The sequence below is a fragment of the Balaenoptera borealis genome (assembly GCF_965194805.1).
Source record: "Balaenoptera borealis genome assembly, chromosome: 5".
Lineage (NCBI taxonomy): Eukaryota > Metazoa > Chordata > Mammalia > Artiodactyla > Balaenopteridae > Balaenoptera > Balaenoptera borealis.
Genome location: NC_138862.1, coordinates 92,404,309 through 93,557,741, shown reverse-complemented (window position 1 = coordinate 93,557,741; position 1,153,433 = coordinate 92,404,309). Strand labels below are relative to the sequence as shown.

Sequence of the window (1,153,433 nt, the reverse complement as noted above, 5' to 3'; positions counted from 1 at the left end):
GTTGTGGCTTGTCATAGTCCAGTGAATCAAAATTAACAGGTAGATTATTTGCCTCCACACATTCACTCTACAGTGGTAGGTGTGCAAGTTACCGATTTATTAGCTCTCTACTCCAAATTCACCTTTTCTGCCTGCTCCGTGAAAATGGATGTGGATCCTTTAAATATTTTTATTTTTCCAGCTGGCACTGGAACTTTGTCAGTAGAGGGTACTGGAGAGGCATTGCAGGAGGAAACCTGCTTCCGTTCCTGGTTCAGGGGCTCACTTGCTTTGTGGGTTCCTGAAGCATGTGTAGTCTTCTCCAGAATCGGGCTCCGGAAGCACTCCCAGATTCTTCAGGGGCTAGCTCCTGCAGTGCACGGTGGCAGCAGCACCCGGTAGCCCCCTGCTTCCTACGGCACATCACCCTGCTCAGGCGATTTGGTAGCAGACTGCCTACTACCTGTAGCACCCTTGGATTCTCCAGTGCCGGGATTTCCAATGCACAGCAGTTAACAGCAGCCCATGGCCAACAGCTAACTCCCATCACACACACCTCAGGTGGATATTGTAGTGCAGTGCCTCTGGTGAGACACCTCCGCATGAACAAATTTCCCTGTCACCCTAGAGGGTAGATTTCTGACACGTTCCAGGGGGCAGTTTTCTAGCAAGTTACACTGGCCGAGCTCCGCAGTGACTGGTCTGCTCTCCAGTGGGCCGCGTCATGTCCTCTCCACCAAGGTCAGGATCTTAGCCCTGTGGATGTAGGGTTTCTTCCTTGGATACTCTGTCACAGTCCCAAGGGTAGTGACTGGTCTTTATATCTGCTATTCTTATATTCTTCAGAATGCTCTTTATTCTTACTAGCCAATTTCCCATTATTTAAATCCTCTGTTATGGTTAATAATTCTTTATATTAAACTTTCCCTGTTCAAATAACTGTGTGGTTTCTCTCTCTTGATTGGATACGGTGGACTGATACAGTGGATCATATCCACAATAAAAGCTCCAATCCAGAGAAGAGAGACAATTGGGGTTACTGTTACAGAGGATTTATCAAATTAGCATGGGCAGGAACAGTGAGGGCTGTCTATCAATAAAAGGAGTTCCTTGGTTAGATCACCTAGTAAGTATTGCTGTCTTAGTGGAAACTGTCTTGTTCATTGGCCTTCATGCCTCCTGGTAATGGTTTCTGGTGCTTTTCTTCTTATCTATTATCCATCCTAGTCTAAGTTGGGCATTGGAGAGTGTGCAGCATGACTTTTAGGAGCAGTATGATTTTCTTTGTAAACCACTTCCTGTTAGTGCACATGTGAGGTCTGAGGGTTGCTCTAAGAATTGAAAAAAAGCTTCATTTTCAGACCAAGTTATGTCTATCCGCCAGTAACTAGAGTGGCAGTCTATGATGTTGAGGACTCACAATTAGCTTGAGTGGCTCCACTTTATGAGGTCTTGACTTCATGGTTCAGGATGTCAGCATCTGCCCCAAACAATGAATAGAGAAAGAAGTAAGGGGAGGCAAATGGTGCAACTGTATTGTTTCTTCAGGGATGCTCCCCAGAGATCTCACAAGCTGCTTGTCTTTACTTTCTCAGCTCATCACATTTCTTCTCATCACACTAGCCAAGCGTAGTCATAGTGCCACAACTTATTTACTTGCAAAGGAGACTGGGAAATGTAATCTGTATTCAGAGTGACCACGTGCCCAGCTAAAAATTGTATTAATATAGATGAAGGGATGAAATGGACATTGGGGGACAAGTGGGAGACTGCCACATATGGCTCCTGTGATTTGAAATACATATGGACCAATATAAGAAAAGTACATGGTTCTATACACACTGTAAATTATAAAATAATACTTTTTTTTTCTCATTGAACATTGGAAAACTTCTTCCTCTTTAAAAAAAAAAAAGAGGCTGGTTAAAATTTACTAAGCACTTTAAGGCAATAGTTGAGGAGATAATAATCGTATTTAAAAACAAACTCTTCCTTTTGTTTAGTTTTAGAAACTGATTTCAAATTCCTGTTTTATGTTTCAAGAATTCTAGGTACCATCTGTGTGGCAGTGGTTGAGACCATTCTTTGAGATTTCAACAACATTTAGGCCCCCAGAGCACCATGCATGTTGTAAACTTCAAGTGGAAAGAGAAAGAGAGAGAGAGAGAAGAAGGGAGAGAGAGAGAGATTTCCTTCAAGTTAGGAATAAATAAGAAACCAGAAAATTTAATTCACTTATTCATTCATCCAAGGTCGTCTTACTAAAAGAGTGACAATCTCTTGTTCTCTAGTTTAAAACCAGTTATGTCTGTGTTGTAGGTCATATAAGCAGCACAGGAAATCTAAGATGAGTCACTTCAACATTTGAATATGTACACTGCCTGATATAACTGAGTTTTACAGAAACTGGTAACACTTTGACAGTGTGTATTTTTAAAAGTATCTTTTTTACAAAAGTCTCAAAGCACTTTACGTTTGAAACATTGAAAACTCAAAAGAAAAAAGGTAGAAATCTGAAGCAGTGGGAAGCATAGATCAATTTGGGAGTAATTACTTCAATTATTTCTAATAAAATCATTTTGTATTAAGTGAAAATAGTCTTAAGTTTTAAACATTCACTGAGGATTAAGAGTGGCAGGCTCAAGCCTTTATCTTTCCATTAAAAAATGAGCCCTATTATTCTTTACAGAGTTAATAGACTTTTGTAGTTTTTCAATTTTTTTTAAGACAAAGGAAAGTATATAATTGCTTAGACTAATCAAGAGGGACAGCCAAATCCATTTCTCTTAAGTGTAGTCACATTGCAATAATCGAAAATTGAAAATATGAATGACAGATACCTTCCAATGGTCATAAATTTTACATGTGATTCCAACACAATATTTCTATCCTCATTGTAATACTGTCTACCTTCATTTATTTAGAAATGATTCTTAGACTTGTAGTGGTTAAGAACACAGATTCTGGAGCCAATTTCAAATCCCACCTCAAAAATTATTAAGCTACATGACCTTGGGTAATTCACTAAACTTTCTGTCTGTGCCTCAATTTCCAACTGTATATAATGGGAATGGTAATAGTAGTTATCCTATTGTGTTCAGAATCAAATACATTAATATTTTTAAAGTATACAGAACAGTATCTGTCACGTAATTACTGTTATTTGAGTTTAGCTATTGTTATTAGGTTCTTTCCAGCTCTAAAATTTTATGATTCTATTATCTTCCCTATAATCTTCTTTAAATGGAAATATAAGCTATTGATAGATGCTTTGTGTTTTAGTGCATTTATAAGCATTGACATCATGCTGCAAATAATGTGACAGTTTATGATTTGTGATATGTGGTACATACAGTAAGAAATTTGTCTTGATAGAGCACCTTCTGGAAAGGGTGCTGCTTAACTGGAGAGCCTATTTTGGGTTTGAAATAGTCAGATAGGATCCACAAGTCCAAGTATCTATAACAAATAAGTCATTTTTTCCCCAACTTTAATTATATATGCATGTGTGTATGTATGTGTGTGTATATATACATACATATACATATATGCTTTTCAATGATGTGTAGATAGAAATTTCTAATTCCTCCTCAATAAGGAAGTGGTGAAAATCTTTAGCCTGGAAGGAAGACAAGAGAAGTCTCTCTTTTTTGGAACAGTCCTAGTGTATCTATCTGCTGGAGATTTCTCCTCTTTGTGCGCAGTTCAGGTTTTCGTTATAATTTTGTATTGCTTCCTAAGGCATTCTTGTGCAGGGGTAAGCTGGATATCTGTATACTTGTATAGCAAGACATTTAATCCTAAATGCAGAAAGTTTTCAGCCACTCAGTCTGATATTGTTCAATGTTAAAAATTTAAGGCAGAGATTTTTTTTTTTTCTGTTATTCTGGATATTTCTATATTTATGAAGGGTACATTTTCCCTGATGTGCCCTTTGAAATATTGGATAAAATCTGTTTTCTCCTTGGCTAGAATACCTGACTACAGAATAGGGTAATTCTCAGCTTTGATTTTGAATCATGCAAATGTATCACCTATTCATAAATTTTAATCAATAATTTAAAAATACAAAAATAAATTAAAAGATATTTTTAAAATTAAAGACTTTGTCTTATTGTGTAAGGCAGTATTAATAAAATATAAATATTAAATGAAGCTCTAATAAAAGTCTCTCCACTCGGAGTTTTCTTTTTAACTATTTTGTTTTCATTCTCTTGTAGTTTGCACTACCATCAGTATATTCCCAAATTCAAAACTTTTAAATTCCATTGTGTCTGATAAACTTTTCTTCACTTTCATATAAATGCTGTTGATTTTAGAAATCAACTGGGTGCTTAAGGTACAGGGTGGAAGCTTAACTTGATCTTCCATTCAGTGGTAGTAAAACTTGAAGGATGCCAAATTCCCTCACAGTGAAAAATGCGTCCCTATGAGGCTGACACAATGTCTGAAAATCTCACCATTAACATTGCTCCTTGCGGGCTTTGTGGAGACAAGCATTTTAATTAAGTTAAGGCCTCATATTTCCTGGGTAAATTATTTGCTACCAAACACAATAGCATGCATCTTTCCATCTTATTAAAACTTATTAACACACAGCAGAACACTGAGGAAATGACATGAGATAGAAAACAAGTGTTTGTCTCGGAGGAATGAAGAGGTAGAGAAAGGTCAGATTCATGAGAGTTGCCAGGTCCCCAGTGGGCATTTCTAGACCAAAAGGGAGTATCGTGAGGTTTCAGGAATCTCTTGTGGTTTCTCCTAAACTCTTCACCATGTTATTTGGGTTAGAACTTTTTTTGTTTGTTTTCCATTTTTGTTTTTTGTTTTGTTGGTTTTACTAACTGGCTCTTTAAGGCAAGAGCTACCCACATTTTATGTGACCTTGTATTGTCTCTGTACTGGTTAGCTATGATCTCAAATTGTCATTCTATCTTGGTGCTGCTGCAAGAACTTGCTTTTGCCACACATGTCTGAAAGTTTCTGTGGACTATTTACTTAAAAATAATAAACAAAAACAAAGAATACAGTTAGGCAAGATGGTAATGACAGAGCAGTGCATGGAACTCTGAACATGAATGATAAATTAATTTTATTTTTTTTTAATGAATGTGAAAATGATATAGACTCCCACTTTTGGCTAGCTATAGCCATTAAGTGTCCTAAAAATCCCCCAATTTAAGGGACTTCCCTGGTGGCGTAGTGGTTGAGAATCTGCCTGCCAATGCAGGGGACACGGGTTCGAGCCCTGGTCTGGGAAGATCCCACATGCCGCGGAGCAACTAGGCCCGTGAGCCACAATTACTGAGTCTGCGTATCTGGAGCCTGTGCTCCGCAACAAGAGAGGCCGCGATAATGAGAGGCCCACGCACCGCGATGAACAGTGGCCCCCACTTGCCGCAACTAGAGAAAGCCCTCACACAGAAACGAAGACCCAACACAGCCATAAATAAATAAATAAATAAATAAATAATTAATAATAAAAAATTAAAAAAAAAAGAAGCTAGCTTTAGGATTGAGGTGTATTGCTTTGTAAGTTTAAGGAAGTATCCAGCTATTCCTATTTAAAAAAAGAATCCCCCAATTTAAAACAATTAAAATAAAGTAAAACCATCAAAAATCTAAGAAATCAAGAAATTAAAGAACAATCAAAACAAAACACATGAAACCCCAAAAATGGCTGAAATCCAGAGGAATAAATTGATCCTGGGGCTGCAAAACTCCTGGGGGAATTTTGTAACCTCTAAAATAAGAGATTCACATTTTATTAACTATGCAGAAATAGGTGACAAGTCCTTGGTTCCATGTAATGTGAGAATTGGGACTGAGGTCTTTATTAAAGTGAAATTTTTAATGAGTTTCATCCATAGTAAAAGAGTAAACTAGTAAAATCTAACTCATCAACAAAGTAAGAAGACAAGGAAACTTCTCTATCTTGCCTTAGGGTCTAAGTAAAAAAAAAAAAAAGTTTATCTTGAGAAATGGTAACTGAAGGCCAACTCTCATGCAGGTTTGGTTTTCAACATTATACTATTCACATAATATGTGTACATATTCTGGCACAGTAAACCCCATGCTGATAAATTAACAGTAACAATGCTACTGCATGGTGTTTTGGGTAATTGAGCTGAATAAAATACAAATTCTCTCTGGAGGAATCACATTGGGCTCATGAGGGTTTTATCTCATGAGTGTAAGAATGGTTCAATGTTGGAAAATCAATCAAGATAATTCACTATATTGAGAAAATTACATCATTATATCAATTGATGGAGAAAAGTCATTTAACAAAATCCAACATCTCTTCATGATGGACACTCTTGGAAAACTAGGAAGGAAAAAACACTTTATAAGTCTTATAAAAGGCATGTACAAAAAAGCTAAAGCTAACAAAATACTTAATGATGAAACACTGAATGATTTTCCCTTAAGATCCCTTAATGCTTTTTCCCTTAAGGAACAAAGCGAAGACATCCACCCTCACCACTTTTAGTCAACATGATACAAGAACTCCCAGCCAGTGAAATAAGGAAAGAAAAAGAAATAAATGGCATAGGAATTGGAAAAGAAGAAATAAAAGTCTCCCTATTCACAAATGATTATCTATATATAGAATTCCAAGGATTCTGAAAAACAAAACACAACTCCTAGTACTAATAAGTGAGTTTCCAATGTCACAAGATACAAGATTAACACATAAAAATCAATTATAATTGTTTCTTTTTGTTGAAAAGGAAATCAATTTTTTAAATATTGTTTACTATAGTTCCCTCCAAATGATCAACTTAGGTATGTAGGTAACAAAATATCTAGAAGGATCTGTATGCTAAAAATTACAAAATTTTGATTAATCAAAGACCTAAATAAATGGAGAAACATATAGTGTTCATAAATTGGAAGACTCAACATAGTAAAGATAACAATTTTATTGGATGTAATTAGGAGCTGATCAGATGCTGCAGAGGAAGATATCAATGAACTTGAAGACATAACAATAGAATTAATCTAAAATAAACAGAATAAAAAAAAAAGACTACAAAAGGAATGATCAGAACCTCAGTGATCTGTGGGGGAAACATCAAGTGATATGACATGCATTTAATTAGAATTCCAGAAGAAAGAAAGGTGTGGAGAAGGAAAAAAAAAAAAACTTAAGGAAATTAGGTCTGAATAAAAGATGAAAAGTATAAACCATGTTTCTAAGATACTCAAAGAATCCACACACAGAAATTCCATGCCAGAACAGATGATAACCAAATTGATAACTACTAACAATAAAGAAAATAATTTAGAGCAGCCAGATGAAAAAAGCTACATCAAATGCACAGGACCAAGGATAACAATGACGTCAGGCAACTTCTCTTCTGAAACTGTGCAAACCAGAAAACAAAGGAATAACATCATTAAAGAGCTGAGGTGGGGAGGGGTGGGGGGAATACCTAGAATTTTATATCCAGAGAAAATACTTCTCAAAAACAAAGGTAAATTAAATTTTTTTCAGGGAAACATAGTATCAGGTAATTTATTGCCAATACAGCTGCATGACAAGAAATGTCAAAGGAAATTCTTTGTGATACAAGAAGGAAGCTTAGATGTAAATAAATAGAATAAATTTTAAAAATAAATAAAAAATAATTTTTCTCAGTTTTAAATTTGTATAAAAACTAATTGACTAGAGCAAAAACGCAAGTAATTTATTGTGGTCTTCGTAACATATATAGAAGTAAAAATGAATGAAAACAGTAGCACAAAGGGCTGGAGAGGGAAATGATACTATGTTGTGATAATCCTCTTAATGTGGAATATTATAATATTATTTGCAGGTAAATTTTTGTTAAGCTTATAAACTCTCAAGGAAACCCTAAGAAAATATTAAAAAGGAGTCTTAGCTAAATAACCATTAGTAGAGATAGTGAGATACTGAAAGTTACTCAATCCAAAAGAAGGGAGGGGGAAAAAAACAGAGGAACAAAGAATACATCAAACAAGTAGAAAACAAATGGCAAGATGGTAGATTTAAACCTAAACATGTCAATTATAACATTAAATATAAGTGGTTTTAACACACCAATTAAAAGACAGAGATTAGCTGATTGGATGAAACACAACCCCAAAATCTGTAGTCTGTGAGAAATTCTATATATAAAGAAAAAAGTTAAAAGTAAAATGATGGAATGATATTTACTCTAAAAATATTAAGCATAAAAAAGATTAATTGGCTATATTTACATCACAAAGCAGACTTCAGAAGAAAGTATGCTACACGAATAAAGAGGGGATATAAATGTTCATATCAGAATTAATAGCTGAAAGCTGGCCCTATCACAAATATCTATAAACAGGTGAATGGATAAAAAAAAATTGGTATACCTAAACAATGTATAAAAAGATAAAAAGTAATGCACTACTGAGACACATGACTGCATGGATACATCTCAGAAATATTATGCTTATGAAGAAGTCAGACACAAAAAGTTACATTGTGTGATCTCATTTACATAAACTCTAGAAATGTCAAATACAATATCTGACAGAAAGCAAATTAGTGGTTTTCTGCATCCAGGGATGAGGGCTAGAGGGAATTGACTGGAAATGGGACAAGGGAGCTTTTTTAGATGAAGGAAATATTCCATATCTTGATTTTGGTGGAGGGGTACATGAGTGTTTAAACCACCCATACACATGTGCACTTAAAAGGGTTCATTATATTGACTGTAAACTGTATCTCCATATGTTTATTAGAAATGAATGAATTAATGACTATAAGAGTAAGTAAAAAATCTGAAAAAAAATTTTAAAAATCTGAGGCAATATATTTCCTAAAGGTGTATAGTTGAAAACAATTTCCAAAGATGATAATAAACGGAACAAGCTCATTACTTAATAATACATTCAAAAATTAAATAAAAATTCAAGTGTTTTGGGAGACATAGAGTTGATAATTTTATACAGAAGAACAAGAATGGGTGTACATGAAAGTCACAGTTGTGGTTAGATCGTATAGGTGGAATGAGCAGTGTAGGTAGGAAGTTTTGATTGCAAAGATGCATGCTCAGGCTTCAAGCATACGGGCAGGCCTCCATTTCTTGACCTGCATGGTGCTCATTTGATGATTTAATAATAATTTAAGCTATTGGTTTTATGTATTCTCTATGTGTATTATTTTTCACAGTATAAATAAGAAAAGTCAACTCTGACTGCCTTCACACCAGGCTCCAATCATGTGCTCTATCACACGTACAATTCATGATAACATCGGTTTCCTCAGAGTTATCTCATATTTTTAATAATTTATGAATGTGCCTTTCTCTCACACTTTTATAGGTTTTCCAGAGGTGATTTGGAGAGAGGGAGCCAGCATCCTGTACTAATTTGCCACCTTAGCAAGAAACAAAAGCTTTATCACTTTTCTTTGAAAAGGCACTTCAGCTTTTTCTGTTACTTGATCTCTGTCTTCCTGATTGAGTTTGATCAGATGTACTCTAACATATATATGATATATATATTTCTATATATGAGAATTATTATATATATTAATTCAATACATGATATATAAACATATGCAGTATACAAATATAAAAATATATGGCATTTTATATATATTTAAATATGTAATGTATATATTAGAGGACTTCTGATCAAACTATACAGTCATAGACTAATTGTAATGCTTTCCTCTGTTTTTATTTAATATTATTACAAACATTTTCTCTTATTATTAAATATTTAAACATCTATAATTTTTGGTGACCACGTAACATTTGAGATAATGGATGTACATGCTGATTTTTACCTTTTCCCCAATTATTGTTAGATAATTTGATTGTTTCTAAATTTACATTGTGCATAATAGTCCTACATTAATCTTTCACATGAAAATATGATTGTATTCTTAGAGTGAAATCTTAAATGTGGAATTATTGGATTAAAGTTAAATTTTAAGATCTACGGGGGTAAAAATAGAATATTTTAAGAATTGTTGATACTTTATTCTGGATTTCCTTCCAGATAACTTTTAGCAATGTAAACTCTTAGCAATAATATGTAAGAATATCTATTTCAGCATACATAGCAAATGTAATCAGTTTTAAAACTTTCTCAATTTGATGGTTTAAAAATTATATCTCCAATTTTCATATTTTACTGCCATTGAAATTGACATTTAAAATTTTTTGTGTATTTTATTTCTTTGGTAAGTTTTTTAAATTGAAATATATTTGACATAATGTGTAAATTTAAGGTGTATAACAGGTTGATTTGATATATTTATACATTGCAACATGATTACTGTTGTAGTGATAGCACCTTCATCACATCACATAATTATCATTTCTTTTTTGTGGTGGGAATCATTAAGATCTAGTCTCTTAACAAGTTTTATGATTATAATACAATATTGTTATCTATATTCACTGTGTTGTACATTAGATCTCCAGGACTTATTTGTCTATTAGTTGCAAGTTTGTACTCTTAAATAATTTCTCTCCTATTCCCCCATCTCCCAGCCCCTGGTAACCACCATTTTACTCTTTGTTTTTATGAGTTTGGTTATTTTAGATTCCACATATAAGTGATATCATACAGTATTTATCTTTCTTTGTCTGATTTACCTCACTCATCATAATACCCTCAAGTTCCACCCATGTTGTCGCAAATGGCAGGATTTCCTTCTTTCTCATGGCTGAATGCTATTCCATTGTATGTATATACCATATCATCTGTATCCACTCATCTGTTGGCAGGCACTTAGGTTGTTTCAATATCTTGGATATTGTGAATAATGCTGCAGTAAATATGGGAGTGCATATATCTCTTCGATATCTTGTTTTCATTTCCTTTGGGTGTATACTTAGAAGTAGAATTGCTGGATCATGTGTTAGTTCTACTTTTAATTTTTTGAGGAACCTCCATCTTGTTACCATAGTGACTGAACCAATTTAAATTCCTACCAGCAGTGTACTACGGTTCCCTTTTATCCACGTCTTCGCCAATACTTTCTATCTATTGTCTTCTTGATGATGGGCAGAGGATCTAAACAGACATTTTCCAAAGAAGACATCCCAGTGGCTAACAGGTACATGAAAAGATGCTCATTATCACTCATCATCAGGGACATGCAAATCAATATCACAGTGAGATATCACTTCACACGTATTAGAGTGGCCATCAATGTAAGCTGTTTATTCATCATCTTTTGTCCCCTTTTCAATCGGGAATTCTCCTTTTTTATTGGTTGATAAGAACCCCTTTTATTTATTTACGTTTATGTTTTAGAGTAACTATTATAAGTTTATACATGTCTTATTTATTGTAAATCTTTTCCTCAGTATCTACATTGCCTTTCAGTATTTGCTTTTAGAAGTTTTAGCTGCTAAGCTGTAGATTTTTAAACCTGTGAGGCACTGATGTTTTCTTTATTGTCCCTTTCTTTCATTTTACCTTTAGAAAAATTCTCTCATGCACCGTTTAGATATTCAATGAGAATTTATTCTACATTTTGGGGGGAGTTAAAATTGTACATATTTATGTAGTACATATATAATATTTAATAAACATACATATAAAACATATATAATACACATACACATAAAATACATATTATGTATATAAATTAATTAATTGCCATTCAAGGGAAGAGGAGAAAGAACAAGAGCTCTTACTCTCTCCCCTTGGCTTCCGTATCTCTTTTTCTCTCTCTCATATATACGTATATCCCCCTAAGTGAAAGAGATTTTTACATTAAACTTTAGGATAAGTTGAAACTTTTATAATGAGCATTTCTCAAAGAGCTAGAATTATATATATATATATATATATATATATATATATATATATACACACACACAAATATATATACAGTATATATATACACACATACATATACAGATATATACATGCACATACACACAAACACAGTAAGGATCTAACATTATTTTGGATTCAGCATCATTTATTTATTGGATAAAATAATTTTTTATTTATTTGAAATGCTTTATTATTTTATTTTTTTCTACAAAATACAATCTCTTTGAGTGTTTTCTGTTCTTTAGATATTTATATACCCACGTACTTAAAAAACACTTAAGACATCTTCCGTATTGAATAGATTTAGACATATGTAAACGAAGCATCATTGAAAAAATTTAGAAGAAAAAATGAGAAAAATTATTGTACCGGAAAACTTGGGCAAGGTTATAATTGCAGTAGGGGAGAAAAGCTAGATATGCCAATTATGGCAGGAGAGAAAAAGTGTAGGTTTATATATTTCTCATAGTAAACATAAAGATAATGTTGAGTGTTCACTATATATAAGATATTGTAAAGTATATTACATGTATTATCTCACTGAATTCTTAAAAATCCAGGATTTCTTTTTTACCAATGAGAAAACCAAGACTTAAAAATTTAATTTCCCTTGTCAGAAAAAGTTGGGACTAGGCCTCAAATCCAAATCTTTCTGACTCCAAAGCCATCATCTTAACTATTGTGCTATACTACTTTTGTCAGATTATAGAAAACATAAAAGTTTATCTAGTGAGACAAATACTCTCCTATCCCTATGTTCTAGATGAAATTTATTGTGTGGATGTTGAGTAACAATGATGGATAATGTCTTCCACACACGTTTTACAGAAAACAGAGTAACACTTTAAAAATGGGCATTTCTTGTATCAGCTTTTGATAACACCTTAGTTCATAGCATTGAATTATAACTTAGTGCAGGCATTTCTACGGACAACAAGGCTGAGACAGCTCAGATATGTTGCTATCTATGATCAGCTTTGATCAGGAATGTATTTATCATATGCCATCATAGGGAGAGCCATAGGGGATCAGAAGGCAGGGCTTAATTTTTTAAAAGTATAAGGTAAATGGCAGATTCTATTAGAGAGGAAAACAAGTCATGCAGAAAAGTCAATGTGAGTTAGCAGTTATCCGTCCTCAAAATAACCAAGATAGTTCCCTAAAGAAAGAGCAGAGTTGAGAACTGAAGCTGGTTTGATTACTTGTTCTCTGCATGTGAAACTTTGAGTTATGTGGAATTAAACTCAGTGCTGAGTCAAAAAATGCCAGGATTAAAGGGCTCTTCAGAAGCCTGATTCACCACTGTATTCCAGCACGCAGGAAGTGCTGGGCATGGAGCATATGTTAGATAAATATTTATGCAATAAATAAATGAATAATAGCATGAAAGAATGATTTTCCAAGGACATAATTTTTTTTTAAAGAGCTATGTGTGTATCTTCCTGATCACTTTTGGAATCATATTAAAACTTTAACAATATATGAAGATTTGATTATGTTTCAATTTTTGTTAATAACTTTCATTGATAGGAGTTTTTCCTTTAATTAATAATGTAACAGTCATATACAAGCACTGTACTAAATTGTTCCTTGTACATAATGTCAATAAATCTTCATCAAAACCATTGTAATTTACATATTGTTTCTTCCTTCTGCAGTTGAAGACAATAAAGGCTCAGAGAGGTTAAGCGTCTTGTCCAAGGTTGCACAGCTGTGAGTAGCCAGGATTTTGCCCTATCTTCCCAAACCCATGCCATTTATGATTCTGTAAACCAAATATGGATCCACATTTTCTCCATTTTATGTCTTTGAGAATTATAAAAGTTTCAAATTATCCTAAAGTTTAAAGTAAATCCCTTTCACTTAAGGAGATATATGTATATTTAAGTGAGAAAGAGATATCAAGCCAAGGGGAGAGAGCAAGAATTTCCTTTTGTCCTTTCTCCTCTTTCCCTGAGTGGCAACTGACTAACACACCTCAGAGACTACATGAATTGAGCCACTTATTTTTTTCGGGGGTAAATCACACAGCCTAGCAAGACGGCATTGCTGTTTGTATGCGTGATCTCTGATTTCAAATGAGCACCCACTCCTATTCAGCATTCTGTATTTCTCTATTATGCTCACTATTCTCAGAAATGTCTATTGTATATATTTTTTTACTTTTCTAATTCGTTCAGTTTCTGCTAAGGTACCAAGTCATTACTGCCAGATAATCTCATATTTTATAGAGAATATAAAAGTGATCAGATGGGTGATTTCTCTAATTCCACCACCAAATCTGCCAACAATCCTGGATCTGCTTCCATACTAGTTTTGTTGTGATTCGATGAAGGAAGAGCAGGACATTATGGCTTTATGATTTTAAAATTAATGAAAACATTTTTGCGGACCCCTAAAATCATTTGCAAGCCCCCAAAACTGTTCCTACTGTGCTAATGAGTAAGTGGGCTCTGAGGAAGAGCCTTTCTCACTATCGAATACTAATCCTTCTTAATGCACTGGATTGCATCTCCTGCCACCTGCTCAAAGAACTTTCTATTTTAGTTTCCTCTTCTAATTATATTAACCACTCTTAAAAATACTGGATATTTACCACCAGTATGAAAACAAGCTTTAGTGTCTTCTAGTTTTAAAACAAAGAACAAACAACAGAACATTCATTCATTATCTTCCCCCTGTTGCTAACTGCTGTCTCTGCTCCCATCTAGAGATAAGCTTCTCTCAGTTCTGCCTTTCTTTGAGATTAACCAAATATTTTTAATAATAATTATTTTCTTCTATTAACTTATAGTAATGCATTATTCTTTTAATTGTTATCCAAGGAACTTTCACTGCCTGTATCCTCTACTATAAATTGAATACAATTGGTGAGGGCAGACATCCTTGCTTTTTCACAATCTCAGGGAGAAAGCATTCAATTTTTCACCATTACAAGTGATGTTAGTGGTAGGATTTTTAGTATATGCCCTTTAACCAAAATCGAAGAAGCTATTTCTATTCCTAGTTTGCTGAGAGTTTTTAACACATTGCTTTTTCCACATTTATTGAGATGATCACATGATTTTCTTCTTTAAACTGTTGATATGGTGAATTGCACTGACTGATTTTCCCCCCATTTTTTATTGTGGTAAAATACACATAACATAAAATTTACTATCTTAACCATTTTTAAGTGTACACTTCAGTGGCATTAATTACATTCATATCGTTGTGAAACTGTCACCACCATCCATCTCCAGAACTATTTTAATCTTCTAAGACTAAAGCTCTATATCCATCCAACAATAACTCCATTCTCCCTTATTCCCAACCCATGGCAATCACTATTCTATTTTCTATTGCTACGATTTTGACTTCTCTAAGTACCCCATAAAAATGAAATCCTACAATACTTGTCTTTTTGTGACTGGCTTATTTCCCTTAGTCTAATATCCTTAAGGTTCATCCATGTTGTAGCATACTGAAGAATTTTTTTTAAGGCTAAATAAGATTCCATTGTATATATATGCCACGTTTTGCTTATCTATTCATCCATGAATACTTGGGTTGCTTCCACATTTTAGCTATTGTGAGTAATGCTGCTGTGAATATGGGTGTACAAATATCTCTTTGATACCCTGCTTTCAGATCTTTTGAGTATATACCCCAAAGTGGAATTGTGGGATCATATGGCAATTCTATTTTTGAAACAACTCCATATTATTTTTCACAATGGCTGTATCATTTTACATCCCCACCAGTAGTGCACAAGGGTTCCAATTTCTCTACATCCTCACCAATACTTGTCATTCTTGTTTTCATAGTAGCCATCCTAATGGGTGTAAGGTGGTATCTAATTGTAGCTTTGGTTTGCATGTCCCTAATGATTAGTGATGTTGAGCATCTTTTTATGTGCTTACTGGCCATTCATATATCTTCTTTGGAGAAATATCTATGCAAATCCTTTGCCGCTTAAAAGTTTTTCTTTGCTTTTCTTATTCAAAATTGTTTGGGTTATTCTATGTCATATGTATTTTTTAAACATTAGGATTAACTTGTTGATTTTCAGGAAAAAAAACTTAGTGAGATTTCATTGGAATTGCATAGATCACTTTGGAGAGACTCAACATATTAACATTATTGAGACTTTTAATTCATGGAAAGCACTGTATTTCACCATTTATTTAGGTCTTCTTTAATTTCTCTCAGGAATTATTGCACATATCTTATTAAATATAATACTAAATATTTCATAGGTTTGCATTATATTATATTAAAACTGACATGTTTTAAATTTCAAGTTCCAATTGTTGTGTTAGAATACAAAACAATTGATATTTGTATATTGACTTTTTATCCTGAAACTTGCTAAACTCATTTATAATTTTGAGTAGTTTTCAAAAAGATTCCTTAGGATTTACTACATGCATGGTCCTGTCACATGTAAATAAAGACAAATTCATCTCTTACTTCCCAAAATGCATGCCTTTCATTCATTGTTGAATAAAGTGGTGAGAGCTGAAATCCTTTTCTTGTTCCTGAGCTTGAGGGAAGCATTCAGTTTTCCAACCTGAAGTAGATGTTAGTTGTACGATTTTATAGATGTTCATTATCAGGTTGATGAAATTACTTTCTAATCTTAGTTTCTGAGAGTATATGGGACTGATTGTTTTGCTTATATGTCACAATTTCTTGCTTCTTGGTCTTTCTAGTTATTTTTGATTGGCTGCTGTATAGTGTGATTTTATGTTGTTGAGTGCTTGGATTTTGTTATCTTCCTTTAAAGATTGTTGCACTTTTTTTCCAGAAGACAGTTTAGTTATTATTGGATCAGTCTGATCTTTTTGAGACTTGTTTTAACACTTGACAGGGTAGGTATTGACCAGTCTTTAGGAATAATGCAGTTCTACCACTTAAGTATGGCTCTCTGGAGTCTCCACTGACTGCTCTGGTGATCATCAAGAACTGTCCAATCCAGTTGGTCGAGCTGAATGATTCCCTTTCCTGTGTGAGCCTTGGGAGGACTTCTGCAGTTTACAGCACGTTGGCCTCAGGGAGTTTTTTCCCTGGCCTCATGGAGTTCTGTTGTATGTATGTACAGTTTAATTTTAACATCAGATTCAAGGGGACTACTGTGGAGATTCCTGAAGGTGTTTTTATGAAAAATTCTTTTCATCTGGAACTTTGCTTTTACACCCTGAACTGAAATCTTTTTTCTTCAGTCAGTGAGATCACCGTGTCCTGCTTATGATTATCCTGAATCTACCGTAGTCCTGACTGTGCCTCCAGAAGGAGAGCCACAGGGCTTGTAGGGCTTTTTTCTATCATTTCCCTTTTTATCAGGGATCACAGTTTTATACTATGTAGTTCCCAATATCTGAAAACAGGTTTTTGATGTATTTTTTTCCAGTTTTCTAGTTGTCTCTAGGAAGTTAAGTACAGACTCTGCAACTTCATCATGGTTGAAAGCAGAAGTCTTGTTATATTTTTAAAAGTTGACTTTTATTTTCTTTTTACTGCAGTTTTAGTTTCACAGCAAAATTGGGTGGAACTGAGAGATTTCCTATATACTCCTGGCCCAACACATGCATAACCTCCTCCATGATCAACATCCCCCACCAGAGTGGTCCATTAGTTACAACTAATAAACCTACATTTACAAATCATTATCTCCCAAAGTTCATAATTTACAATAGGGTTCATTCTTGGCGTCACACATTTTATGAGCTTGGACAAATATATAATGACAAGTTTGGTATTAGTAATCCAGATTTAGGCCATTTTAATAGATGTGTAGTGATATCTCACTGTCGTTCTCATTTGCATTTCCTGGATGACATATGGTGTAGAGCATCTTTGCTTATTTGCCATCTATATATGTTCTTTCGTGAGGTGTCTGTTAAGGTCTTTCGCCCACTTTTTAAAATTGAGTTGTTTGTTTTCTTATTTTTGCATTTTAAGAGTTGTTTATATATTTTGGATAACAGTCCTGTATCAGATATGTCTTTTGTAAGTATGGGTATTCTCCGCTTTTCAAAAATTTGCTTTGCACCACTTCACTTTTATGAAAGGTCTACATTAGCAGCTGTTTCCACTAACCTAAAGAAGAAATGATAGCATTCAGCGTTTGTTTTGCAGCAAGCAATTGTAGAAGCAGCTCGCACCTGAGGAGTGGTAGTGACACTGCCAGGCTCCTTTCCCAGGAATTTCACTCAGCATCAAACTGCCATGGCTGTGAACTGTATCCTGAGCTTCTGTGCTTTATTTGATTTATTTTGTACATCCATTAGCAAGATGTGCCCTGAGATATTTGCTTCTTTGCTTTATGTCATTTCAGCTTATAAAAGGTTTCATAAGAATGCTTTACTTTTGGATAGTGGGGAGAAACCTGTATTATTTCCCAGTTTGTGACTAGCCTTTTGTGTGTGCGTGTGTGCGTGTGTGTGTGTGTGTGTGTGTGGCTAGCCTTTTCATTCTCTTGACATTGTCATTAGCAGAGCAGAAGTTTTTAACTGCAAAAAAATCCAGCTTATCAATTCTTCTTTTTTATGGCCATGCTGCAGGGCATGTGGGATCTTAGCTCCCTGACCAGGGATCGAACCCATGCCCCCTGCATTGGAAGTGTGGCGTCTTAACCACTAGACCACCAGGGAAGTCCCAAAAATCCAGCTTATCAACTCTTTATTTCATGGGTCATGACTTTGGTGTTGTATCTAAAAAGTCATCACCATACCCAAGGTCATCTAGATTTTCTCCTATGTCATCTTCTAGGAGTTTTACAGTTTTTAATTTTACATTTAGGCCTATGATCCATTTTCAGTTAAGTTTTGTGAAGGGTGTAAGGTCAGCATTTAGATTCTTTTTTTTTTTCACATGTGGACATCCAATTGTTCTATCAACATTTGTTGAAAAGACTGTCTTTGCTTCACTGTATTGCCTTTGCTCCTTTGTCAAAGATCAATTGACTATATTTATGTGGATCTATTTCTGTGGCCTTTTTTCTGTTTCATTGATCTCTTTGTCTATTATTTTGCCAATACTACACTGTCTTGATTACTGTAGCTTTATAGTAAGTTGTGAAGTTGGGTAGTATCAGTCCTCCAACTCTGTCTCTCTGCTTCAATATTGTGTTGACTATTCTGAGTCTTTTCCCTCTCCAAATAAACTTTAGAATCAGTTTATTGATATCTACAATGTAACTTGCTGAGAATTTTATTGAATGAGTCCTTGGATCAAGTTGGGGAGAACTGACATTTGACAACATTGAGTTCCCTGATTTATAAACATAAAATATCTCTCCACTGACTTAGTTCTTATTTGTTATGTTTCATCAGAGTTTTGTAGTTTTTCTCACATAGATCTTACACATATTTTGTTAGATTTATAACTAATTATTTCAATTTGGGGAGGTGCTAGTATAAATGGTATTGTGTTTTTAATTTCAAATTCCACTTATTCATTGCTGGCATATAGGAAAATGACTGACTTTTACATATGACCTTTGTATCCTGAAACCTTACTATAATCGTTTATTAGTTTCAGAAGGTGTTTTTGTTGTTGTTTATTCTTTTGAATTTTCTTCATAGACAATCATGTCTTCTGCGAACAGTTTTATTTCTCCCTTCTCAATCTGTATGTCTTTTATTTCCTTTACTTGTCTTATTGCATTAGCTAAAACTTCCAGTGTGATGTTTAAAAAGAGTGGTGAAAGGGGACATCCTTGCCTTGCCTTGTAATTTTTCTATGTTTTTAAGACTCACAGAAGTTTATAAAAATATGAATGGACAAGGGCTACAATGCTAGATTTCCTCTTTTTTCCCTTACCTCTTTTTATGCCATAATTTATATACCAGATACTTTAATCTGCTGTATTTTTTGTGACATTAAATTTGCCAATATATAGGGCATGCTATAAATATTACTATAATATTTAGAAATTGGAAATCTAGACAGTAAATAGGTATTCAGCAATCTATAGAGAAATGGCCTCTTGCTAAAAAGACTATTTTTACATCTGTTTTGGTATATTGATCCTATTTTGGGATTAGATCCTACTCCATCAGTACACAGATTTACTTTTCAAATCTTTAAAAGAAAAATTGTCAAGTATTCCTTAAAAATTCCATTTAAAATCTCCTCATTGTACAGCACTCTGTTTATGTATACCAAGTCACCACATGCCATTGCATAGTAAATTTTTCTAAAAAGAAAAAAAAAGGCATAAATATACTTTGAGTTCCTCTATTCACTCTGGATAAAAATCCCCCAAATGGGTTTCCCTGGTGACGCAGTGGTTGAGACTCTGCCTGCCAATGCAGGGGACACGGGTTCGAGCCCTGGTTTGGGAAGATCCCACATGCCGCGGAGCAACTGGGCCCGAGAGCCACAATTACTGAGCCTGCGCGTCTGGCGCCTGTGCTCCGCAACAAGAGAGGCCGCTATAGCGAGAGGTCCGCGCGGTGATGAAGAGTGGCCCCCACTTGCCACAACTAGAGAAAGCCCTCGCACAGAAACGAAGACCCAACACAGCCATAAATAAATAAATTAAAAAAAAAAATCCCCCAAATGATATTGCCCTAGGCCAGTGGTCCCCAACCTTTTTGGCACCAGGGACCAGTTTCGTGGAAGACAGTTTTTCCACAGGGTGCATTGGGGGGATGGTTCAGGTGGTAATGCGAGCGATGGGGAGCAATGGGGAGTGATGGGGAGGGCAGATGAAGCTTCGCTTGCTCACCAGCCGCTCACCTCCTGCTGTGCGGCCCGGTTCCTAACAGGGGGTTGGGGACCCCTGCCCTAGGCATCAATGTATAAAAATGAAACTATATTGTACTGACGGAGAAGGATCTGCATTTTGAGGGGTTTTTTTAATTGGTGAATAAACTTTTTATAAACCACATACACACTCTCATCCACTGCCACTAATTGTTATTTTAACATAGTATACAAAACAAACAACTAGATTATTTTATCTACTGAATTCACAGCACATCTAAAAATTTTATTTTCCATATCCATAGATGTCAAGATATTATAATTTGTTATTTACCACAAAAGTAAAAAAAAAAATGTGAAGCATGGTGATTATGGTTAACACTGTATTACATACTTGAAAGTCACTAAAAGAGTAGATCTTAAATGTGCTCACCACAAAAAAAATGGTAATTATAATGAGGTGATGGAGGTGTTAACTAATCCTATTATGGTAATCATTTTGCAGTATATGTATATCACATGAACACATTGTACATCTTAAACTTACACAATGCTATATGTCAGTTATATCTCAATAAACATGGGAAAAAGTCAGCAAAATTAATTAATGTCATTAATGTCATCTTTCACCCTTTCTTTGCTTTATACTTCTAGGTGTGTCACGACAAAGGCTGTAATAAGGACATTCATAATTTATGTGATAAGTCTTGGGTAACTTCCAATGACAAGTACTTTCAGTGGTCGAAAGTTATAAAAAGTGAGTTATGGGATTAAAAATCTCTAATTGAATTTATGGAGAAATATTATTAGGAACAGGTATATAAATACTTTATAATTTACCCATTAACTGAAAGTAAAGTGGCTTTTTAAAATCACTCAGACATCACGTTTCATCACAAACAGTCTAAAATCACTGTAGTCTGAGGTCAGAATTTTTCACATTAAGAAAATTTCAAGGAGCAGTTCCCTGTGGTAAATATATGAAATTTGATATATTTTATCTTTGTGTTTAATGCATTTTAATGAATATAAATTTGTCTATGTCACTTTATTCCTTTGTTAATGGTCATTTGGTTTCTAAACATATATTAATTCAATATATTAATTTTAAATTTTGAAAAAGAAGACATTCCTAATCTAACCTTCTCTACCTGTACCTGAAAAAAAAAAACTCTTAAATTTTGTGAATAAGGCATATTTACTAGAATTCTTGAAATGGAATTTGATACATTCATTTGGACTGATTTTTTTTCTAGCCATATCTTATTGTATATTTTATGTTTTTTTAATTCAATCGTTAATTTGATTATTTGCTTTATGGGATTATGTTATTCTTTTATACCACTCTAATTGCTTAAGTATTTGTAGCCACAAATGTTTCAATATAAGAATCTTGTTTCTATACCAATCTGATTAGTCATTCATTTTAACTTTTATGGTATCGTTATCATGGTATCCTCTCTGTAGGACATACTTCAGCTCCCTTGGTTTTCCCTTTTTGGTTTCTTTCATTAAAATTTCACCTCAGCAGGGATGCCTCTTGGTGCTAGTTTAAGTTAGTAATAATCTCCAATTTTACTGAATCTTCTAACCTAACAGACCAATGTTATTTTTTGCTAAGAAAACTTCTTTGTTGGCTTATCTGCAAGCCTTAGGCAACCACGAGGATTCAAACATATTGCTTGTTGCTAAGATCATACTCTTTTGACATCTGATATTGTATATAGTTATAAAATGTTGTTCATTAGTTAATTCTGGGAAGCAATTTGATAAGCTGCTTATGTCTTCTCTATTGACTAAAACTAAGCATTTCAACTTTCTTTTAAATCTAAAAAATACACCTCTTCTTTGAACAAAATTGTAAGTGAAACCCTAATATTTGAAAGAGGTAAAATTTAAAACTGTTCTGGCTGAAACAGAGATGGTTGCTCCCCTTTCAATCTCCTCACCTCTCTCTAAAGGATATCCAGAGAGAGAGAGAGAGAGAGAATGAGTATGTGTGTTGATTCCTCTTTGAGTAACTCTAATGTATACGTAGCTTGTCTGTGTATATATGGAATCATCAATAACTGGCATATTTATTAACATGGACATACATTGTTAATTGAAAAGAACAATATGGTCTGAGGCTATCCGTGCATACAAAAAGTCATATGCCAGTCTTTCTTTTAGCTCTGTAGCACTAGGCAAATTATTTGACCTCTCTCTTCCTTGTTTTTCTCATCTATAAAATAGGTATAATGGTAATAACAATCTCACAGAATTGTTGGGTGATTTAAATGAATTATTACATGTAAAGACATAGAATAGAGCCTGGCAGATCTACAAGAGATCCTACAAATATTAGTTGTTATTTTTCCCTCTGTCTTTATTGTACTTTAATTTATGATTTTTCTACATTAGTATGTATAATTTTTGTGATATAAAAATTATAAAATGAAAAATGCTGAGGGAGCATATAAAGCAAGGAAAAATACTCCCTAAAAATATTAAAGTGCCTGCATTTTTACCAAACCTTAAATGTTAAGGTTACAAAATTTTTGGTTACCATGATATCTTTACAAGAGACTGAAAATCGGGGTTGTGTCCAGGATTCTGTGCTTTAGATTAGCAATATGATTTTTGATCTGAGCTTTACTGGATGTTAGGGGTTCTGCTGAGGTGCCTCTGGGGTTGGAGCAGGAAATGAAGGGAGGATGAGTGAGTGGGGTCCAATACATTCCTCCTTTTTTCAACAGTGCAACTTCATTTTTATCAGTTTTATATAGTAGATGTCTAGAAAAGTAGTTGAAAACATGTGTAATGAATCAAGTAGAACATGTCCTACAAATATTTGAATCCCATCAAGCCTATAAAGATGACTCATTTGAACAAAGAGAAACATACGTACAATGAGCAGAAGAAGCTTTTCTTGAAATAAACATTACCTGTCAATTTTATGAGAATGATTAATGAGACCATTTTTTTAATAAGATTGGATACCATGATGACCCAAGATCCATTAATTATTATAGAAAACTTCTCAATTGTACAGTGATTCTCATCAATTTCCTGAGTCTATAAACAAAAATTATTACCAGATCACCTCTCATGTTATTAGAATTTTGAAATCTAAAAAACCCTGAAGTATGTCTGTGCCAGTTTTCACAAAGCAACTTAATTTTAAAAGAACCTATAGAATTTGTTGTCCCCAAAGGAGAGGCTTTTCCAGACACGACTCACTGAAACTCATTTGCCAGCTCAAGTTGGAGTCTCAGAGCCTCTTTGTAATGCTGAGATTATAAACCAGATGCCTCCAATCAAGTTCAATTCCAGGAAATGCTGGCCCAGCTTACACTCAAAAAAATGCTCAGAACTTTTTGGATTACACCCATCTATTCATGGTGAGTTAAAATTAGAAGGAAAGAGATCTTTCTTTAGAAATCATTCAGTGTTTCTCAAAAATCTTCCTGTGACATCACATGTTTATTTACCCAGGAAAGTATGAAGAATTAAAAGTGGATTTATAGAGGTGGTGATTTTGCAGGGTCTCTGATTTCAGCTGGAGGCCTTGATAAGTGGCAGGTGCTTTATCACGAAGACCAACTGGCATGTTGCAGACACAGTGTGTTTTCTCCCTTGTACCAAGGACCTTTCTGATGATACAGCCTGAGAGCTTGTCTCCTCAAATCAGAATGATGAAATTTTCTAAGTGGCAGATAAATAACCCTTTCTGTCTTTCAAATAATCAATGCAAAAGCAAACCACAGAGAGAAAGGCTCAGATGGAATTTTTAGAGCCAACAGCAATATGGATAAGTAATAGCATTAAAGGAAGCAACAGTAGCATGAACAGAGAGTTCAGGAGAATTAAACAAGAGCAGAACAGTCCAACAGCATAGAAACCAAAAAGGAAGAAAAGTGAAAAAGAAAGAAATCTAATAAGAAATAGTATTCACTAGAACTTCTTATCTACCTAAAGACTAAGTAACTCGCAGAAGTCTCCCTCTGCAAGTTTGCTGCAAACATAATACTGTAAGAGGAGATGTGTAGTTTAGTTGGCAAGATCTGTGACAATGTTAGGCTTAAGGCGAGAGTGTTGGACCACGAAGTGAAGGAATAGACTAAGACAAAGACCTAGCAGTCTCCAGACCAGAAAACTGTTTCCATCTCTCTAGGGTAGAAGGAATAATGGTTAAAATGGACTCAAAATTGTACAATTGTCTTATAATGAAGTTGAGTACATTTGATTTAAGTGCTTTATTTGATTATAATTTATCCATACTTCAGCAACCAAGGAACTCTTAAATCATTTATCTAAGCCTTGTTTAAGAATACTAAAGTAACTATTTGTTTTTAAGGATGCTGTCACATCAATGCTAATAACATTTCTATTTATGATAGAAATGCATAAATACAGTTGGGTCCAAGTGCTTTTGTATGCTCTAGAATATTGCCCATGTATATTTCCTAGAAGTACAATAACTCCTACCCCATTCTATAGAAGCAACTAGGATATTTTATGTAGATTTTCTTTATCAGTGCTGGGTTCATACAAGACACTCAATAAATGTTTGTTGATAGAATGAAAGATTGATTCTCAGCCACCTGCAACTTTTCCATAGTACATATTAAAAACTGTTACTTAAGGGATCAACAACAAATTACTAAATTTAAATAAAGGTAGTACTTGTGTTTTCCTTCTTGATTGGGGTTTTCTTGTCCAGAAATTTAAACTGGTTAACTTTTGCATGAATTAAACTAAAAAAATTCTTCCTGCATTTTTATAATTTCAACCTATTTCCAAAATTCACTTTGACTGAACTGACTAGCCAAAAGCCAGTTGATGCCTGGACTAAGTTAACATGATATGCTCGATTTAAAAAAATTAAAATGTAGAAAAAAATAGCACCATTGATTGTAACTGCAGGCATAGCCGATAGCCACAGTGTTTAAGATCTAAACTCAAATTTGCAAATGATTTAGGAAGAAAAATGGAAAGGCCATAAATTATGTTTTTAAAAGTACTGTAATTCATGGAATATTGCTTCACCTATCGGTTTAGATAATTAGGGAATAGTGATCCCCTCTTTGTGTTAGCTGTCCGGATAACTTATCCTGGTAAACATAGCTTCCTATGGTCTGGGGGCAGTGTAACAAGTTGGTATAATCTTTTCAAAATGTCAATAAAATTGTATTTCTTAAAGGTAAACCTAAGCAAGGCACTAGCAAACCAGGCAGTGCCTCCAGTACAGCCAACTCAGAGAGGGAATCTTGCACATCATTCAGCTACACCCACAACAGGTAATTACAATCAAGGTCCTGCCACTTGTTCACCATCAACACAGTGCTCTTACCTTTCCCCTCAAATATCATTTCATTCTAAATTATCTAAAGTTGTTGACTCCTCTACCCCTGGGCAAAAAACTTACCTCACAACATGCATTACCCCATAGGAGCAGGTGTCAGTCAGCAGCCATATTGTCAAACTTCCCCACAGTTCCCTGTTATGACCCTATTATAACTCATCCTCCTCAAATATCGTTATCTTATGGTTAAAAATGTCTACACTTTGAACAAAGCCAGGGCCTGGCACTGGTGGCTTTGTTAATGCTTTTCCCAGCTTTCAACACTGACAGCTATTTTAATTAGGATCACAAATTTAGGTACAATAAGCTTAATGCAAAATCTAAACCGTATGGACGTATTGCAGCTTCTCCTGCTTAGTGCAATTCTCTGCACGGCTCTAAACTGATCTTGAGGTTTCCATAACATACTGATGTTTTATCATTACCTAACATGTTGGTATTTTATGGTGGTGTTAATTCAAAGATAATTCAGATTACATTGTTGTGTTTAATTATGACCAGAGGCTCATGAACACACTCATAATTTTGTATTAAAGAATGAATTCCAGCATATAATATAAATGTTCCAGGTTGTGCAAGTAATAGTGTGTCTGTACTATTAAATAAATTGTCAGTTCCTATTTGCTGTCATTTTTATCAAACAGTCAGTTGTGAATCATTCCACTAATAGATCTTGTCTTTGAGTAAGGGATGAGTAAGGGAAAATAAAGAAGATGATTAATATATGGACTCTATCTTCAGGGAACTTACAATCTAGTGGGCAGATGTATCTAATAAACTAACGCAATACAAACACCTAACAGAGAGACCAAAATATGGGCATAAGAAGAAGAAATTATGTCTACTCCAAGGTTTCAAGTGTCAGTGACTCAGAGAGTTAAGTATTAACAAAAACAAATATGTTAGTAGAAGGAACTGATTTCATGGGAGAGGAGGAGAGAATGAATTTGGCATTGACCATGTTAAACATCCAATGTGAGTCATACAAAATGGACACATCAAAATGGAGATATTCAGTTGAAAAGCCAGTTATGTTTTTATGAATCAAAGAGTGACAATGTTTGAATTGTGTTTTGAAGCAATGGTTATCACATTTTTCGGTCTCAGGATCCCTTTGTATTCTTAAAAATTATTGAAATCTCCAAAGAGGACCTTTCTTTATATGAGTTATATCTATCAATTTTTATAATATTAGAAATTAAAACTGAGAAATTTTAGAAATTAGTATTAAATAATTTAAAATAATAACTTAAAAGTCATATATCACCATATTTAATGTATTTTATGGAAAAAAAAGAACTACTATTCCAAAAAATATCAGTGAGTAGAGTGATACTATTTTAATTTTTTGAAAATATCTTTAATGTATGGCTTAATAGAAGACAGTTGGAGTCTCATATCTGCTTCTGCATTCAATCTGTTCTGATATCACACATTTGTAGATTCTGGAAAACTCCACTCTAAATCCATGAGAGAAGGAGAGTGAAAAAGAAAGCAAATAATGCCAAATTATTATGAAAATAGTTTGATCTTGGTCAGAGATGTGCTTTGTATGACTTGAGCCCTTCAGATATGTTTACACTTATTTTATTGCTCAGAATATGGTATATTTTTGTAAAATTTCCATATACATTTGAAATGAATGTGTATCCTGCTGTATTTGTGTGAAATTCTCTATAAATACCAATTAGGTCAAGATGGTTGATAGTATTGCTCAAATCTTCTATATCCTTACTGATTTTCTGTATAATTATTCTATTAGTTACCGTGACAGCATTGTTGAAATATCTGACTATAATTGTGGATTTGTCTGTTTTTCCTTGCAGTTTTATCAGTTTTTGCCTTGTGTATTTTTAAGGTCTATTATTAAGTGTGTAAGCAACCAGATTTGTTAAGTCCTCTTGAAGAATTTAACCCTTTTTCATTATGAAATGACCTTACTTCCCCCTGCTGTTCTTTGCTTTGAAATATGCTTTGATATTAATATAACCACTCCAGGCCTTTTAAAAATTAGTATTAGCATGTATCTTATTTCCATTTAAAAATTTTTAACCTATTTTTCTCATATTTAACGTGTGTTTCTTGTTGTCAACATATCGTGGGGAGTTGCTTTATATTCAATCTGACAATCTCTCTTTTAGTTGGAGTATTTAGACCACTTGCCTTAAATGCCATTAGGTTTGATTGACACTGTTAGGTTTAAATTTATAATTTGCTATTTGTTTTCTATTTGTCACATCTATTCTTTGTGCCCTTTGTGTCCATTTTGTCTTTTTATAGATTAATTGTATATTCTTATGATTCTATTTTATCTCCTTTGTTGGATTATTAACTATAATTCTTTGTTTTTGTGTGTGTTAATGGTCGTTTTAAAGTTTACAGTATACAGCTTTAATCTATCACAGTGTACCTTCAAGTGGTATTATACCACTTAATATATAGTATTAAAAGCTTACAATAGTATACTTCCATTTTTTCCCTCCTGACCTTTACACAGTTATCATATATTTTAGTTTTACATATGTTGCAAAACATTCACTACATTATTATTTTTGTTTAAATAATTTAATTTTAAAGAGATTAACACAAAATAACAAATATTTTATATACTTATCCATGTAGTTACCACTTTCAGTGCTTCTCATTCCTTTGTGTAGATCCAGATTTCCACCCAGTGTCATTTTCCTTTTATCTGAAGACTGCCCTTAATACTTCTTGTAGCATGAGTCTGCTGGTGATGAAAACCTCAGTTTTTGTAGATCTGAAGAAGTTATTATTCTTTATTTTTGAAAGATATTTTTATTGGTTATAAAATTGTAGGTTAATAGTTTCTTTCTTTCTTCTCTTGTTTTCTTGCTTGCATTGATTCCAACCAGAAATCTGCTATCTTACCAATTGTTACTCTATACATAATGTGTTATTTTTCTCTGACTACTTTAAAGATTTTCTTTTTAACACTTTTTTTTGATTATGATATGCTTTGGTGTAGTTTTCTTCATATTACTTGTATTGACATTTGTTGAGATTCCTGTTATCTGTGAGTTTTTTTTTCTATTTAAATTTGGAAAAAGTTGGGTCATTAAAAAAAATATTTGTTTTGTACTTTTCCCTTTACTTTCCTTCAGGGACTCCAATTACACATTTAGTAAGTGGTTTGAAGTTGTCCTACAAATTAGTCATGATCCATTAATTTCTTAAATGCTCTTTTCTTTCTTTGTTTTATTTTGGATAGGTTCTATTACTTTGTCTTCAAGTTCACTTAATTTTTCTTCTGCAATGTCTAATCTACCATTGATCCTATAGTGTGTATTTTTAACTTTAGACATTGTGGTTTTCATTTTTAGAAGATCAATTTAAATCTCTTTTATCTTTTCTATATCTCTACTTAACATGTTCAATCTTTCCAATAGGTTTTCCAATTTATGGGATACAGTGATAATAACTGTTTAAATATCCTGATCTGCTTTTTGTTATAACTGTGCTGGATGTGGTTTGCTTTTGGTTATTTTTTCTTCTTATTATGGGTTATATTTTCCTTATATTTTTGCATGACTAATAATTTTTTATTGGATATCAGACACAGTGAAGTTTACCATGTTGGTTCCTGGATAATTTTATATTACTTTAAATATTCTTTTTTCTCCATTTATTGAGATCTAATTGACATAAAATATTGTATAAATTTATGGTGTACAATACACAAAAATAAACTCAAAATTGATTAAAGACCTAAATGTAAGGCCAGACACAATGAAACTCTTAGAGGAAAACATAGGCAGAACACTCTATGACATAAATCACAGCAAGATCCTTTTTGACCCACCTCCTAGAGAAATAGAAATAAAAACAAAAATAAAAAAATGGGACCTAATGAAACTTAAAACCTTTTGCACAGCAAAGGAAACCATAAACAAGACTAAAAGACAACCCTCAGAATGGTAGAAAATATTTGCAAATGAAGCAACTGACAAAAGATTAATCTCCAAAACATACAAGCAACTCATGCAGCTCAATATCAAAAAAACAAACAACCTAATCCAAAAATGGGCAGAAGACCTAAATAGACATTTCTTCAGAGAAGATATACAGATTGCCAACAGGCACATGAAAGAATGCTCAACATCATTAATCATTAGAGAAATGCAAATCAAAACTACAATGAGATATCATCTCACACCGGTCAGAATGGTCATCATCAAAAAATCTACAAACGATAAATGCTGGAGAGGGCGTGGAGAAAAGGGAACCCTCTTGCACTGTTGGTGGGAATGTAAATTGATACAGCCACTATGGAGAACAGTATGGAGGTTCCTTGAAAAACTAAAAATAGAACTACCATATGACCCAGCAGTCCCACTACTGGGCATATACCCTGAGAAAACCATAATTCAAAAAGAGTCATGTACCAAAATGTTCATTGCAGCTCTATTTACAATAGCCAGGACAATGGAAGCAACCTAAGTGTCCATCGACAGATGAATGGATAAAGAAGATGTGGCACATATATACAATGGAATATTACTCAGCCATAAAAAGGAACGAAATTGAGTTATTTGTAGTGAGGTGGATGGACCTAGAGACTGTCATACAGAGTGAAGTAAGTCAGAAAGAGAAAAACAAATACTGTATGCTAACACATATATATGGAATCTAAAAAAAGAAAAAAAAATGGTCAGAAGAACCTAGGGGCAAGATGGGAGTAAAGATGCAGACCTACTAGAGAATGGACTTTAGGATACGGGGAGGGGGAAGGATAAGCTGGGACAAAGTGAGAGAGTGGCATGGACATATACACACTACCAAAAGTAAAATAGATAGCTAGTGGGAAGCAGTTGCATAGCACAGGGAGATCAGCTTGGTGCTTTGTGACCACCTAGAGGGGTGGGTTAGGGAGGGTGGGAGGGAGGGAGATGCAAGAGGGAAGAGATATGGGGACATATGTGTATGTATAACTGATTCACTTTGTTATAAAGCAGAAACTAACACACCATTGTAAAGCAATTATACTCCAATAAATATGTTAAAAAAATTTATTGTGTACAATGTAATGATTTGAAATGTTTATCATATTATTGTTAGTTAACACAACCTTCACTTCACATTTTATTGTTTTTGTTATCATGAGACTATTAAAGCTTTACTCTCATAGCAACTTTCTAGTATACAATAGAGTATTCTTAGCTATAGCCACCATGCTGTATATTAGATCTCCAGAACTTATTCGTCATATAACCGAAAGTTTGTACGCTTTGGCCAACATCCCCCCACCTCCACTCTACTCTCTGTTTCTATGTATTTGACTTATTTGAATTTTTTTTTTAAGTTTCTACATACAAATGATACCATGCAGTCTTTCTCTCTCTGGCTTATTTCATGTAGCATAATGCCCTCCAGTTCCATTCATGTTATATATATATCACATTTTCTTTAACCATTCATGTTATATATATATCACATTTTCTTTAACCATTCATGTTATATATATATCACATTTTCTTTAACCATTCATGTTATATATATATCACATTTTCTTTAACCATTCATCTGTCAGTGGACACCTAAGTTGTTTCCATGTCTTGGCTATTGTGAATAATGCTGCAATAAATGCAGGAGTGCAGATATCTCTTCAGGATAGTGATTTCATTTCCTTCAGGTATATACCCAGAAGCAGAACTACCAGATCATGTGGTAGTTCTATTTTTAATTTTTTGAAAAAACCTCCGTACTGATTTCCACAGTTGCTGTACCAATTTATATTCCCATCAACAGTGCACCAGGATTTTCTTATCTCCATATTCTGGTCAGTATTTGTTATTTTTTGTCTTTTTAAAAGTAGCCATTCTAACAAGTGTGAAGTGATATCTCATTATGGTTTTGACTTGCATTTCCCTGATGGTCAAGAATGTTCAACAGCTTTTCATACACTTGTTGGTCATTTGTATGTCTTCTTTGGGAAAAAAATGTCTATTCAAGTTCTCTGCCCATTTTTAAGTTGGATTTTTTTTTCTTGCTATTGTGTTCTATGAGTTTCTTATATATTTTAGATGTTAACTCCTTATCAGCTATATGTCTGCAAATATTTTCTCTCTTTCCATAGACTGCCTTTTATTTTGTTGATTGTTTCTTTTGCTGTGCAAAAGTTTTTTCGTTTGATGTAGTCCCACTCATTGACTTTTAATTTTGTTGCTTGTGCTTTTGATGTTACTGTATCCAAAATATCATTGCCAAGACTGATGTAAAGGAGCTTTTCCCTTAAGTTTTCTTCGAAGAGTTTTATAGTTTTAGGTTTTACATTTATGTCTTTAATCCATTTCAAGTTAATTTTTATAAATGGCATAAGGGTAGGAGTTCAATTTCATTCTTCTGCATGTAGATATCCAGTTTTCCCAGCACTATTTATTAAAGAGACTATCTTTCCCCATTATGACTCTTGGCTCCCTTGTCAAATATTAATTGACCACATATGTGTGGGTTTATTTCTGGGCTCTTGATTTTGTTCTTTTTGTCTATGTGCTTGCTTTTTTGCTAGTACCATACTCTTTTGATTAAAATAGCTTTAAATAGAGTTCGAAATCAGGAAGTGTGATGCCTCCAGCTTTGTTCTTTCTCAAGATTGCTTTGGCTATTTGGGGTCTTTTGTAGTTCCATACAAATATTAGGATTTTTTCTATTTCTGTGAAAAAATGCCATTGGAATTTTGATAAGGATTGCATTGAATCTATAGATGGCTTTGAGTAGTGTAGATATTTTAACAATATTAATTATTTGGATCATGAACATGAGAAATCTTCTCATTTACTTGTGTCTTCTTCAATTTCTGAATACCTTGATTTTTTTCTGAGATGCAGTTACTTGGAAATAGTTTGGTCTTCTTGGAGCTTGCTTTTAAGATTTGTTAGGCAGGACTGAGACTGGGTTCAGGCTACAGCTAATTATTTTCTATTGTTGAGGCAAGACTGTTTTGAGTACTCCATACAATGTCCTGTGAATCATGAGTTCAATCTGGTTATTGGAACAAACACTGTCTCCAGCCCTGTATGACTGTTGGGCACTATTTACTTTTCAACCTTTTGAGTATTTCTTTCTTAGTCTCTGGTAATTTCCTCATTCATGCAGTGATTAATACTTAGCTAAATACTTGATGGGGGTCCTCTGACGATCTCTGGGGCTCTCTATTTGTGCAGCTGTTTCCTCTCTGGTAGTTTTTCCTGGTAACACTAGCTGTCTAAGGTCTCCCTAGACTCTCAACTCTATCTCCTCAACTCAGGGAGCCCAACAGGCTCTGATTTAGTTCCCTTTCCCAAGGCAACAGCCTGGATATTGCTTCAAAACAGTCAGTAGGAGCAATTATAGAGCCCATAATTTTTTTCACCTTCTCAAGGATTATTGTCCTTTATTATCGTATAATCCATTGTCTTGAAAATTATTGTTTCATATAGTGGTTCCACTTTTTTTGTCCTCTAACTTCTCTTTTAATTTAAAGGTGGCTACTCTGAGGTACAAAAATTTGGGTAGGAAATTAGCACCTTTAATCCCATTTTTGCTAACAGTACCATCGAATTTTCTGTAGCAAGACACCTATCTTGTCTTTCACTATTGCTGCCCCTTTCAATTGCTGTTCCCACTTCTGGTACCAATTATTATATTGGTTAGAGACCAGGAGCTGCAACAGACACTACTTTAGTTTGTGTAAAGCAAAATTGTTTTATTACCTGTTGTTTATCAATATAATTGAGAGAGCTAGAAGAGTAGACTCCAGTGAGCTTCTAGCAACAACTCTTAGTCCATAGAGTTACATTATTTCTACATGAATAGAAAAGCAACTTTTACTTCTGCAGAGAAATATCAAATCTGGAAGTGCTAACTACCAAATTTCCTTTGGCGTGATCTGCATCAGCAAAATGGTTTCCTCATGTCCTCTGTCTCTTTCCTCGCTCATTTATGAATCCAATTCATGAAGTAGTATATTTAATTGAGAGGTATTCTGACATAGTGATTAAGAACATGCAACTTAAAGCCAAACTATCTGGTTTGAAATTCCACCTTCACTACATTGTACCTATCTGTGCCTCAGTCTCATTATCTGTAAAATGGAGAAAAATATTAGTGCCTATCACATCACACTGTTGTGAGAACTAAATGTTAAATGCCTAGAACCATTTCTGGAACACACACAGAAAAATGTTAGATAAGGGTTAGGAATTGTTTTATTGTTGTTGTTAGTAGCAGCACCAAGGGAGTCTAGCTTTACAGCCTTTTCAGTATAAGCAGATCCACTAGTAAGATGTCAGGATATCTATCCAGTTCACAGTATTGGGCCTCACAGTTCTGGATATAAGAACAATTATATTCATTGATGTAAACCTAGCTTTGACGTAGATATAGATATTAATTTGAATACATTTGGCTTATGAAACTCAAACAGATAAATTTCTGAAATTAAAACACCATGGACCAGGGCCTAAACTATAGGGAATTAACCAAAACTACATCACCATTTGGGAACCTATTCTCTAGGTAGTATTTTCCATATCTTATTTTCTCTCTCCCTTTAACCATAATTATGTCTAGGTTTGGTAGTAGTAAGAAAATAGGATATGACTGAGAAGAATAGGGAGATGAGAAGGACTGTAATCCTGAGTACAAAAAGCAAACTTAGAAGGGGTGAGAAATGGGAAAAAAGGACAGTAAGTCTATATGGTTTTAAGAATACACATTTTGTAAATTAAGTAGTTCCAACTGATGACAGTTTAACAGTGGAAACTAACATAGTGTGATGACTGCCATTGTATTATACAAGATGCAATGGGAACAGAAAAGAAACGTCTTTAATCTTCCTGAGGGAGTCAGGACTAAGTAAACACAAAAGTGACAAGCAAGGAAGTCATTAATTTTGAGGAGATTAAGGATCTGTAGGGTCAAGGTATCAGAAGATACACCATTATTAATACTGAATTTATTGAAGAAAATATCAGATAAAAGTACTATTTTTTTAAGCAAGAAAAATAAATACAGCAATCAAAGAATATTTTCATGGGCAATACAAGAAATGTTACAGGCAGTGCAAAAATAATTGCTAATGTAAATAGTATGGTAGCTCAAAGAGTATATATGTGTAAATGTCATAAATGGTTTTGACTACTTTTGAGTCATTACAGTGATGTGACAGGTAAGGTGAAATCTAAATAGTTAAAAGAAAAACCAAGCTAAAGCAATGATACAGTTTTAGAGCAGAAAAATATTTTGTTTCAGATGGATTTTTTAATACCTGTCAATTGACCCGAGCATACTTTATGACAATAACATAAAGCTGTCCTCCTTACTAGCTGCTGAAGAACTTTTTTGCTTTTTTTGTACGCACAAGAGATTAGAATCAGCAGACCTGCTAAAAAATAATACCAAGACAAGGAATAAGCTTTAAAATTGCGCTTAAATCACAAAAGGTGTGTTTAATCAAACATAAAGGTGTTTTTCTCTTTCTGGGAAGAGTATCATAACTGATGCAAATGAGTAAATTAACATATCCATTCTAGCATAAATAACCATACAGTGACTTATCATAGTAAGGAACTGACAAAAAAAGAAAAAATATTTTTTACAACGATTATGAACACTAAAAAATATATTTGAGGATTTATAACATGAAAAAGGTAAGAGTAAGAAAAATGGTTCTTTCTCTCTTTCCTTCTACCGGAATTGAGATTCTTCTCCCAAGCAGCACAGAACCTAAAGGCTAGAGAAATGTTAACATTGGAGCTAAACTTCAGGGAAGTAGCTACTGGGAACTTCATTATGCCTCTGTATACTGTAAACTTTCTCATAATATCCATTTCATATTTCTAAATCTCCAAGTTCGATCCTATTCATGATCTACCTTTTACTTTGTTTCTTCTAATTCTTACTTATTGTAAATAATGACAAATTTTTTTTTGTCTTTCTAGTTTTTCTTTCTAATCTGGTGGGCAGTTTTATTCCTAATGATGGGTTATCTCATGCTCACTGTTCTTTCTTTCTCCATGTGTCTTCCTTCCCTCTAACACAAATGTTGACCTTGTCTGTAGTTCCCTGCTCTCAAGTCTCTTCCATCTACTTGATTTCTAGCACCATCTTGCTTTTCTCAAACTTACCTGAGTCATCAGCAAGTTGTCATTTTGGAGGTATGAAATTTACGTAAAGTAGATGCCCGATTGATGAGTTTTGATAATTGTATAAATTTGTGCAACTACAACCTCAGGAAAGATAGAGGTAATTACACCCCAGGAACTTCCCTCAGGCCCCTTCCTAGCCAGTTTACCACCTTCAACAGGTAATCAAGAAGTAGTCTTCTAATGCTGTGCATTAGTTATGCCTATTTCTAGCTTTCCTATAAATAAAGTCAAATAGTCTATACTCCTTTGTGTCTGAATTCTTTCGCTAAGTAAAGTATTTTTGAGATTTATCTCTATTGTTAAAATTATCAGTACTTTGTTCATATTTATTTCTGAGGAGTACTCTATATTGTGAATCTATCACAATTTGTTTATCCATTTAACTCTTGATGGATATTTGGGTTGTTTCTAGTTTTAGCTATTATCATTGAAGCTGCTATCAATATTCTTCACATAAACAGACTAAGTTATATAAGTCTTAGTATAAACATATATGTTTTTTTATCTTGGGTAAATATTTAACGGTAGAGTTGCTGGATCATAGGGTAGATTTATGTTTAACTTCATGAGAAACTTCCAAACAGTTCTCGAAAGTAGTTGTACCATTTTACACTCACACCATTAAAAAATGGGAGATCCAGTCGCTCCACAAATTTGCCAACATTTATATTATTTTTTTTTTTCCACTGTAACAGCTCCTTTACTTTGCAGTGAAAATTGATTTGTATATTCTTTGCCTTTGAGTCCTTGTGGGATTTTTTTTTTTTTTTTTAATTCAGACAGAAAGTCACAAAAATTATACTCATCCTCATCAGTTCACTCAGTCCCATGTGGTTAATTTTTTTTTTCATCTTGATCTTTTGTTAGCACTTTTATGACTTCATCAGTTTTTCATTAGAGTTCTGAAAATGCTTATTCATTCAGTTCAGCAGTACAGTCAGTTACCAGAAACCTGTACTTGTCAGAGTCTTTTCCATGAATTTCTTGAAGATGAAACCCTTTTATAGGAACATATTTGCAAAATCATCAGAGTACACCCAGAACTGTCTGTAAATGACAAAAGACTTAAAAATGACCACGGTTAAAGATTTGATGAAAGTTCATAAAAATGCAGTTGACAAGAAAATTAGTTATTTCTGAGGTATACATTTTAAAGTAATAACTAGGATTATTACTTATAACATTATACCAGAACATATAAGATTTTTAGAAAGTTCATGTAATGTCTGAAACATTTATATTAACATATTTCCATACAAATACAAATATAAGATTTTTAGAAATTTCATGTAATGTCTGAAACATTTATACTAACATATTTCCATACATATTTCCATACAAATACAAGATTTTTAGAAATTTCATGTAATATCTGAAACATTTATATTAACATTTTTCCATACAAATAACCCAATGAAAGTTTAGTATTAGTTGTTTTGTTTGTTTTTTTATACTGCAGGTTCTTATTAGGCATCAGTTTTATACACATCAGTGTATACATGTCAATCCCAATCGCCCAATTCAGCACACCACCATCCCCACCTCACCACAGTTTTCCCCCCTTGGTGTCCATATGTCCATTCTCTACATCTGTGTCTCAACTTCTGCCCTGCAAACTGGCTCATCTGTACCATTTTTCTAGGTTCCGCATACATGCATTAATATACGAAATTTGTTTTTCTCTTTCTGACTTACTTCACTCTGTATGACAGTCTCTAGATCCATCCACGTCTCAACAAATGACTCAATTTCGTTCTTTTTTATGGCTGAGTAATATTCCATTGTATATATGTACCACACCTTCTTTATCCATTCGTCTGTTGATGGGCATTTAGGTTGCTTCCATGACCTGGCTATTGTAAATAGTGCTGCAATGAACATTCGGGTGCATGTGTCTTTTTGAATTACAGTTTTCTCTGGGTATATGCCCAGTAGTGGGATTGCTGGGTCATATGGTAATTCTATTTTTAGTTTTTTAAGGAACCTCCATATTGTTCTCCATAGTGGCTGTATCAATTTACATTCCCACCAACAGTGCAAGAGGGTTCCCTTTTCTCCACACCCTCTCCAGCATTTGTTGTTTGTAGATTTTCTGATGATGCCCATTCTAACTGGTGTGAGGTGATACCTCATTGTAGTTTTGATTTTCATTTCTCTAATAATTAGTGATGTTGAGCATCTTTTCATATGCTTCGTGGCCGTCTGTATGTCTTCTTTGGAGAAATGTCTATTTAGGTCTTCTGCCCATTTTTGGATTGGGTTGTTGGTTTTTTTGATATTGAGCTGAAGGAGCTGTTTATATATTTTGGAGATTAATCCTTTGTCCGTTGATTCATTTGCAAATATTTTCTCCCATTCTGAGGGTTGTCTTTTCGTCTTGTTTATGGTTTCCTTTGCTGTGCAAAAGCTTTGAAGTTTCATTAGGTCCCACTTGTTTATTTTTGTTTTTATTTCCATTACTCTAGGAGGTGGATCAAAAAAGATCTTGCTGTGATTTATGTCAAAGAGTGTTCTTCCTATGTTTTCCTCTAAGAGTTTTATAGTGTCCAGTCTTATATTTAGGTCTCTAATCCATTTTGAGTTTATTTTTGTGTATGGTGTTAGGTAGTATTCTAATTTCATTCTTTTACATGTAGCTGTCCAGTTTTGCCAGCACCACTTATTGAAGAGACTGTCTTTTCTCCATTGTATATCTTTGCCTCCTTTGTCATAGATTAGTTGACCATAGGTGCGTGGGTTAATCTCTGGGCTTTCTATCTTGTTCCATTGATCTATGTTTCTGTTTTTGTGCCAGTACCATGTTGTCTTGATTACTGTAGCTTTGTAGTATAGTCTGAAGTCAGGGAGTCTGATTCCTCCAGCTCCATTTTTTTGCCTCAAGACTGCTTTGGCTATTCGGGGTCTTTTGTGTCTCCATACAAATTTTAAAATGATTTGTTCTAGCTCCGTAAAAAATGCCATTGGTAATTTGATAGGGATCGCATTGAATCTGTAGATTGCTTTGGGTAGTATACTCATTTTCACAATGTTGATTCTTCCAATCCAAGAACATGGTATATCTCTCCATCTGTTGGTATCATCTTTAATTTCTTTCATCAGTGTCTTATAGTTTTCTGCATACAGGTCTTTTGTCTCCCTAGGTAGGTTTATTCCTAGGTATTTTATTCTTTTTGTTGCAATGGTAAATGGGAGTGTTTCCATAATTTCTCTTTCAGATTTTTCATCATTAGTGTATAGGAATGCAAGAGATTTCTGTGCATTAATTTTGTATCCTGCAACTTTACCATATTCATTAATTAACTCTAGCAGTTTTCTGGTGGCAGTTTTAGGATTCTCTATGTATAGTATCATGTCATCCGCAAACAGTGACAGTTTTACTTCTTCTTTTCCAATTTGTATTCCTTTTATTTCTTTTTCTTCTCTGATTGCCGTGGCTAGGACTTCCAGAACTATGTTGAATAATAGTGGTGAGAGTGGACATCCTTCTTGTCTTGTTCCTGATCTTAGAGGAAATGCTTTCAGTTTTTCACCATTGAGAATGATGTTTGCTGTGGGTTTGTCATATATGGCCTTTATTATGTTGAGGTAGGTTCCCTCTATGCCCACTTTCTGGAGAGTTTTTATCAGAAATGGGTGTTGAATTTTGTCAAAAGCTTTTTCTGCATCTATTGAGATGATCATATGGTTTTTATTCTTCAATTTGTTAATATGGTGTATCACATTGATTGATTTGCGTATATTGAAGAATCCTTGCACCCCTGGGATAAATCCCACTTGATCGTGGTGTATGATCCTTTTAATGTGTTGTTGGATTCTGTTTGCTAGTATTTTGTTGAGGATTTTTGCATCTATATTCATCAGTGAAATTGGTCTGTAATTTTCTTTTTTTGTAGTGTCTTTGTCTGGTTTTGGTATCAGGGTGATGGTGGCCTCATAGAATGAGTTTGGGAGTGTTCCTTCCTCTGCAGTTTTTTGGAAGAGTTTGAGAAGGATGGGTGTTAGCTCTTCTCTAAATGTTTGATAGAATTCACCTGTGAAGCCATCTGGTCCTGGACTTTTGTTTGTTGGAAGATTTTTAACCACAGTTTCAATTTCATTACTTGTGATTGGTCTGTTCATATTTTCTGTTTCTTCCTGATTCAGTCTTGGAAGGTTATACCTTTCTAAGAATTTGTCCATTTCTTCCAGGTTGTCCATTTTATTGGCATAAAGTTGCTTGTAGTAGTCTCTTAGGATGGTTTGTATTTCTGCGGTGTCTGTTGTAACTTCTCCTTTTTCATTTCTGATTTTATTGATTTGAGTCCTCTCCCTCTTTTTCTTGATGAGTCTGGCTAATGGCTTATCAATTTTGTTTATCTTCTCAAAGAACCAACTTTTAGTTTTATTGATCTTTGCTATTGTTTTCTTTGTTTCTATTTCATTTATTTCTGTTCTGATCTTTATGATTTCTTTCCTTCTGCTAACTTTGGGTTTTGTTTGTTCTTCTTTCTCTAGTTTCTTTAGGTGTAAGGTTAGATTGTTTACTTGAGCTTTTTCTTGTTTCTTTAGGTAGGCTTGTATAGCTATAAACTTCCCTCTTAGAACTGCTTTTGCTGCATCCCATAGGTTTTGGGTCGTCGTGTTTTCATTGTCATTTGTCTCTAGGTATTTTTTTATTTCCTCTTTGATTTCTTCAGTGATCTCTTGGTTATTTAGTAACGTATTGTTTAGCCTCCATGTGTTTGTCCTTTTTACGTTTTTTCCCCTGTAATTCATTTCTAATCTCATAGCGTTGTGGTCAGAAAAGATGCTTGATATGATTTCAATTTTCTTAAATTTACTGAGGCTTGATTTGTGACCCAAGATGTGATCTATCCTGGAGAATGTTCCGTGTGCACTTGAGAAGAACGTGTAATCTGCTGTTTTTGGATGGAATGTCCTATATATATCAATTAAATCTATCTGGTCTATTGTGTCATTTAAAGCTTCTGTTTCCTTATTTATTTTCATTTTGGATGATCTGTCCATTGGTGTAAGTGAGGTGTTAAAGTCCCCCACTATTATTGTGTTACTGTCGATTTCCTCTTTTATAGCTGTTAGCAGTTGCCTTATGTATTGAGGTGCTCCTATGTTGGGTGCATATATATTTATAATTGTTATATCTTCTTCTTGGATTGATCCCTGGATCATTATGTAGTGTCCTTCCTTGTCTCGTGTAACATTCTTTATTTTAAAGTCTATTCTATCTGATATGAGTATAGCTACTCCAGCTTTCTTTTGATTTCCATTTGCATGGAATATGTTTTTCCCATCCCCTCACTTTCAGTCTGTATGTGTCCCTAGGTCTAAAGTGGGTCTATTGTAGACAGCATATAGATGGGTCTTGTTTTTGTATCCATTCAGCCAGTCTATGTCTTTTTGTTGGGGCATTTAATCCATTCACGTTTAAGGTAATTATCGATATGTATGTTCCTATGACCATTTTCTTAATTGTTTTGGGTTTGTTTTTGTAGGTCCTTTTCTTCTCTTGTGTTTCCCACTTAGAGAAGTTCCTTTAGCATTTGTTGTAGAGCTGGTTTGGTGGTGCTGAATTCTCTTAGCTTTTGCTTGTCTGTAAAGCTTTTGATTTCTCCATCAAATCTAAATGAGATCCTTGCCGGGTAGAGTAATGTTGGTTGTAGGTTCTTCCCTTTCATCACTTTAAGTATATCGTGCCACTCCCTTCTGGCTTGCAGAGTTTCTGCTGAGAAATCAGCTGTTAACCTTATGGGAGTTACCTTGTATGTTATTTGTCGTTTTTCCCTTGCTGCTTTAAATAATTTTTCTTTGTCTTTAATTTTTGCCACTTTGATTACTATGTGTCTCGGCGTGTTTCTCCTTGGGTTTATTCTGTATGGGACTCTCTGCGCTTCCTGGACTTGGGTGGCTATTTCCTTTCCTATGTTAGGGAAGTTTTCGACTATAATCTCTTCAAATATTTTCTCTGGTCCTTTCTCTCTCTCTTCTCCTTCTGGGACCCCTATAATGCGAATGTTGTTGCGTTTAATGTTGTCCCAGAGGTCTCTTAGGCTGTCTTCATTTCTTTTCATTCTTTTTTCTTTAGTCTGTTCCGCAGCAGTGAATTCCACCATTCTGTCTTCCAGGTCACTTATCCGTTCTTCTGCCTCAGTTATTCTGCTATTGATTCCTTCTAGTGTAGTTTTCATTTCAGTTATTGTATTGGTCATCTCTGTTTGTTTGTTCTTTAATTCTTCTAGGTCTTTGTTAATCATTTCTTGCATCTTCTCAATCTTTGCCTCCATTCTTATTCCGAGGTCCTGGATCATCTTCACTATCATTATTCTGAATTCTTTTTCTGGAAGGTTGCCTATCTCCACTTCATTTAGTTGTTTTTCTGGGGTTTTTTCTTGTTCCTTCATCTGGTACATAGCCCTCTGCCTTTTCATCTTCTCTATCTTTCTGTAACTCTGGTTTTTGGTCCACAGGCTGCAGGATTATAGTTTTTCTTGCTTCTGTTGTCTGCCCTCTGGTGGTTGAGGCTATCTAAGAGGCTTGATGGGAGGCTCTGGTGGTGGGTAGAGCTGACTGTTGCTGTGGCGGTCAGAGCTCAGTAAAACCTTAATCCACTTGACTGTTGATGGGTGGGGCTGGGTTCCCTCCCTGTTGCTGTGGCGGTCAGAGCTCAGTAAAACCTTAATCCACTTGACTGTTGATGGGTGGGGCTGGTTTCCCTCCCTGTTGGTTGTTTTGCCTGAGGCAACCCAACACTGGAGCCTACCCGTGCTCTTTGGTGGGGTTAATGGCAGACACTGGGAGGGCTCACGCCAAGGAGAACTTCCCAGAACCTCTGCTGCCAGTGTCCTTAACCCCACGGTGAAACAGAGCCACCACTCGCCTCTGCAGGAGACCCCCCCAACACCAGCAGGTAGGTCTGGTTCAGTCTCCCCCAGGGTCACTGCTCCTTCCCCTGGGTCCCGATGCACACATTACTTTGTGTGTGCCCTCCAAGAGTGGGGTCTCTGTTTCCCCCAGTCCTGTCAAAGTCCTGCAATCAATTCCCACTAGGCTTCAAAGTCTGATTCTCTAGGAATTCCTCCTCCCGTTGCAGGACCCCCAGGTTGGGAAGCCTGACGTGGGGCTCAGAACCTTCACTCCAGTGGGTGGACTTCTGTGGTATAAGTGTTCGCCAGTCTGTGAGTCACCCACCCAGCAGTTATGGGATTTGATTTTACTCTGATTGCGCCCCTCCTACCGTCTCACTGTGGCTTCTCCTCTGTCCTTGGACGTGGGGTATCCTCCTTGGTGAAGTCCAGGGTCTTCCTGCCAGTGATTGTCAGGAAGCCAGTTGTGATTTTGGTGCTCTCGCAAGAGGGAGTGAGAGCATGTCCTTCTACTCCGCCATCTTGGTTAATCTCCAACTTGATAGACTTTCTTGACACAGGGTTGCCACAAACGATTGTAGAGGCTGGGCTGGTCCAGAATCTCCAGGGTGGGCTGCTGGCAGGCTGGGAGACAGGGAAGAGTTGATGCAGTCTTGAGTCCAAAGGCATTCTGGAGGCAGAATTCCCTCCTTCCTTGGGGGAAGTCTATATTATATTTTTTTAATCTTAGCTATCCTACCGGGTGTAAAATGATGTTTCATTATGATTTTAACTTGTGTTTTCTTGAAGATTAATGATGTAAACACCTTTTCACGTGCCTATTGACCATTTTGTGTCTTTGTGAAATGAATGGTAAAGTCCTTCAACCAGGGCTTCCCTGGTGGCGCAGTGGTTGAGAGTCTGCCTGCCAATGCAGGGGACACGGGTTCGAGCCCTGGTCTGGGAGGATCCCACATGCCGCGGAGCAACTGGGCCCATGAGCCACAACTGCTGAGCCTGCGCGTCTGGAGCCTGTGTTCCGCAATGGGAGAGGCTGCGATGGTGAGAGGCCCGCGCGTCGCGATGAAGAGTGGCCCCTGCTTGCTGCAACTGGAGAAAGCCCTCGCATGGAAACGAAGACCCAACACAGCCATAAATAAATAAATAAATAAATAAATAAATAAATAAATAAATAAATAAAAAATAGTTTAAAAAGTCCTTCAACCATTTTTAATAGATTTTCTTTTTTATTATTGACTTGTTAGTTTTTATAATTTCTGTATATTTGTTCTTTTTCTGAAATGTGTTTTGCAAGTATATTTTCCTCATCTGTAGATTGACTATTTTTTTTAACAGTACCCTTTTTTTCCCCCAGCTTTATTGAGGTAATTGACAAATACATTTGTAAGATATTTCAGTATACAGCAGAATGATTTGATATGCATATATATTATGACAGGATTCTCAGTAGTCTATTTTGATGTTCAAAATTTTTACTTTTAATAAATTAAAATGTATCATTTTTTTTATAGCTTATCAAATTTATGTTTTGTTTAAAAATCTTTGCCTAGAGAGTGATGTCAGAAAGCTGGCAGAATATGAAATTCCCAGCTGATATCCCCCCAGAAAAATAATATTTTGGCAGTCATTCACAGACAAAAGTGTCTTATGGGAGCTTTAGGATCCAAGTAGGAGGTTGCAAAACTCTGGTGGAGCCCAAGAACAAAAAGAGCCATTTTGAGAAGGCAGGTCTGTGCCCATCTGGAAACAGTGCTGTTCCCTATGGACTCAGCTACAGCACTGTTTGACCTGGGTCCTGCCACCAGCACCATCTGCCAAAGGACAAGGTAGGAGCCACATCTGCTCATGCCTTGGGTACTGGGTCTGCTAACCTTGTTCCTGGCTGTGGACCCTGACGTGGCCCATGATCCAGCTCCAGTCCCACTCAGCATAGGCCAAATACCAAAGTCAGATAAGGACACTACAAGAAAAAAAGAAAAGAAAAGAAAAAAAACCAAAAAAAAAACTACAGGCTAATATCTCTGATGAATATAGATGCAAAAATCCTCAACAAAATATTAGAAAAACCAAATTCAACAGTACATTACAAGGATCATACCATGATCAAGTGGAATTTATCACTGAGAAGCAAGGATGTTTTAACATATGCAAATCAGTAAATGTGATGCACAAAACATTAACAGAATAAAGTACAAAAATCACATGATCATCTCAAAAGATGCAGAAAAAAAGAATTTAACAAAATTTAACATCCATTTGTGATAAGAACTCTAAACAAATTAGGTATACAAGGAAAGTTCTTCAACATAATAAAGGCCATATATGATAAATCCACTGCTAACTTCATACTCAATGGTGAAAGGCTAAAAATTTCCCCCCTAAGATTAGGAACAACACACAGTGTCACTCTCACTACTTCTATTCAACATAATTCTGGAAGTCCTGGCCAGAGGAATTAGGCAAGAAAAAGAAATAAAAGGCATCAAAATTGGAAAGGAAGAAGTTAAACTGTCATCATTTGGAGATGAAATGATTTTATGTGTAGAAAATGCTAAAGACCTCACCAAGAAACTTTTAAAACTAATAAATTCAGTAATGTTGGAGGATACAAAATCAATATACAAAAGTTAGTGGCATTTCTACATATTAACAACAAACTATCCAAAAAAGAAAGTAGGAAAATAGTTCCACGTATAATCACATCAAAAAGAATAAAACACTCAGAAGTAAATTTAAGCAAGGAGGTGAAAGATATCTACACTGAAACTTATAAGACACTGATGAGAGCAACCGATGAAGACACAAATATATGGAAAGGTATCCTGTGTCCATGGATTGGGAGAACTGATATTGTTAAAATATCCATAATACCCAAAGTGATCTACGGATTCATTGTAATCCCTATCAAAATTCTAAATTTCACAGAAGTAGAAAAGCAATCCTAAAATTTATGTAAACCCACACAAGACCTTGAATAGCTAAAGCAATCTTAAGCAAGAAGAACAGAGCTGGAGGCATCATACTTCCTGATTTCAAATTATATTACAAAGTTATAATAGTCAAAACAGTATGCTAATGGCATAAAAACAGGCACATAGACTAATGGAACAGACTAGAGAGTCCAGAAGTAAACACATGCATATACAGTCAACTAATCTTTGACAAGGGCACCAAGAGTACACAATAGGGAAAGGATAGTGTCTTCTGTAATGGTGTTTGGAAGACTAGATATCCACATGCTAAAAAATGAAATTGGATCCTTATCTTTCATCATATACAAAAGTAATTTGAAATAAATGAAAGATTTAGATATAAAAACTGAAACTTAAAACTCCTAGAAGAAAGCATAGGGAAAAATCTCCTTGACATTGGTCATGGCAATGACTTTTTTTGGATACAACACCAAATGCACAAGCAACAGAAACAAAGGGGAAAAGTGGGACTACATCAAGCTAAATGAAAGGGCAACCAATGGAATAGGGGAAAATATTTGCAAACCATATATCTGATAAAGGATTAATATCCAAAGTGTATAAGAAACTCATGTAACTCAATAGCAAAAACAAATAAACTCAATTTTAAAAATGGGCAAAGGACTTGATTATACATTTTTCCAAAGAAGACATACAAATAGCTAATAGGTATATGAAAAGGTGCTCAACATCCCTAATGATCAGGGAAATGCAAATCAAATCTCAATATGATGTTACCTCACACCTGTTAGGATATCCATTATCAAAAGGACAAGAGAAAAGAAATGTTGGTGAGGACATTGAGAAAAGGGAAACCTTGTACACTGTTGGTGGGAATGTAAATTGAAAACAGTATAGAAAATAGTGTTATGGCAAATACAATATGGAAAACAGTATAGAAGATCCTCAAAAAAATCTAAAGTTAGAACTACCTTATGATCCAGCAATCCTACTTCTGAGTATATATCTAAAGGAAACAAAAATCACTATTTCAAAGAGATAGCTGTACTCTCATGTTAATTGCAGCATTATTCACAATAGCCAAGGTATGGAAAAAACCTAAGTGTTCATGTACGGAAGAATAAATAAAGAAAATGTGGTTTACATATACAATGGGATATTTTTCAGCCATATAAAAGAAAGAAATCTTGCCATCTGTAATCACATGGATTGAACTTGGGAGGTATTATGTTAAGTAAAATAAGTATTATGTTAAGTAAAATAAGTTTCTTTTACAGTATTTATGTAAGAAATACAAATACTGTATTATCTCATATAATACTGTATTATTTCATATATATGTGGAATCTAAGAATCAAACTCATAGAAGCAAGGAGTAGAATGGTAGTTGCCAGGGGTTGGGGAGCAGCATGGGGGAATTGGAGAGATATTGGTCAAAGGGTACAAACTTTCAGTTATAAAATGAATAAGTTCTGGGGATCAAATGTACAGCATGGTGACTATAGTTAATAATACTGTATTGTATATTTGGAATACTCTAAAAGGCTAGATCCAAAGTATTCTCACGACACACAAAAAAGAAAGGGTAATTATGTGAGGTGATGGATGCTTAATTAGCTTGATTGTGGTAATTATTTCACAATGTATATGTATGTCAAATCATCACATTGTACACCTTAAACTTATACCGTTATTATTTCACAATTATACCTCAACAAGTATAGAGAAAAGAGAATATAAGAATGCTTGTGTTTATGAGCACAAACCATAAGCATTACTGCAAACAGCTGGTACTTCCATGTGACAAGTTGGAGGTTTTATGCATTTCCACAAAAATATTGAATCAAGTCACACATTTCTCTACAAAATATGAGTGAAGAAACATAAAATTATATTATGTGCATGTAGCAAGAACTTTGACAACAAAATGGGTAATACATAATATCTTTTCAAAGAATATTTAAGATTACTTCTTGCACAAGAAAACTTAAAATGTTCTGAAGTCTTACAGGTCTTAAATAGAAGAAACGGAGTGAGATTTTTTCTAAATTTAAAAGCAATCCTAAAAATTTGTGTTACTGTTAATGCAAATTTGTGAAGCTGAAAAAGAATATTTTCTAAAAGGTTAATAAGTGAAATTTTTTCATCAACTATATTAGAGGAAAGACTAAATTATTTTGAGGTTTCTCTGTAGAAAACATTGCAAAATTGTCATTTGAGAAGGCAATCAAAGTGTTTGCAGCTAGAAAACATTTGGGGAAAAGTATTATAGAGATATGCCAAACATAATTAATGATGGGTCTATTTAAGGTTATTCTCTTGGATTTTGTGATGCTTATAGTATTTGTTGGCATTTTAAAGTTTATAATTTATTTTGACTTTGATTTTGATTCAGAATAAATACACTCATTCATACTTGAAAAAAGAAATCTTTACCTACACCAAGTTCTTGAGGATATAGTCCTACAGTTTCTATTAAAATCTTTATGGTTCTAGCTTTTACATTAGGTCTGTGATTATACCCTAAATAATTTTTGCATGTAGAATGAAATAGGGGTGAAGTCATTTTGTTTTTCATAGAAATCTCCAACTGTTCAAACACCATTTGTTAAAACAAAGCAAAACTCTCTTTTTATAACTGAAGGAACTTTATACCTTGGCAAAATTCAATTTACTATATATGTGTGTGAATTTTGCACCTATTTTCTGGACTCTCTATTTAGTTAATCTTTAGTCTATCTTTACAACAATTTCATACTGTCATGATTACTCTAGCTCTATAAAATGTTTTAATATCAAGATTTGTAAATTTTCTGAAATTTTAATTCTTTACATGATCATTCGGGTTTCTGTATGAATTTCAGAGGTTTCTTGTCAATTTATACAAAAATTCCTGCTGGAAATTTGATTGGGATTGCATTGAATCTATAGATCAATTGGGAGATAATGGTTGTCTTAATAACACAGAGTCTTCCAATACTTGAAAATGACACCTCTCTTCATTTATTTAGGTTTTCTTGAATTACTTTCAAAAGTGTATTTTAGTTTTTGGAAATAGGTCTTGCACCGTTTTTATAGATTTATGCTTAGGCATATAAGATTATGATATTATAAATTGCATTTAAAATGTATTTCTCAAGAATTTATTTATAGTTTATAAAAATAAATTTACTTCTGCATATTGACTTTATATCTGGCAATATAGGTAAGTTTGCTTATTAACTTGACTTGTGTTTTATTTAGGAGGGAATTCAATCAGGTTTTCTAAATATAGACCCCTTTGTTTTCTGTGAATAACAATATTTTTACTGCTAATTTTAATAATTATGCCACTTATTTTTTTTTTTTTTTGTCTTATTGCAATGCCTAGGACTTATAATTCAATGTTCAATAGAAATAATATGAAAGAGCATCCTTTTTTGTTCCTAATTTAGGAGAAAAAAATTAAATATGATTAAATATGATGTTAGCTAGAAGATTTTAGAGATGTCCTTTATCAGATTGAGACAATTTCCTTTTATCTCTAGTTTACTGAGTGTTTTTTCTCATGAATGTACATTGTATTTTGTCAAATGCTTCTTGAGCATTTATTTAAACAATCATGTTATTTCTATTATGCTTTTAATGGGATGAATTACACTAATTAAATTTTAATGATTAAACCAACCTTTCATTCTGGGATACAACCTTCTTTGTTACACAGTATTATTTTTCTTCTATACATAATGGATCTTTTTCCTCTAGGAATCTTTAAGATTTTTCTCTTTACTACTGGTTTTCAAAAATTATGATGTGCCCTGGTATATTTTTCTTCATGTTTCTTGTGGCTGGGATTTAAGATTTTTGGATTTGTGGGTTATCTATTTTCATCAAATATGGAAAAATTCCAGCCCTTATTTCTTCAAATATTTTGTTTTGTCTTCTACTTTGGTGACTTCAATTATTCATGTAGTAGGCCACCTTAAGTTTTCCCACAGCTCACTGATGCTCTGTTCATTTTATTTTCAGTCTTTTTTTCCCTGTGTTTTATTTTTTATAGTTTCTATTGTTATTTCTTCAAGTTCATCAATCCTTTCACCCTTCACCATATCTGTACCTAACATGCTCAGTCTTTTCTACCTTGTCCAATATATAGATATATGGAATATGGTTACTATAATGATTCTATTTTAACATCCTTTTCTAAGAATTTTATCATCAGTATCCTTTCATGGTCTGTTTCTATTGTTTGACCACTCTTTACACATTGCGGACTGTATTTTCCTGCTTGGCAGACATTGTGGATTTTACCTTTTAGAGTGCCTGATACTGTTGTATTTCTATAAATATTCTTGAGTTTTGTTTTGTTTTTCCCTGGGAAACAGTTAAATTATTAGGATATGGTTTGATCCTTGCTTTTAAGTTTTGTTAGATGGGACCAGAAGAGCCTTTGTTTAGAGTTCATTTTGTCCCACTACTGAACAGATACCATTTTGAGTACTTTACTTAGTATCCCATGAATTCTGAGGCTTTTTACTGTCTGATGGGAACATAAACTACCCCTGATCTTTGTTAACACTAAAGGTTGTTCTACCTGTTTCTTTCTGTTGGTTTTCACCCCAAGCCTTAGACAATTTTCTCACAACACACATGCTGATCAATACTAAGCTAAAGACTCCACAGGAACCCTCTGTAGATACCTAGAACAAACTCTCTCTGTGCAGCTGTCTTCTCTAGCTGCCTTGGCCTTCCTTGTTTCCCACTTCCATCCCCTCAACACAGAAAGATCTCCACTTCCTGCACTGCAAGCTGGAAACTCTCTTGGCAGTAAACTGGGAAATTTCAGATTTCAGCTTGTTTTTTCTCTCTCAGGGATCACTGTCCTATACCACCTGATATCCAATAATTGATATTGCATTTTTAATGTATTTGTATAATTCATTAGTTTTTTTAAGAGGGAGTTAAATATGATTTCTTTTACTTCATCTTGGCCAAAAGTATAATTTCTCCCGCTTCTTTTTGATCTCCTGCTTGTGCTTTCCACTGGCTGAACTCAAGCCAAAGTCAGTGGGCAAACGAGCCAGTTAATATAGACAGTCAAGGTTGGTCTTATGCAATTAGAGCAGGGCGGAGAAGGTCAGAGAGAGGATCAGAAGGGCAAATAGAGGCTATCCAGCATAAGTTACTAATGTGATTTTCATTTTAGCCACTTAAGAAAAGTTATTCTCAGAAATAAACTGAACTAAATTTTTTGGCCTCATTTTCTTCTCTAAGCATCCAAAGACTGTAACATATGATAAACTCAATCATTCTACAACTTCATAGTTCTGAAAATACATAAGTGTCTCGATTTACACATTTTATTCCAATACGTAATTTTGAATATATAGTCATTTTGGCTATTTGTTCATGCATATAATTTAAAACAGAGGGGAAGTTTTATAAATTTAAAAGTTAAAAAGCCAGTCTCTTTTTATTTAGTGGTTTCTCAGGATATACACTCAAATTCAGTATATGTATTCAATATACCCAAATAACAATAATGGATATAACTTAATAAGGGATGCCTTTGTACAAAGTAAATAGTATACTATTTACAGGTAATTTTCTTTTTAATTCTCATAATACCATCATAAGGTAATTATTATTTTCATACCAATTTCTAGATGAGAAAACTGAAATTAAACTGATTAAGAATATTCGCAAGAATCATATAAGTAAGTAGTGGTGATTAGATTCAAGCTCTGGGCTTTCTGACTCGAAACCTATTCTCTTGTTGCCTCTTTCTGCTTTGGTAAGAGAACAAGAAACAAGTAACAAGTTCAAAGACTGTCTTCGTTGTTAGAATCCAGGGGAAGAATGAAGAGAAAATTATTCACATTTTCAATTCCAATATGAAGGTTAACCCAAGTGTCCCTTTAGGCAAGTTGCCCAGACTCTACTGTTTCTTCTCCATAACTGCTTCTTTCACTCATTTGGCATCTTTCTCATATTGAACGGTGAGTCTGCTTTCAACATTTTTCTGTTAGTGAAAGACAGAAGGAAAAAGAGAGTATTGAGCTTCAAGCCTTTTATTTATTACAGTTATTGAAATATTTTCAGAAATAAAGGCTGCAAAACTGTACTCCAAAAAGGGTTGCTTGGCATTTCAAAATAGTACCGTTTATGTAAAGATAAGAGCATGCTATTTACAAATCTTCCTTAAGACAAATGCATATGATGTTTCAAGGATTCTTTTCATCTTAAAACTGCATGCTTATATCTGTTTTCTATCTACTGCTGCATTCAAAGTAACAAAAATAAAAAGCATGAATCCAGCTCTGACTGCGCATGCATTGTTATGCACAAATGGATAGAAGCCAGCTCCTTCCACATTAGATTATACGGCCTTACCAACATCCTTACAGGTGCACAATATTTTCTATCTGCTGGAAAGAATCTGTAGTGTGTGTGTGTGTGTGTGTGTGTGTGTGTGTTTGTGTGTGTGTAAATCTGAAAAGAGAAATAACTGGGTAGATGATGAATTGTAGAAAAAAGAGAAAACAGCCTCTTTTGGGATCTTTGTTCACAGGGCAAGGAGAAGGAGAGAGGCCTTTCATTGTCTTTAAAGTAAAGTCCCTAAGAGTTATCATCATCTGCAACTGACACCAAAATAAATGTCTCAAACAAGTCATAGAACCTGATGCCAGCAAATTGGCACATAGATGTCATATATTAAAAACTTCTCTCTCATGGGAGATGTTCTAGAGGTGAGACCATCTTGGGGATATATTGATCATATTGTACCAAAACAGAGGTTTGGTGGAATACTCAGAAATCCCTTACAACTCTCTTATTTTATGATCTTTAGAGTTATATGGATTAATAAATAATTCCATCTAAATACATTACTATGCATTTGTGATGCTGATAGAAATTTCTGTCACTAAGGCAACAGTGTAAGTACATAGCATATTTCTGGCCTTTCCATTGCAATTCATAAAATAAACAATATTTTAGAATTGTGATATTTAAAAATTATTACATTCAACAATTCATCTTACAGATGAGAAAACAGACTCAGAGAAGTGAATTAGCTTATTAAAGGTCCCAGAGCTATCTAGTCATAGACAGTGTGCAAGAAAGGATTATGAAGTTTACTACTTCTTAGAACATCGCATTAGCTATTAATATTGTATACATTTCACTGCTCCATCAATATAACGAATAAACTAATATCTTCTTCCCAGAAGTCATATGAACGTTGCTTCATATTTGTAATTTTGAAATGATCATATGAAAGGTACTCTGTATATTTCTATTTTATGCTTATATATATCAAGAAAGAGATTAAATGGATAATTTTCAAAAGCAGAGCATGGGTTTACAGGAAACTTTAAGTTTATCTGGACATTTAATAGGTTGTTCTACTACTAATAAAGTATGAAGAATATACAATCATAATTCAGTAGCATTACTAGCTGGTTATCTCTAAACACTTGGCATCAATAGGTGGTTTCAAACCTTCTTAGCTGTAGACTTGGTTGCCAGAAACAAGGCTTCCTGATAATTCATGATGATCCTGCAACTGACGGTCAGCTGAGAGGCCCTCTGTTGCTTGGAGTTCTGTATATTACCCAAAAGACCTCAACTCAATTCCATGGCCAACATAAATCCAGGGATCTCCCAAGCTTTCTTCAGATTTGCAGAGAGCTCATAGTTTCATGATCTCCTCTATTACCCAACCTTCTGCTTCCACATGCTAATTTCTCACAAAATGCAACTCCCTTGCCAATTTCCACCTGCAACTAAAACAATTATCTACAACACCCACTTCTTACAAATCATTCATGAAATTGATATGATATAGTAGTTTCCTGAAGTGCTGAAGACTTGAGTAATGGGGAAGGCTGAAGTGGTCTCTGCCTATCAGGCAGTAAACACTTTTAAGATTGAAATTAGACATCTCTTTTCTGTAGTCCTGTGGTCTCAGGACTCCCTCCCTGAAGGCTCCTGGCTCTTTGGCTCCTGGCTCCCTCCCCGTGTGGCACTTTTGTTCTTCCCAGGTTCCTTTTTCCACTGTCTCCATTTCCTCCTCATTCTCCTTTTCCCTTATCTCTCTGAAGAGGAAAAATAATCCTTCCTTGTCCAAAGGATTCCAAAGACATTCCATCCTTTGATCTGAAGTCTTTGGAACACCCTTGAGATCTTCTACACCAGGCAGTTAAGTATTTTTTTTTCTCTAACCTACACAAAGGCAGTTTTCTCCCTAGCAATTCTGGAGTATGTTTTAAGATAATCATTTGCCTGTCACTTTTCCAGTTCCAAAGTAAGTATAGGGAGGCTACAAGGGGGCTAGTAATCTAGAATCAGCTGATGCAAGACCCCCAAACTACCAGAAGGCTCTCCTGGAGCAAATCATGAGCCTCCAGATCTAGGAGAGAAGAGATAAAGTAGGGTTTGCAAATGTTCATTTGCCTCTTTGAATGTTATTCAAAATATAATTTTATCAAGGCTACTGTGCTTAGTAATTTTAACTTACCTGGCCATAATAATGAAAAGTGTTACTCTTATAAGAAAAGTGTATATTTTTTATAGTTGCTAAGTTATTTTATATACGTCATTTCGCTTGCGCTTCACAAAAACCTTCTAGGACAAATAGTTGAGGAAATGTCATTAGTTAAGTTTTATAGATACCAAGAGAGTAAGTGATTTTTATACATAAATGGGATTTCAACTTTAGTCCTTTCACATTTACCTACTAAAATTTAGCTACTTTTCTGTATCTAGGGCCACTGCTTCCTAAATGCTGACCTCCCTCCTGTCTTGAATTTCTCCAATTCAATCTCCCTTTGCAACCAGAGAGATATTTTAAAAATCCAGATTTGCTCACTTCATATTCTTTTTTTAATTAATTATTTTTTTAATTGAAATATGGTTGATTTACAATGTTGTATTAGTTTCAGGTGTACAGCAAAGTGACTCAGTTATACATATGTATATATATTCTTTTTCAAATTCTTTTCCCATATAGGTTATTACAAAATATTGAGTATAGTTCCCTGTGCTATACAGTAGGTCTTTGTTGTTATGTATTTTATATATAGTAGTGTGTATATGATATTTATCTTTCTCTGTCTTACTTCCCTTATATGATAATATCTAGGTCCATCTATCTTTCTGCAAATGGCATTATTTCATTCTTTTTTATGGCTGAGTAATGTTCCATTGTGTGTATGTGCCACATCTTCTTTATCCACTCATCTGTCGATGGGCGTTTAGGTTGCTTCCATGTCTTGGCTATTGTAAATAGTGCTGCAATGAACATTGAGGTGCCTGTTTACTTCATATTCTTTATTGAATTGTTTTACTGCCTTCTCATTGCCTGTAAGGTTAAACTCTTTAATATGGCTTATCAGGCCTTGCGTGCTCTGTCTCTGATCCGCTCTTCATCTTCTTTTCTCCATGTCATAGGCCATGTAAAATTTTTGTGATTTCTCAATTATACCAAACTCTCCCTTAAGGGCCTTTTTACAGGTTCTTCTCTCTTCCTAGCAAGTGTTCACCTCTAATCTTCTATCTCCTTCTACTAATAATTTTGTCACATATTACCTCACCTTTGAAGCTGGGTTAGGTCTAGCAAACTATACTACATCATGGCACCAGACACACAGTAGTACAGCTGCTTTTTTATTCATCTGTTTCTGCTAGTACACTAAGTTTTATGAGGACTTTGGCCATATTGCTTAAAAACACTTGAATGAATTAAATCAGGTGTCAGTAAATGATACCTGTGGGCCATATCCAGTCCACAAACTAAGAAGTTTTTAAATCTTAAAGGTTGGGGTGGGGGGTTGGGGATGGAGAAGGAAGAGGAGGAACATATATATGGGCCTTGAAGCTAAAAAAATTTATGTATCTCTTTACAGAAAAAGTTTGTCAAACTCTGAATTAATAAATGAAACAATGAATTTTAATTTCAAAGCCTTGACCTTTCAACAAACCAGGGTCCTCCTCAAATATCTTCCAAATATCTTTAAAATCTTTTGATTATAGGGAGAAAGTCGCCGCGCCTGTTATATGCACATTCTAAACATCAGTTCACCTCGTTGATTAATAGCAATAATAAAAACCTCTGATGGGTATTGCCAGGTAACAGTGGCTGCTTGTGGCATTAATCAGCTTCATGAGACTGATTCAAAAGAGGTGGCTTATATCTGCCAAAAGTATGATGAGCTTGGCAGGCTACACAAGAAGTAGAAGAAAACTGTTTTCGAGAGCAAAATCAACCCGGTAATTCTGACTCTCTTATACTTTGTTTCCCAAAATACTTTATATGTCAATTGAGGGCCCATATGCGACAAAGAAGAAACAAAGCTTTCATTTTAGTTGGTGGCACAGCCTCAACTGCTTTTACAAGAAAAGTGTGGTCTAGGTAGTTTTCAAAGGAAGAAAACAATGTTGTTTTTTTTTTTTTTAATTTCTGCTGTTTTTTAATATGTTTTCAAAGTTGTTATTTCAATAGTTGGCATCGTTAAGGTCTATTATGCATTCAACCACACGCAGTTTTATGTATTTTGTCCTTAGCAACCATAGTTTCTTTCTTGTCTGCATCAAAATGAAGATATTTACCGAAAGGTTTTCACCTTCCAATATTTCTATTTACTTAGCAAGTTTGCTGCATGATTGCTGATTCTTGAACACATCAATTTACAGATAGGGTGACTAAATAAAATAGACTCTTATTGGTAATTGATAACTCTATTTTGAAAACATATTGGCCCTAGTGCTTTTTGTAAAATCATGAGAAGATAAATTAGTGTACATTGCCACTTCCTAACAAAGTGTTTTAATAGGCATTGGACAATAAATTATGAAAGTTTAAAATTTTTCTTTACAGTATTTATAAATTTACTAACTTGAGTAATGTCATTGGAAAACTATAGCTTGACAATTTTATAGTGCAATTACTGAAAATGCATCTTTTTGTTCACTGGGTTGCTTATAGAAAGTCTACAAACTTTAGGGCATGATTTATTCTCTGCCAAGCAAGAGTATAACCATTCAAACTGAAGGACAGAAACCTAGTCAGACCTAGGCTCTCAGGATGAGGGGTGGGGTGAGGAATTTGAAAACAACAATGAAATAGATTCTGTGCTGAAAACTCTATTTTTACTTACTACTTATTTTACGTTATTTATTTACTTATTTTAATTACTACTTTGCATAGTGAGGATAATTAAAATACTGACTGCCTATAGTCTTAACATATATAGTCAGCTAATAAGAGAAATAAAATCAGAATTCCTAAGTTTGTTTACTTGTTTAAATTCTCATTTAATTTCTGTATATTACTTACAATAAGTGGTGTGTTAGTCTAACCCCAAGCCATGGTCAGTTCTCCTTAGAGATCCTTTACTGGGAAAGTCTCAGAAAATGTGGAATCTATTACTGGTTTAGTGCAGAGAGCACAAATCATAGACTCCTCATTCAGGAATTAGGTGCAGATAGGGCTTGGAATATTTTAACTGACTTTTTTATAATTCTCATTCATTTACGAAATCATATTGCATTTTAAATTACCTAATACATGAAGGATATTTCAAGATAAATAAGACCTGTGTCTTCTCTCAAGGGGCAAAACTTTAACTGGGGAGAGAAACCTGTCAATATTATCATCGCAAACAGTGTTAAAATAAAGTATGGCAAATGGTCTGTGAAAATGCAGACGAGGCAGGGAATAAGTCTATCTAGTAGACTCCTTATTAGGTTCATATTGGCAAATCGCCAAATAACTGTGATAAAAGGATAGGAAAGAAACATGTTTGAACTTAACAACAACAAAAAAACAAACCATGATTTTCTAAAGAGAATAACATTGAAATGTTCTAAATATTCCTTTTTGTTGTATTGTTTTGCACCTAGCCAGGTAATTAAATTAAGGGCAAGGAAGATCTGGCAGATGTTGGTATCATAAAATTCAATTTATAACAAGTTCCTCTGATAAAATGTATTATGGACATGTTTATTTAGTAATTTATTATTAGAATATAGTGAATAGTTGTTAATGATTTAGCTCTCTTTATGTGAATGAAATAACTAATAATAATGCTAATATTATCTACTTTTAATTGAACTTTATGTCAAGCTTTCTGCTGAGTGTTTTATATCTTTTTTTCAATAAATCCTTTCAACAACATGATAAGCTGTATACTATTATTCTCAATATTTTATAGATGATGAAACTAAAGCATTGAGATGTTAAGTAACTTCAAGGGCAGACAAGCAAAGTATTGGTGGGTGGAAGAGCTGAGATGTTAACCCAAGGTCGACAGACTCAAAGATGTGCTTTTACCCACTGTATTTTACATAAGTAAAGGCAAAATAAAGCTCAACATGCTTACATCTGAAAAGTCAGTAACAAAAGACATAGGTTCAGGTTAATATACTCTAATTTGGGCAGAGTCACTCATATGTTTATTTTAAAATAAAGTTTAAGATCTTTTTTGTTGTTTTCCCTGAGATTTTTGACAGGCTGAATCCCAATTGTATAAGTCTGCTCTATTTACATACTTATTTTGAACTTGTGTGGAATTAGGAAGTCGAAATTTTAGGATAGAGTGAGAATGCATTGTTTAAGACAAATCAAGAATAGAGAAGGATGAATAATAATCAAATGGTAAATATAAAACATTTGTTTGTGGATTAGATTATATGCTATAAAATCAAAGAGGCTAGCTGATGAATAGTCATTTTATCCCTGCTTCTTAGAAAAATTTTTATATATCTTGTTGCCAAGAGTCACAGACTTGAGTGAATTTTGAAGTTTAACATTTCCTTTTTCTTTTCACACATGCCCCTTGAACTACTTTTATGGGACCATGTGTCCTTAGCACCTTGCTGAATTCCCTGTGAACTTTGATTTTAGGATTGCCCTGTGTGGTGCATCATATCAGTGTGATCACTTCAGTATTCCCATTTTTCCTGGACTGCCTAGGGCCTCTCAGGACTCAGAAACCTAGCTTTACATTTTTTCCAAACCAAAATTTAATTTTAGTATCTGTGTTAGTTTCCTATTGCTGGTAATAACAAATTACCACACACTTGGTGCCTTAAAAACCACAAATTTTTTATCTTGCACGTCTGGAGATCAGAAATCTGAAATGGGTCTTAACGTGGCCAAAATCAAGATGTCAGAAGAGCTGCATTCCTTCTATAGGTGCTAGGGGAGAAGCTGTTATTGCCTTTTCCAGCTTCTAGAGGCTGCCTGCATTCCTTGGCTTATGCTGCATCACTCTGACCTCTGCTTTCATTGTCACATTTGCTTCTCTGACTCCTGCTTGCTTCCTTCCTGTATAAGGACACTTTTAATTACGTTGGACCCACCTGGATAATCCAGGATAATCTCTCCATTTCAAGATCCTTAATTTAGTCACATCTGCATAGTCTCATCTTCCATTTAAGGTAACAGATTCTGAGGATGGAGATATGGACATCCTTGGAGGGACAATATGCTGTCTATCACAGTATCTTTTATTTGGGACCACGTGTCCCTAGAAACTATGTGGCAAAGTTTGTAAGAAAAGTGATGCTTGCAATCTGCAAAATATGAGCAACATCCTTTTCAGTTATAATTTGCTCCAAATAATCACTCTAGTTCTGTCTGACTTTTCCTTCCTTTCTTGTTTCAAATGTTTGGAATAAAGTAACTGAATATGAGCATACAAGTAACTTTACATAGCAAATTAGTTTGTTTTTTTCTGTCGTTAGTGGTTTTTTTGTTATTCACCAATGAATACTGCTTCACAGCCATCATAATCTAAAGGAGGATGTACCATGACATGGATCCAAATTACATGTCCTAGTTACATGTGTCTCAGGAATTACTCTGACATCACAGTCCGGTGAATGGCACTCAGCAAGCACAGGACTGAAGTTTGATCTTGCTTTCTCCATATCTTTTAAAATGTAGTGAAATCTTTAGGAAGAAATCCATCTGTTCTTGAGCATGACCTTTGAATGGTCATTTTGGCCCTTCCAAATGTCCATCTCAGAGGTTTGTAATGAAACTGGTGTTTACTGAAATTCTGGGAACTGTTCAGTTCCTGACCAGAGGTAACTTCAGTCCTTCACCAGATGGTGCATAAAAGAAGATTAAGGGTTTCCATACCCTTGACGAATTCTGCATTATGAAACAGAACTTGAGCTGGAAGATTTCGAGGGTAGGAGTTATCAGAGTAATAAAATCTATGGTGTAGAACAGTGTACAACTTAAGAAATGACCTGTCCCCTCTCTCTATGCTTCCTGCGTCTTTAAAAATACATCTCTGTGCAGAAACTATGAAACAAGGAGAGCTTGCTTTGGGTTCCTTGGTGTTCCAACATTTGTTTCACTTAAAGTTTTTACAGTGTCACTTCATTAATCCCTATTTTCATTTTGGTAGGGAATCATTGACATGCAAAAGCCATTTTATTATTATGGAAACAAGGGAAATAGTGAGAAACTTTTTATTCTTAAAAAAGATTACAAAAGCATATTTTATTTCCAACTGTTTGGTTTTTAATATGAAATAATGGACATCTATGAATAATGTTTTTCATTTCATTTATGAAGAGATTAACCTAGATTCTTTCTGTGAGCTGTTGTGCCAGTGAGCCCTTATCAACTGAGTCCTGTGGAACCCTGGTACTTACACCTTGGAGTTTGTCTAGACTTACCATAAAAGAACCACAACATTTTTAAATTACATCCAACCAACAACCACTTAGTGCCTGCTGTGAACTAGGCATTCCACTACAAACTAGCACTGCAAATACAAATAAGGTATAGACCCTACCCGCAAGATGTTTATATTCCAACACAGAATGCAAATTCTATTCAACTATAAGAACAGCACTCCTGCCCAATGGTGACACCAAGTTAAATAAGTTTGGTTCCTCTCCTGGGAAGCTCCGAAGCTAATGTGGAGGGTAGACAAGTGAATGAAAAATACAGCACAGAGTGAGTGTATGTGTGTTAAATGGAAAAGCTTTAGCGTGGACAGGCTCAGCAGGCAAGTGGCCTCATGGGATTGGATGGCATGGGCCAACTTACTATAGTCCAGAATGTGTTTATCACCCTTGTAGGTCCACAAACTAAACAATATTAATGCACTCAGGGAAGACGATTAGCCTCTCAAACATGGAAATAATAACTAAATTCTGGACACTAATGAATAAATCACTGAAGATGTTCTTTGCCATGGTCAGAATGTTCATAGTACCTTTCTAAGTTACTCCCCTGTCCTGTTATCAAGAGCAATTCCAATCCAGAAACAATATATGCTGGAGAGGGTGTGGAGAAAAGGGACCCCTACTACACTGTTGGTGGGAATGTAAATTGGTACAACCACCATGGAAAACAGTATGGAGTTCCTTAAAAAACTGAAAATACAGTTACCATAGGATCCAGCAATTCCACTCCTGGGCATATATTCAGAGAAAACCATAATCTGAAAAGATACATGCACCCCAATGTTCATCACAGCACTATTTACAATAGCCAAGACATGGAAGCAACCTAAATGTCCATCAACAGAGGAATGGATAAAGATGTGGTACATATATACAATAGACTATTACTCAGCCATAAAAAAGAATGAAATAATGCCACTTGCAGCAGCATGGATGGACCTAGAGATTACCATACTAAATGAAATAAGTCAGACAGAGAAAGACAAATATCATTCATATGTGGAATCTAATTTAAAATGATAAAATGAACTTATTTACAAAACAGAAATAGACTTACACATATTGAAAACAAACTTATGGTTACCAAAGGGGAAACGTGGGTGGGGTAAGGATAAATTAGGAGCTTGGGATGAATATACACACTCTACTATACATTAAATAGATAACCAACAAGGACATACTGTATAGCACAGGGAACTCTGCTCAATATTCTGTGATAACCTATAAGAGAAAAGAATCTAAAAAAGAATGAATATATGCATACGTATAACTGAATCACTTTCCCGTACACCTGAAACTAACACAACATTGTAAATCAACTATGCTCCAATAAAATTAAAATTTACAAAAAAAGAACAATTCCAAAGACTTATATAGAGCTTACTATGGGTTACATATTTACTCATTTAACTGTCAACACAAACTTTTGAGGCAGAAAACATTATTCTCATTTTACAGGTAGGGAAAATGAGACATAGAGAGGTTAAGTAATTTGCTTAGTTTATGGCTAGGAAATGGAAGAACCAGGATTTGAACCCAGTTTGGTTCTAAAGTTGATGCTTGTAACTTCTATGCTATATTGCTTAAAGAGTCTTTGCAAGAAACTGATTAAAAAGTGCTTTCTTAGAATAGGTTATTATTATTGATTAAACTGCAACTAACTATTTCAGGAAGACATGTCTCCCCAAATTATGTGTTATCTAAATAGTGTTAACTTTCAGAGGGAAACCTTATTTCCCTGGGTCTTATTTCTTGTACCCCTAAGTATGCATTGAATAAGAAGCAGAATAATAAAGCTGTGAACCAAGTGTTGTGGAAACAAAACAGAGGAATATAAGTATGGTTTTAAAGCCGTGTCAGTAGACACATGCAAGTTAATGAATACCTCATTTCTCTCATTCCAATATAGCTTGCGGTGAAATGCCTCCAAGTGATGGAAGCGATGGCATATATTGATAAGAACATATTTAATTTTTCTCATCTCATGGTGTCTGAAATATATCTCAGTGCCATCCAGCTCTAAAGATGGTTATGATTCTATAAAGAACCCTTCCATTTCCTTGTGTATATAAAGTTTTTGTCCTAATTGCAGAGTTAATGTTATTTCCCATTGTAGCTATTAGCGTCAATCTCTATGTACAATTTGCTTATTACAGTAAAGCTTGGCTCTCTGGAGACCAGGCATCCTAAAACCTCAGGCTTTGGTCCAAATCTGAAGACAACTGGAGAAAACATGCACACATGATATCACTTTGGCCCATTTCTTTTTTTATCACGGAGACCTATTTCCTATAGACATTTGAAATAAACAAATGAACAAGCCTGGATGAAATAAAGACCCAAGGTTAAGCCCCATGTTGTACTTGATTGGTTCTTCAAGGGGAAAAAAAGGAAGACTAAATTCTAGATAAGATGACATTTTGTGTGTGTGTGAAAAAGAGTAGCATGCAAAAGAAAACAAAGAAATAAGAAGAGAGAAAAGAAGTAAGAGAGAAACGGAAATTATGGGCATCTTGTCTCTTACTGATGATGGGGAAAATGAGGGTGAGGAGAGGAGGGGTCAGTAATTGATTCAGGGAATGTTAATTAAAAACAGTATAATAAGGCCAGAGGGGCAAGCTAACCCTAAAGAGTCTGTATTAGAAAGGTTGAGATGCTGCAGATGAGTGGAGGATTAGGAAAAATGCTTTAACTTCAAGTCAGAGGTCAAGATCAATATCAGTATGAATACAGGTATTGGAACTAGAAAACAAGGTGAAACAGAAGCAAACCAAGATATAAGATAAAGAAAAAAGGAATTCTGTGGGGTAGTTTATAACGCAGCAGTATTTGGGGTTTTCTTTTAGGTCAGCAGGAAGTTTTTGCAATGGTGGGTAAATGAGTTGTAAAGAGTCAGTGATGGGTTTACCTGCAGTCACAGTGGTGATTATACATTAATGAAGTGTGATGTTGGCAGATACTCAAACAGTGGTGAGCAGAGCTACAATCAAAAGGCAATATGATGGAATACTTCCTAAATCTCAAATTTTCATTATTTCCTAACAGTATAGCATATTACTGTGTGTTTGTGTGTGGGTCGCTGTGTGTATTAACAGCATCCGTGCATCAACACTGTAAACCTCCTGACATCACTGACACTTCAGTGTGAGTTGCCTTGAAAATGTTCTCTCTCCATTAAAGTGTTGAAATCACCTATCTATGGCAGGTACCATTAACCCAGCGAAGGATGAGATCACATGTTCAGTAACTACGGCTTAAGACCACTGCCTTGTTAGCTGTGAAGGGCCCACAAGACCTGTCTGACTTTCCACCAGTGACCCCAGGCCATGTCATTAACCGTATTAAATCCCATGGTCAATCATTATACTACTTCCTGGTATACTTGCTTAATTCCATTGGATTCTCTCCCCTTATAATCGCAAAACAACAACCCTGGTTAAATCTGAATCTTTGCCAACTCCATGCCTGTCTCTGTGCAGCTGAGTGTGGTTGAAGCAAACACATAGCCACAAAGGGTTAAATTCATGACTACAACCTCAAGTGAGTCCTTCATACCACGTCATAATAATATTAGACTCCCATAATTTAATTACTTTCTCACTCTTCCAAACTAAGAGTCATCTAAATCCTCGCTACTCAAGCATGAACCATGGGCCTGTGACACCTTCATCACCTGGGAGCTTGTTGGAAATGCAGAATCTCAGGCCTCATACCTGACTTCCTGAATCTGATTCTGCATTTTGATAAGATCTCCAGATGATTCATATCCACTTTAAAGTCTGAGAAGCACTGATCTTCTGACCTCTCTCTCACTCTGCTCTAACCACTCTGGCTTCTGCCTATTCCTAAAACATAACCAGGCACACTCCTGCCTTAGTGTCTTTTCACTGGCTATTCCATCTGCCTGGAATGCTCTTCTCCTCAGGTATCCACATGGCTAATTCCACATCTCCTTCAAGCTTTGTTCAAATATAACTGTCTCATTGAGTCCTAACCTGACCACCCTACATCATTTGAACTCCTTCTTGTCATGCGTGACCGCCACTTATATGCTCTACATTTATCATTTCCATTGCACTCATCACTTTCTAACCTGCTAAGCTATGCTCTCATTTGTTATGTAAAGCTACTTATCACTTTTTTTGTGTGTCTTACCCCTCTTGAACATAAGCACCATAAGAGCAGAGTGCTTTGCCTAGTTAGCTCACCAACACATCCTAATCATCTAGATTGGAATAAATATTTTTTGAATAAGTAAAGGGAAGACAATGTGAAAAGGAAATGCCTGGACCTAAGCCCCAACGTTTTAGGCCTTTGGTTGGGGCTATTGTTGAATTTGGTTAGGTTGAAGTATCCTTAATTGTACAAGGCACTAATAGAATGAAATCACTGTTCCCAACTTTGCTGTTTTTGTCTAGTCTAAGTATTGAATATGTTTCATCTACTTTTCTTCATACAGAAAGCTACACAAAGGTGTGTACTTCTACTCGGACTTTTAATGTTTCTTTCATTTCCTCCTTTTCCTGAGCCCCTAGGATTTCGTGATCAAAATATTCCTTTATATTCTGAACCTTTTCAGAATATTCTCTCAACTTTCTTTTCCTAACTGAAAATTGGCTATCCCCTGGGGAGAACACACACACACTCTGCAGAACTCTCACTTGGAAGATGTTTCTACTTTCATAACCTGCTAACCTCAGATGGTGTTGGTGTCTTCTTTGCTCCCATTAGATGCTTTCATTCTGTTGTTCCTTCTCCATACTGGCAAACTCCCTGCTTCTGTGCAATCTCACCTTCTCTCCCCTGCATTGTTGTTAACCTTCTGATTACTCTGCTTCATGATTTAGTGACTATGGTCACTGAAGGTTCACTGTGCAAGTCTAGACAAAGACTTCAATACTCCGGTCTCCATGACCTCCATATCCTCAGGGATATTCTCCATCTCTCCACCTCAGTCATACAACTTCCATGGTCACAATCTTGATTTGTTATTTTCCCACATTGCTCCATTTGTGACATCAGTAATTCAAACATCTCACTCTTGGATGACAACTTCTTCAATTCAAATTATCTGCTCATCTGCATCTACTACAAGCTTTCTAGCATCATCAGGATTTTCAGACAGTGGTTCTCTTCACATTCTTCCTGTTAGTCAACTTTTGTTGCCAATTCCATCTGCATCCAGAGTAGAGTGCATGACTCATAATCTTAATCACCCTTTTGTCAATATCCTGAAGCCATTTGCCACCTACCCAGCCAATATGCAAACCTGAATGAACCCAACTAATCAGCTTCTCCTTTTCTAATTGCTTGAATCCTCTTTGAAGAAAACCATGCAATTAAGACTTTTTCTTACTCTGAATTCATATTCATCATGAACTGATTCCTCAGTACTGCCTGGGAATTCTATTATGTCTTATAGTCAGATCACTTTTCATTCCCTGCAACAATTATTTCAGTTCTCTGAATACCTCTTCCCTCTGATCTACCTGCAACTTGATGTTGCTGCCTAATTCACCAAGAAAAAAAGAAGGAACAGGTCTGGCTTTTTCAGAAAGGTTTCTGTGACTCTCTGAGCAGCATTCTCTTTCCCTCTGCCCTGCCTCAGATGACGTTACCTACTGTTATTGTTTTTTCTTTTTTTTTAAATGTTTATTTTATATTGGAGTATAGTTGATTAACAATTTTGTGTTAGTTTCAGGTGTACAGCAAAGTGATTCAGTTATACATATACATGGATCTGTTTTTTTCAAGTTCTTTTCCCATTTAGGTTATTACAGAATATTGAGCAGAGCTTCCTATGTTATACAGTAGGTCCTTATTGGTTATCTATTTTAAATATAGCAGCTTGTATATGTCAATCCCAACCTCCCAGTCTATTCTTCCCCTGCCCCAACCTTTCCCCCACTGGTAACCATAAGTTTATTCTCTAAGTCTGTGAGTCTGTTTCTGTGGTTTTTTTTGTTTTTGTTTTTAAACTTTGGGTTTATTTATTTAATTAATTAATTTATTTATGGCTGTGTTGGGTCTTCGTTTCTGTGCGAGGGCTTTCTCCAGTTGCAGCAAGTGGGGGCCACTCTTCATCGCAGTGCGCGGGCCTCATTATCGCGGCCTCTCTTGTTGCGGAGCACAGGCTCCAGACGCGCAGGCTCAGTAATTGTGGCTCACGGGCCCAGTTGCTCCGCGGCATGCGGGATCCTCCCAGACCAGGGCTCGAACCCGTGTCCCCTGCATTGGCAGGCAGACTGTCAACCACTGCGCCACCAGGGAAGCCCTGTTTCTGTTTCGTAAATAAGTTCATTTGTATCATTTCTTTAGATTCTGCATACAGCAATATCATATGATATGTCTTTCTCTGTCTGACTTACTTCAAGATTTCAGATCACCTTTTCTCCTCTTCCTCTCTTTCCATACATATAATGTTTTAAAATTGTACAGTTTTTCTTATATCAATGTCCCATAAGTCCTATGAGCTCCTATGAGTTCTAGAATCTAGTACAGTATTTGACAAATATGGTGGGCACTCAGTGAATAAATGAATGAATGACCATTCTACCGTTTACCATAATTACAATAATAGTCATTCCTTTGTGCTCGTAACAGCACCACATGCTTTGTGTACATTACTTCCCAGCAAGTCTAACAGATAGGACAACAGATTATTGTCCCTGTGTTACAAAGGAGTCAGGTTTTGCAAAGTTAAGTCACGTGGACACATATTCAAGGTGGAGGTGTGGTGTAGGTGGTGCACAGAGCCATTTGCTTCTCAAGGCTTTGTCTTGAAGGTCTTCAGTCTGCCAGCCTCGGGCATGTGGAAATAAGAGATGCCACCTCCTTCCTTGAGAAGCTTATAGTCTGGTAGAACAGTCCAACTATATATATGATTACCATAACATGGGACCACAGGAAAGACACAGTTAAAGAAAGCTTGTTAAGGTAGCACACACGTGGGGCACCCTGCCCAATGCACTGGACTAGGAGTCATAATCAAGGAAGGAATCCTGTTGTGGGTGAAGACTCTATCTCTCTGGTAACACGCAAAGCCATGAGACATTATAGGAAGCTTCCCTCCCTCATAAAATGCTCTGTGCACATGCAACATTTAAGTTAGCTGTCTCAGAGAATTAATTCTAGATCAACAATTACGAAGAAAAGATAAAGAGCAGAAACATCAGAAGATGGTGCTAATTTTGAAACCAAAAAGGAGAAAAGCAAAACAAGTAAAAAAAAAAATCTGGACACACTTTTAATTTGGTAGCTATAAAAAACTGATGGCAGGGAGGCAATGGCCATGTGTGACAGGGAGGAAGGGCAGGCCAGCGCTTAGAGTCAGACAGACTGGTTCTAGTTCCAGTCTTACAACTTCCTCAGGGTGTGACTTCTTTAGGATTTCTAAGCTATCTGTTGAAAAATGACAACAATAACAAATGCTTCATAATACTACCAACCTCATAGGGTTGTTGGGAGGATGAAATGATACATTAACATGGATTTTGCTTAGCAAACATTTAATAAATGGGAGCTGTTATTATTAATCAATGAAATACGTACATGTGATAATGCAGATGTTCTTCCTGCTAGCCCTCTCTCAGAAGAATTCGGAAAGCTCTAGCTCTGAAGATTCTGAGTCAGTGTAGGTCTGGGATGGAGAATAGGCATTTGTATGTTTTAAAAGCTCTGCAGATGACGCTGATGCACAGCCAAGGTAGAGCAGCCTTCATGTGCACAGTGATTTTCAACGCTGTGCATAAGGAGTATCTGTTTAGCAGCTTGGAATGCAGATTTCCAGGCTCCACTCCACAACGTTTGTGATCTGTGGATCTGGAGTAAGACCCAGGAATGATATGATGAAGAGGGAACCAGACCATATTTTGAAATACACTCTATGTTACTGGCTTTCTGTGAACGAGTGTGAAGATCTGGCCCAAACTCACTGGAAGGGTAAAATATTTTCATGAACACATGTCGACTAAGCCACGTGATTTTTCAAAGTTTACTTTAGTGATTCAAACAGACCCAACTCAGAAAGTCAGATTTTGCTCTTCCAAATCATCTAGAAGAGTATGACTCTTAAGACATTTTTTCCCCACAGAACTTATTTCTGTCTACAGCCTACAGAAAGTGAGCACAAACAGCTAAGCAGTACCACCTGGGTAACTGATGCTGGAAGCAATGTCAGGTCCTGCAAACAAGTAATCTGGATTTCATGTTTTCAGGGCAGAGAGGGAGGGAGCCTTTGTGAGGTAGGACTCAACCCAGAAGCTCCAATCAGCTTTTGTTGAACAGAAATGGACCGAACTGCCGTCATCCTGCCAGAAAGTTTAATAAGCTGTTCTCTTACAGCTGCAGCACAGTTCAGAGGGGCCCAGAAAGAGTCAGCAGGCGCAGAGCAGAGAGCATGCAGAGCAGAAAGGCCATTCCCAGGCAATGAGTGGCTGCGGCTGGCACTTTTCAGAGCTTTTGGAGGAAGAGCAAATCTTAAATCCCAGAACTGTGCGGACAGTGGAGTAGCTACAGGTTATAGAAACACCACTGACAAAGCCTCCAAAGAGTCTGAGTGTAAGGCAGCTCTATGCAGGGAGTTTGAGAATTTTCTGCTACATATTAAAATTAATAACCTCTGTTCTGATCTAATACAGGACATGAAAAGTGTGGGATGCAGAAGAGGTCAGCAGATGGCAGCACTAGGTGATGAAGAGAATCCAAATGGCCTGAGACAGAAATATTTCCCTTGGCATCCCCTGGCATAGGGTTTCAAGAGGAGTGCATATTCACAGTGTCATTATTTGTAGTTTTTGATATACATTCATATACACTCACAGTTTTTTTAATGCTGGGTATGGCTCGTTTTTTAGTCCATGTGTTCCATTATCCTATACTAATCCTTTTGTTTCTTTGTATATTTCCATATAGATCGTTACTTTAAAAAAGCTTATTCTTTGCTAAGTGTGCTGCACTTTACACAAGCACAGTCCAACTGCTGAGCAGTTTTACGATGCTGACTAAAGCAGTCTTTTTGGATATACTTAAGGAAGAAAAAGGAAATTAACTCTCTTTTTATGTAATAATTGCTTCAAAATTCCATAAGCGTATTGTAATTGTTAGAAAATATCATTGTCCTAGACCTTGCAATTATGGCAAGCATTTTTAAGAATCTTGGAGGTTGTTCATGCAAAAGTTGAAGTTTCCTATGATGATGGCAAGAGTTGTGATGGAAAGAAAATCGTGAGTCATTTTATCAGATGTTCAACAAACAGAGGGAAATGATCAGAAGGTCAACAAGTGACAGCAGCAGAGAAAACTGGTACCAAATACTATATGTCAAGTGAGGAAATATTTTGCACTCAAGAGAGAAAGTAACATATCTAGAGGCAGCAATGGTGAGCTAAGAGATTGCCAAAGTTTCTTCTGCTCTCTGAGGTAACAGAACCAGGATGTATGAAATATGAACAGGTGGTACTCGACAAATTTTTCAGGGGAAGCTATTCCTTGGCTTGGCTTTGGTTAGTATAGGAGGTTTAAAAAAACACTGAGTGAAAAAGATGTAGATAAATATTTTTACCACAGAACTAGGATTCTAGCGAGCACTAGGGTGGATTGAGAAGAAATCAATTTGAATAAAAAAGACTCAGAAGAACCACAGAGTCGTGTGTGGATAGCGGGATTGACAAAGTAGTTCGCTAGAGGGTCTTGCATTTGCCCAGTGACCAAGGATAAAAGTGATAAGGAACATAGTTATACCGATAGTCTTTCAGGCTGCCATCTTGGAAAGACAGATTAGGCTACTAGAGTCAACATACATATAGTGTGTTCCTGAATTTTTCTGCTGTTTTGGCTTAATGTGGTTTGGTTTGGGTTTAGATGGTGTTGGTTTTGTTTGTTTGTTGTTTATGGTGAATTCTCCATGGGCAATAGAAGGAAAAATATTTGGCTCTTGAGGTTTTTAACCTCCAGATCTAATCCCATTTGCTCAGTACTCTGAACAAGCTATTGATGACACTTTACTTGGATAAAAATAGTCTTTAATTACAGTTCCTTATGGGTGGTTGTAGGGTATTAGTTCGATCCTGAATTCTTACCTCATTATTTCATTTAACCCCTAAACAATCCAGCAATTTATATTATAACCCATTTGAATGATGAAGCTAAAATAACAGTTTCAGCAGGAGAGAACCGCAAGCATTTTAAACCTCTTCTCAACAGGAGGAAGGCACTAGGGAGGTAATCACTTGTGCCTGGATTTCTGCTCAAAGTCAGATTTGGGGAAAGTCTGGAGAAAAATGTGGCTAGTGTCATGTCAGCAGTCGTTCAACATACTCTTCAGAGTGATCAAGGCCTTTGACGGCTCAAGAATACACTTTTCTCCAAAGAGTCTAACAAATCCTTGAACAATGAGGAATATTTTATATTCATCACAGAGCACATAAACTTGGATAAGTATGTTGGCTGATGAAGAGGTATAGGGTCACGGTGTCATTGACATAAAAATTATTGATGATTTTTAAAAAATAATGGTGGTAAAAGCCCAAGGGGTTATACAGCAACTGTGAAGATCATGATTATCTGAAGAATAAGAAAACATCACTTGGCAAAATCTGTAAGCTAAATTTAAGCTATACTGCCCAGGAAATCATTCAGCTTTATGCATTGTTGTATCTTCATTAAAAAAAAAAAGAGCAAAAGACCTAAAATATGATATTAGAGGGGAAAAAAAGCCAGTATGCTATCAGACTTATATCTGGCGTCATCTGCAATGTAGAGTGTTTTTTTTTTTTTTTCTTTTTGTCTCCCAGCTGCAATCAATGGGCCTTCTTCAGCTGTGCTCTGGGGGTGATAGTTTGCTGCCCTTCCTCCAGCGACTGAAGGCTTTTGTTCTATAGGATCCAGGGCCTGGGTGGGGCCTCCTGCTTTTCCTGCAGAAAGGACCTTTTCCCTCCTCCAGGCCTTCATTGATGAGAGTCTTCTCCAGTCACCAATCCTGCCAGTAATCTTTATCATTAGCACCCACTGGAAGCCCTTAGAGAAGAGACTGTAAGTGGGTGTGGATTCCCCTTGTGTCTGTGGCTCCCAGGAGTTCTATTATCTAAAAATTGCCTTTAGCAATTCGTGAACATTTTAGCTGAATTTTTCTTACCTGCTTGTGTGCACCTGGCATCCATCGCTTTCTCTCCTCACTCGAGACCACAGGTGAAGTGTGCTCATGTCCTTGTCTCTGCTCTTGGACTTCAGGCTACTTAGTTGCCCTGCAAACTTAGCTCTCTGGTACATTCAAGAGAAGTTATGATTTTGCAGTTTATCAGGCTTTTTTGTTGTTGTTGTTCTTAGTGTAGGAGCAATACTCCTTCCACATTTCTACATCCTAAACATAAGCACCAGGCTCTGTAACTTCTCTTAATATTTAATACTTACTACCTTGCTCTTTTCCTGTTATGTTTTGGGTAAGAACCTCAATACTATCACTGAATTTATCCAGTCTGGAGTTTTTTATTTTTTAGTTATGTTTAGTAATTATAACTTTCTTCCAGGACTACTATTTTTTTATATTTCTCTGTTCTTGAATTATATCTATATGTTTTTGATTCGTAGTTTTTATTTTTTATGAGTGTCATTTCTTACTCTATCTCTTTGACAATATTAAATATACTTATGTAAAGTTATTTTTAGATGGCTCTGTTATTTTCAATTCACTGGCAGTGAATTTGTCTCTTGGATTTTAATTTTTGTTAATTGATTTTCTCAGCAATAGTTTTTCACTTGTGCTTTGGAATACTAATTTGCAAACTTTTTTGAGTAGTTGATTTCTCTCTCTGTGTGCCCGTCACCTGTCTCTAGAAATTTTATTGGTCTCTCTATCCCTGGGTCCCAGGTCTGGAACAAGATCTTATTTTTGTAACATGGAGCTCTTGCTGCACATACAGCGACATTGCATATCTTGCCTCCAAGCCAGCGGGTGGCCTGGCCCATGTCCAAGTTGCACAGCTGCCTCTTACCCTGCCCATAGGAGCAGACCTGGGTAGGGGTCACCACTTTTGTTAGTCCTTATCCCTGATGTCACAGAACGTGGCTCTGGTCATATACAGATATACACACACACCTACATATGTGTATATATATTTGTTGTTTTAAGTATTGATTGTTTGGTCATTTCAAACCTTCAGTACCCCTTCAGATTACACACTTACACACACAATTTATAGATGTCCTTGGATCTTATGTCACCAAACAAATAGAAACTATCAAGCAGAATCTCCTCAACTTCCCAGCAATTCTACCAGTAAACCTATATCTGCACTTATCTCCTTGTTAGAAAGGCAGTATCTTTTCTCTTAGCTTGAGTATGTAGGCCCTTTCACATTCTCAGGAACCTTATTAATGTTCCTTCTCTCTGTTATCATTAATTTGACCATCTCTACTAACTTCTTTCCATCAGTATTTCAAAATTAATCTCTCCAATAATAAAAACTAAAAAAAAAAAAAAAAATCAAAAACACCTCCTCTGACCCAATTTCTCTCTTCAGCTACAAATCTCAATCTTTCTCTTTACAGTCAAACTCTTGAGTGAATTTTCCATAACTGCGGTTTTCATTGCCTCTCCTCTCCCTATTAAACACACCTCCGTCTGGCTTCCACTCTGAATGCTCTCCAGGAACTATTTTCCCTGAGGCCACCCATGTCCCTGCTGGACACCTTCAAGTTCTCATTCTGATCCTTCTCACTAGTGTTGGATACTTTTTACTCAGTCTCCACAAATTCCTTTTTTACCTAAACCCTAAAATTCTGTTGTTCCTTTGATTCTAGCACCTTTCTATTCCCTGTTGACAAACTGTCCCTAATAATCTCTCCCAGTCACTCATACAGCTTCGATGACCACACATGGACCGACAATTCCCATATACGTATCCACACTACTCTCACTCCAGATCCATAATCAATTGCCTAGTTGGTTTTTTTACTTGGGTCTCACAAGCACTTAAAATTCAACATGTACAGATAAAATGAATTATTTTTCTCCCTCAAGCTGCTATTTCTTCAGAATGCTCTATCTTTGTAAATGGTACAATCAGCTGCTCATTTCCTCAAGCAGGAAATCTGGAAATAATCTTGAATGCTCCCTCTCTCTCACTTTCTTTGCCATGCCCTACTAATTCTATCTCCTGAATAGCTTTCATAATTTTCTGCTTACTCCATTTCCACTGCTAGCAGCCTAGGGTATATCAACATCATACTGGTATGAACGGTGAGAACACCACTGAATGATTGGAATAGCCTCTTAAATGTTCTTCTTTCTAACATATTTATTTTTCACTCATTTATATATTCACAAATGTTTTTGAAGTATTTATATGTGCAAGATAACCCATGTGACAGGCACTCTGACAAATATTCGAAAAAAGAACAAAAAACTTTATAAACCATTTTTCAAATAGGGTAAGTGAGAAATGCATAAAAATTCAGTGAGTCAAATTGTTGATGCCTGCAACAAGGGTACTACAGATAAAGTGCCAGACAAGTTCAGAAGAAAAAGTTCTACTTCCACCTTGAGGGAAAAGGGAGGAGGTTTCATGGAAGAGGGAATACTTGAGCTGAACTCTACTGGTTTGGTCTTGAGAGTATTGGGTTGGAAAAGATAAAGGGAAGGGAGTCATGGAAGGGAAGGAAGAAAAAAAGGAGAAAACAGTGAAGTAAGTAAGACCCGGAGAGTGCAAGGATGCATATCATTGAATCTGGCAACAAGGCAAGGTGCTTGAAGATGCTTAGTAGAAGATGAGCTGAGAAGTAAACACTTAACATAATTAATGGAAGGGCATTGTTTCCACATTCCCTGCCCCTCGATACACTGCATTTTGTTACAAACATATAGAGATAGACAAGGCCATGTATGAAATTCTTAACAGATTGAAGGAGGAAGGAGATCCCTCCAGCCTCTGCAAAAATGATGAAATGACCTTTCAGTGCACATTACTCATCACATCTAACAACTTTAGAGTCACATTTTGCCCGGTTCCTCCCTCCACATGTGATTTTTACAAGAGAAATTTTCTATTGAGGGGGAATCCTTCTAATAAGATGGGAGGCTACATTACTTCCCAGTACCTGTAGGAACAAACATCTACCACTTTCCAGTGACCAAAATGTTTTAGTTATAGTTCTAAGTGACTGCCACATAAATAAACAGAAATCTTAGCGTATAAGAATATGGGTTTAAGGTAAAGCCTAAAAGTTTCCTCTTCATAATGACATAACAAATATCAAGTTCTTCTAATACATTTTCCATTGTGAGAGCCCTAGAATAAATATGAAACTGCTACTTTAGGCTTGCAATCTGGTTCATGAATTTAAAAATTATAATTATTATTTTAGATATCAAATATAGTACTTTTATTTCTCTAAAACGGAGAAAACGAGAAAGAAATGTGAGAGGGCAATTATCTCCAACTTGAATCCTAAGATACTTAAATCATCTCTTGTTTCCTTTGCATTAAATACTTATATTGATTTCCTAATACTGTAAGGGACACTTAACACCTCTATTTATATATAAATGACTGGAAGAACACTTTTATACTTTCGGCTGAAGTAGATTATTAAGAAATAGGCACTCTGTATTGTATGAGGAAGTATTTTGTTGCTTTAATGTAGTCCATAAATTATAATTGAGCATATTTAAAACAAAACACAGTGATCCATTATAAACAGAGAAATCCACTCTAATCTTTGCTATTTTAAATTTAAGCCAATTATTTAAAGAAAGGCATTTTCCTATAGCATTTTGTATTTCTTTTTTTTTTCCTAAATCTATTTAAGATTTTTTTCCTTAGAAGATTGGCTTTAATGCTCCATTTATTTTCTGAATCTCATTCTCCTCATCTTGTCTGGACCTAAATCTTACATCTAATTTTTTCTTAATGAATTTAGTATATCCCATTTTGTATTTTTCTTCTTCAAATAGACTCAGTTCTCTAACTTAAAAAAAAAAGAAAACATCTTTTCTTGACTCCACTACCTTTTAGACCTAAAAACCTAATCTTTCTTTCTTTATGGAAGATCTAAATTTTATATGCTTTATTTGTTTTTTCATTAATATCAGTTCATTCATTTGTTCATCTATTCATTCAAAACAAATATGCACTGAATTTCAATCACTTTTAAGAGCCAAATCAAATACTTCCTTCTTAACAAAGCCTTTTCTGAAGTCCATTTTCCCCTGCCCTAAGATGTCCTTGATCCTTTCGTCTCTGAATTCCCATTACTCTTTTTAATTCACTTGCACTGTTTTGTTTCATACTTTGGTTATTTGTATGTGTGTTTTCTCTAACCTTCTAATTAAAAGCTCTTTGAGGGTATAATCTTGTCTCCTGAATGTCTAATGAATTACTTAGACAATTCCCTTCAATGAACATTCATTAAGCACCTGAAATATGCCATGCATTAGTTTCTAAAATTTATATTTCATCAGACAGGTTTAGAGAAGGAACTCAAAGTAGCATAAACAAATTGAACAAAGACTCATAGATGGGAAAGCGTGAAATGTGGTTTCACAACATCTAATCCACTTCTGCTAGATAGAAGGAACTGGAAAGGAGCTAATGGGAGAAAAATTGGGAGCAGCATGTGGTAAACTATTATTATGGCTGTAGTTGAAGTCTGCCCAGAAAGCTTTTTCACCTCTCTTCTTCTGGTAACCATCCCAGGCCTTTCCTACATCAGCCTCCACTGTATGTGTAAGTCTTGGTGGGGCACCTTACCTGGTGTAGGGGTATACCATGTGTCAGTGGGCTTGGTACAGCAAATTAATATAATCTATTCTCGCAGAAAAAAGGGTGTGATTCAAGTAAATTATTTAAAGTCCTTCATGTGATTTCTTTTTTAAAGTTAACAAGGTAATTTTCCCTAGGGATGCTTAGCTGAAAGGGCTTATCTGGGAGTTGTTGACAGGCATTCAGCCCCAGATATGAAGAGTCTGCCTGCTAATAAAGCTGAGGCAAGCCAAGGAATGACAAAAAGGGAAAGAGAAAAACTTAATGACCTCAGTTAAGTCTCTGAATACAGTCATGTGAGAGCTCAATGCATCCTGAACTTCTCAGTTACATAACCCAATAAACTGTGGTTTTGCTTTTCAGGAGTTTGCTTATTTTACTTAATTGGACTTGAATTTCTGTCAGTTACATGATAAGAGGAGTGGATGCTGTTGAAAGGTAGTTTGTGCTTTTACTCTAAAGATGGAAGACCACTGAAGAGATTAAGAAAAGTATCAGGTATTCAAAGTTATATCAGGTTTTTATCTATTCATTCTCTAATTAGTTTTCTTAACTCCAGTGGTCTTCCCCTGTTTCTTCTACTCAAACCTCTTCCACAAAATTGTTGCTAGATTCAATGGTTCTTTCTCAGTTTGTAGTTTCCTTGATTACATTATAGTGTGTGATGATATTAATAATTTATTCTTTCAATATAGACTAGGGCTAAAAAGAATAGGATTTGTGCCAGATTTTAGTTTGAATCCAGTTTTATGGTGTTTCAGTTGTGTGATCTTGAACGATTCATTTTAACATGGGACTTTAGTTTCCTCATCTATAAAATGGGGTTAGTAAACCTACCTCATAGTTTAATTGTGAGGATTAAGAAAGATAATGGGGAGCAACTGACATAGAGTAAATGTTCAATGTGGAGTAGCTATATGGCGTAAAAAGTAAAAACTGTAAATTCTCACTCTCTCCCAATGGGTAAACACTGATGAAGTATTTTGAGTGAATGCTTTCATGTCTTAGTTTTACATTTATGTGCAGTATTTTTAACTTTTTCTTTTATTAATGAACCATATTCCTAATAACTAGTTTCTTCCTTTGAAATGTTTCATATGCATCCTTTCCATTCCATTCCAATTGCCACCATGTAAGGTTTGACCTGATCACCTGGACAGATTTCTTAGCCCATATTGCTTTGTCTTTTAGCATATCATGTATTTTGCTGTTAATCTTTCTAAAGCATGGATTTTTTTTTCCATAAATAAGAACTTGCATTTTTTTCCCTACTGCCAACTGCACTAGGTTCCTTCGCTTCAACTGCAAAACCTTCCATAAGATTTCACATTAGCTTTTCAACTACATACCATTTCTTTATTTTTATTTAGCTCTATTAGGGTATAATTTACATGCAATAAATTTCATTCATTTTAAGTATAGAGTTTGATGAATATTAGCAATTGTATACAGGCTTAGAACCATGACTACGATTAAGATACAGAACATTTCCACTGGTCTTAAAAGTTCCCTCGTGACCCTTTGCCATTGACTGACTACCCAACCCTGGTGGTAGGCAACCACTGATCTTCATTCTATTACTATAGTTTTGCATTTTCTAGAATTTCATGTCAATGGAATCATGAAGCAAATGCTGTTTTGTGTTGGATTTCTTACACTTAGCATAATGTTTTTGAGATTTGTGTTCTTTTTGTTGTTTCTGAGTAGTACCCCAAAGTATGGATGTAATACAATTTGTTAATCCATTTACCAGTTAATGAACATTTAATGACATGTTTCCAGATTAGGCCATTATGAAAAACTGTTACTATGAAAATTTGCATACAAATCTTTGTGTAGACCTATATGTTCATTTCTTGTGGTAAATACTTGTAAGTAGATTTGCTGGGTCCTAATACAGATCCTGCCATGTATATGTTTATTGTCATAAGAAGGCACTAAACTACTTTCCAAAGTAGATGCACCATTTTGCATACCACCAGCAGCATATGAAAGTTTCAGCTACTATTTAGTTTTTAAATATTTTTTGCCCCCTTATTGTTCTTCTCCTTCTGGGACTGCATTATATTATGTTTATTTTCTTTTTATTTTCTCTGTTCTTTACATTGGATAATAGATTCCTGACTCTACTAGACAAGAATCCTCTCTTTCCTCAGTCATCACCATCATTTCACTTTTATGCTTATCCAGTGAATTTTTAATTTCAAATATAGTACTTGTCAGTTCTAGAATGTCCTTTGGTTCTTTTTATTATTTATATTTCTCTGTTTAAATATTTTGTATTTTTTATGTATTGCAAGCTTATATTCTTTTATTTCATTGAGGATTGTTATACTGGCTGTTTAAAAATCCCAGTTGGCTCATTCCAACATATAGATAATCTAGAGGTTGGTGTCAACTGTTTTCTTTTTTCTTGGCAACCCATTATATTTTCCTGAATTTTTATACATCAGGTAATTTTGGATTCTATCTTGAACATTATGAATGTTAAGTTGTGGAGACTCTGAATTCTATTGTTTTTCCTCCAAAGAGTATTACTTCTTTTATTTTAGTAGGAAATTTTCTTGGTTAGATTCCGGCTGCAAACTGGGCAATGGTTCCAAAACTAATTCAGATCTATTTTCTTTAACTGAACTGTTATGGACCTACTGCACAAGTGTGTGGTTCAGGAGTCAACCAAAGACGTAGGCAGACAGAATTTGAGCATACCCTTTATGTCTGTATTGTTTTCCCTCAGATTCCCCTTCTTTACCAGTTTCCCCTGGACTCAGTCTTCTGATTCCCCAAACCAAGGAATCACTGGTTTTCCTGCCACACTGACTGCTCCTGGCTCCAGGCTAACAACTGCAAAAGTGAGAACTCATTCTGCAGAACTCTCCTTCTCTGTGTGTGGATTCCCTACAAGAATCTGCCTGCTTCTGTTTATTATAAAGTGCCTTTATGTAACTGCTTTTTTTGTGTTATGTCCATGAGTTTATAGTTATCTTCAGGAAGGTTAGTCTAATAAGATCCTACACAGCCATTACCTGAAGCCAGTTCTTCATATTTCTTAAAAATACTAGTGTCAATCTAGAAAATGAATTTATTCAGGCCATTAATTCTTTGTCTTTTCCTCCACGTATTTAAGTCAAATTGATACTATAAGACACACTAGAAACTCAATCCTCAATTGACATTTTTCTAGCTGCAGCTTGTGTTGCTTCTCTCTCAATCTTTCTCTCTCTCTTCCTTCCTCCCTCCCTCCCTCCCTTCCTTCCTTCTTTCCTTCCTTCTTCCCTTCCTTCTTCCCCTTCCCCCCCTTTCTCCCTTTTTCACTTCCTCTCTTCCTTCCTTCATTTTTTCTTTTTTTTTCTTTCTGTATCTCTCTCATTCTCTCTCTCTCCTCTATGTTTGTTGAAGTTTTGGACAATTCTTGACGTCAAACATACTAACTTCTTTTAATAAACAATGCAGAATATCTAAACTTTACACATTTGCCAGTGATCTCCAGCTGAAGTAGTTTTTTCCTGTACTCATATTAAATACAAACTTGATCAACTTGTATTTGGAAGCCATAATCTCATACCTGTTCATTTCTTTTCTGTTCAGGAGGATAGTGTGTGATGGTAGTAAGTTAATTGAACTTAAAATCAGAGGATATAGTTTCAAATTTAAACTTTTATGCCTTGGATCTAGTTTTTCCATCTATGAAATAGGTATACTAAAAATTCCTACTTCGTAAAGATATGATTGACAGTACCATTCATCTAGTTGCTGCTGCTCAAAAATCAAAAGTCTTTTAAACTTTTTCTCATGTTTCCAAGTTTTTCTTGAATTAACACACTGCTCTTAATTCCTTTTTTGTTGTTGTTGTTATTATTGTTGCAGTTGTTACTACGTAATGCAGACACCCCCACCTCTTTTCACTTCATTTCAATAATTTCATAACTGGCTGCCTTATCTTTGGTTTTACCATTTCTTCCAAATCCGTTCCCCATGCTGCTACAGACAGACTTTTCTAAAAAGTAAACATGATCACACTACTTTGCTGAAAGCCCTCTACTGTCCTTGCCTAAGGTTTAAATCCAAACTTCATTTTCAGACATGCAGGTCCTCTCATTATCTTACCCCGCTTACACAAAACCTCATTTTTTGCTACTCCTCTACATGCCTCCTATGCTCCAGCTAAACTGAACTGCTTGCCTTTAATAACACATTTTGCACTCTTGTGAGCTCATGCCTTTAAATATGTTGCTCCTGTGCTTGGAATGCCTTTCCCTGGAAAGTCTTTTTGTATTGTGCATGAAGGCATCATATTGTCTAGGTATTATCCTACCTCAGACTCAGAGATACTGTACAAGTGGGAAGGGACCACATCTCATATTTCTTCTTATCCTTCAATAATGAAATAATAGGTACAGACAGGCAGTCAAAAGATTGGTGAGAATTCAGTTACTGAATAATACAAAATAATCTTGACTTATTTAAGAACTAACTACACAGTGTATTATTAATGTGATTTTAGGGTTTTATAACTGCTTCTATAAATTTCAAGTTTTTTTTTTTTTTTTTTTGGCATTTTTTTTTTGGCCGCGGGCATGCAGGATCTTAGTTCTCCAACCAGGGACAGAACCTGTGCCCCCTTCTGTGGAAGCACGGAGTCTTAACCACTGGACCATGAGGGAAGTCCCATATAAATTTCAAGTTTTTAAGTAATAACAACAAAAGTATTTTAGAACATAAGTAAAAGAACATTACCTAGATATTCTGTTTCAATAGTAAAACTCTGGGAAATGAGCAAATGTGAAATCTAAGTCATATGTAATAAAGTACCATTGGCTCTTAAAGGAACAGAGTATCTTTGGAAGTAGGGTATCTCTGCTTTATGAATACATTTGGGGCTAATAATGCCCATTCTAAACATTATCTCAAAAAAGTGGGGACCTATGTAATTATGGCTTTAATGTATTTTAAGTAAGACATATATTTTAAAAATATAACTTTCAAGGATATCTGAGCAAATTTCTATGCCTTTATGTTCAATTGTTGGATGAAATCATTATGGTCTGTACTCATGCCCCCCAAATTGCTATTAGTGAATCAAATTGACTGCAATCATTCATTCATTTGTTTGTTCAACTATTACAGACCACAACAAGTCAGGCATACTTCTAGGTGCTTGTCATACAGCAGTAAACAAAACAGGCTAAATTCCTGATTTTGTGGCACTTATCTTCTGGTAAGGGGAAACAAATAAATATAATCAGGTTATAATAAGCATTCTGAAGCAAATATAAGAAGTTAAAAAGACAGAGAATAAGTGAGGAGGAAAATGCTATTTCAGATAGTTAAGTCAGTGAAGACATCTTTTGAAAGTGACATCTGAGCAAAGACCTCATATAAATGAGGGAGGGAGTCATAGAGCCATTAGGAAGAGGAGAGACCTGGGAAGAGGGAATAGTAAATGGAAAAGTCTCAGGGTGAGAGATTGTTTAGTATCCTGTAAACAAGCTAACAGAGACAAAAGATCCAGAAATAATGGTAACACAAGAGAGTGTGCAATTGCATTATGGAAGATGCGCATTAGTTACATTCAGAGTAAATAAGGGAAAATAATTTCTGATTGAGGGGATCTTTGAGGTAGTATTTTTGGAAGTGTTTAGAAGGTAGGGATGGTGATTTGAAATCACCACGAGAATAAATCATTAGAATTGTCCTTGGAGACCAGCAAATATTATCTTTCAGGAGAAATGCAGAGATTAGGAAGAGAAGTAATGGGAGAAGAAGCTGAATAAAGGTGTGTGGGATTGAGAGTATGCTAGATTTGGATTTTAGAATAAGGACTTTGTATTTCACATGATAGGAGATACAGGTTCATTAAGCATTTTCATGAATGGCTTGATTTGGTAAGGGATAGGTAAAAAGATGAATTTGGCCATGCTATACAGACTATATGGGATGGAGAGGGGGTTTGTGGGTACGCTAGACTTGGAGACCAGGTGGATTGTGGCCAAATGGATACTAAACTCTATCAGACTATGCTGGTAATTCTAAAAGTCAGTATCTGTGTTTTCTGTATTAATAACATCTATATCTTTTGTCCAGGTTATAATAGTCTGCCCAGGAAGCTGGTCAGGTGGTCTACCTTGCAATGCCACTCCTTGACAGATTATGAGGCTTTATGTTTTATTTCTTTCACAGCTGAAATGTGAACTCTCATAGCCCCCATAAACTCTTTCTCAGTATATTATTTATATTTAGCCCATTTTAAGTAAAATACATATGATTTATGAGAAAGTTTGTAGTAAAATTTTATCTAAGCATAACATTTTATTAATACTTTCTCTTCTGAAGCCCCTTGAAAAAGAAAAAAATGTGCTAACCTCCTGCTTTGAGTCTTTGGGCTTTTCCAAAGAATAAGTAATACTCTTGCTTTTTCTTTACTTCAGGAGAACATGCCATTAAATATTCTTTATATATATAATTACTGGGGAAAAAAATCTTTTGAACCAATATTTTCAGAAAATGCTAATACTTTACATTTGTGTTATCTTAAGATTTCCTTCCAAATCTATGATAAGCCCGTATGTTTGGGCAAATTTCACACGGTTTTTATTTGTAATTGACTTTACAGAGAGTTCCAGTATTCATTTTAAACAGTATGTAACATGGTAAAAGGCCATAAAGTCCAGCGCGGTTAATGTCACAACCTGGAAGACTACATGATCTGCAATGTAAATTGAATCCAATTTCTTACATTTTATTGCTGCCTTCATCATCTATTCATGTGTTTAATGTTTTCTTTTCTGTCTCATCCACATTTAATATGCTCCCTTACACTAAAATTAGCTAATAGAAGACAGATACACACCATAAGGAAAAGAGAAGGCAGGGAGGGCCTAGGGATTCACAAACCACTAATGATTTTCATATTATAGATACCATGTATGCAACCAAATTTCATGATCAGTTTTTAACACTAAGCCCAAATGTCACTACATATATTGATGTTTGAATCAGTAGAGGAAACACATCCCATAGATACTAAAAATAGAGTGAACCCTGAAAAATTACTTACTCATATGTCAGGTGCTTTACATGCATTACTTTAGATACTCCTCACAACATTCCTGCAAAGTAGGTACTATTATTATCTGCATTTTGCAGAGGTGGAATTTGAGGTTCGGAGAGATTAGGTAACATGCACCAGGCAATAACATATTAAGTGTAGATCCAGGATTCAAACAGGCAATCTGATTCCAGAGTCCCAGCTCTTAACTGCATACCAACAAAAGAAGCAAAAATAAATAAAAAGGAAAATTTCTTGCTTTTTAATTGCTTGTGGGATTCAATGGTATGGTATGGGTTTATCTCCCTCAGGGGGTTTGTTTGGGAAAGTGGAGAAAAATAGGCGGGAGAATTTGGTTCATTTGCCTGTATTTACAGATTGTGATAAATGCTGTTTGTGTGACAATTCTATTGTGTTAAAATTCTTGGGCTTCGTAAGACTAACTCATAAAAATGAGATAATAGTGCCCAGCTGATAAAGTGTAGCTGTGAAAAGAATAATGAAAAAACACAGTAGAACCTATTTAGAATTAATCTATACTATAAATGCCAAATATTAAAAATGAAAAATGTTCAGTCATTACCTTTAGGGTTCTGATATTAACCTCAGCAGATGCATTTAGAATATGGTACCCACAGCCTTGGGAAACAAGAGAGTATATAAAACTTTACATTCTGTAAGTTACAATGGACAACTTATCAAATAATCCCTATTTCTTTTTTAAAAGTTTGGTTCTGCAGTTGTCATAATGATACCCTCTATTAGGTTACCTTAATTGTGTAGTCCCATGAAAGATGAAAGGATTCAATCAGGTACTTTCAGTGACATTGGAATACTTACATCTCATCTTTTCTAGGAAATTTCCAGAGAACTCGCCAGATTCCAGAGACCTTTCACAGGATTTAGGATTTAGACAAACTGGGCAGGGTAGATCTGTCACCAAGAATCAGATACATGCTTTAGTTGAATGAAATTTCACTTTCCTGGGAGCAATATCAAAATCTACTACAATATTTGTCAACACATCATCTAAAGGTTACTTCTAAAAAAAAGGAAAAAAATGACAAGATACACTGAATTCTAAAACTATGTCGGGAGAATGTGGTACTGAATTCCTTTTAAGCAGATGGAATGATATGTCATATTTCAGATCGTTTTTAGAAATCAGATCACATATTCTGGAACCTTAGGTTTCTTATTTATTATTATTAGTAAATTAATGAGTAATACTTCAGAGCAATTGCATTCTAAGTGTTGGTTATTTTAAAGGTCCTTTCTTTGACCTGAATTTTACAGATTAAATCATACATGCAAATGAGAAATACGAAGCGAGCTCTTAAACAAGAAAAAACACTTTTCAAGACCAAGTATCATGGATTTCTCCCAGGGATTTCCTACTTGTGAATTTTATTATTATTATTATTACACGTTGCAATCAATTAATTCAGTGGTTCTGTTGGTAGGGCCCTGTCCCCCAACTCACTTGCATTTAAAATTCACACAGAGAAGCTGGTAGGAGGTGGGTAGGTGTAAACAATGTGGTACAGTGAGTCACACCCGTCACAAAAGCCAACACTGATTAGCTATGATGAATTTTTAAAAATCACCTATCCAGCGGCAGAAGATGTGGGCGCAGCCCGCGGGAAGAGGCCAAAGGCAGTGGCTTTGCATTTACACTACTCCCACACAGGAGACTACAACCGACACGTCAATTCGGAGCTTACTCGGCCTCTAGCTGGTGCAAACAGAAAATAGGGGCGAGTTTGGTGGCAAGGGATCTACCAAGGGGGTGGGGGGGGGAGGGAAAAAAACAAAAACAGAAACTGAAGAAACACAGTAGAAGGCTGTTGCCTCTAACTCCTCACTCTCAGTCACCAAGAAGAAAACGCCTGGGAGGGAAGCACAAGGACTCCGAGAACCGAGAAACCCGTTGCGTCCGAGGCCTCGCGGCTCGGCGGCCGTGCGGCTTCACTCACACGCTCCTCCGAGTGAACGTCACACGTGACGCCCGGGGCCTTTAACCCCTCCTGTCGCCGCGGACGCTGCGGGCGCTGCGGGAGGAGGGAGGGAGGAGGGCGGAACTTGTAAAGGGAGGGACCACCGCCAGCCTCAAGTCTGCCACCGCGGGACCCGCGCCCCCGAAGCCCACCCCCACTGAGATCGTGGCTCCGGCCCCGGGGAGGGGGCTTGCGGGGCGGGGGGGGGGCGGGGAAATGCTGTGCCACAAACCGGGCCAAGAGAGGGTGGCAGGGGTGGGAATCGTGGCTCTGAGGGGGCTGGACGGGGTCGGGAGGATGGGTCTAGCTTGATTCAGACTCCTGCACCCGGCAACGCCACGAGAGAAGGGGGAGAGGGAGAGGAGGTTGTGCTGTGTGTGTGCGCGCGTGTGTGTGTGCGCGTGTCTACAGGTAGCAGCGGCGGCGGCGGCGGCGGCGGCTGGGACCAGAGCAGGGGACGCATCTGCAGCCACCTCCCCTCCTGTGATTTTCGGAGGCGATTGCTCACTTAGCTGACGGATCTGTACCCTCGGGAGCTCTTCTCATCCTCTCCATTTCCACGCGTCTTAGGCGTCTTCCAGTTTCAAGTGTGTGTTTTGGGTATTTTATTTTAATTTTTTTTCCTCTAAATCTTTTCGGGAATTCTTCATATTGAAGCAGGTGGCTCCTGGGACGAAATCTTTGGATACATTTGGCTTGCCAAGTTTTTCTTTTCCCCGTCCCCTCCCTCTTTCAGAGGCATCTGTGGTGCTTTCTTTTTGGATTTATATGCAGAAAACGTATATATGTTTATATACCGACCGCATAATATATAAATACATATACGCGTGCCCAAGCGCTTGGTTTTCGTCTCTCTTCCTGACAAAGCGGAATGTTTTGGAGCCGATGGATAACGAGAACAGTATTAACATTCTTTTGAGCCTGTATTTTAAAGAGGGGAGGGAGAGTGAAGAATTAACATTCGGCCATCGTTTGGCTGCACACTAAGCATCACGAAATATTTATGGTTGCAGATCAGGTGCAAACGGGGCTTAGAGAGAAAGGTAAGGGAGCTTCCTGCGTCCGCCGAGCTCTGGTGTTTTTCTTTATCCCGGGGATTGCCGAGAACTTCCTACTCCCTGCCTCTCTCCCTCTTCTTCCCCACCTTCCACCCACCCTGCCCCGCTCTCTCCTCCGTAAGCTTAACCCTTTCTCAGTTACGTTGGGTTGGGGCGGGGGCGGGGGCGGGGGCGGGGGGAGAGGGTTGCTGGAGGTGTAGGCGTCTGTTAGAGTTTAAATGCTTCTTTCCCCTCTCTTCTCTCACTCTCTTTCTCTCCCTCCCTCCCTCCCCCTACCCCCCAGCCGAGTAACTGAGTTTCCCAATCCCCTTTTAACTGTTTTAGGAAACCCATTTTGTCGTTTTGAAAAAGAATGCTACCTCGATAGCTGTTTTCAACATTTCTTGGTGCCAACCCCGGACCTCTATCCTCTGACGAAAATAAAGGCAATAAAAATAATGAACTTTCATGAACTGGGTGCTTTCTTTAGCACTGGGGGTCATGGAACCTCCCAAATGGTTATTTTCATTTAAAGAAGAGCCAGTATCTCAGGAGGACTCCACAGGGGAGGAAATTCAGCTTCCGTTTCTGCCTACTGCCAGTTCATTTACTTGGAGGGTCATTTACCAGAGTTGAAGGGGATGGAGCTGAGTCTAGTATAGGAAAAACTACACGACACTTAATTGCTTTTTAAACCCACCCTTTACAACACCATCAGTCCCTGTTTAACTCTCTCTGTTCTTGGGAAGCGTTTTCAGACTCGACCTTTTGGGGAGAGGTGGGAACTTGCCCTTATTTTTCCTTTTCTCCTTTCAGCCTCCTTCCTCCTCCGCTCACCAGCTCTCGTCCCGGCACTTTGTAAATTTTCCGTTTTGCCCACCCCTCCTGGTGGGTGTTCTCGGCTCTTCTCCGCTCCTGCCCCCTCCGTCCTCTCTTCCTTGGCGCTTTCAGAGCAGATGCATCTTCTCTTTTCTTGGGCTCTCTCTTCCCCCACCGCCTCGCGCCGCCCCCCGCGCTCCCCACCTGCCCCGGCTCGCCTCGCCCCTCCTCCCCGCCTCCCGCGGCGCCCTGACCCTTCCAGCCCGAGTCCGGGTCTGCGGGCCGGGGGGCGTCGTGTCAGCGCGCCGACGACCCGGCGGCCGACGCTGAGCGCGCGGTGCGCGCGGTGCGCGCGGCGCCGGTGTGAGGAGAGACCGCGGGGGAGGCGAGCCGGAGACGGGCTAAGAGGCCGGGAGAGCCCGTCGGAGCCGGAGAGCCCCGGAGAGAAGGGAGGAAGCGAGAATGAGGCGCGCACGCCGCCCGAGCTTGGGCGGACGAGCGCAGTCGCCTCCGACGCCTTAGAGCGGCGCCCCAGTCGCTGCAGCGTCTCACCCTAGAGCGGTGTCCAGGGACCACAGAGCCCAGGAGCCGAGAAATCGGCAGAGAGGTACCAAAGCAATAGGGAAAAGATTACGAGAGAGCGGGGAGGGTTTCCTGGCGAAACACGAAGGCTGAGCTGCTGGAGGAACAATGCCGCCTCCACGAGAAAACCCTTGGTTGAGGCCGGGGCGGAGCGCGGAGGAGTTGCCTCCAGCCTCGGGCTCTCTCTCCCCAGGCCCTCCGGGACCGGTTCCGCCTCGGAGTTTGACGGGGATAAGAAAGTTGCTCTTCCGCACAACATTTCCTGCGAAGTGGTTTTCAGATGTGCCTGGTTCGAGTCAGGAGGTCACTCGGTAGATCCCCGCGATGAGCAGCTAATAGATTATGCATTATGGGGCAATCAAGTCCCCTGGGCAGAGAAGGTAGTCCAAACATTGCCGACCTTCTCCCTTGGCTCCCGACCGGCCAGCACAATGCTTTGGGAGTAGAGATGAAAAGCCACCTGCAGTGAATTTAAAATTATTTAGGTTGAGATTTTTCAATTAGGAATGATTTATTCCAGAAGAGGTTGTTAGGGAAAAAGATGAGGAAAATTCTGTGTTTAATATTTGTGATTATTCTGAATCACGAGCAGTTGGCGTCCACAAAGGTATTCTTTCTCTTTTCATTTCCAGGGCCATAGTGGTACATGTAGGACTTAGAAAACATGGAATCAGAGAACTAACCCTGTATCTATTACTCTGCCTTTTTATAGGTACTCAATATACTCATTTTTCTTCTTTTTATACTGAAACTACAGTAGACTACTTTCGCTTAAATAAATGATCATGCTCTACGTGAAAATTACAGTTATGTATTTCTCAAAAATTAATTGTGCTTAGTGATAAATAAGACCATAGGTATAAAAATATCACTAAGGAAAGGTGTGGGTGCATGTGTTTGAGCGTAAAACGTATAAAATGTCTCGGCATTTCAATCAGCCATTGTAACCTAGCAGAACACCAGCTTTTTGAAATGAGCTCAGAAGCAAGGGCCATGCACGTACTTAAAATATTAAGTGTTAAGTACAAAAACATTAAGTTTACCGTGCCCTTGGCAGAGAATGAATCTCAAGTCTACCTGCTCTGCGGAGTGATTCACATAGCAAGTGGAAGTTAATTATTACTCAGGCCTTCTGATTACATGGTTTGATTAAAAGAAGTAACTGTTTTCTGTAAGCCTGCTATTCTACAGTTACTCTTTCCAATCCTATTAACGTAAGCAAAAATTGAGGGAGTCAGTCTTTCAACCGACTGTACTAGACTTCCTGCAGTGTGGGCTTCAGAAAAGTCCTCTTAAGCAACTCTCCTTTCCATAGTCTCCCCCCTCCCACTCCAAAGTACTTTCTGTCAGTCTTTTATTCCTTTAGTGGCGGTTCATTGTGTGAAATTTTCCTTTTATATTTAAGTATAACATATTTTCAAATATAAATGTCTGAACTGTTTTCAAATTGAGGGTGGAATATATACTCACAGAAGGTAGGCTGAGAACTCCATTTGCTGCAGGCAGAGTGTTTGAAGGTTTGATCACTCTTTGCATGGTTGGCTGACTTCCCTGACTTTCTAAAGTCTCTTCCAACCCTGAAATTCTCATATTTTATTCTATTCTTATTATTTACACATGGTTATCCAGTGGCAGAGTCTATATCTTCCTTCAAATTTCTTTAAATTAGATACAATTTTTATAGGATAATTAAGTAGCTATAACTAGAGAATACAGATATAAATAAATCTAAGCTCCAATGTTATTGACAACTTTTTGAGGGGCAATATTGATGTAGTAGGCGTAGTTGAAAAATACCTCTCTGGAATTCCATGTGCTGAAACAAACCATTTCTAACATTTTTTTTAAAAACAAAGCATAGTAATTTTTTATTTCTAGAATTCTTTTTTAAAATTTTTACACAAAGGAATTATTTTATGAATTATCGAACAAATGTAATTTGTAGTTTCTGTAAGCAAAACACAATTGGAATTAACAGTAACATTGGAAACTGCAACAGTTCAACAATACACTTCTGCTACATTTTCAAGTATTTTGAAGTGAAGTTTGGTGTCTGTTTCTATCTTATTAGATTGTAAATAGAAAGATGTGATTCCTCAGTTATATTTAATTATTTGTAAATGGAATCACCCAAGTCCAGTTCACCAAACATTTATGTTTTTTTTTTCTAAAACACAGGTCTGGTCTTGCAGATCTTTTATCAACCATGGCCAATGGCTCTTTATAGCTTGGATGGTAATATCTAGACCTCTGAGGGCATTCAAGTCTTTTCACAATTTACTCCCCAACCTTCCTTTTTAGGTTAAAACACCTTCCACCTGGAACTCCTCCCCAATTTACTCTGCATTCCATTCACCTGACTCCTCCTTACCATTTTCCCCAATACTACTTGACATTTTAGGCTTCTATGCTTTTCTTATACTAGTCTTTCTTTATGGATTACTTCCCAGCTCCCTCTCCCCCAACACATATACCCCAACTGTAGGATGGGAAAACACTTTGTTTCCTTAAAGTGGTCTTTTCTCTGTCACCCTGCTGTCCTTACTCTGAGCTCCCACAACATGTTATTCATGCTAGGAGTCCCCCACCTTTCACACTTGATGATGATTGGCTCCCTCCCTGGAGAATAAGTTCCCAGAGGTCAGAAGCCATACCTAATTTATTGTTTCATTCAGAATGCTTAGCTCTACGTCTAAATATAAAGCAGACCATAAGTGAATGATAAATGTATTATTTAGAAATACGTTTGGCTATGAGGCAACAGAAAATCTGGCTAACCGTGGATTAAGCAAATAAGGATTTATTTATCTCACATTATTAAAACAAAATCAGGAGAAGACAGTTGCTTAAGCATTTAAACAAGGAATCAGGTTTCATCTATCATCTAGGTGCTTTCCTTCTTATGGTCGTAAGATTGCTGCTGTGCCTCTGGCATCATGTCTGCTTTCTAGGCCCAAAGAAGGAGGGGGCAAGGGAAGGTAACAAAGGGTTTTCTAGCTCAGGATTTCTCAACTTTGGCGCTAGTGTCATGTGGGACTCATAAGTCTTTGTCTTTTTTGTGGAGGGAGTATCTTGTATGTTGGAAGCTGTTCAGTAGCATTGCCGGCCTCTACTCACTAGATGCCGGTAGCACCCTCCACCCACTCACCCCCCTGGTTCTGAAAACCGAGACTATCTCTAGACATTGCCAAATGTCCCTTAGAGGTTAAATCCTCCTGGGTTGAGAACTTGAGAATGATTACTCTAGAGTCTGAAGGAAGGAAATTCCTTGTTTCCTACTTCCCCATTTTTGCATTGCAGTGGTGGTGAGGATCTGTTTGATTTTTGTTTAATAAATGGTAGAGGGCTCTTTATGAGATTAAAAAGAGAAAAAAGGGAGAGGAAAGGACCAAACAAGCCTTCTCCTTGAGCATTTTGTCATTTTTGTGATGTGGACATTCTCCCCGTAGACTTCTATACCTACCAGAACTGTGTCAAATCACTACTTCTAGGTAGCCTACAGGTTGGGAAACATGTTTTTCCTCTGGCATACCACTACCTTGAAGAAAATCAGAATCTGTGAAAAGAGAAGGGGAAACTGATTCGGGGTTGGAAACTAGAAGTGTTTGATACTGTGACAGAATAAATGAATATGTAAAATTCACCTAAATATTTCAGAAAGGAGAAAAAGTAAAGAAAAAGTAAATAGCCATAAAAGGGGATAGATATAATTTTTTCATATGCTAAATATTCATAAAATAACTGTGATAATCCTGTGATTTTATTTTTCCTCTGGATGATAGTTTACTTGGAAAATAACGGCAGAATGGAGGCATCTTACTCTTCCTAACTTTTTTTTTTTTTTGGTCAGAGCGCACCCTGTCTTCTTCAATCTATTGAATAAAGCAGTAAAATTTGCTATTCATGCTTACAAATTAGTCATCAATCATATGAGAAATGTTGTCAAGGAAAGAAAATGCAGATCTTTGTTTTAATACTCTTTTCTAATGCATGTATAAAGATAGCACATGCCAGTGATGGCATTTGGTAAAATAATGTTTTTTTGTACAGGTGTATTAGCATGGACTATAGTAACTTTAAATTCGGTTGCTCAATTATTTACCTCAGTGTAGTTTACCATTGTAAGGAAGAATTCTGCCTTACAAAGATATATCAATATCGCCCTGATGACCAATGATCTTATCTGATTGATACAATTTTTTCCCATGAGGTTGTTGAATGCCAATTTTTGCTCATGTCTGTGTAGAATATAGATATATAAAATATGGTGTCTGTTACGAAACCTTTGCATGCAAGCAACAGAATACCCAATTAAAAATCTAAACAGTAAAGAATCATCTCTCAGGACAAGGATTATGGAGGTATACTGGTCCACAGTTGGCTACCTCAGCAGTTCAAGGATGTCACAGCTCTGGGACAGCTTTGCTGTAATTCTCTTGGCTCCCCATTTTGGAAACAGGATAAACAATATGGCTACCACCAAGCCAAACACTACCTCTTCAAACAGTCCCACCCAAAGCAAAAAGAAGAGAGGAAGTCTTCTTCTCATGGAAATGTCTCTTTTAATCAAAAAAGGAAATTTTTTTTCCGGAAGCTATCAGCAAACTTCCCTTTATGCCTGATTGACTAAAGCTATGACACATCCCACTCCTAAACTAATCACTGGCAAAGAGATAATACATTGCATGACTGGTTTTGATCAATCATGGTCCTTCCCCAGGGGCTGGAGGAGAGGTCTGCTTTCCCTGTAGACATGGCAGTGTTACACTTAGACAAAATCAGAGCTCTTGTTAACTGACAGGAAGGAGGCAATAGTTGTAACCTAGGGTACCTAATAGGATGTGCCATAAACATCATGCCCTGACCTCCTTGAAGTTCTTATAATATGGAATGTCTACACTGGAATTAAGTGCATGCGCCCTTGCACACACACACACTCATACACACAAGAATTAAACAGTCTTTGGATCCATGGACATAAACTGTCCACATGTCAGGCTGCATGCTTCTGATATAGAATGATTGCTTTCATAATGTTCCAGAGATTTTTTTTCAATATTATCTGGAGAATTATTATGCTACATTCCATGTATAAATCCAAAACCCTACATTTTCAACTTATAACTGTATCATAATAACAGAAACCATATTTAAAGCAGAGCATGTTCTTCTTACTAAATAGGTCATCTATGTTTGTCATATTATCTTATATTAATAAATCACAAATAATGTGAGAAATGACTGAACGCTGTTACCAGTTATTCTCATGAAGAAGGACTTGATATCAGTTATGCCCAATTAAAATTACTTCCCTGCTTTTGATAATTGTTTACTTGGAGAGTCTAGGAGAGGGAACTAATTTTTAGCTCACAAGCCAGTATCTCATTAAACATTATGAGTCTTTTTTTTTTTTAAGCAAAGAAAGCCTTATTTTCATTTATTTTTGGTCTGACTTCATGGAAGCTCAGAGCCAGTTTTGTGTTCAGTTGAAAAAGAGGTCCTGAATTGTCTCCTTTTACCCTGTTTCATTATTTGAATCCATTTTAAAACTTAAACTTTGATTCAAGATTTGATTGTATTTGGTCTTTTTATCATAAGCTGCTTCAAATTATTTTTGGAAGGAGGAAGTATATGTACATGTGTATATACATGTACAAAAAATGAATGGTGTCATACATCACTCAATAAATGTTTTCTTCCTGAAAGAATATATGTTTAGAAATAAGACAATATTGTGTGCAATAAACTCTGAATTATGCTCCCATCAACATGTACAATAGGATTTCAGGGAAAGGAGATGTGAGTGATGCCTGGGCCATTTGAGAGAGATGCACACTGTAGTTTTGCAGACAGATGGAAGATTAAGGCAGGGTAGGTGAAGGATGTATAGCTGAAGTCATTATATGTATTTTGCTCTATGACCAGATAGCAATTGGTTTTCAACTTTTTTACCCTCTATCCTCAGTATTTCAATAACCACCTTTCTACCCTATAACTTCTCCCCATTATAAAGGGGCAATTAAACTTTAACACCAAAGCTACACGGTAAAAGAACCGTGAACTAGAAAAGAATGGATCTGATTTCTCTCTTTGTTCCAAAGCAAATTTTGTGGTCGTTGGCAATCTTCTCTGTTACCCCTGGCGTTTCAGAATGTATGTTCAGAGTCACATCTTTGCATCGTCAGTGCTCTATTTTCAGGCTCCAAGCCTGAAGCGGTTTGCAGCACAGCTACCACCTCTGACCTGGGCTCCTTGCCTCCAGGGAAACTGATTTTTGAATCAAACTTAAAATGATAATTAGTAACTCCATTTGTGTTTGGGGTCAGAAACAGATGCTTCTCCTTTTTGTTTGAAGAAGGCATATTTGAAAGTGAAAACAGAGTGAAATTGGGTTTTAAATAGTTCACATTTTAGTGGGCACATTTGTATCGAGTAAAGACCACGAGGGGAGGGCATGTTCTAGGCATCTGTCTGACCTTCTCTCCACTGGACTTAGCAGTGTCTTGTACTTCAGCCTATCCACTGTGAAATAATTATGGTTTACAGTATTGACCCTAAGGTACTGCAAGTTCCTGAGGCTTCTCTTAGGGAATAAAATGCTTAATTTTATTGAATACTTTACAAATATTTCATTTAAACTAAGGTACCACTGACTGCAGGACACATCGTTATTCTATGTATGCTTTAGAAAGAAGCAGCATCCCAATGAAATCGTTATACAATGCTTTCCTACCACTTAGAATTTTATACTTTAACAAAAAGCAATTTAGACTTAAATAGATGTAGATTTTTCTAATATATTAATCTTATGCATGTATAAAAAGTACATTAATGAACACATTGGTTTAAGAATTCAAAAATTTTTGTCCTATTTAGATTCTCACCCTTTTGAATCATTTTTTTTTTTGACTCAGGGTCATATCCGTATCCATGTTTTTCCCAACAGTAGTCTGTGTGTGTTGGTGATACACCCTTTCTTAAGAATAGTTCATGGTTGTCTTCAGGATTTCATTTCAAGCAGCTGATACCTTCTGAAGGTTTTGATGGTGGTGTTTTGTTGATCTTACTAGAATGTGACAATTGAAGATTTTCAGACAACAACCAGATCTCATATTTCTTCCTTCAGTTGTCCTAAAACATCAGGAGTGATGGTTGTCTGGTCGTGGCAAGAGAAATAGAACCAATTTTCACATACAAAGTCAATGGCAACTATGCCTCCACTACTGCTTGGCTATAAGGAATTATAAAATGCATCCTGATTTCAGAGATATTAAAGGTTAAAAAATAGTGTGTCAGAGTTAATGAAATATGGCAACTTTAATGATATGTGTCCTCATTTTTAAACAAGCTAATGGCATAATGATAATTAATTAACCAAACTATTTAATTAATCTCTAAGCTTTTGGATAAGAGAGAATAATACGTAATTCTTAGAGAGTGTGATTAGAATCTAATTCTAAACCTTTTTATTCTCTATTTGCCCTCCCAGTTTGCAATATACAAAATGTAGCTAGTCTTCCAGATGGATAATGGTAGGATGAAAAAAGCACAAGACTAGGAATCAAGAGACCTGAGTTTATAGAGCAGACTCTTCTAATAATTATATGTGTCGCTTCCTGTAATTCACTTTATCTCTCTGGGCCTTGGTTTCAGTGTTTAAAATATATAGTTGGACAAATTGAAAATAAATGTGTCTTTTGGGTCTCAGAACTGTTTTGGGGAAAGATTATCAGTAATAAAGAATGTTTATAATAATATATATATATATATATATATATATATATATATATATATATTTAAGCCAGTATTATATAGATATATAGTAATAGAGATGCGTTACTCTAAACTGGTAGGCTTAAGATATACAATATGTATTGTATATCTTTAAGATTATACAGCTTTTTTGGAGGTTTAAACATGCATATCTTATTTGTTATTTAAAACAACTGTAAGCAATGCAGAAGTTTCAAAAGAACAGAGTTAAAACTGAGGACCCTTCTTCTCAAACATACTGGTATGGAAAGATTATAGAATAAATCAAAGCCAAATAAAGGATGTAGAAGTGGGAGGAGGCAAGGAGATAATGCATTTTCCATCAAGAACAAAGAAAACTTCCACAAGGAATTAACTATCACTATATATAAATGTTCTGCTTAAAAAGAGAGTCATCAGTAAAAAGCAGGAGAAAATTAGCAGGTAAAAATGAAGTTTCTTTTTTAATTTTTGTTTTATCATTACTCAACCCCATACTACTGATTTTAAAAAATATGAATAAAAGGAAGAGGAGTCTTGGCTTGGATCAGTCAGATGCTACTATTTGTGGATATATCTTGACAGTTCTTACTGTGCAATTCCACAGACAACAGTGATTCTTCTCTGTATTGTATTTGAAAATTGCCACTGCTCTTAAGTGGTCAGAAAGCTGGGTGCTTACTTTCTGATGAATAACAAGCTCTCCAAAGGTGTCCCACTCTCTTTTCTCTCATTGTAGCTGTAGTCACCACAAAGAAAACATGATGTTGCCTCTTACCTACCCATTTTGCCATAAAAGTGAGTTGATTTATACAGCATGAAGAAACCTTTCCCTATTTTTTTAAACTACATATTCTGGAAGCTCTCTTTTAAAATAATTAAAGCATGGAATATGTAAGATAGAGATATAATATTGCTGCAAGAAAGTAGATTTTTATTGAATAATTAATTATTTTAATCCTCTATGTAGGTCCATTTATCCATAAGAAAAATATTCAAGATACTAGTATTTAACACGGAGAATATTATTTAATGGTAGAATCTTAGACCATAAAATAGGATGTTGAGATTGTATTTACATTGCAATCACTATTTTATGACTAAAAGGGAAAATCACAATTTTTGACCCCAGATGAACTGTAAAACATGTTTTAAAAAGAGAACAATTCATTTTTAAAGCTCTCAATAAATATTCAGTGGTATTTCCAGCTGAGAAACTAGATGGGCCATAATGCTTGTTTTAGGCAATTATAGGGCAACCTTCTTAGATTGCAGGTGGCAAAACTGAGGCTGAGATAAGAAATGACTTGCTCAGTACATACAATGATAGAACTTGGACTGGAACATCCCAATCTTCATGTAATATTTTCATGCATCAGTTTTACATACAGGACAGTAATACATATACCAGAATCATATATGATGTATATCTGTGATTATAGAATTATTAGTTTAGAAGTATAGGCAATAATTGTCAGAAGATAGAAAGAAGAGAGTTTTATTTTTAGGAAGGCTTAGTGAAGAAACTGTTACTTGAAGGAGATTGGGATATGAATGAATGAATGGAGAAGAAGAGGAAGTAAAGAACTGCTTGAACAAAAGCAGTAAAAATTAAGAATAGGACATGTTACAGAGATAACTGGTCATTCTAGACTTTTTCAAAAGGAAAAAAGCAAAACCAAAACCAAAAAACATACCAATCCACAGAAATGTTACTGTAGAAAAGAAAGAAATGTACTCATTGAGAAAATTCATCTCATTCCGTGTTCAGTAGTTTGGCTTAGGACCTATGCAGATCAGAAATATAAATTATATACTTATCCTGAGATAAACAGGTCCTTGGAAAAACTGGTTCATATTACTCATATAAGAAGAAACTCATTTCTACCAGAAAGCAAATTAAATTATTTAAAATGGAAAATATGACTTTCTGAGTATGTGTTTATGCATATAAGTGATTGATAACAAATCCATTTGAGATTTTGATTGTTTGTCATCAAAAGAGGAGATTCTTATCATAGCCTGCCTAGATACTGTTTTCTAACCTGGGTACCCTCTCCCCAGGAAGTACTAGAAACACTCTGCCTCTCCAAACATACCTTCTTTCCCAAGCTCCCTTTCAACATAATGCTTGACTCAGTCCTTCCAGATCTGCTGATTATTGGACACTTATCATTGAAATGTCCCATTTGCTTAAGGGAGAGAGGCTCTAGTTGGTGCTAATCTGCCTTTTAATACCCAGCAATCATCCTCATCATCACTTAAAAAATTGTAACATTTCTAAGGTCTAGGAGGTGCAGTTTCAAGTGAGATACATTCCTCAGTTTCTACTAAATTTCACAGAAAATCAACATGTCTCTCCTGACTTTCCTTGAATCCACTCTGTAAAAACAGCAGCTCATTTTGTGAATCAGTGAGTAGAATACCAGCACCCAGGGAACAAGGACGGAATCAGTCAGAAGAGCATGAGCATGTTTTCTACAGAACTCCATAAACATGGTCATAATTTCTCACGAATCGGTGCATTACGACTCTGCCAGTCAGAAATACGCTGGGAATAGTCTTGGTATTCAATTTAGAATGTCATTCCCTCACCAGTCTTCTCTAAAACTCTAAAGAAGCATGGGGCTTCACAGAACCACCTCTCCTCCTGGGTCCTGTCTGTACCTTGCAAACCCATAAAGAACAAGAGAGTGAAGTGATGCTGGTATAGGGCAGAAAGAGGGCATAATCACTGGAATGGAAACCTCTATCAGGAAGATAGAATATAAAGAGCATATTTAAGTTTGCAATATGCTTTAAATCTGCTATACTTAAGCTTGCAAAAACAGTTTTATATATGTGTGTGTGTGTGTGTGTGTATCTATTATCTATCTACCTGTCTGCTTATGTATCTATCTATCTGATTTAATTGAAAATTGTAGATGACTGCTTGATATCAGAAAGTATGAGAAGAAACAAGTACTTTTCTTGGAAAGGTTATTAATATTCCATATACTCTTTAGATGAGAAAGGGGAGAGACACTAGGAAATGTGTTCCTGGCCACTGGGAAGATTAACCCAGCATCCATCTATCAGTCTGTTTATGTTTTTCTTATCCTCATGAATCTTATTTCTCCCCTGCCTCCTACCCCTGTACCCATGACTCCTGATCCCTGCAGTATATTCTGTGGTTCCCTTTCTGTATTGAAAACCAAAACTCAAATTAAAAATGTTCCATTGTACCTTGGGACTATTGCAAAAGCCTCCTAACTATGAATGTCAGCAACTAACACTCTAGTACAAATATGTTTGTCTGAATTTTTCCCTCCCCCATGTGATACTTGGCTAAAATGGATGAAATAAAAAATAGACAGGTATTGATGAGGAAGGCCTGGAAGATCAGTTTAAACTAGGACCATTTCCAGTGAGATGAAGCCTCTGTTCATGCCAGGTGCTTACCAGAAGAATGCTTTAGGGTTCTAGAGAGAGTCCAAGAGGCAATCCTTGGAGAGGGTGGGGGATTGAGGAACTGGGGCATGGGAGAGGGGCAAAAAATTAACAAGACTGAGGAAAATGAACTTATTCTGCCCCACTCTTTAGTCCCAAAGGTGATCCTGTTGCCAAGGTAGTACAAAATGCGTTATTCTTTGTAGTCTTCAAACTTTCTTTAATTTAGTTTATGTATCTGTCCAAAAGGGTTGATGTTGTCAACTTCATAGGGCTGTTGTGGGATTAGATGAAATAATGTATTATAGCACCTTTGTCTGGCACATAAAAAACATCCAAAAGTGTTCTTATTACCATGATAACCCTCCACAAATATATACAAACACACTCTCTGCTTACTCAGTAATAGGCATTTGATACATATTTTTTTATGCAGCAGGTTAGACACGGTGCTAGGCATAGTAGAGAAGGCAAAGCTAAGTCAGACCCGGTCTCAGACATTCAGGGAATCTTTCTTTTTGCCTCTGGAGCCTTTGAAATTAGGCCATAGAGTGTTCTACGTCATTGTTTTGGCTAATGCAAGGAAGATAGTGCTGTTTTTATTTTACAAGCTCATGGAAGGAAGGGTAAAGCATTTAGAAATGGTGAAATTGGCAGCTTCAAAAAAATTCAAGGACTCTATCAGCATTAGAATGTGAAAACATTTGAGTCAGGCTTGCTAGGGAGTGAGTGTTTAATAGGCGCCTTTGTAAAATCTCCAAACTAAGCTGTATCATTTTCTATACATGCTTAAATCTCTTAATTACAAAGCAACTTTAATTATACATAAAGTATGCCTCTTCAATCATGTTTTAATCACACATGAAAAAAAATTAAATTTATCCCAAAGTTATTTTCTGCATTTCATTTCTGATTTTTAAACTCTGGCATATTCTGTACCAAAAAATTGCATTAAGCTAATGTTTATGCTTGCACATAATCCCACACTTTCAAGGCAACACTTAAAATATTCAGAAGAGCTTCACAAGAGGGAGTAGTTTAATTCTGTTGTTGACTCAGAGCCATTGTTCTTCACAGTTAGAGCTTCGCTGGCATAGGCTACATATGGTCACTTGTTTTCTCAGTGTACAGAGTGATAATGCATTAACATTCTGGCTGATGGTGGAAGCTATGCTGTGCTTTAGAGAAATGTATCAGGGAGGATGTACTGCCTCTTGGAGAGAAAGGAGGACAAGATCAACATGGGAGAGCCTGAAGATTGCAGATTGCCTTTGACTAATCACCATTGCATTACAATGTGGAGACTGACCTAGGAGGCTAGACTTCAACCATTGGCTGTCTGTGGGTAGGACTTGTATTGAAAAAGCAATCATTGGAGACAACTATGGATCGCAGCCATGAAAGGAGATTCTGCTAGCTTCTTTCCCACTGCCATTAAGAGATGCTGTTCTGGAGCCCTCAGTTGCCTCTTGCAACAGACTATTTATGACCCCATGTTTGCTCCAATCACTACTATGTAGGCCACAAGTCAAAGTGGAATCCAGGGCTAGAGAATTGATGGTCGCATGGAGGTCTGTTAGAAGTACTTAAGAAGTTTCTTGGGGCATTAGAATTTCAGGAACAAGGATGAGGGTATCTGGCCAGGGTTTAGTGAACATGACTTTTCTTTTACCTTTTGCAGTTCTCTTTGGTGTATATGAAGTGAAGGAAAAAGGCCAAGGAAGAAACTGTGTCTATTCCCATATCATAAAGGATGTCACCCTTCATCTAATTTTATTCCAAGTGGAATTGTATTCCAAGAGACAATTCTAGTGATGCAGGCCTTCAGGGCTTCTACTTACCTTTCCCAGCAGCTAATCTGGTTTACATCTATGGCTGTGAATATTAAAAACAAACAAACAAACAAAAAAACCCCAAAAAACCCCAAAACTAATGCTAGTAGCAGCACCAGAGGGAGCCACTTACACAGTTTTGTCTCAAGCATCAGCAAAGCTGACACTAAGCTTGAAATGCAGAAATATTAAGACTTTATTGTATCTTCTAAAAAAGAATAGCAGAAAAGTTGATGATATATAAAATCTGTTAGCAGCAATTCCAAATTATGGGACTAGTAGCAACCACTTCATTTCTCCCACTTGAAATATTTGCCAATGGTAATTGCCTGGCTGTAGTCCAGAAAGTAAATCATATTTCAAAATGTTAAATTGTATTTGGAGCAAGAGGTATCTCTCTGATCCTGCCATTGTCCCTTTGCAGAAAACTATCAGCAAGTTTGTATGTTTGAAACTTATGCCAGTTTGCTGTTTTTGTAATGTAAATGATGCTATGAAAAACAAAGATGAAGGATAAAATTCTAGATGCACATTCCAATGCTCAAACACATCCTCTCTCTCTCTCACTCCCTGTCTCTCTCTCACACACACCCATACACATGCAAACAGACACATACAAACACATGCACACACATATTTGCACTAGAGATTTTGTTGTAAAACAGTAGAACCAGGGTTGCTTTAAGGACATCAGGTAAGCTTGTCTTTGAGTCCCATAGTGGGGAAGAGAAAATCTGTACACTGAAAGGAAAATAGAAGGCACATAACGTTATTAGCATACTGACCTTTTTTATGAAGAGATAGTCAAATGCGTACAGTCCTGAAGATAGTCTCTTTTTTTTTTTTAAAGATTTATTGATTGATTGATTGATTGATTGCTATGTTGGGTCTTCGTTTCTGTGCGAGGGCTTTCTCTAGCTGTGGCAAGTGGGGGCCACTCTTCATCGCGGTGCGCGGGCCTCTCACTATCGCAGCCTCTCTTGTTGCGGAGCAGAGGCTCCAGACGCGCAGGCTCAGCAGTTGTGATTCACGGGCCCAGTTGCTCCACGGCATGTGGGATCCTCCCAGACCAGGGCTCGAACCCGTGTCCCCTGCATTGGCAGGCAGACTCTCAACCACTGCGCCACCAGGGAAGCCCCCAAGATAGTCTCTTTAATACCACGCTTGACAAGATATTTCAGGAAAATGTATTGATTCCAACTGTCTGTTCTTGGAGGGGAGGTTTCTAGGTCTTCTGTTGTTTTAACTTTGCCAATTCTAACCCAAATCATAAAAACATTGGAAAGGGAGAATTGCCTTAGTTCTTTGAACAAAAGGGCTTTATTCTTAATACTCCTGAGCACCCCCCAGCCTTGACAGCATCAGGTAAATCTCATTACGCACAATCACAAGAAAGAATGATTCTATAAAGTAAAATGATCTCCATGCTCATGTAATGGCACTTTCTTGACCTGATTACGGTAAAGTCTGCAGTGCATAATGCTGACAATGAATGCTTTATTAGGTTCCTTTCCAGGTAACAGTCATTCTCTTCAAGACAGTACTTGATTATTTGTGGTTTGTGCTACAGATGGAAAGGAGAAAATGAGAGAGAAGATTAGTTGCACTTGACTCTCTGGCAGTACTTATCCTTCTTTGTTTATAACAGTCTTTCATTGTCTTCCTGCACTGCCGCCCCAGCCAAACTGTTCCCCTGATAAATTGCTCATACTTAATCTGTTTATGAGGGAAGTGGTTGAGGGAGAGTAGTTGGGGGTATTTAATGTGATCTGATCTAATGTCCTTCTGCCTGTGGGACTTTAGTCATACAAATTTGCCTCTGAGTCAAAGAAGCATGTATCGCTTATTTTTTGGTTGTTTTTTCTCTCTCTCTATCTATCTACCTATCTATCTATCTATCTATCTATCTATCTATCTATCTATCTATCTATGTATCTACCCACCAATGCATCTCTGTCTATTTTATATTTCATTTTTAAAATAGTACTTCCAAATCTAGAGAGAGGAACCATTACTGAGGAAAGAATCCAAAGGAATTTTGCCAACTGCCAGGAGTCTAGCTGACATCCATTAGCACTTCCTCAGGGAGCCTTGGCTCCCAGATGTCTAGAGAAGTTCTGGGCCGAGGCCACGGGTCAAGTGGGGAGGCCTGGATCTAAAGATATCAGGTTATCTGCCCATTCCATGGGCAAGAAGGGAGGAAGAGACCTCTTCTTCCTTGGAAGAGGATGAGGGAGAAAGCATCAGTGGCGATAGTGTGGAAGGCAGCCATCAATGGCAGAGGGGTTGGTGTGAGCTACAGAGAGGGTGCCCCAAAGTGCCTCAGTGGCATCTCCATTCTTAGGTTTCATTGGGATGTGTGACATATCAGAACAGAAAGCCCAGAGAAGGGGGCATGTAGGACCTGAAATGGTCATCCTCACACCTTGTTGACCCTGAGCTATGTCTTGCAGCAACGTGGTAGCTGTACCACTGGCTTAAGAGAAAGAGAGAGGAATTCCTGAACATTGATTTGAATGTGAGAAAGGAGGTACTTATTATGTAGTACTTGTCTTATTCTATTCTGGCTGCTATAACAAAAATACCATAGACTGGGTAGCTTAAACAACAGAATTTTTTTCCTCATACTTCTGGAGGCTGGGGAGCCCAAGATCAAGGCACTTACAGATTCAGTGTTTGGTGAGGGCTTATTTCCTCGTTCACAGACAACTGTCTCCTGGGATCTCTCTTATAAGGGCACTAATCTCATTTGTGAAGACTCCACCCTCATGACCATATCACCTCTCAAAGTTTCCATCTCCAAATATCATCACATTGGTGATTAGGTTTCGATATATGAATTTGGGAGGGACACAAACATTCAGTCTGTAACAATACTATTATTGGTAGTATGCAAAAAGCTGGGCAAGGGCAGAGGGCAGGGCAAGTAGGAGGCCCAGTCTCTGCTCAGGAATGATTAGATGGTGATATTTGAGTTGGGCTGGCAAAAGAGCAATCTTCAGGCAGCTAGGATAGCAATGGACTTAAGGGATCAGTGTTTTTTTCTTTTAATCTTCCCAGAATTACTGCTATACTTTGTTTAGCAGAGGGCACATGGAGGCTTCAGTTTGCTACCTCAGAGGGAAATCAGGAGCTTTAGATAAGTAATTAGAATGACATTGTGTGTTGTACTACTCTTAGTTTCCCTCTGTGATTAGCAGTAAAACCCTTGAAAGGAAAAGGACCTGCATATTTATGTCTTTGGGGAGAGCAAGAAAGGAGGATTTGGGGGTCAACGTCTCACTTTGAAGTCAGATTTATTGGAGCTGAGCTGGACCACAAGGGGTGGAGTGAGTGGTGTTAAGGCTGAAGGTGTAGGACCTAAAAAGATAAACAGTAGGAAATAGGAAGTCTGACATGGGAAAGAATCTTGGGAATTAACAGTGGAGAAGCCCTAAGACATCCACATGTGAAAATCTCCATCAAAGAAATTCACCTGGAACTCCTAAACAAATAAATTGAAATAAGAACTCACAATAAGATGCAGAAGGAGACAAGGGGCACTGAAGGAGGAAACTGCAAAGTGAACAAAACTCTTCCTTGGTCTTCGGTTCAATGTTTATCAAAGCAAAGTCAGAACACCTGGAGTATCTTGAAAACCATATTTGTTTTTTGAGCTAATTGTGATTAAAGGGTGATTTCAAATACTTTGATTTAACATTGCTTCGAATAATTATAGTAACTCAATGGTATATAGTTAAATTCTGGACCTTCAAGTAATGTTTCAGCAAAAACCTCTTTTGTCAAATGCAAAATAGGCAAATTTACAGCTCCCTATTATATAGGGATTGCTATTTAAATCTAGGAGATTGCAGGGGATGGGAGGGGGCGATAATTTAAGGCAATTGACAGGCGATATATCTCTTTCTCTGATCCTTAATTTTTTTAGTCCTCAACAAGTAATTTAACAGTGTGAAGTCAAATCTTGGTTGTTCCTAGAAGAAGTCAGATGAAGAGGAGCTTGATGCAGTGGATAGTGCACTGCATTTAGAGTTGGATGATGTACATATAAGTCCTGTCCTAACTTTGCCATATATTAATGATTGGTGGAAGCTGCTTAACCCAGCTCAGTTTTTACCCATGAAATGGGGAAGACGACATATCCTTGCCTGTTTCACAAAGTAGTTGTGAGGATCAAGTGAGTCAAAGTCTGAAAGGGTATTTTATACACTACTAAGCTCTATATGAATGTAGGGTACTGTTGAATACAGCAGAGCTGAAGGTAGAATCCTCTAGTGGAGTCAGGAAGTGGAGTGATTCAGAGTATAGGCTTACAGTCAGAGGGTCTATCTGTGAATTCCAGCTTCACCATCTGTCATTTGTCCTCTCTATGCCTCAGTTCCCTTATTTATAAAGAAAGGTAAGGATAGCTCTACCTTTGGAGCATTTGGAGGTCTAGGGAGAATATAGATAAAGTGCTTGGCACAGAGCGTGACACATAAGGATAAGTAAATCAAATAAATATTAGCTATTACTAGGTGTGATTATTATGGTTGTCTCTGCTGAGTTTATTTAACTTGGAAATAATAAACCTTTGAACTTCACAGAAAGGGATCTCGAAACCCAAGCACTATATTTCTGTATAATACTCACATCAGTTTATCTGGGTATGTAGTTTGGAAGAGTGAAGGACTGAAATCTGTATATTTTACAGCTAACAGTGTACAAGAAGTACATTAATTTTTTTTTTTTTCACTTGGGGAATATGGTGACCCAGAATTTAGCATTGTATTATTGGGATCTATCTATCTGTCTGTCTGTCTGTCTGTCTATCTATCTATCTATCATCTATCTATATCTATCTAGTTTTATGGGCTGCTGCATCCTTCAGCAATCATCTGTTGTATCACATCATCATCAGGAGGGTGAATGAACATCATGCTGAAGGGGCAGACCTGTTTGGTCACAATGAAGGAATCCTGAGAACTCCCCTTCCCCATTCTATGGCCACAACCATGTTTACTGTGAGGCAGAAAAATACAGTATCCAGTGGTGCACAGACGTTTTGGAAACCACAGATGGTTTAGAAAAGGGAAGTGCAGAGGTATTTCTTTTTACTCCTTGTTTCTCTATTTTCTGCTATTACCTTCCTTTTATTTTTTTTCGCCTTTTCTTTTCTACCCTTAACATGGCACATCCACATTCTTCCCATCTTCTCTCCTTTTTTTTTTTTAACATCTTTATTGGAGTATAATTGCTTTACAATGGTGTGTTAGTTTCTGCTTTATAACAAAGTGAATCAGCTATACGTATACATATATCCCCATATCCCCTCCCTCTTGCGTCTCCCTCCCACCCTCCCTATCCCACCCCTCTAGGTGGTCACAAAGCACCGAGCTGATCTCCCTGTGCTATTTGGCTGCTTCCCACTAACTATCTATTTTACATTTGGTAGTATATGTAAGTCCATGCCACTCTCTCACTTTGTCCCAGCTTACCCTTCCCCCTCCCCGTGTCCTCAAGCCCATTCTCTAGTAGGTCTGCGTCTTTATTCCTGTCCTGCCCCTAGGTTCTTCATAACCGTTTTTTTTTAGATTCCATATATATGTGTTAGCATACAGTATGTGTTTTTTGCTTTCTGACTTACTTCACTCTGTATGACAGACTCTAGGTCCATCCACCTCACTACAAATAACTCAATTTCGTTTCTTTTTATGGCTGAGTAATATTCCATTGTATATATGTGCCACATCTTTATCCATTCATCTGTCAATGGACACTTAGGTTGCTTCCATTGTCCTGGCTATTGTAAATAGAGCTGCAATGAACATTTTGGTACGTGACTCTTTTTGAATTATGGTTTTCTCAGGGTATATGCCCAGTAGTGGGATTGCTGGGTTGTATGGTAGTTCTATTTTTAGCTTTTTAAGGAACCTCCATACTATTTTCCATAGTGGCTGTATCAATTTACATTCCCACCAACAGTGCAAGCGGGTTCCCTTTTCTGCACACCCTCTCCAGCATTTATTGTTTGCAGATTTTTTGATGATGGCCATTCTGACTGGTGTGAGGTGATACCTCATTGTAGTTTTGATTTGCATTTCTCTAATAATTAATGATGTTGAGCATTCTTTCATGTGTTTCTTGGCAATCTGTATATCTTCTTTGGAGAAATGTCTATTTAGGTCTTCTGCCCATTTTTGGATTGGGTTTTTTTTTTTTTTTTGATATTGAGCTGCATGAGCTGCTTATAAATTTTAGAGATTAATCCTTTGTTAGTTGCTTCATTTGCAAATATTTTCTCCCACTCTGAGGGTTGTCTTTTCGTCTTGTTTATGGTTTCCTTTGCTGTGCAAAAGCTTTTAAGTTTCATTAAGTCCCATTTGTTTATTTTTGTTTTAATTTCCATTTCTCTAGGAGGTGGGTCAAAAAGGATCTTGCTGTGATTTATGTCATAGAGTGTTCTGCCTCTAAGAGTTTTATAGTGTCTGGCTTTACATTTAGGTCTTGAATCCATTTTGAGTTTATTTTTGTGTATGGTGTTAGGGAGTGTTCTAATTTCATTCTTTTACATGTAGTGTCCAGTTTTCCCAGCACCACTTATTGAAGAGGCTGTCTTTTCTCCATTGTATATTCTTGCCTCCTTTATCAAAAATAAGGTGACCATATGTGCATGGGTTTATCTCTGGGCTTTCTATCCTGTTCCATTGATCTATATTTCTGTTTTTGTGCCAGTACCATACTGTCTTGATTACTGTAGCTTTGTAGTATAGTCTGAAGTCCAGGAGCCTGATTCCGCCAGCTCCATTTTTCTTTCTCAAGATTGCTATGGCTATTCAGGGGTCTCTCATGTTTCCATACAAATTGGGAAATTTTTTGTTCTAGTTCTGTGAAAATGCCATTGGTAGTTTGATAGGGACTGCATTGAATGTGTAGATAGCTTTGGGTAGTATAGTCATTTTCACAATGCTGATTCTTCCAATCCAAGAACATGGTATATCTCTCCATCTGTTGGTATCATCTTTAATTTCTTTCATCAGTGTCTTATAGTTTTCTGCATACAGGTCTTTTGTCTCCTTAGGTAGGTTGATTCCTAGGTATTTTATTCTTTTTGTTGCAGTGGTGAATGGGAGTGTTTCCTTAATTTCTCTTTCAGATTTTTCATCATTAGTGTATAGGAATGCAAGAGATTTCTGTGCATTAATTTTGTATCCTGCTACCTTACCAAATTCATTGATTAGCTCTAGTAGTTTTCTGGTAGCATCTTTAGGATTCTCTATGTAGAGTATCATGTCATCTGCAAACAGTGACAGCTTTACTTCTTCTTTTCCGATTTGGATTCCTTTTATTTCTTTTTCTTCTCTGATTGCTGTGGCTAAAACTTCCAAAACTATGTTGAATAATAGTGGTGAGAGTGGACAACCTTGTCTTGTTCCTGATCTTAGTGGAAATGATTTCAGTTTTTCACCATTGAGAACGATGTTGGCTGTGGGTTTGTCCTATATGACCTTTATTATGTTGAGATAAGTTCCCTCTATGCCTACTTTCTGGAGGGTTTTTATCATAAATGGGTGTTGAATTTTGCTGAAAGCTTTTTCTGCATCTATTGAGATGATCATGTGGTTTTTCTCCTTCAATTTGTTAATATGGTGTATCATATTGATTGATTTGCGTATATTGAAGAATCCTTGCATTCCTGGGATAAACCCCACTTGATCATGGTGTATGTTCCTTTAAATGTGCTGTTGGATTCTGTTTGCTAGTATTTTGTTGAGGATTTTTGCATCTATGTTCATCAGTGATATTGGCCTGTAGTTTTCTTTCTTTGTGACATGTTTGTCTGGTTTTGGTATCAGGGTGATGGTGGCCTCATAGAATGAGTTTGGGAGTGTTCCTCCCTCTGCTATATTTTGGAAGAGTTTGAGAAGGATAGGTGTTAGCTCTTCTCTAAATGTTTGATAGAATTCGCCTGTGAAGCCATGTGGTCCTGGGCTTTTGTTTGTTGGAAGATTTTTAATCACAGTCTCAATTTCAGTGCTTGTGATTGGTCTGTTTATATTTTCTCTTTCTTCCTGGTTCAGTCTCAGAAGGTTGTGCTTTTCTAAGAATTTGTCCATTTCTTCCCGGTTGTCCATTTTATTGGCATGTAGTTGCTTGTATTAATCTCTCATGATCCTTTGTATTTCTGCAGTGTCAGTTATAACTTCTCCTTTTTCATTTCTAATTCTATTGATTTGAGTCTTCTCCCTTTTTTTTCTTTCTGAGTCTGGCTAATGGTTTATCAATTTTGTTTATCTTCTCAAAGAACCAGCTTTTAGTTTTATTGATCTGTGCTATTGTTTCCTTCATTTCTCCTTTTTTCTTTATCATTAGCATAGATGATTTTCTTTCAAGAACCATTAGAATATTATTTATATATTTCGAATATTTTATAATCTTTTGCCAAATAGTCAGTTTTTTTCTTACAGTAGCTTATGACTTGGCAGGTCTGCAAACAAATTCTTAGAAGTATAATGAATGCAAAAATTATTTTTACCTTTATCTTTGTTGGTAATTCTTATCCTCTGCAGTTCTTATCCTCCTAATTCTTATCCTCTGCAGTTCTTTCCCAAAGCTAATGTCAATGGAGCAATAGCTATAGCTATAGCTGTAGTAAGTTACCATGTTACTGCTTGAGAGCATAATGACATAAACTACGTTCTTGAAAGGCTCTGGAATTTGGGGGTGCAGTGTGTTAGTGGTAATTTGACTTCTGCCCATCCCATTCTTATTTTGTTGTTCATCAGTTGGTAAATGGATGCCTGCCTCGTAAAGAGTTACTTTGACAGGGAATGGGCCCCTGAGCCTTACCTGAGAGACGGAGGTCCTGCTACCTGCTCTCAGCACACCCTCAAGCCAACTAATCATCTGTGTTATGGTATATGCTTCTAATTTCCCCAGCACCATGCCTGCCCTAACACTGGATATTTTATTGCTCCTGATTCCCTTCCTGCCCTGATCCATGCCCAAGGCTGTACTCTATGCTTTTGTAGCCCATTACCATCTATCTCCCTCACTCTATCTGAACTCCATGAAAGGGAATGTTTCCCTTTTGTGTCTTCCCAAAATTTGTTTGTGTCTTCCCAAAATTCATTATGTTGAAATCCCAATGCCCAATGTGATGGTATTAGGAAGTGGGATATCTGGCAGGTGATTGCCATGAAGGTGAAGACCTCATGAATGGGATTAGTGCCCTTATACAAGAAGCTCCAGAGAACTCCCTTGACCCTTTTGCCTTGTGAGGATACGAAGAAAAATTTGTGATCTAGAAGAGGTCACTGAACCAATCTGGCACTCTGTTCTCAGACTTCCAGCCTCCAGACTGTGAGAAATTTCTGTTAATAAACCACCCACTCTGTGTTTTTTTTTTATAGCAGCCTGAATTACTAAGACAGGAGGACAGTGGTGTTTAGCTCAGTATTCCTAATATCAAGCAGATTGAGAACTTAGTCTACTGGGTTCTCAGTATAAGTTTGGAAGACTGATGGACCACTCTGATGCCTCCCCCAGCGGTTTGTTGCCATGCTACTGGAAGACTTCCTCCCAACCTCTGCTGGTAGGTTTGCATAGATAGAGTAGTAAATGTTATCTGTTGATGATTGGTGATGCTGTGACAGAGAAGGGCACCTGAATAATTCAGTCTCTAAGGAAGAGTAGGAGTTTGCCAGTTATTGAGATCTTGAAGTAGGGTATTCAAACAAAGCCATGGTGTTTTTTGTACCTGTGGATAGTATGGTATGACAATCCTATTTTTTAAAAAATTCCAGTTATCTTTGCCATTTGGCTCCAAAAACTTTTGCTTTGACTTATAGCAAAATTCTAGAAGGTTTTGCTTTCTGAATTGCATGAGTGACCTTTAGAATCAGATAGAAATGGTTTCTAATCCACTCTCTGTTTCTGGCCATTTCATGATCTCAGTTAAGTTAACTGACCTCTTTGAGCATCAGTTTGTTGCTAAGTGCCTGATATGTGATGGAGGATGAGCTCAATAAAGGTTCATTTCCTTTCATTCTTAACTCAGCTTTTTTTGGACAGATATTCACTTGCTTTCTCAGAAAGTGTGTGATACCATTCACCAGTAGCTTAATAGGCTAAATATTTCAGGTGACTTCTACCCTTTATCTTTTATTCTCATTCCTTAAGCTTTTGTAGAGATTTTTTTCATGATTCAGATCTTGAAACATTAATTTCCATGTCATGGAAATTAATCTTTCTTGATGATCTTTTGTAAATAATTTTTCTGATTTGTCCTTGCATTTATCTTTCACTCTGTCCTTTCACCAGATTCTTTCATACTTGACCATTTTCCTTTTGCTGATTTTGTTCCTCTGGCCATATATTCTTTTTTACTGAGAGTAATGTAAGATAAAGAATTAAGACATTAAGATGGGAATCTCTGCAAAAAATGGCTGATGAAAATTAAGTGGAGGATAAACATTTTCATGTATGAGTCAGACTGGTTAAAACATGGCATGTTTTTATGAAGATTCCATTGCAACTGAACAATCAGATGTTTATGAAATTTATGGTAATCAATCCCGATTACCATAAACTAAAAGTAAAATTCTCCTTAGTGAGAGACAAACAAAGAAGAAGTGTGGCTAGGTAGAATTAATAGTGAAAATTGACTAATATCCAAAGTTAGGTTGATTCATTCACTTTGTCAAAGATATTTATAATGCTAGGCTCAGTTCTAGGATCTTGGGCTACAACAGTGAACTATACAAAAAGGAAATCCCTGAGCTCATGGAGCTCACATCCTACTTTTGGGGAGACAGACTATAAACAAAATGAATAAATAATTGTATAGTGTGTTCAAAGATGATAAGCACCATGGCGAGAAAATATGTGGGGAATTTTGAGGAGAGAAGGTATCATTTCAATTCAAAATCAGATGGTCAGAGTAAGTCTCACTAAGAAGGTGGAAAAGACTTGAAAGAAGAGCTCTTTAGGTGAAGGGAACAGTCAGTGCAAAATTCCGCCTGGTGTGATCATCAAGGAAGCAACTAAGGCAGGAGTTGCTAAGGGGGAGGAAGAGAGAAGTAGGAGATGAGGTCACAGAAGTAAGGGGAGTGGTGCAGATCATGTAGGACCTTATAGGCCCTTGTAAGGACTTTGGCTTTTACTCTGATTAAGATGAGTCCGTTGAAGGGGGTGACCAGCAGACTGATGTAATCTGACAATTTAAAAGGACAATTCTGTTTGTTGGGTCAGTAACAGAGTATAGGGAAACCAAGTTTTTAAGTGGGGAGACCAGTTACAACACTATTGCAATAATATAGGTAAACAGTGTCTTTTACCAGGATGTGATATAGAAGTGGTTTTTAAAAAATGGTTGGATTCTGGAAATACTTTGACAATAGAGCATACAGGATTTGTTTGTGGATTAAAAGTAGTTTCTAGGAGAAGAGTTGAGTACAGGATAACTCTAATAAGGTTTTGGGCATGAGAAAATGGAAGGATGACGTTGCCATCAGCTGTGATAGAAGGCTTAGGGTGGAGCAGGTTTTGAGAGGTGAATTCAGGAGTTCAATTTTGGACATATTGAACTTAGTAGTCTTTTAGGGATTCAAGTAGAGATGTCTTTTGGGCTGTTGTACACAAGGGTCCAGAGTCCAGCAAGAGATCTAGGCTTGCTATATCTCTGTCTCTATCTCTATGTATCTATATCATCTATAATATATCGATATATATTTGGGAGTTGTTGACATACAGATGGCATTTAAACCATGAGACTGGATTAGATCACCAAAGGAGTAAGCAAGATGAATGCCCCAAATATGCATTCCATCCCCCAGATTTATGAGCTGTATAACCTTAGGCAAGCCCCTTATCCCTCTGAGTCTCATTTTTCATCTGTAAAGTGGAAATAACAATATTTTCCTCTTAGCATAGGAGGATTAAATGAGATAGTGTATATAGAATACATGGCACCTCATGGATTGATTTTATTCTGTTCTTTCAATGATAACCCAACCTCAAAAATGGCATTGAAGGGTCAAATGAAAAACAGGGCATCAAGGAGGAGCATGAATTTTTTTTTCCTTAACTCACATTTCTTTTGCTTTCCCAATTTCTAAATGACTGCTTCAGTTCCGAAAATATTGTCTTTGATCACAAAGTAGACTCCTGTCAAGTATAATCCTGAGACTTTGCCCAGTAAAGCCATGTAAAGATTTACATGTCAAGTAGTGTCTTTATTCCTCACTTGGATATCATTCCAAAACATGGAGGAATCAAGATTGGAAATGAGGGATACAGAGATATATGCTTGCAAATGATAATTGTATTCTTTAGAACTCAATATGATCAAATTGTTGCTGGCATTGTTCAAGCACAAAGATTACATCCGTTTAAAATATATAGCTGAAGCGAGTCTAATATACTTGGTAGAGATATAAGAAAACCCAAGTGTTTATTTTTAAGTCTACAAATATGTTTTTGTAATTTTTGTGGAATAAATCCTTTTGTTACCATGGATTGAACTGTAGCATTTCACCTGTATGTTTTAATTCAAAGCTTATGTCCAGTAATATCAATATATGCTCTTATAATTGTAAAATTAAAACTTTTTGTGAGTACAGTCTGGTGACATTGGGAATCGGTTATTTGGAATTAGTACTTTGTGTTATTTGTTTGTTTATAGAAAATGATCTACCTTTTTGTATTAAGTATTGTATTTGGACATATTCTTCCATGTCATGAGGTATTCCCTGTGGCTGCACAAATTACTTTTGTATGTCATTTATGTCATTGAATTTTAGAGTCCTATTTAAAATTTTTAGTCCAAGAAAGTTTGTAGTGTAGAAAATAAACTAATTTTTCTGATATTTTTTAGAAAAATGGTATTTTTTCCATTTTAAGACTATAGAATTAGACAGTCATTTAAAAGTTTACTAATTAAAATTATTTAAAAATAGTTCTTGATATGATGCTTCAACTCAATTCTTCAAATAATCTATTTACATTTAAAAAGAATGTTTTCATATTTTACTTAATTATTTGAATCAAATATAAGCATTTCTAATTTCATGGAAACAATCATTCTCTTCATAAAATTAGTAATTCATATTTTATCATCATGTGGATTTAAATTATCTCTTAGAAAATATGATTCAAATACCATTGCTAAATCTTTTGGGTTGCTTAGTTTTATGTCATACATGACACAGAAACATACAAATTTATAACATTTCTTGCAACAATGACTTGCAGTTTTATAAATATGATGTTGGATCCCTATCAGTTATACAATTCTTCTGTATCTTAATAGCAAATATTTTAAATTGTATAGCAGATAATGTTATACAAAATATGAAGAGAATGCACAATATGAAAAATTAAATTAACTACATTCTTTAGATGTTTTGTTTCTTCATTAACAAAAAATTTTGTAAATTTTCTGCCTCCTTATTCTCAGATTGTTTTCCTCACAACTTTTTATAGCTTTTATTATTTTTATTAAGTAAGAAACACATACTCACTTTATAATCATTAGAAAAGAAACAGTGCAGATAGAAAGAAAAACCCTAGAATCCTATCATCCTGAGATAACTCCTTTTATCCATTCAATTTCTTTCTCTGCCTTTCTTTTACTCTTTAATTCTCTCCTTCTGAGAAATGTGTCACACACACTTTTTAATACAAAAATGACCTCTTAAGCTCTGTCATAAATTTATTTCTCATATTTATATGTGAAATTTTAGATGACATAATTATTAGCTCATGTTTTAATGACATAATTTAACACTTAGTTACTTGATTTTTTAAATTGTTTCTAGATTTGTGGTTTGTTTTTCCCGTTATCAACAACAAACATTGCATGCACATTATACAGTTGTTTGATTATTTCCGTAGGGTAAATTTTTGATGGGGAATTTTTTTGGTGAGGAATATGTACATTTCCAGTCTTTTTAATGTATATTCCCAATGTGCTCTCCCTAACGGTGGTGGCCATATATAATCCCTCTGCCAAAGCTTCAGTGTGCGCTCTTCAGTACTGTACATTACATTCCTTTTTAAAAATATTTATTTATTTATTTATTTTTGGCTGCGTTGGGTCTTCGTTGCTGCACACAGGCTTTCTCTAGTTGAGGCAAGCAGGGGCTACTCTTCATTGTGGTGGGCGGGCTTCTGTTGTTGCGGAGCACAGGCTCTAGGCACGGGGGCTCAGTAGTTGTGGCACACGGGCTTAGTTGCTCCGCAACATGTGGGATCTTCCCGGACCAGGGCTCGAACCCATGTCCCCTGCATTGGCAGGGGGATTCTTACGCACTATGCCACAAGGGAAGTCCCTACATTCTTTTTAATATATGCCATTTCAATAGGTGTGATCTTCTTTCTCATTGACTAAATTGGAAAAACTTTGACTACTAATGATTTAAACACTTTAAAATATATTTATTAGCCAAATGAATTTCATCTTTGAGATTTATCTACTTTTTCTAATCTATTGTCCCTTTATTCTATTTATGGGAATATAGGTCTCCTTTATGATTTCCTTCTTTGACTTCAAGCTTAGCTTCTGTGACACCAAATTATATACATATTAACCTATATTTTCTTTAGGTACCTTTATGTTTTGAGTTTTTTACAATTAAACTTTTACTTCACTGTTGCGAAGTAGAGATAAGGCTCTAAATAGCAGTATTGAAGAGCACATCTTTCTATCCTAATTTGAAATGTGTTCTTTATTATGTACAAAATACTTACATGTACATGCATCTTCTGGACTTTTTCTTCAGTTTTGTTGATCTGTTTATTTTTGAAAAATGCTACATTGTTATGATTTATTGTTTATTTCTGATATGTTTATAATGTCAAGTAATGCAAGTCCTGTGTATTACACATTTTAAAGTATTTTATTTCTGTCTTATCCAGGCTTTCTTGCAGATGGATTGTAGTATATCTGTTAAGTTAAAATAATATTCTTAGAATTTTATTAACTTAACCAAATGAATTTTAAATAATCTTTATGCTGTTAAATTTTCAGAATCAGGAACCCAGTCTACCTATCACTTTTTTCAAATTATTATACACTTTTTATTTTGAAACAAACTTACAGAAAAGGTGCAAGGAGAAAACAAATGCCTATCTTTCTTCTAAGCCATTTGAAAGTAAGTTGCCCATCTCCCCTTCAAATACGTTAGTGAGCATTTCCTAAGAATAAGGACATTCTGCTTCCTAATCACAATATAGCCATCAAAATGAGGAAATTAACATAGATATATTACTCCATCTAATTCTCAGACTCTGTTTTTGTCAAGTGTTCCAGTAATGTCCTTTATAACAAAAGGATCCAGTTTAGAATCATGTTTTGTATTTCGTTGCCATGTCTCTTTAGCTTTATTCAATCTGATACAGTTTTTCAGTCTTTTTTTGACTTCATAACCTTGACAAGTTTAAGGATATAGGGCAGTATTTTGGTAGTCAGTTAAGTTTGTTTGATGTTTCCTCATGATTAGCTTTATGAGCATGAATCTTTGGGAAGAATACCATAGACAGGATGTTATGCTTTTCTTCATTGAATCCTCTCTGGTGGCATTGGATTAAGGTGATGTCTGCCAGTCTTCCTCTCTGTAAAGTTACTCTTTTGCCCTTTGTAATGAATAATTACTTTGAAAGCGATGCCTTAAAGTTACATAAATATCTCATTCCCAGCTAACTTTTAATTAATTATTTAACTACTTTTTATCAGGATGTACTCATGATATTCAACTTTATTTAATGGGGTACAATAAGTTAATCTCTTTTCTTTCTTTTTTCTGCTCAAATTTTCCCATATTTGACCAGTGGAGTGCTTCGGGGTAGAACTTGTGACCTTTTGACATGCCTCTATCATGCTTGGAGAATTAATACCTTGCTTTCTGGTACAGTAAGATGTTCCAGGCTCATCTTGTACTTTCTCTTCTCCAGCCCCGAAACCAGGAATTTCTCCAGGTGCACTATTTCCTTTTTCCTTTTTTTTTTTTTTGTCACTTACGCTTCGTTTTGTTTTTCTAGGGAAAGAGTAGTTTGGGCCTAATAGGAAGTCAATATCTATTTTTAGTCAGTCTACTTTTCTTATCAAATCTAGCAAATATATGTAATATATAATGTATAAAATCTTTATCTCATATATATTAATGTTTTTATTTGCATGGCATATTTAGTGACATTTTTGATTAAACCAATATCTGTAAGCATTTTTTCATTTTGGTAATTAATTTGTTTTGTATGATTTTGGAAATAAAATAGACTAATTTTTAGAGCAGTTTTAGAGTCAATGCAAAATTGAATGGAAGGTACAGAGATTTCCCATACACCCCTTGCGTCCACACACATGTAGCCTCCCTCATTAATGCCACCCAACCAGAGTGGTACATTTGTTAAAATTAATGAACCTACACTGACAAATTGTTGTCCCCCAAAGTCCATAGTTTACATTAGGGTTAATTCTGGGTGCTATACATTCTATGGGTTTTGACAAATGTATAATGACATATGTTTACCATTGTAGTATCATATAGAAATAGTTTTACTGCCCTAAAAATCTGCTGTGCTCTGCCTATTCATTCCTCTCTCCCCGCTAACCTCTGACAGTCACTGATCTCTTAACTGCCTCCCTAGTTTTGACTTTTCTGGAATGTCATATAGTTGAAATCATACAGTATGTAGCATTTTCAGGTAGGCTTTTTCCATTTAGTAATATTCATTTAAGTTTCTTTTATGTCTTTTCATGTTTTGATAGCTCATTTCTTTTTAGTGTTGAATAACATTCTATTACCAAAGTGTGGCACAGTTTATTTATCTATTCTCCTACTGAGGGGCATCTTGGTTGCTTGCAAGTTTTGGCAAGTATGAATAAAGCTGCTATAAACATCTGTGTGCAGGCTTTTGTGTGAACATAAGTTTTCAACTTCTTTGGATCAATACCAAGGAGTGTGGTTGCTGGATAGAATGGTAAGAGTATGTTTAGTTTTGTAAGAAACTGCCAAACTATCTTCCAAAGTGACTGTACCATTTTGCATTCCCACCAGCAGTGAATGAGAGTTCCTGTTGCTCTGAATCCTCAACAGCATTTAGTGTTGTCTGTGTTCTGATTTTGGCCATTCTAATCGGTGTATAGTGATAATGTTTTATAGTGTATTAAAGCACTATAGTTTTATAGTGTTTTAATTTGTATTTCCCTGATGACATATGATGTGGGACATGTTTTCATGAGTTTATCTCCGATGTATGTATTTTCTTTGGTGGATGAGGTGTCTTTTAAAGTCTTTGGCCCATTTTAAAATCAAGTTTGTTTTCTTATTGTTGAATTTTAAGGGTTCTTTGTATATTTTGGATAATAGTCCTTTATCAGATATGTATTTTGTTAATATTTTCCCTCAGTCTGTAGCTTGTCTTCTCATTCTCTTTCACAAAGTCTTTCAAAGTGCAGATGTTTTTAATTTTATTGAAATCCAGCTTATCAATTATTTCTTGCATGGATCATACATTTGATGTTGTCTCTAAAAAGTCGTTGCTATACCCAAAGTCATCGAGATAGTCTCTTATGATATCTTCTAGCAGTGACTATTTCCTTTTAGAGGAAAATAATATATAAAAGTCAAAATCTGGGTGCTAGGTATTGCTATTGCAGTGTCACTCCCTCCAGGCTCTCTCAGTAGACAGAGCTGGGAATATATATACACAGACACTTACATCAATATTACTATATCTTTCTACCTATTTAAAACAATGAGTTATCATTAATACTTCAAATCTAATCAAATACCACAGAATTCATTCTGTTCTTGTTCCTTTCCATATCTGCAAATTGCTTATCTGTAAGTGAGGAACACATCTTCTGGTATTCTTAAGATATTTATTCATTTGATCAGTTGCCCTATATGAAAAATTTCCCATTGCTGCCACTTCTCCTTCCTCTGCATAGATGCTCTCTGCACCCAGCTTGTGCTCTGACAGTCCTCACTGGGCTGCTCCCCGCATGAACCCCCTCCTCATCTCATTTGGGCTCCAACAACCTGTGTCTGGGCTTGCCCCTCTATGTATACTCTCCTTGCCCTTCTAATGCTCTGATTCCCCACACTGGGTTGCCTTCTTCTGTGAAACCCTTCCTCAGCCTGCCAGGCTCTGACACCTTGCGCTGGGCCATCATGGATCCATGCCCTACCTTACCCTGCTTTACCCAGTTACTTTGACTTAATTGTTTAGGGATGAAAAATAAGGGAGAGAGAAGAGAGACAGATTTTTTTATGTCCTTCAGTGAAATTTATACTTTGGTGTTATTTTCTTTGTTAGATTTCTAGCCATTTTATATTTTTGTTTGTATTGTGAATACTTTTTTTCTATTTTCATGTTATTTTTGGTATATAAGAAAGTTTTATTTATATGTTGAGTGTTTAATTTATAGCCAACCAACTTCTGAAGCTCTTCTATATAGATTTAATCATTTTCAATTTAGGAATCATAATTTCATCTTCAAATAGTGATCTTTTTGCTTCTTACTCATATGTATTTAATAGAACTTTTCCTAGAACACATGAGTTTCTTATCATTTTATGCATAATGGAAGTTTCCTTAAATAGAAGTTCTTTGCATTTGGGAACCTCTTAGCTTAAGTTGTATAATTTGTATTTATAGGAAAAAAGTTATTTAAATAAACATTTCTGTAAAATTTATTGTTTAGTATTAAGATTTATTTCTGGTTTATATTCTGATTAATATATTGTATTAATGTATATAAAATTATTAAATTTAAAAGAATGAGGGCCTTTTAAATATACTTAAGAATCAGCTAACATACTGATTGATCATTAAGTTTAGATTTTTTTTCCTTCCAGCCTATAGAAGTAGAAAATCCATGATTACACAGAATTCTAGAATCTACTGAATCCAAAATCCTTAACCAGAAGGTTGGGGTCAGGTGGGATGGGAAATTTATTATTTTTATGATTGATTCATATTATAAAATTTTTGAACTACTTAAATTACTCAAAATATTCTTCCATCATTTCCTAAAATCTTCTAAAAGTATCAGAAGCATAGCAAAATAGATTCTAATTTTCATATTCTTACTTCTGAAATAATGCATGAGCTCTTTGTAGCAGTGGTTTTCAAACTTTACCAGGCATATGAATTACCTGTGTATGGGGGCTGGGAATTTACATTTTCATCAAACATTCCAGGTGACAGCAGGTTCGTGACCCTCACCTAAGAAACACTGATTTAGAGTGAGACAATGTTCGAATAAATATTTCAACGAATACACAATACACTTTTGTTCCAAGTGTAACAAGCAGTTTCCCAGTGAGGATATCAGAATTCATAGAATAGAAGGTATTATGTAGTTGGAGTCAACTGCACTCTATAAAATCAACTTCTAAAATAGACTGTTGATGTTCATCATCTGTCTGGGACCAAGACCTAAGTTCTTTGAATGTTCCTATCATTTTTTTAGGTTTTTAGGAAAGTGACACAATATAAAATAGTCTAAAAGGAGTTGCAAATCTACTCTAGTTATTTATCCAATTTTCAGTCTTTCAGAAGCTTTCTTCCAGGCAAGAGTAAGTGTAGAATTATCTGTGAGTAGCTACAAAATATTGGCTGTTGCTTGGAATTTCCTAAGTATAACATATGTTTTGGAGGAAATTATTTGGTCATTTAGTCTAATGTAAAACTGAAAAGTGGCCCGAAGTTCGCCCCACAATTTAAAATATGTTGGTGTTCAGTTCTGTGTAACTAACTTTCTCTGTTGGTCTCTTTGCTATCTGTCACTTCTAAGGGCCAGAACTGTGAAGCTTGAGGCCACTCAGGTTCCAAATTTGTGACAAATCCCCCAGGGCTCACTGGAGTGGCAGTAAGTTCTCACAGTTTGATTTCCTTTCAACCACTGAAGTGTTAGAAAAGTAGCAACAAAGGCTGCCACGGAAAACAGCAATTCTGTTTCCTGACTGACCGCCATGGTGATGACTTACCTCTTTTGTTCCATTGATTTTTTTTGTTGTTGAATAATTTTAATACTTTTCTCCATATAATATATGGTATGGTTTTCACAAACTGGCGTAATCCTTTAACTGTGCTGTGAATGTAGCCACTGTTTCTCACATTCTTCTTCCGTCTATCCCCATCATCTGCCATAGAAAAGTTGATTTTATTTTTAAAGATTTCTTTACCCTTTTAAGCTGTTATTTTCACTTTAAATATATGGTGTTTTTATGTTATAAAGTTAGATCCTCTTTTAATAGTATAGATATGAATAAAAACCTCATGTTCACTGAAACATTATTTTGTGATATTTTAGCATCAGTCCAGTAAAAGAAAGTCATTTTTAGGGAAAAATGTAGTATAGTCTATGCATTCAGTCAAGAAAGAAGGCTAACATTTTTAATGAAGGAGGGATATTATGAGGGGGAAATAATGACTTTTGAGTCAGGCAGAAACACCAGTACCAAACCAAACTGCGTGGCTTTTTGTAACTCTATTCAGAAACTGACTAATCTACAATGACAAGGGCAAAATCAAACAGCACATGATCTCTATTACTAGCAGTAATGTTTTTACTTTTGAGCATATGTCTAAAACTCCCTTTTAAAATCGGCTTAGCAAATACTAGGCACTTGATGAACAAAAAGGCAGAAATGATTATTATGTAGCCTTTGCTAAGAAATTAAGCATCACCTTTAAATGACCGACATTAAAAGCAAAATAGTTTTCATCACCATTCAAATATTAATAAAGAAAAATCTAGACTATATTTCCCAATATTCAAATTATTTCAGAGTTTTTAGAAACAAGCAAAAAGCTGCTACTTATCATACATTTTCTGTTTGGTCTGGTTTATGGCTCCCATTCTTTGGCAAATAACGCATGGCACACATAGGAGTGCTGGAACATATTTTAATAACTCTGAATTCCCTACCACTCATGACCCATCTGATAATTTGGGGACCCCAAGCTATAGGGAAGTCAAATGGGGAAGGCTCTGTGCTCAAGAGAGTTGATTTCTTGGCATGGTTTAACTATGCATCCTATTAATGCTATAAACATGTACTGGTTATTATCTGTTCATGACCCCACCTCACCCAGGTCCATGTTCTGCCCTTCTGTCTTGTTCTATGCCCTGGGAGGCTGGCCTTGACCTCTTTGAGCTGCATTTACCCAGGCTCCCTGGACAGCTGGCTTCCTGTTTAAATCTAGCAGATGCCAGTCAATGGCAGGAGAATGGAGGGTAGTAGAAGAGAGAGTTTTGGGTTATTTTTTCCCCTTTCTTTTCCTCTTTGGGCCATGGTTTCTGGCATCCTTCCATGACTACAACTTCAACAAGTTTCTTTCTTTCCACCCTCCAGCTCTAACTGTACTCCAGTAACACTGTTATTCCTCTTGCTCTGGGCCAGGAAATGACTTCCTTCAGTTGCTCTTCTTTGGGTGCTGCAGCATTCCTTTTTGGTTCCCTTTACCCTGTCCTCACCTCTACAAGATGTCCTCTTAAAATCTTCTGAGTTGGATTCTGATTCCTGCATGACTGGCACAGCGTGAACCAGCAATAAGATGCACTACATGACACATTTGATTGTCAAAATTCCATTTTTGGATATAGAAATAAGGTGGGAAACCTAAAGAAAAGTCTTAAGGCCTCATCTACCTAGAAAGTGCTTACATTTGATACAGCTTGACTATTGCTCCCTGCTGCTTCTCAGCTCCTGCTTTCTCGATTACTGCAACCAGCTACTCAGCTACTGGCATTACCTACCACTCCCACTGCCAGGACCCCATTGCCCACAGTGATGAGAAATCTTTTAAGGTGGGATGAAAGAAGGTGAGGCTATTTCAGGAGCATTAGTAAGAGATAGTTGAGGCTGCAATAAAACATGCATTGGAATTTATCTAGCACCCCTATGGGCAGCCACTGCACCGCTTGCTATTGAATCGTGATGGAAATGACTTTTCTTCTAATCCCAGTTGTGATCCTGATACTTGGCTGATAGTTGGTTTTCTCTACTCTGACCTGACTCTTTGTTTGGCTTATTGGACTTCTTCTCCTCTCATTTGTCTGTGCATTTTTGATGTTCTTTTAAGTCCTACTCCAGGACTATAATATGCCAAGTATCATGTAGACGCTACCATCTTTGTCTCCTCTATTGCTGTTCCTGCCACCATCACTCTTGCCTTAGCCTCTGCTAATGCCTTACTTTCACCACTGCCATCCCCTACCCTTCACACTCCCCTCTACAACCCCCAATACGTGCCATCCTGCTGTTCCTTGGTCTGCCATCATTGCCTTCCTTGACTCTGCCTTCCCTGCCATCGATCACCCTTCAACCACTGCCATGAGCATCTCCACCACCAGCTCTGTATTTTGCACCAGCTGCCAATTTAACAGTCTGTTTCCTTCTGCATTTCAGCCCTTAAACTGAGCTCCCAAATATCTAGTCCCCACAGATTATGGAGTTTGGTATTTTAAATTTTGTTTTTAACACTGTAGAAAATATAAAGAGAGGTTAGTTCTCCAGGATTCATTAGTTTGTGGTTTATAGCAGATGCACGTGAATATATTTTTCTCTTGAGGAAACAGGAATATGCCTTTGATCCCTTTGTTATTTTGAGATAAACTTCATTTTTATAGTGTTTCTTTCTTTCTTCCTTTGGACTCTGTTTCCAAACCCAAACCCTGTTCATTTGACAATGGAGAAAATCTTATATCCTGGATGCATAAATTTTTTTTTTAATTTTTAAATTTAATTTTATTTATTTTTTTATACAGCAGGTGCATAAATGTTTTGTGCAGCAAAGTTTCTATAATAGAAATCCAATTTCCTGGTTAAGACAGGAGTAGAGTTTAAATAAGGTGATGAAAAACTGAATAATATACATATTGTCTTTCCTATTAAAACAATGTAAAGAAAAAAAATGACAGAAATGAAAGAGATAACTGAATGAGGAGACCCGCCAACTTTCTTCAGAAAAATTTCTCTAGATTCTGAGCTATACCACTAGTGCTGGGATTACAGACATAGTATGCAGCCTTTCCTAAGCAGTGTATAATGTCACACTCTTATTTTTAAAAAATTAACATGATCCTGCAAAATGAACATGATCCTGGTATCTGTTAATAATTAGGAATCACTAAGAAAAGCTTTTACTTATTTTTATAGTTTTATTTTCAAAGTTTATGGTTACCATTTTTAAGAAAGTCATAGACAAACTGTAGAAGATTTAGGAAGCATTAAAAATGACTCAAGAGTTTTAAAATGGGAGCTCTGAAGAAAGCTTAACGGAATTAGAATTATTCAGTAGAGAAAAAGATGAAGGTACAATTGCCTTCAGGGGATTAATAGGGACTGAATGTTCCTTTTTCTTCCTTAAATGTAAGGAGAGGGAACAGTGATATATGTTAGTAAGAAAAGTAAAAAACACTTTCTATGTGGACATTTTTAGCATTCTCTTTTCTGAAGTTCTTCAAAAATAGACTTATCTGGAAAATTTTTCCAGCATCTCCCAAATTACATTCAGTAGAGACGTGGTTTTTCAGCAAGACTAATTTTTCTAAGATTTCCTTGGTCAAAGATGCTCGGGAAATGTTGCATACCCCATCCTCTCCTTGGATGTGAACAATACACATCAGCGTACTGCAGGCTCTGAGAAGTCCTGGAAAGACAGGAGCTTGCTGAGGTCTGTTTAATGCTTAGGCGACAATGTTTATTTGCAGAAGGGAAAATTTTTTATCCCCCTGTAGCACACATCATATTCTTTTTTTTTTTTTTAAAGCAGTTCTTTTTTTTTTTTTTTTTTTTAAAGATTGATTGATTGCTATGTTGGGTCTTCGTTTCTGTGCTAGGGCTTTCTCTAGTTGCGGCAAGCGGGGGCCACTCTTCATCGCGGTGCGTGGGCCTCTCACTGTCGTGGCCTCTCTTGTTGCGGAGCACAGACTCCAGACGCGCAGGCTCAGTAGTTGTGGCTCACGGGCCTAGTTGCTCCGCGGCATGTGGGATTTTCCCAGACCAGGGCTCGAACCCGTGTCCCCTGCATTAGCAGGCAGACTCCCAACCACTGCGCCACCAGGGAAGCCCCACACATCATATTCTTTAGTTTTCTCTTTAATACCTGTCTAGGAAGCACTGGTTTAAAGCCTGGAGATTGAATTTCGAAACCTGTTGAGGCTCACTGTTGACTTTTAAGATTACATTAAGAAATGGTTATGAACTTGTGGAATTTAATCCAAGAGATGGATGGGAGTTACATAAGAAGTATGTAGGAAACTACACAAAGGAATTACCTGGAGGTGGGTAAATGCCTTATACTTCTATTCCTATGAAATATGTGTACCAGGATGGAGAATACAAGGAAAAATGTTCTGGTTCCACATATTTGGAGAAGCTGAGGTTTATTTTATACTATTAAAAGTGCTCTCCATGCACCTGCAAAATAACCTATATGAAGTGTATGTTAAATCTATTAAGCCACCAGGCCCTGATGTAAACGTCTGGATGCTTTTTGCATTAATCTAATTTTAGAATTTTGAAATAAACCTATTTTTATTATAGAAAATTTTATTATAGAAAGTAGAGGTGCATATTCGCCTTTTTAACTTAAAAATCATGACACTTGCATTCAAATTATGTAAAAAGTATGTACAAACAGCAGTTAACTTAAATTTGGGGGAATGAAAGTGTCTTTGTAGGTTGGAAAAATGCCAACAATATTTGGGAGCTTAATTTTGTCATCCAGTATTCTTGCAATGATTTATGTTGAGTACATTGTCAATTTACTCTTTTTTTTCCTTTATTTTTATTATTTATTTATTTATTTATTTATTTTTGGCTGTGTTGGGTCTTTGTTTCTGTGCGAGGGCTTTCTCTAGTTGCGGCGAGCGGGGGCCACTCTTCATCGCGGTGCGCAGGCCTCTCATTATCGCGGCCTCTCTTGTTGCGGAGCACAGGCTCCAGACGCGCAGGCTCAGTGATTGTGGCTCACGGGCCTAGTCGCTCCGCGGAATGTGGGATCCTCCCAGACCAGGGCTCGAACCCGTGTCCCCTGCATGGCAGGCAGATTCTCAACCACCGCGCCTCCAGGGAAGCCCCTCAATTTACTCTTCATTTTAAAATTATTCAATATTGAAAATTGTAATGCTATAAAGAACTAGAAAGGATTTTCAATGTATGAAGAATATTGAGTTATTATAGTTGTATTTAAAATGTGTTGAATGGTTATTTTTCCCCTTTGAAATACTAATTATATTTTCCATCTAATTTGTTCTCATTATTTTCATTATAGGGTTAACTTGGTTTAGTCCCTCCATTTAATAAAGTAGATCACATTTTCCTTTTATCCATCAAAAAATAATGTGGAACATGCAAAATGTAAAGTATGCAGTGTTCTCCAAGGAAGGAGAGACTCCTACAGACTAATTTTTGTAACTTTACTTTGTTACCACGTGACTGTATATAGATGTCTGTGTTAAAGGGTTTAACTTTCACTTCAGTTTTCTTGTATATTTTCAGTAGTTCATGAGTCTTAACATTAGACTTGAAACAACTATAATATATATTTTCATGATTATGTTAAAACTTTAAAAAATTACATTCTTTTTGAAAGGTGCTTAATTTATTCTATTAAAGTTTTACAAGATATTATGATAAGCACTAGGGGAGACAATGAAACCTAGGGGTCTTAAATTTAAGAATATTAATAACCTGTCTCTTTTTAGTAGTAGTTATAAATCTTTTAAAATTTTTACTCTGCCTAATTAATTATAGTATGACTTGGTCGAAAAACTAGGATACACACATTACATACATATATATGTGTGTATATATATATATATATATATTTAATTAAGCCAGCAACCTTCAGAATTCACAAAATATAACTCTGTATAACCAGTTTAGAGGAATGACAGAGTCATTTGAAGCTAGTTGGTGTAATAAGGCATTTGCATCACTAATCTTTCCAGGGGATGCAACTAGCTGTATATTTTAAAGTGGAAACACAAGATTTAAAATTGAGTACCACATTTTAATTTTTTCTCTTTGATAACATGTATTCTTAAAAGAATAGATTGAGGTATTTTGTGACTAAATTATTTTTTTTTTGAAAATGTACTTTACTTCCAATACTGTTTTACACAGTTGTATCAATTATGATTTCTGTTGCCTTGAGATTTTTCTAAAAATTGTTTCCTAATTTTGAAAGCAGTTGGTGAGAAGGGAGAAAGGAGTAAACGAGACATATATGTGTAACTGCAGTATTGACAGATTTGGCCTCAAGTCTCTATAGATCATATGGTTGACTATGTGGAACCGCTGTGTACATGCTGGCCCATAGCAGATCTTTTAAATTTACTTTCAGACTTGAACTTTGGGTATTTAATTCTCAACTTGCAGAAACATATATTTTTCTGCCAATTTATGAATTTCCATTGCTTAAGGAGGAAAAAAGTGTAAACATTACTGTTAAGCTGGAAATTTTTTCTGGAGAACAATTGCATTGTATTTTCTCAGTAGAAAGACTATTGTGCCAGTTAAACTCATAACCATTAAGTACTGAAAATTGGAATACTGTAAAAAACTAGAAGGGATCAAATTCTTGCAACATAATTCACTTTTTTTTTTTTTTTAAACAGGGTAAGGCTTTTTTTTTTTTTTTTAGTTTTTATTTATTTATTTATTTGTTTATTTATTTATTTATTTATTTATTTATGGCTGTGTTGGGTCTTCGTTTCTGTGCAAGGGCTTTCTCTAGTTGCGGCAAGTGGGGGCCACTCTTCATCGCGGTGTGCGGACCTCTCACTATCGTGGCCTCTCTTGTTGCGGAGCACAGGCTCCAGACGCGCAGGCTCAGTAACTGTGGCTCACAGGCCTAGTCACTCCGCGGCATGTGGGATCTTCCCAGACCAGGGCTCGAACCCGTGTCCCCTGCATTGGTAGGCAGATTCTCAACCACTGCACCACCAGGGAAGCCCGTTAATTCACTTTTGATATAGATCATTTATACCTACTCATAGTTATTCACTGACAGCATGTCCTCTGTAAATAACAACTTACTTAACTGACCACCAGTTAATTGACTTAACTGACTACTTTCTATAATAAAACTTACTTACTTACTTAACTTTCTTGGCTAATAAGCTATAAATGATTATATTGACACTTTGGTATTTATTTCATAATTTATGTTCTACTTTAATTTTGGTGATATCTATGTGTAATTTTAACTTGAAAAAATCTTCAAAAAATGCAGTTTGAAAACTATAGCACATACTGGTCACCTTTTAACAAATCTTGGCGATATTACTGGAAAACAATGCAAAGATTATTGAAAATCAAATTAACAGTCCTCTGCATAAAACTCTGACTTAAAACACCTTTTCAGAAAGTTCAGTATCTGCTTTCTTAAGGCTATTGTGAAATCTGTTTCACATTTGATATCCTGTTGTATGCCTAGGTAAAACGATTGATAGATTTCTGTGACTGTCTGTAGAGCAGAAGGAGAGCAGGTAATGCTGCTCAACATCCATAAAATGGAAGATAAAACTTAGGCTTCTGCTTGAGTTAAATGAGCCACTGATGTAATTTCATGCTAGTCCAGGATACATTTATTCCACCTTTACTTCTGCCACTCTCTTCTTCCAATCTCGACAAGGTAACTTTTATATAGTTGATTTATGATCTAGGTGTTACAACTGTTACTTTAAATACAAATGTGTAGATTTTGGTCTTTAAAAACTTCCTGCTCCTGACTCTTAACATTTTGTAAAAATAAAATCGAAAGCCCAAAATATATCTTCCTTATTTTACTTTCTTCAGTTTGGCTCCCCTGAAGAAAATGGGTAATGATCAAAAAGATTAACATTTAAAAGTACCTTTATCATATTAGTTTATTTATTATACTCTCTACCTTTAGAAGCTAGACATTCATCACTCTAGGCTGCAGGATCATACTGACATAATTAATTCATATATACATGCATATATTATATTTTATAGCTTATTTAAATTATTTTCTAAAAGTTTGTTTTGGTGTTTTGTTCTGCTGCTTCAGAAATGAAAGCTGTAAGGAAATACATAAAAAACTTACTCATGTGGAGAACCATCATGGTTTTCTGTCAATCAATGCCTTTTCTTTTATTGGATATAATAGTAGAATGATCTGTTTCATATGTATGACATTGCCAGGTTAATTAAAGCTTAATTCCCAGGCTCCAAACAACTCTTCAAAGAAGGCATACAGGTTTCAAATTACAGAAGCAAAACCTGAGACTTGGAGAGATGAGGTATTTTGCCACTGATCACACAGCTAGTAAATGGCTGAGCTGACTCCAATTCTGAGCTTGTTGCCCTCCGCATACAGTGATCTCAGTTGTTACCCTCTGCAGTAATACACTGATGCTTTTAGATCCTGCTGAGGTATGTTGGACAGTTTTCTTCAGCACTAAATAGTTTCAGGTAGCTAAGCCTTTGGAACCATTGTGCTTTTTATAGATCATCAGCCTTCTTCCCCATTCTTGGTTGATTCCACTAGGGTCTGTTTTCTTTGTGTTTGCACCAGGGCACCTGAGCACTGCTGGAGGAAATCTGAAAACAGAGAAGTTTGGGAATACTTTAACTTCATATTGACCAACCTCAGCTGAGCTCTCAGCACAGCCTAAGCAATTCTAGTGCTTTTCTCTAGTCTCCTGCTCTGCGCAATGAGGATTTCAAAGCTTCTTCACCTTTAGCAGACATTTGATCTATCCATCCTCCTATTACTTTGAACAGATGACCCCCCTGTCTGCTTCATAGGGAAAATAAATGCTATCAGGTATAAATTCTGTCAACTTTCTTGCCAGCATTCACATTCAAACTTTCTTACTGCTGCATTAAAATGAAACTCATATTTTGTTGAAAACTTACGATATATAAACTTTATTCTGTGCATTGTGTGTGTAGATATTAATAAGCCAAACTAGTTTCCTGGCCTCATGGAGTTATCATTGTATAGTAGAGACAGAGAGTAAACTCCTGTATAAATATAAATAGTAATTTTTAAAAGTGAGAAGTTCTAGGAAAAGAATAAAGAGGGTTTGGGAGAAGGCAGCATTTAATAGGGTGGCAAGGAAAGATGCTTCTTGGGAAGCAATATAGCATTGGTGATTAAGAATATAGATTGAGATCCAAATTCTACCACTTATTGGCTGGGAAACCTTGAGCAAGTTAAATTTAAACTCTGTTCCTGAGTTTCCTCATTTGTAAAGTTGAAACCTTGACAAGACCTTTATAATAAGGTTAATGTGAAGATTAAATACATGCAGTGTGTTTAGAATAGTGCCTGGATTGTAGAAACTGTTCAGTGATCATAGCCATCGTATCTGTCAAAGGTCAATTAGCACACTCAAAAGGTTCAACTGAAGAGAGTTTAATGAAGGGGGTATTTACAGAGGTGTGGGACTTAGTTAAGGGAACTGGCAGGACGTGGCAAATCGCCTAGGTAATAGCAATAGTGGGAAGCCATTACTACCTTTAAGTCTAAAGGGACAGAAAGAAGGAATGATGTTATTTACCAGAGCCTGTGGGACAGAAAAGTAACTATGGTTGAGGATCCCCCAACAAGAGCTGAGGTGATGGGGAAACTCAGCCACTGTTTGAAGAATGGCTTGAAAGAGGAGAAACTGGGGATGGGAGTGTGGGCAACACCTTGACCTCTTTCTTCCCACCCTTCAGTCTCCTGGCAGTGTTCACTATCAGGACACCCAACCAGAATTCAGGGATAAGAGAATTTAGATGGGGCCATCATTGGAGGTCATCCCTCCAAGGCACAGAACAAGGAAGAGAAGAGTAGAGACATAATTTGGGGAAGACAGTAGGCAATCAGCTGTCATCATCATCATCATCATCATCATCACCATCATTATTTTACCATTTTCCAAATTTTCAAATTTTATTTTTTAAAGAAATAATTCAGGTTTCAATATTCAACTTTTTAAGTTAGAAAAGCTGCAAAAATATTGGGTTGGTCAAAAAGTTCGTTCGGTTTTAAGTACAAATAAAAGACATGTTTTTCATTTTTTCACCAAGAACTTTATTGAGCAACGTATTCATTAACCGAACGAACTTTTTGGCCAACCCAATAGTACACAAAGTTCCAGTATCCTTCACCCAGTTACATTTCTCCCATTTCAAAATTGTCATATTTTATCTTATTATTTTATTTTTTATGATTTGATATGCATATATATTGGGAAATCATTGTCATCATTATTAAGTATATTTGGAGCTGAGAAGTCAGGCCATTCAGAGATCAGGGTGAAAGTACCAGAAAGAGAGAAAAGTCAGTGTCAGTGCTCTGAAGCAGACTTGCTGCATTGGTTGTGCAGATCTTGTAGGGGCTGGTATTCACAGAGGCTGTGTTCCCAAAGCAGAGAGATGAGTGTGGTTTGAATAAAATAATAAGGGAAATTGAGGGAGAGGTGCAACTGAAGAGATAGGCAGGGCCAGGTCATGTAGGTTCTTACAGTCATGCTAAGGAATTTGATTTATTTTAAATGTAGTAGGAAGGCCCTTGAGGTTGTAAATGAGGAAGTGGCTTGATCTGGTCTATACTGATAAAAAACAACTTTGGGTGCTACCTGGAGATTGAATTTTGGACAGGCAAACAGAGAAGCAGGAAAGTTGTCACAGTACTCTTGTGCGTGACGATGGTGGCTCGGACTAGAGTGGAGGAAATGGAGAGAAAAGTGGACTGAATCTGGGTACGTGGGAAGTAAAGCCAATAAGACTTTCTGATTGGTTGAATATGAGAGGAGTTGAGGATGATGAAAAAAGAGGAATCAAGGATGATTCCAGACCTTTGGTTTAAACACCTAGGTAGATTAGATTGGCATTTACCAAGAGTGAAGGCCTGGAAATAGAAGAAATATCTGTATTTTGCATGTGTGTGGGATTTGGGGTAGGGCAGGATTGGAGGGAGTGATATGTGGTAATTGCAGAATCAGGACCAATGTCTATGAGGCAAAGAAGTAAGCATATTGAGGAGATAATGCAGCAATCGGGGGTGAATTAAGACCTGAAATATACATTTAAATGTCATCAGCATATTGATGGTAATTAAAGTTATGGAAAGTATAGTTAAAGAAGAGGATTAAGGATTGAGCCCTCCGGGTCTACCCCAACACTGAGAGACCCCACAAAGGTATAGACAACATAGGAGAGTGAGAATAAGCTGACAGTGAAGTAGGGGAAACCAGGAGTGTTTGTGACATGAATGTCAAAAAAAGAAAGAAGGAAAGAAAGAAAGTGTTTTAAGGAAGAGGAAGTGATATCCTGTGTCCTGTGGAGCTGTACATACCATTTCCTTTCAGTTTCAGTAAGCTTATGCTAAAGTTGATTCTTTTTTCCTCTGTATCATTTATCTTCTCCTCTGTATTGTATCCTTCTAATCATCACTTAAGTATATTCAAATCTTTTCTCTCTTAAAAACAAAAACTAACCAAACACACAAAAGAAAACCAAAAAAAAACCAAATCTCTCCCCAAACTCCAGTTCCCGCAACTTCCCCACCCCTCAGTATTTCAGTCATTTCCAAGAGCAATCTAAACTCTGTTTCCAGTTCTTTATCACCCAGACAGTTCTTAATCCCCTTAACTGAGATGTGATTCTTTTGGTAGCAAGTTACTAAATGCCCAGCTAAAAGTGACTTTAAAATGAGTGTTTATTTTTTCCATGTCAGATGATTTCTATGCATTTTTATGCATGTTTAAGTCAACAATTCAAGGGTGTTGATACTCTGTGATCTTGGCTTTCCCCTCATGGTTACAAGGCAGCTGCAGTGGTTCTAAGAATGTGTCCTCACGTAAGACATGTTTTTATCTCTCAGTGTTTCACATTTCATTAAGGAAGAAAAACCTTTCAAGAAGCCACCAGCAGTCGTCACTTAGGTTTCACTGGCCAATACTAGGATACATTCTCTAGCTACAAGGGAGGCATCTTTAGCCTCAGTGGTGGGAGACAGGCTCTGTCAACAAGAAAAAAGAGGGCCATGGCCACTAGGTAGGCAACAGAATGCTCTCTTCCACACCACTCCAATATTGCTCTCACCAGATCCCTCCACTAAGAGAGCTTTTACATCCATTAGTGATAGTAGCTCCATTGTGGTTTTTAGTTTTTATTTCACTTGATCTCCCTCCTTTTAGGAAAAACTTTTTCCTTTGAATTCAGCGACACCATGCTCTTCTGGATTTCTTCCTCATATGTCTACTTCTCAGTGGCTTCCCATTGTTCTTAGGATAACCCCAAATGCCTATCCTACCTTACTAGCCCAAGTAAGTTTCATCACTAGATTCCCTGCCATTTCAGCTCTGCCGAAGAGCACATTACCTCATGATCTCTGCTCTTCAGTTACATGGATCTGCTTTCAGACACTTGAACCATACTACCATACTCCCATGCCTTAGGGCTTTCCTACATGCTGTTCAGCCTTTTTGCCTGGAGTTCTTGCAATGCCTTTATCTAGTTCATGCCTGTCTATCTTCCAATTTCAGTTCAAAAGTCACTTCATCAGGGAAGTATTTCCTAATTCCCTCCACTTTACCTGCCCCATGCTGCCCTCCTTTTTCAGTCTTATAGTTTTCTCTACTTTTGCATTGTTGCATTCCTCAGTTTGTATATATATTAGATTACCAATGAATGCCTACTAAACTACTTGATCTTATAGCAGTGTCTGTTTTGTTCACCATTTTATTCTTAATGTTCAGCTCATTGCTTAACTCAGTTAAAATACAGTTGTTTAATGGGTGAATGAATGAATTTCAGTGTGTCTTTTCAATTAACTACACTCACATTTCTAATTTTCTATTTCTACTTTGCTGGGGAGTAACCAAATCCCCAAGTCCTTTCAGGTGTTTGTGTGGGTGTGCGTGCTCGTGCACATGCATGTTGGTATGTGAATATCATAGCAAATAGGCTTGGCAGGAATGACTGACAACTCTCGCATAACAATGCACAAACTCTGTGACATTTATTTGGTTACTCAGGAGCCTTACATGCTAATTTTCTGCTTCTTGAGTTTGTTAAGTTCAGCAGAGATTGACAAACAGGTGGCATCTAGACCAATGAGGTTATTTAATTTCTTGTTGAAAATAAGATTATGAGAAAGTATGGCAAACTTTTCTGTATTCACATTTTTTCCTAATAACTGAAATAATCTGAAGAAATTAATGTCTGATTGCACTTAAAGAAGAAAAGTAAAACTATTACCATAACTGTATTTATGATAATTTTATGCTATAATGATAAGACATAAACAGACCCATTTCAAGAGTCTTTATAACAGGTTTGAGTGAAAGGCTAGTCTTAAATAATTTGGAGTTAAACACTGTAATAGCACTTTTTTGTAAGAGTGTCACATACATATTTTTATTTTATTTAAAAAAGAAATTATAATCAAGGACCTTATTTATAAATCTGTTATCCTGGGTTATTGGGAATTTTTAAACTTTTATTTAAAATAAAAATGTTATATGAGATGCAATTATTTTTTAGCATGTGTGGATGAAAATTGGCTATGCAAAATTATATTTTGCTATGAGAATTCTTAGATACATACCCTAAATAGTGATTTAAAAAATCAATATTTATTAATTAACATTAATTACCACATATTTAGAGAGCTACTAATGTAGGCTAGGCACTGTGGTAATGAGTTGATTGCAAATTTCAGAGTTGCAATATGTATTTTTATAAATCATGTAGGAATTTTGATGTGCTGTAATTACCCTTTGGACTTAGTGTAATATAGGTATCTTAGTTACTTGTGAAGTACTTCTAAGCTAACTGAAAACAGGCCAAAAGAAAGAAAGAAACAATAATAAATTAAAAAAGCCAACCTGTTCATAACTAAGACAACCAGTATGGCCTCTGGAAAATTCTAAACCTTGAGTATTTTATTGTTCAAACACTGGCATCTCTTCCTCCTGTAATACTTCAACCAGCTAAGATTGAACTATTAAAATGTTGGATGTTGTTACCCAAATATTACCTAGAGCTCAAGAACTCAAGGCATGTTTTATTGATCTTTCTTGGGAACCAGTAAGGGTAGAAGTACCAATCAGTAGAGTTCAGCAATTGATTGGATCCTTGCATTTGTACTGTTTGCCAAAAGTTAGATGTGGTCTATATTGCAGAATTTCTATTTCCCTGGCCCAGACAAGAGTTGGATCTACAAAGGATAAAGAAAGTTTAACTTGGTTATAATCAGTTTTTTGGTGTCTACATGACAATAAAAGAGAGTTTTTCGAGATAAATCATCTTTGGGGATAGGAATTGGTCCCAGATGACTCTGATGTTCCCACAGTGTAAAGATCTGTCTAGGAATTCTCTTTCCAGACCTAAAGCACAGTTCTGTCCATTCTGTAACCATCTTACAGAGTTGGGTTTGAAAGGGACTTAGGCTGTTTCCCCAGGGACATGTAGACAGCATCAAACATGAGGATGAATCAGAGAGAAAGGAGTATGAAGAGACAGGAATTTACTCTAGAAATTATTGAGTGCCAGAGAGGTCCATTACAAGCAAGTCAGATACATCTCCCGATCAACTTCAAGCAATTAACACCTATATGAGCTTTGATGTAAGAGAATCAATCAAACAGATTGAACTGTCTAGGCATGGCTGAAATCCTTGATTCTGAATTAAAAGGGTGGTAAAGTACCAAATTCAGTTAGAGCTTTTAGTAGCACTTGGGGAATTTTACAATCTAGCTAACCATATGATTATCCAGTCCTCTTGGAAAAATATAGACTCCTGGGCACACTTGTTCCTCCCACCTCATTCATTTCTATTTTTATTTTTTGAGCCTTTGCATTAGTCAAGCATTGCACTGAGTTTTACATGGACCACATCATTTAGCTCTCAAATGGGGAAGATTCTATTATCACTACCATTATGTAGATACGGAAACTGAGGTTTAGAAAAGTTATCAACTTACTTAACTTCACCCAGTTAGAACATCTCCTGCCCCCAGGGCCCACCTTTCAGCATAGCCGCATGTCATACATGTAGTAGGCCTTCAATACATATTTGAGGAATAGAATAATAACTCACAAGTCAACATTAATACCATTCTTTTAATTTTCAGGTTGGTTTTATCATTGTTCTATAAACATTCGTGATTTAGGCCACAGATATTCAACCATGTGCTGTGCACTCACAAAGGAAACTAGAAAGATTCTCCCCATGTGATATTTTCTTTATACTTTGAAAGTGTACTGTAATAGTCTATGAAAAATCTGTCCTTCCCTTGCTGCTCCTTCCTTTTCCTCATGAATTGTTTTAAACCTTCTATGTAGGTTAAATTTCTTACCACTTAATTGTTTTATGAGTTTGCTCAGTGCCTAAATTCTTCACCTGTACAGTGGGCATAAGAATAATGCTTCATGGCATAGCTTTGAGAAGTAAATTAGATAAAGCTTGTGAAGTTGTGCTTTTCAGACTATCTGTGGTGAAGGACCATTTTTGAAAGGACTGTTTTCCTTAAGGAAAAATTAAATGAAAAATCAAAAGAAATTTTTATGGTTAGATTCAGCAGATGATGTTACTGTGCCAAATTGCTATAAAATTTTGCAAAGGTTACTCTCATTTCTGTGCTTGTCTCATGGCAGACTGATAGGGAATAGATCCCTGAATGTTGGTAGTCCTCTGGCCCTGTTTTCAGTAACACTGATATAAAGCCCCTAAAAGACTACCCTGCACATAGTAAATGCTCGGTAAGTATTTGCATTTCCACTGAAAACAAACAAGGTACCAATGACACTAGGAGTCATTTCTTGCCCTTTTAACCCTCCTTGTCCTCCAAACTACTTGTTTCTTTCTAGATTTTCTCCCTTAGATTTTTAACCACTTCCTATCTTCCTCTGCACCTTTATTGCTCTTGTTAATTTATTTTGGTCTTCCTTAAAATTTAACCCTTGGACTCGAGGCTCTCTCTTTTTCCATGCATTTCCTTGGGTCGTTCATTTCATTAGAAGGTCACTTCTAAATCTGTATCACCAAGTCTCTCCTCCCTGCCTCTACCATTTCCTCCCTGGGTTTTGTGTCTTTCCATAGCAAGTCTCTAATTCAGATAATTCTGCCTTCAGGGTGACTTTAACCTTCAGCTTTGTTATTGCACTCCCAGATTAAGGCAACAACCCCCTACTGTACTCACTACTATCATTTTCTTTCTGTTTCAAATTATCTCGTATGCAGTGGTTATTATTCACCATCTTAATACCTCCCTCTACTTCAAAAGATTGCCATTTATTAATTTTTCCTTTTCAAAATTCTATTAGGAGTTGATAACTTATTATTTCCAAGCAAATTCAAGAGGAGATGTTCATTTTCTCTTGAGGTTTATTTTAACTCCAACAATGTCTTCTACCTAGCTATTCTATTAAAAATTCACAATCCATCTCTTCGTAGCTTCTTTCATTTATCCATCCACTGTTCATCCCTCACAACTTCTGTGAAGATTGTTTATAACTCTGGTCATGGTGAATTGTTTTATGTAAGAGAGGCACAATCTTCACTTTGTTCTAATCCCTCTGGGACATTTTCTTTGTCCAAATCTAGCTCTGTGAAGAAATCTGTTGTTCTCAAACTATGGGCTGAAGATCCTGGGGGAGTGCTAAAATTTCTACAAGTGATCTGTGACTCTATATGTACCCTAAGCATCAGTATTATTAACTATTCTGTCTGAATAATTAAAACTCTACTTTCACTAGTAAGAATCATTTTGCTCAAAAACATCAGTAGAAGATTATTCATCCAAAACAATTTGAAAACAAAATACAAGTCAGTGCAAAATATAAATACAAGTATGCTTACTCCCAATTGCATTCAGAAGTTTTCACATCCCACATTTCCTCCACCCCTGAGCCCCCCAGTTTATCTCCTTTTTTTTCTTAGTTCTCTTCAGTACAGATCTATTACCCCTCCTGACCTGGTTCCCTCATGATATTTTACATTGCGTACGTTCTATTCCACATTTCAACTTTCACCATAGATGTTACCATTGCCCAGAATGTTTCTTTGTAGCTTTTCTGCCAATTAGTATTCATTTATTATTGTTGTTATTGTTACTATTACCGTTGTCATCTTCATCGTCGTTGAACTGACTTAATGACTCACTTCCTCCAAGAAACTATCTTGACTAACTTCAGGCAAGCTGTTTTCAAAGTGTGATCTGAGAATCCCTCAAAGTTCCTGATATCCTTTCAACTGCATATCTGTGTGTGGACAGATTTTCTTGTAATATATCAAGCAAAACAACATATCCCAACAGATTGAATGTAGAAGTAGATATGACAACCCAGCTGTCTTATAATAAGCCCAGCGTTAAAGACACTTACAAAAGTGTAAACCAGTGCCACTATTCACTTTTCACTGAATAGTTTTGATTTTGAAAATATTTTTATTTTTATAAATATATGTTGTTAATATTAATATGTAATAGATTCATTATTGTTTAAAAATAAAGCAGTAAATAAATATTTTAATTTTTTAAAAATTTAATTTCTATTATGGTAATCCGTAGGTGTATACAAAATGTAGAAAAAGTCTTTGGAGTACTCCATAATTTTTAAGAGTCTAAAAAAATCCAAAGACCAAAAATTTGAGAACTGGTCTTTTAGGCATTAAGATGTAAGGGGCATTTTGTTACTACTTATCTGCTCATACTCTCTAGCTTTATAAGTAATAATAAATATCATTTACTGAGAGTCTACTATAGAGAGCCATGTTATGTACTTTATCTCTAATCCACATAATAACCCTGTAAATTAGCTTTCTTATTCTAATTTTACAGATCGTAAACTGGGGTTTAGAGAAATCAAGGAATCCTCCAAGTTCTCCCAGAAATTAAGTGGTAGAGTCAGACTACTGCTTGACTCCAAATCCTTAGTGTTTCTTACTGTTTAACACTGTCTTTCATAAATGCGTATTATTCCTGAAACCATCTCCTGTGGCATGAGTTAAAATTCTATGCACAAGGAGTTAATGAACAAAATGATTATTGAATAGATATGGACATTCTTCAGAAGCCCTTAATGGTGAAGGTTAATCTTAAAATGACCTGTTTATCTTTAGAAGTATTTTTTTCCGAAATATTTTCAGTTCTGGATTGCCTTCTGTAGACAGTGGGATATTGGTTTTACAAATCAATACATTTCAAAGAATGAGCACAATTCATTCAGCTTTTCCTAAGGTAAGCTTTTGAAGCCCAATTCTGTTAATTCACCTGTAGATGCTTAACTTGATCTGGAAACATTTCATAATTCCATTTGTCAATAATATGCTTAGTCATTTCTCAACAGAGGAATTAAGATTTTCAAAGTTACCAGTGCACAATTAAGCTTTGTTCAGTTAACTGGCCTCCTACCATGCTTGCAGGGTGCTGTGTCCTGCAACTCAGAGAACTAAAACAGCATCACAGAGGATACTGGCTTTTGTAGACTGAGCCAACATTGAAGACATAATGCTTAGAAAAAAAATGAATAATTGATTTTATTTGTTTCTGAGAACTTCTTGGAGGAAGTAGTACTGCAGGACAACTGACTCATCTTGTAGGAACCTTATATAAACTTTGTGCTGGGAAAGATCCTAGTGGATGAGACCTACCAGGGCAGCAGGGAAAGAGAAACACCCCAGCTTAGCATACAGAAACACAGTAGTTACCTGAGGAAAGGAATTGGTAAAAAAGGTAATACATTTAGTTTTAGTCAAATTTGATGTAAAGGCTAGACTTTCAAATGGAAATGTCAGAGTAGGCAGTTAGAAATCTCTGACTGAGCTTAAGGAAAGAACTGGATGGAATTTACAGAAGTGAATGTTTTGGATTAGAGGTGAGAGATGAAGCCATATTTCTTTTGAATGGAAATCACAAAGAAATAAGCTTAAAGGGATGACTGCTAAACATTGTACAAATCCTATGTTAGACTGAAAGATGAAGAAAAGAACAAGATAAAAATGGTCAAAATAAAATATGGTAGAACATGCAATTATAATACACAAGTGCCTTCAAGTTCTAGTGAGAAAGAAGTTTCAGGAAAGAATATCAACAGTATAAAATGTTCCAGAGGATGTGGAATTAAGAGAGGAAAAGAATATTGTGCTTGTTAATCAGGAAGTCACTGGTGACCTGTAAATTGTTGGTGTGAAGGGTAGATGCTGGAAACGTGAGAACAGAAATAAGATGATAGCTTAAGGAACTAATGGAAAGACAACAATTATAAACAAAGAAATGAAAATAGGCAAGGTTTTAAAGAAGACTGATAGATGAAGTTAGGATGATGCATGGTTGACTGGAGAGAAAAGTTTATCTGCAGGTATCTGGTAAACACATGAAACATATATTCACTGAGCACCTATGGTATACAGGCACTCTTCTAGGTGCTTGGAATACCAGTGAGTATTTTAACTCCAAAGCTCTACACTGTGAAGCCTGACGTCTTTTTTGACTACTTAACAATCTCCTGGCCCTGAGTTAATTAAGCAAAAGTAGAAGAATCATATTGTTGTGTATATGCTGTGGTGTGCTAGTAAACTAGCTCACTGCAAAAAAAAAAAAAAAAAAAAAATATATATATATATATATATATAAAAAATAAAAAACCCTGATGTAGTACTTGAGGACTTCCTAGGTGTAAATATTACACGATGGCCAGTTTCTAGCTACAACATGATACCACTGACATGAGTTGGGGAAGATGTGCAGAATGGCCTCCCAGAAGTCAGTATAGCTGGCTCCAGCATGGTCCTGGCATGTCTTGTTTTGTATTCTAGGTATATTTATATATATATATATATATATATTTATATTTAAAACTTTTTATTTTATATTGGAATATAGCTGATTAACAATGTTGTGATAGTTTCAGGTGCACAGAAAAGTAACTCAGCCATAAGTATACTTGTATCCCTTCTCCCCCAAACTCCCCTCCCATCCAGGCTGCCACATAACACTGAGCAGAGTTCCCTGTTCTAGGTATATTAACATACCTCTCTGCCTTTAGTTCATTCATCTGTACAATGGAGAAAATATTTTGCAATTATTATGGAGAGGGAGTTTATTGTTGAATAGTTTTGGTGGAATTAAAAACAGGAGGAATGCAAGCTATCCAAAAATTTACCATAAGTCATAGATCTTTATATGTAAAAATAATTTTAAATTTAGATGTGAAAAACAACAGACAATTAAAAAGTAAACTCACAGATGGTAGACAACTTTTAGCAATACTGTAATAACACCTCACTTACCTAACATCATCAGGGAATGAGTTGCTTCACATAAGTGAATTTTCCTATTAGAACTTGCAGATTTAAGCACTAGCACTTTTTAATTTTAAACAAATTTATGTGGAAACTTCAAAATGGATTAGAAAATTCCTTGCCTCCTTTATTTTTATAACATATCTTGTGAATTCAAAAATAATATATGATCATTATATAACATTTTAAAATAGAGACAGAAGATAAAATAAAGATCTATTTCTAATCCCACCATCTAGAGACAATTAATATTAACATGTTGGTTTATTTCATTTTCATCTTCTTATTTGCATTCATATTTGTAACAAGTTGAAATATTTTGTATCTAGCATATGTCACATAAATTTATTTGTAAGCATTTTCCTGCATTATTAACCATTCTTGGAATATGTGAGTTTTAATGGGTGCATAATATTTCATCAAATGGATATATTAGAATTATTTAAAATATATACATAATGTTAGTTATTTAGGTGGTGTCAGTTTTTTTATAATTATCGTGTGCTGAATGGACAATTTTATTTATCTCTGTGTACATCTTTGACATTTCTGATAATAAGTTCCTGGAAGTGGAATTAGTGGATCAAAAGATAAAGTTACTGTTTCAGACTTTTAGTGACATTGGTCAAATTTTAGTACAGATTGGTCAAACCTTGACTTCAGAAAGATTATGATAATTCATACTTCCACGAGAAGTGTATGAGAGTACCCATCTCTTTGTGTTCTTGCCATCAGCAAGTGTTGCCATGTTTGCCGTTGTTTTCAAACTTTGTGCTGTACGTCATAATGATTCAGAGTCACAATCGTTCCTGTAAGTGGGATAAATGAGATCATGTAAGGGAGAAAACCTACTATACTCCCTGGCACCTAGTTGTTATTTAGTAAATAGCTTCATAGGTCCGAGTTGTGAGTTCACGCAATAAAGATTTGTCTCTCATTCACACTTCAGTATGGGTCAGTGAGGAGTGTGCTCCATGCAGGCATTCAGGCATCCAGACTTCTTCCATCTTTTGGCTCCACCATCACTTGGGGCCTCAGAATCCTTCTTTTTATTTCTTTTTTCCAGCTTTATTGGGATATAATTGACATATAATGTTGTGTAAGTTTAAGGTGTACAACATGATGATTTGATACACATATATGTTGCACAGTGATTACCATAATTACCATAATAAGGTTAGTTAACACCTCCTTCTCCTCACTTAATTGCATGTGTGTGGTGAGAAAATTTAAAATTTACTCTTAGCAACTTTCAAGAATACAATACAGTATTGTTAACTATGGTTACTGTGCTGTATAGTACACCTATAATAAGTGAGTTCAATCAGTTTCATATTATGGTTGAAGAAACTGGAAATAAAACTTGTTCTAAATGTTATCCACTGCAATTGAATTAAAAGTTAGTGTATAATAGGGAAATTCATTAAGTATTCTGGAATTGAGGAACTGATCTGAATTGGTGTATGACTAGGGTATGTGAAAGAGCTACTTGTGATTCCACAGCTACTAGATGTGTGGTCTTCATCTAAAAGATGTTTTATAATATCTGTTCTATCTCCATCATAAGGTTGTTAGGCTTGGGTGAGATCAAGTATTCAGAAGAAATAAAAATGTTATGAAAGCTTAAAGTAATACTACTATATTAAATAATATACTATTTATACTTTTTGTAAAGTTTTAAATTTTGATCATCTTTTTTTTCTCTATCTGTTGCTAGTTTGGATATATTTTACACAAAATTATAATAATTTATCCTTGACATTACGATAGATAATGCACCTTTAAAATAGTTACTGAAACATCTCTTCAAAGAGAGCAACTTTGTACATTTCTGACTAGGTATCTGACCACCAGTAGGCCGCTGAAAGATAGCAATACCCTCCCATGTTGTTAATTAGTTCTCCTACTCCCACTTATAGTGGTGGTTGCCTCCTCTTCTCTAATTGTTCCTGGCAAAGCAGTCCCATTACATAGTCTGCTGTTTGTTTAGTTGTGTAATTAGTATCTGTCATTTCAAAATGCTCCTTGGCTTGTAGCACTTGTACCTGTTAACCTTCAGAGATTTAAGAGAATATTCCTAGGGTAGCCGGATTGAAACTGGCATTTGGGGGATGTCTACAAAGCAGAATTAAGTCCTCAAACTGTTGGTGTATATATCTGTATCTATCTATCGATCGATCTATCTATAGGAAAACACAAAAAATTCAGTGGCATTTAGCACATTAACAGTGTTGTTCAACCACCACCTCTATCTTGTTCTAAAACATTTTTATTACTACAAACTAAAACCCCTAACCCATTAAGCAATTTCTCCCCATTACCCCCGCCCCCCGCAGCAACCACCACTCTGAATTCTGTGCTTTTAAAAACTTTTTATTTAGAAATAGTTTCAAATTTATGAAATGTTGCAAAATAAAAATAGTACAAAGGACACCTATATACACTTTATCCAGATTCACCTACTGTTAACATTTTACCCCTTTTGCCTCTCCCTTTATATATATAATTATTATAATTATATATATATATTAATTATAGATATATTTTCTTATATATAATTATACCTATGTATATAGATATAATTATATTCTGAACCACTTTGGGGTGACCCTTGGAGACCTGTGTGGTTTGGACAGATTCGACTTTAGAACTGGCTCGTCTTCTTCCACAAGCCACCAGGGCTGCATCTAAAGCACAGACAAGGCTGTGTCTCTCATATGCTCAAAACCCAATGAAAACTCCTTTTTTCTTACAGAGTAATCTGCAAACTGCTTTGTAGGGCATTCAGTGTGCTCCACACTCTGTCTTCAATCTCTGTCCCACTTCTTCTGCTGCCACTATTTCCTCAACTGTCATCAGCTCCGTCCATACTGAACTGCTTCTGATTACCCGTGTCTTGCATTATTTTTCTGGAGATTTCTTCTTCCAGGTGTATACATCTCTTTATCTCCTTGTCAGATTCATCTGTGGCTCAGCTTAAATGCAATGCATACTTTTGTTACGGCTTCCCTGACCATCTCCCCCCACCCCTAACACACATAGTGTTTGTAGCAGAGACACTAAAATCATAGATTTGTTTGGTTGAATCCTGACTCTGTCACTTTTTAGCCATGTGATTTTGCTACATTCCCTTGTCTTTTCTTCTGCTGCTCACCTGTAATGTGATAATAATAACAGTACCCACCTCCTGAAGCTGTTACAGGATTAAATGACATAACGATTCTAAGCGCCTAAAGCAGGATGGAAAATAGTAAGCAGTCAATAACATGTTAATTACAGTTTTTTTGCAGAGCACAACTCAGTGTATTTTAATTAGTTGTTTATATATCAGTCCCCCATGGAAGATTATGAACTTCTTAACGGTTAAAACCTGTGTTTATTCATCTTCATACCTGCAGCCCAGCCTTCAGTAGAGTTTACTCTTGGATAATAAATACTGCTAATTCTACAGGTAATGCAGAGCAGAGTAGATTACAAGAGGCATCTTGAAGTGACACACTGCATTGAGGAGTCTTTAGTTCATAACTGCTTTTGTAATCTGTAATGAGCAAATAAGAATTCTAATGTTTTTCTAGGAAAAAATCAAGTGAAAGAATATTTTGATCTTCAGAAAAAAATACAATAGAAACCCTTGTCATTTCAGCAATTTACTGAAGGAAGACATTACACTTTGGGATACTTCTGTTGGTGCATGTCATTCTCGAGGAAATAAAGGCAGTTTCTGGGCAATGACTTCCGTGCAGTGCAGGTGGCAGAAATATGAAGGAGATAGACTACAAAGAAACACATCCATTAGAATAAAAGTTCACAGTAAGCCAGTAGTATCTCCGAGTCAGTTACTAAGGTCAAAATTTCTCATAGATGTATTAATTAGGGGTGCCATAACAAGGTACCACAAACTAGGTGGCTTAAACAACAGAAATTTATTGTTTCATAGTCCTGGAAGTCTGAGATCAAGGTGTCAGCAGGGTTGATTCCTTCTGCGGGCTGTGAGGAAGAATTATGCCTCTCATCTAGCTTCTGGTGTTTTGCTGGCAATCTTTGGTGTTCCTTGGTTTATAGATATATCACCCCGATCTCTGCCTTTGTGTTCACATGGCATTCTCCCTGTGTGAGTGTCTGTGTTTAAAATTCCCTTGTTTATAAGGACACAAGTTATATTGGATTAGGAGCCCAACCTACTGTAGTATGACTTCATCTTAATTACATCTGAAAAGACCCTATTTCTTTTGCTATAGGTCACATTCTGAGATATTGGGGGTTAGAACTTCAACATATAAATTTTGGAGGGACATCATCAACCTATAGCAAAAGATTTGAGAGAATGTGTTTAAAATTTATTAAAGGCAGAATTTCAATGCATGTGATTTTGTTCTTCTATTGGGCTTGTAATGGCATTGTTTTAGATGCTGCTTTTTGGAACTTAGGTGTTGAGACCAAACCCATTTAATGTTTCTCAACTTGTGTCTATGATACTTGATATTCCTGTGCACTAGAGCAATTTCCTATCCAAATAGATAGGTTTATGATTGCTTAGAGATCATGAACCTGAACTTTGCTGAAGCAGGCAGGTTTGCAAATTTTAGCAGTATTGACATCCCAAGAAAAAAGGTAATGAATTCCAGCTTTCAGAAATTCAAATCTTATTATTAATGCAGAAGTGTTTGGGGTTAATATGAAACTCACCAGAAGTAAAATATTTAGAAGAACTGTGGAGATATCATAGAATTTAGGGAGTTGGGAAACATGCAGTCCTTCTCGTAAGATAATTTTATCCAAAATAAAGAATACTGTATTCTCAGTCACTAAGCACAGAGACAGGATGCTGGTTATATTACAGTGTAAGATAAATTTGAAAATGCTTAGCTTCTTAGTATCTCTTAAATTTGACCGTAAACTTTAAAACTATCTCCTTCTTTCTTCTTTCTTTTTTCCCTTTTCTCCAACAAAGGAAAACATCTCCCCTATCTTCTCTATTATTTTATCCTTTTCGTAATGTCTTTATGAATTATTTCATTGTTTTACCTCCTTAAATCTTGACCTATATAGAAAATGTATATGTGAGCCCTACAGGGAATTATGTTCCTTACCCAGAAAGAATATTTCAAGAATAAAATTTGTAGTTAGGAATTATATCAAATAGTTCAAACAGAGAATAGCTTCAGTTAGCAAATTGTATTTGAGTTAACCTTGAGGAACTGCCAATATGTAGCATGGTGCCTTGGATAGAAGGAATTTATTAATATTGCCAACCCCCTTAGAGTTATTAAAATTATCCTCTATTCAATATTTTTTACTAAAAATTAATATTTTGCTCTTTTATTATTACTAATAGAAATAGTCCTACCTGGAATGTGAACACATAAAAAATGTCACAGGGACACAAGTTCTCAGAGAATTTAATTACTGTGCCTGCAGTATCTTGTTCTTAGTATTTTTCGATTAGCAACTTTAAAAAATCTGTTATTTATACTGTGTTAGGTACTTTTATTCAACTCTGAGTTTTTGACCCAGATAAGATAGCAATTTATTTTTATCTGTCTTCTCAAGAATCTTTTGGGTTGATGGATCTCTCATCATGAATAATTAAACAGTGTTGGATTGTAAATTCCATCGAGAACGCAGTATCTCAGAGATTAGTATTTATTTCACAAAAGACAGCTATATTGAGGAAACAAATCTGTCAGTTCTATATAAAGCTTACTTTCAAGTGTGTAGCATGAGAAATTTTTTGTGGAATGAGAAGTCAAAACCCTTGATAGCCAAAGAGTCAATAAGCACACAGTAGAAATCCATGAATGGTCCATTATCCTTCCTAATATTAAGATCTATGAAATATTTAAATACTGTCTCTAAGTATGTGAATTTAAGCTATACAAAGTAAAAGAAATATTGAGAAGCTGTATTGATAATTACTGTAAATTGGGAATCTGTATTGTCCCAGCAAGAGTACCAGGCCTTCCTAGAAGAATGAAACAAAACTTCAAAGAAGACATTGTTTTCTCTGTTCATTTTGAATGTTGGCCATTGGGTTAAAAATAGGGATGAATTCCCCACTGCGGAAAATGAGCTTTGAAGTTCTATAAATGCTGATTTGCAGAAAAGATGTTTAGAATGAATTCAGTTTTCTCTGCTTTGACCTTCAAATATAGACCTTGAATTCCAGAAAGATAAAATTATGAACATGAAACCTTAGTGAAATAATTGCCACTTAAGGAAACTGAACCTTGAGTACTACTCTTCTCAGATAGTGATACAACATGGTCTCTTCCAGAAAACTCTCTCTCTCACCCCTCCCCTTTGATTTTCCCACTGCCAATGGTCTGTTTTTAAATAGGAATATTATATAATAAAATAATGGATTTCTTTATCCATTGGGCAGTAATTCCTAGTCTACTTTAATGTGTGCATTCCCTTTTCAGTCCCCAAAGAAGTATTCTTAAGTCAGCTTCTCAGCATCTTCTTAATGGTCAGGAGGACAAGCCTGCTGTGTGCTCTACAGCTGCCAGGATGCCAGCAGGCTGATAACACAGGGCTCTCTTTAACGAGGTGGGGGATCTCCTACCTCTGAAAATTACGAATGTTGGTCTCTACTGTAATTTGGCATAGGTTGCCTTTCCCTTATAAAATTTCTTCCAGTAGCAGCAGAAAGAGTGCCACTGTCAGCCTCAAACCCAGAAAAAAGTAAAGGAAGTAAAATATATGGTTAACCTAGGCCAGGTCTCTAGTGAAGTTTATAGTCCCGTGTATATGTTTTTCTTCTCCTCCTCTCTCACTTTTCCTCCTCCTCCTCCCCCTTCATCATCTCCCTTCAAGTTTTGTTTGTCATCTTTGGGAGTCTTAAAACCATCCTCAGCTAGTATGAGATAGGATCTTTAATACCTGATAAAAGAATTATCTTTCTTTTACTTGAAAACAGAATAAACCTGAATCAGTAGCTGATTGAACAAACTGTTTTGGGATTCTTGCATAGGAAATATGCTGTATATTCTGTGGAATGTTACATCTTCCTAAAAAATTAATTCCAAATAATTTCTTAAAACTATCTATGTATCTATAGATATAGATATGTTCATATAGGTACAGACATAGATGATACAGATTTAGATACATACTGCACATATATATATGCAGCATTTAACTGAAATGTTCAAAATTATTCGTAAGAACAGAACAGAAAAAAATGAGAACATTTTGCTAATATTTTAAAAGTTATTCTGATGTAGTTTGATATATATATATATACACACACATACATATACTGATAGCCACAATTTTCCGTGCTTACTTTAAACATAAATATACATACTTTTTATTATATGTCCTAATGAAATGGTAGAAGTTATACATAGCAAGTTAATATGGTCTCTGATATTTTGATATTATATGTAAACTTAAAAAGTTTTCACATCAACTGCAGAATGAAATTTGTTTTCTTTTTTTTTTTCTTTCTTAAGATCTTTATTGGAGTATAATTGCTTTACAATGGTGTGTTAGTTTCTGCTTTATAACAAAGTGAATCAGCTATACATATAACCCCATATCTCCTCCCTCTTGTGTCTCCCTCCCACCCTCCCTATCCCACCCCTCTATGTGGTCACAAAGCACCAAGCTGATCTCTCTGTGCTATGCGGCTGCTTCCCACTAGCTATCTATTTTACATTTGGTAGTATATATAAGTACATGCCACTCTCTCACATCGTCCCAGCTTACCCTTCCCCCTCCTCGTGTCCTCAAGTCCATTCTTGACGTCTACGTTTTTATTCCCGTCCTGCACTGAGGTTCTTCAGAACAATTTTTTTTTTTTTTTTTTTTTTTAGATTCCATATATAGGTGTTAGCATGCAGTTTTTATTTTTCTCTTTCTGACTTACTTCACTCTGTATGACAGTCTCTAGGTCCATCCACCTCACTACAAACAACTCAATTTCGTTTCATTATATGGCTGAGTAATATTCCATTGTATATATGTGCCACATCTTCTTTATCCATTCATCTGTCGATGGACATTTAGGTTGCTTCCATGTCCTGGCTATTGTAGATAGAGCTGCAATGAACATTGTGGTACATAACTCTCTTTGAATTCTGGTTTTCTCAGGGTATATGCCCAGTAGTGGGATTGCTGGGTCATATGGTAGTTCTATTTTTGGTTTCTTAAGGAACATCCATACTGTTCTCCATAGTGGCTGTATCAATGTGCATTCCCAAAAACAGTGCAAGAGGGTTCCCTTTTCTCCACACCCTCTCCAGCATTTATTGTTTGTAGACATTTTGATGATGGCCATTCTGACCGGTGTGAGATGATATCTCATTGTAGTTTTGATTTGCATTTCTCTAATGATTAATGATGTTGAACATCCTTTCATTTGTTTGTTGGCAATCTGTGTATCTTCTTTGAGAAATGTCTATTTAGGTCTTCTGCCCATTTTTGGACTGGGTTGTTTGTTTTTTTGATATTGAGCTGCATGAGCTGCTTGTAAATTTTGGAGATTAATCCTTTGTCAGTTGCTTCGTTTGCAAATATTTTCTCCCATTCTGAGGGTTGTCTTTTCATCTTGTTTATGGCTTCCTTTGCTGTGCAAAAGCTTTTAAGTTTCATTAAGTCCGATTTGTTAATTTTTGTTTTTATTTCCATTTCTCTAGGAGGTGAGTCAAAAAGGATCTTGCTGTGATTTATGTCATAGAGTGTTCTGCCTGTGTTTTCCTCTAAGAGTTTGATAGTGTCTGGCCTTACATTTAGGTCTTTAATCCATTTTGAGTTTATTTTTGTGTATGGTGTTAGGGAGTGTTCCAATTTCATATTTTACATGTAGCTGTCCAGTTTTCCCAGCACCATTTATTGAAGAGGCTGTCTTTTCTCCATTGTATATTCTTGCCTCCTTTATCAAAAATAAGGTGACCATACGTGCATGGGTTTATCTCTGGACTTTCAATCCTGTTCCATTGATCTATATTTCTGTTTTTGTGCCAGTACCATACTGTAGCTTTGTAGTATAGTCTGAAGTCCAGGAGCCTGATTCCTCCAGCTCCATTTTTCGTTCTCAAGATTGCTTTGGCTATTTGGGGTCTTTTGTGCTTCCATACAAATTGTGAACTTTTTTGTTCTAGTTCTGTGAAAAATGCCAGTGGTAGTTTGATAGGGATTGCATTGAATCTGTAGATTGCTTTGGGTAGTAGAGTCATTTTCACAATGTTGATTCTTCCAATCCAAGAACATGGTATATCTCTCCATCTATTTGTATCATCTTTAATTTCTTTCATCAGTGTCTTACAGTTTTTTGCATACAGGTCTTTTGTCTCCTTAGGTAGGTTTATTACTAGGTATTTTATTCTTTTTGTTGCAGTGGTAAATGGGAGTGTTTCCTTAATTTCTCTTTCAGATTTTTCATCATTAGAGTATAGGAATGCAAGAGATTTGTGTGCATTAATTCTGTATCCTGATACTTTACCAAATTCATTGATTAGCTCTAGTAGTTTTCTGGTAGCATCTTTAGGATTCTGTATGTATAGTATCATGTCATCTGCAAACAGTAACAGCTTTACTTCTTCTTTTCTGATTTGGATTCCTTTTATTTCTTTTTCTTCTCTGATTGCTGTGGCTAAAACTTCCAAAACTATGTTGAATAATAGTGGTGAGAGTGGACAACCTTTTCTTGTTCCTGATCTTAGAGGAAATGGTTTCAGTTTTTCACCATTGAGAATGATGTTGGCTGTGGGTTTGTCCTATATGGCCTTTATTACGTTGAGGAAAGTTCCCTCTATGCCTACTTTCTGGAGGGTTTTTATCATAAATGGGTGTTGAATTTTGTTGAAAGCTTTTTCTGCATCTTTTGAGATGATCATATGGTTTTTCTCCTTCAGTTTGTTAATATGGTGTATCATATTGATTGATTTGTGTATATTGAAGAATCCTTGCCTTCCTGGGAGAAACGCCATTTGATCATGGTGTATGATCCTTTTAATGTGCTGTTGGATTCTGTTTGCTAGTATTTTGTTGAGGATTTTTGCATCTATGTTCATCAGTGATATTGGCCTGTAGTTTTCTTCCTTTGCGACATGTTTGTCTGGTTTTGGTATCAGGGTGATGGTGGCCTCGTAGAATTAGTTTGGGAGTGTTCCTCCCTCTGCTATATTTTGGAAGAGTTTGAGAAGGATAGGTGTTAGCTCTTCTCTAAATGTTTGATAGAATTCGCCTGTGAAGCCATCTGGTCCTGGGCTTTTGTTTGTTGGAAGATTTTTTTTTTTTTTAAACATCTTTATTGGAGTATAATTGCTTTACAATGATGTGTTAGTTTCTGCTTTATAACAAAGTGAATCAGTTATACATATACATATGTTCCCATATCTCTTCCCTCTTGCATCTCCCTCCTTCCCACCCCTCTAGGTGGTCACAAAGCACCAAGCTGATCTCCCTGTGCTATGCGGCTGCTTCTCACTAGCTATCTATTTTACATTTGGTAGTGTATATATGTCCATGCCACTCTCTCACCCTGTCACATCTTACTCCTCCCCCTCCCCATATCCTCAAGTCCATTCTCTAGTAGGTCTGTGTCTTTATTCCCGTCTTGCCACTAGGTTCTTCATGACCTTTTTTTTCCCCTTAGATTCCATATATATGTGTTAGCATACTGTATTTGTTTTTCTCTTTCTGACTTACTTCACTCTGTATGACAGACTCTAATTCCATCCACCTCACTACAAATACCTCCATTTCATTTCTTTTTATGGCTGAGTAATATTCCATTGTATATATGTGCCACATCTTCTTTATCCATTCATACAATGATGGACACTTAGGTTGCTTCCATGTCCTGGCTATTGTAAATAGAGCTGCAATGAACATTTTGGTACACGACTCATTTTGAATTATGGTTTTCTCAGGGTATATGCCCAGTAGTGGGATTGCTGGGTCGTATGGTAGTTCTATTTTTAGTTTTTTAAGGAACCTCCATACTGTTCTCCATAGTGGCTGTATCAATTTATATTCCCACCAATAGTGCAAGAGTATTCCCTTTTCTCCACACCCTCTCCCGCATTTATTGTTTCTAGATTTTTTGATGATGGCCATTCTGACCGGTGTGAGATGATATCTCATTGTAGTTTTGATTTGCATTTCTCTAATGATTAATGATGTTGAGCATTCTTTCATGTGTCTGTTGGCCATCTGTATATCTTCTTTGGAGAAATGTCTATTTAGGTCTTCTGCCGATTTTTGGATTAGGTTGTTTGTTTTTTTGTTATTGAGCTGCATGAGCTGCTTGTAAATCTTGGAGATTAATCCTTTGTCAGTTGCTTCATTTGCAAATATTTTTTCCCATTCTGAGGGTTGTCTTTTGGTCTTGTTTATGGTTTCCTTTGCTGTGCAAAAGCTTTTAAGTTTCATTAGGTCCCATTTGTTTATTTGTGTTTTTATTTCCATTTCTCTAGGAGATGGGTCAAAAAGGATCTTGCTGTGATTTATGTCATAGAGTGTTCTGCCTATGTTTTCCTCTAAGAGTTTGATAGTGTCTGGCCTTACACTTAGGTCTTGAATCCATTTTGAGTTTATTTTTGTGTATGGTGTCAGGGAGTGTTCTAATTTCATACTTTTACATGTACCTGTCCAATTTTCCCAGCACCACTTATTAAACAGGCTGTCTTTTCTCAACTGTATATGCTTGCCTCCTTTGTCAAACATAAGGTGACGATATGTGTGTGGGTTTATCTCTGGGCTTTCTATCCTGTTCCACTTATCTATATTTGTTTTTGTGCCAGTACCAAACTGTCTTGATTACTGTAGCTTTGTAATATAGTCTGAAGTCAGGGAGCCTGATTCCTCCAGCTCCATTTTTCGTTCTCAAGATTGCTTTGGCTATTCGGGGTCTTTTGTGTTTCCATACAAATTGTGAACTTTTTTGTTCTAGTTCTGTGAAAAATGCCAGTGGTAGTTTGATAGGGATTGCATTGAGTCTGTAGATTGCTTTGGGTAGTAGAGTCATTTTCACAATGTTGATTCTTCCAATCCAAGAACATGGTATATCTCTCCATCTATTTGTATCATCTTTAATTTCTTTCATCAGTGTCTTACAGTTTTTTGCATACAGGTCTTTTGTCTCCTTAGGTAGGTTTACTACTAGGTATTTTATTCTTTTTGTTGCAGTGGTAAATGGGAGTGTTTCCTTAATTTCTCTTTCAGATTTTTCATCATTAGTGTATAGGAATGCAAGAGATTTGTGTGCATTAATTTTGTATCCTGCTACTTTACCAAATTCATTGATTAGCTCTAGTAGTTTTCTGGTAGCATCTTTAGGATTCTGTATGTATAGTATCATGTCATCTGCAAACAGTGACAGCTTTACTTCTTCTTTTCCGATTTGGATTCCTTTTATTTCTTTTTCTTCTCTGATTGCTGTGGCTAACACTTCCAAAACTATGTTGAATAATAGTGGTGAGAGTGGGCAACCTTGTCTTGTTCCTGATCTTAGTGGAAATGGTTTCAGTTTTTCACCATTAAGGACAATGTTGGCTGTGGGTTTGTCATATATGGTCTTTATTATGTTGAGGAAAGTTCCCTCTATGCCTACTTTCTGCAGGGCTTTTATCATAATGGGTGTTGAATTTTGTCGAAAGCTTTCTCTGCATCTATTGAGATGATCATATGGTTTTTCTCCTTCAATTTGTTAATATGATGTATCACGTTGATTGATTTGCGTATATTGAAGAATCCTTGCATTCCTGGAATAACCCCCACTTGATCATGGTGTATGATCCTTTCAGTGTGCTGTTGGATTCTGTTTGCTAGTATTTTGTTGAGGATTTTTGCATCTATGTTCATCAGTGATATTGGCCTGTAGTTTTCTTTGTGACATGTTTGTCTGGTTTTGGTATCATGGTGACGGTGGCCTCGTAGAATGAGTTTGGGAGTGTTCCTCCCTCTGCTATATTTTTGAAGAGTTTGAGAAGGATAGGTGTTAGCTCTTCTCTAAATGTTTGATAGAATTCACCTGTGAAGCCATCTGGTGCAGGGCTTTTGTTTGTTGGAAGATTTTTAATCACAGTTTCAATTTCAGTGCTCGTGATTGGTCTGTTCATATTTTCTATTTCTTCCTGGTTCAGCGTCGGCAGGTTGTGCATGTTGGAAGATTTTTAATCACATTTTCAATTTCAGTGCTTGTGACTGATCTGTTTATATTTTCTATTTCTTCCTGGTTCAGTCTTGGGAGGTTGTACTTTTCTAAGAATTTGTCCATTTCTTCCAGGTTGTCCATTTTATTGGCATATAGTTGCTTGTAGTAGTCTCTCATGATCCTTTGTATTTCTCCAGTGTGAGTTATAACTTCTCATTTTTTCATTTCTAATTCTATTGATTTGAGTCTTCTCCCTTTTTTTCTTGATGAGTCTGGCTCATGGTTTATCAATTTTTTTTATCTTCTCAAAGAACCAGCTTTTAGTTTTATTGATCTTTGCTATTGTTTCCTTCATTCCTTTTTCATTTTTTTCTGATCTGATCTTTATGATTTCTTTCCTTCTGCTAACTTTGGGGGGTTTTTGTTCTTCTTTCTCTAATTGCTTTAGGTGTAAGGTTAGGTTTTTTATTTGAGATGTTTCTTGTTTCTTGAGGTAGGATTGTATTGTTATAAACTTCCCCCTTAGAACTACTTTTGCTGCATCCCATAGGTTTTGGGTCGTTGTGTTTTCCTTGTCATTTTTTTCTAGGTATTTTTTGATTTCCTCTTTGATTTCTTCAGTGCTCTCTTGGTTATTCAGTAGTGTATTGTTTAGCCTCCATGTGTTTGTATTTTTTACAGATATTTTCATGTAATTGATATCTAGTCTCATAGCGTTGTGGTCAGAAAAGATACTTGATGCGATCTCAATTTTCTTCAATTTACCAAGGCTTGATTTGTGACCCAAGATATGATCTATCCTGGAGAATGTTCCATGAGCGCTTGAGAAGAAAGTGTATTTTTTTATTTTTGGATGGAATGTCATATAAATATAAATTATGTCCACCTTATTAAATGTGTCATTTAAAACTTGTGTTTTCTTATTTATTTTCATTTTGGATGATTTGTCCATTGGTGAAAGTGGGGTGTTAAAGTCCCCTACTATGATTGTGTTACTATTGATTTCCTCTTTTATGGCTGTTCGCATTTGCCTTATGTATTGAGGTGCTCCTATGTTGCGTGCATAAATATTTACAGTTGTTATATCTTCTTCTTGGATTGATCCCTTTGATCATTATGTAGTGTCTTTTTTGTGTCTTGTCTTTATTTTAAAGTCTATTTTGTCTGATATGAATATTGCTCCTCAAGCTTTCTTTTGATTTCCATTTGCATGGAATATCTTTTTCTGTCCCCTCACTTTCAGTCTGTATGTGTCCCTAGGTCTGAAGTAGGTCTCTTGTAGACAGCATATATACCTGTCTTGTTTTTGTATCCATTCATCCAGTCTGTGTCTTTTGGCTGAAGCATTTAATCCATTTACATTTAAGGTAATTATCAGTATGTATGTTCCTATTACCATTTTCTTAACTGTTTGGGGTTTGTTTTTGTAGGTGTTTTCCTTCTCTTGTGTTTCATGCCTAGAGAAGTTCCTTTAGCATTTGTTGTTAAGCTGGTTTGGTGGTGCTGAATTCTCTTAACTTTTGCTTGTCTGTAAAGGTTTTAGTTTCTCCACTGACTCTGAATGAGATCCTTGCTGCGTAGGGTAATCTTGGTTGTAGGTTTTTCCCTTTCATCACTTTAAATATGTCCTGCCACTCCCTTCTGGCTTGCAGAGTTTGTGCTGAAAGATCATCTGTCAACCTTGTGGGGATTCCCTTATATGTTATTTGTTGCTTTTCCCTTGCTGCTTTTAATATTTTTTCTTTGTATTTAATTTTTGATAGTTTGATTAATATGTGTCTTGGCCTGTATTACTTGGATTTATGCTGTATGGGACTCTTTGTGCTTCCTGGACTTGATTGACTATTTTCTTTCCCATGTTAGGGAAGTTTCCAACTGTAATCTCTTTAAATATTTTGCCAGTCTCTTTCTTTTTCTCTTCTTCTTCTGGGACCACTGTAATTTGAATGTTGGTGCATTTAATGTTGTCCCAGAGGTCTCTGAGACTGTCCTCAATTCTTGTTATTGTTTTTTCTTTATTCTGCTCTGTGGTAGTTATTTCTACTATTTTATCTTCCAGGTCACTTATACGTTCTTCTGCCTCAGTTATTCTGCTTTTGATTCCTTCTAGAGAATTTTTAGTTTTATTTATTATGTTGTTCATCACTGTTTGTTTGCTCCTTAGGTCTTCTCGGTCCTTGTTAAACGTTTCTTGTATTTTCTCCATTCTATTTCCAAGATTTTGGATCATCTTTGCTATCATTAGTCTGAATTCTTTTTCAGGTAGACTGCCTATTTCCTCTTCATTTGTTTGGTCTGGTAGGTTTTTACCTTGCTCCTTCATCTGCTATGTGTTTCTGTGTCTTCTCATTTTGCTTAACATACTGTGTTTGGCGTCTCCTTTTCGCAGGTTGCCGGTTCATAGTTCCCGTTGTTTTTGGTGTGTGCCCCCAGTGGCTAAGGTTGGTTCAGTGGGTTGTGTAGGCTTCCTGGTGGAGGGGACTGGTGCCTGTGTCCTGGTGGATGAGGCTGGATTTTGTCTTTCTGGTGGGCAGGACCGTGTCCAGTGGTGTGTTTTGGGGTGTCTGTGACCTTATTATGATTTTAGGCAGACTCTGCTAATGGGTGGGGTTATATTTCTGTTTTGCTGGCTTTTTGGCATAGGGTGTCCAGCACTGTACCTTGCTGGTTGTTGAATGGAGCTGGGTCTTAGCGTTAAGATGGAGATATCTGGGTGAGCTTTCGCCATTTGATATTACGTGGAGTGGGGAGGTCTCTGGTGGACCAATGTCCTGAACTCGGCTCTCCCATGTCAGAGGCACAGGCCTGACACCCACCCGGAGCACCAAGACCCTGTCAGCCACATGGCTCAGAAGAAAAGGGAGAAAGAAAGAAGGAATGAAAGAAAGAAAAGAAAAGAAAAAGAAATAAAGTTATTAAAATAAAATATATTAAAAATAAAAAAATAAAAAGTGATAAAAAGAAAAGAAGAAAGAAAGAAAGAAGATAGCAACCAAACCAAAAAACAAATCCACCAAGGATAACAAGCTCTAAAAACTATAAAAAAACAAAAAACAAGAAAATAAAAAAAAACACGGACAGGCTGAACTCTAGGAAAAATGTTAAAAGCAAAACTATACAGACAAAATCACCCAAAGAAGCATACACATACACACTCACAAAAAGAGAAAAAGGAAAAAAAAATCTATATCTATATATAAAAAAAAGAAAAGAGAGCAGCCAAATTAATAAACAAATCTACCAATGATAATAAACTCTAAGTACTAAACTAAGGTAAACATAAAACCAGAAACCAGCAGTTGCATACAGCAAACCCCAAGTCTACAGTTGCTCCCAAAGTCCACTGTCTCAATTTTGGGATGATTTGTTGTCTATTCAGGTATTCCACAGATGCAGGTACATCAAGTTGATTGTGGGGATTTAATCCGCTGCTCCTGTGACTGCTGGGAGAGATTTCCCTTTCTCTTCTTTGTTCGCATAGCTCCTGGGGTTCAGCTTTGGATTTGACACTGCCTCTGCGTGTAGGTCGCCTGAGGGCGTCTGTTCTTCGCTCACACATGACGGGGTTAAAGGAGCAGCTGATTCGGGGGCTCTGGCTCACTCAGGCCGGGGGGAGGGAGGGGTACGGATGTGGGGCGAACCTGCGGCAGCAGAGGCTGGCGTGACATTGCACCAGCCTGAGGTGTGCCGTGTGTTCTCCTGGGGAAGTTGTCCCTGGATCACGGGACCCTGGCAGTGGTGGGCTGCACAGGCTCCCAGGAGAGGAGGTGTGGATAGTGACCTGTGCTCGCACACAGGCTTCTTGTTGGCTGCAGCAGCAGCCTTAGCGTCTCATGCCCATCTCTGGGGTCTGCGCTGATAGCAGCGGCTTGCGCCCGTCTCTGCAGCTTGTTTAGGCGGTGTTCTGAATCCTCTCTCTTTGCACACCCGGAAACAATGTTCTCTTGCCTCTTAGGCAGCTCCATACTTTTTCCCGGACTCCCTCCTGGCTAGCTGTGGCGCACTAGCCCCCTTCAGGCTGTGTTCACGCAGCCAACCCCAGTCCTCTCCCTGGGGTCTAACCTCCTTAGTCCGAGCCTCAGCTCCCAGCCCCCACCCGCCCCGGCAGGTGAGCAGACAAGCCTCTCGGGCTGGTCAGTGTTGGTTGGCACCGATCCTGTGTGTGGGAACCTCTCCGCTTTGCCCTCCGCACCCCTGTGGCTGCGCTCTCCTCCGTGGCTCCGAAGCTTCACCCCCTGCCACCCGCAGTCTCCGCCCGCAAAGGGGCTTCCTAGTGTGTGGAAACCTTTCCTCCTTCACGGCTCCCTCCCACTAGTGCAGGTCCCGTCCCTATTCTTTTGTCTCCATATTTTCTTTTTTCTGTTGCTCTACCCAGTCATGTGGGGAGTTTCTTGCTTTTTGGGAGGTCTGAGGTCTTCTGCCAGCGTTCAGCAGGTGTTCTGTAGGAGTTGTTCCACATGTAGATGTATTTCTGATGTATTTGTGGGGAGGAAGGTGATCTCCATGTCTTACTCCTCCGCCATCTTGAAGGTCTCCCAGAATAAAATTTACTGAAATAAAGTTACACCCTAGTGAGTAAGTTTTCCAAAAATGAACAAATAATAATGATACTTTATTTTTTACTAATTAACTTAGACTTTCAAGTCACACCTCTATAATTACTAATATTTGTGAAAAATAGAATATAGTTGCAAAAGTAATGTTACTGCAGTAACTTGTTAGTGTAGTTAATGCTATTTCTGTATGTAAAAAGTTACATGTTTATAATGGTTTAAACTTTTTCTTAAACAAATCATTCTGTTGTTTTCTGATTAAGTAGTAAAAAGCCTTATGAAATAACTGTAATCTCGGTGTGTATGCATTTGTATATATACACATGCTTGCATGCATCCCTCCATACATATGTATTTATTACTTAGTGTTTGATTACTCAGCGCTCTTACCTGACCTTTAAATATGTAGAGTTGTTTATTATTTTTATTTCCAAATTTCCAACAAAATGTATGAATTGGAATCAGCTGATCAAAAGCAAAACATCTCATATGGTATGCTATTTTTTGCTTACAAGTCTGACTAAATATTAATACAAACTTTTGGGGAGCAAGCACTATATCTTGTCCACCATTGAATTCCCAAATCCTTACATGATGATTGATATGTAGTGGGAATCTAATAAATATTTGTAGCATGCATTAATGAATGATTGATTTGCTTAATGAAGAATTATTACTAATCATTCTTCAAGTGTATGTTTCATCTTTTCTGACTAAACACATTACTCTTAGCAAGATTTATAAAATTTGAAGGTGATGTAAATACTTTAATCTTTGCATCTGGAACAGTTTCTAAAAGAGTCCATCTGCTAAATGTTGTTGGAAATCAGTTAATTGGATTCATTTATTAACTAAAGAAGCATTGTGCTTTAAAAGAATTGGCATCCAGTACAGCTAATGGGGTGAAAGGAAGGAAGGGAGTCCTTTTCTACTTTGAGAAATTAGTGAAGTCGGCATGGTGTTATGATATTTTATGACTGTAGTTCTCTGCCTCCAGTGTCCCATAAATATTGATTACTTGAGAGTAGAGTGAGATAAGCTGGAGAATTACCTAAGGAGAAGGCCAAGAAGAGAACAAAAACCCCACTGGCAGGAAGACATAATTCAGCTCAGAAGCAAGCTGATGTCTCCCTTTGACCAGCAGAGCACAGCCTGAACAAGGACTTCATCCTCTAGAGACAGTAGTAATGTTATAAGTTGAAGATAGGTTTCCAGGCAGGTATTAGCAAAAAGTCAAAATTTTATAGTAAGCTATATAAACATGATTTTTCTTCTATTAACCTGTATGTGGAAGAAAGATTCAGATAATCTTAATATTGTAGCTTTTAGGAGTTAAACCATTAGGCAAGATAACCGCATACATAATTTAAATCTATTTATCAACTCTTTGAAAATTGCTCTAAAAATTGGTGTTTTTTTTGGTGTATGTGAGCCTGCTTCACAATGGAGTGGGGGTTCCAGGAAGAATAAACAGGATAGGCAGAGCCCTAGAGGCATAAGAGAATATGGAGCATTTAGGGAACTGTATAATAAGTAGATGTCATAGGTGGTTAAGGTGGAATGAAGAAATAAGAAGGACCTGAAGATGAAAGGTCCTTGTGTGCTAACATAAAGAATCTGTGCCTTATTCATCATTAAAGTGGAGTGAAACATTAAAGTTGTATTTTGAAGGACCATTCTGACATCTCTATGGAGTGTGAGTGGATGGGGTTGTACCAGAGATAGAGAGACCAGTAATAGAATATTTCAGTATGCTAGAAGAGGTAGAAAATTTGTTTATCTGCATGTAAATGGTAGCATCCAGAAGTATTGATTATGGATTACTTATGAGTTGGAGAAAGAGGGAGGAATCTAAGGTGTTAACTTGAACCAGGGTCGTTGTGGGAGCAATTGAATGGATGGTGGTGACATTGACCAAGATAAGGAAGGGAGGAGGAAGAACAGGGGAGAGACAAGTTCATATTTTGATATGTTGAGGTTGAGGTATCTGTAATATCTAAATGGAATGAGCATTGGCAGCCAGTTGTATATATTGCTCAGAATTCAGAAGGGAGATCTGAACTAGAAATGTGGACATGGCTGCCATTTTACATATAGGTGGTAGGTGAAGCCATGGAAAGTGAGATGAAGCCAAGAATTAAACTCTAAAAAATAATAAATTTTAAGGGATAGGCATGGAAAGGAAGCCCCTATAGGGACCTGAGATTGAATAATGAAAGAGGAAAAACAAAGAGAATGGAAGCATGGAAGCCAAAGGAAGAGTAAGTTTCAAGGAGTTAGTAATCAACAACATCATGTGTTGGAGATAGGCCAAGTAAAACAAGGACAGAAAAGTGAAACTTGGATTTGGAAAACAGTATATCAATTTTAACTGTTGCATATTGCATTTCAATGGAGTAAATAGGGTTAAAACCTGTTGAGGAAGTGGATGAAACAAGTATAGACTTTTCTTTCAAGAAGCTTAATTGTGAAAGAAAGTATAATGAGAAGGAGGTAAATAAAGCAGGATATGCCAAGGAAGCTGTCTGTGTTTGTTATATGAAAAAAGACTGTTTACATGCAATGGAAAAATTACTTAATAGAAAGCCATGATCTGAAGACATAGAAAATGAAGGCTGTGATGGAATGAGTTGGTGAAGCAAAGCTCCTGAAATGATGGAAGGAATCCTTGGGTAAGAGTGAGGATGAAGGAAGTAAGAAAATAAAGGAGGGAGGCAGAGAGGGAGGGGAAGAGGGAGGAAATGGAACTGATACATATTTTAAAATACCAACCCAAAATATCACAAACAAAAAAGGGAATTTATTGGTTTTCATTTTTTGTGTAACTCAGGGCTGGAACTGGCTTCCATAAAGCTAGATCCAAAGGATCAAAGTCATTGCAGCTGTGACAATCATGGTCCTTTATGGTTTAATTCTGTACACAGGCTTTCTTTGTGTCATTAGTTTGGTGGTGTCTGAGAGGTCCAGATTCCACTCCTCCCATTTTAGCAGCCTCTGGGGAAAAGATTCTTCTACTCTCAGTGTTGATATATCAATCCAGAGGAGTTCTCTGCTTGACTTTTCCTGGCCATGTGCCTGCCCCAGATTACAGACAAAGGTGGGGGTGGGGAACATGGTTGACAGCCTCGCCAAGACCACAGGAGATGGGAATGGGATGTGGGAGGAACCATCAAAATTGTGTGGGACAGGGAAGAAAAATCAGCAGTATTCAACAGAAAAGAAAATTTGATATGATTTGAGAAAGGGCTTAAGATTGAGGGAGTAAACACACAATCATCTTTATTTTTATCTTTTGTGTGTGTGTGTGTGTGTGTGTGTGTGCGTGCGTGTGAAATAGAAAGAGATGTTATAAAAGTCAGAAGTATTGGAGTCAAGTAGGAGACTTGCAGACAGTGATGGAGGTTTGCAACTGTCATTGAAGAGACCTAGAAAGGAATCTGACCTGAATATGTAAAGCGATGGACAAGTTGTAGGATGTTTCTTATATAAGACAGTTGAAAAGTTGCTAGATTTGGTTAGAGGGATTGGAGTATATTCTAGTGCTGTCACATATTGTTTGTGTGAGTTTAGGCAACTCTTCTGACCCTCTATTATTTTCTTTTTTTCATTTTTTACAAATGAAATGTGCAAAGCATGTGAATCTCAGGGCTGGCCACAAACTGGATATTGCATTATGGATTTGCAGACTCAAAATCAGATGAATGACATTAAAGTGATAGGAGACAATGCATGACTTGCTTCTTGGAAAAGAAATGAATAATGGGTTTCCACTTGAAATGAATATTTAACTTTCACTGAACAGAAAATGTAAAAAAGAAACCGAAGTTCACTTTTCTTTCTCTGGTCTTGACATATTTAAAAAATGAACCTGTTATATTGGTGATGCTCTGCACGCGTACACTCAGATTTGAATAAACCAATGGAGAATATAAGAAGAATAGGTCCAAGATGTTATTCATGGGGTCTGGACAGATACTAAGATTTATAGCAGTTACTTTCCATATCTCATTACATAATTACCCAATCAAGGACATCAACAGGATTTAGTCTGATTAAATTGGTAGTAAATGTAGTAAATTTTCTAATTTATCAATAGGAAATCTCTGGATAATTTGGCTAGGTGATAGTTCTTGCTTTTTAATTATTCAGCTTAATTAGTCAATCATTTATCTTGGTCTCTAAGCTCTTTGTCTAAGCTCATTCAAATGTTACTTGAATTTAGTAACTACAGAATCTTTGAAACTACCTAGACTACAGCAAAACTCCATACTGTTTAGTTCATTTGTTCATCACAAGAGTAGTAAAATAAGATCAATCGGGTATCAGTTAGTGTTTCATGAGCACAATGAGCTTGTGTGTGTGTGTGTGTGTGTTCACGCGCCCGTGTGCGCACGTGCGTGTGTGTGTGTGTACACAAACCCTTATACTGTATTTTTTGTGGCAGGCACTGTTATAAATACTTCACATATATTAACTCATTGAAATCTTCACAAACATGCCTGGAGGTAGATATTCGTGTTATTATTATTAGTCTAGTGGTAGTATTCTGATTTCTTAGATGAGGAAATTAAGACAGAAAACGCTGGTGTTCAAACCAAGGCAGTCTGGGTCCGGAGTCCATGTTCCCAATGATACAATGATTATGCTTTAAATATTTGCTATTTTAGGGAGGTTTTATGTACAGAATTTAATTTTTTTCCAGAGTTATTATTTTCCAGTAATGATTCATAACAACTACAGAAATATTTGTAGTAACTACCTACTATTTTAAAATAACATTTATTATTTTTCTGACTATAAAGTAATATGAATCATCATGGAAAAAATAATAAAAACTAAATGTTACACATAAACTATCATGCAGAGCTATTAACTGTTACCAATTTGGTCTATTCTGGCTTTCTTAGTAAGATATCAATTTTTTTGTTTTATAAAATTTGGATCAAATTTTAAATAAATTTCTATATTTTACCTTTTTCATTCAACATTTGATGGGGACCATATATTTTCCTAAATTTATACATATTCTTTAAATTAAGTATGTTTTTGGATATGACATTTTCATATGGGTGTATCGTGATATATTAAATGTCTTCTATTCTTGGATACTTTGTGGATCCAGTATTTTATTTACTTAAATAATAATGTGTTGATCATTGTTATACATTTTGAAAAATTTGTAAAGGTACTTACTTAGATGTTGAATTGCTTAGTTAAAATATATGGTTTTTAAGGCTCTTTGAAAGACACTCCCAACTTGCTCTCCAGGAATATTATTATGTCAGTTTACATTCTCACCAGCAGAGTGTGAAAGTACCCATCTCATCACACCTAATTAGCATGAATATTTTCACTTAAAAAAATCTTTGGCACTTTGATAAGTGACAAAATTATATTTCATTTGTACTTTAATTTTCATTTCTATGATATTAATAAGATGAAACACTTTTTTGTTAGTCATTTTTATGTCTTTTATGAATTGCTGATATCTTTTATTATTTATCTGTTTCTTATTAATTTACACATAGAGACTTTGTTTTCCAGACCCTCTCCACTCTCCCTAAATTGTCATTGGTCTTCCAATTTTGTTTGTAGTAGTATTTGATATTTCCCTTGTATGTAATCAAATAAAGTGGCCCTTTATGTGTTATTTTCAATTCTGATGGCACATATGGAAACATCTTCTTCACTCTTATATTATGCTAGTCTATGTATATTTTTAGTGTTTTTATATTTTCATTTTTTACAATTAAACTTTAATGTGCCTCAATTTCTCTTTTACATAAGGTGTGAGGAGGAGCTCACATTTCTTACTAAAGTACTTTTGAAATTACTAATTTATTATGCAATACAAATGTTTTAATATAATTGATTTTTTTTTTTCCCAGTGTGGATCTACCTTTGTCTTTTGGTTTTGGTAATCATTTATATACCTAACCACTATCCCCTCCATCTCCATACCTCCAATACACTATCAAAAATTTCCTGGATATAGGTTTTCCTTTCTAAGTGAATTATAGGAACATTTTTCTATTTCCTCAAAATATCACATAGGGATTTCAATTAAAAAATTTGTAAACCCCTTGGTACTTTGGATGAGCTCTATTGATTTTTAATGTTTCTCTTGGAGCTATTATAGGTAGAGTGATCAGGGAGGTCACTCTTTTCTTCTCCCCCCTCCCCCTTCCCCCATTTCTTTTCCCTTGGGAGTGTTGCCTACTCTGTCAGATGATCCGTATGGGGAAGGCTTAGATGATAGCCCCTGTTAGCCCCAGTGAACCAGGGAGTGAGGGGGAGTGGGTGAACTGTAGGGAGTGGAGTGATGCCCAAACAGTGCAAAATCATAAAAAGTCTATCTTGTGTCACAGAACAAATTCTCAGGTCAAGGCCTCCCTCTTTGACTCTCAGGGGAAGCAGCATTAGGGGAAAACATCGGATCAAGGGGCCCATGAATATATGAAACAAAATCACATTTTTATTTAAGGCTCTTTGAAAGACAGTTACTATTATCTAACTGAATTTTAGCATTTCTTTCTTTTTTTGGTTGGTATGATAACTTTTTATTTGACATCTACAAGATTGTGGTATATTGAAGCTTTTGACCAGGTTTATACAATCTTAGTTTTTCAATAGTGCAACCTGTGCAAGCAAAAAAAAAGGAATTAAAAAAAAAAAAAAAAGAAGCAAAAAGACCAATTGCCCCATCACTTGTTTTTATAAACATCTATTATAGGTGAAACAAAACTTACCCATATTATAGATGTGTGTCTATTCACATTTGTACATTACCATTTTTAACAGCTTGAGATAAACTCTACAATGTCTTACAACACATTAAACAATATTCAAGTTAGTGGGTAACAACAATAACAACAAGAAATAAACATACAGCAGTGTAGACGTTATCACAGTACATATCACAGATGTTTTCATGCCCCTTATAGTTAGAGATATCTCAAGTATTACTTCTGCTTATTATTATTTTAAAATTACAAGTACTAGTCTTGTAGCTATCATAGTTAATGCTTTATTTTTTAAGAAAAAGCACACACAGTGTTATGTCATAAATTTAAAAAAATATTTTGATGGTTGAATTTTAATTTCTTTTCTTTGTTATGCTATATTTATGGATATTTTGAAATGAAGTTTACAGGTTTCAACAGACTGTCAGAGGGGCTCCTGGCACACAAAAGCTAAGAACCTTAGATTGTAATTATATGTCTAGGGATTTGGAGCAAAAGTTGTGGAGAAAAGACTTCATAAGGCTCTTTAGTACTCCTTCTATTTTTTATCCCTCCACATACACGTGGCTCTGTACCACACTGATGTACTTCTTAGATACTGAAGAAGAGCTCTGAGTCACTGCAGCTCTTAGAACAGGCGTTATTTGGCTCAAGGCAATGGCAGGAAGGAAGCAAGAATATAATGCTAGTTGTTCTTTACTATTTTATCCTCCCACACTCATGGATGGCTGTCTCCTGCTCAAGATGCATACCTGAGCAAAACAGTCCTCTTCAGTTTTGGAGTTTCTGTTTTCTCAGTTTCTTTCTTTCTTTTTTTTTTTTTTTCAGCGTGTCAGCTTTATTTTTTTCTTTTCTTGTCTTTGGGCTATCAAATTACAGCTCTGAGTATTTGAAAGCAAACAGAAGGATGTTTCTCAGTTTCTTTTCACATAATCAACTTTTGCCTGATTTATTCTATTATAACTAATCTGTATATTTCATTAATTTTTGTTCAAATAGAATTTCCTTTTAATGATCTCAAATTTTTAAAAAAAATTTCTAATGTCTTAAGTTAGACTTCTACCTTGTTCTTTTTTAATCTTTCTTGTTTTCCAATATATGCCTTTAAGATTATGAATATTCCTCTAAGTACTGCTGTAGGTGTATCCCAGAAAACATGTAGTGTTCTCATTACCATTTCAGATCTATATATATACTAACTACTTTTGTGGTATCTTCTTTGACCCATGAATTATTTAAAAGTATATTTATAAAGTTTCAAACCATGATATGGAGGGGTTAAATATTTGTTATTTTATTGCAGTGCGGTTTGTATATCATTCCTTTTGTCTTTGTTAAGCTTTTTTGTGTGATCAATATTTGTAAATGTTCTATGTGAGTTTGAAATAATGTTAATTCACTAATTGTTCTGGCTAGAGTCTTGTACTTGTCCATTAGATATCATTATTTGTCTTTTCCAAATTCTCTGTATCCTAGCTTTTTTGTTTGCTTTGTCTGTCAGATATTAAGAAATCTAGGTTAAAACTGCCAAATTAAATGTTTGTTTTTATTCATTTCTTCTTGTAATTCACTCAATGGTTTTCCTGGGAAGATACAGGAGAAATATTATTATGTCTTCCTAGTGAACTGTTCTTTTTTATCACTGTGTAATTAATTACTCATTTTACCTCTAATATTTCTTTTTGTCACAAAATGTATTTTCTCTGAAATCAATATAATTACACCAGTTTTTGCTTAATTTCTTCTTTTTCATTACTTTTATACTTTCTCTGTTATGTTTTAGTTATTTTTGTAAACAGTATACACTGTCATTTTTAATGCATTCTAAGAGTTTCCGTTTCATCTAAACTTATGAGTTTATTTAATGTATATTCATTGTGGATACTGATCCATTTTAATTTCTTCTTTTCTATCTTATATGCTTCATAATTACTAGTTATTGTTTTTTTTTTTGTGGGGAGGTATTTTGCTTTTTCATTCTTTTTTCCTGCCTTATGTTTGTTGACATTTTTTGTTCTATTTTGTATGTTTTATATTCTATTTTTCAGTATTATACTTAAATTAAAAAAAAAACCACTTTTCTTGCCAAAACAGTGCCTAACATTAAACAATATCTGTACCTTCCTTTCTAACAATATAAAATCTTAGAATACTATATACCTTTAATCACTACTACCTCACCATTTTGTGTATCGTTTTACCTTTTTTTGGATTTCAACTTCTTTTGATACATGTGTACTTCTTATGAGTCAATACAGCAATATGTAAATGCAGAAAGGATTGAAAGTTACAAATGATAGCATTTTTTTACCTTAGAATTTCTTGTAGATTTGGATGTTTTCTAGCTAAGGTTAAAATCGGTGTGTGTATATGTGGTTCATAGTTCTATTAAAATTATTAAATTATAAAGATATTAGAATATAGTAATGAATCAGTCATAATTACATAATAAGAAATAAAGTTAGCAAGGGAAGATATTCTTAAACATATTGGATCAGAATCTATTTCACGTACAATACAGTTGGCCCTTCATATCCATGGATTCTGCATTCTTGGATTCAACCAACCTTGGATCAAAAATACAGGGAAAAATAATTCCAGAAAGTTCCAAAAAGCAAGACTTGAATTTGCTGTATGCTGGCAACTATTTATATAACATTTTAATTGCATTTCCAACTATTTACATAGCATTTGTATTGTATTAGGCATCATAAGTAATCTAGAGATGATTTCAAGTATATCAGAAGACGTGTGTGAGTTATGTGCAAATACTATGCCATTTTATATAAGGGACTTGAGCATCCTTGGATTTTGGTATTGGCGGGGGGTAGGAGAGATGGTCCTGGAACAAATTCTATGTGGATATCAAGGGATGATTGTAATTCACTGAATCAGAGGGCCAATAGAAAGGTAGAATAGGTAGAAGAATATCAAAGGATAAAGGAACCAGTAACCTTTGATTTATTTGCACTGAATTATTAAAAAGCATGATAGGTGAATAAATTGGTTTTAAGGCATTGAGCAACTAGGCAACAAGAATGGTGTCTCTTCGAATTTGTGGTTGGTAGTAAAATGCAGATTTTTAAAAAAAATATACTTATGCCTCTTATTTTTAAAATCCAGAGAGGCAAATAAATTACCTGAGAAGGTGATATCAACTCAAAGTAATAAAATATTCAAACAATGTGAATGTAAACTATAGAGTACTATGCATAATCTATATTTCTCAGGAATTTTTTCAATCATATTTCTCTCTGGCACTTACACAGTCTTTTGGTTTACATTATAAAAATAATGTAGTAAAAATACAAATAATAGTCTCCATATCTGGAAATTTAATTTTGCTATTGCAACCCTCTACCTTGGGCTTAAAATTTGGGACACTGATATTCTAACATGGCAATTATGAGTATCTTCCTAAGAGTCCTGGAAGAAAGAACTTTCTGGATCTTTGAGCCTATCATCCAGCTGCAGGTCATTGTCAGCAGTCCCTGAGACATATTATTATATATATATCAATAAGTATTTCTCAAGTAGTAAAAAATGAGAGCTCCACTTATTGAGTTTATATTATATGCCATACTCTGTACTTTTACATATAATAAATTTCATTTATTCCTCAGTATATGCCTGTGAGGTATTATCAACCTCATTTTACAAATGAAGAAATTGAAGTTCAGCAACATTAAATATCATGCCCCAGGTCACACAGCTGTTAAGTCACTTGTCTGAGAATTTAATCCAGGCATGTTTATGAAGTATGAATCACAGTCTCTGCCTTCTGGATATTTGCCATATTTTGCCTACGTAGTGAAGGAATTCATTTTTACATGCTCCCTGGTCCAAAGAACATAAAATGGCTTTGTTTCAGCATCTAATAACAGATGTCAATTTGTGTTTATCAGATGAAACTGCTAATAAAAACGGGGATCAGTTATTTAACAATTTCAGTGTGTACTCTTGTCTGTTGCAAATACATATGGAGTGGATGATGTACTTGAGTTAATTTGTGTATGTCATAATATTATAATAGCTAACATTTTTAAGTATTTACCTTGTGCTAGGTCAAATTAGAAGTGCTTTGCATGCATAAGCTCTTTTAATGCTTACAACAACCATACAAAAATGGTACTCTTAATACTCATATTTTACAAATGAGGAAATTGAGGCACAGTGACGTTAATTGTTTCGTCCACATCCACTCAAATCATAAGTAGAAACCTGAAATTGAAACTCAGGCAGTGGAGCGCAAGAATTTATATACTTGACCACTATTCTGTAAAACAAATACTACACATAGAAAAAGATCTAACACAGGCACAGTGAATGATTTATTTGCCATATATATATATATATGTAAATAGTATTTCCTTGGGGTTTATACTCTGTTTTTTAAACTTTTTTTGAAAGCTTCTAAGTTGAAAGAAAATTACAAAAAACTTCCATATAGTCACTGCCCCATATTCAACAATTACTGCATTTCACCATATCAGAATGATTGTTCTGTAGTCATTGTGGTATCTTATTGTGTTTTTAATTTAAATTTGTCACCTGACTGAAGATGTTGAGCAGTTTTTCATGTGCTAATCAACCATTTGTAAGTCTTCTTTAATGGAGTGTTTCTTTCAGGTATTTTGCTCATTTGTTTTATTGGTTGTCTTTTTATCATTGAATTGTAAGTGTTCTGTAATATATCCTCAATACTAGTCCTATGCCAGATTTATGTTTTACATATATTTTTCTGAGTTTGTTGCTTTCCTATTCATTTTCTTAATGATCTTTTTTCTTTATTGAGTAGAACTTTTTGATTTGATGAAGTCTAATATATATATATATATATATTTTTTTTTTTTTTTTTTTCTCTCTCTCTCTTTTGGTCTGTTTTCTGTGGCCTACCTAAGAAATTTTGGCTATCCTCAAATTATGCAGATATTCAGTATCTTTCTCCAACAGCTTTTTATTTTGCATTTTATGTTTAAATGTATAATCTGAATTATTTTTATGTGGTATGAGGTAGGGCTGAGAGTCTTCTTTTTTCCCGCTGTGGATATCCAGTTATTCCAGCATCATTTGCTGAAAAGACTTTTCCACTATCATTTAATTGCTTTTACATATTTGTCAAATAAGTGGGAATTTGTTTCTAAGCTCATTATTCTGTTTCATTGATCTATTAGGTTTTATCCCAGTATTATTTAGCCTTGATTACTGTAGCATTATACAAACACTTAAAGTCAGATAGTATGAATCCTCTAATGTTACTGTTCCTTAATAAATTGCTTTGAATGTTCCAGACATTTCCATGTAAGTTTTATAAGCAGCTTGACAATTGTTTTGGCTGTGCAAATTCCTTTGTATATACATATAAATTTTATAATCTGCTTGTCAATTTCTATAAAAAAGCTGTAGGGATTTTATTAATGATAGCATTGAATCTATGGATTAATTTGGGAGAATAGATATCTTTCAACTCATGAACATGAAATATTGCTCCATTAATTTACAACTTCTTAAATTTATGTCAGCAATGTTTTGTGGTTTTAACTGTCTTGCATAGATCTTCCACATCTTTTGTTAAATTTATCTCTTAGTATTTCATATAGGGAGTGATGCTGTCATAAATGGAATTGCTTTTAATTTTAATATTCAGTTAGGTATTGGTCTATATAAATATAATTTTTTTTTAAAAAACAATTTCAGCTTACTTTTTTTTTTTTTTTAAACTTTGGGTTTATTTTATTTATTTATTTATTTATTTATTTATGGCTGTGTTGGGTCTTCGTTTCTGTGGGAGGGCTTTCTCTAGTTGTGGCAAGTGGGGGCCACTCTTCATCACGGTGCGCAGGCCTCTCATTATTGCGGCCTCTCTTGTTGCGGAGCACAGGCTCCAATCACGCAGGCTCAGTAATTGTGGCTCACGGGCCTAGTTGCTCCGCGGCGTGTGGGATCTTCCCAGACCAGGGCTCGAACCCGTGTCCCCTGCATTGGCAGGCAGATTCTCAACCACTGTGCCACCAGGGAAGCCCTATAAATATAATTTTTAATATTGACCACGTATCCTGCTAGTTTTAAAAAATCACTTTCTAGTCTAGTAGCTTTTTGATAGATTCTTTATGGGTATCTATACATATGATCATGTTGTTCACAATAATGTTTTTACTTTTTCCCTTCCCATATGTCTGGTTGTATTATTTTTTCTTGCCTTGATTCACTGACTAAAACTTCCAGCAAAACTTCCAGTCTGCTGAATGGTAAAAACAGATACTCTTGATTTGTTTCCAATCTTAAGAAAAAGTGTTCAATCTTTCACAATTAAGTAGGTTATTAGCCACAGTTGTTGGTTTTTTAAGAGACTTTATCAAATATGAGTTTATTGTTTTTTTAACATAAGACTATCTGGAGGTATGCCTCTAATTGCACTTGTTTGGCTAGTTGACTGTGCCAGAGCTATCAGAAATATACATTCATTTTTATACTTATTTCTCAGAATCTAAGAGACGTCACAAAAGGATATCAGTACCCATTCACTTTTTATCTTGTTTTGAGCTGTAGACTTTTAAAAAAATAGATGACCTTTATCAGTTTTAGGAAATTCCCTTCTAATCTCCCTTACTAATTTGCTGAGACTTTTTTTTTAAACCATAAGGGGTATTGAATTTTCTGAAATTGTTTAAAAAAAATCTATTGAAAAAGTCCTATTGGCTTCTTTTTTAGTCACAATAGTTAGTATGACTGGTTACACACTGAATTTCAATCATTAAACCAACCTTGCATTCCCCAGAAAAGCCCCACTTACTCAAGATGTATCATTATTTTTGTATATTGCTGATTTCAATTAGCTAATATTTTGCTCAGGATTTTTTTGCATCCAGGTTTATAAGGGTCTGTAGATTTCATTTCTTAGAATGCCTTTTTTTTTTTTTTTAATTTTGCTATCCCATTAAAGTTAGCTTCATAAGTTGTAAAGTTTTTCCTTCTATCTTTTGAAAGTGCTTTCGTGGGATAGGTATTATTTCTTCTGTAATTGTTTAGAAGAATTCATAAGTGAAAACCATCTGGGACTGGACTTTTATTTATTAGAATATTTCTCAATTTATTCAATTTCAGTTTAACTATTGTTGCATGGCCTTTATAGATTGTGTCTTTCAAGGAGTCTGTCTGTTTTATCTAAGCTGTCAACTGTATTGGCATAAAGCTCTTCATATTATTCCCTTATTACCCTAATGTCTGTGACAACTGAGTGACATTTCTTCTGGCATTTCTTGTTGTTGTTAATTTGTGTTTCCTTTCCATATCTCCTGATCATACTGATTATGTGTTTACTGATTGTTTTGAACTTTTCAAAGAACCAGCTTCTTTTTTTCACTGATTTTCTCTATTGCTTTATCATCTCCTATTTCACAGATTTCTGCTCTTAACTTTATGATTTTATTTCTTTCTACTTACTTTCAGTTCAATTTGTTCTTTTTATTTTTTCTATTTTTCTTAAGATGGATGTTTAGATACTTGGTTTTGAATCTTTATTTTTTTCTAATAAAGACATTTGAAACTATAGATTTCCTTAAAACACTGCTTTATGGTTTTTTTCCCATACATTTTGTATGTTGTAACTTTCTTATCATTTAGTTAATTTTCTACTATCCCATGTGATTTTGTCTTTGACCTGTAGATTATCTCTATGATTTCAATACTTTTTAAATTATTGAGGTTTTGTTTTTAATGGCCAATCACATTGTCTACCTTGGTGAATGTACCATGTTCTTGGTGAATGTACCAAGAGTGTGCTTTCTGCAATTGTTGCATGCTCTATTCTATAAATATCAATTAAATCTAGAGGGTTAAAGTCTTGTTCAGATCATCTATGACCCTACTTAATTTTGGTCTAGTTTTTAAAGAATATACCTACATAGTCTTAAAAATGGGTATCAAAGTCTTCAATTGTTATTATGTAAATGTCTGTTCCCTTCTAATTCTTTTCATTTTGTTTCATGTATTTTGAAGATTTCTTATTAGGCCCAAATATCTTTATGAATGTTTTGTATTCCTGATGAATTAATTCATTTATCATCAGTAAGTGCATCCATGGCAATATTCTTTGCTTGAAGTCTATTTATCTGATATTAATATAGATAATCCCCATTATGCTTATTCTTTTGCATGATATATCTTTTTATATCCTTTTACTTTGAAGTATATCTTTATATTTAAAGTGTATCTTTTTTGGCTACCATAAGTTTAAGTCTCTTTTTTAATGCATTTTGAGAAAGTCTGCCTTTTTATTAGACTGTATATTAGTCCCTTATCATTTTATGTAATTATTATTATTAATACTTGAATCTGTGCATACTATTTTTATTATTTTTCTGTTTGTCTCTTCTCTTTATTTGATCCTCTTTTCCCTTTTTCTGGTCTTCTAGATTATTTAAAATATTTTTAGATTTTTAACTTAATTTCCTAATTAATTTTTTACTGTACCTCTTTGCTTTACTTGCAGTTGCTGTAGGGATTCCAGTATATACCTCCTTAACATATTGCAGTATGCTTATAGTTAATATTTTATCACTTCACAGAAAAAAATTTAGCAATCTTGAATCCATAAAGGTCCATCTACCCTTATCCCCACCATCCTTTATTTATAGTTGTCATATATATTACGCCTACATATATTATAAAGCCCACAATATAATAATGTAATTTTTAAATAGTCATATGAATTTTGAAGAGATTATAAGAAAAAATAGTCTTTTATAGTTACCTAGATACTTTCAGTTCCAATGCTTTCATTCTTCCCTGAAGATCCAAATTTTCTTTTGGTAAAAATTACCCTAACCTAAAGAATTTTATTTAATATTTATTTCACTATAGATTGGCTAACAATGAATTCTTCTTAATTCATCTTTATCCTTGAAGGATATTTTCAAGTGATATAGAATCCTGGGTTGACAGTCTTTTAAAAATAACTTTAAAGATGTTTTCCTGCCTCTATAATTTCTGATGAGAATTCGGTGGTCATTTGAATCATTTTGTCCTGCACATAATATATCCTTTTTCTCTATCTGCTTTCAAGACTTTTTGTTTATCTTTGTAGGTGTGTGTTTATAATTTTATTATTTATGTGACTAGGTGTACTTTGCTTTCTTTCTTTCTTTTTTTTTTTGTATATACCCTATGTGTATTTAGTTTATTAAGCTTCTTGAATAGGTAAATTTATGTCTTTTACCAAATTGTGCAATAGTTAGCCATTAATTCTAGTATAATTTGTGTCCCTTTTTCTTCCTTCTATCCTTCCAAGACTCCTATTACATGTATATTAGACCTTTAGATATTGTCCCTGAGGTCGTTAAGGCTCTGTTAACTCTTTAAAAATATTTTTTCTCTCTGTTCTTCAGATTGTATAAATTCTATTATTCTATCTTTAAATTTACCTGTTCTTTTCTCTGTTGTCTCCATTGTGATATACAATAAAGTATTTTATTTCAAATATTTTATTTTCAATTCCATATTTTGTTAGTTATTGTCAATAGTTTCTTTTTTTCTGAGAGTTCTTTAATTTTTATTTGAGGGTATTTTAACTTGTTGTGTACGGTTATGAGGGCTTCATTAAATTCTGCTAAGTTCAGCCTCAAGATCATCGATCATCTGAGCATTGTCCTTCATTATTTTCTTGAGAATAGTTTGTGTTTCTTGGTCTTTCATATGCTGAGCACCTTTGGATTTATCCTGGACATTGTGAATGTTATGTTGTAGAGTCTTTGAGCTTTATTTTCATCCTGTCAAGTGCTATTATTTTTGATTTTATCAACTAACTTGGTTGGATTCAAACTACAAACTGTTTTGGGTGCCAGCTTAAATTTCAGTTTGTTTTTTTTTGTTGTTGTTTTTTTTTTTTCTTCTTGGATGTCCTGGGTTTTTTTGTGTTATTGGTTTTTGGTTTTTCGTGTTATTGATTTTATATGTTAATTCTTTCTTATTTTTAATTCTTGGTTAACTCTTTATTTTTTCTGTAATAGTTATTAAATCTCTTTTTTTACCCTTTGGGGTTTTGCTAATAAACTATTTTAAACTTTATCTTTTGTTGTTTAACATATTTTTTCTTTATGCTTTAATAAATTATATTTATTAAATCAAGCCAATCACCATGGATTTAGCAGTAGACTTCCCTCTCACTCATCAAGGAGGATTGGTATACATTTCTTTTATTTGGCTTTCTCCTTAATAAATGCATCCTATGTATACCACCCACACCCTGCCATCCCCTTCTCATTCTTGCAAATATGAACTCTAAAACTGTAAACAGAGACCCCAAGCCTTCCCTTGTCTTCAGATATAATAATAATAATAATGACAGCAACAACAACAACAGTAAATGTTTAATATGTGACTATTATGTGAATTAAGGGAAGTGACCACTATGGATTTTATTGAAGGTTTTCCTTTTGAAATCGAGTAAACTATTTTCTCAGGTTACCAACTGGCAACTGAACAAGGAGGAGAATCATTATCTGGATATATTTATCACCAGTGAAATTCAGTTTTAGTTTCTTTTATAGTTATCTAGGCAGAAATGACCAAAGTACTGAGACCCTGCCATAGGTTCTACTTTCTTTATATTCTTTATATCTGGTATGTATAGAATCTAAAATTGTACCTTGCTTCTGAGACTGTGCTGATAGATCAGTGTGTTGACAGTTGTTTTTATGTCTACCTAGATGTTTTATGTCTATACCATCAGAATATAATTTATATACAAAGGTATTACATGATATTCTGGATAAGCAGAGTTCTATATTGAATCTAATTTCACTCTATTATTGTTAGAAGAGCTATCTCTGGCATAAAGCAATAATTGAGATTTTAGTTACTCTTACATACAACTCCTTTTTTCCTGTACTTGGTACAAAAAACCCAACACATTTTCTTAGTTATGGAGTATATATTTTGCCTGCTATTTAACTTAACTATGTAATTAAGTTTTCCTGGATCCTAAGGTCAAGCTCTTCCTTGTCTCTGGATAGCAATTAACAAATATTTTATCCATTCTTTTTGTACCATCTGTATTATTTATGACAGCTGTACATGTACCCCATCTTTCCTTCTAAATGTCTTTCCTTGTCACAGTTTGGTGTTGGTTCAGCCGTACTTGTTTTTTCTCTTTCTCTTTTACCCTTTTCTCTTTTCTCTTCACTATATTTTCCCTCCTAATTTCCAATTAATTCAAATAAGTTTTGTTTCATTACCTATTATCTTTCTGCCATTTTGTTATTTTTCCATATTGCAGATTCTGGCTGCAAAATTACTTACTTCCTGCTCCCTTTCAAAGTTCACAATTCTAGACTCTTTTTTTTTTTACTAGACAAATCTCTCTATGCTTTTGTTCTCATCTCCCCTCAACTTCCATGGATTTTGTGCTACGAGTTATACTTGGATTTTTATATCCTCATGCCTTTTCTTATGTTTCTTCCTAACAGGATTCTATTTCCTTTTCGTCACCCAACTTTGAAAATAAGAGACCATGTCTTCATCATTCTGTATTCATCAATCAGTCCTTTACTGAGTCCCTGTGTTGAGTCTGTATTGTTCTGAGAATCTAGGATGCAAAGATGTAGTTCCTGTCTTTGCTTGTGTAGAATGCATACTCTTTCATCCCTCATCTTTACCACTCTCATCAGTCCCTAACTTAACACTTTGTAATAAAGAGCATATTACTGAACTGAATAGCCATGAATTATTTAAATAGTCTATAATTAGATGCACCCTCACTTAAAAATTTTTGTCATACTGCATATTCTTTTTAAAGTTATAGTTAATTTTCACTTATGCAAACTTTGAGCTCTATACTAAACTTCCAACTTCTATTGAAATTGTAATATTTTATTAATTTTTTTTTCTTATTTAGCCCATAATCGTCACTACTTGCAGTCCATCAGTAGTTATCTTAACCTGGTGATTGAGACAGTTGTAAAACATCTTGGTAATTGCTCATCTATAGTGATACTCAGAAAGTTCTTAGTACAGTGTTTCATAAATTTTAATGTAAGTATGAATTACCCAAAGATCCTGTCAAAAGAAGATTCTGGTTCAGAAAGTCTTGGTGGGCCTGGGTTTCTTTATAATGGGCTATTGAGTAATACCTGTACTGCTGGTTCAAGAATCACAATTTGAATAGCAAACTTCTAGAGTATTCTGGGATATTGGGGACAGGTAAAGGTTAGATCAATAAATATTTTCCCATCTAATACAAATAAGAAATGTAGTTTTATGTAAACATACAAAATACTGAAATTTATATTCATCAAGAAGGCAGCGTATACCACAGGTGAGCAGGACTAAATTGAAGATATATAAACATGCAGTAAATTTTATTTATTTATTTTTATTTTGCTGAAAATTGGAACCAATTAGGTGATAGATATTAAATAAACAAATACTTTTAACCAAACATGGGAAAATCTGAGATACATTGAAATCATGAGCAGTGGAGAGACTAGCTGTGTAGATTTTTCAATCAGGGGCACATTAATATTTAGCCTTTCTGATGTTATCTCATCACAATTAACAGAGATCCTTTGGTTGTGAGTTTGGAATATGAACATAAATATGACTGATTAAGGAAAGAAGAAAAGATTTTTCTTGGGGAGAATACATAAAAAAAGATTGGTATAGCTATTAATATTACTCATATGTTTAAACAGAGCACATACTTAGAGTAAGATTTAAAGAAATATGACTTCTTGTTTTAACTAGATGTCTTTTAATCTTTATTAATTACTAAATCCCTTCTTAATCCAACTCTGAGATTTTGAAGCCCTGGGGCTTCTGTTACTCTACCAGCAGCTTTTTTCAGCTTTTCTTGTTCTGTTTTTTCATCTTTTTTAGTAAAGCATACCAACTACTTCCAAAATGATGGGATAAGACAGTTATGCAGTGGTGTAAGAGCACTGTTCTCCATGAATCACTGTGAATACATTTTCTCTAGACAAATAATTTTTGTTTTCTGACTTTGTCATTGTTTCTTTAGAAAGCCTTATTCATGTCCTCTCCTAAACTTCTACAGATATCCAGTAAACCAGCAGAATCAGCTCACAAGATAATTTAGATACTTCTTTTTATGAAAATCTTGAGATTAAAATTATTCACATATACATATACACCTATTTCATATCATACTTTTTACTGTACAGTTAAGTAAAACAAAACATTCCCACCTGCAGGGTGGTGAATTCCAGTTTTCCTAAACCCTATCCCAAAACTGAGCAGGATTATTCCTTTAAATAGCTTCATTTGCACAGAGAGGCCCTCTCTAACTCCCCAGTGTTGGTTTACTCCCCTTGCTACTAGCTCCCGTGACATCCTAGGCTTATATTTACCTAATCACAACACTTAGCACACTTAGTAGTGTCATTTGACCAATTGTCTCTATTCCTTGCTCTACTGTGAGTTTCATGAAGGTCTGAATCAGGTTCTTCTTGTTTACCCCAACACCAAACACAAAGCTTGATACATGGTGGACACTAAAGAAAATATCTGCTGCATTTCAGTGGTTATCTAATGACTATGTGTATGCACAAGCTGACATTCTCCAGGTTTATTTAACTCTTCCAATAAGATATTTCACAGTTGTGAACAGGAAATAAGATGACCTCTGAAGTCTTGACTCTCAGAAGTCTAGTACTAATTATTTTGTAAGAACCTATGAAATATTAAAAATAAGCAAAAACAAAACCCAAAGTCCAAAATTGGAGGGGACTTTCCTGGCATACTTTTCTCACTGAGAAGTTTTCCTTTAGCATACAACAATAATTGTTTACTATGTACCATTTCTGTTACCACTGTAATTAATGATTTTCAGTTATAGATTTTGTTCAGTTTTGAGAGGCGGGAAAAATGTGAATGGAAGACAATTGTAAATATATTAATTTCTTTTCTGTTTAGTGCATGTAAAAAAATTATCATTAGTGTAAAGAATAGATATAGTTTATAAAATTTTTATCAGAAGAAAGTTGGCTTCTTCCTGGCTCATTAATTAAATGCTGAACAATCACTTAAAGGCTGTTCATTGGAAGTGTTCCAAATGGTTAGCCTACCCAGGACACCCACATGCCTTAGTACAGTCATAGCCCTATAATAATAAGACAGTGTGTTTAAGTACCCACAGTTTGCAAGTCCATGGCTGATCCCAAAATTGTATCCTTTCACTCATTCTTGATTTAATAATGCCTGTCATGACCTACACTTTGAGGTTGCTAGACACTTAATGAGTTTATATTTTAACTAATACTGTAATAATTTTTCTACAAAATATTTTTACAAGTTTAAACATTTCAAGTAGTAAGTAGTTCATTTCGACGACAATCAAACTCTATTATCAAGAATGGATTTCTGTTTTTCAGTGTTCAGAAGTGATTATTAATTTTTTTGGCCATAAACATTAAACTCTTGTTCTTGGCAACTTTCCTGGAGACTTAGGAAGATAGGATCTTATGTCTCAAAATCTCTAAAGTATATAAATAAATCTCCAGGTCTAAAGGGGTAATTTCAATGAAATGTGATACCTTTATTTGTGTGTGAACTCTTAGATGACACAAATTAAGTTGATTTGAGGTTTGCGCCATGTCAAGTCATGTATTTAATAAATGCTTCCAGAGAATATGACTACTACTCTGATGTTGCCAAAATTCTCAGTTTTTCACAACAGGACTCTATGCTTTTCTAGCTAATGTTTTCTTCCTGTGCCCACATATGTTTCAAGTTCATTTGTGTGTGTGTGTGTGTGTGTGTGTGTGTGTGTGTGTGTGTGTGTTGCTAAATATTTTTTATTCTTCATACTGAAAAATATATGGGGGTTTTGCTTTTTCCTATGACATCAGTCACCTGCAGGAGAGGTATTAATAATTTGGTGCAGAATATAAATACTAAGTGTAGAACAACTGGGAAAGAGATATAGCAAATGACACACATCACTGAATTTTAATCGACATCCTCTCCCCTGGCAGTACTTATAAGTTCCTATATGACCTTCACAGAGGGGTTTCATGTTAAAACATTTAGAGGAAGCAGTGATCAGGTTAGCAGCAGAAGCTAAAAATGCACTTCTAAGTCTTGGAGACTACTTATATTTGAGTTGCTGTTTGTTGTAGTTTTATAAACTAAAGCTGAATTATATGTGAATTATATTATATTTATTAATTATATATAATTTTATAGACCTTTTACAACTTATTGAAGCCTTATTGTGTATGTGTATAGTATCTCCTTTTTTCCACAATAATGTGCAAGAAGATATGGATGTTTGTGTATATACGTTTTATATATATATAACGTAATTATATGTACATATTATATTTATAAAATTAACCCCATTTACAAATGAGAGAACTGACACTTAAAGACATCAAATGACTAACCTGAAGCCTCATAGCTATTAAGGCCTATACACAACAACTTGGATACTTAAAATCTTGTTTAAAGCCTACCTAAGTAAATATATAAGAATTAAGCAATATGGCAACAAATAGAACAAATCTATTGGCAAATATTTGCTGAGTGCCTACTGTGTGCAAAGCAGTGTAGGAACCTCATTTTCTCATTGCTTAGTGGCACTTTCTAAACTCCTTGCTGTTTTATAGTTGCATTTTCCATCATTATAAAGGCATGACCCTCTCCTGGGCTTCAAGCCAAATACTGAACAGCATGAGATAATGTGCAAAAACTTATTCTTGTCATCTGATAATTTATAAAAGCAAAATTGTCCATGAGAAAGATCTCTATAAATATGCTTTATATAAAATCATGTGTAAGATTTTACTTTTTGAGTTAAACCACTTGTTTTCACTTATATTTTAAGATTGTTGATCAATGTGGCCTACTTAGTCATTACAGAAGCAGACATTTCTAGTGCCTGCTGTTCTCCCTGGGAAGGCTTGTCACTTTGCAGGAACCATATTATCTTTTTGAGGCCACCTGGGGATAATTTATTAATTTGTTGGTTTACCAGTCTCTAATTATCCTGAAATACTTAATGCCATTTCCAAAGGTGCTACAGAGAACAGCACTGTAAGTCTGATACTTGGTAATTTTCACTTTGTGATATCTTTCCATGGGAAATTCTAAATGCATATCTAGAAGGGAGCCATGGCTAGGGTTCTTTCTCCTTCACTTAATATTCTCCACTGAAGACAATTTGTTTCCCTTGCTCAGTGAAGAGAAGAAATAACACACAAGAGTTATTGGCAGCAAAATAGGAAAATAGCAACATCAGAAATGTGACAATTAAGAGGCCTGTAATGGCGCATATGTGTCGTAAACTGCCAATTAACCTTGATTATAAGAAATGTAGTTAACTTCAGTTACCAATGTTCCTCTTCCAGAAGATCTTGACAACCGTCAATGGTCAGTGCAGTTTCTAACTTGGCTTTTGTTTCATTGGACCACTATGGGCAAACCTTTTTACTTCACTTCAGAATTCTCATCTGGAGATTACAGGGAACGTTGTTTCTAGTTATTGAGTATAATCCATGTATTTGCTTATTTGTACATAATACAGAACACATGTATAAAGCAATTGGTGAATTCATGAAGAAACATGTGGAATATATTCCAAGACTTTTAACCTGATAGTTCATAAGTGTACTTCAGCATTTCCAGAAATAGTCAATGTTTTGATTTCCTTTACATCAAATTTATTTCAAGCTTATTTTTTCCATCAGCTTCAATAACTCAAAATTTAGCCTAAAAAGAGAAAAAATATAGTTTGCAAAATGCATATCTTGTGGTTCTAATGTTCTGATAGTATGAGGACCCTTGAAATCTCTTGACCTCACATTTACTTTCCACACTAGTCTGCTACCATTCACAGCCCAAGGTTAAAAAAAGAACTGTTTACATCCAAGTTTCCATGTCCTCTTTTCTCATTCACTCTTCAAACCACTCCAGTCCGGCTTTACATCAACTCTGCACCAAAATAGATTTTATCAAATAACATCTTTCGGTCCTCTTTATTGTTGATCTCTCAGCAGCATTTGACCTCATTGGCTACTTTCTCTTTTCCTTATCTTTTCTTCCTGTCTCTCTCATTTCTTCTTTCAGAATTCCCTGCAGGCTTGTCTTATTAAATATGACTATTAAATGTCAGAGTTTTTCAAGACCAATAACTCCTGGATGTAAACAGGCACGGCCCCAATTCTAAGTAGCAGGCTCAGAGATTCAAGAGCCTGCTTGATATCTCCAGTTGGGTATCTCATAGATGTCTCAAGTTTAACACATCTATAACTAAATAAAGTATACCTTTCTTTTCCCCTCACACACACACCACACACACACACACACACACGTCTCACACATCACACACACACCACACACCACACCACACCACACACTCCTTCATAGCCAGCCTTCCTCTTGTATTCTGTGTCTCAGTAAATGGTATCCCCCTTCAACCATTGCGTCAGAAAACAGGAAATTATGCTGGACATCTATCTCTTTTTCATCTTTATCTAGTTATAAATTTTAATTTCCACATCCTCGTTGATTTTGCCTATTTCCAGTTCCCACTGTCATAACCCAGGTTCAGGTTACTTTCTTCTCTTGCCTGGGTTAGGATCTGCCATGGCCGATCCTCACTGAACTCCCTGCATTAATCTAGCCACTGCATTGCAGCCAAAGTGAACTTTTGAAAACATAGATCTATCATGTCACTGCCTTACTTAAAACTCTGTGTTGTTTTAATGTAACACAATTTAATTATATACTATAATTCTTAGGATAATGATCAAGTGTTTAATACATCCCAAGATGCCCTACAGAATATAATCCCTGCTACCTCTCCAACTTTATTCTGTGCCATTCTTCTCCTAAGTGCCTTTCAGTGTACCAGGTTCCTTTCTGTCTCAGGACTTTGGCATACTCCATTCCCTCCATTTTGAGAGCTTTCTGCACCCATTGAACCCTATCTCATCTCCCTTCACCCAGTAAATAACTACATATTCTTTAAAGCTCAGTGAAAATGTTGGTTCCTCAGAAGCCTTCCTGACCATTCAGAATCCTCTTGTTATAAAGTCTCCTTGGCTGTCCTTTTCTGTTGTTGAATCTAACGTAATTATTAAATAATGGCTTAATTAACTACTTGTTTGAAATTTTTCTCACCTGCTATAATATATGCTCCATGGGATCAAGAACTGTATTTATATTGCTTGTTGCTGCACAACACTCAAATAGTACCTTGCCATGAAAGCAGTTTCATTTATGTGTATTTAATGCATGATCAAACGAACAAGTAACAATTTAAATGATAGCTGATATTAGGAATTTCTAAAACACTGGCACATAGTAGGCACTTAATAAATGTTTATAAATAAATCAATGAATGTTTAAAAGATACCATTTTTTGCTTAAATAAAGAATGCTTCTGGTAAATATTGAAACCTGGCCAGATTATTAACTATACCTTTTATTATCAAAATGATGTTTGTTATTTTTTGCTTTGGCAAAGAGATTTTTCTATTCTCTTAAAAGCATACAATTCAGAGAAGAAAATGTGGAATGCTTGAATGCCATCATACTAAAGCTGATAGTTACCATGTTATATATAGGAAGTTTTTTCCTGTCAGAGTCTACATATTTCAGATATTTAAAAAATAGAGTGGAATAAAATTTTCTGCAGCTCTTAGGTTTAACTGATTTTGTCATTATATTATTCCAGATGTTTTAAATTAAACTCACAAGACTTCACTGACAAACTCAGTATCCTCTGCTGAATTGTAGTATTTTCTTTAATTATGAATTTAGGCAATACACACACTAGTACTAGCTCTAATTGTGACTCCATTACCTATAGAAATTAAAAACTTTTCATATATTAGAGTTGCTGTAGACATTTCAAATATCATTTTAAGTAATCTCTACTTTGAAATTATGGGTAGTTACATTTTGTTAATGTTCTAATAGAGACATAAAATGCTGTATTACGAACTTAATTGTTTAAAATATTGATCACTATATATTGGTTCCTTTGAAATTGTATGGGTTTTTAAAATGAATTTTAAAACATTACTCTAGAACGAGGACTTTAGGTTTTACCAGATTGCCAAGGATTCCATATCACAAAATGTAAAGAACTCCTGCATTATACTATTTTTTTAGTTGTGTCATTCATTGCGTTTAGTGCTCATTCAGAAAACAATTCTTTAGGGGGGAGACTCCAGTCTTCAAAAGAAGGGTCAAAATGAAAAAGAATGCCACAGGTCCTACATTCAAATTCAGTTGTTAAAATCTTGGTTTTCAAACTGTTTTGTAAATTTCTTGCTTTAACATGTAGTATGTTCTTTTCCATCCCTATCCTGTTTGAACCCAAATTCTACTCATTTCAGGCTGAAACTGAGGTTTTGAAGTAGAGCTGGGTCCCTAAACACTTGCCACTTCACACCTCTCTCCATGGAAATAGTTCTTTGGGACTAAACTTTTCTCTTTCTCTGTAGGGAATAAATACATGTTTGCTGATGATGAGAAAGAATTATCCTCAGGCTCACTCTATTCTGGGCCGCATAAACCTATGGTTCTGAATGGAAGGAGGTTGCAAGAAGCATTCTTATTATTTTGTCACACTCAGGGTGGAGGAGTTGGTCAGTGATTGCTAATGAAAATATAGTCTAACTCAGTATTTACACCATGCTATAACGGCTTTAAACAAACTAGCAATGAACTGTCTGTTTTAGTGAATTTTCTAGGTAATTGTTGAATTGTTTTTGTAAATGTAGAAACTTTGTATCATATTATTTTATTGATCAAATTATTTCTAAATGCATTACATATCTTCTTGCTTTCCTAAAGTGTGTTTGTGGATGTATATACACATATATACACATCCACACACACACATATTTCTTGCCTGCATTCTAAAAATGATTTAATTGTGACCATAATATTGCATTCTGTTAATTATGGTTCACTTTTCCTGACATTTTCAGATAACCTATAATGAGAGCAAATGTTGGTATCCCGAAGGACATTGGCTTTGAAGCAAGACATCTGGGCTTGATTTCTGGCTCTTCCGTTCAACAAGCAGTTTTGTGACCATGGGCAATTTATTTAGCCACAGCTCAGCTTACTCAACTGTAAAAAGAGGGTGTTAATACTGCCTCATTAATTGAATGAAATAGTAGATGTACATTGAGAGGTACATATCTGGTACCTAATAAATGGTAGTGACAGAATTAGTGTGTTGTAAAATTCTATCTTCAGGACAACTGAATACTTTGTGCTTTTTCCTGTAGGAAAGATCTGTTCTAGTGTTCTTTTGTCTACTTTTAGTGGCTAGCATATCACTGTTGAAAGAGTAATTGTACTTTCTACCTCCTTCCTTATTTTTGCCTTGTTTTCTTCTTCCTCTCTTTGTAATTTTGGTTCATAACTTTTAGTGTTATGATTACCAGTTCTTTCATTTCGTAGACGGGGTTAGCCATTGCACATGCTTTTTCCATTTGATCAATGAACTAATGAATTATACTTTGAAGCATGCGATTATTTTTTCTCAGATATCCTATTGTCTTTTGGGTAATTTTATATTGTTCAGAGGCTTTTCGTTTTCTTTTCTGTTTGGTCTCTTTTGAGATTATGGGAACTACCATGAATAAACAAATGTAATCCGAGGCTGCTTTCCTGTGTGATGTCCCCTAGGTTCTGCAAGTCATACATCTGGGGGATGTCACTACTCCTGCTGTCCCTCTGTTCCTGTGTATGCTAGAGATTTGGGATATTTGTCAGTCTCTTGAGTTGTGCAACCTACTGTTCTTTTCCTGCTCATTAAGAGAGAAGCCCACAACTCTTCAGTTTGCTCCCCCAGGAATATAGTTCTCCAATCATATGAAACTGTCCTCTCCAAGGCAAAGAGCAGCCATAGGGTGAGGTTGGAGGCATGTTGGGTCCTGGTGGGGTTGAGTCCAACCTAAACTCTATGCTTGGATTGACTGCACATTCTGACACCCATCTCCATTAGATGTCTTCTCACTCATTGTCTCACAATTTTCCTTGAGAGTCTCGCTGTCTTCCTGTCATTCCAAAGTCGTAATTCCGTCATCCCAAGTCCATCAGAAAGATGCTACTTTTGGAATAGGTTCAAATGTATTTCCTGCAGGGCCCATATTTAAGAATATTTTGGGACAGGAAGTTCATCAAACACTCACTAATAGAAGGTTTCCTTCTCTTTCTCCCCTCCATCCCAAACAAACACAAAATAAAATTCTAATATAACCTTCACCTCTGGCTGAGTTAAAATATGCTGTTACAAAAATAATTTTGACAAATCTTGATGTTTTCAACATTTAGGTGTTTTGAAGAAAGATTTTAAAACTCATTTTCATCCTGTGTGAAGCTTTCGCCATACATTTTTCCTATTATCCTGTCTTTATGGATTTACATTTTTAAGTCAAATTTTTGCCATCAAAAATGTACTTAAATTATAAATAGTACTTCTATATTCATGGATTTTTCTTTTCACTAGGAAGCAAAAAGTCAGGATGTCTTAGCTGTGTAATAGTTCTAAAAATTTTAGGTAAATTTGTGAACATTAGAAATTGTACTGCACATGAAAATATAAGGTTCATGTGGTACTTTTATTTATTTATTTATTTATTTATTTATTTATTTATTTATTTATTTATTTATTTATTTATTTATTTATTTATTTATGGCTGTGTTGGGTCTTCGTTTCTGTGCGAGGGCTTTCTCCAGTCGCAACGAGCGGGGGCCACTCTTCATCGCGGTGCGCGGGCCTCTCACTATCGCGGCCTCTCCTGTTGCGGAGCACAGGCTCCAGACGCGCAGGCTCAGCAGTTGTGGCTCACGGGCCCAGTTGCTCCGCGGCATGTGGGATCTTCCCAGGCCAGGGCTCGAACCCATGTCCCCTGCATTGGCAGGCAGATTCTCAACCACTGCGCCACCAGGGAAGCCCCATGTGGTACTTTTTTGAATTAAAAACATATTATGGTATAATTCTTTTTCTTTGAATTCATGAATTGATTGTATTGATGTGTTTTTCATCAACAAGTTAATCTTGGAAGAATGGATTTTCTTTAAAAGGACTGTGGTAAATCTAACTTCAATGTTCAAATGACCCATAATGTGAAGGAGATAAGCACATGGAAGATGCTTCAGTACACAGAACAGAGTTTAGTCATAGGAATAGATTTGCTAGGAATCACATTCGGCTGTAATAGGAATTTACATAAGGAGCAATGTAGCGAGGTAAATTCTTCACTTAAGGGATCAAAATGTAAGGCAGACTTACATAGCTTCTAGGTTTGCTGCATTATGATTATGCTGTTGTTTCATCATTCACTCCTAGGGTTTATTTTGTACCTCAATGTGAAAGAGAGCTTTTGTTTGTTTGTTTTTTGTGGGTTTTTTCACAGTTATTTGTTGTAAGCTGTTTATTTCTTCATTAATGTTTCACAATTTCATTCAACAAACATTTATTCCATTTGGCTTTTTCCACAGCCAAATCTGGAAAAAAATGTGTTAAGTTCTATGGAGAAACAAATGAATTACGGTATGAATTTGCACTATCTCCTAATCCACTAGGGTAAAGAGACATACAGCCAACTAATTCACACAGAGTGGAAGGAAATGAGAGCTGTGGCATGTATGCAGAGGGACAGCGTTAAATTGGGTGTGGAGAGGAATATGTCTATTTCATGAGCGAATTCTTGAAAAAGAGGTGGGATTTATGGTTGCTGGACCTAGCATTCAATTAATAGCTTATGAATAATATGGATTGTTATTAGAGATTTATTTATTTATTTTTATGTTCAAGCATGTTAGGTGAAAAAAGTAATAAAAAATTTTAAAATCTAAACATTGTGACACGTGAAAATGCATGTAAGCATCCATGTCACATTTCCTTTTCTTTGGGGAGCAATGATATTAAGTCAAGTCAGAGAACAGGGAAGTGGCTTTATCTGAAGGGTTCTTTTAGGAATCACTAACATTTGAGTTAAAAGTAGATAATTACTTCAAATGAATATAGTTTAAATATAGTTTTCACCCCAATGACTGTGTTTAAATCTTAGGCAATCTAGTCAACAGAAACATGAAGTTTCACATTGCTAGACACAGTTAAGCATTCCACAATTGCCCTTTCTTGCCGCTGTGTTTGCAGTTTCGAACAAAACTGATTAACTAAATCTGAAAGTTTTTTTGTTTGTTTTTGTTTATTTATTTTGAGAATAAGTCAAATGGATTTTAAATGGCTTAGGAAAAGATACTTATTTTTATTATAGAGCTTACTTTCCTGTAAGAAGTTCAGCAAGTTTTATGGCCTTATCAGGGGCATATTTAGAAATCAAACAGAGAAAAGGTTTTAACAAAACCATGTTTCACAGTATTTGTCTAAAGCTTCCACATAACCATTAGCTCAGCTACCAAAGCTGGTGCCATTTTGTGATGGTGGAACTTTAATATGTGCCCCTATACCCCTCTTCTAATTGTTAGGCCTGAGAAATGTATTAATTGTCTTCATACTAAAAAAATATGCACAAAATGGTAAATCATGTAGCTAAATCCAGAAGAGAAAGCAACAAAAAATATGACTAGAGCCATTCCTCAACATTCTCTCTTCCTTTCCTCAATACTGCACAGTTTTAGCATATTTATTTCTGTACAAATTTTATAAATCTACATGCTTTTTTAGAGTCAGAGCTGTCTTTGTGTTCCTTGCAACAGGTAGCATGGTCCTTGCCTATAAAAGACACTTGGTAACTATTAGACCGAACCACATAAATTGCTCTTTGTATAGAGTCAGAAATAATCAAACACTAGTGATATCAAATGGTTCAATCTAAATTTGTTGAGTGAATGAGGAAATCAATGCATGAATTATTCTTCCAACTCATAGTCTATGAATTTTTATCACATAACATAGAGCTTTCACTGGATAATGCACCTTACTGAGCTTTGTCACTCTAGAACATTGCTCTCCAAGCTCTTTTGATCACACACCCTCATTAATAAAACATGTTTGAGATGACACATCCAAATATGTATTCTTATTATAATCTATATACTTACATTTTATTACAATACTAAGGTATTCTTGCAATTCTATGCACCATCTATCAGTTCCCTGGTGTATGCATGCCCCATTTTGTAAACACCATTCGTAGTTGAGCTTTCTGGTTCTTGCAGAGAACTACAAGTATGTTATAACTGATCTTCAAAGTTAATAATTTCTGAATAATTTCATCTAAAAATATAACTTCTGTGTAAAAATTTAATGATGGATTCCAATCAAAGTGGGAGAAGGGATATTTCTCGTATACAGACACATTAATTAAACAACAAAGGGAGCCCTCATGTGTCCTAGCAGATTCCCCCTTTTAGGATTCTATTTTAATTCAATTAAATATGGCCACTTTTTATTCAAGGTCATGTTGTTTTCAATTTGTATCTATTCAATCTTTCATAAATTGCAATGTATTCTACCTAGGAGTTATGATTTATACCGTTTATACTGCCTCATAAAATGTCTTTAATACTTTAGCCTACATTTATTTCTCCTTAAAAATTCTAATGGCATGTATTGTCTAATTCAAACAACTGCAGTCATTACCATATGCTGTTTTTGTTGGGAAATCTAAGGAAGGGACAGAGGCTTGAAGTGGATGATCTGCTAAGTTTGGTTCTAAGATTTGGTGCTTCTGAGTTTATGAGAAGGCTTTTAGGACTTGAAGGTCACCTTTCTCTATCTATACAAGCAATAACCACATAAACAAAATTATTTTTCTATTTTAAAAAAAAAAGAAAATAAAAAAAGGATGTTGAAGGACAGTTAGAGAAACTGAGGCTCTAATTTGTCCTTTAAATGTGGCTCCTTTATTCAGTGTGAAGATCGATATCACTCACCTGTCATTTAATTTGATACTCTACTCTTGGCAAGGGTTATTCTCCATTAGGCTCAGTGGGTGATATCGTCACTGTCCATATGATTAAATGACACTTAGTAATATGGATTTTCCAAGTTGTGTAATATCTTCCTACTATGTCATCACTATCCCCACTTTATAGCCAAAACACAGACAAATTTGGCTCTACAGTGAAGGGTTCAGATAGATAAATACGAGAAGGGGAGGTTTTAATTTGGCACTAGCGTTGTTTAGCATTCATAAAAAATTGTTTTACTGCTCAGATGTTGGAAATTTATTAATTATCATATTGGCTCTTGGGCCTAGTTCTTGCAAGAGCTATAGTAGATGCCAGAAGCTAAGTAACCTTTTGTCATTCTGCTGAATAAAGGATTGTTTGTGCTCTCCAGTTGATGAATTATCTCTGTGCCTTGTCGTTATAAAAGGAAACTCATCTTGTTCACTGGCCTGGCAGGAGATGAGAAGGCCCTAGAGAGAGCACAGAGGATTTTTCCTTTCACAAATCATACGTAGGATGTATGCTGTGAGTCCTGTCTGGAAATGAAAGCGAAAAGAACCCAGGACAAAACATAAAACTTTCATTGTTAGTAATAGTTGATATATGATAGATCATTACAAATTTATAGGATTAAACATCTGCTTTTACCCATACTAGATTGTTTTAAACTAGAAATCAATTGTAGCATAGACAAATGTACTTTTGCATGTGCTTTGGAAGTCAAGGGAAATTTAAAATTAAAATTTAAAATTTAAAATTTAAAATTCTAATGAAGCTAAGATAATACCAATAATTTTCTGTTAATATACTCGTTTATGACAGAGATTTATGGAAACATTTGATATCAGAGCATATCATTGTGTATTGAAGAGAAAAAGTTAAGTTATTCCTTATAATCATTATGTTTCCACTAAATAGAATGGGTCAAAACCTGCAACTGGATTAATTGCTTTGCTGTTTTTTCTTTTTTAATTAGTGAATAAACTTTATTTTTTAGAGCAGTTTTAGGTTCACAGTAAAATTGAACACAAAGTGCAGAGTTCTCATGTAGCCCCTGTCCCCACATTGACAGTGGGTGATAGATTCACCCACTATCAATATCCCACACCACATGGTACATTTGCTATTATAGATGAACCTATACTAATACACCGTTATCACTCAAAGTCCATAGTTTACATTAGGGTTCACTCTTGGTGTTGTGCATACTTTGGGTTTGAACAAATGTATAGTGAACATGTATCCACCATTATGGTATCATACAGAATAAACTAAACTCTCTGTGCTCTGCCTATTCATCCCTTCATCCCCACCCCCAACCACTGGCAACCATTAATCTTTTTACTTTCTTCAGAGTTTTGTATTTTCCATATTATTGAAACCTTACAATATGTAGCATTTTCAGATTGGAATATTTTCACTTAGTAATATACACGTAAGTTTCCTATGGAGGACTCTCTTTTTAAGGCTTGATAGCTCATTGCTCCTTGTCTGGGTGTACCACAGTTTATTTTTCTATTCACCTACTGAAGGACATCTTGGTTGCTTCCAAGTTTTGGCAAGTATGAATAAAGCTGCTATAAACATCCATATACAGGTTTTTGTGTGGACATAAGGTTTTAGTTTTGGGGGGTAAATACCAAGGAGCACAATTGTGGATCACATGGTAAGAGTATGTTTTGTTTTATAAGAAACTGCCAGCTGTCTTGCAAAGTGGCTGTACTGTATTGCACTCCCACCAGCAATGAATGAGGGTTCCTGTGGCTCCGCATCCTCACCAGCATTTGGTGTTGTCAGTGTTTTCTAGTTAGCCTGTCTAGAAGCTTATCAAATTTTTATCTTTACAAATAATCAGCTTTTGGATTTGTTGATTTTCTCTACTGATTTTCTCTTTACAATTTCTTTGATTTTGGCTCTGATTTTTATTATTTCTTTTCTTCTGCTTACTTGGACTTAATTTGCTCTTTTTTTCTAGGTCTTAGGGGGAAGCTTAGATTATTGATTTTTAGATCTTTCTTCTTTTTAAATATATGTGTTCAATGCTATAAATTTCCCTCTAAGCACTGCTTTTGCTGCATCCCACAAATTCTGATAAATTGTATTTTCATTTCCATTTAGTTCAAAATATTTTAAAATTTCTCTTAAGATTTCCTTCTTTGACCCATGGGTTATCTATAAATGTATTGTTTAATCCCCGAGTATTTTGGATTTTTCATCTATCTTTCTGTTTTTGGTTTCTATTTTAGCTTCATTGTGGTCTGAGAGCAGACCTTGTATATCTATTTTTCCAATGTGTGAAGGTGTGTTTTTGGCACAGAATGTCATATCCCTTGGTGATCATGCCATGTGATCTTGAAAAAAAATGTGTAATCTGCTGTTGCTAGGTGAACTGGTCTATATATGCCAATTTATCTAATGAAGTGATGATACTGTTGAGTACAACTGTATCCTTACTGATTATCTACCTTCTGGCTCTGTCCGTTTCTAATAGAGGGGTGTTACAGTTTCCAACTATAATAGTGTCTTTATTTCTCCTTGTAGTTCTATCAGTTTTTGCCTCACTAATTTTGATGTTCTGTTGTTAGGCACATACTCATTAAGAATTGTATGTCATTATGAAGTATTGACACTTTTATCATTTTGCATGACCCCTCTTTATTCCTTATCGTTTTTCTTGCTCTTCCACTGTGAGCTTGTGAGCTTAAATGAAGTAATGAGGAGGGAATACAGGAGTTAGAATGAGAGCATTATGGAGGCTTTAGTTGGAGGAAGAAGGCACAAACTCTTTTCACCAATCTCACTTATTCCTCAACCAAATGCAATTATGAATTCTGCACACATAACTCATTTATGAAATTCCTTGTTCCTAGTCCAATTACTTAATATTTAGTCCTTATCTTATTTATTCCCTCAACTGTATTTGACACACACAGACTACTAGACTACTCTCTTCTTTTGAAATATTCTCTTCCTTTGCTTTCTGTGATACTGCAATCTCCTTATTCTCTAACTTTTCTTTCTACTCTTCTCTGTTTCAGATATTTCATTCTCTCTTACCCTGCAAACTGTGGTTCACGTTATGACATTACTTTAAAGCCTCTTCTCCCTTTGTGTACTTTCCTGGAACAGATGTGTCCACTTCTGTGGCTTAAGTTTCAACTGTTATAGTTATGACTCCCACGTCTATACATCCAGCTTAGGTCAATCTCCATAAGCTACAGACCAGCATATTCAAGTGCTTACTAGATAATCTTTCAGACACCCTGAGCTCAGTGTATAGAATATTGAATTCAAAGATTTTCTCCATAACTCTAGTCCTTTTCTGTGTTCCTTAACCTAGTGAATGATATCAGTCCACCATACCATGTTGCTCTAGCAGAGAAATTTGGGATAATTCTTAACTCCTCTTTCTCATCTCCAATATACAATCAGTCATCAAATCTTGTGTATTTGAACTCCTTAAAATCTCTTGAATCTATTCAATTTCCCCTATCTTTTCAAATTTGTGTTATTATCATATTTGAATGGAATTGCCACCATTAGCCCCTAATTGGTCTTCCTCTCTCCAGTCTTTCTACTTATCCATTCTTTATCAAACTCTTTATAAACGTTGTTGAAGTTTCAAACACTTTAAACTTCTTTCAAAAAGGGTAATGGGTTTGCTCTCCTGTCTAAGTGTGCACTCAGATTGTTTTCCTTGAATGAAAGTCATTCTCATGACCAATTCCCTTCTACTTATCTTTCTTGTGTAGCTTAAATGTTGCTTTCTCTGGAAATCACTTTATGGACATCCAAAGTGTGTGTCCCATATGGTCTATAAGTTCCCATATTAGGAAAGAGGTGGGAAAAGTATTGGAGAGAAGGAATATCTCTTACTTTAAATATTTAAAATAGTTTTTTGTTTATCTTCATGAACGAATTTATATCTGTTATACAAAATTCAAAAGTACAACAGGGTGTATAGTGAAAAGTTAATTTCCCATGTTTCCTGTCACCCAGCCATCCTTTTACTCACCCTGGGGACAATCACTGTGATTAGTTTTCTTCTTTTCCTTCTATGTACAGTCTATGTGTTCCTAAACATCTATATATGTTTATATGTATGTTTTTTAAAATATATTTTATAGAGTCAGCAGCATAATATACACTGTTCTATTCTGTACTTTGTTTCTGCTATTATCTATCATCTATCTGTCTGTCTATCTAAAGTATCTATCCATCTATCTATCTGTTTATTTATCATGTGCTCATCAGCATAATCTTATTCTTTTTAAACTTTCATAGAATTCCATAATATGGATGTGTCATATTTTATTTAATCTGCTCCACACTATGGACAATTAGACTGTGCTCTATCTTCTGCAGTGACAAAGAGCATCACAATGTATACCCTATACCAGCATCATTTTGCTTACATGAAATATAAATAGTTAACATTAGAAATGTCAGATAAAAAGGTAGAAATATTTTTAATCTTGAAGGACTTTACTAAGGTGCCTTCATTGGAAGCTGCATTAGTTACACTCCCACCAGCTGCATCTTCAGTTGCCTTTACAGGCACTGTCACCAATGCAATATGTTGCCAGGCAAGTTTATTTTTGCCAAACTAATGGGTTAAAATATATCTCATTTTAGTTTTAATTTAAATTTCTGCTAATATAACTGAGAATACAGTGTCCTTTTCTTTGTTTAAAAGCCATATGTTGTTGATTTTTTTTCTTTTTGGTAAACAGTCCATATGCTTAGCTCATTATTTTCTTAGTGAGCTATGAGTCTTGTGATGATTTATTTCAAAGTTCTATATCATTATAAATATATATGTAACCTATAATTATATTCAAATATTTATAATGGTAACTGTAATTATTATATATGTATGCATATATATATATGTATATAGCTGTAGTTACATATCACAAAGGTATATGTGTGTGTGTGTGTGTGTGTGCATGAGTATGTGATATGAATAGAAAATATTTCCCCCATTTATCTTTTATCTTCTGACTTTGTTCATGAAGTTGTTACCCCTTTGGAGAATCTTTTAACTCTGCATAGTCAGACTTATCAGTTTTTCTTTTACTGCTTCTGAGTTTTGTGTAATTTGGGAAGTCATTCCTCATTTTAAATTATGTTTTAAAAATTCTCTGCTGTTTTCTTTGAGTAATTAATTTAATTTTACATCTAAATCTTTAATTCAACAGAATTTTATTTCATTTTAAAATATGAGGTCATATCCAACTTTTTTTTTCAGATAGTTTCCCAGATTGTCACAATGCTATTCAATGTATGATACGTATTTTCTTCACTGATTTGAAATATTATTCTTTTTATATATGTCAATGATGATTTGCTCAGTTTTCATATGTGATTTATTTATAGGGTTTTGATTTGATTCAGTTTGATTCTTCTCTCTTTCTACTTCTCCACCAGATCGATTTTTTAATTATTAAAGCCTTATCTAATATACTTTGATATCTAATAAATATAGTCTTTCTCATTAATCTTTATTTTTTTACTACCTAGCCTTGATTGTTTATTGTTCTATGTGTTCTTTAGAATAGTTTGTCTAGTTTTTACAAAATCTGTTGACTATTATCATTAACACATATTAAAATAGATTAACTTACAGATACTAACAACTTAATAATAATATTGTATCTTCCACAAGAACATGGTTTTTATTTGTTTTAGTCCTTTTCTGTTCCTCAAAGGATTAAAAATTTTTTCTTATATAGAATTTGCACATTTCTTATTAATTTATTCCTAGATCTTTGATATTTGTTGCTATTTAAATGGAATATTTTCTTTCATTATTCAGCACGATTGGTTTTTGTATGCATGTATGAAAGCTATAGATTTCTGCATATTAATTTTTCACTTACTCATTGATATCTTTGAATTTCCAGATAAAATAATTTAATATAATTAATATATTAATTCAATTAATGTAATATAATTAATTTAATTAATATAATATTTATTGATTAATATAATTAAATCAATTGATATTGGTTTAATATATCAATATCAAATAATATATTTTTCAACTCTCTTCCAATTTGTATTTCTTTTCCCTATCTAAGTGTGTTGGATAGTACCTCCTTACTTATGACGAAAAATGTAAGAGAAACCATCTCTATCTTGTTTCTGACATCAATGGGGGTATTTCTATTGTAAACTTATTAAACTCATGTTGGGAGTTTATGATTTCAGGTAAATATATTTATGTTTTATCACATTAGTAAAATAATTCTTTATCCCTATCGTCTCATTAACAATTGTAATCATTATCAAGAATGGGTTTTGATTTACATAAAATCTAGTATAGTATAAAATGTAATATCTGTACATAATAATAATAATTGTATGATTTTTTTCACTTTAGATTTGTTATTATGGTGAATTACACTAATGCGTTTCTTAATATTTGGTTTCTTCACATTTCTGGGGAAAAAAACCTACTTGATATTTTAATATGCTGCTGAAATCTGTTTGTACTTATACTAATATGATGGGAATATATGGAAAATTATGTTGAGATGGGAACGAGCAAATGTATGCACTTATTATGAATAACCTTGGTCATTTCACTGAAGTAAGAGGAGTGATAATCTCTTTAATTACTAAACATTTTAAATGCCCATCCTAGAAGCAAGGATGTTTAACACTGGGGTTAAAAAATGAGTAGGACATTATTCGTATCTTCAAAGATCAGTCAGAAAAACATTCAGCAAATCGTAATGTGCTGTGGTCAGTGCTTTTATGATGATAGCGACCATGGAAATTCAGAGGCTGGGACAACCTGGATGTATGGTGAGTTGGGGAGGGCACCACAGGTGGTGACATATCATCTGGTTTGGAAGGGCAAGTTTAGGTTTTTCCCTAAACTTGGGAAGTGGAAAGAAAGAAATGCAGAGGGTAGCAGGTGGGACATCCTCAATTCATGATGATGTGCTGGAGACTGAAGTTTGATTTGAGGTGTACCTGGAGCAGCAACAGGGTGTAATTTGTTAGGAAACAAAGCAGAGATGGTTTCCGGTAGCCTGTACACAGAAGGAAGTGCCAACTTGAATTTAAAACATATGCTTTTATAGAGCTAAGTTTACAACTAGAATTATTATATAAAGGCTGAAAGGAAACTTAGGACTTATTTCATTTATATGGCTACCTTGGTTGACAGCATCTTTCTCTAGCCTGAGAGATGGTACTAAAATCACCCAGGTGTAACCAGGTGGTAGAAGTCAATGTGTGCAAGAGCCTAGTGAGGTTCTGGGCATAATGAGCATTTCTCCCAAAGAGGGGTAAGAATGATTGCACTATGTAAAGAGAGAGGCATTGAGAATAAACACATTCTGATGGTGTCAAAGAAAGAAATCACCGCTTATTGAAGGGGGCATCTTTTCTCCATTGTATATTCTTGCCTCCTTTGTCATAGATTAGGTGCCCATAGGTTGCATGGGTTTATCTCTGGGCTTTCTGTTCTGTACCATTGATCTATATTTCTGTTTTTGTGCCAGTACCATACTGTCTTGATTACTGTAGCTTTGTAGTATAGTCTGAAGTCAGGAAACCCGATTCCTCCAGCTCTGTTTTTCTTTCTCAAGATTGCTTTGGCTATTCAGGGTCTTTTGTGTTTCCATACAAATTGTAAAATGGGGAGGGGGAGGGAGGCCCAGGAGGGAGGGCATATAGGTATACATATAGCTGATTCACTTCATTGAACAGCAGAAACTAACACAACATTGTAAATCAATTATACTCCAATTAAAAAAAAAAAAGAAATCAGATGAGACTGTGTAGCTAATATTTAACAACTGCCAGCTGAATGCATGCCAGACACTGTATATGTGATATCCCCAAACCTCAAAGCAACCCTGAGAGATAGGTATTTCATAAGTCAAGGGTCAGATACACTATGGAGTGTGCTTAAGTCACAAAGCTGGTAAGTGACTGAGTCAGGATTAGAACCCATGTCTGCCTGGTTTTGGAGTATAGTGAGAGACACAACATCACAAACCTGAAGGGATGCCTTGAGATGTCACACAAGTCCTGTGTATGTTCATGCCAGTGTGCAGCTTATGTGAAGCTAGAGATCAATTATGGAGAAGTACGTAAGAGCTCCCTGGGGGACCAGCCTTCTATCTCTACAAACTGCCTACGTAAGATCCCAGTTCTCCTTGTGGCTACCATGTGCCTACAAGTATTGAACACCCAAATGTGGCAGTGACTCTAAAAAAGGGTGATAAAGCCTAGATTCAACATTGTGTTTATGGTCTGGTCTCTTGTTCTTCACTAATTTTTAAGGTCAAGAATTTTTGACCCCTTTTCTGACCCTCCTAATTGTATCTGCTCTCCTAGAAAGTTTGATAAATGAGGAAAGTAAGCATCATAGAGGTTAAACAACTTGCTAGTAGGTGGTGGGTGAATCCGGGATAATTGAAGCACAGGGCTGTTTGACTCCAAAGCCCAAGCTATCTCAGTCCATCCATTTCTGGAGCCTACCCGTCATTCTGAACTAGCTCTACTCATCCATGTTGGGTCATAAGAGCAGGGAAGGAATAAAGGACACTGATGGATTCATTGTGCTGTCATACTGGATAATAAAGAGAGATGGTGGGGGGAATGAATGGAACAGAAGCTAAACTCACTTAAGGAAGAAATGTTCTCTTCCGGACAGTAGTAGATATTATCCTCATACACAAAAGGTATTTGTGAGGGTAATTTCCAGAAGTGAGCTTAGTTGGATTACTTTCAGATATTTGAATGAAGAATTTCCATCATCTGTACTTAATTTAGCACTTTTGACTGAGAGCTACTGGTGTTGGTCTTTTACCAGCAGAGAAAACATTATTGAGTTAATTGTCACTTATGGTGTTAATCTGCTGGTTCTTTAATTTCTCATCTTTCTACTCATAAATCTGATTTGATGCTAAGTAAATGCCTACTCCTTTCCTTTATTTCTGAAGATAGAGTCTAAATAATTACTTCATAGACTATTTCTTTACACTTCATCACTTTTCTTTTGTCAGTTGCTTAGTGTATAATTATATTTAAAATATTTGGTTTTAGTCGATGCTCTTTTTTAAAAATGAGGCTTCTTGAAGTATTTTTGATTGTCTTGGGCTTTGCTTTAATTGACATAACCTTCCAGTTCTCCAGCTTTTTTGAAACTTTCCAAATGTTTTTTTTTTACTTCCCCAATTCCTGCTATTGTTTTGGTATTCTGTGACCTATATAGCTCTTCACTTTTAACATATACTGTTACCCTATTCAAAAAATTATATATTAATCTATTGTGACACTTATTTTTCTTGAAAATAACATATATTCCATAAATATTGTGTTCAAGCATATAAATCTAGAGAACTTTTGGATTTTGCCTTCATCATTTTTTTATTGCTATTATTTTCCCAAACACCTTGATGTCAGGATATATGTTGGAAAATAGGGGAGAAAATATAGACGTATAGTCCTTGAAGACCTTGAGTTTTCAAGAATTGTGAAACTTGGTATAAACAGAAGAAGCATATATAGGCAAAATAACATGGCAATAGGTATTGCAAAAACTTTTCTGGAATTTCCTACTATTCCTAATTCTGTAGGACATTTAAAATTACAAGTCTTTATGGTATTCAATTTTGTGAAAAAATTCAATTATTGTCTTTAAATTTTTCTTCATTCTTAGGCTATTTCTAGCTTATGTGAGAGACTTGATTTTGATTCCTTTTTATTTTTCCTAAAAATTTTATTAATTTTTACCTGTATGGAAAAATACATACACATTTCTATATAAATCATGTTATTAGACAGTCAGGTTCTCATTTTCTTTGTTCCAGCTAAACTTCCAACTACCTATAAATCCCATGCCTCCTTTCATTCAAAGTCAAGGTAACCAATTATTTAAACATGTAATTCTCAATAGATCAAAGATTTTACCTTTGATTGGCAGCCAGTCTAAAGCTCTACCTTACATTTTATTCCTGTAAGCCTCCAAATAGGATATTTGATCCTTGGTCTAAGTCCTTTGCTATTTTTTGCCCTGATGCCACTCATCTCCTTATAAAATCTTGCATTTCATTATTAGCTTCACGCAGATCTGCAAATGGCTGTTTTCTCTTACTAAGTTTCCTTGGGCTCTTCAGCTAAAATGGGGCTCTATTTTATAGAAATGCATTTCTACTCTTACTATTACTATATCCTTTTAGTCATTACTTCAATTTCCTCCTCACTAGATTTCTTTTGAATTTCCTTTAATTTGGTCCCTTAACTCATGAATTCACCAAAGCTATACTTCCAAATGTCACTAATAATCATTTCTTGTTAAAAACCCAAAGCTTTCACTCTGTTCTTGCATTTCTTTCACTCTTGATTACTTTAGACACATTTAAAACTCTCTTTATTGCTTATATTTTTTTCTCAGCTTTAAGACCCTATGAGTTGTAGATGTTTGATGTCATCTCTTTCAGATATGTCTTTCAAACTTTTTGAAAAGTCATTTATATTATTTGGTCTCTTGAGGACCAACTGTGGACATTTCAAGGTATAACTCTTCTATTTTCAGGAACTGGCAAAGTGAAGGATAATTGGAACTACATTTACATTCCTAATGCTTTTTTTCTTCAGTTTTCACACTGCCCAGAGGACATATCCACTGGGATAACCCATTGCCATCTTAAAGCAAACCAGAATTTACCAACTCTTTCCTATTTCTAAGCCATTTGTCTTACTGTGTACATGTATATGTGTTTCTTGAAGGAATCTCAGTGATTAATTAGATACTATATATTGTCTGTGTCATCACAATAAGCAAAATCTGCTCTAATACAGTAGTTGCTAGCCATGTTTGGCTGTTGAGCACTTGAAATGTGGCTAGTGATTAACTTCACTTGTTTCTTTTTTATTTTTAAACGCAAATGATATATTTTCTATCTATAGGGCTAAATATTAGTAAAAGTTTCACCTGTTTCTTTTTGCATTTTTAAATGTGGCTACTAGAAAACTTAAAATTACATATGTGGCTTACATTTTATTTTATTGGGCAGTTCTGGGATAGGTTATGCTACAGTTACAACTCCCAAATCTTAGTGACTCACAACTACAAAGGTTTAATTCTCACTCATGCTCCATGTCTGTTGCAACTTGACTGAAACTTATGCTCTCTATCCCCTCACTTTAGAATCCAAGTTGATGGAACAGCCACTATCTCAAAGTCTGTCAGTCAGTGGGATAGAGGGAAAGGGAACTCCAGGGGTCTTGAACAAATAATGAAATGCTTTAGCCTGGAAGTGACTCACTTTACACCTCTATTTTTGATTCATTAATCAGCAAAGGTTGCATGGTCCAACACAGCTGTAAGATCAGGAAGTACAGCACTACTATGTCCAGAAGGTAGAAAGCCAAAACCATATAACAAATAGCATTAATCTACTATACAGTCTTTTGGAAAGTTCTTTCGGATTGTTTTTCTCCATTGATTTTAGTGTCTTTAATGCAAAATGGCCTCAATTGTCTGTTTTCCTTTAGTTGCCTATTTGGAAATGCTATTTTGGCAATCATACCATTACATTTTTTATAGAATAATGGAAGTAGTTATGTAATCTTCAGAGGTATCTTGAATTATTTTCAGTTACTGATTAGAACTTAGTCATTATTGGACGTCTCATACAATTGTTATAGTTCAAATTAAATATGTATTAGAAAATTTAGAAAAGTAAATATTGGCAATTTTCACTCATCCTCTTTGTTTATAGATTATTTCCTCATGATTTTTTCCCAAATTAAAGGACTTTTATATTTTTCATAGTGCTACAGAGATGTGTTTCCAGTTTAGCAGAGACTCCATAGCAATTAACACACTGTCACGAGCTGTAATCACTAGAAGAACAGAAAATATTGAGTTATTTGTTACTCCACGATCATGGGGGCAACCATTCTTTCTATGAGACACTGCTGGAGTTGGTGTCACCTGGTCCTTCTGGAAAATAAAGCCTGTAATTTTATTTATTCAAATTCACCTTATGCTTTTTTCAGAGAGTTGATGTAAAATCCTATATGAGATGCTCACTCTCCATGAAAACGACCAAACTACATTTTTGACACAATCACCACAAAAGATCCCATAAGATGCAGTTATGCAGAGAGATGAAGGATGTTAATGAAAATATCACAGGCTTTGGAACACAGACTTTTTAGCCAGGAAGCATCTCCATGTTACCATTTGCTAACTGACCTTAATTAAAGTATTTAAGCTTATTAAGCCTCATCTGCTCTGGAAAATGGGGGTAGTTCTTACCGTGTAGGACTGTTATGTGTCTAACTGACTTCCGGCATGTATTAATTTCCCAGTAAATGCTAGTTGTTATGAGAAGAGCTATAATGTAGCCTCATTTCCTAATTGGTGGCAACAAAGAGCGTATTACTTTTCACAGATGGATTCCTTTTGCAGAAGAAGTGTTCTCATTATTAGTTTCTTCTCAATAGCTTTTTCATTTTATTTTGAAATTATACAGTCTGTTTCAATTTGTCCTTCACCCCTGAGTCTTGTACCTTTACTATGTGTTCTCAAACACCTTAGGTAGCCCTTCATTTAAATCACTAAAGGCTTTCCTTCAAGTTGGCCTCACAGGTGGGTCTCTGACTTTGATCATTTCTTTCTGCACGTTTCCCCACTATGCTTATGCCACTTTCACAGCATTTATTACATATGCCCTTCTACTATAGTCTTATGTATAAGAGTTATTGCTCTATAAATCTTAGGCTTTTAAGGGAGGGAACTTTCACAGTAAGAATCAATTAAAAGTAAATGGAAAACGCATTCTGTACTAAGCTTTCCAATGCCTTTATCTCAATTTAAAGCTCTAAAGGACACAAAAAGGCAGATGCTGTGTTATTCCTGTTTTATAGACAAGGGAAACTGAGGCTAAGACAGTAAGTACCCAAAGTAATACTGATAGGAAGGATTCAAAGCCAAGCTGGCCTCTATTTAAAACTCAGGTTCTAAACCACTGCCCACATTTCCTGCCCCACCTCTGCTCAACTCCTGTGAACCTCTCCACCCCCTGTAACACTCAGCATACTGTCTTGATTCATGCTTTCACTTGATTAATAAATAAATTTAACTTTTCTTAACCATCATTACTTTTATTAGTAGTCAACTCATGTTATTCATGAAAACCGAAGGGATCAAAAGCATCAATAACTTAAGAACTACAGAAGGTAATACCTCTCTCTTCCATTATTTTAGATAAAGAAGACCAATCACAGAACATGCTGAGAGGGCCTGTTTCAACTGGGCAGGAGCTAACTTCTAAGCTTAGGGCCACAGTTTTGAGCTTCCTTCATGGTTCATGGCTCATCTACACTCCTGATAACATTTCCTCTTCTATCTCTATTTATTACCTATGTATTACTTCTACTTTTTTAGCCTGACTATGTTTTGAGATAGTTCATAAAGGTACAATTTAATAGAATTACAATGAAAAGGTGGGAAAAAAAAACATGGAATAAAGGAAAATAAGAATAGAAAAGCTAGATGCCAGGAGTATGGTTTGTTCACAAGGATATATCATAAGACCTTAGACAGCTAGGGGAAAAAGACTGGAAATTTGTTGCTGATCTTCTTTACACCAAAGTAAAGTAGAAATGTAATCAAATGTGAGGTTTAGTGTTCCTAATATGGAAAAGACTGCTTGCTCAAGGGAAATTTAACATATGCAGGCATGTTTCGGTGTAGTGAAAAATATCCTTTATTAAATACAACATTACATTTTCCATGGCTACTTGACAAGTTTTGCTTTGTGTCACAGCAGTGCAACAGAACTCGCTTATTAAATGGTGTGTATTCTGTCTTTCCACCAAATGCCCATCTTATTCCCTACTACATTTAGATATCAGTCTGCAAGTGGCAGGACTGAGGAGGGAACTATGAGTCTTAAAATATACATATAAAATGAAGGGGAAAATGTAAGTAAGATTGTATTTAGGCTACCAAAAAAAATTTAAGTAAGATTGTGTTTAGGCTACCAAAATGAACATACTCCAAAACTGGAGTGAGATGGTCACACCAGATTAAACAATGACCACAGATGTTGACTGACTTACTTACGATGATGATGAACAAGACCTATTTTCAGTAATGATTTCACGCATTTTTAATACTTGCTCACATTTCAGTGTTGTTTCTTTAGCACCCGTTCCTAGCTTTTGGTTTTCTGCTGTCAAAATAAGTGGGAAAAAGAGAAGGTCAAATGGATATGGCATTTTTTTATTCCAAAATAGGGCATGAGATTTGAGTATAGCCAAGGACATGCACAGATGAGTTTTGACAAAACTGAGAATACTTTCACAGTCATCAGGTCACCTGTCATGATCTGAAACTGATTAACTGATTTACAGGGTCATGTGGCAAAAACAAAGCACTGTGACTAGGCAGCAGATGTGGGTTGGAAAATATAAACCAAGTTGCCTCTTGGAGTGATCTTTTTGAGCAGCATTGGGGTCTCCAGGAATTTGACTGGCTTGGTGAATCCCTTTCTCTTTGATCCTCCTCTGCCTCTCCCGGATGTGTCTGTAGAGATGGGAAGATGGCCATTGATCCAGTTGGTATCTTACCAATCACTGAGCTCTTCTGAGAGGTGACCAAGCATGACTCTCTGGTTCCCACTCTGTCTTAATCACAGTCAATTCTTGAGATGGTTAATCTTCCCTGATAATGAGGATTTAATAATTTTTTTTAAAACATCTTTATTGGAGTATAATTGCTTTAATAATGTTTTAATTGTGATTTTTACTTCCTCCCAGTTGCCATTTCCATTACTTTTTTCACTGAGAGTTAATCATTCATCAACATTTGAAGCAGAAAGTAAACAATCTTTTGAACTTTAATGTGTAAATAGTAAAACATTAAGGCAATATTCTCAAAGTGTGTCTAAGGGCTACCCGTATCAGAATCTCTTCATGTGGGGACTTCCCTGGTGGTCCAGTGGTAAAGAATCCACCTTCCAATGCAGGGGATGCAGGTTTGATCCGTGGTCGGGGAACTAAGATCCCACATGCTGTGGGGCAACTAAGCCCACGTGCCTCAACTACAGAGCCCACGTGTCGCAAGCTACAGAGCCCACGGGGCATGGAGCCCGCACGCCACAATGAGAGAGAGAAAACCCGCACGCCAAAACTAGAGAGGAGCCCCAGTGCCAAGATCCCACGTGCCGCAACTAAGACCCGTTGCAGCCAAAAAAAAAAAAAAAAAAAAAAAAATCCCCACTCCAGAGTCATTGAAGTTTGAAAAACAGTACTTTATGTAAACTAGCATAGCAAAAAAGTAATTCTTACTTACTCTTCATTGTTTTAATTATTTAAAGGTATAATAATGCCAGCTATCTTTCCATGAGTTACCATACTAACTCCTGTGGGGACTATGGTTCTCAACTGGTGTCCCCCAAGGAATTAAACCCTAATGACTTAAGGCATCTATTATATGTAATGAGCTTTTCTATTATGCCTCTAGAATGATACTAGTTATGTAGCAACTTCCAGACAGTGGAAAAAAATAATCATTCAATTTTCTATGTTCTGAGGTTCAGAGGGGGAACCTTATTGAGAAGGAGAATTAAAATCATTTTATTGAGTTTATAAACTTGGCATTCTCATCCATTAACAAAGACATGATATTTATATTACTTAGGACAAATTAGAAATTGGCAATGTCTTTTGATGTTTCAAAATGTCTTATTATCAAAGTAAATCATGCACATGTTGAAAAAAAATCAAGTAGCATTCTTCCTCTAACTTTTGCTGCAGTGAAAAGCAACTCCAAAATTGCATTGGCTCACAATAGCAAAGGCTTATTTCTAGCTCATACTGCATATCTATCCCAAGTTGTCTGGGGGCTAGCTCTGAAACATGTATTCTCATTCAGAGACTCGGGCTGATGATTAGCCACCAGAGTTTCTGTTTAATGTTACAAAGAAAAAGGGAGAGGGTGGTGAATTATGCACTGGTTCTATTTTTTTTTAAAACATCTTTATTGGAGTATAATTGCTTTACAATGGTGTGTTGGTTTCTCCTTTATAACAAAGTGAATCAGTTATACATATACATATGTTCCCATATCTCTTCCCTCTTGCATCTCCCTCCCTCCCACCCTCCCTATCCCACCCCTCTAGGTGGTCACAAAGCACAGAGCTGATCTCCCTGTGCTATGCGGTTGCTTCCCACTGGCTATCTATTTTACATTTGGTAGTGTATATATGTCCATGCCACTCTCTCACTTTGTCACAGCTTACCTTTCCCCGTCCCCATATCCTCAAGTCCATTCTCTAGTAGGTCTGTGTCTTTATTCCCGTCTTGCCACTAGGTTCTTCATGACCTTTTTTTTTTTTTTCCCTTAGATTCCATATATATGTGTTAGCATACTGTATTTGTTTTTCTCTTTCTGACTTACTTCACTCTGTATGACAGACTCTAACTCCAACCACCTCACTGCAAATAACTGAATTTCGTTTCTTTTTATGGCTGAGTAATATTCCATTGTATATATGTGCCACTTCCACATGTCACTTTCACTCAGCTCCATTGTCAGGAAGTTCAGTCCTGCCATATTCTCACAGGGCAGAGACTGGGAATATTTGGTGAACAGCACTAATGATTACAAGTTTACTGAAAAGCAAGTTTGTTTTTAAACTCCTCCCTCCTCCCAGGCTCCGTCCCCAAACGACAACCACTTCTGTTTCTGTGCTTACCTTTTCTGATGTGTATTTTTAAATGATATGTTTATATCTCTTTTTAAAAAAATCTACTTACACATAGTATATTGATTTCCTGCTGTGGAAGAAGAGTTTAGTTCATTCACCCCATCAACTTTCTCTCTGTTCCCTGCCCCTGACCTGTCCCCAACTATCTTGCCTTCTTTGGAAGTTAATTGAAGATGTACTATAGTAAGAAGAGGTTATACCAAGGAAGATGAATACATGTCAAGGAAAGAGTGGGCTTAACTTAGAAGCACAGTCACATGCTGTCCTACAATGATAGCTATACTGCTGACTTAGAGAACAGTAGAACAACTGGTTTTGGGTGGAAGACTCTGGAAAATAGGAGTCTGTAAAATACAAAGAATGATTAACAACTTGCACAAAATTACGAATATGGTAAAGACATTTGGTGGAGGATTAAAAAATGAGAATTCATTCTAAATGACACAAAAAAGTATTTTCCTTATAGAAATATAAGGGCTATTGGATTTAGATGAAATACAATCCTAGTATATGACTCAAGGTTGCAACTGACTATACTTGCAGCAGCAACATCACAGTAATAACAATGACTAGGTTTGAGAGTTTGGAACTAATCTAACTATATAAATATAAAAGTAAATTTAAGGCTGTCAAAGCTTAGGTAGAGCAAAAAAGAGGGTGAGGAATGGGTGGGAGCATTAATGTCCTTTCTCATTCTGTAAAATACGGAGTCAGTGCGTATTGTCTGTGATTCCTGACATTTGAAGTAGAGGTTTGAAATTTCAAAGGTATCAATGAGGGGACTGAGGATAGTGATTTAATTATATGTAGATTGGAAGATTAACTTCCTGAGGAAGGAAGCAAGAGTGGTAAACTTTCTGATAGTTTGCATACCTAAAAATGCCTTTATTCTACCTTCGTATTCAACTGATAGTTTCACTGTACGTAGAATCTTTTTTTTTCATTTATAGTCCATTACTTTGAAGGTTTTACTCTATTTGTTTTCATACTTCCAATATTACTAGAATCCAATCTGATTCATGTTCCTGCATTGCTGGCCTATTTTTTTTCTCCTTAAAAGAATTTGTGATCCCATCCTTGAACTTGATGTGGTTAATTTTTACAAAGATGTATCTATACGTGGATTTCTTTTTTCATTCTTTTTACTAGGTGCTTGATGAGCTCTTTCAATTGAAAAATCATATCCTCCAGCCCTGGGAAATTCTCTTCTACTATTTCTTTGATAACTTTTCCCCTGCAATTTTTTCCTATTCTCTCATTCTTGAATTCTGGTTAATCAGATAATGGACTTCCTTGTTTGACCTCCTGCATTACATATTTTCTCTTATTTATTTCATCTTTTTAATATATTTTTACTCTCTCTAGAATATATCCTTTAATGTGACTTTCATTTCTTCTACTGAACATTTATTTTGGAAATTTTATTTGCCTTTTCCAAGAGCTCTTGTTCTTTTATTGTTCCATTTTTGTTGAATCCATTTCTTATTTTATGCATTCAATGTCTTCCTATATCTTCTTCCCAGATACTAATGAAAGCATCTTGTAAAGTCTTATTCTGCTCTCTAAATTTTTTCTGTCTCTTTTGGAGTTGATTTTTCCATTTGCGTAGTTAGGCCATTTTTTTCCACATTGCTTTTTTTCCTTAATGATTGGTTACCTTTTATGGTTAGAAATGAAGTATATAAAAGTTTCCTAGAAGCTCTATAGATGTGGACAGAATTGATCATTAGTTTTCTCTTTATGGTGAATAGGAAAGAGGCCAGCCCTTATACTGGGGTTCTGTAAATGTCAGATACTGAGTTTTCTTATATTTTCATTAGAAAAGAACTCTCTGTTTATTGTTCATTTGTTTGTTTATTTTTGACCTGGGATAAGTGGACTACTGGGTATTTCACGGGATCAGGAATTTTATTTAGACTTCTGTTTAATCTCCCCTTTTTCAGTCTCATCCCTCAATTTTAGTGTTATTTATATAGAGTTGTCCTTTATATTTAAAGATGTTGTTGCTGCAGGTGTCAACTATTACTCTAAGAGTGATTAAAAATCCATGCTACATGTCTGTTATCCCTTCCATTCCAATAACTATAGAATACATATTTTTGTTCAAATAGCTGTAGCTGGCGTGATTTGTCTCCAGAGTTCTGAATATTTCCTTTAACTTTTCTACCTCATCATACTCACATGACCTGTCTTCAACTTTTCATTTGCAGTAGGTGGTCTAGGAGAATGTATTGAAGAAAACTCAGTATTTACTTGCATCATTTTATCTAGTTCTCTTGCTACCCTGGCTTTAGACAACTCAGGTGAGCATATTACCTAGCTTAATTTTGTCCAATTTCTTAATTCTGTTCGAAACATCCATTACTGGTTTTGTTTTGGGTTTCTTGGGGGTTTTTTTTTGCTTTTTGTTTTTTGTTTTTTGCACTAAAATGTCAGAAACTATGTCATTGAAACAGAACTTTTCATCCAGAAAAGAAAAATTATTGCTTATATAGCTTCCAGCTAATTTCACAACATATGTTCAGATTTTCTACTTTTGTCTATTAGCATAGCACTTAACAATGTTCTACAAAGATAGCAAAAACGGATATGCTACTAATGAAATCTGTCACTTGGATGTGGGGCTTCCCTGGCACAACTTAGTAAAGAACTCAGAGCTTCTTCAAGATAATGATTAATTTTAGCACTAGTCTGCCTTTTCAAAGCAGTACATAAACTCCTGATGTATATACATATGACCATATCCATTAGAATAAAACCAGTTCTTGAATAGCACTGAAGTTTTCTGATGATTTTGACAGTGTCCATTGAGTTGAAAGTTTATCAGAAGATAGCAAGCATATTCTAATATTATCTTGTGTTCTGAAACATGACTAAAAGAGATTAAATAAAGTCAGATATCATAAGTTAAATTCTTATAAGAGTAGCCAAAGAATCTTGGTTTTCTGAGACTAAGACATCAATAAGATTGATGATGATTCATTCATTTATATATGCAATTAAATGTTTATTGAACTCAAAATCTGTGCTAGTCACTACATTGAAAGCTAGAAATAAAATGGTAGAGAAAATAGATGCAGTTCTTTCCCTCATAAAGCTTAGAGATAAGTAAAGAGAGAATTGTAATACAATGTGATAGTGTAATAAAATATTGTTTGTCATGGGAACACAGATGAGTGACAGTAAACAAAGACTTGGGTGGAGGGATGGAGGTCAGGGAAGTTTTCTCAGTGAGAATAATGTCTTAGCTGAAATCTAAATGATGTATGGAAGTTAACCAGCTATATAAGAGGTCAAAGGAGTGTGTTTTAGAGAAAAAGGACATGGAAAATTCTGAAGCATGGGTATAATTGAGTACCAAAATAATGTTTTGAGTGACTGAAGTATTGTGTTGAATTGTGTGTGAGAGTGGAATAAGGTGGTAAGTCATAATAGTGTGCTAAGTCATAATAAAGACTTTATTATCTTAAAAGTAATAGAAAGCGCTTATTTGATTTTAAGTAGGAAAGTGCCACGATTACTTGTGTGTGTATGTGTGTTTATTACTCTGACTGCTGTTGGAGAATGGTCTGGAGAGAAGCAGCATGGGACAGTAGAAAGACAAAGGACTACTGGGTATTTCGCGGGATCAGGAATTTTATTTAGACTTCCGTTTAATCTCCTTTTTCAGTCTCATCCCTCAATTTTAGTGTTATTTATATAGAGTTGTCCTTTATATTTAAAGATGTTGTTGCTGCAGGTGTCATAAGTTGTTGTTCAACTGTGTAAGAGATAAGGATGTGGCAATGAAAACAGAGAAAAGTAGAAGTCATAGAATTTGTACATTCTAGTAATTTATTGGATATAATGAATGAGGAAAAAGGACTCACGAAGCACCATATTTCTAGCTTGGGCAACTAAGTGGTTATCAGTACCATTCCCTGAAAAAAAAAAGTACATGGAAAGAATTGGGTTTGGAGAAATCCTTGAGATAAGTTTGAGATATATTGAGTTTCAAGTACTTGTGAAACATCCAAAAAGAGGTATGTAGTAGATAGTTAGAAAAATAGGTTTAAAAAATATTTGACCTAGATATATAGATTTGGAAAATTTCCTTATATTGGTGGCAAACTAAGCCATAGAGTTCATGACACAATCCAGAAAGAGACTGCAGAATAAAAAAGGAAAGGGTCCATAATAGAAAACTGAGGAACCTCAACATTGAAGGGATGGGAGACCAAGAAGGCCCTAGAGTTAGGAGAAAAAAACCGGGAAGGGGTATTACAGCAGAATCAGGGAAAGAAAGTGCTGTGACATGGAGGGAGAAAGTAATCAAGAATGTGAATTGATACTGACAAGTCAATACATGCTAAAGAGTGTAAGTTATCTGTTAGATATAGCTGCAAGATAGTCATTGACGACTTTGCAAAAATTTTATTGTCGAAGATGAACTGAAGCCTAAGAGGTAGTGTAAAGGCAGAGATAGAAACAAATATACATCCCAGAAGACTTATAACTCTAAGAAAGTATGTGAGAATTAACTTTCTTTGAAGCCCTGTCTGGCAAGAATAGAGATTAAGCTAGGTAGATAGATTAATTTTAAGTAAAATTTGAGACTTTCTCACAAGAGTAATAAAAGAAAAATGCATATGAATTAGATTTCACTAGATCCTCTGTCTGGTACGTATTGGTATGATAAGCCTGGGCAGTGGGTTGTGCTGTCAAATCTCTGCATTATTGTTCACCTGACAATGAAATGATAACAAATGTTCAATATCATCTCTTTATGTATATTTGTACTTGTACACATAAGTTGAGCAGTACTCACAAATCTGCAAACAAAAAAGTATTCTGCATCTTGAATGAAGAAGAAAATAATTCAGTATCTTACTAAATTCCTTAACAAAAAGAGCAATGCTCTTTTGAAACACTGTTGTAAATTAATACATGCACATGCTTTTTTAAAAAGAAAATACTGGGCTTCCCTGGTGGCGCAGTGGTTAAGAATCTGCCTGCCAATGCAGGGGACATGAGTTCGAGCCCTAGTCCGGGAAGATCCCATGTGCTGCGGAGCAGCTAAGCCTGTGCGCCTCAACTACTGAGCCTGCACTCTAGAGCCCGCGAGCCACAACTATTGAGACTGCGTGCCACAACTACTGAAGCCTGCATGCCTAGAGCCCATGCTTCTCAACAAGAGAAGCCACCGCAGTGAGAAGCCCGCACACCTCAGCAAAGAGTAGCCCTTGCTCGCCGCAACTAGAGAAAGCCCATGCGCAGCAACGAAGATCCAACACAGCCAAAAATAAATAAATAAAATAAATAAATTTTTAAAAAATTAAAAAAAAAGCAAGTACTGCTAAACTCAAAAGGTATGAAATAAAAATATAACATCTTACATTAAGCCCCCAGCTTACTCCCTGGAGAAAACCATCTTTTCAGAACTTTTCCCTGAGTCTATAAGTAAGATATGCATTTTAGGCGAGGCTTATCCACTTTGGGGCACTTGTTAATTGAATTTAGAACTAGAGTGACTTGCATTATTTAAATTGTTCTTGGGTACAATTACTATTTTCTCTTGTGACTATCTCAGTGCATACAAGTCTGAATCTTTCCAAATCTTATTTTCATACCAGAGGCCACCATCAGCTGTCATTTGAGTTCTCTCTCATTCTGAACTACAGTCTTGTAAATTTTTTATTCACTCAACAGGATTATAGCCCATACTTTGAAAGAAGTACTTCATTCTAATTAGTTCCACAGGTGCCTTTCTTTTAAAAAGGAAATAGTTTCCACACTGTCTCCAGAAGAATGTTTTTGAGTCATTATTCCTTTGATAAATGAACTCATTGCTGAGCTGGGGTTTCCTTTAAGGGTCTCTGTGATGCACAGAAATGCTGTGTTATAACTTTTGATCCATGACTGCTCTAATTTTCTCAATTTATCCAATATTATATCCAGATATGCAGTCCCAGATCTCCAATGAACCACACTGATACTTCCTTGTTAATTTTATGTACTTATTTTTTCTCAGGTTGCTACTAAACATAAGTTCTTCTCTTCATACTAGTTATCATGTGTCAGCTTTTACAGAATTAGGTTGTTTATGGCATTGGTATGAGAATAAAGTATTTACAGACAATGGATTAGTGGTTTGAATTCTTCCCATGCTATCAGTAATCAAAAGTTGTTAGTACTCTCTTGGGGTCTATATAAAATGAAGGTGGTCTGATTATAATTCTAGGCCATTAAGAAGGAGCATGATTTCTATTTCAGAGGGCAGGAACAGAATTCTTGGTAAAGAGACCAGATGTCTTCTTTGAATAGCCTGTTAAAACAAAACCTGAACATGTTTGAATTTTTTCCCCAAAAGTTATATCCCTGGAGTAGTGATAAAATGTTTCATTCTCTCTTCCCAGCAATTTGCTCATACTATAGTAATTTATAAATTTATTAACATACCCATTTACTGCTTTCTCCAACAGTAAAAGCTCAAAAAGTTCTTTGAGGTTGTTTCTGTTTTCCTTGTTCCAAACCAAAGCCTGCCAAAACCAAACATCTTTGGTCCTTCACTTAACACCTGCAGCTACCTTGTTACTGGTGTTTCTCTGGATCTCATAGTTTATCATCCTGTCAAATGATGGCTGTAAATCTATCCTGCATCTCTAAAATTAATGGTTGGTCAATACATCAAAGAAGCTTTATGTACATTTGACCAAGTCAAACTAGGATACAAAAATATATATAAGATGATTTTTAAATGCTTATATTATATCAGCCAGACTTTAAAGTTTTGCATACCTTAATATAATAAAAAGGTGAAAGAGAAAGTATTGAGGAAATCAAACTGGAAACTGTGCTTGAAAACTAGAATGTTTATATGAGACCAGCACCTAAATTTTTCTTTCTAGATCATGTGATGCTTCTGAAGTGGTTACAGAAATAATGTGATCTGTCTGGAGAGCTAATAGTGGTCAGTGTGTTTCAAGACAATTTTCTGAAGGAAAATACAGCATATGATTTTAGTTTGATAATAAAGACTGGACTTTGATATTATTTATTGAAGAATTTTTCAATTATTTTTACTGTGGCCCACAAAACATGTATTATTTTATGTTAGGATCAAGTATACACAAACACACTGACACGTGTGTGTATGTGTAAATATATATATATATATATAAATATGTTTAGATTTGTATGTGCATGTATATGATATGGAGCAGAGGTTTTAGTAAACGATTCTTACTTTACAATGTGCAATGCCCTCTGATATATTCTATTCGCCTCTATTCTATTGTGTACCATTAAAAAATAACTAATCATATCCCATTAGATTTATTTCATGCCCGATTAATGGGTTACACACTACAGTTTGAAAAACACTGCTCTATTGTGATTCCTTGAGAATTGTGAATATATATTTCTATATTATGTTCTTCCTACCACAATTGCTTTCATTTAAGAAAAAGATTTGTCATAATTTATATTTATGTGTTAGGGATTTTTTTAAACCACTAACTCTGAATTTCTGTTAGATTAAAGGTACCACATGTTCTGAGCGAAGACCACAAGTATGGTCACTATCATTGTGGACCAAAATAGTCCATAACTATCCCTCTTTCACAAAACTAGATTGTAAATCCAGGTAAACTATGTGTTTAAAAGGAGTATCAAGATTTTTCTTTTCACTTGTGCTTATCTGTTCCCTGAATAAATGAAAGCCTGCTTCCTAGACTAATATTCCAGCATACTTACAAGGTCTAAATATTCTTTAGCAAAAGACAAAAGAAAATAATTCAAATTTTGGTTGAACAAAGTGATTATATCTTTCACCCTGTATATCTGTTTTAATATAGTTTCAGTGAACCATACATGTTTTTTTTCCTGTTTACTGATCCATACTCCTGTGTCAATAAAAAAGTTGCCTATCATTTTATACTAAAATTTACTTTCTCCCTGAATGAAAACAATGCTTGCTCTTTTTTTATTAGATTAAATTATTTACAAGAGGGATGCTAAATCATGCAATGCTTGTTATAAAAATTGTTTGAACCAGTTCTTTATGATGCTTACATTCCTGGAGAAGATGACTGTGCATATTTCTGAACCAAATTTAGCCTGCTGACAATGTTAACCCTTAAAATTTGGAGGACAAAGCAATCCTTTGTAAGTTATGTTCATATTTCCTTTGCCTGCAAGTCATCCAACATTGTTCACTCTATTACAGAAGTCAGTCACATAGTCTCTCCCAAAGCTAACCCTTCCCAGTGGGCTGTGATTGGTGACATAACCTTATCTTCTACCTCAGTGATTAATTCCACAGGTCACTGACAGATGATGGTTTTCAAAATGCAGAAAGTGATGAGGAGATTATGAGGATATGTGTCACTTGAGTTAGACTCTGAAAGCCTGAAAAGAGTCGTGAGTTCTATTGTTGGCTCAGTCAAGGTTTGACTTTTAATATCTCAATTGAACTTATCCTTTTTGCTTTTCCTGCAGAGTATTGCAGTTTGTTATAATTTTTTTTCGCAATCTTGAAGATTTTTTACAAGTGAAATGTGAATGAGAAGTACATTTAGGCAATTAAGATGGAGAAAATTTTGCTTTTAATAAATACATGCAGAAGTTTAGAGCTAATATCAGTGTAATTGGGTATTGGATCCAATATATGTCATGTTTTGATAAATAGTGCATTTAGGCACATGTGCCTGGTGTCAAGGAAGGATCTTCTGCTTTTATGTCCTCCGTCAGTCTTCACAAACGACTGAAGTTTAGGGAGAGCAGGAAGAGTAAAAGTAAAGAAAAGAGTCTAAATGAGTTAATCAATAAGAATAATGTTAGATATTTATCTTATTATTTCCCTTCAACACATTCATCACACAGAATTTTCAAATGACCTGGGAGTCATCATAGTCATCATATGGCTACTGGGTATTAAGTATATTTCCTAAAACTACTGAAAAAATGTTGAAAGTATTTGCTAAATTCTTAAAGTTCACAAGCCGCATTTGTAACCTGCGAAGTCTTTGTGAGACTATTATGCTACTATTTAGTGAAGTTAATTTTACTAACATAAACTTTTCTTGTAGACTAGCAACTAGAATAATAGAATGTAAACTAAGATGTTATCATGAAACATCTTAGACATTGAGAAGTTCTGACTCATTAAAATATGCACTACAATTTAGTCACTTATAACTATATCCTATAAGAATATTTTTAATTTAAATTCCCTGACATTCTTCCAGTTTTTTTCCCTACACATATGGTCTTTTTTCATCGCAAACATTTCTGTGATCTAATCAGATTTCTTCACTGCACTATCACTTTAACTGAAAAACTTCATTCTGGTTCTTTCTTCTAATCACCTCCACTTTTGTCTTACCCTCATGTGTAACTTTTGCAACAGAGGAGTCACAGATTGAGTTGGGCTGGAGTTGCGGACAGGTGGTGAGGTGATGACTACAGAAAGTAAAGGAATATCAGTGATGAGCGGTGTAATTGTCAGGTTCTTACCTGGGTTTTTACAGAAAAAAAAAATGAAGAAGTAAAAAATGGAATTGAAGTGAAGGATCATCACATCTTGGGAAAAGAACACAAAGCTAAGCCAGCTCAATGCTAACTTAAACTAAACATAGGAGATGTTAGTTCTGCTACTGTCTATATTATGGATTGGTTAAATTGGTTGGATACTCTTTGCCACTTAGTTAATATGCAAGATTTAAATGGCTTAACGTCTGGAGTAATTGTTTTGTGTTTTTGAAAGTATTGTGTTTGGCATAAATATTTTTTTAATGATCTCTGATCCTAGGAAGGTTATATTTATACCCTGAGGATCCACCCTTTAAAAGATCCTTTTGTCTTTTACATAAACTTTGGATCTAGTTTGATGTAATCTCTCAGTTTTAAAGATAATTATAATTACTTTCTTCAACAGAAAATCTTTTTTTTAAAATTTTATTTTATTATTATTTTTTTAGCTTTTTATTTTATATTAGAGCATAGCTGATTAACAATGTTATGATAGTTTCATGTGCACAGCAAAGGGACTCAGCCATAGATATACATGTATCCATTCTCCCCCAAACTCCTCTCCCATCCAGGCTGCCACATAACATTGAACAGAGTTCCCTGTGCTATACAGTAGGTCCTTGTTGGTTATCCATTTTAAATATAGCAGTGTGTACACGTTGATCCCAAACTCCCTAACTATCCCTTCCCCCCATGCTTCCCCACCCCAGTGTGGTTCATTCTCTAAGTCTGTGAGTCTAACAGAAAATCGTTTATGCATCAATATGAAATCCCTTCCAGAGGCAGGCAGAGTTGCACTGTGATCATGGAATCAAAGCCATCTGGCTCCAAACCCCAACTTAACTATTTACTACTCAGGTGACCCAAACCAAGCTCTTTCATATCTATAAACTTCTGTTTCTTCATTTATATAATGGTACCAATTGTACTTACTTATTTAGAATTCTGTAAGCATGACCAATGACAGTACTTTGCAAGAAAAAGTCACTTAAAAATGATAGTAGTAGCTGTTTTATTATTGTTTGTTATTAACAAAAGCTCTGTATATAGTTCCTAGGTACTATAGTAAGTTAGTAGTAATTACAATTTATATAGTTATAAATTACAGTGATTCCTATGAGCACATTAGTAGAAAACTAAGTAAAACAAATATATCCAAAATGATAGAGAATACTCTTTGTAAGCCAGCCATAAGATGATGACTGTTAAACAATGGATGATCCTTTCCTTAGAGAAGAGAAAATTATTTATTCCATATTGAAATAGATTCACTGTGTAAAATTCATGCTGTGATACATGAGAAATTTTCTGTAGAATGTGTGACTAATCCACTGTATAATAAGTTCATTTTCACCTTTGTGAAAACATGGAAAAGTCTTTTTGATGGCAAAAGTGAGAGCTGGCCGCCTGGGAAGAAAGGAAGTCAGCCTATAGAAATCAGATTCTTAACAGGTACAGGGTCAGAAAAGTTATGGTGGTTTTAAATACAGCATGACTTCTGAGCAATTATTGGCCTCTAAATAATCCAAGGTAATTTGAAAGAATATTTTTTTCCTAGCTCAAATCATCCATACTTCAGATAATAATTGTTGGCAGTGGAGAATTAATATGATAGTCTCTAATTTTTCCTACACATTTGAGATTTTTGTATTAAATAGCATCACTTATTTATATATATGTGCTATTGTTAATGTTTTGCCTTATTTATATGTTTATATAATACAATAGTGTAGAAAAGCACACCATATTTTTGAAACTTAATGATTTCTATGTAAGAAACTATTGAGATATTCAAAATATGATCTGTGGACTGGCAACAAGGAAGCTTATTAAAAATGCACACTCTCAGATTCTGCCTCAGAACTATTGAATCAGGTATTGTGTTTTAATAAAATTCCAGGTAATTCAGTGCACATTAAAGTTTGAGAGGCCTTGGGTTAGATCCCAAAGTTATTCCTGACTTCAGAGGTCTTTATATTTCCAAATTATAAATACTTGCAAATTAGTCTTGCAGATCCAAATTTCCAAAGTGATGGGGATTACCACAGTTAACTGGTTCATTAAGAAAGAAATCCTAATTAAACAAACAAAAAAAATCTAAGTGCACATAGATATGTATGAAAAGGAAATTACATTGTTTACCAAGGCTGATACCAAATCCAAAGCAATGACAAGAGTCTCTAAATATATGAAGGGCTGTTCACCAGAAGAGAAATTGAAATTGCTCCATGTATTGTATATGCAGAGAGAATTACTAGGATCAATGAATAGAATATAGAGGAAAAAAGGGTTTTGCTGACAGGTAATTGAACTGTGCATATGTGCATTACATTCCTTCACAAGTAATATGTTTATCTCCCTTCCCCAAGCATAGGTTACCCAGTTATCTGTCAGGAACACTGTTGAAAGAGCTTCTTGGGTAGGAGGTTTAAACTGAAACACCTCAGAAGAATGACCTCAGAGGTGACTTTCAACTCTAAAATTCTAGGATTTGTCTACTCAGGTACTAAAAATGCCTGTGAATAATTGGATATATGTGACAAGTGAAAAGAGAACTGTTTGAATGAACATAAGTAGTGGTTAGGTTTAACAGCTAATAAGAATAATCAGCTACACTGCCTGTGCAGATTTAAGAGGCAAATTACATGTTTAACAAAGCTGACTAACAGAGGTGCTTCCAACTATTTTGTGAAGACTTGGAAATTCTCTCACTGAGCCCTCTGCTGGCTGATATGCAGGGCAGCACTGATTTTGGGGTAGGAAAGGAAACAAAACTTCCCCTCTGGGTATAATGTTAGCTGGTGTTTGTACATAAAGAGAGGTACAGAGTAAGAGCAGGGATCAGTTGATTAAGATGGCTCGTGAGAGTTGCAACTTGTTTGACTTTTGGAAATTTATTTTTGATTATCTTTGTCATAGCCGTTGATTCAATTGGTGCCATGTGGTGACACCAGTAAATGACTTATCAATTTTTAAATATTAAAACCAAATCTATTTTCAAAAATTATGCTGAAATTTATAATTATATAAAGCTTTAAAAAGTATAATTAATAATTGGCAGTTTCCTAAATTAAGAGTGAAAGATAATTCAAAATTACTTTAGAAGAGAAACAAAACTGTATAAAGGTCTTCCCCTGCTTCAACATGTTTAAAACTAGGTTTGTTTAAGACTGAATCAACAGTGATGGTTAATTCACTATCATTTTCAGGATGCAGTGGCGATATTGAGGGAGAATCCAACACATGGCGGGAAAATACCCTAATGTGGAATGTTTCCATTATCCCCCAAAGGTCCTAGTGTGCTTTTTTTCCATTCAATCTCTAACACCTGCACACCTCAAGAAACTACTTTTCTGAATTGAATCACACTTTAATCAGCATAGCTTAGCATTGCCCATTCTTGAACTTCAGTATATATGATATACGTTTGGCTTTTTTTTTTAATAAACATATTCATTTTTAATTATTTATTTATTTATTTTTGGCTGTGTTGGGTCTTCATTTCTGTGCGAGGGCTTTCTCTAGTTGCGGCAAGCGGGGGCCACTCTTCATCGCGGTGCGCGGACCTCTCACCATCATGGCCTCTCTTGTTGCGGAGCACAGGCTCCAGACGCGCAGGCTCAGTAGTTGTGGCTCACGGGCCTAGTTGCTCCGCGGCATGTGGGATCTTCCCAGACCAGGGCTCGAACCCGTGTCCCCTGCATCGGCAGACAGATTCTCAACCACTGTGCCACCAGGGAAGCCCCACGTTTGGCTTTTTTGAGTCTGAAAGATTCATTCAGGTTTTTGACCTTATCAGTAGTTTGTTCCTTTTATTTATGAATAGTATTCCACAATTTATTAGTTCTCTTGATGGTGGACATTTAGCTTGTTTAAAGTTTTTGGCTCCTATAAATTAAGTTACTATGAATTTTTAAAAATTTTTGTTGTGTAAATAGGCAGTAGAATTTTTACTCCTATGGTAATTGTGTAAATATAAAAAAACTAACAAACTGTTTTTCATAATAGTCAAACCTTTCTACATTCCCATTAGCAATGTCTGAGAGTTCCAGTTGCTCCACATCCTTGTCAACACTTGGTATTTTTAGTATTTTAAATTTTAAGCCCTTCTCGGTGGGGAGAGGGGGGATTATGAAAATGTATTTCATTGTTCTTTTAACTTGTTTTACTCTAATGATGTTGAACACCTTTTTGCGCCCTAATGGACCATTTATATGTCTTCTTTAGTGAGTGGTTTGTTCAAACATTTGGCTATTTTTTATTGTGCTGTTTATCTATATATTGTTGATTGCTTAGTGTATTTTAGATATAAGTCCTTTATCAGATCAAGAAAAATTCCTGTTATTGTTGGTTTGCTGATAAATATTTTATAATTACAAATGGGTATAAAATTCTATAGTTATTTTTCATCAATTGAGATGTTTATATAATTTTTAACCTTTAATTGATGAATTACATTGAATTATTTTTGAATGTTAAGCCTGCCTTGAATTAATGGGAAGCTACAAATTGAAGCTTTTCTAGATATTGCTGTATTCATTTTACTAATATTTTGTTAAGGACTGTTACTCCTATGTTCAGAAGGAACATATGTAGTTTTGTGTTTGATCTCCTTGTCACGTTTTGGTGTCAGGATTATGTAGAGTTCATAAAATGAATTAGGAAGTATCCCATACTTTTCTATTAACGTAAAGAGTTTTTTAAAGATTGACATTATTTATTCCTTAAATATTTGATAAAATTCAACAGGGAAGCCTCTAGGCCTATAACTTTTTTTGTTGTTGTTATTTTTTTTTAAGAAAGATTTTTTTTCTTTTTAATATATTTATTTATTTATTTATTTTTGGCTGTGTTGGGTCTTCGTTTCTGTGCGAGGGCTTTCTCTAGTTGCGGCAAGTGGGGACCACTCTTCATCGCGGTGCGCGGGCCTCTCACTGTCGCGGCCTCTCTTGTTGCGGAGCACAGGCTCCAGATGCGCAGGCTCAGTAGTTGTGGCTCACGAGCCCAGTTGCTCCGCAGCATGTGGAATCCTCCCAGACTAGGGCTCGAACCCGTGTGCCCTGCATTGGCAGGCAGATTCTCAACCACTGCGCCACCAGGGAAGCCCATGAAAGATTTTTAATTATTAATTAAATTTTTAAAATAGATATGGGGCTATTCAGATTTTCTCTTTTCTCAACCACTTTTGATAAGTTGTGCATTTCAAGCAATCTATTTATTTTATTTAAGTTGTCAAATTTATTGGCATAGAGTTCATAATATTCCTGTGTTTTCCTTCTATTATCTGAAAGTTTTTTTTTTACTTGATCTTACCTCTTTCATTCATGATATCAGTATTTTATGTCCCCTTATTTTGCTTAAATAGTCTTCTAGGTGTTTTTCAGTGCTATTGATCTTTGCGTAAAAACAACTTTTGGTTTTGTTGGTGTTTTAAATTGTTTCTTTGTATATATATATACATATTTTGGGGTGTTATTTATTCTCTTTCTTCTAACATTAATTTATGGCTATTAATTTCTATCTAAACGCCATTTTAGCTGCACCTCACAAATTTTGATATTTTATAATTTTATTATCGTTTACTTAAAATGTTTTCTGAATTACCTTTTGATTTGTTCTTTGATCAATGTGTTTTCAGGAGGGTGTTTTTAATTTCCAAATGTATGAAGTGTTCTTTTTTAAGATTTTCTTTTTTTTGCTGTTGATTTCTAAGAATTAATTGCAGTCAGAGAAAATACTCTTCATGATTTTAATATTTAAAGGTTTTAAAACTTATTTTGTGCCTCAGCATATATTACATCTTGGTAAATGTTCCATGTACGTTTGTAGTTTTTGTTTGAATGAATAAATAAATAATAAATGTATAAATAAATAAATATCCATTAGTTCAAGATAGTTGATACCTTAATCCAAATTTTCCATAGACTTAACTGACTTTTTAATATGCTTGTTTATTAGTTATTGAGAAAGTAGTGATAAATTCCATAACCATAATTGTGAATGCATTTACTTCTTCCTCAACTAAGTTTTGAAGCTCATTTATTAGGTATATACATACTCAATTTTTGTGTCTTCCTAATGAATTGACTTTTTATCATTATGAAATATTATTTTAATCTCTCATAAAACTCTTTATCTTAAAGCCTATTTTTATGGTATTATGATAGCCACACCAGCGCTCTTATAATTAGGGTTTGCATGGTACAGGTGTTTCTATCTTTTTTATTTTTAACCTACTTGTGTCTTTATATTTGAAGTGTGACTCTTGTACACAGCATATAATTCATCTCACCTTTTGACCTAATTTTAGTCTGGTCTTTGAATTATTTAATCCACTTACATTTAATATAATTATTATAAGATTGTGTTGAAGTCTCCTATCTTCTTTTATTATTTTCTGTTTACCCTATCTAATCCTCTTACCTGCTTTTTTATATTCTTTGAATTAATTGAGTGTATTTCAACATTCCATTTTATATCTTCTGTCAAAATTTTAGCAAAACCTCTCTGTTTTGGTGATTGCTGTAGAATTTATAATATGGATTATTAACTCATCAAAGTCTACCTTAAATTAAGTATTTATTACTTACCACTTCACAGAGCCCCCTCCCTTATATTTTGTCCTATCGCTACATTTATTTCTATATTACTAACCCCTGACATTTTGTTATCATTTTGCTTTGTTTTTAAACAAATTGAGAAATAAACTGCAACGCAACACCCTCCTACTTCCAATATTGTAAGTTCAAAAAGGCAGAGGCATCACTGATGGTAGTTGGTACACCTAATTGTAGATGAATTTAATCTAATTAAATATGAGTGCCATTGCCAGATCAACTCAGCCTGCAAGGATGCTGAAAGAGCAATCCCTCATGTTAACTACCAGAGAGAGGAAAGAGCTTGCACTTTCAGATATTTGGGTTTATTTTGGATTGATCCTTAGCAAAGCCCCCAAATCTGAGGTGCTGGGAATACTATGCGATGTCTCAACTTTCAGCCCCTCCTCCACTGCTGCTTTCTTGGAAAGATTCAGGAGGGAAGAATTGATGGTCCAAACAATTTGTTCTAGCATTTGGGTATCTTTTAGATACACACACAACCTAAATGCCCTACACTGTTATCTAAGGCATGACTGATTTGCCCTTGTCCTTGAAAAGTCTCTGTCTGTGACAGACCTAGTCTCTCTCTGCCCAGATCAAGCACTTAACCCAGTGTGTAGAAGCTGCTACACTCATGGCTCACCTATTAAGTGCTTGTTCTTGTCTGGAATTTGATTCATCAAGGCTTCCTAGCATCTACCATGCTTCATTCACCACACAGAATGTTATGATTTTTTTTTTTAATTTTTTTTTTTTTGCTGTGGACCATTTTTAAAGTCTTTATTGAATTTGTTACAATATTGCTTCTATTTTATGTTTTGACTCTTTGGCCATGAGAAATGTGGGATCTTAGCTCCCCGACCGGGGATGGAACCTGCACTCCCTGCACTGGAAGGCAAAGTCCTAACCACTGGACCACCAGGGAAGTCCCAGAATGTTATGATTTTTTATTTGTCTAGTTTTTCCTTATTATTACAAAGGTGGTGAAGGTGTTTTGCACTCCTCTACATCCTATTTGGAAGTAGAAGACTCACCAGCAAGTAAATACTTTAAATCAATACTCTCTTTCTCTGCAGATATAACTAGAGATAGAGATATAGAGAGAGATAGAGACAGTATACAATAGATTTAAAGAAATGTTTTAGCTTAATAAATGTTTTATGCTCTATGAATGCTAGAAAGCTTTTTATATATATTTTATATGGCTAGTTAAATGAGAGTTATATATTAGTAGATTTTAAAATAGTATATGAAATAGTGTTCTCTCTCATGAAGAGAATACATCTGATCATTAATAAAAGACATTAAAGTATATTATCAATTGACTACAGTGATAAAATTACTTTATCTAGGTCAGCTTTACAGTAAATCTGAGCATTATGACTTTCCTTATAGTCCTAGAGATGTAGAATTGTAATGAAGAGAGAGAGAGAGAGAGAAAGAGCAGGAAGAAAGAGGGGAGGGAAGGAAAAGGGAGGACTAACTGGTTATTTACTGCTGTAAATTTAAAGCAGTCAACAGAATGATTTTTTTCCCTTGTTCAAATACTCACCAGTTTTAGGCCAGTGCTAGTTTTTCTGCAGGCCTTTACATTTTGGACTAGATTCTTAGATATATTCTAACACGTTAAAATTGCATAAGTTTATAAAACTTGCAGAAAATTTTAGTTAGTTGCATTTACCCCAAGATAAAAAGGCAAACATTAGAAATGGTGAAATGACTCAATATTAACTAAAACGCCAAAATAACTTATATGTATGCATATCTATATCTACCTATCTATCTATCTTTATATATATTTGTCTCTGGAAAATTCTTCTCTTCAAGACTGTAAGACTGTTCAGTCCTGGATATTCTTGGGCTTTCACAAGGTAATATAGCCATACCTTCTCATCATTTGTATCGGTGATAAGGATTAAATATGTTGAAGAACACAAGATCATATACTGCTATAACCTATTTAGCTGAAAAATAAAGATGTTAAAATATATAACAGTTTATCAATTATCATCTATACAATAAGGTTTTATTTTATTTTATTTTTTGTTTGTTTCCTTAGTCTTATATCAAAGAGAAGCCTAGATTGTTCCTGTCAAGAATCATCTACAGTACCCTCGAGAATGAATAAATACTTCCTTCTGGGCTTAGATTTCAGCCACTGCAAAAGAGTTTGTCATTACTTGACAGGAGCTTTAGGTGGCCTTCCTGACTCTCAGCTTAGGGACGGCTGCTCTCTAGGAAGGTTGTCATTGGGTCCTGCTCTAGCAGGCAAACCATCAGAGAATTTCTATCTGAGGAAGCATCGCCTTCACTTTCAGCCTCTTGTCTCTGCCCAGAACACATTGGTTGCTTATATGGTTGTGATGTTGACTTCTAAGATCTGTGTACTCCCTTCCACATTTCCCTACTCTTTGTTTTCAGATCTCATGTCTCCCTAGGCCCTAGCTCAAAACCCCATCCAAAAGCTTTATTATCTTCTGGCAGAAACAGGTGTGTAGGTCACTATGGTTGTAGACATACCTCTCACATCAAGATCCCCTGAGGGCCACAAACAGCACAGGGACTTCCACCTTCAACTTAAAAACACAATAGCAGGCATTACATGTGTTTGGCAATAATATAAAATTAATTAAAAAGAGACCAAGTACTATATCATAAGAAAAATATTAGTTGAAGACTTTTTGCTGCAAAAGAAGTAAGACATTGCTTAAAATAAACATATTTATTACTTTATTCATTAACTGATTCATTATTACTAGCTAATTACTAGCTAATTCATTGAGCCCATATGACATATTAAGCATTAAATTAGATGCTGTGAAAAGTATAGAGATTACTTGAGACATTATTTCTGCCTGTAAAGAATTTAACCATCCAGTAGGAGAGATGAAATATGTACATTAAAAAGTATAATGAAAGGTATAATCTGCTGAAGGCTATACAACATTCTACGAAAATGCTTTAATGGTCCAATTTCTTTTAAAGTGGTGTGGCAAAAGGATTGAAGAAGTTGGGTCATGGAAGATCAACACAGTTGGACTTTTTATTTATTTTATTTTAGTTTTTTAATTTTTATTGGAGTATAGTTGCTTTACGGTTGTGTTAGTTTCTACTGTACAGCAAAGTGAATCAGCTATACATATACATATATCCCCTCTTTTTTGGATTTCCTTCCTATTTAGGCCACCACAGAGCACTGAGTAGAGTTCCCTGTGCTATACAGTAGGTTCTTATTAGTTATCTATTTTATACATAGTATCAATAGTGTATATATGTCAATCCCAATCTCCCAATTCATCCCACCCCCCCTTTCCCCCTTGGTATCCATACATTTATTCTCTACGTCTGTGTCTCTATTTCTGCTTTGCAAATAAGATCATCTATACCATTTTTCTAGATTCCACTAATATACGGTATTTGTTTTTCTCTTTCTGACTTACTTCACTTTGTATGACAGTCTCTAGGTCCATCCACGTCTCTACAAATGACCCAGTTTCATTCCTTTTTATGGTTGAGTAATATTCCATTGTATGTATGTACCACATCTTCTTTATCCATTCCTCTGTTGATGGACATTTAGGTTACTTCCATGTCCTGGCTATTGTAAATAGTGCTACAGTGAACACTGGGGTGCATGTGTCTTTTTGAATTATTGTTTTCTCTGGGTACATCCCCAGTAGTGGGATTGCTGGGTCATATGGTAGTTCTATTTTTAGTTTTCTAAGGATGCTCCATACTGTTCTCCGTAGTGACTGTATCAATTTACATTCCCACCAACAGTGCGAGAGGGTTTCCTTTTCTCCACTCCCTCTCCAGCATTAATTGTTTGTAGATTTTTTGGTGATGGCCATTCTGACTGGTGTGAGGTGATACCTCATTGTAGTTTTGATTTGCATTTCTCTAATAATTAGTGGTGTTGAGCATCTTTTCATGTGTTTGTAGAAAGGCGGAAGGGTGAAGATATTTCAGACAGCAAAAAGAATGTGAGCCAAGAATAAAGGGGAGCCACTGAGAGGCATGCTCAAGGAATGAAAAGCAGTGCGATTTGAGCAAATGCTAGGGAATGTGGAGATGGTATAGCTGGAGATAATCCTAGAGAAGTAGACCAGGATCAGATGTGTATGTGTGTGTGTGAATGTGTGTCTTGGCGGTGGATAATGATGTAAGGGGGCTTAATTCAACCACTAAAGACTGCAGTAACTAAAATATATATAGCAATTTACATTTATATATGTCATCTTATTTAACCTGTCCAGAAATTGTCCTCACTCGTCACTCAGTCTCCTTTGTTGGTTACTCCACTACATCTAGACATTTTAACATTGGAGTGCTCTGAGGTTCAGTTCTTGGTTCTCATCCTGTGTGTTTACATTCACTACCTTTGTTATTTCATTCGGTCTCATGGCTGAAAGTAGCATCTATACGCTATAGTTTTTCAAAACTGCATCTCTATTCCAGGAAGTTCTTTTGAATTCCAAATTTTTATATAAAGACACAAATCAGTACTGCCTATTGGATGCTCCACCAAGATGTCTCATAAACTTTGCTTAACATATCCAAAGTTGCAATCCTTATCTCTTCACATCCTCCAAAAAAAAAGCCTATTCCACCTGCAGCCTCGCCACCTGAGATAATCTTGATTCCACCATTCCAGTCGCTCAGCTTGTAGTATATGTTGTAATAGTAGAGAAACGTGCTTGCAGTATGGGTCATCTGAAGACATGAGCTGACCACAGCACAAGCCTGCAGCTTTGCAGTCATCAAACATTGTGTAATGAGAACACAGTGTGCCTGCTCAGAGTGAACTGCTGTTCGATAAAAATTTGAAAACGACTTGGAATTATTGATAATGTACATGCATTTGCTAGTTGAAAAACATCAATGGGGCCTTTTAGAGATGCTCCAAACTCACCTGAAAAGGTATCACATGAGAAATTCAGAATAAACAAGTGTATCTGTAGGAAAAGCTAAGGGAAGTTAAATATAGGTAAATGGGCACCAAAAGCCAGGAATGATTTAAGTTTATTGACTATCAAGAGACATTTATTTACATCAAGTAGTAAAATTATATTACTAAAAAGATAAGAAAAACAACAACTTTATCTAATTAAGAGCCTCTAGCATTACCAGGACTCTAGATTCTCTCCAATCTGCTTGTATATGTTTGCTCTCAAACAGATTTATATTTTACTGAGATCTTCGAAAATCTGATAAGGTTATGCAACAAGGTCACAGACCTTAGAGTCATCCTTGAGTCATTTCTTTTTCTCACTCCCTCCTATATTCAGGAAATCTTCTTGGGTCTACCTTCAAAAGATACGGGAATCCCACACCTTTCTCACTACCTCCATTCCTGTCACCCCAGTGAGAGCCATCAGCATCTCCCATTTGGATTTCTGCAACTGACTTCTCACTGGTCTTCCTGTTTCCACACTTGCCCCTCTACATCCATCTTCAACACAGCACCAGACTGATTTTTTTACAAAGTAAAACTTATTCTTCCATTCTTATGTTCAGCATCCTGCTAGGGGTTCCCATTTCTCATAATAGTCAAAATCCCTATAATGGCAAGTAAGATCCTATGTGATCTGGCCCTTATTACCTGTCTGACCTCATCTTCAGTCTCCTTCCCCTTTCTCTCTGCTCTAGCCACACTGGCCTTGTTGCTGCTCCATGAACAAAGATACCAGGCACACCAGGTACTTACTTGCTCTTCCATCTGCGTAGAATGTTTTTCTCCCCAAAAGAAGTTTGCTTCTTTAAGCACCTTCCACCTGTTGTAGGCACAGGTTTCTGTTAAATACCTCTGCTTTTTCTCTATGCCCTTTATAAACCTGGGTGAAGGGAACAACATAGGAATATAGGATTAATAATGAAGAATGCAGATTTCTATTTATCCTACTTGTTCAAGTAGAAAGACATTAAGTAGAACTGTGCTCATCCTACTGAGAAATGGATGCTTAAGGATATCATCCTTTTTACTAATTGTGTGAAACATGACTAGTCCTCATCAACATTTTTAGTTCTTTTCTCCATCCAGGGCCATGGGATGATTATACTTCCATGCCTTCTTGGAGTTTTATTGTCACCGTATAACTTACTTTGGTCGTATGAGAAGATGTTAAAGATATGCTGTTTGTCCATCTAAGAGCCAGTGTGCTATTATCCGTGTTTTCTTCTCATTCATCAACTCTGAGCTCCTGAGATGGAAGCATCACAAGACGGTTCAACCCTCATTCCCTGAACTCTTCAGTGTCTATAAGGACCAGAATCTCTACTGAGTCATGTTGTACATGCCATGCACAAGAAATCAATCTTTATTGTTATAAATAACAGGGATTTTAAAGTTATTATAGCCTAACCTGATCTTTTCTGAATAACATACTATGTTTTAATTCACTTATCATATTTACCAAGGTTACAATTAAGAGTTCAGAAAGCTAACAGGAATTAATGAGGAAAATCTTTCATTCAGTTAATATGTGTTAACCACCCCTATTTTCTGGATACTGGGAATATAGTGATAAGTAAAATTTCCTGTCTTCTTAGAGCTTACAGTCTAGGAGAAGTTGGAATCAAGTGTTGGGTAGAGGGAACTATGAAGCAAACGTCCTGCCAAAAGGGAAACCCAGCCCAGGGTGATGAGGATGAGGGACCTAGGAGCACAGGGCAAAGTTGGAGGGGATGTGGAGGTAGATTACAACCGTTGTAAGTTGGGGAAGTCAGCAGAGGACCATTAGAACTCAGTCCTGGGAAATGGGGAAAGCGAGTACTGTGAGGATGTGGAAGAGAGCAGGCAGCCAGGTGAAGAATTCAAGAGAGTAGTCACCATATAACTTACTTTGGTCATATGAGAAGATGTTAAAGGTATGCTGTTTGTACATCTAAGAGCCAGTGTGCAATTATCCATGCTTTCTTCTCCTTTGTGAACTCTGAGCTCATGAAGAGATGGCAGCATCACAAGAAGTCCCCCGTGTAGACTGCATAGAGTAAGATAGGCTGCAGGCTGCCTTACAGATGGAGGATAAAGTGGATGCCAAGGTGAGAGCAAGTATTTTGCAGTGGTGCAGCATGGGAGTGGGAAAAGGGAGATTACCCGAAAGTGACTGGGGTTTGGTAGCTGAGCAGCAAAATTATATTTTGCAAACTCTACTAAATCCCAGGATCTGGGCTGCTGAATTCTTACTTGTTCTACTTCCCTGAAGCCAGGAAAAGAACCAGAGTGCATTTAGAAAGCTGGAGCCTTCTTCTAACAATTATGATGGGCCTAGGGAAGGCTAGGTACTAAAAGATGGTGGAAGAAACATGAGCAGTTCTTCAGAGAGATAGCTTTATTTTTCCCATTGCATAGGGAAAAAGAGAGAAGTTGTAAGATATCTGTCACCACAGAGAAAGGAGGAAAAGTTCCAGAAACATGATTTTGAGACATGGCTCTTCAGATTCCTAGTTATATGTAATATCACATAAAGATAAACTGATTCATACTACCACCAAGGTGCTTTGACAGAAAGAAATGCTCTGACAGACTTGACAGTTTCAAATTCAGAATTAATTGGAGTGAAGATGGAGCAGATGTTACAATGAGAATTTTATTAAGACTATAGATGTACGTATTGAAGAGCATTTCCTTTGAATGAAAGAAAACAATGCCAATTAAAGCTGTTTTAGGCATATTAGAATTCAGTGAATTAAACTGATTTTTCCATTAATTGTGAATAGAGATTTAATCCATCACTATGTTCATCCTCTTCAAACTCAAAGCAAACAGAATTATTCATAAAGAAGAGGGGCTGAGAGAAGTGGGATTAGGTAAAGAATGGGCTATAAGGAGTGAGGTATAATGGAAAGATGTAAGCCTATAATTAATGGCACTGAGAGCGGCTGATGTCAGGCAGTTATTACAAAATAGTACTTTATTATTTCAAATTAGTCTAAAGAGGGCTTGAAAGCATGCATCACCGAATCTTGTTAGTTAATGGGTTAACCGATCCACAAATTTCATGCGTCATGATTTCAATAGGAAATAGCTTTAGGATGGAGATTGAAGCTACAGATTCTAGCTTTTCCCCTAGGCTTTTAATTGTTAGGCACTGTTCTTGACCTTCCCTCACCTCAACTTCAATAGCATTCAGACAAATTAGTTAATTATATGGGTTAGTAGGTCACCAAAACATGTATAATTGAACAAACCATATGCAAATCAAGACTAAATTATTTGGGAATTAAATAATGCTTGCAAAATTAGATTCTTTAGTGACACTCATTAACAAAGTTCTATGAAATCCTTAAATTCCGAAAAAGAATCTGCATTCTAAAGTAGTATCACTCTCTGCCCTACTTTATATCTCAATACTAACTGATGCTCATCTTCCATACTTAGCCTTTCTCAAGTATTTTTCCCAACATCCTCTATATCCCCATCACACAAATGATTAAACATTTTCTTGTCTATGTGCTATCAATAGCTCTACTTTGGCAGTTATCCCTTTGACTCATACCTCTTTATTTTTTTAAAATAAATGTATTTATTTATTTATTTATTTATGGCTGCATTGGGTCTTCGTTGCTGTGTGCGGGCTTTCTCTAGTTGCAGCAAGCGGGGGCTAGTCTTCATTGCGGTGTGCGGGCTTCTCATTGCGGTGGCTTCTCTTTTTGCAGAGCACGGGCTTTAGGCGCGCGGGCTTCAGTAGTTGTGGCACATGGGCTCAGTACTTGTGGCTTGTGGGCTCTAGAGCGTAGGCTCAGTAGCTGTGGTGCACAGCTTTAGTTGCTCCACGGCATGTGGGATCTTCCCAGACCAGAGCTCGAACCTGTGTCCCCTGCATTGACAGGTGGATTCTTAACCACTGTGCCACCATTCCTAGACTGCAAATCCTTTAAGGATAAACTGTAACTTAGGCATCTCTTTATCTCTAGGGCTTGGTAGACTGCCTGGTACATAGTGTGTCTTCAAATTTTTTTGGTTAAAAAAGGAATGAACAAACGAAACGTAAAGAAGTAAAATTTTCCTGCATTTTGAAAACTAAAGAAAAAAAGAGATTTATCACCCATAAGTCAAATATATAATGAATTATTCTAATAGCAAATGGTGTCATAAGATGACACTAATGTAGAAGAAAGGTTTGCAATGAGTTTCATTCTATGACCTCATAGGACCTTAGGAAATTTGTTAAACCCCTTTATCTGTTAAAAAAGGATGGGGGCTTCCCTGGTGGCGCAGTGGTTGAGAATCTGCCTGCCAATGCAGGGGACACGGGTTCGAGCCCTGGTCTGGGAGGATCCCACATGCCGCGGAGCAACTAAGCCTGTGAGCCACAACTGCTGAGCCTGCGCGTCTGGAGCCTGTGCTCTGCAACGAGAGGCCGCGATAGTGAGAGGCCCGCGCACCGCGATGAAGAGTGGTCCCCGCTCGCCACAACTAGAGAGAGCCCTCGCACAGAAACGGAGACCCAACACAGCCAAAAATAAATAAATAAATAAATAAGTAAAATTAAGAAAAAAAAAAGGGATGAAAAGACTTTAAAAAAAAAAAAAGGATGATAATACCTATAATACTTACTCCTATTATCTACTTTAATCTTTGCTTTGAAGATAATTGAGAATTGCATAATCGTGTGTGTATGTGTGTGCGTAAATTCTGAAAACCATGGTATGTTAAAACATGTAAGTTTCCATTGCTCCATTAAAAGTGGTCACCTTCTATAAAATAAGATAAATTAGAAAAGGCATTCATCAATTTCAAGAACCCCTATTTAATATTACGGTTGAATGTATGAACCATACATATATTTTACTATTAGTTCTAAACTGAATCACTTTTTTTCTTTTGGGGTACTCTTAATCTCAATAAGTTTGAGATATTGATGGGAAGGATGGAAAATTCTGTTTTCTTTTTCCTTTTTAAAAATCTAGTGTACTAGTTTTATTAAAATAAATAGAAATAAGGGAGGTATACACTGATTCAAATAAATCAAATATTTTATTTTTTTGTTACCCTTCAAAATTCTTCAAATCCAAATGTTTACATTTTTATATAATTGAAATCAGAGCAGAAATTTAATTTTGAATACTGTTTCCTTCACTTGCATTGTATCTTGAATGTTCTTCCAAGTTGCTACAGAATTTCCTAATAATATTTATCAAACATATTACCATATTTTACTTAAATATTTCACTAATTCTGGATATTTTGATTGTTGCTAATTTTGCTATTATAAATTATATTGGAAGGAACATCTTTCTGTACATAGGTTTTCCTTCTTTGGGATTATTTCTTTGGATTAAATTTCTAGAGTAGGGATAATTAAACCACTTGGCTAAGTTTACCTCCAGTAAACACCTATGTAGGAAAGGGGAAATATTTTCCTTCTTAATAAAGAATTCTTCTGTTGAGCATCAAAATCCTGAAGATAAATTAAATGAATGACAAATAAGAATTTGAGATATGTCATGAATATTCAAAACCATTACTTAACAAACAAAACTAAAAAAAGAAATTGGGGAAATAAAGGTAGCTTCAGAAAAAAAAAAAAAAGATTCCAGGACTTATTTCTTCAGCACTATGTGTTTGTTTTGTCACTACTTTTGCCTGAGGTGAAAAATGCAAAATTACAATGGAAATATTATGGTTCTTAAAAAGCTCAGTAAAATTACTCTCCAAAAGTATTTAACACCAATAATGTACTAGTTTATCCTATCAGTTTTGTGAGAGTGTTTTGTACTATTGAAAATATGTTTTATTAGACTTAATTTTAATAAAATTATTATATTGTTTACCTCAAAAGCAAAAGAAGTAAAAGAAACCAAGGGAAAGCCCAGGATTGTGAGCCTTCATATAAATGTTTCTTCACAATCTATTATGTATTAGATTTTAAAACAGAGATTTTTACTTCGTCTTCAGTTTATGACTTAATCTGTAGCCATGTTCATTTGGTTACTGAGGGCTTCTATTAAATTTTTCATTTCAGTATTTAAATTCTATAAGAACTCATCATTCTTTTATAGGTATGTTTCAGAGAAGCCTATTTTTGTTGTCTTAAAACAGTAGTCCCTTGAGTCTCATTAAGAGTAACAGGTTACGGGCTTCTCTGGCGGCGCAGTGGTTGAGAATCTGCCTGCCAGTGCAGGGGACACGGGTTCGAGCCCTGGTCTGGGAGGATCCCACATGCCGCGGAGCAACTGGGCCCGTGAGCCACAATTGCTGAGCCTGCGCGTCTGGAGCCTGTGCTCCGCAACAAGAGAGGCCGCGACAGTGAGAGGCCCGCGCACCGCGATGAAGAGTGGCCCCCGCTTGCCGCAACTAGAGAAAGCCCTCGCACAGAAACGAAGACCCAACACAGCCAAAAATAATAAATAAATAATTTAAAAAAAAAAAAAAAAGAGTAAAAGAGTAACAGGTTAAATGAAAAAAAAAATTTCCTCTGTTTTCTTAAATATGTATTTCACCCCATGGTTTTCTTTCTTTCTCTTTTTTTTCCTATCTATTTGTTCTTTCTTATTAATGCTATGGGTTTTCCTTAAATGCTTGCTGGTTTTCTGTTCAAATTTATGAATAAAAGATTAGATTGTTTATTATAGGTATCTGGCAAGGTTTTCCTCTCATGGTAATGGAAAGTTTTAGAGCTGTGAATTAGGAGCCGCTGAGGATCATGGCTGCCCTGTTTTCTGGCAATGTGATACAGCATATGAAGCAAGTTCAAGTGAGGCCCACTTCCCTGGAATGTATACCATATTGTTCCACATTCGTGCTTTTTGTAAAAAATTACTTAGAAAACAGCATTCATTCATTCTTGCGTTTTTTCTTTCAACAAAATTTTTTGTTGTGACACTGAATAAGTTCAAAGTGCTTGTGAATAAAGGTGACTCTCTTCCCTCAAAGAGCAATTAGTAAAAGTGCAAGTGTGATAAGAGAAAAGGAAAAAGTAAAGGTTGACTAAAATTCCTCCCTAACCCAGGTTGGGAGTGAGACCAGAGGCTGGTGAGAGGTGGGGTTGGGTGGAGTGAGTGGTGTCATGAGCTCTAGAGTCAGTGCTGACTATAGTAAGATTTGATGGATCTGTACAGGTAAGAAAGGTGAATTGGTTGAGAAAGAGGGCTTTCAAAGAGAACTTTCCAGACAAAAGGAAAATCATGTGAAGAAGTCAAATGCTTTAGAAAGGCCATGGTGGATTTGAAAAATCACAAGTAGCTCAGCATGCTTAGAGAAAGTAGTGTGTGCAATGGCTGGACAGGAGGAATCAAGAGACATGACGTCACTAACTGGATGAGCTTATTGGACGAATCACTTGATTACTTTGTTTTCTTATCTGTAAAAGGAGCAAGTGGTTTTCCAGTGGTGCTCCAAATTGCCCTCCTAGGGGATGGAGGAGCATGGTGGGCAGACCTCTTGGTCCCCTGCCTCCTTCCCTTCTACTACATCAGTTCTGTTTTCATCTGAAATATTTGACTTATAATTTCATGTAATTTTTTTTGGAAAACTTACCACCACCAAAAATATTTTGAGAACTAAAAGACTAAGCTATCTTAAGTCTTTCTGCCAATTTAGGAAAAATAGCAATGTGTACTGTTAGAAAAAAACGTCAGGCTGGGAGTCCAAGGTCTGATTTCTACACTTGATAAACCCTTGCGTGACCATAAGGAATTCAGTTTTCCTCTTAGTCAATTTCTTCAGTCATAAAAAGGAACAAATATTATCTGCTCTCTTGTCTCAAAGGTTTTTTTTTTTTTACAAGTCAAATAAAATTAGATATGCTAAAGAACTTAATACTCAAAGTACAACCATGATTGATATTCTTAAGGAAAATATCACCTATACTGAAAGGTCTTTCTGTGTACAAGAATCTCTTATATCAAAGATGCTCTTGGCATGAAGGATTTGGTTATTTATTTATTTATTTATTTTTTAAATATTTATTTATTTATTTATTTTTGGCTGTGTTGGGTCTTCATTTCTGTGCGAAGACTTTCTCCAGTTGTGGCAAGCGGGGGCCACTCTTCATCGCGGTGCGCGGGCCTCTCACTGTCGCGGCCTCTCTTGTTGCAGAGCACAGGCTCCAGACGCGCAGGCTCAGTAGTTGTGGCTCACGGGCCTAGTTGCTCCGCGGCATGTGGGATCCTCCCAGACCAGGGCTCGAACCCGTGTCCCCCGCATTGGCAGGCAGACTCTCAACCACAGCACCACCAGGGAAGCCCGGATTTGGTTATTTAAGGGAAGTATCACACTTCTTATGTCACACATTTCTTGGCTCAAATTCCTTTACCTAGAATTGAGATAAAAATCTCTGTAGTGGACAACTTTCTCCGCAACTTTCAAGATATATCAGAATGAGTTTTATTTATTTTAAAGTTTTATTTTAATAAAATTTAATATTAATAAGCATTATATAGTTCATTGACCAGTGATGGTAACCCTGTATCCCAGGATGTTTCCTTTTTTTTTTTTTTTTTCTTTTGGCTGTGCTGCGCAGCTTGCGGGATCTCAGTTCTCCAACCAGGGATTGAACCCGGATCACAGCAGTGAAAGCACTGAGTCCTAACCACTGGACTGACAGGGAATTCCCTTCAGGATGTTTCCTTGAGTTATACATTCCCTCTCCAAGTATATAGAGATACTACGTATGAAACAAAATGTATCTGTTGTTCATAGTACATTCCTTACAAAGCTCTGGAGAGTAGGTTTAGATGTTTGGTTTTCTTGATTGTTGGCGGTGTTTTAGTAGAGCATTTACAAAAGCAACAAACCTTTCTCTTATTAATGCTGATCATTCCCAATAACAGAACTTAGACATGTGTTAGGTTAAGAGATCTTTCTCTTTCCAAGGTGAATAGGTGAAAAAATTGAGGAAAATAGATAATTCTGCGTTTCCACAAATAATGTGGCCATTTCAATATTGCACATGAGGAAAGAGAAACTCAGAGGGAATAAAGTGTCACTAGCAAGTGGAACACTTAGGAATTGAATCCAGATCCATCTGATAGCAAGCAAATCCTGTGCACATCACTCTGTGCTAGAAGGTCCAGTTTAATTCAGTTAAATATATTTAATATTATATACACTTATACATTATATACTGTATTATACATATGTTAAAAAAAGAGAGGTAGAAGGGGAGAAAGAGAGAATGAGAAAAGGAAGGAGGCAAGCTATATTGAGACTGTATTCTGTTTTCTGTTATTATTGCTATTATTATTGTTATTATTTTGTCTTTTACATTGCTTCCTGGTCTACTTCTTGATGTATTCTGGGAGCAAGAGGATAGAGAAAGATTTTTTAATTTCACCAATATTAGGAGTCAAAAAAGATGAAAGGACATTGGCATTATATCATAAAATTTCATTTCAAATGTATGTAGCCAAAATTAAGATTGATATTGAGTTGTATTTTGACTAGTTTGTTTTAGATTTGGATTAATTTTGAAGCTTTTATTAAAAGCACTCTATTTATAACCCAAAGTTCTTTGTAACTCAATTAAATGCTATCAATAAGAAAAACCTTTTGAGTATGGTGTTAGGTAGTGTTCTAATTTCATTCTTTTACATGTAGCTGTCCAGTTTTCCCAGCACCACTTATTGAAGAGGCTGTCTTTTTCTGCATTGTATGTTCTTGCCTCCTTTGTCATAAATTAGGTGCCCATATGTGCATGGGATTATCTTGGGCATTCCGTCTTGTACCATTGATCTATATTTCTGTTTTTGTGACAGTACCATACTGTCTTGATTACTGTAGCTTTGTGGTTCAGTTCGAAGTCAGGGGGACTGATTCCTCCAACTCCGTTTTTCTTTCTCAAGATTGCTTTGGCTATTTGGTGTCTTTTGTGTTTCCATACGAATTGTAAATTTTTTTGTTCTAATTCTGTGAAGAATGCCATTGGTTCACTTTATTGTACAAAAGAAACTAACACAGTATTGTGAAGCAATTATACTCCATTAAAGATCTGTTAAAAAAAAAAAAGAAATACCTTTTGATAAAGATATGGTTGATTAATTAAATAGAAATATTCAATTATATTGATGAGTAAACCAGAAATAAGGAGACCTTACTGCACTAGAAGATAGAGCAAGATACTAGATGTTAAAATTTGATTAAATAAAATTAAAATTCAATTTGAAATTTAATATTTAAATAATTTATATCAGGCTTCCTATAAATGAGTAGTTTGAAAAAGCATTATTGGAAAGCATATTTCCAAAAACACTTGATCATTTTAGATATTCTGTTTTTAAAAGTGTATGATCCAAGGCAGGCTCCTAGCAAAGTTTCTCATTTATACCCATCATTAGACTAATTTTATTAATGGACAGTCCTGATTACAAAACAAATTCCTTTGGAAACTTTAATCCTCAAAAAAAGGGAAAAGAAAACAGGTCATCAAAGAACATTCATTGGATGCCACAGAAGAATGATTGTTCAACTTTCAAAGGATCTACTTAACTACTCCATCATTCAGCTTCAGAAGAAAATTATGAGTGGTTTTTATAAAAGGCCTTGGAAGGAGTCAGGATAAACAAATTGAGCCACATTTTTGATCTGCCACCCCAGTAATTCTAATAGAAAGATTTTATTCTGATTTGTCATACACTTAGTGAACACATGTGAATGTGGGTTCTAGAATTTCAGTTAATGCCCAGAATAGTAAACTTCAGTTTCTGGAATTCTGTTTGAAAAACAGGACAGTTAACAATTTTCATGGCATTTTTCCATGGTGACTCAAAGATAATAGATATTAGTTCCCAGAATACATCTTCACATATTTTTAGTATCCTATTAGGTAATTGATTTAGACTTGGAATCTTAAAACTAATTTAAATCACCTTAGGCTTTCTTACCATTTCCTCACCATCATATTCTTTTCTAGTTCGAACATCATTCTTCTCTATGGAGAAATTGGAAGCTAGGGTTTAATGGTTTGCTTTTCTATTGGTCGTTTGTTCGTATTACCTAGTTGGCCCCAAACAATGTCATTCTTATCCTATCCTTGGTTATCTTTTTGCTCTGAAAATATCAGAGAAATTTCTTTTCTTATATCCTAAGCATTTTTCACAAACATCAGACAACTCAGTATTATTAAGTATTCATATTCTTCTTTCATGTTATGTTGTTCTTCCTTTCCCAGTTTTTCTTTTTAAACATACTTCTTAAGTGCAAAGTTATAAGAAAATTGACCATATAATCATCCTGATTTCTTTAGATTCCTTTATGATTCTTAATCTAGATTGTTATAGATAAGAGAATATTAGAATCAACTGTAGAATAATATATGAATTTTTCTTTTTAATTTGTTTCTTACAGTCTGATGCTGCACTGTTCAATGTGGTAGTCATTTATATGTGGCTTTTGAGCTCTTGAAATGGAATTGGATACCTAGATGTCCAATATAAAGATTAGATTTTGAATACTTTGTGTGAAAAAATTATAAAATATCTCAATAATTTTTGATAGTGTTGCATGTTGAAATGATACTTTTTAAAAATATATTGAGCTAAATAAAATAAATTATTGAATTTACTTTCACCTGATTCTACCTCTTTTTAAAAAACGTGTGTTAGAAAATGTAAAATTGCATATGTCACACACATTGTTTCTGTTGGGTAGCATTGATTATTCTCAGAATACTTCTAATATTTTTAATTGTTTTATCTTCCTATTGCTGCTGTAACAAATTACCATAAATTTGGTGACTTAAACAACAAAAATTTATTAATTTGTAGTTCAGGAAGTCAGAAGTCTAAAGTGGGTTGGCAAGGGCTGTCTTCTTTGGAGGCTCAAGGGAGGAATCCATTTCTTTGCCTTTTCTAGCTTCTAGAGGCTACCTGCATTCCTTGGCTTATGGCCCTTTCCTCCATTTTCTAAGCCAGCAGTGTAGCACCTTCAAATCTCTCTCTATTTATCTCCCTGTGATCTCTGCTTCTGTTATCACATTTCTTAGTCTGACTCTGACTCTTCTGCCTCCTTTTTATAAGGACCCTTCCGATTACATCAGGCCCATCTCAAGATCCTTAATCACATCTACAAATTCCCTTGTGTCATATAAGGTAACATGTTCACAGATTCCAGAGATTAGGATGTGGACATTTTTGGAGGGCCATTGTTCTGCTTACGATATTAAGTACATTTAATGTTATGCATCCTTGGTTTGTTTGCTAATTACAATTTTTAAAATTTAGTTTAAGAACAATGACACTTTAATACAAGCAACCAAACAGAAACAGAAACAAGTCTGAAGTGGCATGGTGCAATGGTTTCTCATCTATCAATGCCATGGACCACAGTGTGACCTTAGTTACATCAGTCATTTGCCTTCTTGGGCTTTTTCTATTTAGCAAAAGGAGATTTTGGGAGTCTATGCAAGGACTATAAAACTGTAATTCTTTGGGTCACAGTTCAAATGTACTCTACTTTGTTTAATGATTAGTTTGAATCCTGGTAAAACTAATTTCAGCTATTTTTCCTGTATCTTTTATCAGATTTGTGAATGAGGATATGAATTATGAATTGATTTAATATATTGCAGATAGCTAAGAATTATACTTGCTTCATTGTATAATAGGTAAACTCCATTTTTCTAAACTACCTTATATTCTGTTAACTTTGTGACTTATAACAAATCTTGCTTTGAACTTTTTTGATATTATCTTCTCTGCATAATGTACTTAAGCAACTACTTTTTAAAAATTACTATTTTGTCTCTTTCCTTCTCTCCCTCCCTTCTAGTAAACTTAGACATAAATGGTCAAGATTTCATTTTTAAAATAACAAAACATCATTTATTAGCTTGCTTATCTCTAGAGAGGTTTGGGAAGTTTTTAGAGAAAAAACCAAAATGCTTAAGCTGAAGGTCATGATTTTTAGAATGGATGGTTGGAAGGTTGAACAACTTCTTATACATTGAGTGTAATGTGGTTTTATCATTCTATTTGATTGCATCATTCTACTGTTTGTTTCCAGGTATCAGAAATGATTTTATTCACATACAATCAAAAAGCAAGCTCTAAATCCAAATACATGTGATTTTAGAAAAACTCATCCTTTTGAAACATTTGTTACATAATTCCTAGTTCAATGTAAGTAATCAAACATTAACTAAAGAGGCAGATTTATGTATTCAGAGATCCTGAGAGGGAGAGACAGACACAGACAGACAGAGAGAGGGAGAGAAAGAAAGAGATGGAGACACACACAGAAACACACAGACACAGGGAGAGAGAGAGAGAGAGAGAGGGAATTTCCATTCCCTTTTAAGATGTAATTTAAAGGTCTCCTTTATTTAATGCTTTAGGAAATTATGGAACTAAATATTTTGGGACAGGTAGATGATGCTCATTAAATCACTAATTGAACAATAATGAAAATCCAGGCTAGTGTTTACTTTTAATTGTGTAGTTGGCATAAAATCCTATTCAGAGAAGAAAGAGTAACCAACCTATGTGTGTGAAGTCAATGAGATGGCAATGCCATTGGGATAGAACTAAAAATTTTTTTTTACAGCTTGAACTACAGAACATTAATTTTCATGTGACTTTTCCATAGTTAGGTCAAAGTTTACAATAAATTTTATTAATACTGGAAATAAGACTCAAATAAGCTAATATACAGTAAACTTTAATGGATGATGTACAATAGGATGGTTTCCTGGTTTCCTGGTTGTATTTATTTGGTACTAAAGGAATACTTAAGGAATACTTTTAATACTTATTATAAAATACATTTTAGACTGCACTACAATGTATTAAAATTAATCATGGTATGATGGAGTCAGAAGCAGCTAAAATATCAAGAGAATCTGCTGTGACAGTTATGAGAGGGTCAGCATAAATACTATTCAATCTTACAAATACATAAAAATCTGCAATTTTAAATAAATCAGATATTCCACAAAATGATAATATATTAAGCTATTAACTAAAATCTTTGAAGTTGAAATATATATTTTTAAGTAAAGAATAATTGTACCAATTAAAGATAAGTATCAATTATAGATATTTTAAAAAAGAGCTCCTTCAAAAAGAAATGAAACAGATTCTTAATTATTAGCATAATTATTAGCATATTATTAGCATAATAGCACAAATATTTGGAAGTTTTTAAGAGATCAAAATAATTTAAGCTTGTTTTGAAATTTTGGATGTATTTCTGACTAAGTGCCTGAGCTTTGAAAATATGTTTCATTATCTCACACCACCCTTGATGAAGAAGCCCCATTTCTCTATGTAATAGTTTCATCCTAAAATATCTAGTCTTATCATTCCTTCTTTGGTTTCCATTACAGGTCTTCAAACCAAGAAATATAAAGATGCATCTGGTAAATTTAGCATTCAAGCAGGTGTGTTCTCCCAATACATACCTGAAATATTCAGTGTCAGTCAAGTGTTTTAAGTAGTCTTTTCTAATTAAGCAGGCTTATGTGAGCAGATTCTTCCCTGTAGAAAGAACCTCTTCATAAACAGCCACCTTTGCAGTAGTTAGACCTTGTAATGTTGCAACACTTTTTATTTTTATACCTTTCATAATCCCCAATTGCCATTCATTTAGATTCAAGACTTGAGCACTTAAAATGAGGTTACATCAGGGGAGTTCTGAAGATGGTAGAGGAGTATTTTTTCCCAAGACTTGCTTTTGAAATATGTTTTACAATATTTTATAAGGTATTTTTTTTTCAGACATAGACCAATCTTTCATAACATCCTAAAATGTTTACTACCAGGCAGAACTTGATTGATTTGACCTGGTGATAAAAGTGTGCTTTTATATCAATTATCAAAAAAAAAAAATTACAGTTCTCTTTTCATAATGACTCTTGTATTAAAAGCAACAATTAAATACTTTCTCATATAGTTTTTCATAGAATCATGCCATTTCTTTATATGATCCATTTGGTATTAATCATTTTTTTATTTGTTTACAGTAAAGAAATTGAAATAGGATGTGTAATCCTACCTACTGTGGGTTTTTTCAGCTGAAATTTTAGTGATGTAATAAAATTAAAATCCCATATTCCAATTGGCACTCAAGTTTGCCCTTCTTGGCCCTTCATTTCTCATTATTGTTAGTCATAGTAATTTTTTACTTCCCTCCTCTATTTCATTCTCTGAAGAGAGACTAGTGAGCCCATCCAGCATAGAGAATAAATTTGTTTTCTTCATGTACTGACTAGTTTCACTCTTTGATCTATTAAGTCATTCATTCACTAATCATTTGCACTATGAGGAATATAAAGATTAAGTTTCTATCATCTCTGTAAAGTAAATCTTCAGGGAAAGAAGTGAATTTTATTCATATTTTATTCTCATGCTCCTACTTCTCCTTCTTTTACTTTTTCACCTTCATTGACTCTTTCAACCTGTCAAACAAGTTTGCACTTAAACACACTAAAAATGAACCTTCATTTTTATATTAATACCTATATCTCTTCAGTATGCATGGTGAAGGTTTTTTTTTTTTTTTACTTATTTTTATTATTTATTTATTTTTGGCTATGTTAGGGTCTTCGTTTCTGTGCGAGGGCTTTCTCTAGTTGTGGCAAGCGGGGGCCACTCTTCATTGCAGTGCGCGGGCCTCTCACTATCGCGTCCTCTCTTGTTGCGGAGCACAGGCTCCAGACGCGCAGGCTCAGTAGTTGTGGCTCACGGGCCCAGTTGCTCCGTGGCATGTGGGATCTTCCCAGACCAGGGCTCGAACCCGTGTCCCCTGCATTAGCAGGCAGATTCTCAACCACTGCGCCACCAGGGAAGCCCCCATGGTGACGTATTAATTCAGAATAACTGCTAACCATTTACAATCAACAAATCAATCATCAATAGCAAATTCAGGGTTTGTGGTTGTTTGTTTAAAAGTCAAGTCTTCTGTGATATGCTTTGTACCGTGCCCAGTATGCAAGAGGTGTTCAATAAGCGGTTACTGAAAGAATATGTCAACCTCTTCAAATTTCAGAAATATTGTATCTACTTCTTGTAGACCCCTTGTCTGCTCTATTCTCAAAGGAAATTAAATTTTTCTCTTCCTCTTTCTTTATAACAAAGCTTCTTTGCTTATTGCCCAGGAACACTGTTCTGAATGGTTGACAATCTATTGTTTGACGATTTGTCCAGACATCTTTCCTGAGTTCACTGTGAGTTGAGAATATTAACTGCTAATATAGCTCATTTTACTTTTAAGATTGGGCTCTAAAAAATTCTTCCCGAATATTTGGTATCTTCTCCTATTTTGCATGAATTATGAAAAATACTACCTAATGACTTTGAAATGAGATATCCAGTTCTCATATTTCACATCAACAAAGCCTCCTTATTTGAATTCACATGTGTGTTTTAAATATTCTGCAAGAATCTTCTTTTGTGTTGTAGTTTGGCTTAGGGCTACTCTGGATTTGGGGGTTTCCAGTTAACTGGTCAGAACTGAACATGATCAATTAATTGCCTGTTTCACAATTTCAGAGGCCCTGTTGCTATATGTAAGATCAAAGGAAAATACCCCCCCCCCAAAAGCTAGTTAAGCATTACTTTTTCCCCCTATTTCAACCATATTTTTCTCATTTAGGTGGTGATTTTTGCTTGCTAGCTGGAAATTTTTATACCCCTTATAGAAATAAATAAGCATCTATGCATTTCCAGTTCTTAGAAATATAAAGTACTACAAATTTTTTAAAAATCTGTATAGATTTAAAAAATCTATATAGACTTCTATGCAGATAGTACATTATGAAATTCTGAACTCCCATACTATTTTTTTCACTTCTACATATACTTATTTTAAACAGAAATTTTTCTAAAACTACAAGCGTTCATAGAAATCATCTAATTTAAATATTTCATTTTAAGAAAATGGTTCAGACATACAAACAGTTTACAATGTGATATTATAAATATATAATATATTATATGGTCAAGACCATATAATATATGGTCAAGATTCAGTATGAGAAAGAAAGCACTGAACATTGGGTTGAGGCTCCCCACAATGTCTTTCCAATTTCATTAAATTTGGTTCATCCAGAGATAACCTATGCCCTGAATTTCATGCTTATCATTATCATGCATGTTTATATAATTTTGCTACATACACATATGCTCAAAAACAATAGATCTAATTAGATATAATAACGTTTTAAAACTTGATATATAAATATATCATCCCCCAAGTATCTTTCTGCAACTCTGCTTTTGTTGTTGCTGCTCCACGTTGCATTTTTGAGGTGCAGTCATGCTAACTCAAGTAGCTATAGTGCATTCACTTTTCTTTTTACTGCATCTAATATTGCAGTATGTGAATAGTCTATAAATTCCTTGTTCACTAATATATCCAAAGATGTTTTTATTTGTTCTCTTTCAAGTAATTCTGCAATGGGTATTTTCCATACATGCATAGAGACATAGAGAAGAATGCACGAGTGGAGAGACTGGATTTGGGGATGGAAGAATCTTTATCGCTAAACTTCTCTCGAAAGTTGTACTATTACCTGTTCTTCACGGTTTCTCCACATCCTCATAAATATTTCATATTGCTGGACTTATAAAATTTTGCCAATTTCATAGTTGTGAAATGATATTTCATCATTTTAACTTGCATTTCTCTACTAACTAGGGAAATTGAATACCTTTTTCAGATGTTTATTGGACATTGAGAATCCTCTTCTGTCAACTGTTCATCTTGTTGGCTCATTTTTTTCTATAATATTTTTGTCTTTATCGATTTATAAGAAATCTTTATGTTCTTGGACACCAATCCTTCTTTGGTTGTATAACCGAAGATATTGCATAGCAAATATATTCTCTCAGTCTATGCTTTGACTTTTTGTGTGTACATACATTTTTTTCATATGCCTAATCTATTGTCTGAATAATTCATCTTTCCTTACTGCCCTCTAATGCCACCTGGTATTTATCAAGTTTCCATAAATGTAGGGATATATTTCTAAGCCCTCTATTTTGTTCCCCTGGACTAACTTCTAGCTATGAACCAAAGCTACATTGCCTCGATTACTGTCATTATATATTAAGCCTTAATAGTCAATATAGAAATTCCCCATACCTTGTTCTTCAAAATTGTATTGACAAGTTTTGACCCTTTCCTCTTGTAAACACACTTTAGAATTAACTTTTCAAGTTCTATGAAAAACTACAGTGGGCTTTCAATAATAATTACTTTAATTTTATAGACTAATTTACAATTGAGTCTTCCATCCAGGAACAAGTATACTTGTTAATTTATTTGAGTTTACTCTTTAATTTTAATAGATAAATTAACCCTGGGTTGGAAGTGACTGCTCAAAGTCACATAGCCAATTAATAACAAAACCAGTGGTAGAAGGAAGATCTGTTGACTCCTTAGTAGCTCGTACACTAAAAACATTTAATTATTTAGTCAGTTAAGAAAGAAGACCTTGGAGTCCTTGCAGCTACGGCACCCACCATCAGGAAAGTGAATTCAACTTCCCAAGTTTACTAGGCCCTTGATAAATCAGAGTGTAGTCAGAGGGCTTGCTAGAAATGCAGAATTTCATCTCTTCCCTGGTCCTACTGAATCAGAATCCTCATTTTTAAAAGATCCCTGGGTTATTGGTAGGCACAGTAAAGTTTATGAAATATTGCTTACCAAACAGAATCCTGAAATTCATTGCATTGGTTCTTTTTCTCTAAAACCTGCCCAAAATGCATATATATATACATATGAATATTCCTTTAAAGGAAACAAAATGTTAAGGGTTTTTCTAAAAACAGCATACCTCTGGAATACTGAGGCTTCTTTTGATATCTGTAGTTATTCAGGAAACAAATACATTAGCTTTGAAATCACTAGCTGCCCCAAATTGGCCTTTTAGCTACTATAAGCCATTGGGGAAAATTCTGTAGAAAAAAGATGGAATACTGTGGAGACAGAAGCACAGAAGATTCAGTCTTTAAAGTAAAACAAAGAAGAAAGATCAGACGATTTTTTCAAGTAGTCACATACTATTCATGTTAATCTCTGTTCAGCCTTCTTCTTGTTTCACTACTATAGCAGCCAGTTATCTACAGTGGGGAGAGGGGAGGAAAAAAAAAAAAAAAAGGTGAGGAGAGGGTATTAAAAAAAAAAAAAAAAAAGTGAGATCCCTGCAATATCACCTCAAGCCACTAGGGGTATCTTTGTACCATTTTTCATCCTGCACTGATTTGGAGTAGAAACCTATATTAGGGGAAAACCAGGGTCCTCGGCATTTTTTTGCGAGCAGTGCACCCAGAATCCAAAAAAGACTTTAAAAAGAAAGAAGGAAAGAATCCACAGTTCTTTTGGTCATCTGAACAGGGCTACGAAATCGCTCTACTGGACATCAGCACCAGGGATTCATTTTTGAGGTCAATTTCCAATCGAGATAAATCTATTGGATTAGTAGGATTATCTGATTGCAGCTGAAAGAAGTAACGTTGTTTGATCATTTGTATTTCTTGCCTGATGGTCGGATTTACATGGAGGTGGCTTTGAGTCTCAAGGATTCTGGATCGTGGTTGCATCTGGAGAGAAAAAAGGATCAATCGACACGTTTTGGAAGTGTCCGTGGGTGAATAAAAAAAGAAAAAAAAAAAAGGAAGGGGGGGGTGCAAAACTGGGGTTGCGGCTGCTTAGAGAAGAAAAAAAAGAAAAAAATAAAGGAAGCATCTTGAATTCTGAAACAAGAATTAACCGGGTGCTCGAGATTCCAAAATAAGCGTCTAGGAACTGGTAAATACTTAGAGCAATTCAGCTTGAATTTGACGGCGAAGTGTTGTAGAAACTGTCTCCTTGAATTATTGGAAGGGGACTGGGGGAAGATGAGGGGGCTCCTTCTGTGGATTTATCTTACTGAGGGTAAGTGTGGGGTCTTTTATTGGGAGGGGGCTGCCTGGGTCTGTGTGCCGCCGCGCGGAAGGTGCTGCGGACACGGTGCCTGTGAAATGGAAAGAAAAGGGGGAGATGTAAACCACCTCGCGCATCTCCGGTGGATCGCTAGGGAGCTACCTAGATCGAGCTTAAAAACCTTATTTTGTGGCGTCGGTGGGGAAGCCAAGCAACCCTCCAAGCTCTCAACTTTGCATTGAAAATCTCTCAGTTGGGAGATCCCTCTTGGATCTAGTGCTTAATCCTAGTGATACTTTAAGGAGAGGCGGCAGCGATGCCTTGGAAAAACCTGCATGTGGAAGGGGGAAGCCCAAGTAGAAAATCGCTGCTGCCTTGGCCGCGGCTTCCAGGGGAATTTTGCAGGGGGAGTTGGCCGTTTCGTATTGTCTCTTTCTCCCTCGCTCTTTCTTCCTTCCCCTTCCCGCCTCTCCCTCCTCTCAGAGACACTAAAGAGTTACAGGGTCACTGCGAGACAGTAGAAGTGGGTGACTGGCCATACATGTTGTTTTGTAATTCACTTGCTCGACTTTGCATAATACAGTCCGAGGTAACTTTCTTCGAGTTGGACGAGTCCAGGAAGGCGTTGCAGCCTTTCTGCCGAGGGCCCAGGCTGGCAAGTGCGCCAGGCAGCCGGCTGCATTTCCGATGGATCCCTACCCTGGCTCCCTCGCCACTTACTGGCTTTTCTTTCCAACTGAGCGGTGCGCGCGTTCCCAGACATTTTCTTGCAGCTGAATTCAGGGGTCTTTTTTTTTTCTTTTTCTTTTAAAATGTTATTTCATTGCTCTCAGTAAAAGCTCGTCTTTATTTACAGTAGGAAAATCAATTTCAGCAGATATAATTAAAATTAATCACTCAAGTGAGTGAATATTAATTGACTTAGGAAGCTAAAAGTTGCTTTGGAATCAGAAAAGCATATTATTCTGAACCAATTTTGGAGTCCACATAGGTTCAGAACAATTACATATAAAGAAGTGGTTCGTTTAAAATATGTGGATAGATATGTTAAATAAGTTAATGCACTCCCCTCCCTTTATAAGCTTCTAATACCTCAGCATCATAGTTTTAGTTGGCTTTTCCTATTTAAGGCCAATTTGTTAAATTTTAAACCTCAGATATTCAGCTGTATTAGAATAAAATGGAGATATATAATAGTTAAACTATAAAATAATGTATTTTCTACATTTTAATCTTTTAAAGAAAAGCATCAAATATTTTTTCAGGGGTTTCTGTTTATAGATTATGAAATGTGACCTTTATGGTTTTAACATTGAAACCTCTTCATTAAGTGTGAACTCATTGAAATGCAACTCTTCAATATCATCTAAAGCACTCATCATCCCAATACTTATTTCAGGAATTCCAGATACATCAGACATTCAGGTATTAAAAGAGGAGCCTCACCAAACTTTCTTCCTGGATTTGCGTGTGTATATGTGTTTCGTAAATCTAAATACTGAAACAAGAACAATGCCATTCCTTTTTTAAGATTAAATAGTAAAATATGAAACTCTTGTCTCCCAAGGATTCTACAGTGGAAAAGTTACTTATTTCTGCAGACTTTGCGTAAGTTTTTCTAGAGATGATAAAAACAGCAAGAAATAGTTTCTACAAGCCTAACTGTTAGTTTTAAGAAGATATCTGAGAGGTTGGGTTTGCCTTTTTTTTTTTTTAACGCAGCTCTAAATCACGTGGTTTATGTGCAGCAAGAACTAGAAGAATGGATATTCTGCATTTTGGTACATTCTAGCCACTGATCCTGGCCACATAGTCTGCTAATATTAACATCTTTTTCAAAGTTTAAATTTAAAAAGACAGCTAGCAAGTAACATATTAAATGATAATAGTAAATCAATAATGAAGGTGAATGGGAGATGGGCTGGGATTCCTCTTTTTAGACTAGTAGAGAATATAATGTTGATACTATAAAAGTAGATGGAAAATATGAAATATGAAAAGGGAAGTCATTTTAAAATTTAATTTGCATATTTCACAACCACTGACCCAGTGGTCATGGCATGTGCAATAGTGCTAAAGCCAGGAGAGTCAGCTTAAAGTGCCTTTGTCATGGCTGAACAATATTTTCATCTGTCAAGAGTAATCAATACTTAGTAGTCCCTTGTTCCATTTTCTTTTGGCAGTAAAAATGAAAAGGGGGAAACTTTGGCCCACTCTATGGTTTCTACAAGCAGTTCCTACATAAAACTTTGGTAAACTTTGTAGGTGGTAGATCCACTTTGGAAGGTTAATAATGATAGAAATAAAAATAAACAAAATGATACACCACAAAAAAAATTTAAAGCTGTAGCCAGTAAATGAAGAGCAAGTTACCCAGTTACATAAAAGTTCTCTATTAATAGAGTGGATGACTCTAAGAACTATTGAAAAACCTGAAGAGTTCATTTAGAAAATTAATTACATTTGCTCTACTTTATCGAAATACATTTTTTTTTTTTTTGGTCATGATTATTAAAAAGAACATGGTAGCCTTGATCAGCTGTTTCAATTTTGCTATTGAATAACACAGAATGTGGTAGTTTGGGGTAAAGAAATAGAAACTCTCAATTAGCCCTGAAAGCTGCAAGCACAGTTCCTAATGTATGTGACAAGAAATAACATTGGATTCCCCAAAGCTTACCACCATGGAAAAACTGATGTTGATTCACTGGAGCTTTGCTGCACCTGTCCCTCGAAAGCCTTCCATGTGTTCTAGCTGGCCTAACGTTCAGGGGGTGCTGAATACATTTGCTGCAGATTCGTTCCATGATTTTGAGACATTTAAATACAGTTAAATGTTATTCTACATTAACTGATTTTTTTTTAAAGAAAATTGCTACACACTCTTAATTGAAAGCAAAATGAAAAGGGCAATCCTTTTTTAATGATTTGTTAAAATTTAACACATGGCTTCTCAAAATGCAAATCTTCCATCTCTTCTGCTTTATCGAGAAATGCAAAAAAATAAAACCCTTAAAACTTACAAAGTTTCAATTTTTAATATTTCAAATTTGCAAAGCACAGAAACATTAAAAAATTAACATATAGAACACTCACGATGAATTTAGGGTGTCCTTTTAAATGCCTTTTAAAAGGTAATTTAAAACATTTTGAGGTAGCTAACGTCTTAATCTTGTGGGATAGCTACATCTCAACTGTTCCTAAGAATAATTCCTTAATAGTAACAGGTTTGATTATTTATGCTTTGTTATTAATGGCATCACATTGACAATGTCAAATATTGCTATGTTGCTATAAAAGGATATGAATTATTTCTGCCTTCAATATACGCCCCCCCCCCCAAAAAAAAACCACCTATTTGGTAGCAAACATGTTTGAAAGAGAAAGACTGCCAACTCTAAGCTTAACTGAAGTCAGGGAAAACTAGTAAATCACTCTAAACATTTGAAATTATTAGACATTAAACTTTTGGGGGATTTTATATGAAGTCTTTTTATAACAGTCGATATAATCTCTTCTGTGTCTATTTCCGTTGCATGTAAGAGAAATTCTAGTCAATGGCAAAATGCTTTACTGCTGCCATTACTGCAGACTTTATAGATGAGAGATGTGTCAGCATGTTAGCTTTAGCAGTAATGCCTCTTTTGTGTGAAACCTTATGGGCCTTGCAGGCACTTTCTCATCCTGACACTCATAAAACATTCAATTCCCCATATTTATTATTTAATTTTCTTCCTATATATAGCAACAGAGCACTTCAGTATATGAATGTGTAGCCAAAAAATGGCAGGCAAGCATGAATGGGACTAATGAGCTTTAATAATACACATATTAGGGGTTGCTAAAGGAAGTTTAATTAAGAAAAACAAGTTGAGCATGAAATTCATTTTGGAACAAATGCAAGTTAAGTTACTGCTACAGATGTAAAATCAAAAATCACAGGGATACATCACAGGAAATAAAGTTCCAGCCTGAGACTAGACCTACTAAATGCAGTTGACATCTTAGGACCTGCCTTTAAGTTGATGAGCTTGGGTCTGACTTATGAAATCGAAGAATATACACTTTTTCACAGTTTTCACTCTTCTATAGCAATTTTGGTTTAGTATGTTAACTCTGTATCCAGGCATGTTCCGTATTAGTCCCCCTGAGACAGGCCACACAGTAGCCTTTCATTTTCCTATGGTCTACTTTTCTAATACCACATATGCCTGCAGTTAGGGCTACCTGCCAAAACCCATGCCATCCCTTTGGGTGTGCGATAAGTGGTGCTTCAGTAGGAGATCTGCTCATGTATCAATTTACCTGCACCTATAGTTTAATTTTTGGCATAATTTAGAAAATAAGTAGATTTATTTATCTGTTTGCTTGCTTATTTATTTATTTGGTAGTGGCATTGTATTTTGGGGCAGAAATTGAAGAGGAGAGAGAATATTGGGCAAGTATTTCCTTAGAATGTGGTTTTCTCACATTTTGTCTGTATTTAAATAATGTAGGTACATTCTGGGAAGAGTGAAGCAGTCAGGCAATAATATGAAGGTCTTATGTATGCTCCTCAACAACTGCCTTTTTGGAAACATCCAATTGATAGGCTAATTTATTATTCATACAGACCTTTGGCATCACTTGTGTGTAACAGTAGTTTTTTCTTCCTTGAAACACCCAATGAATATTGAGTCTTCAGAAGAAAAGAGGTTAGTTGTAACATTTCAAAGTGAATTGAAAATCTTGTCTTTTTTTTAGATAGTTATGGTGAATACTTTCATACTGTCGTATGGAATACTCCATATTGGAACTTTAACATGGTCACACATTAAATCAATAAATACTGATTTGATAAAAAACTAACTTAGAATTATCACTGGCATAAGTTTTTCCCATAGGACAACCATTCTGCTTATGATAGAACTGACCAGGAAAACAGTGATTGCTACATATCACATTGACCAACAGTTATCACAGTATTCACACCTGAAAATAATACTTGAGCCATCAGTTCGTTAACCGTAAAGCTAAAAGGAGTAAAGTTTCACTTCAGTAACCATTATGTTTCAAGTCAGTGCATCTGTCATTTTTAATTTAAATCTATATTACTTAGCTATCCAAAACTTTACACGCAAGTGACATTGTTATCTATCCTTTCTCTTATGGGTAAAAAAAAAAAAAGTCACTAGTTTCTTTACCTCTTTAACTGTGCCAAGTATTCTAATGCATATGTTGCTCTAAGATTGATGCCAAAATTTCTATTATTTAGAGCTGTGGTCATTAGTAATAAATCTGAGGAATTGTTTAATATATAAGAGTAAAATACTTTACATGCTGCAATAATACAGTAATAGTAGTCTGTATAACATCCATAATGGCAGGGATTTTTGTCTGGCTTTTCAAAGCTATGTGTGTTTCTCCCCAACACCTAGAACAGTGCCTGGTATTTCACTAGTGACCAATAAATATTGCTAAATGAATATAGAGACCTGGTTCTAGCCTTGGATGTTAACAACTAAATTGGTAACCTCTTGCTTAATACCTGATCTCTTCATTTTTGCTTTTAATTTTTTCTTAACATAAATCAATTGTTGTTTGAACTGATAGATATTTTAAAGCTATGTGCAAAATTCCAAAAGTAGAAAGGAATATATTTAAAAGATTGCATTTTAATCAAAGATAAATAATAATTAAAATTTTTAGTGAAATTTTTATACAGTTTATTTTATTTTGATAAATTATTTTATCAAGACTCATAAGTATAATAGGATTATTTGTGGTTATACTTTACCAAAATGTACATTAGAATTATTTTGTGCCATGTAGGAAATGTGATATCTCAAGGAACTTTGGAAGCACTAAAAATTATTTCTTTTTTCTTTTTTTCTGGGGGACAGAGGACCCCAGGCCCTGAATTTTTTTTTTTTTAATTAATTAATTAATTAATTAATTATTTTGGCTGTGTTGGGTCTTCGTTTCTGTGCGAGGGCTTTCTCTAGTTGCGGCAAGCAGAGGCACTCTTCATCGCGGTGTGCCGGCCTCTCACTATCGCGGCCTCTCTTGTTGCAGAGCACAGGCTCCAGATGCGCAGGCTCAGTAGTTGTGGCTCACGGGCCCAGTTGCTCCGCGGCATGTGGGATCTTCCCAGACCTGGGCTCGAACCCGTGTCCCCTGCATTAGCAGGCAGATTCTCAACCACTGCGCCACCAGGGAAGCCCTAAAAATTATTTCAAACAGTTAGAACACGGGCAATAAGATCTAAAATATAATCATGTTTGGCATTTTGGCCATTAATTCTTTTTTCAATTTTTAAAGCAATTTATAATTACAAATTTCCTATTCAGTTTTATTTAAATGACGAATTTAAATAAAATTTAAATTTTATTTATTTAAATGGTGAAATAATTTAAAATTACTCCATGTGTGTATTAAATTCTTGTGAATATATATTCATTGATGTTTTGTTACGCAAATGGCCCATGAATAGAGCATTGTTTTGAATTTTGTCATTATTAGTACTAATGGATCTGTAATACGAAGAGAAAATAAAAGATGTGGATATCTGAAGAAGATTGCAAGTGTAATAGCCTTTCCCCTTTGGGGCACTGGTTGAGCTCTAAGCCAGGTCAGGAGTGACAGAACCCTTATTGTTGTTTGGTACCTTCCATGAAAGGAGTTGGTGGTCTCAGTCCAGCTCCTAGCAGACAGTTACTGCTTAAACAATAGTAACTACAGTATTTGCCAATTCCAGCAGAAGCCTAGGACTGAATGGGCACAAAGGTTTAACTCCCCCCTCTCTGCTAATCATCCTCCAAGGGGTCAAGATTGACTCACCCTGGCACAGGGCCATACTGAGAAACTTAGCCCTTCCTCTGCCAAAGTTGTAGCTGTTCTCTGGCAGCACGGGATTTTTTAAAGAGGAATTTAATTAAGCAGGGCACCAGGGATGGCAATTCTCCACTCTTCCCAGGCACAGCAACTCACCAGAAAGAAAAATAGGCTTAAATACTGAATTGAGAAGGTAGCACAGCTCTTAGGTTGTACTGTCTTCTCTATAAAGATACTGGCAGGCATAATTAAGTTGCTTCTGGACACGATGACTTGCAACCCAAAAGGGGCTCTTGTCAGACAAAAGCCTCATTAATATCAAGGGAAGTAATCAGCTCTACCTGGCTGTCTCTCCTGAGCTCTTGAGTGATTATTCATTTTCTTCTGGGAGAATCACAGGGTCACCAAATGGTTTTAAAAATGTCTCCTGTGGTATTTTACGTATACATTAAAACTGTTGCCCATGCTTTTTTTTTAACAACCTGTTTTACAGTTCTTGCCCTTCTTGCCCCCTTAACCTTCTTGCTCATCTGGAAGTCAACACTCCTCAGTAGATTTTAAATTTAATAATTAATATTTAGAGATTCTGTCTGAGAATAGGTTCAGAGTAAACAGAAAGTAAAATTTGTTTTATACAGTTAGATGTTAAATGGATTGTTTTACTTGCATACCCAAAACAAAACAAACAAGAACCACCCAATGTTTAGCCATTTGTTGTAATGATGGTCTTAGTAGAAATATTCAGTTGCAGAATGCAGAAGGAGACGCTATCACTTAGATCTCTTTTTCTTTGTGTTGTCAGAAAGCTGTTATGGCATCTTAAAATCCCATTTTTTGCCAAATAGTAATGGAATTAGTCACCAGTCTATATGACCATCCATGCACACCTCTGCATGATGAGGAATTTTCATTGTACTTCAATTTGTCATCCTCTTCTCGGTTTTATCTCCTCTTGCTTCAACTGTAATTAAGATAATGCCTTCACAGAGGTCAAGTATCACAGATGAATAAATAAAATCTGAGGGTAGGGTTAATTAATGAAAAATAATATAATGAATGAATGGGTTATTCATTCAAGAAATATTCTCCAATGACCTACAATGTAATAAATTGTTCTGGGGATGGTAGTTACAAATCAGCAATTGAAAAGCCATAGCCTCTATTCTCAAAGATTAAGGTTAATCTGATTATGTTATTTTTGTGATTATAATTATTCTCATCATACTTGGAGTAAGATCTCACATCCCTAATTTTTTGGCCTAAAAGTTCTGGAAATGTCACTTCTTCTCCAGCCTGATGCCCCACCCTTCTCTCAAGTTACACTGATCTCTTTGTTAATAGGGAGCCCCAGGCTTCACAGCATTTGGGTCTCCCCTTGCCTCTGTCTGACACAGTTTGCCCCCTGACAACTTCTACTCATCTTTCAGAACCCAGTTTACAGGTCACTTCTTCAGGAAGATCATCCTTTCCACTCCAGACTCATTAACTCTCCCCTCAGAGCATTATCCTTCTTGGCAAAGCATTTATGACTAAATGGTTACCTGTGTGATTGATTTACATAAAGTTTGTCTTCCCCATTGAACTTTAGTCTCTTTGGGAATCATCACCATGCCTATCTCCTTCATGTTGGCCTTCCCCGTGCCTGACACTAAATGATGTAATAATAAGGAATCCAAGTTTACAAATTACTGCAGTAAAAAGTACTACAGATTCAGTTACAAGAAAGGCAACAAATGCTTTGAGAGTTGCGGGGAGGGAGTGTTTTTGTGACTGGGAGGATCTGAGAAGGAAGTACTGACATTTGAGCCAGACCTTAAGGGATCCTAGCTGGAGTCCCTCCAGGTAAAATCTGATGGGGAGAGTATTTTTCAGTAAGGAAGATCTTGGTAAACAAGTTGGGTCCAATTCACTGACCATGGCTCCCAGTGCTGTGTTTTGTTTGTTTGTTTTAGTTAATATTGTTTTTTCACAAAGATAGTTTGCTACCAGGTATAACCTCTGTGATATACTTGTGATTTTTTCCTGTTAAAATATTTTGTTGGTAAAATTTTTTTCTCCTATTTCTGTCAAATTTTAGTTTGCCATTTCTCTGTAACATTCTATTTTCTCTGTTATTTACTTACATCATTGGAGAAGTTCATTCAGAGTAGAAATAGCACAAGGAGAGAGAGAACAAGTAGAACCCTGCTTACATGTTCTGTGAAGGAAGGGAGAAGGCGATGTAACCTGGGAACGCTTTGAGGCCTGCCTACCCTTCCTCCTAGAAGGAGGCTCTGGACAGAATTGAGGAAGAGACAGAGTTTATCTTTAGAGTCTCTAAATTCTTCTGCCTTATCTCTTTCTATTTGTTGGAACTCCCTACGTTCATAAAAATGTTTTCTTTTTTTATTGAAAAGTGTTTCAGTGGCTTTGTGTTTCTGATCTTTAGTTTAATTATCTGTTACATAGAGATGATAATTATCTCTAACTCATGGTATTTAGACACAGCTAAATGAGATGATGTAGTTAGCTCACTGGCCCCAGTCCATACTTGTTGGTGCTAGCATTAATCAAGTTATTAATTAATTAATGATGATCATGCCAGTATATACTTGTCACCATGTTCTCCATAGCTACGTGTTGGTATGGCCACAACATGGGCTGTGATAGACCTTGAACTTCTACATGATTAAGGTCTTGAACTTTGATATTCCCACCTTTGTGATTTTTGGTTCTAATTCTTTCTTACCTTTTCTCCTTGTACCCTTCTGGTTCTCCCTGCCTTCCTACCCAGATTTAGTTAATCTATTCAACACTAGAATTACCATTTCTTATAACCTTTGCTCCTTGAAATTCTACCATTCTTGCCTTGCTTATCCCTAATCCTAACTGCTATCATTTACTCTGTGACCCAGGTTATGGAATGTTGCTGGAAAAACTTTCAATACCACACCATTTGGAGCCGCTCCAAATTATGCATGTTAATTAACCTCAGCAAGCTAATCAGCCACCTTCATATTTCCCTCCTGTTGGTGTCCTGTGTATTTCACTCTCCTGAAAACCTTCAAACTGAGCGTATGACTTTATTGAGTTTGTCTCATTCAGGAGCAAAGCAAAATGTCATGTATCATAAAGGTTCAGGACATATTCTTTAGAGTTAGGGAGTCTGCCTTTTTATTTATTTATTTATTTTAGCTTTGTGGCCTTAGGAAAGTTATCTAACCACATAAAGCCTCATTTTCCTCATCTCAGATAATAATACTTGGCTTATAATTTTGTTGTGAGGACTGAATGTAAAGTGCTTTGGACAGAGCTTGGCAAATATTTGGTGATCTATAATATTAGCTTTTTTTGATGTCATTTTCACATAAATGTGGATGTATTTAGCTGTACTTCAAACTGAACATGAAAATAAAACTGTTTCCAGTTTCTTTCCCACCAATTCATTCACTAAGGTAATGGTTTCCACACCTTTGTGGTCACATAATCCTCTGTTTTTGATAACCAAATCATAAAAAAGTATAAAATATATACTTATACTCCTACATAAATATCTCTACCATCAGATTGCAAAACATACACAAAAATAGACACTAAGTGATGAGAAAGATGTCAGTTTTTTGTTTTTTTTTTTAACATAAACTTGATGCCTTCTTCTCATGATTCATTAATAGCTCAAGATGTAGAGATTCTTAGGGCACAGTTCACAGCTACTAAAATGGATATAAATTTGTATTTCAAAGTTATCTTTTTGATGTTTTCAAATATTTTTGTCTGCTTGTTATTATATATGATTAGATAGCCATTATTTTCAGGTTTGCAATGTAGCTGAAGAAGAACTTATGCTAGAACTAGGAGAAGTTTCATTTCTGCTCTTTTTTTGTTCTTATTCTATTACTAGTATTTCCTTTAATCTATATCTTGTGGGAAAATCTTAACGTAGTAGCCAATTTTTTGAGGGTTACATGAACTAAAACATGATGAAAAAGGTATACATCTGCTTATCCAGTGAGATTAACTCTAATACATCACCAAACATTGAAAAGGAACGATAACAACAACAAAATACCACTGCTGGCAAACCCACCACAGTATAGAGCCATCACCTTCCAAAGAACATCTCAAGTGCTGTGTGCATCACACAACCACGTGAAGACACTGGCATGAAACCATATATTCATATTAGCAAAGCTTAATTTCTTTCTCTTTTTGCTTTATAAAAAAATTACAATACATAGAAGTTCAACGATTTACTTCCCTTCTCGCATCTGATACTCTTGTGGTGGGGTATAAACACACTGCTCTGGGTATCTCTGCTCCACAGTGCTGCCAGTTTAATTTTCTTGTGAATAGATTTGATAATACTCTTCCCCTGCTAAGAATATTTAATGGTTTTTCATCATCCAGTGAATAAAATCCAAATTCTTTAGCCTTTTAATTAAGGGCTTGCTTGATTTGGCTGTAACCTGCCTTTTCCAGTCTCATCCAATGCTCAACCTCATTTACTCTGTGTTCTGCCCAAACTAAACTGTGCCCTCCTCAAATGTGGCTGCTGCTTTCCTTTCTGTCATAGGTCAGGTTTCCCATGGAAAAAAAATATAAAGACTCTGAGATGGAGGTTTGCCTGCTAAAAGTTTATTTGGACATACCGTTGGGAAAAACACCTGGGGAGGCAGTCAGGGAATCACAGCCAACTCCTCCCTCGGCCCCTTTCCACAGGGGGCTCTGGGGCTGGGATGGCCCCTCAGAGTGGGTCTGCACTGAGGCAAGAAGACCAGACCTTTCTACACTGGCGTGGACTTTCTCCTTGGAGTGTGAGCTGCTCCCAGGGAGGTTGAGCACCACACTACCACTACATATCTTCTCCACTGTTTCTAGAATGTGCCCTCTACCTGGAATTCCTTCTGTAACCATCAGTGTTTGTCCAATTCTTTGAGGCCCAGCTCATATTCCCCTTGATTTATGAACTCCTTCCTTATCCACTAATTCAAGGTAGACCTGTCTCTCCTTTTAAAGCCTAAGAACATTTTTTTTTCTGATTGCATTCATTTGTTTATTCGTCTCATTTTTAATTACTATGTGAATTAATTACACAGTATTTACTTTAAGTGGTCAGTTACTGAACGGACTCACAGGACTCAAATAGTTTATACTCATTGGACAGCTTTATTACAGGCAAATAATATAATAGAGCAACAGCAGGAGAAGGGTATGCATTGAATAGGGTCTGTAAATCTCAGACTCAGTCTTCTTTGTTCTCCCGTTCCTGGGTCCCACGGGATACCCCTTGTCTCCAGGTCTTGAACCACCAACAGTGTGCATGTGAAACATCTTGGTACAGGAAGCCCACAATCTGCTGGTGGTCAGGTTCTCTTACAGTGAGCCGTTCCCATAAGCACATTTCAGTTACATGGCCAGGGTTGGCCATTGTAAACTGCCACACTCCACTGAATCCAGTTATTACTAAATGCAATTATTATTAAATTATTATTACTAAATCCAACTCTTAAATCCCATTATTATTACTAAGTGCTGTTGCCAGGCTATGTTCTGACTTCAAAACAACTTATAGATTCATAGGTATGAAACATTATTTATCTTTAGTTAATACAGTCAGTCTTCATTATTTCTGGATCTGGATTGCAAATTTGCATGTTCACTAAAATTTATTCATAGCCCCAAAGTCAATACTCATAGTGCTTTTGCAGTCATTCACAGACATGAGCAAAGCAACAAAAAATGTGAGTCACCCCATGAGCGTGCTTCCTGCTGAGGTTGAGCAAGGTGATGATCTGACTTCTGGTTTCAGCTCTCATGCAGAGATGAACAGAGGATGGAGATGGTAGAGAATGCAGTATAGTGAAAGAAGCTCCAACTCTGGGGCCCGGTGGAGGGAATTTGAATCCCAACTCTGGCATCTATCAGTGAGGTGGCCTCAGACAAGTCACTAAACACTTCTGAACTTTGTTTTCTCTTTTGTAAAATAAAGAAAATAGACTCTACTAGGATGAATTGTTTTTAGGGTTTAAGATGATAATTTATAACTATGTGAAATATGTATATATAATATATGTTTGTGTGTATATGCACATACACATGCACACATGCATGTATGTATACAGATGCATTTCCCTCGGAGCAATGGATTCATATTCCCTAATTCAGTGTTTGCAGTGACTTTATAGAACATAACTATGGTAAATAACAACCATCAGTTGTGTAGCATTGGCCAAGCTCCATGCAGCTCTGGTGATAAGCGTGTAATCAATTCAGATCTTTACAATATTGTAGCTACTTGGGAACAATGACTAGATTGTACTTATCTTTAAATTCTCATAGGATTTAGCACAATAGCTTATACCTTATAGATATCCAATAAATGTTTGAGTGAAGGAAAAATTGGACGCATGTGGCCACCCACTGTGATTATTTAATGTCCTAGAAATTTCTCTCTACTCTCTCCAGCATCATCTCTTTGATCTGGGTCACTCAGGAACAAACTAGTTGATGGACCAGGTGTTATGACAAATTAATGCAAGGAGATAATATATTCCCATTTATTATGTTTTTTTAAATGTTATTTATTTTTGTTTTATTTATCTCAGTGGGATTGCACATGCTTTCACCCAAAGGGAGGAATAATGGAGGAATTTGTGAGCTAGTATCTCCACCTACTGCAAAGTCAGAGAAAGCTAGTCCTGTGTGGATTGATAAGCTCATCTACTTGCCTGGACTGCTGAATAAGGCTTTTCTGACCTCATTATTTTAATGTATTTATTATAAACTATTTCAAACATACAGAAAAATACAGAGGATTCCATAACAAAGATGTGTGTGCTCGCGTGTGTCACCCAACACCATCAAATCTTAGATTTGTAAAACTTGCTGTAGTTAATTGTGGTCTTTTAAGGCCTCATCCCAGATTATCATTCATTGTTCCAATTAATCAATTAATAACATTAATTAATTGCTAGAACTCATTTCATACCCTTTTCTCCCTACCCATGGATAAAAAATATTCTGTTATTACATATTTATGCATCTGTGAATAATATGTAGTTTTGTTTTTCATATTTTAAGCTTTATTTAAATAGCATTTTACTATATCTAATCTTTTTTCAAAAATATTGAGATTTATTCATGCTGATATATTTAGGTCTAGGTTCTTTATTTGCACTGAAGTATAGAATTCTAATTTGTGAATATATCATAATTCATTTATCAATATCTGTTAATGGGCATTTATGCTATTATGAAGTTGGGCTTTTTGGGGTTACTCCTTATTATTTTAACATGATCTTGTGTAAACACATATGGATACCCAATCACTGCATTCAATGTTAAGTAAAAAAAGGTAAAAAAGGTAACAAAATCTAAAGTGCCAATAAGAACAGGGTAGACCATTTAAATTTCTCTGTTTCTATGAAATTGTCAGAGTATTTACCTCAATTCTGCCTTCTGAAGGAACATAAAACACTTTTACAATTCAATTTTAAATGCACTAGGATCAATTTTTAAAAAAGTGTTAATTGTGAAGTGAGAGACTGTATCATGTGTAATGATCAAGAGGATGGCCTTTAAAGTAGATGCCAGTGGGCTCCTGGATCTGCTATTGTTTAGCTGAGAGACCTGGGCCAAGGTACTTAACCTCTAAGTCTCAGTTCCTTGTAAGTAAAAAGGAGATAACTGCTGAAGCTAGTTTTTATTGTTGTTGTAAATGAGATGTAAATGCCTAAAAGCTAAGGGTTTGGCATATACTGTACTAAGGAAGCACCAATAAATAGGAAAAAAAAAAACCCTGCCAACAAATTTGAGAGTCTTTAAATTTAGGCATATATATACATGTATATATGTAAATTTTCAGTTATTTAAACAAGCCATATTTTTACATTAACCTTGGGCAACTGTTATTATTATAACAGTGACCTCTGAAAAATATTTGGGGCCGATACTGTAATTATACAGGTAAGCCCATGTATAATGGGATATTTTTGTAACCTTAAAAGCTAACCATTAGAATTTGAAAATTTGCCATGGAATGCAGAATTCTCATCCTCCACAATTTGTGTTAAAGTAGCACATTAAAGTGGGAAACAGCAGCCCTTTTATTTTTTAACACAGTTAAGGATTTGTGAGTACAAAAATGAGTGTTATTTTGTAGGTAACCAAACAAGTACTTTTTTTTTAATTTTTGAATTTTATTTTATTTATTTTTTATACAGCACGTTCTTATTAGTCATCTATTTTATATATGTCAATCCCAATCTCCCAATTCATCCCACCACCACCACCCCACCCCACTTTCCCCCCTTGGTGTCCATATGCCAAACAAGTACTTTTTATTCTGGATGAGATACCAAGTATGTAAAGAAGAATTTTTAGAAATCACTGTATTTGAAAATTAAGCTGAATAAAATATGGTGATGGAGATTTTTAAGTCCTCACCACAGGTTCTCTATTTTAGGTGTCAAAATGCTGCTTTTGAACACCAAAAGGTGAGTAGGAAAGACTTAGTCATGCTGTGGCCCACCACGATTCTGTGCAAGAATGAGCATTATGTACTCTTAACAGAAGTGGGTTTGTGCAGCTAAATCTTCAACACATGCTAGAGTTCTGGCACAGAAATGGGATGGGTCTAAACCTGTCTTTTGTATGTTAATGTGCTTTCACAACAAAGGTATGAGAATTAACACAGACAAGTATTCTTGAAGAAAGACATTTATCTTCTTATTGCCATCTGTGATGAATTGTTCAGAGCTAAAGGAACACCAGGCTTGAAACAAATCTCCTGCTGCCCTATATAGTTTTTGCAATCTCCTTTTCAATAATATAAAGTCAGGACAGCCTCACTGCCAGACCAGCACTTCTTCAGGAATCTTCCCATAATATGACAGGATAGAACCATCTATAATACAAATCAACACTGTTATTTTCAAACTAAGCACTTTAAAACATTGCTTGAACAAGAAAACTTTGTCCAGTTGTGTGCTATTTTGCAGTTAACGAAAGATTACACTGTGAATTGCATTGCACTGAATGTTACATTTTATTCTGATGCATCCTAAGTTGGACTGGGTAAAGAGTGTTAGATGTTTGATTACTGTTAGTATGCAACGCTATGATTAGGTATGCTTGTTCTTTTAAACTGCCGCACTCTTTTCTTTTTGTACTGTTCTTTTGATCTTTAACAGGTAGTGAGAACATTTGTAATTTAAAATATATTGACTTTGACTCAGAAGTTAATTTTCCTGTTGCAAATTTACTGATATCTAAAATATATAGCTACCTAGATGATAAAAAATAAAGTCTGCAAAAAATGATGCCAACTTCTGTCTCTTTTTCAAGTTGTGTCTAAAGGCATTTTGTCTTTTAAATTCTTGAATCTTAATTTAAGGTGAAGGAGCTATAGCCAATGATTTTATGTATACTTTTGAGAAATAGCAAGGAGATTGACCTTATAAGGTAGTTGCACTTAAATGATCATAGTTGAACTAATACTGGTTTTCTTGTTCTAACATAATCTTTGTTTTTTTCTATATAGCACAGGATTGGGGACCATCTTTTTATTTGTTTGTTTGTTTAATATATATAGTCATTCTTACAAAGTTTGTTTACATTTGACTAATTCCCTACCAATATTTTTAAAAAGGTTTTCTGCTACTGAATTCTAATTTTTAGTATGTTTGGTGATTAATACTGTGGTCCCTTAAAGTGATTGAAGACTTTCAATAAAGGGAAAATTTCACACATAACCTTCAGTATTTTAAGAAAACTGTACTGTGAAATACTCCTGAAACTGTATATTTTAACAAGGCCTGCTTTCTATTAAATGTGTATAAAGCCAGGAGGCAAGTTTCTCAATATTCTAATAATCGGTTATTTCATCTGTCATCTCACATCAAACCATAATTTTCCTATGGTAGTATTTAACTCACCTGACTCCAGCCACTATTAAAGTATTTCTGTAGCTTGTAAAACATCTAGTTATCACTCTGTCTACTTTAGCTTGTTTGTACTAATGATTTATTTTCATTTTCTCTAGGATATAGACCTGCAGCTAACTGGATTTGATTTATAAGAGGGAAATGTACAGTCAATGGCCACTCTCACTACCGTTGCTACTATGGAAAACAGAATGGTCAATAGGATATGGTCTGATAAATAGCGATGATTGAAGATGCTACTTCAATACATGTGAAATCAGTGGGAGATACTGGCTGCATGAAGAGCTTTCTGAGCTTTTCTTGACAAGCTCGCCTTTGAGAAATCTGAGGTGTATTCTACCGTTATACGGTTTTTCTCAAGTGGATACAAACACCTTTGCCTCACTGCAACCAGACAACTACACAACTGATGTGGAACCATGGCGCTGCCCAGATGCATGTGGCCAGCTTATGTTTGGAGAGCAGTAATGGCATGCTTGGTACACAGGGGATTGGGTGCCTCATTGACTCTTTGTGTGTTGGGCTGTTTGCTTCAGGCTGCCCACGTGCTCTCACAAAAATTGGATGATGGAGACCCACTGGTGACTACCAACTTCGGCAAGATAAGAGGGATTAAGAAAGAACTCAATAATGAAATTTTGGGTCCTGTTATTCAGTTTCTTGGCATTCCATATGCAGCCCCGCCAACAGGAGAACATCGTTTTCAGCCTCCAGAACCACCATCTCCTTGGTCAGATATCAGGAATGCTACTCAGTTTGCTCCTGTGTGTCCCCAGAATATCATTGATGGCAGATTGCCGGAAGTCATGCTTCCTGTGTGGTTTACTAATAACTTGGATGTGGTTTCATCATACGTACAAGACCAGAGTGAAGATTGCCTGTATTTAAATATATACGTCCCAACTGAGGATGGTGAGTTTACTACAGGAAAAACAGGGAGATATATTTATATTTTTCTATTCTAACAATATTAATTCATGTGTACTGGTAGCATGCATGGCTTTTCCTGTCGGCACGTAGACATATTTTACATGTGTGCATGCAGCTCTTTTTGTTTATGTGTGTTGGCGTTCTTATTTTTTTCCTGTGCCTACTCATTTTCTTTCCTCTGCAGCACGTATATTTAGGTAGAAATGGGTTCCTAATTTCCATTTCCTACCGAATGACTTCTGAGAAGATGCATCAACATTTCTCCATTGCATGTGCAGGCTCAGCGAATTGGGGATCTTTCGCACTCAGTAAACGCAGGAGCGTATTAAGTTAGATAGTGGTGTTGCATGTTCCGGCGGTCTGTGATGGAGCGCCATGTTATTTTCTAGTCTTCTATTCATTTTTCAGTAAAAAGAATATCCAAGGAATGTGCCAGAAAACCCGGCAAGAAAATATGTAGAAAAGGAGGTATGTATAAAAGTGAAAATAAAAAATGGGGGAAACAGCTTGCAGAGGAAGAACAAGATATTCTCCCTAAGGATGATTTGTTGATGCTGGGAAGTGAATGGTTAGGTGATATTTGGAATTTAATGAAGCCTGTCAAAGAATAGAAAGATGGTTGAGGAGAGCTCTAGCTGAGTAGATGACATTGACAAAGCTCATTGGTGGTTGCCTGTGTGCTGGCGCTGGTGGCATGGACAGGAGTTGAATCTCTGCTTTGAGTTTGTGTATAGAGAAAAAGATACTTAGGTTATTACATTGCCTGCAGGGAACCCAAAGATGCTGCCTTCCCAGCTGTTCAGCTTTGATCTCCGAACCCTTTTCTACAGATAATAGATTCCTGTTTCTCTTAAAATTGATCAGTTCAGTCACAAACCTAGTTTTTTGTTTGTTTATCCTTAGTTCCTTCTGAACACCCTATGAACTTTCTCATATAAGGGTAAATTTGCCATAACTGTTGGACAATTACCATTATTAAGTAATGGTATTTTTTCCCAGACAGTCTTTCCGTTTTCAGTCACTCTTCCAGAAAAAAATGAGATTTTGCAGCTTTTTATACTAAATATTTACAGTCTTAAAATTGCTTTAACATTTTTATATTTATGTTAAACAATTTAAAACATAGGGAAGAACATGATTCAGAAGCTACAATTAAATCAACCTTCAAAGCATCCTCTAGCCAGATTGAGCAAATGTAGACACTGACAGCTGCAAGCTTGCATCTGAATGTAGCTTGTCCACACTCCATTTTTATAGAACATCTAGTAAATCACTCATAGGAGAGTATGATTTTCTCTGGCAGTAAATTATCTGTGTTATTTTGACCTTATTATAACTTTGTAGAATTTTCAATCTTCATACAGAAGTCATATTAATATTCCAGTTCTGTACATTCTCTCTCTCTCTCTGTGCACTTCTGATCTCTTGGCTGGACCAAGTCAGATTTCATTACAGCATTCTTGTGGGGTGGGGAACGTCTAAACTGTTTTTTTTCATTGGGATTGCATTATGTGGAAGAAGCTTCATATCACCAAATCCTCAATTGCAGATCAGAAGTATTTGCATTAAATTGAATTTTGTTTTGTTTTTGTTCTTATTTCTTTGATCAGACTGATAGAATGGAATTTAACCTTTATTTTATTATAAATGTCATGATTTGGGTTAAAAGAATAGTGTACTTAAGAAGGTGGATATGGAGGCAACAAAGATGTTTTAGATAACTAAAAAAGTCTCTTGTTTTTTCCCAAATGAGAATAACTGCAGTAATTTATATGCTTTCAACTAATGTACAGTATTGCAGTGGTTATTATTATGCAGCTTATCAAGCATGTGTAATTAGCTAAGTGACTTTTGCCTCCTATCACAAAGATGTTGATTCACAAAGTCATAAATAAAGATGCTATTGAAGGATGCATAAATATAGCATAATACATAAAAATATGTACAATCAAAAAAATGATAAGGACATCAAAAGGTAAGCTAGTAAGTAAGAAAGTGACCTTCTTCTCATACAACTTCAGAAGGAAATGGATTCATTAAAAATTTCTTTTTCATGGTTCTTTCGATTGTTGGTTCCATCTGGTTTATGAGAGAGTTGGCAAAGAAGTATGTAGGCTGTGCTATTTACTTTGGCAAAATTTGAACTACTTTATAATTAGCCTGAGGACAAGATCTATAGATACCTACATCAGTCTGTGGTTTATAGTCCAAATCTACTGTGTTTTCATATTAAAAATTCTAAAACACTGGTTCACTTTGGTATTTATTATTAATAACTAAGTTATGCTGTTTATTAGCTCTTTGTATATTATCCTAACATCTAAATAACAAATAATTTAAATGCAATGTTCTATATAAATAGTCTTTTAAAAAAATAAACAAAATCAAAGTTTAGAGCTTGACTTTTAAACAGAGGAATAGAACTTTTTTCCCCAAACTTTCAGCTTTTTTTTCCTTCTCTTTCGTGAAGGGTCTATTCACGTCAGGAAATCATATTTTCCTGGTTCAAAAAATATTAGTCATTTCATATTTATGCATATGCTGATATATATACTGCATATGGGCTGTGAGTTCTTCAACAGAATTGTGGAAGTTTAGGAAGTATAGGAATAGTTGTGTTGCATTTTATCTAGGTGCTAATAAAATTCTGGCTTATTATTTATCTCTTCTTTTTTTAATTGTGTATGGTCATCTGCAGAGGCAGGTGGACCACCACCCTTGTGCCAATCTGTGTATGCTGTATTCATTCAAAATTATTTCTTAATTGCCTATTATATGCACTATCAGTAATGAATGAAACAAAGATCTCTCTTCCCATAGAACTTACGTTCAAGTAAGTTTACAAAGAACAAAGCATTTTCTGCACTTTAATCTGTATGAAAGGAAGAACATCTTCTCCCTCCTCCAAAAGATGCCTTGCTGTAATTTTTAAACAGCTTTTATACTATTTTTCCTGTACAGTTGAAGAAAAAAACATATTTTTACCAATAGGCTGCCTCTCATTTACAAAAGGTCCCAGTTGCACTTTTTAATCCATCTTTTTAAATTTCCCATGATAGTTTTAGCCATATGTTAACTACTCTGTAGATATTTCTTCAGGGCTTTATCCTTGAAAAATTGAAAGAAAGGATGAGTGCTTAAAATGAGATGACTGTCAGCACTTGGCCAAATAGGCAGGCAACATGGGATAGAAACTGGAATTTGGATGTAGAGACTGACATAATTTATCACCAAACTTTATGAAGAAAGTATATGACTGTCCTTATTTTACAAATTTGAAAGTAGGTTCTCAGAGTTAAGCATTCTGACCCAGTTTCTACTGCTAGTAAGTAGGTGGAGTCAGGTTTGGCCCTAGTTCTTGCTTATGTTAGATGCATTTCCATTATGTTAAATTACTTCCTGTAGATGATTTCTACAGCAGAGGCTTGTGTGTCTCCACCCTTTTACCCTCCTTTTCTTCCTGCTTGCTTTTGCACATTCAAATATATCGTGAATTCTTTTTATTCTATCAGTTGACTCTATTTTAGATGGGTTTAATGCTCACCTTATTGAATCGGGTCAAGCCAATGTTAGCAACTGATTTCCAGAAAACATGCTTAGTACCCATTTTAGTGAATACTTTTAAATAGTACACGTGTTTTCTCACTGTCCAGACAAAGATCCCAACGTATTTCTCCTGGCTGCTATCAGGAGTAGCTTTAATTTGCTTATGTTTCATTTTGCTTCTCTAGTTCTCTCTCTTATGAGAGTTGCCAACAAACAGTAAAGTGGTCAAATATTAGGCAGTAAACATGAGAAGAGGAACAGGGGACCCAGAGAATCCACAGCAAATTGATTGGCTTATGGATACCTTAGAGTTGTTTAGCTTTGTATTTCTCCAGTACTTTGACTATAATTTGCATAGCTCTTATGAGATGAATACAGAATTAATTTTCGTTTCTGCATAAGTTAACTCATTTTTTTCACTTACCCCAATTTTATTGTATAGAAAATTACAATCTCTGTAGATGGCTGTGGTACAGTTCTTGACTCCTTGAGAATTTTATTACTGATTTTCATAAGTATTTTACTTTTACACACTCTGCTTAGTAGTCTTTACCTGAGATAATATTGAATTCATTCAAGAGCCTTTTCCATAAATTTAGGGTTTATTTGGTGATTTGTTGAACATAGAGACTGATTTTTTCCTAATTAGATATGTATAAAAATGACTGCTATCACTCTCAGTGTGTTTAGGATTTTAAAAGGGGATTGTATTCCAGAATGCTCTTCCTTCATGCTTATACATTTCTATCTAATTTATTATTCACTTAACAAATGTTTATTGAGTCCTTACTCTGTACTGATTAGATTACTGCTCTAGGCCCCCGAGATACATCAGTGAAAAAAAAAACAATTAAAAAATCCTTGCCCTTCTGGAGCTTATATACTAGTGTGTGGAGACACATTGTAGACAATAAATACAATAAACAACTAAATTTAGACGGTATAAGAAGATGAGAAATAAACAGAGTATGGAGGCTTGGGTGTGCTGGTGTGGAGGGTGAAGGTAATTTTAAATAAGTTAGTCAGTATTGTCTTCTTTTGGGCAAAGCCCTGAAGGAAACAAAATGAGTATCTGAGGAAAGAACATGGCAAAGAGCAAGCACAAAGGCATTAAGATGAGATTCTGCCTTGTGTATTTAAGGAACAACTAGGGGTATGGTAAATCTGGAAAGAGTAGAGAGAGCGAGGCAATGAGATTCAGAATGATCTGACTTTATATTAAAGAGATGATTCTGGCTAACTTATTGAGAGTAGATTGTAGGAGAGTATGGAGGAACTGGGAGAGCAAATAAGAGGTTGTTGTAGCTTGGACAAGATGTCAGCCTGGTCCAGGCTCAGACCAGAGGAGTAACAATGGAAGTCATAGTCTAGATATATTACAAACATCACATTTCTTGCTCATTTGGTTATGGGTTGTAAAAGAAAATGAGCATTCAGAGAAGATTCCTAGATTTTGGTCTGAATGTCTAGAAAAATAGATTTGCCATCAATTAAGACAGAAAAGAGGAATGCAGAATAGTGTAGGAGGAGGCACAGTAGAAGGACGATGTTTAGCTTGGACATGTTAAATCTGAGCTGACTCTTAGACATCCAAGTGTAGACATCAAGGAACCAGTTTGACATTCAGGAGAGAGGTATAAATGGAGATATATATTTGGGAGTCATTGTGATATAGAAGGTAGAGTTTTAAAGTCATGAGGCTGAGTGAGAATAAAAGGAACTGAATGAAAATAGAGAAAAGAGATGACACCAAAGATTAATCCAGGGACATTCCAACATTAAGAGGTCTGGAAGAAGAGAAGGAAAGACTATGGAGACTGAGAAAGTATTACATGTGAGATGGGAGGTAAACCAATATATTTTTGTTGTCCTAGAAGCTAAGTAAAGAAAATGCATCAAAATAGACAAGAGTGATCAACTCTACCAAATGAACTCTTGTGGGGTGGTGTGGGTCTGACACACTGGAGTGGGTCGAAGAGAGAATGGCTGAAGATTTGGAATCACTAAGCATAAATAATTATTTTATTATTATTTTTTTATTTTTTTATATCCTTTATTTTAAGGAGTTTTGCTGTAAGAAGGAGCAGAAAAAATGGAAGTATAAGGACAGTAGAGGTTGTTTTGTTGCTATAGGTTAAGATGGAAGAAATAGAGAAATGTTTGTATGATTAGGTTTGACATAAATACACTACCATGTGTAAAACAGATAGCTAGTGGGAACCTGCTGTATAGCACAGGGAGCTCAGCTCGGTGCTCTGTGACAACCTAGATGGGTAGGATGGGGCGGTTGGGAGGGAGGTCCAAGAGGGAGGGGATATAGGTATACATATAGCTGATTCACTTCATTGTACAGCAGAAACTAACACAACATTGTAAAGCAATTTTATTATAATAAAAAAAAATTTAAAAAAGAGAGAAATGTTTGTATATAGTAGGAAGGGAACAATTTAAAATATAGAGGAAAGATGATAGACTTCTGGAATAATATCTTTAGAGAAAGTTGGGATCTAGTATACAATTGGAGGTTTCGGATTAAAAAGAGCATTAGTAGATAATTTAAATTAACATGTAGCTAGACAGAGTACATGAGTATGAGTACATGGGTAGAAGTAGTAATATGATTCTATTCTCATCTGATTGTTTCTATTTTAATTGTTCAGTGTGTAACATTAAGGGAAGTGGAGATAGAATTAACATTGGTGAGCTCTTAATATGTTCTAGACATTTAGCCTTATTAATTTATTTAATATCACAACAATCCTATGAGATTTTTATTCCCAAATGCAGAAATGGAGGACCAAAGAGGTTAAGTATCCTGCCCAAATATACATAATTTGTTAGTGGCCAACTGTATTTTCTTTAAGGAGATGATTTTAGAACAGAGGGAATAAAGCAAAACAATACAACAGCAACAATAACAATTCTGTTCATGTGGGATCCCAGATCAAATAGAAAATTTGGTGGCCAATTTGCTAGTAGAAAAATCACTACATACTGAAATAATTAAAACATCTGGTTTATTTGGGGTCTGAAGATAAATGGGAAACCAGATTAAACCAGAGATTTGGCTTCATATTTGAATTAGTATCTTTGGACAGATGTGGTTAAGTCTTCTAAAAGCTAAACAGTTTAAGTTGGAACTCTGAAATGAAGCAGATCTAAAAGGGCTGTAAAGTTTTAAAAGAACAACGTCAATTGTTCCATTGTTTACTGATAGGCAGAGAGAGTCTCCTGAAGCTGATGATTAAAAGACCGTTATAGGTGTCCAACTCATTTTTTCCAGAGAATAAATACTTTTTTTCTTGTAGAAATTGGGGTTGAAGTTGAAAACATATGACATGCCACCAGCAAAAAGAGCTATGTCACAGAATAAATCCTCTGTAGAAAATGCTTTCCTTTCTACTATCCAGTGTAATGATACGTGTTTTAAAGTGTTGTTTTCACACATAGAACATACTACTAGCTTCATAATTATGATGTAATCTTTGCTTTAATTAACTTCTACATTACTTTCTGTTACAGATTTTGTTGATAATCTTTTGTCCTCTCATATTTCTCCTCCTCTTCTTCTTCCTCCCATGGTGGTACATGCTAAAGCAGTTTAGGAAATGACCAACTTCAAAAATCACACCAGTACATATATTTGCTAGTAACAATCACATAATCTCATTCTGGATTTGATCATCTTAAACTCTGGACTAGATGTGGAAGCATAATTTCTAATCATAAATCTTCACATAGTCCTTTGTAAGTGGACAGAATACTTTATGTAATACACCCTATATTAGATTCCTAGGGCTACTGTAACAAATTGCCACAAACTGTGTGGTTTTAAACACCAGAGATTTATTCTCTCACAGTTCTGGAGCTGAGAAGCCCAAAATCAAGGAGTTGGCAGTTCTGGTTACTTCTGGAGGCTCTAAAGGAGAATCTTCCTGCCTCTTTTTTAGCTTCTGCTGGTTGCCAAAAGTCATTGGCATTCTTTGGCTTGTAGTTGTATTGCTCTAGTCTCTACTTCCGTTGTCATGTGGCTTTCTTCCCTGGGTGTCTCCCAGTGTCTCTGTGTCTTCACATGGCCTTCTTATAAGGATACCAGTCATAAGATTTATGACCCATCCCAATCCAGTATGACTTCATCTTAATTACATTTGCTAAGGCCCTATTTCCAAATAAGGTCATTTCTTTGCTGGGGTTGCTGTACAGAGTATCACAAACTGCGTAACTTACACAGCAGAAAATTTTGGTCTCACAGCTTTAAAGGTTGGAAGTCTGAGATCAAGACACTGGCATGGTTGGTTCTTTCTGAGGGCTGTGTAGAAGATTCTGTTGTAGGTCTCTCTGGCTTGTAGATGGCTATCTTCTCCCTGTATCTCTTCACAGGGCATTCTCCCTTTTTCTATTGAGGCATGATTGACATGTAACATTATATTAGTTTCAGGTGCACAACATTATGATTCGATATTTGTATATATTGTAAAACAATCACCACAATAAGTCTCGTTAACAGCCATCCCCATACATTTTTTTCTTATGATGAGAACTTTTAAGATTTACTCTTAGCAACTTTAAAATATGCAGTACAGTATTATTAGCTATAGTCACCATGCTGTACCTTACATCCCCATGACTTATTATTTTATAGCTGGAAGTTTGTACCTTTGACACCCCCTTCACCCATTTTAACCACTCCTCACCCCCAGCCTCTGTTCTATCTATGAGCTTGCTTTTTTTTTGTTTGTTTGTTTGATTTTTAAATTCCACATTTATAAGTGAGATCATACAGTATTTGTCTTTCACTGACTTATTTCCCTTAGCATAATGCCCTCAAAGCCCATCCATGTTGTCTCAAATGGCAAGGTTTCATTTTTTATGGCTTAATAGTATTCTATTATGTGTTCTTTATCCATTTATCTATCAGTGGACACTTAGGTTGTTTCCATATCTTGACTATTGTAAGTGATGCTTCAATGAACATGTGGGTACATCTTTTCAAATTAGTGTTTTTATTTTCTTCAGATAAATGTCCAGAAGTGGAATTGCTGAGTCATATGGTAGTTCTCTTTTTAATTTTTTGAGGAACCTCCACATTGTTTTCCATAGTGACTGTGCCAGTTTACATTCCCACCAGCAATGCACAACAGTTCCCTTTTCCCAACATCCTTGCCAACGTTTATTATTAGTTGTCTTTTTGATAATTGCCATTCTTATAGGTGGTATCTTATTGTAGTTTTGATTTGTATTTTCCTGATGATTAGTGATGTTGAGCATCTTCTTACATACTCATTGGCCATTTGCATGTCTTCTTTGGAAAAATGTCTATTCAGATCCTCTGCCTGTTTTTTAATTGGATTTTTGTGTTTTTTTGCTCTTGAATTGTTAGATTACCACTTTTTATAAGGACACCAGTCATATTGAGTTAGGGCCCACCCTAATGAGCTCCTCTTAACTAATTACATCTGTAAGACCCTATTTCTAAATAAGGTCACATTCTGAGATACTCAGGGTTAGGACTTCACTATTTGAATTTTGGGGTAACACAATTTAACCTGTAAAGTCACATTCTGAGGTTCTAGTTGGATATGAGTTCTTGAGGGATACCAAGCACTCTTCCATTTTTTTCATTCAAACTGAATCCCCGGAAAGATCTCAAAACGGTGTTATAATTATACCCATTCTATAGTTGAAGAATTATTGCTTGTTGGGGTTAAATAACTTACCCAAGGTCACATGGCTGCTAGTTAGGAATGCTGGGGCTCCTTTTCAAATCAAAACTCAAATTTCACTTGACATCCAGTCCTTCTAATAGACACAGATTCTCTCTCCTCTACTGAGAAGTTCCTTTAATTTGTTTTTAAGTATTTTTCTATCAAGATAGTGTACTATGCATTAATCTAGATACTTTTAAATATCTAAGTGTTTGACTTTGTGTAGACAAAATGATTCAGACTTTTAAAAAATTTTCCCTGAATTTTAAACATTTTATCCAGATGGTTGCTTACATGCAAACATGGTTTTAGTTAAGATTAAGATCTTACCAATTTAAAGCTGTAGTAGCATTGATTTTCAATACTGTTTCATTTGTCATATTTAGGAAATTGGACCAAGTTCTTTTTAAAATACTTTTTAATTGAAGAGCTATTTCTTTGTTCACTTTAGTCCTATCCGTCTGGTATCTATGTAATGATAGCATTAGAGCAATTTAATTATAGCCCATAATTTTCATTAAAATATGTGAAATGTTGCAAAAATTAGTTTTCAACAATGACAAAAAGAAATCTTAATAAAAGGCTGGGGTCTTTGCAACCATTATTATAATTTTCAAAAGCAGAAAAACTGATTAATCAATAATAGTCTTAATATTCTGTTCCTTGTTTCAGGACTGAAGGAAGAAGTTTTCACTCTCCCCTTCATCCCTTTCCTTTGAGGCAAAGACTTTTGCCGCTGTTACGTCAAAAAGGAAATGACATATTGTCTCCTAGTTAGGAGGATGATACAAAAATACCTTCCCTCTCTTCTTTTTGGCTCACATTCTGTTTTTCCAAAAAAGGTTCAGGGCTCCTCTTCTAGAACCTTCTTTTCCAAGTTCTCCAAATGGAAGGAGGAAGAGAGAGGATAGAGGGATAAGTGTGCACAGCACAGGGATGACACAAGGACAAATGTAACACTTCCAAGTAGATATGAAGCATTTGTCAATATTGCTGCTGCCAGGAAAAGAAGAGGGAGGCCTGGGTAGCATTATTAAGAACATTTATGCTCCTTCTGATTTGGATTCCTAGGCCTCTCAGGAACAGATATGTCCCCATGAAGCGGGTCTGTGGAAAGGGGAACGCCTCTGGCTAGTGATCACTCTCCATTCCTGCTAAGTTCCCGCTCACCATCTTCTTCAAGCTCACCATCGTTCCAGGTAGTGAGAGGTCAGGCCTCAGTTTGCAGCTCTAAGCTTTGGCCAGAAAGAATTGACATGTCCCTTTGGCACAGTAATTTACAAGCCAGGCAGTTCCTGAGGATTCTGAGCGCCAGCGCCTTTCCTGACCCACACCCAAGTCCCCACCATCACCCAGTGCCATGCTTTCACACATCCACACCACCAGCACAACTTGGCTTTCATTCCTTACACACGTAGGGAGACTACCTACCGTGTCAGGATTTCTTAAAAAAAAAAAAAAGAAAAAAGGAGGGGGCGGGATTCTGTTGCTTAAAAAAATTTGGAAGTCATTTATTTAGGGGATTAACTTTATTTCAATGAGAACTGAAATATCTATAAATTTGGATTCAGAAGAGGAATATTTTCTGTAATGACCATTTAAATATTTTGTATTTCAATTTACTCCGAAAGACCAAGGATGAGATTTTTTTCCTGTTTTTATTTTATGAAGATCTTTGGTCACCTGTGCAGTTTAGCAAAGGGCTTTTTGAGGGAAACACACATACACGCATGCACACACACACACACATACACACACACACGTAAAATGTAGAATATTTACTGGGGCCTCATATTGCCATTAGTGGACTCTTTGACTATCCAAACAGTGCTTTTCCCTATCTATATCTATCATCTATCCATGTATCTATCTATGTATCTATCTATCTATCTATCTGTATTTCTATATATTTATGTATTATTCTTTCAGTGTTGATGTTGCTTTGCTCTGTTTTGTGTTCTGCATCCAGAAAGCACTGCTTCAGATTTCCTACATGACTGTTTCTTCTTTCTGCCTGAGCCCACTTTGGACAAAGCACTCATGTCCAGAACTGCTGGAGGCTCAGTTGGGCAGGACATATTCTTTGCCCTCAGGGAGCTTAACCTGCAATGACAGCCAACAAGTAATAAGAAACAGGACATTTTTGTTAGAGACCATGTCAATATGACCAAGCAAATGTAAGCCTGATCTGTATTGAAATCTCAAAACAAAATGAGGGAATGGCTTGTTTCTGTGAGAAAAAAAATAAGGTAATGATGCTGATATTTGGCACTGTGTTCCCTATAATAAAACATTTAATTAAATCTTTAAATGGGTATGGAGAACAAAATATGCACATCAGAATAAAACACATCAGGCATAACCAAAACTATAATTATATCAGTCCTGTTGCCTGAGCCCACCTTTGTTGCTCTGCCAAGAAGCAATGGTTTAAAACTTTCTATCCATCTGTTTAAAAAAAAAAAAAAGCCTATGCTGTACCTCTGCAAATCTCTGTAAACCTTGGGAATGCTTTGGCTACTGATACAACAGCTGCCGAGTTACTGGGCTGCAGGCTGTCTCCTCTAGAGGTAAGTTGACAGCTGCTGCTCTGTGGTTCTTTCCACACTTTTGTTGAGCATCTACTCTGTGCAGGGCCCTGTGGTGGGCCCTGGAGATACAGAGATAAAAAGGGCATTAAAGAGCTGTCCTCAAAGCATTCCCTATCTTGTGTGGGTAGCAGTTACAGAAAGAGAAAACAACAAGGTAGTAAGAGCCCTGAGGAAGGGAAGCAAGGACCATTGTGGGAGCACATAGGAGAGGTGTCTGTGGTTTAGAGATGTCTTGTGGTAGAAAGTTGTCCCCTATGTGAGCACTCAGAAATAAACATTGTAGTCCCTTCATGCCTTCAAAGGCTAGCATGGTCTGTGGGACCCTTTTACCAAGTAACTCCAGATTAATATATTGCTGAGTGCTTATTTCAAATGTTTGTTTGCTTGTTTATTTGTGGATGTGGATGTGTAAGTATGTGTATCTGTGTGTCTCCACCTTCTTTGCCCAGATATCAATTGTCTTCTGTTACTGCTCTCACTTTGCCAGGCTTTAGAAACACTGCCTGCCCACTTCTTTTTTTTTTTTAAACATCTTTATTGAAGTATAATTGCCTTACAATGGTGTGTTAGCTTCTGCTTTATAACAAAGTGAATCAGTTATACATATACAATATGTTCCCATTTCTCTTCCCTCTTGCATCTCCCTCCCTCCCACCCTCCCCATCCCACCCCTCTAGGTGGTCACAAAGCACCGAGCTGATCTCCCTGTGCTATGCGGCTGCTTCCCACTAGCTATCTATTTTACATTTGGTAGTGTATATATGTCCATGACACTCTCTCACCCTGTCACATCTCACCCCACCCCCTCCCCATATCCTCAAGTCCATTCTCTAGTAGGTCTGTGTCTTTATTCCCGTCTTGCCACTAGGTTCTTCATGGCTTTTTTTTTTCCTTAGATTCCGTATATATGTGTTAGCATACTGTATTTGTTTTTCTCTTTCTGACTTACTTCACTCTGTATGACAGACTCTAACTCCATCCACCTCATTACAAATACCTCCATTTCATTTCTTTTTATGGCTGAGTAATATTCCATTGTATATATGTGCCACATCTTCTTTATCCATTCATCTGTCGATGGACATTTAGGTTGCTTCCATGTCCTGGCTATTGTAAATAGAGCTGCAATGAACATTTTGGTACATGACTCTTTTTGAACTATGGTTTTCTCAGGGTATATGCCCAGTAGTGGGATTGCTGGGTCGTATGGTAGTTCTATTTGTAGTTTTTTAAGGAACCTCCATACTGTTCTCCATAGTGGCTGTATCAATTTACATTCCCACCAACACTGCAAGAGAGTTCTCTTTCCTCCACACCCTCTCCAGCATTTATTGTTTCTAGATTTTTTGATGATGGCCATTCTGACCGGTGTGAGATGATATCTCATTGTAGTTTTGATTTGCATTTCTCTAATGATTAATGATGTTGAGCATTCTTTCATGTGTCTGTAGGCCATCTGTATATCTTCTTTGGAGAAATGTCTATTTAGGTCTTCTGCCCATTTTTGGATTGGGTTGTTCGTTTTTTTGTTATTGAGCTGCATGAGCTGCTTGTAAATCTTGGAGATTAATCCTTTGTCAGTTGCTTCATTTGCAAATATTTTCTCCCATTCTGATGGTTGTCTTTTGGTCTTGTTTATGGTTTCCTTTGCTGTGCAAAAGCTTTTAAGTTTCATTAGGTCCCATTTGTTTATTTGTGTTCTTATTTCCATTTCTCTGGGAGCTGGGTCAAAAAGAATCTTGCTGTGATGTATGTCATAGAGTGTTCTGCCTATGTTTTCCTCTAAGAGTTTGATAGTGTCTGGTCTTACACTTAGGTCTTTAATCCATTTTGAGTTTATTTTTGTGCATGGTGTCAGGGAGTGTTCTAATTTCATACTTTTACATGTATCTGTCCAATTTTCCCAGCACCACTTATTGAAGAGGCTGTCTTTTCTCCACTGTATATGCTTGCCTCCTTTATCAAAGATAAGGTGACCATATGTGCGTGGGTTTATCTCTGGGCTTTCTATCCTGTTCCATTGATCAATATTTCTGTTTTTGTGCCAGTACCAAACTGTCTTGATTACTGTAGCTTTGTAATATAGTCTGAAGTCAGGGAGCCTGATTCCTCCAGCTCCATTTTTCGTTCTCAAGATTGCTTTGGCTATTCGGGGTCTTTTGTGTTTCCATACAAATTGTGAAATTTTTTGTTCTAGTTCTGTGAAAAATGCCAGTGGTAGTTTGATAGGGATTGCATTGAATCTGTAGATTGCTTTGGGTAGTAGAGTCATTTTCACAATGTTGATTCTTCCAATCCAAGAACATGGTATATCTTTCCATCTATTTGTATCATCTTTAATTTCTTGCATCAGTGTCTTATAATTTTCTGCATACAGGTCTTTTGTCTCCTTAGGTAGGTTTATTCCTAGATATTTTATTCTTTTTGTTGCAATGGTAAACGGGAGTGTTTTCTTAATTTCACTTTCAGATTTTTCGTCATTAGTGTATAGAAATGCAAGAGATTTCTGTGCATCAATTTTGTATCCTGCTACTTTACCAAATTCATTGATTAGCTCTAGGAGTTTTCTGGTAGCCTCTTTAGGATTCTCTATGTATAGTATCATGTCATCTGCAAACAGTGACAGCTTTACTTCTTCTTTTCCGATTTGGATTCCTTTTATTTCTTTTTCTTCTCTGATTGCTGTGGCTAACACTTCCAAAACTATGTTGAATAATAGTGGTGAGAGTGGGCAACCTTGTCTTGTTCCTGATTCTAGTGGAAATGGTTTCAGTTTTTCACCATTGAGGACAATGTTGGCTGTGGGTTTGTCCTATATGGCCTTTATTATGTTGAGGAAAGTTCCCTCCATGCCTACTTTCTGCAGGGCTTTTATCATAAATGGGTGTTGAATTTTGTCGAAAGCTTTCTCTGCATCTATTGAGATGATCATATGGTTTTTCTCCTTCAATTTGTTAATATGGTGTATCACATTGATTGATTTGCGTATATTGAAGAATCCTTGCATTCCTGGGATAAACCCCACTTGATCATGCTGTATGATCCTTTTAATGTGCTGTTGGATTCTGTTTGCGAGTATTTTATTGAGGATTTTTGCATCTATGTTCATCAGTGATATTGGCCTGTAGTTTTCTTTCTTTGTGACATCTTGGTCTGGTTTTGGTATCAGGGTGATGGTGGCCTCGTAGAATGAGTTTGGGAGTGTTCCTCCCTCTGCAATATTTTGGAAGAGTTTGAGAAGGATAGGTGTTAGCTCTTCTCTAAATGTTTGATAGAATTCACCTGTGAAGCCATCTGGTCCTGGGCTTTTGTTTGTTGGAAGGTTTTTAATCACAGTTTCAATTTCAGTGCTTGTGATTGGTCTGTTCATATTTTCTATTTCTTCCTGGTTCAGTCTCGGCAGTTTGTGCATTTCTAAGAATCTGTCCATTTCTTCCAGGTTGTCCATTTTATTGGCGTAGAGTTGCTTGTAGTAATCTCTCATGATCTTTTGTATTTCTGCAGTGTCAGTGGTTACTTCTCCTTTTTCATTTCTAATTCTATTGATTTGAATCTTCTCCCTTTTTCTCTTGATGAGTCTGGCTAATGATTTATCAATTTTGTTTATCTTCTCAAAGAACCAGCTTTTAGTTTTATTGATCTTTGCTATTGTTTCCTTCATTTCTTTTTCATTTATTTCTGACCTGATCTTTATGATTTCTTTCCTTCTGCTAGCTTTGGGGTTTTTTTGTTCTTCTTTCTCTAATTGCTTTAGGTGCAAGGTTAGGTTGTTTGTTCGAGATGTTTCCTGTTTCTTGAGGTAGGCTTGTATTGCTATAAACTTCCCTCTTAGCACTGCTTTTGCTGCGTCCCATAGGTTTTGGGTCATCGTATCTCCATTGTCATTTGTTTCTAGGTATTTTTTGATTTCCCCTTTGATTTCTTCAGTGATCACTTCGTTATTAAGTAGTGTATTGTGTAGCCTCCATGTGTTTGTATTTTTTACACATCTTTTCCTGTAATTGATATCTCGTCTCATAGCGTTGTGGTCGGAAAAGATACTTGATACGATTTCAATTTTCTTAAATTTACCACGGCTTGAGTTGTGACCCAAGATATGATCTATCCTGTAGAATGTTCCATGCACACTTGACAAAAATGTGTATTCTGTTGTTTTTGGGTGGAATGTCCTATAAATATCAATTAAGTCCATCTTGTTTAATGTATCATTTAAAGCTTGTGTTTCCTTATGTATTTTCATTTTGGATGATCTGTCCATTGGTGAAAGTGGGGTGTTAAAGTCCCCTACTATGATTGTGTTGCTGTCAATTTCCCCTTTTATGGCTGTTAGTATTTGCCTTATGTATTGAGGTGCTCCTATGTTGGGTGCATAAATATTTACAATTGTTATACCTTCCTCTTGGATCGATCCCTTGATCATTATATAGTGTCCTTCTTTGTCTCTTATGATAGTCTTTATTTTAAAGTCTATTTTGTCTGATATGAGAATTGCTACTCCAGCTTTCTTTTGATTTCCATTTGCATGGAATATCTTTTTCCATCCCCTCACTTTCAGTCTGTATGTGTCTCTAGGTCTGAAGTGGGTCTCTTGTAGACAGCATATATATGGGTCTTGTTTTTGTATCCATTCAGCCAGTCTGTGTCTTTTGGTGGGAGCATTTAATCCATTTACATTCAAGGTAATTATCGATATGTATGTTCCTATTCCCATTTTCTTAAATGTTTTGGGTTTGTTATTGTAGGTGTTTTCCTTCTCTTGTGTTTCTTGCCTAGAGAAGTTCCTTTAGCATTTGTTGTAAAGCTGGTTTGGTGGTGCTGAACTCTCTCAGCTTTTGCTTGTCTGTAAAGGTTTTAATTTCTCCATCATATCTGAATGAGATCCTTGCTGGGTAGAATAATCTTGGTTGTAGGTTTTTCTCCTTCATCACTTTAAGTATATCCTGCCACTCCCTTCTGGCTTGCAGTGTTTCTGCTGAAAGATCAGATGTTAACCTTATGGGGATTCCCTTGTGTGTTATTTGTTGTTTTTCCCTTGCTGCCTTTAATATGTTTTCCTTATATTTAATTTTTGACAGTTTGATTAATATGTGTCTTGGCGTGTTTCTCCTTGGGTTTATCCTGTATGGGACTCTCTGTGCTTCCTGGACTTGATTAACTATTTCCTTTCCCATATTAGGGAAGTTTTCAACTATAATCTCTTCAAATATTTTCTCAGTCCCTTTCTTTTTCTCTTCTTCTTCTCCCACTTCTGAGGTAATGAATCTGATCTGTCATGGGTTGGGAAACTGAGCAATCACAATTTAAAAAAAACCAAAAAACAACAACAAAAAACTTGTTTGTGAAATAAAAAATAAATAGGCTTGAAATGACTGTCTCCACTATGAGTAATCCATAGCAACTTAAATATATGGTCTTTGTTCAAAGATTTTTTAAAAATTTTATGTTCTAAATAACTGAGGCTTTTGAAGATGTAGCCTCCAGATAAGTGAGGTGTTTACTAATTGTGAAGCTATAGGAGCCAACCTTGTCCTCATGAGGTGACCCCTCAGGGATGTGTGCAGGCATCACTTACTCCTGATACTCAGGATACTGCAGACATTATCCCTCCACCTCAGTGCACCCCTTCCCTCCTTCCTTCTCCACTTCCCTTACCTTAATCTAGAACCTCCATCATTTCTTACCTGAACCACTACAATAGCCTTATAACAGGTCTTTCTATTTCCATTACTGCTCCTGCAGTACATTCTTCACATAGTGGCCAATGTGATCTTTGAAGTCTGAAATCAGATGCTATCACCCCTTTCAAATCCCTTCAGGGGTTTCCTATTGCTTTTAGAATAAATGTAGTACTACCAACCATGGTCTACGAGATCCTGCATGATGATTCCTGCCCACCTCTGCAGTCTCCTTCCATATATTTCCCCCTTGCTCTCTAAATTCTAGCCTTGCTGATCCTCTTTTGATAACTGGAATAGCCAATTTCTATCCTACCTCAGGACCTTTGCACTTGCTGTTCCTTCTACCTCAAATGTACAATGTCTACCTCTTTTCCTAAGTCTTATAAATCAAGTCTTGGCAAAATGCCACCTTATCAAGGGAGCCTTTGCTGAACACTCTGTTAAGGTAACCTCACCTCACCATTTTCTTCCACTTATTCTTTTACATCCTCTTGGTTATTTCCTTCATTATATTTTTATCTCTATATGAAATTATCTTGTTCATTTATGTGCTTACATATATACTTTGTCTTCCCCAGAAGAACATTTCTCTTCTTCACTCCTCTATTCTCAGTAATCACAAGGGATTCAATAAATATTCATCCAAAACATAAACAACCTTAAGAAACAATGCACTTTGTTGGAGAAAGCCTTCATCTCCCACCATCTACATTTATTTGAGTAATACTGCACCTGCTATCATTCCTCACCAGGCAGAGCAAGGAATAATATATTCTGCTCCTCTCTGCTATGCAGTCACTATTTGTTTATGGCCCCCAAAATAAAGAAAATTTCGAAGCCAAAACCAGAGTCCTTAACTAAGAAATAACAGTGTTCAGTGGCTCAGTGTCTGACAGATATAACCTGGACTCTGTTGCAGGGGCCCGAGTGGCTGCCAACAGCCGAGCCGAGGCTCTTGGCTCTCTGCCTTTGCATGTTTCTGCCAGCCTTATTGCCTCTGAACTGAATTTATATTTTAATATAGGACGCCAGGAACGCATTTGTGTAATAGGAGCACGGAGAATGATTTTCCTTTTCCAGGCCAGAAGCTTCCTTTTCCCTTTCCATCTTCTAATTTAATTTTCTTTCCCTCTTACCCAACCCCAAGTTCCCTCCTGTGACAAATATATCTTCTTTTGTAATTATTTTACTTTCTTTTGTCCTTGTTCTACCATCTACCTCTGTGATAGGACTTCTCACCGCTGTTTGTACTAAGGCATTTCATTTCAGGTTACTCAAGAAGCAGGGCCCGATGATGCTAGATGAGCTAAGAGGAGGTCTAACTGAATTTGCTTAAGGGATTTTCTATATAGTATGAAATAACTCCTCCAGTGGCCTGTGCTGGGGAGCTCCTTCCTTATGATTTAGCCTTCAGTTCGTTCATATCACCATTAACATGTGCGTGCATCCAGAGGGTTATTTTGCCCTTTTCTTCTTTTATTAGGTATTATCAACTACTGGCTTTCCGATGAAAAACCAGAAATTTCTTTTTAAAATGAGGCAAACCAGAGAATGAGACCTTCCTATATGTACAGCACCATAGGCAGGGTTTTGGAACATGGTTTGTGCCCCAAAAATGACTGATAAATGAAGGAGTATTTTGAGCCTGACAAATAATGGGCAGCTTATATTACTGAGATAAATGGAGAGGCCAGTGGCTTTTCTAGTGGATGGTGGAGGCTGGATCTTGTACAATTCAGGGTGGAGAGGCATAGTAAGAGCATGGTAGACCTAGAATCTCTTAATCTAGTTGAGAGAGACAAATCTGGCAGTAACATAGACTAAATTTGTGTTTCAGAACACATTGCAGAGCTGATGAGTAGAGGATATTAGATTCCTGATAGGGCTGGCTTCATAGGAGCGTAGTCTGTGCAGTCAAACTGATCCCTGTATGCAGAATGTCTTCACACTTAGTTAAATGCTCTACTGTTGCCATCTTGAAATTCATAAGAATTTTTGAACAAGGGATTCTGCATTTTCATTTGGCATTGGGCCTCACAAATTATGCAGCCAGTCCTACTTCCTGGCTTTGCTGGCATTTTCCCCATTCTGCATACCCATAGATGCTCTTGTAATTCTGAGAGGTAGTAGAACAGAAACCCTCTGTGCATGTCAGAAAGTTTGATTAAAACTCTCAACTGAAATGCTATGAACATTTGTGTTTGTACCCTTACAGTTCCCTTCACATCTAAGGGGAACAATGAAAAAGGGACATGTTGTAATTTGGGGAAATAAAAGGTCTGTTTTTCTCTTATTCCTATTTTTATTCATTTGTTCATTCTTTCATGAAGCAGTTACTGTGTCTAATATGTCCTAGGGACTCTGTTAGAAGCTGAGAATAAAAACAACTAGATATACTAGATATGGTATTTGCCCATAAGGGGCAATCAAGCAAGGAATAATTTTTAAAAAATAATTATTATAATAGCTACCATTTGTGCAATGCCTATCATGGACTAGCCATTGTTTTAAGGGTTTTATATATTAACTTAATTCTCGTAGAAGCTCTTTGAAATTGTTACTATTTGTGTCCCCACTTTACTGATGAGAAATGTAAGGCACAGATAGGTTACATAAACTGTATGAGACTCCACAGCTAGAGAGTGGTGGAGCCAGGATTCAGAACCAAGCAGCTTAACTCCTTTGACAGTGCCCTTAGTCATTAAGTGTAACAGATGTTAGGGGTGCTAGGAGGGAAGTAAATAAAGGTTATGTGTGGTAGGGTGCTGTCCTGAGGAGGGAATGGCTAGTTCCATCTTGGATGGGAGCTGGAGAGAAAAGGGCTTATCGTAATCATCTTGCTTGAAATGGACTGTGAAACATGAGGAGGTGGCCCATCCACTGAGGAAGAGGATCTACTGGGATAAGGAGGGAGGGGGCTTGACTAGGTAGAGAGCAGCACGTGGTCAGAGAGTACACTGAAGCCTTGATAAGGCAGCTCCCAGATCTTTGTGTCTAAGGACCTTGGAGGTTTTAGCTAGGTGATGGCAAGTCATTAAACATTTTAAGCAAAGACTTGACATGATCGGATGAGCACTTGAGAATATTCTCTCTGACAACAGTGTAAATGGTACAAGCCACGAGTGAAAAACCACAGTAGAGATGAGTAGAGGGCTATTGTAATGGTGTGTTAGTGACTATGCAGGCCTTACCAAAGGCAATGGCTGGCGGGTAGAAAGGAGGAAATGAAAGATAAGAGATGTTTATTGGCAGCCTGATAGGATTGGGGGGTTGACTAGTGTTGGGACGGCCGAGGAAGGGATGGAGCACAGGATGTCTCTGGGATGTCTCAGTGCCCAGTGCCTTCCATTCTGACCCATTGGCCTTGCTTCCCCTAACCAGCCTTCTCTAACATGCTTTTTCACCAGGACTCGAGGGAAGGGCAGGATAGAGAGTGAGTTACAATAAAGAAATGAAGTTTGAGGGAATTTCCTGGCAATCCAGTTGTTAGGACTCCGTGCTCTTACTGACAAGGGCCCGGGATCAATCCCTGGTCAGGGAACTAAGATCCCACAAGCCACATGGCAGGGCCAAAAAATAAAAATTAAGAAATGAAGTTTGAGAAAAGGGAAAATGTCAGTAGCAGAGGAGAAAGAGAAAAGGGAAAATGTCAGTAGCAGAGGAGAAAGAGAAAAGGAAAAAAGCTTCCAGTAAACAAAACAAACAAAAGGACAGGATAGTATACTGAACAAGTTTTTAATCTGCCATATGCCAAATGTAAGGTAAACTTCGGAAAATAATGCCATATATATATATATATATATGTATATAAAACCGAGTCATCTTTTAACAGTAGAACTTAGAGGGAGAGATAAGTATGTCAGCACAAGAAAGACTTAGACTCTTAGAAAGACTCTTAGAAAGAATCCTAAGTCTATAACCTACCCTTGGTTGGGGCAAACTTGAAAGTGATAAGAAAGAAATGCATAGACAGCACATCACAAACTCAACTAGAAAGAGAGTAAAATTATTTAGTTACATGTAAATTGTTAAAAGGAACATACAGGTGCATAATTTATGTAGATTTGTATTAATGACTAGACAAATGAACATAAATTTTCAGAACACTAATTACTCAGAAAATACATGTTGATTGAATTCAGCATGTATTTTTGGAGCATTTACTGTGTGGTATGCCTCATGCTAGCTATTGGAATATAAAATCCAGTCTGTACAAATTAATAACACATACAGACGTACACATTATACATGCTGCACTCGGGTACTTAAAATCTAATATGAAGGTAAATTATAGATAATCAAGTATGTGTACTACAAGACTAGAGAGGTCATTAAAGAAAGACATGTTATAGATCCTTTTAAGAATGCAAGAACTCATCAAGTTGGGTGTGAATCAGAAAAGTTCCTTAAAAGAGGTAATATTTTGAGTCAGCCTTGAAGGATGGGTAGGCTCTCAGCAGGCAAAGATGTAGGACTTGTGTCCAGCCAAAGGAAAGGCATAGCAGTTAACAGAGACTGGGGACAATAGTGTTCAGTTGTTTACATCACAGAAAATATTGAATTATAGTAAAAGATCAATACTAGTTTTAGTGAAATATTAGAAGGCCTAGAAGGCTAAGTTGAGTGATTTTACTATCAACGATTATGCATGAATGATTTTTGGGGCAAGGGATTATGATGAGTGTGGTTTCAGAAGAAAGTGGGCAAGGAACAGGAAGGTTGGAGAATTGATTAGATTACAAGGAGACTAGATAGGAAATAATGGTCCTATAGTTCAGATGAAAAGTGGCTGGCAGTGGAAACAAAAAGATGATGAATTTGAGAGAGATTTCAAAGCAGAATTAGCAGTATTGGAAATTGATTGCAAAAATATGGGGGTGAACAGTGAGCAAGGAGACATTGTCAAAGTTGACAGCAGATTGGAGACTGGATGGTCCTGAGGAAATTGATGCTGTTAACAAATCATATTTCCAGATCTACTCCAGGAATAGATGAGCTTGCAAGTTTTCAGCAAAATTGATCATGGGAATGAATATGCCCTCCTTTCCTTTATTCTTATCAAAATGAAAGTACAAGAAAAGCTATTTATGCCTTTGTCGTGTGTTCAAATAAAATATTAACCTCATCAAGTCAAGGAAAGCCTCTGAAAAAAAACCCTACATTCATTTTTATCAAAGAGGGGAAAAAAAGATGATGCATCTTCTGCACTAAAATTCCTCTATGACTGTCATTTCAGAGCTGGGTATAGCTCTAGATTTCCAAAAGAGAAATGAATAGGGTACATAATACTTGGCTCAGAAAAAGGCCACCCCTATACTGCCATAGCCTGTGTGAGTATAATTCTCATTGACAAGCTAAGATTGAGAAATGTATACAAGGCCAATTACACAGACTCAGCCTGTTTTTCCAGCTATTTAACTGTTCACATCAAGGGCTGTGTTTATTTGCATGGAAGTGGAATGGACCCAAAGAACCTGAAATCAGCATAGCCGCATGTCTTGGTGTGAGAAGTACATGCAGGGGCTGGTGAGGCTTTTCCCTGAGACTCATACTCCTAGATCATTAAAACCACATAAACCTCAGAGAAAGACTGAGAATACAGAATGTGGGACATGAGGTAGAAAATTATCTAAAGCAGTGGCAGGAACATCTGGCAAGATCAGAGCATGATAAAATGCCCAAATTGCTTTTTGATGCTGACCTGCTAGAAGAAGAAGAAAAATAGTCCCAGGAAAAAGGGGAAAAAAAATCAAACTCATTTTGAGTTTTTAGGAAAATGAAAGTTTACATTTCTAAAGTGATCACGATGATCACTTTTAATAACAAGATTCAAATAGGAAAATTACTTATTTGGGGGGATTTCTGAAAAATAAAAAGAGAACAAAGTAACTAGCCAACCCAATTAGTAAACACAGCAAGTTGCCGTATTTCCTGCCCAATAACAGATGCAGGCCTTAGGGGAGCTGCACGCTGCCTTCCAGATCATTGAACAAATGACTTCTGCAGTGCACTAATTATGCTGAAAGAGTTAAAAAAGCATCTAAATATGTTCTACACCCAAGGAAATTTTGGGTCTCAGGGAAGCTCAGCTGTGGGAAGAACCAAACTATGACGATTCCTGAAACCCCACATGCCAGCATCCTGTCCCATCGCCATTCTATAGCAATGCATGATGTTTACTCCTCTCTGTCCATCTTGTTTGCCATGTCCGTGTTGGTGGCCTGCCTCTAATATGGGCTTCCACGTAAACCTCAGTGAAGGTTAAACTCAGTGAAGGTTAAATCATTCTTATGTGTTTTGTCCTGAAAATCCTTTGGCATGAAAGTCAATGATACTGATTGCATGTTGACAGCAGGGGAGCCTATGACTGGGTTTTAAAAGGGCTCAGTTGGATGGGAAAGGAAGTTAGGACAGGTACATATATAATGTAAATATAAGGGAGTGTGATAATCTTCATGAAAGAAGAAAAAAGTGGAGTCTTTGGAGGCTTAAAAGATAGGAGGGATGATATCTAATTGTGAATGTGTTTTAGATCAGGTTGGAGAGTGGGCATTCAGAAAATGACAGTATTTAAGGTGACCTGGACTTTTGACAAGCAGATATGGAAGGAGAGCAGGTGTGCCAAGAGGACAGAAGAGCATGAATGAGAGGAGGCAAGGAGGTAGGAAATAGCAAGGGTTGTTACTGTCTCCTGGCTGGAGTCGGACTGGGAAACAGGTAAGGAGTACCAGGAAAGAAAGACTGATTGGGACTTTGTGAAGGACTTTGAATGCCAGTGTGAGGATATTACATTTAATTTGGTAGGCAAAGGAGAGCCGCCAGATGTTTGTGCATAAGAGAGTGACATGACTAAAACTGTTTTACGAAGATTAATTTGGCAGTTGTCTTTGGTTAGATTGATGTTGCAAGAGGCTGGGACTTGGAAAAAATTGGTTAATAGGCTTTTACAATTGTGTCATCTGATCAGTAATTTAAAAAATCTTATAAATATTTAAAATTTCCTGTAGTCCCACTGACATCTGTTTAAAAGACTCCAAAAGAGTATAAAGAACATTATTAGCTTTTTTTTTCTTTCTTTCTGATTTTCAAAGAAAGAAAGTTGTGCTAGGAGAACTAGTACATGAAGTTGAAAGGTTGTTTTCTGGGAAAGGGGCTGGGCCCTCCAGCCTCCTGTCAGCACATTAGCTGTGGAAAGAGCTCGGGCTGGATTCATGGCTTCCTGTTCTCCTTCTGTCATTGCATCGCTGTGTGACTTTGAACAAGTCATGTCACCTCTTTGGGCCTCAGTTTTCACCTCATTTATGAAATGAGGTTTGGGCTCCATGACCTCTAGAGTCATTTTCATATTTCACTCTTTCAGTTTTTTTTTCTTTTTTTAATAGGAACAAAGGGAATTGCAATGGATAAAGGATTAATGTCTGTCTACATTTTCTTCTGCCTATTTCACTGACTCACCAAGAATTCTAGAGAGGAGGATGAGTTGAACACTTCACTTCGTGCGTGGATTTAATGTAGCATGAGCTTGTTTCATTTCTTGCAACAGTTTAAATGCCATCTTTAATGTTTTCTTGTCATGCTACTGTTGCTGTTTTTCCCTGTTTCCAAGAAACTAAACTGTTGCAGATGTCTGTTCCCATCTTACAATGAATTAAGGATACATTAAGGATATAGTTTCTTCTTTATATTTAAAGACTTAGAATACCAACTTAAATAAATTAGCTGTGGTGTAATATTGGTATATCTTAGTTTTATCTGCAAGGGATTAATTTAAATCAGCTAGCTATGAAGTAGATGTGAATGCAAGACAGCTACCGCATGCAATAAGAACAAACAGAGGCTATTTCAAGTAATTAATTAATTTAATTATAACAGAACATAGCTAGCATTAGGCAACCAATGGTAGTATTTCCAAGACTAATTTATAGCTCACAGGTTGCCTAATTTTTCTTAACTGGGGAGGTGATATGGTTTATAATTCTTATATTTTTTTCTTTCCTTCTTTATTTATATTTTTTTCTGGAGGCTTCCAGATAGTTTTATAAAAGGCTTGTGAGGATAACATTATTACTGTGTATTTCAGTGAGAATCTTCTTGAGTTATATGTAATTTCATCCATGTCAGTTTGGTCAGACAGATAAATAAGTCAAATATTCTTTACTCACTTGCCACTTTCCTGATTCTATTTAGAGAATCATCAACTGTTTCTGGATATACTCTATTATGTTTAAATAGTATTCAGCAAACAGAGTTTGAGTCACTGGGGGACTGGGGATACCACTGTTAGAAGTACCACTCCCCTTTTCTTTAATTTTGCAGAAAAATGAACAGGTGGACTACGGTGGTAAAGACTTAGGGTAAAAGAATGACATTAATACATTAGGAACAGTATCCTTGATATGAGTTTTAGAGATAAGCTAATGTGAACTGTTTTCTGAGATGTGGACAAGTATTTTGATGTTGTAGAAAATGGAAAATTTTTGCCTCTTTGCCACCCTAACCCTCCCTCAGACACACATACCACCATTGCTACCACCCTGGTACTTTTGCTCATATTGCAGTTGAATAAACAAATTTGGATTTATTTATTGGTTTTAGTATATTTGATTAAGTGGGGATATGTGTACATTTACTCATGCTTCTACATCTTCTCCCAGGTAGCATTTCCAAATGGGTCGTGGTCTTTCCTCTTTGAGAAGATACAAAAGACATGTTTGTTTCAAGCTACAAATCATGAACCATTTACTAAATAATCTGTTATGCATTATTTATCAGTTAGCTAACACAGCAATATTTTAGTTATTGATGCAAAATTAAGAGCAATTGTTAACTAGTAAAATAATAAGGTAATTAAGAAGTATTCATTCAACTTGCCTGACCTAGTCACCTAAATCTGCCTCAAAAATCTTGGAATGTTTAACGTAATAAAATAAGTATTTAAGGAGTCTACAGATACAAATCAATTGACTTTTAACAGAGTTACCAGTTTGAAAAGCTCAGTACAAAATTGAAAAAACTTAGTGTTAGGACTCTGGACTTTGATTAATATAAAGGATGATAGAAACATCTTTGAAATTTAGTGTGATTATTCTTTCTTGTAGCTAGATATATAGCTTTGGCAACTGAATTTATATTAGCGTTTATATCACAATACATTCAAATTATGATGTCTCTTCTCTGTTTATAGCCTGTAGATCAATGTTGTCTAATAGAACTTTCTGCAGTCGTAGAAATGTTCTCTATCTGCTCCGACTGGTATGCCAGCCACTAGCTACATGAGGCTATTAAGAACTCAAGATATAGCTAATGTGACTGAGAAACTATTTAATTTTACTTAATTTTTATTAATATAAATTAAAATTTAAACAGCCATCTATGATTAATTGCTACCATTTTGGACAGTGAAGCTAGAGGATGAATACTAGTATCACCAGAAGAAAGATACGGGTTATCTAGGATTTTCATATATGAGTAAAAACTTAGTGTCTTTATTTTCATAAGTTTGAATTTAGAAGATAATAGCTATTAACTGTTACAAAAAAGGAACTTATTCAAATGGAATATGTCAAGTATGATTATTTTTAATTTCAGGCATTTTTTAGAATAGGACACTATAAAATTTATTTTAACCAGCTCTTTGCAAAATTTTTTCCTTGAAATTTTATCATCAATGAAAAATTGAAACAAAAGATAATCAGAACAATCTGTTGCATCAAAGGTTATTATTTTATACAGGGTACTCTTGATAATATTTTTATCAGAGAGATAGATACTTAAGAGCTTCTTTTTGTTACTGAAACTAATGTTTACCAAATTTTCTCTCAAGGATATATACCATTGTGGGCCACATTCCCCTAGCTATTCTAGAATTGGTCTCTGAATAGTGACTTAATCATTTGGAATTATTTTTATTAGTTGTTTTTATGACTCTCAGCTTACAAACTTGTCATATGGTTTGTTTTTAGAGATTTTAAAGTGACCATTATAACTGTTGAATTTTCAAATCATTTTCTAAGACTGTGCTGATGAATCATAATCTATCCTTCATTTTCAAAACCTAGCTGTTGCCAAAAATGGCAAAATTATCCCAGTGGGAGACAAAAGTAGATTTTCCTCGGGATCTCTTGAAACTCACTGTCTGGGGAACAAAAACATTTTCATGAGATTGGTTCATGAGGACTTCCCTGGTGCGCAGTGGTTAAGAATCCACCTGCCAATGCAGGGGACACGGGTTCGAGCCCTGGTCCGGGAAGATCCCACATGCCGCGGAGCAGCTAAGCCTGTGTGCCGCAGCTACTGAGCCTGCGCTCTAGAGCCCGCGAGCCACAACTACTGAGCCCGTGTGACACAGCTACTGAAGCCCACACACCTAGAGCCCGTCCTCCGCAACAAGAGAAGCCACCGCAAGGAGAAGCCCGTGCACTGCAATGAAGAGTAGCCCCCACTCGCCGCAACTAGAGAAAGCCCGCGTGCAGCAACAAAGAACCAACTCAGCCAATAAATACATAAATAAATCATAATAAATAAATAAATTTATTAAAAAAAAGATTGGTTCATGAGTAAGCCAACGTCATCAAAAGTGATGTCTTCTTTCTTGCCTTTCTTTACTCTGATTGCTATGGTTTTAAGCTGAATGCATTATATGGAAACATTTGCAGTTTGTGATTTTCTAGCATATTAACTTGACAGCCAAAGTCTTGCATCATCTCACCTAGCATGGCTTTTGATGTTGTTGTTTGTTTGCAGCAAATGAGTTCATTGCAGCCCTTGGTACAAAACCTCTTGCTTTTAAGGCTATTATTCTTTTACTCATGATTTTCTTAATAGCAGCTTGAGTTTTTTCTAATTTTTAAGAAGACTACATGTCACTTATTTTGCATACTTTTTTTGTCACAAGGACTCATGCTTTAAGCTTTCAAGCAGCTGGCTGTACTTTTCATCCAGGTGAGACTTTTTATCTGCTGCCTGTTCAGCAAAAGAATCGTTCCTGAAAATCTGTATGCATTGTCTGAATTCTTCGGCTGTCTTCCCATGAGGCTTTTGTTGATGTTGTACCTGAATCCAGTATTTGTCCTTTGAACTTCTCTCTTTTGTATCTCCGTATCTTTCTCGTTTATGTGAATGCTTGCTTCGCTTCTTGTCAGATACTGCTCTCATCTTCTATCATTTGCATAGCTGGGAGTTTAAGCAGTGAAAAATAGTTCTTGTTGACTTGAGCCTGTCCTGCCTGAATAAGCAACCTTCCTGAAGCCCCAGGGTCATCTGAACTGGCTTGGATTCCTCACCTCTGAGATAATCTTGCTCTATAACATGCTGTTCTTAGTAAAGACTGTTTTCTGTTCTTGTTTATAGATGTGAGGATGTCATTTGGCATTAACCTTAGGGTGAGCTCACTCATCTGGAGGGAAAAAACCCCACAAAACCTCTTTCTTATTCTTTCATTATTACTGAGTTTTTCTGCCTGCAGTTCATATGAATTTCCACACATTTCATGAGTTTTAGGTTTTGCCTTTTAACAATAGTCATCGAGCATCCAAGCTGTGCAGAGCAACATATTGGCCTTGTGATTGGTTACATATGAAGGAATCCATGTAAATATGCACATAAAGAAAGGAGTTAGAGGATATGCCAAATGAGAGTTTTAAACATATATTCACTCAATATGTAAAACATTGTATAGTTACTGTCTAATAAAATGGAGGAGAATCTTAGAGATACTTTAAGCCACATCATTTTTTAGGAAAGTAATTTGTTTGGGACCTGACATAACTTTAAAATTTTGTCTTAAGAAGCTAAATGTAATATTTTAGTTACTTATGAAGTCAAGGCACTTTGTGGAGCATTATATAAGTAATTATTATTACTTTATAAGTAATTTTAGGATTCCTATAATCCTTTTCTTTTTCTTTATTGTTTATTTTAATTACAGTGGTAAGGGGCATATCTGACTTGTAGACTATCTTGTTGCCTTTTTTTTTTTTAAGTCCTCTAACCAGGAGGATCTAATTATTTCCTTGCACATGGACCAAATCCTCAGACTAGAGTTGATCCAATGCTAATTAGGTTGGCAAACACCATCTCTAAGTTCTTAAAAATTAGACTTTAAGAATAGCAAAATGATCAATAGACAATTACCTTTTTAAGTAACAAATACTTCTCAAATTAAAAAGAAATATTCTTTATTTAGAGACTTAGCTTTAGTTATCATTAAAAAAGAAAACAATAATTTAGGTTTAAAGGAAGAGCCATGTAACAATAGGTTGCAAAATATCCAATGAAAGGTTATTTGAAACTTGGGAATCCTTAGATAAAGGGGCTTTTAGCAAGTTGTATATCAAGTTTCTATTAGACAACTCCCTTTGAGTCATGTATGCGTAACTAATCCCTTTATCTCCAACCCCTTCACGTCTTGTTTAATATTGCTAGTTTAAACATCTGTACCTTCATTGCTTTAAAAAAAAAAGACTTGACTCTGTTAAGACATTGAAGAAATCAATCTCCATTTCAGACTTTATCAGACTTGTATAATTATAGTTGAAAAAGCCTTCAAAATTCAATAAATTCTTTTTCTAACCTTTATAGAAAAGTTTTTTTTTAATAGTGTATACCAAAAATTCAAGAGAACTTGAAAAATGCTGAAGGTTAAAAAAAGGCAGGAGTTGTTTGAGGAGGATTTTCTTTTTTCTAGACAAAGGAAACGAGAGAGAAATGCATGTCTTTAGAATAAACTATGTTTCTTGGTTACTTATGAGACATGCCTGGGAAAACGAACAAAGGCAGAGCCAGTCAAGTGTAATTGGGAAGCTAAGCTATTTTGGAAGGAATTACCAAATCTACACAGACAAGGAGAAAAGTATTTCCAGGGAAGCGCTTAAATGGCTGACATTCTCTCCAAAGGATGAGGAAAATTTTCAAGGCACAGAGCTAATGTTTTCCCCTGTTGGCATCATGAATAGAGAACAGTAATGTTTTTTAAAGTAATGAATATGAAGTTCTAGAACCCCTAACTGTACTATAATTATTCATAATCTTACCTGCTTTTCTTTAATTTTGGAGTAAGTCTGCTATGTTTAAGGAGATAGAACCAAAAAAAAAAGAGAGAGAGAGAGGAAAGAAAGGAAAATTTTATTAAAATATGTGTGGAAGGCAGTGTTCTGCATTTCCCCCCAAATCAAGTGGTTCAGTATATCCCTTTCAGGTAGTTCTTACTGACCTTAGATACTTAGACAACACCCCCCCCCCCAATTTTGTGCAGTAATCAATTTAACAGCATTCTTATTTAATATTATCATCCTTCAGAATTTCTTCTTTTCCATAGAGGGAAGCTCAATCCTTTGTGAGGTCTGTCTCTGCAAGGGCATCTGTCAGGTACCAGCATTCTTTAAATTTCCTTTCTTACATGTTTCCCTGATGTAGAACAATATCCTTCTGACATGCCTTGCTTAAATTTTATTTCAAGTGTCATAAACCTCCTTGACTTTGTTACCCCAATTAACACTGCATGCAAATATTAGAGTTGTTGAAGGTTGAGGAGGAAGACTCTTCGGAGAGATGAGACTTGAGGGGTGTAGTAAGGAAGAGGTGTGGTTTGGTTGAAGTTGGTCCAGATGGGGAACTTCAGATAAAATTCCAAGATAAGAGCCAGTAGGTAAGTTGCCTTCTCAGCACTTAAAATGTGGTATGACAATTTGGCCTTCTCAGTGATCTTTCCGATTGGTAACTTCATAGATAGTTTTAGATTTCAATGATTGGAGAGAGACAAGTCCATTGTGAAAGTGGTTACTTTATATCAAATGTGTGGTTCAAATCATTATTATTAGCAAGTATCTATTAACTGATCACTGAATAAGGAGTATTCTGTTAAGTAAGCAGGCAGGGGATTCTTACATGTGGAGAATACAGATTCTTTGTTTTGAAAAAGATTGTTTATGATGCCATTTGTTCGTCCTAAGTGTAGATTTTTAAAAAATCTTTAGGGTTAACTTTTCTTTCCTCTTTTTCTTATTTATTTTGGGACTTAACTTTCCTTTTACTCCTGAGCAGCCAAAAACAACAAAAGACTTTGTGCTTGGCTCATATGTTTCTGTGTTTCTGTGTGTGTATGTGTATGTGTGTGTTTGGCGGATAGTAAATATTTCTGTGGAATATGTATATATGAAAGAAAGTGCCGCTACTAGGAGCAAGGGTTTCACTTCTATCTTTGTACTTCAGAAATGTTGGTTTTTGTCTGGGAGTTATTTTTGAAGTATAATATCATTTGACAGCTCAGTAAGTATAGATATTTGTAGTTACCTATAACCATGGTTACAAGAGTAAATCCAGTCCAACTACAAGTAAAATCTACTCTGGAATAACAGTTATTTACTTGGGAAATTATTTTCCAGCATGCCTTCAGAATAAGTGAAAATGGGTTTCCATCTCACAAATTTATGGTCATTATTTTTCTGGCATTGTACATTAAAATTACGTTGTGGCACAAAAGCCTTGAAAATTGTTTTTTGGTAATTTATAATTTTAAGATGGAGTTTAAAAATGTTCCTTATTTCATAATGAACTTTAATATTTTTTTCCTTTCTTAAGCCTACAAAACTTGATCCAGAAGCAGATTATTTTACAGCTGGGGTATAAACTTTCGGAAAATGTTTTTTATAATAGAAATGCTGCCATAACTTTAAATCTAGCAGTGAAAGGAGGCAACCTTCAATCTTCATGATTTGCTGACAACATAGAAGTTTGTTTTCAGATGCATCTGCAATGTCTATCTTGAGCAGTCCAGATTGTAGGAAATAAAGTATCTTCCTCTTAGAGAAAAAAAAATTCATTTTGCTGAGGGCAGCGTCAGTGGAAATGGGTTTAGTATGCTGTACATTTCACTTAGTGCTTCTTGAATTTTGCTAGATATTTTGGTTATAACGTGGGGCTTCCCAAATGGTGGTTGTGCAAACATTTGTTCTGCATTTTTTCCCCAGAGTGTCTGGAAACCGTAGCTATGAAGTTTCTAGGAATAGAGTGAAAAATTTCATCTTACCTTCCTTTCAAAAATTTTGGTGCATCCTAGGCTTGTGGAAAATGCCTGAAGTTACTGTGAGATTATTTTATCTGAAAGGATGCTTCTGTTGATGGTCTATATGTTATAAACACTCAGAAAAAACGGCCATAAACTGCAGCAGAAAAAAACGACCTTGGTTTACTTTTCGCTTTGTCATTTTGTGCTTTATGTTCAGGTGAAGGCCAGAGAATTCAGTCAATCAATCATTAGATATTTGAATACCAGCTGGGTGCTTGAATATTTTTTAAAATTTTTATTGGGGTATAATTGCTTTACAATGTTGTCTTAGCTTCAGGTGTGCAGCACAGTGAATCTCTGCAAGTCTAGCAAAGCTCAAGGAGGCAGGGTTTCCTACAGGTCACTCTGCTGCCCCTGTCCATTCTTTCTCTCTTGAAATTAAGAGACAGGGAAACCAGCTCCCAGATACTTGTGTTCCTCTAATACTGTAGGCTCACTAGGTACACAGACAGGATTTTTGATAACTACAGAGGGTTCACCTTGAAGGATGGTTTTTGTAGTTGTCTTCCAAAGAAGGATTGGGATGAGATTACTTCAGTATCTAGTCTCAGAGAACTATGAGTCTAAGTGCTTCCGGAACGATTTTTTCGGTAGTGAAAAGTTTGTAGTTCTTAAAATAGTCTTAACTTTTGATACCGTGAAATATTTGTTATATAAAAGAGGTTCGTGGGACCTAAAATCTGATAAATGGCGGGGGAGGGGTACGGAGCAGATCATAGAAAGCCTTGTAGGCTACATTATGGACTTTAGCTTTTACTCTGTTTGAAATGAGGAGCCTTTGAAGGATCTTGAGTCAAGGATCATCATGAGCTGACTTTTTTTTAGCTCCTTTCAATCTTAATAATAGTATACCCAGAATTGACATCTTCAAAACATGACAGATTATTTTGCCATCTTTCATACTCTAGTTAAAACCCTTCTGTGGTGTTCATTTGCTCTTCATATAATATCTTTCATGGTTTGGCCTCTGCCAATTTTTTCTAGATTTATCTGGTTCCACACTCACCCTTGCTATCTGGACTGCCTTCACTTTGTCCTTCCTTTAACATTTCTAATGTACTTTCACTAGGACAGTTTCTCCTGTTGTATGCTCTTAGCCATATATATGTATATCATTAAGTGACAAGATGGGTGTTTACAACTGATCTGACAGGAAATGGGAGATTTTGTAAGTTCCTAAAAAGAGGTATTTTGTAGCCCAGGAACTCACACTTGGAAGAAACTTTGGAGGTATCTGGTTCAAACATTTTCCTAGCATTCCAAAATGGCGACTTGGGTTCTATGTGGACACCTCCAGCGACAGGAAAAGGAATTGCCACCTATGAAGAAAGCCCAGTCCTTTGAGCTATTAGAAACAGCTTCTCTGAGAAAAGAATTCCTGGTGAAGTGTATCAGGTAAAGAAAATTAGACTTCTAGGGCCACGACAGAAAGAAACTTCCAGATTCTCCTTCTAGTTCTCATTTAGCAGTACAGTATTTATAGAAAAACAGAATATATTGGTCTGGATTTATTTTTACTCTTAACCCTTACTGATCTCCCACAGCTTGTTAAACTTCTTACGCATAATCTGCTTCTATTAGCTTATACTAAAAATGACACTGCAGGGCATTGTTCTGTTGCCTATTTTAGTAGAATTCTGAGATGGTGTGATGAATGACAACTTGTCTAAATAGTTCCCTACTAGAATAAAGACAATCTACTCAAGGCTTTATATTCCAATAAAGGTAACCTTGACTAAATCCATATTTTTAAGTTAAAACATTATAGGCCCTTAAATTTTTCAAATTACTTGTGAAATACATATTCCTTGTTTTTTTAAAAAACAAACAATATAAGATTAGATAAAACAGTAAGTGAAAATCTCCATTGACCTCTTCCATCTCACTAGATAATTTACAGACAGAATATATGAAAAATATGGTTATAAAACAAAAATTAAAGTTAAACAAAATGCCCATTATATGCCCCATAAAAGAAATGAATAATTAAATAAAATCTCCTCCCTCATGCTCCCCAATCCCATCCCACAAATATGATTACTATGGACAAATTCATAATCCTCTATATTTACATATATTGCTGTGCCTCATGTAATATATTCTTAACATACATATTACAAATATCTATCATATGAATAAGTATATAATTAACTCTTTTACAAAATGAGATAACATAATAGATGTTATTCAGCAATTTGCTTTTTTTCAATTAGCAATAAATTATAGACATCTTCCCACATTCCCCCCCTTTTTTTTTACTAATTTTTAAAACATATGTAATAGGAGGATTTACCATGATTCATTTAACCATTCCTGTCTTGAAAATATATTTTAAGATGCATACTAAGTATTATTTTATTTAGTGCATTCACACTTTAGCTTATTTACTGTTGTTAATGAAAACTGTGCTTTAGGAAGATTGTTCTGTCATCAGTGTGCAGGAGGAATTGAAATTGGGAAAGAAGGTGCATGAGAAGAGCAATAAGATATTTTTTCTCCCTGTGATCATCCCGATCTGAGATGGAGAGAGACAGACTGGGATGGTGCGGAGGAAGGGCTGAAGCTGAGAGCTGGAGGAAGCACAGTCCGGGAAGGGGCCCTTGTGATGACAGTAGAACATCTGAGTGGACGTGAAGAAGATGAGAGGGCTTTGTTACACAGTGCAGGAATGTTGCCACTGTGACACATAGATAGATTGAAATTTTGGATCTGTTCTAAAATAAAACACACTTAAAAAAATAAAGTCATCAATAGAGTCCGTGAACATTAATTTTGCCTAAAATCCACTGATAGTTATATAATACCATAAATAATAACAGAAAACATCTACAGGCTATTGTATGTTTCCACTTGCCATTTGCTTCTTATACACATACCATCCACTTTCCACAATCCCCCTGTGAGGCAGGCATTGTCATCCCTATTTTATTTTATCTATGTGGCTCAGAGATATTAAGTAATTTAAGTTTATAAGGAGTTATTATCTTCGGAGCTATGCTGCTTCTGCAGATAAGGACAAGGGAGCTCCTGTTTCCTATATTAATTCTCATTAGTTCTCTAATAAACATGAAATAAGGCATGATGGCAATAGAAGTAGAGTCCTCTGTCTAGTTTTGAAATACAGGTACTATTGTTCCACTTTTCTGTTTTGAATTGAAAGCTTGGGTTTATTTTTTCTGTTTGTTAGAAGAGAAAAACAATCACAAAGATCTATGGTGTCTTGACTGTATTTCTAATAGGAGTATGCAAGATTTTTCTGAAGAAAATGATTTCAGAACACACTTTTCTGGAATGTATGCTCAGACCATTCAAGGAACTGACTACAATTTGAATTCTCTTCCTTTGTTTGGGTGCTTTCTATACTCAGAAATAATTTTTCTTTATTATCTTAATTTTTTCATTACTGTTATGGATTGGAAGACATTTTATATCAATGAAAAGCTTAAAATATCATTCATTCTTTCCTCAAAATTATTAGAGACTCTGTCTATGGGGAGTTCATTATATAAAACATTTTTGAAAGGACTGAGTTTTATGTTTAGTAACATGAGACCCACAATTCTATGGAATTATTTTACTACTGAGTCTGTTAATAAATAGGTATGGAAGAAGATAGTGATCGAGAACATTAGGCTCCTGATGTGCAATTCCAAGCAAAGGAGAACTATAGTTTATTTATTGGCCATGCAAAGACATCAAGGAGTCAGTGTTTTATTCTCAACTTCTAAATTATTTTAATTTGGTATTTGCCAAATTGCCTACCCTAGTTTCTGTATGCCTACTAAAAAGTAAGAAGGGACCTTAACAATGGTGTTTATCAATTGGTTGTTTAGTAGGATGTAATTAGTCAGTATATGGAAAAATTGCTCTGTATAAATTGTATCTGTGATTCCCCCTACCTCACCCCTCATTTCTTGAGTTCCAGGAGAACTCACCCCTGTTGATTTCCAGAACTTCACATTTGGTCATTCCCTTTTGGTACTTCCACCAGTGCCAAAAGAGAAAAGAAAAGAAAGAGGAAAAACATGCTTTCTGTCAACCACCTGTTTCCTGTATAATTAATTAATAGAGCAGTGAAGTGGTCCTATTACACTTAGAGGTAATATAGAGCCCCAGAGAAAAGTAAGACTCACAGTGCCAGAGTTGGAGGGGGAGGGTAAACCCCGAAAGGAAATTATAACCTAGTATAGATTACAAAACTGAGATTCAGAAGTTGAGTATCTTCCCTAAGGTCATAATTTGTCCATGACATTTCTGTCTCTTCTTCTGCCTTTCTTCCTTTTATATTATTTTATTAACCAGAAAACCCCTCATTCCTCATCTTTAGTGTGTCTTTTTTTAAACTATTCAGCCTGGGATATTTTTGGTATAACTAAAAATTTCTAAGCGAAAGAGAATTGAGTTCATGGTATGGAATTTCAGAACACGATTATTATAAACTTTTTGTTCATTTTTGGGACTAGCTGGAAAATTGTTCTATGGGTACTTACTGTTAACTTGACCAAATTTTAAGAATAGGAAGGATATTCATCTTCCAGATAACATAGTGATTCTCATATTTCTATTGGATTCATACACTGTTGAGGTCATTAATAAATATAATGGAAAAGATTATAATAACAAACAAAATTAGAAATCTAAAATAAAGAATTAGGATGAAAATGACTTCCCATGAAAAGAGGTCAAAAGAGGATATTTGGGTGTCTCATGACAGTGCTGTGCTTAAACCAGTGGAAAAAAATAAATTCTCCATTGTTAACTTTATGATTCAAAGTAGAATAGAAGTAAGATAAGCTCTGGGAAAATTTTTTGTCTTGTATTAGTCTAACAGTGAATAAGGTAGTATAGGTTACTCTGATACATTCATAAGAAAAGTGTTACCTTGGCTGAAGACACATACTGGGTCCTTTATTCTCAAGAAAAGGACTTGGCTCACCTATCTCTAAAATCTGAAGGCCAAGGAAAATCAAGAGGCCTATGAGATGTCTTAGCATGTTATACATGGAGTGAATAGGTAGCTGTATCTAGGAGACAGTTTATTATAAAATAGCTTTGGAAATATGCAGTTTAAAATATTGAGAATGATTTTAGTTTCCTCCTGCTTTTTCATTTGCTCTGCTATTATAATACATAAAGGAAACAGTGATCACAATGGTCCATAGTTGGTTTCTGAATAACATTCAAATTGAATGACCCACACTTGGTATGAGTCAGATAGAAAATAATTTTTTATCACTATTCCTTTATAGGTAAGTCTTTTACATGACTTTGTTTCAGTCACTAGAAAATGGTGAAAGTAACATTTAAAAAACGAGTCAAAAAACAGTACCGTATACCTATTTAAGGCTACTAATATAATCAGAATTTGATTTTTATGACCCTTATTGCTTTTACAGGCATTATTTTTTAGTTGAGATATTGGGATACTGTGATGTTATGAGGCATGTCTGCATAGCACAGATGTTTGGTCTCTGGAAGCTGAGCTTAGGGAAGCTTCTGTGATGCCTTAAAATATAGAACTGAGTTATGGGTGAGAAGTCCATGGGGAAATTACATCACTGGCTATACTATTATGCAAAGACATAAAGATGGTTTCTTCTTTGCCTAGGTCACTATAATATGCACATAGGATATTTGATGGGTGCTTGTGCTTCTCTGTATCTATGTTTTGGATTTGGCCCTCTGGACCCAGATAAAAATCACTAGAGACACTGTTTCATTCCTTACCTTTCAGCATTTGGAAGTGGAAAGTTGTGAAACTGACGGTAAACCACTCACTGCAGTTGAAGGTGTATGCTGTTAGGTATATTGGTAGATTTTAGTAGAGGTGTTTTCTTTCCCTACATCCTCCAGAGATCTAAAACTTGAGATAAGACTTTTTTTTTTTTCCAGCTAGGATAAAATTCTGGTTTTATGCCACTTCATGTTTATCAATACGGTTCCTTTTTTTGTTTTTCACCAATGAATAGATAGGGGAATGCATTTGCTAGAATATTTCTTTTATGTACAGTAAAAGTGCAAAACCCTGGATGTGCCTCTGTTTTGATGTTCCAGGCTGAAGAAGTGTCACTGTAGCTGTGAAATGAAGTGGGTGTAAAATGAGTTTGATGGTTCCATCAACTTCAGTAGGCACATGTTTATTTTATCCTCTAATAAGAAAAGGTAATGCAAAAATTGTTATAAAATTAAAAGTACAATAATTTGAGGAAGGAACCAAGATGGCAGAGTAGAAGGACATGCTCTCACTCCCTCTTGTGAGAACGCCAGAGTCACAGCTAGCTGCTGGATAATCATCGACAGGAGGACACTGGAGCTCACCAGAAAGGGTACCCGACATCCAAAGACAAAGGAGAAGCCACAATGAGATGGTAGGAGGGGCACGATCACAGTAAAATCAAATCCCATCACTGCTGGGGGGTGACTCACACACTGGAGAACACTTATACCACAGAAGTCCACCCACTGGAGTGAAGGTTCTGAGCCCCACATCAGGCTTCCCAATCTGGGGGTCTGGCAACAGGAGGAGGAATTCCTAGAGAATCAGACATTTAAGCCTAGTGGTATTTGATTGCAGGACTTCGACAGGACTGAGGGAAACAGAGACCCCACTCCGGGAGGGCACACACGAAGTAGTGTGCGCATCGGGACCCAGGGAAAGGAGCAGTGGCCCCAGGGGAGACTGAGCCAGACCTACCTGCTACTGTTGGAGGGTGTCCTGCGGAGGCAGGGGGTGGCTGTGGCTCACCGTGGAGACGAGGACACTGGCAGCAGAGGTTCCGGGGGGTGCTCCTTGGCGTGAGCCCTCCCAGAGTCTATCATTGGCCCCAGCAAAGAGCCCAGGTAGGCTGCACTGTTGGGTTGCCTCAGGCCAAACAACCAACAGAGAGGAAACCCAGCCCCACACATCAGCAGTCAAGTGGATTAAAGTTTTACTGAGCTGTGCCCACCAGAGCAACAGTCAGCTCTACCCACCACAAGTCCCTCCCATCAGGAAACTTACACAAGCCTCTTAGATAGCCTTATCCACCAGAGGGCAGACAGCAGAAACAAGAAGAACTACAATCCTGCAGCCTGTGGAACAAAAACCACACTCACAGAAAGATAGACAAGATGAAAAGGTAGAGGGCTATGTACCCAGAAAACAACTAAATGAAGTGGAGATAGGCAACCTTCCAGAAAAAGAATTCAGAATAATGATAGTGAAGATGATTCAGGACCTCAGAAAAAGAATGGAGGCAAAGATCGAGAAGATGCAAGAAATGTTTAACAAAGACCTAGGAGAATTAAAGAACAAAAAACAGAGATGAACAACACAATAACTGAAATAAAAACTACACTAGAAGGAATGAAAAGCAGAATAACTGAGGCAGAAGAACGGATAAGTGACCTGGAAGACAGAATGGTAGAATTCACTGCTGCAGAACAGAATAAAGAAAAAAGAATGAAAAGAAATGAAGACAGCCTAAGAGACCTCTGGGTCAGATTAAACACAGCAACATTCGCATTATAGGGGTCCCAGAAGGAGAAGAGAGAGAGAAAGAACCAGAGAAAATATTTGAAGAGATAATAGTCAAAAACTTCCCGAACATGGGAAAGGAAATAGCCACCCAAGTCCAGGAAGCGCAGCAAGTCCCATACAGGATAAACCCAAGGAGAAACACGCTGAGATGCATAGTAATCAAATTGGCAAAAATTAAGGACAAAGAAAAATTATTGAAAGCAGGAAGGGAAAAATTACAAATAACATACAAAGGAACTGCCATAAGGTTAACAGCTGATTTCTCAGCAGAAACTCTACAATCCAGAAGGGAGTGGCATGATATACTTAAAGTGATGAAAGGGAAGAACCTACAACCAAGATTACTCTACCCGACAAGGATCTCATTCAGATTCGATGGAGAAATCAAAAGCTTTACAGACAAGCAAAAGCTAAGAGAATTCAGCACCACAAGCCAGCTCTACAACAAATGCTAAAGGAACTTCTCTAAGTGGGAAACACAAGAGAAGAAAAGGACCTACAAAAACAAACCCAAAACAATTAAGAAAATGGTAATAGGAACATACATATTGATAATTACCTTAAACGTGAATGGATTAAATGCTCCAACCAAAAGACACAGGCTTGCTGAATGGATAGAAAAACAAGACCCATATATATGCTGTCTACAAGAGACCCACTTCAGACCTAGGGACACATACAGACTGAAAGTGAGGGGATGGAAAAAGATATTCCGTGCAAATGGAAATCAAAAGAAAGCTGGAGTAGCAATATTCATAGAAGATAAAATAGACTTTATAATAAAGAATGTTACAAGAGACAAGGAAGGACACTACATAATGATCAAGGAATCAATCCAAGAAAAAGATATAACAATTATAAATATATATGCACCCAACATAGGAGCACCTCAATACATAAGGCAACTGCTAACAGCTATAAAAGAGGAAATGGACAGTAACACAAAAATAGCGGGGGACTTTAACACCTCATTTACCCCAATGGACAGATCATCCAAACAGAAAATTAATAAGGAAACACAAGCTTTAAATGACACAATAAACCAGATAGATTTAATTGATATTTATAGGACATTCCATAAAAAAACAACAGATTACACTTTCTTCTCAAGTGCACATGGAACATTCTCCAGGTTAGATCACATCTTGGGTCACAAGTCAAGCCTCAGTAAATTTAAGAAAATTGAAATCATATCAAGCATCTTTTCTGACCACAACTCTATGAGATTAGAAATGAATCACAGGGAAAAAAACGTAAAAAGCACAAACACATGTAGGCTAAACAATACGTTACTAAATAACCAAGAGATCACTGAAGAAATCAAAGAGGAAATCAAAAAGTACCTAGAGAGAAATGACAATGAAAACACAACAATCCCAAACCTATGGGATGCAGCAAAAGCAGTTCTAAGACAGAAGTTTATAGCTATACAAGCCTACCTCAAGAAACAAGAAAAATCTCAAATAAACAATCTAATCTTACACCTAAAGGAACTAGAGAAAGAAGAAGAAACAAAACCCAAAGTTAGCAGAAGGAAAGAAGTCATAAAGATCAAAGCAGAAATAAATGAAATAGAAACAAAGAAAACAATAGCAAAGATCAATAAAACTAAAAGCTGGTTCTTTGAGAAGATAAACAAAATTGACAAACCATTAGCTAGATTCATCAAAAAAAAAGAGGGAGGGGACTCAAATCAATAAAATTAGAAATGAAAAAGGAGAACTTACAACAGACACCGCAGAAATACAAAGCATCCTAAGAGACTACTACAAGCAACTCTATGCCAATAAAATGGACAACCTGGAAGAAATGGACACATTCTTAGAAAGGTATAACCTTCCAAGACTGAACCAGGAAGAAACAGAAAATATGAACAGACAAATCACAAGCACTGAAATTGAAAGTGTTATTAAAAATCTTCCAACAAACAAAAGTCCAGGACCAGATGGCTTCACAGGTGAATTCTATCAAACATTTAGAGAAGAGCTAACACCCACCCTTCTCAAACTCTTCCAAAAAATTGCAGAGGAAGGAACATTCCCAAACTCATTCTATGAGGCTACCATCACCCTGATACCAAAACCAGACAAAGATACTACAAAAAAAGAAAATTACAGGCCAATATCACTCATGAATATAGATGCAAAAATCCTCAACAAAATACTAGCAAACAGAATCCAACAACACATTAAAAAGATCATACAACATGATCAAGTGGAATTTATCCCAGGGATGCAGGAATGCTTCAATATATGCAAATCAATCAATGTGATACACCATATTAACAAATTGAAGAATAAAAACCATATGATCATCTCAATAGATGCAGAGAAAGCTTTTGACAAAATTCAACACGGATTTATGATAAAAACTCTCCAGAAAGTGGGCCTAGAGGGAACCTACCTCAACATAATAAAGGCCATATACGACAAACCCACAGCAAACATCATTCTCAATGGTGAAAAACTGAAAGCATTTCCTCTAACATCAGGAAGAAGACAAGGATGTCCACTCTCACCACTATTATTCAACATAGTTTTGGAAGTCCTAGCCACGGCAATCAGAGAAGAAAAAGAAAAGGAATACAAATTGGAAAAGAAGAAGTAAAACTGTCACTGTTTGCAGATGACATGATACTATACATAGAGAATCCTAAAGATGCCACCAGAAAACTACTAGAGTTAATCAATGAATTTGGTAAAGTTGCAGGATACAAAATTAATGCACAGAAATCTCTTGCGTTCCTATATACTAATGATGAACAATCTGAAATAGAAATTAAGGAAACACTCCCATTTACCATTGCAACAAAAAGAATAAAATACCTAGGAATAAACCTACCTAGGGAGACAGAAGACCTGTATGCAGAAAACTATAAGACTCTGATGAAAGAAATTAAAGATGATACCAACAGATGGAGAGATATACCATGTTCTTAGATTGGCAGAATCAATATTGTGAAAATGACTTTACTACCCAAAGCAATCTACAGATTCAGTGCAATCCCTATCAAATTACCAATGGCATATTTACAGAACTAGAACAAAAAATCTTAAAATTTGTATGGAGACACAAAAGACCCTGAATAGCCAAAGCAGTCTTGAGGCAAAAAAAAAGAGCTGGAGGAATCAGACTCCTGGACTTCAAACTATACTACAAAACTACAGTAATCAAGACAATATGGTACTGGCACAAAAACAGAAACATAGATCAATGGAACAAGATAGAAAGCCCAGAGATAAACCCACGCACCTATGGTCAACTAATCTATGACAAAGGAGGCAAGGATATACAATGGAGAAAAGACAGTCTCTTCAATAGTGGTGCTGGGAAAACTGGACAGCTACATGTAAAAGAATGAAATTAGAACACTCCCTAACACCAAACACAAAAATAAACTCAAAATGCATTAGAGACCTAAATGTAAGACTGGACAGTATAAAACTCTTAGAGGAAAACATAGGAAGAACACCCCTTTGACCTAAATCACAGCAAGATCTTTTTTGGTGCACCTCCTACAATGATGGAAATAAAAACAAAAATGAACAAATGGGACCTAATGAAACTTAAAAGCTTTTGCACAGCAAAGGAAACCATAAACAAGACCAAAAGACAACCCTCAGAATGGGAGGAAATATTTGCAAACGAATCAATGGATAAAGGATTAATCTCCAAAATATATAAACAGCTCATGCAGCTCAGTATTAAAGAAACAAACAACCCAATCCAAAAACGGACAGAAGACCTAAATAGACATTTCTCCAAAGAAGACATACAGATGGCCAAGAAGCACATGAAAAGCTGCTCACCATCACTAATTATTAGAGAAATGCAAATCAAAACTACAATGTGGTATCACCTCACACCAGTTAGAATGGGCATCATCAGAAAATCTACAAACAACAAATTCTGGAGAGGGTGTGGAGAAAAGGGAACCCTCTTGCACTGTTGGTGGGAATGTAAATTGGTACAGCCACTATGGAGACCAGTAGGGAGGTTCCTTAAAAAACTAAAAATAGAATTACCATATGACCCAGCAATCCCATTACTGGGCATATACCCAGAGAAAACCATAATTCAAAGAGACACATGCACCCCAATGTTCATTGCAGCACTATTTACAATAGCCAGGTCATGGAAGCAACCTAAATGCCCAGCGACAGACGAATGGATAAAGAAGAAGTGGTACATATATACAATGGAGTATTACTGAGCCATAAAAAGGAACAAAACTGGGTCATTTGTTGAGACGTGGATGGATCTAGAGACTGTCATACAGAGTGAAGTAAGTCAGAAAGAGAAAAACAAATATCGTATATTAACACATATATGTGGAACCTAGATAATGGTACAGATGAACCGGTTTGCAGAGCAGAAATTGAGACACAGATGTAGAGAACAAATGTATGGACACCAAGGGGGGAAAGCGGCAGGTGGTGGGGGGGTGGTGGTGTGATGAATTGGGCGATTGGGATTGACATGTATACACTGATGTGTATAAACTGGATGACTAATAAGAAAATAAATAAATAAATACAAATAAATAAAAAGTAATATTATAAATAAAACTACTCATCTTTATTATCCATTTAGTTAGTATTCATGGAAATGTAGGCCTTTTTTTTTTTTTTTTTTTTATTAATATGTGACTGGAACAGAGTTTTCACCCTCAGGATAGCAAAAGCTGTGGGGCAGTGGGGATGGTGGTGTGTTTAATTGGGCGATTGGGATTGACATGTATACACTGATGTGAATAAAATTGATGACTAATAAGAACCTACTGTATAAAAAAGTAAATAAAATAAAATTCAAAAACTAAAAAAAAATACAGTAAGTTGCAGGTTTGTGAACATTGTTAAAAGAACTGTATATGGAGAAGTTTAAAATAAAGTTTTAGGTCATAGGCTTATAAATATTTTTCTTTTTTTTTTAACAGTTCCCTCCTATCACCCCCTAAGTATGTGAGGTTAGGTCTCTAATTCCTTTGGTGTTTTATTTCTCATTTGTAAAATGAAGGTGATACCTACTACACAAGGATTAATGAGCAATTAGATGAAAAAATGTGAAAGAGTTGTAACTCTATCACCCTTTGCATGTAATGGGTTATTTTGTCAGAGATGAAATCTCCATGAAGGAAGTGCTTTTTATGGGAATATCAATTTTTAAAATATGATCTATAATCTCATGGGTCTATGATAATTTCTCCTATAAGAACATTATAAGGAGCATCCAAAGTAGCTTTGGAGGAGGTATTCTTTTGCTGTATTAATTTTCATGCACTAATTAGAGGCATTAGTTGCTTTCCCAGCTGATAGAATATAAGCACACAGTACAGGAAGGTATTGCCACACATTAAAGGAAGTGTTGCATAAATTGAAGAAGTATAGTCATAACATTTAAAAGTCAAAGAAGTGGGAATTTAAGAAGAATTTCGAACTTAGCTCCAGGTTTGATACCACCCATACTTACACATTATAACATATTCATATTTGCTGTTACCAAAGGTTAATCATTCATGTAAAATATGAATTAAGGGATTCTATTTTTAATAAAAATAGAAAAAAAAAGAATTGAAACTTTAAAGTGAGTGATTGTCATGCCTTTGTATTACTTTTAGCCTGTTTCGTGTGCTAAACAGGAATGCTGAAGGCCTTGTGAGGCCTGCAGGGATAGGGAAAGTAGCAGTATTGTTGAACTTGAATCTTTGATACAAGGTACTTCACCCAGTTAGAATTTGATTCCACTACATTTGTTTTCTGACTATAAATGTGAATGGGACAGACCATTAAGAATAAAATATCTAATCAATAAACAGTTTTCCTGGCCAGCATGCTCTTTCTGACTCAGGGCTACATCCTAGGGAAAATGCTGCCAATCAGCAGTCTCTCTCATACCTACCCAATGGAGTGAGATAGTTATTTGGGGTCTTACGGTCCTGAAAGTTCAACCAGGCAGGTGACTAATTTGAGTCCAGAAGTAGAGTGAAGGGTGTAGAACTTGGTCTGACAGCAAGCAACATGGCAAAATGACAAAGAGATTAAGAGAACATAGCCAGCCTAAATGTTTATGCCCTAATAGTAGTTCTTCAAAATACATAATTCAAAACTTGATCAAACTTCAAAGAGAAATAGATAAATTAGAATAATCTTCTCTAAATAATTGATAGAATCAATAGACAGAAAATCAACAAGAACATAGAAAAGTTGAACAATTTTACAACCAATTTGAAATAATTGACATATATATAACATTCCACTCAACCTAGAGCAGAATACACATTCTTTTTCAAGTGCACACAGAACATTTACCAAGATAAACCATATTCTGGGCCACAAAATTCTCAATGAATTTAAAAAGATTAAAATCATGCAAAGTATGTTTTTTTTTACCTTAATGGAATTAAACTAGAAATCAGAAAAAGAAATTCTCTAGAAAATTCCCAAATATTTAGAACCTAAATAATATACTGTTAAATAACACATAGATCAAAACAAATCAAAATTAATAGTAGAAAGTATTTTAAACTGAATGAAAACAAAAGTACAATGTATCAAAATTTATGAGCTGCCCCTAAAGCAGAATATAGGGGGACAGTTATAACAATAAACTCCTATATTATAAAAGAAGAAAAGTCTCAAATCCATGGCATCAGCTTTCACTTTATGAATCTAGAAAAATAGGAGCAAATTTTACTCAAGTTTAATATAAAAGCACGTGAAGTACTTAGGGATAAATCTGCCAAAAGATATTCAAGACCTGAAAAATATTGTTGAGAGAAAGTAAAGAAGACTGAAGTAAATGGAGACATACCTTGATCATTGGTCAAAAGAGTCAAAAGAATGTGTATTGTTAAGATGTCAGTTCTCTCCCTAATGATCTATGGATTCAGTGTAATGCCAATCAATATATCAACAGGCTTTTTTCTTAAAACAAAGATTCACACCTGATTCTCAAGCTCATAGAGAAATGCAAAAAATCTGGACTATTTAAAACTACTTTGAAAAATAAGAAAAAAGTAGAATTAGTACTACCTGATTTCAAGAAAAATATTAATAAATTGAACTTCACCAAAATTTAAAACTCAGGCTCATCAAAGGATACTGTTAGGAGAATGAACAGAGATGCCACACATTGGGAGAAAGTAAGTGCAAATCATATCTCTATAAAGGACTTATATCCAGAATATATATAACAAAACCTCAAGAAGCAATAATGAGAGTCCAAAATACAAAATAAAAACTGATCAAAATATTTGAATAAATATTTCACCAAAGAAAATTTAGGGATAGGAAACAAGCACATGAGAAGATGCTCAACATAATTACTCACTGAAGAAATGCAAATTAAAACAACAGCGGCATACCACTACATACGTATTAGAATAGATAAGTTAAGACTGACCATGCCAAGTCAGTGGAGGATGTGGAGGAATGGACACTTTTGTACATTGCTGGTGGGAATGTAAGATGGTACAACCACTTTGGATAACAGTTTAACAGATCCTTAAGAATCTTAACAGACACGTACTATATGATCCTATCATCTGATTGCTAAGTAATTAACCCAGAGAAAAGACAGCATGCGTCCATGGAAAGATTTATATGTGATGTTCTTAAAACCCTTATTTGTATTAGCCAAAAATCTTAATCTACCTAAATATCCATCAACAGCTGAATAGATAAATTGGAGAATATTCATAAAATGGAATACCACTCAGTAATAAAAGAGAATAAACTACTGATACAAGCAACAACATGAGTGAATCTCAGAATAATTATTCTAAATGGAAGAAGGCAGACTGTCTTTTTGCCTACATAATTCTCTTTCATCATTCTTTACTCAAATCAGTTTCCTATAGATAGCACTTAGATGGTGTCCACTATTTTGCCATGGCAAATAATGACACAGTGAATAATCTTTTGCATGTACTGGGTTTTATTTTTGGAGGATTATCTTCTGAATGAATTCCTAGAAGTGGAGTTGCTTTTATTGTGGAAGAAATTGCCAACTCCCACTCCATGTGGTTGTACATTTACACTGCCACCAGCAATCTATAGTCTACTCATTTCCCCCACAGCCTCTCCTTTGTGTGTGTTGCCAAACTTTTGAAGTCTCACCAATTTGACAGATTAGGAATGGTCTCGTCTTTTAGGTTAAATTTGGTATTATTTTACTATTTAGGTTATAATGAGGTTGAGTACCCTTTAATATATGTTCAAAGACAATTGGTGTCTTTTTCTCTGTACTTTCATCTCTGTCAGTCTCTCTAGGTCTCTGTCTCTGTCTCTGTGTCTCTCTGTTCTTGATTTTTAGAACCTTTTTCTATATTAGGGTGGTTTTTCTGTGAGATAACCTGCAAATATTTTATTGCAGTTAGTAATTTGTCTTTTGTCTCTGCTTATGGTATCTTTTAGAACATGGTAGTTTTTTTTTTTAAATTGTAATTGAAGTTATCAAACTTTCATTGTTTCTGGATATTTGGTTATAATTAAGAAAGCTTTAGTTATAATTTAGAAACCACACTCAGTTTATAAAGTAATTCATCCACTTATATGTCCTTTTAGTATCAACATGGTTTACTTTTTTTTCACTTAAATTTATTTCATTTGGAATGTATTCTATTGAGTAATGTTAGATGCAGAGCCAGATTGATTGTTTTAAAAATGACTATCCACTTGTCTCAACATAATTTATACACTCCATCTTTTTCTTATTGATTTAGAATACTACTTTTATAATACACTAAATTTTCACATATCCTTGAGTATGCTTTCGGTCTTCTATTTTGTTCTATTAGAGCTGCATCATATAGTTTTAAGATTGTAAAGGCTGAAGAATATGTTTTCATATGTGGCAGGACTGGTACTCAATTATTCTTATCTAGGGATTTCCTAGCTTTTCTTGCATGTTTATTATCTTACGTAAACTTTAGAATTAACTCTTTTAGCTCAAAAAATGAAAAGTTAACATTTTTATAGACATCATGCTGAATTTATGAGTTGGTATGGTTGATTGAAGATGGCTACAAATTCTTGGTTACTCATACATGAAGACGTGGAGTTTAATACCCCTTCTTTTGAATCTGGGCTGGCCATAGTGACTTGCTTGTCTAGCAGAATGAAGCAGATGTGTCATTCTGAGGCATAAAGGCCAGGGCAGAGAAAGTGTCACAGAAACTTTCCAGGTGTCTTTCCAGGACCTCTTGGGACCCAGACACCATGCTGTGAGGAAGTCCAAGCAGCTCCATGGAGAGGCCATATGGACAGGAATCGAAGATCCTGGCCAACAACCCTGACTGAGTCAACAGCCACTACCACCTAGCCAGTCATGTGAGTCAATCTTCTTAGAAATAGGTCTACCAGCCCAACCGAGTTATCCCAGCTGATGCTATTTGGAGCATAGATGAATCTTCCCCACTGAGCCCTACTCAAATTGCAGATTTTTGAAGAAAGAAAATAATTACTAAAAGTTATTGCTTTTTAAGCCACTAATTTTGGTGTAGTTTATTACATAGCAATAGATTGCCAGAGCAGTTACCTTAGAGAGAATTAAAACTAGATAGATAACTAATACTTTAACTTCCCATCTTACACTAAGATGCCTTTTGTAAACTCTTTAACTTCCGTTTTTCTACCCTATTTTATTAAAAAAAATGTTGAGAGGATTGTAGTTTAGTGTATTTAAACACATCGACAATACTAGTAACATCTTATCAAATATTGATCCTGAATAGCATAGCATAGGATTTGTCTTAATAGAAAGAATAATTTCTAACAATTGAAAGCAATTTATTTATTACTTTTATCCTATCTACTTTAAGTAAGTATTCAAGGCAGTTGCAAGCTTTGTATAGGTCAAGTCCTTGTTATAACAAAATAGAAGGAGAAACCCCAAAAAAGAAGAAGGGATTAAATTATTGCATTATTTTCTTGGTTCTAAAATAAGAATCTACAGATAGATATCTAGTATCTGCAAGAAGATTCTTCAGGTATTTTGTTTGAAAAGGCAAATGTAGGTAGACATATATCTCAATTCACCCAGGAGGTGAGGAATTAGTGCATGGCACTATTTTTTCTCTAAGGCATTACCTTTTCAGCCATATGTACAGCATAGAGTCAGTAGAGTATACAGTGGTCACAGATGCTGAAACCAGGCTGCTTGAGTTCAGATCCCAGCACTTCCATAGTAGCTATGAAACTGGGGGAAATTTTGCCTACATTATAGTTGGCTATGAAGATTAAATAAGCTAATATTTATAAAGCACACAGGAAATTACCTGCATATACTAAGCATCATGCAAGTGCTTGTTAAATTAAACAAGAGGCAGGAAGGACCTCAGAAGGGGGGAAAATAGGTATTTTAAGGGAAAAAAAAGAAAAGAAAAATAGGACTACAACATTGTAATAGGATTTATTTAAGCAGCTGCTGTTCATTTACATCAACTCCTGTTCACTTACAGGTAGCACCCTTAATAATAATCAAGGATATACCTTGATAATGTTATTTATTGAAAATTTTAGTTGGCTTTGGGTTTTGGGTTATTTTATTTGTTTTTAGTGAGACTTGGCCAATGTGGCCCAGATATATTGCCTTCTGTTCTGGTGACAATTAAAATATTTCATGAAGTATTTCTTAAACAATGGTCTCCCACTACCTGCATTAGAATCACCTGAATAATTTGTTAGTTATTCAGGACCTCACCTCAGTCTTAATCAGAATCTTTGGGACTGTTATTTTAATTAAGCTCCTCAAGGAATTGTTATGAACACCAATGATGCCACATCACTTTCTTGGAGAAATAGACCTATGGGAAGAGATCAGAGGGCAATCTAAACTACAAGAAATTTGAGATTGGAATACTTTGTGTGCCACTATTCAAGGTTTCACGACTAGTGAGTTGATTAATTTTACCTCAGTTTCTTCCTCACGTAAAAATAGAGGAAACCATTTTGTCTTACATACAAGGAGACAATTTTGATGATGACATTAGACAATATATGTAAAAACTCTTTGAAAGCCATGAAATAAAATAAAATGAGAGTCAGTTTTCATTATTATCATGGAAAACATATGGTTTAATGGTCCAGCAGTGTTAAGGAAGTATGGCTTTGGGATCCCATGGTGTGTTTGCCTCTTGAATTCCAATCACTATGGTATCTCAGGTAAGAGCCTTAAATGCTGGGGATGAGGGAATCTATGGATCCTTCTGCTTGTTACATAGATTTTCAAACAATCCTGAAGTTTTTCGGCTTGATTCACCACCCTTTCAACTACTTATTTGCCAATTCTTGGAACATTTGGAGTTCTGCAGTGAAATTGGGTTGGTTTTTGACGTTCCTACTGCAGCTTAGAAATCAACTGTTTTAGCTAAGTACTTCATTTCTTGTTTTTCTGTGTTCTAGCTTCCAAAATGGTAGTATTGTCTGCTTTCTCTTCTTTTGTTATTTTGATATTTTGCCTCTTTCAAAGGATCTGAACTGTCATTTTAAGGGGTACTGGGGAGTAGTGAGGACTGCTAACACAAGGTTTTTGCTTTGAATTCATTTTTTTCAAAGTATAAATACTTCCTCCTTAAAATCATTAGTTAGAAACCTGATAACACACTCTTGTTTTAGAATGTTTTAAAATATGGTGCATATATTCTGCCTTCAGCTAAAAAAAAAATTAGAATTATCCCACCCACTCCAAAGTCCCAGATTCACTCACTTCATCCTCAGTAACACTAAATAACTAGCTAACTAAATAAACAAACACCAGGGCTTCCTGAGAGACAGAGCCATGAATAATGGATAATTTTGAGAAGTACTGGATGATGATCCTTGTTGGAAATGTTCTTCCCAAAAGTTTCTTATTACTTCATGTTATTTTTCTCATAAAAGCTGATAAATGTGACAGCAGATGTATGCCCGGATCTACTGTGGGAGTGATAAACCTAAGTTTGAAAGTGCATAGACACTTTCACCAAAATTCAGTAAAAGGGATTGAAAGAAATTAGGCTATAGCAACTCTACCAATAAAACGTAGATAATTAAGGAAAGAAAAACAGTATAACTTGTATATCTAAGTTGAAGTAACTTAACAGATGAGGTGACAGTGTATATATTAGTAGATGCTGTGGCTGTACATATTTATAACACAAGTCCAAGATACTACATCCTACAACCATTAGCATTCAGGAGGATCTTGGAATTCAGGATAGTGACCTACAAGAATGAAAATCTGAATTTTGTACATGCTAGGATAATGCTACTTCTTATTTCTGTACTGAAACATTTTGGCTACTCTAACCTTAATCTGGAAATAGCATACAACCTTCCTGTTCCATCAGATGACTTCTGATATGTCCGCTCTCAGGTGTGCATGCTCTTGCAGAGCTGGCAAAAATTAGTCAGAGTGAAAAGGTATCAAAGCCTTCTTGCAACTTTGTTTTGGTTCAAAGCTAAAGGTGCTGCTAACCCAAGACTCTCTTTGGGTTAATCTTGCTAGTGTCTCCCCAGGGCCCTGTTTCAAGGGTACAAAGGTGGGGTGTTGATTCCAGTACTAACCATGGTCTTTAAGTGGGGGCCCCAAATGGTTCACTGGGCATAATATCTGTGTATGGTTTATAATGTACATTGCAATCTATTCTTACAGGACTACGTCTATATGATTTATACACATGCATAGAACGGAGGTCCATCCTTAAAACATTTGTAAAACTATCCTATAAAGTAAAAAAGTTATTCAAAGAGAATAAATATCCCAGATAGCCTTATTTGGCACTTCTGTGAAGACAGGCACATAATTATCGCAGCCCTCTCTTCTCCAAGGGAGAAATGTAACACGAGGAATGTAAAGCCTGGTGTTGTCTCATTAGGCAGATGAGTCCCTTAACTTCTATTGCCTCTATTTTTATATTTTAACCAGAGAATCTTGGCTTACCATTTGTGTCACTTTGAGCAATAGCCAGTGCAAGTAATACTAAAATATCCAGTGAAAATAAAATATAGAAGAATTCTTGAGTTCAAAAGGGTGCCACATTAAGATATATGTATTCTCATATTACATTTAATTGTGATATATAAGCTGTTAAAAACAAAGTGGATTAAAGAAAAGGCATTTGTATTGTAATTTTTTTCAAATAAGCAAGTAGTGATTTCTAAGTCTATTCTATTTGCTGACTTCTCTTTTTGCTGTGTGTCAACTCTTTGTGACACAGCTGAAATGACAATCACTACATGATATAACCATCTACCTGGCATATACAAGGGTATGTCAGAAATATTAACCATGTGGGAGTCATTTAAAAAGCAAGTAAGTATGACCAGAATCATTTAGCACTTGGAATCTTCCAGAGCAGCAGTTTAAAAAATAACCTTGGGCCACAGGGTCTTCTTTGACAGCTAACATCCTGGGTTTATTATATAAGAGGGACCCTGTGATGCCTTGATCCCTGATTCACACATTTTAGAGCATTGCTAGCTTCAAATCTTGATATGTGTATTGTTGCTGCTTATTTGTGACTCTCTGGGCTTCTTCGTGTGCCTTTGAGTGTATTTTCTTCACTGCTTTCATCATGTGCATGCTTGTGTTTGTCTTTAGCTAGGAGTTATATGTGTGTGGTTCTATGTTTTGTCAAAATCCCCTATCATAATGGTCTCCCACCTCAATATCTTGTAGGCTAAGTGTGATTCCTGAAAGTCATGAGTTTTGTTCTGAATTTACTTAACTTCTTGTATTTAATTGATAGACAAATAGGTTTTCTTCTTCTGTACTCTGTTGGTTTATGTAGGTCTCCTATCCTAAGTATATAGCAAGAGAAGATGTGATACATGTAGTAAAATGAGTGGTTATTCTTGCCATCCTGTAGAAACCTCCATGACATAGAGAGAGCAGAGACAGGTAAATTATGTTCTTCTATGTCAGCCCCAAGCTAAATGGGGCTTTATCTTTTCCACACAGTGAAAGCATCTAGAGATAATGCAAAGTAGTTTCCATTGTATAATGAATCACTCATTAAAGTCAGTTGACATCCATGGAACACTTGTTTCAGGTATCACAGCCATTGGGGCAAAAGCTGGTTATCAAAGAAAGACAGAACACTACATTGGACTAATCATACTTTTATATTCTTTTTAAGTGAAAAACATACTTGGGGGTACATTAAAGACATTTTCTGTATATGTGCATTGAAATTTATGTCCCCCAACTTTCAAGTGTTGTGTTTGTTATAGGTTTCTGAACATATGTGTGTTATTTTAACCTCTAGAAAGTTGTCAAACCTCTTAAATTGCCTGAATGATTGAGGATCAAAACCATTCTAGTCAATTAATATGAGAATGCCATTTGAGTGAAGATCTTTGGAACATGATGCTTTATATATTAATTCAGCTTTACAACTTGGAAGTAAAAACAAAACAATTTTGTGCGACAAAAACTGCTTTAATATACTTTATCTTATCTAAGACACTATTAAAATGCTAAAATGTTACTACTAGTTTAAAATGAGGAATCAGAATCAAAGATACATGAGGTTCTGCATGATAAAGTCCTTTTGACTGTTAACAAAAATACTGGTTCATATTTTATCTGAGTCTCCCCAGTCTGTCCTCTCTTCATATTACACTTTGAGGTATCATTATGCCCTGGAAAGAAGTTTGGCTCAATTTCAGACTCAGCCATTTACTCTGTATGACCTCAAGTTAATGAACTTCTCTGGGCTTGAGTTTCTTCAGCTGTAAACCAGGAGAGTGTGAGAGCGCTTTTAAAACATTCTTTGAAGAGACTGGAGAGCAAGCAGGAATGAGTAGTGTCCAGTTGAAGGTCTATTATAATAGTCCACTTGAGAATGATTGTGCCTTTCGTAAATGTAGTAGCGGCAGAATTGAAGAGAAATGAACTAATTAAGGAAATGTTTAGATGAAGACGATCAAGAGAATTAAAGGTAGAGTAGTGAGTTGAAAAATTCTGTAGAGTTTCTCTAGGACTCCAAGAGAAAATATTTGGTTGATGACTATGATAATTATAATACTTAATGTTTATTAAAGGCTTACTGCTATGTGTCTTAATAAAGGTGAGTGATATTATCCACCTTTTTCAGATGGGGAAATTGAAATCAGAGAAGGCCTGCGCCTTCCTTAGCATTACATGGCTGGGAAGTGGAAGCATCTGGATTTGACTCTACATCTGTCTGACTTCAAAGTCTAAGCTCCCATAATTAGGTACAAACCAAACTATGTGGTAACAGTACATGGTTAATATTGATACTACATTACATAGTGGTAGTGATGGTATGTACAAAGCACTAGTAATTCCCCTTAGGATTCTGAGTTTCCTTCCACCATTTGAAAAAAGAATTTCTTCTTTGATTAGATATTTGGCATGTGTATTCCTAGAGCTATGTATCACCAGACATAAATCTTTGTTCTGATTAGAGAAAGGTATACTATTCCTTGTCTTCAGCTGTCTCTTAAATACAGCTGCCATTCATGACTATAAATTATCCAGAATCATTAGGTAAAGATTGTAATCCAGCATTTTGGGCCATTTAGTGAAGGTCATTAGAATAACCATTTTATTGATTAAAAAGGAATATTTACCAATATAGTTAATGTAAACAGTGATCTACTTATGCTATGTGCATAGTAATAGGGCAAATCAGAACAAGAAGTAGCGTGTGCAACAGCATTTGGGATCCCCGTTAATCAGACTACAGCAGCTTTTTACTAATTAAGTTGCTGTGGGATGATTGCTGAAGGCATTGGTCTGTCAGAACTCAAATGACAAGGCTCATGCCAGTGTTTGCACAGGTAAATTCTTTAATTATTTCACTCTTCTTTGTATAGCTTATAATTCTGTTACCCTTCCACTGAAAGATAAACAAGCTATCTTTCACTGGTTACTGAAGTCTCCTTTCAGCCCATGTGCACTCATGACAAAGGACATTATGGGATCTTAAGAAGAAAAATATTAAGGCTGTTCAATTCCATTGTCAAATAGGCCCTTGCAGGTCCTAAACTTAATACATAAAGAAGGGATGATAAACTTAGACTCAGATAATTTGCTTCTAGACAGTTCTGCTACTTAAAAAAAAAAAAAATTCAACCTTGACAAAGTCACTTTATCTCAGTTTCCTCACATATGAAATAAGGAGGTTGTACAATTAAGGTGTCTCTCATCTATAATATCCTAAAACCTGGTCATCTAACTATGTTTAATTTCATAAACTATATTAAAATTGTTAGAATAATCTGTGCAGTTTAAAGTTGATTCAGAAATCCATTTGTGGTATCTATTTCTTTCAAGATAGCTACCGTTTTTCCTATTTTATTCCTTATAAATATTAGACGTTTGGTTCTGTAAGGAAAATTGGATTTTTTTTATTCATTGGCATACAGTTTTATTAATTTCCTTTAACTTAATCAGTAATTCCCAACTGGAGGCATTTGGCAATGTCTGGAGACATTTTTGATTGTCACAGATTGGGGAATAATACTGGTACCTATTGGTAGAGACCAAGGATGCTGTTTTATATCCTATAATGCACAGTACAGACCCCTACCCCCAATAAAGAATAAAGTGTCAACAGTGCCAAGGTTGAGAAATCCTAAACTAAATATGCACTTTAGAGTAAATAGGAACTAGTCTGGGAGTCTTATTTTGTACCATATTATATAGCATATTACAGGGGAAATATATAAATCAATTCATTACCTATTTTAAATCCATCAGGCAACATTGAGTTGTAAATAATTTTTTTCAGTTTCTACAGAGGAATATTTGAAAGGCAGTGGGATAGATATTAAGAGAGATTCTGGAGTAGGCAGATATAACTTCATAGCCCACATTAAAAGAGAACATTAAGTGCTGATAACTAAAAGCTGTTTAAAACTGACACATGGCAATGATTATGTTAACAATGATTTCAATGAATAGTATACTTTTGTTAATTGATTTCCTAAAAATTTCTATGAATCAAAAATTTCTTTGTACGAGTTGTTTGACTTATTAAGGTTTTACAGCAGAAAAGGAATACTGAACTATGCTTCTGTTTCTTATTGAAATTAGAAAAGAAAATAGGACAAAAACAACTTTCAAAAAAGTTTTTTTCCCATTTTTTAAATAATGTATGGAAAAAATAATTTTATATGCTGTAAGAAAGAAAGTACTTGCATATATATAAAAACTGGTACCGAAATAATAAATAGCATTGGAAAGATACTGTAAAGAACTGTGCTGAACAAGAGAAGCTCCTAGAGATATTAAAACCACCCACAAATGAATCAGAAAAAAGCTACAGTTGAAAGATGACTAGAAATGTACTGGTAGTTGAGCTGGGAACCATTTTCAGCATGCTCCTTTTCTAAATATTCCATCTTTTCTGTACTAATATGACCTGTAAGGGTCAGTAACCATGACCAGAAAATGGTCAAGTGTAGAGCAGTGAATTCAGATACCTGAAAGCTGAGCTTCTTGAAAATGATCAGTTTAAAATCTATAAATCAGTGCTATTCTTTCCCATTATGAGCAGTCTTTTTCCCAAAGGAATCCTGGCTGATGAGTAGGAGTGCATTGTTGGAAAGAACTGCAGACGTACTTCTTAGGTGTTTTTCCCCTTTAGCAAACTGTTGGGAAGATGGAGGAGTCTTCAGCATGAGGTATACTGTCATTATATTTATTCTAGGGCTTTTTCAGCACTGTAATTTATTTTTGTGCCAAAACAATATGAATTGTTAAAAAATGTACTTCTTCACAATATGAAACAGTTGGACTGGATCCCTGTGGAATTATGCACATATCTTAGCTAAGAGGATGGTATTTTCTGAATAATAAAAACCACATCCTTTTGCAAAAACAAAACACTTAAAATCTTTATCAGTACATTTTTAAGGGCTACTCTTCTAGTTGGACCTAAAATGAACTTTTGAAAAATTTTAATGATGCCCTGAAAGCTCACCACATCTTTATTTTACAACACATTACATCTACTATCTCTTGCATTTTTACTGAGATGCTTCCTTCTGGAAATGAACACTTAAATAGAAGCAGTGTCTAAGTTTTAGAAATAGAGAATCACTTCATTGTATAGGGAAAAAATTCTAGAAAAAGTATGGCCAAATCATCCCCTTTATGAAAAAGTAATGGGTAGCTTAGGTAAGAGAAAAATTAAAAGTAAAAAGTGAGCACTAGACAGAACTAGCAATTCTCTCCTCTGTGATCCTAAGGCAAAGGGTAAGGAAGTTTCCAGTCATTGAGCACCTACAGTGGGTAAAGCACTCTTCTGATGCTTTCACATATGTTCTCTTGGAATCCTTTGAGCCACCATGCAGGGTGAGTGGCACTGTATTGTGTATATTTCATAGATGAGAATGCTAAGGTGCAGAGAGGTTAAGCTCATTCAACTAGTGAGCAGACAGAGTTTGAGTCCAAATGTGAGGTCTCTAAAGTTTAATACCCTTTCCTCTAATCACACTGCTTACATTCTTTGTTGTTCTCTTATATGTATTACTATTAAAAAACTTCCTCAACCACCTTAAATCTCCACTGCTAGATGAGTTAGTTCTTCAGAGTCAGAAGCCAGGGTTTACACATGTTAGCGCTCATCAAATATTCAGTATTACTGACTGGCATGTGGTTGGTCCTTACAAATATTTGTTAAATAGATGCCAAGATTGAAAACATTCACAAAGTGCATCATTCTCCATTTGTCAAGCAAAGGTTGTAGAATGGCATACCTGTCAAAGCATTCAGATATTCTGAAGGTCAATGTTAAATAAATGTGTGGTTATAGTTCTGCTGAAGTGACAGAGTTTACGTAATTGACACTGAAGACTTCAACATGTGTAAAGACTGCTTAACTTCTGTCTACTTGAATCACCTTACCAAAAAAAACCCAGTTCTTCAGGTATGTGTTCAAAAATAGTGTTTGTCTAAAACAACATGGGAAAAATAAGAAGATATGTATTTCAAAGGAAAACATTTACATTTACCTATGTGGTGTGTGTATTTCTTAATGTGCAAAGGGAACAAATCACCTGTAATTAGAAGATCTAAAATAGTGGTGACCAAATCCTTTTGGTAAATTGTTTCTATAATAGGAACTTTGTTATATTTGTTCACGTTTTTTTTGGATTCGTAATTGGATTACTTTCTAGCCCCGACTGATATTATAATGGAGCGCTGCCCAAGCATTTTGTTTATATGTCTGACCTCTTCTCATGAACTCCTGGTGGGCAGGGACTGGCTATTCATCTTTGTATCCCTGCTGGTGGTTAATGGGTGAATTCATAGTGTACAGTACTGTTGTATGTGATTGAGGATGCAAACTGTGATATAACTGGAAAAAGCATCATGCCTGGACTGGAAACTCTAGCTCCACATCTTCTCTTAAATGTCTCTTGACTTTGAGTTCCTGATAAGTAAAATCATAGCATTGCAGAAGTTATATGAAGCCTTTTCCCCCTCTGCCAATCATATTTATTGACATAGATACACACAAGCCTAAGGATACTCTTCCTTATTAATAGAATACACTGATGCAATTCTGGACCAAACCATACGCTCTGACCAAGATGTGTATCATTTTGAATGAACTATATTCAGTGAGAGTTAAAAGTTATACTCTGCAGGGAGTTGAAAGCATGCCTGATGTGTTCATGTTAAAACAATTTATTGTTTTTGAAGGAAAATTGTGTTCAGTTAGATCTGTCTTAATCAGAAGATGTCAGAATTTAAGGATGTTTTCTCCTATACAGAGATATGACTAACAGATCAATCATTCCCTAACAGCGAGTCTCCTGATGATGTTGTCTTTCTTTGAAAGTGATCCCCATTCTTTCTGAATGTATCATAGCTTCATTGCTATCCTGAGGGTGAAAACTCTGTTCCAGTCACATATTAAAAAAAAAAAAAAAAGGCCTACATTTCCATGAATACTAACTAAATGGATAATAAAGATGAGCAGATTTATTTATAATATTACTTTTTATTTATTTTTATTTATTTATTTATTTTTCTTATTAGTCATCCAATTTATACACATCAGTGTATACATGTCAGTCCCATCTCCCAATTCATCACACCACCACGCCCACCCCCTGCTACTTTCCCCCCCTGGTGTCCATACGTTTGTTCTCTACATCTGTGTCTCTATTTCTGCTCTGCAAACTGGTTCATCTGTACCATTTTCTAGGTTCCACATATATGTGTTAATATACGATATTTGTTTTTCTCTTTCTGACTTACTTCACTCTGTATGACAGTCTCTAGATGCATCCACATCTCTACAAATGGCCCAATTTCGTTCCTTTTTATGGCTCAGTAATATTCCATTGTATGTATGTATATATATATATATATACCACATCTTCTTTATCCATTTGTCTGTTGATGGACATTTAGGTTGATTCCATGTCCTGGCTATTGTAAATAGTGCTGCAGTGAACATTGGGGTGCATGTGTCTTTTTGAATTATGGTTTTCTCTGGGTATATGCCCAGTAATGGGATTGCTAGGTCATATGGTAATTCTATTTTTAGTTCTTTAAGGAACCTCCATACTTTTCTCCATAGTGGCTGTACCAATTTACATTCCCACCAACAGTGCAATAGGGTTCCCTTTTCTCCACACCCTCTCCAGCATTTGTTCTTTATAGATTTTCTGATGATGCCCATTCTAACTGGTGTGAGGTGATACCTCATTGTAGTTTTGATTTGCATTTCTCTAATAATTAGTGATGGTGAGCAGCTTTTCATGTGCTTCTTGGCCATCTGTATGTCTTCTTTGGAGAAATGTCTATTAGGTCTTCTGCCCATTTTTGGATTGCGTTGTTTGTTTTTTTTAATATTGAACTGCATGAGCTGTTTATATATTTTGGAGGTTAATCCTTTGTCTGATGATTCATTTGCAAATCTTTTCTCCCATTCTGATGGTTGTCTTTTCGTCCTGTTTATGGTTTCCTTTGCTGTGCAAAAGCTTTTAAGTTTCATTAGGTCCCATTTGTTTATTTTTGCTTTTATTTCCATTACTCTAGGAGGTGGATCAAAAAACATCTTGATGTGATTTATGTCAGAGTGTTCTTCCTACGTTATTCCTCTAAGAGTTTTATAGTGCCCGGTCTTACATTTAGGTCTCTAATCATTTTGAGTTTATTTTTCTGTATGGTGTTAGGGAGTGTTCTAATTTCATGCTTTCACATGTAGCTGTCCTGTTTGCCCAGCACCACTTATTGAAGAGACTGTGTTTTCTCCATGTATATCCTTGCCTCCTTTGTCTTAGATTAGTTGACCATAGGTGTGTGGGTTTATCTCTGGGCTTTCTGTCCTGTTCCATTGATCTATATTTCTGTTTTTGTGCCAGTACCATATTGTCTTGATTACTGTAGCTTTGTAGTATAGTCTGAAATCAGGGCGTCTGATTCATCCAGCTCCATTTTTTTTCCCTCAAGACTCCTTTGGCTATTCAGGGTCTTTTGTGTCTCCATACAAATTTTAAGACTTTTTGTTCTAGTTCTGTAAAAAATGCCATTGGTAATTTGATAGGGATTGCATTGAATCTGTAGATTGCTTTGGGTAGTACAGTCATTTTCACAATATTGATTCTTCCAATCCAAGAACATGGTATATCTCTCCATCTGTTGGTATCATCTTTAATTTCTTTCATCAGTGTCTTATAGTTTTCTGCATACAGGTCTTTTGTTCCCCCTAGGTAGGTTTATTCCTAGGAATTTTATTCTTTTTGTTGCAACGGTAAATGGGAGTGTTTCCTTAATTTCTATTTCAGATTGTTCATCATTAGTGTATAGGAATGCAAGAGATTTCTGTGCATTAATTTTGTATCCTGCAACTTTACCAAATTCATTGATAAGCTCTAGTAGTTTTCTGGTGGCATCTTTAGGATTCTCTATGTATAGTATCATGTCATCTGCAAACAGTGACAGTTTTACTTCTTCTTTTCTAATTTGTATTCTTTTATTTCTTTTTCTTCTCTGATTGCCGTGGCTAGGACTTCCAGAACTATGTTGAATAATAGTGGTGAGAGTGGACATCCTTGTCTCGTTCCTGATCTTAGAGGAAATGCTTTCAGTTTTTCACCATTGAGAATGATGTTTGCTGTGGGTTTGTCATATATGGCCTTTATTATGTTGAGGTAGGTTCCCTCTATGCCCACTTTCTGGAGAGTTTTTATCATAAATGGGTGTTGTATTTTTCAGAAGCTTTTTCTGCATCTATTGAGATGATCATATGGTTTTTATTCTTCAATTTGTTAATATGGTGTATCACATTGATTGATTTGCATATAATGAAGAATCCTTGCATCTCTGGGATAAATCCCACTTGATCATGGTACATGATCCTTTTAATGTGTTGTTGGATTCTGTTTGCTAGTATTTTGTTGAGGATTTTTGCATCTATATTCATGAGTGATATTGGCCTGTAATTTTCTTTTTTTGTAGTATCTTTGTCTGGTTTTGGTATCAGGGTGATGGTGGCCTCATAGAATGAGTTTGGGAGTGTTCCTTCCTCTGCAATTTTTTGGAAGAGTTTGAGAAGGGTGGGTGTTAGCTCTTCTCTAAATGTTTGATAGAATTCACCTGTGAAGCCATCTGGTCCTGGACTTTTGTTTGTTGGAAGATTTTTAATAACACTTTCAATTTCAGTGCTTGTGATTTGTGTGTTCATATTTTCTGTTTCTTCCTGGCTCAGTCTTGGAAGGTTATACCTTTCTAAGAATTTGTCCATTTCTTCCAGGTTGTCCATTTTATTGGCATAGAGTTGCTTGCAGTAGTCTCTTAGGATGCTTTGTATTTCTGCAGTGTCTGTTGTAAGTTCTCCTTTTTCATTTCTAATTTTATTGATTTGAGTCCCCTCCCTCTTTTTTTTTGATGAATCTAGCTAATGGTTTGTCAATTTTGTTTATCTTCTCAAAGAACCAGCTTTTAGTTTTATTGATCTTTGCTATTGTTTTCTTTGTTTCTATTTCATTTATTTCTGCTTTGATCTTTATGACTTCTTTCCTTCTGCTAACTTTGGGTTTTGTTTGTTCTTCTTTCTCTAGTTCCTTTAGGTGTAAGATTAGATTGTTTATTTGAGATTTTTCTTGTTTCTTGAGGTAGGCTTGTATAGCTATAAACTTCTGTCTTAGAACTGCTTTTGCTGCATCCCATAGGTTTGGGATTGTTGTGTTTTCATTGTCATTTCTCTCTAGGTATTTTTTGATTTCCTCTTTGATTTCTTCAGTGATCTCTTGGTTATTTAGTAACGTATTGTTTAGCCTACATGTGTTTGTTCTTTTTACGTTTTTTTCCCTGTGATTCATTTCTAATCTCATAGTGTTGTGGTCAGAAAAGATGCTTGATATGATTTCAGTTTTCTTAAATTTACTGAGGCTTGACTTGTGACCCAAGATGTGATCTAACCTGGAGAATGTTCCGTGTGCACTTGAGAAGAAAGTGTAATCTGCTGTTTTTTAATGGAATGTCCTATAAATATCAATTAAATCTATCTGGTCTATTGTGTCATTTAAAGCTTGTGTTTCCTTATTAATTTTCATTTTGGATGATGTGTCCATTGGGGTAAATGAGGTGTTAAAGTCCCCCGCTATTTTTGTGTTACTGTCCATTTCCTCTTTTATAGCTGTTAGCAGTTGCCTTATGTATTGAGGTGCTCCTATGTTGGGTGCATATATATTTATAATTGTTATATCTTTTTCTTGGATTGATCCCTCGATCATTATGTAGTGTCCTTCCTTGTCTCTTGTAACATTCTTTATTATAAAGTCTATTTTATCTGATATGAGTATTGCTACTCCAGCTTTCTTTTGATTTCCATTTGCATGGAATATCTTTTTCCATCCCTTCACTTTCAGTCTGTATGTGTCCCTAGGTCTGAAGTGGGTCCTTTGTAGCCGGCATGTATGTGGGTCTTGTTTTTGTATCCATTCAGCAAGCCTGTCTTTTGGTTGGAGCATTTAATCCATCCACGTTTAAGGTAATTATCGATATGTATGTTCCTAATACCATTTTCTTAATTGTTTTGGGTTTGTTTTTGTAGGTCCTTTTCTTCTCTTGTGTTTCCCACTTAGAGAAGTTCCTTTAGCATTTGTAGAGCTGGTTTGGTGGTGCTGAATTCTCTTAACTTTTGCTTGTCTGTAAAGCTTTTGATTTCTCCATCGAATCAGAATGAGATCCTTGCAAGGTAGAGTAATCTTGGTTGTAGGTTCTTCCCTTTCATCACTTTAAGTATATCATGCCACTCCCTTCTGGCTTGCAGAGTTTCTGCTGAGAAATCAGCTGTTAAGCTTATGGGAGTTCCCTTGTATGTTATTTGTAATTTTTCCCTTGCTGCTTTCAATAATTTTTCTTTGTCCTTAATTTTTGCCAATTTGATTACTATGCGTCTCAGCGTGTTTCTCCTTGGGTTTATCCTGTATGGGACTTGCTGCGCTTCCTGGACTTGGGTGGCTATTTCCTTTCCCATGTTTGGGAAGTTTTTGACTATAATCTCTTCAGATATTTTCTCTGGTCATTTCTCTCTCTCTTCTCCTTCTGGGACCCCTATAATGCGAATGTTGCTGTGTTTAATCTGACCCAGAGGTCTCTTAGGCTGTCTTCATTTCTTTTCATTCGTTTTTCTTTATTCTGTTCTGCAGCAGTGAATTCTACCATTCTGTCTTCCAGGTCACTTATCCGTTCTTCTGCCTCAGTTATTCTGCTATTGACTCCTTCTAGTGTATTTTTCATTTCAGTTATTGTATTGTTCATCTCTGTTTGTTTGTTCTTTAATTCTTCTAGATCTTTGTTAAACATTTCTTTCATCTTCTCAATCTTTGCCTCCATTCTTTTTACGAGTTTCTGGATCATCTTCACTATCATTATTCTGAATTCTTTTTGTGGAAGATTGCCTATCTCCATTTCATTTAGTTGTTTTTCTGGGGTTTTATCTTGTTCCTTCATCTGGTACATAGCCCTCTGCCTTTTCATCTTGTGTATCTTTCTGTGAATGTGGTTTTTGTTCCACAGGCTGCAGGATTGTAGTACTTCTTGCTTCTGCTGTCTGCCGTCTGGTGGATGAGGCTATCTAAGAGGCTTGTGGAAGTTTCCTGATGGGAGCGACTGGTGGCGTGTAGAGCTGACTGTTGCTCTGGTGGCCAGAGCTCAGTAAAACTTTAATCCACTTTTTTGCTGATGGGTGGAGCTGGATTCCCTCCCTGTTGGTTGTTTGGCCTGCTGCGACCCAACACTGGAGCCTACCCGGGCTCTTTGGTTGGACTAATGGCAGACTCTGGGAGGGCTCACAACAAGGCGTACTTCCCAGAACTTCTGCTGCCAGTGTCCTTGTCCCTTGGTGAACCACAGCTGCCCCCCGCCTCTGCAGGAGACCCTGCAAAACTAGCAGGGAGGTCTGGTTCAGTTTCCTGTGGGGTCACTGCTCCTTCCCCTGGGTCCCGATGCACACACTACTTTGTGTGTGCCCTCCAAGGGTGGAGTCTCTGTTTCCCCCAGTCCTGCCAAAGTCCTGCAGTCAAATCACGCTAGGCTTCATAGTCTGATTCTCTAGGAATTCCTCCTCCCATTGCCAGACACCCAGGTTGGGGAGCCTGATGTGTAGCTCAGAACCTTCACTCCAGTGTGTGGACTTCTGTTGTATAAGTGTTCTCCAGTTTGTGAGTCACCCACCCAGCAGTAATGGGATTTGATTTTATTGTGATAGTGCCCCTCCTACCATCTCATTGCAGCTTCTCCTTTGTCTTTGCATGTGGGGTATCTTTTTTGGTGAGTTCCAGTGTCTTCCTATCGATAATTGTTCAGCAGTTAGTTGTGATTCTGGTGTTCTTGAAAGAGGGAGTGAGACCACGTCCTTCTACTCCGCCATCTTGAACCAATCCTCACCCAGAGTTATCCTTGATTCTTCTTTCAAGAAAAGATTTTAAAAGAAACAGCAGTGGAAACCACCTCAGGAACCAGTGCTGGTGTAAGAAAACTTGAGCTGTAATCAGTGACTTGCTGGAGTCTGGACAACTCTGGGATTTAAAAACTCCAGGGGGATCCAAGCATAGGAGCCCCCACAATTTTGTCAGTTTTCCTACAGGAGCTCTCAGTAAATATCAGAGAAGAATCCCCTCAGGCTTCCAGCAAGGACAGGGGAAAGGAGCCATTTTGAAATACAGGAGAGCTCTCTGTTCTTAACAAGGTCTGCCCTCAGGAGCAACTAGTTAAGCAGAGATTAACCCAGTGAGGTATTATCAGAGCCTAACTGATCTGCTAGGATATTATCAGAGCCTAACTGATTGTATTGCTGCTGATCTTTTGCCATCAGTACACTTCTATTATATTACTTTTTAAAATGGTATCCATTACCAAAATATCTTGAAATCCAGGAACAACATAGTTTTTAATTGCCCTATTAGAAATATTAAAAATGCATATTAATAAACAGAACACCCATTATCTTGACTTACTTAAAAAGCAAATGTTAACATTTTATTGTATATTGCTCAAGATCATTTCTTTTGAACATATTCAGAAATGGGAACTTTTTGGACTTAAATACAAAAATTAAAAATATACAGATAAAATAATAATTAGATTGTGTTTTATATGTATTTTATTCTACATTTTTACATGACAACAGATTGCAAACATCTCTGTATGCCAGTAAATCTCAAGGTATATCACAATTTTCATGGCTGCATATAGGTTTGTGTATGAAACATAATTATTTGTTGGGCATTTAGGTTATTTCCATTTTAATTTTTTAAACAATACCATAATGGAATACATACACACACACAAGCATGCATGCACACATATAGCTTTGTGGACTTTTCTGATTATTTCCTTGGGATAAATTCCTACAGGTAAATTTGTGGGATTAATAGGTATGCACACTTTTTTTTTTTTTTTTTTTTACATTTTAAAAAATAACTAATTTTAGACTTACAGAAACTTGGCAAAAATAATACAGCAATTTCCCCAACACCCCTCAGCCAGCTTCTTTTAATATAACGTGTAGTGTAACTGTAGTACAATTATCAAAACCAGGAAATTACATTAGTATGATACTATTATGTAAACTGCAGGCCTTAATTGAATCTCACCAGTTTTCTCTGTAACGTCTTTTGTTTTCTATACCAGGATCCTATATAGGTTCTCACATTGCATTTAGTTGCTTTTTCTCTTTAGTCTCAGTGACAATTCCTCAGAGAGTTTTCTTTTCTTTCATGATCTTGACACTTTTGAAGAATACCAGTTAGTTGTTCTGTAGAATGTTCCTCAATTGAGGTTTGTCTGATGTTTTCCTATGATTTGAATGAGGTTAGGCATTTTTGGCAAGAATTGCATCCTTCACAATGCATAGCCCTGAGGGTTTTGTGATGTCCATGTGTTTTATCACTGGTGATATTACCCACCTTGAATACATGGATAAGGTGGTGTCTGCTGGGTTTCTCCATTGTAAAGCTGGTATATTTCCCCTGGTAATGAATAAGTATCTTTTTTTTTTTTTTTTTTTTGTAGATGAGGATGGAGGACATTTTTCTAACTGAAATAAGCCAGACATAGAAAGAAAAATACTATATTGTCACATTTACATGATGAATCAAATAGTCAAACTCAAAAACAGAGTGTAATGGTGGTTCCCAGGCACTGAGAGGAGGGGGAAACTGGGAGATATTAGTCAAGCACAAAGTTTCCGTTATACTACATGCGTAAGTCCCAGGGACCTACTGCACAACATAGTGCCTATACCTAACAATACAGTATTGTATACTTCAAAGTTTGCTAAGAGTTTGGATGCTATGTTAAGTGTTCTTATCATCTTCATCATCATCATCATCATTACCATCATCATCATCAATAAGAGGTTGGGAGGAAACTTTTGGAAGGGATGGACAGGTTTATGGCATAGATTTTGGCAGCAGTTTCAAGGATATATAGTTATCTCCAAACTCATCAAGCCTTATATATTAATTATGTAAGGCTTTTGCATGCTGTTAAGTAAATAAAGAAATAACAAACTAAGTGCCTATATGTTATCTAATCAGCATTTCATATTTAGCATGGCTAGAGTAGAACTCTTTTTTTTTTTTTTTTTTTTTTTTCACACATACACACTGTATTTTATTTTTACAAGAGATAAATCGACTGACACCAAGCATTGTACATGGATGACCACAACAAAAATGAATAAGTATCTTGGAGGAGATACTTTGAGACTATGCAGGTATCCTGTTTCTCCTTACCTTTTGCCCACTAATTTTTGAATCCATGAGTGAATCTTGCCTGCAACAGTCATTACTGTGGCATTTGCCTAATGGTGATTTTTCTATTTCCTTTCCCTCTTCAGTGATGCTACACTTTTAAAACAACTTGTTTTTAATTATATAATATTTCAAAAATGAAATATTCTGAAAACAATAAAACAGATGTCCATGCACTTCCTCAACCTGATTTAATAAATTGGTGACATTTGGCACATTAACTTGAGATCTCTTACCTTTGCATATGATTTTTTGTTTTGATATTTCTTTAGAAATAAAATATAACGGATATAGCTAAATTCCCTTCTCTTATCCTTTTACTCTCCTTCCCTCTCTAGGAAGTTGGCATTTATTAATCACATGCATTTTTAATTATATATGTGCCTATATATTTGACCATAAATACTATAAAATATTATGCATTTCAAATTTTTATCTAAACCCTATCATACATATAAAACCAAATTTACTTTCTCTACTTGCTTTTTACCTGTCAACATTTTTTATTTTGCCTTTTCGATTTATCAGTGTTAATACATATGGATCTAGTCCATCCATTTTAACTGGTGGATAATATTCCACATGTTCAAGGAAATATCTTTAAGATTCAATATTTATTCATCAGATTTATTGAGCAGCTACTATGGGTCCAGGGAATGTTTTATTCTCTGGCTTTAGAGTGGATTCCTTAAAGAGAAAGAGGATTTACATTTTAGTACAAATATTGCAACATTATTTGTAATAGCAAAAACTTGGAACCATGAAGACTTAATATTATGTTATATTCTCACCAAAAAGAAAAAAATTGTAAAATGTTAGGTGATGGTTGTGTTAAGTTGATGGGAGAGTCCTTTCACAATGCAGATGTATATCAAATCATCACACTATACACTTTAAATATGCTACAATTTTTTTGTCAGTTTACCTCAATAAACCTGAAAAATAATGTTATATCTCATTCATTTATTTATGTAATCTATAAATATATGTTTATTGTAGGTTGTAGGCACTAGGGATACAATGTGCTTTCCTTAAGAAGCTTACAGTCTAGAAGGAGGATATAGACCTGTGAATAGTAATATAAATGTTTTTCCAGATTATCATGAATTCAGAAAGTAGGCAGTGATCATCAAATTTTCCTTAAGGAGAACCTAACTAGACTTCATGGAAATGGTAGTTGACAGGTCTCAAATATGAGAAGGCAGTTGTCAGTTTGGTTGAGATTTCAAATCTGAAGAAAAAGAAAGGTGTTAGCGGAAATAATGAACAGGGAAACACCCAGCTAAATTAAAAGGCACATAATTTAAAATGGGTGTATGAGGTGGTAGGTAGGGTAGTGGGAAGGTTGGTGTGAAGTGAAGAAATAATCTTGAATTACAACACAAGTAGAAACCATATCTGAATGGGCCTTTCAGTTATTGTAGTTTTCACATGGTCCATAACTATCTTTGCTCTCAAGAAAGACAATCCTGGGTGAAACCCTGGCTTGACCCTTCTTTAGTGGTATTGCCATGGGCAATTCACTTCCTCACTGTCTTATTATTTTTTAAATCTTTAATATGGGAATACTCATGCTTAATTCAGAAGGATGCTAGTAGTATATACTAGTTGTGGCTAAACCCCATGCATAGCCTGTAGTAGTTTATCATAAATATTAAAGCTATCATTGCTGTATTTTTGTGCTATGTTTATTTTTTTCCTATAGACGTTGAGAAGTCATTACTGTCATTTTAAGCAGGAAAGTAAATGATTGCATTCTTTTATTAAAAAATTGGGATGGGATAATTTTATTTTCATTTTTAGTTTAGTTGAGAAAAATGATTACATTCTCTTTTTTCTATTATCTCATGTATTCATCTTTTTTCTTTTTTTTTTTTTGTGAGAACATTTCAGTTCTACTCTCTTAACAAATTTCAATTGTACAATTCAGTGTTATCAACTGTAGTCACCACATTATACATTAGATCTTCAGACCTTATTCATCTTATAGCTGAAACTTTGGACCCTTTTATCAACCTTTCCCTAACTCCCCCGCCTCCAACCCCAGGCAACCACTTTTCTACTCTCTAGGAGTTTGACTTTTTAAATTTTTTTTAAGATTTCACTTATAAGTGATACCATGCAGTATTTGTCTTTCTCTGGCTGGCTTGTTTCACTTAGTATAATGCCCTCAAAATCCATCCATGTTGTCAAAAATATCAAGATTTTCTTCTTTCTCGTGCCTGAATAATATCCTGTTGTATATATATATTACATCTTCTATATCCTTTCATCTGTTGATGGACACTTAGGTTGTTTCTGTATCTTGGCTACTGTGAGTAATGCTGCAATGAACATTGGAATGCAGATATCTCTTTCATATCTTGTTTTCATTTCTTTTGGATATATACCCTAAAGTGTGATTGCTGGATCATATGGTGGTTCTATTTTTATTTTATTTTTTTTGAGGAACATCCCTTCTGTTTTCCATAGTGGCTGCACCAATTTGCATTCTCAAAATGATTGCGTTTTTAATTTAAGAAAGAGCAGTGTGGTGGCAATTTGGGGAATGACTTGAAAGGACTTAAGAGACAGACTTCTTAGGAAAGTGTTACATTTATTGAGTGTGTAGAAGGTAATGTGGTACGATCTTTTAATATATTGTTTGTATTAGTTTCCTAAGGATGTTGTAACAAAGTACCATAAACTAGGTGGTTTAAAACAACAGAAATTTATTTTCTCACGGTTCTGGAGTTCAGAAATCTGAAACCAAAGTGTCAGCAATGCCGTGCTCCCTCTGAAGGTGCTAAGAAGGAATCTAGCTTCTGGTAGTTCTTTGGTTTGTGACAGCATCACTCCAGTCTTCTTATGTCATTCTCCCTGTGTGAATGTCTGTCCTTCACATGGCTTCCTTTTCATAAAGACACCAGCCATATTGGATTGGGGCCCATCCTACTCTGGTATGACCTCCTCTTAACTAAATACATCTGCAACTATCCTATTTCCAACTAAAGTCACATTCTAAGGTACTGGGGGTGAGGACTTGAACATGTGAATTTGGGAGGACACAATTCAACATATAACATTGTTCTTTCTGACTTCAGAAAGAACATTGTGGTAAAGATTACAGAGTGAGAATTCAAAGCTACTTCATAGTTATAATGTCAGTTTTATTATAGAACCAATTGCCTCTGTTCATTGGTGCTAATCAGAAACAAACCTCACCATTCAAATACTGGGCAAGTATGGGATGGTGCCTATAACTTCTCTTAATTATGCATGTATTCATGGATCAGGCAGTTTAAAATTATTAAGTGATATCAGGTTTTAACAAAGCAAAGTATAAAATTTTGTTTATAATATAATTAAAGCTATGTAAGGAATATTCATGTATGTGCATGTCTAAAATTTAACATACTAAAAAGAAGTGTTAGTTTTATTATGATGCTATGATTATGAATTTTTTCCAAAATTGTCTTTAAGTTGATTTTTCCTATAAATAAAGAGAAAGCAGATAAATCCAAAACATCAGCTGATTTGTTAAAACTGATTGCTTTGACTTCTAGATCTTGATTTCAATGCAGTTTGAAACCTATCATCATTATTCTGAGCATATAGAAGAAGCTTAGTAAATGCTTGGTGCCTTGATGTGATTATTAATACCACAGCTCAGATGTGACACGGAAAGTGAGTAGAGTGCTGAATTGTTTTACTGCATCTATTCCATTTTTGTTTTAACTATTGGCCCATTTCTTGATGTTGAGAGAGATAATGTTTAACTCAGTCTCATTTTAACTTAGAATAAGGAGGAAAAAGTGATGATCATCTCATTCATTTACAGAAGAATTATGGTAGTTTTTTCTTTCTGGAAAAAATAATTTTGGACGTCACCTAAAAAGGCACTGCTTTTGAGTGAGATGAAATGAGAAATAGAGGTGTGCCATTTGTTAATTATGAGCTATTGGTGGTATTTTTAGAAATTCTATAAGTAGCTCAATTTAAAAATGGACAAAGTGTGTGAAGTTATTTTGAGAACAAAATGTCATTACCGAAGGTGTACTTTTTCATATACTGAACTAATAAGTAGTTCAGAAAGTCATCTGCAAATTTATCAAAATGTCATCTTCAGGTACTGGGTTGGAAAATTAGTAACTGCTGGAGTGTGTGACCGCTGAAAGGTGTCACTGTAGGCAGGGGCCTATCAGTTTTTAGCTTCAGGCATAAAGCAAAAATGTTAATCATCAGTGTTGAGATTTAAAATGTCAGAAGTTCTTAACGTAAAACATAAAGGTTAAAAGTTAAGCATCTATGGTAGTGTATATCCCAATGTACAAAAAGAAAACAGAATGCTAAAAATGTACTCAAATAAGTATCTGAGTACTTAAAAAATATTCAAATAAATTACAATAGCTAAGAATGACATAGGTAGCAAACACCTTTATAGTATATAATGGCATGTTCTTTAGTTTTATCCCTATAAGATGATTTGCCTTGGCTTTTAACTACTATAGGTGGGCTGAGGGATGGTTAGTATACCCTTCACACATACACCATTCATTCTTAGATACATATGTGGCTATTAATATGTTTGGGAAAATATAATTTTGCTTCCTCAACGAAATTCTTAGCATGTGGAAGTAGCCTAAAACCTTTAATGAAGTGATATAGAATTAGACCATTTTACTTTAACATGTTTATCCACTTGGAAGAGAGAAGACCTGCATAGGAAATGACTCTATGCTCACTATACCTGCAACAGTATTTCTCCTGACACTTTATATTTGGCTCTTTGTTCAACTTCCCAACACTTTCACATACACTTTGCTCATTTGCTTCTCCCCAGGATGCAGATGGAGTCAATAGGAAATCCCCCTTGACAGGCGAGGTCAAAAAAGTGACCCTCTGGTACTTCTAGTATTTGACCCAAAGGCAAACACAGGCTAGACCTGGGATGAGAATTTGGGTCTTCTAGAGGTCAGAGCTCCACTACAAAGTATTGTGGATAAAATGATATTTTAGGTGCAGAAAAAAGATTTAGGGCTCATCAGAGTTCAAGCAAGAAAGGAATAGCTTATTTTTAGTCATGAAGCTATACTGGTCTTTAAGGTTTGAGCAGAGTAACACTTGGGATTTATCTGCTACCCTTCCTTCAAAGAGAATACAGAAATATTTCAAATGCTATTAATCTATACCTGTGAGATAGCAGATGGTGACTATTAGAGTAGATAAAGACTGGCCCAAATGCTTAAGGGACCTGCATAAGGTCACTGTTTACAGCACAGTCTATTCTGACACCTAATGATTTAGAAACCCTTGGATAGATAAAGATTAAATCCTGGCTGAATTCTCAATGGCTTTGGACAAGTTATTAAACCTCTGAGAGCCTCTGTGCTTCATCAGTACAATGGGATGCTGGTAATTCGTCTTGGATAGAGTTGACCTAAGGATTAAATGGGAGAGCGCATGTAAATTCCTTAATAGAGGCCTGACACATTCACGAAAACATACTTCTTCCCTCTCTCTCTTCTCTCCATCACCTAAGACACTTCTTTATGATTTCAGCCTACTTTACTTCAATCAAGCCTAGTTACTATTTACCTCGTTATCATATTTATAGTATTTTGTAGTTTTATCCTCAAGTTTAAGTACTTATTATAGTGTGCCTCTTTCAACTGAATTGTTTTATTCTCCTTGCTGAAAAATAGAGGTCAATGTCACTTTATAACAGCATAAATGATTATGCTCGTTATTTGGGGGACATTTTAGAAGGAAGCAGACCTTTAGGGACTCACTGGAGGTTTTGCTGGCTTAGGCCTTCTCAGTAAGCAATTGATCTCACAGAGTAAGGGAATTTAGAATGACAGAGTTTTATTTTTAAGAACTGTTATGGTATAACAAGGGAGCTAGTTTGTGGTAAATAAAGGTTGTTTTTTTAAAGGACTAAATGGATATTTTAGGAAATTTTATTGATAATTCAAAGATTTGTATTATCGGTATAAATTTGTTTCCTCGTGAATAATATGGAAGAGACAAAACAGCATTTTCTGATGCTATGAAATGTACCCCTGGGTAACTGAGCAAACTAAATTGCCAAAAAACATAGTGAGTCGAATTGTGAAGAGTGTCTCCAAATACAGTGATTTTACTTGAGCATAATTCATGTTACGTCATTTGTTTGGCAATAATTAGGTTCCAGTCCTAGTTAATCCCTGATAAAATCTTTAACGTATGATGATGTGGTCATGCCATCCACATAGAGGAAGAGAACGTCTTCCTATTTGCTACAGCAGAATCCTTCTGCATTTACTCTGAAAGCAGTATCAGAGCTTTAGGACATACGTTAAGAGAAGAAGCTTTAAAATACGGCCGCCTTTTGAAATACTGGTCTGGTCTGTCAAGGTAGCATACCTTCTGACCATGATTTTTGCAGTGATGTTAAAATGCCAATTTTTAAGAAAAAGAAGGGAGTATCAAGCATGATACCAAGTATCTTACCTACATTATTGTATTTAGTTCTTAGAATAACCCTGTAAGCTCAGTGGTGTTATCTCATTTTACACATGAGAAAAACGGGCTTGGAAAGGATTAGCATCTTGTTAATGTCACACAACTAGTTAGACATTACAGTGCAATCTCTGAATACAATATCCATTTTTGTTTTTTTTTTTTTATTGTTTTAATTACATGCAGTCACCCAATAATCATTAGTGTCTGGAGATCCATATTAAGGTCATGAAGGTTTGTTTCATTTTCTGGAGTAATAAGAAGTGAATGAAAAGTGTACAATATTAAAAATTTCTTTTGGCAGATTTCTGTAAAAGATAAAAGAAAATATAAGAACAATCAATAGTAAAATGGTCTTGTCTGAAGTTTACTTATTTCATGTAAGAATTATTGATTATTTTATCAAGCATATTTATTGAGCCCTTATTGCATACCAAACATTAAGCATTCACATTATTATCTCAGTTTTACGGATGAGGAAACCAAGGCTTAGAGAGTTTAAATAACTTACCTAGGTCACCAGGCCTTAACTGGAAAAGCTAAGATTTGAGCCAATGTTTGGATGACTTCAAAGTCTGTGCACTTAATAGCTTTGTTTTATCTTGGGCTGAAGAGGAAGCCCTGTAGGGAAAAAAATGTGGTAAAGTTTGAACACATTATTCAAAGCTATAGGAAAATTTGTTAAAGACATAAAAGACTATCCTTTCAAAAATGGTATCTGCATAAGAAACCATTACTGGGGAGTTTTTAGGACAATAGTAAATTAAGGGTTGAAGCCCAGTAATTATTAAGGTAGCTTTAAAAATTTCCATTGCAAAGACCATTCCTGAAGTTAGTTTTTTTCTGAAATTATGTAAATAAGACATGGTAAGATAATTTAGAGAGTCTTAGTTGGCATAAGACATAAGTTCATAAACTTGGAGGAAGTGATCCAAATTAGGCAAAGTTTTCTGTCCCCAGATATCTGTAATTGCAGTAATAGGAACCTGAGATCTATTTTTATTGTTACAAAAAATCTAACTCTTTCCATGTTTTTTACATGATGAGGTTATTCAGGTTCACTACATTTCTTTGTTTTTTACTCATATCCATCAACCAGCAAGGTAACATTATTTTCCCCAAGCTGACCAGAAGTTTTGATTGACAGCTATATCCTTTTAATTTATAAAATACATTGATTATTAATAAATGGTGATTGTTAGTCTTTAAAAATATGAAGCTTTAGATTTAGTATAAAGAATGACTGAAGCAATAAAAAAGAAATCTTTGTTAATTAAATATTTGGAAATGATTGCACTGAAATCTATGTGGATCTTTTTTAATGAAATCTTTTTATACAAATATGGATGAATGTCAATAGAATATCCTTTTTTTGTTCTTTTTGGTCTTCAAAGTAGTTGATTTTCAAAATGCCGGTATCCCAGGCTCATTTCATTGCACATACATTTCTCAATTGACCAGCCAGCTCACTATCCAGACCTGATCATATTAATATGTTTAGGAGCTTCAGGTAGCAGAAGTAAACCGAGCAATTTATTAGAACAACAACAACAAAAAAAAACCAGAAACTGAGAAATCCTTACATAGCAGAACTAATCTGAAAATCAAACTACCGGTAAATGAGAAAAAAGTGGTTGTAAGTAGGGGAAGTATCACATTACCCAATAGTTTTAACCAATTCTTTTATTCTTGGTGTCTGCTAATACTTTATTAACTATCATTTATTGATGCCAGGAACCAAGCTAGATGTTTTGTAAATATCTAATTTCATGTTCTAAAAGACATTCGAGGTTGGTTTATACATGAAAAATAAGGTTAAGTAACTTGTATAAGGTTATATAGCTTGGGATTAAACCCATGCTTGCTTGATGCAAAAGCCCATCTCTTCTATCGTGCCATTTTTAAATTCAGTGTAATAAAAGATGTAGCAATGGTACCATGGCATACTACTCAGCAATAAAAAAATACTGAATTGTTGATACACTAAACAACTTGGATGAACCTCAAGAGAATAATACTGAGTGAAAAAAAAAAAAAAGCCAATCCCAAAAGATTATGTACTATGTGATTCTGTTCATATAACATTCTTGAAATGACAAAATTGTAGAAATGGGGAACAGATTAATGGTTGCCAGGGGTTAGGAGGGAGTGTATGTGGAAAGGGGCAAGAAGGAAGTGGATGTTGTTACAAAAGAATAATACTAGGGATCTTTGTGGTGATAAAATTGTTCTGTTTCTTTTTTTTTTTTACACAATTATTACTTTATTTATTTAAAGTTTAATTTGATGGGCCTGCAGTTGGTTTACAATGTTGTGTAGTTTCAGGTGTACAGCAAAGTGATTCAGTTATACACATACATATATTTATTCTTTTTTAGATTCTTTTCTCTTATAGGTTATCACAGAATATTGAGTAGAGTTCCCTGTGCTATACAGTATGTCCTTGTTGGTTATCTATCTTTTATATTGTAGTGTGTGTATGTTCATCCCAAGCTCCTGATTTACCCTTCCCCCAACATTTCCCCTTTGGTAACCATAAGTGTGTTTTCAATATCTGTTAGACTGTTCCTTTTTGTAAATAAGTTCATTTGTATCATTTTTTAAAAATTGGATTCCACACATGAGTGATAACATATGATATTTGTCTTTCTCTGTCTGATTTAATTCACTTAGTATGGTAATCTCTAGGTCCATCCATGTTGCTGCAAATGGCATTATTTCATTCTTTTTTATGGCTGAGTAATATTCCATTGTATATATGTACAACATCTTCTTTACCCATTCATCTGTCGATGGACATTTATGTTGCTTACATGTCTTGGCTATTGTGAATAGTGCTGCAGTGAACATTGGGGTGCATGTATCTTTCTGTTTCTTGACTCTGGTGGTGGATACGTGAAACTGTACAAGTGATAAAAGTGCACAGAACTACACACGCACACTGACACTACCCACATATACACATGTACATATACACATACATACATATACACATACATACATATACACATACATACCCACAGAAGTACAAGTAAACTGTGGAAATCTGAGTAAGATGAGTGGATTGTGTCAATGTTGATATCCTGGTTGTGATATTGTATTAAAGTTTTGCAAGATGTTACCATTAAGGAAACTGGGCAAAGAGTACAGGGGATCTCTCTGCAATATTTCTTTCAACTGTTTGTGAATCTACAATTGTCTAAAATAAGAAGTTTAATTTTAAAAAGGTAGGGAAGGGAGCGCAGAAAGGGAAACATTCAGCAAACTTTGGGGCTTGCTAATCTTTCCTGCTTTCTGAACGGCCAGAGAGGTGGGGTAGTGATGCCTTTGACAGACTGTAAAATCTGAGCAGGCTAACGGGCAGACCAACAGGACTGGATGTTAACAGGGTCCAGATGGAAAACTGGAAAAAAAACAAGGCCTGGTAATAGGGCCAGAGCTCTGCTATATTTCAAATGAGTGCAAATGCCATGTAAAGAATTTTAGCCAGTCCACCCTCCTTGGGCCCTGACAGTGGCCAGTTAGCCCCCAATAACTGATAAAAGATAGAATACACAGGCTATCTTTTCTAGATAAAATGAAATTTTAGAGTTTTTTCATAATAAAGGTACTATGTTAAATGTATAATTGATTTTATGTGTATACCTTTGGTGTACTGTTCACGAACATTTATATGTCAGAAAATACATTTAATACAAATGATATTTTTGTTGTGAACATATAGTTGCTACATACTAGAGATCTTGAGTAAATATCCATCCTTAGACTTAAGAATGCCTAAATTTCCACTGCACATCTCAGTATACTCCAAACAAAGCAATTTTTCATACTTTCTTTTCATTATTTGTTTTCATGTTCTCCCCTGTCTAGACATTGAGTCCTAGGATTGTGGGCCAATTCTTCTTCATTTTTTTTTTATCTCTTCTTCTTTTACTGTGGGCATAATACCATGCAAATAGTGATCTTAATTAATGTGTGTTGAAATAATATAAAAATGAATGGTGAGGAGAAAAAGGGTGAAATAGCATGTATATCCAAACAGGTATGGAATGAAAAATGCCTATCATCTGGGCCAGAAGGGTGATCTGGAGACCAGTATTCACACCTGAGGATACAAATAGGAAGCCAGCCAATTATTAGAGAATTTTGTCTTTTACCAGACCTAAAAATAGTTCCATTTTACATCTGCTTGGAGCCAGATGCTGGAATATATTTCTGACATCCAGTCTAGTCCAGAACGTGTACGAAATTTAAGCTCTTCTTGCATGTAATTCTATGCATTTCATATCTCTTTTGTCTGCTTTTATTGCTTCATTTTCATTCCTCATAACATATTAATAAATTTATCATTTAAGGTCTTCAAGTTGCCTTTAAACTGTTTTGGAGAGAATTTGATTTTGACTTCCTTAGCAACAATTTTTTTTTAACTAGGACAGTTTCTTTACAGATAGACAGAAATACTGTTCAGAGACCACCATATAGACTTGATAACTGTATAACCAATATATGAAGCTTATGTATTCTGAACATGTATTCTTAAAAATATTTTAACATAGATAGAAATAGAGATGTAAATATCTAAATACTTACATCCATGGGACAAAAAGAAACTACTATAAATGAACCATCTCACTATCAACCAGACACTGTGTGCTAAACACTCATATAATCTTCCTAATAATCATCCCTTCATTGTGTATTAATGTGCACATTTGGTAGGTACAGAAACTAAACTTTGGAAACATTAAGTAATTGATTGAAAGAGATACAAAAATACTTGATGTGGGTTTAAATTTGATGGCTGACTCCAGAGCCCTGTTCATTCTGTGACATCAAGTGGCTATTTTCAGGGGAAAAAAAAAAAAAAAAAGGCCCAGTATAATATAATTTAATTTTCGGTTACCTATAATTTCTGGTGTAATGTTTAAAATTTATGTTCAGTTCTGTCAGTGGGATATGTGCAGTTTCCTCAGTTTGTCCCTTATCTTGCTATATATATGTGGAAGCAGTTATGCTATAAGCTGTTAAAACAGTTTCTGAATTGAAATGCAATACATCTAGTCAACCTGAGTGCCCACAGGCCTTTAATGTGACAAGAGTAGTTCATTCTCACAGTGTCTCTGATGTAGTCATACAACAAACATATACTAAATGTCTACTATTTATCAGTACTTGTTCTACATACTGGGGACACTAAGATGAATGTGACATGATTCCTGCTCTTAAGGAACTTATAGATTGGTGGAAGGGATATGTAAGAAATAAGAACTACATAGAGTAATTAGCATTAGAGGTAAAAGAAAAGCCCATATTGCTTGTACAAAGAAGGGAGAGCTTATCTTTGCCTACTTATTATGAAGCCATGTGGAAACTAGGGCAGGCTTCACAAAAGAGATGATGCTTGACTATGAATTGAAGGAGTAGTAGGAATTATCAGATAGACACATCTCGGGTCATTCCAAAGAGAAAGATTCATGCCCTGAGGTTTCAAGGGTGCTGTGATAGTTCATTGTTGCTATAGTGACTACAGAGTAAAAAGTTGAGGAGTGGCTGAAGAAGAGGCTTAGAGAGGTACGCTGGGGCCAGATTTTAAAGGAACTTGTACAGTAGCCAAAGAGTTTAGTCTTCATGTTGGTGGTAATGAAAACCATTCACGAGCTAGTTTTTTATCAGGAGGGTGACGTGATCAGATAAAAATTTCAAAATGATCACTTTGGCAACCGCATGGAAAAAAGATTAAAAGGAAAAAAGCCCTGGAAGCAGAATACTAGTTAGGGGGCCACGGATATAGTCTAGGTGAGAAATATAGGGGTCAATTCAATAGGAATTGAAAAGAGGGGCGGATTTTAGAGATATTTAGAAGAATGTGTTGCTTTGTAACATGTTGGTGTTGAAGAGTCTGTAAAAGATGGGTGGTTCCATGAACTGATATAGAGAATATAGTTAGTGGAGCAGGGTTTTGTTGAGAATTAAATAAATTTGGTGTAGGTATGTTGCTGAGTTTGAGAATACTCTGGAGACCACCAATTAGTACTGACCCAGCCTGTCAGTACAAAGAATTCCATTCTGCAATGTTATGCAGTCTAGATGTTAAAAATGTACAATTAGATTTTAGAAGCAACCTAAGGTTGATGAAAGACAAGTGGATGAGTTGATTGAGATTTTTCGTGAGAGAAAAATGTGATTCACTAGGGCTGGTAAAAATGAATAAGTACAGGGAGAAACTGATAGATCAGCAGAAAATACACAGATCAAGGACTTAGAGGTCCCAGGATTTCAGAAAGAATAAGGGAATGAAAGAGCTGAAAATAGTTTAAAGATTTTACAGGTAGAAGAATTCTGAGTCATATGGTACTCTATAGATTAAGGTTATATGAGTGGGTTGCTGAAATGATTTGGGGATAAATGTTATTATAAAAGAAGAGATCAAAAAACTGAGAAGCTAGGAAATTGGATACATGTACTGAAATCACTCAAAATCATTACATGAGTTAGACTGGAGAGGGAGATTGTAAGCCAAGTTATTTTTTTCTGTAAATATAGGGGAATGATTTGAAGATCAGTAGAAGAAATGATTAGAGTGAGGAGTGAAGTATAGTATAGTAAAATATTTTAGCCTGAAGGAGAAAGGACTTTTCCAAGAATGAATTAATAATATTCTTAAAGCCAGAAGCCAGGACAATGCCTGAGGTAACCCCTGTGTCTGATGAGAAACCAACTGCATGAGTACTATCACCAGATGCTGCCCATGGATGACTGAGTCATGGAAACCGGCTCCATGTTCTAAAGAATATGGCCTGTTCTATGATAAAAGTTCTTTGGAAAGTGCGTGCTGAAGGAACAATTAATTATGATTGGGGGAAGTCAGGGAATGTTCTACAAAAGATAAAATATTGGACTAATACTTGGGAGGTGTATAGGATTTTCGCTGGAGGAGAAAAGAGGAAGAAGTTGGAGGGAAATATTTCAGAATAGCAAATATTTTGAGGCTACAGTGAAAAGAAGATGAGGTTGGAAAGATTTTATCCTGTCTTTTAAAGTTTTTTTTTTTTTTTCTTTAACAGGGGTATGAGTTTTGTGCTAATTTATGTGAATATACCGCAGGTTTCTTAGGAATTTTACTTGTATATTGCTTACTGATAAAGTCATTTGTCGAAGAGTAACTTAGCATTTATTTGAAAAAGAAGATGCCATTTTAGGGGTAATCAGAGATACACTTTCAGTATGAATCACCACTGTCATAGTTTTAGAAATGCCTAAAAGTAAAAAAAAGCAAAGGTGGAAAGGTCAATAGTGTAATCTTTTGATTAATTTAAAATATAATAATTCGTTTTTAGAACAATGTTCTCTATGTTATGGAGGTGGTAAATTTTAAAAATTCTAAACAACTAAATTAATTTTAAATTCTAATTCCCTGAATGTCAAGCGGCAAGATGGATCAAGGTCATGCATGGTCCCTGTGCTTTCTCAATAACACCATTTTATGCCAATAATGATATTCTAGCATGAATTTGAAATGTGCTAAGGGCAAATAATTGAAGGAGAGGAGGTTGGTTGACAATCCATTTAGACCTCTGTCACTAGGGGATTTGTAAAGAAACTGAAGTAACTTTGGGGATTGAATTATATGTATATATAATTGTTTCAGATCTTGGTCCAGAACATTTTTGATCTGATTTTATATATATATATATATACACACACACACACATATACACACACATACACATATACATATACACATACACATATATATATTAAAAATATATATATACAATACATATATAATATATAGTACATATTAAATATACCTACTAGATATTATATATTTATATTATGTATATGATATACATAATATGTATATATATCATATACATAATATAAGGTTAAAGAATATTCTGAACCAAGAACTGAAACAAATGCACCCTTTCTGAGCCAAATTAAGCAATCTGATGCCTAGGAATTGGAATTTGAGACATGGGGAATTGGGTCAGACTTTCTTTCTGCTTCAGGCTACATTAAAAAGAAAGCTAGAACAATTCATCTTAAAGATTGCCCATTTGTCTCATGTTAAAGCAGTATTTTTCAAGAAAATAATGTTTACCAGTAGGGATTTCAGCTACATTTTTTATTTGAAATTTGTTAGGCTATCAAATACATGATGACAAGATGGACTGTTAACTTGGTATACCTTCAGACTACTCTCTCTTCAGAATACATGTAGCATTTTCTGTCCTGTGAGATGAGATAAGCAGAGGTTGTTTTATATGCTGAGCACTATTTTTTTAACTTGGTAAGGAAATAGAAATATGAAATGTTTTCTCCAAGTCAAGGTAACAAAGTGACTTTATGGTCAGTGTTTGGGTATGAAAGAGGAATAGAAGATTGATGTTTTGATGGATAATGATTGACTCTTAGCTGTTCTCACTCTTCTAAAGGCAAGGATGAATTTGCACTGATGCTTCCTTGCTGTCATTCTAAATAATATATTTCTGTGGCTCAAGCTGTTATCAGTAATTGTAAGAGGGTATTTTTGTGACAGTCAGCCCTTTGGAGCCCGTGTGATGAATCTGTCCTTGGCTTCTTCAGCCCTCCCTGGCTGCTGTACTTGAGGTGTGCCTCTGCACGCCCTACCTCTCAGGATGAGACCTGCACAGTCTTTTCCAACTGCTTTTATGACGAACTCCTTGAGTAAGAAGCATTTGAATGCCCTGATTAAGCACTTGTGCTCTGGACTCAAAACTGCTGGTAACTACCTATTCGATATATGATCAGGGCAAGTTAGTTAAGCTCTCTGCACCAGATTCCTGCACTGAGGATGGGAATGGTGACAGCAACCTACCTCACAGGAATATCAAGCTGAATGAGCAGGTGTGGAATGCCCTCAGTAAAGAGCCCATATGAGCTCAATGAATGCTCAGTACTGTACTTACTATGATGTTTGTTTGGGAATTCATTTAACTACCCCACTCAACCTCCTTATTTTTTAACAATATTTGTAAAGGATTCTGAGATTTGTAAAATGAACTTACTAAGAATTGACAGACGGTGTAAACCCTATTAAGTAGGAAAGCAGGCTATGAAGTTTGTTAGACCTGATTTGAACCTGACTGTGCCATTTACTAGTGTTGTCTGTGGGCAATTCATTTAAACTCTCTTTGCTCTGTTTTTCATTTTTGAAATGGTGATAATACTAGTAATATCCACCTTATAGGGTTTTGAAAGAATCAGATGGGAAGGTATATATATATACCACTTCACATAGTGGCTGACATGATGAATTCTAGAAATGATAACTATTGTTATTATTAATATTACTTTGAAATTTTTCATTAAGTGATTCCCTTTATGAAGTTATCTCTGCCCACCTACAATAACAATAGCTATTACTATATATGCCATGATTTTCCAAAAGATATTCCTTATCTTTTAATTTGCTGCCTGAGGTGTCAATGAATTATATATTAGAACGTCATGGATGTTGAAACCTGTGGGTCATACCTAAATTTAGGTATCTCTTTAGTTGAAGAAATCCACCAAAGCCACTGTAATTTAAGGCATTTTCTCCAGCATGAGAGAATATTTAGAGATTGTTATTAAATTGTCATCCTGTATAAGTTGCTGCTCTTGCAACTATTGACAGAGATGAAAGCTGTGCTTTTCATTATAGGGCATTCTGTATACAGCATGCGTTTTTGTGGTTAGTTTTACAAAAATAAATTTAAATGTTGCTTTCTTTCATTTAGTATTAATATGCAGCTGGCATGTATTTATAACTGATGTATAAGTAGCTATTTTTTGCTCCTTTTAAAATACAGAGATTTCATTTGATTCACTTTTCTTTCATTTTTATCCGCTTGTGTTCTCAGTGGAAGAAATGATCATTCCTGCATATGTCAGGTTCTCCTTCCCAGCCCCCTCCTCTCCTCCTCATGAATTTAATGCTGCTTCATGCACTGTGTGTTTGAAAACACCATGTTTAGTGAGTGCTGGCATTATCTTTCTGGAAAATAGGGTTGAAATTTCCCCAGATCCCACTAAGCTTTCCTCAGCCTGTCACAATTGAGGATGTGGAATTGACTCCAAATGGGGGGAATCTCCCAGTGACAGAACGATGACCAGTGCTGAGACATGTAAAAGGTAAAGAATTAGAGAAAAGACTAGATTTGATAACCTAGAGGTAGTAACACAAAATATAGTTTTCTTATCCTCTTTCTCGCACTCCCCATTTTTATGGCAACAAAAAAAATAATGACATAATTACAAGTTAATCACTTCCTGTGAGCAAATCATTTGTACTTAACCTCAGATCCATACAATTAAGACACAAGTAATTCCCTTCACTTGGTTGATAGGATCAAATAAGATAATGTATATGATGAAGGCACAGGATAAACTGTGAAGTTGAGAAGGGTATGTCAAGTATTATGCTTTTGTGAATTTTTTCAAATTTAATCATCCTTTCAACCCTAAGAGGTGCATATTATCACCATTTGGCAGATGAAAAAACAGACGCTAAGGATACATGTTAGTAATTGTCTATAGGGTTTGATTTTAACCAAGATGCAGCCGATTCCAAAGCTAGTGGTTTTTGTTTTTTAATCACAATATGCAAATGTAAGATATTATTATTATTACTTAATTATATATAACAAGATACCTTATTTTATTCAGTGAGTTCAAACCTGCTAGAACAGAAAATAATTCAGAGTGATTATTAACTTTTCAAAAGAATTCTATGCTTTTGATGACACAATAGTGTCTTTTAAATATAACTTTTTTTTTCTAGTGCAATTAAGATACAATTTGATATTTAAAGACTTCATTTATATTCAAATTTCCAGAAACGTGGTTTGCCTAAACTGACATGTCCCTTCAGTGCATTTTCACTTTGAGCTCAGAAAGTAGATGAAGCATATTTGACAAGGATAAATTTGGAGGTTAAACATCAGAATCTGCATAGTGTACTTGCCATGTGTTCAGCATAGTGTAAGTCTGAAGTGTACCTGAGTAGTAAGATATAAGCGATGTTTATTGGTCTAATATACTTACAGGACATTAGCTTTCCTCACATCTGGACTTTGAAGACCTAGGCCAAAGGAAAATATGCTTGTGATGTCCAAAGAATTCAATTTTTAAAATGTGCTAAAATGGTCCCATTAGATCTGTGAGCTCATGTGATATCCAATTTAGAGCATATTGGAAGTGATGGTCACTGAGTCAGGTTATTGTTTGCTTCTTTGTTAGTTTTAAAATTATATACGGAGAATTTATGTGGAATTTATAATTCCTGGAGAAGATATTTAAAATCTGAAAGTTGTATGTAGTTTAATTGACTATATAGTCATCTCAATTTAGTATTTTCCTGGCCATAGCAGCTAAGACCATAACTCAGCTATTCTAAAACTTAAGCAAATGAACAATGGAATGATACTCCAAAAGCTTTAAAGGTAAATAATCCTTGTCCTACATCTAACGGTTCAGAAGTTACTGTTTTGAATAAAGTTCTTTAAATTGAGGATAATATATTACTTCATACTGATAGAACTTAATTTATGTCACCATTTTAAGCCTCTATGCCCCAGTATGGTGCCAGATGAGTCTTACCATGATGTTAGCCTTCATTATTAGACTATCTAAGGGCCTTTCTCTTTAATAATGGAAACTCATTTAATAATGCACGGTTTGTGTTATATAAAAGATAATTACAGGATACCCAGTAGTTGCTCCAGTTGAAAATCAATTTAAATAAATTTCTCCCAGTATTACAATAGACACAAAATGAAACTTACTGGTAATTACTAATTATGAGACAAAATCATTAAGAACTCTGTGGACAAGAAGAGAACAGATTTGAATCATTTTTTCTGTATGGTTAAGACATACCCTCAGGTTTTATGAGCTATGTGGGTTGAGGTTACTAATATCTTAAGAAAATTAAGTGCTAAATGTTTTTGAATGCATCAATAATTTGAAGTGTTCTAAACACTATGGTAAAAATGTTCCCAAGATTCCTACCCACACAATATTGCTGTGTGGTTTTTGAGGCCTTAAGTTAATAGATATCACTGTCATTCCTTAGCTGCTGCATAGAACATGGGCTGCTAGGCGTGAATAAAGGAGGATATTAGGATCTAATTATCAGAGATAGGTTGAAAGTCAGTGATTCAAGAAGGTGAGCTCTGTGTTGATAGAGAAAGGAGATGAATGTGTCAGGTAAGAACCCAAATCCAGGAAATTCAGTAAATCAACCTAAATCAAGGTTGGGTGATTCTGAGTGACTCTGAAGCAGGGACTGGGATTTTTTATGTATACACTGTATCAAACAGGTAAGCCTGAAGAGAGGGTTTAAAGTGGGTGTGGACAGATCATTACTTTTTGTAAACCTCAGATGTCATCACACAATTAAAATCAAAATAATAAACTTCTCCCCTTTATTTATTTTTGTTTTATTTTCATTACTTGAGGAGGTGGGTCAAAAAAAAATCTTGCTGTGATTTATATCAAAGAGTGTTTTTTTCTATGTTTTCCTCTAAGAGTTTTATAGTGTCTGGTCTTACATTTAGGTCTTTAATCCATTTTGAGTTTATTTTTATGTATGGTGTTAGGTAGTGTTCTAATTTCATTCTTTTACATGTAGCTGTCCAGTTTTCCCAGAACCACTTATTGAAGAGACTGTCTTTTCTCCATTGTATAGTCTTGCCTCCTTTGTCATAGATTAGGTGACCACAGGTGCATGGGTTTACCTCTGCATTTTCTATCCTGTACTATTGATCTATATTTCTGTTTTTGTGCCTGTACCATACTGTCTTGATTACTGTAGCTTTGTAGTATAGTCTGAAGTCCAGGAGCCTGATTCCTCCAGCTCCATTTTTCTTTCTCAAGATTGCTTTGGCTATTCAGGGTCTTTTGTGTTTCCATACAAATTAAAAAATTTTTTGTTCTAGTTCTGTGAAAAATGCCATTGGTAATTTGATAAAAGCTTCTGCATAACAAAGGAAACCATAAACAAGACAAAAAGACAACCCTCAGAATGGAAGAAAATATTTGCAAATGAAGCAACTGGCAAAGGATTAATCTCCAAAATATATAAACAGCTCATGCAGCTCAATATCAAAACAACAAACAACCCAATTAAAAAATGGGTGGATGACCTAAATAGACAGTTCTCCAAAGAAGACACACATATGGCCAAGAGGCACATGAAAAGATGCTCAACATCACTAATTATTAGAGAAATGCAAATCAAAACTACAGTGAGGTATCACCTCACACAGGTCAGAATGGCCATCATCAAAAAATCTACAAACAATAAATGCTGGAGAGGGTGTGGAGAAAAACCAACCCTCTAGCACTGTTGGTGGGAATGCAAATTGATACAGCCACTATGGAGAACAGTATGGAGGTTCCTTAAAAAACTAAAAATAGAACTACCATATGACCCAGCCATCCCACTACTAGGCATATACCCTGAGAAAATGATAATTCAAAAGGACACGTGCACCCCAGTGTTCATTGCAGCACTATTTACAATAACCAGGACATGGAAGCCACATAAAGGTCCGTTAACAGAGGAATGGATAAAGAAGATGTGGTACATATATACAGTGGAATATTACTCCGCCATAAAAAGGAACAAAATTGGGTCATTTGTAGAGATGTGGATGGACCTAGAGTCTGTTATACAGAGTTGAAGTAAGTCAGAAAGAGAAAAATATCGTATATTAACACATATATATATGAAATCTAAAAAAATGGTACAGATGTACCTATTTGTAGGGCAGTAATAGAGATGCAGACGTAGAGAATGGACATGCGGGCACAGAGGGGGAAAGGGAGGGTGGGACGTATTGGGAGATTAGGATTGACATATATACAGTACCTTGTGTAAAATAGATAGCCAGTGGGAACCTGCTGTATAGCACAGGGAGCTCAGCTTAGTGCTCTGTGATGACCTAGACGGGTGGGATGTTGGGGGGGGAAGGAGGTCCAAGAGGGAGGGGATATGGGGATATGTGTATACATATAGCTGATTCACTTCGTTGTACAGCAGAAACTAACACAACATGGTAAAGCAATTATACTCCAATTAAAAATAATAATAATAATCATCTTCTCACTTGGTTGAGAGGATCAGAACCTGAAACTCATGAGGGGTGTGTGTGTGTGTGGAGCAGGAAGGAAGTGTATGGTATCAAGCTACAAAAGGGTAAAGGGAAGAAGGAGAAGAAGAGGCATAGCAGATTCCAGTAATCATTGAACATGCTTCACTTGTGCAGGTGGCTAACGACTAGCGTGTTACTTCCAAGTTTTAAAACATTTTATAAGGAAATGCATTGAGTTAAAACCCAGGGACAGAACTTGTCCTTTGGTTACAGTATACAATTAATTTTTCATAGCATAACCCTGGAGCAATATTGAGATGACCGTGAAGCTGGAGAAATTTTAACTTATTCTTGAGTTGCTGAATTCAGCGTTCTCTTAATGTTGCACTATGATGAGGAGACATGAAGTATTTGGCTAAAAATAATCAACACAAATGAACCCCAACAGTTTAATCAATGAAAGTTTTTTTTTTACTTCTCTTTTTTTTATTTTCAAAAAGAGGTTTAACTTTATTTATATTTTAACTGCACTTCTATTTAAATCAGACTTCCTGTATCCTTAAAGTTTTTGAATTCAAATTATGGTCTCTGGTGACTTCCTAAGGATGGTTAATTTTTGTTTTCATCACTGTGTAAATTTTTGCCAACCTCTAATCATAGGTGTGCTGATGCTTATCTGTGCTTCTCCCAGCCATATAGATAAGCAAAATAACTGCACTTCAATGTCTTGCATGTAAATAGACACTCAAGGACTTCATATTAAATTTCCATGATGTGTTTGGTGTAGTGACATGTGTCCAGGAAGAATAGTTATCATGGGTGAGAAAGTGTGTGACACTGGGACATTGTTAATCTATGTATGTTGGGTTCTCTTGTGGTTGCGAAGAAACTCCAAATGGAATCTCCAATCATGTTGTGTTCCTCGGATTTGGGACTTAACTGTATGTTTGTAGAACCATGATAGATTCCCCTGAAACAGTGGTTCGCAAAATGATCAGACTCAATAACTTGTTTGTATAAAATCTTTTGTAATGTACTTTTAATTATACTGAAATGAAGCTAATAGAGAATATTCTCTACCTACATTTGCCTTTTTCAAAACTAATTTTAAAATGATATGTACTTTGTTATGTAAATGCATGGGAATGGCTTCACTAGAAGATAGATGAAGTAGTCAGACGTCTATGCCTATGCATAGAATTGCTATAATGGCTGAAATGCAGACAGATACAGGTAAGCTGTGTTGGAGACACAGACACCATCAGCAGTTCTGCTGTCAGTCACCCTATTCTCCAAAATGGTAAGTGACTCTTGATAATGTTCTGAAAAAGAAAATACAAACTTCCCTGGATTTATAAAAATAGTTGTATTTGGAGAGAATTCATATTTCTATTTGACTGTGACAAAAATAAAATGTTTAAATATTGATAAGCAAAAAGGAATCAAATTATGGGCTCAGATAACTACACATAGTTTTTTTACTTTATATATATGTCCAGCAAGGTGTTTGAAAGGTGTGTGAGATGAGATGTAGGATAATTCTTCACTCTACAGGATTGTTCTTAGAAACAGAATATCTAGCAAGTAGTGTCCAACAATCAATGAGAGAGGCTCCCAAATTAAAAACAAACAAACATAGAACAGGCTAGAGAACACCAACCACTGTAGGTGGAAACTGTTGCTCTATACTAGTTTTTAAATCTGAATTAAATTTCAGGAAATATTAGTTTTCTAAGAAAGGTCTAAAATCAAATAGAATGGTAGGGAATGCAATAATAAGACATGTTAGTGTCTAAAGTGCCTGATCTTATGGTCATTCTGCAGTTCATATATGGAAATGTATGTATTTGTTTGGGTTGTGGACCTAGACCGAGTCTGAGTGAGAGTGTGCCTTGACTTTTCAAAGCCCTTTTCTTCAAATATTAAATGACACTCCATGACATAGTGTATGTGAACATGCCTTGTAAACTGTTAAGTCAAATATGAATACTAGCAATTCTATTATGGAAATTTCCTTAAATACTGACATAAGGGTTTGTTAATGGCTCCTAAAAGGCAGTGGAATCCTTTTAATTTGTGTGCTCTCCTGGGGTAGTAAGTTTAAGTAAGCTTAGACAAAGTTAATGACTCATTAGGATTTGAACTTTGGCCCCCCAAAACAATACTGTTTTCTTAGGACTTTGTATTCCTCGGAGTGCTGCATGGCTGGGAAGCAGAGAACAACTAAAAGGTCATTTGCATTTTCTTTTTAATCTTAGTAATCCACTGGAATCAAAGAATCATAGTTACTCAGAGAGCTCTTTAATTGTTTTCGTCCTCAAAATAAGGTTGTTTATCGAATACTAAACATATGCCAGGCACTATGTTATTAAAGATATTGTAGGCAAGTCTCATGGTCTAACTCTTCCTCTAACTGGATGTGTAGGAAAACTAATCTTGCCTTCCTCTACATCTGTTTTAAACAGTCCTTACAGTCAGTATTCAAAAGTAGTCTTCAAAATCTCATGGACAAGTTGCCAATTTCTGAAACAAACTTTTCTTACTGCCTTTTCTCTCCCTAAAACTGTGTCAAGTAGTATTTGGAAGGGTGTTATGTATGAGACTATGGCAAAAGTTGAGTTTCTCCACTTCAGCATCCTGTTGTCAAATTTAGTCCCTGCACATTCCACGTGGGTGCACCAATTATTTGTACTAATTACTGACATCTGAAACTAGTGCAATTTATGTCCTGCTCTGATAGACCTTAATCTGCTCTGAGTGGCTGCATTGGCCCCATTTGGCTTCAAGACAGTCAGACCCTGTTTTCTGCCCTAATTCACTTCCAGCCTCTTCTTTGGATTCTTCTACATTATCCTGGTGGACTACTCAGCAGGCTTGCTGGTTCTCAACTCAATATCTTGACCATGTGAGATAGAGCTTGCAACATAGCAAAACCAACCCAAGAACCTTTCTTTGTCTAACTACTTATGCTTCTAAGGGTATGAAATTTAGTTGTGTTCCAAGACCATGTGGGGTAGCACATGAGTTGGCTTCTTCCCCAAGTCATAGAGACTAGATAGAGTCATGGTGGAGCTTGCAACTAGTACAAGCCCCATTCTGCTCTTAAGGTTCCTCCCACTTACCTGATGCTCTTCCCTATCTTTTGGACAATCTAGGAAAGTCAGGACATGCATCTACTGAAATGGCTCTTCTACTTTCCTTTCTTTCTTTCCAGTATTCCCTGGGGCCAGAAAGGGGAGAGTGGGATTTGGCTCCACGGTCTTTTCCTGTTGACCCTGCCAAGGTCTGACCCTCATTACCCTAAAGGAGGAGCCAAATAAATTTTGACAATTATTTCTCAAGATAATGGGAACCTCGTTTGCAAGGCTTAGATGTAAAGAAAAATCAGATTTTGACTATCAAAAGCTAACTTTTATCTCCATTTTTTCTTCCTTTTTGTATTTCTTCTTTAACAAATCCTGATCTTCCCATTCTACCTCGCCCCATTCAATTAGGTGCTTTGGGTGAACTGCAATAAAAATCCTCTTCTCATGATAAAAAAGCACTTTGATAATTTTCAAAATATATCCCCAGTAAACTAAGCATTTAAGATACGGTAGTAGAGAGGTAGACATTATCCCTACACTCATGGAGTCCACATTCCATTTGTGGAGAACGGACACAAGATAAGTAAGTATTAATATAAATAAAATAAATTGAAATGAGTATACCAAAAAAGTAAACAGAATGTTAAAGCAGGGAATATTGGGGGGCTTGAAGATATTGGGTTGTTCTGATTTTTTGTTTATATTTAAAGAAACTGAGACTTAGAACTTTTCAAATATTAATCACTTAGTTACTGGGAGAGTCAGGAGTAGAGGCCGAACTCCGGAATCCTTTCTGAGTGAACCCATTTTACAGGTGACATTTAAAAATAATAATAATAATGATTCTGGCATGAGTGCCAGTCTGACTGGTTTGTTTAAAATATTATGCTATAAAATATCCTCTGCTCCAATTAAACTAGGCTGCTCACCACCTCCGTCATAGTTTACATATTTCATACCTTTGTGCTTTTTTGTTTTTCATTCCTGGAACGTTATATGCTCTCACTTCTAGGCATCATAATTCTCTTCCAGCTTAGACACATCCTTATTCATGAATCTAATTCTGAATACCACATCTAGAAATAAGCTCTCAGCTCCTGAAATTACCTCATATGGCATTTTTCACATACTGCCTGAATTACTGTTTGGTTTCTCACTGAGTTGAAATCATGTTGTGGTCCAAATACTATATACTGTAAATGTATATAGTGCTTTGCTCACAGTTATTGGTAATTATTTGTTGAATAAATACATGAAGTATGTAATAAAAACCCATGATTCTAGATTCCATAGAAATTCCTGGTACATAAATTGTTCAAGGGCCTCATTATCTAATCTAGTTAATGAAGGATATAGTTTCTGCTTCTGTTTACAGCAACACTGAATGCATGCAAGAATAAAAGCACAGTGAAGCATAAACATAGATACGTGACTAATTTTGTATATGAGGAGATCAGAGCCAGGTGTGGTTAGTGAAGGGAGCCAAAGACAAAGAACTTGAGTTTAAACCATTTTTGAAGTACAGGCTGAAAAAGTTGTGGTGCCTTAGAGAAAGTGGCTTAGGAGAAGCTTTAGAAATTGCAGAAGTTATAAAGGGTGAACACAAGTTCTGTGTAGAGTGTAAGTTGATATGCCTGAATGGAGTATTAGCTGGAGAATCTAGGGGATGGGGAGGTGGAAGCTTTGAAGCCTGTGATTAGGAGTTTTAATTATATTCAAGGGATAATTGGGAGCCATTGTTGGCTTCTGAGAAGGGGAACTTGAAATAACATTTAGGGAATACTCCTACTCCTGTCCTTTGCTCATGCTGTTTTCCCATCTGGAAGGTTTCTTTTCCTTTCTTCCCACCTCTCTTTAGCCCATTTTCCTTCAAAGATTTGTTCAGGCCCCTCCATCTCTGAAGCTTTTCTGATGATTCTAGTCAATCTCCTTCTCTCTCTCTCTTTCTCTTTCTCTCTCTCTCAATGTCTCTCTCCCACCTGCACCCCATTGCATTCACTACAAAATTAGCACCCTTCTTAATTCTTTCTTCTTAATTCATAATTGACTCCTTAATATTTTTTTGTTTTATTTTATGGTCATATTCAGTAGTCCAGAGTTTCTTGTGTACATCGATGGAAAATAAGGTCTCTGCAAGAAGGTATTGTATATTATATTCTAGAATAGATCTAGGTGCATGGATGATTAATACATATCTTTAAGTTACACTGGAAAAACCTATGACCCAGCTATCAGCTCAGAAATAAATAAAGTTTAAGGGTTAGAAGAGACCTAGAGTCCTCTTCAGAGCTTGTGTTGGGATCAAATATGGAATCAGTACGAATGGTTTGTATCACACTTTTGACCCTCGGTGGTGTTTTCTAGATTGATCATATGCTAGGTTCACCATACCTGGTTCTGAATGATATTGATCTGTCTCAAAAAGAAAACAAAATTAAGCAGCAACAACAAATATTTCCTCTAGGTGAAATGTTTTCACTGTTGAAGGTTTTTGAAAAGTTATTGGCTTCTAGGTGGTAACTAATAGACAAATTGAATTCCCATTTGCAGAAGGACTTTAGTCATGTGAAAGCCAAGATGGTCTAGCACAATGCATCTTTTTATAACTGAATACAAGATTAATTTCATTGCTCTTGGATACATATATCTTGCATACTGTGGATTTAATATATCAGAAATTAGTAGAAGATTTATTTTTCTGGTAGCAATAATTAGTAAGTAAAATTCAATGTACAAATAAATTCAATGTACTGATTATTATGTCAAATCTGGCATCTTTAGAAAAAACTGGCATCATTATGGTTTCCTTTGTATTTAGTTTCTAGAGATAAGAAATTCTTATTTGAAATCAACATTTTGTTAAAGCCCACTGGTGTTTAAAGAAAGAATTGTTCTGATATTAACCTGGTAGATGTCATTGCATCACTTACTTAGGTAGCCACTGTCTTTTTGAGTATAAAATAAGTAAGCTGTAAACCTTGTTTGGCAGATATCACTTCTCTGTGCATGGCAGAAGTGCATTTTTACTCAATTATTTTTTAAAAAGCAATGATATATTTACATATGTGGTATAAGAATTAACTGATAAATATCTCTGAGGCCCAAATACCATGTGACTGCTGTATAATATAGCAAGCAATCTTTGAAAATATAGAATACTATATAAATGCAAACTATGACTTTTTTCAACCACATTTCTCTGAAGTACAGAGGTAAGATTGGACTTATCAAATATCTGCAGTGGGTGTTGAAAATCCTTGGTAACGTACTAGTTTAACTTTTATATTATTTTAGAAATGTGTTTGATAGCTGAGATTTGGAAGTGCACAGAAAGCTTCAGAACCCTGTAGGCAAAGATGAGCTACTTGAATTTAATATGAACTAAAATGGTAATACCTTATACTCAAAAGCTAACTTTTTTGCAAGATACTCTGATGTCTTTAGCTGCATTACCTCTAATACTCAGAATACATCTGTGAAGATGGTCTCTGTGAACAGGGTTAAATGCAATGGAAAGAACGCTGATAGAAATAAGGAGGGGTCACTTCCCCATTAACAGTTACTGTATAGAGTGAAAAGTACGTGCCTGATTTCAGAAAGAGCGGATTACACAACTATCTTCTCCACCAGTGGGACAGGTCAGTCAAGTCAAATATCTTTGCTGTTTCACATGGTACAAATTTGTGGCCTTGGAGAGTTTTGTTACATGATTTCCTCAAGAATACACTAAGTGAGAGTAAGAATTAGAATTATGAGAAGCTGGCTTAGGAATCTTTGTAAGATAATTTTATGGAAAAATAATACAGCAAGTAATTTTGACATCTTAAAGTAGAGTGAGATGAAATACTGAGGATCTTGCAATATGGGGGGAATATTTTGGGTGACCAGTGAACCATCTGTAAGGTCAGTCTTATTAAGGACTGGGAATATGTTTTAACTATAAATTTCACGGAGCAACTGAAATAAAATTTACCTGTCAACTACAGGAAACAAGTGCCGTTATTGCAAATTCCTGCATAGGTGAGTGGTAGCATCAGAGGAAAAAGCAAAGGAGAATAATGGAGCATGTAGGAAAGAGAAGAATAAATAACCCACCATGTATTCAAATCCAACTTACATTTTTGCATTTGGGCCAGAAAAACAAACATCTGCAGGCCCAATTTCAGGTTGCAGTATTTTAGATTGAGCTCTCTGATATATGTCAAAGGGTTTTCCAGAAATGTTAAGACTGTAATTAGAAAATAACATTTAGGAGACATTCTAAACTATGAGTTCAAACTTTACCAATACTTCAAACACTACATAAAAAGTTACCTAAATATTGATATGGTATTTATAAGTTAAATGATCCATTTACTGAAGAGAATTTCTCTAAGCATCGCTTTAACAACCTGGTTATACTTGTGTTTTATTAGAACTTTAATTCATATTAGCCTTTATTCTCCTGAATTTAGTAGCATGAATTAAATAATTTTTTTTTCTCTAATACTGGCTGTAGGACAGAATCGCAGATAAATAATCTTTGGGGTTGAAAACATGGAAAATAATGAACAAAAGGAAAACAAGAAATTGTGGTTAGAAAGATGAAAAAAGAAGTGAATTTACAAAAAAAAAGGTTTTTCTTGGGCTTTATTTTGGGTCTCCAGATATCCAGAGCAAATATTTTCAGGGGAAATTGGAGATACTGCATTGGAGAAAAAGAAAAAGTGATTAGAAAACTCTTAATATGGAGATCTTAATTTAATCCATGCCGCAGAATGAAATTTATAAAGAAAGCATAAAAGAACACACTTCAAGGGCAACACACTGACAGCAATATGAAGACGTAGGAAAATAACAGTTCTTGAAAAGCTTGGGGAAAGTCCAGAGGAAACTGTATCCTTATATATATAAACAGAGAGTGCTGTGAAATTGAACAACCCTATTAGTAATTTTGTGGGACATATATTGGTTGCTACTGGTTAAAAGTGTTGTAAAACTCAGGGGTTTTTCTCTTTGTGCTCTAAATTAAATAAGATCAATTATCAATTATACCTATTTTTCTATATGTTTAAGTCAGTGATTCATTGTGGTTAGGGAAGGACAAAATAGGGCAAGATGAACCACCAAATAAAGCTAAACATAATGTAGAGGTGCTAAGCAACCTGAAAATGAGTTGGACTCTTGAGGGGCAAGTGGTGTGCTGAAAGCTTGTGAACAATAATGACAAGGTCCTATTTAGTGTCTCAGTGTGTTTGGTGCATTGGGACATATTGAGGGGTGCATGATCGAGGGCTTCAACTATATCAAGATACGAATTGATTCAACAACACATATTTTGTTATTACATTGTCTTGTGCTACAAAAAGAAGCAGCATTGCACAAGCTCTTGTTTGTCTGTCAGAGTGTATGGTTGGATAAATAAGACATGCTTTTGTGCATAGTTTCTGGTATCCAGAGTGAAAGCCTGCCATTGTTGCATAAGCATCATTGAAAATATTACTTGCCTGATGGATTTCTGCCTTGATTGTAAATTGAAAAGTAAGATTATTAAGCTAGGACCCTCAGCATATGTATGCAACGCTCCTGATTGGAAGGTTACTCTCATGTGCAATTTTGTGTTGCCTTTTATTGACTATGACAGAACACACTTGCAGCATTCGTACAACCAGTTGCTCCAAAGAGTAGTAACAAAAAATGAATTCCAAAGTGGGAAAATAGAAATATATTCTGCTGCCAGCCCTTCACTGAAGGGTAGACAGATAGATGAGCTGTTGGAAATTTGCAGGTTTATCAGATTCTACTCATAAATTTCTACCTATATCTTTATTTGTCCTCCTTTTTTGTAATGATATTGAGACCCTTTAGCTTTGTTATATGACACTTTTCCAGAGACTTTTAACTATGTATATGGAGCCTTATATGCAGTCACGGACTTCCAACTTTTTAAAATTAGTCAATTTTTAAAGTATTACACGTTTTATGGCCAAATAAAGTTGCCAATAAATAATGCATTTCAAACTACACTAATTTTTCAGAAGAAAAAGGGAAGAATATTTACCTTCAAAACCTAAAGTACTTTGAAAATGTAGTACTGTAATTTTAAATATTCTATCAAACTGAACAGTATTAATACAGTCAGTCCCCAAGTTTCAAAGGAGTTGTGTCCTAACATTCACTTGTTAGTCAATTTCTTGGAAGTAAAAAATATACACACATATCTTTATGTAGGAAATGGTGATTAGGTTCCCAGACTGACCCACAAAATCCTCCTCAAAAAGTGCCGCTCATGGGATACATTCATACCGGGGCTTTTATCACCACCCATTTATTGTTCTGAGTTATTGGTAAAGTTTTAGTGGCAAAACTTGTCCGCATATTTGAATCTTTTGATCCTATTATTTTCCAATGCTATTTACACTGGTATGCTACCTCTAAAAGTTTTTGTTTTTGTTTGTTTCTTTTAATTGGATATCGGTGAGTAGTCCATAGACTTTCTGGTTTGGAAATAGGAGGCATACCTGCAAGTCAGTTTTGTCTTCCTCACTCTTGCAGTAAAATCTTGAGCAATTTACTCTCTGACTCTCACTCAGTTTCTCTCTCTACCTGTGAAATGCAGAGAGTAATTCCTTTATCATAGGATGTCTGTGAACATTAGAGAGAAAGTTTGTGAAGGGCCTGTCACAGTGCCTAGCATATGTTGAGATACTCAATATGTGGTAGCCATTTATGTGTGACTCTTTATGGTGCCTCTGAAGAAATTAAGTTCCTACTAACTTGATCAAAAACTGGAAATCTATTAGATTATATATTTCAAGGAAAGAGTGAACAATAAAATAGTGGCATGCGACAGGAGCAACTGGCCCTCAGAAATAACTACAATCAAAGCTTTAAATGCTGACAACATTCTCTCCTGAGCTTTTGTTTCTGTTTGTCTTGGTATCTTGACTTCAGGGCCTCCCTTAACACTCTAACTTCTCTGATGGCTTAGTGGGAGAATGGCTATGTTATCTCCTAAGACCTTCTTTTTCATCTCTAGTTCTTTAAATCTAGGGAAGGGACTTTGAGTTGAACATCTTGGTTAAGTGGTCTACTCACTGCTGAACCAATCATCTGTGGCCCCAAATGGAGTCATTCTGAGCTAAAGTGAACATTCATATGGCAACTGTCTATGAGGAGGGTGTAGACTGAAGTTTCTAGAAAATGGAAGACATGCTGGGCAAACAACCCTGTTTGTTATGCTTCTTAGTTCTTTCCTCTCCTTCACCTTCCTTCTCTTTCTTTTCCTTTACCTAAAAATATGGCCCATTGACAATTGAAGGAACACCAGTTAGACTTGTTTCCTTGTTTCTTATGAGTTTGAGCCACATAGACATGTTGCCCCACATACACAAAAAAATTCTCAATTTCTGCAGTCTAATCATACTTCCATGATTATATTATGATCATTATTCACCTACAAGGAGTTCTACAGACATTATGGGGTAAACACCTAACAGAGTAATATGTTTCATAGGAGTGTTTTGCCAAATAAGAACATGTTTGTTGTAAAGAAAAAGATCGGAAGATATGACTCTTCCAAAAGTGGACAGTCTACTATAGCCATAGAGGAGGCCCGAGTATCCCTGGCTGTACTTACCAATGCTACTCTTCTCATATAACTTTAAAAATATGATCAGAAGAAGTAATATTACCATATTGGTTTTGATCATGGGGGAAGTTAAATTATCAGTTTTTGTGCTATCTTCTATTAACTAACGTATAAATACATATTTTAATTACAGTGAAATTTCATAGCTATCCATAGAGAACTCTGATGAGAGTCAACATGGCACTGAGTGCGAAGCACAGGTCTGGGAGCGGACCAGTGATTTTTTCTTTGTTTTTTTGTGGATTTTTTGGGGGTCTGGATTTCCAGGTCTTTGTGACCTCAAGCAAGTTATTTTACCTTTCTAAGCCTCAGTTTCTACATCTGGTAAAAAAGAAAATGCAGATGTAAATAGTGCTTACCTCATAAGATCTTTTGTGAGAAATATAAATAATGCATGCAAAGTATCTTGCACACAGTGCTTTCATATAGGTTAGTGATGATAGAGGTGATTATAAATGAATTAGTGACCATTTTTATCTCTTGTCTGATTTTATGGAATTTTTAAATAAGATTGAGAGCAATATGCAAATGTCTATACTGTTTGTTAGGGAGAGGGAAAAAGATTTTCAATCTAATTTTCATGCCTATTCTCTCGTATAGGCTGGACCCTCTCTGTAATTAGAGAGTAAATTACTCACCTTTTATTGTTACATTAATATTTTTCAGATTACTGTGGCCATTTTGTGTGTGTTGCAGTGCATTGAATGGTAACCAGTGGTCTAAAAGCATTAAGATAAGGCTTAAGAAGTGAGAAAAAAATTCTTTCTATATGCTTTATCTCTAGCTAATTTAAACACTGTCTGCTTTTCCATGGTTTAGTGTATCAGTCCATAAATTTTTTGGAGAATCATTGCTTTGTTGCAGGAGATTGTTGATTTGTGGAGCTTTGTATTTTTCTGCAACTATTAGACACTCAATAAATGCTACTTGATGATAATGGTGGTATTTTTTTTTCCCCTCAAGAAATGGAAATTCAGAAAAGAAAAGCATCACATTGCAATAATGAATTATCAAATTGAAGATTTTTTTTTCTATATACAAGTGAAAATAAAATCAGTGTTCAGGTGTTCTTTTAAATACTGATTCTTCCACTGATGAGAAGTAAAAAACCTTTCAAACCATTCCATTAAATAGATTCTGGTAACCTAATGGATTCATGCACTTTCTAATGGGAGAACAACAAAATACTCCCTTTTGATATATAGGACTTCACCCACTGATGGCAAAATGCCTTAAAATGATAGTTGCTTCTCAGATTCAATTGGCCACCATACTTATTCAGTTCTTAGTCTACACCTTGTTCTTTTTTTTTTAAATTAGACTAACAGGTTTTACACACAGAATCTTAGAGCTGGGAAAAGTCCTTTGTGTCATTCATGTAGCTTCGTAAGATTTTTTTTTTTAATTAATTAATTTTATTTATTTTTATTTATGGCTGTGTTGGGTCTTCGTTTCTGTGCGAGGGCTTTCTCTAGTTGTGGCAAGCGGGGGCCACTCTTCATCGCGGTGCACGGGCCTCTCACTATCGCGGTCTCTCTTGTTGCGGAGCACAGGCTCCAGACGCGCAGGCTCAGTAATTATGGCTCATGGGCCCAGCTGCTCTGTGGCATGTGGGATCTTCCCAGACCAGGGCTCGAACCCGTGTCCCCTGCATTAGCAGGCAGATTCTCAACCACTGCGCCACCAGGGAAGCCCCTACACCTTGTTCTTTACCATGCCCTGTGGAACATACTAAAGAAATATGTCCTCAAAAAGCAATATTTTGCTAGATAAATTTTTCTACATTATGAAAAAATATCTGAAATTCTTAACAACAAAAACTAGGACCATCTACCTCTTAATCATGGCAAAACCATTTCTTAGATTACTAATCTGTTTGGCCATGCTCATAAACCATGGTTAAATCCTTGCAATAGCCAATCTTAGGGACATCTATTTATTGTCCCTACTTCTCCCAATTTTCCACATTGTCTATTGTGTAAAAAAAGTAAGGCAAATGCCAGTTCTAAATAACAATTTTAGATGAACTAATTATACAGTAAGGCTGACAAATATATGCTTTGACTGGTATTGTAGAATTACCTCATTTGTTTTAATAATAGTATGAGTTACTATATCACTTGTTACAGTGTTTCTTATAATTAATTGAGGGGGGTTAATCTAAAATTAATCTAAATTTTCTTTTGTTTGAATTAATATCATTACATAATTTGTGAGGCACATATGACCTCACTCCTGTAACCTGTAAGATAACTTTTTATTTTAGCTGTTATATGCACCCTTCTAGCCTTTCTCCTTGCATTCATAGTTGTAATCAAAATTGATAATAATATGGATACTAAATTACATTTCCCTTTCAAAAACAGGACATGGCCTTAAAATTATGGGATGCCTCATTTAAAAAACACCTTACAAAGCCTTACCTCAAAGACAAATGTTTGTATGACTCTGATTTAAAACTTAATGACAATTTGTGCATTATATAGCTGTGCGTACATAGATATTTTCAGCAACTTGATTGTTGATTTTTGTAATGTATCCTATTTTTATTTGGTTTTTATTTCCTTGAATATGAATAAGCATTTTTTTTTTTTTTTACTTAAAGGAAGGAGAGATTTAAAATGTAAGTACCACCTTCACCTTAATTTTATTCTGTATTCTGTCTACTTTATCTATTTTTCCATTTCAGAGCCCAAATTTCATGATGATTTACCAAGCATGAATATAAGATAAAAGAATCCAAACTAAATGTCACCAATACAGTTAAAAACATACATGTATAAATTTTAGGAAAAATCTAAAATCAGCCTGATATTAAATATGTTAGTCTACTCTTGTGAAGCTCTTTTCTTCTTGGTTTTCTTTGACCTAAATTTCCAGCCTGATATTCTGATCCATATGTGTCATGAGGGCAGCCAGATGGCCTGATTTTTCCAGGCCAAAAGTAAAAACTGTTCTGCTTTCTCATGGATTATTTGAAGTAAGTTGCTCTTGCAGTGACTATAAATGTAAATTTCCTGTGTCAGTGAGCTAAGCAACAGAATGGGCAGTTTAAAGTCACAGGCCTGAGTCCTCGTCTCCAATACTGTCATCATAGCCTCTGTGACCTTGACTTGTTTTTCAGTCTTGAAAATGGGAATTATAATATGATCGAGAGCATTTTATGTCCTAAGGTTTGGAGGAAAGAATAATGTAGAAAGGTATAGGAGTAGCAGCAGGTAATTTTGGGGGGACTGGTTAATAGAGACATTGTAGATTGCCTCACAAATAATGAGCTCTCTTCTCCTACCAGTGGGGAGAAAATTACCTACTATTGGAAGGTTAGAGGATGATAAGAAAAGAAAAAGAAAAAAGAATTTTGCTGGTCACAGAGGTACCATTTAGTGCACTGGAGCGCAATTTATTAAGTGGACCTTTGTGGCTAGAAAGAGCTAATTCACCTACCAAACTGAGCAAATTTACATTATTCCCATCCGAAGGATGAGGCCCTGCATAGCTAGTTATTCATCTTTTGGGAAATAACTTGGTAAGATATGAGCAATGGAGTAAATCAGCAAAATGAAATGTATTCCCAAATGCCAAAAACCACAGGCTCCTGGGAAATATACTAAAATATTGTTGTTAATTGTATATCTACAAAAATTTTTGTAAATGCACTCATGTTAATCACTACTGCAGAAGCGCTCTATTTCCTTATGTTTTATAACGTTCCGTTTCTCAGAAAAATACAAGATAATTTAAAAAACAATCAAAAGAGCCACATTAGTTCATTTTAATTAAATCTTATGGAAAACTGCCTTGTTATAGATGTGAATCCTAGTTAGTGACTTTCTCAAGGTGAGAAAAGATTTACCCAGACCTCCATATTACTATAATGTACTTTGTACTCTACAAGTAGAAACAAATAAATTCTACCATCATTAAGACTGTATGAAGGAAGCTGAACAGCAGTGGTTTATGTTTTCATAGTGAGTTTCTGGTGTTGAATGCAGAATTTCTATCATATTTTCATTGAGTTTTCATAACATCTGTACATAACCTGTACATGCCTGTTTTTCCTCTCTGATGCATCATTTTTAGGCAGAAACTTGCATTTGTGTTTTTGGTGTTTAGCTATTACCTGAATCTAACCCAGTCTCCAAAGATTTCTGCCACATTTATCTTTTGCATGCAAAAGATTTTTCTATAGAAGCTATGACTGATATATGGCAGGGCAAGCCAATTATCAAGAAGCCAGAATAGAGTACTAATGTGTGTGTTTGGGAGTGGCTAATAGAAATCTTAAAACCTAGACTTCACAAAGGTGCCAGAACATCCCATTAAAGTTTATCTAAAGATTTTCTGAAGCATATAGTCAGAAAAATGCCACCCCCCTAAGGATGTCCATATTCTAATCTGAGTCTATGAATATGTTACCTTATATGGCAAAAGGAACTTTGCAGATGTAACTTATTTATTTTTTATTGAAGTATAGTTGATTTACAGTGTTGTGTTAATTACTGCTGTACAGCAAAGTGATTCAGTTATACATTTATACATTCCTTTTTGTATTCTTTTCCATTTTGGTTTATCATAAGATATTGAATATAGTTTTCTGTGCTATATACAGTAGGACCTTGTTGTTTATTCATTCTATATATAAAAGCTTACATGCAGATATAATTAAGTTAAATACCTTGAGGTGGGACAATTATGCTGGATTATCTGGGTGGATCCAATGTAATCACAACTGCCCTTATAAGAGGGAGGCAGGAGAGTTAGGGTTAGAGGAGATGTGAGGAAGTAAATTGAAAGCAGAGTGATGCAGCCTTGAGCCAGGAAAGAGGGTAGCTGCTAGAAGCTGGAGAGGGCAAGGAAGCAATTCCCCTAGAACCTCCAGAAATAATGCAGCCCTGCTGACACCTTAACTTAGCCTAGTAAATCTGATTTTGGACTTCTGACCTCTGGAACTGTCAGATAACAAATTTCTGGCATTTTAAAATCACTAACATTTGTGGAAATTTGTTAACAAGAAACTAATAGACAGTTGTTAATCTGACCTTTCAACTTTAGAATATAGATTGAGGTTTAAGTTAGAATAGAGTGATTCAGACACGACCCTGAGCCATACTCTTAGTTCTTTTCAAATAACAGAGCTAGAATATATCTTAGTGATATAAGCCTATTGCACTTGAGTACCTAAAGCCAGAGGAGATAAATGATCTGCTCAAGGTAACACAGCTAGTTACAATGCAGAGTAACTTTGGGGCTACATAAGACTCTTGGACTACTGATACGTAATTTCTCTTCATCTGCCTCTGTTTCATGATATGAAAACATTTGCTTACAAAAGGTCAGTGCTTAAGAAGTGTTTTCATATGTTGTGATAAGGAACAGGGGTAAAAGTGAGTGTGACGGTGAGGGGATAGGGCTGGGGAGGGGTCACTTCAGAACAAGAATTTATACATGTCCTACTGAATTCAAGACTAGGCAGACAGTCATGAACTGATTAGCCATGGCCCCTGCCCTCTTGGTTCCTGTTAGTTAGGAAGGCAGACATAAACAAATACAATTATAATTAATAAATAACTTGCAAAGAGCAAGATTCTGCAAAGAAGTCTTCAATCACAATATGCAAGGAATTTTCCCCATAATCTATATGGTCTTTGAATAAGATGATAACCAAAAAAGAATTTAGTTTCACCAAGAGACCACCATAATTTTGAGCTGTTGTTCTTGCTCTGTAGAGATTTAATAATCACCTGTTACTTTGGGGAAGGATGGATATATGTGTTTTTCAATATCTTTGGAAACATACTTGTGTATATTTTAGAAGCCCAGGTTTGCTGATGACACTTTACTGCGATACCATCAGTTTCTATGGAGACACTAACTATTGTGCAGTTAAGGGGGAAAAAAAAAAGGACTCCTCTGCTTCCCTGTGGCTTTAAAACTGTTTTTACTTGTTTTCCTATTCTGCATATTCAGAAATAAAATTAAAATGGTTTTCTTTTCAAATAATGTTATATGAATGCCAATAGGATTCTCTTTTATTTCCCAAAGACTGTAAACATTTACAAATTAAATACAGTCCAACAGAAAATGAGATCTTCTCTGACCATCCCATTCTAATGGCAAAGACAGTGTTTCCTCTGCTTTATAAATCTAGAATTTTTTGGCATTATATTACTTAAGTTCCTTTTTAATAACTTATACATTAAACATTACCAATAAGTTTACCTTTGGTCTTTTGTACAACTGTGGTGTGTAGATAACTTCCATTTACATTAACTGAAGTTACATTTGTATGCTAATAGGAAAGTGCCCTTTATACAAACAAATTAGAATAAAGCTATATGAAAGAACAAGTCTTTTCTACTTAGAAGAGGCATGCGATTCTATTTAATAAAGAAATTCACATTAGTGTTTGTTTCCTGGATTCTGGTGGATCCATTCTGTTTTCTTTTGCATCATTTAAAATAAGTTTTTAAAAATGTATTTGGTAAACAACAGATAGGATTTCCTGCTCTGATCTCCCTTTTTACACTGGCTTTACTTACTGGGTGGATCTTTTGATTCATTTTAATTCCTCCTTAAAATAGGATTCTCTGCCTACTGTTTTTTTTTTTTTTTCTTTAAGTTCTATGAAATGCTGAATTACATACATATCAGTAAATATTATAGTTGGTGAAGGCTTAAAACCTTTCCTAAAAATGGTTGTAAGATATTTAAAAAAAAATTACTCCTGAATTCATACATTCAAATACACTTTAATATCAAAGTTAAATGTTAAGTGTTAACAGTGAATCCATGGAGATAGTGTCATACTTTGCAGTCTAAGTACTGTTAAGTAGCACAAGGTCTTTCAACATAATTAGCACAGAATAGTGAACCCTGCCAGAAATATGGGATTCACCATTAAATTTAGAGGCTTCTTTATCTCTCTAAGTCTAATCATGTGTGCAGAAGACTAATTGTTAATAGCATGGTCTTTATTGCTCATAGCTTTCTTTTATTTTAAATGGAATGGTCTGCTTTGTGAGAAATTATTAGGTTTTATAGGCCTACCTGCATAGAACCTTTTGTTGAATGTCTTATGGTTTTGCCAATTCAGATCCTGAGAGCAATTAGAGGCTATGGCGGAACTGTTCCTTAAATCACACACATATTTTTTATTGCCTGCTTTTTATTTTTTCACCTGCAGTAGCAGATGCAGAAGCTTCAGTTACTTGCGATTACACAGAGTAATTGTTAGCCAATGCAAAAGCTTGGATTGGGAGGCATAAGCTAGGAAGAGGAACATGTTATGTAAGTCTGGCACATGGCAGACTGTGTCCTGATGCCTAACATTGTCCCCACAATGCTTATGTTCTCAATCATAGAAGAACAAGTCTTTCACCATTCTCTAAAACGACAGGGTGGTTTCATTGTTTAAAATGATGGTCAGAGTTGGTCAGACTGCAGTCTTTTAGGACGTAGGGATTTGTTCAACCAAAATAATTTATTTGCTTCCCGTAGTCAGTTGGGAATTATTTGTTGTTCAGTGAGGTAAATAATGGGGACACTTTTCAAGCATGCTCGTAACAGTGGTCACAATCAACATTTCATTTCTGAGAGTTCAATTTATATGATGAGTCAGAGACTCCCCTGGTGAGATCCGATAGAGGCATTGTCAAAAATGTTGCAAAGTTTGATAGTATTTTGAGAGAAATTCATGTTACGATAGAAAATTTTGCTGAAACATTTTGGCCACTTGGCCTACTGAGCTTCTCCATGACATAGAAGGACTCAGTGAGATTACTGTTAATAATTTAATGATGAGGGGCTTCCCTGGTGGCGCAGTGGTTGAGAGTCTGCCTGCCAATGCAGGGGACACGGGTTCCAGCCCTGGTCTGGGAAGATCCCACATGCCGCGGAACAACTGGGCCCGTGAGCCACAATTACTGAGCCTGCGCGTCTGGAGCCTGTGCTCCGCAGCAAGAGAGGCCGCGATAGTGAGAGGCCCGCGCACCGCGATGAAGAGTGGCCCCCGCTTGCCGCAACTAGAGAAAGCCCTCGCACAGAAACGAAGACCCAACACAGTCAAAAATAAAAATAAATAAGTAATTTAATGATGATGAAAATCACTGTTGTTTCTATATTAAAATGCCTGTATAAACTGCATATTACTTAGAGTTGTCAAATAGTGATGAAGAGTTGGTATTCATTTTCCAAAATGCTTTCATCAAATGACAGTAAACTCTATGTGTGTACTTGTTGCATGTGCCTTGAACTTAACAGTGCTTTTCCTTCTCTGTATCTTCAATTTGTTAGCCAGTTACCAGTTGCTCAGGCAACTCTACTTCTGCTACCATATAATCAATAACAGTCAGGGTACTCTCAATCTTGACAACTTTCTTTAGTGGAAAATTACTTTGCATAGGCCTTTTACCATCCCGACTGACAAGCTATCTTCACTCAAATCTACAGTGTCAGGCATTATCAACCCCCAAAAGGTACTGACAGCTTTAGATATATGCATGTACAAATCAATATTATTTTTCAACTAATATCCTTTGGAAACATTTTTTTCTTTTACTGAAATAATAAAAACTAGATAAATTTGTGACCTAAATCTAGTGGCAAACCTGAAGCTAACTTTGAAGAATGTCATGTGAAGTTGCAGGAGCCACAGTGAAATATACCGGTGGGGAGTAGAATGACCTGTCATTTTTGATATAAAGAAATAAGTCATTGTGAAAATGTTTTCATAGCAACCAGTGGTACTAAGATGTTTCTTCCTTCCTCCCTTCCTTCCCCTTCCTCCCCCTTCCTTCCTGCCCTTCCTTCCTTCCTCCCTCCCTCCTTCCTTTCTTTACTTTCTTCCTTCCTTCCTTCCTTCCTTCCTTCCTTTCCTTCCTTCCTTCCTTCCTTCCTTCCTTCCTTCCTTCTTCCTTCCTTCCTTCCTTCCTTCCTTTCCTTCCTTCCTTCCTTCCTTCTTCCTTCCTTCCTTTCTTCCTTCCTTCCTTCCTTCCTTCCTTCCTTTCTCTCTTTCTTTCTTTCTTTCTTTCTTTCTTTTCTTTCTTTCTTTTCTTTCTTTCTTTCTTTCTTTCTTTCTTTCTTTCTTTCTTTCTTTCTTTCTTTCTTTTCTTTATTTCTTTCTTTCTTCCTTCTCTCTTTCTTTCTTTGTCTTCCCCCCAAGGTAAAGGAAAAAAATAGAAAAACACCTTTATATTACCTGGTAGATTCCATTTTGGGTAATGGACTTCAGACAGGTAAAAATGCATATTGTTGCTTTGAAGCATACCTGAGATCTTTGAAATCCTGAGAGGGGTTTACAGGTGTATAAGTACTTGCCTAATTAAAATATTGATGAAAGACTGAGGGAGTATTTCTTTTTACGGAAAAGATATGAAAAAAATAGAAAATCCAAGAATAACTTTAGCAGGTAGGAAGTTTTATTTGAAATAATCTGACTTCTTTGGTTATAAAAACATGGAATAATTATTCTGTCATCAAGTGGAAAACCTAACCTATCTGTCCTTTTTCTTCTTTGGACAGTTTGGCCACAAAAAAACCTTGTTTGTATTTATGAAAATTAGTTGTTGTAGTGCTGTTTTGTGGTCTTCAGATCAAACATAATTAAGAAAAAAATTCTAAAAGAGGTTGAGATTTTTTGAGTAATTTACCCCTAAGAGGCAGTAAGGTTGGGGAGAATAATGTGTTATGAGTTATGATAACTTATAATATTTAAACTTAAAATAATTAAACATACTCCTTGCAAGTATTCAAACAGTGCTAGTGTTAAGTAGAACTTGAAAGTTCCTTGTAGTTCTATTTTCAGAGATAAATATTGTTTATGATTTGGTGTAGACTTTTCCATACTTGTCATACATATGTACATATATTTTATCTACTTAAATGCAGGCATACTGTATTTACTGTTCCATCAGTTCCTCTCTTCACTTAACAATATAATGATGATTTGTTAATACATGTAGATCTACCAGTTTTTAGAAAAAGATGTTCTATAATTTACTTTTAAAATTCCGTATGACTAAGATTCAGACTGTTCAAATTTTCTCCATTATAAATAATAATACTACCATACTATTCTACTATAATAAATGTGCGTATGCATATGTCTTTGAGTACTTGTTCAGGTACATCTTGGGTATCGGTTTCTGGAATTGGATTTGCTGGCTCCAAGGTGTTCAAGCCGTTAATCCTATTTTACACCCCCACCAGTGATGTATGAAATTTTGGGTTTCCACATCCCTCATTTACATTGTTCTTAACTATCTTTTTTTGTTCTGTGTTGCTATGATAGGTGAAAATATATTCAGTTGGTTTTTGAATCCGCTGCTCTCTGTTATTAGTAGACTATTTTTTTCAGCCATCAGATTTATCAGGCATTACCAAACCTGTAGACATGGATATCTCTCTATAGATATCTATGATTATAGATCATATAGATATAGATATAGAGATAGTTATAGGTATAGTTACAGATATAGTTGTAAACACAGATGTAGACATAGATATAGACTATAGACTTAGGCAAAGATACACACACACACACACACACACACACACATTTTTTTCCCCCATCGCTAGCTTTTGCTTATGCTGTTTCATCTATCTAGAAACCTGGATTTCTCCGTATATACTGTGATTCATCCTGGGAAGCTGAGCTCATGTTCTGCTATCCCTACTGAGTCATAACTCTTTTGATTGCTCTTGTCGGAAATCGTATCTCCCTCCTTAGGACGTCTGTGGTGCCTTGCACTCCTCTGGGACACTTAGACTTATCCTATCTCTTTAATTTGACATAGGCATTTCTCAGCTTCAGTATTAGTAGGTACACTCCCTGATTGCAGGAACTACATCTTACCCATCTTTCATCCTCCACAGATACCTTATGATTTGGCAATATTTATTGATTTGGGGAAGGTAATAAGACAGTGTTGTGTACTGATGAGTTCCCATCATTGTCTGCCACAAAAGGTGTGATTTTTGAGAAATATGGTGTTTTGGAAAAAAACATAGGATGTGGAGTCAGAGAATTTGCCACTTACATGCTGTGTGATTTGGGGATATTCCTCATCTTCTGTGCACTTCAGTTTAATTAATCTGTGAAATTAAGATAATAACAATATACTTCACAAAGTAGTAATGAAGAATAAATAATAGTTTGATAAGTGCTTTGTACATTTTTCTATAATCATAAATATTAGGGTTAAGATGTGAATTTTTATGTCAGTAGAAAGTAAATAAGAAGACTGAGTCCCCATCTCCCAATGTGTTCCCAATGATGTGAATCTTAAGTAGGTAAATAGATAACAAGATTCCAGTTGTAAATGTTATGACCATATGCATCCATCAGAAACTGTTTAGTAAAAACCGAAAGAAAAATCAACTCACAAATAGGGTTATACTCTCTTTCCTGTATGATAGAATAGTTAAATTAATGGCTAAATCTAATTAAGAAACTGAAAAATTACAGCATTGCCTGCTGCCAATACTAAACCCAATGGACTGTGAGATAGGGGTATGGTAACACTCGAAATTGCCTCACCATTGTTGAATATTAAGGCAATTTTGCTACCTGTCCTTAGAAATAAAACAGCCCTTGCAATTACATTTGTAATTTGTCATTGGTTCAAAAATTAACGACTTTCACTGTAATAAATGGATCATCACAGATGACAAAGCACAGTTTTAATTAACAGTGACACGTAAAACTCCTTACAGTCAGATTGAATTTATGTTAGCAATTATATAAGAAATTCTATTTTGATTATCACAGTTTTACTTTGAGGTTAAGAGTACTAATCATATATAGTCTTACCCCTAACAGTTTGTGGGGCATGAGCAAAGAATTGTAAAATAACAAACTGTTAAATATGTTCTTCTTGGTAAATGCACTTTCATAATGACCTAGAAGCCCAGGTTTGAATTTAGAATTCTCTAACCCTTGTATTTCTATGTCAGACCTTGACTGAAGAGCAGGTCTTTCATCTGTTGACTGAGGCATCACTTTTCTACCCCCAGCTCAACGCTACACCACAAGGGATCTCATGGTCCGATTCTAATGAATCCTATTTCTAAGTCCCTTGATGCTACTTCCCAGCCCCCAAAACTCTGTCTTGGCCAACCTTCTGGTCTAGTGATACACATATTCTACCTTTAGGAAGATGGACTAGGAAGGAGTCCTACAAGTTCCTGGATTAACCTTAGGAAGATTAGGGCAGGAAATGTCAGAGTTTTACATATCCTGGAGAATGGTCTAGAAAAGGTACCATAACCTGCAGGTGGACACATCCATTTGGCCCTGCATATTCTTTGTCACTTGAGGAGTGCAGAATCACAGGGAGTCATAGATAGGCCTTATAAAGTACGGGGTCCAGGGGCCCACCTCACCTGGGTCTAGGGGTAGTAATGATTGCACATGAAGGACTTGAATATATCTCAGAGCTGTCAGTAGATAATGCCACAAATGTCTCAAAGATAATAATAAGTCTCATATACTGATTTTAAATTATATACACTTTATGTAATAAAGAAGGCTTTATATTTAAACCAATGCATTATTTGGTATATTAATTTTGTTTTAAAAACAAGGTTTCTGTTTGAAACAAAGTTTCTGTGATTTCTGTTGAGTTGTGGTATGATTTCTTTTTTAACATATTTGTAGGGCATGTAGTTATTAAGAAATCTATATGTCAAAGGCATATATGTCAGAGTCACAAAGTGTACCAAATAGTTCACATAGACAATGCTACAGCTATAGGTATATGCACCAGTCTGGAGAGTCTAGGTATTTGTCTAACAGGACTAATGACTATCCTGTACACTGTATAGAAGTATATATCTAGAAAAGCATAAGAAACATTAGAAGCATATGCATCAAATTGTTAACAGTGGTTTCCTTGGGGGTGGAGTCTATATTTCTAATGTTTTGTGTTTTCAGTACTTTTGTAATATTTTTAAAACTAAAGCCACTGATAGACTTTAAAGGTATAAATACCTAATGCAGTACTTATATGTTGAAATTTAAATATTTGTCTACCTAACATTACTTTTGCTTTTATGCCATGCCAAACTGGTGATGGACGTATCTTTAATTAAATTTGACATTCAGTAGACACAACTAATTATGGATTTTCAAATATTTAATGAATGACTATATATTTAATCTGATACTGTAAGAAAATTTAAATGAACATATGAAAAGATACAGTAGAAAATATGAGCTTTACATAAAATAGAAAAGGAACAACAAGGTACCCTTGTTGACTTCTTTGGAATCCTATAGGTTCTGGAATCTCACTACTGTCATGTTTAACATTTCATTTAATAATACTCTATTTGCTGTATTCCCACTCACACTAACAACAACAAAAATCTCTGCATTGATTTCCCAGGATTCATGCTTTTCTTTCTTACTTGACTGTCTAGCACAGTCTAATTTTTAAGGATTTAAGTACCCAAACCTAGTTTTACATGCTGTGTTTCTGAATTATTTCCAGTTGTTACCTACTGAAAGCGACTAAAAACAAGTCATATTGCTTAAAGATGATTTAATTTTCTAAAGCTTGGTTTACGTAGAATACTAAGTCTATGTCTGCAATGACCGTTGAATGCCTCACAGTGCATGAGTGCAGTGTGTCTGATAGCGGGGCTTTTGTTAAATTAATGAAAGCTTAATAATTACATTTTTAATTGTATCCATAAATTTTTTGTTAACTGAGGATCTTTTCACAGTGAAGTCCCTTCATACCTGAGACAGTTTAGAGGTACTACATACTTTTAGAGGCATCTAATTCAGGCTTAGCAAACTCCAAAGCATGTATAACTGATTTACTTGGTGTACATCTGAAACTAACACTACGTTGTAAATCAACTATACTCTAATAAAAATTTAAATAATAAAAAATTAAAATAAATTAATTAATTAATTTAAAAAAAACAAACAAACCAGTCAAGTACTATGAGAGAGTAGATCAGGTAGTCTATAAGAAAAGAGGAACTCATGGTTCCTATGGTGACCTGGGAGTGCATACACCTCCTAAAGGCATCCGTTAGAACTCTTTTAAAGTGTTGTGCCAGTGAAACTAAACACTCTCATGGGCTCTGAGTTTGAGACTCTAGAACTCAGATTCTCACTTATTATACATATTTAATATTCTGTATTTACCAATGCCAATAAGAAGGTCCATAGATTGCCATATTCTAAATTGAGGAAACAGGAAAAACACAAAATCAAGAGATACAGACATTTGTGGATGGAATAATAGTATTGATTTTATGATGGATATTTGGTATTATTGAGCTCATTTGGGCCATCTGTTAAGATTTAAGTGATTCAGGGTACTATTTCACAGATATCCCAATTTAGGTGTTTTCTGGCTTAGAACCAACAGTGGGCTTATTAGCTTGTTTCTGGTGACGAGGGAGAAAAATCAGTGTGTAACTTGCTTTTCAAGTCAGAGAGGTAAAAGGCAATCTCTTAAGTCAAAACATGGAGCATAAAGAAAAGAAGTCCCCCAATGAAACAGAAACTGTTAAAGCTACCACTTACTGCATGTCTGTTTTCTTTGCTAACATATGAAGGCAGCAAAGCTCATAATTTTCATATTACTAGGTTCAGGTCAACCAAAGGGTTAAAAAAAAAATGGAGGCTGAAGGGACTTGTCCTTTTGCCAGGGGATGTGTCTCCATCATTCTTATCTTTTACCAGCTCTTAGGGGTACCCAGTAAGTATGGTGGCTGCTTATGCTTGTTATGGGAATTGGCCCACCAAGGTGTTGCCGAGCCCCCATGAAATGGGAGCCCAGCTACCTAAGGAGGTAAGGTTAGGGCCTAGAACCTGACTGGCAGTGAGGCTGTCTGGATGCCACCCGACAGATTGAGCAACAGCTCTTTACATTTCCCCAGAGCAGGGACAATACTTGTTCCAGGTTTGGAGTGGCAGAGACCATGGCTCACTAAGTGGGTCAGAGAGTGAGCAATAGAAAACTGTGAGGGCACAGAGCAATACAGATCATTTTACTTTTGAATCTGACATTTGTCAAGAGCCACGGTGTATTATTTGGTTCCTGCTTTTAAGCAGCTTTAAAAAGTGAACGGAATGTAGAGCAGGAAGTACTGTACATTCTTCTATGGCTGTGCCTAATAATAATTTATAAGGCATGTAGCATATGATAGTGATTTTTTGTTTTTAGTGGATTTCCATCTGAGGACACTGAAATTTAGAGAGGGTGAGTTGCTTGCCCAGGAACACATAGCTAGTAAGAAGGGGGATTCACACCCATGTTTGTTGAATTTCAAGCCTAAGCTAGCCACTCTTTATAGCTATGATTAAGCTAGCTACACTTAAGATTCTGAATCACTAAGCTTGTCTAGTCATTTTAGCATAGCGGCTAAGATTTGGACTCTATACAAGGCTGTCTGGGTTAAGAACCTGGCTCCACCGCCTACTACTTGTGTGACCTCAAGCAAGTTACTTTACTTTGTTGAAGCTCAAGTTTCTCACTATAAAATGAGGATAATAGAATTCAGTTCCTAGGGGTCTCATTAATATTAAATGAATTAATACATGGGAAGTGGTTAGTTAGACTAAATCCTGCCTAGCCCATAGTGACTTCTCCATAAATAGCAGCTATTATTGCTATCATTATCATTACTATTACTAATTATCAAATACCACCAACCCTACAAGTAAGGACTAAACAAAGCCTTATAAATAAATGAATGACTTTTTTTTTTGACTTGAGGTATTAAAATTCAAATTTTTAAAGTTATGATGAGCAATGTGCTATATGTTAAGTAACAGATTAATTTCAACACTTCAAAACAGACTGGCAAGGGTGGAGAGAAATGCAAAACAGCAAGAAAACATGAGAAGGAGAGAGACAAACAGACATGGAGAAAGAGACAGTAAAAGACCTATACAGCAGCAGCCAGGATAGAGTCAGTGATAAGCCCAAAGACAAAGAGGCAAATGTACATTCTAAGAGACTGTTCATCAAGCAATACAATTAGCTTGTGATTTCAAATGAACTATTACTTTAAACAAGATTGCATTTTCATAATTCTAGGCCGACATCAAAATATCCTCTCTTTGTATTGATTCAGATGGAGGCTTAAATGAGGCTTTGCAAAAAATAGCTGTCACAGTATCACTGAGAACTCTGTGATAATGTGGAATCAGAATAAAGAACAGACGCTAGGTCCCAAATAAGCATAACATAAGAAAATGGATACTTTATTAGTGTTCTCTTTACTCAATAAAATATTACCATCTTGGGGTTTACAAATTACAGAGACACATGGCTTCATAACTTAGTTCTCATTTGTTTAAAAATCAACTTTATTCTTTCTTTATCTGCGGGGAGCAAAGTGATAATGAGTTAGTACAGTGTAAGAGTAGAACAGTTAAGGGAAGGAAAAGGATGGCACAAATGTTAGCTTTATATTTTCAAATTTGATGCTTACGACACTGAAAATTGCCCTCCTTTTTGGGAGAAACTGTAAATTATTTCCATTTTCAAAATTATAATAATCCTATAATATACGGCCAGATTGCCTGTCTTTGAATCCCAACTTCACCACTTACTATATGACTGACTTTGGACAATTATTTGACCTTTCTGTACTCTTTGTCTTTAAGATGGGATTAATGATAGTAGAGGGTTCTTGTGGGAATTAAGTAGGATAAATATGCAAAGTGTTTAGAATGCTGCCTTACACCTATCTGTACTCATTAGATGTTAACTATCATTAGCAGTAGATATTATGTACATGATTATGTTCTTTAGCTTACTTTCCATTAACCAGGCTACATATGCACTCATTAGATATTATAAAAATATGTTTCAATGATATTTTATGGCTTTATTCCTAAAGAGTTAATGCTTTTTATGTTTTGCTCCCTCCAACCAAGTTAGAGACGGTCCAGGATACAAAGATAAAAGAGAAATATGAAGAGACAAATAAACTAAGGAAAAGAAGGATGAATATTTGAAAGCAAAGAATAATGGGAATATATTTGTAACTCTATGTTATTAGAAAATAATATCTTTTAAGGATATTAACTTGTTAAGATTCAAATTGCAATGTTACATTAGTTGTAATAATTGGTTATAACAATGTTTCGAAAACATTCCATTTTTTGTGTTATATCATCAGCTCAGCTGAGAATGTCTTGAAAGTGGAAATGCAAGTGTTGATAACTCTAAGGAGATAAACTTTCACTCATCCATTTATAGAATCTTTGTTAAGTACTTCAAAAAAAGTGGTATTTAAGAAAATGGGTTCAGGGGCAAATGACATAGTGTTCAAAATTCATTTCCATCACTCATAGCTACAACACTGGTTGACCTCTCCAATTCTTGATTTCCTCATCTGAAAAAAAGGGCCAATGATATGTCTATCACAGAGGTTGTTGTGAGATTTATTGGAGTAATGCACGTAAAGGGCTTAGAACTGTGCTTGGCGCCACATTTGCATTCCCTAAGTGTAACTTATTATATTAATCCTTGGGCTAGGAGGAACAATGATCAGAAAGGTGCTGTTCTTTTTTCTTTTAATTTTTATTAGAGAATAGTTGATTTACAATGTTGTGTTAGTTTCAGATGTACAGCATAGTGAATCAGTTATACATGTACATATATCCACTCCTTTTTAGTTTCTCTTCCCATACAAGCCATTACAGAGTATTGAGTAGAGTTCTCTGTGCTATACAGTCTGTCCTTAATATTTATCTATTTTATGTATAGTAGTGTGTATATGTCAATCCCAGTCTCCCAATTTTTGCCTCCCCCCACCCCTTGTTCTTGGTCTCAAGCAGATTGCAAGTCAATTGAAGGACACTGGAGAGTAAATAGGCTCTTGTAATAGGGTATGGTAATTATTCTGCAGCAGATAGAAGTATGTATAGGTTGCTGCTCATAACGAGTAATGAGAACCCAGTCATTTTAGGGAATGAAGGATGCCTTTCTGGAGAATGTGATCTGTGAACTGGATTCTAAGAAAATGAGATTTAACCTGAGAAGAGAGTGGGAAAGGTATCAAAATTTGAGGGCACTGCATATGCCCAGGATACTTTGGGAAAATTCAAGTTGTCTATTATTGCTGGAGAAAAATGTGGGAGTAGGCTGAAGAGAGCGGAACAGTTGGTAGAAAAAGAAAATTGAGCAGGGGTAAGATCAGAAGGGTTTTGTTATAGGTGTCAAGGAGGTTAGACTGCCAGGGATTCCTCAGAATAATCGTATGGTGAGAATGAAGCTGTAGAAGACTACTCTTTGCTTCCCTTTGGTACAACATAGAAGATGGAAGGAAGGAGGTTTCTGGCAAGGCAACCCCTTTGGAGGCACTTCCTAAAATCCAGTCAGGAGGTCAGAGTAGCCCCCAAAAGGGCCCAACAGTGGGGAGAGAGATAAGTGGATTGATTTTACTCAGATGGAATCAAGGGAACTTGATGTCTCCTCACTTCTTTAAATATGAATACAGACCTTCCCTCAAATGATTATTCCATACCCATTTTCACTTTATTTCCTAAGTATAAATCTGGACCTTGTAATTTGTTTTGCCCAATAAGAACTTATATATACTTCCAAACGTAAAATAGATAGCTAGTGGGAAGCAACCGCATAGCACAGGGAGATCAGCTCTGTGCTTTGTGACCACCTAGAGGGGTGGGATAGGAAGGGTGGGAGGGAGGGAGATGCAAGAGGGAAGAGATATGGGAACATATGTATATGTATAACTGATTCACTTTGTTATAAAGCAGAAACTAACAAAAAAAAAAGAACTTATAATATTCATGTTTGATGCCCTCAATATAAGCATTGTTCATGCCCAATTCCACAACTATCATATAGACCATTTCTGCTTGAAATTTATTAGGTCCGTGGTTCCAATACCAAGAGAAGAAGAGGCAAAATAAATATGCCACTTCTTTTTTCCTTATTCCGTAAGTGACAAACAATTTTCTTGGTGTGATTCATCTCACTTATTAAAGAGCTTTAACATTTGAGGGTCTGATTTTGTGCTATTACAGAATAAAGGTAGCAAAAAAGGGAGTATTTCTTTGTGAGAGGAGAAAGGTTTTACATCCTTTTTATTACAAACAAACTTGACTTCAATTTTCTCTTCATTTTCTATCCATTGGTCAGTATATAGAAGTCTTATTATGCTTTCTGATACTGCATTGATGAGAAAAATTAAATTACTTAGATAAGTAGCATCCATTGTGTTTATAGATAGAAAGTTTATTGGCCAAAAATATATAAACTATTCCACACAATGCATTGGTTGATAGTTAAATGAAAAAATAAAATCCTTGTTCTATTCACACTATCTTTTATGTCATAACACTAAGAAAACAGGGTTTCAGACTTATTTTTTTTTTCTTTATTTAGAGTTAATGAATTTTTTCAACTCTTGCTGAACAAAAAAAATTAAGTAAGACAGCAGAGAGTTATATTTTAAATTATTTGGAGGATTTTTAAAATGCCTAATAAACATGTTTGCAATAGCTAGAGATATTCATAAAACAATTCTACCATTAATATAAAAAGCTTTGAGTTATTTTACAAAACAAAATTGAGTCTACAAGTTTATTGGTTTCCTGTCAAAATTGACTATATACAAGAGCTGGTTGAGAAAATGAATTTGAAGTTTTAGAAAAGGGATTTAAAGGAATTAATCTTTACAGACCTTTTTAATTTCTGAATTTAACTAAAATATCTCATTTACTGGAAAGATGGGTCACAAATTTTTTAGATATATTCATTTTACCTAAACATGAGTGCTTGTCAGTAGGATAATTTTTTATTTATGTATAATATATACCATATATACATAATGTTTGCATTTCAGGTAAAGTATCATTTATATAATCTATAAGTAAGTGACTCATTTAAACTCCAGTCTCTTACAGCAGCCTAAGCACTACTAATATATAAGAAGCAAGAGGCAGCACGGTCTTTGCCTCCAGAGAACCTCAGATCTCACCCCTTTGGAGCTCATCAGAGCCCATTCAGGTTTATCCCGAGGGGTCACTTGATGCACTGCCTGATTCTCCTTCTTCCTGGGGGCTGAACGCACAGCTTCAGTAAGACACCCAACTCCTGCTGGCTTAAGAACAGTGTTATTTTAATGATGATTATAATGAGCTTTAGTGTTGCTGGGAGCCAAATGTATTCTTAAGTCCAAGAGAGAACACTGCAATCAGGGTGAAGTATAATGTAGCTTAGATTATTATTTGATAAGTTGGCCTTTTAATTTTTCCCTTCTTCTGTACTCATTTATTGCCTACTGTTCCAAGGTGAATAATTGCCATGTGTCTTTATGAAGATATCATAGCAACTGAAACACATTGAAGGCACTGAGGGGAGGGAACTGCCTCAGAACGTCTATCCTGACACATAAATCAGTGAAACTGTGCCTTTGATCCCAGGACCTGAATTCATTTCTAGTATTTGATTGCGCCTCCAGCAACCATTACAAGCTACTTTTTATTAAGTGACTCCACCTTAGCAGATGGCTTTTAACAACTGCTAAACCCATCCTTGCACTGCATTGTCATGAGATGTTCATTTAAGAAACATCTAATAAAAGAAACTTCAGCTAGACATTCGATATGATGATGCCGTGGCAATCCTGAGGGTTAGTGGACATTGCGAGTGAACTTTGGTTTTTTTTTTTTTTTTTAAACATCTTTATTGAAGTATAATTGCCTTACAATGGTGTGTTAGCTTCTGCTTTATAACAAAGTGAATCAGTTATACATATACAATATGTTCCCATTTCTCTTCCCTCTTGCATCTCCCTCCCTCCCACCCTCCCCATCCCACCCCTCTAGGTGGTCACAAAGCACCGAGCTGATCTCCCTGTGCTATGCAGCTGCTTCCCACTAGTTATCTATTTTACATTTGGTAGTGTATATATGTCCATGACACTCTCTTACCCTGTCACATCTCACCCCACCCCCTCCCCATATCCTCAAGTCCATTCTCTAGTAGGTCTGTGTCTTTATTCCGTCTTGCCACTAGGTTCTTCATGGCCTTTTTTTTTTTTTTCCCTTAGATTCCGTATATATGTGTTAGCATACTGTATTTGTTTTACTCTTTCTGACTTACTTCACTCTGTATGACAGACTCTAACTCCATCCACCTCATTACAAATACCTCCATTTCATTTCTTTTTATGGCTGAGTAATATTCCATTGTATATATGTGCCACATCTTCTTTATCCATTCATCTGTCGATGGTTTTAATAGAATTTGATGTGATCTGGTCTGAAATGGTTCTGTTTATTTTCTCTCCTGCCAGACTTTATGGTTGAGAAATTTGTGGAAAAGAATCAAGTTAAATAGTTTTCATGTTTAAGCTGTTAAGATCTCTTAAGGGAAGTACGTTCACTTGATATTGCTCATTTCCATTTTCACGAAAAAAGGTTTATCCCGCCAGATAAGATTGGGAGTGCATAAGAAGTAGGAAACTAGAGGTCTTGGTCCCAGCTTGCTATGTAACGGCTCCTAACCAGTGGCTCCCAAAGTGTTTAGGGTATGATCCTTAGTAAGCAGCACATTTTCCATGGCAACACAGTATACACAGTATGTTAAAAATTGAAAAAAAAAGCTTCACAGAATAATACCTTTTGTAACAGACAATGGACTCTATTTTCTATTCTATTTCATTAAAAAGAGATGCTGGTCACGAATCACTAAATTGATTTCACCATCCATGAATGGGTCTCAGTTTGTAAAACACTGCTCTAGACCACAAATTATACAACTCAGAATAGAGGGAGGCATACAGTATATTTCTAAAAGTTCCTCCCAACTGTAAAAATCTATGACTCTGACTAGAAAATGCATGTAGATATGATCCTCACGTGGTAGATTCAAATCAGTGAATATCCTGACTAGGCTGATAGATGCATCACCTGCCTGTGTGATCCCATTCAGTATGCGGCTCTCTGATGCAAATTGTTTCTAAAATAAGTGGTGAAATGTAAGATTTTTTAAAGAACATTTTTAAAATAATCACCAAAAAATGCTTATAAAAATACCTGAAATTTTACAGTTATTGTACAATATGTGAGTATTACAATTGGTGATCTGAATGTGAAAAACTTTTTTTGAACCACTAATATAAAATAATTTCCTAATTGCTGAGCCACAGTTGAAGGTAATTTATGTAATGAGATCCACTTTTCACACCACTGTCATTTTCTCTGTCCCCAGGATAGACCAGGCTGGCATAGAAATTTCATGGGGACAGAGCCATCGTGTCTTTAAGACCCATTGACCACTTTTTTCCCAAAGCAAGGCACTATTCCAGGCCCAGTTCCATGGCACTCACTGGGTATTTCTGGAGTCTATGAATGTAAATGAATGGATGAATGGATGGATAAGTAAGTTTGTTTTAATAAGGCTTGCACTAGACAACCCGGAAATAACAAAATTGTCTTTTTATATCTGGTTTTACTTTCTTTTAGTCCTTCCTGGACTTAATTCCCTTAGTAAATGCACCCATTCTGATCTCTTGTTTCACCTAAACTACTTCCTTCTGAGTACCTTCTTGCCTGACTTAGCTCCTGACCATCTTCTTTTTACATTTTCCTCACAAAACTGACCAGCCTATTATCTGGTTCCTCAGATCATTAGTTACACACTAATGCCCATTATTTGGTTCTTCAGGCCATTTAGTTACACACTAATTAATTCATGTAAAGGAATAAAGAAATCTCACTAATTGCTTATAGTATAACTGCTTTCAGAAGAATTTACATCTCTTTTCTGGGAGAAGGCATCCTATTGGATGGTGTTATTAGCACTGTCAGAAAGATATGGGAAAGTTAAAGGAGGATATTTTGTCACTGTCTCACAAATAACCTCATATGGTTGATTTTGAACTTTCCTCAGAAAATACTGACAGTACGCTGGGGACATAGACCTTTCTGTGGTCTAGGAGAGTTTTCTTTTATTTATTTATTTATTTATTTATTTATTTATTTATTTATTTATCTATCTATTTATTTAACATCTTTATTGGAGTATAATTGCTTTACAATGGTATATTAGTTTCTGCTGTATAACAAAGTGAATCAGCTATACATATACATATATCCCCATATCTCCTCCCTCTTGCATCTCCCTCCCACCCTCCTATAGGAGAGTTTTCTCAAACTGTGGTTGTGGATTTTGGGGTGCTTCTAAAAGGGTCAATCTCTGAGTTATAAATCAGACCTATTAAATCAGAATTTCTGAATATAGTAACCAGAAATCTTTATTTTAAAATAAACTGTCTCAAGTGGTACACATGCATTAAACTGAAGACCCACAGTTTAAATATTTTTTTTGCATGTTGCAAAGTATCTGTGATAACTTGTTTGAAGATAAGTTTCAATGTCCCCCTATTCAAATGATCCAAACATCACTTATTTTTCTTCTTGCATTATAAATGGGCTTTGGGACCATGTGACATGAAAACACAGTTTAGTAGGAATGTACAGTGTATTCTAGACTACTTATCAAGACTTATCAAAAGTCTGCCTCCTTAATAGGCAGAGCTAGTGTTCATTTATCACAGATTATTTGCTTAGGAGTGACCAAAAATGTTTGAGACGATAGAGGCAGATGATCTTTTAATCCTGTTTCAGCTCTAGGGGAAAAAAACACAAAACTTTCATTATACTACACATTATTTGGAAGTTAAATCCACTAAGGAAAAAACACAACAAAACTAAATGTTTTACTCGTATTTCTATGCAAATATATTCTGAATATTCCAGACCTTTAGATTTTCCATCTGAGTTTCTCTACTAGCAAGGGTAACAGAGTTAAATTTATTCTTTAAATGAATATTATTAAATACCTACCAGATAGAAGGCATAGTGCTAAGATCTGGAGATGGAGGAAGAAACAAAGACTTCACACTTGTTCTCATGGAGCTTTTGATAACTCTAAGGAGATAATTATTTGTGAAGTTAATTTTTAATGATACCAAAGTACAGTTTCAATGAGAAGTATGTGAGTGGGAGGCCAGGGCACCTGATTCAGCCTTAGGGGTCAAGGAAGTCTGCCTTGAGGAATAATATTTCATCACAGTCCTGAAGAATGAACAAGAGGTAGATGACCAGGCAAAGGGTCAGGTAAAGCATTTCAGGCAGAGATAGCATCAGTGAAGAGCCTATCCTTTCATTTGTAAAAGATGTTTTTTTTTCGAGTGTTCATATGCAGCACAGCACTTATTTTCTAAGTAAACGCCACAGTTTTAGTTGTACATAATCAATTCTTTACTTTCTACTTCCAAATTTGTCAGTTTGGTCACCAAACTCTAAGGCAAAATACAAATGTGTAATAATTTATAGTAATAATACTATGTTCAGGGTGCTTGCTGTGTGCTAACTACTGCTCTTAGTATATTTATGAATTATCTTATTTCATCTTTACAACAACCCAATGGGTTTTTCAAAGGCAAAACACACTATATAAATTTTATGTAATTATTTATAGAGATTATTAGAGAAGGCCTTGAGATAGTAGAGAATTTTAAAAGCAAGAAAATATGTTTATTACTGCTAGGACAATTATAAAATAATTTTGTATCATCTCTGCAGTATAGTAGTCACAAAACTATGGTTTACTCTTCTCTCTGCATACCCATTTAATCATTTTAATGGAATGGAAAAGTGGCTCCCATTTGGCCAGGATAAGGTACCAGGCAAGCATTGGTCCTGAGTAGGAAGCTGCTATGACTTGATGGACATCATGAATATATGCTGGGCAAAAAAAGGGCCCCCATGGACCTGAGTTAGATACTTAATTTTAAGAGTTTTAGAGTCCTTTGTATTTTTCAGGAGTCTGTTGTAAAATTGTAAATTTCTTAGAATGAAGAAATACCTTAAGCAATGGCACCTCTGAGAGATTAGTAAAATAACAGAATTGATTGAAAAATTGCTCCAAAGTTAGTATCTACAGACTGGGTTGGTATCCTTTGCTGTCTCAGTAATAAGCTCTGTGATAGCTTTGTAAAAGCCATTACCCTGTACAAACTTTGCTTTTTTTAATCCTCATAAGTGGCCTTAGACAGTACTCATATATTAAGCCACGGGAGAAAATACTAAGGAAAGTTTCATTGTGCAGGCACTGTAGCCACACCAAATCCAGGGTCTGACAACTATAATATCGATGTGACCTTCACAAACTTACTTAACCTCTCTGTACCTCCCTTTCTTTATCAGTACAATAAGAATGATAATACTCTCACTATCATTGATAAGCTTAATACCTATCATAAGATTTTTGTAAAGACCCATTCATTCATTCATTTATTTATTCATTCAACACATTTTTAAGAGCACCTACTATGTGCTAGGTACTATGGTACTTTTCAGTGGAGGAAAGAAAGACAATAAATAAAAGAAGAAAATAATAGAGTATGGAGAAAAGTTAATTTGAGAGGAGGAGGCATGTTTTAACTAGCATGTGTAGGGAAGATATTGCTAATATGGCATTTGAACAGAGAACTGAAAGAAATGAGTGAATAAGTCTAACAGGTGTGGAGGGAGTGGGAACATATTGGTAGAAGGAATAGCAGAGGCAGAGGCTGTGACATGAGTGTTCATGACATAGTCATAGAACTGCAAGGAGGCCATTGTGGTTAGGGGAGAATTTTGCAGAACTAAGTTCAGAAAGATATCAGGATGGTAAGAGCATATAAGGGCCTTGTAGAACATTATAAGTACTGGCTTTTACCATATATCATCACATTTAAGACAGTTTTACTTTCACCATTATTCCATATATGACTAAGAAAAAAAACAAACCTTCCATGTAAACAGTGGTACAGTGTTTTCCAATTAAATATTTTTATTTTGTTTTTATTTAAAGAGCTCATTTAGCTTTATTTAGGCAAAGATTCTTCTTCATGCCATTCATTCTGGCCTGCCACTGTGTCTTGCTGCAAACACAATAACTTCTAATTTCAATGTTGAATCATAGTAGAAACTTATTGAAGATGTTAACTCAAGATATGTAGTCCCAACAGTACCTATAATTCAGCTGAAGTGATGGCGCTGTGAGTACCTATGGCCAAGTTTGCTCATGCATAAGCAGTGACCACTATATCACAACTGCCACCTGGCTGACAGCAAATATCATACACCTTTTGATTTCATGTATAAAAAGTAAATGTGTATTATTATCAGTTAAATATAGGCCTAAATGAGATAGAAATTCAGTAGAGAAGGTATTGAGAAAGGGGGTAATGATTTACTTCAAGAATCATTCTTGCTCCCATAAGGGGAATAGACTGACTGAAATGAGCAAAGGTGGAGGCAGAGAGTGGGCAGGAGGTTTATTTTAATTACAATAATTCAGATAGATGGTAGTGGTTTGACTCCAGTGGTAGTTCAGAAATGGTATGACATGGTTAGGTTCTTATATATTTTGAAGGTAGAGCTGACAAGGTTGTTGATAATTGGGTGTGGGGAATGAGAGAAAGAGAGAAATCAGAATGACTCCCAGGTGATGGGGAAGACTGTGGGCAGTTGGTTTAAGGTCCACAGAGAGGGTTAGGAGTCTGATTTTAGGCATGATAGATTTTAAACTTATTACTCATTCAAGCAGAAATGTTGAGTAGGCAGTTAGAAAATGGATCTGGATTTCGGAGAAGTACAGTCTAGAGAATCAAAATTGACATAAAATGACTCCATCCTAGGATAGATGCTGTTTAATACCATGAAACAGGATGGCATCACCTAGGGCAGTGCTTCTCAATATTTTTGGCACTATCAACACTTAAAATAACATTTGACATCACAAAGGTACACAACCTACACACTGGAGAAAGATGTATTGTTCTATGTAACTTTATCTTACTATGTGTGATACATTTTGTTTTTCCTGTCTCCTTTTCTCCTTTTGTTCAAAAACCACAAGTTACTGCATGTTTCTCACCTTGAAAAACAATGGCCTAGAATGACAATGAGGATGGAGAACAGATGAGCTCCAAAGACTGAACCTTAGAGTTCTCCAACATTTAGAAGTCTAATTGATGTAGTATATGCAAAGATCTTCAACAGTGCCTAACTTGAAAAGTTAAGTTTTCAAAAAAATGTTCATTTTTATTATTAGAATGCACTCCCTCCCCCAAATATTCCTTGATTTATTGTTATCAGTCTTACAGTTAGAGGGCTCAGGCTGTAGTTTACAGAAAAAGAAATAGGTACTATGTTAGTTTTCTATGGTGTATAAGTAATAATCACAAATTTAGTAACTTGAAACAGCATACATATATTATGTCAGTTTTGATGACTTAGAAGTCTGAGTACAGTTTAGCTGAGTTTTCTCTTTCAGGATCCCACTAGGCTACATTCTAGGTGTTAGCTAGGGCTGTAGTCTCATCAGAAGCTCAAATGGGGAAATATCCAATTCAAAGCTTCTCAGGCTGTGGGCAGCATTCATCTCCTTAGAGTTGTAGGACTGAAGTATTTTGTTGCTGGCTGTCTCCTAGGGGTCACTCTCAGCTCCTAGATGCCACCTCCTTTTTCTATTCCTTGACCCTCTCCATAGACAGTTCAGAGCATATATCTTACTTCTTCAAGCACAGCAGGTGAATTTCTCAAACTCTAGTCTGCTAAGATGGACTCATATAATGTAACATAACCATGAGAATGACAACACAACCTTTGCCATACACTGTAATATAATCAAGGGAGTGAAATCACTTTTGTCATACTCTATTGGTCAGAAGCAAGTCATTTGTTATGCCCATAAGGGGAAAGGATTATAAGAGTACCTGGCTTATTGGAGGTCACCTTAAGGTGTGTCCTGCTGCCTTTCTCCTTTTTATTCAGGTATTCCTCACAACCTGGAATTTGTAGAAAAGAGTTAAATTTCTGTTCTTCATCTTGATTACAAAATAGGAGAGCACAATCTAGGGGTTAAAAAGACATGAGCTCTACTGTGAGTACTTTCACTGTTGTCAGGTAATATGACAATGTAATTAACTGTCAGAACCTCAGTTTTCCCATCTTTAAAATGGTGGTGGCAGTGTCTTTCCAGAATCTTTTCTCACAGGACTCTCATGAGTATGATATGAAATAATTTATGTAAAATTGAATTTTGAGCTATGAAGTAGTGACAATACAAAAACTATAAGGTGACAATATTCTATATGATGATGATTATACTCTAATTCTCTGAACTTTCATTGGCCATCTGGGAGGATACAGCAATATTATAAATGGCTTATGACTTTTCACTTTGCTCTAAACCTTGTCCATAGCAAGCTCTCAAATATTTATTGGACGAGTAAGGCGTGTTTTTCTCCATTTGGTTTATAGCTAGTTATGTTTATCTTGGGAGCCATAGATAGTTTTACCTTCTTTTATAAAGTATGTTTGATTTTTAAGAGAAACCACAAGTGTTGCACAGTTTGTACTAAAGGACTACTTTATTGCTTTTTTTATTACCTGAAAAATTCAACAAAAATTTAAAATTAACAGTCAGTAACAGGGAATAGGGATAATAAAGGTTATGTTCCTTGCTTCAGAAGCAACTTACTTTCCATTTCTTATTAAAAAAAAAAAGATGAGAAAACCTTCTGGTGGTTTATCAGGGAACTATAAAAAAAGGAGATAGAGAAAGAAATAAGAAACTTTTAAACTTGAAGCTTAAATTTGCTACTTAGCATCTTTCAATTGAGAACAAAATTGGGGATTTGCTTGATTTGGTTGGTTCCTCAACTCCCAGAAGAACCATATTCATATTTGGGAGGAGAAAACAACAATGAAACATTAGGGTGGGAACAGAGCAAATCTGGGTACCATAATTATTTCATGGGACCATGTCAGTTGGTCAAAGTGGCAAGCTTAAATGACCATTCCCAGAAAACTTATGTGATACACAGAGCTGAATCCCTGGGAGAGAAACATATTTTCTTTGTAGAACAGTATCTATTTTGTATTTGTTTAAAATTTTTTTTGTTTCATTAAACACATCTTCAGTGCTCATCATTTAAAATAATTGCATCTTGTCAATATTTTGCATTTATGCCTGTCACTGATCTATCTAGTGCTGGAGTTTTATGCTCTTTTAGCATCTCAATCGATCTCCTAGAAACAATATTAACACGTCCAGGGTCGCCTTTCACCATCTGCTGGGTATTTCCAAATAAATCTTCTTCTTTCAACTGAAATTCACTTCAGCAAAAGCAAGTTTCTAACCTTTCAACCTGGTTCTTGCCCAGCCACTTTTCCTTCTTTATCTGTACAAGGACAAGAACATCCACACCTGGCATGTGCTATGGGCCTTCAGTCCACAAAAAGGTATCTGAACTCTTTATCCTTCATTCAGGGAAGACATTCTGGTACATTTACCAATCTTTTCTACCCTGGAACATTGGTTTATGGGGCCTTTTGAGATGAAGGCAGAATTATTCTGATATAATGTATTCTTACATTTTTTGATATTGCTGAGAAAGAATTTTTGTAATTACTGCCTCTTGCAAGCAAGAAGTGAAGGAGGGCAACAGACACAATAAACTCAGGCTTACTGGAAGTGACGTTTCCCATCTAGTTGTAAAAGAAAGTATATCTGAGTAGGTGAGTCAGGTCAAAACATAAAAGTCTTTGTGCCTGGTCTAAGGACTTTAGATTCTACCCCAAAGAAATAGGGAGCCACTGAGAGTTTAGGGATTATGAGGAAATGTGAAAAAAAGTAAGAAAGTAATCTTTAGTGGTTTGTCCTATGATTCAATCATACACCTTGATGCTGGTGTTGCTTTGGAGGTGGTTATACTCATGCTGGTGTGAGGTGCTGAGGTTGGGTAGAATTAGAAGTGAGAAAGACAAATGGATGTGTAGTAGAGAAAAATGACTAGAGTTAGTGATAGATTTGAGTGACAAATGGTTAAGATGTGGCTAGACTGTAAGTCCTAAGAAAAACAAAAACACAAAAACTTTCATAGAAGCTCTCTTAAAGGCAAGTTTTGGAAAATGGAAAAATAATATTTTTACACTACAGATCTAGGTAAACATTGCACGTATGTATGAGAAAACAGTGTATAACAGAGTTGATTATCTCTTTTATACTGTGTTTTGTTTTTTTTTTTACCTTTCTCTTATCTTGCTTAAAGCCATGTGAGCCTTAGAATTAGTTAAGTATCTATAGTGGTTTGAATAGTGCCCCTCCAAAATTCATGTCCACCCAGAAGCTCAAAATATGACCTTATTTGGAAATAGGGTCTTTGTGGATGTAACTAGTTGAGTCATGCTGGATGAGGGTGGGCTTTATATCCAAAGACCTGTGTCCTTACAGGACAAGGAGAGAATGCACAGGGATACACATATAGGGGAGAATGCCATGTGAAGACAGAGGCAGACTTTGGCATATGAGGCAGCTACAAGTCAAGGAACACCACATATTGCTGAGAGCCACCAGAAGCTAGGAAGAGGTAAGGGAGGATGCTTCCCTAGACTTTAGAGGGAGAATGGCCCTGGTGACAGCTTGATTTCAGACTTCAAGCCTCTAGAATTGTAGCAGAATAAAGTTCTCTCATTTCAAGCCACCAAGTCTGTGGTAATTTGTTATAAACACTGTACTTAGTGCTTTGTTCAGACGAGTTCACAGAAATCTGTGTTGGATGGCTTATTATTACATGCATTTTAAATGAGGAAACCAAGGCTTTGAAGGACTTTGGCCCTAAGAACACAGTGGTAGTATCTGGTAGAGCCAGGATTCTTAAAATTACAGTTGGACTCAAGATCCACCAAGCAAATGACCTCTCCTCCATTCCTTCAGCTTCAGAGCAACTCCTAGGAAATGTATTTCAAGGTTTAAGGGTCTCTGAAAAACATTTTTCGTTGAGTAATTAGAATCAGGAATTGGTCAAGTGTTTCTTCCCCAGATAAGACATCTTATTCCTGTGCTTAGACTTCTTGGGCTTTCTGTGGGCCTCTGAGTCTTTGGGGATTACAATAACTTCATTTTGTTTCCACCCTTCCCAATTCTCCAGTCTTTGGTAACTAAAGATTTTTAGAATCTCTAAATTTTTTTACACAGGGACATAAGTTGTGTGGGTGGTTTAAAATACACACACTTCCATAAACTTGGAGTCTCAGTGAAGCAATATGCAAAATATTTAAGCTTTTTTAATGATTTCTTCTTAATTTATCATAATGCCTTTGATGGAATGCAAATCTGCACTATGGAGTTTCTGCTGTTTATAGAAGATGTACACTGGCAAGTGAACTTTTTTCCTTTTGAAGGAGAAATATCACCAATATTGAATAAAAAGCTTTAAAAATGTCTTTCATAGCCATGCTTGTATATGTTGAAGGTAAATTCAATTTTTAAATCTCCAGGTTTCCCACATTATAAATGTATACATTGTTGGATTCATAAATGGGTGATTCAATAATATGATCATATAAATTTTTATTTATTGCCAATTTCCATATTATTGTAAATGCTTCAGAAATCTCATTTTTCATTTACATGTCTCTTTGTTTCAAATATTTCATTTATGGGACATAATTTCCGAGTGGATCTAGGAGGCAAATTCTCCTCTGTTTGCCCCCTGCTCTGAATTGTGTTTACTGCTAGAAAAACACATTGGTTCATAATACAATCAACATTTACTTATTGAGTGCATACTATTGGCCAGACACTATTCTAGATATTGAAAATATAATAACTAACAGGAGAGTGTAAAATATGGTTATATGCTTATGTGTATGCATACATAAGAGATTAATTTGATCAATTCTCTGGGAAATACTAGGATATAAAAGAAATAGTAAACCAAAATTGGTTTAGGAAATATCGCATACAGAATATCAATGACTTCTGACTCAAACTGCCTCATGCTTTGATTTTCTAACACAGTGCAGTCCCAAAGAAATAGAATGTGAGCTACAAATTTCACCACATGTAATTTTAAATTTTCGAGCAACCATGCTTAAAAAATGTAAAGAAAAATAGATGGAATATATTTAATATATTAAATAAATATATTAAAATATGTGGTAACTATATATTTTATTTAACCTAATATTTCCAAACATTATCATTTTAACAAGCAATCAGTGTAAAAATTATTGAGATCATACATTTTTTGTACCCAGCATTGAAATTCAATGGATATTTCACACATACAATATATCTCAGTTTGGACTAACCATATTTCAGGTGCTCAAAGCCACACGTGGCTAGTGGTTACTATATGACACAGTGCCTATCTAATGCCTTGATTTTTTCCTTACCTGTTCCATTTAAAATAGGGACATCCTATCTTTTTTTTTCCTCTAGTTCAACATTCTACAATTGGAAAAGATGGGGGAGAAAAGCGAGGATTTATACTCAATTATTTTCTCCAGTATTCCAATAAAAACACAAAGTATAGGATTTATTAAAAGGACATTTAAAAAATATAAAGCTAAAAACGTTCATAGCTTGCTTATAAGAGTATCAAATTTGGATATCAGAAGCAGATAATAAAATCCCTGATATATGCTTTTTGAAAATAACTGAGCAAATGATATTTTCTAAGTTTAGAAATTTAAAGAAATTTGGAAAAGACTTCAAGAGAAGCCATGATATGAGCCTTGAGAGATCTTTGGCCAGCACCAAGGGATTTTTCTTTCTCTTCGAGCAGCTCTGCAGAGGAATTTTATAATATAACCTGTAACTGTTTTCTTTCCAATATCTACCACGTTGAGTCTCAGATGATGATTTTTTCTTTTTCTCTGGCAGAATTCAGTACTATTTTATGCATAATTTAGATTGTGTTATTACTCTGGCTTTAAGGAAAAATAGGTTTTTTGCAATTCTTAGGTTCATTTTAATCTTGATGAGTTTATAGTTTTGATGAGTTTTATACATTTGTTAATTTAATATGACAATGAAACCTAGCACTGAAATCTGGAGAATGAAAAGAGAAATGGAGTTACTTTATAATTCTGTTTCTAACACTTTGTAAAATCATTTAATTATAAGATAGACTACGTTTAATTTAAAATTTTTACTTCAGAGGTGCACAAATGGTATGAAAACTGTAGGGACTTTGAATCTTGGGTCCCACCAGCATTATGAGTTTCCTCTTTGTGAAATGGGAACAATACCACCTTCACTGCAGGTCTGTTGAGAGGATTAGATGAGATAAATATGTGATATACAGCTTTGTAAGAGTATCACAGCATTGTGTGACTATTAGTAAAGGTTAACTACTCCTTCTCCCTTACCATAATCACAGCTTATTTTTCTGTTAAAACAAACAAACAAACAAAAAAAACAAGTTCTATCTTCAATCTGAACAACAGCAGATGAAACATTTTTTTTCTTCTTAAGGAAACTGATAAAATTAAAAAAAAATAAACTTGGTTTTAAAAAATAATGCATCAAGAACAAAATCCTGCTCCTATAATTTATGTAGGCATATAAATATGTAAACAAAAAGTGCAAAGTAACATGCATTTAGGTTCTTCGATCATGACTGATTACTTGAAGCAGTCAAAAAATCAAAAATCAAAAATGAAAATACTGCTCTTTGCCAACAGGTTAATCAAAAGACAAAGTCACTGAAGAATTAATAAAAATCATAAAAGAATTATAGTTTAGAATAGCTGATGTATATTTTTTCAAGAGAAATACAGACTAAATTATTGTTTACATTTATTCTAATGCACACCTCCAATTTATCAGTGGTTAGGACAGTATTTTAAGCTAGTTAAGATAAAATATTGTCTGTCATTTAATTTGCTTGAAACCCGCTTTACTAGGACCCTAAATGCCCCAGTAGGATGTCTTAGCATAACTAGATGTTTTCCATCTTTTAATTACTATGACTAATTTTTACAACTCAGTTACAAACCCTTGAAAATAATGAATATGGTGACACAATCTTAATTATAATGGTGCAAATAGCACCACTCTAATACAGTGTGAGGCTTACATTGAAAAGGAATTTCCCCGGAATTGAAGCTCCTCTGATTGCTTTCCACATCACGTTTTAAACAAACACTGTGGTGCTTTAGCCATTACTTGGTTGCCTAGGATACACAGTTAATGTAGCCCTAAGATGCTGCTACCAGTTAGGCTTTGAAGCCATGCCTGGAAGTGCTGCATATAGCTGCTTTATAATAAATTAGAGAAATTTAACAGAGACACTTTGTGGGAGGTGCATTTTGATTAATGAAATAACCAACTATATTTTTTGAGTAGTTACATTGATAATAGTTATTTTTATTTTAGTTTAGTGTAATTTTCTGTGAGACAGGCTAAAAGTGACTGTTTTTAAAACAAATGCAAAATTGATTCAGTGACCTAATTCTTAGGCCATTCTCCAAGAATATAATTTTCTTTGTTACTGAAGTACTGAAAAAGGTAACTAGCTAATCAGATGGAGTCATCTCTATAAGCTTCTTCATTTGATAGTTTCTTTTATTGTTACATTTTTATTTAGTCTGTGTGACATACCACAGTTTATTTTTATTAAGGTATTGCAAGGTTCATATATTATCATAAAAGTTTTATTACAATAAAAATAAACCTTAGCAAGACAGTATTTGTAACCAAGTAACTAATGAGATGCTGAACCACAGAAATGTACATAAATTTCAACAATTGGTATATAGGTTACTATATCTTTCAGGTTAACAAATTACCTTTCAATTCCTGTAATAGTACATTTTTAATGTTTCACCAAAAGTTGGTTTGCGATTAAATGTAAGATGGAAATACAAAGCTAGTTTTAAATCTTAGCAGAATTTTGGGTTATCTGATTTTAAAAATCAGTAGTGGTCTTGCCTTATTCCTATGAAAAATTGAATTGTTTTCGTGGCCGACTTGAATGCAAATCAAATTGGAATTGCTGTTGAGTGGGAAAATCCAGCACTGAGCCAGCAGGTGGTGCTTGAGTTATAAGTGCATTTAGAATAGAGGTTTTTTGTTTGTTTGTTTGTTTGTTTTTTTTTTTTTAAATCTTGCACAGCCTTCAGGGATGGTTGCTCTTGTTTTTGTTTATTCTATAGGAGTCATTACATTTTAGAGGGGAAAATATTATTTAGGGATTCTGAAGTATCTCTGGAATTGATAAGCTTAACTCTTTTCCATTCTTTCTCTCCCCCCCCCCCTCCCTCCCTCCCTCTTTTATCTAATCATTGTTTCCTGCTCCACAGTGGCTTTCAGCAGCTGTACTGTCAGGGAGGAAGGGTGAAATCTTTTCTCCAAAGCAGAGCACCTGGGTGGTAGGAGTGGTAATATATTGTTTCTACAGTCAGGTGCACAGAGAGAGATTCCAGCATGTAGTCTGCAAGTGCATCACTTTCTTATCTGGGAGGGATTCAAGGAGGTTCCTACCTTCGTCTTGAAATCTTGGTATATGTTTATGGCTCCACTTTCCAAGTTCACTGTTCTGTGCCTGCTCTCTCTTTTTGCCTGTGGTTATTAGCATGCAGCATTCTTTATTGTGACTTCACTTTCTTAAATCCTCAAAACACATATGGTCTGAAAGGTAACAAAGTTATGTCTTTTCGCATTTGTTACAAGTAGGAAGGATGGTGTTTATGTACTAAATTCTCCAGAAAAGAGTTTACCATTTGGCCAAATTCAACAGGAAATCAAAAATCATTGCTTTTTGGTAGATTGTGCATTTTTTATTGAAATATAGTTAATTTACAATGTTGTGTTAGCTTCAAGTGTACAGCAAAGTGATTCAGTTTCATATATATATATATATATATATATATATATATATATATATATATATATACACATATATAAACTAACATATATGTTAGTTTCAAGTATACAGCAAAATGATTCAGTTCCATATATATATATATATATAGTATACTTTTAAGTTAGATGTACTAACACTAGTGAATGACCATAGTACCTAAATAACAAAGGACATTATACTGCTGCTTACCTAGTGTTATTTCTTTCCATGAGCATATCCAGTATATTTTACTCTTACATTTTGATTATTAAATCTAAAAAAAGTACCAAATAGTCCACTATTGCTACAGAAATAATCAGAGAGCAATTTATAACTGCATTAACTTTAGAGAATCCCTTTATTGGTTGTTTTTATTTAGTAATATTTTGTTTTGTAGTAAGGATAATTTTAAGTTAGACTTTAGAGTTTAAATTTAGAGTTTATTTGGACCATCAGGTTTCTGACGCTTTAGTTTGGGTGTTAACTAAGTTATATTCCTAAAGTAATAGGTGTGCTCTTTCTCCATTTATTATGAATTATATTAGATAATAATTAGACTATGTGGATAGTTGATTCATTTTAATATAAGCAATCTGAATAGATCACATTTTTCCTTTCATAAAAAGGCCCCTTTCTCCTTTTTTTTTTTTTTCTGTAGGAATTTTCCCTCCCAGAGTTAATTCTTCACCCAAATATTGTAATGGTTCCTTCCTAACTCTGATTTAAAGTGGTCAGACCAGTTGGTATCAGCAATGGCAGAGTAAAGCAAATAAAATAATGGGCCTTCCTTCTGTATGATTAACATGGCATCACACATCCTTTTCTTCAAAAATTTTTCTTTTCCCTCTTAGAATTAAACTTAATACACTATTTGTCAGTTATAAATCAGACTATGCAAATGGGGGTCTGCTAGGTCTCTGATGAAGGGAATGAAATTCATTTTGCCTGTGTAAGCTCCATTGGTTTGTATGTTATATTAATATTCCATTTTCCAGATTTTTATTATTAGGAGTGGACACAGATGCAAAATGTATACATGGTTCATTCAAACTCCAACTGCTATTGAAAAACATAATAACCGAAATACAAAGTCCTAATAATCTTGGGTCCAGGGAGTGAATATTTTGTTTTTATTCATGGGAGCTTATTTTCATATCCTTTCTCCCTTCAAATCTTGCACATCAGAACCAGTGAAACAAATTTCTTCTTTCCCAGTTCATCTTTGGCTACTTGAATTTACTGTAGAGCTAGAGAAAAGGAATGTAAAATACTAATGAAACAATGTCAGCTCACATCCCAGAGTGCTGCCAATCAAACTCAAAGGATTAGGAAAAAGACCCCTCTTACGAATTTATGAGAAGGACTAAAATTTCTTACCAGTTCACAAACTATATTTAACTTTTCATTCTTTGGCTGTATATAAAGCTTGTTGTCAGCTGGCTGATTCTTTACACACCAGGCCAACTCTTCTGTCTCAAATCTGCATAGAGATAAGTTGTGAGAGGAGCAGAGACCCTTTGGGGATGAAATTTGGTTTTGCTAGTTTTGTTATTCCCTTTTCACAGGACACTGTATAATAATTTTCTGCTCTGGGGCCTTGAAATAACATTAAAGATTGACAATTCAGTTAGGCTTGTCACCTTCAGGTCTAAAGTTGACTCATATTGTACAGGGGAATTATGATGTCCACATGACTTTTAAAAAATACGTTTTATATATAAATATTATTTTTCCAATTACAGGTGGCATTTCAAAATGCTTTCCTGTGTTGTGTGTCATTCAAACACATTATAAAAATATATATTTTATCTTTGTATACCCATACTCTCCCTTAGGGTGATTTTGGTCTTTGGAGGAGCTCTTAGAAACTTCTTTCTCAGGCAGACACCAAGCAGATGGGAGCACAGAAAAGTTGGAAGACTCCATGATTGGAAGATAGGCAAAGACTGAAGGAAGTAGATGCCCTAGGTTAGAGATAATTCCCAGGATTTAGGATTGTGGGAACAGGGTAAAAATGAACTCAGGTTGATTCATTTTTAGGCTTTATATTTACTACTTTGTACAATATATGAAAATGAGAACTCTTTCTACCTACCTTTGTTTTTGGCCTTCCTTCTTCCCCCAGCCTTCTCAACCATGGAAGTGAAATTGCTCATTGATTTCTGTGGTTGAAGAAGGAGGAAATTTATCATATGCCCCACTCTCCTTCCCTGCAAAGCCCTGCAAATGTGATCACCGAGCTTAGAAAAAGCATGTAGGTTCATTATGTACATTTTGTATGTAATGTCTTGGCAAACTTAATGTCCAAGGAACATAATTTATAGACAAGAATGCAGAACCAGTATCAAAGGAATGGAGAAGAAGTGCAAACAGAGAAAGGGATCAGAACATAGTTATGAGATGTGATTAAGCCTTCTCCCTTTTGTTTCTATTTCTGAACAAAAATGTTTCCTTTGTCACTTCTCATGGAGCCTTCTTCTATGTAGGAGGGAGGCTTGGGAGCTTGGGGAGGATTGCAGTGTGAGAGAGGAGTCATTAGAGTGACCAAAATGAGTTTTCACTTGAAAATCCATGTACCTATACAAGTTCCTTTTTCCTGTTCTGTGGGTGGTCTTTTCAGTTTCTTTATAGTATTCTTTGCAACACAAGTTTTTAATTTGGGTGAAATCCAGTCTATAAATTTCGTCTTTTGCCATTTGTACTTTTGGTGTCATATTTAAAAAGGCTTTGCCTAATGCAAGGTCACAAAGATTCACTCCTATATTTTTTTCTAAGAGTTTTATAGGCTTTGCTCTTTAGGTTTATGGTCCATTTGGGTTAATTTTGTGTGTGGTGTGAGGGAAGGTCCAACTTCATTCTTTTACATATGGATATCCAGTTGACCCAGTACCATGTGTTGAAAAAATTATTCTTTCCCCATTGAATTGACTTGGAATCCTTGTCAAAAATTAGTTACTGCAAATGTGAGGGTTTATTTCTAGACTCTTAATTCTATTCCATTGATCTATATTTCTATCCTTATGCTAGTACCACATAATCTTCCTTGGTAGTAAGTTTTTAAACTGGGAACTGTGAGTCTTCTAACTTTGTTATTTTTTAAGATTATTTTGGCTTTTTGGGGTCCCTCAAACTTCCATTTAAATTTTAGAAACAGCTTGCCAATTTCTGCAAAACAGTCAGCTGAAATTTTGATAGGAATTGTGTTGAATCTATACATCAATTTGGAAATTACTGCCATCTTAACAATAAGTATTTTGATACATGAACATGAGATGTCTTCCTTTTATTTATGTTTTTAAAAATTTCTTTCAATAATGTTTTATAGTTTTCAGAGTATGTTTTATACTTTTTGTTAAATTTATTCCTAACTCTTTTATAATTATTTTTATGCTTTTATAAAGAAATTGCTTTCTAAATTCATTTTCTGATTATTCATTGCTAGTATATAAAATTAGAATTTATTTTTTATATTGATCTTGCACAACGCAAAATTGCTGAACTCAAAAGTTTTAATAGTTTTTGAGTGGATTCCTTAGGATTTTATATAACAAGATACATCGTCTGCAAATAGATTTTTGACTTCTTCTTTTCTAAAATGGTGCCTTTTATTTCAATATCAAAAACATCCAGTCCAATGTTAAATAGAAGTATCAAGAAAAGACATGCTTGTCTTGTTTCTGATTTTATGGGGAAAGCATTCAGTATTTCACCATTAAAAAGGTAAAATTAGCTCTGGGTGTTTCGAGGATGTCCTATGTCAGACTGAAGTCGTTCCTTTCTATTCCTAGTTTATTGAGTGTTTTTCTCATGAAGAGCTGTAGATTATTTTCAAATGCTTTTTCTGTATATGTTTGAAGTAATAGTGTGATTTTTGTCCTTTATTCTGTTGTTATGGTGTATTACATTAATTAAACGTAAAACCAAACTCGGATTCTTGGGATAAATCCTACTTGGTCATGGCAGATGATCTTTTTATAGGTTCCTGGATATAATTTGCTAGTAGTTTGTTTAGGAGCATACTCACTTCTACAATGCAAAGCACTTGTAAAAGCAGGCGGAAAGACAGATACAAACAGACTATGCATCCACCCTTGCCCTATTTTCATTCAACATGTTTGTCATCAGCAGCAAAAATGAAGAGATACAAATTTAAAGTATTTGGTATCTTAAATATACGTGTGCATTAGTGACATAGCTAAAGAAATACATAAAATACCAAAGTCATGCCTATCCTAATCTCCAGTTTATAACCAGAAAAAACATTTTGAATCTGAATCTAGGTGTCCCAGAAAGAAAATGTCCCTGCCTCCATTTTGAGGTAAGGAGAAAAAAAGTTGTAGATGTAGATCTATATATCATCTACCTATCTTATCTATTTATCTATAATATCTATATCTATCTACCTAATCTTCTTCTCACAAAAATTAAAACATATTTGTTGAGGAATGCCACTTTCTATGGGTTTAGCCTTTACTTGGTAAGCAATGGAAAAACATTGCAATCTTTTGATTAAGGATGTGCTATAATAGACGTGTAAAATCTGGTTAGATGAAAAGCACATGTATCTGTAAAGATTTTAACCTGCACAAAAGACTACCTACTAAAGGTCCAGGCTCTGACAACCAACCTAGTAGATCTTCTGGAAAACAAAGGGAAACGTTGTTTATCTTGTCAATGGAAGGGGTTTGCGTATATTAATTCAGGATTTAATAGCAAGCTAAGCCATAGGGAGCTGCTATCATGATGATAAACGCCATTCGAGTCCTCCAGAAAAGGTACTTGTGATGTAAAAGACCTCAGAGAATGGTTTCTGGGGAATCCATAATTAAACGTCACATCATGGCAAGGGCAGAGGAAAAAAATGACTCGGAAAATGATAAAATATGAATGTCGGGTCAAAATATTTTTATACCATGTAAAAAAGGCTGGCTGTCTATCTAGTGGCTCTGGACTTCCAATCAAGCAGCTTCAGTGAATAAACTATCTGCAAACAAAACAAAGATAGTGAATACACTTCAGCATTCCTTGTCTTGATAATGCTGATAGAAATTCCTGGATTCTAAACGGGATTTCTGTCATTCTGGATTGATGGTTACAAGAAAATTGAACAGAATGATACAACAGTGATTTGTTTCCTAATAGATAGTTTAAAATATGTTAGGGATGAAATAGTTGTACTTGCTTTCCTCACTTTCCCTAATTTAGTTTGTTTATTTAAAAAAAGGAAAAAAAAAGAAAAAAAAGAAACCTACTGTAGCTTTTGGTTGTATAGTCTGATAAGAGAGTACTGTGATTCAAAACCAGTTCATTCCTCCATATGGATCCAACTCACTGTGATAAACACATAAAATATGAAGGTAGGTAAATTTATACACAGTACTACCCCTGGGGGCTGCCATAGAAGCCAAACAATTAAAATTGCTGGGCATCAACTGAACTAGGTAGTTGGAACGACTTCAGTGATTTTGGAAAAAACTGGTTTAATCCTACAGTAAGGGTAATTGAAAAATTCTGATCTTTAAAAAAGTGGATTCCCACTTTCATGACCTTCTTAGGTGAGTTTAACAGTTAAAGAATGGACCATCTTTTGCACAAGGTACAGAATGAATATGACTCTTTAGATAAAGTCAGATATAAAACCAATATAAAACCAGTGTCCTGGCCACAGTTTCTCCCTAATCCCTCACCCAACCCCCCTTTCCCAAGAAATGCTGACTGGAAAGAGAAGAAAATGAGTTAAGATAAAAAAGAAAGAAAAATCTCAGGGATAGAAGTTAAACAAAATACAGTGAAGTTTAGGAAATAGAGAATACAGAAAACAAAAGTAATGACGACAGGCAACAACGTCTTAAGTGAAAATATGCTTGCTTTTTCTCATACCACAGGTCATAGGCAAGGAAGCACCCACATATATTTAATTCTTGGATAATGACAGATTTTGGAATTGAAGGAGAAACTGAAAGAATAAATTGTTCTCAAAAACTAAAACAGCTGTACATAGCTGTAAGAGGTAAGGGCTAAGGACCAGCACTGACAAAGAAGGACCAAATGAAAGTAGATGAGATGTGAAATCAAGAAGGAGTCAGATTATCTTCTGTGACACTTTCAAGGCCTATAGAAAAAGTTTTGACCTTATACAACACACACTGTATTATTAACATCCAAAAACCAGCTAGTAGATTTAGGAAAACTCTTAGCATATAGATAAGGAATTAGTTATGAGAATGACTAAATACAAAGAAATTTGACTTAGTCAATATTTTATAAGCTAATAGAGTTTTTTAAACTAATTAAGACAGTTATTAGGAATAAGTATTATATCTTAAATATCATAAGAATCAATGCAGTAATAATCCATTAACTTGCTGCTTGATTTTCATTAAGTGGCACCAACTGTATTCTTGTGCCTAGCACAATATCTGGTATATAGCAGGCAATCAATAACTATTTCTTGAGTTAATATATAAATATGTTTTATCCAGTGCCTTCACAGAGCAGATGATATTATTGGCCTTCACCCAATATTCCTTACATGCCCATTATGTGCCAAATAAAAGGGACACAGGACACACATGTTCTGAGGGGTTGATAAACTTTGAAATGGCATAAATGGGCTCATTGACATTTATTCTATTTACTGTGGTCTTTTATAACAGCTCTCTAACTCATGAAAACATAGTTATGTTACAGCTAAGAAAATCTAAGATACAAAGACTGAGAAAAGTAAGAAAGCTTCTATCCCTGAGAAAGTTGAGTATGTATCCATACACCTACCGCATCCCTCTATTTCATGCTCCCTTCATGGAAGCTGGCATTCTTGCTCCCTCTAAGCCCTCTGGTGAGCAAGCAGAACTGGTCTCACTTCAGTTCTTACATCAACCAAGTCACAGAGATGTCTTAATTTATCCTGGGATGCTCTCCATCCTTTCTGTAATATGATTTGTTTCAACCATCTCTCTTCTTTCCCGAACCCCATTCCACTTCCTTTTCTCCAAGGATAACTATATTACCTCTCTTAGGGATGAACAGTATATCTATTTTCCCTTTAAAGGAGGCTGACACTTTTAGTGAAACTGAAGACTCAAGTATTCATCAACAGGGACATTGAAGAAGAAGAGGGAGGAGATAAAAGAGCTGAGAGTCTTTAAAATTATGACCAATTGTTACTGTACCAGGTAGTATATATAGAATTTTTCTATTTGTCTCAATTGATTAAATGTAGTTAATGCCGTTTCCAAAATACTTTGTTTTCCTTAATAAAAGAAAGTGAATGAAATATTTTCAAGCTCCTACTACATGCTATACATGACTACTACATGATACATACATTTTATATGCACTATCTTATTTAATCTTTACAATGATCTTTTTAAAAGGGAGCTACTGTATTCCCATTTTACAGATGAGGAAACAGTGTCAGAAAGATTGAGATTTCTTTAAGGACTCATAACTAGGTATATTGTAGAAATAGCTCTAGAATCTTATACTTTCTTTCATAAAACATTATTGCCCATATATGAAAATAAAGATTTAATTTTTATATGACATATTGATGCAACAAATTCTACCTGAGTTCAGGCATATATTTCTCCTTCACTTTTGATTTATGCTAGATTCCTTTGCAAGAGGGCAAGTTGTGATTTTGTTCTCATGAAAGTGGCTTCTGGTTTCCTTATTTTAGTTGAGGTTTTAGGAACCTGTTCCTATGGGTCATCCCTAATGTAGGAAAAGCAGAAAGCATATTTAATGCTATTTTGGATAAATTATTTTTCTAGATTTGGGGGTGGATTGTTTGTATTTTACCTGTAAAATTATTTGTACATATTTGAATTTAGTATATTTCCCCCAAAACTTGTAGAGATTGCCTGGCTAGACCTATGTCTTAATAGCAGCAACTTTGCTACAGAAGATCAATACGGGGCATAGCTTGATTCCCTCAATATGCTTTGTCTACCAAAACTTGTATTATTATTGAGACTTTTCTCTAGATGGACGTTTTCTGCTGTTGACCCTTAAAGACTCATAATAAACTCACACTTCAGCAATACATGGCAACAGTTGAGTTCTGCAGTCTAAATTTAATTTATCATTAATATTTGATAGCAGCTTTAATATTTAAAATCACACAAATATCTAACAAGGAGTGGTGACATGTATAGAATCTTGAGTAGCTTGTCCTGGAGTGTAGTCTAAATTACTTTCTCTGTGAAAATGATTTCGTAGTGACTAAGTACTCATCAGCTCGAGGGACAAATACACCATTTACTCTACCGTGTTATATTTCCTTCTTTGAACAGCTGCTACTTATTATTATTACTTCATGTCAGGGCTTTGTACTATCAAATATATCATAGCAAATATCCATTTCTTTGCTTCCTTCACATAGAATTTGAGAAGAAAATCAGTTTTTTTCTTTAGAATTTCCTCATCACTTTTTTCAGCTTTGAAACAGTATTGCCAACATTCTGTTTTCTGTGTCTTAGGGAAAAGTATTTCATCCTTGATGGGGCTACAGGGATGAAATAACAGAAGCAGCAAGCTGCTGGCCTCTCATTGGGCAGTTTGATGTGGAGGGGGTGGGAATTGTTCAAGAATGGACTCTGATTCACTAGGCAAGTTCTCTGTCTCTCCTTCAAGTTTAACTCCAGCCTATGCAGTTTCTTTGACTACCTGCAGAATCCGATGTTCAGAGATAGACACGCATATTTCATTTGTCATATGTTTAATGTTTAATATAGTAAAACCTGTCGGAGGAGGCAGTTGTCAACTGTGTAAGATTTCTGAACACTGGAACATCACCATTTTTTAAAAAAATTTAAAATAAGCCAGTTAGGAATTCAGACAAATTTCTGTAACATAAAGAGGCAGCATGATATAGTAAGGAGTAGTGGAAAATGCATGGATTTGGGGCTACACTGATCAAGGTTTATGTCTGTGCTCCACATATTTTAGTTATGGAACCTAAGACCATTGACTTCATTCTCTGAGATTCAATGAAATGCAAATAATAGGACTCACCTTGAAAGGTTGACATGAGAAATATATATCACATCAGGATAATAGATGCCACACAATATGTACACAAAAGTGTTTTTTAATTCCTTCCGTTTCTTCCTCTTCCTTTAAACAGACATTTATTGAGCCCTCAGACACTATGCTTTGGTCTAAGGAGACAGTGATAAGAAAAAGCAGATGTACTATCTGCTCACAGGGGGTATATAACTGAGTGGAGAGAACTACACAAAAAAACAATCGTACAAATAGAGGTACACTCATTGGAGCAGGTGCTACAGAAAGGAGGGACAGATGAGAGCATAGTTCAGAAGAATTTGAGTCTTCCATGAAGGTCTGGGAAGACTTTTGTAAGGCAGTGACAGTTGATCTAAGGTCTAAAAGAGAATTAGGAGTTAAATAGGCATAGTAGGGGGTGAAAAACCGTCATCATCATCATCACCACCACCACCATCATCATCATCATCATTATCCCTACCATCACCATTATAAAACACGAGCCTCTTTTAATGTTTTTCCAGAGAAGGAAACTCCATCTGAAATTTTGCAATTCATTAAACTGTGCTGTGTATCACATCCTTGTCTTTCCTTCTGCCTTTCTGTATGCACATCCCTGCCTTTGGTCACTTTTGGAGGCTGCTGATCAGCAGTGGTACTGAAGAGGCTGTTATTAATCTTTTGTTTTCTTTATTGCTTTGTTGGGGTGAGGCTGATAGATCTCTATTTACTGCTGTACATACCTTCCAACAATTAAAATCCTCTCTATTCTTCAGCAGAGTCCATCACTCACTCTTTGTCCACATCACCAACTCCAGATGTTCCTAGCATTGTTAACAGGCTACCTGTCTTTCCTAGCACTAAACTGAAACTGGGAAGTCCAGTTGGGTCAGTGGTGTGCATTCCTAATGGTCCATTCCTGACCCTGGTAGATGAGCCCTGTGTATGGGCAGACCATGGCAAACATGCACAATGGCACTTGTATTCTTCATCTACCGTGAAATGTCTGTAGAGTTAATGACTTGATAATTCAACTCTTACCATGTTTTCTGAGTTCAGAAATGGCTTGCTTGTGACTAATGTCCTTACTACAGTTTAAATGAAGAAAAAAGGGAAATGGGGGCAGATGATAGCTTTATAGTCACAGATATCATAATGTAGTTATGTATGCAATTATTTACTCAAGATATGTAAATTACTTATCTTCTTTATCACTGGAAGATAAGTAATCCCCATGAAACACAGATCATGTCTTTTTGTTCAATATATCACATAGGGAAAGTGGAAGTTATTGAATATAATGGAGGAAATGGTATCAATATTTACCTAGTATGTGTGGAACAATTTTTGACACCTGGTGACAGCTTCTGGGAAGAAAATGTAATGGTGGGTTGGTTCTCCCTCAGAGTTATCCACCAATATATGTGAGCAGAAGAGTTTTCATATCTTTATAAACATTGACTGTTTGCCTTCCCATATCTAAATGAGGGAGACAGAATAAGGAAAGAATGGATGTGAGGAATTAGCCTCACAGTGACTGGCTGTATCTACATATTATCACAACATCCAGATATAATTCTTTTAAAAAAATCATCTTTCTCCATATGATCACCCATTAACTACTGAAAACTGCTTGAGCACGGCCTTATGTTTTTACTTTTCATCTGGAGTATTCAGCTGTGTAGACATCTACCTGTCTATAAATGTGGCCATTATATCATACTCTAAAAAGTGTATTTAAAACAACTGTAACACAGCATTGGAATTTTGACATAAGGTCTGAGAAGTAATTCTGATGGTGGCTTCAAATTCTTCTCGATGCAGGTGTCAACAACTTTTTCTGTATGAATCTATCATGGCTAGATAAACTGCTATTATTTACTAATAACAATATTGTCCAACATTTGAATTTGAATACCTTTGAAAGTTTACCTAGTGTTTTTGTATATGTTTTCTCATTGAATCTTTACAATGATTCTCTGAAGGATGTAAAAATATTATCAGAATCTTATCTTGATCGAGGTGACAAAAATTAAACGTTAAAGAAAGGAATCAAATCCAGATTTTCAGATGCCAAGTCTTATTCTCTGAGCATAATCAATTTAAATCATGTCCATTAAATATACAGCCAGATAAAAAATAGTTTCAGAAACATAGTGTATAAACTCTTAACATATTGCGCATTCAGGTTCTTCTATTGCTAACATTGCCCCTTGTTAACAATAATATCTATCTCATTGAAAATACTATACTAGTAATAAAGTATTACTTGGAAATACTTAGTTTGGAAACACAGCTTGGAAATATTTAGTTTGTATACACAATTTAATTTGGTGTAATTATATATATATATATATATATGGCATTATATCTGTCAGCAGATATAATAATAATGCATTAGTATCTGTCAGTCTTTTGGAAATATCAATACTTTTAAAGTTACAGGTGAAAAGATACTCCAATGATTTTCTATCTAGCTGATAAATTTTGTTTTGCCTCCAAAATTTAATTTGAAATAATTTTAGTAGCATTTAATGCTCATTTTTTAATTTAGCAAGTTGAAATCACTACTCTTAAAATTAATTATACTTGGGTATATATGGATTACCTATTTCTAGGTTATTATATGTGGGTGTTTAGGAATGGAGAGTTAGCTGAGACTTTCTCCTTCCCCATAGATGACCAGAAATGTGTCAGTTTCACCATAACTATCTAAAAAGGCCTTTGTGGAACAAAGTGGAGAATAAATAAGTAAATAAATAGAGAGATAGATAAATAAATACAGATGCATGCAAAGTAGAAGTGGCGTTGGAAAACTGTCAGAATTTCAGCCTATTTATATACTTTCATATATTTTTTACAGGGGTTATAGCTCATAGTACATTTACATCAGCCTCTGAGAAAATGACATGGCCCCTGAGAAATGATGAACTTTGGGCTCAAACCTGTCTCTGACCCCCATCTCCTCAGTCATCATGTGTAACCTTAAGGAGATTTTACCTCTTCTATAAGATAGGAAGAATGATTGATCTCCTGGAGAAATGGAGGAGATGAGATGATTATGTGCATATGCACAGGAGCACACACATGGCGTGGTGGTGACCAGCATAGTGTGGACCCGTACCCAGTACTTAAAGCATAGGAAAGTACATTCTCTTGTCTTCTGTTTAAAGTCAAGGAACGAACTAGCATTCTTATAACAGTATCAAATAGAAGAATCTCTTCTCAATATGAGATGTGAACTATACAATTAAAAGATATAAAAAATATTTATAATTCAATCCTCATATACTGGCTAATTTATCCATCATTTCTCAAGTTACCTAGAAGTAGAGCCTGAGGTGGAAAATTCTTGTACAGGTGGTTATTGAGGGAGTGCTCATGCGAGAAATGACATGAGAGAAGCAGGATAGGGTAGGAGATAAAGCTTATAAGTAAGGTGGTCTTAGTGGGAACTGAGCTTTAGCCTGATGGCTCCAGGAGTCCTGGAGCATTAATTACCCCACAGAGCTGGTCCCATCTTGCTGTATGGGGGTGTGGCCTTTTGTCCAACATGTGCATGGTGGGGGAAGGCATGGCAGGGGTGCAATATGTAATCTCCTGGGCAAGGTGGCTCCTGTTTGCCCAAAGACAACTCTCCAAAGAAAGGGGGAACTGTGACTGTTAGCGGCCACTGAGGAGAGTTCACTTGCCTGATAAAGGGTATGTGGGCAAGGCCACCACAGTGGTCACAGCAGTATCTCATTATATTATACTGTATCTCACGTGCCGACCAAAGGATGAGACACATCGGGTGAAGTCTGGGAGAATTCCAAATGAGAAACTTCCGTCATTTTCACAGATGAGTTACCCTCCTGACATTGATATATGACAATACTCAAAGAGTATTGCCAACCAGGAAACTCACCTGAGCCTTTTGTGTCCAGCATTTTGTTGAGGCTTCATCACCTGGGCATTATTGATTTAATTATTGCCAGGAGAGTTAAACTCAATCAGCCCCCTTCTCCTCCTTGGAGATATGTAGAGATATGTGGCCCAAAACCATGTGGTTGTTTTTTTTTTTTTAAAGACTTGTCAACCCCCAATCCTAAATCACCTTGTTAACATAAACTATCATGTGTGTTCCATGGGGCCCTCCATGAGTCACCCGGTTAGGAAAAATGATCAGGTAAGAGGGGAGGGACACCATAGGTACAGAGACACTCTTATCACTCAGGAAATTCCAAAAGTTTAAAAAGGAGCCCGGGCAAAGCCCAGACCTCTCTGTAGGTGAGGCCAAATTCTTTACTACACATATGCAATAATTCTATTCTTTAAAACAGTTTGCATCTTCTTATGATAAATGCTTTGCTCATTGGTTTATTGGACCTGAATTCTCACATGGACTCCAAATTAAAGTCTATTACAAATTAGCCTAAGGCCTAGATCCTCTCTCTTAAATATTACTCTATGAGTGTGATCCAACCTACCTATACAATTCTCATAAAGAAAGGATCAGAAGAAATTTTAAAGTTCCTAAAAGGAGAGGATTTTGGTAGCAATACAGTTGGAAGAATGGGAGATTTGTGTCTAAGTAACCTCTGAAAGCTAATATTTGTAGATCAAGCCTGCAGTTTAAGACTACTTATGTATTTGGAGAAGTTTTGATTGCTGCTGAGAGGCTAATTGATGTAATAAAATGGCTACTCCTTGGTGCTGCCTCTGGGTATAGAGAATCCAGGCTGTTTGTGGCCCTGTGATTGCAAACATGTGAAGTCATGATATGCATATAGCATGATTAAGTTGTTGTGAAATTGAGTTCAAATGCATGCTTATGTTTTGTTTGCATATATGTGGCATCTTCTGTGTGCTTGATACCATCATATAGAGGTGAACAGAATACCTGGTATCACTCAGGTGTACTCAGAGGTTCTGGTACATGGATTAAACCCTTCTGGCTGCATCCTCTATTTTGACACCTAATTGGATCTGTGGTCATCTTTTCCCGGTCATACTCTTAGGCATGCTTTCTTTACTTTTTTTACCCTTTCTTTTATTCATCTACATTCTTTCTGTTTGATTTCTTTTTCTAGGAAACCAGAAATGCTATGACACAGAAAGAAAACCTTAGGTAGACTATATTTTATTTTATGCCTAATTTACTCTAGTTAATCAAAGACTGAAAAGTGAAGGTGAAAATATAAGGTGGAGAACCCTATGATTGAATTAAATATACAGCTTGTCTTCAAAAAATGTTTCACTTGTCCTTTTCCTTTTTTAACTTGAACATATTTTTGCTATAATTTAGAAAGCAAACTTGGAATAAAGTCACAGGAAAAAATAAGACGATGATTTATGGCCTGCGAGATTTACAAAGTCATTTTTTTGTATGATCACGTAGTTTAGTCAAAAGGCTATTGAACAGGCCCTGAATGGATCAATTTGTCTTTCCTAGCCCTCAGTTTCCTCATCTGTAAAATGAGATTGTCCTAGCTGAATGGTCTCTAAGGATCCCTTCTAATTGTAATATTATACATTTTACATTGGGTTACATGACTTGAGAATTTGGCATGTTAGTGACAAATTCAATTAATGTAGACAAATAATTTGATGTCAGTAAATCAAAGCATAACTAATGATTTCATTAACTAGAAAGACCTTTCGTCCAAAATAAACGCTCAACTTTCTACTTTGAAACAACACCAGTGATCCTTATTCCACATGTAAGACATCATTTCCTAACTAGTACTTCTACTCTGAAAATTAACTGTGATGGTAACGTGTTTATTCAAAACGTTTCTCTTCCAGCAGAAGGTGATTATAACCCATTAAACATTGCTGTCACTGGGCCGTGATGACCAATACATATTAACTAAAAACAGAATGAAGTGTTCCTCTATCACCTGGTTTTCTGAGAATAACTCCCTTGGTAACAGGGTAAAATTTTTATATTACAATAAAATCTTCATAAACTACATTAAGTTATCTGGACAGTGGGAATGTTCCACTGGTAAATTTTGTATACCTTTTGTTTATTCATGCTCAGTTGAAGATAACAGTGCCCAAAGTAGGTAAACTTAATGACGTTTGTCTCCAGTCTTCTGCCCTGTGCTTTTCCTCTGCTCTGGTCAGAAATTTGTCCAGCTGGAACTGGGGAGACCTAGACTGAGTTGATTCTGTCATCCCATCAGAGGCTTCTTCCAGAATGTGGATACTGCCCTGCCCTGATTTACGCTATACCAAAGCAATCTTTCTTACCCCCTGCCCTTCTTCTCTTTCCACCCCTTGTAACCCTGCTCATTATTTTGGACTTTCTGCTGAAGCCTATTTCATGTTTTCCAGTCTTTGTGACTTTATTTTGCTCCATATTTAATGAAATTTTATTAACACAACAACACTTTTCTCATGTCTTAGACCATAACCTTATGCTTCCTGTATTTGTTTTAAACTTGGGTAATGAAGTTTCTGGTAACAGTGTGTCACTGAATTGCATCACCTCTGCAAATTGGAGGTTACTGAACTAAGAGAGAAAACTCATTTCCTTGGCATAGTCAGGGTATTATATTTTGTACTTAACAAAACTTAACAAAACATTAGCTTACAGACTGAACGGGATTTGCCAATTTTCTAAGAACTAGAACGCGGTACGGTACAAGTAGTTGTGGATCTGTACCAAAATAATTTTATATCTGTTGAGAATTCAGAATGCACTTCTGTGCCTCAGAGGAATCATTATGCACACTAATTATTGTTGTACACTGCAGAAATAGCAGTTAGTAGAAGTTTCTTTTGATAGAAAGGCAGATAAATCAAGTTCCCTGTAGTTAATTCTTTAGATGATACATAATCCCTTTATGCAAATGCAGGTGTCCTGCAGTTTACATTGAGGTCTAAACTCCAACAGAGTTATGATGTGTGGAAGAAAATTCAAAGGCAAAAAAGTTCTTTGTAATGTACTTGACCCTGGGATCATTAGAACATTTCAGCACAACTCAACTGCCTGAAGAAAGAACAGTGCTGTAGAAGAAGAACTTTAACTCTGGTGGATGGGGCAAAAATCACATTAAGCATAATAGCTCCAGAGAACGTGTTTCAAAAAACAATCGGAAGGCCAAGTGTTCAACCATGTGACAAATATGTCCCTTGAAACTGAATTCTGGTTACAAACTATAGAAGTATAGCCTTGAATTTTAAAATATGATTTTAGTATAACCAAAGTAGGGGAATATCTATAATTGGACTATACTAGTTATAATTATGTTTTGTGCAAAGACAGACCATTTGCTTTTTTGGAAAACAACAACAACAACAAAACTGACATGATCCAATTTCAAATGGCTTAAATATTCTGCATTTCCATTCATTGCTTGCACGGAGGATCGTAGAAGCATATAATATGTTTGTCAATTATTTAATATGCGTAATAAAGACATCATGGTCATAATGAAACCACACAACTCAGATTGGGACCTGAACCCACTGTCTTTTAATTGAGATCACACACCTGGTCTCAGGACTTAGTGAAGCTCAGGTTCTTGATGTCTTATCGCAGAAAGAATTTAGTGAGAGACAAAGTGATAGGTAAGAAGTGGATTTATTTAGAAAGATACACATTCCACAGACAGAATGTGGGCCATCTCAGAAGGCGAGAGGCCCCAAAATATGGAGTGGGTAGTTTTTATGGGCTGGGTAATTTCATAAGCTAATGAGTGGGAGGATTATTCCAAGTATTTCAGGGAGGGGGTGGGGATTTCCAGGAATTGGGCCACTGCCCCCTTTTTGGCCTTTTATGGTCAGCCTCGGAACTGTCATGGTGCTGGTGGGTGTGTCATTTAGCATATGCTGATGTATTACAATGAGCATATAATGAGGCTCAAGGTCCACTGGAAGTCAAATCTTCTGCCATCTTGGACCTAGTTGGTTCTAACCAGTTTATGTCATATCCTCACCTCAAGGGCTATGTTATTCTTTTAAAGGTTGTGCCCTGCCCCCTTCCCTCCTGTTCCAATAACTTGTGGATTTAATCTAACACTTATTTATCAATTTTCTAGTTCTTAACGAAGTAGCTTTAATTCAGTCCATCTTTATTTACTGTATGTTTTTGTAAAAGGAAAAACATGTAAGCACAGCTATCACATCTTCCTAAATGCAGACGTGTTGCATTCATTTATCCAATTCATTCAAACAGGCCTTAACTAAGTTACCTCTGTGAGTGAGAGTCTGCTGTGCTAAGAATCAGACACTGATAAGACAGAGTCTTCCGCCAAGGTATCAAGAGTCTAAATAAACAAATCAATGATTTTGTTGTATACAGGAAGGAAAAGAATATCCTTAAAAGAGAACAACAGAAACAAAGTCATGGAAGTGTGAAAGTTTAAGAGAATTTTGGAATAAAACATAATAATTGTTAGTAAGCACTGTTCTAGGTACTATGCTAGGAACTTTATTATCTAATGTTATAATATAATAATCTACTTTATTCTCTAATATTATAATATTAGTGTTATCTATTATGAGTCCCATAACCATCCTTCAAGTTAAGTTTACTTTCCCAATTTTACAGATAAGAAGCTGAGGGTTAAATAATGAGCAAACTGTCACATCTAGTAAATCATGGAGCTGTGATTTAAATCTGGTTCTGACTCCATTTCCTGTGATTTTAAAACCCTGAGTCTTAGAGTGAGTGATTTGTCACAGCTGGAGAAAAGAATTCTAGGAAAAGTGGCTGAAACACAGTCTCTTTACCAGGCAGGTGAAGATCTTATGGGCCCTGTGCACTGCATTTGTATTTTTCTGGTCTTCAAAATTTCATTCATGAATGTGAGTTATTTCTAGGATTATGGTGATAACAAATATCCCTCCTGCCAGACTTCTGAGTGGCAAATAACATATGTTTTCTGGTTTCTGAAAAATGCAGATTTGCATTCTTAACCTGACTTTTTTTAACTTGGAAAACTTGCGCAGTGTTTACTGTGAAGACTGTTGACCTCTTGAGCTCTTTTCCTTTCTTCTCGCCCGCAGCCCTATGTCAACCACTCACTCCCACAGACACACCCTGTATCTTCCGTCAGAAGCAGAAATTCCTCCATGAGCTTGCTGTCAAGTATTCCTCTCTCCAATCACCAGCTACTGTTTTCCAAGCTTACCCTTGATGTGCCAAAAATCTTAAAATTCTTCAGTCCTACTTAGTAATGCAGCTGTTGATTCAACCAGCTCTTCCTTGTTTCTCATCCCATTGACATCTTCTTCCTCAGGTTTAAGCAGCTCACAGACCATCTTTGTTATCTCTTACCTACAACTATATTTAATTCCCTACCCCTCTCTTCCTAGACCCTGATTGTCTGCTTCTTCACTCATTCTGCTAAATATGACAGGAAAGGCCACAACCACGTTGAGTGGCCAGTCACTCTAAATATACTGCCAGCTTCAAGTGGTTCTCAGGCTGCCTAGTAATTATATTATAGTTTCTTTGTTTATTTTCCTTCCTTCTGTCGTTGACCTCTCCTTCCCTAAAATCTTCAATAGTTCCTCTCCAGTCTTCACTCTCAGCTGATTACCTTGACTCCTATTTCAGTGAAAAAAAAACAAAAGCAATGAGAAGCGAGTGTTCACTGTCTCCCCTTACCTTACCTTTCCTACTACCTACCCCCACCTCCACCAGTATACTCCAAGAAAGCTCAAACCCTTCACGTATACTAGACACCATCTCTTTTTGCCAACTCCTGGGAATTGTTACAAAAAGTTCCACCCAACCACCTTTTTAGCACCATCTGTTTTTCTTTCTCTACTGGATCATTTCCATCAGCATGTAAATATGATACAGGGCTCAATCTTTGAACTCTTTTTCAAAGCTATACTTACTAAGACTCCTGGTTTTAAATACTATCTATGAATTTATAATGGTCTAATTTAAATTTCTGTTCCAGGCCTTTCCTTCAATTTAGATTTGAATATTTCACTGCCTATTCTTCATCTCTACTTGGAATTCCAATAGTCATCTCCAACATAACATGTCCAAATGGTTTTTCCTTCCACACTGGCTTCATGGTCTTCCTTAGCTTAGTTAAAAGCAACTCCAAACTTCCAGTGGCTCAGGTCAAAAATCTTGAAGTCATCCTTGACTTTCATCTTCCTCTCACACCCCATATCTAATATACCAGCAAATTATGTTGGCTATACCTTCAAAATACATCTGGAATCTAATCTCTGCTTACTAATCCACTCTGGACCAAAACACCATCATCTCTCACCTGCATTATAGTTTCTCTCCTTCTATCCTTGCCCCTGTAGGCCTATTCGCCATAGCCACAGTGATTATGTTCAAAGAGAAGTTATATAATATTATTCCTTGCCTCAAAACACTTTAGTCCTTCCTCTTCCATGCAGAGCAAAGACCAAAGTCCACACAGTGGCCTACAAGGTCTTACAAAGTCTAGCTCCTGTTACTTCTTTGAGTATCTACTTTCTCTCTATTCTCGCACCATGTTCAGCTACACTAACCTCCTTGCTCTTCCTCAAAGCAGGATGCTCTAGCCTCAGGACATTTACTTGATGTTCTGTCTGCAAAGAATACTTTCCCTCCAATATCTACATGGTGTGGTCTCTCAATTTTTTTGTCTTCACTAAAATGTCATAATATCATAGGCTTTTTCTAGCTAAGCTATATGAAATTGCAATGCACCTTTCTCCTAGCATGCCCTATTTTTTCCCTCTGTCATACTTTTTTTTTTTTTCCAGAGGACTTTTCACCGTTTAAAATACTATATAATTTACTTATTTATATGGCTTATTATTAGTGTCCCTATTAATCATTTTATTTGTGTAAGAATTTTTTTTTTAATATTATTTTATTTTTAATTTTTTATTTTATTTGTTTATTTATTTATGGCTATGTTGGGTCTTCGTTTCTGTGCGAGGGCTTTCTCTAATTGCGGCAAGTGGGGGCCACTCTTCATCGCGGTGCGCGGGCCTCTCGCTGTCGCGGCCTCTCTCGTTGCGGAGCACAGGCTCCAGACGCGCAGGCTCAGTAATTGTGGCTCACGGGCCTATTTGCTCCGCGGCATGTGGGATCTTCCCAGACCAAGGCTCGAACCCGTGTCCCCTGCATTGGCAGGCAGATTCTCAACCACTGCGCCACAAGGGAAGCCCTAAGAATTTTTGAACATTTGTGAACTGATGTATTCCGTATGCTTAGTACAGTGCTTAGTATGTAGGGGGCTTGCCAGAAATATAGATGAATGAATAAATAAATCTATAGGAAAATGGATAATAGTTCTGTCACAACTCAAACCTATGTAGGAAAACAAAATTCAAATATGTTGTCCAACTCTTAGCCCAAGATGGTACCAAACTTGTTTAAACATTTAAGAGTTGATGAGAACATTTTCTTTACAAAAGAATTCTGTTTATAAATTGTATTTAGAAGATGATATAACTAAGAAAATTCAACATTTTTTCAGTACCCAATGAAGTCATTGATTCAGGTAAAATCGTTAATAGATCAAACCATCAGATGAAAGGTTAATGGGGAATCAGATGTCATCATCTTGACCCACTGTTTAATCTTATAAACACTAAAAGTAGGACAAACGAACATCATGTGACATATTCATCCTGATATTTTGGGAAATAAAATATACAGAATCATTTACAAAATAGTCATGCAAAAAAAAATAAGTTGTACCTGAATGTAATGAAGTCTTCAGAATTAACTGGAAAGTTTACAAGTATTATAGATGATTTGGGGTCACTTTAAATGACATCATGATAAAACATGTACATTTAGAATATAGGACATTCTAACAAAAATTCTGACTCAGTTTTTCAATGAAGCTAATGACAGAAAAAAAGTGAGAGAAGATAGTTATATTAACATAAATTTATGATATATAACAACCAATGGGAACGTGCAGTCATTGTTTATATCCTGATTCAGACAAAGCAACAGAAAAATGGTGTTTTGGAGACAATCAGTGAAATTTGAAAATGGCCTGGTTGTTAAATTATACCAAGGAATTATTGTTAATTTTATTAGGTGTGGAATGGTCAAGTGTTTATGTAAATAGAAACACATATATTTCAAAATTACATGCTGAAGTGTGTGTTGTTTTTTTTTTTAAGCATCTTTATTGGAGTATAATTGCTATACAATGGTGTGTTAGTTTCTGCTTTATAACAAGGTGGATCAGCTGTACATATACATATATCCCCATATCTCTTCCCTCTTGTGTATCCCTCCCACCCTCCCTATCCCACCCCCTAGGTGGTCACAAAGCACCAAGCTGATGTCCCTGTGCTATGCGGCTGCTTCCCACTAGCTATCTATTTTACATTTGGTAGTGTATATATGTCCATGCCGCTCTCTCACTTCGTCTCATCTTCCCCTTCCCCTTCCCCGTGTCCTCAAGTCTATTCTCTATATCTGCGTCTTTATTACTGTCCTGCCCCTAAGTTCTTCAGAACTTTTTTTTTTTTTTTAGATTCCATATATATGTGTTAACATATGGTATTTGTTTTTCTCTTTCTGAATCACTTCACTCTGTATGACAGACTCTAGGGCCATCCACCTCACTACAAATAACTCAATTTTGTTTCTTTTTCTGGCTGAGTAACATTCCATTGTATATATGTGCCACATCTTCTTTATCCATTCATCTGTTGATGGACACTTAGGTTGCTTCCATGTCCTGGCTATTGTAAATAGAGCTTCAGTGAACAATGTGGTACATGACTCTTTTTGAATTGTGGTTTTCTTGGGGTATTTGCCCAGTAGTGGGATTGCTGGGTCATATGGTAGTTCTATTTTTACTTTTTTAAGGAACCTCCACACTATTCTCCATAGTGGCTGTATCAATTTACATTCCCACCAACAGTGCAAGAGGGTTCCCTTTTCTCCACACCCTCTCCAGCATTTATTGTTTCTAGATTTTTTGATGATGGCCATTCTGACTGGTGTGAGGTGATACCTCTTTGTAGTTTTGATTTGCATTTCTCTAATGATTAGTGATGTTGAGCATCCTTTCGTGTGTTTGTTGGCAATCTGTATATCTTCTTTGGAGAAATGTCTATTTAGGTCTTCTGCCCATTTTTGGATTGGGTTGTTTGTTTTTCTGCTATTGAGCTGCATGTGCTGCTTGTAAATTTTGAAGATTATTCCTTTGTCTGTTGTTTCACTTGCAAATATTTTCTCCCATTCTGAGGGTTGTCTTTTGGTCTTGTTTATGTTTTCCTTTGCTGTGCAGAAGATTTTAAGTTTCATTATGTCCCATTTGTTTATTTTTGTTTTTATTTCCGTTTTTCTAGGAAGTGGGTCAGAAAGGATCTTGCTGTGATTTATGTCATAGAGTGTTCTGCCTATGTTTTCCTCTAAGAGTTTTATAGTGTCTAGCCTTAAATTTAGGTCTTTAATCCATTTTGAGTTTATTTTTGTGTATGGTGTTAGGGAATGTTCTAAATTCATTCTTTTACATGTAGCTGTCCAGTTTTCCCAGCACCACTTATTGAAGAGGCTGTCTTTTCTCCATTGTATATTCTTGCCTACTTTATCAAAGGTAAGGTTACCATATGTAGGTGTCTTATAATTTTATGCATACAGGTCTTTTGTCTCCTTAGGTAGGTTTATTCCTAGGTATTTTATTCTTTTTGTTGCAGTGGTAAATGGGAGTATTTCCTTAATTTCTCTTCCAGATTTTTCATCATTAGTGTATAGGAATGCAAGAGATTTCTGTGCATTAATTTTGTATCCTGCTACTTTACCAAATTCATTGATTAGCTCTAGTAGTTTCTCTATGTATAGTATCATGTCATCTGCAAACAGTGACAGCTTTACTTCTTCTTTTCCAATTTGGATTCCTTTTACTTCTTTTTCTTCTCTGATTGCTGTGGCTAAAACTTCCAAAACTATGTTGAATAATAATGGTGAGAGTGGACAACCATGTCTTGTTCCTTATCTTAGAGGAAATGGTTTCAGTTTTTCACCATTGAGAACGATGTTGGCTGTGGGTTTGTCATATATGGCTTTTATTATGTTGAGGTAAGTTCCCTCTATGCCTACTTTCTGGAGGATTTTTATCATAAATGGGTGTTGATTTTGTTGAAAACATTTTCTGCATCTATTGAGATGATCATATGGTTTTTCTCCTTCAAGTTGTTCATATGGTTTATCACGTTGATTGATTTGCATATATTGAAGAATCCTTGCATTCCTGGGATAAACCCCACTTGATCATGGTGTATGATCCTTTTAATGTGCTGATGGATTCTCTTTGCTCGTATTTTGTTGAGGATTTTTGCATCTATGTTCATCAGTGATATTGGCCTGTAGTTTTCTTTTTTTTTGACATCTTTGTCTGGTTTTGGTATCAGGGTGATTGTGGCCTCGAAGAATGAGTTTGGGAGTGTTCCTCCCTCTGCTATATTTTAGAAGAGTTTGAGAAGGATAGGTGTTAGCTCTTCTCTAAGTGTTTGATAGAATTCGCCTGTGAAGCCATCTGGTCCTGGGCTTTTGTTTGTTAGAAGATTTTTAATCACATTCTCAATTTCAGTGCTTGTGATGGTCTGTTAACATTTTCTATTTCTTCCTTGTTCAGTCTCAGAAGGTTGTGCTTTTCTAAGAATTTGTCCATTTCTTCCAGGTTGTCCATTTTATTGGCATAATTGCTTGTAATAATCACTCATGATCCTTTGTATTTCTGCAGTGTCAGGTGTTACTTCCCCTTTTTCATTTCTAATTCTATTGATTTGAGTCTTCTCCCTTTTTTTCTTGATGAGTCTAGCTAATGGTTTATCAATTTTGTTTTGTCTTCTCGAAGAACCAGCTTTTAGTTTTATTGACCTTTGCTATAATTTCCTTCATTTCTTTTTCATTTATTTCTGATCTGATCTTTATGATTTCTTTCCTTCTGCTAACTTTGGGGGATGTTTTTGTTCTTCTTTCTCTAATTGCTTTAGGTGTAAGGTTAGGTTGTTTATTTGAGATGTTTCTTGTTTCTTGAGGTAGGATTGTATTGCTATAAACCTCCCTCTTAGAACTGCTTTTGCTGCATCCCATAGGTTTTGGGTCATCGTGTTTTCCTTGTCATTTGTTTCTAGGTATTTTTTGATTTCCTCTTTGATTTCTTCAGTGATCTCTTGGTTATTTAGTAGTGTATTGTTTAGCCTCCATGTGTTTGTATTTTTTACAGATTTTTTTCCCCTGTAATTGATATCTAGTCTCACAGCGTGTGGTCAGAAAAGATACTTGATACAATTTCAATATTCTTAAATTTACGAAGACTTGATTTGTGACCCAAGATATGATCTATCCTGGAGAATGTTCCATAAGCATCTGAGAAGAAAGTGTATTCTGTTTTTTTTGGATGGAATGTCCCATAAATATCAATTAAGTCCTTCTTGTTTAATGTATCATTTAAAACTTGTGTTTCCTTATTTATTTTCATTTTGGGTGATCTGTCCATTGGTGAAAGTGGTGTGTTGAAGTCCCCTACTATGATTGTGTTACTGCAGATTTCCCCTTTTATGGCTGTTAGCATTTGCCTTATGTATTGAGGTGCTCCTATGTTGGGTGCATAAATATTTACAATTGTTATATCTTCTTCTTGGATTGATCCCTGGATCATTATGTAGTGTCCTTCTTTGTCTCTTGTAATAGTCTTTATTTTAAAGTCTATTTTGTCTGATACGAGAATTGCTACACAGCTTTTTTTTGATTTCCATTTGCATGGAATATCTTTTTCCATCCCCTCACTTTCAGTCTGTATGTGTCCCTAGGTCTGTAGTGGGTCTCTTGTAGACAGCATATATATGGATCTTGTTTTTGTATCCATTCAGCCAGTCTATGTCTTTTGGTTGGAGCATTTAATCCATTTACATTTAAGGTAATTATCGATATGTATGTTCCTATTACCATTTTCTTAATTGTTTTGGGTTTGTTATTGTAGGTCTTTGCCTTCTCTTATGTTTCCTGCCTAGAGTAGTTCCTTTAGCATTTGTGATAAAGCTGGTTTGGTGGTACTGAATTCTCTTTTGCCTGTCTGTAAAGGTTATAATTTCTCTGTCGAATCTGAATAAGATCCTTGCTGGGTAGAGTAATCTTGGTTGTAGGTTTTTCCCTTTCATCACTTTAAATATGTCCTGCCACTCCATTCTGGCTTTCAGAGTTTCTGCTGAAAGATCAGCTGTTAACCTTATGGGGATTTCCTTGCATATTATTTGATGTTTTTCCCTTGCTGCTCTTAATAATTTTTCTCTGTATTTAATTTTTGATAACTTGATTAATATGTGTCTTGGCGTGTTTCTCTTTGGATTTATCCTGTATGGGACTCTCTGTGCTTCCTGGACTTGATTGACTATTTCCTTTCCCATATTAGGGAAGTTTTCAACTATAATCTCTTCAAATATTTTCTCAGTCTCTTTCTTTTTCTCTTCTTCTTCTGGGACCCCTAAAATTCGAATGTTGGTGTGTCTATTGTTCTCCCAGAGGTCTCTGAGACGTCCTCAGTTCTTTTCATTCTTTTCTCTTTATTCTGCTCTGCAGTAGTTACTTCCACTATTTTATCTTCCAGGTCACTTATCCGTTCTTCTCCTTCAGTTTTTCTGCTATTGATTCCTTCTAGAGAATTTTTAATTTCATTTATTGTGTTGTTCATCATTGTTGCTTGCGCTTTAGTTCTTCTAGGTCCTTGTAAACGTTTCTTGTATTTTCTCCATTCTATTTCCAAGATTTTGGATCATCTTTACTATCATTACTCTGAATTCTTTCTCAGGTAAACTGCTTATTTCCTCTTCATTTGTTTGGTCTGGTGGGTTTTTACCTTGCTCCTTCAACTGCTGTGTGTTTCTCTGTCTTCTCATTTTGCTTAACTTACTATGTTTGGGGTCTCCTTTTCGCAGGCTGCTGGTTCGTAGTTCCTGTTGTTTTTGGTGTCTGCCCCCAGTGGCTAAGGTTGGTTCAGTGAGTTGTGTAGGCTTCCTGGTGCAGGGGACTCGTGCCTGTGTTCTGGTGGATGAGGCTGGATCTTGTCTTTCTGGTGGGCAGAACTACGTCTGGTGGTGTGTTTTGGGGTGTCTGTGACCTTATTTTGATTTTAGGCAGCCTCTCTGCTAATGGGTGGGATTGTGTTCCTGTCTTGCTAGTTGTTTGGCATAGGGTGTCCAGCACTGTAGCTTGCTGGTTGTTGAGTGGAGCTGGGTCTCAGCATTGAGATGGAGATATCTGGGAGAGCTTTCGCCATTTGATATTACATGGAGCTGAGAGGTCTCTGGTGGACCAATGTCCTGAACTCGGCTCTCCTATCTCACAGGCACAGGCCTGACACTCGGCCAGAGCACCAAGACCCTGTCAGCCACACGGTTTTTGGGAAGTCTGAGGTCTCTGCCAGCGTTCAGTAGGTGTTCTGTAGGAGTTTTTCCACATGTAGATGTATTTCTGATGTATTTGTGTGGCGGAAGTTTATCTCCATGTCTTATTCCTCCGCCATCTTGAAAGTCTCCCCATGCTGAAGTTTATAGGTTTGAAATGATATGATTTCTGAAAATTGCTTTAAGGTACTTTGTAACAAAAGAAGAAGTAGGACATATAATATAAAAATCTTTATCAAACTTGGATGATGGGTGCTGTGGACTGAATTATGTCTGTCTCAAATTCACCTATTGAAGCTCTAAACCCAATGTGACTTTGGAGATAGGACTTACAGGAGATAATTAAGATCAAATGAGGTCATGAGGGTGGGATTCTAATCTAATAGTACTGGTAGCCTTATAAGGAGAGGAAGAGTGAGGGCTCTGTTTTTCTCCCAATGCAGTCACATACCGAGGAACAGTCATGTGAGGCCACAGCAAGAAGGTAGCCTTCTGCAAGCCAGGAAGAGATTTCTCACTTAAAACTGAGTTAGCTGGCACCTTGATGTTAGATTTCCCAGCCTCCAGAGCTGTGATAAATCAATTTTTGTTTTTTAAGCCACCCCGTCTATGGAATTTTGTCTTGTCATCCCAGGCAGACTAAGACAATGGAGAGGGGGGAATTGATTATATTAGGCTCTCTAATTTTATGTATTTAGAAAACAAAAAATTCTTCTGCTGACAGTTTCTGACCCATGTCAGTAGAAATAAAATGTTATTTAAAATTAAAATTCTCATTTTGCTACTCTGTCCCCTAACCTCAATCCATTTGATCTTGTAGGTTTCCTGCTAATATGTCATTAGCAGCCTGCAGCCTACAGGAGACAATCCAAACTGCTTAGCCAGCCAGTCTTTCCATAATTATGCTCTAAGTAAATATTTCCAGAAATGTCTCCCTCTGCTCTCTGTAACACGTCTTTATACTTTAACAAAAGAAACTAACTTTACATTACCAAAAATGCCCTCTCTCCATTTATATTTGTAATGATTCTTCAAGTTCAGCTCAATTTTTACATTAACATAAAAAAGATAACTAAACAGTTACTATATCCAATTATATGCAACCAAATAAATGAAGACTGCAGAGGTTCTGACAGCAGCGCTTGATTTTTCCTTCCTAGGGAACTGGTAATAACCTTCAATCAGTGTGGCTATGAAATTACTTCTGATAGAACTGTACATCCTCTCCTATGACTCTCACTCTGGGAGCCTCATTGGTGCAGGCCTGTCTCATAGTTTCAATACCTTTATTGATGAGTCCATAGTTTTGCACTTATATACTTGCAGGATGTTCAGCCCATATTATTGTGTTGCTTTTCTTTTACCTTACACATTTTCTTTCCCATCACCTTCTTTTTTCATACCCCCCGCCCCCAAGGGTGTTGATTTTAACTTGCTACTTCCATATTCTTTTAATTCATGTAATTATATACACACACACATACAAAAGTTTCAAGTCTTTGGTTTACAAAATGGGAACATTTCATCTATACTTCTCTGCATCTTGCTCTTTCTTACTTAACAGCTCATTACAGAAATCCCACCTCATCAGATGATGAAGGTTTGACTCATTCTTCAAAATAACTTCATAATATTCTCAGCAGAGATAAACCACAGTTTACTCAACCATTTCCCTATTGATAAGCATTTACTTGTCCTCTTCTAGTTTTGCCACTAACACCTTGTGGGACTGGAATCACTAGTATGTGGGTTTTTAATTTGAACACATGTTTTCAAATTGCTTTCTGAAAAGTTTGTGAGAGTTAACATTTCTTTAAGCAATGTATGAGAGTCCCCTAGTACATGGGGGCATATTAGGCATTATTACGCTTTTGGTCATATGCCATCCACTGGGGAAAATAGTCGTATCTCAGGATTACTTCATTTGCATTTCTCTCACTCTCCATGGTGGTTCATCATACTTCCATCTATCTTTGGCCATTTTGATTTGCTCTGTAAATTATCTATTCTTATCTTTGGCCCGTTTTTCTGAGATATCATTCTTTTTTATCTGTTTTTAAATAACTTAGAATATTAAACATAATAACCCTTTTAAATTATCTACATTACAAGTATTTGTTTTCTCTAATCTACCATTTATTAACTGCTTAAAATTTACTTTGTTCATAGATGAATTTTGAATGTTTATGTAGTAAATATGTTTATCTTTTGTTTCATACCTTCTAGGCTTTTTGTCTTGTTTTTAACAAACTCTCAAACATCTAGGTTGTATTATATAATCTCTAAATTGTCTTCTAAGATTTTTATTGTTTTATAATTACATCTTTAATCAACAGGAATTGGGTGAGACAGGGATCCAATGTATTTTCTTCTAATGGACAGTCAGTTATAACATCCATTTACTAAATTAGACCATCCTTTTCAAATGAATTGAAAAACCTCCTTAGTGATCCATTATATTCCACAATATACTGTGATCTATTTCTGAGCCATGTGTGCCTCTCTGCCAGTGGCTTTAAAATTTTACATTCATATAAAATCTTCTCTCTTACTAGTTGGAAGTTCTGTCTTCTTGCTTTGGGGTCCCATAGTACTTTATTTTTACTTCTCTTAAGGCAATTACCACTTCCTACCTCAAATTATAGTTGCTTATACACGTCTCCTCTATTTCGCTATAAAATTCTTTAAGGGAAAAATGCCCATCTAATTTATCTTTGCACTTTCCACAGTTTCTTGAGCAATTTAGAAACTTTGGACATAGTTATTGAATGAACACACTAATGATTAAACACAAATTATGAAAACCATAAGAGTTTCATACAGTTTTAGAAACCCAAAATGATGGTGATTCTAATCAAGATGACGCAGGATTTGTTCTTGTTTTACCTCAGAAGTTCTTGCTACAGTGAATGGATTTGAAGCAAGAAATTTTATTTATGTAATCTCTTAATATTTTACTCATTGGTGCATAAACCCAGACTACCCCTTCTTGCATAGTTCATTCTACTATATGAACATTTAGTAAGTGGTTCAGTTTAAGTTAGTTTTATACTTAGTACCTTTTCCCACTTATTAAAGTCATGAATGACACAAATGAGTTCATACGTCTACAAGATCCAGAAAACTTTGATAATATTAAACCAAACCAGAGAAAAGCATTTATTATTAAAGGTGGATTATTCACATATTTTTCTTAATCACAGCTTTTGAAATGCTAATTTTGCTGTAATACAATAACAAACAACAATCACAGCAACTAAAATTTCTAATTCATTAATATGTTGGCATTACATAAATCTTGATATTCAAGTCAGCAAAAAAGAGGGATTAACAAATGTTCACCTGGAGCTACCTAAAATCTTGCAGCTTTAACTCTGGGCCTATAACAATTTGCAGAGGAACTGTTTGTGGTAGCCTCTGGGTAAAATAAGATAGGAAATTCTGCTTCATTTCCAACCATTCTGTGAAGTACACTGAGAAAAGCTGAAAGCTGACTCAATTTTGCCCTTTTTGACATAATGTTTTCTTTCTTTATATTCAGCATATATATATATATATATATAAGGCAGTGTGCAAAAATTTTAATACTCAAATGAGCATGTAATGATAATACTGAGATGCAGTCCTTGTGTTAAAAAGCACACTAATTTGCTTCTTCTGGTAGGGTGCTCAAAGCCCACTGGAGGACCTGTTATTATCTCTTCTATTGAAAAGAGAGAAGCTGTCTCCTTGGAGATTGGCAGGGATTCCAAACAAGGAGAAAAGGTTGATCAGATAAGCTGCACTTTGTGGCCCTGACAGATAGGCAGGGAGTGATAGGTAAGATGTTAGGGAGCCAGTGTGAACAATTAAGTGTGAATCAAAAATGCAGTTGCACTGGGGCAAAAGCTAAGGGGTCCTAATGAGGCAGACTGATGGGCAAGATTCATGGAACATTGCCACTTTTAAATATGGTTATTCAGCTCATTTTGGACAGCTCTTTCTGAGATTTTTTATTAAATAGATCATCATATTTCTGAGATCAGGAGCCCTCCATTAATGTTTTAATAGACTTCATCTTCCTTAATGACCTTCATTTCCTACAGAAATATTTCTTCTAGCCTGGTAACTCCAAAATTAGCAAAATGAGCAAACAACGCCTTGTCCATTGTTGTATGAATTGAGTCGATGCTCTTTTTGTTCTTGTTACTTGTTTTTTCTCTGATTTAAGCTTCTCATTTGAGATAACATAGACTTTTTACTGGGAACAAATCAATGTCAGAAGGCCAACCTAATAACAATGAGCCAAGAGCCATCAGTTTAATATCAAAGTTTTTGATTAAATCCTTGGAATGGACCAGTAGAAACATCTAGTTCTCAGAGTTCAAAGCAAAGAAATAATCCCAGAAAGCAGTTGAAGGGTTAGAGAAAGTCAGAGGGACAAGAATCTTATGGCCTGCTAGTAATTTTAGTGCTAGTCAGTAATATTGAGACATTATTCTGATTTAATCCTGATTATTTTCTTTATTTCTCCAGGACAGGAAATAGGCCAAGGGTGGTTTGGGTGGTCCTGAGTTTAGAGGAAATGCAGAGAAGTGACTCCCTTGGAAAAAAGGGAAATAACAAAAGAACAGTGTTAAAGTAGACACCAGAGAATGATGTTCTCTGACAAGCAAACATGCTGGGTCTAACTTGCCTTCCCTGGTAATGAAGCACTTTTTGTTTTGTCATAAAATGAAAAGCAGTTTACTGTAACAGTGGGTTGCTAAGTGTGAGATCCATCATAAAAGTGATGATGTAAACAGATATTTGAACCATTCAAAAATATAATACATAAAAAGAAGTGAACAACAAAGCATTTGAGTGATTAAAATCTAAATGAGATTAAATATACCATGGTTACATAAAATATGCAAATGATCTGATCTTTTTCTTCATTTACTATGTCTTAATGGTGGGGGAAATAATGTACTTCCAATTGATACTAAAAAGAAACTGTTTTATTATGTTTACTACACAATGAGCCTGCCTAAGGCATTCTCTAGTTATGTTATACATTATTAACTGTTATAAACCATTACTCTGAATAGCACCCAAGAGGCCTGGAAGTTAATGTATCTTTTTAAGTGCTTAGCTCACTACAACAGGGTAACTTAGACATTGAAAAGTGACTGCTTGTTCATTGACTCTGATCCTGCCAAGATTAGGATAAAGTTTGGAGTGGGGTCAGAGCATGTCATAAAACATACAAGGAAGAAGAGGGGGAAAATTCAATTCATTGAAACAGAAATTCTCAATGCTGATTTTATGATACTCTAGGGTATCCATTTCAATAACTGTCACAGAATTCTCCAAACGATCAAAGAATATGACTTTGATATGCCCTTCTAACCACCACCCCCTCACATAGGTCCTTGACAGGCACGAGGCATGTCTGTAGCCTTTCCCCTGCTACCACTGCTGATAAGGACATGATTAGAGAAATGGACAGGGTTTGGAGAACTTACTTCCCTCTTTCTCTTCCTCCAATCTGTTAAACGTATTTGGTCAGAAAATTTTTCTATACTTCCTGTACTGCTAAGGACAGAGATAATTAACTGTTGATTATTTCATTAATGTTATCCCAGCACAGGATGTAAGGGAAGCCCCCCTCCATTTTTTGTTCCAATCTCTACTAGAAAGTATAAATACATATTCCCTTGCCTGATTGAATTTATTTCTTTATTCAGCAAACATTTATTCACATATCTACTATGTGCCAGGTAGTATGCAAGGGGTAGGAAAAAAATAAGATATATATATCCATGTCCTTTTGAATAAAATTGGAAAACACTTAAGAGAAACTCATGGTTTTGGTTTGTTTTTATATTACAAGTATAATTTTGGTTTGATAGGACATTTGTGAGTTTTTTAGTTTACCTTTCTTTATATCTCATTCATTGTGAATTTTTCCTAGACCTGTAAAACATTTTTTTGATACCATGAAGTCTCTCATTTAATTTGCATACATGGTATAGCCAACAGAACTTAATATTAGTTAACAGGTAATAGAACTGTCCCATGCCTTCAACTTTTTTCTTTCTGAGCTTCTTCCTGGTGGACTCTCCTCTATTATATGCCAGAGATACAAGAAAAAGGAGAGATATGCGGAAGAAAAAAACTGAAGAGGGAACACAAAAAATGGAAGGAAATAAGATGGAAAGGATAAAGGGATAGTATGTAACAGGAAGACAAGGAAATTCAGAAGTGGGGCAACAGAATCAGTAATGTTAAAGACAGAAGCAAACTCATACTCATTTATTGTTTCACACATCAAACACAGCCCCTCACTGTTTCCTAAGAGGTAAATAATCATTTATTATCCAAACATTTACAAGCAGATCCTCACTGTGTCCAATAATCTAACAAATGTCTGAGAGATTGCATTTAAAAAATTACAATAACACTCTTCATCTATTGCTTTTAAACCTTCTTTTCATTGGGCATGTTCAGTTTTTGAAGTTGTCTGTGAAGTTTTTGTATTCTCACAGATGAGTTCCAAACAAACAGCACAAAACAAGCAAACTAACAACAACAACAAACCCTCTACAGTTCAGGATGGAGAAAAGTTTAACGGGAGCTCATGATAAAACACACCTTGGGATTGCAGTAGAGAGGGGTCTTAAAAATGTGTTAAAGTAGAATGTGGTCATCAGGAAAACCAATATGATCTTAAGTGACATAATAGAAGTATAATGTGCAAAAAGGGGGTGATAATTATACTGTATCTGGTTAGACCTGCCTTAGGTTTTACATTCATCACGGAGGGCTGCAGACAGACTATACTCCTATACTCTGTTTAGAGGGTATGACCAGGAGGATGAGTAAACTGCCTCCTGTGGGCTTGGACTGTTGATTAAGCAAGATGAGAGCAGAACTAGGGGTACAGCAGCATGGCTATCTTTACTTATCTGAAGGGCCACCATGTGGAACAGGTATGTTTGTTCCTATGGCCCCACAGGATTAGGAGTAAGAAGTATATTCCAGCTCACATTTTAAAGGGTATTCTCATCCTCACAGATGCCAGTAATAGATTGGGCTATGCCAAATTACTATGAGCCACAATTAGCATAATCTGGATACCTACCCGGTAAGAATATTGTTGAAAGATTCAGTCATCAGCTGGATAGCTAAATGAAAGGATTTCTATGTCTCCTTCTACTCTAAAACATAACTTTCTGAACATTAATAGAAAATAGAAATATAGAGTTCTCTAGTCTATCAAAAGATATATGTATTAATAAATATCTTAGTACAGTTTTCCTCAATAAATAATTTTTATTACCTTATGTCAATGAACCAGTCATTTATATTGGTTTTTATAACAATGCATGATACTGTATGATAATTTCTATCTTATTCATTAGAAAAAATATCCTTATGTACATCATTAGGGCTTCAAGACGGATAAGTGAAGACATGTGCCAGAAATTACACATGTAGGTGCGTATGTACACAAACATTTGTATGGAGGAGGTTGTCTAATTAGGGATAGAATTATTTCTGGCTCACAGAATTACTTCTGGTTTGTGAATATTAGAAAGAAAGAAAGAAAAAGAGACACGAAATCTGGGGCAGCAGAGAAAACTTTAATTTCGTGGAGAAAGGTATACAGGAAAATGAGTTTTCAGAATCTAAAACAGTATGAGGGTTCCATTGGTTTAATAATAATAGGTAATTGACCAGATAGGCAAAAGCTGTTTCTACATTGTAGACTAAGCAGATTGAGAAAAATCAGTGATAATGTCCCTGGAGAGATGGTAAAATGATATACAAAGAAACAAAGAGAAAATTTACCAGTATGAGCAGAAGGTGAAAAAGGATCTGGAATTTCTTGTTTCTTATTTTGAAATTGAAATCTTTCTCCTATAGCCTCCTCCTTTCTCTAGAACCCAAAAGAGTAAGTGAGCATCTAATTGGAATGGTATCCTGTTTTAGAGAATTTTACATGCCCTTTTCAAACCATACATTCCATTGGTCCAGTCTAAATCTATAACTCTGTCCAGTTTCCTTTAATTATTGGGTTTTGGAATGACCACTGATGCCATGGAGAGTCCTACTCTTATATTATGCGGTTAGGATTCCAAGAAAAGTTGCTTTACACACTTTTACTATCTGCTTCAATGAGAAAAGAAAAAATTGATTTCCATTTCTTTTCAGCACATTTTATTCCAACATATAATTATTTGGTCAAGATTCTTCCATCACCTTTGTGTTACATCCATTATGTCCTTTGGAGGTAGGTCATACTCAGGGTTTTGGTGACATAGTAAAACTTGGTGGAGGAGAAAATCTATTTTCTAAGTCACTATATTCATGTTATTATATAGATGCATATATATATATACACATGCACAAACATAATTTCTTTATTATGTTTTCTCTTTTCTTCCTCTTTTCCTCATACTTTTCTTATTCACCTTATTCTCCTTCCTCCTCTTCCTCCTACTTTTATTACTAGTAGCAATATTAGTAATAGTACTAGTAACAGTAGCAACAGTAATATCTTCTACTTATTGAACAATGACCATATGTTTGGTGTGTGCTTGTCATCCTACATACATTATGTGTAGCACTAAAAATGTTAGTATTTCCCCACTTTATAGGGGTAGAAACAGAGGGAAAAAAAATGTTAATTCACAAAGTTAGTAGAGCAGAATCCCTACATTGAATTATTCTTAAAGTCAGGTAATGCTGAAACTAAAATTTCACAATTTGTAAAGTTAAGAGGACTGGTCTCAATGGATGTTGAAAGAAGCAAAGGGAAACTTGTTTTACATACGCAAGTAATGATAAATATTTCCACTTGTATAATTTCGGGACAAGTTTATAAATGAAAGCAGGGTGTGGACGTGAGTTATTTCTGGCTGTCATCTTATCATAGACAGTGCCATTTAAAAACTCCTGTGTTAATTGAAAATGATTATTACCAAAGTTTTATCTAGATAAATAATAATTTTGAAATTTTGATTAAAAGTTTCTGCTGCCTATCTCCCTAAAATTATCTCGTTCATTGATGCTCCATTCTCTAGATCAGTAATGATAAATAGTAATTACAGTTTATCTTGAGAGGGTACTTTAAAACTTCAACTATAAGTGGCTGTAAATATTTAATATGTAATTATAATGTGGAAATAAATTAATAACCTAGAAAAACAAAAGAAGGGGCTGGCATGTGTTCCTTTCATATTGAACATTTGTCTTCTAATAGACACTGAATCACTAATATGAAATTGGTACTTAAAACAATAATGTAAGCCTAAAGGGATTTCTTACACTTGATGACCAAATTATATTTGGTACATAATTGGTATTCAGCATATGTTGGTGAATAAATGAGGAATGGACAACATCGACTGAAGTTGGCTTGTACTAAGCATAAAAAATATTTTCTAATATGTAAGGAATGATGGCCAAAATCTTGGAGGGTCCAAAGGTATTTACAAGGGAACAGGCATTTTCACCTAAAAGACAGTAAAAATAATAATACTAGAGAATTATTCAGACAGTCTCAGATACCGACTTTTCAAGACCTCTCCATCAGAAATTTATTATTTGTTTTAAATTATCCAGCTAATTCATTAAATCATTCAACATATGAATACATTGTTTAGTAAATAAAAAGAGTGGACTCAGAGTAAACAATGGTGACGCATTCAATCTGGAGGAGTAAGGCACACATTAATTGATATTCTAATTGTATATGTTTTAAAGTTTCGTATTTTTTTCAAATTAAATGATAGTTTCAAAATCTAGAAACTAGTCTGGACAAATCAAGTCATTTGTCAAAGTTCAGCGATTAAAAGAATCTTCATATTTGATACAATTGCATCCCTAATCATTTCACTTTCTGCTTTTGAATAATAATTTTTTGTAATTTAAATGGTAATTTTTAAGGTTCCTGTGAACGTTTAAAGATTAATTTTATTTAAATTTCTCTGTTTATCTCAGTATTACCTAAGCACAGTTATTCAGAAATAAGTTCCTGACATTGCCTTCTATTTTTTTTTTTTCCTATCTGAAGTTCTGTCTCAAATTCATATGTATTAATTAAATACTTAGAAAATTTATCCACATTAGAAAGTGGAAATTAGGTAACCAAAAACAATTTGACTTTGCAATACTTGAGTTTGGCTAAAAAAAAAAAAAAAAAAAAAAGAGAGATTAGAGTTATTGTTCAGAGAACAGTACTTCACTGATTTTTTAGAAAATATCCAATTTCTGCTATGTGAGAGCTGAGATGTTCTTTGTGAAGCTCTTCTTATCTGATAAAGAATGAGTTTACTCATCAGCTGTCAATTACTCAAGATGATTCAACAGGAAGTGAGAGAAAAATTGCTGAGACAATGCATGCACTAAGCAGTTTATTAATGAATGAATAGCCCCCTCCCCCAACCCTAGTAAACAATCCTGTGCAGATTTGCTTCTTAGCATCTTGAGAAGATTTTCATCTCAAATGTACCTCTTTCAAAGATGCTCAAACTCTTGGAATGGTCACCATTCATCAGCTTACACTTTACATATGACATATGCCAAGTATTTCCTCAAGGTCACCTTTTAATTATCTCTCCCTAGGACCGTGTATTTTTAAAAGAAAATTATTTCCATCAAACTACATTTATGTTTTAATTAATTTTCTTCCTTTTACCTATCAAATACATATAATAGCCAATCACAGGTACTAAATTATTTTTTCAGTCAAAAGCAAAACAACAAAACTTAAATTTTAATTGACCTAGGTAGATCTCCATTACTTCATTTGAGACTCTTCATGGCTCAAAAAGTCTGAATCAGGAAGCATAGTTTTGATTATTGTGAATAATAGTGATTTTTTTAGTATTAACAGCGATTTTTTTCCCTTTTGATCCATCTTCTTCACAACTGTCAGAATATCATATTTACCATGAAACTCCTCTGCCAAAATCTTTCAGTGATTAACTATTTCTTCCAGGAGAAAAAACAAGCTAATTAGCATGGTTTACAAGAGCAGCCATAACCTGCCCCATTCCTCATCTTCCAGCATTGCTTGAGTTACAGTACATGTTCAAGTGAGTAAACCATTTGCCTTCTCAATCTGTACTTCACTTCCCAACATCCTCCCCAAGCATATGTACTAGTATCTTGTGTTCTCTGCCAGTCTTGCTCCTTTTCAGCTCAGAAAAACCCAACTTTCCACTCAGAAAACTCTTTTGAACTTTTCAGCGTGTGCTCCCTTGGCAACTCATGTGTGTGTCTGGAGTAAAACATGCTATGCATGCAGCTGTCTGCCTTTCTAGGTGCTTAGCTCTTTGAGAGGTGGGTCTATGTCTCAAGAATCACGTACCCAGTGCATGGCACACACAATGGCAGGATTGGAGATAGGCTTTAAGCTGGTGAGAGAGACACTGAATGGAAAGATAGAAGAGTATAAAGCTGAGTTCATCTATTTAACTTCCTTTAGTCATATGCCAGTGAATAAATGAACAGGAGCATCTTGTTATGATTTGAAATACCCAAAAGAAGAGTTCAGAGTCACTTGGCTTCTGATACACTCTTCCCTTACATCACCCACCCCATTGGAAAAAGGTGGCATTTCTCCTACAGGACAAGAGAAAAATATCCAGTATTTTTGTTGTTTATATTTTCTTCATGCAAAATCTATACTTTTCAAAGCTCAAGGCAGTTAATGGAGGTCCCTAGTTTCTACTGTGTTCCAAAGATGCAGCAAAGATTGGAAGTTATGTTCTTTTCCTGGACTTCTGGAAAATGTCACACCCTAATAGAATTCTCAAGCTCTTAGGAATCTTAAGAGATCTAGAGCAATTCCTTATTTTACAGGTGAGGAAACATTTGCTTATTTATCCGTCATCCATTTCATAGCTGAAAATGCCAGGAAAGTGCCTCGTGCCGTGACAAAAATGAGTAAGCATGCTCTTATTCGGGGAGTTCACTGTCTAGTTAGAAATAATGCCATTTAATAAGATAATTACACAGATAAAACATTTACAGAATTTGGACCCAAAGAGGTGAGTTGATTTGCCCAAAGCTTCATGCACAGAAAATTGGTGGTTGATCTAAAGTGTAGGGTACAAATGAGTTAACTTCTGTCCTTTGCTCTTTCTAAAATTAATTGTTTTTAAAAGTTTTGTAAACTATAGAGTGATATATGAATATTTTAATTACTTCGTTGTTACCCTTTGATGTTTTGCTTTTCTACTGGTAGAATATTAAATCAGTATTTACTACAGTATATCTAAAATTCAAGGTCAGTGCTGTTCCTCATAGACTCCTAATTCCTTTGAGAGAAGATATGGTATAATGATAAAGAGAACAGCCTTTTGAGTGAGAGCCACGTGAATCACAGCTGTAGCCCACCACTTATAAGAAATACAACCTCAGACAAATTAATTGACCTTTCTCTCTTAGTTTCCTCATCTGTGAAATAAGAATGGAAGTATTCCTCCCACATATGGCTTTTAGGGGATTTAATAAGACACTGCATGTGATGCAACATACATAGTAAGCACTCAATAAAATGGAAAAAAGTTTGCTATTTTTGTCATTTTGCCACTTATATACAGTCTTTATAGTACGGTCTGTGAATCAGAAAACATGCTACCAATAACATAACACTTCAGAACTGAACTTGGAGTTCACTCAGTTTACAAAGTAAAAATCATTTGCTCACTCCTTTGTTCAAGCTGATTCCTCAACTTGCAGTGGGCTTGCTCCTGTCTTTCACCTCTCAAAATCCCTATGATTCTTTAAGTTTCACCTCAAATGCACTTCCACAAAGAAGCCTTCACTAAGACTGCACAGAAAAATTGAATCCCCCTTTTTTTCCCTTCCCATAGTAGTTTGCTGTTATCACTCATTTCAAACATCCTGATTTTAAAATTGTCTACAAGTCTATCTTCCCATAGTATGATGAGATCTGTAAGCATATGGGGAATGGTTAGCACAATTTTGTGCATAGTAGGTTCTTCTAAACTCAAAAGAAAATGAGGAACTTCATTATCCTTGTGACTCATCTTAATTTTGCAATCATATGCCATCATTTAGAAACAAATCTATAAACGTAAATGCAGATGTGATGATTAGGGTATTTGAGCACATTGAGGAATATCATAATTCTAGAAAACTGTAGAGGAAGTAATTTTCTTGACTGGAGAGCAGTGGTAAATTCATTCATTTTTTATTTTTTATTTTAGCTTTTATTGAACTATAATTGACATACAATATCCTGTTAGTTTCAGGTGATTTGATATTTTTATACATTAAAAATGATCAACATAAGTATAGTTACCATCGGTCACCACCGTACAATGTTATTACAATATTATTGACTATATTCTCTATGCTGTACATTACATTCTTGTGACATTTATTTTATCACAGGAAGTTTATAACTCTTAATCCCCTTACCCTATTTAATCTGTCCCCTGACCCCTCTCCCTTCTGGCAACCACCAGTTTGTTCTCTGTATCTATGAGTCCTTTCCTGTTTTGTTTTATTTGTTCATTTGTTTTGCTTTTTGGATTCAACATATAAGTGAAATCATACAGTATTTCTTTTTCTGTCTGCCTTATTTCACTTAGCATAATATCCTCTAGGTCCATCTGTGTTATCACAAATGGCAAAATTTCATTCCTTTTTGTGACTGAGTAATATTCCATTGTGTGTGTGTGTGTGTGTGTGTGTGTGTGTGTGTGTGTGTGTGTATCACATCTTCTTTATCCATTCATCTATCGATGGACACTTAGGTTGAATACATATCCTGGCTATTGTAAATAATGCTACCATGAGTATAGGGGTGCATATATCTTTTTGATTTAGTATTTTTTTTTCTTTAGATAAATACCCAGAAGTGGAATTGCTGGATCAAATGGTGGTTCTATTTTTAATTTTTTGAGAAGCATCCATACTGTTTTCCATAGTGGATGTACCAAGTTACATTCCCACCAATAGTGCACCAGAGGTCCCCTTTTTCCATGACCTCACCAACCCCTGTTATTTCTTGTCATTTTGGTAATAGCCATTCTAACAGGTGTGAGGTGGTGTCTAATTGTGGTTTTGATTTACATTTCCCTGATAATTAGTGATGCCGAGCACTTTTTCATATACCTGTTGGCCATCTGCATGTTTTCTTTGGAAAAATGTCTATTCAGGTCCTTTGCCCATTTTTTGATAGAGTGCATGCTTTTTTATATTGAGTCATATACGTTCTTTGTACATTTTGGATATCAACCTCTTATTGACATATGATTTGCAAATATCTTTTCCCATTAATGGTTGCCTTTTCACTTTATTGATGATTTCCTTGGCTGTATCATGTATTCCTATTTGTTTATTTTTTCTTTTGTTGCCCTGGCCCGAAGAGACATATCCAAAAATTATTGCTAAGTTCAATGTTAAAGAGCATGCTGCCTATGTTTTCTTTAGGAGTTTTATGGTTTCAGGTCTTACATTTAAGTACTTAATCCATTTTGAGCTTATTTTTTTATGGTACAAGAAAGTGGTCCAGCTTCATTCTTTTGCATGTAGCTGTCCAGTTTTCCCAACACAATTTATTGAAGAAACTGTCTTTTCCCCACTGTATATTCTTGTCTCCTTTGTTACAGATTAATTGACCATTTGTGCCTGGGTTTATTTCCAGGCTCTCTATTCTGTTCCTTTTATCTATGTGTCTGTTTTTGTACAAGTACCATACTGTTTTGATTGCTATGACTTTGTAGTATAGTTTGAAATCAGGACGCATGATACCTCCTGCTTTGTTCTACTTTCTCAAAATTGCTTTGGCTATTCAAGGTCTTTTGTGGTTCCATAAAAATTGTAGGATTATTTGTTCTATTTCTTTGAAAAGTACCATTGGAATTTTTTTTTTTTTTTTATTCATGGCTGTGTTGGGTCTTCGTTTCTGTGCGAGGACTTTCGCTAGTTGTGGCAAGCGGGGGCCACTCTTCATCGTAGTGCACGGGCCTCTCACTATCGCAGCCTCTCTTGTTGCAGAGCACAGGCTCCAGACGCGCAGGCTCAGTAATTGTGGCTCATGGGCCCAGTTGCTCTGCGGCACATGGGATCCTCCCAGACCAGGGCTTGAACCCGTGTCCCCTGCATTGGCAGGTAGACTCTCAACCACTGTGCCACCAGGGAAGCCCACCATTGGAATTTTGATAGGGATATCATTGAATCTGTAGATCGTTTGGGGTAGTATGGACATTTTAACAATGTTAATTTTTTCAATCCATGAACATGGAATATCTTTCCACTTATTTGTGTCATCTTCAGTTTCTTTCATCAGTGTCCCATAGTTTTCAGAGTACATGCCTTTCACCTCCTTGGTTAAATTTATTCCTAGGTATTTTATTCTTCTTGATGCAGTTGTAAATGGGATTGTTTTCTTCATTTCTCATTCTGATAGTTTACTAGTGTATAGAAGTGCAACATACTTCTGTATATTAATTTTGTATCCTGAAACTTTACTGAATTCACATAATACTTTTTTTGGTGTGGCCTTTAGGATTGTTATATATAATATTGTGTCATCTGCAAACAGTGACAGTTATACTTTTTCCTTTCCAATTTGGATATCTTTTATTACTTTCTTTTTTGTATGTGTAATTGCTGTGGCTACAACTACTGATATTATGTTGAATCAAAGTGGCAAGAGTGAGCATCCTTGTCTTGTTTCTAATCTTAGGGAAAAAACTTTCAGCTTTTCATCACTGAGTATAATGTTAGCTGTGGATTTGTCATATATGGTTTTTATTATGTTGAGATATGTTTTCTCTATACCCATTTTATTGACATTTTATCATAAATGGATGTTGAATTTTGTTAAATGCTTTTTCTGCATCTACTGAGATGATCATATGATTTTTATCCTTCATTTTGTTAATGTGGTGTATCATGTTAATTGACTGTAGATGTTATACCATCCTTGCATCCTGGAATGAATCACACTTGATCACGGTATATGATCCTTTTGATGTACTGTTGACTTTGGCTTGCTAATATTTTATTGAGATGTTTGCATCTATGTTCATCAGGGATATTGACCTATAATTTTTTTTCAATGTCTATCTGGCTTTGGTAGCAGGGTAATGGTGACATTGTAAAATGAGCTTGGAAGTGTTCCTTTCTTTTCAATTTTTTGGAATAATTTGAGAAAGATAGGCATTAATTCTTTTTAAAATATTTGGTACGTTCACACTTGAAGCCATCTGGACCTGAACTTTTGTTTGTTGGGAGTTATTTTTTGATTACTGAGTCAATTTCATTACTAGTAATTGGCCTATTCAGATTTTCTTTTTCTTCATAATTTAGTCTTGAATATTATATGTTTCTAGTAATTTATCCATTTCTTCTAGGTTATCTAATTTGTTGGATTATCTTTGTACATAGTTTTCTCTTATGATCCTTTGTATTTCTGTGGTATTGGTTATAATTTCTCCTCTTTAATTTCTAATTGTAATTATTTGAACTCTGTCTTTTTTTCTTGATGAGTCTGACTAAAGATGTGTCAATTTTGTTTATCTTTGCAATGAACCAGCTCTTAGTTTTATTAATTTTTTTTCCTTCTTTTTTTAGTTTTATTTCATTTATTTCCACTCTAATGTTTGTAATATTTTCTTCCTTCTACTAACTTGGGGCTTTGTGTATTCTTCTTTTCCTAGTTCCTTTAAATGTAAATTAGATTATTTAAGAATTTTCTTGTTTCTTCAGGTAAGCAGGCATTGCTATGAACTTCCTTCTTAGAATTGCTTTTGCTGCATCCCAAAGATTTTGGAACATTGTGTTTTCATTTTCATTTGTCTCAAGGCGTTTTCTGATTTCCTCTTTGATTTCTTCATTGACCTATTGGTTGCTTAATGGCATGCTGTTTTGTCTCCATGTGTTTGTGCTTTTTAAAGTTTTCTTGTTATAATTGATTTCTAGTTTAATACCACTGTGGTTAGAAAAGATGCTTGATATGATTTCAATCTTCTTAAATTTATTGAGACTTGTTTTGTGGTCTAAATGTGATCTATCCTAGAAAATATCCCACAAGCATTTGAATAGTATTTGTATCCTGCTGTTCTGGATGGAATAGTCTATATATGTTTATTAAGTGAATCTGATCTAATGTGTTGTTTAAGATCAATTTTTTTAAATTGATTTTCTGTCTGGATGATCTACCAATGATGTAAGTGGGTGTTAAAGACCCCTACTATTACTGTATTACTGTCAATTTTCCCCTTTATTTCTATTAATACTTACTTTAAATATTTAGGTGCTCTTATGTTAGATGCAAAAATGTTTACGTTTATCATTATGTAATACCCCTTTATTATTATATAATACCCTCTTCACCTTTTGTTACAGTCTTTGTTTAAAAGTCTATTTCATCTGATATAAAAGTCTGTTTCATCTGATATAAGTATTGTTACACCAGCTTTCTTTTTTTTTCCATTGGCATGGTATGCCATTTTCCATCCCTTCACTTTCAATCTGAATGCCTTTGGATTTGAAGTGAGTTTTGTAGGCAGCATAGAGAAAGGTCTCATTTTTTAAATCCATTCAGCCATCTTATGTCTTTTGTTTGGAGAGTTTAGTCCTTTTACATGTAATTATTGATAGGTAAGTACTTAATGCCATTTTTTAAAATGGTTTTTGGATGTTTTTGCAGTCCCTCTCTGTTTCTTCTCTCTCTCTCTTCCTTCTAGTTTGATTGTTTTCTTTAGTGTTATGTTTAGATTCCTTCCTCATTTCCTTTTGTGTATTTATTATAATTTTTTTTTTTTTTTTGTGGTTACCATGAGGTTCACATATAATATCCTATGTATATAACAGTCTCTTTTAGTTTGATAGTAATTTAATTTTGAACACTTTCCAAAGCTTTATATTTTTACTCCCCTTGGCACATTTTATATGTTTGATAACACATTTTATGTATTATGTATTATCTTTTATGTATTCCTCAACTAATTATTTTATGTCAATTAATTTTACTACTTTTGTCTTTTACCTTTTATACTTGCTTTAGAAGTGATTGATTCACTACCTTTATCATGTATTTACATTTTTCTCTGAAATTTTTCTTTTGTATGCCTTTTAAATCATTAGTGTCTTTTTAGTTTAAAGAAGTCCCTTTAACTTTGCTTGTAAGGCTGGTTTAATGGTGATGAACTGCTTTAGCTTTTGCATATCTGGGAAACTCTTAATCTCCTCTTCACTTCTGAATAATAACCTTGCCAGGTACAAAATTTTTGGCTGGCAGTTTTTTTCCTTTCAGAGCTTTGGGTATGTCATGTCACTCTCTTCTGGCATGTAAAGTTTCTGCTAAGAAATCTTCTGATAGCCTTATGGGGTTTCCCTTGTACATAATAAGTTGGTTTTCTTTTGCTGTTTTTAAGATTCTCTCTTTATCTTTAACTTTTAACATTTTAATTATAGTGTTTCTTGGTGTATTTCTCTGTAGGTTATCTTATCTGGAACTTCATGGCCTTCCTGGACTTGGGTTTCTGTTTCCTTCTCCAAAGGAGGGATATTTTCAGCCATTATTTTTTCAAATAATTTTTCTGACCATTTCTCTTTCTCGTCTTCTGGAACCCTATCATGTGAATGTTATTCCACTTGATATTGTCTCAGAAGTCCCTTAAGTTATCCCCACTTCTTTTCATTCATTTTCCATTTTGCAGCTCTGTCTGGGTGTTTTCCAGTGCTTTCTCTTCCAGGTCTCTGATTTGTGCTTTACTTCATCTATTCTGCTGTTGAACCCCTCTACTGTATTTTTCACTTAAGTTATAATTTCTGTTTGCTGCTTTCTTATATTTTTCTATCTCGTTGTTGAAATTCTCACTGTGTCCATCTATTTTTCTTTCAAGAAAGAAAATTTCAATGTTATATACATTCATTTGTTTTATTTTATAAATTCCACAAGTAAGTGATAATATAGACTATATTTCTTTCACTAAGCATAATAATCTGTAGGTCCATCTGCATTATTGTGTGTATATATATATAATATATATATATCCCACATCATTTTTTATTCATTCAACTGTTGATATGCACTTAGGTTGCTTCCATATCTTTGCTACTATAAATAATGCTGCTGTGAACATTGGGGTGCATGTATCTTTTTGAATTAGTATGTTTATTTTCTTTAGATATACACCTAGAAATGGAATGGCTGGATCATATGGTAGTTCTATTTTTAGTTTTTTGAAGAACCTGCATACTGTTTTCCATAGTGGCTGCACCAATTACAATCCCACTGACAGCGTACTAAGGTTCCCTTTTCTCCACATCCTCGCCAACATTTGTTATTTCTAGACTTTTTGATGATAGCCATTTTGACAGGTGTGAGGTTATATCTCAGTGTGATTCTCATTTGCATTTCTCATCTGATTAGTGATGTTGAGCATTTTTTCTTGTGCCTGATGGCTCTCTATATAACTTCTTCAGAAAAATGTCTATTCAGGTCTTTTGGCCATTTTCTGATTTTTTTTTATATTGAGTCGTATGAGGTATATATATATATACATATGGTATTAACCCATTTTGGTCATATCTTTGCAAATATTTTCTCCTATCCAGTAGATTGTCTTTTCATTTTGTCAGTGGTTTCCTTTGTTGTGCAAAAAAGCTTTTAAGTTTGATTAGGTCCCATTTATTTACTTTTGGTTTTATTTTTTTTTGCATTAGGATATAGATCCAAAAAAATATTTCTATGATTTATGTCAAAGAGTATTCTGCTCATGTTCTTTATTTTCTAGTTTTATGGTTTCAAGTCTTACATTTATGTCTTTAATCCATTTTGAGTTTATTTTTGTACATGGAGTGTGATTCTTTTCCATGGAACGGTCCAATTTTCCCAGCACCACTTATTGAAGAGACTGTCTTTTCTCCATTGTATATTCTTCCCTCCAGTATCATAGATTAATTGACCATAGACCTGTGGGTTTATTTCTGAGCTCACTGTTCTGTTTCATTAATCTGTGTTGCTGTTTTTGTGCCAGTATCATGCTGTTTTTATTACTTTAGCTTTATAATGTAGTCTGAATCAGGGAGCATGATCCTTCCAGCTTTGTTCTTTTTTCTCAAGATTGCTTGGGCAATTTGGGGTCGTTTGTGGTTCTCTATAAGTTTTAGGATTATTTGTTCTAGTTCTGAAAAACATCATGAGTATTTTGATAGGGATTGCATTAAAACTGTAGATTGCTTTGAATTGTATGGGCATTTTAACAATATTAGTTCTTCCAATCCTTGAACACAAGGTATCTTTCCATTTCTTTGTATCATCTTCAATTTCCTTCATCAATCTTTTATAGTTTTCAGAGGACAGTTCTTCACCCCCTTGGTTAAGTTTATTCCTAGGCATTTTTTTCTTTTTGGTTCAATTTTAAATTGGGTTGTTTTCTTGCTTTCTTTTTGTTATAGTTAATTATTTGTTTATAGAAAAGCAACAGATATATGTATATTGATCTTCTATCCTGCAACTTTACTGAATTCATTTGTTAGTTCTAGTAGTTTTTTGGTGGAGACTGTCTGCATTAATTTAATGCATTGATAAAATATTTAAACAACATTTTCAATACCTGAGGAATACAACTCTAATGTATCAAATCTGAAAAATTTTCAAAACTAGTAGATATTACATTAAAAGTGCAACTAAAAGTTTTGAATGAGTTTAAATATTGTAACAATAAGGAAAAGCACTCTTTTATTTCCTTTCTGTCTTTATTATTTTCTTCCTTCTGCTGACTTTGGGCTTTAATTTTCTTTTTCTAATTCCTTTAGATGGTGGGGTAGGTTGTTTATTTGAGATTTTTTTGTTTCTCGAGGAAGACCTGTGTTGCTGTAAACTTCTCTCTTAGAACTGCTTTTGCTGCATCCCATAGATTTTGGACAGTTGTGTTTCTATTTTTCTTTGTCTGAAGGTATTTTCTGATTTCCTCTTTGATTTCTTCATTGACCCATTTTTGTTAATTAGCATGTTGTTTAGTGTCGATATGTTTGTTCTTTTCTCATTTTTCTTTCTGTAATTAATTTCTAGTTTTATACCATTGCAGTTGAAAAAATAGCTTGATGTAATTTCCGTCCTCTTATAATTGTGGAGAATTATTTTGTGGCCTAATATGTGATCTATCTTGGAGAATGTCCCATGTGCACTTGAAAAGAATGTGTATTCTGCTGTTTTTCGATGGAATGTCCTGTAGATATCTGTTAAATCTAACTTATTTATTGCATCATTTAAGATCATTGTTACCTTATTGATTTTCTGTCAGCATGATCTGTCCATTGATGTCAAGGGGGTATTAAAATTCCCTACTATTATTGTATTATAGTCAATTTCTCACTTTATGTCTGTTAGTATTGCTTTAGATATTTAGGCACTCCTGTATTGGGTGCATATATGTTAAGGAGTATAATGCCCCCTTCTTGTATTAATCCCTTTATTATTATATAAAGCCCTTCTTTGACTTTTATTATAGACTTTGTTTTAAAGTCTATTTTGTACGATAGAGCATTGCTACCCGTGCATTCTTGCCATTTCCATTTTCATGAAATATATTTTTCCATCCCCTCACTTTCAGTCTTTAGCTCTTCAAGCATATAGATGGGTTCTTTTTTTAAATCCAGTTAGCCACCCTATGTATTTTGATTGGAGCATTTGGTCCACTGAAATTTAGAGTAGCTATTGATAAGTATGCACTAATTGCTATTTTATTATTTGTTTTCTAAGTAGTTGTTTTTGTAGCTTTTCTCTGTTTATTTCTTTTTGTTTTTCCCCTGTGTTTTGATGATTTTCTTTAGTAGTGTTCCTTTCTTTCTTGTTTCGGTGTATCTATTGTAGGTTTTTGATTTGTGGTTACCAAGGGGTTCCTATATGTTGACCTATAACTATATCTATGTGTTTTAAATTTGTAGACGTTTCAATTCAAACACATTCTGAAAGATCTGCCTTTTTTACTCCCCTCCCCTACATTTTGTGTTTTTGTTGTCTTACTTTACATCTTCATGTTTATCTCTCTACTGCTTATTGTAGTTATAGCTGCTTTTATAATTTTTTGTCTTTTAATCTTTGTACTAGCTCATTTAATTGGTTGATCCTCAGTTCTTACTACCTGTCTTTCCCTATGGAATTTTTCCTTTCCTATAGTTTCTTTCTTCTTGTTATAGCCTTTTCTTTTCCACTTAGAGAAGACCCTTTACAGTTTCTTTTAGTGTAGGTTTAGTATTGATGAACTCTTAATTTTTGCCTGATAAGGTCTTTATATATTTTTCAATTCTAAATGATCTTGCTGAGTAGTCCAAGTTTCAGGTTTTTCCCTTTCAGCACTTTGAATATATCATGCCACTCGTTATGACCTGCAAATTTTCTGCAGAAAAACCAGCTGATAGCCTTACGGGGGTTCCCTTGTATATTACTCTTTGTTTTTCTCTTGCTGGCTCTAGAATTCTCTCTTCAACTTTAACTTTTGCCATCTTAATTATAATATGTCTTGGTGTGAGTCTGTTTGGGTTCACCTTATTTTGAACGCTCTGTGCTTCCTATACCTGGATATCTGTTTTCTTCTGCAGGTTTGGGGAGTTTTCAGCCATAATTTCATCAAATTTATTTCTAACCCCCCTCTCTCTTTTCTCCTTCTATGACCCCATAATACAAATGTTGGTACACTTGATGTTATCCAGGGATCTCTTAAACAGTTCTGTTTTAAAATTTGTTTTTCTTTTTGCTCTTCTAATTGGGTGATTTCCATTATTTTGTCTTCTAGATCACTTATGCATTCTTCTGTTTCACTTAGTCTGCCATTCATTCTTTCTAGGGTTTTTCATTTCAGTTATTGTATTCTTCAGTCTGATAGGTTCTTTTGTAATTTTCTAGTTCCTTGTTAAAATTCCCATTTTGTTCATCTATTCTTTTTTCTAATTCAGTTAGCATTCTTATTACTGATGCTTTAAATTCTTTATGTGGTAAATTGTTTATTTCTGTTTTATTTATTTTTTGAGGGATTTTCTTTTTCAGTTGAGACCAGTTCCTCTGTCATTATATTTTGCTTAACTTTCTCTTTCTCTATGAATTTAGGTAAAACAGTTACCTATTGAGGTTTTGAAGAGGTGTTCTTATGTAAGAGTATTTCTATATCGTCTGCATGTGCCCATGCCTTTGGTGGGAGAGCTGGATTTGATGTGAACAGAAGTCACGTCTTTCTTCAGGGTGCAGCTGTCACCTTGGTAAGAAGTGGGGCTGGAGATGGAAGAGCTAGAGCTGGAGCTAGGTGTGAGGTGGGGCTCCGCCTCTGTTCAGTGACTGTCGTCTCCATATTGGGGGTGGGGTCAGATACCAAGTTGATGGAGCAGAAGCTATGAGTGTCAGGACCAAACTGGTTCTATTCCCTTTGAATGTGTGGTCTTCTCTCTCCCAGCACCAGCATCCTTGCCCCAAAGGGTAAAAGTATTGGAGCAAGAGGGGCCCATGCAGGCTCTTGGCTCATGACATGGTGTGAGCTGGAGTAGGCTGGCCGCAGACAGAGGCAGTGCTTCTGATGCGCTGCCTGTGCAGGTGCTGGCAATGGCAGCCTCCACTGTCTCAGAGTCTCCATTGTCCCTTACAGCTGATTGCTCCCCCCAGCCTCTGCTGCCCCCACCCTTTTGTGGAGCAGGCAGGCCTGCATTGGCTCTTAGTGTGTATCAGGGTGCAGACTGTCATAGTCCAGCCACTCTCAAGAGATCAGGACCACCTGTGATGTGCAACCTGTGTAAGTGCCAACAATGGCCACCCCCACTATGATCAGACACTGCCCAGGGTCCAAGTCGCCTTTGCGTCCCATGGTTGAGGGCTGAGCTCTCTCCCCATTTATGGCAGCCCTCATTCCAGTGTGGAATTGCGAGGTGAAGTATGCAGAGATGGAGCATTCGCTTGGCTCAAGCTGAGGCCCATGCCAGGGTGGCCATGGTAAACTGGGCAGCCACTGGAGCAGTTCTCAATCCACCCTCCCACCCTGCCTTGTGAGTATGTCAGCACTTGCACACTCCTCCAAAGTGGAGTACACGCTTCCCACAGCCCTCTTGTTCCAGTGGCTCTCCAACCAGCCAAGGGGGCTCATCTTCCATGTCAGACTCCAGGACTGGGGCACCCAATTTATGGCTCGAACTGCTCACTCCCCAGGCTAGATCTCTGCCCATGTAACCTCCCTTTTCCTCTGAGTCCCCTCCTAGGGGCACAGGTTCTGACTTGATTATTTTCCTTCCCTTCCTACCCAATTCCATGTGGATCTTTCTTACAGCCTTGGTTGTACAGGAGTCTTTCTGCTAGTTTTCAGTAAGATTGTTTCCCCATGTTGATGTATTTTTGATGTGTTTGTGAGGGGAAGTGAGTACCACGTCTTCCTACTCCACCATCTGGATCAATCTTTGCTACTTTAAGTGTAAGAGAAGGAAATCAATTAAATGATTAAGGGGGATTTCCTCATAATTGATCCCTCTCTGATGGCAAATCTAATTCCTATGGAAGCCATGTGAATGACTTGGCTGTTAATATGTTTATCTTTCTCTATACACAGAAATAATATGTGTGACCCTACAGTGATTCTCCAACAAGAGTGACTGTTTTTTTTGCCAAACTAGATGCAGATACCTCTCCAGTCTTTTCTTATGATTCATTGAAAAAGAACTCTTGTAGGTAGGTTTGATAGATTTTGATAGCAATGGAATAGACTTTCATAAGACAACATCAACTGAACACATATCAAACCTGTGACTCTGACTTCATTATTGCCATTATCTTTATATCCAAGCCAACAGTGTAGACTGTGTAGACCATAGAGAGGTGTTGATGAATTCAAATTTTTAAAAATAAAACTTAGTCAAAATAGAGTATCTATATAACTGGGTAAGCAATAATAATGATTAAAATTACAGGCTCTGTAACACTGCTTTAAATTCAGGTTCTCCACTCATTGATTTGGACAAGGTACTTAATCTTCCTAGAAATATCAGTTTACTCACTTATGAAACGGGGATAATAACAGTATCTACCTCACAGAGTTATTGAGTAGAATTAATAAGGTCATTCATGCAAGGTTGTTTTGCCAGTGCCCAGGATAAACTAGATAATAAAAGCTAGCTTTATTAGATTTTATTACAACCATAAGATAGTACTTTGAATATCCAAAGTAGTGTGTTATAGATTCTGTGAATGAATCTTCATAAATAAGTGGTAGAATCTATCCCTGAACACTCAAATGACTTATTTTAAAGAGCATTTACCACCCTTTTCCAAATTCCATGCTGGTCTGAAAGGGTTCATGCAACTTTCCTAAGTATCTATTTCATGCATGAAAAATCTAGCACATTTGTGACTAATAATGAGAATAAACATTTTATTAAACAACCAATGCTCCAGTGGTTATAGTGCATTCCTAAGGAGTATAATCCTATGAACATTAATCAAATTCATTTTTCAGTTAAGGTGTTAAAGTTGATCCTTGGTCCCTGAAAGGCCATTCCTGTTTATAGAAGCTGGGGTTGTAAAAGTGTATTTTAAAATAGTATACAGTTTCTTTAGTGTCCATTTTTTAATCACTTTTTTCATAGCCTGTGATCATACATTTATATTTACGATATGAGTGTCTTATTCATGTGGGTCCACTTAATTTTTTTCTAGCTTTATGAATCTCTTACTTATTTTGAAATTAGACTATAAATTGTCCAAAACAAGTACCTCAGTATCCCTATCATTGTTGAAAAATAAGAAAAATGGAAAAGAATAGAGCCTTGCAAAATATTCAGCAGACTTTATTAAGCAATGGTTTTAGGAAACAGAAGTGAATTTTTTTGTGTGCCAATGTTTCCATCTTATTACAGATGGCTCTTGCTGGCAGAGGATAAGGGCAGAGGGAAGCCAATAAACTTGCCATCTTTTTCCTAAGAAGATATGAATAATATAACATATACCTCTTAAAAATAAATTTTTGCCATCATTCTCTAATAATATCTGTTTCCTCTTGCTTATCTGCCTTAAGGTTGCTATAGAAAGACAATATTTAACCTCCATATTTCTTGTCAAAAAATATTATATCACTGTTGAGTGTATTTTGTGTTTTAGTCTTCTCTTTCTTAACAATGAAGTTAGTGTTCCAAACATGGATGGCAAAAATCAATTTTAACTGTCAAGTGATGTTTTTTCAATAAGCAACTTAAATCACTTCATGTTCTTTAAATAGAGGAACAAAAGTAGAATTTAGGATTATACATTACAAAAAATAGAATGTAGGATTAAGGATTATACAGACAAAAATAATAATCAATGTGATTGAAGATTTTGATGTGTTACAGTTTAACCAATACTATTTATAATGGTAAAAATTATTCTTATGGAGTAAAAATAAGTGCAAAATTATCCTATTTAATTTGAATATCTAATATAACCCTGGTATAACAAATAATTTAAGGTAAGTGGGCTAGTATCACATTTAATGTTTTATTCATAAAATATCAAATATTTTAATAATAAGAATATTCATTAAATAAGAAATAGTTATACTTGGTATATTTTACATCAATAATCTGTGGAGATAAATAGTAGGATTGTAGAAATAGTAAGATCTGATAAGCTAGAAAATTTGGATATTCTCATTAATGAGACATTAGTTCAAATATTCATTTTATTTTAACACTTCATATTTTTTCTGGAAAATATTGCTTGATTTTTCTTAGTTGAGTATACTTTATTGAACACAGACTGCATTTTTTATTTTTATTTTTCTTCTTGTATAAGGTGTCTGAAAAGCCTCAGAATAAACATTGTGAATGCTATCAATTAAACTTATAGCATGTGGTATCTGTAGCTATATAGGTAGAAGAAATTTGTTTGACTCTTTAGAAGGCATCCAGTTTAGGTGAAGTGCTACTTTGATTCAAGTCATTTCCCTTAATTTTTGTTACTCCCCCTTATTTACTTAACAAACCTTTACTGAGTTCTAAAATGTGTCAAGCTTTGGGCAGTGACTTCAGATGCAAAGATGAGTTTGACATGGCCTCTCTCCTTCAGATGCTCAAAATATATTGGAGAAACCAGAGAAACATCAAACCAACTGAAAGCAGTATGGCAGGGATGATTAATGTAGTTTGAACTAATTATTGTGGAGCATAAGATAAATCTGCATATTACAGAAATGATAAAATTAAGCTGATTGTATTTCAGTTAAGTAGATTTTGAGAAGAGTTGTCAGCTACAAATCTAACTGTATGGGTCCCAGGCTCTGGGTAACAGACCTTAAGGATGAGTAGCTGAATATGGAGTCAAATAACAAAAAATGTTTTACTAGTTTTCCCTCAACTACTATTTTTACAAGATTATATGAAATGTTCACAAATTGATGCTTCAGTTTGCAACTTCTTTTAACCATTTTTAAAAATTTTCTGTCAGTTATTTATTTATTTATTTTTGCCAAAAAGTGCTATCCATTAATCTGCAAGCTCTGTGAGTCAGGGAATTAAAATACATGAATAGACTTTCAAAATTGCACTGCAAAAATGTAAAAAGCTACACGTTTTCTAGACACCTGTCCATGGAATATATCATTTGTTCTTTGAAAAGTCCTTATTTAAACTTAAGGTTGACACTTTGTCCTTAATTCATGCTGCAATGCTTCTAACTTCCCTACATAATAATGTGAGTTAAGGAATGTATTAATCTATAGTTGCTAGTGCTGTCACTTGGTTCATATATTTAACAGTATAATAACAATGACCCTTACATGTTTCTCTCCGTATGATACAGAAATACATGCATACACATGTATGTATGTGCTTATTGGGATCATAAATGGATTCAAAGGTTATATTTATGTCCTAAATGTGAGTCTCAAATCATACTCTGTAGTTTATCAGCTGAAATAATTGCTGTGGTAAGTTCAAATAGCTGGAAGACTTAAAAGGTTCAGAGAATGTTTCATGAAACATATACACTTTTGAGTTGCCCACCTGCATCTTCAATGTCATGTACACTTGTAATCAAGATAATAATGTGTGTCTTGCTAATCCAACCAGAATGTCATTCCGAGTGGCCATTTTACTGATGAGGTAAAAATTCAACACATTTATCCCTGTGTAGTTTAAACTCCCCACTGGCATTATAATTAATTGGAGAAATTAAATATTTATTCAGAAGTCAATAGAGATTTTGGCACAAATAAAGTCAAAGCATCATAGAGCAAGAAGTAATCTAAGAAAAGCAGACATTTAAAAGTATGCCTTGAATATTTATTTGATTTGTCCCAGGTTTAACAGCAGTTAAAAATTATGACCATATGATTTTTTTTTGACCATATGATATTTTAAGTGATAAAAATAATAAATGTTCATGATAAAAAAAAATGGAAACACTGAGAAAAGTGCAGGTGAAAAAGTAAACGTTCAAACTATTTCCCTATAACACATACTATACTAACTCCCTAGAGAAAACAGTTTATAAGTTTCTGGATATCCTTCCAGGGAATATCTGTGTACATTTAAACATGTGTGTCTTTAATTGTTTTTCTATACAAATGGGATGATGCTTTTCATATTGTTCTGAAATTTGCCTTCTCTTCTTAATCATGTGTGTTACATAACTTTAATATCAGAACATATGGATCTATCTAATTCATTTTAACAAATGCCTAAGAGTGAATTGGTTCACTGCTAATGGGTAGATGAACTTTAATGGATATTTTAGTTTCCATTTTGCTTTTTTATCATTCCCATTTTTGGATTGACTTAATTATCGTGTTGTTATCATGGGCAGTTGGTTATTTCTGAAGCTGAAGATGGTTTCAGTTGGTCTCCATGAAAAGTACTGGATTAAACATGGGTAACAGAGTTGCCAATATTACTTAGTGATGGGATTTTGGACCAGTGGAGTTAACTTCCAATGTTTCTGTGATTACATTTATAAGATGGATATGTTTTATTTTTATTGTTCTTTTAGAGCTTTCCTTTGACTCTTTTTTTTTTTTAAAGAGTCTTTTAAACTTTATTTTACTTATTTAGTTTTGGCTGCCTCCCGTGGCATGTGGGATCCTAGTTCCCCAACCAGGGATGGAACCTGCACCCCCTAAAGTGGAAGCATGGAGTCTTAACCACTGGACCTCCAGGGAAGTCCCAGATGGATATATTTTAAAACAGGAACATCAACCCTTGACTTACAAGGTGGTTAGGAGAACACAGTGAAACAATATGTGTTTAGTGTTTTGAAAAAGATGAAGTCTCTTTTAAATGTAAAGTAGATTTAGTGTCCCATGCTCTTAATAGAGTCATAAACTGTTAGCTCAAATCTTGGCAATGTTACATGCCTCAGCAATGGAAAAAGAACTTCTGGTAATTTTATTTTATTAGACTTTACTTGATCTGAGACTTAAGGGAAGTTCGAGGTCTCACTGGGCAACACGCAAGACACAGTGAATGAATCTGCCTCTCCTTGTGCCTTTAGTTACTGTTATTACAACTGGTCCTGTGAGCCCAACAAAAGCAATCCTACTGTCGGAGAGTCTTCTGAAGTTTTTAGTTATCTTTGCCTACTGGAAATTGTGGATAGAGAGGAGTAAGACAAATCAGTTGTGGAATCGAATTGTGTGGCCCTGTGGCAATTGGGGAAGATAGGACTTTGAAAGTGCTAACTAGGCTAGGATAAAGTACATGCAACACCTAGCAAAGTTCCTGACAGTCTCATAGTCACTCAAATGTTAATTCCCTCATATTACATAGATAACCAAGTTAATCGTAATGTAGTACAGGGGTCGCCAATCCCCGGGCCACAGACCGAAACCGGACCGCACAGCAGGAGGCGAGCGGTGGGCGAGAGAGCGAAGCTTCATCTTCGGCTCCCCATCGCTCCCCATCGCTCCCCATTGCTCGCATTACCGCCTGAAGCATCCCCCGCCCTCTGTGGAAAAATTGTCTTCCACGAAACCGGTCCCTGGTGCAGAAAAGGTTGGGGGACCGCTGATGCAGTAAAGGCAATAGATAGTGGAATTATAATAAAGAAAAATCTCAGCAAGATATTTCATTTTACTATAAAACCATAAAAAATGTATTGTACAGAACTGTGAAAATTGTGTGTGTGTGTGTTTTGGTAAACTGGTAACTTACTATGGCAGTTCTGAGCACTGCATATTTTCAAAAAGTTCAGTACCTTCTAACAGCTCCGATTTTATGAACGTTTGTATTTTATGGACTTTTGCTCCTGGGAGTAAATAGTAAAATAGCTGCAGGCATTTTATCTACTCATTCCATGCCTCAGGCAGCCCCTGGGAGAACAGGAAAGGGAACAGGTGTGGTTTGGCCAGGTAGCTTTTATTGTGTTCTCAAAGCTTGCCTAGTCCCTTTTCTTTGCATTGTTCCTTAGCACCCATGAATTAAAATTGTTATAGGAATTTCTCAAACTGTAGACTTATATCTAGTTACCACACTTCATTCCCCCCTTCTTTGGTTTAAGTATTCACAACTAATTAGATTTCTTTTCAAAAATCTATAATCACTATGCAACTATTAAAAAAAAGATGAGGAAGTTTTACATTTACTGGTATAGAAAGATCTCCCGGATATATCATTAAGTAAAAAAAAGCAAGGAGCAAAACAGTGAATTTAGAATATCATCCTTTATGTAAAAAAGAGTAAAAATAAAAATACATATAGTTAATAATTGCTTGTGTCTGTATAAGTAATTTCCTTGAATCTGCATGAAGGATACAGAAAGGACACACACAAAACTGAAGAGTAGTTACTTATAGGATTGGGAATAAAAGGCAAGAACAGGGGAGTTAGGGGTGGATGAGATGGGCCCATGACTTTTCAATGTACTTTGATGTTTATTGATTTGATTTTTCAACTTTGTGAATGAATTATCTATTTAAAAGATACACTAAATGAAAAAATTTTTTGAAATTCATAGTGGATGTAGCAAAATGCATTGCAAACAGCACGGACTATAAACCTGAAGGGAATGGGTTTTTGTAGCACATATGTCACTGTAGCCTGTAACTTAGGACAAGTTACTGAGACTCTCAGTCTCCCTGGCCTCAGTGTCCTCACCTGCTTCAGATGAAGAGGCTGCAGTAGACTATCTCATGCCCTAGATGTCATTTGGGTTGTATTTTAATTGATCTAAGACTGCATAATCTAGAGCTACAGGATTAGTGCTATAGGCCACTGAAAGAATGGAAATATATCTTCTAATATATTTTCCATCCAAAAAGTTGTCATAATACTTCTTTGAAGAGGTCCCTTTTATAATGTTCTCCTAGCTGTATTTTTTAAAGGTAGGGACATTGCGTGAAATAATCTCTCTTTAAAACATTTCATTATATAGCAGTTTCCCTTAGAGGAATTTAACTTTTCAACAAAATTTTAGCCTAGAAATATGCCTTGATAATAGTGATAGAATTTGTGGAGCATCACCTATGTCCCCCGGTAGTGTACTAGGAAGTTTACGTCTGTAATCTTCACACCAACCCTACAAAAAGTTGCTTTTGCCCATATATTTCCTCTTGAGGAAATAGGGCTTAGAGATATTTAGATCACGGAATAGATATTCTAAGTGTAAAACTTGAGTGTCAACAGAATGTATTTGAAAAGGCAAGAAAGATGAACATTAACATCCCTCCATAGAATATGTTAGCTGTAGCCCTGTCTAGAGGCAATAAAGGGCTGGATAATTTCTTTAAGTCTTTTCACTGACAGACTGGGTCTGAGAGAGGGTATGTATCATGGGAACTTCTCTTGTCTGCCTTCTGTCCCACAGGCATGCTCAACAGAGAGACATATAGAGAAAAGTGGACACACTGAGACACCCACTCAGTGATGCCCACATAAATGGGAGCAAACAAGCAAGACCCACAAACTATACCCACAGGCACAGAAAGAAAGAGAGAGAAAGGGAGATACCTACAGGGAAAAATGCAGAAACAGAGATGCATGCCCTGAGAAACACAAACTCAGAGACATCCACTGCAGAGATACAGTGAGATGGATCTGGGAGGCTCACAGGGAGAAATACACAAAAATACAGATAGAATGGGACACAGAGTGTCAAAGACATTCAGAAGCAGCAAAAAAGAGACTCATAAATGGAGACACAGGGAAATATATACAACAGATAGAAAAAAGCACGCGTCTGGTCAGAGAGATACACATGGCAGAGTGAAGCATGCAAATAGCAGCAAGACATAATTGGGCAGAGTCTCGTACATCCAGAGCCATTTAGACACAAAACAAAGTGGTGACATGTAACTCCACAGGAATGAAACACGCACTTAACTAGACAGAAAAATCCACACACCTTCACATACAGAGAAATAACACACAGAGAGGTGGATGTAACATTCATGCACACAAAGATAGACACACACATAAACAGGGGGAGAGACATAGATACCCATAGCCTGTAGACAAAGAGAATAAGACTTTAGTTCTTAATATAATAATTGTTCCAAAGTTTGCCTGCTTCCCTGGCTCCTGCTTCAGGCAGAGGGCCAAGAATTCCTCGTTTCCCAGGCCACAGATGGTGCCACCACCCTTGGATCACTGTGCTCTGTTCTTATTACATTTTTATATTTCTGTTTATTTCATTATGTTCTAGGGAACAAATTTCTCTCACTCTTTGATGTTTATCCCCCTTGGATATTTCTTGACAATTTTCACATCTTCCTTACATTACACTCCTTAATTATCCTAAAGGAAAGTTCTGAACTGCTTCAGGTTAGGGTCATTGTTTTGTCTAAAAATGACATTTTCCTATTTAGGATTTCCTACATAGCATTTTTTCCTATATTATGTACGATAGTAAAGTGGATATTCTTACTAATAGGTGAACCCCAAAGAATCAAAAATATTATCAGTATTAAATAAATTTTATTTATTCACACCAATATGGTGTGAAATATTTTGAGGTAAAGATTATTTTTTGACTAGACATAAATATGAAAGCAAAGGAATAGCACTACTTAGTACTTTTAATGGCACATACATGTTTACATGGAGATATATATATGTGTGTGTGTGTATATATATATATATATATATATATATATATACACACACACACAATCTATCTGTATATACATCTATTTACTTATCTACCTATTTAAATATTCCCACGAAATACAGCCTTTTTTGGGAGTGGGCGACTCTGTTTCTTCTGGGCATTGTCTTCTCAAACAGAAGGCACCATTGGCCTTCAGCTTGCAGTCACACAGACATTTCCAGCTGATGTGTGTCATAGCCAAACATGTATACAACTTGGTCAGTTTCATATACTTATGTACAGCTTTTCATTTTACTCCACGTTGAGAGTTAAAACAGAAAAAGAGTCAAGATTCCCCAAATAGGAAAAGGGTCTAGAACCCAAGTTTTCCTCAAAGTATGGCCCAGGGACCTCATTCATCATTAAATTGTTGAATTCTAGACTGAACGCTGACCAATCTCAGGGGGAAGGGGAAGTAAGAATTGTCATTTTTAATAAGCTCCCTAGGTATTTTTTATGCACACGTGTTGGAGAAGTACTATCTGGAGAACTAAATTATATTGATTTTCTTACAGGGATTAATTCTGAAAGATATGTTCAGACACAGATGAAGGACAATGTGGGAAAATATTCCAGCTGTGAATCTTGTGCAATGAAATTGTCTTGAATATCCCCATCTATTTTCTTTCTTCCTTTTCTAAAATGATGAACCATTTTAGTCTTTTTATGTTCCTTTTCTCTTGTGAGTTTCTTCACTGCCCTTCTGCTTAATAAGGAATATGCAGAACAATTAAGTTGCCTACAGATTTCTACACCATTCCAACAAAATAGTGTTGAAACTCATTCATTCTCAATGAAAAGTTATTTTCAGGTGAATCACAAAGGGTAAATGAACTCTAATTCTATGCAATTAAAACATTAGATACTGTTTCTTAACATGTTCCAGAAAAGGTGAGTTTTAATACTAAATAAATACAGATGTAATCCTATTCATAGGAAAAATACATAGGAATGGTAACTTAGAAAACATACATTGGAGTGATTATTCTCTTATAAAAGGGATTTATTTATCCAAATAATTCACCACAGGGTGTTCAACAATGCAGCGTCTCCTAGTGTATTTAAAATTTACAAACATTGATTCATGGGCAGATTTTTGAAACACATCTCTTGCTTGAAGTCAACTGCATATTTTTTATTGCTTTAAATTTTAATACAGCTGTTTTGAGCTTTCTATATTAAACTAAAAATTCTGTGATATTTGTGACATGGCTGTTTAACTAAATGTGAAGTATTTCACAAAATCAAATGTGATTTCCATATATTTGAAAAATGTGCTTTCTGTTTTCATTGTAAAAATACTGGAGACTAAATATAAAAGTGTTTATATTTATATGAGTAAGATATCTTTTTTTCTTCAAAGGCAATCTTGACTGCCAGTAGCAAAATACAAGTTATTAAATATGTTGTCTCTGATAAATATTTTTATTCTGAACTATCTTACAGAAAGTAGCTTGATTCGAGGCATTTTAATGGCTTAAAGGGAAGAATGAAAATGAGAGGAAGGAGAAATCAATAAAGCATGGGGCCTCTTATCCTATATTGATTCTTATAATCCAGTAACCATTAAATACTTGAGAGATAAGCCTCTTTTAAAATGCCATGTTTATATTTTGAAGATCAAATACATTAATTTTGCTCATGGGTTTCCCAAAATACAGTTCATGCACAAGATAGAATGCAAGCTTTCAGTGGTCATGCTTCCTATTACAGATATTCTTTTTTTTTAAATTTAATTTAATTTATTTTTTTATGCAGCAGGTCCTTATTAGTCATCAATTTTATACACATCAGTGTATACATGTCAATCCCAATTGCCCAATTCATCGCACCACCACCACCACTCCCCCACCGCTTTCCCCCCTCGGTGTCCATACGTTTGTTCTCTACATCTATTACAGATATTCTTAAGCTGAGTGTCTTAAAGGCACATTGTGAGTGGGGTTACCCTCAAGCAATCGCTTCTTACAATGCGATTTCACCTTTTAAACAATGCTACACATTATAAAAATAAAGCTAGAACATCCAAGTTGGTAATAGAATTAACAAAAATATTTTAATATTCAAATAATTTAAAAGCATAATTTCATCCAGAAGATCATTCTTACCTTTCCGCAAAAATTTTTGGCATCTTAACTGGATAAAGTATGAGAATGCTAGCTTGTCCCAAACCTGTCAACTCACTTCTTGATGAGTATTATTACAATGGAAATAAAGAATTGCTATGACATTTTGCTTTTAAATTTTCTGTATTTTTTTTCCTAATGCTACAAACTCAGACCTGACATTTTGCCAAAATAAAAAAGTATTTTTTAATCCATATTTGCTGGTAATCATTTTCAAATCTATAATGACTAAATAGTAAATGGGTAATGGTTTTATTAAATACATTTGGAACCTTTACTTTTATAAAGACACCATAAAATACCTATTTTTTCTCGTGCAGTTGTTCTAGTATCAATCTAGTTTTTTAATGTTTCATTTACTATGTTTTATTAATAATTATTAATATTTAGTGTGTCCTTAAAATGTTCCACAGACTGGTCTAAGAGCTCCACATATATTACTACATTTAATGTATGAGCTTGGTGTTATTTCTATTCCCAATTAACAGATGGTTAAATCAAAGGCCAGAGTTATCAAGTAACTTGCCTAAAGTCTGATAACAGGTAGGATAGTGCAACCAGGATGCAACAACAGGAAATCTGATTCCAGAACTTGTGTTATTAATAGGCATGTAATAGGAAGCAAGGGGATTTTAATTTTTAAAAAATTGTTTTAAGTATATATGGACTTTCTTCTTTAAGATAATACAAATACCCTTCTTTTGAATATGTGATGCAGTCAGTTCTTTGTGTCATAGCCATAACCTTTGTAACTGGTAGTCCCCACTATTTCCACTTCACTTAATTCCAGTAATACAAAGCTCCCACATTACATGTGAAAAGTCTTTCACAATATGTTCGGAAACATCATCTTATTTGATTCTACAATAATCTCCTGAGATGGCTAGAAGGCAGTGTCTTTTCCTTTTTACAGTTAAAGAAAGGGAGGCTTAGAGATGTGTAGTAACTTGAACAATGTCACACAGATTATCACCTAGTTAAGTGGCAGAGTTCAACCTAGAACCCAGGCCTTTTGTTACTAATTTGCACTCTTTCACTACAGAACCTGGCAGCTGTCATTTTGAGATGAGCCATCTCATGCCGCTAAGGCCTCTGGGTACTTACTGTGAGTGCAATTGCCTTACAGCTTCACCATCTGGGCCCTAGTGTGCCTGTGGGATCCATACCGCTGGGACGAAGTAACAGACTCAGGTTCAAATGTGATGTTCACATTTAAATAGATCATGCTTCCTGCCTTCTTCCAGGCTGCCTTGCTTGCACGAAGCTAATTTCCTGCTTACTTAGCGTCTCTGTTAGGGACAAGACATCTATGAGACCCATTCCTTCTACAGAGCACAGTACTCACATATGTCTTTATTGTTTTAATCCTGTGTATACAACCTGGTTTCTCTTTCCTCATACCACATAAGAGTTACTCAGCACATCTTATCTTCCACTTTCCCACATTTGTAATTGATTCATTTACTGTTTTCTTCATCATTTTAATGCACCTAATGCCATATAATAAATTAGCAGCGGAGTTTACTCTGAGTGCGTTGGGAGTCTCAGATATATATATATGTGTGTCTCCCAATGAGACACTCTTGGATTTTGATTACTATTCTATTGATCTCCCTGAAAGCAATGACATTTTTGACATTTATGACATTTTTGTGATATTCCGCAGGGGCACAGAATAATCCTGATGGTATGAATTCCATAACAATACAGATCTGGCTCCACATCCTGGCTTCCTATTTATTAGAAAAAAAGATATTGGACAAATTTGTCATTTTTCTAAGCCCTAGACTCCCCTTCCAACTCACCTGTAAATGGAATAATAATAATCCTGGGATTTGGAATAGTTGTGAGGAGTCAGTGAGATAATCCCTGTGGAGTAGTTACTATAGTATGTTTTCTTAAACAAGTTTATTCATCTCTATTTCCCAAATTATTAAATGAAGATAATAGCACCTACTTCATTACAATAGCTAACATTTTGATTGACCATTTACATTGCATCAAGTAAGCAATTTGGTATATTGACTAATTTAGTTCTTATTGCAACTCCATAGGTAGTAACATTATTAATATCCTTATTTTACAAACCAAGAAATGGAGAAATAGAGAAATTAAGATCACAGAGCTTTTAAGTAGCAGAGGCAGGATTTGAAACCCGGTAGCATAATTCTAGAACCTCTACTTTTAATCAGTATGCTGTATTGCTTGGCTTAGCCTAACTATTAAAATTATATGAAATTCCGTTATGTGTTAGACACAAGATAAACACTCAGTTGATGACTCATCCAGAAATCTATTTCTGCCAGATGGGCATTGTCAAAATATGGAGCTATGTGTAGCTAATAGGGAAATTGTTCTTGGGTGAAGAAGTACTTTAACATAATCTTTCTGGATTCTGTTCTGTTCTGTTCCGTGGGCATTGTCCAAATTTACATTTGAAGAAACAGTAATACAGAGGGTAAGAACATTACAAAAGTCACATAACTAGTAGATGGCTGAGTAGGGATGACCTAATTCTAAGTCTCTTTTCTTTAGTACATGATATGATAGGAGGTATATGTGTGAGTGTGTGTGTGTGTATGTGTGTGTATGTGCATATTAAGAATTTGGTTTGAGGCAATGGATAGGAGAGAAGTGAAAGACAGACAAAAATTTAACCAAACTTCTCTATGTTAAACCCTTTCCTAGCCATTTATAATTATTACAACAATATTTTTAGGGGGGTTAGCATTGTGCTACTAAGAATCTATGAAGTTAAAAAAACATGTCCAAACATGAATGAGTCAGGATCCAAACATATATATATATATATATATACATATATATATATATATATATATATATATGTATATATATATAGGTTTGGATATATATATATATATATATCTCCAACCCCATTACAACATAGTCACAATATCAAGAAGTATTAATATATATTTTAGGGAATACATTTTAGAGTCATAGACCTCTGGGTTTGGAAATGTCTTTGAGATTAATCCAGAGGTAATATTAAAAATATAAATTGTCTAGTTAGAAAGAATATCAGCCTAGCAATGTGACTAGGTGCTAGGAGCCCCCTGCTATGCCAGGCATGAACCCTTTAGTTTCTTAAACCTGCTGCAGTGAGGACATCTGGGGAAGGGGCAAAAGCCAAAGCATCTTAGGTCCTAGAGTACAGGGTTCTGGACAAAAGTAATTTGCTAATCTGTACAAGCATTTCACTATTTCATTGGCCTATATGGCCATACCTTAGCCCTAGCTATTCTTGTTCTTCTTTTAAGTCAAGTTGACTTTAATTTGTCCACACTTAAATTATTCCATAAACAGTTCAGTTTAATAATATGCACTACTGGGAAACTGTTCCTCTTAACTTGCATTACTTATTTGGTTTAAACCCTATGATCTTTGTCCTTCCTAATCTGTTGGCTTGTTTTTGATATTCTTCTGGTTTTCCATTTAAAGGCATTTCTATGACTTCTAAATAAAATGCTGATTAGGGGAATACTAATGGCTTTATAGTTGCTATATAATTATGGTAGGTCTATTGGTTTGTGGTTTATTTAAAAGAGATCTATACTACATCAAATACTTCCACGCCCAGTTTTTCCATTTCTCTGCTTGTCTTTTATTGCCATGTGACTTATTGTAAAGGAGCTAACTAGATAAGAAACTTGAGATCTAGACCTAGCTCTACTTTTGACTAGCTTTGGGGCTAGGCAAAGTCATTTCACACTCTTATTTTCTTCAGGACCTGTGAAGTGAGAGGGTTTGATAGTCACTCAGCAGGGTCCCTTCCAGCTCTAGTGTCTGCCCTATGAATCTGGGCATGTATGATCACTGGATTCAAAAGTGTTTCTGTAGTGTCTAGTGTAAGCTTTACATTTACTGTATCAGGCGAGAAGGAGCACAGAATTGTGTCCCCAGCAGATTCCAACTTGCATGGTAAGAGAGAGACAACCTATGTGGAAAGGAGTGCATGGAGTAGAAAGAGGATAAAACTGCTTCACTGAGGACCACAGATGTTTAACAAGGACGGGCATGTGTGAGACTGGAAACTCAAGAAGTCATCTCAGAAACACACACTCCCCACTAGCCTGGCTTCCTCAGGACTTTAGCATTCGAGGGCTTGCCTTCACTGGCTTATTTCTCAGTGAGACCCACTTGGATAATAGGAACTTAATAACTGGAACTTAATAATTACTTGTTCAATTTATTTATCTCACTTATGGAGATAGAATGTAGTAAGGTCGAGGAATTAAGGTATTTTCACAATCAGGCCTTGCTGAGGAGTATAGAACTACCTCTAGTTCATATCCTGAAGACAGCAGTTGAGGCTGAAACACACAGTAGTACTCCTTTTTTTTGGTGTAAAAATTTTTACACATTACTCTAGAGAAGATACCCATGATTACCCATCTCTTTTCCTCCTCTCTGAGTTGATTATAATTAGAACTTTAATGAATTAACTCTATGGTATAAAACACACAAGGTAAAAAAAAAAAAACACACAAGGTATGAGTGTGAGAGCTCTTTTCTGTGCAACAGTGACAAGACTCACAATGGAAAAAGAAGTATTCTATTTTTATTGTTTGTTTGTTTTTTCCTCACATATGATTTTTGGTAAGAACATTTAAGTTCTGCTCTCTTAGCATATTTCAATTATACAGTACAGTGTTATCAACTATAGCTATAGTCACCATGTTATACCTTAGATCCTCAGACCTTATCCATCTTATAACTGAAAGTTTTTACCCTTTTACCAACCACTCTCTATTTTCCCCACTCCCCAGACCCTACCACTTATTTTTTTACTGTTTCTATGAGTTTGACTTTTTTTTTTTTTTAATTCCACATATCAATTGATACCATGCAGTATTTGTCTATTTGTCTTTCTTTGTCTGGTTTGCTTCACTTAGCATAATGCCCTCCAGGTTCATCCATGTTACTGCATATGAGAGGATTTCCTTCTTTTCTAAGGCTGAATAATATTTTATTGTGTATGTATAGGCTACATTTTCTTTATCCATTCATCTGTCCATGGACACTTAGGTTGTTTCCACACTTTAGCTATTGTGGATAATGCTGCTATAAATATGGAAGTACAGATATCTCTTTGAGGTAATAATTTCATTTCCTTTGGGTATATACTTAGAAGTGGGATTGCTAAATCATATGGTACTTCAATCTTTAACTTCTTGAGAAACCTCCATACTGTTTCTATATTGGCTGTACCAGTTTACATTGCCACCGACAGTGTACAGGTGTTCCCTTTTCTCCACATCCTCTCTAGCATTTGTTATCTCTTGTCTTTTTGATAAGAGACATCCTAAGAGATGTGAGGTGATATCTAATTGTGGTTTTGATTTACATTTACCTGATGATTAGTGATGCTGAGCACCTTTTCATGTACCTGTTTATCATTTGGAGGTCTTCTTTGGAAAAATATATATTCAGGTCCTGAATTTTTAAATTGTGTTTTTTCCTACAGAGTCGAACATGTTCCTTATGCATTTTAAGGTATTAACCCCCTATTGGATATGTAGTTTGCAAATGTTTTCTCCTGTTCCATAGGTTGCTTTTTGATTTTGTTGATGGTTTCCTTTTCTGTGCAGAGCTTTTCAGTTTGATGTGGTCCTACTTGTTTATTTTTGCTTTTGTCGTGTTGCTTTTGGTATCAAATTCAGAACATCATCGTTAAGACCAATGTTAAGGAGCTCACCCTCTAGGTTTTCTTCTAGGTGTTTTAATGTTTTATATTCAAGTCTTTAATGCATTATGAGTTGTTTTGTGTACGGTGTAAGACGGGGTTCTGTTTCAGTCTTTTGCATGTGGCTGTCCAGTTTTCCCAACATCATTTATTAAAGAAACTATCATTTCCCCATTGTATATTCTTGGCTCCTCTTTTGAAAATTAATTGACCATAAATGCATGGGTTTATTGACCATACTGTTTTGATTTCTATAGCTCTGTAATATAGTTTGTAATCAGGATGTGTGATGCCTCTAGCTTTGTTCTTCTTTCTCAAAATTGCTTGGGCTATTTGGAAACTTGTGGGTTCCTTACAAATTTTAGGATTATTTGTTCTATTTCTGTGAAGAATGTCACCAGAATTTTGATAAGGATTGCACTGAATCTGTAGATCCCTTTGGGTAGTATGGACATTTTAACAATATTAATTCTTTCAACTTATGAACATGGAATATTTTTCCATTTATTTGTGTCCTCTTCAGTTTCTTTCATCAGTGTCTTATAATTTTCAGTGTACAAATATTTTGCCTCCTTGGTTAAATCTATTCCTAAGAATTTTAATCTTTTTGATGGCATTACATGTGGGATTGTTTTCATAAATTCTCTTTCTGATATTTCATTGTTATACAAACACAGCTGATTTTTGTATATTGATTTTGTATCCTGCAACTTTACTGAATAGTTTATTAGTTTTTTTTTTTTTGGTGGAATCTTTAAAAATTTCTATATATAATATCAGATCATCTGCAAATAGAGACAATTTTGCTACTTCCTGTCTGATGGATACATTTCATTTCTTCTTCTTGCCTAATTGTTTTGGATAGGACTTCCAGTACTATGTTGAGAAAAAGTGGTGAAAGTGAGCCTCCTTTTCTGGTTTCTGATCTTAGAGGAAAAGCTTTCAGCATTTCACCATTGAATATGATTTCAGCTTTACATTTGTCTGTCGTATATGACCCTTATTAAGTTGAGATAGCTTCCCTCTATACAGAGTTTGTTGAAAGTGTTTTTTTTTTTTTTTTTATGAAAAGATGTTGAATTTTTCCAAATACTTTTCCTAATCTATTGCAATGATCCTTGATTTTTATCCTTCATTTTATTAATGTGGTGTTTTCACATTGATTTACAAGTGTTGAACCATCCTTGCATCCCTGGAATAAATCCCATTCAATCATGGCATATGATTCCATTAATGTATTTGAATGATAATGTATTTGTAATGAATTTGGTTTGCTAACATTTTCTTTAGGATTTTTGCTTCTGTGTTCATCAGTGATATTGCCTGTAATTTTCTTTTCTTGTAGTGTGTTTGTCTGGCTTTCATATCAGAGTAATGCTGGCCTTGTAATATGAATCTTTTTTTTTTAAATTAATTAATTAATTTTATTTTATGGCTGTGTTGGGTCTTCGTTTCTGTGAGAGGGCTTTCTCTAGTTGTGGCAAGTGGGGGCCACTCTTCATCGCAGTGTGCGGGCCTCTCACTATCGTAGCCTCTCTTGTTGCAGAGCATGTAATATGAATCTTGAAGCACTCCCTCATCTTCTATTTTTTGGAAGAGTTTACAAAGAATTGGTATTAGCTCTTCTTTAAATGTTTGTTAGAATTCAGATATGACATATTTTGTATATTTTCAGTGGAATGAAAAGATAAAATCTGGAAAGAGTAAAGAGGGTCTTATGGTTCAGTCTGGGGCATTTAGTCTAAGATAATACAGAATAAGGAGATAGTAAAGGTTTTTAAACAGAGTAGTGAAACAATGAAAGTGGTGTTTAATGAACACTAATCTGAACTGCATTTTAAAAAATATTTTACATGATTTGTTTCCATTTTGAATTTTAAAAAATCTTATTTTTGCTCATGAATTTCTAAAACATCAAAATGAGTGCTAAACTATATTTAGTTTTCATCTGTCTTTATAGCTATTTTAAAACTCACAGTACAAGATTGTTGTATATACTTTTGCATTCCCATTCCCTTGGAGTGCTTTCAGTTTTAGTCTTAGAAGGAGTTGAATGTGTGTACATTTTAGCTGATGATTATTAAATCCTTTTCTCTTTGGGTTCACCACTATTATAATCTACTACTTCAAAAACTTATAGCATACAAAATGGCTTGAGAGACAGTCTGGAGTCTGGATGATCGTGGGAGCAACTACAAGACTACTGTAATAATGCAGGCATATGGTAACTGTGGCCACAGACCAGGCTAAAAATAGACAGTTTTGGGAGAGGGTGACAAGAACAAAATTTCTCTTGGAAAATTTATGAAATCTGGCTAAGGCAAAAGGGAGGAAGAAGGAATGGTTCAAGATTATTTCCACATTTATAGCTTAGAAACAGAGGGAAGGGTTATACCTATGAAAGCAGAACCTGTGTTGGGAGGTACAACTGGTTTTGAGGTAGACATGCTGGGCATCCCTGTTATACTGAGATGGGAGTGAGATATCCAAGCAGAAATAGCTTGTGGACTGTATTTTTCTATGAATATAAGAATAGTTAGGATATGTTAATTCTCTGTAGGTTAATTCTTTGGCAAAATAGATCTAAATATGTGCTTAATAGAAAACTTTAAAATATTTATAAAATCTCAGATATGCTGGAGTCTTAGATTTTACATTTTGGTGACATTCATTTTATTTGCAAACAAAAATAGAATAAGACATTGTAGCCTCTTTTTCCTGATCTAATTTCTTCTAATAAAACTATTCTCATCTGATAAAAATATAATGCAAAACCTCTGTATATAATATCCTCTGCCATATTTCTTCAAATGACTTTGCCTCTTTCTAATTTTCTGTTTAAGATTCAGATAGGGCAGAGTTTATCAGTCTGTGCTTAAAACTTTTAAATGGCTTCCTATTGCTTTTAGGATTAAGACAAAAATCCCCAGGCTAGAGGAGCTGCATGCTCTGAATGATGCCTGTCTATCTCTTCATTCTCACCATGAACTACTCTCTCTTCTACTCCCCATATGGCAGCCACACTGACCTTCAGGCTCCCTCTCATTTTAAGCCTTTGCACACGTCATTGTTTTCTGTCTGGCATCTTCTTCACACCCTACCTACCCATCTGCAGCCTCTTTTTCTGCTTAGTACTCACTTATCCTTCACTCTTCAGGCTACATTGCACTCATTCAATGAAGACTGCCTGGGCTCAACCAGGTACCCTTGTATAACCTCTGGTAACATCAAGACTTAATATCCTTAACACAATTTGTATGTGTTTATGTGTGTGATTATTTGTTTAGTGTATCTTTCTCCAACAAAATTAATTTTCACGAGGGCAAGTGTCTTGCTTTTTTTGCCCACTGTATCCTAAGGACCTAGCATAATATGCATTTGTTGAATGACTGGATGACTGAATACTGACAGCCGTGACAGGGAGGTTGGACTATTGATGCTATCTCAATCTTCCAGCCTTGTTGAGATAGTGCTGAGCATCTGGTGGCACTTATGTCCTCACCATACTCCAGGTACATCTCTGGATAATATGTGGAAAGCCAGGGCAGTGGAGAGTGTATCTTCACAAAGTACTGAAGGGTTTATATAGCATAGAGCCATGCTGCTCCAGATGGGAAGGGAACATTATTCTGACATTCTTCAAGCTATAAAAATACTGCATCTACATTTTTTTAAAAATCAAACAAATATAAAAAATAATGAGCATGTGCAAATTTGGTGATGCTCAGATTAGAGATTAACCTATTTTACTTACTTTTTATCTAGCTAAAAAAATTTTCCCCAGATCCTATAATTTTTATTTTAGACAGGATTGCTTTTGACTTCAAAGTGTTGTAATCAAGGTAATTTTATGAAGAAAAAACTTGTTTTTCATATAAATATAAATAAAGTCTTCTTAGTATACTGGACCAAAAAGATTTTTCTTCCCCTCTTTCTGGATTTTAACATCAGATTCTGTTTTTCCCAAGAGTCATGTTTTCTACTGTGTTCTTCCTCTAAAGAACTGTCCGAGGGAATATGTTTTGTGTTCATACTGGCATTTTCTTCCAACACAAAGATAAATGTAAAGCATGCCTGCTGCTTTCATACCCTTGGACACCAGTTTCCATAGCATGTGTACATATGAACCACTAGCCTAAATAGTCAGCTCACCTAAAAGATACTCAAAAGTCACGAATGACATACAAGTGCCACCAAAATTCGCACAGGTACGGATTCTTTGAAAACTATCAATTGTTCCAAAGTTTGCTTCCAATATCTCATCATAGCTGTTTGCATTACATTTTAATTTTATCATAATGTAGATTTATGACATTATTCAAAGATGTTGTCTTTTTAATTGAAAAATTTTCAGGAAAGAAAGTTATTTTCCAGCCATGATTTTTTGATATATGTTCGTATAATTGATAGTTTAAGAAGGGTGATAACTTTAAGTAATACAGTAGTATCAAATTAATTATTATTCCAAATCAGTTTCTTTCACACGTTTCTCCACTCTTAAGAGGTATCTATTGCAGTTATATAAAATCAACTAAATTTCAATGGGTAAAACTTAATACCTTTGCAATGACACCAACTGTTGTGATATTTGATTTCTTAAAGTCATTGTATTTTAATGTTTATCAGTTTGGAAAAAAATCAGATACAGTAATATACTGCTATTTTTATTTAAAATGGATCGAATTCTGGTATTGCCCTCCATATGTTCTTCAGACATAGTTAGATTTTTACATCCATGACCTTAGTTTTATAAATAAATTTGTCCTAAGAACATCCCTGAAAAGATTTAGCCTGCTTCCAGTTGCTCCAGAACAACAACGGTAACATCCTTAAAATTTCCCATTCTGTGGAAACTGCCTTAGGAATCCTTTAGAGTCAATTTACCTCAAAGGCTGTTGGGTAAAGAGGGCGGGGAAAGAGTATAGCAGTGTCATTAACCAGGGCTCGCCATCTATCACGACGGGACACACTGGAGCCTGGAGCTCTCAATAATCCTAAAAATTTCAAAGACATATTCTCTTAAGAAGGACACATATTCTCATGGACAGCTTTCTAAGTCAGGAGCTAATGATACCCTCAACCTACTTGCCTTTTTTTGCAGATATGTGTGACAGAAAGTACGGAAAATTTCTGCTGAATTGAACCTGTAATGAAGGAATTTATAATCAGTTCTAATGTATTTGAGACCTAAAGTATATTAGACTTTCATCAAAGGGAATGATAAAAAGCAGCATTAGTGTGGGTGGATAGTAATTATTTTGAAGCTCATAATTATTCTCCAGTTAACTCTAGAGAAATGCTGATACTTTTATTCCTTTTTGAAAAAATAAAAGGCACTATGGTCAGATTCTGAAATGTAAGAATGCATCATACATCTTTTGTAAAGGCTGATAACTTTGAATTATACTTATGTTAATGGCAAAGGAACTATTTTAGATTTAAGTGAGTTAAAAGTTCATGGTTAGGAGTCCCTTTACCTTTCGTAGTCCTGTTGTTTCACCACTGAATCTATTTATTGCCCTAAGAGATATAAAATATAGTATTTACTCTCACTCCCTTTCAAAAAGACATGAGGTCCACTTTCTTATTAACTCTAATAAGAGTTATGTGTGAGTTCCTCAAGGAGGACAGACCCTATAGTGTTTCAAGATAAGATAAATCACTTCTACACTCAGGTTTTAGAGGACTCATTTGCTTTATATTTTGGTGATTTAAGATACCCATTTAAACTGCTGGTATTGAAGATGCACTATCTGTAGTTTAAAAGAAGCATAAGCTGTGGTTGGAATGTTGATAATGATTGTTATTTATTATGACGGATAAATGTTTTACCCTTTAGGGAAATCATGTTGATCAACTTGCAGGAATACATACATAGTCTCTAAATAGTGGTTGCCTAATTTTCATAAGAAAATTAATGACAATTACCTCTTACGATATTTTATTTCTACTTAAAATTTTTTAACATCAGTAATTATATCAACAGTAATAGATTAAAAGAAAAGAAAAATGAGCCAGAGTTGCTAATATCCTAGAAAGAAGGGAGATCAAGACAATGGTTTTCTTTCCAGCCTGGGAATAATGAATCTTGAGATCATATAGGGATGTTTCTGTAATCCACAACATATGTTTACTCTACTGAGGCCTCCTCAGGGAAACCAATGTTGAGTTAGTTTCTCAATTTGCAACCCAAAACCTCTCAGATATTTATTCTCAGTTCCTTTAGGCACACGAGATAAAGGAAATCTGCTTTCTTTCTTTTTATAATTTTTTTTTTTTTTTTTTTTGGTGGGAAAACAGTTATCAGTCCTCTTTTTCCCAGGTAACCTTCAAAAAATCAGATGTGTAAAAAATTCTTGATGTTAAGAAAATCCAGCTATGCTTGACTCACTAAAATACTGCTGGAACCCATAATGTGGGAACAATTTAATATCATCCAATAATAAGGTTTTAAATCAAACCTATAGTATTCAATAAATAAAATTCTTTAGCTGGGAGAGTGACTTAATCCTTCCCAAGGGTAATGATGCCCTCATCTATTCATGATGCTGAAGCAATATCTGTAATCTGTTTCTAACCCTTCCGATTTGCTACAGTAAAGGATGTTCTATATAGTGTATGTATGTAATCATTATCCCACATCACTTAGATACATGCAGCTTTCTGAATAGGGAAGGTGATAATAAATAATGTAGCAAAAGGCTGGTCCAACCATTCCCTTCACAGAAAAATTCTCGTATATACAGTATCATTTCCATGGTTTATCTACTAATGCAGACCCAGAGTCAAATAGCAACTGAGAACTATGTTCCCCATGCAAACAACTGGGAGATCATATGTTAATAAAGATTCTTTTACTGTCCCATCTCATGTAGACCAAGAGCTAACAATTCTGTATGTGTGCAAAGTATGTAAAACTATTGGCTCTTGTCTGTAGAACCTGAATGATTTCCCAAAGAAGGGAGTCATATAAATTGCCTTGGCTACCCTAGGAGGAGAAAGAAAGATAATCATCCAAGAGAGATAACTTATAAAGCCCCACACGTAATTTAATTGTGATAGGTTTACATTTGTCTCCAAAAATTATTGAACTAACAATTCAGCAAATAAAAACTTGAGCTCACATTAACGGTTTCCTAATATAGCCAAGAGTCAAAGAAATTAAGTAATTTAACTAAAATTGGAAAACAGGTGTGGTTTTGGCAGCAATAAATAACTACCATTTAATCTGTGTCGTTAACTAGTAAATAAAACCATAATTTTTATATAGTATCCTTGAAAACAAAAATGCAAGAAAATATTTTTGTTGAGGTTTGAACATTTACTCCTTTAGGTAATTACAGAAAAATTAAAAATTTTCTAAGTCTAATATTTTACATGATATTTAAAAATTGGAAATATTTCAAATATAGTTCTGATACAGCAATTTTTAAATTTAAATTAAATTTTTTTAAATTTTTCAGCAATGCAGCAACATTGTTGCATGAACATCAAATAATACTGAGGATACTTTCTGCATTTAAACAGGGTCATATTCAAGACATGTAGATTTCTGTGAACTTGCAACTGAGTGCTAATTATAAACTATCGCTTTCATCTAGGTTTTTTCCTAATGGAATGATTGCTTGCAGGACTGTGAAATATATCATTTAACTTACTGTGTACAGTTCCTCTGTCTGTATTTGGAATGGCCTTGAAACTATGACCTTCCAATCAAGTAGTCAATGGGTCCCTTCAGTTACATCATCAATTTCTCCATTTCCAATCTTTAGATCTTTGCCAGTTATTACTATTTTTCAAGGCTGTCTCTCTGAGCTGATGAAACTCACCTATATCTCATTTTTTCCTTCTGTTTTCTGGGATGGTGTTCTTTAATTCTTTGAAGACTGTGATATTAGGTGTAGTTTTGAATTACAAACATAATGCATAGTAATCGCTGAAAAGACTTAGAAATCTTTCTCAAAATGTTTAACAATCCTTCCCTATGAAGTGTGCTTAGAGTTAATGCCTGCTTCTTTACTATTTATATTATTGAAATCAATGTATGACTTTCAGCCTTCTTTTATTCTTCCTTTTTCTATAATTATTATTTTATGCATGACAAAATTCTCTTGCTTACCGTTATGTGGTTGTCTGTCTTTTAACTTGAGTGTTATGTGTTTGTAATGATTGCTTTTTGCATGAGGATTATGAAATGCCATACAAATTAAATGGTTGTGGAAACAAAAAGAAATGTAGCGCTTCACCTGCTTTTTTGTGCGCTGAATATGTCAATCATGTGACACTTAAAATTACTTTCATATGGCCTGTGACTTCCCCTTTGGTGTGCACCTTTATTCTTAGCAAATTAGTGTGGTTAAGAATAATAAAACATTTATTAAACATTCACGGTATTTTAATACAATTATTATCCTAAAATATGATCCCAGTATAAATAACTCTACTGGGCATGGAATTGTACTAGGGCATAATTCCATTATATTTCTAAATTGATTATGAAATATAAACCCTGACTCTGTAACTACCTTAATTGCTAAACACCAACTTCTACAGTGGTACCTTTGCTCTACCAAGTGATGAGATTATTTATTCATACATTTGTGCAAGGTGAAATTTCTTAAATCCACAGTTAATATTTAATCAAAACACATGGGGAAATATTTGTATAATGACAAGTAATTTTAAAAAGTCACAGTTTTGAAAAATGTATGATATGAAAATGTATAAAACCTAAGTGTTAATGCTTTTACAAAAAATACAGAAGAAAAAAGAAACCTAAAATTTTTCGTATCTCTGTTTTCCCTAATGCTATTATACTGTCCCAAATTAAAGAATGAGTTTGGCCTACTTTCTTTATTGTTGTCTCCAATTCAAATTAGAAAAGACACTGAATAAATTAAGTTCTTTCATCTAATAAAACTGTTTACTTTTTTTGTATGCAGTGGGTATTTAAACAAAAATCATTTTCTTTGCTTGTGACTTGAGTTTCAAACCATAACGTATTTTTTATGCTGGATATATTCACAAACCAAATCTTCTATGAGATATTTTAGGGAAAGGGTTTTTTTTCTTAACCAAACGAGGTAATCAACTTTGATGTAACCACTTTCCCACTCTTTTTTGGAAATATCCTTGAGAATTTTGGTATTTACATTTATTTTTTCCCCTCAGTCTTGTTTATTCTTGAATTGTCTTTTTTTTTTTTCCCTCCATTTCTCCGTTCTCAATCCTAGGTCCCCTTACAAAGAAACAGACAGATGATTTAGGTGATAATGACGGTGCTGAAGATGAAGGTATTTTTTTCCACCAAATCTATTTGCATGACAAGGGCCTCAATCACTTTTTCCACCCCTTTCTATTTTTTTACTTCTTGTCTTTTTTGAAGAGTTGTTTTTAATTCCCGTTTTTGATGTGTTTTGTCTTCTTGCTTGTTGTTACATATAAATACACATTTTTAATTTTTTAAAAAATGAGTGTTAAGTTTTGCTTTTGATGCCAACCATTACAACCTTTTAAAAAGGGGACATTTTTTTGTTTTCTTGAACTGACTTTTGATATGTTTCATCCCACGTTTTGACTGAAACTTGTCCATATTCTCTGAACTAACAATCTCTCCCCCGTAGTCTCTCTGTACCCATTTTGCATGTTTTCTAATCTATGTAAATATTTTACCCAATATCAAAATGTTTCATTTTTACATTTGATATTTGTTGAAAAAAACCCACACCCAGTAAAATGAAGGACAAGCTAAAGGCTGATATAAAGTGTTTCTTGAGCAATATAATTTAGATTAAAAAAATACTGTTTTCTGTTGATGTGCTTAAATATCACATAAATAAATGAAATCGTATAGATATGAAGGGTATTACACCTATGTAGATAACTGTAATAAACATTATGCAACCACTTAAATACTCTGAGAAGATTAGATGGATATCCCTTAATTTCAAAGGCACGTAATTTTGAGATTGGCAAATGAAAATATTCTGAATTTCAAATTGTTGCCAACTATAAGTAATAATGTTTTTCCTACTGTACTAATAACAAAATTCTTTTCTCTTTCCAACTTTCTTATGACATACAATTCTGACATACTCTGTAAATGTAAGTACTCACTAGATTGATTTGACATTTCTCATTCCATTGTGTACCTTTACCTGGTATTAAATGGAGTGTCTAGAGAGGGCCATTGATTCTTTCAGTTCATTTTGGCTCCAATTAGTTTTTTTTTTTAATACCATCCTAGTTATGATTCTTATAGAGATAATTAATGTAATCTCAGGCTTAAAAATAATTCCCAGAACCCTAGAAATTAAATCTCATAAAGATATTAATAATATGGTAAGAAAGATTTTCCAAAATAAAATAATCCACAAGCAGGTCAGCAGACATGCTAGTTCCATGAGGTACAACTATGAATGAATGCATCCTTAACTGTTTTCATTAAGATATACATATTTAATAAACTACTTCATAGTAGAAAATTAAATTATAGAAGCAAAGTATTAAAAGCTTAAAAATTATATTGAGTGTTAATATTTTTATAACATTTAAGAATTCTTTTGATTAAATGAAATTTATGACATTTGATTAAAAATTCATTTATCATGAACACCACCAGTGGATTAAAGATTAAATACAATGCAGTCATTAATATTTGAAATAAATCATTATAGCTGCACACGATTGACATTTTGAATGCTAAATAGCTAAAAATAGACTTATAATATCAAAATGCAATTTGTGATTTTTTTTAACGTTGTTGGAAATCTGAAGTATTAAAACATCAAAGACATTTATTCACTTTGAGGACATGGGTTATTGTTCCCAGTGCTCTCCCTATGAAGAGTGCTTCCACTTGGGGGCTTTGAGATTTGTTGAACCCACTGAAAATCCTTAACTCTTGGACATTTGTTATCTAAATAATACCTAAGACTTCCTAAATTCTTAGTGTGTACTCACAAGGTTAGTATACATCATTTTCTTGTTTTAAAAATATTTTGATTGCTGATTTAATATGCTTTTTTTTTTTTTGGTAAAACAGCATCAAGTGAGATATTTACATGTTTACAGATGATACCTCTGAGCGACCACAGTGAGCTAAGCCCTATAAATGTGACTATATCTCAGAGACCTATTTTGAAGCACATGTAACATTTTTAAATAGCCATTAAAAATATCCTAAACCCCTACTTAAATTGGCAGGTAGTATTTAGGTTACGTACTAAGCCAGTCGTCATAAGAGTTATCAAATCAATAAATATATTTAAATGCTCAAAAGTGTAGAGTCAAAGCAGTTCGATTCAAGTTCTGTCTATTCCTCTGTGTTATTTGGGTAATTGTTTAGAAGACAAGAAGGATAAATTCAAATACCCTCCAGATAAAAACCTTCGTAGAAAAGTCTGAACATCTTCTGTTGAATTTGTTTGAAAATTATTCTGTTGATGTGAGGGTGAATGAAAACCAAGGCCGATTTTCACATTTAATTTGTTTCAAATCAGCATTATTGATTTGAAATCAGCATTATTGATTATTCAAATCAGCATTGAATCAGCATTATTAGATAAAGCAACAAATTTAAACTACTTGATAAACTACTCCTTTTACTTCAGTCAGAAGTCTAGTTATCTGGTCATTTATATGGAATTGTCCATTATGTCCTGATAGCCCAACTCTTTTACTTGATTTCTAGGTTTCTGTCTCAAGACTGTATTCAGAGGCTACCTGAGACATTGACTGGGGCGTGTCCCTCATTCACTTAAACTCATCCAAATCTTCTCAGTGCAGCACTGTTATTTACTTCTAATTCTCATTTGCATTTTTGCCATTATTTTTTACCACTTTTAGGCCAAACACAACTGTGTCAAATTTTAATAATAAGCATAAGAGCTGCATATTTTATTGGCTTTTTCCATAGTTTCAAAAAGACTAATATGAAGTGATTAAAAATGGGTCAAAGCAAAATCCTAGATTTCTACCAATTTATTTTGGGAATTTAAGAGATATTTAATTTTTTAAACTGTGCTGGGAATACCTTAATTTTTCAATATTCAAATGCAATTTTCTATCCTACATAGAGCTTTTTAAAAGTTGCTCTCGTAGCTTTTTGTATGTTTTTTAACTAAAAATTGTACTTTTGATCATAAGTCCAGTTTAACAAACGCAGATTCATCCAACACTTCTATATTCTTTTGCTGGTCCTGAATAATAGCTGAGGTTCATCAAATGAGTAGGGGGCAAAATAAATCTTGAAATATCTTTAAATGTATCAGGGAAAGATTTAACTGAGGCAATACCCCACAATTTTAAAACTGTTAAATGCTCCAAAACTCAAAATTATGGGCAATTAAAAACTTCATGAGTCCTTTAAGGAAAGAGAAAGCAGTAAACATGTTTAAGGAGTTGTGTGACTAATAATTATTCACTAGGACTATTTTTTTTGAATTTTTAAATTTTATTTTATTTTTTTTTTATACAGCAGGTTCTTGTTAGTTATCCATTTTATACATAGTAGTGTATACATGTCAATCCCAATCTCCCAATTCATCCCACCACCACCACCCCCCCCACCGCCACTTTCCCCCCTTGATGTCCATACGTTTGTTCTCTACATCTGTGTCTCCATTTCTGCCCTGAAAACTGGTTCATCTGTACCATTTTTCTAGGTTCCACATATATGCGTCAATACACGATATTCGTTTTTCTCTCTCTGACCCACCCCACCCTGCGTGACAGTCTCCAGATCCACCACTTCTCTACAAATGACCCAATCTCATTCCTTTCCATGGCCGAGTAATATTCCATTGTATATATATACCACATTCCCCCCCATCCATTCATCTGTCGACGGGCATCTAGGTTGCCCCCGTGACCTGGCCACTGTAAATAGTGCTGCAATGAACATTGGGGCACATGAATTCACTAGGACTATTAAAGGGAATTATGACTTCAAACATTGGTTGTCAGGCAAAATAAATATGGTTCATAAATCCACATTAACTGCTCTAGAGCTGTTGGCACTTGCTACATTGGCTTAAATTTTTGGTTTATCAGAAAGATAAAATAGTTACTAAAATTAAAAATCGAGATGTCTACTCAGATTCCAGTTTATTATTTTTTAACTTGAAAATCTTAAATACTTTCTTACCATAAAAATTTTAGAAGAAAAATAATCATCAGTGTAGTATTTCTCTCTTATCTTCCCACTTTTTTCAGAGACCTAGATGCTTAGTAAAGCTTTAAAACATTGCAAATAACAGAAAATATAAACATGCTTTAGGAATATTTGTAGTTTTACTAAACCTGAACTAGTGTTTTAGTCTTTGGGTATTCTTTTGATTTTAGTAAGGTCAGTAGCAGCTAGTTTAGGCAAAGTCAGATATCTTAGGTAAAATCTACTTTATTTCTAAGGGAAAATATGAGACAAGGTTTAGAGGGACAACATGGCTCTAATAAATTCATTATAAGCTACTACATCTAATATATTTGAACTAAGACATAGTGGCCACTCCAAATTTTATTATTAAAATGATGGCATTAGCAGATAGCATTCAATGGTAGGCTATCTGATATATCAATTTCACTTATAGAGTCTTGTTCTTTTTAAAATCAAAGTAAATAGAGATATAATTTAAACTATTTATATTTATTGTTATATTATTATGTTATTATATTTATCATAGTTAAACAATTTACTATTATATTTACATCAAAAAAGACCTGTAGACTATGAAGAAAAGTAAAGTCTAAGATAGAACTTATGATAAAACACTATCAAAAGTAAAGTCTAAGGTTGACCACTCTGATAAAACATTATCAAATAATTCTAATTGCTCTGTAATATAAATATGGCATTTTTCAATCTTTATTAGTAATATTGAGTTGTTATGTACAAAAATTGTACCTATTTTGGCAATTAATACACCATATAGCATTAACTTCAGGGTTACTTCAAGCAAAAAGAAATACTGTTCAGAACACAGCATTAGAATTTTATAAAACTTTCTGGAAAAGTTTCTGCTGGACACACTAAGTTCTTAGGCAAAGTTGAAATCATTGAGAAGTTTGGGAAGACAAATTGGAGATTAGAATCAGCCCAAACAATCAGTAATCTTTTCAAGTCTAATTTTCAAAGAAAAATAGAGATATACCACTCAAAATTGCTCCTAGAATCTATTATCGTATTTTCAGTGTTTCCTGACAATGTCCACTTCATTCTGTTATTAGGTATAAAATATGGCAGGTCTTCCCAATGTGTGCCTGTATTGTTTTCCAGGTGAACAGAACGATTCTACCAAGATTTCATTACTGTTCACAGTTGGTGCTTTGTAATTCTATGTAATTTTAATTAAAGAAGAATTCTGAAACAGCCTCCCTCTGTGCTACCTCCAAGCATACAATTAGAAGAGCACAGAGTCTGCTGTGAACAGTCAGTTAATGGCTTCAGTTTAATAATTTATTATTGCTTTTTCAGTGCCAGCCATACTAGAAAAACACTGTAAAACTGTGTGCAGTGAACAGGCATTTAAGGAGGAGAGTTTGACAATTTCAGAAGAATTGTTTTCTCTCTGTAAGCCTAACATCTCCACAAGCCCCCAGATCTTACAAATGAGTGAATATCATTTTCCCTCCCAACGATTTAAGGAGAAAATAAATTTAATTTTTTTTTCACTAAATGTAGCTGAGTCTAGTGAATGTCAAAGTATCCTCATCTCACCAGTTAAAAAATAAGACACTCTTCTTGAGTACACCCTCGCAGGGAGAGGGGGAGATTATGATAAATTTATACACTGATATTAAATATTAAGTCAAATGTAAAGTAGTCTTTTTTAAAAGTCCTAAATTCTGCAATTAGCTATTTCCCCAACTTGAAAATCTGGACAGACAAGTTGAGCTACAATTCCTGATCTTAAAATGATTTTCATTGAAAGAAATCACTTTATTATTATAGTAGAAAAATCGAAGCATTTACACTAGTCATCTTTTTTACAAGAAATGTAAAGCAGCCTCTAAATTATCACCAGTTTTTTCAATGAGTTTATATATCATGTTAGTCCATTCTGAAAGTTGAAACCTCAATTGTTATGATGTAGGAGATTTGTCTGATAAAAAATGTCAAAAGCAAAGGAACAAAGCCATACTTTTAAATGACACTTTTAATATTGTCATAAAAGAAAGATAATACACTTGATGTAATTTTGTTTCAATTGTGGGCAGAAGAGATCATCGACCATTATATAATAGTAATGTTTTAGGTATGTTTATATTCATAATCATATAGATATATGTACACATATAATACTTCAATCTACATAATAGTTAAAACCATGTTCACCAATATACTGTTTAGCATTTTTACCTCTAGAAATTAGTATATTTTAATACCAATTAAAATTATCCTGTGTTTCCCTTATGTATTATTTCTAGACCCTTGTTGAAAACGTCATAATCGGGGTAAAGTATCTTAGAAAAGCACATACATTTGATTAAAATTTAGAGCTGTAGAAATCACTTTAACATCACCCTAAACTTTGGCATTTTACGCTTGGACTTAGCTGTATTCTGTCTCATGTCTGTATGACAAAATCTTAAAGCCAAAGTGGGGCTAAGAAGAGTAGAATAGTTACAAAAATAGGGTAAAAAATATGTTAGTCTGTTTTCTTCTTCCGAAGGGTAAGGGTAATTGGAAGGAGCAGATAACCTGGACTGAACTGAAAAATATCATTTAAATGAAAGTCCCCTAAATGCAACAAAGACAGAAATATAGATGTTTGGACTCTATTGCCTAAACATTCATCTGACAGTACTTGAATAGTTAAATGAAACTTCTTGCAACTTCTATAGCACAGTGTTGTAATTACGTTCTCAAATTGGAGCATAAATTATTCCATGTAATTATGATGCATTCAGTACATATCTTTACAGTAATTAAGAAATGGAAAAACAGTGTTTTATTCATAGTAGCATTGATACCATTGTACTTAGTTTATGGTTCATAAATTCCATATGAGGTCTATAACATTTGTAAAAAGAAGTTTTAAGAATCATTATCATTCTATTATTTCTTTTGATTCTACTGTCACATCAGGAATCAATAAAAAAAAAAGCACTCGAATTCACACCTTCTTCCAATTTGTCCAAGTTTTGTAATTCAGTTTATAATATTTAACAAAATTTTAGGTAGAAAACAATGGATATCTATTGCTCTTTTCTGCAATAGATCTTAATATAAGTTGCTTAAGAAACACTTTAACAAAGACAGGAATTGAAATAACTATGTTAAAATCATTCCCTCTTGTCCCTAAAATGGAAAATGTATTCTCTGCTTCATTATGCGTGTTGAGGATAAGGACAATTGCCAACCATTTGTTTTTCAGATATTCGGGACAGTGGGGGTCCCAAACCAGTGATGGTGTATATCCATGGTGGCTCATATATGGAAGGGACTGGAAATTTATATGATGGGAGTGTCTTGGCAAGTTATGGCAATGTGATCGTCATCACAGTCAACTATCGACTTGGGGTACTCGGTAAGAAATTTCTCTTTTTTTTCCCCCCATCAATCCATGAAATATGTGATAGTTTTGTTTTGAATTGTTTTGTTTTGCTTTGCTTTGTTTCACTCATTGTTCTATGCTTGCTGATTTTGAAGCAAAATTTTTGATATTTTCAATAAATTCTATAAATATTCATAAATTACTTGACAAAAGACAGCTAGGGTTGGTTTTAATATTTAATATAAAAGGTAATGAAATTATTCGCATTTTTATGGAGTGCTCTTCTTAACTTGGCTTTATAGAAATGTGAAAGGCAGCAATGGCAGGGCCTTTCTTAAGAAGAATTAGTCCCTGGGCAGATTTTTCTCTCTTCTACTTGTCTTTTTTACAGTGTTTTAAAATTGCCATGAATGTAGAAACAAGTTTTTATTCTCTTCAAGAATATATGTATGGACTAGCTTTGGGGAATGATTACCATTTCTGTGTAGGTTTGTTTGTTTGTTTCTTAAGTTTATCAAATATAATTAGAAATATTTTGTTTAAATGTATTTTGATTGAATTATTTGATTTGCAAAACATGCATTGATTTCATAAAGTGTCAAAGAGTTCAACTCAGTAATGTATATACATGTAAAACAAAATCAAACTAGTGATCTTTCATTTTGAAGAAAAGTATAGAACAATATTATTTAAAATAAATTTTTAAGTACTCTGAAATAGGCATAAACTTGCTATTCTACTTGTATAAGTTTATTTTTTATAGTATTATCACAACTTGGTGAGTAAAATAACTATATCATTTAATAAGACACCTTTATCTGTGGTATTTTAGTTAAAGGTATTTGCTAAGAGTACAATTCATTACAAAAGTTTTTTTTTTTTTTTTAATCTTAACTGATCGAAGTCTTGTCCCTGATTACACACTTAAAAGTTATCATTTGTGTTATTTGGGCACAAAAAGATACCTCACTCATTCTTTACTCTGAAATATTTTGAAAAAATAATTTGAATTATATTCTTCTTTATAATAATTGTTAATATAATTTATTTTAGCCATTGAGAATCAGTTTATTTTTCTCTTCAGTGTTAATTGTGATTATTCTAATCCCTTCTATGTAATCATAATCTGTGTTTCTGCCAATCTCAAAATATAAAAAGGAATGATTTTTGTCAATCAAGTTTGTGTGTCTTGGGGAAGGAGATATGTTAGCAAAGCAAAGTGAGATCTTGATCTTTTTCTAGTTTTCTATTTTGAATTTGGAGTATGGTGGATGATATAATAGATACACTCTGTCAATGTAGATATAAAATATTTCTGTACCATTGTTCAAGTATGCATTAGTTTCCCCATCATGTCTAATCATGCATTGCTTCAGTTATTCTTATAATTTCACTGCATAGGGATGAATGACTTCCCACCAATGAAAACTCTCTATATTAGACGATATATAAAGAGATGTTAATAATAATCTTCTTAAATTAATCTTAAATATCATAGTGTTGTCATTTGTTTCTTAGGCAAGATTTGAATGTGAGTATCTGCACTATCTTTAATGCATTTAACTTTAATCATGGCATTGTTTATAGCTTAGTTGTTTTTAGCAATTATTTTTCTCATATTTTTGTGAATTTCTTAAATTGAAAATCCTGATGCAGTGACTAGTCTTCCAATTGAAAATTTCAAATTAGATGCCAAATTGTGGTAACAGTATTTTTAAGGATTTGAACATCCACAAAGTCATATACACTGATTTTATTTAAAAAAAGTCTTTTGGCCACCCCTTATGTTGCCTCACTCTGTTACTTGTTGTACTCACATACAGTAAGATCCCATAAAATAAACTGTGTTATGTTGGTATAAGCTTTGCCCATTTTAAAAAATGTATTCAGAACTGATGAGGACCTGACTTTGATCCAATTTGAATCCTATATTCATGTTCATATCCTATCTTTAAATGCCATACTCTGAATAATTGGATTGCAGGACAAAAGATTAACCAGTTAAAAAATGAAGAACTTGGTCTGTATAATGGCAGGCAGTGTTGGTGTTGATGATGGATGATTTTTCCAATGGTAAATATTTGTTCTGGCTCTACTGCAGTTTAGGATTTAACCTTTAGTTGGCTCCTTTGTTCCTCTTAAAGACGTCGTAAACTAATAATCACCACTAAGAGTCAGCGTCCTTTATAGACCTCCTCTCAACATGATAAAGTACAAAACTTTGTTAGTGAAACATTCGTAGGTGAGTTTTGGGACATTAGTTCTAGAACATATGTATTCTGGTTACTTCCTAAAATATGTGTTGGGCCTTGTGCAAATGTATTTAAATGAATTAATTCATGAAGAATAAGTTATCATAACATTTGTTTCAGCACACTTTGCCTGTGTGGTACACCACAACCAACTCAACAGCTGATATGCCAGGAGAACTGCAACAATAAAGACTGTAGGGTTTTAGTTGTTGTTGTTAATACTTTGTCTAACAGTAACGAGGTAAGCCAAGGTTTCTTGGGTGTGGGATCCAAAAGTATTGCTGTTTAGTTGGCACTTGGAAGAGTTTTGGACATTAAGTAGAAAATAAGATTTGATCCCATGTCAGAGGAAATCCTAAGCTGTGTTTTAATTTGGATGTTTTGGTGTTAAGGAAATGAATTTTGGGGTCCAATGTACAAATTGGCTAATTATGAGATTTGCTCTCAGCTGATTGCCAGGAAATATCAGGATGTCTGAAACAGATAATATAATTCGTTTTGATTTGAATTTGCCGTCCCAGAGGAAAAATATTACAAGTTTATTTGTTTTAGCAATAACTAAAAAGGTGATAATGTTTCAGTAAAAAATTTCATACAGCTATCTAGCAGCCAAATTTCCAGTTTAAAGTATTTAATGTTAAAAATATATTTTGTTTATTACAAAGAAGAATTAGCATAGAAGAAAAAAATACCTCCTATGATAGCATTGTTTTGAAGAAGCTAGGAACAGGTTGCAGTTAGTTTCTCAACCAAGACCCTTTTGTGGTTTCCTTTGAAGTGGTAACACGGACTATCAATATCATTGCATTGAAAATGCTATTGGTGGTAAGAAAAACTGCAATAAGATTGAAAAAAAAAAGGCTAGGGGATAGTGGATTCTGCCTGCTAACCTCTCTTCCCCAGTTTCATCTTAGAGTTCTCCATAATCATATCTCATTCAGTCTCACACTTCTTTTAGTAAACATTTAGACTTTCTTTCACTTTTGGTTATATACATTCTTTGTCCTCAGCCAGTTTTAACTCTTTGTCCTTGGTTATCTAATACATGTTATATAAATGTCCTTTAAAATGTATTTAAAATAATTATTAATAGAGTTATTTTTTAATATTCTGGTATATAGTTAAAATAAAAATAAAAATTATCGTGTTGGAAACAGTGAGAAATACTTTGATTAGGTAGTCTTAAGAGAGGAAAATAGTATTAAATATTTTTATTGTAAATAGGATAAGCATAGAACTTATGGACAAGCATTGAAAGAGAATATGAAATAAATTCTTCATTATTAAGATGAGGTATTGTATAGTAAACGTATTTGAAAATAGAAACTATCCACATATATTTTCAAATATTAAAAATGAAAAAAAAATTAACTAATTTAGTGTTAAAAATGTGTTTCAGCCCCCTCTCTAAATTTAGAATAAAATTATGTTATTTTTTAGAGAAAAATTTTAAAAAATTATCTTTGTGGAGATCTACCTTAGGCAAACATAAGATTTTTATCTGATGGAAATTTAATAAGATACTTTTATTTTGATATGGATATTTTAGAGATAATTATGCATTCATAACTCAAGCACATGTGATTTATATTAGAAAAAGATTCTCAAAGATTTCAGAACTACTGATATCTCTGGATATTTGGCAAATTTTTAGTAAAGGGTCTAATTAAATGTTTTACTTAGTAATCTTATGTCTCTACTACCCATCCATGGAAAAAATAATAGAGTGCTAGTTTATTTACTAGTTACATTTGAAGAATTACATTTAGCTAACTTCATAATGCCATGTAAGGCTAAACCATTTAAAACAAGCTTTCATTAACATTACTGTGTATCAATTTTAATGAACAACTAAATTTATATTTATTCTATTAGAAATGGTTGTGAGACCTGTTAATTCTTATAACTATAATGTCTATGCAATAATAGTGCTTCAAGTATTATCAGACAAATGACAGAAATAAATATAACTTTGGTGTGGTCAGTCATCAAATGTATAACACTTGTTTGCAGAACTGTACATCTTCTATGCAGGATAAAAAGTAAGAACAATACAGTCCTTATCTTTAAAGAGTTTTCAATCTAATTGAGGGGGAAAACAAGCACTCAATAGAGAGTAATAATTGATATTGTACTTCATAATAATATATATTTATTAATTGATTTGTATGTACATGGTCACTTGATATATAAAAAAAATCAGAACAAAGAAAGAAAGGAAGCATAGACTATCAGATGGGTCAATATGAATGCAGTGATTGAGATTCTTATTTGAATCTGAGCAGTCTAGCAGAAAGGAGATTTGGTAAACTCTAGGTAGTTATGATTTAAAAAGAAAAGCATATTCATTTCTCAAGTGGCACAATGTTTTGTCATTATTTTTCTTTCTTTTGCATTGTTTTTATTTGTTTGGCTCTAAATCCTAAAGCAAAGAAACAACTCTAAATGTGACCTTATATTTGAGAGTAATATATAATCAATTATTAAATTTTATAAGATGATAATAACCCACTATTATCCAAATGTGTTCTTAGGAGGTGGGAGAGGGAATCAGTCTGTCCTTGAAGAGTCAAAAATGTCTTCATGAACTTGGTAGTATTTGAGCAAAACCATGAAGGATGGATTATCTCTGGGATTAACTAAAGAGGAGAGAGAAGGAAATTCTTTTTATTTTTATTTATTCATACTCTTTCTACTTCAAAAAAGTGAATGTAATTTGTGACAAACACACACATATAAATAGGTCGCTAAAATCATATTGAATATGAATACCCATACTATAAAGAAAGAGGCAGAAACTTAGACTACGAATATATACTGGAATTGAACATAAATGTATATCCCAATTTCCTAGAAGCAAGGTAAAAAGGATAATGGATTGAATTTCATAATTGTTATTATCAGATAAAGGAAACATATATATCTATATTTTATAAAAAATACACAAAGTTTTTTTTCACACTATAGTACAGAGAAATTTATCATGAGTTGTTTTTAGTTGGAACACCAAGAAAAATATAGGGATCGTGTGATATTCTTTATGTCATTAGAAGATGCAGAAATATTCTCAAGCAAATGATTATGTATTAACCCTCTGTAAAAGCCAAAGACATAATAATAAATGACCACAACTTCTATAGTGTCATTTCAGCAAAGAGGTAACCAAATACAATTCAAGTAAGAATTCACTTATAATAGGATAGAGCTAAAAACCAATTTAGAGCAATGACAGTTAGCTGAGTCCATAGATTTCTTCTCTCAAATACCAGTTGTGTCAACTGAGTTTTAATAAGGGCTGGATGGTAATCAATTTTAGATTGAGTGCTAAAATGATATTGTTTGTCCTTTGGAAAAATAGAAACTTTAGATAGGTAATGATACAGTGCAAAGTAGACTCTTCATTATTTTTATTCTACTTTTTCCCTCCAAAATGGTAGGTTGCAATAAAAGCAATTATTTAGTTATGCCAAAAACATAGAAAACCTGAAAGTAAGCATGTCGGTTAGTGTGAGTGTTAGTTAAAAGAAGTTAGTTTAAAAAACAAAAATAATGTGTTTTAGGTACAGTCATGTAGTATCATTCATTAATTGATTAATTCAGCCATTCGTTAATTCTATATAAATTGAACAATATTAAGTATCAGGCATACTTATTGAGCATATTGTGAAAAACAAGATGGATGTGATCTCTGCTGTCCGGTAGATTACTAGCTATTGGGGGAGATAGAAAATAAATTAACAATTACAAAAATGATGTCCTTTACATAGATAATGATTTAGTGCAAAGTTGACTTTCTTTATAATTACCTAGAGAAACGGTAAGTGCAGTGAGAAGGCAGCTAATATATTCTACACACTCGGAAAAGGTTTCCCAGAGGAAGTGACATTCAGGTTTCCCTTTCTTATACTTTACTGAAAAAGGCCTTGTTGAGACTCCCGGGGCTTCGAGATTGTCGATTCCATTGGTCACTTCTCTGTTCTCATCTTATTTCATCTCTCCATAGCACAGGACACAGTTAATCAGTCCCTTTCGGTCATGCTTGTTTCTTGGCATCACACCAGGGTTTCCTCCTGCCTCACGGTCTGCTCCTTCTCAGCCTCCTTTGCTAGCTCCTCCTCTCTTACCCTGATATCTAAATGTCGAAGTGCCACTAAGCAGAAATTTTGGCTCCCTTTCTTCTCTCTCTACCATATCTCCCTAGGGGAATTTATGCATGGATCTAAATGCCATCTGTAAATAAGTGACTTCCAAACTGTATCTTCAGGACTGACTATTACTTGGAGCATCAGACTTATGTACTTCTGCCTACCAACATCTCTAATGACTAATGAATATCTCAAGCTTAATGGCTAAAATATGTTGATTTTCTCAGGTCTGCATATTTCATTGTCTTCCACATCTAGGTTATAATAATACTTGCAACAACAGTAATAACAATCACAGGCACATTCATTGAGAACTTATATTCCAAAAGCTGTTTGGGCAGTTTGTATAGGTGACATTTGTTTTGGCTCCCCATTGGGGAGTCCAAGGATTACATTATTAAATTCCCACAGTAAGCTTATGAGATAGGGTTGTTATTTTCCCGATTTTATAAACACAGAAACAAATGAGTAGAGAGGTTAGGTAACTTATTCACAGTCATATGGTCAGTGTTAAGTGGTGGAGCCAGAATTCTAACCCAGACAGTGTTCTCTTGGGCACAGCACTGCACTGATGGCATTGGCACTGCCATCCATCTGGACGATCAAGCAAAACCTCTAAAAATTTTTCTGATTTGTCTTTCCTTTAGGCTGAACATCCAATTCATCAGCTTCTGTTACTGAATTATTCCAGCGTACACCCTGGGTCTGTCTCTTTTCCATTTCCCCCTCTGCCAAACTAAGCCAGTTCTCCTTGAACCTCTTATATTATTTATCTCTTTCACTTTTGCTCCCTACCTGTAATCCATTCTCCACACAGCAAAATCAAATTATCTTTTTAAACCATAAATTATACCAGCTCACTTTTCTGCTTATACCCTCCACTGGCTTCCTGACTGTTCACTGAGAATAAAATCCAAACTCCTTCCCTGCCCTGTCTCACAAAACCCTGCATGAATAGGTATCTGTATCTCTCAGTACCTGTACCTCTTGTACCTGTATCTCTTAGTTTGTCTCAAAATGCTCTTCCTCTCTATGCAGGCCATCTTTTGTTCTTCATATACACCAAACTCATTCCCATTTTAGGGATTTCATACTTGCTCTTCCCTCTGCCCCAGATCTTTCTGGGGCCAGTTCCTTATTCTTCTGATTTGGTTTAAATGTCTTCTTCTCAGAGAGACTGTCCATGTTCATCCAATCTAAAAAGAGCCACCATGTTACAAGTCATCTACCTTTTAAAATTCTCTCTATTACATTGATCATACCCAATTACTTCCTATATATATTTGGATTTTTTTTTTTGTTTTATTATTGTCTAGCTCTCTAAAGCCTAAAGTAGTCTCTGGCACATGGTATTCGCTCAGAAAGTATTTGTTAAATAAATTTAAAGTGGATCTGAAGAGTCACTAGGTGTTGATCTGATGTGGTCATGGAGTGAAGGAGGCCAGGTTTGAGGCAGAGAAAAAGTCTGGGTGAAAGCCAGAGGAAGAGAGAGGCTTGGCATGTTGAAAGAGATGAGCAAAGCCAGCTGGAATGCTTTGAGTAAGGGGTGAGCAGTGTCAAGTAAGGTTGAAAACAGGCAGCAGGCCACACAGCGTCTCATTAAAGATTTAGGAATTCTAAGAACAATGAGAAACAATGATAGGGCATTGAGCAGATAAGTGAAATGATTAGATTTGCATTTTAAAAAGTGTGTTGAGTAGGCCTAGACCTTGATCAAAGTTGACATTCTGCTATGGATACAAAAAAAACATGGCTTGTGCCTCATTAGGGTGAGATGCTTGGTAAAGTCAGTGAATGAGACAGATACTTCGCTCCTAGAGGATCGAGGGATAAGCTGGGCACTGCCTGACTCAGGTGAGTATGGGACTCTGACTTTTATACAAAGAGCAACACAGGGGTTTTGCTGCTTTTCCCTCCTTATTTTGATAATGGAAAGAATTGAACCATCATTGTGGAGAGCTCTACTGAATTCCTGCTTTGAGGAGTATGAATCAATATGATCAGTATTATTCCAAAGACTGGCCAATATAAAAAACTGTAATAAATTACTGTATTATGATGTCTTCTTATTTGAGTTTCTGTGTTATTAATATGACCTCATTTAAGCTCTGGGTTGTCCTAAAAAAGAGACTTTTTTTTTTCAATTCTAAGACAAAGTTGGACGTCTGTGGTTTAAGGTTTCATTAAGATCGGTGATTTTGAATAAGGCCTAGAACATAGAAGAAACATTTCCCTCATTTCTAGTCAAAGTGTTCTTCTGGGGCCAGAATTGAACAACAACTTTCAGGCACTCAAAAGGACTGCAACTCACCAATACATGAACAAAAATATATTTTGTTTCCTTTTCAGAGCAGACACCATCATCTTAACCCAGTCATTCACTTATTCACTCATTAATTCCACAAACATTTAATACATGCCCACCATTGGTTCCTGGTAGTTGGGGGTCTGTGTTCACAATGTTGAAAAAAGATCAGGCCCAATCCTTCCTTTCTGAACCTCACAGTGAGTAAAAAGAATTCCATTAAACAAATAAACAAAACTATTAGCACAAATTTTGATAAGTTGTATTTCCAAAAAGAATAGACTGTTAAGAAAAAGAATATTTGTGGTGAAATGTAGACTGAGAACTTTAGGAAAGACCTCTATGTACCTTTCATGCCAGCACAGTTGTAGTTTTTGTTTTTCTCCATGCATTTACACAGTTAAATATTAAAAGATAGATAAATATTTTGAAATAATTTAAAAAGATGTAAGATAATTAGAAGCAAAAAAAGTCATTTAAACAAGCAGCTGGGGTAAAAATGCAAAAATCCAAACAAACAAGCAGACCACCCACAATCAACCAGGCAAAGTTCTCTATCAGAATTAAGTGAGAAAAATTGGTTTGTGAAATACAAATACACAGGGAAAGAATCCCAGGGGAGGACCAGCTCTTAGCTATTGGATCTATAGATTGAGAGCACAACAGTAGTACTTTTCAGAGACAATTGAAGATGTCCTCCCTCACCTGCCTTATATCCCTGAGATGATCTATGCAAAGTAGTTAGTCCCATTACTGATTTTTTAATTATTATTATTAAATGGAGATATGGGTCTCTTCTTCATCCAGCGTCAGTTTTTTCTCTTTGTTCCAAACAATGAGGGCTTGGAATTTGCTCTTAAGTTTGGTTTGCTTTCAAATGATCCTTTCCTCCCTCTGATGAGTCCTCAATATCAGACCAAGGCAGAACTCCCCCAGCTTCCCATGACCTAGTGCCATATCCTTGATATCCCACTCACTTTCACTACTTTGCCTTAAACGCGTATTGCAATTTCATCTGCCAGGACATCTCATGAGGACTTTCTCTTTTTCTTTCTAAAGTCTTTCCTTGAACTACTTCATAAACATTCAAATTTTGCTCCTTTTCCTTTGTCTTCCTATTTTTAGTTGGCAGAGTTTAAAATTTTTTAAATTACTTATATTTGCTTCCTTCCTTCTATTTCTATTGCTACTAACTGTTCACCTTGGGTTAACAGACCTTCTAGCTGCCCTTCCAGCCTCTAGACTCAAATGTATGTGTCATTTCATTCCACACCACAAGCAGGCAAAATACCTTAAAAATACAAGAGAGTACCAGTTTTGTTGTTTTCATTGTTGTTGTTTTGTTTTGTTTTATTTTCCTCTGGTCTACATCTCTAAATGGTTTTCATCAACTCTGGGATCCATTCCAGAATTTTCCTGCCATTCCAGATCTGCTAAAGTATGTTGCTCTTCATCTTAGCAAGCTGTATCTTCTATTTGTTTCTGGAAAGTCCCTTCCACACAATCCAGAATGACTTCTTCACAGGCTACCTGGATCATTTCCAACCACTTACTTGCCACATTTTGCCCAGTCTCCAAGACTCAGCAATCACCCTACCTTCTGCAAAACTAACCCAGGCCAGATTGATCTATCTCTTCTTTCTGCTTCCATAACCTTCACTTTGGCATGCAGAATGCATCTATTAACTGCTTAATGTAATAGCTGCCTTGCAACCCAAACTAGAAATAAACACTGTATGTTATCTGGTTTTCCAGTTTCCTTAAGACGAGTAGAGTACTCTGCATATATAATTCAAAAGACATTAATAAGCATGCAAATTAATTCACTGTGTCCTCTTCTCAGGATATACATGTCTTAGGATACAGAGCAGGTGGAAATAGTGGTTGCTGGTGGGGGATGAGGATAGTAAAGCGTACTAACCATGTCCATACACAGGCCTCATGCCTAGTCCTACGTAAATGAGGTTAGATCTTGTTAATGGTAGCAATACTTTGCCCCCAGTAGCAGTGGCAAGAAAAGCCCCTGGATCCTCTGGAGGAACACCCTGTGTACTGGAACAATAACACATGAAAGCTGTAATTTATTTTAAACTGATTAGTGATTTCTGCATTTACCATGCATTTAATATTTACAGTATTCTGTTTCCTGCTTAGCACGGGGTAAGTGGAAAGATTGGTGCTCCTGAGCAATAGATAAACTTAAAAACAGTATTAAAACACCACTCTTTGAGTTAAAATATATACAATATGGCAGAAAGGATAACTATTGACTTTATATGTGTAATGGGCTATGAAATCTATAAATTTTTTGAGCTCAGCTTAGGGTTGCTCTTTTGTAAAGACAAAGGGAAACAAAAGGAAAAACTTTTTGTAATTTCTTTAACTTTGCCTTTTGATACTTTACCTATCTTGAATAGCATTACAGGTGCTCAACTATTGCCATGAACAGACAGCAGTTGGGGTGAGAGATCTTAAACTGACTGTTGATTACCTACAGCCCAACCCATTTTTTTCTGATAGTGCAGTTAGGACCATAGGTTTAAATATTATTCTTAGAAAATTTTTCCATATATGAGACAAGTTATATTTCTTAACTGATTTGTATATCAATAAAGTCACCATTTAGAAACCTTTCTAAAGAGCTGAGACACATCCCTGAGATGAGACAGATCCAAGAGAAATATTAATTTCTGTTCTGGTATGTGCTAGCTTCCTATATTTGAGCTTTGAAAAACAGCACCTTTTCTAGAAAAGTCAGTTCTCATAGAGAATATACAACATACTCAAATAGAAATAAGTTTTAAAAAGGATTTTTGTGTCAGTATCATCATAATTAGGAACAGTTTTTCCGACAGAAAATATGTAACTATTCTTAATGTTATTTAATTGTGCTAGAATTTTTTTTTCATTTTGTATGAAAATAAGCTTTAACAAATATTCATTATTCCTTTTTAACATAAATAAAAACATTGCTCCACTACATAGTGTTTTCCCTTGAAACATATAACGTTATTTGTTTAAACTCATATGAAATTTGTTTTTCAGGGTGTATGTTTGACTCTTCTGTTTTGGACCCAATATGTAATATTTACCAAAGCATATTTTTTTTAGTCTACAGTTTATATTTGGGTTAATTTTCTAGAAGAACATGTTTAGAGGGACCACAGCAAGCCTATGTAACTGTTCCCTAATTACAGGCAACTCTGCATTCAAATGAGTAGTATCTACATACTTCCTTAGGAACACTTCACCATAAGTTATATAATCTTGATATTTAGAAAGGTTATTAACTACATATTAAATAAACACCTATTTTTACGCTTCCATTTTCTAGAAAGTATTTGTGACAGCTTATCAGAGTATATACAATAAAATTATGGTTATATATAGATAATGAATTGGGTTTATAGAAAATAGAAGACATGGAAAAGGGGAAAAAACATAGTCTCAAAACATTTTCAGAGTTGATGATTTGGGCTCTGAGCTGGGACTCTACCAAGTTTCATTTATGTTTAACTGTGAAACATGACAATTCTTCAGAGAAATCAAAGATATTCCAGGCATTGAGTTTTTCAAAAAAAGCTCCTCATGTGTTATTTCATGTTCAAAGGACAATTATACAAATAGAATTCTATGATGAAAATGCTTAAAAATAAACAGCCAAAACCCTGTAATTTAAGCTTAATTATACACCATATTTTGATGTGCTCTATTTACCTACAATCATTTACCCCATAGGTTACCTATTCTCTACCTGTTGCTAGAGTCCAGTAAAAGGAATCTTTCAGATAAAGATCAGGTGAGGGCAGGGGATGTTGAAAATAAAGCATTGTAGAGGGATGGATTTTTAAGCTATGTACACATTCTGTAAGTAAATTTTCTAATTGGATATTTGTTTTGTATGAGAAAACTACTAATTATCTTATTTTGCTGACCCATTATTATTATAGGCAAACTGAATCAGAGAGTTTGGATTAAAAAAAAACAAAAACCTCTCTGTGGCTGGCCCAGTTCATCTGCTTTTCTTAAGAGGAAAGGATAATACACTTAGCTTTTTGTTTTTTTTTTTTAAATTGTATCATATGATCAAGAACCCAAATTTGTTGCTGTCTATTATTCTCTTAAAAAGATCAACTTGCTATATTATCTTTTTTTCTTTTTTCAATCCTCGTTGCTCCAGTCTTTACACAAAAGTAAAAAATCTGCTCTTTTTCTGAAGTAGAATTAAAATTGGGTAACTACAATTTAATGTCATGTCAGTTAACTGTACATGATTTCTATATGACTCAGTAGATGTTAGTGGAAATTCCTGGTTGTATTAAACTGAGTAAACCCTAATTAAAAATATCTTCACGTTATTTTAAAGTTGTATGTATACGTGTACTTTTTCAGGTTAAAAAAATGATCTGTTAGTCTAGTTTTGAATCTTGCAAAAGTTATGGAGCTATTCTCCTAAATGTTCCTTTTGTAAAACTCCCTATCTAGCACTTACTGCTTCTAGCCCAGCTGCCCAATAGAATTATAATGCAATTGATATATGTAATTTTAAATTTTACAGTAGCCACATTAAAGGAAAGTACAAAGAAACAGGTAAAATTAATTTAAAAAATTTTATTTCATTCAACTTAATATTTTATTCAACCAAAATATAATCATTTCTAGATTGAAGCAACATGAAATTCTTAATGGACATTATGTATTTTTTCTGTTTTGCAATAAGGTGTATATTTTAAACTTACAGAACATCTCAATTCATATGCTTGTTTCCAACAGATAAAGTAAAATGTAGTCCTACCAAAATAATACAGTTGAGTTTAACAGAAAACAGTATTTGACACTGCTTTGTTTTTAAAATTAAATAAAATTTTAAAATGTAGTTCTGTAACACAAAGCACATTTTAAGTGCTCAATAGTTGCATGTGGATAGTGGCTACCATGCTGGGCACCATCTATTCTAGACCAGGGTTCCCCAACCCGCGGGTCGCAGACCGGTAGTGGTCCTCAGCCTGTTAGGAACCAGGCGGCAGAGCAGGAGGTGAGCGGCGGGCGAGTGAGGGAAGCTTCATCGCTGCTCCCCATCGCTCGCCATCACTCCCCATCGCTCCCCATCACTCACATTACTGCCTGAACCATCCCCCCTCCCCACAAAACCGGTCCCTGGTGCCAAAAATGTTGGGGACCGCTGCTCTAGACTGTTGTTTCTTAACTTTTTTGATTATACTCACCTGTTAGGATACATTTTTGAAGTAAGAACCCTCAGTTCATGGATATATTTGTAAATTATATACATATATTATGGTACTAATATATTATCTATACTATAAAAATACATAGAAGACAGAAGTTTTAAAGATGAAATATTTTAAAACAGCGGTTATTTTATCTTACTCATTTTTTTTTAACATCTTTATTGGAGTATAATTGCTTTACAATGGTGTGTTAGTTTCTGCTTTATAACAAAGTGAATCAGCTATACATATACATATATCCCCATATCTCCTCCCTCTTGCATCTCCCTCCCTCCCACCCTCCCTATCCCACCCCTCTAGGTGGTCACAAAGCACCGAGCTGATCTCCCTGTGCTATGTGGCTGCTTCCCACTAGCTATCTATTTTACATTTGGTAGTGTATATATGTCCATGCCACTCTCTCACTTCATCCCAGCTTACCCTCACCTCACACCAGTCAGAATGGCCATCAAAAAATCTACAAACCATAAATGCTGGAGAGGGTGTGGAGAGAAGGGAACCCTCTTGCACTGTTGGTGGGAATGTAAATTGATACAGCCACTATGGAGAACAGTATGGAGGTTCCTTAAAAAACTAAAAATAGAACTATCTTACTCATTTTTGAGCACATTTAAAGCCATGTGCTTAAAAAGCATTGCTATATTTAAGATATTAGTTTCATGTTTTGTCATGCAGATATTCAGAAGACTGTTTCTAAGATCAGTCTAATGTTTAGTTTTAATGGCAGTTAGGGTTGAAAAAGATGATTCACAAAGACACCAAAGTACATTTAAGGAGCAGTTCATTACTAATCATAGTATATTTAAATCCATATAATGTCTTGATAATTCTGAACGCTGAATTCTTGTTAGATAGGATTAGACTGTCATGGTTTCTGCCTTGGAATGTAGTTGGCTACAAGCTCACTCTTAACAGAAAAATAAAAGTGTCATTTTGTGTCTTATTGGTACTTGTAACACCTTCAATCTGTGGGTTTATTGGAGGAATCCTTTGAAGCCACTTGCTGCCGCCCCCACCCCCCGCCCCGATCCCGTGAGTGCTAGTTTTGTTAAAATGAGATAACATAAACAATAAATCTGTGTAACTGGGCTCATGTAATGTGCAGTATGCCGTAGAACAACGAAATTAACAAGGGCATAAAAGGCTGCTAGGCAATGTCCTCCCTGCCCTCAGGAGTCGTCATGCACTGTATATGACATGTGTATGTGACATGTGTACATAAATGGTGTGTTTGATTTACATACCCAAGGAAGGCTTCAGTGTCATTTTGTATGTTAGAAAAGTTAGATTTCTTTTTTTCTTTATGGTAGATAAATATAAATGTATGTTTTGCTATTTTCTTCTTCCACTCCTTTGAATCACATCGTGACTCCCTTGGGCAAGCACTTACCATTATGAAGACTACTGATCTAAGTTTAAGTGTTCCTTATCATAAGGAGTATGATTCAGTGACATTATGTACAGATATTACAGTTTGAGGATTTTTCTCTTATTGATCATTGGTAGTAGTTTCAATATATCTAATATAAGTAACTAGAAATATCTTTCATTGTCTAACATTGATAACATGTCTAACCATGATATTCTTAAAGCAGACTAGAACTTTTATATGAGCTTTGTGAGTATATAAAAACTCCATCCAACAATCTCACAGCCTAAAGTGGGCCCAAAAATCCACTTAATCCTCCTCAAACTGTTCCCAAAAGAAGAGCACAGAAAACTGTGCCAGCCAATGAACAAATGCAAGAGTGGAGGAATTAAGATCTCTATTTTTAAAATATTCCTCATTTCATTCACTTCATAAGAATTCAAATTAGGCTTTATTACATTTCAGATTATGATACTCTGCTAAAAGAGATTGAGAAAGCTTTTTAGCAAAAAAAACTTTTTTAAAGGATGTTTTAAAATGTTGGAAGTATGATTTTCATTTATTTTTAAAAATAAAGTCTAACCACTTATTTGCAAATGCCATTATGATAATAAGCACTTACAGAGATCCTTTTTCATATTTCATGGTGGGAAAAAAACATAAGCATATGTCATTTTTCAAAACTTTCTACTTGATTGTGTTTTGTATATGCTTTGCTTGGCTTGCTATATTTGTAGTGGCTAATATCAGTAAAATGTATTCTGTTATTTAATATTTTCCTTTCTTTCCTATTTCCCCCAAATATAAGGCCTTTTATTAGTCAAACAATAATTTGTGTTTACACCCTGCTCTCCAAACTCAAGAACTTTCTGGCCAAATTAGTTGGATGCTCATCTCCATGTAACATGATCTTTACCTACATGGTGTTTGATATGCTCTTTTCCACTAATGAGAAGTAGATCTAAGAGGATTAGATCAAAGGAATGATAAAATTGAAATCACCATATGCTTCCTCTTGATTATTCAAATTATCAAATTATTTGATTGGTCCTATTATTTCAGATTCTAAAATACTTGAGGTTTCCCAGGTGAAATATTACTCAGCTTCTACTCTAAGATATTTTCTCTCAGATAGCTAAGAAGGAGCCTAATCCTAAATTGTGATTTTGGTTCATGTTGTAGAGCAAATTACAGTGCATTTTGAGTCAAGGCTCTGATGGAAATAGGCAAGGTTAAGCCACCTCACTGAAAATGGACACTCATCTCCTACTTTTCTTATATAGTTGCACCCATGATACATACTTATGCAAGAAGCTGACAAATTTATGCAATTTAATTCCAGAGTGTTTTTTTATAACAAAGAGTGCATTGACTATTGACTGTGTGTGTGTGTGTGTGTGTGTGTATGTGTGTGTGTATGTTTAAATAGGAGGATGTTTCTCTATTAGTCAGAATAGGCTAAGTTTTGCTGCAGCAATAAAAACAAAATATCCATAGCTTAATATGAAAAGCTATTTTTTTCTTGCTCACTCAAATTCTTTTGGAGATACAGGCAACTCTCTTGATCATCTGTCCTCTGTGTGACATTTCTATAACTCAAATTGTCTTGATCTTGATCTGTGTCTCTGCCATCGCAATACATGGCCTCCTTGTTTCCTGAGGTAGAGGAAGATCACAGGATTTCACATGGCCTTTCATTGTCTCAGTTCAAAGTAACTGATGGCGTTGGCCACAACAAGTGATATGCCTCCAACTAACTGCAAGAGGGCCTGTACACATAGGGAAGCAATAGAATGTGTTATTACTATTTCAGCCATGATGCTTTAGTCATTTAAGGCAACACTTAAACTTTGTGTGTCTGATTTCTCAGAGATTCATTCTAAAGTTCTGTCTGAATACTTTTCCTTAAAAAGCCAGTTTGCAGTGTTTTGAAAATAAGGACTTCTGGTGAAGATATTGATAATGATTCATTCATTTGAAAAACAATAATTAAATGGTTAATTTATCCTAAGCTAGATATTGGGGATACAAAGAGGAGTGAAACATAATCTTTCTGCTCTTAAGAAGCTTACTGATTTGTGAAAAAGATACTTAAACTTATACATTATGAGTTCTCTCACTTATTCAACAAGTATTTATTTATCACCAGTTTGGTGCCAGGTCCTATAATAGGGATCAGGACAAAGTTTCTGGTTCATAGTGATTATATTCTACATGAGGGTAAGGAGAGTATATAGGAAATCTAAAAAAAACAAAAAAAGTTATATCAGAGAGTAATAAGTACTGCAAGGAAAAGTAAAACATTATGATGCTCAGAGATGAAGCTAAAAAATCTACTTTAGATTAGGTGATCAGAAAAGACTGCCCAAGGTTGGGGTCCTTCCTGCTGAGACCTGAGGAGCCATCCATTCCAAGATGGAGGGACACAGCATTATGGGGAAAGATCAGGAAGGACCAAGTTTCTTAAATTGTGATTAGTTAGACTAGAGAAATCAGACCAGTGGCGCTAGAGCACAACATATCAGGAGTAGTGTGATAGAGGTTGAATTTGGAGAGGGAGGCAAAATGTAGATTACATAGGGTCTGTATAATGAGATGAGCATTCTAGTGAAGCAATGTAAATAAGCTTATGCTATTTAGGGGCACCAAATTGGACCTATTATCTTACAGCAGGGCAGGGATCAATGAGAAAAACTGCTTGGGGAGAAAGGGTGCCTGAGCTGGATTTTAAAGAATGAATATGAATCAGCGGGCCCAGAACAGTTGAGGGTCAGCACATGCAGGGAATGTTAAGCTGTACATTATTATTAGAGCTGAAAATGACAGGAAGGGAATTGTAAATATATATCTGACTGTGCCGAGAATTTGGAGGCATGGACAGCAAAGGGACAGCACCTTAAGCCATTTTATTTGTGTGGGCCCCACAAAAATATCAGACAAAATTGTACCATTTTTCACATTAACATTTTGCTTATCTAAAGAAATCAAAATTAAAGGACGTTTTATAGTTTTCATAGTCTTGAGTTCACTAAAATCATTCCTATGATTGAAGCTTCTTCATTATATGTATATATAATGGCATGATTTGTGTTGCTGTCATATTATGTAGACACTTATTTAAACACATTAATTTTGACATTGCAGATTTCTTTCTGTAGTGTGAATTCTGTCATGTTTTTCAGGACTTAAACTATTTTAAAGGCCCTTCAAAAGCTTATGAGATTTAAAAACCTAGGCTGAGGGTATATGTCCAGAAATAGGGATCTCCTTCTACGTGATAAAGACAGGTGATTCCAGGTAGTAACAGTCCTTCAACATTCATCCAACTAATATTCACAGACTACTCTACCATGCTAGATGCTATTTTAGGTACTGGGGGCACAACAGCAAACAAGAGAAAAAATTCTCTTCCTTGTGCCTCATATTCAAATGAGAAGAGAAAAGCAATAAACAAAATGAATAAGTAAAATACAGAGTATGTTATGATAGTGATAGGTGCTGAGGAGAAAACACACATCATAGAAGGTAGATGGGAAATTTGAAAAAGGAGTAGTGAATTTTAATAGGCTGGCCAGAGAAGGCTTTGAATAAAGACCTGACTGAGAGTCTGTACCAATAGATATCTGGAGAAGAGGGTTTTAGACAGAGGGAAAAGCAAAAAGCAAAGGGACTGAGCTGAGAGAGGGACTATGTGTATTCAAGGAACAGCAACTCAGCCTACAGATAAGTCAGATAGGCCCTGGGGACTCTGCAGATGATGCAGAGTTGCCCTCGGAGGGAATGTGGCTTTTTTTTTCTTCTTTCCCTGAGTAATATGGAAAGGCTTTGAATGGTTTTGAGCAGTAATGCCATGACCTGAATTACTTTTTAACTGTGATCTTTTGGCTTCTGTGTTGAGAATAGATTGGAGGGGAGCAAGAGTGTATGAAGGGCGATTAGGTGGGAGGCTACCATGATTATCCAGACAAAATATGATGGTAGCTCAGACCAAAGTGGTAAGTGTAGAGGTGATTAGAAGTGGCTGGATTCTGAGTGTTTTGAAGATAGAGCTGATAGGATTTGAAGGGTGGACTTAAAAAGTCAAGAATGGTTCTAAAGTTTTTGTCCTTAGCCACTGCAAGAGGGAGCTTCCATATCCTGAGAAGATGGCGGGAGGAACAACTTTGCAGTGGTGCGGCAGGAGCTCAGGTCTGGACATCGAATTGGCAATGCCTATTAGGTGTCAAAGTGGAGGTTTCTACTTGGTAATTGGATATGCAAGTCTGGAGTTTAGGGGAGAGGTCCAGCGAGAAAGAAAAACTGGGAAAATTAGTGGTTTTTCATAATCCAAATAATCATGACTTTCAGGGTTTGGATTCTTTTGTAGGGTCTACCTGATTTGTTTTCTCAAATCTGTTTCATTCAGATTTTTATGTTTTTCTTCTGCCCTCTTGTATTCTAACAGTTAACATGCAGCCCATCTTATTTAATACTTGGCCTTGAGCATAGCCGTATACCTAATGGTTTTAAAAATCATCTATGATGTTTTCTTCTTATCTACATCAAATAGGTAATTGATCCTAAGACGCCCTGCTGATTGGCCATAATATTATTTTCAAGATGAGTTTTAGCAGGTTATAGAATTACTGGAGTTGGGGTATGTATATATATATTATATATGTGAATGTGTATATATGTATAATATGTATGTATGTATGTATATGAATATATATATTCAATCAGTTTATCAATATGTTTCCATGTGTTTAAGCTATGTTTTTATTTTTACTTGGACTTATCTGAGCATGTTAAAGAGATACCTATTTAATACAGTAAGCTATGCATACAGCCCAACCTGTCTCATCAAGATTTATAATTCTCTAATTTCATAGGTCAGTTAATAGGATTCCCATTCAGCTCCCAGGCTGTCATAACTTATGACATTCAAGTGTATGTTTCGGTATGGTTTTAGCCAAGGGAAGTCATGTAGCCAGTGAAGCAGAGAGAGGAAGGAAGATTGCCATACTTGAATCTGTACCATCAAAATGACAAAATGGGTCTATAATAAACAATAAGTTAGTGCTTGATATGCCTACAGCATCAACTGTAACACACACAGGCAAGTTATTTATGAAATGAGCCTCTAGAAAATATATAGCTCTTATAATATGAATCTCATTTCTATGTTCCTTCCAACAAAAGTGTGGCATAATCCATCTATTTAGAACACATGGTTGCTTTATTATTTTTTAAAAAATATGATGACACCATAGAGCTAGGAAATATCAAAGAAATTCAATCATGTAACAAATGGAACCCAACTATTTTAAAAAATATGTTGTGATATTTAGCTTTTTAAAATTTAGGAAAAAATAAAATATAATTTTCTAGAACACAAAGCAGGCTGCGCTAGTGTTAGGCATGTATTGTTTACAAAAAGGGGAGAGGCTTCTCAATAAAAGATCTGTTTAGTTTATAACTGATAGTCAATAAAATTTTCTTTCTGGAGTGATCATTTAAATTTGCAACAGCAAAACTTAGGCCCTAATGTTTTCTTTGGGAACACATTTCATTGTCAATAATCTAAGTCAGTGGGTTATTCATTTTAATAGAGATGTAGTATATATTGAACAATATACATGTTATTATTATATGCAATTAATATAGATAATAATATAGTCAGTATTGCATGTACACACACACATTCTTTTATCTATGTCTTCTGTATCTCCAAGATGATTTAAAACAGAATTTGGCTACCACAGATACGTAAAAAATTTTTAATATTGAATTACAGTCATGAGTCACAATCCAAGAATACTAGATGTTTCCTTCCGGGAAGAAAAAAAGAAGTGGTCATCTGTCTTTCTCACCTTGAAAATGAGAAACTTAGAACTGGAGAATGAATATAGCTCCATAGACTAAAGGAAGTTAGAAAAATAATAGATTTACATATCACTTTGACATTTATGAATTGTTTTCACAGTTCTTTTCTCATTTGATCCTCATAAGATCTCTGTAAAGTTGGCAAGGCACGTATTAATAATTCCAGTTTGTATGTGGGACGTGTGAGGCTCAGTGATGTTAGTAAGGATGGCTCTACTGATAGATAGGTTTGCATGCCAGAGCTGGAACTTGCAACCAGGTATCCTCACTCAGGATAAAACGTAAATTCAAAATGGTTAAGATAAATCTGTAATATAAATCTACACCATCATGACTATAGGGGATATTAAAGACACTAGAATGTTTTGAAGTACAGTCCTAACTTTATAATGCCTAATATATCATCTCAACCATTATGACAATTCTATAATGACTTAAGAGTCCTATAATGTTACTGTAAGTAAGACATATATTGGAATTTTGAAGTGTTATTCATACTATGAAGTTAACTATTCTTCGAGGTTACCACCACATTACTACCACTGCTGTTTCTATTATTACTACAACTAATACTATAGTAGTAATAATCATAATACCAGTAAAAACAATATTAATGATAGTTTATTCATTTATAGACCTTACTGTATATACAAGTTGGAGGATTTTATAAATTTATTTTTAAAAGAAAAAAGTATAAAGTCCTGACAACATATTCTCACCGATGGAACAATATAAACTTGGGAAAATAATTGTGGTTTCATGGAATTTTCTTTAGCAACTTCTTCCAGGCAATTTAAATTTAACTGACTTTGTTAATTTCATATTTTAATGAGGTATTATGATTCATGAAAGAACTTTCTAGACTTTTGAGACTCTATTATTGAAAAAGAAAAGTTTTCAGACCCTTATTACTATGCCTGTATCATAATTTTTCTATTCAGACAGTGTGGTACAATCCATTAGTTGCATCAAAAGTTAGAACAATATAGCATTTTCTATAACTTCAAGTTAAAATGAGCATTTCTGGTTGGGATTTTTTTCTAAGGCTGTCAACAAAATGATAATGCTCACATGGGGAAGGGGATCCTGAATATACAATTACTTGCTAAATTGATCTCAAGGTCCCTATATTAATCTACTAGGTAACATGGCAGTCATTTTTGAAAATCACTGTAATATGTGTTATGAAAATCATCTAAAAGATACTTACATAATAGGTGTTAATATCTCCTTTGGAACTTTTGCATCCCTTTTACATGTTAACACAACGGACTAAATAATTTTAAAATTGTATGTTGAGGAAACAATTTTGTTCTTTTTCCCTAAACTATGCGTGAAAATGATAAGAAATAGGAAATTAAGCGTACTCCATTTTCATTCTTAATTCCCCTCCTTGCCTTCAAGACAAAAATGAGGTTTTTTTTAAGTTCTTAATGCATATAAAATTAAATAAAACCATACATATACTTTAGGGTAACATTTCTATTAACATTTAAATGTGTTTATCTATATTTAAATGTACTCGTCATAGAAACTATGGAATAAAGGAAAATCTGCTTTAGGACAGTAAACATAGACAAGTCTCCCTTCTTTATGAGACAACCTGAATTTAAAAGAACGTCTGTTGTAAACGTATCTGAAGACTCTGAAAAGCCTTTTGTTCCATAATGATATTCATTAATGTACAATATGTTGAGCAAAAGGAATAGCTGTCACCTGAGGTAGACGCTGGGTATCTGAGTCTTAGCGTGGAAGTGCAAACTGAGTGACACACTGAACATTCAAATTCAAATGCACTGTATGTTCTCATTTGTATCCGTATATTAAAGTGCTAATTAACACTTTCTACTGCAGAGTATTTAGCATATTTAGTAGTATACATTTAAGTTATTTTTCTTTTTAACTGTGGTAAATCAAAAATAAGTAAATAAATAAAACAATAACTAGCCAAAATGTATGTGTGTGGCTATTAGGTTCTGTGCAGAGGAGGTCGGTGGGAAGGGGTGGAGACTATGCAACTCTAGACAATGGGTAATCCTGACATTTTTATATAATTTCAAGTCATTAAATAATCAACTTGTATTTTTGAAGGAGCTTTATTGAGGTGTAATCTATATACTAAAAACTGGGCATATTTAATGTAGATAATTCAATGAGTTTGTGCATACGCATGTACCCACAAAACCATCACCACAACCAAGGTTATCAGTCAAGGTATCAAGCCATCACCTCCAAAAGTTTCCTTGTCTCTCTTTATTGTTGTTGTTTGTGGTAAGAACTCCTAATATAAGACTATCCTCTTAAAAAAATTTTAATTGCATAATATACTATTGTTGACTATAGACACTACACTGTACCACAGATATCTAAAACTAATTCATCTTGCATAAGTGAAACTTTATACCAATTGAAACAACTCCCCATCCTCCTCTTCCCCCAGTCCCTAGTGATACCATTCTGTTCTCTGTTTCTGAGTTTGTCTCTTTTAGGTATTTCATATAAGTGGAATCATAGAGTAGTTGTTCTTCTGTGATTGATTTATTTCACTTGACATAATGTCCTCCAGGTTCATCTGTATTGTCATAAATGATAGGATTTATTTTCTTTTTTAAGACTGAATAATATTCCATTAAATGTATATACCACATTTTCTTTATCCATTTACCTGTTGACGGACATTTAGGTGGCTTCCATAACTTGGCTGTTGTGAATAGTGCTTCACTGGAAACTTGTGTTTTTGAAATTTTACAAATGGAACACTTACAGTTGAAAAAAAATAACTAGTCTGACTTTGATTGGACAGAATAGAAAATAGTACTGTACAGGTAAGTGACAGGAAGCAATGGAAGAACTGAGTCTAGAACCAGATTTTTTATCCCCAAGTCAAGGCTTGTTCTTTTACATTGTGCCTGGTTAACCTGAGAATTTTGTTTAGTGCGAACGTTTGAAATTGCATACCACCTGGTCAACTTGCTCTTTTGACAAGGAAAAATTGAAAGACATATCTTGGTAACTGGCTATATAAGAATGTTTTATTTGTATCTGTTTTAACATCAAATTTGGCCAAATTTATAGCCTTGTAAAATAAGTATGACCCCCCTAATTTTGGATAATTTACATTTATCATATTTTGGATACTTTAAGTGTATCAGATTTTGTTCAACCAACTGCACATTTATGACATATTTTATTTTGAAAGTTAACTTTTAGCCTTTACATTATGGTTTGTTCAATTACTGATTAAGGTTATCACATTTATCAAGTGAAAATTTTCTTAGTAATTTTGTATACTTTGAGAAGTTAAGTTCTTCGTTAGTATGGTAAATAACTTTTGCCAACCCTAGTCTTAAAGTCATTCCACTAGAATGTATATTTTATATGAACTGGGGATTTGTCTGCCTGATTCAATGCTGGATTCTCAGCCCTAAATCCCTGCCTGTCACAAAGAGCCTTTCAAGAAATATTTGTTGAATGAATGAATGATTCATTGCTGCTTTTCTATGGAATTTGTTAAAAAAAAAAAAGTAGATAATGATGTGGTAGAGTTTCAGAATATTTCCAAGAACTTCTGAATTGCTTAGAGAGAGAATAAAAAATTGGGACTTATGATTGCTGAGGCAATGGATTCTATACTCACAGAGTGAAATTGTCTCTATGTTTGGAATCCTGAGAGTGCGAATAAAAATATGATGTGCAAGCAGTCGAGGTTGACTGATGCTTCACATGAAAAGTCTTACTGGCATTGAGCTATAGTTTTCTTCTGCATATATTCATCCAGTTCAAGATGTTAGAGTGTATGAATTATTTTTTATTCAGGAAATAGGTTTTCTTCGTTTAATTTTATATTATCAAGAATGAAAGTTTGAAGAGAAAATTAGACCCTCACACTACTGTTTCTTTAACTCCTTGAATTAGATGACTACTTTTTCTTTAGAGATTAGGATACAAGCCAGTAATTTATTTCACCTTTGGTTAATGTGAGTAAAAGAAAAAAATCCATCAACCTTTTCTTAAATCATTGAACTTAAATCATGTAACACAATAGCTATTGCCCTGTCATTTTGTTATTTTTTTTTTAGTTTCAAGTGAAACTTGAATTTAGAGTGTTTACCTGTTATATAAAATTGTCATATTTTTAAGCAGTGAGTTTTTACCCAATGTTGAGCTAGGTCAAGTCATCAGCATGATGAGACCCTGAAGACCCTCTGAGGGGCTCTAAAAACTAGTGTATGCTTTTTTTTATTGTGGTAAGATGATTTAACATGGGATCTACCTCTTAACAAATGTTTCAGGCTATGCGGATAATGCTTAAATCATCCAAACAATTGTGACAGTCAGAGAGGAAATGTGTTATTACGGATGTACCTAATAGCCCTGTTATTGTTGTTCCCTCTTAACTGATAAAGCAAATGAAGCACAGAAAATTATAACTTGAAATATTTACACTGCTAGTAAGTGGTTTCTGTGGACACTGGAACCCAGAGACAACCTGAGGCAGAGATTCCAGCCTAACTACTGTGCTGTTTTACAAATGAAAACCTGGTTAAGGGTATATTTTATACTTAATTTGACAGACAAATTAAGATTGGAAATGTAGTGATGGTTTTTGAGGTAAAAAGATATGCCTGGACTGTAATTAAGAAAATAATAGAGATAATAAGTATGTGCATAATGGTGGGAGACTATAAAGAGGATATCACATACCTACACAGCAAGGAGGGTTGCACTATAAACGTGAGCATGAAAAGAAAGAGGATTTGTTGTTGTTGTTTGTGAGAGACATTGTAGGACACCTCATGAATGGATGCAGGAGGGAGGAGTCAAAGGTGAAACTATGTTTTTGATATTCCCTACCCAGTTTTTAATACTGTCACAACCTGACTTCAACTTCCCTGTACAAATTCATTTCTTCCAGCATCTCTGTGAATATTATAGCTGTCACCCCACTCTAAGAATGACAACACACAGATGATTTTGCACTGTGAGCATAGAAGCTACTAGCTTTATAATAATTATTCCTACTTTTTTTCTCAATGTCTAAGCAAATCTAAAGTTTTTGGAAAAATCTAAACACTCTACCAAATTAACTATCTTTATATCTGTTCTACATCTATATATCCCAAATCAAATACCAGTCAAATGTGGTAAAATTGTTTGTTGTGTTATTGTAAATGGATCATTATTTCCAGTGTATACATTTTCCCAAATATAGATCATCTAGTATGACTTCATCCCACCCCTCTTAAATGAGAGTATATTTATCCGTTAAGGCAGCTTTAGAAAAATTTTGAATCTAGCACCTAAAGTAGATGAAATTGGAGAATTGTTTTGGCATTCACAAACTACATGGGATAAGAGAAAGTTGTTCGGGGGATGGAGGATGAGTTCAGACTTTTACATGTTTGCTGATTTAGGTTTGTAGTGAGACAGCGAGGTGGAGATGCCCAATGAGCAATAGCAAACACTGATCTGTAGCTCTGGAGGGACCTGTTGTTGGAGATGGACATTTGGATGGTATCCATAAAGGGCATAGCTGAAGTCTTGGGTGCAAATGAAATGACTAAAGGAGAAATATTGGATAGCAAAATGTGTTGAAGGTAGAAACTTTGGGTAATTTCTACACAGAAGAAATCACAACGAAGAAGATGGATCAGCATAAGTAAGAAAAAACACAGAAGTGAAAGGAGATCCAAAGGATGAAATATGATGAAAAGGAATAGTTAGTTCTCCAAGAAGGCAATGGAAAAATGCTAGTGAGTTTGGTGGTCATGCGTGACATTGGGGAACATTGTTTTTATAGAATGATAGGGCCAGAATTCAAATGGCAAATGGTTAAGGAACCTCTGTTTAGCTGGGGTTGAGGTGGGGGGGAGGTAGCCCTTTTAGATTGCTCTATCAAGAACTCTGGTAATGAAGGAAAGTAAGACAGAGGGGGTGTTATGAGGGGAAAGTAGAGTGGAGGGAAGTGCTGTATTTATTTTGTTTTCATATACTGATGGAGTGTGTGGGTTTGGTAGCATGTGAGTAGGTATGTTTGGAGGGGTGGTCCTAAGGAAAATTAAATATGAAAACATTTCTAAGGAAAAATTAAATATGAAAACAAAAACAGTGGAGAATAATACTTTGTTAAGGGGATGCAAATTTGATGCAACCAAAACACGTACACACACACCCAGAGACACACACGAACACACAGACACACACACACCCTGGAATTATAATGAGAAATTTATATTGTTAAAAAAATTACTCTTTTCAAATATTTCTTTAGGATTCAGTAATATTCATGATAGATAGATAGATAGATAAATAGGGAGATAGGAATTAATCCAGGAGCAACTTAATAGGGAAAAAAGAATGTTAAACGTGAACGGGATTTAAATAGTATCTAGTCCAACTCTTTCTTTATAGGTTAAAAATTGATGTGAGGTATTAGAAGGAAAAAATAAGGCTGAATCTAGTTCTCTTTACTCTCATTTTAAATTTTAATTTAAAATGTTTTGATATCATAGTATTCAACACTTTGTCCTATAACCATTTGTTTAGTCATCTATTTATCACTCACCACTAGGATGATAATTTTCTTGATAGGCAAGAGCTATGCTTTGCTAGTTTGTGTCCCAGGTACAAGTACAGCTCCTAGAACATAATAGATATTTGAAAATATTAATTTGAAAATATTAGTAGGAATGAATGAATGAGCCATCTTATCTAAAATGCATATTTATAAATCCTGCACTCAGGACTCCATCCAGCGTTACTGAATGAAGCCTCATTGAACAGAAAAACCTGCCCGCACTCTGTTAGATCCTCTGGTTTACTAGGGTACACTCTCAACAGATAACAGGAGACCCAGGGCTCAGTGCTTTCATATAAGGTAAACTGGCCCTGGTATTTCAGGGACATTTCTAAGCAATTTAGAATGGAAGTTAGAAACAGATCTGGAGATTACCTGGAGTGTCTGGGATGAGAGAAGATGGGAGGAGGATAGGATGGACCCAAGCTGGGGAAATCCTCATTCAGATCCCACCAAAATTGCAAGTTTCTTAATTCTCTGGATGCTACAACCGTGCCTCTGACCTGGAAAGATGGGGAATCTGATTTCACTGTGTGCCATCCCCTCCCATTTCCACAAATGAATTGAACCAGAGAGAATCCTGGTAGGGAGAGAATGATGATATTTTACTGAGGGGGAAATTAAGACATGGGAAGATTAATTCATTTGCTCAAGGGTAACATGAATTATGTGTGCTCACAGTATTACACCTAACTGATACTCCCCTTCCATGTCTTAGTATCACTGAACTCAAACAGATATCACTCACTTTAAGGATGGTAATTTTCTTGATGGGCATGAGCTATGCCATCTGTGAGTCTGAGTTACTAAATTAAATGGAAGCTTTTCTTTTAATAACCATGTGAATGGTGGACAGACATTGCCCTTATGTCTAAATGAATCAAGAACCACTCTAGTAAATATCTCCCTGAAGCATTAATAGTCTAAAAAAATTTTAGAACCTTCCTTTGTAGTTAACATTTTTTTCTTTCCTACTGCTCCATGAGTGCACAAGAAAGGAAAATGTTAAACTGCCTCTGATGCTTAATAATATTCCAAAGTAGTTGTCTTAAAAAGTATATTAAAGGTGACTCTCTTACATGTCTCCTTTATTTGATTAAATGTTTAAAGAACAACTGTTTGAAATGATGAACTTGCAAAAGACAGTTAAATATGTTCTTGTTTAAAAAAAAAAAAAACACTGCAATGAGAAGGTTGTTTAAAAGGTATCTTGGGATTGCATTCTGAGATGACAACTGATGAATAGCTTTGTTTTGCTCTTTTTTTGCCAGAAAGATTTTTATACATTACTTAGATCTCTCAATGCATTTTTCTCACATCTCAAAGATGGTAGGGTTTTTATATTACTTCCAAAATGCAAATCAAACACAAAGGGAAAACAGACATTTTGATCAAGTCCTCAATTCTTCAAATAAATGTTTCTAACAATGACTGTTACCAGCTATATTAGAAATGTTAGCTTTAAAGACAGTGGTTTATTCTGAAGAGAAGTTTTTAAAAAGCTATATTATTGTATTACTTTAGGTACTCCTAAAATGTATATTCATTATAAAATTATTTTATAAGTATGTAGAGAAAAAGATAAAACTTCTTTATATTAAGAAATTCATTCACTTTCACCTTTTCCTACCTGTATTTCTCTAAAATACAGCCTTGGCTGCATGGGAATATTTTTATAAATAATAATAAAGTGAACGATACTAATTGTTCCCCTTAAGAATAATTATTTTCATTCAACCAATAATATAATAGGAGAAAAGCTTACATTCAATGCTATGTACTTGTATAATTCAAGAAACACTTATTGAAGATTTGAAACAGGTTAGGTGAATATAGTGTCAAAGAGATGAATAAAAGTTATTCAGTAAACAAAAACTTTCTGTTCTCAAGAAGCTTACAGTCTAATGAAAGGAGTAAGTAACAAACAAGTATATTAAATGTCCCTGTACTGAACATTTACTCTATGCCAACGATCTTGTTAATGGCAGGGTATGATTTTTCAAGCCCTATTACCTGGACTCAGATATAAATTCTCCAATTACTAGCTGTGAAACCTTGAGCATGTTACTTAACCCCTTTTTCCTTTTCTGTAAAATGGTGGTAATTGTAATACCTAATGTTGTTATGATAATTTAATAAACGATAAGGGTAAAAATCCTGGAAGAGTGCTTGGCACACAGTAAGCATGAAATCAATATTAGCTATTAGTAACTTGAATCCTCATTCCACATTTATGAGGTAGGTGTTGTAATCTCTGACAGACAGAGAACCTTAGAGACATCAAGTCTTTCCCAAAGTTGTACCCTAGAGAGGACAGAGCCATGAGTTAGTCCCATGTCAGCTCACCAGACTCCCAATTCCACTGGTCTTCACACTGGTTTTTAAATTAATTTTAACGATTAGAAACCTTCAAGTCATGTATCTCACAAGGTAGTAATAGTATAAAGCTATATATTTTATTTCTATTGCAAATGTCATCTCTGTGAATGCTAAAATATCTTACTCTTTCATTGCTTTTAGCATTAAAATATATAAATGTATACATTTCTACATATATTTGTATGTATAAATATATGTATATATTTTATATAAATATATATATAAAATGCCATTTTCCCCAGAACTGCTAAGAAAAGGAAGATGTGAAATAAACAATAGCCCTTCTAGAATATTGGCCTGCATTTATTGAAGTATACACAGTCACCTTCCAATTTGGAATACTTTGTTGATTTTCTCAGCTAATTTTTCTTCTATTTTTAATAGATATTTCATTTAATTTTTATGTGAATTGTTTTACCTCCTATTGGGTTTTAATGAGATGTGAAGTATTTTATTTTCCAGCTGTTATAGAATTAAATAGTATCTATTGACATTAAAAATTAGCTATAATTACCTGCAATAGATGTATTTTTAAACCACTCATAAAGAACAGAAAAGCTGTTTTCTACACATAAAGAAAGTGTGTTGGGGAAGGGTGGGTGAGTGGCAAGTTGCACATGAGATGAGAAACCAATTGAAGAGTTCATAACCTCCTAAAAATGCAGGAGGGACATAGGATATTTCTAATCATTTTATGTACAGCTTATCATCAACTCTTCCTGGACTACAGATGATTTTTTGAAATACTATATAAGCTTTACAGTAAGTAACGTATAATTAAAAGATCATTTTTTTTCCCATGGGGGGAAGGGTTATATTTTTTCCTTCAACTTGATATTGTTTTGTTTGAATTATTCTATATGTGGTTCCAGATAAATATGCGCTTAATTTTAGTTCACATTGATTAGTCACTTTTCTAAGTCTCTACTGAACATTATAGACATTAAGGGAAAAACTGACAAATTCGATCTTTAGTTGACTCCATGTGTTGTCCCTCAGCCATCTAAAAAACCATAAGACAAATTAGGCAAAGCAAGAGACTACAGAGTGCAGTGGCTCCTTCATCTGAATATGTCTGCCAACTTACAAACATTAGAATGGTTCACGTTACTAGAAGCTTGTTTGAAAATTCATACTGTTTTGGACTTCCCTTGTGGTGCAGTGGTTAAGAATCCGCCTGCCAATGCAAGGGACACGGGTTCGAACCCTGGTCCAGGAGTGTCCCGCATGCCGCGGAGCAACTAAGCCTGTGCGCCACAACGGTTGAGCCTGAGCTCTAGAGCCCGCCAGCCACAACTACTGAGCCCGCGTGCCACAACTACTGAAACCCTCATGCCTAGAGCCCGTGCTCCACAACAGGAAAAGCCACCGCAATGAGAAGCCCACGCACCACAACAAAGAGTAACCCCCGCTCACCACAACTAGAGAAAGCCTGCGTGCAACAACGAAGACCCAACGCAGCCAAAAATAAAATAAATAAATAAACAAATTTTTAAAAAAAGAAAATTCATACTATTTTATTAATACAAAACCTGTGGTGTGCAAAATGTTAAGTACTTCTTAGGATTCGTAATTCAGCATGATTTCGGTATGAATTCCATGCTGTCTTAAAATACTGCTTTAAGCCAATGCTAATTACTTGTCCTTAGTCAAGCACTTTGGGGCAGTGTTGGGAACATGGGAAGCAAACAGTGTGATACAGTAAAAAGGGTACTGATCAGGAAATTATCCCTGCTTTGGCGTTAGCCTCTAATGTGGATTTTGGTAACTCATCTCAACTACCTGAGGCTCCCTCTTCATATATAATATTATGACAGATGATTAAACCAGATGATTTCTATGTTCCTCTACTGTGATGCAATTCTCAGATCCCATGACTATGGAAAATTTTCCATTCCATAAATAGATGTGTTCATAGTTCACTGATATAACCAAGTACATTTGAGCTCAAATGTAAGAGAGTCATATATACTAAAATGAAATATATTTACCTAAGCATAATGTTTTCTCTATATTAATGTATTTGTTTTAATTACACACACACACACACACACACACACACACACACACACATATATTTCTTCATATAAGTGTAATACTTCCTGCAGAAAACTCAAGTAATACAGAAAAAAATATAATGAAGGGTGTAAAAAGCCCTAAAGTCTTTCTGCTCATAGACAGCCAGTAAAAATAGTTTGGTGAACAACTTTCCAAACATTAATGCTTGCATTAATGCATTAATCCTTACATACTAAGGTAATGTAAAATTTTATATAAACTGCATTTTATACATAAATCTGTATATGTATATGTGTATATTTATATATATTTCCATTTAGCAATATAGCCAGACATCTCTCAATGATAATGGCCATACTTATTAATGATGACATGCAATAACATATAATAATTACCCAAGGTGATCCTGTTAGGTCCCCAGGGCGCAAGTTCTCATCTTAAGAATCACCGTGTTATAATTTCTGGGTTATGATTAGATTTTCCTCACCAAATAATTAGAAACATGTTTACTCTTACCTTCTTCTAGTACTTCCTTTGTGGGAATTTTAAAAAAAATATTTAGGGCTTCCTTGGTGGCGCAGTGGTTGAGAATCTGCCTGCCAATGCAGGGGACACGGGTTCGAGCCCTGGTCTGGGAAGATCCCACATGCCGCGGAGCAACTGGGCCCGTGAGCCACAATTACTGAGCCTGCGCGTCTGGAGCCTGTGCTCCGCAACAAGAGAGGCCGCGACAGTGAGAGGCCCGCGCACCGCGATGAAGAGTGGCCCTCACTTGCGGCAACTAGAGAAAGTCCTCGCACAGAAACGAAGACCCAACACAGCCAAAAATAAATAAATAAATAAATAAATAAATAAATAAAATTAAAAGAAAAAAAAATTTAATTCTTGACTCTGTCTGGAATTTAGTATAAAGAATGAGTTAAAGACACACATCCCTGTCTGATGGCCAATTTCTCTACACTTTTGGTTGAAACAAATCTTTTCTTTACTAACTTTAAATAATTTTGTGAAGTACACATTAAGAATTTTATATTTACTTGGGTCTATTTCTAGACTCTCTTTACTCTTCTATTTGTCTTTTAATCTTTTATGTTGCTTATATCATGGCGTTGTTACTTAGCTTTATAATATGGTTTAATATTTGATGGGTCAAGACCACTTCACACACATTCATTACTTTTTTGTTCATTATTTTCCTATGTTCACAAATTTATTTTTTCTTACAAATTTTAGAACATTTCATCAAATCTAGCTTCCTGAAATTCATTATAGGGTTGTAATTATTCTGTAGTGAATATATAAATTAATTTAATGAAGATAAACGCTTTTTACAATGTCAAGTCATTCATTTTCAAGAATAAGGCTCTCTTCTATTTTCAGGTCTCTGATGTTTATTTCAATAGACACGTATATCTAGGTCATATAAGTTTGTGATTATATGTATTCCTTGATTTTTCAGGGTTTTGTAAAGGTACATTTGAGACAAGTTTTTTTAAACTATATTTTACAAATGGTTACTGTTCTGAAGTGATTCCTAAACAGCCAGCTTAAAGAATGATTTTTATACTTTCTAATAACTTTTCTAATAACTTATATTTTCCAACAACCAAGATATTTGAAAATATTAATAATGTTATCCCCAGCTTTCCATACACGTTAAGTGAATGAGGACTAGATCCAGGTTTGGTTGCTAACAATATTATCCCCTTCATTAACAATGCCAGGCACCTGGAAGATGCTCAGTAAATAACTGTGAGTGTGTTAAAGATTTTTATCTCGTGGTTCTAGCTTAGGATTTAAATAAGAGAAGGAGCAACCTTCATTTTGCCTAATTTCAAGAATGCTTCAAGAATTCTACCATTAAACCAGACTTGGTCTTTTGGTCAGAGTCACAACATACTCATGTTAAAATGTTAAAGAACTACTCATCCATTTCTGATATGCTAAGAGTCTTATTAAAATAGACTTAAAATTTTTATCAAATGCAGTTTGATATCATTTGGTACTTTTTTCCTTTCACCTATTAATATGGTAAATTACAATGTTTCCAGTTTATATGGGGCCTAAAACTTATACAATTTAAAGGACTCTCTTTAAGAAAGGGATACAGAATTATGAGTGCCTAGTTGAGTCTGAAAGTGAATAATTGTTTAGAATGGAAAAAGAAAAGCTGCCATGGAAGAGTTCCCTAGGAATAAAAGGTACTGAATCTAAAGCTTTATCAAATTCATGTTGTGGTGAATTATAGAGAATTTCTAATATTTAACTAACCTTGTGTTTCTGAGGTGAACCTTATTTGGTCATGACATAATTCATTAAATATCTTGTGTACTTCTATTTGTTATTAATATATTTGTAGGGTTTTTTTTGCATTAAGATTCATGTAAAATTGTGAATCAGTGACATGTTTATTTTGTAAAAACAAATGAGAAACATCCTTTCCTTTCCTTTCTCTGTAGATTTTATATTCCAGTGGAGCTTAATGTTCTTGCTTAAATTATAAGTCTTTTATTTTCTTGAAATTATCAATAACAACTTGACGAGTTGTTTTCAATCTCATCAGGCTGATACTGATAGAGCATAAATGCAAAGATGTTTCCAGTTAGTCTCAAGTGAGTTTATTTGTGATCTTCCAATCTTCCTATATTATTGCTATTTTAATATAATTGCTGATCAGAAACTTAGGAGAAATACACTGAGTCTTCCACACCTTTATACCCATATCTTGTTCACCTTGCATACTGTTCTATCTTTAAGACACAGCCACAATCACATGTAACCTGCTTCATTAGTCAACTCCTTAGATGTTTTCCCAGATATTAACTGTAGGTTGTCAGCATGGTGGTGCTGCCACAGAAAGAATAACAACAAATGATACCTTTCCTTAATAAGGTTGGCAGGTAGTCAATTATTTGTGAGATGGAGAAATACTTCTCTCTCTCAATGTTCCTATTGCTGATGCTTTTGGGGCTTAAAGAATTAAGTTTAAGTATGACCTAATAAAATAGTTTCAGCACATTTGAAAAGTCAGGAAACAGTATGAACTGAATTTTATACAATGTTGGTTACATTTTTAAATAATATCCTTAATAACTTTTTCTTCCAAACTCAGTCCCTTTTACAGAGGAAGTACTTTTGTAAGTAAAGCGGTAGATCCAACATTAAATCCAATCTAAAATAAGTATAATAAATACACTACAGAGTGTCCCAAAAGTCTGACACCGAGAAAATTGCATATTTACACTGCAGTGTGCTCGGTGGCTGAATTTCACAAATGGATTGAATTATACACTGACACATCAACTATTTCTTGTATGTGTATTTTGACTGAGTCTTTGTACTGAATACATGTCCTTTTTTAAAAAAAATTTTTTCTTTTTTTTGATTTGGACCATTTTTAAAGTCTTTATTGAATCTGTTACAATATTGCTTCTGTTTTATGTTTTGGTTTTTTGGCCCCGAGGCATGTGGGATCTTAGCTCCCCGGCCAGGGATCGAACCCACACCCCCTCTTTTGATAAACTGATACAATCTTTAAAACTTGCATTACTTAACAAAGACAGATTGTGTTTAAGCTTCATGTTTTCTGCAGATTTTTCCTGTGCCTTTAGAAATTTCACGATTTTAAACATCAAAATAAATCAACCCAATAGTGTGTTAGGAACTCAGGGTCAGCAGTAATGGTGATAGTATCTTTTCTGAGTTTTAATTGAAATTATTGTGATAATCATTTTACAAGTTAGTTACCAAAATGAATATACTTTTGATGGTGATGTACCTTGTTTTATATAATTGATATATTACACCCCAAATATTTTTATTCATTATATGTAAAAATACTATATCTTTAATGTATTTATAAATGCTATTTGTAAACACTGATCAAACACTTAAGATATGTGAAAAAACAAAGTAGGTAACTTTTTACCATTCAAATGTCCAGGTTCTCATTTTATCACTTTTATGCTGTAAAATTTTATTAGTTTTTTTTTTTTAAAGCAAAATGCACCTTTAATATAGGGGAAAAAACCTCTTTTTTTTTTCAAATAATTCAAATATCCATTTTCCTTTGCAAAGTACACCAGTATAGCTTTTTAAAAAATGTTAGCTACTTGGGAACTCATTTTAATTAAAGTAATCAAATTATATTTGCTACCTAAATTAAATGTCCCATAACCACTCTTTTTTTTTTCTTTTATAAATTTATTTATTTATTTTTGACTGCGTTGGGTCTTCGCTGCTGCACACTGGCTTTCTCTAGTTGCAGCAAACAGGGGCTACTCTTTGTTGCGGTGCATGGGCTTCTCATTGCGGTGGCTTCTCTTGCTGTGGAGCACGGGTTCTAGATGCCCGGGCTTCAGTAGTTGCAGCACGCGGGCTCAGTAGTTGTGGCTTGCAGGCTCTAGAATGCAGGCTCAGTCGTTGTGGCGCACGGGCTTAGTTGCTCCACAGCATGTGGGATCTTCCCAGGCCAGGGATCGAACCCATGTCCCCTGCATTGGCAGGGGACTGTGCCAATGCACTGTGCCACCAGGGAAGTCCCCCCATAACCAATATACAAAAAGGGAAACACTGCAAGAATGCCAACTGAAGCCTTCACTTCTTTTTGGGTTTGCCCAGGAAGACCCTTTCCTTTGAAGCATATATGGAAATAATAATTATTATAAAGAAAGAAGGGTAGGTTATGTGAGTATGAAATTGTGCTAACTTTCTGTGTGTATATAATATTCACTCATATCATAACCAGGACTAACTTTTTATCTACAGGATAATGAATAACTCCTTTAGCTCTTTTCAAATCAATATTTACATTCATTCTTTTATTATAATAATGACAGCCCAAGAAGAAAGTTGCATGATAAATTCAAAATTATTGACTGATAAAAAAATATGGAAGTACAGGGGATGAATTGCCATTAAAATTGGTATTCATTGGGAAAAACACTGTGGAGGAATTGATAACTGAACTGGGGCTTGAAAGACATATAGCCCTGAAATAGAGGGAGACATGTAGAAAGGTATCACTACTGTTTTGCCAAGATGAGGTTTGGCAAGATTGTTACCTTCCTACTTATACCTAGTTGCTAGAAGAGTCAAACAAAAATAGCTCAGATCTTTGCCAGGCTGGTTTGCTTGTTTGAGAGTACTATAAGATCAAAAATCAGAAGAGACTAAATGTTTTGTTCAAAATCATGAAGCATTATTTTTTGGTAGAGCAAAGTGTATCAATTCTGTCTTATAAATATTAATGCACATCACATTTTTCACTATTGGAAGGAGTAAAAAGGAAATGTGACATAGTCTATCACTTTAGATGCTTTAACAAACAGTATTTGCCAAAATGTGGATGAATTTTTTTAGGATTGTTACATTAACAACTGATGATAGTGTTCATAAAAGTGGTGATATAAAAAAATTGTATTTTAAAATTAGTCCTGTTCATGTACCAAGTCACTGACTAAAGTTGACTCTTTGGAAGAATAATTATAATACAATTAATATGAAAACATTTTCTTTGCTCAGGTTGTTTCCTCTGGATGTTTGCATGTTGTCATTCAAGTGTGTATGTCTAAATAAAATAAAATTATCACTTAAAATATTCATGAAAATATTTAAAATTTTTAGAAGTAAGTGTACTCTAAACATTGTGTAATAAATGTCCATTTTGGTAAGTTAACTAGAAGCTAACTAATAACAAAATACTCTTGATTTTTTTAAGTTGAGATGTATTTGGCAGAGGAGTTTTCTGCACTAAGCCCTACATATTTGAAACATTAATTTTAGATGTGTCTATGGCAACATAATGCATTCTTGTAGTCTTCCAAGATGTGCCACACTTTGTAATCTTTCCTAAGAGTCACACACCAAGAGGCCTGTCATATATAAAGTAAAGGATGACCATGACTGTTCAAGGAGAGTTGCCAATACTAACACTTTCCAACAAACTTCTATTATTCAACATACATGGCTTGAATGTCAAGAAATACTGTAACTAATTTTAACATGAAATTCTAGATAATTCTGAGTATTGCCCATCATCCCCAGTAGAGACAAGGCAACATTACAATTCAACTCTATAAATAAATATGCCAAATCTTTTATAATTTATATTATTATGGTGGCCACACTGAAGGTTGGGGACCATACACTGCCACAGCACTATCATCCTTTAAAAAAAACATTTAATTTCACATTTCCTCATCATATTAGTTACTTTGTGATGAAATAGTAATGCTGTTCAGAATCTTCTGTCTCCCTGAATTTTCATTGCCAGGTCTTATTTTTCCCACCAACAGCAAAAAGAAGGAACGATCCTAGTTCTCTTCTGTTATTCAGCTGTGTCCAGTATCAGGATCTTGAGGCATTCCTCTCGGGGTATTTTGTCAAGTGTACAGCCTCTTATTTTGCTGTGGATAGAATAAAAAAGAGGCTTTCCTAATGTTGCAGAGACTTCACGTCTAAGGAGTGTAGTTGCAACATGTTTAGGCTGTTGCCATAGTAGTAATAGTAACATTGCCAAACATGAGTAGCATTTTTGTAGCTCTTTCACTACATATTATCTACTTGCTAATGCTATCTCATTTACTCCTTAAAACCACCTGCATTTTGGAGGTGTTAATCCTGTTTTCCAACTGAGCATAACTGAATTTTAAAGAGTGTTTAAAAACTTTGTCGAAGTCACATAGTTGAAATGGGAATATAAGGCAGATCTCTCTCTGAGGTGAAAACTGTCTGAATACAGATAAAAAACTTGATATTTAGTAATTGTATTTGCCAGAGGTTGAAAAAAAGAAAGTAACACGAATATTTCTGTCATAGAAAACTTCCCTTGTAGCCAGGAGCTGTTGTCCAGCAAAAGTGGCAGCGATATTATACACTGTAGGTGTGACAGTTCGGTCCAAATTAGATTCAAAACCAGCTCTGCAAAAGCAGAGAGGTTGATGATCCTTCCTGGAATCTATTTGCTTAAATGCATATGCATGGAGACTGTTCCACAGGGAATCGGAAGAAAATGAGAGTTGGTTTGTAAATGGAAGACCGGGGAGTAGTAGAAGACTAGAGCGTAGGGCAAATGGCAAGAGGTCCAAAATATCGCTGGAAAGCCAGAGGTTGACGGATGCAATTTCATGACAGGTTTTGTGAGACTCAGTATAGAATGAACTTTAGAGCTCATATTCACGGGGAAGTACAGATTGCACGGAGTCACCATTCTACCACACAGAACCCAATATTACTCTGGCTTTGGGGACACTGGGAACTTGGAAATATAGAAAACGTTCTTTTGGCATTTTCCCAGGGCATTAGTTAAAAAAACAAAACAAAACAAAACAAAACTGAAGAAACAAGATCTTTCATGTGGCTCATGTTTTTATTTAAGACTCACTCTTGAGCACAAGAAGTTCATGTAAGAATTACTGGCTAACATTCTAGAAACATGTAAGAATAACTGCCAAAGGCTTTGAAGTGGACGGGCCTTGAGTGGAAATGCCTTAAGTCAAGCAGACTGAAACTGAGAGCCACGGTAATTTGGGTTGATCCAAATTTTACTGTTGATCCAGCTTGAACCCACCGACTGCTGATGCCTGGCACACTCGTGATTAAAATCCTAAAAAACTACTTGATGTCTCCTGTATACTCTAAACGTCCCCAGTATCATGATTTGAAACACACAGTCTTTTCAACCTAAGACTCCCTCCCATATCAGTCTTGGAGATTTTATCATTTATTTTTCAAAACCCAAGTTAACTTCCAATTTTCTTAACTAACCCGAATGATTTTCTTCCTCTCTCACCTCCCAATCCTACAAAGTGGACACGAAATAAATACTTTGCAAATTGGCAATATTGAACAAGCTTTGAAAATTGACCTACAAGTACAAAAAAAAAAAAAAAAAATTGTGAAAAATCATGTTACCACCCTGGAAGGAGAAAAGAGGGATAAAATTCTTAGAGACTGCGGCCTCTGAAATAGATTCCATTTATTGGGCTATATTGGGTATCTTCAGGATATTACTTTTTTTTATTTTACTGACCAAGAATTCCAGGATCCCCTTATTTCCTCTCTCAAGCATATTTTTAAAAAATTAAATCAATAATGACCAAGTGCTAATAATAGAAACAATATTTTTTAAAAAACTGTTTAAATCTCAGTATTGCCCTAGGTACAAAAACATTTCTCTTTGTATTTTATATATATATATATACACACACACACACACACTCACACGTATATATATATATATATATATATACACATACACACATACATATATATCTTACTATTTCAATGACTTCATTTTGCAGTTACCTCTTTGTTATAATTTTCACTTGCATAGTGAGCCTGGAAAGAGATTTCCAACCTTTTCTTTTCCATTTTGAAATCTCAGAGGACAACATTGTGCTGGATTTAAAAGATGCATGAGTGAAGAAAAATGAGGTCCATCAGATTTCTCTGCTTTAGACTGAGTCATATATTTTCCCTATATCCATACACCAGACAAAATAGAAGGATAGAATGATTTGTCATTTCCTGTTCTGGGATGTTTAATTTCAGACACCTTTTTCAAGGTCTGGAAAAACAGTTACCTTCTGTTTTAAAGTTATAATCTAGTAATTACACCTACGTATGACCTGGGTAAAATGTTAAGATTTGATATATTTCAGAGAGCACTGCCATTTGGATAGGTTTCCAATTTCTGAACTCTCTTATTTATCCCAGTTGTTGATTAAAATGGGTCATGATTTCTATCATTAGTTATCTCATTGTAAACATACAACTTTAATATCGAAAGGAGTCAGCATGGATGGTTCCCATGATAATTCCTAACTCATACATTATTTGATTTCATTTCATTTGGAATGTCAGTTTTAAACCTGTAAGTACTGAGCCCAAATGAAATTTTTATATGAAACTCCTTATTCATCATTAGGAATAAATTGCATGTGTAGTTCATACAGGTAGCTTTGGATTTTTCATTACTACAACGTCCCTGCAAAATACTCATTCTAGGTCTGAAAATGATTCTCAGATCATTTATTCACGTCTTCACAACCACAGAAGCCACGCTAGTAATGTCAGTAGTTAATTGAAATCATGGATCATGTCTTAGTTTGAAAATGCCTCTCTAGCTTTTGTCTACAGTAAAAACTTCTACGGTTTTGGATTGGAGAAAATCATAATATAAATTCAAATTGTTCCTCTACTTAATAAAAATATGTATATTTAATATTCTATTTCTGTATGGCTTAATTTCACTTTGTTGTTGTTGTCTCACTTTGCACAGCAATGAAGCCTGAAATACTTCAGGGAAAGAAAAAATAAAAAGAAAGAAAGAAAACAAATGAAATCTTACCAATTCCAGGGATTTGGTATTTTATCTAGTTTGCGGTAAATAGTATTTTGAGCATCTTCCTATTAACTAATACTATGAAAACGATATCACACTCTCAAAGAGCTTACAATATTGTTATACTTAAAAAAAAAAACAACACAACACTGTCTTCCTGTTAGTACTCTTGCACTCTAAAAAAGTATGCCTTTGGGCCTCTTTTATTTTTTCTGCCTCTCAGGCATATGTAACTGTGACCTAGCAAAATTATTTTGGTTTGTTTTTTAGTCTATTGCTTTTTACCAATAACAGGCCACACCCAGTATATTCAGAGAGACCACTATGCAGGTAGGAGTCTTGGAAAATATTTTTAAGGGCTGTTATTTTAGTCCTTAGGAGACAATACTCTAATGTGATATGAATGAGGGAGATAACAGTTAAAGAGGCATTTGATAATATTCTTTGACTCCATTGATACAGTAAATAAAATCAGTTAATTAAAATAGTTTTCCACCCATTGAAAACCTGAATTTTCTTCTCTAGGCCTCAGTTTCTTATCTGTCTATTTAGGGACTTGAACTAGATAATGTATAAATGGGTTCTCTTATTTTACATATTTGAAATTCTTAGATGTTATACAGGGCATGTACACTAAACATTGTCCATTTCATCTGAATTTAAAATTTTTTGGCATCAAGTTGTTCACACTATTCTCATGATATTTCTAAATCTCAAGGGTATCAGTAGTTATATCACTCCTACTCCTTTTTAGTCTTAATTTTTTTAAAGTTTGTGCTCCTTTCTTACTTTCTTAATCAATGCTACCAGAGTTTTGTTTATTTTATACATCTTTCAAAGAGCCAATATTTGGTATTATTAACCCTCACGGTTTTGTTTCTTTATTTTCCTTATTAGTAGTTATTTATTTTGTTTATTTTTTCTTCTTTTTTATTGTTTAGGTTTTACTTTGTTCTATTTTATAATTTTTATTAAAACGCTCAGTTTATTAACTCTAGTTTACTTTTTACTTAACAGTAAATATTTTATTAATTATTTAACATTAACATTTACATGTACCTCAAATATTTTATAGGTAATATTTGACTGTTGTTCTGTTCTACGTATTTAGAAATTTCCACTATGATATCTTCTTTGACCCAATGCATTATTTATATGCATGTTTTTCTGTTTTTGAATTTCTGAGAATTGTTGGCTACTTTTAAATTTCTAATTATATTGATTTTTCTGACTGCAGTTTGTAGCCTATCAGTTATTTTATGTCTGTTCAAATGTTCCTTTGTGGCCCATTGTTGTTATAAAAATATTATCTATTTCATTCCAGAGATTCAAAAACTTTTTCTAAAATTAATAAATCAAGGTATAGATATATATGTATTATAGCAGGAGGACGGATGAGTGTCATCAACAGATTAGTTAAAATACATTTAAAAGAGTAAATAACCTACCTTTGTGAACAATGTGATCAGGTTGATTCCTTAAAGATTCCAAAAGGCAAGGACATTTATATCCAAGCCTCTATTCTCTTATAAAGAGAAATACTATCTAAAGACATGAAATGTAAATGATTTTAATTCTTCTTTTTTAATATCTTTATTGGAGTATAATTGCTTTACAATGTTGTGTTAGTTTCTGCTGTACAACAAAGTGAATCAGCTATACGTATACATATATCCCCATATCTCCTCCCTCTTGCATCTCCCTCCCACCCTCCCTATCCCACCCCTCTAGGTGGTCACAAAGCACAGAGCTGATCTCCCTGTGCTATGCCACAACTTCCCACTAGTTACCTATTTTACATTTGGTAGTGTATATATGTCAGTGCTACTGTCTCACTTAATTCTTCATAACATTGTTCTTAAAGAAGAATCTTCCACAATGTCTGTCTGCCTGCCCTGCTTCAGTAAGAGGGCACATTCAAGGACAGGCCTATGGGATAGAGGCTTGTAAGACTGTCAAAGAAATGCATGCCAGTTGCCTATACTAGTCAGCATAAACATAAATGCACAGCCAAAGAGTATTAGACATCTTCTTTGAGTTACAATATAGGTTTGTATATCCTTCTATAGTTCAATATAGTACATGATTTATACTCTTAATGCCATTTATCTGTTTTTAGGTTTCCTTAATTAGCCTACTGTAAAGTCAGGGAAGACTTCATTATATCTCAAAATTTAAAGCGCATGTTTTAAACCTTGAAAACATAAAAATAATAATTATAAAATAACACATATTAGATGGTGGAAAAAGTACGGTTTTGAAAGAACAGTGACTACTTCCTCTTATCTTTATACAGTGAAGTCTATAGATGATGCGTGATTTTGGCAAATCAAGAAAAAAAAGTAAAGGTCTATGAATCTTAAAGTCCTTATGGCAACCACTAGAAATTTTTTGAAAATAGTGATAAAATAAAAGAAATAACAAAATCCAGAGTTGGGAGATGGAGAGGAAGAGAGGGATAGTGTTTTGTCTCCTAAATTTCTTATTTTTTGTATTGGTGAGTTAATAGATATTGTTATGAGTTGGTAATTCCAGTAACTGGCATGTATGTGTTTATGTAATTGTAAATACACAACTATAATATTTATAATATTTAACAAATAACAATAAAAGTTAAAATGATTGCCAACAGAACAATTAAAAATAAAACTTTGGATAGTGCAGATGGACTGAAGTTTATGTGTGTGTGTGTGTGTGTGTGTGTGTTTCTGAATTTTTAATTTTATACCTCTCTATGTGGTTGAAAATACTTAATTATGAGTGTGACATAATAATTTATTTATCATCCTATATTCAGGCAAAGAACACTGTTCACTACATCTGTATTTACTGATATAGAAAGAGGACTACAATATATTTATCAGTAAATAAAAACATGATACATATAATTGTGTGTATTACATATTCTGATTAAGAATGATAAAGATACATATATGTTTCTATTAATCAATTCATGGAAAGTATCAGGAAAGAAACACACCAAACTAATAACAGTGACTATTTGGACAGTGCTTTATCTTGTATTCCGTTGTATTAAGTAAATATTTCACTACAATAATACATTGATTATATAGTACAATTTTAAGCATAAAAGAGATTCTAGATAAGTTAGTTGGCAGGATATCTAACTTAACCTAGTTTACTCTGTGCTTCCAGTGTTCAGGTTTTCAACTCTGTAGGTATAGGAATTCTCTGTGCCTTGCTCACTGCTCAGCAGCCAGACCAGGTCACAAAACCACAACAGCAACTCTTTAAATATTTCTGGAATGAATTCATAAATTTAAGCAAATTGTTTAATATAATATGTGACATATATCAATAGAAGGTATGCAATAGATGAAAGCTTTTGTTTTGTTAAATAACCTATATGAACCCGTAAGAAAGAACAGCTTTCAGTAATTAAAATCAAAAATCATTCAGATAACAATGTGAGTGATGGCTGGTGGAAAACTTTATTTTTTCTATTATTTTCCTCTCTGTAGTTTTTAGATGATCTATTTGTACACACATTTCATTTTTAAAATAAAAAAGCTATTAAAAAGTTAACTCCAGATTGTTTTGGCTCAAGATTACAAACAGAACATTCTCACTTGTGCCTTTTAATTTTTGTCAATGGCATATACCTGCCTTTCTTTGCAGTTTATGTTTAATCCAGATTTCTCCAAAATGGATAATACAATTCCTAAAGCTTCTTCATTATCATTCTTCATATCAGCAAATCTTTGCTTACTTTTAGGTTTTAGAATTCTGGTAAGCAGAGTGTTGCTTCTTTCTTGTAAGTTCTGTCTACAATAAAATCCTGTTGAGTACAAGAATATGTAATGGCATTTACTTCCTCAGTTAATTTCATTGTGAATGTGCTAGAACTTGTGTCAATGAAGTTATTCTGAATGTCTTTAGTAGACAATAAGCCTCAGTCATGATCAGAGTGAGGAAAAGGGAGAATTGCACATGGACTAATTTGATGGTTATGGCTTCCGATGAGTTTCCATTTCCCTTCAGGCTTTGGACTAAAGCTGAAAGCAAAAGTATTTAAAATGCAAGATGCCAGAGGTACTTTGCTGCTCTGATTTAGCTTTAAGTTAAGTCAGTTGTGTTACTGACAGGACTGGCATTCCGCAGTAGGTTGGTAACCATAACACAGTAACCTAGAAGATGAGGTCTGGAAGTCTTCAGGCAGAGGAGAACTCGGTCCGTTGTAATGGAGTCTTCATCTTATATTAATAACGGGAAACTGATCAGTCTCTTGCAACAGACATAGTTAATTTTTTCTTCAAACTCAAAGTACAACCTGACATAGCTGTTTCTGATATTCTGATGATGGTGGTGAGAGGAAAATTGGAAGCGTAATGATCTGTCTCAAACGGAAAAATTATGATCAGAAAGGGAAAATATAACCATTTTGCTTTGGTATAAAGTTGTCAGTCCAATAATAGGCTGTTGAATGGCTTGTTTAAATGCAAGAGCTTAGTATAGTATTCAAGAAATACGATATTATACTCTTTATTTAACTAGCATAATATGACAGGAAAAATAACCACTTGTCTCCATTTTAGAAATGAGATATAAGTAACATATTATAAATTTGTCCTAGTTCATGGATGTGACAGTTAATTGATGTACATATTGGCAATCTGCTTAGTAGATTATCATTTACTGTCACTTTTTAAATTAGAATGTGATCTTCCATTGTCTTTAATCTATTTACATCATGGATGACAAATTTCTTTCCCTTAAGCAAAATCTTTATTTATCATAAGGCAATTTTACCAAAACAGTTACATAAAGGAGGAAACCATTATAAGAATCGTTTAATTTTTGAGTTTTCAGACTACTTGACATCTTGAAAAAAATAATGAAAAATATTTTATTTTTAGTAAAAATATTTGTGATATTTGCCTTCTCCAAAGCGCTGAAATTTTTCTTTACCTTCAATATGTAATTATTTTGCCATTAATTTTGTAACCGTGCCATGAAAAATTTGAGTAGACTAAGGCATTGTTTATGTATACAACTGAAACTTAAGTGCAAAGTATAATCAAACACTTCTGGTCAGCTCTGAAGGCAGAAGCCACTTCTACGGTTTTAACTCTGGCACATGCATCCCTTTCACCTATAAAGGCCTAAGTAAACAGTTCTACTGGTAAAAAGGGGTTATTTGTAGAGGAACTCTGGGCACATGGGTTGGGGGGAAGGGAGATGGAAAAAATAGAGTAAAAGAGTCTGAACTACATTTTGAGGGGGAAAAACTATCGCATGTGCCAATCCATCAGCTTTTGTTGGGAGTATAACAGAAAGTGTATGTAGATGATGTTTAACTAATGAAACTTTGTTTAAATTATTTCAGATTGGACTGTCAATTTAACGGTATAGTTAGGTAGTACTAATTCCAGAGTAAGACTGTGAGTGCAGTATGATATTTGTCAAAAGTAAATGCTACTCCATATTAAGTGACATCCTTAGCTTTATTTTAGAGACTTGGTATGAAGTAAATATAACCCTAGTTGTATTTATTCTTCACTTTTACTCTTTGTATTTATTTCAGTTCATCCATTTTTTTTTAAATCTCAGTTTTGAAACTCACTTTCAGCCCTTTCATCCCCTAAGGTCTTAACATAATGATGTATTATACGATCACATATATGCTACTGTTTCAGTGCCTTTAGGAAAGATATCAATACTTCCTTGCCTCCAAAATGCTCCAACCTCAATGACTGTGCTTAGTTCTCATGCATACATAATTATAGCCAACATTTATTGAACATATAATGTTCCAAGAACCACTCTAAGTGCTTTACACACACTAAGTAGTTTATTCCTGACTGCATCCCTATGAGAGAGGTACTGTTGTATTTGCAAGCTTACAGATGAAAGCCTGAGACACAAAAATGAAGAAACTTGATCAAGGTAACCTTGCTGGGAACTAAAAATTTTGAAGTTTAAATTCAGGTGGCTTGATTCCAGACTTTGCCCTAAATCTTAAACATGGAGTTTTGATATTTGGAAATACAGATGCCTCTTGGAAGGATGCCCTTTAATGTGGCTGGTAGACATTATTTATGCTTCAAAATGAATGAATGGAGGAAAACTTTGATGAGTATAAATTTGACATTGGAAGAGGGATGGCTCTTTGGGAATGAAATATGACAAAGAACTGAGATGCTAGAATCTTAGAAACACAAGACCCTTGCTTGACAATTTTGATTAGAAAAATGTGTGAGAACTGTATTATGCTGTTAGCCAGGTGTTCTGGAGTCTGAGAAGTAAGGGGTGGTAGACTCCCTCTTCAGGTGACTAGTTTAACAGCACCAGGCCTGCACAGTTGAGAGAACCCCCTAAAAAAAAGACACCTATGAACACATCTGCTTCTTTCCCATGAGACTGACATCTGCTCTTTCATGAGGGTAATTTTGTGGTTTAGGAAGATCTGGTTGCAAGAATATTTTTGTGAAATGTTCTGCAAGCAAATAATAAGGCAGCTCATTACTTTGAGAATTTCTAATGGTGGGGGGCCGGCATTTGAAAACAGTAATGATAGTAATTAAATAGACAGTAATTCTTTTTCTACATTATATAGTTAATAGGAGCAAAGGTTTGTTTCTCTATATGAATGAATGAATGAAAGACTAGATAGTGAGAGAGGGTGAGAGGATAATGATGTTTTTTTGAGAAAGCAGTCATGTGTTTGGTATCACCTATTATAAGTAGAACTATTTTAGAAATTGACAATTGACTTATATAGAGTTGATTTTATATTCTCACCTAAGGTTTAGTCAATATCAAATTTGAAACCTCAGCAGCATCCAATTGATTTTCAGGTTTTAAACAAAAAAGAATCTCATGGAAGATGTTGTGCCTGTGTTAACACATAGCCACCGAAGAAACCACTTTTTCAATAAAGCCATGTTTTCTTATTTAAGAATATATGTATTAGGTTGGTAGTGGAGATGTATACAGTGATGATGTTAGTTACCTAGCACAATTTTGGGGATAGTCATTCTCCTGTACTTAGATATAATAGGGTTTAAATTATTCCAGAAAGATGTGCAACATTTCTAATGTCTTTCTAATGTCTTTATGGGGAAAGAGGAGTAAAAATGGAGAAAAGAGTTAAAACTTAGAAAATTACATCATTCAGAACTGCAAGTTTCCAACTGTATTTGAATGTTTATGGCTGTCTTAGGCACAATACTATCTTCCAACAATACAACCCATCTGTACTACTAGGAAGATCTGAGCAGCACTGAAACAGACTGAGAATTAAGGATCAATTTTGTGATCAATTAGCACTCTTAAAACTGATTTGTATAGAAACCATCAAGTAAAATTTAAAATGTAACCCTCTCTTTACTAAGTCTACAGAAATGATATCAGATCCCAGCACAACAATCAGTCAGCTGTGTCTCCTAAATTTAGTTTCAACCTAGCAAAAACGTGTTCGCTGTACTGACCAGAAAATAGAGGCAATTGTGGCCAATAGCTTGAGTTCATACATCTAGTAAACAGGCTGTCTTAGATGAAAAGAAATATGTATTTTTCTGTATTTGCTAATTTAGAAGCTTTTGCAAAAGGTTACTGAAACTACCAATGTGTGTCACTTATATTATGGTTTTGACTTTTATCTATCTTTGATAGATAAACTGATTTTTATGGATATTTATGAATAATTCTATGTCAAATATAAATATTACAAATCCACTTTCCATAAGTTAAACCAACTATACTAGTTTTTAAAGGAACATACAATCTACATATATTCTCTTACTTCATGGCTTGTTAGTAAGCTAACATATTGGTTAATATTAATTATCAGGCAACTGCTAATTAACATTGTGAACAAAGGTGGTTTATTATTATTAGATGATGGTGGTTGGGAGGATATGTCAATTACTCTTTCTATTGTAGTAATGTAGGCACATTTCACTCCTAGAAAATAATCACCTGAAGAGGCAGGGTAAGGGGGACATGTGATAGGCTGAGAAGTTTCAAATTCAGTTACTAAGAATACTTGGATGTATATATATTTTTTCAAAGTGAGGTGGACCAGGATTCACTTGTTTGAACTGAGAGTTAGATTTGCTTTAGCTTTTCCAATTATAGTCCTGGAGAGTGTTCTTATGTGGCTTTATTGCCATTTTTTTTTAAAGTAACTCGGTATCCAAAACCTTAATCCCTGCAAGGACAATAGTCCAGATTTTCTACATGTCTTCGAATTTTAATGTGAATTTTCAAACTGTAGCTTTCTAATATTTCCCGGTTACATTCATAAATGCCATCCAATTCATATCTATGGCTTTCTCTTCACATCAATGATTGGTAAATGGTTGGTAAAAGCGCAACAATTGGAGAGTCCTGAGCTTTTTTTCAGCAGTTACAGAATCCTATGGGTCCAATTACTGAGTGGGGGGAGAAGTACTTGATGTGGGTGAGTATGGAGAAGGTGAATGTGAAAATATAAGGAGATTGGATAACCAAGAAGTTAAGGGAAGATATTGAAGGCAGTAATATTTCAAATGTTTTATCTGCATATGTTCAGTAAACACCTTTGTCTATATTGATATCATTCAGCGGCTGAAAAATACCATGTTTTCGCTACCCAGAGATTCTGGTTTATATGGCATCATATAGAGTTTACTTGGGTTGTTGTTTTCAAATAATTAGGATACAGTAAATCACGAAGTAAAGTTACATTGACCACTATTCACTTATTAGTGAATAAAAAGGCACTCATACATCTGTGTCCCTCTTGGTTGTGGTTTCCACATCTTTGAGTGAGAGTAAAATGGTTCTAGTTATGGGAAAAAGAAGGATTCAACCAGAAATCAGGCAGGATCTGACTGCTTGAAGTTTTACATAAAGAAAGTCTAGAGCAGTGACTCTCAAGCTTCACCAGGCATATCAAACTTTCATAAAAATGTGAACTTCACAGGGTCCTATGGCCAAGGATACTGATTCATTAGTTCTGATGGAACAAGACCCTTGCATTTTACACACACTTCAGATACTCTAAGGCAGATTTCCACTGACCATATTCCATATCTTGAGGTACCCTAGTCGCCAGTTGGGCCTAAACCCATAATATTTGCATGAGGCATTTGGAAAATGGGAAGAAGCAAAGAAGGAGGGAGGCAGCAAAGGAGGGAGAGAGAAAGAGAGAAAGAGAGAATGAAGAAAACAGAAAGAGGAGAAAAGCCTTGGAAACACCCTCAGTTGGACTAAAAGGCAAAAGTTATCAGTAGATTCTGAAAGAGCACAAGATAGTCTCTTCTCGACTTAAATGTCATTTTTCATATTTTGGGGTATAGTTTTACTGAGTGATACTTCACACTTCTAAGGAACATAGCAATAGATCAGAAAAAAGTTAATTCCAACCACAAAGGATATCATTTGGCTACACCATTATTTTTTTTAAGTGCAGATAAATGATGAGTAACATTAAATCTGAACTTTGTAGTTTAAATGGCAGAGTCATGCACCACTATTGAAATTGCTATCAGATTCAGGAAGAAATAAAAGCAATTCCTTTCAATTACTAATTGCTCATATTTGATAAAAATGAGCTGTTTTCTCAACATAGAAATGAATATATGCCTTTAAAACCAGTTCTACATGTAAAAATCCTACTAAAGAGTGCCCATAAATTTGATGAAAATGATAAGTAATCTTGAACTTTGTGAGATGATCGTATCTAGGATTGTATATGTATGCTAACTAATGGCCTATGGGAAATGTTGTTTGGTTTTATTCCCTGCACACCAGAAATCTATAATCTTTTATTGTAAGGAAAAATGAAGTTTCTCTTAATATCCATACCCAGAATCTACCTTAAGAGGACACTTTTTATTTTTTGAATAGGAAATGAATGAAAAAGTCTGTCTTTAGGAAGCCGCATTTGCTGGTGGTCAGTAACCTAACCTGACCACATCAATGGAAACACAGGCTCCTTGGTGTGGGGAGAGGCCCTCAAATCAGCATGAGAGAAAGCATATCTTTCCACTTCTACTTCCCAATTTGTGTACTGGCCTCTGTAGAATTATACATATATATGTATTATATATATGTGTGTGTGTATGTGTGTGTATATATATATATATATATATATATGGCAAATGAGGCTCTAATTCATTGTCTCTTTGACTAGTGTTTTTGTTGCTGCTTGCATCAGATGCCCAACAGAGGACAAATTAGTTTCAGTCTGTATCGAGAATTCCAGCAGGCAGAGGCATCTGATTCAGATAAATTAAGCACACATTTGAAAGAAAATCTTTTCTTCTAGACACGGCTGACTTCATTGCTAGCTGTGATGTTCAGCAATAGATCCAGAGGCTGAGAGAGAGGAAGTGCTGACCAGTACAAATACATTTCAGTGTGTGAAGCATGCTGGATTATCAGAAAGTCTGTTCAGAACACATCCTCCTAGGTTTTAGCAGAGATCCTTACTTTTGCATCAAAAAACTCTAGTATTTACCACACACGTGACCATGTGTCTCTTCAGACTTGTTATTAAGTTGCCTAAATATATTTTTGTCATTATTTTTATCTTATTTGAAATTCAAGCTTTTAAATAAATTTATTTATGTATATCTGCTCCTGATTTCAAAACCAAAAACTATAAATTTCATGAAATTAGGGACCACATCATCACAAAAACCTAATAAAGTACAACTCACCTAGTTGTTGACTATTTGTTGAAATAATAAATACTTGCTTAGTTTAAAGCAGCTTGGGAAATTAAAAATAACTAGAAAAACATGAGACCTAGAGGTTGGTTTTAGGTAAAATTTAGTGCTTAATTTAGCTCAGTGTTTTCTTCTTTTTAAGTTTTTTATATATTTTATTGATGTATAATTGATATACATTTTATTAGTTTCAGGTATACATCATATGATTCAATATTTGTATATATTGCAAAACGTATGCAACAATAAGTCTAGCTAACATCCCTACGTAGTTACAGATTTTTTTTTTATTGTGATAGGGACTTGTAAGATGTACTGTCTTAGCAACTTTCAAATATGCAATAGAGTATTGTTAATTATAGTCACTATGCTGTACCTTACATCCCCATAACATTTATTTTATAATTGGGAATTTGTACCTTTTCACCCCCTTCACCCATTTGCCTCCCCCCCCCGCACCCCCGCCAATGAGCTTGGGGTTTTATGTTTGCTTGTTAGTTTTTTTGTTTTGTTTTGTTTTGTTTTATTTATTTGGCTGTGCCGAGTCTCAGTTGCAGCACGTGGGGTCTTTGTTGGGACATGCAGGATCTTTAGTTGCGGCATGCGGGCTCCTTTGTTTGCAGCATGCGGGATCTAGTTCCCTGACCAGGGATCGAACCAGGGCCCCCTGCGCTGGGAGCACGGAGTCTTAACTACTGAACCACCAGGGAAGTCCATGCTTGTTAGTTTTTAGATTCCAAATATAAGTGAGATCATAGTTGTTTGTCTTTCTCTGTCTTAGCTCAGAGGTTTCTGATAGTTCCAGCAAAAAGGGGAACTGTTTTAGTTTTGCTCTAATGGTCCAGTAAAAGGAGTACCCAGGATGAGAGATTTACCTGGTTCTGAATTTAAGAATATATCAAGCTGGAAGATAGTTGAAGCTTTATAGTTTTTCAAAAGGGACAGAAACAATCTTCATGTTTCTTATATTAGCCCTCAGTGAAACGGGAGGGTGTGAAATTAAATGTTTATTCAGTGAGGATTTTACATTGAGGAGTCACCAGAGGCAGAAAAATCTTCTTGACTGTTGTTTCCCTAGGAGTTGACAAAATGCCTGGCATATAAGAGGATCTCAGTAAATGTTGTTTGAATTGAAATATCTCAATCTCAGTTAAAAAGCAAGTTGGATATAGATCACTGGGTTTTGTTCTCCAAAAGATAGTATAGCCCTACTAGTAGCTAAACATGTGTACAATACCTGAAACCCAGACAACTTGGTACAATAGAGTCATGTCTGGACTACAATCTTGATAATGTATCAGGACAAGCTCCCAACTGGGTCAGACCTGCATGTTGCTGCTGTTGATACCTTTCATCTTGAAGAAGAATGGTCTAGATAGAGACCACAAGAGCATGCATTCAGGTATGCTTGCTGCTTGGTCTAGATAGAGGTCACAGGAGCATGGTCTAGAATGGTGTAGATATGGTCTAGAGTGGTCTTGATAGTGGCCACAAGAGCATGCATTCAGGTATGCTTGCTGCTTCAGGTAATGTGTGAAATACCTAATCGTTCTCTTGATTCGGCTGGGAACTTTTGGGACATTACTTAGGATATAAAATTTTAAAACTTGAAAAAAAGATTTTTTTTTAAACTTGCGTGACATTAAAATAAAATACGAAATATTTATTATCCGTAAAACATTTTATTTTCAAACAGTCATGGCAGTTTACTGGAAGTCATGAGAAATAAATTGCTGAACAGCACCTTTGCCTTATAATTTAAACAAATGAAGACTGGTTGGATGATCCACGAGGTGAGGCAGTGCTAGCTGCAGCCAGGGTAGCTGGGTAATGAGACAGGGGAGTGTGGTCATGTGGGCAAGGGCATTGGAAGTTGCCTCCCTCTCATGGACCGAGGGAGTCCCCTGGCCAACGCTACACAGTCAGGAGGACAATTTGATTTGACAGAATAACTGGCTAGCTCTTTAGTCTAAACTGAACGTGTGGGCAATAGAAGGGTCTTTAATGTGTCTCCAGGGTGGGCCTGTGCTAATGACTGAGCAGCTGTGATTTAGACTGCAGTGTAATCTGAACTAAGACGAAGCAAAAAAATCTAGAATTACAAACGACTTCTGTACTATCTCTGCCATGTTCTCGTTATCTCTGTGGGCAGGCAGGATCTCTGGGAAAATGCCTAAATGATCACTGGATTTGTCCAACGATGGCTTGACTAAATAAAATTTTGTTGGTTGTTTTTTAAGGGAATTTGTTTTTCTGCTACTTTTGCTGTAGAAAAGTCTTTCCACCTGGGTGTGTGTGTGTGTGTGTGTGTGTGTGTATGTTAGCTTTCTGAACCTCCTTAGTTCCTTGAGGCTAACCAGAGAGCCCACTGCATAGGATTCTTCAGTGTTTGGGGTGAGCCCAAGTGCCTTCAGGGCTAGCAGAATGACTGCTTTCCTTTTCCACTGAGGCCCTGCAGCTTACTTGAAGGATTTTCTGTTTGGTTTCTATTTGGCTTCTCTAAAAGTAAAGTTTTGAAGTGGGTTTTAAAGCTTATAATCTCACTAAGTATCTAGTTTATTTCCCTGTACAAAGGGCTTTCTCTTGGATAATGTCTGGAACTTCCCTTCATCCTTTGGCAGCTTTGTCTTTTGTTCTTTATTAGACAGGGAGACAAATAGGACATAGGAAAAGTAGGTGAAAGAGGAAGTGAGCCAGACCTTAGAGTCTGATGACATGATGTCACTCACATCGTATTAACTATGAAGTGACCCAAACCCTGAGGTCAACAGAGCCTGGCACATGAAGGAACTCAATTATTACTTGCTAACTGCAAAAATCCATGTATTATGGATTTAAAAATATTGTAAGCTAAGGAGATGCTTTAAAATTTTTTATCAATATAATGAAAATTAACTTATAACTCTATTCAAAGTTTTAACTATAAACTATTTAAAAGATGGATCCATTTGTAATTCTAGATGTCTGTGCTCCATATTTACATAGAACAAGAAATTCTTTAAAATTCTTGTTTCGTTTCATTGTGGAATTTTCTTTCTTAATAAAAGATACTTACAAATATTGTAAATGTTTTTGAAGTAGTCTTTTATGCAAGTTAGAATATCCTGGTCAACTGTGAAAGCTTAGTATTTTTACATTGCCATGACCTGGTTTCAGATATAATATTTTCTTCCCTCAGCTACACATCCTGTCTCTTGGATTGTAGACTTTGGACAGTGGCTATCTTATGATATTGGACAGTTAAGAGACTTCCTATCCTCACCCCTGGAGGTATACACGTGTGTAGACTGTCAGCTTTTCACTTTTAGAAGAGATCCTTAACGCTTTTTGGGCTACAGACCCCTTTGGCAATCTGATGAATCTTGTGGATCGCTTCTCAGAATAATGTTTTAAATGCATAAAATAAAATCTGTAAAATTATAAAGGAAACCAATTATATGGAAATATAAAATATCAAAATATTTTTAAATGTAAAGTTTAAGATTATATGGCCGTTCTTATTAACACATTGAATAACAATATCTAGCAAGTGGGTCTAATAACAAACATCATTTCAGAGTAGTGAGGAGCATAAATAATATTTTGGTGTATCTGTATCAATTATAATGTGATATGAAAATACCTATGCTTTGTAATGATGACATAGTTATGGTACTGTTAATACTACTGTGGTTTATTGCCTACATTCAAAATGGAACACAATGCAAACTTTCAGTTAGAGGTTAGTGATGATAGACATATAATATTTTTCCTCATCCAAGTTCACAGACTGAAGTTTTGAGCCCCTGTCATAGAGCAGTAATAACAGCATGATCTCCACTGTATAAAAAGATAAAGATTTGAGAGTGCCTAATAAGAGGTACATTTTGAGAAATAAATTTGCACAGATCTATTCCATCTCTTGATTATTCCCTTTTGTGACTAGTAGAGGGTTTTTTTTTTTTTTTTTAAACTAATAGGGTTTTTTTTTTTTTTAATGTGAATGGTACCCTTTTATTATTATTTTTATTTATTTATTTATTTATTTATTTATGGCTGTGCTGGGTCTTCGTTTCTGTGCGAGGGCTTTCTCTAGTTGCGGCGAGCGGGGGCCACTCTTCATCGCGGTGCGCGGGCCTCTCACTATCGCGGCCTCTCTTGCTGCGGAGCACAGGCTCCAGACGCGCAGGCTCAGTAGTTGTGGCTCACGGGCCTAGATGCTCCGCGGCATGTGGGATCTTCCCAGACCAGGGCTCGAACCCGTGTCCCCTGCATTGGCAGGCAGATTCTCAACCACTGCGCCACCAGGGAAGCCCTAGTAGAGGGTTTTTGAAAGGTGATGAAAGGAGGGAGCAATCTGATTACAGATGGAGAAAACCTAACCCGAGCCCTAAGACAGTGCCCTTTTTAATTAATGGATTTTGAAGTGTTTAGGGAGTACATGCTCTAAAGGCAATGCAACTAGTCATGGTTAGTCATTTTAGCAGGCTTTGGTTTTCAAAGGCAAAGGAGTATTGGGGTATAAACCCTGTCTTCTCAGGTTTTCCTGTAACAGAGCAAAGAGTTTTCACAAGCTTCCTCGCTCCCTGTCGAACTTTGCCAGCACCGCATGAGCACCGCAAGAAAAGCACAAAAGATGTTTGGCTACTGCTAGAATGTGTGCTTTGGTGGGGTGGTGTTCTAGTCTGTATGTGTGTGTGTCCCCCCAAAATTCACGTTGGAATCTTAACTCCCAAAGGTGGTGGTGTTAGTAGGTGGGGCCTTAGGGAAGTGATTAGGTGAGACAGAGCCCTCATGAATGGGATTAATGTTATTAGAAAAGAAACCCCACAGAGCTCCTCAGCCCCTTTTACCATGTGAGGATGCAAGGAGAAGCCTGAGACCTGGAAGAGGGCCTTCACCAGACCGTGCTAGTCTATTGATCTCTGACTTCCAGCCTCCAGAACTGTGGGAGATAAATTTCTGTCATTTTATAAGCTATGCAATCTGTGGTATTTTGTTACAGCAGCCCTAAAGAGCTAAGACACTCAGTACAGAAATTCATGAATCCACGGCAATTATTAGTTGTACATGTGGCAGTGACTTTCAGCTCCCTCTTCCTTTCATCCAAACCTTACTTTCCAGGCAAACTCTGTGTCTGGAACCTTAATTCATAAGATCTGTACTTGAGTCCTGACTCTGCACTGTATGCTGAATTTCCTTCACCCTTTGACTACTCATTTATAAAATCTGTTCTGTCTTCTAAAAAGATTTGTTTAAAGCATCAGATGTAGTAATACATGCAAAAACCATTTATTGTAAGTTGTGAAACACAATGCAAATATGGATAATAACATGATAGTAAAAATAAGCATACTGAACATTGTACTCATAAATGAAAATTAATGTAGCAAGACTTTTTATTTATTCAAAACAATTTTAAATAAAAAATGGCATCACTATTTGTTCTAATGAGAAAGCACTTTGATTTTAAATCTTTAGTCCAGAAGTATTCCTAATAATGTCCTACATTTTTACAGAGTTATGTTTTCAATTGGTTTTATGATATTAAACAGGATAGATGTTAGGAAACTTCTGTCTTTCTAAAATTCTAAAAAGAGTTCAGCATTTCAATTGAACATTTTATCTAATCGAATGACAGACTAATTTTCATATGATAAGCAAGCAGAACCTCAGATGTACTTTGTAAATGAAATATAACTACCCAGTAAGAAATTAAGAGATGCTTACAAAGAATTTAGTGCAGATCAGGCTGGGGTAGGTAAGAGGTTTTAAAGCTTACCACGTGCCTGAAAAGCCTCTCAAAAAATCCCTGAGAAAATTTTAAAACTGAAGATAGTGATTGATCAATGTGATAACATTCTAAGTATAGTAACAGTGCTAAAGAGCTGAAAAATCAAATTAATTCCCCTGGAAGGCAGGAGCATGCTAAGAAATGTCAAGTTGGTAGGAGTTCTTAGAGGAAACAAGATGTATAAGTTTTGAACAGTAGGTTATGACACCTGTGGAAGTGGGTAATTTTGATTGCACATTTGCAGTGGTTGTGCGTCAGAACAGGTTAAATCACTTTTACAAAATATTTTTTCTTCTTTGTAACTCAATTACCGAATATTTATATCTCAGTTTAAAACATTTGGGGATCTTCATTTTATTTAAAAAATTTAGGAAGAATTGATTAATTTTGATTAATTAAAATAATGGCCAGGTGTTTTTTTACACGCATAAAATTGAAACAACACTTTTCAGTTTAGAACAATTAATGAAGGGACAATATTAATTAAACAAATTAAACAATTAAACAATAATTGGAAAATTTTATAGCGATATTGTTAATTTACATTTCTGTGAAAGAAATATGGAATATTGCTAAAAATAGTGCGATTTTAAAAGTTATTATATGATTCCAGAACTGGGGCAAGAAAACATAAGATAAGCCTGGGGCATCTTGTGTTGCCAGAAAGTAAAAAGTGCTAAAAAAATGGGGCATATTCAAAAGGCACAGAAGCTAGCCTGACATAGCTCCCAATGGCCAAAGGTAGAACAACTTAACCAACAAAATAAATAGCATAAATAAATAGATTAAATAAATGAATAATTTTTAGATCATATCCCAAACCTTAAATAAATATCTGTGAATCCATACTGACACAAATACATAAGTAGATAAATACATGAATGGGGTTGAAGTGACAACTTTTTCTAGAGAAGGATTCCAGTGAATAAATATAGAAAGAATGAACAAAATAAGAAAAATCACCATTAAACCCCAAAGTAATAATTGCTTTAGTCAAGATCACTGATGAATGCTAAAATTGGTGAGTAAAAGTTTAAACAGAAACTGGATATTTGTATAGTCTCAAAGTATCCCCCTCCCCAAATGTGAAATTACAAAGGAAAAAATAATAACGTTACAATAGAGAAATCCTGACAGATACTGCATTACATTAACCAAGTGATCAAGGTTAACATCACCAGCAATACACAATGATATAATTGATATACCTCCATTCCACGCACTGAGAAGGGCACATCGCTTCTCTGGTATCTTTTCTAAGAATACATAAACTGAATCTAATCATGAGAAAACATTAGAGAGACCCAAATCATGAGCCAGTCTATGAAATAATTGACCATTACTCTTCAAAAGTGTCAAGGGCATAAAAGATAAGGAAAGACTGAGAAACTGTCAGAGAATGGAGGTGACTAAAGAGACATGACAATTAAATGCAATGTAGGGTTCTGGACTGGATCCTGGAACAGAAACAATATGTTAGTGAAACAGACTGGAAAAACTTGGATAAATTCTGTACTTTGGTTGATAGTACAGCAATTAGGTTAATTTCTTACTTTTGGTAAATGGTCTGTGGTTATATAAGATGTCAACATAAAGACAACCTGGGTGAAGGATACACGGGAACTGCTATTTTTGCAACTCTTATATCAAGTCTAAAATTATCTCAATATAAAAAGGTTTTTTTTAAAGCTATTATAATAAAACTGACATATACAAGTGTAAGGTAATGACTAACACTTATACAGCAATGTGTGCCAGGCACTCTTTTAAATGCTTTACATATACTAACTAGATAGTGTTTACAATATTATCGTATAACTGCTATTAGCACCACCGTTTTAAAGATAGGAAAACTGAGGCAAAGAGAGGATACTTTTTTCCCAAAGGCATCCTTCCTGATAATTGTGGAGCTGGGACTTCAACTCAGGCTTGTAACTCTAGAATTTGTACTCTTAAACCACTGTCTAACAGTCTCCAAGATAAGTGACTTACCTATAAGGAATACAGTTACCGTAGTGGTTTTACCTTTGTTTTAAACACCTTGGGAATTTATTTCACGGTTTGTGGCACTTTTTATAAAATAACCTGCATTCTAGCTAATGTTCGTCCTTTGAGAATGTCTTTGGTCTTTAAAAACTATATAGGGCCACGTGAGCTAGGTAGTTTTAAACAAAAAGTAAGGTGTGGTTATTTAGTAATGACCTCAGCGGTCTTTTGTCTTATTATGGGTTTTATTTTTAAATTTTAATGAAAAGATTTTAATCACATTTCTCTACTAAAATACATGGCATGTATATACTGTTCTGCAACCTGCTTTTTCACTAAACATTGTATCATGAATATATTAGAGATAAATACTCTTCTTCATCACTTTTAATACGAAAAACATTTAAATCAATGAATATATTAGACTTCATGTAATCAAGTATCTGGGTTTGGGTATTTGGTATTTTTTTAAGAAACAATGCTGCTATAAAGATCCTTGTATATACAATTGACCCTTGAACAATGAGAAGATTAGGGCCGCTGACCCTCCATGCAGTCAAAAATCTACGTATAACTTATAGTCAGCCCTCTGTATATGCAGTTCCTCTGAACCCGAGGTTCCACATCTGTGGATTCAACCAATCTTGGATGGTAGAAATTGAAACAAATCCGTTTATAAGTGGGCCTTTGCAGTTCAGACTCGTGTTGTTCGAGGGTCAACTATACATTCTGGTATCATTTTCCATCTAAACATTTATTCATTCATCTATACTTTTTCTCATTCATTCTTTCAAATATATTTATTTATTTTTACCTACTAGTGCCAGGCACTGTTCTAGGTGCTAGAAGTATAGCAGACAAAAAAAAGGAGTTATCCTCTACCCTTAAGGATCTCATATTCCTTTTTTAAAAATAAATTTATTTATTTTTATTTATTTATTTTTGGCTGTGTTGGGTCTTCGTTGCTGCGTGCAGGCTTTCTCTAGTTGTGGTGAGCGGGGTCTACTCTTTGTTGCGGTGTGTGGGCTTCTCATTGCAGTGGCTTCTCTTGTTGCCGAGCACGGGCTCTAGGCGTGAGGGCTTCAGTAGTTGTGGCGTGTGGGCTCAGTAGTTGTGGCTCACGGGCTCCAGAGCGCAGGCTCAGTAGTTGTGACACATGGGCTTAGTTGCTCCATGGCATGTGGGATCTTCCTGGACCAGGGCTCGAACCTGTGTCCCCTGCATTGGCAGGCAGATTCTTAACCACTGTGCCACCAGGGAAGTCCAAGGATCTCATATTCTTTAGGATAAATTCCTAGAAGTAGAATTACTGAGTCAACGGTTATATGGATATTTATATATTTTGACCTATTTGCAACATTATTGCCTAAAGAAGTTGTGGCAATTTAAAAACCCATCAGAAATGTTTTAGAAAGCCCTGGTAAACTGATTTTCCAATATTTTCTTCTCTATTCTTTAGATTGAATAATTTCTGTTGATCGATCTTCAAATTCACTGAATTTTCTATTGTCTTCCTCTAATGTTAACTCTATCTAGTAAAATTTTATTTCAGATATTATATTTTTCAGCTCTAAAGGTTCATTTTTTTTGACAGCTTCTATTTCTCACCTGGCATGCTTTATTATTGCATTAATGTTGAGTGTAGTGTCTTTACATCCTTGAGTATGGTTATAACAGCTGTTTAAAATCCTTGTCTATTCATTCAGACCCTGGGGTACTTTAGAATCAGTCTTCATTAGTTGCCTCTTTATTGAGTGTGTATCATGTTTTCCTATTCTTTTAATGTAATTTGGAATATATCAATGGATAACATGAATGATATATTGTAGAGATTCTAGGTTCTGTTATGTTCTTCCAAAGATATGTGTATCTTTGCAGTTGTTGTCCAGTGTCTTCAGATAGTTTTGTGTGATTTATAATTGTCAGAATTTATAGTTGTCATCTTTGGGATAGTTGTTCCAATAGAAGCCACTTGGCCATGACCAGAAACGTAATTCCATGTAAAATGATTCTTGAAAGCATTTCTCAAGTATATCTTAAAACCATTTCCTCTAAGATCAGGAACAGGGCAAGGTTGTCCACTCTCACCACTATTATTCAACATAGTTTTGGAAGTTTTAGCCACAGCAAGAAGAAAAAGAAATAAAAGAAATCCAAATAGGAAAAGAAGAAGTAAAGCTGTCACTGTTTGCAGATGACATGATACTATACATAGAGAATCCTAAAGATGCTACCAGAAAACTACTAGAGCTAATCAATGAATTTGGTAAACTAGCAGGATACAAAATTAATGCACAGAATTCTCTTACATTCCTATACACTAATGATGAAAAATCTGAAAGAGAAATTAAGGAAACACTCCCATTTACCATTGCAACAAAAAGAATAAAGTACCTAGGAATCAACCTACTGAGGGAGACAAAAGACCTGTATGCAGAAAACTATAAGACACTGATGAAAGAAATTAAAGATGATACCAACAGATGGAGAGATATACCATGTTCTTGGATTGGAAGAATCAACATCGTGAAAATGACTGTACTACCCAAAGCAATCTACAGATTCAATGCAATCCCTATCAAACTACCAACAGCATTTTTCACAGAACTAGAATAAAAAATTTCACAATTTGTATGGAAACACAAAAGACCCCGAATAGCCAAAGCAATCTTGAGAAAGAAAAATGGAGCTGGAGGAATAAGGCTCCAGGACTTCAGAGTATACTACAAAGCTACAGTAATCAAGACAGTATGGTACTGGCACAAAAAGAGAAATATAGATCAATGGAACAGGATAGAAAGCCCAGAGATAAACCCACGCACATATGGTCATCTTATTTTTGATAAAGGAGGCAAGAATATACAGTGGAGAAAAGACAGTCTCTTCAATAAGTGGTGCTGGGAAAACTGGACAGCTACATGTAAAAGAATGAAATTAGAACACTCCTTAACAGCATACACAAAAATAAACTCAAAATGGATTAAAGACCTAAATGTAAGGCCAGACACTATAAAACTCTTAGAGGAAAACACAAGCAGAACACTCTATGACATAAATCACAGCAAGACCCTTTTTGACCCACTTCCTAGAGAACTGGAAATAAAAACAAAAATAAACAAATGGGACCTAATGAAACTTAAAAGCTTTTGCACAGCAAAGGAAAGCGTGAACAAGACGAAAATACAGCCCTCAGAATGTGAGAAAATATTTGCAAATGTAGCAACTGACAAAGGATTAATCTCCAAAATCTACAAGCAGTTCTTGCAGCTCAAGATCAAAAAAACAAACAACCCAATCCAAAAATGGGCAGAAGACCTAAATAGACATTTCTTCAGAGAAGATATACAGATTGCTGACAAACACATGAAAGGATGCTCAACATCACTAATCATTAGAGAAATGCAAATCAAAACTACAATGAGGTATCACCTCACACCAGTCAGAATGGCCATCATCAAAAAATCTGCAAACAATAAATGCTGGAGAGGGTGTGGAGAAAAGGGAACCCTCTTGCACAGTTGTTGGGAATGCAAATTGATACAGCCACTATGGAGAACAGTATGGAGGTTCCTTAAAAAACTAAAAATAGAACTACCATATGACCCAGCAATCCCACTACTGGGCATATACCCTGAGAAAACCATAATTCAAAAAGAGTCATGTACCACAATGTTTATTGCAGCACTATTTACAATAGCCAGGACATGGAAGCAACCTAAGTGTCCATCGACAGATGAATGGATAAAGAAGATGTGGCACATATATACAATGGAATATTACTCAGCCATAAAATGAAATGAAATTGAGTCATTTGTAGTGAGGTGGACCTACAGACTGTCATACAAAATGAAGTAAGTCAGAAAGAGAAAAAGAAATACTGTATGCTAACACATATATATGGAATCTAAAAACAAAAACAAAAACAAAAAGGTTCTGAAGAACCTAGGGGCAGGACAGGAATAAAGACACAGACGTAGAGAATGGACTTGAAGACACAGGGAGGGGGAAGGGTAAGCTGGGACGAAGTGAGAGAGTGGCATGGTCATATATACACTACCAAATGTAAAATAGATAGCTAGTGGGAAGCAGCTGCATAGCACAGGGAGATCAGCTCAGTGCTTTGTGACCACCTAGAGGGGTTGGATTGGGAGGATGGGAGGGAGAAACAAGAGGGAGGAGATATGGGGATATATGTATATGTATAGCTGATTCACTTTGTTATAAACCAGAAACTAACACACCCTTGTAAAGCAATTATACCCCAATAAAGATGTTAAAAAAAAAAAAAAGTGCTTTGAGCATCAGAATAGCATTTTGCAGATAGACCATCACTGGATAGATAAATTCTCTTGACTTTGTTTAAATTTTGTTACTTTGTACCTGTAGTCTATAAGTAGATATGCTTTTTTCATTCTGAGTTTTAAACCTATTGACGTGTTTGATAATTCAGAGTTTTTCTTTCTTGTGAAATTAGATCAACATTAAAAAAATAATAAATTTAAATTGCCTTTACACAGAATTCTCTGCTCTGTAATTGACAAGAAGTCTCTGGAGGAGATAGAATTATAAATAGATAGTTTTAAATATTAAAAATAAGCCAGAAAAATCAGACAGAAGGGATCAACTTCAATTTATGACTTTGTTTCCTAGAACCGAATTTCTATTTCTGGGCATGCTAAAACTACTTGTCCTAGTCTTAAAGTTTTACCCATATGTGCTATTTGTAATGAGGCACATTAGAATATAGGTGGTTTCAGATTTATGGCCTGCCCTACATCTGTTCAGAGTGATCTTCAAGTAAAAAATATAAATATAGCACTTTCTGTACTATCTGCTAACATATTGTTAACAGTGAGTGATGGGAAGTTCTGATTTAGGTTACCTAATAAGGACCTACATACTTTGGAGTGAGCTGGAATTTTTACACCCACATATATACCCATAACACACAGAGGAAACTGAAAGGAAGTCCCCTACCTATGTATATGCATAAAACCCTAGACTCTATCTGTACACTTATTTTTATCTCATATAAATTAAAATCAGATGAACACATATATAATCTACCAATACAGTAAGATTCAGCTAAACTGTTGCAATGTTCATGGATTCTGAAGATCATTCCTGAGGAATCTAGCAAATATTAATGTTTTACTGTGAAATTATGTTGCGCATTTTTCCCTGACCTCAATTTTATTCTTTAAAGTGGTTTTTGTAATCAACTCCCCACGCAATTTAGAACAATATTCATATCCTGTATTCTGTTATTTTTTCATAAATACATTATATCCGTCCAGCTCATCTGAAGCACTTTATATAAAGGAAACTCAAAGTACTTGTGCTAGGTACAGTAGATGATTGAGAAGTGAAAGAATGGCTAAATTGTTTATTGTCATTGCCATATTAGAGTTTGAAAGCAAGGAAACACTTTAAGACAAAACTAAAATACTTAAGATAGTAAATGGTATATAATTAGCCTAGAAATAGATCCTGTTACGTATAAGAATTTGATATATGTACTATATTAAATATATGATAAATAAGAATTTTAGATCATTAGTAAAAAGGAAGGTCATTCAGTAAGTGATTAAGGGATAAGTATCTACAGGAAATAAAATATATGTCAACATTATCAATGCACTAACTATTCAGTTAAACACTTGAATATTTTTTAAATGCTGAAAATCAAAACTCAGGAAACAGAGAAAACACAGGGAAGAAATAAACTGCAGGGAAGGAAAAAAAATTAGTTGTCTGAGACATCGTTTTCAGCAAATATTAAAAAATACAAATCTTTATTACTAAAGCATTAAATACTGAAATATATTAAAACTCAGAAGATAAATGGACAAAGGCATGAAGTAATCACTGCCAAAAAAAGTAATTAATAAATCTATAAGAAATAGTTAACCCCTCTGTATTTAAAGCAATGTACATTGAAATGACATTAAAAATCTATTTTTAGTCCCCAAATCAACAATTGTTAAATAATAGTATCTTATAGTATCAGTTGTATTTTGATTGGTAAAAATTTTTTTAGAAAGTGATTGGAAATTTGTATCAGGAATCATACACATGATAACATTGTCATTATTTCCTTTACAAAGAATGCATTAATAGGAAAGAATCCAAAATATGAAAAAAATTTTACCGTAGGGATGCTTGTTTCAATGTTATTTAAGACAGAAGTACTTCATACCACCTAAAGGCCCATCAGTAGAGAACTATTTAGGTATATTATGGTACACATGGACTCTTATGCAGCCATTACAAATAAGGGTCACTAGACAGTGTAAAGTCATGGCAACATGTTTATTATATAATGCTATATGAAATATCAGCATATAAAATGATAAAAACAATGATTATAGCTATGTAAAAGAAGGACACTTAAAAAGAAAATGAAAGTAAATACTTCAAAATTGTAAAATTATGTGCATTATGAAGGAGACACCATGAGTAATATTTGTCTTCCTTCTTCTACTTCTCAAATTTACTGTTATATGGATATTACTTTTTAACTGCAAAAATAAATGTTAGGTATAAAAATTTTAAAATTTGCATCTTGAATACTAGAAATACTCTAATATGTAGTCTACATTTTTAACAGTTTCATCAATTTCACCATTATTTTTCTTTCCTTATGAAGACAAAGAGTATTCAACAGGAGGCAAGTGCAAGCATCCCTCTGGTTCTCAGGATTTCCATAGCACTTAAATTTTAAACTAAGCCCTTAAACTGTACGTAAGGCAAAATATTTTAGAAGCAAAAATAATTTTAATAATGCATTTTATCAATAAAATATGGACGAGTGTAAAAATCAAAATGACTGACAAAATATTCAGTTACATAAATTTCACCATGGTGTCTCAACTCAGGAAATTCCTGGAAAAAAAGTAGCCTCTTGACTTCACAGTAAGTATAATATGTGCATGACCAGAGACAACTGAAACTAATAAAAATACCCGTCAACCCCTTGCATGCCTTTGCAATCATGCCACATTTTGATTCTCCTCATACTATAAAATAGACTAAATATAGAAGAGGTCTAAGAAAAATGGATTTTTAAAAATATGGCTCTCGTATCTGATTAGATTTCACAGTTTGTCAGAGACAAAATATCTTTATACTTCTTTGTCACCAGAATCATTCTTGAGATGCTAGCCTTCCAGTATGTAAATCAAAAGTTGAGTAGTCAAAATTCATCAGTACCATTAATTTTTTAAGGCATAGCTTATTCATCTCATCTGAGACAAAATGCATTTCTTTATAATCTTTAAAAATATTGTTACGGAAAGTTTGTAGACACCATTCAAGAGTGGGAATGCATACCTTTCTTATTCTTAGGACTTGATCATATTTAAGAAACTTTAATTGGAGGGACTCTAGTTCTGTTTCTTGGATCACAGTGGCTCTGGAAGCCTAAATAGTTCATAATTCAGATCTCATACATCTTTTCTCAATTTTGTTTCCTTGACTTCTTTCACCATTGTAGCTAAATGCTGGACTTGTAAGGTCAAAATCCAGTCAAAATGTGGACTTAACTTTTCTAGTGATCTTGATAAAAAAAGTATTTGGTAAATTTTGTCTAAAATATCAAATAAATGTATTATATTTAGAGCTGGAAGAAGTCGTAAAAACTGTCGTCCAATTCCCACTCTCCACCTCACTAAAATTTTGAAAACTTTAAGTGGAGGGCAACAGCTAATTAGAGACAGAGTTCTCACAGAAACCTCATCTCTCAACTCCTGTTCAGTGCTCTATCCAATATATTATGTTGCTATTGAGGATAATTTTACTTCTAATTTTCCATGGTTAGTCTTAAAGCACAACCATTTTCTAAATATACTAGGGAAACATATTTTTTTTTTGCTTTCTAAAACTACCCAGCTCTGAAAGAGATCTTTCCAAGTTTTATCATTATTTTAATAACCGTTTTTTAAAATTATCAATCTGTATTTATAAAAATTTCACTCTGAAGATTCAAAACAACATTAAAAAAAAACCCACTTCAACCACTACCATCATCACCAAAATATGAGCTCTTTTCAAGGAAATAATTTATGAACTTTAATTAGAACTTTCTAAGTGACTTTTAATTGATATTCTAACTGTATCTCATTCCTTAAAAGAATGCAGATATGTAGCATCAATAGGAAATGTTTATTGCCAGTGACAGTGGAACATGTTGGTGTATGTGATATGCGTATATGAGGCAGGGAATAGAATCTTTGTGAATCACAATACCCTCTTTATTCTATTCCCAGGACTCTCAATTATCAGCATATCTGAACCCCCCAGACCAATAATCATTGATGTAATAACAGCTATCCTAAAGCAAAATAAGGTACTGAAGTGCTTCTTGACATCACAGAAAACTAAATAGTGTTGAACATATTTCTGTGTTATGCTCATTTCAATATAGGCTAATCTTTTGAATGAATGTATATTATACTATGAAATTTTATTAATATGAATATTTGATTCCCCAGAACGTCTACCTAAAACAATAGATAGCAGAAAGTTATTGTGAAGTGTGTCTTTCTCTACATTATGTACCTACATGATTTTTTTTTCAGGTATTGAAGAGGGCATTGTGATTTTGGGGAGTATTTCAACTCTGCAGTGTCCCAATTAAAACCAAGACTCAGAGGTCCTCATTTTTTTACCTTCTTTGTCATTTGAATATGGACTATTGACAACTCATCATTTACAAGACATGCACAAAGACAGGGTTATCATGATTTAGTTGTTAATTAACTTCTTTGGCTGGAAGCTTCCTATTGTTAAGGTAGAATACTACATTTCACAGCAGCTATAGAAATATTTTGTTTGTATTCACTATTTGCACATAGAATAATTTTGAAACCAAAATTGAAAGCTTCTAATTTTATGCAGAATGACAGCTATGTATTTCCATAAATGTCTGAGCATTTTGATGTGAAACTGTTATTTCTCATCTGAAGTCATAATTGTTCAGGGTGAAAGTAGGACATGGGAATGAATAATAATAATAATTTGCCTTTTTGAGATCATGGCAATAATAAGCATAATTTTCAGAGCTGCATATAAGCAAAAGGAGCTTTGACTATAGGCAGCATGACAAGATGGTTATTGAGGGGAGGGGGTTTGTGAATTGCTGACAGGTGGATTACCCATCTTTGCAGCCATCTTGCCTCTCTGTCCTCTTTCTGCATAACTGTAGTCTCTAGCCAGCTACCTGCTACTGCTATACTGGAGACTGTGACAAAGAGAGCAAAATAGAGGTCAGTGTAGGAATCCCAAAGGGTTAATACCTTTTATCATAAAGCTCGGTGGCATGACCATTTAGATGTGACATGCTGTATTTTTAAGCGATCTGTTTCTCTTTAGAAGGATCCATTACTCTGGGTTGTCAAGAAGTAAAAGGTTTTTCATTGTTGTTAAATGATGTTTTAAAATCCTGTCCAATTTATGTTAAAGAAGGTAGCTAGGAGGGTTGTGTCTGAAAGACAGCAAAACATGAAAAGGAATAAAAGAACACAGCAAACGTAAGGTCTGGCAACAACCATGGTAGTTGTTTGGCTGCCAGTAGCAATAATAAGGACTAGTTGTTCTGGTTGAGAAAGCTGTTTAACTCAGATGCATCCAACAAAATACACATCCTTCAAAAGATATACAGTGTATAAATTTATACTTTAAAAAGCACCATCACCAACTCCAATTCTGAATGACTTGAAAAAACATTTAAATTCCTCAGTCTCATAGACATAAAAAAGAGTGTGTCGAATTGTGGAAATCAGGAGAGATTTTGCCAAAAATAGTGTTCACTGTCTTTGTGTATGTGTGTGTGAGCATGTGTTTGTGTTTGTATGATTAGGTAAAATTATATGAGTTTATTTGGTCTCGGTATCGTTTTCTGGTGACCCAGTAATCATTTTCAGTTACTCCACTTAGCTATAAAGAGTATAGCATAGGAACCTGCAACCAAAAGCTGTCCCCTTTAACATTCTGTATTAACCTAGACTATGAGAGGAAATTCCCTTTTACATTCCCATTTCACACAGGAAACTGTCTTTCATGTGTTCAGACCAAAATACTGACCCTCATTCCTGGGACCTCTCCCCTCAGTTGTTTTTCAGAGAGTGGTGAGAGGTTTATTCAGAATCACCCACACACGCTTGTCTATTTCCTGGGTGATTGACAGAATGCATTTTTGAAAAGGCTGCTTGGATCAGAGATGCAGCCTGTGCCTTTGGTACAAAGATGCTCCTCAGTGTAAAATCTAACCGCCCTTATTGGATATTGCATTAGCATCATGCACAACATGTTCAACTGCCTTACTCTTGAACCCTTTTCCCTGACCCCAAACAAATGCTTTCTGGAGATATAAACGTGTGAAAGGTGGTCATTTATATAAACCTGAAGAAATACAAGGAGATAGCATTGGAGGCAAATTGTTATTGCACTCTGATCTTGAAGGAAAATTGATTTATTATCATGAAATAACAAAGTACTCTTAAGGCTAAAACATTTTGGCCTTACCTCAACCTGATGAAAAGGTTTACTTCCAAGTTATAAACCCATCCAAAGTGTGGCCTCTAATGGAAAATCTGAGAGCTCCTTCACACGTGGCAGTAGGAGCCACTGCGCTAATAAAAGTCTTCATTAAAATATGGTCAGAATCTGTGTGCTATGGCAAATTTCAGCTACAAATAGAAAAAGAATTGGTTGCACCTGTAATGAGAGTTCAATTAAATAACTTTGGGGAAAAAAACTAGAAGGAAATAAATATTGAATCCTTCATTACTGAGTGTTTATCTTGAAGGGAACAATGTATAGACTGGAGAAGAGTGGAGATGAGCAGACATGGCCCCTTTTCTGTTTATTCTTTCCTGCTAAGGACCTGTTCTCCAACCAAAGCCTTGCCTGCATGTCTAGTTCTGTGAGAAACAGGGTGAAACAAGACCACTTGTTCCACGTAACACAGAGATGTTGGGAAGGTTGACAGGTAATATCAGTAAAACACTGTGAACTTTCTGGACACAACAGTAATACTGCACACTGTTCATTTTTTGGACTATTGATCAGATGCAATGGTTACTAAATAACCAAAAGTAGCAAATACGTACATTGATCTCTTGGTTCCCAGCTGGGAGCATTGTAGGCTAATAATATCTCCCTAGATTCTCTGTAACTTGATGTGGTATTTTGTTGGATTTTCAAGTTATCTGAATAATCTGAACATCATTTAAAATATTTATAGAGAATAAGGGTTTCAAATCCCTGCAGATTATTGCATTTGGTCAAAGCACCACCCTAAAATAATTTATCTTTTTTATGTATATTACGCCTTTGCCCAGTACATCCCTCTTCACCTGTATGCCTAGCTTGACCTTTACCTTTTCCTCTAAAATTTCCGAATCCAATTTTTTCTAGCTGAAACATCCACAAACATTGAACAGCGGGGATGATTTATTCCTGGCCAATGTTCAGGGCCATTTGCCAACCTCCCCAGCACAATCCCAAAACTTACCAGGATAGTGGGTGTGAGTGGCCCCCACTGAGGTATCCTGGGGACTCTTCTCAAATCCAACGTATTCAAATTTAGAGAGGTTGGTCCTTTCTAATGCCCAGTGATCAAATGAAATCTAATTATACTATCCCTAAATAAACCCTCCAGCTCTGTCCTAATCAAGTCATAATAATGCCCATCGTGTAGAAAAGATAAAATTGCTTCTAACACATTGCCTCACACCTAGCAGTAAGTAATAAATACTTGATGAATGAATATGCAGGCAAGTGCACTAAATGGCAGAATGCATATTCTACAGCCAAGGTCAGAGCAATTACGTTTTGGAAGCAGACTTCATGGGGAAGTAACAGTCACCTGCATCACTGTTCTACTGAAGCACATAAATGAAATGGTTTTGTTTATCATGGAAACTTGAAAATTGAGAGAAATCATCTATTTTTACTTTATTAGTATTTACTTATTTTAAATATATTTTACATCAGCGTTTGTTACACATATTTAAATAGATTTTTGCAATTGCCTTATTTTATGCATTTTCATTTTTTATGTATTTTCCTTTTTAGTTCCCTTTTTCTGTTTGGGTCTGTGAACACAGACTACTTTGTAAGTTTCTATATCATGGCCTCCAATAGCTCTTGCCATCTCTGTTCTCTGTTTCCATTTTATGCAACTTCTTTTTTCAGATATGATGCATTCTTTCTAAATGTGGGTTGGCCAGATGAAGGGTGAGAGGAACAAACCATTATTAGGATTTTCCTATACATGTTTGGTATGCATCATTTTCTTTTAAACTTCAGAATAGCACTGTTAGGTAACTAATAGTAGCCCCAATTTACAGAGGAGAAAACTTGAGTTTCAAAAAGTGTATAACTTCCTGCAGGCTAGTGTATCAGCACACTATTCAGAACCAGGAAAAGACAAAACAACAAAAAAAGAAAATGACAGTTAAGAAATGAGAGACATAAGACATTATATCATAACATCTATAGATTGGAACACTTACTATGATTTCCATATCGCTCTACTCTTGTGGGGTTCCTACCCAGCTCTATATCCCAATTATGGTTCAGGAACCACGGGGCAGGCAAATGTGAGGTAACAGAGGACAGTGGCTGCAGCAGGTAGAGGGGAAGGGGAAGTGAAGAGTGCCAAAGGATTACTGCCATAACCAGCAGTGAGGTTTTAAGCTGACTCAGAAGATATATTGTCCTTGACAGTCATTGCAGTAGGTGGCGATATTGTACTACCTTGGAAATTTGGGGAAGCTTTTTTTTTTTTTTTTGTTAATATCTGAAGTGAATCTATACCACAGCTATGAATCTCCTGGGCCCCTGCCTCTTGTATACCCGCTAGTTACATTAATTTTTGACCGAGCCTGAGATTCAGAAAGGAAACAAGTATCTCCCTTCCACAACTCTCTGAGAAATCAGATCCCAATATCCAAGAGCCCTTTGGCTCTCCACCTGGATGTCTCCTAACACCTCAAACCCACATCCTAAATTGAATATATTTCCAACCTCAAGCTATTTATCTCTCTTTTCTGACTTTTCTAATTAGAGATACCCCCATCCACCCAGTCATCCAGGCCATTAACATGGGGGTAAGCCTTGTGGGCAATGACATAGTGGTTAATAGCACAGCTTTTGTAGTAAGTGGGTTTTAAAGTCAATTGCCATGATTTGGAATCCGGCTCTCATACTAACAATGTGACTTTGAAAAGGTTAGTTTACCTCTTTAAATCTCAGTTTTTCCATCTTTAAAATGGATGTAAGAATCATACCTTTCTCTTAGTATTATTGTGCAGGTCACATGATATAATCCAAGTTAAGTACTTAACATAGTGACAAGCATATATTAAGACCCAGCAAAAATTAATTATGGTGATGACCATGACGATTAATTATGGTCCTTGACTCTTTCCTCAATCATCCTCACCACAGGTTACCAAATCCTGCACGTTCTAAGTACTTTCAGATCTTCACCTTATGTCTATCACTTTGCCTTAGTCCTTGATCTTTCTTTGTATAATCATTATTGTATGGGCTCCTAACCTGTTTCTTTACTTCTTGCTTAACCCACCTCCATCAGTCCTTTATGCTGCCCCAGAAGCATAAATACAATTTTGTTTTCCTCTGCTTAAAATTCTATAGTAGCTTGCCTATTGTTTATAAATCCCAAACTCCTTTTCACGTCATAGAAAGTTTTGCGTGATATGAACTCTGAATATTTATCTAACAACATATTTGGCCTCCTGCCCCTTACACACGTTATTCTTTTTCATGCAGGATGTAAATGGGAAGAAACCAAAGTCATTTTCCCTCTTCATGCCTTTACTTGTGCCCGTACTCCTGCCTGAAACATCCTGCCAATTTATCCAACTTTCAAACTCCTATTTGCTTTTTAAAATCCCATGAAGCACCTCCATGTCCTCTTTCCTACCATTCCCAAACTGGTTGCATTCTCTCTTATGACATACTGGATTTGGTATTGAGTTCCATTATAACACTATCACGGAACATTGCAATAATAATAATGCAACAGTATAGTAATTATTATCACCATTATATAGCTACTCTGGTCCCACTGGATGCCGGCATCTAGCACAACACCTAACAGGGACCTGAGCAGAAGCCTGGGGAACCAATGGAGCATAGTGGCTTACCAAGAGGTAAAAGGAAGACATACAAGCTCATTGCCAGGCACAATGCATCTCAGAGACTCAAGTTTATGAGAATGGAGTAGTCCTTGGTAGCTGGCAAGTTTTCCAACCACTTGGGGTCGGGGAAGGAGTCTCCACGTCGTTCACTGTCCTGGAAGATTATATAAATTGACCCTCATTCTTCTTTGATGTTCTTATTTGAGTGTAAAGATACACTCTAATAGATACTTCAGAATCATACAGTATATGAGTCTTTTATTGCTGCCATACAAATTGCCACAAACTTAGTGGCTTAAGATAACACATATTTATTATCTTATAGTCAAGGAATTAGAAAGACTTTCACAGGTCTCACTGGTCTAAAATCAAGTGTCAGCAGGAATGTGTTAGTTATTGCAGGCTCTACGGTAAAACCTATTTCCTTGTTTTTTCAGGTTGTTGACAGAATTCAGTTTCTTGCAGTGGTGGGGCTGGGATTCATTAAGAACTAATGTGACTAGATTAGGTCTATCTGCATAGCACTTCTGCAAAGTTCCTGTTGCCATGGAAGGCAACATATTCACAGGTTCTCAGGATTAGGGCATAGTCATCTTTGGGGAGCATTATTCTGCCTAACGTACACAGAACCCAATAATTACTATCAGGCTGGTCCGCCTGAGAACTAGGAGACTTATGGTATGTAGAATAAAAATCTCTTTGGTTCTGGGAAACAGGACATCTCCTTTAAGTTGAGTCTTCCAAATACCCTGCTGTGAAGTATCTGAAAGAACTAGATAGGCTTCCATCTCCAGTGTAGCAAGGTTTGGGGATTACTTATGTGAATTCCCCATGCCCTGGAAAGGCATTTTACTTCCCTAGTATTTAGGACCTTAGTTGGCATGTGTTTGTTTGGTTTACAAAGTATAGGGATGTGGAGCAAAGTTGGTATATGCTCTGTTAGGAATTCTCTGACATTACCTCTGCTTTTCACTTTCTTTTCCATTCTAACCTTGGACTGTAGTTCCCATTCACCCAGTGGACATTGACATGCATCATTATAAGGTGCCTCTCAGCCCTGAAATCTCCAATTCTTTCAATCCAGCCTTCTTATATATATAGCATCACTCCCACCCCCTTTTCTCACCTAATCATATTCTTCCTCAGCTAGGGACCTTGACTTCAATTCTCATTTCACTCAAATAGATACTTCCTTCCTTGTCACACTCCCTTTTCCCCTTCCTTGAACTGGATTGTCAATTGGTATTCCCAACCTGCCTTGATTCCCAAACCTACTAGTAAATACATCCCATCAAATTTTCGCAATAAATTATTCTTATGCCTTACCAAATGCTGTTTCCAGGGTCCCCAAAGATCTTCTTTGTCAGATCAATGTTCTGTCACTCACAAGCAAGTACCTTACTTCTCTTTTGCATTTAGCTACTTCCTTTTTGAAACTCAATTCCATTGAATCCATGATTTTTTACTCTTCTGTTTTTTACATATTTTTAAACTCTTACCATCTTTCTGGACTTTTTTTGCCTCATAATAGGATCCCCCAAGATTCAGCCTCACTGCTTTCCCCTCTGGAAATCCTAGTAGAGATCATCACCTTTGTAGCACCTAGATGTCTTTGTAATAAAATCTTCAAGCACCTACTATTTCCCTAAATAACTACCATGTTAAATTGAGAGAGTGAGATTTGGTACTTTCCCTCAAAGTACCAAAGTACCATATCGTTACTACCCTTTTCAATTCCTATAAATATATTATTAAATAAACATACTGGCTAATGCCCACTGCGGCTCTGTAGAACCTAGAAATTAGGTTGTAAATATGAATATCTAAGATTGGATAAGTTGTTAAGCTATTAAGTATAGTCTAAATATAGTCTCAGTCACCAACAGGCATGGTTCATCCTAATAAAGAGATTTTACTTTTAAAGTGTGTACCCTAAATCCAGTGAGAATTTACATTTTGATCTTATTATGTCTAGGTTAGGTAAACTGTCATACTGACACCCTCACTTGAATGTAGAACAAGTAAAGCGTTTTTGTTCTAACTAGTGAAAGGCAAGATAAACAATAAATATCTTAACAAGAGGAAAGTCTTTCACTGAGCTGGATAAACTTTAGGGACTCGGTTCTACAAGGAAGCTATAGATTTCTTCTCTCCTTGCCATAAACATCTACCACTCATGTTACAAATCAATATTAATAAAATAGCAGGGTGTTCTTGCCCCTTTTAGACTACATGAGTCATTTCAATCAATCAGATTTATTCATAAAAGCCATGGTGTACTGTAAAAAGTTAATATTGAGGAAAAAAAGAATTTAAAAGCCACACATAAAAGAAATGCATTTTGAGATTTTAGTTGAATTGCCAAGACTTGAAAGAGAAAATATATCTAATGAAAGGTTATGTCTTAACAATTAGCTTCTACTGACGTAAATGATCATCTTTCTGCTAGATGTCCCCTCGTTATATGTAACAATTTTGAACCTTACTAAAAAATATAAAATGTCAAGCCCTTTATTTGTAAGTTATCCTGAAGATGTATTTTAAGTCCAATATTTTTCCATCTTCTAATCATTTAGAGGATTTTGTTTTTATAACTGAACATTTATACAATTATATTTCACCATGCATTTTTATTTTACATTTTGCTTAAGTAAATATAGGAAGGAGTTTTGCTTTTCAGTTTCTCTTTTAGATATAGGGAGAAAAATTACTATAGTTTCTTAATACAGTAGCAGGCAGTGATGTGCTGGAGCTAGCTCATACTGGTTTGTAAAAGCCAATTGCATCCATCTTTCCCCAATTCTGCATTCAAATATGTCACATTGGTAGCTTAAAATGGGCCATGGTGGGAATATTCACACCATAGAAATCAGCAAAAGCTACAAATCAGGGCTCTTCTCCCCAGACAGCTGGTTTTTAAAGTATTAACCAGCATACCACTGATATTAGGGTATATACATTTCCCTAATATACTTAGCTGCTAGATCGATCTGAGGAGCCAAAGGAACTGGTTAATTGGCTTTGTTTTGTTTTTGTTGTCATCTGTGTGGTGGTTGTTGTTTGTGTGGTTTTTTTGTTTTTGTTTTTTTTTAGCAGTTGACTAGGGACTTATCCATTTCTGCGGTAAAACTGTCAGTATGAACTGTGAATCCTTTTTTAGTAGTGGGGTTGTGCACTCCTTGACAAGGCACCAACCATAGTCACTGTAATAAACAGACTATCAGCCACAGAGTCAACACACTTTCAAAGAGATCCAAGGACTTTAAGCAAATTGAAATTTAAAGGAAAGATGAAATTGTCCTGTGGATGATTCAGATAGAGCTTAAAGGAACATTGAAAATGATAGTAGCAATAAAAAATCAAGTTTGATCAGTGGGTTAAGAAATTAGTTTTTCCCAAAGATAATAGAATTATTTGAAAATATTGTGTTAAACTAATTCAGTTTAGAGAGAGAATGATAGACATATATATCTCTGAATCTTTTAGCAAAATAAGATAGACAGGAAGCCAATTCCATTCCTTCTACTTTTCCTTCCTCACCCCCATTTCAATCTCTGTGAAACTGTGGGCTTTGATTACTTTAGCTGAGGTGAAAAGCTTTGAGGTGTGGGGGTACATAAGCTTCGAAACTTAAAGGATGATCTCAGAACACAAAATTTTGCTGAACTTGAAATAGAGTCTGCATTAATGATTTTTGTGATTAAAATTAATGCACTGAAATGTTTTTCAAACTAACTGGTAAAAAATAATTTAGAGTGACTTGCATTAGTAGACTACATTGTTTATCTTTCTCTCAAAAACATTCTGAACAAGTCTGAAAGATGTTACCTCTATGAAACTCTTCAGTTGGGAACATGAGTGACCCTTGGTCACTGCTTTACAGCTCCTACTTAAACTAGACCAGCGAGATTAAACCAGGCTTGACAACTCTGGCTGGTAGGCCACATGTAGCCTACCACCAGATTTATACAGTTGCTGAGCTCAGTATGATTTTTACATTTTTAAATGATTGAGAAAAATCAAAAGAAAAATATTTTGTGATGTAAAAATTATATGAAATTTAAATTTCCATAAGTAAAGTTGTATTGGAACACAGCCATGCCCATTCTTTTACATGTCCTTATGGTCACTTTCAGGCCATAATGGCAGAGTTGAGTAGTTGTAACAGAGATTATATGGCCTGTAAAGCCTAAAATATTTACTGTATGTCCCTTTACAGAAGAAATTTGCTTAAGCAGGGACTAAATTATACTTATTTTTTTGATGGTTTTATTCCATTCCTTTACTTGAATCAAATTAGCAAAATCAACAATTTTCTTAAGGATATCAAAGAGATACATAAGTTAATTATGAAACATCTAAACATGGAAATAAAACAATGCATATGCAATCAACTGAGTTCATTACGATTATGCGTTCAGATTTTCCCTTTCCCCTCAGTTGTCTCCAGTCAGTGGGTCTTGAGCAGCTGGTGAATCTTCTACTCCTCATGTTCTCTCCTCACCAAAGCACAGAGGATAAAAGGGCAAAGCCTTTTGGAAATATTGAAAAGAGATCAGTAAAGATAATGCTCAAGACAGAAAATAAAGAAGAAAGCTCATAGTGAGATTGTATTCTTTTTTACTGAATGCTAAAAACATTGATTTCTCCAACATAAACTTTAAAATGTGCCCAAGTTTTTGACTGGAATGATCTGGACCTTCTCAGAGTCTGACCATCGCTTTGGGTGCATCTGTTACATTGTAGATGTGACTATACCCTAATGTCATTTGTCCTGCTTATATGCAAATGCAGGTAACCAACCAGAGGAAAAGAAGTAATTATCGCTGGATTAAGGCTGGCCAAATGAAGACAAAAATGGATTTTAGAAAATCATGGATTTCTCCCCATGGTTCCCTTTTTATTACTTTCCTTATAACTAAATGTGGTTTTGAATAACTCTATCTCCATCTCTATCCTGTGTAGGTTTTCATAACTATGGGGGGAGGGGGTGGGGGGAGTAGGAGAGGGAATTTATTGTAACTTCTCATTTTTAAGAGGCAGGGTTTACTTAGGATTACCTATCCAAATCCCAAACCATCTTGAGGTCTTCAGAGTTTCAGAGGAAGGCAGATATGCAAAGAACAAAGGTTCAGAGACAGAATTGACACTGAGACAGGGCAACATTTATTTTGACCAAGAAAGTAATCCTAGTAACTCAGTGAAACAATTCAGGCTTAATTATTATTTGCTTAGCATTTTATCCTGATAGGGGTTGTGTGATATATTGCCAATACTGCTGCAGAGAAAACTAGGTAGTTATGAAGTGACTATTTTAAGGTCGTAAAAGCGATAATTAACATAGTCCTGTTTTAAAGCCAAGTCTTCTGTCTCCAAACTCCTATCTCTTGCAACTGCTCTTCAAGGAAAACAGCATAGAGTTCAAAAAAAGCCCATAGAAATTCTCTCTTAGGACTTTTTGACCATCTAATTTAAAAATATTCTGTTACTGTCATTTAGCCTAGCAGGAGCTAGAATATAGATATATTTTCCCTCACCTTCCAGAAAAACCCTTTTCCAGTTTTGAACATGGCATTGTGACTGAGCAGGCATTAGGAATTCACATGCATTGCTCTCTTTAAGATGTTCATGTACAGTGTGTGGCCCACCACGGTGTGGGGAGGGAGGAAGGAAGAAGCACAATTAATACATAGACTCACTTCTGAAACCAATAACTAAAAAATAGAAATAGAAACAGAATATTTGGAAGCTAGTATGATTTTTTTGTCGTTGTTTGTGTGATTTTTTTTTTTTTTTAAAGAATGTGTTTTCTTTCAGCAGCTTGGCACTTCTCTCTATTGCGTGTTAGAGTTGAATAATATAAAATTACAGTTAAATCTGTTTGCAATCTCATTTTGGAGTTTGTTCCATTTGCTAGCTGCCCCCTAAAGAATATTTCCTATTTTGCTTTTTCAAGATTTGCATATTTTGTGTATAAAACTTAGGTAAGTGAGATCCTCATTTCTAAGATTCCCTACAAAGTGATAAAGGATTCTGTTTTTCAAAACTGAAGTATAAAATAGTGGTAACTCTCTTCATGGTACTTGAGACATTTTGATTTTGCTCATTTCATTTTGGAAACTATGTTGGGAAATGATCTGAATTTACGCATGGGATTTAACTTCTTTTTCAAGAATAGGCCCTAAAATGGTGTGGAATTTTATTGATTTACTTTGAAAATCACTGCACCACCCTTCAAGAACTCTGAACTGAATTGAAAGGACGTATTGCAGTTGCTATATCAGAGACAGAGCCATTTGTCTCACAAAATTACACAGTATATATTGAAACTTCAGATAGATTTTGCTTGTCTAAAATACAACTTTTATATTTAAGTCATTTTAATGACAAGCTAGTATAAAAACTTATGATCAGATCTTCTGATGTAGATTTTATTTTGACAGGTTTGCACTTTGCTTGGCATCCAAAATCTGGTTGCTTACACAGATAGCCCTTGAATAAATGTTATTTAATTATCCTAATCAGTGCTCATACTTTTTCAAGAAACCCTCCAGTTTCCCTTGTTCTGCCATATCCCTGTATCCCAACTTCTTTTAGCTTGGATACTTTAACTTTTTCCAAATCCCACAGTTTTCCTATTCCTCTTAGATAGGACCCATGAAACAGTCCACATAGGGGTCTCAGCTTCTGTCCTTTGTGTTGGCCTTCCCACAGGGATGGATACATGACTGGCCTGTGTCTTCACATTCCTCCTTGTCTGGTGAGGATTTCAGGACTAGAAACAGCTGATTCTTGGGACTTCCCTGGCGGTCCAATGGTTAAGACTCCACACTTCCACTACAGGGGACAAGGGTTTGATCCCTGATCGGGGAACTAAGATCCCACATGCCATGCAGTGTGGCCAAAAAAAAAAAAACCTGACTCTTGGCACTAAAAATGTGATTTTTAAGAGAGTTTGTGTAAAGATAAAGAAAAATGTGATATCTCAAATTTATAGGTCAACTTGATTTCATATAGCAATATTTTCTAATGGTTACATAAACTTGCTTTTCACAAAATGGAATAATTTAAGATTGTATTTATTCTTACACATGATCTTTGAGTAACCAGGGCTACTCAACTCAGTTTTTCAGCTGGCAAGCCTCTGGCAACTATATTTTACTATTTGATCATTTGTTCTTTCAACAGGCTAGATAGCCTTACTCTTTTTTTTTTTTTCTTTGTCATTGAGGAAGCTTGGAGTAGACATGGAATAGTGCCTTTTGGCTTGCTTCTGGGCCAGCTGAGAACACGACTGTAATTGTATTAGACTACAACTATTCTGTGAACTCACAGCGTCCAGTCTAAAGATATCAGGAGCATCTATTTAACAAATATGTATTTCCTAACTGCTATGTGCCAGACAGTGTTCTGGTGTTGGAAACAAAAGTGAGACTCACTGCTTGTATTAAAGAGCTTCCACAGGATAAGACAAATAAGCACAAAGTACTGTGCTATTACTGCCATGATGAAAATACTATAAGAGCCCTTGAGTTTGCCACCTAGCTTAGCTTTAGTGGATCAGGACATCCTACCCAGGGCGAACAGCACATGTAAAGGTCTAGAAAAGTTTAGCGTGGAGAAGAGACTTGTGAAGTTAACAATGGCCAGGTCAGGAAGGGCATTGCCTCTTTGATTAAGAAGTTTACCCTGGGGACAAAAGGACACCACACTGATGGGCTTTTAGGAGGGCTATGGCCTTATCAGATCGGATCTGTAACAATCCCGGAGAGTGTTGATTAGATCTAAAGAAGAGGAATTCCTATGAAGAGAAGGGATGGTTTGGAGAAAGAACAGACCAGATCAGACTTGGCTACCGACTGAAAGAATGAAGGAAACGGAGTAATCAGGATTAATCATGACCTGGACAGATGATGAAACTTTTACCTTAGGACATGTATGTGCTGATGTTAAAAAGCTTTTGTATGATAATGATGATTTAATTTTGTGCTTTGACCATTTAAAAATATGTATAAAATATTTATACAAAATATAAAAATGTTCCTTTAAATTCTTTAACAAATAAAGCTCTCTACTACTGCAGTTTCATATTTCCTTTCTAGAAGGGACAGATGGCAGCTTCAGACTGGGAAGAGGTGATTAAAAAGTGAGAATTATCTATTAGTGAGGCCAGGGCTACCTCATCAAGGCAGTTGCATTTGAGGTACAGGAAACAGGAGAGAAGGTAGGAAACTATACCTGTGGGTATATACCTTCTGAAACAATGAAGCAGTTGCTGAAAGCTGGGACAGTTTGTCTTCCATTTTAAAGTCTCAAATGAGAGTCAGTGTCAGTGTCAGCCAAATTCCTTGAAATACTGTCATATATTTCAGGGAGCTGTAAGGGGATCTTTTATTGCATCCTTTCTAATCCTGATGTGCCCTCTAGAAGTTGGCTTTAAAATACTTATAGTCTTTTTTTTCCCCAGTACAGACTCAGAAGGCGCTCTCTTTTTTTTTTTTTTCTTTTTCCATTTTCAAGTAGCTACAAAGTTTACTTTTGAAGCAGAGATTTACTTTTCCAAGAAATTTTGAAGGTCTTCTACATGACAGTACAATTTGAACTTTAAGAACTTTGTAATATATTCATTTTATGTGACTTTAGGCTGCCAATTTTATTTTATTTTTTGAAAAGTCAAACTCTCTGAGGTTTTTAGTCCGCATATAAATTCTTGTGGGTTCCTTTAGGCACCACATGTTATTTCATTATTGTGTGGAATTTTTTTTTAAAAAAAGAGGTATGGTGTAAAAATCTTCCTTTCTCATTTTTTTCTGTCTCCTTAGCTCTCCCTTTCCTCTATTCAGTTTTGGCCCAACAAATATTTATTCTTGGGCTAATACATTTGAGGCTTTGTGGGAGCCCTGGAAACACAAAAAGAATAAGAGGCTATCCCTACTGTCAACTGGTTAGAATCCCTTTCTCTCCTGCTTTTCTCTTTTTAACTTTCACCTCTTTTAAAAATATATCTTGCCTTATTTTTTCTGCCTATTTTTTCCTAAGTGGACTACACTCTTGTACATATGTGAGTAGACAGCATTTTTTTCCCATTCAGCTTTCCAGTAGGCAGGCACAAATACGTGACATATAGGCCCACGGAAAGTTTCCATCCTCAGCGTGGCGGCTGGAGGAAGATATGGATGGCACACCGTTTCATTTCTTCTTCTGGATCACTTCTACTTCTGGGAGGGAAGGCTTGGGGCCAGATCTGACCATATAAAGACATGTTTGTGTTTGTGCACCTGCTTGGTAGCCAGCAAAGTGATGGTGATAAGATTTGACAGAAAAATGCCAACGGATGTAGACTAGAGTGAGCTCCACTCAGGGAGATGCAGGATAAGCTTCCCAATACAAACTACACAAAGTTGGAGACACTTCGGTGTTCCTGGTGAGAAGACCAGGGTGCCCTGGCTTTCTGGGCCCCAGAAAGGCCCTGATACCACTACTTCCACCATATTTTTGAGGTGAGGATCCTATAAGGACTTTGGAAAAGCTTTCCTTTTTAGTCTCATGGGGTTTTGAACACCCTTGGCACCTCCTGACAATAAGTTCAGGCAAGTTCTGGTTACCTGCCTGATGCAAGTAATTGGTAACAATTCCAGAATCTCTCTACGTGCTTGCCTAAGCTCTATTTCCCAAATGGACCATCTCCATAGCAGGATGAGGCCTCAGGCCTGCTGAGGTCTATTCCTACAAGTTCCAGATTATATTAATTTTCTACAGATGAATGGCACTGCGAATGTCTTAGTTATTTCTTTATTCTTATTTTGCACAGTTTGAATTTGCAACTTCAGCCCAATTGTTAAAATGACTCTAGAGCAAGGAAAGCCAAAGATTTCATATGAGCTTCCAACCCCAATTTGTACTGCCTGCTTAGAGCAACATGTTAAGGAGATTGCCAAGGCTTCATGCTAGTTCAGTGAGAGAGAGCCCTGGTCTATCAGAGATGTATTCCATCGGCAAGGAAAGGCAGTAATGGCATGTGTTCCTGACATTTCCCATTCCTGGCCTATCACTATCCTAAATCTTTAAGAGAGCGGAAGACAGACCTCTCGTGTGGCCCGCCCTGTGGCATACACTGGCCTGTTGGACGCTGTCTGTGAGTTATATTACCAGATCTGCCAGTGACGATGGATGTGATAAGAAATACATCACTTGGGGCATTTCAAGCAAGCACAGAAATGTTTGGTAAAAATAACAGAAGACATGGATCCAGAAGCACTTTCTCTAGCAGATTTGCCTCTATAATTGCAAGGAAGTCTCGGCACATAGTCTTTCCTTGAAGCAAAATGGATGTCACTGACATGGTAGGACTTGTGGGGTTCTGAGAACTCTTGCCCTAACAGAAATAAAAATTTCTTCCATCAGTTTGTGGGCAGTCCTTGAAATTTAATCACAGGGAACATATTCCTGTGATATACTAAGGAAACTGAGCTCTGCTACGTGAATAAATTGTAGAATTAAAGACCTCTTGGAGTGAGAAGGAACACTAGGGTCATTGATTCCAGTACTACAGCTTTCTAGTCAAGGAAACTGAAGCACCCTAACCAACTGGTTCTCTTTGATTTCAGGGGGAAAGAAAACTAGTATTTATTCACTAGCTACTAACAACTATTATAGATTAGGAGACTTGAAAGCAGAGAGTTTAAGTAATATGTTTATGATTATACAACTAGGTTAGTAGCATAGTTAGAATTTGAATCTAACTTTATCTGGCCCCTAAGTGCCTGTGCTCTTTGCACAGGATTATATCGCTCTCTGTCTTATTATCATTCTTCCCATCTATTCTCTTCTTTATCCAATTCACCCACTCTATAGATCTCTGCTACTTTTGACTTAGTAAGCACCTGATAAACTAATTTATGACTTGTATTGATGAGGCAATGTCTTATGACACTTATTGTGTACCTACTTTGTGATAGTTTCTAAGAATGTAAAAGAGATATCACCCTGCCCTGAAAAATTCCAGAGCATTAATGCACTGCCATCTATCTAGACAACGTATTACTATTTGTAAACAAATTTGTGATAACGTTACAACTACATTTTCCATCATTCCCAACACAGAGCCAAAACAGTGGCTGCTTCTTTGGGCTATTTCAAATCTACTTCTTCTGTAACACTAGATTTCTTTCCTTTTTTTTCCCTTTTAATGAAATATTAAGAATGCCTACCTTACTAAGGCTCTTTTTGATTAATTAATAACTGCTTGAAAAGGTCTTTGAAAACCTCAAATCCTAAGCAAATTGTAAACTATTTTCTCTCTAGTTTTTGGCATTTTTCCCCTCTAGGAACAGTTGAAGGGCTTTCCCATTGTCTGGGCCTAGTCATCATTAAAACTTAAAGAGGGAAAAAGGGTGGCATGAAATATCTACTTATTATTGCCCCTGGCCAGGCTCAGCAGTCAGGAAAGATTCAAAACTCAGGAAGCCTACAGCTCTGCTTCATTATAAAGAAATGCCACCACCAGCATGTCTCACTTCACTTTCTGAAAGGATATTTAAGTGTAAGAGTCTTTCCCCAGCAAGTCCTTGTTATTCAGATTGAAGTATTATGTCAGGTGATACCCTCTGACTTTGAGGCACAATTTAAAATGTGCATTGCCCCTTTCAGTTGGTGGGGAGCAGTGCATTCATGGTATTTCCAGAGTCCAGGATTCCACAGAAGGTTTCTTTGGAGTCAAGGACAAACACTCTCCTTCCCCATGTCCCTACATTTCTGTCCTCAAGCTAAGTCATTTTCTCTCTTCTTATCCCATATGAAGGGTTGAGACTGACTATGAGAGAAGCATCCTAGAGAAGGTGTAACTTACAGTTGCTTCAATTATTTTTCACTTTTCAACATACTGTAGAGCTAAAAGGAGAAAACAGCACATTCTGTAGAAATAAATGTATGTCAGTTAAAGCTATAAAAATAAGGGATTAAGGGAATACTTATAGCTACTAAATTAAAAAAAAAAGTATTTAAATGTTAATACCAAGGCCAGTTTGATTGCAGTGAAAACATCACACTCATCTGGTAGTTTCAACTCAGGGCTGTGCATCAGAACACCCTGGGGAGTTCTTCCAACTTTCCAATGCCAGCCTCCATCCCCACCCCAAACCCTTAGGGATGGAGCAAAAAATGCTTTTTGAAAGTGATTTTCATAATATTTAAAGAGCAACAAAAATGTTTGCATTTCTAAACGTCATCATCTCACTGGTAGTAAATTATCCTAAAGAAATAATTCAAAATAAGGGAAGAGCTACAGGAGAAGAGTTCAGAATTATTTATTATACATAAAAATTTAAAGAGTTTAAATATTTAATGGACAATAATAATTTCTATCCCCATCACCCCACACCCACCAATATAACACCACCTGCCTGTGTTGGGTTTGAAGCCTGTCTAGTACAGAGTTGGCTCTGGAACCAGGCAGAAGGAAGCCTACTGGTGGCAGATATCTGTGCCTCTAGTGGGGTTGGCAAAGCCAGGGGCAATTAGTACTGATGTCATTTCTGAAATTATATTTTAAAAAAAGACACTGCTTGTAAAAGACCAGAAGGAAATAGAGAAAAATGAAAATGATTTGGCTTGTTGAAATAGTGGGACTGCACAATAATTATTTTTCTTTCATTTGAGAAAAATGAAAATGATTTGGCTGGTTGAAATAGAGGGACTGCACAATAATTATTTTTCTTTCATTTTGAATTCTGTTAACATAATTTTAATGTCTGTACAAACCTTTTTAATGGGAACTATTGGCAGACTAAAGACATTTTTTAGCTTTATTAATTTATCTAAAGATTAAAATGTAATAACATCAACTGGCCAGACTCAAGCAGCTTAAACCCAGTGCCTTAAGAGTCACCATTTGTCTCAACTATCACGAAGTACCTCTTCCTACCAGTGGGACAGGAAAATGGATCATTCTTCCATTACTGGCACACATTTGGATTAGGACATTGTCTCCCAAAATTAATGTTATTCATTTTTAGGAAATGACTAGCATATGCATTTTATTATGTTAGCTAGTTACTAAGTCAGGAAGTCCTTATGGAATGATTCAAGGCAAGAAAGATATGATTGAGGGGAGTCGGGGAGACTCAGTTAAGATATAGAAAAAGCCCAGACACTGGCATTTGGTATCTTGAAAAGAAAAGCAATGCAAACTTCATTTTAACCCTGGGATTGACTCATTATCAAGGCTAGCAAGCTGTTGATCTTCTGTTTCCTTCTGGATACTTCTGTGGATAAATTGCTCCCAGGGGCCCATGTTGTGGATCATCCTTTATCATAGGACTTTCCCAAACAAAAGGATTGCCGGCTTTGCGCCTTTCCCATAACAAAGTTTTATTCAAAAGGGATTCTCTGTGTGTGTGTGTGTGTGTGTGTGTGTGTGTGTGTGTGTGTGTGTGTGTGTGTGCTGTGCCAGGTACAGTCCCTGGCACCCTAGACCTTACAATCTCATTTTAAGACTCAATTTGTTCAGTCTCTGCTATTGAGCAATCAGTTCACCTGAAGATGCTCATTGTTGCTGATGAATTATATGGTTTCTCATCTGTCAGGTCAATGGGCGAGAAATTTATTAACCCAGAGGCCTCCTGGTTTTAAACCCTAAAGTCACTGTAGTCTTAATCCATACACTTGAAGCCACTGGGGTTGATATTCAATATCTTTCTTCTTTTTCCTGATTGCTGGTAAAAGTTCCGGTGGATTCAGTGCTTCTCAAATACTAAAGGCCACATAGATCATCCGGGACTTTGCTAAATGGCAGATTGTGGTTCAGTGGAACTGGGGTGGTGCCTCAGATTCTGCAGTTCCAATGCCCTCAGGTGATGCAGGTTGCATTGCTTATCCATGGGCTACACTTGGAGAAGCACTGGCTTGGGAATGAGCCAAACCATGAAGGACAGAGGAGGAGAGAATTCAATCTTTTCCTTCAACAAACTGAATACCAGCCTTCATTCTCCCTTCTAGTAATTCATGTGATCATTCTAAGTCAAAAATTTGAAATTTGCTACTATTTTATTCTGCTGTACTGTGACTCTTTTTTCTTTCTTCTTTTCATTTCCCACACAGGAAAAAATGGGAAAAATTATGTAGAGAATTCCTTAATATAGCTCATATTTCTTTGGTATCCTTTTTTTTTAAGTTCTATATATGGTATACAGATTTACATGCAACTTCAGCGTATATATTCCACTGGATTTAAGATTTTGAGATTACTAAATTTTTATAAATAATATATAAATCTCTCAGCCAATGTGTATATTATGTAAATATTTATGTGCTTGCTTGAGGAAAAGAGAAACAATCTCCTTGGTAGTGATGCAGCATAAAGAATCTATGTTTGGAGTCAGATACTTGATTTTGTTTGGGCTGTTTTAATTTCATTTTAACTGGCAATTTTCTTATCTTCTTAAATTGTTTATCATCTGTAAAATGAGTATGATAATTAGAAGAGGAAATTTATGTGAAACACCTTGTAACTGAAAGCATTTTATATAGTTGCTAAATATTGATGATTCTTTGTTTTCGTATACCTTGTCTGAAATCACAATATGTTTTATTGCATTTCACATGCCAATATCAACGAACCTCATTAAATTTAAGTAAAAGAGAGATAGTAAATTAAAAAACAAAAGCAAAACTCCTTAAACTCACCGTACCTCTAGAAAGAAACAAACTGTTATAATATACACACAGAATTTATTAAGAAAGTAATCCCCTAAACAATAAAAATGTGCTAATTTTTGAGAAATAATTATTTAAGCTATTACAAGCTCCAGTGGTTTTATAGCTAACATTTTTTCCTCTAGCTTTGCTAAATCTAATAGTTTATCTCAATTATTATGTGACACTAATATGCAAGTTTCTAAGAGGTGAAATAAATTCATATTAACCTTGCATAAAATGGCTTCTAAAACAATGATCAAACTTCATGAGAATGCACAAATACTCCTTAAATATGATAATCATTCAGAAACACTGACACATGTATCTAATGAGTCAAAAATATTAATTTTCTTTTACTCTCCCCCAATATATGTAAATGTTAGCTCGCCTGCTGAAAAGGTTGAATCAGAGATTAGCTCAAAACTGTCAAGGAGAATATCAAAACGGCACCTTCTAGGGCATGTAGGCAAACCAGATACTTACTGGAGACAGGCTAATTTATCAGAGTGCAGTTGCGATGGCAACAACAGTTCTTGGTGCCATGTGACCCAAAGCAGTTTCTGTTGACTGGCTCTAATTGACTGTCAGTTCAGCAAAGGTTCCACTGTTTCCAGTGAAAGGGAAGAGAGAGCATTGATACTTGTTGAAAAGGCATAATAATAATAGTGTATCTCAAACCATGAAAGCGTCCCTTTGTCTCCTTGACGTTTATTTTTATTCTGGCTAAAGGGACCCCTCTAATTTTTGTTACACAAAGCCCCCTTATTTATTCACAGATTAAATATGTGTTTCTCTGTTTACTAAGAATTCCATCTACGCCAATAGAGTTGCAAACAACAAGTATTTAAATCGTTTATGATAATAATGATATTTTACTTACAATGTGCTAAATTTTCAGCAGCATTTTTCTAATATCTTTCCTAAAATCACAAGAAATCTGGTTGCATGAAATATGAGCTAAGAATTAAATTTCCCTGCATGTCATTTTCTCAAATATAAAAACATGGAGCCTGGGAATGCTCCCCTCTGATCTGAAAGAGCATGAGATCTTTAGGGAAGGTAGACAATAGGCTTGCACATGAATTTTCTTGTCTCCTTTTCACTGTTAATTTTCAATGATGTGTAAGTAACAAGGGCCACTGAGATAGTCACACTCCTTGATTCCACAATTTCACTCTTGGGATTTTTGTCTTGAGGAATATTCCACTAAAGAAAGAGTTCTGTGACATAGGGGAGAAAGAATGAGATTTGGAGTCAGATAGATAATGAATTTCAAATCCTGGTTCTGCCCCTTGCTCACTGAGTGCCCTTAGGGAAGTATTTTACCTCTGTGAGCCTCAAGTTTCCTCATTTGTAAAACAGACTGGAGAGTATCCATCCTGAACAGTGATTGGGAGCCTTATAAACCATATGTGTTAGGCGTCTGGTCTGTGCCTCGTGTATCTACCAGAGCTCTCGGTATGCAGTCCTTCTCGGTGCGGCATCGTCTGTAAAGCAAAAACTTGGAAACAATCCGCATGCCCTGAATGAGAAATATGAGTTAGTAAATTCTATACTAGTAAATTAGGTATATCAACAGAATTAAATATGATGTAATCGTTTAACATTTTGATCTTAAAAAAATAGGACTTATGGGGGAACTTTTATAACTTAATATAAAAACAGCAGCATTACAAGTAGCAGAAGTAGAATAATGGGCTTTATAATACACTAGCATGTGAAATATACATTTAGGAAGAAGGTAGTTTTCCAAACGAAAATAGTGTAGGTAGTATGGCTATAAGTGGTTACTGTATTAATGTAGAACACCTCCTTTATGGTACTTTACTATCTTTTCAATTAAAAATATATAATGAAAGAAAAAATGTAGAGGTTGGAGTGGCAAGGTGAGCGCCCTCAGTGACCTGCAGCAACTGGGATGCCCTCTACGTCCCTCTTTCTCTTTCACTTAAGAGAAAACCATTCACCCAAACTCCAAGACAGGAACTAAAATGTGGTTCTGCTAACACTTTTGAACATTTTCTTTATGTCCCCAGAGCAGTGCTGCTTCAAGTGAGAAACAGAAAAGACTTTTCAAGAAAGAATCCATGTGTGAAAGAATTGCAGTTTATGCACCAAGGAGATAGTGAGTGGAAGTGAAAGCAATTTGCAGGGTTGATTAAAAGGTGTGGTTTGCATTTGGAACACAATTTTCTTTCCAATTTAGGACTTAGACCTTAGATATCCTAGCATATGGAAGGAACAGCTGTTAAGTCCACCTTCTAGTTTTTTCTGTAGGACTAAAAATTCATTATAACCTCAAACTAATGATCACAGGAACTAAGATACATGATTTTCTAGCTGAGTTTGTAAAGTAGCAGTCGAGCAGTTCATTGAGTGCCAGGTTCGGTGCTGACAGCCCAGGAAGGAGTGAGGAAGACAGATAAGAAGTCATTGAACGAGGCAGCTGGATGAATCTCACAGTGAATGCTGACATGCTCTCCTCTCTCAACATCCTAGCTAAACTGGCTAGTGTCCAGGTACTATTATCTACTCTGGCAAGGACAGGCCACATTTCACTTCATGCAAAAAGTATGTCAAGCAGAAGAACTCAGTAATAGCCAAAGAAAAGTACTTGATGCCTTTTTACAGTATTCTTACCACGACTGCTCTGCTTCCAACCATGAGGTGATTCTTAATGTACCTGAAGAGTCTCTGTTGAATTTTATGTTGCTGTTTTAAAACAGAAGGATATATATTGGAAAAGATTAAAAATATAGACTGAAACTATCCTGCTGGTCTTGGTAAATTCTGTCTCATTCATTGTTAGGGTCCCCTCTGTAGGCCAAAGTCACACCACACTCCAGTGGACTTATATGGTATACTCAAAACAAGGAAATTACACTTTAGTCAAATACTGTGTCATTGGCATTCTCACCGACAAGCCCAAGTGGCCTCTTGAAATTTGGTGGCCCTGTGCTTCCTTATGATGCATGGGTCATAGTTTTGGACTGTGGTTCTCCCTCCCTAGTTCACCCATCTTTCCCTCGTTCATCCATCTCTCTTTGAGATCTCATCTCTCTCTAGGATATGACTAAGTTCCCATTGCTCTGTTAGCCACAGGCTTCTCCCCTCGCCCAAATTCCTGGGCAGATCACTTTGGAATCAGAGGGAACCTCTGCTCCACTTCAGCCTGTGTTCAGAAGGTTTAGGCTTTTGTAAAGCAAAAACCAGCAAGGCATGTGTTTTTTCTCTTTCTGACTTACTTCACTCTGTATAACAGACTCTAGGTCCATCCACCTCATTACAAATAACTCAATTTCGTTTCTTTTTATGGCTGAGTAGTATTCCATTATATATATGTGCCACCTAGGGGCAGGACAGGAATAAAGATACAGATGTAGAGAATGGACTTGAGGACACGGGGAGGGGGAAGGAGAAGCTGGGATGAAGTGAGAGAGTGGCATTAACATATATACACTGCCAAATTAAAATAGATAGCTAGTGGGAAACAGCTGCATCGCACGGGGAGATCAGCTGGGTGCTTTGTGACCACCTAGAGGGGTGGGTTAGGGAGGGTGGGAGGGAGATGCAAGAGGGAGGGGATATGGGGATATATGTATACATATAGCTGATTCACTTTGTTATACAGCAGGAACTAACACAACATTGTAAAGCAATTATACTCCAATATAGATGTAAAAAAAAAAAAAAAAAAAAAAAAGCCAGCAAGGCTTACAGGCTCTGCCTGATTTGTGATCAGCCTTATATATCCCCAGAGGCAATGAAGCATAGAGGCTACTAGAATAGGGAAAAAGGTAAAGGAAAACATACAGAGAGAGGAAAAACAGTATTATCCACTGAGATGCATACCTTCACAGTCCAGGACAAAACACACAATAAAGTCATGTGTGTGTATGTGGTGTGTGTGTGTGTGGTTTTTGTTGCTATGTGAAAGTGAAAGCGTAGAGGCCTAGAGACAGGGAAAGGCTAAAGCAAGCATGAATCAATAACGGCAAGATCACCAGGTTGAGTGGAGTAACGATTTGAGTTCCCTGATATAGGCCCTTCAAACTAATGCTAGGTCAGCTCCAGAGATCACTGTTTCATAAATCAGTAACTGTTTCAAGTTTATTTGTTTTGATGTTGTTTTAACTTAAAAGAGTGCCATACCTTGTGTGGCGGAATGTTCATTAGATAATGTGCCTGTATTTGAATGTGGCATGAGGTTTTATTTTGAATGACATATGATCTTTGATTATGAGTTTTTAATAAAATTACTAATAGCATTAATTGTGACTTTTTTTTTATCATTTCCACCTTAAGTTTGACTTTGGCCCTTTACATTAGCTTGTTTGGGCAGCATATTAACAGGGCTGAGATTTCAGGCATGAATTTCTTCGGACCTGGCTAACCTGACTCCCTTCCATGGTTATAGATTAGACTTCTAACCCCAACCTGCCAGTTTTAAATGATTCTTCTGGTCTCAAGGGGCGTTTTGTAAGAGAATGTGACCAAATCAATGGGAATCAATTTCCTATTGGAAAAAGACTCAAATTTTATTACCTACATCTTATAAGTAACCAGCATCTTTGCATATGAAAGACATAATTGATTCATTTATTTTCAAATGTCTACATGGATATCAAGATAAAACAAATTCACATTAAAAACATTGTTTACTCTTGACAGGTAGACTGAAGTCTATATCTGCAGGCAGGAAGTTTATTGCTTTTGAATAATATACAATTAAGTTTTTCAACATTTTCTAAGAGCGTTCAAAAAGGAAAAAAAATATGTACATACTCTCCTGCCTATGATTCTTTACCTTACAACTAATCAAGTAACTTCTAGAGTTATTTTCAGCTTTGGTAATATGCAATCTACTTAATAAAGACCCATTTCATTTGTTAAGCCATGCAGATACTGTAGTAAATGTGTCAGAAATAGTGATGGTGAACTGCAATTTCATAAGCTCAAGTCATGTAATTTGTCATCTGCTGCTCCCCTATTTAGGCCTTGACTAGTCTTTTAAATTTTTTTTCAAGAACCGTAATGCTTATGTGTTTGTCTCCTTTTATTTCCAATGTCCATGCAGCTTCTTTTTCCAATTCATGCTCATATTTAATGCCTATCTTACCCATCCTAATCTTTCTTATTCTTTTCTCATTTCTTTTTTTTTTTTGATTAAAGTATTATTTTAGGCTGAATTAAGATTGTGTGAGAGAGGCAACATAGTTTGAACGTGGATGTCATGAGCATGATTTTAAATGATCTAAACCGGTTTTCAAATCTGTAACATTTAGGTAATGATTCACTCTATCTTAGGCTTCTTGAGAGAATGAGATCAGATAAGCACATTATTTAAACTGGCACAGTGTAAGCATATACAGTAGTATCAATACATAGTAATAATTAGTGTGATGATGATTACTTATTATGATCATCAGACATTGAAGAGTTTGAGTCCAGTTCCCTTTCAGCTACCCCACTATTGCTGAGGTTAATGAGCTAGCTGTAGAGAACTATGATATCTGATAACTAGGTCCTTTCATGTTGCAACACATCATGAAACACTCAGTAACTACAGTTAACATCCTATATAAGATGTATTAAAAAGTTACAAATCCCACACTTTGGAAGATATTAATATTGTACTGAAGATATGTTATCTATTGTAATACGAAGCTACAAACACAATTGGTCAAACACACCTGTGGCATGCTAGAAATATTTTGTTCATTCATTGATTCATTCATTTATTTTATTTTATTTTTTTTATAAATTTATTTATTATTTATTTATTATTATTTTTTAAATCAACAAGTATTTATAGCCTCTTACAATTTCTTTTTTTTTTTAAACATCACCTTTTTTGACCAGGATTCTTTCTTTCTTAATTTATTTATTTATGGCTGTGTTGGGTCTTCGTTTCTGTGCTAGGGCTTTCTCTAGTTGTGGCGAGCGGGGGCCACTCTTCATCGCGGTGCGTGGGCCTCTCACTATCGCGGCCTCTCCTGTTGCGGAGCACAGGCTCCAGACGCGCAGGCTCAGTAATTGTGGCTCACGGGCCCAGTTGCTCCGCGGCATGTGGGATCTTCCCAGACCAGGGCTCGAACCCATGTCCCCTGCACTGGCAGGCAGATTCTCAACCACTGCGCCACCAGGGAAGCCCCATTCACTTATTGATCACTATAAGTTGAGGGATTTTCGGAACAAAGAAATATTAAACTCCAGCTTAAGGAAATATGTAAGGGAGGCACATAATTACAATACAGTCTAATTATAATATTTAGTATCAAATAATTGGATACATGTAAAAGTTCTTTGTGAACGTTGTCATAACATTGACAATAAAGGATTGCATGAAAACCACTAAAAACGGTGACCAGTTAATCACTGGTGACCTTCAAGGTAGCAGTTTTAGTAGAATGTCTCCTTTAATGCAATTTTTAATTATTGTAAAGCCTAGAAAGATACATAGCTTAGTGACGATTACACAAAATGTATGGGAAACAGAGATGAGGCTACCTTTTCATAAAAGTGCTTGAATTTGACCTGACTGTAATATAGAATGAATGTTCTAGTTTATCCATAAAGGATATCCTAGTATTATGAGGCTGAGGGTTCACTGGCTCCTGGAGAATACCGAGAACAAATCTAAAGTCTTTAATTAGAGTAATGTTGGAAGATGAGAGCAAGTGAAATGTTCTGGATGGTTTCTGGTGATTGGACCAAACTGTCAAAGAAAGCAGAGAGCAAGAAAGCAGACCTTGTTTTGTGTCAATTCGGGTGTTTGTTTTTCCTCCCAACTTCAGACTACAGTTGCAGAATAAGCGACTTCCAGCATACTACTTAATTAAGTGAGAATGACTTAGAAAAGGAAGAAGGTACACATTGCTTAAAAACTAGTTCTAGCAAGAAAATCTGAGTAAGTGCACTCCAAAGGGAATTTGAGAATTTACATAACAGAAAATAGGGCTAAATTTAGAGATGAAAGATCTGATGTGCAGAATCTGATATAGCTTCACTAGATGAGGAGGGAGTTCTTGGATTTTTATCATAAAGGAAGATTAAAGGAGATAATAATCTTTTGGATTATTTTGTATTTCTCTGGATTGATACTTTTATCATAACTATTGGAGTCATCACACCTGGAATTAAATTGACTGTAATTTTAGACAAACTTTGTCAGGCTTAGGTACCTCTTTTGTAAAAATGGGAACACTAATACGTATAAAATATAATATGTTATGGTGACTGGTATAAGACCAGGTAAAAATCAATATTCATTAAATATTAGTTTAATTTTGCTTCAGTTTCTTATATAGATACTGGTGCTTCACCTCTTAAGAAAATGGCAAGCATTAGAGCATCATTTGAATACAAAAGCAGATTTTCTATGAAACAAAGTATGTAAACATACCTTTCTTTTCCCTCTAGATTTTTCTAAGCCATGACCTAAAATGGCCACTCCTGAGTTCTCTAGTGATGGTTAGACCAGTTACTCCCTATTAGGGAAAATATGCAAACTAAAAGTAAAGCAGAAATTCTGGTATGCCTTCCACCTTGTTTGAGAGGCCTCATATCTATGACAAGTTTAAATACTATCATCTGAAGTCAGGAAGGAGGTACTCACAAATTTTTCCCACAGAGCAACCTCTTATACTTCAACTTTTCATTTTTGGCTCCTTATCTCAATTTATTTTTGGTGAATAACATGGAATTTTAAGTCAACAGACCCTGGTTCAAATCCTTTCACTTTCTTTTTGTTTGTCCTTTTTCAAGTTAAACATAGATTTAGTTTCTCATCTATAAAACTGAAGTATGAACACTTATCTGTATTGTCAGATTTAAATGAGATAGTGTTTATAAAATGCTTATCTCACTGATGCATAGTAAATATTCAGTCAAATGTAATTTTTATTATTATTTATTAATATAAATAATACATTAACTATTACTTATTAATATCTTCAAAGTTTTATATTTGTAATCCTTTTGATATATATTTTTATGGAATCTTCACTGTACTTATTTAATGCTTCGTGATGTGTTACAACATGAAATGACCTGGTTATCAAGTATCATCACAGTTCTCTGTAGCTTGCTACACATCTCCAAAGGGTATTAGACAACAAAATGTTAAAATCCGTAGAGTGGCGGCCTCTTCTAAGTCATTTCTTATCTTCACTAATTGTGTAAATTTCCTATTGCTGCTGTAACAAATAACCACAAACTTAGAGGCTTAAAACAACCTAAGTTTATTATCTTACTGTTCTAGAAATCAGAAATCCAAACATCAAGGTGTTGGCAGGATTGCATTTCTTTTGGAGGCTCTAGTGAGGCATATATTTCCTTGCCTTATCTATCTTCTAGAGCTGCCTGCATTCCTTGGCTTGTAGCCCCTTCTTCTGTCTTCAAAACCAGCGGCCCAGCATCTTCAAATTTCATTTTCTCTCTCTGACCTTTGCTTTCATCATCACATCTTCTCTGATTCTCAGTGTCCTGCCTCCTTCTTTCCCCTGTAAGGACTCCTATGATTTTGCTGGATCCACCCTAATAATTCAGGGTAATCTCCTTTTTCTTTCATAACAGATAATTAATACTTTTTTAAAGGTTTACATACATTTTAGAAGATAAATAATATTAAAAATGTTAATATGGTTGCTGAAGAGTGTTGACTTTACTTAATCAAATGAGCATGCTGAGATGCTATTTCTTTTTTAAGTTTTAGTAGAGGGGCCCTAGACTGCAAACTGCCCTGAATAGTTGAGATATTTCTCAATGAGACATTGAGAAAAGAGGAGAAAACCTTATATCTTATGAATTTAGCAGTTCCAATATTGATCTTCCAATCTGATAAGAAAGACTAAATACAACTACTTTAAGGCACTAAAGTAAAATGGAAATAAGATTATTACTTATAGTTATCAGGTATTCTACTCTACCTATGTAGTAACCTAGCCAATCTCTAGCCCAACCTACAGGTTTTAAACTGTTTCACAAATTCATTTAGGAGCCACCAAAATGAAGAAGGAAGGATTCTTGAGAAAAGGAAGACTAAGTGCTCCAGGCCTCCCAACCTATGTCAATCAGAGCTTTTCAGTTCTTAGTTTGTTTTGACTGAGAGAGAAAGAGATGGAAGGAGAGAGAAGTGTTTGAAAATCACTGTTCTAGCACTTCATACCTGGTTGACAAATGCATTAACATATTTAAAATTAACAGTTTGTAATTTCAAACATGGAATTATAAATTCAAGGAACATAATATAAAAGTAAATTAGAATTCAGCGTATGTGTTTCAATTTCAGGATCTATTGACTTATTTTTCAACTAACATGTTAACTTCAAGTTTTGAGACTCAAAATGAGTTAAACCTAAAAAACCCTCCAAAACAACTTGGAACTTACATGGAGTACATCAACTGTTTTTACAACACTTTGATGCTTATTGTATATACAGTAGAAACAATGAAATTGACTTTAGTAATCTATTGTTTTGGTCGTAGTGATTTATTTTTTCTGTGTTCAAATTCAGTTGATACTAGGAATGCATCTGGAGACATTCAAAATAGCTTTTTTTCATTCATCGAAAGGCTTGGTTTCTTTTGTGTTGATTGTGATCAAATCTCATCTATTTTACCCTAAGAAAATAATCATTTCTCAACAACTCAAATTTAATTGAACCTATAAATATGAATTTTCACTTCACTTAAGAGATTATCAAGGCATTTTTTCCAACAGGATTGTATTATCCTCATTGAAGGAAGCAATTAAAGTGTGTATGAATTCTATGACTTGTCCCAAATTATACAGTAAATGATTGTCAAAATGAGAAAGGAAACTAAAGACTCTTACCAACTAGTATGTGTTCTCACCATGCCGTTTCTTCTTCTGTATGTAAGAACTTGGGCAGCACAAACATCAGAAATTGACACCATGAAGAATTTAGTGCTGTTGATCTTTGCTAATGGTAGTACTTGGGATTATTTGAATCACTTGATTGACTGAAACAGACCCCGAGGACATGACTATTCTTGTCACTCACTTTCTATCCTGAGCAGAACATTTTCCTCTGTGCCATTCTGAATGCATTACAGCAAAGGATATATAGCAAGGCCAGGTTCAAGGCCTTAGCAACCAGGGTGGTGCCAGACAGTTCCTAAGTCTTGTGTAATGTCTTGGTGGTGGTGGTGTTCCTTGATTATTTGCTAAATATAACACTTACAAAATAATGTTTTAAGGAAACAGCCTCAGTGATCCAGGTGATACAACTAGAAATCTTTAAGGAAAAATACAGAAATAGATTTTCTTTCTGACTTGGAATAAAAACCAAGTTGTAGAAAAAACTAAATATTTATGTTTTAATATTTTTGATCAATTTTCATTAATAAACTCTCCTTGGACTTCAAGTGGAGAGGATTAGGCAAACCTAGGTTATTTGCCAAGCATAAATATAGTTCAGGCAATCTGTCTCTATATGCATGTTTACTAAAATAAAATCAAAGAGAATTATTTAATCATTTGTTTTCATAGCACCTTCAAATGAATGATTTAAGGTACATGGCCTAAAGGTTTGGAGGAATTGTCTCCTGGAAGAAAGAAATAGTTTTAGATTTTGGGGTGAGGGGAGTGGGAATTGGGCACTTGGGAGAGGATTTGATGGCTTGTTAGACACGTGTTTGTGAAAGGTATCTGGAATGACTCAATAATAAGGCAATTTTTTCAAATCAAATTGTTGTCTTCAGATGAAAACAAAATCAAAAACATTGAATTGGCAACATATGCTAATCAAATGTACATCAACTGAGCAGCAAATTATAGCAACCATTTCAAATAATTTAAATCATATTTTAATTTTTTTGTCTCACATCAGGTCAAATGATAAAACAGCTCAATATGAGAAAAAGAAAATCTATTGTCTGAACTCTTCAAACAGTGTAATCAAGATATTAAAATCATTTAAAATACCAACATAAAATAATATTTTGATGACTATTTCTTCATAGCCATCAACCCTGGTGGTCAGTGGGCTAATATATGCCACAGGCTAGCGGACCAAAGGTCATAGAGGCCCGAAGGCACATGTTTGTATGGCCCACAGGGTGCCTATTCTGGTTATCCATTGCCACATAAACCAACCCAAAATGAAGTGGCCTAAACAACAATTTATTTTTGAGTTGTCTCATGATATTGTTGTTCACTGGGCTCCTCTAGGTGGTTCTCATTTAGGTCTCATGGGTTTTCAGTCAGATGATCTCTTTGCTTCTAGTCATCTGAAGGTTTGAGCGGGCTTAACATCCAAAACGGCTTCCTCACTCACACATCAGATGCCTCTGTATTCCTCTGTGCGGCCACTCTTTGTAGCAGAGCAGCACGGACTTCTCAACAAGAGCCAGGAAACAGAGATGACAAGTCCTATTCAGGTCTTCACAGATTGTATGTAATTGGTGAAGCCCAGAGCAAGGTAAAAATGCAGGGCCCCATGTGAAGGGTGGGGTCCTGTGTGAAGCTGGCCTTGACTTTATTAAAAAGTGTGTCTGCTGCTGATACAGTGTCACTTGTGCCAGCTCCCTGTGGGGGAATGTCATGTGCATATAGAGCGTAAAGAATTGATAGTGACCATCTTGAAAGTAAACTAACATAGTAGTTTAAAAAGAAATGGAGCCAATGGCCGATATTGAAAAGCTCGAATATTTTACATTAAAAAAAAAGTCCGTATTTCTGTCTTCCCCTGAACTCTGGCAACTATTTTCTGTAGCTGACTAATGGCTACCTCTTTTAGACAGAGAGTGAGACTTCCCTTTCCCACACTCTCTACCTAGCCCATTTCATATTTCTGTTACCTTCCTGGCCACTGCAGGCATTTGGGTTTGAGACTTGTGCTATTAGCATAAAGTGCTGTTTTTTAAAAAATGATATAAATATAACTGTTTTATAACTATTGTATAAAATTATGTGTGCTAGTCTAACTTTTTATATATTCTCAAATTTGATTTTGTGCATTTATTATTTCCTTCTTTGATTTCTCATTGTTTTCCTTTTAAGGTAAACTATGGATTCAATTTAGTAAAAATACAATATGATTTACTTGGACAAAACATGAATAAATAACAAAGGCTTATATTATCTAGCAAGGGCCCATTCATACTTAATTTCACAGAATATATTTTGTCATGGTGGCATAGATTTTTACCTAGTTATTTTAATCATGACTGATCTTGTTTATAGCTATTAACATATAACAACATAGTAAAAGAAACAAATGAGAAAGAAAAAAAGTTCTGACCAATAATCATTTTACAAACCATATTCTACAGATTTTCAGAGCTATTTGATGTGGGTTATTGAAGGAAACCAGGATTTGGGTATATGAAAGCAAATATTACTATGTTAAATAATCTTTACTAGTGCTAACAATGATTTACAAAGATTCCATATCATAATTATGTAAGCAATAGTATTCACTATATATTTTTATATACTTAATAGTACTTTTAAAATAAAAATACTATATAAATGCTAAGGAGCTGCATTTTTGACCATTAAAAAACTAAGGTATCACAATGCTTTCCTTTTGTAACTTTCAACTAATTATAATTCCTGCATGAATATTAAATGTGAAAATATAATCCAATGAAAATTGATAAGAAAATTGAATGTCTTTCAAATACCGCATCTTTCACTTTAAAACCAATCAACTCAATTTTGTGGCTAATTATTTCTCAACAAATTTTCATATATAATGTTAACTTTGTTAGGAAATATAGCTCAAATTTAGAAAGAACCATTTCTCTTCATGCATCCAAACACATTTGTACACTTTTTGAAATTGAGAAGTTATTCCTAGGAAATAGATAAATACTTTAATATTATGTTTTATAAAAGCTATTATACTTTCACACAATTATTTAAAATTTATCCCAAGTGGGCAGTGGCTGAATTTTTTCAACCTAGTTTATTTTTTATTCATTTTGCATCCATCTTCAAGAACTGCAGAGTTTCTTCTCAGAATAGGGAAGGTGGCAGATTTGGGGTAAAGGTAATTGAAAAAAGAAGTTGGAAGTTCTTTATTGGAAACAACTTATCACTTTGCCTTTTTGTTCTAATGCTATGTATCTTCTCTGGAAAGCAATTTTATTGACTAATAGTATGACTTTTTTCTGGGATAGTGGTAGGTGTGCAGTCACAGGGTTAAATATTATGAGCAAGTCACTTAACCTCTTCATTCCTCAGTTTCCTTATCTGTGAAATGGAAGGAGCAGTAGTGCCCATCTCATAAGGCTGTTCTGAGATTTAAATAAGTTAATGTATGAAAAGCTTTTGTTATAGTGATTGGCAAAAATAAGTGTTACGTAATTGTTTGCTCTCATCATCATTGTCATTTTTGTGGTTTCATATATATATACATATATATATATATATATATATATATTTTTTTTTTTTTCTTAGCAGAGTCTTACCTAAAAAGCTAAAGGATGAGATAGATGTTCTAGTCCAATATTTTCAAATCTTTTTAATTATATGGGTCTTAGAATTGGAGACGAAAAGAAAGGCTGGGAGGGAAAAAGTCAAATCACAACCATGGTTTCAGGTATACAGCAAAGTGATTCAGTTATACGTATATATATATATATATTTTCAGGTTCTTTTCCCTTATAGGTTATTACAAAATATTGAATAACTTTGTTGTGCACCTGAAACTCACACAACATTGTAAATCAACTATACTTCAATAAAAAAAATGTTTAAAAAGTAAGTGAAAAAATAAAATAAATTCTTAGAAGAAATGGTGGAATTTAGTGCTACAGTACATTTTACAAGATACAACTTCTGACAATATTGAAAAAATATGCAAGTGATATTAATTGATATATTAAGCTGCAAAACAGTTATGTAAAAATTACCCATTTATACAAAAACTATTTGCACAGGAAAAGGTATGGACAGATAAACAACATTATAAAAGTGAATATTTGTGGTTGGTGAGATTACACACATTTTATATTTTCTCCCTCTTACTTGTCTGTATTTCCTATTTTTCTGTAATGGACATGAACTGCTTTTGTAATAATTGAAAAGATCATACACAATTAAAAAATAATCATAACCATGGTCACTAGGGTCTGTGAGAGAGGGCAGAGGACAAGCAGGAGAGGTTGGACTTTTTAGTAGAGGGTCCTGTTGATAACTGTGATCCTCAAACTAAACCGGCAAATCCTGGAAGTTCAAGATATTCCAAAGATTTCAGAATCAGTATTTCTAAAGGAATCAATATCCATCCTGAATGGTGATACACATTCCACTCTAAGATGGATCGGTCTGAGAAGGTGACTGCTTTGGAGGTATTACATGTGCTCCTTTTCTTCTTCTCCTTTTATAAGTGCACTTCATAGAGAACAACATCCATCTCTCGCTTCCCAAAGTTTACTGATCCCTGTGGTTTAAAATTCTCAGGGATGGGTTAAACATCTTCCAAGATGAAGCAATCTTGAGGAAATACTTTTAAAATTTTCTGAGTGATATATGATATAATCTCTGTCTTCTAGCTCGTGGAATCTTCAGTATATAGCTGATAAATGAATTAAAAAATCTTCAGAGTCTTAAAGAAAATTTAGAATATTGGTGATTTTATTGAGAAAGAGAATGGCTGAGTAAAAAATCCTTTTACAAGTCAGCTAATTTCCAATTCTTTTCAACAAAATTGAAGGTGATGTTAATTGAATTGTCAGCTAAGAGATCATTAACAGTAATTTTTTATTACAGATTACTGTGTGATTTCTGGCACATAATTTGGAAGGAATTTAAAGAATCAGATGACACTTCTATAACAAAACTCCTTCTCTTCTCACTTTCTTATTTATGTGAATTAGTTTTCTCAGGACTGACATATAAAAACTAACAATAAAATTTATTTTGAATACCCTCTTTTTAGAGCAATAAAAATATTCAGCCGTGAATACAAGAACTGGTTGTAGAATCAAGGGCCATCCATCTCATGAAGAAACGAATTTCCAACATTTTTATTTTGTTTAGTAATTATCAAAACTTATGTTTATTTGTCTTGATCAAGTATATACTAAAAATAGTTATACTAAAAGTTAAAACTGGAATAAAAATGTTAACACAGATTCTCATGATCACAGGAAATTTTTACTTAAGTTTTTTTATATACATATTTTTGTGGCAGAAAAATTGTAAGAGGATGATCAATAGAGGTCTTTCATATGTAATACATTTATTCTATTAAAATACAATGTTGAGGGAGAGGTGAAATCAACTAAAGTTCAAGGGTAGAAAGAAACAATTCATAGGAATTCCCTGGCAGTCCAGGAGTGGTTAACACTTTCACTGCTGAGGGCGCAGGTTTGATCCCTGGTGGAGGAATTAAGATCCCTCAAGCCATGGGGTATATTTTTATTATACCAAAAATAAATAATAAAAAGAAAATGCAAAATATTTTAACTGTTTCAGCAAAGTTTATTGATTTCATTTATTTTGTAATATATGATGGTGGTAATTAAGTTGATGTGACAATTAGATACAAATAAAAGAGTTACAAACATTATTTTAACCTGCCAATATTTATGGTGTATTGGGATTACATATTTTCAAGTCTTAAATTTATGAGGAAACATTTTAGATGTGAAATGTATAAAAGTACATAGTTTTAAAAATATTCCTTTAGAAGGTATATGAGCAAAAAAATACCTAAAAACCACAGACTGGTGAAATCTTTTAAGGAATCATCTGGTCCTAAGATTATATGATTATTTTGAAAATAAAGTAATATTTATGTGCATTTAATAAAATTTTATTTGAAATCTTATCAAGAATTGCTTTAGAAATATTTAGTGTTATGATTTTCAAAAATCTATTTTCAATTTTTTATGTTTTTTTTTTTTTTTTTGGTGTGGAAATTCTCTTTGACAACTTGATAGTCTTCCTAAAAATTAAAAAAGGAATAAGAACACACACATAGAAATACATGATGGGCCAGACCTTTGGGGTCATTTTGGGGGGAAGAGTAGGAGGGAAGGGAGAAGCCAGGAATATTCACTAAAGCACTGTTAATTGTAAAAGAAAAATCCCTTATGTAGATGTTAATAATATAATCCATTTTAAGTACTTAATTAAAAAGTGACATTTTAGAAAGCTGTCTGTGGATAATGAAATTAAGCCACTGAGGTTCTTTTGGGGATGTTGGTATTTTGATGTGAGTTTTGGATTAACAACATTTTGAAGAAAAAAAATAGTTCATTTAAAAAATTCAAAGAGTAGTAGCTCTCTGACTGACAAACCAGCCCAATGCATTCAAGAATAAGGAGAGAAACTTCTGGGGCAGATGCTTTTTATTTTACCAATTCAGAACAATTAAAAAACATCTACTTGTGCTATGTGACTGCTTCCCACTAGCTATCTATTTTACATTTGGTAGTGTATATATGTCCATGCCACTCTCTCACTTTGTCCCATCTTACCCTTCCCCCTCCCCATGACCTCAAGTCGATTCTCTACGTCTGCATCTTTATTCCCATCCCGCCCTTAGGTTTTTCAGAACCATTTTTTTTTTTTTTTTTTTAGATTCCATATATATGTGTTAGCATACGATATTTGTTTTTCTCTTTCTGACTAACTTCACTCTGTATGACAGACTCTAGGTCCATCCATCTCACTACAAAGCAATTATACTCCAATAAAGATGTTAAAACAAAAACAAACAAACAAACAAACAAAACAAAAAGAAAATCTACCTGGACAAAATGTAGACTAGTAACAGCTATTATTGTCCAGATGTTTTCTTTAGCTGCCCACCTCACAGAACCACCGTGCTTCTTCCCGCTAACCTGGGAGCTGAAGGAATTACAGTCCCATTTCCAGATATAGAACAAAAGAAAGGGAGAGCCTGCTCCTAGAGCAAAGCCCATCTATAGAACAGGGGAAGATAATTATGGGGTTTTTCCCATGAAGAATAGATCTGTTGACAAATATATATTTGTAAATTTATTCTAAAAAGACTAATTTGAAACACTTCTAACTTATAATTTTTATTTTAAAATAGACCATAGATTTAAAAGTTTGAAAAATATATATTCATAGTTTACATAACAATAAATCAGCACCCAGATTAAAAAACAGAACAATACCTTTAAAAAAAAGTTTATTTCTTTAAAGTAACATCTATGTCATTGTTCTGGTTTCTCCCACTCCAGTTAGGATGCAAAGCTTTTTAAAAATTATAAATGTCATTTAAAGCTTCTCTAGCTGTCATTCATTTTTATTTTAGTGCCGTCCTTTTCATTAGAATCGTGGTGTGCTAAAAACTCTAAGATCTTACTATAATCTAGTTCTATTTAAAAATAGTTTATAGTGACCATGCAATGAAATACTTCTAAATCTCCAGGCCTAAAGATAATTTGTTAAAGTATAATTTCATTCTCTAAATGCTGTGTTTTTTTTCTGTTTTCATGTTATCTATGAATAAGCAGATCATAAAGACTACCTTTCTAACTACCAAAGTTATCTCTTGTGTTCTGGAAAAGATAATTTAGTTTTCCTAATTGTAATTGAATTATATCATGAAACCTCAAAAAAGTCAATGTCCCCAACTCTAGTTTCCCTAGATAATACTCTTTTATTTCATTTTCTCTTTCCAACCATAAAACTCAAAAATCAATTTCTAGCTTCCCATAGAAATTAAAGTTTACCTGAGTCTGCTTTGTAGGGATTCCTATTGTCCAATTCCAACCTTATTTCCCACTAAATTCTGAGAATAATCTGCTTCAAACAAACCCACTTGTTTTATATATTCACATATCCTCATCCTCTACACCCATCCAGATTCTATCCACATTAAAACTTAGTTCCCTTTCTGGACTAGTACACAGTGAATTTCATTTCTTTGATCTCATGAGGTTTTTATTACTGGTTCTATCTTTAGTACCTATCATATATGTATCTTGTAAAGTCCTTTTACATGTATATGTGGCTACATGCTCCACGAAGGCAGGAAACACATCCATGTTAAGAATTTTAAGAAACTGAGTTTGGGGGGGCATGGGTGGAGGCAGTGTCCGATGCATTATCAGTTCTGACTTAGATATTGTTGCTGGTGAATTTTGAGATTCTTTCTTCGTCACGAAAGAATTCAGAGACGAAGTGATAGGTAAGAATCAGATTTATTTAGAGAGAAACACACTCCACAGACAGAGTGTGGGCCATCTCGGAAGGCAAGAGGCCTTGAAATATGGTTTGGTTAGTTTTTATAAGCTTGGTAATTTCATAGGCTAATGAGTGGGAGGATTATTCCAACTATTTTGGGGAAGGGGTGGGGATTTCCAGGAATTGGGCCACCTCCCACTTTCTGGCCTTTTATGGTTAGCCTCAGAACTGTCATGGCACTGGTGGGTGTGTCATTTAGCTTATGCTAATGTATTACAGTGAGGGTATAATGAGGCTCAAGGTCTACTGGAAGTAGAATCTTCCGCCATCTTGGACCTAGTTGGGTCTCACTAGTTTTTGTCAAGTACTATGGCTATGTCATTCTTTTAAAGATTGTGCCCTGCCCCCTTCCCTCCTGTTTCAATATAAGCCTTAACCCAGTGTTACCAAACCTAAGACAATCCAGTAATCCAGTACCTCTTTCAAAATATCATCATAGCTGTATTGTAGTTTTACTACCTCTTGATTTTGGTAGGGTATATGCAAAAAGCCAATTGAGTCTTTATTATCACTTCCCCTTTTAATAAGCTTTGGCAAATCATTTTTTTTCTTCCCATAATTGAAAATATTCTTATACCTTTCCTGGACATTTTGTGAATTAATTTTTTTTTAATTTTTAATATTTAAAGTCTACTGTCAAAGCTGAAGTATCTAATCAAATTTGAATTCTCCCCTCTCCTAACTCAGGCCTGACCCAGGCTCAGGAAGTTATGGGCAGGGATGGGGACACAATTAGTCTTTTCTCCTACTCTTCCTAGCTATTGTACCTCTCTGGCTTTCTCCAGGCTGGGGAAAGAGAGGAAGAATAGGAGAGAGCTTGAAGTTAGAAAGAGCTTTCTTGGAACTGTGAGTGTCTGTACATTTTTCAAGAGTGGCCTCATTTTTTGATTGATGGAGACAGTGGGGACCATTGGGGGGACCTTGGTCTTTCATTCTCATCCAGTCATTATGTGTGCCAAAAAGAACATCAAAGCCTTTCTTCATTCTGAGCCAGGGAGCAGCTGGTGAGGGGTCCTACCCCTTGTGTCCCTGTACCCTGCCTTTGCAGTGGTAGGAAGAGGGGCTCTGAGAGTCTCATACTTCTCTGAAGACCTGGTCATGTCCAGCCCAGGGCCTTGTATGTAGGAACTGCAGAACCCTCTTCTGAGTCCTTGAAATTCCCCAACATTCAGGGTCACACACAGATTTCCTGGAATACAAGTGTAGATAGATTTCTATTGTTTGTTTTTATTGCCATGGCCAAGGAGTTGTTCTAAACAACTTTTAATATAAAACTTCAGATTTTACATCCTGAGTGCTGAGTTACCTATTGTTAATCATAGGGAGTGGTTAGTATTTGTATTCTCTTATATGTGGAAACTGAGACTTAGAAAGTTTAATTATTTTGCCTACGACCACATACTTGTGACAGAGCCTTTTGATCCTCTGTTCTTTAGGAAGCCAGTTAAACGTTGATAACTTTCCAATTTGCCTTGTGAGGAGTGCTGTGTACCCCAACTGAGTGGTACATTACCTTCTGTGATAATGGACAAACTATTGAATCTCAATGATCTTACGTTAAAATAAAATAATCTTAATAATATCTATCTCAGGGACTTATTGGAATAATTAAAATCTATAATATTTGAGGGCAGGGACTGTGTCACATAGTATGACACATAGAAGGCACTTAATATTGTTTGAATTGAATTGTTTCACAGGTAATAGGGTGGCTTTTGCCTTAATTTTCAACTTGAGATTTGTTTTTCTCTTCCTCTATCAACAATGGCATGACATTTAGAAGTACGCTCACATAGACAATGTATAGTTAACTTCTGAAAGGAATAAAGTTTTAAAAGAAAGGTCAATTATAGTTGTAAATACCATTCTTATAGAATTCTCTATTAATAGAACATCTGAATTTTCTTGTGCAAGTCAGTTTCTATAGACATACCTAATCCAGAGGTTTTATATCAACTTGGCAAATGAAATACATTCCATTTAATCCATGTTTCATGAACAAAAGTTACATGAAGTTCTTACTTTCCCCTGATTTGAAAGGAGCAAAGTGCTACTTGCATAATTCAATGCCTCACAATGGCTTCAGCTGGAGGAAAAACTTGTAGCAGTTGCAAGGTGATCAGCTATATTCCTGTCATCAAGGGTTTACAATCTGAGCGCCATATGGTTGGCGTCATTTATTTTGCATTCCTGCATATTCTTTCTTTCTTGCAAATTACCAGCTAAGTTGTACATTCACCTTAAAGGAATTTAAAGTATATGGCAGGTTGTCAGATTTGCCCACACAGTATCAGATGTCAGACCACCCACTTTTAACTTAAGTTAGCTTTTTGCTGAATGGATGGGAATTATGTGACTTTTGATTCTGTAGTTATAATGGAATATTTTATAGGTAATCACTGTCATTTACAAAAAAAAGAAGAAAAAAAGAGCAACTTAAAGTTTCCCAAATCCTTTCTGGGAGGAACAAATCTCTTTATTAAAGTGTATGTCTATCCAATAAGCTCTTTCATATTAATTCCTCCCTAGAACTCCTCCTGATGACACCTGATAGTGAAAGAACTAGTAGATGTTATTCATGGTAAGAAGAGAATATCTATCCCAGCATCTGCATTTGGTGCTTTTAGAAACGATGAAAGTTTTAGCTAGGAAACTCTGCACCTACTGGGAGACTTATACTTTAATGTCATCTATCAAAAATGTAAATTGCATATTACCCTGGGGTTGGGGCCGATTATTCTAATTATTATTATTTATTATTTTTTTTTAATCACCATCAGTGTTGCACCAAGTGACTCTGGTGGAAATGTTCCAGTTAGAAGAGGAACTGTTATTTTCATATTTCCTAAGCAATATCGATTTGTATGGCTAATATTTTAGCAATAAAAAGCAAAATGTAAAACTGTAGCCTGCTGTGAAGGGAAGTCTACACATTGAATGAACACTGCAGGGACATACTCATAAATATTCATTAAACAGGGTTTCATTTTCAATGAAAATGAAATTTAAGTACTGAAGGTAATGCAACACCAGTAGGTGAAAAGCTATTCCACTTCAGCTAAGGAAACAGGATAGAATGAGATAATCTAAGAAAGGAGGACAGAGTTTAAAGCATGCCTTTTGTACCCCAAACTATGAAGTAAGAAGATGGAGAGTTAATTCAATTGTCATACTTATCCTGGTGTTTCTGATGCCCAATTTTCACAATAAAAGGGAACATAGCATTTTTTAAACATCCTATCCAAAATAATCTGAATTTGGGAGGTGGTTTGAAGGTCTAGAGAGTTCCCTTGGAAGAGTTAATGAAATGTAGTCTTCTGGAGATAGCATTGTTCAAGCACTCAAGGTGGCCTGCTTCTTCAAATCTGTGTGACCTCTAGTAAGTCGCTAAGCTCTCTGAGGCTGTTACCTACCTGTAAAGTGAATAACACTACCTCCTCACTCACATGGTCTTGTTAAGGAGAGAGAGAGTTTGTGTATACAGAAGTGTTTTATACATGATAAAGAACCATGAAACTATTTACTGTTATAATTTCCTAGTATTTGTTGCAGTATACTTGTGTAGCCTAGTTCCAACCTCAATGATTGCTTAGTTACACTGACCTTTTTACATTCATCGACTCTATTCTCTTTTCTTGCAATAGATGAATTAATAAATGAATTCAGACACTCGATCAATAAATATTAAGTGAGAACCTATTAAATTGCAAGCATCATTCTAGGGGCTCGGGTAAATCAATAAACAAAACAAACAATATATCCCATCTGCATGAACCCTATGTTTTATTTAAGGAATGTCAACAAGAATCTAACATAATAACTACATAACAAATTAAGTTTGTTATAGATGAGAAGTGCTTTGGAGGAAAATAAAGCATGGAGGTGGAATAGAAGTATGGAGAGTAGCAGGGGGTGTAGGAGAGCTGGGTACAGTATTTTCAAAATAGATTGGTCATGGAAGCCTTCAATATGCAAATATTTAAAGACAGACTTTGAAGTACACAAGGAAGCAAGTTCTGTGGATATCTAAGAAAGAGCATTTCAGGCAGAAGAAACAGCAAGTGCAAAGGCCGTGAGGCAGAAGTATGTCCCTGGTGATCAAGGAAGATCAATAACTCTTGAGGAAATGGAAAAGGAGTGAGTGTGAGAAAAAATAGGTAGAAATAGGGTCAGAGATAGGAGGCCAGATATCATAGGGAGTTTAAGATCATTGAAAAATTTGACCTTTTACTGTGCATGCATAGAAGAAAGGAAAGCACTAGAAAGTTTTGAGGAGACATATGACAGATCTGACCTATATGTTAACAGGATCATTCTGACTTCTGTGTGGAGGCGTTAGGTGACCACGTAAGAGACCATTGTGATAATCCAAGTGAGACAAGATGGTAGATTGGGGAAGGGTAGTAGCACAGAGAGGGGTGAGAAGTGTTAAGATTCTAGATGTCTTTGGAGGTATTGCCAACGTAATCTGTTCATAGTTTGGAGGAGAGATGGGATAGGAAAAACAGAGGCAGGATGATGCCAAGGATTTTCACCTGAGCAAATGGAAGGATTAGGTTCCTGTTAACTGAGGGCAGATTTTGTTTTGCTTTGTTTTGTTTTGTTTTTTAGTGTGCTTGTGTCTGAGTGAGCACGTTGGTACTTAAGATCAATATTAGATGAGTTACTTGTTTATTTTTTAACCACTTAGTAGTATGAGTTTTCCTGCAGTTATCAAGCAAAAGGTGGTACTATTTCAAATTGATTTATGTTATTGTGGCAATAGGTTAGTTCTTAGTTTTGTTTTTTTAAAGATTGATTCATAAGGAATAAATTAGGCTATAACTCCTTTTTCTATGTCATTTCTGTTATTTATTACTAAACTATAGATGTATAGAGAAAAATACACTGGTATGTTATGATTAATTCCAGTATGCTGAGAGCAATGAATTGTGTTCTGTCAGAAAATAAACCCATCCTCAGCCAGGAAATCTGTGAGAGAAAAGGAAGGTTCATATTACTTTTTTAAAAAAATTGATAGAATATTTCTACAAGTTAAATCTGGGAGAAAAATAGAAAGAAAGTAGCTCCAATATTATTGTTCAGGAAAACTGTTAGGATAGTAGCATCACCCATGGTTACCGAAGTTTGGGTGTGTGAACAGATTCTTCAGGGTTGTGGTTCTTCAGGGGGTGGAGAGGACTAAACTGATGGAATTATTAAACTGGTTTTTATTTGTTAATCTTGATTAGAGTGATGGTTTCATCACATGTCTTATGGGCTAAAGAGAATGAATGAGTTAGCAGTCTTGAGGACCACCTGGTAGTTGAATGGCTGAAGACCAGCGAATGACCAATGCGTGTGCAGGATGAGTCCCTGACACTAACTGCCTCAGGCAGCTGCTGTGTTACAGCTTAGCTCATGTGTAAGTGTGGGATATCTGCTAAGTCTCTTTTGGCATAAGCCACCTGAAATCGAAGGAGATTAACATAAGCATAAAGGTGGCTGGTGTGATGAGGTGAGGGTTGCCTTTATTGGAAGGATGCTCAGAGAATCACACGAAGTCCTAAACAACCAGACCTTGAAAAGGACAGACAACAAGGAAGCCTAGGGAATCTTAGGATTCTTAGGAACAAGTAGGAGAGGTACCAGTGATGAGCAAAAATTGGTATCTTGGGAGTCATGGAACGATCAAGTGGGAAAAGAAGGAATCAATGGTCTAAGAGATGAGAAAGCAAACAAATTAAACACTCAGAGGGGCACTGAAGTCATCCAGGGCAATTTTAGAACCTGGATTAGAAAGGACCATAAATCAGATGCCAAAGTCTCTAGTGACCGATGGTACCACAAATGAGAGACTAGAAGTTCAGTGAATGGCAGGAGAAAGGAAAGTAGAAAGGTAGTGTTTTGGAAGCCTCGTGGTGCAGAGAAAGGACATGCTTCCCACCACTGGACTATCAAGTAGATAAAAATGAGCCTCCATTAGCAGAACATTTCACAATAAACCACATTTCAGTTAAGGCCACATGTTAGGGGTAGAAAAATGGCTGTCTTGGGGGTTGAATAAAAATAGCAGGCATTTGAGACAGTTTATTTAGTTTGTCACAGAATTACAAGTGACTCAGACCCACTCGTGCTTGGGAGGACCCCAGGCGCTTTAGGAGAAGTCAGATCTGATGTAATTAGTTATTACTCCTTCTGGCCTTTTCTATTTCCTCTTTCAGAAACGTATGATGAGATGATAATGACTATCAGATAAATCAGTGGAGGTTTCTTGTGATATTTTATTTACTTTCCCTTAATGTAGACACAAATCCCATTAGGCAATGACTAGGTTGTTTCTGTGTTCTGAATAACATCAAGCAGACTCTTAGTGCACTCCAGAAATGTTAATCTCAGCTACTTTGCCAAATCTCAAAGGCTCAGATTGGCTTTAATAGATTTTCTTTTTCTTAAGATATTTGTCAGATCACAGTGCTTTCTATAAATGTATATTGTAATTGAGTAAGGATGCTTTACTAAATAACAATGTGATAAACAAATGCTTCACTCATTGGAGGAGAAATGTTGTTAACACCTAAACAATGTGCAGTGCTACCCTCACTGTTAGGGGAGCTGCAAAAGACATTGGATTGTTTTGCAAGACTATAATATCATTAGAGAAAAACCATATGCACAAGTAAAGCAACTATATGTAAATGAACGGTTTTAAATGCATCTAACAATTTACCAGAATCACACACACACACACACAAATCGGGGATGGTTTACATTCTGTGGCAGATAAATTAAAAATTATCTTAGTTGCTCATTCTACTTTGTTTTTTTATGAAGAAGTAGCAAGAAAAAGTGAATAGTAAAGATTTGCATTTGAATTATAAGCAGATATTGTGATACAACTCAAATAAATGAAGGATAAGAATTATTTTGAGTAACTATCCACTTCTCATTGGGCTGCTTAGCTTTCTGGCCCTTTTCTGCAACAGAGATCACATTGTACACCTTGTCTTTATTCCTAGTAATTAAGATTTTCCCCTTATATATCCTGGAAAACCACATTCTATAAATAAGTTACAATTTTCTTGTTTTTGTTTGCTTTTGTATTCTCAAACTGTTTTCTCAGAAAACCTCTTGATGGATCAGTCTTTTTTATATATATATGATTTTTTATTGAATGAAAGATTTAAAAAATTTTATAATGCTTTACAATTTCCAAAAGTTTCACACACGTGACTTCATATAAACCCATGATAAGCCTTTTTCCCCCGCCCCTATATGCCCACCCCCACAAGTGGTAACCACTAGTTTTTTCTTTTTATCTGTGAGTCTCTTTTTTTTTTTTTTAACTTTTTAAATTTTTAATTTTATTTAATTTATTTTTTTATACAGCAGGTTCTTATTAGTCATCAATTTTACACACATCAGGGTATACATGTTAATCCCAATCGCCCAATTCAGCACACCACCATCCCCACCCCCTCGTGGCTTTCCCCCCCTTGGTGTCCATATGTTTGTTCTCTACATCTGTGTCTCAACTTCTGTCCTGCAAACTGGTTCATCTGTACCATTTTTCTAGGTTCCACATACATGCATTAATATACGATATTTGTTTTTCTCTTTCTGACTTACTTCACTCTGTATGACAGACTCTAGATCCATCCATGTCTCAACAAATGACTCAGTTTCATTCCTTTTTATGGCTGAGTAATATTCCATTGTATATATGTACCACATTTCTTCATCCATTCTTCTGTCGATGGGCATTTAGGTTGCTTCCATGACCTGGCTATTGTAAATAGTGCTGCAATAAACATTGTGGTACATGACTCTTTTTGAATTTTGGTTTTCTCTGGGTATATGCCCAGTAGTGGGATTGCTGGATCATATGGTAATTGTATTTTTAGTTTTTTAAGGAACCTCCATACTGTTCTCCATAGTGGCTGTATCAATTTACATTCCCACCAACAGTGCAAGAGGGTTCCCTTTTCTCCACACCCTCTCCAGCATTTATTGTTTGTAGATTTTCTGATGATGCCCATTCTAACTGGTGTGATGTGATACCTCATTGTAGTTTTGATTTGCATTTCTCTAATAATTAGTGATGTTGAGCAGCTTTTCATGTGCTTCTTGGCCATCTGATGTCTTCTTTGGAGAAATGTCTATTTAGGTCTTCTGCCCATTTTTGGATTGGGTTGTTTGTTTCTTTAATGTTGAGCTGCATGAGGTGTTTATATATTTTGGAGATTAATCCTTTGTCCGTTGATTTGTTTGCAAATATTTTCTCCCATTCTGAGGGTTGACTTTTCGTCTTGTTTGTGGATTCCTTTGCTGTGCAAAAGCTTTGAAGTTTCATTAGGTCCCATTTGTTTATTTTTGCTTTTATTTCCATTACTCTAGGAGGTGGATCAAAAAAGATCTTGCTGTGATTTATGTCAAAGAGTGTTCTTCCTATGTTTTCCTCTAAGAGTTTTATAGTGTCCAGTCTTACATTTAGGTCTCGAATCCATTTTGAGGTTATTTTTGTGTATGGTGTTAGGGAGTGTTCTAATTTCATTCTGTTACATGTAACTGTCCAGTTTTCCCAGCACCACTTATTGAAGAGACTGTCTTTTCTCCATTGTATATCCTTGCCTCCTTTGTCATAGATTAGTTGACCATAGGTGCGTGGGTTTATCTCTGGGCTTTCTATCTTGTTCCATTGATCTATGTTTCTGTTTTTATGCCAGTACCATATTGTCTTGATTACTATAACTTTGTAGTATAGTCTGAAGTCAGGGAGTCTGATTCCTCCAGGTCATTTTCTTTCCCTCAAGACTGCTTTGGCTATTCGGGGTCTTTTGTGTCTCCATACAAATTTTAAGATGATTTGTTCTAGTTCCATAAAAAATGCCATTGGTAATTTGATAGGGATTGCATTGAATCTGTAGATTGCTTTGGGTAGTATAGTCATTTTCACAATATTGATTCTTCCAAACCAAGAACGTGGCCTATCTCCCCATCTGTTGGTATCATCTTTAATTTCTTTCATCAGTGTCTTATAGTTTTCTGCATACAGGTCTTTTGTCTCGCTAGGTAGGTTGATTCCTAGGTATTTTATTCTTTTTGTTGCAGTGGTAAATGGGAGTGTTTCCTTAATTTCTCTTTCAGATTTTTCATCATTAGTGTATAGGAATGCAAGAGATTTCTGTACATTAATTTTGTATCCTGCAACTTTACCAAATTCATTGATTAGCTCTAGTAGTTTTCTGGTGGCATTTTTAGGATTCTCTATGTATAGGATCATGTCATCTGCAAACAGTGACAGTTTTACTTCTTTTCCAATTTGGATTCCTTTTATTTCTTTTTCTTCTCTGATTACCATGGCTAAGACTTCCAAAACTATGTTGAATAATAGTGGTGAGAGTGGACATCCTTGTCTTGTTCCTGATCTTAGAGGAAATGCTTTCAGTTTTTCACCATTGAGAATGATGTTTCCTGTGGGTTTGTCATATATGGCCTTTATTATGTTGAGGTGGGTTCCCCCTATGCCCACTTTCTGGAGAGTTTTTATCATAAATGAGTGTTGAATTTTGTCAAAAGCTTTTTCTGCATCTATTGAGTTGATAATATGGTTTTTATTCTTCAATTTGTTAATATGGTGTATCACATTGATTGATTGGCGTATATTGAAGAATCCTTGCATCCCTGGGATAAATCCCACTTGATCATGGCGTATGATCCTTTTAATGTGTGTTGGATTCTGTTTGCTAGTATTTTGTTGAGGATTTTTGCATCTATATTCATCAGTGATATTGGTCTGTAATTTTCTTTTTTGTAGTATCTTTGTCTGGTTTTGGTATCAGGGTGATGTTGGCCTCATAGAATGAGTTTGGGAGTGTTCCTTCCTCTGCAATGTTTTGGAAGAGTTTGAGAAGGATGGGTGTTATTTCCTAAATGTTTGATAGAATTCACCTGTGGAGCCATCTGGTCCTGGACTTTTGTTTGTTGGAAGATTTTTAACCACATTTTCAATTTCATTACTTGTGATTGGTCTGTTCATATTTTCTATTTCTTCCTGGTTCAGTCTTGGAAGGTTACACCTTTCCAAGAATTTGTCCATTTCTTCCAGGTTGTCCATTTTATTGGCATAGAGTTGCTTATAGTAGTCTCTTAGGGTGCTTTGTATTTCTGCGGTGTCTGTTGTAACTTCTCCTTTTTCATTTCTAATTTTATTGATTTGAGTCCTCTCCCTTTTTTTCTTGATGAGTCTGGCTAATGGTTTATCAATTTTGTTTTATCTTCTCAAAGAACCAGCTTTTAGTTTTATTGACCTTTGTTTCTATTTCATTTATTTCTGCTCTGATCTTTATGACTTCTTTCCTTCTGCTAACTTTGGATTTTGTTTGTTCTTCTTTCTCTAGTTCCTTTAGGTGTAAGGTTAGATTGTTTACTTGAGATTTTTCTTGTTTCTTGTGGTAAGCTTGTATAGCTATAACCTTCCCTCTTAGAACTGCTTTTCTTGCATCCCATAGGTTTTGGATCGTCGTGTTTTCATTGTCATTTGTCTCTAGGTATTTTTTGATTTTCTCTTTGATTTCTTCAGTGATCTCTTGGTTATTTAGTAACATATTGTTTAGCCTCCATGTGTTTGTGTTTTTTACGTTTTTTTCCCTGTAATTCATTTCTAATCTCATAGCGTTGTGGTCAGAAAAGATGCTTGATATGATTTCAATTTTCTTAAATTTACTGAGGCTTTATTTGTGAACCAAGATGTGATCTATCCTGGAGAATGTTCCACGTGCACTTGAGAAGAAAGTGTATTCTGCTGTTTTTGGATGGAATGTCCTACAGATATCAATTAAATCTATCTGGTCTATTGTGTCATTTAAAGCTTGTGTTTCCTTATTTATTTTCATTTTGGATGATCTGTCCATTGGTGTAAGTGAGGTGTTAAAGTCCCCCACTATTATTGTGTTACTGTCAATTTCCTCTGTTATAGCTGTTGCCAGTTGCCTTATGTATTGAGGTGCTCCTATGTTGGGTGCATATATATTTAAAACTCTTATATCTTCTCCTTGGATTGATCCCTTGATCATTATGTAGTGTCCTTCCTTGTCTCTTGTAACATTCTTTATTTTAAAGTCTATTTTATCTGATATGAGTATTACTACTCCAGCTTTCTTTTGATTTCCATTTGCATGGAATATCTTTTTCCATCCCCTCACTTTCAGTCTGTATGTGTCCCTAGGTCTGAAGTGGGTCTCTTATAGACAGCATATATATGGGTCTTGTTTTTGTATCCATTCAGCAAGCCTGTGTCTTTTGGTTAGAGCATTTAATCCATTCACATTTAAGGTAATTATCAATATGTATGTTCCTATTACCATTTTCTTAATAGTTTTGGGTTTGTTTTTGTAGGTCCTTTTCTTCTCTTGTGTTTCCCACTTAGAGAAGTTCCTTTAGCATTTGTTGTAGTGCTGGTTTGGTTGTGCTGAATTCTCTTAGCTTTTGCTTGTCTGTAAAGCTTTTGATTTCTCCATCAAATCTGAATGAGATCCTTGCCGGGTAGAGTAATCTTGGTTGTAGTTTCTTCCCTTTCATCACTTTAAGTATATCATGCCACTCCCTTCTGGCTTGTAGAGTTTCTGCTGAGAAATCTACTGTTAACCTTATGGGAGTTCCCTTGTATGTTATTTGTCATTTTTCCCTTGCTGCTTTCAATAATTTTTCTTTGTCTTTAATTTTTGCCACTTTGATTACTATGTGTCTCGGCATGTTTCTCCTTGGGTTTACCCTGTATGGGACTCTCTGTGCTTCCTGGACTTGGGTGGCTATTTCTTTTCCCATGTTAGGGAAGTTTTCGACTACAATCTTTTCAAATATTTTCTCTGGTCCTTTCTCTCTCTCTTCTCCTTCTGGGACCCCTACAATGCGAACGTTGTTGCATTTAATGTTGTCCCAGAGGTCTCTTAGGCTGTCTTCATTTCTTTTCATTCATTTTTCTTTATTCTATTCCACAGTAGTGAATTTCACCATTCTGTTTTCCAGGTCACTTATCTGTCCTTCTGCCTCAGTTATTCTGCATTGATTCCTTCTAGTGTAGTTTTCATTTCAGTTATTGTATTGTTCATCTCTGTTTGTTTGTTCTTTAATTATTCTAGGTCTTTGTTAAACATTTCTTGCATCTTCTTGATCTTTGCCTCCATTCTTTTTCCGAGGTCCTGGATCATCTTCACTATCATTATTCTGAATTCTTTTTCTGGAAGGTTGCCTATCTCCACTTCATTTAGTTGTTTTTCTGGGGTTTTATCTTGTTCCTTCATGTGGTACATAGCTCTGTGCCTTTTCATCTTGTCTATCTTTCTGTGAATGTGGTTTTTGTTCCACAGGCTGCAGGATTGTAGTTCTTGCTTCTGCTGTGTGCCCTCTGGTAATGGATCAATCTTGATTAGAAAAGATCAAATCACAGAGCAGGTTGAGTCCATAGCTTTGCCACCAACATGTCATTATTTAAATATCCAATGAGGTTGATTTTGGAAACTCATAAATTTCTCTTTGGAGAGATAAGAGATCATGCATGCCTGGGGCCAACTCTCCAATGAAAGAGCCAGCATTTTATGAAGACATACCAGTGCCTGTTGTAAGTATTTTATTTTCAGGAGTTCATTAAGTGCTCATAGCAGCCTTGTGAGGTAAGTACTGTTATCTCCATTATACAAATGAAAAAAGTGAAACTTAGTGGTTATGTGGGCTCTACTAAACCTTTCCATTATTCCCAACAAAGGTAGCTTTTCAGACCAGCCATTGTTCTTAACTTCTATGCTAAGTTCCCTCCTTCTCAGAAATTTGGAGTCTTTTCCTCTTTAATTTGACTGCCTTAGTTCAGGGCTTCATTATTTTGCTCAAATCCAAACTAGTTCTTTAGCACATAAAGCCTTTCACAATCTTGCTCATGTCAGCTCATTTATACTTAAATCATCTGAGGCTTATAAGAAGTTAAGAGACTTGCCTACAGTCATACAGCTAAAAAATATATCAGAGATGGAATTTAGCTGCAACTTAGGGAATGAGAGATACGATTCTTAGTTAAAATCCTGGGACCAGAATCAATAATAAAAGTCTAACCTAAAACTTTTTTATGCAGTCCAGCATAAATATATGCATTTTCTACCTTCCCCGAAAGTCAATAGATGCTAGTTTTATTGGAACCCAGGAGAAACGAAAAATCCAATAAAGCCACTCCTCCACAAAGTCAGCCAAGTTCCAGCATCTTGAAGTTCAAAGTTGCTGGTTCCATCTGTTATGAGAATATGGAGTCTATGTAGCACACACACGTGCACATGTGCACACACACACATGCTTTCTATTAAAGTGATGCAGGAAAAAAAAAAATCCATTAAAACCAGAAATTAGATTTTTGATTATCTAGACTAATAAGTTTGTTTGAGATTTTGTCTTATTTTTGTGTATGTAGTTTTGAGTCTTTGTAACCAATTGTTAGTGTTAAAAGCAATTTTTTTTAGTAACCAGGGCACAAAAATTATTAGAATTTGTAAACTCAAATGAAATATTGAATTATACCATGAGGGAAGGTGGTAACTGATGCAGATTTTTAGACCCCAGAGACATATATCAATCCCCATGGACAGTGTAAAGACTTCAGCAATGCTATTCTGAGCTAGTTAAAAATTCTTAAACATATTTTCAAGGGTAATGCCTCATGGAAAATATTGAACTAGTTGCCAAAACTTCTCACAGACATGGATTCTGTTGTGCAAAATTATCATTTACTTCATAAAGATTTTTGGATCTCTACATTAATATTAACCCTTTAAAAGGAATAGTTTCCTCTTTTATGTTATTTTTACTTTTTTCCAAACATTTATTTTCACACAATAATTTCTAAGAGCAGGGTTATCTAAGACAAGTGTCAGCAAACTGCAGCCCATAGGTCAAATCCAGCATGCTACTTATTTTTGTATGGCCATCAAGTTAAGAATGCTTTTTACATTTTTATATAGTTGAAAAAAATCAAATGAAAAATAGTTCAAGATGTAAAAACTATGAAATGCAAATTTCAGTGTCCATAAACAAACTTTTATTGGAACACAGACCTGTTCATTCATCTAATTGTTGCTTATGGCTGCTTTCATGCTACAGTGGCAACACTGATTAGTGGAAACAGAGACCCTGTAACCCACAGAACTGAAGCATTTAATATCTGGACCTTTGCAGTAAAAATTTGCTAAATCCTGATCTAAGGCAATAGCTTTTAAGTCTTCCAAAATTACTTTTAACGTGGAAGACATCTGTTCCCTTTTTTTCCAAAATGTGAACCTCCTTTGATTTACTTTTATCAGGTCTCTCTCAAGGCCTAGCATATTCACTGTATCAGTAAAATTGGTAACGTCAGCCATTAAGATGATTAAAGACTTAATTACAAGAAATATTTTCTTGAGAGTATATTTTCTAAACAGAGGCCTGTGTTGAAAGGATGGCTCTGGAAATCTCATTTTTAAAAGAAAAAAGTTGTTCTTCTTCAGACTCTATATTATAATTGAAAGAGTGTGAATTTTGACTCAAATTCCTGGGTAGGATATTCTATCTGTCTTATACAGTGAATGGGGGTAACTATATCAACTTCATAAGTTTGTTGTGAAGTGTAAATGTAATAAGTTTTATAAACGAGTCAAGTTTTGAGGGTACTATTCTAATTTGTAATAGCTTGTCAATATATTTTAATCCTTCTCTGTGTCTACTCAGATGCTAGCTGGGCTCTCTGTTGTCTTAAGGCAAAATCTAGATCTAGAATCCTATGTAACAGCTCTAACAAAATAGACTAGGAGTGAGTGGTCAGATTTTGTATTTTTTTTTTAATGTTTCAAACACTTATTCTGATATTTAGTTTATAAATCCAGTCTCTGCATCTGCTTTCTCCTTAAGGGCACTGTGTTTCACCCTAAGCATGGCCATATAGGTGTCTACCCACACTTCCCCATAAGTACCATGCATTTCATGTTTATTACAGTGTGTTTAATTTGCATTATTTCAGTTTCCTACACTATGAGTTTAGACACTTCAGGTTAATAAGCACTATAAAAATTATTTCTCTCATTTATTCTAGCATTATAAGGGTAATTACATCTAAGTAGTGTGACACCATTGTGAATCTGTTTGGATGACCAGAATTACAATGGCAGATGGCAACCCAAGGACATTATTATTGCAGTTTACTGTTGTATTTTCACAAGTTTTAAATTAAAATCCTCAGCTGAAAGGGTGCCACAAGATTGAAGAAAGTACCTTTAAAAGGAAACAACTTGTACAATCTTTCATGAATCAGTATATTGATTCTATCATTCTTTTAGGTCTTCAAGATATATGCCTTGTTTTTATGTACAACTGTGGCTGTAACATTATCGCCTGGAAAGGAAGACTTTATTGCCTCAGTTTTTACTCTAGCATTGGTACTTTTGCTTCAGCATTCACTATCATATGTGAGGCAGTGAGTATATTAACAAATTGGAGGACTTTTAAGTGATTCTAGTTGTACTGTTTCTGTCTTGAATTAATACATTTATTTTCATTGTTTAGAAATATAACAAAAAAATAGTATTTTTACCTAGAGTAGCATGTAAAACCATGTAAAATAAAACTCATGTGAACACAGAGACATATACATACATAGACATATAAGGCAAGTTTTCTGAATTAACTTGTAACACAAATTTTCAAATTATGGAACTAATAATTTTATTCCTTTCCCATCTGCCTCCTCTGATTCCATACGGCAGCTCCCAGACCATTTAATGAGCAAAAAGATCATCAAGACTGTTAGAAAAATGACCAGATTTAAGATACATTGGTTCGAAGTAAGAGCATGAGCTATTAGTTATGAGTGCAGAATCTTCAGCTAACGCCTTTTGTGAATATATTAGCTGCTTAGGTGCCTTTTTTCTTTCTTAATGATAAACTGAGTCTCATTTACTAAGTTTATGAAATAATTTGCCTATCAATGAGAGGTGTTGGGGTAAGTACAAATGAAGCAAAGATTCTGCCTCACTCAGAGGACAAAATCAATAGACTTTACAACCTTAGTAGTGGCTCAAATGGGGAGACTGTATTCAAATGAGCCCAGTTCTAAATGATGATATTACAAGTAGCAGGTATACCTTGATCAGCTCTTTATATTACAAGTGATTTATTACTACTGAGAATTAAATATACAAAGTTTGTTTTTTCATTAATTAGAATGCAAAGAAAGAGACCGGAGTAGTATGCAGAAGAAAGCATATAATCTGTGACTTCTCTTATCTATACCATATCACTTAGTAAGCAGTTGTTCGACATGAACCACTAATAGCTACTACACTTGACAGATGATTCTGTATCATCTGTAACTCTTTATTTATATCTCTCTAAAGTGTTGGGCATTGTCCAAATGTGATTAGCCTACGATAGGATAGTAGAGGCAAATGTCTTCCATTAAAAAATGTAAAGTAGTTGCCCTGTTCAATTTTGTAAGAAGATATATATTAGTGTTTGCATTTTACAAAGTTAATACTAGACGTTCTGTTAACATTTCAAAATTTGTAGTTGTGACCCAATAATATAGTTGTTCTGATGTTAAAATCATGCTTCTGGGGTTAATATTAGGTAAATATAACACTTAACCTTAAATTGGTCATTACGTTTTCAAATATTTATTGAGTATCTATTGTCAAACACTGGGAATGCAATGATGATTAAGTGAAGGTGCTTATCCTCAAGAAACTTATTTTCTAGCATGGAAAGCAGAGAAAAATCGCATTGTATTTTGAAAGTAGTTGAGTAGTCTCTGGCGCTGTTCACAAGAAATTCAGTTCTCTTTCCAAGCTCAGAGTAGAATCCCACTCCCCAATTCCTTGAGGTTAGGTGTGGCCATTTGGATAAGTTTTAACAGATTAAATGAAGCAAAAGTATCACTCTATAGCAGAAAATTTAAGAGCTGAACTGTGATTCACCACAGGAGCTCTCGGCATCAGTGATTGATGGCAGATGTCCTTGATGGTAAGAGTGGAGTTTAAGGATGGTGATCTGTACCCCACACAACTTTCTATCCTCAGCTGATTCAGGGATGATATTTGGAGGTGAAATGAGCAAATCAGTGTTTCCTAAATTTAGCTGATCAACACAATGGCCTGATGAACCTATTTTAAAAGTTGAATTTTTTTTTTAAGCAATGAAAGTTGAACACAAGGAAAACACAAGCCAGACCAAAAGGTTATAAGACAGTGAACATATATCTCTTCCCTTACCTAGACTGTAACTCTTATTTCAAGCAGGGATTAGTGTAAATAGTTTTTGTATGCTTCCAGAAATTTGCAATGTATGTATGTATTTGTGTAGCACATGGAAAAAAATATATGTATACAGTAAACACTTTTAATCTTTTATTTTTGCTAAAATAGCTTTATTTATGATACCATTATACATGTGGCTTTTTCTTCTCAATATATCTCCATCTGAGGACCTTTTAAAAATTCAGACTACTAGGCCTCCACAGGCTCTGCTTGAGTGTATCTAGAAGAAAAACTCCAGAAATATTTATATTTAAAAAGCTGATCAGGTAATTCCAATGGTCAGTCATATTGAAAAATTTTGCAGTAGGTAATCTATAATATTCCTTTTAGCTCCAAGAGTTTTAGATTCTGAGATATGTCCATATAAATGATAAAATTGTGACAGTATCATTGGTTCTTCATAAAACCATCATCTGTTTAGTCTTGACAATTAAGTAACTTTGACCTTAGATCTTCTTTGGGTCTTACTTCACATTTCTTTAAAGTTAGAGAAGCATTGTATGGGTTATGCAAGATGGGCTTATAGAAATGAGTCATTAGCAGAATATTTTATAAAAGCACACCTCAAAGTGCCAAATATGCACATACTAGAAAAATTACAGTCCATGATGTAGCTTAAATTTCAACTGGAAACGCTCATCTAACTGTTCTTGTGAGCAGAAGTGCTCAACTGTGTTGGACTCAACCAGCAACATTGATTTTCCATGTTCCTCTCCCTTCAGCTGAAAAGAATCAAGATAAATCTGTAGGGAATGAAAACTAAACAGCCCTTAACATGAAGGTCCGTGTCCTGTTACATTTATCTTGTAGGTTAAAATCACTCATTGATCGCTAATCACCTGTGGTTGTTTACACACAACAGGTTCCCTGGACAGCACAAAACCACAAAGAGGATTATACAGACCGCAGGAAGCAATCAATAAAAAAGGCTCATAATGATCTTCCTGAGAGGAAACTGAAAGATTTCCCCTTTGTGACAGTCTGTATATGTGTGATAGGATTGTCAAAACAGACATAAGGGTTTCCAGCTGACAGAAACATGTTTTTTTAACATTTGGCTTTTGTATCCACTTTTCTTGACTCACTATAATGATATTACAAGTGGAAAAAAAAATCATTTTAAAATTTATTTTAATAGACAATTAAATTCTTGCTTTGTATTTTTGCCCAAATAGAAACATGCCTTTTGTCACCTTTAGAGTATTACTGGGTTATTTTTGCTTTTGGTTTTGTTTTTTGCCTTGCTTTTGCATAAAGCATCTGCTCAAGTCCACTTTTATCATCTAACAAGCTGGATGATATTTATCTTAGTGTTCTTAAAAAGTGGTTCAGTGCATCTTCAAGTCAAAAATGATTATTTGGTCTTAAACAAAAAGCACATTGTGTATAATAAACTTAAATATATTGAAACTTATGCTTTAAGCACTGATCTACAAACAGAAAATAAAGTCATGATTAAATTAAAACTCACATTTAAAAATTTCTTGTATCTTGTAGATTCTGGTCTACAGTATACATTATACCTCATTCTCATCAGAGGAAATAATGGAACCCATTAACTTGATCAACATGAGTTTATCTTTCCTGAGTTTTGTCCTGGAACATTTATATAAAACTATAGATTTGATATTCTCCATTCTGAAAAGCCAATGTGAACAAATTAAAGTTCAAAATGAGTCTTTTACTCCAACTCCCAATAACAAAATGAAGGAGACTGACCCATCTGAGAACACTTGAACATAGGGAGACAATATCTCATCTAAAATTCCTTGAGATCTTCCCATAATCATATTCTATTATTTCCTGATTTCATAAAGTAACCTTATAATTTCTCCCCAGATGACATTTGATAGTGACATAATTCTCATAAACAGTTTAAGATTATTGAATCTCTGTGTGCATTTGTCAACCAGGTGCTCTTGAAACCAGCCAGCTGCTTATTATTTTACATTTATAGTAATAAGTATTGACATACTGTATTATATGAATACTCACTATAAGTGGCTTTAATGATCATTTACCACCATTTATTTTCACTGCTTCTGAAACTTCACAATTCTTACCCCATTTTCCATAATTATAGAACATTTTATTTAAAAGTTTTAAATGTTACACTTGGTACAGTTTGGTAAAAGGGCTTTAGAGGAGCTTTCAGGGGTTAATTATGGGGAGAAAACAGTGGAAGTTGTCTAGCTGTATAAATGTGTATAGACTTTGAGAGTGAATGTCAATATCCATATGCCAGATAGTTTTGCTTGCTGCTCCAATTATATGAAGATCACAGTATGGAATCATAATTTGCTCCCCAAACTACCCAGGCCTTCCAGAACACTGCCTGAAATTAAATCTTCTGCTCGTGCATGGCTTATGAAAAATTGAATGGCAGTTCATTTTCACAACACATGACAAACATAAAAGAAATTGTGAATTAATTTTAAACCCTGCTTAGTGAAGTCTTATCAAATTGATGGCACCCTTTGTCTCACTGAAGTCAGGCATCAGAGTTGATGTGCTTAATTAGAATCAGGCATCTCTAAATGTTTTTGAGTGACAGCTTGGATCATCCTATTGGACCTCCCCATGGTTCGAAGCCTAAAACAAAACAATTGGCTTAAAAGGTTGACTGGATATGACTTTCACTTCATGCACTACATTAAACACATCAGAATGTATTATTAAGCTGGATGTTCCAATCAACAAAAGCCAAAGCCTTTTTAGGGCTTGTTTAGATAGATGGATGGATAGAGAGAGAGAGAGAGAGAGAGAGAGAGAGAGAGAGAGAGAGGGATAGATAGATGATAGATAGATAGATAGATAGATAGATAGATAGATTGATAAAAAAATTTTTTGTATTGGCTTATGTGTCCTTGACTCTCAAAGAGTTTTTCTTTAATTTCTTTCAAGGGAAAACAAAATGAAGTTAGAATTAACTGTCCTTCTGCCATCATCTTTGGATTATTCAGAAGCCAACTATGCATTTGATGAATTATTTAGACTTTGTGTCTCCCATTTTGGCCATTTTGCTATTCATTAGATACCATCATCAGCTTCTAATTGACACTATACCATGAACACTTGGGCATTATCTACCTTAAAAACATTCTACTTATGAACAACATCCACAATGCTACAGGACACTGGCTGTTTGTTCTTAAGCAGATGCCAACACTGATGGAGGAAGCTGCCCACTCCTCCACATTTGTAGAACTTTGATGATCCTTCTTTACCCACTATTAAGTGTGTTCTTAGCTTTGGAGTATTTTTTCCAGGGAAATAATCATGATCAGGAATATTGAGGAAAATATATATTTATATTTATATAAAACACACACATTTTATATATATATATATATATATATATATATATATTTAGTGAAGCACTGCCTGTATTTTTGCCAGCGTATAATGATTGCTATACTGTTTTAGAGCTAAGAGCTATATGGTCGGGCAAGTTTAGACTTACATCTGCTTAATTCACTCATAAAAGTAACCCCAGAAAGAAAAACTGACTCTAATGGTATTGGTTTGAAACAGGATCAAAATGTAAACCTGACCTCTGTTATTCAATGGAGACTAGCCTAGTAGCCATTATAGGATGAGGGTGAGATACCTCAGGTTGATTCAGATGGTTATGATGTGGTTCAGATTTTACTGTGTTTCCAGCATATTCCAATCTCGGAACAGCACCAACAATTACTGAACATGCAGCATGAGCTTTATAGTTCGAGGTTTAAAGACTTTTTTTTCAATTTGGAGGGGAAACAAAGTTTCCATCCATTAAGAGCAAAATGCAATCAAAAGAGAAGTGAAACTCTTGTGCCTATGGGAGTGAACCTGTATTTGTTTCCCTTTTCTTCATAGTTTATTACAGCTTCAAATATTTCCTTGCATGACTGATGGTCTTCCATTAAAATAGTGGCAGTCATGACAAGGATGAAAGGTACAGACCTGGGCGTTAGTGTTAAAACTAAATTTTCACATGTTAATTTAATTAAAACTGCAGTTTATTTACTTTTAATTCTCTTTTTGGACTGACAGTTTAGTATATTAGTAGCCCTGAAAGTAATAAAGGACATAACATAGTCTAAAACATGTTTTCTTTGGAAGCACTTCCATATTAATTACTTTTTTAAAGGGGCCTTATGTATCTCTCTACGCCTTGTAACTCCAGCGAGATCCTTGCTGAGCCACCCATCGTTTCTTTGCATTTCAGAATCAGTTCTTCAGGTTTCAGTGCGGCACCCATTACTCCCACCAGGAAAACAAGCCAGATAGGAAAGGCTAGAAGTTAACTCCAGTGAAAGGCCATTCACAATCAATTACATTTGAGCTTTTTTTCTTCCTTAGGTACTTGGAGTGTGTCTGCTCCTCCTTGAGTTGGGTAACATTTTGTGTTATCTGCTTTATCAGGGAATGCTAAGGATTGAAAATGAACCAAATGATTGAAGCTTTTGGAGGAATTCAACTTCTTAGATTTGGAGGGTCTGTGCTTTTGATGTATTTTACAGGCAAATTCCCTTTCCTGCCATCTGATTTTTCACATCTCCTACTATTATTGCCTATAAAAGTAAGAACAGCATTTAAGGAACCCAACAAAGCTTCCCAAGTGTGAAGCTATGACATTTTGTTATTCCAGAACCACTTCAGGAAGCAACGTTGTATTTCTACTTAACATTTAATGTTTTGCAGCTGCTAAAGAATTATTCAGTAAGTAGTAAAACAGAGGAAAATCAATCTCTTCATAACATCATTAGTAATAAATATGTTTTCTTATATTTTACAAGAGAAGTGACAAGAAGCGCAGATAATGAGCAACTATTTGACAAACAAGTAAATGTGCCAGCCAATATTAGACAAAGCAAAATATGAAATAAGAAACTGAAACATTTTATCATTTATTGTAATAAAACCTCATTTTAAATGTCCAGTTAATATTACCAGACATTTCCCTGTGCAAGGAGAATTAAAATAAACATCCCAGGAAGAAAACATTGCACCCCTTTCTTAAGGACAATCAGTTCTTACAAGAAAATGTATTTTCATATTGTATTTTATGATAATTCCAAATTGAGCTCAATTAAAATGAATCATGAATGATCATATGGAAAAAAATACCATATTGAAAAAGGACAAAAAGTGAACTTCTGTCTGAAGCTTTGTTTACACAAGCAATGTGAAGTCAGTGGAAACCTTCCTGCAGCATCTCCCTGTTGCTCTATGCTGGACTGCAGGGAGAAACTGGGAGGGGCAGCCTCTGGTCCTGGAAAGGTAGGTCGGGACGAACTGTTATCAGTCAGCGATCCCTCTCCTAAACCCAGGGTGTTCACTGTCAGGGTGGAGTTTGACTAGCAAGCCTAGCTAGGAGGGAAGAAAGATGTGATTCCAGCAGAAAAGGGAATTCTCCCAATCTAGACTCATTGATTTTTCCTATTATCGATTTTGGTGTAGCTGGGAAATTGTGAGACTCACTTATAAGGCTGTCTTTCACCTTCTCCATCATCCCCAGGCTATTTGCTATTTGACTACCCCTTTGCTCCTTTCCAGTGTTGTCTAGCCTGACAATTTGATGCACTGTATTTTAATTATCCATTTTGTATTTTTGTTTGCCTCCTGGATTGTTAGCTCCTTGAAGGAAATGACCATGCCAAATTCACATTGGTTGTCCAGAGTTGGTATTCAGTAATCATTATTTGGATAAATTAATATATAATAAAGAGAAGAGTTGTAACCAAAGCTTTATATTTGTTCTGTCTGAGAATTCTGTGGGTAACTTTATATTGACAGACTTTGATGGTGAAGAGAAAATGAGATGGAGGCCACTTTCTGAATAATTTAGATCCTTAAGCCCCCTTTACCTGGCCTTAAATGGAAATTTGATTGGATTGCTTTCATCCAATCTGAGCTTCACTTGACCTGATTTGAAAGTCAATAACATTATATGATAGCAGGACTCTAATATATGCCTCATCTGCTTGATGTCAGGAGTTTTTTGGAAATTCTGAAATAGATGGTATTTTTCATCACATCTTGGCTTCCTTCAGAGAGGGTGGTGGGACCAGGAACCAGAAATCTCTCTGGTGATGTTGGTTGCATCTGTGCAGCTACCAGCATTTCCTCCTACACCTGTATCCTAACAAATACATTTTTGGATGTGTGTGTAAACCTAATTTCCCTGTGCATAATGTTAGTGCCTCTGGAGTGTGCAGAGCTGGCTGGAATCTGCACTAAGTGGTTTGGGAATAAGGCTTTCCTTGTCATTATTTGCACAGTCTGTAGTATTCAGCTGCAAACCCATGCCATATTATTTGTATGATGCTTGGTGACAGTCTGTGTTGACTTTTAGCTATGATTCTTGACATAATTTAATGAGCTAGAATGCCATTTCCCCTGTAAGAAATATGCACATATTTTCAATGCCAATGAACATATATTATTTTTCTGAATCCAGGATTTCGACTCTTAAAACATATTAACGTGATACATTCAGTATACACAAATGTACTATTTTCCCACTTGCATTTACAAGAGGTTTGGTCTTCAGCATAACTGAGGGAGGAAATTGTACCCACTTGGTTGTACAAGGCTTGCTTGTTTTCTACTCTTCCTAATTAGCTTTTAACAAGCTGTCAATCTTCCACTCTACGTGTTGCATTCGTAGGGAAAGGACAGGGATGAGCTGCATTTTCCCTGTGAAAGTAGACGGCATTTCTTAAGGGAGGGCAGCTCCAGGCTGTCAGGGTGGGTCTTAGCGCCACAACTTTGAGTCAAATACAGTATGACTTTTCCTGGTTCCATAAGCCAATGCTGAGCGCAGCGTGTGTATTTATGTGTCTGTGTCATCTGTCTCTTTCCTTAGATATGTCATCAACTTCTTCCACAGAGACTGACTTTCATATAACCGGAAAAAGCCCATTCAATGTTTTTTCTTTTGTTAAATTAGATATTTAAAAATAACACTTATTTTTTTAATAGGAGAAGTAATATGCATTCAGTCTGAAGAAATGTAAGCAACTCAAAAAATTATACTGAATAAACCAAAATAACCTGTTAAGCCACCACACAGATAATCAATGTAATATTCTGGTGCATTTTTGGGGGGGGTTCATGTAAAAGTTTCTGTTCGATTGTGTGTGTGTATCTACATACAGATGTTTATTGTTTATTGTTTTGTTCACAGGAAAGGTATATCGCATTTTATATTATTTTTGTAGCATGCATTTTTATTTAGCAATAGTTTATGAACATTTCCCACGTTAGTAACTATTACAGTATGATTTTTAGTACACTGTCATGTGGCAATATGATAATTTACTTAACCTACTCCCCCATTAATGGATATTTAGCTCATTTCTCAGTTTTTGCATAACTTATCTCTTTGCATTTCCAGGATCATATTTTTAGGACAGATTCCTAGACATGGAATTATTGAATCAAAGGCTATGTCCATGTTGGATCTTTCTATATCTATCGCAAATTGCCCTACAAAAAGATGAACTCTTCTCATACTTCTACTATTAGAGAATGACTTTCTCTGCACTGGCTTCTGCTCAATGGGACATTCATTGTCTTTAATCATTAATATGACAAGTGAAATGCAGATCTTTTTTTTTTAATTCACATTGGTGAGGTTAAATGGTTATCATATGTTTAATAGTCATTTCATTTAGAAAGAAAAACAAACTTAAGTAGTAGCTTAGTGTCATTTTTGAAAGAGGGGTTTCTCGAATCACATGGCCTGGTCCTCCACAGTGTTTCACCCATGTCATGTGGCCTGAGACAATTGTCTTAACTTATCTATATAATGTAGACAATAGTGGTAAATACTTCACTGATTAGTTGTTAGGATTAATATATTCCCACATATACTAATAAGAGGGAAAATAATAATATTATAAACATCTCTATGGTACTTACTACATGCCAGGCACTGTCCTTAGTGCTTTATATATGTTAACTCTTTTACTATATTATGAAGTTATAGATAAAGCATTTAACACAATGCTTGGTACCCTCAATAAACATTAACTGTTATTTTTGTAAATATGTTTTTCTCATGGCATGTGCAGCACAGGGACTAATGTTATGGATGAAAAGTAATTTTACTAAAACATTTGCAAATCATCCACATAAAATTGCTTTAAAATATCCAATACAGAAGTTAACTATTGTGAGCAACAATTTAAATTTTGTTTTTTGCTTAATGTAAGACAAAATTATGAGGATGGATGTTTGAAAAAAATAGATTACTAAGTAATATCACTATTATTGACATATCTAGTGCCTGTGTTCAGTGTTCTTATTCATTGCTGGAATTGGAATATACAGATTACATGGAGTAGAATCAAGTAGATATTTAGTGAATTGGAACAGCGGAGGCAATTTATTTGGATAGTCAAAAAAGGAAAAAAGCCAATGATTTCTCCATTTTACTGAATTGTACTATCTGCTGCTATCAGAGGTCAAGAAACTGAAAAATCAGTTAACTATTTGTTCATTTGCTCCTCAAAGTCCTGATATTTGGCTTCCAGTGGAGATGAGTGAGTGTTTTATTTATTTATTTTGTTTACATTTGTTTTCCAGATAATATTTATTTAACACATATCCAATGCAAGACATCATGCTAGACTCTGAGATTTTTTTTTTTAATTTAAAAATACAGTTTGCTTATGTTATCTTCTTCTGAAGGAGCAATCAGCACTGCTTGCCTTCACTTCCATTTCAAAAACACATAACCTTTAAAATCATCGGTTGATATCCTTTTGGTTTTGTTTTGTTTTAAATTTAATTTTTTATTTTATATTGGAGTATAGTTGATTTACAATGTTGTGTTATTTTCAGCTGTACAGCAGAGTGATTCAGTTACACATATACATATATCTACTCTTTTTTAGATTCTTTTCCCATATAGGTCATTACAGAGTATTGAGTAGAGTTTCCTGTGCCGCACAGTACGTCCTTATTAGTTATCTGTTTTATATATAGTAGTGTTTATATGTCAGTCCAAATCTTCCAATTTATCCCTCTCCCCCTTCCCCGTTGGTAACCATAGGTTTGTATTCTACATCTGTGACTCCATTTCTGTTTTGTAAATAAGTTCATTTGTACCATTATTTTAGATTCCACATATAAGCAATATCATATATTTTTATTTCTCTGTCTGATTTACTTCACTCAGTATGACAATCTCTAGGCCCATCCATGTTGCTGCAAATGGCATTATTTCATTCTTTTTATGGCTGAGTAGTATTCCATTGTGTATATGTACCACATCTTCTTTACCCATTCCTCTGTCAATGGACATTCAGGTTGCTTCCATGAGTGAGTGTGTTTTAAAGTTAGTATCAACATTTAAGACTCTGTGAGGCAATGCAGGAGGAGGCATAGAGATATGGCTATGAGCACACACATTTTGGTGTCAGAAAAACCTATCTTCAAACCACAGGTCTCCCACTTCGAGCTGTCTGGCACTGGGAATGTTACTTAAATTCTCCAGGTTCAGATTTCTTTACTTACAAAATGAGGATATCTACCTCAGAAGTTAATGTGAGAAGAATTACATGAGATAAGGAATGCCAAACGTATAGCACAGGGCCTGGAACACAAGGCACATTACTAAACTAAATGTTAGTTGTTGATTTTATAATTATTACCATATGGACAATGCTGAATTATCCAACATGTGTTCTGTTGATGTGTCAAGATTTGATACTGAGGCATCTGCAGAAGATAAATGTGAACATGACCAGAAGATAAGTAGGTGTGGTTGCCTTGAATTCAAAAGAAAGATCTGAGCTTGAGAAATGGATTTGTTTGTCATTAGTATATGGGCGAGTAAATGGACAGAGATAAAAGTTTCAGGAGAAAGATGGTACCTGAAAAAGTGGGCAGGAGTTGGGCCTAGGACATAGGAAAAGAACATTTTTTATAGATAGGAAGAGGGAAGTCTATGCCATAGCAACAGGAAGGAAGGCAAAAATGTGTGGACAGATTCATGAATATTTATGTATTTGTCTTAAACTGTTCTAAAACTCCAGTACTTGTGCTTATGAATCTTAAAAAGTAATGCTTTTAATTTTAATTCTTACTAAAATTTTATTTTAAAGTAATTCTATGTCTGGAAGTTTTAGTTGGTTACAATAAACTCAAATTTACTGGCAATCCAGAAAAAAACCCTAGCTAAAATAAAGGAATTTGTGGAAATTGATAAATGATGCATTCTAAAAGACATTTTTAAAAATGGAAGGCACAGTTTGTTAAATTTTTAGGAATCATGATTTTGTAGCCTAGAAAAGTTTTGCCCAATGGGAAGACATCTTTCTTCACTCTGTTTTTTTAACTACTGTCAACCCATGTAAAAAACGGTACTTACTCATAAAGAGAAACAGTTAAACAATTAGATAATCAGTATAAATTAACATTTGGAGAAAAACTCCTCGCACATTCTCTCTAGACTTACAGTTCCCTTTATGTAAGGAGAGCCTGTTTTTAGATACCTTTTATTATGGTTGCAAATCCTTAAGGTATAAATATGCTTTCTGAATATATTCTTAATTATTTCAATAATTGGCTGCCAAAAGGGGAGCTTTATGTATGATGCAGCCTTTGGTCATTTTTCATTCCTAGCAGAAATGATACATTTAAGAAATATAATACTTCTTAATCTACATGGTGGAAAAGAGCAAAACTGTAAATAAAACATAATTAGAAAGATTTATCTTCCTATGTGACTTGGGGCATTTTACAAGTTCTACTTCCGCTTATTTATATTTTCAGAAAAACTCCTCTAATAGCCAGTACTATAAATGTCAATTTATAGACTCTGAGGTAAAAGAGACATCTGAATTGTGCTATTGAAACCCTGTCTTTACTACTTTGAGACTAAATATGATGAATAGTTAAATAGTCTTCCATTGGTAAAACCAAGTCCTAAAAAATGAAGGCATCCAATAAACATTCAGCTTAAAAAATACTACAGAATATCTGTATAAAATTGTGTCAGAAAGTGAAGTATGACATTGCAATAATAAATGAAAATTAAATAAAACTAGAATTTATATGAATTTATTACCGTAGATTTACCAGAGTGTTGCTAGACTTTAATGTGTCAGGAGGAAATCATTATGTCTTGCATTGCTGGATCAATTACCTTTGCAGCTTCTGATAAATTTTGTCTTCTGATTTTGATGGATGTTTAACCATCTGCTTCTGGAAAGATTTCCATTTATAGACCTGGAAAATGCTTCAACAGAGTACTTATTAAGTGTTAGCAATTGAAAGGTACAAACAGGTTTTGTGTGGTTACAGTGGCTTAAACAAACGTTGGAACTGTATTTTGTAACTAAGAAAATGAAGGGTATTTAATGGATTATTGTTTTTCTTCATTTCTTAAAATGCTACAAAGAATATTTCATGGAGTAACTTATGTTAAACTTTTAAATTATATTAACGAAATGGAACAAATTGGTAAAAACTTTCAAAATTTGTCTCTGTGAAGATTAAGACTTTCATTTAGACAAGTTTTAGTCTCATTTATAAATATTAGTTAAGCATTTGCTGACATAAAAAATATAGTTACTGGAAAATATAAAATCTTTTCATAGCTACAAAAGAATCTGGAATTGCAATGTTTAAGTGTGTGCTGTAAATTTAATCATATTAAATATATATGTTTATATGCAAAAGAGAGTTTAAACAAATATATTCATATTCACACTTATTCATAAGAGGTCCTAAGTAATAAAAACAAAAGATGTTTATATAACTAGATTTTAAAAGGAACTATGTCTCCATCCTACTTGAAAAAATAAATATTAAGAAAATTTTCTTTGGAAAATTTATGGTAGCTTTTCAGTTTATTAAAATTAGTCGAATACATTTATATATTATCTGATAAAATCAGACAATGTCAAAGACTTTTGCTTGGCGTTTTTAACAGTATTGATTAGCATATTAATAATACTGAAGCCACAGCATAGTTGATCTTGTTTCTTCCTATTACATATAACCTCTTTAAAAGCAGGTATCATTCTGATCTTCGTATTCTATATCTTATAGAATTTTTGTGAATTTTAATGTATTCTTTATATATTCACGTAATTTCACCATGATTTAATGTTACATCATTTTATGTAATTCTTCCACAGGATAATTCACGCACAGTGCAGTAGAAAGTACATGTGTCTGTGACGAAGGCCATACTGGGGTGGACACATAATACCACACTTGATGATGTACCTGGTGTGATTTCCTCTTCTTTTTTGTAAAAACCGTATTGTGGCAGGGGGTGGAGGATGAGGAGTGAGTATTCTCTGGGAAAAACACCTCTTTCTCACCTCGTCAGTCCATACACTTTAGGCATGAGAACTTCCTTCCTACAGACCCATAGATGGGCATGTGACCCGGGACTGGCCAATCAATCCATTCCACCCTAAAGAGACAGGTTTAAGGGTGGGGACATGCCCCAATCAGATCAGTGAGTCTCAAGTCCCAGACTTTGGTCCGACTCTTTCTACTGAGCCACGGAGATGGGAAATGAAAGCCTGGAGCTTCTGGCAACCATATTGCCCATAAGAGGAGATATCCTGCAAGGAAGAATCCTTGTGACTCTTTGATTCTGGGATCCTGTCCCGTTTTAAACTAATACTACCCTGGATTTTTAAATTAATAAATGACCTTATTTTTGCTTAAGCTTGTTTAATTTGGACTTATATTACTTGCAACTGAAAGATGTCTGACAGATACAGTAATCTGTACTGTGGTTATTTCGTCTATCAAACAAAAGACTAGAATAGATGTCCCATGATCTCTCTTTCATAAATCAAAGTCTATTTTTATGATTACATGGACTTGGTAACAGAGAGCACATACGTTTTTTATATCAGAATAAACCATAAGTATTTAGTGCTTTCCTTCATTTTATGTTTTTTCTTAACACTAGTTTTTAAAGGTACCTAGTTTCTTTTTAACCTCTATAACTTTCAGTGATTAATTACCTACTCTGCAATTATGAAAATTCATAGTAGTAATTCATAATAGTAGTATTAATTTAAAAAATTAATAAAGGCAACCAATTGTATTTAACCATATAATTGACTGTGAAACAAAAAATTCACATTTATAAATCAGGTTATTGTACTAGGTTCTCTTGCCTAATACTTACCCAAGTCTTATTATCATTACCTAAATTGTTTTACCACAAGACAAACTTTGTTTAAACCCAAAAAAATCATATTAATTGTCTTGCAGAAAGAGCTTCATTGAAAAAAAAAAAAGACTGTCACTTTTTGAAGTAAGTTCTGTTAACTCTTAGAACTGCACTCCAAATGGGTGCAAAACCAGGGTGATAACCTAGTTAATGGTGGACAGTCCTGGATTGCCCAGGCCTATTTCAGTTGACATCTGTTTTCCTGGTTTAATTATTAATGGTCCCTCATTTTACCATCATAAGTATCTCAGTTTGGAGAAAAATTATATGGTCACCCCAGATACAGCCACCAAAGATACTCTATAGCCAAATGGTAAAAGAAAAAGACCAATAAATGATGCATTTGAGAGATATAACGACAGATGGTACATATGGAAACAATTTATAAAATCTAAAATATTATCATCATTATACTACTGTAATTTATAGAAGAAAAGAATGGAAGAAATGTAGATGCTTATTGATGAATTTTGCTATACTCACTAACCTTCAACAAACTGTTCCTGAAAAATAATAATCAAATATGACTCACAGATAGTACCTGGTTCATTGATATCAGTGCATTCTATAACAAAACTCTGTGCTAAATGAAGCATTCTTTACTAATCATCTACATCAGTAGTCACCACTAAGAAGCTCTTTCTAAACTGTAAATCTTGAGATAAATGTAAAATGTTATTATTGTTATTAGCATTATCATTGAAGTGCATAGAAGTATAACCATTTTCATTGGGAAACCTGCATTTAAAATTTACAGGAAATTTGCTTTGCAAGATGAATTTCATTTTTAACTTCCTGGACAAACTGTTAGGTTAAAGTGAAATCAGCATTTTACTACATCTGCCACCTATTCCAAATGTCACTTCTTGATTTGTTACTTCTCTTGTGTCCTGCTTTCTTCATGTATATTCTTTGAGTAAAAACACAATCTACTTCTGAAGCAATAAAAGGAATAAAAGCTAATGATTTAGAACTTATTTATAATTTATTATTCATATTAAACCACAATAAACTAGGTTCAGACACAGTGGACAAACTAAAACCAAAGCTGCTTTTCCTGGACTTTCTTTTTAAATATACTTCAATCATTTTATTTAGATTACCTTATACTGCCACATACACATATACACACAAATATAGGAATAGTGGGCTGGCTCACAAATATGATAACTACCCATTGAATCTGGAAATAATACTGCGTATTTGCAGGATCCATGAAAACCCCTTTAGGTATCAACAGACCATAGGGAAAGATTGGCAAACTTTTTTAGTACAGGGGCAGATAGTAAATGTTTTAGGTTTTATGGACCATATGACATTGGCTGCAACTATTTCATTCTGCCGTTGTAGCACACAAACAGCCATAGATAAAACATTAACAGTAATGTGTGTCTATGTTCCAATAAAACTTTATTCATGGACACTGAAATTTGATTTGCATATAATTGTCACAAGTCATGAAATGAAATTCTTCTTCTGAATTATTTAACCATTTAAAATACAAAATCCATTCTTAACTCATAGGCCATAGAAAAACAGACAAGGGACTACAATTAGCCTGTGAGCCATAGTTTGCAGACCCCTGTCAGAGAGCATTAACACTGTGACCTATCAGGAAGAAAAAATAATAAAGAATTGTGTGTGGCATTCAACAAACCTTCCCCAGTGTGCTTCAAGATACATATAATGTGTTGAAAAAGAGGAGCTGTATCTTTTCTTCCCTTAGAAAATTCAGAATATTATAGCACTTAGAAAATTTTATAACAACAACAGCTTCTAACTGGTTTTTACATAAGGAGTCCAGGACAAATACACTGTCAAAAGAATGCTTTATTATGTGGAGATATGATGTCAGTTTCATGTATAACCAGCTTCCTTGCCAATCAAATAATGCTATAGATAGGTATGACATCATGTCTAGGCATAATCATAGTTTGACTGATAGGTTGGAATATGGAATATAAACAGGAAACTAGAGAATAATTGCTTGACTTAAACTTTAGGTAAAAATAGTTGAAGAGGAACAATATTACTAACATATGAATGTATTAGGAATTATCCTAAAATTGTCGCTTCTATAACTGTTAAGACATGATCTAATGATGAAAGAACCTTGAAAGTGTTTGACATTTAATTTATTGGTTAGTCAAATACTTCATTTTGAATACATTTCCATTATATAGATCAGTATTATTAATAGAATTATAGACCATTCCGAACACTCAAGAATAAATACAGCTTATCATATGAAAGAGTAAATTATAATCTAATGCTAATTATTAACAAAATATAGAATTAATGTTATGTTTTTAACTAGTGAAGTAAATTCTTTTTTAACATAAAACTACATAGAAAAACCTTTTCTAGGTGTTATAGAGATCTTTAATGACATAATGACATTAAAATAAAAACATCCAAATTTGATGAGGCAGAGTTTTGTTTTGTTTTTTAACATCTTTATTGGAGTATAATTGCTTTACAGTGTTGTGTTCAGAGGTTTTTTTTTTTAATATTGTTATAATACTGTTACCTAATCTACAGATTTTATTCAGATTTTATCAATTGTCTCAAGATATATATTTTAATTTTATTTTTAAAATTTATTATCTAATATTTCATATGTAAGCAGGCTTGAAAATTATGAAGCATAATAATAAAATGATCATCTGTCAACCAGTCACCCAGCTGAAGATCTAGAACAGGGGCCCATAAACTATCTGTTGTATTTATATAGTAGGCCAAATCCAGCCCGCTGCCTGTTTTAGTAAATAAAGATTTATTGGGACACAGTCACTTGGTGAGGCAGAGTTTAAATACTTCATTGCACCATGTGGTCTATCCAAGTTTTTCATTTTAGACAAGGAAGTTAAGTAGAGATGTAAAGAGACTTATTTAAGGTTATACGGCAAATTAGTGGTAAATCAAGATAAGAATCCAGTTTTTTCTCTCTTACAATATTCTACAATCAAAGGAAGCAAGCGAAAGCCAGCTTGTGAACTGAGAAAAGAAAGTGACAGTATTTTAAATTGGCCACAAGATCTTTCACTGTCATCATCATCTTCTTCTTCTTCCTCTGCCTCCTCCTCTTCCACTCACATCCCCCATTCTCCTCCTTCTTCTTCTTTAATAAGTTAGTTGTAAGCTTAATGTTGTAATTTAAAAGAAACTAAATTTGATTCAATTTAGATGTAATTGAATATTATTTGTAGGTATTGCTATCCTAAAAATGTATTTTATGTATTCTCAATTGAATTGTATTTTATGAAACATTAATTCCTCCATGGTGGTCCTGATTGTATATTTGAATATTTCTTAACATTTCCAACACACTAAATACACTTAAAGAGTTTTGTATTCAGTTGTATTTGTTTTATTTAGAACAAAGCATGATGATACTGTTCATGATCAAAACTTATTGATAAATAACATTAAATGGAATCTTCTCATCCATGAATCCTAAGAAAGATTAGCAAAATCCTGCATGTTAAATAGCTCACAGATTTCTACGGGGATGGGAAATTTTATTTTCCCCACTAATTTAAGCATATGAAGGATTTTCTTTTCTTTAGAGAACTCACTGATTCCTACCGAGCTGGATATTTTTTAATGAGTTGATAATATGGTGAACATCATGAGATGGTGATTTCAGGCATCTATGTGAAAGGCTATCAAAACAAAGAATATAAGAAATATAGCTACAGGACTATGATTCATGCTATAAAATTCAGAAAAAAATAACTATTTGAAGGGTACTATATAAGACAAATTTTAAATATCTTAGCATTAAATGTGTATGTCTTTCTGAGGAAAATATGATATTTATCTGTGTAGATAAGTTGTTTGGGTTAAACCAACCTTAATTAATCACTGCCTACATGAAGTCAAAAAGGGCAATATTATGAAAATTTTCTCCTCCAAACAGATGCTCAAACCTTTCAGATCATAATGCATATATAAATACCAAAGCTCATTATGTTTTAGATAGCTATAGTCTATTGGGAACTTCTGGAATATTATTTTGCTTTGTCTATTTTCTTTTATGGGTTAGAATAAAATACTGACATATAAAAGAAACATTGATCTGAAGCAGATACTACTGGTTTTCCCCAATATCCATTCTTCTTGGATAACCCCTAATTTTTTTTTAAAAATTTATTTATTTTAATTAATTAATTATTTTTTAGCTGCGTTGGGTCTTCGTTGCTGCACACGGGCTTTCTCTAGTTGCGGTGAGGGGGGCTACTCTTTGTTGCGATGCACGGGTTTCTCATTGCAGTGGCTTCTCTTGTTGCGGAGTATGGGCTCTAGGCGCGCAAGCTTCAGTAGTTGTGACACGTGGGCTCAGTAGCTGTGGCACACAGGCTTAGTTGCTCTGCAGTATGTGGGATCTTCCCGGACCAGGGCTTGAACCCGTGTCCCCTGCATTGGCAGGCGGATTCTTAACCACTGTGCCACCAGGGAAGCCCGTAACCCCTGATTTTTAGCCCAGAATAAAGGCTGTATTATTTAGACAACAAAACAATCATTTAAATGGGGCATGTGCATAATTTCTGTCTACTAGGGCATGAATAGAAGTTTCTTTCCATCCCCCTCCTGTTGTCTTGAATAAAGAAGTAGTAGTGAGCCCTCTTTGTCCAGTTGGAAGGAGGAAATACCTAAGGATGGCAGAATGATAGGAAGAAGGCGCCTGAATCCTCCATGCTTGGCGCCAGCATATGAGCCCTGGATTGATGATTCTTACACTGAGGCATGAGAAAGATATTTACGTTTTATAACCTAACTCGTAAAATTTTGTTATTTATCAAGACGATTCATTTTTTTTCTTTAATGTTACAAGGAATTACATGAATATTGAATTTTAATATTCAATGAATGAACATCTTGCATTCTTGAAATAAGCTCTACTTGGTCAATTTTGCAATAAATTCAGTTTGCTACTATTTTATTTAGGCTATTTATGTTAATATAAAAAGTTATATTAGTCTGGAAATTTTTCTCTTTTTTAATGTTATGATATCAGACTCATGCTAGTTGCTTTTGAACCACTTTGGTCCTAAACATTTTTGCCAGCTTTTCCAGTTTCTTCCATAATTACTGATATTTTAAGGTTTTCTTATTTTTTAGGGGATGGGGAGGGTAAATTTGGTTAACCACATATATCTAGAAAATCATCCTTATGCTGAGATTTGTATACCAGATTTTACAGATTTGTATATCACATTCTCAAACTTTTTCTCAGATTTTGGATATTCTTTCATTCTTAAATGATGCTTCTTGGGTTTTTTCCTCTTTTTCTCAGTATGACATAAGGCATAAATTTGTCTATTTGATTGCCTTTGTCAAATAATTTTCACTGATTTTTTTCTGCTTTATAATTCATTAAATTATTCACTGCAAAATTTAATGGATTTATTCATTTATTTTTAGTTTTTATTGATTAATAATAAAAGCATTTGCACATAAAATTCTAACTTCTGATTAAACCTTTGACCATGCCCTCCAGTTTTTGATATGTAGTAGTCTCACTGTCATTTTTCTACTAATATCTGAATGGAATTTTCCCCCCTCTTTGGCCCCAAAAGTTACTTTGTGGAGTCCTTTTTGTTTAAATTTCAGGGAATTTTGGAAGATTTGCAATTTTATTTCTAACCTTATTTTTTATAGTACAGTTATCCTTCTGTATCCATAGGGGATTGGTTCCAGGACCCCTCCTCCCCCTGCAGATACCAAAATCTGCAGATGCTCAAGTTCCTTATATAAAATGCTGTGGTATTTGCACATAACCTATACACATCCTCCCATATACTTTAAATTATCTCTAGATTAGTTATAATACCTAATACAATGCAAATGGTGTGTAAATAGTTGTAAATATAATGTAAAATGCTGTGTAAGTAGTTGCTGATGCTCGACAAATTTAACTTTTGCTTGTTGGAACTTTCTGGAATTTTTTTTCTGAATATTTTCCATCTGCAGTTGGTTAAATTCGTGGTTGGCTAAATCCATGGCTGCGAAACCTGAGAATATAGAGGGCTGACTGTATTGGGATCAGAGAATATGGCCTAAGGGCTATCTACTATTGGAATTTATTCGGGTTTTTTGGTATTTATATACGATAATTTTAAAATATTTTCATGGAGTTTTAAAACAAAGATATAGCATATAGACTTTAATTATAAACTATATAAAGAGAAATATATTACTTATATGTATCAATTTTATTTTTTAGATCCTTGGTATCCTTATCTGTTACATATTTAAGTAAAAACAGAGAGGCAAGTTATTTTTTTCTTTATTCTAAAGTTTCTGCCCATTTTCTCTTGAAATTATAAAAGTTTTTTTTTTCTTTATATGTTTAAATACAATATTATTCCTTTTGTGAATGTTTATATCTGGTCAATATATTGTACAGATTATCAGTGTTGCACCATCAGTGTCTGAAATACCACTTAGTTTTATACTATTGTAATTCCTGTCTTCACATCAAATTTAGATGTTATTTCCTTATCTGTCTTTTTATTTTTAATTGTCCTATAGCACATTCTTTAGATGTGGTGTCATGGGTCACATTTGGATTTGGTATTGTAAGCCAATTTGATAACCTACTTTTGATTTTTGTGATTCTTTGCCATTTCCTATGTATACTTTATATCCCTTAGCTATATGAACTAGAATATAAATTATATCTGTCTATCTATCTATTTACCTGTCTATCTCTTCCAACTTTTTTTTTCAGGCTCATCTCCTGCTTCTTTCTTTACTATGGTGGAAATAATTGAAGGGAAGCTCAAAAAATTAGTACCTTGAACGTATACCAAAGATGTGTAGCAGTTCTTGGGTTTGGGGACACCTTTAATCTACTCCCAACTTTACTGATCACAATTGTTATAATTCTATTTCTCTTCCATCCCAGGGCCATTTTAGGAGTTCTATGAAATATTGTTTATACATATGGACTATTTTTGAAAACGTTACAAAGTAGACAAGTCATTTGTAGTAGTTGAAATATATGCACGTGTAGTTCCCTTTTGTATACTGCTTAAGATGAAGACAGAGAAGGGCATTAAATATAGGTGTTGAATACAAGGTGGATGTAATTTTTTGTAAACCTGAAGAAAAACTGTATGGCAAGACAAAGAACTCAGTACAGCAGAGATGGGGATGGTGCCTTCTCTGCAGATGAGGAAGGATAGACTCCATGCTGCAAGGAGGGTCTGGGTTCAGGCTTCTGAAAATTCCTCCTCTCTTTTGAGAAGAAAACTGAGAAAATAACTTCACATAAACTCCCCCACGTCAGAGAAGCTTCATCTGTCACTTGACCGTAAACCTTAACGAGGGCAGTCCCTACTATCTACTTAACTATCTTGAGCCCCAAAGTGACTTACAGCTGCTCTGTCACTCATGAAGGTCTTCTTCCTTAAAGCATCTCTCTGTCTCCTGCTTCTTAACTTTCTGCTGGTCTGAGTAAAAAGTGACAGGGAGACAGAAAAGTAGTAAGCTGTTTTTTAAAGACTTGAGTCTTTGTACTCAGTTCATGAACAGTTTCTACTGGGAAGATGATTTTTAAAAATGAAGTTGGACTTTGAAAATCAAACCCAAGACACTGGGTTTGCAACAAGATTAAGTTCAGAATACAGAATATATATATATATATATATATATATATATATATATATATATATATATATATATATATATATATATATACAGTTTTATTTTCTGTGCTTTTGAAGGCATTTTGGAAGTCACTGAAAGGAGGAGTCAAATTTGAAGCTTCTTAATCAAGTGCTATCTTAAATTGGAGGCCCAATGAAGAAAGTGTTTCATCCTCTCTTTTATAATACAATGTGTTAAGTCAAACATCCTTTTCAGTCTGAGCTTACTCACCCAAAATCTATTCTTGGCGAAAGTGTAAACATGAACTGTCACATTTTAGTAAAAACTTTCAACATGGACATTTTATTTCTCCCTTTTATCTGAACATACTTGAAAGTAGTTTTCAATTCTAAAACAGATGCTAGAAAGACTCAAATATTTCCTAAAAAATCATTTCTTTTTCAAATGGGAAATCTAGTCCCAAAGATTAACGTTCTGAAAGGGTAAAGAATTTACTATGCAATAAAGTAGGAAATTCTGTTAATACAAAGACCTCTGTTAGTTCCATTAACTAACAAATACATTCTTGGATGTGACTTAGTAACTACAAAGTTATCCTTCTGATACAGAATAGCCTAAGGGTGCTTTCTAATTAAAATTTTGAAAGCTGATGCTCAGTATACCATATCTCTCTGCAATTCTAAATTAAGCTGGGATCTTTAGTCTATAGTCTTTCACTGCTGTGTAGCAGTTGAAAAAATGCTAATTTAGTAAATCAGACCAAGTTCAACCCTAAACTATTATTACTATAGCAAATAAAGTTAGTGGTAGTTATGGTCGAGCTGCAATTTATGGAACCCCATAATTCTACTGTAATAAAAATAATAATTCCAACAATAATAATAATCTATCCTTTATTGCACTCCTGCTGTGTTCCAGGCCTTTTAAATGTATTATCTCATCTGACTCATGCCACGACTATGTGAGAGTTATTCCAATTCTATGGTTAAAGCAGCTGAGGTGAGAGAAGAGGATGGTTTTAAATAAGACAAGGATGGAAGCCATGGAGTTGAGTGGGGGGTAAAGGGAGCAGTTAGAAAAGGGGTTCATTAAAGAACTTTAAAAATCCTAAAGGTAACATTTTTGTAGGTTTATAAGTTACTTTTGTAATGTATTTGTGCCTTAGATAATGTGGAAAGATAAAGGAAAACACAGAAGATAATAAAAATGGCCAATTCCATTTCACACGTGTTGCACATAACATGTTTTGGGAGATTTCAGGAGGGGCTGCCGATTATTTGGTTGTAGGAATCTGGAGTTCAGGAAAGGGGTCTGAGTTATAGCTTTGAAAGTCATCAGTATATAGTAGAAGTTGACCTTTGAGGTATGGAGAAGGTAATTTAACAAGAACTGTGTGGACTGAGTAGAAAAGAGGACAAAGGATAAGGTATGGGGAAACATTGGTATTTAAAAAGCAATAAAAATTAGGGATATTAGGAGAATTATTCATTCAAACAGGGAGTTATCACCAAAGCTAATAGAAGAGAGATTTTATGATACAGAAATAGTCAAAAATGTTCAACTCTGGGATCAAGTAAGATAAGGCTTGAAAGTATCTAGTGGGTTTGCCAATTGGTTAACCAGGGAACAAGAGGATGTGGGCAGGCTTGAAAGCTCAGTGCTCTTTTCAGGAGCATGTGTTAGGTGGCTAGTGGGGAAGTGAGTGAAACTTTGTAGAAGCCAGAGTGTGCAGAGAAATAGACTACGAGGTCAATAGCTAGAAATCCAGAGAAGAATTTTATTAGAGGGACTTAAACACATGTATTTTTGGAGAGAGAGAATATCAAGATATAAGAGAGATAGATGATACCAAAAGGAGATATTGAAGGAATTCCAGCATGTAGATCTCAACAGGATGTCCCAAGAAGGCTGCCCCAGATGGTGATGTAAGGCACTGGGGGAGGGGAGACTGGATGCTGAAACCCAGCCTGAGCCTTTCTTGCCCAGCCGTGTCAGCTGGAGAAGACGGTGTTTTTTTGTTAATAGTCCCACCGAATGAGGCTTTTTTTCTATTTAGTCTTCTCAGAAAGGACACCTTTTACAATTCATCCTCCCAGAAGAGGTGGCTTTTTTCTAATTTGCACAAATATTTGCTAATAGCAGCCCAAAATTTAGCATAAGATTGGCAGTGTTTGTTTTTTTTTTCCCAATTCTCCATGTCATTTTATAGAAAATCTTTCAAACTTCAAACACAATTTTAACAGTTACTGTCAAATATCTTATTGAAACAGGAATGCAGCATACATTTTGAACATCTTTGGATAGCTATATGAAGAAACAAATGACAAGCAACATCAGATAGACCTACTGTATACTTTTGTAGTTGGCCAAAATGTATTTGCTTTTTTATTTTTTAAGCACATAGCAAAGCAGAATCTTTATTTGTAATGATTATAGCATTTGGTTGGGGTTCATTACCCCTTGAGAAGAATAAGTAAATCTGTGTATTTTCATACATCTTCCACACTAAATTTTATTTTATTTTTTTGTTTTTTAAAATTTTTATTTTATATTGGAGTATAGTCGATTTACAGTGTTGTGTTAGTTTCAGGTATATGGCAAAGTGATTCAGTTATACATATACATATGTACTTCTTTTATGTACTTCTGAATAGTGAGTGACAAAACAAAGTCCTGTAGTTTATCCCGTTACCATACTGAAATGACAGAATGTTGTCATTAGAAAGTACCTCAAGGTTGTCTACTGCTACCTGGACATGTTACATTTGAGCACATTCAGGAGGGTGCAGGACTTGCCTGGGGTCATGTAGCTAGTCAGCGGCAGAGCCAAGACGGCTTCTGATTCCCCATTCAGTGTTCTTTCCACTATGCCTGGAAACAAAGACTTAAACTTTTGCTTTTGCTGGCAGATGTTAAAGCACTTCTTCGCAGCAGCATGCTGAATGTCGAATTCACCTGATACGAGGTGGAAGCTTGAAATGCAGTCCTCTTGCTTTCTAAACTTGCCCTGCTCATGAAAGCTGGAGGAATCAGCTGTAATTCTGACTTTTTTTTCTTTTAATTTTTAATAATGGTTCTTCCTAAATGGATAAAAAAGGGCATGGTTAAAATATGGCAGTTTCATTTTCCATGATAGTCTTATACATTTATGTCCTTGAACCCAAATAACATTTTTTGAAATATTATGCCAATATTTTTTAAAAATAAGAATGTTGTTTGAGTTACATTTAACATTTTAAAGTAGTACACGAGGATGGGATTGTCAATCACATGTATTAAGTTTAGAGAAGATCTTGGATTTTGTGGTAGCTGTTTAGATATGAGATCCGCATGGCCGTTCTGAGTAAGAACATACACAATCATAAGGAGCTCTGCAGGACAGCTCTGAAGAGTCGCATGCCAGTGTCTTGGTTTATATTTTCAGCCATTGTTTTCCAAATTGTGCTTCTTGAGTTATTTACAGGTATTATTTGAATAAATAAGTCTGTGATCAAATGATGCTATACTTTTACTATTGCCTCTCCCTACCCCTATGTGAAAACGTATATAGAAGTATTCCACAGTTGGGAGAAATTTTTCTTAGGTTGCTTTCTTTTTTCCTTCAGGATCTTTCATTAAGTAGGCAAATTTTTAAAACATCTTTGAACACAAATGCCTATCTTCTCCTGAAGTAAAGGTTCACATGCTGCTCTAAAGGAACTGCTAAGCTAAATAGCTGAAAAGAAAACATGACACATTTTGCTATAGTAATGCAAATGCTACTGATACTAATACAGTAAAAAATAAAATATATATAAGTATACATATTTTTATATTATGCATGAATATATATGCGTGAATGTGTGTAGATTTTGGGGGGAGGGAACTATCAATACAGCTATCTGTCTTTAGCCAGGCTTATTCATATCTTAAGGGTGCTTCAATTTTGTACAATTTAGTAGTATTTACCTTGTATTCTTTTTGAGAATTAAGATTTTAACTTTGAATAGCATGAACTAATATTTGAGATAAATGCTATTCCATCGCACTTTGGTTTCTTGTCCCTTTCTGTTAACAGTGGAGCCAATGACCTAAAATCTCTCCTTCTTATTCTTAATATCTTCCTGATCCAGTCAGAAGTCTAAAGCTCTGCCTTTCAAAGCACACTTTCATGCATTCCCTTTCTAGGGGATACCATGTTTTCCTAAATCCCAAAAGTGTATGACGTGAGTTAATCTGAAGATGCCAAGAGAGATATATTTTTGTTTGTTTTGATATGAAATACTAGTAGGAAGTAAAAGGTCAATCTTGAAAAAGCTGTCATCAGAAACAAATATTACTGTGTTACCAAACAAATAATATAAAGATAATTAAATAATAAGCTAAGAAAGTATGTGAATTATTTGTACCACCCATTTGTTACATTACATAAAAGAATATGGAAACTTATAGATATCAAGTTAAGAATGTTCAGATGTCCCAGCTGATTGCTGATGCATTCCATACACTGACTCTATCTGCCATGTATTACCAGACTCAGTAATAAGCAGACTTTGTGTTGTGATTCTTGCTCAGCAGAATCAACCATGATAATCTGATAGATTTAAAAAGACAAAAGTTGAACAGAACACTATACGAAAATAGATGAAATATTCCCTTAAAATAGTGTCAATGTCAAGTATTGACCTTGGTAAACCCCAAATTGAGAGTGGTTTCATGAACTAGAATACATTTTACAAGGTAAGTACAGTATACAGAACTATGACATGAACGAAGCCTTTACGTTCATTCAAAGAGAAGAGTCTAGGACTAAATAATGGCAATGCCAAAATTTCTTCAGTAGATGAATTGGAAATGAATATCAGAAGAAAAAATCATACAGTTTCTAGAACAGTTTTATCAACTTTGCCTACAAGTCGTACTTAACATCTAATAGCAAGACAAGGTCAACCACAGCAGGATCCTGGGACATCAGCATGGAAGTCAAGCTCACTGAAATTCAGATTTACTGGGCTGGACATGTATAGAAGATGAATAACAGCAGGGTGGTGAAGCAGCTGATAGACTAGCTGAAATGGAGTGATTGTAAGCACAGTAGGCCAAAGAAGTACTCAAAGGCCTTTAAGCAATGTGGCAGAACTCCTGACTGCCGGACAGGGATCGCAGCAAACAGACCATGCTGGCACACAGCAGTCAGAACCTGTGAGCCTCACTTCCGGTGACCGTACTGGGCAAACTCTAGGACTCTTGCCTGAACTGTAATAAGGTCGCTCTGTAGGGATGTATAATAATATGTTTTCTCTTAGAAATACTTTAAATACAGATAGGTCTTTATTGTATTGATTTGAACACAACTAATATTTCCTTTAAAAAAGAGTCCTTGTCAAAATCTGTCCTTTGGCATCTTCACAGGGGCCTTTTTTCACTCTTCAGCCACCCCAAAGTTCCCTATAACCTCTGGTTAAGTTTTTATATTACTACACAATTCATTTTCTCAGAAATATTTATTTACTTTCTGCCCCCTTCAGCATGCTCTGTGTGATCCTTACTTCTCGCTTTCAAGGTCTACTATTATTCATAATCCTTCCAGAAAGCATTTCATCCCATTTCCCTCTGCCTTAACCTGTCTTTGAACTTGTCTGTCCCATGAGTCCTTACTTTCACAGAGCTAAGAAAAAAAAACAAAGTAAATATGCATCATCTTATTTCATCCTTGCTGCCATTTCTTTAAACACTCATTTTTCTTCCTTAGACGAAAACATAAAGAAAACATAAAGTCTAAGGCCCAGCATGAAGTCCTCTCAAACTAACAAAGTTGATTGATTCAAGATTCTAGCCTTAGGAAGCCTAGGCTCAGGCTTTGCAAGCTCTGATGGTAGGTGGCATGTGTCTCGTAATGTATATATATAACTCAAATATCATGATATCAAACTTGCTGGAGTTTTCAACATTACCTTCATCCCTTAAAAGTTGAGTGGTTCACATTTATGTTTGTTTTTCCATAATTTATAGTAATAAATATAAAATTACAGTAAGAAATTATACAACCCTTGAAAACATCTTGGTATTTCAGTTGTAAAATAAGTCATGTAACTTACAGGATGCATTTCTCAAGTCTACAATATCTAATCTAGTTTAGTTACTATTAAGAGTATCTCTTCCTCCTGTGCAAAATGAAGTTTTAAAATAATGACTGGATTTTGAATTGCCATTTTACCTGCCACACAAGTTATATGGTTACTGGACTTTTGCTTTTCAAATATAATTAAATCTAATGTCTTTTAACAATGGATTATTAGATATATCTCTACACACGTATATACATATATATGTATACGTACATATATGTACATATATATGTATACATATATATGTATATACATATATGTATATACATATATATTTATTTTCTATACCCATATAGGTCTCTCAAACAATTACAGCCCTGTACAATTTCACTAGTTCTGAAAAATGGGTTAATGACAATTTTTACTTCTTTGACACAAGATTGCCTGAGGCTTTTAATAAAGTGTGTTAACCAGAAAAATATATTTTATAGCCAGAAGATACACAATGAATGCTTTATTGAATCCTAGGCTTTCTGGAAAGTTATCACAGAGCGAACTTTGATGAATTTAAACACTTTCTCTCACACTCTACAATTATTGAGAAATCTTCTTTAACACGACCAAATTGGATAAGACAAGAATATGCAAGGAGATTTAAAAGAGAAAATTTGCTTGTCACTGTCAATGTGTTTATAGGTATATATGTATTTTTCATTTTATTTACTTTTATTTCTTACTTATTGTCTAAATGAAAATGACTTGAGGATGATTTCAGCATCAAAATGTGACCAAAGGGAACAAAACTTAAATTATAAGGAGTTTCAGTTTTCCTGTAGTCAAAGCAACAAGGACAATATGCCATGTGCCATGATTTTAATTATTTGCTGAAGTAGTGCAAACCAGTTCATCTGGAGAGACAGATTATTTCCTAGTATTGAATTTTATATGACTTTATCATATGAATCCTTACAAAGGGTTTTAAATATAATTGCAATGTATTTTTTGCAGAAGAAAGGCAAAGTTTCTTCAAGTATTTTTATATCATCCATTTATAAAAAGCCAAGAATTAAATACCATTAGTAAATATTTTAGGGATTATCTAAAACTTTGATAATTTATATTCTAAATTAACACATGGACAGCATATAGAAAACTAAAGCAAGAGTTAGCCTGTCCCTTGAACAGTCTGTCTCAAATATTCTAAATAGAAGCGAGCTTGTTTTAGGATTAAGCTGTAGTCATTTCAGGGCTAGATTCTATGATGTCTCTGAAATGTCAGTATTTTATGCTGTTGATTCAATAGCAATCCATATTCTTTAAACATGATATAAGTCTGTGCTAGAACTAACATTTGTTAGGAAAATCTGGGAACGTGATTTGCCTTCTCACCACTTTTGCAGAGAGGTGCCTACAAGTAAAATCAAAATTGTTACCAAAAAAGAGTTTTGACTCATCCTAAGTAATTGCCCAATAATTTATTGGAAATCTCAGAGTTCTGCTTTGTGAAGCATGGAGACGATATTTGTGCTTAAAAAATTTAACCATAAAATAAAACATTTAAATGGCCTATTTTTATTGCATCACTATAATATTTTTAAATGAACTATATGCAATTATTTTAATGCACTCAATAGATGCATATCATGTACTGCATTGCTGACAAGAGTTTCTCTTTTTAACTCTTTTCGTATGTTTTGATACCTAAAATAATAGGAGTAATTTAGATTGGTATTTTCTAAATACATATCAATTTAAAAATGTACTCTAGTCTATTAAGCCCCTAGGGGAAGGTAAGCCCAGTCCTAAAGGCCAACAGAGTACATGTGTTTAGTCATGGGTGATTCAAGTAAATGCTAGAAAAGACTTGTAATAGTCTATGGTAATTATTATGAGAAAAGATATCCAGGGTGCTTTGTGAAAACAGAGGAAAGTCACCTAACCGGCCTCAGCCCTGAAGGCCATTTCACTGTTAGTCATTCTAGCTAGAAGGAGCAGCATTTCACCGAGTTGAATGCAAATCCACGAAGTTCACTGTGGCTGTAGTCCAGATGTTCTATGGATAGGTAGGAAGAGATTAAGGAGGATGGTTGTAGGAGCCAGATAATGAGGGCTTTGCTTACACTAGGAAGAAAGTTGTATTTTATCCAAAGTTATAAGGCAAGCATTAAAGCTCGGGCATTTATAGGAGGGGTAGATTCCGGAGCTACTAGGAGAACACAGCATGGAGGACCTGTCTAGATCTGTATTTAAATCCTGGCCTTGCAAGCTAAGAGTTCTGTGACTTGAGCAAGTTATTTAACCTGCAAACATAAGTGTCCTTATCTACAGAATACTTGCCTAGTGTATAGTTACTGTGCAATAAGTGGTAGCTGTTGCTGATGATGCTAGCTGCTGCTTTTGCTTCTTAAAAAGTGAAACTGAAGATGGAATTCTAGAGGTAATGGAGGGATTGAGTGCTACTGGAGAACTGACTGGAAATAAAGGAAGAAGAGCAGGTTTGGAGTTTGGTGTTTCAGACATGTTAAATATGAGATGGAGAGTAGAGATCTAGTGGAAATCAGTTTGTGAGTTATTGGTAATGGTGTGTTGAATGGTAAAGCTGTGCGTTGGTGATTCACCACTCATTCTATTGCCTAGAAAGAGGATATAGACAGCAAGATGTCAATGGTGAAAACCGGGGTGCGCTCTCTACTACTTGAGGACTAGTCTGGAAAAAACAAACAAACAAACAAAAATCAAAGCCTCTGAATGAGAGAGAGGCAACCATAAAGGGAACTAGGGAAAAGTGGTGTCAACAGTCAAAGAAAGATTCCAAGGGAGGGAATTGTTTATAGCCTCTGAATGAGAGAGAGGCAACCATAAAGGGAACTAGGGAAAAGTGGTGTCAACAGTCAAAGAAAGATTCCAAGGGAGGGAATTGTTTATACTATGGATGCCAATGAGAAGTCATCTGTGATAAGAGCTGAAAAATATCCACAGACAAGAGCAATTAGGAAGTCACTGGCAACTTTCAGGGAGTGGAAAGGGCTAAACTCAAATTGCAGTGGGATGGGAAGTGATTGAAACATGAAGAAATGGAGAAAGAGTATAGAGATTTGGCTGAAAATGGAGAGAGAGAGAGAGACATGACTCTGAGAGGGGAGGTTAAGGATGTGCTTTATCTTGTTTTAATTTGAGCGTATTACCACACCCCAGGGAAAGAGCTGATTAATGAGGATAAGTACACAAGAAAAGTGGTGAATAATTTTGTAATAGAAATTTTATTTGGAAATTTCCCCTGGAACACAGAGAAACAGTAGATGTGAAATTCTAAAGTCAGGTACCAGACCCCTCGTAGAGATGTCAGCTTAGGTTTCTTGGGCTTCTCTGAAGCCATGATATAGGTTCCCTGCAGTCACAGGGCACAGAGAACAGGTACCCAACTCACACCAAGAAGTTAAGACCTCCCTGTGCACATCTAGAAAGAAAGTGCCTTCCCAGAATTTGCCCAGGCTAAGGATGTGTGAGGATGACCTCTGAACCAATACAGTTCACAACCGAGAACTGGCATGTAGACATTGACTCTTGCCCAAGTGGACTGCCTGGAATGCAAATGAGATGGAGGGGTCTCTGGAGAGTGGACTTCCCGGAAACCAGGAGCCAAAAAAGGAGCAATTCATTGGCCACTTATGACAGCTACAGTGGGAAGTGCCCAGCTGAGGAGCTTCTGTAGAGCACACAACATCCCCATAAAGAGAGTCTTTAAACATATAACAGGACTAGGAAACATAAAGCATCTTACAGTAGCATTAATCAAGTAAGAATGTTCCACCTTCCCTTTCCTAGTAGGAGAGGAAAGAGTAAGAAACACAGGCTACTACATTCCTTTCCTTGATGTCAGGAGACCTGCCTGCCTGCCTGCAATAGAAGTAGCTTCAGCTTGGATAAGAGTTCAGAGTTTTGATTACTTTTTAGGACTGGATTAGTATTTAGTAGATACAGTATTTGTGATTTAAAGTGATTAGTTTTCTACTACCTACAAAAGACCAGAAAAGTCATGGATTGTTTGGATTTTTGTAGTGGTAGGGGAGAAGTACTTTTACAGTGAATAAATGTAGAGACAGGAGACAAAAAATAAAGTTGCAGTTTAACTGCACACACAAGTCATGCTTATTCAGCTTACTGGTACATGTTGTTAAATAAGGTCCCAAGGAGGTGAGAGTAATGAAGCCCACATTTGGGAAAATTGACCTTGAGCAACAAGCTTTCACAAATGTGGAAAGAAGGAGATAATGAGGGAAAATAACAGTAAGATGTAGTTGAAGGAGGAGGTGAGAGAACAGAAATAAGTTGAGAGAAATGTCCTAGTTTCTTTGGGAAGTGATGAGCTTTCCTGCTGAGAGTTAGTAATGAAGTGGCAGGTAGATTGAAAGATTGAGGAGAATGATAGAGGTTTGGAATATAGTACAGCACTGGTTCTCAAAGTGTGCTCTCTGGACTCGGAGCATAGCATCTCCTGGGAACTTGTTTAAAAAAATTGCAAATTATCAGGCCCCAGCCACACCTCTATGGGTGGAAGCCAACAATCTGTGTTCTAACAAACGCAGCTGGTGATTCTCACACACACTGTAGAGTTTGAGAACCACCCTGGTAGAGCAGAGTGGTTTAAAAGCACAGGTTCTATGTTTACAGCATAGCACAGTCACATTAAATCAGTGCCTTTTGCAAATTATTCAAGCACTGTGTGCCTCAGTTTCTTCATCTGTAAAATGAAGATATCTAATAGCAACCAACTCACAGTGTTCTTGTAAGGTCTATATGACTCAATGCATCTTAAGTCTTTAGAACAGTCTCTGGTCTATTGAAAATTAATTATTATTATTGTGGAAAATAAAATAAAATGCTAAGTATCCCTGTAAGACTTGGTAGTTCTGATTAGTCTAACGGGCTATGCTTTGTGATATTTGCCCCCTTAGTGGCATGGACTCATTGGTTTAATCCCTTGCCACAAGACTGTGAGCCCAGGAGCTGTGTCATCTTTTCCTTTTTTTGCAGTCTTTAGCAGCATGAGGCCTGTGCTCAGGGACTGTGTGATGGAAGAAATGGAGGAAGGAGTGAAATGATGTGTGTAGAGCAATGCATATGGAATTACTCAAACTCCGTAAGAGTTCTGAACAGAAATGTTCAGAACTAATTTTTGAGGAATAAGATTATAGTTTTGAATATTTTTAAAAACACTTGAAGTATTTCTTTGAAGAAATATTGCTAGGAGACCATATCAAATGTAGTGGTCCAGTGAAGGACAATTTCTGCATTAACTAGAGAAACCTGGTTTCCAGTGTATTTGAAAGAAAATGTCAATTTGCATTGATTATTTTTCCATTTACTTAGATCTACATGGCTTCATTCTTTGAGTGTTTAATAATGCTTTCCAAGACCCATATCCTTTGATCATAATGTTAGCCACATAGATGATTCCCCAGTAGTGCTGTACTTAGTATCAGTGATAAAGCTACATTTACAAATCTCCTATTTGTCTTTTTCTGGTTATACTCTAATAGGCTGGAAATGTGTAATAAAATACCCTAATGACTACACCTTGAGAACTAAATCCCATTCTAATTGTTTTGATGCATGGGCTAGCAGGATAATTGATTGACACTAAGACCACTCAGTAAACAGCCGGCTAACAGAATTAGAGTAATGAAAACATATGGTAATTACAACTGTGCAGAACAACTTGGAATCTACAATGTAGCCTCAGGGTAAATAATCAAAAGTCTGATCAAAGAGCAATTAGAGTTAATAAAAGTCTTATTGTGCGATTAGGATTAAGAGAGGCTGAAAGATAAAACTGTAAAGTTTTAAGAGGGTATTTGATGAAAGATTTACTTCATTCCTAAAAAAATGTTTTGGTATTCTAGAGTAATCATTGAATTTCTGAAAGATGGAATTATCATTTATGTTTTTATAACATTGTTTATGAAACATTTAAGACTTTTCATACTGCATTGGTATTTTTTATAAAACACTTATACTTTTATATGGGTCCTCAAACTTTGACTCATTCATTCATCTGACAAATAATTATTAAGCACTTACTATATACGAGGCTCTAAATAAAACACTGTTGAGAAGAGGTAAAACAGCCACAAATCCTGACCTTTGAAATTAGATTTTGGTGGAGAAATAAAATTTTTAAATCTATGATTCAAGGTGGAGGAAAGTAGAAAATCCTTTAGCAAAGGTATAGATAAAATACTAGCAAAGATAAAAAAGAAGTGAATACTTTTGTGGGGACTTCAGAGAAAGCTTTAGGATTGCTTCCTAATTCTTAAAAGTTTGAAGAATCTGTGACACACATTGGTAAAAATAGGAATGTTTTGTTTTACAGTACTCCCTAGGGTGGGCCCTATTTTATGTTTTATCCTTCCATGTGTATTTTTTTATGATTGAAAGTATATATTTGATTTTGTAGTCTCACTGTCTTATTTCCTAGATGAGTGAAACTAGAAGTAAAGCCATGGGTCATAAGTCATAAATACTAGGCTTTCCACTCTTATTTTGATTCAATATCCAGTAACACTCTTTTCACTTGCTACCCTGAATATTTATTATTAGCTTCAATGAGCTCAAGTATACTGGTGACCCATGGTCATACCTCTCTAGATAAAGAAAGAACACTGGCTAATGGGATTTATGTATTTCCAAGGCTGGGATTTGAGGTGGTGTCAGCATCACATAGAAATGGATTTTACCTACTTCTGAAGGTGAGTATATTTATACCTTCAGCTGTCTTCAGATACATCCATTGTTTTTTGCTAGATATCTTGGCCTAAAAATAATCTAGTTTTTGTCTCATCAATTTGGGGATTCAAGAAAAGGAGAGAGTGAGTTCACATGGATATTTGATGGACGGGGCTCAACACTGGGGATCTCCCCCAGATCCCTCCCTTGGTTCCCCTCCACTACGATCCACCACTTTCCTTTCCAATCAGTGCGGAGTAGTTGGCTGGGAAAGAGGCTGCCAAGTCCTTCCGTCAGAATGGGCGTCCAGGTTCAGCGTTTGGGCCTCCAAACCGTCCTGCAGCCCAGAACTCCGCCCTCTGTCCCCTTCCCCCAACGCAGAACCTCAGCCCTAACCCCACTGCCCCCGCTCCCCCTGGGAACCCCCCAGGGCCCGCTGCCGCCTCTTCCAGTTCTGAAATGTCCTTGGGGACCACCCACTCCAGCGCTTAGGGACCCGTGGGGTCTAGTGAGCCCTACTCTGCACGCTGCCCAGATAATTAACAATCTTTATGTCCCCTGAGCTGAGCTGTGCTAATTCAGGTCATGGCACCTGTGCCCTGGACTCCTCACACTTGTGCTTTCAACTCGTCTCCCCGATGCCACCGCCCGCCCTGCTGTGATGGATGGAGGGCATAGTGCCTTCTTATAAGATATGTAATAGTGAGCATGTGTTTTACATTTAAATAAATGAAAGAGAGAGAGAATGACAAGGCAAGAATTATGGTATGAGAAGAAGGTGACAGTTGGGTGCTGTGTAAACCATGGGATAATATTGGTTCCAGAGCAAAAATGTAATTGATCTTCAAGGAGGGGAAATGCCTTAATACTAATACTTACAAGTGTAATATTTCTTTGAAGTATGAAAAATATGTTCAGGATATCTTTGAAAAGATGAGAAAATGGAGATTCAGGCAGGGTGCCTGACTTACCCAAGGTTGCACAACTAGTATGAGCTCTTTTCTGGAGATAGTATCTTATGATTCCTCTTCCAGTGCCCTTTTCTCTTGGAACCTGAATGTCGAGGCCTTCCCAACCATCCCAGCGACTCCCTCCTTCATCTTCTTTTTTGTGGCATTTTTGTGTTCATGTCATTTTGATTGATTTTCTCATGTTTGTGTGTTTATTCCACTAGAGACTAAGTCTCCTGGGAACAATAATATATCCTGTTCACCACTGTTTCTACATCTGGTTATCACTGCTGTATCCCCAACACCTAGTACACTATTGGTAAATCCACAAGAAATATTTATTAACTGACTATTTACTATAACAAAGCGGGTTAGGTGTTGATAAATCAGGGTAATTGCAACTGAGTGATATATTGATACATTGAGTGCAACAGGAGTTATGCAGATAAGATAAATATTCCCAAACCCCACATTTGGGGGTTTTATTCTCTTATTTGGCTATATTATAAAAGCAATTGTTCTTTTACCCACATAGAAAAATTCACATCCAACCTACACATAATATTTTGTATATACTTTATGAGAGATTTATTGACCCAAGATATTCTGAAGGATTTGCTATAGGATACACAATTCAACAGTGTTAACGGAGTCTACTAGGTGCAGTGGTCCATGCTAGGCCCCGGGGAGTGCAGCAATGAATAAGATGCAGTCCCTTCCTTTGTGTAGTTTATAGTCTCATTTCATGTATAACTCTTCTGAAATAACAAAATCAGAATTTTAGAGCCATTACAGACAACATACTGATGGTCAGCATATTTAAGTGATTGAACCAGTCAAGCTGAGAGGTAATAGCAAAGCTAGAACTGGAACACAGATTTTCTGGCTCTCAGTCAGTACTTCTTCTGCTGTAAATGGCTATGAACACTAGTTATTCTTTTACTGATTCTCTATCATGGATAAGTATGACTTCCTACAAGCTAGTCTCTCCAGTTTTCTTTTTCTCAGTTAGTTTTTCCAAGCTACACTGAAGAGCACGATTCTACAAGCCAGTGATTCTTTCCATGACATGTGCCCTTAAGGAATCTATGACCTTTCATATTTAACTGTCATTTTCTCAAGTAAACACTGGCAGTTTTTTTCATCTTTCCTCATAAATACTTTTTTAACTTCTTAATAATTTGATTTTTGACCACTTGCCAATTTATTAAGTGTATATATTGTCACTTTAGTGATTTGTATCCAGGTTCTATACTCAATCTCTGAGTACTACAGCAAAGAAATTCACTCGCTCATTCATTCCTTCATATATTCTTTCATTTAACAAATATGTATTGAGTATTTGCCATGTGCTAGGTACTATAGATATAATGTGAGCAAATATAGTCAAGGTCCTTTCTTTATAGTTTCCAAACACACACACACACACACACACACACACACACACGGATATATGTATGACTACAACTGTGCCAAATGCTAGAATAGAAAGATATCCATGCTATGTGAACCATTAACAAGGCTATTTGACATCTCCAAGTGGATGAGGGAAGGCTTCTCTGAGAAAATAGCATTTCAACTGAAATCTGAAGCATGACCAGTTGGTAATTAGACAAATGGAATAAAGCATATTTCAGATGGGGATGCACATGGGGGGAGTTGTCTGTGATTCAGTGATGGGAGGGATTATGGCAAAGGATAGGCATAGTAGCAATGTAATAGTGTAACCAGAGTGTAAAGGGTGAAGGAGAGCTTTATCTGATTTGATAAGGTGGGTAGAGATTGAAGCATGTAAGATCATCTACAGCATATTAAGGAGTTTCTTAACCCTAAAAGAATGGGCAACCACTAAAGTTTTTTAAGCAGGGATTTACACTTTTCATATGAGAAGTTAAGGCTGCCAAAGATGGCTTTAATGATCAGGTTTGTGTTCCTAGAAGTCTAATGGCGCGATTTACTGAGATTGGGAACAATGGACAGAGTCCAGGTTCTAGGAGCATGAGGGAAGGAAATTCATGCATTCAATTTTGGCCATGTTGAGTTTGAGATGTCTTTGAAATACCCAGGAGGAGATGTAAAGTAGGCAGTTGGTTATACAAATTTGGAACTCAGAAGAGTGTTATAGCCTAGAGATATAATTGTATGAATCGGTTGTGACTAAATGATAATTGAATCTGTGAGCATGGATGAGATCACATAGGGAGAAAATATCAAGTTAGAAAAGGAGAGAGAGTTAAGGAGCAGTTTTAGAAGATTGTCAACATCTAGTAGCTTGAATGAGGATGGCATGCCAACAAAGTAGAAAGGAGAGGCAAAGAAATAGGAAGAAAACCAGGAGACAGTTGTTTTGAAGCCAAGGGAAGAGAAAGTATTAACAATGTCATTGTCCATGAGAGACTAAGGAAGAGATAAAAGGTCATGACTCTCATTTTTACAAGTAACAAATAAATGGTATTTATTGACTCTGGCAGTTATAATATCCAACATTAGTATGGCTTCATGCAAGTCTCAGTCAGACACAATGCCACCAAGAATCATATATCTCCTCCTGCCTTCTGTGGCATTGGCCCCATCTTCATCCATGGGTGATTGGATGGAAGGACGAGTGAGAAGGGAATATTAAAGATGGATCCTGGGAGCTCCAGTTGCACAATTGATCAGTGTACAATACTTATAAAGATGGACCCCCAAAAAAAAAAAAAGATGGACCCCAGGTTCTGGCTTGTGTACCCGGTATATTGGCATTATTCACTAAGATTAATAAAACAGTGGAAAAACAGTTTTAGAGGGAAATTTTTAATTTAGTTGCGTTTAAGAGATATGTGAGGCATCCAAGTGCAGATGTTGAATAAGCAGTTAAAATTAAAAGGAAGTGGTGTGTAAAGTTATGAAAGTGTATGGAATTACTTATAAAGATATAAAGAACCTGAAGAGAACCTAGCACCTAACATTGAGATACTCCAGCATTTAAGGCTTAGGTACAGATGTACAGCCAATGAATAAGAACAAAAAGTAACAGTCAGGAAGAAGGAAAATCAAAAGTATGTGGTGTCACTGAAGCCAAGGGAATAAGGACTTTCAAGAAAAAGGGAGTGATCAGCTTTGTCAAATTACCCTGAGAGTCAAGTAAAATAAAAATGAGGACCAAAAACATTCATTTTAATTAGCAATGAAGGACACTGGTGACATCAGGAGTTGTTTCACTAATAAACTGGTGGCAAAGGCCGGTGGGGAGGGGAGAATTAAGTCAGATTGGAGTGAATTAAGGAGTGAATGGGAAAATAAGTACTGAAGAAGGATGGTAGACTATATATATATATATATATATATATATATATATATATATATATATATATATATATATATAAGCTCTTCCAGAAGAATGAATTGTAAAGAGGAAGAGATAAAGCAGTAGCTAAAGGTGAAAGTGGGATCAGAGAGGTGATTTTATTTGTTTGGTGAGAGACACTTGGGAATGTTGAAAATAGATAGGAATAATCTAAGAGAGAGGAAGAAATTAGAAATACATAAAATAAAAGGGAAATCAACAGATGGGAGGGGATGAGATTCAGCATATGAAATGCAGCTTTTACAAGTCAGGTACAAGGTCACAGGATTATTAAACATGAGAGCTTATTAAAATAATGGCTCATAGAATCTAGGTTGAATAGGACAGGTATGAAGATAAGACAGGGTTAATGGGTAAGAAGTAAAAAAGTACCAATTATGTAAAAGCTCCAGTGAGACAAACGAAGGCTCCGTTTAGTTAACTGAGCAGCAATATCTAAAGAATGCTGTATTATAATATAGTTTGTGCTAAGCCTGGTACACAGTGCAAAATTTTTCAAGATAGCTATGAGACTGGAAGTCTTCCCAAGGTTACTGGAGGGACATTTTCTTCCTATACAACCATGGGACTTCTTTTGTGTTCCTGTTCTAGTCTTTTCATCATATCCTTTTATTGATTGCTTATGTATCTGTCCAGATAAGTCTAGATTATGAGCCCCTAGAATACTCCTTTTTTTTCCTTGCTTTAAACATATCAAGGTTTTTTTAAAATATAAAAATACTCAATAAATGTGTTCAATGGATTGAGCTGAGATTTCTCATTTGCCATTTTAGTGATGACTGTATTTGTACTTTTGAGGTTAATGTTGAGTTCCCAGGTAGTAGCAATGGCAAAAATTTACTTCCATCTCATTTTCCGGATTCAGGAATTGTGTCTTAAGGGTATAAAGGTCTAGAATTAGTGTGTTGTTGCTCCTGGTCCAAACCCACCTACTCAATACAAATACAGTGGGTTGTACCAGCCAGTTGTGCCTCTTGCCAAATTTAAATCGCTGGAAAGTGAATTTGAAAAATGAAAAATTATTTTATAACATTAACATATAAACCTCCCATTTAAAATATTAACTATTAAATAAGAAGTAATGCATAAAGGACTACACTGACTAAAAATCACGTTATTCTAAAATGTATGTTCTTTTTAATTTTCCTTCATGTTATTTTCACCTTTCATTCGTATTTTCTATTATTTAATCATAGTATCATAAAATATTATTTTTTATTTCACTTTTCATTATATCATAAAAGTATTCCATGTTGCTGTATAGTCTTTATATTTATCATTTTTGATGACAGCAAAAAATGCCACTGGGTTGATACATTGTAATTTACTCAGCTATTCCTATTTTGTTTGACATTTAGTTACTTCAATTTTTTCCCTCATTATAATACTTTAATGAACATCTTTGGGAATATAGTCGCTCTTTCTTGTTGGATTGTTTCCTTAGGATATATACGTATGGGTATATATTGCCAGATCAAAAGATAAAGACATTCATGTGATAGTTGATATGCTTTCAAAACAAGGTTGTATAATGCCATACTGTTCCACACTCATCTCATCAGGTATAAAAGTTCTTGTTAGTTTAATATATATAAAATGGCTCCTCTGCTTAATTTGCTTGGGTGGGAGTAGATGTTATTTCATATTAGTGTAAATATTCCTCCAATATTTGAGTACTATAATTGCCCATTTATATTTTGAGGAATATCAATTATTTATTATCAGTTTATTTGAGTTCTTTTTTGGAGAAAACAGTTCTTTATAATTTGATCCATATATTCTTCCCAGTCCAGACCTTCCCAATTATTAAAGTTCAGTTATGTCTATTCTACACAATTCTACAATTTATTTTATTAAATGAATTATATCAAATCTTTACTTGCAGCCTATATTTAAGAGTATATTAGTGTCTGAGGCTCTGGACATTGTAGTCACATGAAACTTGATTTGGAGCTCAGCTCTGAATCTAGTTGTCCTACTGGTGACTTTAACCTCCGGTTTCCTCATCTGGAGATACTAATAACTACAGTATAGCAGTTGTGGGAGGATTAAATATAAAGTACTGAAGCATTGTGTTCAACAAAGTTCAGCTAGTCACTGATTTAGATTATCAGTCGAGCAAGTCAGGATAACTGATTTTATTTTAGTTCACTTTATTTTTATCATCCTCTTGTAGATTCACCAACAATTTGAGTTGATAGTATTTGGATGGTTTTATACCAGAAATAAAAACATAGAATGTTGAAATCTTTAGTGGGACTATTGACCAAATACATTTCCATATGAAGTTGTTTTAGCTCAAAGTGCTGGAGAGTTTAGGTCATTGCTCACAGGTATCACTGACACACTGTATAATTCCAACTATTTCTCTGTTATATTAAAGCAGGGATCTCATTTTATTCAATGTATTACATCTGTTGTTCAATGACATTGGCTAGATATGTCTTCTGTTTCTTATATTGCTATTGTAGGGGCATGTTTTGATGTGCTGTTTATTTTAATGTTGTTAGATGTGTCCTTTTTTAAGATATAGAATTAACTTATATCTATGTTATAGTGTCTGCTCTTTGCATTGTATACCATGGTACCAAGCATATTTTCTTACATATAATCATATTCTAGCAATAATACACATATTTATTTAGCACTTTGTAATTTTTGAAGCATTTTACAAGCATTTGTTAAGTCATACACATATGAATGTCATGAATACAGAAATCACCTGCCATGCTGCTTTCTTTTTGTTTCAAGTAAAATGATTTTAATGACTGACACTTTTGTACCATACTTATGACTTTCAAAACACCCTCACTCTCAATTTTTTTATTTAAATCTCTTTTGATATTCACCTCAAACATGTCAGGAATAGAGAACATGTATTAGTGTCCTTAATTTACACATGAGAAAGTTAAGACTCCAAGGCACTGAATAACATATTGCATGGTCATATGTATAAAAAGTTGAAATAAATAGGTCTAGGATCCAGGTCTCTAACCATTAGCTCTATTCAAACCACTCATGTGTGCCATTCTTTGGTATAAATGTAAATGCCAAGAATGAGGCACTCTGGTTCATAAGGATGAAAAGAAAATAGAAAATTTTGCTGAGAAACATGCTAAGAAGCTTTATCTATAATAACAAAATAGAAACTGCATAATTTATATTTTAATATTTAATTATTCCATGCATTTTTTTCTTAAGAAAGAATAAGACTAATGGGAGGAAAAAGAAAATGCTTTTAGAAGAAAAAAAAATAGAACTCCAACAGCCTCGCTATCATTCTAACTCTACCACATATCTCTGAATGCTTGGTGCATAGAATTAATAAAGAGCCCACAGATAAGGAGCCAGAGGATGTCATGGGTAGTAAGTTTAGAGTAAGGGCAGTTAACTCTATAAGGTGAAGAATGATTGATCGTTCTAGAGAATATGAAAATTTAGGAATGAAAAGTAGTAAATGATTGATTAATGGTCATAGTCAGACATACCCTGTATCAATTTCTGAGTCAAACTGCTTCCTGTCATATTGGTAAGGGTGATCCCAGTTGGTAATAAGATTGATTTCATCTCTATTGCTACTGTGAGCTTCAGTGATGGCAATGCTGATATGTACCTGGAACATTTAAGTACCTTATAAATACGATATTCCCTTTTGGAAGTTAAGTTTTTATTGCAGTTTACTTTGAAAAATACATTCCAAATTCTGGCTCATGCATTACATTCCTTTGTCACCACCAAACATTTCTTTGTTGCCTGGCAACATGATGCAACTCCATTTCTGGAACCTATCTTGAAGAGGTATTAGTTGCTATGTAGGTGAGTAGTATGTGGCTAGTTGTCTAAAGACAGTGGACAGAGTTAGAATAATAGAAATGCTATTGGAATTCTACATTTTTCCTCATAAAAACATTTTTGTTTCCTACTACCTTTATTTTTTTCTCTCTGAAGGAAAAAAAAGGAACCAAATACAGAATAATTAAATTTAAAACTACAGTTATTGATTTCTTCTGTTTTTTTCCTTTATTATTTTGGATAAACTCCTCAGCACATTTCTCATAAACATTGTCGATTTTCTTTTATTTCATCTTCATGTTTGAAGGGCAACACATTACTTGGTCTTACATGGATTTGTCAGGATGTTTGTCAATTGGCATGTACTAAAGAAGTAACTAGTAGGTTACTTTATTTAAAGCGTGACTACAGGACACCCTTGCCTTAAATTTCCCAAATCAGTTGTTGACTTCTTCCCCATTTGCCCTGAATATATGAGCTGTGAATGGAGAGCACTGGTCCCACTCTGCTCAAGAAATGCTTCTGGATTTAATTTTTTTTTTTTTAGGGTCACTAGAATGATTTAATATTTATAGATCCTTAGAATTGTAACAGGTATACAGTAACATAAGGGTTAGCAAGCTACAACTCTTGGACCAGATCCAGCATTTGGCCTCTTTTTGTACTGCCTGTGAACTGAGAATGGTTATTACATTTTTTTTTTACATTACATATATTTTATTTATTTATTTATTTTTTTACATCTTTATTGGAGTATAATTGCTTTACAATGTTTGAGTTCAGTGTATGCCCAAAGGATTAGTGCAGAATTTTCTTATGTGTTTTTCATGAACCTCCTGAATCAGAAATACCTGGATGTTTGTTTGAACGGCAAATCTGTCCCAGACCTATTCAATCAAAATCCTTTGGGCTGGATTCCAGGAATCTGATCTCAATGCCCATCTCTCCACCTACTTCTTGGCTCCTATGCTCCAGCCTCTTTTGGTCTCTGACTCATGCCAATTATGTCTCCACTAGAGGCCATGCACAGCTTTTCCTCTTCCTGGATCTCTCATTTCCCAACTTTCTCATGAAGGATTCCTTCTCCTCATTCAAGTCTCAGTTCAACTGTCACCTCTAGAAAGCAGAGTTCACTGACTCCCCAAAGTAACCCCCCAACTCTCACCCAAGAGTTTCTATCTCATTAATATGTTTTATGCATATCAAAGTAGTTAGCAATGTCAGATCTTATTTATTTCTTTATTTTTAACATTTAGCGTCTGTCTCTTTATGATAAAGTTGAAACTCTACTAGCACAGGAACTTTTCTGTGCTTTGTTCACGGCTGTATTTGCAGGAGGTGCTCCAACAAGTACTGGTAGAATAAGTGACTGAATTTTTTAACAAGCTCCTCAAGTTACTGTCACACATCCTCAAAATTGACACCTTGGAGCTAGAGGATGTCTCAGGACTAGCATATGTTTCTCAATTAAAACCAAGCAATGTGGTAGCTGAGGTGATTGCAGTTCTTCAGCATAAGTAGATCTTCTCAGAGGCAAATCAAACCTAATCGAACCCTCCAAGAGTGCTCAAGTACATCCAGGAGCCCTGTGACAGTGTAAAAGTTTACTGGCTGGGACCAAAGATCCCGGCTTTGGGTCCTGGCTCTGCTGGTTTATTATGTACCTTTCATTTAGCCAAATAACCAAAGATTGTAGACTTTAGGGACTTCATGGTGATGCTTTATCTCTCAGAGTCTAAATTTCTGCATATATAAAACAAGAGAATGAGACCAGATTAGTAATCCATACTAGGTTCTACAAAATGCTAATTCATTAAAACCTAAATATTGGCTCGCTAAAAATAAGGCAAGAAATTGCAAAAGCTTGTATGGTACAAAAATGTAGGAAATTCTGACTACCACAGCTCTCTCTTGGAGATTCACAATACACATTTGTAGTTTTAAAATAATCAAAATCCTCTGGAAATAAATCTCTTTATATTTATTTAACCCAGAATTCACCAAACGTATCTGATCACAGCACTTTTGCTTATCCTGCAACAACTCTGAACTAATATTCCACAAAATTCAGTATGAGAAATACTGGACTAGATGATCCTAAAGCTGACTTCTGGTTCGTGTGGTCCAAAATTGTCTGGTTCCACATTACAAGCATGCTTGCCACCCACTCTAGAAATTCTGTAACCCCCCTGCGACTGGCTGCACATCCGCAGTAAAAAAGAACTATGGTGATTTGAAACTTTCTGCTTTCTGTGCTGAAATCACTCATCAAAATCCACAAGGTTTGGAGTCCTCCTGGATGAGATCAGCCCCCTTCTATGAGAGCGTGTGCAGGCAGCCTTCCCACTCCATCCCAACAAATCCTGACTCTCAGAAGCTGTGCAAAAGTAAAGGGTTCAGACCCAGAGAACCTTTACCCAGGTAGCAGAAACTCATTCTTGTGCCAGATGATGGATTAACAGAGAACCTTTTGTCTATTTCTGTAGAAAATATGCATTGAAAAATTAAAACAAGGAGTTTTAAAAGTTTCCCTTTGACTGTTACTGACACAATGTTGCCATACTTCAGATGACTCATCTGCTCAAGAGAATGCATGTATCCCTGAAGTCATGCATTTGGTAATAAAGTGATTTTTCAAAGAAACTATTGCATTATGGGTTGAATTGTGTCCCCCAAAATTCATATGTTGAATTCCTAACTTCTAGTACCTCAAAATGTGATCTTATTTGGAAACGAAGTCATCACAGATGTAATTAGTTTAAAGTTAATAACATTAAGATGAGGTCATACAGGAGTAGAGAGGACTTCTAATCCAATATGAGTGGCGTCCTTATAAAAAGGAGAAATTTGGACATCAAGACAAACATGCACAGAGGGAAGGTGATGTGAAGAGATACAGGGATAAGATGCCATCTACAATCCCAGGAGAGAGTCGTGGTATAGATCCTTCCCTCACAGCCCTCGGAAAGAACCGACCTTGCCAACATTTTGATTTCAGACTTCTGGCCTCCACAAACATGAGACAATAAATTTCTGTTCTTTAGGCCACCCGATTTGTCTCAGCAGACCTAGCCCACTAATACATAGGGTCTAAATATTGTAATCAGGTCTCTTGGTCCTCTATATACACTTATCCAGTTGCCAGATGAGTTCCTTCCTCCAGAATACCAAATGTCTGAGTGGTCCTAAGATGTGACAGAGCAAGTCAGTGAGTGATCCTTCCCAGACCACTTTCTTTGGTTCTTGTGCCCTAGAATAGCTCAAGTCTCAGAGTAGATCCCTTAATGACATTTTGGTGAACTTAACTTTACTCTTCTAGAGTATTTTGCTTCAGCTGAAATAAGCAAAGATTGGAAGAAATTACAAATATTTGGAAAGATAAAAGGCAATGAAATTACTTTGAAACACACTTTGTACAGCCTCATAAGGTTGACCAAACAACATTTTGGGCAAAACTGCCTAGATTTTTAAAGTGGTTGTTAGAAGCAGGCAACATAGAAAATTGAAGCGAAATCTTCCCTGAAATTACTGCTACCATTGCCAGTGTTCTATGAGGATTGTCCTAATGCAACTCCTACCTCTTCAGCCTAACACAGAGGGGTCAGAGCTTTAAATGGCACTTGTAACAAAGGGAAGAGTCAAATTGCTCTTGTCACTAATTAGTTCAGATGTTACTTCATATTGACTTTGGTCCTGTTATTGAATCAAGAAATCCAAATCTGAGGGAATCAACTGTGGGAATACTACCAGTTCAGAAAATTAAATTAGAGCTCCATTTTTTTTTTTTTTGCTGTTTTGCAGTTAGAAAAGGAATTAGTGCCCATGTTTAAATTCTGTATAGCACTAATTTCAATATAAGAGGGTTGAAAAAAAATGGAAATAATTATAATATGAAAAAGATCAAGGCTTGAATCTAAAGCTTATAAACATTTCCATGACATTTTCTATATTTGTTTCTCTGTTTGTAGTTCCTTTCTATATCCGTTAACCCAGATTTCCTTAGTAGAGTAGTTTCATCATCAGCAATATCATCATCGTCACCATTAACTTCATTTTCATCAATAAAACAGTCATTCAGTGCCTCATCCCCCTGAACCTGTGCAAAGAGTAATGTGCAGACCCAGCTCTGCCCTGTGGTTATTTATAATTGTGTCACTGTATTGAGTATATGCTATACTGTGATTCAGTGGGACTTAGCAAATGACTTAATAATTCTTTTTGGTTTTATCAGCAAAGGAGGTCTTACTTCTGAATTCTCACTTGCTTTGAGAATTAATGAGATTGTCTATTAGTCATGCCTTTACTGGCAAATATTCTAAATGCCTTTTCTTATCAATACTAACATTTTAAAGTATATTTTCATTTTATTAAAGCTGGTAGTTTCTACTCGGGTAATGTGACTAAAGCAGCAATAAAGATGCACAGCTACATTTTGGGAAAGCTCACCATTTTTCTACCACCTAAAGAAAAATTAGATACCCAATTACTGAATATACTCACTTTTGAAATGTCGCTTCATGTGCTCATTTCTTATTTTGTTTCCAAATACATAAAAGATTTGGGGAAATGAACACTGGAGTAAACAGGAGCAAGTCTATAAAATATAATCTGTCTAGACTGATAACTATAGTCAGGGGGCTAGGACCAGAAGTCATCACAGTTTGCTTCTCTCTGTGGGAAAAGGGTTACAACAAACGGCAGATCCTAGTTTAAATGTTCTTTATTTGTATGGAATAAAGGCTCTGTGTGAGTTAGGGAAAAGCTCATTCTCAAAAAAAAAAAAAAAAAGGTGAAGATGCAGTTTTTTATTCTCTCTTCTACCATGTTTCTGTCAATCCTTTGTAATAATCTGCTGTGTATTCTTAGGGCTTCCCATAGTCACTATTTTTAGCCAATTCTAGGGTGAATGAAGAAGAAGAGCAGGTTGCTCTGACTTTAACTGGAAGAACCAAGGTGAGAGGGCTTTACCTTCTTCGCACAAGTCTACCTATCATGACTTCCAAGGAATACTAATGTTTCTTCCAATAATTATTAATAATGCTTCCTGGAAGCGCAACTGTCCAGGCAGAAGTTAACCTTTTCTCCTGTACTTTCTTTGTTCCCTGCTCAACTTTCCTAAATTGCATATACTGCTAGTTCTGTTGTTAAAATTTATTTATCCCTACATATTTTTTTTATCTAGTGCTTTCTTCAATTGAACTGATCGATTCTACTTTAATTTTTGTATTAAGTGCACACCTCTTTTCTTCTTCTCCTTCATACCACTGCTCTCTCCTCAGCATCTTCCTACTTTCCCTGCCATTTCTACTTATTCCTGTCATCTTATTTAATCACCTCTCAACTTTGCTGTCTCTCTGTCCATCTCTATTGCCCAATCCACTTTTGTTTTTCCCACTTAGAATGTGGAAGGAAAGATAAGGCAGGAGAGACCAGCCAGCTGATTGGCAAGAATCTTCATGAGGTGGCACTTAATTTGGTGAATGCATCAGGCTTTGGCTCAGCTATCTGCATTCCGTCTCTCTCTCACAGGTTGTCACTCGTTAACTAAGCCCACAGAGCCTGAGGTATAATGCAGCTGTTATCATAAAATGAGAACACCCAACACTCAATTCAGCTGCTGTAACAGCATCAGCATGACTTATACATTCCTTACCTTTAGGCAAATCTGCATGGGAAATCACATGCTGTACTCAAAACAACCTGAGTCAGTTTTTCTTCAGAAATGATCTTTACCTAAGAGAGCTTGAAGAACTCTTGTCCACTCTAAAGATAACTTTGACAACAGTGTCATAATGCTTCAAATGTGTTGCCAAAAATCCCCTCTCCCATGGGCAGGCTTGAATGGACATTCAAGGATTATTTTTTTTCTCTGATGTTTCATTTTTTCCATACTTCCATGTCTGAGCAGGCTCCTTGAAGACTGACAATTCTTTTTAAGTTATGATGACACATTGAGTCAAGTCATAATCTGACCTAGGAGTCTTCCTCCATAGCTTTAAGAAGACTTTGCATATCTTCAATCTTACCCACTATAATGGTTAGAATGTGTCCAGCCAAAAGTAACAAAAGATCCCATTCATGGTGGCGAAAACTGTAAAGTCATTTAAAAAGAAGTCTGAGAGTGCAGTGTCAGGCCAAGTATAGCAAGCAGCTCGATTATGTCATGGAAGACCTTCTTCTCCCAACCTTCCTTTCCCCCATGCTCAGGGTTTTGGTTTTGCATCTCATGGTTCTCACAGCTTCAAGTCATCATAGAACAGCACACAAGTCAAGAAGGGAGGGACAGGGCCAAAAGGCTCTCTCATCTCTCAGCTCTCTCTCATCAGAACCATTCCTGCACCCCACCTCATCCAAGCTCTCCCTCCCACTTTACTTCTCTTTGGGCAGACCTGGATCACCAGCTCAGCTCTAGACAAATTACTGGCATAGAAGAATAGGATTGGCATAATTGGTTTAGGATAATCATGATCCATGGTTGGCAGCTGGGCATAAAATCACCCAGGATGGGAATGGGGGATGGAGTCTGTCAACCAGCAAGAAGTAGGAAATAGGCTGGAATGAATGACTGCCACAGCACACCCCACTGGGTGATTATATAGTTATACTCTTAGGAAAATGTGACTTCCTATATTTTTAAGTCTTTGGGTGCTAGGCAACCTCACAATTTTCTCCATGTACTGCTTACCTCACCTTTCTCATCCAAACTCTGCTGTTAACTGTTTTCTTTACTCTCCCTGTCTTGGGTGAAGACATTTAAAAAAGAGAGTCAACAGTACCTTTATAGAGAAATACATTTTTTTTTTTATGAACACACTGAAGATTGCAACTGGCTTGAAAATTTTTGCAAATAAGCATGCAAAATTTTATATGACTTGCATAACAATTCCAGTTAAGAATGTTCCATTGCCTTAAAGTTTTATTTTTCAGAGGGTCTTAATCCATTTTGAATGTTGTTTGATGCAGCCAGTATCATGAAAATCGTTTACTCTATTGGCAACTTGATTATAATGGCAGTTCAAGCAGTATGTGTCTTCTTGAGATAATGTCATTATAACTTAAAGGGAAAATTAGTAAACAACTCACAGCTATTTGGTATGAAATGTGTGTGTATAGTTATAAATATTCATAAATATTGTATCCTAATAAAATATATTAGTTTTATTTTTTCTTAAGAAAGATAGCACAGGATATTAGAGTATAAAATGTGCTTTTTGTGTCTGTTTTATTTTCTTATTGAAAATGTTTTTTCTAAGCATATACTGATTTTTAATAGGCTTTATTTTTTAGAGCAGTTTTAGGTTCACAGCGAAATTGAGGAGAAAGTACACAGATTTTGCATAATCTCCCGGACCCCACACATATATAGCCTCCCCCATTATCTACATGCTCCACCGGAGTGGTAGATTTGTGACAACTGATGAACCTATATTAACATATCATTATCACTCAAAGTCCATAGTTTACATTATGGTTCATTCTTGGTGTTGTATGTTCTGTGGGTTTGGACAAATGTATAATGATATAAAACTACCATTTTAGTACCACACAGAGTACTTTTACTGCCCTAAAAATCCTCTATGCTCTACCTGTTCATCCCTCCCTCCTTCCTAAGCATTGATTTTTGAAATGTTAAAAATACCTTAATAACTGATATAATCTAATAGAAAATACTTCGAAAATCAATAAAAAATATATTGTCTCTATGACTTATATGCATTTTAGAAATTGTATGTGATTCAATATCCTAAATGTATATGAATGTATTCAATGTCAAAACACAGTGTGCCGAATTCTATAATTCATTGAAAACCTCTAGAGCAGGGCTGTCTGAATAAACTTCTGTGATGATAGAAATGCTCTATATCTGTACTGTCCAACACCATAGTTACTAACTCATGTGTCTCTTGAACATTTGATGTGTAGTTAATGTTACTGGGGAATTGATTTCTCAAGTTTATTAAATTTTCATTAAATTTGAATTTAAATAGCCACCTGTGACTAGTGGTTACTATGTTGGATATCACAGATCTAGAAGGAAATGTATAAGGGAGAATATTTCTATCATACATTATTGAAGGTTCTAGACACCCCCCTCTCAGAGTGTGGAGATGGTGTCCAGTACAATGAATCCCACATATCAGGGCACAGAAGAATTACCTGAAGGACCAGTTTTACTTGAAGCTCCTCAACATCAGAGTTGCTTGATCAGTAGGTTTTGAATGGGGTCTAAGATCAAGTGATTCTGATACAATTGTTCTGAGAACTACACTTTGAAGAGCATTGTTCTAAGGTCTGCCTATATCCTTTCCCTTGCCTGTCCACAGGAACCAGCACCAGTAGCTGCTCTCCCTTGTATAGTGCCTTTCAAACATTGCTGCCTTTTTGCCCACAACTCATAGTAAGCAATAAGTTTATCATTCTCCAGAATGCACATACACACACATTTATGTATGTATGTACGTTTGTATACTACATATATATATAACATATATGTATCATACCAAAGATACATAAATTTCACAAAACCATATTTACCTTTATTAATGCAATGAACTCTGATCTTTTAAATCATATTCTGCTTTCAGTTTTTAAGAATCTGGTGATGACCCATTAAAATGACTTATGACTCAACAATGTGTCAGGACTCAAGTGAAAAAAAAAAATTGTGGTAGATAGTCATGATTCAGGCCCTGAAGCTGCACATAGGACCTCAGGGCAGAGGCGCAGAGGCAGCAAATGGAGAAAGCTTTTTTGTTCCACCCTGCATTAAGCCATGGGCACCATTGCATGGCTAAGAAATTTCTGATTCAACAAAAGCACCAGTGGCTCTTTCTCTTTTTACTTTTAAGTGATTCAAGAGTAAACAACATATTTACGGTCTAGCTGCCATAAAAATCAAACATAAATGTCTCATGTAAGAATTATTTTCATAAGTAAAATAGGCTTACCTTTTTTTAAATACGATGATGAATTGGTCCAAAAATAGATACAGTGGTAACTTTTTATGCTGAATACTAAATGAGTAGCTTTAACACACTCTCAGGTATGTTAGTTTTCAATGTTTTTTTTTTTTCATTTTTATAGATCCAGAAAAAGCAAGAATATATTAATAGCATACATATAGTGTGAAGTTCTGTTCATTTTAAAAACTTAAATATTTATCATAGATCCTTAAGGCAAATAATGCAGCAATGTTTGTGCTTAGTTGTTAAAAAAAATCCTGGAAGATATTTCTGTTTACAGCAATCTTAGTCGTTTTTTCTCATGTTGGGATGGCTCTTAATTTTGTCTTGTGAGTTATAAATCTGAAGCAATTAAAATTAATGATTGTCTGGTATAATAGGACAAGAGGCTATTCAATCCCTGGGGGATAAATGGTTCTTCATTATCATTTATTATTCCTCCTGTTTCTTGTTAAAATATGTAAATAAATAGAAGAGGGACACCTTACAGGCATTTTCATTATTTTGATGTCACTGGGACACAGTTTAATACTCTCATAATGAGTGGTCTCTACACAGTTGGATCCCATATTCAGTGATATAACATTTTCATAGAGATGTCTTAAATGTGCTGTGGGAATATGTCAACCATTTTACAGATCAGTTCCTCATGAGTTCACTTGTATGTGGCCAAGAAAATTCACCCATTTAGTTATTCATGTTGCTACTTGTGGTTTGTAAAAGATATACATGTGTGCACTGAATGGTCCATTCTGTGCTAAATATATTTGTAGCATCATGTCAGATGGAATTTGGACATATGATTCACTCTCCTTGTTGCAGAGTAGCACAAGTGACTACAGCATGAAATGAATAGAGTTACTAGTGGCTAGGTCAAGAGTTAAGAAAGGATATGTGTGTGTGTGTGTGTGTGTGTGTGTCTGTATTTTTGTGTATCCCTACAAATGTTATGGCAACTTGCAATCAGTAGATGGAGTTGCAGGTCCCAGACATTTTTTTTTTTTTTTATACTTTGGCCTTATTCAAAACAGTATATATATAGATGTATAGTTCATGGTAGCTAGAAGTAGCTCAGATTTTCCATTCAGTAATTTAATTGTAAAATGTGTGTGTGTTTGTGTATGCATATACGCACACACATATATATGCACACAAATCAATTTAAAGTAAATACATTTTTTTGTTTCATGATATTATAGGTAAATATTTCAAATCAGTCAGTATAAGTGGATTACCATAAAGGATTTTGCATGTTTAACTCATGGAAAAAGTAAAATAAATTAGAAAACATACATATGTTTCATATTTTACTTTAAAAACTGTGAAGCACATAGATGATATATTGGTAGATACTAGCTTAGTAAGATTTTCTTTTGTGTGAATATTTCCATATTTAACCTTGATAAGAAGCAAAAAAACTTTAGTCATGCATTAACTCTATTTTAAAACCCATCAGAATTTAGCTTTCTATTCACATCTGATGGCAAAATTTGAAGCTCATGTGTGGTTTATTCCTCTTTTACAGTGAAACATTTTGTTTATCAAAGGACCCAGGCAAAATTAGGTGACAGCATTAATCCTTTATTTCTCTCTACCAGCATCTAATTCCTTGGCTTTAGATTAGAATTAGGGACATGTGCTTTGCCTGAAGGAGATGGATATTTTTTGTTTTGAAAATTCTGAACGATTTTTGGAACACCATGAGCACTTTACAAATGTCAAATAATTATAATAATGCAAAGCAGAAGGCTAGACCAACACCAACAGCTTTACAGAGAAAATGTCTGAAGCTTTAACCTTACAAAGAAGAAACAGAAGGAGAAGGATGGAAGCTAACAGAGTTGGGCACCAAACCTTCAGAAACTATTAGATATAAAAAAATATTGAATTTAAGTGAAAATGTCTAATGTTTGTGTTTTTCTTTCATTTTTCTTTTTTTACATGCTCACTTCTGTGGATTTTCTTGGACCAAAGAATTCATTTTTCCTACTCCTAGTTTCTTAAAAATTATCTAGCTACCAGCCTATGGTTTGCAACGTTTGGTTGCTTATGAGAGAAACTAACTCAGATGGCTTAAGCTAAAAGGAGATTTTATTAGAAGATTATTAAGGTGTCATGAAACCCAAAGGCCAGAATGCCATTGTTCCCAAGGAAGGGACTACAGCAAGGGACTTGGAGCCTGGTGGAACTTTGTGCTTCTCTCTGGGCGCCTACCCCATTCTTTCTGTAGACCTGCATTTTCTCTTTCAAAGGCACATGGAGGGAAACTTGGCCACTGCTCAGCTCCTGAATTTATGTTTCAAATCTAGTTGCTTGAAGGAAAATGAACGAATGAATCTCAATCCCAAATTCCTAAAAGGGAGACTCTGAGCTAGAATAGGTCAGGAGGTGCTCATCTGTTCCAATCACATGTGCACAGATGGCATCCTATTGTACAAAATGCTGCAGAGGACTTTCTGCCATGTGAAGCAAGAATTAAGGAAAAATTATTGTGGATTGATCAGACACTCCAAAATACCCCTGATTAATGGTAGACTATTGTGTGTTTTGTTTATAATCATAACAGTGACTCTAATTAGTTCTAAAATATCAACAAATATGTATCAAATGCTCAAGAGGAATAGAGTATCAGATCAGAATCCTAAGAGTATATTAAGTTTGCTAATAATTGTGAAATTGAGGCCAGTATGAGTGGGGCTTTTGATCCCTAATCTTACTTCAATTAAAGCTCTTTATCAAATGGATTCTAGGGTTAATAATGTTTCTTGAATTCTTACTATGTTCCTAGCACTATTCTAAGCACCGTACTTCTTCATAATTATCCTGTGAGGCCAGTAGTATTATCATCATCTCCATTTTTAATTAGGGAACTACAGTATAGTGCATTTAAGTAGATTGTCCAGGTTTTCAGACTGTGTTATTAGCCATCACACTACAGCTGTACCTCTCAGAGCACAACTACACCAGAGTTAAAAACAAACAAATCCATTTTTAAAAAATCCTGATCTAATCTAACCACATAATTTAAGAAGGAGGCTTTCAAAGCTCAATGAAGTAAAACACTAGAACCAAGCTTCACAGTTTCAGGAGACCTAGGGCTAGAATTGAGGTTCACAGTTTGTTTAGTGTTTTTCCCATTAAATAAGGAGTCATCCAAGGTCTTGCCCATCATCCGTACACTTTGACAACTAATATCCCGTGGGCAACATAATACCATCAGTGCAAATTTCTCTATGGATTGAGCCACACTTGAGATTAGCTGAAGGGATGGTCGTGGCTAGCTTTCATGATCTGCAAAACCTCCTGGTAGGTACTCTTTTTATACTCATTTTTCAGAGGAGGAAAGTGAAGTCCAACAAGGATGCATAGTTTTTCCTATGTTATGTTTAGTAAAGGGCATAGGTGAGCTTTACACTTTGGACAACCAGCCTCCAAAACATTCATTTCTTTTTTCTTTTTTTTTTTTTTAACATCTTTATTGAAGTATAATTGCCTTACAATGTTGTGTTAGCTTCTGCTTTATAACAAAGTGAATCAGTTATACACATACAATATGTTCCCATATCTCTTCCCTCTTGCATCTCCCTCCCTCCCACCCTCCCCATCCCACCCCTCTAGGTGGTCACAAAGCACCGAGCTGATCTCCCTGTGCTAAAAACATTCATTTCTTTCACCTCATTCATTGATATTTCACTTGACAGGTACTCTATTGTCACATTACTTCTCAATTTGGAATATGCTTACTTCAGAGGCAGCTTTCCTATTCATATGTAATTTATCCAAGCTTAAGGCACACTGTTACATCTTTAGAAGAAAATGTCCATGTGCCTTGAGTGTTTATGTGGAGGAGATAATAATGTTATGACTCTTATTAGCAAGTGACTAAAATATATTAAGAAGAAATGATAAAGTGTAATCTCAGAGTCAAGCTTCACTTGATTATGTGTATCAAATAAAAAACATCACTTTTATTAAAGCCCAAACTATGGCAATTTCATCCCTTCCCTGCCCACTAGGGATTAGCCACCTATACTCCAGTTATTGCACAGAGTATCCAGAACATTGACATGTGTTCCGGGTTAAATCTGTTTACACTGTTTTATTCTCATCAGTTGTCACTGCCTGTCCTACCACTGCTCCCATAGAGAAAACCAATGCTCCTGCTGATTTCAGTTCTCTCAAAGCGGCCAACCCCTGAGACGCTGATATGATTCTAGGCTCTGGACAAAGGTGAAAGGGGCATCATTCACTTATTGCACCCTCCAACTCCACACCAGACATTATCACCTGGGTCTGAAAGCATTATTACCCAAAACACAGTCTACAAACTATCCCTTGCAAATAGTTCTTTGTGCTGCTGGTCTTCAGCTCCTAATCTCCTGTCAGAAGTTGTACATACCAACAAAGGAAGCATGCTTACTTCTATGATGGCCAGCAACAGTCTTCAGACATAGAGCATGCTTTCTTCTACTTAGATAATTGTCTCTATGGGAGCCAATATCTCCAGAGATGTAGTGCAACTCTGGATGCCCCATAAAATAGTCTTTGTTACTTGATGGAACAGTTGAACTCCTTAGAGATACAATTGATTAGTCATATCCATTTCAGAAGAGGGTGGTTCCTTGATATTCTCATAATAGAAAGTCTGGTTGGTATTTTTCCCAGAACACAAGAACAGTCTTCCTCAAAACGGATTTCAAGGAGTTTTGAAGAAAGCTTTTAGATGAAATTTTTTCCCTTATTCTACCCAGCAAGGTTTTAAAAATTTTAGGACTGAATTTAATTTGAAGTACTTGGTCCTAGATGAATGACATTAGAGAAGTTCTAGGAGATTATTTTACCTTTGATATCTCTGAATCTATGTTGTAAATAGCCAGAAATATAATTTCAACTGTACATTTTATAATAATGGAAAAAATTACTAACAGTAAGATGATACAAATAATGAACATTTTGTAGAATATATGTGTGAAAAATTGTTAAAAATCACTGATTAAAAGAATCAATATAAATTTTTTTCAAGAGTTATAGCTAAAGGGTACCTTTATTCTCCTGCTGCCACTTTGTATTTTAAAATCCTAATAACGTTTTGGGAACTTACCTCTTAATTTTCCTTTACAGCCAATTTATAAGACAAAGAGATTAATTTCCTTTCTAGTTACACCTAATTTTTGCCCAAAGCTCGTATTAACCAGTGTGGTCACTGTTTTATTCACAAAAGTAGCTTCAATTGACATTTAACTAATTGCAAATAACTGAATCCACCCCTGAATAATGAAAGCATATCACTAACAAGTACACAGGGCAAAGCATTTCAAAGTAGAGTGGCATCTTCAAAAGAAGAGTAAAAACTTATTTTAAACAATGTGGTAATTCCATGTCTTTCTAAAGTTATTAATTTGAAGAAATAACCAGAGTTTTCTAATATGACTAGATCTTTAAAAGTCAATTAAAGTAGGGACTCATAATAAAGAGTTGCATGAATACCTTAAACATTTTATTATCCCTAAACATATAAATGCACATTACTGTGCCAATCTTTTGATGTAAGACCAACAACTTTCCTTTGTGTCCTAGTCCATTAATGGGAATTCCTCACATTCTTTCTCATCTATAATACCCTGACTACAGATTTCCTGCTTTCATTTCTTTGAAGTGGAGTAAAAACTTTAAAAAAATTGCTCATCAATATGAGAAAAAAAAATACTTCTAAATGTTTCCTATTTTTAATTATTATACTTCCACACCTAATTTACAGCAACTTGAATTATTCCAAAGCATTTATTAGTTTTCATAGCAATGACTCTTTCTATTCACGTTCACTTTCATTGTTAAAGTAAATAATTAATTTATATACATAAACAAATTTCACTAGCATAAACAGTGTTGGAACAATTTTGCCAAGCAGACAACTCTGCTTGTGGAAGCAAAAGTGAGTGGAGGAATCAGAGAAAAATCTTACCACCTCCCAGATTCTGTAGGTGTTAGAAAGCAGTCAGCAGATTTTACAAAGGTCAGAGAGATTGATGAATCCACAGAATTGTTTAAATCGAGGTTATATAAGAAAATTCTAGTACATTGAGAAATTATCTGTATGTCTTGTTTAAGGTATGTTAATATGTTAAACATCTAGTGTGAGAGTCACATAATGAGGGCAAGAATGCAAAGAGCTCATTGGGTAGAGACGGATAGAGAAGAATTCATGATGTTAGTGGAACTTAGATGATAGGTAAACTTAAATACTTGAGATAAAGGAGAGAAGGGTAAAATTGACCTGACAGGGGCAATATGGCAAGTACAGCATGTGTCAGGTGTGTTCGGTGCTAGTCAGGATTAAATTGCTTGACTGGGGGGAATGGGGTGTTCACTGGTCTTCCTTTGGGCTCTTCCAAATCCCAGGAGATCTAAGGAACCCAGCCAGGGCCTGCCTTCTGTAGTGTTTGTTGTGTAGTACTTCAGCCTAATGCACACTATCTCCCACCCCAGCACCACCACCACCCCCCCGCCACCATCCACATAGTTTAGATCTACTTCATCAGGCTTAAATGCAAGATTTAATTGTGCTGAGGATTCATCAGCAAAAGACCTTTGTAAAGCATGCTAATCTAACATTTTCCATGGAAGATAACGTTGAAAAAGCAGATAAGGACAAAATTAAAATGGGCTTTCAAAATGACCTAAAATTTTCAATTTTATCCTTCAAGTTTATGAGAGAATGATTTGAACTGGTTATTTAATGAGTTTAAAAATCCAGGTTTTAAAAAGATTTTTTTTTTTTTAAAGTTGTACCAGTTTACACTGGCACCATTAGCACGTGCAGATGCTCTACTCGATTTTGGAACACTTCTACTTTTTACATTTTTTTTTTGGTTTGTTTTTTTTTTTAATTCCGTTTATTTAAACAAACAAAAAAAAAAACCCAGCAGAACAATTCACCCATTTCTCCCACCCCTAAACCCTCCCCTCTGGCAACCACCAATCTGTTCTTTGTATCTATTAGCTTGGTTTAATACGTGTGTGTGTGTGTATTATATATATATATATATATATATATATATATATATATATATATCTCATAAGGTTCCACATGTAAGAGAGATGATACAGTATCAGTCTTTCTCTGTCTGACTTATTTCACTTAGCATAATGCCCTCCAAGTCCATCCATGTTGTTGCAAGTGAGGAGGATTCATTCTTTTTTATGACTGAGTGATATTTCATTGTATATATACATGTATATACATAGGGCACATCTTCTATATCCATTTGTCTATTGATGGACACATGTTGTTTCCGTATCTTGGCTACTGTAAATAATGCTACGGTGAACATGCGTGTACATATATCTTTTCAAATTAGTGTTTTTGTTTTCTTCAGATAAATACCTAGAAGTGGAATTGCTGGATCATATGGTAGTTCTATTTTTAATTTTTTGAGGAACCTCCATACTGTTTTTCATAGTTACTGCACCAATTTACATTCCCTCTGCCAGTGCACAAAGGTTCTTTCTCCACAGCCTTGCTAACACTTGTCGTTTCTAGTCTTTTTGATAATAATCATTCTAACAGCTGTGAGATATCTCTATTGTGGTTTTGATTTGCATTTCCCTGATGATTAACGCTGCAGAGCATCTTTTCATGTACCCGTTAGCCATCTGTATTTGGAAAAATGTCTATTCAGATCTTCTGCTCATTTTTAATTGGATTGCTTTTGCTATTGAGTTGTATGAGTTCTTTATATATTTTGGATATTAACCCCTTATCAGATATATGATTTGCGTATATTTTCTCTCATTCAGTAGGTCGCTTGTTCTTTCTGTTGATGGTTTCCTTTGTGTGCAGAAGCTTTTTAGTTTGATGTAGTCCCACTTTTCAATTTTTGTTTTTATTGCTTTTACAAAAATATTTATCTTTGTTCAAAATAGAGTCTATGTTTAAAGGGGAAAATATAGGAATGAGAAAGGACTTTTAAAAGGCTATTGAGGACTTCCCTGGTGGCGCAGTGATTGGGAATCTGCCTGCCAATGCAGGGGACACGGGTTCGAGCCCTGGTCTGGGAAGATCCCACATGCCGCGGAGCAACTGGGCCTGTGTGCCCCAACTACTGAGCCTGTGCTCTAGAGCCTGCAAGCCACAACCACTGAGCCCGTGAGCCACAACTACTGAGCTGCATGCCACAACTACTGAAGCCCGTGTGCCTAAAGCCCATGCTCCGCAACAAAGAGAAGCCACCACAATGAGAAGCCTGCGCACCGCATTGAAGAGTAGCCCCCTGCTCGCCGTGACTAGAGAAAACCCACGCAGCAACAAAGACCCAATGCAGCCAAAAATAAAATAATTAATTAATTAATTTTTAAAAAAGGCTGTTGAAAGAGACGATCTGAAAAGGCCTATAGCTATTAAATAATTGAGTCAATAATAAATAATCTTCCAAAACAGAAAGCACTAGATGTGGATGGGCTCATTGGTGAATTCTATCAAATATCTAAAAAATAAATTATTCCAATTATCTACAATTTCTTTCAGAAGATAGAAGCTGAAGGAATGCTTCCTAACTCATTCTGTGAGGCCAGCATTACCCTAATACCAAAACCAGACAAAGACATTACAAGAAAAGGAAACTACAGACCAATGTCTCTCAAGAACACAGTGTGAAAATACTCAACAGAATATTAGCAAAGTGAAACTAATATTGTAAAAAAAGACTTGTACACCATAACTGAGTGAAATTTATTCTAGGTATGCAAGGGTGGTTCAACATTTGAAAATAATGTAATCCAACACATCAATAGGCTAAAAAAGAAAAATCACAAGATTATATCAGTTAATGTAGAAAAAGCATTTGACAAAATCTAACACCCATTCATCATAAAAACTTTAAGCAAACTAGGAATAGAGGGGGACTTTTCAACTTGACAAAAAACATCTACAACAAACCTACAGCTAACTTAATACTTAATGGTGAAAAATTAGAAGTTTTCCTACAAAGATCTGCAAAGAAGATACATAGATGGCAAGTTAGCATATAAAAAGATATTCAGTGTCATATGTCATTAGGGAATTGCAAATTAAAACAAGGAGATATACCACTATACACCTTTTAGAATGACCAAAGTCTAAAACACTGACAACACCAAATGCTGACAAGAATGTGGAGCAACAAGAATTCTTATTTATTACAAGTGGGAATGCAAAATATTACAGTCACTTTGGAAAACAGTTTGGCTGTCTTTTACAAAACTAAACATGCTCTTACCATGCTATCCAGCAATCATGCTCCTTGGTATTTGCCCAGATGAATTGAAAACTTTTGTCCACACAAAAAACCTGCACACAGAGATTTATGGAAGCTTTATTCATAATTGTCAAAACTTGGAAGCAACCAAAATATTATTCAAAGGTGAATGGGTAAGTAAACTGTGATACATTCAGACAATGGAATATTACTCAACGCTATAAAGAAATGACCTATCAAGCTATGAAAAGACATGGAAGAAACTTAAATGAACTTTACTAAAAGTGACAGAAGCCAGTCCGAGAAGGCTATATACTATATGATTCCAACTATGTGACATTCTGGATAAGGCAAAACTATGGAGACAGTAAAAGTATCAGTTGTTGTCAGGGTTTGGGGTTGAGGGAAGGATGAATAGACAGAGCACAAAGGATTTTTAGGGCAGTGAAATTATTCTGTATGATGCTATAATGGTGGATATTTATCATTGTACATTTGTCCAAACCCTTAAAATGTACAACACTAAGAGTGAACCCTAATGTAAATTATGGACTTTGTATGATTATGAAGGTGTCCAATGTAGGTCCATGTGTAACAACGTGTGGTGGAGAATGTCGATAGCGGGGAGGTTGTGCATGTGTGGGGACAGGGTATATATCAGAATTCTCTGTACTTTCCACTCAGTTTTGTTATGAACCTAAAACTGCTCCAAAAAAATAAAGTTTATTAATTTTTTAAAAAGTCAGTTGGAAAGGCCCAGGTATGAGGTACCTAGGAAAATGATGGACTTCCAAGATAAAATACTGAGAGAGTCAACAGGAGAACTTGGTACTAGAGTGAGAAACAGATGGAGATACCTTTGAAAAATTCAGAAAATTAGGAATGCAGGTAGGCTTTGGATGAAAAACAAAAACTCATTGTTAGATACTATTCAATTTGATAAATATTAATTCAGTACCTACCATGTGCTAGAACTTGAAGATAAATCATGTGATAAGCTTCCAGAGGGCTTATAGTCTTACGAGGAGATCTGCAACTAAAGAGTCTATGATGTAAAATAAAAATATACTGTAAGAATAAAGAGCTTAGACCCTAGAGTCATAATCAGATAGATGTAAGTTTGTATTCTGCACCCATCAGTTTCCAGGCTGGGACCTCTGGCAATTTTGTACCATCTTTGCATCACTTGAGCTTCACTTTGCTCCTAAGTAAAGTGTGTATTTACTTCATAACCATATTTTGAGGAGTAAATGAGATAGATAATCTGTGTACAGCAGTTAGCTGTGTCTTGACGTATGGAAAATAATAGTTAATGTGATGGTGGTAGAAATATAATGATGGTAATGATGTAAAAGCAGGTTCTCAACATGATTTTGCCTACCAGGGGACATTTGACAACGTCTGGAGACATTTTTTATGTCAAAATTGGGGGAATGCCATGGGCATCTACTCATAGAGACCAGGAATGTTGTTAAACATCTTGCAATGTACAGGATAGCTCCACAACAAATAATTACCCAGTCCCAAATGTCCACACTGCTGGGGTTAGAAACCCTGATATAGAAGAAATGCTTTAACATGAGTAAAAAGATGCCATAGACATAAAAATGAGGGAGTTTGAAATGAAAGTGGGATACATTAATAGAATCACCAAAGAATTTTTTTTTTTAAGTAACAATGCTCAGGCCCCACCAATGGAATAAGACTCTGGGTCCAGGGACCAGTATTTTTTAAGACTTCCTAAGTGATTCCAATGGCATCTAGACAATGCTGGCCTAGCTAAAATCACAAATAGGTAGAAGAATGTATGAAACTAGGCCCTGAGTTTTGTTTCCCAGAAGTAGACAAGTGTTAAAGGCCACAGTGCATTTCTAGTGAAATTTTCTGCCCAGTGAGGAAGTCACTCTACACCACTTTTTGGAAAGAAGTTTGGAAGAGCAGTGAAGGTATGTGGAGTGGAGGTATATTGGTGCTGCCCCACATTTTCTCATTCATGGCTCTGTTTGGGCCAGCATCATGACTATTCATAGCAAGTAGAAGTTTTCTTTATCAGTTAGTATTTTAAGGTAAGTTGGCATAAAGTCTTTTGAGTAATTCATTTATCCATAAAATGCTGATACTTCAGTAAAAGGAAATTAGAGAAGTGCATAGAAGACCTCTGTCTTGGCTCAGGCTGCCATAACAAAATATCATAAATTGGGTGGCATGTAACAGCAGAAATTTGTTTTTTGGAAGCTGATCTTGGATGATCAGGGAAGAGCAATGTGAGGTTCTGGTGGAGGCCCTCTTCAGTGTTGCAGATTCATACAGTGGAGAGCAGAATAGAGGAAGCAAACTCTCTCGTGACTCTTCTAAGGGCACCCATCCCATTCATGATGGCTCCACCCTTATCACTTCCCCATGGCCCCACTTTCTAATACTTTCACATTGAGGGATAAAGTTTCAACATATGAATTTGGAGAGGACACAAACATTCAGTCCGTAACAACCTCAAAAGCCTGTGAAGAGGAGTGCAGCACACCACCAAAAGGAAGTAGCAGGGAATTGAGAAGTGAGCCTGGGGTGGTAAGAGACAAGTCTGTGAGCCCTTTTGAGGTAAGGGAGGTGGGAAGAAGGACTTAATGTTTCAAAAGAAAAATAAGGGCATTAATCAGATGAACAGCATCAGAAATGCTAAGGACTTCTAAGGAAGAGAAAATTGCAGAGGTTCTTTTCCTCTTTAGAAAGTAATTTCTTTTATTTTACATTATCTATTGAGTGAGAATTGTTTTAGAATAATTGATGGCACTAGTGAAGCAGAGTTCTTTAAATCCTTGCTAGTCAGTGAGTGGTCGATACGGACTGGAGCATCAGTATCATCCAGGAGCTTGCTAGAAAGGCATAATTTGAGGTTCCACCCCAGATCTGCAGCTGTATTGTATGCACATTAAAATTTGAGAAGCACTGCTCTAAATAATGAAGTTGAACATATGTATATTAAAATAAAATGATTTTTGAGAGATCCTTCATATTCTAAATCCTGCTTAGCCTAAAAACAATTTTAAAAGATATTTTATCTAATAAATACTTTTCCTGCAGGAATACAAAAGAGGATATTTTAAAATTCTAGCATATCTCTTTAAGTGAACTCCAAGGTAAAAATAGGGTTTGTTTAAAAATGGATGGAAAATAAGATTTTTGAAGAACAAATATATTTGTCTATCTTACCTGTAAAGCCTATATGATTAGGCTTTCCCCTAAGTTAATAGGATATGATCTGGTATTGTTTCACAATTGAACTTATCAAGATGATAATTTTGATGCAAACTCATATTTAAGAAGTACTTGTAGTGTATAATCAAAGATTATATATACAGCATTTAATGGGATTTGTTTGATATAAGCATGCTCTGCAGTAGTTTATACTTTCCATACAATCATAGAATTTTAATGCTAGAATGGACCTTATAAATGACCTAAAATAATTCACATTCAGTTCTGCAATTCCTTCCTCTGTGTCTTCCTCTGTTTGATTATCTGTATCACTTAAAATATGTTTCTCAGAATTGAACCAAGCACCAGATCCACAAGCAATGATCACTTTTTATGAACTGGAATCTATATTTCAATTTGTGTAGCTTGAAGATTCCTGTTATCTTTGTTATTACTCTATTTTTTATTAACATTATTTAGAGCATTTGTTTAAAATTATGCTTAACCAAAACTATCAGAACTCTTTCCCATGAATTCTTGCCAATGTTCTCTACCAGGCTAGGCTTGTGCAATTGAATTTTTTGAAAATAAAATATAACTGCTGCATTGTCAGTTGTTTGGGTGTAGGACTGGCTTGTTAGTATTTGTCAAGGTAAATCTGAATCTTGACTCTGTCACTTCTCATATCAGCTATCCCTCCATGTTTCATGCCATCTGCCAATTTTAATACCTTTTTATATCCTTATTTAAGTAATTGACCAAAATGTTCAAGCCTAAGGAAATATGCTGTTAAAATCAAGATATTCTTGATTACAAATTAAATTAGTTTGGAAGAAGGTCCTATGTAACTCTATGTTGGCTCCTTCTGTTTGTTACTTTCTGAACACAAGGATGTTAATTTATAAGCAATAGGAAAAATATTTCTACTTTACCTTTAAAATGGAGTGATAGTCATCAAGATTTCAAAATGCAGAAGCACTTTCATGTATTTGATCAGTCCAAATATTAGCATCTGTTGTTTAAACAGAGTAAAAGACTACATAGAGAGGGTGAAGTATGGCCAGATATGGCTACTGTGGGAGTCCTAACAGTGGCTTAAATTATGTTCGTGTTAAATCTCAATCATAACATCATTTTACTGGAAGATTTTTTTTATTAACTTCTGATTTTACAAATTATAGCTTTATTACTGGTGGAGAAAATGATAAAAACCTCTAAAGATTATTCAATGTATTTAAAATAACAAGTCTATCTGGGTCAAATCCAATAATTAATATTTCCCTAATGAAAATAAAATAAAGATTTCTTATTATTAAATAGTATTACATGTTATCTTCAGTTATTAATATGACTTCACCTCTCCAATGTACCTTTTATTCAAGGATGTAATCGTCTGTTACAATTTGATCTCTATTCCACTGGTGGACAAACTGGGATATCAGAGGTGTAATGACTTTCCTTGAATTGTACGTCCCATTAATGATGAAGGCAGTTTTATTATAATCTATGACCTCTGGTGTAAAATAGAAGCTCCATTCTTCATCAAATTGCTGATGATCCCTTTAAGTGTCACTAGCTGGAAAATCCATAAGTTCTGGATTTTTCTTCATCATATCTTTAGATTCTAGTGTAAGTGCCAGGAATGTAGTAGATGTTCAATAAATATTGATTGAAGGTACTAACAAAGTATCATATGTATGACTCTTTCACGTAGAAAATCACTCCAATTGCAAAGTCCAAATACATAAACTTTACTCATTCCATCAGCTTGCTCTTGTTTTATCTGTTATGTGTATACAACATAAGCCCACTGCTGCATTTGCCTGATCTCAGTATACACAGCCCCCAAACCCTCACCCACACAAAGATATGCCTTACTCATTCTTGTCCATATGAAATTGTTCATGCTTTTCTTGCCACCTTAAATGATTTTTTTTTTACCATCAAACTAAATTTATATAAAGAAACAAAAGAACGACAGTTTTATATGTGTGTACTGGAGCGACTTGCCTGAAGTCAAATCTAGCTCTTTGATTAACCAGCTATGTAACATCAAATACGATACTTCACCTGTGTCTCATTTTCCCCATCTGTGTAAGAGGATTGTGATAGTATCTAGCTCATAGGATGTTGTAAAAATTAAATCACCAAATAGTTAGCAAAGTTGACTTTATCATATTTTCAGCTATATTTAAGACCTTGTTTTCATACTCCCCTGTGCAGTGCAATCAAGCTTCCTTCCCCAGCCTCCACCTTCATCTCCTCCATAACCTACCCCTGTCTCTCCTGGACCATTTGATAAGATTATCAATACTTCCCTGGTTGACAAATCTAATGACCTTTCTTGGAATTTGTTCTTGTTTTCCGCATAAACAGTTTTAAAGACGCCAGTGACTTTGTAAATGCTCCCTCCTCTAATTTCATAGCTTGTTCCAGGATCTCTTTCTATCTCTCTAGACTGTATTTCTAGTTTCAAGACCTCTATTTCTCTTCTCATCAAGAGTTTTGACTTTGTGGCCATCAGTATATAGTCATCCAGTCACAAATATAAGATCAGTTATATTTTCATATTCATTATTCATTCTGTCTCACATTTTCTCTCACATGTGTCCCCTTCCCTCCAACTCCACTGGCATTCTCTTTAATCAGGTCATCGGTTGCCTGTATTTGAAAAGATCTGTCCAGTCTCTCTCCTTGTCTTATTTACCTCATGCACAAGCATGATCTATCTAAAGCACAGTTCTACTTGTTTGTCCCTCTCTTTATTACACATTTTCAGTTATTTCCAGTTTCCAACCAGCCTCTACCTTATTTTGTCTATTCACCTAGTTGTGGACTGAATTGTGTCTCCCCCAAATTCATATGTTGAGGCCATCACCCTCAGCATCTCAGAATGTGACTGTATTTGGATATAGGACTTTAAAAGAGGTAATTAAGTTAAAATGAAGTCATTAGGGTGGGCCCATATCTGATAGAACCAGAGGCTTTATAAGAAAAGGAGATTAGGACACACAGAGAGACACCATGGATGCCTTTGCACACAAGAAAGACCACGTGAGGACACAGTGAGAAGGTGGCCATGGCAAGTCCAGGGAAAAGGCCTCAGGAGAAACCAAACCTGCTGACACCTTGATCTTGCACTTCCAGCCCCCAGACTGTGAGAAAATACGTTTCTGTTGTTTAAACTACCCCATCTGTTGTATTTTGTTTTGGCAGCTGTAGCAAACTAATACACACCTCTTATGTCCTTCACAGTCTCATGCTTTAATCAAATGAGTTTTTATTTCCCATTCTGTGCTTTTGATCATGCCATTCTCCTATTTTCAAATGTTGCAATTCTCCTCCCATCAATCAACAGTCTTCTCAAAAACCACTTCTTTGTGAAACATCCCCTGAATCTTTCCTGACTGTGACCTCCCAGAGCACTTTGTTTCACCTTCCCTTATGGCACATATTACTTTATATCTTAGGATAGGTTACAGCTGACCATGTGCATATTTATATCCCCAGCTAGGAAGTCATCTCCTTGATAAGAGAACCCACATCTAGTAAGATGTGTTTGCATCATCCTCTGTACTTAGCACACTAAATGGGACAAAGCAGTGCTGAATGTAATGAAACGAGAACTACCTTTTCATGTTCCCAAGTTTTCATATGTGGAATCCCATCAATATGGCAAACCCTAGAAAGCAGGAGTCAGGTCTTCTCACTGTACATATATCTGGAGATGCAGTTAGATTTAAATATAGATAGATAGATCTCTATATATGTACACACACAGACACACACACACATATTTGTTAACATGTGAACATGCACAAACAAAATGATGCTGTTTAGGTGTGCAGTTGTTAACTGAGTTCTCCAGAATGAGTAGAGTGAATACAGTGATTTTGCTGGCCCAGACTAATCTTGGCTGATCTTGGGGGTTGTGTGTGTGTGTGTGTGTGTGTGTGGTGGGAGTGTGGGGGAAGCCACTGCAGGGGTTTGTAGGAAGATTTAGTTGCCCTAAGAATGAACCCCAAAAGGGTTCTGTATTAGTCTGCTTTTGCTGGGTTATATTGTATTAATAATTCCCCAATCTCCATCCTTGCAACAATAAAAATTTTGGTTTAGCTGTGTCTCTGTTTCATTCCCTCTTCATTTCTGCCAGGCATATGTCAGTAGAGGGGAAAATATTAATGAAAGGACCACAGAATATCTCCTAAAACTGCTCCGATGTAGCATATGTCTCTACTGCTCACATTTCATTGGCCAAAGCATGTCACATGGCCAAGCCTGATGTCAGTGGGATGGGAATTATATCCCCCCCCACAGAGAGGGGCCCTTTATGAATAGGGTTGTACAGAAAAATCCTAAATTCCCCTTGCTTCTCACCCCAACATTTTTCTCCCCATATTCTTTTCTGTTTGCTCCTCACCTGTACCCTTGCCCTAACCTCATAAAAAAGTGATTCACTCTTGTCTTCAGGCAGACACTCAGGTTTGCTTGTACAGATATGCCCTTCACTAGAGGAGGAGAACATGTCCTGAGTGTATTCAAAATACTGGTCCTCACTCTACTGTACAGATAGGGCTCTGTAGAGTTAGGGAGAAGCACAGATTAATGTAAGACAATGGCACCAGGGCCATAGCTTCATATATAATCACCTACCCAATAAGGAAGCAAATTTCTTTATGAAACTTAGGGTCCTTTCATGGTCTTGGATATATAGACAGGGTTTCTTGGGAAGGATTGAAAACGCCCTTTCAAATTATAGCCTGTTCTTCTTTTTTTATTGACTTAATTTCATTCATTTACTCAGTCACTAATCTAACAGTATTGAACATCTATCCTGTGTTACATTCTGTGTTCCACTATGAAAGATACTAAATAACTATTAACTAAAATATCTAATAGCTATGGAGTGTTTAGTATATGTCAGACACCATGATAAATGCATTATTCAAGGTGCATTATTTCTTTAAATCTTTACAAAACCGTAAGAGATAGATAGTATAATTGTATAGTAGAAGAAAAAAAGCTTAGAGAGGTTACATAACTTTGCCACATTTGCTCGCCAGAAATTGGTGGAGTTGGGGCATGAATCAATCATGGTTTCTTTGACTTCTGAGTCGGCACTCTTAACCACTAAGTGTACATAGTTTGCTTCTTCAGGAACTTGATTATCTAGCTCATAATGAGTGGAAGTAGTGATTTCTAAATATCTAGGTTAAATTAAAAGTAGAAAGCAAAATATGGTATTTGTAAGCTGTGTTTCATAGGAGAATAGAGAAAAGTAGGAGTGATTAATTCTAACAGACAACAGAAGGGGGACATGGGAATCCTTCATCACAAGGTCAATGACTCAGCTGAGCATAAAGGATGGGTAAGAGTTCCATATGCAGAGGGCATTTATGGCTTGAGCAAGATCAGAGAGATGTGGCCATGTGGCGAAGACAGGGCACAGATCTGGGTGATGCATGAATAGGATACTTACGAGATTAGAGAAGGTTGGGATCACAAAGGACCTTAGCGACTATAGTAGTGGAATTTGGACACTTTTATGGAAGTCAGTAGGGAGGTGCTTCCCCTCTAAATCAGTATCAACTTTTTATGGGTATTCTAGGGAACGTGGAATGACAACTTTAAAGATGGATTACAAACAGGACTTAAAAATTTTTTTTAATCAAAATATAATACCTCTGAAGACAAACTTTGTGATGTTTAAGGCCAATTTAGTCTCTGCAGTTCAAATGAGCATGAATATAATTAGCCATTTTCTCCCTCAAAATGAGGATGGATCTGTCTAATGTAGCTTGTAATTTGGCAATTGCATGTAAATCATGTTCTCCTGAAAATCACTGGAGTTATATAAAGGGACAGTCCTTTCAACATGTTAAACCCAAATGCTGACATTTTTCAAACATTATTTGATTTTTTAAATTTACAACATAATAATATAAAGGGATAAAACTCTTTTCAATTGAATTAAATATTATTTAAATGTTTCAGGAATAACTCTGTTAAGGCATCTATATGTAGTATTGTCTATTCCATACACTACATTTCTTCCTGATTTGATTTTTCTACAAATAGTCACAATTCTTCTGACAGATTATACATAACAGCCAAATTGCTTATTAGTTAATGTTTTATAGCAGGTAAAATATTGAATGAAAAACTTGAATTGGAGAATTAAAGTTGGGCTTCATCAAAATTACTTGTTTCTGTTTGAAAATGAATGAGTTTGTTGATGATTTATTGCATTTTCCATTTGGAAGCATTTTATTTAGTACCATTGGGTTACTGTATAAAATATAAAAGGCTAGAAAAATTAATACCATATCTCTCTCAAATCTGATGATGGGATGAGAAGGTAAAATCAGCCTTCAAGGTCAAAAAGGGATTTCTTGCTTGATTCAATTACTGCTCAATTTGATAGCAGCAAAGGAGTTAAGAGCATCTCTCCTATAATTTGGCTAGACTTTCATTATAAAAATAGAACACATTAACAAGAAACCATTAAACACAATTTATGTGTGAATAGCACCCTCAGTAGAAGCTTTGCTTCTGCCATTTACAGGATAAAGTAGAGGTAGCTGTTTCACATCAATTACCAGTCACTGCGGACAACATACTTTTATTAACTCTGTCAAAAGCATTCATATTTATATTTTAAGAATGACACAAATCCATTCTTTTCAGTATTAATCTGCGTCCCACACAATGACTGACCTGACATTTATTGGAGTAATAAGTTGGCTTTAGTGTTTGTTGGCTTTTTCCCTCCTTTCGGCCATCCTTGCTTTGCTGTATTGTGTAATGTGCCTTCATTTTTTTTAACTGGCTGGAGGGAAAACGGTTCCAATTTCACATTAGTGAATGTGGTCCGTTTCTTTTAATTTCCTTGGTGTACCCCTAAGAGAAAAAAAAGTATCTATATTCAGAGTTTCAACTCAGAACACTGGCTATAAACACAAAATGCAAACTAGCTTGGGGGTTTAAAGCTTCTATTTATTGTCAAAGTTTTAGTTTATGTTTCTTGGATCCATAACTATGCCACAAGGCTTGTAGCTGTGTAATTGTAATGAGGAGGCCCAGGTTCAAGTCTAGGCTATTCTTCTCTCTCTGAAGCCGTGGGGCCCTGGCAGTTCTGTTAATTTCTTCAAGTTTTATTTTCTCACCTGTAAAATGGGGATACTACTAGCTCCTTTCAGAATTATTGTAAGGATGAGATTAAATAACAAATATTCAACAATATTCACTGAGGCTCATATTGTACCAGACACTGGGCTAAGCAAAACTTACAGGAGTAAACAAAACCTAGAACAATCACTTCTCCCTTGGAACTTTTGTTTTGTCATATGAGAAAAACAAATGGCAATTTTATGGTATACAGTAGGTGTTCACTATTTCCAGACCTTTCCAGCCTATAACTATGAGACGACATTTCTTTTAAATGCCAAATTGATAGATGTAGGGCCAGAACTTCTCTTCAAAGCATCATTCAGTGCTTCTCAGAGCCCCCAAGGAGCCTTCTAGTGTAGCTCAGAGAACTTGCTCAAGTTCTCTCCCTTCTCTCCCTCCTCAGCCCACCATGACAGTCAGTCTGTGCTTCTGACCTTGTGGTCAGCACAGCCCAGTGCCCCCAGGATGGCCCTGTCTACCTTCCTTCAGTACCTGCACTCGAGCCTCAGGGAATGCTAAGCCCACATTGCCCTACTGCCCAGTAGGCAAAACAAGAATTTACCCCAACTCCTTTCCGGATGAGGCCCATTTCTCTAGCTGTTATCAGTATTTTCTAACCCTTAATTTGACCTTTTTTTTTTTTTTTTTTTTTTTCTGTATGAATGACCAGGAAGTCACAATGGTTTCAAAGGAAATACCATTTCCCACTCAAAGGGCATGTGTCCTTACCCTCAGCTTCTGACAGAACAGAACAATCAGTCTTGACTAACACTATGGGGTACCTATTGTCCAGTCCATGTTGTCTTTACCATTTCTCCACCAGTGGAGGAGCTCTACAGTTCCTCCTGCCGTCCTTAAGGAAGCTTCTTAGTTTTGAAGCCAGCTACTTGAAGATTTGCAATTCTCTTCTCACCATCATAGTGTCAAAGAAGCCAGGGTCAAATTTTGGTCATAGCTCAGCCCTAAGATGATAGCAGCAGATGGTCTACTCCCTTTTACAGATCTAACTCCAGGAAAATAAGACTACATTCTCTTTGCCATGTTTTGTGTAATATGGTTGAGATTATACATACCACTTTCAAGGGACGTAGTAGAGATGCTAGATTTGAATATAACAACCAAGAGCTCCTCTTCATTCCTTTGAGGATTTTTGATATGATGTTGTAGGAGAGGAAAATAATTGCCCCTTTACCCTTCTGAGTTCTTAGCTGAGGCTGCTATAATAAAAGACGTATTAACAAGAGAAAAACAAAGAAGCTGATTAACAAGTATATATGTACACAAGGGAGAACCCAGGGAAAAGTGAGTAACTCCCTGAGGTGGCTTAGAATTTCAGTTTAGAGAGTATCGTCAACAGAGAACGATAAATTTTTGAAGAAATGATAAAGAAAAGCAGTTTTAGGCTTCTAAGGGTAAAGGCTAGTTAGTACAATATGTCATATAGATTCCTTTGGTGCCTTCTCCAGACTGATAAGGTCTAAAATTGCCTCTGGGGATTAAACTTTGTCCTTTTTGGTAGAGCAAGGAAGAGAGACACTTTTGTAAATTTATGTCCTGCTTTTAGGCAAATGGGGGAGAACAGAGAACTTTCTTTGTATCTATTTCTTCTCAACTGCTTTCAACTCAAAATAATCTGTGTGCCAAAGTGGCATCTTTTGGTGTATCACAATCTGCTATGCTTCAACATTAAGTTACCAAGGCAGAGCACAAAGTTTAGAGCAATAAAAGTGAATCAGATAGTAAGGAGGAAACACAGGTGCTTTATTGATATTTACAGATTGCAATAAATGAATCAAAATTGTCATCTTTAAATATAAAGAGCAGCTTCTGCAAAAATGTGAGGGGACAGTAAATTCAGAAATGAGAATAACTTTAAACTGTGATGCGCATGACAGGTGAAGTCTTTCAAATAACTCCTCCAGATTTTGCACAAAGCAGTGCATCTTGATGAGTCCAATTCTTGGTTAAGGGTATTTTCTTAGAATGATAACAGACACTTGGGATTTTGAAAGTTCTTGAATAAGTTCTTTATTTCTACCAGTCCTCACACTGTTAACATTTTACTATAAAGAAATTGAAAGGCTTTAGTGCTGTATGATTTGCAAATAACTGATTTTGCCTTCAAAATAACAATACAATTGAGTTTAAGACCAATATGCACACAGTTAGATGAAATCACTTTTCTAAATGCTAAAATAATAGTATCTTACTAACCCAGAGGCAGTTATGTCAGTGAGTGATAGTTTATCTTCAGGAAGATCAAATTCAGTACAATGGTATCAACTTCTAATTAGCTACAAGGTCATCTAGCAATTATTTTGAATTATTGGCGATTGAATAGACCTTAAAATTTCAGACTAAAAGACAGAAGTTAAGCATATGTGATGCCTCAAATACATTCTTTATGCCAGAGAAAACATCAGAGAAATCTCCATTTTTCTATTCTCATCTAGAAGTAGTGTTTTCTAAAGGTCATGGTTGATACTGCTACATGTTTTTAGTAAACTGAAACTTTGTCAAAGATCTTACAAGTGTTGAAAAGTTAACAAGATAGTTAAGAGGTTCTCAAAATTGAAAACAAACCAAGTTCCATGGAAAATGTAAAAAAAATTTTTTTAATTGCCAAATAGCTTCTAAATATCTTAGGATATGTAAACCCCATAGGTCTATATAAATTAGTAAGTGTCCAATTTATCCTTTTATTTGTCCTATATAAGAAACACCAAACTTCTTAACATATCATCTTAAACATTTTGCTGTATCAACACAACCTATGTTTTCAGATTTACCCATATTTTGCTTAAGTTTAAGACACTTCTGTCAAGTGCTTGCCCATCTGTATTGTTCACTCTCTTTTTGCCATCTGTTGACATTCTACTTATTCTTCAAGGCCCTATTTAAATGTTATCACTTTAGGAAGAAATAATCACCTCCCCCTCACCTGTTACACTTGGTGCATACTTAAACGTTATTACTGTCTCCCCATGTGATTGCATTTCATCCTTTACCTGTGTTTCACCATTAAATTGTATCCAGAGGAAAGAGGTCGTACTTTATCCTTCCCTTTAAGCTCTGATAGCATGTCATAGAAGATAGAGGCTTTAGAGCTAGACAAACAGGTAGGATTTTGAATCTTAGTTCACAAGTATTATGTCCCAGAGCAAATCATTCAATCTCTCCAACCCTCTGTTTGCTCATCTATAAAATAAGGGTAGTAACCTACGTCTCAAGCTTGTTATGGGAATCAAGTGAGGTACCACATAAAGCACTTGTACAGTACCTAACCCTGAGCAGAGACTTAATAAATGGTGATCACTATTCTTGAGAGAAGAGTAGTAGAAAGGAGATCATTTCCAAGTCTGAGTGGCAGTGAAAGTGGAAATGGTCAGTAGGGGCAGTGCTGGTGAACAAACTGAGGAGCTGGAGAAAATCTCCAGCAACTCACATATCTAAGTGATTTTCATATGAACGAAAGCATAGTCTTCTTTACTCTGTGTCTCAAAGTGGTGTTTTTATCTTCATAAACTATATTTTTGCTCTATTTATTGCTATAGTTTTATGTTAAGCCATTATTTTAATTTTATGGCCACCAGTTAAGAAACAGCACATTATATTCTTACAGAATCTATTATCAAATTATGTGCTATATATAAAAATATTTGAATATTTAACCATAGACTCAAAATAACTCTTGATTTTGAAGGGACTTAGTTTTCATTTATCCAAAGTCCCTCATTGTACAGAAGTGTATGGTTGCTTCACCAACATTTTAATCGAAGGCAGGTTTATGATGCAAATCTGTGTACCTTAATCTCTGGGTTGTATATAATAAAGCATTTCTTTGGCAACCTGGCAAAGTATTCTTAGTTGAAATCCATTCACGTGATTTTGTCTCTTTAGAAGAATCATAGAGATTGGTACAGTTTGTGGTCATTTTAGAATGGACTTATTGAGAAGGTTCTACCTGACTTCTCAAGCAGTGAGATTCCACAGATACATTTAGACACATACTTAAGACAATTTAAATTGCCTTTAGAGGACATTATACACAAGGTTCTCCTTTCAAGACTGTGAAACAGTCAAGTATGTTGATTGGTTTCCTTACTTTTCCTTTGCCTCTGCGACCTCATTTGTAGGTTAGAAAGTACAAGACTGAGTATTTCCTTTGATTGAAGTAGCCAAATACTCCTGTGTAGAAATTAGATCCCATATAATGTGGATTGTGTGTGTGTTTATTTGTGTGTGTGTGTGTGTGTGTGTGTAACTTTAATACCGTATTTTTTTAAAAATAGGACCAAACCAATAACAATGCATATATATTTATTTTAAAATATAAGAAAGAAGACCTGAAAAAAGCCCTAAACAAATATTAACTAAGAGGATGATCACCACAGCAGTGTCTTTGTATCAAAAATGGAAACTTCCAAATGTCACAAAAATGGAGTAATAGTTAAACCACTTATTCAATAACACCAAATACTACCAGTAGTAAAAAATATATGTGTATATATACATATATATATACACATATATATGCATATATATACATACATATATATATACATATATATGTATGTATATATATAGTTGAATTTAGACAAGGAAATGTGTTCCCAAATATATCTATATATTATGCAAGTAGATTATAAAATTATATGTACAGTAGGATGCTATTTTGTTGCAAGTAAACACTTTCAAGCATGAAAATATAGCTAGAGATAGGTACATAGAAAGGCACCAACATCTTCATATGAGTATCTCTGGATAATAGACTTATTAGTGATTTTTGTTTTTCTTCTTACTCATTTAGGTTTTCTGCTCTGGATATATATCACTTCATACTAGGAGAAAGGGAGAAGTTAGTTTTCACAAAGAAAAAAAAATCCATAGAGCTTTATTTTCTTTTAGCATTTGGTTTAAACACTTTAAAATGTTTGTAGAGGTATGCACTAGAACAAGTGATTGCCTATTATTAGAATAATAATATGTAAATAGCAAGCATGATAGAAACCATTCAAACAGTACTCCTTGACTCTTACTGTTACTCAGCCCTCAAGGTCTGTGTCACAAGATTGTATGATGAGTTTAACAACGTTCAGTAACCTGCTTCTAAAACTTGAAGTAATAAAGCCTCTAGGTTGGAGACGTCCTGTTACTGAATTTTGTGCTCTAATACATTGCCTTATGGTAACTTCTGCTGCTCTTATACTTTAACGCATGTGTCTTTTTGAAATTTTTGTTAAAAAGACAAATATCTTGGATAACATAAGTTTGTAGGTCTCACATCCATCTGAACCTGTCATTTACCCAAATTGCAAAGCCATCATGTGTAATTTGTCTCAATTAGCAATTTTATAGTTAGTAATTAACTTTACTGTTAATTGATTCTCTCTGTAATAAATGCTTGATTAAGTGAAATGAATATGATGTGATTTTTTTTTTTTTTTTTTTTTTTTTTGGTCAAAGAGAAAAATTTTCACTTGAGCTTTGAGCAAAAGCTGCATTGCCTTGGAAGGACAGATTTGTTTTTCCTGCCAAAAATGACACGAAGAGATTGATGGGATTTGTATCAGCTCTTTTTGAAGACTGAAAATTATGTCGATAATTTTGGTATTTTTTTTAGTTTTTACTTTTTAATTTTTTTTTCTCATTAGAATGCAATTTTACCTAATCTTTTAAACATTGATGTCTAGGTCTTGATGTACTAGTCTCCCTAAAAGGTGTAATTAAATGTGCTTTCATAAGGAAGTCTATTACACTAACGGTTTGAGGAAGCCTGTATAAATCTGTAAAGGGTTAATTTTATATTATATCTGAGTCATTTACTAATTTGAAAGCTTGGCTTGTTGTTGACTGACTGAATGTATTTCAGTGCAGCAGTTTGGGTTATGCTCCTTAGCACTGGAGAAGAACTTTCAGTTTAAAGACCTCATTATGCTTATGAATATAAGGGAGGGAAGGGTAAAATGCAATTAGAAAACAATACCAGCAAATTAGCATGCATGTTCTTACATGACTATTTGGAATTCAGAAGTAATTTTGTGTCCTTTAGTTGGTGCTAAAAGTAAAGATTTCGGGGTGTGGGTTGTGTTTTTATATTGTGTAGCAGATTCAAAGAGAGGAAAGGATTTAAAAGTACATAGTCCAGAAAGTGATGAGATGCTTGTAAGAGGAAGAAAACCTTTTCCTCTTAGGGTCTCTGACTAGACCTGAAAATTAAACTGACAAACACAGATTAACAGGAGAAAAGCATGCACATTCACTTACCGTAAGTTTTATGAGACGTGGGAGCCCTCTTAAGAAAACGAAGACCCAAAGAAAGAGTTAAGCCTGAGCATTTTTATTCTAGGTTTGATGAAGAGTGGAGAATCATGGAAAACCATGATAGGACAAAGGGTGTGCTCTAAGGAAGGTAAATTGCGGGAAGAGCAAAAAGGCCTGTTTGTTTGGACGCCTCGGGTGTGCCTCTGTCTTTGCAGATAGGATGCTCCTTTCCTGACGGTACAGGGAGGGCACCTCTCCTGGGAGGGGCTTCTGACCTGCTTCAGGGGGAGACAAGGGAGGTCAGAGAGGCCTCCCAGCACCTGCTGTTTCTATGACCTGCTTCAGGGGAGGGAATTTATGACAACTGAGTTCTTTTGGGAGGCTCTGCTTTTAGGCAGATGGTGATTTTAGGAACTCAAATGCCTTCAGCTCAAATAAATCTAATGTGAAAGTGGCTTGCTTCCAGGTGTCATATCCTAATTCCCTTCAAGCTTCACACCTTTCCCACACATGACTTTTACCACTGAGTTTATCTCTTTACCTAATTGTTTTTTCTTGCTTGCTTTTTCCCCTTGATTTCTTCCTTTTGACGAGCCTGTCTTGGCTCTGGTATCGGGTAAATCGGGTAATGGATTGAGAAGGGTGGTCAGTGGTGAAGATAAACTTAAAACAAGATTGTGTGGAGAGAGAAATATATTCATACCGCTTGCACGTCCCCACAATATTTTTCTCATATCTCTTGGTATCACTGAACGATGATTTACAAGGACTGGTGCTGGTCAGTGATGAGACATTCATGGGTGAAATGGAAAAAATAAAGTAGTAACACTTTCCTAAAGCTAAATATATTCAATTTAAAGAACTGCCCTTTATTTTGAGATTATAAAACTCTCTCTTCTTTGAGTTAAAAATACCCCTTTGTTTAATGAAATGATAGTGTTAGTAGAAGAAAGTTTGTTTTGTTTTGTTTTTTATATCTCTTCTGGGGAAAACAATTAGATGGAAATTCTGTTTTGGTTTCCCAGATATATATATATTTTATTTTAATTTTACTATTCTATGAAACACAGTCATAGCGGAAGCCAGGTAATAGAAACTAACAGAAGTAAGAAGTAAGGCAGTTCCTCTCGGCATTCAGGTGAAGATGCACACCTGGGAACTGCCAGACGCCATGATTCTAAATGTGTGGAGAAAACAGATTTGAGAGAATAGATGTTTATGCACAGAGTCAGAGAAAAGTGATGAGAGAGAGACGGGGGAGAGAAAGAAAGAGAGAGAAAGAGAGACCCAGAGGTCATCACATTTCTGGTTTGTTATCTCTAAGTGCAGCTCTTCTCTTGATTTTAGTTACATGAAATAATACATTCCTTTTTGTGCACGAGATAGTTTGCGTTGGGTTTCAGTCACTTGCAAACAAGAGTGTCCAGGTGAAGGAGTTTCTGGAAAAGGCAATCTCCAGTTTCTTTGGAGGGGCCCTTGAACATTTTCTTTCAAGAGCAATGCCCACAGGCGGACATGGGCGTGAGAACCTTGACCTGGGTTACGGGGGCGGGCGCAAGTCCAAGGGGAGGGTTCCGTGATGCTGCCTTTCCTTCTCTAGGCTCTGTTGCTTGGGGTTCTACAGATGGCCAGTAGGTGGTGGAGATCTCTGCCACCTTTGGCAAACTTCTGATGTCTCTAGATTTCTTGGTGCATGCCTGCTTGATTTCTACTTAGAATAAGCCTCCTTTTAATGTCTAGCACTCCCTGGTAGTCAGATGGGCAGCCCTGGGGTCTCTCTTCAACCCCAGTGAAGCAGCTCCTTTTGTTTATTCCATTTGCTTTACAAAGCCTTTTGCTCTGAGGCTGAGTTGAAATTTAACATATGTTTGTTACCATGGCATAAAACAATCTAGAAAATCCTAGAATTACAAGGTGAAAAGGAATACATGAGCATTTAATTTTCAAAAGCTGTGAGTACACAAACAAAGAGATTGGGGGCTTGTATGATTTTCAACACATTATTTTCATATACTTGTATGAGTTCATATCTTGGAAACCCTTTATTAAAATATGTCTAGTATTTATTTCCATTTTTTTTGCCTTCTCTTCTTTCTCTTCTAATGACATATAGTTTTCATATTTCTATTATTTTAAGGCCAATTAAACAATAAATCTTCCTTAAGTCAGACTCAAGCAATATATAATTTATAATAAGTCAGATGGGAAATTTATTGTAAAGTTATGTATCTTTATCCTCATAAAGAGGACAATGCTTTTTACAGAGAAAATTAATAATATTAGCATGGTTATTAAGTGAATAACTAATTTTTGAAGCACCTTAAATCTGCATATACCTGTAAACAATTGCTACGCTAATTTTAGAACATTCAAACTTATCTTCTGAAGTACCTTCACTTAACAACAAACTGGTAATTACGTATGCAGTATAGTAATAATTAAAATTTAAAATCTTCAGTCACTCTCATTGACTATACCCCAAGTTGAACTGAATAATTAGGGTTGTACCAATACAAGTTTACATAACATAAAAATCTTAGGGTTGTCTTCACAAATAAATCCTGATGGTTAGAGATTTTTAAAATTTTTTCTGAATTATCTAACAGTGTCACAACAGAATCCATGTCTAATAAATACCATTAGGCCAACAGTTATGGCTGGTGGTGGGTTATCTTGCCTCTTGAAGGATGAATTCCCCATTGCGAAGACACCACTTATGGACTAGCTTGTAGGAAGATGCAAGAGAGAGAGTAACCTTTTAAACTAGATTTTATAGAATCTAGTTTACTGACTATTTATTCCAGAAAGTCAGGAAAGAAATCTCTGGAGTGAAAGTCCTGGGATGAATTGTTGAAACATTGCTGTCCCTGAGTACGGAGGCAGAGTTAGAGGGAAGTTGGGGAAATCATGGTTCTAGATTTCTTCTTCTAAAGACCATTCATTTGATGTACAATGTATCATTTGTCCCCAGTGCAAAGTTTCTCAAGATCCTTTAAATATTCTGGGTACATCTGGCTTGCTCTTCAAAACCTTACAGGACCTTGAAGGGGACAAAAGGGGTCTTCTGGAAGTGCTGGTAATGGTCTCTTTTATATCTGGGTGTCAGTTACACAGATTTGTTCACCTTGTGAATGTTCATTAAGCTCTAAACTTAAGATATGAGCACTTTTCTCTGCATATGGTATACTTAAATACAATTTTACTTAAAAATGAAAAAAATCTAAAAGGATATTTTAAGCACGACTGGAAAATTTACTACCATACATTACTGGAAGTGGGAGTCATTGAGAGATAAAAAGGAAAAGGCAAAAAATAAAAATTAAAAAAAAGAAGAAGTAAGAGAGGCATCATCTCCATTTTACCGATGAAAAAACTGCAAAGATATATGATTCTAGGGTCACAAACCTGGTATCTGCAGGAGCTGGGGTTCTCTTTGGAGACGGGCTCCTTCTCCCAGGTTACGTGCAAGGCTTTTTGATAATCACAGGTGTTCCCCCTTCACAGGCATCCAAAATGCTGGCATCTGCCTGCTGTTTGCAAGGGTGAGGAATGGGATATGGGTAGAAAGGCATAGAATGAGTATCGTGAAATCTCAAGGGAATTAATACCCATTACTTCCTTTGAGGTGGAAATCCATCATTGCAATGTGGAGAGGCACTTCTGTTAAATTCTCTGCAAACAGCCATCTGTCTGAGATCTCCCTCAAGTGGCTGCCGTCCAGGATGACTGCAGTCTTTGAGTGGCTGGAGCGCTGTAATGTCTATGTTAATAGCTGGGAAATAGCAGCAGCAGCCAGACCACTTCAATGGAACAATTCGAATCTGGGTAAGTTTGAGCAAAAAAGTCATGCTGTGTGATGAAGAGGAAGAATTGGTAACAGTGACAAGCCCTGCAGTCAGCAGCTGCGGATTTTATGTGAAGGGCAGACTGATCTGGAAAATGGGAAGAGTCGACTGCCAATTAGCATTTCAGGGGGGTTTGTTCAATGCATCCCCTCACTTCTTGTATACCACCCATCACATATAGACACTTAGGAAATAAAACACACCTGTAACATCACAAGTTGCAGATGAGTATATACAGATACTAGTGGAGACAGAAGATAAAACTAGTGTTCATTGCAAAAATCCAAACAGGGCACCAGGGCTTTTTCTACTACATCCAGAAGTTCATAGCTCCCTGGTGTTCCTAGTAGCCCTATAATAATAACATGGACTTGACCATAGTTAAACTTCCATAGTAAAACATAGATTATCCATAAATCAGAAAATATTTTTTGAGTATCTGCTGGGTATAAGGCTTGGAGTGTTAGTTATTTAGGGGAATAGAAAGAGAGAGGCCCCATGATTCCTGTCACTAAACGTTAGCCTGCTAAATGAGTAATACATGCAATGAGGACCACAGGGCTACCATGTCTTTCTTCAGGAAAACAGGTTATCTTCTGGGTAGAATCAATTATATTTTAAAGAATGGGAAAGAGGCTAGGATTGGGAATACTTTAGGTTTATGACTCATATATGACATCGCAGAGTTACACTTTCTATATCCAACTGAGAAAATTTTTCTCCATGTACACAAGACAGTCATTTGTATGTGGCCCTCCATAGAGTTCCCCAGGGCATTTCTGGCAAAAAATAAAACAAAGTAATATTTTAAAAAATAGTCATCATTCAGAGTCATGAAAGATTCTGAAGTCTTCTATCAGAAGCATTGAAAAGGCTGGTAAAAGTCAGATTTGCCACCAAAGGGCACCATGAATTAAGTCTTTCATAAACACCAAAGACTCCTTGAATCCTTTTATCTGCTTATTGACGATATAAAATCACTACCGTACTGTCAGTCTAGCTGTAGTTAAATAGTTGGCTCTGTAGTGATGCCATTTGGAGTTTGTGGCATCTTTCACATAGAAATCTTTAAAAGAGAAAATAAATACATTCCATTCTATCAGCATTTAGTTGCACAAGATAAACAAATAAAGATTAAATGCCTACCTCTATATCACACCCGTCATTTTTCATGAGCCCAGATGGCTCTTTTTTTTAACTCTTTCTGACTAATAATCTCTTCTAATAGTAACAATAATAACTGCTGTTTAGTATATTCCTCCTGTGGGCCAAGAATTAGAGATACTTTACACACATTATTTTATTTAACTACATTCCCAGTTCTGACTAATCATAATATTGTGTAGATTTTTCTAGAAATCCAGTTTTGAACAACTGATTAACAAGCACATAGGCCAAACTTAGATTTTCCAAATGAGGGCACCCATTGCCGAGAATTGTTAAGTAACTAGCCTGTAATCTTTCTGACTTAGGGTTACAAGATATGACTTAAACATGACTCAAAAAGCACAAACCAAAAATACAAAGCATAAACAAGAAAGTTAAGATATTCTTTTCAGTGATCAATATTATACACAAAACTGAAAGGAAGATCACAGCTTAACAGAAGATATATTCAGCATCTAAAATTGATAAAGGGGATTGTTATTTAGGACACATTAGGAACGCCTTCAAATCAAGAACAACTCCAGAGACTCCAAGAGAAAATAGGCAAAGTATTTAGGAAAGGAAAGATGCAGAAAGGGAAGCCCAAATGGATAATAAGCATATAAAGCGATGTTTAAACTCATTAGTAAGGAGGGAAAAATGCAAATTAAAACAATGAGATGGCATTTTATATCAGTTCAATTGACGAAAACTAGAAAGGAATAACTATCAGGATTGCTGAGGATGGGAGAAGCTGGGAACACTTGTGCTCTGTTGATAGGAGTATAAACTGGATAAGTTTTCCTGGAGAAAAAGTTATTGCTGCAGAGAAGCATTTATAAGACTGCTCTGTGACACTGGCTACAGAGCAGAACTTAGCTATGCAAAACTCCTATATTTAAAAAGCCACAAAGAGACAGCAACTTGTATTTTGTGGGAAATATCTCCTTATAAGAGGGAAAGGAGGCCATTTTATCAGTAGTTTTAAGCCTTTTACTAGGCATTTAAATTAGTAAAAAAATGAAAAAAAATTTCACATATAGTCATTTATTTAATCCTCTATTCCCAGAGGCCAAACACTATGACCATTATTGTGCCTTGAACATATTTGATACTAATAAATAGTTTTAGATGAATAGAAAAATTAATGTAGATGATTTTTTAAAATCCTAATAACCCTACATGTACATACAGCCATATGGCTAATTTTAAAAATGATAAGTGGGGAAAAAAAAAGAAAAAACACAACTAAAATGTAGACTATTTCACAAACACTACTCATATAAATAAGGAATAGATAAACATAAAACACTACTACATATTTTACAAGCATAACTGAAGACACATAACAAGCATAATAGAGTATGAGGTGGGGGAAGATTAGATAATAGAAGTGGTCAGTAATAAAAGGGGAAATAAATAAATAAATAGCTTTAGGATACTTGTCATGACCATGTGCCATGAAATGTTAGGAATGGTTAACCCAATTCTCTGCCCTTGAGATCCAATAAGCAAACAAAACCCCCTCTATTATACAGTTTACTAACAACAAAGGCAGAACTTGGAGCAAACTCACAAAACCTTCTGTTCCTAATCTTACCCTCTTTCTATATTGTGTACTGCTTTTATACTAAATATTTCCACAATGTATTCATGCTATAAGGATCATTATAATTCAATTCAAAGACGTTTATTAAGTAGCAGTTGTGTGTGAGATATTGATTGTCTTAGGTGTTCAAAAAGAATACTGTATAGCCAAAAGGGTAAGCCAAATAAAACTTATAAATAAGTTTTAAAACTTATAAATAAAGTTTTAAATAAGTTTTATAAGAATACTGTATAGCCAAAAGGGTAAGCCAAATAAAACTTATAAATCAGTTTTATAAAACTTATAAATAAAACTTGGCTAAGTTAGGTCCAATTCCATTTAAAAAAAACATAGAGAAAAACTAAAACAGAAATTGAACTTCACCAAGCCTTCGAAGCAATATAAGCCTATACTGAAATTGTTTCATAGTATAGCACCCAGCAGGAATTCCAAAAAATGCCATTTACCCAGCTCTCTACCCAAAGTCCTATTCATCCTGGCAACTACTCCCTCCAAAATGTATCTTCTTGGACTCTCTCAACAATTCCAAACCTTCTCTCTCACACCTTCTTCTCAAACTTTGTATTTGTTTAGTTTTTCTTCTTCCTGATGTAGCTACTTCTGTTCTCATTTTGAGCTCCGCAGCTCTACTTATTACACTAATACGCAAGAAAAAGGCTAGCACGTAAGGTTCAGGGGGAAAGATTATAAAACACTTACACAGGGTGACAGTCCTTTTGGAGCCAGATGTATTTCAGAATTCCATTTTTTTTCAGATTTTTGGAAGTAATACAGTGCATAAGAAATACTATTAAGGAGACTGTGCTGCACTATTTATCACAGTTATTTTGTCTGCAACAAAACATATGAATATTCACACTGTATGGAACTGAGACTAAACATAAGTTCAGGTCAAGTTTTTCCCTGAAATAAATTCAGATCAGGTCAAGTTTTGCTGTCAAATGAGTTTTTAAAAGTTTGATTTTTATACCTTTGAATTATGAAATTGAGGATAAGGGAATGTGGTTCTGTACATCAATTTCAAGAAGCATAATCACGAGTTAATATACATAAATTCATAGACCATTGTATAGGTCATGATAAATATATAATGGGTGTCGGCTATGATTATTATTAATAATAGTATACACTTTTGTGGCACTGGATAATACATTCACTGTTTTACTTAATCCTTATAACCACTCTTTAAATTAGATAGTCTTATTATCCTCATTGTATAGAGAAGGAGAGTGAAGCTCAGTACTGTGTCCAGAAGCACGTGGGTAGTTTGTGGCCAAGTTGAATTTCCATGTAAGGTATGTCTCATTTCGAGGCATGTGCTCTTAATCATACACTGTACTGTGACTGCTGACCTCAAGAAGAATTGACCTCTGGTCAAAGATGACAGAATAAACATACATTTACCTATTCTTCCTCCTGAAAGCATAACAAAATAACAGTAAAGGATATTTTAAAATGCTGTATCCATGATGGGGTAGGGGTGTGGAGGAGAAAAAGGGTGGTAGAGGGAAAATAATAAAATTTTGGAATTTGGAAGGCAGATGAACAAATTATAAATGATTAAATACTACCAAGGAAACTAAATCCTAAACCAAAATCAACCCAATTTAAATTACAGAATCCACAAAGGCTCAGGAAATGACCAAATTAGATATCTCCAGAAGTGAGGATAAAATTGGAATTTTAAAAAAGGGAATATTGGTTAAAACTCTTTAGAAGCAGGAAAATGAAACTTCTAAGAAAAAATAAAAAGGAAATGCTAGAAATCAAAGATATTGTAGGAGAAGTGAAAACTGCCCTTGATGGCCTCATTACTAGACTTGACAAGGCTGAGGAAATAATCAATGAGCTTGAAGACAGGTAAACAGAAACGTCCCAAGCTAAAATGCAAATTCTCTTGAAGAAAAGAATTAATAAGGCAGATTGGAATTTCCAAGAACTGAGGGGAAATTTCTAAAGGTGTAACATATATGTAATTGGAATACCAGAAGGGAAAGAAAGAGAGAATGGAGAAGAAGTAATAAAGTTCAGGAACTTTATATAATTAGTGACAGACACCAAACTACACATCCTGGAAATTTAGAGAACATCATACAGGATAAATACCAAAAAATAAAAATAAAAAACAAATGAACAAAAACAAAAAAACCAAAATACCCCTACAGTTAGGCATATCATATTCAAACTGCAGCAAATCAAAGACAAAGGGAAAATCTTAAAAACGCCAGATAAAAACAAGTTACCTATAGAGGAATAAGGACAAAATTACATGGGGCTTCTCATCAGAAACCATGCAAACAGGAAGAGGGTGGAATGAAATATTTCAAGTGTTGAAAAAAAGGAAAAACCCCACCAACCTAGAATTATATATTCAGCAGAATTATTTTTCAAAAGTGAAAGAGAACTAAAGACTTTCGTAGACAAACAAAAACTGAAGAAGTTTATTTTCAACAGTCTTACTTTATTAAAAATGTTAAAAGAAGTTCTTTGGGCAGAAGGAAAATACTGTACACCAGATATTTGGATCTACATGAAGAAAAAAAGCATCAGAGAAGAAGTAAATGAAGGCAAAGTAAATTTTTTTATTTTTCCTATTCTTAATTGAATTAAAATGTAACTGTTTAAAGCAATAATAGTAACAATGTATTGGGTGATTATAGTGTATAGATAAGTAAAATGCCTGATAACAATATCACAAGAGATGAGAAGAAGGAATGGAGGATTCTCTGTTATAAATCACTGTACTACCTGAAAAGTGGCATGATATTATTTGAAGGTAGACTTAGATTAGTTTAAAAAGTGTACTGTAAACTCTAATGCAGCCAATAAATTTTTAAAAAATAAGTAAAATTGATACACTGAAAGAGGAAATAAAATAGAATCATGTAAAATGCTGTTTGGAACCAGGGAAGGCATAAATAGGGAGGGTGGGCAAATAGATGCAAAGAACAAGTGTAACAAATAGAAAAGAGTTACAAACTAGATACTAGTCCAACAATATCAATAGTTGCTTCAGTTATGAATAGTGTAAACAGACCAATTAAAAGGCAGATTCTGAGGGTGGATAAGAAAACAAGACTCTAATATATGTATCTATAAGAAATCTACTTTAAATATAAAGACAGGTCAAAAGTTAAGGGATGGAGAAAGATGTGCCATGCTAACCCTAATCCAAAGAATGCGTAGAAGACCTAAATAGACATTTCTCCAAAGAAGGCATACAGATGGCCAACAGGCACATGAAGAGATGCTCCACATCGCTAATTATTAGAGAAATGCAAATCAAAACTACAATGAGGTACCACCTCACACTGGTCAGAATGGCCATCATTAAAAAGTCTACAAATAACAAATGCTGGAGAGCGTGTAGAGAAAAGGGAACCCTCTTGCACTGTCGGTGGGAATGTAAATTGGTGCAGCCACTATGGAAAACAGTATGAAGGTTCTTTAAATATCTAAATACAAAGTTGCCATAGGATCAAGCAATGTCACTCCTGGGCATATATCCAGAGAAAACTCTAATTCAAAAAAATGCATGTACCCCATTGTTCATAGCAGCACTGTTTACAATAGCCAAGACATGAAGCAACCTAAATGTCCATTGACAAAGGAATGGATGAAGATGTGGTACATATATACAATGGAATATTACTCATCCATAAAAACGAATGAAATAATGTCATTTGCAGCAACATTGATGGACCAAGAGATTATCAGGCTAAATGAAGTAAGCCAGACAAAGACAAATACCATATGATATTACTTATATGTGGAAACCAAAATGTGATACAAATCAACTTATTTACAAAACAGAAACAGACTCACAGACATAGGAAACAAACTTACGGTTACCAAAGGGGAAATGGGAAAAAAAGAACGCTGGAAGAGCAACGTTAACTTCAGAGGTAGAGGATTTCAGAACAAGAGAGATTATCAGGAATTAAGAAGGGTATCACAGATGAAGCACCTGCTGTGTGTCTAATATCATGACACCTTTTTTCACTCACATTACCGCATTTATTCCTCATGAACATACAATTGTTAGGAGGCATTTACTCTTTGAATATAAGGAAATTAATAAAATGCAAAAAATGGCAGTGCATTGGTTTCATTTGATTAAATTAATTTCATTAAAACAGCAAACAGAAAACTGTCACTTGAAAACTACAGACAGGAACTCAACACGACATCATGTTTGCTCATCTTGTATTACATTGATTATCATCATATAAGCCTATTCAAAACAGCTGACACCGTTGCTGCTCCCAGGTAGACAAGAGACCCAGGAAGATGTGTGGTCAGCAGAACCTTTCACTTCAGCCTGTTGCCTCGTGTGGTCTGTGGTTATCTTGTCTCATCTCGTATGCTCCTGATGCCCTGCAGTCTCTGTCACATGTAATCTTGGTGGCAATTTCGACTGCTTCCCAGTGTCTCACAGCTTTGCCACATGGCTTGATGTTGTGTTTGGTATGTGCTTAGCAAATTTCATCTGCCTGCCAAGTTTGCGTTTGCTCCACTTAATGCAGCTCCTGCCTCAGTATCCTGCTACCATCTATCATCGACAAACATCTCACCCTGCAGAGCAGAGCTGGAGGGAGTGTGGCTTCAGTGTTGCTGGGCTGGCTGGAATCTAGGGTCTTGTTGCCAGTGATGTGCAATTCCATTTAACAATAGAAAGGGCTGATGGTGTGGCTCGTGAAACTGCCTGAGAAATCCACGTGCTGGCAAATCTACATCTCATTACCACTGCCGTGTACTTCAGTATTTCAGGCCACTGACCTCATTCATGGATACATGATCCTTTGGATTACCAACTTTATACACTCTCCATTTAAAAAGTAGACAATATATTATTTGGTCTAATGTGGAAAATGGCCTGGTTTTTTTATATCATTACAATAAAGAGATAGTTGGTGTCGTTCATTAGTTAAGTGTATGTGGCAATTCATTAACTTAAGCAAGAAATTAACATTTTAGTGTTATAAATATTATTCTTTTAAAAAATTGTCAATCAACTACAGGACCATAATAAGTAAAGCCCAGATTGGACTTAAAAACAAAATAAAACAAGCAAGCAAATAGTTTAACCTGGATATTCATGCCCCAGGCCTCCTCCACACTTCCTGGCTTTGGGGGTTTATTTTATACATACAAGTTGTATTTAACACACTCTTATGTAGTGATCATTATATGCCAGATAGTCTTTTAGGTACTTTACAAATATGACATCATTTAATGCTCATAACAACTGTATGAAATAGGTACTATTATTATCCCCACTTTATTGATTAAGAAACTGAGACACAAGAAGCTTAAGTAACACAGAAAGTGGCAGGGCTGAGAGTCCACCTAGGCAGAGCTGCTGCATAATCTCAGTTTATAACCACATCTGTGTTTTATCATCTCACCCAACGAGAGTGTATTCCCAGGGCTAAATTTCAGTATTACTTCAAGCCAGACTCCTCATTCTATGGAAGCATAGTTTATTATTCTCTCTCACGATACATGTAAGGACACCCTAGATGTTTACTGATTGCAGAGAAACTAGATGTGATGTAAAGCAGTTTTAACCCCAAACTAACAATTAAGTAGGGCAGTGAAGTTTAGTGAATTGCTAACGGAAACCAAATGAGATCTACAGTTTTAAGAGGAACAATCTGATGAGAATTATATTGTCTACCTCCGCACTGACTGCGACCCCTTGGATAAATGGAAAACAACAACAACAGTGTCAAATGAGTGAGGCAGCCTGGTGTGGGCAAAAGATGACAGGTTGGGGATCCCAAGTAGAAGTTCTAGTCTCTCTCATCTCCTGGAATATTTCAGTTATTTTGGGCGTCAGAATGTAACTCCAGTTTGTTTCAGACAAAGCAAGTCGCCAATCCAGCTTCCCCCTTTCCTCCCAGGACATCTTTGAAGGGTAGGTGCATAGCTCCTCACTTTCTTTTCCTTCGGGACAGACATGTTTTCTACTTTTTAAATTTTTTTGGTATTATCTGACAACATCTAACTGGACAAAGCAGATCTTACTTAAATGTATTTATTCATCCTGGTAGCCAACGAAATTATAAGTACCTAGGTACTAGGTACTAGGCTGTGTAACTAGGTTCAAGGCTATGTTCTGAGAATACAAAGTGAGAGACTAGGCTTCTGTCTTCAAAAAGTTCAGTCTAGGGGCTTCCCTGGTGGCACAGTGGTTAAGAATCCGCCTGCCAATGCAGGGGACACGGGTTCGAGCCCTGGTCCGGGAAGATCTCACATGCCGCGGAGCAACTAAGCCCGTGCACCACGACTACTGAGCCTGTGCTCTAGAGCCCGCGAGCCACAACTACTGAGCCCACGAGCCACAACTACTGAACCCATGTGCCACAACTACTGAAACCCGTGCACCTAGAGCCCCTGCTCTGCAACGAAGAGAAGCCACCGCAATGAGAAGCCTGCGCACTGCAACAAAGAGTAGCCCCTGCGCAACTAGAGAAAGCCCACCCGCAGCAACGAAGACCCAACGCAGCCAAAAATAAATAAATAAATTTTAAAAAAAGCTCAGTCTAGTGGGAAAGATAGATGTTTAACTGTGCTGAGGTAGAGATAGGTCAAAATTATTAGAGGCTCACAGAGGAAAGTAACACAGAGAAAGCTTCACAGAGGAGAGAATGTTTCAAATGTTCTTGAGAATGAGTGAACTTGGTGGACCAACAGGAAAGTGAATAGGGCCTGAAGATGCATAGCCTGTGGGAGTGCAGGTGAGAGCATAAAGCACTTGGTAGGGGAGGATAATGGAGGAAGTGGTCCATGGATTAGGAAGGTGGCAGGTTATTCATTGGAAAAGACGAGATTATCAACTGTCCTCAGGGTGTGGTCTGAGCAGCCTCAGCATCACCTGGAAACTTGTTAGAAATGCAATTTGGGACTTCCTGGTGGCACAGTGGTTGAGAATCTGCCTACCAATGCAGGGGACACGGGTTCGAGCCCTGGTCCGGGAAGATCCCACATGCCGCGGAGCAACTAAGCCCCTGTGCCACAACTACTGAGCCTGCGCTCTAGAGCCTGCGTGCTGCAACTACTGAAGCCTGCGCACCTAGAGCCCGTGCTGCACACCGAAGAGTAGCCCCCACTCGCGCAACTAGAGGAAGCCCGCACACAGCAATGAAGACCCAACGCAGCCATAAATAAATAAGAAATGCAATTTTTCAGGACCTACACCAGACCTACTGAATCAGAAATCCTGGGGATGGGATCCAGAAATATGTGATTTAACAAGTTCTCCAAGTGATTTTCATGCAAGCTAAACCACTGACATAGGGTGAAAAACGAAGCTCCCAAATACTCCCTTTCATATGAACCTTATCCCTCACTTTTCAGCTGGCTCCTTCAACCAGTCTGAAGGCTGAGAATTCCTAGGAAGAAAAATTAGGTAGCTAAACAAAAATAAATTCTAACTGGTGACTCCTAGTATTTGTGGAAAGAGGTTTTTATCTATAGCTCAAAATATACAGGCATGCTTACATTCACCTCTGTTTATGTTTCAAAACTGAGTATTGTTAGTGATATTTTCTCCATGAACTCAATTCAGAAACAAGTGCACCACCTTTCTGTTGTGTGGGCTGATCTCCACTAGCATGACTAAGCTTGAGAAAGCTAACTCTTGATGTTAGAGATCACAGCGTTGAGTAAAGAACTACCAATGTAATGTCCTTCAGTGCAAAAGGCTTAATAACAGAGCTCCATGAACAAGCCCAGTTGACCCTTGAACAACACGGGTTTAAACTGTGCAGGTCCACTTATACCTGCATTTTTTTCCATAGTAAATACTATCATACTTCACCATTCATGGTTAGTTGAATTCACAAATACTGAGGAATTGTGGATGGGGAGGACCGACTGTAAATTATGTGTGGATTTTTGAGGGTTGGCATTGTTCAAAGGTCAATCATGCATCTAGATGGTGCCATCACACAAAATACTATTTACAAATAAGCACAGGTAAGGAAATAGGACGAAAAACTCCTTAGATATCAGCTAAGGTTGATAGTTAAGGATGAACTTCATTTTGTAGTGTGTTAATTTAGTATAATTAATTTTTTAAAGGCCAGTATGTCACTCATGCTATTTTGCATGTTTTAGCACCTTTTGCTTCCTCTGAAGTAAACACATGAAAAGAGTAATTAAACAGCCATAGAGGAAAGATAAGGCGGTGGTTTTGAGCATATTAATTGAGTGGTAATTTCAACAATGAAAAAGTTCAGTTGACAATGTGATGAAACATTATTGAAGAATGGTGCTCTGAGGACTGGGATTTTAATAAGTTGAAAGAGAAAGTGTTGGTGCAAAAAAGTAAGGGCAGAGATGATGCCTGATGTTAATGCCTCCAGTAATAATAAAAATATATCGAATGAATTTTATGACAAAAATACATTTGCAAATATGGAAAATTATGTTTCTTATTCAAAGAATGTTATGAGGCGTGAAGTCTCCTGAAGAATAATAACTAAGATAAGGTAATAAAGACAGAATGTGGCAGTCAGTGTGAATCTGAAGAATATGATTCTCATTGGATTTTAACTCTCATTTGATTTCTGTGTGCAAGTCGTGGAGCTTCACTGCCCCACTGAATTGTTAGGTTTTGGTCAAAACTAATTTTTTAAAAAATCTATTGTCTAGGTGTTCTGTGGCCAGTGGGCACATCTCACTCATTGTACCAAGGAGATTCATTGAGGGTCAGCCATTATAGCCTCATTTGGTTCTCAACTCATTCACCGTATTGACAATGAATTTAACTACATCCTTTGCTCTTCTTGTGATGTGGGACATGTACTCTACCTGAAACACCTTTCCATAAGAAGATTCGCAGCAGTAAGCCACTTCTACAACTTATTCTAAGGATAACCTTTTCATCATGTAAGCACATACTAAAAATGAAGTTTAACGCCAACTTCTGTCATCTTTCTTGTACAAGTCTGTTTGGAATGCTCCTGCATATGCTGTAGCTCATCCTAAGGTTACCCACTGAGTCCATCACTGATTTATTTAAAGAAACCCCTTTCTTCCAAGAACAGCTACTACAAAGAGTTAAAGTCTTTTGCTTTGGAAAAAAATTACGTTCTGGGTCTAGAGATGTCCTAAATCTCTTATGTTTCATGTCCTGAGTGTCCAGGTGACCTTTCATAATCCCTACACATTCTTAAAGTGATCTTCTTCCTCCTTGTCTAGGAATCTTGAAGAAGAACTGAAGAAACACACTCCAGCTCCCTTAATCCCTTTCCTTCTAGACCTGCAGTAGCCAGTGATGCTTGATTATTTTGTTTTAAATTGTTCTTTAGTTATTTGGTGTATATAACTCTTGAGGCAAAGACCATGTGACATTTTCCTTTTATGTGCTCCACACAACGCATCATAGTCTTGAGCATCGAAAATTGCTCATTGAATGTAAACATAATTCACTTAGTGAGCTCTAGTTTCAATTGAAGTTGTTTCACATAGTACGAGACTCCTTGGGCATGAGAAAACAAGAGAGGTTCCCTTAAAAGCCAGTCATTTAGGAAGGAAGTACCCAGTCTCCAGTGCCAGTTGCCTCATAATTTTACCTTCAGATCCAGAACATAATTTTTTTTACCTCAAAAGAGGTTATCTTATGGGAAGCACAGTCCAAGATCCCTCAGTTAATTTCTGTTTTTCCAAAAGCCTTTTCACTGGCTCCAAGTGATTTATTTTCCCTTGAGAGTGAAGCATTCAAGGACATCAGGTAAGAAAGATAAGACTCAGTAAGTTAGTGAAGCTGTTGGAGCTTACTCCTTGCAAAGGACGAAATATGCATACCCAAAAAATGAAAACAGCAATAGGGTGACTTCCAGGACCAACCAACGCAGTCGGGGTTTCTGGCAGTGAGGGTGCAGTGTGTTTGGAATCGTTTGTGTTCACGGTGCCTTTGTAGGCCTGTGACTGCCTGTGCTTAGGAAGATAAGGAACATTGAGAGGTAACAGTTTTCTGCATAAGAATGTGAGAAACTCAAGTAAAATAGGTAGGACCTCCGTGTTGGGGCAACGGTAGCTGGAAAGTTTGTTGAAGTTGAGCTACAGATAAGCCCAGAATAGAAATAAGGCCAATCCTCGGATGTTCCAACCACTTTCCTGAAAATGATGTTTCTGAGGTCAATATTCACAGTTCTCACAAGTCAAAGGCATTTTTCTCTGTCCTAATTCTCCTTGACTTTCCGTAGCAGTTGACTCTGGCTCCCCACTATTCGTGATAGTCTCTAATTTGACATCCAGCCTGCTACATTCTTCTGTCCTCTTTCTTTTTGCCTACTCTTTTCTTTTCAGAGAAAAGGTGCAGGAGGCTAAAAAAGGCTGAATGTCCACCATGGATCGACTTCTGATTAGCTCTGTGTGTTGTGAGGGGAGAGAGGGAGAGGAAAGCCTGTTCCTAGGGCAGGTCAAGGACACCCTTCAAAAGAAACTCTGAGCAACTGACTGCCAACTCTGTACAAGAGGGATGAGGAGTGAAAGTTAGGTGGGGAAACCTGAGTAGATTCTAGCCTCCTCAGAAAGGAGCTTCCTGTGACTCTGAAGGGGAATATAGATGAAGTAAAGTATAAAAGAAACAATACACATTGTAGGTCAACTTTGTGCTGGGCAACACATTCATTCATTATAAGAGGAAAAATTGTTAAACTACATCAAAATTTAAAACCTCTGTTTGTTGAAGGACACCACTGAGAAAATGGATAGGTAATCCACAGCGTGGGAAAAAGTAGTTGCAAAACATATGCCTGAGATGTCATGGTCTCATTTTATCTCAGGAAAATCCTTTAGGAAGAAATTATAATCTCCTCTTTTCCAGAAGATGAAAAACATCAGAAAGTTTTAATTTTTTCATAATTTTTATGAAAAATTTCAAACATCAATAAAGTTGAAAGAATTTTATAGTAAACATTCATATATCTACCATTAAATGTTGTCATTAAAATGTTTTATACCTATTTTACTACATATTTATCCATCTATTTATCCCTCTATCTATCCATCAATCCCTCTTATTTTTTGATGTAATTCAAAGTAAATTTCAGACATCAGTACATTCCTCCCCAAATACTTCGGCACATGTATAACTAGAATTCAATATTTTGCTCATAATTTGTTTTCTTTTGATAGAAAACACACATACAAATGCACAAATCTTAAGTGCTTTTTAACAAAGTTTTGACAAATGCAAACAGACCTGTGTAACAAAACTGTGATCAAGGTACAGAACACTGGCATCGCCAGCATGCTTTATCCCAGTCATTCCCCAATCCAAAAGGCAACCACTCTCTGATATTTTTTCCAGAATAGTTTAATTTTGCCTGTTTAGAAGTTCTTATAGATGGAGTCAAAGAGTATACACTTTTTCCTGTAAGGCTTCTTCTACTCAGCATAATTATTTTGAGAACTGTTCATGTCATTTGTATATTAGTACATTTCCCTTTTTATTGTTGAATAGTATTTCATCCTATTATTATTATACCATAGTCCATTCATTTGTTCTTCTATCAATGGACACCTAGGCTGTTTGCAGTTTGAGGCTATTATGAATAAAGCTTCCATGAACATTATTGTACAAATCTTTTTATGAATATCTATTCTTATCTTTCTTGTATAAATACCTAGGAATGGAATTTCTGTGAGATATTTCTCCAAGTGACTGTACCATTTTGTATATAAACAATATATGTCAGTTGCAACTGCTTCACATCCTTAACCAACACTGGTGTGCTCAGACTATAGTATTATTCAGTTTGGTAGTGTTTGTAGTCATTTTAATTTATTTCCTGGAGACTAATATCTTCAGCACTTTTAATGTGCTTATTGGCCATTATTTATCTTTTTTTTATGAAAACTTTGTTCAAATATTTTGCCCACTTAAAAATTTGGTTGTTGGACTTTTTATTATTAAAATATAGAATTATATATGTCCTGGATACTTGTTCTTTATCAGATACACATTTCACAGATATTTTCCCCCACTCTGTGACTTGCCTATTCATCTTCTTACTGGTATCTTTTGATGGGCAGAAGTTTTAAATTTTGATGTATTTTAATCTATCAGTTTTTTAATACTTATTGTTTTGTATCATCTAAGAAACCTTTGTCTAGCTCCAAGTCATACAGATATTCTCCAGTATTTTCTTTAAGAGCATTAATGTTTTGGACGTTACAAATTAATTTTTGTATGTGATGTGAGGTAGTTGTTGAGTTTTATTTTTTTCCAAGTGGATATCTAACTTTCTAGTGTCCTCTGCTGAAAAGGCTTTTCTTTCTCTATTGTATTGCTTTGGTTCTTCTCAGAGACTTTTAAATAAATTACCCAAGATTTCACAGGTAGTAGGCCAAGGAACAAAAGTCAAAAATCACATTTGACTGAAAAAAGCTATTTACGTCCTTTCCCAAAATATATATGGCTAATGAAAAACAGTGCTAATAAAAATAGCCAAGAATTAATACTCACTGTGCTGTTTCTTAGCATAGATTGTTTCATTTAATTTTCAAATCCACTCTATTAAATAAACATTTTTATAATGCCACCTTAGAGATAAGGAAACAAACTGATAGTGGTAGAAAAATTTGTTAAAGTCACACAACTCCTAAGTGACAAAACCAAAACTTGACCCAGGTCTATTTGAATCTGTAAACTGCATTCCTAAGCAGTGTGCTGTATCACCCCGTAATGAAGATCAATATGCCAGTCATACATTTCACCTGGTGAGAAGTGACTTGACATTAGCTAAGACTGCTTCTACTATCTAGAAAACCGGCAAATTTGAACCTACACAATACCTGGAGAAAACTGGAATTTCAAACCAGCATTTTAAAAAATGGTATCATGATGTCTTTAACGACTTATGTTTTCATCTTTTATATTTTACTTATAGTGTTTAAATAAATCTACTTGCAAATATGATTTAAAAATAGTGTAACAGAGATTAAGACTAGAATGTTGAGCTTTTAAAATTCCTTTTTCTTTGTTGAAACAAAGCAGGATATTCAATCCTCTGAAATAATTTCTATTGAATATAACAAGAGGTCTGATCTCAAATCAGATTTTCATAGTTTCAGGAAGTCTGAAAAAAGGTGCTATGATTTAGAGTACTACTAGGGTAAAAACTATTTGTTTGGAGACTATTTGGTCATTATAATCTTAGTGTTTCAACAATGACCTAAAGAAAAAGGTGTTATCTCAATATGTGTGAGATTTATTGCAAGCATATTACTAAGAACTGTACCTACTATTTTGCAAAAGCGTGTGAAAAATTGAGGCACCATACTATATTTTCTTAAATATAGTTTAGCAGTGACTTGAAATTGCTTTTATATATAAAAAGATGACAATAGTATTTCCTCAGATGGAACAAGAGTTTTGTTCTTTAAATAATAATGGAAAATTGAACATTGGCAGAATAACATATTTACCCCTGTTTCATTAAGAGCAGGCACCAATGCCTCTAATAGAAGCAAACAGACTTTTTTTTTAATTCTTTTCCTTTGTTTGTTTGTGTGACTGTTTAATGCTTCCTGGAGCTCTACATTAGTGCATGGGAAATGGGACTGTGCAGAATTTCTGGGCTCTGCTAATGATCTTGCAGTCACAATCTCCACAGTGTAACACTTGTTGGACTCTAGTTACCTCTTGTTTCTGTGTTTGAGCCCACATTTTGGGTTCAACAAACACATGCTTTTCTGTGCTTACATGGAATAAAGAAAACAATCTCAGTGCAACCTTCTAAGTATCTCTTTCCTAAGGACTATATCTTAGGAAATACAGATTTATACCTCTAATTCATAAGGGGCCTCCCTACACCCATGCTGCCTACATTTTAAAATTGAGGTGAGGATTAAACAAAATTGCTAAATAATTGTATATTTATGAAGTATCAGAGGGTGGGTTACACTGTTAAGCAAAAAATTGCTTTCTCATTCCTTAATTTTATTTAGTGTTGTATCACCCATCCAACAATGTTTACAAGAGCTAATAGTGAATATCTGTGAAAATTGTATAGTATACTTAAAATAGTTTTTGAAAGATGTTGAAGAGTTAAAAACAAATCCACCTTGAGTGTAAAATTTAAATTGTTAGGGGAAGTTATCAATGATGAATCGGTGGGATTTCTAGAGTTCTAAATATTTCTATCTTCACATTGAAAGAAATATTAAATATAATAGAAATGTTAAAAAAACTATAAAATAGATGTCATTAGATCAGAGATTATTATATTTTTCTCTGTCTTTACTTACTATGTTTCTTATATTTAACTTATCATAAGTACAAACCAAGATTACTAGATTCTGAACATTCTAAGTGCGTTTGAATGTCATCAAGTTGCCCTAATTTTGAATACTGGCTGCATTTAAATACAGGTATACTTCACTTTATTGTGCTTCTTAGACATTGCACTTTTTACAAATTGAAGGTTTGTGCAACTCTGTGTTGAGCAAGTTTATTGGTGCTATTTTTCCAACAGCATTTGCTTGTAACCCTGTGTCATATGTTGGTAATTTGGTAACACTTGGTAATATTTCAAACTTTTTTATTATTATTATATTGGATATGGTGATCTGTGACCAGTGCTCTTTGTTTGATGTTACTACTGTAATTAGTTTGGGACGTTGCAAACCATGCCTATATAAGACGGCAGCCAATCGATAAATGTTGTGTGTGATCTGACTGCTCCACCGACCAGCCATCCCACCATCTCTCTCCCTCCCCTTAGGCACCCCTAATCCCTGAGACAGAGCAATACTGAAATTAGGCTGATTCAGAACCCTAAAATGGCCTTTAAGTGTTCAAGTGAAAGGAAGAATCACACATCTCTCACTTTAAATCAAAAGCTAGAAATGATTAAGCTTAGTGAGGAAGGTATATTGAAGGCTGAGGTAGGAGGAAAGCTAGGCCTCTTGAACCAAAGAGTTAGCCAAGTTGTGAATTCTAAGGAAAAGTTCTTGAAGGAAATTAAATATGCTACTCCAGTGAGCACAAGAATGGTAAGAAAGAGACACAGCATTATTGCTCATATGGAGAAAGTTTTAGGGGTCTGGATAGAAGATCAAAATAGCCACAACAGTCCCTTAAGCCAAAGCCTAATCCAGAGCAAGACCCTAACTCTCTTCAGTGCTATGAAGGCTGAGAGAGATGAGGAAGCTGCAGAAGAAAAGTTTGAAGCTATCAGAGGTTGGTTCATGAGGTTTAAGGAAAGATGCTGTCTCCAGAACATAAAAGTGCAAGGTGAAGCAGCAAGTACTGATGTAGAAGCTGCAGCAAGTTATCCAGAAAACCTAGCTAAGATAATTAATGAAGACTTTCAACATAGATGAAATTGCCTTATATTGAAAGAAGATGCCATCTAGGATTTTCATAACTAGAGAGGAAAAGTCAATGCCTGGCTTCAAAGCTTCAAAGGGCAGGCTGACTCTCTAGTTAGGGGCTAATGCAGCTGATGACTTTAGGCTGAAGCCAATGCTCATTTTCATTGGCTAAACCTAGGGCCCTTAAGAGTTATGCTAAATCGACTCTGCCTGTGCTCTATAAATGGAAAAACAGAGCCTGGATGACAGCACGTCTGTTTACAACATGGTTTCCTGAATATTTTAAGCCCACTGTTGAGACCTGATGCTCAGAAAAAAAGATTTCTTTCAAAATATTACTGCTCATTGACAATGCACTTGGTCACCCACGAGCTCTGATGGTGATGTACAGTGAGATTAGTGTTGTTTTCATGCCTGCTAACACAACATCCATCCTGAAGCCCATGGATCAAGGAGTACTTTCAACTTTCAAGTCTTATTACTTGAGAAATACATTTCATAAGGCTACTGTTGCCATAGACAGTGATTCCACTGATGGATCTGGGCAAAATAAATTGAAAACCTTCTAGAAAGTATTCACCATTCTAGATGCCGTTAAGAACATTCATGATCCATGGGAAAAGGTCAAAATGACAACATTAACAGGAGTTTGTAAGAAGCTGATTCCAACCCTCATGAATGACTTTGAGGGGTTCAAGTCTTCAGTGGAGGAAGCAACTGCAAAAGTGGTGGAAATAGGAAGAAAACTAGAATTAGAAGTGGAGCCTGAACATGTGACTGAGTTGCTCCAATCTCATGATAAAATTTGAACGGGTGAGGAGTTACTTATGAATGAGTAAAGAAAGTGATTCCTGGAGATGGACTCTACTTCTAATGAAGAAGTTGTGAAGATTGTTGAAATGACAACAAAGGATTTAGAATATTATTACATAAACTTAGTTGATAAAGCAATGACAGGGTTTGAGATGATTGAGTCCAATTTTGAAAGAAGTTCTACTGTGGGTAAAATGTTATCAAACAGCACTGCATGCTATAGAGAAATCGTTGGTGAAAGGAAGGGTCAATCAATGCAGCAAACTTCATTGTTGTCTTATGTTAAGAAATTGCCATAGCCACCCAGCCTTCAGCAACCACCACCTGATCAGTCAGCAGCCATCAACATCCAGGCAAGACCTTCCACAAGCAAACGTATTACAACTTGCTGAAGGCTCAGATGATGGCTAACATTTTTTAGCAATAAAGTATGTTTTAATTAAGGTATATACATTTTTTAGACATAATGCTATTGCATCCTTAATAGACTACAATGAAGTGTAAATGTAACTTTTATATGCACTGGGAAACAAGAAAATTCATGTAGCTTGCTTTGTTTTGATATTCACTTTATTGCAGTAGTCTGGAACTGAACCCACAATATCTGTGAGGTATGCTTGTATATTTTTATGAAGTGCAAATTTTTCCATTTCCTTTAAGTTAGTGAGAAGACAAGATTCCATTAACAGAAATTAATTTTGCAGTAAACCCTAAGATTACATATCTATTCTATCAAGTGAAGGATTACAGTTTTAGCCCAGGTCAGGTAGACAGTTCTATATATAAGTGAGATGGTGACTGAGAATTGAGATATGAATTAGGATTTAACAATAGATTGAGAATCATCCAGATCCATCTATTGAGCTGCTACCATATGCACGTACTATTATGTTTACTTGAGAAAATTGCAAAGAAAAATTTCTAGATAGTTCCTGTCGTTGGGGATTTTATGATCTGATAGGAGGGATAAGAAGTGAATAAATCTTAAACACACACATATACCTACACACAAACACACACACACATAAGTACACATAGCAAGATGTATCAAGTAAATATAAAGAACAGCCAGACAAGATAGAGTGTGCTACTGGGAGTCTAGAGACCTTGTACCAAGTTCGATCTCTATCACTGTTTTATTTTTACAATTAGATATTTTTTTCTGTTTTATTCCCCCAAAATATTCAAGATGGTCCAAAAAATAGATATAATTTACAAGTTATTTCTTTCGGACAAAGATAATTGATGAAATTTATGTGAAGGAAAAATTTTAGAAGGAAAAGTAATTTGAAACCAAGAGGGACCCTAGGGTTCTAACTGGGAGCTCTGAGGTCTTAAACATTTGCTATGGGTGGGCAAAACTTGGAGTATGAGCTTTCTAGAAGACAATAAAAAGGAGATCTGATAAAGTTTGTCATTTAAAAGGTCTAAGGAAAGCAGTTGCACAGGAAGAAACTCATCTGTTCTCAGAACTCAGCAAGAAGAGAAGTGTGTTGCATCTATCCTCAAGAAGAGAAAGTTGTGGGAGAGAGTCAACATCTGCAACACATCATTGCTATAAACACAACGGATTTCATGAGATTGTTTCTAAGACATCCCTTCAGATCGGCTGCTGGTTTACTATTAATTTGGTCTGAAGATCAGTTGTGTTCTGTAGTTTTGGACTAGTCACTTGCCCTTTCTAAGCTTTAATTTCTTCATGTGAACAGTGAGAGAATTAGATTGATTAGATGATTTAGAGAATAAATTTCAGCTTAATGCACCAAATTTCAGCTTAATGCGCCAATGACCAAAGTCACTGGTGTCAATGATGGCAAAGGAGGCTTAGAGGAAGAAGTGTGAATTTGGTCACATATAAGTTGATATCCTCACAGAAACATTAAGAAGACAGTTGGAAGCAGGGCAACAGAGAATGTTCAGGGCTGAAGACAAAAGTTGTAGGTAACGTCATGTATCACAAATTAGAGCTATGAGAAAAAGAACTTCTCCTGGAGGGAGTATATAGGTAAGAGACAAGAACCAATCCATAAAGAAGGATGTGATAATCAATCCATAAGGAATACCAGAATTAAGAGATGAAAGAGGAGCCAACAAAAGTGATAGAGAAAAACAGAGTTCAAGAATTTTAAAAGGATATAATGATAAATGATGATTTTATGAATTGCAATGAAAAATAATACTTGAGGATAAGATACATTAATAAGTATGATGCAATAAAATTAATTTTTTTGAAGATTTTTTTGATGTGGACCATTTTTAAAGTCTTTATTGAATTTGTTACAATGTTGCTTCTGTTTTATGTTTTGGTTTTTTGGCCTAGATGCATATGGGATCTCAGCTACCCGACCAGGGATCAAACCCACACCCCCTGCATTGGAAGGCAAAGTCTTAACCACTGGACTGCCAGGGAAGTCCCTGATGCAATACAATTAATGAATTCAAATTAAATACATAAAAAACTTTCATTAGATAAGTAATTATAAATGCTAGTTAACAAAGAAAGCTTTTAAAAATACTAGTAAAACAGTTATTGCCATAAAAATATTTTATATTGTATAAAAAGTGATGAAATAAGTAAAAAAAAAAAAAGAGAATAAGTTAGACTATCATAAATGCCAAAAGACAAGCAAAAATTTCTGCATCTATGAAAAATATAGGTTACGTCTGGCTAGCAGATCCAGAGTGAGCTTAATGGAAGTAGAAAAACTGAAAACGATCTTCAAAGAACAAAAGCCACAGGATTAGAGCATAGAGGGGGAGACACGTGGTTTTGAGCATCAGAAACAACATGGGCAAAGACTTGGAAGTGAAAAAGTTTGAGACTTTCAGGGAACAGCTAGTAACTATGCTGGTCACATAGAGTATTCAAGTATATATAAGGCAGTGCTTATTGATGTGTTTGAAAAGTTAGGTTGAGTCACTCAGATGCTGGTGTGAGAAAAGTTATATTTAATTTGTTGGATGATAGGAAGTTATTGAAGTGTTTTGAGCTAGTAAGTGACATGATCAGAGAAGTTCTTCAGGAAGACACATTTGTCAGTAATAGGACGAAGCAGAACAGAATTAGCAGCACAGGGAGTGTGGGATGGGAGGTCTCAGAGTAAGTCCAGTTATGGCAAAGTATATGTAGAATGGCCTGAACTAGGGAAGTCGCAGTGGGAATGGAAAGAAGGGGATTGAGAGGGCTGGCACACTTGGCCAGGGGTTGAATGTCAATTTGTAACTACTGGAAAATGACAGCATGACCTAGGCTAATTCCCTATCTCCACTGCCATCTTTCTTACTGAGTAAAAATGGATTACAGTGTTTTGCTTCTACCTGTCTCAGAAATGCTGTCAGCATTGATTACACGTATTTCCCCAAAGTAATCTAAAGTGCTTTAATTCCTTGGAACTGGATACTATGTAAATACGATTATTCATTATGTATAAAAGAGGAACGCAGGATGATGGATGTGCCAAGCCTACACAAGAGAACTGTTTGAGAATACTGAGAGAGACAGAAGCTGGATAATCAATATGCTGTTTAATGTGGAGGCTGAAGACATTGATAGAAGGATACTGAGTGAAAGGGAAATAGAGGAGGATAGTGCATTTGGGAGTTAGGACTGATGAAAGAGGGTTATGTTACGTTAAATAATTTCAAAAGAAAGAGTAAGTATTTTAGGTTCCCTAGTAAATATTACGTAAAAAGAAAAAAGTTTAAAATAAAAGTCACTTTACTTTAGATCATTGGTAACATTTATGAAAAGAGGTGAAAATGGATTAGAGCAGTTATGTATATAGGTGTGCATTCTAAATTTTACACCAAACGTGGTCAACACTTCTATGTACAGCCACGTTATAGAATAGCATTTTATTTCAAAGACAAGTCACTACAGTTGTAGAGTTCTAGTGACTAGAGTCAGGCGACTACAGTTCAAAAGAATGGACACTGTTACAGGGTACTGACATTAGGGGACAGATGTAAAGTGCTCAGAAAAATCATGTTAGGATCAGGATTTTAGCTGATACCTATATCAATAACCATGAAAAGAAAGGAATCCAAGTCAGTGAGACTGAGAGTTTGAAACTTCTATTTTTTTTTTTTTTTTGCATTTTCCTGGTATGATTATGGATCACATTGACCTAGTATTTATCACAGATTAAAAGTCTGTAATCAACTGGTAGAAAGTATTGCATCATTTAGCATCAAATAAGCAATGTCACAGATGGACACCTCATGTCATGGCTGTGTGCAGAGAGGAGGCTCTATTTTGGATTAAAAGGTGAAGTTAATTATGTCTGGCTTTTGGGCCTTCCTTCTCTTGAAATGTTACCATCCCAGCCGCTTGACCTCTTTTTCATCAAGAGTTTCTTTAAAGCTTTTTCTTCTCTCAGCTGATAATGTCTTTTCTAAAAAAAAATTTGTTGGAGTATAGTTGGTTTACAGTGCTGTGTTATTTTCAGCTGTACAGCAAAGTGAATCAGTTATACATATACATATATCTGCTCTTTTTAAGATTCTTTTCCCATATAGGTCATTACAGAGTATTGAGCAGAGTTCCCTGTGCTAGACAGTAGTTTCTTGTTGGTTATCTATTTTCTATATAGTAGTGTGTTTATGTCAATCCCAATCTCCCAATTTATCCCTCCCCCCTGTACCCCCTAGTAACCATAAATTTATTTTCTACAACTGTAACTCTGTTTCTGTTTTGTAGATAAGTTCATTTATACCCATTTTTTCTTTAAAATGTACTCATGAATGCTGAAGAACATTCTAGAATCACAAGAGGAAAGCTATAATGGTAAAATGGGGACTAGAATTATTGCTCTAAGGGTGGGAGGTGTCACTCCTTTCTATTTGTCTGACCAGTTGAGCATGATGAGTCTCATTACAGGAAGAAGAGAGTTCTGGGATGAGAGGTCAGATATTGGGAAAAGGCTTGGCTAACTCTGGCATCCTATAGTCAGAGCATTGTAAAGGGATGCCCTTACCAGCACTTGTAAGGATGTTGTTAGTATAATTACCAGAAACTGCAGGGGCATTTCACAGGGGGTTAGATGGGTGTGTGAAATCACTGATCCCACAGTTTCCAAACAGAGTTCTATGAGATTCTAATGTTCCGTAGATTTCCCTCATGGCCAAATGCAGGAGGTAAGGGACCAAGCAGGGAGGCTTCTGGTTCCCTACTTCTGGTTCTGCTGCACCAACTCTGCTTTTACATGTTTTACTTGATGTGTTTACCACGTTCCAAGTATTATTACGCTAGGAAATAAGAGTCCACTCCTAAGATCAAGTAACTGGGATCCGAGGAATAAAGTGACTCACCTAAGCTCCCACTGGTCTCCTGTTTCAGAGTGCCACTTAATGTTATTAGGCTGATTTGTGAAGAGACCCAAGTGGGCTGAATTTCATAGCCCCAGTCTAAGAGACAGAGTGAATGAAGATTTGACATGTCCCTCTGAAGGGCTGCCAAGGCTGGGGTTTCACTGATGAGACCATTCCATTCTCAGCTTTGTGAGCTGGTCAGCCTCCACAAACACCAAGGAGAGCTCCCTTTTTCTTTATGTGCATTGGCTTTTGCTGTAGCAGAACTAACTGGCTGCAAGGCAGATTTCTTACAATCAATTTGGCTCTGACTTTCTCTTACCCTTATATATGGCAATCAACTCTACATGGACGCCTGGAGGATGCTTCTGGGATTGGAGGACGTGAATGGGACAGAATACCTTATAAGCCAGGGCATGTCACAAAAACTGAGGGAAGAAGGTAATTACAGTACTCAGGACTATGGGGAGAACTAATTGGATCAAACTAATAAAAGGATCTATTGCTTGAAAGTAAGTGGCATTAGCCTGTGTGAGAGCCTCAAAAAGAATGTCAAATTACTCTTTGTGTCATTAAAATCTTTTTCCCACCCATCCAGAAGTCAAAAGTATATCCCTGGAAGACAGACGAGCTTCATATACTTTCGCTGTATCTAATTTTCTGTTTGTCTGCATAAAGATGCAATGCAATACTATTGAAAGGAGCTGTAGATTTATATGCTTGACAGTAATAGCTCTAGACATGGATTCTCTGCTTTTCCAGTGCCAATAAAGACCCCCTTCCTCTCTGTGGAGAAATTTAGTTATTCATGTAGCATAAACTGTTTTAACACCTAACTCAAGGCTCACAAACTCCAAGCAATTCTTCAGTAAGATGTTTATTTCTTTTTTACTTGCAGCCTCACACTGATATTGAGATGTCACTGGATTCTTTCCCCTATGAACCACTTTATGAATGTGTCGGGTAGGAAATGTAAAATGAGGTTCATTTCAACTGGGGCAAAGAGAACGCATGTATTGGGTAGGAGAAAAATTACTCAGTGCATCAGTCTGTAATGCATGTGTTAGACAGACTCAGACACAATTTTGGCCTCTTTTGATAGCGTGTTCTACTTCTCCTTTTTCTTCATAAGTATGTTAATTATTTTCTCTGGAGACTTCATTGAAGAGTTAACAAGAGAATTGATGAGATTTTTTTTTAATTAAGCAAGGAATATACTTGAGAATGCATAATTTGTAATAAATAAGCATCAACACTTAAAAACCCATGAAGCAAACTTCATTGGGACCTGCTCATTTTTTAACTTGAATACATTTGGTGAATAGCCATATTTCTTATTATCGCATATATTTTAATGCATTAAATAGGGTGATATACAGGTATATTTCAATATGGCAATAAAAATCAAATGGAACCAACCAAATTTTTATGATGGTGAGCCTTGAGGCTAATATTTTACTATATCATTTATTTAAAGGTGATTTTAATTCTTTTTATTTATTTATTTATTTATTTATTTATTTATTTATGGCTGCGTTGGGTCTTCGTTTGTGTGCGAGGGCTTTCTCCAGTTGCGGCAAGCGGGGGCCACTCTTCATCGCGGTGCGCGGGCCTCTCACTATCGCGGCCTCTCTTGTTGCGGAGCACAGACTCCAGACGCGCAGGCTCAGTAATTGTGGCTCACGGGCCTAGTCGCTCCGTGGCATGTGGGATCTTCCCAGACCAGGGCTCGAACCCGTGTCCCCTGCATCGGCAGGCAGATTCTCAACCACTGTGCCACCAGGGAAGCCCTAATTCTTCTTACTAGTTATTAATAAGAGAAAGGTGAGGTAATTGGTTGCTTCTTGTAGAGGGTGTACAGTTTAAGCATCCGTGTCACTGCCACTAATGGCGGAGATCTGTGAGATTTTCAGTACTGCAAATCTGACAACAAAATTCACAACCAATAGATTTCTAGAGAATTCCCAACTTGGCTTAATCTGTCGAGATTATTACATTACAGTGCCAACTGCTTTGTGAAAGTAGCAGCAATACTCTATCAAAAATGCTTCTAACAAAATAGATGTAGCAATAATGTTTTATAGCTAACTAATCACTACCTTATCCAGGGAGGAACATTATAGAATGAGGTTATTTGTACTCTATGCCTATCCTTGTACTAGCCCCAAAGCACATGTATAGGACTTTTTAGAGTTATTGCATTCTGTCAGAGCAATATTATCTTTTAGCGGGATACTGGAGTGTGGAAGAAAGTGCCTTGAAGTCGACCTTCAAAGAAAAAAACAACTTGGGTGAGTCTCCTGCCTTCAAGACTTAATATCATGCAATTAGGGGCCAATTCCTCACTATCCGTGAGTCTCAGTCTGCTCATCAAAAACTTAGGAGTAGAATTCCTTGTTCCACTCAGGTCTCAGTGCCATTATGAAATTAAATATGATGATGTGGTTGAAATTACTTTGCAAACTCTGAGGCAAGAAGCAAATGACCATTGTTAAATTTTTAAAATCTATGCATCTAGTGGTCTTACAAACACAGTTTTACTAACTATAAATGCACCATTTGAAATGAACTCTATATTTATCTACAGTTTTGACATCATATTTAATTTACTGTGCTTTTTTCAGTTGGCTTTACTGAACTTCTATTCGTTTGAAATCATTCCAAGTAAACCGTTGTTTTGTATACTCTTGAAGTCGTCGTTTTGATAGATTAGTGTCCGGAAAAGGAACAGTAGGGAGTGGCTGAGGCTAAATGCTCATTGGCTCCAGGTACTAACAGTTAACAGTTGTTTTCCTTTTGGCTTTGGCCCTTCCTTACCCTTCTTTCTTTTTCCCCAGAGCCATCCTCTCTCTATTTTCTAATTCCCTAATCCTTGTCCTTCTTTCCCAATTGCTATTCTTCAATTCCTCCTTCATTTCATTTTGCTAACTTCTCCTGGGGTGTCTAATTATTAGAGAAGAAAATTCACAACGTTACCTAAAATTGATTACTTTAAAATTGTTACCTCCCTTCACTATTATTAAAAATCTTCAGAATAGGAAATATTCATAATTTGTTCAAAATATTGTTCCATTGTGAACAACAGATATGACTCTTTCAAGTGTTTCCACTGAGTTATGAGCAATTAGACAGCTGGGACTGGGTCTAATTCATTTCTCTATTCCCAGTGCCTCATTTGGAGCTCTGAGTAACTAAACAAAATGGAAAATTGACAGATTGGTACACCTAAGTCAGTGCTTTCAAACAGCAAAGAGGTTGCACTAACACATCAAGAAAGCCTCAGTTACTACATGGAGACCAACTAGATTCTTTCTATGGAGAAAACCACACACACCCAAATAATTGTACTCAAAAATTATTTGACAGTACAGAACTGAGCAGCTGTGAGGAAGACAAAGATGTCTAAAATAAAATGTCATTGACAAAGAGTTCATAACCTTGAGAGGACGAATTAAATGAGTTCTATAATAAAACTTTTTATGTTAATCCACATAACCCTTCATGATCTGACCCTCCACTTCTTCTCTTTCTTAGTTTCTTGCCATTTCTGACAGTGCTTCAGGTGGTCCAAATTGGTGCTTCTCAAACTGGGTTGAAGGAGCAATTACTTTTGTTTGTTTATTTCTAATTCACATTGGATGCATACATGGTCCTACTGCATGTGACTAAGACACTGCTTATGCCACATGTGAATCATTTGTTCAACAATGAGAATTGGTTTATACCATATTCAAGGCAATGATGAGTCCATTGATGCTTGATGTCACAGCAGGATCAAATTTCCATGAAAGTTTCTACACACTTACTCCCAAATTCTGAACTTGACGCTTTTGGACAGTCTGCCATCGAGTTGGGGGATCACAGTTTTAAGTAACACTCTTTTAAATTACTTGCAGTTTGCAAACCACGTGGCACCCTCTGCCATTCCACTTGTGGTTTCTCCTTCCTGGAATGACCCTGACTTCTTCTCCCAACTAACCCCTGACTTGCCTGTCAAAATTCAGCACCTAAAGTCACCTCCTACAGAAAGCCTTCCAAGACTGTGACTCAAAGCCCCATTACTGTGCTTATCCTCTGCATATATCACAGTACTCGTTACCTGCATTCGAGCATATGGGTTTACTTTTCTGAGTATGAACACCTTAAAGGAAAGGTCTGTCTTTTCTCTCCAGTGCCTAAAAGTGCCTGGTGGTCATCACTGACGTTTAATATTTAATTACTGAATGAATGAATCACCAAACGAACCAAAGCACATTAAATGGCACCTGCAACACAGAATAGGGAGATGTTAATTCTGGTTGAAGGAACTGGAGAAGATTTCACCGAAGAAACTGTATTTGAACTAGCCCTGGAAAGAAGAGGAAGTTGGCAGGCATAGGAAGGGGCAACATATTTTAGGCTGCAGAAAGGCCAGGGCAAAAAAAAAAAAAAAAAAAAAAGGTATTGATCATGAATTTGTGAACTTATCAAGAAATTGTGACTTGTTTTATAGGGCTAGAATGCTGGGCCTTTCGCAGATAAAGCTGGAGAGAAATCTGGAGAGAGAGACTTACCTTGGACTTGGACTTACCTTGTGGGATGTGTGAAATCATGAAAGATTTTGGGCATTTTGGAAAGATTCATTCATGGTTTCGGTCCACAGCTCCTAAGTAACTGAATGCCATGTACTATGTTTGGTCCTCCTCTTAAAACATAAACCCCATCCTCAAATAGCTAATGGAATATCCAGACAGGCAGCAGTGGAACCTATCTCAAAATTTTGGGTGAGAATTAAATGATTTGACCTGTAAACAGATAAAACAATGCTATCATAAGCATTGTTTGCATATCATTGTAAACAGTGGTAAGCACTCCCTAAATGTTACCCCAATACATACCTGACTTCTTCTTCCTTGATCTTATTATAAATGAATTTACAACGTTCTTAATGTCAGGTAGGTCTATCCAATTCAACTGGACATTGAATTAGTTTTGTTTGCCTCTCAGAAGTATGTTACAGCCAATTTTATCTATTCCAACAGAATCTAAGTCTACATTGTTTTTTCCAGTATTCAGTATTCCAGTATGAAGAGCAAGTTTTGTGCTCAGGGCTTTGCATGTGTTATTTCTACTGTTTAATCCTCACAACTCAATGAGGAAGATACTGTTATCATCCCCTTTTTAAAGATGAGGAACTTAAAGGGGTTAAGGAATTTGCACTAGGGAATTTGAGCAAAGATCTGTCCCCAGAAATCAAGCTCTTAACCATGATATCTTATAGCCTATTTTTCCAGAAATACATTTAGATAATTTGCAGTGATATAATAAGTGTATTGGGTAATTCCTTATGCCTGCTTTTCTCCCTTACTTCATGCTTCATTCTCTTTCAAATGCGTTTTCTTACTAAGAGTAGAATAGTTTTTCTTTCTCTCTTTTTTAGATTCAGGTTTTGGAGGTTCTGAAAGCAATTCATATGGATGGGAAGAAAGATGGGCTGGAAGATCTTTTTTAATCTTTCCCTTCTGAGAAAAATTTTTTTATCTTTATTGAATTCTATGTAATACAGAATTATTATCATTCAGATGTCATTTAAACAGTCTACTTGGGCTTTTTCTTACTAACTCAGGGTTATAATTTTCTTGAAAGATGAGTAAACCTTAAATCTTTCATTGGAGCAGGTTTTACTTTCAGTACAAAGGAGAATTCCAAGTTCTCACCATAGAAGTTCTGTGAGACCAGTGTATATAATGGGATTTTTATAGTTACTCATTGAAGATAAATGGCCATTTCTGTTTCTATTTTCCTGTAATGAACCATTTAATAAAACATTAAATTTCTCTATGTCATTTGCTAATAAGCTCAAGTGCTATATTTCAGATTTAAGAAAATCATTCTCCTTTCAGGCATTTTAATAAATTGAGAAGCCTTGTCATTTATTATGGTAAATATGAACTTGATCAAATTAATAGTAAAGGACTTCTAATTCATCTTAGGATGCTTTCATTCCCTTGGGAAATACAGTTTTTATAATATGACTTTTAAGCCACTTATATATTATTTTTCATTTTTCTACATTAAGATTAATTACTTGCTGATTGACAGTTTGAGTTGGGTCCTATCTTCCTCCTGCCTAATTACATCTAATCATTTCGTTATCCTTCTATAATTTCATGACAACTCTACTGAAAGTATTGTGACTGTAGATTGATGTTCCACAGCTTCTTATATTCTTGTAATTTAGGGCCTATTAATGGCAGACTGGGGGGGGAAACCAAGAACTTAATTGGCCTTAAATTGGCCTTAAATTGTAATTAGAGGAGGAGAGAAGTAAGTCATAACTTAGGCGTTTTTTATCACAACAAAATTTAGAGGTGTTGATGTGTCCGGGCACTGTTTCTGTGGGGGGAGAGGAAATTTCCTGGTAATTAGATATGTGTTAATGCTGCAGTGCTTAGCAGAAAAAGAAGCCAGCTCTGGTGGAGATGCTGATGAACCTTAATTTGCCAGCAGGGACTCCTGGATGTCTCATTCTAACAGTCTAGCCCCAGGTCTCTAGGTGGCCAGGCAGAAAGGTGAAAGGATAATTTGACATGTATATGAAACCTCCCACCAAGACACAGGACATAAAAATGAGTTGCTTGGCAACTGGATTTGAGGAATACCCTTCCATAAAGTTTTCTCATCCTCCTTATATGTCATTCTTGCCACCAGTGGCCAGCTCTGGCTGAAAGTAACCTTGATCCTGCAGTGGTCGTGGTGTGGATGTCCATGGGAGGGCAGTCTGGCTGCCACATCTGTCATCCATTGATCCTCCAGAGTTGATTCTGGTCGTCTAACTTGCTAAGTGGGGGTCCCTTTTTTTTTCCTCTTCAACTGTCCATCTGTATCCGTTGCAAAGCTCAGTCAAAAAGGATGACCTTCCAATATAGAGAAGAATCATCTTCAGTCAAGAGAATTGTTGAGTTCCCTGGGTATAATTACAAAATTAGCTCTGCTGGGGGGTGGGGTTAAATCATTTCCTGTAATTTGCTAAGACCTCCTACCTCTTTTACAATAGAAAGAAGATAGATGCTGAAGAGAAGTGCTTGTGAAGTCAGAGATAGAAAGAAGAGTAAAATATTTGGATTGGTATTATCCCATGGCATTGATTGTGATTTTGAGGGAAGAGAGAGTTGTAGTTAAGATGATTTCTTTGCATTTGCAGTGAAGCGACTGTAGAATGCAGCAACAATACAGATGGCAAATGGTAACAAGGCAGGTGAGAATATATTTACCAGAATTTTTTATGCCTCCTTTGTCAAGTGAATGAGCTCAGAGCCTTTTATATCATTATTCATGTAAAAGCAGTCTGTGCATGGGGAATTAGGCAGAGAGGCAGTTTTTATTTTCACAGTTGACTTTTAGAATTATGAAAACTTAACTTCTTTAACTCCCTTTGCTTGTACATCATTTTGACACATTCTGTAATGAAATTTTATGGCAAAGTAAAGCATTTATACTGGAGAGTACCTGTTTCAGTTAAACTAGATAAAAAGCACATGAATTGGACACACTTCCCATTCCACTGCAGATGAATCTCACTTTTACAGATTTTGGAAAAGAGCATTAGGAATGCCATGTTATAGCACTAATAAAGAGATTTATGTATTTCATCTTGCTTCTTTCTTGCCATTTCCCAGGGCCCACGAAATTGCCTGAAACACAATAGGTAAATACTCATATATATTTGTTGAAGAATTCATAAATAAATAGATGAATACCAATCAAAAACTACTTGAGGAATTTGCATTATAAATCAATTTGCATATATATTTTAAATATTAATAAAAATATTAATTAATCTCCTGTCATTCATTTTTTCTGACCTACCTCTGCCAGAAGGTGTAAGGATAGTTTGGAAGTAGATATACGCATTGTATGGTTATTGTGAAAAAATAATAATCCATACCATTTTTCTAAGATTTTCTAAAATAGTAATCCATACCATTTTTCTAAGATTTTAAAGTAGCAAATTTCTATGCAGAAATATCTAAAGCACTGAATTTGTCGATACCTCCTTGCCTATAGATAATTTCTGTTGCCAAAAGTTCAGCGTATCCTTGGGCAAGATATTGAGAACTCTTAAGCAAATGCCAGGTCTTTCACGTTCAACCCTGCAGGCTTGAGGATGAAATGTGAGTAATCTGATCTACAAATATATTCACAAATGTGTATAACAGCTGTATGTAAAGAGAATACGAACAGTTTCCCATTGCTGTTTAATACTTTTCTGAGCTTCCACAATGTGCCTGGTGCTAACTAGGGCACCTCAATTATTCTCCATCTGTGCTCACTACCAAAGCTGCCAGCCATCAGACTGCTTGGGCCCTGAAGCCTATGGCAGAGAGCCTGACAGAGTATATGGTGCAATCTAGTATTTCTTCCTGGGCGAGCCTAGGCAGTTAATCTAGTAAAGGGATCACTTTGTGCCCAGCATTGACTTAGACTATGAAATAAAGCCATGGGTTAGCATGTCATCAAAGGCAAATTTGCATGGAAAAGATACTATGTTGGAATTCCATATAACAGTATTTTCAATGCCAATGGGATAGGATGGCTTAAGAACAAAGCTACTATAAATGAAGGGGTTTTAGGGGAGTGTGGGGGAAGTTTAGTAACCAAATTTGTGAATAGGATATAAAATGCATCAGCCTCTACTCCCAATTTTACCTCCTATTAAATAGCGTGCTAAACCAAATCAGATGGCCTTTTCTGCAAAAACCTTGGGAAAGCCATACATGTTCTTTAAGCCAATAGCCATTTTTCAATCTTGAGACTCTGGCTGGTGAAAATGAACATCTATGACTTCTGGCAATATTTGAATCAAGTCATATGCCACTCTGTATGGATCCTTATTTCTAATTCTTTTAATAACCACTGAAGTTAGATGTTATCACTAACTGACGGGAAGAAACTGAGGCACAGAGAAGTTAAGTAATTGTGCTGAATTTGCATGGCTATCAAGTGTCTAAGCTGGAGATTTGAAGCTGGTTGTATATGATGTATAACTCACATTCTTGTATACACTGCATCTAAGGGCTCAAGGCCCTCATGGATTTAGAAATAATTTCTGTGGCTTCTGAATTCTCATCTTTGTCCTCTTTAAAACTGCTGGTGAGTGTGTGGTTTGGAGGAGAGGCACCCAAAGAAATTACTTAGCTTTCCTAAGGGCATTGAGAGTAATCATCATGGTACCACCAATGTTGGACTAGAAACCTCAATTCAGGATCATTTTTATTTTCATTTGTGTTTTCACGTGGCATTCATTATGTACTCTATAATAAAAAATGTTGAGTTGGGGGATGACTATGGTAGGGGAAGCAGTGAATTGGAATGTTTTCCCTTTTCCAGCGAAACCTGAACAGGCCACCCCATCTCATATGTGATCTGTTAGCAGATCACACAGCTTCAGCCATGCATAACTTGGACTTCTTTGAGTTGATGTGAAAATAGAGAAAGAGGAAAAAGAGGAAGGGCAGGAAAAGAGAAAAGGGGAATGACCCTGGAACTGATTTAAAACTGCAAAAAAACCAGAACATGTGTTCTCCTTTACTCTCCTTGAGCAGTAAGGTTTAAAGCAAGTGGAACCAAACATTTCCTTGAGGCTCTTTCTCTTTACTCTCTCCCTCCCAAAGCAAATATTCATTTTTCTTGAATGAGATTGCTGATCAGAATCAAACTCTCCCTTCCTCTTTCTTGCCATATCCCATCCTGCCCTACAATTCAACTTGCTTACTCCTATGCATTCAAGATTCCTCCGCTTTCGGTCAATCAACCATGAGAAGAGCCATGCTGTAATTTTGTGCTTTTCACATTCTTAACTTACTTGACAATTGGAGTTTGAGGTGCCTTTTGCCGGCTCAAGCTGATAAGAAAAAAATATATGAGTGTTGGCTTCTTGAGCTTACATCAACTTTGTGAATTATATAATGAAACCTGTCTAGGTTGGAACTCTAAAGCTATTATCCTTCTAGCACTGAGATGGGACACCAGAAGAGCCATTTAGGATCTCTTAGCCATTTACAGCTTGTGAAATCAGATTCTTTTCCTCTTAAAAAACGTTTGTTGAGGATAGTTATGCAACTTACCACCTTGTCAATATTTTGCATTACCAGCCCTTGGGGAACACACTGAATCCTAAGGTATGATTTCTCCATAAGATTATTCTGCCTCTTAAATGAGACCTCAATATCTATTCTAGTTGTGTTTGAAAAGTTTTCACTTGGGATCTTCTGTGACCTTGGTGTTGTGTGCCATTTGTGCATCATTAAAATGTTGTAATGAAGTTCTGCCACACACAGATTGTAAAAGGTCAAGCAGAAAGTTGGGAGCCAATGAGGTTGGGAAGAAAAATTGTGCTTGCTGCAGAAGTTGAGGGATTCATTATATTGATGCTATGGGGTTTTCAGCAGAGTAATAACTGGGTTAGCAATAGAATGTAAATCTTCTCAGCCATTTAGTCTGAATCTGCTTCTTCTTGATTTGTGGGGATATATGTTTTAACAGAGTACAAGGAAAGTCATTACACTCAGAGGAAAGCCAGTGGAATTGGTAAATTCACTGTAGATGGGTCGGCCAAAAAGAAGAGTAGAACTAGAGGAATAAAGCATATCAGCCTTCCTTTTTGCCACTCTAAGAAGTATTATCAACCCATATGAAATAATTGTCTCAGAAGGACTTTGCATAAATGATTACTTTAATTCTTAGAAGGATATACAGTATTGTTTTTAGCTTCAGTAGTCCAGAAGTGCAAGTATAGCTAATTAAAATGCTTAAAATCATCATCAACAGAATTAATTAAATGGATTTGAGATAAAAATAACATCAAAATAGCAGCAGTTTCAAGCCAATTTATTAAGGACCAGCAAGATGAAGTCTTGGCTACTCTAAAAGGGGAAGAAACTCTAAAGCTGCTGGTTCTTTATTGAATATCCTCTGGATGCATTTTCTTAAAATGGAATTCTAGAAATTATGTGCAAAAGTGCAGCAGTTGATTGCATGTCTCACAAGCTTACATATGGAGTGAAATAATTTCTTCTGTAAACAAGCCCCAAACCATCTGTTGACTTAAGTCAGCTCTCTGAATTTTACTTGGAAATAATTGGAAGTCTAGATAAGCCATAAGAATATGTGGCTCAGTGTGTTTCTTTAATTTATTCATGGGCTTTTCTCTGTGTGTGTATGAGGGGGAAGGGATAAGAAACCTTTTTCTCCAGAAGGATAAAGAGTCAGTAAGATATGTCATAAAATTAAGACTATTATTAGGCATTTCAACTTGATTCAGCTCCATTGATCTAAGTTGAGTGATTTAAAAGTTTTAGAAAAATGAAAATGACTTTTTGGGAGTTTGGGAGTAAAGGGCAATGGGAAATTACAGATAATTTTATTGAAAAGCTTGTTTTGTAATTATCAAGTGTTAAGGTTTCAGAGCCTATAATTTAAGGTAGAAAACCTACCTATAGCTCTGTTTTCAATAGGTGGCACTCTATTTTGTATAGAAATTGATTCATTTTCTTTATCAACACTTTATAAATGACCTCCTTGGGCCAAGTGGAGTATCTCTTGCTATTGTTCACATATAATAATCCCAACGTTTTAAAAAAAATTTTTGTCCAAAAATTCTAACTGATTAAACATCAACTAAGAAGACAGTGTAATTCGATGGCTTGATAGTATTCCTTGAAAGGAAAACAATAATTGCATGAACTGGAATGTTACATCACAATCCTTTAGAACTAGAAGGACTTCTGTGTGTCACATATACCATTCATTAATATAGTCTCATTGTTCAGAAGAGATAGCTATTTTTCTGTCTAGATTTTTTTCCTCCAAAATATGTGTTGGTGAAATCACTGGCTTTGTGATAAAGAAACATAGTCATTTATTAATATGTTATTTCTTTATTACTTTAGAACTGCCTTTTCTATTAAAATGTATGTGCCCAAAACACTCTGGTTACTAATTTAACAATGATTTAAGTATGATAGTTATGTATAATAAATATTACATTCATTATGTTCACTCCTAAATATAATATTATATTAAATACTAATAATAGCAACCAGAGTGTTTTCTTTTTTTTTTTTAACCTGGATAATGGTAACTGATTATCTGATTCTTTCTTTTTTTTTTTCTTAACATCTTTATTGAAGTATAATTGCTTTACAATGGTGTGTTAGTTTCTGCTTTATAACAAAGTGAATCAGTTATACATATACATATGTTCCCATATCTCGTCCCTCTTGCATCTCCCTCCATCCCATCCTCACTATCCCACCCCTCTAGGTGGTCACAAAGCACCGAGCTGATCTCCCTGTGCTATGCAGCTGCTTCCCACTAGCTATCTATTTTACATTTGGTAGTGTATATATGTCCATGACACTCTCTCACCCTGTCACATCTCACCCCTCCCCCTCCCCATATCCTCAAGTCCATTCTTTAGTAGGTCTGTGTCTTTATTCCCATCTTGCCACTAGGTTCTTCATGACCTTTTTTTTTTTTTTTCCTTAGATTCCATATATATGTGTTAGCATATGGTATTTGCTTTTCTCTTTCTGACTTACTCCACTCTGTATGACAGACTCTAGGTCCATCCACCTCACTACAAATAACTCCATTTCATTTCTTTTTATGGCTGAGTAATATTCCATTGTATATATGTGCCACATCTTCTTTATCCATTCATCCGCTGATGGACATTTAGGTTGCTTCCATGTCCTGGCTATTGTAAATAGAGCTGCAATGAACATTTTGGTACATGACTCATTTTGAATTATGGTTTTCTCAGGGTATATGCCCAGTAGTGGGATTGCTGGGTCATATGGTAGTTCTATTTTTAGTTTTTTAAGGAACCTCCAAACTGTTCTCCATAGTGGCTGTATCAATTTACATTCCCACCAACAGTGCAAGAGTGTTCCCTTTTCTCCACACCCTCTCCAGCATTTATTGTTTCTAGATTTTTTGATGATGGCCATTCTGACAGGTGTGAGATGATACCTCATTGTAGTTTTGATTTGCATTTCTCTAATGATTAAGGATGTTGAGCATTCTTTCATGTGTCTGTTGGCCATCTGTATATCTTCTTTGGAGAAATGTCTATTTAGGTCTTCTGCTCATTTTTTGGATTGGGTTGTTTGTTTTTTTGTTATTGAGCTGCTTGAGCTGCTTGTAAATCTTGGAGATTAATCCTTTGTCAGTTGCTTCATTTGCAAATATTTTCTCCCATTCTGAGGGCTGTCTTTTGGTCTTGTTTATGGTTTCCTTTGCTGTGCAAAAGCTTTTAAGTTTCATTAGGTCCCATTTGTTTATTTGTGTTTTTATTTCCATTTCTCTAGGAGGTGGGTTACAAAGGATCTTGCTGTGATTTATGCCATAGAGTGTTCTGCCTATGTTTTCCTCTAAGAGTTTGATAGTGTCTGGCTTTACACTTAGGTCTTTAATCCATTTTGAGTTTATTTTTGTGTATGGTGTCAGGGAGTGTTCTAATTTCATACTTTTACATGTACCTGTCCAATTTTCCCAGCCCCACTTATTGAAGAGGCTGTCTTTTCTCCACTGTATATGCTTGCCTCCTTTATCAAAGATAAGGTGACCATATGTGCGTGGGTTTATCTCTGGGCTTTCTATCCTGTTCCATTGATCTATATTTCTGTTTTTGTGCCAGTACCAAACTGTCTTGATTACTGTAGCTTTGTAATATAGTCTGAAGTCAGGGAGCCTGATTCCCCCAGCTCCATTTTTCGTTCTCAAGATTGCTTTGGCTATTCGGGGTCTTTTGTGTCTCCATACAAATTGTGAAATTTTTTGTTCTAGTTCTGTGAAAAATGCCTGTGGTAGTTTGATAGGGATTGCATTGAATCTGTAGATTGCTTTGGGTAGTAGAGTCATTTTCACAATGTTGATTCTTCCAATCCAGGAACATGGTATATCTCTCCATCTATTTGTATCATCTTTAATTTCTTTCATCAGTGTCCTATAATTTTCTGCATACAGGTCTTTTGTCTCCTTAGGTAGGTTTATTCCTAGATATTTTATTCTTTTTGTTGCAATGGTAAACGGGAGTGTTTTCTTAATTTCACTTTCAGATTTTTCGTCATTAGTATATAGGAATGCAAGAGATTTCTGTGCATTAATTTTGTATCCTGCTACTTTACCAAATTCATTGATTAGCTCTAGTAGTTTTCTGGTGGCAGTTTTAGGATTCTCTATGTATAATATCATGTCATCTGCAAACAGTGACAGCTTTACTTCTTCTTTTCCGATTTGGATTCCTTTTATTTCTTCTTCTTCTCTGATTGCTGTGGCTAACACTTCCAAAACTATGTTGAATAATAGTGGTGAGAGTGGGCAACCTTGTCTTGTTCCTGATCTTAGTGGAAATGGTTTCAGTTTTTCACCATTGAGGACAATGTTGGCTGTGGGTTTGTCACATATGGCCTTTATTATGTTGAGGAAAGTTCCCTCTACGCCTACTTTCTGCAGGGCTTTTATCATAAATGGGTGTTGAATTTTGTCGAAAGCTTTCTCTGCATCTATTGAGATGATCATATGGTTTTTCTCCTTCAATTTGTTAATATGATGTATCACGTTGATTGATTTGCGTATATTGAAGAATCCTTGCATTCCTGGACTAAACCCCACTTGATCATGGTGTATAATCCTTTTAATGTGCTGTTGGATTCTGTTTGCTAGTATTTTGTTGAGGATTTTTGTATCTATGTTCATAAGTGATATTGGCCTGTAGTTTTCTTTCTTTGTGACATCTTTGTCTGGTTTTGGTATCAGGGTGATGGTGGCCTCGTAGAATGAGTTGGGGAGTGTTCCTCCCTCTGCAATATTTTGGAGGAGTTTGAGAGGGATAGGTGTTAGCTCTTCTCTAAATGTTTGATAGAATTCGCCAGTGAAGCCATCTGGTCCTGGGCTTTTGTTTGTTGGAAGATTTTTAATCACAGTTTCAATTTCAGTACTTGTGATTGGTCTGTTCATATTTTCTATTTCTTCCTGGTTCAGTCTCGGTAGGTTGTGCATTTCTAAGAATCTGTCCATTTCTTCCAAGTTGTCCATTTTATTGGCATAGAGTTGCTTGTAGTAATCTCTCATGATCCTTTGTATTTCTGCAGTGTCAGTGGTTACTTCTCCTTTTTCATTTCTAATTCTATTGATTTGAGTCTTCTCCCTTTTTCTCTTGATGAGTCTGGCTAATGGCTTATCAATTTTGTTTATCTTCTCGAAGAACCAGCTTTTAGTTTCATTGATTTTTGCTATTGTTTCCTTCATTTCTTTTTCATTTATTTCTGATCTGATCTTTATGATTTCTTTCCTTCTGCTAGCTTTGTGGTTTTTTTTGCTCTTCTTTCTCTAATTGCTTTAGGTGCAAGGTTAGGTTGTTTATTCGAGATGTTTCCTGTTTCTTGATGTAGGCTCGTATTGCTATAAACTTCCCTCTTAGAAGAACTGCTTTTGCTGCATCTCATAGGTTTTGGGTCGTCGTGTCTCCATTGTCATTTGTTTCTAGGTATTTTTTTGATTTCCCCTTTGATTTCTTCAGTGATCACTTCGTTATTAAGTAGTGTATTGTGTAGCCTCCATGTGTTTGTATTTTTTACAGATCTTTTCCTGTAATTGATATCTAGTCTCATAGCGTTGTGGTCGGAAAAGATACTTGATACGATTTCAATTTTCTTAAATTTACCAAGGCTTGATTTGTGACCCAAGATATGATCTATCCTGGAGAATGTTCCATGAGCACTTGAGAAAAATGTGTATTCTGTTGTTTTTGGGTGGAATGTCCTATAAATATCAATTAAGTCCATCTTGTTTAATGTATCATTTAAAGCTTGTGTTTCCTTATTTATTTTCATTTTGGATGATCTGTCCATTGGTGAAAGTGGGGTGTTAAAGTCCCCTACTATGATTGTGTTACTGTCGATTTCCCCTTTTATGGCTGTTAGTATTTGCCTTATGTATTGAGGTGCTCCTATTTTGGGTGCATAAATATTTACAATTGTTATACCTTCCTCTTGGATCGATCCCTTGATCATTATATAGTGTCCTTCTTTGTCTCTTGTAATAGTCTTTATTTTAAAGTCTATTTTGTCTGATATGAGAATTGCTACTCCAGCTTTCTTCTGATTTCCATTTGCATGGAATATCTTTTTCCATCCCCTCACTTTCAGTCTATATGTGTCTCTAGGTCTGAAGTGGGTCTCTTGTAGACAGCATATATATGGGTCTTGTTTTTGTATCCATTCAGCCAGTCTGTGTCTTTTGGTGGGAGCATTTAATCCATTTACATTTAAGGTAATTATCGATATGTATGTTTCTATTCCCATTTTCTTAAATATTTTGGGTTTGTTATTGTAGGTGTTTTCCTTCTCTTGTGTTTCTTGCCTAGAGAAGTTCCTTTAGCATTTGTTGTAAGGCTGGTTTGGTGGTGCTGAACTCTCTCAGCTTTTGCTTATCTGTAAAGGTTTTAATTTCTCCATCAAATCTGAATGAGATCCTTGCTGGGTAGAGTAACCTTGGTTGTAGGTTTTTCTCCTTCATGACTTTAAGTATATCCTGCCACTCCCTTCTGGCTTGCAGAGTTTCTGCTGAAAGATCAGCTGTTAACCTTATGGGGATTCCCTTGTGTGTTATTTGTTGTTTTTCCCTTGCTGCCTTTAATATGTTTTCTTTATATTTAATTTTTGATAGTTTGATTAATATGTGTCTTGGCGTGTTTCTCCTTGGGTTTATCCTGTATGGGACTCTCTGTGCTTCCAGGACTTGATTAACTATTTCCTTTCCCATATTAGGGAAGTTTTCAACTATAATCTCTTCAAATATTTTCTCAGTCCCTTTCTTTTTCTCTTCTTCTTCTGGGACCCCTATAATTCGAATGTTGGTGCGTTTAATGTTGTCCCAGAGGTCTCTGAGACTGTCCTCAGTTCTTTTCATTCTTTTTTCTTTATCCTGCTCTGCAGTAGTTATTTCCACTATTTTATCTTCCAGGTCACTTATCCGTTCTTCTGCCTCAGTTATTCTGCTATTGATCCCGTCTAGAGTATTTTTAATTTCATTTATTGTGTTTTTCATCGTTGCTTGGTTCCTCTTTAGTTCTTCTACATCCTTGTTAAATGTTTCTTGCATATTTTCTATTCTATTTCCAAGATTTTGGATCATCTTTACTATCATTATTCTGAATTCTTTTTCAGGTAGACTGCCTATTTCCTCTTCATTTGTTAGGTCTGGTGTGTTTTGACCCTGCTCCTTCACCTGCTGTGTGTTTTTTTGTCTTCTCATTTTGCTTATCTTACTGTGTGTGGGGTCTCCTTTTCACAGGCTGCAGGTTCGTAGTTCCCGTTGTTTTTGGTATCTGTCCCCAGTGGCTAAGGTTGGTTCAGTGGGTTGTGTAGGCTTCCTGGTGGAGGGGACTAGTGCCTGTGTTCTGGCGGATGAGGTTGGATCTTGTCTTTCTGGTGGGCACGTCCACGTCTGGTGGTGTGTTTTGGGGTGTCTGTGGCCTTATTACGATTTTAAGCAGCCTCTCTGCTAATGGATGGGGCTGTGTTCCTGTCTTGCTAGTTGTTTGGCATAGGGTGTCCAGCACTGTATCTTGCTGGTCGTTGAGTGAAGCTGGGTCTTGATGTTGAGATGGAGATCTCTGAGAGGTTTCAGCTGTTTGGTATTACGTGGAGCTGGGAGGTCTCTTGTGGACCAGTGTCCTGAAGTTGGCTCTCCCACCTCAGAGGCACAGCCCTGATGCCTGGCTGGAGCACCAAGAGCCTTTCATCCACACGGCTCAGAATAAAAGGGAGAAAAAAATAGAAAGAAAGAAAGAAAGAAAGAAAGAAAGAAAGAAAGAAAGAAAGAAAGAGGATAAAATAAAATAAAATAAAGCTATTATATTAAAAAATAAGAAAAAAAATTATTAAGAATAAATGTATTCAGAAAATATTTTTTTTAATTTTTAAAAATAGATTTATTAATTTTTTATAATAAAAAATAAGAAAAAAATTATTAAGAAAAATATTTATTAAGAAAATTTTTTTTTAATTTTTTAAAATAAAAAATATGAAAAAACTTATTAAAAATTTTTAAATTTCTAAAAATAGAAAATAAGGAAAAAATTATTAAGAAAACATTTATTAAGAAAAAAAATTTTTTAAGTAAAAAAAATTTAAAAAACGGACAGACCTAACCCTAGGACTAATGGTGAAAGCAAAGCTATACAGACAAAATCTCACCCAGAAGCATACACATATACACTCACAAAAAAAGGAAAAGGGGAAAATTAATTAATTAATATATCCTGCTCCCAAAGTCCACCTCTTGAATTTGGGATGATTCGTTGTCTATTCAGGTATTCAACAGATACAGGCACATCAAGTTGTTTGTGGAGCTTTAATCCGCTGCTTCTGAGGCTGCTGGGAGAGACTTCCCTTTCTCTTTGTTCACACAGCTCCTGGGGATCAGCTTTGGATTTGGACCCGCCTCTGCGTGTAGGTCACGTGAGGGCGTGTGTTCTTCGCTCAGACAGGACGGGGTTAAAGGAGCAGCTGCGTCGGGGGCTCTGGCTCACTCAGGCCGGGGAGGGGGAGGGAGGGTTATGGAGGAGGCGGGGCGAGCCTGCGGCGGCAGAGGCCGGCATGACGTTGCAGCAGCCTGAGGCGCGCCGTGCGTTCTCCCCGGTAAGTTGTCCCCGGATCAGGGGAGCCTGGCAGTGGCGAGCTGCACCGGCTCCCGGGAGGGGCGGTGTGGAGAGTGACCTGTGCTCGCACACAGGCTTCTTGGTGGCGGCAGCAGCAGCCTTAGCGTCTCCTGCCCGTCTCTGGGGTCCGTGCTGATAACCGCGGCTCGCGCCTGTCTCTGGGGTCCGCGCTGTTAGCCGCGGCTCGCGCCCGTCTCTGGAGCTTGTTTAGGCGGCGCTCTGAATCCCCTCTCCTTGCGCGCCACGAAACAAAGAGGCAAGAAAAAGTCTCTTGCCTCTTCGGAGGCTGCAGACTTTTTCTCGGGCTCCCTCCCGGCTAGCTGTGGTGCGCTAACCCCTTCAGGCTGTGTTCACGCTGCCAGCCCCAGTCCCCTCCCTGCGATCCGACTGAAGCTGGAGCCTCAGCTCCCAGCCCCGCCCGCCCCGGCGGGTGAGCAGACAAGCCTCTTGGGCTGGTGAGCGCTGCTCAGCGCCAAGCCTCTGTGCGGGAATCTCTCCGTTTTTCCCTCTGCGCCCCCGTTGCTCTGGGATCCGCGCTGATAGCCGTGGCTTGCACCCATCTCTGGAGTTCATTTAGGCAGCGCTCTGAATCCCCTCTCCTTGCGCGCCGCGAAACAAAGAGGCAAGAAAAAGTCTCTTGCCTCTTCAGCAGCTGCAGACTTTTTCCTGGACTCCCTCCCAGCTAACACCGAAGCCCGAGCCTCAGCTCCCAGCTCCCGCCCGCCCCGGCGGCTGAGCAGACAAGCCTCTCGGGCTGGTGAGTGCTGCTCGGCGCCGAGCCTCTGTGCGGGAATCTCTCCGCTTTGCCCTCCGCACCCCTGTTGCTGCGCTCTCCTCCGTGGCTCCGAAGCTTCCCCCCTCTGCCACCCACAGTCTCCGCCCGCGAAGGGGCTCCTAGTGTGTGGAAATCTTTCCTCCTTCACGGCTCCCTCCCACTGGTGCAGGTCCTGTCCCTATTCTTTTGTCTCTGTTATTTCTTTTTTCTTTTGCCCTACCCAAATACGTGGGGATTTTCTTGCCTTTTGGGAGGTCTGACGTCTTCTGCCAGCGTTCAGTGGGTGTTCTGTAGGAGCAGTTCCACGTGTGGATGTATTTCTACTGTATCTGTGGGAAGGAAGGTGATCTCCGCGTCTTACTCTTCCGCCATCTTGCCCCTAATCTCAGAGTGTTTTCTTGACAGTGGTACCAATCTCATTTATTTATTCATTTATTCACACATTCAACAAACAATTTCTTAGCAATTGCTCTATACCAGGCTATAGTAACTTTCCCCTCAGAAAAGAGCCTATTATCTAGTAGAGAACCAGATATATAGGAAAATAATGGCAATCCAACATGGTAATTATATAGTAGAAGCGTACAAGGGTACGTACAGCAAGTAGAATCATTGTCGAAATGGTACTTTGCTATATATAAGAAATCAGGGTGGTTGTGAGAAATAAGTGAGATAAGGGTATGGCATTCAGAAAGTATTCACGGCTATTAGAGTTAACTGGATCACCATCTACCAAATATGTATTGAGGATCTTCTATGTGCCAGACACTGTAGGAGACTCTTTAGATATAAAAGTAAAAAAGGCAATCTCCTTGCCCTCAAAGAGCTTACTGCCAAGTAAAGGAGACAATAGAAGAATAGGGGAAATAAAATCATTACATCATTCCATAATGATAAATGCTTAAGTCATGCTTTTAGCAACCTGCAGGGGAAGGACTTATTAGCTTCCTGAGTGGATTGGGAAGACTTCACTGAAGAGAGAAAGTGGAGGAAGAAGAAGCAGCTTAGATAGATGAATTGGAATTTGCTGGACAAGGAAAGTTGATCCAAAGGGCAGGAATAAAAAATAGAACAGTAAGATGGTCTGAAAAAGCATGGCAAGGGAGTCGAATATTAGAGTATGAATTTCAGGGAAATGTCTCATAAAGAATTAAGAGGTAAGGTTGATCACACCATGAAATTTCTTAACATATGATCATGCAAGTTCTTCTGAAAAGCATAGATCTTTCATTTTAATTTATAATGTTGCAGTCTTAAAATGGCACAGCAAAGTAAAAGAAGATTTTAATACAGTTGACTCGAACAGCATGGGTCCACTTATATGCTAGATATTTTTCAGTAGTAAACACTAGAGTACTACACAATCCATGCTTGGTTGAATCTGTGGATGCAGAGGAACCATAAGTATGAAGGAACCTCAGGTACTGAGAACCAGGGGTATGGAGGGTTGACTATAAGCCTCACACAAACTTTCAACTGTGCAGAGGGTTGGCACCCCTAACCCTCCTATTGTTCAAGGGTCAACTGTGCATCAATTTCACTCTAAGATAGGACAAAATGAAATAGATGTAGAAGAAGTAAATAACATAATCAATAAGGTAGATACTATAAATATATATTGAAATGTACATAATGATAATAGAGCATATACAGTCTTCTTAGGTGCGCTTGGAGCATTCATAAAAGTTGACCATTTATTAAGCTATAAAGAAAATCTTAGTATGTTATAAAGTTTCAATAATACTGACATTTTCTTATCAACATACAACAAAACTAGATATTAATTTTAAAAGACTTTTCAACCTGGAAATATCAGAATTCTCAAACAACTTCTGAAGAAAAAGGAAAATACAAACACTGATTTCAGAATTTCCAAAAATTAATACTAAAACTCCACATATTCAAATCTAAATGATACAAATAAAGCAATGATAAGAGATAAATTCATAATCTTAAATATTTATATAAATATGAAAGAATGATATAAATGAATTAATTTCTCAACCCAGAAACATACTAAGTCAAGCTTTAAAAAAAAAACCACCAGAAAAAAGTAAATAATGAGGAAAGAGACTGAAGTTAATTAAGTATTATGGAAATGAGAAAAAAGAGAAGAAATAATAGACACATCACATATTGGCATTTTGACACATTAAAAAATTAAACAAGCCACTATATACCTAGATCAAGAAAAGAGGGGAGAATTAAAAAATAAATGGAAATAAGATATATATCTTACTATAGACTGAAACAGAAAAAACTAAAAATTATGAGACTCTTTGCCTAACTCTCTGAAAACAGATTAGATAATATATCTTACTGTATATTGAAACAAAAAAAAACTAAAAATTATGAGACTCTTTGCCTAACTCTCTGAAAATAGATTAGAAAACTGAGATAACACAGATAATTTTCTAGGAAACAGTGCATACAGACCATAATACATTCACACAATGGAGCACTATGAAACTGTGAAAAATAACGAGAAATATCTGATTAAAAATATAGAATAGTCTCTATGATATATTGTGAATTGAAGAAAGCAAAATTCAAAATATTTATGTTGACAAATATAATTTAAACTCTCAGCAATAATATCATCCTTAATGATTACTAGAAAAATTTTAAAATATGTTAGACATGTGAGGAATCAAGGAATTATGACTCATAATCAACAAAACGGCAGTTAATAGAAATAGAACTTGAGCAATTCATATTTTGGAACTATTAGAAAAGGACTTTAAAGCCTCTATTATAAATATATTCAATGATTTAAAGGAAAGGGTGTTCACAATAAATAAATCTATGGAGAAATCTCAGCAGAGAAGTAGAAACTATAAAAATGAGCCAGATTAAAATTTTAGAGCTAAAAATTACAATATCTGAAATTTTAAAAATCAAGGAAGGGCTTAAAATAAAATTGGAGAATGCAGAGAAGGTTGGTGAACTTGAAAACAGACCAATAGAGAGTACTTTATCCAAAGAAAACAGGGGAAGCTTGAAAAAAAGTGGAGTCTCAATAACTTGAGAGACAATGTCAAGTGATCTAAATTACATAAATAAAAGAGAAGAGAGAAAAAATGGAGCAGAGAATTTTTTGAAGAAATCATAGTTGAATGCTTACCAAATTTGTTTTAAAGTATCAAGTTCAAGATTTTCAGTCAATACTAGACAGGATAAATAGAAAGAGAACCACATTCAGATAGATCTCAGTCAAACCGCTAAAATCCAATGTTAAAGAGGAAGCCCTCAAACCAGCCAGAGGAGATAAAATATCATTATGTACATGGGAAAAATGATACGAGCCATAGCAGAGTACAGATAAGGATGGAATGGCATCTCAAATGTGTTGAAAGGAAGGAAAAATTGAACCCAGGATTTTATTTCCAGTGAAAACATCTTCCAAAATTAAGGATTAAATAAATACATTTTTAGATAAATGACAACAAACAGAATTCATCATTGACAGACTTGTACTATAAGAAATGCTAAAAAAAGTTCTTTATGCTAAGGGAAATGACACCAGTGGAAATTTTGATCTACAGGAAAGAATGGAGGTCACTGGAAATGATAAATTGGGAGGGGGTAAATAAAAGAGATAATCATCTTTTTAAAAATTTCTTTAGAAAATTTCTGTCTGTTTAAAATAATGATGTACTGTGGGATTTATTCCACATGTAGCCTTAAAGTATATGACAACAATAACAAAGGATGGGAGAATAAATGAAATTATATTCTTGTGAGGTTCTCATATTTTAAAAGAAGTATTAAAATTTATTATCAAATGGCTGAGCAAAAGAATAATATGTGTGTGTGTGCACAGGCTTGTGTGTGTATGAGAGGGAGAGGGAGAGAGAGAGATTAAAACAGAGGATGTGGTAAAAATGTTAATAGTTGGTGAGTTTAAGAAAAGGGCTTCTAGGTACTTACTAGTCTTTCAACTTTTTATAGTTTGAAAAACTTTAATAATAAAAAGGGAGTAAAGGAAATAGCAGATTCTGAAGTACCTAACTGGATAAATTTTAAGGATGAAAAAGAAACAAACAAGGGAAGAGTCTAAGAAAAAGATATTGGAAGCTGCATAAAGACAATACTTTATTCTTAATATAATGCTAGAATTTAGTAGGTGTAAAATATTTTGGATAAGTTAGTTAATGAATAGGAACTTGAGAGATGGGAGGTTAGAAAGAAGAAAAGGAAAATAATTCTGAGTATTTATCCACCATCTTAATTTAACAAACATATAGTATAGTAATTAAGAACATGAACTGTGGAGCCAGATTCATAGTTTGAGTCTGAATCTTGACTCCATTACTTACTAGCTATGTAATATTGGACAAATTACTTAACTTCTCTATGTCTTACTTTTGAACAAGTTTAATTACAATACTGTCTGTATAGTTGATATAGGGATATATATGTACATGTACACATCATATACACATATATATACACATACATACATATACGCATCTTACATATATAAAGTACTTAAAGGAGTGGTAAGCACGATAAGTACTATAGAAGTTTTAGCCTTTTTTATATTAAAATTTTTAAAATATTTTCAAAGAAAGCTGCATATTTAATGATATCTATTTATTTTATTAATAAGTACAATATATAGCCCTAGAATAAAATTTAAAAAATTTTTATGACAAATTCTTCATTCGTTATTTGTCCGTTATTTAATCATGTCTTCTGAAATATATGTGGAAAATATTCAAAAGACATAACCAAACCTTGACTTTTGAAAGAGAGATTCTCTTGGTGCAGAGGAATAACTCAGGCATGATCTAAACATTTTAAGACATTACTTTAAATCCATCTGCATGATGTGATAGTCTTCTTCTACATTGGCTTGCAATGATCCCATGTCCTCATAATCACACTCTTGTGTAATCCCCTCCCCTTGTGTGTGAACACAGTCCCTACTGACTCTCTTCTAGTGAAGAGAATATGTCTAATGTTACCAGAGAGAAATGAAGTCCTCAGTTCAACTCTCTAGGAAGTGAATCCTGCCAACAACTACATAAATGAGCTTGGAAGCAGATCCACCCCCTAGCTGAGCCTTGAGATGACTGCAGCCTTGGTCCATACCTTGACCACAGTCTTGTTAGAGACTCTGAGCCAAAGGACCCAGCGAAGCAGCACCAAAATTTGAGATCCATAGAAAATGTGAGATAATAAATGTCATTGTTTTAAGCCATGAAGTTTCAGGTTAATTTGTTGCATATCACAAAATAACTAATACACTTGGCTTTGTAAAAGTGTATTTTTAAAACAAATTTGAATACCTGGATAGCTTAATGACATTTTTTGAGATCTTAAAAGGGCTATTACAATAGACTTAATGCCAACTTCACCACTATACAAATGATTCTTAGACTAATTATTCATGGTCTCACTAATACAAATTTGCAGAAGCAGTTTATTCTTTATTTTGTTTTTCCTTCTGTTCCCCTCATTTAGAACAGATGATCTAGTAACTAAACCCTCTTGAAAATAATGGACTTTTTAAAATGAAAAGATTTCAGAATTCTCTGGCTCAAAGAAAAAAGTGAAGTTATATCAAGATAGGTATTTGACATCCAGTCAATTTATTTCAAATCTGTGTAAGTAACCTGTCAACTTATTCCAAGGTTGAGTATGCTTTTAAAAAGTTTCTTTTCTTATTTAGTTTTCACTGTTGACCAAGATGTCAATTCTATCTCAACACAGCTTTTAGATGGATTATGGAGCGAATCTTTGTGTGTGTATCAGTATGTGTATCTTGTAGACTTGGTTGATTTTAGGTTATGGTCAATTCTACTGTGGTGAAGTAACTAGTATCTTGTCAACAAGCATGTCTTACAGGATCTCGAGGTAAAACCATGTCTCTGTGACACCCTTTTTCTTTCAGCGTTAACCTTAAATTGGTTCTTGCTGTGGGCAAAGTGTGTTTTGGCAGGACTTCAAATGTGAATGACTTGTGTGTGTTGGAAATTATGACCTGTATACAAAAAATCAGAACCAACAATCTTTCAAGTGACTGGCCTTGTGTTTGATAGAAGAGAGAGTTGATAGCTAGTAAGTTCTTCAAATATCCTCACTGAAGTTAATGTGTTTTTCTCAGATTGTGATGCTCTTGGTGATAAAAATAATAACACAAAGAAATTTATTTGACACAATCTAAAATCCTTTTCCTTCCCTCTATTCCTGAGTTCTTTGCTTGATAAACATTATAACTTTCTCTGTTGCACTGAAAGAAGTTGCCTTTGGTAACTCCAGATAACGAAAAAAATTCAAAAACATAATCACGAAGGAAAATAGGTAAATAATGATACTATGTTTAAAGTCATCAGAGTTGGCAAATCTTGATCATTTTTCTTCTGTTGCTGAGAGACTGAAATAAATTTGATAAATTTACCTTTCTACCTTCCAAGCCCCATTAAATTAATCATAGTACAAATGGGAATTCAGTAAAACTAGAATATATTTTGGGGTTATATTTTTACTGACTATAGAGGTAGTCTGAACAGTAGTAACTTTTACTTCTACTGAACATTCAGAAATAGTAGATCAATAATTGCAAATTCAATATCTGGAATTGATTTTCTTCTGTTTTAAATTAGAGAAGAGATTTATAATGGTGTTTGTTTAGAAAATGTGGCTTAAAAGTCCACATGGAAAGCGTTTACTTTTTTCTCAGTGACATTACAGAGTTTGATGAAGTCTTAATTGGGTTAAAGTAGGCAGATCTGAGTAGATTTCTGTGAAAATAATTATTCTCAGGTCTCCCTTGCTCTGATGGGCATACAATGTTCTACCAGAGGAATTTCATTTGTCAAATTTGTTATGAATCTGTGCAGACCAGCTCTGTTGCCTAGTTTAAGTCATCTGTTACACTCTATGCCAGGGTCCCCAGATGTCTAAACTTAGACACCCTTGAAGAAATGGAATAATCAATTTCATCTCTTTGAAGAAAATACTTTGGGACATTTGGGGGAATATTCAAAAGGACATAAATATTAAAGAAAGTAAATGTAGAATGTTCAAGCAGAGAGAATTATCTTGAGAATCAGGACACAAAAGTCCCGAAAAGCACACCCTAGTTCTTTACTTTGAAGCTATATAGGATTTCCTCTCAGCAGGCTGGCCTGAGGCAGAACTGGGAAGTAGGAAATGTTGGAGTACTTTTTCCCCCCTTGTGTCATTTCTTCTAGCACTATATGTGCATTTGCATTTTAACTGGGCTTCCTTGCTTTAACTATTAGAAATTGACATTTCAGGTGCTGTGAAAATAACTGAGAGGGAAAAGTGTTTCTGAGTATGATGACCTTTCAGAGCTTTTCCAAGTTCACTATACAGCGGCTGCCTGCTCTAAGCACTCTAGGGCCCTATCTTGAGGATAAGTTAGTGAGTACAGTGAAAATGTTGTATGAAATGCAAACATTATATGAAATACAGAAACATCTATTGGAAAGCTTCAAGTCTGTCCCAGCCCACCACCATGAGCCCAGTCTGCTAGATGTTCTGACCTCTACGTCCCCCCTTTCAAAACCACATCTGTACTTGATTTGAACCTGATAGGTACATTTTGCACTTAGAATTAGATAACATTAGTTGCTTATCAGAAATGTTCACCTTAGACTGACTTTATTTACAGGCTTTTAAAGTTTGTTTTAAAATATTAATTTAGAAAATGTTGGTGTACCTGAAGGAGTTATATTTGATATAGAAATGATCCTAGCCACATGTTCCCTTTAATCAACCTTATTTCTGCTTCATTTTAAACTCTTAACATGATGTTTACCTAAAATAATAGATGGAGTAAAAATACATGTTTAATTTTTAATGTAAAATATCAAACTGAAAGCATTTTGTTGGACAGCAAGTATACACCACATTAAGGTGTGTGGGGATGGAGTGATACCAGACCTTTATTTACACCTGTAACATGCCAGGTATGGAGAGAAATGAGTTGGTGGGGAGAAAAGCGTTATCGTTGTACATATGTGTGTATATATCTATGTGAGTCTGTGTTGAACTGTGGGGTAGAGTCAAGGGGGATAACCAGGTTTCACAGGAGGGAATCATTAGCAGACAAGAGACGTGCACAGGCTTTGGAGAGGGATAAAGAATGGCATTTAATCTTTCCGGAAAAGCCAGAAGAAGCTGCATGATATAGAAGTCAGAATAAGTCATATGTTACCTGTAGCAGAACCTCACAGGGCAGTAAGCTTAAATACTTAGGAAGAACTTCATTGCCTTGGATGCAGGTGTCCCCTGCAGTTTGTGAGCCTGCGTGTAATATGATCAACGTGGTGTTTTGGAAATGTAACTGATAGCCGGGCACAGGCCAGATTAGAGAGGAAGAGACCAGTTGAGGGAAAGAAGCTAGGAGGCTACTGCAGTGACCAGACAAATGACGATAGTGGGAATGAAGAGGAAGGGAATACCCTGGGAGATATTTTGAAGAAGTAATTTATGAGACTTTCTGTTTATATAAATATAGCACATGAAGAAGGCTGCGAGACCCTTAAGATACCCAACTGCATGTGTATCATACAATTTCTTCCTATATATGGTAAAAATAAAATCTGTGTTATCTAAACATATATTTTCTGCAGCAAGTGAATATTTTAAGGTTGGATAAAGGAGAAATACAACCAAGTGAGTTGATAGTTGTGCATGAAGGTGTGAAACTGGACCACACAGGGGACAGTGTAGGGAGTTCACTGCTTACGCAACTGTCTAGATAGCTTTTGCCCGGGAAGTCAAGAGATGATAAAGAAACCATCTCGGTGTGTCACATATGTGTCAGGAAAGTAGTTTGAACCTCAGTCTTGTTATTTCTGAGAAAACTGTATTCTCGAGTGGTTATTAACACATGTAGGGGAGCAAAACTTTTCCCTTCTTCCTTTTGAGGTGCTTTGGCTGATCTAATAATTAAATTGACATAAGACACATTAACAGGAGAAAAACAAATTTAATTTTTTACATATGGTAACCCCAAAGATATGAGAGTCAAAGTAGTGACCAAAACAGGTAGCTTTTATACCTTTTAGGAAAAGAAACAATAACTTTCTGTTGAATTGACAAAACAAAGGGTTTGGGGCTTGGGGTAACAAATTAGTGAAGAAGTAACAAGATTTATTTATACAGCCTTTGGACCTGAATTCCCTGTCTCTGGTGATAGGATGTCTTTTTATCTCCTGATACAGGGAGGTTCCCCTTCACATGGGAGATTTATTTCTTGCTTTCAGGAGAAAAAAGGAGGATCAGAGTGTCCTTCTGGCACCTGCAGTTTCTTAAGTAAATTTAAATCAAAATAATCAATATGCCAAAGTGGCATATTTGGGGTGGCATATTTTGCTCCCCTTCACACAGGATCTAGAGGCAGAAAGAACAGGTTTTGGTTCCAACTCTAAACCTTACTCCTTGTGCAACCTGGGCTGGGCGACTTAAACATCACTAAGTCTCAGTATCCTCATTTGCAAAATGGAAACAATAGAGCCTCCCTATAGGGTGATTATGAGGATTAAATGAGACAGCTAATGTACAGTACTAAGGGTGGCATTCAGTAATTGTTCAGCACATAAATATTAGTTGCTGTTGTTATTACGGTGCTGTTATAACATGGACAAATGAACTTAGAATGATGATTTGGGAGATGGTTAGAGGCAATGCTGAAGTTGGATCTTTTCTGCAACTCTAAGGGGAAACTAAGGCTGTAAAAGGCTGAATTAAAGAGAACTTAGAAGAGATTTCTGCCTAAGATTTTTTTATTAAACTGAAAATACAAGTCTTGTAACTATGCATTATAGTTGATTATTTGCCAGATAATTTATAACATGCACCTCACAATCCCTGACATTTTAATATAAAAGTTTGTATGCTAAATATCAGAATATTTATCTTATTAAAATGTCTGGAATGACTAAATATATAAACTGATAAATTACTATGAAGTTGGTCTACTAATTAAGAGTAAGGAGCATGGCTAACATATGACATTTTTTTAAAAAATGAAAGTCTAAATAGGAAAACTTTTCTATTTCTTGGTGCCCACATGAAAGAAGAACAGGGATTTGAGGCAGCTTTCAGTTTTCTGTTACTGTATCATTTGATAAGCTTTTTTTAAAAAAAGATGACTGATGATCTGATCCTGAAAGCCAGAGAAATGTTGGTAGAATATTGAAGGACATAGGTTTGTAGGGACATAAATTTAATTAAAAAGGAGGTGATGAATGCTTAATTGTGTTGTGTGGAATGTGAGACAAAAAGAGTTGGCTATACCACCTAAGAAGATGTCAGCTGCACATTTAAAAATATGAAGCTGGCAAGCAGGTAAGAAATAGTCTCAGGTCATTCAGTTATTTATTAAGCACGTGTTTACTGTGAGAAACCATGGTAAGAATTTCCAAGGACACAGAGATAATTTTCTGCTTTTAAGTAGTTTATATACAGGTTAGATCCGGTTGCAGGATCAGGGCAGCCAATGCCTTCAAGAAACATTTAGACAAGCAGAGATTAGAAGGCATTCCATACGGAAGAGATCTGAATGAATAAATGAGTAGAAAAGGTGTATGGTTGCTAACGTAGAAATAAAAACAGTTGTGCTACTTGGCTACAGAAAAGGGCAAATATAGTAGAGAATCTCTGGAAAGTAAGTCTGGGGTAGGCAAATACTTTTGCATTATTGTATTTAATACTCACAGTTGCACTAAGTGGTAGTTGCTTGCTTTTTCTATCCTACAAATGAGAAATTTGAGAATCAGAGAATTCATTGGCTTGTCTAACATCATTTAACCAGAAAGTGTGATATGAGGACTCCCAATCCCAAGGAGAGACTTTATGTCTTTGGGGAAAGGGACAAAGGAGGAGGAGGTTTTGATCTTGGGTGAGCTGAAAGATGGTGTTGTTATACAGGGACCAGAGAAAGATGGTGTTGTTATACAGGAACCAGAGAAAGATGGTGTTGTTATGCAGGGACCAGAGAAAGCCAGCAGAAAACTAACTTTGGCATGATCATGAAGAGTTTGTTCTGAGATTGCCATGTAATAGATACCAGCAGGACATCCAAATCAAGACTGGAAAATGTAGGCTCAGGTGTTAAAAGTTGACAACTTATAATAATAAAACTATGAAAGTGGTGGGCACATCAAAGGTACTGACAACAAAATAAAGGGTTGTGTTTCAACGGTGAGGTCTGAGTTGAAACTGGGCAACATGAATATGAGGCCAGCTGGATCGGTAAAGCTGTCTAATTGCTTCCCACAATGTTTTCAGTCCAGGGCAGGAACAGACAAAGCAGACACTGTGGGTGTCAGAGGCTAAGGTATTGGTGTGGCTGCTGTAGCATGAGGTAATAGGTTACTGAGGATTGTTTGGGGAGCCCCACAGAAGTTCATGACCGGAGCAGCTATGAAGAAGCTAATGGTATACATGTGATTGGGGAATAGAAGAGTGAATCATTACCACTAGAAAGTGTTCATACCTGTGCAGTGTATTTGATCATAAAAGACTCAAATTAAAGACATTAAGATATATTGCTGCTCCCAACGTAAAGAGTATAATATTCCCTTCTTAATAAAGTGAGTGACTCTGAATAAAACATGCCTTTTTATGTGGAATTTCATCTGCATCAAATAGTTCCATTGCCTAAATAATTCCTTAAGTTTTCTTTGTATGGTATCAATATGTACAACATATAACTCAACTATTTTATTTTCTCAGATTCTCAAGAGAAAACAAATCAGTAAAAAATAAAATTTTAGGTTTAATGTGTTCAAGAAACATGGATTGTCAAAGAAAGACCTAGAAAATATTTAATCCAACCTTTTGGGTTTTTTTTTTTCTTGAGTGAAGGAACCATGTAAAGTTATACTAGGGATACAGAGGCCATTACTTTAATACCATTAGAATAACAATATTCTAATCAATCATGAAGTTTATATGCAACTTTTACATATTTCAGTATTTTATTTCATTAAGATTAACTAAGAGTTTATGCTGTATATATTTCAATAACTTTTAAGAGATAGATTCCAGAGTTTTTGCTGGGGGAGGCCACTTTAGAATATCTGAGTAGTGTCAGGATGAAATGTTTAAGAGTGTATCTTTTGAGCATAGAGATTTACCTAAAATCATTTCCGCCACTGGTAGAAAATTCTAAACCTTGAAAGCACTCCTTTGGATTAAGACACTGATTCTCTGCCTCAGTTCTCTTCCTTCTAGAAGTCCACATAGGTAGCAGTGAAGCCTAAAAGATTATTTTCAATATTTTGGAAATCCTCATGAAAACCTTAATTTACTTCTTCACATTTGGTTGAACATATAGCAGTCCTAATTTCATGCTAATCAGAAGCTCAGAGTAACTGTTAGGGGCATCACTGAAACTTTTAGGATGTGATGGATGGAGAAGACTCGCTTACTGATTTCATGCTAATTTCATGCTAATCAGAAGCTCAGAGTAACTGTTAGGGGCATCACTGAAACTTTTAGGATGTGATGGATGGAGAAGACTCGCTTACTGAATCACATGTCTGGTCATCACAGTGCCCGTTTCGATCACTTATTTCCACAAAAATACAAAGTCATAGTCAAAATCTTGGAAAACATGAGATCAACGGGGGGAAAAAATAAAGTGATCCTCTGTGGTTTAAAAAAAAAACCAGAACCACTATTTTTAAAGTAATCATAATATCCTGACTTAAAATGTAAATATTGCCTGGAATGACACAATAAACTGTTGGCTCCCACTCATACAGAAGCAAAGACTAGTTTATCAGATACACTAGCAGAAAGCAAAGGCCAATACAATATGCAGAAAAGATGTCAATCAAATCGAAAGCAGTGAAAAGGTCAGGAACAAGACTCTTCTGGGAACGTTTGTAGCATAAGCTTATTTGGAGTTCAGTGTAGAAAGATCATCTCAAAATAAAAGACTTGATTCCAAATGGAGTATTGAGGTAAGTGATAACTGCCTCAGACAAGCTCTAGGAAAATAAATCCTAGGAAAATAAAGAGAATCAAACAGACTTTATAAATCGCAATTATTGCCCATTTTCTTTTGGCAAAGATGATTATGTGCTAATATTTATTGTTAAGCTTCTGTGATTTAGGTGTTGCTTGTGATTATTATTTCCCACTAATTTAAATTATGTTTATTTTAGTAGAAACATAGACATGAAAAAGGAAATATTTAACTCAAAGCTATTTTTCATAGTTATAACCAATTAAAATATGAAAAGAGTGAGTTTAATTTCTGAGGTATTACTTATTTTCTTGTTGAAAACGTATTGAAAATCTGGAACAAAATGCAAGTCATAATATTCAGGATTAGACATGAATTTAACTTCAGCAAATTATGCAGGGTTTACTTTTCTAAAGAACAGAAAGTGTAGTCAGCACAGTCAAAGTTGACAGCAGAGAAATCAGCCACCTTATCCCATAGCAAACATGGTGTAAGTTTCTGGGCTTGCCCAAAGGGGCCTCACTAGTGGAAACAGTTGTGGATGATCTTACTGCGTAAGGATCACATCAGATCTTCTAAAAGCTCAACTGCTCCCTTCAGCCCAGCCTTAAAAAACACGAAGGTTAAGCTGGCTGGGACACAGCCTTGTCCAGATATATGCTGATGACCACCACACCTGAGCCAGGAGTTTCTGATCAATCTTAGGGTTGTACAATGCACAATATGATAGCTAGTGTATACTAGAAACCTTGTTTGTTTAATTCTGAACAAACTTCTCATCCATCACTCTTGCCCTTCTTCATAGAACAGTGTAACTTCTCATCCATCACTCTTGCCCTTCCTAAGATTACCCCACTTGAACCAAGCACATTCCTGAATTTAGCGCTATGGAACCAGAACAAGGTTTAGTTACCTAGATATCTCTTGGAGTGACGCTAACAGATCCATGGATGAGCTGCAGGAGCTATTTCACAGAGGAGTGCAGGATCTACCATAAATTCTCATCCCAAATTTGAGTGCCACTTAAAGGGTGTTCTTACAATAGTCTAGCTTAATTTTTAACGCATCTAAAAAAAAAAAAACAATTCCAGCAATATTTGAAAAATGTATATTTCCATGTCCTCAGATCTGGAGAAATTTAGGATATAATCAATAATTTATTTTAAAGAAGCATAGTATCAAGTTAAGTTATTACATGAAGATAATGATCTTAAACCACATAATATTGGTTGATTGTGTTCCTTAATCAATCAATAAATAGCAAATCAATTTAAATGATAATCAGAGCTCCTAGATTAGAAACAATTTTGATTAAGTGGTTCTTTAAAATAAATGACAGACATGATTTAAAATGTCACAAAATGAATCCAAATTTATTTCTGATAAATAAATGCATGCAGTCATGTTGGCAGTAGAACCTGCCCAGAAATCACACATTCTAATTGAGGGCAGAACGGAGCCACATAGGAGTAGACATTTCTGCAAATTAATACGACTTTTCCTTCAGTTTTTAACCACTAAACCTCATAAGTGTTTGTGTATTAAAGAATATCTTAGAGGAAAAATAAAATAAAATCTACTTCAAGATATTTATTTTTTACTGTTAGATCTAAAAAGAAAAATAAAGAGTACCTAGAAGTAATCCACATGTGGATTATTGATCCTTGTGTATATCAGTATTTAGATATAAATCTCCATGCAACCAAAAATAAGCTATTAATATCTTAATTTCATTGCTTTAATTAACTTTATCAGTATCAGATCATGCATGGAAATAGCTAATTTAATACTAAGAATAAACACTTTACCCTGTTCATGAAGAATCACTGTGGGTGTGACAACATCTGAGATAGTAATTAAACTAAGCAACAGCACTTTATTTTACACATCTCTGCCCACGCTCTATCATTCAATTAGCTTGTCATTGCTAACCCAATTAAATTATAATTTATATTATATTATTTATACCATATAACATATTATATGTTATTTGTCCAATATATATATCTCATGTCCAAAATTGGACCCATAAATCACCAAGATATTTTGTAATTTTAAAAATAAATATTTTTTCAAATGAATTTTGTTTTTCTTAGAAGTGATACAGGCATGTCATAATTTTAAATTTTAGAATATATTTAAGATCTTGTCTTTAACCATTAGACCCAATTTTCCTTTATTGGTTTAGCTGCTTTGTGGGCATACAGAGAGAGAGCCTTAGCCTTCTTTCCATCACTCTATTCAAACTTCAGTGAGGTTTCCTGAACACTCACAGTAGGTCTGGATCCACACCAGATTACAGGGATTCAGGGTGGGTCAGAGAAGACCCAGACAGTGTTCCACTGTGTTCAACCAAAGCTTTCATCGCAACTAGAAATGCTTCTCTACGTTCTCTTTCCCTAACAGACTCCTACACATCTTTCTCAATACAATTAAATTGTCATATCTCCTATGAAATCTTTCTTGAATCTACCAGGGAGAGTTAAGGGTTAGTTCCTCCCTCCTCGGGGACCATAAAATTAGAGTGCTTGTGTGTGTGTGTGTGTGTGTGTGTGTGTGTGTGTGTGTGTGTGTGTATGTGTTTCTAAAAGTACTGGGGGTGGATTTAAGGTGGGTAGCCCAAAGGTTCATTATCAGGATTAACTTGTAATATTACTGAAATGCATTTGAATCATTCACACTCATTGTAATTTACATGACGCTAACGAAGCTTAATATTCAGGACTTCTTATTTGCATAGACCCCTGTGAGTACTGGCAATTATCTGAAGGTATATAATGAACCATTTGCTTGTATTTCTGGTGAAGCGATCTCAAAAGAGAGGCATTTGAATCCCCAAGATTTCAATATTTGCTGTGTTTTACTTTCTTATTCTAAATAAATATTTACTTTGTGCCTAAATTAGTGTTAGGATTTTTTTTTCTTTTTTTTAAAGAAGTTACCCCTGATTGTATAAGCGTCAGGCAACACAAAACCTAAATCATCTTCTTTTGAAACTGCAAAGTAGATGTAAGAGAGCAAGTCACTGAACTAGTGAGTAAACTTAGCATTTGTTTTGCACTCATCACTGCATTCAATAGAGTCTTGCTAAGGTCCCATACTAGAACCATAAAATTCTTTGCTTTTTTTCCCTTATTTCCTGTTCATATGTAATTTTTGCAAGGCAAGTTTCTGGAGACCCAAAAATAAAGACACTGTAGTAGAGAAAGAAGAAACAAACACACTGAAGTCAGGGAAATCAAAATTCAAGGTTCAAATCCTACACCTAGCCTTTATTCACTGGTATAATCATAACTAATCAATTTAAAATTTCTGATCCCTTATTTCTACATGTGTGGAATGCAGACAATAGTATCTACCTGGCAGAGTTTGGAGATGATTAGAGGTGACATATTTAAAATCTTTCATAGATCACAGGTAATCAAAAACTGATGTAACTGCCATTAGGATTATTTATCCTCTTAGTAAAAAATGTTTGGGGGAGTGGTTTCTGCCCATATCTCTTTCGTAATTCCAAGTGTAGCCATGAAAGAGTTTAAATTTGGTGCTAATATTACCTTTAACAGCTCTCTTTAATAGTGGGTAGCTTCTGATCTTCCCCAACAAGGAAAGACCTCTGAGTTCCATTTTTATGAGAAGGACATGGCCTTTCTTAATTCAAGATATTTACCTTACCCACTAAGAAAATACCAGGGAGAAGGCTGGCAGAGGACACAGAATATTTTAAACCAAAACAATCAAACATGCAAGTCAAGGAGATATCTTCTTTAATAATATTTCCTCTGTCTGGATGACTATACATTTTGGATACAGGAAAAGGCGAATATATTCTATCTGTATGCCTTCTGTTGCTTTTAAAGAGCACCATCACTTGGTCGAGGAGCTGAGATCGTTTGGAAATCTTGGAAATCTCTGAAAATGGTAACTAGATAATTCAAATTTCTTCTGTCCAAAGCAGCTCTGGGTAGGCCAGCTTGTGAACAATTAACCTACAGAATTTTCTGCAGCTGTTAAGAGAAGCTGAATTGTTCAAACAACTGGATATTAAACACATTCCCAAAAGAGTGTTTACTTTGTGCATTTTATATGCATATTTTGCTGCTAAATCAGCACTCTGATGGACATCAAGTGACAAATTACTGTGAAATCTCATTTTTTTAAACATCTTTATTGGAGTATAATTCTTTACAATGATATGTTAGTTTCTGCTTTATAACAAAGTGAATCAGCTATACATATGCATATATCCCCATATCTCCTCCCTCTTGCGTCTCCCTCCCACCCTCCCTATCCCACCCCTCTAGGTGGTCACAAAGCACCGAGCTAATCTCCCTGTGCTATGCGGCTGCTTCCCACTAGCTATCTATTTTACATTTGGTAGTGTATATATGTCCATGACACTCTCTCACTTCATCCCAGCTTACCCTTCCCCCTCCCCATGTCCTCAAGTCCATTCTCTACATCTGTGTCTTTATTCCTGTCCTGCCCCTAGGTTCTTCAGAACCATTTTTATTTTTTTTTAGATTCCATATATATATGTGTTAGCATATGGTATTTGTTTTTCTCTTTCTAATTTACTTCACTCTGTATGACAGTCTCTAGGTCCATCCACCTCACTACAAATTACTCAGTTTCATTTCTTTTTATGGCTGAGTAATATTGCATTGTATATATGTGCCACATCTTCTTTATCCATTCATCAGTCAATGGACACTTAGGTTGTTTCTATGTCCTGGCTATGGTAAATACTGCTGCAATGAACATTGTGGTACATGACTCTTTTTGAATTATGGTTTTCTCAGGGTATATGCCCACTAGGGGGATTGCTGGGTCATATGGTAGTTCTATTTTTAGTTTTTTAAGGAACCTCCATACTGTTCTCCATAGTGGCTGAATCAATTTACATTCCCACCAACACTGCAAGAAGGTTCCCTTTCCTCCACACCCTCTCTAGCATTTATTTGTAGATTTTTTGATGATGGGCATTCTGACTGGTGTGCATGTAGCTGTCCAGTTTTCCCAGCACCACTTATTAAAGAGACTGTCTTTTCTCCATTGTATATTCTTGGCTCCTTTATTAAAAATAAGGTGACCATATGTGCATGGGTTTATCTCTGGGCTTTCTATCCTGTTCCATTGATCTATATTTCTGTTTTTGTGCCAGTACCATACTGTCTTGATTACTGTAGCTTTGTAGTATAGTCTGAAGTCCAGGAGCCTGATACCTTCAGCTCCGTTTTTCTTTCTCAAGATTGCTTTGGCTATTGAGGACCTTTTGTGTTTCCATACAAAGTGTGAAATTGTTTTGCTAGTTCTGTGAAAAATGCCATTGGTAGTTTGATAGGGATTGTTTTGAATCTGTAGATTGCTTTGGGTAGTATAGTCATTTTCACAATGTTGATTCTTCCAATCCAAGAACATGGTATATCTCTCCATCTGTTTGTATCATCCTTAATTTCTTTCATCACTGATGAAAATGTATAGTTTTCTGCATACAGGTCTTTTATGTCCTTAGGTAGGTTGATTCCTAGGCATTTTATTCTTTTTGTTGCAATGGTAAGTGGGAATGTTTCCTTAATTTCTCTTTCAGATATTTCATCATTAGTGTATAGGAATGCAAGAGATTTCTGTGCATTAATTTTCTATCCTGCTACTTTAACAAATTAATTGATTAGCTCTAGGAGTTTTCTGGGAGCATCTTTAGGATTCTCTATGTATAGTATCATGTCATCTGCAAGCAGGGACAGTTTTACTTCTTCTTTTCTGATTTAGATTCGTTTTATTTCTTTTTCTTCTCTAATTGCTGTGGCTAAAACTTCCAAAATTATGCTGAATAATAGTGGTGAGAGTGGGAAACCTTGTCTTGTTCCTGATCTTAGTGGAAATGGTATCAGTTCTTCATCATTGAAAATGATGTTGGCTGAGGGTTTGTCATATATGGCCTTTATTATGTTGATGTAAGTTCCCTCTATGCATACTTTCAGAAGGGTTTTTATCATAAATGGGTGTTGAATTTTGTCAGAAGCTTTTTCTGCATCTATTGAGAGGATCATTTGGTTTTTCTCCTTCAGTATGTTAATATGGTGTATCACTGATTGATTTGCATATATTGAAGAATCCTTGATTTCTGGGATAAACCTCACTTGATCATGGTGAACGATCCTTTTAATGTGCTGTTGGATTCTGTTTGCTAGTATTTTGTTGAGGATTTTTGCATCTATGTTTGTCAGTGATATTGGCCTGTAGTTTTTTTTGTGTGTGATATCTTTGTCTGGTTTTGTTATCAGGGTGATTGTGGCCTTGTAGAATGAGTTTGGGAGAGTTCCTCCCTCTGCTATATTTTGGAAGAGTTTGGGAAGGATAGGTGTTAGCTCTTCTCTAAATGTTTGATAGAGTTTGCCTGTGAATCCATCTGGTCCTGCGCTTCTGTTTCTTGGAAGATTTTTAATCACAGTCTCAATTTCAGTGCTTGTGTTTGGTCTGTTTATATTTTCTGTTTCTTCCTGGTTCAGTCTTGGAAGGTTGTGCATTTCTAAGAATTTGTCTATTTCTTCCAGGTTGTCCATTTTATTGGCATATAGTTGCTTGTAGTAATCTCTCATGATCCTTTGTATTTCTGGAGTGTCAGTTCTTACTTCTCCATTTTCACTTCCAATTCTACTGATTTGAGTCTTCCCCCTTTTTTTCTTGATGAGTGTGGCTAATGGTTTATCAGTTTTGTTTATCTTCTCAAAGAACCAGCTTTTAGTTTTATTGATCTTTGCTATCGTTTCCTTCATTTCTTGTTCATTTATTTCTGATCTGATCTTTATGATTTCTTTCCTTCTGCTAACTTTGGGGTTTTTTGGTTCTTCTTTCTCTAATTGCTTTAGGTGTAAGCTTGTTTATCTGAGATGTTTCTTGTTTTTTGAGGTAGGATTGTATTGCTATAAACTTCCCTCTTAGAACTGCTTTTGCTGCATCCCATAGGTTTTGGGTCATCGTGTTTTCATTGTCATTTGTTTCTGGGTATTTTTTGATTTCCTCGTTGATTTCTTCAGTGATCTCTTGGTTATTTAGTAGTGTTGTTTAGCCTCCATGTGTTTTTAATTTTTACAGATTATTTCCTGTAATTGATATCTAGTCTCATAGCCTTGTGTTTGGAAAAGATACTTGATACGATTTCAATTTTCTTAAATTTACCAAGGCTTCATTTGTGATCCAAGATATGATCTGTCCTGGAGAATGTTCCATGAGCACTTGAGAAGAAAATGTATTCTGTTGTTTTTGGTTGGAATGTCCTATAAATATCAGTTAAGTCCATCTTGTTTAATGTATCATTTAAAGCTTGTGTTTCCTTATTTATTTTCATTTGGAATGATCTGTACATTGGTGAAAGTGGGGTGTTAAAGTCCCCTACTATTATTGTGTTACTGTCAATTTTCCCTTTTATGGCTGTTAACATTTGCCTTATGTATTGAGGTGCTCCTATGTTGGGTGCATAAATATTTACAATTGTTATATCCTCTTGGATTGATCCCTTGATCATTATGTAGTGTCCTTCTTTGTCTCTTGTAATAGTCTTTATTTTAAAGTCAATATTTTCTGATACGAGAATTGCTACTTCAGCTTTCTTTTGATTTCCATTTTCATGGAATATCTTTTTCCAACCCCTCACTTTCAGTCTGTATGTGTCCCTTGGTCTGAAGTGGGTCTCTTGTAGACAGCATATATATGGGTCTTTTTTTTGTATCCATTCAGCCAGTCTATATTTTTTGGTTGCAGCATTTAATCCATTTATATTTAAGGTAGTTATCGATATGTGTGTTCCTATTACCATTTTCTTTATTGTTTTGGGTTTGTTATTGCAGGTCCTTTCCTTCACTGTGGTTACTACCTAGAGACGTTCCTTTAGCATTTGTTGTAAAGTTGGTATGGTAGTGCTCAATTCTCTTAGCTTTTGCTTGTTGGGAAAAGTTTTAGTTTCTCCAACTAATCTGAATGAGATCATTGAGTGGTAAAGTAATCTTGGTTATAGGTTTTTCCCTTTCATCATTTTAAATATGCCCTGGCACTCCCTTCTGGCTTGCAGAGTTTCTTCTGAAAGATCAGCTGTTAATCTTATTGGAATTCCCTTGTATGTTATTTGTTGCTTTTCCCTTGCTGCTTTTAATATTTTTTCTTTGTATTTAATTTTTGATAGCTTGATTAATATGTTTCTTGGCATGTTTCTCCTTGGATTTATCCTGTATGGGACTCTTTGCACTTCCTGGACTTAATTGACTATTTCCTTTCCCATATTAGGGAAGTCTTCAATTATAATCCCTTCAAATATTTTCTCAGTCTTTTTTTTTTTTCTCTCTTCTTCTTCTGGGACCCCTATAATTCGAATGTTGGTGTGTTTAATGTTGTCCCAGAGGTTTCTGGGACTGTCCTCAATTCTTTTCACTCTTTTTTCTTTATTCTGCTCTGTGGTAGTTATTTCCACTATTTTATCTTTCAGGTCACTTATCCGTTCTCTGCCTCAGTTATTCTGCTATTGATCCCTTCTAGAGAATTTTTAATTTCATTTATTGTATTGTTCATCATTGTTTGTTTGCTATTTATTTCTTCTAGGTCCTTGTTAAACGTTTCTTGTATTTACTCCATTCTATATCCAAGATTTTGGATCATCTTTACTATCGTTACTCTGAATTCTTTTTCAGGTAGACTGCCTATTTCCTCTTCATTTGTTTGGTCTGGTGGGTTTTTGCCTTGCTCCTTCTTCTGCTGTGTATTTCTCTGTCTTCTCATTTTGCTTAACTTACTGTGTTTGGGGTCTGTTTTTCACAGGCTTCAGGTTCGTAGTTCCCTTTGTTTTTGTGTTTCCCCCCAGTGGCTAAGGTTGGTTCAGTGGGTTGTGTAGGGTTGCTGGTGGAAGGGACTGGTGCCTGTGCTCTGGTGGATGAGGCTGGATCTTTTCTTTCTGGTGGGTAGGACTGCATCTGGTGGTGTGCTTTGGGGTGTCTGTGACCTTATCATGATTTTAGGCAGCTTCTCTGCTAATGGGTGGGGTTATTTTCCTGTCTTGCTAGTTGTTTGGCATAGGGTGTCCAGCCCTATAGCTTGCTGGTCGTTGAGTGTAGCTGGGTGTTAGCATTGAGATGGAGATCTCTGGGAGAGCTTTTGCCATGTGATATTACGTGGAGCCGGGAGGTCTCTGGTGGACCAGTGTCCTGAACTCGGCTCTCCCACCTCAGAGGCTCAGGCCTGACACCCGGCCAGAGCACCAAGACCCTGTCAGCCACACAGCTCAGAAGAAAAGGAAGAAAAAAAAAAAGAAAGAAAAAGAAAAAATAAAAAGTTTTTAAAATAAAAAATAAAAAGGTAATAAAAAAGAAGAAAGAAGAGAGCAACCAAACCAAAAACAAATCCACCATATGATAAAAGTGCTAATAAGTATACTAAAAAAATCAAAAGGACAGATAGAACCCTAGGACACATTGTAAAAGCAAAGCTATACAGACAAAATCACACAAAGAAGCATACACATACACACAAAAAGAGAAAAAGGAAAAATAATTTTAAAATATATATATATATTTTTAAAAAGGAAGAGAGCAACCAAATCAATAGACAAATCTACCAGTGATAATAAGCTCTAAATACTAAACTGAGATAAACATAAAACCAGAAACAAATTACATGCAGAAAGTAAACCCCAAGTCTACAGTTGCTCCCAAAGTCCACTGCCTCAATTTTGGGATGATTTGTTGTCTATTCAGGTATTCCACAGATGCAGGTACATCAAGTTGTTTGTGGAGATTTAATCCGCTGCTCCTGAGGCTGCTGGGAGAGATTTTCCTTTCTCTTCTTTGTCTGCACAGCTCCTGGGGTTCAGCTTTGGATTTGGCCCCGCCTCTGCATGTAGGTTGCCTGAGGGCAACTGTTCCCTGCCCAGACAGGACGGGGTTAAAGGAGTGGCTGATTAGGGGGCTCTGGCTCACTCAGGCTGGGGGAGAGAGGGGTCCGGAATGTGGGGCGAACCTGTGGTGGCAGAGGCCGGCATGACTTTGCAACAGCCTGAGGTGCACCATGTGTTCTTTGGGGGAAGTTGTCCCTGGATCATGAGACTCTGGCAGTGGTGGGCTGCACAGGCTCCTGGAAAGGGAGGTGTGGTTAGTGACCTGTGCTTGCACACAGGCTTCTTGGTGGCTGCAGAAGCAGCCTTAACATTTCATGCCCGTCTCTGGTGTCCACGCTGATAGCCGCGGCTCACGCCCATCTCTTGAGCTCTTTTAGGTGGTGCTCTGAATTCCCTCTCCTCATGCACCCCAAAACAATGGTCCCTTGCCTCTTAGGCAGGTCCAGATTTTTTTCCCGGACTCCCTCCCGGCTAGCTGTGGTGCACTAGCCCCCTTCAGGCTGTGTTCACACAGCCAACCCCAGTCCTCTCCCTGGGATCCGACCTCCGAAGCCCCAGCCTCATCTCCCAGCCCCCACCTGCCCTGGTGGGTGAGCAGACAAGCCTCTCAGGCTGGTGAGAGCTGGTCGGCACCGATCCTCTGTGTGGGAATCTCTCTGCTTTGCCCTCTGCACCCTTGTTGCTGCACTCTCCTCTGTGGCTCCGAAGCTTCCCCCCTCCGCCACCCACAGTCTCCGCCAGTGAAGGGGCTTCCTAGTGTGTGGAAACTTTTCCTCCTTCACAGCTCCCTCCCAGAGTTTCAGGTCCCATCCCTATTCTTTTGTCTCTTTTTTCTTTTCTCTTTTGCCCTATCCAGGTACATGGGGAGTTTTTTGCCTTTTGGGAAATCTGAGGTCTTCTGCCAGCGTTCAGTAGGTGTTCTGTAGGAGTTGTTCCACATGTAGATGTATTTCAGTTGTATTTATGGGGAGGAGGGTGATCTCCACATCTTACTCCTCCGCCATCTTGAAGATCCCCCTCGAAATCTCATTTTTAAAATGAGATTATGGAGACTATATTGTAGGAAAAAATGAAGTATTGCATTACTTTTAAAGTGTTGCTCCATTAAGATCAGAATGCATCAACGCAGATACCCTGACTAATTTTACAGGAATTTAATGCACTACTACATCATGGAAATCTGTGAAATAGCTTCACGTACTTGGTATTTAAGTGAAACTTGTCTTATTTAAGTGAAGCAGTTTACTTTCTAAAGTTGTTATAATAGAGTAGGTAATGTAAGACTAATTATATAGATAATAGCAAATGCTCAGAAAATAGTCAAATAACATGAAGAAAGTTGGCATATTTAGACCTTTATCTTCATTGCTCAAATTTTTGGTTAACAGTAATCAGGCAAGGAAAGCACATTTTTATAGAGCTCAAAATATTAAAAATTTGGTCTCTAGAGGGAACAAAAGCCAGAAACATCTCACTGATGTGCAGTTACTCTCTAATGAATTACAAAGCTGTTTCCTAAAGTCAATCCATGGGGAAGTCAGTGATGGAGGAACAAATTCAAACAGTTAAATGTCTACATATGCTATGTAGCCTTTTGCCTACAGAGGAAAAATACTCAGTACTGCTAAAAACTTAAGTAGAATATTTTAAAAATCTAATTTATATGATGGATTTATTGTATTATTAGAAAAAGAGTTACTATTTAGTGAGGTTTTTAAGGAGAGCAGCAAATGTAAGTTCATTTTGCTAATCAATTTATGACATGTCATGTTGCAAAAGGATGACCAGCATATATGTGTTAGACTCATCCCTTTTGGAGAAAAGTTTGCAAACACTCAATTGTGTTATGTTCTGGAATCAGCACAGTCTGTTCACTGAGGAAATCAGAGGTGTTCAATAGCATTTATTACAAGTATTAACAGTAATCAATTGTCCATCGGAAGGGTTCTGGGCAGAAATTTAGACTTCATCATTTCTGAAGGCTCTTACTACACTAAAATTCTATGTGGTCTCAATTTTGTTCTCCTATTCATGTATATGTAGGATTCTTCCTCACAAGAAAGCATATGGACATTTCAAAGACAAAAACCAAACAAACAAAAAATGGTAATGGCCTAATGGAAAGAGCTTACTCTTTAGGGTCAGAAGAAAGATCAAAACTTAAATCCCGACTGCCACTTCCTACATATGTAACATTAGGGTTATCATCCAATCTTTGCCATCCTGGTTCCTTTTTCATAAGGTGATATTAAAGATAGAAATTACTTTCCCACTTTTGCATTAAAGTCTCTGAAAAAGAAATGGACTGGCAATTTATTTATGGCTGTTTTACATTAGAAGAAATATTGGATTTTTCATTTTAAGAGAAATTTTATTTCAGTCATGCTTTGCAACTTCCTACTCTGGGAGTATCTTGTATAATCCGTCCCCATCTACAAATCTACTTTAATATTAGTTGTATTTCTGTAAATTCAGATTACTTTTCTTTATTACTTTAGTGAAATAAAACACCATGATATAATTACGTGTGTGCATGTGTGTGAGTGTAAATGTAAGTATATTTTTATCCTCCTTCTTTTCTGTCAGATTGCAATGTTAATGCATTTGGCTAAAGACTGTGCATGATCTCCATATATTACATCTGATTCTTTTCACTCTGCTGTCATAATTTTTGTCCAGAAAAGCATTGCACCAACAATGCCTACATCCAGAACGTATAGCCAATGGGACAGAGATGCTCAATCATAAGGGACAGAATAAATTAACCCTTTTCTATCATTTTGGTAGAGATTAAATATCAGAAATCTGGTTGCTGTATTGTGTGGGTGGCTGAGTTTGAAGATCATATTCATCACTGGGTGGGCTGCACATCTCTGCCATGGACTTAACTGTGATTTGTAAGCTGCACAAGAAAAAGTCTACATTGCTCCATGTTGCTTACGTCAGAGGGAGAAAGGCATGCATCATATTTATTTATAACTTGGGAAAAGAGTGACACAAATTATAGAAGTCTACCTTGAATTATTTAATCAAATTTAAGGACATTTCTACTACCCAGTTTGTTCATATCAGAAAGCAATAGAGGGGTTCTTATATGAGGTATTTAGGCTGTAAGACTGATACTGAAAAATGTACAATGGCTACAGTATTATTATTATTATTTGACTGGTGATGGGTGTTAAAAATGAGAGTCTAAGAAATGGATTTCATTATTCAAATTATACTTTGTACTTGCCTCTCTGTTTAAGTGATAACATCAAGCAATTTTAAAAGAACCTTCAATTTGGGGATTTTCCAATGAGGTGAAATACACATTTATGTGAGATGTATACATATATTCTCAATACTTTCTTGATATGGCTGCCCATTCTTCCCTTTTTATATGCATCTTAATATTCTTTAATCTAAGACTTTATTTAGATTATTGGGCCAAGGAGAAGTTCATTAAAAAAAGAAAGTAGCAATTTAAAGAGGTAGATGGTAGATATTCTGTCAGGCTTATTCATACTAGCTTTAGCAATCATTTTTCAATGACTTTTGGTTTAAAACAAGACCAGTATGTAAGCAGTTGGTGGCATTTTATTCAGTCATTGAAAAATAATAATCAGAAGAACTGCATAATAGATTGGAGAAGATTTTAAGATATAATAGTAAATTGAATAAAAGGATATATAATATATCTCAAACATGAATGGAGCTTTGTTTATAAAAAAATGTGAAACTTTTTAAAAATAGGAAAATATACCAAAATAGTAACAGTTTCTTTTCCTTTGTGTGGTAAAATTCTGATCCTTTTTTTTCTTTCTACTTTTTTTCCTATTTACAGTATTCTTTTCTTTTCTTTTTTTTTGAATTTTTGAATTTTATTTTATTTTATTTTTTATACAGCAGGTTCTTATTAGTTATCCATTTTATAAATATTAGTGTATATATGTCAATTCCAATCTCCCAGTTCATCCCACCACCAGCACCCCCCGGCCACTTTCCCCCTTGGTGTCCATACATTTCTTCTCTAAATCTGTGTCTCAATTTCTACCCTGCAAACTGGTTCATCTGTACCATTTTTCTAGGTTCCACATATATGCGTTAATATACAATATTTGTTTTTCTCTTTCTGACTTACTTCACTCTGTATGACAGTCTCTAGATTCATCCACATAGCTACAAAACACCCAATTTCTTTACTTTTTATGGCTGAGTAATATTCCATTGTATATATGTACCACTTCTTCTTTATCCATTCATCTGTCGATGGACATTAGGTTGCATCCATGACCTGGCTATTGTAAATAGTGCTGCAATGAACGTTGGGGTGCATGTGTCTTTTTGAATTATGCTTTTCTCTGGGTATATGCCCAGTAGTGGGATTGCTGGATAATATGGTAATTCTATTTTTAGTGTTCTGAGGAACCTCCATACTGTTCTCCATAGTGGCTGTATCAATTTGCATTCCCACCAACAGTGCAAGAGGGTTCCCTTTTCTCCACACCCTCTCCAGCATGTATTGTTTGTAGATTTTTTGATGATGGCCATTCTGACCAGTGTGAGGTGATACCTCATTGTACTTTTGATTTGCATTTCTCGAATAATTAGTGATGTTGAGGCTCTTGGCCATCTGTATGTCTTCTTTGGAGAAATGTCTATTTAGGTCTTCTTCCCATTTTTGGATTGGGTTGTTTGTTTTTTAATATTGAGTTGCATGAGCTTTTTATATATTTTGGAGATTAATCCTTTGTCCATTGATTCATTTGCAAATATTTTTTCCCGTTCTGAGGGTTCTCTTTTCGTTTTGTTTGTAGTTTCCTTTGCTTTGCAAAAGCTTTTACGTTTCATTAGGTCCCATTTGTTTATTTTTGTGTTCATTTCCATTACCCTAGGAGGTGGATCAAAAAAGATCTTGCTGTGATTTACGTCAGAGTGTTCTTCCTAGGTTTTCCTCTAAGAGTTTTATAGTGTCCGGTCTTACATTTTGGTCTCTAATCTATTTTGAGTTTATTTTTGTGTATGGTGTTAGAGAGTGTTCTAATTTCATTCTTTTACATGTAACTGTCCAGTTTTCCCAGAACCACTTATTGAAGAGACTGTCTTTTCTCCATTGTGTATCCTTGCCTCCTTTCTGATAAATTAGTTACCATAGGTGTGTGGGTTTATTTCTGGGCTTTCTATCCTGTTCCATTGATCTATATTTCTGTTTTGGGGCCAGTACCATATTGTCTTGATTACTATAACTTTGTAGTATAGTCTGAAGTCTGGGAGTCTGATTCCTCCAGCTCCGTTTTTTTCCCTCAAGACTATTTGGGCTATTCAGGATCTTTTTTGTCTCCACACGAATTTTAAGATTTTTCGTTCTAGTTCTGTAAAAAATGCCATTGGTAATTTGATAAGGATTGCACTGAATCTGTAGCTTGCTTTGGGTAGTAGAGTCATTTTCACAATGTTGATTCTTCCAATCCAAGAACATGGTATATCTCTCCATCTGTTGGTATCATCTTTAATTTCTTTCATCAGTGTCTTATAGTTTTCTACATACAGGTCTTCTGTCTCCTTAAGTAGGTTGATTCCTAGGTATTTTATTCTTTTTGCTACAATGATAAATGGGAGTGTTTCCTTAATTTCTCTTTCAGATTTTTCATCATTAGTGTATAGGAATGGAAGAGATTTCTGTGCATTAATTTTGTATCCTGCAATTTTACCAAATTCATTGATTAGCTCTAGTAGTTTTCTGGTGGCATCTTTAGGATCCTCTATGTATAGTGTCATGTCATCTGCACACAGTGACAGTTTTACTTCTTCTTTTCCAATTTGGATTCCTTTTATTTCTTTTTCTTCTCTGATTGCTATGGCTAGGACTTCCAAAACTATGTTGAATAATAATGATGAGAGTGGACATCCTTGTCTTCTTCCTGATCTTAAAGGAAATGCTTTCAATTTTTCACCATTGAGTATAATGTTTGCTGTGGGTTTGTCATATATGGCCTTTATTATTTGAGGTAGGTTCCCTGTATGTCTGCTTTCTGGAGAGTTTTTATCATAAATGGGTGTTGAATTTTGTCAAAAGCTTTTTCTGCGTCTATTGAGATGATCATATGGTTTTTATTCTTCAGTTTGTTAATATGGTATCACATTGATTGATTTGTGTATATTGAAGAATCCTTGCATCCCTGGGGTAAATCCCACTTGATCATGGTGTATGATCCTTTTAATATGTTGTTGGACTCTGTTTGCTAGTATTTTGTTGAGGATTTTTGCATCTATATTCATCAATGATATTGCTCTGTAATTTTCTTTTTTTGCAGTATCTTTGTCTGGTTTTGGTATCAGGGTGATGGTGGCCTCATCGAATGAGTTTGGGAGTGTTCCTTCCTCTGCAATGTTTTGGAAGAGTTTGAGAAGGATGGGTGTTTGCTCTTCTCTAAATGTTTGATAGAATTCACCTGTGAAGCCATCTGGTCCTGGACTTTTGTTTGTTGGAAGATTTTTAATCCCAGTTTCAATTCCATTACTTGTGATTGTTCTGTTCATATTTTCTATTTCTTCCTGGTTCAGTCTTGGGAGGTTATACCTTTCTAAGAATTTGTCCATTTCTTCAAGGTTGTACGTTTTATTTGCATAGAATTGCTTGTAGTAGTCTCTTAGGATGCTTTGTATTTCTGCAGTGTCTGTTGTAACTTCTCCTTTTTCATTTCTAATTTTATTGATTTGTGTCCTCTCCCTCTTTTTCTTCATGAGTCTGGCTAATGGTTTATTAATTTTGTTTATCTTCTCAAAGCACCAGCTTTTAGTTTTATTGATCTTTGCTATTGTTTTCTTTGTTTCTATTTCATTTATTTCTGCTCTGATATTTATCACATCTTTCCTTCTGCTAACGTTGGATTTTTTTGTTCTTCTTTCTCTATTTCCTTTAGGTGAAAACTTAGGTTGTTTGTTTGAGATTTTTCTTGTTTCTTGAGGTAGGATTGTATTGCTATAAACTTCCCTCTTGGAACTGCTTTTGTTGCATCCCATAGGTTTTGGATCGTCGTGTTTTCTATGTCATTTGTCTCTAGTATTTTTTTGATTTCCTCTTTGATTTCTTCAGTGATCTCTTGGTTATTTAGTAACATATTGTTTAGCCTCCATGTGTTTGTGTTTTTTACGTTTTTTTCCCCTGTAATTCATTTCTAATCTCATAGCGTTGTGGTCAGAAAAGATGCTTGATATGATGTCAATTTTCTTAAATTTACTGAGGCTTGATTTGTGAACCAAGACGTGATCTATCCTGGAGAATGTTCCGTGCGCACTTGAGAAGAAAGTGTAATCTGCTGTTTTTGGATGGAATGTCCTACAAATATCAATTAAATCTATCTGGTCTATTGTGTCATTTAAAGCTTCTGTTTCCTTATTTATTTTCATTTTGGATGATCTGTCCATTGGTGTAAGTGAGGTGTTAAAGTCCCCCACTATTATTGTGTTACTGTCGATTTCCTCTTTTATAGCTGTTAGCTATTGCCGTATGTATTGAATGCTCCTCTGTTGGGTGCATATATATTTATAATTGTTATATCTTCTTCTTGGATTGATCCCTTGATCATTATGTGGTGTCCTTCCTTGTCTCTTGTAACATTCTTTATTTTAAAGTCTATTTTATCTGATATGAGTATTGCTACTCCAGCTTTCTTTTGATTTCCATTTGCATGGAATATCTTTTTCTATCCCCTCACTTTCAGGCTGTATGTATCCCTAGTTCTGAAGTGGGTCTCTTTTAGACAGCATATATATGGGTCTTACTTTTGTATCCGTTCAGCAAGCCTGTGTCTTTTGGTTGGAGCATTTAATCCATTCACGTTTAAGGTAATTATCGATAAGTATGTTCCTATTACATTTTCCTAATTGTTTGGGTTTTTTTTCTGTGTGTTCTTTTCTTCTCTTGTGTTTTCCACTTAGAGAAGTTCCTTCAGCATTTGTTGTAGAGCTGACTTTGTGTGCTGAATTCTCTTAGCTTTTGCTTGTCTGTAAAGCTTTTGATTTCTCCATCGAATCTGAATGAGATCCTTGCCGGCTAGAGTAATCTTGGCTGTAGGTTCTTCCCCTTCATCACTTTAAATATGTCATGCCACTCCCTTCTGGCTTGTAGAGTTTCTGCTGAGAAATCAGCTGTTAACCTTATGGGAGTTCCCTTGTATGTTATTTGTCATTTTTCCGTTGCTGCTTTCAATAATTTTTCTTTGCCTTTAATTTTTGCCAATTTGATTACTATGTGTCTCAGTGTGTTTCTCCTTGGGTTTATCCTGTATGGGACTCTCTGTGCTTCCTGGACATGGGTGGCTATTTCCTTTCCCATGTTAGGGAAATTTTCGACTATTATCTCTTCAAATATTTTCTCTGGTCCTTCCTCTCTCTCTTCTCCTTCTGGGACCCCTATAATGCAAATGTTTTTGCATTTAATGTTGTCCCAGAGGTCTCTTAACGCTATCTTCATTTCTTTTTATTCTTTTTTCTTTATTCTATTCCACAGCATTGAATTTCACCATTCTGTCTTCCAGGTCACTTATCCATTCTTCTGCCTCAGTTATTCTGCTATTGATTCCTTCTAGTGTATTTTTCATTTCAGTTATTGTATTGTCCATCTCTGTTTGTTTGTTCTTTAATTCTTATAGGTCTTTGTTAAACATTTCTTGCATCTTCTCGATCTTTGCCTCCATTCTTTTTCCGAAGTCCTGGATCATCTTCACTATCATTATTCTGAATTCTTCTCTGGAAGGTTGCCTATCTCCACTTCATTTAGTTTTTTTTTTCTGGGGTTTTATCTTGTTCATCCATCTGGTACATAGCCCTCTGCCTTTTCATCTGTCTTTCTTTCTGTGAATGTGGCTTTTGTTCCACAGGCTGCAGGATTTAATTCTTCTTCCTTCTGCTCTATAGTTTGCTTTAGTGAACACATATTTCATTCTTAAAGGAAAATAACATATATGTTAGATGAACATATATTAATATGATGTTGCATAGTATAGCAAAGTGGTTAAGCATGTAGATTCTGGATCCAGACTGACTGAGCTTAAGAGGTGATTCCTGTTCAGCAAGTTGTCTCAACTTTCTCTACCTCCCTTTCTTCATCTATGAAATGTGCATACTTAAGAGTTTTCACTCATCTGTCTGTTGTGAGTAATCGTGTTAATGTATATAAAGCAATTAAAATAGTGCCTGGCACATTGGAGGTAGTCCATATGTGTTAACTATGATGGTTAAATTTATAATTTAAAGAATGTTGCACATTGAGGACAACCGAACATTTAGTGTTCTTTGAAAACACAGAGTTAAAATCTAGAATTGGATTTATAATATTCAGTAACGTCCCATATTTTGAGGTCACTTACTTAAAATTTGTAACATAATTAGCTATTTGGAACATAGTTAAAATATGGATATTTAAGTCTTTGAATATTTAAAAGATAGATGTAAGAAAGTTCATATATGGTGCTTGTGTAATTCATCCTTTAAAAACTCTCAAACCCTCAGAGTAATTGTTCTTATTTTCAACCAGTGCTAATATGCTGATCTCAATTTTTTCCCTTCTAAACACAGCAAACAAGGCAGATGAAAAATGCTGGCCATAGTAACAGGGTTTCTGACAAGAATAGGGAGAGTTAGCCGTAGCCCGATTGTTAGGACAGAGACATTATAGCCGTGTATTATGAAAAATAACAACAAGAACAAAGGGCCCAAGAATCATTCATTCTGTGGAGGACAAATAGTTTCTGGGAGAAAAAATATAATTTGGTATTTTGCAGTACAATGAATACAAAAAGATGATGCTTCTGCTAAATTGTTAGTAAGTTACAATTCGAATTCACTATTTCATAAAGCAGAAACATTTTTTCACACATTTTAGAAGGTTTTTTTTTTTAATTTAGTACTTTTGTGTGGGAAGGGATATGGGAAGAAATAATTACATGAAAAGGCTGATCACCTAATTTCAGATAACTGAGTACTAATACAGAAATTCCAAATTACAGTTTTTTAAAGTTCTCTCCTTTTGAGTTTCTCATATATTTTTCTAAGATTGTACAGGCACTTAAATTACAGCTACAGTCAATTTATTTAACTAATATACATTCCTGAAGAAGATTTATTAATGAGTAGATTACAATAAAAATCCATCTATCTTCTCAAAGCTCTTTCTCTCTAGATTTTTACTTAAAACAAAAACAAAAACAACATACTCTTTTCCACTCTTTGAAAAGATGATAGGGAGTGAAAAACGGGGATGGGGGAGGGAGAATCAAAAGAAACTGAACATGTAAATCATATTCTTATATTCTTTGTTCTTGAAGAACATGTAAATTATATTCTTATATTCTTTGTTCAGGAGAACCCAGATAACTGAAATAAGGGCGAGATTATGGTTGGGTTTATCAACATTCAAAAGTAAAGAGTGATTAGAAAGGATTATCTGGTCTAAATAGAGAGTGATGTCAACCTGTTAATAACTTCTCTGAGAAAATACTGTTCCTGACATTTAATGCTCCAAATTCTTCCTATAATCTTTGTTTCACTCTTATAAGCCACAAAGCCGATTCTTCTGTAATTCAATCATGATTCATGTTTTTACACTTGAATGATGAGCTTCAGTCTTGATAGCTTACTAAAGTTGACTTCAAATATTTAAACTGTGCGAACTATCTCTTTTTAAAAAACCTAATAGGAAGACAATTGTAATTCATCTTTTTTTATCAAAACTAAGACTATATTTCCTAAATTATAAAATATCTTTGATTGTAAGAATTATCACCAAGTTAGAAACAATCCTTGAAAGAAAAGCAGCGCTATCATATTTAAAACATATGTTGATAGTTGGTTGTGAAATGCAATCCAATTTCATAAAAGCTACAATTATAAAAATATACAAATGATTTCTTAAAATTTGCACCTTAGGAATGGATAGGTGGTACATATGTGATAAAGCAAATGTGATAAAATGTTAGGTATAGTTGTTATATGAATGCTTACTGTATTCTTTTGACTTTGCTGTATATTTGACATTTTTCCAAATAAAATGTTTGGGAAAATATGCTTTTAGAATGGGACAATTAAAACCTCCTGATTGAAATTAAGAAAATAGCATTTTTTAGGCCTTCAGTTGCTTCACTGAAGTATGTTTCTATTATCGCTCACTTATGAATATGCTTTCATGAAGTTGTATTCTCATAAATCAAGTGTGAATCAAGTCATTTCCTTGGCAATATAGTTCCTGTAAGTGGTTTCACTCTTATCCAGTGGGTCTTGTTCAAATTTCCTTCTTCTGTTACTCAAAACTTCATGCTGAAGAATTTTCATAACACATAGCTCTTCCTCTTAAGCTACCTCCCACCTTCTAATTGTATTGTAGTCACTGTGTCTGATTCTTAACATTTTGAGGGAAGATCCTTTGTATTTTGCCCTTCACAGCAGAGGATTACAGAGTGGGAAAGGAGACCCTGAGGAAGAGAGGAAAGAAGACATTTTTTAATTCTTCAAATTAAAAATCTAATTGGTAAAATTCTAATTTTTGTCTATTGTTAAATAGCTTATTGAAAGTGAAATAGCTAGTATACCCAGTTTATTGTCAGCAAACAGATTTTTAAAAATATTGGAATCTAAGTTCAAATTTTTTAAATGAATTTATTTATTCTATAGTTTTTAACAAATAGTATTTGAGCTCTTACCATGGTCAAGAAAAGTCTTTGAGTAAAAGTCTAATTTCCGTTGCAAAAAAGATTGTCAATTGATTTTCAAGTAAATGAATGCATTTTTGGATCAAATCATTAATATTCATCTGTGATTTTTAAAAAGTCAAATAGTACAAAAAAATATATAGTGTAAAGTTATTCTTCTCTGACCGAATGTACCAAGTATCTCACCAACTTCTTATGTCAACCACAATCACTTTGTCCTTTCATAAATATTTGATGAAGCATGTATATATATGTATATATATTTTTATGTGTATATATACAATTTTGGATTTAATGTGACTGTTAAACAAGTCATATATACAATTTTGGATTTAATGTGACTGTTAAACAAGTCATTTTTAACCTTTTTTCCTGATCTTGAGACATCAATTATTAATAACTTTTATATGTACTCTTAGAGGAAAAAAGTCATATATGTAAAAATGGTCATTACAGCATTTGAAACGATAGGATAAAAAGCTTCGGTAGAAATACAGAGAAGTAGGACTTCCCTGGTGGTCCAGGGGGTAAGACTCCATGCTCCCAATGCAGGAGGTCTGGGTTGGATCTCTGGTCAGGGAACAAGATCCTTCATGCATGCCACAACTAAGAGTTCGCATACTGCAACTAAGACCCAGTGCGGCCTAAATAAATAAATAAATATATTTAAAAAAAAGAAATATAGGGAAGTGAATACAGCATAATGTTAAGTTCAGAAAACAGTACAAATTTTATAACTTGATGTAAGCAACTATATAAATCATATACTTGCTTAAAATGATTGGGAGGGAAAACTCAAAAATTTTAATAGCCTTTGTGTCTTTGTGGTAAAATCCATGAAAGTTTTTCCTCCTATTTCCTAAAACAATCTCAAAACTTTCAAAATATTCAAAGTATTACTTTATTTGAAATAAATATTTGAAAAATGCAATCTTAGTTAATATGTAATACAGGAATCTATTTTTTCTTATTTTAAATCAAAAGATTATAGCAGGCTCTCTATAAAGTTAAGTTTGTATTTTGTATTGTTGATTTTAATTTTTTCCTAGTTGTACGTCTCCAAAGACAGATTCAGAATCTTTTTTAGCATCCAAAATGCAATTAATCTGGGGACATAATGTAAAATCTTTTCTGAAGGATACTATCATTTTTTCATAGACAAGCCGTTACTTTTTTTTTTTTAAACAAGCAGGTAGGAGTTTGTTTCAAGCACTCATCTCCTTAGAGCCATTTTGTTTTATATTTGTCACAGTAAGAACAAGCTGATCAACCTTTCTATAATAGTTAAATGTAAAATTACAAAGCTTACCAATGCATACATAAATTGCTAAAGGTATAAAATGCCTTTATTAACTTGAGCCACAAAGATGGTGTGAAAGAAAAAAAATGTATACTGTTGCCAAGTTTTAAGTGATTTAACTAACAAGTATGCCCTACTCTCTCACTCTCAAATCTAGATCCAAATATGAGGTTTAGATCTTTGCATAGACTCATTCTCTGGGATTTTTCATGACTCTATATCCTGGCCTTTAAACGTGGTGTAAAGTTGTATGACACAGCTATACCTGTGGACACTACAAAATTACTTTTAGCATGTTTATGTTTGCCCATGTTCTTATGATACTCTTCATAATTGACTGTAAGGATCCATTGCCCCATGCTTTTCTCATTTGGATAGTTATGAGTGAGAACTGTAGTGATGTATGGAATTCTCTTAATCCCAAGCTACATAACAGAGACAGAAAGCAAATGAGTTCTCAATCTCAGGAAGGATTTTTTATTGACATCTTTTGCTTTGTATTCCTGTAGTGTGGCACCATTTGCTGCTCAAAGCAGAGACTTTTAAATCATTATGACTGCAAACAAAATTTTAATAGGTTTTACTACATGATACATATTTAGCATTCATTACATTTTGTGTTTTTCCCTGCGATGTCATGATGTAAAATAAAGTAATATCATAGAGCGATGGGAAAAAATCCATTTTGTTTCAAGATTTACTTTGCATTGACTTTAATAGCCTAAGTTAAAGGTTAATTTGTAGAAGTGTAAGCAATTCATTCTAGGGGCCAACAAAGTTCAGATACCTTCCTTCAGGAGAGAAGGCAGTAAGATTCAGAGGCAAGTGAAAATTTCAAAAGTGACCAGAAAGGAAAATAGATTACTTAGGAGCCTTGAGAGAATATAAAAGTAAAAACCACATAAAAAGTGCCATTTTGCAACCCCTATTGTCACAGTTGAGGCATTGTTTATCAAATTGTCAAAAGAAAGAGGGGAGAAAAGAAAAATCATCAACCAAAAGAAAATGATTTTTTATTCTTTAAAATTAAACAAGTATCCGAATTTTTCAAGACAGAGTAAAGAAGGTGCCTAAAATGCATCACCAAGTGCTGGACCATCTGCAGTAAGGACCCATTTTATGACAAATTTGAAATAGAAGTTGAGGATACCAGAGAATAGAACTACGGTCTCTTTTTAAAAAGTCATTAGCTTTTAAAATCCCAAACGCTTTCACGACTGAGATTAATAAAGACCAAAAATCCATCCTGAACACACATGATGACTTCTAATACAAAAGGAAAAATGAAAACGCTGCTGTTACTGACACAGTCAATAGATCCCACCACAGTGTATACTGTACTTTCTATATTTTTAATTTAAATGCATATAGTTCCAGGGACTGGAGAATGATCAGCATTCTTTCACTGCAGAGCATAATAGAAGATGGGAAGTTTGTCCCATAAATAAACATATAACCTGCCTTGGGTACCATTTTGCTTAAAATATTTTCCCTGGAAACTTATCTAGCCATTCTCAGTATGTGGTTCTTCCTCTAACCTGCTCTTTATTACTCCTTTCCTTCTTTCAACTAGAACTTGAGCAGAATATTATGAAATTGTGGCTTTTGCCTCAGGCTTGTGGACATGTAGTCCAGAGTCCACAAAAACAGAAGCCTTGTTCAAAAAGAAGAGAAGATATTAAAATATTTGCATTCAGAGTTTCGCAAGCTTAAAGAAATGCACAATTTACAAGCACATAGTTTTTCCCAAGGACCTGGAAGTATTTCTTACCTTTTGTGTTTATAAGTCCCTGGGGTGAAAGGGACCTCTACTTAAAAAATTTAAAAGTAATTAATAAATACTAATCTAAAACATCTTTCAGCGGCACTTTTATTCTTACTGTAAAGGGTTAGGCTACCAATAAATCATCCAGGAGAGCTCTGCAATATTCATGCGGAGTGTGCAACAGATCCATTTCATCCAATTATGTTCAAGAAGTAATTCCTTCACTGATAGGCATCCAAAATTTCTATGGCCAATTCACAAATGTATCCAGAAAGCAAAATATACTACACAATATTTGCCTTAGAGACTGTATAAACAGACAATTTTTTCTTTCAAGGTAACAGGTAGTAGACCCAGGTTTTTGTGGTGGTACATTTACTGTATCTAAATTTATCATTTTTCTTTAACCCATTAACTCTTTGTCAGCCAAAAAGCAGTTCAATAGAGATTTGCTTTTCATTAAGGATCTGCCACCATTTGTCTCATAACATAGGCATCCACTCAATGCATTAATTTCTAAATTGAGGAATAAAGAAAAAACCTTCCATGAGTATAAGACAGACCAGAGCTGTACAAGTAGAGAGAAATCAACCTGCATGTTGTAAAGAAGAACGTGCATCCCTATGTGTAATCATTTGGTTTCTGTGTAAGAATCAACAAAATGTTCTATATATAATGCAAATTACTTTGTATTAGAATTTTAAATAGAAAAAAGAAACAAAATAGAGAGTGCCTTAAGAAGGAATGGTTTATTGCTCTAGAAAGCTTCACAAAGATATTTCAAAGGGAAAGAACACTTGGATCAATTCATACAGGGTGAGTTGGCTATTTGAGAACCAAACTAAAAGGAACTCTCTGTAACCAAACCAGTAGAACTCAGGTTGAATACAAAGGCACATAAGGATCAAAAACCCGAGGACTGGCAATATTTGTACATGATAAATACTGAAATTTAAGAAAACAAAAATTTTTTGCAGGAAACCATAACAATTTTCCAGAAAACCCAGGGATTTCTAGTCACTTTCTCTTTAAAGTGTGGTCCTCAGACCAGCAGCATAGACATCATCGGGGAGCTGGTTAGAAATGTTGATCTCTGGCCCTAGTCTGACCCACCTAGGTGATTTTTACTCACTTGAGAGTAGTAATGTCTCACTTTCAAAGATATTTGCTGCCTCCTCCAGATTTTCACAAGTGTAAATCACGTTGCAACCTTGATACATTGCTAGACCATAATCTGTGTAGCCTGAGGAAACATAGTGCTGAAGCTATGAGGCAGAATTTCTCTTTTCCAGACAGCTCTGACCTACCCAGAGCAATGATTGATCTTAGATGACCTGGTGCCTGAAGGAAATTAACCTGGCATTGTGAAACCAAGATGAAAATTGTAGTTATCTCTAATCAATCTGGCAAATGGATTATTTGAGGGCTTCAATGCTGGTCATCTCTAGTTAAACTTTTTAGAACAGCTATTTGTTTTCATAGGTTTCTATTTTAATTGCCAGTGCTTCATGTGGTTTCTCTATTTATTCAACAAGTATAGAATGTATTTCCATTCTGGGAATTTTTTTTTTAATTTCTTAAGGTGATTTATGAATTAGACCTAATGATAGGAAATATTTTCCAATTACTTACAAGGAAAATCCAAATTAATAATAAGCTTGCCTTTAACCTTTGCCTGTTGCAGAAATATTTTCTTTAGCTAGTATAGTATAGTATCTAGCCAGGGGCCATACTAGATCCAAAACTATTGTTTGATCTTTCACAGTGTTTTCTTCTTTAAAACTAAAAAAGAGATCATGCTGTGTTTACTATCATTTTTAATCCAGAAATATCATTCTTTTTTTTTTTTTTTTTTTAAACTGGGTTTAGGTTCTTTTTTTTTTTTTTTTTTTTTTTAGAAATTCACGTTCTTTTATTTATTTATTTATGACTGTGTTGAGTCTTCGTTTCTGTGCGAGGGCTTTCTCTAGTTGCGGCAAGTGGGGACCACTCTTCATAGCGGTGCGCGGGCCTCTCACCATCGCGGCCTCTCTTGTTGCGGAGCACAGGCTCCAGACGCGCAGGCTCAGTAGTTGTGGCTCACGGGCCTAGTTGCTCCGCGGCATGTGGGATCTTCCCAGACCAGGGCTCGAACCCGTGTCCCCTGCATTGGCAGGCAGATTCTCAACCACTGCGCCACCAGGGAAGCCCCAGAAATATCATTCTTTAAGATAGTTTGATAAATTATTTATTTCTCCTTTCTTTAGATACTGGAAAACGTATTTGTAAAACCAAGTGTTAAACTTTGGTTTCCTAAAAGTAATAACATTTGTTTTGGGGAATTTTCTTTTGCATTGAAGATATATTATAAAACCTTATAAAGTCTACCTAATTCCAGTTAAATTTATAAATATGTTTAAAAGGCAATTTATAATTCATTAATTACTAACCAATGGTTCCCCTGCGTCCTTCTGTCATCTAAACTTTGATTTATCACTACTATTATAAGTCTCCTCAAATATGGCCAAGTCCCAAAGTGAAGAGCAAATGAAGTAGTTGAATCTACTCTACAAATATTGTGCTAAAGAAATCCTAGAATAAATGACTTGAAAAATAAATCTCTGACTACCTCTGAGCTTTTGGATCTCCTCTATATATGAAAGAATAGACAAATGTATCTAAATTATAATTACAAATAAAAATACATTGAATTTTTAAAAGTATGAAAAAAGAGAAAAAATATGTTTTGTGAAAAGCATCCCTCAAGTACCTCATAGCCACATGACTATGGCTATAAAGTGAAGGAGTTATTCTGAGAAGATACCAAAAACAGGTGAATCTTTAGAACTTTTAAGACAGTAGTGGACTGGCAAATTCAAGGAGGCAACTATTAGCTGGGAAAGACACATAAGAAAAACCAGAGGAAAGAGGGTATGCAGAGGATAATATACAAGTATAATAGAAAAAAGAGAGAGAATAATCTCATTTTAAAAAATGGACAGCAGTTACCATTGGTATGACAGATAAGATTTGTTGTTTTTTTAGCAATTATAAGAGAAAATTTTGTGGAAGGTAACATGAGAATTTTGGTATATCAGAAGGTTTCATTTATCCATAGGTACACTGAGCTGTGTTTATGACTTATTAAAAACTGTTATCAAAATAAGTTGCCATTTGGTAATTTAGAAAAAATAAATGAAAGTGATAGCAATGACAGGATCCTGTGTTTCACATTTTTGAGACAAACCAAAAAGTGATATTATTCATAACATTTCTCTCTCTCTCTCTCTCTCTTTCACTTCAGAGGGGAAAGTGGGTCTCTGGAGCACTTTGGTACATGTTGGTACATGACAGTTCTGGTCATCTCATGAAGATATAGTTAGTCCAATCATAATATTCCTAAAGAAAACATGAACATTCAGCTTTATGGTTATTCAAAAGTTAATGGACAATTGCCATTTCACATGTGGCCCATGGATTCTAACTTCAAATTGGTCCTCTATCTCCCTTCCCCCTATCTTTAATCCATCGAGTCTTTACATTTTCTAGGCCATTATCAAGATGAACTGGATGTGTACCAGGATTCTGGAAGGGAGCAGCCCCGTAGCTCATTGTTATTCCCCTGAGCTAGTCAGTTCCAAGGGCCGTACCTAAAACAGTGAATAAAAAAAATAAATCAAACTCTGGGATGGCTTTATTATTTTTTTTTATTGGAGTAAAATTTCTTTACAATGTTGTGTTAGTTTCTGCTGTACAATGAAGTGAATCAGCTATATGTATACCTATATCCCCTCCCTCTTGGACCTCCCTCCCACCTCTCCCCATCCCAACCATCTAGGTGGTCACAGAGCACCAAGCTGAGCTCCCTATGCTGTACAGCAGGTTCCCACTAGCTATCTGTTTTACACACGGTAGCGTATTTATGTCAAACCTAATCTCCCAATTCATCCCACCCTCCACTTCCCCCTCTGTGTCCACATGTGGGATGGCTTTAAAAAGCTTAGTTTTCTTATAAGAATGAAGCTTTAACCTTGCCCGGCACATCAGGATCTAAAGGAATACAATCTTCCATTTATTTGCATTAACCAGAAAGGCATTGTGCCAATACGGAACCTTATTTTCTGCAAACACAATTTGCAGGAGAGAAGAAAAAGGAAGAATTGAGATACCTATGTGAAGTAAATTTAACCAGATACAAGGATCCAGTTATGGCTAAATAAGTGCAAGCAATAAAGATACATGTTTTCAGAATAGTGCTTTCTTTAATAAGATCCCACATAGCCTGTTAGAAGATGAGGGCATTTTAGAGGCACAGCTTCCAGCTAAGCCACTGTAATATATACCCCCGCTGTCTGTGAGATATTGGTTAGAGGAAGGAAAGAAAGGCAGATCACAGTGTAGTTAAGAAAACAAATTAAAACAGTAGCTTGTCTCTCTGAAGCGAACTGATTAATAGTTACACACAAACTCATCAATAATGTTAATACCTAGCAATAGATTAATGCAGCACTTTAGCCTACTTGATACAAATGAAACCCTGGAAAACATTTAATAAAGGTGTGAATTTGATTGTGATTGCCTCTTTCCCAAGTTTGACCTTATAAATAAATTGTTCAAACCTTGAATATAATTTTTTCTGCTAGCTGGCATACCTTTAATATTTAGACAATCCTTTTAGCCAATGTCACAATAATTTAGTTAATATCTATTTATTACCATAATATTTATTACAATACAAAGATTGAGCCTCTTTCCTGCTTCTTCGCATCCCAACACATATTCATTCTAAAGTGTTTCATAAATCTCCTTTTTTTTCTCTCTCTCTAATGGTCTTCTCTGTATTCTTATATATCTAAAGGGGAAAATATAATAAAATTTAATATTATGGTTTTGGAATTTAAGGAAAGGAAATTATATAAGGAAATTCTATTTTCCATGGAAATTAAGTTGAGGAAATTTGTCTTTATTACATGGATGTGCAAATCTGAACATTATCCAAGAAAGTAAAAATCTATGTCCTAGTGTTCTATATAGTATAGACTATACAATTGTAGTACAGTGACCCTAATCCAAGTCTAGGGTAGCAAGGCAATTTTACATATTTTCTTTTTTGTTTTACTTTATTTTTTAATGTTTATTTTATATTGGAGTATAGTTGATTTACAATGTTGTGTTAGTTTCAGGTGTACAGCAAAGTGATTCAGTTATGCATATGTATATATCTATTCTTTTTCAGATTCTCATACCATATAGGTTATTACAGAATATTTACATATTTTCTTAAATTTTTAAATAACTTTATCTTTTACTGATAGTCTAAAAAGCAATTTATGGATTTTATATCCTCAAAATAGCATAGTGTAGAAACAAAAATGAAAAAGATGGTTTCTACCTTTTGTTTTACATCTAATATGTTTAAACATTTGTATTTTAAGGACTCAATATCTCTTACAGGAACTGGTAGCTACAAGGTGAAGTCACCATCTTGCAGCTTGATTGAAGTCTGTATGGCTTGAAGCTCAGATCCTTTCATGTCATTTTACCTCAGTGTCCCCATATGTGAAATGGGGCTTATTATCACACCACATGCTATTAAGATTTAATAGGTATCCTATGGGTTTCATTTTGGTTGAACTCATATTTGAAGGTTACCGTTTCTATTAATCTACGCTAAATCTCTGTGAAAAATTCTACTTGAAACTTTCATTGTGAAGCATAATTATCTCATGGAATAAACGTGGGATTTTAGGAATGTCTGGGCTTTAACTATCTGCAAGTATAATGCCCTAGGCAATTTTCTTCTCTCTGAGCTTCAGTTTCTTCCTTAATAAAATAATAATAATAATAATAATAATAATAATAATAATAATAATAGCAACATCTGTCTCACTAGATTATTGTAAGAAATATTCAATAAATGGATGTGTAAAAATCTTTTTATAAATCGTGAAGTTGGACTACATATATATTGATATCAATCAGTAATATCACTCTCAAAATTGCCATTGCCAGGTTTTTTTTTGTGTTTTGAAAAGCAAACAAAATTTTGCATTCACATTTGAAATAACAGATTTTAAAAATGTGCATTCCATGTTAGATGGTATTTATAAACACATGGCTTTCCTCTTCTCAACCATAACAAAAGTTCACATGGACTTCACCTTCCCTGTCTCATAGCACAGACCCACAATGATGAAAGATCACTCCCGCATTTTCTTCATTGAATTCCTTCTCTGCTTCATTTCAATGAGATGCTTCAAAATGGGGGAAGGAGTGATGTCAATTAAATGGAAATCAGAAAAATGTTTATCTTTTCAAAGGAGTCCTTTGTTCTTAGTAAACATCCTTCCTCTTTCTGGTCACTGTCAAAACTGGCTTCTTATCTGACGCATACTTTACATCTCCATTTAGAGGTCTCCATCATTACAAACTTAACTTGCCCACCCATTTCATAGCACAGCACAATGTTCTTGAATTCCTAAAATTGACAAGATCTTATGGGCCTCAGGATCTGTATACACGTTGTTCTTTTTGCCTAAAATAATCTCATCTTTTGAGTCTCAGGTTAGATGTCACCTCATCTGAGAGGATGTCTCTGACTACCAAATCCACAGCACATTCCACCTATACTACCCTCTCCTTTTCCTTCATAGCATTGATCTCACTGTGTAATTATGTATCTGTTTATCTACTTACTTGTTGTCTGCCTCCTCCAGTTTACTGTGAACTCCATACGAGAGGGTTACCATGTCTGTTTTGTTCCTCTCCATGTATCTAACAAAGTACCTGATACATAGAAGGCATTCAATAAATACTTATTGACTAAATGAATAAATTAATAAAAGGAACAGAGAAAATATAATTTTTAGTGTCTTGTGAAATTAGAATTTGTCCAGAGGCACCATCTCAGAAGGCTGGATTAGGTCGTTGTAATTGTTGGGCGAACATCTCCTTGTGCATCTTTTGCCGACATTTTAGCTTCATATGCCTTAAGCTTAATTCATTATCATTTCTCTACTCCCTGTACTTGGCAGCTTGTCCTTCTGCACTGCCCAGCCCTTAAAATGGCTCCATCCACCTCCTAGTCTAAAAGTAAACTTGGGGATCATACTTAGGTCCTTCATCTTCTTCACTCTATACATCCAAATAGATTTCCTTCTCTGAAAGTTTCTTCTTCATTCTTATCTTACATTCATGTGTCTCTTATCTGAAAATCTGCATTAACTCCTGACTAGTCCATGTCTCCAGTTCCTCCATCCTTATTTATGTGCTGATATCTCCTATTCAATTATAAAAATCTTAAGGGCAGGGATTCTCTTAGTTATCACAGTTCATAACATAGTGACATACACATGGTCAATTCCTGCTTAGTGCTTATTTACTTACCCTAAGGTTCAGTAGTTTCTACAAGTCTTTGTAGAGCCAAGCTATAATATGTAATAATGATGAGTTATATTTGTAAAGTTGTTTACAGCACATCTTCAAATCCTTTGTCTCGTAATTTAGCTTTAATTTGGTAATCGTTCAAACATCATTTAAAACCTACATGGCTGATTCTTCTGTCTCTTTCAGGCAGTCTGCCCTGAGGGTATAAATAATAGTGTCTATTATTTACTTTTTAGGATTTCCATGTTATACCCTATTAAACCTTGATAAATATTCTCCCTGTGTGTTTCTAGGGAAAATAAATTGCTTTTCTGCTCAGCATTCCTTGGCCCTACACACAAAAAAGAGTTAAGCATATATTTTCAGGTAGAAAAGGGAAACCTGGTGAGCCAGTCACAAAGACTAACTTTTTTCATCTCAGCAGCTGTGGGACTTGGCCAGCAGTGGTCCCGCCTTTTGAAAAGTAATAGCCTAACCAGAGTGGAAAGAGGCAGAGGGATCAGGTTGATCAGAGGAGGCTTGTCTGTAGCATCTAACCATTTCTCTCTGCCCCAGCAAGGGGCAATGAGAGTTTATCAGGCATGCAACCCTCATATCAAATGTTGTGGACACCTTCTTGGGGGCATTTGTGGATTTATGACTGGACAAGCCTTTTTCTGCCTCAGCACCCTTGTCATGTTGTTTCTTCATGGTCAACGTGACTGAGTTAAATGTACGAGGGTAACTTGACAGGGTCTGAAAAATAGATAAACAGACCTTGAACCTGCTGAAGAAGTTTCAAAAGTTAAAGTTATAAAGGTGCTTTATGAAAAAAAAAGTAACACAGGTATGGAGCTGGATTTAGTTCAAGAAGAAAAATCTAATTTTAGTAACAAACAGGTAGCCTGAAAATTAATGAAATTAATTTATTGAAAATTAAATTAAGGGCAGTTGTCACACATCTTGCAGGTTACCTGGAAAGTCACTAGCAATAGCAATGATGTGTGCTAAATTAGATTGCAAAAAAACATGATAGGGGAGTCACTGTCTTGTGTAAGAGCCCATATACATACATATTATATGTGTAACATTTTACAGACACTACTATAAATATCACATTCAAGGAGTGAATTTTCAAACATGTTTAGCAGTAGAATAGTTTTTCATATGACATTTTTAATGGACACTGAGTGTATAAAATAGATTAAAATGGAACTACTGTGGTTAAAACAATTATAGGGAAGAATCGGAAACCCCACACACTTGGCCTTCCCACCTGTCTCCCATGGTGACCCCTAAAGGTCTTCTACACAACTTGGGCTGATTTAATCAGGTACCAACACAATCTGTATACTTTAATAGTGTAAAACTTTCTAAAATGCACTTAATATAATCATGGAAACCTTATTTCATAGAGCATTAGTTACCTGTGTAAGTTATATGTCTTACCTTATTTTTGTAGCAACAAGTCAGAAAGTAAATAAATATTTCACAGATGTTACTGAATTCAGAAAGGCTTTGAGGGAAATTTGACAAATGATTTTGAAGAAAATGAGGCTCATAGTGGTTTTATTCTCATAACTTCTTCTAGGAGGGCATGGGCAGTAAAGAACAAATGATTTCTCTGCATTTGGCATTAGAATTCCATTTCCTGGAACTTGCATAGCAAACATATTCATCCATGTGTTAGTCATCATAAGGGTCATGAAGAATATCAGATGTAATGACAGAGATCAGTACATTCACAACGACCTCAGATGAGAGTAGTCTGAAATTAGAAGATCAAAGAAGACCAGATCATACAATAAGACAATGCTCTTTTTCTCAAGCTGCTCAATATATTTAACTGTGTTAAAGCAATTTGCAAATATCCAAGTATACAGTTCTTTGAAAATTTTAACAAAGTAGACTTCTACTAATATTCAAATGTCTGAATGGCAAAGCTGGTCATATACTTTGGACTCTAGAGGGAGGTCAGAAATCATTCTCATCACCTCCACTCCCAAAGAGAAAGAGTGAAATGGATTCCTTCTATTCGTCATGCCCCAGGCATAGAAGGATTCGTGGCCTCAGAAATCAATGTGGTACTAGGGGAAAGAAGTCACGACGTGGACTGCTTAAGTCGATCTCCAGTCCAGACTAGCTTTCTGCTTAAAGATTCCCAGGATCACACTTACTTTGTTTTGGCACAAGGTCATGATAGAAGATTATATTCATATTTAGAAATGAAGTAGGCAATGGTTTGAGATTTCCAAGTGTAGATTCATTGCTAATCTATGGGAAATGCATGCTGGGTGTAAGTGGACTAGCGTATGGCCCCAGAAACCTGGGAGAAGTAAGTGATTTGTTTAAGGTTTGCTCCTCATTTCTTTTCTCAATCACTACTATCAGTATGCTCTTTCAGGTTCCCAATAATGACAACTGCTGTATGAAATCCATGAACGTTTTTGTAGACATCATGAAAATAAGAAGTAAATCCAAAAATAAGAATGTGCCAGAGTAATTATTATTATTAATTATCATCATAATCATTAATAAAGATTACAAATGTGAGTTTTCAAAATCAGTATTGAAAAGGACATGAACATTGATGATTATTTTTTGTTGAGGTAGAGTTGATTTACACTATTATATTAGTTTCAGGTGTACAACACAATGATGCAATATTTTTATAGATTGTACCCCATTTAAAGTTATTACAAAATAATGGCTATATTTCCCTGTGCTGTACTATATATCCCTGTTACTTATTTATTTTATACATAATAGTTTGTGTTTCTTAAACCCATACCCCTATCTCACCCCTTCCCCTTTCCTTTCTTCACTGGTAACCACTAGTTTGTTCTCTATATCTGTGAGTCTGTTTCTGTTTTGTTATATACATTAGTTTGTTTTATATTTTAGATTCCACGTATAAGTGATAACATAAAGTAATCGTCTTTCTCTGTCTGATTTATTTCACTAAGCGTAAAACTCTCTAGGTCCATCCATGTTTTTGCAAATGGCAAAATTTCATTCTTTTTTAAGCCTGAATAATATTCTACTGTAGCACTTGGATAATATTCTACTGTAGGCACTTAGATTGCTTCCCTATCTTGGTTATTGTAAATAATGCTTCTATGCACATTGAGGTGCCTGTATCTTTTCAAATTAGTGGGGTTTTTTTTCCTTCAGATTTATACCCAGGAGTGGAATTACTGGATCATATGGTAGCTCTAGTTTTGATTTTTTGAGGAACCTCCATACTGTTTTCCACAGTGACTGCACCAATTTACATTCCCACCAACAGTTTATGAGGGCTCTGTTTTCTCTACATTCTCACCAACACTTGTTGCTTGTGCTCTTTTTGATGACAGCCATTTTCATAGGTGTGAGGTGATATCTCATTGTGATTTTCTTTTGCATTTCTCTGATGATTAATGATGCTGAGCATCTTTCCATGTACCTGTTAGCCATCTGTATGTCTTCTTTGGAAAAATTTCTATTCAGTTCTTCTGCCCATTTTTTAAGTGGGTTGTTTGTTTCTCTGATATTGAGTTGTATGAGTTGTTTATATATTTTGGATATTAACCCCTTATTGGTCATATCATTTGTAAATATTTTTTCCCATTCAGTAGGTTGTATTTTTGTTTTGTGAATAGTTCTCTTTGTTGTGCAAAAGTTTTTAAGTTTAATGAGGTCCCTTTTGTTTACTTTTGCTTTTGTTTCCTTTGTGTTAGGCAGCAGATCCAAAAAAAATATTGCTATGATCTATGTCATATAAATGTTCTGCCTGTGTTCTGCCTGTTGTTCTTTTCTAGGAATTGTATGGTTTCACGTTTTACATTTAGTTCTTTAATCCATTTTGAGTTTATTTTTGTATATGGTGCAAGGAAATTTTCTAATCTCATTCTTTTACATGTAGTTAGTTGTCCAGTGCTCCCAGCACCACTTATTGAAGAGACTGTCTTTTGTCCATTGTATATTCTTGTCTCCTTTATCGTAGAATAATTGACCACAGATATGTGGATTTATTTCTGGGATCTCTATTCTGTTTCACTGATCTATGTGTCTGTTTTGTGTGTGTGTGTGTGTGCCAGTACCATGATCTTTTGGTTACTATAGCTTTGTAGTATAGCCTGAAGTCAAGGAGAGTGATACCTTCAGCTTTGTTCTTTTTTCTCAAGATTGCTTTGAAAATTCAGGGATCTTTGTGGTTCTATATAAATTTTAGGATTATTTGTTCTAGTTCTGTGAAAAACGTCATGGGTATTTTGATAGGGATTGTATTGAATCTCTAGACTGCCTTGTGTAGTATGGTCATTTTAAATTAATTCTTCCAATCTACAAACACAGTATACCTTTCCATCTGTTTGTGTTATCTTCAACTTCTTTCATCAGTGCCTTATAGTTTTCCGACTACAGAGCTTTTACCTCCTTTATGAGATTTATTCCTAGGTATTTTATTGTTTTTGATGGGATTGTTTCCTTAATTTCTCTTGTTCATGATCTTAGAGGAAATGTTTTTAGGTTTTCACTGTTGAGTATGATGTTAGCTATGGGCTTATTATATATGGCATTTATTATGTTGAGATATGTTCCCTCTATACACACTCTGTGGAGAGTTTTAACATAAATGGATGCTGAATTTTGTCAAAAGCTTTTCCTTCATTTATTGAGATGATGATATGATTTTTATTCCTCAATTTGTTAATGTAGTGTATCACATTGATTGATTTTTGGATATTAAACCATCCTTGCATCCCTGGGATAAATCCCACTTGATCATGGTGTATGATTCTTTTAATGTATTGTTGGATTCAGTTTGCTAATATTTTGTTGAGGATTTTTGCACCTATGTTCATTAGTGATATTGGCCTGTAATTTCCTTTTTTGTGTCTGATATCTTTGTCTGGTTTTGTTATCAGAGTGATGCTAACCTCGTAGAATGAGTTCAGAAGCTGAACACTGATGATTCTTTTTGCTTCATAGCACTTGCTGTGAGTTTCTATTATGTGGAAACTGTTCATTTTGGGAAACACAATTGAAGTAATTTTTTTAAAAAAGTGAAAATAAACCTCTCCTCAAATTGATAAGCATTTGCTCTATTTTCTCTTGACATATTATTAATCTCTTTTTCTGGCATGGTTCCAGCAAGTGGCTGGTTGCAGCTTCATTAAGTTGACTGAAATTCTTCTTGTAATCTGTTCACAGAAGCTTGTCATCAGTCAGTTAGTGTCAGTGCTACCTTCTTTCTTTTTCTGTGTGGATGAGACTTAAGTAAAAATTGGGACATCTGACATAGAACATTAAAGAACCATCTGAGATTTAGGAACTCTTGGTTTCATATCCTTTCTCCTGCTTTGTTGAGAAATGGCAAAGCAATTGTAGTTAAGTATTGAGATCTCATCTGAACACACTAATACAAGGTGCCCTTCCTCTGACTCCCTTTTTCAACTGAATTTAGCTCTCTTAATCCCCCAGGCTTGGCCAGCTACGTCTTTTTTCTATTCCTTTATCCCCTAAGACTCTATCATAATGCTTTTCACATGGTCCAGGAGGTACGTGTTTTTGTGGGTGGTAAATGAACCACAGATTCTGTGAAGACAGAGACCATGTAATTTTGTCACTATAGCCACAGTATCTATCACAGCCCCTGGTCCTTTGGAGACTCTCAATTTTACATTAATATAGAAACATTAATTTTATGAATGGATAAACTCAAATCATGCCAACAAATAGTACTCTCGATAAATAAGAAGGTAGATAAATTCTTTTTGGAACGAGATAGCATGACTCCTTTATGCTTCTGTTTTTAATTAGGTAACACCCTAAAATACTGATAGGAGAGCAGAACAGATGACACAGCTCCCCAGTTCTGTCCCTGAGAACCACTCATAAGAAAGCCATTTCTCTTATCATTGATACCTCCTACCATCACACTCATTTATACAGATTCATTTTTTTCTTTTACAATCTGGATTTCCATATGAGAGTCAGCTCATCTAGTAAACTAATTCACAATTAATTTATGATTAATAAGTATGTGGTATTACGATTAATAAATATGTGTTATTAACAGAATAGCTTAATACCTAGGTCTCCTTTACTCTTGCAGAGAATACATGCATTTAAAATGACCTATAAGGCTTAATCAGAGGGAATAATCCTAACTGGAGTGTTAGGGATACAATGGCAAGAGGTTATGACTATATCTCTACTGCTAGATTACAAAAGTAGAGAGGAGTTCAATTTGAAAGTGGATAAAATTTAAATGTGGAAACCCCCTAAAAATATGTAAATTATTATGTTTGACTGAGATGGGATTTCTACTAATATTTTGTGATTTTTTTTGAATAACAGAACTTATAACAATGGAAAACCATTGGTCTCTTTTATATTATTTAGGTTTTTGTTAGGAGTAATAATTTTTGAGAAAACTTACTGAATTATGTTATTTTAGTGGGAACGCTCAACACTGCTCTTCTTAATTAAGAATATTTGTTAATATTTTTTTTAAATGTGATTGACTTTGTAGAACCCATGTTAGTGGTATTTAGAAACTCTTTGAGACTTTCATAGGTGACCTTAAAAGGTAAAACAACATCTTTCTGGGAATAACATCCTGGAGTAAATGAAGTAATTAAGTAAACAAACACACAAACAAATGTGTGTGTGTTTATGTGCATATGTGTTTGTGTGTGTGTGTAATTTTTTAACTAATAACTTGTGGCTTTCTCTACCACTGAATATTCAAAGGGTTTCCATTTTTCTACTCTGGCAATGATTTGAGGGTTAATGAGACAATGGTCTATGAGTACCACTGTAGAAAGATGCTAGCTACATATAAATGATTATAATTATCCAATTTTCTGAATGTTTTCTTAATAAGCAGATGGGAAATTTCTGTTCATGGCAAGGAATTTCAAAGGCTTAATCATTTCATTTTTGTAACTATTCAAAGTTTCAAGTATAGCTCTGCTTAGAACTCAAATCACTTTTAGAAACCATTCATATTTATTCTTCAGGGCAAAAATTAGTGAATGAATGTGAATAACTTTGGACGGTCTACACACCAAACAGCAAAGTGAAAACTTGGCAGCTGTTCAATTTATTTGATCAGTGTAGATTGTCAAATGGAATATTCATGGCCCCAAAGGGAGCCTTTAAAATTGTTTGGATTTAGATCTGCAAAGAATTGTTTTTATGTATTAATATAATGTATGTGAGTCCGTTCTATCAAGCCTGTGTTAAAAACAGATAATTCCTCTAGTCACTCACTCAGCCTTTTGAATAGTCAATCATTAAATCCCAAATTATTTCAATTGATATGAATATAGGGCACAATTATGTAGTGTTTTGGAGTCAGTGTATCCAGCTGTGAATAAAAACACAGTGTATAATGGAACATCTCTGTTCTAGGTTTACAAAGAAAGCAGTTATAAAGAGTAACTGAAATAGCTCCTGGAGTTTCATAGAGAGATCAAGTCCTGACGGAAGTAGTCAGAGGTGTGGCACAGCCTCTGATTAATGACAAAGATACCCGCTCATTATCACTCCACACCAGCTCCCCCTAATAATGCAGTGATTCGCTGTCAGTGAGTGAGTGGTATGTACTTACGAGCATAACTGCCCACAGTTTAATTAATGTAGCTCCAAACTTATGTCTGATTAGCTGTTTTATCTGTCTTTCCTCTCCAAGTACTTTCTCTGCAGCATATCACTGAGGTGGTATTAACATTCATCTGATAAAATCAAAGCATTTCCCCATAAATGTTGGACCAAAGCAAACGCAATTCACAGGAAAAATAAAAAGGAAATTTAAACACAAATCGCATGCATACTGCTGCTAATTTGTTACAACTTGCAGTAAAGCTCTTAATGAGATTTTACAGGATTGGACCTGTTTCCACTGAGAGTTTCATTAACCTCCCTGAACATTTTTCCACTGTTTATGGCTATATACTTAGTATATTTGATTATCTATATTTCACATCTTGTAATTCAGTCTTTGAAAATTTGTTTTATCGTAAAAGTAGAAAATTCAGATGTGAATGATAAAATTGTTCTTTGTGTAATATATATATGTCTATGTCCATCTGCCTATATACCCACTTAGAAAATTATTTGGTAAAGGTAAAAGGAGGAGAAAATTTTTATCAATAGCAGGGAATTTGCTGCTTCAAAGGTTGTTTCAAGTGTGGAAGACAATAAGAAAATATGTACAAAGTTGGGTGTCTGGTAGTCACAGTTTTCTGCAGTCCTATTCAGAAGTGAAACACTAGAGTATAAAATAGTACTTTTCAGACTTTCATATGCATCTGAGTCACTTAGGCATCTTGTTTAAGTTCAGATTTTGATTAGTCAGTTCAGTGTGAGGCCTGAATCTCTGCATTTCTAACCAAATCCCATAAAGGAGGCTGCTCCATAAATCAGTAGCACTTTGAGTAGTAAAAGGATTGTCTATTAAACTACTAATAGGTAGAATCACTTCCAGTTTAAAGAACAGAACATAAAGCAAATGAGTGTTATAACCAAAAATCAAAAAGTGAACAATGTCTTAAAAATACATAAGCCATTAGAAAATCCATTACATAAAAGCCTGGTTATGCATTTATCAGGAATCTTAGCTTTGTTTATTTAAATAAGATCTCATTAATTGAATGAAAATGCCACAAAATGAAGGTATCAACTAACTTGGGCTCCCTGATGTGAAATTCTGATAGTTACTCATATTAAAGATAAATTGCTTTATTAAAACTGGACATTTCTATTAAAACCAAAAGCAGTCCTTAAAAACAACTGTATAAATCAAAAAGCAAATGTTCAATGGAAAATAGTAGGAGGTCTGCAGCAGACATTTTAGTCCAAGTTCTGACATGGAACCAGCTTTCTTTTTCTATAAATTGAAGATGATAAACATCTGATCCAAATCTCATAAATGTGTAGCAAGATCTGAACATGAAAATCCGCATGTATGCATTTTGAAATAATTTATAACTTAGACCTAAAACCTTTTTTAAATTGCAAATATTATTTTCTGCTGTAGATACCAGGCCATGATATAGGCCATGCTGGTATATGTGCTAATTTAGAGTGTTTAATTTTGTTTATGATCTCCAGGTTTTAACATATGTGAGGGAGAGAGCGGTCAATTTTATTTGGTAGTACACTTTCAAAAAGGCCCGGTTTCATCTGAAAATATGCTTAGAGATTCTCTTGGCACAGATCCCATTTAAATGTGTGGTAACATTATTCATTCTCATTGAAGGCTGTCCCTAGAGTTCTGGGATTAAAGGAGAGAATACAGTTCCATATCTGGGTAAACAGTTACAGAAAGTGATTAAAACTTATTAGTGGCAGGTATCAGTGATTATGTTAACTGGCAATATATATGCCATCATTTTAACCATTTAGTTAAACATGGTAAGGAAATTGAGAAGGAAGCCTTAATTTAATTAATCTCAGAAATAAAAAGTTCAAAAGAATTTGCTAGCATGAAATAGGCCCCCCTGTGAAAAGAAAACTTACTGTTAGTCAATGCAGAGACTCAAAGAGAGATAAACTGTGAAAAAATCTGTGGAGTTAATTCTGTCAGGCAATGAACTTTTGTTCCAAAAGTTGCAGTGTTTCTCGATGCTCACTTCTGGCTGGGATGCAGTGCTGGTGTGATTTGCTGAGTCAGGGATTCCTCATGGCAGCTGTCAAGGTTGATGCATCCTCTTTAAAGATGTTCCCTAAAACTTTGCTATGACCCATGGCAACTCTTAGAGCTTTCTATGGAGCACAGAAGGCATGATTAGTCTAGTTTATTCAGGTTTGGCATTAATTGAGTATGGAGTTTGTGTTTCTTGTTGAGCAAAAAAATGGGAAGAAAAATCTTCCTTGAGTTTTCCAATATTTTATTTAAAATGACAACCCACAATGCAATCATATGCTCTCTTTGCTGCTCCCATTTTGCTAAGCCAGACTCTAGACAACATAGGAATCTTTCAACATGGGTTAAATTTTGCATGACTCAACACATCCTTATGTTAAAAGTGTTTACCCACAGTTGTTTTTTAATGTCCACCATGAAGTAAATTATTTTTATGAATTTAACATGCTTATATTAAAGCTCTGCCTCACTGCTGAAATCATCTTCCAGAAGTGCATGGCTAATCTTGTCTCTTGGTTTGAAGTCCTGAAGTGGCTCTGCTTCCCAAAGCTTTTGAATAAAGTCAAACCTCTTTAGTGCAGCATACAAGGTTCCTTGTGATCTGACCATGCCTACCCTGATTTACAATCCAATTTCTTCATTCTCACATCCTGGCTTCCAGTCATATTAACTTCTAAGGGTGGTTCCCCCAATGGCCCATTGGAGGAACCACTGTCTCAAGCCACCAGGCTTTTACACAGGCTGTGGTTTATATCTAAAAAGTTACTTTGTATTCTTTCTCCCAAATGCCTCAAGTTCAGTTTACAAGTCATCCTGGCCAGAAGCTTTCTAAAATCCTTGTAAAGGGTAAGGAAGGTACCTCTCTGGGTAGAGTGTACATTTTTCCTGGTTTTCTAGGGACGATCCCGATTTATGTGTCTATTTTCAGCATTCTATTTGGTTAGTACCCCCTTTCCCTCTCAATATAGTATTTATATTGTCCTGGGTTGGGTGATATGTTATATGGCCATCCTGCTTCTAAGGCCTCCACATTCCCTTGTGCAACAAGAAGGATGCCAAGAACATGGCTGTTTTGAAGTTGGCCAGGTCTGATTTCAAAGGCTTCCACCTCTGTCAACTGTGTGATGTGAACATAAGCAGTTAACTGACTCTTTTTGGCCTCAATTTCCTCATCGATAAATTTGGGACAGTGATAACTAGCTTTTGGTGGTTTGTGATTTTAAATCCAATTATGCATGCAAAGCACAGAGTTTAGCGCCTGCTACATTGTAAGCTCTCAGTAAATCACAGTTGATGTTTAACTTAGTAATGACGGTGTGTTTTAATTACATAGTACCTCCTTCACTGGACCATGAGCTTCCTAAAGACAGACTTGTGTTTATCTTTTATCTAATTTTCCTTGATGCCTAGCACAGTAGCTACCACATTATAGATTTGTAATAAATGTTTATCAAATGGATAAACGACTAGAAGAATGATTGACCAACCGACTGAGTGAATGAATGAATGAAGACTTATCACCTGTCCTTGAGGGAAGAAAAGTGCTTTTACTATAAGCCATGCTATGTCAGAAGTGCCCTAATAAATCAAAGTCAATGGGAGCAGTGAAGAAATTGCAGTTGTTTTCATAGGGGAGATCAGGGCGTACTCACAGAGAAAAGGGTACTTGAATAGAGCTTCAACATGTAGAGAAGAAATGACATGTCAGACAAAGGGCATGATCACTATACTTTTATTGTACAATGACTATCTTAGTAAATAATATGTATTATAACTTTAAAAAAATAAAGAGTATTTCTAAAATTGAATGCAAAAGTTCAGACTTTCGACCCTCTGAAGAGGCCTTTGTGGTCGCCATTTTTTCAATGACACAGGTATTGCTGAATGTGAATCCTCCTATGTTGATACACACTTTAAAAAAATCACAGTCAGGTTTTCTTTTTCCTCTTGGTTTCACTGTTGAACATTCATGTGTATGTGTGGTGGTGGAGTGAGGTGTTCATTTTTTTCCCCTTTGCTTTTTAATGTAATCGTCTCTTAAAACTAGAGTTAAAATTAATAAAGATCTTTTTTCTAAAATTAGAAGGGTCTATTTGCTTTGACAAGTTCTAACTGTTTATAGTGTCAGATTATTTTCAAAATATTACAGATGTGGAAAAGGGGTAGAATTAGTTTTGAGTAAAATTATGGCTTGTCGGCAGATAACACAATCAACCTTTCAAAAGCAAACACCTCTTTCCAAGTATAGTTGTTAGGAAATGAAAACCTTATTCAAATGCTAAATAAGAAAAATGAGGATAGGAATATAAACTCCTCTGGAGAAAAAAATAACAAAGAACAGTATTTTAGTCATGGTTTTCAAAGAGATTCCCAACTGCAGGTGCTACCTAGTTGTTGATTGGTTCATTGGATGGCCTTGATGGTGTTGACAGCCTATGAAAGTGGGGAATTCAAGTTAATGGACAGCTAATAACATGATTGAATGGTGCCTGATCTATTTGAGGGTGGAAAATCAATAGTGTATTAGATTCCTCAGGAGAAGATGGGGAAGGGAAAGCAAGCTGTATTTGCCTTCATCACCATGGCCACACTAATTAAGCACCGCCTTAAGATGGAGAGGAGCCTGGAGAAATGAACTGGTAATGAGATTCAGGCTTGAAATAAATGAAGCAACTTCACCATAAGGCACACTGACAGACAATTAAACCTCTTTATCAATGCAGCTTTCATCCAGAAATAAAATCTCATATGGCTGCTATAAAATAAATGGGGGACTGGGAGGAACTGTAAATCTTTTTCCCAGCTTGCAATTGTTCTTATAACTTTCACATTGTTTTGACATTTGGGTTTATTTGCATTAGAAGTTAGTCATAGTGAGTAACATTTCATTTTGCTACATAGAATTTCCTGGTGTGTCACATTTGTTGAAATGTTTCAGGAAAGGTTTTGATTAAGCATAAAACTGATTATAGATAAAAAGCAATTTCCTCAAAAATTTTTGGACTGGAAAGAGGGAATATTCTAAAGAGTAATAATTGCTGTTAGCATACCAAAAATCCTTTCAAAAATATTTCAAAGTAGTTAATTTTATAGATAAAGGCTCATTTTTGCTTATCCAAATATCACCTTTTCCTTCAGTTAAAAATTCTCTGTTGAGAAAGACCATCACAAATAACCAGAGAATCTTCTCATCTAAATTTTTGGAACTGGAGTAGATTTTATTTTAAACACAATGATGGGAGAATGGGTTTTTATTGGCAGGTAAATGGTCTGGAGAATGGACACATATCAAATATACTAAATATAAAAAAAAATAATATAACCCATCAGCATTTTACAAAAAAGGTATGTCTTTGAATCAGAGGCCTTTTGTTGTGTTGCAGTGTATTAGTGTTATGGTGAACTGCTGTACATAACATAAAAATATTATTACCTATTAGAATCACACTGAAATCCCTCATCACCAAGATTCTTGAATATAATTTGTACTGTGTGGCATAGCCGTACATTTACCTATTAAGTTTCTATACACGTGTTGTAAGATTTTGAGGGGAAATGGCTAGAGCATAACAACATCTTTCCTTTTTTTTTTTCTTTCATGTCTCCCTGATACCTAACACTGTGTACTTCACACAACTGATATTTATCATTTTCCTTTTGCTATATATTGGTTATTAGTAACATTTCCTAGCTTAGCTTCTGTGTAAAGGCAGAAAAATAAAAACAACTGGCTGTTTCATCTCATAGAGTCATGATATTTCACTTTATCTTTTGTTTACTCTTACATATTTAATACAATTTTCCATTTCCCAGTCTTTCACAATGGCTTCACATTTCATCTTTCAGCATTAGAAACTACCCTTTCTTTAAGCTTTTGTTATTTCCTTATTTCTTCTGCAGTTGTTTATTTGTCCTTCTATCCACGTTCTATGGCTTGGCTATTTAAGCTTCAAAAATATTACAGCAATGCTTCACTCAAATTGACTGTGTGAGTTCTAGAAATATTATAATAATATTTCACTAGAGCTATTTTACTCAAATAGCTTTTACTGAGTATTTACTGGATATATTGCACTGGGGTATATTCGTCCAGGGATACAGATGTGTGCGGTCATTCCTTCATTTACTCAAAAAAATATCTGTTGAATGTTTAGAACCCAGTGTACTGCATGTGGCAAATACCAAGGAGCACAGCATACTGGGGATTCAAAGATAGTCTTACTAGGCATAGATTCGGCCTTTGAGTATTTATAACATTATTTTTTAATTCAACATACAATATAACATACAATCCAAGTTAGATATATTAAAATTAAATATAATCTAAATAAAAATGAAAGAAATAATATAATAAACATATATTTGATGAGTTGTAGTGCTACAGAAAAAGTTGACTTTTTCTGTTTACTTTCATTGTTCTTAGGAATTAAAAGGGGTTTCAGGGAGGAAGTAGGATTTGAGCTCAATCTTGTAGATGAGTAGGATTTTTGTAAGTGATGGAGAAGTGGAGAGATTCCCATATTCATGAAGATGTGCAAGTCAGCAGGATTAGAGTTAGTTTCTTTTGGCAGGATCATAGATTGTGTTAACATGGGTTGCATGAAATCGGGGTCAGATCACAGAGGATATAGAGTGTCATGCTGAGGAGTTCAGACATTATGCTGGAGCCAATGGAAATCTACCAAAGATTTCTTCTGACCAGGAAATTACATGACATTATGAGTTTTCAGGATATGGCTAGTGGTAATCATTGGAAAGAATGTGCAGCATAATTGTGTGTTCTCAGATTGTAACTAGCAGCAAGAAAAGAATGAGGATTCAGAGTTCAGTGACGAGGCTATTGCATAGATATAGGTAAAAAATAATATACACTTGTGTCTTGGCAAGTAGGGTAGAGCTAAGGAAGAAGAGCAACCAAGAGGTAGCTTAGAAAGTTTAATTCGTGGGACTTAAGTTCTCGCTGGATGTGGAAGGTGCCAGAGGGGGAGGAAATGAAACTGATTGAGTTTCTAGCTTGACTGAATCAAAGGGTTTTGTTGTTGACTTAACTCAGTGACCCCAGATTATTTTCATTCTGGGGAAGTGTCTTCACCATATTGAAAGGATTGTTTTCTTTCTTGGGTATATACAACTCTCTCTGACTCTTCTGGTATTTCCACCTTTTTGAATTTTAGCTAGTGAATTCCTGCCACTTCTCCATTAGAAAATAATAGTACAGAGGAACGCTTAGGGACCCTTGGAAATTTATGTTTAGTGATGCTGGTTTTGGAGCCATTGTATGAATGGTTACAATATCCTACAGCCATGAAGTGTGTGCTGGGCACATGGGTAAACTGCTCAAGAAGGTGGAGGCTCGGTCTTTGCCTCAAATGCTTGAACCCCTGAAAACAGTGCAATAACTGCCATTGACTGGATATCTATACTGTACCTGACCCAGAGATAGGATCTTTACACAAAATATCTCATTCAATCTTTGGTAGGAACCATTAGTCTTTTACAGATGAGTAAAATGAAGTTCAAAAAGATTAAATCATGTGACCAAAAAGTCTCACTACCAGAGTCACTGAGGAACGATTTTAACTGATGTTAGAATCTAGTCCTAGTTTAAAGTTTATAAGACATTGTTAACTTTTTGAAATTAAGGAGCTTTTTCATATAAGCCTTTTTCTCCAAGAACTTAGCGTTATTCTTTGTATATAATAATACTTTCTCAAAAATTCAAGAATGGTTACATTTTTCCATTATAAACTGAAGCTAGATTTTTTTCTATCTGATTTTTCACTCAATATTCCTGGATATAGAAGCAAATTATAAAATTCTCTCAGACCTCCATGCTCAAGCTTCCTCAACAAAATATTCTCTTCTTGTCTTTTATAATGGTTTTTAGAATTATTTTACTTCATTTCATTTATTCGAAGTGATTAATAGCCATGCATTTCTGTAACACCATAATTTTTAATTGAACATTTTATTTGAGATAATTGTAGATATACATATAGTTGTAAGAAATAATACAGAGAGGTCCCATGTTGCCTTTATCCAGTTTCCCGCAATGGTAATATTTTGCAAAACTATAGTACAGTATCACAACCAGGATATTGATATTGACACGGCAAGATAAATAATAACTCCATCACCACAAGGATCTCTCATGCTTCCTTTTATAGCCACACCCACTTTCCTCCAGCTTCACCCCATCCTTAATCCTTGGCAACCACTTCATTTCTATAATTTTATCATTTCAAGAACACTGTGTAAATGTAATCATCTGAGTAAGATTGGGGATTGGCATTTTTCACTAGGCCTAAGTCTCTTGAGATTCATCCAGGTGATATCATATATATTTATATCTATATTTTTGCATACTAAAATATAAGCAATGTCTTTAATATTGAGTGAATCTATGTATTTTATAAATGTGAGTGTTTGATATGTTTATAGCAAAAAATGCTCTGTAAATTTTAATAGAACTGTGTGTAGAGTTGCATACTGAATATTTTAAATAACTTTTATGCTGAATTGTCTTATTGTTTTGTTTTGCTGCTAAGCTTTTAGAATTAATTGGCTTACTTGGAAAAAGAAATGAAAAACAATTAATGGTATAATATAATCTGAAACAAGTGTCTTCTGATAATTTTAAGGCAACATTATTGTACTTTGTGGGTGACTTGTCCTTCTGGAGAAACTTGTAAAAATAATAAGCTCCCTTATCTAAAGTTTCAAAAGCACTTTTCCCCTATGTCTATTTACAGTCCCCTATTGAGTGAGCATTATTTCTTGTTCATCACTTTCTAGTTTGGATTTAACTAGCTTTGAAGTCATTGTTAGGTGCTACTGAATGGCCATTACAGCTTTTTGGAGTTGCTTCTCAATTTTTATTCTCTATGCCTAACTTACAAGGACTCCTTCCTCTTGTTTGACCATGCACATTTTATTAAGCCACTTAATTTTCATAAACATTTTATTTGACCTACACTGTCAAAAAGGTTCTCTTTCTTTTTCTTTGATAGTATTTTTCTTTATTGCTGAACTTATGTCTTCATAAAGAAACTAACATATTAAAAATATTTTTTTATCCTTTTTATTTTGGCTCAGTTGAATTTTTATCCAGGGTGGAAAAAAGTATTAGCCATTAATATGTTGTACCTTATTGGAATATTTATGATAAGCAAAGATGTGAAGATATTTTAAGCATCTAAAGATTCCTTTCAGGGTTACATTTGATGTTACTCTCTAAGAACAAATCCTTTGAAATTTAAATGTGGATTCGTGTCTGCTGATGCTGTAGCATTCATGTCTGAAGTAAAATCAGAAGCTGTCCATAAGTTCCTAAACCATTTCTCGCTTGGCCAACTGAAAAGGGAGACAATGCAAAGGGCTTTTTGTGAATTAGAGCATGTTAAAGAACTGCAAAAATCTAAAACACTGCCTTCTCTGAATTCTATGAAGTGTTCCACATTTTTTGTTTTTCAGGGTGGTGTACACTTGATATGTCATTTTTAGAAGTGAACATTCCACCAGTACATACTTCCCCAGACTTGTTAAAGCTTGAAACTACAGATGTTCACTTGGGTGACTCTTCCTCAGCGAACATTTCCCTGATTTGTAGTTATTTAATTTCCTATTCCATCGGGTCCTGTGCTGCATTTCCTTGTAGATTTGTACTTTCTTTTCCAAATCTCTACATCCCAAATGAACTAATCACAGCATTCAGTTTGGCTGTGTCTGGGTTTTATTTCTATCTAGCTATTTTAAAGGGATGTTTATCTCCTGATTTTTTTTTTCAGGTAAGGTTAGATATTATTCTTCTTGCTGTTTGGATCTAACATCCAGAAGAAAAGCATAAAAACCTGAAATCAATAGAAAACAAATGTTTTTATTTTTTGCTAATTGGCTTTTCAAGTATTTTTTCTTTGGGTTTAAGTACACTGTGGCAATGAATGAATATTATCAAAAGAGAGCTATTATGACATAAAACTCAAGGACAATGCCTAACACATAGTAAGCACTCAAAAAATATTCCAGTGTATGAACAAATGAATAAGAGATAAAGAATGTTTGCTTGAAGTAGACTGCCAAAACATGTCATTTTGACCAAGGATCCTAGTCAAGGATATTATTTTCCTAACATCATGGCTCTTTGCTTAAGTTATCTGGATGAATGCTTCAATATATTTTGACTGTATAAACACAGAACCTTAGAACATTTTCTTTTAATAAATGACCCAGGGTAAAATGTAGATGGGTTAAACAAATTTAAAGCACTAAACAAGAAATATATTATTCCAGACCGTTTCTGGCTTTTGGTAAATAGTTACTGCTGCTTTTTAAAGGTCACATTCAGAAAGACCCAAGGCAAGTGTTGAGAAATATTTATTGTCAGTCCTTCTTACACACGCTTGGGTACCACCTGGCACTGAGCAGCGGTAAATTTGTCCTCATGAATCATCCGGAGTAGATCATTTTTAAATTATCATTTTAATTTTTTTTTAAAAAAGCATTTTAAAGAGTTGAGGTTCTATGATTTTCTTAACTATTAGCTATGACTTTTGTTAATTACTAATCGGCTAGTCTAAGAATGGAGGTACCAACTCATATTCCACAATATGGCCAGCTGAGGTAGTGAAGTTGGCAGGCGTGGGACTGTAAAGCATGCACACTCCCCAGGGAAAGCAGTAGCTGCTTCTAAGCTCTGATAGGTCATGTTTAAGGCTGCAGACCAAATAGCTCCAGATCATACAATTGTTTCAGAGAAGCTGGAACTTTGAATTTTTATGTAAACTCTCCTCTCCCAAGCCATAAATGTGGACAAATATTTCATGTGTTTTTTAACCGACTATGATTAAAACAAATGAACTACACGAAGATGCAAAATACAGATGAAGCTTAACAATATATTAAATAAAAAATAGAATCCCAAAATATTTCATATAGCCTTTTTAACTTATTGTAAAGTTAAAGTTATAAAATCTACTTTTAATGAATATATGCACGTGCAATAAAACACTAGAAAAAGGAAAGCAATGAAATGATGAACACAAGTGATACAGAATGGTAATTGTATTTGCTGGAGGAAGGAAAGGAATGAATTATTAGATACATGTTATCATTAAGGTCCTGTCTTATGGATTAAATGGAGGGTTCCTGGATGCTATTACATTGTTAAAAATAAAATACGAACTAAATAAATGAACACATGAACTTACTCATGAACTTACAAGGAAAGTATGTCATAAGACAAGGGTCAAATTCTGTGCATATTAAGTCTAATTACAAAATGTATTAGACCAAGCTAAATACATGTGCTGTTAGATCTACCAGTGAACCTAGTCCAGGAACTGCCAATTTTCAACCTAAGAGAAAAACCCAGCTAGCAAGATTATTATGTAGGTGAGAAGTTGATAAGTAAGATCAACAACAGTTTAATGGAATGACCAAAGAAAGGTCACAAAGTAATATCTGAATAATTGCCAAATTAATATATAGGCAGTTGACACTAGATCATGAATTAGGGAAATCTCTAATTGCTTAGGAAGATGTATGTATGAGGTATAAGAACCAAGTCTTAATGTATAGGTGGTTTATATGTAGGAACTTCACAAGGTCAAACTATCCAGTTGAAAAATAAAGTCACCTAGATTTTGAAATAGATACATAGATAGATATTAATTTAAACTTTCTCTTACTCCATTGCCATACGTATAAATTAAAAAAAACAAAAACAAAAACAAAACAACTCCCTATACTTCAGAAGGCTGTTATGAATATAAGAACTAATTCCCAAAATAGAGTTTGAACTTCATGGTTACAGTCATTAAAGTAAATGTAGGAGAAATCAGTGTTATTATTGTTATTATACTGAACTAATCACTGAAATTCCTATTTCTCTCTCTTTTTTTTTTTTTTGACTCAGTGCTATTTCAATGATGTTTTGCTAATACCGCTCTGTTCTGCTCATTGTTCAATAGATCCAGGACACAGATTAACTGCCCAGGTTGGATGCAGAATGTACTGTGTATCTCCAGTGGTATTGAAAAGGCATTCTAAAATGTCACTCATTACTCCTGCTTCTCTATTAAAATGATGAATTCAAACACTAGGAGACCAAAGTAAATTGATTTAAAAGTCTTTATTTATAAGCCAATACTATCACATTTTTAAGATATGTTATACTAAAGTCCAAATATAATTTATTCTTTATTTGGGGCTCATTATTAATTAGTAACAATAACAGGCGCAGTGATTAGCATTTAAGTAGGTATTCAGTAGTCAGTGAACAAATAAATTCATGGTTTGGCTTTTTTCTTTTTTAATTGATCCTCAAAACAATGATACAAACCACAAACCTTTATGGCTAAACACAAGCATGTATGTTATTCCTGTAGAAAATGTATATAAGCATATATGCCTACATGCACATGGTATCCCCTATAATTTTTGCTTTTTCATTTTCAAGGAATATTAACATTATCACAGAACGGATACATTAGTAAGGATAGGAAAATGAGAAAAGTCAAAATAGAAATAATCCCACTACTCATACCAGATATTTAATGTTTTTTTTTTAATGTTCTATACCATGAGTGAATGCTTTGACATTTTTCTTCATTTGAAAGCATCACTCCTAAGAGCAGCCGCTTATCCACACTCTATAAGCTCCAAAAGACACATTTTCACATGCAAGTAGATTAGGGTATTAATTTCATATATGTTCAAAAAATTGATCTTCAAAGAATCAAACAATAACATACAGAGATTTTGAGCTCCTAATGTTTCTGAGGAAAAATGGTAAAGTGAAAGCAATGCATAAAGGATGTGTTTTATTTCCAAAGTAAGACAAAGTTTTCTGACACATATTTTTTACTATTTAAATATATTCTATTCTAGTGTTAATTAGGGGAAAGTGTCAGTAAAAAGTGATTTAAGACTTTGATTTAAAACTATGACTTTCTTTTCATTCTCGCGTCCCTTAGCTAAATGAATTTAAATCCCCTTTTGTCTTGAGAACTTTGCAACAATTATTGCCATAAAAACAACTGGAGATGCTCTGTGTTGTTTTAGATCTGGTAATAGGAACTAATGAGCTTAACTTCTACACAATTAAATAATTGGAGCTAAGATCAACCTCTCTAGGTTTGCATCCTGGCTTTGCCATTTGTTAGCTGTGTGGCCTCGGAATAATCACTTAACTACTCTGAGACTCATTTTAATTATTTAAAATGTGGATGCAAATAGCACTTGTGTCATAGAGCTGTCATATAGATTTAGTAAAATGATTCTTGTATAGGTCTTAGGTACCTAATATTTAGAAATATATTAATACTTTAAAATACTTTTGATATGTGATAAGCCTACTGTTAAATTTTTATATATCAGTAATTGTACGTGGATGAATGAACTTAAATCTTAAGGGCTGAAAATTTGAAGGCTCTATATCAGCCCTTTTTTATAATCACACTATAAATCTTTGGAAAAGAGGATTTATAACACCAGCTCAGACAGAACTTAACTACAGCACAGCAGAGGTAGGTGCCACTCTAATAAAGGCAATTTTTCACTTTGCCAGAAGCTCTCTTCTCTACCTTTATCTCCCCCTCCTTCTCTATTTTTAGATTGAGTGGTACAAAGATTAGCTAGAAATTTTCAACATGTTAAATGGAACTACTCTTGTGTAACAGAAATATATTTCTGCATCATATTTATTTAGGCTAAGGTACCAGTTTTTTCAGTGTTGTACATGAACAAGCTTTGGTTTTTATGCCAGCTGAGCCAACCTGCTTGTATTTCCTTGCTGTTTTCACCTTTGTGGCTTTTAGAGTGTTAGAAGTATTTAGGCATTTAAGTTCTTAGAAACACAGCTTGCAGGAACAAACATATGTCATAAACATTAAGAGGGAGACTATGTAGCTCATTAAAATACCAATCTATGAATATCAACTTAAAGCCCCCAGTAATATGACTGAAGTTGTAAAAATGATCTCTTCTCTCATTTTGCATAATCCTCTATTTTAAAATGGCATATAAAGAGTTTCAAAACTCCCAGGAGTGCTCTAAATATTGTAAAGTGGATGCTTCACACCAGTTTATCTGACGCCTCACTCAATGAGGCTTTCAGTTTCAACTAGATCAAGTCACAAAAATAATTACTGTGTCAGAAACAACCCCAAAAATATAAACATGCTTTCTTTCCTTCCAAATCTGTTTCCTCTTAAATTACAAATTTGGTAAACATGATTTTATTCACATACTTTCAAGTTATGTTTGTCACATTTATATTATGCTGCATAGTTTACATGCATTTCTACGTTATTTGTAAGGTGCTATTATCATTGTCTGCCTCACAGATGCACCCAGCAAACACATCTTTCTGTCTAATACTCATTTTTACCTTGGCTCGAAGGTTCCAACAATGCTTCTGGGTCTCCTCTCTCAGTGACTAGGGCCTTCCAATTTACAATCATCTCTCACTCTCCAGATCTTGATCTCAGACCTCTACTACAAATTAGTAGGCATAATTATTCATCTGTTAAAGGCAAGGAAACTGCAGTCCAGAGTGATTTGCTCAAGATTATAAAGCCAATAAATAGTAAAAGTTGGACAAGAACCTAGGTTTTCCAAACATTGATAGAGACATCAATGCTGCCTGGTTAGCAAAAGACTATTGACTACACTGATGTATAGAGTTGTTCCATGATTGTAGACTGTCTCTGTCAAAATTTATTATGATTTTTGGTTTCTCCTATTTGCAAATTAAAAATTAAAGTCAGCAGAGTACGGTCAGTGGAATAGTACATTGAAGTTAGATTTGGGTTCAAATCCTGTATGGCTGCTTGCTAACACTATGACCTTGGAAAGTGATAGAATCATCCTGAGTTTACTTATTTGCCAATGAGAAGATTAAATGAGATAACTAAAGTGCTTAGTTAAGACAGTGCTTGTCACTTAAACTCAATAAATAATAGCCATTATTTTGTAAAAATTAAAATGTGGGAAAACAGGATTAGATATCAGACAATACCTAGCCCTGGCTCTCCATATCGCTAACTGCTCTGTGACCTTGAACAAATCTTACTGTCTGGATATTGTTTTCCTCATCTGTTAAACAGATATAAAACCATATTACAGAATCCATATAAAGATAAATGATTCATGGAGAGGTCCTTTAAGCAGAGAGCCTGGAGGTCATGGAGATAACTTTTGAATTCCTGATCCAAGAAATTAAAGGTATAAAAAATCTAAGAATAGTTGAGAAGAGAAAGGTGGCAGGATTAACTTAGAGACTGGGCAGAGATAAAGGAAGCCTGAGGCTATTCTTCCATCTTAGAAGATATAATAAAAAGACAAAGCCCTAGGGTTTAAAAGCTTGGTCTGTAATTTCTCTTCTACCACTAATTTGCTATGGAGCCTTAAAACTGTCATTTAACTCTTCTGATCTTCAAAACCCTATCTGCTTAATGAAGATGTGGAACTGGATGACATGTGACTGTGGTCACCTCCAGCACTAAGGTTCTATGTGTCTATACATTAGATGACAGCATCATAAAATATATTCCACTAAATACTTAATATTTTCAATATTCTACTGATGTTTTAGGGTGAGAGAATGAAACGTTCCCATAGGGAGTTCTGTATATGCCATCTACCTCCTAAAAGTTCATAAAAGAAAAATTTCTTGGAATATTAAACATCTAGGAAATCAGCATAGAAGGAAAACAATTAACCCCTCAATTTACAAGCTTAGTAGCCTCCATGGAACTTGTATTATCACTTTTATAAATGTTGCACTAGATAATATACGAGCTTTAGAAAATGCAGAGGTTTAGTCAAATGTAAGAGATTTTTATCATTATCATCCTCCTCCTCCTCATCAGTACCACCACTACCACCATCATTGTCAACAGCATCAACATTACTACCTTACATTTATGAACACCAGTTCTATACACTGCAAAATGGATTGTGACATGAACAATTTCGGGTACTCACAGGCTAAAATAGCATTTGGAAACTGTATGCTCACATTTCAGAAAGCTGAATGTTGATTTTGGACTTCAGTATTAACTTGGTGCATGTTTAGAATTCAAATGTTCTTAGATAATGGCAATTGAAGTAGAACACATAGGAGCCATATTCCAGTTAAATTTCATTTCAGTCCTGAATGACTTTCACTTATAATATTTTCTCATTTCTTAGAAGAAATAACAGAATGATGCATGTAAAGAGATTTCTATTCCATAGAGGGAGAAAGTATAAGCTGGCATTGACAGCCTTATAATTTAATAATACACAGTGTCCAAAGCACTTTTACATCCACTATTTTATTTGGTATTTGTAACAATCATATAATAGTAAGATTAGAAGATATTATTTCATCCATTTTATGAACAAAGTAAGAATAAAAGGTGAAGTCACTTATTCAAGGGTGGAAACAATTTTGAATTTTAATGATCATTATTGTTTAACTTTGTTTTGCTTCCATTCCCTTCAATTATATTACCATTTGTATTAGACATTTATCCAAAAAGCTGGTTCATGTGAAAGAATGAAGATTGCAAATAACAGATCAATGTTTCTCAAGTTGTTTTGTCATAGCACACAAAGAAAATGACTGGGATAAGTGAGCCAGCCTGCTTATGGCTGGTGAGGAATGGGCCATGAGGGTTGCAAGAGGCAATACCTAATATACCTGCAACCTCTGCAACACCCCATTGTGAGGCTGCCCGCCCGCTGGGAAGCTCTGAAACCCATAAAAATATATGATTGATTTATCCAAAGAGTAGAAGGAAACTCTGTTACTTTCATTTTCCTAAGTCATTTTTTCTGTTGCCCATTACAAATCCTTTATTAAACATATAATCTTGGGACTTCCCTGGTGGGGCAGTGGTTAAGAATCCACCTGTCAATGCAGGGGACACGGGTTCGAGCCCTGGTCAGGGAAAATCCCACATGCCGCGGAGCAACTAAGCCCGTGCTCCATAACTACTGAGCCTGTGCTCTAGAGCTTGCAAGCTCCAACTACTGAGCCCATGTGCTGAAACTACTGAGGCCCGCATAGCTAGAACCCGTGCTCCGCAACAAGAGAAGCCACTGCAGTGAGAAGCCCGCACACCACAACTAAGAGTAGCCCCTGCTCGCTGCAACTAGAGAAAGCCCGCGTGCAGCAACAAAGACCCAACGCAGACAAAAATAAATAAATAAATAAATTAATTAATTTTTAAAAACATATAATCTTAACAGACACTCAAGTCCAATACTCTGTTTCAGGATCTGAATCTAATCTGTTTTCAAAGGGAACAAAGAAACGTTATAGGTAGGGGATAAATTTGCTTAACAAGGAGGTTTATTTTTTTTCTGCTAATTAGGGTCATGTCATGAATACTTATTTTTTGTTGATTTTTCATCTACCTTTAAAATTGCTGCTTTTTCTTTTTTTTAATTATTTTTATTTTTAAAATTCATAAATTGTTTGAGCCACTACGATTTAGCACTGCTGAGGGTTGTTTTTACAGGGAGGAAGGGAATAGCTTACATTTTCTCCAAATTTCTCTCATGACCCTAATCACCTTCTTAGTATTATACTTATTTGTAGGTATTTAACTTGTTTTCCTAGAGGGAGCATACATGCCTGCTTCAGTTTCAGAGCCCTCAGAGAGCTTACTGTAATATCTTGCACGTAACATCCTAACACCACAACAAAGGCCATCCATTTTCTATACACTTAATTGGGCACCTACTATGAACCTATTGTATGCAGACACTAGGAATTAAAAATAAATAAATGAAGATGTATTTAGGGAGTACATAATTTAGCGATAAAAGCTAAAGTTATACAGCAGTTTCATTCAATACATTATAATAAGTGCTAAGGTTTACATTTTTAAAAGCATCCTTTATTCACTTGTAGTGGACAAGGAGCTAGGTCAGGAAACATTTCATGAAAGAGTAAAGTCCTAAAGTTATTCTTGATGGATTCGTAGATGTTCAATTCGACCATGGAGGTGAGATGGGAGTAGAAAGAAGGATCTCTCTAACATTTGCCTACCAATGCGATCAAAAAGAGACACAAAAAAATCTAAGCATTTGGCAGGATCTGGAAAGAAGTTATGTACAAGTGGAGTGTAAAGTAAGGTACCGGTGTGTTTGTGTTCCATACTAAAGGCAATAGTGTGCCTTTTCCTGTTAACACCCCTAGCTTATATAGGTTGCATAGTTGGATGTGAGCTCTACCTAATGTTGTCCATAATCTATAGTAAATAACCCTATGTACTCTCAATATTCTTCTCTGTAATCTTTTTAAAGGTGATAATAATTGATATTCCAACTCTAGCTAAGGCAGAGGACATAGGGGAAAAAAAATCACTGGAATATCTTATTTGTTCATGGTTAGAATATGTGTGATTCAATTAAAATAAAATTAATACAAAAGTAATACATGTCTGTTATGAAATGTCAAATAATACTAAGGCTTTTAGAGTAAAAACTGAATATCTTTCTTCATCCACAACTCATCATCCCACAGAAATAAGCCACCATTGAGTGTTTTGTATGTGTACTTCCAGACCCATTTCTATTCTTTTCTAAATGTGCATGTTTCTTAACATTATAAGTGCAATCATTATATAATGTGCTTTCTTCATTTTGTTTCTTTTTCATTTAATAATATGCCATAGACAACTTTCCCTACAATACATATAAGTTTCCTTCATTCTTTTTAATCACTCCAAAGTACTCCATAGCTTGGATTTACTGTCATGTTTTTTAAATCCCCCATCTTAAAATTTTGTGCAAACTCATTAAACTAGACAATGTTGTATTTCACATAGATCTATGAAAGCTTTGCCATATACCCAATTATTCTGTGGACTTATATCAGGACCCTCTTGTTCCATACCACATGCTCTTGCTAGGGGCTCTAAAATTGCTTCAACACAATTGTTTCTTCCTGGAATGACTGCAGGATTACTATATGACTTACTTAGATGCCAAACCCTCAGGTGGTAGCAGGCTTTTTTTGACTAAGAAAGTGTTCCAGGAATATTTGCCAAGGACTCATCACTCTAAGATTACTTTATCTAGATCAGAATTTCCAGAACTGTGTTCTATGGAATACTAGTGTATCTCCAATAGGCATTCAACCAAAAGGAATTGCTTTGTCATATAATACAATATTACAGTAGTTTCCCATGGATATTCACAATGCACCAACTTATATTAAAGGTCAGGAAGTTCCTATAATAAAGAAACACTTATATTTGCTTAATTTAGGATTTCTTAATATGAATGCTGAACACTTTTTAAAGTAATAGCTGTATCTCATGAAATACTGGTATGCACAGTTTGAGAACCACTGGTCCAGATACCTAGATACTTCACAAAATGTCCATTAACGTTAAAAATAACAAATGTTAACAAACTAAATACCAAATATCATAAAATAATAGAGCTAGAAATATCTTTAGAAATAGGTGTTAGGTTGTTGTGAGGATTAAATGAGATGATAATATGAAACATCAGGGCATCAAGCACATAGCAAGCATTCAAAAAATGCTAAGTCTTGTCATTATTAGTTCCCTCTATCTGGTCATCCCATTGGTTCATTTATTAATTTAACTCTCTAGAAAATATTTACCAGAGATCCACTTTGCCTTCCTAAGGAATTCAAATTTTACCCTGTGGCACTGAGTAACAATTAGAGATTTTAAAGCAGGATATGACACGGTCATGTTTGAGTTTTAGAAAAATCTCTCTCTCTGCACTGTGGAGGTTACATTGACAGAGGAGAGTTAAACCCCCAAAAGGTAAAGTTTTAATCCTCAAAAATATACAGTTTCTTGGGCAAGTTATCACAACTTAAAAGTGCTAGAACAAAGACTAGAACTCAGATCTACTTCAATCCAAATCCAGGCTTCACTCAACACCACTCTGCTGGCTGTGTTCCCAGCTATCAGTAAAATAAGGCCCAGCAGTCACTATTTGACCCGCAGTATATCTGAGTCTGCAGGGCAATAGGCTTTGTTGTTAGCCATTCACTTCAGTGACTTAATAGCTTGCAGTTTTCAAGTCTCTGTAACTTATACACTAGGAAGTACCTTAGAGCCATAGAAATTCAAGTTCAACTTGAATGATACCTTTAGAGTCAACTGGGTAGCCTTGAGTGTGAACTATAGTTGGTAAAACATGGAGGGTTCAGGCCAAGTACATATGCTCATTATTTCTGCTGCTCTGGAGCAGTGACTAGCAACAGCATTTGAAAGAACAAAAGCAGTGAGTTCTGTCTGAGAGCCACTTGACCTTTTCAACTCTACTTGACCTCCACTCTGCCCACAGGTCCAAAGTGGAATGAGTGTGCCTGAGAGTGCTATTGTCTATGGCAGCATGTTATTCTGAGATCACTGACCATACACATTTCCATCCAATAGGATGACCTGTGCTTTATGTGAAAAGATTGTCCGTAGAGCATAGGGCAACATTGCCACATTGGTCCACATATGTATTCTAGACATGTTGGCAAGTGTATGAAGTTAGCTAATTCAATCAGCGATTGGGTCGTAAGCTTCAAGTCACCATGTAAACTAGTTCTAAAGTAGGCTTTCAGAAATCTACTGAGAAGATGGCGGAGTAGAAGGACACACACTCACTCCCTCTTGCGAGAACACTGGAATCACAACCAACTGCTAAACAATCCTTGACAGGAAGATGCTGGAACTCACCAAAAAAATACCCCACATCCAAAGACAAAGGAGAAGGCACAGTGAGATGGTAGGAGGGGCGCAATCACAATAAAATCAAATTCCATAATTGCTGGGTGGGTGACTCACAAACTGGAGAACACTTATACCACAGAAGTCCACCCACTGGAGTGAAGGTTCTAAGCCCCACATCAGGCTTCCCAAGCTGGGGGTCCAGCAATGGGAGGGGGAATCCCCAGAGAATCAGACTTTGAAGGCTAGAGGGATTTCATTACAGGACTTCAACAAGACTGGGGGAAAGAGAGACTCCACTCTTGGAGGGCACACACAAAGTAGTGTGAGCATCAGGACCCCGGGTGAAGGAGCAGTGACCCCATAGGAGACTGAACCAGACCTACCTGCTAGTGTTGGAGGGTCTCCTGCAGAGGCGGCGGGTGGCTGTGGCTCACCATGGGGACAAGGACACTGGCAGCAGAAGTTCTGGGAAGTACTCCTTGGCATGAGCCCTCCCAGAGTCCACCATTAGCCCCACCAAAGAGCCTGTAGCCTCCAGTGCTGGGTCGCCTCAGGCCAAACAGCCAACAGGGAGGGAACTCAGCCCCACCCATCAGCAGACAAGCAGATTAAAGATTTACTGAGCTCTGCCCACCAGAGCAACACACAACTCTACCCACCACCAGTCCCTCCCATCAGGAAGCTTGCACAAGCCTCTTAGATAGCCTCATCCACCAGAGGGCAGACAGCAGAAGCGAGAAGACCTATAACCCTGCAGCCTGTGGAATGAAAATCACACTCACAGAAAGATAGACAAAATGAAAAGGAAGAGGACTCTGTACCCGATGAAGGAACAAGATAAACCCCAGAAAAACAACTAAATGAAGTGGAGATAGGCAACTTTCCAGAAAAAGAATTCAGAATAATGATAGTGAAGATGATCCAGGACCTCGGAAAAAGAATGGAAGCAAAGATCGAGAACATGCAAGAAATGTTTAACAGAGACCTAGAAGAATTAAAGAACAAACACCTATGCTTCCTCTTGGAAGAGCGGTTGCAGCAGCGATGCTTCCGGCCTGATTCAGCCATTCTCTAACTGCTCCAGACACTCAGGCCTTACCAGCCCATCATAGCTGGACCCATGCTGAGTCCCCTGACACACTTGAGCTGCCATATGTGAGCTGCCCTATGGAGAGGTCCCTATGGCAAAGAACTAAAGGGGGCCGCTCATTCACAGTCCTTGAGGAACTGACGCTGTCAGTCCAACAGCCCTCAAAGAATTGAATCCTGCCTGCAACCATATAGCAGCTTGTAAGCAGATCCTCCCCCAGTGGAGCCTTAAGCCATGTGGCTGACCGGGTCTTGGTGCTCCGGCCGGCTGTCAGGCCTGTGCCTCTGAGGTGGGAGAGCCGAGTTCAGGACATTGGTCCACCAGAGACCTCCCAGCTCCACATAATATCAAACAGCAAAAGCTCACCCAGAGATCTCCAACTCAACGATAAGACCCAGCTCCACTCAATGACCAGCGACATACAGTGCTGGACACCCTATGCCAAACAACTAACAAGACAAAAACACAGCCCCACCCATTAGCACAGAGGCTGCCTAAAATCTTAATAAGGTCACAGATACCAGAAAACACACCATCAGATGCGGTCCTGCCCACCAGAAAGACAAGATCCAGCCTCATCTACCAGAACACAGGCACCAGTCCCGTCCACCAGCAACCCTACACACCCCACTGAACCAACCTTAGCCACTGGGGGTAGACACCAAAAACAATGGGAACTACAAACTTGCAGCCTGTGAAAAGACGGCCCCAAACACAGTAAGTTAAGCAAAATGAGAAGACAGAGAAATATGCAGCAGGTAAAGGAGCAAGGTAAAAACCAAGCAGACCAAACACATGAAGAGGAAATAGGCAGTCTACCTGAAAAATAATTCAGAGTAATAATAGTAAAGACAATCCAAAATCTTGGAAATAGAATGGAGAAATTACAGGCAACGTTTAAAAAGGACCTAGAAAAACTAAAGAGCAAACAAAGAATGATAAACAACACAATAAATGAAATTTAAAATTCTCTAGAGGAATCAAGAACAGAATAACTGAGGCAGAAGAACGGATAATGACCTGGAAGATAAAATAGTGGAAATAACTACCGCAGAGCACAATAAAGAAAAAAGAATGAAAAGAATTAGGGACAGTCTCAGAGACCTCTGGGACAACATTAAACACACCAACATTCGAATATAGGGGTCGCAGAAGAAGAAGAGAAAAAGAAAGGGACTGAGAAACTATTTGAAGAGATTATAGTTGAAAACAACCTTAATATGGGAAAGGAAATAGTCAATCAAGTCCAGGAAGTGCCGAGAGTCCCATACAGGATAAATCCAAGGAGAAACATGCCAAGACACATATTAATTAAACTATCAATAATTAAATACAAAGTATTAAAAGCAGCAAGGGAAAAGCAACAAATAACACACAAGGGACTCCCCATAAGGTTAACAGCTGATCTTTCAGCAGAAACTCTGCAAGCCAGAATGGAGTGGCAGGACATTTTTAAAGTGATGAAAGGGAAAAACCTACAACCAAGATTACTCTACCCAGCAAGGATCTCATTCAGATTTGATGGAGAAATTAAAACCTTTACAGACAAGCAAAAGCTAAGAGAATTCAGCACCACCAAACCAGCTTTATCACAAATGCTAAAGGAACTTCTCAAGGCAGGAAACACAAGAGAAGGAAAAGAACTACAGTAACAAACCCAAAACAATTAAGGAAATGGTAATAGAAACATACATATCCATAACTACCTTAAATGTAAATGGATTAAATGCTCCAACCAAAAGACATAGGCTGGCGGAATGGATACAAAAACAAGACCCATATATATGCTGTCTACAAGAGACCCACTTCAGACCTAGGGACACATACAGACTGAAAGTGAGGGGTTGGAAAAAGATATTCCATGAAAATGGAAATCAAAAGAAAGCCAGAGTAGCAATACTCATATCAGACAAAATAGACTTTAAAATAAAGACTATTACAAGAGACAAAGAAGGACACTACATAATGATCAAGAGATCAATCCAAGAAGAAGATATAACAATTGTAAATATTTATGCACCCAACATAGGGCTACCTCAATACATAAGGCAAATGCTAACAGCCATAAAAGGGGAAATTGACAGTAACACATTCATTGTAGGGGACTTTAACACCTCACATTCACCAATGGACAGAGCATCCAAAATGAAAATAAATAAGAAAACACAAGCTTTCAATGATACATTAAAGAAGATGGACTTAATTGATATTTTTAGGGCATTTCATCCAAAAACAACAGAATATTCTCTTCTCAAGTGCTTATGGAACATTCTCCAGGATAGATCATATCTTGGGTCACAAATCAAGCCTTGGTAAATTTAAGAAAATTGAAATCGTATCAAGTATCTTTTCTGACCACAATGCTATGAGACTAGATATCAATTACAGGAAAAAAATCTGTAAAAAATACAAACCTATGGAGGCTAAACAATACACTACTAAATGACCAAGAGATCACTGAAGAAATCAAAGGGGAAATCAAAAAATACCTAGAAACAAATGAAAAAGAAAACATGATGCCCCAAAACCTATGGGATACAGGAAAAGCAGTTCTAAGAGGGACGTTTATAGCAATACAATCCTACCTCAAGAAACAAGAAACATCTCAAATAAACCTAACCTTACACCTAAAGCAATTAGAGAAAGAAGAACAAAAAATACCCAAAGTTAGCAGAAGGAAAGAAATCATAAAGATCAGATCAGAAATAAATGAAAAAGAAATGAAGAAAACAATAGCAAAGATCAAAGCTGGTTCTTTGAGAAGATAAACAAAATTGATAAACCATTAGCCAGACTCATCAAGAAAAAGAGGGAGAAGACTCAAAACAGTAGAATTAGAAATGAAAAAGGAGAAGTAACAACTGACACTGTAGAAATACAAAGGATCATGAGAGTTTACTACAAGCAACTATATGCCAATACAATGGACAACCTGGAAGAAATGGACAGATTCTTAGAAAAGCACAGTCTTCTGAGACTGAACCAGGAAGAAATAGAAAATATGAACAGACCAGTCACAAACACTGAAATTGAGACTGTGATTAAAAATTTTGCAACAGACAAAAGTCCAGGACCAGATGGCTTCACAGGTGAATTCTATCAAACATTTAGAGAAGAGCTAACAGCCATCCTTCTCAAACTCTTCCAGAAAATTGTAGAGGACGGAACACTCCCAAACTAATTTTACGAGGCCATCATCATGCTGATACCAGAACCAGACAAAGATACTGCCAAAAAAGAAAATTACAGACCAATATCACTGATTAATATAGATGCAGAAATCCTCAACAAAATACTAGCAAACAGAATCCAACAACACATTAAAAGGATCATACACCATGATCAAGTGAGATTTATCCCAGGGATGCAAGGATTCTTCAATATACGCAAATCAATCAGTGTGATACACCATATTAACAAATTGAAGAATAAAAACCATATGATCATCTCAATAGACGCAGAAAAAGCTTTTGACAAAATTCAAAACCCATTTATGATAAAAACTCTCCAGAAAGTGGGCATAGAAGTAACCTACCTCAACATAATAAAGGCCATATATGACAAACCCACAGCAAACATGATTCTCAGTGGTGAAAAACTGAAAGCATTTCCTCTAAGATCAGGAATAAGACAGGGATGTCCACTCTTACCACTATTATTCAACATAGTTCTGGAAGTCCTAGCCACAGGCAATCAGAGAAGAAAAAGAAATAAAAGGAATCCAAATTGGAAAAGAAGAACTAAAAGTGTCACTGTTTGCAGATGACGTGATACTAGACATAGAGAACCCTAAGGATTCCACCAGAAAACTATTAGAGCTAATCAGTGAATTTGGTAAATTTGCAGGATACAAAATTAATGCACAGAAATCTCTTGCATTCCTATACACTAACAATGAAAGATCCGAAAAAGAATTTAAGGAAACAATCCCATTCACCATTGCAACAAAAAGAATAAAATACCTAGGAATCATCCTACATAAGGAGGTAAAAACCTGTACTCAGAAAACTATAAGACACTGATGAAAGCAATCAAAGATGACACAAACACATGGAGAGATATACCCTGTTCTTGGAAGAATCAATAGTGTGAAAATGACTATACTACCCAAAGCAATCTACAGATTCAATGCAATCCCTATCAAACTACCAATGACATTTTTTACAGAACTAGAACCAAAAATCCTAAAACCTGTATGGAGACACAAAAGACCCTGAATAGCTAAAGCAATCTTGAGGGAAAAAAACGGAGCTGGAGGAATCAGATTCTCTGACTTCAGACTATACTACGAAGCTACAGTAATCAAGACAATATGGTACTGGCACAAAAACAGAAATATAGATCAATGGAACAGGATAGAAAGCCCAGAGATAAACCCACGCACCTATGGTCACCTTATCTTTGACAAAGGAGGCAAGAGTATACAATGGAGAAAATACAGCCTCTTCAGTAAGTGGTGCTGGGAAAACTGGACAGCTATATGTAAAAAGAATAAAATTAGAACACTCCCTAATACCATACACAAAAATAAACTCAAAATGAATTAAAGACCTAAATGTAAGGCCAGACACTATAAAACTCTTAGAGGAAAACATAGGAAGAACACTCTTTGACATAAATCACAGCAAGATCTTTTTTGGCCCACTTCCTACAATAATGGAAATAAAAACAAAAATAAACAAATGGGACCTAATGAAACTTAAAAGCTTTTGCACAGCAAAGGAAACTATAAACAAGACGAAAAGACAGCCCTCAGAATGGGAGAAAATATTTGGAACAACTCAACGGACAAAGGATTAATCTCTAAAATATATTAACAGCGCATGCAGCTCAATATCAAGAAAACAAACAACCCAATCCAAAAGTGGGCAGAAGACCTAAGCAGACATTTCTCCAAAGAAGATATACAGATGGCCAAGAAGCAGATGAAAAGGTGCTCAACATCACTAATTATTAGAGAAATGTAAATCAAAACTACAATGAGGTATCACCTCACACCAGTTAGAATGGGCATCATCAGAAAGTCTAGAAACAACAAATTCTGGAGAGGGTGTGGAGAAAAGGGAACCCTCTTGCACTGTTGGTGGGAATGTAAATTGATACAGCCACTATGGAGAACAGTATGGAGGTTCCTTAAAAAACTAAAAATAGAATTACCATATGACCCAGCAATCCCACTACTGGGCATATACCCAGAGAAAACCATAACTCAAAAAGACACATTCACCCCAGTGTTCATTGCAACACTATTTCAAATAGCCAGGTTATGGAAGCCACCTAAATGCCCACTGACAGATGAATGGATAAAGAAGATGTGGTACATATATACAATGGAATATTACTCAGCCATAAAAATGAACAAAATTGAGTCATTTGTAGAGACGTGGATGGACCTAGAGACTGTCATACAGAATGAAGTAAGTCATAAAGAGAAAAACAAATACCATATATTAACGCATATATGTGGAATTTAGAAAAATGGTACAGATGAACCAGTTTGCAAGGCAGAAATAGAGACAAAGATGTAGAGACAAATGCATGGACACCAAGCGGGGAAAGCAGAAGTGGTGGTAGTGGTGGTGGGATGAATTGGAAAGTTGTGATTGACATATATACACTAATATGTATAAAATAGGTAACTAATAAGAACCTGTTGTATTTAAAAAAAATAAAATAAAATTCAAAAAAAATAAAGTAGGCTTTCAGCACAGGAAAATTTCTTTAAAAAAATTTTTTAAGCTTTGCTTCATAGCTATGGTAATAAAATTTAGTCTAATAGATTCATTTCTGGATGTTCAAATCTCCAGTCTTACCATGGAATTTTTCATCAAATATAAACAACTAGTTTTCACTTTTAAACTTCAACACCTTCAGGATCTTACACAATGAGAACTATACACCCATCTGTTAAAGCACCCATCATTTCAGGTACATGGAATTTTATGGGGACAAAATCACAGCTTAGGATGTACTACTAGAGCATGTTTCTAATTTCTTTACTTTGTAGAACTGAACTTACATGAGCATGTAAATATGAGAAACTGAACTCACTATTCTTACACTTGTCAGTTTCTTTTTTAAATCAAGCAGACTTTACTGCTTCTAATTTACACCCACACTCTCCTCCATCTATTCTTTTACCCTATTTCATATATGTGGAAAATTTTCCCATCTTTCACAAGTAAAGACTTCTCTTTTTCCTCTTCGAAATCCCTTTACCTGTGGACTGGCTCTTGATCATACTCCCTTGAAGTGTCCTGTGGAATAAAGGAAATAGATGAAAAGAAAAATGGGTAAACATTTTTCCCAAGCCCAGTCATACTGTCCACTTTCAGTATCCATAAAAACATAGCAAGCTGTGTAATGCTGCCTGCATCTAATTGTTTTTTCTCTTTCCGGAGGTAACATTCTTGAGAGAAAAATTTTTTCACCTAAAACTTTAACACATTTTGAAAACTGTCTTTCTGCATGTTCTGTGAGAGCTTGAGCATGAAGGAAAGGCTTGATAACCATAAAATAAAAATAGCAGGGTTGTACAAAAGAGATGTAACCTTGCCGCATTCTTTCTTGCTTTAACTGAAAGAAGGTTGTGCCCTCTGTTAGCTGAAAATCCACCAGGATCCCTTAGTCTTTTATTATCTTCTACCTAGAGGGGGAGATTATTTTTTTCCACCTCTCTGATGACATTTTCAAAATAATCCTTGTTCTATAATAACCTCTTCAGGGAGAAGGAAAGAATGCAATTTATGACATCCCCATGATTATCGTGTGGCAAATTTGCCCTTCAGATTCAGCAATGACATTGTTTTTAAGCCAAAACCTAGAGCTAGGTCTCCTAAAGCGAAGATTGCTTGCTCTGGCTTCTCCCTCACATGGAAAATCATGCCTTGCCTTGCTTAGTTTATGGTTTTTAAATAACAGAGAGAAGAGAGATTTCTCTTCTCTTTTTTTATAGCTGGATCTGCTATGCTTACACATGGCATGCTTACACATGTTGGTAGATTCTGTAGTCACAGATGTACCAAAAAATTTTGTTTCAGCAGCATGTTATTTAAAAACAAAGACAAAAATAAAAAATACACAAATCAATGAATACATATCCCATCCTTCAAATAAATAAGGAGGAACCTTTTTAAGATGGTAAACATATATTCAAATATTCACTGATATTTGAGCATAATTTGGAGCCACCAAGAATGGGGATGCCAAATGCTACCAGTTATGCATTTAGGTAGTTGGTAAGTATAACCATAGATGTTTAATCTGAGATAAATTCACCTAACCTGAGGCGCTCTGGTGTTGACTCTAACTGTAAGGGAAAACTAGATTTTTCTTCTTTTTTCTCAAGACACCAGATGTGTGGGGATTTTTCTACATCAAGCAATTCTTTATTTCTCAGCAGACAGCAACTGGGTGTCCTACAAAGTTAATTCTGATACTGTCTACCTGCAGATAGCATCAAATCCCTCAGATTAAGGGCTCAGTCCCATAAGACTGCCCCCACTGTGGATGCCGATCTCAAATTCAGGTTGTCATGGATACTTCTGACCAATCAGCTGTAATTCTGAGTTCCCACAATCCACCTCCACAGGTTTGATAGTGTACTAGAATGGCTCACAGAACTCAGAGAAACATTTACTTTCATTAACTGATTTATTATAAAAGGAAACTACCTAGAAACAGCCAGATGGAAGATGTGCATATGGCAAGGCATGGGGGAGGAGGCGTGGAGCTTCCTTGCTATGTCTGTGTGCACACCCTCCCAGCACTTACACATATTCACTAAACCAGAAGCTCATCAAATCTACTTGTTCAAGAGTTTTTCTAGAGCTCAATCTCCAGCCTTCTCTGCCCTCCTCCTTTCCTGGAGGTGGTGGGTGGGGCTGAGAACCCCTCCAGTCACTTGGTCTTTCCCTTGACCAGCCCCATCCTGAGGCTATCTAGGGACCCTACCCTGTCACCTCATTAGCATAAATTCAGCTGTGCTCAAAGGGCTCCTTATGAATAACAAAAGACACTCCTATCACTAAGGAAATTCCAAAGGTTTCAGAAGCTCTGTCCTAGGAATCAGAAACAAAGACCAAATATATTTCTTAATATACCACACCAGCTCACCAGGATTCATAATTGGGGACACCAAGGCAAAGAGAAAACCATTTGCAGGTAGGTTTTGAAGATGAAAATCAGTGGCAAAGGCAGAAAAATTATGATCACCTGAACATTGGGATTCGTTGCTGATGAATTACAGGAGATAGAGACCAGAGAGCTCCTGTACCAGGTGTGGTGGTCAAAGATTTCTGCCCGTGGGCAATCAGTGCTGAGTTTGTTGTCAAGTGGCTGTGTTGTTTTGTTTGCAGGTCTACCTTGAGATCTCTACTCTGGCTTAAATTTTTTTCCTTCACAGCCTCCTCATTCTTATAGTGCTTTTTTCACCTTCTTGCCTCATAGAGTCATAAATATATATATTTTTTCTTCCAAGCTGTTATGTTTATTTTCTCTTTCTGTGAAAAATTTTCCTAGAATGACTCTCTTCCATCTATTCCCATTGTCATTACTGAAGCTCTTGCTTCCATGCCTTATGCATGGTTGAATATCATAGCCAGAACCCATCTGATCCATCCTGCCTATACCTGCTGTTATTTCCTAATGCCTCCTGCACTAATCAACACTTCTGCTTGGCTTTTAAAATCTGTAATATATACTATGTACTTTAATTTCCTTCTCCTCCCATATACTTTGGCCCATCTTAAGTCTTACCTGTTTTATGAAACTTTATGCTATGGACTGAATTGTATTCACCTAAAATTTGTATGTTGAAATCCTAACCCTCAGTGTGATTATATCTGGAGATAGGGTCTTTAAAATGTAATCAAGATTAACTGGCCTATATGGGAAAAGAATCTAAAAAAGAGTGGATATATGTATATGTATAAATGATTCACTTTGCCATACACCTGAAACTAACACAACATCGTAAATCAACTATACTTCAATAAAAATTAAAAAAAAAAAAAAGATTAAATCAGGTCATAAGAATGCATCCTAATCCAATAGGATTGGAACCCTGTAAGAAGGGGAAGAGCTCTCTCTCTCTCTCTCCCTGACATGTGGGGACAAAGCAAAAAGGTGACCATCTTCAAGCCAGGAACCCAATTGACCAGTACCTTGATCTTGAACTTCCTAGCTTCCAGAACCATGAAAAAATAAATTTCTGTTGTTCAAGGCAACCAGTTTGTGGTATTTGTTATAGCAGTCTTAATAGATTAATATACATTGTAACTAGTATCATTGTTGCTCTATTAATAGCCACCATTTCTTGAATATTAATCCACTGGACATTGAACATTAATCCACTAAAAATGTTTCTTGAACTCCTATTTTGTATAAGGCCCTGTAGTGGGTAGGGGAGATACACTGGAACTGGTGAACAGTTGCTGCCCTATGAAGCAATCTTCAGGGGGAGATGGAAGTGAAATATATACATATATATATATACATATACATATATATATATATATATATATATATGTATATGTATATATATAAATGAATGCTCTAAGTATTAGGAAGGAGAAATACAGAGTTCTATGAAAGCATGTAACAAAAGAACCAAGCTTAGCCTGCTTAGTTTGGAGGTTCCTGGAGGTTTCTCTGAAAAGTTTAAGCTAGAACTTAAAATTTGACAAAGAATTTACTGGGCAAAGAGGTAGAAAGGACAATAGGTGCAAAACGTCTGACTCAGGAAGGAACTTGGGGTATTTGAAGAACTTAACAAAGGATAGTCTAGCTGAAGATTATTGAATGTGATGGTGAATGGCATGAGATGAAGCTGGAGAAATACATGGCAAATTACAGTGGGCAGTGTAGGCAAAGGCAAAATTTTTATTTTTATTCTAAGAGCAATGGAAAACCATTGAAGTGCTTAAAGTAAAGGTATGGTATGAGTGGATTTTCAACTGGTTGGGGGAGTTGGTGTGATACACAGAGTTCAGGTGTGGACATAGTCCCCTTGGGAACTGGTCAAGTAGACAGTCAATGGAGGTATTGAATAGGCAATTGTATAATCCACTTTGGGACTCAAAAGCAAGGTTGAATTCTGAAATACCTTTGGAGTTATCAGAATATACATGTGTATGTCATGGTTGTATGTGAGATTCTATAGAAAGAGAGTACAGTGATAAAAGAAGCAGACTAAGATCCAGCACTGAGCCCTGAAAAAAATCAAGAAGTATCCAAAGAGGTAGGAGGAAAGCTTTAAGACTGAAATCTCAGGTCATAAGGAATGAAGATGTTTCTAGAGAGTTGTCACCAGTCACTTTGTCAAAAATTATGTAGGTCATTTAACGTGAGGCAGAAAATGCCCATTGAATTGAATAACACAGAGGTTCTACTTTGGGGCAGACATTATGCAAGGTGTTTTACATCTAGCTTTAATTCTTACAGTGCAGTACATATTATTGTCATGAGACAGATGAAGAAACTGAGCATCAGAGTTCAAGGTCACAGAGTTAGAAAGGGTGAGGGCAAATCTGGGCTTCAACCCAAGTCTATGATGTTGGAGACATAGAGCCCTATACTTCTATTCTGCCACTTAAGCCCTTCCCTAAACTGGTTTTGGTTTTGTTGTTGTTGCTAGTTGTTTGTTTGTTTTGGTATTAAAATCAAGCCCACAGAACTAGATTCTGTTTATTCTCTTACTGCTTTATATGTATGTAGTAGCCTTGTCTCTCCCACTGGATTTATGAGTTCACTAAGGGCAAGCACCAGAGCATAGTGTAGGAGAAAGAAAATAGACTTTGCAACCTGACAGACCTCGGTCATAGTTTAAAAATTATAATGTCCATGAAGTGTCTAGCGGAGTGACAGGTACAGATGAGCCAAGTGTTGAATGCGACTTTCAATATTTCTTTGTATCCCTTTCAGCCCAGTGTGCTGTACAGAGTAAGGTTAAATAAATATCAAATTTAATTCGTAGGGTACTGTAAGTGATAATAAATTCTTTATCAGTTAATTGTACCCATCATAATTGCTAATATAGTTTAGGAGTCAATCCACTCCCAATAATGAAAACTTGCCTTACCCTGGGACTGAGAAGAGAATAGAAAATGAGATACTCTGCCTTTCCTTAAACTTGTGCAAATGCCACATTGGAAAACTAGACCACTGAAAATCACGAACTCATTGACAACAAGTTCTTTGATTTCTCCAAGCTACCATTTCCATTGTACCTAATCTAGCCCTAGGTGCATGGTATTTACACAGTACTTACTAAAATAAGATAAACAAATTGCATGTCGATGAAGAAGAGATTTCTTGGCCCCTAAAGACATCAAAAGTTTTCTTTTCTGAACTACAAAATGTCAGGTGCTAGCATGGCATTCTAACTTCCTAACTACCACACTCACTTCTGTTTGTAATACAGTTTATAGGCATACACAATAGGGTATATCTTATCAGCCTTTCCAAAAATGTCATGAAAATAATATGATTTCAGAGGTTATTTTTGACACATGAACAAGCTAAAAATGTTTCTTAGACTGAAGCCAAGACTTAATAAGTACTTTTACTGTCATGGCTCATCAAACTTAACATATTGGAATGCTGTGTGAGAACTCTTATCTGAATGGTTCAATCATGCCCAAGTAGGAAGGAATTTATTTGGGACCAAATGTAGATGTTTAAAAACTCCTCAGTTGTCTGTTTTTCTCCCTTTCAAAGCTTTACAGGTATGGTAACAACCACATGATCCAAGTGTGTGCTCATTTTCTATTATATAGGTATTATAAGAACGTAATATTTTAAAACCACTTGATTCTTTGTTATCCTGTTATTTTCTGGAGGATTTGTTTACCTGTGATTGCTACTTTTTTGGACAGAGTGACAATAGTACCTTCTGGATCATGTGTAGGGCCATGAAATAGCGCTGTTCCCTCCCTCATCCCATGCTCCTGCCAAACTGGTCTCTTCAACATTTTCAAATGTGCCAGTTCTACTACCTTCCCCTGAAATGGCATATGCCTCCCGTGCATCCTATTGTGGAAATTACCCTCCTTCCAGGGTTCAATTCCCAGACTACCCTCTCCAGGAATGTATATGTAGCAGAGACTCAATAGAGGCTCAAGTGGAATTTAATAACAGACAGCAATTTTCTTCCTAACTTAATCCCTCATGTACTATGAGGGAATGAATAATTTGGGTCCATTAAATGTCTCTTTCTAGAACTTGAATGAACATGTGCAAACTGCAGGTGTACTGCAGGCATCTCCAACACAAATGTTTACGGGGACCAGACAGTTAAAATAAATGAATGTAGTGGGCTTGATGGTCAGAATGTAAAGTAGGGGTGGTATGGCTCTGATAAAACTAAAGAGCATATGCTTGTATGTAGTAGCAGCTCCTGCTACTTTTAGCTGATTTTTGTCCTACTTTGTTCTGTCATTTTCTTAATGCCTAGTGCCTAGAAATGTGCCTGGCTCATAGTAGAACCTCAATAAATATTTGTTGAATGAGTGACTGAAAGAATGAATGAATGCTAAATGAGAAATCAGGCTCCCAAATCTCCCACTTTCTCAATAAAGAAGAGAAGTTCAAAATTTTTTTTGGAAACATTCTGAATTTTTAATTTTGATGACTAGTCCATTGAAATGAAAAGTCTGCTCTGACCAAATACAGCTACCGACCAAGCTTGACCTGAGAGCCAGCAGTTTGCTACCCATCCTATATTTGATTTTTAAGAGGGAATTCTCTTCTAACAATTTTGTAAAGGGTAATAATTCGGGTAATATTTCTAGCTTCTCTCTGGCTGGAATCATGAAAACTAGTTAAATACTTAGAAAGAGAATGTGTTGGATAGATAGGAATTACACTTAACATTTTCTGAAACATTTTCATTTGGATTCTCACTTGATCCTTACAACAGCTCAGTTAAATGGAAAGAAAGTTACTCTCACCTCCATTTAACTGCCTTTGAATACATCTAGTCTCTTCACTGCTGTTCTGATTGAATGGTGATTATTTATTGACCCATTTTAAAAGCAGCCCCAAAGTCAGTGTAGTTCTTGTCTTTGTACATTTAGTCAAACTGACTGACCTTAGAGAACCCCGAGTGCAGTGCTTTTACCTACTCAGTTGGTAGCTTGTCACTTGTCCATTTTGGGGCAAGCTATTTCAGTGGCTTCATAAAGGAGCCACATGCCTGGACATTCAGGAAGGCTGGGTTCTTTAGATATATGGTGCTGCGTAAAGCAACCTGAAAAGAACATCATAAAACATGTCCTGATTCTTGCCTTCCTCACTGCCTCATCTGGAAAATGTGTCTGCCTGCCAAATACAGCAGGCTTAGGAAATCAAAATAGAAACAAGAAACAAAGGAAATGAGAGACAAATTTATTTTCAGAGTGTGTCCTTGTCCTGTGAAGAGCAAAAGAACAACTGCATCTGTTTGAGGCTATTACCTAGACATTATAGGGAACAATCCTCAATGCAGACATGTCCAAACACGTGTGGTTAAGCCTGTTGTCAAATCTGGAGATGAAAGACTTAATACAAGCAGATAAGTATCATATAAAAGTGGATGACTTCCCTCTCCTATTAAGCCCTCATTTGGTTTCAGAAGTCTTGGTCTGCCCAGAAAATTTTCTATCCTGTACCTTAGACTTAGAAACGGTGAAGCCCAAACAATCAACGTTTTGTTTCAAAATTTAAAGAGGTAAGGATCCCAGACAGCTGGTGTGGAATGGATGAATAAATGTGCCTCAACATACCACCTGTGCCTCCTGCTCCCCCGCCAGGTACATAAAACACACATACATACACACACAAACACATACACACGTATGCATTCATTCATTCCATTATATCTAATAAAAAGTGGGGATAAAAATACCCAAAGACCACAACCAGCATAAATTCTTAGGAAAAGCTGAGAACTTTCCTAAGTTCACAAAGGTGAATTTAGCAGTCAAGGTGCATATGACACTTGGGTTAAAATGGGTTTTTTAGGTTCCTCGAAGACTTCAACATTTTTTCAACTTGTGCTGGCCAGACGTCCACTGTGCTGCTGGATGGATGAGGTACCCCAGCCAATGACTAGGAACTCTGTCAGGCTATATCACTAAGTATGTGAAGGAATATTTGTGGTTAATAATAATTTTTTAAAAGCATGCAAAGATAAAGTGGCTTTATAAAATAAGATACATAAATATAAGTTAAATACATCATAAGTATAATTTTTTACTGTCTGCTCCAACACATTTGCCACTCAAAGTTCATGTGTAATTTTCAAGTAAACAGTGTCTATAGATTTCACTGATGATACTTTGTTGGTCACTGAATCCACACTTCTCTCGTAACCATCAGCATCTGTAGGAGCCTGTCTAGCCCTCGCCTAAAGAAAGCAGCTGCAGCACATACCAGGTAAGAGATAGAACACCAGGGCAGAGGGCAGATAATACTACCCTGAGGTCAAATCACTGTGTGGCAGGCCCACCCGCATGCCCCCAAATCTTTTTCCAGTTTCCAAATCAAAATCTGTTCCTTGCCTGACAGCTCTAAATCTTGGGGAATCTAAATGGACCAGATATAATAGAATGTAATAAGTTAAAATGAATATATGCATTCATGCACAATCTTGAGGACCTATGATATGTCAGGCGTGGTATGCAGGAGACACAAAGACAAAAGAAAAATTGGGGAGATGGTGGCTGGGAGAGAGCATGGAAAGGGTGAGCCAGGTGGAGAAGACAACAAGGATAAAGGCAAAGGGACAGGGCAGTGCATCAACAGAGTTGCAGTCATTCATGAAGGCAGAAAAGTAGGGTATAAGGGGGAAAAAATGGGAAAAGATGATAAAAAATGGGTTTAGAAATTTGATTTTTATACTAAAAGTTAAGAGCATGAAGAACATCCTTCAGTCAATAGCAGAGAATACCTATTCTAAAAGTACTTGCTAGAAATGGTGTTTTTGTAGTGTCTGGCATTCAGTTCCTGCCAAATGCTCACTGAGATAATATTTTTTAAAAAATTGTCATGAAGAAGTTAGGCATGTATTGTATGTAGGCATGTATTGTGAAAGATCTTCATGTTCTTATCCGTCATACCCCTTCATAGAAAGAGAAGAAAATAGTATATTGGACATATTAATCATCCATTGTTAAGCTTCACCTCTATATGAAGCCAGGTCACTAGGAAGCTTTTAAGCACCATCATGCACTTTACCTCCTGATGTAGGTGTCATGATACCCTTGCCTTTCTCCAAGGCAAATTAGGAAGTAATAATACATTGGAACATCTTTGCATTGTTCAAACTATTAATAACAAGTGTGTTGTCATTTACATTATCCACAATGATTTATATAAATGTCTTCACACATTTGTGTTAGTCCTCTGGGTTCTTGGTTAACTATGAGAAAGCTACATAACCCACCGTGTTTACCTCTATTGTGGATGATAAAAGCCCAGAGCTGAGTTCTGATTTATAGCCATAAAGTTTTTTTTTCCATATTAGTTGTATGATTTGGAGCAAATTTTTTAAATTTTCTGAGATTCAGTTCTCTTATCTGGAAAATGGGAATAATAATGATAATATTAATAGCAATAATAATAAATAACAACATCTGTTATATTATTTAAAGATAATTTACTTTTAAAAAACTCTGGTATAAGCCATATAATATGTGTGTATGTGTTTAAATAAGCTATAATCTATTCCCTAGCATTTAAAGGGCCCTAAATAGGAATCTACATTCCAATGTAGCTATGAAAACACTACAAATATTATTAATGAAACTACATGAGAGTTTGCCAATTAGTAAGAGGGATGTCAGAAATCTATATGGTAAAATGACAGGTGTTTAAAATGTGTCATTGCCTAGAAAGGTGGTAAGGACATCACTGTCCTTTCCTAAACAAGGCAGTAGGATATAAAAAGCTCAACAGCTCAATACCTTCCAAAATGTGTCCTAGGTCTGGACATCCATTTGTGCCCATTCCATGAAGTACTTTGTTGCCTGACCCATCACAAAGATTAACTGGCCCTGCCTTTGTTGCATCTGCCTATGATGTAAGAGAAAAGAATTTCCATTCATAGTCTTTTCCAGAGTTTCTCAGGACAGAGAGTGTGGGCTCCCTTGAATTTACAAGAAAATTATGTATGACATTTATGTCTACTTGCCAGTCGACATTTGTAAAAGAATTTGGTATAAGACTTGCTTTCATTGTAATATACCATCCTGTAGCCTGGGGATCTGTAGAACTTCTTGTACCTCTGATTACTAGAAGAGATATTTAGAAAACAAACAGACTATGGAAAGTGATGTCATAGCCAGCTTTCTGGTAAGTTTGTAGAATTATATATATATATAGAGAGAGAGAGAGAGAGAGAAAGTGTTCTAAAAACTAGATTATGCAAAATTAAACAGTCAGATTTAGACAAAACAAAATTAGCTAAACATGTAGCAATAAGTAGATTAAACATGTATTGCAAGTACTTATTTTAAATGTATCTTTTGACTTAGCAATTCTACATCTGGGAATTTTGTATGAAGAAATCATAGGACAATGCACAAAAATTGAAATATAGGAATAATCACTGTTATACAGTTCACAACATTGAAAACTGGTAGTGCCCTGTGTCTTTCAACAGATTATTATTTAATAAATTATGGTACATCTATACCATGTAATAATTTCCATCATTACAATGATAGCACACAAAGATGACACAGAAAGATGTCCATAAAACATATTAGCTGAAAAACCAAATTTCAAAAACAGTGTAATAGTCTTTAATTGTATTTTTTGTTAAAAAATATATGTATAGAAAAACATCTTGAATGATATATACCAAAATATTAGAAAAGATTATGTCTGGAAGGCATAATTAGGAGTGATCCTTGTTTTTCTTTTTATAATTTCTGTTAATGGCATATCCAATTTTTATATTCAGAAAAAACAATAAAGGAAAACCTCATATTTCTATCTTAAATCATAAAACCAGAAGGTAAGTTTGCAAAATCACAGGCTGACTAAACCAGTTGGGTAACTCTAACTCACAAACTCAGGTTTGCAGTTGGGCTGTGCTTCTTCACATGTCAAAGACTCCCATCAGTTTGTACTCATTCAATCCTTGATTTTGGTAGTGTTAAAACGGTCTGAACTAGAGAAATTAAGGAATTCTTTCCATTCTTGAAGATATCCTTTTTTCTTTCTAGTTTAAATTACTTTTAGGATCTTATTATTCATACTTCAAAGGTATTTGCTGTTTATGTGATTTTCCCCTCCTATGTTTATTCTTTCATGGGAGGTGATTCTAATATGCTTGCTATCAAACTGTTCCAGATTCTCATAGAATAAGTAACCAACAATTGATGAAGACCACCAAAGTGGTCATAATGACAAACTGTAAAGATTATCCTCTTCAAACTTCCCTAAATCTTTGAACTATTTTTCAAATATCTGTTCCATGGAAGCGAATATGTTCCACTATGTGGTTGACATATCCCATCTGCTATCTGTTTGTGTGTGTGTGTGTTTTTTATTGACGTATAGTTGATTTACAATGCTGTGCCAATCTCTGCTGTACAGCTAAGTGACTCAGTTATACATATATACACATTCTTTTTTTAATATTCTTTTCCATTATGGTTTATCCCAGGAGACTGGATATAGTTCCCTGTTCTGTATAGTAGGACCTTGCTGTTTATCTACCCTATGCTGATCTGGAGGCTTCCAAATGAGTTCAAGACAAAAACATTTTTATTAATGGTTTGGTTTCCTCTTTACACTTCCTCTAGGATATCACTTGTGTCTATAGTAGTAATAAAAAGTGCTGAGTAATCCCCAGTGAAACAATTGATAGATCACCAACAGATGCTAAAGCCATTATGTGAAAGTTTGGGGTGGGAGTGGTGGTAACAGAATAATTGCAAGGTTTCAACGTATTGCTCTATAGATTACTTGTTAATTGCAAATGGGAAAACTTCATTTTACTATGGAGAAATCTGGTGGGAACCACCTTATCCAAGAGATCAAATTTAACTTCATTAATAGTGAGAGAGGCTGACATTATGTGCCTTCTGATTTGAAGTAATATGAAGTACAAAGTATTGCTTATAGGGTATTCTTGCCAAGACTGTTTAACTTAAATCTGACCAAACCTTTAGACATAACTTCCAGTTCACAGGAAGTGCAGAGGACAGAGGAACAGGTTAACTAAAACCAGGAGGAAACACAGAAATCCAAATTGTAAGCCCTTCTACAAGGCAGTTGGCCTGATTTCTTCTAAAAGTCAGTGTAATGGGAGAAAAAACTGGTGGGGGACTGCTGTAGACAAATGCAATATGGGAAGCTTTATTGGATATTGGTTTAAAAAAATAGCTATAAAAGACATTTTAATGACAATTGGGAATATTGGAATATGAATTGGATATTGAATGGTATTACAGAATTGTAGTTTTAAGTGTGATAGTGATATTATAGCTACATAAGAAAATATGCTTATTCTTAGAAGATGAAAACTGAATTATTTGAGAGAAAGACTTATGTATGAAATTTACTTTCAAATAATCCCTCCCAGAATGAGAAAGAAAGTAAGAGAGCAAGAGAGAGGGCAAGCAAACATGGTAAAATATTAATTGTTGATTTTAGACGGTGGGCATATGAGCACTCATTTTATTACTCTTTCAACTTCCTGTTGTTGAAATTCTTCATAACCGAAAGGGGGAAAAGGGAAGGTTAAACCAAAAAAATCAAGCCCTTTATAGTAATACTTGGCATTCTGATTGTATTTGCAAACCTGTATCATAAACATAGGATATTTAAAATTTTCCTTTCATGGAAAGGAAAATTTCTTTTTCTTTTAAAGAAAACTTTTCTTTTAAAACTGCTTCAGAGAAAATAGGATTGTAAGACTGACCCTGTCTTGAGGGATTTATGGATTTTTTTTTTTTTTTCAGTCTGTTTGTAACCTCCTGTAAAGCTTCTGGAACCTTTTGGATTTATCATCAATAAACATTTGCTAAGCACTTCCCAGAGTTCAGGGCACTCTGCTAGTCACTGTGGGCTTAACAGTGTTCAGGGTAGACTCTGTCACTGCCTCAGGTGTCAGGAAAATGATTCTGTTCTTTATCCAGTAATAGATGATTTTAAGTGATCTCAATAAGGAAATTCAATCTGGCAAATGATTGTTATGTTCCAGGTATAAGACTCAGTGCTCTGTGCCAAGGGAGTAGATGAGAGGACCATAGGGAATGTTCACCAAGCATGGAATCCAAGAATCTGCTAGGGTCACTCTGTCCTTTGGCCACAGATAAGCTAGGCTCAAGCTCTAGTCCGTGATTTGTGGAAAGTCCAGCGCCCTCCCCAAACTTGCTGTGAATTCCTGGGTACCACAAAGTCTCATGGTCACCTCAGACTCTACTCAGCTTCTGCCAGTGAATCCATTCAATTCTCGTTCCATCCATGTCAGCTCAGCCCCACTTCTTGATTTTTATATGAAAATAAAGATTTTATGATTTATTGGAATTTTGAGAGGTCATGTGGTCAGTAACATTAATTGTATGTTGGAAGGGGAGAAATGTAAAACCAAAGAAAAAGCAGCCAAGGAATTAAAACCTTCACAGATCATAAAAGATTCCAGAGCCTATCCTGTCTCCTTATCTTTTGGTTGAACCTCACTGGAAAAATGTCTTTCTATCCTTTGCCATCTAAATTTCCAACTACTTTTTAGGCAATTCCATCTATTTAATCTCTCCTTCAGGATCCATCTCTCTTTCTCCCAACAGTACAAGTCTCACGTCTAAAAAATTCAGTGTGAATTAATCCCTGGGTGACCTGCCAGTTAGTTCTTGGAGGGATTTTGCCCTTTGAATCGAGCACAGTTTTGACTTTTGTTAGCAGGCGGGTGGAAGGTTGGGTACCAACGAGATGGAGGATGGGGGAAGAGGCTTTGGCACTCCCAGTCAGGCGAAATAGTCTATGGTGGACAAGACCTCCCAGCCCAGTCCCCTTGAAGGTCTTCCCTCTAGCAAAGACCTTAATTACTCCTCTGACTGTAGGAGCAAATTCACACACTTCCCAAAGATAAACAATAACTTTTTGGAAGCAGATTGTCAATCTTATGAGAGAAAACTTTTTCCTACCTGCCTTCTTAATTAGCAAGGCCATCTTTCTCACAATGGAATGAATATTTCTTATCACAAAAAATAGTGATTTTTAAAATCTTTCCCCTACCATCGCCCCATACAATACACCCCCCCAATACTATTAGCACACGCAACCTCACACCACAAGCCCATACACACCCCCCACATACACACCCACACACATTTTTTATTTGCACATTTTTAAGAATTGGAAATAGACCTGGGTAACTCTTTTGGTTATTCCAATACCGAGAAAATACTTTGCAGCTACAACCAATAAGGTCTTAAACTGTTAATAATTTCTTAGGCAAGGCATTCCTCATCCTCTGTTTTGATCTTGAAGGTGAAGGAAGAGGGCAAATTATTTTATCGTAGCTCTAAGACCAAGAAGGAATGGCTGTGATTCAAGAACAGAAATAGGAGAGTAACCTGAAAAGTAGTCAACAGACTAAGGAGAGAATCAAAAGGACCATTTTAGAAAGTGATGAATGGGAAAGCCAGTTTGCAAAACATTAAGGAATGAATAGATTATGAGGAATTGGTGAGGTAAAAATGAACACTTTTTACACAGTCTACGAGAGAAAAAGAGAGAAATGGGAAAGCAACATGGCCCATCTTGTTTGGTTATCAACTCAGTACTTTCATGTACATGAAGCCATTTACTTAGCCAAAAAAATTAAGTAAATCGTTTTGGGAATCTTTATAATTTAAATTATATCAGCATTTAAGGCTTTGGAATAGAAAAGCTATATTTCTTTGTGAACCTGAATGAGGTGTCCTGTCCCCTTCCTGACTTTGTACTAAGAGGCTAAGTAACCGACCCCATGGTGGGTACCCAATATGACACTACGTAAAGAGACTGAGGTATGTGAAGTACCAAGAGAAACCTGATTTATCCTTATATTTCTGGACAGCCCAAAGGAGCCTGCAGCTTCTGAGTAAATGACTTGAAGCTGGATAGTGTGGGCCCCAGCAATTTTGAAGAAACTCTCTTATGCCACCACGGGAATGAAGACTGGATCAATTTATCATACACAGTGAAATGCTACCTGACCAGTGGCGGTACAGCTAGGTGCCCAGGTGCAAGCAAAGGCCAGGGTCTAATCCTGTCCTCCCAGATATCAAGCAAATTCTCCAAAGGGTATGCAAGAGAGATCCAGGGCTGTGCCCTCTTGTCTTCCTGGAAGGGCTGGAGCTCTCCCTGCAAGAACCTGCTATTTATTCTTTCCTTTCAGAAACAATTGTAGCTACTTCTGATACAGAAAAAGGCAATTTAATGTTCTGCCAAAGTTCTGAGATTATTCAAACCATTTCCCTAATGTCTTTATTATAATAGCTATCATTCTGATCATCCCACTTGTAACATTATTGTTTCTTAAGATTTCTAATGCATCTTAATCAGACATTTGGTTTCCTAAGTTAACCACTTTTGAGGCAATTTCATGAAGATTATATTACTCAGAACTCTTATTTTTTTATTTATTTATTTTTTAAAAATTTGCAGGTATGCTCGGTTGATACTGCTTTTTTTTCTTTTTTTTTAAATAAGTTTATTTATTTATTTATTTTTGGCTGTGTTGGGTCTTCGTTTCTGTGCGAGGGCTTTCTCTAGTTGTGGCAAGCGGGGGCCACTCTTCATCGCGGTGCGCAGGCCTCTCACTATCGCGGCCTCTCTTGTTACGGAGCACAGGCTCCAGACGCGCAGGCTCAGTAATTGTGGCTCACGGGCCTAGTTGCTCCGCGGCATGTGGAATCTTCCCAGACCAGGGCTCGAACCCGTGTCCCCTGCATTGGCAAGCAGATTCTCAACCACTGCACCACCAGGGAAGCCCAGAGCTCTTATTTTAAATCATGTGTTAGGTAAATGTCTAAAAATACTGAGTAAGTGGATAGTGTACAACTTTCATTTGTATTTTTTTACAAATAAAATTGTGGGTAGTTAGCTAGAGCATACAGTAGGTTTGTTTTCTGTCATATCCTAATGACAAGCAGAAGATGGGAATGTGTAACATGTGTTTGAAGGTTAACAGTGTTAAATATGCTTGGAGAGGGGGCTAGTTTCCTATAAAATACATAGTTGAAAGCAAATATTTTTCTAACCCTCTGAAGGTTTTAATGATTCCTATTAATAATCCAAATATATTTCTGAAATAGCAAGCTTTACTGTTTACTCTGGTTCTAGGTAAATGGGTTTAAAGTTCTAAGAGTTTTGACATTTAAAAGTATATTCTGTCATCTCCAGATCTTTCACAGTACAAAATGTACACACCTATAGGGTTCAAAATATGGTCTGTTAAATACTAGGGGCTACAGGGTGCAGTGCTGAAATGATCATTGAGATCATTTGATGCTTTAGCTTAATTTAAAATAAAAATTGAAGTTTATCTATTACTAAGTATGTAGCATAAAGTTTACAGAACTATCTTGACTAAGTAATGCTTATTTTAAACTAGTAGCTTCTAGAAAAGCCATTTTTAAGATTCAGACCTAGATCAAATCTGGTGAAGTAAAGAAATAGAAATTACTATTAGTGTATCATTGGAAATTAAAATTCAATAAAGTGAGAAATGACTATTATTTGCAGACTGTTGTTTTTAAATTTAAAAATTCTACCTTCCTTTTTTTTTCTCAACAAACATGGCTTAGTTTCTGTTCTAATGTGTTTAAAGCTATGCACATACATAGGGGGCTTTGGTCTTTGCTTAATCTGCAAATAATTCCAAAATCATAAGATTGAAACAGTCCTCGATTACTGAATACTTTGCAACTCACAGGATGTGGCAGATGTCTGTAAACTGTGAAAATATGTGTCTGATGTATTGGTGGGTTCACATTAATATTCAGAACAGGAAAATAAAAGCCACATCGCAATACTTATATTATTGGCATTTGTTACCTCCACTTTTCAGATGCCATAGGAAGGAACCAAGTCAAATGAATACTCAAGACTGTTTTCATGAACCCTAATGCTAAACATATGTGTCTCACTATTATCAAATTTGGACTTAGGTCACTGAATTCCGAGGCTACAGAAGCAGGTAAAATATAGGGAAAACTTTATACTTACGGGGTAGACAGAGCAACATTTTTCTGACAGTGAAAATTATCTAACTATAATTTTTTTTAGGAAAAGCATACCTAGTACAGACCACCTGATTATTAAAAGAAGTTGGGGGAAGGTATTCTACTAGAAGCAAGGGAGAAATACTGTTTTCTTGACATTTATCACTAGGTTCAAGTGAAACAACTCAGTTTACCATGAATAAACTAGCTCTCTTCCATTTGAAAATACGTCTGCTCTAGGCAGGTCAGCTTTGCATGAGACTTTGGGACAGGCAGTTGGATTCCTGTGTAAGGCAAAACCCTCTAGGTTCCTTAAATACCTCTAGAGTCAGATATGATGAAAGAGGAGCGATCATTCAGAATTGTAATAGGACCTAAAGGCCATTTTGGCCCTGGCCCAGACTTACTAGCATAGCTTGCAGTGATCTAACCCTGCAATTATCTTGCTGTGCAAGTCCATGCCTGAGGATTTAACCAGATACACATTACTGTGTATTATGTCACTGCTTTTCATCTCTTGGTTAGAGAGTGTTTTCCTGAAAAACTATTTAGTGAAAAAAAAAAACTCTGAGAAGAAAATAGCAGGAGTTTTCAACTGAAGATACTCCTAACTCTCTGGCCCAGTGAGAAAACTAATCAAATGATACTGAAAAGGGAAGGATTGATGGTACACTCATTCATTCATCCATTCATACAACAAGTGTCTACCATATGTCAGCCAAGTTCCACGTACTGTGTGATGAAGGAAATACAGTCTCTGCCTTCATGGGAGTTGGAGTTTAGCCATAACATTCTGCTAAAGATGTTAAAGTGTTATACTCAATGTTTGAAGATACACACATTTTCTTTCCTGAAAGTAAGTGTTCAGTCAATGCACTGCCCCTCCCCACGGTGCTATATTGCATTTATCTTACTTAAAAAATGTGTGTGATTGTGTATAATTTTGGTTTATCTTGTCAATAGTGGAACCAATTTTCCCCCGTTCAAGTGGGGATTTTGCAGGAGAAATGTGGTTTCTGCCTCTTCTTTTGGTCTCTTGCAGAATAGGATGCATTTGTATTCTCATCTGAAAAGAGGAGAAAGATCTCAAGATTAGAATTCTCATCTTTTTTCCTCGTCACGTTATTCAATTCAAGGAAAATTATTACAAATTGGTTATAATTTGTTTTTAACTTTTAATGCAGTAGCATGTTCCTCATAGTAACTCCATAAATGTCTGATCATTGTATTCATATATGGAATCTACAAAAAAAAAAAAAATTGGTACTGATGAACCTAGTGGCAGGGCAGGAATAAAGACAGACATAGAGAATGGACTTGAGGACACGGGGAGGGGAGAGGGAAGCTGGAGCAAAGTGAGAGTAGCATCGACATATATATACTATGTAAAATAGTCAGCTAGTGGGAAGCAGCTGCATAGCACAGGGAGATCAGCTTGGTGCTTTGTGACCACCTAGAGGGGTGGGATGGGGGGGAGGGAGGCTCAAGAGGGAGGGAATATGGGAATATATGTATGAATATAGCTGATTCACTTTGTTGTACAACAGAAACTAACACACCATTGTAAAGCAATTATACTCCAATAAAGGTGCATTAAAAAAAAAAAAAAACTTACCATTGTGTGCCCAGCAATTTTTAGTTAGTAGGAAAGAAGAAGATGAGCAACATCTAGTATCTGCCCTCTAAGTGCTTAAAATGATGATAATTTAATCATAACTAGTGACAAGTCAATTTTTTACTAGAAAAAGTAAAGACTACAAATAATTTATTTTTCATGACATTTTCTCTAAAGAAGTATTTCACAAACTGTTCTAAAGTCAATTATACTCTAATTCAATCCATAAGAAAATCAATTTAAGTTATATCATCGGTGCACGTGGGATATGTAACAAAGTTAAACAGGCAGCTTTACTGCAGGACTTAGTACACTGACTGTTCAAAAGGTACAAATATGCTAGATTTCCCAAACTAATTTGACTGTAGAATCTGTTTTCTTTCTGGAATACTTATTAACTTCAGTCTCACAGAACATGTGTCCCACTGAACAGTTTGGGAAACACTGTTGTAAATTTTATTGCCTTGAATAATATCTCCTGGAATATATTTCTACATGACCTAAAAGAAAATGAAATACACCAACAAGCACAACACAAAAAAATCACAAACAAATATGAATTATGCAGTTTCTTAACAGTGTTTAAATATTGCACTCTAACATTAAGAATGTAAACAACATCATTTTGCAGCTAAGAGGATTTGTTTAGGAGTCACTAACCTAGGTTTTCATGTAGACTCCACCTAACTTACTAGCGAAATGATCGTGGGAAAGCAATGTCAACTCTCTGAACCTCAGTTTTTTTCATCTGTTCTATACGAATACTAATATCTATTTTGACAACCTTGCTGGAACATTGAAAAATCTCAAACAAGGTCATAGATATGAAACAACTTTCAAAAATCTTGCATGGAAGGATTATTATGATGTTCCACCAGAAATACTATCTGTCATTGAATGTCCTGGTACAACAAAAGGCTGTAAATATGTGTAATGAATCAGTACAGGCATATTAATTTTGACATTTCTTTGGGTTAAAAAAAAGAATAGTCTGTATTATTTCAGCTATTTTACATGTGGGGGAACTTAAATACTGAAAACTAAAGTCATTTTCTCCAGTTTTATCGGGCAGAACGGGGCAATACATCTATTCCAGCTCCTGATTTCTAGAAAGAAACAAAAACAGGCTTTACTTATACATATGGTGCTCAAACTATTCTGGAAACCGTTTATCTGGTAATATTTGGTCAAGTGTCATTCTGCTTGTTAACACCATTAGCATAGAAGAAATTGACCATTCCAGTTGGACTGTTAATCCATTTGACTCAAAGTGAGAATTGACACTGTTTTCCAACCATTCTATCCGTTAATCTATAGGCATCATTCCGAACACTAGGAAATTTCAGGTCCCCTAAAATCTAACATAATGCTTAATATAAAATACAAATAACTTGACACTAGGGTAAATAAAATAGTGTAACAGATAGCAAGTTTGGTCTCAGTAGAATTTGCCTGTATATATATATATATATATATATATATATGTAAGTGTACATATATATATGTAAGTATACATATACATATATAACTGCCATATATATATGGAAATTACTTGAAATTTGGCATAAAACTTTAGTTTCCAATGAATAGGGTCTCTTGTTAAGTTAATTCAAGCTACTAGAAAGAAATGTTGGTTGCCAAAATTTATGCAAATTATTTTTAATAAGGTTATTTTTTACCTCTTCAAGGCTTAACTCAAAAGTTGCAATTCAGAATGATATAATTATTTTTTTAATTGAAGTATAGTTGGTTTACAAATTGTGTTAGTTGCAAATGTACAGCATAGTGATTCATTTTTTTTCAGATTACATTCCATTATAGGTTATTGATATCGTTATTCTTAAATTATAATTTATTCTACATTCACTACTATTACTAATTTATACAACTCTTGGCTTAATATTTAGTTTGTTCTGCATAACTGTATAATTCTAAATGTTTTTATAAGATGAGTATATCACTTCAATTTTCAATCTTTATTTCCTCAATTTTGGGTGTTCACAAAAATATAAAAAAGGAGGGCTAGGTATTTAAGGTAAAAAAAATAAATCATCTAGTTGATTAATTTCGGGCAGTAAACTTGCAACTTTTTTGTTTGTCTATTTGAACTTAATTTTTTAGTTGTTTTATAATCATGGCTAAAGCGTATATAAGCCAAACATAATTTCAATACCTAGTTTCAAATTCTTATGCAGAAAAATTAGATTCTATATTCTGCTAACATTACTGTATTATTGCTTAGTCGATATCTACAAGCCAGATACTTTTTTTTTAATGAATAGACTTTATTTTTTCAGAACAGTTTTAGGCTCACAACAAAATTAAAGGGAAAGTACAAAGAGTTCCCATTAACTTCTGTTACCACATATATACTACCTCCCACACTATGGACATCCCCTACCAGAGTGGTATATTTGTTACAACTGATGAACCTACATTGACACATCATTATCTCCCAAAGTCCATAGCTTGCATTAGGGTTCACTCTTGGTGATGTACATTTCATGGGTTTGGACAAATATATGACATGTATCCACCATTGTAGTATCACACAGAATAGGTTCACTGCCCCAAAAATACTGTGCTCTGTCCCCCTAAGCCCTGGCAACTACTAATCTTTTTACCGTGTCCATAATTTTGTCTTTTTCAGACTATCACATAGTTAGAATCATATAGTATGTAGCTTCTTCAGATTGGCTTCTTTCACTTAGTAATATGCATTTAAGTTTCTTCTATGTTGTTTCATGGCTTGATAGCTCATTTATTTTTAACACTGAATAATATTTCATTGTCTGGACGTACCAGAGTTTACTTATCTATTTACCTCCTGAAGGACATCTTGGTTGCCTCCAAGTTTTGGCAATGAAGAATAAAGCTGCTCTAAACATTTGTGTGCATATTTTTGTGTGGACATAAGTTTTCAGTTTATTTTGGTAAATATCAAGAAGCAAAATTATTCAATTGTATGATAAGAATATTTCAGTTTTATAAGAAACTGTCAAACTATGTTCCAAAGTGGGTACCATTTTGCATCAGCAATGACTCAGAGTTCCTATTGCTTTAAGTCACTGTCAGCATTTGGTATTGTCAGCGTTTTAGATTTTGGCCATTCTAATAGGTGTGTAATGCTATCTCAATGTTGTTTTAATTTGCAATTCCCTAATCTTTTCATAAGCTTACTTGTCATCTATATATCTTCCTTAATGAGGAAGCTGTTCAGGACTTTTGCCTATTTTTAGTGTGTTGTTTCTTTTCTTATTGTAGTGTTTTAAGAGTTCTTCTTGATGTTTTGGATAACAGTCCTTTATCATTTGTGCCTTTTGCAAATAATTTCTCTTAGTCTGTGGCTTGTCTCCTCCTTCTGTTGACCAGATACTTTTCTTCTGTAGAAATATTAGCTATACCTTTCAGGTGATTTGTGATATATTATTTATTTTATCCAACTTTAAAGGCATCCTGTATTTTAGACAAGCAAAAATCATTTATAAGACTTTTTTTTTTTTTTTAAATTTATATTTATTTCTTATTGGCTGTGTTGGGACTTCGTTTCTGTAAGAGGGCTTTCTCTAGTCGTGGCAAGTGGGGGCCACTCTTCATCGCGGTGCGCGGGCCTCTCATTATCGCGGCCTCTCTTGTTGCGGAGCACAGGCTCCAGACGCGCAGGCTCAGTGGTTGTGGCTCACGGGCTTAGTTGCTCCGCGGCATGTGGGATCTCCCCAGACCAGGGCTCGAACCCGTGTCCCCTGCATTGGCAGGCGGATTCTCAACCACTGCGCCACCAGGGAAGCCCCATTTGTAAGACTTTAAACATAGAGTTGATCCATGGTTTCTTGCCAGATAAATTTATATGCTAACTTCACTATTTCTAATATATTTTCTCAGTTTATTTTAGACATGTTCATTGTCTTGTTAGGCTTTAAGAGATATTTTGTAAGACACCCATCATTTCTTTCACACAGAACTTAAGAGTCAAATACATTAATCTTGACATTTAAAGTTTTATATTTCAGATAGCCAATGGTAAAACATATACTATATGCTGGGGATATTCCAAGTATTTTATATGTATTATTTCATTCAACTTTCAAAACTCTATGAGACAAGGACTGTTATTATTATCCCCATATTATGGATGAGGAAACAAGACAAAGAGAAAGTAACTTTCTGAAGGTTAGTGCCTGGGCAGCAAAAGTAGTGTTCAGACTCCAGCAATATAGTCCAGAAACCTGGGGCTGAGCTATTACATCCCATTATGGTAGGTCATGTTTCTCCTCTCTGCAACATTAAATCTGTGATTGTTCTTGGTTGGTAGTATCTCCTTCAGTTTTCTATCTTGTAGATTATTATTATTATTTTAATCAGCAATTTTTTACAGTGATTAAATTTTGAGGAAAGAGCTGAGGAGGAAGATTAGGTTACTTCATAAATTGTAGAGCCAAAAGTTGAACGGTTTTTTTTATAACTCTGTGATTGGGAAAAAAAATTATATTAGCTAATGACTCAGTCCTTGGGAATGATGTTAGGAATTTATTTTTAATCTCTACATTAAAGTATTATCATTTATTATTTCTGAAATAATTAAACAGCCAAAGAGTACAATTTGAGTAAAAGCAAAATTTTAAAATACATATGCTAAATGTTGTTTAATGGCTTCTTGGCTCATTTTATAATTGTTGTTACACTTCACTTAACATTTTTCTGGTCTTCCTTTAGTAATTAAGTACTTCTGGCTTTTTCCATGCCATTTAAGTAATAGTTTTCACACTGTTTTTCATTAAGAAATTAACAAGAAAAGGACTTTCCTTTAACACAAGCAAATTATTTTTCAGGCAGTTAACAGGAATAGGATTACATCCTTCAGGAAATTTACAAGTAACTTTCCTATCCAGTGATAGAATAGATGAGAGGAGGGTTGCTGAAGTGTTGCCTAATCTTTCATCTTGTCACATTAGGATTCATTAGATGTCAAAATTCAAAATGCCTCCCATGAAGAAAATAAAATCACATGTTTCGATGGTCAGCTATTCAAGGAAGAGCAATGGGTGCAGAAACAGGAAACTCAGTTTGATGAGAAAATGGTTTGATTCACTGAAGATATAAATAAATCCAACTAAAATCTAAGGCCCCTACAGGATCGATATATAAATACCTAAAAATGTCTCCCTCACAATACTCTGTAGTTAATATATCTGTAATACATATCTGCTAGTGATTCATTAAATCAACAGATTAGTATATTCAGTGCTTACTAAGTGCAAGGTACTCTCTTATTTTGAGCCCAGAGAGACCAGGTACCAGTTTTATCCTGCAGTCTGGTGGGGAAAAGGAGAGAGACAAACAATAAACAGATCATCAATAAATGAATATAGTAATTTCAGTTAGTGATAAGTATGAGAAAATAAAACATGATGAATACAGAGGGATGGATGGCCAATTTAATACATAAAAATATAATTATTTATATTATTTATTCCATGTCTATACCACATATATAGAACTAAAATACACAAATGTGTAAAATCTAGCTTAAGAAATAAAACATTTGAAGCCTCCATATCCCTGCTGATCTCAACTTCTCCATTACCACCACCTCCAGAATTTGCCACCATTTTTAATTTTGTGTTTGTCATTTGCTTAGTTTTCCTAATGATTTTACCACACACATATATACAATTGTCTAGTTTTCCATGCTTAAAATGTTACAAAAATTAAATCATAGCTTTTTCTGTTTGTCTGCAACTAGCTTTTTTAGGTCTACATTTTGTTTCTGATATTCATCCATGCTGATGCATATTTATGCATATTCAGTGCTATGTATAATGTTCCAGTGTGTGAATTCATCACAGTGCATTTATCCATCCTGCTCTCTATTGACATTTGGATTTTTTTCAAGTTGTTTGTTCTCTCCTTGTTTGCTATTACAGCTAACATAGCTCTGGTCATTTTTTTAAAATCATGCTTTTTATCTGATGCATATGTGTTTCTCTATGGGTATGTACCTAGATGTGGAATTTCTGCGTCACAGGGTAAGTTTGTGTTCAAATTTTCTAGGTACATTTTCTGTTCTTTCAAGTAGTACCTGTGCACACTAGAAATGTGACTGTTTGAACACAGAATGCTCCACCCAAAGAGAATACAAGCAAAGGCCATAAGGTGGGATGAGCTTGGTGGTTCTAAGAGAAAGAAAGGCCGAAAAGCTAAAACATAGCAAGAGGTCTAAAAGCTGGGAAACGGCTAGATCAGATAGAGCCTTTAGGACCTTTGAAATCGTGATCAGGATGAGAAGCACATGATTGTATGTACTACACTTAATTGTCAGTAACCTTCAAATACATATACATTAATTTATATCAGTAATATATGTTGATAATAAATATTAATACATTATAATACATAGTTATGTATTACAAAATGTATAATACATGTCATTATATAGAATAGAGATATAAAATAATTTATAATTTATAAGATAATAAAATTATATATATATTATTTATAGACTGCTACAGACTACATAGAACAGGGAGACAATTGAAGCCACAGTTAGCCACTGGGAAATTTGTGTTTTACAAAAACTCCAAGCTCTGAAACCAAAGTGAAGAGAACCACAGAAGCTAAGGTGCTATGATTGATGTTTGGCCATAATTTTACAATTATTATTCCTGCATCATAAGATGCAATTGCTTTCCCCCAAGATGTCACCTCTAATCATCTCTCTGCTCCAAATGGCCTCGGTGGTTGTGTAGCCTGGCTAAGAAGTAGCCAGCAGAGACTTGTATTAGATTAAAATCTAGCTTTCTTTATTCAGGGTGAACTTTGTGAGGCGCGGATGGAGATGATTGGGGTCGAAAGCCTCTCTCGACAGCACACCTGTCGGCACAACCACAGAGAAATAGTTTAAGTATGAATTTATGGTCAGCTATTAGTTCCCAAACAGGCCCCCTTACACGGAGGGTAGGGAGAAACTGAAGAAAAAGGCAGACCACTCCAGATTGGTAGATGGCAGATTTAATTAGCAAGGAAACTTCCTTACAAGGCTCCTCTTGGGCGGCCACAAGAAGAGTAGATCTTTACACCCCTCCTACCAGCATCTTAAAAGTGTATATAGAGGCCTTACCTGGGTTCAGTCACGAATACTGTCCAGATGGTCTCAGCGACATATCGCTGTCTCAAGGCTGCGCCCTTGAAAATGGCTCCCGCTGTGGGAACAGTGGGCAGAATGTACATTCCAAGGACAGGGAGGGGGTGAGGCACCTCTAATTGCCCAGGTCCAGTTCTCAGGACAAGGAGGTCACGTCTTCTCAATTACCTCCTCCAACAGTTATTTAAAGCTCCAGTGTGTTTATTTTTCTCCATCAGACACGAATTTAGGATTTGTTAGCAAACTCTTCACAGCAGAAATTAATTACTGATTAAACAACATCTACAGAGCTGAATAAAGCAATGTTGCTTGATTAATTAATGTGTCTACCTTGTATTCATAGAAGGTAGAAGGCGTGTAAGATAAAATAGACAAAATAGTTAAACAAAAAGACATCGAAGAAACATATTGCACTTTTTTTTTAAATGAGGCATCAGTCTTAAATCTCTGACATCGCTGCTTGCATTTTGCAGCACATTGATTTTATTCTAATAACATTCTCTGTTTTAAAGTACCAAAAAATTCCCTGAAATCTAAGATACTACCATTATTCTTAGTTTGTAAAATTATAATACATTTTAGTAATTTTTTTGCACTATAAAGCTAAAGGAACATAATGTATTTAAAAAGATGTTTAAATCTAAACTCTGTTATCTACCTAAACTAGTAACACAATTTCATTAAATATTATCAGCTCTAACAGGTGGAGACAATATGCTCTAGTGCAGTGGCTGTAAACTTTTTGACCAAATTTCCAGTAAGAGAATATTTTACATTATTCCTACCATGTACATGCACGTGTTTACACATGTATATACACACACACACAAATCTTATAACTGCATCAAAAGTTTCAGAATCAAAATTTACCACTAATATATACAGGTGCCAAAATATAACCTATTCTATTAATCGATTCTATTCTATTCTACTCTCCTCTATTCTTTTTTTCCTTCTTTCCTTCTTTTATTCTTTCCAGTCTGTTTTTTTTTAAATTTTTTTTCTTTCTTGTCTTTCTTTCACACTGTTGTAGTGGTTAAGAAACGTGACTCTGAAATCATACAAAAGTGGCCTCAAGACGACTTCACCACTTTCAGACCTTAGGGAAGTTATTTAATCTGTAGCCGTAAAATTTGGGTATACTTCATATGGATTTTGTGCGATTAAATGAAATAATGCATATAAAGATATCAGCACTATTTTATAACCAGTAGTAATTGCTCAATAAATGTTAGGTATCAATAAAAGTGTTAGTAGTTTGAATTTTAAATCAAACCAAATACTTTCAAATATTTGAAGATAATTCAAATAAAATTTGTTGTTATACAATAGCTGACGTGAATCTGAATTACAAAAAGCGGGCCTTTAAAAAAGTAATCCGTAATCTATGGTATACTCTTTTCCTTAGTAGGGTTTACATAGAACAGGTTTATGAGAGAAAGAAAATTCGGTTCATGGACACTGTGCTTTAACAAGGGTGAAAAACACCTTTTTAAGCAGAACTGAAAACTTTGTTTCTTCAAGACGTTTTATGGATATAGATACCCAGTGAAACCCCCCAATAGTTGAGATTGGCTTTACCATTCATCCCCAGTTACAGAAACAGCATTCCAAATGTAGCCAGTATTTTTTATTCACGCCAAACTACAACTAACACCATAGACTATTAAGTTGAACTGGGCTGCGTGTAAGGATGTCATGAGTTGCTGTAAGTGTTCCCAGAGCCTGGAGAAGTTCTCTTTAGACCCAAGGAAGACAAGTCACGTGCAGTGGGGCCTGCGTGGAATCAGAGCGCAAGGGTGTCCCCTACAGGCCTACAGAGCTACAGCAAGTCGTTGGCATGAGAAGTGTAGGCTCCCTGTTGCCAGCTCTTCTGATTTTTTTACAAAAGGGACTGAAAATCTGGATTTTTGTGTAATAGCTTCCTATTTCTAGATTCTGGCAAATAATCTTTAAAATATTACACACTGTGTGGGCAAAACAAAACACACTGCTAGCTGGATCTGGCCCATGAGGTGCCAGTTTAGAGGCTGTGATATAATTCAGCCTGAAGATGTATACTTGCTGAAACCAGAGGAAGGGAGGGTGTGGGAATTAATTAGATTATTGTGAATAAGAGTTTCTTAATATATTTGGAAAGACCTCCACTTCAAACACTGCATATGAATAATACATGATAATGACATGAATATTATTGTACTTTAAACATAAATGTACTACCACGTTAAAATAGCTTCTAAGTCCTCCTCTTGTTCTTAGTTGCAAAACAAATTTGCATGCCCCAATTACCAACATTCTGGTGTACATTTAGCAGAAGAACACTTCTACAAAAGAATGTGTGTCATTCAATGAAGAATGTGACATAACAGGGTTTCAAGCTACTGAACTGAACAATGAATTTTTAATTTTGTCAGTGACAAACATCAGCTATTCTCCAATTTGATTAAGGGGTATGGGTGTTTTCCCACTTTTGCACACTTTTTCTAATTAACAAAAAAGGCCTTAGGAAAATGTGTCACTTATGAATGTACTGTTTTTCTATTCAGTTTCACTAATTTAGATTTCAAAAGTGACATAATATGTCCTGGACAATCTTACAGAAGCCATACATTATCTATAGAAGCTGTAGGGTAAAAGTAATGATTCCCAGATGGGAGGTATTTCCCCATTACTTACATATGCATAAATAAATAAATATAAATTTACGAAATTGTCCCCTAGCTAATTTGGAAATATATAACAAATTACCATGATCCAATAGCTACACTTACATTTTTTTCTCTACTTCCCACTCTCTTGCCTATATTCCTTTAAATTCATTTTCAGTAACATATAATTAATACTCAGCAGCATAACTGAATTTACTAGCAATTAATCGTGTCCTCCCACTTAAGTATACAGATCTTGATAATTCAGATACCATCTACACGTATACATGTATTCTAAGAAATTTTACATGTTATAAAATCCACGTAGGATTATTAAATAGGGGTCAAAGATATTAAGCTATTAAGAATTATTGAAGACTCTATAATAACTATTTGTGTGGTTTCAACCCTTCATTAATTCATCAAATATTTACTTAGCACCTGCTGTATGCCTGACCAAAGTATAAGTGTGAACAATACAGCAGTAAAGCTTTTATTACTTATACTACACATTTCCACAATTATATTATTCTGCTATTATAGACCTACCAAATGAAGTACAGGTTGCCATAGTATACCATTTGAAACCTGTTGCAACAGTACATAAGCTCTTTCTGACATTTTTCCCTACTCTTCTTGTATGTACACTAATAGAATACTTGTATTTTCAAGGACCTGGTGAATAACAACTTTCTTAAGGTGTGATTTCATCCAGCAGTCATGACCTCATCTAGCTCTCATATTTTTATGTTTAATAAGAAGGAAAACTTTTCAGATAACATTAAACCCCTCCCTAATTTCCACCAGGGTTCAATTGGCCAGAATTGGATTCCAGTGATGCCCTAGCCAGAACTATTGAGCAATCACCAGTATCATCTGCCACAAACACTTATTGTAACCCAAATTTAACATCCTCTCTTAAATCTTCATCTTCCCTCGTATGACTCCTCTGAAATATCTTCTTCTTCTGACGTCTTCACCTGTTAAAAACCTACATTTCAGTAGCCAACTGAAACTTATCCTGAAGTTTGCATACACCTCTCCTTCCCAAAGAAAAGAACTTCTGTATTTTGAACATTTAGTCTGTCCCTATCTTCTTCTCTAATTTTTCTGCTTTGTTTAATAGTTATTACCTTGTATATAACCATTGTGTCTTCATTTGCATATCAAATAAGCATCCTTGAATGTAAAGACAATTAGGTTTTTATTTTTTATGGCTCTCAAACCTTTCATTATTTTCTTTAAATGATATAGGCCCTGAACAAATATTTGATAAACTGAATAAAATTCAAAAATTTTAACCCAAGGAATTCTAAAAATATTTGAAGTGATTTATAAGTCAAAACCAGAACAACATATGATAGATAACAGGTCACTTGTCTTTAACAGCATTTTCCACATTGCAGGTGCTCTCCTCTTCCTTTGAATATCCTGGGCCCTAGACGTGTTTTCCCCAAGTCTGGAAACATTTCTACTGCTCACATAATTCCCTCTTCCTTTTCTAAGTGTATGTCTAACAGAGCAGGGCTGTGATATCATATATTGGCAAGTGGTGGCCTTTACACATAGAAATCAACAAAAGCAATCTTCATTTTGAAACAGTGAGTTACATAAAAGAAGTTAATTCCTCACTTTCACTTATACAAGCTTAGAAAAAGCTGTTTTGTATTTTATATATATATATAATGTTTTGCTGTCTATCTATTGATTATCAATCGATCTCTACATGCTAATATTTAAAAATTTTACTTTCTACCTTCATTACCGCCTGACAACCTCCACAGGTGTTTGAAATAGTTTCTCATGTTGAACATGCTGATCGTGTGCAAAATCTTTCAAACACTCTTCTGACATCTCAGCCATAGTATGTGTGTGTTTGCATTTCTCTGGAATGTTGAATTGTCCTCAGGCCTCTACGGTAGAACATATTTATGTTCCCAAATAAATTTCTCATAAGAACTGATCACAGACAGATTAAGTTCCCATGAATCTCTAGAATATTTTTTCTTTTTAAACTTTTACATAGCCTCCAGAAAACATGCACAGCTTGGTACAGACTTATTCAGATCATTGTGTTCTGTTGATGGATTTCTTTGTGAGATCTAGTGCTAAAAAGTTTTTTGCGTCAAGGACTGAGTGACTGTTTTAGATGAAATATGCTGCCTGAACCATTGTGTATTAAACGAGATCCAGATATTCCTAGAGTCTTTGAACAGAGTTCCTCTTCTCTTTAGCTGATTCCCACACTGCAAATGGACAAAAGATTTATTTCAAAAACCCATTTCCTAGTTAAAAGTTAGCTGAGAAAAAGAATATCTCATGAACATTTATTAGCATTTTTTGGACCTCATAATGTAATAGAAAAAAAAATGGCTATGAAGGAAAGAATACACATACAAAAACACCTCTGTATATCAGTTCTCATATCAAAACTTTAAGAAAAGGCTTCAATCACAAACCATGTGCAAAAGCAGCCAACCAAAATAGGTCTGATTTTTTTATTCTTCTGAATTGCAAAATACAATGGTGGGAAATAAAAATTATTAACTAAAACGCTAAACTACTTAGAGAAAAGTAGAACTAAACTTTTCATCTAGGCCTGCCCCAAATGTACCATATACCATTCAGATAGCAGAATGTACTTATAATATCTACCTACCTACCTACCTACTTATCTATATTTCTATATCTATAAATGTATCATCTGAACCATATTTAGCATACTTAGGATTCTTCACCAGAAGGAAAGAACAGATGTTCTCAATTTCGATGAAACAATAAAATAATTTAAAGATGAATAGTATTTTGCTCACCAAATATATTAGTTTTAAAGGACATATCATTTAGGCCTTCATATATAGTATTCATTGAGGATCCAGAGAGTTCTATCATATTATGGGAAAGCTTTAAACAATTCTATACTCAACTACGAAATCCAGATAATTAATGTAACATGATGATCCTAAACCATCTATTCGTATGTACCACCTGCTGTGACCACTGTCTATTCCCGCTGGCATTAGCCAGTATGGTCATTTTTAAAAGTCTATAAAATCATTTTACTCATCTGCTTATAAGTCTACAATAGCTTTTCATGCATTTAGAATAAAATGCAAATTCCTTGCCAGTCTCTACTAGTTTCTGTATGATCTAGCCCTTGCCTACCTTTCCAACTTTACCTCATTCTTTCGTCTCCCTGTCTCACTACACTCCAGGCACCCTGAAAACACCAGCTCACATGTTTGTCTTCCACATGGGCAACTAGGTTCTTCTGTTGGTGACTTCTCTATCTTCAAGTCTTAGTTTAAGTGGTCCTCCCTTGAAGAGGTTTATCTCTAAAACGTTACTCTCTTGCATCTTCCCCAGCATGTCCTAGAACTTACCACAATTTATAATTTTGACAAATTATGACAGCTGTATTTTATAGGCCAATGGCCAATGTAATGTGTGTACTTAATATAAGCAAGGTAACATTTCAAGGACAATTTTAAACTCAATTTCCCTCAGGTTTGAACAAAAATGTATAGGTAGACGTGGTGATATTCACTTTCCCAAAGGTATTTAAATTACCCATAAGTATAGATATATGTAGCATTTTGCTTACAGAGCAAATTATACTGAAAACAGCATATAGTCTGGCTAGTCTTATCTTTTATCTTAGTTCCTCGACCAGGGATTGAACCCAGGCCCCCTACAGAGGAAACGAGGAGTCCTAACCACTGAACAGCCAGAGAATTCCCATCTTTATCTATAATGTCAACTGTACAACTTAATAATTACATTCATATTTATACTTAATTTTTCATGATTTTAAAATAGCAAACATCTTTGAAATGCTTATGATTTTATTAAATTTAAATTGAATTGAAGTTGGCACATTATCACAGAATAAAACTACAATATGTTGTAGGATATATATATATTTTTAAATCAGCTGCACTTTGAACCATAAGGATTTAAAATTTTTAAGTGAGTGCTGTTTATATTTTTATGTTTATATGTTTATATATATTTTATGGAGTAGCATTTTCAATTACCAAATTTCAATTGCCAAATGGTTATTTTTAAAGTTTTTTTTTTTTTCTTAAACAGTACTAGATTATAATAGCTTACAATATTTGGGTACAATCAAATTATCAATATAATTTGGATAAGAAATAATGGATGAATATGAATTTAATCACTTCATTTATAAATGCAGATAATGTGAGTGAGTTCATCTGAATTTTGTCCCCTTAAAGCATCACCATTTTTCCAAACACTAGCCAACTCAAAATGGCTATCCAGGGTTTTCTCTATTTGAGAAAACCCTGGATATCTTTGGCATTTACAGAAGAGTCACAACGTAGCCAAAATAAATGGAACTGTGATTCATTTCCATATGTGGTTAATGGCTCATGGCAAAATCTTGAAGGTCTTCACTGAATTATATTAGGTTATTAGAGAATTAAGAAGGAGTCTAAAACTATCATTAGTCTTTAAGATGGCATATTTTTCTTCTCAAAGCAGAAGTTAGCAGAAGGATCCTGGATGGAAAATGGATCGCAAAAGAGATAGTTTACACTTCATTTTATAAAGAACTTCAATATTAAACTGATTTTAAATAAATTTCTCTCTTAGAGTGATAGTATAATACACTTTAAGATTCTACAAAGGAAAAATGAGATTGCATTTCTGTGGAATAAGTGGTGACTTTTCCAATTTAATTTAGGGCTCTCTGTCCTCAAGTAAATTGTTCTGTAGATGACATAAAGAAAGTGGTTTGGTCCTTTCTACACAGGAATTTTCAGATCTTTTATGAAGAAATATTACTACAAGGAAATTTACTGAACCAGAAAGTGTAAATGAAGGATCACTTATGAAATGTGTTGAGAGGAGGGCAAAATGTGAAATGCTGCTGAACTAAAATGAACTTTGTTTTGTCTCCGGGGCAGCCCTGACTTAATGATATGCAGCTATGAGCAGAATAAATCAGACTTTGCACAGAAAATTGGCAATGAAAGCACTTAAAAAGAAACCACAGTGTTCTCAAAATAGAATCTATATGTGTGTATATGTTTGTGTATATGTGCTTGTGTGTGTATATAAAAGATTTTCATTTTCCTTCCTGAATACATCTGATATATTTGAAACACTTTTGTTCCTCGGTTATTGAGAGATCAAAAGCCCATCATTTTAACATCAACTAGCATAACTTAAATTTCTTTTTGTATTAAAAAAAACCTTGCCCTTACTATGTCTTTTTTCAAAGACAAGACATTGGTGCTCTAGGTGGAGGCTGTTTACGTTTCTTTCTTTCAAGAGATGCCTGACAGCTGCTGCCTGGAGGGGCGCTCGGACTTTTTAAATTTTTATTAGACTATGGTATTTGAAATTTGGGCAGTAGACATTAGCCTTTGAGGTGCAGTGTTTGATGGTATGAATCTTTTAAGCTGTAGTACTGTGAGAGAAGATTTTAGAGATTTGCTACAGACCATTTGCCAGGGGACAATGAAGCATTTGTGAACAATATACAGTGAAAAAAATGCTTGCAAAGTTTTCACTAGACAATATGGGAAAATCTTACGGCTATGTTTTTCAGGTTTCAATGAGATGTCAAATAGCATAGCTACTAAGGGTGTAATGGATTCTTTTTACCATTTAGTTCTCATTTTCAGACAAAAGAAATATCTCCTTGGCTAGAGTTGTTTTATGTTACAGCAGTAGTATATAGCACAAATTGCAATGAACATAAGCAAGAACATGCAAAGTGAATAATGAAGTATCAAAATGAATTCAAAAAGTAAGGGTGGCAAGAGCTGGAGTGTGTGTGTTCACATTTTTTTGGAATGTAGAGGAAACCTTGCATGGTTCTCAGAGAGCAAAGTAGATCTTAGTGAAATCCATTTTATGCGCTTACAGAATGTTATTCCTTTCATTTTTTTCCTTACAATTGTTTCTGTCTTCATTTGTAATCTAGCCTTTCCGTGGTAACATAAACTGGCAGGAGGCCAAATTCAAGGCACATGTTGATTATTTTAAGTAGCATGGTACACAGGCTGTGAGAAGAAAATTCATCAGCTTTAACCAGCCAAGGCATAAAGAGCAATGGTAGAGGCTTTGGTAAAAAAAAAAAAAGTTGTGTTTCTTTAATAAATAATATCATGCTCCGCTTCTCTTCTCCTTGAAGACCTATATGGGGTAAAGGCAGCTGAAACATGCTGTGTGCTGGAGAGTGGCTTTAGGAATACCATTGAAGCCAGTCAGCTGCCGTAATACTACAGTAAGCCTTTTTAACTAACAGCTATTTCCAGAATAGTTCATTTCTCTGGGAAATCTGTCCAGGAGATATTTCAATTAGGGTCAGCTGGGCTTCCAGAAATATGTTCGCCCTCTTGTGTGGTATCTTAGTCAGCTCAGACTGCCATAAGCAAATACCATGGACCGGGTGGATTAAACAGCAGACGTTTACTTCTCATAGTTCTGGAGGCTGGGAAGTTCAAGGTCAAGTTGCCAGCTGATTTGGTTCCCTGATGAGGGCCCCTTGTCAGCCACCTTCTCACTGGGTCACATTGTGGGGTTGGGGTGGGTCAAAGTGTGAGGGAGAGAGAGAGAGACTGAGAGGGAGACACAGAGAGAGAAAAGAGAGAGAAAGAGACAGAAGAGACAGAAGGCAGAGAGAGAGAGACTGAGAGGGAGAGAGAGAGAGAGAGAAAGAGAGAGAAGAGACAGAAGGCAGAGAGAGAGAGAGACTGAGAGGGAAAGAGAGAGAGAGAAAGAGAAGAGACAGAAGAGACAGAAGGCAGAGAGAGAGAGAGAAACACTGAGAGGGAGAGAGAGAGAAAGAGACAGAAGAGACAGAAGGCAGAGAGAGAGAGAGAGAGACTGAGAGGGGGAGAGAGAGAGAAAGAGACAGAAGAGACAGAAGGCAGAGAGAGAGAGAGAGAGACTGAGAGGGAGTGAGAGAGAGAAAAGAGAGAGAAAGAGAGAGAAGAGACAGAAGGCAGAGAGAGAGAGAGACTGAGAGGGAGAGAGAGAGAGAGAGAAAAGAGAGAGAAAGAGAGAGAAGAGACAGAAGGCAGAGAGAGAGAGAGAGAGAGAGAGAGACTGAGAGGGAGAGAGAGAGAGAGAGAGAGAGAGAGAGAGGAGCTATTTTGTATCTCTTCCTTAAAAGACACTACTTGCGGGCTTCCCTGGTGGTGCAGTGGTTGAGAGTCTGCCTGCCAATGCAGGGGACGCGGGTTTGAGCCCTGGTCTGGGAAGATCCCACATGCCGCGGAGCAACTAGGCCCGTGAGCCACAATTACTGAGCCTGCGCGTCTGGAGCCTGTGCTCCACAACAGGAGAGGCCGCGACAGTGAGAGGCCCGCGCACCGCGATGAAGAGTGGACCCCGCTTGCCACAGCTAGAGAAAGCCCTCGCACAGAGATGAAGACCCAACACAGCCATAAATAAATAAATAAATAAATAAAAATTAAAAAAAAAAAATCTTCTTTAAAAAAGAAAAAAAAAGACACTACTTGCATCATGAGGGTCCCACCTTCACAACCTCATCTTAACCTAATTATCTCCCAAAGGCCCCCATCTCCAAAGACCATCACCTTTGGGTTACGGCTTCAACACATGATTTGGGAGAAGGAACAACACAACTTAGTCCATAGCACCTGGTTTTCTTTTTGACCTATTTTGGTTTTTTGTTTTTTTTTTTTAATTAATTAATTAATTTACTTACTTTTGGCTGTGTTGGGTCTTTGTTTCTGTGTGCGGGCTTTCTCCAGTTGCGGCGAGTGGGGGCCACTCTTCATCGCGGTGCGCGGGCCTCTCACCATCGCGGCCTCTCTTGTTGCGGAGCACAGGCTCCAGACGCGCAGGCTCAGTAGTTGTGGCTCACGGGCCCAGTTGCTCCGCGGCATGTGGGATCTTCCCAGACCGGGGCTCGAACCCTTGTGCCCTGCATTGGCAGGCAGATTCTTAACCACTGCGCCACCAGGGAAGCCCTGTTTTGTTTTTTAATGCTCCTAGTTTTCTGAATAAAAATGAGATGATCAAATTTGAATGGAATATTTAGAAATCCTTTTTATTCAGTGGCTTCATATAATTAGTCATCTGTCAATGGGAAGAGTGGGTTTTTCCTATAAAATTATGTTATGTTAATGTATAATGTATATGTTAAAATTATATACATTAAAGGTAATCGTTTTAAGAATGATGTTAAGATATCATCTAACATAAAACATAAGGGGGTATCTCACTTAAGGAGGTCCTCGTATTTAAGAGGTAAATATAATTTGTAATGTGCAGATTTAAAAATATGAAATTAATAATACTAACAAAGTCTGATTTTTGCACAAAATTTACAATTAATGCCAAATTTTAAAACAAATTGATGTTGAGAAACACTTATGGGGAGCAGTGTTTTTTGTATGGGTGTATATGTATCTCATAAGGTCAGGGGCTGGGGAGGTGGGAAGGGGGTGAGGGGAGCCAGGGCGGGATATATGTACTACAGTTTGAAAAAGCCATTAATCAAACTATCAAGGCTTACTTAATACAGACGTCAGGCTCATCATGTCTGAGCTCCTGAATTCCACCTTATAAACCAATTTTCTTCATTCTTCAGGCCTTTCCTGTCACCTTCTATGTTAATCTAGACCATAGTAACAGCTGCTCACAACTCCTGGATGCCTTTATCTTTTTTCAGTCTTCCTTTCTAAAATCTTGTTTCTGAAGTCTTCACAATGTACATGAAAGATATAGAAATTTCCTTTCTGAGGGGTAGAGGAGAATTCCCTCCTGAGTAACCATTGGGTCAACTCAGGAATAGCCAGGTTGATATTCATCCAGTATGCACTGGACACCATTTTATCTGTCGTAAAATATCTTGACTAGCTCCCTAGGGAACGGCCACAACAACAAAAGTAAGACTTCCTATTCTTTATCCACAGTTCTCTGAATTTATGGCACTCTGAAAACCAGTATGAAATAAGATACTTGAGAGATTTTCATCCTTGGTGGCTGTACCTACCTGACTACAGTTAAATTTTGATCCATTTTTAGAACTGATAAGTGTCACTCAACCACCAACCAACAAACAAACAAATCAGCAAAGGGCCAAATCCAAGAAATAGCAATTTGAGGGTAGTTTTTAATTGAGAGAAACATATTTTTAAATTCAGTTCTAAATATGGTAAGACTCACATTGTATTCACTAAATACACCAACTCAATTTTATAAAGGCCAATTTATTCTGATTATACAGACAGGAAAGATAAGAGAGAGAAACAGGATCTAATGAACATCTGGGAGAGGAAAAGCGAAAGAAAGCTCAGTAGGGAAAGAGATTTTCTAAAAGAGGTGGAGAGGGAAGAAATATTTATAAAGAGAAGATCACACAGAAGAGAAAAACTTTAGAGAGGCAGCAAGAGACAAGTTCTCTAGACTATGAGGTTGCTGTGTTAATCAAGTTAGGCTTCCGGTCTGACTCCAGTTTATTTGTACTATAACCATCAAAGGAAGTGATCACCTGTTATCCCTCTCCTTTGAAATTCCAATGAGCTTTTCAGCCGTTATCCACTAGACATTGCTCTTCAACTATTCTTATTATGCTTAACCTTAAGAAGGCATTTAACAACATGCCATGACAGCCTCCACAGGGGATTGATTTCATTCTCTTAGATGCAGTGTTACAACCATAGCAATATCATTTCATAAGTACTTAGAATGGAACAGATGAAATCAATTTCTTGTGGGATTTTCTTTTTCATGCAAAGCATATATTCCGTTTATTCCCTGATTGTTAGCATGGATTCTTTTCCTTTCATCTAGCTCCAGAGCCCCCAAATAGATACATGCACACACAAGCACAGCCTCTACAAACAGAATCCATTATTGTTTTTCTTTTTCAACTTCTCTTCATAAATAATTCCAAACCTACAGACGCGTTATAAGAATTATACAAAAAACTTCATCAAGATTTTTCAAATGTTAATATTTTATCACATTGGCATTCTCTCTCTCATTTTTTATCTGAGCCATTTGTGAGAACATTGTAGACCTGTAGATCCTGATTGTCTCTTTCTCCCAAGTACTTCAGTATTTCCATCCCTCCAAAAAAAAGGAAAGAAAGAAGGAAAAAGATTTTTTTTAACATTTAATTCTAGTAATCAGTTATTTAAATATTGTTTCTACTGGTAAAATTGTTTGGCGTCCTCCACCACTGTATATCTTATTTATAATAAAATCGATGTTAAAGAACATCTTTTTAATATAACATTTATTTTTCCACAAGAGGTTTACTTGATTTGCTGATATCTCATTTCTCCATATTCATTCTTATACTTTTGTGAAGTATTTTGGAGGAGATGACTGCAAAGCATAATACCTTAAGTGAACATGTTTTGCTTTTTTCTCTAAATATTTATTCCCATCTCCTTCCTAAACTTCATGCTTGACCCTACAAATAGTGTGATGCTATCTCACTTCCAAACAGATCAATATAATACACCTTTAACAATGGCATCTGAAGAACTGAAAATGGTTTATTTTCGGCAGTCAGTGTCAAATTCCAGAACAACAATTTTTGCACTTCTAACTTCCCTGAAATCATGTCAACTTGGCTGTCGGTACATAAAGTTTTTGAGGATTAAGTTTGCTAATAAATGTAAAGCACTTAAGAAAAATGTTTGGCAGGTAGTAAGTTTTGTATGAGAGCTGCTATTATTACTTTTTAATATCAAATAATTCTTCAAAACCATTTTCCCTTCCCGTTATTTTCCTACTACTCTCCGTGGTTATGTCATATTCTTAGCCACATAGGTTCAATTTCTTAGAGTGATCATCAACTTTCTCTCTTGTTCCCCTCTCACTTCATTCCTACTTCTACCTCTAGGCAAACACATCTGATTATTTCTACTTTTGTAATTGCATTTGTTCCTGACGTTACTGCCACCAGTCTGGGCCAGACCTCACCACATCACATGTCTGCTGTAGCATTAGTACCCCGGTTCCAACTCTTCCTCCCATCCAGTCTTTCTATACAACATTATCAGATTACCTTCCCCAGGTGATCTTCTTCCAAGGTCTTGGATACACAACATCCTACCTCAGCCTCTTCACACCAAATACTCCTGCTCACTGCAATGTATGTCTCTTTTTATCTAGCCATTAACTGAGAATATTTGTGAATGTACTTTGTAGAATATAAAGTCCTATGTGGAATTTTATTGTTATGCTACATTTTAACTGAAATATCTCTTGGTTTTAATCAGTTGTTAGGAGAAAATTCTATTTGGTGTTATCTATAGTTCCATTCTTGAATCAATGTGACAACATGAAAAAACTGAAGATTAGTGTGTCTTTAAAGGGTTAACTTAACTAAATGTCAATTGTAGTACTTCCTTTACATATATATTTTGTCACTTCCATTTTTATGGAACAAATAGTGACCAATTTTTAAACAACCTGATAATGTAGATTTTTGTGTTTTCCTTATCTTTCCCTTTTCCTATTCAGTTGAGTAAAGCATTGTGAAAGCAATTCCAAATCTGTGATGGAAAACTGCATGAATAATATTCAGGCTCATGGATCATAGCTTAGAAATGCAATAACAACTAAAACAATTCACCTGAAAACTGTTACTCACTGGCAGATTTTCATATGTCAGAAGTAAAATATTTACTTAGGAAGAAAAATATTATTTTTTGGCTTCCACATAGTTTTAGGCAGTGTCTACCAGAAGCTTCTGGAGGAAATCAAGAAAGGGAAATATTTATTGAGTATCTACTATGTACTCAATAAATGTGTGCTTATATGTGCTTGTATAAAAGTCATTTCAGAAAGAAGAGGTGTTACAACTGACACCACAGAAATGCAAAGGATCATAAGAGACTACTATGAACAATTATATGCCAACAAATTGGACAATCTATAAGAAGTGCATAAATTCCTAGAAACATGCAAGCTACCAGATTGAATCATGATGAAATAGAAAATCTGAACAGACAAATTACTAGTAAGGAGATTGAATCAGTAATCAAAAACCTCCCAACAAACAAAAGTCCAAGACCATATGACTTCACTGGAGATTTCTAACAAACATTCAAAGAAGAATTAATACAAATCCTTCTCAAGGTCTTCCAAAAAGTAAAAGAGGAGGGGAGTTCATTTTATGAGACCAGCATTACCCTGATACCAAAACCAGACAAGTATATGACAAGAAAAGAAAATTATAGGCCACTATCCCTGATGAGCAAAAAGATGCAAAAATCCTTGACAAAATATTAACAAGCTGAATTTAATAATACTTAAAAGGATCATACATCATGATCTACCAAGATTTATTTCAGGGATGCAAGAATGATTCAACATCCACAAATTAGTCAATGTGATATACCATATTAACAAAATGAAGGATAAAAACACATATGATCATCTCAATATATGCAGAAAAAGAATTTGACAAAAACATCTATTTATAATAAAAACTCTCAATAAAACCGGTATAGAGGGAACATATGTCAACATAAGAAAAGCCATTTTATAACCAGCATGTAGAGAGGAAAAACTCTTAGAACTAATAAAGGCATTCATAATGTTACAGGATACAAAAGCAAAACCAAAAAATCTGTTGTGTTTCTATACACTGAAATAAAATGAAATATCAGAAAGAGAAATTAAGAAAATAGTTCCATTTACAATTGCTTCAAAAATAGTAAAATATCTTGGAATAAATTTAACCAAGGATGTGTAACCTGTATATTGAAAACTATAAGACATTGATGAAAGAAATGGAAGAAGACAAAAATAAATGAAAAAAATATTCCATGTTCATGGGTTAGAAAATTTAATATTGTCAAAATGTCCAGAGTACCCAAAACAATCTACAGATTCAGTTCAATTCCTATCAAAACTTCAATCGCATTTTTCATAGAAATAGAACAAATAATCCTAAAATTTGTATGGACCCCCTAAAGACCTCAAATAGCCAAAGCAATCTTAAGAAAGAAAAATAAAGCTGAAAGCATTACCCTCCCTGATTTCAAACTATATTACAAAACTATTGTAATCAAAGCAGTATGGTATTATTGTAAAAACAGACACATAGATCAATGAAACAGAATAGGGACCCCAGAAATAAACCCACACATATATTGTAAATTAATATATGACAAAGGAGCCAAGAATATACAACAGGGAAAGGACAGTCTCAAATAAATGGTGTTGGAAAAACTGGACAGCCACATGCAAAAGAATGAAACTTGACCATTGTCTTACACCATACACAAAAATTAACTCAAAATGGATTAAAAACTTGTACAGAGACCCAAAACCACAAAACTCCTAGAAGAAAACATAAGTGGTAATCTCTTTGACATAGGTCTTGGTGACAATTTTTTAAATAGGACACCAAAAGCAGAAGCAATAAAAGCAAAACTGTTAACCAACTGGGGCTAATGCAAACTAAAAAGCTTCTGCACAACAAAGGAAACCATCAACAGAAAGAAAAAACAACCTACTGAATGGGAGAAATATTTGCAAAATATATATCAACAGATATCCAAATGGCTGATTCAAATATCCAAAATATATAAAGAACTCATACAACTCAATAGCCAAAAAAAAAAAAAAAATGACAATCCAATTAAAAAGTTGACAGAAGATCTGAATAGACATTTTTCCAAACAAGATATACAGATGGCTAACAGGTAGACAGAAAGATGCTCAGCATCATTAATCATTAGGGAAATGCAAGTCAAAACCCCAAAGAGATATCACCTCACACCTAGTAGAATGGTAGAATAGTTAGAATGGCTATTATAAAAAGACAAGAAATAACAAGTGTTGGTGTGGATGTGGAGAAAAGCGTACCCTTGTGCACTATTAGTGGGAATGTAAATTGGTGCAGCCACTATAGAAAATACTGTAGGGGTTCCTCAAAAAATTAAAAATAGAACTACCATATCATCCAGCAATTCAACTTCTGGGTATTTATCTGAAGAAAACAGAAACATTAACTTGAAAAGATATATGAACCTATGCACCTCCATGTTCATTGCAGCAACCAAGATACAGAAACAACTTAAGTATCCATCAATAAATGAATGGATAAAGAAATTGTGAGATAGATAGATAGATAGATAGATATTATATATATATAGATATATTATTCAGCCACAAAAAGGAATGAAATCTTGTCATTTGCAACAACATGGTTAGCCCTCAAAAGCATTATGCTAAGTTGGCCCTCAAAAGCATTATGCTAAGTGAAGTAAGTAAGAAGACAGAAAAACAAATACCACATACTATATGATCTCTCCTACAATTAAATGTAAAAAACAAAAACAAGGTCATAGATACAGAGAAAGGATTGGTTGTTGCCAGTGGTAAGGGGTGGGGAGTAGAAGAAATGAGTGAACTGTTCCTTATTTGTTTATTTGTTAGTTTAAATCAACTGAAAAAAAGCACTAAACTTAGTTTTACCCCAAAGTTCTTTGGTGGAAAAATATGAGAGAACAATACCAAAAATAGGGTTCAATTAAATGTTTCACTTCATTGACAAATTTCTGCAGTGAATATAATCAATATATTAGTTACAGGTTGATTAAGAACTAATATTAACTTCTAGCAAGTATTAGCCAATTTTTATTATAGTCACCATTTAATTGGTAAATACTTAGCAACTACTCCTCTCTGTACATAATTAAGTTTTAATATAATTTTTAAAGTAAAGTATTATAAGGTCAATTTTTGTTATTGAATTGAGATTATTTAGAATCCAGAAAACTTGTGGAAAAGGAGCATAGTATCTACTGAAGTTACTTTTTTCTACTTAGGAACTTTGTGAAAAGAGCTAAATAATAAAGAAATATAGTATTAATTTCAGCACTGTGCATACTGCTTAGAAATTTCAACTATCTTGATGGCTGTAAGATCTTAAGTAAATAGGCCTAATTTTCTGATGAACAGATTTCTAAACCGGAGAAAGAGTTTTCCATTTTGAATTTTTAGAAATAAACTTTTAAGTTTTAATTGTTTTTATTTTTATTATAGTATATTTTTCTTTGCATCAATCAAGTGCATGGCTTTAAAATAACCATCTATTAAGAAGAGTTGATTGCTTTTGAATATTTGTACCTTTACATAAAATAGTTTGAGGCACATGAGGAATATGCCAGGCTCAATTTCCCTCCATATGTCACATTTCATCAATTCAAAGACACTTTTTCCCCTATATTTTGACTCAGAATTCTAAGAGTTGATGGCATCTTACAATCACTGTGAGCCAGACAGCAGTTTTGATGTGACTGTCATTGACTGTGATGTGATTACTTGGCCATAACTGTTTATACAGTTGTCATTTCAGTTGAGTTATATGTGTTATAGCAGATGCACGAGTGGACTTTAATTATTATTTAAAGTCTTCCACAATAAAAAATGAAAGCATATTACTCAGTATTTAAAAATAAATGAAGAAACACCAGCAGCATTAAAAAATGGTGAATTCTTATTAAGCTATAATGAAAAACAGTGATATCCTACACTACGCAATAGTACTCTTAAGGGAAATTAAGGAATGACTGATTTATCGCTTCCCCTCTGACTATATGCACGGGATGTCAGGTATTGCCTCTACTGTTGAGATGTTCAGGATGTTTAATAGCCACTGACCAAGATTCACTATGTGTTTAGGGAGACTTTGAGCGCTTAATACGGGAAGTTTCCAAATTTTCTTCATTTCTCTTCTCCATAAAAGTTCTTGAGCCTGTTGATTAATATTAGCACAAATACAAGCCTGAGATATTTTCATTTCTATGGGCTGTCTCTTTTGTGTTACAGTTTCAAATAAAAGAAAGTAATGCTATACTACACCAATTTTTAAAAAGCACTGGAGTTCTAATTGTCTTCTTTAATTTTCCTTAAGCCTAATAAACAAGGCCTACAGATTAGACCAGAAGTTCTTAATTTTTTTCTGCCACAATATAAACAGCAGAAAACACTCCCACAAATATCGCAGATTTTGACAAAACACCCAAAATATTTTGTAAAAAAAAAAGGCTGTTTCAATGTGACTCAAGATTTTCATCGTTGTGAGCCTCAGCTTCCATCTGCTTCCACAAAATCAAGAATTCTAGGATTGGAAGGGCTTAGAGGACTGATCCAAATCTACATCCAATACAGGAATCTTCCAGTATGTAGTTCAACAATTACCTCGGTAGTCATGTAAAAAAGCAGCAGAACCTATTTCAGGACAACTTAGTATCTAAATTGAGGAACAATCTGGCTCCCCCAGTATCTCATACTATGTGTCCTAGCCATGACTTTTGAGAAATATAAACATGATTACCCTGTACCCCTCACCCACAAATAGAAATTAGAACTCTCATGTTCTTTTTAGGGCTTTTTTTCCCCCTTCTCCTGGCTCTATGTAGTCAATTTTTCTGTGCCTTACTAACATGAGATGGCTTCCGGACTCTGACATCATTCTTTAGTTTGTCAAAATGAAACATCCAGATCCACACCAAGTAATCCAGGTATGGATTGAGCTTGACAGGACTATAAACTCTAATCAAAAGCTGTTCCCATTTCGTTAACTTCCAGAGCAGCTGCTTCATAGTTTTTCATTCATTAAGAAAGTAATCTATAAGACAAATATTTTTGTTCTGCTTTTTAATGTCAACTGAATTATGTCCAGTTCTGTATCACGCAATTGGTTTATTGAATTTACTCAAGGTTTTGTATTCATTCTTCTAAATTTTACTTCATTATTTTCCAAAGAAACGATTGGATTGTCCTCAATGATAAAATGGCTATGGATCCTGATTAGGGATTTGCACTAAGAAACGTGACGACTTTAAAGCATTCTAATGGCTCTTCTGCCATCTTGTGAATATGCAAACTCTCCATGGGTCAACATCAAGGATGTTATAATAGCCTATAATTCAAGGCAGAGGCATCTGATTACATGAGGATGAGGGAAAGGAAAGAAAAAAAATTACTTTAATTCTTCGGCTGTTCTCTGTCAGGCACAGGATTAGGTATATGAATTATCACTTTTTATTGACACCCAATCCTAAGAGGAAGATATATACAGATCTGTTCTCTTTGTACTCTACCACACTGGATTTAAAGTCCAGAGACTTAGGTTTACATCTTTTCCCCACCATTGGCTAGCCATGTGTTTTGTTTTGTTTTTTTTTTTTAAGAAATTCACGTTCTTTTTATTTATTTATTTATTTATGACTGTGTTGAGTCTTCGTTTCTGTGCGAGGGCTTTCTCTAGTTGCGGCAAGTGGGGCCCACTCTTCATAGCGGTGCGCGGGCCTCTCACCATCGCGGCCTCTCTTGTTGCGGAGCACAGGCTCCAGACGCGCAGGCTCAGTAATTGTGGCTCACGGGCCCAGTTGCTCCGCAGCATGTGGGATCCTCCCAGACCAGGGCTCGGACCCGTGTCCCCTGCATTGGCAGGCAGATTCTCAACCACTGCGCCACCAGGGAAGCCCTAGCCATGTGTTTTAAGCAAGTTCCTTGAATCTACATTTTGTAGTGGAGAACAGATGAGATTAAACCTTACAAAGAGAATTCTCATTAAGTGCTATTTGTATTAAGATTACTAATTACAGGACACCGCTATCTATTAGACTAGAATATTTTCTAGGTAGGCCTGGGGATAATACCAACCTTCTTCCGAAGGTTAGGAAGTTAATTTTTTTCTTTTTCCTCCTTTCACGAGATCATCATTCACTACCCATAGTTACTTCTAACCTCTCTAATCAAACTTATGTTGTTTCTTTAATATATAAAGTAAATTTCCGTATGAATCAGAACCTAGAAAACTTTGTTTCCTTTTTTGTGATAACTTTAAGTTTTGTTCAATTTGTCCATCAACATTTCTCACCTCCTACAACCTTTAATAATATCTTTTGAGATTGAAAAATAAAATCCAAACAGTGCTTTTCCTGGAATCTTTACTTCTTTCAAAGCTACTTTGCTTTTGTGCCCCAGTAATGGTGTACTACAGAGCAGAGTGGCAGGTGGCTGATCCACTGCTGTAATCCATCAGCAGGGGTCCCTGGCTCCCTGATGGATTATTGTATTACATCATCAGCCCAGAGGCTGACAGGAAGGGAAGTGCTTCAGACAGGCCTCTTTCATAAATTGTTTTAGTCCTAATGAAAGAAATAATGGTTTGAAAGGGTATAGATGAGTAGGAAAACTCACGATACCTTTCACCTCTAGTTTGAATTATATACACATGAGAGTAGCCACCAAAGTTTTCTAGCTCGCAAGATGGAATTTTCTTTTTGTTTTAAAACGATGATACCAGCTAACGTGCATAACAGAGACCACTCTATTCAGCAACATCTTGAAGAGACTTTGGATCACCTGAATTAAAGAAAAGATTTAAGTAATATCAGAATAGGTTTTATGATACATGAACTTTGGTTCTTCAGTAACGTATTACACATGTATGCTATTGCTCTATTAACCCAAATGTTTAATTAACTACTTTCTGCATTTTGTATCCTTATCAGGTAACAGATTTGTCACTAAACTCAAATATATCTGTTTACATATTTATACATGAAAAACGTGAAACAAAAATTTACATTCTTATTAAGGAAAAGCAATCATGAGTTCTGTTATCCATTTACTCGACACTTGACATTTAGTAGGGTTTTGATAAGTTTGTTGGAAGAATAGGTAGACAATTATATGATTAAATCTCTAAGTTAATTTCTTTCTTTTTCTAAAGAAATCAGTTTGAAAATTATAGTAACATCATGTTTTTGAGAATAATAAAGTCAAATGTTTTTGCAAACAAACTCAATAAATATACAACTCTATGAAAAATAATTTAAAATCAGTTGTCTCGTTGATTGTCATTAGAGAGTGGTACGAAAAACATGAACTTTGCAAGAGTTAATGTGTATTTTAATTTGCCTATGCTGCTCTATTTTGTTCCTAAATTAAATAGCATCATGAACAAAATGAGTTTTAGGACAAAGTCTGTTATATCTCTTATCCTGAATATGCCCCTTCTGCATCATTTTCCAACTGTAGGATTTGCTCATTAAAGATAAATAGCGGCACACTACGCTATGGGCAAAGAGAACACAGATTTGGAATATAAGCTTGTAAACTAGTTTTGACCCTTTTCTAATAACTCATTTAGTGTTTTAAAGAGAACTTTTATGTTGAAAAATTAATATTAAAGTCTTTAATTTTCTTCTAAGGCCACTAATAAAATTGGGTAAAGATTCATAAACATTTTTCAGTGCTCTCATAATACCAGCACCTCAAATCATATTTTACTTCACGATTTTGAATTTTCAGGTATGACATCACTCCCAAACTTGAAACATTTAGTTTCATCAATTGACTTCTTCTTTCATAGTCCCAGGACTCTCCTTGTCACCAATTTTCTCACCTCTCACTCCAAGTCTTGTGGCCTTGAGAAGCTCACATTCCACATGTCAGGGTCACCAGCTTGGGTGACAGTAAGTTAATTCTGTCATTCTTCTCCAAAATTTTTATTTCTATGCCAAATTATTCATCATTCTGGTCAATATAATAACATCTTCCTAATTTGCTTGCTAGACTCCAAATTCTAATGTAATCCTTAGATAGGGTTTAAACTTGGATATTTGGATCTTTGGATGCCAAGAGTTTTCCCAAGGCTTTCTCTATTATGCCAAATATCTCATTTCGAAGCTCTTCTGATCTTTAAAATATCCACTCACTACTTTAGTGGCATGGATATTGCATGGAAGATTATCATTAAAATTCCACTCCCAGAACTCTGTTGTATCTACTAACCCCTCTACCTCACATGTGAAGAAGGTATTAGCGTTTATAAAGTCTCTCAATACTTAATTATTTTAAATTATTTGTGAGGTACCACAAATCTTCTTCACCATTTTCAGAGTGAGGAAAACGAGACTCAGAGGAGGTTAAAAGACTTGCCCAAAGTAATGCAATCCTAGTATAATAAAGAGCCACACCAGTCATGGGTGGCTCCACGCTAGAGATATTATAATGCATTCTTAACAACTCTGCCATGCTTATCACTGGTGTGACTGCCAATGAAAAATCTTTGTAATATTTCTCTTTTCCCACCTGTGGTGAAAATATTAGATTTGTCTTTCCCATTCACCACACTCAGCATATGTTTTCTGTATTAAAACCACATCCACATCCACAAACAGGTCAAGGAATACATTATTAGGAGGGTTTTGTACTTAACACACATCCATGAGTTCTGTTTTGGGGTCAAATTTCTGGCTCTGAAATCAGTTTTGTTGAATATTGTATCTTACGATGTAGTTTACAAGTCATGTTGGGAAATAGGAAAAGGCAATTGTATATTTTTAAGTGCAAAATACCCTTCACCTTTTACCTTACAGTACCCTAGTAAAGCCTCATTAAATATATTTATATCAAATAAATATAGGAAGCAGTCAAATAAGAATTTTCCTAATTCTGTTACCTGCACAAGCATTCAGAATTTTTACAATAAAAAATTTCAAACGATGTTTAAAACTGTCTTAAGTTAACTCTAGTTGTACACAGATATAAGTAAGCTAAATCACTAGAGGCATTTTAAAAGTTCCAACCATGATGTATGGAAAAACAGGACTTTGCATTTATAGTAAACAGCTTTTCTGCAGGCCATCAGCTGTAAGATTCCCTTTCTCTACTGAACAGACTGCCTGCTTGGGAAGGAGAAAGCCATAACAGCTTAGTATTCTGAATTTTTTTTTTTTTTTAGAAAGATTGTAAATTGTTTTGCCTGTTCAAGTGCAAAATAGTGAAGGAACAATGAATAATGACTTTGTGATATAGATGGCTATCCAAAGGGAAAAGAACAGAGGCCAGTAACATCATTTTAATTGGACCTAAAAATCAAAAGCATACATCTTTAAATGCAAGTGTGCACATGCAATCATTCAGACACTCATGCACACTCACAGTTAATATCATTTGGCCATAATTTATATGCATAACATACAGACAGAAAGGAGAGTTCCTAGTAATGTGTATGTCTTGCCTCAACTGAAAGTTGCCTTAGTTTTGATGACTCAAAATTAATCCATGCAATCTTTTCACTGCTCAGTGCTAAATTTTATGGAACACATCAAATAAAGAGTTATCTAGTCAACCCTAGAGTAGGAGATTTTTATAACCTGACAAGCTATAAAAATTTAATTTGAAACGATGCTATTGTACAACACAGAAATAATTTAGAAAAATATACTCTTGTAATTTAACTGTGCACTGTACTGAAAACTTGGAAATTGTTTCAGAATTTTTGGCTATATAGACACTCTACTTCAATAACAAAAATATTCATGGAAAAGATTTGGAAGGAAGTGTATCAATTCATTATTTTTCTCCAACTGAGGGTATTGTGGGTGATTTTTTCCTATTTTTTACATTTCATTTCTCCCCAATTTCCTACAGTACATATTTTATAGTTTTTGGTTTTAAAAAGCTACTTTAAAAATAAATGAGTATAAAATTTTAATATCTACTGAGAAACATTCATTTGTATTATGATTGGAAGGAGTGGCCATATTGACTGGTGACAAATTCTATTTGACTCCTTTCTTCATAAGCTCCATTATTGATTATATATATATGTACTGTATGTGATAAATATGAAGAAATAACTAAGTACAAGGCACTGTCTTCAGCAAGGGAGAACATTACTGAAATTTATGGAACACAATTCTTTTCAGTTTTATAGTTAAGGAATAATGATTTGGATATCAAGTAAGAGATGGTTCTTTTATTAACAAGTCTCAATATTTTAAAAATGCAAGATTTTTAATTTAATATACTTCCATACAGTCAAAATATCACTTACTCATGACCTTTCATTGTGTTATATTCCTGAGAAATATTAGTCTAGAGAGTAGAAGTAAAAGCATAGTCACAATTAATAAACTTTTGCTTTATTCTTCATGTTGCAATCAGTCTTTAACCATGACGTAATGACATTTCAGACAATACTGCTCGGTGAGGCATTTGGCTCATCCTGGGAAAGGAGAAGAGTGAAATGAGGAGAACACAGGCTCCAGAGTCAGGCCCAAGATGAATTCTAAGCTCTGCCACACACTAGTTTCATGAATTTGGGCAAGTTCTTTTTTTTTTTTTAAAGAGGAGGTTCTGGAAACAAGATCAATTTTTTTTTTTTTTTTTTTTTTTTTTGGCTGTGCTGGGTCTTCGTTTCTGTGCAAGGGCTTCCTCTAGTTGCGGCAAGCGGGGGCCACTCTTCATTGCGGTGCGCGGGCCTCTCACTATCGCAGCCTCTCTTGTTGCGGAGCACAGGCTCCAGACGCGCAGGCTCAGTAATTGTGGCTCACGGGCCTAGTTGCTCCGCGGCATGTGGGATCTTCCCAGACCAGGGGTCGGACCCGTGTCCCCTGCATTGGCAGGCAGATTCTCAACCACTGCGCCACCAGGGAAGCCCCTGGGCAAGTTCTTTAATCTCCCTTTGCCTCAGTTTTCTCATCTGTAAAATAGGTATAAAAAAAGGTAACGGGCTTAATAGTGCCTGACGTGGTAGGAAATTCATGATGAAGATTAACAATTACTATAGTCATTAGTGATTTCTACCAATTATGGTTGTTGGTAAAGGAAGCTCTACATACTACGTGGAGTATTCACAAATTATTTATAAAGCAGGCAGTGCGTTATTTGTTTTATATTTGCCACTTAAAGTGCTATCTCTGTACTCGCAAGAATAAGTGGAAGGAAGAGTAAACTATCTAGCTAATCCAGGGTAAAAGATTTTTCCCTTGGTTTATTCAGATAACTGACCCCTGAAGTATGCTTTCTTTTTTTACTTGAATTATAGTTATAATTTTCTCCATTCTCCACACAGTGTGTGTAGTCAGCCTAGGTGTTATTCAATAGACCTGTTCCAACGTCTACTGTGATTGATTTATTTAGAAATATCTCCAGGCCAAAATGAGAATGAAAATAAATGGAACAGATCACAACATTGTAAAACAATTATACTCCAATAAAGATGTAAATAAATAAATAAATAAAATAAAATTTATTCTTTTTAATCCTAAAAGAAGAAAAGAAACGAAATGGAACAGATGAAAGTGCCCTGTTGCAAGCAAGAGCTACAAATTGAGGTTAAGAGTAATTGCTTTGGCTTAATCGTTATTTGTAATCTTAGAACAAATGCAAATCTTCCATTAGGAGCAATAAATCCAGTGCTTAAAGTAGAAGATGAGTATTTCACTGCCTAGCAATGGGAAGCCACAGCTGAATGCTAAATGCAGCCATGTAAAAATTTCCTCAGGTCCTTCAACTGAACTGATAATGCAGGGGATATGGTGGACACAGAAATACCTCAGAAAATGAATATCGAGGTATGATTTATTTGCTCTATGTATTTTCTTTTTCCAAGACACTTTATAAAAACTTTGTCTTTGTATTTACATACTCTTCATGTGCTCTTTCTCAAAAATACTTTATATTTATCCTGAGTCTGGCTTTCATAAAGCCTGATGTGCTTCTTGTGGTTATGAGTCTTCACACCTTCATCACTGAAGTAGATGATAAGGTGAAGTTATTATCTTTATTTTAAAGAGATGAGAATAGAAATATTGAGAGGTTCAGTGACTTTCCCAAGGTTATAAAATCATTCTGTGATAGATCTGGGGAGAGTATAAAGTATATGTAATTCAAACTCATTTCAACTACCATATCATTGTTTTTCAGATTATTTTTTAAAGTCAGTAAGTTATTATTAGTAGTGAAATTATGATAACCATAGTGATAAACTAAAGGTTGTCATTAGATTCCTCAAATATTCAACAAATGCAGGGCCAAGATTATGATATAAGAAATGCCGTATTTATTTTAAAATAAATTGCTTGACTCATAAGAGAATAGTATTAAAGCTTAGATAGGATGATATTGAGTTTTTGGTGATATATCAGTTACCTTGTTGTCTCCATTATGAAGAATAAATGAGATTCCAAGGTCCATGTGTACCTACAAGATTTTTAGAAACATAAGTTGCAGAAAAGACTTGGGTAGGTAAAATTGAATATGTGTATTTGAGAAAGTGATGGGTGCAGTGGGAGAGAAAATATATTGGAGTGTTGCAATAGAATAATGAAAAACATCAGTATTCAGACAGTTTCTGCTGTATACATAGTCAGGGTCAAGCATCAAGTAGATTGTTTTAGTCTCCCCGACTGAGATCATGCCACCTTAAGATTATTTGTCAGATGTTGGCAAGAAGAAAGGTTAGTATGGTATAAACGTATTTTAAACGTAAAACATTTATTTTGTTGATTTTTAAAGAATACCGTGTCAACCCTTGAGAGGAAGGAGGGCAATGCAGAGTCTGTGGCAAAACCAGAGTAGTTACACTGCTTTAGACAAATGGGTATGTTTCAACTCTAGCGAAATGGAACATTTCTGGGGGTTATTACCCTAAGACTGCTATCCAAATGTGATCTCAGCTTTCTCACAAGATCCTTAATAGTTTAAGAATAGAATTTTAGTTTGAAATCCATTTCTAAGGGGCAACATCCACAAGGCCACCCTCCGACACTTTCTTTTAATGTGTGACCTCCTCCTGCAGAAGCCACATAGTGAAGTTTTGATCTGTGCTCATAGTTAATCATTTATGATGCCCTGGATTGGGAGGGACATTCTTTCCAAAACAGTGACAGAATTACAGCAATATAATCCCAAATTGATTCAGTGAGACCAACTATTTTCCTTTAATAAAATAAAAGAGGTGTCAAGCACCATTTATGCCCCCCGCCGCCATTTCTATATGAAAAGAACGCAGCCCCTTCTTTCAATTTAGTAAGGAGGCAAAAAAGTCACAGAAGAGTTAGAGATGAAAGAAAAATTAAACACAATGCAAAAGTGAGAGTGCCTTTTAGCATACATTAGGGAGATGAGAGTAAAATATCAAGGACATTAGTATCGCGGGCAATCGTTCCCTCACAAAAAGAAACCACCAGTAACTGAAGGAAAGTTTGCAGCTTTATCACTCTTTCTTTCTCTTTCCTGTAGACTACAATGTGTTGTCCAATTTTCGTGCGAATCTGACCTAGCTGAATGGTTGCATTTAGCTAACAAAGAAAATTAACAAGTGCAAGTTTATTTTTGAGCTGTTTACAGAGAAATGTCATGCCATTATAGCAAAAGCAGATGTGGTGGTCAGAAATATTTTACAGGGTACAAATGGCTTTAATGATGGGGCAAAGGTGTTAATCTTTTGCCCTCTAAAGCCTGATATTAAGTTACTGATGATTTATACATATAAAGCAAATGTGGGAAAAGCTCACTTTTAATTTTATTCCTGTAAAGATGGTAAATCTCACCTTCATCAATTATCTGCCTCATTCAATAATTAAGAATCCAGTTAATTTGTTTGAGATAATACATCTATTCTCTGAGTGCCTACTCTGTACCAAGCATGATGTCAATGACTGCAATGTTTATAAAAATAAATGAGATAATATTCCTTACTTCCTGGAGATCATAAGCAAGTAGAAGACTCAGACTATAAGAAAGAGAAGGGGCAGCCTATGAATTTTGAGGTACAAAAAACTTGGGAACTATGGAAAAGGGAGAAAGAATATGGTTTAGCTTCTTTTTTTAAAAAAAAAGGTATTTAAATGGGTTTTGAAAGATCAGCAAGAGTCTGACAAGAGATTGGCTTGCAGAGAAAACAGATTTATATTTGATTTATTTCTTTGCAGATGAGGAGCAAGGATATTACTAAGTTGCCGTGTTTTCCATGTGAGAGACATGGTTTGCAAGAAATTACTGGGTACCTTGATCTGCAATAACCAGATGAGTGACACTTCATAACATTATTTACCTGTATTTTTCAATATAGCAAAGCTCCTCTTGACACAGCATACGGCCGCCACATGGAACAACATAAATTTACTGAATAAACCCTCTGTGCTCTCTCGCAGGCCTTCTCTGCATGGTTTCCTTTCTGTTCTGGGAGTCCACACCACGCTCTTATCCACTGAACATATGCACATATACCTGGCTGTTTATTAGGTCTTGATGGCTCATTGGGGAAGTCCCCTCTTCTGAGAAGCATTTTCTGAAATCATGCATCCCAAATCTAGATTAAATATTCCTCCTCAGGGCCACCAGCCCATTGCTGTTACCTTTATCATAGCACTTACTTCATTCTATTTCAGTTGTCAGTTTGTTTTTCTGTCTCTTCCGCTGGACTGTAAATTCCTTGAGGGCAAAGACCAAATAATATAGGATAAGCTTTTTTAGCTACAACACCTAGAAAAGAGCCTGCCTTCTGGAAGGCACCAACTCAATAAATATTTGTTGACTGGGAAAAATACAAATAGAAAAATGTAGAAAGAATGGCTCTGAATAAACTTGGGGTCTCATCCAGTCTTCAGTTGGCCAGTAAAATCAATAAGTGATTATATTCCCCTCACCATAGGTCTTGTACTTCCTCTCACCTTCACTTTTCATATCTGTAATTAACAGAACCTACCAATGTTTCCTTCAAAATATTTCTTTTCCCTTGCCTCTTCTTTTTTTTATCTCTACTAACATTGCCCTAATGCAGTACCTCATTTTTCACCTGGACAATATTGCAATAACCTCTTAACTGGTCTCCCAGTTGCAATAAATGTCTACTAAATTGAAATGGTTGAATTGTGTAAAGTAAGCCTCTTATTTTGAAAATAAATCAACCAGCAAATACCTGCTACCTGCCAACAATATGTACTGTGATGTGCTTTGGGGGAGTCAGAAGAAGCAGAGCATAGAAACTGCCACTCTACTCCCAAAACACTGTCATGTGGGCATGGAGAACCATGAGAAAGTGCTTCTTAAAGTGCGTCATGCATGCAAATCACTTGGGGGTCTTACTGAAATACAGACTCAGTAGGTCTTGGGTGATGCCTGAGATTTTGCATTTCCAATAAGTTGCCAGGTGACGCTGGTGTCACTGACCTGTGCACCATCCTTTCAGTAGAAAGACAGTAAAACCCATTAAGTGACTTAGAGTGGCCTTACAGTGAAGATTCTAAGGGCAGGCAGAGTTCAGAGGCAGCAGGAGATAGAATGCGAAAGTCTCCAGGTTGAGAGAAGAATGTAAGCTGAGAAGATGCAAGTCTGTGCCCTTTTCCCATCAGTTTTTGACTTGGCTCACTTCTCTTCTCCTCTTTAAAGCCTGTGAATCTCCGCAGCACTGCTGCTCTTCTTCCCAACTCCATTCTTATCTGTCCTCTAAAGTACACTCAGAAAGATCTTTATAAAATCCAAATCTGATGTTGCCACTCGTAGGCTTAAAGCCCTGTAGTGTCTTCCCATCACCTGCCATATAAATTCCAGACTTGAAGATCTGTCGCCCAGGAGCAGTGCCCAGCTCTGTAGCCTCACTTTCCACCACTTCCACCACACGTAACCTGTGTTCGCCAGGCTTTACCTCATGCTTTCTTACCTCTGCTTTTCACAGGCTGCTGCCTTTGTCTGGAAAGCCCTGCCCCATTGTTTATCCTGTCTGTCTTGCAAGGCAGAATTAGGTATCTCAGTGCCCCTTTTAGTTCCATAGCACAAAACACATGATTGCATTCTTCTGTTTATTTCCACTGATGCCATCGCTCCCATATGAACCTCTATTTGGAAGGATCTGAATCTCATCTTTCTTTGCATTTGCTACCTATAAGACTTTGTTCAAAATATCGAAGGTGCTTCAATAACCATTGGCTAAGAGAATGAATGAATGAATAAATCCCAACTAGTTACTTACTTAAATATCTTCACTTACTAAAAAATAATTTATAACAGCACTAATAAACAAAACCAATACATACTGGGATGAGTTTTCAATATACAGAGGAAGCAAATGTTGGGGTGAAAGGGGAGGAGAAAGAAGGTAGTGGAGGGAAATTCTAGGACACCATGCAACAGGAGAGGGAGGACAGATATTTGTCACTTACACTTGTCTCTGCTCTCCTGCACATGCACACACACACGCACACATGCACAGGACATTCGTAATTTAAGCTGCCCTAAAAAATCCTACCAAATCTGAGCTCATCTCCAGAAATCAGTAGAAAAGGCAGGAAAGTGTGTAAATACTCCTTATTTTCAGGTCACTTATTATTTGCCTAAGTCCTGGAAGTCGTGTCTCAGATATTGGATTGAACTGAAATGAGAGGTCTCATGGTGAGAACAGTCAATGTTCCCCCTATTTACAGAAGGCATGGATGGGCTTATAGAAAACATATATGAATTATTATTTTTCAGTTGAAAGCGAAGCTCAACCTTGAATGTCAGGGAGCAATTCAAAGATGATCCTGAATAAAAATAAATCATGCCTCATAGCAACGCCTGAGAAAGCCACATAAATGATCACGTTGGTAAAAGAGAAACTATCTTTAGCATCTTTTCTAGACCACCTCTCAATAGAAAAATATAAAAGTCAAAAATATTAGATATAGTGATAATTAGTCAAACAGATGAAAAGATTACTTGCCATTTACACTGAATATATTATCGGAATTATTGTTACTCAGAAATCTTACATCATTAATATGAAAGGAACTTGACAATGAGTAAAATGACTTAAAAGTATTCTGTACATCTCACTCCAAACAAAAAGCACTAAATCAAAATTAATGTAAATAGAAACATCAATGGGCAGTTATAGTGTAGCGTAGTGTCATGTTACGTAAGTGTTAACCTCAAGGTTACTTCAAATAATTCTTCTATAACAATTAAATATATGTAACTTATTTCCCCCCCCAAATTTTAATATTACTTTTCTATATTATCCTTCATTTTAATCTTTTTTACCCCCAATACTTTAGAGTGCTTTACCAGGTTATAAATGCAATACTTATTGAAGTCAAACAAAATTAATTTATGATTAGTTACCATATCAGTCAATCAGAGCATCTACCTATATGCTGAGCACTACACTGAAGGAAATAGAAAAAACAGACACATGGGCGCTGCCTACCTTCCTGGGCATTAAAATGTAGACAAAAGACAATACAAACAGTGAGAACAGTGAGGAACTGTGGAAGCTAGTACATACGCTCTATCCTGTAGCTCAGAATGAAAGTGCTGTGGGATTCAGTGTTGAGAAGTTCTACAATTCAGGCTTGGTTTTATGGGTTGGGGATGGAAAGATGAAAAAGACTTACAGGAGGAGCTAGGTATGAAGTGAAGTCCAGAGTGAAGAGACATGAGGAGATGTAAAGCTCTTTGGAGTCAAGGAAAGGTGTGATCATAGATCTAGAGACAGGAATGAGTATAATACACAGCCAGGTGCCTGTAGCACAACTAAGATTTAAGTGGGACCGTTTAGAATTGCTACATGCACAACCTGCCCAACTGTATTCAGAGGCCCTGCTGTACAGCTCCCTGAACACATTGTGCTGTTTTAAGCCTCCTTGAACTTACTTGATTCCGTCCTTTGAGACCCAAACATTTCTGCCTCTGTGAAGCCTTTCCAGATCCTCAACCTTGCATCCAACTCTGTACATCTATTAACAATTCTCTCCATAGGCCATGATTCTATATAATCAACCTACCAACTCCTCTACTAACCTCCCCACGTATTCTAAACCAGCACTGCTCAGTAGAGCTTTCTGTGATGATGAAACTATTTCTGTATTTTTCAATACAAGAGCCTCTAGCCACATTGGCTACTGAGCACTTGAAACATGGCTGTTACAGCAGAAATGAATTTTTTATGTTATTGAATTTTGATAGATTAAAATTAAAATTTAACCAGCCACATGTGGCTGGTGGCTACTGTATCAGACAGTGCAGTTTTAGACTATGAGCTTCCTGAGGGAAAGAATTGTGTACTATCATCCATATACCTCAGCACGTTCAATCACGGTGCGTATTCAACAAAGTAATCAAGAAAGTTTTGTTGAATGAATAAATGAGTGAATGCTCAAATCTGAGTGGATCCCAGTGTGTATGACAAAGTAATGAACATAAATATAGATACATGAAAAAGTTACAAATCTTAATGGCACTTACAATAAGTATTAAAAGATGAGAATGGAAAGTAATGAGGAATGTAGTCATACTTTTAAATAATTACTGGCAATGGTGGCCCAGAATAGAAATTAACAAAAAAAAATCTGCTGAAATATTGATGCTCTATACAGTTTATATACATAGGTTTAAACTGCATTTATCCCCTTATATTGTACTTTCTTCATTATATTTAAGTCTTCACATGCTAAGCTATGACCTCCTTGAGAACAGGGACTTTTAATCTCACTGTATCTCCAGATCCTAACATAAAGCCTAGAACATAGTAGGCACTCAATAAATGTTTATTGGATAAATGAAACAAATGATAAAACAGGAAATAAACTATATTAATAAAACTAGCAGAGTCAATGTTCAGAAAGGAAAGATAGCTATTTCAAAGGCCCTAAGTGACTCTCAGCAATAAAGCATCCTGAAGCATCTACTTTATGTGTACATTTACACCTTGTGCTTGAAAAAGTTGTGTTATTTCAAGTAACTTTTCCTAAAACAAAATCTCAATTATCTTTTTCTCCCTGTCCCCCACCCGTTGTTCTATAGAGTCCCATTGCTTTTAGTTTTACATTTGGTGTCAGCCTTTTCAGCTCTTTCACTCTTTTCTTTTAGTATTTTTGTGACCTTAAGGAATTGGAATGGAGTTTCTTTCACTTTCTCGTAGTAGGTAGTTAACATTATGCAAGGAGAAAAACATCACCATAGACTAATCAGAACCAATTGCAGGAGTTTTGCCTAATGCTTGTGCATCAGACCTAACACATCGACTAGCATATCCAATTTATCATTTCTGATAGACTAGAGTCTAGTTTATATTTGCCAGACAGTGCTGCTTCTCAAAGCATAGTTTTCCACCTTGTCATGTCAGAAGGGATTATTTTTACTTCTCCTTTGAGAAGTGCCAAGTTTGGCTACCATCTTTACTTTTTTCCATCCTCCAAGGGGCTCAGGAATCAATATGAATGCAGGTCTCTGATTGTCAATGCTTAAATGAAACATAGTAATTCCAAAGATATTTATTGAGCACTTACTACACAAGACCACGTTCTAAGTGCTTTGAGGGTTGTAGAGGTAAATCGTGCGTGAACCTAAACTCAAAGAATATGGTCTCTTCTGGAACTTAAGATATGTATATATTAGTTACAAAGCAGGAATGAATAAATTTAGTACAATGGTTTAGAGCACAGACCTGGGAAAGCAGCCTTGGATTTGTATCTTGCCTCCCATATTAGGAGCTGTGTGACATCAGACAAGATACATTAACCTCTCTGAGCTTTATTTTCCTCATCTGTGAAATGAAGAATACTGATTTCTGTTTCTAGATTCTTGAGCTACAATTTGAATAAAGCCAAACCCTCTGGTGGAGTATGAAAGAGACAAAGCGTGTGCTACCTTAACATTGTTCTGTCCCTGGCACACGTATGAAACACTTAACCAGTACCTGGCACAAAGCAAAGTGCTTTCTCAGTTTAGAGAAATGATGTTTTTGCTGTATGGATTACCTGAATTTTATCTGAGACAGAAAGACCGATAAGATTTAGATATAGAAAATGCAAAGGCAAGGTGTAAGAAGAAGGGTGTTAACATTGTACACAATAATTCCAAAGGCCGGGAGATTTGGTGTAGATTATTAACTTTCTTAATAGTTGTATTTATCTAAATATTAAATGTCTACAGTGTATGAAGCACCATGCCAGGTGCCGTGGGGAGGAATGGCACAAATATAAATGGTCTCTGCTCTCACAGGAGTAATTAACTAGTAGAGGAAAATGTGTACAAACATCATGGTGAGGGATAAAAAAGAAAGGGGCCACAGGACAAGGACTCAGTGAGGGATAAGTGTGAAAGTAGCCATTCTTTATATCTCAAATCAGGTCAATTCCTTCATGATGTATCCTGTCTTAAACATGGTTCCAAACCCGTGGAAATAATGGTTGATTATTTTATCCTCATCTAGTAGCTAGATCAGGGGCCAGAGAGAAGAACAACTTCAAATCCCACCCTAGTGGGACTTCCATCATGGCACAGTGGTTAAGAATCCGCCTGCCAATGCAGGGGACATGGGTTCGAGCCCTGGTCCGGGAAGATCCCACATGCCACGGAGCGACTAAGCCTGTGTGCCACGACTACTGAGCCTGCACTCTAGAGCCCGCTAACCACAACTACTGAGCTGCGTGCCACAACTACTGAAGCCCACGCACCTAAAGCCCGTGCTCGGCAACAAGAGAAGACACCGCAATGAGAAACCCGCGCAATGCAACGAAGAGTAGCCCCCGTTCGCCTCAACTAGAGAAAGCCTGTACACAGCAACAAAGACCCAACACAGCCAAAAAAAAAAAACCTATCCTAGTGACATGCTTACTAACTCAGATCAGAAGGTTGGGGATTTGTAAGCAGAGAGCTGCCTAGGAAATTTGGCAACCATGATAGGGAGTCAGCCAAATCCGACAGGGTCCCAAAAAAACCTGCAGACCTTAGGATGAGGCCTGTAACTGGAGAGCTTCTTAGAAGTCATGAGTGATGACGTTAACTATTTCTAGCTCCACCTTGACTTGATGGGCTCCTGGGAGAAACATTTCCTAATCACTAACCTCTACTCATGAGTGTTTCCTTGGTAAAAGTTAATATTATGTGTTTGCCAGAATGGTGGGCTCCTAGATGCCAAGGACAATGCTTCAGTTACCTTTGTATCCTCTAAGCTCAGCTCTTAGAGCACAATAGATACTTATTACATATTTATGGAATGAATGAATCGAACCACATATTACTGAATGAATATATTCTAGTGTTTATTCAATAGTAAAATTTAAAAACTTGGAAAACAGTTTTTAAAAATAGCTATTTGAGTTCCAGAATGTAAATACTTAAATGATGTTTATCAAAGAGAACAAAGTTTTGAAGGCAGAACTAACAGCTGCCGAATGATTTTAATAATAAAAATAGTATTTATGATAATATCATCGCATGTTTGTATTGCACTTTATGCTTTTCTAAAGTTCTTTCGGTTTTTAGCTTTATATTTTGTATTTTTATGAAATATGGTCATCTGAATTTGTATAAAATAAGTATCTTTTCACCCAGAAAGTTTCGAGAAATGAAAAGGCATAAAATAATAGCCAATAATAGTAAAAATAATAACAGCAATAAGGTCAAAAACATGAGCTACCATTCACTGAGTAGTTGCTATATTCCAGCTAGTGTAATAAGTACCTTTCATGTGCCATCTTATTTAATCCTCACAACAATCCTATGAAATAGGAACTATTGCAAGCTCCCTGCCACCATGGAGGAAACTCAGAGTCAGAAATCTTAGAAAGAATGTCAAAAATCATACAGCAGGGATATAGCAAGACCAGGATTGGAACCCAAGTCTGTCTGCCCCCAAAATCCTTGCTCTTAACCACCCCGCTATACTGCCTCCCCAGTGCTAAATAACAACAAGAACAACTAATACTATTTATAAACCCATCATGTGTTCCATGTATTGGATCTTCATTGTATTATTTATCCTCAAAACAATAGGAAGTTGTAGGTCTGATTATCCTATATTCCAGATGAGAGAACCGAGGCTTAAAGAATCTTGGCTCCTTGCCCGTGTTTACAAAGCTAGTCAGTGGTAGAGTAGAGAATGGACTCAAGTTCACTTCAAAGAGCCAGCAGGGTTCTCAATCACCACCTGATGTTAATGGAAATTAAGTGTTCTGGTTAGGAGGAAATTATTATATTTAGAGTATATGAATTTTTACTATAGCTAGAATAAAATAACATACCTACACTTAATATTAAAGTCATACCAAGTGTAATTTCCTCTTTCTACAATGATTAGAAAGGCACTTCAGAATCTTGAAGTGCCTCATCATCATGCCCATATTTAGCATATCATAATATTTTTAAAGTGCTGGTATTTGAACCTTTGGGCCATTTAGCTTCTGAGGATGTGGGAGTTTGCTTGAAACATTTTCCTTTACTGCAACTGTGTCTGAGTAAATTGTTTTGAAATCAAGTATGAATGGAAGACACAGAGCACAGAGTACTTTTAATCCAAGCCGTACACCCTCACATGAGAGAAAAAAATATCACCCTTCCCTAGTGGAATGGAAGCATTATGGGAGAAGGGTAGCATAGCTCCAGTGTCCTCAATTTTTTAAATTACTCTTTAACATCTACCTCATTTCATTAATAGTGCATTCAACTACCACCCTATTTAAGTAATTGTTAATAATCAGGAAAACTTTCCCCATCCTTCAAATCTATTTCATGAAAGTGAAATTTTCCTAGCACCATAAGAAAGGAAAAAAAATTCAAGTTATGTGAAAGGACTTGCCATTCCATTTGAGGTAGTGGGATTTAAATTATGTATATGTCATCATTCTTCAGCAGGTTTCAAAATCTGCTGTGTATTATCTTTTTTACAACTAATAAAACTCATTACACTAATAGTCTAGTATTATGTAAATGTATTTTATCCAAATATCTAGTATCCATAAGTAGTTTATTCTCTATATCCCTAATGTAATATATCAAACAATAACTCATTTGTCAAAGGGAGACAGTTCATTAAAATTCAACAACCATTTGGCCAGGATAAAACAGCAACAGTATAAAAATTGATGTTGCGAAACTTAACAAATGAAGGAATAAGGAAATTGCGAATCAGGAAATTGTAGGCCTGCCCTCTTGGACCATTTTTGGGTCAATTGTCTGAATTTTAATATTACAATTGTTTTACAAAAAGTCTCCAAGTTATTAGGCTGGGAGGGAAGCCAATTTACAGCTAGGTGACTTGAATATCAGGGGCATTTAATAAATGAGAACATGATGCCACTTGGGATTTAAGAGTAGAAAAGGTACAACACTTGAGCGCTGTACTACAATTCAGTTTCTAAAAGTGAATTATTATGTGATTTAGAAAGTATGTTTTCTACTTTGTTGAGTCGTATTTAAGTAGCACAGAGAATAAGAGTTTTAGACTTTTTTGTTTATGATTTCAAATGCAATTGTTGCTCCATATTTTTAAAAAGAAAGAAAATATCAAGTGAAAAAAATAGCACCTACCAGAATTTTGGAATGTTTAAAAAGCCAAAAAAAAAAAAAAAATACCCTCATCCTATTGTGAAACTTACAGTATTATAAAAGGTAACCACTTTTAGAAAAAAAAAGAAAACATGCAACTTTTTAAGGCACTTGGAGAAGTACAATTAGTTTTAAGTTAACAATAAAAGATTATAATTATATATAATTATATATACTATATAATATGTATATATAATTATATATGAATTATAAAAGATTATAAAAACATCAGACATTTTTAATGTAGGTTATGTTCACCAAGATTATTTTATTCTAATCATTAGTATATTCATTTGTGCATGTGTACACATTTAAAGAAGAATTTTCATTATGTTTACATACAGTTACTGGTTTGCACATGATTTATTAGTTGGCTGTGTATAATTGTTACCTAAATACCTTAGGCTCACATCACTTTAATGGTATCTGCACATTTCCAAAATCCTTTCCCTTTTGCCCAGACAGGCTCTGCTCTACATATAGTCATCAGGGAATGTCATGTTTGACTCTTCACATAGCCAAAGCAACTGATTTTCCAGAAATATATCTTTCCAAAGGCAAATATTAAGGGTTTGATTGGGAGCAGAGATATCTGATACTTGCTATGCTTTTAGTCTATTCTCTCCTCTTTCTGTTGATAGTAATATATTATATATAATTATATATATATTAACTTATTTAGGTATCAGTTATATACAGCCAACTAATAAATCATATATGTATATAACTGTATATTTATAAAACTGTATATACTTATATGTTATTTATGTATATCATGTATTATATATATGTAATACATACTTATATATAAAACATACAGTTTTTATATAAATATATTTGCATATTTTATATTTATATATTTTATGTAAATATATATTTATGTTTAAATAACAGATATATTTATAAAACTTATTTTCCTACATAAACCCAATATATTACACTTGTTTTTTCAGTTAACAGAAGCTTTTGCATGTGGTAAAAATGGCATGCATTGTGAAAGGAAGCCAAAGTTGCCAGACTTGTTTGGCCCTTCATAGATCAAGTCTTCCTTAGAAATCCACTTTCTGTTCTCCATAAGTTTATTGTAGGGAGATTTTCTTATGCAAATAACCAGACCTATACAGTGATCTCCCTAACATATTTCTGCCCTATTGGAGTTCCCCCTGCTATTAGAAAGGAGCATTTGCATACGGTATTTCTTTTTCTCTTTCTGACTTACTTCACTCTGTATGACAGACTCTAGGTCCATCCACCTCACTACAAATAACTCAATTTCGTGTCTTTTTATGGCTGAGTAATATTCCATTGTATATATGTGCCACATCTTCTTTATCCATTCATCTGTTGATGGACACTTAGGTGGCTTCCACGTCCTGGCTATTGTAAATAGAGCTGCAAAGAAATACCATATGCTAACGCATATATATGGAATCGAAGGAAAAAAAAAAAAAAACGTCATGAAGAACCTAGGGGCAAGACGGGAATAAAGGCGCAGACCTACTAGAGAATGGACTTGGGGATGTGGGAGGGGGAAAGGTGGGCTGTGACGGGGTGAGGGAATGGCATGGACATATGTACACTACCAGGCGTGGAATGGATAGCTGGTGGGAAGCAGCCGCGTGGCACGGGGAGATCAGCTCGGTGCTTTGTGACCACCTAGAGGGGTGGGATGGGGAGGGTGGGAGGGAGGGAGACGCAGGAGGGAAGAGATGTGGGAGCATGTGTGTGTGTATGACTGATTCACGTTGTTATAGGGCAGAGACTAGCACACCATTGTGGAGCAATTACACTCCAATAAAGATGTTAAAAAAAAAAAATGAAAGGAGCGTTTGGTGTCACAATTACTGCTTTGCTATGCACATGAGAAGAAGTAATCAAAGTACAGTATGTAGTTATTTATTAGTACATAGTGAGTGGTACAGCTATGCTTCCTTTTAAGCTGTTAGTCAAATTATGCAGCTAATAAGCAAAAGACAAATGAGCAAAGCTATTTTTGCTTCCCAGTTTTTCTCTTGACAGAGATCAAAAAGGGGGCTGGCTTGCAGCTCTATGACCTGTCATTATGTGAAAGCGTGTTCCCTGCCAAAAATGAAACTACAAATCACATGTTGTTTGATAGTGTTCATGCACTTGTTTGAACAGACCACCTCGCTGAAACGATGAAGAAAGTGCTGACAGGCACTGTCTGCTTAGCAAAATTACAACTGCAGTAACGCATCAAGAAGTGGAATCATTGAGAATACTTAGAAGCTGTATTCCAGGCATTGGGGCTTGAACCTAGACTTCCAGATTTTGGGTTTTCGGTTTTTTTCAGTTTCAAAGGTCTGTCTTCAAATAAAATAACCTGAGTGTTTGAGCATTGTACCTATCTCTACAATTTACTTCAGGTGGGTTCCTTATTCATTCCTGCAAATGACGTCTATTAGAACTACCCGTCTATACAGTTTAATAGAGGTTTATTAAAACAAACAAACAAACATGATTGTGGCTTATAATACTTGTACTTCGATTTTTCTACTGTGCCTAAATCCCTGAAATTTCACTGTGTGTTGGCCATGTAGCAGGATATCCACAGCAGATATATGTTTTATTTTTGACAGTGTCAGATTGTCAAAATAACAATGTTTCATTTGAAGAGATCATAGAAGATACACTGTAATACACTGTAATAGGATTTTTGAAACACATTAGAGAAATTTTATCTTGAAAAATTCAGAGTCTTAAACAGAAACCTTATTTACTCTCAGTTTAATTTTTGAAAAATGATTGAATTCACTCAAGTGACCAGGGTTTTTTGCCTACTTGATGACTAGTAATTTCTTCGGGGAACATTACCTTTTCAACTAGGTGCTTAGGTGTCCTATCTAAGATGCAATTTAAGAGAAGATTAAATTCTTATAGAAATCAGTGATACTGTGCAGATGTTATAACTCATGAATTTTTTTCTCAACAAGTTAACAGAGCAAATATATTTATTTAAGTATGCATTCAATATTTATTTATTAAGTGGCTGCTCTGGGCTTAGCATTGAACTGGGCTCCCAGAGAAATATATAATACAGACAATGTAGTTTCTGCCATGATTACTGTTGCTTAGTTCTTCTGTGTTTTTGTCTTGTCTTCCTCACTGGCCTGTAAGCTCTTGGGGAAAGCTATATAGTCTTATGTGTTCTCCAAAGTGCTTTCCACAAAGAACTATTGATACATTAGTAAACTTTTTTTTTTTTTTTTGGCCGATAAGAGCATGTGTTATGAGCTTCCTTCCTTCACATTCATTTCCTGCCACTCTCTTTCCCCCAAGGAACTCTGACCATACAGACTACTCACTATTCCCCAGAATGACTTGTGTTTCCACATCTCAAGGACTTTGTTATTGCTAATCTCCTGCTAAAAAACTGAAAAAAAGCCCTATGCCCCTTTGTCCTTAAACTTAACTCCTCCTTCGAAACTTGCCACTATTAAAATACTTATCTCACTGGTATGTAATTAATTGTCTCCCCCCCTCACTAAGCTACTAGAAGTTTGATATCATTTTGTTGTTGTCTTTGCATTCACAATACCCAGGAGAATGCCTAATGCCCAGGAGAGATATTCAAAAAGTGTTAGCTGACTTCAATCTAATCAGTGAGACACACATAGTTATTCCCCCATATTTTTGAAAAACATATACTAAGCTTTTATTATTTGCCAGCAACTGTGGGACACATGCTGTTTTGCTGCCAGGGTTATTTTGAAACAATCTAAAAAATAAATAAATAAATATCAGCCTTTTAAATTTACCTAGTAGTCTATAAACAGACTTCATGTATGAACCCTGGTGCACATGCCTCCTGCCAGATAGGATGAGAAATGGAATAAGGTTCAAATATAGGGTGAGAACCAGTGATAGGTTAGAGGTTAGTGAGAAAGTGAGAGTGAGGGATAGGATGACCATAAAAGATATCTATTGGCAAATTGGCAGCTTTACATTTTGGTATAGCCTCATCAAAATGACCATATCAAATACCCAGCCACATATAAACATCTATAAGGTGACACAGAACAGTTGGTACAGTGGAACAAAGAAGATGACCATATTATAGTAAAATGGAGTTGGGGACATTTCAGACTTTGTCCAAGAATTAATCATTACCAGCACTGGCTAAACTATTAAATGGGATGATTCTGTCTTGTGGTTGCTTCCAACTTTCTCCCTTTCCTTTAGACTTCTCTGTTCTTCAGATTCCCTAGCGCACCTTCCCCACACGTCCTCTGCCTCAAAGGCCTCTCACCTTAAAGTCTTCCACACCACAGTTTGGAAAGGGATCATTGGTTTAATGATGATACTCTTTCCAGGGGTATTTATATTTCAATGAGAGATAAATGAGCTTAAGCCAAAGAAGTAGATTTTGAATTGTGAGGTCTCAGGCAGCAGCAGAAAAAAAGGTAGGAACAGTTTTCTCAGCGGCCCACACAACCCAAAGACTTCTTCCCACTCCACCAGTATCAGTCCTATGTCTCCTGATGAGGTTTGCATGAGAGATGGACATATTGCTATTATATGGGAAATGAGTTATGGTTAAGATTATTCCATCCTGCCATGGAGAAATAGTGTAAATGGGCATATGGGGAGAGTGAATGAATAAGTGCTTTTATGAAGAGAAAGCCAAAAAGATGATCCGTCTCTCATTTCTAAAAGCACCACTGTGCTATCTTGTATAACATTACTATTTTTAAGTGTTGCTTCAGAAAATATACATTAAAAAATTCTTCTCTGGTATTATTTCATAAGGTTTTCCATTTGTTGTTTATTTTAAAAATTAATTTAAAAGCCAAGAGTCACCCAGAGCCTAGAATACATTTCGGTTTGTTTATTATTTTTCTTCATTTATATTTACCCATGGAATTCCACACCACACCATTGTTAAATGGTGCTTCTATTCACTGGATCGTGATGCTCCTCTATTTATTTATTCATAGTAAAGGAACACCATATTTCTTAATCGGATTTCAGATTCACTTTCTAAAACTTTCCCCCAATACCAAAAGTGCAAAATCTTACACTAAATTTGAGAAATAATCTCTATTATTCTCTTTTATACATATTCCACCTATCCATTTTCAATGCTTCCAACTAAATCAAATTATTTAGATTATATCCAGAGCTAAAGCTAACTGGGATGTAAAAAAAACTATTTGTAGAGAAAGAACTAAATTCTTTGAAAAAAAATTAGATCGATAGGTATAGATGATATAGACAAAGATATAGATATAAACATAAATAGATTTAGCACTACCTTTTATAACTAGGAAGAATCTTGTTGATAATAAAGTGCAACCTATTCACTCAAAAAATAAAGGAAAAGAGGCCCAGAAAGATTCAGTGACCTACTCAGGATCATATTTTTTATTCCACGCAGAGCTGGATGCAAACACAGAAGTCTTAACATTTAGACTACTTTCTTTCCATAATATATAATAATTATTGGAATTTTACATTCAAAGTAGAGTAAACAAGCAAGTTTATGATCTCACTTGTTTGGAAAATGGAGTTTTTTTTTTTTTACATCTTTATTGAGGTAAAATTGCTTTACACTGTTGTGTTAGTTGCTGCTGTATAACAAAGTGAATCAGCTATATGTATACATATATCCCCATATCCCCTCCCTCTTGCGTCTCGCTCCCACCCTCCCTATCACACCCCTCTAGGTGGTCATAAAGCACCGAGCTGATCTCCCTGTGCTATGCGGCTGCTTCCCACTAGCTATCTATTTTACATTTGGTAGTGTGTATATGTCCATGCCACTCTCTCACTTCGTCCCAGCTTACCCTTCCCCCTCCCCGTGTCCTCAAGACCATTCTCTATGTCTGCGTCTTTATTCCTGTTCTGCTCCTAGGTTCTTCAGAACTTTTATTTTTTTTTTTTTAGATTCCATATACATGTGTTAGCATACGGTATTTGTTTTTCTCTTTCTGACTTACTTCACTCTATGACAGACTCTAGGTCCATCCACCTCACTACAAATAACTCAATTTTGTTTCTTTATATGGCTGAGTAATATTCCATTATATATATGTGCCACATCTTCTTTATCCAATCATCTGTCGATGGACACTTAGGTTGCTTCCATGTCCTGGCTATTGTAAATAGTGGTCCAATGAACATTGTGGTACATGACTCTTTTTGAATTATGGTTTTCTCAGGGTATATGCCCACTAGTGGGATTGCTGGGTTGTATGGTAGTTACATTTTTAGTTTTTTGAGGAACCTCCATACTGTTCTCCATAGTGGCTGTATCAATTTACATTCCCACCAACAGGGCAAGAAGGTTCCCTTTTCTCCACACCCCCTCCAGCATTTATTGTTTGTAGATTTTTTGATGTTGGCCACTCTGACTGGTGTGAGGTGATACATCATTGGAGTTTTGATTTGCATTTCTCTAATGATTAGTGATCTTGAGCATCCTTTCATGTGTTTGTTGGCAATCTGTATATCTTCTTTGGAGAAATGTCTATCTAGACCTTCTGCCCATTTTTGGATTGGGTTGTTTGTTTTCTTGATATTCAGTTGCATGAGCTGCTTGTATATTTTGGAGATTAATCCTTTGCCAGTTGCTTTGTTTGCAAATATTTTCTCCCATTCTGAGGGTTGTCTTTTCATCTCATTTATGGTTTCCTTTGCTGTGCAAAAGCTTTTATGTTTCATTAGGTCCCATTAGTTTATTTTTGTTTTTATTTCTGTTTCTCTAGGAGGTAGGTCAAAAAGGACTTGCAGTGATTTATGTCATAGAGTGTTCTGCCTATGTCTTCCCCTAAGAGTTTTATAGTGTCTGGCCTTATGTTTAGGTCCTTAATCCATTTTGAGTTAATTTTTGTGTATGGTGTTAAGGAGTGTTCTAATTTCATTCTTTTACATGTAGCTGTCCAGTTTTCCCAGCACCACTTATTGAAGAGGCTGTCTTTTCTCCATTGTATATACTTGCCTCCTTTGTCAAAGATAAGGTGACCATATGTGCGTGGGTTTATCTCTGGGCTTCCTATCCTGTTCCACTGATCTATATTTCTGTTTTTGTGCCAGTACCAAACTGTCTTGATTACTGTAGCTTTGTAGTACAGTCTGAAGTCAGGGAGTCTGATTCCTACAGCTCTTTTTTTCTTTCTCAAGGTTGCTTTGACTATTCGTGGTCTTTTGTCTTTCCATACAAATTGTGACATTTTCTGTTCTAGCTCTGTGAAAAATGCCAGTGGTAGTTTGATAGGGATTGCATTGAATCTGTAAATTGCTTTGGGTAGTATAGTCATTTTCACAATGTTGATTCTTCCACTCCAAGAACATGGTATATCTCTCTCCATCTGTTTGTATCATCTTTGATTTCTTTCATCAGTGTCTCATAGTTTTCTGCATACAGGTCTTTTGTCTCCTTAGGTAGGTTTATCTCTAGGTATTTTATTCTTTTTGTTGCAATGGTAAATGGGAGCGTTTCCTTAATTTCTCTTTCAGATTTTTCATCATTAGTGTATAGGAATGCAAGAGATTTCTGTGCATTAATTTTGTATCCTGCAACTTTACCAGATTCATTGATTGGCTCTAGTAGTTTTCTGGTGGCATCTTTAGGATTCTCTATGTATAGTATCATGTCATCTGCAAACAGTGACAGTTTTTCTTCTTCTTTTCCAATTTGTATTCCTTTTATTTCTTTTTCTTCTCTGATTGTCGTGGCTAGGACTTCCAAAACTATGTTGAATAATAGTGGTGAGAGTGGACATCCTTGTCTTCTTCCTGATCTTAGAGGAAATGCTTTCAGTTTTTTACCATTGAGAACGACATTGGCTGTGGGTTTGTCATATATGGCCTTTATTATGTTGAGGTAGGTTCCCTCTATGCCCACTTTCTGGAGAGTTTTTATCATAAATGGGTTTTGAATTTTGTCAAAGCTTTTTCTGCATCTATCGAGATGATCATATGGTTTTTCTTCTTCAATTTGTTAATATGGTGTATCACATTGATTGATTTGCATATATTGAAGAATCCTTGCATCCCTGGGATAAATCCCACTTGGTCATGGTGTATGATCCTTTTAATGTGTTGTTGGATTCTGTTTGCTAGTATTTTGTTGAGGATTTTTGCATCTATATTCATCAGTGATATTGGTCTGTAATTTTCTTTTTTTCTAGTATCTTTGTCTGGTTTTGGTATCAGGGTGATGGTGGCCTCATAGAATGAGTTTGGGAGTGTTCCTCCCTCTGCTATATTTTGGAAGAGTTTGAGAAGGATAGGTGTTAGCTCTTCTCTAAATGTTTGATAGAATTCACCTGTGAATCCGTCTGGTCCTGAGCTTTTGTTTGTTGGAAGATTTTTAATCACAGTCTCAATTTCAGTGCTTGTGATTGGTCTGTTTATATTTTCTGTTTCTTTCTAGTTCAGTCTCAGAAGGTTGTGCTTTTCTGAGAATTTGTCCATTTCTTCCAGGTTGTCCATTTTATTGGCATAAGGTGCTTGTAGTTATGTCTCATCATCCTTTGTATTTCTGCAGTGTCAGTTGTTACTTCTCCTTTTTCATTTCTAATTCTGTTGAATTGAGTCTTCTCCCTTTTTTTCTTGATGAGTCTGGCTAATGGTTTATCAATTTTTTTTATCTTCTCAAAGAACCAGATTTTAGTTTTATTGATCTTTGCTGTCATTTCCTTCATATCTTTTTCATTTATTTCTGATCTGATCTTTATGATTTCTTTCTTTCTGCTAACTTTGGGGTTTTTTTGTTCTTATTTCCCTAATTGCTTTAGGTGTAAGCTTAGGTTGTTTATTTGAGATTTTTCTTGTTTCTTGAGGTAGGATTGTATTGCTAAACTTCCCTCTTGGAACTTCTTTTCCTGCATCCCATAGGTTTTGGATCATCATGTTTTCATCATCATTTGTTTCTAGTTGTTTTTCGATTTCCTCTTTCATTTCTTCAGTGATCTCTTGGTTATTTAGTAGTGTAATGTTTAGCCTCCATGTGTTTTTATTTTTTACATTTTTTTTTCTTGTAATTGATATCTAGTCTCATAGCGTTGTGGTCGGAAAAGACACTTGATACGATTTCAATTTTCTTAAATTTACCAAGGCTTGATTTGTGACCCAAGATATGATCTATTCTGGAGAATGTTCCTTGAGCACTTGAGAAGAAAGTGTATTCTCTTGTTTTTGGATGGAATGTCCTATGAATATCAGTTAAGTCCATCTTGTTTAATGTATCATTGAAAGCTTGTATTTCCTTATTTATTTTCATTTTGCATGGTCTGTCCATTGGTGAAAGTGTGGTGTTAAAGTCCCCTACTATGATTGTGTTACTGTCGATTTACCCTTTTATGGCTGTTAGTATTTGCCTTATGTATTGAGGTGCTCCTATGTTGGGTGCATAAATATTTACAATTGTTATATCCTCTTGGATTGATCCCTTGATCATTATGTAGTGTCCTTCTCTGTCTCTTGTAATAGTCTTTATTTTAAAGTCTATTTTGTCTGATATGAGAATTGCTACTCCAGCTTTCTTTTGATTTCCATTTTCATGGAATATCTTTTTCCATCGCCTCACTTTCAGTCTGTATGTGTCCCTAGGTCTAAAGTAGGTCTCTTGTAGACAGCATATATACGGGTCTTGTTTCTGTATCCATTCAGCCAGTTTATGTCTTTTGGTTAGATCATTTAATCCATTTACATTTAAGGTAATTATCGATGTGTATGTTCCTATTACCATTTTCTTAATTGTTTTGGGTTTGTTATTGTAGGTCTTTTCCTTCTCTTGCGTTTCCTGCCTTGAGAAGTTCCTTTAACATTTGTTGTAAAGCTCGTTTGTTGGTGCTGAATTCTCTTAACTTTTGCTTGTCTGTGAAGGTTTTAATTTCTCTGTCGAATCTGAATGAGATCCTTGCTGGGCAGAGTAATCTTGGTTGTAGGTTTTTCCCTTTCAGCACTTTAAAAATGTCCTGCCACTCCATTCTGGCTTGCAGAGTTTCTGCTAAAAGATCAGCTGTTAACCTTATGAGGATTCCCTTGTATGTTATTTGTTGCTTTTCCCTTGCTGCTTTTAATACTTTTTCTTTGTATTTAATTTTTAATAGTTTAATTAATATGCATCTTGGCATGTTTCTCCTTGGATTTATCCTGTATGGGACTCTCTGTGCTTCCTGGACTTGATTGACTATTTCCTTTCCCATATTAGGGAAGTTTTCAACTATAATCTCTTCAAATATTTTCTCAATCCCTTTCTTTTTCTCTTCTTCTTCTGGGACCCCTATAATTCGAATGTTGATGTGCTTAATGTTGTTCCAGTGGTCTCTGAGACTGTCCTCAATTCTTTTCATTCTTTTTTCTTTATTCTGCTCTGCCGTAGTTATTTCCACTATTTTATCTTCCAGGTCACTTATCCGTTCTTCTGCCTCAATTATTCTGCTATTGATCCCTTCTAGAGAATTTTTAATTTCATTTATTGTGTTGTTCATCATTATTTCTTTGCTCTTTAGTTCTTCTAGGGCCTTGTTAAACATTTCTTGTATTTTCTCCATTCTATTTCCGAGATTTTCTATCATCTTTACCAACATTACTCTGAATTCTTTTTCCGGTAGACTGCCTATTTCCTCTTCATTTGTTTGGTCTGCTGGGGTTTTACCCTTCTCCTTTATCTGCTGTATATTTCTCTGTCTTTCCATTTTGCTTAACTTACTGTGTTTGGGGTGTCCTTTTTGCTGGCTGCAGGTTCTTAGTTTCTGTTGTTTTTTGTGTGGGTAAGGTTTGTTCAGTCAGTTGTGTAGGGTTGCTGTTGGTGGGGACTGGTGCCTGTGTTCTGGTGGATGAGGCTGGATTTTGTCTTTCTGGTGGGCAGGACTGTGTCCAGTGGTGTGTTTTGGAGTGTCTTTGAACTTAGTATGATTTTAGGCAGCCTTTCTGCTAATGGGTGGGGTTGTGTTCTGTCTTGTTATTTGTTTAGCATTGGGTGTCCAGCACTGTATCTTGCTGGTCATTTAGTGGACCTGGGTCTTAGTGTTGAGACAAAAATCACTGGGAGAGCTCTTGCTGATTGATATTACGTGGGGCCAGGAGGTCTCTTGTGGTCCAAAGTCCTGAACTCGGCTCTCCCACCTCAGGGGCTCGGGTCTGACACCTGGCTGGAGCAACAAGACCCTGTCAGTCACACAGCATAGACAACTGTGGCAAAAATCTGACTGGTGTCTTGGATTTTTCTTTGCTGGGCAATTTATCCAAGCCAGGTTCCCTTTGTCAGAAACACAGCAAGCCAAAATGCTGAGATATCCGAGGTTTGCAGTGAAGACAGGGCTTATTCACAAGGCAGCCAAGGAGAAGACAGGAGAACAAATCTCAAATCTGGCTCCCAGAAGACAAGGGGTTGGGGTATTTATGAGATAAAGAATAACGCAGCAGGGCGGTCTCCAACTATGCATTTTTGTTCATCACAGCTCACACAATTCCTTTTTATTTTGTTTGAATAGTGAGCATAACTCTTCCTCTCTTGACCAGGCACCACAGATAGAGACCTGAAGAGCTGACTTTGATAAGAATTCTCACCCTGTGCTCACTTCTGCCAGTTTTCCCAGGATTCTGTGTCTGGAAAATGGAGCTTTAAAAGATATCATTGATGATATTTCAGAGGCACAATTCTTAACAGCAATTATCATTGTATCATTATAACATAAGGTAAAAAAACTGCAGTAAGTAGATGTATGAATAATTAAGAGTTTATTATATTAACACTCAAAGAGACCATCTGAAGAAACAGATTAATAAACCAGGGAAAGATACTGCAGATATTAGGGGGCCAATTAATCTATGAGATTGTACATCCAGCCAAATATCAAGTCTGAATTTGGACTTGGACTTAGTGGGGGCTTAGGGAAATCTCTAGGGTCAAACCCATTGATTGTACAAGACAGGCCAAGTGTCTGTGTACAAGCAATACCCCTCTCCTGATGTGCCACATCATCTTGATTCCACATGTTTCATCTAAGTTAGAAGAGATGTCACTAAAGAACAGCAGGTACAGAAAACATGGCCCAACTCTCGGAAACCACCAGTGATGCAGGCTACAGTTTAGAAAAAGTCGCCTGTTTCAGGGGAGATCAAGTATAATCAGAGGTCAAAGTGGAAATCTACTAGTGGAGAATGGCCAAACATTCATACGGATTGGGGGTAAGCTGCAGTTCAGTGAGCTCATTTCAGGTTCACCAATTGCCAGGCCTGGAGAGTAAACCTAACTCCTAGACCCCAAATACTGAAGGTCTTTGAGCTCCTAATCCTCTGTCAAGATTGATGAGGATTAACTAGAAAATATGCAGCTCTAAATTTGTAAGTTGAATCTTCAGCAGTATATAGGTAAACTATTCTAGAAGGCATAGACTGACAATAATAAACTTAAAAATTTGGTTCCTAAAAAGATTTTCATGAATGTAATGCATTCAGTTAAGTAGCATCATTTCGTTCACAAATGCCTATTGTGTACCTGGCGATAGTTTCTAAACTTTCTATAATCTAGGATTTTGTCATACTCAGTTTTTATCTCCAGAACCTAACATAACTTTATAGCTATTGATAATTCAGAGGATAATACTGTGTATCAACTTTTCTCTTATTTTATTCACATTATAAGTAATTGGAAAATCTCCCAATAGGCATCCAAAATTATACTTACTTAGATTTTCATTAATATTCACTTATAAACTAAAGTAAAACTGAAATTTATTTTCAAAAGTTCTCAATTTGAGTTTTATCATCTCGGATACACCTTGTATGCAAGACTACCAGTTAAAATACATATATGTTTAAAAAATTATTATAACCATCTACCATGACTACTGATCCTAACTTTTCATGCACAGAAGTTGCTATTTCTTTAGAGTTTTGGTGTGTTTTTATAGAATGGACTCTTTTCTGCAGCATTTTCATTGATCATAGATCAAAAAGCACCCTGAAATATTTTGGGGTTTATTTTCTATAACAAATACTCATACGGCACTTAAGTTATAATGTGAAAAATAAATCAGTTACATTTTAAATAGTGGCCATTAATCAACGTTGTCAAGATCAACAGTGTGTAGAAAAAATTAACTAACAAACACATGTAGAACTTTGTATATGCCAGGATCTATCTTAAGTGCTTTAAATATGTTGACTTTATTAATCTTTACAACAACTCTACGAGTAGGAACTGTTATTATCTCAATTTTACAGGTGAAGAAAACTGAAGGTTAAGTAGCTTTCCCAAAGTCATTTAGCTTGCAAGTGGAGAAGTAGGAATTAATTAGACCACTCAGGTGGTCAAGCCCCTGAGTCCATGCTCTTAATGTATATTTCATTTGATCTATTTGGAACAAAGTATTTTGTAGCATGTCTTGTTATTGCGGATCCATGAATGGCAAAAAATCACTATCCTTTTCAACCATCACCTTTGCTGAAATGTTGGGTAGGCCATACCCACAGAAAGTGAGAAAATCTTATGTAAACAGTTTTAACAGATAGAGCATAGGACTGAAAAAACAAGGCTACATTTCAGCAATGTAGTGCATGTGTTGTGTTCTAACAATGAGCCAAAATTCTTGTATATCTTGAAGCCAACACTAATAAGCTAATGAGCTTTTCTTTGGCCATTTCTTCAAGCCTATAGATTAAATACAAGTGAAGTGATCTCTGGTTGCAAGAAACAGAAGACAACTCTGACTACCCTAAGCAAAAGGAAATGTACTGAAACACAGTGGGAGGCCACAGAATCACAGGAAGGTTGGAGAACCAAGCTTGGAAATGCAAGAACCAAGTCATGTTGGTGGAGAAGTAAGGCAGAACTATAGGTACAGTTTATATCAGGTACAGAATGGTCAGGGGAGCCATACCAAGATGAGTGAATTCCAAATATTTACAACCTGTTTGCTGCTCTACTGAAATTCTAGATTCAAATTCTAGTAAAGGAGGAACCGATTAGCTTGGCTTTGAAAAAATGCTAGGAGAGGGAGGGAACTGGATGGAATACAATCCTGCTAGGCTATGTTCAGTGAGGACAATATATCTTTCCTAAAGACAATTGAGCCTGCTATTAGAAAATGGAAATAGATATTGTCAGTGAAAATCCCACAAAATCCATGGTTGCAAACTTCAAAATAATTACCATTATCTCATGTATGAGTGTGTTTGTATGTTTATTAAAGCAGTCTGTTGTGAAAACTGCTTTAAAATTATATTTTAGTATATTTTTCTGATTATAAAAGTAACACATATCCACTGTAGAAAATTTGGAAAATACACAAAGGTCACCTATAATCCCAAGAGCTCTCTAGTATTGACATACTAACGTTTTCCCTTTTTTCTTCCTACAAACAATTATGCATACACACATATACACATCTGTCCAAAGCCCACATTATAGTCAAGTTAGTCTGCCATTTTTTTCCCCTGCCAGTGACCTTTCTCTGGACATCTAGGCTTGAAGACCTCTCTCTGGAGACCAGATTTGACAGGCGAAGTTTGGGAGTTCCTGGTTTGGCCAGCAGGGGCCTGGGTTCCAGTACTAATGCACCAACAGCCCTGACTTTGAATTCTGCCTTCTGGCCTCTGCCTTTACTCATTATGGCCCCTTAGACAAAGGACTTAATTCCCTGTTTCCTCATCTGTAAGGTGGAGATAATAACAGCTACCTTTCAGTGTCAATGCTGGGAGGAAATGTAACTTTGAAAGCTCCTAGCACATGACAGTAATTTATAGTTATTATTAATAATAACTCAGACACTGGCCACTCAACTTCTAAGGCTTGGATTCTGTGTTCTCAACTCAATTGTCTCAAAATCAGCACAGAGCTTAAGTCTTCATATCCTGGCCCAGAAACAGACCTCCTCTACTGCTTCTGTCATTTATACACCAAATGTAAGGTGAATGCTTACTGTGCACAGGCTCTATCTAGGTGCTGTGGAAGGCATTAAGATTAATCAGACACAGATCCAGCATTGAACATCCCTACAGTCTATCGGACGTGATGAGGTGTGAATTGGTACACATAGCAGAAAGTGGTAAATGCTTCAGTAGAATAAAATTTCAGAGACAGTGCTATAAATGTTGAGGAAAGATTAATTTCAACTAATAAAGGTCACAAGGTAATAATATTAACAACCCTTTCCTCTTATATGGGCTTTTATCTGGGACTAAAATCTCACTCCAGCCTCCCTCTCAGCCACTAAAGTGGGCAACTTTATCTTACTCGACCTTAAAAAGACCAGTTAGCCCTCCTGTCACTAGTTATTCTCCTTAGCCATCAGAAGAAATATTTCAATAGCGTGGGGGTCCAAAGTGCTGATAACCTTTTTATCTCATCTAGAGAAGTAGTATCCTCAGAATCTGTAAGTGCTTTAGATCCCAAGGGTAGAAACTGGTTTGTTTGTTCTCACCTCTACTAAGGTCTCTTTTCCTTAGCGGCTCTGCTGAGATTGATTTCAGGTCTCTCACCTCTTTACTCTTCTCCTTACTGCATGGCATCACCTCCCCTCAGCAATGGTGGGTCACTGACAGCTTTCTCAACCCATGGACAGTTGGGTTAAATTGCAGCCTGGAGATCCAGGGATTGTAAGTTTGGGTGAATGAGGTCTAACAAGAAGTAGGGATCAAGATGTCAGAAAATCCTCAAGTTCTTCTCAGAGCTTAAATGTAAAAGGTGAGGACAACCTTGAAAGAGATTTGTCACACATAAATATCTCCCAGCAGGATTTCCATCCACTCTCAGCTAAAGTTTGTGCCCGTTACTGAACCAAACTTAGGTCCGCTCACCTGCTTGCAGTAAGGCCAATCTACTGACACCGGGTTGTGGTGAAGGAAAGTGCAGCATTCATTGTAAGACACCAGACAAGGAGTCCAGGGCAGCTAATGCTCAAAAAACCCAAACTCCCTGATAGGTTTCAGGAAAGCACTTTTAAAGGCCAGCTAGGGAGGGGAGTCACTGGATTTGTGATGAGCTTGTGAAAAATTCTCTGATAGGTTGAAGGTGAGGTAAAAGGGTGGTGTCACAGGGGTTAACATTATCAATCCTCAGGCTCCAGTAGGTCTGGGGGCTATGAGTTCATGATCATCAAGTAGTTAATGTCTTCTGTTTTGTAGGGGTTTTAGCATCTGTAAAACAACTCATGAAATGTGCATCAGATATTGTTACCAGATCTGCTGGCCTGACTGTTCCTTGTGTCACTACATATTCACATCCTTTCAGTCATTCGTTCTTGAGCCAGGCTTTTTTGACTCAGGGGAGGCCTGGGACACTAGTTTTTCTACAAACAAGAGGCAGGCAGAGGACATGGGGGCAGGGGTCTGTACCAGGAAGACGCCATAGTGTCTTGCTGGGTTACATGCTTAGGGTGTGAGGGATAGAAACCTCATTAAATGGACAAGATAATGAGTCTACGACAATGTTAACATGCACTGCACTTACTTCTTTCCGTGGTTCTCCTTTACCTAATTTTCCCAGACCTTTTAGGTGAAGTTTCTTGTTGAAGGCAGATTTTTTTCCCCTTTGTGTTCTTTTTTTCATTCATATTTCTTCCCATTCATTTCCTCTCTCTGCTCATTATTCTTTGATCATACCTTCTTTTTCTCTTATGCATCTTTCTTTTCCCGTTTCTGTTTCTTCCTTTTGCTTCTTACACTCTCAATCCACTTCTTTTTTCTCATCTTACTATCTTGACACATCCTATCTCTTGATGTCTTTCTTTTTTCTTATCTCTCTCCCTTGACACGTGTCTTGTATGCACAATACCCATGGTACCTGAGGAATTTGGGATAAAATGACCTGGGTCCCACATAAACCTTCTGTTCCACTAAGCTAAATACAGAGGCTGGTTCCCGGCATCTCTTAGTCACGTCTATTTCCAACTGAAAAGACTGCTGATGATCTAGCAGGTTCACTGTGTAGATGGAATCCAATTATCTGCTGTTTGCTGCACAATGGCCTTGTGTCTGCCAGCCATGCACCAGGTGGTGAAAATAGTGAGCCTACTTTATTCCTAAGCATGAGGATGTTTTTCTACTATTAAAAAAAAAAAACCCAAAAAGTAAAAGACAAAACAAAAAACAAAAAAAAAACCCTGAAAAATAGTTTTGAAACTCAAAATATTTTATCTAAAAGGTCAAAGATTCAATGGAATTCTATTCTTTTTTCCTTGTTATTCAAGTTGCCATTTTTCTGTAATATTAGCTGTGGTATGTATATGTCTTCAACCTGAGTTCTTTCTGTCCCCTACTTATTAGGCTTTGCCTTCAACTCATAATCCTGCCTGCTTTTCAGAATGTTCCCTTTTCCATGGCAACAGAGATGCAGATGAGATATTCTGATGTTACTGTGGGGAAGAAGTAGAGGAGAACCTGAGTGTGACTCATCTAAAAAAGCTGTTATTTGAGAATAAATATCTGGTCGGCCCTCACCAAAGTCAGTGAGTTGCACAGGAATGGCGGAGGGCAGGATTTTAGCCCTCAGTGAGTATTGATACATATCAGTCAAGTAAATTGCCCTTATTTTTTTGTTAGAACTTCTGGATTTTTTTTCTTATAAAAGAGAAAACACTTCCTTTACAATTTTTTGCAGACAGATTTGAACGTGTCACTGAACAGATATGTCTGTATGAAGGGCTTGCTTACTGAAACACACACTTAAGATCTCTTCTCCTATGATTATTAGAGTTCTTGGCATGGGTACCCACCATCTCACAACCCCCCTAGCAGAAATTCCCTGATGCTGCAGTGACCTAGACAAGAAAAGTAGTATTCTGCCCCTGTGCAGTCTGGCAAAGGTTACTATTCCAATTGCTACTGAGGATTTCCTTCATTGAGAGATGTTTAGAATTCTTGTTGGAGGGTCCTGGAGTGGGCAGAGAGTGACAGGAGGATGTAAGCATTCACCCTGCAGATTAGTTGGCTGCACGTTTGTTCTGGGACAGCTCAAGGTGGATGTTTCCTGTGGTGTTTTGTCTTAGGACTTTCTTCTCTTGCCCAGGGCACTGTTATTCCATCATCAACCATGCTGTTTCAGCTTCAGAAGGCAGATATAGCTCTGATTCATCCAGGGTACCCAGATATATGAAGAAACTGGATGAAAGACCAGAGAACACCCTTCCATCCCCTCTCCTCCAGCATCATCAACATAGGATGCCATCTGACATGAATAGAGACTAGGGGTTGTGGAATTTCTCATGAAGCAAGGTCTTGAAAGAGGCAGATTTTTTTATTAGGTCTACTTCTACAGAATTTCTAGATTTGAGTGATAAAGCTGTGGCTATTCTGTTATTATCAGAGACTTAATCCAATCATTCTTTATTAAAAAAAAAAACATTTCCATAGCAACATAGACACAAAACAGATTTTCTGGGTAGATATCATAATTTGATTCAGATAACACAGAACTTCTATTTTAAAATTATAATGACTGTACAGATATTTTTCTTGAAGTAATAATATTAAGATTTTTAAGGAAAGGAACTCATGCCCAAAACACGTTTTATACTTTTCTATTAAACGTAAGAGAAAACAGACTTGTATCTCCATAAATAAAATTAAATCAGATGATAATCATTAATTAAATATGGTTTATTTCTCCAAATCTCTAATTTTTTTACAGCAGTGGGGGGTTTTGTTTTGTTTTTTTAAAACTTCATAAAATTAGCATATCATTAGCTCAAGTCTTTAATAACTTCTAATGCCAGAGTAGTTTTGTTGTTCTTTAAGGACAATGAATCAAAATATATTTTAAGATTCTACAACACCCTATATGTGTTTCCAGAGGGCGAAGTAGTCTCTGCATGTCAAAAAATTTTTTTAACTTAAAATTTAATTAAGCAAAAGCATGGATTAATTGTGTTTCCACTGATGTAAAGAAGTCTTTATTGGACGTTTCAGCTGATCAGTCACTGGATTAGTTCATAAGATAAACTCATTCATGAATAGTAACTGAAGTCCTTGTGGTTTCAATGGAGTGTGTCAGATTCTGTTGGTATTTTCTCCACTAAATATAGGGTTTTTTCTTTCCTAAATAATAAAACTTGGGGTGAAAGTTCTGAGACAGTATAAGCTCATGAGGAAGCAAATAATGTAATCTGATTAGTTGGATTTGTATCTGTGCATGGTAAATTATAGAAGATTATGGTGTTTCTATGACTAACACCCTAGAAAAGCTTCACAGATGAAGACTATGTTGTTAACGTGGATACTCTTTTATGTCTAAGACAGTTTAGTATATCATCTACCACAACTTTCCAACTTTTGAATTTCTAGGCAGGCAAAATATTAAAATGCATATTAACTAAACTTCAAACAGGTTTTTTTTTAGATGCCACCTGTAAATCCTTCTGGATTACCCACCTCCAGATAGCATATCTTAGTCTGCAGGGGTTTATTAAGGAAGGATTTAAACGTGATTACCGGCAATGAGTTGGCAGAAATGGAACTTAGAAAAGTAGTCATGTGATCATATGGCCACAAAGCCTCTTGATCCAGAAATTATTTAATTGTGCTTAACACAAATAGTTAGCAAATTATTGTGGCACTTTTATTAATTTCAATATGATTCAAAATAAAAAACCATTTTTATATGTTCAACAAATATCTCAAGTGACATGAAAATATAATTGTGGTAATTTTACCCTTAGGAATCCACTGAATTTCCCTCTTAAGAAAACTAAGATATTGAAAACAAAGCCCTTGAAGATCTTAACATTGATTCTGTCATATTCCCTTTTCAGAATACTATTAGCCTGAGGTTAAAGCTAAATATTATATCATTACAATTTTCAAAAAAGAAAATGGAGATGTTTAGAATTCCATTGCTCACTATTACTTCAACACTTCTCTTTTAGTCTGTACAACTCTCCAAACATAATAATAAATGAACATTTTAACTTTAGTTAACATTGAAACATCAGAGTAACTGTATTTTTGTTACTGAAAATATTTTAATGCTTATATTATAGCTGCCATTTTTTTATCTTGCATTATGGTTTATCACAGGATATTGAATATAGTTCCCTGTGCTATATAGTAGGACCTTGTTCATCCATTCTATATATAATAGTTTGCATCTGCTAATCCCAAACTCCCAATCCATCTTTCCCCCCACCGACCTTGGCAACCACGAGTCTGTTCTCTATGTCTGTGAGTCTGTTTCTGTTTTGTAGATAAGTTCATTTGTGTCATATTTTAGAGTCCACATATAGATGATATCCTATGGTATTTGCCTTTCTCTGTCTGACTTACTACGCTTAATATGATAATCTCTAGGTCCATCCATGTAGCTGCAAATGGCATTATTTTATTTCATTCTTTTCTATTATAGCAGCCATTTTTAAAGTTTTCAACTCTTCAGGAGTTTTATATGTTTTTGCAGTCATAGTATCTATATATGGGCAGTTCTTTTGTATTTCTTTTTAAGTTGTATTAGCGTAGGCATTTGGAAGTTAAGTTTTACAACAGTAAAATAATGAATTAAACCACCTGAAAGTATATCCCTCTTTCTAATTTCTATGATTTTGCATTTAAAAAGAAAATATTAAGACAGATGACTATACATTGTATATATTTTTAAATAAGAAATACAGTAGCACTTAAATTCTTATTAGAAAATGTGTGCTCTTTTAATTTTAATATGCTTCCACAATATATTGTAGAGAAGGACTCTGTTTTAAAGACTATGTGTCAGAGCTTTTATTCAATAAGTTCAACCTTAGAAGGCTTTTGTGAAGATTACTGAGATAACTACATGTAAAGTGCTTCAATATAATGCCTGGTATCCAGTGCTCAATAGCCAGTGGCTGTGATTATTTTTATTAAATATTTTAATCAACATAGTTGAAGTAAATATGGAAGTCATATGGTTAATTTGATTAGTCTAGAACCTAGAATAACAAATGGAGCAACTGGGCAAACACCTCAACTGTTAAAGTCCGAATGAGTCTACCAGAACTCTTTAGCTATGTTGACCATATTTGTTTCAAACCAAAAGTAAGAACAAATGATTTGATTTCAAATCAAGAGAATGCAGCATGCATTCTCAGAATAATCCCAGGTCATCTCCTGAGCAGATGCTCCAAAGGCCTTGAGGAGGCATCGTGTTCCTTTCCTCCTTTGGTCTCCTCTGTGTCTGCGGTGGGAGGAGAGAACTCAGATGGTGTTCTCCAGGCTCACATCAGCCGTCAGCCACCAAGGTCAAGGAGGCAGGTCCAGATCGAGGAGGCAATATCAGGCATCACGGAAGCAGGGCCAATCCTTGACAAAATTATGAATTGCATTTTAGCTAGAACACCCTTCCATCTTTCTGGAGAGAGCCCTTCTTTTACCTCACACCACTTCCCTTGACTCACAGGCTTCCCCTCAAACCCCTTATTTGCTCAGGACCTCTCATCACTGCTCTCTACTGAGGTCCCCCACTCCCAGACAAGGAAGGAGTGCCGTATGTTCTACACTCATCCTCTCACTGCTCTTCATTTTGAACTGCTTTGGACACCTGTCAGTGCTCTAGAGAACTTGCCTCCTGGAGTTTCCCAGACCTTCTTTTCAGCTCCTGGTGAGATAATGCAGGCTAAGATCTCTACTGAGAACTGCTTGCTGGGCTTCCCTTCTTAAGTAGCATTCTGAAGACCTGTGTGGAAAAGGGAAAAGAGCATTAGAACCCAGGCAGCACCAGATGTTCCTATTCTTGTGAAACGAATAGGCTTTAGAAGGCAGAGATGTGCCTTTATTTACCCAGCAAGACCTAGTCCAGGGCTGGAAAAAAATTGATACTCAATTGGCATGAGCCTCCTAGATTATTCCATATTTCTTGTTGGGAGTGTGAAGTACGATTTCCTGCATATCTGCCTTATCCTCCCTTTCCCTAGACCCTGGACTGCTTTCAGAGTTACACACATCAAAGACTCACAATGGGTAAAACAACCCTGTCCAGCCCCAAGAGCTGCCGATTTAGCCTTCTGTGGGAAAAGTGAAAGGATATTAAAAATTCTTTTTTCTCTTTCCTCTTCTTCCAGCCCGATGAGATGTGAAAAATGAATGGTGCTTATGTTTTGAGGCTTTATACCTCTGGAGAACTAAGTAGGTCTGAAAAGAGTGAAAAGAACAGTAAATAAAAACTATCTGGGTGCTCAGGCCTAATAGGTTGGCATTTAGACTTGTAGGGGTTACATGAGGACTCTACATTGTTTTGTACAGCTCATCTGTGACGAAGAGGGCAAGATTTACCAAGAAAACATGGTAATTATGAACAGAGACAACATACTTGGCCAGTGTAACCTTTTATTCTATCTCCCAATATAATGGCAGTGCCCAGATCCTACATAGGATGAGACCCCAAAAGATTCTTAGCCTCAGGCACAGGATCTGGCATGCAGTAGGCACTCAATGCTTATCTGTCCAACAAATGCACCAGTACAAGGATACAGACGGAATGCATGCAATACTGTTCTTAGCTCAATTAGAAATGAAATGAGTATTTTTTTTATTACAAAGAAATTGATTCATATTGTCTTGCCAAGCTAAGTGTGTGAACTGAATGGATTTTATTTATAGTCCAAATGTATATGGCTCCTGTACATAGGTACCACAGATTATGAGAAATTTTTACTATAAGGACATTTTGTACTCCAGGATAATTTTCTTATCCTATTTTCCAAGTAAGACAGTCAGAAATAACTGTCCCCACAGACATTTGCTTGTACTTTTTATAACTATTAATTCTTTGTGTGTCTTGCTGCCTGGCCAAACTATAATCTCTTTTTCCTCTCTGAATCCCTCATGGTGCCCAGCATAGAAATTTACACATTCTAGACCTTCAGTAAAAGTTGAATTAATATTCTTGTTAACGATGTATAAATGAATTTCTCTTAATACAAATATATGCAAACTAGAAGTGCTTGCCAAATTCTAATTGGTAAATAATGCAAGCACCACATGTGTTTGCTTTGCTTTCTTTGAATACTGCCTATATTTTTCAACCTCCTTGACACATTATAAAACAAAGCTTTAGCAAAAGGCAAATCAATTTATTTTAACAGAGACTTCTTAAGAATGCCTTTGGGGGACATGAATGAATGATATAAAAAAGGCATCCGCTCACCATTATTTCCAGATCATGAAAATATCATTCATTTCCAATTCTGTGCTTCCTGCCTGACCACGCAAAGGAAAGCAGCAGTCTGACTTTGTATCCTCATTTCAAACAGAGGGTAGTCTGTGAGAGGTGGGAAGACGCAGTTGAATTCAATCAAGTCAAACTTTGTCTTAGGAAAGTTTGTACTAAATCTATGAAGCAAAGAGCAGGGTGAGGGTGATGCAGTTTGCTACCACAGCTTAACAGTGAGTTTATTCAGACAAGAAGAGGAAATGAATGGTAGGCCAAGGCAGATGATTCACCATTACTGTAGCTGACATGACCCCCATTTCAAACACCATATTTAAATCTGATCAGAACTACTTCAAAGAGCTAAGACTGGGATCAGATATAGTCTAAGTCCTCACTGAAAGTTCCCCAATCCTCTGTAGTATTGCTGGCACATAGCTGGCCTTAGGTAACTTGCATTTATAAATCTGACCGCCTGTCTATATTTTGCCATCAAAGGTGTACCATTATTACTAGATAATGCCATTACAGAGTAAAAAGAGAATGATAATTCATCGATCTCAAGAGTTAAGAAAATAAGCACAGTGTCTAGAAACTCAATTCAATCAGCAAAGACCCAAAGGAAATCACCAACAGCCGTAAAAGAACTGAATACTCATTTTTCTTTCTTCGTCTGTGTTTGTGAAGGTCTTTAGTATATTTGCGGCAGGGAGCAATGTGTGTCTTACCCTAGTGATATAGGTAGGTAGTAATTCTATGTTTTTAACTGAGGTGCTGCTACTTTTGTTTTGATGATTTGTTAAATTCTTCCTTCATCCTTCCCTTTGTACCATTACTCTGTTTCTTTTGTATTGCAATCTTTAGCCCTTTGCATTATACATACTTCAAATCAGGGTATGGAAGAGCATCACAAAGTTTGTTGTTACTTAATTCTTGTCACCATGAATATAGTATTTACCCTGTATTTTCTAGTGGATCTCTCCATCACACAGGGGTAGACACATTCCTGCAGGTAAACGCTTAATGAAGTGGTTAGATCAGATGGGATATGTGTTGATATGAGCAGGCATGTTGTCACTCTGGAGAAGTATGATGTTCACCACACTGGTACAACCCCGCTGGCTACTCTGGTGCCTGTCTACCTTTCTACCCTTCATCTCCTCCTCTGCTCTCCCAGATCGCTATGCCTTGGGCACCCTGGCATTATCTCTCTTTCTAGACCCACCGAGGTCACCCCTATCTTAGGGACTTCCTGTTGCCTCTTCCTGGAATGCTCTTCCCTCAGATTGTCACATGACAGGCAGGCTTCCCCTTAACATTTCCTTCTGAGCTCATATGTCATTTCCATAAAATTCACATCACTTATATTCCCTGACCTCTTTCTTACACATTAACACCAATTTTTATCTGTCACATCCCCTTGTTTGATATTCTTCATTTACTTATCACTATCTGAACTTACATTTATTTTCATATTTGTTCCCTGTGTATTTCTCTCTTCTCCACTGCAATAAAAGATCTATGAGATTAAGGGCCTTGTCTATCTTGCCCACTGTTGTATCTCCAACACCTTGAGGAGTGCTTGGTACACAGTAGGTGTACAACAAATATTTCTGGAAAAATAATGTGCCCTTCAAAGAGAACTGTAGGCAGGATTAGTGAGGTGACTGATGTTAGCAAAGGTCGGGGAGAGTGGGAATCATTGCCTATTTTCCCCGATGACTAAATTTTCTGAGACCCTGAAATGTCATAGAATTTAGAAGCTGGAAAGAGCTTAAGGCTCAAAGGAAATGAGATTCTTAGTCTCTTGGCTGATAATTGGCAAAACTGAGGCTAAGTTCAAAGTCTTTGTACTGCTTTCCCTGTCCTTACCAACCCCCAGCTTAAGAACTGGAGGCTCTAAACTGTATTCCCCTACTAGCTTTATGACAAATGGCATTTTTAAATGCAGAGAAGTTTGTTTTCCACACCTGCTATAACAAATTCCCTCAAATGTAGTGGATTAAAACAACACAAAGTTATTATCTGACAATTGTGTACATCAGAAGTCTGACACAAGTCTCCCCGGGCTAAAATTAAAGTGTCAGCAGGATGGCATTCCCTTCTGGAGAATCTAGTTGAGGAATCCATCTCCTTGACTTTTTTGGTTTGTAGAAGCCAACCATGTTCCCTTCCTCCAACTTCAAGGCAGCAACAGCTGGTCAAGTCCTTCTCACATCTCATCACTCTGACCTCTTCTGCCTCACTCTTCCACATTTAAGGACCCTTGTGATTACACTGGACCACCTGCATAATCTAAGATAATGTCCTAATTTTAAGGCTAACAATTTAGCCATCTTAATTCCATCTGCAACCTTCCACTGTGTAGCAGATTCACACATTGTGTGGAATAGACTATGAAAATTGGGGGTGGGGGGTGCATTATTCATCCTCCAAGAAGCAATGTGAAAAAAAAAATTGATAACTCTCCCTCTTTCAAAGTCCCTATGGTTTACTTTTCGGAGTATGTGGCACCATTTGAGTTGTAGACAATTTTTAATGTTAATAAAATTCTGATGAAATAGTTGCCCACAGACACAGTTAATTTTTGTGTTAAAGTATAATTTTTCAAAAGTTAAAAATAGGAATCTCATATATGTTTAAGATAAACACATGTTATATTGAGTTTCTAAATTATGCAATTATTTACCTGGATTTATATTAGCTATTCTGAAATGCTTAGTAAATTTCTGTGAAACTAGCTTATAGAAACAGACAATTATTAGTGAATTCTTAGTCTTTTTTGCCATGCAACAACAATGGTCCCTATTAAAAGTGTTAATAAGTACTTAACACATTTACGGGTATATATTGTAGTGTTATCTTTTGAGATAATGCTTATATCTTTAAGAATGGAGCCATATTCACAAGACCCTTTGGTACCCCTTTTGGTTATCCAAGATGGCAGATTCCTAAACATTCAGTTACTGAGAGTTTTTAGAAAGCTTTCAGTTGTTTTGTTTTGTTTTTTTTATTTTTTTAATTTTTATTATTATTTTTTAAATGGGATTTATTTATTTATGGCTGTGTTGAGTCTTCGTTTCTGTGCGAGGGCTTTCTCTAGTTGCGGCAAGTGGGGCCCACTCTTCATCGCGATGCGCGGGCCTCTCACTATTGGGGCCTCTCTTGTTGCGGAGCACAGGCTTCAGACGCGCAGGCTCAGTAGTTGTGGCTCACGGGCCTAGTTGCTCCGCAGCATGTGGGATCTTCCCAGACCAGGTCTCGAACCCGTGTCCCCTGCATTGGCAGGCAGATTCTCAACCACTGAGCCACCAGAGAAGCCCTATTTTTATTTTTTAAGTATAGAATAACCTAGTGAGCAGTTAGATTAGTCTTTACTATATGTAATATTATAGAAAACCCAAAATATAGTGGCTCATAAAGAGGTGATCATTTGTTTCTCAAGTAAAAGAAGTCCACAGATGATCAGTAGGGTAGATCTGTGGTTATCAGCAACCCAGGATTCTATAGTCCTAGCCTGAGTTCCTTCTTAAAGGTCATTTTACAATCCAAGATGGCAGCTTCTTAGAAATTGCACCAAATCCTTACACTTAAATGTTATTGTCTAAAATTTACTGGGAAATGCAGTGTTTTGATTGCATGCATGGATGCCCAGAATAAAATCAGAAAAAGAAGGGAAAAATTAATATTTGGTGGCAATGAGTAGTTTTTGCCATGTTTAATTAATTATTTAAACTGTTAGAATCTGATGGAATTGACAGGGAGCTCTAATCAAAGTCAAGACTTCAGAATTTCAGGTCCAGCTATTATTAATTAGGAGTTTTCCCTGGTTAATGACCTAAACTTTGGACCTCAAATCGTCATCTGACTTAACAGTGAACATATCTTGGGTTTCTTCCAGTTCAAAAATCCAGTGATTTTATAATATTTATTTATAATAAAATACAAATTATAAAATTTATATTTTCCTATTTTTATAATATTTCTTTCTTGGCCTAAGAAACAAATTATGGTTGGATTTAACTATTATTATATAGGCTTCTGGAATGCTCAAGACAGAAACTAAAAACTTTTTGGAGAAATTTTTAAGCATATGAGTGCCACTTGCTGTCCCACTAATAGAAATGTGATACTTCCAGAAGCCTGTGCATAAGCCTCAAAGTAAAAACACTATTTAAAATATCTCCTGCCTATGACTGAACCAACACACTGAATACTTTCCTTCATATAAAAATTTGAGAACTATTTGCATTTTAGGAGTATACATTTTAGCTAACCTAGCAGGAGGGAAAGTATTTATTTTGTACTGAGAAAATTTTGTTTCAGGAAGAGTGAAGATACTTGACTGATGATTGTCATCTTTTATATGCCTTGTAACTGTGATAGATGGTCTCGAGCTTCAGTGATTCATAATGGCATTTGGAGGCATGTAAAAAAAGCAGCTAATTCAAATGAAGGAGTCAGTAAAACATTACAGCAAATGTAGGTCGCAGAAAACCATGGAAATCTAACAGAAGGGCAGTGTGTTGCCAATGAATATACTTGAGGACAGTAAAAGAAAACTATTTCTACACTCATCACTGGCTCCAAATAAAATGTTGTTTTTATCTTTTCTACTCCAGCTTCCCAGTGTGACAACCTTCCTCCCTCCATTCCTTTCGCTCTTGCAGACCCCTTTACCCCACAGAACCAAATGGTTTTATGCTTTCCTCTTAAATATTCAAATCTCCTTAATATTCAGAGGAGAAAACTGTGACCCAGAGGAGATTCATGAAAACCCCACAGGTGAAGTTTTGGCAGTACAGAGATTAGAAATCCAATTTTACTGGATTTCCAATTCACTTTCAATGGCAGTGTGGTGTTCATTAATAATTCCTGTTAAATTGTGCCCTGTCCAGATTTGGGGATCTGGCTAGTAGCTGAGCTGAGGCCAGTACCTGCACTCCTCCCATTGACTCCTTATACCTCCCTCTATACATCCTGTCATCAGCAAATGGGTTTGCATTCCAAGATTTTTAAAAAGGCTTCATGGAACCAGTGAGAGAGAGAAACAGAGAGACATAGGGCTTCCCCAGTACAGGTGACAGGTGACCCCTATCAGGAGGATGTCAGTTCAGGTTTTCCAGACTGATCATTATCTCATTCATTCTTTCAAACAGTTTTTGAACACATGCTCTGTACCACGCACTATGCAAGGTGCTGAGAATTCAAGGGGAAAAAAAATTTCTCTTCCTCCATCTGTCAGTTATGTTGGCCTTGAACAAATGGGTAGAGGGAAGTGCCCCTTCCTGAAATGGAGAAGACTGTATGGGGAGCAAAATTGCAAGAGAAGACCAAGGATCTACAAGAGCACCTGATACTTCAGGCTCTCAACCAATGATAACTACCTCCCTGGCCATGTTCCCCTCTGTATTTGCAATATTTAGGAAGAGCAATATTTAGGATAGTTTAGATGTCAGATTGTGAGGTTGGGTAAGCTCAGAGAACCCTGATACCAGGATCTGTCATGTATGGTTGACGGATGCCACACGTCCCTTTCCATCTCAAAATACCTTTCCCCTTGACCTGTCAGGTACCTGAGTCACATCATTAGTAGGATTGCTTCTGCTTTGTCTACTGAAGGCCTTATTGTAATAGACATATGTAGGTTATTCAGAAATAACATTTTAACAAATTAGGCTCTGTATTGGTGTTCTAGGGCTGCCACAACAAAGTACCACAAGCTTGGTTGTTTTTGTTTTTTTACTGTTTTAAGTGCTTTATTTGTTTTTAATTTTTAAGTTTTTAATTTTCTGTACAATTTTTAAAGGTTACTTTCCATTTACAGTTATTACTAAATATTGGCTATATTCCTTGTGTTGTACAATACATCCTTGAGCCTGTCTTATACCCAATAGTTTGTGCCTTCCCCACACTGGTAAGCACTAGGTTCTTCTCTATATCTGTGAGTCTGCTTCTTTTCTGTTATATTCACTAGTTTGTTGTATTTCTTAGGTTCCACATATAAGTGATATCATACAGTATTCATCTTTCTCCGTCTGACTTATTTCACTTAGCATAATGCCCTCCAGGTCCATCCATGTTGCTGCGAATGGCAAAATTTCATTCTTTTTCATGTCTGAGTAGTATTCCATTGTGGTTGTTTAAAGTAACAGAAATTTATTCTCTCACAGTTCTGGAGGTTAGGACTCTGAAATCAGGTATTAGCAAGGTGTAATTAGTTAATAGGAGGTCACACTCTATTAGGGTGGGCCATAAGTTCAATCTGACTGGGGTCCTATAAGAAGCAGATGCATGAAAAGAAAACACCATGAGACGTCAGAGGCAGAGATTGGAGTATGCTGCCACAAGCTGAGGAATACCTAAGGCTACCAGACGTTGGAAAAGGCAAGGGAAGACCTCATGTTAACTAATTACACCTGTAACTAATTATACCTGTTTCTAAATAAGGTCATATTCTGAGGTAATGAGGGTTAGAACTTCAACATATCTTTTGGGGGGACATAATTCAATCCATAGCAGTTTCCATTAACACATAAAGTTGTTTATCAGATTAGTTAGACCTTACCCCAGCAGGAAACAAGAACCCTGGAAGAATGGTAAAGAGGGCTGAAAAGTTTTTATGAAGTGAAGGGGGAGGGTGAGAGGGCAGGGAGGAAATATGAAGGAGAATGGAATGAAGCCAGTATGGCAACCCCAAGTAAGATGCAATGACGAAAAATCCTTGGTCAACCAGAAGACCACAGAAACATATCAGGCATCAAAGGGGGCGGGGGGGGGCACCCAAAGATTATGCCAGCGAAAAGGGTGAGGGTGGTGAGGAGGACAAACTTTACCTACTTCATAAGTTTGCCTGCATCAGAAGATAAATGAACTTTAGAAGCAAAGTTTTGCAATTTAAAGTAAATTAAGTCAATGAATAATTTCCTCAGAAAATTGTCTTTGGCCCTCTCACAGTACTTTTATGGCTTATACAATTTTTTTCATGGAAAAAATTAATGCTTTAGACAAGTTGAATCCATACCACTTAAGTTCCCTTTAAATAATCAAGCAAGGTTAAAATGAGAATATTCATGGTAATAGAATCTGCCATCAGGGGAATATCTCTTACCAAGTAAACTATGACTAATACCATTCTTTGACCACCCCTTACCTTCCTGAGAGTAATAAGGTAAAATCGCAGTAGGGAGGATTTAAGACAGATAATAAAAATACTCCCAATACAGGTTTTTTGTTTTTTGTGCTTTTTTCCAGTATTGCTGCATCATTTTTCATTGAGGGAGATAAAGGAATAGGAAGGAGATTTTCAGAAATGGTTTAAGTACGATGCTGCTTTACTTCACTCAGTCTTATAAATTTTTCTTAGTTTAACCAAAATATTTCCTAGCACAAATACTCTTTTTCTTTGCCCCTCGGCACAGAGAGTTGCTTTTTCAATAAACAGCACTTATGTCCTTGAGAACCTCACCTCATGTAGTATTGCAGCCAAGGTCCATGTTGTAGACCTCCTTCAAAAAAGGCATTCTCATCTTTGGAAAACTCTTGGATGGAGGCTAATGTGTCCCTTCAAAAATAAGACCGCTCTGAAAAGAAGGGGATCAGAACAGTGTAATTGAGGCATTGGTCATGGAGCCTTTGATCAGATAGGTAACCAACATTTCCCAAGCTTTATTTTCCCCCATAGAATTCACTGTAATTGTAGTTTCTTGGTTCTTGACATTCTCTAAGTTTCCCACTCTGTGCAGGGATCCAGATGACAGTAGCCTTTTTTCTGTTGTTTGGAAGCATTTCATCAGTTCCCTAAAGTGGGGGGATTGCCTCTGGCTGGTGTTGCCATTTATCGAGATTGGGAAGATGCTCTAGTTCTGACATAACAATTCTGGTTCATGTTCAGCTGGTGACTCATTCTGACCTAGATCATTTTCTGCCATATTTGTTCATCCTCAGTCTTCCCTCTTTAAAATAAGTACGAAATACCCAACTTTATTTCAGGTAACTTGTCAAGATATCCAAAAGGTGGTTGGTTCCCTATTTTCTAAAATGCTGGCAAATGCTTTTGTATTAGTCAGAGTTCCACAGAGGAACAGAGCCAATAAAAGAATATATATATACACACACACACACACACATATATATACACACACAGTATATATATAGTATTGGTTCATGCAATTATGGAGGCTGAGAAGTCCCAAGATTTGCAATCTGTATGCTGGAGACCCAGGAAAGCTGACAGCAGTTCCAGTTCAAAAGCCATCAGGCACAAGACCCAAAAGAACCAGTGTTTCAGTCCAAGGTCCAAAGACCAGAAAAGACCAACATCCCAGCTCAACAGTCAGGCCTTCTTTCTCAGTTTTTTTGTTCTATTCAGGTCTTCAGTTGATTGGACGAGGTCCACCCAGATTAGGGAGGGGAATGTGCTTTACTCAGTCTACTGATTCAAATGTTAATCTCATCCAGAAAGTATTGTTAAACAACACATATAGAAAATGTTTGGCCAAATGTCTGGGCACCACATGACCCAGTCAAACGGACACATGAAATAAACGATTGCAGCTGTTAATAGTGCCAGCTAGTGCCATAATCACACAGATTGTTTGGGAGACCACTCTGGAATGGAAACCAGGACCCATGGAATAGACAGGTAAGAGGCTTTGTGAAGGAGTAGAGTGGAAATGCCAAGGATTTTAAAACCAGATAGACTAGGTTTTGACCCTGCCTCTTCCACTCTTCAGTTGGGAAAGTTACGTAACTTTCCACTTCTCGGTATCTCTATCTGTAAACAGGGGATTAATAAACCTACTCCATAGACTTGTTCTGAAAGTACTTCTCAAGATAGGGTCCTCAGATCATCTGCTCCATAATCACATAATCATAGGGGTTGCTTGCTTAGGCAGATTCCTAGACCCCATCCCTGAAGCTTCTGATTCAATAAATTTGGAATGCAACCCAGATCTCTTGACATTTTAGCAAACATCTCAGATCTTACCAAGCCTGCCAAGCCTAGAAAACCACAGCTGTGAGATTTAAGTGTAAACCACATGGTACATAGTAGGAGTACAACAAAACACATCTATCCTGGACAAATCATCAGCTCCTGGAAAACAAGGATGCTGTCTGTTCACCCTTGTATCACCATTAGTCCAATACCCTGGCACATGACAGATGCTCTGTCAATGTTTGTTGATGCGGATGGTTACAAATCACTAGTCAGAGTTGGAAGCAAAGACCAGGAGAGTCAGAGAACGTTTGGTTCAAGTGCAACAGCATAAAAACAAGACATCCCATCAGAAAATAAGCGGGATTGCTCACTGCAGTTCAGTTTTCCAGATGTCAGCATTCGTGGGAAAAAGCAGCCACCAGGTATCAGGGAGAAACCATCAGGAAGACAGTGGAAGGAAGAAGTTAGAAATATCATGGATACTGTAGCAGGAAGGAACCAGGCAGAGAGATGATGCAAAACTCATTGGCAATCAGGATTAAGGTGTCCACAAAATCTGAAGGACAAGACACCACAAGACGAAAAGCAGAGACTTTGCCCTGAGAGTGTGAAGCAGAAAATTTGGGCACCCAGCTGAGTGTGGGAATTTTTGGGGAGATCTGGTGGGCAAATCACCAGAGGTTGGCGGTTTCAGGGGTGGTACCAGACTAAATCAAAATTAAAAACATACTGAAGAAAAATAGAAGCATCGCTAGTTGTATGATAATATCAGACAAATTGAGCAGACCCAGTTACTCAAAAATTTGGTTGTAATTTGTATGGCGATCTCCTGCAGAGATGCACCTGGTGGGACCCTATTTCACACACTCTCCACCTCTGATCTAGACCTAGGAATATATATAATTAATGTTTTATAACTGGAGATAACATGGTTGTTATTGGAATCATAACCAAGCAGTGATTCGATCCTTAAGTGCAGAATATCCTGACAAAAGTACTCTTTGCCTACACACACACACACTTGAAGACAAATTTAGAGGAAGATAGCATTATTCCAAAAATAATAGCAAATTGACCATGTGAGAATGATCTCACGGATTTGAGAAATATACCTGACATATGTGTACCTAAAGCTTTATTCCTCTTTCATTTTACAGTTGATTACCTCAGACATTGTCCATAATGATGTATGGATCTATTTTCCTAGTCTTAGCATAATATGGTTTTCTAGGGCATCACTTTACACATGATTGTGCTTTCCCAGTACCTGAGTTATAGTCTTATATCTTATTATGCATATGAAATATTTAGGCAGCAATTAGTCCAGCGATTCAGTGTATTAATTACTTGATTTTTAGAAAGTAACTTGCCAGCAATCTGCAAAGAAAACCACAAAATAATTCTATGGCAATACAAGCACTTGTGTGTTTTTACACATAAATCCATTACAGCGAGTCATTCATGGGGAATAAATGGCAAGCAAAAATAGGATTTATCAGGGTAAAGCCCTAAGTGTTGTAGGAAACACAGGAAAATCCAATTAGAACTGCAGGGAGTTGGTTCAATCTCTTAATCTGCAGCACAGCAGATTAATATTATTGCCTACTATTTAAACTTTATTACCCCATTTTTCTGTCTGTGGTCCTCTGCTTTGCCAGCCCACCTTGAAAAGATGGCAGGCAGAACCATATAATACTTTTTATGGCCTTGGCATCAGTACTGTTTTGTGGCTTGAAAGATAAGTACCATTCTAGAAATGATGAGGTAAGGAAGCAGGCGACACTTTAGCTTGTTTTATAAGCCAGAGTGTGGGCCTGTTTGCACTGCATTCTAATCGCGAAAGCCATCAGCACGGGCACTTTGCCAGCTCCTACTGACTGACAACAGAATTTACAGGAGTCATTTTTCTATAGCATTATCCTCATAAAGTCAGAGGCAGCAAGAGACAGCGACTACAGCAAAGACTCCAAATGGGTGGTGGTCTTGGGTTCCAATTATAACAATGACACAGATTTACCAAATGACCTTGGACAAGTCACTCAACTTCTTGGTGTCATGAACAGTCCTTGAAGTTTATTTAAAACCAGTTTCCTGGAGCAGCAGTACTTACACAGACATACATAAACATTTTCTTTTCTGAAAAAGTCATGCAGATTGCGTAATTCCTTCTTGTACTTTACTTTGCAAGCACTTCAACTAACAAAAGACTTCTAGGCTTAAGAGTACATTCTTCTGCTCTGTATAGAAACTTGGTAGGCAAAAGTTAATCTGATTCAAAGTTTAGAAAACTGATAAATCAGAGCCTTCTCCCTGCCCCAAATCAATGCACACATTATTTCATGTAGTAAACAGACGTAGTATGTGGCTTGCAAAGTAAATAATTTATTATTTCACAGTCAACATGGTTCTGTCTCAATCATATTTTTGGATAAAAGGTTCCTAGGTTAGGTTTGGGGTCCATTTTGCATTGGCACAAGAACTCATTAGATTCAGCTCAGTCAATATATCTGGCCAAATAAGATTCCTGTTTGGACAAGCAAAGTTTTCTTTTCTCTGAGTTTGCAGTTCTCTTCCATTTTTCAGGTTCACAAGACACATGTAAATGTAATCTCCCTTCTGCACGCCACTGATCCATTTCTTTCTTCCATTTCTTCCCAGGTGTTGATTAGACAACCCCAGTTGCTGTTTGTATCTATTGTACCATACAGAGTTGTTGAATTGATATAAATGGAAGTGTTTATTTGAAAATATCACTTTTCCCCTTATCCTTTTACTATTCTAAAGTCGTACTTTACTTTTTAAAGTGTACCACTAATAATTTTTTCACATTTTCAAAATCAATTCTCACGTTTCATGGAACTTATTTGCCGGGATTTTTAACACAGTTTGTGCCACCAGAGAGGGGATTAGCCAATCTCGACTCCCTCAGGGGTTTTATATTTCTTCCATGTATTACTGAGAATATTTTACCTTCTCCTAGCAGGGTTCTCACTTGGATCAGAGGAGAGCTGACAGCTTCACATTGTTCTCACCCCCAGAACCTCCCACATCTACCCTTGCCTTCCTAACTAAATATGCGCTTTATTCTCCCTTTGTGCAAAATCAGTGTGCGCTTCTGCTTTTTATATTTATTGTTAATCTGGTGAATGCCTTTTTTGGTCCTTGATGATAAAGGGAAGGTTCAAATCTGTGTAATTTTTTGGCACTAAACCAAACAAAGTATCACACGCAATTAAGTTCCTAACAAGCTTGGTCTTCTTCCTTCGCTTTCACTTTCTTTCCCGTCTCCTTTTCTTCTGTCAGTCCCTTAATATTGTTATTCTACAGGGTTTCTTCCTTCTCACTTTGCCTTTTCCTAATCTCACCCACTCACCTGCCTTCAACCAACCTGCCCGCTGGCAACTCTCAAATCAGTGTGTGCAGCCAGATGTCTTTTGCTGACTTCTAAATATGTATCCTAGATCCAGAACAAGTACTTTGTTGACAACTGAATATCTCATGTGTACTTTTCCAAGAAATGTTTTGCAAACTTTGTTGACTTCTTTCCACAGAAATAAATGCATTTTGCATTTCAAATCACAAAGTATACCCAGAGACACAAAAGGGCTGCATGACTTGGCACTCCCAGTAACATGACCATAATGTAACAGATCATCACTGCTTTCCAAATTGCTCTTCCTTCTGTATTTTCTCTCCTGGTTTATGAGACCCTAATACAGAAATCCAAAAGTTATTTTGGACTCTCCTACATCTCTTACCAAGTTGGCCACCAAGTCATTAGCATTCAGCTTCTTAAATATCTCTCAAGTTTAACCCCAACTCTCTATCCCACCGCATGGACTATTATTGCATGATAATTCCGATAATGCTGCTTGTCTCTTATCTGTCTCATGACGTTTAACCCATCTTCCATACTGGTGCATACATTATTTTCCTTTAATGATGTTTGCTTATCTTTCTCCTTCCATATATCAACCACTTTCTAGGTTCTAGATATGAGCAAGAAATAATGCCTCTCCTGAGTTACTTACAATCCAGCAGAGGAAACAGAATTGTAAACTAATAAATATAAGATATAAAATATAGATCTAGATATAAAATATTAATAAAATTATAAATATAAAATATTTTAGAAGTTTGAACAGTTTCAACATCTCAGAAAAGGAATGACATGGAAATCCAAAGGAACTACCTAACATAACTTAAAGCTGTTGTCTTGAGGAAGCAAGTGTATACACATACACTCATCTGGCATCTACCACCTCTACCTTTCCCTTTAGGAGATGTGTGAAGCTAACAGAACTTTTTTTGCACTAGTCTTTCATCTTTGGAGAGTCACTCAAATACTTTTCCAGAACCCCCAGGATTTTTCACAGAACATGCTTTGAACATCACTGATATAGCCCAGCACACTCTGTTTAGAGATATAAGGAACCTGAGGCCAAGAGGTGACAATTGATGTGTCCAAATTCAGAGAGTTTCTCAGAGGTTGAATCAAAAGGAAAACCCAAACCTTCCAAGTAGTAGCCCTTGTTTTTATTTTAGGTTTGATGCAGGTTCTTTCCTCATCTCTGCTGCCCTTTTCCCCTTTTCCCCTCTCCCAGAACAGAAAATGACAACAGTCCTAAGTATCTCATTAATTCAACACCTGAGTTGGGAAGGGCTGTTGTGCAGTCTGAGATGTTAGTTACAATATAATACTCTGAAAAAAAAATCCCAAGACAGGAGTTTTGAATCTTGTTTGAAATTTTAATGAAAAATATAGCCTTTTTCTCCAGACAAACAAAAGTATGCCCAGAATTTTAAGGGTTTTCAGATGCCACTAAACCCTTCCAGGGATCCCATGGACTTTCAATTTGTGTAATGGGCAAGGGGAGAAGAAATTCAACAACCAGCATTTGGTCCAACCAACTTACAACATAAACAACCAAAGTGATGCAATATGCCTTGTACTGTTGGTCTATCCCTGTATTATTATTATTAGATTATTCTTGCAAGTCAGAAAGATAAGGGTAGAGACTTCCCTGGTGGCGCAGTGGTTAAGAATCCATCTGCCAATGCAGGGGACATGAGTTCGATCCCTGGTCTGGGAAGATCCCCCATGCTGTGCAGCAACTAAACCCGTGCGCCACAACTACTGAGCCTGCGCTCTAGAGCCCGCATGCCACAACTACTGAAGCCTGCGTGCCTAGAGCCCATCCTCTGCAACAAGAGAAGCCACTGCAATGAGAAGCCTGCTCACTGCCACGAAGAGTAACCCCTGCTCGCCGCAACTAGAGGAAGCCTGCGCACAGCAATGAGGACACAGCACAGCCAAAAAATTAATTAATTAATTTAAAAAAAAAAGAATGGGTATTTAAAAAAAAAAAAAGAAATATAAGGGTGCAGGAAAACAAGGTTTATAGTTAGGACCATGAAGTATCTTCATTTTGGGGGGTATTTTGGGTCCTTTTTGTGTTTGTTTTTTTGTGTGTATCACTATAATTAAACTCTAGAATAGCAAGATATATTACGCACATCAAGGAAAAGATTTCTAGAGCAGAAATACCAGTATGAAATATAGCAAAAAAGCATAAGGATCTTATTTTATTAGAAGTTGTGTAGACATCATCACAAAATTCCATACAGTTTTCTCCTTTATACTGAATGTCATGTTTCCTATATGAAATAAAATTGAAACTCACTAATGGCCGCCAAGACTTAATTATCCCCTGGATCATCAAAATCTGTTCAAAGAGATGATTAAGAGACAGATGGCTGGAATTGTCTCTGTTATGAAGAAAGCATGGAAGTTCTTTATAAGCACAGCTAGGAAATGATCGTGGATGCTAAGAAAGTACATGGTTTCTAATTAAAGCCATAAACTATCTAGAGGGAAGAGACGGACTGTTAGCTGCTCCCCCCTCATTATCGAGGTGTATTTGTGACCATCCATTTCTCATATAATGCAAGACCTTGGCCTAGCTCAGTATGAAGAGCTAAGTAGGCCATACTGTGAGAGGGATTTTCTCCAGAGTTGTGTTTTGTTTTTTTTTGGTTTTGGTTTTGTTTTTTTTTTCCAGGTTCAGTTAGCATGACACAGAAGTGGTAATTTTAAGTTCTAGTTTGTATGTGACTTTCCATATTGCTGTAACATTGGGATGCTATTAAAGACAATATATAAGATGCTTTTAGGCTAGTTTTTGTTGAGCTCAGCTTTTACTAAACTCATGATGCATTGAATTTTATTGTTACTTCCCCTACTTTTTAAGTATCTTACAACATAAGGACCAGGTGCTGTATGTCTGTTACTCAATTAAAAAGGGCTATATACCACCCACTAAAATTTAAAACAACACTAAAATGAAGAAGTGACTTGCTGAAATGTTCCTTTGTGAATATTCCCCCCATTTCTTGGGCTGCCTGATTATGACCTTTCTATCCAAATTGGCAGTTCAGGGAATTATTCACTTCCGGAGGTGATGACTTTTTCCATTTGTCCCAGCTGCAAAGGAGTGCATGTGTTTTAATGAAGTTACATCTTAAAGACCCGGTTATTTATTACTGGTATACAAAAAATAAAAGCAAATAGAGATAGGATCCTTGACTTTAAGTGATTCAAATATTGAAAATAATTCCAGGCTAGGTCTAGTAAGGTTTATAATAGGCAAGTTAAGCATAATAAGGATTAATTGCATAGGCTTTACTTAAATTTGTAAATGGGAACGAGCAATTGTTATACTTACCTGCCAGGTTCACATAGACATTATATGAAAAACATAAAGCAATGTTTATTACCTGTACAATTAGCTAATTGAACACTTAGGTAATTTTAAACACAATGAATTCATTACATCAACCAAATTTCTTGAAATTGTGACTAAAACATAGCCACCCAAGGGAATACCCACTCTTGCTACTTACTGGGGAAAAAAAATTAAGATTTTTACTATCATCTCCATTTTAGTAAGGAGGAATCTAAAGATTAGAAAAATCAATGAAAGTTCACAAAACTCATTTGAATGTTTTCAGTTCCTTAATCTCCTCTGGATTTATCTACAGCACACAGTACTCATAACACTTAATATAATTATTTTATTTTTACTTCCAATTATTTCATAACTTATCAGTGCAGTCACATTTTTTAAGAGTATAATTTTTATAACAGAAAAAGAGTTTCAGAACTCATCTAGTTCAATCTGTTTATTTTACAGATGAGAAAACTGTGACCAAAAAAGGCAAAGAAAATTTCTTAAAGACTAATAGATGTATGGTGGTAAATATGTCAAGTGTTGGAACCTAGATTTCCAAGTCTTTTAAAAATATTTATTAAATAGTGTTATTTAATTAATTCAAGTGGAATTATATTTAAAGTACAGAGATTGAAAAAGAAATTAATGCTATCATAATCTAATATTTATTTGTCATACAAATATACCAAGTGTATTAAAAATATAATTTTGTTTGTTGCCATTAAATTTGGCCAGCATATGAGCACAAATAACAGAATCAAATCTGACATTATTTGCACATTATATATACTTAAAGGATTTTTAATATATATTTGTATGTATACTTATGAAAGTTCTTACATCATATTTGATAGTAGTGAGAAAGTTTGATATTAGTTCAGAATTGTGTTTTTTCTCTTTCTATTTCCTTATATTGAAATCATTTCTCAATTGGCTTTTCCAAAGGGAATTCCTCAGTTAATTATGTAGGTATTTATTAAGATAATTGATTCATGAAATTAAGATTACCTTTGTTCATTTGATTTTGGAGGAGCACTACTGTAACAAATAAACAACCTTGTCATTTGCTACTTTTTTCGAGTGAGTACTCAGGAGAGAAATTAAAATGATACATCATCAGTGTATCTTCCTGTAAAGTCAGATGGAACAACTTTTGCAAATCAAATGTCGTGCAGTTCCACATAACAGAGATTTGGCTCAATTATGAGTCTAATCATTGTTCTATTAGCGTAGATCATTTACCTTCATCCCCAAAGGCACATACTTGTAGGATACCTACTACATAGTAGGGACTAAGGAAACAAAACTAAAGACATCAATGTATTTTCTTCACCATGTATATAAGAGGACGTAAAATATCTTTTATTTTTTATTTGTTAACATCTTTATTGGAGTATAATTGCTTTACAATGGTGTGTTAGTTTCTGCTTTATAACAAAGTGAATTAGCTATATGTATACATATATCCCCATATCTCCTCCCTCTTGCGTCTCCCTCCCTCCCCCCCATCACACCCCTCTAGGTGGTCACAAAGCACCGAGCTGATCTCCCTGTGCTATGCGGTTGCTTCCCAGTAGCTATCTATTTTACATTTGGTAGTGTGTATATGTCCATGCCACTCTCTCACTTCGTCCCAGCTTACCCTTCCCGCTCCCCGTGTCCTCAAGTACATTCTCTATGTCTGTGTCTTTATTCCTGTCCTGCCGCTAGGTTCTTCAAAACCATTTTTTTTTTTTTTTAGATTCCATATACATGTGTTAGCATACGGTATTTGTTTTTCTCTTTCTGACTTACTTCACTCTGTATGACAATCTCTAGGTCCATCCACCTCACTACAAATAATTCAGTTTCATTTCTTTTTATGGCTGAGTAATATTCCATTTACATATGTGCCACATCTTCTTTATCCATTCCTCTGTCAATGGACACTTAGGTTGCTTCCATGTCCTGGCTATTGTAAATAGAGCTGCAATGAACATTGTGGTACATGACTGTTTTTGAATTATGGTTTTCTCAGGGTATATGCCCAGGAGTGGGATTGCTGGATCATATGGTAGTTCTATTTTTAGTTTTTTAAGGAACCTCCATACTGTTCTCCATAGTGGCTGTATCAACTTAACATTCCCACCAACAGTGCAAGAGGGTTCCTTTTTCTCCACGCCCTCTCCAGCATTTATTGTTTGCAGATTTTTTGATGATGGCCACTCTGACTGTATGAGGTGATACATCATTGGAGTTTTGATTTGCATTTCTCTAATGATTAGCGATGTTGAGCATCCTTTCATATGTTTGCTGGCAATCTGTATATCTTCTTTGGAGAAATGTCTATTTAGGTCTTCTGCCCATTTTTGGATTGGGTTGTTTGTTTTTCTGATATTGAGCTGCATGAGCTGCTTGTAAATTTTGGAGATTAATCCTTTGTCAGTTGTTTCATTTGCAAATATTTTCTCCCATTCTGAGGGTTGTCTTTTCATCTTGTTTATGGTTTCCTTTGCTGTGCAAAAGCTTTTAAGTTTCATTAGGTCCCATTTGTGCATTTTTGTTTTTATTTCTAGGAGGTGGGTCAAAAAGGATCTTGCTGTGATTTATGTCATAGAATGTTCTGCCTATGTTTTCTTCTAAGAGTTTTATAGTGTCTGGCCTTACATTTAGGTCTTTAATCCATTTTGAGTTTATTTTTGTGTATGGTGTTAGGGAGTGTTCTAATTTCATTCTTTTACATGTAGCTGTCCAGTGTTCCCAGCACCACTTATTGAAGAAAATAAGTGTGACATAGATGCTATTCAGCATGGGATAACTACATAGTTGCTATTTTAATTCCACGATGATATGCTCCTGCAAATAAAATTCCATTTGCCCTTTATCTACATCAGGTGAAAAAAAAATTCATTTCAAACTATAGCATGAAATATGCCCATCCTTTCCACAGCTCTTCTTCAGAGTATGCCTGCCCCCAGTAAGTATGTTTATACAAATCTAGTGATGAAATAATAACATGGTTTTTCTAGCTGTGAGGTTTCTGTGGGAACCAAGAAATAGCACAAATATTCATCATGTAGGTAGACTATTGTATTATACAGATTATAAAGCACACATTGATAGTTTCCTGGAGGGTGTTACCACGTAGAAATTAGTCTGTAGTGTCCTCTTCCCACTGAAGATCAGCGATTCCATTTGTTTCCATAGCACATCGAGAGGTAATGCAGTGTTGTGGTTCATTGTACAGACTTTAGCCTCAGACTGTTTGGATTTTAATTCTTAGCTCTGCTACTTACTAGCTGTGTGGCCTTGGGTAAATTCTTTACCTCTCTGTATTTTAACTTCTCCAGAGTAAACTAGGGGTAATTATAGTTCCCATCATATAGAATTATTAAGAAAATTAAATGAGCTACTATTTCTAAAGGACTTATAAGAGACCTGAGAGACAGAAAGAAAATGTGCTTTGTTGCCAGACAGAAGTAGATTTTAATTATGAGTCTGCCATGTATTAACTGTGTAATCTTGGGCAAGTTTCTTAAAATTTGTGTTTCAAATGGGACTAAAATGGGACTGAGATCTCCATCAAGCCTGGCTCATGATATACACCCACCCAATCCCTTTCCCCTTCTTCTCAAATTCTCAGTTTACAAATTTGTAACAAAATCAAACTATATAATTCCCAAATCAATAAAATTGAAATGATGTTTGTTTTAGTTGCTTGATTTGAGGTATAATATACTTTCTTTCAGATCTTTGTCTTAGGCAAAGTTCTCCCACCAATGAATGCTGAAAAAAAAAAAAAATCTAGCAGATATATGTATTGTATCTGTAGGATTTGCTAATTCATTCAAGGAAGTTTTCAATAAGAACAAAAGGATATAATAAATTTTCATGTTTTTGTAATTGTGATGTTGTGATACCACTTTTAGAAGGATTTCTTTCAGTAGGAAGGTGACTACTGATTCTTAGGCCTGGTTTCCCTAAGCCTGTTATTGTTGTTTATATTGCGTGCAGATGGGAACCTATCTCTCCACTCCTGTCTGAGCAGAATATACTTGAGCCTCCAGTTCTTGTGTGATATTAATTTGACAGGAAACACACTCGTCCTAAATTGATGAATTAAAAGAAGTTCAGAAGAGTGCTTAAATTCCTTCTCATTAAAAAAATTTTCCCCATTTCATTATAGTCTTCAGATACACTTTTTCCAGAAGATTTTCTTTCACATGAAGGCCTCCCATGTTCCTAGGTGAAAGTGTAGCAAGGTGCAAATAAGGCTCTCACCCTGATATATCTTGAACACCCACTGTGTGCACAGCAACTTCCCCTGTGCCTCAGGAGCCCCCATCATAGGAGAAGTGTAAAATTGAAAAAACACTGCATTCAACCTCAAAAGCTGACTGAGAATTGAGATGAATATTTTCCTAGAAAATTTCAATCAAGAAAATTTAAATGTATTCATGAACAACATGAGAAAATTTGCAGCCTCACTAGAAAATCAAAGAAATACAAATTAAAAGAAAATGAGATGTCATTTCCCCCCATGAAGTTATCAGAGATGATTACAAAAATTATAATATCCAGTGCTGAGATTAATACAGTGATATGGAGCTAACATTCACAATTATTGGTGTGTAAAGTGATATAAACTTTCTTGAAAGAAATTTCATAATATATATCTACCTTAAAATACGAATAGAGTTCTTCCCAGTGTTTTCACTACTAAAAATCTAAAGATGATCAGAATATAGAAAAAAATGATTTATGTACAAAGCTGCTTACTTCAGCATTATTTGTTTTAGTGAAATATTGTCATCAATCTAAATGTTTAAGTATAAAGATATAACTAATAGATTATAGTACACTTATAAGACAAAGTATTATCCTGTTATTACATATTATTCTTTGAAGTGATTTTAATGGTATAAGTAATTATTTCTGATACAATTTTAAATGAAAAAGCCAAATGAAAGTTGTATATATTGTGTATATAAATGTAAGAAATTCTCTTATCATTTAACAGTAGGTACTCGGATGAAGAAATGATGGACAATTATTTTCATTTTCATAGTTTTCTTTTTCCTAATTCTCCAACAATGGCATGCACTGCTATTACTGTCACTTAAATGCCTTTTAAAACTATGGAAATGTGATTACAAATGACATTATGAAACACAGCAAAGTATTCAAAAATATTAACATATGATTGGCTTATGGAAATTAATTTAATCCCTAATCCACATGGCAGGAAGTTTTCTAATGAATTCAAAGGGGAAGAAATTCCATCCATTGGTGCAGAGTGTTTTCTGGTATTTTCTCCTCTCATTTCAGTGTCAACTTGCTGTCCAGCAGCAGCTCAAAAGCACATCTGACTTGTTGCTAAAGTTTATGCTGCTCAAACTCTAAGGAGAGTTTTTTGAAAGCTTCTGCTGTATCAGTTACAGCCCAGCTGGGTTAATGGAATATTCTGCCCCTTCAGCTTTGTCCCTCTGAGGAGCTCAGAGAGAACTAGGGGATGTCCCAAGGAAGAGTATGCTAGAGCCAGGGGGAAGTGTGTGGTATTGAGAAATCGCCCCAGTGAAAAGTTAGTGGTTACAGTAAGTCTGGAAGCTTCTAAATGTTGGGTAGCTTTATATCTGACAGTCATAGATGAAGAAGTATGCACATCTACCTTCTGCTTTCCAAAAAACACATTGAGTTAGGTTTCAGCAGGGCAGTCCTTCAGAGCTGACCACTTATATCTTAGGTATTCTGAGATGTTTCTTTCCTTTCCACCCCTAAGTGACCTCTGTCCCTTTACCACTAGTTTCTTAAAACTAACTTAAACAGGTTACCTAGAATAGTCCTTCTGGCTTTATACCTCCTGTCTAGATACAATTGTTAATAGTGTCCCCTTTCATTCTCAAAATGCCCTAGTTTAGTGAAGGTGTAACCCCTGAAACTATGCAAATATACCTCGAAGAGTAGCAGATTAAACTGCTGTTTATTTGCAACAAACCGTCCACTATTTTCCCTTCTCATTATTATGGTTTTAGATTTAGGTGACATCATTCCACACTAAAAGTAATCCAATAGCCTTTGAAATAAATCCCCTCTCTCTAGCCTTACATTTCTCCAATATACCTTCCATGTGGATGCCAAATTGACAGAAGGTCCATATAACCTCCTACTTCCCCCTGCTTATTAAAGCCCTTCTTCAAATCCTCATGGTGTAAGGTTAAAAGATAAGCTTTTTAAGATGGCACATATGATCCTTCATAATATGGCTTCTACCAACAGCATAGAAAATACTCAACGAATGCCAGCTTTTGTTTTTATTATCGTGCCCAAACCAGGTATATCAGCTCCTCAAGGAATCTTTCCCTAGTTTTTTTGGGCTACCGCACTGTTTTCTACACCTTTTATTGTTACACTTTTCATACTATATTTTACTGTAGGTCTGTGTTCCTTATTGACCTGCAAAGACTGGATTGTATTTGTCTCTGTATTCCCAGAGAACCTAGGAATTGGTGCTCAGAAATGAATATTTAGTTCAATGAAATTTAATTTTTGATTGATGTTTATCAGTCTTTCCAATGAGTCAGCTTGTTAATGATGGATTTACAAAGGGGAATGGAGAAAATTAGGGCCTTAGGAGTCTAAATGTGGGTGACTAGCTTATGACAAAAAAGAAATACTTATGGTAGAAGTTAGGGGAGATAAGTAGTCTGGATAACAGACCCTTCCACAGTTTCCCAAAGCAATGTGCCTTCAATGTTCAAGACTTCAGGCTGCCAGCAAGATGGCATTGAGGAGTGGCATGGAAGGAGAGGACTTTGCCTTTGATATTTCCCGTCTTCTCTGCACAGTATTACTCTTCCCTAATTTGGGGTCTCCACACTCATGATTCCTGATCTCCAGGGCTCTCATACCTTTCTGTCACCCCAGAACCCCAAACTGGGTTATCACTTCTAAGTCAAGCTGGCCTCGCCAGTGCTGGCATGCTCCACACTCGCCTTTCCTTATCTTGACTCCACCCCCAAGGCTCCTTTTCCTGGCAGTTATGTAGAGAAATGGGTTTGCCTTTCTAAGACTGGGTTGATCTTCTATAAAATTATGGAGTTGCACATTCCTTGGCTTTATGCATAGTGATAGCTGAACATTTAGATGAGTATCCTCTTGAGCCAAAGGAATGATTTGCAAGTATGGGAATTTCAGCCGCGAGAGAGTCCGGCACTGAAGATGGCATTTAGTGAATACAAATCTCTGAAGAGTGGTCACCATTACCACCCCAGCCATTTACTTCTTTGGTAATAATGCAAATTCAGTATTTATTACAATCTGTATTATATGCTAATTTCTAGCTTATTTTTGGTTGTGCCTGTGACATGTTGACATATAGTTTCTCTTTCCTTTTATTCTTTATGTGGGCATTTAAACTTTAATTTTCTGTATTTCTTTTCAGTAATCTAAGTTCCATGTGAATAAAAGAACATGAAACTTAGTCCTGCCCCACTAAATCACTCAGTTATGCTTTTAGCACCAAATTAATGTAAAATAAAATTGTGCAGTTTATAACTGCAATTTTAAAATATATAAGAAAACCTTCTCTTCCTAAAATTATCTTGAATTTTTAAATAATTTCCCTTCACATTTCTTCCTTTGATGCATGTTTTATATCCCATCCTGCTGGACTTTGTAAAAAAAAAAGGCAATCATTACTCTCATCGTTCTAATGATGGCTAGTTTGTTGTTGGTTTGTAGCATTAACACATCATCAAACCAACATGAAGAGCATTAGATCTGAATTTTCTCAACCTTGTCACTGACTTGGGCTGAGAACTCTGAATTCATATGTTCTGAAGTTTAAGGATGTCTCCCCTAAATTCATTTAGAAATCTACTCTTGAGAACATTTAACCCAATGAAGCCGGGAACTAAACAAGAATTGTCCACCTCCTTACCCCTCCTTGGTATATTCAAAATCTGTAACTCCCACTCTTTCCAGCTCCTTCCCCTGAACTTTTCTTGTTGGCTGAGACCTCAGTTCTAGGCAGTGATAATAATTAACTTCAGTGAAACTGGTGTGAGGAAAAAGGAACAGTGGAGAGCACATACTTCTTAATTCGGTTACTTCTTCACACTCCAGCACTTCTCTGTATCTGTGTGAGATAATGTGACTCCAGCTCAGTGGTTTAACAAACCTTTTTTAGAACATGTTACCCTATTATCTCTTATAATATCCTGGTCAGATACATCAACACTTCAGATTCCTAAGACCCAGAGAAAGTAAAATAGGGGATGTATTTTAATAAAAAATGGAAAATCCCCCTTAATAGGCTTGCTATTTTATTGATTTATGTCCTTTGTGATTAAAAATAAGATTTATGGTTGCTACTTGAATATTAAAAGTGTGGATTTGTTAACTTATCCTCTGTGTGATGGTCAGATAGTTTATATAAAATTATAAAAGGCTTCATTCCAAATAGAATCGTGTTTTCTTAAAGAGTAGAACTAAGAATAGATTTGAGAAAAATGACCCAAACAGACAAGGAATAAATTGAACTCTTCCAAAATCATCACCCCCTGTTCCCCTTTACCCTCCTTTTATTTATCTCTGTAGAACTTTTCACCTTCTGATATTCAATATATTTACTGGATTATTAGTTTATTGCTGTCTCCCTCACCTAAAATTAAAATGCAAGAAGGCAGGAGTTGGTCTGTGTTGTTCATGGCTGTTATCTCCAATGCTTGGAAGATTGCTGGTACATAGTAGACCTTCAATAAATAGTAATAAATAAATGATGGAATGAATATTACTGATATGCTTTTTGAAATCTACAAAGGTTTGGGACCTAGCATATGATCAATTTTGGTAAATATGACATAGGTGGTTGAACTTGTGTTCTCTGTAGGGTGCTTATGGTATAATACAGGCAAATTAATTCAACCTGTAATCCAAACATCACAAAATTCAAATCATGTAATTCAAATTCTCTGTGCCCATTTATATTTACTGCATAGTCTGTCAAATGCTCAAAGAGTTACATAAAAGTCTTCTAAAATAATTGTTCTTCTACCAGTGTTTCCCTTATTAATTTTTTAAATTGTTATATTTCTAGGAGGCTTATTTTTATATGTTTTAATGTTATTCTCTTTGTCATGTAAATATTCATGACAACTATTTTCAATGTAGGTTATAACTCTGATCCAAAATGTGGATTTTTCTTTAGGAAAGAAATATGTTATTTAATATTTTTTTTCTTGACTTTTACTTTATCTAAATTTAATACTGCCCTCAATGCTTGCTTTTAGTTTCTTAACCTTGTAATGTTTTTCAATCCATTGACTTTTATATTTTTTACATGTTACTTATAATCAGCATGTATTTGGATTTTGTTTCTTAACCAGTCAGAAATTCTTCATCTTTTAAGAGTAGAATTTATCCCATTTATATGTATTATCATTGCCACTCTCTTGGCTGTATGTATTTTAGCTTTAGTGTTTTCTATTCTTTATCTCAGTTATAATTCTTGATAGTTATCTTTATTTTAGTAGTTTTTATTGTATGGATTCTGTGGGTTTACTTTTAGTTTTCCGGTGAGTACAGCTGTTTCCAAATCTACAGAAGTAAATGCACATACACACTGTGCTTCTAATGCTAAAAGTAAGTTCATTAATTCATTCAACTAATATTTATTGAGCACCTACTATATGCCAGGAAATGTTCTAGGCAGTTGAAGTACATCAGTAATCAAAACACAAAAAAACATGTAACTTGAATCCTAGTGAGTTGCTTTTTTTTTAACATCTTTATTGGAATATAATTGCCTTATAATGTTGTGTTAGTTTCTGCTGTATAACAAAGTGAATCAGCTATATGTATACATATATCCCCATATCCCCACCCTCTTGCGTCTCCCTCCCACCCTCCCTATCCCACCCCTCTAGGTGGTCACAAAGCACGGAGCTGAGCTCCCCGTGCAATGCAGCTGCTTCCCACTAGCTATCTATTTTACATTTGGTAGTGTATATATGTCAATGCTACTCTCTCACTTCCTCCCAGCTTACCCTTTCACCTCCCCTTGTCCTCAAGTCCATTCTCTACATCTGTGTCTTTATTCCTGTCCTGCCCCTAGGTTCATCAGAACCATTTTTTCTTTTTTTTTTAGATTCCATATATATGTGTTAGCATTCGGTATTTGTTTTTATCTTTCTGACTTACTTCACTCTGTATGACAGACTCTAGGTCCATCCATCTCACTACAAATAACTCTATTTCGTTTCTTTTTATGGCTGAGTAATATTCCACTGTATATATGTGCTACATCTCTTTATCCATTCACCTGTGGATGGACACTTAGGTTGCTTCCATGTCCTGGCTATTGTAAATAGTGCTGCAATGAACATAGTGGTACATGACTCTTTTTGAATTACGGTTTTTCTCAGAGTACATGCCCAGTAGTGGGATTGCTGGGTCATATGGTAGTTCTATTTTTAGTTTTTTAAGGAACCTCCATACTGTGGTATGGTATAGAAAGACCAGAGATAAACCCACGCATCTATGGTTACCTTATCTTTGATAAAGGAGTCAAGAATATACAATGGAGAAAATACAGCTTCTTCAATAATGGTGCTGGGAAAACTGGACAGCTACATGTAAAAGAGTGAAATTAGAACACTCCCTAACACCATACACAAAAATAAACTCAAAATGGATCAAAGACCTAAATGTAAGGCCAGACACTATAAAACTCTTAGAGGAAAACATAGGCAGAACACTCTATGACATAAATCACAGCAATATCCTTTTTGACCCACCTCCTAGAGAAATGGAAATAAAAACAAAAATGAACAAATGGGACCTAATAAAACTTAAAAACTTTTGCACAGCAAAGGAAACCATAAACAAGACGAAAAGACAGCCCTCAGAATGGGAGAAAATATTTGCAAATGAAGCAAGTGACAAAGGATTAATCTCCAAAATATACAAGCAGCTCATGTAGCTCAATATCAAAAAAACAAACAACCCAATCCAAAAATGGGCAGAAGATCTAAATAGTGAGTTGCTTTTAAGAAATTAGAAATAATAGTTACATTATAGTTAATTCATGGGTAAAGTCAAAAATTAAAGTCTTTTTTGCTTTCCTAATTTAATGTGAAGAATTTCAAATACGTTATCTTCACCTTTATTTGCTGCCCTCCATTCAAAGGCCTTATTAATATTATCTACTTGTTTAGACCTAAAATTTTACATTAATTTTTATTTATAGCTTAAACAGCTTCTATTCCAGTAATGTTTTATGTTTTATTCATTTGTCTATCCAAAGCCACAATTACTTAGAGTATTAACTATGTTTTATAATTTTATATCACACCAGTCTTTTAATGATACATTTTTCCAATTTTTAAATTCTGAGTTTTAATTCATCATTCAGTCATCTGGAATGCATCTTTAAGTAATATCTACAAAATGGACATAATTTCTGAGCCAAGCATATCTGAAATTATCATTCTTTTGCTTTCATGTGTGAATAAATATTTAGTTAAGATAAAAATTTTTATCCATCAGTTGATATCCTGCCCTCGAAACTCTGTAGCAACTTTTTAATTGTCTCCAGATAGTTCATGTCTCAAAGTAGTCAGTTGCTAGTCAGACTTTCATTCCTTTCTGGGAAACTATTTTACCTGTATAGTTGACAGTAGGATGTATTAATTATACTTGTGATTCAAAAATTTTGTTCTAGTAGGTGTTTATATATTTGTATCTTTTTATTCTAGGCCATTATAATACTGATGTTTAAACTCAGGGAAATATCATCATTGTACATAAATTTTTGCCTTGCTAATTTGCACTTGCTAATTGCCTTCTTTGCAATTGCCCTGATGATGTTTTCCTCTAAAATGTATATCTATAACTCTCGGGTTACATAGCCATTTTCTCAAACTCTAATTTCTTTTCTTTCTTTGTTTTTGTATTGTTGTCCTTTATTCTTTATTATAGGGGAGCTTCTTAAGTTTTTCTTCCTCCTTACAGATTGCATTTTCAGTTCAGACTTATTTTACCTTTATAACTTCCTAATCCAACTTCATATACTATATATTTTTATACCCCACAAAGAATGCAAAATAGTATTGTCCATATTTGTTTTCCAATCCCCATAGTAAAAATTTTTAGAGATAAGCACTTGCTCTCAGTCATGCAGATATTTTCTCTCTCTGTCTCTTTCTCTCAGTATCTCTAATTTTCTTTTCTTATTCTCAAATGGACCGTCATCTACACTGACTGAATATTTACTACTCAATAGGGTGGGTGAAATGTCCTGGCTCTGATTTTTGATAACCTGCCAGGGAGCTGGTTACATACGCATTTCATACCTATAGCTAAAAGGCAGAATGTGTTGCCCAAATCCGAGAATTTATATCTTGGCATCTAGCATGTTTGTACTATACTGATATCCTCTTGGCTGCTTGTATCTAGAATTTATGCAAGAGAGGGTCCTGATGGTAGAGATTAAACCTTTGGATTAACCCATGCATGATGTCAATGACTTTTTAGTTATTTTATTATATGACCCAATAAATTACTTTTATTATTGTTGCTTTTTGTGCTTGATTCCTTTAAACATTTTCCCGTCTTATAAATTAAAAGAATCTTAGCTAATGCAATAGTTATTATTTCTTTATGTGTTTTAGCATGTTGGAGACTGAGGCAGTCTGTAAAATTGTAACTGCTGAAAACCAGGTCAAGGAATACGTTCATTAACCAGCTATTCAGTCTTAGATGTGAGAAGGGAATTTTGCCAGTTGAAAAGTTGGCTGAGTAGGACTAAGAACAAGTCAAAACTCATAATTTGACAGATTCCAGGTCTGGATACCATGCTCAAGGGAAAAAAAGGAGAAAACATCATAAATAAAAAAATATTTTCCTATTTAAAAACATTATCAAGCAAAAGAAAGGTATTGCCATACTAAAAGAAAAGCAGACCTTTGAAAATGATACAGAAACCAGAATATAATTTTAGAAATTTGACATTCTTCCTAGAATGTATAATATATTACCTCTGCAACGAGGTATAAATCAACTTGGAAAAAATAAATTGAAATAAAAGACATCAGTCTGATATTTAAAAATGGGTGGTGAGATAAGGAAGGATATCAAGAGAATTAAATAAAGTGGCAGATTTTAAGTCAACAATGAATGATGTTAACAAAGAGTAGAATCAATACAGTAGAAAACTGATTCATTGATGTGGAGGTTATACTTAAAAAGCCCACTTATAATCTAGGGAAAAAAGGAGACTAGAGTTGCAATGAGGAGGGTGAAAGTGATAGGTATGATGTTAAAAATACAGAAAACTGACTTTAGTAGAGTTTTCTAAGAAAGGTATAAAAATTGGAACAGAAGCATAAAGAAATGTATTATGGAAGAATTTTCTTGAGTTGAAAAAAATGAGTAACCAAATTGAGAGAGCTTTTCTTATTACAAGCAAAGGCTAAAAAGAGATACCCACATTTAGACAAGTCCTAAAACTTTTTTTTAATTACAAAGACTGAAAAATGCATACTCTCACCACCCGGCCAAATAAAGTATATAAAGAAAACAACAAAACCAACACACAATAGGATACCTAGAAAGGAACAAAAAAACTCAAGCCCTATATCCAACTTCATTCCAGAAGACAACAGAGCAGCACACATAGAGTTTTAGGCAAAAACATTGTGACCCAAGGATATTACACACAACAAAATTCCTGTTCTCAGATATTCAAGGGTTTGGAATTAATACCACAACTGCATTCATCTTGAAACAAAGTAAGAACTCAAGTACATCATGATATATGTGAGAGAGTTTATGGTTCTTTCCATACTTTGGTCCCAACTCAGGAATCCAGGTGGAAAATGTCTTGTCAGGGGAATTCTGCAACCTAGGGGAGATACTAGGTTCTACATTTTTCCTCAGCTCTTTTTCTTCTGCTTCCACACTTCACCAATTTCCAAGATGTGCGCTTTGTGCCACACCTTCCACTTTACAACTAAGATGGCCTCGCATGACTTATCTGGTGTCTGCTTAAAATAACAGGTGCTATCCTAGCCTAACAGTTGCTAACAATGACAAAACTTAGTGTTGAGAGTTACACAATGCTTTGAACACCACATCTTTTTTTCTCCTTTATTTTCCTCCTAGAAAAGCAGAGGTGAATAAAGTCCTGTTATAATCATTTTAATTACTAGAAAATGTAATTGCAGCCCTCCGTATCTTTTGAAAATTCTTATTTCATAACCTAAGTCAGTTTTTCTGTCTTTCTAGTAATAACTGAGTGATTTTTTTTTCTCCATTTTATGTTTTTATTGTTTTCTTTTTCAGGTTTCAAGTTTTCTTTAATGTACTGCTTCTTTCATAAAAAAAAAAAAAAAAGAGACAATTAAAAATTTTAAAAGTAGTTTGCATGCAGTATAGAGATGAATGCCCCACCAGATGTTGACCTTGGACTTCTGAGACAGGAGTCCTTGGAAACAGTTTTCTAAGCAACCAACATTCAGGCATACACTTATTTGCCAATACAAAAAAAATTGTTTTTGAACACCTTCCTGGTACTTAACTTACATAAGAGAACAAACTCAGCATAGCTCTTGCCCTCAAGCATCTTACAGTCTTTTGGGGAGACAGGTTCTAAACCAATAAACCTACCTACACACACATCCTTGCCAATTTGGCCGTGTGTGCAGCACTGCAACTCTGCTGCAAAAAGTAGTCTTTTATCTGGTTTTCACAGTAGCAGAGTATGTTGGTTTTGAACATGGACTTTGGAGTCAGAGCATCTGAGTTCAAATCCAGGCTCTACTACTTATCAACTGTGTGAGTTTGAGCTGATGTTAATAATACTGACCTAATAAGATTCATCAGGATTGAATGAGTCAACATTTGTAAGTTGCTTAGACTGCTTGCTATATTGTAAATGATCTATAGTTGTTAAATATATAAAATCCAGTTTGATCAACTTTATGATCAGTTCCAAGTTCTCCAAGATGTTTGTCATAGTCTAACTTTCAGACTTGATTTTTATTGTCATTTAAAGTGTGTTATTTCTCTACGTCTTTTTCATTATTTGAGGGAAAGTTGAGAGAGGGTGTATTGGGCCTGTTTAATCACACACCATTTTTAATCACAAATCTTGCAAAGCTGAATAGAATATCTAAACAGGCCCAAGGCACTGGGGTATTTAAATGTTCACTTACAAACATTTCTAATTTCTAAAACAAGTATGCCCTTTGCCTACTGCTTTGATAACCCTTTGCTTCAAGGAAGACAAAGATCATACTTAAATTCCTCTTTTTAAACATGTCTGTGTTCCCAGGTCCAGGGCTCACAGAATGACTTAACTGGCTTTTCAGGCTTGTGGGTGGGCAGGCTGGAGACCACAGTCACCATGGCAATGACAGGTTTAAATAAATAGTGTCAGCAATATAAATAAGCTGCTGCCACAAAGCAAGACTTCCAAATCAAACTCAGAACCATATTTTTATGACTGTAAGCTCAGAAATTTTTACCTAACATTAGATTAGCCGGGTCCCTACCCCTGGGCCTTTTCTTTCTCGAAATCTCTTTCAAATCCCCCTCTGTATAATTTTTTCTGTCCCAACTTCTTTTAAACTTTCCTAATATGTTCTCCGAAAGTCATGTTAGGTTGGTGATATTTCAGGCTCTCACTAATTACAGTATATATAATTCCTTATTCTTAAAAAAAGAACCACAAAATACTTGTTACAGATAGAAATAAACATTTAAAAGTTTTTCTGGGATCCTATTTGAAAAGTACCCTACAAAAATGACAACTGCCCTTAGCACGCGGGGTCAACACATGTTAATGCATTTAGTCAACACAACAACCTAGTGAGGTGTTGTCCCGGTCTTCAGAGAACACTGTTTCACAAAAGGCAATATATTCACTGAAATTCACACCTCTAATAAGTGGGAGAACTCACCTTAGTACCCAGATTTTCTGACTTGTTAGGTCCAGGCTCTCTGACACTTCCATCATCACAGAGAAAGGGGGAAAGTCAACTTGTTTCACTTGTGTTTAATTGTGGTCTTTCATCTCTTAGAAGAAATTACCAACAACTGAAAGTAGACCATTTTCTTTCCTAATAAAATAAGTGCAGGTTTTCTTTATGTTTTAGTTTGTTTTTCTTCAGATAATCACCGAAGAAGGGAAAGGGAGTAATGATTTCAATAAAGCTATTTTTAGGGTTTTTTTTTCTTCATTTAATGTTTCTTAGCCATGTCTTTAGACACTTAAAGAAGATAGTACTGATTTGAGAGCTGATAATCAAGGGATAATCCTCATGCTTAATTTGTGGAGAGTTTAAAAAGGTCAAATATAATGCACAAAACTTTCTACATGATAATCATCATCCACTAAGACTTAAACTTCTAGTTTGGAGAAAGCAGTAATTAAGAATCTGGTCTCTACTACGAACACCACATTTCCTCGTTGAGAGTTAGTTATGTATGCTCATTGAGGTGGAAATACAATACAGAACATTTGAATAACAACATTATTCTCCCCCCAAATGTCTTTTTATTGTCACCTTATTGAAGAAAATGCTAAGTAAAACTATAAGAATTGAAATTTTAAAAAAGTGTAGGGAAAACAATAGAAATATAAGAGGAGATTAAAATTGATTATTACTGCAAGACTGTGGTTTAGAGAATTTTTAAAAGGCGAAGTCATAGATGTGCAAAACAGGTATATTGAATCTTTTAAAAGGCAGATTTAGAGTATTCCTAGTTTCTGACCAGATATTAGGACAAGAGGTGACAGAGAGGCCCCCATTAAAATGCTTGGTGAGCACTCCAGAGGCCACCTTTGAGTTAATCGGTAATTTTTCACAGACAACATCTAATCTATGAGTATAAATTACTTTGCACTCTTATTATTCTTTAATTGAAGTGCACCAATGTGAAATTGCCATAGATATCGCAGGAATGATTCTAGCCTCGATTAACTTGGGTGGAATTGAAGCCCTTTTTTCCCTGAACTGGGACTATTGTCTGACATCTTGTATTTATTTAAATTGTTGCTAGAAAATTAGAGGGAGACTGTGTGTGACTAGCTGTTTTATAAGGTTGTTCTAGAGCCAAAAGAGCATCTACACAATCTATTTCTATTTTAATCCATACCCTCTGATGCAGCTGTTTTGTGTAACAGATGTGCAGCCAGCAGTAGCCTAATCTCCCCAGATTCCATTTGGAAAGCGTAGATTTATAGCACTCATTTTTTTTTTCAAAGTGGCATTTAGAGTCCCCGTGATACTTAATTCAAAAGACAACCACCCTTATTTTTTTAAACTAATTCTCCTACATAGTTGCTGTTGTTTAATATATGAAACATGACTTAAGCTTTCTGTCGAGATTGTGGGGAAGGGCAACAAGAGTGAACTCAATATTAGGCATTCCATTCTATCAATTCTAAAAACTTGGAAGAATATATTGCCAATAACTGATGAATATTAATAGGCAGCTGATTTAAAACTATGGTCTTCTGTTTTTTCTAGCCAGTATCACTTGGGAAAATATTCTTGTTTGAATAGTTTTTACCTGGAATTAAAAACCATGAGGAAAATAAATCTGGTCTCTAAACACACAGTAACTGAACAGATATAGATATAAGCTCTACAAAGGCTGTAAAGTAATGATGAAATTATTCCCTAATTCTCCATATTACTAGTAAATATTATTTATATCAAGGATTATACCTCTAGGTGTTTTCTAAAAGTAAGTTTCATAAGTTCTCTATATGGACAAATTGATCAATTTATGTTTTGAGTCAAATATTCTGCCCAATTTCTTTTCACATTCTTAAGACTCATAACCAGCTCTGAATGTTGTCTCCAAAAGTCTCCTATTACATGAAAATTTTACCTAGTATGGTAACCTAATATGTTATCTAATATGGAACCTAATTGGCATTACTTGGAGATTAACATCAAAGGTGATTTTCTAGCCTTGACAAAATTGTGCCCATTTTTTTATTCAATTCAAGGTATATTTATTGAGTACCTATTATGTGATAAGCCCTAGGGATATACACCAAGTGGCTCCTAGACGTTCAATAGTCATTCATCAGATGATTTAGCTAGTCCCAAAACAAGTATTTCAGAAATGAGAGTGGTAGTGCTGACCCTGGTTAAGGCCTGCTGAGATTAAAAGAAAGCAAAAAGATCTAAAAGAAATGCGGAAATGGCAAGATTCCCACCACACGCTTACTTATCTATTTTGCCTAGTCAAATTTAATGAAAATGAAGTCATTCATCTTTCAGTTGTATTGGTTGCTCTATATATGATTTTATCTCTTAATCCAACTGGTTACAATTGCAAATCCAGCTTTCCACACACAGACAAAATTTTGTGGGAAGAATAGGCAAGGCTATGCTTTAGTAAAAATCTCACTGGGATGACCCTAGTTTCATTTTTAATAAGACATTTTCTTGATTCTAGAGGAATTACACCCATGAATGAATGGGTGGTTAAGTTTCTCGCAGTGAAGAAAAATGGCTCTTGATAATCAGCAGGGCCACACTGTTGGATGGAATCAGTAGGAACCAAAGAGAGCACGGTTGGTCTACCTTAGGAAAATGACAAGTAAATTGAGCTAATTCAGCTTAAATGCCCATCGATCCTTAACAGTATTATCTTATGGGCCAGGTAGGCATATGGGCTAGAATAATCCTCAAGAACCAATAGCTCAAAAGCCTATTTAATTGGAGCATTTCCAAGTCTGAAGATTGATACATCTTAAGCATTCTCTAAATTACTGTAAATCAATCATGCATTAGGCAAGATTGTCTATGCTTCTTTATAATGCCACTAAATTTATGAATCGTCCATGTTTTTAGGCATTACTTAGAGACCAGCATCAAATATGATTCTCTAGTCTTGATAGTACTGTGTCCATTTTCAGTTCAAGTCCATGGACTTTTACTGAGAGGCTATTTTATGGTAAGCCCTAGGGATACACAATTCCTGGAAATTGTACAAATAATCCTTCACTTCAACAGGCTCACCACGCATTGAGTTTCTTCTTAACATGGGTTCTTCATCCTTATCTGGCAGAAGGTATATTCAATGTATTTGAGAGAAAAGCCCACCTCCATTTCTCTCTTAAGAGTCTGTTTCTCAAAACCTGTACGAAGGGCCTTGTGACGGGTCTCTCTCGTCCCAGCTCTCTCTCACATCTCTACCTCTTATTCAGACTTCTCATCTAAATGATTTTATCAGTTCAGCAGGGAAGTCTCTCCAATCTTTTAACTTTACTCACAGTTATCTATAATCCCTGCGTAGTAGACAGCTGTCAGCTAGACCAACTTGCATTCATCATTCACCAATAAAGAAGATGAGATAGCAAGCCTACGCCAACAGTCCATCACAGCTATGGCAGGAAGTCACTAACATCCATCTCAGCTGGAAACCTCCCGGCTGTGAAAGACTAGCTGTTTCAGGCTCCACAGCAATGGCTACTGCTCTTTTTGGCTCCAATGTCTGACCTCATCTGAATAAGGACTGAGAGTGTCTATAAATTTGCCTGAAAATTTGCCAATGTGTGATGTATGTAAATTACAGACTCTTGAAAAAATAATCATCCACAGGACATGTTTTTAGCCTGTGTCTGTACACAAGAAATAAACAGACCAGGAATGCCTCAATCATTCACATTGGCTGTGTTAGCAAGCGATGTGGATCACTGCACAGTCAGTTCAGCTTTGGATCTGGTAGGGGCCAGGCTTCCAGCTCCACCTTCAGATTTGCAAGTGAAGCTCAGCCAGATCATTAGCAAGTGAGAGGATGCACAGAGGGAACAGCAAAGCCAAGACCCCAAACTGGCTAGGAGAAATGATACTCAAATTCATTTATACGTTGTATCATTCTATAAATCATGGCCTACTGTGTGCTAAAGGCTGGCAGGGGATACAAAGCTGAATTTTTTTTCTCTCCCCTCAATCTCATTCAAATGTTTATAGTCTAATATGGAAGAGTCATGTACATAATTATTTATAAAGATTATCCACAATAAATATGTATAGTCACCAATTCAGCACACATTTATTGAGTACTTATGGTTTGTTAGGAAGTGTACTGGAGACATACTGCAAAATAAAGAATTCTAATATAAAGATTGTATTTCAGATTATAGCGTGGGAGGTTAGAACCAAAAATGGACACTATAATCCCACATACGGCCTTGATATTAGAGTTCTTTATACTACTTCCATAATGTCATTTTCCCCACCCTTGCTTCTCTGCCCTCTACTCTGTGGCTTTTCCATGTCCAAAAGATTTGTGAGGGCTCTCCATACAATGGAAAGTTTCAGATGACAGTTGTAAGGAGCCCTCAAGGCAACATAACAATTGTATTAGCGCGCATATATTTGTCTCTTAATGGTACAGCCTTAGACTCTGAATAAAATGTGGTACATCTGAAGTCCTAGTTTCTAGATGTTAAAAACATACCTGTTATGGATAGTGCCCTTCCCCCACCTTTAATATTTTGTCACTGTTTCATTTAAGAACAGCAATAAGCTGAGAATTGCATTTTGTCCTTCATTTTGATTATAATGTGATTGTTCTAATGTATGTGTTGCTTATTTCCCATGCCTCTCTAAACTCGGTGCCTAGTGTTGTGCCTGCACATGCTCCAGTGCATTTTCCCTTGAGCTGACCTATAAGGTATGTTCTGAATATAATTAAGAGAGCCCCCCCCCCCCACCAGAACCGTATGGTCCTATATAGAAGATATGAAGAATGGAGCACTCAGGCAAAGATCCAATGCCAGTCTCTTTAAGTTACATGACCAGAGAACATAGCCCCTCCTTGAAATAAGACTAGACAGTTCTGTCCCCAGGAGCTCTGACTGACAGCTGGCTTTCTCTGAGATGAGTGCTGATTTCAAGTGAAGCTATTTCACATTTCCTTTAAAATTAATGTAGAAATGAATGAGTACTTTATCCACTTACCTACTTTATGAAAAGTGAGTCCTATTCTACTTAAACGAAGGCTGAAGAAACCACAAGTCATTAGCCCGGAAATACTTTTGATGAAAGACAAATTTTCTATTGAGTTATGTTTAAAACCAGAGGAGTTTCCCTCACTTTCCTTTTTTGCTTCGTTATTTTTCTCTTCTCTGATTGTGCCTTTTGTATCGTAAGAAGGAGGCTGCTGTGTTTCATTTTTCACAAATGGATCATGCATTTGTTCCATTGTGTGACCTATAGAAAGGAGAAGATTATATTATCAAGGAAGAAAAGGAGGTTATGTAGTTTGGATGATTTGTTAAGGGAGAAAAAAGTTAAGTGTTCGGAAGAGAAATGCTTAGAAGCCCAGGAAAAGTCATCCTTTAGGTTGCTACAGCAGATGAATATTTGGCTTTAAAAAAGATCATACATAAAGGCAAACTTCTTTATCAAAATATTAAGTGAATTTTTTTTTTTAGGACAAAACTTTTGTCTTACTCTGTCAATAACTCACTAGGTGACCTTGAACTCTTATCTACTATTCAGGGTCATTATCTAGATTAAATGAAATGTGGTATGCAAAGTACTTAACCAAGAGCCTAGAATAGAGTAAGGTTCTCAATAAATTCTAGTTATATTACATAGGACAAGAATTATTATTAATTTCTACATAATATTAGAACTGGTATTACTAAAAATCATGTAATTAGTCCATATTCTGGAAAGACCATATATATATATAATTTATTATAATTATATATGTATTAAAATAAAAACACATAATTTATTATAATATATATTAAAATATTTTAAATTTTATTTATTTGGTTTAAATTAAGGAGTTTATTTGTGTGCAGGGGAAAGGGTTTTGTTAAAAGAAAAAATGGCGGCTTGAGGAGTGAGAATCTAATGCAGAGAAACTTTCAGATGGTAAAGGAAACACAAGTTAGAAGGACATTGACTTAACTGAAAGCCTGGAGGAGGTCTCTGGGGAAAAAAAAGGAATAGAAGTCTGACCTGGCTTAATCAAAGAGGCTGAAAAAAAGAGAAGGAGAAGGAGGTCATACTAGTGGAGCAGACTTGGTGCTGGGTCTGGAAGTTTGAGAAGTTAACATTCTTTACTTCTGGTCACAAATAATTTAAGAGGAGCTGTGGCCCAGCTCAGGAAAGGAGCAGCTGCGACCTGGGATATATATAATCAAACATTGATCACGCCTTCTCACCCTCAAAGCCGTACTTGTTCCTCTGAGTGAAGTTTCTCTGGGCAGGATCTGACATGCTGTTTTTAATAACGAAAGGGATTTTTTGTTTTACCACTGCATAACTATACCAGCTCAGCTGAGGAGGAAATCAAGGTTTGCTCTATTGCCAAACTTGCACCTATAACTGGGGCTGACTATTTTTTATGAGTCAGCCCACCACGTGTGATATGGTGGAATTTTTTATCTTTGATGCTAGTAATATTAACCAACTCTAATTTTAAGAAACACAAGGAAACTATGTATCAAATAGAAAACTGCTATTTTTATAACTCTAAAATATTCACAGAAATGATTACTAAGAAATGAAAACTTTACAGATAATGTGCATTTAATATTGGAACAGTTTGCAGTGTATAACTTATCTTTTTTTTCTTTGTAAGAATGGTGGGATAGGGAAAGAGTCTAAGCCTGTTTACACGCAAATATAATCCTAAACAATTGGAGGAAGCTTGTTGTGGACCTCTTGGACCAGCTACCACTAACTCATAATGCACTTATGTGCAAATTAGAAAAAGGCGCCCCCTGCAGGCCAACTCCCTTGTGCTGCGACAATTTCCTCACACAGGTGGCCCTGTTTATGCGCAACCCTATGGTACCGGGGCAGAGCTGGTCAAATGCAGTATGCCAGCGGCCTTTCCTCTTAGATAAGCTGAAAAAAATCCTTATCATGCTGCATGATGATTTTTCTCTTGGCATGGATAAGAGGTGAAAAACCTAAAGAGCAAATTATTTTCTGTAGAATTTATAACATTGCTTTTGTTATAATTAACTTTATTCAAATAAATTGCAAATTAAACTACTATAACTTGGCTCTGATCAACAAATATTCATCTATATTATGTATTTATCCATTTGTATACGAGTCGGGGAATATCTTCATACAATGTAGACCAAAAAGAATTGGATTATTTTGCCTGAAGAGTAAAGATTTTCCTTGAATATCCTGCCAGAAGAACCCACCAGATGTTTATCATCTCAGAGTGCAGAACAAAAGGAAACTGGCTTGAACTACATAGATATTTCGACTCTGAAAAGAATTTCCTAGCAAAGAGAATAATAAATTAGTTGATGAGAGAACTTTTCTTCCCAAGGTAGCTAGAACTTTAAAGTAAGATTAAGGATTTTATTGCCCCACATTTTAAAATCCAGTTTTTCCTTTCCTTTGGAAATATAAGGATAATTTGTAGATAATAATCAGCATTCTTAACTGCAAGAAAAATTAATAAAGGTACATAGAATAGGCTTCACACATTCATTTTTTGTTGTGGGAGAACTGATTTTTGCATGAGTAAATACCCCTGCTTGTCTAGAATAAAGGGTGGATGAAAGGTAGTCTGGAGAACAGGTCAACAGAGTACATAACTTCATATAGCAAACTTTTGCCATCATAGTCCTATAACACAAAACACTATTACATGGAAATAGTTGATTAGTAAAGCAAAAAGAAGAGGAAACAGACGATGTAGTGAGTAAGTTTGAGTAAAGAAATCCACAACCTATTTCTTACCCTTTGCAAGCATGGGGCTTAGAAGATAGGAAACCTGGGGTCCTAAACAGCTGTGTGACATCATGCAATTTATATTCACTCTCTGATCCTCAACTTTTCATCTGTACAATTGTGTGATTACACTAGTTACTAACATTCCTTCCAGCCCTAATATTTTTGGTAGGAATTCCTTATACTCTTTACCTCTAAGACATCAGAGTTCTCAAATTTTAGTGTACATGGAGATTCTGGGCTCCTTCCCCAGACATTCTGATTTCCCAGAAATAGAATCCAAAGAATCTTTTTCACATACTTTCTCAATGGTGAGATTGCAGGAAGAAGGCCAAGAAATATATTCAAGAGACATTTGAATAAAACCTAACTTTCTAACAGAGGACCTAACAGAGGTCATGTCTTATTAGACTTTGTAACAGAGTAACAAGCAGAGTGCCTGGCAAAAAGTAGGTACCCAATGAATGTTGATTCAGTGAACTAATTTTCATTAAAAGATTCATATTTGTGATATTAATTGATCTCCACAATTATCTGATTCTCTAAGAGAAAGAAGGGGTATTTCTAACAGAGGGAAGATAGGCTATATCTAGGTTTCTCAGAAACTACAAATTGATGCAGAAGTACTTTGTAAGTTAGCATTTTTTTTAAATCATACTTTCTCTTCAATATAGCTCCCTTACAAACCTCAAAGTAAAAAAAAAAAAAAAATTGAATTCTGCCCTTGTATGCCTTTTGCTAAGTGGCATAATAACAGGATGCTCTTTTTACTCTGAAAAGAGGACTAACTCTTTACATTTAAGTGCAAGAAAATCAAGCTGTCACTTCAACCCACAGCAACTGTCTCTTGCAGCATCTCTGCCAAATGTCACCCTTCCTCTCCGGGGTCTGATTCTGCCACCGGATCTGGGGGAGTATACCTCGCCGCACAGCATGTAACATCAGTCTCTGTGCCTCCAAGCCTCAGATTCTTTCTCATTTCACCTCATGTACATTAATACGGAGATTAGTTTCACTTTTTTCTTGAATAGCTAATCACTTGGCAGCCAACAGCCTACTGTAGCATTGCAGGTCAAAATCAGCTGAAAAGAACAGTGACTTCGAGCTGGAAAATATAATGCTCCGTGAAAACTGCACCCGGGACAGGACCTCGGACTTGTCATCCAGACACGAAAGATTTATTTTCAATTACAAATCCAAGCTTAATGTGAGGGCACCCTGGGGGAGATTCAGATCACTGCTTCTTCTCAACTGACCTTCTACTTGTTTCAATATTTCCTTCGCTATTAAACAGTATTCCGTGACGCTCTAAGCTGAAGATCCACATTAGCTACTGTAAGAATTGCTGGGCTAGGAAAACTTTTGAAGAATTTCTCAGCTGAAGGCCAAGTTACACGAATAATTTCCTCTATGATGAGCCTTCACTGGTTAACACAGCAATAGATTTGGGGCTTCAGGCAATATTTCTGATGGATTGCAGGGGCCAATATCACCATGCTACTTAGGCTTCAGTAGAATCCAAAAGCAAAGATTTATCCCAGTTTTCAATATTAGGTGGATTTACTGTTAACATCTAATCAAGACCTATCATATATCCCTTTAGCATCATTAAATAAGATTACCCTAGGCTGGCTGTTGGTGCTGCTACATTGGACTCTGGAATTAGTGATTTGCCTCAGGATATTTTGGGTCTCTGTTATAGTGCCTTTATGTACACTTAGCAGCTGCTCCAAAATGCATGCCATATGGCCCTAATCTAGGGTTCACAAGCTTGTCTTTTAAGAACCACTAATTGAAACTTCCTAGGAAAAGTTAGGTTTTAAAAAAATCGTTATAATTTAAAATTTGCAGGAGTGAGACATTTGGATTATCATCCAAGTTTAATCAGAGATCTGATTATTGGGAAGTAACTTAGTGTAATTTTCTTTATATTGCAGATTTCACTACTTTTAACCTGATACTTCTCTTTTGACATATGTTTCTAGATCATTTATTTTAGAATACTTACACCATTCTTAGTTTTTGCCTTTGAATCTAACTATTATGCCTATAATCATGGATAATTATATTAGAGGAAAGTAAACATATTACCTTCACTAGGTTTATCTTGTGAATGTTCAGTTTTTGCTTAGTGATTGTGTTTATATAACATCAGGAATGGTGCTAGATTTTTCTGGTATTTGTAAACCAGGATAGTCCAACTATATGCATATTTAGGCTTGCGTAAAAAAATCATTAACTAATTCTCTTTGCCATATGTATTTTTAACTATTTTTTTCTGGAATCAAAGGTACTTAGAAAGAGCCATCTTTAACTTCACAAACATTTACTGTACACCTACTATTTGTATGGCACTGTGCCCCATCTGGGGATAGAGACAAACAAATAATTACAATCCAGTGTTCATGCATACTTACAAAAGAATGTCCAGAGTGAACTGGGCATTTAGAGGAAAGTGGATTAGCTGTGTTTGAAGTTCTCCCAACAATAATATTTGAGCTGAGCCCTGGAGACTGAGTAGAAGTTGACCACTTAAGCAAGCCAAAGAACAGTGGTCCTCTGCAGAGAAGAATCAGTGGATGAGAGTGATGAAGTGATGCAATCAAAGCCAGGTTCTCTCTAACTGCAATGACTGTAGTATTTTGGTGACTTTTGAGATTTAAAGGGAATATTCAAGTTTATTAGAGTGCTTAGGCTTTTTCTTAAAAGAAAGTTTTTATTCAAAACGGACAAAGGGGGTTCTAAATGTATTAAATATAGTATATATTAATATTATGCCATTCCTAGGGTATTTTGACAATCAACTGAAGGCACTATACAAATTTAGCTACATGCTCCATCAGGCAAGAGAGCATAGTGATAAAAGTTCTACTAGGAAGTTCATTCATTTGTTATTTATGGATTATTTCATGGAATATTTATTCAATGGTAATTAAGTGTCAGGAACACAAAGATGGCTTCTGTTTACTCAGGGAGATCGACCTATACACCAGTGATAATACACTTTGGCAAGAGCTCAGGTAGAGATAACCCAGAGATTGGGTGCTAAACCATCTTGTATATATCTTTCCTGTCTTTTACAGTTTTCAAAGTACATTTGAAGTGTTCAAGGAAGGAGTTGTTCCCCTGTCCTCCTTATTGCCTTTATTTTATTCTGTTGGCATCATCTAGGTTATTCAAACTACCATGCTATTTCCATAATCCTCAAACTTAAAGTCATTAAAATTATTTTTTGCTAGGGAGAGTTATAGATTTATTATCGCTACCTGTTTTGTTTGATGTGTGCGTGTGTGTATGTGTGTGTGTGTGTATGTAATGGGGTGTTGGTACTTCTATATGTGGTATTAGTGAGATTAGTGTTGTTCCAGATTAGCAGTTTTACCTCATTATATTCCACTTCTTCACAAATGAGATATCCCTATATTCCAAAATTCAGGATGCTTCAGTTTCTATTTTTTGAAAGTACTAAAATTTTTTGTAATCTTTGTAATTAATTTTTGTAATCTTAATTAATACACTTTACTAAATTACTTTGTAAGTTTACTTAATTTTGTAATTACTAAATATTTTTATTGCTTTATATATGAAAACACTATTCAAAAATTTTAACCAAAGGGAAGTCAAAGACCCCAACTATTAGAGGTTTCTTGCAAAAAATGCTATTTTACTGCATCAAAGAGAAGTAAAAATGTGCTCTAAGATGATAGATATGTGTCAAAATGACATAGGAACCAGTATGGAGAGACTCCCACTGGCCAAATATGCGACAATTTAAGCATCAAAATAAATAATAATAGTAAAAGATTATAACCCCCAGGATAAAATAAGAACCCATGAGGCTATAATGATAGGAATGAATGAATGAATGCAAATTGGGGAGAAAGAAAAGCTTTTTCTTACAGCCAATTCCAACTAATAATAAAATGTGGTAAATTTAATATTTGTTTCAGATAAGAATCATGAACAGATACTAAAATTAGTGGATGAAAGTGTGACGAAAAGCAGGATTTCACATAGTCTCAACATAATCTCTCTACTTTATACTTACTAACTGGAAAGGGAAAATAAGTTAGTAGTAGAGAAACCTGGCAAACAGTCACGGGACAAATCAACCAAGTGCCCCCTGTTATGATGCATTGAGATAAAAACAACATTACTTCTATAATTTTTCTGCAAAAATTCATAAGCTGAGGAAATATAATCATGAGGAAACAGCAGATAAACCCTAATTAAGGGACATTCTACACAATAACTGACCTGTATTTATTTCTCATAAAAATTTCAAAGTCAAGAAAAACAAAGACAGACCAAAGAACTGTTTGAAATTAAGGAGATTAAGTGGAAAACTAAATTCAACATGTGATTCCAGATTTGATAGGAAAGAGAGAGAGAAGGAGGGAAGGAAAGATGGAGGAAGAAAAGGAAGGGAGGAAGGAAGGAAGAAGGAAGGAAGGAAGGAAAGAAGAAAGGGAGGAAGGAAGGGAGGGAGGGAGGGAGGGAGGAAGGAAGGGAAAAAGGAAGGTGTTAGGATGTGAGAAATCTGGGTGAAGGGATACATGGTCATTTTTTATTCTATTTTTTGAAATATTCCTGTAATCTGTAATACTGAAAGTATTCAAAAATAAAGAGTATTAAAATCATTAAATCAGTCAGATTAGCTTTTAATAGAGAAGAACATAATAAAAACAGCTGGTCTTTTAATAAAGACCAGATTTTACTAGTCATACCTTATACTGATGTTTATCTTCTCAAAAAATCCTATGATGGTAGAAATAAAATAAAAGAATCTGGTTTGGATTGCCAACAAACACATGAAAGGATGCTCAACATCATTAATCATTAGAGAAATGCAAATCAAAACTACAATGAGATATCATCTCACACCAGTCAGAATGGCCATCATCAAAATATCTACAAACAATAAATGCTGGAGAGGGTGTGGAGAAAAGGGAACCCTCTTGCACTGTTGGTGGTAATGTAAATTGATACAGCCACTATGGAGAACAGTATGGAGGTTCCTTAAAAAACTAAAAATAGAACTACCATATGACCCAGCAATCCCACTACTGGGCATATACCCTGAGAAAACCATAATTCAGAAAGAGTCATGTACCACAATGTTCACTGCAGCTCTATTTACAATAGCCAGGACATGGAAGCAACCTAAGTGTCCATTGACAGATGAATGGATAAAGAAGATGTGGCACATGTATACAATGGAATATTACTCAGCCACAAAAAGAAACGAAATTGAGTTATTTGTCATGAGGTGGATGGACCTAGAGTCCGTCATACAGAGTGAAGTAAGTCAGAAAGAGAAAAACAAATACCGTATGCTAACACATATATATGGAATCTTAAAAAAAAAAAAAATGGTCATGAAGAACCTAGGGGCAGGACGGGAATAAAGATGCAGACCTACTAGAGAATGGATTGAGGACACGGGGAAGGGGAAGGGTAAGCTGGGATGAAGTGAGAGAGTGGCATGGACATATATACACTACCAAATGTAAAACCAATAGCTAGTGGGAAGCAGCCGCATGGCACAGGGAGATCAGCTCGGTGTTTTGTGTCCACCTAGAGGGGTGGGATAGGGAGGGTGGGAGGGAGGGAGATGCAAGAGGGAGGAGATATGGGGATATATGTATATGTATAACTGATTCACTTTGTTATAAAGCAGAAACTAACACACCATTGTAAAGCAATTATACTCCAATAAAGATGTTAAAAAATGATAATAATAATAATAAAATAATAATAATAAAATAGGTAAACAACAAGGTCCTACTGTATAGCACAGAGAACTATATTCAACAGACTGTAATAAACCATAATGGAAGAGTACATGAGAAAGTATATGTATATATTTGTATAACTGGATCACTTTGCTGTACACCAGAAACTAACACAACATTGTAAATCAACTATACTTCAATTAAAAAAGAATTATTTCAGGAAAAAAAAAAAAAGAGAATTTGGTTTGGTCAATATTAGTGTGAAATTAATTAAGTTGTCTTGTCAGCTTTCTTCATTGCCCAGACTTTATGTCCTGTTCTTCCCTTTTTATTATTTGTGTCCTTTTCAGGGGTCAGCTAGTGTGAGATTGAGGGACACAACCTGTCTCCTTCCCACTCAGGTCCCAGCTCTGTGCAGTTGACTACTGCTGCTTGTTTTATAATTATCAAAATTACTCAAATATCACTTGTCTTCTTTCTTTTTCTTTATTTCCTCCTACAGTCTAAGATATGTGCAACTAACGTGTGTTAACAATTTTGCTAACTATTCTAAAATAATGAGCCGTCAGCAAATCAAGACAGAGTCTTTCCTGAACCAAGTTCCTGTGCCCAATGCACAGTGAGGCCAAACAAATGGAAACGTTGAAGTTTGGAGCAGAGAAAGCTTTACTGCAGGGCCAAGCAAGGAGAACATGTGGCTCATGCTCAAAAAACTCAAATTCCCTGAAAAGTTTTTACAGGCAAAATGAAGCGTGAGGGCTGCAGGGTGTGTGACTTTCTTCTGATTGGTTGGTGATGAGGTAACAGGGCGGTGCTCCAGGAATCTTGGGCTCAGCCTGAAGTTACCATCTTCCACCTGAGTGTGGGCCTTAGTTTCAGCAGAACTCAAAGATATTGTTATATATATTCTTTAAGCAAGAATCAGGATACCGCTTTAATCGCTGCACTACTGTTTCTTGACTGCTTGTCCTTTGCTTCTGCATTCCCTCACTTCCCTGATTAGCAACTGTTTGAATCTGCCTTTTGGAACTCAGGGAAGGTCTCAGAGGCTGAATGAAGCCTGTTTCCTACAAACAGGAAACAGGCGACAGGGAAAGGATTTGTACCAGGGAGGACCCTGGGTTTCACAATGTCTTCTATTTAATCAACATCATAGTATATTCGTTCACAAAACTGTTCTCTCTCGTTACAATAAACCCAATTAAATGTTTGACTTGAAATTCTAAGGCACTACCTGCAGTGAATACAAACATGTCCTTTACCTTTAGTGGGATTCCTTAAATGGGCTTATATCATAACAAATACCCTTACTACCTGAATAAGACTTAGAGGGCAACATAGGTATTTTCAATTACCTCACCAACTACAGTCTGTAGAACAATTAAAAAACCTCTGTGGTAAATTTAACCTTGTTGTCTATATATATATATAGATATATATATATTCAACTATTTTATAATTTTCAAACATTTTTTCTTTTAATTTTTTGAAATTTGTATTGATTTTCAATAAAAATGGAATAATGGGGTTTTTTTTAATGAAATAAGTGATAAAGAAAATGTCAAATTTAGTTGATTAAAGCCAAAGCATTTTTACCCAACATATACTAAGCCCTCCTGTACACCAAAAACAGTATCTCCTTTAATAATGATAACTGTGCAGGGTAGAACTGTGATTGTTAACACTGTTTACTAGGAAATAATAGACTCAGAGGAGCTAACAAAAGTGCTCACACTGTAACTTTCTTATACACCCAAGTTGTCCTACTACGTCTGGTGCTCTTTTCACAACACCAACTATTGAGAAAAGCTCAAATGCCTTTCAAATTCTGTGTCCCTTGGCAATAATCTGGGCCAATATTCTGGGCCAGCCTGCTGGTCCATGTGTTCTCTTCTTCTTTCATGTAGGCCTTACCCAGTACTGTCCTATTTTTCTCCCTTTAAAATTACTGCCACCCACTTTATGTCTAAGAGCATTTTTCCCAGAGATTGGCTGCTTGAGAGGGTTTGCTCCTAAATTTTCGCTCTGCTGCTGCCATCAAAGAAACACACACAGACCTCTTTCATTTGGAAAGTTTAGTTGTTTGTCTCCGTGTGGTAACAGAATTGTAATATATTAAAGCCTGTTCAGCAAACAGGTATAGCATGGCCATTTGGGGCAGATATAGTGGAACATCCAATCCAGAAAAAATAAAGATGGGCAAATTATGAATACAAATTATAATTTACAAAATACACGCACATACACACAAACATTGCAGTGGAGTGCATGAGAGAGACCAAAATATATGTTAGATGGTTAGATATTTACAAAAATTTTTATAGTCCTTATTGTTCCTAAAGCAATATAGCATAGTTCTAAACTACATAGTTCGTGAAAATTTTTCTTTGTATGGCAACCACTGTGGGTCCCTCATTGTAAAGTATGCATTTAAATTGCTAGACGCTTTCCTGCATAATCAAAACAATTAGAAATGAACAATGTGATTTCTTTTCTCTCAGTAGGCCTTTTAAAAGGGAGACTTCTCTTTTTTCACTTCTTTGTGAGAAAAGGTTATTCAGAAAGCACAGAAATTTTTTCAATTTTGGTACAGGTTTGTTGTCTAGATTCAAATAGACAAGAAGTACACAATAGCCTAATTCAGTGGATGTTGGATAAGCTTTTCTTGACATGCAGACCAAGAAGTGTGAACATTAACAACCTTAGGTTGGGGTGGAGAATAGAGGAGAAGGTGTTGGAGCTGGGGCTGGGGATGACTTTTTCCCCAGCATCTTGAGCCCCTCTTGTAATGGAAATAGCATGCATAACTCAGGGCTAAGCAAATCATGGCCTTTTCCTCTCTATTACTATCTATATTCAGAAGAAATTGCTTAAAATAAATATTTTAGTCCTGTTTGGGGGAAGGAATCACAAAATGTTAAAATTAAATTATAATATAGAAGGGTCAATCTCACCTACTGACCTTGAAAATATTGAAAGTACTGAGAATTTGGGGACTTAGAAATATCTACAGGTGTTTTCTTTCCAGGCATCTGTTAGCAGTCACCTTCTTTCCCATTGTATTCCTTCATGTTCAGCTATCAGGAATAAAAGCCTTGGCCAGTAACTCAATTTGCCTTCTCAAAGATGGGTCATTAGAAAGCAGACTATCTCACAAGACACAAATAAATAAATAAATGCACCAAAATATAAAAGTTTAGAAATACCACCAAGTTATATGATATTACGATATCAGCCTCATTTCAGAGCAGTTTTTTTCCGGAGTATACATACAAAAAGGAAATTATTTTGACTTTATCCTTTGTCACTTTCCAAGAAGAATTTGGACAGTAGCTCTCAAGAGAACACAACAGCAAGGAAGCTAGCTAGAGATGATGGGTAATTAAATGGTACTGTGTGTTCTTTTTCCCTACACAGACCCCAAGTTATCCAATTTGAGGAATTTTAAGCCATCGTATTTTAAACAATCTTGACTCAAAAATATAAAGGGAAACTATCCAATTATATATTAATATGAGGGTTTTCCCATATCTTTTTTTTTTTTTTTTTCGGCCGTGCCACGCTGAATGAGGGATCTTAGTTCCCCGACCAGGGATCGAACCCAGGCCATCAGCAGTGAAAACATGGAATCCTAACCACTGGACTGCCAGGGAATTCCCAGTGAGAGTTTTATTTAGATATAACAGTGTTCCCCATCAGAACAGAATATTTTTCAAAAGTGAGTTTGCTGACAGAAAAAAAGGAATCTTGTTTGCTGGAAGATTGAAGGTTGAGTGACTAGTTAGAAGGATTTCATGGGTCTAAGAAGAAAAGAGGAGGATCCAGACTAAGTCAGTAAGATGAGTAGAAAACAGAAGACAGAAACATAATGCAGAGGAAGAACTGACTTGACTTGGCAGCTAAGAAGATAAGGAGGGCTAGCACGTGTGATTTCCAAGTGTATTTTTAGCCAGAGAAGTTGAGCTACTATTCCCACAGTTTTAAATTCAGTTATGTTAAAGGTGCAAAATTCTTAATGAGCTCATTTGCTGATCCATATTCCCAGGTCCCTAGATGGATGCCTCACTACTATTCAAAGTCTCATGTCTGCAAGGCTGGCTTTTTACTAGTCATTATGGTCTCTTGAAGTGCTTTTCAATTTGACTCAAGGAGTCAACCACAATCATCTGTATCCAAACAACAGCATTGATAAACAAAAAAGAATTCTTTTCTACTCTGTATATCATGAATTACATACTGTAGAATCTAAAATGTATATATATTCTATTTAACACATTTAGAAATTAAACACAATAAACATAGACATTCAAATTTTCCCCCTCCCAAAGAAAAGAAAGGATAGAATCCCTGATATCTTAAACTTCTGACATTCTAGATGTCATCTCAAATGTAAACATTCTGCATTTTTCCTAATCCCAGGTTTCTCCTTGAATATGTTTAGATATTTTTTTCTACTAAGAAACACAATTCTTTCCTTTTGTTTTACATTCTAAAGATGTTGCCTGTATGGTTGTATTGTAAGAGATCTGAATATAGATTGGGTCAACCACTAAGTTGCAAGGCTGCTGCCAGACAATTTAACTTAGTTCTTCCCACACTCCTTAAGGTCTGCCTATCAGAGAGCTATCTGAGTTCACTGTACCTCAGTAACCCAAGCCAATACCTTGGTCACAGTAATTTTTTATTTTTTTCCCCCTTTCCCAATTTATTTTAGGCATAAACTGATTTTTCTACTCCAAGGGCCTGTGGACTCATGATCAATTACATGGTTTCTCAGTAATACCTAGAAAGTAATTCTAGTTGCTAAATCAGGTAATCATCAAATTGAAGCCAAATCTGCTCAGCAAATTAATCAGATCAGTAGTAGTTCCATGTAGGTAGGTACAACAATATTTGGAGATTTTTAAAAAATAGAATGAATTGTTAGGTGGGAAGAATGACATTAAGTAAATTATATTTGAGCACATAGTTGAATGGCAAATGTAGTGGATACATGAGCCAGTGACATAATCCTTGACAAAACTGTAATTTTGAATTTTGTAAGTTTGCCTTAAATTTAAAAGTAATAATTTTTTCATGGTCTTGTAGTCATGAGTCAAGTAAGTTAAATAATTGAATACAAATGTAAAGTTACAGCTAGAGTGATCTGAAACGATTCTGCTGTTAAGGACATGACAGCTGAGTCGATATTAGAGAGAACTTTAAATGAATACTTCATTCAATAGCAAGGTATAAAGAATACTGCCAATGCACATAAGTTGGACAATTAGCAAACTGTGTCTCTTTCAAGGTAGCAATTTATTTAACTTTCTTCATTTTGTGCCCTTAGCTGAGCCACAAAGTTTTGTTTGGATATAGAACCAAAAATCAAAGAATTCATGCAAGCATATACTATCACTTTAACAAGTCTAAAGAGATATGATTTTATTAGTTGGCTGGCCTTAATAAAGGCAGGGGCTATTTATTAAATTGGTCTAATATAAAACTCATAGTTGCTCTCTGAATTCACTCTAATGATCAGGTGTTTTTAGTTGGAGAGATAGATAGATAGATGATAGATAGATGATAGATAGATAGATAGATAGATAGATAGATAGATAGATAGATAGATGATAGATGATAGATAACTACAGCATACACATGAAATAGAAATCAAGAGTGAGGGAAATTCAGTACTGAAGAGTAGCTTGGACATTCCAAGTCTAGGACACAATCTTTTACCCAATGATTTATTCCATATGACTTAGTGCAATTTTGGAATTGAATTGATTTTGCTTTTTAAGATGCTACAAGATTTCTTTAAACTATATATAAAGTATAGATTGCTCTATGTATAAAGAGATAATTGACATGATTTACAGTATTGTTGTATAAACACAAAACTATTTGACCAATCTACCAGAGTGGTTTAAAATATGCTACTAAAACTGGAATTATAGAGGAGATACTACATTTAGTCATTGTAGAGATAATTTATTACTATGGTTTTTTTACATGCTATGTGTTGAAAGATGGTTATCAGTAAGTCAATTTTTGTGTGAATGTAGAGATTCATTTGAATGTAACTGGATTGATTCAATATTATCTCAAGAGGAATTAAATACAAATCCTGGATTTTGCACCAAGTGTCATAAGCTTTATTTAGAAATCAAATTTTGATCTGAATATATGTGTGATATAGAATTATAGGTAATAAACTACCTAGGGTGTATTCTCATGCACTCAGTCACTCTCTCTCGCTCTCTCTCTCACACACACACACACACACACACACACACACACATACACACACACACTCATATCTCCTTTATCCTTCAAGACTCCTTTCTATCTAATGCACAGTAACCCTTCCATAATGCTGTTTTCAGGGTTCATGCCATCAGCCTATCTTTATAGATCAAAACATTTGTAACATATTCCTTCAGGAATTTAAACTAATGGTTCTGTCTTATACCAAAATTCACTTAATAGCAAATAAAATTAAAAGAGTTCCTTGTCATGTTGTTTTGTATTTTAATATGCTTTCATTTATATGAATATTGCATATTTATGACATTGTTTTATGTAAGAAGATATCATGAAAATTTCTTTAAATGGTTATGTAGATTCAATAAAAGGTAATGAGTATAAAGAGAAAGATATGTTTATTTGGAACCTATTTTTAAAAACTCCCATCTCAAGAATGATTTCATATTTCCAGGATTATACACACACACACACACACACACACACACACACATGCACACGCACATGATAGACTAGACATTGTGCTTTTGTTTCCTAGCATTTTTGGTCTTGTAGGAAAAAAAGAACTAATCATATGCATTTATTAGTGTTTTTCAAAATTATTCAGGAAGATTTGGCTTCATCTATTGCTTCCCACAATGATCCTAAAGAATTTCTGGTTCATATATTCATTTTAAGTATAGATTGACTTATTCAATTGATAGAGATTATTATCACAGTCTGGTTTTCACAAATGTAATTGACTTCCTGGTTTTTTAAAATTAATTAGAGGTATATTTTAAATTGAATAAAATCATTTTTATCACAAACATTGACCTATTATGTTGAGTTTCTATAATGGGTCTTCAATAAGAGAATAAATCTAATTTTTAAAATTAATTAGTTCTGTAAACTTGGCCTCCCAACTCTATTTTAATTGAGGTTTCTTTTTATTAATTTTTACATTTCCCCCTTTTGATGAAGATCCTTCTATTAAAACATTGCTGATCAAGAGTTAGGTTTTCCAGTTTCAGTGGCTTTTTGTACCTCAATGACAAAAAGTATCTTTCTTGGGTATAGTGTCTCATGTTGGAGGGAAAGTACACAGATTGAAAACCTATTGAGGTCACATCTGAGTAACCAAGAGAGGTAGGAAAGAGAACCCTCAGGCACTTCTTATCTGAAGTCCATATGTTATCAAGATCATAGACATTGGAGATCATCTGAAGCATTATGTCATCAAACGTTTGGCAGTCAAACTTCCTACAGACCTGGTCCAGATATCTTCGGAAATCTGTCTTATCAGATGTTGTCTGCTTCAATTCTGGTTAATCTTTACATTCAGGTCATTAGATGATGTGCAGGTCCAGTCAGGGTTCAGTGCTTTATTTAGGGGAGTCATGTAAATACGAGAGTCCAATCCCTGGCGTTTGGCTGCAGAAAAGTTGGTTAGTAGTACCTGATAGGGGCCTTGCCAGTGAGGTTTAAGAGAGTCCTTATGGAGGTGTCTTTCTAAACAGATGAAATCTCCAGGTTACAAGGTGTGATGCTTAGGTCCTCGTCTCCTAAGAGCACACTGTGAAAAGATTGCTCTACTAAAACATGATTTTTTTTTAATAGAAGCAATTAGGCTTTACAATATTAGAGTATCTCTCATTTATTAGTTGTGGATCAAAAGAGGCAGAAGCCAAGTCCTTTGACTTGTGGCACCCTGTGACTATCTCAAAGGGTAAGAGTTTATGAGTTACAAAAGAGGTGGATCTGAGACTTAGAAGGACCAACAGCAAAGCTTTTGGCCAAAATATTTGGAGGGCCTCTACAAATTTTGCCAATTGAGTATTAATAATGCCGTTAGTGTGTTCAACTAAACCAGAGGATTAAGGGTGGTAAGCACAGTGAAAGTGTTGTAAAACTAGCCAAACAGTGCCGACTTGTCAAAGTACCTGACCAGTAAAGTGGGTTCCTCAATCATTATGAAGCTTGAAAGGCGTTCCCAAGGTAGGAATAATCTTTTCCAAAAGGACTTTAGCCACAGAAGAGGCAGTAGCCTGTCACAAGGAAAGGCTTCAGTCAAGTATGAAACATACAGACCATGACTAAAACATATTTATACACATGAGATGGAGGAAGTTGTATGAAATCCATTTGCCAGACCTCAAGTCATCAAGGCCACTAGGCAGTCTAAAATGTCCAGGAACAGTAAGAACAGGTTTCCCTGGATTGTACTTTGCACAAGTGGGATAAGTGAGGTAGGCACTTTTTGTAGCCTTGTTAATGTTTTCCCACCAATATTGATTCATGAATGCTGTCATTTTGTCAGTAGACCAATGTTTAATGCATGCACAGTGGTTAGGAGTGGAAATTTTAGAGTCTCCAGTAGGACTGGGTTGTTATTTGGTCCAAACCAAAGTTTTCTCTTTTTATCAAATCTACACCTGTTGTATTTTCACAATTCTATAATTGAATTTCCAACAATTGTTGAGGATTTTGTTTTCTGAGGCCAATTGTTTGGGCCTTTCTAGCCACTTGTTCTAAATTATCATTTGGGGAAATATCCCTCCAGGCCATGCTAGCAGTTTGGCTGCTGTTGGTTCCTTTAAGGGCAGCATTCCTTGTGGAAAGGTCATAAAGGTGATTTCCCTTAGCTTCAAGAGAGTCAAAGTTAGAATGCCCCAGGATCTTAATAATAACTAAAGCAGCAGGTAAAAATATTTCATCCAATAATTCCTGAACATAGGGGCCATTTTTTATTTCTGCTGGAAGTAAGGAAGCCACGTTGCTTTCACAACATTCCAAAATCGTGAGCTGCTCTGAAAGCATATCTACTATCAGTATAAATATTATACTTGGCTAAAGTTTTGCCCTTGGCTAAAGCACAAGCCCACGTAAGAGCATATAAATCAGCCTGTTGGGCTAAAGTAGCCATACGTAAAGGTGCTGTCTCAACACTATCAAAAGGAGTTGCAGTAGCACACCCAGAACAGCACATTGTTACCTTTTAAATAAGAAACATCAGTGAACCATGAGAAGTCAATATTACCCAAAAGAATTTCCTGTAGATCATCAGGAGTCAGGAGGTGGTACAACAGCATTAAGCAGTCATGAGGGACCTCATCAGAGACAGAGGGGAGAAGAGTAGCAGGGTTAAGGTTGTTACAATGTAGAAGGGTTATGTGAGGAGCAGTTAAAAAAAGAATTTCATAAGAGATGAGGTGGCTGACAAAGAAATACTGAGTGTGATGAGAGTTTAGGAGGGCTTCCACTGTGTGGTGTACAAAAACAGTTAAAGGGGATCCCACAACAATTTTCTCAGTGGCTGTAATCAAACCAGCAGGGGCCATAATGGCTCTAAGGCAAGGGGGTATCCCTGTGCCACAGGGTCCATTTGCTGGCTATAACACCCTATGAGTCAATGGTGGTTCCCATGTTTATGGGTGAGTACCCCAAGGCATTCCCTTTCTTTTTATATACAAAAAAAGAAAAAGAGAATCTGATAATTGGGATTGCCAAGAGCACTTGATTCATCAAACTCTTCTTTAAGGCCTCAAAGGCTATGTCATCCAGTTCTTCCAATAAAATTAGGTCAAATTTGTTACCACTGAGTAAAACATACAGAGATTTGGCCATAATAGAGAAATTTGGAATCCAGTTTTGGCAGTAACCGACTAGCTTAAGAAAACCTCAGAGTTGGTGCTTAGTTTTGGGTTTTGGGAAATTTAAGACACTGTGAAGTCTATTTGGATCTAGATATAGTCTTCCTTTGGGACCTCATGTCCCTTTAAGGCTAAAAGCTTTAGCAAGTGGATGTTGCCTTCCTGTGAGGAAGCTTGAGGACAGCAAAAAAGCAAATCATCCACATATTGCAACAAAGTAGAACCTCTAAGGAACTTTATGTCATCCAGATCAGCCTTCAGGACTGGTAAGAAATACAAAGAACTCTCAACAAAACCATCAGACATTATTGTCTAGGTGAATTGTTTTTCTTTCCACGTGAAGGCAAAAAGTTATTGGCTAGCTTCAACAACTGGAATACTAAAGAATGCACTGCATAAATCAATTACAGTAAAGAATTTGCTTCCAGTGGGAATGGAGGTTAGTAGAGCATTAAGGTTAAGAATAACAGGGTGTCAAGGGATAACAATTTGTTTATTACTCGGAGGTCCTAGACAAACTTCTACCTTCAGCCCTTAGGTTTTCTCATCAGTAAAATGGGAGTGTTACATGGTCTAGTACAAGGGAAAATGAGGCCTTGAGCCTTGTAATCTTCTATTATGGGATTCATGCCTTCTTTACTTGTAGGGTATTGATTAATCCTGGGAAAAGGTTTTGAGGGATCTATTTGAATCTTGATAACAGGTGCGCTGTGGATTTGCCAACATCACTTGGAGATCTTGCCCATAAGGAAAATGGTAGCTGATTTAATAGGGCCAAAGATCAGTGTTTCCAGAATCAGTTCTAGTATCATCAGAGACAGAACAAATAAAAGATGTCAAAGGGTAATTTAATTCTACTGGTAGTTTACTTTGATGACTACTGTAAAGTTCTAGAATTGTCTCCCCCTTTGGGGAGAGAGAAATTCTGGCATGATACTTCTCTAAGAAGTCTTGGCCTAATATATGGATAGGAGCAGAGGAACTAAGGAGCAGGATATATATCTCTCAAAGGGCCTAAACGAAAGGGAATGGATTCAGAGACAGGAACCTCTTGAGGTTCAACCCCACTATTTGAACTTTTTGGAACTCCAAAGCAGAGCTGCTTTATAGTAGTGGGGTTGAGCATGGAGAGTGTGACTTTGGTGTCACTTAGGACTGAAAGAGATTCATCCCCAATTTGGAGAAATTTTTCTCCAAGCTGATCAAGAGGGAGGGTAGGGAAGAGCCCCTGTAGTTCCTTGGAGCCCTGTCACTGAGAATTGGGGGGAACTTAGAAAGGGAGGCTGGAAGACTGAAGGCACCTACAGCACTTAAATTTATAACAATTTCTTTTCCAATTTCCTGGCTCTTTTCAATAATAGCAGAAACCAGGACAGTTTTGGTTTTGTTTAGGGGCCTTCATTTGCTGGAATTGAAGATTAAGAATTTTGATGGTTTTCCTTTTAGCTGACCCATCTAAAGTGAGTGAGAGCTGCCTTGTCAGATTAACTAAATCGGGAGTGGACATGGTTTCCCATTCCATCCTGATTCTTTTCACTAGAAGGGAAAGGTCTCTGTGCATCCCATTCATAAACATAGAGTTAAAAGCTATCAGGGTAGAATCAACATCTGAAGGAAGACCAGAATTTTCTCTAAAAATAATCTGAAGTCGATTGTAATAGTCATGAACAGTTTCATCATATTTTTGTATGCAAGCCTGAATTTTATCCAATCAACAGGCTTTGGAAAGTCCCTAGGAATTGCCTGATGAAGTCACCAGTGATTTCCTGAGCCTGATCAGATATAAGTTAGCAGGCTGGTCTCTCAGTTGATTCTAGAAGTCAGGATTTTCCCAATTAGCAGTTTTCATCCAGTACTGGGTCTGGCCTTCACCAACAAGCATATGAACTAGCTGATATGAATCAGAGAAACCAGGCTGATAAGTCTGAATGACTATATTAAATTCCTCGGTAATTCTGAGAGGATCTTTGGTTACTTTGGGAAAATCTTTGCCTATGGGTGGGCTGAGTTTCAGGGAAAAAAGGGAAGTTTGGCAAGATAATTAATATGGAGGAATTGAGGACATAGAGGATGTGTAGGTGATATAGAGGGGAAGTAGGAAGATGGCACCAGAGGCAGGGCATGAGACACAGAAGCCAGAGAAGGAGAATGGAGCTTCAGAAGCAATTTTATCTTTCTTTAATTGTTTGCCTCAGTTAATCTTAAAACTTTTATTTTGCAAAGAGGCAATTTTAGACTCCTGATAACATTTGGAAGCTTCAAAATACCAATTGAAATAGGTATTACATTCAGTTTTTGGAAATTTTAGAGCTATGGTTGCCCAATTCAGTTTCAAGAAAAGTAAGTTTGAGGATTTAAAAAGCTTCCCATAATGGTCATTGATATTCTAAATCACCTTTCGTTAGGTTGGTCCATTAGTTAGAAAGGTACCTGAGGAAGGACCATAGTTTTTTGGATTTTTTTGTTTTTTTTTTTTATTTTATATTTTTATTTTCTTTCCACACACACACACTGTATTTTATTTTTACAAGAGATAAATAAACTGACACCAAGCATTGTAAATGGATGACCACAACAAAAGCAACAATGATTGCAATTACCAAACACGAAACACACTCATACTATGTCATAATATTGACATTCAGTCCAGTAATCCTCCACTGTAACAGCTCCTTTACTTTGCAGTGAAAATTGATTTGTATATTTTTTGCCTCTGTTGTCAATTGCATTATTATGAACTTTCATCAAATCTTTAACTGTGGTCATTTTTAAGTCTTTTGTCATTTACAGACAGTTCTGGGTGTACTCTGATGCTTTTGCAAATATGTTGCTATAAAAATGTTTCATCTTCAAGGAATTCATGGAAAAGACTCTGACAAGTACAGGTTTCTGGTAACTGACTATACTGCTGAACTGAATGAACAAGCATTTTCTGAACTCTAATGGAAAGCTGATGAATTCATAAAAGTGCTAACAAAAGATCAAGATGAAAAAATAATTAATTACATGGAACTGAGTGAACTGATGAGGATGATTATAATTTTTGTGACGTTCTGTTTGAATAAGAGGACCATAGTTTTAAAACATAAAATTGGTCAAGGTCCCTATAAGTGGGGCATGCTCAAAATGTTTAGTTAACTGGGATCCCATTCCCCAGAGGTTTCTACCTAGAGAAAAAGAATCATTTTCAAACAGCCTAAACAGCTCAAGCAACTCAAAGAGCTCAAACAGCCTGCAGGCCTAATACCAGCCAGTTCAAAAGGAACAGTCTAGTCCAGAGGGAGCCAAGGCAAAGTCTGCTCAGTACACCTTTAATGGAGCAGCCCAATTTGAAGGGAGTCAGGCTGAAGGCTTAATAGTGCAGTGCCAATAGAACACCCCTATTACAAAAGGAATTGGGTCAAAGGCTGAACTGGCACAGTTCTAAAGAAACAGCCCCTGTTCCTGAAGGATGGACCAAAAGCTAGGCAATTCCAGGACAAACAGCCAGCACCGTTCCAAAAGGAATCCTGCCAAAGGTGAGCACAGTTCCAATTCAAAAAGCCCAATTTCAAAAATCAGGCAGAAGTGCCAAACAAGTACTCGCATACAGAACAAAGTCTTAGCCAGAGGACAAAGCCTTAAAATAGATCCCCAATAAGATAGACTCATCCACCGGAGGGCAGACAGCAGAAGAAAGAAGAATTACAATCCTGCCTGTGGAACAAAAACCACATTCACAGAAAGATAGGAAAGATGAAAAGGCAGAGGGCTATGTACTAGATGAAGGAACAAGATAAAACCCCAGATAAACAACTAAATGAAGTGGAGATAGGAAACCTTCCAGAAAAAGAATTCAGAATAATGATAGTAAAGATGATCCAGGACCTTGGAAAAAGAATGGAGGCAAAGATCGAGAACATGCAGGAAATGTTTAACAAACATGTAGAAGAATTAAAGAACAAACAAACAGAGATGAACAACACAATAACTGAAATGAAAAATATACTAGAAGGAATCAAGCAGAATAACTGAGACAGAAGAATGGATAAGTGGACCTGGAAGACAGAATGGTGGAATTCACTGCTGCAGAACAGAAATCCTAAAGATCAGAGCAGAAATAAATGAAATAGAAACAAAGAAAACAATAGCAAAGATCAATAAAACTAAAAGCTGGTTCTTTGAGAAGGTAAACAAAATTGATAACGCATTAGGCAGACTCATCAAGAAAAAGAGGAGAGGACTCAAATCAATAAAATTAGAAATGAAAAAGGAGAAGTTACAACAGACACTGCAGAAATACAAAGCATCCTAAGAGACTACTACAAGCAACTCTATGCCAATAAAATGGACAACCTGGAAGAAATGGACAAATTCTTAGAAAGGTATAACCTTCCAAGACTGAACCAGGAAGAAATAGAAAATATGAACAGACCAATCAAAAGTAATGAAATTGAAACTGTGGTTAAAAATCTTCCAACAAACAAAAGTCCAGGACCAGATGGCTTCACAGGTGAATTCTATCAAACATTTAGAGAAGAGCTAACACCCATCCTTCTCAAACTCTTCTAAAAAATTGCAGAGGAAGGAACACTCCCAAACTCATTCTATGAGGCCAACATCACCCTGATACCAAAACCAGACAAAGATACTAGAAAAAAAGAAAATTACAGACCAATATCACTGATGAATATAGATGCAAAAATCCTCAACAAAATACTAGCAAACAGAATCTAACAACACATTAAAAGGATCATACACCATGATCAAGTGAGATTTACCCCAGGGATGCAAGGATTCTTCAATATTTGCAAATCAATCAATGTGATACACCATATTAACAAACTGAAGAATAAAAACCATATGATCATCTCAATAGACGCAGAAAAAGCTTTGACAAAATTCAATACCCATTTATGATAAAAAAAAAACTCTCCAGAAAATGGGCATTGGGGAAACCTACCTCAACATAATAAAGGGCATATATGACAAACCCACAACAAACATCATTCTCAATGGTGAAAACTGAAAGCATTTCCTCTAAGATCAGGAACAAGACAAGGATGTCCACTCTCACCACTGTTATTCAACATAGCTTTGGAAGTCCTAGCCATGACAATCAGAGAAGAAAAAGAAATGAAAGGAATACAAATTGGAAAAGAAGAAGAAAAACTGTCACTGTTTGCAGATGACATGATACTATACATAGAGAATCCTAAAGATGCCACCAGAAAACTACTAGAGCTAATCAATGAATTTGGTAAAGTTGCAGGATACAAAATTAATGCACAGAAATCTCTTCCATTCCTATACACTAATGATGAAATATCTGAAAGAGAAATTAAGGAAATACTCCCATTTACCAGTGCAACAAAAAGAATAAAATACCTAGGAATAAACCTACCTAGGGAGACAAAAGACCTGTATGCAGAAAACTATAAGACACTGTTGAAAGAAATTAAAGATGATACCAACAGATGGAGAGATATACCATGTTCTTGGATTGGAAGAATCAATGTTGTGAAAATGACTATACTACCCAAAGCAATCTACAGATTCAATGCAATCCCTATCAAATTACCAATGGCATTTTTTACAGAACTAGAACAAAAAATCTTAAAATTTGTATGAAGACACAAAAAACCCCAAATAGCCAAAGCAGTCTTGAGGGAAAAAAGCGGAGTTGGAGAAATCAGACTCCCTGACATCAGACTATACCACAAAGCTACAGTAATCAAGACAACATGGTACTGGCACAAAAACAGAAACAGATCAATGGAACAAGATACAAAGCCCAGAGATAAATCCACGCACCTATGGTCAACTAATCTATGACAAAGGAGGCAAGGATATACAATGGAGAAAAGACAGTCTCTTCAATAAGTGGTGCTGGGAAAACTGGACAGCTACATGTAAAAAATGAAATTAGAACACTCTCTAACACCATACACAAAAATAAACTCAAAATGGATTCGAGACCTAAATGTAAGACCGGACACTATAAAACTCTTAGAGGAAAACATAGGAAGAACACTCTTGGACATAAATCACAGCAAGATCTTTTTTGATCCACCTCCTAGAGTAATGGAAATAGAAACAAAAATAAATGGGACCTAATAAAACTTCAAAGCTTTTGCACAGCAAAGGAAACCATAAGCAAGACAAAAAGACAACCCTCAGAATGAGAGAAAATATTTGCAAATGAATCAACGGACAAAGAATTAATCTCTAAAATATATAAATAGCTCATGCAGCTCAATATTAAAAAAATAAACACCCCAATCCAAAAATGGGCAGAAGACCTAAATAGACATTTCTCCAAAGAGGACATACAGATGGACAAGAAGCACATGAAAAGCTGCTCAACATCACTAATTATGAGAAAAATGTAAATCAAAACTACAATGAGGTATCACCTCACGCCAGTTAGAATGGGCATCATCAGAAAACCTAGAAGCAACAAATGCTAGAGAGGGTGTGGAGAAAAGGGAACCCTCTTGCATTGTTGGTGGGAATGTAAATTGATACAGCCACTATGGAGAACAGTATGGAGAGTCCTTAAAAAACTAAAAATAGAATTATCATATGACCCAGCAATCCCACTACTGGGCATATACCCAGAGAAAACCATAATTCAAAAAGACACATGCACCCCAATCTTCATTGCCGCACTATTTACAATAGCCAGGTCATGGAAGCAACCTAGATGCCCATCAATAGACAAATGGATAAAGAAGATGTGGTACATATATACAACGGAATATTACTCAGCCACAAAAAGGAATGAAATTGTGTCATTTGTAGAGATGTGGATGGATCTAGAGACTGTCATACAGAGTGAAGTAAGTCAGAAAGAGAAAAACAAATATTGCATATTAACGCATATATGTGGAACCTAGAAAAATGGTACAGATGAACCAGTTTGCAGGGCAGAAATTGAGACACAGATGTAGAGAACAAATGTATGGACACCAAGGGGGGAAAGCGGCGTGGGGGTGGGGGTGGGGGTGTGCTGAATTGGGCGATTGGGATTGACATGTATACACTGATGTGTATAAAATGGATGACTAATAAGAAACTGCTGTATAAAAAAATAAATAAAATAAATTCAAAAAAAAAAAAAAGATCCCCAGTAAAACCTGGAGGGCTTCAAAATGCAAATAGGGCAGACACTTGAGTGGAGAAAGACTTACTCTTAAATTCCTGGGTTGGCGAGAAAAGCAGTGGGCAACAACAGGCTCAATGAGGGTATCACACTTGTTTGCCACCAACCTGGAAGTCGTCAAGGGTCTTCTCTGGATCCCCGTGCAGGCTATCAAAAGGTTGACCTAAAACAAATAGACTGCCAGCTATTTCTGCAGTAAAAATGGGTTTGTTTGGGATCAACAAAGAATTGCTGTTTGGGGTCTACAACCATGGCAAGCCACATGCAAGTCCCCCCACAGCAAGGAGAGGAGAACTTGTTTAAAAGGGGGAAAAGGAAGCTGGGAGGGCTGTAGTAAACAAAGAGCCCATTGGAGGAATTGAGAGTTTGAAGTAGAGTGGCTTTTCACTGGCTGAGTTGTGAGAGTCTCTCATTGGCTGAGCTCTTGCCAGGCAAGGAAAGTTTTTGTTCTTCCTGCTGAGCTCTGCTATTGTCATAGGGCATGAGAGCTTCCCTTTCTGACCTCCCAATTCTATTTTAATTGAGGTTTGTTTTCATTAATTTTAGACTGTTCTTTTCCTTTTTTCTTCAATTGCCTTTTCCACTCTGTCAGTTTAGATCTTTGTAACGTCTCACCACCTCCATTCTTTCTATTATTCAACATATATTTCTTTTCATTATTAAATTCACTATAAAATGGAGCTTTGAGTATTGGAGAAATATGAATCTCAACTTTTCAAAAATCTGCAAATATTCTACACTGTTTTCTAGTTGAGCAGATCTCGTCAGTTTAGCATTTAGGGCGTTCTAAAATGTAACCTCAAATTACGTCAGGCACAGTGATTCTTAACCATGGGGCATCATCAATAAAAATGTGCATACACCTATATATGCAAAGAATTGCATATAATTTTATGCACGAGTCTTGGAAAAATACCCCTGCTCTCTACCGTCATATCCTGCCACTCTGCCACACATACCTTAAATTCCAACCATATTAGACCACGAGCAACTTGAGGACTGACAGTATTTACGCAAAAACACATTCTCATACACCCCATGATACCATCCCAAATATCTCCACCAGGTAACTTGGCCCTTAGAATATCTCCCTTGAGGTCTTTCAGAATGTTTTCATTCTCTTTATCTGCCCCCTGTTACCTGTTACCTGGATAACTTGGGAACATTTGGGGAAGATAAATGTCATTTTTCAGATTTTAGTCTCTGCTATTCTTCCTAAAGTAAATTATGTTATTCTGGTGGGAAGTAATTTTTTACTAAAGAACTTGGATTGTACTCATCTTGATGAACACAGGCTTCAATTGTATTTAAATTTGATGTCTATTTGATTCATGTCAGCTCAAAAGGTTGTTCTTTGATGTCTTTTTATTTCTGTTTTCCAGGTTTCTTGAGCACAGGGGATCAGGCTGCAAAAGGAAACTATGGACTCCTTGATCTCATACAGGCTTTAAGATGGACTAGTGAGAATATTGGATTCTTTGGTGGTGACCCCTTAAGAATCACTGTTTTTGGATCTGGTGCTGGGGGTTCATGTGTCAATCTGCTGACTTTATCCCATTATTCTGAAGGTAACCGTTGGAGCAATTCAACCAAAGGTATTATGCAGGTTGCAAATTTTGACAATTTTGGTGTCTGCATGCCACGACCATCAGTAGTATGTGATGCTCTGTATATATTTCTCTGTTTAAACTAAGTGTTAGGTTGAACTCAATAACTGTTTAAAACTTTGTTTCTTCAGCTTCTCTATGCATGTTTAAATTTTTGTCAAACTCTTTTCTTTGTCTCCTGTGGAGCTTGGTATGGATGCCCTTTCAAACACACTTCAGAATAATTAGCATTACAGTACTTTCCTCTCCTCCAAAGGGTGATTTTGGGGAAAATCAAAGATGTTCGCAGTTCTGTTATCTCTGTTTATTCAGTAATCAAAATCAAAGACAAGGGTTTTTTTTTCATTATTTTTTTAATGCAAGGCTTGTATATAATCTATTTTCTAGATAGTAGATGTTTTAAACCCTTTACTAGTATGAAGATAATACGGAAGCAGTCGTAAGCTAGTTTGTATGGAAACGTGATTTTCACTTGTTGTCTGAGTAGAGAATGGACGTTTGATTATTTTGCATGCGTGATCCAAAATTGTCAAAGCATCAAGGTCACTAGTAGAGCTTTTGATTAAAAAGAAAAATATGTTTGAATTTGTGCTTTTTCTATTTTCAACTCCAAAAGTGTTAATTTTTTTTCCCCTGAAGCCTGGCAAAGCAGCATGGAGCACTGAGGCTGCTTAAATTCATGAAATATTGTTCTTGTCTCCATTTTCTGGCCTTGACATCCTTTTTCCAAAACGCCTGCCCAAGGCTTATCATGCTGGTCTTTATGGACTCCTATTTTACCATGAGTTTAGTCACCCATTCTTATAGCATTATTAACTTGAAATATCTACAAGAACAGAGGTGTTTTGTTGGAGAAGTCTGTAAAACAAATACTTTCTCTCCATTATACATACACAATAGGCAGGAAAATAGAGAATATACATCAGCATAGACCATCTTGTATTTTCTGCTTTTCCATCGTCATTTTATATATATTAAGAAAGTATACACTGTCAATTCTTAAGAAGCTTAAGAATGAAGCTTCTTAATTTGTAAGACTGAGTTTTATGATATGAGCACCAGACATAGAATATTTGTTTTTGGTATCAAAGACACATTAAGGTGGAATTTCAAAATAACAGTCATTAAATGAGTTTGTATATTTGGAGGATCATATATTATTATAGACTTAATTTATAGACATAGTTTATATAACATCTCATTTGTATTAGTAGAGTTCTGAACCGAGATGACAAAATGACACATGTGTGAGAACTCTTTCAATTGTATAGAGATTTTGGTCTGCAGTGAAATGACTTATTTTGAAATAACAAACTTCGTTGCTGTTGTTTTTCTTAATTGACAGATTAGATTGTTCTAGCCTGAGGACTATACTAACGCCAGTACTTATCTAGGATAACATTGGACAATCTGTTCAGACTTCTTAGGATCATTTGGTCTCAAATGCTCTTTGCGCTGATTTTTTCTAAAACTTTTTCTAAATGTAAAGTGAACATGGGCACCAAAGCCATTTTCAGCCAGTATAACACTAGCATTGCATAAAGAGATGAATCAATTAGTTCATCAGCTAGCATTGCTATTCATCAACTCATAATGTGGTAAACAGTGGCAAATGGCTATGCAAACAATTGAAAATACAGCATTCCATCACACTCTTCAAGGAAATCTGTCCATGCCTGGCTAGATGAATGGACTTACGTTTGATCTAGTCATAAGTTTATCTCTATTAACGAAGCTGCCTGAATTGACCAGGAGATGCTCAGAAGAGATCTTGAAATCATCAGGCTAATTTTACCTCCATTGCAGACATAGACTTTAAGGTCTGGGGACTTCCCAGACTTGCAACAATGCTCAGGCCTGTATCTATCAGGAGTCAACCACACATAACAAGCACTCTCGCTGACAATAGAATATGTGGTTTTTCCCAGTATCATCTAGATGGCATATTTCAGACTATATCAAATGTGATGTGTATTGTCCTTAAAACCTTTTTTGGTATATTTAATTAATGTCATTAAGTCCCTAAAATGGGAAAGAATCTTATAGAAATCTTATTTTAGCTATAAAGTTTTTAAGCAGTACAATATTTCTCTGAGCAAATGTGGACAAACACATAGCCTATATAATTTTTTTAAATTATTTGTATTTATATTATTTGCTCTAGCAAACTGAAAATATGTTCATAAAGATGTCAGAAACCAAAACAAATTTAAATTAGTATTGTTTGACTTTTTGAATGTTTTTATAATTATCTAGGAACATATTACAGACATTTTGAATACATATATGTTTGGAGAAAAAAGGAAAACTTTGCTTCTAATTCAGTCATTACTTTAACACCTTTGTGAAAGAGTTCTTACACATTAACACATATGAATGATTGAGCATGTGTTAAAATAACTGAACTACAAAGCTGTATTTGGAAATTGACAATAAATGTAATTTTTTAAATAAAATAGATAAATTATATTTTTAAAACAAGAATTTTATTAGATAATACCTTAATAAGTAAAGTTCATTTATAAATTTGAATGGTATGCAGCTCTTATCAAGCTGCATATGGGACCATGATTTATAATTCTTAAATGTAATTAAGTGAAAAGCAGTGGACCATGTACTTTTCATCTTTTATGATAAAATATAGCAGTGCACATTCAACAGTGGAAAAAGTTAAATCACCCCCCCCCCACTAAATCCTTCTGCTGATGGCTTTTTCTTTAACCTAGTGAAAATACTTCAAATGTTATAACTTCTTCTGAAAGATGAATATTCAGCATACTATGTCTGACATAAAGAGCTGGAAAGAGTATGTCTAAAGTGATATTCTGTTTCGTGTGCCTTTAGGGCCATCCCCAGGGTATTAGCAAATTCCCAGCCCCAGTAGTTATGTGAGGTCTGAACAATTTTTTTTCAGATAAAATCTGATTAAAACAAACACACAGAGCCATTTTGAAGGAAGATGCTTGCAGCCAAATTGGAGGAAATATCCTCAAAAGACAATACAAAGTCTGATGATGAGTTAAAGGGGAGAGAGTTAGCCGCATCTGGTTGGCTATGATAACAGCGTAGGTGTTTACATGCTGGGCAAATAAATATTTGGGCCTTTTTGCCACAAGTATTTCCACACTCTCCTTCTCTCCTTGCTTACTGCCTTTTTGAGACATTGCACAATTTAGATCTCTTGATCCCAAACTAGTTGCTACTCAAAGCAGATGACTTAGGTCCACCTCTCGAATTCATTATACCCTGGGGATGACTTTATGTACCTTCTCTTAAGCAAAACTGTCTCTATCTCCCTGTTTCTTGAGTCATATCTGGGACATGTCTCAAATATCAGATTTTATTGTTTTACCACAGCATTATTCAAAGGTCATCTGAAACTCTTTGTTGTTTTTTCCTATAGGACTTTTTCAACGAGCAATAGCTCAAAGTGGAACTGCCCTTTCCAGCTGGGCTGTTAGTTTCCAACCTGCAAAATATGCTAGAATGTTGGCCACAAAAGTTGGTTGCAATGTTTCAGATACAGTAGAGTTAGTGGAATGCCTACAGAAGAAGCCTTACAAAGAACTTGTTGACCAAGATATTCAACCAGCACGATACCACATAGCCTTTGGACCTGTGATTGATGGTGATGTAATACCAGATGATCCTCAGATATTGATGGAGCAAGGAGAGTTTCTCAACTATGATATAATGTTAGGAGTTAACCAAGGGGAAGGGTTAAAATTTGTTGAAAATATAGTAGATAGCGATGATGGTATCTCCGCTAGTGATTTTGACTTTGCTGTTTCTAATTTTGTTGATAACTTATATGGATACCCTGAAGGCAAAGATGTTTTGAGAGAAACCATTAAATTCATGTATACTGACTGGGCTGACCGTCATAACCCTGAAACCAGAAGGAAGACATTATTAGCTTTGTTTACGGACCATCAGTGGGTGGCACCAGCTGTAGCTACAGCAGATCTTCACTCAAACTTTGGTTCACCCACATATTTCTATGCCTTTTACCATCATTGCCAAACAGATCAGGTTCCAGCTTGGGCTGATGCAGCTCATGGTGATGAGGTTCCCTACGTACTAGGAATCCCCATGATTGGACCTACAGAGTTATTTCCTTGCAATTTCTCCAAAAATGATGTGATGCTGAGTGCAGTCGTAATGACATACTGGACAAATTTTGCTAAAACTGGGTATGTACCTAAGGAATGAAGTTTGCTATAATTTAATTAAAATATCCTCTTAAGCACTTAAAAAATACGTATTTTGTGTCCAAATGATTTAATTTAATAGATTAATACCAACAATACATTAAGTTCCTTTATTCAAAATTTATATTTGTGGTGTTTCAAAAAAATCACTGCTTTATTCTTCCTTTGTAAAGTTTATTAAGACAGTCATACCTTCATTGCATTACTCAATAATTAAATTTATCTTGTTTTTTTAATTACACAGGACTTCTTATTATTGTTATTCAATAGTGACAAATATTTTATAAAGGTTTTTCAATTTACAGTACTGTATGCCTTTTGATCCTCCCAACTACCTTGCGAGGTGAGCAGCTCAGATACTATAATCCCATTTTACAGAAAAGGGACGTTAGGCTACGAGAGCTTTACCTAGATATTCATATGTTTAGCGTACAGCAGCATCAGGACTCAAATCCTCACCTGCCAATTCCAAATGCCCGTGTTTTTCCAATGCTGTCTCTGCTAGCTTGCCTATGAGACAACTCATATGTACACGAATTTTTAAATCTTTGGGTATATAGCAGCCCGTGGGTAGAGAGAACAAGAATGTGAGATTTACTTATACTACATTATCATCCAACAATCTGCCTGAGCTGGGATTTATATTTCTAAATTGACCCAAGTTATGTTAAAACACAGTCTAAAGCCTGGCTGAGTTCACCCTCTTCAATTAGATGTTAAACCAGTATTATTTTGATTTTTAAAAGAATAAAACAATTTTTCATAATTTCTCTTTTCTAGTGACCCAAATCAACCAGTCCCTCAAGACACAAAATTCATCCATACCAAACCCAACCGCTTTGAAGAAGTAGCATGGACCAGATATTCCCAGAAAGACCAACTTTATCTCCATATTGGATTAAAACCAAGAGTTAAAGAACATTACAGAGCCAATAAAGTAAACCTCTGGTTGGAGTTGGTACCTCATCTGCATAATCTCAATGACATTTCTCAGTATACCTCGACAACAACTAAAGTGCCATCAACTGACATCACTTTCAGACCTACGAGAAAAAATTCTGTATCTGTCACATCAGCCTTTCCCACTGCCAAGCAGGATGATCCCAAACAACAACCGAGTCCATTTTCAGTGGATCAAAGGGACTACTCAACAGAGCTGAGCGTCACTATTGCAGTTGGAGCATCACTGCTGTTTCTGAACATCTTGGCCTTTGCAGCCCTGTACTACAAAAAGGATAAGAGGAGACATGATGTTCACAGGAGATGCAGCCCTCAGCGCACGACTACGAATGATCTGACCCACGCACAAGAAGAGGAGATCATGTCCCTTCAAATGAAGCACACCGATTTGGATCATGAATGTGAGTCCATCCATCCACATGAGGTGGTTCTTCGGACCGCCTGCCCCCCAGATTACACACTAGCTATGAGGAGGTCACCTGATGATGTTCCCTTAATGACACCCAACACCATTACAATGATTCCCAACACTATACCAGGGATTCAACCCTTACACACATTCAATACATTTACCGGAGGACAGAACAATACTCTGCCCCATCCTCATCCCCACCCCCACTCACATTCAACAACCAGGGTATAGCCAGATAAGAGAAGCAAACTCTATTTTTTTGATGGATTGCAGTAAAAGATTACTGAAGATTCCTTGGCTTTCAACCTACAAGACGCTTACTATTTAAATAAGGAGGAATATTATGTGAATATACATATCAAGAACTTTGGGGGCTTTGAAAAAAACATGAATTGTACATATATACACAAATCAACTTTAAAAATGAATTTCAATTGCTTGAAGCAATTGTTCTGAATGATACTTTTTCATTCACATTCAAGAATTAATTTTTTGAAGATTTATGTTACATGATGGAATTAGGCATGTGGAACACCAAACAGGAAAGAACTATGTCTGAAATATAAAATATAAAAAATTAAAAAAACAACCATGAATATGCACAAGGGACACACCAATGGAATGTCAGATAATTTTCACCAGTTTTTATTTGGAGCTGTTTTATTGTGTAGACCATATTTACATATTTGGATAAGTACACAAAGCACCAATGCTGTTAATGGCCTTAGCAGAGGCTCATGCTGAAATTTGCCAGTAAAACAACGAAGTTTAAAGACTGGCAGGTACAACATTATCACATAAGTGCTGTCAGTATAAAGTTGTGGGGATAAAGGAAACTGGATATTTTTAGCACGATGTGCATGATAATTTATATGCTTGGTGGCTGTGCTGCTGATTAAGCCGTAATTAAAATTCTTCTCATCCCATTGGAGTTTTTAATAGAAGCTTCCTCCATCAATTGGCAGAACCTCAAGAAGATTTTAAGGGGCAGAAGTAATTACAATAAAATAATTCACAGTAGTTTTGATAATAGACGGAATTAGTTATGAAAGGTATTTGAAGAAACTATAGGTATAGTTGTGAATACTCGCTGATATGAATCCCAGAAAAAAAATTCCTATGTTTTTAATATTCTTTTCATTCCCATCTAAGTACTTCATGGAAATATAACCCTAATTGGATATGTGTTACAGGATCTATACTTTGCTGTGGTTTTTGTTACTCTGTATTTTGTTCCTTTTGGTAAGGTGAATTGTGTCCAAAGAGTTACTTACTAGTCTTTTATGATATAAGGATGCCCCAAATTACCACTCTGATTACAATTCTCAGTTCATTGATTTACTCATGTTGCATGACAAAATGTTTACTAATAATAACTCAATATAGAGTTATGTCCCTTCTCACGTCACTTATCTTTCTCACTGAGGTTCATTCACTGGAATTTATTCACGCAATCTCAGTAGAGTGCAACGTAGATGCAAAACCTAGAAGGAGAGTCAACACCTGGAGGATTTTAGTCTTACACATGCGTGTGATTTTAAATGAATATTCTAAGACTACAGGAAACTCTTCATCCCCCTGTTGTTTACCAGTAACAGTATATCACAGACCTTTCCAAATGTTTGTATATGTAATCAGATGTACATTTGTATTAAAAAAAATTGAGATGGACTTAAAGAGCACATCCTGATAAATACTTTCTCTCTTACCTGTACTATATTTCTATTAGACTAAAGTTATGTGATTTTTTTTTACATTTTTTCAGATGACTAGCAATTTTGATAGTTTGTAAGATAATGCAAAGAACTTTCTCTGACAAACTAACTGCAGTAACAGAAACCTTTCTTTTCAGTTACTCTTTTTCAAGAATGAAAGCTTATTATACAAAAAAAATTGTATACTACTTGATGGAAACAACTTTGTACATCTTGGCCATGTCACTGGTCATTGCGTGAAATAAAGATAATAATGACTATTAGTCCAATGCTAAGAGACATGATCTTTGCTCATTAAAGAGCTAAAATGTTTATTGCTGTTTTGTCTTTTTTTAAAAAACAAGAACAACAACAACAACAGAAAAAGAAACATGACTGTCTCAGAGAGTCATTTTTCTAGACAAGTCAGGTTTTTGAAGACATATAGGTAACTTCTACAGAAAACACACCGTGTATTTAAAGGCAAGTCTCATCTAAGATGAAACTGATGAAACTTTAATATTTTGAATTTTTAAGCCCAGGAACTCATGAAAAAATATTAGCTTTGTATTTTTAAATACCTCTTATGTGAAAGTAGTGTGGAAATAAAATGTGCCAATTGTTTTCAGTTAGAAACACAGGTTCCAATTCTGATCATCAAGGAACAGATCTATTGGAAATAAATGTGCAATATTCATGAAATAGAATAGCTAGGTTCACAATACAGGGGTGATTAAATTATCATAAAGTAGTGTTTAGAAAGTTATCCTTCTAAGAAAATTTTAAAGTGCTGAGCAAGACATTAAGCTAACACTAAAGATAAAAATCTTCTCTTTCAAGGAATTTGTTTACTTATAATTCCCCCTCCCAATTATTAACTATCAGTAAAATGTAGATATTGCTCCGTAACTTCAAATAAAAATCTGTTAGACGCAAAAAGTCTTCAAAATCCAGAGCAGTCTACGTGCAGTTTTTGCCTGATTGGTTATGCTTTTAGACTGTGAACTGCCAATGTAAACAAATAAAAAGAATTGTTTAACATCTGAAATATTGTTTAATCAGAAAACTGTCTTTTACTGTATTGATTAAACGAAAGATAAAAACAGAAATAGAAATGACAACAAAATAAGATATAAATGAAATCTTTCATATGCATTACTTCACTTAGCAAAACCATTCTATTATATTTTAATGATGGCCATATTTATATCTATCTACCTATCTGTTGCTCTAAACTTATCTATTACTCGATCTACATAGCTATACCATAACAGACATCTATTTTATACTAATTGAGGGAAATGATTTAGAAAAACAAAGCATAGCCCTATTCTTTTTTTTTAAATGAATGTAGCATCAACTTTGTGGAAGATAAAGCAGCTCTAAGTTTTATTACTGTTTCAGGTCGTGATGAAGTCATTGTGAATGAGAGTTGCTAGTTTTATAATTACAACAGCTAGTTTTCTGAATGTAAAATGATGTCCCACAATGAATAGAACATTAAGAACTGTTTTTAAAGCTGAAACATAAATTTTAAATGCAAGAAATATTTTGAATATTGTTATGAAATTTTACCCAATATGTTTAAAGTGTATTTATTTAGATAATAATTTTCTTTAGAAAAAAAGTTGCAAAATTAAAAGAATATTTCTGTCATCACTTATTACTTCAGATTTTCTTGCCTCTGATGAAACTGCAAATAGTCAAGGCTGCTTACAATTTATATAAACATTAAGCCAAAATTGACTTTATTTCATTGTCTTGCTAGTATACAAAATTCTTGCCAAATGTTTACCAACAGATTAATGTTGTTTTAGAGGATGGCATTAGCAATATAAGAGTGACAGATCTCATAGTTTTAAATTTTTATTGAATATGTTGACTGTGAACAAAATCTAGTTGACTGCTACAGATATATCATGAGTTTCATTATTAACTTTAGGAAATTGGAAAGTCATTTGCTAAAGCATTAAAAATACCCAGTTTGAATCTGGAGAGATCATGCTAATAGCTCAAAGTAGAAAATCTGAGTAAAGTATAGATTATTTCATTCTTCATTTCAAATTTAAAAGTTGACCGTAATAATGCTTTAATTCAATTTTTTTATCTGTATAACATAAAAACAGCAACAAAAATTTTTAAAACAATCAACCATACGTAATATTAAAGAAGAAAACAAGGATAGCACTAATCTTCTTACAGAAAAGAAATACCAAAACTCAATTGTTTTATCTATAACATATTATTCTCAGTTATTTCACCTGTTGGCATACTTATACTGACACATGTTAATGTAATGAAAGGATTCAGAGAATGTGGTTTTGTGTTCCAGCTTTAAAGACACTACTACATAGAAATTACTGGGATTCTTTTCTTTGGCGAGTTTCACAGAAATATTTTCATAGGGCAAAATGATGAATGGGATTCTTAGGAAGCTGTCAAATACGGTGGCAGTCCTTTGATATTTGTTTTCTTCTGTGTTATTGGTTCAAAGTACTGGCCTTTCCCTTCATTTCTAGTAATTAGTTGTTATAGACTATCACCTTTTAATGTGAGTGAAAATTAGATAATTTGGTTATACATGTGAAACATGCTCCCAAATAAATTCAATTAATGGGCACTTCCCTGATGAGATTTTGTTATCATTCATTTAATTATCTTGTCAAGCTTTTTGTTACAACAATTGTTTTGGCTTTTTAGTCAACAAACTAAGGGAATTTCTCCAACAGCCTTATACCTCTCCTGCACTTGATATAACAGCATACACGTCAAATTTCCATCAGAAGTCTCTAAAGAAATTTCCTACTGATGTGAAACATTTGGTAACCAACTTGATTGTTTTTCATAAGCATTCTGATTTGATTTTATTCTGGCACTTTGCTGTATTTGTATGCAGGCCAGAAACCAGTTCCATTTGAAAAGGGTTGTAGCATCTACAGACTGGAATAACCATGTGCAGGGCATAAGTGCCTTCCTTTCTAGGATTTTATTTACGAACATTATTGTCTTTTTTTAATTTGCATATCCTAATAATTCAATTTAAAAGTTATAATAGGGTGACCATGTTATAAGTTAACAATAAGAAAATTTTATTTAGAAAGGTCTTTTCTTGCATTTAGTTTGATTTTTGTATGTTATCAAATGGGTCCAAATGACTTCTGGAAAAGAGCAAGGTGAATTTTTGAAAAGCAACAATTATTTAGGCATTTGATTTAGTGGTACGTGTGGAAACTTAAATCTCTAGCAAACTTAAACTTTTTTGCCAAATAAGTAATTGTAATGTAAAAGAAGTCTGAAGTTGTTAGGGACAATCAAATCAGACAGATATATAATTTTATCTAGTCAACCATCATATATACCATGTGGTATATATAGCCTATGAACTATATAGTTTGTAGGATATTTATGATGGCCCTTTCAGACTCATATATTTCCAAATGACATTGTATACCTCCCTACATATGTATTAATGTGATAGAATTTAGTCCTCTATGAAAAGTCAAGCCAAAGTGCTAGCAGTTTTGTGTTGAAATGAATGATGACAATTAGAGCTTTAAAGAAATTTGTAAAAGTACAGTAACAAAAAATCAGCAGATGAAATTAAAGCAGAGGAACTATTTTTGAATGCCGTTTCCAGAATTGATATCTATATTAGACGGTGTGTTTAAAAGGATTTTAGTGTTTTTGATTCATCCTTCTCTGCACTCGTATCATTTAGCAAATTAATGGGACATATGTCATGTTTTTTGTAACAAAAGGCCATTGGGTTGTCATGATTCAGTTTGTGTTTGGACATCCATGGATTTCATTAAAAACAGGTTTATTATCACAAATAAATATTGCCATGTTTTCCAAGTTGTGTTGACCATTTTTAAACTCAGAAATAATTTCATCTCTGTTTGACACACACAAAAACATTTCCAAGATAAATCTTCCCTTGCAACTTCTTTCTCTTGCCCATACATGTGCTGACAGTTCTGATTTGATGGAAACAATGATATTTTATGGTCTGTTCACCTCTTGGTGAAGGCAGGGAAAGAATTTGGAGAGTAAAGTTTGGGAACTTGGATACAGTTGTTACACAGCTTGTCAGAAAAGAGAGAGGAAAGCAGGAGGAGGAAGAGAAAATGAAAAAGGGAAGGAGTGAGGAAAGAGGGAGAAAGAAAGGAAGAAAAACTCAATTTTTAATTAATGACTTCTTGCCTCCAAATAGTTTTGTTGTTTTTTTTAAACAGAGATATACGACATTTACTTAAAAAGAGCACAAAGGGATTTAAATAAATCCCTTTAAACCATAATCTATTGTCCTTAGGGAACAAGATTCATAATATTTAGGAAGAGGCACAAAATTTAATCGTTAATACAAGTCTTTGTCAAATTGTGTCACTAGAAACAAACAAAAATAAAATCTAGAGATACATATTTCTAGTTTTGTACAATCTAATCAATAATGATCTTTGTAGGGAAGACTAAGTGAAGTGTGGACATCTCTCATCTCTCATCTATCATCCAAGATAAGAGTACAGTAAACAATTAGGACATCATAGAATTTCCCCATGCATGGTCTAAAGACCAATATTTTCAAACTGCTAAATAGAATTGTCATTGCCTTGCTGGTCTCTGTGACCACATATAGCCATCAGTACCAAATAAACAAACAGTTCAAAAACACATTCTAAGAGTTTCACTTTCCACAAAAGGATTTTGATGTTTAGTAGGATTTCATGTTGTTTTATATCATTACATTTTTACATTTCCTTACAGGTTACAGAATGTTATTTTTGAGTTCAAAAGAAATGTTCCAAATATATTCTATAAATGTTCATATGAAAGCAATATTTTCTACTGGAGTGCCATAATTTGAAGTACTTTCTCTACTGTCCCCATCCTAGAGAGTTGCCTTGAATCTCCCCTTAAACACTTCTATTTCTCTCCTGAAAACACTCAGCTTCACGCTCAGAGCTGACTTCCTCTGCACTGCCAGAGATCTCCACACCAGTTCCTGCAGCTTCCATTCCCATGCCTTCTCCCATTATTATTTATGCCTCCTTCTTCAAGGATGTAGAATTTGTGGGGAAAGTCTTAAGGTGAATTAAATAAATGGTGCTTCAGGCAGGTTGGAAGCTAGTGATCACCCATCAAGCAATGAGAGGAATTAGCCATCCATTCACTCAACAAGTGGCGCCCAACGTGTGCCAGACAATGTACTGAGTGTTAGACACATGAGCCAACTCTGTGATTTACCCAATAACAATTATTGCCACACTAGGAATAGTTTTAAACACTTAGACTACTCAGATCACCTTTTTTGCTACCAACTATATCACATCATTATGCAACATCTTGTTTTATCTATTTGATAGGTCTAAAAATAGTAAAGATAAAACAACATTTGTTGAGTTCCCACAATATTATATGAATTCTATTGAGCAAGTCCATCAACAGAGACAGGTGTATAATAATCCTTCCTAATAATAAATATGGCCATATCTGAAGTCACCCTATATTAGGCCAAAATAGATCATGGAATACAAAATACTCAGCTTAAAGCTCATCTGATCCAGCTACGTAACTAATTCCTTAATCCTCTACTACAATCCTAACATGTGGTTGTGAACCCTATCATTGCACAATACCATGAGTCTGGAATTCTAAAGCAGCTGGCTACATTTGGGACCATTTGGAATTTCTTCCTTATACTGATCTGTTGTTCTTCTTTTTTTCCCTAAAAGTCATAAAGTCTCCATCATCTGACTTCCTTTTAAATATTTTAAGACAGCTATTATATCTTCCATGAGTCATTCTCTTCTCAAAGGAAGAATTTCTATTTTCAATACACCATTCTGAACACTTTTTTGAATATCCTACCAAACTAAGTTTCTCAGGAAGTATGATGTCGAGTTGAACATAACAAATGTTTCAAGTATAGGTTGATCTTTACTTCATAGAACACCACTATAAGTGTCCTCATTGTAGAAAATATTTTTTAAAATATAATCTATGATAGTATCATCTTCTTTAGTGGCCATAGCACACTAGTAATTCAGGCTGAGACATACTCCCTACTAAGACTCTTTAAAATCTTACACATACAGCCATTAAGGAAATTCTACCTTCACCCTGTCCTTGATAATTTGAGTTTTACCTCATCTTTAGGATACTGAACACTATTAAATGACGCTTCATTAGATTCAGCACATTGTTCTAGCCTATGAAGTTCTTTCCATCCAAGAGGAGTGAAATCCATTAAAATGATGAACATCCTTCTATCTTTACCCAGATCATTAACAAAAAATACTGTCCAGAGTTAAGTTGAGGACAAAGCTCTGGAGTAATAGGAATAGACGTAGTATGTATAGTACTGAGAACAGCAATAGATGTATTTGCTGAGCACTTGCTATATTCTCGGTTCTGTATTTATACCCCACAACAAACCACCACACATCACCCTCAAAGTACCTATCAATCATTTTCTATGCACTTATTCATTAATTCATTCTTTAAAAGATACTTATTAAAGATCATTTACATACAAGTCACTGAGCTATTTGTGATAGAAAAGTGAATAAAATATAGCCTTTTTCACCCATTACTAGCAACCAAATGATTAATTCTTCATCTTGTTTACACACATAGCCTGAGACATTATCAGATAAATTTGAAGAATTGATTTTCTGCCATTTAAAATATTTGAATGACATCATAGTCATCTTTAGTAAGAAAATTGGAGTAATTACCCTAGAACTTCTATTTAAAGATTTCTGAGTGACTAGAGCTTTGTGGTAAAAGGTAGAAGATATCACAGAAAAAGAATGTGGTTTTGCCACTTCAATATTTTCCTCAATCCTTACACTAATCATCTGTCATAATTAAGATGCTGGCTTAGGCCAGACAACTGTACTCTTCAAATGGGATAATTTAATAGAAAAACTACCTCATGAACAAAGTAGAAAAATCAAAATAGTATAACATATTTTACCGTGAAAAGTAAACATCTGTCTCACTTCAGATCCCAATTCCTTCCCCAGAAACATTGACAGTTACTAGTTTTTATATATATTTCTATGAATATTCCATTCATATATGAACGGGTGCAAATGTGCATTGCCTATGTCTGGATGTGGAGGAGAATATGTATATATTCTTTTTTAACTTATCTGGAAATGCTCCATGGGAGCAGAGTATGTCTGCTTTATGAGATAACTGAAGTAAATAAAAATAAGTTTCAAATTTATCCATGAATCCAAACTACTCTAATCAAAATTGCAGCAGAGTATGTTTGTTTCTTTCCAGACCTTAGATGGGTAAATGTCAAGAATGACCAAGATCATTTCAAAGCAAAAGAATAAGGAGCAACAACTTCACCTACCATATTTCAAGAGTTACTAATAAGCTGTGGTAATTAAAACAGTGTAGTATCAATTAGGAGAGACAGATGGAGAATAACAGTGAACTCATAAATAGATCAATGAAAAAGGAGGAATTTGGTGTATGCCAGAGTCACATTACAAATCAAGGGGAAAGGAAAAATTCTTCAGCTAAAAGTAGCTACCTACATGACAGAAAATTATCTCTATGTCTTACTACACACAAAAATTAATCCCACATAAATTAAAGTTATAAATATGAAAAGCAAACTTTAAATGTTTTAGAAGAACATATAAGAAAATACTGTCACATCTTGAAGTAGGGAAGAATTTATTAAACAAGAAATAAAATAGTATAAACTATAAAGGAAAGGATAAGAATTGAAATTAAAATCTCAATACCTCAGATAAGATTTTTTAATGATGACAAGCACACACTGAAAGTAAATATTTACAACATATGTAAGCAATGAAAGATTAATTAATGAGTTGAATAGAAAACTCCTGTAAATAATAGGAAAATAACCCACAAGAAAAATGGGGCTGATGAAATATTGTGGATTGAAAACATGTCTTTGTTTCTTCCCTCTCCCTAATCCTCACAAAAATATGAAAAATACATAAATCCATCAGAACAAGAAGACTAGAAGAAGAGATTACAGATTGGGATTTCTATAAAGCTTTTGGATGATAAAAATTAGATAAATTAAATGATATTAAGGAAATAATACAACCTATAAATAATAACATATATCAGAATTAGAGAGGTTAAAAAGTGCTTTAATAGAACCCAAGAAATAATTGTAAATAAAAGAAACAATGATTTCAATCGTGAAGATTAAATTGAAAGAAACACAAGAGCAAAGAATGCTTTAAGAAACTTAAAAAATGTCTCAAGACAAATAGAGGTAAAAAGGAGAAAAAGTCCAAAAAGAAAAAAGAAAAGAAAGAAGAAGAAAAAGGATTCAAGTATAAATGACAAATAAGGAGGTAGACAAACAAGACTCAACATATGTGTATATGGAATCTTCCAAAAAGGAAACCAAAACAGAGAACAAAATAAATACAATAAAAGTATAATTACAGAAAATTTTCTCAATGTAATAGAAAAAGATTTGAAATTACATTTTGAAAGGATGTACTGAGTATCCGAGAAAACTGATAAAAAACGACTAACATTAAGACATATTCTATTAAGATTATTGAATATCAAAGAAAAAAATTCTTTGGGCATTTACAGCCAGGTAAAAAGATCAAGTCTCTTATGATGGATATTCTCATAATATAATTAGGTTATCATCAGAGCTTTCAAATGCAACGTTTTATGCCAGAAGAAAATCGAGTAGCATATGCAAGATACTCAAGGAAAGAGAATGCGAGCCAATGATTTTTATATTGAGCCATAAATTAACTTTACTTAAGATACAAGTATGAAGGCCATAGACAAATCATTAATGACATTCAAGAGCTTAGGGAATATTGTTTCCATGAACATTTCTTGAGAAATTTAGCAGAAAATGACCTCAGACAAACAGAAAGATGACACTGATGTAAGGACTTATGATGAACACTAAATATATATTCACTCAAAGAACTATGACTAAATGAGAGTTATAAGGTAGAGAGTACATTAGACAATGGCTATATACGTTGACAATGTAGACATAATACATTTATAAAAAATGTGAGGAGAATAGGAAAATCATATGCAAAAAGTTTCATTACTTTCATTAATCATATTGGTGTTGGTAATAGTGCTACTGCTACACTGAAACTGTTACCTGTGTTATGAGGCATACAGCAAGTGAGGAATATTGTGATATGCTAATTCTATCATCTCCACTGTTTTGAGAATCAGCAATCTTTTTTTTCTGGAATTTTTGAATTTTATTTTATTTTTTTACTATACAGCAGGTTCTTATTAGTTATCCATTTTATACATATTAGTGTATACATGTCAATCCCAATCGCCCAATTCATCACACCACCACCACCCCCGGCCGCTTTCCCCCCTTGGTGTCCATACATTTGTTCTCTACATCTGTGTCTCAATTTCTGCCCTGCAAACCGGTTCATCTGTACAGAACCAGCAATCTTAATGTAGAAGAAAGGATATTCTGATGCAAGATAGAATAGGTTAAGTAAAAGCCCTGTGGTTTGGATTTTGAAGTGGAAGTGTCAGAATAAAAACTAAAAAAAAGTTAAGCAAATAATGACCAAGCCAGTAGCAATGAGAATCTCCAGAGCTCACATTGTGGTCTTGAAATAACAGTCACTACTTTAAAAGCAAATCACAGGGAGAGAGAGGAAGAAGGAGAGAGGGAGAAACAGAGAGAGACACCGGGGGAACAAACTGTCCGAGATGAATCTGGAACATCTTGTCAAAGACTTCTATAAATATATCAGAAGGACTCAGGAGTCACCTTGAAGATCTCACTATCTAAAGATGGGACGATTTGAGTATCAATAAGGATCATTTCAATTGATTGAAACAAATCAAATTGAAATCCATAAGTCAATAACAGCTAAAAAAAAAAAAAACTCTTCTGTCACTTACGGAGGATAACTGGAATTCAACTCATTGTTTTGAAAACTGATAAATAAAAGGAAGCATTAAAGAATTTGTCCTATCATTCTTCTATGAACTATGTCATTAGGTAGCCAAATCATAGATGAAAGGAATTTACTCTTTATAGAATTATTTCAGCTAATAAAAGAAGGATCATTGTATTCGAATTTCAGATTTTCTCACTTCCAATAAATTAATGGAGCTAACTATTGAGCATCGGTATCATTATAAAAATAGAAACAACCAGTCACGATGTGCCTCTGGATGGAAATTCACAGCACCAATGCTAAAGAGGTCTTGCACCCAAAAGTGAACCTATATCTGATGAAGTCTCTATGTCCAACTACTAAGAAATACATAGGACAAAGGAGCAGCTTAAAATACACCATGGGGATAAAAACAACAAAATTCATACTATAGGATATTTTATCAATTAAATTTCCTGGCTTCTTCAATGAATAAATTGCAAGAAAAAAATATGGTGAGATATTCTGTAGATTAAAAGAAATTTACAAAAACAAACAAACAAAAAAACTGCTTAGGGAAGTACCCCTGGGTGATAAAATTATAAAGAAAAGCAAGATGGGTAACAAGCACCCAAGATGGTGTTAATTTAAAGGAGAGGAAAGAAATTGTGATCAGGACGGGGCATGTAGAGAACTTTTGAGGTGGTTTGCAAAGTTTTATTTCTTAATCTGGGTGGTTTTTTCCAGAGTATTTTTCTTACAATGATGTATTATTAAATAAACATTTATTTCATGAGGTTTTTCTGTACCTGTATCATAATTTACAATAAAATAAAAAGAATTGTAATAAAAGAGGTAATACATGAAAATGTTTCAGCCTTAAAGGATATGGGTTTATTAAATGAAAGGGCCTACCAACTGTCTAGTATAATGGATGGAAAGAGCACCCCATCAAGGCACACAGTCATGAAATGTCAAGGCATCAGAAGAAAGTTTCTACAGCTTCCAGAGAGAAAGAGAAGTGGTTCTCAGCATCAGCTCTGGAAACAAATGCCTTCACATTTTTTAGGGGAAATTATGATCTACTTAGAATTTTATATATAAACAAAATATTAGTCCAGTGTGTCAGTCCAAGAAGACATTGATCTAGGAGACAGAGGGAGGGAAAAGACAGGACGACTGCTCAGGAGGCCAGAGAACAACCAGTCCCCCCAGAGTGTGATGCTGGGGACCCCAATAGAGACGTCTGTAGAATAAAATTGAAACTGGTGGAGTATCTGATATGTTTCATCATGTAAAAAGAATGTCATTTGTATGGATTTTATAATTTTTTGCTGAATTTGAGAAGGATGTAGAAAACTAAGCAACAAATAAATGATCATTGTTAATACAGAGAAAAACAGAAAGTGTTATAAGAAATGGAATGTAATCCTTGAACATATATTTGTGCACATGAATGGAAGTACACTTAAGGGATAATTCTTACAAGTAGAAAGGTTGGATCAAAGGATATTTTCTCTTTTTTGACTATTTCCTGATTGATTTTCAAAGATGTTATACAAATTTACACTCCCACCAACAGTGTATTAAAGTACCCATTTCCCTCCACTATGGCCAAAAATGTAATTATCACTCTTTTATCTTTTCCATTTTACTGTAAGTGGAATGTCATTATTGTATTAATTTGCATTTTTAAATTGAGGTAAAGCATCTTTTCTTATGCTTATAAGCCATTGTATTTCTTTTTATATTAAATGTCTTTCTTTACTTTGTATATTTTTTCTATTTCTTTATTAATTTCTTCATATGGAATTATGAGAGCTCTCTATAGACAAATAAAATTAGTACTTTTTGTCATGTGTGTTGTAAATAATTTTGCTCAATTTTCCTTTGAATTTTATGTTATTTTGTGCTGGGCAGAAATGTTTGCGTTTTGTTATTTAAGTGTATTAGTGTTTCCTTTATGTTTTCTGAATTTTGTGTCTTGCTTAGAAAGACATTTCCCATTCCAAGATTTTTTTTTTTTAATTTGCTCATATTATCTTCTGTATTGACAGTCTCATTCTTTATAGTTCAATTTTTTGATCCATCTGAAATTTATATTGCCACAACAGGTAAGGAGGAATTTAGGTTTTTGGGGTTTTTTTCCCCAGCTAAGTCAAGATTTTAATACATTTCAGACCTGAGTGAAATGAATGTTGTTGTATTGTGAAACTGAGAACTTTTTAGTTTTAGCTACTGAAATCTGCAAGACTGTAGAAGAGCAAGATGCAAGCTAAACCACATGTAGGTCGTTACTACCTCTGTCTCCTTCTATGCCTATGACTGAAACCTACCTGTTCCCTTAGTATGTGACATCTTACAACCAGACGGGAAATTCCCAAGGAGTTTAAAACTATCTATCCAGTGAAGGGAAGGTCCTCTGGCTTATGATCCCAGTCTGCACATGGGTGCCATCATAGGGGTTTGGGTTATTAAGTATATTTACATCTACAGACCATATTTTCTAACTGCAACTCACTATCAAACTAGCTTAAAAATAACAAATTTGCTGGCCATATAATCAGAAGAAAATCAGTAGTAAGAAATGAATTGTGGTGGGTTAGTAGTTTGATCTAGGTTGGAGTCAGGAAAGAGCAACAACAAAAGTACATCTTCACCTGCACCTGGATTTACAGACCTAAACGATATGCTTGATAAATGTTGTCACAGGATTGCATGGGATGTCTCCCAAGTAAGGTATCTTAAAGACAAGAGTGGTTGTCTTGACATCTTTAAGATACCCTACATGATGGTCTTGAGTTTCTTCCCAAATTGTACAGCAATAGATAGTCCTCTAATCACTTTTTCCCCTGCTACTGAGAAAGATCTTATTTAATTGCTTGCTTAATTTCTTTATCCATTGCCCAAGATGTCTATTGCATCTCTAATTCTCTGGCCATCTTTTTTGAGGTTGATTCTTGGGGACCACACTTTGCTAATGCTATATGACTTATTACTATGCTTTTTTACTCTAAGAAGCCCCAAAGAGCTTAAGAACAGCTATTAGCTATTTAAAAAAAAAGAAGAAGAAGAAGTAAAAACTAAAAGGAAGTGATAAAAGAAAGGATCCACATTAGAATTGGAGAATATCTAGTGGAAACTACTTTTGTTCAGATTTCCACGAAGGCTTTTAGCAAAGATGAATGAGCTCATGCCATGAAGCTGTGTATGTTTTAAAAAGTGATAAAAGGTTAATTGGGTACAGTGTGAGCAAGACTGTATATAGAAGGAACCCCTTAGTTGATGATCTAAGTACACTTAATATTCATATATCTTATGTCTACATCAGGTTGCTGTACTACACAAAGTCTACACAGTGTTTTGGGAGACAAAATTAAAGAGCTTAGCAATGTGTGCACAGTTTACAATAAAATATTTTTGGGGAGTTAGATGAGGAAGGGAAAGGGGAAAGAACTGGGATGCCCAGAAGATGTGAAAAGATGTGTTAAGGAGGGAGAAGTTTAAGTAATTTTTCCCTCTGGCAACCAAAAGGTTCTTTGAAGAGTAAGCACATATGTCTGTTTCAAGGGCTCTAAAACTATGGGAAAAGATTGAGGCCCCCCAAAATTAGAGCTGAAGCAGACAAATCATCATTCTTAAGAGGAAGGAAGTAGTCATCAAGACAGTATTCATTGATAGGATTCAATCTCATCAATTTCCCCTTGAATTTTCCACAGTTCAAATTCTATGTTAAATTACATTTTCTTTCCCTGTCCTAAATCAGAAAGTTCTTTTTACCAAAAACCAAGAAACATAAAACTATAGCTCTATATACATTTGACACGGAGGTAACTATGCTCATCTATCAGGAAATATTTTGTCCTTTCTTTGCTATGTAGACCAAAAAAACAGTAAAGTGGAGAGGTGAATTAAGACTCATGAGATTGCTTTTTTCTTGTGAGGATTCAGCCTTAAATATCTTGGTCAAATTGTCAAACCACTCTTCTGTACATTAGATAAAAAGATCCATCAAGTTGCATTTACCCAGCTAAGGTGACTCCATTGCAAAGGCTACCTTCTACCTACCTTTTTTTCTGGTGGGTTTTTTTTTTCCTTCTACATAGTTTTGTCTACACTCACCTCTATGCAAAAGAACACCTCATTGCAAATCCTGAGTTTCTTGAGTTTCTCCCTCATTTCTCCTGCCCTCCACGGCCCCCAACCTTTCTTTTTCTATTTGTAACTTATTTTGCCCTTTCTCCTCGGATGCACTACCTAGTCTTTCTCACCTCGGCTTTACTCCTGAGCAGGTTTTCCTTATTGTTCTCTATAGCAATACATTCGTAGAGCCCACTTTTAGTGCCCTCCCAGTTAGACAGGTTTCTAAGGAATCTCCTTTCATATATCTCATATCTATCTCATCTGTAACATCTTTATTAATCCCCAGTGACATTTTATAGTTTTGACTCTCAATCACTCTAATTTGGAAGTTAAAACAGCCTCCTACATAGTCTCCAAAATCCTGTATGATCCAGCTGCTGCTTACCATCAATAAGCTTCTTCATGTTCTTCCCCCAAAAGCCTAGACTTCAAACACAAAGAAACTTTCTGAAGTTCTTCAAATGCATTGTGCTCCTGGTCTCTCTGCTCTGGGTCTTTGCACAGACATCTCCATCTTCCTGCTCTGTGCTTGGCCAGCTCAAAGTCATCCCTCAGGACTCAGCTCAGATGGCACCACATCCTCTGGGTAGCTCTCTCTGGTCTTGGTGACTTCTAAACTAGGCAAAAACTGGGCTCTCTGTTTTGTCTCTGCCACAACATAAATCACACTTTACTTGATTGTCTTTCTCTGTACCTTCCTCAAGGCTATAAATTCATCAGTCAGGGGCCATCTTCTTTGCAGCTGTACTCCCCATGATTACTGCTCAGTTCAGATTTGAGGAAAGAAAATGACATGTAAGTCCCTGAAAATGACTTGACTATTCTACCTCTGTGATTTTTCACCTGCAGCTCTGTTGGCCTGAATTTCATCCCTACGAATTTACCCTCCCTCCAGCCCTCTGACCATGCCTTTATCTATTGTAACCCTGCTTATTCTTCCAGGTCAGACTCAGGTGTTCTCTCTCTCATGAGCATTCCCAAATCAGACCCACTAGAATTGATCCGATTTATCTCCTAGCCATGTAACATGAATCATACATGGCTTTATCATGTACTCAATCTCTGTTTTTTCTCCCAAAATAGATGGATTAAAAATAGAGACTATGTCTTAAAATATTTGTATTCCCCATATCATCTATCACAGTGTCTTGCAGAGTGCCAGTGCTTAATATGTACTAAATGATTTATTGTAAAATAATTTTCCAAATTTTTCTGTGTTTCCTCTAGAAAATGTTCAGTAATAGCACTTTTCCCCCTTGTGAATTTCTTAATCTTTCCTTTTCTAACAAGGAAGTATGTGAGATATTTCTATACGTTTTCCTTACCAGACTGCAGCAGAAATACTTCTGAAGATTTGGTGGGAGCAATAGAAATGTGTGAATAATTCTGTTTGGTACAGGTGAAATTGCAATTAGAATTCACATCTCTTCAACTGATGTTTCAAAGACTCAGAGATCTCTGGCAGGAGCGTTCCTCTCCTCTAATTAAGAGCAATGTGGAGCACATGACCCTTTTAATGTTTTCTCTCATCACCAATGTGACCAAAGCCCAACCACCCATCCTTCAATACTTCAGCTCAAATCAGACATTATTTGCAAAGTCTTCCCTGCTTCCTCTAACTTGAAAGTACTCCCTTCCAGCCCTGTATACACACAATATTATATCTATATCTCTCTTATGGCAGTCACCTCTTTCTGCCTCATATTTTTGTAAATATGTATGCCCATGTCTTGTATCCCTTCTGAATTGTGAGTTCCCGGACAGCAGAACTTGTGCCTGATTTGCTATTCCTCTTTGCCCATAGAAAAGTGCCTTGCATTTATGTATTGGTTCTATAGCTTATATTATCTGTTAAATGGCATATTGCATATACATAAAGATTATGTGTATAAATATAGTATGTACATACAGTACCCATATTTGTATCTTTGCAGCAGAACTAATATCTATGTTAAGCCAGTCTGATGACCACTGTAAAAGTGAGAGAATCAGATTGATGTTATTAGAGTCTAAATTGCTATACCAAACTTATTTTGGCGCCGTTATTCTCCCTCCTAAGATGTAACAAAAACCTCAAATCGAATTTTAATCATGTCTTAGATATCACTTCATTCCAAAGTCTTCCCTGATCCCCAAAGAAATTCTAGAGTTTATATTATAATTCCACAGCAGTAATTACAGAATATTGTAGCTGCCCACTCATCTAACTGCTTTGTCTTTCATCTCCTTGAGGGCAGGAACTACATCATCATGTTGACTTTTGTGTTCACACTGCTTAGGAAGATAGCTGTGGTGGACGGAACCTCTGCCCCCACCAAAGACGTCCGTGTCCTAATCCCCAGAACCTGTTCACGTGTTACCTAATGTGGCAAAAGTAACTTTGCGGATGTGACTAAGCTACGGATTTTGAAATGGAGAGATTAACCAGGTGTGACCTCAATGTAATCACAAGTGTCTGTATAAATGAAAGCCAGAGGCAGGAGAGTCAAGAGTCAGAGAAGACGTGTCAACAGAAGCACAGGTTGAACCAACACCATTGGTAGCTTTGAAGATGGAAGTGACACAAACCAAGGAATGCAGGCAGCCTTTAGAAGCTGAAAAAGGCAAGGAAATGGAGTCCTCCCTAGAGCCTCCTGAAGGAACACAGTTCTGCCTACACCTTGATTTTAGCCCGGTAAGATCCATGTTGGACTTCTAACTTCTGGAAGTGTAAAATAATGTGTTGTTTTAAGCCACCAAATTTGTAGTAATATATTATAGCAACAATGTTAAACGTATACAGTAGCCAACACATGGCAGGTGATTCATAAATATTTGTTCACTAAAAGAACCACAGGATATTAGGCCTGAAAAAAATGTCTGATAGAGTTAATGGATGTGGGTAGAGGGTGTGCCTAAGAGAGAAGGGCAGGTAAAGGAAAACTTCCCATCGCTCATTGCAGTGAGCTTGTGAGAGAGGTGTAGGTAAAAAAACAAAACAAAAACAAAACAACCCCTCCCAAAACTCCCCCATTTTATGCCTTAGGCAACTAAATGGATAATAGGAAATATATAAGGAAAGGTTATGATCTTAGTTTTGGACACTTTGGAATTAGGATCACTATGGAACAACCAGATGGAGATATCCAGGAGACAGTAGAAAATTTGGTCCAGGAACTCAGAGGAGATCAGATATAACCAAACAGCCTTGGAATATGAGGTTAGAACAGTAAAATAACTGGTGATAAGACTAGAAAGGTAGTATGAGGTTTCTTAAATGCCAAGGGAAGCCAAACCCAATTCATCAGAAGGAGGTTGGAATGGGCATCTGGAAGTATTTGGACTGGGAAATGATGCCATCAAACTGAGGCTTTAAGAAGACTCCTGTGGTGGTCTTATGGAAAATAGATTGGTAGAAGGGGAGAATTAAGGCAGAAATACTATTTAGACTTTATAGATCACTTTCAAAGACACTTTCCTATTTGATCCTCACAGCAACCTTGTGAGGCAGTTAAGACAACGCATTATCAAAGGCTAACCTTTTTGTTATATCATCATAAAAACACTTGTATTATATTGACAATTATTTCAACTTACTTTTAAAGCTTTGCTTGTAACTTGCAATGTGCTCAGTTTCTTACTACTCTAATCAGTGTATCAGGGTTCTTGGTCAAATTCCTAGTCTCTAATATTCAGGATCTATTTATCAATAGAAAATCAACAGAAGCGAATGATTATCATCCATATAAAATATTTCAATCCTTACATAAGCCAAGTTGTCCTGAGGGGGAGTGGGGAGAATATTGTATTATCATTAAAAGGAATAATAAAATATTGCTGTCAAATGAGTCAGATCAGGTGTTTTATCACAAATAACTTGTTATGAGAGAGTCATATTAGCCCAAGCTTGTCAACCAAGTAAAAGCATTTGGATGAACCAACTGCAAACCTTCTCTAGAAAGTCTCTGACATGACACCTTGAGATTTCAATTTTGACTCTAACATCCACCTGCCCAGGCTTTAAAATCACAGAGCTTAAAAATCACATACTGCAATGAACGAGTCTCTGGGGCTATATTTAGATGCTGTTAAATCACCAGGAATGATTAGGTCAGAACAAAAGAAAGATAACTGAGAGAGTGCCCAGGTAAATCAGGTTAGGAGCTCAAAATTTCTCACCGTTACAATTCCCAATTCAATTCTCGCCATTTGATTTACAGAAGGCTGCTCTGAAGCATTCATATGAATAATTCAACACTTACAGACATGAGAAACAATGTAGGCTTCTCTTCATATGGATTAAGACAAGTTCTAAAGCTGATTTCACTATGACTGAAGCTCATCCTGGAGTTTACTTTTGACTCATGATTTGGTTCTACACCATCATGAATCTAGATAAAACCACTATTTTCAAAATGCAAATATTAGCAATTATTTTAGGGGATCTCAGTGCTTCAGCAACCCAGAAATGGTCAACATGGTCTAGAGCCCTATTGCTCAAAGTATTGTCTGAGGACCAGCTACATCAGCACACATGGGATCCTGTTAGAGAAGGGAAGGGAAAACTAGTGACTTCCCAGGACTTACTGAATCAGATTCTGCATTTTCACAAGATCCCCAGGTAATTCATATCCACCTCACAACTTTGAGAAGCTCTGATCTAAAGCATAGAAATTTCAGAAACTGCTCTGAATTTTATCTCCAAAAATCCTTCCAGCAAACATTTCTATGACATCACAGGAGCTCCAAGCCCATCTAAATTTCTTATTTCTTTTACTTCTGATCACCTTCCATGAGATCATAAATAGCCAATCATCCAAAGGGTTTCCAGGCTCCTTATACTGAAGCATAGTGGTTGAATGCATATGAGGGCTTATTTTTTTTCACTAAACACACTTCTTGCTTTTTTCCAACTGAAGTTGTACAAATCTTAGTATGGGAAGAAGAGAGATTACAGTTGGCAGAAAGAATGTGTTGGGATGAAGTGGAATGCCTTACAGGTCAATATCTATTTCTCCCTAGTTCCACTTCATGGGTAATAATTTCAATTACTGGATGTATGATTTTAACCAATTTATGTTAACTAGATATTCACTCATGAGAAACAGATAAATCTCTGTAATTTAATAAATTACCTACAATTTTATTATCTGCATTTTCTTAATCGGAGATGGCTTGAGTGTGACATTTCCTCATGAGTAGAAGAGGTGAGCAGAAGTCTTTCTTGCTGTGTTTCATTTTTGTTTTTCCTCAACAACCAGCAGCTGGTTCTGCATGGGGTGTAGAGCAGGTTGGCTGGCGTGGAATCTGCCGGGGGCTACCCTGCCCTGTCTACCTCGATTATCCACTGGTCCTCATCCTGTCTGTTGTCTTCCAGGTCCACCTCAGTGACTCTCCATCATCAGGCTACTCACTGTAATCATTCATCTCGTCCATATCCTGGATGACCTCATTGCCCTCTGAGCCTTCACTCTCCTCATCTTAATTACCCTCCTCCTCCTTCTTATCATAGCGTTCTGAGGCTGGCTTGCCAAGAGATACCAAGTTGCTGTCTCTCTGTGTGATGTTCAGGAGCTAGGCTTAGTGCTGCTGTTCCTGGGTCCACCCAGGGTCCATCCAGATTCAACCACAGTGTCTCAGTCACACGAGGCAAGAGCTAGGGCAACAAGGTAGACATGGCTCCTAAATAGCTGTTTGACCTTGGACGAGTCTCTTAACCTCTGAGAGCCTCAGATTCATCATCACACCAGGAAGCAGCAGGCTGCAGTGGTACCTTAGGTTATGGAGTTTCCATGGTAGCAGGATGATAGCAAAGGTGAGTAATTTCCAGCTTCCTGCAGGAATGTGCAGTCTCAGCCCAGAGTTAAAGCACAAGGGAACAGGTATGTACATACGCTTTGATTCCACTCCTGGTTTTGTTACTGTTTGCAATCCTTTGCCAGCCATGTGGCCTTGGACAATCTTTTAGCCCATCTAAGGCTCTACTTCCTAGGCAGTGTGATGGGGGGAGGAATCTTCACTTATGTTCAGTATCAAGTGTGTATCACATGTCTTTATACTCACATGTCACTCTTTCCTCCCAACAATTCTGTAAGACTAATTTTTAGCCTTAATATGAGAAAACTGAGGCTTAGAGAGGTTAAAGAATTATCCCAAGATCCCATAGCTTACAGATAGCTGAGAAGGAATTCAAGCTCAGGTCTGACTGACTCTAAGACCATGTAAAAGATCATTTTTTTTTTTTTCTTTACACCAATGCAGCCTACTGATATAGGATGTTGTGCTATTCAAATGAATTTTTGTAAATTAAAGAATTCTTTAAAAAAGCAAAACATACAGAAAGATGTGGTTGTAATATTTTAACTAACTTCATTTTTATTTTAGTAGGAAAGCAAAAAGTCTCAACACTTGTCCCAAAGATGCTGCCAGTCTGGCTGTGACAAAGCCTCATAAGACAGATAATGGATGTGCTATATCATATACATTTAGTTCATTGACTTAAGTATGTAGTAAGAGTGGCTGGGTTTGATTTTGTAAGAGATACAAAGATGAATAAAATAGGCTCCTTCCCTCAAGGAAAGAATATCATACTATAGTGAAGGTGATACGTAAAGAGCTTGTTGCAAAACAGGGCAGAATGAAATGAGTACAGAGAACAAAACACTGACTGAGCACACCAAGGAAGAGTCTACAGAGCGTGTCGCTTGTAAGGGTCTTGAAAGATGTGCAGAGAATGTGAGAACACATTCCAGGCAGAAAAGAAAACGACTGCAAAGGCACAGAAGCATGAAGGCACACATGTGAAAAAGTTGAGTTGACGTAGTTACATCTGGGAAGGAAATGGTCCTGGAGAGGAAAAAATAGAAAGACTTACCACTTTAACTATAACTATTTAGTATCATTTGAGTTCTTTTCAACATGCCTGCTCCCATGGTTTTTCTTTTCAATTTAAGTGACGTCATATCTGAAGAAAAAAATGTGTTACATGGTACAATGGAAAAAAATTGGAATAAAATTTTCTACTGCGTAATGTGCTAACTACAGGTACCAACAGTAAAACCAAACAGGTTAGGAAAAAGCAGAGGGTTCCCAAAGAAGAAAATTTGTACAAAAGAAGCAGGGTTTGAGGTGGCCTTACATAATAGGTTAGAGATGACTAGCTAGAGAGGAGGAAGAATTGAAAGAGAACTCGGATGATTTGTCATTTCAGTCATGCCTCCTTGCCTGACCCAATTTGCCTGAGTGGAATTGTGCAAACAATTGTGGAACGTCTCTGCCACCATGAGTACATATTGCTGTGGTTAAGTTTAAAAACCCATGAAATGAGGCATGCTACAATGAAATAGAGTGTTTTTCAGTTTGTCTTTAAAGTTCCTCCTTAGCAATTTATATCTTCTTTCCAAAAGCTTAGAACAAATTCAAGTTCATGGCATTTAAGTTCATCTCTTTCTTTTCTTTGCTCTCACATTTCAGTGTGAATGGTGAACGTATAAGTAGAAAATCTGGGAACCTATATTTGAGGTTTTTAAAGGATATTATGACATCATTGGTTCTTTACAAACACACACAGGCACTTAATTAAAGTCTCTATTTTTCACTTCAATAATTACATTTGTGAACCTGAGTCCAAGTTTTTTGAGCATTGGCATAATTCTATCCCTTTCCTAAGAAGTGGGTCAGAGTCTGCATAAGGACCTTACCATCTGCAAAAGGCAAACCAACTGGATGGAAGAGAAAGTCGACCTAAGAAAACCAACTTAGATTGTTCCAAAGACAACTTTCTATATTACTGAGGTCTAGTTTTTGCCCTGGACACCAGGAGTCTGATTGTTCATTAGGAGAGAAACCCAGATTCAGATCCTTTTAATGAGCGAGTAAGAGGAAAGTTAGGTACTCTGAGGATTTCCCAAGTACACCTACTTAAAATTGAGAGACCTACTCAAAACATGGCTAACAGTGTACCGAAAATGCACACTCCTTACCTAACAGCTCAAATGTGGGTACCCCATAAAAGACATCTTTCTCCCTCAGTGTCCCATTCTTCCAGGACTCTTTTCCAAATCTCCCCACACATCCAATGGCATCACCCTCTGTCTTTCCCCCTATATCTAGAGTTCCATTCTGGTGCCTTATCCAACTCTGGGTCCTGGGACCTCAGCAAGGTCTACAGTCCAAGTCAGCCTGGTCCAATTAGCAAAACAGAGCCCCTGACATGTAGTTCAAAGGGACCTTATATACAGGGAACTAGTTACGAATGTGTTGGAAAAGATGCACAACCAAAATGGGTGATGAGAGAACCCTTGACATTAGCAACAGCAGAAAGCTACTATCACCCTTCAGGCTGCAGGGATTTAAAAAAGAATATGAAATTACTAGAGCCCTGGACTCAGGGATGCCTGATAGGAACAAATACCACCAGGGGGTAAACTGAATGGTAAGCTGGTACCACAAGAAAAGGCACAACCGTTACCTTAAACATCTCCCAAGTCAGAGTACAAGAGCGAGGATAGAACTCTGGCTTCTTGATTTTGCCTTCCAATTTTCTGCCAATTCCCTCCATTGGCCAAACCAAATGAAAACCAGCAGGGTTAATCCCTTGTGATACAGATCAGGAGAAGGCAGGCAATGGATCTGAGACCAAACACCAAACGACTGCCATAGTCCCCTTCTCATCCAGGACTGGAGATCAGGCAGGTATTTTATATCCCGTCTCCAGGAAGATGTCTGAGACCCACGCAACCAGAATACCCTGCAGTAATATCTTTCATGAGCCTCTCTCTCTCCTTCAGTGACTGATTTTTCTCTCCCCAAGCAGCAACTGAGATTTGCTGCAGAGCCTGACTTGTGGCAGCTGCTGATGTCTCCCACCCAATTCTGCCAGCCAGGAACCACGACCTAATTACAGATCTGGAATCTACTCTCTCACTGTAGAACTCAGCACCCTTATCTCCGGAGTAACTCTGAAGTCTTTGATGCCTTGTAGTGATTCACTGTGGAACTGGAGATCTTCCACTTCTTTCTCCAAATCATATTGCATCTAATGAGAATAATCATCTTTAGCTGTCGCAACAAAGATACCGAATTTTTAGTCATGATCTAACATAATAAAGGTTTATTTCTCATTTGCACAAAGACTGATGTGGGTCAGGATCTCTCCTCCATTTTTAAGCCAAGTTGTTAGGATTGCATGGCCTCCAAGGCAGCTCAGCACTGAGTTGCAGCTTCTGACAATCTCTAAGGAGACAGCCACTAAGGTCATTTACCAGCTTTGACAGGAGGCAAGGTCAGAAGTCCACAAAGCTTTGCAGTTCTGGCACCTCAGCCAGGAACAAGAATGGAATAACAGAGCAGAGACAGGAGACTGGCAGCCCAGATTCACTGGCACCAAGATTCAGAACTATCCAGCAGCACCGTGGTCCAAACCTTGGTCATGTCAGCCTAAACCTCTTGTCGAAAATGAGGACTGTCCCCATTGATTCATATGTCGGGAGCATATCAACTACTTAGTCCTATCACTCACCCACCACCCAAGCTGCTCAATGGTCCAGTGTCCACCCTGGCTATCACCTATGACTGATACTTCATTTTAGAGATCAAGGCTGAGGCCATTTAAAAGTACATTGATACAACTTTTGGAACACAGATAAGTATATCATCAGGATTCCCCCTCTTCTTAGGGCACTTGGTGTTTTTGTTCAAGAGGTAACAACAAAATAAAAACATAAACAACCAGAATGGTGAGCTCTTTCTCCATTACACTCATAAAATGTGAAGTAGCTCTCTGCGTTCCTCTACCCACAAATGATCTCTGACCTCTTGAACAAGAACCAGTAGTTAGTAAATTAATTTCCTAGGGCACCTACAATGTGCCCATGAAGCTGAGGTATAGACGATGACCTATGTCACCTATGTCAGTAAAAGCATCTAATGATTTCATTTGATTTGGGAAATAGCCTAGCTCGGGTAATCCTTCATGAATAAATTATCTTGTATTATCTCTTAAGAAAGACTGAATTGAGTGGCCATAGGGAATGTTGTCCCCTCTCCTGACACTCAAACTCCCTGTATTTCATCTTTGACTTGCTCCCGCACATGGCTATCACCCTCTTCTGGAGTGATCCCATTCTCCATTGAGATGGTATACTTTTTTTTCCTTATACAGGTAGATAAAACTGCTCCAGCATATTTATCAATGGGTTTTCTGATTCCGTGAAGCATCTGGCAATCTGATCTCTTAGTCTGCCTGTTTGACTTTTTTTCATTTAAAGCCAGTGTTTAGTTTTTAGTCAAAGTGTTGCACTCATAGTGTTTAAAGACTCAAAGAGTACTGAGTCATATAACGAAAAACAGCAGACAGCCACTATTATCAGGTTTTTCTCTCCAGAGACAATCAATTTCAACTCTTTTGACTAGTTTTATGTGGTATTTACCTTCATATTTATAAATATGCTTGTATTATTTCTTTTACTCTGCAACTTTCATTTTCAAACTTTTCGAAGCCCCAGAAGCATTTAAAGAATGGTACCTTTCACTGAGATTCACCAATCGTTAACATTTTGCAACAGTTGTTTATGCCTGTCTCTCTTTCGACTGAAGTATTTGGCTGGATGTTGCACATATTATGACACTTTACAACCAAATACTTTAGCACATATATTCTAAAAAACGGGTATGTTTGTTCCAAATGTCTTCCAGCTTTTGACAGTACTATTTAAGGAGCTCACAGTCTCCATTAACACATCCGCAACTCAGAAATCAAACTGATGACCTAGTGGAACGTATCCATTGATCATTAGAGAATTTTTAATCCTATACTGCCTACTAGCACATACCTGGTACATCTACTTGACACCATAGAATTTGAATATAGTTCCCTGCATTCCTCTACCTATAATATTCTCTTCCATGGAAATTATAAGTTCCATTTATACTGCTTTCCTTCAACCTTCAGTGCCACATCTGCTTTTTACATCCACTAATAATTTCCAGCTGACTTGTACAACTGGGGACCAAGGAGGAACTCAAACATACTTGTAACTGTATAAGAATGACATTAAGCGGCCACAGGCTCTGGTGTGAGATGGTCTTTGTGTCTTCTTGCAAATTCTACACTCACCTTCATCCTAAAAGCAGGATGATTTTCATTTTCCTTTTGTAATCTTTGGTGACCACATATCTCTCCTTGTCAGACTTCCCTTTTTGGCCAATAGAGATCCAATCCTTTATAATGATGCTGCTGAGAATGTTTTTCAATGTCTATTTAACTTTCTTGAACAGGGAAAGCTTTTGTTTCTCTTTCTAGTGAGAACCCCTGCTTGCTTACAACTTATAAAAGAGCAACCATTAGCTTTTCTTCACAATGATCCTTCTACTCCCAGAACTTTGGCCAAAGGTTTTTAGCTTGGCTTTTAAGTCTCCCCATTCATCTTTTATTTGTCTGCCTCTCTCTTCATGGGCCGAGTCAGAAAGACAAAGTAGATCATCCCAAGCATTTCTCTACCAGAAGAATGATTTTCTAATTTTGCTTTAACCAATAAGAGGAATGCCTTTTTGTATTGAACTACTATTTATTTTTTCTAATAGAAACCCAAATTTATCTCATCTTTCCTGAAGAGTGCTTCAGCTATGCAATTTATAAAGTTAGATATTTAATAATCCCCATAGCAAATATTGTAGACAGGATCAGAAACGACTGCTTTCTAAAACAAATACCTCCTAAAAGAAGGGATAAAACCTCAATTCATTTAAGAGTATAGCATATAGATCTCACTTACATGAAACTTGAAAGTCATTTAAACAGAGAACAAATGTAAAATTATCATAAGAGGAAATGGCAAATAGCACATTGATGAGTTCTAAATATTAATACTTACGATGAACACAGAGAAAACAACTTTAAAAGTGGACTTCACATGAAATACTTCACTTTTAACCTCACTGAATTACTTTGAAACTCTAGTATGAATTTCCAAAGTCATGTTTCTCGAAGTGTGTCCCACAGATCAACAGTATCAAAATTTCCAGAATGTGTGTTTAAAATACACATTCTTGATCTCTATCTTAGATGTTTTCCTGATGATTCTCACCCACACTAATGTTTGAGAACTATTATGAGAGAGAAGAAAAAGTAGAGTAATTATTTGAGAGAAAGGATTTTACAAACATAAAACATCAATGGTAACTATGAAAATGGCAATAAACATCCATGTCTTTGGAGATGAGTGTTAAAATATTATTTACTAATGAAATGATGTGGTGTCCAGGGTGAGAACAATTAATCCTGAGTTGATCATTATTGAAGCTGGGTGATGGAAACATGGAGTCATTATTATCTTACTTTGTATATATTTTAAATTTCCCATACCACAAACTCTTTTAACATGTTGTTATATAATGTTCCCAAAATAAGGAACAGACATTGGCCGTAGGGTGACCTATCTCTTTTTTCACATGATGAACTAAAAAAGATTAATCCCACATGCCCTGAAATCATTTAGTGTACATCTGGTATTTAATCTAATTTCAACTGAGCTATATCTGATTAAACACATGCAAATTTGTCTTTGAAAGTATTTTTTCTTTTGAAAACAACATTCTAGACTATAATAGTCATTTAAAATGATGTTTTTTTACTTTCTTGACATTTCTCATAGTGTTTACAGAAAGACTTATTAATTATAACTACCCTGATGTGACATCACCTTTCATTTTCTGATCTTTTTCTTTCCCACATGACCCTGTCTCTCTTGAAGAATAAAACTCTTACTTTGGAAAAGCAACTTTAATATCTGGGATCAGTGGAAAGGGTCATGTCTCATTTATTAGTGCGTTGGAGTCTTTGTCCCTTTGGTCTTTTTTGATCTGAAGAAAAATAACTTCATTTTTTTCTACTAACCCCAAATACTCTGAGTTATTGAACTCTTAGCCTCTCTATGCCCAGCAGCTGCTTTTTAAAGGACTAAACTCTTCTTAGATTGGTTTGTACAAGTAAAACAATTTGAAGTACATCTATAAGTTTTATGAGATCAATAGACTAGCCTACACAGGAGATGGCAGAATGGTACTGAGAGTTGCCCAAGCCACAACTTTCTTTCAAACGGCTCAACAGTCTTTACAGACATCAGCAAGACTGAACTAATCAATACCTCCCAGCTTCTGCCAGTCGCACTGCTGTGTAGAGAAATGGCAGTTGATTAGCTTAATCAAAGTCAAGGTTGGAACAGTCTACAGCCATGAATATAGAAATAGCTCATGACTTTTTTAAGAAAAAAGCATTATTATGAAACTATGTTTAACCTTTACATCCAGTGACATTTTTAAAGAAGCAGGGAGATTAAAAAGAAGGAATCAAGAGGAAAAGAGTTTAAATGGTAGAAAATATTGCTTGAAAATCAATTAACTTCTTGTTAACGAAGACACAGCTAAGCTGCTTCGGGGGAACACACTGCCTCTCATGTTGTCAGTGGAGCATGTTGGCTGTGCTTAATCAGTACTGAATCGTGATGACCTGGGCTTCTGCAAATGCTAAATCATTTCTAGCCAAAAATATGTTGTTTTCATAAACAAGCAAAACTAAATTCTATTGTTTAGGAGTTCAATCTTTGGTGTGAAAATTATCAAATAAAACAAAGAAGTGACTACCATAGAAGCTGGATCTGTGGTTACTTCTAAGGGGGACACAGAGAGTTGTCATTGGGAAAGGGGACACACGGGTTCAGGGGTGCTGACAACATTCTCTTACTTGAACTGAGAGGTCGCTACACAGATGTTGGTGTATACAATAATTCAACTATCTATATATTTATGTTTTATGCCTTTTTAAATGTATTTTGTATTTTACAATTTTTCTTAAATGTTTAAATAAAACAACTACCCAAGCTAGTGTGATTTATACATCTGGTTTGCTAACCATGGTTCTGACCAATCTGGAACAGGAAACAAACAGAATTTTCAAGAGGAAATTCCACCGTTTAAGAATATTATGTAGGGACTTCCCTGGTGGTGCAGTGATTAAGAATCTGCCTGCCAATACAGTGGGACATGGGTTCAAGCCCTGGTCCAGGAAGATCCCACATGCTGTGGAGCAGCAAAGCCCATGCGCCACAACTTCTGAGCCTGTGCTCTAGAGCCCACGAACCACAACTACTGAGCCCATGTGCCACACTACTGAAGTCTGCACACTGAGAGCCGATGCTCCACAACAAGAGAAGCCACCACAATGAGAAGCTGGCACACTGTCAAGAAGAGTAGCCCCCACTTGCTGCAATGAGAGAAAGCCTGCACACAGCAACAAAGACCCAATGCAGCCAAAAATTAAAATTTAATTAATTAATTAATTTTTAAAATAATAATATTATATAGAGGGAGTTCCCTAGTGGGGAAGGATTAGGCCTAATGGGGCCTAGTGGTTAGAATTCTGGGCTTTCACTGCCAAGACCCAGGTTCAATCCCTGGTTGGGGAACTGAGATCCCACAAGCCGGATGGTGTGGCCAAAAAAAAAAAGAAAGAAAAGAAAAAGAATATTATATAGTGAGAAATATTATGTGTATATGCATGTATGTATGTAAACATGCACATTTTTGTACATGGTTTTATTTCTTCAGTAAAGATGTAACTGCAGCAACATTTCTGATATCTGGTTAAATCTAGAGGAGTCCACTTTTGGCTAATACTTCAGAATGGCCATCAAGAAGTCTACAAACAATAAATGCTGGAGAGGGTGAGGAGAAAAGGGAACCCTCTTGCACTGTTGGTGGGAATGTAAATTGATACAGCCACTATGGAGAACAGTATGGAGGTTTCTTAAAAAACTAAAAATAGAACTACCATATGACCCAGCAATCTCACTACTGGGCATATACCCAGAGAAAACCATAATTCAAAAAGAGTCATGTACCACAATATTCATTGCAGCACTATTTACAATTGCCAGGTTATGGAAGCAACCTAAGTGCCCATCGACAGATGAATGGATAAAGAAGATGTAGCACATACATACAATGGAATATTACTCAGCCATAAAAAGAAATGAAATTGAGTTATTTGTAGTGAGGAGGATGGACGTAGAATCTGTCATGCAGAGTGAAGTAAGTCAGAAAGAGAAAAACAGATACCGTATGCTAACACATATATATGGAATCAAAAAAAAAAAAGATTCTGACTAACCTAGGGGCAGGACAGGAATAAAGACGCAGATGTAGAGAATGTACTTGAGGACATGGGGAGTGGGAAGGGTAAGCTGGGACGAAGTGAGAGAGTGGCATGGACTTATATATACTACCAAATGTAAAATAGATAGCTAGTGGGAAACGGCCCCATAGCACAGGGAGATCAGGTCAGTGCTTTGTGATCACCTAGAGGGGTGGGTTAGGGAGGGTGGGAGGGAGATGCAAGAGGGAGGGGATATGGGGATATATGTATACATATAGTTGATTCACTTTGTGATACAGCAGAAACTAACACACCATTGTAAAGCAATTATGCTACTATAAAGATATTAATAAATAAATAAATAAATAAATAAGGTCTCCCAATCAAATTGCCAAGGACACTTGGTGCTCACTCCCTAAACATGAGGTAATACAACTTCTAGAAATCTCCCGAGGTGTTCCCCAGTTCAGGCTAAAGGAGAGCTTAAAGTTCAGGTATCAGGAGTGACTTATATGTGACTACAAGCTGGAGATAGATTGTTTGAGACCAAAAGGAATACTCTTATCATATCCTAACCTAAAATAAATCCTATTTGAATATGTATATAATTCATTTAATTCTAGGTTTTAACCTTTGCTAATAATCAATATCCATAAATTCAGTTCAGTAGAATTATAAGAATTCTTAACACTCAAACTTGAGCACAGACACTATCAGGGAAGTCTTATCCCACCAGTATAAAACCCAATACAGAAACATGAAAGCAAGAGAGAACAAAATCAATGTTTTCTAAAGAATGCTACATGTATAGCTGCAGCAGAACGTTGCTAAAATGAAACAGAAGAAGACATGCTGTGTTAGCACAGATGGACTAAACTCAGTGACCCAGGTAACCACTTAGTTACCACTCACCGACTTAACATCTCCCAAGCATCAAACTTGGTCACTGCCCCCAAGTCATCTCCTAGCTTCCCACAGCATCCTCGGTCTTCCTAAATCCTGCCCCATCTCATTTAGTCAACTTCTCTCGATTTTCCCCAAATCTATGCCCAGGACTTTTTTGTATCCTCTAACTCCCAACACTGTCAGTGTTCTTTCATTCAGAGCTACTTCTGGAGTAAAACAGAAGACGCTTCTGGAACCTAGATTCAATTTACCAAAGGAAAAGGAGGGAATTTTAGGGTACGGACTGTGCCCAGGCAAAGGAGTGAATGTTACCACTCCAGTCCCTTCATGAAGGTGCTGCCTGCTCTGTGCACTTGACTGTGCGAACTGAACCAAACCTTGGCACAAGAGATCTAGAATTCTTGGAACCCAGACATCCATGAAGTAGCCACGGGAATCCTAACTTAAATATTTGAAAAATCCTTAGAGAAAAATTCTATTTTCCCAATCTAAGACCACAGTAAATTATTGTAAACAGTTTACTTGGAAGACAAAATATTTGTCTGAACCGTCAATGGAAAGACAAATTACAAAATGGGCTCTTGGTGGTGTAATGTTGGGAACTACTGCTCCAGGGAACAGAGATTTAGGCCATTTGTACACTGCTCAGAATCTAACATATACGAGAACTCTATAAATATTAACAACTACTTTTCAGAAGTGACATTGTGGTAAGTAGCTGATACTTTGAAAGTGATTAACAAGGATTCCGAAAAGAAATTGTTGATCTTATGCCATTACAGAATGCTACTGCAAGGAGATTCCAGACAACATCAACTGAAGCATTATAATACTACTCTGTTACAAGCCCTAAGAGATTTGGAGGAAACTGATGTACCAATTACTTTAGTGCTGGCAATGAAATTTGTGTATGCATGGATGTACTTTGTTGTTGTTAGGGATTGGTTGGTTTGTTCTAGGAAATAGGGTACTTTTGCTTTTCTTCTCAAGGCTGAATGACATGTTTCATAAAACACACACTGAACAGATATGTTCCTAACAGTTTGTCTGTAAAATATGCTCTTGGATGACATGAGTTCAACTGGCATATTTGCCACATCTTTGAGATGAGAAATGTTGGGGACATTGCTTAACTTCTCTGAACTTCTGACCCATGAGGATAATAATATGGAGTTGAAAAAAAAAGTACATGTGAAAGCATTTTGCAAACTGTAAGGGCAAAATTTTATAAAGGACCAAAAAAAAAAAATTCTTTCATAATATGACCTCACATTTCCTTCCATAAGGTTTCCCAATCAAATTACTTAGGACACTTGGTGCTCTTGTTCTGGTACTCTATGGAACCATTGTTTTCCCCCACGAACTTCTGTTACATTATTAAGTATGCAATTATTCTGGTCAGGTTCAAGAGAGAATTATTGGAGTGATTTGTCACCAAGACAGCATGTGTCAATTACATCCAAGTCAAAAAAAATTAAATTCCTTAAATACAGCTGGGAATCTCTATTTGTGATTAGTAGGAATAAAGGCTTGCCAAATCTAGACAAGTAAAAATTAAACGTAAGGCAAATAATATATAGGTATAGACAAAAGTCTTTTCTGGTGACAGAAAAACCCTTTCATATAAATAAATTTATGATTGTATTAGTATATAAGTATTAGATGAAATATGCAAAACCTTAAAAATTAACATTAAAGCAAATTATCTTTGAAATCTGTCTGAAGCAAATTGAAAAATAATATCACATATTGGTTTTACAAGTTTAAAACTGCTTTGGTTGCTGTAGGCTGAGTGTTATGCAGTGAGTGATTGATTTATATGAATTCTCCAGACTTTTTCTTTTTATCTTTTCCTCTGGCTCACTGTCTGCTCCTAAACTTTTTCTAAAAATTTTCCTGTCTTTTATTTCACTGAGAGAAACAACAACAAAAAAACAATATAACATTCAGAGAATTAAAGGGTCAGCTACCCGCTTTATTTGAACAGAGGCTTATGCTCAAATGTGTTGCTTCTCTAGAGCACTAAAATTACTAAAATCCATATTGCCCTTGAAGAGGAAAATAAAATAAAACAGTTGCAAATACGTTGAAAACCGACAATTCCTGTGTTAGCCGCTCCAGGGATATGGTAGGAGATTGACTTTTTTTTTTTTTATTTTTGGTTGCCTTGGGTCTTTGTTGCTGCGTGCGGGCTTTCTCTAGTTGCAGTGAGCGGGGGCTACTCTTTGTTGTGGTGTGCGGGTTTCTCATTGCGGTGGCTTCTCTTGTTGCCGGAGCACAGGCTCTAAGCACTCGGGCTTCAGTAGTTGGGGCACAAGGGCTCAGTAGTTGTGGCACGCAGGCTCAGTAGTTGTGGCACACAGGCTTAGTTGCCCCGCGGTATGTGGGATCTTCCCGGACCAGGGCTCAAACCCGTGTCACCTGCATTGGCAGGCAGATTCTTAACCACTGCATCACCAGCGAAGTCCCGGAAATTGACTTTTGTAATGAAGTGTTATTCATGCCTTCAAACACGGATTACTTGTTGTGCTTCCTAGGGTTAAGACATGGATGTCACTCTCTCCTTTCAAACCCTCATGCTTCGTAAAATTGTGCTGGCTTTCTGAATTCAACATTTATGGCATGCAATTATTCCTAGCACATATGTTTATTGATTGGTGATGTTAGAACACACCTGACACCACTAATATTTAAATCCATTAACTTATTCACAGATTCAGCAAACATTTATTTTCACCCATAAGCCACCAAAACACTGAGCTAGGCACTGTGAAGACTAGATGAGAATGTGCCTTCAATGTACTCCCAATCCAGGCTGCTGTGTGCAGTTGTATAAGCAACTATTAGAATAGAATGTGATATGTATATTATAGAGATGGGCATAGGATGCTACAGAGAGGAGTTGCTAAATGTCCCGTAGGCATACAAATTCAAAAAGCAATTATCATGAAAGCCATATACTAAAATATTCATTTAAAAGTCTATCACGAATAGGTGGAAATTAAACAACATATCCTTGAACAATCAATGGATTAAAAAAAGAAATCAAAAGAGGAATTAGAAAATATCTTGAGACAAATAAAAATGAAAACACAACATACCAAAACTTATGGGATGCAGCAACAGTAGTATTAAAAGAGAAGTTTATAGCAATAAACATCTACATTAAAAAGAAGAAAGATCTCAAATCAAAAACCTAACTTTACACCTCAAGGAACTAGAAAAAGAAGAATAAACTAAGTCCCATGTTAGCAGAAGGAGGGAAACAATAAAAACTAGGGCAGAAATAAATGAAATAGAGAATAGAAAAACAATAGAAAAAAATCAATAAAACTGAGTTGATTTTTTGAAAAGGTAAGCAAAATTGACAAATCTTTAATTAGACTTACTAAGTAAAAGGAAGTTGTCTATCAAGCCATAAAACGACATGGAGGAAATTTTAATGCATATTGTTAAGTGAAAGAAGCCAGTCTGAAAAGGCTACATACTGTATGATTCCGACTGTATGAAATTCTGAAAAAGGCAAAACTAAGGAGACAGTAAAAAAGATCAGTGGTTTCCAAGGGTTGAGGGGAACGGAGGGTAAATAGATGCAACACAGGGGATTTTTATGGCAGAGAAACTATTCTGTGTGATACTGTAATGATGGACACATGACATTATGCATTCGTCAAAACCATAGACTGTACAACACAAAGAGTAAACCCTAATGTAAACCGTGGACTTTAGTTAATAATAATGCATCAATATTTGTTCATTGATGTTACAAATGTACCACACTAATGCAAGATATTCATAACAGGAGAAACTGGGAGTAGAGGAGGCATGAAAAACTGTCTGTACTTTCTGGGGAATTTTTCTGTAAACCTGAAACTACTAAAAAATAAAGTCTATTAAAAAAAAAGAAAGAAAATGGGTAAAATTAATTTTAATAATATACTCAGTTTTACAGTTCCAAAGTATTATTTCGACATGTAATCAATATTTTTTAAGTATCGAGAAAATTTTATACTTTTGTTCATACTAAATATTTGTAATCCATTAGCCAAATTTCAAGTACTTAATAGTCACATCTGGCTAATAGCTACCATAGTTGACAGTGCAGGTGTAGATAAATTATGTCTTAATTGTTAGGATCGAGGTGTTTACGGACGTAATAAAAGTGGGGGGAGGGGTATTTAAGGCAACCTCTGTGGGACAAGAAAGTCTTCAGAGTGAGGAGAGGGCTGAGTTGGGAATTGAAGGAGTCAGGAATTATCTATTAAGCACAAAACACCAGGCAGAGCCAAGGCAAGGGTCAAGGGTAAGCCCTGACTGACTCAGTCAGTAAAGATTTAATGAGCCACAGTTAGATCCAGGAAGCTTATTACTTACACTGACAGTGAAAGAAAGAATAGCTAAAAATACCAGTTCCCTGGGTCTTTGTCCTACACACCAAAAAGGGTGACAGGAAAACAAAAAGGTGCTGGTTGACTGCTATATGAGTTGTGGGATACCCTACTGCTGAGGACTCAATTCTAGACTGTGGCTAAGTGGTGTTATACAGCCGTTCTCCGAGGGAGATAGGACAGAAAGCCTCATACTTCATCAGAGGTGATGAGAAACTGTCTCCCAACAGCCTCCCAGGGAAATAGGGAAGCAAGTGAGAGATGACCTCATAGCTTCTTCTCACAAGCCTCTCATCCTTTCAAGTCCTGGAAAGAACAAAAGGCATTCTGCCATGACTCAGATTAGCTGTGGCTCAAGCTTTTGCCTGCATGATCTATGTGGATATGTGCAAGGTTGCCAGGGAGACATGGCAGAGATATTCCCCTACACTGTTGAGAAAGAGAAAGAAGAGAGGACATCTAAGAAAATATAACAGCATGCAGAAAGGCAAAAGGGTGCAATCTCTGGCTAGAATCCGATGGCATGTGGCAGAAGTATGACAGAAGAGACTTGAAACTTAGGCACAGATTAGCCTTGACAGGTCTTGTAAAGCCTAATGAGAGTTTTCTATCTAAAGGAGTTTCAGGAGAGAAGGATTGGATCACATTTAGATATTAGAAAGGACCCTCTGACAGCAGTGTAAAGGAGGACTGAAATGGACCTGGATTGGAGGTGAAGCTGGGGCTGCTGGAATAGACATCTTGGGGACCAGTGAGAGCAAAGCGTCATCCGTTTGCATAGTGCCCTTTTATGGTTGAAAAGAAACACTCACCAATCCATAGAACGCAGTCCCCATAAGTAGGGAGGGAAGGCAAAGGGCTCAGTGCCACATGCCCCCTGTTCCATTTGTCAGTAATCCAATTCTGCCGCCCTCCTTTTCATGTTGTAAATTTCGACCTTGTCAGGATTGCTTCCTCCCTGTTTTTTGCTAAGTGGAATTCCATCACTTGGTCTTGAAAAATGAGAGTCTGAAAGACTGGTGAAAAGGCTTTCAGGAAGACAAGAAGGAAACACTGTTGCCTGTTCCCTTACCCTACAGAAAAGCTCGTACTATTACGTGTCATGAAAATGTTATTGCTAATAGAGTACTCTGGCAAACATCCAGACTCCAAATCTCGGTCTGCCTGCCCATGCCCTAGGCCTTTGCTAAAATGTCTCCTTCTCGCTGCAGCCTTTTCTGACCACTTGATTTAAAATTGTAATCTTCCCGGGCCCCCTGGCAACATACTCTAACTCCCTGCAATGCTTTATCATCATCTAACATATATTTTACTTATTTTATTTTCTGTTTATTTCCACTAAAATATAAGCTCCATGAGCTCCTGAGTACTGTATTCTCCGTACTGTAATAACTGGCCACACGGTTATTAAATTTTCCAAAAAAGTATATATATCTTGTGATTCCATTTATATGAAGCTCCAAAACAGGAAAAATTACTTAATGATGATAGACAATAGTGATGACCCTTGTGGAAGGGGATAATAACAGGTAGAGGGTATGAGAGGGCTCTCTCTGGTGCTAATACTATCTCGATTCAGGGAGTGGTTACACAGATGTGTGCTGTGTTCTTATGACTTCTGTACTTTTCTACCTCTGTTATATGTCAACTAAAAGTTTATCTAAAGAAGTTGGGAAGAAGACACATCTACCTAGCAGCTGCTTTTTCTGTCTTTCTGCTTTTTTGTGCTTGGTTTTTTGTCTTTATTGCATCACCATTTCTAGATGGCTGCCCCCCCTTGAGGCATTACTTCTGTGTTCCCAGCAGGGAAAGGACTGAAAAGTGAAGGGGTGAAGGGCTTTCTCTTGGTGAGATTTTGCTTTTCATTATGAAAGAAAGCCCTCCTGGAGACTTAGGCTTACCCGTCACTGGGTTACATGGTTACCCCTGTGGTAGGTGTTCAGCTTTGCAGCCTCTATACCAGAGAGATATTAGATGTGGGTTTTTCAGGAATCAACTTATATTATCTCTACATATCAAAAAGAAATTTGAGGACAATGTTAATACAAGTGAGTATTTGTAATGTAAATGTAATGTAAGAGGAAAATACCAGGACCCCGAACACTTCAAAGCACACATCATTAACTAACCCCACATTTGTAGTATATATATTATACCCCAAAGCTCCTTCATGCTCTTTACTTCCAACTGGTGCTTTGGATTGGTACTTCAATCAGGTCTCCTCTGATCAAGAGAACTGGACCATATGTAAGCATCCATACTTCGCATACAAGGCTTAAAGACAGGCAAGTGTGACCCTCACTACTCTTTCCTCTGAACACACCCAGATTCTTGCATGACTTCTCATGTTCTCCCAGGCCTACCATATGCTACAAATGCTAGTGAAAGGAATCAAAGAGCATAGTGCAAGAAAGATTTAGGAGAGAGCCTACAGAGGGATGTAAGAGAAAGATTAAATGAATCCATTTAATTTGTTTCTAGATTTGATACATTTGTTTCTTACTCAACTTGCTTCTGAAAGTGTTCAAGATGGATTCAATTTTACTTGTAATGTATATCTCTCCCACAACCAAATTAAGCCTGAAGCCATTGTCTTAAATTTTTATGTGATTGAGGGTTGCACTTTATATTTGTCTTATATCTAAATTCTTCTTCCAGAAGACTAACGTGGCAGAAGGAGTGGGAACACTTCAACTCCCCTTAGAGGTTAAATCTTGTGACCCACACTACCAGTCATGTATTCTTCCTGGAGTTAACCCAGTGTATTTATAAGTTTACAGTCTTTTCTGGCTGTTGTTTTTCCCTATTAGGATTATTCCTGAACACTTCCTGCACCTTCATGAGAATTATTTCCAGTTTTTTCCTCCAGCCTCAAAGTCATTTAACAATGCTGTTTGATATTGCTTAGAAGCCATTGAAATATTTCAAGTGACCTTAGCCCACCTTATACACTAAATGTAGCAGTCACCCCTGGACTATTCCTAATTCTCAAAATATTACTGGCTCTGTTGTCCTACTACATTAATGGCACCATGTTTACAGTTAACATCAATTAATTACTATGTGTCAGGCAGTATGCTGAGTACTTTGACAGACATTAATCAATTTGATCCTCACATAACCCTATTTAGTAGATGCTACTACTATTCTCATTTTATAGATTAGAAAACACAGAGGTTAAGTAACTAGCTCCAGTTAATTCACCCAGAGGGGATTAGAATCCATAAAGTCTGGCTCCAAAGAGAGAGTACTTCCCTCTACCCCATCTTTGCCCCAAAGTAATATCATCTTAATCCAAATAATATATAATTATCTAATATTTACTACATTCCATAAAATGTAAAGCTTCAAACCCTATCTAATGTTCAAGCCTGCTAAACCACCTATTGTATTTTTTTTTTTATTAGCTGACTATACGTAAAAAACTCCCCTCCTGATTATCTTCATATTCTCAGAGGGTCACTGGTTGGAGTCTGGGTTTCTCATTCAGTGGCCACAGCTGGGATACTCTGCCACAACCTCCAAAATTCTGTGACTTCAGCTCCCAGATTTTCTTATCAACCTTCTGTTTTCTGAAGTTAGTGACATAAGAATGTGCTAGCTCTGGGACTTCCCTGGTGGTCCAGTGGTCAAGACTCTGTGGTCCACAGCAGGGGGCACAGGTTCAATCCTCGATCAGAGAACTAAGATCCCCACACGCCAAAAAACAAACAAACAAACAAAAACAAACAATGCTAGCCCCATACCCACAGATTTTTGAGAACACAATCAGCCTTAGAAAAAATAGTAACAACTTTAACAGCTATTAATCTATGCATTGTTTCTCTTTGCAACTATATTTCCCATTCAAAAATTGAGTAACAGATTCCATTATAATTTTAATTTCTAGGACAATAATTCTCAAACAATTTTTCATCAACAGCACACCCAAAAGATAGTATCTACTTCTACCAGTAAGGTGGTTCATTACAATGATTTGAGGGAATGGAGATGAGTGAGAGGTAAGCAAAAATCTTTCTTAGGATGTGTAACCCCATGGAAAAGGTAGGGGGAAGAAAGAAAAAGAATTATTTAAAAATGTGTCCTAGTTGAAATGTGTACTCCCTTTCAAACTGAGAATCATCATCTGAATACTAAATCAGAGAATCAGTGCTTAAGTGAATCAGAGGAGCACACAGATCACTATAGAGATGAGAGTTCTGAGTTTCAAGTTCTGAGTTTCACCTTGTGTCAGGCATTTTGTGCAGTTCTTCAGAAACTACCACAAGTAAATGCCATAACACTTAGATACATCCTCAAAAGAGATAAATTGTGAAACTAAGATTTCCATATACTTAGATTAAAAACAACAACTCTACTTAAGAAGACATCCTTCTTTCTCAGAGACCAGTACTTGTAAGATTTCTTCCTGTAAGAAAAATTGGAGATTTTCTGAAATGGACTCTAGTCTTCAGCCTTTTCTTCACGTCTCCTTCCACAACTTCAGTATATGTAGAGAATACCTGGAGCACGATAAAATAAACGGACTTTCAGGAAGTTACATTAAAAATGGATATAACTTCCAGTCCTGGGTATATATCCGAAGAAAATGAAAACATTAATTTGAAAAGATACATGCACTCCAATGTTCATAGCAGCATTAGCTATAATAGACAAGATATGGTAGCAACCTAAGTGTCCATCAGCAGATGAATGGATAAAAGAGATGTAGTATATACATGCAATGGAATATTACTCAGCCACAAAAAAGAATGAAATTTTGCCATTGGTAACAACATGGATGGATTTGGAGGGTATTACACTTAGTAAAATAAGCCAGATAGAGAAATGCATATATTGTATTTTATCACTTATATGTGGAATCTAAAAAATAAAGCAAACTAGTGAATATAACAAAAAAGAAACAGATTCACAGATGTAGAAAACAAACTAGTGGTTACCAGTAAGGAAAGGGAAGGGGGGAGGGGTATGATAGGGATAGGGAATTAGGAGGTACAAGCTACTATGTATAAAATAAATAAGCTATGAGGATACATTGTACAGCACAGGGAATATAGCCAATATTTTATAATAACTATAAATGGATTATAATCTTTAAAAATTGTGAATCACTATGTTGCACACCTGAAATTTATATAATATTGTTAATCAATTATACCTCAATAAAAAAAAGAGAAAGAAAAAAAATTTTTTTTAATTTTTTAAATGGATGGATCAAGTCAAAGATACCCAAAGCCATCCCAAGGAAACAGAATGGTTCTAGGGTCAGTAGCACTTGATTCTAAACCCTTAAAGAATATGGTCATCAGAAGAGGTTCTGATCATAAAGGGTGCATAGAGAAAAGACAAAGCACCCAACACCAACACAAGCAATGTCCAGGGCAGTAGTTCTAGGCACACCCAACAGTTGTTCTATTAAGTAGGTGGCAATAAAAGGAAACACAATGTAGTATAGAGGTGAAGCAGACTGACTTTGTGTCCTTCAAACCTAGGTTCAAATTCTGTCCCAGCAGTTGCTGCTTGTGATACTTTGAGCAGGTTATTCTGGGACATTCCAATTTTTTATCTATAAAATAAGACTAATAATACCTACTTCATAGGGTTTTGTGAGATGAAATTATGAGATAAGGCATGTAAAATGCTTATCATGATGCCTGGCACAAGTATATACTCAATAAATATTATGAGTGTAGTAGACTGAATAAGAAGATGGACCCAAAGATTCCCTTCTCTCATGTACACCCTGTATAATCACCTCCCCTTGAGTGTGTCAGGAACCAGTGAATATGATGAAGTAATCACTTCCAAGATTAAGATTCCTAATCAGTCGAATATAAGTTAACCAAATTGGAGATTATCCTCAATAGGCCAGGCACAATCAGGTGAGTCCTTTAAAATTAGGAGGATTCTCCTGCTGGTTTCAAAGGCTAAGCAAACTGCCATTTTATGAGAGGAGGTGGCCATAGGCAAGAACCTGAGGGCAAGCTCTAGTTGCTGAGAGTGGTCCTTGGCTGAAAACCAGCAAGAAAATGGGGACCTAACAGAGCTACATGGAAATAAATTCTGTCAATAGTCAGTGAGATTGGAAGAGGACCTCAGACCTCAGGCGAGACTATAGCCCTGGCTGATATCTCTAATTTCATCATAGTGAGATCCTGACCAGCTGACCCAGTTAAACCATAATCAGACTCCTGACTCATGGAAATAGTAAGAATAGATGTGTGTTGTTTTGAGTCACTAAGTTTGTGTCAATTTGTTATGCAACTATAGAAGATTAATACAAGTGGTATCTGTTGTTGTGATATTGTTACTATTAATATAATTAAAATCATATAACTATATTCCTGTTTCTGAATCTAGGCTCACCTCAACTTTCTGATAATGCTGGCATCTCCTATGGCTTGTTTATAAGCAGAGTGTGCTGGTCAAGCTAACAATTACAGAATATATTTGGTATTTACATTTCAAATCAATTTATTAGTAAAACCTGGGAGGTCACAGTTACTTACAGTAAGGAATAATTGAACTAATAAATACTCCATTTTTTTTTTAACTTTTTTCCATCCCAGCCAGTGCAATCTCATTTGTATACTGATTAGAGCTGGAGGGCCACCAAGGAGGACTAGTTTTTTTGTTTGTTTGTTTGTTTTTCGGCCACACCGTGGGGCATGCGGGATCTTAGTTCCCCGACCAGAGATCGAACCTGAGCCCCCTGCAGTGGAAGTGCAGAGTCTTAACCACTGAACCACCAGGGAAGTTCCAAGGAGGATTAGTTTTAATCTTTGTGGTAGACAGCAATGGTCAACAAATATCCCGCTTGTTATTCTAAAGGGTCCTACTTTCTATGCAATGAAGTGTGATTGAAATGACACTAATCACTTCTAGACTGAGGCAATAAAAAGCCCGTGAGCAACCTCCATTCTTTATCTTCTTTGGCCAAGCCATCCAAGGAGACCACATGTGCCAAATGATGCAGGTACAAGATGGTGAAGCCATCATCAGCCTAGGTCCGTGAGTAACTAAGTGAAGCAATACCCATATCAATCCTCACTGAAAATGCAGCATAAACAAGAAACAAATTTTTATTACTTGAGTATCTAAGATTTCAGAGTTAATTTGTCACAACAGCAAAACCTAGACTATACTAACAGATAGGTTAAATAAGTAGAAATGGATTAGGAAGGATCACTCATTTAGAGTTTTTTTTCTCTGCCCTCTGTGTCTCTCTCTTCTCTTCTTTATCTAATGTGGATGGTTTAATAATATTAAGACCCATGGGATTTCCTGCTTGCCGGACTCCTTTCTCACTAGTAGGTACACCATATAAGAAGCTAAAGTTTGATCCTTCAGATTCATTCATCCTCCATGATAGCATGGTTGAAGCCATAACATACAAGAAAAGGTATCAGTTTGGCTATCACATTTCATGTGTCAAAACTAAGGGTAGGCAGCAGCAACTATATCAGCAACTGATGACTGGAAGAGATTAGAAGACTTAGGGATCTTGGCTATATTTCCTTTAGAACTGACAACCAGAAGCCATCCTTATCTTGCTCATGACTTTTAAAGGCAATTTTCTAAATGTTTCACCATTAAGCATAACATGAGCTGTTGGTCAAAGTAGATATTATGATTTTTAAGTAAGCATTTTTCTTTCTGAGTTTCCTTAGAAATATTCTCAGGAAATAACTCTTTTTGGACTCAATGGGAAGGATCATAAGACTGTTCTCCAGGGCTTCCCTGGTGGCGCAGTGGTTAGGAATCCCCCTGTCAATGCAGGGGACACGAGTTCGAGCCCTGGTCCAAGAAGATCCCACATGCCGCAGAGCAACTAAGTCCGTGCACCACAACAACTGAGCCTGAACTCTAGAGCCCGCACTCTAGAGCCCGCAAGCCACAACTACTGAGCCCGTGTGCCACAACTAGTGAAGCCCGCACGCCACAACTATTGAAGCCCGCGTGCCTAGAGCCTGTGCTCTGCAACAAGAGAAGCCACAGCAATGAGAAGCCCACACACCGCAAGCAAGAGTAGCCCCCGCTCACGGCAACTAGAGAAAGCCTGAGCACAGCAGCGAAGACCAAACACAGCCAAAAATAAATAAATAAATTAAATTAAATTAAAAAAAAAAAGATGGTTCTCCCTTGACAGTTTGAAGTGATAAATTATATTAATAGATTTCCTAAGCTTGAATCATCTATATTTCCTGGAATAAACCCTACTTGGTCATGATAGATGATAATTTTTAATGCAGAGTTGAATTCAACATGCTAATATTTTGCTTATAATCTATACATATATATTTCTAATTGATACTGACCTAGAGTTTGTTTTGGTTTTTTTTTTGGTCAAGTTTTGGTATCAAGGTTTTCCAGTTTCAAAAACTTTTCCAGTTTTAAATTTGGATAGTTTTCTTCTTTTTGCTACACCATGTAATATATTATGTAGTATAAGCATTATATGTCTTTTTAAGTTTTAAATAATTGGCCAACCAGCCATCTTACTCCAAATATATGCTAGAATAATTATTTTATTATATTATCAAGTTCCCTGTATTTTTCTAATTATATATATTTTTTAATTCCTGATTCAAATTTGGCAATTTATACTTTTCCAGAAAATTATCCTTTTTATTAAGGTTTTCCACTGTATTAAAACTTTTACTGGGCTTCGCTGGTGGCACAGTGGTTGAGAATCCGCCTGCCAATGCAGGGGACACGGGTTTGAGCCCTGGTCTGGGAAGATCCCACATGCCGCGGAGCAACTAGGCCCGTGAGCCACAACTACTGAGCCTGCGCGTCTGGAGCCTGTGCTCCGCAACAAGAGAGGCCGCGATAGTGAGAGGCCCGCGCACCGCGATGAAGAGTGGACCCCACTTGCCACAACTAGAGAAAGCCCTCACACAGAAGTGAAGACCCAACACAGTCAAAAATAAATATAAATTAATTAATTAATTTAAAAAAAAATGTACTTTAAAAAAAAAATGGCTAATTGAGGCTCTTCCTTTTAAAACTTTTACTCTTTTTATTATCTTTCTTAATTTTAATTTTGGTGATTTTTTAAATGACAGTTGTTAAATAACTCACCTTAGTAGTTTCTAAATCTATCAAATCAGATTTAAAACGTAAACTGTTGCATCTGTGGTAATACAGGAAATGCCTGTTAATGTTGCATGAACTCGATTTGCAACATTATCTATTCATAACATTTCTAATCCAAACTTTCTGCACAAGACTGCAGATAATAGCAAGGTGATACCTTAAACTATTAAATTATGTTTAGTGATAATAACTCATAATTTCACATAATGTAAAAAGGGAATTATCTCTGGGTTGCTTTGTAACACGTGGGACATCAAAAGTCATGCAAATTATAATCAAAATATGGGAGAGAGTTCAAGGAAAATATTCTGCTTATTGACAAAGGAATCCTATGAGAATGAAATGTAATAGATGTAAACAGAAACATGACTCTAGATCACAATGTTCATTTTATAACATTTTTTCTTTCAAAACACAGATCTAGAGCATAAAGCAAGATCAACATGCATCATATAGTTACAAAGCCAATCACTTTATAGTAATATAATGCAAAGAGTAAAATGAGAAATAAAGTCTTGCTAACCTGATTAAAGTTTAACATAAATGGATTGGCAACTCAAATGCAGGAAATAATTTATTTTTCCTAAGAGAGCTATTCATAAGAACACAGTCCTCTACAATGTCTGGCAGTATCATTTATGGAATATAATCTTCTCAATATATTAAGTTAATAACTTGTAATTTGATTAAAAATGAACTTCCTGACCCCATCCCATTCTTTATCAGAAAGAAAGAGACACAGTTCTGTGGGTATTCAGTTTGTTTTCATGGAACCAAAGGATTATGAAAGCTCATATAGGCTATGAAAGCTATTTTTTGATATTAGGTGAAACCTTCTTAAAATACATTGGACAAACTAAAAGATACAGAGATACCTCAGCAAAGTCCTGTATACTTTCAACAAGCTAAAAGATATTTAAGAGTTTCTGGAAGGTTGAAACAGTGAGCTAGAAATTGTGATATTTGATGTAGAGGGTCATATACATAAATACTGATGTACTCTCAGTGATGGAAAAATTTGAAATGGAAAAGAAAAATGAGTTTTCTGTATCTCTATCTTGGACAGATGTTTGGGAATAATCAGGAGTTTGGTAAATGATCACTGTGAGTCGGGATAGAGTGGCATATACTTCAGAGAAGTAAGAATTTGTATACCAAGACAGAGGAGGAGTAGTTTGTAAGTGACCGTGACATGTATGATGGATTAGGGAAATAACTGGGTACAGAGAGTTCAGATGGAAGTCTATTGTAATAGTTACTGCAAAACAAAAACAAAAACAAAAAACAAAGCAGATAAAAAACAAAAACAACAACAAAAAGAAAACAATGAGCCCTTGATTCAATCCAACTCAACAAATATTTATTGAACAATGACTATATACCAAGTACTCTTCTAGGTGGTTAGGTTAAAATTGTGAACAAAACAGTCTAATATTCCTACCCTCTGGTGACTCACATTTTAGCAATTGAGGGCAAAAGCAATAGAAAAAAAGACTATGACAGCAAGAGATATTGGAAAGATTGAGTTGACAGGACCTTCTTGATATTGATGGTCAAGAAAAGGAAGAATTTGCAGAAAACTCTATGGCCTTAACCTAAGTGACAAGTAAAATAGAAAGACCATTGATAGAGAGGGAGCAACTTATTCAGCATATGTTGAATCCTTCCCAAGTACTAGGGACATAAAGATGAAGAGAAAGGAGCACCATTCTGGAAACGTGACTGCTGTGATGAGAGTGGCAGTTCTGGACAAGTTGAAATTCTGATTCAGGCAGGACATCCTTGTGAAATATTCAACAAAACAATTGAAAAGGTGATTTTGAAACTCAAGAGAGAGTTTAGGCTAAGAGAAATCTGATTAGGAAGTGATTTTTCTGGTTACCGTCATATATGACCATCACCAAGAGAAAGAGAATAGAATAAAAGGCAACAGCCAGAGACAAAAACTAGAACACTGATATTTATAGTTATACATTGTAAGAAGAAACAAAGAAGACTAAGTTAGAATAGTGATAGAGATGGATATAAAATAATAGAAAAAGAAAAATGCTGGAATATCATCCAAGTGATATTAATCTACATGAATGTTTCCAAAAGGATGGAGTCATCAATATCAAAATGAGCAGAGACTGAATAGAAAGAGAAAAGACCAGAAGGTAAATGTTTCAGAAAGAAAGTGGGAGTTCATGAGAGGAAAAGTCAGACTATAAGAGATTGTTGGTTAAAGATCAGAAATGGAGAGAGTTCATGTAGACTACCCTTTTAAGAAAACTTGGTGGTCTACAGAGGTAATCTTGGTTCTTTGTGGGAAAATTGATTAATAGAGATTTGAGTATGTTTACAAGCTGAGGGGTAGCAGAATGTGCCACTCCAAAATATGCTCCTTTGGCATAAGGATTATTTTGAACTGACTATTTCGAAAAAGTGCAGACACAAAAGAAGTTCTGAAAAAGGTAGAAGTTTCCCTTTTGTAAGGGAAATTTACATTAGAAAGGGGGCCGTACCAGGAGTTAAAATTGTTTGGTTTTTTTCTCCTGTTAATCTGTTTTTTATTACATGGGGGTCTCAGCCAAGAACCTAATAGGGTAGAGGGAAAATTATTTTCCCTCCCCTACACAACTAAAGAGAAAAAGTTAGTGGTCAAATTGAAGATGCAAAAGCAAGAGATTGAACAGTTCTCAGAAGAGACATGATCATTTGGAATCTGGACCATAGTCAAAGGGATTAGCATTAATATGACAAGTCATTTCTTCTGTCAAGCAAGCAGGACATGATATATGAATATACTTTGAGTTGCAAAGAAGAAGAAATCAGAGGGAGTCTATGTATGAGAGCTTAGGTTTTACTCAATAAAGGAGGAGGAAGTTCATATGCCTCGTCTTCAGGTAATAAGGGTGATGAGAAAGGTAAGGAAGATTATGGAAATTTTTAAAATTACCACCTTTACATTCCAGCAACTTAGTGAAAATTCAAGACCCTAGGAACTTAAACCAAGAAGAAAAAGAGGGAAGTGTATAGAAAAGAAAGGGACATGTGCCTAAGGGAGATTTTGAAGAAAGATCTGAACTCGAGGAAAAAAATCTGCCTTTCAATTCACTGAGGATTGACTTGGGAAAATGTAAATTAAAAAAAGAAAGAGGGGGCTTCCCTGGTGGCGCAGTGGTTGAGAATCTGCCTGCCAATGCAGGGGACACGGGTTCGAGCCCTGGTCTGGGAAGATCCCACATGCCGCGGAACAGCTGGGCCCGTGAGCCACAATTACTGAGCCTGCGCGTCTGGAGCCTGTGCTCCGCAACAAGAGAGGCCGTGATAGTGAGAGGCCTGCGCACCGCGATGAAGAGTGGCCCCCGCTTGCCACAACTAGAGAAAGCCCTCGCACAGAAACGAAGACCCAACACAGCCATAAATAAATAAATAAAAATTTTTTTAAAAAAGGGAAAAAATTATTTCCTGGGAAAAATTCATATGGAAATGCAATGGTAAAAAAATAAACACCCTGATATATGCTACATTTTCAATCATACTAGCCAAATTAATATGTTCTAGAATTCACTTTCGTAATCATCATATATTATCACATATATTTTGAAATTAATAAATTTCAGTAACAATATCATATACAATGTTTAGATATCGAAAGGAACTCTGCTATTAAAAAGCCAAGATTTTTATCTAATACTAGAATTGGCAGGCATGAAAATTTGATAAATTAATCTTATACTGGTTTCTATGAATGGGTAAGTAATACTGGTTTCTATGAATGGGTAAGTAAAAGTGAAGCTGGATATTCATATTTATTTATTACCACAATCATTGGTACTAATGGCAATTGAAAATTTTTATTTGCATTTTATCAGGTAAAACAAAGTAAGTATTTTATATAGATTGCAATTCTTAAAGAGAGTATCTGAATTTGTATCTACTACCTTGTTTTTCAAAAAGTGGCATAATCATGAGGGAAAGTTACTGCATGCCTGATTGCAAATGTCTTAGTTGAAATGCACACATTTCTTGTTTAAAGAGTTTAATAATTTCCAGAGACAAACAAGGTTTAATTTAATGATGGGGTGAAAGGCCTTGAAAATAAAATATGAATAAAACTTAAGTCACTAGAGTTAAGAAAAGATGAAACAATCCTATATTCAATGTAACTCTAAAAAATTGTCCAAAAGAAGCATTCTTTTTGAATGTGTTTCTTCTTATGGTGCTATTTTTTATTTTTCATTTCTCATTTCTATCCATAAATCAAGATTTTGCCTCTGTATTTAGGCTTTAACTGATGATCCCAAAATACAATGTCTATTTCAGCATGAGTGCAGAGTCTACAACATTTTTTTCTTGTTTTGTTCCATGATCATCATTATGTATGAATAAAAGCAAAATGCAGTCAATATTCATGACAATCTCAATGAAGAATGGCTTACATTGCCTAATGTAAATCTAACAAGACATAGCACAGATAAAAAAGATAACATTTTTTTCATTTTTTTAAAGATAACGTTTTTAATAATGACACTTAGAGAAACAACATTAAAATTTTTTTAAAAAGTAATTCCTCTGTTATATATATACATATATATATTATATATGTATAGATTTTGTTTTATGTTTCTCATCCAAAGTTACTTTACATTAAAGTAATTTGTCATTTTCAGGGCTAGATAGGGAGGATCTCAAATTTAGTCCTCAAATATTTTCAGAAATTCCAGTTTTCAAGTTTGAACAATGCTATGTATGCCAGGCTATGAGGAGCATGTGTGGCCAGACTGCCAAGATCACTGCACAGATGCTGAAGCCATAGTGTTTCATGAATTTTGTTCTGCTGAATGGATACATCAGAATCACTATTAAAATATGTATTCCTGGACTGTCTCTGAGACCTACTGAGCCAGAATTTCTTAGGATTGGTAGCCAGCAATCGGCAAATTTAATATTTTCCTGGAGATTCATGCATACTTAAATTTGGAAACCACTGCCTAATGTTGTGTCATAGTTTGGCAATTTTCACAGCTGTGGGGAGGGAGGGCAGTGATTGATAAGTAGAAACAGGTTGAAAACTGGAGTGAAAATACTTTGCTTGAAATATAGACCATTATAGAGTTAGCCACCTACATCTGGGTCAAAGAAAGATATATTCTGGTAGGCAGAATTCCAAGATGATTCCCAAGATGCCCCCTCCCTGGGGTACGTAGCCTGTATAATCCCTGACACTGTGAATATGATGGATTTTACTCCCATTATTAGGTTATATTAGATGGGACAGTTGATTTTAAGAAAGAGAGATTATCCTGGGTGAGCCTGACCTAATCAGGTGAGCACTTGAAAGAGACTGGGCCCTTCCTGAAGTTTGTGATTCAGTGTATAAGAGAGGCTTGACAAGATTCCCCATTGCTGGATTTGCAGTTAAAAGGAGCCATGTGGCAAGGTATGCTGGCAGTCTCTAGGAGCAAAGAGAAGGCCCCACATGACAGCCAGCAAAGAAACAGGGACTGCAGTCTTACAACCACAAGGAGTGGAATTCAGCCAACAAGCTTAATGAACATGGAAACAAATTTTCTCCCAGAGTCTCCAAATGAAAATACAGCTGTCCAGCACATCAGTTTCAACTTTGCAAGACCCTGAACAGAGAACTCAGTCATTCTACGTCTGAACTTCTGACCTAAAAAACTGTGGGGTAACAAATGGATGTTAAGCTGTTACGTGTATGATTATTTGTTTCACAGCAATAGAAAACTAATCCATACCCAACTGCACAAAAGTGACCTGGCCTGTGGTGATAGGTGCCTAACTGAACCTAGCCACTGCTATGCACACTTTGACTTCCTTGAACCTCACCTATAAATGAGATTGGTGTAATGAACCAGCAGATTTTACGTATCAAAGTTAGGTTTATAAAATCACCAAGATCTCTTGTGTCTAGGTTAAAAAAAATTCATTAAGAAATTATTGGTAGGAAAAGCAGAATCCCAAATATAGTAGTTCAAAACTCCCCTATCAGAAGTGATTTTTTAAAACTCTATTCAAGTTTATATGTCACAATCAACATTATAAGTAGACTAATATTTTAATCGCCATTACCAAAGAGGCATAAGAACTTAATTGGAGTAGATGGTCCAAGATTGTGCACTAAAGCTGCCAGCATAAGACCTCATTTTCAGAACAATTATTTTCCTTCACCAAAGAGAATCTCATGAGTTGATCTATTCAGCCAAGATAAATCAATTTTTTTCTCTTAATGTGTCCACGAACAACATCTACTTTCCATTATTTCTTGTGGTCACAAAAGCATTTCACTGAATATTTCTACAAATATCTCTCACATGCCCATGCCTCCTTTGATGACTTTGCAATTCAAATAAAGTGATTAGAACTCCTTATCCCTGCTGTGGCCTCTGCTAAATAATGTGAAAATACCTCTCCTGCTGGGGTTATCCTGCCAGCAAAATTCAAATGGCCCACCAACAAGTACATCTGTTGTAATTTGACTTCCTTTGCCCTTGTTACTTTTTTCTACTATTCTATAAGATCTTGAATTTTCCCCTTGAAGCTCTAAATTCCTTTTTAATTATTTATTTGTGGAGAATCTCTTCTACAGATAAAATCAAGTTGATTAGCCTTCTAGTTTTCCTCTAACTATTGGAGTTTTAACAAGTCACTTGCTCTCTGAAACCTCACAGCTTCCTAATTAATAGGTGTTTGAACATGACAGGGTCATCCGATTTGTCTTATGTATTCATTGTGTTCGATTATGGGTCCCAAATATCCTGATTAACACATGTACAGTTGTGATCTTGCTGGGGAAGAACATGGCAGTGAATCTGAAATACAGAGTCAATGAGATTTTGACAAGTAGTTTTGCTAAATACAGGAGGTAATTTAGAGTGGCAGAACATTTCGGCACAGACTGTTAAATGTTTCCATCAATCTTCAAGAAATGTTAAAAACCAAACTGGGTTTGGTGGAAGAATTTTTTTTTTGGACTTTCTGATTTATACGTTTCACACTGATGAAAGAAAACTTGGTCCTTTGCTGATTTTGCCTTTAGTCTCATCCTCTGGTAGCAGCACCTGCTCTTCCTTTGGGCAGAGAGCCCTTTCCCATTCACTCTATGGATCAGACAATGCTGAAACTATTGACTCCTGGATCCACTGGTGGCCCAGCCCTGGCTAACAGAGTCACATTACACTGACCACAGTGGGGAATGCATCACCACTGTGGGCCACAGCAGTCTGGGGATGTTCATAAAACTGTTGGGGAAGATAAGCTGTTGTTTCCTCTGGGGTTTCCACATGGGTTAAAAAACCTCTGAAGCTACTATTGACCCAGTTTGCTCTTACATAGGAGAACTTGCCTGAAAATGGCAATAACCTAGGAGGAAGCAGGACTGAGAAGAGACAGACGAGTGTGGCCATTTCATTGCTCCATCCTCTGGCACCCAGCCAGACCTGAAGTTATACCACCCTCAGCCTTTTCAATTACTTGAGTCAATCAATTCTCTATAATAGGTAAGCCCCTTTGGGCTGGGTTTTCAGACTTCCCACTGAAAGAATCTTGCTGCATAGAAAAGGTGTCTCTCACAAAAGTTAAATTAATCCAAGACTCTACCCTTTGAATTCAGTAAAAATGACATTATAAAGCTAATTTATTGACTTAATAATTTTTGAATGGAATACAATCAAACTCCCAAAATATACCTTTGGTGATTATTTTAAAGTCATAACCATTACATCGTTTGAATTTTTCCAGTATTTAAAGGTACTTCAATGATATAATCTCATTAATTCTTACAATGTCCTTTTGAACTAGCCAGGGGACAGGTATGCTTATCTAATAATATAATAGTCCCGTTCTCTCTTGAACTTCATGACATATTTCAGTGAAGGCTGAATAACAAAGCACAAGGTCACCTATATAAGCACCTACAGAAAACAGTAATTACTTCCCTTATGATGTAGGTAGGATATCACTGTGGAAATCAGCATAAAGATTCCAGCACAAATTAATCACCTGTGAGGAACTGTGTGGCCAATAGAATTTTTAATAATGTAGGTAGATGAATATAACATTTACATAACGCATATCATATGCACTGTGTAGATATTTAATCAACACATTTTAATGAAAGTCCTTCTACTTATACTTCATTATATGTATATTATATGTAAGATAATTACATAATTTATAAATACTATAATATATTTATTAAATGGCTACTGTATGTATGTTCTTGTAAAATGTATATTTAAAGTATATGAAAATATACTTCACTTGAAATATGCTGAAAGTAAATTTAAGTGTTCCCCATTATATTTTTCCTCACCATACAAAAAGTGTGCTTTTTTCCTCTCAAAAAAATAGCAGCTACTTTGACTCCTGAGTAAAGTAAGATTGGGGTAGAAGATATTCCCACATTGCTAAATATTTTTCTTATTAAGATTCAAATTATATTTTAATTTTTTAATAGAAAGTTTCCTAAAATATATTGCACGACCCTGACAATTTAATCTGCTCTTGATGACTGAGTGGCCTCCTCATAAGCATGCTTCTGGGTTATAAAAATTTAAGTGCTTCTGGATTTATTAAAATACGTAGTGTGGTTTAAACACAAATGCTGTGCTTTATGAATTTATATGTCTGCTTTTAGTAATTTTCTATTTTTTTGAATTCTGTGGAATTTGTGTAGCTTGCAATAAAATCCTTTTTACTTGAGTGAATCTGAGTTTCTATTACTCATTAGATGTTTTAGGAGTGTTTACAGGAGGCATTTTAATACATAGCCTTAAAAAAACAGCTATATAACCCAGCAATTCTACTCCTGGATATAATCCAACATAAGACACATACAAAAATGTTCAGACAAGCACTATTCACAGTAGCCAAACCTGGAGATAAAGCTAATGTCTATCAAAAGTAGAACTGATTCCTAAATTTTAGTATATTTGTTGCAGGAAAATGGGGCAAGAGAGGATGGTCATGTCCCAGGTCTCGAGCAAATTCCTGGCACAGGCCAGCAAGTAAGATTTGTTGGCTTCGTGCAGGAAAGAATTCAAGAGTGAGCCATAGTAAAGTGAAAGCAGGTTTATTGAGAGAGGTACACATTCCATAGGCAGAATGCAGTCCATCTCAGAAGGTGACAGCGGCCCGGGGCTGTGGAGGTGGTTAGTTTTTATGGGCTGGGTAATTTCATAGGCTAAATAGTGGGAGGATTATTCCAACTATTTTGGGGAAGGGGTGGGGATTTCCAGGAATCGGGCCACTGCCCATTCTTTGGCGTTTTATGGTCAGCTTCAGAACTGTCATGGCGCCTGTGGGTGTGTCACTAAGCATATGCTAATATATTACAGTGAACTCATAATGAGGCTCAAGGTCTACTGGGAATCAGATCTTCTGCCGTCTTGGGCCTCATTGGTTCTAACCAGTTTTTGTCATATCCAGTTTTTCTCAACAGCTGTGTCATTCTTTAAGGGTTGTGCCCTGCCCCCCTCCTTTCCTGTCACCTATTCACACAATGAAATATTGCATAGCCATGAGAATAGATAACTTCACAGAATAATATGGATGAAATTCCCAAGCAAAGAACCCATTTGAGAGGTAACAGATGCAGGATGTGAGAAGGAAGGAAGAAAAATTTTAAAGTGAGACCCCTGAGAAGGACACAAGAAAGGACCCCAGAAGCAGGAGAAAGGAAAGAAAACTCCAAACTGGGAATTATCAGGGGTCATGTGCTGTTTGTTAGCAGAGCATGGAGTAGAAGGAACCTGACACCTCAACCACATCGAACCAAATTTCATCATTGCCATTTCTAGGATGCCAACAAAGCCCATTTATACACATGTGCTTGCATGCATGCACACGCATATATACTCTAAACAATAAGCCTGCTTCCTATGTACATAGTTCACCATCATCTGCTGGTGATGTGTTGTATTCCCTTCAGAAAAGGAGGCCTGCAGGCCAAGTTTCATGGCTTAAAACTGGCGGAGGTCTTTGCTTTCTCTGGCAGTGGAGAGAACTAGAATGGAAAGGAGGGAAATATGACAAGTGTGAAGGGTCAGAAAATAGAATAATGACACTAATGGAAAATATGGGAGGAAACTCCTCTTTGGAAGTTATTGATTTGGAGAGTGAATTTGTAAATACCTTGGGATTTGTCATCAAAATGCTTTCTAGGAAAGCAAAGACCTGAGCAAGGGGCAATGCTGTGTGCCTTGAGCCCTGGGGAGAAAGTTCCTTTATGTGTTATTCCAGGTTCTGCAAGCAGCAGACAGGGAGACGGAGTTAAATGTGGAAAAGATTGACAAGGATGAGTGCCTATGAGGGAAAGTGAGGAGGAAGCTAGGGAAGCCTGGAAGAGCCAAAAGACTAAATGTAAGCCTGGTTCTTATAAAAGACAGAGAAGGAATGAAGTTCGGAAAGAAGAATCTTAGACTAGGGTGCACTTCTAAAATAATTCAGCAATGTCAATGGGGAGTCCTCAAAGCAAAGTTGTCCATCAGACAAGTCCCACATCCCACAAGACTGGGCCTGCCTTAGTATTCCTGCTGCACTCAGTCACTGGCTGGGAGCAGCCCCCAGAAAGTGCTGTGTTGTCATGAATGTGTTGTTGAACTTCAGAGCACAGCAGCTAGGGCCATGCAGGAATTATATTCTCCCCAGTTAGAGATCCTAGAGAGGCATATTCGTGGCCACCATGCCTTGTATATTTTGAAGGATAAAAATGAGACAATACTCATTTTGAGGATAAAAGAATCTGGGGATTTTTTAATATTGTGAATCTTCATCTGGACTCTGCAGATGTGATGCTTGGAGATATATATTGCTATTTTAGAGAGTGCAGGCGTTACAATTGTCTCTGATAGGTAACATCAAGCAATGGCTAGAATCAAGTGAGGAAGTAATCCACTTTGATGTCTGCAGGAGAGCATTCTAGGCAGAGGGTCAGTAAATGCAGAGGTTATGAGGAGGGAATATGCATGTCTTGCTCGAGGAAGAACAAGGAAGCCAGTTGAGAAAATAAGAGGGAGAGTAGAAGGTTACTGTAGAGTGAGCAAGACGGAGTGTAAAAAAAAACGAGGTCAGGGAGTTAGTTGGGGACCAGATCATATAAGCCTTGGATGTCATGGGAAAAGCTGCAGATTCACTGACTAACATGGGAATCCCTGTAAGCTCAGAGTAGAGAATCAATGTTATTAAAGGGATCACTCTGGTGCCTGTGTGAAGGATTGACTATAAGTAGAAAGAGATTCCAAAAATCATGTTTTCTCAACTTCTCTGGATTTATCTACATACATCAATTATTGTCTCAGTCCTTATGTACTGCCTTTTTCATGGGCTTCTTTCCAATAGGTGAACATTCAAATGGAGTAACTGAAACGCATAAGAAAAGGATTGCATATGAGAATAGGGGAAGGGTAAAGGGAAACCAACAAAAGAAAGTGATGTCCTCTGGTTCCCACCCACAGGCCTGAAGGGGGAAGAGGAAGGAGCAGTTACCAGTAGGTGGGGAGAGAACCACTGCTGTGGGAGAGTATCACCAGACAAAAGCTGTGGAGAACTTAGCCACTGCTAACCCATGACACCAGCAGGGAGGAAGGCTGGGCAATAAGTACCTTGATCTCACTTTTGGACAATGCTTCCATTTCTGCTGGTGCCTCCCATCTACCAAAACTAACCAGCAGTCAGAATGCACGAGCGCTCATAATGCGATTCATACATGTCGACTTCCTGATAGAGCAGCTGGGTAAGGGTGCTGAGTGGATCTGTAGGCACATTCAGCAATTAGTCACTACAGATATGCAAAGTACTTATCTTTTTTAAAAAGTTATCTTTGCTCCTTAAGTTCTATGTGCCTCAATTATCCTGTTGCTCTCATCTCCTTTCAAGAGAAGCTTCTTGAATCTACTTGCTGTCACCATCTTTTGAATTCATTCCTCTGCCCACTTCCCTCTGGCTTCCACTCACTCCCATCACTCACTTGAAAGGGATCCTCCCAGCGTCATCACTAAACTCCTACTTGTCACTTCTACCAATCTCAGTCTATTTTATTTGACCACTTTTCAGCATTTGATCATAAAAATGACACACTTTTCCTTGAACTGGCTTTTCTGTTGATCTCCTCTTTTCTTCATCTTACCCTTATTAGTTTCCTAGGGCTGCTATCACAAAGTACCACAAAATAGGTGTCTTAAAACAAAAGAAATTTCTTCTCCCACAGTTCTGGAGTCCGTAAGTCCAAAATCAAGGTGTCAGCAGGGCCATACCCTCTCCGAAGTCTCTAAGGAGGATCCTTCCTTGCCTCTGCCTAACTTCTAGTGGCTGCTGGAAATCCTTGGTGCTCCTTGGCTTGTAGATGCATCTCTCCGATCCCTGCCTCTGTCATCACATAGTGTTTTGTGTGTGCATGTGTGTGTGGGCATGTGTTTGTGTGTATGTATCCTCTTACATGGATTTTAGTCATTTTGAATTTAGGGTCCACTCTAACTCAGTATTACCTCATCTTAACTTGATTACATCTACAAAGAGCTTATTTCCAAATATGGTCACATTCATGGGTTCCCAGGGAGCATGAATTTTGACAGGAAACTATTCAACTCAGCACAGGCTCCTTTCTTGGACCTTATTTCAAAGCACCCACCCCTTAAAATATACCCTTGCCCAGGGTCTTCTTCATTCCCCACTCTCTTATTTTGCACAGGTTTCAAACACAAATGCCTACAAGGAAGCAAACATATAATAAAAATGAGTGATGTAGTTCTTTTATAAAGAAAACTAGAAAATGCCTGCCTTGTAAATAACAATTGACCCTTGGTCTAAAGGCAGGTGGAATGGCCTGTGGTCAACTGAAGAAAGCGTGTCCTATTCTAAAGGTGACAAGCTGTTCAGACCCATCTGAGTGTTGTCATTCAGAAATGCAAGCTTAGTGACGTTAAGCTGATTTTGTTTTTAAGAAAAACTGGAAATCTTGATTTTCATATAAAATCACTTAGAAAATGATTCAAAAATAAATAAAACAAAAACAAACAACAACAAAAAAATACCAATATGTGGGGAAACACTATGCAGACCAAACAAAAGCCATTTATGTGAATGGCCCACAGGTCCACTTTGTAACCTTTGTTCTATATACATCTCTCTGATGATGTTGAGGGTTACTTAGGATCAGTGGTAACTTGGTTTTTAGACTACCCATCTTTCTAGTCGTAGAGATGTAGAAAGAACATCATAATGGACAGTCACACTTGTCTACTCACAAGAATATCAAGCTTCATACGTCAGATATTAAATTCGGCGTTTGCCACCACTAAACCTGCCTCTCTCTCTCACAGTCACTTCCTCAAAGACTGTCAAAGTCATCTCAGATTTCCCACTATCCCTTAGCATATTTAACCATATATTTTACCCATGCAGTATCTTTTAAATCTCTCAGATGAATACCCCAAATCTCTCAAATGAAATCTCCTTCTCTCCAACCATATAAACACTAGCTTGTTTTGTGTCCTGTTCTAATAGCAGCCTTTATCTACTAAGCACTAAACCTCTTTTAAATAAATATGTCTCACTTAATCTTCATAGCAACAGTGTGATAATGTTGTAGTTTAGGTTCTAAAATAGAGCATGAGAACGGTCTTAGGTGAGAAAAGCAGAAGTGAGGGAGGGAAGAAGAGCCAATATAAGGTGTGTTGCTATGATTGCTTCTATAGGCAACAGGAGCTGGAATATCTGAGAAATGAACAGAAGGCCTCCAAGAAATGGCCATCCAAAAGACAAGAATTTGAGCCATTTACCACATCTGCCATCCCCCTTTGTTAGAGGACTGGCCCTGGGCCATTTTTGCGTTGATTGAGAGGCTCCGACAGCTCAGGGACAAAAAGAGAAAAGATACACAGCATACACTTGAGTTGGACTACTACCAGGGCAAAGTGAGCCTGAGCTCACATGGAACTATTAAGCACAGCTGCAGCTTAACCCAAGGTGAGCTAAGGGGAGGTGACACAGAACACCAAAGTCATCTGCTTCTGATGAAGAAAGTAAAGGTTTGAGAGGTAACACAGATTGAAAAGTAATCAAACGCGGATTTATATTCAAGTGTGACTCCAAAGCTTCTACTTTTAACTCCTATGTGTAAGAAGTTTCAGCCAACCTCAAAGTTAGATGGCACAGTCCCCAAGACTGACCTCAGTTTTTATACCAACTGCGAGTTTGGCAGTGTGTGTGTGGTGGGGGGGGGGGGGTAGGGGAAAAGTGGTGTCCCAAAGCCATCATCAGTTTCAATAATACATAAAAAAGACCCATAAAACTTACTGTCTAGGAGAGTTCTGAATGTGAGCTTCCTGGGTTTCCCCCCATTGGAGTCAGGATGCATTACTCTCCCAGAATCAACATGTGGCAATACTCATGGAGCATTGTCACCAGAGAGGCTCACCCAAACATCAGAATTCATCATTTTTATGGAAGTTCCATTACACAGGTTTGATTTTTTTTTCTTTCTTTTTTTTTTTGGCCACGCCATGCTGAATGCACGATCTTAGTTCCCTGACCAGGGATCGAACCTGTGCCCCCTGCAGTGGAAGCACAGAGTCCTAACCAATGGGCCGCCAGAGAAGTCCCTACAGAGGATTGACTGATTACCCATGTCATTGATCTCAGCCTCCAGTATGACTGATACCACATGACCCCACCCTAAATCACAAGGTTGGTCTCTCTGTCATAACCAATCTAGACCCTAAGATTATCAGATGTGATTGTCCTCACCCTAAAATCTGGTATGGCCACCCCTCACTCTGAACAAAGATAATTCTATCAGGTATGACATGGATTACCTCCAAGAAGCTGAGGACAAAAGGCAGACTTCTCTTTGGGCAATGCCAAATTCTTGACTATATACTATGAAATATGATTCACAATTCAGAATAAATCATGGCCATTATAAAATATAGGTCTGATGGTGTCTTTCCCTCCTTGAATAGCTTCAGTGGCTCTCATCACCTTCAGAGTAAGATCCATTCTCTTTAGAATGGCATACTAGGCACCTCGTCATCTGACCTCTATCTACCTTTCCAACCTCATACTGTGCACTCTTTTCTTTGTACCCTATAGCCCTTCCAAACCACTGGAAATTCCCCTAATGACCCTGTCCTGTTCTCATCAGCAGCCTGACTAGTAAAAATGAATAATAGCACATACACTCTACAACAACAAGAAAGTTACTTTTTTTTTTTTGCGCAGTGCAAATAGATTAAGACAAGGTCCTGAGACCTATGAGTGTGCATGTAGGAGGTGTTCCTTGATGAAATGTCAATTGAAGAGGAGAGAAGATGTGAGAGAATAGGAGAGAAGAACGATATACTCTACTTTGGCAGGTGAGTGGCCGAAGTAGGATTGAAGTTCAACTTTCTTCCACCATTTGGAGCAGAAACAAAATGTTCAGACCTCTATCAAACTCTACCACATGTGGCCCTTTCTTGCCTCAGAATTTCTGAAGATGCAGTAACATCTCCCCAGAAAGCATATGCATATGCACATGTTCACACACAGCTATGTTTCAAGACTCCGTTCAGAACGTCTTCCCTCACCATTATCCCTGCCCTCTTTCCTCTTTATGTGGATCACTCCTCTTTCTCTTTATTGCACAATACTGCCTGAACAGTTACCAAGGTGTACTCCTACTGTTTATTTGTATATTATTCCTCTATGAGCTTTATGAGAAAAAGATCATACTTTTTTTTTTTTTTTTGGTCAGGAGTTAGAGTTTTATTATCAGTCTAGGCAAGACTAAAAATTCAAAGCAAATTCAATTTTGCTTAAGGGAACATTGTAAAGTAACAATTCTTCATATTACATGCCTCACGTGATCCATTTCAAACCATAGAGAATCACACCTTTACGTGTCATTGTTCCAAGAGACAAACAAATGTGAACAGCAAAACATTTTAAAAAGGCACCAAGCTTATGAAGTCTCAAACAAAACTTGAATCTTCTGTACATACTCCCGTCAAATGAAGTTATTTCCTGTACACAACTCATCTTGCAGAGTGGTCTTCTGTTCCCTTTCATTTGACCTAGATCGGCTAGGAGACCTAGAGAAAGATTGGGACGGCTTGTGATTTCTCTCCTGGGACAGTGATCTCTCTCTTCTCCTATATCTAGAAAGGGACCTGCTCTGGCTGACGGAGAAGGCTCTCCGTCTCGGAGATGTGTGGGAGGTGGAGGACTCCTCCTCCAATAATCATCTCGAGGGCGACGACCCCAAGAAGGAGGCGGTCACGATTTCGACTTCTCTTTTCCCCATTCCACAGGTCCACTCTTACTCGGCAGCCACATAGCGTCCTCCCATCTAGTTCTCAGACAGCATCGGCTGCATCTCGGGGATCTTCACGTTCAACAGGAGCGAAGCCGGGAGGGTTTCTAGCAACCCACACACTTCGGAGTGGTCTATAATAGCCTACAGCTCGTTCCAATTCAGTCTTGTTACCATTGTTTCCAAGATTCCCTACATAAACTTTACACTCCAATGGACAGGAATCACAATGCATTTCGAGATCTCGGGTTAGAAACGCGGAGGCTCAGATCCACACACCCTTGGCTGGGTCTTCCTGGTCCCCTCCCGCGTGGCACCCGCAGATGCTCTCGCACACCCGTCATCCACGAAGTGGCCTGGCAGGCGGATTCTTAACCACTGCGCCACCAGGGAAGCCCAGTGGTGATGTTTAAGAAGAGACTCCTCTCCTTTTAGAAGCGCTTTTGTAGATATTTCAGTAATATGTCTGGGATCTGTTTATCTTTTCATCCTCATCTTTCTCATCAGAAACTTGTGGTTTTACTCTTTCAGGTTCTTTTTCTTCCAGTGTCCGTTTGCTAGCTTTCGTGTTCTCCTTCATTCATTTCAGCCTGACCTCCTCCGGCCTCGCATCTCTGTCTGGCTCCTCCTTAGATTTGTGTTTAGGTGTTAGTCCTTCGGTTTGACTTCTGAGTCTCTTTTCTTCCTGGAGGTGACCAGGCTTTACTTTATCATCTCTTTCTTCTGCTTCCACGTCTGTTCCTGGTCTTACTCTTCCTGGTTCTTCTGCAGGGAGCGGTCCAGCAACTCGCTCTCTGGATGTAACTCTACGTCTCTTTTCCTCCTGGTCTTTTTCTTCTTCATCGACAGAATCATCTGATTTTGCTTTTTCAGGGTCTTCCTCAGGTTTCTGTTTGGCAGGGATTTTGTTTCTCCATCGGACTTGCTTCTCTTGGGCATGCAAAGTTTGGAAATAGGTTTGGGGGACTTGTTTTTCTCTGCTATTTCCACTCTGCGCTCCTCACCACTTGTCTGGCTGCCGTTTTCTAGATATCCATTCACTTCCCGACTGAAAGCATGAGCTCCGTTCTCCAAGGACAAATCTTTATTTAAAAGGGATTTGACTTTAGCCCCTCCTCTGATAATTCTTCTTTATGTAATTTGGTTTCCAAGTCACATAACTGATTCTTTATTTCTGTCTGCAGAAATTCAGGCAAGAGATTCCATTCCTCCTTCACGCATTCCTTTTCTGTTAAACTATCTCTTTCCAAATCTTTGAGTGTAGACCGGCAGCGGTCACGGGTGACTTGAACCTCAGCTCCAGCTTCTCCCCCATGTCTTTGCGCGCAGCCCCCGCACCAGGCTAGTCTGGCAGTTGGCGGAGGGGCGGGCAAGACCATACTTTTTATCTCTACACCTTTATCATCTAGCACAGACCCAATAACATTGGGATGAAAATTTATAGAGTACATGAGCAAATAAAGAAGGAAGAGAGAGAGAGAGAATGGCGGGAAAGAAGACAGGGAAGAAAAGAGAGAGGGAGGGTGGGAGTGTTGAAAATTCATTTGGTTTGCAGAGAAGCAGAGGATGAGTTAATGTCAAGTTTAATAGAATACTATCCCTTGAAACCCCCAACTCTTAGCCCCCAAGCAGCAACCCTGCTTCTGATGGCAGAGTTTGGTTAGCGCAAGGATAACACAAGGCATAAGCTGAATGACATTAAACTGCTCATGGGTTCATGCCCAAACCAATTCCCTCTGCAGTGAGGTAACATTTCTGTAGTCTTCTATGGTACTTTCAGAATCTCTCCAGGCTACGATGGCAACAGATTTAATAGACAAGAGGGAACTAGCAGCACATCACACAAACTGAACTGGAAAATGTCCTGGCCAATTAACAGCAAACGTCTGTGACAATTAACAAACAGCCTGGGAACAAAGACTATCTACCCTGTTATGCTCAGTCCTGGAATGTTCATTGTCTCTTCCTGTCTTGGTTTTATAGTTTCAACATTTGAAAGATGGATATTCCACTCTTTCACGAGTTTGTAAGCTCCCTTGAGGACATCAACCCATCTAATACATCTTTTTATTCACACAACACCTAGCACAGTGTTTGACTCAAAGTAGGTATGTCATAAATATTTTTGAAATAAATAAAAAATTCTACCCCAAACGTGAAGCTATAGTTTGTCTCCTGCTACCAGGTGACCGCAGAACGACATGGGCATATAAATTAAATAGTGTGGTTTAAACATTTCTCCATACTTTTTAGTTGCCTTAATCAAAATCAAAGCAGATAAAGTTAGGTTTGTATGAGGAAGGACATTTAGAGGTTATTTAGTTCAATTCTCCCCTTTTAGATGAGAAACTTGATAAATTGGCTCCTCTAATATAATGGAGCTAGAACTATGGCCAGACTATAGTCAGAAGCCGGTCTTCAGACCTTCAGACTAGTGTTACTTTTTTTACAACAAGTTTTTTCTCATAACTTCTTTTTAGTAATCAAGACAACAGGGTGTTTTTTTAATACTTAAGAAAACATAAGGCACTTTGGTACATTTCAGTAGTTTTCTCACTAACACACATCAAACAGCCTTGAATCTTGTTAGTTTACATTCAAGAGCTCTTTTGATGGTTTGTCATCAACCTTCCCCCCATTTCTCTGAAAGAATAGAGGTCATCAGCCAAGGTCACTTTTTCCTTCTGATTCCTCTTGATCTATTTCTGATCACTTCTGATCTACAAATTTATCCTACTTTCCTCTAAGTTAACCTTAGAGAAAGAGATGTTCCTTCTCTTTCTCAGGGCTAAATCTACCATCCTGGCACTTGATCTAATTCTTGTCAATATCCAAGAGATTTGTTCTATAGTCTAGCCTCTCTCTCTCTCTCTCCTGAGGCTTAGACCTCTCTCTAGCTCCTGGCACCACAAACAGCCTTAAGTTTTCTCCATCTTAAAGCCTCCTGATCCTACCTACTTGAATAACTACCTGCAAATCCTACCCTCCCCTTCTCCTTCAAACATTTTGAATGAATACACTCAGTCTCACTTTGTTAACTTCATTCATTTCTCAGCTCACTACAATCTACCCTCCACCCCCAGAATATTACTAAGATGGCTCTAACCAAGACCACAAACTGCTTCCTAATAATCAAACACAGGGGAAATTTCGAGTCTTATGTTACCGTCTCACTTTTTTCTTCTCAAAACCTTTCCCTATTCTTTCAGTTCCCATGACTCTGTATTCATTTGATCCCCTGAAATGTTTTATTCCTGTTTTCTGTGTGGGTTGTTCTTCCGTCTACTCTTAAAATGTCAGTTTCCCACAAAAAATATAATCATGATTTCAAGTACCAATATATACTGATGACCACCAAATCTGTATTTCCATCTCAAACAGTTTTGATATTCAGATATAGCTGTTCATATACCTATTTAATGAATTCCATGTTCATGCATGATAAGCACCACAAAAACTCAATTCAACATCTTTGATCCTATCCCCTACTTATACATACTGTAGAACCCCACCAAAATGCTATATGTGGAGTCCAAAAAATTGCTAAAATTCAAGGTCACATTATTGTAAGGTTAATTAAAAAATCATGCTATGAAATTGTAATAGGCACAAAAGTAAAGATAGTGAAACATATATTGAGTACAGATGGCCATGCACTGACTGCAAAAGGCTCAAATGATCAAAAGGCACTCACTTCCCAACTATTCTTTGTTCCATATTCCTCCCCCCCTGTTTTTTTTCCTCATGTTCCTCTTTCCCTGGGGCTGGGAGGAGGATTGGAACCAATCATAAACCCCATTATATCCAAATTCATGTTATAAAGCAATTTTACTGAATTTTCTCTCTATCTTACTTAGTGGTATCACCATCAACCTAAGTGACATCACTTAGAATAAAAACTTGGGGCTGATTCTTGTACCCTCTTGTCATTACTCTCTAGATCCAATTAATCACCAATTCTTGAAAATTGTATTTCTTTAAAATTGTACCTCTTTAAAAGTCCTTGAATTGGCATAGTGTTGCCATGTTCCCTAATCCATACCGTAATCTTTTTCTGGACTACCCAAACAGCCTTCTATCAGGTCACTCTGCCTCCAGGTTTGTTCCACTCAAATTTCAGAACTGAGATTCTAGAGAAAATGTAAGGTACTAAGACCCTCTCCCTGCCCTACATCTCACAATCCTACTTGTGATTTCAAAATATACCAAGATTTTTCACACCTCAGGAGTTTGCAGTTTCTCTGCCTAGAATCCTACACCAACTCATTGTTCACCCAGCAATAGCATATTGGTCTATTAAGACTCACCTCTAATTTAATCTATGAAGTCACCCCTGTTCTTCCTTCCTCTTTCCAAAGAATGCAATTGACCACGCCCTATTTTTGGTGTCCACTCTTTAATTTATTTTTATTTATTTATTATTGGCTGTGTTGGGACTTCGTTTCTGTGAGAGGGCTTTCTCTAGTCGTGGCAAGTGGGGGCCACTCTTCATCGCGGTGCGCGGGCCTCTCATTATCGCGGCCTCTCTTGTTGCGGAGCACAGGCTCCAGACGCGCAGGCTCAGTAGTTGTGGCTCACAGGCCCAGTTGCTCCGCGGCATGTGGGATCCTCCCAGACCAGGGCTCGAACCCGTGTCCCCTGCATTAGCAGGCAGATTCTCAACCACTGCGCCACGAGGAAAGCCCGGTGTCCACTCTTTATATGCATGCATGTGTCTGTTAAAATATCTATATCATTTCATTATTCTCGGTCATTTACTTTTTTTTCTTTTTCCCACTAAAATTGTAAACTTATTGAGGAATGGGGCTAGATGTGATTCAGCACTGGGTGTAGATGGTGGATACAGGGTATGTATAATTATTTTTTAAACTACATTATGTTCTATGCATTGTATAATATATCTCACAGTTTAAAAAAAATAAAGGGAAAATAAAAGAGATTACACAGAGCCACTAAGGTCATGTGAAAGGCAGAAGTCAAATTAGAAACAAACAATAGGTAGGAAAAGGGAAATTATGACAGACCATCCTTGATAAGGAAAGGAGTCTGTGTTTGCTATCTATCACTTTCCAAACTGTGACTCCTCTTTTGAAGTCAATCTTTTGCCTATTTCCTATTCTTTTTTCCCATCTAATGAGCAAGTGAAAGCTGCCATTGGCTGAAATCATACACAAACACTGATCACTCTAACTCAACATACAGATAAGAAACTAGTTAAAGCATGAAGCGTGAAGTAAAGAGAGAATTTCCCCTCAAAATAAGTTTATAAAACCCTCCAAAATTACTTCAAGCAACTATTATATATCACACATTAATGACCTTACCCATCCTTTTATGCTCTTTCAATAGTTTTTATCCCAGACCTCTTCTGTCATAATTTAACTCATAAATTAGTATAAATAATAAATATCCAGATATTATTTTTCTCATACGCTGCAAATATCTATTTGAAGAAGTGGGAAGTTTTTAATGGGAGCCAAGTGTTCTAATGAAAATTATGTAAACAGTGGCAACTTGAAAATTTCTATATAGAAAGGACTTGTAGACAGTAATTTGGCTGGAATCAGAGGCTGAGAGACTTATTAGAGAGAAGTGTCGGCCATGCACGCTCTCTGTTTTATTGGCACATATGTTTGCTTGGGGAAAGCTTAAGGAGAAGAGTGTGGCTGATGAAGATTGTGAACGGGATAAATTTTCTCAAGCCATCCACGTGCGCCGACACTAAACACCATGCGTACCTGGGTTGTTGGGATTTTGGTTTTGTTTTTCACTTTATGAACACACCAAAAATAACAAAGCAACATATTTAGAATGAAAATATCTGAAAATAAATGAGTGATCATCTTGTTTACAATTTCTGAACTGAAAAAATTAAAAATATATAAAACAACCATGGTGGGAATCAGTGTAAAAGTTTTCTTCATGCTATTTGTAAAGGCATAGAAAAATTAGTAAAAGAGCCCTGCCTCTACCTCCCTCTATGTTCAATGATTAGGTAGCATCTCTCATTTCATATCACTTGACTTGAGTGAAGGATACTATTACATGCATTACCTGAGGAAACATTATGAAATTGTGGGATTGTGTCCTAAATTTCACTGAAGGCACAATAGAATGGATGGGATCTCTCACTTGTCTTAGCTTTTATTTGAACAGAATTTGAAGTGTGTGCCATCAGGAAACCACACATTTTCCCTAAACAATAGTTTTTATCCCCTAAACTCTTTTTAGTTGTAGGGTGGCATAATGTGACAGTAAGTGTCTCCAAGTACTAGTCAAACCAAATTACACTCTTGAGCCTGTGCGTGCTCTGCCTGTTGATGGCAATGTCCCTGTTCTGCCATCCTTCCTCATCAGCTGTCTTGCTAAAGTGTGCAGTGAGTAATGATTACAAGGTGATACTTAATGAAAGTGCTACCCATGACTCTGAGCCAAATGTGACCCCTACTATTCTTCTCCTATTAAAGAATAATTACCCATTACCCACGCAATTGCAATTGCGTGTGCCAGAGACCTCGAGTTGCCAAAATAGGCCAGTAAACTACTCAACTTTTGAAAAGTTCTCAACATACAAGGTGCTAATATTGATATAGGAATGCATAGGAAGTAAAAAGTCTGGCTCTTGGGAAAATTAAATGTAAATAACCCCTGTTTAAAAAAAAAAAAGCAGAAACTAACACACAATTGTAGAGCAATTATACTCCAATAAAGAGGTTAAAAATATATATATATATATATATAAATAACCTTGCTTCTACTAATTTGGGTGAGAGTTGCAACACCCTTTTTAACTAGCTTTTATATAGGAGATGAAATGAAGATGCCAAAGATTAATGCTGTCAATTTCAATGGCCAGCATGTATCCAAAAGGCAAACATATAAATCTAAAGCAAATAGAAGTGCATTGCTTAACTTCTGCTTATCATTCATTACACAGCTGCCAGGAAGCTAGCCATTACATTTTGCAAATCCATCACATCTCAAATTCATCTTGGAAAAGTTCCTTCCTCCATTACTGTATTGGGCTTTTATGGACCTTTGATGGCTCTCACAGCAATCAGCACTGGAAGATCTACAAGATTAACATGGACTAAAGTTCTGAGAGAAAGAAGATGAATGTATTCCACATTATTCTCTAATTTTTTTTTACTGCCTCAAAACTAAGAGTATGGGCACTTATTAACATAGGCTAAGACACTTTACTTATAATGACTATAATTTTAGCAAAGAGAAAATAAGCTTAGGGTTTCTAGTCACCTGTTTCTCAGTATAGACAAAGTAGTAAACAACTTGTAATTTTTCATAATGCCCAAAGCCTAATGTTCTTAACTTTGGAAAATGCTTTAATATCATTTTGGAAAGTAAATCTAACTTGTAATAAATAAATTTTCTAGTATTCATAAGCTTCACATATACTCTCATATGTCTTATTCAATACATGTAACCATACATGCAGTAATAACAGCAGGTATAAGGAGTAGAGGTACAATGGAACAAATGATCAATTTGAAAAAGGGAAAGGAATAAGGTAGGACATGAACATGGTCCAAAGGCTTCATAGTGGAGATGACTGTCTTGAAAGATAACAGGTATTTGCTATATACATATAGTGGTCTGAAAGCATATCCCCACATTCTTTGACACTCTTTCTACCAAGAGGTGGAATCTAATAACCCTTCTCTTGAACATTGTTTGTCCTTAGTGACTCACTTCTAATGAATAGAATGCAACAGAAATTACACTGTATGACTACTGTAAGGCTAGCCCTAAAAGATGATATAGCTTCCACCTGTCTTGCTCACTTGAGACATGTATGTTTGAAGGCCCAAGACACCATGTAAAAAGTCTGACTCTCCTGAAGCTGCCATTCTGGAGAGGCCAATTCAAAAGACCACATAGAGAGATGCCCAAGGAGCCAACTGTTCCAGATACCAGCTGCTTGAGTCCTCTGAGCCCAGGAACAAGGCATGTGAATTAACAAGTCACAGGCAATTCCAGTTCCAGCCACCATCTTACTGTATCCACAGGATAGACCTCACTGAGCAAGAACCGCCTAACTAAGCACCACCAACTCTCCTGACCACTGCTAGTGTTGGCATGATTTATTACACAGCAGTAGATAACTAGAATGGTAGCCAATGGGAGCAGCCTGTGAAAAACTGTGGAGGCTTAAAACATCCTGATGTTTTCAAGCAAGAACAAGTAGCTGAGCATGGCCAAAGGACAGAGTCTGAGTCAGGGCAAGGCGAGAGACAAGACTGAAAGGGACTAGCAGAGGTCAAGTTATGGAGGTCATAGTAATTCATGCCATGGAGTTTTATCCTGGAACCAGTGGTTATTCATCCATATTTTGAAACACATCTATCTAGAAAGATTAGACCAGTACTTGTGAAAATGTTTCAGAATATTATTAATAATATTCTATGAATACTAGTGAACACACACACTGCATTGTCAGTTTAAGAAATAACATGTTCTGTAAGTGTGCTTGTTTTGTTGGTATGTGTCCTCTTTAGTCTCTGGAAACTCTGAAGAACTAACTGCTTAGATTAACACTTCACTTTACTGAAATCAAAGCAACCCATCCTGGATAATGGCTTGTCCAGACTTATTATCAGTCAGGGGTTATTTTCTAGTTAGCAGCTTCAGTGGCTCTGGTTTTATTTAGAAGGATCTCAGTGCTTCGCTGAAACGGTTCATCTGAGCACTGTATGCATGGTTAACATTTTGTGGCTATAAAGATTACTTAGAGGCTTTAATGATAAGAACCCTGAGTGGCAGAGAGGTTAACATATTTGCCAAGCTCACACAGCTACGTAGTTCTAAGGCCAAAAATAAGACCTACACCTTTTTTCAATTAGTGGTTCTTTGCAGAACACTATTTACTGGCCAACTAGTGGCCATGTTGGAAAGAAACTAGAATAAAGTGGTAAAGTCCTTAATGCTTGATTGCAACTATTTCCATAGAAATATTGCTGGGTTTGGCAGATCCTGACATTTTGATGATCTATAGTTGTAATTCAATATTATATTTGTAGCAGAAAATATGTATCTCATGTTCATAAAAGACAAGAGAGGTAGAAAAGAGTTTCACAATGTAATGTCTGCTCATTTTATATATTATATATACATTTATTTTCATATTGAACTCAGATCACAGGGCATTTGAAAAATGGCAGTAGATCTGACTTTTTTCTTTTTTTCACACTAAAAATTGTTTATTAAAATGCAAAGCAATGGACAGTGAAAACATCCTGCATTTTGTTTTTGTTTTTTGTTTGTTTTTGGTTTTTATCGTTGTTGTTGTTTTACTTTCTGGTAGGGGTAAGGTGGGGCATACAAGGGTTAAGGTCAGATGGAGACAACCCAGAAGGAAAGACAGCTTTACCTGCTCCTACAGCTTTCCTGGGGCCAGCCATGTTCAGTGCCTCTCAAATTTTGGGAAACAGCATGTTACAGTGAAAAGAATATTAACTCTAAAAACAGTATAACAGGGTGTTAGATAGGGCTTGTCCTATTGCCTCTAAATTTCAGCTGAAGCCCCAAGTCTGAGAAAAATGGATGATAGGTACTTCCTACATTCTAAAGAAAGGTGTTAGACACATCCATGTGAGACTAACTTAAGGCAGCAAAACCAGTGCAGCAATGAACCCCTACTTCCGAGCTATATAAAAGAACACTAGTTCATCAGAGAGGTTAACCAAGGTAAAGAGTCATCAGCCTTATTGAAGTATTCCCCCCTCCACACCAAGATAAGTAGAAGAAATAAGAGAATTACATAAATATTAGGAGTGTCTAAAAGGGGCACACTGGGGATCTCACTCCCCAGTTGGCTGTTTGGGGAACCTGACATATATTCCCCGGACCTATACAAACATGGAAATTGGTTGCTGCCTGTCACCTGGAGAGTGTTAAAGGTGGGAGGATGGTGGAACTGATTTGATTTGCAAGACATGTAGAGAGGGCAGTAGTGGAAAGCAGACGGCACTTATATTGTTTTGTGAAGCAAGGAGGTTTGCGTTCCCTCATGCCGAATGGATTCCTTGGAAGGTAGGGTTCAAAACATATTGATGGACCCCAGCCAAAAGGGCATCCCACAGGAAGAAGCTGGAAATGTTCCTGGCTGTAAGGGAAGTGAAGTTTCAAGGAGTCAGCCAGAACATGAATCCCCTGTGTCAGCCAGCATTTGGAAGTTTGCCATCAGAGAGGACACCGAGAGATGAACTATAGAGCTTACTGCAAGAGAGACATCGCTTTGTCCTCCTACCCCAACCTCCTCCAGCCCCCACTTGGGCCGCCCCCCCCCTGCCCCACACACACACACATACACACACACACTGATACACTGGAGCAACCAAGTGCCGAGTAAATGGAGAGGGGTAAAAAGCCTACAGCAGCTTTCTCACTTCCAATCTCTGATGCCCAGCTCTGACCTTAGCTAGGGCAGGGAAAGAACTTTAAATCAGATGGATGTTTGAAGATTTGTTTTAGGAAGTATCACACTTGGTAATACCTGATTATCAAAAGTATTCTTAAGCTGAAAGTGACTTGAAAGTTGTGCCATCTCCTGATCAGGTGAGGGGGAGATGCAAAGGACCTTTTTAGAATGCAAACATGGATGAGGGCTTCCCTGGTGGTGCAGTTGTTGGGAATCCGCCTGCCAATGCAGGGGACAGGGGTTCGAGCCCTGGTCTGGGAGGATCCTACATGCCGCTGAGCAACTAGGCCCATGCGCCACAGCTACTGAGCCTGCGCTCTAGAGCCCGCGTGCCACGGCTATTGAAGCCCACGCACCTAGAGCCCGTGCTCCGCAGCAGGAGAAGCCATAGCAGTGAGAGGCCCGCACACCGTAACAGGAGTGGCCCCTGCTCACCCCAACGGGAGAAAAGCCCACGCGCAGCAGCGAAGACCCAATGCAGCCAAAAGTGCGATAAATAAAAATAAATAAATGTAAAAAAATAATAACTTTAAAAAAAAAACGGATGAAAAAAAGCTGTGTCCTGGTTATAACCTATCAGAATTTCACTCGTGCAATAAAGTAGTTACATACAGAGAAGTCTGAGTATCAATATCGTCAGGTCGGATTTGTTTGAACCCAGCTTCATTTATAAAAATGGGGTAATAAGACCTATGTCACAGGCTGACGGGAGAAATAACTGAGGTAATGCATGTGTAACACGTAGCACATAATTTACAATAATATCCTGTTTCTTTTGCCTTCTTTTCTTAGTTGCCATATTTTTTAAAAAAAAGAGTTAAGGCAGCTTATACTTAGGTTGCCTAATTAGAAGTTGAAAATCAAAATAATAAAAAGGAATGAGTGACATATAAGCCAATAACATATTAAGAACCAGGTTTATTAATATGATTAGGGCTCAAATTTGAATTTATTAGAGACTGGAACAAAAATTATCTGATTAAAAGAAAACTTTCCAGTTCTTCAAGAGAGAGACACTCTTTTGGGGTGCTAAACCCTGAAGATAATCTTATTATATACAACGTCCAGGAGACTCTCCTTTTATTTATGGTGTCTAGAGATTCTAAAATGTATAATCCAATTATATTGAAAATGTTCTTTTTTTTTGTCTGTACTTTGAAATTCAGAAAGGTGTTAAAAGGCCAGTCCATAAAAACTGTTTAAGCCACAATATAGCTAATTTTTATGGTGCTACTGTCATTCCCTGAGTTCTATTTCCTGAGAGCAGAGATCTTGAATATAGCCTCTGTGTGTATGTGTGTGCCTGTGTGTGTGCATGTGCATACAAGCTCCTGCACAGAAAACAGAAGATACTTTTTTAGAAATCTCTTTTCTTGTAATTCATTAAAATTATTTTCAGTATTCTTCCTGTACCACGATATTGCCCACCCAGGCCTGCTCCACAACAGCCAAAGTGTTTCATGTTTTCAAATTATTTGCTTTCCTTTCTTCAGACAAAAACTCATATTGCCAAGGGCCAGCTGAGTTTAGGAGGAAAGCAACCTGATTAAATGAATTCATACTAACATGTAAACGCCTAAAAGCCATTTACCATTCACATAAATGTTTGCAATTTTATCATAGTGTTCATTTTTGAGCCCAAATATTCTAAGAATTTCAGGTAGCATAACAAAAATGAAATAAAAAACAATACCCAAACTCAATCAACATGGCCTATCCTTTAAAGCTCCAAGTCTTTGTACAGCATCCATGAAGTGACCTCCTGTGCTGGGAGGATGGAGCTACAGAGAGAGCAGTCAATTTTTTGTTGTTGTTGCTGTTTGTTTTTTGGCCACACAGCACAGCTTGCAGGATTTTAGTTCCCCGACCAGGGATTGAACCCTGGACCTTGGCAGTGAAAGCTCGGAGTCCTAACCACTGGAAGGCCAGGGAATTCCCAAGAGCAGTCAATTTATGCAAGGGCTGTGTATGAAATGGGCTTTTCTCCTTCAAAGATTGACTTCTTTTATTACAAAATCTCATTCAATATATACCTCTCATCTATATTGCATTTTTAATTAAGTTGGACCATTTACAACATTTGTGTTTCTAAGTTACTAATAATCGAGCTAAATGAGAAAGGAAAGTCTGCAAGAGAATAATCTCACTGATAAAAGAAAAAAAACTACATGATTTGTGAAATGAGAATGCACTATGAGTTATCTAGAGTGAAGAGCCTCTTAAAATGGAGAGGCCCACAAAGCAAAGGCACTACATTCTTCAAGGAAAGTTCGTGTTCCTGTTTTTCCCAAGATTTTCAGCGTTTCGGAATGGACAACCAGTCTGTTCATTTACATGTGATGAATGATTTTCTGAGCATCTCAGCTCTAAATTTAGAGAATTTTCAAAGGAGTGAATTGTTCCTGCCTCCAACAATGCTGAAGAGGCTCCAGGGAGCAGAACAGTAGAGGAGCAACAAGACATTTGTCAGCCTCCCGTGATAACTTAGCATCTTCCCTGTGAATTAAGGCGTTTTGTTTAATACATGTTGATGTTTACTTGGTTGGGGCCAACCATTGTTAAAGTGGTTTTGAAACAGAAAGAACTTCCTTAAGATACTCTAATTCCTCCTCATTTTTTAGAAGCTGCCTGGTATGATGGCCCACAAGACAGAAGTCTGGATTCTTTTTTTTTTTTTTTTTCTTAATTTATTTATTTATTTTTGGCTGTGTTGGGTCTTCGTCTCTGTGCTAGGGCTTTCTCTAGTTGCGGCGAGCGGGGGCCACTCTTCATCGCGGTGCGCGGGCCTCTCACTATCGCGGCCTCTCTTGTTGCGGAGCACAGGCTCCAGATGCGCAGGCTCAGTAGTTGTGGCTCACGGGCCCAGCTGCTCCGCGGCATGTGGGATCCTCCCAGATCAGGGCTCGAACCCATGTCCCCTGCATTGGCAGGCAGATTCTCAACCACTGCGCCACCAGGGAAGCCCCAGAAGTCTGGATTCTAATACTATCTGTTAGTAAACCCTTGCTATGACTTTATTTAATCAGAGAAGTTCTTTTTTCCCCTTTACTTTTTAAGTATGAATAGTACACTGTACTCTGCATGGCCCCCATCGTGTAAGCCTGGCTATCTTCTGAAGCAGCACTGCCTGTCCCGCGTGCTACTGCTGGCTCACAAAACCCACTTCTGACTCAGGCAATTTTTTCAGGCTTCGCTTTCAACATTGAAGCATATACTTCTCAATAAATCAGCAATGAAGTCCTGGACCCTTTGCCTTAATGTCTTAACTGATCTGCCTACTCATCTTATTTTACCGCTTCGAGATGTCGTAAGAGCATATTTTATGGGTGCTTTAGAAATACTGATGTTTTTGTTATTTTCTAGGTTCTTCTCCCTATCCCACAAGCTTCATAACTTGTAATCATAGCAAAAAAAAAAAAAATCCATATCATGACATTTTTCTGTCATTTAGTACAAGCCACCTGGAATATAGGCCAAGAGACTCCTGCTGCATCCAGAGAGGGAAAGGGAGCATCTCTGAGCTCAAAAATACTAGGATGACTCTTTGATCTTAATTTAAGTAATTCTATTATCTTCTACATCCTCTGAATTCAATGCCTTGGGTTAATTTTCTTTTTTTTAATAACTAAGGCCTATAAATTTACTTTGTAATCAACTGTATTGAGTGTTCTTTTATAATCTGTCTACAATTATCCTTCCACTTTTATTACCCAGAATGTCCACTTTTCCTTCTTAACGTAGTCCCACTTTCCTTTGTCTGATCCATTTAGATTGTGTATTCATCACCACAGTAATGGGAGCTGCAGCCCTGGTAATAGATGAGATCACTCAGCATTAGCACAGATGGAGAAGGCTGGGGAGAGCAAACCAATACTTTAGGACCAGGCAATAGAGGACACTTCAAAGAAAGAGATTTAAAAAGCATTACAGTTAAAAAAAAAAAAAAAAGTAAGGAAAAATATATATAATGTTATCCAGGAAGCCAAGAGAGAGAAGACATTTCATGTGGGAAGTAGGGATGGGGTGCATACAGGGAACACAGTTCATGTCAAACAATAACTTAAAGAGATCTGACAATATGAAGATAATTAATAATGAATCAAACACAGTTGAAAATGACAGTTTGCAACGGACTGAAACAGGAATGGTAAATAAGTTTCACCATGTTTACAGGTGAATGAAAGAAGTTATAATGCAATACACAGAAGGGACCAGGATCAAAGGAAGTTGTTTTCTGACCTGAGATTATTTTAGAATGTTTATAGAAGTAGCTAGCAGAGAGGAAGAGATAGAAGATATAAAAAAGAAGATAAGGCAGGCAAACTTGCTAAAAGTGGCAAGAGAGAATGGAATATGGAATCTGGTAACAATTGAAGTAAAAGTGAGTCTCCTTAGTAGAGGAGACTCTATTTTTTCCTGATGATTTTTTAAATTATTTTTAAAAATTATTTACTTTTCCTAATTAACTTTTCAAAGTTATGTAACAATTCTTTTCCGTCCATTCTAGGAACTTATTGACTACTTTTATATTTGAAGTTCTGGTCTACCTAATCTGTACCTTACCATTCTAGTGTATCTTAATGTTTACACTTAGCCATCAATAAAAACCTTAAAAGAGCCTGCTTTAAATGTAAATATTTAGGTTTTACAAAAGTACTCTGCTGATTGTTATTTTTATCCTGTTCTCTTCACGTTCCCAGGTAAAAAAATAAGAAAAAATGTCCCCAAGTGATACTGTACTTTAAAAAGCACAATTACATTAGAAGAAATGTTTTCCCCGTGTAAATAAAACACACCATAACAGAGGTTTGATGTAGGGAAGGACATACTTTGAAAAATTCATTTCTCAGTTAAAGTATCTGCTCAAGCTTTGAAAAGGGAATTGTTAAATCTATCTTAAATTAAATAATACCCTACTGACAAACACCAAGAGGGTAATGTTCATTTCGACTGGAGTTTATTTGATACCTGACAAAATGATTGGATCTAAGACAATCATTAAAATCATAGGCCACTAAATTACACAGTGAAGAGCGTATAGGTCTTGGTCTTTTAACACAAGGAAAGGGAGCCTCAGTCAATTTGCCAATCACTTCCTTAGATAGAGCCTCCCATTTTGGATAAAATGTTACAAGTAATGGAAGTGTTGCAAGTTAAGCAGCAGCTCTGTTTACAGAAATGTATTTGAGTGACTAAAACATAATGTAATTTAAATGTGATATCTGATGGAAGCAGTTACGCAGAGTACCATCACAAGCACCTGTCTCTGTAGTCTCACTCCAGAATAATTTCAGGTCAGCGTCTGTGGGATGCCCCATGATGAGTTAAATGATAAGAACCCACGGGAGTCTGTAGTGCTTCTTCCCCACTTGAAACAAATGAGCCCTCCCAATATCAATCCTCAGTGGGGGTAAATATAGATTGGTTTTCTCCTTAGACCTAATGTTGTGTGAGCCACCCCACCAGAGCTCCTAGCTCTTCCTCTGGAAGTGAGCCCTGTGGGACACCAATTGACCATTTCCAGTGCGATCTCACAGTCTTGCTTTACAACTCCAGTAGATTAGGAAAGTCAAGCCAATCTTACTTAGAAAGTTCAGAATAATGCTGGCAGTTGATGAAAACCCCTGCCTTTCAGTGTGTAAACAACCTATTCTAAATAATTCTGGAACAATTTGGCTTATAGATAAAGTCGTGCAAGCAGCTGAAGATAGGCAGAGGTTTATAGCCAGAATAGGATGCAATAGTATTAAAAGGAGGGATTAATGTCAGTAGCTGGGGTATTAACCATTTCTTAAATGCATGTATATGAAACCCAGGATTGAAATTGGAAATATGTATTTTTAACAAGTCAATTTCTTAATAATCAGGAGAAAGTCAGGATTGTAAAACTAAATAAAATTTCAAGTAATGTTTAAATATTTTACTCTTTGCCAGTTTCTGCCACCTATGATTTCAAGACTTCAACTAAATCAAAACCTCCTCTTTCAGAAAGTAATGGTTTTAGATTTTAGGTTAGTACAGATTATGTAGTCCCCATAAACACTATCTTTTACATATGCCGTAAGAAATTAAACAAATTTATTATTAATTAGTCTATGGTAAAAGATCTTATTAAAACTCCTTATTATATTTATTGCAAGGATGTTGTAAGAACCCAAGAAAGAAATGTGTCCTGAATCTCACTTTCAAGAGAAACTGGCCTTCTCCTGAACAAGTAATTTGGTTTTGTTTGTTTGTTTTTGTTTTTTTAATAAATTTATTTATTTAATTTATTAATTTATTTTTGGCTGCGTTGGGTCTCCATTGCTGCGTGCTGGCTTTCTCTCTAGTTGCGGCGAACAGAGGCTACTCCTCCTTGTGGTGCGCAGGCTTCTCATGTGGTGGCTTCTCTTGTTGCGGAGCATGGGCTCTAGGCGCACCGGCTTCAGTAGTTGTGGCCCGTGGGCTCAGTAGCTGTGGCTTGTGGGCTCTGGAGTGCAGGTTCTGTAGTTTTGGCACACGGGCTTAGTTGTTCCGCAGCATGTGGGATCTTCCCAGGCCAGGGCTTGAACCCATGTCCCCTGCATTGGCAGGCGGATTCTTAACCACTGCACCACCCCTGAACAAGTAATTTGATTTTTTGCATAAGCTTGTATTTTCTAGGAGTCTTGTAACTTACTTTATTCTCTGCTTTGACTGCTTAGACACTCAGAAGAAATATGCAGTCCATCTATAGGAGCATAGAGAATAAGATGGAATTTTTGTACTAACCCTACCCTGGGCTTTATCTTAGTTATTCTTCCATGTCAAATTCTTCATCAACTTACTTTTTGAAAATTTATATCTGTGTGGTCTTATGGATATTTATTTTAGACTTTGGGTTATAATCCAATACTACTTTGTGTATTTCGGTGCTCAAATTTTTTTTTAGTTTTAGCCATCAAGAGCTATTTCAGTTGGTTCTTTTGTCCCATGGACATACCCCATTATTAGTTTTTTTATTGTTCTTTTTAAACACTTCCTTACTTTCTGGCACTAGTAGATTCTCTAAGATCATCTTGTGTATTTCCTCTCTATTCCTAGAATCAACCATTTCTCCAAGCAGTCCTAGATACATTTATTGGAGAATGGTGTTAGAAGCCAAGATCTGAGCTGTAAGTGTGCCATTGTTTCAAGTTCCTCTTACCTGACAGAACAAGGAATTATATTCAAGTACACTAACACGTCTGTGAACACATAGCTATAAATATTTCCACATGTAACCATATAAATCACTTTCTAAGTGTTTGACACATTATACCTTTAATCCTTACAGCAACTCCGTGGTATGAGTTCCATGTGTGTCCCTATTTTATAGATGAGGAAACAGATGTAGAAGCCATAGGAACTTACCATAGGCTACACAACTTATGAAAGCAAAGATGTAGTTGTTTTTGTCCCATGTTTGTATAAATTAAAAACCAAGTTATAAAGTAAACAATGTGACAGTTTCATGAAAAGGTAAACATAAGTTTACCATACAACCCAGTAATTCCACTTTTAAGATCCTACCCAAGGAAAGCGAAATTATTTGTTTACACAAATACCTGCATGTGAATGTTTATAGCAGAATTATTCATAATAGGCAAAATATAGAAATAACTCAAGTGTTCATGAGTGAAACAAAATATGATTTATCCATACAATGAAATACTATTCAGGAAAGAAAAAAAAGGAATGAAACACTGATACTTGCTACAACTGATACTTACTACGACAGGGATAAACCTCAAAAATATTACGTAAAGTGAAAGAGGCCAAAACAAAAGATTACGTTTGGTGTAATTCCATATATGTGAAATGTCTAAAAAAGGCAAATCTAAGAAGACAGAAAGTTGATTAGAATTTGCATGGAGCTAGAAGTGAAAATGGGTGTAAAATCTAAATGGACACAAGAATCTTATTGGGGTGATGGAAATGTTCTAAAACTGGATTTCAGTTTTGGTTGTATAGCTCTACATTTAGAAAACTCACTGACTTGTGCGTTTTAGATGGAGGAATTTTATAACATGCAAGTTATACCTCAAAAAAGATGTTTTTAAAAGTTATGGACAGAAGTGATAGTTGCACAACATTTGCATGTATGGAATACCACTGATTTGCATACTTTATGTTATGGGAATCTCACCTTCAAAACCTAAATAACTAAAAAGTTTGAACACTGTCAGAATGTGTGTTTTTTGTACTTATTTTAGTTTTTTAATCATGTTCTTATTCACGTCTTTACTTTTAAATACACAATTCATATTTATTATATAAAAAGCAGGGAAGAGAAAAGAAAAAAACTTAATTGCCCATTATCCTACTGCCTAGTAATAATTTCATTTAACTTGTGGATATTTATCCTGCCAATCTTCTTTTCTGTATATTTTTATCAAAAATGTAATCCTACCACATATATATAGTCTTATAATATGTTTTGCGGCTTAACAATATACATAAATGTTATACTATACTAAGATGTCATGGTTTTGAAATTTGAAAACCAAATGCACACCTCATTTAAAGGTTAAATCCACTCTGTGGGAGACATGATGGCCAATCCACCAAATACAACCTGAATCACCACTCTCTGTATGCCATGTGCTATGGACGGAATTATGTACCCCCAAGATTCATACATTGAAATCCTGATACCCAATGTGACTGTATTTGAAGATAGAACCTATGAGGAGATACATAAGGTTAAATGAGATCATAAGGGTGGACCCTGACCCAATATGATTGGTGTCCTTATAAGAAGAGACAACAGAGCACTCTCTCCTTCTCCCTCTCTCTCTCTCTCCCTCTCTCTCTCTCTCTTATTCCACCATGTGAGGACATGGCCAGAAAGTGGCCATTTGCAAGCCAGGAAGAGAGACTCACCAGAAACCAGACTGGCTAGCATCTTGATGGGTATCTCAACCTCCAGAACTGTGAGAAAATAAATTTCTGTTGTGTAAGCCACCCAGTCTGTGGTATTTTGTTATGTCAGCGCAAGCTGACAAATATACCATGTTTTCCAGTCAATCCTAGCTCCTGGACTAATCAAGAAACTATGGAACAGGCTTTCTTGAGTGTGAACTATTATGTTTCAGGCACTGTACTAGGTACTTTATTATTATTTTTTTTTATTTTGGTTGCGTTGGGTCTTAGTTGCAGCAGGCAGCCACCTTAGTTGTGGCATATGAACTCTTAGCTGCGGCATGCATGTGAGATCTAGTTCCCCAACCAGGGATTCCTGCACTGGAAGGCAGACTCTCAACCACTGTGCTACCAGGGAAGCCCCCTGTACTAGGTACTTTAAACATGTTGCTTCATTTTATTCTTAGAACCCCTTGAAGTCATTTTATAAATAAGGAAACCAGGATTCAGAAAAGAAAACTAACTTAGTCAAAGTCACACAGCTACTAAATGCCAAAGTTTGAACTTGACCCCAGGCACGTTGGACTGCACAGGCTATGTACATGCCCTGACAATTCACTGTATGCTGTCTCCCCATAGGACAGGAGACTGCTGAAGCTAAGAGACTGAGCTAGGAATTAATAGTGCAGGATTTATTTCCAGCATAAAATTTTACATATATTATACTTTTATTGATCACCCACTATGCACTAACTACCATTTTCAGAAGGCCATAAATGCCAGGCTGTAGAGTTTTTATTTTGTCCTGTAGTTCAGAGATCAGCTAACTTTTTTCTTTAATTCTGTAAAGGGCAAGACAGTGGAAATTTTAGTTTTTGTGGGGGATACGGTCTCTGTGGCAACCGCTCAACTCAGCTGCTATAACACAAAAGCAGCCATAGGCAATAAGAAAATAAATAAGCATGTCTGTGTTCTAATACATTTCATTTATGAAAACAGAGAGTAGGTTGAATTTGGTCATCACACTATAGTTTACCATAGTAGGGGAGGGAGAAAATAGAGGCAGAGAAAGCTTGAGAAGACTGAGACTCAACAGACTTGGTATAAGGCATGAAGAGAAAGAAGCAACATTCATCAAGTACGAGTCTGTCAGGTTTTTAGAACATATGATCCCCTTTAGAACTCAAACTGAGAACTTTCCCTTTGACAGCTCACAAGAATAGATTATATGCCAGTTTAAGTCAATAATTAATTTTTTTTTTTTTGCAAAAACCAGAAATCCAATTTCCAAGGAGTCTGAAGATATTCAAAAGCAAATACCTCTGTCTCTCTCTTTTTCTTTGTATGTGTGTGTGTCTTATAGCCCAAGGAACCACAGGAACCAAGGAACCCCAGAATATCCATCAAATGTCTTTATTTGTGATCATATTATTTAGTAAATCAACCAAAGAGTCAGGATGTGACAATAAGGATGATGCCGAGGAGTTCATGCTTCACAAATTGCCAAACTCTAACGCAAAGCTGGGTTGATAAATTAGAACAAAACCATTCATTTACACAATCTTCCTTGGAAAGAGATAGGAACTGGGCCACTTGTCCCTTTATTTCTCTCCATAAAATCCTCTTTTATAAAAATGTTGGCGTGGCTAGACTTCCCTGGTGGTGCAGTGGTTAAGAATCCACCTGCCAATGCAGGGGACATGGGTTCAAGCCCTGGTTTGGGAAGATCCCACATGCCACAGAGCAACTAAGCCCGTGTACCACAACTAACTGAGTTTTCACTCTAGAGCCCGTGAGCCACAACTACTGAGCCTGCGTGCTGCAACTACTGAAGCCCACACGCCTAGAGCCCGTGCTCCGCAACAAGAGAAGACACCGCTGTGAGAAGCCCACTCACCACAACAAAGAGTAGCCCCCGCTCGCCGCAACTAGATAAAGCCCGCGCACAGTAACGAAGACCCAAAGCAGCCATTAATTAATTAATTAATTAATTTTTAAAAATGTTGGCATGGCAATTTCCTTGTAAGGCAATGAGAAGGTAGAATTGACTACACCGTTTAGTAGATGAAAAGGAGAGGACCCAAGGGGACTTTAATTTACATGGTCAGGATCACCCAATTAAACATTGCTTTATTTGGGAAAAATGCAAAACACTATGAGTTTCTATCTACTTGATCTCAAAGCCACAAACTAGAAAGTGAACAATCCAGTTAATGAGCCAATTTTTGTCTATGTGATGGCAAAACATTGGTTTGACTCACATTACTTAAATTAACCAGCTGTTTAGGTAACGTGGTACAGAACAACTGGCATTCCAAACCATCCATTACTTCTTCTAATTAAACTGTATTGCCTTATAACTGTTAGCAAAAGAGCATTCACTCATTTGTTCATGCATTGTTTACTGGTTAAATATTTAGTGAGCACCAGCTGTTTCTCAGGGCAGGGTATTGTGCTTAATAATAAAGGAAATACAGAAATGAGGGAGACTCAACCTCTGCCTGTGAAGAGCTTCCAATCTCAGAGAGGACAGAAGACAACAAAACATATATTGATAAATAAATGACAGAATGTGATGTGTCCTATGTTGATAAAAATTTGGGCGCTTACAACCCACAGGGCTTCTCTCTTTGAGGAAACAGCACTTGATACAACTGTGGTATATCGGATTCAGGTCCGAGCGCTGCCACTAACTAGCTTTTGGCATTTGCTTAGTCACAACTTTTCTGGGCCTTAATATCCCCATCTATGAAAGGATTGGCTGTATTAAATGTTTGTTAATGCTTTTTCCTACCAGTACTATCCTAAGTTTCGATTAAGTTGGGAAAGAACATGAATCAGAGTACTTTTCAAAGGATAAAGGAAACTTTGATGAAAAAGGTAGAAATACGGATGTTCTCAAAGACATAAGAATGGATCTTAATTGATGCAGCTGAGTTAGGCACACTCTGTAAGCAAAGGGAATAGCATAAACCAGCTACATATGTAAGAAAACATAATGATAACAATACTTACATTTGTGGGGTAAATATCTGGAAACAGAATCTGCTCAGAAAACTGGAAGGAGGCATGAGGCTGAAAGCAGATAGAAATATCAGTGATTAGCATTTGGTGGGCAAAAAAAAATTCTTTGGGTCACCCCCTTTTCTGCATAGACAGCTGCATGGGTAGAGGGAAAGTATGGATGTGGGAAAGGCTATCCAGTGCGGGAAGTGACATCCTGGAAGGTCAATCCTGAGTACTGAGAAGCTGCAATAGCGCCAATGGCAGAACGAAGCATCCTTGCTCCCATGGCACAGGGCTACTAGGAAAAGGCAAAGGGTATTCTCAAGATTCAGTCTCCAAGCTGGCTGTGTTATGTGCAGCTAGGACCAGCTTATGGAAATCTCTAAGTCAACCAAGTGAGTGAAAATTATAAGGGTGACAGGAATATGGAAGTTTAATTCACGGCAACATCAAGAGTGAGGAAAAAGATCTTCAACATTTGTGTTGGAGTTGTTAAGGGTTTTTTTCCCCCCAGCCACACCACGCTGCTTGAGGAATCTTAGTTCCCCGACCAGGGATTGAACCCAGGCCCTCAGCAGTGAAACCGCGGAGTCCTAACCACTCTTCTGAGTTTAAATTAGCAAACCATTCTCATTTAGAGCAGCAAAAGCAGGAGCTTTCTGACTAACATGAGCTGTGGAAGTTTTGGAAATATAATAGTATGTGAGACACTTGAACAGTAGTTCATCGACCCCTTTCCTTGATCACTAATACTGAATTTTATCCCAGAGGAGAAGGAAAAAGCAACGATTTTAGAAGCTTCTGGGACCAAGTGTAACGCTAGTAGCTGTGGCCTAACCTAGGCCTTGGCGGTGGACGTTGCTGCAGATATAGATCTATGTCCCGGGATCAAGTCTGTGGCATGGAGGCTTCTGTAAGCATGAGAGGCCAGATATTCTTCCAAAAAAAAAAAAAACCCACAACCCCTTATTCCCTCCTCCTTGGTGTTGTCTTAGAAACACCTGTGGCCTGAGCCCAGTTTTCTTGCGCTCTGAGGTATCCCCAGCATCTGAACAGAAGGAGAGGTTGAGGTGAAAACTGAAGTCAGTCCCTACAGGCCTGGCTCGTGGGATGTGCCCAAGGGGAGCAGCCCAGCATCACCTTAGACGATTCAAGGGCATTTCGGGAACAATCTAGGAGGATTGCTTTGTAGGAGATTAATGACCTGAGGGATCATTTTAAAGAACTGTTGGTTAATAGGATCATTACTGCATCATAGCCCATATGCCTCTCCAATTGTGGTAGTGAGAAAGGAGTCTGGAAAGAAATGGAGAGTGTGAATTATCATACAGTTCATTGCTGAACCAAGAGTCATGAATAGACTGCTTGTAAAGAACGCAGAGAGTTCACCTGGTAACTTGCTTGATAATTTACTCTCTATTGCCTTCCTTCTTTTTCTTGCCTACTTCCCTATTTCCCTACTGGTGTTTCCTGGAATCACCTCCCCACTGACTCTCAATCTTTGTCTCAGCTTTTGTTTCTGGGGGAATCCACACAAAAACACTCAGGTAACACACCTTGTTACAAATCAATCTCAAATATTTTTTTGTTTTTGGTTGTGCCTAAAGCATAGGAACACAAGCATATACACACTTCTAATTTAAATACAAAAGCTTCCACCTTTTTCTACCCTTTGGCCCAAAATAGGAAGGAAGGGCAGGAGAAGTGTATCGTTTCAGGACACAACTTACATCTTACCTATCTGGTGGTCATCTGAGCATCCTCATTAAGGGAAAAAGGGGAATAGGGGTCTCTAGGTCCTTTAAAAACTTGCCACTCAAAGTTTACTATCACTCTGGAACTTGTTAAAAATGTAAAATGTCAGATCCCATCCAAACCTACTGACAGGACCTGTATGTTTTTAAAACAAGATCTCCAGGTGATTCATATGCACATTATAGTTTCAGTGTCACTGCCCTCAGATACAGGGCTGTGGTCTTTTGGAGGAAGAAAACACAATATTCCTAACAGCAGATCTTAGCAGCTGCAGTTCTCTACTTAGGTGTATAGTGTATCACTGCTATGTCAAGTAACCCAAGAGGAGCCCTTGAATTTCCCTTATATGGGGTTACCTGGGTATAGATGAGATTTTTACCACTTGCCACCAGGTGTAACAAGCTGTCAGGTGCAACAGTGTCCTCCAGCCAAAGACCCAAGAACACAGGTAATTGAACAAGTTGAGTTTATTACCAGTTGCCTGAAGAGAGAACACACATCATGGGGAATTCTGGGGTGTCTCAGTAAGAGAGTATCAGGAAGAACTTATTAAAGGATTTGGATTTTGGTTGAGTGATTTTGGAGAGGGTCCAAGGAAGTAGGGTTTTGCTGTGAATTGGGTGCTGTTGGAAAACAAGGATAATTCTATAATTGGGCATCTTAATAAATCGTATCTATGGGGAGGACAAACTAAAGTGAGGCTAAAGTTATAATTGGAAAAAACCACAGAGTGAGAGTGAAACAGAAGATACGAATCTGGTTTCTCGTTTGTAGGTTTCAAATCCGTTATGCCACAATTTACCACTCTTAATTTGAATCTAGGGATTAAAGATGCATACTATTTGTACAACATGGCCTTTAAACAAACCAACTACTTTCTTTAATGCTCAACACAAGAAATGGTGATATGTTCTACAGTTTTAAAACACTGCTTGTGTTGGACTCATTGAAAAATAATATCATTCAATAATTTATTGAAAACAAAATTGATACTCTGCAGTTACTGTGTATCACACAGTAATTTATTGTTGCCTCAAGATACATGGTAAAGAAGGCAGATAATGTCCCTACTCTAATAGAGCATGTGAATAGTGGAGAGGGACAGACAATAACAAATAAATAAGATAAAAATTCCGATAGTGAAAGTGTTATAAATAAAATGAAACATAGTGGGATATTAAAAAATGGAGAAGGGGACTGCTTGAGTTAGTTTAGTCAGGGAAGGGTCCACTGAAGACATGACATTAGAACTGAGACCTGAATGAGGTGAAGAAGTTAGCCATGTATAAATCGGAGGGAAGAGTTTCTGGGACAGAGAGAACAGACAGTGGAAAGCCCCTGGGTTTGGTACAAGATTGTTGTTTTCAAGTAAATAGAAAGCCAGTGTGGCAAAGTGCAATAAATCAGGAAGAGAATGGTACAAAAAGAGCTAGAGGTAGAGAGGTGATGCTTACAATTTTGTTTGCAATTTCTGAACCTGTGAAGTTCAAGAGGCCTAATAAACAGTTGGTAGTTGGATATTTGAGCTTGGGATTTGAGGTAAGAGTTCAGAACTGGAGATATAAATTTGCGAACCATCAGCTATGCTGTATGCTCTGTTGTTCAACCTTGAGTTCTGCTTAGGATAGGTCTTCAGTATATAAGTTCTAGAAACCAGGTATAGCAACTGTTAGGTAAAGAAAGATAAAATAATGGGAAACTACGGCTATTGGTGTAAGCCAATATCCTTGGAATGGGGTGAAAAATTACAAGGTCTTTGAAATGTTTTGGGTTTTTTTTCTAGGTAGGATTGGAAGAAGATGCCTTCCAATTGACAAAATCCTGAAGAACAACACCCTTGAGTGGAATCTGCTTATTGATAGAGTGATTAGAACAGAATATTACTCAAAGGAAGCTCCATAAAAGCATTAGCTATTATTATTTGTAATAGTTGCAAAATACTATTTCATGGTATACATGTACCAAAATGTATTAAACCAGAAAACCTGATGAAATAATGGATCTAGGAAATAATGATCAATGGATGCTAAACCCTTTAGGTGAAGACTAGGTTGGTGATCAGACCAATAACACGTGAACCCAGTAATCAATGTTAACACTGAAAAGTGGGACAATTAGACATTATATGCCTACAAATGTGTTGTAACAGGCAGTATTTAGCACCACCTATGAAATATTTCTATCTAAATAATTTAACTAAAATCTAGTAGACCCTCAATATCTAATGGCTGACTAGTTTACAAGAAAAAAAAAAATGAGGAATCAAGTAGTATGTTAAATAAGACCACAAGGAAACAAACAGCTAAATCTAGAACGTAGAAAATGCTACAAAACAAATAACCAAGTTTTCTCAATAAATAAATTGCATAAAACAGGAGGCAGGGAACTCTTACAGATGAAAAGAGACTTGAGAAATATACCAACAAGATGCAACGTGTAGGTCTTGTTTGGATTCTGATTCAAACAAATCAACTGTAAAAAGCATTTTTGAACCAAAGAGGAAATTTGAACAACAAGTGATGTTAGATATTAATGAATTACTATTAATTTTCCTAGGTATAGTGATATTGTGGTTTTTTTTAAGAATTCTTATTTGAAGTATTTATGGGTGAAATGATATCTTTTGATATTCCAGGAAGAAAAAAATTGGAGGGTAGACACATAAGATAAAATCAGAAAAAATGGTCATAATTTCCCATGTGATTTGATGAATTTATAGGGATTCATTGTGTTATGTCATTCACTTTTATGTATGTTTAAATTTTCCATAATAAAAGGTCTTCTCTTTAAAAATGTATTCAAACATACCCATATCAAGAGGCATTTACTTGCATCTGTTTTTTTTAACATTAGGAAAGATGCTGTAATAATACATATTAATGTTTCCCTTTAGTTCTACAGAATAGATTTCCAAGAGTAAAATTGCTAGACCAAAGGGGTGTGTGTATATACATATATATATATACATATATAAATTTAAAATCTATCATCACATTGCTTTCCAAAAAGATTGTAAGCTTTTACATTTCCATCAGCAATGTATATAGCTTTACCCTCTCATGCTTACTAACATTTGGGGTTACTACTTTTAAAGTTTACCAATCTGATGAATGTAAAATGTATGTAGCTCATTTTTTTTTAATTTGCATTTTCCTTACTACTAGGGATGTTTAGCACACTTTTAGTGTTTAACAGTCATTTAGATGGGCTCCTTCATGAACTGCATTTTAATATTCTGATATTTTTTCTATTCGGCTATTTGTTTTCTGGTTATCAATTTATATGAGTTCTTTGTGTAATAGACATTAAATTTTTATCTATCATATGTTTGTTTGAAATATGTTTTATTATCTATAATTAGACTGTCAACTTTGTTTATGGTATGTTTTTCCAGGCAATATGTCTTAATTTGCCTTAATATGTTTATATAGCTAAATATGTCTATCTTGTACCTTTGCTTGTTTTCAGGTTTTCTTTGCCTGGTATCTCTTCAACAACCTCTTTCTTTATCACCTTACACCTTCTTTATTACATTGTTTCTTTTTTTAATAAATTTATTTATTTTATTTATTTATTTTTGGCTGCATTTGATCTTTGTTGTGCATGGGCTTTCTCTAGTGGCGAGCTGGGGGATACTCTTCATTGTGGTGCACGGGTTTCTCATTGCGGTGGCTTCTCTTGTTGTGGAGCATGGGCTCTAGGCATGCAGGCTTCAGAAGTCGTGGCTCGCGGGCTCTACAGTGCAGGCTCAGTAGTTGTGCCGCACGGGCTTAGTTGCTCTGCAGCATGTGAGATCTTCCCGGACCAGAGCTCAAACCTGTGTCCCCTGTGTTGACAGGCAGATTCTTAACCACTGTGCCACCAGGGAAGCCCCTACATTGTTTCTTATAAACAACATATACCTAGTTATTTTTAAACTGTAATTTCTGTTTTTTAGTGTCATTTCTGTCTTTAAATGAGAAAATTAGTTTCATTCATATTTAGGAAACTGATATAATTGCTTTTATTCCTTTCATCTTACTTTGTTTCCTACTTACTTTACTACTTTCTCCCTTTCCCTGTTATTCTACTTATTTTTTCTGATTTTTAAGTTACTGTTCTTTCTTTACTTGTTCCCTCCTAATTTAGAGTTTTATTTCATTTTCTGTATTTCTTTACCAACCATTGCCATATTTTTAAAGACACTCATAATAAAATATATATCACTTCCAAAATATAAAAACAAGAGAGGAGGAGCTTCAAGATGGCGGAAGAGTAAGATGCGGAGATCACCTTCCTCCCCACAAATACATCAGAAATACATCTACATGTGGAACAACTCCTACAGAACACCTACTGAACGCTGGCAGAAGACCTCAGACCTCCCAAAAGGCAAGAAACTCCTCACGTACCTGGGTAGGGTAAAAGGAAAAAGAAAAAACAGAGACAAAGAATAGGGACGGGACCTGCACCAGTGGGAGGGAGCTGTGAAGGAGGAAAGGTTTCTACACACTAGGAAGCCCCTTCGCAGGCGGACACTGCGGGTGGCAGAGAGGGTGCTTTGTAGCCATGGGGGAGAGCGCAGCCACAGGGGTGCGGAGGGCAAAGCGGAGAGATTCCCGCACAGAGGGTCGGTGCCGACCAGCACTCACCAGTCTGAGAGGCTTGTCTGCTCACCCGCCAGGGCGGGCGGGGCTGGGAGCTGAGGCTCGGGCTTCGGAGGTCGGATCCCAGGGACAGGACTGGGGTTGGCGGCGTGAACACAGCCTGAAGGGGGCTAGTGCACCACAGCTAGCCGGGAGGGAGCCCGGGAAAAGGTCTGGAGCTGCCGAAGAGGCAAGAGACTTTTTCTTCCCTCTTTGTTTCCGGGTGTGCGAGGGGAGGGGTTTAAGAGCGCAGCTTAAAGGAGCTCCGGAGACAGGCATGAGCCACGGCTATCAGCGCGGACACCAGGAACCTGCATGAGACGCTAAGGCTGCTGCTGCAGCCACCAAGAAGCCTGTGTGCGAGCACAGGTCACTCTCCACACCGCCCCTCCCGGGAGCCTGTGCAGCCCGCCACTGCCAGCGTCCCGTGATCCAGGGACAACTTCCCCGGGAGAACACATGGCGCGCCTCAGGCTCCTGCAATGTCACACCGGCCTCTGCCGCCGCAGGCTCGCCCCGCATCCGTATCCCTCCCTCCCCGCGGCCTGAGTGAGCCCGAGCCCCTGAAGCAACTGCTCCTTTAACCCCGTTCTGTCTGGGCGGGGAAGAGACGCCCTCAGGCGACCTACATGCAGAGGCGGGTCCAAATCCAAAGCTGAACCCCAGGAGCTGTGGGAACAAAGAAGAGAAAGGGAAATATCTCCCAGCAGCCTCAGGAGCAGAGGATTAAATCTCCACAATCAACTTGTACCCTGCATCTGTGGAACACCTGAATAGATAATGAATCATCCCAAATTGAGGAGGTGGATTTTGGGAGCAACGGTATATATATTTTTTCCCCTTTTTCTCTTTTTGTGTGGGTGTATGTGTATGCTTCTGTGCGTGATTTCTCTGTATAGCTTTGCTTTTACCATTTGTCCTAGGATTCTGTCTGTCCGTTTTTTTTTTACTTAAAAATAATTTTATTTCTAAATAATTATTTTTTATTTTAATAACTATTTTATTTTACTTTATTTTATTTTATCTTCTTCTTTCTTTCTTTCTTTCTTTTCTCCCTTTTATTCTGGGCTGTGTGGAGGACAGGTTCTTTGTGCTCCAGCCAGGAGTCACGGCTGTGCCACTGAGGTGGGAGAGCCAAGTTCAGGACATTGGTCCACAAGAGACCTCCCAGCTCCACGTAATATCAAACGGCAAAAATCTCCCAGAGATCTCCATCTCAAAGCCAAGACCCAGCTCCACTGAATTACCAGCAAGCTACAGTGCTGGACACCCTATGCCAAACAACTAGCAAGACAGGAACACAGCCCCATCCATTAGCACACAGGCTGCCTAAAGTCATAATAAGGCCACAGACACCCCAAAACACACCACCAGACGTGGACCTGCCCACCAGAAAGACAAGATCCAGCCTCATCCACCAGACCACACACACTAGTCCCCTCCACCAGGAAGCCTACACAACGCACTGAACCAACCTTAGCCACTGGGGACAGACACAAAAAACAATGGAAACTACGAACCTGCAGCCTGTAAATAGGAGACCCCAAACACAGTAAGTTAAGCAAAATGAGAAGACAGAGAAACACACAGCAGATGAAGGAGCAAGGCAAAAACCCACTAGACCTAACAAATGAAGAGGAAATAGGCAGTCTACCTGAAAAAGAAATCAGAATAATGATAGTAAAGATGATCCAAAATCTTGGAAATACAATGGAGAAAATACAAGAAACATTTAACAAGGACCTAGAAGAACTAAAGAGCAAGCAAACAGAGATGAACAACACAATAAATGAAATTAAAAATTCTCTAGAAGGAATCAATAGCAGAATCACTGAGGCAGAAGAACGGATAAGTGACCTGGAAGATAAAATAGTGGAAATAACTACTGCAGGGCAGAATAAAGAAAAAAGAATGAAAAGAATAGAGGACAGTATCAGAGACCTATGGGACAACATTAAACACACCAACATTCGAATTATAGGGGTCCCAGAAGAAGAAGAGAAAAAGAAAGGGACTGAGAAAATATTTGAAGAGATTACAGTTGAAAACCTCCCTCCTATGGGAAAAGAAATAGTTAATCAAGTCCAGGAAGCACAGAGAGTCCCATACAGGATAAATCCAAGGAGAAACATGCCAAGATGCATATTAGTCAAACTATCAAAAATTAAATACAAAGAACAAATATTAAAAGCAGCAAGGGAAAAACAACAAGTAACACATAAGGGAATCCCCATAAGGATAACAGCTCATCTTTCAGCAGAAACTCTGCAAGCCAGAAGGGGCTGGCAGGACATATTTAAAGTAATGAAAGAGAAAAACCTACAACCAACATTACTCTACCCAGCAAGGATCTCATTCAGATTTGACAGAGAAATTAAAAGCTTTACAGACAAGCAAAAGCTAAGAGAATTCAGCACCACGAAACCAGCTTTACAACAAATACTAAAGGAACTTCTCTAGGTTGGAAATACAAGAGAAGGAAAAGACCTACAATAACAAACCCAAAACAATTAAGAAAATGGTAATAGGAACATACATATCAATAATTACCTTAAATGTAAATGGATTAAATGCTCCAACCAGAAGACATAGACTGGCTGAAAGGATACAAAAACAAGACCCATATATATGCTGTCTACAAGAGATCCGCTTCAGACCTAGGGACACATACAGACTGAAAGTGAGGGGATGGAAAAAGATATTCCATGCAAATGGAAATCAAAAGAAAGCTGGAGTAGAATTCTCATATCAGACAAAATAGACATTGAAACAAAGACTATTACAAGAGACAAGGACACTACATAATGATCAAGGGATCAATCCAAGAAGAAGATATAACACTTGTAAATATTTATGCAGCCAACATAGGAGCACCTCAATACATAAGGCAAATACTAACAGCCATAAAAGGGGAAATCAACACACAATCATAGTAGGGGACTTTAACACCCCACTTTCACCAATGGACAGATCATCCAAAATGAAAATAAATAAGGAAACACAAGCTTTAAATGATACATTAAACAAGAAGGACTTAATTGATATTTATAGGACATTGCATCCAAAAACAACAGAATACACATTCTTCCCAAGTGCTCATGGAACATTCTCCAGGATAGATCATATCTTGGATCACAAATCAAGCCTTGGTAAATTTAAGAAAATTGAAATCGTATCAAGTATCTTTTCTGACCACAACACTATGAGACTAGGTATCAATTACAGGAAAAAATCTGTAAGAAATACAAACACATAGAGGCTAAACAACACACTACTTAATAACCAAGAAATCACTGAAGAAATCAAAGAGGAAATCAAATAATACCTAGAAACAAATGACAATGAAAACACAACGACCCAAAACCTATGGGATGCAGCAAAAGCAGTGCTAAGAGGGATGTTTATAGCTATACAAGCCTACCTTAAGAAACAAGAAACATCTCAAATAAACAACCTAACCTTACACCTAAAGCAATTAGAGAAAGGAGGACAAAAAAACCCCAAAGTTAGCAGAAGGAAAGAAATCATAATGATCAGATCAGAAATAAATGAAAAAGAAATGAAAGAAATGATAGCAAAGATCAATAAAACTAAAAGCTGGTTCTTTGAGAAGATAAGCTAAATTGATAAACCATTAGCCAGACTTATCAAGAAAAAAAGGGAGAAGGCTCAAATCAATAGAATTAGAAATTAAGAAGGAGAAGTAACAACTGACACTGTAGAAATACAAAAGATCATGAGAGATTACTACAAGCAACTATATGCCAATAAAATGGACAACCTGGAAGAAATGGACAAATTCTTAGAAATGCACAACCTCACGAGACTGAACCAGGAAGAAATAGAAAATATGAACAGACCAATCACAAGCACTGAAATTGAAACTGTGATTAAAAACCTTCCAACAAACAAAAGCCCAGGACCAGATGGCTTCACAGGTGAATTCTATCAAACATTTACAGAAGAGCTAATAGCTATCCTTCTCAAACTCTTCCAAAATATAGCAGAGGGAGGAACATTCCCAAACTCATTCTACAAGGCCACCATCACTCTGATACCAAAATCAGACAATGATGTCACAAAGAAATAAAACTACAGGCCAATATCACTGTTGAGCATAGATGCAAAAATCCTCAACAAAATACTAGCAAACAGAATCCAACAGCACATTAAAAGGATCATACATTATGGCCAAGTGGGATTTATCCCAGGAATGCAAGAATTCTTCAATATTTGCAAATCAATCAATGTGATACACCATGTTAACAAATTGAAGGAGAAAAACCATATGATCATCTCAATTGATTCAGAGCAAGCTTTCAACAAAATTCAACACCCATTTATGATAAAAACCCTCCAGAAAGTAGGCATAGAGGGAACTTAACCTTAACATAATAAAGGCCATATATGACAAACCCACAGCAAACATCATTCTCAATGGTGAAAAACTGAAACCATTTCCACTAAGATCAGGAATGAGACAAGGATGTCCACTCTCACCACTATTATTCAACATAGTTTTGGAAGTCCTAGCCACGGCAATCAGAGAAGAAAAAGAAATAAAAGGAATCCAAATTGGAAAAGAAGAAGTAAAGCTGTCACTCTTTGCAGATGATGTGATACTATACATAGAGAATCCTAAAGATGCTACCAGAAAACTACTAGAGCTAATCAATGAATTTGGTAAAGTAGCAGGACAAAAATTAATGCACAGAAATCTCTTGCATTCCTATATACTAATGATGAAAAATCTGAAAGAGAAATTAAGGAAACACTCCCATTTACCATTGCAACAAAATGAATAAAATATCTAGGAATAAACCTACCTAAGGAGACAAAAGACCTGTATGCAGAAAATTATAAGACACTGATGAACGAAATTAAAGATGATACAAATAGATGGAGAGATATACCATGTTCTTGAACTGGAAGAATCAACATTGTGAAAATGACTGTACTACCCAAAGCAATCTACAGACTCAATGCAATCCCTATCAAACTACCACTGGCATTTTTCACAGAACTAGAACAAAAAATTTCACAATCTGCATGGAAACACAAAAGACCCTGAATAGCCAAAGCAATCTTGAGAAAGAAAAATGGAGCTGGAAGAATCAGGCTCCCTGACTTCAGACTATATTACAAAGCTACAGTAATCAAGACAGTATGGTACTGGCACAAAAACAGAAATATAGATCAATGGAACAGGATAGAAAACCCAGAGATAAACCCACGCACATATGGTCACCTTATCTTTGATAAAGGAGGCAAGAATATACTGTCGAGAAAAGACAGCCTCTTCAATAAGTGGTGCTGGGAAAATTGGACAGCTACATGTAAAAGAATGAAATTAGAACACTCCCTAACACCATACACAAAAATAAACTCAAAATGGATTAAAGACCTAAATGTAAGGCCAGACACCATCAAACTCTTAGAGGAAATCATAGGCAGAACACTCTTTGACATAAATTGTTGCAAGATCCTTTTCGACCCACCTCCTAGAAAAAGGAAAATAAAAACAAAAATAAACAAATGGGACCTAATGAAACTTAAAACCTTTTGCACAGCAAAGGAAACCATAAACAAGATGAAAAGACAACCCTCAGAATGGGAGAAAATATTTCCAAATGAAGCAACTGACAAAGGATTAATCTCCAAAACATACAAGCAACTCATGCAGCTCAATATCAAAAAACAAACAACCCAATCCAAAAATGGGCAGAAGACCTAAACAGACATTTCTCCGAAGAAGATATACAGATTGCCAACAAACACATGAAAGAATGCTCAACATCATTAATCATTAGAGAAATGCAACTATTTCTTCCTCCAATCCCATAAGATAAGAATTTAGCATGCTTTTACTTCCTACCACACATCCCTAGCCAACGAATCCCTACTTTTACTGAGATGGTTTAGTACTATTGGTGTCAGACTATTATTAAAATTTCCCTAAAAATATATTTTCTATTTAGATAAATCTACTTATCTATATATATTTCTATTTATCTATCCATCCATCTACCCATCCATCTATTCATCTACTTGTAACTGTTTCCTTTTCATCCTCTTCCGTCATAGGAGCTCTCTTGGGATTCATTGTTGATGAGATGATATCTTGTCTCATCCATCATCTTCACACAAGATAAGTGGAGATACATTCTCAATTCCTGCACCTCTTCAGAAATCTTTCCTCCTCTGCAGCAGGTGATGTCTAGGCTGGATTATCCTATACTTTCAGGTGTCCATAGTTGTAACTCCACTAGCTTCCTGTTGATGAGAAGTTCCGTGTCAGTCTGATTTATTTGGTAAGCAACTTTTTCTTTCCATCTGCCGTTTGTAAAATGCTCTCTTTATTTTAGAATCCAGGGACTTTATCATATGTCTGAACTGTCTTTCTTCCTCAATCCTGCATGTAACTTGCTAAACCCCTTCAATCTTATAGACTCCAGTCTAACTTCAAAGTAGTACATATACTCCTATTGCTTGTGAAATTAAATAATCTCTCCTTCTCTACCTATTCTTTTTTCTTCCTCTAGAACCCATATTATTTGAATTTTAGGATTCCTGATTTTATTGTCTCTTATGATTTCATCACTATTTCCATTTCTTTGTATGTTTTTCTTTGAGACATATTTTTTTTCACTTAATTGTCAAGACCACTCATTCAAGTTTTAACAGTGACCATTTTCTGTTTAAAGTTACCTATTAACTTTTTAGTTCAAACATGAAATTTCTCAGTATTTTTTAAATGACCTTATTTATCTCTTGAAGGGCTCATCAGACCCTTTTAGCAGTACTTGGCTAAGAACCAGAACCACCACTGGGGGGTTTTTAATTTTCTCAGTGGGATTTGAGTCCAGCTAATCCAGGTGGTGATAATACCACCAGTGAAGGGAGATGCAGGTGTCTCTGCATCTATAGGCTTCTCGAACTTTAATGTGCCTGTATGTCATCTGGGAATCTTGTTGAAATCCTGGTTCTGATCCAGTAAATCCGGGTTGGGGCCTGAGATTCTGCATTTTTGTTAAGCAACCAGGTGATACCACTGTTGCTAGGGTCACAGACCACACTATCCATAACAAGCGACTAGAATGTACCAGCCAACAGTTTGTCAGTTCCAAGTGTGGAAACATCATAAAAACTTCTTTCTGCTTGCAGCCTCCTCATATGCAAAAGTTAGTATTTTCCAGGCCTTGCTGTTATAAAGGATCCATACCACATGTTTGGCTTCCCTGCTTGATGGGAGAGACCAGCTGGTTTTCCCAGGAACATTCATCTTTCCTCCTGGGGATTTGTGGGTCTCTGTAAGGCAAACTCTCTCCAGAATTCACAGCATTTTGATAAGCACTTCATATCTCTTCACGGTTGGTTTCCAGAGGCATCATAAGACCAAAAGGACAAAAGGTCCTCTATTTCCTTCCATCTGTTCTTGGAAGAGCCAAGGTCTGGCTTCTACCCTCCAGGCCCCCAGTCAGTTGGTCCAACAGCTGCTTATCTCAGAAAGGTAGTTTGCTATTGATATGGACTTGGGGGACATGTTCAAATTGCCATCTTCACATACAAAAAAAAAAAAAAAAAAAAAAGCCTCTACTACATATTCTAAGCCAGGGAGTAGTTTTCATGATAATAAGGAATATGTACTTATTTTAAAAGTTTAATATTTGTGAGTCTGATCTAGGTTTCTAGAAAGAGCCCGCATTTTAAGCAGAAAAAAGAAGTGAAAGATCAGATAAAATTACATTACTGGGCTTCCCTGGTGGCGCAGTGGTTGAGAATCTGCCTGCCAATGCAGGGGACACGGGCTCGAGCCCTGGTCTGGGAAGGTCCCACATGCCGCGGAGCAACTGGGCCCGTGAGCCACAGCTGCTGAGCCTGCGCTCTGGAGCCTGTGCCCCGCAACAAGAGAGGCCGCGATAGTGAGAGGCCCGCGCACCACGATGAAGAGTGGTCCCCGCTCGCCGCAACTAGAGAAAGCCCTCGCACAGAAACGAAGACACAACACAGCCATAAATAAATTAATTAATTAAAATAAAATAAAAAAAATACTTGGACTCTGTGAGACTCTTAAAAAAAAAAATTACATTACTGAGCTGTGAGGGCAAAGAGCCAGCTAGCCCTCTGTTAGAGGAGACTCCCTTTGACATTCCCCTAAAGAAAGTCGAAATGTTTCATACCTCGAGGTCCTGAACGACTAAAAAAAGAAAAGAGAAAAAATAAAAGTAACTGAATATTGAAAAGAATTCAGAATCACTATATTCTCTAGCCCCTCTTTCTTCTATGAGAGGATCCTGACATTGTTGGGTATATGGATAAATCAGGTAAATGAGAATGAAGTTTGTCTATCAAGTTTTTCCCTTCATATCCTTCAGGGAGTGTGTATTTGTACCTTTCCCCTGCACTGCAAAAGAGGAAGCCAAACATACGTCTTGTACAAAAGCTAGCAGTCTTTATTTTATGTCTCTTCACTCCTGGAGATGTCCAGATACCACTTCTAAGATATTTTATCTTTTTTCCAAAAATTGGAAGCATATTTTTCATATTTATAATAACTGGTTAAACCAACAGCGATGTACTTTCCATAGAAACCATTTTTACCCTGTTTTAATAAGGTTGGTCTGCACGGAGTACAAGGGAACAGAGCAGCTGCAGGCAGAATAAACGGGGTTGCTATGAAGCAAGAAAGGTCTCCCTTAGGAAAGAGCTGTGCCTTTAACGGTGTGACCTAATGGAAGAGCTCCAGACATAAAAATGCAGACTTCCCAAGGCATGAAGCTTTCATTCTTCTGTAACTGCCACAGTGAGAAAAACTCCCAGAGAGACTATAAAAGAGCAGTGGTGTTGTCATTACCATTCCTGTGTAAAGGAAAAATCTTTTATGTCTAAAGATTTTTTTTTTTTTTTCTATTTCATAAGATATCTCTGTTTGAAAACTTTTAAATACGATTTCAGGACTCTGCTTCTAACCAATACACCAGCTCTAATACAGTAAATACTCAATTTCAGCTACTCACTGCCCATCTACTTAAATTATTTTCTTATAAAAATTCAAAAGATCGGGCTTCCCTGGTGGCGCAGTGGTTGAGAGTCTGCCTGCCAATGCAGGGGACACGGGTTCGAGCCCTGGTCTGGGAAGATCCCACATGCCACGGAGCAACTAGGCCCGTGAGCCACAACTACTGAGCCTGCGCGTCTGGAGCCTGTGCTCCGCAACAAGAGAGGCTGCGATAGTGAGAGGCCCGCGCACCGCAATGAAGAGTGGCCCCCACTTGCCGCAACTAGAGGAAGCCCTCGCACAGAAGCAAAGACCCAACACAGCCAAAAATTAATTAATTAATTAATAAAAAATAAATAAATTCTAAAGATCATCTTTTTACAGCCTTTATACCACCTCTGAGATGCTATGGCACGTGTGTGAACCAATAGTAGTGCAGTAAAATGTCATGAACCTATAGATAATAAACTCTGCAATGATGAGAGCTTGTGTGCTAAGCTATATTTCATATACTACTTTGGGGACATAATGCTGAGATGATAGATCTGGAAGAAACCTCTAGATGCTATCAGATTTACACATTTCTCTCCAAATATCTGAACACCATTCAAGACTGATGGTTGCTTGTTTTCTTCATAAACATATTCCAAGACAGAACCAAAAATTTTCACGTTTTTGAAAAATCATCCACCTTACAAGAAGCATTTCTATATATCCATCTAAAATGTCATTTATTTTAATAATATTTTTTTCAAAAACTGTAGGATTTTTATTTCCTAGGGGAACCAGGAACATAAAACGAGGAAACTGAGTCTCGAGAAGAGTGAGCAGAATTAGAACTCCGTCTTCTGACCACTATCCCAAAGTTGTTTTCAGTATACTATGCTGCCTCAAAAGTGAATGAAGGGACTTCCCTGGTGGTGCAGTGGTTAAGAATCCACCTGCCAAGGCAGGGGGCACGGGTTCAAGCTCTGGTCCGGTAAGATCCCACATGCTGCGGAGCAACTAAGCCCTTGTGCCACAACTACTGAGCCTGCACTCTACAGCCTGCAAGCCACAACTACTGAGCCCACAACGAAGAGTAGCCCCCGCTCGACACAACTATAGGAAGCCCGTGCGCAGCAGTGAAGACTCAACGCAACCAAATATAAATAAATGAATAAATAAATAAATTCTTTAAAAAAGAAAAGATAATTGGAGAATTTTAGAAACAATTTTTTTAAAGTGAATGAAAATATAATGCATGTAATAGTATTTTAAAATACATAATACCATTACCCATTACTATTTACAGTGAATTTGTCTTTTAATTTTCATACCCTTCATTCTATCACCTTATAGGCACAATATAAGAAAGGACCAAAAAGGAGTATGTAAATGCAACACAATTTTTTTTTAAGGTATGCTGCAATTGGTTAACAAATTCTCATGAGTTAAGAGAAAATTGTTTAATCCAAACTGTTTTACTCATAGGCAAAATGAAGAGGTTGAACTAGATGATTTCTAAGACTCTTTCCATTTTAACATATTTGAATCAATTCAATTTTGTTTTGTGGAAGTTTTCCTAATACTTTCAACACCATGAAAATATCCAAGGCTTCATATGTACCTTTACCAAAGAAGACTGACATGAGCTTTACAATCTAGTGAAGTGGTATACATAGAAAAGATCCCTCTGAACTCAGACTATGTTTCATTAATGTTATGGATGTGGGGTTTGCAGTTATGATTTTATACTTTATGTTTTCCAGTTCTTTTTTGATATCCTAAAAAACTTTGAAAAATCAAGGTTGATCAGTCCATCAGAGATCAGTACAACAATCATCTGCAAATTACAATTCCTTTTGATACTTTAAGGTTCCTCTCCCACCCTCAGGAATACACTGTAATTTCAATGACATACTCTTTATAAACAGAACAGAGAAATGAATGGAACTTGGGGAATGGATAATAATTTGTCTTTGCAAAATAAGAGGCTCTCAAGTTGCACATTCTTATGATAATCTGCACAGAATGAAGAGTATTGTGGGTCTCTAGCATCTTGCAGTGGGATTTCTTCCTCCTAAGGTAACTAAGAATGGCATGCTGTCTCATCCCTGTGGTACAAGGACCAAGACTAGAACAATGTCAAAATCCTCACAATCTCCTCCAATTTTCTCCATTCTGCTCAAGGCTTCAACTTCACTTCAGCCCATCAGATGCCTGTGCTGCCAACAGATGGCCCAGTTTTAGAATGCTCCAGTAGTAGAGTCTCCTGATTATAATTTCCTCAACTTCCCTTCCCACCTGAAAATCTCTAACATCACTCATACTACGTTCTGCATTACACAGAGGAAGCCACCAGGGCTTAACAGTCAGACAGATCTGCCCAGGTCCATTACTTGTGCAAGTTATTTAATAGCTCTGATCTTCAGTTTCTATAAACTGGGACTAATACTTCCTCCTGAGGATAGTGTATGCAGCCGAGATAAAGTATTCCTCTCTATACAAGTGTGCTTAGTAGATTGGCTCTAGTTGGCACATATTATGCGCTCAATATTTTACTTCTGATCTCTGAAGAAAAAGTGTCTTTCCTCCTTAGCAAGGCTAATTTCTCCCATCTTCTCCAGGATCATCGTATGTCCTCCACTCCTGCTCAGCTTTGTAATCATTAAAACAAATTTCCTCCTGGGCTTACCAGCATGTTCAGATACACCCTTTTTAGTGTACAACTCTGTGAGTTTTAACAAATGTGTACTGTTATGTAACTACCGCCATAATAAACACAAAGAAAGTAGAATTAATCCCTCAAATTCTTCTGTGTCTTCTCCTCACCCCCAGCTCTGGCAATCATTGGTCTGTTTTCTGTCCCTGTTGTTTTGCCTTTGCACATATGTCATATAAATGGAATCAAACAAAATGTAGCCTTTTGAGCCTAACTTCTTTCATTTAGTATAATGGTTTGAGATTCATCCATTTTGTTACATGTATTAGTCATTTGATCCTTCTAAGTATTATTCTATGGAATGGAGACACCATAGTGTGTTTTCCAGTTGTGTGTGTTTTCCATTCTCCAGTTGAGAGGCATTTGAGTTTTTCTTTTTCTTTTTAAAATTTATTTATTTATTTATTTGGCTGCATCGGGCCTTCATTGCTGCTTGCGGGCTTTCTCTAGTTGCAGCGAGCAGGGGCTACTCTTCATTGCGGTGCTCAGGCTTCTCACTGTGGTGGCTTCTCTTGTTGCAGAGCATGGGCTCTAGGCACACGGGCTTCAGTAGTTGTGGCACATGGGCTCAGTAGTTGTGGCTCGTGGGCTCCAGAACGCAGGCTCAGTATTTGTGGCTCACGGACTTAGTTGCTCTGCGGCATGTGGGATCTTCCTGGACCAGGGCTGAACCCGTGTCCCCTGCATTGGCAGGCGGATTCTTAACCACTGAGCTACCAGGGAAGTCCAGCATTTGAGTATTTGACAATTATAAATAAACCGAAGCTGAGTTTTAAATTGCTTTGGCTTTTCAAATTTGTTTTCCAAATTTGTTTTCATTTTTACATTTAGCTATTTAAGATTGAGAGCATTTGTCTCTTCCATCCCTACAAATCCATAAATTTATAGATTCCATTATGAATCTATGAATTTCATTTCTGCTTGCAAAGTGGCAATTTCTATCTGAGCTAACCTTCTTGTAATATTTTGCCAGACTCAGGCGATGTCAGCCAAAGCCTGCTACTATCATTCTGTTTGCCTTTCTTTTGCCTCAGGATAAAATGTTCATTGGATACGGAATCAGTCATCCACATCATTGTGGGCAATAGTTTTATGATAAGTTTTGCTACTGCAGAGCATGGAGAAATATTCCAACTTCCAGGAGTAATTTTCTTCCTACCTGCTTCTGAGCCTCCATGCCAATGCAAGAAATTGGGGGAGGGGGCATTACAATATCTGCAAAATTCTAGGTATCAATTTTTACATTAATCATTTTACGCCGTGGTGGCAAACCCACCAAATATATAGTGACTTAACATAATAAAAATTTACTTTTCCCTTGTGCTTCCTGTCTAATGCAGGCAGGTAGGGTGTTCTACTCATGGTGCCACTCAAAGAGCCAGTCTGATAGAGAAGCTATCTGACATGCACTTCATCACTCATCACTGCAAGAGCAGGAAAGGAAATGGTGAATTGCACGTTGACTGCCTAGGACAGACACACGTTACTTCTACGTGGAAGTGACACCTACTACTTATGCTTACATCTCATTGCCAAAACAGGTCACAAAGCCACACCTAACTTCAAAAATGGTGAGGAAATACAATCCTACCACCTGCCCCAGAACAGAGAGCTAAAAGTCATTGAAGGACACTACTAATGGCTACTACAATGTCTCATTTCACCCCAAGCATTTAGCCAAGTTTTCTAACACCCCCCTTTTTTTTTTAAAGATTACATCCTTTGCCCAGCAATTTTAAATGCTACCTTTATTATCTGCTAAAATCTCATATGTAATAAGTCTGTTACTGGACTCTATTCCATTAACTTTTGCCACTTCCTGCATGTAACTGTACTCCAGTACCATAGTCATATAAAACCTTTTGATAGTGGTAGGGCAGGTCCTTCTTCACTTTTCTATTTTGGAACTTTTACAGGCTGTCCTCACATGTTTATTCTTTATTAGACTTATTTTATCAATTGTAAATATACAAGTGATATATGAATAAAAATAATCCAACAATAAAGAAATATATATAAATAAAGCATGAATGTCCCTCTTCAATCCCCTTTTCCATTCTCATTCTCCTGTTAAGAAGTAACTTTTGATCTGTATTCTGCCAGTTCTTTTTTTATACATGTACATGCATATTTTTTGTAGATTTACAATATACTGGTTTGCTGGATTAATATTGTTTAGTATAAATAGGATCATACTACACATATTGTTCAGCTACTTTTTCCTAATTTAATTTGGTTGTGGACAGGGAACATGATTTCGAAACTTTGAAATTTGTTAAGATTTGTTTTATGGTTCAGCATATGATTTATCTTAGTGCATGTTCCATGCGCTCTTGAAAGAAATATATATTCAGCAGTTGTTGGATATAGTGTTTTGTAAATGTCACTTGGATCATGTTGATTTATAGTGTTGTTCAAATCTTATGTGATGACCTGCACTGATATTTTGTCTACTTATTCTACCAATTACTGGGAGAAGTATTAAAATCTTTAACTTTGGGGATTTATCTATTACTCCCTTTAATTCTGGCCATTTTTGCTTCACGTATTTTGAAATATTATCATTATTTTTTAATTAATTAATTAATTAATTTTCATTTTTGGCTGCGTTGGGTCTTCATTGCTGCACGTGGGCTTTCCCTAGTTGCGGCAGGCGGGGGCTACTCTTCATTTTGTTGCACGGCCTTCTCATTGCGGTAGCTTCTCTTGTTGTGGAGCATGGGCTCTTGGCGCGCAGACTTCAGTAGTTGTGACCCACGGGCTCAGTAGTTGTGGCACACGGTCTTAGTTGCTCTGTGGCATGTGGGATCTTCCTGGACCAGGGCTCAAACCCGTGTCCCCTGCATTGGCAGGCGGATTCTTAACCACCGCGCCACCAGGGGAGTCCTTGAAATATTAAGTGTATTCCCTTTAGGATTTTTATGTCTTCTTGATGAACTGATCTTTTCGTGATTATAAAATAACCCTCTTTAAGTCTGACGATGCTTCTTGTCTTGAAGTCAGTATTGTCTGACATTGCTATAGCATACCAGCTTCATATGTTTACTGTTTGGTGTATTTCCATCTTTTTATGTTCACTCTGTCTTTATTATTATTCAGTGGATCTCTTGTAGGCAGCAAATAGTTAGGGTTTGCTTTTTTATGCATTTTATAAACCCTGAATTCGCATTATTGATATAATTGAGATGAAATCTACTATCATGCTATTTGTTTTCTATTTGCTATTTGTTTATTTGTTCTTCCCTTTATGTCTTTTTTTGAGTTAATAAAATTTTTAATATCTCGTACTGTCTCTTCTATGGGCTGTTTAGCTAATACAGCTTTGTGGAGTTTTGCTTTGCTTTGCTTTTTGGGTTTTGGCATGTTTCCTCTAGGGGTTATAGTATGCATCCTTAATTAATCACAGTCTTCTTGAATTAATATTATGTCACTTCACATACTGGGTAAGAAATAGTGGTAAAATTCAGTTTGCACTGTCCCTCTCCTTTGTGATACTGTGTCACATATTTATCTCTAAAAGTGTTATAAACCTCAGAATATACTGCTTTTACTTTTCTTTTAAGTATTCGATGACTTGAAGAATTTAAGAAAGGAATTAAGTTAATATTTTGTGTTTACCTGTGCATATAATATTTCCATTATTTTCCACTCCTTCCTATATACCTGAATTCCCATCTGGTATCAATTTCCTCAGTCTGAAGACATTCCTTTAGCATATCTTGTACTGTGGCAAATTCTTCTGGCAACAAGTTCTCTCAGCCTCCATTTATCTGAAAATGTATTATTTTTCTTTCATTTTCAAAAGATATTTTTGCTGGATCTAAAATTCTAGGTGAGACTTCTACTTACAGGCATGGGAGTGTAAGATGGTCTAGAATTACCTCTTGCTGTCAACTAGAAAGTGGAAAAATTATAGAAAACAACTATTTTCAGGTAGTGGGCAATAGGTAAGACAGATCTGTGATCCTTAAGAAAGAAAATCAAATGAGGTGAGTCCTATCATGGCCCTGACCTCTGACTGGAAATTATTCCCAGATTTTGGCAGAAGGAAGGCAAATGCAGAAAGAGTCCAACAGTCTCACTGGATTGAGGAGAGAGATTGGAGACAAGCGCAGCTAGAATTTTCAGAAATCAGAATAAGGAGATACACAGAGAATGAGTTTTGTCAATCTGTATGGGGTCTCCTTCTTCCAAGGTTCAAACTCCCTCCAGTTTCTGATTTTGGTTGCCTTTAAACAATCTTGTTTCTAATGTTTTCCCCAGAATTTTGTCATTGTTATCAGCAGGAGGATGAGTCTGATATTCCAGAACTCCTATGATTTTTTTTCACCTATTGACAGAAGCCAGGACTGCTATGAGTTTTTTTCACCTATGTCTTAGAGATCTTTTGCATCAATGTCACATATCACATCTCATTCTTTTCAGATCCAGCATAGCATTCCATAACAGAAGCAGCATGATATATTTAACCATTCTTCAGTGAAAGGCACTTAAGTTACTTACAGGATTTTACTATTAGAAATAATGTTATGATAAATAGCCTTACAAATACATCTTTTGCACTTGTTCTAACAATTTTTAAAGTTAGGATCCCAAAAGTGGAATTGCTGTGTCAAAGGGTCTAAACACTTAAAATTTTTAGAGATACTTATAAATAGGCTCTACCAAATTAAACTTTACAATGTATATGTTTCCCTTTTCATTTACTCCTCAAGAATAACTTTCAAATCAACCTATGAAATTCCACTTTTAAATATCATTAGAATCTTAATTTAGATTATCATTCTCTTATTTTATTTATTTGGTTCACATTTCTTTTGATTTTATTTTATATTTTTAACCCATTAGAATTTTTGCTGGTGGTAGTGCTGTTGGTGGTTGGCTCTACTGTTTATAAACTTGGTTTTATATTTCCAATAAAAATTAATAAAGCACTAAATAGAGAAACTTTGAAAAACACAGAAGAAAATATTTTTAAATGAGGAAAAAAGTATTATTTTTCTTTCTTCTTAGGACATTTTGTTCCAATCTTTTTTTTTTTTTTTTTAATGCATGGTTTTGGTTTTAAAAAATTTAATCATATTGTATATTTAATACTGCAAGATACATTTCTACTTAACATTACACAAGAAGAATTTCCTCTCTTGTTAAGTACTCGGATTCTTTTCAGTGTTGATTATTTTAAGTAACACTGCAATTATTTTGTACCATCCCTTTATAATAGTTTCCCAGAAGTGGAATTACCTGGTCAAAGTTTATTGATACATATTTAATAAATATTGTTAAATTACTTTCCAAAATGTTCCAATAGTTTACATTCACATTTCTTAAAGTGTCTATTTCATTACACCCATGACAGTGATTTTTTAGAATTCTGATAATTTCATTGATAAAATATAAGGTTTCTCATTTTTTCTGTTTACAGTCATTTTATTACTTGTAAGTTCGGACATTGTTTTATAGGCTTATTAATCAGCTAATTTTCTTCTATTGAAAATTATTAATTTTTTCATTTATTTACTTTTGGTCCTCACCAATACTACTTTCATCTACTAATATCCCGATCACTGTCCCTCGTTTATTAAGGGCGTTGTTAAATCACTCAGACTTGCTTAAGTTCCACAGCTATTCTGATTATCTACCAACGTCCATCTAATATCTTTGCCTCTCATTTTATTGACTTCCTCACTTCCAATGACTTCCATTTCCTTTTCACATTCGCCACACTCTCCTGTCGCACTCATCACTGCAAATGCTTCATAAAGTCATAAATTCACAATTTTCCTCTGACCTTAACCTCACTCGTCCTTCCACCTCTCCTATTTCATTATTACCATAATACTTTGTCTTCATCTAATTTCCAAGTACTGAAGAATCATCCACATTCTCTCGCTCCATCAAATCTATCTGTAATCTATCCGCGAAACAACCCTTATCTTCAGATCCCACATCGACTCCATGAAATATTTTCATAATTATCCTTTAGACCCTTATCTCTCTGGCTCATTTATCTTTTATTATATATATTCTTAAAAAATTCAACCCAACCCAGCTCACCTATCCTCCTCCTCTCTGACAAAACTTTGCTTGATAAGCACTGCTGATAATTGGCACCATTACGAATTCAAGATCTTTTGCCTCAACTGGGCTTTCAGTGCTTTTCAGGAATCCTTTATATTTCCTCTAGTTGCTCCTACTTTCTCCGGTTGTCACAATTACTACCACGAATTTTCTTCACTTTCTCAAACCACCAAGATACCTCTTCCAATGTCACTTTCAGAATATGAACTCAATCATTACTTATAGAAAACAGTAACCAAATCTTCCTCAGCTTCCTGTCGCTCTACTGTTATCTTATACTCCTCCATTGTTGCTCTTCTGCCTTCTCTGCTCCATCCATCGCTCCAGCTCTCTCATGTGTCTTCAGTATCTCCAGTAATCAATTTTCTTGTCAGCATTTAAATTTACTCATGTTTCTCTCACATTAAAGAGAGATAGAAGAAAGGAAGAAAAGGATAGGAGGGAGTTCAGGAGAGCAGGGGGGAGAAAGAGGGAACTTCATCTAGGACTCCACTAGCTAATATGCTTGCAGATAAAAGGTTATAATAAATATTTGTGGAATAAATGTTAAAGAGCATTAAGTTTCAGTGTGATAAACCTTGATACATGAGCTTCATGGTGTCAAGGAAAAAAACTCTACCGTCCTTCTAGAACTGTAGGCATAACCAAACAATGCCCTAAAGGATGTACGTGACCCATCCATCTATTTTGTAACAACAAAGATTACACACAAACATAAAAGTAAAGTAGTATGCACTTGTATGTTTTCTAATCATATAATGTATTTCTTTTTAAAGTTTAACTTTTTCAGCAGACCTAGAAATGTTTATAAAGGGAGAGAGAACTCCCTTAATTATTCTAAAGAATTCCAATATATAAATTAGTTTTACATTTTAATTACCTTATAAGCATAGTAATCCTGTATACTTGTATTTTGTTTTGTTCAAGATTTTTTAGCTTAGGTTAGAAAGAAAATTGCATATTTCACAAACCTTAAAGCCTTTTACTTTGTGGCAACATTAAGGATAGTGATTTGCATTTTAAAATATTGTCATTAGTACACACCAAAATAGCATTTCTTCCATAAATCTGTTAATCTTACCTAATTACTTGATCTATCAATTATTTATGAGTTTAAGAATTTTATTCTTAAATTCTTTGTGTTCAGAGTGAATACGTTGTAGATTAATTTTAATATCGGATACAAGAACTATAAGCTCACTGTACATATGGATTCTTGTGACTTCATATCACCTTTAAGAATAGATTCTCTAAAAAATTTCAAATAATACTGAAACTTGAAATTCATTGTTTTATGCACCAGATGTCACTGTTTCTCCATGCTAGTAAAACAGATCAACAAATTTTGGCAGTTAAAAAAACCAACTTAGCCTTTATTTCTATTCTAAAGTCTATATCCAACAGAAATATGTAAGTGTGTAAACCAAGGCAAAACCAAAGATGTTCACAGTGGTACTATGCATAATATTTAAAACTACAAATTACCCAAATGACAATCAAGAATAGAATAGATATATACACTGGGGGTGTATGCACACAATGGAATACTATACAGCAATGAGAATAAAAAATCTGCAACCACGCACAACAAATCTCAAAAACATGTTGAGTGGAAGAAGTCAGACAAAAGAGAGTAATGTTGTATAATTCCATATATTTTATAAAGTTCAAAAACATGCAAAACTAACCTATGATTTAGAAGTCAGATTAGTGGTCACCCTTGAGGGGAGACTGTCACTTGAAGAGGCTAAGAGGGGACTTCTGAGGGTGCTAGTAATATTCTGTCTTTTGACCTGGCTGGTGGTTATAGGGGTTTATTCAATTCATTGAGCTATAATTTTAAGATTTAGGCAATTTTATTTACCTATGTTATACTTTAAAAGTTCAGTAAAAAAACAAGTATGAAGAATTAATTGAAACTAGGTTAATAAACCCTCTGAAGATTTACTCAAAATATAATCCAAATTTAATGATTAAATATGTTGAGTAAAATGCAAGAATTCCTGAGCTTTTCCCTTCAGTTGATTCCAAATCCCCAAATATTTTGCTTTGACTTCCACAGTTGCTCCCTGCAAAAGAGAAATCCCTTCACTGTGGCTTCCCGGTTCATCCTGCGACGTGCACCCTAATTGATCAGCTCCATTCTTCATTATCTCAACCATTTCCTCTCTACTGACACTTTCTCCATAGCAAATAAACCTGTTTAAGTTTCTCCCATCTTCAAAAACAAAAAAATCTTCTCTGCTTCTCATCTCCTGCTAGTTAGTATGCCATTGTCAGGGTAGAACAATACTTTTTTGCTACCCTCTTATGTTCAGTGTTTGGGGGCCTGAAAATTACACTGACAAAAGGCAGATTAGTAAGAGAAAAGACATTTTTCTTTTTTTCACAGCCAGGCTTTTTTGTCTCCACATCCTTGTCTCCCAAGGATATCTCCCATGGCAACACAGAAGTCCATGAAGATTGTTCTCCCTTAGGTCACAAGTAGCCTCCATATTGCAGTTAGCTTTTGCAGTTAGCTTATTCCCTGAGGTATTAAAATACACTATTGACAACTATTTCTTGGGTACAGCTAAGCTGTCTGAAAAACCGTAATTCCTCACCTAATGTGTAATGGGGGAAAAATTTAGTTCTATGTAATTATTTAAGCAACATCATTAGATCTTATTTTCTTCAGGCAAAAATTCCTAACTTCTCAGATATCTGTTGCCATCCCAGAAATCTCTCCAAGATGACATTTAGGTACAGAGTAGCGTGTCACTTATTGTATCTTTTTAGCAATGAGGAAAAATGGAGATTCTTTAATCCATGTAATGTACTTATGCTGTTTTGGCACTTTTCTCTCCTCTTAGTATTACCCTCTAGGGGAGGTTTTGGAAATATTGGAGTGAGGGGGAAAGTAATGTTGTTTGTCGCAAAGATTAGTAGATGATACTGGTATTCATCTGGGTGGAAGCAGGGCTGTTAGATGTTCTGCACAATAAGCACTGCCCCACATCCCATAAGACCTTAAAATGTACCACCAAATCTTCCCATAGATCAAAAACCTTTTTATAACAATAAGACTCTGAAACCTAACTTCATTGTATATATTAAAAAAACTATATATCTTGCAAGTTTAACATATATTGAATTTTCCAATAAAGCTATTACTGTGTAAACTGAGAGAAGATATAGCTAAGAGTGTTCACCATTGCTGAAATTCACAATGACAGTACTACTTATAATACTTGATTTGTCATTAAAACATGTCTCATCAGTCCAGATTTGTGGTATAGCATTCACAATTATTGTACATATGGTACAAACAATTGTCCACTTTGTTATATAGTCTAGTAACTAAGGAGATGGAACATTCACATATTGAAGTACATACTATTTTATTGTAAATTGCATTTTTTTCTCCCTTATGTCAGGTTAAACATATTGATTCATTAATTTTGTTATTGTGTAGGTAGGCTATATTAACTATGAATTTAGCTTTCACACGATAAAGAGAATATTCAAAATATTTGTTAAAAGGGGAGCCATTGGATATAATAGGTTGACAATCATTGGTATAATTTCTAGATCAGCCACTCTCTACTTAGTGACAGTCAAGTGATGCTACCTGGCTGACCATGACCTTCTTCTAGTTTCACAAATAATTCATGATGATGGCCAGAGGGCGGAAGAGAGACTTACTTAGTCATAAAAGATTCTCGTTTTAAAGTTGATTGTCTCTTCAATACCCCAGTTACCTCAGTCTGTCCAGTACCTGAGGTATGTCCTAAGTGGGTATTTGCAATAACTCCAATAATTTTGATCTCCTGCCCCATCTCTTGACTATCATTAACCATGATTCTCTTTTATGGGTAGAGGCTAAACTCAGTTTAAATCAGGCATTTAAACTATCCAACTATTAGGAAAAGGGATAAAGTGTTCTGGTGGATAAATAAATAAAATAAATAGCTCTCTTGGTGATGGAGGGAGTGCAAAAATAATTCTCTGTACCAGGCACAGATCTAAAAACTTTGATGTATTCCCTCATTTTATCCCTGCTATGAGGGAAATACATATTATAATCTCCCTTTTACAGATAAGGTAATTTAGGCACAGAGAAATTAAGTAACTTGCACAGGATGACACAGATAATTTTTTTAAATGAAGAACATTGGAAATATGAATTACCAATGTCCTACTTATGTCTAGGGAAATTCAATCTTAACATGAGAGTCAACAATTAAAAAAAACAAAACAAAAAAAAACACCAAAAAACTCCAATATATAGACCTCTAACACAAACAGTAAATTAATGTAGGATGATGTGGTTGAGTCTATTGTTGCATGAAATAGGGAGATAAGATATAACTGGAGCTATCAAATTTGGTTTCTGTTTTTGCTTACTGATATTTTTCTTTACAGAATTTCAGTTTAACAGTCAGGAAGTAGGAGAGGAGAGAGATGTGATAGTAACCTAGGGTAGTGAAACTTTGTCAGAATGAACAAGGATGGTTAAAGGAGATAAAACTGGATTTAAGGAAAATCTTTTATATGGAACCTACATTCTCTTTCACAAAAAGCTTGTAATGTTTGTTCATACTCTGTCTTCAAGCAGTTCAGACAGGTCACATGGAAATTTACAGAGGCTGGTACACAAAGGCTTATAAATGCAAACTTCAAAAGAATATCTGCAAAGCTTGCATGCTATGAATCTATAAAGTAGGTATCTGGGTTAAGACTGTAAGCTTTTGGAACAACACAAAAAGCCATAAAAGAGGCTTTTAGCTGTTGCCTGGTGGTTTTGAATTTGGGAGGTACAGGTAGGGGGTGAAACTTATGGAGAGCCCTGGAATGATATTTTCCAAGTTTACATCTTAAGAACCAGGTACAAATATATGCAATTTTCACCTGCACACACCTCCCCCACTCTCCCCAATAAAAAAAGATTTGGTAATTTCTCATGGGGCAGTTTCAATCCAGCATTTTAAGAACATGGACTAAGGACCCAGACTATCTGGGTTCAAATCCAAAATCCAAAATCATGGTAGGTCAAAAATGAATAAAAGTGGTTTACCTGTACAAGAAAAGAGAGAACAGGAGAGACAGCTCAGGATGAAAGCTAGTTTTGAATACAAAATTATATAAATGTCATACATATATTTTGAAAAAATAATAAATCAGGATGACAGAACAAACCAGGCCCCATATTTATTTGAAAACAAATTGAAACAACCTAAGTGACAAATTGTCAACCTAAGTGTATATCTGGTTGGTAGCATAACTGAATGGACAAGAATTATTCCAAATAAGTGTAAAACACAATATTTTGACTCTACATCCCTAGTGGACATATCCTAAGGGAAACAAAGAAACAATACAAAAAGCACACTGAAATTGTATTCAGTGCTCTTGTGAATAGTAATGTTGATATCATTATTCTGGTATTTCATATAATGGTATTATTATTTTGAAACTAATATATGTATTATAGATGCACATTGATAAAGCAAATGAATAATTATATTTATATCATTAAGAAACAAGGTTTTTCAAAGTAACAAAAAAGATACAAATATAAAATCAAATAGATAAGTAAAACAAACAACAAACTTATGCTTTATTTATTTATTTCTAAAAAAAATTTGTTTTCTAGCACCATTTGCAAAAGGTGCAAGAAACTGTGCAATGAAAAGACAATGACTGCAATCATTATCAAAATGATATCAAAATATGTCTCTCATATATATATGATTTATACATATATAAATCATATATATGGTTTATGTAAGGAAGGAAGGAGGAAGGGCACAACTTTTGAAAGAATGACATAGCCAGAGGACAAACTGATTAGAACTAAATGGATCCAAGATGGTGGGCAAGTCGACTTTTTCTACTAGACCTTGAGCCTCAGTATCAGCAAGCTCACATCAGCAAGCTAAATGATACACTCACAGGTGCCATGACAGTCCCAAGACCTACCATAAGGATCAAAAAGTGGGCGGTGGCCCAATTCCTGGAAATCCCCACCCCTTCCTAAAATAGCTGGAATACTCTTCCCATTCATTAGCCTATGAAATTACCCACTCCCATAAAAACTAACAACCCCATACCCTGGTGCCTTTCTCACATTCTGAGATGGCCCACACGCTGTCTGTGGAGTGTGTTTCTCTCTAAATAAATCCACTTCTTACCTATCACTTTGTCTCTCACTGAATTCTTTCTGCGATGAGACATCAAGAACTTGAGCTTCATTAAGTCCTGAAACCAGGTGTGTGATCTCAGTTGGAAGACTGTGGGTTTTGGCCGGGTTCGAGTCCCAGCCACGTGGGTTCAAGTCCCAATCTGGGTTTTGGCTGGGTTCAAGTACGGACACGTGGGTTCAAGTCCCAATCTGAGGTGCACAGTTTCAAAAGTAGGACAATCATATTATGTTCTTCTTGATAAGATGCAATAGGTAGTACACATAATATCATCTTTCTGTGGTTTATTATCCAAAAGAGAAAGAGAGAGAGAGAAAGCAAAGCTGAGCTAATCAAGTCTGGATCTACTGCCAGATTACTGTAAAAACGTGAGTGTGAAGGAACATGTTAATTAATACCACACTGATATAATCAGTCCGGTGGAAAATGGGAGACATTCTGCAGTACAAATGATCTGGTGCTTTAATGAGAAATGGCATAAAAGGATGGAAGCGGGGGGTGGGAGGGTCGTTAGCATGCAAAACAAAGATGCTCACACTGTATGCCCGCTGTCATAGCTCTAAACACAGGCCCCAGTCTTCCAACTGTGCTCTTTTCAGACTTCTGACCAAAGGGCTAACCCATTCAGCACTGCCTAAGAGTCCAGTTATACCCTTACTTTGGACCACTTCTCTCTCTACACAAAGTAAATGACCAGATGCCCTGGCTGAAGCTCTGCCCTTTGAGAGGATTTCCCCTTACCTTTTTCAGGACCACTCTGGAGTAGGAGATGTAGGTTAAAATATTAAAAAAAAAGTTTATTTTCAGCTTGCAACCATATGCCAAGAAAATCCATTCATGAATCAAGTCCAAACTTCCTTCCTCTATCAGCTGGTAATGGAGAACCCCTCCCAAGAAGCTGAAGGAGAGCTGTTAATGCAGCAGCTGCAGCTGACATGGCAGTCTGGGCCATTTGTTCTTATAGGTTACTTATGTTCTCTGGACCTATGTGAGCCTGAACATTGATAGACCGCTTCCATCTTAACAACAGATTGCTGCAGGGCTCGCCCAATTTTATGACTTGATAGGTCAAGATTGATAATTTTTACTACTTGGTTATTTGATGTTCTCAGGTCAGAAGCTCAGTTTCTATCTGAGTTCAGTAGTATGCCAGGAGCTGTTTTTGAATTCTGTATAGCTTTCTCTTACAGATGGTATATCCATCTTAGTCCTATTGAAAGAGAGAAATGACAGAGTAATTTGAATAGGAAAAGTGTAATACAAAAAAATTATCAACTATAGGTCCTACAACTAGTGAGACGTGAATGAGGATTCTAATGCAGATATTTGTAGCTCCAGTACCCACACTCTCTCCACCAGATCTTCCAACTTTTGGCCCCTTATAATTCCTATTTGCAGGGCAGTTCAGGCAAATATTTCTGGAGACCTCAATACTAAGGATATAAAACAATTGCTGAAAATTTACCCTAACCAGGGGAATTATTTCCCCATGGACCACACTCTGGGGTGATGGTATGAGTCCAGGATTCATCCAGCAAATATGTCTGCAGTTAAAATTTCATTCTGCAGAATTTTGGGGAATCCTGCCTGCACCTCTAACTTAGACATTAGTGTTAGAAATGTCTTAATAGTGAGTTTCTCTTTGCATTTCATCATCTACTGGATGGATATTTTAGAACAAGTCAAAAGCAAACATTTTTGTGTCACATTGACCCTCCATATACAATGTCCTCTGGTTATACCCACACCTGAACTGATGACAGTGAGGTTTCCCCTCATAGGACCTGTCAATATGCTATGATTATTAACCAGATCTCCTATTCTAATTGAGGGAACCAAGATGGGACTCTGGGTCCAGCATAAATTCAGACCCTTTAGCCAAAATTCCTCAATACGTGCATTTCTCTTTCCCCAGAGTATGTTTATCGAAGTAAATAGCCATAGATACCTTTAAATAATGATGGAGGAATCATGGCTGTATACATTTGCTGTGATATTGTTGAGTTAGTCTTCTTGAGATGCCTCTTTTTCAGCCAATGAGTTGTGGGTCTAAGAACTAGCTAAGGTCTAAAAATTGGGAATGAGATAGTAATTGCAGCAATTGTAGGGATGTAAAATTTTCCTACAAAGATGAGGAAATCAATACCTAAATAAAATAACTCAATCTACCACATCTATCTATACTACTAATACCAACATTAAAAATGTTATAATAGATAGCATTCCCATTATGGAAATCTTCAGGATACATTTTATGTATTGTTTCATCTAATACTTACAAAAAATGATAGAAAGACAACATAAGGAACATCATGACCTAACTGCCATTTTCCTCTCCTTCTTTTCTCATACTCTGAGTCTAAAGTAATTAATACAAATAAACAAATGAATGTTTTTGAAGGCTCTGGCTCTGCTGAGATCTGCAGTAGATTCCTTGTTGTCTCTTATTTTCATTCTCTTCTTTCCATGTATTATAATAAAGTTTTAAGTGGCCACATATTTGCCCAACTAAAGATTATAGTTTCCAGATATCTTGTAGTTAAGGGTGACCACATGACAGAGTTTTGACTAAAGAGATGTAAAAAAACAAGTACCATGTATCACTCTGAGTCTTATACTAAATAGAATTGGGGATAGGCTCCTCTTTCCACTGGTTGGGATATTGCAAGCATTGGAGCATCTTCCTTGTATTATATATAGAGGTCTAAGCCATGAGTTGAGCATGGCAGAGATGACTACAAGGCCAAGACTGCCTGCTTACCTTTGGACACATACATGAACAAGGAATAAATTCTATCTTATTGGAGCTTCTTGGTTCCTTTGTCATAGTAGCCTAGTTTGCAACCTAAATAATACAGGGCCCTAGAGAAGAACACGAGTGTATTGTGTTTCCCCTTCCTGTATTCCTTCTCACTCTGTTGGTAGGCATTTCTGAAACAGAGCCTGGGGTGAGGACAGGAAATCTTTGAATCCTATTAGGAGACTGGTATTCAGAAATGAGCAGACCTATGAGAGAAAGGTTGTCATTGACCACGCATCAAAATGTGAGGTCTCTAAATTAGTCCACAACCAGGCTCCTACTTCTCCTTATCCTGCTTTTTTTTTTTTTTATTAGTATTTTACGTTAATTTATAAAAGTAAGAGAAACTGGTATTAATCCAGGCACGGGTTTAATTTTTAGAAGTATTTAGAAATGTTTAAAAATAAACAGAAGTATAATTTGTAAAAAAGGCATCTGACTATAAATGAGACCCATTTAATCCTGGGAGAAAAACTGATAACAAAGCTTTTCTTTTTAATTAGTTGCTTTGGACCCCAATGCTTATATTATCAGGAAGCTCAAGATCTCCTTCATAAGGCCTTCTTCCCTCATGTATTGTCCAAAATTCCAGGCAGAGTGAGAGAAATGGAAAGTGGGACCAGTCCCATAAGGGGACCATATTGGGTGTGCTATTGTTCCCACTGCCACTTAAACTGGTTCTTTAAACCTTGTCCTGCCCAGATAGAAGCATCCCTGGCCCATGTTGCTGCCCTCAGTGACCTAGTTCCCAGCACAGGCTTCAGGAAGGCACTATGCCCAAGCCCGCAAGGTGAGATTTCGAGGCTCAGTTATTGGGACCAATATGCATAGGCAAATGGGGCTGTTCAATGTTATGGCAAGGGTCACAAGCATCTACTCTAAGGAGATTTCCTGCATTTGCCTGGGCCAAGGAGAAATTGGAAGTGTCTTTTGATGCTGTGTAAATGAATTAATGTTTTAAAAACCTTTTAAAAACTCCTGGAAGGATAGATGTCAAAATATATCATTTGTAGTGTCTGCATGTTGAAATTGTGCTTGATTTTTACTTTGTTTCTGTATTTTCTAAACAACTTCAATAAAAAAAAAAAAAACTTTTGTAATAAGATTTTTAATGTTATGAAATTTTTTTTTTTGAAGAATAATAAGAAATGACCTCTTTAAAAAAGTGGCTTGGGTTTGGACACATGACAGAATGTAGAACACAGGCATATAGCTGTAAACTGTAAAGTCAGGCACATCCAGAGGATAAAACCACTAAGATTTGTTTCTTTGAAGCAGAAGCCACTAGACTCTATAAGGTGGTAAGAACATTTAAACAATATTTCTGACAAGTTGCTGGAGGCTTCTTGTACACTAGCTTGGGAGTGAAAGACTTCCATAGTCATAGGAGGGCCCCCACTTACTTGCAGGCTTTTTCTCAGGAGCCTTGCCAGGTTCTCAAAGGAGGAATCCAAGAAAGCTACCACATGAAATTGCCAAGGAGAGAGAAAGAGTAGCGATGGTGAAAACCTCCCAAAGTTTTCTTCCTAACAAAGGACTATTCTGAAATTTTGTCCCATCTGGAGAAAGGAAACTCTGCCCTAATCCAGCTCTATCCAGCCTTCCTGTTTCATCTAAGCAGGAAGGGAAGAAGCCGTTATCAAGATGGGAGAAAGCTTAGAAGAAACAGTCTGGGAATGTTGTTCCTAGAGAAGGTTGGAGCATTAGAGTGGGAGGGAACAGATAGGCAAGCAGGATGATTAGGACGAATCACAAGACAAATGGTACTGGGTTAGAATCAGAACTCTGTATGCTGCAGGGCCTAGAACTGATGACACCTCAGTAGCAATGAGCACTCCCAACGTAGGTTTCTCAGACCTGATGATGATTGGCCCCACCCTTTCTTATTCTGGGATTAATGAAAATACTCTGTCTTCTAGGTTTTTTGAGAATGTCCATTTTGTATTGTTAATTGCTACGTTTATTTTTGTGTTATTTTCTTTGCATTTTTAAATATTCTAAAGTATAAATTAGGCCCTGAACCAAGATGGCAGAGTAGAAGGATGAGCTCTCACTCCCTCTTGCGAGAGCACCAGAATCACAACTACCTGCTGAACAGTCATCAACAGGAAGACACTGGAACTCACCAAAAAAAGATACCCCACATCCAAAGACAAAGGAGAAACAACAATGAGCTGGTAGGAGGAGTGCAATCACAATAAAATCAAATCCCATAACTGCTGGGTGGGTGACTCACAAACTGGAGAACACTTATACCACAGAAGTCCACCCACTGGAGTGAAGGTTCTGAGCCCCACGTCAGGCTTCCTAACCTGGGGGTTGGGCAACGGGAGGAGGAATTCCTAGAGAATCAGACTTTGAAGCCTAGTGGGAATTGATTGCAGGACTTCGACAGGACTGGGGGAAACAGAGACCCCACTCTTGGAGGGCACACACAAAGTAGTGTGTGCACTGGGACCCAGGGGAAGGAGCAGTGACCCCAGGGGAGACTGAACCAGACTACCTGCTAGTGTTGGAGGGTCTCCTGCAGAGATGGGGGGTGGTTGTGGCTCACCATGGGGACAAGGACACTGGCAGCAGAAGTTCTACAAAGTACTCCTTGGCGTGAGCCCTCCCAGGGTCTGCCATTAGTCCCGCCAAAGAGCCCGGGTAGGCTCCAGTGTTGGGTCACCTCAGGCCAAACAACCAACAGGGAGGGAACCCAGCCCAATCCATCAGAAGACAAGTGGATTAAAGTTTTACTGAGCTCTGCCCACCAGAGCAACACCCAGCTCTACCCACCACGAGTTCCTCCCATCAGGAAATTTGCACAAGACTCTTAGATAGCCTCATCCACCAGACGGCAGACAGCAGAAGCAAGAAGAGCTACAATCCTGCAGCCTGTGGAAAAAAATCCACATTCATAGAAAGATAGGCAAGATGAAAAGGCAGAGGGCTATGTACCAGATGAAGGAACAAGATAAAACCCCAGAAAAACAACTAAAAGAAGTGGAGATAGGCAACCTTCCAGGAAAAGAATTCAGAATAATGATAGTGAAGATGATCCAGGACTTTGGAAAAAGAATGGAGGCAAAGATTGAGAAGATGCAAGAAATGTTTAACAAAGACCTAGAACAATTAAAGAACAAACAAACAGAGATGAACAATACAATAACTGAAATGAAAACTACACTAGAAGGAATCAATAGCAGAATAACTGAGGCAGAAGAACGGATAAGTGATCTGGAAGACAGAATGGAGGAATTCACTACTGCGGAACAGAATAAAGAAAAAAGAATGAAAAGAAATGAAGACAGCCTAAGAGACCTCTGGGACAACATTAAATGCAAGAACATTCGCATTATAGGGGTCCCAGAAGGAGAAGAGAGAGAGAAAGGACCAGAGAAAATATTTGAAGAGATTATAGTCAAAAACTTCCCTAACATGGGAAAGGAAATAGCCACCCAAGTCCAGGAAACACAGAGAGTCCCATACAGGATAAACCCAAGGAGAAACACACCGAGACACGTAGTAATCAAATTGGCAAAAATTAAAGACAAAGAAAAATTATTGAAAGCAGCAAGGGAAAAATGACAAATAACATTCAAGGGAACTCCCATAAGGTTAACAGCTGATTTCTCATCAGAAACTCTACAAGCCAGAAGGGAGTGGCATGATATACTTAAAGTGATGAAAGAGAAGAATGTACAACCAAGATTACTATAGCCGGCAAGGATCTCATTCAGATTTGAAGGAGAAATCAAAAGCTTTACAGACAAGCAAAAGCTAAGAGAACTCAGCACCACAAAACCAGCTCTACAACAAACGCTAAAGGAACTTCTCTAAGTGGGAAACACAAGAGAAGAAAAGGAACTACAAAAAAAACCCAAAACAATTAAGAAAATGGTCATAGGAACATACATATTGATAATTACCTTAAACGTGAATGGATTAAATGTTCCAACCAAAAGACAAAGGCTTGCTGAATGGATACAAAAACAAGACCCATATATATGCTGTCTGCAAGAGACCCACTTCAGACATAGGGACACATACAGACTGAAAATCAGGGGATGGAAAAAGATATTCCATGCAAATGGAAATCAAAAGAAAGCTGGAGTAGCAATACTCATATCAGATAAAATAGACTTTAAAATAAAGAATGTTACAAGAGACAAGGAAGGACACTACATAATGATCAAGGGATCAATCCAAGAAGATAATAACAATTATAAATATATATGCACCCAACATTGGAGCACCTCAATACATAAGGCAACTGCTAACAGCTATAAAAGAGGAAATCGACAGTAACACAATAATAGTGGGGGACTTTAACACCTCACTCACACCAATGGACAGATCATCCAAAGTGAAAATAAATAGGGAAACAGAAGCTTTAAATGACACAATAGACCAGATAGATTCAACTGATATTTATAGGACATTCCATCCAAAAACAGCAGATTACACGTTCTTCTCAAGTGCGCACGGAGCATTCTCCAGGATAGATCACATCTTGGGTCACAAATCAAGCCTCAGTAAATTTAAGAAAATTGAAATCATATTAAGCATCTTTTCTGACCACAATGTTATGAGATTAGAAATGAATTACAGGGAAAAAAACGTAAAAAACACAAACACATGGAGGCTAAACAATACATTACTAAATAACCAAGAGATCACTGAAGAAATCAAAGAGGAAATCAAAAAATACCTAGAGACAAATCACAATGAAAACACGATGACCCAAAACCTATGGGATGCAGCAAAAGCAGTTCTAAGAGGGAAGTTTATAGCTATACAAGCCTACCTCAAGAAACAAGAAAAATGTCAAATAAACAATTTAACCTTACACCTAAAGGAACTAGAGAAAGAAGAACAAACAAAACCTAAAGTTAGCAGAAGGAAAAAAATCATAAAGATCAGAGCAGAATTAAACGAAATACTGATATATATGCCTGGGTGATGATGATAGTCGTAATGACGATCTATTCAGCATCTACTATATACCAGGTGCATCCATGTTTCATTTATTTTCACAATCTTTTAAAGTAGATATTTTTTCTCCATTTTACATATGAAGAAACTGAGATTCATAGAGGTTAAGTGATTTGTCCAAAGTTATATACTCAATAAAAAGGACTTGGTGCTCTGTATTCATGATTTTCAGTAATACTTTTTAATTAATTAATTTATTTATTTGGCAAAAGCTACATCTATAAAGCCCCTGGTAAAGTTAAAAGTTTGAAGGGAAAACAGAAATAAAAATCTATGCTCAACTGATTTTAGGAGCAATTGGTTCTATACCTTTCAAGACAGATGAAAATGCATTCTCTCATCCTACCTGGATGACTGCCTAAAGATGTTTCTCGACTGTTGGAAGGCCCACCTCTGAACCAAAAGTGACTTGTCTTTAGAGATCTATAGCTTAATGTTGACCAAAGGTTAGAGAAACTTCCCTGAAAGAACTGGGATTATGAGGAAATGGTAGAAACATAGGGCACCTTGGGGAGAGAGAGACTGCCTTATTCTGATAGAGAAATATTCTCCTCAGGCACAGCCAGTTCAGAAAGAAATGCGCAAAATCCCTTTGGCCTGAATCAAGGGGAAGGAAGAGGCAGTTTGAATTTATCTGCAGTAAATTTGCCAGTTGATCACTCAAAATTAACAGTTTCTTTTGAGCCTATATGCATTTTTTAAATAAGTTTTTCTACCCTTAAACAGTTATACCCACAATTCATGCCTGCTAGATCAAAAACAAAGGTGGGTAGAGGATATCCTTTTATTCTGAGGTAATTTTTTTTTTCTGAGGAGATGATGAACAAATGCATTATTTGGGTCTTGAACTGGAAATCTATCAGCTTTACGTTAGGTTCTGACTCCATAAATTGAAGTTAATTTATTCATTCATTCAACAACTATTTATCAAGTGTCCATTATGTATCAGACTAGGTGCTGGGGATATCAGGACTGATATGGTTCTTGCTCTTATGCAGCTGCATATTCTAGTGGGAAACACAGAGCAGTGAACAGATATTGGCAAAATAGTAGCATAAGAGCTGTGCTAGGGAAGATTCAAACTGACAGAGGGGCATAGAGATACACGCAATACAACTTAAGAGCTGGAAACAGAGTCTCTATTATAGTTGGAGATGAGTACATGAGACGAGAATTCATAAGAGATGAAACTGAACAGGTAAGATGGGTCTAAGTCATGTAGAGCCTTACAAGGAAGGAAGTATGGATTTATCCTAAAAGCAACTGGAAAACATTGAACGGTCAGAAGCAGGGGAGGGAGTGAAAGAATAAGACTTCTGGGTTGGACTCTCTCTGGAGACAGTTAAGATTGCTGTAATCCAGGCTGAATGATGGTGACCTGAAGTAGAGTAGTGTTAGCTGGGATGGAGAAAAGTAGATGAATTTAAAAGACTTTTGGAGATATAATTATTTTAAAAAATGATTATTAATTGCATACTGTGGACAAAAAAGAGAGAGAAGAATCAATGTTCAGGTTTCTGGTTTGAGTAACCATGGTAGTGCCATTGATCACAGGGAGAAATTAGGGTTTGGGGAGAAGATGGTAAATTCAACTTTGAACATATTGAATTTGAGTATGTGTGAGACATTCGAGTAGACTTGTTCAGCAGGCACTTCTGGAACATGAATTTGAAGTTTAGAAAAGAGTTCGTGGCTGGAGATATGGATTTGAGAATCCTTAGTCTATAATAAATCTTTCAGGTGATAAAATATATATGTTAGTGTTCTCAGCACAGAGTGCATTGTGGAAAGTGGGGAGAGAAGTTAACCAAGTCTTTCATGAATTCACATGGACAAATTACAAGTCTCTGGGTATCTGTTTCTTTATGAGTAAAACAGGACAACATAAAAGAAAAGGGCAGCTATTTCTAATTGATCTTTCCACATGATCTGGTAGTTTCTAGGCTCATATGTATTAATAGATGTAAAGAGCTTCAACAGTGGCTGGTGCTATGCCACTAGTTTTGTTAAATTACAGTCCCCTTAGTTTACATTCTGCCATAATTTAAAGTGGCAGCAGTTGTCACAGAATTGTTTTGCAACAATGAAGGACTATCTTATTGGATATCTTCTCGTTCCTATACTCATGAACACTTGAGTGAGCATTTTCTAAAAGTGGAATTGTTGAGTCAATGGGTTTATGCCTTTAAAATGTTATTCGATGTTGCCAAACTGCCTTCCAAAACACTGAGTATAGCTGATTCCCTACATCTTCACCAACACTGGGTATTAACAAGATGATCTTTGGTGATTTGTATTTTCCCTATATATTAAAATTTTCATTAAATTCACCAACTTCGTAAAATAGATAGCTAGTGGGAAGCAGCCGCATAGCACAGGGAGATCAGCTCTGTTCTTTGTGTCCACCTAGAAGGGTGGGATAGGGAGGGTGGGAGGGAGATGCAAGAGGGAGGAGATATGGGGATATATGTATATGTATAGTTGATTCACATTGTTATACATCAGAAACTAACACAACATTGTAAAGCAATTGTACTCCAATAAAGATGTTAAAAAAATAAAAGAAATAAACGAAATAGAAACAAAGAAAACAATAGCAAAGATCAATAAAACTAAAAGCTGGTTCTTTGAGAAGATAAACAAAATTGATAACCCATTAGCCAGACTCATCAAGAAAAAAGGGGAGAGGACTCAAATCAATAAAATTAGAAATGAAAAAGGAGAAGTTACAACAGATACTGCAGAAATACAAAGCATCCTAAGAGACTACTACAAGCAACTCAATGCCAATAAAATGGACAACCTGGAAGAAATGGACAAATTCTTAGAAAGGTATAACCTTCCAAGACTGAACCAGGAAGAAATAGAAAATACGAACAGAACAATCACAAGTAATGAAATTGAAACTGTGATCAAAAATCTTCCAACAAACAAAAGTCCAGGACCAGATGGCTTCGGTGAATTCTATCAAACATTTAGAGAAGAGCTAACACCCATCCTTCTCAAACTCTTCCAAAAAATTGCAGAGGAAGGAATACTCCGAAACTCATTCTATGAGGCCACCATCACCCTGATACCAAAAGCAGACAAAGATACTACAAAAAAAGAAAATTACAGACCAATATCACTCATGAATATAGATGCAAAAATCCTCAACAAATACTAGCAAACAGAATCCAACAACACATTAAAAGGATCATACACCATGATCAGGTGGGATTTACCCCAGGAATGCAAGGATTCTTCAATATACACAAATCAATCAATGTGATACACCATATTAACAAACTGAAGAAGAAAAACCATATGATCATCTCAATAGATGCAGAAAAAGCTTTTGACAAAATTCAACACCCATTTATGATAAAAACTCTCCAGAAAGTGGGCACAGAGGGAACCTACCTCAACATAATAAAGGCCATATATGACAAACCCACAGCAAACATCATTCTCAATGGTGAAAAACTGAAAGCATTTCCTCTAAGATCAGGAACAAGATAAGGATGTCCACTCTCACCACTATTATTCAACATAGTTTTGGAAGTCTTAGCCACGGCAATCAGAGAAGAAAAAGAATAAAAGGAATACAAATTGGAAAAGAAGAAGTAAAACTGTCACTGTTTGCAGATGATATGGTACTATACAAAGAGAATCCTAAAGACTCCACCAGAAAACTACTAGAGCTAATCACTGAATTTGGTAAAGTTGCAGGATTCAAAATTAACGAACAGAAATCTCTTGCATTCCTATATACTAATGATGAAAAATCTCAAAGTGAAATTAAGGAAACAATCCCATTTACCATTGCAATAAAAAGAATAAAATACCTAGGAATAAACCTGTGTAGGCAGACAAAAGACCTGTATGCAGAAAACTATAAGACACTGATGAAAGAAATTAAAGATGATACCAACAGATGGAGAGACATACCATGTTCTTGGATTGGAAGACTCAATATTGTGAAAATGACTATATTACTGAAAGCAATCTACAGATTCAATGCAATCCCTATCAAATTACCAATGGCATTTTTTACAGAACTAGAACAAAGAATCTTAAAATTTGTATGGAGACACAAAAGACTCCAAATAGCCAAAGCAGTCTTGAGGGAAAAAAGCAGAGCTGGAGGAATCAGACTCCCTGACTTCAGACTATACTACAAAACTACAGTAATCAAGACAATATGGTACTGGCACAAAAACAGAAATATTGATCAATGAAACAAGATAGAAAGCCCAGAGATAAACCCACACACCTACGGTCAACAAATCTATGACAAAGGAGGCAAGAATATACAATGGAGAAAAGACAGTCTCTTCAATAAGTGGTGCTGGGAAAACTGGACAGCTACATGTAAAAGAACGAATTTAGAACACTCCCTAATAACATACACAAAAATAAACTCAAAATGGATTAGAGACCTAAATGTAAGACCGGACACTATAACACTCTTAGAGGAAAACATAGGAAGAACACTCTTGGACATAAATCACAGCAAGATCTTTTTTGATCCACCTCCTAGAGTAATGGGAATTAAAACAAAAATAAACAAATGAGACCTACTGAAACTTCAAAGGTTTTGCACAGCAAAGGAAACCATAAACAAGACGAAAAGACAACCCTCAGAATGGGAGAAAATATTTGCAAACGAATCAACGGACAAAGGATTAATCTCCAAAATATATAAACAGCTCATGCAGCTCAATATTAATAAAACAAACAACCCAATCCAAAAATGGGCAGAAGCCCTAAATAGGCATTTCTCCGAAGAAGACATACAGATGGCCAAGAAGCACATGAAAAGCTGCTCAACATCACTAATTATTAGAGAAATGTAAATCATAAAGTACAATGAGGTATCACCTCACACCAGTTAGAATGGGCATCATCAGAAATTCTACAAACAACAAATGCTGGAGAGGGTGTGGAGAGAAGGCAACCCTCTTGAACTATTGGTGGGAATGTAAATTGATACAGCCACTATGGAGAAGAGTATGGAGGTTCCTTAAAAAACTAAAAATAGAATTACCATATGACCCAGCAATCCCACTACTGGGCATATACCCAGAGAAAACCATAATTCAAAAAGACACATGCACCCCAATATTTATTGCAGCACTATTTACAATAGCCAGCTCATGGAATCAACCTAAATGCCCATAGACAGATGAATGGATAAAGAAGAAGTGGTACATATATACAATGGAATATTACTCAGCCATAAAAAGGAACAAAATTGGGTGATTTGTTGAGGCATGGATGGATCTAGAGACTGTCATACAGAGTGAATTAAGTCAGAAAGAGAAAAACAAATATCGTATATTAACGCATCTATGTGGAACCTAGAAAAATGGTACAGATGAACCGGTTTGCAGAGCAGAAATTGAGACACAGATGTAGAGAACAAACGTATGGACACCAAGGGGGGAAAGCCGCGGTGGGGTGGGGATGGTGGGATGAATTGGGAGATTGGGATTGACATGTATACACTGATGTGCATAAAATGGATGACTAATAAGAACCTGCTTTATAAAAAAATAAATTAAATAAAATTCAAATAAATAAATAAATAAATAAAATATAAGTTAGAAGTCATGATGAAATAACCAGTAAAAGGGTGGTAAGTGAAAGCTTTGATTTCTGGACTCTTGGTTGCAAATGACAGAAATCCAACTGAAACCTTTTTAAGGTAAATAGGGTATACATGGCTCATGTGCTTGGAAGGCTTAAGGGTGTGCACAGAGGTTAGGGCTGATATATCTGTCTCAAGTCTGCTTTGCTCTAGAGATTCTCAACTCTTTGTCACTTAAGAATTATAATTGGTGTTCATGGATCAAGAATTTGCCTCTGGTCGTGGAGTCAGGGCTCTTTTCTAAATAGTTCTATCAAATTCATCTGGGGTGGAGAAAACCATTTTCCCAAAGGCAAGGACATATGGCAAGGGAAAAAGAAGTTATGTCCATTGCATAAACTGGAATGCTAGTATGGAAGATATGAAAGTTACATCAATAGTTATATTGTATACTTAATGGAAAAATCATGAAAGTGATGAAACCTCAAATATATATACTATATTAAGAAAGTTGGAGGGCAAGTGTTATGTAATATTTGGGATGGGTTATCTTGTCTTTACCTTTTGCAAGATTTATTAAGTTATTAAAACCATTCTGTATTCTAGTAAACTTCTTTTTTCTTAATCATTAGGTGATCATTTTATTCTATTTCAAAGAAGACTCTAAATTATATTAAGAGTGTTTTGCTTATAGCTATTTAAGACACGTTCTAGTATGGAAAAGTCTCACAGGTATTCATGCTAGGCCATCCGTCCAATAAACAGAGCTTGGGCTGTACATAGCATTTAATATTTTTTTCTGGATCATTTGGTATATTGACAGAGCAGGAAAAGAGAAATTCTCAAGTCTCTTTTCCACCATACAGTCTAGCCATGTATCAATAATTTTTGTAAAAAATGGATTTTCAAGATGTGAGCATATTTTAAAGGCTTTATAATGTGATGAAAAAGAAAACTGGCAATTATACAGTTATTCTTTTAATTAATAAATCACTCTGGAATACCAAAAGTATAAAAAGGAAAGAAGCAAATTATACTGTGCATTAGAGGAAAAGAGGAATAGAGAAAACTTGAGTTTAATTTTTTTGAGTAATTAAAATTTTGATTTCATGAATAGTCCTTCACAGATTCTTTAATGAAATATATCCTTTAGACAGATAGAGAGAAAGAAATCCTTTGAACGACTTGGATATTGATATTTTGAAAAAAAAAAGAATCAATAGTAATAGTAATAATAATAATAATAGTAATAATAAACAGTAGTAGTAATAACATTTTTTTAGAAATCCTCATTATTTCAGACATAGAAAATCATTTCTGAATGAAGATAGAAAACTTAATTCATAGATCAAACACAGAAAAATGTTTCTTAATATTATATGTTAAAGAAAAGAATAAAGTTTTTGTGTATAATAACTAAGTCCTTAGTTCCTTCATGGATCTTTAGAATTCTTTTATTTCTCATTGGAGGGAAATTTGTTGCTTGAATTAGTCAAAATAGGCCAAAAGCTATTACAAACAACACCAAAATGTCAGTGTCTTAATGCAATAAAAGTTTATTTCTCACACACAAGGTCCAAAGCAGATGTTCTAGATTCAGTGGCTCTCTGGTAGCCCTCCTCTAAGCAGAAGGTCAAGGTCCCAGGCTCCTTTCATCTCATGGCTCCTCCACGGAGGGTACAGAGATTGGACATCACAAGAAGGCACATTTATTCTGGGTATGGATTTGCTTTACCTGCCAGCAATGCTTGGCCAGCAGCACCATTCATGGACTTACAGAACACCTACATTCACCATCTTGAAATCCCACACAGCATTGTTTCACAGCAAAATAAGTGAGGCAGAATGATATTCGCTGGTCCTTCCACATATGTCACTGACTGGGATGCAGCATACAGTATATGTTTTGAGCACATATGATGCTGTTTCTCCCAAAGTTGCAATGTATCGCTCCAGGAATCTAGAGGGAGAAATATGAGTGGCTTCTCTCGTGACTACACCTAGTTATCTGCTTACAAAAGTTTGCTTCCCATCCCTGAAACTTTGGATGCTTCTGATTTAGTGATCTCAATTTCCAAGGAATTAAGGAATGTTACCACCAGGGGACATGACCACTGTTCCACTGAATTGGAATTTGAGACTGCTCGCTGGCCATTTTGAGGTTTGCATATCACTGAATTAACTGTCAATGAGGGGGATACTTAATTAGCTGAAGCGGTTGATCCTGATTATCAAGGAGAAATTAGGCTGCTGCTATACAATGTCCAGAGAGGATTATATCTGGAACCCAGCAGCTTCTCTGGGTTACCACTTACCATGTACATATTTAAGAGTAAAAATTAATGGAAAGCTATAGAAACACAAAAGAGACAGAATTACTGAGGCATTAAATTCTTCGGGAATAAAGATCTGAGTCACTCTATCAGCTTAATAACCATAACCAGCAGAGATACCGGCTGAGGTACAATGGATAATGGAAGTTACAATTATCAACTTTCTCCTGACTGGTTACAAAAACAAGGACTCCAGCATTTTGTATATAGTATTTTCCCTCTTTCCTCCTTATGTCCTTATTATTTTAAATAAAGTTTGGTGATGATTGTTAGTGCTTTTACTTTCATGCTCAGTTATAGAGTATTGCTGTTTGAATAAATGCAGAAGCATGAAGTTATTGCTCTACAAGTGAAAAAAATGTGAGGAGAGATGTGCACAGATGCTGAGATGACTAAGGTGAGGAATGTGCTGGGTGTTTGCCCATGGACTCTGCTCCAAATCCACCCTTCCACAGTGTCTTCCGTGATGCTGGGGCTAGAATAGTTTACATTTCTGAGACACTGATGAATTTCTACTCACAGGCAGCATGAAAGGGATTTTGGACAGTAAAAGAGGAGAGAAGGGACTTTCTTTTTCCCTGTCAGCATGGTTTGAGCAGCAGCAGAGAAGGTCTCAGTTGTCTCTTGCTGCTCCCCAAACTGGTCCTGTGTTGCTCTCTCAGAGGTATCAGCTGCAGCCAAACATGCCCCTTGTTAAGAGGTCAGAGTACCATTCTTCTGGGGACCCTGTTCTGAGCTCCTAAGGTACAAGCAATAGCTGGGAGACACCCTGTAACAAAGAGCTCTGACTTCACTTTTTGATCTTTGATTTCTGACTTTAAGCCTCACCTTCCCTTTCCTATTTGGCCCCATCTGTGAACAGGCTGATAAGAAAGCCCAGGGTGCCTCCTCCTTTTGCTCTGGTGGGCAATTTAACACCTTGCGAATCGCCAGCCCATGCACAGGAACTTTTTCCCCAGACCCACACCCCTAGAGCACCTATGAGTCATTCTAGAGGCCCAACCACTCCCTCTGCCTCCCCCCAAGTCAGCATGAACCTACTCGAGCCTACTCTTCTTTCCCCAGGGCTCCCTTGTATGTGTCATCAAATCTTCTCAAATTCTCGTGGTGTGTGGAGTGTTATCAGCTTCTACATCTTACCCATAATTGGGAGGGAGTCCATTCCACCTTTATGAGGTAACCATAAAATATAGTTCCTCCTCAGAGGACTGAGAACCCAATCACACATGGTCACTCTCTGAATTCCCAGGTTTTGGTAATCCATCTTTTCCCTTTTGTTTTCCTAGTGCATTTATTATTGCTGCATAACAAATTACCAAAAACTAGTGCCTTAAAGCATTTATTATTTCCCAGCTTCTACAGGTCAGGAATGGGGACACATTAACTTGGTGTCACTGGATCAAAGTTTCTCATGAGGTTGTGTTCAAACTGTTGGCAGGCACTGCAGTCACATCTGCAGGCTTGACTGGGAAGAAGAATCAGCTTCCAATCTCTCTCATATGGTTTTTGGCAGGCCTCACTTCCTTGACACAGGAGACTTTCTCCCCACAGGACTGCCTCATGGCTTGTCAGCTGGCTTTCCCCAGATGAGTAACCCAGGAGAGAGTGAAAGAAAGCATGCTTAGAGAGAAGCTATAGTCTTTTTTTATACCTTAATCTTGGAAGTGACATCTCATTACTTCTGCTTTATTCTGTTCAATAGAAGTATCACTAGATCCAGCCCAGTTCACTAGATCCAGCCCATATTCAAAGGGAGGTTATTGTACAGAGCGTGAATACCAGGAGGTGGTAGCTGTCTCCTGCAATTACCTCTGAATTACCTGAGTGTTCCCTTTCTACTTCTTCAGCTTCACAGATCACACTCTGTGTAATCATTGCCTTGATATTAAATTGCCTCTCTTTAAAGAGTGTGGTTATTTTTGCTGACTTGATACGGAGAGATACAGTACTTAGAATCCTCTGCTAAAGTTTCTCCAACCATCCTGCTCAACAACTAAAGACAGCATGGCATACTGTCATCCACACTGCATTGGTCAGAACTCAGTCACATGACTAATATAACTGCATGGGAGGCTGCGAAATGTATGGAGCACACCAACATTAGTGAAACGAACAGCTTCTGCCACCCTGCTTAACATGCAAGAAGTCACACACACATTGTCAACACCTCCTGGATGCCACTTTCTCAGCTAAGTAACCTTCTTTACACAAATAAATTTCTGCAAAAACTCAAAACACTCTGTAAGCAGAGTGATTTGAATTTATTTACTTATTTTTCATTGAGTTCCTCACATTGAGGCCATTAATTTCTCGAAAAGCATTGGAAATAGCAGGGACTTTATATAGTTAACAATTACAGAGAGTCTGCAGACCAAAGGTACTTTAATGTAAGAATTATTTTCTTTTAGTCATTACAGAATTAAAATATTAGTACTTGCTACTTACTATCCAGTATTTTCAGCAAAAGAAAATGGACAGTCTAGTACCATAAAATACACTGTACTTTATGCATTAATTTCTCTATTACTGGGAACTTTAAAATCATTAGAGAGAAATGAATACGAATTTTATTTGTGTGTGAAGGTTTATCTGATATTTTCAAATAGTACAGGCCTTTATAGTCAAAACAGATGTAAATAGAATTCATAGTTTAGTTAGGAATTCTTAATAGTAAATTTCAGTGCTTTGGGATTATGACAGGGAGATTATTCAATTTCAAAATAACTTTTCCAACTTTATCTTTTTATACATTATGGATACAATTTAGCATTTGTTTTCTTTTTTTTAACCTAATTTTTCAAACAGATATTTACACAGCCCCCCAAAAGAAAACAAAAAGGTATGCAGTGAAAGTCTCTTTTCACCCCATCCTCAGTCCAGTCTGCACATTTGATCTCCCCTTTATCTGAGTAACTATTGCTAGTTTCTTATGTTTCCTTCCAGAATTTCTTTATGCATGTGCAAGTAAATATAACCATATCTCCTCTTTATACAAAGGTACTATATTTTACACACTGTTCTGTACCTTGTTTTTCTTTACTTTATATATCTTGTTGTATTTCCCAAACCTGTTTACAGAAAAGTTCCTCATTCTGTTTCTTTATTTTTCCCCCAACAACTGCATATAGTACATTCTATTGAATGAATGTATTATAATTAATTTTACCAGTCTCCTATAGGTGGACTTTTAGGTTATTTCCAAACTTTTGTTATTACAATGAATAATACTGTACATGCATTAGTTCTATAGCATCAACTCCCAAAAGCAATTTGGTGGTTCCAGGGGAATATAATTCTGGTGTTTGTAATTTTGATTGTTACTAAAGAGCTCTCTGTAGGGGCATAAAATATTTTATACTCTAGTCAGAAATGTATGAGAATGCCTATTTCCTAAAGTTGCTTGTTTTTCCAATGAAAATTTTAATTACCTGAGAATTTCTAGTTGTGACAGTGTCCAAAAACCAAACCCATAAAGTGACCATTCTTCAACCTACCTCAATTGTCTAAAGTGACCAGAGTGCTGATTTTTAGGTTTGAATAGCTTCATGTAGACCTATTCTAAAATATGTACAATGGATTCCACAAGTACATATGCATTGTTGACAGGGCAGAACAAGGATCTGTATCTTTAAGATTGTCCTCCCCTACTGAGCTGGATTAACTAGCAATCTTGGAACACAGTGTTCTCAGCTAAAGTTCAAATTTGGCTGGAGAATCTCACTTCGGCTCTGATACAGTCTTTAGTATATGAAATTAGTTTAGAAAACTATGAATTTGTTAAAGCTGCCTACCTGTTTAGTGCTTCTGTTACATGGTAATTTAGCAACAGATGATGTTGTAACAGTGTTCGGAATGTGACATGAAATCCTTACTACACTGAAGTTTTAAGTTAGAAAGAACAATACGGTCTTTTGCAGTCAAAACAATCAATCCTTTCCAATATAATCTTATATGAAATCTTAAATAAAAATCATATTAGCACACTAAGGTTAAAGTCAGTTGTGTAAAAGGGACTTGTAATGTTATCAAGTTGATATAATTTAATTATAACTGTTCTGTCTATAAAATGCCTTGAAAAGCAGATCACTCTATGCTTTACATTATTAACACTAATTAACGATGGATTTAAAAGTTTTAAAAGTAAATGCTTACTAGTCTAAATCTACTTTTGGATAAATTCACAAAATGCTCAAAAGGCCTTGAGTCAAGGTTTAGTTTACAGAATGCCAGAAGTCCAACTAAAAAGTGCATTCAAGTGGATTCAGGTGATTGAGGTGTTTATGGACACACAAAATCATGTGGGGAATTTTTGTCTCTACCTAAAATGAATGGAATTACCTCAGACCAAAACATTTCAGGCAAGGAAGGCTTTTTTACCTGAACTGACCAGATCTTCTTGGTTCTCAGCTTTAGTTTATATTGCCTATTTGTCTAAAGCAAGTCATAGGCATTCATATTATTGCAGAAAGTTCAAAGGTTCCCTTAGAAAATCTTCCTAATCTCTTTCTCTATTTTTGGGCTTTGGTTTTGTTTTCTTGCTCCTTTTAGTTTAAGGGCTTCACACCATTTAAGATTTTATCTCTTTGTTTCACTTAAATGCAGGTTTAATGATAATCTGTTTGCCTCAGCCCCAAGGTTTAGCAAAACAGAAACAAAGAGAGTGGGATTCTTATCTTACTTAGAGTTTTCCCCAATTCTACAAAATTTAATCTCCTCAAATATTTTGCTTGTGCTTCTACACCGAAAGAGGCACCTACGAGTATTTTACCCTGTAGGAGATCTCCTAGGAAAAAGCAAATCTGTAGAAATTCTTCTACAAGAATCTGATAGAGGTTTTTCTTTGTTTTTTCTATGTTGTTGGTTTTTCTTTTTTCTCCTCTCTCTTTTTCTTTCATTTCTATTTGAAAGGCTGGGTGGTAGAGCAAGGCACCCATTTTTCTTTATCTGATAGAGAAAAGTTTCCTCTAGCCTTTGGTGCTTACAGTTAATTACGGACTAGAACCGTTTCTGATTTCTTTTTGATTCTTGCACAACAGTTCTATTACTGTTTTCTTGTTTGTCTAAAACAACTTCAGATTTCACATCTGTCAATTTACCCTTACTCTCATTAAAACTTCAACTGAAAAAATCTTCCTTTCAAAAAGTTTGACCCTACTTACAGAGGCCTAGCTAAAATTCCTTCCATTCCTTAGTATTAATTAAAACCACCTTTCCCCTAGGCAGTTCCATTGTACAAAAATAATATAACAAAAGTAGAAATACAGTGAAAGCAGAAACAAAGGGGAGGGAGAATGAAAGTGGGAGAAATGGTTACTTGTTCCGTAATCTTTAACTGCATGCTCATTGTGGGTGGATACTCACACATTAAGTAACTAGTTTGGCTTTTATTTTCAAGTTCACTCCTCAAATCTTTATTCAGATTCCTTTCTTCCAAAATTGACAATACAGAGGGAACATAATACAGTTATGAAAACTAAGCAGAATGCATCCATCTGGCATGCCTTTCAGGAATCCAGCCCACTAATTTTTGCTATGGTTTGATGACTCAACCCCCTAGGATGCAGCACGGGAAGAATTTCCTCATTTTGCAGAACTGCCAAATCTCATTCATTGGAGCAAAGGCTCCTCATTTGGGGCTCATTTTTAAACAGTTGTTTATCTGTTAAAATATTTTTAAAAATCTCCCTCAGTAGAGGGAGTTCGTCATGATCTCCTCCCTTCCCCCCATGAAGCTTCAGCTTTCTGGCCACTGAGCCTAGTTTTATTGGCTTTTTTCCTCCCCTACCCCCGCCCCCCCCTTTTTCCCCCCTCTCCCATCTCAGCTACATCTCTCGGCCTCATTTGTTTCTTGAAGGTTCCAGTTTCTTTTCTTCCATTGAGACATTTGTCTCATTTATCCCTCGTGAAAAAAAAAAAATCTTTGCTTTATTTTTCTGTCTTCTTCCTTTTAAAGCTGTCCATCTAAGACCTCTCTTCACTTATCCCCCCTTTTAATTTTCAATCATAATTAAGCTTTAGTAAGTGCAAACTGCAAGCACAATGCCAAGTACCCTCTCAATATTCTCCCTCCCGAGGGACATGCCTTTATTACCCCGTTCAAGGGATGAAAAGAAACAAAGGTACGAACTCAAGTAACCTGCAGAATAAGGTCCTGAAGCTGGAAGGGACGAGGCTCAGCACTATACCCAGCTAGCTACCTGTCCGGAGGCAATGCACTTAAAAAAGTAATCTTTAGAAGTCTTTATTAGATATAGAAAAGTACTTGTAAACTATATTCAAATTGTAAAAGAAGCTCATCTCTCTCCTACCATGGGGCAAGTTTTCCAGTTTTGCCCATTTAAAAAAAAAAAAAAAAAACCTTCCCTATTCTTGAGCCTGTCGCCATTTAACAAGGCTCCTGCAGCCCCCTTCCCGCTTCGCTCGGCAAACGTGTCTTTTATTATGACTCAGCCCAGCCCGCTCCTTGCCAAGCGGCTGACGCTCGCGGCGGAGGTGCCGGGGGCAGCAGCTCAGCGGCGAGAGCTCGCGCGCTGCTCCCGCTTTACGGCTGCTGAAAACCCGGCCCGCGTCCGGCAGCCGTACCGCAGACGAGCCCGCGCCCGCGCCCGCGCCGCTCAGGTAATCCGAGTCCTTCTGTTTCCAAAGTTTTGCCCCAACCAGCTCGGCGCTCGGAGGCGGCGCGGCCTCGGCCCAGCCGTCCGGCTCTCCCTCCCGTCCCCACGACCGGACCGGCGGGGCTGAGGCGCGGGCCGCACCCCTGCATGGGTCCCGGCGCGCCGATCGGGTGTCAGATCCCCGGGCGGAGGGGCGCTCGGGCGGCGGCGGGGCGGGAGCGACCTGGAGAGGCGGCGCGCGGGGCACCGGGCTCCGGCCGCTCCCGGGCACGCGCCGGCCGGAGCAGTCCCCGGCCCCGCCTCGAGGCCCCCGCCCATCTCCCGAAGCCGGTCGTCTAAGTGCAGAGACCCGCAGCTCCAGAGCGCCCGTTTCTGACACGTTCGCACACGCACGCACGCACGCCCGCCGGTGTAGACAGCGGCGCTGCTGACCCTGCTTTAGGGATGGCTCGCCCGAGGGGCGCCCTCGCGTGTGGAACGCCTCTCTTGAGGACGCGCACCGTCGCTTGCTCGAGGAAGTTTAGGAGAGAATGTTGAAGGAGCAGCCTGTGATTAGCGCCTGCGCTGCTTTCTACCCTAGTGTCTGGCTCTTACTACATCTCCCCCACGGTCTCACTCTCCCATCCTCTTCATCCTTTAGCCCTCCCTCCCCCTTTCTTTATCCACACTTACTATTATTATTTTTTTATTTTTATTTTTCCTCTTTATTGGATATCTCATCCTTTGGTGTCTTGTCTTCTTTTGCCCCACACTGTTAGAATAACAAGTACACAGACAGTATCCTTTCCTGTTCTGTCGTCCTCAGCAAGTCTTTGCTTACCATGGCTTGGGCATCTCGAGGAGCAGAGTATTGGATCCTGGACCTCTGTGTGTGATTAAGTTATTGGTCTGTGTGTCCTGTTGCCTCAGTTGGCCATGCTGAACAGAGGACAAGGGTTTGTTTGAAACCAACCTTAGGAACTTAGAGCATGGTGTTGCTTCTGTTGATGGACTACATCTTGACAAACAAGCAGTTATATCATAGGTTCCTGTAGTATTCATTCCATTCAGTTCAATTCAGTAACATTTCTTTGAATGTCAATCATGGAGAGCTGGTGAAGGACTAAGAGAGAAAAGAGATCCAGTTCCTGTCGTCCAGAGAGTGCGTATCTAGAAGGGACCATGGTGAGCACTGGGATAGTGGTACAAGTGCTCTGGGTGAATGGGGGAGGAAAGGATTAATGGAAAGGTTAGGTTTGAAACTGGGCTTTGATATTTGAGTAGAATTTTTCTCATTTTCTTTATTTTCCCCTTTAAGAATTCTTTTTTTTTTTTAAATAAATTTATTTATTAATTTTCGGCTGTGTTGGATCTTTGTTGCTGCGCGCGGGCTTTCTCTAGTTGCGGCGAGCGGGGGTCTTCGTTGCGGTGCGCGGGTTTCTCATGGCGGTGGCTTCTCTTGTTGCGGAGCACGGGCTCTAGGCGCGCGGGCTTCAGTAGTTGTGGCGCACAGGCTCTAGAACGCAGGCTCAGTAATTGTGGCGCACGGGCTTAGTTGCTCCGCGGCATGTGGGGTCTTCCCGGACCAGGGCTCTAACCCGTGTCCCCTGCATTGGCAGGCAGATTCTACACCACTGCGCCACCAGGGAAGTCCCAAGAATTCTTAATAGAAAGAAGAGATCTTTCAAAAATACTTTCACCTCAAACTACTCAGGTTTTTCATTTTTGCAACTGGCAGTAATCTCTGATCTCAGGACTTACAGGGAATGTAAAAGAAATTCCTCTTCACAAGAATGATCTAATGATTCCTGGTACCGTACAAAGAGTACTATAGACTATTATAGGACCAACAAGGGTGAAATGGTACAATTATTGCTTACAAAAAGCATTATCAGATTCACATAGAGAGCTCAATACTCATTTATTAATTTAGTCAACAAATATTTATCGTGTTTACTGTGTGCCAAGCATTGTTTTTGGCACTGGAATAAAGTACTGCCTTTTTGGAATTTACATTCTAGTGGAGATAAACATTATATATAATACATAGAAAAATATAAGGTGCTACTGTACAGGAATACCTTGGAGATACTGCGGGCTTGGTTCCAGACCATCACAATGAAGGGAGTATCGCAGTGAAGGAAGTCACAGGAATTTTTTGGTTTCTCAGTGCATATAAAAGTTATGTTATGCTATACTGCAGTCTATTAAGGGTGCAATAGCATTATATCTTAAAAAAAAAAAGTTAATTAAAAAATGCTTTATTGCTAAAAAAAAAATGCTAACCATCATCTGACAATGCAGGGTTGCCACAAACCTTCAATTCGTAAAAAAAAAAAATGCATTATCTGTGAAGTAATAAAGGAAGCACGGTAAAATGAGGTATACCTGTACTAAGTGCTATGGAGAAACATAAAGCAAGAAAAAGTGTGTGTGCATGTGTTTAGCAGTTTAAAATATGATTATAAGGGAAGGCCCCCAGAGTAGGTGACATTTCAGTAGACTTGAAGCAGATGAGGCAGTGAGCCAGGTGATATTTGGGGCATGAGTTTTCCAGTCACAGAGAAGAAAAAAATGCAGAGGCCCTGCATTTTGGTGTGTTCAAAGAAGCCAGTGTGGTGGAGTGGTGTAGAGGAAGGAGGAAAGTAGGTTATGTGGTCTTAAATGAAATAGAGGTTAGATGGTACTGCATGGTCTAGTAAGCTGTTGTAATGACTCTGGCGTGTACTTGAAGTGATACGGAAGCCTTTGGAGTGTTTTGATCAGAACAGTCCAACAGAACTGTTTAATTCCATTACTCTTGCTGCTGTGTTGAGAACAGATTGAAGGAAGGCCAGGGGAGAAGTAGGGGTGCCAGTTGGGCAATTTTGATAATCCATGTGACAGTGATGGTGGCTTAGACCAGGATGGTAACCGTGGAGGTGGTGAAAAGTTCATATGCTGCATGTACTTTGATAGTACATTCCACAGGATTTGCTGACAGATTAGATATGGAGTGTGACAGCAAAGAAATTAGGGAGAACTCAATCACCTAAGCAATTGAAAAGATAGAATTTACATTTACTGAGATGGGGAAGATAGCAGGAGAAAGACATGGTGGTGAAGATGAATAATTTGGATTTGGACATATTAAGGGTTAGATGCATTTTAAATATCCAAGTGGGGATGTCAAGCAGACGGTCTGAAAGCCAGGCTACCGATATGCATTTAGGATTCTTCAACCTACAACTGGTTTTAAAAGCAAAGAGATAGGGTAGATTCATCGAAAATATGTGGGGTTAGAAAACTGAAGAGGACCAACAACTGAGCCTTGGGGACCTTCAACATTAAGAGATGAGGAGCTACCAGCAAAAGATTCTGAAAAAGAGCTGTATGCTAGGTAAGGGGAAGAGCAGGAGAGTGTGGAATCACAGAAGCCAAATGAAGGAAATGTTTGAAAAAGTAGGGAGATTGTCAGAGATGAGGATTGAGAGTTGATTTAGCAAAGGAAGTCATTGATGACCTTGATGATATCAGTTTCCATGGAGTGGTGGGTGGTGAAGCCTTGTTTGGAATGTTTGGCAAAGCAGTAGAAGAAGAGGAGTTAGAGGGTAATGGTATACATCCCTTGAAGGTTTTTATTGAAAAGGAGAGAAATGGATCATTAGTTGGAGGGCTATGTGATATAAAGAGTTTTTTTTTTTTTTTTTAAGAATTTCACTTTTATTTATTTATTTATTTTTGGCTGTGCTGGGTCTTCGTTTCTGTGCGAGGGCTTTCTCTAGTTGTGGCAAGCAGGGGCCACTCTTCATCGCGGTGCGCGGGCCTCTCACTATCGCGGCCTCTGTTGTTGCGGAGCACAGGCTCCAGACGCGCAGGCTCAGTAGTTGTGGCTCACGGGCCCAGTTGCTCCGTGGCATGTGGGATCTTCCCAGACCAGGGCTCGAACCCGTGTCCCCTGCATTGGCAGGCAGATTCTCAACCACTGCACCACCAGGGAAGCCCATAAAGAGTTTTAAAGATGTGCAAAACAATGGTATGTTGTTATGCTTCTGAGAAAGAGGCAGTAGAGATGGAAAATTGATGACGCAGGAGAGAGAGAGGGGAGCAGTATGCAAAGGATAGAACAGGAGAGGTTATCTGTTTCTAGGTTTATGGGCTATTTATCTATACTAATAAGAGAGAAGGAAAACTGTGTGGACACAGGTGCAGGTGGGGGATGTGCATGTTCTCTTTGGATTCCTTCTCTCCTCATTGTGATGAGTGGCAGACAGTGCATAAGAAATTTGTAGGAAATGTTATCTTTTTTCCCATTTGGTCACGGATGTATTTGATGAGAAAATACTTTGAGATTCTGAGAATTTCTCGAAGCAAAGAACTTTGTGTTTTGTTGAGGAAAGAAAAGGGAATTTCTACCTTGAGTTCTGCTTGAGAGAAGACTTAGAAAGTTGAGATTATAAAATAGAAGTTAGCTAGAGGTGAAGGAGGAAGTAAGGTAAGCAAGATTATATCATGAAATCTGAGAAAGGCTATGGTGAGGACAGTAAAAACATTGAATCTTACCTCCATTGCTGCTGGCTAACTACAGTAATGTTCTAAAAATATTATTATCATATCAAAGAGATAGCTTACTTTTTAAGTACCAAGTGTGATCTAATAGAGAACTGTGTTATTGCTGGTGGTGAATCTACTTATGGAGGGGTGGTATTAGACCTGGAAAGAGATGTTAGCTAGGAATAGATTTCAGTTGGATCTTGAAAATGATGTAATGAAGACTGGATTGGCAACAAATTGGGTGTAAGGAAAGAGCATTTTGACAACACTGCTCATGGATACTAAGCCACTGGACAAGGTGGAGAGAATTTTGCAGTTGGAAATAGTACCTTGTTTGACATGACTTTCTTTCAGTTATTTAGGGACCTTTTGTTTATTAAATCATGATTATAAAATAGGGTTTTGTGTGAGGTCTTGGCAAGAGATGGTGATACCAAGATGCAAATGACATGATCCTTGTCTTCAGACTACCGTCTCTAGTAGAGAAGAAAATGTACACAAATATTCTGAGAGAATTGATAAATGCCATATGAGGAGAACTGAATGCTTTGAGTTTTTTTTTAAATTTGTTGTGGAAATTATCAGACACTCAAGAGTAGAGAGAATAGCATAATGAACTCCAGTGTACTTATCACTCTTCAAAATCTATCAGTTTTCTGCCAAACTTGTATGTTATGTGAGAGTAGGGAAGGGAGCGATTGTTTCTGTTTGTAGATCGGGATAGGGAGATTTCATGGAGCTTCTCCTGTGTGGAGCTGTAGAAAGAACATTGAACTGAGCCAATGGTAGAATTCTTGCTTCTAGTTCTGTACCTGCCAGTGCTTCGCTGGCTGACTTTCTGTTACTCAATTGACCTCTCTGTTCTTTACTTTCTCAGTAGAGTGTGGCTGTTATTCTACATCAGGAGGCTGCAAACATTGGCCCTCAGGCCAAATCCAGCCTGCTACCTGTTTTCATGAACAGTGAAGTTTTATTGGAACACAACTACATCCATCAGTTTATTGTCTGTGTCTGCATTTGTCATAGATTATAGATTATGATAATCTAGATTATCATAATCATAGATTATGATTTCGTAGTTGAGGCAGAGATGGTGTGGCTGAGAAGCCTAAAATATTTACTCTCTAGCCCTTTACAAATGCTTGCCAAGTCCTGTTCTATATGGTCTCTGATATTCCTTTAGCTCTAATATGTTACTCTATTAGCTGACTAAAAATTAGTAATTTTTGAGCATTTACTAAGAGCCAGCACTGTTGTTTTGGTTTGTACATACTAACTCATTTAATCATCACCAAAACCCTATTAGGTGGGTTCTATTATTTCTACAAATGAAACTAAGGCATAAGGTGTGTGTACGTTAACTTGCCCAAGGTTACATAGTACTAAGTAGTGGAGACAGGCAATCCTGTTACAGCATCTATATCCTTAATTATAATGCTGCATTTCCTTTAGATACATGGAAAAAATTTATATGAAAAAAATTCAGTCAATTAGAGAATGAAAATTCATAAATCAATGATTTGCACTTAAGTAAAGTTCTATATTGTGATTATAGATGTAAAGGCTTTAGGATGCTGACTAATCCTGAATGTACATTAAAGGTGAATAGTGTGTGAAATCCAAATATGCCTGGGTAGAAAATTCTAGTACATCATAATTTTCTCATGAAGCCGTAGTGGATTTTTGAAAGTAGAACACTGTACTTAAAAAGCAAATAAATATAAAATGATATACCAATAGGAGCCTATTATTGTTTCTTTTGACAATATTTACGAGTTTTCAGGAGTCCATGTCTTTAGGGTATGACATGATTGTTTGGTGAGAAAGATTAGGAGTCAGGGGCTCAGAGTTCTAGTCCCAGTTCTGTCCCCAGCTCGCTTTTGTGTCCTTGTCTTCTCTGGCCTTTGGTTTTTTTAACTGAAAAATGAGCAGGTAGCTCAAGATCATTTTAGGGCTTCCTACAGCTCAAAAATATGATGCTGTAACTTTTTACATGGCACATTCAAAGAAATAGATGAGATAACAACGTGGAAGAACTAGGCTTGTAAACACAAAAATTTAATCTCCCCTTTTTTGCTGTCTACACATACGAACACATATACAGATATGTATACATAAAAATTCATGCACATATAACTATAAAATCAGTGTGATTCATTTTATGTGTGATTTCTAGTCACATTTGATGTAGAAGCAGTTAAATATCTGTCCTTATGTTAGTATATTTTTGTATTTGTATGAGAGAATGGGTGATTTCTTTTCTTCCTTAGCCAAAAACATGCAGTTGTATAGAAAGCGAGTCTTGATGAATTCCTTGACCTCTGTGATCTGGCAGTGTGCCTCATGTTTCCTCTAGCAAAATTTGATTCATTGCTCAATTTGTTTGCCAGTTAAAAGCAAACAGTATGCCCGAAATCAGGCATAATCAGGGTTGTCTGTTTTGCGCTGTTGCATGGGATATTGATGTCAGACAAAATTGTAATTTAATTGTTTTGATATTTTGATCTGAGCAATTCAGATAAGAAAGGTGATTTATCTTTCATAGAAACCTTGTATTTTGAGCTCAGCATAATTTTTCCCCAACTACTTGCTTATAAATGTGGTTTCAATTTTTAAAATGTTGGGTTTTACTCATAATGGGAATTTGCTCTCAGTATTAATTACCAAAGTTTGGTTAGGAGTATATTACAGATATTTTATGTTTTAGATGTTCAGTCATGAAAAACTTTAGAATAGTTATGAATCCTTTAAAAACAGGTAATGAAAATTCTATACCGTTTGACTTTTCCATTGTATACAATATGACATATGAATGTTTTCTATATTACAGATAGCTTTTTGCTTTTTTACAACCTTCGCATAGAAAATTATTCATGAACATCTTCAGTTTTAGGGCTTTATTATATTGGTCCAGCCTCTGTTGGTAAATTTATAACTCTACATAGGCTGTGCTCTCTTATTCCTGTGCATTGAGTCCAATTATCATTGGTGAAAAAATAACCTCAAATAATGTATTCCTAAATAAACTTTGGGTCTCCTTATCTTTTTACACTTACTGGAGGAAAAAAATAAAACACAAAGCAGAAACACTTTTAAACAAATTATACTGTCTCTATATATAGTAATGATTTAAAAATTTATTTATTTTCAATTTAACACACCACTCAATGATTTGACAACCTCTTGGGGCATCTCATGGTTCTAAGAAGCACTCACAGCCTAGTCAGCTTCCAGAGGGGACCATTCAGCTTTTCTGAACCAAACCTGAAACATATTCCCCGCTAGGCTTCAGAACTCTCAGAGAGTGCTCAAACCAAAGTAAACACCTTCTGGTGCACTGTAACGCTTTTCTGAAATGCTGGTTGTAGAAGTCAGTTTGAAATTTTTAATTACATTTAGGTGATAAAAGCATCCTTTATCTGACCTTCTCAAGAGATGTGAATCTGGGAATGACTTAAGAAGGCTTGTAGTCTTGGACCCTTTCCTTAAGTTTAATTTTGCTAAATTCCCAGAAAACTTTCAAAACCAGGTATTTTCAAGCACAATAGCTGCTAATTATGCAGGAAGCCTACTCTTGTGTGTGTATGTTTGTGAAAATGCCTGCTTTATTGCTTCTTGTTGAGATGAGATAGTATTTGAGTTCTATTTCCCAGGGAGGCTCTGTTTACAGGAGGTACGTGGTTCGTAGGATAAGCCTTTTTTCCAGTAAAATCACAGCTGAAATCATAGAGGGCTAGCAGTTATCCCTCTTGTAAAATTTTCCCCAAGATAGCCTAATCACCAAGGGTCTAGTGTCTACCTCAGAGTAGGCCAGCCTAAATGATTTGTAAATCACCACTTTGGAGCTGTAAAATAAGATGATGATTCTCCAACTGGGGTACTCTGAGCTATGTTGGAAGGCTCCAAGCCGCAGGTAAACATGACTATCTTCTTGGAATGTCAAATACACTAAACAATTTTTTTGAAGGAAGTAGTTAAGTCACTTATATGGTAAATTAAATGTTTAAGATCATAAAAAGATTGTGAATGTGACATCCAATGCAAAATACATAGTTTTTAAAATAAAATTTAAGACTTCAAAATAATGTCTTGCATATAGTAGGTCTTTATAGAATATATTTTCAGACCCCAGGAAAGGATATGGGTTGACATACAGATAGTAGTTTGGTTGTCATATTCCCATCATGTTTAGTCCCATTAAGCTTATATTCAGTCCCATCAAATTTTCAGGTTATAACCATCATCCACCTGCTTTGGTTTACTTGCTTTTCTGATGTTTACCCACACTGATCTTTTAAATTTGCGGGAATGATTTTCCTCTTTACTCTTTCTATGTTTTTCCTATACTCTTGGCATTGAGATATTATGATTTCTGTGAGAAGCTGCCCCCGCTTTTTTTTTTGTTTTATGAAACTGTAGATATGTAGGAATTTGCAAAGATAGTACCAGAGAGGTCCTGTGTTCTCTTTACCCAGTTTCACCCATTGGTTATATCTTATACAACTATCGTATGATATCAAAACCCAGAAGTGGACATTGGTACAATTTGTGTATATAGTTCTGTCATTTTCTCTCCTGTGTAGATTCATGCAGTTAACACCACAATCAAGATGTAGAACTATTTCATCACCACAGAGATCCCTCTTACAGTACCCTGCAAAAGAGATACTAAAAAAATCAGGAATTTAATTTAGTAAAGGAATTATTCACTTTCTTATTTCTAATTTTTGAGATTTTTTTACACAAATGCTACATTGTTTTGTATTTTGGGCCATGTAAGAGAAAGGTGAAATATTATCATTACACTGCAGGAGAGCTTAAATAGTCAAAATAGTTATAACAGGGCTTCCCTAGTGGTGCAGTGGTTAAGAATCTCCCTGCCAATGCAGGGGACACGGGTTCGAGCCCTGGTCCGGGAAGATCCCACATGCCACGGAGCAACTAAGCCCATGCGCCACAACTACTGAGCCTGCGCTCTAGAGCCCAAGAGCCACAACTTCTGAAGCCTATGCACCTAGAGCCCATGCTCTGCAGCAAGAGAAGCCACCGCATGAGAAGCCCGCGCACTGCAATGAAGAGTAGCCCCCGCTCGCCGCAACTAGGGAAAGCCCGCGCAGCAATGAAGACCCAATGCAGCCAAAAATAAAATAAATAAAATAAATTTAAAAAAAATAGTTATAACAGATCAAGTCATCTGTGAAAGAAGTTTTTGAAGGCTTAATCTCAAGTTGTCTTCAAAAACCTCTGTTTTGGGACTTCCCTGGTGGCACAATGGTTAAGAATCCGCCTGCCAATGCAGGGGACATGGGTTCGATCCCTGGTCTGGGAAGATCCCACATGCCGCGGAGCAACTAAGCCCATGCACCACAACTACTGAGCCTGCGCTCTAGAGCCCAAGAGCCACATCAACTGAGCCCGCATGCCACAACTACTGAAGCCCGTGCACCTAAAGCCTGGGCTCTGCAACAAGTGAAGCCACCGCAATGAGAAGCCTGCGCACCGCAACGAAGAGTAGCCCCCGCTCTTCGCAACTACAGAAAGCCTGCACGCAGCAACAAAGACCCAATGCAACCAAAAATAAATAAATTAAAACAAACAAACAAACAAAAAAAAAACCCTTTGTTTTGGAAGGTTAGACATTCGTATACCTGAAGGTAGGAACCATGTGGTCCCATCCATCTCTGTGACTAATCCTTGTATGTGTGCTGGAATTGCCCAGACAAAAAAGAGAAAATGGGGGAGCAGATAGAAAGAGGGATCTTGTTTAAGGTCCTAAGTAGTCAAGCAGACTTGTCTCTTCCTGGGGAACACAGAGTTGGAGAAAAAGAATATTTCAGTATTAAAAGTGCTGTTAAATGACATTGTGCCATATTTGATTTAACAGGTGTTCATGTCTACAGCTATGTCAGGATCACTCACTTTCTTATTTTGTTTAATCAGATTATATGAGGATAATTATTCTATTACTAGGGCCTGAGAATTCCTTCCTGATAGTTTTCCTCAGAAGTATTTTCAGCAATCGTGATCTGGGATTTTATTCTCATTGTCATATGAACAGTGTAAATGTATTGTTAAATTACAGTTTGCATAGATCTTAGTTTTAACAATTTACAAGATATTTTTAACTTCATTTATTTGAAACTTTGTGATTTTGAATATAAAAAATGGCTATCTTCTGTATGGTTTTCAGCTATACAAGCAATAAAGTATTTTTGGAGTTTTGGAGATACTATTGAAAATTTGTACTGTAATTAGTAATAGCTGCTTGTCCATGAGTCCTTTCCCAGTCTTTTTAGGTTATCTGAATAAAGCAAAGATTTCCTGTTTCTCTTCTCAGTTTTTGCTTTGCTATCTGAATAATCTTCATAGTATTATTACTGTAGTGATAGTTAAGCATTAGGTCCAGATTATTGTCATCTTCATTATGTTCCATATCAATTTTCCAAGGTGAAAACCACATTATATATGTATAACTGTAGATATTGTTTTCATTTGCTTTACTAAATTTGAGTTGGGTGCACAGGAAGGGCAAGGCAGAGAGTGAGCATGCTCATTTTGTCAAATATATTTTATTCTATTCCAGCATTTGAAAATGATGTAATTCCCCCCCAAATCCTTAATTTCACTTAGAATGAAAAAAATCTATTTTAATGGTTATTAAATGTCAAACACTTTTTTTTAAAAATTTATTTTTATATTTTTTTATTTTTTTGGTTGTGTTGGGTCTTCGCTTCTGTGCGAGGGCTTTCTCTAGTTGCGGCAAGCGGGGGCCACTCTTCATCGCGGTGCGCGGGCCTCTCACTATCGTGGCCTCTCGTTGCCGAGCACAGGCTCCAGACGCGCAGGCTCAGTAGTTGTGGCTCACGGGCCTAGTTGCTCCGCGGCATGTGGGATCTTCCCAGACCAGGGCTCGAACCCGTGTCCCCTGCATTGGCAGGCAGATTCTCAACCACTGCGCCACCAGGGAAGCCCAAACACTTTTAAAGTTAATAAAAAAACGGACATTGTGTATGTACAGAAAGAGAGGGTGGCTTGGTTTTTACTTTTACCAAGATTAGCATGGTATGCTGCCATGTGTCTCTAACTTCTGTATTAACCTCAATTTGGGAATGTTGGTATGGATTCTGCTGGTACTGAGCGTTTAATTTATTGCCAATATTAGAGACAGTGACATTAGTGAGATTCAAGTGACTCATCATCACCAGTTCTTCCCTTGAGTGGAGAAAGTTGCTCTTGACTTCATTGCTGCCTGGTGTATATCTATAAAAGAAGCAACTATTCTCTTACTTGTTCAGTATCAAATGTAAAAATCTAATTGTGTGATTTTTCATATCATTGTTATGAAGAATTCAATTTTAAAGCAATCAGAAAACTACATAATAGAAGCTTGGTGTGTTTGTATTATAATCTAAACATCTTAGTACGTATCCAATTTGAACTCTTCTAAGCATTTTTATGACAAAAACAAAAACAAAAAACCCATCACAGTGTGTTTAGGACAAAGTAGTTACAAAACTTTTAATGTTTGATAAAAACGGACGTGCCATTATTACTAGTTTCTATGTCTGATTAGAATTGCTCTATTTCTCATGTCTTCTTTTTGGTTTACATGTTTTTGGGGGGGTAGTGAAAAAAAATGTTTACCTATTTTCATAACATGTACATTTTTGTTTCTACATAGTTATTCCTTCACTTTAATATAGACAAAAATAACATTATAACCAATGAAACATTGTTCACTAATGCAGTGTTAAGGATAGTGGAGGGATTAAGGAAGAGTCTTGTCAAGTTTGGTATCTGTTTCAGTAGCTCACTTTTAAGCAGTTAAAAATGTCTTTAGGACATCTGCCTTGTCTTTCTCTTGCACCTCCTCTCCTTGGCCCACTTATATGTATGACCACCTTTCAGAATTTTAATTTCTTTATTTATAAAGTGATACTAATAACACTCTACTATGTAAGGATTTTTGTAAGAATAAATTAAGATGGCATGTGAGGAAACTACATTATCCTACATACATGAGTATATTTGAAGTTAGTCAAGTCTGGGTTTAAATCCCAGTTTTTTACCTTGGTATTCTGTTACTCTGTGATTTTTGACAACTTGTTGGCCTCTGCTTTCTCCTCTCTAAAATGGAAATGATTTTACCTACCTCAGAAGGTTGTTTTGGAGTTAAATTGATAATACTGTAATGTATGTGAAGCACTTAGTACATTTCCTGGCACCTAATACTTAGTAGATGCTATTTCCCTTTTCTTTTCCCCATTTTCTCATTCTCCCCAGACATGGGGAAGGGGACCTGGAAAAGATCAGATATGGGTTAGGATGAAATCATTTTGTTCTGTGTTCTTTGTCAAGCTGTAAGGGGCTTTTCTTTCCCAAAGGAAAGTTAGTGAGGGGCTTTCTTTGTGGTTGAAAGACTGGGAAGATTTTCCAAGTCACCATCTACCAACAGTTGTTTGATATCTGATCATCTAATACTATCATTCCTCTGCTGAAACGTCTTTGGTGGCCCCTCACTGCCTTTGGGATGAAGCTAAACTTCTTAGCCCACTGAACAAAGCCAGTTATAATCTGGCCTCCATTAAAGGCTCCATCCTCATGTCCTGTCCTTTATCCTAAACGTACTTTGTGATAGAAGTAATCCTCCTTCTATGCTCCCATCTTTACACACATGTGGACACTCTGCCTGGAATGCCTTTCTCCCTTCCCTAAATGACAGATGCTCGTATATCCAGCCATATCTCTTTTTGTAAATGTCCCCACCCCTTTCCCCCAGAGCCAGTCACACTCCCTCTACTGTGGTCCTATATTCCTTGTACATATGGCTGCCTTTATTAGCACCATTTTCAATGTATCTTCATCCCCCACCCCTGCCATATTTTATTTGCCACATGGGCAGACACAACATCTTTTATTCTTTGTCTCCTTATCTATCATATATTGCCCAGAGTGTGCTTGTTAAACTTTTTTTTTTTAATTTATTTTTTTTGGCTGTGTTGGGTCTTCGTTGCTGTGAGCAGGCTTTCTCTAGTTGAGGCGAGCGGGGGCCAATCTTCGTTGCAGTGTGCAGGCTTCTCATTGCGGTGGCTTCTCTTGTTGAGCACGGGCTCTAGGCGTGCGGGCTTCTGTAGTTGCAGCATGTGGGCTCAGTAGTTGCAGCTCGCGGATTCTGGAGCACAGGCTCAGTAGTTGTGGCGCACGGGCTTAGTTGCTCCGCGGCATGTGGGATCTTCCCGGACCAGGGCTCGAACCCGTGTCCCCTGCATTGGCAGGCGGATTCTTAACCACTGCGCCACCATGGAAGTCCCCTTATTAAACTTTTTAAATAAATTTGTCTTCATGACAAAAGCTAAGTACCCTATAATGTGCTGTAACATAACAGCCCAAACCAAAGCTGTTCCCAAATTCCTCCCCCACATGCCTTGTGAAGATGTACTTCCCCAAATAGATTATAAACTCATAAGTATCCCTATACTTAGCTTTGCCAGGCACACAAAGGTTGCCTAGGCTCACATCAGGTGTGATTGGGGGTTGAAGATACAGCTTCATCTTACAACTTCACTGCCTTTTGCTGCTTAAGCAAAGCTGGTGCACTGAAAGAAGATAGACTAATAGATAGGAAGTGAGGATTTCCTTACCTGAAACTGTTTGAGAATAACCAATAGGGCCAGGTTTGGCCCCTTTTTGAGATATCGCACGCATTGTGTGTGTTTGTGTCGGGGGAAGGGTGGAGGGGGTGGGTAGGTGTGCTTGGGAGGATATGAATGGGTGGGTGGGTAAGTGGGGCAGGAATGAGGAGGCCGATGACTCCTAGGGTCATACAGGGGAGGTCTGTTTTGAGGTAGTCCCCAAAGACAGTTGATATAAGTAGATAAGGAGAACTTTGTGAGTAAAGAAGCAGGAAACCTGAGAGTATAAAAGATGTTCAAGAGTTGTATTAAGCAGGAGGAGCTAAACAGGAATGAGGGAAGGTCAATAACAGAATTGGAGCTGAACTTAGTTATAAATGGGTCACATGTAGGTCTCAGGAGTGCCATCTGCTGGGCCCACGTTCACTTCTGGAGACACTTAAAGGCAACAAGTTACTCTGCACGGTAGGGATGGCATGGGGAAAAGTAGAGAAATAGAAAGATTAAATCAGCTTGGCTGTGTTTTTTCGCAAAATAAATATAGGGATATATGGCCTGAAACATGGTTTGGGGACGGATCTAGGAAATCAGGATTTTTTAGTTTTATAGTGATAACAGATAACTGTAGACAATTTGGGCCTAGAATTCAGGTCGTTTCAGTTAAATTCAGTAAACACTGAGAGCTATTCTTTGCTGAGAGAAAAAACGAATACCCTGATTTGCCTTTCACAGAGCTTTTATTGTACTTGGAGGAATGAGAAAAGTCACTAAATGGTAAGATATTGTTTTGTCTTATTATTATTATTTTAATTTACAAAACTGTGTTTTTATCTGAGACTGATTTATATTTTATTACATAGACGAGAGATGATGGTTTGATGCTAACATTATTAGATAGCAGTAGCTTATAACATATATTTAGGATTTGCTTTTTCAAAAGTTTATTTTGCCTACTCCGTTTTCAGCTCACTCTATGTCTTCTTCTACTGATATTGAACATGTTGAGTGTGAAAAATGAGGTTGGTAAACTTGAAAAAAGAAGTGTAATATTTTTAGAATGTCACCTTTTTGCTATAACAGTCTTATGTGTACTTCATTAGAAGCCACATCACATCCTTTTTGGAAATATATAACTAATTAAAGTAAAACTAATAAATAAGCACAAGTATTGGGATACAAAAATTGATACTGTTTTATGTTTAATTAATTGTATTCTCTAGAGAACGTTATTCCTATTCTTAGAGGTGTAGTTACTTTAAGAGGTCTTCTAGTTTACCCCTTTTCATTTATAAAGAAGTATTAAATGACCTGCTCAGACTCACATAGGTCTGACTCAAATGAGACCAAGCTGGGGCTAGAAGTTGGTGTTCTGGCTTACAATCCAGGTCTTTTCCACTATCCAAATCCACATATCAGTGTTTAAAAATAAAAACACCAACTTTGTTACAAGTAATGACCTTCCCATTGTTTTATTAAAATGTGCAGAAGCACTTTCAGTGCACTTTTATTCTTTATTTCACATTATTCTAGTGGAGCTACTAAGCGACACAGGATTGCTCCCTAATTTAGTTAATATTTTCTTCAAGCCTCTCTTATCTTTTAGGGGGCTATGAAGATAGACTAGCAAGCCATTACTCTTCCAGGGCAGAGGAAAACCTGAGGGAATGGGCAAGAGAGTGAGGGGAGAAGGGTTCTAAGGAAGGGATGGTCCAGAAGAGTGGTTCCCAAGGTTTTTAGGAAATTTCCACTGGTCTTTGACAAAATGAGAAAATAAGGATTATGCAGTGAGTTTTTCCACTCTCTTTTATTCTATAATCATATCTGTCCTACTCTTTCTAGTAACATTATTGAGAAAAAGTTGATAACCCTATATCAATTCTCTCATATATATATATATATATTTTGTTTTGTTTTGTTCTGCTTTGTTTTTAGCTTTATGGGTCCATGAAGTCCAAAAGGTGTAGGAGATGCTCATCTAGAATCTATAGTGCTGTTCAGGGAGAAGAGCCCAGAGGAGGCCTCTTATAATAGAACCACTGGGTGACATTTGGGACTAGATGCCTGGAATGAAAGAGCTGCTAAGAGACAAGTGTGTTTTAAAGTGGAGGAGATGTCAGATTTGAGGATAGTGGGGAAGTGGGGAAAATGAAGACTGTTTATTTAGTTGGCTTTCTCAGGATTGGTGTTAAATAAGGTTTACATGTGAAGAACGTGCAGCGGGCAGTGACTTGGGAGAATGCTTATTTGGAATTTTTGCTGTCTGCGCTGGATTCATTTGGTACTCTTACCCCAGTTATGGAATACCGAGTGTTTTGCCCTCAAAATGGGAATTTAAATATACCACTCTAAGCTTCAAAGATAGTTTCTTCACTTGGATACAGTCTTTGAAATGGGATTCCACTGAAGCTTTACAGAGTGGTAGTAGAGCACCTAATGACAGTAATCTTGCCTTTTGTTCATGTTTTCAAAACCACCTGCATGTTATATTGTACATGGTCTGTAATTTTGAAGTGATGTGAAAAAATTATTTAATTTTTTGGAAAGTTGCCTTAACATGTTAGTGGGATAATGGCAACATTACCAGGCTTAAAAAATGAAACCCGCTTTCCAGATAATCTGACTTTATAGAAACATAAACGCATGCTGCTAAAGCAAAATGAAAAAACAAGACGAAACCAAAAACAATACCCCCTCTCCTTCCACCAATAACATCCATAAATAATCCCCCATAATAAGTGGATATGCTAGAGTGCATTGAGTCATAGCATCTGGAATCAAACCTACAGAATAAAGCATACTAAGAACTATTTTTGATTTTTTCTTCTCCATATCATATAAGCCCTAAATGTGCTTTCCTCTTGCATAAGGAAGAGAAATAATTCAAAGATCGGTTTTGTGTTTGGCTGGCTTTTTTGTTCATATGTAAAAGCAGTGTGGGAAAAATGGAAGCGTTTAGCATTTATTTCTATTTGAAAAAGTTTGGATAGAAAGATCCAGGTGACACAGATCATGTATATAAGACTTGTTTACTTATTGTGTTATTTTCTGAGAGCAAAGTACAGGTGAGCCTTGAACAACTTGAGGGTCAGGGGCACATATCCCTCCTCTCGACCCCGCCTCTGCCCCCCACCAATTGAAATTCCACTTTTAACTTTATAGTTGGCCTTCCATGTCCATGGTACTGTATCTGTGGATTCAGCCAACTGAGTATTGTGTAGTACTGTGGAATGTATTTAGTGAAAATAATCCAGGTATAAGTGGACCCAAGTAGTTCAAACCCATGTTGTTCAAGTGTAGTGTCAACTGTACAACTATTTAAAAATAGAGTATTACTCTGATTTGTTACATTAGTTTCAAATTGACTTTCAGAGAATATTTTCTTTGAAAAATTTTATGTTTATAAACTTTTTTCTAATGATCAAAATAATATAGTCATTGCAGAACATTTAGAAAGCCTAGAAATATATAAAGAAATAGAAAAAAAAAGTCACCTATAATTTACTACCCAGAGATGCCCTGTTAAAATCTCAGCATTTTTTACTTCTGATTTTTTTTCTATTTTATTTTTTCCTTATATTTTTGAGATCTTACCAGATATTTTAACATTCTGCTTTTTCAACATAACATGTATAGAGTATTTTTAAAATATTATTTTAACTTTATAAGTGTAATTATTGATGACTGCATGGTATATCATCTGACTTGGCCATAATAAATCTGTTTCTCTGTTGCTGGACATTCAAGTTGTTTGCATAAATATTCAATCTTTAAATTAATGGAAGTTTGTTTTCTTGAGGCTTTTCTCTTCAATTGAGTTAGCTTATTGAAGAGATTCTTCTTAGGATTAGATTTTCCTTTTCTTCTCCCATCCCCTCAATTACATGCTGGCTAATTCCTGGAATTTTCCCCTCCCTATTCTTTGTAATCTGAAAAACTCCTTGTTCTCTATGACTGGTATGGCAGCTTCAGCTTAGCTGTGATGGATGTATTGTGATTGTAAAAGGTAAGTACATATGGCTCCTTTTGTTAAGTTACCCTGAACCTTAACAGGAGGTCCTTATGCAACTTGAGAGCCATAAATATACTTTAGAAACTGTATGCACAGATGCTAAATAGAATGTAAGGAATGAAATACTACTCGTTCACTATAGTTTTTTCACCAGTTAAGTTTTTTCTAGTATGAAGCGTTTTACCTCACTTGTATGCGTAATGAAGTATTTTACGCCAGTATTAATACTGATGGTTGCATGAATTAAGTATTGATTTTTTTACACATAATGTATTTTTTATTGATTTCAAGAGTACAACAACAGTTTGTCAGTATTGTATTATAAACATTCTATTGGTTATATGGGACCTATCTGAGTTTATTATTCTTTTCAATAATATTTTTCATTTTGTAGGAAAAGATGGATAGTGTTGTGGACAAGATTATTGAGCAAAATGCTTGGTCCTTAGATCCCTTGATAAGGCTATGTGGATTTTTCCCTGCTTTAAGATCTTTTTATTCATGTTGGAAAAGTACTACTTTGTGCAAAAGTAGATTGCTATTCAAAATAATATATATTTCTTCGGGAAACTTTCTTCAACATCCCTTTTCCTAACCTTATGATAAATTTTATTACACAGGCTTATTTTGAAAATAGATTAATTAAATGTTAAGATTATTTCTGGAAATAGTCACAATATATGATAATAAACTAGTTTACATTTTTATTTAACAAGATGCTTTTTGATAGCATTAGACTTTCTATACCACAATTCCCTCATGTACTTTGAAGAACTTCTAAGAGGGACTTCCCTGGCAGTCCAGTGGTTAGGACTCCACACTTCCATTTCAGGGCACATGGGTTTGATCCCTGGTGGGGGGGGAAAAAACTTCTAAGACAATAACTGTGTGTGTGAGTTCTTGTCCTTCTAATATCTATATGTTAAAATTACTTTAAAGAATAAATAGCTTATCTGGCATTATAGTCTATGAATTTTACATCTCATTAAAAGGATAATTTGAAATGGATATAATGAATTGTGTGTTCTATGGTTGTATTCCACTTAGACTATTTTAGGAATTCATCATGTAGCAAGGCACGATTTATTCTTTCTCAGGGTTTTATTGTTAAAGCATCTTTAATTTTTAATATTCTATTCATTTAATACCATTGTTTTACATGGAAGGCATGAGAAAAATATTAGTTTGCCCATAGAAAAACCTTGATTTTTGTTTTTAAATATTTTTTCTTTAAATATTTCCTGTTAAATGTTGTTCCTCACTTCCATAAAGGAATGATTATTAGACCATGTATCCTTGACTTGTGGAAAATTCTTCAGAACTCAACACAAAGACAGCACTATATTTCCAAATGGAAATCAATTCAGAATATGTAATCATTTTATTTTCACATATCTACTGAAATCAGAAGGAAAATTTCCTCTCTGTATGATTTTTTGGGCTATTTTAATAATGGAGCAGTTCTTAAACTATTTAACAAATATTTATTGAGGCTACCATGGACTTTTAAAAAATATGTTTTAGGAATAAAAATAGGGAAGTACTATGAAAACCAATGAAAAGTTGCTAAGATGAAATGGAAAAATCTTCAGTAATGTAGAAATCTCTTTAAAATGGCTGGTGCTCTGAAAAATAAAGATAAATCTGGATTCAAAATTGACAAGACTGAGACAGTTTAGAGAATTAAGTCAGTTGTTGGTAGAGAGGTGTCAGTGTATGCATCTTTGAATTAGGAGACAATAGCTCTCACCATGCTCTTGAAGTGAAAGTAAGGAAAGGTGAAGGGACCATTTAGAACAAGTATTAACACACAACAAAGTTAGTTAAAACAAGTCAATTGATATTGCAGAGTTAGAATAGGGAAGGGTCCCACAAAGTTGAGGTTTATTTGTTTTCTTTTTAATTGATTGACTGATAACAGAGGTGCTAGTAGATTCTGGTTTATAAACATGGTAATTCAGTTATCCCATTTGCTTCATTGTCAGTGTTCTGTCATATTAGAAAGCTACTGTGAACAGTCTATATATTTCTGGGCTTTAATTAGCCCTGGGAACATGCAGAGTTTAAAAGTAAAAGTAATTGCTCAGCCTCTGATAACTTGTGCACAGTGAATCACCTTCTTTAGAAGAATGCTACATAAAACTAACAATTGTACAGAAGAGACAATTAGGAAAGTATGGTTTTGTTGCTGGGTCTGCAAGGAGGGATTTGCAGATTTTGTGAGATCCTGCAGAGAGTCAGTGAAATCTGCATTGTAGCACATTATCTCCTGTGGGGAAGAACCTGAAGGGCTGCTTAGAGGTCTCAACTATCTCTGCTCTGTATGCTTTTGTCCTACTATGTAAAAAGTCTTCCATTTGCTGGAAACAGTAACAGTGTTGGAACATTGAGATAAAAGGATAAAAGAATAATGAAAAATTTCAGCTACCTGAGAAGGACCTTTATAGGCAAGCTTGACAGGAAGCCTGGGAATCAAGTTGAAGGGTGATTAGATAAGCGGATATGATTTTGCATACACTCTTATTTTGAGAAATAGCTATCATATTCAAAGGGGAGAAAGCCAATAGGTTGAGTGAAGAATACCTGATATGTAGGTATATCTGAAGTTCTTTTTGTGAGAATTCTAAAAACTAAATTTAATGCTATACACTAATGATTAATTATCTTCCAATTTTTTTCTTTTTGTTGTCAGATTTTAAAATTTACTCCCTCAGGTGCCTTTTTAAAAAGAAGCAGAAGTGGCTGAAGAATGCAAAGTTGAGACAGAAATAAATTTAAAAGTAATCACTAGAGGTTAGAAGGCATATTTGGAAATTAGGATGCTGATATATGTATTGGTGGGAAAAAATAAGGAATTCCAGAAAACCTCATATTTCTGAGCTATAATATTTCTTGGTTTTAACCTTTATTATTTTCTTGATTTAGATCTTATTGTTTTTAGTTGTAGGCTTATTCCACAAACTAATGTTCAAGTTTTTAAAAAGTGTTTTATATTTAAAGAAATAATATTTATGAGACTGTAGTATCTTATTCTAACCTATATCTGTAACAATTTTTAGTTTAAAGTTACATAATAACAGTTTCATAGTACAAAACTTCATATGTTAAACTCTAAAATGATCATTTTAAAGTTGGTTGTTAGTTTCATTTCTTTTTTTGTATAATTTTGCCTTAGTTTCTTATATTGTAATTTCTGGCACTTTTTTGGGGGGGAGGGTTGTCATCAGTGAGCCATTTACATTGTCTTAAATAAGATAGAAGCTTATTTCTCCTTCACATAACAATGGTAGGATAGTTTGTAAGCTTCAAACAGTTTTTTAAAATGAATAAAATTGTTACAGTTATGTTTTCACTTGACAGAATTTGTCTAATATAACAGCTAGTCACTCCAGAATTTTAATGCATTAAAGTGAGTTAAAACAAAATGTTTGATTTTGACAAATTCCAAGTGAATGTTAAGTTAGATTAATTATAGATTATTTTTCATTAGATTAAATATTTGTCATTTTTAGGTAGATAACACTTTAAGATATGCTATTATATGATTCACTTTTCAGGTGAAAATGTTAAATGAAATATCAAGGTGTTTTCCAGTATTTTCCTTCCTGTAATAATTAGAATAAATTCACGTAGAATAGAAAGGAATAAGTTAGTACATGCTGTTATTTTTAAGCATTTTACAGTCTTTATTGAACAGATGGTTTATATATAAAGGCCTAACAAACTTCAATATCTTACTTCTGGAACAATGCTTTAATGATTAAAAGGCATTAATAATTTTAAAGTATATGTAATGTGAATTTTCATTACATTTCAAAATAATTTTTTTTGTCTTGAAACTCATTTTTAAACACAATGAAAACTTTTTCTTGAAGGATCATTGTATTAAAGAGATTGAGTGTGTATGTATAATTCTCTGTGTGTTTTTTTGTTTTTTTTTTTAAATTTATTTCTTTTTTTTTGGCTGTGTTGGGTCTTCGTTTCTGTGCGAGGGCTTTCTCTAGTTGCGGCAAGCGGGGGCCACTCTTCATCGCGGTGCGCGGGCCTCTCACTATCGCGGCCTCTCTTGTTGCGGAGCACAGGCTCCAGATGCGCAGGCTCAGTAGTTGTGGCTCACGGGCCTAATTGCTCCGCGGCACGTGGGATCTTCCCGGACCAGGGCTCAAACCCGTGTCCCTTGCATTGGCAGGCAGATTCTCAACCACTGCGCCACCAGGGAAGCCCTCTCTCTGTGTGTTTTAAAAAAAATAATTGTTCAAAAAATTGATAATACAGTAATTTTGACACAATTGAACTGAAGAATGTTTATCTTTATATATCAACACAATTAGTGCTATTTGCTAGTGATATTTTCCCAAATAGGAACTGTGTTTTATTCACCTTTGTATCCCCAAATCCAGCACAAGTGTCTGTCTAGTACATATTCAATAATGTTTACTGGGTGAGTTTCAGTATCTTTTCTGCTAAATTCTTATTTGTCATTATTTAATCAAGCTAAGATACCATATTTGTTTTATAATTCACTGAAAGTTTAAATGTATTTAAATGTTTCCAAATACAGTTGTTAATTATATTTGAATTACTGTGATTTTCTGCTTGTGAGAAGTAATTATTTGAATATAAAACAAGGCGTCTGAACTACAGTGTATTTTTCTTTCTAATGCTTTTGCAATAACATCAATTTTCTGAGCACAGAAAATATGTTTCTGATGTCATTCTTCTATTTTGGTCAGTTTTTTATTTTCTTTCTGTTTATTAATTTTTACTTATTTTTATTTCTTAGTTGTAGTCTTATATCCTGATGCCTAAACCTACACACACCTTTTTTCTTTTATTTGTACTTAAAAAAGTTTTTACCTTTTCTTAATACCTCCCTTGGCCAATCTTTGTGTATGTGCATATGTTTGTGTATATCTGTTTGTGTGTGTATTTGAGAGACAAAGTTACTGTAACAAAGATATCCATTGGATTAAAAAGATAGAAGCTTATTTCTCCTTGACATAGCAATAGTAGGGTAGTCAAGGTTGTCAAAGTGGTTAGTTTCACAAGGTTACCAGTCCTAAGTTTGTTACATTTTGTTACTTTGTAGTCTAGGAGGAAGTTGTCCTTCTCTGCAAAGTTAGATCTGGGTCACTACCATTTCTGCATTCTAGTTTGAGAAATAGGAGAAAGTGTAAGTAGAAGGCAAACAATTTCCTTTTAAGAAAGTGCCTGAAAGTTTTTACATTCCATTGGTTGGAACTTTGCCACATGGCTACACATGGCTGCAAGGAAGGCTGGGAAGTATAGTCTCTGTATGCTTGGCTACTTAGTTAAAACTCTGTTACTATGAAGCAAGGGAAAATGGATTTAGGTGACCACTGCTAGTTGCCCATTGCATTTAACTTGTATCATGCTGGCTGGTAACTGTGTTTCATTTGTGCTATTAAGGAAAGGATCAAGGGAAGGATACAGTATTCCTATTTTTTTGGAATGTGTCTACTGTGACCAAGCAGCATGGTGTGTCAAGCATAATTAGTAGGACTCCCAATGAGAAAATCCTAGGAAGCAGTAGTTGTGTTTAAAGCCATATGACCCCATGTAAGGACTGTCCCTTCAGGACCAACCTTAACAGATTTTGGGTTTGAGGGGTTTTATTAAGGGAGATTGGGTTTCACACACAGGATATCTGGGTGTCCATTGTTAAATACACTTCTTTAGGTTACTGTTTTTGTGATAATTTGCTTCACTTCTTCATAGCACTTTGGTGAAGTCTTAATTCCCAGTGCTGCTTTTAGTATACTGTTCACTGAACTCTCTTAGCTTAATAAATGTTGGACCTATTAGAACTTTTTTTTTTTTAATTAATTAATTTATTTATATTTATTTTTGGCTGTGTTGGGTCTTCGTTTCTGTGTGAGGGCTTTCTCCAGTTGTGGCGAGCGAGGGCCACTCTTCATCGTGGTGCGCGGGCCTCTCACCGTCGCGGCCTCTGTACTTGCGGAGCACAGGCTCCAGACGCGCAGGCTCAGTAGTTGTGGCTCACGGGCTTAGTCGCTCCATGGCATGTGGGATCTTCCCAGACCAGGGCTCGAACCCGTGTCCCCTGCATTGGCAGGCAGATTCAAAACCACTGCGCCACCAGGGAAGCCCTAGAACGTTTTTTTTGGAATTTTATTTTATTTACTTTTTTTATACAGCAGGTTCTTATTAGTAATCCATTTTATACATATTACTGTATACATGTCAATCCCAATCTCCCAATTGATCACACCACCACCCCCACCCCCCTGCCACTTTCCCCCCTTGGTATCCATACATTTGTTCTCTACATGTGTGTCTCAATTTCTGCCCTGCAAACCGGTTCATCTGTACCATTTTTCTAGGTTCCACATATATGCGTTAATATACGATATTTGTTTTTCTCTTTCTGACTTAATTCACTCTGTATGACAGTCTCTAGATCCATCCACGGCTCTACAAATGACCCAATTTTGTTCCTTTTTATGGCTGAGTAATATTCTATTGCATATATGTACCACTTCTTCTTTATCCATTCATCTGTCGATGGGCATTTAGGTTGATTCCATGAGCTGGCTATTGTAAATAGTGCTGCAATAAACATTGGGGTGCATGTGTCTTTTTGAATTATGGTTTTCTCTGGGTATAGGCCCAGTAGTGGGATTGCTGGGTCATATGGTAATTCTACTTTTAGTTTTTTAAGGGACCTCCATACTGTTCTCCATAGTTGCTGTATCAGTTTACATTCCCACCAACAGTGCAAAAGTGTTCCCTTTTCTCCATAGCCTCTCCAGCATTTGTTGTTTGTAGATTTTCTGATGATGCCCATTCTAACTGGTGTGAGGTGATACCTCATTGTAGTTTTGATTTGCATTTCTCTAATAATTAGTGATGTTGAGCAGCTTTTCATGTGCCTCTTGGCCATCTGTATGTCTTCTTTGGAGAAATGTCTATTTAGGTCTTCCACCCATTTTTGGATTGGGTTGTTTGTTTTTTTAATACTGAGCTGTATGAGCTGTTTATATATTTTGGAGATTAATCCTTTGTCCGTTGATTCGTTTGCAAATGTTTTCTCCTATTCTGAGGCTTGTCTTTTCGTCTTGTTTGTAGTTTCCTTTGCTGTGCAAAAGGTTTTAAGTTTCATTAGGTCCCATTTGTTTATTTTTGTTTTTATTTCCATTATTGTAGGAGGTGGGCCAAAAAAGATCTTGCTGTGATTTATGTCAGAGTGTTCTTCCTATGTTTTCCTCTAAGAGTTTGATAGTGTCCAGTCTTACATTTAGGTCTCTAATCCATTTTGAGTTTATTTTTGTGTATGGTGTTAGGGAGTGTTCTAATTTCATTCTTTTACATGTGGCTGTCCAGTTTTCCCAGCACCACTTATTGAAGAGACTGTCTTTTCTCCATTGTATATCGTTGCCTCCTTTGTCATAGATTAGTTGACCATAGGTGCATGGGTTTATCTCTGGGCTTTCTATCCTGTTCCATTGATCTATATTTCTGTTTTTGAGCCAGTACCATATTGTCTTGATTACTGTAGCTTTGTAATATAGTCTGAAGTCCAGGAGCCTGATTCCTCCAGCTCTTTTTTTTTGCCTCAAGACTGCTTTGGCTATTCGGGGTCTTTTGTGTCTCCATACAAATTTTAAGATTTTTTGTTCTAGTTCTGTAGAAAATGCCATTGGTAATTTGATAAGGATTGCATTGAATCTGTAGATTGCTTTGGGTAATATAGTCATTTTCACAATATTGATTCCTCCAATCCAAGAACATGGTATATCTCTCCATCTGTTTTTTTCATCTTTAATTTCTTTCATCAGTGTCTTATAGTTTTCTGCATACAGGTCTTTTGTCTCCCTAGGTAGGTTTGTTCCTAGGTATTTTATTCTTTTTGTTGCAATGGTAAATGGGAGCGTTTCCTTAATTTCACTTTCAGATTTTTCATCATTAGTGTATAGGAATGCCAGAGATTTCTGTGCATTAATTTTGTATCCTGCAACTTTACCAAATTCATTGATTAACTCTAGTAGTTTTCTGGTGGCATCTTTAGGATTCTCTATGTATAGTATCATGTCATCTGCAAACAGTGACTGTTTTACTTCTTCTTTTCCAATTTGTATTCCTTTTATTTCTTTTTCTTCTCTGATTGCCGTGGCTAGGATTTCCAACACTATGTTGAATAATAGTGGTGAGAGTGGACATCCTTGTCTCGTTCCTGATCTTAGAGGAAATGCTTTCAGTTTTTCACCATTGAGAATGATGTTTGCTGTGGGTTTGGCATATATGGCCTTTTTTTTTTTTTTTAATTTATTTATTTATGGCTGTGTTAGGTCTTCATTTCTGTGCAAGGGCTTTCTCTAGTTGTGGCAAGAGGGGGCCACTCCTCATCGTGGTCCGCGGGCCTCTCACTATCGCAGCCCCTCCTGTTGCGGAGCACAGGCTCCAGACGCGCAGGCTCAGTAATTGTGGCTCATGGGTGCAGCTGCTCCGTGGCATGTGGGATCTTCCCAGACCAGGGCTCGAACTCGTGTCCCCTGCATTGGCAGGCAGACTCTCAACCACTGCGCCACCAGGGAAGCCCCCATATATGGCCTTTATTATGTTGAGGTAGGTTCCCTCTATGCCCACTTTCTGGAGAGTTTTTATCATAAATGGGTGTTGAATTTTGTCAAAAGCTTTTTCTGCATCTATTGAGATGACATATGGTTTTTCTTTTTCAATTTGTTAATATGGTGTATCACATTGATTGATTTGCGTATACTGAAGAATCTTTGCATCCCTGGGATAAAGCCCACTTGATGATGGTGTATGATCCTTTTAATGTGTTGTTGGATTCTAGAACATTTTTTCCCTATGGTTTATATATTCTATCTTGAAATGTAAGGCTTTTCACATTAAAACACCGTAGAATTGCTGTGTTGTTGAAGCTGAGGGAATTCAGACCCTCCCATATTGTGGGTGGGATTCTAAAATGTCAGTCATTTGGAGAGCAATTTATTAATATTTATGAAAATTACCAATACATATTCCCTTTAATATAATATTTATTATATATATATTTAATATATATCTCTGCAGGTATACTTACACATGAGGCATGATGTGTTTATAAGGTTATTTGTTACAACATGGTTTGTTATAGCAAAGAACAGAAACATCCTGAATAACTATCAATCATGGAGTGGTCAAATGAACAACGGTACTGCTATAAAATGGATTACTATGTAGCTATATAAAATGTTGAAGCTATTTAAATACTGAAATGAAAAATTCTCTAAGATTTATCACTATGTGAAAAAAAAGTACAGAACACTGTGTGTGTTAAGACTCCTGTGTATAAAGAAGGGAATGAAATAATATATATTCATATATGCTTGTAAGCACATAAAATACCTCCCACAGAATTACAAATGCATATGATAGAGCCAAAATATTTTTATTTAGGAATTACACTGTAAGCTCCCTCTTAGGAATCCTAATTTTATCCTTATGAAATTATGTCAATTTTAATGAGCAAAGGAGATTTTTCTCCATTAAAATAAAAATCTGTTTATTTTAGAAAATGTACTGATTGGCTAGTTCAGTTCTCTCTGATGTAGAAGTTCTGTTCTACAGTATCCCCACTTATTGGTTATTGTTTGTGTGTCTGAACACTGCCATTGATAGGCACTTGATTACCTTACCAAGGGAGCTAGTTCTGTTCATTTAGGTACAGTGAGAAAGCCCGAAAAAGATCTGTCTAGGGTGGGACAGAGATCTGGGAACTGGATATATTACTAGGCTACAGGTACTAAAAATTTTAGATCAATTTTCTGAAATAAAGGGTCAGATTGTTGAGGAACATTGTAAAGAGCGTAGTTCCTACTTGAGGCAGTGCATTCCATTGTTAAATAAGTGTTAGAATTCCTCTTTATTTGAAGCTAAAATCCACCCAGATTTACCTCTTCCGTGACTTGCATACATTAAATTTTAATTCTATTCTGTGATTGTTATTCAGATAAAAGCCTTTCAGATATTTGAAAAGACATCAGGCTACAGATCCTTTGTTCCTTTGATGTTCTTCATGTTATATAATTTACAGACTCTATCATCCTGTTTCTCCTGTAGAGGTTCTTCAGTGGAAGCATGGTATGCAGAAGTGAACACAAGGATCTCAATATACAAAGGCCAGTAGAGCCTTGTGTAAATAAACCTGCCTTGTTTTACATGGTGTGTGTGTGTGTGTGTGTGTGTGTGTGTGTGTGTGTGTATGTGCATGCATGCATGTATGTATGTATGTTTTGTTTTTTTTTTAAATTTTTTTTTAATTAAAAAAAATTTTTTTTAATGCTATTCTTGTCTGCTTACATTCTTTTTATGTATGTATGTATGTATGTATGGCTGTGTTGGGTCTTCGTTTCTGTGCAAAGGCTTTCTCTAGTTGTGGCAAGCGGGGGCCACTCTTCATCGCGGTGCGCGGGCCTCTCACTATCGCGGCCTCTCGTTGCCGAGCACAGGCTCCAGACGCGCAAGCTCAGTAGTTGTGGCTCACGGGCCGAGTTGCTCCGCGGCATGTGGAATCTTCCCAGACCAGGGCTCGAACCCGCGTCCCCTGTGCCACCAGGGAAGCCCTGTATGTATGTTTTAATGGTAAGACTATACTAGTTCTTCTGGCACCTAATGCACATTGTTGTCTTATTTTTAAGCTAGAGGTCCATTAGAGTAACTAGATATTTTTCACATGAACTGCTATTAATTACTATCTCTACAATTACCATCTCTACAGTACTTTTTATTTCTTACATAAAATATTCTTGTATTTCTCATTTGTTTATCACAGAAGTTAAAAAAAATAGAAAAGCAAAAAAGAAATTCCAAATTGTACTTATTATAGCCTCTATTAATACATCATTGTGTATCCTTGCAGGCATTCTCTAGATCTGTGTTTTTCCAAACTGCAGGATGCTACCTATTAGTCAGCTGTGAAGTTAACTTAGTTAATTACAACTAGCATTTAAAAAAAGAAATAGAATAGTATAAATTAGAAAATATTTTACAGCATTATACACAGAAAAAGTAAGTATTGTTCCATGAAAATGTTTTGATTAAGTACTTGTATCTGTGTTTTAATTAAGCACTTTTATATGTGGAAGATGTACAATGCATTTATTAGAATGGAACACAATGAAAAAAAGGTTTATCAGTAGATTCACTTTCCCTCTTTTCTTTCCATTTCTTTCTGTCTCGCTGTCGTCCTCCCTCCTTTTACTTTCTCCCTCCTTTCCTTTCCCTTTCTTTTTTTTTCCTCCAGAAATGAAATCCATTTTGCATGCTGTTTATAATGATTACTTCATTGAACTATGTTGTGAACAACTTTCTGTGTCAAGCATTTGTCTCCAGAGGCATTTTAAATGACTGAAGAATATTCCATTGTATAGATGGCCCCATCATTCACTGATTCTGTAATTTGTTTTAACTGTTGTGTTAGATTCTGGTGTACAGCAAAGTGATTCAATTTTATACACATATACAATTTATACACGTATACAATTATGTGTATATATGTTAAATTACAGAATTTATATACATATATATAGTCTTTTATTATAAGTTATTACAAGATATTGAGTATAGTTCTGTGTTAAACAGTAGGTCCTTGTTGTTTATCTATTTTATATATAGTAATTTTATCTGCTAATCCCAAACTCCTAATTTATCCCTCTACCCCCTTTCCCCTTTGGAAACATAAGTTTGTTTCCCCTGTCTGTGAGTCTATTTCTGTTTTGTACATATGTCCATTTGTGTCATATTTTAGATTCCACATATAAGTGATATCATATGATATTTATCTTTCTCTGTCTGACTTACTTAGTATGGTAATCTCTAGGTCCATCCATGTTGCTACAAATGGCCTTATTTCTTTCTTTTTTATGGTTGAGTAGTATTCCATTGTATGTATGTATATATATATATATATATATATATATATATATATATATATATATACCACATTTTCTTTATCCTTTCATCTGTTGATGGACATTTAGGTTGCTTCGTGTCTTGGCTATTGTAAGTAGTGTTGCTGTGGACATTGGGGTGCATGTATATTTTCTAATTAGAGTTTTCTCTGGATATATGCCCAGGAGTGAGATTGCTGGATCATACGGTAACTGTTTTTAGTTTTAAAAGGAACCTCTATACTGTTCTCCATAGTGGCTGCACCAATTTACATTCCCACCAACAGTGTAGAAGGGTTGCCTTTTCTCCACACCTTCTCCAGTATTTTTTTCTTATGAACAATCCCTAGAAATAGGATTGGTTGTTCAAAGGACAGGCATATTTTCAAATCTTTTATAAGAAGTTCTCAAGTGCCTTCCAACAGTGCTCTTATTTGCAGTGCCTATCAATTTGATAGTTTAAGATGGCAAGTTATTGTTTTACATTCTATCTGTTCAAAATGATTTTTGTAACTTAAAGGTGAAACCTTGTATTTGTTTCTTTTATATTTCAACATGTAAATATAAGCTGTTCCTTAAAACACTTTGGGTCCTTTTAAGTTACTCTTTCTGCCTTCTAAAAGATGAGTTATAACTCCAAGATGTATGCTATCTGAAAATATTTTATAAGCCTATTATGTTTTCACCCAGTTCACTGATAACAATATTGTTAATAGTTTGGGTCCAAATATAGAATCACAAGGCATGATACAAGAAACATTCTACATTGATAAAGATCTACTGATCAGTCAGAGTTTTGGGCAAATGTTTGGCCAACTTTGAAGCTACCTAACTGAAAGGTCATCCAGCCTAATATTTTCCATCTTTTCTATAATAATTTCATGAGAGCCTTAATCAAATTTTTTCCACTTATATGAGGCCATATGCATAGTGGTTATAAGAACAAAACCTCTGCAGTGTTCTGGGTTTGAATCCTACACCCATAATTGACTAACTCCATGACCTTGGGCAGGTTGCTTTACTGTCTATTTGACTCAATTTCCTCATCTTTTTTTTTTTTTTTTAGATTTCTTTATCTTTAAAATGGCAATATTTTCCCTCATAGGATTATTGTGAGGATTAAACGAGATAATACTCAATTCTTGGCATAAAGTAAGTGTTCAGTGTGTGTTGATATTACTGTTAGCAACTTTGATGTGTCTATAATTTTCTAGGTTAGTAATTCTAATTAAAAAATAAAAGAAAATTAAAATCTGGTGTGACCTCTTAAAGAACTGTGACAGCTCTTGGTGATCAGTGCATCCATTTATAAGAGCTCACAAATCATCTTATTAAATAATTATTTTTATTTATTTATTTATTTATTTAAATTTATTTATTTATTTATTTATGGCTGTGTTGGGTCTCCGTTGCTGCACATGGGCTTTTTCTAGTTGCGGCGAGTGGGGGCTACTCTTCATTGTGGTGCTGGTGCGTGGGCTTCTCATTGTGGTGGCTTCTCTTGTGGAGCACAGGCTCTAGGCGCACGAGCTTCAGTAGTTGCAGCATGTGGGCTCAGTAGTTGTGGCACACGGGCTTCAGTAGTTGTGGCTTGCGGGCTCCAGAGCGCAGGCTCAGTAGCTGTGGCACACGGGCTTAGTTGCTCTGCAGCATGTGGGATCTTCCTGGACTAGGGCTTGAACCCGTGTCCCCTGCATTGGCAGGCAGATTCTTAACCACTGTGCCACCAGAGAAGTCCCTAAATAATTATTTTTAAAAGATGTGTTCTAAAAGTTTGCTAAGGATTACATGACTCTCCTCCATTCTCTGTGGTTTCTATCCTATGCTCTTTTTGAGAGTCAGGATTTATATTCCAGTCTCAGTCTTCTGGCACGCTCAGTGATCATATCTGTACTTCATGAGAAAATTCTGAGTTAGAATTTGTCAGGATTGAGGAGCTGAAATCATTCATGTAAGACAGCTAGGTACTGTTATTGTTTTTCCATCTATCTTAGCCTTCAGTTAGCTCTTAACCATGTTTATTATACCTTTTCCAGTTTAAAGATCATTCTCCTTGATAGACCTAAATAGGAATTGAGTAATTCTACTTTCTCTATCATTTGTTTTTATTCATTCAGCAAGTATTTATTGAACAGCTAAGTACACAGCATTGCTCTGGGTACTTGAGGTGACTAGGCCTTGGAAACAAGACTTGTCTCTAGAGAGTACCAGTGTGAGTGTGAGTGTGTGTGTGTGAGAGTGTGTGTAGAGTGGAATTGGTGAGTATCAGCAAAAGAAGGAGGAATCACAAAGTTCCATTTATATTTCCCATCGCTTTAGAATTTCAAGATCTTTGTTTCTTTGCTTTACTTACTATGTTTATTATTTCATTAAACTTGAGGACAAAATCCTTGTTCTTTGCCAACCATGATATTCTTGGTCTATACTGCTAGGTATAAGCTCCATCTCACAGTGGAATGAATTCCAAGTTTTACTCAGAACCAGATGTTGCTCTTATAAAGCCATCTATACAACCACTATTCCTTTTTCGTATTTGTGTTTATTTTCCAATATCACTACCTTGAATAGGTAGGAGAGATGAAATGTCACGTAGGTTTCAAAGTCCTTTTGTAACTAGGGCTTTATAGATTTCTTCTAACAGAATCATCTGTGACTGTGGTACAGTGGAAAGGGCATAGTTTTGAAATTTGAGAAACTTGTGTTCAAACCCTGACACCTCCTCTGGTTGGCACTGTGATTTTCCCCTTTGTTTCTTAAAAACTGCAAACCTAAATTTGCAAAAGAGCTAATAATACTTCTCTCTGTGAATGTTAGTTACCTTCTACTGTTCACCCCACCGTGCCTTCCAGTTTGAATCAGTAGACATGCTTAGTGGTTGAGGATTGTTACTGAGTATGATCCCAGCCAGAAGGCCAAGAAGCAATAGGACCGTTAAATTTTGAAAGCCTCTCTGGCAATCTGAGATGATCTGCCCGAAGAAAATACCACTTTTTGCTTACCTAAGTCAAATCTGCAGAGGATCATTCTTTTCTATACTCACATTTTGGAGTATCAAGAACCACCATCACGTTTTTTCCTCCCCTAGCTACTAATAGGAGCCACCTGACCTTCTTAATGAAACCTTTTTCTTCCTGTGAACTCTTGTTATTTTTTTATGTCAGTGGAGTCAGTTTCAAAGTTGGGAGTCTTAGATCCTTGCCCTTTCATGATTACTGTTTATTTGCCAACCGGTTGTTCTTACTTAAAAGATAATAATGTGTCTAGACATATTTAAAAGCCATTATAAATTAAATTCATAATTAAGAGATTGCCTTGCCTCATGAAAATGGTATAAAATTTGGCAGGATTTTTTTGGGGAGTAGGATGGGGGGGAGAGGAGTGATACGATAATAATAACCTTAGACTAAAAAATATAAAATATATCCACTTGTATTGGAATTCACTACTTAGATATTATTTGAAATAAAGTTTTCCTGATGAATTTATATTGTGAGGCCAGTATTAAATTGCATCTCATCCTTTCACAATTCAGCTTAATGGAAATTATATACGTTCTCTAAATAATGCCTCACTGAATTTAACATATTTCTAGTGACATTTTCCTCAGGCCATCGATTCACAAATTTTAATTAACAAAGTTAAAATTAAGATTCCTTTTAAAACACTGAATGTAGTCATGAGGTTTCAGAGTTTGAAAATTAGGGTCACAAATTTCCATTTATAAGTGAAACATTCTCAAGTCATATTAGAGATGAGAATTTTTGACTGAATAATTAGTATGTACCAGTTAATGAGGAATGAGAAAGTGTATTTTGCCAGAGTGAATTTTGTCATTACTAAAAGTAATGAACCAACCTAACCTAACCTATAAAGGGGAGTTATTTGAAAATCAATAATATTTACATGGTAATTGGTGTGAATAGAGAGTTGATGAAATCTGTACTTTGTAGTTTTGTGTTTCTTATAAAATTCTCCTGCTACCGTTTAACTTCTTTCATTTACTTGGAAAAATCTTTCACCTCCTTACATTGAAACCATTTTTCTTCTCATGGCACTCTCTTTTTCAATCTTGCCATAATTCTGTTCGTTTCAGCAAATGTTTGCTGCGTCCATGTCAGGCACTGTACTAAACATGTGAGATCTGAAAATGAGAGACAGGTATTTTGCTTTTTCAGGGTCTTCTAGTATACTATGGGAGAACTACATATGCATTTTCATTATTATATCAATATTTAAATCTCAGAGCAGGAAAAAATAACTGAGAATTTTGTTAATAGAAAGCATTTATTAACTGCCTAGGTGATTATTCTATTGTACTGGATGCTGTGTTACATCAGCACAGTCCCTATTAGTCATTCACGGTCTGACATAGACATTGCCCTTAGAATAAGATTTGGTTGTATGTAAGAATATGTTATTAAGGAGACAACTCAAATTTGTGAGGAGAGAAATAATATTTTTTTAATTAATTAATTTATTTTTGTTTGCGTTGGGTCTTCATTGCTGCATGCGAGCTTTCTCTAGTTGCGGCGAGCGGGGGCTACTCTTCGTTGTGGTGCGCGGGCTTCTCATTGCTATGGCTTCTCTCGTTGCTGAGCACGGGCTCTAGGTGCACGGGCTTCAGTAGTTGTGGCATGTGGGCTCAGTAGTTGTGGCTTGTGGGCTCTAGAGCACAGGCTCAGTAGTTGTGGCGCACGGGCTTAGTTGCTCCATGGCATGTGGGATCCTCCTGGACCAGGGCTCGAACTCGTGTCCCCTGCATTGGCAGGCGGATTCTTAACCACTGTGCCACCAGGGAAGTCCCGCGAAATAATATTTAATAAATGGCGTTTGGACTATTTCATAGGGATTAGGAAAATATTTAGATCCTCACCTAATAGTTCATAGCAAAATAAATTCCAACTGGTTAATAGCAGAGTGAAAAAAAAATCAAGCCACTGTTGCATTAGAAAAAGTAAAATTGAATATAAAACATCTGGAAGGGAAAGGAATTTCAAATTCTAAAAGCAAAGAAACACATCATTAGGGAAAAGATAAACTGATTTAATTAAAGTAAGATTTCTTAACGTAAAGTATTTAAAAGGGAAAGAAAGTGAACTATTTGCAGAAAACAAAGTAGACAATATGTTACAGCATATATAAAATACATTTTAGAGAAAATATTAAATTAGTGAATGAGTAAGATATGTAAGGGATGATCGTAAAAATAATGAGTCTAATATTTTGTATAGTTTGTGAAATGTTTCTTTTAGTGTCATAAAAAAGTAGTTATAGGGGCTAAAGTTAGAACAGAAGAGAGTAATATTCTATGAAAGGATCAACTAAGTTTCTAATTAATGATACAAACTTACACTTGTAAGAATCACATGCTCAGTGAAATTCTAACATAAATCATTCACTCATTCATTTGGCAAACATTATTTGAAGATTTAATATATGCCAGATATCACACTTAACTGCTAAAATGATAAATATGAATAAGAATGAGCTCTTTTCAAGGAATTCACAGCCTGGGGATGGAGCACTTCTTCCCCCCTTTCCTCCTCCTCTTCCCTTTGTAAGCCTAGTCCATCAGTCCATTACCTCATCTGTTCATCCAAAAAACAGACTTAATGAGTCCCCTAGAATATATAGTGCCTTATGCTAAGTGCAGGGGTATTAAGATAAAAAGTGAAACTCTGTTATGAGGGGATTTAGTCAGGGAGATGGGCCGAGGAAACTGGTTAAGGGACCCCAGAGATGCCATTCCATAGAATACATATCTCTAGCTCTGTGAGGGGGAAACATACACTGTGTTGGCCGATCTTACAGATCAACACCAACAGTATTAACACATCTTATTTATTCAGTTGTACATTCTTAACACAAAAGTGTTATCAGTCTTTTCAAATACTTAATAAGTGAAATAATCAACTCCTTATGAGAATAACGTCATTACTTGTCAAAGACCCCATGCAAGTTTATTAAAGTGTAAGCAGGTTTTGCCAAATATCTGTCCTTGTGATTTTTTAATGGTTATTCAAAGGGTAAAAATAGAACAGTCTTCTTTTGACATAAAAACCACAGTTATTACTGATAGAATGAAGTGTGAGCAGCAGGAGAGGTACACAATATCTAAGAGCTTTATAGAGATCAGTTATGATTTGTTTTTCCTGTGTTCGGCTATTTTCATTTAATGCTTTTATTTGTCCTGTGGTACTTTGCTCTTTTCATTTTCAGTCTTCCTCTCTTTTCTTTAGTTTTATATCTGTTTTTGTAGTTAATTTAATCTCTTCTCTAATATTTCATTATAATGTCTTAATTTTCTAAAAGTTTATTCAAGTTGTCCATTCACTTTACACTTAAAATTTTTTTCTAGGAATATAAATAATCATAAATGAGTACAATTCTTAAAACGTTTCTGTGCTATATAAACTTGGAAATAAACTATACATGTTGCATGTTATAGAAATGCTAAGGTTAATTTTAAATAGTAGTAAATAAATGTTTAGAAATGAATTAGTTCTTATAAACCATTATTTACTTGTCAGTGTCAATAGTTATTATGTTGTGTTTATTTTTTTCTGCTGATCACTGGATACATGTTTATGTATTGACTGAAGTGGTTTCATGAATTATACCCAGATTGGTTGAACATGGTTCAACAAATCTAAGTGTTTTAAATGGGAATTACTGAGGAGGAAGTGCCGAAGAACCTCTGTCTAGGGAAGGTATGGCAGTCTCAAAGATCAGATGTCTTTTGAGCTGGGTCTCACTAAATATTTCCTGTTGAAATTGACCCCAATGGCTCATAATCAGGACTAAAGTTCTGTGAAAATTAAAGAGAAAAACAAACAGCAAAATTATCCATATACATTAACTTTGTTTCAAAATGTGCATAAAGTCTTGAAATTATGAAATAGCCTTCCTTATGGCCATTGCGTCGTGTAACTGGTGTTTGGACCAAATACAGTTTCCTTGATATAAACCTGGGATAGTAATCTCATTCTGATGATTTTTAGTTCTGTGCTCTTTCTACACATTTTTTCCAATTTTGTTTATAATAGGACACTAAAAGAATGAAACCACATGACAGAGGTAGGAAGTGAAAATAAATCAAAATTTACATTTAACATATGCATCCCAGTAGAATGCTTGTGTAGGCACCTCGAATCACTTTTAAACAGTCACTTGCTACAGTTGTGCACTTAAACATTGACATCTTAGAATCACAAAACATCATGTTGGGTGAAAGTAAGGGGCAGTGATTTGTATTAAGTTGCTACCTAAATTGGTTAATTGGCTTTCTACAGAACTCCCTTGTTTAATTTGTTTTTGAAATAATAACAGCTATGGCATTAAGAAACATGCTACCAGGGCAGGAATTTGCATGCTGTAACTTAGCTATTCAGTTCCTATCATCAGGAACAAATCTGCAAGTGCCCTAGAGCAAAAATTACCCACACATAGATTTCCTCTGGGGAAGGATTAAAACTGGAAAGGCAGTGAGCTAAAGAGACTTGATATTCTTGGTTTAGAAACATCATAGAATAGGTGAATAATTGGCCTAAGGAACTATACAAGTTCTTTCACTGTTATCCATGAGTATTTCAATGGAAACTGTTAAGGAACAACTGTAGTATGAAGGCGGTAAAAAACTAAAGAGGTTTCATAGATTTAATGGAGTAAGGTCATTGATTATATATATCTATGCAGGAAGAGTTTAATGAGGAATTGAGTGGTTTCTATATTTAGCTAAAGAGAAAAATACCCTAATTATTGGCTATTTAAAGTAAAATATGGCTTGTTATTTTCCATTTTACATGTGAAAACTTTGTGATCTATTTATGATATAAAACAAAATTATCTTTAACATTATATTTTACAAATATTGATTGGTTGTGTTTTCAGAAACTTATGACTGAATTAGAAGGTGGAATTTTGTCTTGTGTTTTGAATTGTGTCTTCTGAGATATATTTATTCATAGAAATGTACAATTGTAAGATTTATGGTAATTTAAATTTAGCCTCTGGAAAACAAGACTTCCCCCTGGTGACAGTCTCTAACAGTGTTTCCGAGAATCTAAGCATCAGAAAAGCAGCACTCTCTTATGTACTGTGGTTACACAAATACCTAGAGTCTATTAAAATTGACGTTTAAACTATTCCTAATATATATAGAAAAAATAATGTTTGTATTATTACTTGTTCAAACCGTGGTAAAAAATGAGTCAGTTTTAGAAATCAGATATAATTTGGGATATCTTTTTTCCCTCTATTCTATAAAAATATATTGCTCATAGATAACCTCATTAAAATATATTAATAAATGTGTATTAGATATCAGTTGAAAAGATATTCAATGATAGTATTCATGGGTAATTAAAAATAAATATATTTTTAACATTTAACATATATTTTACAGAAATGCCAGTTTTTGTTTTAAATGTCTTTTTTTTTTTTTTTTTTTTTTTTTACCATTTCATAGCTATGTATGAGACTACACTTTTTGGCTTATCTACACTAATAATGGTTGTAATCTGCCTTTTAAGTGTTTGCCAGTCTGATAGGTGTGAAATGACAGTTCATTTTTATTTTAATTTACAAATCTCTGAGTTTAAGCTTCTGTTTAATGTTTTTTCCCCCCCAAATCTGAATTTTCTCTTATGTAAATGGCCCCTTAATTGCCCATTTTTCTATTGGGTTGTTCATATTTGCCTTACCAAGTTTTAAGAATTCTTTATAACATAGAGTTTACTCTCTTTATTTAATATTTTCTCTAAATTTATAGTTTGTTGATTGAGTTTGTTCATAATATCTTTTGCCATACAGAAGTTTCAAAGCTTTGAATAAATATGTTTATTTTGATAATTTTATAATAAATTCATTCTTGATCATGAAAGTCTTTCAAAACTCTTTATTATACATAGAATGTACTGTATTTTCTTATGGGATTTTTATTGTTTTATCCTTTTATATTCAAGTCTTTAATCCTAAATTTTTAAAGATATGATGTAAAATGGTAATCTAATTTTATTTTCCTCAAGACATATATTTAGTTTTGCCAGTACCATTTCTTAAGCCATTGACCCCTTTCTCAAATCCATTGGTCTTATTATCAGAGAGATTATCTATCTGATAATAATCATATTATCTGATGCACTTTGTTGTTAAGTCCATGATTTGATAATAGAGGCTTCCAGCAACATTTTTTTTTCCTCAAATTTTGGGCATCTATTCTTCCATATAAATTTAAGATAATTTTACCTGATAAGGGACAAAAATTAGGATTCTAATTGGGATTTCATTAAATATACATAGTAACATTGAGAGAATTACTTTTTTTTTTTTTTTTTGAGAGACTTACTTTTTAAATAATATTTAGAATTCTTATTCAAAAACATTAAATATCTTTCCATTTGGGGGAATTTATCCTGTAATAATTTATCCTCTAATAAGATTTTAGTGTTTTGTTCATAAAGGTTCTGTGACCATTCTTGCCAAAAATAGTTCTAAGTATTTTACACTTTTTTGAGTAATATGAGTGAAATTTTTGTATGTTTTTATTGTTTTTCATCTCCTTAACCAATTCTCTTACTGCTAATTTCCTTTCAGTAGAACTTTCAAGTAAGTGTTTTGTTTTATTTTGTTTTGTTTTAAGTAGTGTAACAAACAGGTTTTTAAGTTCCATTTTAAGTGTGGTCTGATAAGTTTGGCAATAGTAATGCTACTATTTAGAGGCAGTGCACATTAGCATTTAGTTTACATGAAAGTATCATTCATTATCTACAGAAACTTTATGTCATGCTGAGTTTGTACTTGTATTAACTTATCAGTCTCATTGATTCATTTTATTGGAAGATTTTTTTGACAGAGATTTTCTAAAAATAGAATGATAATGATAATAAATTATTTGACATCTCTCATTAAATTATTTTTCTTCATGCATACCAAATAACCTCCTTGGAATATTACTTAAAATAGGAAATATACACCTTTTTCCTTTCACATTAACTCCCAACCCCACCCCCCTGCTAAACACACACACACACACACACACACACACACACAAAATCTTGATTTGGTTGTTTTGATAAGTACTGCAGAAGTACTTATACACTGAAGTATCCTTAGGGGAAAATAAAGAGGGATACCTGGATTGCTTGAATTGCTACTCACAGTGGCTGTTTAAACTGGCAGAATGTGTATTGGCTTCTGCCTTGGATGTAATAAAGAATATAGGGATGATTAGACCTGTAGGCCAGTCATGGGTTTGCTACTTAACTAGATAACAATCAGTAATTCTCCAAAAAATATCTTTTCCTCAGTTTTGTTTTTTCTTAACCATTTTGCAATTATGAACTTTTTTTGACTCTGATGAGAATATATATAAAACCCTTTCCAAGAAGATGTTTACATACACATACACAAAATTTTGCAGCTATTCATTTTGAGGGAGTTAGCCTATCTCTTGAAGCCTGACCATGGACCTGTCTGTTCCATTATCTCTAGCATACATGAGTTTTAGTCTTTGTTCTAACACTATTTAATTTATCCTTGGCTAATCACTTAAACTCTCTGGCCCTCAGTTTTTTCAGGTACAAAAGAGTAGATTGGATCTGATGAGCTTTAAAGCCTATTCCAACTGTGAAATTCTTTGAGCTAAAGGCAAAGGTTATTGCAGTATCATAGCCTAACCTCATGAAAGCAGTGCACTCTTATTATTCCACAATTAAGAGCTATTCCTAGTGAGTATCTGCTGTTGATTTAACTCTTTTCATTCATAAATTGTCTGATTTAACAGATGTTTATTGAGAACTGCCGCAAAGCACGGCGTAGTGCTTGTACAGTTGAGTCCCTGCCCTTAAGGATCTTAAACATAAGTTAAGAAGATGAATAATGAATGCTGCTTAAGAGAGATATGAAATGTGAGAATTTAAAGGAATAAAACTGGGATCCGAAAACTTTGCCTATAAAAGGCCAGATAGTAAATATGTGGTTTTGTGGGCCATACAGTCTCTGTCATAAGTGCACAACTCTACCATTGTATCATGAAAGAGGCTATAGATAGACAATACCTAAATTCATGGGTATGGCTGTGTTCCAGTAAAACTTCTTCTACAAAAACAGGCAGCAGGCCAGGCTGTAGTTTGCCCACTCCTGGAATGAAGGATTATATTCATCAAGGAGCACTTTAATAGAAGAGATGGCATTTGGGATGTGTTTTGAAGGAATCACAGGCATTTGGATGGAGCAAAAGAAGTCAGGGGCAAGAATTCCATGCTGGGGAGACAACATGATCAAAGACCTAAAGTAAGAATGTTTCAGAAACTGTTGTATCATTGATTCAGATGGAGAACTGGTTTTTATTCATGTCATTCGATATTGGAGGGATTCCATGAGAAAGTCTGTCCATTATCATGAGTCAGAGGACCTTTAGCCTTATTTTAACATTCTAAATGTTGTTTTACTACTGTTTGTGCTAGGAATTTTGATAGAGGATGGATGACTTGGAGAAAATTGTGGGCTGTTACTTCGTTTTAGACTTGACATTTGATTATGGTAATCAAGAGAGAAAGCTCTTTCAAAATTTTTCTATCACGTGTTCTTAGATTGGTAAGGGATGCATCTCTCTCTCTAACAGTTTGAGATATAATTGACACACAATGTGCAATGCCTACTTAAACTATATAATTTGATAAGAGTGGATTTGTTTATACATTGCCTAGCCTCATAACAATCAGGATAGTGGACATATGCATCATCCCCAGACATTTCCCCATGCCTCTTTGTAATCCCTCCCTCCGACTTCTCTTGACCTCTTTCTTTGCATCACCAAGTAACAGCTGCTCTGCCTTCTATCACTCTCTATTGGTTTGCATTTTTGACAGTTTTATATAAATGGAATTTTATGGTATGAACTCTTTTATTCTTTCATCCAATGTAATTTTGAGATTCATCTGTGTTATTTGTGACAATAGTTACAATTCCATTCACATGCAGGTCTTTCTGTTTCTAGTTTTTTTGCTATCCTAAGTAAAGCCCTATGAACATTTGTGTACAAATCTTTGTATGGTTATATGCTTTATTTTGGGTAAATACCTATGAGTTAAATGGCTGTATGTTATGGCAGATATATGTTTAACTTTTTAAGAACCTGTCAAACTGGTTTCCGAAGTTGATTGACCATTTCACATTCCAATCAGCAATGTATGTAAGTTCCAGTCCTTCCACATTCTTGCCAACACTTGGTATGGTTAGTCTTTTAAACTTCAATCATTCTGATAGGTTTGTAGTGGTAATATCTTGCCATTTTAATGTGTTTTTCCCTAATGATTAATGATGTTTAGCATCTTTTCATTTGCTTATTTGCCATCACATATCTTCTTTGGTGATGTTTCTGCTTAAATCTTTTGCTAAAATTTATTGGATTGTATGTTTTCCTATTATTGAGTTTTCAAAGTACTCTGTATGTTCCATATACAAGTCCTTCATCAGTTATATGATTTCCAGCTATTTTCTCCTCTTTTGTGACTTGTCTTTTTGTTCTCCTAAACAGTGTCTTTTGAATAATAGAAGTTATTTTTTGATGATATCTAGTTTATCATTTTATTCTTTTATGAATCGTGCTTTTGGTGTCATATCTAACCTCATCTAAGGTCACTTTCTCTTTTTTTTTTTTTTCTTTAATTTTTAGTCCCAGATTTTATGCTAAGGCTGTGATCCACCTTGATTTAATTTTTATATATGTTGTAAAGTATGGATTAGAATCCTTTTTTTTGCAAATAAATTTATAATTTTTCCAGCACCATTTGCTTAAAATCTTTTCTCTACTGAATTAATTACCTTTGACAGAATATTTTGTTCATTTTGGATATGTTTTTGGAATCCCTATTCTATTCCATTGATTCACTTATTGGTACTTATACAGTACCAATAGTATACTGTCTTGATTACTATAGCTTTATAATAAGATTTGAAATCAGGTAGGATTGACTTTCAAATTTTTCAGAGTTGCTTTGGCTATTCTAAGTCCTTTGAGTTCACACATGAATTTTAGAATCAGTTTTTCAATTTTTTTAAGACAGCCTGATGGAATTTTGGTTAGAATTATGTTGAATCTATAGATTAATTTGGGGGAGAATTGATATCTTAACACTACTGAGTCTTCTGACCCATGAACAAAGTTTATCCCTCTGTTTATTTAGGTCATCTTTTATAAATAAAGTTTTCAATGTACAGGTCTTGCCCGATTTTACCAGATTTTCCCCTAAGTACTTCATATTTTTAATATGATTGTAAATGGTATTGTTTTTATTTCAGTTTCTGTTGTTTATTTCTAGTATATACAAACAAAATTAATTTTTCTAATATTGATATTAAAGTGTATCCTGCAACTTCCTAAACTCATTTTTTGGTGCTAATGACTTTTTTATAGATTCCAGCAGTTTTTCAACATAGATGATCATGTTATCTATAAACAAAGATATTGTTATTGTGTTATCTAATTTTAAATGCCTTTTACTTATTTTTCTTATTTTATTGGCTAGAAGTTACAGTACCATGTTGAATAGAGGTGGCGAGAGAGAGTGGACATTCTTGTTTTGTTGGTGATCATTCAGATTTTCATGCATACTTATATGATGATAGATGTAGATTTTTCAGATTCCGTTTATCAGGTTGAGGAAGTTGACTTCTATTATTAGTTTTCTGAAAATTTTTATTAGAAAAGGATGTTGGATTTTGACAGATGCTTTTTCTTTGACTATTAAAATGGTTTATATACTTTTTTTCTTTTTGTTAATATGATGAAATACATTGATTTTTGCATGTTTAATTAACCTAGCATTCTTAGGATAATCCCCACTTTGTAATGATGTATTCCCCTTCTTGTGCAATGTTGGATTAGATGTGCTAAATTTTTTTTTAGGATCCTTTTACCTGTGTTGCTAAGGGCTATTGTTCTGTAGTTTTATTTTAAGTCTTTGCCTGATTTTGGTATCAGTGTAATGTTGGCCTCATAGAATCAGTTGGAAGGTATTCCTTTCTCTTCAATTTCTAGATGGATTTGTGTAGAATTGATATTATTTCATCCTTAAATGTGTGACAGAATTCACAAGTTAAGGTATCTGGGTGTGGAGTTTTCTTAGTTTCTTTGGTTTTCTCCTACGTTATCTTCTATGGTTTTTATAGTTTTGTGTTTTACATTTAGGTCTGTGATCCATTTTGTGTTAGTTTTTGTGAAGTGTGTAAATTCTGTGTCTAGATTAATTTTTTTTTTTTTTTTTTGCATGTGGACGTTCGGCTGTTCCAGCACTATTTGTTGAAAAGACTATCTTTTCTCCACTATATATTGCCTTTCACCTATTTCAAAAATCAGTTGACTGTATTTATCTGGGTTTATTTATGGGCTCTCTATTTTGTTCCATTGATCTACTTGTCTGTTCTTTTACCAGTACCACACTGGCTTTATTATTCTAGCTTAATAGTTAAGTTTTGAAGTTGGGTAGTGTCAGTCCTCCAACTTTGTTCCTCTCCTTCAATACTGTGTTGGTTATTCTGGGTCTTTTTCCTCTCCATATAAACTTTAGAATCTGTTTGTTGATTTTGATTGGGATTGAGTCTGTAGATCAAGTAGGGAAAGACTGACCTCTTGACAATATTGAGTTGTCCTGTACATAAACATGGATTTTTCTCTCCATTTATTTAGATCTTCTTTGATCTTATTTTCTTTGTGAGAGAAGTTTGTAACTACAAATTCAATATCTTTAATAGATATAGGTCTGTACAGGGTTTTCTATTTTTCTTGAATGAGCTCTGGTAGTTGCTGTCTTCTTGTTAGGTTTTCCATCTTATCTAATGATACTGTTAATTTGTATTGAGTCTCCTTTTTATGTCATCATTTTAGATGTTTATCAATTGTTTTGACTTTTCTCAGAGAATAATTGATTTTCATTATTGTGTTATATTTCTATTTTGATGTTTTCTGCTCTGTGATTAATCTCTGACTGTAATTATGGATTTATTTATTTCTCCTCAAGTTCTATTAATTTTTGTCTGGCATATGTTGATATTCCCTTATTAGATGCATAAATCTTTAGGATTATTATGTTTTCTTGATTATGGGTTAACCCCTTTATCATTATAAAACCCCTTATCCTTAGTATTATTCTTTGCTCTGAAATCCAATTTTCTGATATATAGCCACTCCAGTTTTCTTTCAACTAGAATTAGCATGGTGTATATTTGTTCATTCTACATTTAGCCTATTTGTTTCTTTATATTTCAAATGTTTCATGTAAGCAGTGAACAGTTGGGTCTTGCTTTTTGCTTTAAATCCAATTATATAATTTTGCCTTCTTATTGTAGTGTTTATAAATGATTTACATATTGTGTGATTATTGATGTGTTGAGGTCTATCATTTTGCTATTCATTTTCTATTCATTCCGTCCTTATTTTGATCTTCTTCCCTCATTTATTTTCCTTCTTTTAGATTGAGTACTTTTTAAATTATTACTTCATACTATCTCAATTGTTTATCATTATTAGCTGTAATTCTTCATTTTTAAAATTTTAGTGGTTGCTTTAAAATTTATGGCATATGTTTTTTAACTTATCAGAGTCTACCTTCAAGTGATATTATATCACTTCATACATAGTATAAGAATTCTACAGTAGTATTCTGCTGTTTTTCTCCTCCCATTTTTATGCTGTTATTGTCATATATTTTACTTATACACATATTATATTCCCCACAATGCCTTCTTCTTTTCCCCTTTCCTTCCCTTCTTTTGTCTTTTCTTTTTAGTTCTCGTCCTTTTTTGTTTCTTTTTGCATAGTTTTCATTGCTTTGTTTTCAAATTCAACAGTCTTTTTTTCTGATTCATGTAATTTGCTGATAAATTGATCTGATATACTTTTCACCTCAGACATTGCACTTTTCATCTTTATAGTGTGATTTAAAAAAATATCCTCTATTTCTCTTCTTAACTCTAAAAGTAAGGTTTCTTTCCTTTTATTTTCTACAAAATACAGTATATTTCCATTTCCCTCATTTTATTTGGGCTTTTTGTCATGGAGTTTATTTTTACATATGTATAGAACCCAGGTTATATTATTTTTTTTCTTTAAGCATGCCATTATATTTTAAGTAGATTTTTAAGTGATAAAATAGCTTTTACCCACCTATCTCGGCATTTATTTTTATTCTTCTCTTCCTTTCTCCCAACATCTATTCATAGTAGGTTCTATTAGTTCTGCCCTTCTGGTTCTCATATCTATCTCCTTTTTTTAACAGGAGTTGACAGTTGACAGTTGCCTGGACAACTAAATGCCTGATTTCCTTCTGTTGTCTCTCTCTCACAGTTGACCACTGCTGAAGAGTTCTTGCTGAAGTACATAGCAGACCATTTACTCTCCTTTCCCAAAGTCGCACAATTAATGAATTTGAATCTGACTGGATCTCCTAATAACAAGTTTGTTGTTCTTTCCATTGCTTCACTGTATAGATATTTCACTTCTATTAGTCAAGAAACTCCTTGAAGCCTGGAAATATGATTAAATGACATACAACAAATAAGGGCTATAGAAATTCAAAGAAAGAGGTATCAGTTTGGCTGATAGCAGTTTGAAATGCCTTCTTGAAAAGGATGAAATTGAGCAGTTTAAACATTTAAAATTCTTGTTATTTAAGTAACAAGAAATAAACAAGAATGCCAATGAATGCTGGCTGTGTGATCCTTTTAATACCATATGAGAAGGCATCTATAAGAGTGAATCAATTATCCATTTGACTAACGTCTTCAGGGGTCATTTTTAAAATTAGATTTGCCTATGCTTCCCATTAATAAAAGAAGAATGATTCTCATATAAATGTTAAAATTTTAAGCAGTGTTTTAATGGACTGAGGCCAACATTTTCTTCTGGAGAAAGTAGTCTCTACTATTGGAATGTAATTAATAGAAAACCGTGATTTGATTTTCAACTCATTAGTTTTGCACATAAGCATTCATTCATTGAGTACTTGTTGAACACATCTACAGAAGATTACATTGGCAGGTCAGATTTCACCTGCAGATTTGCTCTGTTTGTTCTGTAAAGCATTTGAAAAATATTTCAGTTGGTGGCTCACAAATAAAAGTCAAGGGGTTTCATGTATAACCCTGACTTTCTGGAATTTTTTAATATAAGGAACCACCTGATTTAACAACACTCGTCTGCCTTCCCTCAGTTGGCTGGAGTAGCATAGCAGCTGCCCATTTCAAGAGTAGACACTTTTCAGATCACCTTAT

General features: G+C 35.8%; 2 protein-coding genes, 4 long non-coding RNA genes and 1 pseudogene across 11 annotated transcripts in view; 2 read left to right on the top strand and 5 right to left on the bottom strand.

Annotated features, from left to right (window-relative positions):
• The window catches only part of LOC309629820, a 27,198-nt gene extending 16,211 nt beyond the window's left edge, over positions 1-10,987 (bottom strand). Inside the window, exon 1 of the long non-coding RNA XR_014245241.1 lies at positions 1-10,987. This exon is cut by the window's left edge and continues 11,569 nt beyond it. This is a non-coding gene — a long non-coding RNA (uncharacterized lncRNA).
• Positions 1-221,353, bottom strand: part of LOC309629817 — a 613,218-nt gene extending 391,865 nt beyond the window's left edge. Inside the window, exon 1 of the long non-coding RNA XR_014245237.1 lies at positions 187,125-221,353. This is a non-coding gene — a long non-coding RNA (uncharacterized lncRNA). The remainder of the gene's footprint in view (positions 1-187,124) is intronic.
• Positions 221,354-245,051: 23,698 nt separating this feature from the next.
• NLGN1 (neuroligin 1) lies at positions 245,052-971,591 on the top strand. Of its 4 annotated transcripts, XM_082393949.1 has the most exons (8): positions 245,052-247,967; positions 264,790-265,603; positions 266,030-266,089; positions 477,425-477,484; positions 484,568-484,720; positions 963,757-963,969; positions 967,385-968,174; positions 968,973-971,591. In XM_082393949.1, the coding sequence occupies exons 2-8, from the start codon at positions 265,111-265,113 to the stop codon at positions 969,793-969,795; spliced, it is 2,592 nt and encodes an 863-aa protein (XP_082250075.1). In that variant the 5' UTR covers positions 245,052-247,967; positions 264,790-265,110; the 3' UTR covers positions 969,796-971,591. The 4 variants fall into 4 exon arrangements, with proteins under 4 accessions (XP_082250075.1, XP_082250076.1, XP_082250077.1 ...); XM_082393950.1 differs by lacking the exon at positions 266,030-266,089; XM_082393951.1 differs by lacking the exon at positions 477,425-477,484.
• LOC309629809 lies at positions 829,089-844,353 on the bottom strand. The gene is made up of 2 exons (XR_014245230.1): positions 839,356-844,353; positions 829,089-831,689 (listed from the first exon to the last, which is right to left on the bottom strand). It is a non-coding gene; the product is annotated as an uncharacterized lncRNA (long non-coding RNA).
• A 57,703-nt stretch (positions 971,592-1,029,294) lies between the features above and the next one.
• Positions 1,029,295-1,035,516, bottom strand: LOC309629756 (serine/arginine-rich splicing factor 3 pseudogene; annotated as a pseudogene). The gene has a single exon. The product of its transcript is annotated as a serine/arginine-rich splicing factor 3 pseudogene (transcript).
• A 70,421-nt stretch (positions 1,035,517-1,105,937) lies between these two features.
• NAALADL2 (N-acetylated alpha-linked acidic dipeptidase like 2) overlaps positions 1,105,938-1,153,433 on the top strand; it is a 1,512,458-nt gene continuing 1,464,962 nt past the window's right edge. The window contains exons 1-2 of one of the 2 annotated variants that reach the window (XM_082393971.1): positions 1,105,938-1,106,077; positions 1,120,950-1,120,991. The gene's annotated coding sequence lies outside the window, so the exon portion shown is untranslated. The remainder of the gene's footprint in view (positions 1,106,078-1,120,949; positions 1,120,992-1,153,433) is intronic. The other variant, XM_082393970.1, reaches the window with a different exon arrangement.
• LOC309629824 overlaps positions 1,140,342-1,153,433 on the bottom strand; it is a 20,005-nt gene continuing 6,913 nt past the window's right edge. The window contains exon 2 of the long non-coding RNA XR_014245245.1: positions 1,140,342-1,153,433. This exon is cut by the window's right edge and continues 2,433 nt beyond it. This is a non-coding gene — a long non-coding RNA (uncharacterized lncRNA).

Coding starts and splice junctions, on each gene's coding strand:
- NLGN1 (XM_082393949.1), top strand. CDS start 265,111: ATGGCGCTGCCCAGATGCATGTGGCCAGCTTATGTTTGGAGAGCAGTA. Junction 265,604..266,029: donor ATACGTCCCAACTGAGGATG/GTGAGTTTACTA, acceptor TTCATTTTTCAG/TAAAAAGAATATCCAAGGAA. Junction 963,970..967,384: donor TTGGAGCAATTCAACCAAAG/GTATTATGCAGG, acceptor TTTTTCCTATAG/GACTTTTTCAACGAGCAATA.